We start from the raw sequence: 1008910 nt of genomic DNA on the forward strand, positions 1-1008910 counted from the left end.
TATATAGCCACACCTCTTTCCCTTATATTAGTGGTATTCCTCAAGGATTGAAGGTTGAAACCCCTTTCAAGTTGCATTTACACAGTTTCTAACTTTGAAGTGTTCCTCTGCAGTCGAAACTGCAGGCAGCCAAACGTCTGGATACCCAGCGCAAAGTATCAATTGTTCTTGTTAACATTTTGTAGTGTGGTTTCTGGTTGGAGACTTTTCTCTACCCAACAGAGGAGTATACACTGTTTTCAAATAATTCGTGGGAACCTCTAGAGTATATCCCCAATGTTGGAGAGGAAATTTATTTCTAAATGCAAATCCAAATAGTTTTTAAGTGTAACTATAGAGAGGAAAATTCAGGGACGTGTGTTTATGCAGGCCCATCTGGCTTGGAAGTAAAAACCTCAAGAAGAGGTAGCTTTTGCTAAATAAGGTCACCATCAAAATAACATTTCTGAATATTATTTATCCTGTGTTATTATGCTGGACACTGCCCAGAGCAAAGTGGTCATATCCAAGCACCCAGGAGAATTAAAATGTGGTTGGGAGGTCCTGTACCCCAACTCATCAAGGTTTACAAAGGGGGCCAGTGAGTAGAGGAATGAGTACTAGTGGGACCCTTCTGTCCCAAAGATGCTATGTGGACAGAGCAAATCCGCCGCATTATAAGGTCACATTTACCAGAGCCACATGGGTGTTGCCTAAGACCTCGGTTTTCCATCTCCAGAAGTAACAACAGGGGCACAAACAAGCAAATGAACAAACCACGTGGTTGTGCAAACACTACAAAAGTAGACAGAGAAAAAGCCTTTACATTATGTTAAAAAAATTAGGGCCAACAAAATGTACATTTTTATCTCTGAGCTCCCTTGGTGTTTCATAAAGGTTTTCTCCCAAGTAAAACAATGAGCTTGCTGGTGTGATGAATTCACAGACGCCTCCTTTGGCGTGAAGTATTCCTGTGTTGCAAATCACTGATTTTATTAGATGGCACCTCTAGCAGCAGTCTAATGCTGCCTCATGAAAAATCCATAACAATTCAATCTAATTTTAATGATTCTGGAAAATAATAGTACGTATTTGAGAACGGGCCACTTGCTCATATTCCTACTTTCCTGTCATGTCTGTTAAAGTGAATGTGATTCATGGACTTTTGTGGCTATCTTTTTTTTAAACAGTGTATCAACCCAACTCAGTTTATATCTTTATCTTCACATATCCTCGCTTCTCTGTGTATTTCTCGCATCTTGCATATGTTTACAGCTTGTTTACTTATTCATTTGGTTTCTAAGCTCATTGGAGGAAGATCAAAACTAACTCAGTTGAACATTTAAGCCCATTATGACCCTTCTTCACAGAAAAATGCACATAATGGCTTTCTTTTTTGTTTTAGAGTGTAGCTGAAAATAACTATACCTGACAATTCTCTTCAGGCATATAATTAGAGAGCAGGAGGAGTTTCTAAGATAAACAGAAAATTGACGAAAGCCAATCTTAGAGTAGATTGTAACTCTGTCCTATTTGCCTTTTAATTCCTTTTGTTTACTTATGTGTAAATCTCTATTCATGTGACACCTTCATTGTGTGAAAGCCATGCTATTTTCCTGTCAGGGTAAACCCTCTGGGAATACACAAGAACTTGATGTGTGGTCTCAAATAGGTCACTATCTTTTTTTTTTTAATATGGTTACAATAATTCATCTTCTAGAAGCCTAATACTGGAAGAGAACAGGATACTACTGTATTTTTGTATGATCTAATTCTTGTGTATTAGCATTACCATCTATCACTAATTAGAATGTACACAACCTTCAATATCTCAGGGTAAGAGAATACGTTACTTCTTGAGTTCCATAGTTGTTCACATTCCTTTTCTAGATGTACATAGTTATTAGATTATGTTCATTGCGTGATTTTTCCTGTCAGGATCATCATCTACCAACAGCAAATATGTAGTTTGCTAATAAAATATTAGCCTATACCTATGTTTCTATTCCTGTTTTCTGGTACATATGCTTTTAGTGTGATGTATTTTTATTGGTATACAATTTTAGCAAGATGAAGACTGTTGGTATTATTCCTTTGTTTTATTACATTTTAATGGTTTTAACCACCATTTGTTGTCTGCTGCTATTAAGAAATCTAATCTTGGGGTGCCTGGGTGGCTCAGTCGGTTAAGCATCCAACTTCGGCTCAGGTCATGATCTCACTAGTTGTGAGTTTGAGCCCCGCATCAGGCTCTGTGCTGACAGTTCAGAGCCTGGAGCCTACTTTGGGTTCTGTGTCTCCCTCTCTTTCTGCCCATCTCTCATTTATGCTCTCTGTCTCTCAAAAATAAATAAAGATTAAAAAATAAAAAAAAAAAGAAGTCTATCCTTGAATAGATAATATAATACTTTGAAAATAAGTGGAAACAAGGATTTCCTAAAAGAAAATCACAGTACTGAAATAATGGTAGAAGTCTGTTCAGTTGCCTCAGTTTTCCTAGTTAGACTTAGAACAGAGTAGTCTGGAGAGATACAATTGAAATAAATGCAAGGTTTGTTTGTTGACTTTGCTACGTGCATATGCACACCTATATAGGAGTGTTTGCCCAAATCACCATCTGTGGAGGTGAGGGAGGTCACAGTCTGCTATATAACATATTACATAAACAGTACTTCTGAGAACATTGGCGATCACCCCTAGAGGGGTGTGTCGTTTCATGGGTCAGATTCCATCTATATTTCTAGTCCTGCCTTCCTGAACTTTAAAGCCAAATATACTTGTCTCATCCTATTGTCCCTCAGGTTAGTAAAATATTTATTAACATACAAAAAGGTAAGAGAACCTAGTCCAGACAGCCTGTTTATCTAGAAAACTACTGATTTGGATCATACCATGTAAAATCTACTTTCAAAAACCCAAAGGAGAAATCAATAACTTAATATGAATTTTGGCTGATTTTTCTTGTGGCGGATGGAAATGTCAATGAACCATACATACGTTCTCTAGGGAATTACAGAATATTTGTCTTTAAGTGGGTTTTTGTTAAGTATGAAAATCTCTTACCGCAGGCTTTTTTTTTTTTCCTCCAGAGAGATCTGCTAGTGGGTAGGCTGTGGAATAGTTGATGCTTTCTCTTTTTCAGACCATGTCAGTATTTGTACTCTAGCACTTACAACATATAGGTTTGGTCTCTCTAATTCCTAAGACAATCCTTGATTGATCTTGAACACGGTGGGCTTTATTATGGTAGACTTGACCTCATGAATTGGTGGCCATAGAATTACTGGTGCAGTGCTATGTTCTGTATCCAGGGTGCTTGGAATAATGCTAGGGTTGTTAGGCAGAGGTACTTTGGGCATATTCATGCTTCAATATACATATGATGCCTTATCAAGATGATTATTTCTTTTGCATGATGACTCATCCTAATACTACCATATTGAATTGTCCTCTTCTTGACCACTTTTCTGAATGTTCTCCCTTGGCCTTCCAGCCCTACTTTCAAGACACTTAAGTTGCTGGGACATAAAAATAAGATAGAAGAAATCCAATTGTCTAGAAAGTAGTAAAGAACATCTCTAGAGCATCTGGGGAAATTTTTCTGGTGTGGCCTAACTCCTGTCCACTCACTCTGGATTCTGGCAGTTTTCCTTATAACTCTTATGGCTCCTAGACAATGAGAAGCCTGACTGGGGAGAGAGTTTGCACCTTGCATTCACTGTCTCTTTTTTTCATAACTTTTCCTCAGCTCCTGAAGTTCTCCACAGTATCAGAGTAATGGATCTATGATGCTGTAGGTGGTTGGTGCAGCAGTATGGGGAAAACGTTTAACATTGTTCCAAGGGATAGATAAAAACCACAAAATAAATGTGGTACAGTTCCCCAAAGGTCAAAGTATTTTTTCTTAAAGCTCTACAATTTAGGTTGGGCTCACCGGGGTGATTCTGATGCTCTGCATGTGACTGCTTGAACTAGAATATTTAAGGTAGCTTCTTTACTCACATGTTTGGTGCCTCAGGTGTGAGGGCTGTAAGAAGTGGGGTTAGCCAGCCAGGCAGCTCTCCCTCTTTCCACATGGTCTCTCCATTGGGGAGTGAGACCTTTTATATGGTGACCCAAGGCCACACTCTGAAATCACTTATCAAGTTTCTGCTTGCATCATAGTTGCTAATGTCCCATTGACCAAAGTAAGTCACGTGGCCCAGCCTAGAATCAGTGTGGAGAGGGATTGAAGTCTAAAGGCATGATTCATTAGGGGTTGCTTACCACATGGAGGAATTACCTGAATTTTAGCAATGAAACAGGTAATTTCAAGATTTCAAGATTGTCTTTATGGTGGGCCAAGACTCATGTACTCTGGATAATGCATTTACTCTTCTCTGTTGCTGAGAACTGACCCAGGCCAGTTTGGCATGCCCATCTATTAGGTTCTTTTTGGTATATCCTCGGAGATATTAATGGTTAGAGGTAAAGAGGGTCAACTGCTCTTTTATAACTTTGTATCAGGTTATTAGGGAAAGCAAGTCTCAGATCAAATTCTGCCATTCACATAGACATTTCTATAGGCAGGCACAAAATAATCCTAAATTATTTAGGGATCTCACCCAGGGCTCCATTCCTAAGGACAAAGATTCCAGGGCTCCCAAGAGTCTTACCTTCCTTTCCTTTTTTTTTTTTTTTCAGTCATAGATAGTGTCTATAAAATATTGTAGCCAATTTGTATTTCTCCACTGCCACTGACTTCCCAAATAAAAGCCTCATTTGTATCAATTAACAAGCCACTAATTCCACCAATGAAAATCCACTTCTAACATTATTCTGACTAGGAAAGCTCTGGTAGTGGAGGGAGAAAACAATGTCTGAAGGCTTTTTAGTCATTACCTCTAGTGTATGACTTTTCTAATAAAATTTAGCTAATCATCTCCAGACTGTGGATTTCTGACCAGGGCAACATCTTATCCCAACAGTGTAATTGTAACTGACACACGCTATCTATACTAGGGAATATTAAAGAATAGGTACGGTAGCGTGTACCTTAAAGGGTGTTTGCTTTGGTGGAAAAATTTGAGAAGCCTTCACCAGCGTATAGGAAATTGGGACCTTGAGGATTATGCTTTGTGGATTCATTGCTTTTGGAAGCAGCAACATCCTAGTTCTCAGGTAACTGTTTCTAAAAGCATTTTTTTAAAAACATTTACTTATTTTTGAGAGAGAGAGAGAGAGAGAGAGAGAGAGAGAGAGAGAGAGAGAGATTGGGGGAGGGGCACAGAGAGAGGGAGACACAGAATCTGAAGCAGGCTCCAGGCTCTGAGCTGTCCGCACATAGCCTGACGTGGGGCTCGAACCCACAAACTGTGAGATCATGACCTGAGCTGAAGGCGGATGCTTAACCAACTGAGCCGCTCAGGTGCTCCGGTAACTGTTTCTAAAACTGAGTTTTGTGCACATATGAAAATTCCATGATATGTGAAAATTTTATAAAAGTATTTTACTTATTATTATTAACTATTTTAAACATATACAAGTGTAGAAGCTGTACCCATAACCTAGCTTCCATGACTATCAATATATGACCAAACTGTTTAATCTCTTCTTTATTCTCCCTGCTTTCCACCCAGCTGCCTGATTTTAAAGTAAGTCCCAGGTATCATGTCATGTCATCTGTAAATACTTCAGTGTATTTTTCTAAAAGCAGATAAGAACTCTTATTAACATAAGCATAATACTATTAATTCATCTAAAAAATGAACAGTTCCTCAATATTCAGTGTTCAAATTTCTCTGAATCATAAATGTCTATAATTGGCTTGTTTGATTCTGGGTTCAAACAAGGCCCAGAGATTACATTTGATTGATATGCACCTTGGGTCCCGAACAGAGTTTCCAAATGTCAACGCTATTGACACTGGACTGGATAGTTATTTGCAATAGGGGACAGTCCCATGCATTACAGGATACTTAGTAGCATCCTTCACTCTGGCTTCCAAATGCCAATAGCACCGGCCCTCAATGCGTCAACCAGAAATGTCTCTAAATATTGCCCAATGTCCTGTAGGAGTAAAATTGCCTTAGTTGAGAGCCACTGATCTAGCATTCATGTTTAAATTTCTGGCGAAAACAGTTCACAGTTGGTATTGTATATTTGTTGTTGTATCATATCACAAAGCATAAAATAATTGTTTATCTCTTTTTGATTAATGATTCCATGTATTGTCTACCTGATTTATCCATGCTAAAGTTTCTCATTTGTTTTTCACCCAAGAATTTTAATAGCCATTGATGATTGTTTTATTAGGGATTGCAAAATGGGGATTTTACAGTTTTATCATTCTTTCTACATTTATTAGCTGGGATTCTAGTATAAAGAAAAATGTTTCCTTATCAATGATTTGATTACACTGTAAATGAAGAAACACTATTCCTCTACTCACAACATTTCTGACACTAACTATGTGGATTTTTCACCAAGTAATCTTCTACCTGCAGGTTAAGAGTTCAGTCTCACAAGATTGCCCCCTACTTCTGATGCCAGTTGCAAGTCCCAGATTGTTACCTAAACTTTGGACCAATCAGCTATAAATTGGGGGGTCTTATGACCCCCTCCTTGGGTTCGGTAACTTGCTAGAGAAGTGCACAGAACTCAGGGAAACACTTTACTTACTAGATCACCGGTTTATTATAAAGGGTACACTCAGGAATAGTCAAATGGAAGAGACACATAGGGCAAGGTATTGGGAAGGGGCACAGAGCTTCCATACTCTCTGGGCATGCCACTGTCCCAAGATGTGTTCACCTATCTGGGAGCTCTCTGAACCCTGTTGTTCAGGGCTTTTATGGAAGTTCCATTATATCAATTAAATCATTGGGTATTCGTGATTGAGCTCAACCCCTAGTCCCTCTCCCCTTGGAGGTTGTTGGTTGGGCTGAAAATTCCAGTCCTCTAATCACATGGTTGGTTCATCAGGCAACCAGCCCCCGCCCTCCAAGGGTCACTGTTAGCATAAAATCAGGTGTGGTTAAAAGGGGTTTATCATGAATAACAAAAGATGCTCTTTCCACTCTTTATCACTGACAAAATTGTAAGGGTTTTAGATGTATGTTCTGTGCCAGGAATTGGGGGTAAAAGCCAATTATATATTTCATTATTTTACAAGATCATGCTCCATCCCCTGGCCTTTGGACACAGATGCCTTATAGTAAACTGATCGTACAAGTCAAAAGATACTAGCACATTACTAGAATCCATTTAATCATTATCCAGTCCATCATCATATTGTATAAAAATGTCTCCCAGGGAGACACCACTCAGGTCTGCAGGCTTTCATCAATCTTGTCAGGTTCCAAAAGCAGGAGAGGGGTGGGGGGTCTCAGCAATATATGTTCTTCATTTGCTTTTTTCACTTAACAATATATCTTGAAGAATACTCTATAGCAGGGTTTATCAATAGCAGCACTATGGACCAGATGATTCGTTGTTGTAGGGAACTGTTCTGTATATTGAAGGATATGTAGCATCCCTGGCTTCCACCCACCTGACACCAGGAGCACCTCTATCTGCCATTAGACAATCAGCAATGTCTCCAGACATTGCCAAATATCTCTTGGGGTGGGGGTAGCCAAAACCATCCCTAGCTGAGAACCAGTGCTTTGTAACAATGTTGAGAGCTTTCTCATTCCTTTTTAAGACAGCACTATACTCCATTTTGTGACTGTACCATAGTTTATTAAGTAACAACCTATGGATGAGCATTTAGGTTGTTAACAGTGTTTCACTATTACAAAATGTACTACAGTGAATGGTGTTATGCCTACATCATTTTATGTTTTCACTAGTGTATTTGTGATAGGATTCCGAGAAGTAGGATTGCTAGGTCAATGGGTAAACATGTGTGTGTGATCTATCTCGAATTCCCCACCTTGGGGGTTGTACTATTTTTCATTCCCTACAGCAAGGTATGGAAGTGCATGTTTTTCTATAGCCTCACCATAGACCGTGTTACATATTTGGAATTTTGTTCATATGTTTAAGAGACATTGGCTTTAGATTTTAAGTCAAAGAACGTTTTCTCCATTTTCATATTATAAAAGAATGACCTATGTTTTCTCCTACTACTTACATATGTCTAGGTTTAACATTTAGATCCATTTGGAATTTATTCTGGTTTATGGTATGAGGAATAGTTTCAATTTTATATTTTTCTATATAGCTAACCAGCCACCCATTAGATAGACAATTTATTCCATACTGATTTGAGATTGTGCCTTTATAACATCCTAAACTGCCATATTCAATTTGACATAGTTTTGGATTTTCATTTCTTTTTCTATTAGTCTATCAATGCATGTGCCTATACCAAAGGCTTTATAATATGTGCCTGGTAGGGCTATCTTTCCTCCCCACTATTTATTGTTGTTGTTGTTGTTGTTAAATTCACAAAACAACTTAGGGAGAACTGACATTTTCATAATGCTGAGTTTTTCTATCCAAAATTATGACATGTCTGTCCATTTATTCAAGCCCACTTCTATGTCTTGCAGGAGTGTTTTATAGTCTATAAACATTTTGGTCATCATACAACTCAAAGAGGAAGGCCCTCCTTCTCCCATTTCACTCACAGGGCACACACATTTTGAGACTCATCTTTTCATTTTTGTTGTCATGATCATTGAAACCTGATTCTACCTTTCTGAAAACTTGGGAGGTAGGGAGATGAATTGCATATAGAAGGAATATGGGCTTTGGAGTTAGGCTGCCTTTGGTTTCAATTTGGTTCTATCATTTATCAGCTCTGTAATTGTGAGCAAGTCCTTCTTGGAAATTTAGAGATTTTTACCTTTTACTGTAATAAAGATGGAAAGAGATAACATATGTAAAGCAGCTAGCACAGTGCCTGGCACGAATAAGAGCTCAGTTTCCATGGTAGCTGATACTAGGTGGAGTCACTTAATTTTCCCAGTAAGTATCCTGGTTGTGAACAATTTTCCAGTATGGAATTAAAAACCATATCACAGGCCTTCTGTGTGTTTGAAACATAGGTATCTCCTACATCACATATCTGTCTAAAAAAAGAAATCCATCCACCTTCTATCCATGTTAATTTCATCGATGCTTGGCAATACCATGCTGCTTTGTGCTTTTTCTCTTTTTCCATGAGTTGGCATTTTTTTAGACTTTACATTTTGTCTCATTTTGACAAAATGCTGGAATAACCTGCAAGTCGTGGTAGAAGTTTCACTCATCTGAACAGTGATGGATCATCTTTTCTAGGAAGCCATCAATCAACAGCAGCTAACAAGAATATGGAGTGGGGCAGGAGTGGGAGGGGGCCTGAAGGTCACTTTACTTGGTTCACTGACTACTTGCCATGAACCCTTTTGATTGATGTTGTGGAAATTTCTGCTGATAGCATCACTATTTCAGGACAGCGTTGACTTGCTTTCCCTGAGCGGATTTCTGATTTTAGTTGAGAATCAGCATTCTAAACTTTTGAAATTTCATGCAGACAGCAGCATTAGTTGAGCACCCACTGAATACTGAGCGCTGTGCAACAGAGTTAAAAGTCAGTAGAAGGCCCAGTGGTGGCCTGTTGCAGGCTGGGTGTCTGGGTTAGGCCCGGCCACACTCTGGGGACATGGGCCTGACTGGTCCATTTAGAGAGCCAAGGAAGGTGGGCTGGTCAGTGCTCAACTACCAAGGAGTGTTGGTTCACTGCGGGAAGAGTCATTATGGGGAAACCGAGTTAGGGAGCAGGAGTGAAGTTGGGATTCTCTTTTGGAGAACAGGGAATGAAATTTGGTGCTGTGGCCAACAGAGCAAGAAGAGGCAGTCCTGTAGTCCTAAAGCCTTGGTTGAAAGCTGTAGAGGCTGAGCAGATGGTGGGGCAGGAGTTAGGCCAAGGTCAGAGGCAAATACCCAGCATTTCTCTTGAGAGATGGGTTGTGCTGACAGAGTGTGGGGTATAGTGCCACATTTTTCAAAGGGCAGTCCTGGACATCTCCAGGAGTCAACCACTGAGCAGTGGCCCCTCATCTTAAAGGAGCCTCAGGTCAAAGAGATTCTGTGCCTGTAGCTAACAGGCTCAGCACTCTATAAGCAAAACTGCTGTACAAGGCAGGGACAGAATTATACATATATATATGTATATATATATACATATATATATGTATATACATATATATGTATGTATATATGTATATATGTATGTGTATATATATGTATATACATATATATGTGTATATATATATATATATATATATATATATATATATATATCCCCACACAGCAGGAGCAGATATATATGTATGATTCTGTCCCTGCTGTGTACAGCAGTGTATATATATATATATATATATATATATATATATATATATATTGAGAGAGAGAGAATGAAAATGAGCAGAGGAAGGGCAGAGAGAGGGAGAAAAAGAATCCCAGTCAGGCTCTGCGTTGTCAGTGCAGAGCCCAATACAGGGCTCGAACCCATGAACTGTGAGATCATGACCTGAGCCGAAATCAAGACTCACTTAACCTACTAAGCCACCCAGGCACCCTGGAGGACAGAATCATATTAATAATTGCATCTATATTTAATGCTTCACAGTGTTATCTCTTGTTTTACCACACAAGTATAAATGCTGTCCTTTTCCTATGGAGAGGATTCTAATGGCTTCCCATTAACTCTTGTCCTTGGCATTGTTTTCCCTAAAGTGTTTATGGACTTGGGTTGATTAGACCCACTTCTGAGGAGTCAGGAGTTAGAATTGTCAGAGTGAAACCATGTATTGTCTACATACACACTTCTGTGGTATGCACACACACTCATTATTCAACTGAACATTCTTATTGTGCATCCATTAGGTAGCAGGCACTGCTTTGGTGCTATAGATGTACACATATTTCTATGTAAAAGATATATCTATGTGTTTATTATGCCATAATATCACCTCTTATCCAGAGGTCAGACTGGTGGCAGCCTCAACCATTCAGAATGTAAGTTGGAAAAAGGCAACAAGAGAGGCTTGAAGCTGCAGACTGCTGAGGACTTGATTCCTTAGGAATGACAGAATTGCCCTCAGGCAGTGGCTCAGAACAACTACGTGTGTAAGGCAGCAGATGATAGCGGCAGGACTCACTGACCTCCTGAGAAATGATAGCTGACAGCAGCGGGAGGAGATGGAAGAACTCTCGAGAGCAGAAGCATTTCTTTTGAATTCTCCCTTGTTCTTCGGCACAGTGGTCCGAGGCCATTAGGAGTAAGCAACCACAAGGACCACAAGAAACTTTTGAGCGCAGTACTGCATTAAATAGCCCCACACTTGATGTTTGTAATGGTACTAGTTCATATTTGCGTAGCTTTTTTTTTTTTTAACACTATTCTTTACATTACATGGTCTTATTGAGTCAAAGGCAACCCCCCTATGGCAGCACGTATGAGAATCACCCAAAGGGTTTGTTAGAATAGGTTGCTAGAGCCCAGCCCTAGAGTTTCTGATTCAGTAGGTCTGGGGTGGGCCCCCAAATCTGCCTAACAAATTCCCCTATGTTGATGATGTTGCTGGTTCAGGGCCATCACCCTATGGGGTATGTTTGGCCTCTTGTATTACTATTGTCTCTATTTTCCAAGGAGAGGAAATAGGGTTTCAGAGAAGCCAAGTACTTAACCAAGGCCACAAAGGTGGCAGAGTTTAAGTGTTCTGAGAATAAGCCACGTGTTTTTTGAACTATGTGCTGTTGTCTCAGATTTTTTTCCTTAAGAATTAAGAGAAGGTTTAGTACATTTTAGATTTTCATCAAAATGCTTAGAATTAAAAACATTGCTATTCTGGCTATTATCAAAAAGACAATAGGTACTGGTGAATATGTGGAGAAAAGGGAACCTTGGTGCACTGTTGGTAGGGATGTAAATTAGTACAGCCATTGTGGAAAACTGTGGAAGTTCCTCAAAAGATTTAAAATAGAACTACTTGGTGATCCAGCAGTCCCACTTCTGGGTATGTACCCAAAGGAAATAAAATCAGGATCTCCAAGATATGTCTGCACCCCCATATTCATTGCAGCATTATTCACAATAGCCAAGCGATGGAAACAATCTAAGTGTCTATCATTGAATTAATGGATAAAGAAGATGTGAGATGTGAGATTATGTATCTATATATATATTACATTTATATGTATTATATGAGAGGAGATCTTAAATGTTCTCAACACATACGCACCCATACACACACAGATAATTGTGTGAGATGATGGATTTGTTAACTAACATTATTGTGGTAAGTATTTCACAATATATAAGGATCAAATCATCATGTTGTGTGCCTTAATCTATATAATGTTATGTGCTAGTTATATCTCAATAAAGCTGGGGGAAACATTGCCATTGTAGTTTATCATAAAGTTTATGTATTATGGCATATATTCTTCCTTGACAGTGTTGCATGGGCTTTTTGGTATGTCTAGCCTCCATTCCACTTAGGACATTTTAAGCTTTGTTTATTTATTTTTGAGAGACAGAGAAACAGAGAGAGAGGGAAAGAGAGAATTCCAATCAGGCTCTGAGCTATTAGTACAGAGCCTGATGCGGGGCTTGATCTCATGAATCGTGAGATGATGACCTGAACCGAAATCAAGAATCTGATGCTCAACCAACTGAGCCACCCAGGTGCTCTACATTTAGAATATTTAAATAAATGCTAAGAAATTAGGATGAGTGGATAAAAAAGGAATACAAGGAAGTGGGTTTTTGGATTGACTGGGGCAGGTGCAAATCCTTTGGAAAAGAACCATGAAAGAGTGGGAAAGCATGAGATTTCATAGATGAGAAGGAAGCTGGTATTTTGGGAACATTTCCCTGCAAAATTAATCTGCATTGCTTGTATTGACTTTGACTTGATGTTGCTTTTCTCTGCAATGGTCTCTTCTAACTAAACAAGCATTCTACTTCCAGGCTTGGAATGTCTAAGAAAAATCTATTCTGTTCATATATATGTGCCCATTTTCCGTCTCTGTAAGTGATTTTCTGTGAGCCTCTTTGTCCTAGCGCCTTACTGAATCAATTACAGAATTATGATGAAGCCTCCTAAGAAAGAATGTCTAAAGCCATCTAAGGTAAAATTCTGGGATTCCCCCATGTCCTTTCATTTCAAGACTATAATGCAGAGAAATGACATTAGTTTCTTAGGCTATAACCAGGTTGTATCAGCCGGATTCAGTCAGGAAAACAAAGCCACTGTAGGTATTTAAAACATTAATACAGAGATTTAGAAGAGATTTAATACATGATGGTGCTTATGAAGCCATGGGAAAAGCTGGAGGAGTGGGAATCGTGGATACTACCACCAGCTCCTGGTTTACTGCCACGAGGAAGTGTAGAGCCACTTCCGCCCAGAATCACTCCCACCCACTTCAGAAAAGGTGGCCCCACAGCTTCTCTCAGCAGCGAGTGGCTAAAATGACAGGAAAGCAAAGAGGCTGTTGGAAAGGCATATCCAGGAAACTCACACATCCATCTACCAATGCTGCCAGAGAAGGAGGATTGTCTGCGTCCTCTCTTCCACCTTTCGAATCTTGCAGAGGCGCAATCTCTTCAGATTTAACTTGTTTAACAGGATCCACTTTGGAAAGTAAGGTTTGTGTCACACACAGATGTGGCTGTGGTCTCTTCCTCAAATTACCAACTAGGGGTGGATCCATGGAGTCTCTCTGGAAGTATAAGTCCTCACATCTCATTACCAAACCTCTAAGCCGTGAAGTCTCACTGCATTCACAGGGTCTGGATTTGATTTTGCCTGACAGGTATTAATGACTTATTATTGATTACATTTTTATTTATAGTAAAACCTTAATTCATGGGACTCTTGCTAAAGCACAAACTTCCATTAATTATATTTTTCTCTCTCTGCATGATTAGGAAGGAAGTTTTACCACTAGAAAAGCTTCAAAGAAAAGTTTTTATTTTTATCCAAAAAATTAAAAAACATACCTAATTAATACATAACCATTGTATAAAACAGGGAAAAATATAATATTTCAAAAAATATAAGTAAGTATATATTTGTTTAATACCTTTTATTAGAAATTTAGTAGGTTCCAGTTTTTGTTTTTGACTTTAATTACCAATGGTGATATAAATACTCTGATACATGCATCCTACAACAAGCAATATCCTTAGATAAATTGCTAGAAGTAGATATTTTAGTACCTAAAATAATGTACTTTTTGGAGATACTTGAAGTTATAAATTAACTTTCATAAAGATTAGGACACTTTTAATCTCTTACCAGATGTGAATGGCAGTTCGCAATTTTCTGAACCCCTCATTGGTTCCTATCATATTTAGAAAAGCTGTGCTGGGGTACCTGGGTAACTCAGTTGGTTGAGTGACTGACTCTTGGTTTCAGCTCCCATCATGATTCCAGCATCATGGAATCGAGCCCTGTGTCTGGCTCTGAGCTGAGTGTGGAGACTGCTTAAGATTCTCTTTCTCACCCTCTGCCCTTCCTCCCTGCTCACGCTCTTTCTAAAAAAAAAAATAATAATAATTTTTAAAAATGCTAACTTGATAGTTAAAAATTGTATTTAATTGTCTTAATTTGATTTTCCATGATGACTTAGAGAGGTTGAACCTTTGTTCATATGTTGTCAACTATTTACACGTACTCTCCTGATGAAGTCACACCTTTAGCCTATTTTCTTTTCTGTTGGGTTGTTAGACTTTAAAAGTTGATTTGCAGTAGCTCTTTATATATTAAGGGTAAAATCACTTCTCTCATATATGTCAGAAATATTTGTCTCAAACTGCTGTTTGCCTTTTTGTTTTTCATCTTTTATAAAGCCTAAAGAGTTTAAAATTTTTATTTCATCAAAATTTCAATCCTTTTTAAAATGTTGTTTGCTCTTGAAGGCATGCTTAGAAAGTCCTTCATCTAATATTATACAAATATTCCATTATTTTTTCCCCACACTTTTATTTTATTTAAAAAATTTTTTTTCAATGTTTATTTTTGAGAGACAGAAACAGAGCTTGAGTAGGGAAGGAACAGAGAGAGAGAGGGAGACACAGAAGCCAGCTTCAGGCTCTGAGCTGTGAGCACAGAGCCCAATGTGGGGCTCAAACCCACAAACCGTGAGATCATGACCTGAGCTGAAGTCGACAGACTGAGCCACCCAGGCACTCCAATTTTCCCACGCTTTTAAAGTTTCATTTTAACAGAAAATAAAATTTGGAAACAAATAAAAAAATAATAATAAAGTTTCATTTTAAGTGTTTACACTTTAGTTCCATTAGGAATTTCATTTTGTGGAAAGATGAAACCTGGAGTGATATTCAAAATATTTAACAACGAGCATGCTATGGGTGCTGACCAATCCGAGTGAATGCCAGCCTTAAAAACTGAGTATAGCCACATTGGTTATTCTTGTTGAATATTGGACCTGGATGAAATAGATTTTTTTTCCTCATTTGGTCAAATTACCCTGATACATATCATATCTTTTCCTCATTGATTTAAAATGCCTTCTTTATCCTAAATTTGGACTCTTTCTGAATTCACTATGGACTTCCAATGAAATGACTGCCTAATTCTACCTATTCCTAGTAAGGGAGTAAATTCAACACTGTTTTGATTACTGTAGCTTCAGAAAACATTTGGCTATCTCATAGAACAATTCTTTAAAAATCTTTTCAAATCACTGTGACTGACAGGTAGGGAAAGGTGTCACCACACTGACACCTGATCACCAGGAGACAATAGGGCTGCTGTTACTCAGTGGAGGCAAGGAAGGATGTTTCACTCTCAAGTGTTCCATTGGGACATCTTTTGATGCTCTTATCCCCAATTAAAAAAAAAATTATACTAAAGAAAAAACATGTATGGGGAAATCTAAAATGTATATCGTAGTAAAAATAGATCAGATTTACCTAGTTTCAGACCAGAGTGCTATGCCAGTCTCCTCAAAGCAGAGGCATATGAGGGAATAATTCAGAAATGCTGGAAAAATTAGAATTATTTCAGAAAATAGCATTAGGAGAAATTCCATAAGATTTCTAGTTTTGAGTTGTAGCTCTTATGTAATTTTCTTTAGGAGATTATTTCTAATATTTCAATCATTCTTAATATTTGGAACATTTTGTTGGTTTTCCATTTTCCTCTTTTGGGTTACTGCTATTTTTCTGATTCATTTCCCTTTTAATTATATTAAATAATTTCGCTTATTTCCTTTTAAAAGTTATTTTGTTTTCTCCATTTCTTAGATACTACCTGAGTGTATGTGTGCTTCATGCCTACATGTTTTTATATGTGCTGTGTTAGTAACGATAGTACTGCTTGTCATTATCTTGAAATGTCTCATTACTTTCTTTGGTCAGTAAAGCTTAATGCACATGTGAGATTAGTTATTAAAGTAATAATTAAGAACTAATGTGATTGTTATTTCTATGATGAATGTAAATAATATGTATCTCAGCTTGGATGTAATGTTATGTAACTTTTGTTTGATAAAATATAATGTCTGGGGGCACCTGGGTGGCTCAGTCGGTTAAGCATCCGACTTCTGCTTAGGTCATGATCTCACGGTTTGTGAGTTTAAGTCCTGCATCAGGCTGTCTGCTGGCAGTACAGAGCCCGCTTCAGGTCCTCTGTCTCCATCTATCTCTGTCCCTTCACTACTTGTGCTCTCTATCTCAAAAATAAATAAATATTAATATATATATATATATATATATATATATACATAGATATAATGCCTGTAATACATTATTGTTCACATATTTCATTGATGGGCATTCAGTAATTTTTCAAGTTAATTTTGACAGGGTCACATTTCACATATTATTGAATAATCTATATAATGAGCTTCTTTATTTGGAGAAGACAACATTATTTTACAGTTTTATGGAAAATATTATGATGAGACTTAGCAGCAGTTCAATTATATTAACAAATATTACCGAAGTTGGTACTTCTGGGTTGTGGGAAGTTTTGTTTATCTGTGTTTGCTTACCTGTGTTTAAAAATTTATTTTTTAATAACCACCTACTGCCTTGTTTTAAAAAATAACATTTTAAACATTGTGTTTTTTTTTTCAACAGAGCTCAGAGGGTGCCCACAATAAAAGAGATAAAGAAGGGAGTGTGGAGTACAAGATTGTAGTTTGCAGTTTGCAATTCTGCTCCTTCCCTGATTCTTAAGAGAGCTGAGCAAAAGTAATTTTTATGTTCTTCACATTTTCTAGGAATGCATTATTTAAGCAGGTGAATAATATTTAAATTTTTAATATTTATGACCTTTTATATGAAAAAGAAATGTGAGTGCTGGAGACTTTCTGCTTGCAAAAAGTCTTTTCGGTTTTTCCATTTATGTTTGCAATCTGAAATGAATATACTAAGCACCCATATAAGTTTGCTAGAGTTGCCAGAATGAATACACAGACCAGAGGGTTCAAACAACAAATTTATCTTCTCACAGTTCTGGAGGCTACAAGTCAGAGATCACGGTTGTGATCAGCAGAGTTGTATCCTTCTGAAGACCATCTTCCTGTGTCTTCACATGTTTTTCCCTTTGTCCAAATGTCCTCTTCTCAGAAGGACACTAGTCATATTGGATTAGGGCCCACCCTAAGGAATCATTTTAACTGAATTGCCTTTGTAACGGTCCTCTCAATATGAAGTCACGTTCTGTGATACAGAGGGTTCTTCAACATATTAGTTTTTGCGGGGGACACAATTCAGTCCATAAGGACAAAAATGTGCCTATCTATTCAGATGCTCTTTGGTTCTATAACCACACAGTGGCTCATGTCAATGGTATTTAACTTTTGAGTTTTTTTTTTTTTAACTTCTCTGAGTTAAGGACTCCTTTGAGAATGAAAACCAGGGCCCCTCTACCCAGAGAAATGCATATACACACTCAATTTCACATCAACTACCTCCTCACCCTACCTATGGACCCCTAGGTCCAGATGCTATTAAAACCATGAAGCCAGGGAATTCAGTGATCAAATCCATCAGACGAGTTGTCTGAAGGTCACAAAACTTAGGAAGGTTCACCAGTACTAATTACAATTTTAGATCTTTCACCTAAATGTTTATAGTCCGTTGGCTATAAACTTGACAATTCAGGGAACTGAAAGTAGCTCCATAAAATCCTCACTGTAGCAAAATCAGCTCCCAAGTGCACGCTGAGAGGTCTCCTGAGTAACTGGGGCAGTTCTCTTCATTTCCAAAGAGGTCTCCTGATACCAGATTTTAAGCGCAGATCCTCAGTAAGGGAAGCCAGGCCTGCTTTTAAGCAGTCCCTGGGTGTGGGCTCCCCTGCCTCCGTGGGGTGCTTCCTGCAGAGGTATGGTCTGGTTTTGGCTAATCAGTGGATAGGAGGATCGTAGACTTATTGGGTTGATTTTCTCCTTGGGGACTTTTCCCATCTAGAACCTGAACTCCTCTGGAACTCGAGACTCTAAAGGAACTTAATATTACTCGAGGCTGAGTCAGAAGTCCAAGAGCTAGGCCTCTAACCAGTCTCTAAGAATGACAAGGATTATGTACCTTTGGTAGTGTTATCATTTGTGAATAAAGAAAAGGGAAAAAACCAAGCCAGCATTTATAGAAATGAGTTCTATGCCAGGTGTATAGAGCTTTCTATAGAATGCATGGACTTGAATAAATGCTTAGACCCCTTGCAGAGAATATTTTAACAATCCTGTTTTTTTCTGGTACATTATATAAATGTATCAGTCTGAGGCCAGTTACTAGCTTTTATGTTGTTAGCATGGCACTTTGTCATGGTTTGTGTCAGGAAGGAAATTGGTATTTGGGTTCATTCTGTTTCTGAAACATTAAGTAGTTCTTTCTAGCTTTTGTTTTGCAGTTCATTTAAATTTGATTTAAGTCCATTATCAAAACAAAATTCAAAATGCTTATTCAAGAATACTGTGAAACTGGGAATCACATAAAATTCCATATTATATAGCTACACTAAAAATCTGTACACAAGCCAAAAATACAGTGAAGGAAAAAAAACGTACTTATCTACCAAAAATTCTTTAATTATAAAATTTTAATGTTTCTCTAGTTTCTCATAAGTGCATTTTATTTTCTTTGTCCTTTTATTCATTTGCAAAATTATGCAGTTTTGAAACTATATTGTTACAAATATATTTTTATTGGAAATTAACTGACATACTAAAGATTGTTAACAAAATCTAATTTTGCTTAAAATACTGATTCAGTAATATGAAATAAACCTATGAATATATAAAACAAACTTGTATATTAATTAATTAATTAATTTATTTATTTATTTTTGAGAGAGGAGAGAGAGAGAGAGAGAGAACCTGCATGAGCAGGTAGGGGCAGAGGGAGACAGAGAGAGAGAATCTTAAGCAGGCTCCATGCTCAGCACAGAGCCCTGATGTAGGGCTTGATGTCATGACCCTGAGATCATATCCTGAGTGGAAATCAAAAGTTGGACGCCTAACTGACTGAGCCACCCAGGCACTTCCTATTTATTATTTTTTTTAAAAAAACAAACTTGTTTAAGAAGGAAATTTAGAGATCCTGTATTTGGATGAATTAAAACAATATCAGTATTAATATTTTAATTTCCTTTCCCAAATATGAAAACTGTTTTGATGTACCATTTAGTTTTATGTCACTTTATTCACCTTTAGTTGTCTGTACTACATAAGAAAAATCATGAATATACAAAACTAATGTTTTTCTTTTCAAAAAGACTCTCAAGGAAAGGTTTATGGGTTAGATATTATTTGAAATAAATCTCAAAACAGACACTCAAAAATGGTTTAAATTACTTGTAAACAATGATCAACTTTTAACCTTAGTAATGGTGATAGTATTTACAGTTTTGGCTGCAGATGGCAAGAATTCCTTATAAATACCTTTTTTTTTTTTCCCCCAACTCAGATTTTATTCAGATTTCATCAGCTTTTTCACACATGTTCTTTTTTTGTTGTTGTTCCAGGAGCCAGTTCAAGATACCATATTGTATTCATTTTATTGTATCGAATGATTTCTGTTGTTCCTATATTTTATAATAATTTCTGAAGAGTAGAAATTCTGTGTGTATGTGTTTATGTATTTTTCTTGTCCTCTGTGGCAGAATGGCAGAAGCAATCTTATGTGATTTGGAATCAAATTGACCTGAGTTTTAGTCCTAATTTCCTACTTAATTCTGGGGCATTGGTGGAGTCACCTAAACTCTCTAAATTTCATCCATAAAATAGAAATAATAATAACAATAATACCTGTCTCAGTGAGCTGGTGAGACTAAATGTGAATATACAATGAACTATAGCAGCAATTGTTGGTAGTATTATTACTTACTGTCTAATAAAGATACTAAAGAAAGAATTATCTGGAGAGCAGATGGTCAAAGATGATTTTTAAAAATGCGAGGAGGGGGAGTGGCACAGAAAATCACAACTTGACAAAGTCTGAAATAATCAGCAATCAATTGTTCAGTAGAATTAAGAAGCTTTCCTATTTCTTGCCAGCATATTTATATCAAATGTGTAACAGGGGGCCAGTTTTATTACTTGGCATGTTCCTGGCCATTTGTAAGGAAAATGTTCAGCAGCTGTTGATCTGGGAGGCAGATGGATGGATGACATTTATGAATTATAGTTTTTAGATGGAGAAACTGAGGCACCAAGTGGTTAATTGTTTTCCCCAACCTTCCGCATCTATGAAACATCAAATCTGAAAGTATGGTTCATGAATATCTCCTGCCTTCCAGCTATGTGCTGCAGAAAGAAATTGCCAATGGATGAGATGGTAAAAATGGGGGGCTTTCTCTCAGGGAGGCCAGCTGAAGAGTCGTGCTTTTGTGTCTGGTACAGATGGCCAACTTGTAGTGCTTACCAGGGCTTCCCTCCCCTGCAGCCACCCACCCTCAAGTGACAGCTTTTTGCATCTTCTTGTCTAATTAAACCACCAACAGAGAATGCCAGTTATCTGCTTGCGTGACACTTCTGAATATTAAGTAGCTTTTGTAATTAATTATTTTTTGAAAGGCTTGATCCTCTATAATTAAATAAATCTTTGCAAATTAATAATAGGGTAGCATGGTATATGGACTGAAAACACCGTGAGCAACAACTTGGCAGTGAGGGAAGAACTTTGCATCTAATACGGTGTGTCTATTGATCAATCCTTGATGATCTGAATGCTCCTGGACTAACATCATGATGTGTTTCTTCTTTTCTCCATATTCTCGTGCACCCAAGTGGAACCAATTGTTTCTGCACAGGGTAAGATATAAAAATGCAGATTCGCTTAAATAACTTATTGCCCAACAAGGCAGTCTGTGTTGTACACGAAAATATGCCGCAAGCAGCTGTCTGCCTCATATCGCCCTCTGGGTTAGGATTGTGGTGCTGTTTAGTAACTTTTGTGTCTTTTTGTGCTGGTGGCGACATTGAGACCTGATAACGGATGCTGGCAAGATCTTGAAAGCCAAGGCATGGAAAGAATGCATTTAATCAGACGGTCATATTCTTCCATGATGAGCTTGTGGGGTGTGACAGAGCTGGCCCACCCCAATGGACAATCCAATATGCCACGCTGTCTAGATGGGGACAATCCAATATGCCCCCACTGCTATTTTGCCCTTGAGAGGCCGGGCAGCTGGGGAAGCAGAAGACCCATTGCTGGGATGTATCCTGCCTCCAGGGCCTGGCATCATGATTTTGCTTATTTGGTGGAGGCTGTTTAAGTCTGTGGGGGTCTAGGTTGTTGGCTGCCAAAGCTGGATTGGACAGGTGTTTAGCCAGGAGCGGTAGAGGGGGAGGATGACGGGTGGAGTCAGGTGAGCGAAAATGGTCCTGCTCTTTCCTTTCACTGCATCCCACTCCCTTTCCTTCCTCCTCCTTTCCCTATCTCTGTCTTTCCCATTGTCCCCTTGTCTGCTTGTGCATTTTTGTTGTAGTTGTTGGTGTGAGTATTGCCTTGCTTAGATTGCAGCTGTGAGAGTAACAGGATCATGCCTCAGCATTATAACATTTCAGATCTGGGAGTTTGTCTTCGGGGTTCTGGACCAGCCACAGAGAGTCGTGAATCTTAAAGATTCTGGAAGGATTTCAGGGTTTCTCCTAGGGGCTTGACTTTTTGTTACATGAATCTAGGAGTGCTATACGGCTTAGATGTAAGGGTGATGGTTCTAATGATAATTATTATCATAATAATTAATATGCATTGTATAATGCATACTCCGTATACCTTGTCTTTTGACATTTTAGTTAATTTTTTAATAGGTAATATGTCTTCATGATTCACAATGAAAAAATTAAAAGAGATACTTAGTAAAAATGTACCCTCTCCCCTCCACTGAGTTATCACCTGCCAAAGAAATAAATATTATCCATTTATTATATATCCTCTCTGAGGTTTTTATGCATAAGAAGGAAAATAGAAACACATATATTTCCCCCCATTTCATGGCACAAGCAGTGACACATTATACATTGTTCTGTACTTCATGTGTTGTTTTTATTCAATCCTCACAGCAGTCCTGTGTGGAATGAGCTGGTTGTTATTAGCTGATTTTACAATTAGAATTCAGCTGTAGCTGCGTAACTTGCTTAGCGGCAACATAGCAGGGTGGTGGAGCCAGGATAACCCTGACTGTCCAGCTTGATCAGCTGTGATCTTGATCGTTAGGCTGCCCTGCCCTGCTGCTGTGGACTCTCCACACTTCCTGCTGATTTGCACAGGCTCCCTGGGGGCTCAGTGTGGTGCTGCCTCCGACCCACAGACTCCAGGCAACAGTTAGGGAACTTACTCAGCTCTGCATCCATTGGCATTTCTTTTTCTTTTTTTTTTTCATGAAGTAATGATTTCTAAAAAATTGCAGTCAAATATATATAATGCATAAATATATCATCTTAACTATTTCTGAGTATATACGTCAGTGACATTAAGTACATTGACATTATAGTGAAGCCAGTCTCCAGAATTTTAAGCTGAAGCTTTACCTCTTAAACCATAACTGCCTATCCCTGCTTCCCCAGCTCCTAGTAACCTCTATTCTACTTTCTGTCTCTATGAGTTTGACTACTCTAGGTAGCTAATATAAGTGGAAGGGTACTATTTCTCTTTCTGTGATTGGCTTGTTTCGTGTAGCATAGTGTCATTAAAGTTCATCCATGTTGTTGTATGTATCTGAATTTCATTACTTTTTAAGGCTGAATCACATTCTGTTATGTGTATACCATATTGTGTTTATTCATTCATCTGCTGGGAGGCACTTGGGTTGTTTCTATCTTTGGTTATTGTGAAAATAATGCTGCTATGACCATAGGTGCACTAATACCTGTTTGTATGTCTACTTTCAATTGTTTTTGGTATATACCCCAAAGTGGAATTGCTTGATCATATGTAGTTCTATTTTTAATTTTTTCTCAAAAAAATTTTTTAATGTTTATTTTTGAGAGAGAGAAAGAGAGAGAGAGAGAGAGAGCAAGCGGGGAGGGGCATAGAGAGAGGTAGACACAGAATCTGAAGCAGGCTCCAGGCTCTGAGCTGTCCGCACAGAGCCTGATATGGGACTTGAACCCACAAACCATGAGATCATAACCTGGGCCAAAGTCAGATGCTTAATTGACTGAGCCACACAGGTGCCCGTAATTTTAATTTGTTGAGGAACTGTCATACTGTTTTCCATAATGCCTACACCATTTTACATTCCTACCAGCTGTGTACAAGGGTTCAATTTCTCTATATCATCCTCAACATTTGTTATTTTGTTTGTTTTTAACAGTAACCATCCTAATGGGTGTGAGGTGGCGTTTCTTTTATAACATTCCATTAAACACATTTCTTAATTCTTGGGTGGGGCCCACCTGCCTCTTCTTACCTCAGGTCCCTCTTGCAGGGGGGGAAAGGAGCAACCAGCCTGGAGGCTGAGTGAAGCCGGTGGCTCAGCTCAGTATACCTGCTCAGACCTCTCCACCCACCTGGGTCCTTGGTGACTTCCCTCTGTGCTTTAGAGTGGCCACATCTTCTTGTTGGTTATCAAGAGAGATTTTCTTGACCTTTGCAAAAAAGACAGGATGGGCTCCTGGAATGCAGAGAAACCTTTCCCATCTTGTAGGTTTCACACATACTTTGTTCTTGGATGGCTGCTTGTTTTGTTAAAGTGGGAGACTTTTTAAACCCAGTAACATTTTCATTCAATAAATCAAGTCATTTTAAGACAAGCCCTCCTTTCACATTTACACCAGCTTTTGTTTTATCCTCCCTGGGAAGAAGATGTAAATGTTTCCACCATAGTGGAATATTGCAGGAGACATTCTGTATGGTGCAGACTCTCCAGGTAGTGATTCAGTTAGGCACTTAGGTGAGCCATTTTTTCCCATCTTTCATCTTTATTCCATCTTTCAGTCTTGGGCTCTCTGGAGGTATTTCTTGGGAATGATTAGGCAGCTTTAATCACTCAGGACCCAGGCGTGGCCTCAGAGTTGTACCCGAGTGAGGCATTTGTCTAGGTTCCCACTGTAACCCCAACCTCTAATGCAAGGCTTAGCTGCCACTGGGAAGAAAGGAGGTGGAACACTTTTGTTTGGTGCTGTAATCCATTCTCAAACTATCTTCTCTGTGTCCCTGAACATAGCCATTTAAAAAAAGTGGTACTCTTTTTTTTTTTTTTAATGTTTATTTATTTTTGAGAGAGAGAGAGAGAGACAACATGAATGGGGGTGGGGCAGAGAGAGAGGGAGATACAGAATCTGAAGCAGGCTCCAGGCTCTGAGCTGTCAGCACAGAGTCCAACATGGGGCTGAAACCCACAAACTGTGAGACCATGACCTGAGCTGAAGTCAGATGCGTAACTGACTGAGCCACCCAGGTACCCCAAAAGTGGTATTCTTTTTAATTATAAAAGCAAATACATGCTCAAAGCAGAGAACTTGGAAAGTGAAGAAAAACACACTACTATAAACATTGTAGTGCATGGGATTATAACACAGATACTGTCTTACAGTCTACTCATTGGCTTAAAAGATTGTGTAATTGTCCTATACTACTAAATATTGTTTCACTGTGTAACTTTCAATAATAATATTCATGGCTTAATATGGATATACTATATTTCATTCAAAAATTCCTTTATTGTTGAAAATGTAGACACTTTCCTTTCTGGCTATTGTGAACTTTTATGAACATCTCAGTACATATATATGTGAAAATGATGCTATTTTTAAATGTTATTTTTGAAAAGATGTATAAGAAGGTCTGTTTTATCACAGGTGGCCCTGACACCACAGGGAAGTGAGTTGACAACATAGAGACAAATTTTGATAAAAGGGAGTGTAAAGAAAGCACCTTCCCTTTGAATTAAGTTGAAGCGTAAATGGACACTCACAATGACATCAGCGAACTCAGAACAAACTCAACAGCACTATTGCCAATTTCATTTGCCAGGGTTCTAAGATGTTCAGGATACTCTTTTTTTCTCTCTCTGTTCATGGTCCCGATTAGTGGAACTGTTGGCAATATCTCTCTAACAAACAACCATACTCTCAAAATGTACATCTAATGCCATTGTTTATTTGTTTTGTGAGCTGTTAGTTGATCAGAACAGTACATTTTCTGAAATAGTCTGTATTTCCTCAGGACATTTCTTTATTTCTTATTTTATGAACATTTCTTCACTTCTTATTGTAGGGACAAAAGCATTACAGTATGTTATGATATTTTTAAAAATCCTATTTTCTAATGAGGATAACACCACGGTTGGAAGCCTACATATTCCAACCAGTTAACTTGGAATCAAACAAATCATAGGTATGGTAAATAATATGTCATTAGAAAAAGAAACATCTTTCTATAAATTTTCTAAATTTTTCTTAGAGCAACCAGAGACATTCAAAAAGTGTTTCCAGGGGCGCCTCGGTGGCGCAGTCGGTTAAGCGTCCGACTTCAGCCAGGTCACGATCTCGCGGTCCGTGAGTTCGAGCCCCGCGTCGGGCTCTGGGCTGATGGCTCAGAGCCTGGAGCCTGTTTCCGATTCTGTGTCTCCCTCTCTCTCTGACCCTCCCCCGTTCATGCTCTGTCTCTCTCTGTCCCAAAAATAAATAAACGTTGAAAAAAAAAATTTTCAAAAAGTGTTTCCACAGGGCTGCCTGGGTGGCTCAGTTAGTTAAGTGTCTGACTTCGACTCAGGTCATAATCTCATGGTTCGTGAGTTTGATTCCCACACTGGGCTCTGTGCTGATGGCTCAGAGCCTGGAGCCTGCTTCAGATTCTGTGTTTCCCTCTCTTTCTACCCCTCCTCTGCTCACACTCTGTCTCGCTCTCTCTCAAGAATAAAATAAACATTAAAAAAAAAATCAAAAAGTGTTTCCACAAATTCAAGTCATATAAAGTGAGCATGAAAGCATGGCATGTATTATTTATTCAAAGGGCCCCACATGGACATAGAAAATATACAGATAGACTATAAAAACACAGTTCTAGGGGGTGCGTGGGTGGCTCAGTCTGTTAAGCTTCCTACTCTTGGTTTTGCCTCAGGTCATGATCTCATGGTTTGTGAGTTCCAGCCCTATGTCGGGCTCTGCTCTGCAGAGCCTGTTTGGGATTCTCTGTCTCCCCCTCTCTCTGCCCCTCTCCTGCTCTTTCTCAAAATAAATAAATAAATGAACAGTAAAAAAAAAACCCCATGGTTCTACAATGTAATAAATTTGGCCCACATCTAGATCTTCAGGGCTGAAGAACCTTGAGAAAGTCCTATCCCACCTCATTTGAGAGGTAAGGAAAATGAGTCCCACAGTATTCAGTGATTTGCTAAAGTGCACTGTGCTTACATTAATTTAACATGTAATTAATGAAGTTTTGCTTCTCTTTTTATTTTTATTTTTATTTTTTTATTTTTTATTTTTTTTTTTTCAACGTTTATTTATTTTTGGGACAGAGAGAAACAGAGCATGAACGGGGGAGGGTCAGAGAGAGAGGGAGACACAGAATCGGAAACAGGCTCCAGGCTCTGAGCCATCAGCCCAGAGCCCGACGCGGGGCTCGAACTCACGGACCGCGAGATCGTGACCTGGCTGAAGTCGGACGCTTAACCGACTGCGCCACCCAGGCGCCCCTTGCTTCTCTTTTTAAAACTCAGATACAGTAAGCAGATAGTGTGGTGGGCTTATCAGGACCCCACTTGAGGGCAGAAACACTTGTTACCCCAAATACTAGGAATGTTGGCGGCAGGTAGCTCCCAGCTGGGTCCCCCTACGGGGACTTGCCCTTGGTGGCAGAAATTCTTTTTCCCAAAGGTCACAGTCTTGTTTCAAGGGGCAGCTTGCATCTGAATCTTGGGCTGTCTGGTTGATGAGGAGGTATAAAGGCCTGGCCCCCTCAACCCCAACAGAGACAACCCCAACAGGATCAGCTGAAACCTTTGTGGCCCAAGTTCTCCCTCTGCACAATGCTGCTTTCTTCCCACCTCCTACTAAATGTCCTGCAAGCAAATTTCAGTTCAGAGTTTGCTTCTTAGGGAACTGAACTGCAACATTAGACAAATCACTGGGGGATATTTTGCATCATTGAGTCTTTATTTTTATTTATTTAATTTTTAATTTTAGAGAGAGAGTGTACACAAGTAAGGGAGGGGGCAGAGGGAGGGAGGGAGAGAGAGAGAGAGAGAGAGAGAGAGAGAGAGAGAGAGAGAATCCCAAATAGGTTCCATACTCTGCATGGAGCCCAATGCGAACCCTGGATCATGACATGAGCTGAAATCAAGAATCAGTTGCTCAACTGACTGAGCCACCCAGGGACCCCTGGATCATTGAGTCTTTAAAAAAATATTATATCATGAATTTTATGTTGATGTCTTAATTTTTTTTAATACTCTTTATATTTTCTTAGAGAGTAAACAGAGGTATTCAAAGTGGTTCCGTTAGCTCAAGTTTGAATATATATGTATACAAATAAGTATGTATTGTATACAGTGTACATAATATGAAAACACATGTATTTCTGGTAATTTTGCAGCATTTCAATAAGGACTTAAATATGGATGGGGTGCCTGGGTGGCTCAGTCAGTTAAGTGTTCGACTTTGGCTCGGGTCATGATCTCACAGTTCATGAGCTTGAGCCCCACGTCGGGCTCTGTGCTGACAGCTCAGAGCCTGGATCCTGTTTCAGATTCTGTGTCTCCCTCTCTGTCTGCCCCTCTCCAACTTACATTCTGTCTATCTCTCTCAAAAGTAAATAAACATTAAAATTTTTAAAAAAAAATTTTGGAAAAAGATGTACCTCATTTATTAATTTTTTTTTCGTTCCTTGCTTTCACATCCAACATATCCAACATAGTCACAGTCATGATTAAAGGGAAAAGAAAATTTCCCAGGTTTTGTGTTTGGGAAAAAGGGAGGGATGATTGGTGGAAATAAGGAAATGAAAAATATTTGTGAGCTAATTTTATGGAAATTAAATCTGAGGATTTAAAAGTAAAAGAAAACATACAGAAATAAAATAACAAATGGCTGGGGCGCCTGGGTGGCTCAATCAGTTAAGCGTCTGACTTCAGCTCAGGTCATGATCTCGCCGCCCGTGAGTTCAAGCCCCTCATCGGGTTCTGTGCTGACAGTTCGGAGCCTGGAGCCTGCTTCGGATTCTGTGTCTCCCTCTCTCTGACCCTCCCCTGTTCATGCTCTTTCTCTGTCTCAAAAATAAATAAAAATTAAAAACAAACAAACAAACAAATGGCCATGTATCTATTACCCTGAATTCGTATTTGTTAACAAATTATTATATTTAATCTTTTGAAATATGAAATAAAATGCTACAGATACAACAATGAAGATTTCTCTCTTAAAAATTTTTTTTTAATGTTTATTTATTTTTTAGAGAGAGCATGGGGGAGGGGTGGGGGGTGGGGACAGAAGATCCAAAGCAGGCTTCATGCTGACAGCAATGCGCCTGATGCTGGGCTTGAACTCATGAACTATGAGATCATGACCTGAGCTGAAGTAAGACCTTAACTGACTGAGCCACCCAGGCACCCTAGTGACCTGGGGATTTCTCTTAACAACATGGTACGGCCCCTGGTCCTCCCTGTTCTTGGTGCTTGTTTGAGTCACCAGTCACAGCGGCCAATCTTTGATCCCAGCAACACCAAAAGGGTGAACGTAGACAGGAGCCATGTGGAAGTGTCACTGGGTAGCACCTGTGTGTGGATAGGCACCCTAATGGAGTCAGAAAGGTACAAATTGAATTGCAGAGGATAAAACTTCAGTGAACAAACCCTTTGGGAAAATCGCTTCTCCTATAAGATAGTCAGAAGCATTTAAAATTCTTCATTAAAAAAAGTGTAGATTGAATGGCTTGTGTAAAGGGTTTGGAATTCATGGTGAATTCATAAAAACTCCTGATATTCCCAAACATGTTTCTCCTCCACCTTCCCTGTTCCAGTAAATCTGCTGAGTCACATGAGTCAGAAGCCTGGAAATCTCCTTGAATTCTCCTTACCTGACACACACAATTGATTTAACCTTCTAAAGGATTGTTCAAATCCATTCCTTCCTCTTTATGCTTGCTTCTGTCTGATTTGGAATCTCATCAGTTCTGGGTTGGATTACTATACAAGTTGACCAGCTGGTCTTGATACCCTTAATCTTGCTCCCCTGCCACTACTCTATGCCACCTCCCATGCAGGATTTGCATCGCCAGCAGTGTGGGTCTTCCTAAAATGCAAATCTGGCATATCTTTCTTTCTTTTTTTTAACTTTTTAAAATGTTTGTGTATGTATGTATGTATGTATGTATGTATGTATGTATGTATGTATGTGTTTATTTTCAGAAGTGAGAGAGAGGGTCAGAGAGAGAGGGGGACAGAGGATCCAAAGCAGGCTCCATGCTGTCAACTGAGAGCCCCATGCAGGGCTTGAACTCACGAACCCTGGGATCATGACTGAGTAGAAATGGGATGCTTAAATGGCTGAGCCACCCATGTGCCTGCTCCCCTGCCTTTAAAAACATTTTTTTTGTTTATTAATTTTTGAGAGAGAGAGAGGGGGGAAGAAGGCAAGCAAGGGAGGGGCAGAGAGAGAGAGGGAGACACGGAATCTGAAGCAGGCTCCAGGCTCTGAGCTGTCAGCACAGAGCCTGAAGTGGGGCTCAAACCCACGAGCTGTGAGATCACGACCTGAGCTGAAGTTGAAGGCCCAACTGACTGAGCCACTCAGTTGTCTTTTTTTAATATTTATTTTATTTAGAGGCAGAGAGAGAGCACCTCCCTTCCCTTTTTAAAATATTTATTTTATTTATTTTGAGAGAGAGAGAGAGAGAGAGAAAGAGAGAGAGAGAGAGAGAGAGAGAGAGAGAGAATTCCAAGCAGGCTCCATGCTGTTAGCACAGAGTTCCATGCGGGGCTTGAGATCATGACCTGAGCAAAATCAGGAGTTGGACACTTAACGGACTGAGCCACCCAGATGTCCCAGGCATACCTTTCCTTCTTAAAAACAACAAAAAACCCCAACTCATTGGCAGTTCCCCACTGCTCATAAAATAAATTCAAGCACCTCTGTGAGGCATTAAAGCTCTCGCCATCTTGGCCTCTGGCTTTTGGCTTCATGAAGCACCTCTCCAGGCTCCATGATTCATATTCCAGTAATGCCAAACTGACTGTATATCCCCGCACCAGTATTTCCTACCTCTGTGCCTTCGATCATACTTCTTGAAATATGATCTTTGTTCCTACCACTTCATTTGGCTAACTCCTACTCATACTTCAAGATTCCACATTCCTGTTTTCTCCTTGAGGAAATCTTGACACTTTCTTTCAGCACAGCTATCTGTTTTTATGTCTGTCCCTCCTATTCTGGTGTGAACTCCAAATCCTATTAAACTCTGCATTCTAACATCACACATAGTACCTGTACTTAGTCAATGCTTATAAATTTTGGTTGAGTATGAGATCAGTTTAGCTGGGAAAGAGGTTGACCTACTATTCAGAACACCAGGTGGGTGACCAGACCTAAGCAGTGTGTGGACCACATAGAGCTTGATAGAACATCAGTGATACTGGCTGGGGCATCTTGAACACAGGCACGTCACCTGAAGTGGTCTTCTCTTTAAGAAAGAGGCAGAGGGCTGGGCACCAGGTGTGTTTTGAGTCTTTGTTCAACCTTTGACAGCCTCATGGGCTCACACAAGCGAGATCACTGGAGTTGGGAAAGAGTGTGGGCTTCATGTCATTGGGCAAGTGGAAGGGAAACGTGGATATGGTAGATGGGACAAGATGTCACTGAGTTTTGCAGGAATGCACAAAAGCAATAGGAAATTTTGCATGGAAGGGACTGATCAGAAGACATCTTCCTCTTCCTCTTCTTCCTTTTTCTTTTCCATTCTTTTCTCTCATTCACTTCTTTTTACTTCTCATTCTGCTTCTTCTGCCTCTTTCCTTTAGTTTTGGCAGACATATTATATTTTATGTCCCAAATGACCTTTCAAAAGTAGTAGCACACAAAGAGAAAAAAGGTAGAGAAAAATCTGTGGAAGTATAAAATAAATTTGGGCTCAAAAGGAGGGTTGAAATTAAAGAGATGACAAGTAAAGTGGTTCATTCATTAAGCTGGGCATCACCAGCTTAAAATCAGTTGTAAATCAAGTACTTGCGTTATGCAAGGCATATGGCCTTGGTGCATAAATCTTGTAACGTTATTGCTGCTAAAATAAAGTGCAAGCTCAAAATGCTGGGTTAAGGACCAAAATAGGAAAATATATAGTGTTAGGTGATATGGCACAAAGCTTAATCTCCCTCAGGCCTGTCAATCATGCATAAGGTATTGAATATTTTTGGTCACTTGTGGGTCAGAATTTGCATACAATATTTACAACTTCTTATGAATAGTTTGAGAAGCTCAAGATGAACACTGTGCATCTGAGTATTTATATCACAGGTAAAAGCCACCAGTGTTAGGATAAGACGATAGCAGATCTTCTATGCTCTTGGATTTATGGTGTTTTTGCTTGAAGGAGTTGTTTTCTGTGCTTAGTTCAAATTATGTGCGTAGGTCAGGACATCATTCCAGCCTCTCTACTACTTGTTCCTCACAGTGTGGGCCTTTGACCTGTATTAGAATAAGCACCTGAGGTGCTTGTTTTGGTCCAGATTCCTAGACTCACCCTCAGGTTGACAAGGGCAGAATACCAGGGAGTGGGTGCTAGGGCTCTGCAGTTTGGTGAGAAGACATTAGTGCCCACTGTCTGCAGCATGCTGTGTTCTGAAAGTGATGTTCACACCCAAGCAGCATGGACTGAAGAGATTGAAACATCATGTAAGCTCACAGTCACATTGGATGGAAGATGTGGTTAGCTGTCAGAGATTGCGCTGGGGTCAGAAACTGTAGGCCATACCATTCATGTTTCACACATGGCAAAGCTGGTGAGTTTTGAGGGGCTGACTTAATGGTGGTCAAGGGCTCCCGGGTGGCAATGGGAGACCGTTTCCTGGTGAGATGACAAAGCAGTGGTTGGAGCAGTGCCCATGACCTTGGAAGGGGCCCTGCCGGGGGATATTAACCACAGTTGTGTTTGGCTGCCTGACTCATGCATGGGAGGTTTTTCGGAGGGTGTGATCCTGACCTTGAGCAAAACCGCACAGGGAAGTGGTATGTTTTTGTAGGCTGTGAATTGCATCCAAGCCACCGCCAAATTCATCTGCTGCTCTGTACAGCTCCCGAGCCTTCAGCCAGCCAGCCCTTCTGCCACTGCGGCAAAGCAGGCCTGCAGGAAAGCTTCAGGGCCAGATGCATGGGCAGCGGGTCCACTGTATCTTAGTGCATGGAACAGAAAGTCATGTCATGATCCTTCTTAATGGCTTTCAACCCATTTGATGATAGCCCAGAAATTTAAACATATTTTCCTGCCTTGATCCACTCCCACTCTGATAACCTAGAATATTGCTATATCTGTTATATTATTTCTGTCTCTAGCAATATAATTCCTAATAAAGAATGTCATTGAAAATGCACCCTCTATTTTATTTAATAGAAGCATTAGTGTCTGTGATATACTCACATGACATCTTAGAAAAGGATATTGGATTTGTTCCAAGAATTTTTCAGGTTACTCTAGCATCTGGAGTATGTGAACATTCACTACTAATTCTAAAAGCTGTTGCTTCTCTATTATACCATCCAGATTCATCATTATCAGACTGAGGGGTTATGGCTCACTTGTTTTGGGTCTGAATGTTCCTGTCGGGCTACAAGGTACAACATTTGCAGTGCCCCTAAGGACTTGAAAATGTTACCATTCTGACCTCACAGAGAGCCTCACAGCTCTGCCCCTGCATCCGTCTAGGTTAGAACCTCCCTACAGACCTCAGGACTGTCATGCTTATAACACATTTCTATGGATGCCAGCAGGGGTGCCCACACTTAGCTGAGAGAGAGGAGAAAGAAAGACAGCAAAGATCCTCTAACTCAGAGTTTTTTGTAGTCTTACCTATTGGTTCCTGGGTTCTTTTTTGTTTGTTTATTCATTTTTTTTTTTTTAGATTCCACTTATGAGTGAATCATACGGTATTTGTCTTTCTCAGTCTGACTTATTTTACATAACATCATACCCATATTGTCGCAAATGACATGATCTCATACTTTTTATGGCTGCATAATATTCCAGTGTGTATATGCCACATTTTCCTTATCCATTTGTCTGTTGATGGACGCTTAGTTTGCTTCCATATCTTGGCTATTGTAAGCAGCGCCACAGTAAATATAGAGATGCATAGATCTTTACAAATTAGTGTTTTCATTTTCTTTGGGTAAATACTGAGAGGGAGGAGAAAGAAAGGCAGAGAGTAAAGGTCTTCTAACTCAGAGTTTCTGATAGTCATACCCATTTATTCCTGGCTTCTTGCTTTAATCTCTGACCTTCCAGATTCCGGGTCTTGTGAGTCTAGAGCTATCACACCTACCGGTGGTTCCCTGCCTTAGCTGACCTCTCTGGGACGCACCCCTTGTAAGACTAATTCTTGTAGCCTACTTTTGCCTCTCTCACCAGCAGTAGCTGTCAGATCCCACCAGGCAAAGCAGGCCCGGAGTAATGACTCTGCCTGGCTCTTTGGATTCTGTTTCCAACAGAATCTAGAACTTAGCCAGACCCGGACCTAAGCTCTGTGTGGGCAGGTACTATGTTGATCTGCTCACTCTTACATTTCCTGTGTAGCTGGCACTCAATAAATGCTGGCCAAATGTTGAATGAAGCTGTGAATAGACTTGGCACTTGAAGTAGTAAATATATGTTACAGGATTGGGAACATAGAAGGAAAATTATTTGAATAGAAGAACATAAAAACTGTGATTCTCTTTCTCATGTTTACAATAATTCCTGTAGTTCCCTCTGTTATCAAGAGATCTTTCCTGTATTATTCTCAGTTCTCAGCAATAACAGGCAAAAATTGCTTTGCCATTCCAAAATACTGACCTAATAGGATTTCCCCTCTGTAATCTGAACTGTACACAGTACAGAGAAGAAGGCAAAAAAACTTCTCCAAGTCAGGGACTTAAACTGAATAGTTCTGGGGCCTAAAATCTAAGAGAGACCACTGTAATTAATGTTCCTGACCCTGAAACAAACATTTTTCTTCTCCCTCCATGTTAAACTCAAATAGCATATGAACCAACTTTTCTGCCAAAAAATGCTTTTTTAAAAATTGAGGTACAATTGGCATATAACATTATATTAGTTTTAAGTGTATGCCATAATGATTCAGTGTTTGTATAGATTGTGATATGGTCACCACAATAAGTCTAGTTAAAATCCATTGCCAATATAGTTACACAAATTTTTTTCTTGTAGTGAGAACTTTTAAGATTACCATCTTCTCAATGTGCAAATATGCAATACAGTGTTCCAAACTATAGTCACCATGCTGTACAGTATATCCCTAGGACTTATTTATTTTATATTTGGAAGTTTGTACCTTTTGACCCCCCTTTGACCACCCCAAATCCCTATCCCCACCCTTACAACCACCAACCTGTTCCCTGTATCTATGAGTTTGTTTTTAAATTTTTTTTTAATGTTTATTTATTTTTGAGACAGAGAGAGACAGAGCATGAATGGGGGAGGGGCAGAGAGAGAGGGAGACACAGAATCGGAAGCAGGCTCCAGGCTCTGAGCCATCAGCCCAGGGCCCGACGCGGGGCTTGAACTCACGGACCGCGAGATCGTGACCTGAGCTGAAGTCAGACGCCCAACCAACTGAGCCACCCAGGCGCCCCATGTTTGTTTTTAGATTCCACATATAAGTGATCTCATATGGTATTTGTCTTAGTATAATGCCCTCCCGGTCCATCCACATTGTTGCAAATGGCAAGCCTTCCTTTTTTTTTTTTTTTTTAATTGCTGAATAATATTCCATTGTGTATATATGCCATATTTTCTTTATCTGTTCATCCATCGATGGACACTGTTTGTTTCCATATCTTGGCTATTACAAATATGCTGCAATGACCATGGGGGTGCATATATATTTCTGAGTTAGCTTTTTTGTTTTCTTTGGATAAATACCCCGAAGTAGAATTTCTGTGTCATATCCAAAAATTCTTAATAAATGGTATTGAACCAGAATGGAATAAATGCATTTTTTCTCGTCCCAACTTTTATTTGTTGTAAAATAAGAATTGGCATAATAGTGTCTTCCCTGAATTAAAGCCTGAGATGAACCAGCATGTTTCTAATTCATCCTTTTATTTATTTTTTTAAACTCTGACTTGGCTTGTCTTCTTGGCAATCATTGCAGTTTGTCAAATGACCTCCTGGGGCTGATATCACTATGAAAAATTTGCACTGACCATTCCCTTAGAAAATTTTTCCTAAATGAAAGAACTAGAAAAAACAAACAGACCCTTGAGGCAAAGCCAAACTCTGGATAAGAACATATGTTTTTGCATAAATTTTAAAAGAGCAGAATGTACCTCAAGATGTGAAGAGCCCAGTGAAATTGGTCCATGGTGTGTGTGTGTGAAGGGGAAAGATGGACAGAAAGGGGTTTCTAATATCTGACCTAAGGACAGCACCAAGGGATCAACAGCATGGTGGTGATTAGTATGGGTACAGAGCTATAGGTTTTCAAGTGTTTCCTCCTCTGAATCTCTCAGCAGTCTTACAGTGTAGTTGGATAGGCAAGATCATTCATTAACCTCCTCTTCTACATAAGAAATAGATGTTGTCTTCAGTAAAAATTAAGGAGAAAAATAAATGGATATACAGAATGTTGCTAAACCTCATTCAGCAAGTAAGTGGCAGAGTTGAGGATCAAACCTAAGTCTTTTGACCATGATTTTTGCTCCTTTCCAACATCACCTTCTGGAATAGTGACTACTGTATGTTCTTCAGGAGCTAACAACAGGTCAACTAGTGTACTCTGTTGTGCATTGCCTGGACTGGGGTTGATGTGAGATACTTGCTTTTCACGTAGCTTTGATTTTGGTTTCTTCAGGATATTTATTTATTTTGGATGATTTCTTTCTTTCTTTCTTTCTTTCTTTCTTTCTTTCTTTCTTTCTTTCTTTCTTTCTTTCTTTCTCTCTCTCTCTCTCTCCCTCTTTCTTTCTTTCTTTCTTTCTTTCTTTCTTTCTTTCTTTCTTTCTTTCTTTCTCAAAATGCTTTCCCCAGCATACTATTGCTGATTAGGTCCAAATTCCTCAATAAATATTAGAATTTTACCTACCTGGAGTTTGTTCAAATACACTAATATTTTTGATATAAACATAAGTCAAAGCTATCATAAAGAGAGATTTGAAGCATGTTCATAGGGTTTGGTTTTCATTATTTGGTTGCTTTCAGACCTAGGTTGTTGGGTTTAAATAGTGCCATAAATTGTGCTGTCTCTGACAGAGTGTAGAGTGGAAACCTCATGGCATTACCAAAATGTTTGGTTTTCCTTTTAAATTTCTCATTGGTTGTTAGTTTTGATTCTTTTCTGTGGAAGGAAAAGACATTAAAACAGATTTATCCCATAGCTGATTCTTGATTATACCCATCTGCAATCCATTATCTGAAATTCCGAATTATAAAAAACTTTGAAAATCCTATTTTTTTAAATAAGTTATGCAAACTTATTTGGTGAAAATACCCAGATTTTAACTGACAGAAGTTTAGGCCTTATTTATTCCATTTAATGTGGATATTTATGTGTTTGCTTCAGGAATAGTAATATAAGGAGCTCCCCAGATCCTATATAGTGTATTCCTAATAGTGGTTGCATAAAATCTGAAAAATTCTGAATTCTGAAATGCATCTAGCCCCAAGGGTTTTGGTAAGGGGTTGTAAACTTCTTCTAAAGAAGAGAAGACAGGCATTCTGTGAATAACATAGAATGATGGAGAAACACAAGCAGTGACTACAGTACTTTTCATTCACATTAGTGGCCTCCCTGATGGAAGATTGTACATCTTCATACCGTTAAATTCATGCACACCCACATGATTGATTGATTTTCTTTGGCAAATGAAATGTGAGCAGAAGAGATGAGTCATTTTCAGGCAAAGCTTTAAGAGGCAACGGGTAGCTCTCCATTTTCTCTTTCTTCTGCCATGAGCTCAGCAGTGTTCCAGATGAAGGCTTAGGTCCATCATCTTGTGTTCCCGGTGAAGCCTGGCATGGAGCTGTGGCAGGAGATGCCATATGGAGACGTAATGTGAATGAGGAAAAAACCTTCATTGTTGAAGCCTCTGCGGTACAACCTGGTCTATCTCCACTGACATGCAAAATCAGTGTCTCTGGGATGGAGCCATCCATTAATGTAACATCTGTGGGCACCGACAATTAATGACCAACAGTCAGTATCCTGTAGGTGCTCCCAGTTCAGCTATATGAATGAACGGTTAAGAAAGAGATACCAAGTCAGGCCTGGACTGCTATACTGCTATGCTTCCCCCCAACCCCCAACACTCAGTGTTGGTTTCCATATGTAGACCCAAGGCCAAGTATCTGCTGACTTCAGGTATCCAAAAAATACTTGGACATTAACACATTTTTTACTTTACCTGATGTAACAAATTACATCAGTAAGTCATGCTTATTATAAGAAGTCAACACAAAGAATACAAAGAAAATGTTTATTCTCTTTTTCTCTCCTAGTGGGTGTATCTTTCCATACTTTTTTCAGTGCTTGGCAAATATATATAGATATATAGGGTCACTTTTTAATGTTATCCTACTATGAACATTACTCTGCCATGAATATCCATTTAATTCAGTTATTAGCTCTAACTAGACAAATGATTCTTTTAATATTAGCTTCTTTTATTATTAGCTTCTTTTATTGAGTGCTTACTATGTCCAAATAACTCTTGCAAATACTTTAGTTGATCCCTTTGTCAACCCTGGGAGGGTAGGTGCTGTTATCATAAGCATTTTCCATACGAGAAAGTGGAGGCCTAGATAAACTGAGTAATTTGTGAGAGTCACACAGATTAAGAAGTGGCAGAATGAGAAACCCAGGTGGTCTGAGTCTACACTCTATGCTCCTAAACTGTGCTGTATCGCTTCTCTCATTGCAAAATAGTTCAGAATGAATGGGCAATAATTTACTCAATCATCTCCCTATAGATGGAGATGTGAAGGGATTTCCTTTTGTTCCTCTTCTTATTTTGCTACTTCCAACAATGTTGAAATAAACAACACTGAAATATACATACTGATACTCTTCTTATCTGTTAAAAAGAACCCCATGTGAATTTCTTCCTGTGCAAATTTGGGAGAACCCTACCAACCCTGGGACTTTTGGTCCTGGTTCCAGTGACCAGGTAGGAATTCCTGCTTCATCAGTTCCTCTGAACTCTCCACGTATCTCTCTAGCTCAGAGCAGACTGCAGAGGCCTGTTTAAGTCAACGCAACTTGCATTTAGAAACGAGAGGAAGTGAACTGTAAGGGATTATCCTCTCCTAGATGTGTCAGATGCAATCACACGGCATGGATTTATGAAGCGGAGTGAAATATTTGTTTTGATTGCTCACTGATTAAGAATACACTCTAATGCACAATCTTGACAGACATCTAGGGCAACTACCCTTACTTTAAGAATCTGGGTCAGGTTTGCCCAACTTCTTCTAATTCAGCAGTCTCATTTCATTAAAGGATTATGCAAAGAAACCTCAGCTGGGTCCACACAATTGGCTGCTTCATCTTTGGTATTTAATATTGCAGGACCCCAGCAGTCACCAATGTTATTGTCCATTGATTTGTAATGTCTTCTTCCTCATTGTTTAGTATAGAGTTAGAAAAGCGCTTAGCTGGGGAGCTTATGATAAATGGACATACTCTATGAAAAGTGGACATATAATTTAATAATTTAAAATAATTCATTAAGATATTTGAGGTGAGGTATTAGACTAACCCCATATGTTGGAGGTGCTTAAAAAGGGGGTTTGCAAAATTATTTAAATGGAAATGTTTAAAAATCTCAAGAGGAATGTTTAAAAAATTTAATCTAGAAGCACTGCAGGGCAGGTATTTATCAACAGATTGCTACAATGTACTAACATGAAATTGGACAGTGAAAGAGTTTTGGTTATTTTAAAGTAAACTATCCAGGGAAATGCAGAGAAGAAAGTCATAGCATAAACAGGGGGATCTTATGTTTGTGGCTAGGTAGTGTATTTCTGTGGGGGGTAAGGGATGAGGGTGGATAAGCATGTGGTCTCCTTTAATTTTTTCAGGACAATGTAGGCTTTAGGGTAACCAAGAGTCACTCTATACAATGTATGTTTGAAAGAAATGCATTCAAGATCTTAAAAATTGATGTTTGCCTATGTAAGAACTTCTGCTTCAAAAGCAAAGCATCTACATCATTTCTGTTCTGAAGTGTTTGTCTTTCTCTCCTTAACAGCCTTCTCCCTTTTTATTTGCATTTCTGTGGGTGTAGGGGAAGGGCACAGGAGCATTTAGGGAGGAAGTCTTGTCCTTAAGCATGCAGTTTGCAGGCCTCAATCCATTCTTTTATTCTGTTCATGCAAGGGTGGGAAATGTGGCAGATATTTTAACCCTCCCTCATTATCTAGAATACCACTCTTCCCCAATGAGAGCCTGTTTCTACATCCATGGTGCTGATTAAGATGCTAATTTCACCAGTGGAGCTCTATTTCTGAACTCTATACTCATTAGCAAAAGCACAGGTGAGGACTGAGATATGCATACCTGAGTGCAATAGCAGAGTCCCTCTGGTGTGTGGACTTTCACCCCAAGACTGTGGGTTCCTGATTAGGACAACTCACTGCCCCTTGAGTAAAGCTTAAGCCAACGAACACATTATTGTGTTCCATTGTCTTTACTAAAGATTTTAAAGTAAATCATAGACATTTAACTGGAAGGACCTATGAAGCCCTTAAACTCAGCTGCTCTCCGTTTTATTTCTATCTTTCTATATTCATACAGATTTTGCCTTCGGCCACATATTTCCATTTCTAGCTCAGTTCCAGCCCCAGTATTACTCATGATGACAGTTCTCTTTTTACACCTAAGTCTATCAAAAAGCATCGTTACTTTTTTGAGTGACCATTTAAGTTACTTTATGTACTATCGCTGTTGTGCTAGGCACAATGTTTTGGCCTTAAAGACGTAAAGCTCTGCCAAAAACGAAAAATATTTACAAATTTCTCCCTGGTGTGGAATGCCTTACACTTTGGTCCTTTAGGGCACTGCTTGCTTTTCACCTGTGAAGTGAGGGCCTTGAACCTTCCCTGTGAGCTCTGATCATCGGAGATGGTCTTCCTTGCCCTAGCAGTTACACCTTAGGCTAAGTCTGCAGCCGCCTGTGAGGCAAAGCCATGGAACAGGGTCTGCATTATATTTTATTATTATTATTGTTATTATTATTTTTTTTAGAGAGAGAGACAGCGAGCATAAGCTGGGGAGAGAGGCAGAGGGAAAGAGAGAATCTTAAGCAGGCTCCATGCTCAGCATGGAGCCCAACACAGGGCTCGATCACATGAGCCTAGGATTATGACCAAAACCAAAATCCAGAGTGAGATGCTCAACAGACTGAGCCACCCAGATGCTGACTTGGGTGTAGGTATTTTCCTTTATGATGGTGAATCAGAGAACTCTGGACATTGCTAAGTGATAATCCAGCCAGCTCTGTTCCTGTAATGACTAGTTGACGTGTATGGTGATTGTGCCAAGATTCTGCCATAGGTGAGGTATCCTTTAGGCCAGGGGGTACATCAGAGGGAGAATCCATGGAATTCAACTGGCTTCCTTCAATTTTTATGCAATCATTAATCAAAAAAACATGAAGAGTGTGACAGTCGTCCCATGTTTGCTTTTAAATTGAGTTTCGCCCTCTATGCAGGTGGCATAATTTGTTCAAGGCAGCAGACTCTGCCTCTGAATATTGAGAGTTGTTTTAGACGGAATAATGAGCTGGTATTGATGTCTGTATTTACTCTCAATTTAAATATTATTTTATAATTTTTTTTGTTTTAGTGTTCATTTCTTCTTTAATGATAGTTACTCCCATTACACAGAAATTCAATATAGTGAAACTTAAAAGAAGAATCTATAGGTGTAGGTATTTATTCAATTTTTGGTACCTGTTGACTGAATTCAAGCAATTGCAGACCTTTGCTGATATTTCAATAAAAGGACTTTGTCATTTGTTCATTTGTTAATATATTCTACTGGTTGTTTCTCTCTCTGCTCTCCCTTCTTCAGTTTGCAAGGTTTTGTTCATCTCCAAAAGGGAGCAGTTTAGGCCACGTGCTTCAATACTTCCTGAGCCTTCTATTCCCTGGAACATATGGGGAAGAAAGATTGGCAGAAATTGGCTGCTTTTTCAGCCCATTTTTCCCCCCTGGATAATTTAATTCAGTTCTTTGCTCTTCCTTTAAGTCATCAAACCACCAGGTCAAGCAAAGAAAAAAAGCATACTTATGGTCATATTTGATTATTCTTAATTTATTAGAAAGTAAAAATGTAAGGATAGAATATTATGTTTTTCTATAGCCTTAAAGTGTGCTTTTTATTGTGTTTTTAGCTAAATTTTTATCTCTCCCTACCTGCCGCCATTATCCTTTAGCATAATATACCTTTTTATGCCTCTTCTTGTGACTCTTGATGAAATTTCATGACCCTATGATTCTCCTTTAAATTCATGTTTGGTCAATCTATTTCCTTTTTCAGAGACACTTGTTAGTTTTTTCTACCTTGTTCTGTGCCCTGGCAGTGGGACAACTTCAGCGGGCTGCCTCATCCTCTGGCTCTTGGTTGGTTTGGCCAGCGGAGGTATTGGTGGGGATTAGAGGGAGGGAAGAGGGCGGGGCCTGTGCATCCATGGCCCCTCCCCTCTCTTTGTAGCATCCGGAGCATTGGCTGCATTTCTGGACAGTCTTATGTTTTCTGTAAACTGTCCCCGGCCACACCACTACTTTGTTTCCAAATTCCAGCAGCCCTCTTTGTCCTTTCAGGCTTATGGATATTAACAAGGACCACCAATAACCAACTGCATTGTCTCTTGAGGTTCCCTGCCTCTAGCCCACCCCATCGTAGACAGGCTCTTTGTAAAACTTTCCTCAAGTTATTACACTGGAACGTGCCATCCGTGTCTTGTTGGGGCCCTGACGGAGAGGATACTATAATAAATGACTGTATTACTGAGAGGTAGTATGGTCTAATGGTTATCTTCCATTTGACACCAGACCGATTTGGGTTCGAATACATCCCCATCACTTGCTAACTTGGAGTGGGGATTATTTTACCACTCTGCGCCTCACTTTTTTCAAATTTAAAGTGGGGATAATATTACCTACCTCACAGAATTGCTATAAGAATATGTATAAGTATTCAAAAATGTTAAGTATCATATTAGTTTAAATACATACATACATATATATGTATAGATACAATGTTTTAGTTTCCTCTCAATTTACACTGAGTAACTTCCTCACTGGGGAAGCCTGAGCAGTTACAAAGCAGTGGATTTTAGTTCCTCTACACTCTGTGCTGCTGATCTTCCAGTTTCAAGTTATGTGGACCTCCTCTTCCCTTGTGCCCCTGGAGTTTCTGCTGATCTAAATGACACTTTGTTTCCCACGGGTGGTTCTGGCTGCTCTCACATCAAGTCTGTGGAATTTTCAGAAGACTCTCATTCAAGTGGTGAGTGCTAGACACAGGGGGTCCCTGGTGAAGTGAAAATCTGCTCAAGGGTGGGCATCTTAGCCCTGAGTGTTGGCTGCAGACTGCTCAGGTGCTATGCATCCTTGGGTAATCCAAGTGCTTTACAAGATAACTGGGTTTTGTTTCTATCTGCTTTAAACTATATCTCTAAAATGTTATGAGAACACTGGCTAAGCCTAGAGAGGTGTTGCAAGGATTAGCTAATTGATTATTTTAAATGCTTTGAAGCTGGCAGAGGGTTCAGTAGGAAGGACAAGCTAAATAATTTTTGCAGGCTCAGTGGGAGTGCAAAGTGTACTAAATGACTCTTCTAATTTGTTTTGGTCTCTAGTAGGACTTGCTTATTGTATAACATGTCTCCTTAAAATGAGTTATGTATGTTACTGCATTTAAAGCATGACCTAGGGAAATGTTTTAAGATAAAAAGGTGTTTGGAAAATACACAAAACTTTTGTCAAATGGAGTTGCAGTTACTGAAGCCACCTGAGTTTTTCTGACTCCAGAAACAAAGATATCGGGACACTGGCATATTTACATATTTTCCCCTCTTTCGAGTATAGTAAGCATTTTCTTCACTGTACTGTGTCTAGTACACGGTACTAGTCCATTGGCATCTAGTCCATTGGTTTTTATGAGCTTGAAACCCTGAGCTATTAACGGGTAAGCCTGTGGTATGGCTGGGGGATCCATCCCTCCAACCTTGAAGAGTGATTAACACAGAAGCATTAAAAACACAGCCCATTTTCTTTTTAAATGACTTAGAATTGGCTGAGTGTTTAATACTTTACTCCTGCTGGGACTTCTGTCCAGTATCCTCACCTCATCTTTGGAGACAGGTGACTTTCCGGGGTGGCGAGCCAGGGAAACAGATCATTACATTTTTCTCTTTAACTACACACTGGATAAGCAATCCACTATTTATTGATTTAGAAAAATTCTTGTCTTGGATTTAAGATCCAGTTGAATGGGATATAGATGTCTGAGGTTCTTTTAATATCTCATTAAAAAAAAAAAGATTAAACAAATTTCATGGTCTAGATGTCCCAACATCAAGCTCATATCCTGCTACTTCCAAAATATTTTAATATGGAAGAAATAGATTCACTAAAACTGGAAGGAAAAAAGAAATGGAGAAAACATCCTGAACAAGTAACATATAAGTTGAGATGTGTGCAGGACGAGGGGTCCCTGCCTGGGTGGTTGTGGAAGGAAGAGTACATGTTGACGACGGGCAAGCACTTTGGATCTCCGTGTCAGTGTTGATTGCCACTTGCTTCTTCACTTTTTTTCCCTCTGCTTTTTCAAAGTTGCAGTAAATTCAGAACCTCCATTCCTGGTTCCCACAATTGCCTTCTTTATTAGGTCTGCAGGGGAGGCTCTTCATTTTATACACATGTAGCACAGCTGTAAGTTGTACCATGTTTTACTACAGATCCCTAAAGTTAGATGAGCCCTAAAGAAGTAACTTAGTCTAGAATTCCTTGCCTTCTCTTTTGAAAGATCCCTGCAGAGAGGAACGATGTCTTTAGATGAGTAAAGAGACTTTGGCAGGGCTGATCCTAATACATTCCTTGCAAGCTAAATTTACAAAGAAAGTGGAGGAGATCTGTCTTCTGGATACTTAAAATCTAAGATGAAAGATAAAGTATAGAGTAATGGATGGGACTGACTATTCTAGTTCTCATCTACGATGCACAGACTTTATGATGTTGTTGTTGTTGTTATTAAGAGTGAGACATGGAACAACTATCTCACCGGTTCTGTAGTGACAGACTCAGAATGCCTTGCCTCTTAGAACTTCTCTTTGCTTGCACTGACCCTCCGCTTAAGAAATCCGCTAATCCAAAGGTCCACCTACTTTTCATACCTTATCTAAGAACTCTGAGCCCAACCTGTAAGCCATAAAAAATTGAATTTCCCTAATGAGACACTATTTCAGAATTTGTGTGTTTTCTCTTGCCTCAATGATTCAGTAAAACTCAATACTAAAAAATAAAACTCAAAATAAAAGCTTGCCTATGTCCTTACAAGGGCTTTTCCACATAGACAAATTTTAAAAATGCATCCTTTGAGGGTCTGGAGGAAGGTTTTTGGCTGAGGGTGAAGACTGAAAAGTTCACTGAAGTTCATGTTCAGTTTGGATCTGCTGACCAGACAGCATGATGGGGTGCTTTTGCAGTCCCAGCTTTCCTCCATCAGGACATCTGCTTATCCAGTTTCTCCCTGATGTCCCCAAGGGAACTTCTTCCAGGATCTCTTCATAGAGTTTTACGATTTCTGGCATAAGTATTTGTTGGGTGATCAAAGGCTTGGACGCCAAGGTTCTCTGAAGACCCTTAACATCTCTGAGGGTCATCCCCAGAGATATTCAAGAATCCCCAGATTTGCAAACACCTCTGTAGTGTGTAAGTCCCCCACAGGATGTGTTTTTGTTTTGTTTTGTTTTGTTTTGTTTTGTTTGTTTGTTTTTTTGTTTTTTTTTTTACACTGGCTGGAGAAGTCACCAAAATAGTTTCAGGATTCCTTTCCCCACTGTTTTCATATAGAGCATATTGTGGACTCTTTCAAGTCCTAGATCCAAGTTCATTGCCAAATTTAGCATTCTGCCCTTTCATGTATCCAAAATTCCCATGGGAATTCAAGACTTGTTCTCATAGCTCTGAAGAATCCCCAGAGAATTTCAAATTATGCTCCAAGTACTAGGTTTCCTTCATTCATCTTGCTGTATTTCCTCTGATGCTACAAGATGGCACTTTTCCCATCTGGTGGCAACTGCAGTGGCCTCCTGTGGCCGTGTTCCTTTTGCTGCTTGGCCTGAGAGTGGCTTCTATATGGCTCTTGTCCACTGAAACCACTGCTGAAGCTAGTACCTCTGTTGTTGATGCCAGCCAATACCAATTCCCAGGGTGCCAGTGCCTGGTGGTGGGGCCCTGTTATCTGTACCAGGAGGGCTGCTTCCCTGGCCACAAAGCTACGAGCACCAAGGCTGGGATGCCCTATTTCAGAGATTACAACTGTGGTTGTAATCCTTCCTCTTTAAATCATCCTTCCTCTTTAAATCAAGCTGAAGTACAAAATGATTCAAGATAGAAAAAGATTCAGAGACACTTGTAACATAAAAATGTACAAGAGGGGCGCCTGGGTGGCACAGTCGGTTGGGCGTCCGACTTCAGCCGGGTCACGATCTCGCGGTCTGGGAGTTCGAGCCCCGCGTCGGGCTCTGGGCTGATGGCTCGGAGCCTGGAGCCTGTTTCCGATTCTGTGTCTCCCTCTCTCTCTGCCCCTCCCCCGTTCGTGCTCTGTCTCTCTCTGTCCCCAAAAAAATAGATAAACGTTGAAAAAGAAAATTAAAAAAAAAAAATGTACAAGAAATCAGATCTTGATCTAAGGGTCATGAGTTCAAGACATTGGGCTCTGCGCTGTGTGTGAAGCCTGTTAAAAAAAAAAACAACTAATTGTGTTCTATACTATGGTTCAGTTCGAAAGCCGGTGTGTAAAACAATTTGAAAATACCCAAAGTCACCCTCGAAATTCCCTTGAATTTCTCCTAGACTACGTATAAATGGGCGCATTTACATGCTACACTGAAGATCGATATATTATCTTCTGATTAATCAGACACAGCTGGTTTTCCCACTGACACTGAAACAAACCATTATTTCTTTGACTGCTAAAAGTAGTTGACTTGTGTTTAGAGGCCATGTTGTATCAGAAATATGGATCTTTAAATACTAAAAGCCTATAGAATCCAGTAAGATATTCATGCTCTGAGAGGTTAAAACTGAAGTGGACTAAGGGAAAATGTGGTTTTCGTTATACCCATTTTTTAAAAAGTTAAACTGAGGCCCAGGGAGGTCAGGTGACCTGCACATTTAGAGAGAGACGGAGCTGGCGTCTAAACTTAGGCAGTCTGGCTCTTGTGATCTTGCTCTTAATTGCTTTGCTTTATACTTTTAACCATGATTGCACAACTCAAATGATCTTTTCTCTCTCTCTTTTCACCCTGGGCAGGGTGGAATTTACCAATTTAAATGTTTTTAATGGTGTGACTCCATTACACTTTCTTGTTGTAGCAAAAATCAAGCTATACTGCAAGGCATCATGTATACAAAGAGATGATGCTCTGTGTTCTCGCCCTTAGACAGAACAAATGTTAACAGCTTGTGCATTTCCCCCCAGGATTTCTTTATTTCTGCCCCCCCAACCTCCAGGATTTCTTTTATGCATGCACTCACACACATTTTTTTTTAACATACACTTTACTCTAATTTCCTTTTCCACTTATCAATGTCAGAGACATCTTTCTATGACAGAATGTAGAATTCCACCTCCTTCTTTTAAAGAGCTTCTTTAGTGGGTACCTATGATTCCACTACATGAATAATCCATCATTTATGTTTGTGTATTCCCTTACTGATGGATACTCAGGCTTAGAAAAAATTTTGCCAGGTTTTTACGATTCTAAACTCTGTGGCCAACATGCTCATTTGTTGTCTTAGTATGTTGTGGATTTACTTTTTAGCCTTAAATCTTTAATCCACATGGAATTTGTTTTGTGCAAGAGGTGAGGTGGGGATTATAGTGATTTCTTGACTTTCCTCATTCAAATGATTACCCACCTGAAGAGATTCAGTCTCCAGGCACCCAGGTAAACACGTTGCATCTGTTATAGGAATACATTAAAAACTGTAATAATGGGAATCTCTATGGTGGAAAATGATCGGCAGCATGTTGAGAAGAGGTAGCAGAAACAGCAGGCTCTTCCAGTATGGACTAGAGCAGGGAGCTCTGCTTTGGGGTTGGAATGCTGCATTTTAATTAGCAATATTACTCCCAAATGTTTAGCTGCAACAGTGGGGGGATTAGAGACCCCTGCCTGCTCATCATAATTCAGAACCTGAACATCAGAGTGTCTAATTAGATCTCTCTCTTGAAAGGTCAGCCAATGAAATTGTCATGTTGTGTCACTCAAGGTCTAGAAGTTACTCTGCTGTAAGCTTGATGGATTTTTTTTTTAAATTTTTTTTCAACATTTATTTATTTTTGGGACAGAGAGAGACAGAGCATGAACGGGGGAGGGGCAGAGAGAGAGGGAGACACAGAATCGGAAACAGGCTCCAGGCTCTGAGCCATCAGCCCAGAGCCCGACGCGGGGCTCGAACTCACGGACCGCGAGATCGTGACCTGGCTGAAGTCGGACGCTTAACGCTTAACCGACTGCGCCACCCAGGCGCCCCTGGATTTTTTTTTTTTTAAACTTAAAAGTTGCCTGTTCACATCTAGGGTCTCTTGGCAGTCTTTGCTGGATGGAGATTCTGGCAGGCCGTCATGCAAAAGACCTAGGAAATCTTTCAGCCACTTAGAACAATTCTTGTCCTTTATATTATTTTTCTTTATCACTTTGGACACTATGCTGCAGAGGACATGTGTATCATCATAAGCTCTTTGGTGTATATTCCTATTCACAAGGAAAAAAATATTCCATTCAGTTTTTGTTTGGGGGCTTGGCTTCTATAATTGAAATTACTTGACGGGGCGTCTGGGTGGCTTAGTCAGTTAAGCGTCTGACTTCGGTTCAGGTTATGATCTAACGGTTCTTGGGTTCGAACCCTGCTTCTGTCTCTGTGCTGACAGCTCAGAGCCTGGAGCCTGCTTCAGATTCTGTGTCTCCATCTCTCTCTGCCCTCCCCTGCTCGTGCTGTCTCAAAAATAAATAAATGTAAAAAAAAAAATTAAAAAAAAAGAAATTACTTGAAATTCTGTAATTTCAATTAATTTCCATAAGAAAAAAACTCCAAATAAGCTGTGCTCTTCTGGAAATTTTATCACCACACAGAAATTATTGGAGCTAGATTTTCTCAGTTTTATCAGTGAAGTAAGTTAAGGAACTACCTTCATTCTTTTAAGCCACTAGGATCTTAATTAGAATTCTGTATGGGGTGACAAGTTCGGGGGGGGGGATGTGAATTATGGGCAATCCTTCTACACGACAGTTGCTGCTGTCTCGCTCCACTTAGCCCCTGCTAGAGGGGCTGCTTGCTCTTGGATGCTCAGAGCTGCTGGGCTCTTAGCCTGAGGATCTGAGACCAGGGGGAGGGATAATCCAAAACTGAAAATTATCCTTACTACTATTTCAGTTATATTATGGGTTAAGTTAGCCTTTGTGGGGGGTATCAAGAAAATCTTATTATTACTAATGATGATATTTTCCAAAGTGTGGTTGCATCAGAATCACCTGGTATTTAATTAAAATGCTGCTTGTTGGATTCCATCCCAGAGTCAGAATCTCTGGTGGCGGAGCTCAGGGATCTATTTTTAAGCCACCTCTGTGATTCCTTTGTGCATTAAAGTTTGAGAACATTTGATTTATAGCATTACTTTTATGGGAAAAATGTACTCCTACTTCCAACCAGTCGGCTTCAAAGTGTAGCTTTGGAATGTAGCGTGTGGGTACGTTGGGGCTGGCACGTGTGTGAAGTCAGTGGTCTGAGTGACACTCACACTGTAAAAGTGTCAAAGGTGTCACCAGGGGCACCTGGGTGGCTCAGTTGGTTGGGTGTCCGACTTCGGCTCGGCTCATGACCTCATAATTCGTGAGTTCGCGCCCCATGTCGGGCTCGCTGCTGTCAGCACAGAACCTACTTCAGATCTGTCCACCCCCCACCCCGTCCGTCCCCTGCTCACACTCAGTCTCTCAAAAATGAATAAACATTAAAAGAAAAAAGTGTCAAGCTAGCAACTGGTGAGTAGATTATGGCTCAGAGTATTTAGCTTAATTAAGTTCTAAGGTATGGAGTGGAGACTATACAAAGACAGCATTGCTGCCAGAGTTAAAGCGCAGAATGGGGTTATTCAACTAGAAGGTGAAGGGACGAGAGTGGTTTAAACATCTGTATCCAGGCATCAGCTGGTTATTCTGCTCTTGGAGATTTGGATAAGAGGGTTCAAACCCTGGAGCCATCCCCTGGAGTGTCTAATGCCTTTCCCAAGATTCCTGAAAATCTTGGGGGTCTTGGCTCCCAGGGTTACTTCTGGGAGAATCCCCTTTTTCTGTTTTGTGTCTTGGAATGGTCCTTTATCTCTGGTATGGTAGGCCCTTTCTTCTTGATCCCTGCAGCCACCAAGAGTTGTTTCATTAGTCAGAATCTTTATGGAAGATTGTGGAACCGAAGGTAGGAGTCAGCTTGCCACATCACATGTCACAGAATATAACTTACAGTCATGGGTTAAACATTCCTGTCCTTAAAGGGAATTGGCTACACCACCACAAGGGTAAGTCTTCCCGGTCTAGCCACTTCCTATTGTATCCTAGTCTCTCTCCGCCTTGCTGCTTCTCTGCCTGCTTTGTCTCAGCCATATCTCCACACTTGCTCTCAGGAACTCCAAATTCTTACTCTCTCATTCACAAGATGTTAACAGTCTAGAGCCCCCACTCCCAAATTCACAACCCAGGACAGCTTTTGCATACGCAATACCAACTGAGGTGCTTGGCTGAGCAAAAGGGCCACCCAGTCTTTTCCTTAAAAGAATTCATCCTCCTTAGAATACAATTTTGGGATTAACTAGACTTTTCCTAAAGTCTATTATATATTTCTTCCATGGAAACATTAATTCTGTCTAGGCTCTCCTGAACGCATAAAAGCTGAGAAAGAATCTTTCCTTCCTACATCATTAAGGTTTTATTAAGGTTTTATTTTTTTTTATTTTTGTTTTTTTTTTTCAACGTTTATTTATTTTTGGGACAGAGAGAGACAGAGCATGAACAGGGGAGGGGCAGAGAGAGAGGGAGACACAGAATCAGAAACAGGCTCCAGGCTCTGAGCCATCAGCCCAGAGCCTGACGTGGGGCTCGAACTCATGGACCGCGAGATGGTGACCTGGCTGAAGTCGGACGCTTAACCGACTGCGCCACCCAGGCGCCCCTTTTATAAGGTTTTAAAAGGCAGGTGCACATCAGTGCACTCCCGTTAGTGAGCCGCATCAGTCTTTACAACACTTTTGCTAACGTGTTTGGGAATAGACCATTTCTGTTTGTAGCCAAATAAATGAAAGCAGAATCATTTCCCACTTGCCCCCAGAAAGAGCGATACCATTGCCAGGTGAGTGGCATCTACAGGGCCACTCAGGGCATTCTGTGTCATAAATTGTATTTTGAGAATAAAGCAACAGAGTCAAATCATTTACAGGACAGTGTGCTATCTTTCCATCTTATCTTTTGTATGTCTGAGAGCTTTCTGTTTTACTCGAAATGGAAAGTCATTTCCCAGATGAGAGATCCTTTTATTTAGTGCTCTTATTTTCTTGGTAAGTATTCTGAATTTTTTCCTATTAATTTCTATTTTTATGCACAGTGATTCTCAATTGGTGAGAAAATTATGATCTCATAATCTCTTTTCCTTGTACTTGCTGAATGATTAGCCTCATTTGCTGTGTGAGTTCCACTTCACGGCTGTGAAATGATGACTCTCCCTGACTCTGGCTAAGCATGTCGGCTTGATGGCTTTGACCTTTTCCACGAAAACAAGGGAGATGAAATGCTGTGACATGTGTGTAAATTGTCACTCAAATGGGGTTATTTTGGTTAACGGCTCGAAATACATGCTTTGCTAAACTCACAGAAGGTACCAGTAGACTGTTTTGTGTTTGGGGTTTTCTAAGGCATCAGAGAGTCTTGCAGTTTTTAAGCAAGGAGAAAAAAAAATCCTGATTAGCCGTTAAATACAAACAGTAAATTTACAACCTGAGTCACAAGCTGTGTGAATGACTGCATTACAGATTCCCACAAAAAAACCCTGTTCTTGAATCGTATAGTTAAATCTGCTTCATCTGCACTGCCGTAGATATTACTTCCCCTGCACTTAATTGGGATAACTGACAAATTCAGATTCAGAGCATTCAGTAACTCCAAGGGATATATAAATATCTCACCAAATCCATTTAAATGGTATTCTGGATTTGGTCAGGGGTCTCACTGTAGTAATTTGCAGGTGTGACTGATATTAACTTATAAATTTCCTGTGACTGGTCCTTTGTTGATTTCAGGCCTCCTCCCCGTTTGATAATGATTGCTCAGCAAGCATATTTTACCTTCCTTCTCTGCAGGCCCTTTATTGCTTTGAGACGTCTCTCTCTCTCTCTCTCTCTCTCTCTCTCTCTCTCTCTCTCTCTCTCTCTCTCTTTCTGTTTGTATGTGTGTGTGAGTGCATGTTTTTAATCGTAATACATGAGACAGTATTTCCCACTGGAGCAGATTCATACGAGCTCGTGGAGCCATTTCTTACTTGGCATATTTCTCTCTTCACTTGGTTGTGCTTTTTGTGAAGGGGACCTGGGCTCTGACTGGATAAGCAATGCCAAAACAATAGGGACGGTGTAGAAATATACACATGCTCTAACAGTCTGTACAGCATTGCGCTTGGCTGATAATTCTGTGATATGATTGTTAGTAATCACCATTAAGGTGGGGTTGAAGTCTAGCGTAATAATCCTAACATGTTGCAGTAATGGAGCTGATAGATTTACATATGGGTGAAAACGAGTGGTTTTTAAAATTCGTTTTCTTTTTCATGACTGAAAGCGAGATTCTCATTCCCTGACATTAGAATATGATCTTTCTATCATTTGTTCTTTTTCTCTGTCACTAAAATAGTATTCTATATTGTACAGGGTTGAATTTCTCACTGCTTAATTTTTGACTTTTTTCAGAGACATGAAAAAATGAATTGTGCTACAAACATGTAAGATTATTTAAGACAGAACTGCCTGGCTTGTGTTATTAGTAATTATTGTCCTCAGCTAGCATCTCTCTGTTTAAATAGAAATCTTTAGGGTATTTCTTACTGCAGTTAGACTTAAGCCATTTTTTAAATTAGTTTAATTTAAGTTACATTTATTTGATAACCAACTTTATTTTTTCACCTTCATTGAGGCATTATATTGACAAAAATTATATATATTTAGGTTGTACAATGTGATTTTTTAATGGTATGCAATGTGATGATTTAATATACATATACTTCATAAGTGATTATTGCAAGCAAGCTAATTCCTATCTATCACCTCACATAGTTACTTTCTTTTTTCTTTTTTTCAATTTGAGCCATTTTGGTGGTAAAATGAATTAGCAGTAGTATGATCCTGTACATAGGGATGTGTCTTTTTTGTTAGTAATGAAGATGGAAGACGTTTCTAACATTCATTATTACTGATGAGCATTAAGATGGGCATAAAACCTATCTTAATGAGATAAGCATTAAAATAAGGATGAAACTTCTAATAATAATAATGGCCATTATGTAGCAAATAGTTAATACTGAGAACTTATTATGTGACAGTCAGTGATGTAACTGCTTTATGTATGTATGAACTCATTTAATCTGCCCAACAACTCTATGAGGTAGATTTTTATTATCCCAGGTTAAAAACGAGAACCCGAAGAACAGAGAGGTTAATTAACTTGTCTGAGGTCAAGGAAGCCACAGAACCAAGGATTGTAGACTTGCCAGATTCAGAGGGACACACACACACACACACACACACAGACACACACGACACTCATGCCATACTTGCTTTCTTTTTGCAATATTGGGACATAATTACACTAAAATTATTCATTGTTTATCTGAAATTCAAATTTAAATAAATGTTCTGTGTTTTATCTGGCAAACCTAAACCTAAATTACCTAGCTTCAGAGCCCATGTTCTTAACCTTCATGCTAATTCTGCCTAAAACCCGGGCTTAACTGATGAGTGTTGACTTTGCACATCTTAGGTCAATTCTTTTTTATATCTACTCAAGCTTTCGTTGTTCAAGAATGGTCTTCTTTCTAGAAGTAGGACTTACTATCTATATTAGTGAGAATATGTAAGTTAGCAAACATATACTTTTAATTCACTCTATGTTCAGCATTGTGTCAAAGATTAATAAGGCATGGTTTTGCCCCTAAAAGAACTCACAACCCAGTAGATGAGATGGGTATGTAAAAAGCTAATCCTATTACTATATACTAGTAGCTTTGTTGGAATATGAGCTGTACAATCTCGTAGGAAGTTTGGGGAAAGCATCTTAGCGTAGGGAACATTTGAATTGGTCCTTGAAGGATGAATAAGAGTTCATCAGGGAAAGAAACTAGTGGTGGGAAGGAAACAACATGAGAAAAGGCAAAGTTATGTGAAAGTTCATGGTGGAAGAATTTTTTTAAGGTAAGGTCCACATGCTCTGCCTGATAGTGGGTGATCACTGTGGAGTGGGATATGGCCACAAGGACTTCAATGCTATATTCAGAAAACTTACCCTGGACAACTGGAAGCCACTGAAGATTTTAAAATGGAGAAGTGGCATGATCAGAGATGTGTTTTAAAACATAACTCTAGAAGCAGTGAGACAGACTGGAGAGGAAAGGCTATGGGTCATGCATTTGGAAAGGGGAGCTGTGGCGTGGACATGCAGGTGGGTCTTGGGAATGGCTGAATTTGCTCAGGAGAGTATGCAGACAAGGGGAGGGGGAGGTCTCAAGTCCTGGGGACATTGACATTTAGTTTGGGGGTAGGATGAGAGAAGACAGAAAAAGAGAATAAAAAGGGCAGTCACAGAGCAAGGAGAAACAAGAAATGGCAACATTATGGAAAACATGGCATGAGATAGTATGGAGGACAATGGGTTCCTCAACAGGGTCAAATAGTATGTCCAAAAGAGATGATGCCATTGGGATGGACAACTGGGCCATTTTTATTTCCTTAAAAAAAAACTTCAGCTTTCATGGGCCATTTTTGTTTTTTTTTTTTTTTTTTTTTGTTTTTTTTTTTGTTTTTTTTAAATATATGAAATTTATTGTCAAATTGGTTTCCATACAACACCCAGTGCTCATCCCAAAAGATGCCCTCTTCAATGCCCATCACCTACCCTTCACTCCCTCCCACCCCCCATCAACCCTCAGTTTGTTCTCAGTTTTTAACAGTCTCTTATGCTTTGGCTCTCTGCCACTCTAACCTCTTTTTTTTTTCCTTCCCTTCCCCCATGGGTTTATGTTAAGTTTCTCAGGATCCACATAAGAGTGAAAACATATGGTATCTGTCTTTCTCTGTATGGCTTATTTCACCTGGCATCACACTCTCCAGTTCCATCCATGTTGCTACAAAGGGCCATATTTCATTCTTTCTCATTGCCACGTAGTACTCCATTGTGTATACAAACCACAATTTCTTTATCCATTCATCAGTTGATGGACATTTAAGCTCTTTCCATAATTTGGCTATTGTTGAGAGTGCTGCTATAAACATTGTACTCCTGTACTCCCTGTATCCCTTGGGTAAATTCCTAGCAGTGCTACTGCTGGGTCATAGGGTAGGTCTATTTTTAATTTTTTGGGGAACCTCCACACTGTTTTCCAGAGCGGCTGCACCAGTTTGCATTCCCACCAACAGTGCAAGAGGGTTCCTGTTTCTCCACATCCTCGCCAGCATCTATAGTGTCCTGATTTGTTCATTTTGGCCACTCTGACTGGCGTGAGGTGATATCTGAGTGTGGTTTTGATTTGTATTTCCCTGATGAGGAGCGACGTTGAGCATCTTTTCATGTGCCTGTTGGTCATCTGGATGTCCTCTTTAGAGAAGTGTCTATTCATGTTTTCTGCCCATTTCCTCACTGGATTATTTGTTTTTCAGGTGTGGAGTTTGGTGAGCTCTTTATAGATTTTGGATACTAGTCATGGGCCATTTTTGAAAGCAACATTGACAACCTCTTCTCTGTGGCGGTTTGGATGTGGTGTTTGCTACAGAATGTAATTCAAATGTTCTAAGTTGCTTTCAAGCTGATATTCTCCAAGAGTCCATTTTATTTACATGATGCTCCAGCTTCTGAAATTCTGAATTATTGTGCATAAAACAAGAAAAAAATTATATGGGAAATATTATGGTCTAATACCAATTCAGAATACTTCAAGGTATAAGGACTTTGGCTATTTCTCAGTGGCATCAGAGGAGATGTGCTCCCGGTGTTGATGGAACTCACTCAGCAAATCCACTTTGCTGGATATCTGACTATTTGCTCCTCCAGATCCTCTCTTTGTTCTCCTCTAGGCCCAGGAAGATGACCTGAAAGGACTGCCATAAGGAGATCCCCTTGTCTTCTGGCTTCTTGGTTGGATTTGCCCAATGGGGGGAACTAACAGGATGTTGGAGAGAGGGAGGATTGGGGAGTCCTGCTTCCTCCCTGCTGGGCTACCACAGGCTGGCTGCTTCCCTCTCTTGAAGGCCATAGCTCCAGAGTCAGGCATGGACTTTTCAAGATCTCTTCTCCCTGGGTTCTGATAAACCCATGCCTTATCCTTGCCTTTTCAGGCCCTGGGTGGTAATCTCTTCCCTCTCAAACTACTCCCCCGTGTTATTGGCTCCAGTGTATATGGTCACATATGCTTAACTGACTGAGCCACTCAGGTGCCCCTGTGCCATCCTATATAAATAGAAGTTATTACAATAGTAATCCTACTTTTCAGTGTTATATCATTATTAGGATACTCTGTCTCTAGCCCTACTTTCCAACTTTAATTCTTTTAAGGAAAAATATGAGGACCATTTTTTGATCAGGATGGTTTAAATTTAATCTTATTTGTTGCAAACACTTTATGATCTTCTGAGTTACCTTACAATCTTGTGCTTTTGTGAGTGTGAAACATACCACAGAACCATAGTTTTTGAGAGGAAATCTGAAATATATTCTAAACATCACATTTGATGATGATAATAATTTTTTTTTTTTGTTCTGGATGAGAGTATCTGAACATATTGTGAATAGAATAAGCAACAGAGGTCTGACCTGGGTAGAAAGGGTCATGTAAAAATGATCCCACTAGGATCTTAAATGCATGTAGACCTCAAAGACATGTCCACTCCTATACATGTTCTAGTGGAGCGTCATTACACCTTACATGGCAGAAAAGGAAGTGGAAACTGAGTCTGAGTCCCAGGGCTAGAATGCACAAAACTTGGGACTGGAAATTTAGGCCTCCTAACTTTCACTTTCATGATATGTTATCCCACCTTTCATTCTGGAATTCTACAACTCCGATGGTAATGTTTGCAGCCACGTTGAGGGAGAAAGAAGCCAGAGAGCCTGGGGTGCTCTGCGGTCAGTCTCTTTAAATTTTGTTACTTGCTGCTGGTGAGAAAGAGTTAATTTGGCAACAAAGCCACCATAAGGTTACATTCATCCGAGAACCATGTAATTGGAATCCAACCTAGTGTTATAATTAACAGATACAGCAGGATCCTTATCTGAGGGGCAGGATAGATGTTGAATTCAGAGCAGAGGATGAATGTTGAATTCAGAGAATGAAGGCTGACTTACATCTCCTGTCCCTCTCTCTTTAGCTTGTTTTCTTGGTAATTTTCACCATCAACTCAGCCATATTTATGTTTGATAAAGTGATTCTTACTACTCTAAAATTCTTCAAATGGTCAAACCTTTATTTTGACTTTTATTTGGAAAAGATTTGTAAACAAACAACTCTAGGACCCAAATGAATACTGTGCTCAATTGTAAAATTTAATGCAGTGAAACTAACAATTATAGCAACACTGCCATCTAACTCAAGTTAATCAATAGCGTCCTCGTTGCATTTGTACTTGAGAATCATGGCAGTGGCAAATTTACTGCTGCGAACTTGAACTATGGAGAATTAATAATGATGGCATATTGTCCTATTGATGCAGCTCTGGTTGCCCAGCTGGAGTAGGGAATGATGGTCTGGTGCACTTTTTATGGCTCATGCAAATGAGTAGATAGTTGTGGGAATAAAGTTCTCTTCTTGATCTATGGCAGGAGATAGCTAGTCTGCAAGAGTTCATTTCAGACTGTAATTAGTTTATTCATTAAGGTTGGGGAATTCAATGACACAGCTGCATGAGGTATCATTGAAAGCTACCTGAACATATGGCAGAAGGATAATGCAAATTTAGCTCCTGAAAGAAAAAGGCAAAATGGTACAGCTTTGTGCTTTTATTTTATATCCTACAGTGATTCTTTGAAAGGGGGTGGTGAGTTGATTACACTCCAAACCTCTTAATATATGTTGATTTTAGATGGGGGGGGGGTTATTTATTTTCCTGGAATGTTATAGACAGTGCATATAAGTGTTTATAACACATCCCCACACACATCCCTAGACATCTAGATATATACACAAGAGACTGAATGCTTTGCTCCCTAGCAAGAGAGACTAACACCTATACCTGTTAATAATGTTTCTATCTCCCCTTATGTGTTTAGAGTTAATTAGCAATATAACAAAGTTTTAAGTTTGATTAGAGATGCGTATACAGAGGTGAAATGAAACTATTGGTTACGTCCAACTTCTGTTAAGACTTATAGGTATTCACACATAGATGTAAAAATTCACCCTTGCTGGTGAAATGCAAGCACTTGGATAGAACAGATTCTCTTAAGTCTATTTTTTTTTTTTTGTACCGTAAAGACTAATCTGACTTCAGACATACCCAGGGTTATAAGGTTTAAAATCCATATAACACTTGACTTGCAGAAGCCAAGGCCTGTAATTCAAGTAGGTTATAGAAAGAATCAAATTTGCATTGTGGAAGGAAGCCCAGTAGGTTAAAAAAAAATGACTGGAGCAAAGCAAAACTTGATTTGAACCATTACACCAAACCATTCTTACTTACATCTCTCTTGTATTCTTCATATGTCACCAATAAACACTCTAAATGAAAATGTTATTGAAGTCAAAGCATTCAACCAGGGAAACAAACAGGTGTGGAATTGTGACAGATCTCTCATACCTTTGTTCCTGGCAACTGATTTACTCCATAATTAGTGTCAAAAGCTATTTATTGATGACATCATGTGCTCATAACACTAAGGATTTTTCTTCTTGTGACTCTCAATCCAAATTGATGGATAACACAGATGAAACAAAATTCTTCTGCCGAAACTTGGATGTTGATTTAGGAAGGAATGCACAAGAATACGCAGTAAGTTGATACTAGTGATTGTTTCCTGGGCATCTGATTGATTAGAAGGAAGCTTTATATCCTATTCTGTAGTTTTCTGTATTGTATAAATTTTGTTCAAGTGTGTGTGTGTGGGGGGTTGCTCTCATAATGATTCAAAGTCTTTCATTTTCACGAATGTAAATTCACTCCTGTGGAGAACCTAATGTCTGTGGTTTGTGGCTCTGAATGAGAGGTGGTTGAGAGAGGCAAAAGGGGACAACCACAGCTGTTAAGTGGTAGCTCAGGGAGATGTCAGGGAGCAGAGTGCGGTTGGGATCTGAAACTCATATGTGTGTCAGAGCAAACCCAGCAGCAAATTCCGCCAAGGGACGGGTCAAATTAATTGAACACACGAAGAATCAAGTGATGATAAAATTGAGGTGTTGGGCATGTAGCGTAATCGGGATCTTGTCTGATGGTGGTCCATGAGACCTGAAATGAAATGAATCAGGAGTCAGATGGTGCAGTGCTGGAGTCAGGAGACCCTCTTACATAAGACAGCTTTCCACCTCACTCCCCACCCCCCTAAAAATTTCATATCTTTAGGTAAAATATTGCCCATAACAGAGAGAAACCTACTCAAATGTACGTAAGAGGAGGCAGTGGAAACATGTGGGTGGCTCAGGGAGTACAGACCTTGACTCTCTTCGCATTAATAGGGCCTGCTGTTAACCTCAGGAGAGGAGAAGCAGCAGAGTTTTGCACCTCTTGGATCACACTAATTTACCTGGGTTGTGTTGTTCATTTAGAGTCTAGACCGTTTTGTCCTTCTCATTGGGGGATGGTGAAAGCTATTCCTTTCTAGAAAATGTGTTTGCTAAGGGGTATCTATTGACTGATTCCTAATTACTCAACCCTCTACTGATGTTTTGTGTATGAAGAAGAAATAAAAGTTACGACCTCTGCCTTTGGGAATTTTATAGCCCTTTTGAGGGGCCAAGAGATACAATCACTTATTCATTTTTACACTCACTCACTCACTATGCTGGATGCCACATCTACGACAATAAATGAGTAGAAACATCCTTGCCTTCATGAAGATTATAGTCTAATGAATTACTTAAGTGATGCAAGACTTCTATTTTACTTGCTTGCTCCAAATGCCCTACCTTCTCACTTTTTGTTTTGCAAATGCAGAATAGAATAAAATTAAACAAGGCCTGGTACTATTAAAGCTTTGTTAATTTTCCAAAATGGTTTGAGCACATTTTCTAGTGTCTGGTGAAGAATTGTGATAATTAAAATTCAGCTATACTAATTAAAACAAGTGAACAAAATCTGTTTAATGTCCCTTTCCCACAATTTTTAATTTCCTTTTTGCTTACTCCTGACTTTGCAGAATTTTGTAATCCTCACTGGAGTTGTCCTGTCATTAGGGAAATTTATGAAGTTATATAGTTCAGCAAACCTGAGGGAATTATATATCAGTAATATTTGAATAAATTTAGGTTCCTTTGGGTCATTCCTTTAAATCAATGAGTTTAAGCTGATAGGTTTTCTGAAAGTCAACCTTTCAGAAGAAATTCTGACCAATGTTTATTATCTTAATATGGTAAGGTTAGAACTGAGTTTCCAGAGAGTTCCCCAAATTTCCTCAGGAATGAAGAGCTGTATTTGTGATATAAAATCAGATACATCAAAAGTACCCAAAAGATAGACAGGAAGAAAGAAATCATACAAACTACTAATAGAGACTGTCTCTGGGTGATGAGATCATGAGGTTTTTGTTTATTTATTTGCATCTTTTTATATTTCTGTGTCTCAATTTTACCATATGGGATATTTGGGGAAGAGTAATGATAGCAACTTCTAACCACTTTCATGGATTGAGATTGCTGCCAAATGTAGGACTTTTCTTCAAAGGCAGGTCTCAACTTCCTTTCAAACAACTTGAGATGGAGGCATCCTCTGGCTCAATTTGTTTTATAAATTGTTTTATTTATTAATTTAGAGCACTAACTCGTCAGGCTCTACAGAGCTAGTTTGATTGAATAAGGGAGAGCTTAGCTTCATCTCCCTAATTTAGTCCAACTTTGAAAAATATAGTGCTGCCTTGTGATTTAGTGTAATATTGATTTGATGATTTGATTGATTTTGATTGTAATATTGATTTGACGATTTGGGTTGTAATATTGATTTGATGCTAATAGCAATAGGAACAACAATAATAAATGTCTTTACAAGGTGTTGAATCATAGACATGGGGGAGTTTTGAGGGAAATCAGATTTCTACCTGTCAGTGTAACTTTATTTTTTTTTTTTTTAATTTTTTTTTTCAACGTTTATTTATTTTTGGGACAGAGAGTGACAGAGCATGAACGGGGGAGGGGCAGAGAGAGAGCGAGACACAGAATCCGAAACAGGCTCCAGGCTCTGAGCCATCAGCCCAGAGCCTGACGCGGCGCTCGAACTCACGGACCGCGAGATCGTGACCTGAGCTGAAGTCAGACGCTTAACCCACTGAGCCACCCAGGCGCCCCGTCAGTGTAACTTTCAGCTCCACTCCCCACTCCAGAAATAGGAGAAACTTGGTAAGTTGTTCCAGGTGAAATGAGAGAGTTAGGGTCTGGCTTCATGAAAGCGGGATAAAGGTTCAGGCCATAAGGTGTGTGCCTGAGAAGGGGATGGGATTTAGAATCTTAAGAGCTGGTTTCAGTTCCTAGCTCCCTCACTGAATAGCTGTGCGACCTTTGACAAATTATTTAACCTTTCTGAGCTTCCTAACCTATGAAATATGGAAGGCAATTTCACCTTTCAAGGTTGCTTTGCGTCAGTAATGTGCATAAAACGTTTACCATTGTGCTTGGCACACATAGCTATTTTTGGAACGGAAGAAAGATGCCTATAGGTGGAAAAGTCCTCAGATGGCTTAATATCCCTGATTACCTAATTTGACAAAATCAACCTTTCTCGAGATTAATTGTCAACTCTGACAGGAAGTTAGGAACTTTGGTAATACAGGAAGTATTACAAAGCACTATTGGGATTTAGAATCTTGTTAATGACATTGAATGGTTCTGCAAGCAAGGAATGAGTACTGTTGCCCAAACACCAATTAACTTCACCCCTCATTAGTAATGTGTGCCTGCGGACATTATTTCTTTTGCTCTATCTTATCTCACTAGGATGCCATCCAAGAGAACACTTAAATAAAAATCCAGTTGTCATGTGTTGCTGTTAGCAGAGCAAGTGTAAACACCATTAAGGTTAAATGTATTACACTAACCTCAGCTGAATGAGCGACAAGAAGGCCAAGAAGTACTCCATCTAAGCTGAGGAACAGCCAATTTTAAATGACAAAAGGGAACCTTCTAAACTTAGACCTGGGTTTAATTAGGGGTGTTGGGCACATTTACCTGAAATCACAAGAGTAACCCATTTAAAGTTACTCCTTCATTTGGGTGCGTTTATGACTTGTGATTATTCTTCCTGCTCAAGATGACAACTGAGGATATTTTATAGCCTTTTCTTCCTCTTTCTCCTTTTTCATTCTCATCAAGAATTATTTACTGAGCATCGATGATGACCAAAACATTGAGCTAGATTTTGAGAGAGTCAAAAGTATAAGACAGAATTGCTGCCCTCCATATCTGTGCGGGCAGCTTAGTTATAAATAGAAAGGACAGAATAGCCACAGTAGAAGGTAGTTTTTGATGAGGAATGGCAGATGAGTTTCTATAAAAAATATTCTGTGTTGACAGGTTAGTAAAAATAGAGATTGAGCCTTTAGCTCCTTCCACCTCTAATAGGTGACAACATTTAATTTACCTTCAGTTTTCCCAGACCACAGTGGGTACTGCCTTGATCTACTTTTTCTACAGGAAGTAACATCCCAAGGTGTCACCTGGACCTTGAGAGCCATGGTCCATTAACACTAATGAGTGACTTATGGTTAAATCCTCATGGATCCTGCTGAACATCTCCCTGAAGATATTGGTTCACATTTCATTTCAGTGGGCATCACACCAGCCTGCACTGAAATTGCTTGCATCATTTAACCTGTAAAGGTGTCCAACAAACCTATGATTTATGGTTTGGAAAATATTCAGCTTAGTCCAGGCTGTTATTGAAAATTTCCCGGTTTCTTGGTTATGGTTTCATGTTTTGGTCAAATACAATTATAAATTTCCAGGCCCTTCTTGTTTCCTGTAGGACTTGGGTCAAGATACTTTACATGTGTAATAATACAACTTTAAAATGACTGTTGTAACAATAATAGCATCATGTAAATGTACTTCTGAAAGCTAGAGGTTTAAGTTAAACATCCATTACAATTGAGTTGCCAGACTGTATATTTTTGTCATTATAATGATTTGTAAAATAACCATCAGATTCACAGGCATGTGGGCGAGCAATTCGTCAAATACTTTCATGAAAAACCCAAGGGAACACACACACACACACACACACACACACACACACACACAAATCAAATTTCTATTTCCTACATAATTTTGAATAGTGTTTGTATTAATTGTACCTATCTTGATTGTAAATGTGATGTTAGGAAACATTGTTGAGATGTGTAAGTCAAGGTCAATAAGAAGGTGTTCTTTTATGTGGTTTAGCCATGAGCCACAGCTTGAGGGCTCACCCTTCTACTGCTAATGAGTCTTCTCTCGATTATCCTCTAAAGCTGTAAGGTTCTAAACCTTTGAACTTCTGGGGAGGGGGTGGGCAGATTCTTTGTGCTTGCGTGTTTGCCCTTTTGTTTGGGGAACTGGTCCTCACCAGCATTTCCTAACAAATAGAGTCCCTGTTGTACTCTGGCTGTTAGATTGGGAGCCATTAATAATTGGCAATTTGTAGCTGTCATAATGATGCAGGGGATTTTCCAGATGGCTTTTCCCTTTCTCTTGAGAGGGACTAAGACTTCTGTTTATTCTTTTTGATGGGGTTTTAATCAAACAGACATTGGTCTTGGCCCTTGACCCTGGTAGGGACAGGACCTGGCTGTCTCATCTCTGGTCAGGGGACAGGCTCACATGCTTCTCAGAGCTCTGGCTTTCTGATAAAGGGACAACTTCAGGAGGGTGGGAGTACGGTGTATTAGGATGGAGGTGGTAGAACTATTGGGGTGTTGTGATTGTAAAGTTGAAAAGGAAAAAAAGAAGGAAAGAAATGCCCATTTTTTTTTTTAAACGATGAAACCAGTTGTTGAGGGAACAAAAAGTAGGAAGATGAGAATATCATGTTTCTTTTGGGTCTATCTTTACACTACTCACAGGCAAGGTACTTAAGACAAAAATTTTTTTTGAATGTCTATTTATTTATCTTGCACGTGCCTGAGCAGAGAAGGGGAAGAGAGAGAAGGAGAGACAGAATCCCAAGCAGGCTCCTTGCTGCCAGCACAGAGCCCGATGTGGGGCTCAATCCCAGGAACTCCAAGACAAGTTTAAATTTGGAACAAAACTGGTAGTTTCTGCTATGAAGTTTTATAGCAGGTAACCTTCTTAGCTCTTACTTTGTTCTCCTTCTTGTCCAACCACAGCTCCCACCCAACCTTAAGAAAAAAAAAGGGCTGCCTAGGTGGCTCAGTCAGTTGAGCGTCGGACTCTTGGTTTCTGCTCAGGTCATGATCCCATAGGTGTGAGATTGAGCCCTGTGTGGGGCTCTGAACTGACAGTGTGGAGCCTAATTGGGATTCTTTCTCTCTCTTTCTGCCCCTCTCCCTAGCTTGTGCTCCCTCTCTCTATATATAAAATAGGAAGAAAAGAAAAAAAAAAAAAAAGGAATTTACCGTCAAGTTTTATAGTTGATGTTACCTGAGCAGCATTATGCCTGAGTGGGGAAAGTGGTAGTTGGGAAGTGTCTTTCCTGTGAAACTGATGAATGTTCCAGTGTTAAGCTTCCTTCTGCCTCATAGTTCTTGTGCGTGGGCTGCCCTTTGACCCTGATCCTGTTCTCTGTGCCATCACCGAGGTCTCTGCTTAAACATGACCTCCTTGCCTACTTTCCCTGACCTGGTCCATCTGAATGAGATCCTCCCCTCCCTGCCCTGCTTCCTTCTTCCTTGTGGCCCTCATCACCCCCTGGGTAACTGCTTATTGTCTGCCTCTCCCCCAAGAAAGAAAGCTCTAGGAGGGCAGGGCCTATCTCCTACTGCTACATCCTACCTGGTGGAGCTTTACCTTAGGCTCTGAATGTACAACCTGGGCCTATAAAAACACAGCTCTGCCTTGCTTGTGGCATTATCATAGGTGCTGAATTCTGTGCTGTATCGCTGTTCGCGTTACATTTCCTTTTTTAAAAAAAGTTATTTATTTATTTATTTATTTTGAGAGAGAGAGAGAGAGCATGCATGAGCCGGCGGGGGGTGGGGGTGGGGGGGTGGGAGAGAGAGAGAGAGAGAGAGAGAGAGAGAGAGAGAGAGAGAGAATCCCAAGCAGGCTCTGCTCTGTCAGCACAGAACCCAATGCGGGGCTCAAACTCACAAACCATGAGGTCATGACCTGAGCCGAAATCAAGTCGGATGCTTAACCAACTGAGCCACCCAGGCTCCCCCACATTATAACATTTCTGAAATCAGGATACACATTAAAAATTTACACTTAATTAGTGGTTGCCACCCATCAAAGTTACTACTAAATTAATGTACATCTTGTAACTAAATGTGCCTTAGAATCAAGGAAACTGTTGTAGACAGAATGCACCCCTCACCGCCCCATGCTGCACCCCAGAGATGTCCATGTCTTAATCCCTGAAGCCGGTGAATATGCTACCTTACATGGCAAAAGGGACTTTGCAGATGTGATTCAGTGAAGGATTTTAACATAGATTATCCTGGATTATCCAGGTAGGCCCAATGGAATCATAATCATCTTTATGAGAGGGAGGCAGGAAGGTCAAAGTCAGAGAGGAAGATTTCACTATGGAAGCAGCAGTTTTAGTGCTTACAGGACCTCAAGTAGGAATGCAGACTCTAGAAGCTGGAAAAAGCAAGGAAAGGGATTCTCCTAGAGCCTCCAGAAGGAACACAGCCCTGCCAACCATTTTATACTTCCATCTCCAGAACCATAAGATAAGAGATTTGTATTGTTTTAAGCCACTAAACTTGTGTTGACTTGCTCTAGCAGCCATTGGAAACCAATACAGGCATGTTATTATAGACAATAACATGTATTACATTCTGGAAATTTTTGATGTCCAGCTTTGTAATCTTCTTGGGCATTGCTAAACATATGTCACGGACTCTGTCTTTCTGGTAAGACAATGTCATTGATATTTCAGGATCTAGACAGGGTGCAGTTGTTGGATCTTTTGATGCCATTTCACAGATATTGTCAGTGTTCCACCCATATCCCTTTGACCTACTCCAGATGTCAGCTATAGATAGTTCTTATATTAGAATGACCAGTCATCTCAGTTTGCTAGGACTTAGGGGATTCCCAGGACACAAGACGTTCAGTGCTAAAGCCAGGACATTCCTGTGCAAGGCAGACCTGTACATGGGATGTCTACCTGCATGTGTTGAAGACATTCTCTGGCCATAGGCCCCTCCTCATCTTCATACATGGTAGAAATAAACACTACAGAAGCATCCTACAAATAACAAGGGGTGAGAATTGATGGATATGTGTCCAGCTTCCCTGCCTGTCTGTGGCAACATTCCGGGGCATATTTCATGCAATCACCTAGAGGGCCCCCTCTGGGATTGAGCCTGAATTGCCTACTGTGCTCATTAGTGACACTCTTATTGACTTGTCTTGCTACCTTATCTTCAGCCCTCACCAAGCTTCCTGGACTATTTCCCAAATAAACTTTTTATACCCAGTCCTTGCCTCAGGATCTCCTTTTGGATGAGCTCAAACTGGAACATTACTCTAGGCTCAATCATCTTATGTGATAAAGTCCCAAATCCTTCACATGGTCCCAAACATCTGGACTCTGTCTTCCCCTCTAGCTTCATCCCTGCTGCCCTCGCTCTCGCTCACCCATATCCAACCACATTAGCCAGTAATCAGAATCTAATCTGTTACAAATTCCTTCCTCACATAGGTCATTTGCACTAGCTCCTCCTGCTTGAACGCTCCGCCAAAGTTGTGTTCATTCTTTAGGTCCTCAATCAAATGTCACTTCCTCATGGAAGTTTCCCTGGCCCTCCAGACGATGCATGTTCTCCCTGACCCTCCTGCACTTTTCCCTCATGGCACTTACTACAGATAAAATGAGTTCATTATTTTATTGGAGGATGATTATTTGTTTATGTGGGTCTTGCAAAGGACTCGAGCCCACTAAGATTATACGGTGTGGATGTAAGGGAGGGCTTGTGGGGGGATCACAGGAAGAAGTGTCAGTGTCGTACATGTGTCCCTGTCCTCTGGCCAGCTAGCTGATGTGTTCTGGGTGAGGCATAGCTGGACAAATCGTGGTAAGTGCTCTAGGAGAAGGGTCCTGCTCTTTATCACTGTACATATTTACAAGGTAACTTGGAAGAGACAGGGGACATCTAGTCAACGTGTGACAGGGAAAGCTTCCTGGACAGAGAGATGGCTTAATTACACCAGAGCTTAGAACTCTCAGCCCAATTTTTAAATGGAAAGCCCTATCCATTAAAAAAAAAAAAAAGAAATTGAGGCCATTCTTTTAATATAAGTATATTTATTGATAGGTTTATACACGTAACACTGTCAGGCTAAATGTCAAATGGTAGAGAAGCTAAATTTCTTTTTTTTGACATAATCATAAACAAAACAAAATAAACAAACCTAGAGATAAAAATTTAAAAATAGAAGTTGTAAAATTTCTTTGCACACCCTATAGGTCATTTTGCATGGGCCCTGAGGTGCACCCACCTCTCAGTGGAAATTACTGCTCTAGCACAGTGCTTTCCTGAGCAGAGTCTGATCTGGTAGGCCTGGGTGGGGCCTGGGATGCTGCATTTCCAACTAGCTCCCAGGTGATGTCAGTGGACTTGGTTTGTGAACCATACTTTGAGTAACCTGGCTCTAAAGCATCTTGTCATCCAAATATTCATAAGCCACTGAGCTTTAGATGCCCAGGTTAAAAGAGGAATGTGACATATTCTGTTATTTTGGAATGATTTTCTTGTCTCATGCTTTGCTATTTCCAGGCAGAATCAGCGGAACGTGTGTGACCTTCACTGCATTGTTGAATGATTGCCCATCAGAAAATACAAAGAGTAAAAGACTACTAGGCAAGGTAAAAGTTTGTTGACTTTATTTCTCCTGGCCTTTAAAATCTAATTATCTGTTCCTGTTCCTGCAAAGACATGGCAAAAACGAGCCCATAAACAGGCTCCCTGCTGGATGCTTTTCATGTGCCATTTCAATTCATATGTGTCTTTAATGGCAGAAGCCTGTCTGAATACAAAGACATTCACTATGTGTGCATGTGTGCGTGGGTGTGAGGGAGAGAGAGAGACAGACAGACAGACGACAGACTGACTTGGCCTTCTCTCCTGACCCTCTCTACCAGACCTGTTGTGAGGGATACGGCAAATCATTCAGGCTACGCGTGTGTGCTCAGGGATGCAGTGAGGATTTCCCAGCTAGTGACAGACTCTGAGTGATTTGTAGGCGTTTGTGTGCTGATTGTCTTGCCCTCTAGGCATGAGCTGTGTTGTATCAGGAGGGCAAGAGGGTTCCAATAGATTTAATATTCCTTGTATGAGCTTCAACCATCTGCCCGTCAGCTCTCAGTGTGAGCATAATATATGTTTCCAGAATAAAACACAAAGCTTGCTTTTTTCCCTCTTTGCCCCCCACCTCTTTCAGACTTTTTTCAGTTTGGATCATTTGTGTTTTCCTTCTCTTTTACGGTAAGTTACTAAGGTCACCCTCTCTACAATTATATTTACTTTTCCTTTGTTTTCTGATGCCTCTGGCATGTTTTAATAAATGGTTTACCTTTTCCTGATCACCATGTACCCTCTACAGAACTGTATCCTTGAAATTAATAAGGATCTGTGAAATCTTCTGATGCCTGCATGAGGTGGCTGGGGTTAAACTGTAGCCATTCCCAATGGGTGCAGATTAGACCCTTGACATCTACAGATTCTTCCCTGGCTAAATCTGAATGCTGTTTTCCTGAGGGATGAAACTTTAACCTTTTTCCTCCTTTGCGGGAAATCTTGTGACTGTTGATGGGCCTGTCCTAGTAGCTATAGCTCATTGCAGGACTAAAGTTATTTGGTGATTGGGTGTCTCTGACCCAGAACCCTTGTGTCATTTAAGGTAATTGGCAAATGGGAATCTTAAACTCTGAAATGGATGAAAATAAGTTAATCCAATCAAAGCAAGTTCTTAACTTAAAATCTCACTTAAATTGGAGAAATTTAGTGGGAGATTTAGAAAGGTTTTTAATTTATATGCAAGTTGGGTAGGAAACCTACTGGGGCTCTCCTTGCTTTGCCCAGCAAGCAAATGTCAGGCAGGGGTGACTAACAGAAAGTGAACTTGGAATATTCTCTTGTGCAGGCTTGAGGGCACTGGGGTCAAAATTCTTCAGTTATGCTCATTTTTATTTAGTCAGAAAAATGTGCATGTTTTTGGATGAGACAGTGTATATTTAAAAACTCCTTCCTCTTTAAACTCATTTCACATTTGGCTTTTCCTACAGGGGGAGCTGAAAGAGGCCAATCCCTTGTCGCTCTTCTAGTCTAATGATGATGGGATGTAGGGAAGGTTGTGGGCTCTGGAGGGCTGCCTGGATGCCTGGCCAGGCTCCATCTCTTTCTAGCTACGTGACCTTGGGAAGGTAATAAACATCGCTGCTGTAGTTTCCTCATTTGTAAAGTAGGGACTATGATTGTGTTACCCGAAGGAGTTGATAAGATGATCAAATATAAAAATGTATAAGAATATATGCAAAGTGCTCAGCACAATGCCTCTCCTATATTGCCACGTTGGTTATTGTTACTGTTATTACCATGGAAATGGAAGTTGGAGAAAAATGGACATGTGGATTCCACATCATGACTTGTGCTGCTTGGCTGTGGAAAATGTCTGAAACACACCTCTGCCCACGGAGAATTGAGAAGTTGGGGCTGATAGGGGAATAAACAAAGAAGATAGAAATGATATTTTTTCAAAAAGCTTTGGTTTAAATTTGTGGCTGCTATAGAACTCATGGAAGTGTGCGGTCGGATGGGAACCATCCCTTCCTTTCAGGTTGGCACAGGATTAGTCTTGTCCTTCTTCCTCTCAAACCCCAGGTGTTAAGATTTGGTCTGACTTTGAGTTGTTTTTGAACTTGTGGGACTGATGGAGTCCTAGGGATGACCCTGTCCTGAGCTCTTTACTCTTGCTGAGTGTCTAATGCAGAGCAGATCTGGGCCTCTGTGGATAGTTAGAACTGAACCAGCCTTTAGTGGGATGTGTGCTTCTGGCCAGAGCTGACAGCCTGTCTGTTCCTTTGTCCCATCTGTCTTTCATGGGGACTTTCATAGATGTAGGCCACACTGGTTAAGATGGTGGACCAGTCCTGGGAGGGTGTGAAGCGATGAAATGCCAAAATAGCATTTACCTCCATTTGGATCTTCAGCTTTCTAGTGAATCCCATAGAGGGTACTTTCCCTGTGGAAGACCCAGGTGATCACAGGTTTAGCTCTATCCCTACAGCAGCCCTGCTCTCTAGCATCAGCTCCCTTTCTCTGCTCCATTGTTTGTGGGCTTTGTGGCCACCATGCTCCTGGGTGGTGCCATGGTCCTGGCCCTGATGTTCCTCTGCCTAGTGTTAGCTACAATGCTACTTGCTGCTGCCCATTGATGCACTTGGCACCCAGGCTCGATATTGGTGCCCACTTCTTTCTGAAGTGAACTTTGGTTCTCTACCCTTGAGCCAAGTGGTTCCTAAGGGTATGGTGTAGCCTTGATGTACTGCGGGTTTTGTCACTGTTGTGCAATATCAGTCTTCTTACTGTCACTGGTGTTGTTTGGGGCATTACCACTGTCACTGGCACCGTGATGAGCTAGACCTTTCCCACAAGCACAGTGACTCTTATATTAAGCCCCAAACGGAAGGGGGTGGGGGTGGGGGATGTAGCTTATTCTCTTAGTTTCTTATCATACCTATAATATTGTAATTTTCCCATTTATTGATTCAATTTCTCCAGGCTACACCTCTCTCAAGAGTCATAGTACAAGTTCCCTGCAGGGCTGAGTTGGAAGCTGATTGATATCACACTGAATGACTTCACCCCTTCAACAGCTTAACTTCCTTTTGTGTTGAGCATCAGCCAAATATATTGACCTAAACCTTGAATCTTTCCTGTGTTAGAATATGCCACCCTCCCATCTTAGACACCCAGGGCAGGGCTGGGAAAGCCAGAGTATTTCTTTGCTCATTGAAGAGCCTCTGGCCACCAGCTTCAAGTATTCTGCAGAGATTCTCTCAGGGAGTCCCATTACAGCTTTGTAAACAAATAAACCCTAGCAGCTGAGCCAGGACTAAAACCCCAAATTCCTGCATCAGGAGAGTAGGCTTGGCTGTGATGTGGGAGTGGTACTTCAAGGACATGATGCTGAGCTCTTTTCCCCTCCTCCAACACGTACATACAATCTCTCTCCCTTTTCTTTTCTTCTGTTTTGCACCTAGCTCAAAGAAAAATGCTATTTTTTCAGGGAAAATCTCCTCCCTGGCATGATTTAGAGAAGGTGTAGAGTTTGACACAATGGGCACTGAGTAAATGACATAGTGGAGCTTGTGGGCTATCAGGAGATTTAGAATCTGGGCCCTGCTCTGCCAATATACTAGCTGTGTAAACTGGGGCAAAAGCCTTAACCTCTCTGTGCCTCTGATTCTGTAGAGTGGAGTGGGGGGAAGGAGAAGTGGTAGATTGGACTAAATTCTTAAAAACACTCTCTTTTTGAGGGAAATGAGCTTCTAGCAGCTAGTGAGGGAAAAGGCCTAGTGTGTATCAGGCTTTTCCTCCCCTTCTTGTTGGCAGAATGGGGGCCCGGACAGAAGCCACATACTTGCTTGTTGTACCAAGAAAGAAGTGAGGCAAATACGAAGTTTAAATCAATAACATTACTTGAGCACAGAAGATGGAACTATTTTCTTCCAAATTGTTTTGATTGCGGCCAGTACCTGCTGTTTGGTATGAAATCCATTCAGATCATCAAAAACCCAAGGAGCATACAGTGCATGAAAAGATGTTGTAATTGGCACCATTGTAACTCTGTACGGTGTGTGATCTTAGTGCGAGGAGGGAGGATTGTAGGAAAACTTGTAATCTAATTTTCTTTGTTGTAAAATAGAATGTTACCATTGTATTCCTGTGGAATAATAATTATAACATCTCAGACAAATAGAGCGTCTTTCTCAGGAGGTGCTTAAAGAGCTCAGTAGACCTTCAGTCAGCCTTGTAAACACAGTGAAACCTGGCTTGCTTGCATTTCTCTCGACTGAAAATTCCTACTAGACAGCATCTCCCCTCATCCATCCTACTGGGATAAATGATTTTTATGCTGGCGAGGCTGACACCCCGAGAGACACTGAAGTGCCTTCTGCATCATCAAAGAATTATGAAACCTTCAGTAGTGTTTCAGTGTTAATTGCAATTGATGACAGCCTAATTTTTTGAAAAGTGGTAATTCATGTGTTGCATAGATGATAATTAGTCAGAATAGTTGATTAATCAGACTGCTCTGTTTTTTGACCATACTGAAGTACAGTATTTACAGTAACTGCAATACCGGCTCTCCCTGAGAGCCACGAAGGAAGCAGGATGAATTAAAGTAGCATTCTTTTTTTCATTATTATTTTTTTTAATTGAAGTATAGCTGATATACAGCATTATGTTAGTTTCAGGTGTACAACATAATGATTCAATATTTGTCTATATTGTGAAATGATCACCACGATAAGTCTAGTTAACATTCAGCACCACACTAGGTACAGAAATTTTTTCCCTTGTGATGAGAACCTTTAAAATTTATTCTCTCTTAGCAACTTTCAAATGTTCAATACAGTATTCTCAACCATAGTTGCCATGCTGTACATTACATCCTCATGACTTGTTTTCTTTATAGCTATAATTTTGTACATTTTGACCCCCTTCCCCATTTTTCCAACTGCCCCCACCCCATGCCCTCTGGCAACCACCAATCTGTTCTCTGTACCTATGAACTTTTTTTTTTTTTAAGATTCTACATGTAAGTGGATCATACAGTATTTGTCTTTCTCTGTCTTATTTCATTTAGCATAATGCCCTCAAGGTTTATCCATGTTGTCTGAAATAGCAAGATTTCATTCTTTTTTTTTTTTAATGCTTTTTATTTATTTAAGAGAGAGAAAATGCATGTGTGCACAAACCAGGGAGGAGCAGAGAGAGAGAGGGTGAGAGCGAGAATCCCAAGCAGGCTCTGTGCTGTTAGCACAAAGCTCAAATCGGGGCTGGGTCTCATGAACCATGAGATTATGTGAGCTGAAATCAAGAGTCGTATGCCTAACCACCTGAGCCACCCAGGCACCCCAAGATTTCATTCTTTTTTTATGGCTGAATAATATCCCTCTGTGTGTGTGCTTTATTCTTCGACTTCTACATTAGTTTCTAAACTAAATGAGAAGAGAAAATAGATAAGTTATAAAAATAGATTATATGTGCTGCTTATGACTTTGCCATCCTTAGGGTCATGGCTATTATTGATAACTAGACTGTCAGCTCTTACAGTAAAAGTGAGTGTCTTTAAAATTGAATTTTAGGGGCACCCAGGTGGCTCAGGCAGTTAAGCGTCCGACTTCGGCTTAGGCCATGATCTCACTGCTCCTGAGTTGGAGCCCTGCATCGGGCTCTGTGCTGACAGCTCAGAGCCTGGAGCCTGCTTCGGATTCTGTATCTCCCTCTCTCTCTGCCGATCCCCTGCTCGTGCTCTGTCTCTGTCTCAAAAATAAATAAACATTAAAAAATTTTTTAAAAAAATTGAATTTTGGGGCGCCTGGGTGGCTCAGTTGGTTAAGCATCTGACTTCGGCTCAGGTCATGATCTCACGGTTCGTGCTGTGCTCACAGCTCAGAGCCTGGAGCTTGTTTCAGATTCTGTGTCTCCCTCTCTCTCTGCCCCTCCCCCACTTATGCTCTGTCTCTGTCTCAAAAATAAATAAACATTAAAACATTTTTTCTAAATTGAATTTTGGATGATATTTTGTAGAGCCTCTTCACAAATTCCTTAAGCAAAGTATCAATGCAGTGTATTTAGCTAATTGGTCCACTGCAAATGTTTTATTAAAGGAATAAGATATTGTTTTTAAGTTTATTTATTTTGAGGTGGGGAGAGGGGCAGAGAGAGAGGGAGAGAGAATTCCAGGCAGCCTTGATGCTGTCAGCTCAGAGCCCAATGCCAGGCTGGATCTCATGAACCGTGAAATCATGACTGAGCCAAAATAAAGAGTAGGACGCTTAACCAACAGCCACCCAGGTGCCCCTTAAAGGGGTACGATCTTAAATCAGTTAAGATTAACTTGAAAATTTTTTTAAATGTCCAAGTTCTTCATGATGAGATCTTAAAAAAAAAAAAAAAGTATTAGAATTGATGTTGTACTCAGGTTCACTGCAAAGAATGAAAAATTCTTCGTATAAAGAAGAATGTATAAAGAAGAAAATAAACAATCTATTATTTTATCACCCTGAGAGAACTATTATTGCCTTTTGGTATATCTCCTTCCATTTTCTTCTGATATATACATGTAAACATTTTACTAAGTTAGCACATACTGCATGTACTGAATGCTGTCCCCCATCCACATTATATAAAGGACATTTTCTAAGTCAGTAAATATTTTCTAAAAATATACTTTATGCTGACTATATATTTATGAATCATAATCTGTCAAACCAATCTCCTGTTGTTAGGTTTAGCAGGTTTACAAATTTTGGCTTTATAATGCTGCAACAAATATCTTTACTCATTTATTTGTCCATCATCCATTCATTCAATCAACTCTTACTAAGTAGTGGGTGCCAGGCTGTGGGCCATGAGTTGAGGATATATCATTAATCATAACCTTTCTGATAATGTTTATTACTATTACTAACTATTGACCAGGTACTTTATTAGTATTAGTATGTTAATTATTGTGTCTGGAATTTTCGCTGTAAGCATCTTTGCTGTAGATGTCTTTGCTGCAAGCATCATCACTGAAAACATTTTTTGCCATATAACTAATTGGCCATAAGGCAATTTTGCCATAAAAGATAAAAAAAAAAAAAAAAACTGGTTGACAGCTTGGTTTGATTTCTTCATTGACACAGTACTCTCATTTTTATATTATATAAACCTTAGCCTTCATAATGGTCTATACAGTGGTGTGGAGTTTTGAACCCACATGTCCCACAGTTTAGGAGCATCTATCAGCGGACATGTGATAATAAACCAAGAATAAACAACCAAATACGAAGCCTAGTTACCAATGTGCATCCTAGTATTTGGAAAACTGGCATCTCTCTCAGTGAAAGAAGAAATTTTAGCAAATGAAGAAAGAGTGTGATGCTGAATGAGAAGATGAATCAATAAGCAAAAAAAGTGTATAATATTGTGAATGAAATACTTTGGAGAAAGTGGTTAGATACAATCCACAAAGAAAAATTAATTATTTGCATGGTATTGCCATGAATCTACATATACATTTTGAATGTATTAAAATATTTTGTATTTTGCAATTAAGTCTTTTTTCTTAATTTTTAAAAAATGTTTATATTTGAGAGAGAGAGAGAGAGCAAGAAAAGGGGAGGGGTAGAGAGAGAGGGAGACACAGAATCTGAAGCAGGCTCTAGGCTCTAAGCTGTCAGCACAGAGCCTGATGCGGGGCTCGAACCCACGAACTGTGAGATCATGACCCGAGTGAAAGTTGGACACCTAACTGACTGAGCCACCCAGGTGCCCCTTCAGTGAAGTCTTTTTAATTTTGTTATCCTTTTCCGTGTTTTATTATATCGTCTTTAATGAATGCTCCTCTTGTATTTTTCATGATTTTTATCTTTATGGCAATATTGCCTCGTGGCCACTTGGTTATGCAGCAAAAATGCTTGTGGTAAAGTTGCTTACAGTGAAACTATGTAGAACCATTAATTATATGAATGTATGTTAGTATAATAATCATTGTAATAAGTTAGTATAGTAGTAGTAATGAATTAAATTCTTATGAGGTGGGTGTTATCATCCCTATTTTCCAGACAAGGAAATGGAGGCTTAAAGAATGGAAGTACTTGCTGGTAATCACTCAGCTGGTCCTTGACAGAGCTAGGGTTCAAACTTAGGCAGGCTGACTCAAGTCCTGCTCTTTTAAGCATGACGGGGACTGTGTCAGTAAAAACGACAATTGCTCCAATGGCCATGAAACGATTTTAAATGCAATACTCTCTGAGTGATTCTCTGGTTATTTTTTAGGATAAATTCTAGAAATTGAAATACTGAGTCCAAGAGTATGAACAACCCTTCAAGGTCCTAAATGGGGGAGAGGACCAGAGCTGGTTATTTATTTATTTATTTATTTATTTATTTATTTATTTATTTATTTATTGTCCTGGGTATCTGCCGTCATGCCACTAGCTAGGTAGGCAGCAGGTAATAGGTGTGGTAATGATTCAGGGCCTGGGCAGGCCCTGGAGAAAGGCTGGGCAGTGCTCTTGCTATTGAGGCAGGGTCGGTGGGACTGCCCTTTAGAAATGTTCATTTCCTCTTGATGCAGTGTGGCAGAGGGGAGGCGACATGGAGAGGAAGAGTTCATCAAAGGAATGCGTCTAGACCACAAGTGAAATGTATAGCCTTTTAAGACGAATATCATCACAAGAAAGTGCCTCTGCTCACTAAAAACCACCAGTTCAGCTAAAGACTTTCTTGATGTAGTGTAGCTTCCCTTGCGCTACACCATAAGTTACTCACATACAGCAAATGACTATCTGTACATATTCCTTCTGCCCCCTCATTACTGCCACATTCTCCCTCAAGTCCCCCTTCCCCAGATGAACATTACCTGTCCTTTGCCAGCTTTCTGTGATGCAGTATCACGTAGTAGCAAAAGCACAGACTTGATTGGCCACTGTCCTAGTCTGATTCCTGTCTGTGCCCTGTAGGTTGGACAATCTTTTCTTCTTAAAATTCAAGTATCTTTGATACACAATGCTACGTTAGTTTCATGTGTACAATGCAGTGATTTGACATGTGTATATGTTATACTATGTTTACCACCAGTGTAGCTACCGTGTGTTACCATGTAACACTGCTTCAATACCATTGACTATTTATATCCCCTGTATTGTACCTTTTATTCCTATGGCTTATTCACTGCATAACTGGAAGCCTGCATATCCCACTCCTCTTTGTTCATTTTGCCATCCTCTGGCAACCATCAGTTTGTTCTTGATCTGTTTGTGCTTTTTGTCAGTTCATTCATTTTTTTTTTTTTTAGATTCTGCATATAAGTGAAATCATGTGATATTTTCTTTCTCTGTCTTATTTTACTTAGCACAGTACCCCTAAGGTCCACCCATGTGGTCCCAAATGGCAAGATCTTATTCTTTGTTATGGTTGAATAATATTCCAGTGTGTGTGTACGTGTCACATCTCCTTTATCCATTTAGCTATCAATGGACACTTGGGTTGCTTCCATATCTTGGCTATTGTAAATAATGCTGCAATAAATATAGGTGTGCATATATTTTTTTGAATTGGTGTTTTCATTTTCTTTGGGTAAACATCCAATACTGGATCATATGATATTTCTATTTTTAATTTTTTGAGGAATTTCCACACTGTTTTCCAGAGGCTGCCCCAATTTACATTCCCACCAACAGTGCACAGGGATTCCTTTTTTCCCCCACAACCTCACCAACATTGACTGACTTTTTGATTCTTAGTTTCTTACCTTTAAAATAATACAGAGTTGGGGATGCCTGGGTGGCTCAGTTGGTTGAGTGTTTGACTTTAGCTCAGGTCATGATCTAGGGTTCGTAGGTTTGAGCCCTGTGTCAGGCTCACTGTTGTCAGTGCGGAGCTTGCTTTGGATCCTCTGTTCCCCTCTCTCTCTGCCCCTCCCCCTCATACTCTCCCTCTGTCTCAAAAATAAACAAAACATTAAAAAATTAAAAAAAATAATACAGGGTTGTTATGACAGGCAAATGTAGTGCCATGAGCAGAAAAAAATAACAGCTAACCTTCACTGAGTTCTTACTACAAGTATAACAAAACAAAACACTGTTCTAAGGGTTTAAAATGCATACATTTACTTATTCTTCAAAATAATCTGTGATAAACTGGACTCTAGAAAGCTCTCATGGTTTTCATCCCTGGTGTTACTTCTGTGATTATGTTACATGATGTGATAAAAGGGACTTTGAAGATGTGATTACATGACTAAGCAGTTGACCTGGAGATAGGATTATCTAGGTAGGCCTGGATATTATAATCACATAATCCCATGGGCCCTTTAAAGCAAAAAGTTTTCTCTGGCTGTTGGTAAAAGAAATCAGAGAGATTTAAAGTATGAGACAGGCTCAACTTGATTGCTGCTTTAAAGATGGGAGGGGTCACATAAAAAGAAGCCTGGGCAGCCTCAGGGAGCAGGGGGCGGCCGGGCTGACAACCAACCAGGAGGCAAGGACCTCAGACCTACGCCACAAGGAACTGGGTTTGGAAGTGGATTCTTCCCAGGGCCCAGAGATAAGAGTCCAGCTGGCTGCATATTGGTTTCAGCCTTTTGAGATCCTATGCAGCAGAGAACGCAGTTGAACCCACTCCCAGAACTATGAGATGATCCATGGGTGTTGTTTTAAGATGCTAAGTTGTGAGAGCAATAGAAAACAAACACAAACCATATGCATATTATTTGCCTAATTTGTAGATGCCCAAAGCAAAGCACAGAGAAGTGAAGTCACTTGTCCGAAGTCTCACAGCTATTAAATATCAGAAGTGGGATTTAGTAGTCTATCCCTAGAGCCCATGCTCCAACCCAGCGACACAGTGCCTGAGCCATTTGTAGGTACTCAATGCATATTAGTTTCCCTTCTCTTTTCTTTTTAGTGTAGCCCACAGGGCACCTAGCTGCCACATTTCTTAATTTTGCTGATGTGGGTTAGCTGGTGCTGTGCCAATGGGATTCTGGGTATAGAATACTTGGAGCATTAGTTTTACTCATTGGAGTAGGTCTTTTTATATTGTAACAAACCTGACTGAATATTTCATAGGCTAAAATGAAAAAAGATAAAACTAGAGATTTCAAAGAAAATATGTTTTTGATAATCTCTTTACTGTGAAAAATAGTTGACTGCAAAAGTTGGAGAAGCACTGAACTGATGCATTCAAACTAATTTAGTTTCACACCTTTCCTTCCCGTTTCATTTCCTAAATCCAGTGACTTTGCTGTACCAGCTAGAGTTCTGGAATCTGAATCGGGAAGTCTACATCTAGCTATTCATCACCATCCACCCAGCTATCCATCTTCTATTCATTCAGTCAAACAAGATTTACAGAGTCCTTCTATAATGCCTGAAGTGTCTCTAATAAAATGTGACTTGTGAAGTAATACAAACTTTTCTAGTTCTGCTTCCTTGCGTAGAACATTAGGTGATTTGACAAACTTTCCTTAGGGTCTCTGTCTATGGCCAATCAATCTGTTGCTTTTACAGTTCGGGTGTGCCCCGACTTCTGGATTTGCTAAGGTAGGGCAGTGCTTCTCAAAATCCATCCTGGGCACCACCTGCATCAGCATCTCCTGGGGTGCCTAATAAAAAAGCAGGTCCTGAGGTTGCCCCAAACCTTCTGAATCAGAAACACCGGGGGTGGGGGCCCAGGACTTTTGGTTTTAAACAAGTCCTCCAGGTTATTGCTATGCACACTAAAGTTTGAGATGTACAGCTATAAGGATGCAACACAGGCCTTGTGTCCTAAAAGTATCTCCCTTATTAAAAGACAACAAGCCTTATAGGTTTGGGGGGGAAAAAAAAACAAACCAAAACAGGATCACACCTGTCTGTGTGTCTCCTGCCTTGACCATCCTTTTTCACCCTAACCCCTCACCCCAGCCAAGGCCAGGGAAGGAGCTGTGATTATGGAGCGGATCTAGCCCAGCCCCCGTGCCTACAAAGTCACTTTTCCCCCTCTGGGCTACCCCTGCCTGCTCCATTCAATAACAGGGGTTGATGTGAGGAGTGGGCGTCCCTCCTCCCAGGCTCTGGAGCCCTTCCCTTCCCCAAAGGGAGGGTGGGGCTGGCGCGTGCCGGTGGGGGAGCCCCTCTGGGCAGCTCGCGCCTTGCAGCAGCCACTCGCCCGGTCAGTCAGCGGCCCGAGGCAGCCGCCTTTCCCACCCCGGTTCGCGTCGAGGAGGGGGAAACTGGAGAACTAGGTCATCCTGGCCCTCCTCCCGAAGCCGACCCTCCCGGCCGTCGCCTGCCGGTCTCCAGCCGCGCGGGGCCGCCGGAGTGGCCGGGCAGGTGCCTGCGCCGCGGTGCTGTGCCCGCCCGCTGCCCTTGCCCGCGCGCTCCGCCCGTCCTGCGGCGCCGTTGGCCCTCCCGCCACCCCCTCGGCGGGGCCCTTCCCTTTACTATGGTAATGGTGACATTCAGCGGGAAAGGCTAGCGCGGACCGCAGCGCCCGGCTCCCGCGCCGCGGGAGGCTCGGTCGGCGGAGCGGGCTGCGGCGGCCGGGCAGCAGGCGCGCTCGCCCGGGCCCCGGCCCCCGGCCCCCGGCCCTCCGGCCCTCCGGCCCCCGACCGCCGCGGGGCTAGCCCCCGAGCCCCGGCCTCGCTGGCCCCGCGGGCTGCGCGCGAGCCCCGGCCGCCCCGGCTCCCGCGCGGGGCGAGGACGCATCCGGCGCTTCGGGAGGGAGCCTGCCTCCGCGCTCGTATATGGCAAAGTTTCTCGCCGAGCTCCTGGGCTGCACGTTGCCGAGCAAGGGCGCCTCTCCCATGTTCGAGGTAGGTGGAGGGTGTGTCCCCGCAGCGACGGGCGTCCGCGGTGGCGCGGCGGCGGGCCCCGAGCGGGGCCCTGGGGTCCCCAGGAGTTGACAAGTGTGTGCGGTCTCACATGCGTGCTTTCCACCTGCAAGTCTGGGGTGGGGCAGGGCGAGGAGGAGACCTGAAGCCCGGGAGGCTGAATCCTCGCCTCCTGGACCTCAGTGAACCTGTTTTTCCTTCCTTCGTTGATAGGCGAGCACGTTTTCTGTCAGTCTGGACTGAGTTTTGCCAGTTGCTCTTTACCTAAAATGCTAGGAATGCCTGAAAATGAGCAGGATCCTGCAGTCCCTCTTTGCTGCTTACTTTGTTGTAGTGGTGGTGTTTTTTTTTTAACCTTTTAATCTGAAAAAAAAAAAAAAAGTTAACGGTAAAAAATCTTTAGGTCAGGAGGTTTCCGCCTTTTTGCCTCCTCCTGCCCCTTCCCCAAACCCCCAGCACGCTGCAAACTCCATTGAAGTTAACTCATTTCTTCTGTGAGTGAGATACATCGGGGATGAGAAGAGTTAAAGTGGGGTTTGCCAGATCAGGTGAACAAATCGCAATTCTGAAGGCAGGTACATCTAATTGCTCACACCTGCCTGAGGTGGCAATGATGCTGCTGTAAGCATCTCTGCGAGGAACCGTTTATGAGAAGGCTGGCTGGCTGGTCCTACTGAGGGAAATGGTGGCAGCCACTGTTTTATGGGAAACCTATATTGGCTGCTCGTAGGGACAGCCTCACACTGTGCACGGTAACCCCCCCCCCCCCCCAATCCCCCTTCCCTCCACAGTGGGAACAGAGTGTATCCTTTGTCTCTATCTACCACCCTCCCCCAACAGACTGCCTGACAACTAGGCCTGGACCAGAGGGTAGTGGCAGTGGCCAGTGTCCTGAGTTCTTGCTCGGTACTCCTCACTCAGTCCTAGGGCCTGACTGGTCCTCCTGACAGCCTTGGGGCTCCTCCAGGAGCTACCTCTCTGTCTGCAGTTTCCTAGCTGGCCAGAGAAAGCAGAACTTGGGGTCCTCTGTCATGGATGTGAAAGCTCGTCCTTCAGCAAGGCAACTCTTGAGGCTGCAAACTCTCAGACTCTTCCCTGGCTTCTAGTGCGTCTCTTCTCACCTTTGGCTACTGTTGGTGTTCCACCTTCTATGGCCACGTTCCTTCGATATTAGAGCTCAGATTGCCCAACCCATGATCTCTGCTGTGTGACAGATTGGTTTTTAAGCAGGCAGATCTCAATAAAAGGTGATGGAGAGGAGCTGGGAACACAACAGCAGACTGAGAGAAACCAGACTGAAATGCTTGGGTGCTTGATGGCCTGAAATCTAAAAAGAAAATAATGAAAAGCCTGAAAAAGTAAAGTTTTTCAGGCCTGCAGCTAAAATTAGCCGTCTCCTTTGGCCTGTTACATCTCTGCCCGTTTCCCTCTCTGTGATGTCAATGTTAGGTAGTGTTTGGGGGTCACTCCAGAGAGGTTAGATGCTCCTTTAGAATTGCTTTTCTCTCTGACTTGTCCTTTACTGTATTTAGATTTTTGTTTTTGTTTTTTAATTTTTAAAAAATATTTATTTTTGGGGCGCCTGGGTGGCGCAGTGGTTAAGCGTCCGACTTCAGCCAGGTCACGATCTCGCGGTCCGTGAGTTCGAGCCCCGTGTCAGGCTCTGGGCTGATGGCTCGGAGCCTGGAGGCTGTTTCCGATTCTGTGTCTCCCTCTCTCTCTGCCCCTCCCCCGTTCATGCTTTGTCTCTCTCTGTCCCAAAAATAAAATAAAAACGTTGAAAAAAAAATTTAAAAAAAATATTTATTTTTGAGAGAGAGAGAGAGAGAGAGAGATACAGAGTGTGAGTGGGGGAGGGGCAGAGAAAGAGGGAGGCACAGAATCCAAAGCAGGTCCAGGCTCTGAGCTGGCAGCAGAGAGCCCCGATGTGGGACTCGAACTCACAGAGTGTGAGCCGAAGTTGGATGCTTAACCGACTGAGCCACCAGGCGCCCCTAGATTTTTGTTTTTATTTATTTATTTTTAAAGATTTTACTTTTAAGTAATCTCTACACCCAACGTGGGCTCGAACTCACAACCTGGAGATCGAGAGTCTCACACTCCACCAACTGAGCCAGCCAGGTACCCCATGGATTTTTGTTCTTAAATTACCAACCCACATCAAGCAATTTTGTTGTCTTTGTTTGTTTATTCCTGTTTTATCTTCTAGCCAATAGATGCCCCACCTTGATTTCTTGGAATAAATGGCTCTCAATCATGGCTGGTTTGAGGGAGACTTAAAAAGTAATCAGAGACGTACTTAGACAATTAAGAAAATGAGTGGCTGTTTTGTCTTTTTTTTTTTTAACGTTTATTCATTTATGAGACAGAGAGAGACAGAGCATGAATGGGGGGAGGGTCAGAGAAAGAGGGAGACACAGAATCTGAAACAGGCTCCAGGCTCTGAGCTGTTAGCACAGAGCCCGATGCGGGGCTCGAACTCATGGACCTCGAGATCATGACCTGAGCTGACATCGGACGCTCAACCGACTGAGCCACCCAGGTGCCCCGGCTCTTTTGTCTTTGAAGAGCTCTGGGGAAAGGGAATCCCCTCTGTCCTTGCTAACTCCATATTATCTTGCTTTGTGCTATTTGCTGGGGGCAGGAGCCAGAGTCCTTTCTGCTCTCTCCCTCTTTCTACAAATGATTGATCCAGTGTTAGCTGAATCACCCCAGCAGGTATCACTTTTAATCAGTGTTGCTAGAAGAGTTAAGAGATCATCCCTTCCCCACCTATAAGAGTACATCTGCTCAAAGAGGTGAATGACTGAGTATGGAATGTGTTTTGAGGTTGCTTTCTTCTCAGGCAACACATTCTTACTCATAAATGAAGAGGCATTTGTTGAGGCCTCTATATTTGGGAGGGAGAGAAATGTGTAAGAAAGATATTCTTAAGCCTTTCTAAATATTCATTTCCTAAAAGCGAAAGTGCTAGGACATGAGAAAATTTAGGCAACTTTTCATTTCCACCAAATGCTCTCATTCTAACTTTGGAGGCTACCTTTAGTGTCAGGGGGGTCACGAGAGGAGGTGGATGTTTTCATAAGGAATGGCCTTTGGTTCCATTTTGGTTAGGAGGTGGCCACGAATGTAGGTTCTTCCTACCCAGGCCAGTTTGGTTTGCACAGAGGAGATTCTGCACAGTACCTGAAAGGGTACTGGATCCCGACAGGACCTCGTGTGTGTTTGCAGGTGTCTGACAAGGGCGAACAGGTGACTGGTATGGAGAACACAGAGGCAGAAAGTCACTGTGGCTGGAAAACAAGTCGAATGCATACCTTGTTGTGTCATTGGCAGAGGCTAAGGACCAATGCTGTGTATTTGGAACACAGTGTCTTCATGATCATGTTGTTCATCTTCCCTTTACTTTTTCTTAGTCAAGTATTTAAGTTTACAAACCAAGTCTTTGAGAAAGAATTATTAAAATTTCAAGGAAAAAAACCCCCGAAAGGATAAGAAGTTTACCTCGGTCACAGCAGTGCCTTGAGCACTGGTTAGATTTTTGGGATAATGTTTGTATGCCTCACCATACTTGCATAGCTTCTGCAGAAAGAGTGGGCTTGCTGGATATTCTGACGTCTAGAAAAGTAGGACATTGTAAGCACAGAATGGTGGTTTCAGACCTAGCACGTCCTACTTATGTGTGTCCTGTGGGCTCAGATGGATGGACGTCTGGCCCTGACCTCCATTCCTGCCCCTGTTGGCTCTGACATATTATGAACCTTTGCATTGTGCCTTCATGATAGTCAATGATGGAGTCTGGTTTAAGAGCAGAAAGTGGCAGGAGAATTATAAAGTCAGAGGCAACTGCTTTTTCTCCTTCTGGACCCCCTTCCCTCAGTCAGCAAACCTGCACTGAAAAAAAATTTTTTTTAATGTTTAATATTTTTGACAGAATGTTAGTGGGGTAGGGGCAAAGGAGACACAGAAAGGGAGACACAGAATTCAAAACAGGCTCCAGGCTCTGTCTGTCAGCACAGAGCCCGACGCGGGGCTTGAACCCACAGGCTGTGAGATTATGACCTGAGCCAAAGTCAGATGCTTAGCCAACTGAACCACACAGGTGCCCCTGCAAACCTGCATTTTTAATGCTGTGATACTTCATCATCTAACCCGGAGGGGTACCTTTCAGGAGCCACATCCACTGGGGAGAACACATCTGGCTGTACAGAAAAGGGGTGTTCAATTCCATGCCACTGTTTCTGGATGTGGTCTCTAGAATTGTCATACCTCATGTATTATGTTCTACTTATTTCCACATTCTGTTTTCTTATTTCCACCGGTATTGCTGCCTAACTGTGACTATAGCTTTATTTTAATTTATACATAATACATAATAACTGTCATTTATTGTTTACTCTGGTGGGCATTGTTCTAAGGGCATAATATACACAATCTCAGCTATCTTCCCTAATAGGTTCGCGATATAGGTGTTTACAACCATATACTTTACAGATGAGAAAAGTCAAAGTTTATAGAGTTTGAATAATTTGGTTAAGGTCACTTTAGTATGTGCTAGAGTGAGGATCTCAAAGTTCACCTACCTTCTTCAACTATGGTTACTTGGTATTTGGTGTTTTTGTTTTTTGTTTTCTACCTCAGTTTTATTCCTAGCCATACTCTTTCTCTTTGGAAATAGGAAAGGTAAACACCCTCATTGTTTCATTCTAACATTCTTTCATCATCACTGTGTTACCACTGGGATGGCATGAGTACCTTACTCTTGGAAATGTTCGATCAAAGGCTGGTTGAACTCAGAGGAATTGTTAAGGGAAAGATTCAGTTCAATCACCATAACCCTTTATAGCTAGTTTCCACTTATGAGGCACTTCCTGCACGTCCTGTTTTATTCCCCAATGACATTATGAGGTAAGTTGTGTTGTCATCCCTGTTTAGAAGTGAGGAGGCCAGGGCTCAGGGTCATTACCTGAATTGTCCAAGGTTACTTCCTACCGAGGATCTGATCCTGGACTCTGATTCCACAGTGCTTTGCCAGCGAGCTGCATTGACTCACCTGATCTTTTCCTGGCCTCTGAGTTCTGGCTCATCCGCTCGATCTTTTGGACCATTGCCAAAGTCATTTTCTTTAATAGCCCGACTGAACACAGTGTCCATTTATATACCCCCAATTCTTTGGTGGTTCCCACTGCATGCAGATGCCATAGGGGATGCAGTTTCCCCTAGACAGTGTGGTCACTACCTAAATTTTCTTGTCCAGTCTTTCCTTCTTACTGTATTCCTAGCACACTAGCAAACTTTTGTCTACATCCATTTCTTGGTCATGTCCTCTCACCACTAAGCTGTTGCTCTGCCTGGAGTTTTCTTCCACCAATTCGTCTATTGATGTTTCCTCTCTCTGCAAGGTTCCTCTCAAATTTCGCCTCCAGATCCAGCCCCTTGGACAATAACCAGCCCTCGACTGCAGGCCCCCTGAATACTGTTTGTTTCTATAGGAGACCTAGGACATCTTTCTCTTGTAACTTCTCCATGCTTCAGTTGTCTGTCTTCAATGGAGATAATAGCATTGTCGAATGCAGGTGGTGAGGGTTAAATGGGTTGGTGCCTGGAAAGTACTTAGAATAGTGTTCCATGCATGGTCATTGCTGAGGTCCTTGCCTATGCACCTCTGACCTCTTCAGGATCAAGAACTAAGTAATTTTTCTTTCCACAGCACCCACCAGAGTATTGTACACATCATTTTGCATCACATGATGGATCAAACTGATCTCATTCTGGAGGTTCATGATTTCCTTTGCCCTTAAACTATTTGTGATGTCTCTGAAGTTCCAATTTAACCAGCACCCTGTATCTTTATTTGCTAAATCTGGCAACCCTATCTTACCATTCCCCTCCTCCCATCATAACCCAGCCCCTAGACTCCAATCCCACTCAATTGTAGAAGCCTTGTCCCCCATCTTTCCTGCTTAATGGTCCCTATTGTGGCAGAGATCCTGTCCCAGGCCAAGGGAGACACCCATAGGGAATTGAAGTTGGACAGCTATCTGTCCCCACTGCCTCACTAGTATGGAAATGATGGAGTGAGCAAGCTTTCCTCTGCAAGTGTCAGGTCTGTGACTGAGAGAGTTGTATCACTGGCGTCCTGTTTATTCACTCTTCATGTGTTCACCGGTTCACTCACTCACTCACTCACTCACTCATTTAACAAATGTTATTTATTAAACCCTAGCTTTGTGGTAGGCACCCCATGGAAGCCTTCCTAAAAGACATTCAAACTGTTTTAACTGTGAGCCACAGTAAGAAATATATTTTACATTGCAATCCTGAATGCACATAGCTATTTATACCTATAACATTGAAATTAAGTTTCAAGAATAACACTTTTACTTATGACAGGGGTTGTACTTTGATCTTTGCAGTTCTGTCCTTTCCATTCCATTTCTTCCATTCTATTAAGAATTAAACAGGGAAAGACCTGCTGAATTGATTTCATGAGTTGTGACTCATAATTTGAAAAGCACTGCTATAGAGGATGGTAAGATTCTATTTTTACAGAACAATTTGTGTTCCCTCATTATTCCAGTACTATACTTACACATTATTACACTATACATTAGGAGAGTTTTGTGGTCTACCATGGGAAGCCAGTCACCATGAACAGCCTTATTTCTTGGGAGAAAATATTTCCAGGGTTTCAAACAACTAATTTACCAAATAACCTTTGATAAATATTCTGCCTCTAAATTGGGTTATAGGTTTGGCATGTTACCTGAGCATATTTTATGATGTGCTTTTTATTTAGAACACTGTAGTTGGATTTCAATTTATTTCTCTTTGCATCTACTAACGACAAACATGTCCCACTAGCTGAATTACTCCCTAGGTTACATTTACGGATCTTTCCATTTTTTATATTTTAATTGACCCCAACCTTTCCCTCTTGAAAGAACTTAGATTTTCAAGCAGTCTTTTTTCCCCCTCTAATTTGCCTGGTAAGGATTTTGATTTTGTTCATTACAATGAGCTCCTTTGTTTAAATGAATCTTACATGCTCTCATCCACTTGGTCATTCTGGTGGGCTTCAAGCATCTAAAGAATGAACCATGTGGTCAGGTTGTTTTGAAAGCAACTAATTTGGATAAGGCTGTAGCTTCAGTGATTGGATGTTGGTGCTTGATCATAAGAGAGAAGTTTGAGAATAATAGCTCCTGTTGCCACAGCTGGGCTTTCGATGAGGGTCATTTGAATTTTAAGCTAATGGATACTGAGTTTGTCTTGTAAATTCACAATTCAGTTTGTTTGAGGGCCAATTGGATTGCTCTATCACATCTGAGCCATTGTGTACGCAAAGGCAACTCTACTTACCTTTTGTGTTAGCTGCTTTTAAACTCTGCTTGTGGTCCTAAATGCATGCATTTCATTTATAGGAATATTTGGTCCCATTATGATTAGATCTGTCTAATGGCTTCTTGCTGAGAGACCATTACATGATTTTTTCCTTTTTGTATTTTGATAAGTAAAGGCTGGTGTTCAAATGGCCAGTGCTGTCTGCATGTCAAGAGGAGCAGGGATAGGAGCTTCACTCTTTGATTTATTTCCTTTTGCTTAGTTCTTTTCAATTTGTAATAGTATTCTTGTACGTTATGAATTTCTTTACTTCACAAGTCTTTGATAAAATACAATAGGTCTAGTAGTGACGTTTGTATTTAAAAAGTTCTACCTACTTGGAGTTGCCTATCGAAGTGTCCCATAAATAAAATGACAGCTTTTATCTGTCTGAATTTTGTGATGAGTAAGGACTATGCTTTCTACCCTTGGAGAATCTTAAGTGTATTCTAGGCCTATTTCTCTACATACCTATAATATATTAAGTATTCTATATCCCTTTCAAACCTCTACACTTTCAAACCAAAATGGAGGACCCATCATTCCCCTGTACCCGGCTGGAACCCACTTCTCGTTTCCAACTCGATTGTCAGCCAAAAGCACCACATATTTTCCTAGAGTAGCACTTTGGTGCCATTTTTTGCTTTCTTTTTATTTCATGAACAATCTGTCAGTGACTCCCACAGATTCTTTCTTGGACTTACACCTTTCTTTTTATCCCTACTAGCCTTTGTATACTGATATGACAAGGATTTATTTACTTATTTTTAGAAAGACATTTAAAAGAATATTTATTTATTTATTTATTTATTTATTTATTTATTTATTTATTTAATTAATTTAGAGAGCTAGTGAGTGAGCATGCGTGGGTGGGAGAGGGGCAGAGAGAGAGATAGAGGGAGAGAAAGAGACTCTGTGCTGTCAGTGTAGAGCCCGACTTGGGGCTTGAACTCATGAACCATGGAATCACGACCTGAGCTGAAATCAAGAGTTGGACGCTTAGCTGACTGAGCTGCCCAGGCACTCCTGACAAACATTTATTGATTATGTACTATGACCAAGGAGTTGTAGGGTCTGTAGGGGATTTCACAATAAGTAATGATCAGTTTGCTTCTTTCAAGTTTCCCTCTTCTCCCCTTTTCCTGAATATGCTGCTAGTATACCGCAATTCCTTTTCATTGTCACTTTCCTACGTAAGAGTCTGCCTGTGTGACTTTCTGTATCCAAAGGCTCAAGTCTTTAAGTTCTACCTAGGGTATTTTTAAGGTGCTGTTGTTAAATGTCTTACTCTGCCTAGCTAACTTTACTTCCTGCCATTAATTTTCTTCAGGGATCCTCATAGGTCATATACAAATTCTTGACCCTGTGCCTTTGTTTAGGCTACTTGTCCTATCCTTTAGTATGATGACCTATCTTAATTTTTTCCATTTTTCCTAACCAAACCCTACCTAATTCCATAGTAAGGATCCAGCCCTTCACGAGCCTTCTCCAATTACAGGGAAGAGGCTAAGAGTACACAGGCTGGAGAATCAGATACTTGGTTTCCAGTCTGGGCTCCTCCACTTCTGAGCTATGTGACCTTAAATAAAATACATCCTTGCATCTCACTTTTATTCTTTATAAAACTGGGATAATAACAGTAGCTATCTCATTGAGTTGTTAATGAGGATTAAATAAGGTAATTCAAACAAAATACTAAGCATAGTGTTTGGCATGTAGTAATTGACAAATGAGAAAATGATGATAATTATATACTCTCACCTTTTGTTTCCAAAATATACTTTCACCTTGATCCCAATACCCTGGGGTCTCTCTCTCCTTTGACTATCTTAGGACATACTTTATGCTTTTCTGAATTCTCCACAGTGCTGAGCACAACCTAGGTGCTCAATCAGTGCTCATTAATTTTGAAAATATGCCATATGCTGTTTTAGCAAAATCTGGGAACCAATTTATTTCTGAATATATTTAATTGTATTTTATGGAAATGTGACAGCCACTGTCCTTTAGTGACTTACCCCCTAATCTATGGGATGTATATTGATGCTAAGTTGGACTGCAGTTGTACCAATGACGGTAATGTACTTTTACATACAACTCTGGCAGAAGCAGTACTTGAAAAATGTACCAATTATAAATGCTATTTGAATGAAATTCAACCATAGATTGCAATATAATTAAACACAGTATTTTGCAATTGGTTTGCAAACATGTGTCCTCAAAATAAGTGAAGTGAAGCAAATCCATGCTATAAGTCAAGATTTTATTCATCAGACTTTTATGTTGCATGCTGTTGGTAGAGAATTCTGGCTGGAGGTCAGGTTAGATTATTCCAAAATTAATTTACTCCAAGAACACTTACCCGGTGGGCTTTCTTATCATATTTCCAGTGGGAAAGAGGGAGTAATGATGCCCTGCTTCTCAGGAAGCTGTTGGATGGCCTGAAAGCATGGAAATTTACTTTCATGGAGATTATTTGAACTCGGCTAGAAGTCAAGGGAGGGTGCCTACAGAGACGCACACGGGACTGAAAACTAAAGGGTGGCAGCATTATGCATCGCAAAGAACCTACAATGGGAGTCTTAAGATCTGGATTCTGAGCCTGGCTCCTTTCCTCACTGGCCGAATGCTCCTGGGGGAAATCTCCTTACCTCACTGAGTGTCAATTTTTATAGCTCTGAAATGAAAGTAACAATATTCGATTTGCTCTACTCCCAGAAATGATGTGAGGCTCCAGTGTGGTAATAAATGTGAAAGTCCTTCATAAAATGTCAAGCATTATACAAATGTGAATTGCTGTTACTGATGCTGTGATGGAGAGCACAGAAAAAGGAGGTGCCTACTTAGCATCCTGGGCATGCAAGAATCTGTTGGTGAATGGACTGTCAAGGATAGTATGGATGGTCAAGAATAGAAATACTTGTGTTTCAAAGGTAGAGAAGGAAATATGAAGCAGTCATAATTTATAACTCGAGCTTCAGCCCCTGTGCAGTAAGCCCTGGACTCCACTCGTACCTAGGGATTTACTTAAGGAAATCTCTACTTTCTAAGGACTCATTTAAGGACTAAGCTTAAATGAGTTTATGAATGAAATTCTATCAACATCGGGGGCAGGGCATGAGCAGATTTCAGTGGCATGAGGCAAATTGCAAGGAGGGATTGCGGGGCTCTGAAGAAAGTCTGAGAGTCCAGGATTGTATGCTGCAGAAATATATAGTGGCTGTTATTTGAACTCCCTCCCCTTTCTGTCTGTCCCCTGAGCCTAGCTACCCTGTGTCAGAAAAAAGAACTTGGCCCCACAACAGGGTCATCGTATGTCATTCAGAGAGTAGAACTCAGAGGAGGGAACCCTTTCAGTGCAAGGGGAGCTCTGATGGCCTGGGCAGAGCAGCAGTAAGTAGTCTCCTGCAGTAGTAATTCAGGCACATGGGCAACCTAGAGCCAGTGCATCCTATGGTTGCCTGGACTGGTTCGACAGCTCAGATGATGTAATTTCCCCCGGAGGACACCTACCAATACCAAGGAAGGAGGGATCCTTGGAAGAGAATCTGATGTTCTCAGGGTGGAGGTGGGTTTATGTGGCCAGGAAAATTTGGGTATGTGATAAGATGATTTCATTTGTAATCACATTTAGGTACAGAATATTGGTCTATATAATCCTTAATCAGTGTCCTTTCATATTCCATTTTTGAATCAGTGTAGGCCATTTGTGAAATCTAATGCCCTAGGCCTTTGCCTTTTTTTTTTTTTTGGTCCAACAGCTTATTCTTGATGTTCATTTTAGCCAAATTTCATGTATGTTAAAATGTGTTGTGTGTCTGTTAGGAGAAAGAAGGATGGTATGGGAGTGGTCAGATGCATGTACAGAGCTACACACAGGAAAACACACAATGATTTGCTTCTAGAAGGGCCATGATGATTAAACCACATGACCATTGTTTAACATGAATTCAGAAATCTCATTGATTTTATTTACCAGCTTTGTTCCAAAACCTTAAATGTGCTATGTACATGAGACCAAGTGCGTGGGACCCTGATTTTCAGGGGTTAACAAATCAAACTACTTTTTCCTTTGAATTTCTCTTTTGCTTCCTTCCTCTCCTCCAGCTTAAGGAAGGTCCTTTCTGTGACATAGCTGTGTGCGATTTTCATTTTTTCTATCTCACTCTGCAAATAGAAACTGATTTCATTTTTTCTCATGTATAAGGAAATAGTGCATCTGATTTCACAGGCCAGAAAGAAATGATTGGAAAGCAGCCAGCCAGGCCCTGGGGAACCCCCTAAAATTATCCTCTACCTTATGGACTGTCCAGATTGTTTGTATGTGTGGCTAGGGAAGATGGGGGCAGGGAAGTGGGATTTGGGAAATAAAATTTTCTCATGCCCAGATGCCGTGAGTGAGTCAGATGGCTGGGTGAGTTTACCCTGATACCTCCTGTGATTTTTAGGAGTTCATTTGCTCAGTGCCAGGTTTGGATGTCCAAGCAGCTGGGCGGACCCTCTGGAGTTCTAGTTAATTCAGCTCCCTGTCTGCACATTGTGTGGACTTCCCTTATGTGTGAAAACTTCCTAGATAAATAAAGGGGTTTCTTTAGGGCTGCATCTTGATTGGAATTGTTGTGGGTTAGAGTGACTAAGAAATATACTCTCAGTTACCAGAGTTGATGGATAATAGGCAATAATAACAGTTCTTTAGAATTTACCAAAACACCTTGCATACATAATTTTATTAGAAATGGAAAAACAGTGGGGAATTATTTGACTCTATTTACAGATGGAAAAATTAGGAAACAGGGTTAAGAAATACTAGCTTTGGAAAACAGCTTGGGTCTAAAATTATCCAGTCAACCTTGCACATAATAAAAATAATTTATCACCTTTTCTATATATGTCTTCCTCCTTAGTAGAATTAAGATGATACCACTATAAAAATACCACCAGTTGAAACCATTACTATGAAATTCTTTGAAAAATCACAAAGTAGTACCAAAAAATGTAAGGTATCTTATCTCAAATACAGTTTGGAACAGTGCAAGGTCTACCTGAATACCATAAAGTGTTATTATTTAAATGAAAAATTAGGGGGACCTGGCTGGCTCAGTCATCAGAGCATGTGACTCTTAATCTCAGGGCCATGAGTTCGAGCCCCACTTTGGGCATAGAATTTACTTTAAAAAAATAACAAAATAAAAAAAAATAATTAATTTCATCGTTAGTAAAGGTTCTTCCCTTTTCTGGCCTTGAAGAGGAATATGATAACAATTGAGATAAACTTTCATTATCTCTTTCCAAAATTATTTTCAAGCCCTTCTTTGTTCTACAAAATTAGCATAAATCCCACCTGCCATTTCTAACTATCCCCATCTCTTCCTTCAGGTTCCTTATATCCTTGGATGAAGAGTCCCCAAGCTGTGACCTATAAAGAATAATTAGATTTTTCTCTTGACAAACCATTCCTAAGGTACAACATGTTGGGGTGATGGCTCAGGATTTTATGTTGCAGCATCTCCTATCCTGCTGGTGGCTGAGAGTGTTATCAATAGTAGACAATAATCAACGATTTTGTGGCACAGTGCTTTATAGATTTTGAAGCACTTTGACTGAATCCCCTGAATGATTCTTAAAGTATTGTCATCCTCATTTGACAGACTTAGAAGCTGAGGTTCAGAGAGGTAACATGAATGTCCCCAGATAACCACAGCCAGAGAGCAATGGAGCTAGGACTTCTGTTTCCATGTTCTCCCAGTCTTTCTAGGGCAACCTAGGTGTTAATTGTGATGCCCTCACCAATGTAAGGGAGCAACCAAGCTTCATATACATTAGTCGTCTCAATAATGACTCCAGTGTCACCAAGGCAAAAGTTGGTGTTCCCCACTCCCTATATCGTTAGTGATATTAAAGCCTGCTTTTTTTTTTTTTTAAATAGAGATGCATACAACATTATATTAATTTCAGGTGCACAACAGGGTAATTTCAAATTTGTATATATTGTGAAACGATTATCACAATTAAGTCTAGTTAACATTTGTCACCATACAAAGTTACAGAATATATTTTGTCTTGTGATGAGAACTTGTAAGATTTACTCTCTTAGCAACGTTCAAATATGCAGTACGATATTATTGACTATGGTCACCATGCTGTACATTACATCCCAGAATTTATTATTTTATAACTGGAAGTTTGTACTTTTGATCACCTTCATTCGTTTTGTCCATCCCACCTCTGGCAACTACCAGTCTGTTCTCCGTATCCATGAGCTTTTTTATTTTTAAGATTCTATGTGTAAGTGGGATGATATGATATTTGCCTTTCTCTGTCTTTGACCTATTTCACTTAGTATAGTGTCTTCAAGGTCCATCTATGTTGTCGCAAATAGCACAATTTAATTCTTTTTTTTATGGTTGAATAATACTCCATTGTATATATATATACACCATGATGTCTTTATCCACTTGTCTGTTGATGGACACTTGTTTCCATATTTTGGCTAGTGTACATAATGCTACAGTGAACATGGGGGGTGCAAATGTTTTGAGCTAGTATTTTTGTTTTCTTTGGATAAATACCCCAAACCAGTATTGCTGGATCATATGGTAGTTCTTTTTTAAACATTTTTTGAGAAACCTCCATACTGTTTTCCATAGTGGCTGCACCTATCTCTTGTCTTTTCTTTTCTTTTCTTTTTTTTTTTTTTTTGATAATAAGGCTGCCCTTTAATGATTATCTTCTAGAGTTTAAGCTAAATCTTTACTCTGTCACTCATCATTTATTATTTGTGTGACCATAGGCAAATCACTTCTCTAAGCTCAATGTCTTCATCTATGAAGTGAGGACAGTGATTGTTATCCTTATAAATGAGAAAATACATGTAAAGTGTTACATACTATGCCTGACACATAATTAACATCAAATGTTACCTTTCTTCTTCTTTTTCCAGTTCATAACATTTTAGCACTGTTCCTCCTGTATTAATTCTTTGGAGGTCTGTTTTGAGTGGACATGTGATGGGTGTGGGGAAGGCTCCATTATAGATGGCACCTATTGTATACTTTGTCTGTGGCCCACATGAAAAGCAAGTTAGATGCCACAGCACTAGTGATGATAAAAGATTGGTTTAATTTTTATTTTTTTTCCTGGGCAAATAAACGAGTGTGTACTTTCTTTCTGAAGTCTCTTGCTTACAACATTCTGTGCTATGCTGATTACTCATTGAACGAGTATTCATTTAACCCCAATTTTGTGTCCTATATGTGTGCTTGGTGCTATAAGGATTACAAAAGGAACAAGACATAGCCTCTGCCCCAAGTGTACTTGAGGAGGCTTGATTTCTAAGCATGAAAACAGAGGGCTATTCTGAACTGAGTGTGTGGTAGAAAACCAGTCTGCCTATTCTGGGGAAAAGATTTCACAGACTAACTCTTTCCAGTGTGCTTCCAAATGCTGTGACAACCACTTAAAATATTTGTGAAAAGAAGCAGTCAATTCTGCTTTTCCAGATTGATGCTATAAATAGGGAGAATAAGTTATTTGTGTTTTATAGCTTTTTAAGACACAGCAATGATTAAAAATGGTAAAAAGGTGGTGTTATGCCTGAGGTTACATCAAAACCTTTTTGAAACAGTGTCTCATTATTGTATTTTTTGATTTTGTTTTGTAGTGCCTTAGGCAAGTTAATTTCCACATATGTAAAATGCTCTAAATAAAAATATCTTACTGGGCTGTTATGCAGATTATATGAGATATGATGTAAAAACACTTAGCATAGCACCTGGTACATGGCAGCGAGTATCCAATTAGCAATAGTTTTCTTTCTACATTGGCAGATATGCTCCTTGTCTTTTCTAAACTAGAGGCTTAAATTAAGTCCTCCTTTTGAAGCTCCTCCTCCTTTTATCCACTTTTATTTTCCTACCCCCTGGAGCATTTCATAATGTGTGCAGCTCAGCATGGCTTTACATACATAGCCCATCAAAGAGTTAATAATGCTGTGCTCCAACCTTTCTAGTTTGCTGGAGCTACTTAATCAGAGAAATCATTGTGGTTCTTTTCATGCAACTCACTGATGTCCAAAGCAACTAATTAGAAAGAAGGAGTATAGAAAATCAATCTTTACCAACATTGACATTTCTTCCAATTTAAGCAATTGGTTTGCTTACATTCTTTGTGAAAACCTGTTGAGATCTAAAATTATCCCAGATGACTACATTAGAGAGTTCTAATAGGTTCTTAGTATCAGAATAAAGATTATTTGAACATTAAATACATAGAATTTGGAAGGGATCCAGCATATTGCATGAACCCACTAGACAAGTAGCTTTGACTCATGACACCATTAAAGAAGCCTCATATCAAGTTGAGGGACAGTATAATTCTTTGAGAACCTAGCCTAATTAGAGGGAACCGGTTTGTGTTAGGTATTTCCCTTTGCACCTCTAGTTCTTCATCTTTCTCTAGTCTGTACTCTAGGAAGCCAACCTGTATGAAATATATCCACAGGGTTCTCTTGGCCTCAGTTTCTAATTGGGTTTGACCAATGGGGAGCATTGGCCAGAGACTGGAGGGAGTGGAGATTGTGAGGGCAAGGCATTTATTACTTCATCTTCCTATTTACAAGGTCACCTTGAGCTGGCTGTGTCCCTCTAACTAAGATCACAGCTCCTGTAAGGTGGTCTTCTCCATATAGCCTCTCTGTTTCCAACTTCCTGCAACACTCCCTTCTCTTACTACTTTCTGGGGGGCGGGGTGGGTGGGTAATGAGGTATGTTACTAGCTCCAAGATATTGTACCATGCCTTGTGGTTTTTCTTATACCCTTCTTGTATCTTGGCAAATAGTCAGAGTTTTACTGAACTTCCCTTTAAATTACCCAATTTGAATATGTCATCTGTTTCCTATTAGAACTTCAAATGATAGAGGAACAATAGCAACTTCCTCTTGAAAGGTCAAAGTGACCGTCTGAATTACTGGTTTTTAAAAAATTCTGCCAATTCATAAAAGTGCTGTGTGCCTTGTTACATGTTCAAGTAAAAGTGGATGAATTCACAAGAATGATATATAATGATGTGGCTTGTGTTGGTTGTGTTTTGTGATTAAATGGAATATTATTTGGGTTGAATGAGGATAGTGTTAAAGCTTCAGTAAATGCCAGTGTCGTAAAAGAGTAGGGCCTTTTAGAGACGGAGTAGATGCTGAATGCATTGCATCTTAACTTTTTAACTTGCATGTGAGGAATCTGAATCATCAAGAAGTTAGAGGAGTTGCCCAAGGTCAGACAATTAATATGTGGCAAAGCTGGGTCTTGAACCACATCATGTGACTCTAAGACTAGTGGTTGTTTTGGTGCTCCAAATTGTGAAATAGAGTTAAATTTAGTTTCATTAGGCAAAATACATGGATTTGACTTAAATTGGTCAGCTTGCAATAAACTAAAAATGTACTTCAGTGTGGTGGTGTGGGTTTTGATTTGTTTTTAAACAGGAAATTAGGTGCAAATACGAAATTTCAGTTTACCATCACCCATCTGTCACATCAGCTTAGCCAAATAGAACAATGTTACAAAGATGTTAACATTTTTTTTTAGAATTTGTTTATTCATAAGGTAATTTTTGTTGTATAGTACTTTTAGTTTCAGAATATATGATTTATACTATTTCTGGGTGAATACTCAGCAATACTAATCCCAAAATATATTTTATTATTAAAAGAGTTTTGGGTAAACTGGTCTCTCACTATTTTTATACCAGAAAAATATTTGATTTTCGATTGCATATGTGGTGTATGTACCCTGAGAATTGGAGTAATTGTTACATGGAAGGTGTCAATGTTTCTGCCCTTAAGATCATCACAACCTATTGCAAGGGATATGGGATAGAGATTATATCCCAATTGGAAAATAAATGGGATAAAATTTCTGCCTAAGTCACCTGTTAGCAGGACCTATAAGATGACCCTTTCATTTAAAGTGTAAGCCCCTGAAGTCAAGGGTGAAAATTGACATTTCTTCTACCTGTCTCCATGGTAGACAGGAAAAATGATACTTAGTACATATTTGACAAATAAATAAATGAGATCACAAAAGATGTTCTTGTAGTATTTAAGGTGTAAGAAGGGCGTTTGGTCTCATCTGCTTTTTTATCCAGTTCATAGTTGTAAGACTAGATGGTTCACACATTGAGAGAATTACTTTACTATACATTGTGTGTGGGTGTGATGATTTTTTTTTCTATTTAGGTTTGCATATAGAAAAATTAGATTGTCAATTCAATACTATCTAATAAATTAAAAAGTGAAACTGTTTAGGTAAATGAATCAACAGGTTGATTTAAATCAATTTTACTATGATACATCAATTTTCTTATACATGAAATCTTGAAAATTAATAAATATAAGCAGTTTATTGGCTTTTTAGTTTTTGTGCTTTGATACCATGAAAATAGTGACTAACACCAGACAGATGTGTTCCTTTTCCTTGTACTTTTGAATCGCAGTAAGATGGTCTTTGCTCCAATTCTGCTTTCCTTAATACTGCACATTACTGTATTACATGCACATTTTAGAATTTTGAACTATCAATTTTGCCTCTGTGTAATGCAAATAGATGCCATTCCCTTCAAAACATAAATGGGTCCTTGTTTTATTTAATATCAAGATTGGCTCAATTATCTTTTGAAAGGTGGAGCTTTCAGAGAGACAGATCTGCTGAAAAGATAATGGTCAACTATGTGCTTACCCAGACATGAAAATTAGATTTTGATACTGACATTTCCCCCCAAAAGAAAGTTAAATACAAAGTTATACAGTGCTCCCCTAGAGAGAGGACCTCAGTGCTCTTTTATTACTCATTCCATTAAATTAGTTTCCTTCCTCATTTGACCCCAAGGTGGAGGAATACAAATCTGACAGGTTGCAGGACTCACATTGAGCCATGTCTGTGAGTGGGTGGATTCATAGTATGCCTATGTCTCTCTTTTTCCTTCTTCCTTTCTTCCTTCTAAAATGGTAAGAACCAGGGAAAACTCTCACTTGTGAAAACACACAGCCAGTTCTCTCTTTTCTCTTTTTCTCTATTTCCCTTCTGTATTGCGAGAGTAGAAATCTGTTCCTCAGAAGAGGTCCAGCAAGCTTTCTTGCTATCTCTAGATTCACTCTTTTCATTATACACTGCAACAAATGTGAAGTTACTGTCCTAACAAGAAGATCAATATTAGACAGTGAGAAGAACTATATTTATTTCTTCACTGTTGTATCCCCCAGAACATAACAATGTTTTCCAAATAGCAGTCTTATATAATTAATACACAAATGAATACATTTATAAAACCACACTACACCATGGAGACCTTCCTTTCTCCCCATAATCAGGGAAACTTAAAAAATATTCTACTCCATGAGTGTACATACTAAAAAATATAGAATATTTCTTTGATGGACTCCTTCCTCCTTTCTCTTTGACCTTGAAGACTTGTAGATTTGACTTTCATATTAACCTGACTTAATTTGCTTTCAAATATTGAGGTTGGATAGGAAGGATGTTAGCATTACTTAATGTGAAGGCACTCTACCCTAAAATATTTTATGATAACATTGGTTTTAAATTCTAAGATATATTATGATAGAAACTTCAATGTTGTTTAAATTGATTAAAAATATTGGTATATGTCTGACATTTTTAATTTATAAAACTGAAATTTTATTCTTTTTAAGTTCCTGGTATTCAATTGAAGAGTAGAGAAGTGTGAAATATAATGTAGTTTTACTTACATATTTGGTAATTGTTTTGTTTGTCCATTTAGATCTTTTGAATTTTTTAAAAAATAAATCTTTAATCACAATTAATTGGAACATTTAGATAATATAGAGATTTTCTTCACAAGGCATATGTTTCTGTTATGTTCTACGATGTTCATAATTTTGAAAGGTGGTTACAAAAAATAAAAATGGCAAATTTACATATCATAAATACCACATTAACTTGAAATATTAAGCTATATATGGACTTTTGCTATAACAATTTTTAAAACAACATAATTGGCTTTTCTGCTTGAGCCAGTCTTTTTCCTACTTCTTGTGACTGTCCATGGTGCTGAAAGCATACTGTCTTGTTTTAGCCATAGTCGCAAAATGATGGTGATGTGAGAAATTTCTAAGCTAATCCTTCCATTTTCAGTGAAAATTCTAGAAAGCAGAACTCACTTACCCAGTTTGCTACAGCTTGTAATCACTGATCGGGATAAATATCCATGTGTTTTCTCCAATTCACCATACTGGAAAACCTGGCTTCAAACCTAGAGAACTCGTAGTAGAGTTAAATGCACAAAACTCTAGGGTTCAGTTTGAAAAAGCAGTTTCTGTATTGTGAGTCTTCATAAACCTTTTGGATGTGGACAAATATGTAAGTTTTTTTCCCCTTGTTGTATACACTGATGAGATTTCATCAGCTTGTAACAACCCTATTAGGGCTCTAAATCCTGTTTGAAAAAAACAAAACATTATGAATTATTCCTCAGCTCTGAGTCTTTTGAAGACCTTCTTAAAAATCTGACTGATTTTGGAGGTGCCTGGGTGGCTCAGTCAGTTAAGCATCTGACTTCAGCTCAGGTCATGATCTCACGGTTCATGGGTTTGAGCCCTGCGTCGGGCTTTGTGCTGACAACTCAGAGCCTGGAGCCTGTTTTGAATTCTCTGTCTCTTTCTGTTCTTCCCCAGCTTGTGCCTTCTCTCTCCCTGTCTCTCAAAAATAAATAAAAACATTAAAAACAATAAGATCTGATTTTGGAATACACTCCAAATGTGAACAACTGCCTCATTATCTTAGGATAATGAAATAATGATAATTTATTTAAACTCAATGTCCACTCATGGTTTTAAATAATCATTTGGGAAAGGTGGCAAGATTTAGAGGAATAAATCTTGATACTGCTAGGTTAAAAATCTGAGATAAAATATGACCCACCCTTAAAAATTATTCCTAGAAGAATTTTATCTGGTAAGGCTTTATTTCCTTCCCCAATAGTTTGAGATGCTACTTGTCTGTAGCAAGTTTGTTCTTGCATGTTGGATTGCTAATTTTATTTTCCCCATAATTTTTGTTTTTGTTTGGCTGTCTTTAGGAAACACAAAATCTGTTTGGTACCTCCTTTGAAAAAATTAATAAGATCACTTCTTTTTTTAAAAATTTTTAAATGTTTTATTTATTTTTGAAAGAGAGAGAGAGAGAGAGAGAGAGAGAGAGAGAGAGAGAGAGCGCGCACATGAGCAGTGGAGGGGCAGAGAGAGAGGGAGACACAGAATCCAAAGCAGGCTCCAGGCTCTGAGCTACCAGCACAGAGCCTGATATGGGGCTCAAATCCATAAACCATGAGATCATGAACTGAGCCAGAGTCAGACACTCAATTGACTGAACCATCCAGGCACCTCTATAAGATCACGTCTAAATTTTTTTTTTTCTTTCTGAGAGAGAGTGTGTGTGCATGTGTGCAAGTGCAGGGGAGGGGGAAGGGCAGAGGGAGGAGGAGGAGGAGGAGGAGGAGGAGGAGGAGGAGGAGGAGGAGAAGGAAGAGGAAGAGGAAGAAGAGAATCTTAAGCTCCATGCCCATCGTGGAGCCTGATACAGGCCTTGGTCTCATGACCATGAGATAATGACCTGAGCTGAAATAAAGAGTTGGATGCTTAACCAACTGAGCCACCCAGGTGCCCCAATAAGATTACTTTTAGAATATAGGGAAATTAAAAATAATATAGACATTTGTCTTCCAAATGTATCTAGTGGGGGAAAAAAAGCAACAAAACAAAACACCCTTTAAATTAAACCTGTGTATTCACTGTACTATGTAAGTGCATATTATTTACTCCTAACTGTATTAGGAAAAATTTAATTCATGACATTGCCCTGGCTTATCCTTCTTATCTTGTACTTTAGATTGTTTAAAAATTAACACTGATTATTTTTATAAATCTTTATTGGGGTGTAATTGACATACAGTAATTTGCTAGGAAAGTGTACTTTACAATTGCTGTAAAGTATACAATTTGCAGGTTTTTACATATAAATATACATGTGAAATGATCATAATCAAGGTAATGAACATATCCATCATTCCCAAAAGTTTTCTTATGCCCCTTTATAATCTCCCTCCCTGTCCCCAGCAACTACTGATTTGTCTTCTATCATTAAGGGTTAGTTTGCATTTTCCAGAATTTTATATCCATGGAGCCATACAGTTTATACTCATTTTTCTGGAGTTTTATCTTATTCCTTTATGTCATTCATAGTCCTCTGTTTTTTAGTTTGCTTTGACTCTCTGCATTGGTTTCTGTGCATTAGATAAAACAGCCAACTCTCTGTCTTGAAGGGGTGGCCTCATGTAGGAGATGAAACTTATTCAATTCTGCCCTACCTCTTGGTTGTCTCTCAAACCTTTGTGATGGTCCAAACAGTCTGCTTTATTTTTAGTGGCTCCCAGTAGTTAAAGGTGTGTCAAGACTTGTTATTATCCCAAAGGGGAAGATCTCAGGCAGCATCTAGATTCAGGCTGATTGGAAACCAGATGCTCAGGCAGCAGCTTTTAAAGTATGCAAATATACCTCTTTCAGGGGAAACCCAGGAGATGGGTATTTCTGTGTGTTTCTTCTGTGTTGGGAGTTTTACTCATTTTTGTCTTGCTTGTCTCTTGCTATTTTGTGATCAATCCATGTTATTGTGTCTATAGTTAATTCTTTATTTTTTTTGAGAGTACTTTTTTATGTGGATATGCCAAAACTGGTTTATTTATTCACTTGTTGGAAATTTAGATTGTTTGTTGTTTTTGGCTCTGACAAATAAAGCTGCTATGAATATTCATGAACAAGTAGACATATACTTTTATTTTTTTTGGATAATGCTTAGAAGTGGAATGGCTGAATCATATGATAGGTGTATGTTTATTAAGAAACAATAAACTGATTTTACATTTCCATTAGCAGTGTATGAGTGTTTTAGTTCTCCACATCCTCACTAGCACTTGGTATGGTTAGCCCTTGTACTTTTAGCCATTCTAATAGATATGAAGAGGTATCTCATTGTGGCTTTAATTTATATTTCCCTAATGACTAATGATGTTGAACACCCTATCATGAGTTTATTTGCTATTCATATATCTTCTTTGGTCAACTGTCTATTCAAATCGTTTGCCCAATTTAATTTTTTTTTTCTTATTATTGAATTTTGAGAGTTCTTTATTCTGGAGACAAGTACTTTATAAGTGATTTGCAAGTATTTTCTCCCACTCTGTGGCTTTTCTTTTCATCCTCTTAAACAGTGTCTTTTGACAAGAAGTTGTTTTCAATTTTTATGAAGTTCAATTTGCCATTTTTCCTTTAATTGATCATTTGATGTATTTAAGAAATACTTAATCCAAAGGCACAAAGATTTTCTCCTATATTTTCTTGTAGAAATTTCCCAGTTTTACATTTTACATTTATGCCGTTGATCCATTTTGAATTAATTTTTACACATAGTGTGAGATATGGATCAAAGTTCCCCCCTTTTTTTTGCATACAGATATGGAGTTATTCCCACTATTTATTGAAAGATGATCCTTTCTCCACCAAATTGCTTTTCTATCTTTGTTAAAAATCACTTGTCTGTGGAAACATTCTGTACTTTGTTTTTAAATTTAAGATTAAAAAATTTAAAAAAAAATTTTTTTTTTCAACGTTTATTTTTATTTTTGGGACAGAGAGAGACAGAGCATGAACGGGGGAGGGGCAGAGAGAGAGGGAGACACAGAATCAGAAACAGGCTCCAGGCTCTGAGCCATCAGCCCAGAGCCCGACGCGGGGCTCGAACTCACGGACCGCGAGATCGTGACCTGGCTGAAGTCGGACGCTTAACTGACTGCGCCACCCAGGCGCCCCTAAAATTTTTTTTTTTTTAATTTATTTATTTTGAGAGAGAGTGAGCAGTGGAGGGGCAGAGAGAAAGAAGACAGAGAGAATCCTACACAGGCTCTGCACCGTCAGCATGGAGCCTGCCATGGGGCTCAAACTCTTGAACCATGAGATCATGACCTGGGCTGAAACCAAGAATCAGGCAATTAACTGATTGAGCCACCCAAGCACCCCAACATTCTGTACTTTCTGCTAAATGTTACTGGGAACCTAAATCTGCTCTAAAAAATAAACCCTATTTTAAAAAAGGAAGAGGCAAAAGCAAAAAAAAAAAAAAATGAGTTGTTTACATAATGTGAATCTATTTCTAGACTCTCTGTTTCATGGATTTATTTGTCTATCTTTGCACTAGTGCCACATTGTCTTGATTGTAGTAGTTTTATACTAAGTCTTGAAGTCAGATCCTTTAACTTTGATATTCTTTTTCAAAGTTGTTTTTGGCCATTTTAGGTTTCTTACATTTCCATGTAAGTTTTAGAATCAACTTACAATTTTCTACAAAATAACATGCTGGGACACAACAATATTGTATCTTCTGATAATAAACACAATGTATCTTTCACTTTTTTTTTTTTAACATTTATTCATTTTTGAGAGACAGAGTGTGAGTGGGGGAGGGCTAGAGAGAGAGAGGAGACACAGAATCCGAAGCAGGCCCCAGGCTCTGAGCTGCCAGCACTGAGCCTGACACAAGGCTTGAACCCACAGACCGCAAGATCATGACCTGAGGCTAAGTTGGATGCTTAACTGACTGAGCCACCCAGGCTCCCCATAAGCACAATGTATCTTTCCAGTTCATTTAGGTCTTTTAAATTTTTTCTCAGTGATATTTTATAGTTTTCAGTGGATAGGTTTTACACATCTTTTGTCATATTTATCCAAGTATTTCGTATGTTTAATGTTATTGTAAATTGTATTGTTTTTTGAATTTTAATTTCTAATTGTTCATTGGGATATAGAAAAATACAACTGGTTTTTGTATGTTGATCTTTGCTTTTTTTTTTAATGTTTAGTTTTGAGAGAGACAGAGTGAAAATGAGGGAGGGGCAGACAGAGAGGGAGACACAGAATCTGAAGCAGGTTCCAGGCTCTGAGCTGACAACACAGAGCCCCACGTGGGTCTGGAACTCATGAACCATTAGATCATGGCATGAAGTTGGATGCTTAACTGACTGAGCCACCCAGGCAACCCCGTATGTTGATCTTTGATCCTGCGACATTGCAAACCTCACTTCTTAGTTCTAGTTGCTTTTCTGTACATTATATTTTATTTTCTATGTAAGCATATTGACATATTTTTCTTTTATTATTTTAAAGATGTTTCTTCATTGTCTTCTTCTCTACCTTGTTGCCCATGAGAAATCTGCTGTCATCCTTCTATTTTCTTGTGTATGTAAGGTGTCTTTTTTACCCTTGCTGCTTTAAAATTTTTTTTTATCATTGGTTAGAGTAATTTGATTGTGGTGTGTATTGGTATCATTTTCTCATGTTTCTTGTGCTTGAGTTAATGAGCTTTTTGGTTCTGTGGGTTAATATTTTTGTCAAATATTTATTCAGAAAAATTCTTTACTTCCTACCTCCTCTTCTTCAGGACACCAATATATGCATATTAGAGCTCTTGAAATTGTTTCACAGCTCACTGATTCTCTGTTTTTAAAATTCTTTTTTCTCTTTGTGTTTAATTTTGGAAACTTTCTATTAGTTTGTCCTCAATTTAATAATATTTTCTTCTACATAGTTAATCTGCCATTAATTCCTTCTAGCGTATTTTTCTTTTTAGACATTGCAATTTTCATTTCTAGAAGTTCAGTTTGGGTCTTTTTCATATCTTCCCTATCTCTACTAAGTTTTTGAAAATATGAAATATAGTTAAAAACTACTGTAATGTCTCTGTATGTTAATTCTAACATTTGTGTCAGTTCTGGGTCAGTTATTTTATTTTTTAAGTTGTGGGCCATTTTAATTTTTTTTTCCCCCTGTTAAGCTTTGTATTTTCCAGCTTCCTTGCATGCTTGATAATCTTTGATTGGATGCCAGACATTTTAAGTTTTGCCTATTTGAGTGCTGGACATTTTTGTATTTCCATAAATATTTTTGTGCTTTATTATTTAAAAAAAAATTGTTAGGGTCACCTAGAAGCGTGTTTAGTCTAGGGCTGATTATTCCTCACTTCTGAGGTATCATTCTTCCAAACACCCTACCTGATGACTCCTGCATTCTGATGGTTCTCTGCCTGCTTTGTGGGAACAGGCCCTGTTCCCAGTCTTAGGTGAGCTGTAGGTACTGTTCTTTCTAATCCTTTCAGGTGCTTTCCCCAGCCTCAGCTCTTTTTCTCACATTCATATGCAAATAAATTCCCTGCTAAATTGTTTTAGAGAGATCTTCTGCAGAACTTTGGAGTTCTGTTTCTGTGAAAGTTTTTCCTTTTTGGTATTCCATTGTACCAATTTCAGTTGCCTGGTCTCCCCAGACTCTGAGTGCTGCCCTTTCATCTCAGAGAATCAACTGGATTTCCTCTTGATTCCCTTTCTCTGGGTTGCAGCCTGGAAACTCTCTCAAGGCAGTATACTGGCCAATGGAGGCCTCATCTTACTTGTTTCTTGTCTCTCAGGGATCATGGTTCTTTGTTGCCTGCTATCCAGTGTCTTGAAAACCTTTGCTTTATATATTTCATTTGTTTGGTTCTGTGGTTTCAGGCTGGAAGGTAAATCTGGTCTCTGTTACTTCAGATACTCTCAGGGAAGTAATTATATGCTACACCATGTGCCGGATGCAATAAATATAGCTGTAGGAATTCAATAAAAAATAGAAGTAATTTCTAGAGTGATAGGAGAAAGGTACATGGAAAAAGGGAATGAACTGGTATTTGAAGGTTAAGTAGGATTTGGATATATACAGTGGAAGTATCATATCCCTGTGGTCAAAGAGAGTCCTTCTCTTGTCACAGAAAAGCTATGAAGACATGAACGAACAAAACCTCTATTGTTGACTATTTTAAGCTACCAGTCTACATATTTACCTCAAGGAATTCTTTTTGCTTATCCATGTCTTTTCAATGGAAAGTATTTTTTTTATATGAAATTTATTGACAAATTGGTTTCCATACAACACCCAGTGTTCATCCCAAAAGGTGCCCTCCTCAATACCCATCACCCACCCTCTCCTCCCTCCCACCCCCCATCAACCCTCAGTTTGTTCTCAGTTTTTAACAGTCTCTTATGCTTTGGCTCTCTCCCACTCTAACCTCTTTTTTTTTTTTTTTTTTTTTTCTCCTTCCCCTCCCCCATGGGTTCCTGTTAAGTTTCTCAGGATCCACATAAGAGTGAAACCATATGGTACCTGTCTTTCTCTGCCTGACTTATTTCACTTAGCATCACACTCTCCAGTTCCATCCACGTTGCTACAAAAGGCCATATTTCATTTTTTCTCATTGCCACGTAATATTCCATTGTGTATATAAACCACAATTTCTTTATCTATTCATCAGTTGATGGACATTTAGGCTCTTTCCATAATTTGGCTATTGTTGAGAGTGCTGCTATGAACATTGGGGGTACAAGTGGCTCTATGCATCAGTACTCCTGTATCCCTTGGATAAATTCCTAGCAGTGCTATTGCTGGGTCATAGAGTAGGTCTATTTTTAATTTTCTGAGGAACCTCCACACTGCTTTCCAGAGCGGCTGCACCAATTTGCATTCCCACCAACGGTGCAAGACGGTTCCCGTTTCTCCACATCCTCGCCAGCATGTATAGTCTTCTGATTTGTTCATTTTAGCCACTCTGACTGGCGTGAGGTGATACCTGAGTGTGGTTTTGATTTGTATTTCCCTGATAAGGAGCGACGCTGAACATCTTTTCATGTGCCTGTTGGCCATCCGGATGTCTTCTTTAGAGAAGTGTCTATTCATGTTTTCTGCCCTCAATGGAAAGTATTAAGAGATTTAGTGAGATATAAAAGTTGGTCATTTGAGAATAGGTTGTTTGTTAATATAATACCAGGTTTTGATTTTCAACATCAACTTATTTTATTGTTTGAGTTTTCATTATAAAGAATAAATGTTAAATAGGCTTTGAATCAAGTAGGTCTGGATTTGAATTCTGGCTCTGTCATTATGAACCGTGTCTTTAGATCAGTTACTTCTCTTAGTTTCAGTTTCTTCATCTTTAAAGTGGGGATAAAGTGGGTGCCTGGGTGGTGCAGTCAGTTAAGTGTCTTACTTTGGCTCAGGTCATGATCTCATGGTTTGTGAGTTCAAGCTCTGTGTTGGGCTTTGTGCTGACAGCTCAGAGCCTGGAACCTGCTTCAGATTCTGTGTCTCTCTTGCTCTCTGCCCCTCACCTGCTCATGCTCTGTGTCTCTCTTTCTCTCTCTCAAAAAAATAAGCATTAAAAAAAAGTTTAAAAATGGGGATAATGATGGTTGTTATCAGGGTTAAGTGAGATCATTCATACAAAGTATTTGGAACAGAGCCTGGCAGTGACTGAACCACTCAATAAATGATTGTTGCCACTATATGTTATACAATGAAGGCAGAATGACAGTTGCATGAAGCTATCTTGTGGCATTAAACCTTCTGACATAAAACTATCCTTTTGTTTTTTCCTCATTGACTCATATAGCTGATAAAACTGTACTCAAGTGTAATATTCCTCTATTCGTCTTGTAAGCTCCATTTTATTTAGTATTCTCAGTCTTTGTCTACATGATAACAGACATGTGGGAAAAAATTGAAAAAGCATTGAATGTGGATGACTGGGTTCATCTTAATAGCCATGCTGGATTGACCAGATGACCTTGACTGTGTTAATTTTGTTTGCGTGTGCTTCTCTTCCCAACTTTTTATAGTTTGTAGATTTTGTAGCCACTGTTCCCACATTGGTCGACTGTGCTTTCCAGGAAGCACTTGTTGACAATTTTTGGGTTTTCCTGTTCTCAGATTCATTAGATATACCCTTTGCTTTTTTCTCTTTCCTCCTTCATGGCATAACAAATGGGTCTTGTGGCTGCTGGTGATTTACCCCATCGACTCAAATTTCAGGTTCCTGGGGAAATCTTATTATTTAATTGTCACCATTTGATGTAAATATTGCTCATGGATTTTGGTTTTGGTATCCTAGTTGCTCTGTTTTTATGGGGGGCATTTGTGGAGATTTAAAAACTACATGTGGCTGCCATCATATTCCCAGAATTCCTCCCTCATCAGTCTTATTTTTCACATTTATCTCTTTATTTGAGATATAGCCAACAGTTTTCTGGAAGCTTTGACCCAAAGGTTAATGAAATGGAAACTAGATTGTGATAAAAGAAACGAGCCTAGCTGGAGGTGGCTTGCTGGTGGGATTCTTTTAATGCAGGCATTTAATTTTTCTGGATGTGTCTGTCTGTGACTTAGGATACAATACTTCCTTATTATTTAATTTGCAAATATGATAATGTATTTATCATTTTTATGCATTTCAGATATGTCATGTATCAATTTATATTCTCCTGCCCTATAAATATGAGAATTGCTCAAAAATCTCTGATATAGCACCATTACTTAAAATTCAGGTATTGGTTTTACTCAATACCACCAGAATTATAAAGGGATTTTACTTTTGCCACGTTGAACACTTTTTAAAAAAGTCTTTGTGGTGAGCCGAGGTTGCTTTCTTTTCTTTCCCTGATTTCTTATTTTTCTTTATCTTAAAAATCATTTGGATTGGAAATGTAGGAGATGAAAAGGTTTTTTTTTTTGGGTTTTCATTGGCTTCAAACCCAGAGTGTGTCAATTAAACCAATCCAATTTCTTTTGGAACTTTGCCCCCCTTTTTTTTGAGGAAATTAATCACCGCAGAAATAAACATGTCATCTGGTCATTTGCAACCTTATGGATTTTTGTTCAAGTTTAAAATTGATTAGTAGAAGCAGTGCTGGTAGTGGTCTGGGGTGAGTGAGAGAGGAAGGAAGCAGAATTAATTATCTCCCCAAATCTATCACACTCCAAGGGCATTTTCTGCAGAATCATTATTGTGAGTATATTGTTGGACCATGAAAGGTGAGTGTATTAGCAATTTTACCTGATTCACAGGAGAAGAAAATTGGAATCTGAGGATTTTTTTAAAGTCATGGAAAATATAATTAATTCCCAAACTTCCTCCTTGTGTTCTATGTTCTACTGTAGAAAAAGCTGAACTTTTAACAGCATTAATCACTAATGACTTACTTTGCCTTACAATAACCATTTTCATTTAGTTTTCAGAGAGATTGAGAAAGCTCTCCTGTTGGAAACTACTGATCACATACATTTTTGTATACAAGTAGACTTCAATATACTTGGATGATTTACAGTAAGAAGAGGTTTTCTTTCTTTAAAAAAATCTTTTTTAATGTTTATTTATTTTTGAGAGAGTGAAAGACCGAGTGTGAGTGGGGGAGGGGTAGAGAGAGAGGGAGACACAGAATCAGAAGCAGGCTCCAGGCTCTGAGCTGTCAGCGTAAAGCCTGATGCAGGGCTCCAACTCACGAAGTGTGAGATAGTGACCTGAGCCAAAGTCAAATGCTTAACCAACTGAATCACCCAGGTGCCCCAAGAAGAGGTTTTCTTCTCATCTGATTTCATCTCTTGGTCCCTAGTACTGCCCCTCTGCTCCTCTCTTGAGGTTTACCGAGTGTGGTACCCACTTTAGGACTGTTTAATCCCCAATTCCCCAGCTATTGTCTCCTCTCTGAAAAGCCTTCAAACATCAGCTGTGTTAGTAAGAATTAATCTTTCCATTCTTATTTTGCTCAAAACTCAATTCCTACAGGAAGCCTCCTCCTATTAAATGCTATTTATTCCCTCTAATGGTGCCATTGGGCAACATGCCCTCAACACATATATATTTGATTTTAACAATAGTGTTTCCCACTAACTTAATATAACTTCCAATACAAACTGAGGTGTTAATAAATGATTATTAACTCGATTATCTTGTCTAGTTCTCCCAATACTTGGAGATAGGTACTATTATGATACTTATTTTATGAGTGGTAACCTTGATGCTTAAAGAAGCTAGATAAATTGTCCAAGATCACCTAGGTAATAAATGGCAGAGATGTGGTTTTATTACAGGCAGTCTGCATCTAGAACTTTTGTTTTTACCCCCCCATTCAGCTCTTAATGCCAAGAATAAGAACACCATGACGAAGCATCTTTTTCCCTTGTCCATTTTTATCATACCCGCGTAGATTTAAATGATCCAGAACAGTGTTTTTACAAAAACTTGTTCCAGACAACCTGCATCAGAGTCACTACTATCCTATAACCAATTCATTGGCTAAGCATGGCATGTGGGATATAATCTAAGATCAGCTTTAGATTTTTCTCCCCCTATCCTGGTTTTAGTCAGAGGTCCACTCCATACCAATTCTTGCTTTAGGACTGTTTTTTCTTTCCTTGTACAGATAAGATGTTCAATGTCGTGGAACTGGTTTGAAGCATTTCTTTTGTAAATTTTCGCATATGGAAGGGGAGGGTAAGTTGGTGTGTTTTGCACTCACTTTGATATCTATCATATTGTGCCTGTGCAGAATATCTTCATTTTGCCCCTCTAGACCCACTCCCTATTCCTATCCATCCTCTTGTGTGACCCAAGAGGGTGACATATATGGAGCCATTTACCAATGGGCTCTGTTGCCTTCTGGCTTCCTATTGAGTTTGGTCAATGGTGAGTCTGAGAAGCCAGGAAGAAGGGAGGAGCATGATGTTGGCTTAGTAATTCCTTGACTCCCTCTCTACTGGATTTTCTTTTGGGCTGCCTGCATTCCTCAACAAAGGCCATAGCGTTTGTCAAGCAGTCCTCTCCGCATTCCACCTTCTGATTCTGGTGTCAATTTCCTTCTCTTGTCCTTTTGGATCTAATGATGTTGACTGTTGCCTTACTGCTGTGAGACCTGGGGCACTGCATTATCCCTCGTCATTTCCCTTCCCCTTGTGCATACTGTACACTCTGCCCACAACTTTTGTGAATACTTCCTTTATTAAGCTTCCCTCACATTAACCAGCTTCAGTGTGCAGTCTGTTTCCTGCTGGGATCCTATTTGATAAGACACCCTAGTTGAAACTGATTTTGTGATGCTGTCATTTTAACATCCTGTTACATAAATGTATTAAAAATATAGATTCCTTGGACCCTTACTAGACTTACTGAATCACAATTTCTGGTGGTGGCAGCATTTGGGATTCTGCATTTTTAACAAGCATCTCTGATGATTCTAGTGCTCACTAAAGATTTAGATTTAACAGAAGTCTAACATCTATTTAGGAAGAAGAAATCAAGTTTTGAGTGAGGCCCAACCTCTAGGGATTTAACCATTTTGCCAGCCTAGAAGGCTTACTGAGTTCAAATTGGCAAAGTTCTTTAGGTTTCAGTAATTGAAAAATACTGTGTTCATACTATGCACAGAGCATTTGTGTTTTCTTGTATTTTCTTTCAAAGTTGGCTTAATTCTTTTAAGTGAATTGATATTTTTGACTCCCATACAAATCTCCTATGCATGTTTTTTTTTTTTTTTATACTTTTCTTGAGATTATAGACATGGCTTACCAGTATCTATACAAGGTAATTGTTGGCTTAATATCATTTGTTGTTAACACTTCAACAAACAGTGTTTGAAATAACTATTACTGTACATGCTTTGTAGAATATTTTTTTAAAGGGAGATTTTTGGAGTTACTTTTTAAAAAAAATTTTTGATGTTTTACTTATTCTTGAGAGAGAGAGAGACAGAGAGAGAGAGAGAGAGAGAGAGAGAGAGAGAGAGACAGAGACAGAGCATGAGCAAGGGAGGGGCAGAGAAAGAGAGGGAGACACAGAATCCGAAGCAGGCTCCAGGCTCTGAGCTGTCAGCACAGAGCCTGACACGGGGCTTGAACTCATGAGTGTTGAGATCATGACCTGAGCTGAAGTCGGACGCTCAACCGACTGAGCCACCCAGGTACCCCTGGAGTTACTTTTAATGGAGATGTGGCAGGCTTAATAATGGTCCACCAAAAATGTCCATGTCCTAATCCCTGGAACCCTAGTGAATGTGTTAGGTTACTTGCCAAAGAGGAATTAAGGTTGTAGATGAAATTAAAGTTGCTAATCACATGACCTAGATAGGCCGAGATTATCCTGGAACATCTGAGTGGTGTTAATGTAATCACAGGGGTAGAAAAGGGAAGCAGAAATCAGAGCAATGTGATCTGAGAGAGACTAGACCTGTTGTTGGCTTTGAAGATGGAGTCAAGGATTGAAGACTTCCTCTAGAAGCTGGTCAAGGAAATGGATTCTCCCCTAAAGCTTCTGGGAAAGAGCACAACCCTTTTGACACCTGAATTTTAGCTCAGTGAAACCCATGTTGGACTTCTGACCTACAGAAATATAGAGTGATACATTTATATTGTTTTAAGCCACTAAATTGATGGTATTGTATCACAACAACAATAGAAAACTGATCCGAAGGGTTAAGGGAAGTAAGGGGAGGGAGGTTTCAAATAGTAAATCAATACTTTAACTGGGGTCACTTACTCTGCAAACCCTTGAAGTAAGGAAAGGCTGTAATTGCCATGTCTGAATGTTTGAAAATTTAATTCACTCCTTTGGAGCTATAATGGGTGACATCATGACTTTTTGATATTTTAATTATGATGTTGGCATGGGAGCAAATTGCACACTGAGAGTGAGAACTGGGAACCTGTGGTGCACTATTGGACCCATTCTAAGCCAGGGCTTGACTGTCTAGGATGTAGCCGACTTTCAGTGAATGGCAGGCCAACCCCCAGGGATGATATCTCCATAGAGAACTTGTTCTTTTGTGTCTCTGGGAACCCGTTAGCCCATTGCTGTGCAGGTAAAGGAGGCTGGGCAAAGAGCAGGAGCACATGTGTCTGATTATCTTTCTTATCTTTTCCATTTTCTATTGTATTTTTTAATTTTACTTATTATCTCCCAATTTTCATATTGAAATGTTCTCATTTTCTATCATTTTTAATTCCCAAGAATTAATTTTTGATTTTTGAATGATGATAAGGACTCCCTCCTTGACCAAACTTTAGTCAGGCTCTGCTGACTCTTTTTGACTGTGCCTCCCTTTGGTCTGCTAGCCCAATTTTAGCAGGAATCCTGCTAAGCCAGTTTATCGAGAATTCTACCCACCCTCAACCCTTGATACCCCATCAAGTTCTTCATCCTCCTCCCTTTGAGACCTCACAAACTTCCTTAGTATTCCATCTCAAATTTCCATCTGATGACTCCCTCAATTCAGCCTGTTGGCCACAAATCCCCAGCTGTCCCTGTGGCTTTCAGAGTTGAGCTCAGTCTCTCTCCCTTACTGCTAATAGTTTGAATCAGTACTGCAATAATTTTGAATAGTCTTCCTTGCCTGTTAAACTTGTTCAGTGCAGTTTCTCTTGGACAATGCTTCTTTTATATAGACTCTTTTTCTTATTTTTTTCAGTTCAGTATCTTATCAGAGAACATTAGTGGTGTTTATTTTTTTTTAACTTTTCTCTGCATTTTTTTCTATAACTTTAGATTTTTTTTTGAGGTTTTTTTTTCTTTTTTCTTTTTTTTTTTTTTTTTTTTCTGTTTTTCACATTGAAGCATGAGGCACTAAAATTCTGATTGGAGTCCTGTGTGTGATTTGTGAACTGAAGGGTTTTGGTGTAAGATAGCTGGGCCAGGCCATTTCACTGCCTCTGTGCCTTCCTGAAGCAATTCCCCATGGATAGCATGGCTCCTTTCTCTGGGGCTGGTGTTTGGAGGGAAATTTCCCAAACTCTCCTTGCCTGTTGGGAGAGAGAGAAGCAGAAAGCTAGCTATGTGAGTTCTGGAAGCAAAGGTGAGTGAGAAACTAGGAATCTCATCTTTCAATATGTGGTTTTTAGGTACCCCACCTATTTTTGTGTCCTATCCCTTATTCTTCATCTCCCTGGTGACTCCTAGTCCACACCTCCTGAATCTAGAATCTTCTCAGAGTGGGAAAGATATGTAGAGGTCTCATACAATCTTAGGCAGACTCCTAGCTAATCTTCCTGTTTTAACCCTGCCCAATTGCCCACTCTTGGAGGTACTTAGTAACTAATTACCTAGTCTTTTCAGCATTCTGAGGAAGTAATTGCTTGGTTTCTTGGTTTATTTCACTGCTGGTTTAGGGTTAAGTTTTTTTTTAGGTCTGCTAAGTCAGTACCACCGGAAACAATATTTCGTTTCTGTTGTTTCCTAGTTTTTTTTTTTTTTTTTTTTTTTTTTTTGGTCTTTTCTCAAAGTGGAGTATGAGAAGGTGTTCAGTGCATCATGTTTAACTGGAAGTAAATGTGTACATTTTAGAAAGGTTTTCAAGATAATTATCTTCTAGTTTCCTCTCAGTCAGCAAGAAATTCAATTCATGTTAACATCCAAGTCCCTCCCAGCAAATTCAGAATTAATAAATGGTGATGGAACTATTGATTTATTATGTAAATAGGTATACTATGTTTGCTTGACACTTTTTAAAAGGCATAAAGCAGCACTATATTAAATAAATCCAATTGAAGGAAAAGAATTCACAATGGAGAATAAATTACATAAGTGGAAACTACCTTACCCACCATATTGCATTAGAGCTGAAGATTATCTCAGTAATCACTTAACAATAGGGGTCCATATTGATTTTAACTGCTAATTATGTCAGGGATGTGCCCCCGAGTTAGAATTTTAAATTTAATTCTGTGTAATCTGAAAGTACTTCCTGAACTCTGAGTTGTAATTTAAACAGAAAAAAAAAATTACAGAACTCAGCAAAACAACAAATCTGAGTAGTTTATCCCACAAGAACTGATTAAGAACTTTTTCATCATTTTTTTATCATGGCAGGGTCTGGCCTTGTGTTTTAGAACAAGGAGTTATAAACTGGGATATTTAAGGCTAATCCAAGTAGAATAAAGCTCCAGACAAACTCAGAATTAATAAATGACAACAGAACTATTCCATGGAACTAAGCCATTAAGACTGGATATTTCCTTTGTTTGTCCAGGGCATTTGAATGAAAAATAAAAACTTGATTGGAATTTAAGGAGATGTAAGCAAAATAAAGAAAGATCAGGAGTAAATATGGAGGAATATAATGAAATCCTGTTTGGTAGAATCTAGGACTCCTATTTCTCTGGAATAATGCTTCAAATCTCTGCCCTCCTTTTAAAGGATGTAAAAGCAAACATTGATGACAGCTTGTTTCCAGAGCCAGGAATGATTCTTGGATCAATCTTGGTCATGTTCTTCATTTACATAAATTTGGTAGTGGCTGAGGTTTTTGAGAAATGTTTTTAGGTCATTATTGATCAACTCAGCTGATCAAAGGATTCTGTTTAGAGTAGGGTCCTCAAGTATCATACGAACAGTACATTTTCTTAGATGTTTGGATCCAACACAGGGTTTAAAATATCTTGTTAGTAGATAGATATGAATTTTTGGCTGTCAAGGAGATGTGGAAGATTAGCTGAATTGACTCCCACTTCACTTCATTCCAAACTCATGTTATAATGTTCCAGAACCTTCCCAAATTAAAAAAAAATGCTTCTTATTAAAAGCATAGTTCAATAACTTGATGCCAGGTGGTGAGGAGAATCAATTTCTAAAGAATCTTCTGGCACATTTATGTTTTGATGACTAAGGTAACCTTTAAAAATATCCTTTCAGTAAGCTGCTTTTACCTGTAAAATAAGATTTATATTTAGACACTCTTTCAACAAAGCCAAAAAGTTTTCCATACAAGGAAAGATAGGTTGTCATGCTGTGTCTTTAGTTTAAATACAATGAAAGAGACTTACAAATTATTTTCTCAAACTACCTTTGCCAAATATCCAGCTAGACTATTGTCAGTATTTCAGTCTACAAGTATGTATTAAGTGTCTTAACATGTCCTGGGCTACAGAAAACATGTTTTCTTGTTTAATTTTATGAAAGCACCTACCACAGTTCCTATCACGTGGTAGATGCCTAAGGAACATTTTCTGGACTTCATTACCTGTTAAACTTTTTGACCACCCACTTAAAAGGTCTTCAAGACTAAAGTATTAAACAGGACTTAAGTCTTTTAAGCAATTGAAGATGAAGAAATGTTCGAATCATAGTCTTGAAGTAAATACATTACCTGTGACTTAACCCACAGACAGAGTTGATATTTAATTAGTATCCAATAAAAATATAAACTATACTTGTTGGAATATTGGTGTTGCTCTGACTACCTCCTCCTCTGGGTGCCCTCAGCACCCTGGACCTCCCTACAATGCAGCAATTGAAAAGTTAAAACCAGGGCAATGGGGGTGGGGTGGGGATTGGAGTTGAGAGGTTGGAGGTGGAGGGTGGAGGTCTTCAGCGTTCATAGTCCATTCTGATTAGTCAATGTCTAGGATACACTGTTATTAAATATCTTGATATTGCCCTTCTCTACTCACCAGGTGATTTTTGCTTAGGGAGTGCAAATAAATGTCAATATTAGCTGGATGCAGATTTTATTAGTAAGCATATAGGGGAGATGCTTATAGTAAGGGGGATAGAATGTAGCATTTCTCAAGCTCTCGTTCATGGAAATATTTTTTCATTCACTTGCAAAATGTTACATTGAACAAAGTTGTGCCTATTTCTTGATGTAGGACTTTTCAAAGCTGTTAATATATTACTTTACATGTTAAGTCTCTAGGAAAGGGATATCTCTATTTCTCAAACTTATTTGACTGAAGAACCCTTCTTTCCCCCTATGGGACACCAACTGATATCAATTGATAACAATGTGTACTAAAATCCTAAATATTTAGAATAGTCCTTGCTTCTCCTCATATACGTTAAAAAAATTAGCATTATTCACTCTTTGAATTATCAGGGTTCTGGCAAGACAGAAGAAAAGTTAGATTTGACTATCGTTTTAGTCAGGCTAGGTTAGGTCATGTGTAGGAACGTGTAACTCTTGAATCTCGGTGGTTTAACACAACAGTTGTTCACGTAAAAGTTTCTGTAGGTTGAGACACTGACCTTCCAGTAGTGGCCCAGTATTTAGGCTGTTTTTTCCTTATAATGGGGAGCAGATGGAATGTTTGGTGGGCTTTACTCTCTTCACCGAAACTGTATTGCAAAAGTCAGGATTATGTAGTTCAATATGTTGATTTTCCTTCATTTTTATTTTGGCAAATAAATGAAAAGCTACATGTTTTTGCCTTCTTCCAAAAGTTGTTTTTACCATTCTTCAGATTTGCCATTAAAAAGTATCCATAGTCTTTCTTAGCTCATGCTTAGAGTATATACCATTTTTATCATTGCATGATTAAGTATTTAGCTCAAGTTTTAAAATATACAACCTATGCTGTAAACATACAGAATTGAGAGTTTGGTTATCAGATTTCTCTGCTTTTTGTCACTTTGTTTATATATTGATGTTGTTCATTTTAGTTTTACTTATTCTGGTGTCTATTTAGTTAATTTGGGTGTAGATCTTTAAGAACTCTACATTTGTTTTCTAAACAATGTCTTTTATCACGATTATTTCCTAAAAGACACTTGCCGAGTGAGAAATCTCTCTTGATTTTATCACAACTGACAGTCTCTGTTGAAGAGATCTTCTTGTCTTTGTTGTCAAGAGGATAGTGCAAAAGATATTATCAGGGACAGAACTTCACAAGAGCAGCTGAATAGAGTATCCTGTGGTGCCTGGTCTAAATCAATTGTTACTAATTTTTCATTGTTGTGAGTAGCTCATCCACTCACATTTGTTCAGATGTTCATAAAGCCCCCAGTGTTGCCTTTGCCTCTCAAGACGCTGGATAATCTTCCTGCATTTGAACACTTTATTGTTAAGAAAAGAGTGACCTTAACCTGGTATGACCAGTGCTGAAGGACGCCTTGAGAAGGGAAGAAATGAGCCCTTTATACTCATTACTTAAGTATTTTTCCAGAATGATTTGGACTTAATGGGGTCTACTAGTATAATTTTCTTTTTCATAATGCTATAGGGGAGGAAAAATGTCTTTTCCTTCTACCCTCTTAAGTTTTTTTGTTCGGGCCCTTATGACAAGACACGTTAACAATAGAAAAGCATACAAATGTACTTAGTAGAACTTTTGACATGACAGCCTTGGTAATGAAATGAAGTCCAGAAGAAGTTGTTAAACCTGAGTGTTTTTATGCGAGGTTTGATGAACAGTGGAAAGTTACGGAAAAAGGTGATAGGACAAAAAAGGGTATGAACTAAGTGTAGTAAACTGGGAGAAACAGCAAGCCCTGTTTTTTCAGATTCCTCTCACGTCCCTCCATCTTGGAAATAAGGATGTTCTTTTCCTCCCAGCATAGGGAGCCCACCACCCACGTGAGGGTTTTATGACCTGTTTGAGGGGAAGGTCAGAAAGTCCTTCCTGAACATGATGTTTGTCAAGTTTCTTTAGCCTAAAATATTTTGAGGTGCATGTTCTGAACTGCATCGATGCTGTGAGTAAACATACTAGGAAGTTCAGTGGCTCCAACTGCACCCAAGACTTTTCCTTTTTAGGTGCTCTTACTTTTTCTTCCCACTGGCCTTTTCCAATTTAAGAAATTGATAATGAACAAATACTGGGCAGCAGATATACTAAACCTCTATTTTTTTTTTTTTAATTTTTTTTTCAACGTTTATTTATTTTTGGGACAGAGAGAGACAGAGCATAAACGGGCGAGGGGCAGAGAGAGAGGGAGACACAGAATCAGAAACAGGCTCCAGGCTCCGAGCCATCAGCCCAGAGCGCGACGCGGGGCTCGAACTCACGGACGGCGAGATCGTGACCTGGCTGAAGTCGGACGCTTAACCGACTGTGCCACCCAGGCGCAGCTAAACCCCTATTGATAGTAGTTTCTTCGGGCGCCTGAATCCAGGGCTGCGAGAAAATAATTTTTCCTACAAAGAAGCTGGAGATGGGGTTTAGAGTCCTCAGTCTTTTGGATCTTTAAAATAAAAACATTTTAATAATTTAAATTAAATTTAAAAGCAATAGGTGCTTGCTGTAATAATATTAGAAATGCCAGATAAAGAAAAAGAAATCTTCGTTTAGCTGCTACCACTCTCCTACACAGAAATAACCACTGTCATCAGATCTGTATTATGGTCTTTTATGACCTTTTTAATACAGGCATAAATAATTTCTCAAGGTTGCAATAATAGTATAGACACAATTCCATGTTTTCTTTGCTGTTATGTTTTATAGACTGTTTTCCATGCTTTTAACATAATCTGTATATTTATCATTTTAGTGGCTGTTGAATGGTTTACTGAGTTGACATATCATTATTTGAAATTGAATTATTGTTAGGAGAAACAGATTCTTTGAGAACCGTTTCCCTTTCTATCCTTTTTGAGTTCTGGAATGTATAGGTCATTCTCCTCTGCACCCGGGGCATGTGCTCACCTATTCCTTAACATTCCTGTTTTCCCTCCAATGCTTGAAATATATATATATATATATATATATATATATATATATATATATATATATATATTTATTTTTTTCATCTAGGCATATGAGTAATACTAGAAATTTATTTGGAAAGAAATAGTTAAAGTATTTTCTCAGGAAAATCTTTTTGGATGGGATTGAAGGCAGGGTTTTTCCTTTTATCTGACTTTCAATTCCAAATGAAAATAGAAGGAACTGCAGCTGTATTTTAATGACAGAGTTGTGCATACATAGGTCTGAGGAACTTTTTGAAACAGAAAATGATCACTAATGCCTTGAACTGATTCATTATTGTGTGTGTACTTATTTAAGCATATTCTTGGGTCCTCTGCATTCAGACGGCCTGATTTGTAATATATGCCATTCTTTTCCATGCTTTGCATACCAGAGATGATGCCTTTTTTTTCTCTCTCCCCCTACTGCTGCTGCCTCTACCTGGGATTATGCAGATTTTGGTTTAAACCTCTTTATTCTTTTCTGCAAGTGCACAGCATGATGGGCTTCATTTCTGCGAGTAAATGATAATGGATTTCAGCTTTCACCAGTGACATTTGGAAACTACATGTCTTATATAATATGTGTGCCACACAATAAAAATAGTCACCCTGTCTAAAGATGTGAAAATGTAAATAAAAATGGAGTGCTGTCAATATGTAGAGGCCACCTCTTAAAACAAAAGTGTATGTGGGGGGGGGGTCCTAATTATTTTAATGGAGCCAATTTCATGATTTTTCAAGCTGGATATAAGGACAATCTTATCGATAATGGGTACTTGGGATAATCAAGGGAAGGCTGTTGGAAGGGATTTAATTTATTCTGTCAGATATTCAAGGCTATAAAACATTTCAACAAATCAAAGCCATCATTTGAGGAATAACAAAGATTAAAAGGCAGCATTGGCTACCATACGCTTGTGTCCTTCTTGCCCTTTCATCCGAGTGCCTGTTTTGTATTAATAAAGCATACTTATCCTTGATTAGCATTTATTTCTGTCTCATTGGGTGTACAGCGCTTTTTCATGCTTTAGATGTAAAGGGACTCAACTTCTCATCTAAAATAACTGAGTATCTTCTGTTTATAAAGATGAACACAATGTATGAAGGGTGTGGAGACAGAGTTTTGATAAATTGGTCAGGCCTGGGCTTTATGGCTGTAGTCTGTGGAGGGAGGAGAGGCCAGAGCACTTGAAAAGAGCAGAGGTATTTCACTAAAAAGCAATGACCTTGAGGATGAGGCTACCGAAACCTCAAATCCCAGTTTTGGTTCTTGAGGCAAAGAAACCTTTGCCTTATTCCTTTATTCTCCTTTTCCTTATTCCCACTAAGGGAATTTGCTTATTCCCTACCATCAGAGAATGGGCATCAGTTTCCTGTCTTTATGAAAACACAAGTTATTGAGCTTCTCACTCCCATGCTATTTATTCTGTAAGAGAAAGAGGGGGCTTTTCTGCTCCAAATGCCCAGGGAGGACCCTTCCTCATTTCATATTCCTGAATCATCTGGGCCCTTGCACTTGGAGTATTGACCTGTGGCAGTGACACCTCCACCTCTGTGTAATATGTCTTTCAAGTGAGAAGCCTCTTCTGGTCAATACTGAATCAATTTGCTCTGGCAGTCTAATTGAATGCCTCCCTCAGACAAATGGGTCACCGGGGGAAAGGGGAAAACCTTGATATGCAGATAGGAATCGAAGCCCCAGAGAAGGCTGTTTTAAAAATGTATATTCCTCCTGAGAAGGAGCCTATGTAACGAAAGCCGTGCTAGCTATTTGCTCAGCAAAATGAACATAAATCAATCTGCTTGCATCCTCCTTTTTATTGCACTACTTTTTACTTTAACTTGATCCCTGCAGAGAGACAGAGAGAGAGAGAGAGAGAGAGAGAGAGAGAGAGAGAGAAGACCCGAAGTCCAGAATGAGACTAGGATGAGCTTAAAATTTTGATTATGTAGATTTTTTTAAATGGCACACTATTTCCATTTAGCAAATTACACTGATGTTTAAATTATTTGATATCCTTAATATTAATAAAAGACAGCTTTTTGTTTAGATGAGCTTGTTTTTTCTCTCCGCGTTCCCTTGGGGGTTGAAGGGAAGAAATGGGCAGAAAACTCTGCTGTGAGAGCGCAGCATTGTGTTAGCCTCTTTCTAACACCTCACTCTTAGTTCTTACTCCAGCTCTACGAGAAGTAATAATCCTTGATTTACAGAGGAAGAAACTCAGAGAGCTTGGATAACTTGCCTCAGGTAATTTAGTTGCTTATCTATGTGACCAGATTGTGGTGTCTCCAAGGCCAGTGCTTCTTTTTGTATAGGGTTAGATTTTGATAGCAGTTTTTAAAGTGGTATCTCGGGGATAGCTCCTTTTAGGCATCTTTCTATCTGAATGATGCAAAAATGTACACATACTCTGTGTATTAGTTTCCTATTGCTGCTATAACAAATTGCCATAAACTTAGTGGCTTTAAACAAATTTATTATATTTCAATTCTGGACATCGGAAGTCCAAAAATGTGTCTCTCAGGGCTCTAAAATCAAGGTGCTGGCAGGCTTGCATTCCTTTCTGGAGGCTGTAAGAGAGAACCTGCTTTCTTACCTTTTCCAGCTCTCAAAGCTGCCCTCATGACTTGGTACATGGATCCTTCCTTCATTTTCAAAGCTGGCAGTGGCGGGTTAAGTCTTTGTCACATTGCATTATTCTGACTTCTGTTTCTGTCACTGCTATGATTATACTGGGCCCAACTAGATAATTCAGGATAATCTTCATATCTCGAGGTCAACTGATTAGCAACCTTAATTCCATCAGCAACTTTAATTCCTCTTTGCTCTGTAACCCGACATAGTCACAGGTTCAGGGGAGTAGGACATGAACATTTTTGAGGGACCATTATTCTGCCTACCATATGAAATCTTTTAACAGAATAATACACTTGTGAGTGACCCAGCATTTGAAATCAGATTGCCTGATTTAAGTCTTAACCCACTACTTTCTCACTGTATGCTTTAGGGCAAGTCGAGTGCATTCTCTGTGCCTTGGCATCCTCATCTATAAAACAAGAATAATAATTTGTTGTGGAGATTGAGATGATGTATACAAAGTGCTCAGTATGTGCCAGTGCACTGCATACAGTAGACATCCAATGAATATTGGCTATTATTATTTACAAAACATCACATGCATGCGTGGTGCTTTGTGTTACACAAAAGTTTCACAGTTATTCTTGTTAGATTTCAAACCATGCTGTGGCACTTATTGTTAATATATTTCCAGTTTATTGTGAACTTATTTTAAATCAAAGCTGTAATTGTTAAAACAATAGCTTAAAATTAAAGGAAACTTTGGGGCAAATCCACCATATTAATACCTCATCATAATTATTTAATATTTAAATATGTCTAGGTTTTTACCTTTACACATTCTGTAGTTACTTATAAACTTCTAGAGAGGAGGGACAATGATTTTGTTTCTTCTTGAACATAATTAGCAAGAATGAGTGCAAGTAAATGCCTGAAGGAATCCAAGGAGGCTGAAATGGCTAAAGGTGAGGGCATGGTCTGGGAAATGGTGATGCTTTTGCATTCTCTTACTTTTTTTGCTGCATTGAAAGTCTCCTACTGTGTCCCTTAATTTTGATGGGTTTAAATCTTTTCAACTCAGTGAGGACATGGCAACTTATTAAGAGCTGACTTGACCAATTCAGTGAATTTGGCTTTAACCAAGTGCAGGTAACAGAAAACTGGTCTCAAATTGGCTAAATCAATGAGGTGTTTATTAGCTCACGTAACTGAGAAGTCACAGAGATAGGTCAGGCTGGAGCCAGTGGTTCACTGATAACCATCATTTTGTCTCCACCTTTCTCTTCTCTGTTTTTGCTAAGACTGCTTTAGCCTAAGGCTGGCCTCCTTTGTGGTCATAAGACAGCTGCTATCAGTTTCTAGGGGCTCCATGCTCCCTTGCTTATGTCCTGCGGGAGGAGACAGTACAACTCTCAATAGTAGTCACAGAAGAGTAAAGAACTATCTTTCTTAGAAGCCTCCAAGAAGTTCAGTTCCCACATCTCATTTGCTTAGATGGAGTCTCAGCCTCTTTAGTCATCCCTGAACCAATTTTAGTGACCATGGGAGATGAAGTACTCAAGTTGCATGGTGAGAGGAGGTGGATTCTGAGTAGCCAAACACAGCAAATATGAAAACAACTCAGAGCATCTGGGGGCATAAAAGAAACTCTTCTAGGTTGTGAAATCTGGCTGAGTTGGGGGTCCTAGTCCTTTATAGCTTTATCAGCAGGTCTCCTTAATCATCCTTCTTGGTCATCATCTTGTTAATTTATGGAGCATTTCTTAAAGGTTTTGATGCAGAGATTTGCTTTTAAAGTGCTAAATACTTCATTTATTTACAAGGATTTATCAAACTTACTCAAGCCAGATGCTCTTCTAAGCCCTGGGGATTCAGAAGTGAAAAAAACAGAGCCCCAAACTTTAAGGATCTTACCACTAGAGTCTCTGAACTTCCAGGATCCTTAGTTTCAAGGGTTAATTCATATCAGATTCTTAGTATGATTTTTATTGTGTCAAAGTTAAGTGTTCATATCTGTACATGACTATAAAGAACCCACTCATCCCAGAGGGAGCAATTTTGGAAAAGAATCAAGTAATATGGATGAAAGGTGCATAGTCAGTAATGGAGATTGACACAACTTAAACTTCTCATATTAAAGTCATAAACATGGGGTGGCTGGGAGGTGGGACAAAGTGTTTGGGAGTGGAATATAGAATGAGGTGGTATCCTGAAGTGCCTGCTTTGGAGGCTTGGTGTGAACTGAATTGAAAGTGGTTTGAAACCATGCAGTTACATCACAGTTCGTAACCTCTATTGGGAAGCCCTAGAGAGGAATCTGGGATCGAATCTGTCAATTAAAATCCTATTTTCTCTGCAAGAAATAGGTCCTCTGGGTCATCCTGAGAGCTTCCACTGATGATGAACTTCACATTTTAACTGCTTTCTCTCTAAATAACTACCTCCCTAGGGTGGAAGGTGCAGATCCCTTGGTGCATACAAAACTTACTTAAGTCATAAATTGACTTCCTGTAGGTCAGTACAGGAAATCCCAAAGGGCAAGGGTCTAGACTAGGGGCAAGAACTGGAGTTAAACCAAGGTGCTTAAACTGTATCCACTCACGTGGTTGCCATTTTCTCTCCATTTGTAATGGTTCAGTGCTGGAAGAACAGAGGAAGCCTAATTATATGGAAACACATTTGGTGTTATAATCAAATAAATTTCAGAGAAAACTAAGATGACATTAATGGTATTTTTAGTAGTTATACATATGACAATTAGTCACAATGATATGTTCTGCCAGTTATTCTAATTAGTATTAGTTTGACATAGCTGGACCAATTTTGCATTTTCCCTTTGCTTTGTTAGTTTTCAGTATCCATAAGTAGCAGTAAGGCTTGTTGGGATCCTTGGAGAGGACCTGTTAAATAAAACTCTCTGTCTTCCCTGAGGGCTAAGAAAGGTGAGAGAACCGAATAAGTAAGAGAACCGAATAAAACTGATGAGGGTTCAAAATACTACCTTTATTACTCAAAAAGGCTCAGTTGGTGGATATATTTAATCATACTTTCTTACCCAGTTATTGGCTGTGCTGGACCAAGGCAGACTCTCTGTGGGTGGGGGAGGGGATCTCATAGGGGATTTTAGGAGATGACTCGGGGCTGCCCTGGAGAAACAGCCAAAAAAACCCAAGAGATAGAAGGGAAGAGTTGAGCTGATCATGTCCAGTTTATTCCTCCAAATTCATCCATCAAATAGGTTAATCCCATAGAGAGGTCATGGGTGTTACACTAAATGAGCTCCCTTTATCAAGAATAGAGAAGTATTCCCTTTGTGTAAATAATTTTTCTAGATATTTTATGAAGTTTAATTCTCTATATACTGACAAACTATGCTGTCAACTAGAGGCAAGGTCTTGGGTTCTAAACAACCATAGAACTTTCATCTTCTATCATCCTCTCTTCTACCCCATCCTCCTCCTCATAGACTAAATCTGGCCCCTGGGCTCAGGCTTCTTGAGGTCCTCCTTTATATTTATTTAAATTATTTAATTATACTAAATCTCATATTTAATCCTACTCAGTAGATTCGTAGCTTGTCATGTACCAGTCATTTTATATTCATTATCCCATTTAATCTACAACAAGCCTGGGGAATAGGATTCATTCTTATTTCTAGATGTGGAGATTCTCAGAGAGGGTAATTCATCCAAGGCTAAAAAGAGTGTAAATAGTGAAAATAGGAATCAAACCTGTGTCTCTACCCCTTAAAGCTGAGAAAAACTGATAACTCCAAGCACATATTTCTCCAAGTCTCAGAAGTGGTGAAGAATAGGTTTGAATTGGAGATGAACTGTACCCACCCTGACCTGTGAAATGAGAAAGTTCACATAGGTCTTTGATAGAGGTGGTTCTGGTTAAGAGCATAGTTGGACACTGAACTCTCTGAAAATGTGGAGGGAAGGTAAGAGAAGACTAACTTACATTTTTTTATGATTTTATTTTTAAGTAATTTCTACACCCAACATGGGGCTCTGAAGCCACAAGCCCGAGATTAAGAGTTGCACGCTCCTGAGCCAGCCAGGTGCTCCACTTACATTTTTAATATAGGCATCTGTCCTAGCCTGACTCTACATGGAGAGAAGTTAAAGCTGGGCAGGCTGCAGGGTTAATTTTTCTAGCTTTCTTGCACACATAGACATGAACTGAGGAAAGGCTTGATTTCCCTTTGGCAGGGGGGAGCCCTGTGATGGAGAGATGGTCAGGTGTGTATACAGTTGAGCAGTTTCTTGATCTATTGTTCTCAGGTACCTGTTCTCACCCATTGGCCCCTGAAGGCATCCTTTCTCTTAAAACCCCTCTTCCCTTTCCTCCTCTTTCTCCAATACAGGAAACTGGCAGGAGTGGAGTGCATGGCAACCTGCACTGCTAAGAACTCTTGTGGCTCCATGGTCAACAAGAACTTCTCTGTTGTTGGTAGAGGAGAGAGAAAAAGAAAGTGTATATTCTATTTTTTTCCCTTGAGGAACGGGCAGCTATGTCCATGCATACTTGTTTCTGAAGATCTATCGTTTTTTTGACCACCTTTGTCTCTGGAGCAGAATGTTTTCCTTCACTTTCTTCTTGGTGGATAATGCCATAGTGTGTGCCCCCACTCCCAAGCCACTAGTGTAAATATTAAGACAACTAGTCATTCAAATTCCATCTACCTATAACAGAGCACTAGAAATTGTCATCAGATTGACTATACGACATGCATAGCAACTTTTTGATTCAAGAAACTTGCAAGTGTTAAAGCTCAGGGTTGCTGTGCTGGTGTATTTATAATGGCTAGTTTTTTTTTCTCCCCTCCCTTATCTGGATACCTAATAAGAATATGAACATCTCACCCAGAACTATGGGCAAAAAACCCAAGCCTGTGGTGTGTGAATGACTAAATATTTGGCTGAAACTTGATATCTGGTACATTGATAATGCTAATTGGCATTTGTAGATTTACTCATTTCTCCTCCTTATACTAAAAAGCAAAATAAATAAAAAAAGAGCAATGAAAATCCATTTTTCTTCATTTCCACACTGTTCAAGGAAACTATATAGTAAATACTCCAGGAAACTTAACTCAATTTTAAATTCTGTAAATAAATGTGAAAAGAAAAAGAAAACCCATGTTTGATTGATTTCTTCCACTCTGCATCCATCTCCTTTACAAACAAACTGGAAACAATGACAGGATTCTGTTTCATTGATTTCTCTCTTGGTTGGGATGATGAAGGAGTTCATCAGTCATTTCTTTAAAATTGTGTATTTGAGATATTTGTGGTGTTCATGGTGTACTTAAGAGTTTAGTTCTTGAACTGATTGCCAAGCAGGGACTCATTTACAGACTTCAGTAGAAATATGTAACCTACACGTCCTTGAGTTTGGCAGGACTTACTGAAAAAGTGCTCATACGTTATGTACAATATATTTTCTCATAAGGCACCTTAGTGCCATGTCCTAGATCAAAATGGGCAAGGTGATTCTGGCCAAGAACATACAGATGGTTAAAGCTAGCCAGGGATGGAGGAATTTGGTTTAGGTTTAATTTGAAAGAGTCACCAAAGGGTGGTTTGTCTCAATTTTCTTTGTGTAATTGCAAAGACTTGTGGTGAGCAAAAGTTGGGGGGAAAATCCTTATATTTTTTGAGAGCTGACTTTAGGCTAGCCCTTGTGCTAAATGCAGTGGTATACTGGTAAATGTTAAACAATCATTTAACAAAAATTTTAAAAAGCCCAAACTGTTTTCATTTTTGGTATCTGCCAATTCTCTGTGGTGTAAATATTCCCACTATGGCTAACTGCAAGCCATGAATGTGATGTTATTGAAAGGGTTGAAAGGGAAGTTGGGAAGAGATGCTACCAGTTGACTCTTGTGAACTAATAGGAGTGAACTTCAGCATACCACTGGCTGAGTGTTTTATATGTACTGAACTTTCATAACAACTCTATGATTTAGGTGTTGTAACAGCCTCATTTCAAAGATGAGAACGCTGAAGCACCGAGAGGTAAATTAACTTACCCATGTTACATGGCTGGTAAGTAGGATAGCTAGGATGTGCTCACAGTAATCTAGCTCCAGAGCCTGTGCTCTTAACCACAATTCCATATTAACTGCAGCCCATGTAGTAGTTTCATCTGCAGTTTGGAAATTTGGTGGGAGTATTGTTTAGAATATGAGGTTGTTGAGTGTGAAAATTGTAAAGTGGAAAATACTGGATTAATCTCTAAATTTATATCTATGTAAGCTCATCTCTGTAAATTACTTAAGATAATGGCTATGAGGGACCATCAGTTGGGGGCTAAAGTAGTGCCCACATGTGGAAATATCTTTAAGACTAAGTGAAAAACATCTCAAGGCAGGGTGTTTGAATAGAAATATGGGGAGACCCTGTGGATGGATGGTGATGATGGGCTAAGACTCTATCAGCAGGGACTGATAGTGTCTGACCCACTGGTTGGGCAAAGGATGTTTAGAGATTAGGTTATAATCACAGTGTTGATTATATTATTATACTGTTTTCACATACGTGTGGGAGAGTGTCTCAGTCTTCTATTTTGAATATATCTAATTTCACCAATGGTAATCCATTTCTAGCATCTGTTATGCCAATTAAAAGCCACTAATTTCACCAATGAAAACCACTGTCAACATTTATTAAGCCAATTGTGAAAACCTCTGGTGTTGATCAGAGATAAGGATAGCTGAAGGCTTGTAGTAGTTGCCTCTGATTAAATAATTGGTGGCTGACAACCCCTGGAGAATGAATTTCCACTTAGGGCAACTGTAGTTACCATGTGGTTTAAACAAACAACATATAATACCATGGTGAAACCAAATACGAGTTGTGAGGGGCATATCCTTTGTCCCAAGATATTTAAGTATTTTGAATGTTCTTTCTAATCATAGGGCATCATTATTCCTCTCCTCTAAGGACTGTCTCCAAGACTGCAGAGACAAAACCATAGCTTTCTTTTCTCTGTGGTACAAGATTGCAAACAAGGGCAGAATGCAATGTTGTAAATAGACATGAATGGAGACAGTCTGGTTTGATAGAAATATACTTTCAGTTATTGTGATGAGTTAAACTATAGAACTTCCTAAAAGGATAGATATCCATTTTTCTGTCATGTAAACTTTGTTTCCCTAAAAAATGAACTGAAAGAAATGCTAGAAAAATGTAGAAAATAAATCCCTGGCATCCTCTATGTAGTTTCTTGTTTTTCATTTCTTTGAAATTCAGTGTGGTAAATATTGCTCATGACTTGAAGACCAAATGATATGTGTAGTAACTTGAAACTCTGCCTACCATTAAGTCTGTTTTTTTTTTTTTTTTTCTGGTAATTTTGTGTGTCAATTCAGACAGATTGATGGCTTGTCCCATTAAGGTGAAAAAGACAAATAAAGAGAATAGACAATTAACCTTCCTAACCAACCTGCAAAATGAAATATTCATGGAAACTAGGGTTCTTAATTAGCCAGGGGCCATGGAAAAATGAGTTTATGAAAGGCCACTTGAAAATTAGGATTGCAAATACATCTGGATTTTTACATTGTTTGGGGTAGATCCTAATTGGGATCTCCAATAACTCAATGATAAAAATCTTATGTCAAGTTCCTTAAGAGGGTCTAGGTATGAAGTGATGATTTTTGTTGATATTTGTGTCCTAGAGAAGAGGGTTCAAAATTTGATGTGCAATATTTTAAAGAAGGATTTGAATGAATGGGTTACTATCTTTCATTGTGGAGTGCTTATGCCTGGAATAATTCTACACTTTCTGGCTTCCACATCTTTGAGTATATTTCCACCTGTCTGTATTGTCTTATCCTTGCTCTCTCCCTGACTTCTCCATTCTGAACTATATTGTTTCTTTTGTTTGTTTTTGTTTGTTTGTTGTTTTTTTTTTTCCCTTTGGTGCTAAATCTGGCATTTCTTCAACTATAGGTAAGTGAAGCCAGGGAGGAGACTTGGATTTGGATCTGGATCCATTCTGGGTCTTTGTGGTGGGTTTAGAAAGATAGGTCCAAGTGCAAGTGCTGGGAATTATGTGTGACAAGTTAAACATGGTACCTGATGAGGAGGGCCCATGAAACAGGGATAAGAAGGCCCTTGTACCCACCAGGCCTACTCTTCCATGTCTGATACTGATAGGTATCAGTAATTGATCATGACATCCTTTCCTCTAGAAACTGGATGTGGCCTTGGACTTCTTTTCAACAAAGTGTTCTAGGCAACTAGTACACTTAAATGAATGCTATGTGTGATCTAATTGGGTCACTCATCTGGTGGATAACAAATCAGATAAGGCAGTATCTAGAATAGCAGTCAAACAGGCCATAGGCATTGTTGGAGCAAGCTGTTAGCTACTAACTGGCCTGGAACTCCAGTCTTTTGAAGAGTGACAAGTAAAGCATGAACCACTCAGTTGTGAAGGGACTGAGATGGGGAACAGGACAGAATCCTAGAACTAGACTATCAAGTGGGGACTTGTGCTCAAGAAGGAAGAAAAGTCATTTTATCAGGACTGGGGAACAAGGTTGGAGCTGAGTTAACTGCCAAGAGAGCTTGATGTTGTTCCCCGGAATAATGGGACAGAAAGGAGAGACAGAAAAACAATCTTTATTGGGCACCTGCTGTGTGCCAGGGACAGTTTGATGCTTTACTGACCTGATCTTATTTCAGAGGCAGCTTCTATAATCATCCCTTTTGCCTAGGTTTATTCCTGGGCTGGATCCAGGCTGAGCTGCTGGATCAGGCCAGAGCCTTCACTTGCCCCCTACTCTGATTACTTGTCTTTTAAAATCCCCAACTAGATTTTAAGCTCTTGAGGGAAGACATGGGACCTATTGTTGCTTTGTATTCTCTCCAGGGTGCTACTTGCCGTAGGTAGGACTCAGTAAATATTTGTTAATTGATTGCTATATCCTGGTACACGCAGAACCTACTTTAGAGGAAACATATTTCTGGGGACTGTGTCTCAAAGCAGATCTCTGTGAGACCAATCTCAATTGTCCTTGCACTGTGGTCTTGTGGTCACTGAGTGAGCAGGTAACAACAGTAAGAAATGAAGTCTGGATCTAAATGTTATAAGTGATTGGTCAGAATTCACTCAGTGGATTGCTTTCCACATCAAACCTCTATGTGAGGAAGAGTCTGGGCTAACAGCTATGAAAGCCAGAAAGGAAACACAGTGCTGAATTCTTCCAGCCTCTCTAGGCTGGGACTTTACGAGTCCCAGAATATGCCTCCCATACTCTCTGTTCACCTCAGCTTGCCTTTTGTGCTGTCTGACATTCCCATAGCACTTACTTGTGTCTCTAAGTCAAGCCCAAGAGAGTGTGTGTTAAAATACAGCCAGTGTCTGGAAGATTCAAATTAAGCCAGTATCCTCTGTTTTGCAAAATCAAGATTATGGCGCTCTATTAGGGCTGTCAGGTTAAGCTTGGAATGGCAAAATAATTTGAGAGGAAACTTGTGTCCAAGTAAAAAGCAACCCTAAAAGACAGGCCCAATTAACCTTTCTCAACATGGACCACCTCCCTTTAGGTATTTGTGGTGGATGCTGAGACATGCAGGTAAAGTAACATGGGCTTTGTTGGGGGGGGGGGGTAGTGTTTTTATTTTGTCACTTACTTGTTTGGGCAAGATAACAAAATTCTCTGACTCATGGTTTCTACATCTCTAAGATAAGGGTAACAATGCCTGAATGTACAATTTTTTATAAAAATTTTGGAGAATGCTCACAAACTGTGCAGCATGTAGTAGATACCCAATAAAGTGTGGATGTTACTACTAAACTTTTGGTTGGTTTTTGGAAAATAGGGGATGAACCCATTCTTATCTGTTTTTATTCTTTTCTGACTTCTCCTTTATCCAATAACAAGCCAATAAACAAGCCAACCATCCAATAAAATGTAAAGTCATTGTGATGCATCACTTTTTTTTTTCTTTTAGTATCTTTTACTCATTGGATATGGAAGTATTTATCATTTATTATTTTGTCACTCAGGTCACATACCAGAATGCATGTGCAAGTGCAAAAACATGAAGTACCTGCTTATAGTTACAGCATTTAATCCAGACTGTTAGGAAATTCACAACAGAGAGACAAGGGCAAGGTGAATCTTTGATGTACAGATGCTATCGAAAGAAGCAAACATGAATTCCAAAATGCAAATATTGAGGATGTCTCCCTACTTCAGCCCCATGTCTGTCAGGTTCTTTCTTCAAAATTGTAGTTCTGGGATTGTTCTAGCTTTCATTCATCTTTGGATCCTAAGTGATATTCTTATTTAGGAGCTGTTTTTTACATATCTTAGGCACTCGTGGCAGATCAGTGAGATGTACTAAGGCAGTTATAACCCATTAACATCTTGGTACACATTTTTAAGTTAAGGAAACATAAACTCATGATAAAATGGAACTTGCTATGTTGTATGTATGTGTGTGTGGCCCTATTCACTATAGAACTGTTTAATATTCTGCAAAAATATTTTTACAAGCTCAGTTCCAGTTACTATAATCATGACAATAATTTTTCACACCCCAGCACCTATTAAATTAGCAAGCCAGTTCTTTTCTTGAGCCATTATTCAAATGGATTCTGTCTGCATTCAAATTAATTTCAAGATCATAGAAATTAACAATGGGAAAGGTACATTAAATCACCTACTCCATTTATTTGCTACGGGACAGGAGAATTGATCTTTACATCATAATCTCTAGTGCTTTGTCCAGTCTGTTTTAAATGTCTTGAATAAGTATTATTCTGATTCTGGGTGGTCATCTAATAAAATTCCAGGCGAAATTCTTTTTCACAGTCTACTGGAATATCTATGGATTTTCTGGTGCTTTGCAATTTGCCAGTGCTCAGAGCTGCCAGGAATCAGGCAATGAATTTTCTAGAAGAGTATGAGTGTGTGTGTGCATGCGTGCACTCATTGAAGAGGGTTGGGTAGATCGTGTGGGGGGAAGAGAGAGGCAAAAAGAAGGCAACTTGAGAAGGATGATATATTTGATTACATTTGAGATCTGACAGTTGTTTGCCCTGACTAAATGCCCTTCAGGAATTGAAGGGAGCAGTAGGCATAGTCACTAACCAGGGGAGGCAATGAGGATGTGGGTAGGTCTGATGACAATTTGAGTGGTAGTTAATGAAATTTTGTGAGGTCAGTCATCTAAAAGCCAACTAAAACATCCTTTAATTTAAGGTTGTACTTTATCAATCTTACACGTGGATAGTTTAACTTATAGGCTCTAAAGTAGAAAGTAAGAGTCCAGGCATTCTAATGTTAGCTATTTTTCTTTCTTTACAAATTTAGTTGCAGCATTCTAATTAGATAGATAAATGGATAGATACATCTATATTCACCATCCAACTCAAGAAACAGAACATTATTAGCACAACAAATCCTTGATTGTTGTTTTAGTTAACTCAAATGAGATAGAGAGAAGGCATGAATCAAACACTTTGTAAATATTAGGGCACAAGGCTAGACCAAACTTTAAGGTCTTATTACAACTTATTCACTATTCAAATTAAACATGCTTCATAGAAGCCAGAGAAGGAATTGGTGCCCTAGAACTGACATGAAAAGCATGAGGATCCCTTCAGAATCTCATGGAATATAAACATCTTTACAATCATTCACCCTCTGTTGTGCTGCTCAAATTCTCACTTGAACATCCAGGACAAGTATTTGTTCAACTCTTGCTTGAATACCTCTTGTGGTGAAGAAAATCATTAGCATGCACGGCTTCAGTAATAATGGTATGAAGGTTCTTATTTCCTTTGAGACCCAACCCTACAATTTTGAAGAAAGAACCTGACAGACATGGGGCTGAAGTAGGGAGACATCCTCAATATTTGCATTTTGGAATTCATGTTTGCTTCTTTCGATAGCATCTGTACATCAAAGATTCACCTTGCCCGTGTCTCTCTGTTGTGAACCCTGTGTCCTCAACATGTCTGCCCAAGGGTCTTACACTTAAGGGCTGTACAGAGCTAATCTAATCTCTTGGAACAGCTCCTCACACGTTTGAACACAGTTGCCATTCCTCTTTTCTCAACCCTCTAGTGCTCCCCTTCTAGTTTCCTTTTTTTTTTTTTAAGTTTAGATATTTATTTTGAGAGAGAGAAAGAGAGAGCAAGCAGGAAAGCGTCAGAGAGAGAGAATTACAAGCAGATTCCACACTGTTAGTGCAGAGCCTGATGCTGGCTCAATCCCATGTACTGTAAAATCATGACCTGAGCCAAAATCAAGAGTCAGACACTCAACTGACTAAGCCACCCAGGTGCCCCACCTCCCAGTTTCTTAAGCTAATTCACTCTTTCCAAACACGGTCACTTCCTTTGCTTGGTTTGCACCTGACTGTCTTCAGTGGTGGCTCCAGGCAAACCCATTCTTCACAATGTTCCTGAAATATATTCCTTCAGTGCTGGGGACATAATGAGGGCTTACTATATACTTGCTAAGTGGGTAAGCGTAGCCTAATCAATCCTGCAGCGTATTTATCTAGTATTGTAAGCCTTAGCCTACAAAAACAAATTTTCTTCATTATCTCCCATATTCTCTTCTTGAATCTCAGTTCTCATTAGAATAAAAGGTGAAAACACAACCTTTTGTTTCCAAATCCTTCAGTCTCTCAGGAACTGGTCCATCTTTTTTGATAAGCCAAAAACACAGCAAGAATTACTTCAAGCCTTCCTCTCTTCCACCTACTCTTCAAAAAAAGGAAACCAACTTGTGTTTAACATATATAGAATTCTCTCAATGCCAGCTAAAACATATTGAATCTGCACAAGGCACAAACTACAGAGCCCTCTCCCAGAACCTTCAGAGGACATGGCATAGATGTGACAGCAGTTGTATGGTGGTTCTACTCAGGCTGCTACTGGTGTAAGAGAAGTCCTTGTGCAAAGTAGGAAAAGGGGCCCTGGCTGGCAGGCTTTTAGACCCTCCCCGTTTCTGTCCTCTTGGTAGCCCTATTCCCTTCTCCACCTGGCACTGTTGTGGGCTCACACTCAGACAAGCCAGAAAATCAGATGGCTGATAATAGGAAAAACTCTTGGAAACTCTGGCTGGTTAAAGGATGATGTTATGAAAAGAAACAAACCAAATGCTAAGAATTATTTTAAGGGGAGCGAGCCAAATGAATTTGTTTAAATTTGGTCATTCCTGCCAACCAAATACACTTTTGCTCAGACATGGGCAATTTTACATAGAAAAATATTAACAGAGCCCTTCAAGGGTGAGGAAAGCTTGCAATTTGGAAGTGGACTGGCTGTGAGTCCAGGACTGGCTGATGCTGTTGAGTCCACCAGTATGGGACCACCAGCCTTGCCTGGTAAATGGTGCTGCCCAAGACAGAAGGTGGAGGAGCCACCACAGCAGGTTGCCTGGGGCTTGATGGTCACAGCTCTCAAGCCCAGATATTTGTCTGGAGATGAAAAGCTGAGCTCATAAGGAAGTGGAGAGTGCTGGAAGAAAGAATTAGCACATCCCTCCTAGGGAGGCCAAATGTTAGATCAATCACTTCCAGCCACTGCAGAGACTTCAGGGAATGAGATGTTAATTTATGCGCATTGCCATCAGGAGGCTGGGAAGCAAGTTTTGTAATCTGCCTGATTCTCAAACCGACAGAGCTGCCTCTCTGTAATCTTTGGGTTCCAGTCAAGTGCAGACCGTTCCATGGCAGTGGCCACCTATGACATGAGCAGACCAGTTCCCTACCCTCACTCCCCACTATTTCTTTCTTCCTTCTCCCTGTACAAGCCTGAGAAGCTCTGGTGGTAGTACAATAAGGAAAACTTTGCATCCACATAGAACAATTGGTGACTGACTGAAAATGCTTTTCTGCAACCTGCAAGGAAACAGTGAGTGTGTGAAAAAGAAATAGGTTCATTTCATGTGGTTTTGAAGAGGCCATTTGGAACCATAGAAAATAACACCCAGCTTTGCAGAAATGGAAAGTTGACCTTGCAGTTTGTGTATGGCTTTTTTATCCCTCTCACCAAAAGCATACAATCTGTCTTTTTGGGGGAGGGGGTTGGAGAAGAGGTAATGGAACCATCAGCAAGAAAACCAGAATTCACCCCCCAGCAATATGAATAATTGGAAGTTCTTAAATGGAAATTGGCATGGTTACAGATGACATAACATTTGTTGATGTAAAATGGGATGTCCCCAGAGGCATAGATAGCTTTAATTGTTCCTGTCCCAGAGCTTTTATGAACCTGGGAATAATCTGTATTTTGTAGTATCTTTGTGGCAGGTGCCCTGGATAGCAACAAAGACATGTTTAATAAAGTTCTCTTTCCAGACAGAGCCGGAAGGCTTACAGAGCAGTGCTTTGTACTGCATGGCAAGTGTGATATGCCAAAGTTAATTTCCATTTCTTTTTGTGTTCTGTCACATATAGGACACCCTGTAGGGTTTAGCCATGTTCTTGACCTTGATGAAACTCTCTCTTCATTTTCTGATTTATTTCCTCATCTCTGTGTGTTTCTCACTCAGGGTGCTGGGAGGGAAGATTACATGGCTGGACTTTTGAAGAGGAGGATGGGAGGTGTTCTTGGTCCAGTGTGTGGAAAGGTTAGACTGAACAGTCCAAGTGAGGGGACTCCTGGTGGACCTCTTATGCTGATGGCTCTTGCCAACATCTAAGAGCTTGGAAAAATGTTATGACTCTGGGTCATGGAGGAGAGGTTTGTGTCATTATTTCTGAGGCTGGTTGGTCCTTAATGTCAGTGTGCCATGGTTCACTGATTATTCACAGAATCACAGGTGAAAAAGCCTAACCTCAAGGGCTGTCTTTACACTGTGTCCAAATTCACATCCACTAAGTTCTAAGTCTTCTACAGACCATGTTTCAGTAGAAATCATCTTTGTATTGTATCCATTTTTTTATTAAAATTTTTTTTGATGTTTATTTTTTTTAAGAGATCGAGAGAGAGAGAATCAGAGCACGAGTCGGGGAGGGATGGAGAGAGAAGGAGACACAGAATTTGAAGCAGGCTCCAGGCTCTGAGCTGTCAGCACAGAGCCCGACGCGGGGCTCAAACTCATGAACCGCAAGATCATGACCTGAGCTGAAGTCAGACACTCAACTGACTGAGCCACCCAGGTTGCCCCGTATTGTATCCATTTTTAATGTGCACTTCTTTTCTCAGTAAGATGTTTTACACAGTGCTCTGCACAGCAGTGAAAACATTCTTGGATTTTGAGACATGCAACTTACTTCTATGGCTTGACCCTTGGCACAGGCTTCGGCAAGGACTTGTCTGTCTGTGGGGTCCAGATACTGTGCCTTTCACTCTTACCCACTCTCTTTGCATTGCTGCAGATATCACTATGTTGAGATCTTTTATCTCACTGAGATGGCATTGCTCTGGGCTTTCTGCCACTCTGGTCTCCACTGCTTCATCTACCCAAGCTACATTTCATGGCCTATCTCTTCACTCAACACTCTGCTAAAAACAGGCTAAGGAATCTCTGTCCTTATTGAACTTATATTCTAGTTAGGAGGGAGAGAGTTAAAAAAAAATAAGTAAAAAAGAAAAACAACATCAGCATATCTACATGTAAGTGTATATGGGAGTGTCAATGCAGGGTTAGATCTTGTGCTACAGTGCCATCCCCCTCCCCTTCGTAAGAGCTCTGCTAGGAAACTACCATCTTTTTTCTGGGTAGCCATGGCCCTGGACTTCCTTATCCTTCTGGAGTTCTATTACAAACCCCCATAAAAATTGAGCACAGAGGGAAATTGTGCTGAAGGTGGAGAGCTGTTTCAGTAATGGCACAGAAACAGAACCCAGTATGGTAATATGAAAATCTGAGGCTTTGACTTCATCCAGATCCTTGCATTCAATTTGGGCTGATTTAAAAAAAATTTTTTTTAATGTTTATTTATTTTTGAGAGAGAGAGAGAGAGAGAGAGAGAGCATGAGTAGGGGAGGGACAGAGAAAGAGGGAGACACAGAATCCGAAGCAGGCTCCAGGCTCTGAGCTGTCAGCACAGAGCCTGACATGGGGCTCGAACTCACAGACTGTGAGATCATGACCTGAGCTGAAGTCAGACGCTTAACCCACTGAGTCACCCAGGTGCCCTTTGATTTGGGTTGATTCACCTAATTAATTGTAGCACTGAAATATTGTGCTCATTACCACTCACTTCTAAAAGAAAGGGATGCACATATAAGAAGTGATGTGGTACTTTGCCATTTAAATAAGATATTCATGAACACAATCTCATTTTAGCCTCACCTGGGTCTTAGATGGCAGGCACAGCAGACAGCATCTTCCCCATGATAATATCATACCTATGAATTCCAGTCTTACTGTGTTTCCCTGAGTAAGTTACTTAAATCCTCAAAGCCTGTTTGTTCATCTCTAAAATGGGGATAACACTACTTAGCTTGCACAGTTCTGGTGAGGTTTTAATGAAAAAATGTAGTTAAGGTACCTAAATAATGCCTGACACATCATAGGAATGCCAAATGACAGCTATTGTTGTAATCATTAGTATCTACAGTTGAGGAAACTGAGGTTTAGAGAGCATACTGCATAACAAAAATTTGTCAACCTGAGTCACAGGCACAGCATCCTTTTAATAAGAATATACTGTTTTTGAGAAATCTCTTTATGATTTAAAAATATTCTTTTTTAATGTTTATTTTTTGAGAGAGAGAGAGCAAGCACATGAGCGGCGGAAGGGCAGAGAGAGAGGGAGACAGAGCATCCAGAGTCAGCTCTGCACTGACAGCAGAGAGCCTTACACAGTGCTTGAACCCACGAACTGTAAGATCATGACCTGAGCTGAAGGCAGCCACTTAACTGAGTCACCCAGGTGCTCCAAGAAATCTGTTTATGATTTAAAAGGTAAAGGCTGGGCACCTTTTTCAGGGCCCCCGGCTGGCTCCCCAAGCACTGGGAAGGCTGGCATCTGAAAGTCAGGAATCTCCAGCAGTAGGAGAAGGCTTAGGTAACAGGAGTGGAGGGGTGGCCCTGAGAGGGGCATGTTTCTCATTTTGGTAGGAAATGTGATGAGAGGTATAATGGATATATGTCCTCTGGTTAATTTGCATATCATCCATATCTTTTTCTTCCTGATCAAATTTTCCACTTTGCTTTTTAAATGAGTGAATAAATACACAAATATGGTTCCATCACTTACTTGCTGTAATTATGGCTGTGGCCTAGTCTCACAATGGCTGTTGCCCCACTGTAATGATAGATCACGTCATGCATAGTGTGAGGGGGTTGCCTGATTGGCTCAGTCAGTAGAGAATGCAACTCTTGATCTTGGGTTGTGAGTCCAAGCCCCATGCTGGCATAGAGCTTACTTAAAATTAAAAAAAGGAGGGGCACTTGGGTGGTTCAGTCAGTTAAGCATCTGACTCTTGATTTCAGCTCAGGTCATAATCTCATGGTCCATGAGATCGAGCCCTGCATAGAGCTCATGCTGATAGTGTGGAGTCTGCTTGGGATTCTCTCTTTCTCCTCTCTCTCTGCCCCACTCCCCACTCATGCTCTCTCTCTCTTTCAAAGTAAATAAATAAACTTAAAAGAAAAAGGAATAATGTGAGGAATAAATGAGTGTATGCCAAGCATTTAGCATAGTTCCTTACATGTCTGTTACAAAGGCTCAAAAAGTGTTAGCTTTCATTATCATCGTTGTTTTAAAAAGCGATGGTAAGATCTTTTGGCTGGTATATATCAAAATATATAAATGAAACATTTATTGAGCCTTTCTGTACATCAGACCATCTGCTAGGAGTTTACCTACTCATCACTGACTTGATCCTGGTGTGAGGCCCATGTACTGCTAGGGCAGAAACTAATATTATTCCCATTTGTTGTATGTGGAAACTAAGGCTCAGAGAAAATAAGTGATTTTCAAAGTCATTCAGCTAATAAAAGGCAAATCAGACTGAAATCCAGGTTTTTTTACTTAAAACATAATGCTTTCTCTATAATCGCATGGTGTTGCTCTCCCCTGTTCTGCTTTTGCCCATCTCTGCTGATTACCATGCTTTCCCTGAATTCTAGTTTGGCATCGTGGCAACCCAAATTCCTTTGCTTGGAGTCTTCAGGGCTGGCTTTCACTTTCTTGCATTACAAAGACTTTTAATGCTTAAAAAAGTTTTTTTTTTTTTTTGCATTTAAAATTTCCTGTTCTCCAGTTTCCCAAATCCACAAATTCAGTGTTCTACCTCCTATATCTCATTAAAGAATTGAATGATGGCTACATTGAGTAATCTTCAGGATTTATGCTGAGCAACTTGAACATGGTCATATTAAGAGGAAGATAAATTCAGAAGTGGTGGCCGTACCTACCATCTGTGAGAGAGACTCAGAGCATCATAGTGCTTATATGTGTGTTTCAATCAGTGAATGAAAATTTGCCAAGTTGGCCAATTGGTTGTAAAAGAGTGAATTATATAATGTTTCTTTACAAAATGAAAGCTTAGTTTTGTTTGATTTTTGGCCTGGTTTCAGTTTCATTCTTGCCTTTTCCCCTTCGCCAGGGCACTGCTTCATCTGCTCTAATTGTTGCCTTGGGGTCTCCTATGATCTACTTGAATACTGCAGAGCCCCAAACAGCTCCAGCAACAGTCAAAGCTTGTGTGCACTAGGCTGCATGCTGTATGATTACACTGGCTATGGAAATGCAGCAGCCTGAAGGGGGCTCCATGAGAGGGATGGGCTTAATCCCTCATATCCCCTTGCCATAGGCTGAAATCAGACAACTATTTAGTAATCTGGACATTTCTAGTCGGTTCTCGTGGAGAAAAAATGCTAAGGGTCAGATCTATAAGTGAGTCATTCCTATATTCACCTGTTTATCAAAAAGTTATTGGGGTTCTTGGGTGGTTCAGTCCATTGAGACTCTTGATTTCGGCTTAGGTCATGATCTCATGGTTGTGAGTTCGAGCCCTGCATTGGGCTCTGCGCTGACAGTGCAGAGCCTGCCTGGGATTCTCTGTCTCTCTCTCTACCCCTGTCCCCACCCTCTCTTAAACATAAAAAAAGTTATTAAGGCCTCCTATGTATTCCTCTCTAGAAGGTAAGCTCCCAATATCAACATGGTGCCTTACATGATAATTTTCTGTTGAATGAATGAATGAATGAATGAGTGGAGGAAAAGCACTATGCTATGGGAGCATGTAAGAGGCAGACTTAATTCCTCAGAGATGACTCTGGGAGGAAGAGATACATTAGAAGAGATGAAGGGCAAGTAGACATTAGGCATGAAGTAAGAAATATGTTTTTGTGGATCTGAATCCAGCAGTGCAGTTTTCTCCAGAGCCCTCATCATAAGAGTGGACAGAAGGGGGCAAGGATGGGCACATCCAAGCACAGAGAGACACTTCAGAATAAGAGAGATTGGCAGCACAAGAATAGCAGCGGACATGGGGAAACAGATAGCTTGATCCATTTTTTGTTTGCTTATTCAACAAATACGTACTAGCATTAACTATGTGCTGGCACTTAAAAAAATTTTTTTTTACATTTATTTGTTTTTGAGACACAGAGAGAGATAGAGCACAAGTGGGGGATGGGCAGAGAGAGAAGGAGACACAGAATCTGAAACAGGCTCCAGGCTCTGAGCTGTTAGCACAGAGCCCGATGTGGGGCTCGAACTCACAAACAGTGAGATCATGACCTTAGCCGATGTTGGACGCTCAACCTACTGAGGCACCCAGGCACCCCTGTGCTGTCACTTGTTAACACTATTCTGTATGCTTTATAAATTCATCTTTGTAACAAAAGTATTGTTCCCATCTTACACATGGGAAACTGAAGCACAAAGAAGTTTAATAACTTACCCAAGGTCATATGGTAAGTGGTAGATAGAGCCAGGATCCAAACCCAGGCAGCCCATTTTCTTCCTTCCTTCCTTCCTCCCTCCCTCCCTCCCTCCCTCCCTCCCTCCCTCCCTTTCTTTCTTTCTTTCTTTCTTTCTTTTCTTTCTTTCTTTCTTTCTTTCTTTCTTTCTTTCTTTCTTCCTTTCTTCTTCCCTCTATTTATTGTCAAGTTAGCTAAATACAGTGTAATCTTGGCTTCAGGAGTAGATTCCCATGATTCATCTCTTACATACAACACCCATTGCTCATCCCAATGACTGCCTTCCTCAATGCCCATCTCCCGTTGTCCCTACCCCCTGAACCCCCCCAGCTTCATCAAACCTCTGTTTTCTGTGTTTAAGAGTCTCTTATGGTTTGCCTCCTTCTCTGTATCTTATTTTTTCTTCCCTTCCCCAATGGTTATCTGTGAGGTTTCTCAAAGTCCACTTATGAGTGAAATCATATGATATCTGTCTTTCCCTGACTGACTTATTTTGCTTAGCACAATACCCTCCAGTTCTATCTATGTTGTTGAAAATGGCAAAGTTTCATCCTTTTTCATCACTCAGTGGTATTTCCCATCAGGGCTCATTTTCCTAACCCCATCACCATGCTAACTCTTGCTGATGAGCAAAAAAAGTTGATCAGACACATGGTCTTTCAAGACAGGACAGGCACCTAGAGGCTATCTTTATACAAGGGGAAGGAGGCTTTCTGTATCAACACAGACAACTTTGCGATAACACAGGAATCTACATTTCTGTTGCCTTTAAAAAGTTCTTAACCTTTCTGACCTTTGCTATTGTATGTGAAGAGGAGGCATGGGGGGCTGGGAGGGGGAAAGACAGAGAGAGAATAAGTGGGGGGAATTCTAGTTCAGCGTTTTGGGTATTTAGACTCTGTTCATTTCTAGAAGGTGATCACTGCCAAAGCTTCCTCCTGTGTGCTCAAATCTGTTATTTATGAAGTCTGACTGTTACTTTTGTTTTTCATTGCTCCAGACACAATCAGAATCTCCAAATACATTTGTAAAAAACTGTATTGTGGTAAGAACACTTAGCATGAGATCTGCCGTCTTAAATCTTTAAGTGTATGGTGCAGTATTGTTAACCACAGGTCCAGTGTTGTGCCGCACATCCCTAGAACTTGTTCATCTTGTGTAACTGACACTTCATGCCCATTGAACAGCATCTCCCTCTTGCTCCCTCCTCCAGCCCCTGACAGCCACTACCCAAATAATTTTAAGGTGTCTGGAATGGTAATGAGCAGAGTCTGGTGCAGAGATAGTATGAGGTTTCCTTCTCCAAATTACCTAGACAAAACTTTGATGCAAAGATTTAGCAGACATAGTTGTAATGATTACCCCAAAGAACACATTTGTGTATTTCTAGTAAGATATTAAAACAATGTCTATGTTTACATTTAAAAAACTGATGGCAGATTTCTCTTATAAACTTTCCCACATGGAGCTCTTCTGGTGTCCTATGTTTGCTAGTGAATATAATGCCTATAATGGGGTCCAGAAGAATTCTGTGAAAGGCCAGTATCGATAAGATTCATGATATGAGACAGTTGACAGGGTGCTGGTAATTCAGATTTGCTGGGCTGGATTGACAGAAATGACTTGGTGAAAACAGCACGTAGCTATTGTTTCCAATAGATTTTGCTTCTAACCTGTATTTAGTGAGTAGTGCCCACAGCCAATTGTATATTGGTTTCTGGACTAGGAGCCCAAGCTCATTTTTCTCTCCCTAAAAGCACTATCATTTCCAGAGGGCAGTGCATGTTAGAAACCTGTTCTTGGGGCTGCTTTGTCAGGAGAGGGAGATATAGTAAGAGGCTGTCGGGAACAAACAAAGACATCCTTGACAATGGCGATTTATCTTGCTACCTGCAACATGCCCTTTGGTGTGATAGCTGCCTGGGCTGGCTGGGATTATTTATCTTGAGCACACACTGATATATGGAAGTGTGCTCCTGGCAGGCTTCCTTGCTTTCTTCCTTTCCTGCCTGGCTGGTCTCCTCCGTTCATCCTTCCATATCAGAGGGCTGTCAGCCAGTGTGGTCCTGGGGAATTAGAGGGGAGGGCAAGTGCCCGGAAATATCTTAGGAGAAATGATCTTCTTTGCAAGCAGAACTTGATCTAGTTTCTTTTTTTTCCTGTCAGGCCTTGGGAAATCAGATGCCTCAGAGCTCAAGCTCCTAGCAGGTGCAAGGAGTGTGGGACTATGCTTCTCTCTGGCAGTGATCTCATTCAAGCAGCCCCTCTCTCATCTTCTGCCTTCAGAAAGGCCTCCTTCCTTTCTTTCTGCTGCTTGGGCTTGTTCCTGGTGATGCTAACACATGAAAGTTGCAGGAGAACCTCTGGCAGCCACTCTCCTCCATTTGTGCTTCAGAAAATGCTGCTCCCTCTGTTAAGAATCTTGCCCCCCCCCCTTTACTCTTGACTAACTTCTGGTTATTCACACACTCAGTTCAGGCATGACCTTTTCTCAGCACCGCTTGCCCAGTTACCCATCTTAGACTGTGCAGTGAGATTTTCAGGCACTGGGAAGCTGGAGAAAGAGCTGTTGTTCGGGGTGCTTGGGCATTGGCTCAGGTATCTTCCCCCACTCCCAGCACAAGTCCACAGTGTGCATGTGTGTGCGCGCGCGCACACACACACACACACACACACACACACACACACACACACTTTCTCTTTTTCTCTATCTTTCTCTGCCCCCCAAAGAGAATGTGCTCATATCTTTGCTGGTTTAGTTCATAAATCAGGCAAGCCCAGTGTCTGTGAGTGGAATTAGGCTTGCAGAACATGGAAGTCCTCAAAAGGCTTTTAGCTGAGAAGAGTTTAATGAAGGAACTATTTCCAGTAGGGTGGGCGAGTTAAAGAACCAGCAAGGGGTAAAATACTGAAGAACGAGTGACAGCAGGAAGGGACAAGGCTCAGGAATAAAGCTAGTGGGGCCTTGAGCGAGATGGTACTGCACAACAGGGCTGACCCACGGGCGCTGTGGCCGCAGAGGAACGCAGCCTCTACTTGAAGCCTAGTGAGGCAGGGAGGGGGTAGGGGAAAGTCGTCTATCCTCCAAGATGAAAGAGGCAGAAGGAAGCCTGGAAGTCGGAGTCCATAGAGGGCACACTTCTGGGGCACAGAGCAAGGCAGAGAAGCTGTGGAGAGTACAGGATCTGTGGGCAGGAATGTAGGGGAGGTTGCAGTAGGGAGTAAGTCAAAAATAGCCAGCATATGAACATTCCGTTTGTTCTGTGAACCCCTCTGGCAGTCTGGAAAGCTAACAGGCCCTTTTTCAAAATAATGTTTCTAAATACAAAACACAGAATGCATAGGATGACAAAGGAAACCAATTATATTGAAATACAGCTATCAAAATACTAAAAATAAGTTGTGATACAATAATATATATGCTGATTAATTAACACATGAGACTAAAAATATCTGGTGGTAGATCTAACAATTGCCAAGCTTTCTAAATAATGATAAATGTGAATGATATTTCAAGACAACTGCAACTGCTGCAATGAATACGGAAATATCTGTGATGTTTTTATTGATGCTAAAATCTTAGGTTCTTCTAATACTACCATACTTGGTTGTCTACATTCATAGTTGAGGAAAGTGCTAAATTTCAGTTGAGTAGAGTTTAGTAATACAGATCAATATATAATTTTCTCCATCTAAGTTCACAGACATCTGAATTCTATCCAAGGGTTTCTTAGGGGTCTGGAGACTCAGGGTCAAGAATACTTGCCTTAAATATAAGTGCGAGGGTGTTAAGATCTAGTGGAGTGGTGTTGTAAGCCTGACTATGAGAAGGCAGCAGTATAGCCAGGATCCAGGTTCTTATCAGTAGTGAGATCGTCCCCATGCAGTGTCCCAGGGCCCTAAAAATACATGCCAAGAATGATGTATTTGCTCATTTCTCTGGTCAGCGTCTACTTCTGTAAGTAGTATATCCTTGGCTATGCTAGAATGTAAACTTCATGAGGACCTGAATTCTTAGTAGCTTTTTATTGAAGTATTATATATATATTATATATATTATATATATTTTATATATATATATATAATATACCTATATACACATACCTAAATATATATATATATTTAGGTATGTGTGGGCATATAGTCATGTCCAGTCCACTCTCTCAAGGTCCCAAGAAATTTGAAAGGAAACATTTTGGTCCAGGTTTCCTGAAGATGGAGGTACACATCTGTGTGTCTCTTGGAGCTTTGTTATACAAAAAAAAAAAAAAAAGGCACTTGTCTCTTGGTGAATTTTATGTTGCATTTATCCAAGGTAATTCACTTGTGATCTAGGAGAAGCAACAGATCTCTGGTTGTTTTAAAATTGTTATTATTGATAACAATACTGATAATGTCTTTTTAAAAATTTATCACTTTTTAAAAAATGTTTATTTGAGAGATAGCACGAGTGGGGGAGGGGCAGAGAGAGAGAGAGAGAGAGAGAGAGAGAGAGAGAGGGAGACAGAGAATCTGAAGCAGGCTCAGTGCTGTTAGTGCAGAGCCTGACACGGGGCTCAAACTCACAAATGGTGAGATCATGACCTGAGCTGAAGTAGGATGCTTAACCAACTGAGCCACCCAGGCACTCCTCAATACTGACAAATGTCTTAATTTGCATAATGTACTATTAAATCCATGTTCTTATTTGCTCTCCAGTCTAACTCTTGAGGAGGATAGCTCCGTTATAGATGGAATAACTAAGTGTCAGAGGGGCTAAGGGAAATGTGGGAGCCAGGACTAACAGCTAATTTAGTACTGGAAAAAACCTAAACAACAATCCACATGGTGACTGTTATGCATGCCTGTGACAAGGTATAAGGGTTGAGATGAGGAGGAACACTGATGAGATGTTTGAATGGAGAATAATGACTGGAGAATAATGAGAATAATGAATGGAGATGTTTGAGGTGGAGAGTTCAGCGGCTGCCATCACCAGGGGGATGGTTGTGGTGTTCTGTCATGTGGTGTTCCTCTAGATTATCTCAGTTCTGAGCTTTGATGATGTTCCAGAACGATGGCTTTGAACATTCAATTTAGTGACTTTTCACGTGGTTCTACTTTGTTTAGATGATATAAGTCTAGATATTTGGATTTACCTCGACTTATTGAATAGACCTGGGAAACAGCTTCAATGTCACCTCCTTATAACTTTATAAGAATTACCTCCTTATAACTTTATAAATGAGGAAACTAAGACCCAGAGAGGCAAAGTGACTTGTCCATATCACAGAGGTGGCTAGTGTGGAGGACTGCATGAAATAAACTCAGGAGAGTAAGAGGGCAGAGTTGACTTTCAACAGGGAAAATTTTCTATATAAGTTGATTGTTGAGTTTTAATGGAGGTGAAAGTTCTAGTAGGTCTATGGAAAGAGAAGGATTGCTATGGAAAGAGAAGGACCAACAAAAATTTTAACTATCTAGCTGCTGGATAATAATGGCAGATAGGGGGCGCCTGGGTGGCGCGGTCGGTTAAGCGTCCGACTTCAGCCAGGTCATGATCTCGCGGTCCGTGAGTTCGAGCCCCGCGTCGGGCTCTGGGCTGATGGCTCAGAGCCTGGAGCCTGTTTCCGATTCTGTGTCTCCCTCTCTCTCTGCCCCTCCCCCGTTCATGCTCTGTCTCTCTCTGTCCCCCCCCCCCCCCCCAAAATAATGGCAGATAGTAGCCAGGGGGTTATTGTAGCTATGGACCCATAAGATCTTTAGACATAGCACTCACTCATACACCTTCAACTCCACACCCTAATTCTGAACCAGTGCAGAAAATAGAAACTCATTCTGAAAGGACATGGTGTAGGTAGTAGGCAGAATACTAAGATGGCCCCCAAGATTCCCAACCCCCCTTTATATACTCTTTATAATCTCCTCTCCCTTGAGTATGGACAGGTCTGTGAATGTGATGGAATTCACTCCTATGATTAGGTTACATTACATGACAAAGATGAAAGAATTTTGCAGATGTAACCTCAAATCAGCTGATTTTGAGTGAGTCAGAGGGATATTATCCTGGATAGTCCTGACTTACTCAGTGAGAGTTATTCAGAAAACGCAGAGAGTCATAGTAACAGAGATTGTCCTGCTGGCTTTGAAGTAAGCCTCTGTGCTGTGAGAGACCAACATGGCTAGAACTTGGGACAGCTCCTTTAGGAGCTGAGAGCGACCTCTGGCTGCAGCCAGCAAGAAAACAGGGACTTTAGTCCTATAAGTCAAGGAAGTGAATTTTGCTCACCACCTGAATGAGCTTGGAAGAAGACCCCAAGCTCCTGATAAAACCACAAGCCCAGCTGACACCCCAAGACCTGATGAGAACCCAGTTAGGCTCTGCCTAGACTTGTAACATAAACTATGAGGTAATACATTTTTGTTAAAAAAAATTCCCTATCTAGGTAGGTGCCACTTTCCTGGAGTGTCTCCAAGTCCAGGAGCATAAATTCAGGCAAGAACAGCCCCTTGGGAGATACATTATTTACTCTTGGATGTCAGGACTGATGTGTTTTTTCATAGTATAACCTATTAATTATACAGGCCAGTAGCAGCAGATTTTCAGAGAATTGCCTCATAATTTTGTGAATCATTCTGCAGAGAAATAGTTTTCTTGGGAGTCACATCCAGCTTTGTAAGAAGCCTTACTTTAGAGAAGATAATATTCCTGGAAACCTACCGGAATAGGTCCTACCCTCCTGGATATAGGATTTCTTTATTTTAAGCAAAATCTTTGCTTGCTTGAAGAAATGAGTCTTTCTGATATATGAGGGAGCACACCGGTGTTTTTCTTTTCTGTTGCTTTATTATCTAAGAGTACCTTTTAATTCTTTCTTGTACTGATAAAACAGAAAATACTGAAAAGCGTTCACTTCAATTTGGCAGAAGACTTCCTGGGAGAGGAGGACTTAGACCTTTGAATGGGACTGGCCTCTTTCATCCCATGAGACAGTGCTTTGTTGCATGGGACTCTCTTCATTACCTGCATTTCTCGTGGTTACCCTGCTGCTTGGCTTCCATTCTACAGTTTGAGGTTCATCTGTTCTGAGAGGAAAAAGTAAGGTTGGAAAAATTCTTGCTCAGGAAGAACCACTTGGTGGCATTTACTTATACACTTCTAGTATGCAAATTCTTTATTTCAACTCTCAATCATGGCTGAACGCTTGTCAAGAAAAGATTGTTCTGGTAATCTTCAGCTGTATCCTCCAGATCACTCTACATTTTGTGGCTTTTCAATCCAAATCAAAATGGCTCACAAAATTCTACTTTGTGGGTAGCACAGAAGGGGGCTTTAAGGAATCATGTCTATGATCAAGGAAGCCCTAAAATGTGGTGCTATTGGTTTCTACAACTCAGAGTGTCCAGGTTCCCCTGAGCAGCGACCAATGAGGGGCAAAGGGAGAAGTGAGAACATTGCCTCTGAGGAAGCATGCCAGATTAGTTCAACGGCCTTTGAAATTCAGAAACAAATCTCTGACTGGGAATCCTTATAAAGTGACTCAGGAAAGCGGAAAGAATACTGGACTAGGATTCCAATCTTTGCTGTTAATAACTGATTGGGTAACCTTGGCCAATTCATAGAACCGTTCTAAGCCTCAACATCATTAGGTATAAGAATGGGTCTTTCTGTTCGATTTCTTTGTCCTCAAGGAGCAGAAACTAGCTGTCACTACCTTAAGCAGAAGAGGATCGTTTGGAAGGTGCTGGGCTGCTCATGGAACATGCAAAGGCTTGAGACCCAGGCTGGAAAAGGACAGGAACAGAACAGGTGTGACTGAAGTCTGTGGAGCAGGAGTGCCTGCCACAGTAGTGAACGTGGTCAGCCTTGGTGGGTTCTTAGAGGCATAGTTCTTGCTCCCATTTCTACAGTAAATACTTGTCTCTGCTAAGTAGTTACCCAGCTGGGGCTAAGTTTCCCAGCCCTTCTTGCATATCGGTGTGGCCATGTAACCATTTCTAACTAATAGAACCTGAATGGAAATGATGTATGTTACTTCCTGGCCATAGTGTTTCAGAAGCAGGGATGCTCCCTCCATGTTTCTTTCCTCCTCTGCTGGCTGATGCAGATGACTACACCTGAGCATGGTGGTATCAAAGGATGAACCACTGGGAGGAGTTTCAGGAACATCCACCTTGTATTCTTACCTGGGTAGAAATAAAATTTTATTATGCTTGAATTTTGTACATATATAGATCTATTTGTTACATCAACCAGCATTATCTTATAGGAAATAGGTTCCTTTGGCTAATCTCTGATCTTATTATTCTATGTTTGTTATATCTTCAAAACCCATTGTCTGTCTGAACTTATAGTGGAAAGAGAAGACCAGTCTACATTTCCTGTACTTATCATACCTATAAGAGGACACAAATATATGATTAAAAAATTGACACCCTCAAGATTTATAAATCATCTTCCTAACTTCTTCTACCCCAATTTCCACCCTTTAGAGACAGTATGTCATAGTGGTTAAGTGTGTAGACTATGGAGCCAGAATGTTTGGATGTAAATATTGCTTCTGTTGCTTACTATTTCTGTGAACTTGGGCAAGTTACTTAACCTTTCTTGTCTCTGTCTCTGAATCTGAAAAATAGGGATAATAATACTACCTACCTCAGAGGGTTATGAGAATTCAATGAATTACAGTAATCCTCTTTTATATATACATCCTAAGATCCCTACTAGATGCCTGAAACTGCAGAGAGTACTGAGTCCTATATATGCTATATTTTTTCCTATATGTACAAATTTAATTTATAAATTTGGCACAATAAGAGATTAGCACTAATAACCAATAATAAAATAGAACAGTTATAACAATGTAGGGTAATAAAAGTTATGTGAATATGGTCTCTCTCCCTTTCTCTCAAAATATCTTATTGCACTGTACTTACCCCTCTTCTTGTGATGATGTGAGATGATAAAGTAACTATGTGATGAGATGAAGTGAGGCGAATGATGTAGATACTGTGACATAGCATTAAGCTACTATTGACCTTCTGACGGTAAGTCAAAAGGAGGATCATCTGCTTTCAGACCATGGTAGACTGTAGGTAACTGAAATTGCAGGTAAGGGAGCAGGGGGGACTACTGTGGTACAGCTAAGCACTTAGAGTATTTTCTGGCTTGTAGTAAGCACACAATAAATGTCATTTCTTATAATTTTCAGGACTTATTGTTGTGGTTTAGCCTAGGACTCCCAAGAACCTTTGCATTTGTGTTTAGTTCTTTCATGTTAACATCAGGAGAATCCAGGCAGCTTTTACATAAATGGATGATGCCACTGTTAATGGGACAGAGATAAATCTAACACTCAGTAAAATGACTGCAAGCACTTAGTGACCTTGTGCATTAGAAATCTAAAAACATGATGATGAGAGTTTTATACTTTATAGTGCTTACTATGTGTCAGGCATTGTTTTAACTTCACATATATTAGCTCATTTAATCATCACAGTGACCCTGTGAGGTAGGTATGATCATCTTCCCTATTTTACAGATGGGAAAGTTGAGGCACAGCAAGGTTAAATTGCTCACTGCAGGTCACACAACTAGTAAGTGGCAGAGTTGTTGCTTCAAATCCTGTTAGTCTGGCTGCAGAAGCCATGTGTGGGTCCTGCTCATATTTATCACCTAGTCAAGGGTTTTTAGCACTTCACTCTTTTGTGAAGTCTTTCCAGGTCTGTTCAGGGGGGTTGTTCACTGTTTTTTATGCCAGCCACCATAATATCTTGGACTGTTTTGGTTGCAGCGGGAACCATGCTGTGTTGTGGTTATTTGTTCATGCTTCTGTGAGACCCTTGTGCACGTTGACTAGACTAGTGCTTCTCAAACTTCAAAGTGCCAATGAATTGCCAGGGGCTCTTGTTAAAATGCAGATTCCAATACAGTAGGTATGATAGGTAATTTTATGTGTCAACTTGACTGGGCCATTGGATGCACGGATATGTGGTCAAGCACTATTTGTGGGTATGTCTGTGAGGGTGTGATTAACATTTAAATCGGTAGACTGTGTGTAACAGAATGCCCTCCCTAATGCAGGTGGGCCTCATCCAATCAGTTGAAGGCCTAAATAGAATGAAAAGGCTGACCCTTCCTTAAGCAAGAGAGAATTCTTCCTGCCTAACTGCCTTTAAACTTGGCCTCCTCCTGCCTTTAGACTAGAACTGAAACATCAGCTCTTCTTGGACCTCGAAACTGCCACCCTTGGACTAGAACTAAACCATTGGCTCTCCAGTTTGCCAGCTCATGCTGTAGGTATTGGAACTTGTCAATGTCCATAATTGTGTAAGCCAATTCCTTAAAATAAGTTCCTGTGTGTGTGTGTGTATCTATATCCATAGCCCCTTTATCTTTATCTCCTATTGTATCTGTTTATCTGAAGAGCCCTAACTAAGACAGTAGGTCTGGGGTGGGAACTGAGATTGTGCATTTCTAACAAGTTTCTAGATAATGCTGATGCTCCCAGGCAGTGGACCACGTTTTGAGAAGCAAAGACAAGACTGTCACACTCACCTTTCTATCCTGGGTCTCTAATATGGAGTAGGCACCCAGAACATTTCTTTTGACTATTTTGAATTAAGTTTTCTTACCAGGTGAAAGATTCTCTAAAAAGAAATTCAAGGAAATGGTGATAAGACGTGATTTTGAAAGCTGTAATTTCAACTTCAATGTAGTCCAAATTTGACCTAAATTAAGAGAAAAGAGAAAAGAAAATCGGAAAAATGACAAATTGTAAGAGCTAACATCTAGGAAATGGAAAGTAAGATTAATGAGACTGATTGGAACCAATGGAATCTATTAGTGGTTATGCATAGTAAAGATGAAATTAGTTTTAGCACTTGTGGTTTTAATAGCATAGATTTGAAACTACACACTGCCTGTGTATCTTAACATTATTTAAAATTTAGTTCCGCGCATTCATGCACCAAAAGTCATTATAATCATCTGCAAGGATGATAATGTATCCATGAAGTTTGAGCCTGATAACCCTGAATAGTTTCATGGGTCATTATTTTCTGCTGTGGACATCGTGTAGCCCATTGGTGGTGTTTCCCTCTTGGAACTTTGCTCCTGAAGTTTGGTGACAATATAGTCAGCTCAACAATTCAGAGTTTGATTTTTGTATGGTGAGTGTTGACAACATGTTTCATCATTGACTTTGTTTTTTCCTAGTAACTAAGGTATATCTACCAGATTCGTGAACCTGTGACTCCTTGGGTTAAAATAACCTCAGGAGGCACATACAAAAGAGAAGTGCTAAAACAACAGCAAAGGGAGACAGTAGGGGTAAGATATACAAATAGACATATACATACAGTCTAAGATGCTGTTGATTTATAAATATCGCTAATGTATGCACTGGAAAAATTAAAAAAATACACTAAAACATATTATTATGTTATAATAATGTGACATTATTAGATTTTAATATGCATACCAATATCAGAGGTGTCAACATGTGAAAAATGCATATTTTAGGATTTCTGAAATACACACATGTATACATGTGTGTATGTATGGATATATAAATAAATGCACATATTTATACACTTAGATATATAGGCAATATTAAAAGGTATGCCTCTGATATGTTGAAGACCAAACTCTAAATGGGAGGCTACAGATACTCTATATAAAATGTACGGAAAATGTGTTTCCTCTGAGCTAGAATATGAGACCACTAGTGATACTTTTAAGCCCGTTTGTTTGTTCGTTCATTCATTCATTCATTCATTCATTCATTTAAAGTAGGACCCATGTCCAATGTGGGGCTTGAACTCACAACCGTGAGATCAAGAATTTCATGTTCTACCAACTGAGCCAGCCAAGTGCCCCTTAAGCTTATTTTAAATGTTGGGAATGATTGAAATAGAGTCCCTCTGTAATGTTCCTAGGGCTTAAGCTATTGCAAGCTTTAAAAATAATGCTTATTTTGCCCTGTGAAATTAAGGATCTCTAGTTATAATTCAAATAAAAGCTATTTTGTTATTCATATGAAATATATACTCTATGATATGTCTTCATGCTATCTTGAATTTTTTTCCCCAGACATTTTGGTACAGATCTGCTGCTTTTTAAAATCTTATTTGATCTGAGGTCTTGCTCTGATTGACCCTGTTAATCAAACCAAATTGCCAAGGCTTTCACTGGTGTGACCTTGGTTAAAATTGCAGGGCAAGTTCAGAATTGCTTCATACATACAGAACTCCCAAAAGTTCAATAATGATCTTTAGGGTATGTGGACTTTGTGACAAGTGGAATGGACTTTATGTGAGAAACAATTAAAATTGCATCAATACTCACTAATGTCTTGCATCGAGGGATCAGAATTGTGAAAAAGCTATGAACCCCAGGAGCATGATGGATATTGTAGGGCAACCACAGTTGTCATGGAAAAGCTAATGATCATTATTTTTCATGGATGAACCTTTCACACTGCCAATAAAACCTTTCAAATGGGTGGACATGTGTCCCTCAGGGAACACATTTAGGCATTGCTAAAATCTGTTTTCTCTCTTCCCTCTCCCCAAAGTCCCTTTAAGAGATTGATTATTTAATCTTGAGCCTTGTTTTATTTCATGTTGATTTCTGTTGATATCTTACATTTGAATTAAGGCTAGCTTATTCACTGCTAAAGCAAGAGATAGAAGAGGATCATTAAGGAGCTACCAAGTTAGCAAGGCTACAGGTGTCAATAACTATAAAATCTCATTTCTTTTAGGACCATAGGCATTCTGCAAAATATTATTATGTAAAGTGAATTTTTTTTTGTCTTGAAAAAAGAACCAACACTATTTCAATAATGATAGAGATGGGAGTTAACGGTGCTTGCAGTTAACAGTAATTGAGTGTCTCCTGTGAGCAGGGCACTGGCAACAATCCTATAAGGTAGATTCTGTTACTAGACTGGTTATACAGATGCAGACACTGAAGCACAGAGGTGTTTGATAACTTTTCTGAGTATCAGTCAAGGTCCTGGCAAGAAATACATTCAAACTGAGTAACTGGAGGAGAGTTTATTAAAAGGGTTATTTACAAGAGTATTGGCAGGGTTTAGAGCAACCAACATAGGGTTAGCATTTCCACTCCTAGGACTGAGGGGATGGGGCCATGGAATAGTTCATGGATCCAAAGCTATATGAAGGGGATTTCCTGAAAGGATCTGTGGATTTGGGGAGAGAGGTGTTGTTAGGCTCAAAGACTCCGCAGGAAGGGAGCTGGAGAATAGATACCCAACCTCTTCTGGGGTAGACTTCTGGGGCACAGAGTTGGAAGGACTATCATCTAATTTCAACACCAGGGCTCCTACCTTTTGCCTCATGACTTCAGGTTGCCTTTCAGAATGAATCTAAGATTTTAAAAAAATCCATAGAAATGTCTTAGCAGCCCCAAACATCATTTACTCATTCTTTATTATTCACTTAAAATTTCATTAAACTCTCTAGTATTACATAGTTCTGGAAGAACATCTTTCTTTCCCTGGATTGCATGAAGTTCAGATTTATCTTTGGCTCTCAATGACTATGTGTTTTGTTATTTCACTAACCCTGTGTGGAGTGTTCTTTTATTTTTGGAAATGATTCTCTAATAATTATTTTAGCTGAGAAGAGTAAGTTCTTATCTTAAAGTGATCTTTAAGCCAGGTAGATTTGGACGTATTTTGCAGTGTCAAGAAAGTATCTGTTTCTAAAAAAGACAAGAAAATTGCCTTTTAGTGTATGTGTCAAAAAGCCAAATTGTCTGGAGAAAATAATCCTCCTTGTGAACAGGCAGGTAAATGAATAAATGTTATCTATTTTTAAACTGAAATGTGGTTATTTCCATAGATACCTGATTCATAAGGATTAATTATATAGTTGTGTTTTCCAAAGCCATTTGAATTATATATAGCAATGGTATGATAAATTTCTAACTTCTTATTCAAATATTTCACATTTTTCTTTCTAAACTCATTGATGTGCAGTGCCTTAAATAAAAGTTAATAGATTCAGTTTTCCATTTTTATATTCACCTGCCACAAGATATATTTTGGAAATGTATTAGACTTTATCAGTTACAATGCTTTTTATTTTTCTATGGTTGAAAAAAGTATAATGAATACTTTATATGTTAAGATGGGTTCATATCGTGATGGTGTTTTGACCAGAGCAAGGTATTCTTTGTAGGGAATAGGGAGCCTCAGGTTAATCAGGAGTCTACGTCTGGTCGTGGGACATGTGGTAGTCACATTAACCTGGTGGCAGCCAGTTCAATGAATATTCTGCTTAATAGCAGTAATAACTAATAGTAATAACTAACTAGTAATAACTAGTTTCATAGTTGCACACGATTGCATAGGTATCTTCAGCCTGAACTAAAGGATAGATCACTTATATCTGGGAGTGTGATCAATCTGGATCTTTACCAGTGTTTGAGATGTCACAATTGTATATCAAGTATCAGGGAGTTGTTGTTTCTACCTCAGTAAATATCAAGTTTTCCTACTCTTTTTGCTCGATGATCATTTGTTAAAACATTTGATGGGACAGCAGCACTTATAACTCTGAAGACCACATATTTGCATACCTTGACACAAATACTAAGAGAAGGACTATGATCAGACTTTGTAGTCTGCTTCTCAACCAGAAGTCCAGAATGCCCAGATTAAACCAAGAGATTAGGTCCCATACCAAATATGAAGAGCCCACAGAACTGGGTGGGGTTATTAGCCACATTACCTATTTTCTTTGTTTGCTTCCTGGATTTTTTAGTGCTATTAAAGATTCAAGAGAGGTCTGTGGCCATGTAAATACAAAATTCTTACTCTAGAATGGCACAAGTCCCCCTCCAGAGGCCAATATTATATTTCAGGTGGCTCTCTTCTGAACCACTCTGTACATTTTGTTCTATACTCTTGGTACTATTGTCTAACTTTCCTGCAAATCTCTGACCCATGGCATCTAGGCTTCTTATTTTCATAGCTTCTTTTAAAGCATGATATGAAGACGGTTGAGAATAGAAGAAAGCAATCAAGCATAGGGGCACTTGTACCCCAATGTTTATAGCAGCACTCTCAACAATAGCCAAATTGTGGAAGGAGCCTAAATGTCCATCAACTGATGAATGGATAAGGAAATTGTGGTTGGGGAGCCTGGGTGGCTCAGTCAGTTGAGCGTCCAACTTCAGCTCAGGTCACGATCTCGCGGTCCGTGAGTTCGAGCCCCTCATCAGGCTCTGGGCTGATGGCTCAGAGCCTGGAGCCTGCTTCCAATTTTGTGTCTCCCCCTCTCTCTGCCCCTCCCCTGTTCATGCTCTGTCTCTCTCTGTCTCAAAAATAAATAAATATTAAAAAAAAAAGAAATTGTGGTTTATATACACAATGGAGTACTACGTGGCAATGAGAAAGAATGAAATATGGCCCTTTGTAGCAATGTGGATGGAACTGGAGAGTGTGATGCTAAGTGAAATAAGCCATACAGAGAAAGACAGATACCACATGTTTTCACTTTTATGTGGATCCTGACAAACTTAACAGAAACCCATGGGGGAGGGGAAGGAAAAAAAAAAAGAGGTTAGAGTGGGAGAGAGCCAAAGCATAAGAGACTGTTAAAAACTGAGAACAAACTGAGGGTTGATGGGGGGTGGGAGGGAGGGGAGGGGAGGTGATGGGTATTGAGGAGGGCACCTTTTGGGATGAGCACTGGGTGTTGTATGGAAACCAATTTGACAATAAATTTCATATATTGAAAAAAAGTTAAAAAAAAAGAAAGCAATCAAGAATTTCCCTGAGCAGTTATGATTTTAGTTCTTATATTAGGGCTCACTTTTTCTCCTTAGGGCACAGTTTCTCCTAGAGCACAAACTGATGGGTCAGAATGGGCCTTGGGTGATGTTAGGGACAATCCTGAAAGCAAGCATTAGTTCATAAAAGTAAGATGTTCCTGTTGAGTTATGGGAAGTAGTCAGTAGGCTTTTCTTCCACAAATACAATACTAGTCTTTGGGGGCTGCACAATGATCTACTTTTGGCCAAGGTACTCCTAAAGAGTTACCAAATAGTATTGTAACATTTAAGTGCCATCCATAAGGTAGAGTTAAGCATCACACAGTGAAATTTGTAGTATCAAGGGAATTAGATAGGTCTGAAGCAAAATTAAAAAAAAAAAAAAAAGCTAACATGTCATATGTGTAAAATCTGTGAAAGGGAGACAGCTTCCAAATACACACCAACTTAATAAACCACAACTATCTGTCTAAGCAGTGAATACATTCCCAGAAAATAAAATATTTTTTTCCCTTGAGAATTCATTTATTCTTTCAATTAATTTGGGGCTTTTTGAAATATGTCAGGCATTGCATATGTTGCAAAATAATTGTCTAAGACCTTGTTTTTCCTTTTTTTATCATACTGGAAATAATTAGTATAGCCAGTGAACCCTACACCTAATGCAAGATCCCTCATGAGTATTTCTACTGCTTTGTGACTCTGATACATGTTCCTTTCCCAATCCCCTTTGTGAACATCTGGTTGCCCAAGTAGTTCAGAATCTTGGAGAATACTTGTGTGGGTCTGCGCCCTGTGAAGCTGTATGGGTATTCATATACATGTTGCTCATTATTTGGGAAATGGAATTGATAGTAGGGGAGGTGTTACAAGGTGGAGGAGGGACACTAAAAGGACCGCCCCTCCCCCCCCCCCCCCCCCCCCCCCGACTGAGAAGGCACTTTGAGACAGAAGACTGAAACAGCTGCTCTATACTGTTTACACAGTTTGTTCAGGGTAACTTACTGAGGGGCGGGGGGTGGATCGGCTGACAATGATCTAGGCGCTATGCAGCTATTCTCTTCCCTGAAAAGTTCAGACCTTAATCCATAGCTTTTATAGAGTGAGGGACAATGTGGTGAAGTCAAGGGTACTTTCCTAAAGTGGCACCATCTTTGTGCCAGAGGGAAGAAACTGCGTTATCTCTACCAGTCATATAAAGTGGTGCCGTCCTTGTGCCAGAGGGAAGCTCAGAGCAACTTCTCCATTTCCCAGTTAGCGTATACATTAACCTCCAAGGGGCTTGGAGCACATAGCCCTGAGTAAGGTTATTGCGCAGACATGAACACGATGGAGGGCCAAAGATGGAGTGGGTGTTATCAGCTCTCCTACATTCCACCCCTGGCATCCTATGGCTCGTATAATCTTTACATGCCATTCTTCTGCAGGGACCCTTGAGCCAGATATCAGGAGATGACTTGTATCCCTATGCCACGAGCAGCAATATAAACAGCAGCATGAGATTAACATACTTATAAAGCAAGCAGCAATGTGTAGAACTATGGTTTCTCAGTGACCCAGTAAAGAGGTCCTTTCTGTAGACCCAGCAGTCAGAACGATTGTTAATTTCAGGGTAAGACGTGGCCTATGACAGGAAGATGTTTTCTGACACAACAGGAAGGGACATCAGCAATGTGAGGCTAGGGGCAATAAGAGATGTTTTACAGGCAATAAATATGACAAAGATGAGGGTGCCTGGGTGGTTCAGTTGGTTAAGCGTCCGACTTCGGTTCAGGTCATGATCTCATGGTTTGTGAGTTCGAGCCCCACATCAGGCACTCTGCTGTCAGCATAGAGCCTGCATCAGATTCTCTCTCTCTCTGTCTCTCTCTCTCTGCCCCTCTTCTGCTCACACACACTCTCTCTCTCAAAAATAAACAAACATTAAAAAAGTAATAAACTGAATCTATTGATTACCCACCACACACAAAAAATGTGACAAATATTCATTTAGCAACAACACGGTAGTGGTTTGGTCCCCATGAGCTAATACCACCCCTGGCTGTTCACCATTCCTCATTCTTGGATGATGGGGGCAATGGCCACTCTAGCTACTTCTTGCTGAAAAGGGCCACAGATCAGGATTTGAGGAACGAAACTGCCTTGCATCCAACCGCAGTTATTCCCTAGTACCAAGCTGAGACCCCATCCTTCTAGTGCCGGTGTTTTTAGAACTCTCATGTATAGTCTTCCCAGCTTATTCCACATTTCATAATGAGGGGAATTACATCAGTTCAGTTGAACAGTTGTCTCATTTCAGGAGGCGGTCTTGCAGGAGGGTGCTCAGAGTCGGGTCTATGGTGTGCAAGCCATTAGGTAGAAAATTCAGGATCCTGCCTGGGTTTGTAGGTAAACAACATTCAACGACAGTTAATCAGAACTGGAATCTAATACCCGTAATAGTATGTCACCAAAACAAATTTTTTTTTCCTGTCTAAAGCCACTTTCATTTCCATCAAAAGTAGCCAAATTAAGACTAAGTTGGTTGTAAAACAAGTCCAATTTTAACAAGCTTGGCATAATTATTTACATAAGTGAAGCAAGAACAGTGACTGGCTGTTTAGGGTTTTTTAAGTCTGCCTTGCTGGAACTTTTCATAACAAAGTTCAAATTGAGCTTTTAAGAGCCTTTGAAGGCTAGGTGCTAAGCCAAACACTTATCATCAGAGTCACTTAGAATACCTACAGATTTGGGTTACTTCCTCTCTTCTCAAGGTCCTCCACATATCCTGAGGTTCCTGAGCCTGGCAGGAAGTGACCTTTGCTCCCCTGGTAAGCCTTCTGGGAAGCCTGTAAGCAAGATACCAGGGTGATTTTTTCCAAGGGGCTTCACTGGCCTCATAAAGTAAATCTGGGTTCCTTAAATCTGTCTTGTCATATCTGAGCCTATGTACATATGTCTCAAATGTAACATTCCAGTCAAAGCCTTGGTAATATAACCAGTGTTTTTAATGGTATCATGTTACAAGAGGAAGAGATTCTTATTGAACTTATGCAAATAACTATAACTGATTTCTCTTATGATGGAGTCTTTTGGTTTCATTTAAGTCAGCCATGACAGCAGCTACTGTAGCAATGGGCTGATTAATCATAGGTGCAAGGATAGATACTTAAGTCCCATACCAGGCTGCCTATGAGAAAGGGTCTTTCATCCTCTGGTATCCCAAGCTGTAACACCCAAGCTGCTAAACTTTCTCAGTTCTTTTGTTTCCCCCACAGTTTTGGACAGGATATCTAGCAATTCCTTAGGCATTTAGGTGGCATCCTTACACTCAGACGCTGGTCCAAAATGCTCAAAAAACCTGGTCAAATCTCCCCACATGGAGGTGGCTGACCAGCTGGGGATTTCCTCCATAGACCATGGGCTTCCCTCTACGGACAATGGGATTTCTCCTGAGGATGGTGAGCTTTCCCCTAACACGGTTCTTTTACCCATGCTTGTTTCATTTTTGGTCTCCTGGCTGGCTCACCGGTTGTTAGAAGGTGGAGGAGGGACAGTAAAGTATCCTCTAGATTAAGAAGGCACTTTAAAACTGAAAAACAAAGCAAGCTACTCCATACCATTTACACAGAGTGTTATTCAGGGTAACTCACTGACGAGAGGGATCAGGCAGATAATGATCCAGGGACTATACAGCGGTGTCTCTGCAAAGTCTGGGCTTTCAGCCTCAGCTTTTATAGATCTAGGGGCATTATGGTGATGTCAAAAGGTAGTTATCTGAAATGATGCCTTCTGTGTGTTGGAGGGAAGCTCACAACAATCCTTCCTGCATTCTGGTTAGGGCATACACTAACCTCCAAGGGTCCTGGAACACATAGCCCTGAGGGAGGTCATTGCATGGACACAAACAAGGTGGGGGGCCAAAGATGGAGTCAGTGTTGTCAGCACTCCTACAGGAGGGAAAAGAGAGATCAAGTGAAGAACATGGGAAGATATAAGATGTTTTCACAATGCAGCATTGAATCGTAGAAAGGAAACTAAGGCCTTGGGACAGCAATTCTGTTTTTTAGGACATAGCTCACATAAAGCAATCTTTGACCTACCTAAGAGTATTTGGCTATATTTTGATGTGGTCTTAGATGAAAGTATCTTGGGTTGAGTTATAGCTAGAGAACCTTGTGGACTTAAGAGTTGGCTGAAGGAATATCATGAGGACATATGAAGATTACCTCTTAGCCAACAGTGGTCATTTCTTGTCTACTTGCTCTATGCCGGGAAATGTGCTAAGTGATTATGGCATTTCTCCTTTAACCCTTATAACAATCCTATGAAATGGCTCTTAATAGTACCCTTATTTTACAGATGAAGAAATTAAGCCTGAAAACTTATAAGCTGAGCTTGGAAAGCTTAGGTAGCATGTTCAAAGATGTACAAACAGAAATACAGTAATACTCATGTTTGAAGACAGGTTTCTCTGACTCAGTAAGGTATTTTAATACAATAACAATTTAAGCGTGTAAGTAATTGCGGGAGAAGCCTCTATGAGACCTGAAAGTGAATGTCAGTAGTTTTGCATGGTAGGGGTGCCTGGGTGGCTCAGTCAGTTAAGTGTCCAACTCGTAATTTCAGCTCAGGTCATGATCTCATGGTTCTTGAGATCAAGCCCCACATTGGGATCTGTGCTGACAGCATGGAACCTGCTTGGGATTCTCTCTCACCCCCCCCCCCCCTTTCTTTTTGCCCCTTCCCTACTCATTCTCTCTCTTTCTCTCTCACTCTCAGAATGAACAAATAAACCCTAAAAGGTAATCTGGCAATGTTCAATAGGATCCCTAAGCTCCTAGCATGTTTTCAGTGGTGTTGGAGAAGTACCAAGTGGGTCTTCTGGGAAAGGGGAGGTTTTAAATATATAATTGGGGAATTTTCATTTAGTGGCTAAAATTCCTCTGGGAGTCCTTTGAAGAGCTGATGTCTAAATGGAGAACAATGAAGGACAGTTGTGACCCCAAAGCCAAGTGAAAGTGTTTTTAATCTAGGAAAAGTAGAATCATCTCTTAGACCTTTGGAATAGATCAACAAGCAGAATTTGTAGGAAGTGAGAGACATTTATCAGTCCTCAGAAACTGCAGGTAGGTGGGAGTGGAGGTCTCCTGATACTGAGGCTTATGGTTGGAGAAACCCAAATTGAAGTTTTATAAGAGTAGGTAGCAGAGCAGGGTTTGTATTTCAGACCATCAGGAATTTATTATACTTTGGGGGTCTCCCAGCCCTTCTTCTGAAGTATATAGGGATGACTCTGACTTAGGGAAAGACCCTCTTGTGAAGAACATGGGGTTGTTGTTACTAGAAACTTTGGGAGTCTACACTTCCTGTATATTTCTATCATCTTGAGAGTTAGGAGGGGAAATCAAAGCAATGGGAGTGCTACTTGTCATAGCATTTCATGTCATCTGTCATTTTAAGGAAACATAGGTTTTATCATTTGGGATTCATCTTATATTCTCCAACTAATTAAACAGGAAAATTAGAAGATCAGTATCTACATTCCAAAGAATCCTGTAATTTAAAGAAAAAATTCACAGTACAATTTTTTTACATAGAGTTACTCCCTGGGCATTAAAATACACATTTATATGGCATTAATTAATTCAAAATGACTAGGGAGAAAGGAACATAGATGTGAAGAGTTCGGAGCCACTATCAATTGGAGATCAGTCAGAAATAAAGATACATATCTCTAAGGCAAAACATGAGTCAAGAGGAAAGCTGGATTTTATTTACAGACATTCTATTCACAGGCATAGCTTCTTAAGCATACTTGTGCTGGTTTTGTATAATGCTGTTGCTGACCACCTCTATTCATCTTGGTGTTTCTATATGGCTGATTCCACAAACTGTTGTTGTCAAGAATAGGAAGTCAGCTTTCAGTGACCATACTATAAGGATCCCTTTCTTGAATGGAAAGGCTTGCCCCTAAGATAGTCATAGATCAGTTATATTTTTTTATAATTTCAAATCAGCATTCAGGATTGACAACCTGTGTCGTAGAAAAATAATGGTGCCCTGCTTATATATAATCTCTGTTTGTGAAATCTCTGCATAGGATTCTGTATAGACAAGTGCAGTGTTGTATCTGGAACTTTGTATTTCTTGTATTTTATTCATTTATAAATAATACAAAGGCTATCCAGGATCTTATTTCTTTTTATCACAACCATCCTTCTTTAGACCAGTATAATATATGACTGTGGAATGAGAGATGGAATTAGTCCCCACATTTTTGAACCCCCTTTGCTTATTAAGTGTCACAGAAGAAGACATGAAAAACGAAACATGAGGGTGGAAATATTTTTAACTGAAAAATAGGTGAAATAACTAAACATTAAGGTAAGTACTCATTGATTTACCAAATATTACATTCAAAAGGCAATCTGCCTGCTTGACTTCTCTCCTGAGATGCCTCACAAACTTTTCAAAAGTCTATATTCTAAATGGAGCTCTACATTTTCTTCTCTGAACCTGTCCCCCTCCCCCCCATCTCCAGTTTCCCCAATTTCCACAAGTGTTCAGGCTGGAACTCTATGAATTGCTCCTGTATTGATACACCTCACACTCATTTTACAAGCAAGTTCTGTTGACACATACGTACAAGCAAGTCCTACTGATTCTGAAATGTCTTTAGTCCATCCGCTTTATCCACAGACATGGCCATTTTCTTTCTTTCTTTTTTAATGTTTATTTATTTTGGAGAGACAGAGCACAAGTAGGGGAGGGGCAGAGAGAAAGAGAGGGAGACACAGAATCTGAAGCAGGCTCCAGGCTCCTTGCTGTCAGTGCAGAGCCTGATGCAGGGTTCAAACCCATGAACCATGAGATCATGACGTGGGCCAAAGTCAGACACTTAAGCACTTGAGCCACCCAGGTGCCCCCATTGCCATTTTCTTAGTACAAGACATTTTTTGTTCACCTGAACTACTGTATTAGTATGCTAACTGGCCTCTTGTCTTTAACTTGTGTATCCTCCTATCTATTATCCACCCAGAGATAGGAAGGATTTAAAAAAAACCATCAGACCATTTTTGCTCCCTGGTTATAATTCATCAATACCTTCCCATTGTACTTGGAGCAAAATCTAAAATCCATATAAAGTCTACACAAAGGGCTAAAATCCATATAAAGTCTACATAAAGGGCTACAAAGTCTTGTGTGATATGCCTTCTGCCTCCTTCTTCAACCACTCGGTTTCTGTTCTTTAGCCAGCACTGATCTGTTTGTTGAACACATTGTGTACTCTCTGCCATAGGGCTCTGCTGCACCTCTGAGTGCCCAGTATTCACATAGCTCTCCCATTTTCCATCCTGTAGGTCTTGGCTCAAATGTCACTTCTTCATAGGGTCCTTGCCTCATAGGTTTCTCTTGTTATTTTCTTTCTCAGTTTCTTATTTCATTTATAATACATAATACAAATTTGTAATTATTGTTTATCTGTTTGCTTATGTATTTCTTTCTTTCCATTCCATATGTAAACTCCATAGAACAGAGACAATTACTTGTAAACAAGTTCCTTGCCCAGGTCTCGCACACAGTAGGTAACCAGTAAGTACTTGTTGAGAGAATCATCTTAGAATTCACTGCCCCACAGAAAATTTGAAAATAATAGTTGATTTCCCAGGCACCCCATAAAAGCTTACTTATTTCAAGGATGTAATTTATCCATGGCTCTGGGATTAGCAGCCTGAGTTATGGGTTCTATGGATTCATAGCAGGGGCTATGCAGTGGGATTCAGGAAAAGGAGAAGGAATGATTTGCCCTCACTTTCTTACATACAGATTTAGCTGTAAGCTCAGTTATGAAACTGAGAAAGTTTGTCTTCAGCATCTTTATACTTCCTTTCCTGAAGACTTTATTTCAGCTGCTGTAAGGGGCAGAAATCCATTCAGGAAAGGCCAAGAAAGAGGAGATTAGATAATGGGTAACCGAGGATAGGAACTCGATCTCACAGAAATAGGAACTGGGAAGCTAGTGAGACATACAAGATATCCCCAAGTGGCATGATTGACAAAGTAAGAAGAGAACAAGGGGAGAGTAGAGGTAGAGGCCAAGGGAAGAGATTCAGGAGAACAGAGGTGTTAGTGTCAGGAGCTGCAGAATGGTCAGGTAAATGAGGACTGCAATTTGGCGTTTAAGAAGATCATGATGACTGGGGTATAGAGCAAGGTGGCAGTTGCGGGGGGGTCTGAGATACAGAGTAGTAGGCAGTTACCTCCCAATTTCACCTAGAGCTGATCCTGCACAAAGGAGTCTCATTTAGGTCTGTTTGAATACTTTGTTAACAGCTCTTGGAAAGGGTTTGTTGAAGAAGGAGGTTGAAGCTCTTGGCTTAAATGAAGGTTCTGGATTATTTATGGATTTAATTTATCCCTGTGATCCATGTCCCCAGTTGACACAGACTATTAAGAGTTAGCTGCATTCTTTTCTCCTTGAAAAAGTAGGAAGAATATTTAATCATAACTGCGTTGCACTAATACAGATTTTAATAAAACTGGGCTGAGCTAGGACTGGGAAATTGCATAAGTGATTGGAGAGCGAACGTTCCTCTGGGTGCACTCTGTGCACTGGCATAATTCTTAGGATTGAAATACAGTATTTAATCCAAAGAGAACACAGCGTTTTCATAAATGCAGTTTAAAGTCCATGTGAACACATGCAGCACATAAACAGAATATTCTGGGAATTTTAAGCCTCCCTATAACTTGGGTAAAACTTAAAAGCACATCTGTGATGAATTTGATAGCATGTTCATTTAAATTAGTTTACTTTCTGTGGAAATCAAGGTAACGACTATTGACTGAACCCCTCCACCCCTTGTACATACTCAGTCTTTCTTTGAGCGTAAGAGAGAGGGCCTGAAGAATTATTGCCATCTGGAGCTTAGAGATCATCTTGTACAGCTTCTCCATTTTGCAGTGAAGCAACCAGGAGGATGGCTAACAGAGGAGAAATGACTTGTCCAAGGTGCCTAACTGTTTTAATGCCAGAGCTAGGAAAAGAACTGAGTTTAGGGTACTTGCTATAGGGCAGAAACCACATTACTACTAATGTTAGCAATAAAAAAGCACAATCCTACCAACTCTTCTAACTCCTCTCTAGATAAATATCTCTAACCCTGCCAGAGTTTTCTTTCCAAAAAGAAATCCAATTATGCAATTCCTACTTATGTAAAAGTCTTCAATGGCTCCCCACTGCCTATGGGGCAAGGTCCAGACTCTTGAATAATAGCCAGAACCCTACCTATTTCTATGGTCCAATGTAACTACCTCCTGCCCTTCAAGCTCTGCCTTTCAGACTTAGCATCCATGTGCGGTCACAGAATCATAGCCTCATACTTTTTCACAGTCACTGCCTGAGATTTTTAACCTTCTTCCAGTGCTTCACATTGCCCGTTTATCTTCCAGACTCAGCCTAAGCACCACTACCTCCCAGGAGCCTTCCCACACCTTCTCCCTTTGTGTTCCCTTTCTAGGATTTTGCATTTCTGTTAGAATACATGCCACATGGACCATTATTTACTTGTATGTATGACCATTGCACTAGGGAATCCTTGAGTTCAGACAGAATATCTTACCATGTTTACATTCTGAGTGCCCAATGCCTGGAATGTCTAGGTACTCAGTAAATGCTTATGGAATTGAATCAAACAACAGCAACAACACATTCAGATAGTTGTGACCCCCTAGTAGAAAATTTAGGTAAGATTATCTGTGAGCCCTTACATTTGAAACTGCCCTACTTTGTCCACCTCTTCCATCTATGGTCTATAACCTTACAGAGAGTTTGGTTGAGTTGCTGTTCCCCAGGGATACTGTCTGCGTTTATTGCTTCCCCATGCCCTGGTAAGTGGCATTGACCCTGCTTGGCAAGCCCATCCTCCTTGCTTATTTAGAAGTTACTGATTACCTGTATGTCTGATATTGTACTGGTCTTTTTACCTGTCCAAGTAGGACTCTACTATTCAGGCTATCCAAGTCTTACACTTGTGTCTTCTGACCAATGGTCTCAGCCCTCTTTACTATGTTAGCACTTCCTATAGGTACTGCGTATTTGACGTGATAATATGTACTACCTTCTTTGGTTTTTTCATTCCGGGCATATTGACCTACCCAACTAAAATATGACTCTTGAAGGTAAGAACTGTATCTTCAGCTCCTAATTTTATGAATCACCTTGGTAGTTGTTGGCCAATGGTTGAGAGGACTAAGGGAACTATTTTCTAGTGAAACTCTGTAATTTTTTTTCAATGTAGCTTTTATTTTATATTTTGAGTATTTTGCTTGAATGTTTCTTTTGCTACATAGATTCCAGCAAAGGATAGTCTAGTATCAGTCAGTATTTTTTCATCGAGTACCCAGCACTATCTAAGATCTATTTTTATTGAGATGTAATTGATAAATTACATTGTATTTGTTTCAGGTGTACAACAATGATTTGATATTTGTATATATTATGAAATAATCACTGCAGTAAGTCTAGTTAATATATATCACCATACATGGTTATGAAATTTTTTTCTTATGATGAAAACTTTCAGTGAATAAGTGCCTACTATGTGTCTTCTACTCTCTAAGCAACTTTCAAATCTGCAATATAGTATTATTAACTATAGGCATTATACTGTCCACTACATCCCCATGAATTATTTATTTTATAGTTGGAAGTTTATACTTCTTTTTTTTCTTTCTTCTTTTTTAAAAGTTTATTTATTTTGAGAGAGAATGTGAGTGTGCACAGGGGAGGCGCAGAGAGAGAGGGAGAGAGAATCCTGAGCAAGCTCTATGCCATCAGCACAGAGCCTGACATGGGGTTTGAACTCATGAACCCTGAGGTCATGACCTGAGCCGAAATCAAGAGTCAGACGCTTGGGGTGCCTGGGTGGCTCAGTCTGTTAAGTGTCTGATTTCAGCTCAGGTCATGATCTCACGGTCCGTGAGTTTGAGCCCTGTGTCAAGCTCTGTGCTGACAACTCAGAGCCTAGAGCCTGCTTCAGATTCTGTCTCCCCTGCTCTCTCTGCTCCTCCCCTGCTTGCATGCTTGCACTCTCTCTCTCTCAAAAACAGACATTAAAATAATAATAATAATAATAATAATAATAATAATAATAATAAAAAGCCAGACGCTTAACCAACTGAGCCACCCAGGTACCCTGGAAGTTTGTACTTTTGAACCACCTTCACCCGTTCCCCCCACAGACTGCGGCAACCACTAATCTATTCTCTGTATCTGTGAGCTCGGGCTTTTATTTTGTTTTGTTTCCTTTTGTTTAGTTTCCACATATACTAGTGAGAATATTTAGTGAGGCAAATAGTATTTGTCTTTCTGTGTATGGCTTCTTTCACTTAGCATTATACCCCCAAGGTCCATCCCTGTTGTTGCAAATGTCAGGGTTTCCTTCTTTTTTATGGCTGAATCACATTACGTGTGTGTGTGTGTGTGTGTGTGTGTGTGTGTGTGTGTGTGTGTGTATATATATATATATATACACACACACACACACACACACACGTATGTATGCGTAACACACGCACACCACATTTTCTTTATTCATTTAGACCCTATGATTTTGCTACTGGAATCACCTGAGTGTGTTTGTGATGATGCTATGCAAGAAGGCAGGTCTGGATGGCTGTGGTCAGGGATTCTGGAATTGAAGAGTGACTTTTGGAAGCATAATTGTCTGAGTTCATTAAAAGTAAATCTCCCAGATGGGAAGACTAGATCATGTAAAGATTTCCTCAAAGTACAGTGATTTATAGAATTAATACAATAGCAATTAAAATCTGGGATAGAGAGAAGAGTTTATCTGAGAGAATAAATAAAATTTACAAAGGAGTTTCTTTTTTTTTATTAAAAAAATTTTTTTTAACGTTTATTTATTTTTGAGGCAGAAAGAGACAGAGCATGAATGGGGGAGGGTCAGAGAGAGAGGGAGACACAGAATCTGAAACAGGCTCCAGGCTCTGAGCTGTCAGTACAGAGCCCGACGCGGGGCTCAAACTCACGGACAGTGAGATCGCGACCTGAGCCAAAGTCGGACGCTTAACTGACTGAGCCACCCAGGCGCCCATGGAGTTTTCAATAAAAGTGTATTTGAGAGGCTATTTCTATCAGATTTTAAAGCAAAAAAAGTTGTAATAATTAAAATATTTTAGTACTCATCCACAGATTGGAAAATAAATTACTCTTTTGTTGATTTGATGTCTGTGTGCATGTTTCATATAATGTATATGTAAAAAATGCCTATAACCAGTACCACTCTGCTCCTAGTCTTTCTTGGAGCTAGCAGTGGAAAAAGCCTTGCATATGCCTTTCCTTCTCCCCTTCCCAGAGGCAGTAGGAAAAGAAACTGGATTATCCCGAAGTAAAGGCATTGGGAAGTGTGTCACAAAACCATGGCCCTTTCACATAAAAAAAATTTTAACTATATGATTCCAGAGATAACATAAAAACAGTGGAAAAGGCCAGATTTTTTTCCCCTGTAAATATTGTTGAAAAGACCAAGTAGCAATTTGGAGGGAAAATCAGTGCAAACCATCTAATAAGATAAATACCAAATGAAACACATAAAAATCGAACCATAGTCCAGCATGAAGAAAGTGATTTCAAGAGTTATCAAACTCTAGAAGGGATATATATTTTACAAGCTTGGGGTTTAGGCAGGGGCTTAATGGTGACTTCATAGCACATAGAGGCCTGTAGTAATTGTACTGACTCTGTCCAGCACCGTGTCCCTAACAGCATCTGGCACATAGTAGGTTCAGTAAAAGCTTGCAGAATGTGGGTGTGCATGGATGTTTGAGGCAATGTGTAGACCCTTCCATCTGATAAAGTGTGAGAGTTCTCTGTGTGCTTGTTCTCATCTTGGCTCTCTGAACCCTGAAGAGAGGAGATGAAAAGACCCCACAGGGCCATCAGGCACCACTTCTGCTGCTTGAGGGCTGTGCTGTTCTTGTTCAGTGGGATGAAGGTGCAGACAAGGAGGAGATCCTGGAACCATAGAGAAAAAATAAAGCTCTCTCAAGGATATAGGATAGGGAGTGGGTTGAGGGGGAGATGTAGTGAATTTCTAAATGCTCTTTAAGTGATCTCAATCCTCTTCCTCTTTTGTGGCGGCAAATAAAATGATTGCCTCTCCTGCATCATGTCTTTCTCTATGTACAAAATAGCTAATAGAGGGCTGCAAACTGAAAAAAGAATTCCTTCTTCTGGATTTTTGTTGGTTTTATAACTGCTTGAATACAGGGATCAATAAATAGACTCGTTGCACTATAGTAACGCCTTGTTTACTCGTCTGAGTTCCTTCCAGAAGGCAGGCCTTTGTCTGTTTGATTCACCAGTGTATCCTCTGCACTAAGCTTATGCCTATTTTAGAGTAGAAACTTGAAAACGTGTGTCAGATGAATGAATAAGGGCCTACTGTGTGCCTTCAGAGAGCTGTAAGTGAAGACCTGTAAGACACAGCCTTTGCCTTGGAATTTATCATGTAAAAATATCTGGTCTTTATTAGTGTTTTCCTTGGGGCGCTGTGTTTTCAAGGAATGCTCAGTGTGTGAATTCTACACCTTAATTAGCTTTGGAGACATACGGATCCAGAATACATTATAATCATTTGTCTCGGCCTTATTCGTGCACTGGGTTCATCATTGTTTTATTTTGAGCACAGCTCCTTCTTCCCCTCTCTACTGTAGAGTTATTAATAGTAATCGGAGCTTCCCGGCATCAGTCAGCGGCATGCTGAAAGGGATGTTCAAAAGAGATAGGAAGGATTCATCTCCCAAGTAATTTGTATGCCAGGGAGTACCACTCCTTAGAAATCCTGTTCTCTGTAGCTGACACGGTTCACGAGAGGGCTGGCGTGGAGCAGTGAGCCACGGCAACCAGAGTAGACAGGGAAAAACTGGAGCCTAGAGCTAAAGCCCTCCCCTATCCCGGGGCTGAACAGGTGCTAAGGGGGGTTGCCTGGTAGAGGCACCAGCTGGCTGTGGGAAGAAAGAACAAGGCAGATCGGCGGACCAGGGAACCCAGGTGATCACAGGGCAGTCCTAGCAGAGGCTCTGAATGTAGAAAGCAGATAGCAAAGCATATGGGAGATGATTAAATGTAGTGGTTGAGAAGGGCAGCTTTTGAAAGCAATCCAAGTGTCTCTCAGTGGATGAATGGATAAGCAAAATGTGGTGCGTACATACCGTGGACTATTATTCGACCTTAGAGAGGGAGAAAATCCTCATATGTGCCACAGCATAGATGAACCTCGAGGACATCATGGTAATGAAATAAGGTGGTAACAAAAAGACAAATACTGTATGATTCCACTTACATGAAGTTCCTCAACTAGTCAAATTTGGAGACAGAAAGTAAAATTGTGGCTGCCAGTGGCTAGGGGAGTTGGGGAATGGGGAACTGTTTGATGGGTGCAGAGTTTCAGATTTGCAAGATGACAAAGTTCTGGAGATTGGTTGAACAATATTGTGAATGCAGTTAACATTATTGAACTGTACACTTAAAAATGGGTGGTACAGGGGCGCCTGGGTGGCGCAGTCGGTTGAGCGTCCGACTTCAGCCAGGTCACGATCTCGCGGTCCGTGAGTTCGAGCCCCGCGTCAGGCTCTGGGCTGATGGCTCGGAGCCTGGAGCCTGTTTCCGATTCTGTGTCTCCCTCTCTCTCTGCCCCTCCCCCGTTCATGCTCTGTCTCTCTCTGTCCCAAAAATAAATAAACGTTGAAAAAAAAATTAAAAAAAATGGGTGGTATGGTAAATTTTATGTTATGTGTATTTTACCATAACTGAAAACTTTCAAAAAATCAGAGATAAAGTAAAGAAAACAAGAAAGGTGTCTTTGAACACAAACTTAGTCCAAATCCTGGCACAGACACTGACTAGATGAGTGCCTTTGGGAAAATCAGATAACTTCTTTGGGCTTTGGTTTTCTTTTTAATATAGGGGTGACAGTTATAGTACCTATTCTTTCGGCTTCTTGCGAGGATTAAATGAGATACCGTATGTAAAGTCCATGGCACTTAAAAGAGTGCAACGGTGTTAGTTTTCACCATGATTATCAGGAGAATGTGTAACAGTTCAAGTATACAAGCAGGTGGTTTGCTTTAGGATGTCTGTGAGCATTCTATGGGCATGAAGTTCCAGATTCAGATTGAGGGACATGACTTCAGTTTGTAGTGTGACCTATAAAAAGCAAGGTGTAGCCCCATGCCAGGGTCAACAAATACTTATGGAGTACATACTAGCGGCCAGGTGCTGCTTGAAGGGTAGGGAGACAATAATGTGATCTCACTCACAGTATGGTGGGTATGTTGTCAAGTTTTTAAGGTGAAAATCCAGTTATTTTATCTGGATACATGATAGGCACTTAGTATTAGGTATATTACAGAAGCCTGGTCAGTTATTAGAATTATGGCACCGCAAGACAAGGATTGGATTTACAACTAGAGTAACTTTACGTATTGAGATTTTTCCATTTGCCACGGACAGAAATCGCAAGTCAACACAGCTTGAGCACAAATTTTAACGTACTGCTTTACAAATGGAAAATCTGGTAGTATACCTGACTTCAGGCGTGGCTGGACCCAGGTGTTCAAATGATGTTGGAAATCTATCTCTTAGCGAGTCTTCACTCTGCTTTTCCCTGTATTGGCATCATCCTTAGGCAGTTCATCATGATGGTGGTAACACAGCCAGTAATGCTGCTTGGTCTCTATTCTGTCAACTTAACCCTCCTGTTCTTCCTCTTTCTTTTCCTTTTCTTTTTCCCTTTTTTTCTTCTCTCTTCTGAACTATTCCATCCAAAAAGCCATTAAGTGGGACTGAGCAAGCTAAGAGTCTTTGCTGGGGGGGAGGGGTGGGAAGCTGTGGTGGCACAGAGCAGGGTGTTCGAGCCCAGCAGGGGTGAGAAGGGTGCCCACGTGGGAGTGATGAAGCCCATGTTGGGTAAGGAGAGCATTCCAGCAGAGGGTGATCTTGGCAGCGCGTCCTGGGAGAAGGGCTGTTCAGTGTTTTGTGTCAAAGCCCGTGTGAGGTGAGGATAGTAGTCAGTGCAAGTTGTTGGAGATCAGGAAGGACGAGGAGCGTGCTCACAATGGAAGGCCTGGCATGGAGCCCATGTGGGGTGAGGAGGGTGCCTGTGAAAGGGGATATCCCAGAACAAGGTGTCAGAGCCTGAGAAGGGTGAGGGGGCTCTCCCTGTAGGGTGGAGTGGCTTGGGAAGAGGTGTGCAAGTCCAGGCATAGTGTGAAGGGCTTTCACAGGGGAGCCAGGTTCTCACTGTGAGAGAAACGTGTTTCAGATATGAAAGGGAGAAAAATAAATGCAACCCTGTTAGATTGGATTGAAATTTTATTTTTCACTCTCTGATCAGTAGGTAGATATAGATAAATAGATAGATGTAGAAACAAATATAAATGTAAATGTGTATGTATATGCGGTAGTGGTGTGTGTGTATCCATGTACCTATGTTTCTAGATACTATTATTCACTAAAAGAAGCCAGGGATTCCTGGGGAAATAGTTGAGTGAAGGGCTGGGGCAGGGAAGACCCAAGTTGAGCCTGGAACATTTTGTGCATGAAAGCAAGGAAGGGCTAAAGAATGCGAGGCATACGTTAAAATGACTCAGGAGCAGTGTAAAGGGCTCCCACTGGCCACACATGGGACAACTTGAGCTTCAAAGTAAATAATGATAGCAACAGGTTAATGCCCACTGAGTAAAATCAGGGAAGCCTGAGTTGAAATTGACACAAATTGAAAGTTGATGGCTGTGAAAAACGGATATGTATGTACTATCATCGCAAACTGTTTACTAATTACAATGGGAAAGGGATGTGGAGGTGACGTCTCCTAACAAGACTGAAGTGCTGGTATTGGAGGTGTCCCACAGTCCCTCCAGGTCCACTTGTGACATCTTCTTTCTGCTCCTCCCAGGGAGGCTGGCCTCTACTGACCTTTACTCCCTTGTCCTCTGGTTTCTACTTGGGTTTGGCCGATGGACAGTGGCACCAGGTGATGAGAGGGTAAAGGGCTAAGTTGTCTGGCTCCTTGCTGGCTGGGCTGCAGTCTGGCAGTCCTGAGCTTCAGCAATGAGCCTTCTCTGACATCTTCAGCTCTCACTCCTGGCACAAAACCCTCCCCTGGGCCCTGTGGGGCCAGCAGTGATAATCATTTGCCACTGTTGTTAGCTGGAGTGAGGCCCCATTCTTTACCGATTTCCCTTAATCCTGTCTTCACCTCTGTATAACATCCCTTCGTTAAACCCTCTTCAGGGCGCTCCCTGTTTCCTGCTGGGAGCCTGACTAATACAGCGTTATAGTATTATTAGCAGAAGAAAGGGCAAACGGTAACAGCAGATGTCCACGGCAACTGATGCTGACCCACCATTGCTCCTAGATTAGAACGTCCAGTCATCTCCCCTATAGATAGGATTGGGCCCCCAGATGTCAAGTGACCCGGGGTGTGGAAAGAGAACAACATCAGAGCAGCAGCTCAGTGACCAGAGAGGAATTTTGTCCCAGTCATGCATACAGATAGTCCTCTAAAAGGAAAGACTCCTTAAATTTATGTGGGAGAGTCAGATACTTGCCCCTTGCCTTCAGTCAAGGAGGTGGTATCCCTCCTTACCTTATGAAAGAATCACAGTTCACAATGTCCTGGGCCTTTTGAATGAAACTGTCCTTGTGATTTCTTCCAAAGACGATCAAATAATAAAACAACCCAAAGGTCACGGCATTATCGTCTTTCAAGACTGTGCAGTCTTGACTATACCATTAACACTGGACAAATCATAAGTGGCAGACGTTCTTATTTCTGGAAACTTTCCGTTTCAGCCACTCCCTCTTGTGTTGTTCTGGGAAGCAAGCACAGACAAGGACATGGAGTAGGCTTTCTTAATGTCAGATCAGCTCAGAGGTGTCCTTTGTTCCAGCCTCTGAACATGGGGTGACACTTCGGAGTACAGCCTGCTAAGAGAGCAGGCAAAGCACTCCCATGAGTTATTGGGTTGCTAAGCACCCCATTTGCAGAGTGATCCCATTAAATTACCCTGTAGCTCCAATTAAGGGAACTCAGACCAGAGTCCATATTTAAGAGTGCTCCCTTGTCAGTTTTATCCTGGGGTTTAAATGGAATTCTTAATGTGGGTAGGGCAAACCGAAACATTTCCTAATTCTGCTAGATGTAGCAGAGGAATCATGCACAGGAGCCCCCTTTCCAATGTGGGCGGGGAAAATGGGTCATATCTGCTGGGAGAGATCACTTAAATTCCCTTTTGTTTTCCATTAAAGTCCTGCACACAATGTACTCAGTCACAACAGCGAACTTAGATGTCAGAATACTCATTTTCATAAATGGGTCTGGAAAACAGTCACATTCACCCCTTGCTGTTTTCAACTTTGGAGTAACTTTATAGAACACACTATTTTAATTCCCACTGACTTACACGAGTTAAGGTCAGAAGTCCAGGATAGGCTGGTATAATTGGATGGTAGAAGAAAATCCTGGATTTCTTTTATAAAGTTTTTTTTTTCCTGTTGGTGCCTCGTGTGTGTGTGTGTGTGTGTGTGTGTGTGTGTGTGTGTGTGTGTGTATGTGGGGGTGGAGGGTAAGCCTCAGTACGTAGACTATTTTCACTTAAATGTCTTGCAGTTTACAATAAAATACCATGCAGATGGTCCCCAAGGTAGGCACACCCAATTTGTGAATGTGTCTTGTATCTGTGGTACCAGTTACATAATCACCCTCCCCCAACCTTCCTCACCACAAAGCTGCTCTTCTCTCCCTCCCTTCTTGTCATTTGCTGGCTCCAAAACACAATCTTGGGGTCGTTGGCCACTGATACCAACTCAAGTCTGACTTGGGTCAATTTCTGATCCACTACCTCTTTTCCATAATATCCTTTCGTCTTCTTGAAGTAATTATGCATGCCATACAGTTTCTGTGTATTTTGTGATTTTCATTACTCTGAACTCTGCTCATTCTTCCTTGGGCAATTCTCTCATATAAATGGTAGTGTTTAAGACCATGAATCAGACAGACAGGTTCAAGTCTTGGTTCTACCACTTACTAGCATTATGACTTTGGGCAAATTATTTTGCTTTCTGTGCCTCAGTCTTCCGATTGATAAAATTGAGATAATAACATAATTATACTCATTTCTTAGCCATGTTATGAATATCATGCAAAACAATGTAAGTTGGATGGTGTGGCAGGAACACATTGTAAGTGCTTAAAAACATGATTTGCTGATGTCTGCTATTATCTTTATTTTGTTTCTTCTTTTTCTTCCTTGCTCTATCCTCTCTTTTCTAATTTTCCTCAAGTGTTTGAGAAAATTTTTTTCCTTTTTTCCTTTCTTTTTTTTTAATGCTTATTTATTTTTGAGAGAGAGAGAGAGAGACAAATGGAGCATGAGCAGGGGAGGGACAGAGAGAGAGGGAGACACAGAAACTGAAGCGGGCTCCAGGCTCTGAGCTGTCAGCACAGAGCCCGACATGGGGCTCGAACTCACGACCGTGAGATCATGGCCTGAGTTGAAGTCAGATGCTTAACTGACTGAGCTACCAAGGTGTCCCAATTTTTTCCCTCTTTTGATGATCTTCCCCCATTTCTGTGTTCTTCAAGCTGAGGTACAGGTGACAATAGGCAGTAGCCATTCCCTAATGAGGGCTGGCCTGGGCTCAGTGTCGTCTGCTACAGGGAGCTACCTGACACCCTACTTTGTTTTTCTGCTAGTCTTCGCCAGTTTTTAGTCCTGAGTGACCCTATGGCTCCTAAAGATCAGAGTAGTGCTGGGGATGCACTTGCATCAAGAAAAGCAAAACTATCTGCTTGGGAGGGGAGGGTGAGGGCATCAGACGTATTAGTAGTAAATAACATTTCTTGACATTTCTAACAAGGTCTCTTCAGAATTCCAGAATTTCTACCTTAGTCTCTATCCTCTTCAAATTAAATATGCTTTTTGATTCATTCAGTTTTTGAAGATACTGTTAGTGGGAAAAACAAAATGGTTTCTTAATTGACTTGATCATTTCTGCTTTGTATGACTGTTACAAAATAGTATACTATTTTTTATTGAAATTGTGTAGCATCTTAGTTATATTCAACATTAAATAGGCCTTTGTGTTGTAGCCTGTAGAATTATTTCTATGGGGAAAATAAGCTCTAAGTCCTTAATACCTAACTAATGAAAGAAATCTTTAGAAGGCTACAGGTTTGTAAATGGGGGACTGAATGTATAGTATGATATGTACAATGCAGGTCAACTTTTACAAGGTCCAACCTCCATTCTGTCTAGATAAGACATTGACCAGGAGAGACCCAAGAACTCATTTAATATCAAATGAAAATGTTATTTCTCTGGAATTGGATTGGATTTTGTATTAGTCAAGGTTCTCCAGAGAAACAGAATTAGTAGGACACACACACACACACACACACACACACACAGAGAGAGAGAGAGAGAGAGAGAGAGAGAGCGAGAGCGAGAGAGAGAGAAAGAAAGAAAGAAAGAAAGAAAGAAAGAAAGAAAGAAAGAAAGAAAGAAAGAAATTTATTAAAAGACTCGGCTCATGCAGTTTTGGAGGCCAAAAAGTCCCACAGTTTGCTATCTGTGAGCTGGAAAACAAAGAAAGTTGGTGATATAATTCAGTTCGAGTCTGAAGGCCTGAGAACTAGGGGGTCAGTGGTATAAGTTCTGGAGTCCAAAGGTTTGAGAACCATGGCGCCTGTGTCTGAAGACAGGAAAAGCTGGATATCCCAGCAGAAGAAAAGAGAGAGATCATTTGTCCTTCCTTCTCCTTTGTGCTCCATTCAGAAGCCCAAGGGGTTGGAAGATGTGCCCCCAGCTACCGTCCCCCCCCTACTACACCCTCACTGGTGAGGGTGGATCTCTTTACTCAGTCAACTGAATGAAATGCTAATCTCTTTCAGAAACACCACACAGATACACCCAGAAATAATATTTTACCAGCTATCTGGGTGTCCTTTAGCCCTGTCAAATTGACACATAAAATTAACCATCACTTTTAATCCCCTTTATAAATGGAAGCCTGTCTTTAGCTCAGGTTTATTCTCATGGCTAAATGGAGTACAAAGTCTGAACCCATGGATGATGGATAGAATATGATGTAAAAACCCAATTTCTAAATTTCTAAAAATATAAACAAACTCAGAATTTGTTTGCTTATGTTTTTAAGTTGGAAAGGTTGAAAAACTGTTGCAAAGCTACTTTTGGACTTGTTTGAGTAATTTACCAACATTCAGCCCGTTTCAATTATCCTTGCCCACCCACTGGTTCAACCAAATTAAGAATTTTAACACCAGGCATTTAAAAGGGAAAGGAAAAAGAGATTCATGTATTTGGATTCTTCAAAGAGAAAGTGAGAGGGAATTTGTGCCAGTTTCTGTATTTTCTTACTTCTCATCCCAAGTTACTGCTGTCCTTGGCAGGCAAGTCTTCCTCAAATTGTAGTTTGTGTACCATGTATCTATTTGAATTCCCTGGGGTGCTCATTAACATGCACATTCCTGGGGACCACCCAGAATTTCTGATTTGGAATTTCTGGAGTTGGGGTTTGGCAAATTGCATGGCTAACAGCCCCCCAAATGATCTTTATGAACTCTGAAGTTTGAGGACCGCTGATGCAGACATTCTGCCTTAGGATGTTAAGTGGTTGACAATGAATGTGGTGTTAATGGCCCCTTTTTACTCAGGATTTGGTTTTGCTGGACCTCCACATTTTAGATTCTTGACTTTTTGAGGAGGATTTGTCAGGGTCTATGTAATATTAGTTTGTTGGGCTGCCATAATAAAATACCATAAACAGAGTGGCTTAAAGAACACAAATTTATTTTCTCAGAGTCCTGGAGGCTAGGAGTTCCAGATCAGGGTGTTAGCAAGGGCTGGTTTCTGGTGAGATCTCTCTCCTTGGCTTGCAGATGGCCGTCTTCCTTGTCTTTGCATGGTTTCCTCTGTTGGTGCATGTTGTCTGTGTCTTAATCTCATATTCTTACAAGTACATCAATCATATAGGATTAGGGCCCACCCACTGAACCTCATTTTATCTGACTTACCTCTTTAAAGGCTCTATCTCCAAATACAGTCACATTCTAAGGCATTGAGAGTTAGGACTTCCACAAATGAATTTGGGGGGAAGCAACTCACCCCATAATAGTCTAGATTTCAAACCGCTGTGTAAGTAAGTGCAAGATGAACACTGCAGATTTATGATCGGGTTCCCTCCCCATTCTGGCTTCTGTCTATTGAAGGGATGCTTACTCCTGGTTGGTCTCTTTTTCTCTCTCCTCTAAGACAGCAGGAAGGAGGAAGGGACAATGAGACCTTGATTTTCATTGGCTCTGTTCTTCCTAAGCTCCATTTCTTTGAGTGTGGGAGAGTCTAATTACTTAGACTCAACTGCTTAAATGACTAAGAATGGTGGTTCTCAAAGGAAATCTGAGAAGCCAAACTCTCCTCATAAGTAATATTAAGATCTTTCCTTTTTTTTTTTTTTTTTTTGTTAAACTGGATGACATCTGCACTGATTGTGCAAGAGCAGGGCTGACCAGAACTGCTGGTGCTTCCACATGAATTGAGGCAGTAGCACCAAAGCTGTACTAGTAGTCGTAGTCATTATATAATTTCACCACAATGCATTTGCATTGCAGGAAATAAAATGTCAGTTTCACTTAAAAATGCCCTTGTTGAAATAGTAAAAATTATTAGGTTTGCTATATTTCAGCCTTTGAGTCTACCTGTTTTTAGGATGATAGGTGACAAAATGGGAGGTATGCATAAAAGTACTCTGCTGCATACAACTTTCAGTGGCTGTTTTGAAGAAAAGCATTGGTATGATTGAATTGTGAGCCAAAGTAGCCTCTTTTTTTCATGAAACACCATTTTAACTTCAAAGAACGAGTGATGAACTCTGGTTATATTCAGACTCGTGTGGCTGGCAGACGTGTTCACAGAAATGAATGAAGTGAGCCTGTCACTTCATGAAAAGCGACTGACAGTGTTTGTTGCCCATGATAGAATTCAAGCTTTCAAGTGAAAATTGGAATTTTGGAACACTTGTATCTGTTACTGTGAGCTTGATAGCTTACCAACATTTGAAGATTTTCTACTGAGGTTGGTGATTAACAAATGTGATTTCTTTCATATTACGTAATGAAATGTGTCAATATTTGGGAAACCTACATAATTCATGGAACCACTCTTTTCCAAATGAAATAATACATGATGCTACAAAATCATGTGTGGGTGAAAGATCTATGTGTGGGTTCAAGATAGGGGCACATGGGTGGCTCAGGCGGTTAAGCATCCTCCTTTGGCTCAGGTCGTGATCTCGGGGTTCGTGGGTTTGAGCTCTCCGTCGGACTCTGCTGTCAACTCGGAGCTTGGCGCCTGCTTTGGATTCTGTGTCTCCCTCTCTCTCTGCCCCTCCCCCGCTTGCACTCTGTCTCTCTCTATCAAAAATAAATAAACATTAAAAAAAAAAGTGCAAGATAGACCAGCAAATTCTTATGTAGCAGTTCGTTATATGATTTCAGATTCTCATTGCAACCAACCTTTAAGAAACTATAATTGTTAAGTTTTTGCATATTATCAGAGAAGAATATTCACTACTATCTGAATGGATTATTATAAATGCTCTTTCCTTTTTCAACCACATATCTGAGTGAGGCTGAAGTTTCTTTATTTAATGCAACCAAAAATATATTCTTATCAAAGTAGATTAAATGCAGAAGCAAATATGAGGATCTAGCTGTCTTCTATTTAAGCTAAACATTACAGATTTGCAAAAATATAAAGACATGCCATTTTCTGACTAATTGTTTTTGTATTTAGGGATAGACACAAAATACATAAATAAATTTTATTTATTTAACATGTAATGGGTTTTTCATTGCTGTTTTAAAACAAACTGATAAATACATATTTAAAAAAAATTCTCAGTTCCAATTTCTAATACAGTGACTACCTATGCATATAACCCAATAAACAAAGGCTCTTTGGGAGCCCCAATAATTTTTAAGAATGTGAAGGGATCCTGAGATCCAACAGTGTGAGGACTACCAAATTAGACATTTTTCTAGCTATATTGTGGTAATTGGTTTAGAGTTAACTTTGATTCATGGTGCACTTAGAGCCAAATATATTCACTATCTGAATGCTAAACATAGTAAGGTTGACTTTTGCTTTTTTCTCATTGGGAGAAAAATCCTATTGGTATTCCATACCAAAGTATTCTCATGCATAGATTAATGCTTGTTTTACCTTTCCTAATTCCAAATAAGATTAGATAATCATGAACCAACTGGAAAACAAAAAGTCTTCTCTAAGAACTAATGTTTGTGAGAGTTTTGTTTCAATGTAATGAAAATGTGTTTAAATTAGCAGAGAGTAAATTCTGCCCTATAGAAATGCACTTGGAAATCTTGGCATCAATGTACTATTTTCCTCATTCTGCTCCTGTTTTGTCCTTTTCCATTTTACAGAGCATTTGTGCCCTTCCCCTCCTCATCTTTCTTTCACACCTCTTCTTTTATTCATCCCCCCCCCCCCACCGCCTTTTTCCTTTTGCCTTATTACAGCTGGGGTTATTTCCTCACATGCTGCACTTTGTGGTTTCTGCAGCGTCCTCTAGGAAAGATGCTGAATCAGTCGCTATGAGCAAGGCACTGACAAAGCGTAGGTACACCTTCACATTCTCAGCTCCAGACCTTCCACAGTCTTCTGTTCAACATGGGACTAAAATTCAACATGGGACTCTATGCTGTGCTTCCGTTCTTAGATTTCTAGAGTCTATGAGGGAAGGATAGGGAAGAGGATTTTAACTTAAAACTTATACCTTCTAAAAGAAATGACTTCAGAATAAGTCCTGCTGTTTCACTGTGTGCTTCATAGATTTCTTTCTCATTTTTCCTCTAGTCCAAAAGTCACTCCCGAGTCGGCCTGAAATCAAGCACGAAGCAAAAGGTATGTTTTTTTCCCCCTCTGCATCATTCTGTAAAAAATAATTATTTTGGTGGATGCTTTTATTTATTTTTTTTAAAAGAGAATGATTTCTTTTTTGAAGGTAAGGATACTCCCAGAAACAAGGTATTTTGGAATTTTCACTTACTTTGCTTCTACAATAGCAAACCTGAAATGGGAGAAGAAATCCTTGAAATGAAATGGAACAAGAGAGATTCTGGAAACCCAGTGACAGAAGCTGAGAATTTCTCATGGCTTACAAGCAATTCTGAAAGCAAGGTCAGAAGATAATGTGCCAGATTCAGTTCTCGTGTTTTTTAAGCCCTTGGCAGTGAAGGAATTTGTTTCTATCTCAGTTCATGTGTCCACTAAACTTTATTCTCTCAGGATCTACTATGGAGAATGACCCTCACCTATGACCTGTGGCGAATTGGCTAAAACATGAGCTCTGAGTTAGAAAGAATTGCTTTCAATCCCTGGTTCTGTTACTTTATTAGCTATGTGACCTTGGACACATTTGTACAAAGAAGACGATTGTACCTACTAGTGTAGTATATTCTAAGGATAAAATGAGATAACATATGTGAAAACCTTATATCCTAGTGCCTAGCACAAAATAGGCATTTAATTTTAAAAATCCTGGGGCGCCTGGGTGGCGCAGTCGGTTAAGCGTCCGACTTCAGCCAGGTCATGATCTCGCGGTCCGTGAGTTCAAGCCCCGCGTCAGGCTCTGGGCTGATGGCTCAGAGCCTGGAGCCTGTTTCCGATTCTGTGTCTCCCTCTCTCTCTGCCCCTCCCCTGTTCATGCTCTGTCTCTCTCTGTCCCAAAAATAAATAAACGTTGAAAAAAAAATAAAAATCCTAATATTCTTTCATTGATACTTTAGATCAAAACAATAGAAAATTTGAAATTCCTAAATCTTAATCCTCAGACACACAGACATACACATTTACATATATTTAAATTATGTTAATTCCTGGTGATACATAGGGCGATGATATAAATAGATTTATTAGAATTTGGAGAAGTCCATGTTAAAAAATTATTATTCTAATGTCGATGTTTGAACTTGTTGGAGTACTTGCTGAACCTTTGAGGATAATGGATGAGTTAACTCAGAATACCTTTCTTGATGTTAATTGTTAGAGAAAAAACACTTCAAGAATGCAAAGCATCTAAGAGGTGCTTAAGGAGATTAAAAGAGGTAACATCTGTGAAAGCACTAAACCCCGTGCCTAAGTACATAGTAACTGTTTTTATTAGCAGAACATCATGTTGCTTGGGAAGAAGACAGGCAGACAGGGGTTCCAGCCCAGCCTCAACACTTACCTGCTAATAACAGCTAACACTGATGGAGCAAACACTGTGCTCCAGGTACAGTTCTGAGCACTTTCCAATGATCAACTTATTTAATACTCTCTACAGCCCTCTGACATAGGTGTTCTTGTATCCCCAGGGTCTGTTGGCAGAATGAAATTACACCAGTAATTTGAACAGAGAAAATTTAATATGAAGAACTGTTACCCGGTTGTAAAGTTGTTAACTAGGTAATGGAAGAGTACAAAACATAGGGGAAGGAAAGAAAAATAAGAGAAAAACAGAAAGGGAGACAAATCATAGGAGACTCTTAAATATAGAGAACAGACTGAGGGTTGCTGGAGGGGAGGTGGGTGGGGAGATGGGCTAAATGGGTGATGGGCGTTAAGGAGGGCACTTGTTGGGAGGGGCACTGGGTGTTATATGTAAGTGATGAATCACTGGGTTCTACTCCTGAAACCATTACTACATGGCATAGAGCATTTTTGCCCTTGACTTGAATTTAAATAAATTAACAAAGGAGTGTCTGGGTGGCTCAGTTGGTTAAGTGTCTGACTTTGGTTCAGGTCATGATCTCACAGTTTGTGAGTTTGAGCCCTGCGTCGGGCTCTGGGCTGACAGCTCAGAGCCCGGAGCCTGCTTCGGATTCTGTGTCTCCCAATCTCTCTGCCCCACCCTGCTCGTGCTCTGTCTTTCTCCCTCTCTCTAAAAAATGAATACACATTAAAAAAGTTTAAATAAACAAAAAGACGACTATAGGGGTGGGGGTGGTGAGCAATTCCAGGAAGCCGGTATCATACCCAGGGTGGAGCGAATAAGGCGAAGAGATGGGATTATGAAAACTTCTTAGATCTTTAGAGGAAGGGCCCCACAGAGTTGAGGTTCAGACCTCTGAGGAGCGGGTGCTGGCCAGCATGCTGTGAGTCTGCACATGTGGCCAGACTGGACTCAGTGGCTGTGCAGGAAGCACAGAAGGATAATGCTGCTGGTGTGAGGCCCAGAGGAAGCACAGCTGAGGGAGCAAGTTCCTTCTCGCTTCTCCCCCTCTGCACCCCCTCTAGTGCTTCTCACTGGCAGAACTAACAAGAAGCCAGCTGACTGTGCAGGAATGTGTTTCTCAGAGCCCCAGGCCTAGATCACAAACCAGGTTACAGAAAGAAGGGTTTGGAGATGAGAGATAATAATTTAGCAACTGGTACCATTATTAGTTCCTTTTCGTAGATGAGGAAACAGAGGCAGAGATGTGTTAAGCTCTGTTTGCCCGGTGTTATGCTCTGAGTATTTGTGCCCCCCTCAGATTCAAATCGGAATTTGATGATATTAGGTGATGATATTAGGATGGGGACCTTTGGGAAGTGCATGGGTCATGAGGGCTCTGCCCTCATGAGTAGGATTAATGCTCTTATAGAAGAGACCCCATAGAGCTTCCTTAGCCCCTCCTCACAGCGAGATGTGTGCAACACAGTGAGATGTGAGCACACGGGCACCTTGATGTCAAGCTTCCAGCCTCCAGAACCATGAGAAATAAATTTCTGTTGTTCATAAGCTACCCAGCCTGTGATATTTTGTTATAGCCACCTGAATGTACTAAGACACCCATCTAGAATGAGGCCAGTCAGAAATTAAACCTAGCCAACCTGGCTCCAAAATTTATGCTTTTTAAGTTCTTGTACAAGTACCCATGGGCAAAAACACTCCAAGTCTTATTTTTAAAATCTACAAAATGAGGGGCGCCTGGGTGGCTCAGTCAGTTAAACGTCCAACTTCAGCTCAGGTCACGATCTCATGGTTCATGGGTCTGAGCCCCATGTCAGGCTCTGCACAGAGAGTGCGGACGGAGCCTGCTTGGGATTCTGTCTCTCCCTCTCGCTCTCTGCCCCTCCCCTGCTTGCACTCTGTCTCTTTCTCAAAAATAAATAAATGTTTGAAAAAAAAATCTACAAAATGAGAATTATAATTCCCAACTTCTGGGGTTGTTCTAGGGGATTAAATAATATAAATGATGTGCTTATTGTATTTTTAGTACATAGTAGGTTCCTAATATTAGCTCTTGCTAAATATGGCATTTCTCTTGTTTTGAGTAGAGGGACCTCATTTTGCCTCAGTGACTCTATGTGCAGTTTTGAAAGGATTGCTCTTGGCCTTGGGGCGATCCCATCTACAGTGAGTTGTTCATTTAGTTGATTATCGCTCCAGGTTAGCATGTCTAAGTGTTTATGCCAGAAATTGAACAGCAGAGAGAATTTAATACTGGAGCTTGATCAATGGAGGCTTTATTGATGATGTCCTTAAAAATCAGAATTTATTAGGGGTGCAACAAGGCACTGAATTAGTCTTTCAATTCAGATTTTAAGAGGTGGGGGAAATCACTGAATTTATTTATTCATTCTTTGACACAACAGTTATTCATTGGGTACCTAATTGCACCAAACATTATCTAGGAGTGGTATCCAGGAGTGATATAAACAGAGAACAGACCCTGCCCTAGAGACTGTTTCTTCCAATCTGGGGCGGGCGGGGGGGGGCGGCGGGGGCATGTGATGCATCAACCCAGATGCTTATTCTCACTCCTTGTTTTTGACAGGTGTATATGGGTGTATCTTTCTTGCTATCATGCTATCATGTGGGTAAAATATCTATTGGGCCTACTACAGAGTTGACTAGTACCCAGTGGAGATTGTGTGGTGGTAGAGAGGTGTTAGGGAGAGCAACTGCCTCTTCCAAAGGACAGTCGTTCAATAACTGGGGAAGAGGTGAGTCTCAGAGCAGACTCAGGGGCTGAGTGGGAGAGGCTGGGAGGCAGCAGCACTGGAAAGCTCTTGGGCTTCTGGTGGGAGGTCATACGATGTTTGTGTGCAGGGATAGGAGAGTTAAGGGCTCCAGGCCTGGTGCTGTGATGCTGTATGGGCCCTTTTGTCCTTGCATGATCGATAGACTGGGAGACAGGACCTGGGAACAGGCAAGGCCTCAGAGCCCTGGAAGCAGCTGAGATAGTATCAGGAACCTCTCCCATAAAAATTGGGTTGTTTTTATGCTTTATTTCCTCTCTGTGTTTACTTTCTGTCTGCCTAAAAGTGCCATATATCCTGGTATCCCTAAGGAACTAAGGGAAGGGCTTTATATATGAGCTTTGGCCAGAATTTTAAGGCGAAGCTGTCGTGGAGGCTAGCATGGTAGCCATTCATTCGGCAAGTAAATACTCTGTTACCCCAGTGTGGAACGTCAGTGAGCGAGGCTGAAATAAATAGAAGACTCTTCTGTCTCTTTCCCACAAAACTTACTTACCTACTCCCCAATTATCTTTTCAAGATTAATAACAATATTAGTAATAGAAATAGCATACAATCAATGTTCTGGTTGCTTTGCAAACATTCCGTGGTTGCACTGTTTTCATTCGATTTTAATCAGAAAGAAAATTGAACTGCCAAAGCCTAAGGTTAACAGAGTGTTTTAAATATTTTGTCTCCTGCCCAAACATTTCTCTGGTGTTCAGGGATCTTGAGTGTACTACATATATCCTTTTTTCTATTAAAACCATATCTGCAGATCTGATAAATAAATTCACAGTAAGTTACACTTGAATTATGTGGTTTAAAGTCTAATCTCTCCTAAGAGTATTTGCATTTTAATAGGTGATAGAACTAATGAAATGGAGTTGAAGGGGTAGAATTTTCTGGCATTAGCAAGGAGGGAACAATTTTGGGTTGGTAGAAAGATCTTATCCTTGCTTCTAAAATTACATTGTTTACCTGTAAGATGGATTCTGGAGGATATATTAACTGATTAGATGACCTAGGGTCACAAATGTATACAGTGGGTGGTGAGTCAGTACTCTAATTTGGAGCATCGAGGTTGGCAGTTTGTTACTCAGCCCATGATCATCTCTTCCTCCCACCCCATTCCCCACCCGCCTCCTTATTTATGAGCATAAAGTCCATCCTTCCCACAGAACTATTACTTTCCTCCAAACAAAAATTGTGTTTTGTTAGTATTTGCACCTTTCCTCTACCTCCTTCTCTATGGTGTCTAGTGTCTGAGAGTTTTCTAAATGTTTATATCTGAGTAAACCTGAGTATATTTAAGTAAACCATGTTATGGACAATAATGGAGCCCTGTGTTAGTCTCGGGTCCCTGGAGAAGTAGCTTTTAGGTTTTCCTGGAAAAGACTAAAAAAGACTCTTGAACATTTCCTGTGGTATTATTTTCATTTTCTAATTCTATCTTTATGCTCCATCAGCAGTGTTCTTTTGCCCTTCTGTGCCCTCCATTCAATCCCCACCCCTCACACACAGCATGGTACATTTGTTATGATGGATGACCCCACAGTGATGCTTCATTATCACCCAATGCCCATAGTGTACATTAGGGTTCACTCTTGGTGTTGTACATTCTATGCATTTCAAAAAGTGTATGACGTGTATCTGCCATTATAGCGTTCTACAGAATAGTTTCCCTGCCCTAAAAGTCCTCTGTGCTTCACCTGTTCTGGTCTCCATCCCCAGCCTCTGGCAGCCGCTGATCTTTTTAGTCTCCACTGTTTTGCCCTTTCCAGAATATCATATTGTTGGAATCATACAATACGTAGCCTTTTCAGGCTGGCTTCTTTCACTTTATAATACGCATTTAATGTTCTTCCATGTCTTTTCACAGCTTGGTAGCTTATTTCATTCTAGTGCTGAACAGTAGTCTATTGTCTGGATGTACCACAGTTCGTTTATCCACTCACCTACTGAAGGACATCTTGGTTGCTTCCAAGGTTTGGCAATTATGAATAAAGCGTCTATAAATATTCATGTGTGGGTTTTTACGTGAACATACGTCTTTCATTCATTTGGGTAAATACCAAGGCGTGTGATTGCTGGATCAATTTTTCTTTTTTCTTTTCTTCCCCAAAATGACTCACAGCCTTTGCTCAATTGTCTTTGAGTACCTGCTTCAACTTGTGTATTTTCTCAAGTGTCCTTCCTGTTCCTGGCTGTGTATTTCATGCATGGAGCCTCTAGAGTCCCTGAGAATGATTTACGCCCCACTTGGGAGAATATAAGGAAAGAGAGACACACTATGTAACAACAGTACAGAGAAATTTTTAATGAAGCAGCTAGATTTGGGCAAGTTAAGTAAAAACCAGAAGATGAGCACCCAAGAGTTAAAATTCTGTCTGCTCATGTGTTCCCACAGGCATCAGAGAGTCATTTGGGCCTTTTACGTAGCCGCGAGGATCTGAACACTGAATCTAGCTTAAGGGAAATTGAAAGTCACCGCTTTCTGGTAGTGGCAATTCCCCTTGAAGGTCCTGACAGGAGATGGGAAGGAAATCAGAATCCCTGAAGTGGAGCCCATATTATCTTTCATCTGTGTTATCTTTCCATGGCCTATGAAAAATACCAAGTGGCTTTCTGGAAGATGCAGCCCAAATAAAAAATGACAAAACAAGCAAGATGAATTTATCAACGTTTATTTATTTTTGGGACAGAGAGAGACAAAGTATGAACGGGGGAGGGGCAGAGAGAGAGGGAGACACAGAATCGGAAACAGGCTCCAGGCTCTGAGCCATCAGCCCAGAGCCCAACGCGGGGCTCGAACTCACAGACCGCGAGATCGTGACCTGGCTGAAGTCGGACGCTTAACCGACTGTGCCACCCAGGCGCCCCATAAGCAAGATAAATTTAAAAGAGATGGAGATAATCTCTACAGACTCACAACAATGGGGGACTCTAGGAGAGCCTACTATTTTTTCCAGAAAAACAAAATTAAAAATAAAAGACACCTGAATTCGCATTTCTATGTTTTGGTTTTTAAAAATGCTATTTTACTTTTCTAGAAAGAGGGAAGTTTTTCAGTTGAATATTGTTCAAAGGATCAGTAACTGTGTGTCAGACACACTGACAGTAACCTTTACAGTTATCTCATTTGTGAATTGTATCCTTAAAAAACCCGGAAGGACAAACCAGGCATTTCAGCAATGTAGGTCAAATTCTATTGCCATGAGCTCCAGGGGACGGGCTGTCCAGTGCTTTCTTTCCCCCCTCCTGAACTTGGGTTATACTGAATGGTATTTGGAAAATAGGAGCCTTAGGCTGAGGCTCGGGAAGAGTGTCGTGGGTTTTTAATGTGATGGCATTTATTAAATGGGTATTGGAGTCATTTCACTTTTCATTTTGTTCCTATTCTTTTCCCTTGCCTTGGTGAAGAGCAATCTAAGTCTAACCAAAGCTTGTAGTCCCTCTGTGTCTCATTGTCCTGTGACTCAGGTCAAAGGTCTCCTTCATTCCTGTCTTCTCTTCCTTAATTTTCCAATACCCTGAGACATTCCAAAGACACAATGTATACTCAGACTTACTTAAGTTTAAGCCTCGTATCTCCAACTCAAAAGAGTTGGCTTCAAGGGTGGTGTAGGCCAGCAGTTCTAAGAATCCCTTTTATCGAAGAGCAAATGATATTTGTATAAATTCTGTGGGAGTGAGGCCTGAGCTGGATTGCTCAAAGCATCTGCCATATATATCTGGAGCAAATGAAAAATAATAATGCCTCTGAGTACAGCTCTCCTTATTAAATATTATATATGGTCACTACCCAATCCTCCTGTGGTATTTCTTCAAGCTGGTCCTTTAATGGGCTTTTCTAACCTGAATTCAATCCAGTGTTTCAGAATGACAGTCTGTCTACAAGGAGAGCTAATGAGCTTAAACTTGGTAGTAGGAGGAGACTAGGTGAGGTTATACCAGGAAATGTCACAAAGGGTCCATAAGGCAATCCAAGTGCAATGCAATTTCTTCTCTCTCTCTCTCTCTCCTTTTAATGTTTATTCATTTTGAGAGAGATAGAGGAGGGAGCAGGGGCGGAGAAGGGGGAGAGAGAGAATCCCAAGCAGGCTCCACGCTGTTAACGTGAAGCCCAATATGGGACTCGATCTCATGACCGGGAGATCATGACCTGGGCTGAAATCAAGAGTCGGACACTTAACTGACTGAGCCGCTGAGGTGCCCCAATGCAATTTCTTCTTGTAATTGAAGGGAATATGAGCTCTGAAAAATTCATGGCACTTCAACTCAGAATTGATCTAGATACCCTTGTGTCAGACAGTTCTGAAGTCAAAACTTTGATTTTGTGTCCATAGCTTTCTCTAAGTGGCCTTTTATTTTAGGTTAACAAAAAGAAGGTATTTAAATTTACATAAATTAAAATCTTCCATCTTTCAGAAATGCTTTAGGTAGGATTTCAGAAGGAAAAATTAAAATATATAAATTTCATTCATAGACAATCTCTATGCAGAGATTTGGCATTAACAGCTTAGTATGTTTTGCCCATTTGAGTGATTTTTTTTAAATTTGAGCATAGTTGACACACTATGTTATATTAGTTTCAGGTGTACAATTTAGTGATTTGATAAGTTTATACATTATGCTGTGCTCACCACAAATATAGCTACCATCTGTCCCATTACATTGCTACTACACTATTATTGACTATATTCCTTATGCTCTGCTTTTTATTCCCATGACTTACTCATTCCATAACTGGATGCCTATACCTCCCTCTCTCTTTAACCAATTTTGTCCAACCCTCACCTCTGGTAACCATTAGTTCTCTGTATTTTTAGTTCTGATTTTGCTTTTTGTTTGTTTATTCATGTTTTAAGATTCCATTTATGAATGGAATCATATGGTATTTGTCATTCTCAGTCTGACTTATTTCACTTAGCATTATACCCTCTAGGTCCATTCATGTTGTTGCAAATAGTACAATCTCATCCTTTTTTTTATGGCTCAGTAATATTCTATCGTGTATATACACCACATCTTCTTTATCCATTCATCTGTTGATGGACACTTAGGATGCTTCCATGTCTTGGCTACTATAAATAACACTGAAATAAACATAAGGGTGCATGTATCTTTTTGAATTAGTGTTTTGATTTTCCCTGGGCAAATACCCAATTGTGGAATTATTGGATGATATGGTATTTCTATTTTTAAATTTTTGAGGTACCTTCATACCATGTTCCATAGTGGCTGCACCAGCTTCCATTCCCACCAACAGTATACCAGGGTTTCTTCATGTCCACATCCTAACATTTGTTATTTTTTTCTTATTTTGATTGTAGCTATCCTAACAGGTATGAGGTGATATTTCATTGTGGTTTTGACTTGCATTTCCCTGATGATTCGTGATGTTGAGCATCTTTTCAGGTTGTTTGTTGGCCATCTGTGTGTCTTCTTTGGAAAAAATGTCTATTCACATCCTCTGCCCATTTTCAAATCAAGTTGTTTGCTTTTTTGGTGTTGAGTTGTAGAAGTCCTTTATATATTTTGGATATTAACCCCTTATCAGATATATCGTTTATCACTTGCAAATATCTTCTCTCATGCAGTAGGTTGCCTTTGTGTTTTATTGATAGTTTTCTTTGCTGTGCAAAAGCTTTGTGTGTGTGTATATATGTATGTCTGTGTGTGTATATATCTATCTACATCTATATCTATATCTCTATATCTATATCTATATCTATATCTATATCTATATCTATATCTATATCTATATCTATATCTATATCTAGAGAGACAGAGAGACAGAGACACCCAATAGTTTATTTTTGCTTTTGTTTCCCTTGCTTCAGGAAATATATCTAGAAAAATACTGCTATGACTGATGTCAGAGAAATTACTGCCTCTGTTTTCTTCTAGGGTTTTTATGGTTTCATGTCTCACATTTAGGTCTTTTATCAATTTTGAGTTTATTTTTGTGTATGGTGTTAACAAGTAGTTCAGTTTCATTCCTTTACAGTGAGCTGCCCAGTTTTCTCAGCACCATTTACTAAAGAGACTGTCTTCTCCCCATTGTATATTCTTGCCTCCTTTGTCATAGATTAATTGACCATGTAAATGTGGGGTTATTTCTGGGGTCTCTGGTTTGTTCTATTGATCGGTGTCTATTTTTGTGCCAGTACAATTCCGTTTTGATTACAACAGCTTTGTAGTGTATCTTCAAATCTGGAATTGTGGTATCTTCAGCTTTGTTCTTCTTTCTTAGGATTGCTTTGGCTATGCAAGGTTTTCCAATTTTGTTCTTGTGATTTATTTATAGTTTAATACCATTGTGTTCAGAAAAAAAATGGCATAGTATTATTTTAGTCTTCTTAAATTTATTGAGGCTTGTTTTATGGCCTAATACATGATCTATTCTGGAGACTTTTCCAGGTACTCTTGGAAAGAATGTGTATTCTGTTGTTTTGGATAGAATGTTCTGTATATATCATTATGTCCATCTGGTCCAATGGGTCATTCAAATACATTGTTTCCTTACTGATTTTCTCTCTGGATAATCTATCCATTGATGTAAGTGGACTGTTAAAGTCCCCTATTGTATTATTATTGCCATCATTTTCTCTCTTTATGTCTGTTAATATCTGCTTTTTGTATTTAGTTGCTCCAATGTTTGGTGCATAGATATTTACAATTGTTATATCCTCTTGTTGGATTGATACCTTTATCATTATGTGATGCTCATTTTTGTCTCTTGTTACAGCATTTATTTTAAAGTCTATTTTGTCTGATATAACTTTTACTACCCTGGCTTTTTTTTTTTTTTCCACTTCCATTTGTGTAGTGAATGTTTTTCTATCCTTTTACTTTCTGTCTGTGCCTTTTAGGTCTGAGGTGAGTCTCTTGTAGGCATCATATGGATGGGTCTTGTTTTTTAATCCATTTTACTTCTATGTCTTTTGATTGGAGCAATTAGGCCGTTTACAGTCAAAGTAATTATGTATAGGTATGTACATATTGCCATTTAAAAATTTGTTTTCTGGTTTGTTTTTTTAGTCCATCTTTCTTCCTTTCTTCTTCTCTTGGTCTCTTTCTTTGTGATTGACAAGTATCTATACTATTTTGTTTTACTTCCTTTCTATTTATTTATTTATTTTTTAAAAATGTTTATTCTTGAGAAAGGGAGAGAGACAGAGTGTGAGTGGAGGAGCAGCAGAGAGAGAGGGAGACATAGAATCTGAAGCAGGCTCTAGGCCCTACGCTGTCAGCACAGAGCCTGACATGGGGCTTGAACCCACAAAGCACAGGATCATGACCTGGGCTGGAGTCAGCTGCCCAACCGAGTGAGCCACCCAGGTGCCCCCTTTCTCTTTATTTTTTTGTGTGCTGTCATAGGTTTTGGGTTTGTGGTTACCATGAAGTTCATATATAATATCCTAAGTAGCAGTGCATATTAATTTGATGACTGTTCAAGTACAAATACATTCTTAAAAAAACAGAAATAGGGAAAAAAATCTTCTTTCTTTTTACTTTTTTTAATTCCTTTTTACTCCCTTCTTCACGCTTTATGTGTATCTTGTCATATTTTATACCTTTTAATTCATATTTATGTTTAATTATGGCCATTTCTTTTCCCCTTAAGTGCCTTTAACATTCTTGTAATGCTGGTTTAGTGGTGATAAACTCCTTTATCTTTTGTTTATCTGGGAAACTCTTTACCTTTACTTCAAATCTGAATGATAACCTTGCTAGATAGAGTATTTTTGGTTGTAGGTGTTTTTGTTTCAGCACCTTGACTATATCATGCCACTCCCTTCTGGCTTGCAAAGTTTCTGCTGAGAAATCAGCTGATAGCCTTATAGGTGTTTCCATCTAGGTAACTTTTTGTTTGTCTTTTGTTGCTTCTAAGATTCTCTTTTTATCTGAACCTTTGACACTTATTTTGTGCCATGGTGTATCTCCTTGGGTTCATCTTGTTGGGAACTCTCTGTGCTTCTTGGACTTGGATGTCTGTTTTCCTGTCTAGGTTAGGAAGTTTTCAGTTATTTTTTTCTTCAAAAAAGTTTCCTACACATTTTACTCTCTCTCTTCTTCTTCTGGGACCCCTATAACGTGAATGTTTGTTTGTTTAGTATTGTCCAAGAGATCTCTTAATCTATCCTCCTTAAAAAAATTTCTTTATTCTTTTTGTTTTTCAGCTTATGTGCTTTCCATTACCCTGTTTTCCAGATGATTGATATGTTCTTCTGCATCCTCTAATCTATTGTTGATTCCCTCTGGTGTTGTTTTTTTATTTCAGTTATTGTATTTTTCAACTCTCATTGGTTCTTTTTAATATTTTCTATCTCTTTATTAAAGGTCTCATTGAGTTTTTTTCATTGTTTTGTCTAGCCAAGTGAGTATCTTTATAATTATTACTTTAAATTCTTTATCAGGTATATTGCATATCTCTGTTTCATTTAGTTCTTTTTCTGAGGTTTTTTTAAATTCTTTCCTTTGCAGCATATTTCTCTGTTTCCCTATTTCGTTTGACTTCATGTGTTTGTTTCAATGGAGTAAGCGAAACGGCTACTTCTCTTAAAGTTGAAGGAGTGGTGTCATGTATGGTCCCCTATGCAGACTGTGTGTGCTTGGTGACTTTTGCTGGCTGGTTGGAGCTGTGGCTTATAGGCTAGTTACTGTTTTAAACAGTGGCTTTTTATAGAAAGAATAAAGAAAAAAAATAATAAAATTAAAAAGATAATAAAAGAAAAGAACAAGAAAAGCACAAAACCAAAAAGAAAAAAAATTAAAAATTAAAAAAAATTAAAAACTAAAAACTAAAAAAAACCCACAAAAAAGTCCCATAAAACCATGGCTTGTTTTCTGTGTCCCAGCACCACAGTACAGCTGATGTGGGCTTGTGGACTCTGGGCTTTCTGAGGTCACAAACTTTCTGTGACAATCTGACCCACCAGTTATGGCCTCAGGACCCTGAAATTATGGCACCTGTAACCTTCCCCTTATGGTGGCCAGATCCTGCTCCAGTCTGGGCTTTTGAGGTATAAGGGGAGAGAATGTTCTCGGTTCCTTGACCCTTTTAAGCCATGGCCTTTTTTCTGTGCCTCAGCATGTTTAGGGCTGGTATGGGCTTGTGGACCCCAGGCTCGCTGAAGTTGTAAGCTCACTGAGAGGACTGGACCCACCTGTTATGGTGTCAGGACCCTGCTCTGGTCTAGGCTTTTAAGGCAGGGGTGGGAACATAACCATGTTGTTCTCCAGTCCTTTTGACCTGGAAAACTTTCCCGCGGCTCCTCCGTTCCTTGTCAGAGTTTGTGTTGTCTCTTAGTGCTAGTTGCTCTTTCAAATCATGGGGTTTTTTTTTTTTCCTGTGCCTGAGGACAGAGGGGTCTATTCCTGGTCCCTCAGTTCTGTCTCTCCTCATTGCCATTGGTAGTAGGGGTGGGGTTCCCTTTGTTATCGTGTCTCAGTCCCTCTTGCTATTCTCTTGCCATTCTCTTTGTCTCTGGGTTGTTCCGTAGCTGTTCAGTCAGCCCTCTGTTCTTCTTCAGAAGGAATTGTTCTATTAATAGGTGTAATTTGTTGTGTTCCACGGAAGAGGCGAGTTTAGAATCTTCCTATGTTTCTATCTTGAACTGGAACTCCATTTGAGTGACTTTTAAAAATACTGAGCCAATATATTTAAATGTGAGTGTTTTTACATAAATACCTAGATTTGGAGCTTGTCCTGAAATATTGGAATATCTGGAAAGTTAGCATGATTTCCAAATGACAATAATCAACCCTAGCTGAGCAGCCACTCTCCTGTGAACAGGGCAAGGCACCTCCAGTTCACCACATTCCTCCTCACTTTGTCCCATTGTCGTCCTGATACCCTCCAACTTATGCTCTTTATATTTTCATGACCCTGAGAGATATTTGAGTTTTTGACCTCTAGTCTATTGGATATCATGCTTCTTCTATTTTTGAGGCATTTTAAGTTCTCATATAGATATTTCAGTTGAGATCAACTCCAGATGTCTTCTTGCAAACACATTCTATTGGCAATTAATTAGGGTTCAATTTGTTTTAGTAACATGCTAACCTTTAGTAAAGAATAATTTTAAACTTTTTTTTTTGGTTGAAACAGATTTTCTTATGTATTATGATATTTAAGGCTTTCTGATAAAAGATAATTTGGTTTCATAAGTCTTGCATTTCCCATCAGATCCTTGACTTACAGTAGTTCTGCATTCTGTTTAAACTAAGAATAATTATCCTTTAAAATGGAACCAAAGTTAGGAATCTGATACATGAATATCCTAGCTTCCTACATAATGATGGAAGTCCAAGTCCAGACATTATTCAAAACATGAATGCTGCAAACAAAAATATTCTCAAACATCAAAAATGTGATCACAAGACAAACCAACATAGGGATAAAACAGGAGGGAGAAATATGATAGGCCACAAAAGGAGGGGTGGCAAGGAAAATCTAGACATTAATATGCAAATTGTAGGGTTCCTGGGGGCTACTGCCAGAGCTGATGGTTCCAGGACCACAGCATCACTGCCATGACCAGGTCTAGATCTATGATGTGAGAAGTAAGGTAGATACAAAGTTTAAGAGGGTGCCAAAAAACTTAGCAATCATGATAAGTAATTTAATGCATGATTTAAAACATTTAATACAATATTTTGTAAATAAAATTAATGCAAAAAAATTGATGATGTATAAAATGGTCTTGTTGGCCAACAGGCTGAAATTTGGCCAGCACTTAGGAATACTTACCCTATGCCAGGTATGGAGCTAAGTACCTTTCATGCTTTTTAAAAAAGTTTAATATATAAAACAACTTTATGAGATAAATTCTATTATTTCCCATCCTTCTTCCCATTTTATAGGTGAGAAAACTGAGGCTTAAAGTTGAGTGACTTGTTCAAGTTAGAGCTATTAAAGGATAGAGCCAGGATCCAGGCACTTGTATCCAGAAACTGCTTGTGTTCATAGTACTATGGGATGGCTCAGCCTACAGTTAGATCATCAAGTTCTGTGGATGTTGAGATGACTCTACTATCCTGGTATTCCTACTGGGTAGGGATAGGTTCATGACCTCAGAGCAGCCATGTATAGACTGACTTGGGGGAGCTGTATTAATTTGATGGCAAGATATAGCTTATTGGTTTTCCTATGCTACATGGTTTCTGTCCCAGCCAGTGTTAGGAGGAGGGAGAGAAGAAGGAAGAGTGTAGGCAGGGGGGAGAGAGAGAGAGAATCAGGAAATATGTATGCATACAGGGAGAGGCAGAAACCTAAAGACTGTGAGACCAGGATAATGAACTATTGTAGAGGTAAGAGTAAAGAGGAAGAGACTGTTTCTGCATGAAGTTCAAGCTCAGAATGGAGAGCAACGGCTCCCTGCTGCTGAAGTGGACCCATGTATCTCAGTGCTAGAGCTGTAGTGAAATGCTGCTTCAGTCTCTGGGAGTTCATCTGAGGTCACTCCAGCCTGTTTTCTGCTTCCTTACTGTGTGTTCTTCCCCATAATTCTCTACACATCCGTAGCTTAACAGAGAGCCTCAGGTGTACCCCATAACCTGAAATAGACTGACAGGCCCTTATTCCCAGTTTCGTGGGTCTCTCTTCCCAGCCTCAGTTGCCCTGTCCTCCTGTCCTTTCTCTGTTTTTACCCTCTTCCTGGCCGTGTTGCCTCCTCTTGCTTTAATGGAAGGGTGCTCATCAGTGGAGCCATGTTTTTCCTTCTGTGATGTTTTATGAAACTGTAAAGACCCCAGTGGTCTGTGATCCTTCACTGACTCTGCAGTCAGTTTCTTCATGCCCCTGGGGCTGAGGGCAGAGGGTCAGGAGCCAAGAGGGTCGGCCAAGAAGTGTCCAGTGTCTGAGAGGTAAGAAAGAGAGGTAAGAATCGGTTAGATTTGCAGTACACTCTAAGCACATCTGCTTACTTTAGTGGCCTAATTCTGATGGAATATTACCTTCAGCTGCAGACTTGCTGCTAATGCTGCAACCAGACTTGTAATACAGCTGGTAGATTTTCCAGGAGCACTCAGTGCACTAAAAATAATGATCAACCCTCTAACTCAGGGGCCCTCAGTCCTACCAAATCCAATAACCCCCTCTGGCAGTAAATATTTAACATTTTGTAACGACTCCTTTACTATTTGTATGGACAATATGACCTACTTACACACACTTTAAATAAAATTCTCTAATTGTATAAGAAGAAATAAAAGGAAAGTGAATTAATAAATGAAGCAAATGTAAATTCTTGGGCAGGACCACACCAGACACATAAAAAGCTGTTGGATATGTTTACCTCTTTTTAGAATCATTGAGAATGGGATGGCGAATAGTGCAGTCTGATACAGAGCTTTTATATTAGCCACTCAAAACCCATGAAGAATGTTATTGTCAGTGACATGATTTCCCAAAATGGAAACTATGGTAAGCAGAGTAATGGCTTTTCCAAGGATGCTTATATCCCAATTTCTGGAAACTGAATATGTTACCTTACATGGCATAAAGATTTTGTGGATATGATTAAGTGAAGGATCTTGAGATGGAGAGGTTACACTATATTATCCTGGTGGGCCCAATGTGATCACCAAGGTCCTTATAAGAGAGAGACAGCAGTGTCAGAGTCTGAGAAGATGTGACAATGGAAGAGGAGGTTGGAACGGTGCAGGGCCATGAGCCAGGGAATGCGGGCAGCCTCTGGAAGTCACAAAAGTCAAGGAAAGGGATTCTCTCCAAAACCTTCAGAAAGTACGTAAGCTTGATGACCCATTTCAGACTTCTGATCCCTAAAATTGTCAGATAATAAACTGTATGGTTTTAAGCCACTAAGTTTGTGGTGATTTCTTACAGCAGCAAAAGAAAACTAACCTAGTGACTGACTCTTGCAACATTCCAAATTATCGAAGTTCAGTCTTTATAAGATTTATATGATAGCTTTCTTCCTGGGAAATTTATTGAATAGTCAAAGTGGGTGACAGTATTTTGTGGTTATATGTAAAATGGAGCTCGCTTGTAGACTGAACTAATTATAAACAGGGTTTTCACTGTGTTGCCAGGTTTTCTGTTTTCTCACTCTTTAGGTCTCTGCTCTCACCCACTTGCAGTTTTGCTTCACCTTTTGTTCAGCTTCCACCTTGTTTTGAGTTTCCTTGCCTTGTGATTTCACCTTCCCTTTGCAGAGTAGCCTTTCAAGATGTTTCTGCAAACATGGTTCCCTCTCTTAGGCTGCCAGCTGTTAAAATTCTTATGTCAGGAACATACTCTTCCTTCAACCTAAAATGACCTTCAGCCTGCAGTTCCTGGGTTTGACTGATGCCTGGTGATCCTTCAGAATTTGGTACCATCATTTCTAAGCAGCTTCTTTATCCTGCACTGTCATGGGTAGGTCCTTCTCTTGGGTTTTCATTGGTCCCTGAACTTAGTTATCTTTTATCTATCATCTATTTTTAAATTTTAATATGTAGACACTGTGCTAAATACTTTAGAATATATTTTGTCATTTAAATCATGTATCAATCCCATGGGTTATTTTTTAATCCCTATTTTACAGGTGGGGAAACAGACTCAGTGAGTAAATATTTAAAACCTAAAGATTAAAAAATGATTCTTTTTCTTAGAGTTCTTTATATTTACAAAACATTAAATTTCAGTGGATTATATTTAAAAAGATTAAAAGTTTACAGCTTTTTACTCATTGGTTATCATTTGTTAGGCTTGTATGTATATACAGAAGTTTCTAGACTATGCCCCAAGCTCTTCAGGATGCTTCCCTTTAGAGTGGATGAATGGTTTACTTTATACATTTGTGGTATTTGGGCTTTTTACAGTGGTCAGTTAATGGAGTCAAATTTATTTGGCTTTCATGTATAAAGCCTAAATAAAAATTAAAAAAATAAAAGTTTGTATTATAGTTAAACCTTTGCGAAGCCAATTATATATATTTGTGTGTATGTGTGTGTATAGGTACAAATTTAATTCATTCACAAATTGTTCCATACTTACTGAGTGTCACTATGAACCAGGTTGTGTTCTAGGCCCTGAGGATAAGACAGTGAGTATTAAGAAAGACAGTGGAGCTCTCACTATAGTGGGGAGTATATTCAACACTGCATCAGGCAGTCACAGTACTAAGAAGAGAAAGAAATCAGGATAAGGTGATAGAAAGTGGTAGGAAGTTCTCTATTACGTAGTCAATGAAGGCTTCTCGGAGGGGCTGTTATATGCACATGAGGCTGAATGAAATAAGGGAGAAAGCTGTGTGAATATCTGGTGAAATGTCTTCCAGAATGTAATTTGCAATTATTATCTAATAGTTTGGGTTTTATTTTGAAATCAGACTTAAATATATGAATATTACTTTTTTTTTAAATGGTGAAATACTTTAGATTTAGCCACCTGGACTCAGTTTAGATGATCCCAATTTTGTTGGCAACATCCAAAGCATCATAGTCAGGAGCTGATCAAACATATGCCTTCTTCTTTCCATTGGGCCTGATCAGTGTGTTGACCTTGGCCACGTCAACATCTTAGGGCTTCTTCACAAACTGTTTGATCTGGTGTTTGATGGCCTTGACATCTACAATGAACACAAGAGTGTTTTCGTCTTTTATTTTCTTCATGGCTGACTTGGTAGTCAAGGGGAACCGGATGATGGCATAGTGGTCAAGTTTGTTTCACCTGGGGGTGCTCTTTTGAAGATATTTGGACTGCCTTTGGAGATTCATTGTCTTGGGCCTTCAGAATGTAGATGATATATGGATTTCTCTTTTTTTTTTGGTGACTGTGGACACTTTTCAGCACTGCTTTCTTGGCTTTCAAAACCTTTGCTTTGGCTTCAGCTTTGAGAGGGTCAAGGGCTTCCTTCCTCACTGTTGGTGCCATCATTATGAAAGGGCTGTATGAAAAGTACTTATTGAGCATGTGCTAGGTGCTTGGTGGGTGAGGTGGGTTGTTGGATAGCAGGGAAATGTGAGATCTGATGGTGGCTACCTAGTTTACAATCTTGATGGAAACTGAGAACAACACATATAAAAGTATCAAATGGAAACAGTATACAGTTACCTGGTGCTGAATTGTGTGGTACAGATTCTAGATTTGAGGGGACCCTGTTGGGTCTTACAGTTTCAGCAGTAAGAGTTTAATTTTGCTACATTTGAATATTTAAAAAAATGCTTATTATTTTTTTTTTGAGAGGGAGTGTATGTGAGTGGGGGAGGGGCGGGGGGGGGGGGCAGAAGGTACAAAGAGGACTCTGTGCTGACAGCAGAAAGCCTGATGTGGGACTCAAACTCATGAATTGTGAGATCATGACCTGAACCAAAGTCTGACCCTAGATTAAACATTTTTAAGGACAAGTCTGTAGACTGAAGAAAGGTGAGAAAAATGTTCTTTAATGGAACTTTAGTTTTCATTCTTTTGGAATTTCCTTCTCTTAAGGAGCTATTTATGGTGTCTGTGAAATGTGATTCTAACTGGGGATAGGAAATGATTGGGAATCCAGAAAATCAGTTTGCATTCTGTGATATTTTGAGTAGGGGTAGCTTTCCACGGACCCAGACTCCTGAGTCACTGAATATGGTGGGAAGGGTAACAAATGCATTCTTTTTCCTACTTCTCTTCCCCATCACTTCTCTGTGCTATGAACAAGTGAAAGTTGTGATCTTGATTTAGACTTGTAATCAAATGGATATCATCCATTGTCTAGCACAGAGCTCTTGATAATGCCTCCCATTTGGAGCTCTCAATAAATGATTCATGACTCAGATAGGAATATGCTAACAGTATTTGTGCTGGTGGGATTATGACATTTTTGGTATTTTCCAAGTTTTCTGCTTTCCGCAAATCCCACTCACTCATATGTACGGCTTCTGATTATACTTTGGTTTCTGATTATATTACCTTTGAAATAAAAAAAAATGAAAAAATAATTCAAAGAAATCATTGGATTTATTACATTATTGAGTGCTTGTTCAGTTTGCACAATAGATTTTCTTTGTTAAATTTAATTTTTTGCTTCAAAGATTTTATGCTTGAATCAACTTTTTCTTTTATTTAATGATGAGTATTATTGCAAGCTTTAATTATAATACCTAGTTTGCACATTATAATTCTCATCCTAAAATGTATAAACATATTTTTTAAATTCAGTAATCCCTTAAGTTCAAGCCTGCATAGAAGATAGGCTTCAAGTATTTACATTTTATAGAAGGGCTTGAAGGCTAGGTGACTAAAACAACAACAACAAACCAGTTACATTTGCAAAGCTGCCTGGTCTGTTCCTAACGCTACTCCACAGGATGCTAGTGAGAACGTTTCTGAAATATATGTAAGGGCTGCTACAAAACTGAATTGGAAGGTTTTCCCTGTGGTTTTGATGAATAATTTGATTAGCTGAAAAATCAAAGACTATATTCCCCCTTGTTTTGTTCTCTGGTGTTAGAATTCCAGGCAATGATCTTGACGAGCTGCTTCTCACACGGGGGCCTTTGATTGTTGTGGAAGAGCTTTGTTGCGATGTGTGCATGTCAATGTCCTGGCCCTGAAACTGTTGTCTGTGTGTACCTTCCTTGCTCATCTTCTGCTTTGCTCCCTGTGACAGGGGATCGGACCTGCCACGCTGGATTGATTCCCAGACTCCTCCTTGTCTGTTGGTCTTTGGCAAGGGTCAACTTATGGGGGACATTAGGGTTAGAGGGTGGTAGAAGCCAGGACCCCAGATCCTGCAGGAGACCCCAAGTCCTGCCTTCTTTTGTGATTCCTCCAGCTTTAGGGCCGGTGGTGGCTTTCTGCTATTGCCAGTCTCTGGGCTATCTTGCTTTTCTCTTGGGTTTCTCAGCCTCTCTTCCATTAACTGTGCCATCAATTCTCTGTTACTAAAGTCTCTGATGTAGATATATAGGTGGTTTCTGATTTCCAGTTAGACCTTGAGTTATACAGTTACCAGTTCTCAGGGATGATTGCCAACAGAACGAACCATTGTCTTTGTGAGAATTTTCAGACAGTTAAAGTCCATGAAATGTACCTCATTTTAGACCTTAAAGAAGAGAATAAAGTGGGAAAATGGAGATAATAGTCTTACCATTTTCTAGGCAGTTCCTTCGGAGCTGATGGTTTATTTTATATACTGCTATAAAATGAGACGTGTTAATTATGTTGACCTGTGAGGTTCTTTATTGTCCACCTTAGATTAGTAACATTTCATAATTAGCAAATGATATAATGTGGTATAAAATGAAACTGCTGTAATATAGCGATTTATTTCAAAGTTTATCCCTAAAAATACAATATCTTTGTCGTTATGTGAGAAAGACATTCTCCTTATTAGCATGCTACAAAGATAGGCTGGGATATGAGTTTATGTGATTTTTCTAAGACAGAGGGAAAATATCTATCCAGCATTAACAAGTATGTAGTGATAAGTAAGGAGCTATCATTTCTTTATATATTTTTAAATGTTTATTTACTTTTGAGAGACAGAGACAGAGCACGAGTGGGGAAGGAGCAGAGAGAGAGGGAGACACAGAATCCGAAGCAGGCCCAGGCTCTGAGCTGTCAGCACAGAGCCCATTTCGGGTTCGAACCCACAAACTGCGAAATCACGACCTGTGCTGCAGGTGGTGCTTAACGCTTAACCGACTGAGCCACCCAGGTGCCCCTAGAGGCTATCATTTCTTTAACCGTGTGGAGTTCTGCAATGGGGAATACACTGGACTAGCAATTATAAAACACAAATCTTGCCCTAGGTGAGGGTCACTAGAGACAAGAATGGGCAAGTGATGTATTGAGCAAGGGCTCTATAAGAAGTGAGGGCACAGGACAGGGCAGAGGGAGAAGATAAGCATAGATGTGTTTTAGCTCACCTCTAGCCATGACCTGATTGCCTGGGGAACTCTGGAGCATGAATGACACCACAGAGAAGCCCCATGTTGAGACAGGGTGGCTGAACTTTGGTTCATTCAGTCATTGACTGTGGTGGCCCCTGCATGGGGTATAAGTATGTAACCTCCACAGAGGGCATTCTCTGGAGAAAGGTTGCAGCTGTGAGCTCCTAGCAGCAACACTGCAGCCTCTGAGGGATGGGTAAACTGACCTATAAAGGAGCTTTGTATGGACACCCACAATAGCTACTATGGGTATCAATACACAGCACCCTGTCTCCACCACTTATAAACCCTTCGGCAGTGGGCAAGACATATAATCTCTCCAAGTCTCCTGCATTTGTTTAAAAAATGAAAAATACAGGGAATAATAACCACTCTATCACTTTTCCTATTACTCATAAATGTGCTTTGAAAGAAATGAAGTACTCTGGAATATTTATTTTTTAAGTGTTTTTTTGACAGAGAGAGAGAGAAAGAGGGAAAGAAAGAAGATCACAAGCAGGCTCCATGCTGTCAGCATAGAGCCTGATGCAGGGCTTGAACTCATGAACCATGAGATCATGACCTGAGCCAAAGTTGGAGCCTTAACTGACTGAGCTGCTCAGGCGCCTCTGGAATATTTTCCTAAGTAGCTAGTCTATTGGGGAGACAATGCAGGGTTATAAAGCTAGTTTGAAAATGCCAGTTTTAAACATGATCAGGGTATTCCCTTGGATTCCTCTGAAAACATAGCCCCAAACGAGGACTTGGGTGAAGGTAGTTTATTCTGGAGATGATGCTAGCAGGGAGCAGTGAGGGAGTGGGGGTTGTGAGGCAGAGACGGAGGGTAATCCAATATACAGCTGTGCTACTGAGGTCCCTGCAGTGGTGTGGGCAGGCTCAGTCATGCACACTGGGGGCAAGCTGTTAGCAGACAGGGAGTGAAGGCACGAGTGGCACTGTTCACCCCAGTGCCCAAAGTCTTCTGTCTGCTACTACCACGCTCTTGGTGTTGCTCAGATCCACAAATCCGCTTCATGAATTCTATTCTGTCACTGATTCTTCAAAGACTAGGCTGTCCCTGTCTCTAAGAAAAGATTTATCAATGCAACCAGCTACAGGCCCTTTTGCTGCAGCTGATTTTGAGGCTGCAATGGATAGCCATCATCTCTCTCCTCCACTATCCATTCTTGACTTCCCTCATCCACAACCAACACTTCTGAGGATGCTTGCTCAGTGGGTGACCCAGACCCTCACCCCTGGTGGGGAGGTCGAAGCCTGGGTTGACTGGCTTCCTACAATTGCTTGTTCTCTGTGATCAGTTGGTGTAGAAACACCCCAGTGTATCCCAAGATATCCAGACTTACTCCTCCTTTTTTTTTTTTGAATTTTTTTTTTTAACGTTTATTTATTTTTGGGACAGAGAGAGACAGAGCATGAATGGGGGAGGGGCAGAGAGAGAGGGAGACACAGAATCAGAAGCAGGCTCCAGGCTCTGAGCCATCAGCCCAGAGCCTGACGTGGGGCTTGAACTCACGGACCGTGAGATCGTGACCTGAGCTGAAGTCGGATGCTTAACTGACTGAGCCACCCAGGCTCCCCACTTACTCCTCCTTTTTGCCCATTGTGTAGCAGCGACTCTGTCTCCTTAGGATTGTCACAGCCAGTTTCTCTGCTAGTATGGGAACTCCATTCTTTACCTGTGATCCAGTGGCATGAAGAGCCTGAGTGACCAGCGGGTTTATAGCTTTAAGCTCAGCGTCTCATGGAGAAGTATTGGCTTCCAAGAACCAGAGCCTCTATTTTAGCAAAGGTTAAAGTTGTAGAAACGAGAAATCCCAGTTAAACAGTTGTGTCACTGGGAATGATGACAAGAGTCAACCTTGCACTCCTTGGTGGCCAGACCTTTGTTTTCCAGCTTTGAGATACAGAGCACCAACTTTGGGGTGCACAGTATTGTTTCAGTGCATATAATGAATCCTGGGGAATGGCATCCCAACCCTGCCAGTTGTAGACATGGACTGATGCCATATTTGAGCCAAAATGAGGCCATTCTCAATCCTAACAGACAGGGTCCTTCTAGGTGATGCAAAATACAATAGGACCCGTGGACTCGGGGGTCAAGTATCCACTGTTGCATCTTCTCTAGGAGAGAGGTGGTCACCATAAAGCGAATCTAACTCACGTAACCAACTAACTCTGAGATCAGAGGCAAGCCCAAAATAAGGTCAGTCAGGGCACCAGGTATGTTTGCTACAGTTACTATCACAGATCTTTTGTGAGGTTCCTCCTTGCATGAGATGCTAGGCTAGCGACTATACCCAGGAAGTGCACTAACACTAGCTATCTCTTATCTTCTATCCTGTTCACACAGTCACTCAGGAAATACTGGGTAACTTTTCCAGAACTGTGCCAGGTTCTATGTTAGAGATAGAAATATGAGTAATTTTCTGTCCTTTGGAAACTCACCACCTAGTACAGGAAATCGATATATAAATAGTGAACTATATTTTGTAATTGATGCTTTTTAATATAGTGAATACAAGAGAGTAATTTTGCTTGAAGAAGTTTGGAAAGACTTCTTAGAGGAGGTGATACTTATGTTGATCATTATAAGATGAATATGAGTTTTCAAGAGACATTGGTAGACAGAAGGAATGCTGGGTAGAGAAACAAGCATGAACAAAGGCACTGAGACATGAGGGAACATGGCACGACATGGGAATGACAGGAGCTTTAGGTACTAAAGAAAAGGGTATGTGTTATTGGGATGGGAAGGGGGTAGTCAGTGAGGGGCAGAATGTGAGGAGAAAGGAAAGGTTTAACCAGATCAAATGGAAAGGCCCTGTATTGTATTCGAAGGAATTTGGACCTGACATCTCCAATGTAGACATGTGTGTCTAGGCCATACAGTCAGCACAGTGGAAACATTAAACTGGGATGTGAATGGGTAGATAAGACAGTGTTGTAGTGAAGTTCTCAGAGCCTATGCCATAGCATTACCAGAAGGCTGGAGCTGGAAGGAACCTTTCCTGCCATTTTCGAAATTGTTTCAAATGAAATCCTACAATGGACATCAACATAGTCTAGTACGGTCAGAGCTACTCTGAAGCAATGAAGATGATGGGGTCAGAGGAGTCTGAAGGGAAGGGGCCCTCAGACCTAACTAAATGCCCCCTTGCTCTTTTTGTTTATCAGGTAAAGCAATGAATAGTTGTATGAAATCATGTGTGATTTACCCCGGGCTAGAACAAGAATCTTTGAGAGTCTGAAGCCCTTTCTCCTTATCGTTATTTTCTTCAGATATCAAAATGTTATGGACACAGAATCTCAAATGACATGTGCGAGCATTTTTTTTTTTCATAAAATATTGAGTGTTAATAAGAGTCTAGTCAATGTTGGCTAGTCTTACTATTTCAATTAACCAAAGCACACAAACAAGTATGTTTTGGAAGCAGGTTAGGGGAAATGTGAGGGAGAAATGGGGTAAGAATGTGTTGAGTCCCTGCTTGGATGGTGACTGGGGAAGGGAAATATGGGCATCCCTAGTGATGGGAAGTTTGTTAGAAGTTGTCTCTGACACGCCCTGTTCCCTTTTTCTGAAATTATTCCAGTCTCAACATTAAGCTTGGAAAATCAAAAAAGACTTGGAAAAGGGGAGGTCTGAGTGGTGTTGGAAGCAAGTTATAAATACTCTATCTCCTTGTTGCTTGGAGGTCTTATCTTTTGCCTTATGGTGACATCTATCTTCTTTTTAATTTGATCCCTAAACTAGATATCTCCATTGGATGAAAGGAGCAAAGTGGGGAGGAGAAAGAGAGAAGAGGAAACATGCCCATGAGTGGGGATAGCAGGACACAGGGCCCTGCTAGAATTACTTAGGGGGCATTTTTCAAACTACCCATGGCTCTTCTTCCACTAGTATAAATGTTAATAATACTTCCCTGTGGGAGAGGTGAGGTCACTAGTGAGCCACAATAGAATATGTCCTATCCCTTAAGCGTGCTAGGGAGAAAAGGGGCTCAGAACTCCCGATTTAACTGTTGTTTTCGCCTTACCCTTCTGATAAATTCTGGGAGAATCCTTTCTAATTTCATATTCTTCATGACATTAGAAAATTGATAGCTCCTGGTGTTTGTTTATTTATGACAGCCCTCAGTTTATAATTAGTCCTAATTAATGATAGCATGATAAAAATCATAAATATCACTGCTAAGAGTCTTAGGCTCATATGCTAGATAGTTCAGGACAAATGTCTGCATTTGTTTCATGTTTTAGCAATGGAAAATGGAATAAGAGGGAGGATGTTTCCTATGTGTTTATTGTGATACTGTGTCATAAAAACATTCCCAGTGTTCTAAGTTGGTTTTAAACACCTACAAGTATGAGTGAGTAATAACGATGTGAAAAAAAAGATCACAAAGAGCTTTGTATTTTGGTAATTTGTGGGCCGTAAGGACGGATGAGGGGGAAGATGTAATACTTTATAACCACATCTTTTAAATAAAATAAGTTTAGTACAATTGCGTTGCTTGCTTCCATGAATGGAAAAGGTTTTTTATTTCTCCAGTGTATTTTAGAAATATTTAAGTCGTGAAAAGAAAGGGCACAGGGTTAACTGTATTGTAATTTTATCCTTTTTTTTTGCTTTAAAAAATTCATCACAGAAATACACGCACATGGTTTTAAAAGTCAAATAATGCTAAAAGGCTTACATGTAAAAAAATAGCAGTCATCTGTGCCCTCCCTCAATGCCATTCTCCAGAGGCAGTTAACGGTTTGCAACTCTTTTCATGTACTCTGACTTCCTATTTTATGAAGCCAGAATTTTCAGTCTCATACCCTGTCTTCTTACCTTCTGTATCTTTTCAAGACTGCTATTTCACAAATTTGGGTTAACTTCGTGTTCCTGGTTTTTTATTATTTTTACTAAGTAAATATTATTTTTTACTGAGCCAAATAGGCTATGATTCCATTTGCTTTACTTTATAACTTTTTTTTTTTTTAATTTAAGTTTATTTATTTTTGAGAGACAGAGAGCACAAGCAGGGGAGAGGCAGAGAGAGAGGGAGACACAGATTCTGAAGCAGGCTCCAGGCTCTGCACTGTCAGCACAGAGCCTGATGCAGGGCTCGAACTCACAGACCGTGTGATCATGACCTGAGCGAAAGTCGGACGCTCCATTGACTGAGCCACCCAGATGCCCCACCTTTTCTCCTTTTTTAAAAAAAGTGAACTATAATTAACATGCAGTATTATATTAGTTTCAGGTGTACAATATCATGATTCAGCAATTCTCTACACAGTGCTCAACAAGATAAGTGTTCTCTTACTCCTCTTCACCTATTTATTTTATAACCTGTTATTTTTCCTGAAATTAGTAACTGCCTCATTCATTATTTTTATCTGTTTCACTGCCTTCGGATCTTTGGTTCAACTCTTCCGATACCCTCCAGCAGCTTTGTAAAATGTCTTTCCTGAGATTTTTCTCAGAGTCAAACCTATCTAACAATCTGTTATATTCTATCCTCTTTAAAAAAATTTTGTTTTTAATGTTTATTTATTTTTGAGAGAGAGAGAGAGAGAGAGAGAGAGAGAGAGAGAGTGAGAGCGAGCGAGCTGGGGAGGGGCAGAGCGAGAGGGAGACACAGAATCCAAAGCAGGCTCCAGGCTCTGAGCTGTCAGTACAGAGCCCACCGCTGGGCTGGAACTCACGAACCAGGAGATCATGACCTGAGCCTAAGTCGGAAGCTTAACCAACTGAGCCACACACACGTCCCCTGTCCTCTGTTTTTAAAGAGGTCCGTTACTCTCCTCCGCCCTGGAGTGGTTGCTCCCTGGACCTGCTGTAGGACTGCTGTCCTTTGCCTAATTCACTTTGCTTCTCTCTCCTGTGACCAGGATGTATGTCATTTTTCTTTCTTAGTTTGTTTTTTAATCCTCGTTGGCTTCCTGAAAAGCTATCGGAGGTCAATTTTCTGAGACTTTAATATTTGACAATATTTGCTGGACTTTGACACTTGATAGTTTGGCTAAATCTAGAATCCTTGGTTTCAGATTATTTTCTTTTGAAACTTTGAAGCTATTACTATGCTGACTTCTAGTTTATAATGTTGCTTTTGAGAAGATGGATGCTTTTCTTATTTCTGATCCTTTTCCTGTGACAACTTTTTCCTTGCTACAAACCTTTAAGATCTCTTTATCTCTGGTATTCTCAAATTTTACAATGCTATCTTCAGTATGGGTTTGAAGTTGACTCATTTTGCTGTGTCTTTTAAGCAAGAAACCCATGTCCTTCAGTTCTGGCAAATTTCCTTGAATTGTTTCTTTGAGAACTTCTTCATTAATGGTTTCTCTGTTCTCTCTTTTTAGAATTCCTAGTGGCTAGATTAAACCTCTACCTTCTGAAGTTTTTTTGTCCTATTTACCATCTTTTTGTCCTTTTGTCCTATTTTCTGGGTGAATTCCTTGACCTAATGTTACTGTTCTTTCACTGTTTTTTATTTGTAAACTTTAGCAATATTTTCAATATCTAGAAGAATTTTCTTTTTTATGTTTATTTTTACAGTATGTTTTCATTGCATGGCTCTAGTCTCTCCCTCCACCGGTAGAGATGCTAATATGCACCCTTGGAGGAGAGGAAGGCGCTTTTGAACCTCTTTGCCATGAATATGTCATATCCCTTGGGCATGTTGGGAGAAGAGTTTCAGAACCCCTGAGAATATTGAAAAAGTGTCTTTGTAGTTTTGATTTTCTTCCTGCATTGTTTTAGTTTCTTCTGAGTTTTTTTTTTTTTTTTTCCCTCATTATTTGTTTGCTTGTTTCACTTAGTGTTACAGACTTTCCACAGATGCCTGGAGTCTGTGGCTGTCCATTCATGTTTATGAGTGAGTCTTTAGAAAGCTGATTGGAAGTTGTGTCTGTTCTTTGGACTTTTCAGATGATGGGCTTTGTTGCAGGGTCATTACGATGACACGGGTTTTTCACTGGGGACCTTCAAATGTCAGAATCTGTAGTGTTTCGTCTGGGGGTGGTTAAGATTTTCTAGAGAAGTTTTCTCCAGTCTTCTGGATGTTGCCTCTGTTTAGTCTGCAGACTTTCACTTAATCTCCCTGTTTTAATATGCACACCTCACCTCCACTCTCCCTTTTGCCTCTTGTCTCTGAGTGTGGACCCTCACTTTCTTCCTGCAGCAGTGGTAGAGGGGTGGTCAGACGCAGCTTTATCCTACCTTCTGTGCTAGCCTGTCTGGATCCAGTAGGTATTTGTAATTTGCTTCTCTTCATTATCTTCCTTTGTAAGCATTTAGATGTGTTCTTCCTTCTTTCTGGCAAGTCATTTACTTCTCTATTGCTTTCTGCTGTCTTATAATTTAGTTCAGAATTAAAATTGTCTCAGAGTCTGATCAGAGATTCAATTCCTGTTTCTGATTTTTACTTCCTTGACTATTAGGGTGATTTTTAAAATGGGAGAGGTTGGACCATCTTGAAACTGAAAATCCAGCAGTAATCACTTTAATTATAACGGAAAATAATTGGGGATGGCTAAATAAGTTGCTGAATGGAACGACTTTTTTTTTCTCTTAAATTTCCCTTTTGCTAAAAGCTGAAACACTGATCTTATGAAGACATTTTTCTTAAATTTGTGAAAGTGGATGGGGAGACCATGAAAGTGATTGATTATGGCTGAAAAATCATATTGCAGCTTTTCCCCCATCATTGATAGTGTGAGAATTTCTTCCTTTCTTTTCATACAAATTCATATTTTCAGATCACACCAAGATTTGAATACAATGGAAGGAAATTGTGAATTGTCCAGGCTGTCCGTAGTGCTCTGCATCTTTGCACAGAAATCCCAAGTACAATCTTAACCTATGGGAAAAGTGCTCAGTATTCTGGTGTCATAGAACTGACGTATCATGTTTAAAGTAATGGAGAGAATTAGATGAAGAGTCTAATGGCTGGGTTAGTTTGGGAGAAGGATGCAAAATTGTCTCCTGAGAGAGTGGTTTTGTGGGAGTGATATAAACAGGAACTAGGTTATAGGTGGTCAGAGAAGGTGGTTGATGATAATTGCTATTGAACATTCACTTTGTGGCGGGGACTGTGCTTGGAAATGCTTTCCGTTCCATTCCATTTCCATCCTTATAATAACCCTATGTGGAAAATACCATTACCTTTATTTCACAGGTTGAGAAGCAGAGGATGAAGTGACTTGACTGAATTTACACAGACCCAGTATTCAATCCCCGGAAGCCTGCCCCTGGAGCCTCTGCTACTAATGTAGTCTGCAGTGGCAGAGAGGCCATGGAGACGATATATAAAAAAGGGATGCAGTGGGTATAGACAAAGGAGGCCTCTGGTATGGGCAAGGGAGGCAGCCTGTATTGACAACGTTCAAGAAAACCGTGCCCCAGGGTCTTGCGAATATTGCTGGAATGAGGGCGTGAGGAAAGGAATTGGGTAAACATTTGCTTCTGTTTGAGTGCGTACCTCCCAGCGCCCCTCCACCAATTAGGAGAGCTGTCTTCAAGGATGCTGCCTCAGATTCTGAAAAGAAGACCCCAGGACACTCATTAATGAGAGGAGGGGAGTCACAGCTGACAGAAAAATAAAGCTCTCAGTGGGAGACCTGAGGCCCTGGTAAGGCCTGGAGCTTGTTGACTGAGCAGCAAGAGACCCCCTCTCCCCAGTACTGGGCTCCCCTCACTCGATAGCCTCCCTGCTGCATGTTCGAAGAGCCCTCTCCCCCTATGACTCGCCTTATATGGGACAATTAATGAGCAGCGTGATGACAGGAGACACCTCTCCATATTGCTCAAGCTTGGGCTTGTGACCAGACAGTCTGCCATTGCCCTCCTGGTTCCATTAGAGAAGAAGTGCCTTTTCAGCAGTTTGCAAAATTAGGTTGTGAAAGCAAAGGGCACGGAGTTAACTGCATCACATCTTTCATTTATTTAGTCGATTGCTTATGGGAGAAGCATGGATTTAGAAGGGAGGGCTGTTTTGTTCTAAGATGTAATCCCTCTTTAATCAATATTAAGATACTTATTAGACTTACTTGGGACAAGAATGGCTGGATTTTGTTACCCACTAATTTAATACAAAAGGAAATCCCTTAGAGTTTTCAAAAGGTTTTCTTCTATGTAACCGTTTTTGTTTCTAAGAGGAAGGTGTTATTTTTCCCTTTCTAAGATCTGGAGACTGAGGCTCAGAGATGTCTATGTAAGTGCTATGCCCAAGGCTATGCAGGGTTGAAACAGACATGGAACTAAGATTGACTTGCTCATAATCCTGGGTCTTTCCTCAGTGTCCTATTGAGTTGCGTGTTGTGTAACATTTGCTAAAGCCAATAGCTCTTCGAGGCTTTAAAATCATTCCTGTCACAAGGTCCCAGGAGATCATCCAGGAAGAGTCAGTCAGTTGCTCGTTAGACATTTCTTTTTTGATCACATGAGTCCTCACTACATTTCTAGGCACATGGAAAAAAAAAATCAGGTCATGTTTTAGGTCTTTAAGACATTTCAGTCACGTTGGAAGGTAAGTAAACAAAACACTTAGGGAACAATTAAGTTCTTAATTGCTACTAAATGGTAAATGTGGAGCTGCTCATAAAAAGGGAAAGAGATGGCAGAGGCTGAACTACCTGGGGAATGGAGACAGTGGAGACATGTGAGTAGATGTGGAGGAATGGGTAAGGATGGAAAGATGGTTGAGGCCCAGAAGGGCAAGAAAAGGTTTTTCCTACCAAAGGAAATAGAATTAGAATATGCAAGGGAATGTCTTGGGCCAGCTTCAGAGTTTGAGGAATGTGTGAACGTGCAGATATACATCTCTTTGGTCTCTTCTACTTGGTTTTCTTTCTCTCACAAGACTGCATAACTCATTGAGTATATTGTCTAACTTTAAATTCTAGCCACTTCCTTCCCCAGAATTGATTTGAAGGAGGTTTTTTTTTTTCTTCATAACACTTCTCTATGTTTATCAGAATATCCATATGGAGGGGCGCCTGGGTGGCTCAGTAGGTTAAGCGTCCGACTTCAGCTCAGGTCACGATCTCATGGTCCGTGGGTTCGAGCCCCGCGTCGGGCTCTGGGCTGATGGCCCAGAGCCTGGAGCCTGCTTCCGATTCTGTGTCTCCCTCTCTCTCTGCCCCTCCCCCGTTCATGCTCTGTCTCTCTCTGTCTCAAAAATAAATAAAAGTTAAAAAAATAATAAAAAAAAAGAATATCCATATGGAAACAATTTGTATTATTGTAATAAATTTAGAAAAGATAAATAAAAATAGGACCGTCATGCAAATGTCTCAGTGCCTACATAGGGGGAGAACCTCCATAAATGAGGCAGGCAGAACCAGTCATTTCCCTTCAGTATTTCCATAGTGTTGCAAATCATCTCTTTTCTTCACTACACCATGAGCCCCTAGAAGGAAGAGACTATGTCACATGCATCTTTATATCCCCAGACTCTAGTATATACCTAGCTGGGAGAGGTTATTTAAACTTTACCATTCATTTATTTGAATGAATAAATGCACATAAAGGGAAGTCTAGCTTTCGTCCTGTGTACTAATTAAGATAATGATAGCTGCTATAATAAGTAAGCCCCTAAACTTCAGTGACTTTGTACAACAGAACTCTAGTCATCACTCATAATAGTCTAATGTGGTGTCCATGACTGATGGGTGGCCTTCCTCTACTTGGTGATTCAGGAGCCTGGGCTCCTTCCAGCTCATCGCTCTGCTTTCCACTGGGGCTTCAGAGCCCACTGTAGCTGGTGGGCAGACCGGGAAGAGAGTATAAGGAGGGCACAAACAACACACATCACTGTGTTCACATTCATTTAACTAGAATTAGCCACATGACCTTACCTAGGAACAAGGGGGGCAGGACATGTCGTCTGTGGCTGGGCAGCTTTCTCAAAGAGACTCAACACCCATCATCATGGATGAGAAAAATATGGATTTTAGTGGATAGTTTGCCATCTCTACCTCATCTGATCTTTAGCACTACCTGCTCTGTGACCTCAGGCAAGTTCATAGCCTCTCTAGATCTCAGTTCCTTACTTGTAAATGGGGATAATATATTTATCCTGTGTGATTGTTGTAAATATTAAATGGTACATGTATTTGAAGTAGTTAGTAGTAGTACTTAATATATAAGAGATGTTATAATATTGTTACATTTTGGGGCACCTGGGGGACTCAGTTGGTGCCTGACTTTTGACTTCAGCTCAAGTCATGATCGTACAGTTCATGGGATCGAGCCCTTCATTGGACTTTGTGCTGACAGATCCCCTCTCTGCCCCTTCCCTGCTTGCACATGTGCACCCATGTACACATGCACTCTCTCTCTCAAAATAAATAAACATTAAAAAATGTTACTTTTTCATACTTCAATTCCAGTAAGATACTTACTGTGTTAACATTTTTCTTTAACCATGACCATAGCACATACAGAACTAGGAGGACAACCCAAGAGAATGTGTAGTCTCATATCTTAAGTTAGAGGAAAAGGTGGAGATTTTTAGATTAGTAACTCCTACTGGGGCCATGGCACACACTAAGGCTAGGGTAACATATGGTGCCTGTTTGGTACTGTGGACTTTAGATAAAAAGAGGATTTTTTTTTCCTTCAAAACTTACTACAGATGTGCTAAGAGAAGTTAGATATTGTCAGTGTGAAAAAATGATTCTTTTGTAGATTCTCACTCCTTTCTAGTGGAGCTAGATAGAATGGGATTATTACAAGTTTATCCCATAGACCAAGGAGAACAAAGGAGTGTAAGGACGCAGGGCCATGGGGAAAGAAGAGAGGGAAGGAGAGGAAAAAGTACAGAGAGTAAGAGAAGGGAAATAGAGCTGGGACGGGCCCCCTGGGTCTTCCTTTATTTCCTAGCTGTGGGAGTGTATTGGCTGCTGAAGGCTCATAGCCAGGTCCTCTCCCAGAGATTGCCCTTGGTTGTAGGGAGGTGCCTACTCCAAGGTCAAACCCCTCCTAGTCAAGGTGGCATTACCAAGACCCATTGCAGAGTCTCTGAAGAGCCATCCCAGATTTGCACTTCCCAGCGGAGTTGGCTGAGGCTTTGGTTGCAACTGAGTTCAGCTTCTCCTTCTGCTCAGTTCTGCCAGGTTCCTACACCCTTAACAGCTGTGGTTCCCAGCCCACTTCCAGGAAGTTTCCTGCAGAGGACTCCACATCTCAGAATCTGTTTCCTGGGAACTGTACCTATGAGAGAAGGGAAGGGAAGGGAAAGGAAGTGTTATGCCCAGAATTTGTGATCCCCAAAGACCACCAGGGAGCCGAGTCCGATGCAAAAGCAAAGAGCCTTTATTCAAGCTAGCTCGAGCTCAGTCTCCTACTTGCACCATCGCAGCGGTGAGATGCCGGAGAGAGAGAGAGACCGAGTTTCAAAAGCACAAAGGTTTTATAGGGATCTAGGGGCGGTTGGTGGGGTAATGGTCGTGGCCTTAGCCGATTGGCTGAGGAAGGGTCAGAGTCCCATTGCGCAGGTTGCCAGGCGTGGTTTGAACGGGAAGTTTGAACGGGTGAGCGGGAAGGTACTCAAGGGGAGGAGGCGTGGTCTGAGGTTTGAGCTGGAATTTCTTTCTGTGGTTTTCCTGGAAAGGGGGCCATGTCCGGGACATAGTCACTCAAGATGGAAGACACAGAACAAAATGGAGTCGGCCGGCCTGGGTCCGCTCTTTCAGAAGGAGAGCAAAGGAAGAGGAGAGGACCCACAGGAGAGGGAACTTTTGCTTTTGGATGGTCTTAGCACTTCCTGAAGGTGCCAGTATAAAAGGCCTCCTTCCTGTTTACCTCCGGGAAAACTCAAGGTTAAACAGTATGACTCCGGCTTCAAGTGGAGGGCTCTGTGCGTTCTTCTGGACACCCTTGATATGCTTGCCCAGCTATCAGTGAGTTTGTTTGATGATGGATTGCTCTGCTCACCTTCCACTATTAAGGGCCAGTGCTGGTGTTATATAGTAATTCTGCACGCAGAATGTGCCTTTTACAAAATCTGTTTTCTCCCTGCTTTTCTGCTTGCCACCAAACATAGTCTAACTTACCAAGTTCTGCTCTGAATGGAACAACCATGTACCTTCCATGTTCACGTGTTAGAAGAAAAGAGGAAAATTTTATTTATGGCTTCTATAGTGAAAGGCTTTCACCCAGAGGGCTTATGTTGCTTTTCACTCCTGCCAACAGGCTATGAAAGTACGTTTTATGGTCTTCTGTGCCAGGCACACAGTGGGCCTGTAAAATACATTAAAAAAAATTTTTTTTAATGTTTATTTATTTTTGAGACAGAGAAAGACAGAGCATGAACGGGGGAGGGTCAGATAGAGGGAGACACAGAATTTGAAGCAGGCTCCAGGCTCTGAGCTGTCAGCACAGAGCCTGACGTGGGGCTCGAACTCACAGACTGTGAGATCATTACCTGAGCTGAAGTCGGATGCTTAAGGGATTGAGCCACGCAGGCTCCCCAGCATTTTAAAATGAATTGCATGGAATCTGTAACCAGTGTGACCTCACTGGCTGCGGTGAAAAGGATTCCTGGGAAAGCTCAGGCCCTGAGGCTGCCATGCACCTTCAGGCATTCCCAGCCTTATCCATTTGCTGTCTTTTTTATGGACTTATTCCATAACAGAGCTCCCACTTCAAGGATACTGTGAATATTCTAAAATTTTCCTCTGTTTTAAAGGGTTTTGTTTTCTTCATGGGTGGGTTTGCCACCATGAGATTCAATTTCCCTGATAGAAGTGTGTGCTCTGCCTCTCATGTGTGATTAATTCAGAGGAAGCATTTATCCGTTGTGATCTAAATGTGTATTTGTTTTACCCTCAGCCAACAAGACAATTACAAATGTTGTCTTTCCTGCAACTATAGGCTTGGAAATGCGGTTGTCACGGTGAAAGCTACAAAGCGTATGAGTTCCAGGCTCTGTGCTGACACTTGACTAGCTGAATACATGTAGGAGCCAGAAAGTGAAGCATTTTTCACTTGGAGATGATGAATGCTTTTCTGCCCCACAGAATTTGGCAATGTGCTTTACTTGGGCCTTAATTTGACCCAGAGTTGTCCCTGGAAGCATGCAGACTGACATTGCTTCTTCCTCCTGCCTTAGGGTCCTTGTCGACTCCAAAATCTCTGATGGGTCCCAGAATCTGGGACAGACTCTGCCTACAACTTGAGCAAGTGGCTCATTCTGTATTCTCAAGGATGGAGCATCTCCATTGCTATCCTGGGGAAGGTAGAGCCCAATGGGACCATAAATCCACATCTCTCAGACCTATTTGCCTAAAACCAATTACTCCTCTGTTGTCACATGCTGAACATTCATTCATAATAAATACGTTTCTGCCCATAGTTCTATAGACAGAGATGATGGTGAAAATAAGCTGATAACTGTGCCATCTTTGTTATTAAAACTGGAAAAAAGGGGCGCCTGGGTGGCGCAGTCGGTTAAGCGTCCGGCTTCAGCCAGGTCACGATCTCGCGGTCCGTGAGTTCGAGCCCCGCGTCGGGCTCTGGGCTGATGGCTCAGAGCCTGGAGCCTGCTTCCGATTCTGTGTCTCCCTCTCTCTCTGCCCCTCCCCCGTTCATGCTCTGTCTCTCTCTGTCCCAAAAATAAATAAACATTGAAAAAAAATTTTTAAAAAAATTAAAAAAAAAAAACTGGAAAAAAATATGACTGAGGTGGTGCCCTTCCTACTGACAAGCCTGAATATCTGATGCTATCCTGTGATGGTTCCTTAGGGAGTACTTTTATGTCATTGTCTTATAACTGTCACTCTACTGTGCCAAAGGGAAACTTTATTGTCATTTGCATATTCTGAAAGTTTATTGAATTTTAAGAGATGTGTGCCTGAAAAATAACTTGTCTGGATATATTTAGGAATTTGCATTTTTTTTTTCCTGGTTAAAACTGCCAAGCCTGGCTCCTACTGTAATCATTTATTTAGTATAGCTTTATGTGGATTTAGTCCAAGTACTTGGGATTTAAAAAGGTATGAGCCATGATTCCTGTACATCGTAAAATGAGCAAGTAATACTTGTAAGCAAGTAGTTGGTGCCCTGAACCCTCAGTGGAGCTATGTACCAAGTGCTCTGAGAGTAGACAGGAAGGAGGAGAGAAGAGCCAACCAAATCAAGCTGGGATACTACGGTCACAGTGGAAATGGCATTTGAACTGGGTTGTAAAGAGTAAGGAGGAGTTTGGAAGAGTTTGGACGGTAGAGATAAAGGATAGGAAAATATAGCAAAGATCACCCCAGACAAAGGGCAGAGCATGAAAAGGCAAGGGGATACAACACAATGGGGCATGTTTGTGGATTTGAAAGGCATTCCGGGGGCAGAAAGGCACACAGAGATTGTCAAAAGCTCTGTATGATAGTTTGAGGGATTTGAAACTTAGGTGGAACCATGGAGGCTTTTAGGCAGGAGAATGAGGATAAGAGGGAACAGCAGTCAAATACTGCACAGAGGGTGAGTAAGATGAGAAGTAAGGTGAGGTGGTAAACAGATCAGCCAAGGGCCCTGGTAACCCTGGAGGGAGCAGCTTCAGCCAAGTGGTGCCGGTGGAAGCAGGCAGCAAGGAATTAGAGTAGCTTGCAGGTCAGGGATGTCAGCTATAAAGGGAAGGGGAGAGTGTGGGATGGTAGATAGAGGATAAAGGATGGTATGGGAAGATGTATTTTTTAGAATGCTAAAGATTTGTGAGGATGGTTCACCACCTTTATGAACTGTTTGCTATTTGTATGTTCTGCTGGACGTCTCTGATACGTTTGACTCTCCTGAAATCCCCAGGTAGAAATGGGTGTTGCTTGGACTTTCTTCTTGGCTTTTGAAATACTCAAGGAAACCTGGCTGCTTACATATTTGGTTTTCAAATCCCTCAAACTATCATACAGAGCTTTTGACAATCTCTGTGTGCCTTTCTGCCCCCAGAATGCCTTTCAAATCCACAAACATGCCCCATTGTGTTGTATCCCCTTGCCGTAAGTGGCTTGAAGACTGGGATTGTGTCTCATACCTGACACTTAGTAGGTGTTCAACTGGGGTTTGTTGCAGAGTGACTGAATGATGATGTAAATGTTGCAGGTTGAAGAGAAGGAAACCATGGACACAGAGAGGTTGAAGATAAAGAGAGAAAGGAGACATTGATAAGAGGAATTTTCAGAAGGTAGAAGGGGATAGATCCTCCAAAACGGTGGTCAGCAAACTTTTCTGTACAGGGCTGGATAGCAAGTATTTTAGGCTTTGGGGGCCAGGTACTGTTACTAAACTCTGCCATCACAGTGTGAAAGCAGCTGTACATGATAGATAAAAGAATGAGTGTAGCTGTGTTCCAGTAAAGGTTTGCTTCTAAAAACAGACCTTGACCCATGCGCTAGAAGAACTAGAAGTGGAAGAGAAATTGGCACTAGCTAGGAAGGTGTAGGAAACTGAGCTAGAGAAAATGGGGGAGGGGAGGGAAGTTGAAGGAAGTAGTTTGCATAAGAAAGACTATGTTAAGAGAGGAATGGAGCAGAAGTGGGAACGGAGTTTTAAGAAGAATGGAGGGTGCTTGGGTGGCTCAGTTGGTTAAGCTTCTGACTTTGGCTCAGGTCATGATCTTGCGGTTCATGAGTTTGAGTCCCACATCAGGCTCTGTGCTGACAGCTCAGAGTCTGGAGCCTGCTTCAGATTCTGTCTCTGTTTCTCTCTGCCCCTCCGCTGCTCACACACTGTCTGTCTCTCTCTCTCTCTCTCAAATATAAATAAACATTAAAAAAAAATAGACTATTAAGATGAATGAAAGCATTCCAAAAGAACTCTCTAAAGAATCTTATCAGAAATATACTGGGAAAATTTTAGGACAGCGGTGGAACCAGGTAGAGTTGATACCATGGTCTCAGTAAGCAGAGTTATGTGAATTTCATCACTTTCATAGGAGTATCAGCTTAGTGTACACCTGAGTGCTATGCCCTAGTGAGGGGATAGACATTTTTCCGGATCTTGGGACATCCACAATGATCCCCATCTCATGAAGGCCAGGAGAATTAATGAATGGCCTTTCCTGCTGTGGGCAGGATGGCGAGTGCTGACATCAAGGTAGTAGCTTGCAGGGGCTTGTCATTTCTTACATTAGGGTTAGGAATCTACCATTTTATGAACCCAGAGTTCCCCTTCTTTCCCAGGCCCCTGGTACCTCCAATTTTTGGACCCTTAGACATAAGGGTTTTCTGTATCCCATCTCAGGGAATAGAACATTTCACTTGCCCAATTTATCAAGGGAAGCTACTAGGATAGTCTTCAAGTGGTCCTGTACCTTCTCTTAGTTGACCAATAAATGTCCATTACGTTTGCAATGCCAGGCATTAGTATTTTTCTACTGGTGATTACCTTGATTTTCTCTTCAGAGATACAAAGGTTCTCACCAAAACGACAACAACCACCAAAAACCAAAAACCAAAAACCAAAAACAAACAGTAATTATAATGAGAACCACAGAAATATAATCCCTGGCAGGGAACCTATAGCGTTTTCTGTGGACTGCTACTTTGGACCTCTATTCCATGCCCCCTTTACTATGCTCTCCACTACAGGAGAGGCCAGAAGGTTATAACTTTGGAGATTCTCTCCCAGGTATGATCTGGATTTCTCCTCTGGGATCACTAGTAAGTGACTTGATGCAGAAAAGGAACAAGAGGCAAGGTGTGAGGTCTCACCTTCCTGATTACGTTGGCTTCTGCAGCCGTTGGGCTCTCCCATGCTGATGGAGGAAGCTTGGTCCCATCAGCAGGTCTCTGATAGGCTGTGCTTCAGCACAGGTGACAGAAGTTTTTAGATCATAACAGAGGCTATGTGATTATGGGAGCTGTTCTTGGAAGCTTAACTTAGTCTATCTCTCCATTGCTTCTACTGAATTTGCTAAGCACCTAATACCTGGCAATGAAATATGTTTTTGTTTAAACAAGCTATAGCAGTATCTATTGTCTGCAATAAGACCTAACCTGATGCAGTGTCCCATCAGGCCTGCAGGCTGAGCTAGGAAGTCAAGAAAGAGATGGCTGCATTTTGCAGGCATGATGGTGAGGGACTAGATTGAGAGGAAAGCAGAAGCCAGGACCCACATGCAGACTGAGATGGTGAAGCCAGGTGGAAACTGAGAGTTTGGGAGGGTGGGGAAGCCTCCCAGCACAGGGGGTCTTCATTGAGGTAAGGGCTGCTTTCACTGGGTGTAAACAGGTGAGGTACATCTTCATATCCATGAGGAAAACACTAATACTTACATAAATCTCCCAATGTGCTGTTAATGGAGTGACATTTAAATTTGATCACAGAGCGCAATAAAGTATGACTGAAAAATTAAATGAACCTCTTTTAGACGCTTAGTAAAGATTTTTTTGTGTGTGATTATGATGCAGTAAACTGCAGTGAGATGCCCATGCTAGGCCATTGCTGGGTCCACTCACCATGTTCATTGTCAATGAGCTGATGGATCTCTGCATGCCATGGCCCTTTAGGAGTTATTTGCAAATAGCGAAACCACAAATACTTATATGTTTTATATGTTAGTTGTAAGCTTGTTTCTTAGTCAGACCATCAGATTAGATAGTAAGTAGGCCAGCCACATCTTTATTTTGCTTTTTAAGTGCTTCATATGTTAATCAGAATCTGGTGATTATTTAACGAATACCTGATAACTGAATTATTAGTCATTCAAATGTGATTGAGACCTTAAGAGTCTGTGGATAAAAATGAAATCATTTTCTCACTAATGTCTCATTTATAAATCCCTTACTTGCTATCTCACGCGAGACTCTCAGATTTCCCTCAAAGTTTCCCTCACTTAAAACTAACAAAGACCTGAGTTTGTGTTGACAGCAAATATTTTTATGGAATTTGGTCAGATGGCTGGAAAGTAGATATATTATATCTGTTCTTCCAGTTGTTTTTAATATTTGAATAATTCATCAGAGATCACACACTGAAGCCTGCAACTGTGTTTTGTGTGCATGGCTTTTATAAAATGTATGAATTCATTGCCAACAATAAATATCAAGAAATGCTCCCGGAAAATCCAGGTCTCCCAACAACACAGGTGCTCACCTTGGCTAAAACAGAGTAGCTGCTGTCCCATCAGGAGGCACGTGGCAGGCCATCTCCAGGAAGTCCCAGCCAGACTTCCTCCTTTACACTGGGTGCCTGACTCCTGTGAGCATTTAAATTTACGACCACATAATAGCTTATGATTGAATAAATAAAAGTTGTCGCTTAGAACTGGAACATGGGGTCCTCTGAAAAGAATCAATGATGTTAAGAATATTTAGCCATCAGTCATGAAAATTGTATTTGTAGTGTAATCGTCCTTGTGAAAATATTTGGATTTCCGTTTTGGGCTATATAGATTATGAAGATTGACCAAGTAATTCCTATCCTACGCTATCACTAGCCTCTTCATCTAACATCCACTGAGCACTTCCTCTTGCTAAGTTATTATTTATGCAACTTGGAAAACATTTTTGCAACCATGGTATCTGTTTGTCTTGTCCCTCTTGGTGATCCTCTTAGGTTGCTTATTTAGTCTATTGTTTCGGATTATCTATCTTGGCCACATTCCTGGGGGAACTGGTTCTGCTCTATTTCCTTCTCTTTCTTCCAGTGTGTTGTTTTGTGCACTAATATCTGTATCATCTTTTTTTCTCTTTTAGTTTGAAAAACGTATCACTCAATAAAGGAAGCGTATGCTTGGAGAGTGAACATAGACCTGCAGTCACTATTTTGATAAAACATACACAGAAATCCAGTGTGGTGTATATCAAGGAATTAAATTTATTCATTTATTCATTCAGTTGTTCACTCATCAGATACTTCTTGGACAACAAATGTGTGTCTGGTGTTTGTAGATCCTAAGGATGTTCTAGAACCAACATCCAGCCACATTCTATGGGGGAGTCAGGCACTAAACAAATATCTGGTAATATCTTATGCCAGTGGCATGAGGAACAATGTAGGAGGGGGGTGATGGAGTCATGTGGGTTCTATCCTAGATAGCAAGGCAAGTATGGCCTCTCTGAAGAGGTGACATTTGAACATGGAGCAAGGGAATGAGCCCTGTGGATGTTTGTTGGAAGCTTGGCTGGCTGTTGGAACAGCTCTTGCAAAAGTCCTGAGGAAGGAATGTTCTTGGTTTGCTCCTAGAAAAGCCTGAGGCTAGTGTGACTGGAATGAAGTACCTGAGGGAAAAGGTGGGAAAGGTCCAGGTTCATGTCAGGTAGGCTTCTGAGGCTATGGAAAGGAATTTGGGTTTTATTTTAATTGTGATGGGAAACCAAGTAAAGAAGATTTTTTTTTTTTAAGATGGGAGACCCTTGAGCATCTGTCTATACATAGATGAGATAATGCCTGATCAGTGGTGGGCATCAAGTTCAAGTTCCACACAACTAAAGTGGTACACAGAACTTGGCTGTAACTATGGTCACCCTTTGCTCTTGTCCTGCCATTGCCCTGGGCTTCTTCTCTTCTCTTCTCTTCTCTTCTCTTCTCTTCTCTTCTCTTCTCTTCTCTTCTCTTCTCTTCTCTTCTCTTCTCTTCTCTTCTCTTCTCTTCCCTTCTCCCCTCCCCTCCCCTCCCCTCCTCTCTCCTCTCTCCTCTCTCCCCTCTCTCCTCTCTCCTCTCTCCTCTCTCCTCTCTCCTCTCTCCTCTCTCCTCTCTCCTCTCTCCTCTCTCCTCTCTCCCCTCTCCCCTCTCCCCTCTCCCCTCTCTCCTCTCTCCTCTCTCCTCTCTCCTCTCTCCTCTCTCCTCTCTCCTCTCTCCTCTCCTCTCTTCTCCCTGACCCCCTCCTGTTGGTGCAGGCTGTTCCCTGGAGAGTGTAGCACAGTGCAGAAATGGTGTGTGCAGGCTTGTCATACATTTGTGATTTGTGGTATATCCACATTGGTATTCATTTGAGTCTTCTGGGAGAACGTGGATTCCAGGAACAGTGGTCCACATACTTTTTGAATATGCGATCTCACCAATATGAATATCTGAATGTTCACTCAGGGACACATCTGTGCTTATTGGAACTGACGGCGGAAGCTCTGGCTGCATAGCAAGCTTTCTGTTCACAATTCTCCAGGTGCACATTTGGATGGATATGCATTTAGTCAGGTGCATCCATTAGAAGGGATAATTTTGATAGACAAACTAATTTGTAATACCCCATTGACCAAATGACAAAAGCACTCACTTTCCCACACTCCAAAGTACCTCAGTAATTACCTAACCGTTTGGAATTATTCTCATGTTAAAGACCTTATTACTTTTCCTCTTGTAACCACTGTTGGGAGGGCACTGGTTTATCTGTTTTTCTAGTAGAGAGGGTGATCTACCATTGGGTTCTAACTAAAACCCACTGATAATAAGTGTTCTCCTTGTCAAAAGTTAATTTTCATCATATGTTAGAAAAATTATTATAGTATTGTTTTGTTCCTGTTTTCACTTTGGTGTGATTTTAACTCAAAGTAATACGCAACACAACTCAAAACATTACGTCATCTACTACTCTGCCCATTGTTTCTAATTCCCAGGACCTGACTCTTTTATTGCCAGCTTCAATTTTTGAACTTGCTGTTCCTGCCTTTTATGCTCTTCCCCAACATACCCACATAGTTCCATCACTCATTTCCTTAAGGTGTCTGTACAAATGCCAACTTACTATTGAGGCCTTTTCTGACTATCTTGTGTTAAATACATACCCTGCTATGGCAGTCATCTCTTTTGCTCCGTATTATTTTTCTCTATAGCATCATCACTCCCTGGCATGCTGTTTATTTACTTGGCTCCTTGTTTATTGCCTCCCTCACTAGAGTGCAAGTTCTGTGAGAGTAAGACCCTTGTTTTGAATATGGCTTCTTTCCTGAATTCCTGGAACAGCGTTGCACACAAAAGAATCACTCAGTCAATATTTTAGAAAGTGGACTATAATGAGTAATGGCTGATGAAGTCAAGTTCAAGCCCTAGAGCCCCATTAGCAGTATATTCTCACCAAGTGAGCAACATTCCATACAGATATTGAAAGCCCAAAGTAAGCAATCTTTCTAGCCAAAGATTTGTACAGGACAGTTTTCTATGGGTATTGGTTGTTTTCTCTTAGGAAAGAAACTTGCAGGTGTGACTAACAGACTATATTGGAGTGGGCCTTTAAATCTGTTCTTCTCAAAATTTGCTCTGCTGCCCAGCAGCATTGGTATCACCCCAAGCTTGTTAGAAATGCAGGATCTTAAGGTCTACCCAATCTGCTTAATCACAATCTATGTTTAATGCAGTAGAATCCCATGTAAAATTAAGGTTTCAGAAGTAGATCTTCTAGACCTTGGTCACTTAGTTTTGGAAATCGTCATTAGTAAAGGGGCCATTTTAAGTACTTCATATTTTTTTTCTCATTAAATTGAAACAAATAGGGAATTTGGGTTGGTCACTTAATCTCTCTGCTTTCTCTCTAGGAGGAGGTATTTGGTCTAAATGTTATTTGTGTGTGTGTGTGTGTGTGTGTGTGTGAGAGAGAGAGAGAGAGAGAGAGAGAGAGAGAGAGAGAGAGATTGGGATATGCCTTTCAGTCAGAGAAGATCTGTGAATATCTTCAGTTTCACTTTCCACTCCCTGCTTCCTATTTCTATCCTCCTAGTGATCTGTAGGGCATCAGATGGAGACATTGACTTTCTGAGAAAGATGATGTCCATATTCTGTTTGAGGAAAACAGCCCAATGTTCTGGTCCCCAGAAAGAATACTACCCAATGTGTTAGTTAGATTGAAAACAGTAGTATTTGCACTCGTACTTTGGGTCAGGCCATTTGTGATTTACATCATAAACTCACATAATCCAACAACTTGATAAGGTGAAAATACTGCAGTTGTCTCCATTTACAGTCGTGAAAACCAAGGTCAGAAAGGGGTCAAATCTTTGTCAAGTTCACACACTTCACAGAGCGGAGAAGCCCAGATTCCAACCCAGGAAGTCTGGCCTTCGGGCCTGAGCACTTCACTTTTCCTGAAGAGGAATCTTGCAAATTAGTAATATCTATTAGAGAGAAATATGGATTAAATGTTGGTGAAAGGCAGTTGGACACTTCATTGGGACTTGTTTGAAAGGCAAAAGTATGACATACTGTATTTTGAGCTGAGTGATCAACCTTTTTTTGGAGGCTCCTATGTAAACCGTTTGTTATGCAAAGCTGCTAATGGGATTTTCCAATGCGAAAGCCTTCTGGATGCTGAACAAGTTGTATGTATTATTCACTGTAACTCCTAACAAGTAGAATAACTTGAGGTTGTTAAAACTGCTCTCAAGCCACCTTCAGGCCGTCATTAGTATGCAGCTCAAGTGCAGGTCCACGACTTGGTGAGGGGAAGGGAAGGAGGCAGTGAGAAGCGACCCACATGTGTGTTTAACACCTTCTATGTGAGGCCTGCGCTGGATGTCTTACATACGTTCTCCTACTCAATCTTCACAACATACCAATGAGATAGTATCATTCCCTCCCCTTGTACAAGAGGGAATACCAAGGTTTTTGGCCTTATAAGTACTTGCTTGCTCTGAATCTCACCACTAACTGCTAACTGATGGAGGCAGGATTCAAACCTGGTTTAGTTGATCTCAAAGCTCATCCCCATTTAGCACTTTGGAGAATAACTGGGAGATGCATACGGTGATATGTTTAAAATATTAGAAGTATGGATTTCAGATCTGTTTATTTATTTAAAAGACTTTATTTATTTTGAGAGAGCGAGAGAGAGCGTGCGAGTGAGCAGGGGAGGGGCAGAGAGAGAAGGAGAGAGAGAGAGAATCCCAAGCAGGCTTCATGCTGTCAGTGCAGAGCCTGATGCGGGGCCCCATCTCATGAACTGTGAGATCATGACCTGAGCCAAAGTCAAGAGTCGGCCGCTCAACCGACTGAGCCACCCAGGTGCCCCGAGGTCAACATATTTATTTAAAGAATAGATATTTCCCCATCTTAGTAAAATGGTGCTATTCCCACTGCCTTCCAGCATAGATTAAGTGACAACAGTAATATCAGTAAATTAAAAAAAAAAAGATAAGTGGTTTCTGAAGACATCACTGAGTCTCTGACTAAAAACAAGAGTAGTGAACAACTGGTTTTTGTGTAGTCAGACACATTATCTACTGCATCTCAGTCCTGCTAAATTATCCATTCGTTTACTTTATTTGGGGGGAGAGGTTGACTTTCCTCGGAGGTAGCTGAAGTTATAAATACGTACATATGTCTCCAGCCATCTTAACATGCCACTCCACAGTTGGTGTGCATTGATCTGTGCTGTAAACACACTTGGCAGGAAATCCACCCTAGTCTTCATTCTAGTGATTTGATTCACTGGATGCAGTTACCCTAATGCTGGCAGAGTCTCCAAATTAAAAACCCATGCTGATTTTACCTATCCTTGTTCTTAGCTCCTACTAAGATATGAGAGACTTTGATTCAAACAGGTCAGCCCAGCCATCCCTGTGAGGTGGAAATTTCTTGACATATTTCTAGACATGTTGAAGGCAAAGTCTGCAAAGGAGAGGTGAATCTCTTTTTGCTAAAAATGCAGAGTATTTTTCACATTGCAAAAGGAATGCAGCCGAACCTCTCAGTCACCATGGAAGCATGTGGCTTTCTGCATTTTGCAAAGTGGCTTTCGTAGCCTTTAATGAGGCAGCAGCCCCAGAAATTGCTAGGGAATCAGCAGATTTCCCCCATTCCCAATTTAAGTGGTTTCTCTCTTTTAAAATTAAGGGCTTTCTGGAAATCCTCAAAACAACCCATTGTTATGCTGCATCTTCTGGTGGCCTTCCTTAAATAGGGAGTCTTAAGTTTAGTAATTTGGGAAATCATTTTTGAATGTAGAGTTACCAAAGCTTACGGGGTGATCATTCTAATTTGAATAACCCTTGCAGTGTCTGGTGCAGAATGAAAAGGAAGGCCAGTCGCATCTCCCACATCTTTCCTTAGCTGGGGCTTCTTAAAATCCTGCAGTTATTCTCTGGTGACAGAATTTTTTCAGCTTCCTGAGGCAGCCAGCAAAACTCCAATGTAAAAGGATTTGTCATTTTGATTCTAGTCGAAATGAAGCATTTTGTACAGTACACGAAAAAATATAGAAGTCTTTTCAGTGGATGAACAGCCTATTATCCATAGCGAAACTACTGTGTTTTATGTCTGTCTGAGAATTACTGATTACAGCGACAGCCCAGGCAGGAAGCAGCTAAGCCACTGCTGAATCGTCGTGGCCTGAAAATGGATGGGAGCTTTATTTTTTTTTAAGTACTTTCACTTGGTGCCATAGTCTCCCTTTTCTAAAGTACAAATGTGCTCTTTGGTTAGAAATCCTGAGGGTAAAAGGCAGCTACATAAATGGAGGAGACATTCTCTGACTGCCCGGTCAGTTTTGCAGTTGGACGGGAATGATGGATAACCGATTCATTCCACTGGTGACAAAGCCTACCTCTTTGAAACCTGTTTACTCCTGTTGGATGATCCATCACCATTTCCCCACTGCGTCTGTGATGACCGATTGAAGAGGAAGATCAGTACCTTCTATGACTAAGGTGTCTCAATTTTAGCAAGCACACAAAACAGTCTTTTGTGGAGCTTTACGGCAGCTTCAGTATTTAGACACCATGACCACTAAGGTTTGAACTCACCTTTTCTGCTTTTTGGGTATAAAAACCCTCCAGGAGGGGTAGACAGGAAAAAGAATGTGGCCACAGAAAGGGCTGTTGGATTAGTTGAGGAACTCGTAGTCATCCTAATCAAATCGAGCACTTTTTGTTCTTGGACTCTGTGCCCACGGCGTGGGTGTGCGACTTGTGTGGTCACACAGTATGGGGTCTCAGAAGAGCCCGGTGCTTGCTTCAGAGCCCTGCTGTCACCTTCTTGAAGTTCTTAGTAATGTTTGAGCAAGGAATACTTTTTGTTTATTTTGCACCAAGCTCTGCGAATTATGTAGCCAGTCCTGCTCATAGTTTAATCTTAAAAAGTGGTAGAGCAGGGACTCTGCCCAAATATTTCTGTCTCTTGTTTGTTACCAATTGGGATTGCTTTCCTTTTTGATTTTTTTTTTTTTTGTTCTGTTTTTCTCCTTCTGTTTCTTCTACACAGAAAGGAAATTTCTATGATGTACAGTTAAGAGAAGGCCTGAGCTGGGGTCCTTCTTCATTTACTTGCTATGTGACCTTGGGCAAGTAACTTTATTTCTTTACGACTTAGTTTAATTACTAGTAAAATGAAATTGATAACGGCATCTAACTTACAGGATTAGATGATGCTTATAAAGCTTTTAGCATAGCACTTGGCCGTGGCAAACACTCAGTAAATAAGAACTGTAAATTTTATCTTTTACTGATTTTCTCCAATATTTTATTATAAAAATTTTCAAACACATAGAACGGTTAAAGAATTTTATAGTGAACACCCATACCCATGTTTTAGATTCTCCCATTAACATTTCATTATATTTCTTTATTATATTTCTACCCATCTCTCTATCCCTCTAACCTCTATATCTGTCCACTGATCTTATTCTTACGATGAATTTCAAAGTTAGTTGCAGGCGTGACTTCCCCTAAACATTTCAGCAAGTAAATCATAAAATTCATTATTTGTTTACATATTTTTCTTTTGAGATAATGGACGTAGAGTGAAATGCCCAAATCTTAAGTATATAGTCACTGAGTTTTGACAAAGGCTTGTACTTGTTTAACCCAAATCCTTATTAAATTATGGAACATTATCATGACCCAAAAAGTACCCTCATGCTCCTTCCTAGTCAGTTCTTGCCCACACCCCCACCCCCACCCCCACCCCACCTCTGTTTTTTTTTTTTTTTCAAACCTTAGATAAGTGTGCCTGTAATGTAACTTTATATAAAGGTAATCATACAGCATATACTCTTGTATAAGACTTGAGGCACTCAACATAATGTTTTTGAGATTCATTCATGTTAGTATTCTTTTGTCTTGTTGAGAACTAGTCTATGTATGACTATACCATAGTTTGTCCATTCTCCTATTAAGGGACACCTGGACTATTTGTAGGTTTTAGCTATTATGAATAAAGCTGCTATGAACATTCCTGTAGAGATTTTATTTTTATTTTGCTGCAATTGTTAGGTCAGAGAGGAGTTATAGATTTAGTTTTATAGGAAACTGCCATAAATCATCCCCAAATGGCTGTATCTAGTAGTGTGCTTTATCAACTGGCTCTCCAAAAAAGAAAAATGAGAAAGAGGAGGAGGGGGAGAAGAAGGAGAAAGAGAAGACGAAGAAGAGGAACAAGAAGAAAAAAGAGGAAGAGGAGGGAGAGGGAGAGGAGGAGGAGGGGGAAGGGGGGGGAGAAAGGATCACTCATAACACTAAGTGCAAAACTGCCAATTCCATGATGAATACTTCCACCGTGGCCAATTGTAAGCTGCCAATGTGAAGTTGTTGAGGGATAAGATGGGAAGAGTGTACACGATTGATTCTTGGGGCCAGTGCAAGCTCGCTCCTGCACACCGCTGGAAGTACTATTTTATATTCCCACCGGCACTGTAGAAGAGTTTTGGTTGTTTCGTATCCAGGTCAACATTTGGTGTTTTCAGTCTTTTTAGTTTCAGTCGTCTTGATGGATGTAAAATGGCATCTCATTGGGATTTTAAATTTGTATTTCTCTAATGAGAATGCAGACGTGTTTACTGGCCTTTCATAAAACTGCTTTCATAATGGATCTGTTGAAATCTTACCCATTTTTTATTGGAAAGATTTGCCTAAGAAACCTCGAGTTACCTCCAAGTGTTGAAGATATTTCCTACCTTTTGTTGTAAAAGCTTTATTATTTAACTTTTATGATGAGCATGCAATCCGTTTCAAATTAGTTTTTGTATTTGGTGTGAAGTAGAGGTCAAAGTGCACTTTTTTTGCATATGGATATCCAGTTATTATAGCAACATTTGCTCTGACATTTCTTTCCCTATTAGATTGTCTTTATCAAAAATTAAGGGAGGGGCGCCTGGGTGGCTTAGTCAGTTAAGCGTCCAACTCGGCTCAGGTCATGATCTCACGGTTTGTGAGTTCGAGCCCTGCGTCGGGCCCTGTGCTGACAGCTCAGAGCCTGGAGCCTGCTTTGGATTCTGTGTCTCCCTCTCTCTGCTCTTTCCCCACTCATGCTCTCTCTCTCTCTCCTTCAAAAATAAATAAACATTAAAAAAAATTAAAGGAATGTTTCTGTTTCTTTTCTCTATTCTGTTCCAGTGATTAATTGGTTGATTACCATGCCAGTTAGGTATTGTCTTGATTGCCGTAGCTTAATAGTCTTGAAGTCAGGTACTGTAAATCCTCCTAATTTATTCTTCTTTTTAAGATTACTTTGGATAGTCTAGATCCGTTGCATGCATCATATTTTCCCCGAATTTAGTCTGAGAACATAGCAAATCATTTTTTAATAATAACCTGTCCACTTTTAGAAGTTAAAAATTCCTATTAAGCATTTAACATATTATGAATATTTTATAAATACTAAGCACCCAATCAGCAATTCTCCAACACTGTAGTAAAACATTGTCATTATTACTTTATTTCATGCAAAGGGTAAGTAGAGCACAGGGTTACTTGATAACTGTCGTATGGCTGTTAGGTAAGGTAGGAATCAGGTTTTCTGCGTTCAGAGACAGTGAATTCCATTAAATCATGCTGCCTGCAGCAAATAGTGTCAGTTCTTAATAAAAGAAGGATGCTAGATTTTCTAGTGGTCTGTCATCAGGTAGAAGTCTTAGACTATTTTTGAGTAATAAATATGTGCCAATAATGTTGGTTATTTCAGTGACCTTTCTTGACTTCTATAAGAGTAGAAGGAATTCTACTGATGTCAAACAACATCCCCCTTCCAAAACCGTTCCTAGTCCATGTTGGAATCCCTTCTGAGAAATGTTAGAATTTAAGGGAGCCAATTAATCACATTCCCCTTCCTTTGGTTTTTAATTTAACTTAAAAATTTTAAGGTTTATTTATTTATTTTGAGAGAGAGAGTGAGAGAACGAATGGGGGAGGGGCAGAGAGAGAAGGGGGGAGAGAATCCTAAGCAGGCTTCATGCTGTCAGCATGGAGCCTAATGTGGGGCTTGATTTCATGAACTATGAGATCACAACCTGAGCCCAAATCACGAGTTAGATACTTAACTGACTGAACCATCCAGGAGCCCCACATTCCTCTTCCTTTTAAATTCTGAAACACTTGAGAAAGATATATAGAAGTCAGGGAAGAATCAAACTCTAATACTGGCAAAGTTGGTTCAGAATCATGTGATCAAAGTGGGCTTCCTGTTTCTTATCTCCTGGATTGAGCTTACTTCCCAGATGCAGTCTATGTAATCAGATAACTGGACGACTTCTCACCCCATAGGGTCAGCATCTATCCTGGGAGCACTCCCACAGAGAAGCAGGAGTAGGGAGAAGAATGCATGCCATCCGTGTATAGCCAGTTCTGAAAGAGAGTCTAGAGACAGCCTTGGCTAAACATGAGCATTGAATCTGTCCTCTGTCCGTGGGGAAGAACATACAAGGGTGAGAAGAGAAGGCAGAGCAGAAGATTTCCCTCTAAGACGAGAGAGATGGGGTCAAGGCCCTTGGAGGAAGCATCTCTGCTTGGCCCTTTCAGCATGGGAAACCCACTTCTCAGGGCAGCCTACTTATTTTTAAACATCTCTTGTGATAAATTTCTTCCTTATTTTAAGTTGAAGCTGCCTCTTTAAAGTGCTACCTTTTGGCCCTAGTTCTGTTCTCCTGACACTCATGGGATAAATCTACATGTTGTTTCAGCAGACTTGAAGTACCTGAGGTGCTTGTTGTTATTTCCTTGTTCCTTGGCCCATGTTTAGCAGTTCTTAACTTTCTCAGATTGTGAAATGTACACTGTGTGTTTTCACCTGCCCAGCATCCTTTCATCCATTCTCTCTTCTGGTAACAGCCCTCTAATTTTTCTTTAGGAAACCCCCTTTTTCCTGCCTGAGCTATTTAATGGGATGGGTTTGAACACTGCCTCTCTCTAGTCCCCTTGTCCTTAGCTCTAGGAGTGGGTAAGTGATCCCATGACCAGTTAGTGGGTTTGAAATCACCAAAGTCAAGAACCCATAAGAACTTTCACTTCAGGAGTATAACTACATGCCTAGAATATTATCTTCTGGTATACTGTATCACCAAAGCAATATGGATACTTACAAATATTTTATTTATTTGTCAAATTTAACATCCCATCCATTTTCAGGAAGAATTAAGCACTAGCTAGATATTTCTTTAGCTCCATTGACTTGCTATCATTGGAGTGACCTCCAGAATGGCTGGAGAGAGTTGTTGGCAGATTATGTCTGGATCCTCTGCCCCTTGATTGCACACAGATTTTAATGAATATGCAGACAGGGCCCTTTCTGCTGGGTGAGATTGCCTCTGTGAAACTGACTGTTCTGTTCCATAAAATAAAATGAAGTAATCTATACTTCCCTTTGGATTCCTATAATGTACAATGAATGATGGAGTTTTTATTTTACCCTTCTTATTTTCCATAATTAAGAATGAAATTTATTTAGTGAACTGTACTGGCTACTTAGTGTTCTTGCATTACCCGAGGTAATTGTTACTCAGAACCAGTTCTTTATTGCCGGCATTTAAAGGTCTATTTTTCTTTTGTTGTGGTTTCTTGGCTTTGCTCCTGGCAGGGATGACAAATTAATAGGCATCAGGTACTAAAAGTATTTGCAATTAGAGCAAAGTGGTAATAAAGGTCACCTGTTCCAAGAAAGGTTTTCTTTCAAAAAAAACCAAAAAACAAAAAACAACACAACTGCTTAAATCAATGCACATTGTATATAGATTGTTGTCTTTGCTGCAACCCCTTTTCCACAAATCAGGTCTTAAATATTTTTTCTGCTAATTTAAAATGGACAAGAATTGCAAATGTTAATCTTTAGCTTGATCGTTGTCATTTGTATTTTGAACTAGATCTCTCTGTTATAGTCAAAAAGAAATAATGACACCTGTTTTAGCCTCATCCCATTTATTTATTCAAGAAATATTAACTGAACACTTCTTATGTGCTTGCATCTGGGGATGTAAAGACTCAAGGCTACAGGCTGTCCCCTTGAGGCATCACAGTCCATAAGAGAGAGAGATGGAGAGAGGGTAATTGCTAAGCAATGCGATTAATTTAACAACACAGAATGTTGGAAGTACAAGGGAGGCTGTGATTAATTCCATCTTGAAAGGTTAGAATGGATAGTCTTTAGGAAAGAGATGTGTTTTAAGGGATGAGTGGAAGCTCTTTCTGAAAGCTTCAGAGAAGTGAGAGAAGTGGGAGAAGAGCATGTCAGGTGGGGGAGGGGCCTGTGCAAAGCAAGGCAGTGTCAAACAATCTTTCTCATTTTGAGAATACAAGCAATTTGATGTCTTTGAAATATAAAGTCTAAGGTAGGAGAGCTGGAAGTCTAGGCTTGGGGGTTATGCATGAAAGAACCTGTGTTTGTCCTGTGTTAAATTTTCTTTTTTTGGAGATAAGAGGATTTTTAAAGCAGGGGAATAGCATGATTAGCATTATGTTTGGTAAGATGTCTCTGGAAACCATCTATGAGTAGATATTACTTGCTAATTTTGATGAAATATGCAGTTAGCAGCCAACTGTTTATGATAATATGAGTCTAGGAAAAGTGAATAATTGAAGCCCTTGGATGAAATTTTTTTGGCATAAGTAAAAAAATAGGTATTAGTCCCTTCCACTGTTACTAAATAACTATGTGACTTTGAGAAAGTCATTTAACTTCTCTTGGTCTTGGTTTCCTTCTATTTCTTGATATAGCCAATGAGGTAGCTGAATAGATTCTCTGAAGTATCCTCCAGTGCTAGTATTTTATGGGTATCACCCAGTGGATTTAGTTTCCTTCCTTACCAGGCCAAGTAAGAGAGCTTACGTGGCAAAGGAAACCAGATATCTCTTGCCCTGCTCTACCAACAAAGGACAGGGCGTGCTATATTTTCTGGGGAGAGGAGAGCTTACTTTGATTAATAGACAATTGCCAGGTGTCTTTTAGGATGGTTTGCACTTTGATAAATAGGAAACTTCATTTCCAGATAAAAGTTTAAAAATCTGTGAAGATTGAAGGCAGAAATCATGTTTTATTTATGTTTGTATCTCTGCTATCCTGTAGTAAATTTTCTTTCTAAAGCACTAACTGGAAGAAATTTCCAGGGGCCCTTTTAATTGGCTTTCTCTTTGCTCATTATATTTTCTATGCATCTACTTTTCTATTCTTAGTTTGAAGCATTCTTTTTCATTTATCTCAAGGCATGTAGATTCAACAGAAAATGCAGGAAAATAGCTGTTTCGTGTCACCAGAATACGTTGAAGAGTAGGCTTTTCATTATAATATTCTTCATTCAAATTCAGAATAATATGGTGGCAAAATAGTTGTTCCTAAGTAAAGGAATTATCCAGTGCAAAGGACCTCAGAGAACTAAATCTTAGAAATATTTTATCCTGTGTTTTAGAGTTTGTAATAATTCAGTTATTGGCATTTCGATTAGAATATATTCATGGTCAGATTGAGTCTTTTCACCTTTATGATACCAATTCCGATGTAACATACTTGACTTTTGATGTAAGTGATACTTGTACCTTTCAGTACCAGTGCAAAAGGAAGATGATATACTGTATGAAGGCAGACGTCTGGAAATCAAGAGTTCTAGAAAGTACTTATTTTTAAAAATAGAATTTATTGTCAAATTGGCTTATGTACAACACCCAGTGCTCATCCCAATGAGTGCCCTCCTCAATGCCCATCACCCATTTTACCCTCTCCACCACCCCCCATCCACCCTCAGCTTGTTATCTGTATTTAAGAGTCTCTTGTGGTTTGCCTCCCTCCTTCCCTCTTTGTAACTATTGTTTCCCCTTCCCTTCCCCGATGGTATTCTGTTAAGTTTCTTAAGATCCACATATGAGTGAAAACATACGATGTCTGTCCTTCTCTGACTGACTTATTTCACTCAGCAGAATACCTTCCAGTTCCATCCACATTACTGCAAATAGCATGATTTCATTCTTTCTCCTTGCCAAGTAGTATTCCATTGTGTATATAAACCACATCTTCTTTATCCATTTATCAGTTGATGGACATTTAGTCTCTTTCCATAATTTGGCTATTGTTGAAAGTGCTGCTGTAAACATTGGGGTACATGTGCTCCTATGCATCAGCACTCCTATATCTCTTGGGTAAATTCCTAGTAATGCTATTGCAGGGCCATAGGGTAGATCTATTGTTAATTTTGGGGGGAACCTCCACACTGTTTTCCAGAGAGATTGCACCAGTTTGCATTCCCACCAGCAGTACAAGAGGGTTCCTGTTTCTCCACATCCTCACCAGCTTCTATAGTTTCCTGATTTGTTCATTTTAGCCACTCTGACCGGTGTGAGGTGGTGTCTCAGTGTGGCTTTGATTTGTATTTCCCTGATGAGGAGTGACGTTGAGCATCTTTTCATGGGTCTGTTGGCCATCTGGATGTCTTCTTTGGAGAAGTGTCTATTCATGTCTTTTGCCCATTCCTTCACTGGATTATTTGTTTTTTGGGAGTGGAGTTTGGTGAGTTCTTTATAGATTTTGGATAGTAGGCCTTTGTCTGATATGTCATTTGCAAATATCTTTTCCCATTCTGTCAATTGCCTTTTAGTTTTGTTGATTGTTTCCTTTGCAGTGCAGAAGCTTTTTATCTTGATGAGGTCCCAACAGTTCATTTTTGCTTTTAATTCCCTTGCCTTTGGAGATGTGCCAAGTAAGAAATTTCAGTGGCTGAGGTCAAAGAGATTGTTGCCTGCTTTTTCCTCTAGGGTTTTGATGGTTTCCTGTCTCATGTTTAGGTCTTTCATCCATTTTGAGTTTATTTTTGTGTGTGATGTAAGAAAGTGGTCTAGTTTTATTCTCCTGCATGTTGCTGTCCAGTTCTCCTAGCACCATTTGCTAAAGAGACTGTCTTTTTTTTCCATTGGATATTCTTTCCTGCTTTGTCAAAGATCAGTTGGCTATACATTTGTGGGTCCAATTCTGGGTTCTCTATTCTATTCCATTGGTCTGTGTGTCTGTTTTTGTGCCAATACCATACTGCCTTGATTACAGCTTTGTAGCAGAGGTTAAAGTCTGGGATTGTGATGCCTCTGCTGTGGTTTTCTTCTTCAATATTACTTCGGCTATTCAGGATCTTTTGTGGTTCCATACAAATCTTAGGATTGTTTGTTCTAGCTTTGAGAAGAATGCTGGTGCAATGTTTATTGGGATTGCATTGAATGTGTAGATTTCTTTGGGTAGTATTGGTATTTTAACAATATTTATTCTTCCAATCCATGAGCATGGAATATTTTTCCATTTCTTTGTGTCTTCTTCAATTTCCTCATAAGCTTTCTATAGTTTCCAGCATACATATCTTTTACATCTTTAGTTAGATTTATTCCTAGATATTTTATGGTTCTTGGTGAAACTGTAAATGGGATCAATTCCTTGTTTTCTCCTTATGTTGCTTCATTATTGGTATATAAAAATGCAACCGATTTTTGTACATTGATTTTGTACCCAGCGACTTTGGTGAAATCATGTATCAGTTCTAGGAGTCTTTTGGTGGAGTCTCAGGTTTTCCATGTAGAGTATTATGTCGTCTGTGAAGAGTGAAAGTATGACTTCTTCTTTGCCAATTTTGATGCCTTTTATTTCATTTTGTTGTCTCATTGCTGATGCTAGGACTTCCAACACTGTGTTAAACAACAGTGGTGAGAGTGGGCATCCCTGTCATGTTCCTGATCCCAGGGGGAAAGCTCTCAGTTTTTCCCCATTGAGGATGATATTAGCTGTGGGCTTTTCACATATGGCTTTTATGATGTTTATGTTCCTTCTAACCTGACTTTCTTGAGAGTTTTTATTAAGAAAGAATGTTGTATTTTGTCAAATGCTTTTTCTGCATCTATTGAGAGGATCATGTGGTTCTTGTCCTTTCTTTTATTAATGTGATGTATCACATTGAGTGATTTGTGAATATTGAACCAGCCCTGTAGCCCAGGAAGGAATCCCATTTGATCATGTTGAATAATTCTTTTTAAATGCTGTTGGGTTTGATTTGCTAGTATCTTGTTGAGAATTTTTACATCCATGTTCATCAGGGATATTGGTCTGTAGCTCTCCTTTTTTTGGGAGGGGGGTCTCTGTCTGGTTTGGGAATCAAGGTAATACTGGCTTCATAGAGTGAGTCGAAAGTTTTCCTTCCATTTCTATTTTTTGGAACAGCTTGAGAAGGATAGGTATTAACTCTGCTTTAAATATCTGGTAGAATTCCCAAGGGAAGCCATTTGGTCCAGGACTCTTACTTGTTGGGAGATTTTTGATAACTGATTCAATTTCTAGTTATGGGTCTGTTCAAATTTTCTATTCTTCCCATTTGAGTTTTGGTAGTGTGGGGGTGTTTAGGAATTTGTCCACTTCTTCCAGGTTGTCCAATTTATTGGCATATGATTTTTCATAGTATTCTCTGATAATTGTTTGTATTTCTGAGGGAATGGTTATGATAAATCCATTTTCATTCATGAATTTATCTCTTTGGGTTCTCTCTCTTTTCTTTTGAGAAGTCTGGCTAGATGTTTATCAATTTTTTTTTTTTTCAAAAACCAACTCTTAGTTTCATTGATCTGTTCTACTGTTTTTTTTTTTTTTAAATTCTATATTTTTTATTTCTGCTCTGATCTTTATTATTTCTCTTCTTCTGCTGGGTTTGGGGTTTCTTTGTTGTTCTGCTTCTAGTTCCTTTAGGTGTGCTGTTAGATTTTGTAGTTGGGATTTTTCTTGTTTCTTCTTCTGTTTTTTAATTTTTAACGTTTATTTATTATTGAGAGACAGAGAGAAACAGAGCATGAGCATGGGAGGGGCAGAGAGAGGAGACGGGGAATCTGAAGCAAGCTCCAGGCTCTGAACTGTTAGCACAGAGCCCGATGCGGAGCTCAAACTCACAAACCATGAGATCATGACCTGAGCCAAAGTCGGATGCTTAACTGACTAAGCCACCCAGGGGCCCCTCTTGTTTCTTGAGATAGGCCTGGACTGCAACGTATTTTCCTCTTAGGACTGCCTTTGCTGCATCCCAAGGGGTTCGATTGTTGTGTTTTCGTTTTCATTTGTTTCCATATATTTTAAAATTTCTTCTTTAATTGCCTGGTTGACCCATTCATTATTTAGTAGGATGTTCTTTAACCTCCATGCATTTGGAGGTTTTCCTAAGATTGATTTCAAGGTTCATAGCATGGTAATCTGAAAGTGTGCATCGTATGATCTCAGTTCTTTTTTATATTTATTGAGGGCTATTTTGTGACCCAGTATATGATCTATCTTGGAGAATGTTCCATGGGCACTTGAGAAGAATGTATATTCTGCTGCTTTAGGATGAAAAATTCTAAATATATCTGTCAAGTCTATCTGATCCAGGGAATCATTCAAGGCCATTGTTTTCTTTGTTTTTAAAAAATAATTTATTTAAGTTTACATCCAAGTTAGTTAGCATGTAGTGCAACAATGATTTCAGGAGTAGATTCTTAGTGACCCTTACCCATTTAGCCCTTCTGCCTTCCAGCAACCCTCTGTTTGTTCTCCATATTTAAGACTTTCTTATGTTTTGTCCCCTCTCTGTTTTTATATTAGTTTTTCTTCCTTTCCCTTATGTTCATCTGTTTTGTATCTTAGAGTCCTCAGTGAGTGAGGTCATATGATATTTGTCTTTTCTGACTGACTAATTTCTCTTAGCATAATATCCTCTAGTTCCATTCATGTAATTGCAAATGGCAAGATTTCATTCTTCTTGATTGCCGAGTAATACTCCATTGTATATATATACCACCTGTTCTTTATTCATTCATCCATTGATGGACATTTGGGCTCTTTCCATACTTGGGCTATTGTAAATAGTGCTGCTATAAACATTGGGCCGCATGTGCCCCTTTGAAACAGCATACCTGTACCCCTTGGATGAATATCTTGCAGTGCATTTGCTGGGTATTAGGTTAGTTCTGTTTTTATTTTTTTTGAGGAACCTCCATACTGTGTTCCAGAGTAGCTGCACCAGTTTGCATTCCCACCAGCAGTGCATAAGAAATCTTCCTTCACATCCTTGCCAACATCTGTGTTTGCTTGAGTTGTTAATTTTAGCCATTCTGACAGGTATGAGGTGGTATCTCTTTGTGGTTTTGATTTGTATTTCCCTGATGATGAGTGATATTGAGCATTTTTTCATGTGTCAGTTGGCCATCTGGATGTCTTCTTTGGAGAAGTGTCTATTCATGTCTTCTGCCTATTTCTTCACTGGATTATTTGTTTTTTGGTGTTGAGTTTGATAAGTTCTTTATAGATTTTGGAGACTAACCCTTTATCTGATATGTCATTTGCAAATATCTTCTCCAATTCTGTTGGTTGCCTTTTAGTTTTGCTGATGGTTTCCTTCGCTGTGCAGAAGCTTTTTATTTCGATGAGGTCCCAGTAGTTAATTTTTGCTTTGTTTTCCCTTGCCTCTGGAGACATTTTGAGTAAGAAGTTGCTGCAGCCAAAGCCAAAGAGGTTTTTGCCTGCTTTCTCCTCGAGGATTTTGATGGTTTCCTCTCTTACGTTTGGGTCTTACATCCATTTTGAGTTTATTTTTGTGTATGGTGTAAGAAAGTGGTCCAGGTTCATTTTTCTGCATGTTGCTGTCCAGTTTTCCCAGCACCACTTTCTGAAGAGACTATCTTCATTCCATTGGATATTCTTTCCTGCGTGGTCAAAGATTAGTTGGCCATACATTTGTGGGTCCATTTCTGGGTTCTCTATTCTGTTCCATACATATGAGTGTCTGTTTTTGTGCCAGTACCATACTGTCTTTATCATTACAGCTTTGTAGTACAACTTAAAGTCCGGGATTGTGATGTGTCCTGCTTTGGTTTTCTTTTTCAAGATTGCTTTGGCTATTCGGTGTCTTTTCTGGTTCCACACAAATTTTAGGATTGTTTGTTCTAGCTCTGTGAAGAATGCTGGTGTTATTTTGATAGGGATTGCATTGAATATGTAGATTGCTTTGGGTAGTATTGACATTTTAACAATATACGTTCTTCCTATGCAACAGCATGAAATCTTTTTCCATTTTTTTTGTGTCTTCTTCAATTTCCTTCATAAGCTTTCAATAGTTTTCAGTGCATAGATTTTTCACCTCTTTGGTTAGATTTATTCCTAGGTATCTTATGTTTTTTTTTCTTTTTTAATGTTTATTTATTTTTGAGAAACAGAGACATGGCATGAGTGGGGTAGGGGCAGAGAGAGAGGGAGACACAGAATCCGAAGCAGGCTTCAGGCTCTCAGCTGTCAGCACACAGCCGTCACAGGGCTCGAACTCACGAGCTGTGAGATCATGACCTGAACCAAAGTTGGATGCTCAGCCAACTGAGCCACCCAAGCGCCCCAGTATCTTATGGTTTTTGATGCAATTGTAAATGGGATCGATTCCTTGATTTCTCTTTCTGTTGCTTCATTGTTGGTGTATAGGAATGCAACCAATTTCTGTGCATTGATTTTATATCCTGAAACTTTGCTGAATTCGTGAATCAATTCTTGCAGTTTTTTGGTGGAATCTCTTGGGTTTTCCATATAGAGTATCATGTCATCTGCAAAGAGTGAAAGTTTGACCTCCTCCTGGCCGATTTAGATGCCTTTTCTTTCTTTGTCTTGCCTGAGTGCTGAGGCTATGACATCCAATACTATGTTGAATAACAGTGGTGAGTGTGGACATCATTGTGTTGTTCCTGACCTTTTGAGGAAAGCTCTCAATTTTTCCCCATTGAAGATGATATTAGTGGTGGGTCATTCATATATGGCTTTTTTAATCTTGAGGTATGCTCCTTGTATCCCTACTTTCTTGAGGGTTTTATCAAGAAAGGATGCTGTATTTTGTCAAATGCTTTCTCTGCATCTATTGAGAGGATCATGTGGCTCTTGCCCTTTCTTTTATTGATGTGATGAATCACATTGAGTGTTTTGTGGATATTGATCCAGCCCTGCATCCCAGGTATAAATCCCACTTGGTCATGGTGAATAATAGTTTTAATGGCTTTTTGGATCCAGTTGGCTAATATCTTGCTAGGATTTTTGCATCCATGTTCATCAGGGAAATTGGTCTATAGTTCTCCTTTTTAGTGGGGTCTTTGTCTGGTTTTGGAATCAAGGTAATACTGGCTTCATAGAAAGAGTTTGGAAGTTTTCCTTCCATTTCTATTTTTAGGAACAGCTTCAAGAGAATAGGTGTTAACTCTCCCTTAAATATTTGGTAGAATTCCTCTGGAAGATCATCTGGCCCTGGACTCTTGCATTTTGGGAGATTTTTTTTATTACTAATTTGATTTCTTTAGTGGTTATGGGTCTATTCAAATTTTCTATTTCTTCCTGTTTCAGTTTTAGGAGTTTATATGTTTGCAGGAATTTGTCCATTTCTTCCAGATTGCCCATTTTATTGGTGTATAATTGCTGGTAATATTCTCTTATTATTGTTTGTATTTCTGCTGTTAGTTGTGATCTCTCCTCTTTCAGTCCTGATTTTATTTATTTGGGTCATTTCCTTTTTCTTTTTGATCAAACTGGCTAGGGGTTTATCAATTTTGTTAATTCTTTCAAAGAACCAGCTTCTGGTTTCATTGATCTGTTTTACTTTTTTTTTGGTTGCAGTAGCATTGATTTCTGCTCAATGCAGAAAGGTTAGGTTGTGTATCTGAGACCTTTCATCCTTCTTTAGGAGGGCCTGAATTGCTATATACTTCCCTCTTAAGACCGCCTTTGCTGCATCCCAGAGGCTTTGAGTTGTGGTGTTATTTTCATTGGGTTCCATGTACTTTTTAATTTCCTCTTTAACTTCCTCGTTGGCCAATTCATTCTTCATCGGGTGATCTTTAGTCTCCAAGTATTTCTTGTCTTTCCAATTTTTTCTTGTGGTTGATTTTGAGTTTCATAGTGTTGTGTTCTGAAAATATGCACGGTATGATCTCAATCTTGTACTTGTTGAGCACAGATTTGTGTCCCAGTAGGTGATATATTCTAAAGAACGTTCAATGTGCATTGGAGAAGAATGTGTATTCTTCTGCTTTGGGATAAAATGTTCTGATAATATCTGTTAAGTCTATCTGGTCCAGTATGTCATTTAAAGTCATTGTTTCCTTGTTGATTTTCTGATTAGATGATTGTTCCTTTGCTCTAAGTGGGGTGTCGAAGTCCCCTACTGTTATGTTATTATTATCAATGAGGTTCTTTGTTTGTGATTAATTGATTTATATATTTGGGTGCTCTCACATTTGGAGCATAAATGTTTACTATTGTTAGGTCTTCTGGGTGGATAGATCCCTTAATTATGTTATAATGCCCTCCTTCATCTCTTGTTACAGTCTTTATTTTAAAGTCTAGATTGTCTGATATAAGTATGACTACTCCGGTTTTCTTTCGTCGATCATTAGCATGACAGATGGTTCTCCATCCCTTTACTTTCAATCTGAAGGTGTCTTTAGGTCTAATGTGGGTCTCTTGAAAACAGCATACAGATAAATCCTGTTTACTTATCCATTCTGTTACCCTATGTCTTTTGGTTGGAGCATTTAGTCCATTGACATTTAGAGTGAGTACTGAAAGATAGGAATTTATTGCCATTATGTTTCTTGTAGAGTTGGAGTGTCTGGTGGTGTTCTCTTGTCTTTTCTATTCTTTGTTGCTGTATGTATGTATGTATGTATTATCTATCATCTTTTCTCCCCTCAGAGAGTCCCCCTTAAAATTTCTTGCAGGGATGGTTTAGTGGTCATGAACTCCTTTAATTTTTGTTTGTCTGGGAAACTTTTAATTTCTCCTTCTATTTTGAATGACCGCCTTGCTCAATAAAGAATTCTCGGCTGCATATTTTTCTGATTGAACACATTGAATATATCCTGCCACTCCTTTCTGGCCTGCCAAACTTCTGTGGATGGGTCTGCAGGAAACCTGATCTGTCTTCCCTTGTAGGTTAAGGACTGTTTTACCCTTGCTGCTTTCATGATTCTTTCCTTGCCTGAGTGTTTTGTGAATTTGACTATGATATGCCTTGTTGATGGTCAGTTTTTGTTGAATCCAATGAGAGTTTTCTGTGCTTCCCGATTTTGATGTCTGTGTCTTTTCCCAGGTTAGGAAAGTTTTCCTGTATCATTTGCTCACATAAGCCTTCTACCCTTTTTTCTCTGTCTTCATCTTCTGGGACCCCTATAATTCTGCTGTTGTTCCTTTTTAATGAGCCACCGATTTCTCTAATTCTTAAATCATACTCTTTGACTTAGTCCCCCTCTTTTTTTCTGCTTCATTATTCTCCATAAGTTTGTCTTCTATATCACTGATTCGCTGCTCTGCCTCATCCATCCTTGCTGAGGTCGCATCCATTTGAGATCGCAACTCAGTTATAGCATTTTTTATTTCATCCCCACAAGCTTTTACTTCTTTTATCTCTGCAAAGAGGGATTCTGATCTATTTTTGACCCCAGCTTGTATTCTTATTATCATGATTCTAAATTCTGGTTCAGACATCTTGCTTTTATCTGTGTTGACTACGTCCCTGACTGTTATTTCTTCCTGCTCTTTCTTTTGGGGTGAATTCCTTTGTTTCATCACTTTGAAGGAGTAAAAAGAATTAGTAAGTAAAAAAAAAATTAAAGTTAAACAATTAAAAACAACACACACAGAGAAAAATCAAATAAATGATGCTAGATCCTAGGTGTGGTTTGGTCTGGTTGTTGAAAGGAGCTTGATAGATTAGGGAAAAAGGGAATGATAAGAAAAGAAAACAACAAAAAAAGGAAAACATTTGAAAATTTGAAAAAATGAATACAATGAAATAGAATAAAATGAAATGGTGAAAGTAAAATAGAATTTGAAAAATTTACAAAAAAGTAATAATATAATAGATAACATTAAAGAAAAATATTATGAATTGAAAATAAAAATATTTTTTTCTCTTTCTGTATTCAAGAATAAGAAAAGAAAAAGAAAAAAAATTGAATAGATGGACCAGTGAACATACTGAAATACGATTGAAATTACATCGGTTTCCCCTAGAAGTCAAACTATGAAGCACTTTATAGTCCGTGAACTAAGCAGGCTGAGAGAATACTGGTGTTCCTGAAGATTGAGGTTTGCCCAGTCGGGCAAGGCTTAGTGTAATGGCTCCATTCTCCACTAGATGGCGCTTCTAGGTGTGTTGTGCGTGAGTGGGAGGGGTGGAAATGGCATCACCCAGCTACCCAAGTCTCTAGTATTGGATCTCTGTTCTCCCTGACAAGCAGTTGCACACCTGTCCTTTGTCTCTGGCTTCTGCCCACTCCCCATTTTTACACTGTTCATGACCAATTCATCAGGTTGCCAGGCAGCACCTCCCTCCTGAGTTTTGTCTCAGATTTGGCTGTGTTTCCCAATCCCTCACTTCTGAGGAACTGTGGCTTTGACCCCCTCAGACCTTCTGGGCGAGGGTCTCACCTTCTGGCCAGGTGCTCGCCCACCCCCAGGAATGTTTGCAGGACCATGTTGCTGCTGATGCCCAGAGACTCTGCCTGGGTGCCAGCCCACCCCAGAAAAAGTTCATACGATCATGTAGCAGCAGTGTTTCAGGGATTATGGAAAATTACAACACATATCTGGCACCAGGCTTCCCACTTAACGTCCTTGTTCCAGCACCAGCAAATGTGGTTATTCTCTGGGGTCCGCTGGGATCTTTGCCTGTGGGGTGGCCACACAGTCTCTACCAAATGTCCTCCCAGCAGGAGAACTGCCTCTCCCCATTTGTCCTGAGGACCCCTCGGACCTCTCTCACTGCTCCTAGGGATTCACCTTTCCCACCAGAGCACTCCCAGGTATTGAGCTATGGAGTTTCAGACTCTGCGCTCCCCCTGTTTATAGAGTCTTAATAGAATTTAAACCCTCTCCTTTTTCCTTTCTCCCTTTTTTGTTCAGTCCCTGTGGCTGTCTTCACTTTTCCACTTTCTCTCCAGCTGCTTTTGGGCGGGTGCTTTTCTCATGCTCTCCCCCCCATCTCCTTCCTCTCTCTGCAAGCAAAAACAGCTCCCTGCCCTCCGCAGCTTCTCTCTCTCCCAGTTCACCTCTCTGCGCTACATACCTGCTGAGTTTCTGTGGTTCAGGTAGTGCAGATTGTTGTGTGAATCCTCAAAGCAGTTTTAGGTTTGCAGGATGGTTTAGTATTGATCTGGCTGCATTTCAGGGATGAGAGACGCAAAAAAACAAACAAACAAAAAAAACCCAAAAACTTCCATGCTGTACCGCCATCTTGGCCCCTCCCTCATGGCAGTTGTTTATTGATTTTCTGTCTAGATGATCTGTCCATTGTTGTAAGTGGAGTATTAAAGTCCCCTGCAATTACCACATTGTTAGCAATAAGGTTACTTAGGTTTGGGACTAATTGTTTTATATATTTCAGTGCTACCAAATTCGGTGCATAGACATTTATATTTGTTAGCTCTTCTTGATGGATAGACCCCGTAATTATTATATAATGACCTTCTTCATCTCTTGTTTAAAATCTAGTTTGGCTGATATAAGTATGGCTACTCCAGCTTTCTTTTGACTTTCAGTAGCATGATAAAGTTTTCCATCCCCTCACTTTTAATCTGAAGATGTCCTCCGTTCTAAAATGGGTGTGTTGTAGACAGCAAGTAGATGGGTCTTATTTTTTTTTTATCCATTCTGATACCCTATGTCTTTTGATTGGAGCATTTAGTCCATTTACATTCAGTGTTATTATTGAAAGATATGGATTTAGTTAGAGTCATTGTGTTATCTGTAGGTTTCATGCTTGTAGTGATGTCTCTGGTCCTTTGTGGTCCTTGCAACATTTCACTCACAGAGTCCGCCTTAGGATCTCTTGTAGGGCTGGTTTAGTGGTGATGAATTCTTGCAGTTTTTGTTTTTATGGGAAAACCTTTATCTCTCCTTCTATTCTGAATGACAGGCTTGCTAGATAAAGGATTCTTGGCTGCATATTTTTCCTGTTCATCATATTGAAAATTTCCTGTCACTCCTTTCTGGCCTGCCAAGTTGCAGTAGATAGGTCTGCTACTACCCTTATGTGTCTACCCTTGTAGTTTAAGGCCCCTTTATTCCTAGCTGATTTCAGAATTCTCTCTTTATCTTTGTATTTTGCCAATTTCACTATCATATGTCATGCAGAAGATCAATTCAAGTTACGTCTGAAGGAAGTTCTCTGTGCCTCCTGGATTTCAATGTCTGTTTCCTTCCCCAGACTGGAGAAGTTCTCAGCTATTATTTGTTCAAGCACACATTTGGCCCTTTCCTCTCTCTCTTCTTCTGGAACTCCTATGATACAGATATTGTTCTGTTTCATTGAATCACTTGGTTCTCTAATTATCCCCTCATGATCCAGAATTTTTTTTACCTCTCTTTTTCTCAGCTTCCTATTTTTCCATAATTTCATCTTCTTTTTCACCTATTCTCCCCTCTGCCTCTTCATTCCTTGCTGTTACCACCTCTATTTTATGTTGCACCTGATTTATAGCATTTTTTAATTCATGATTACTATTTTCTAGTTCCTTGCTCTCTGTAGCAATAGATTCTCTGCTGTCTTCTATGCTATCTTCAAGGCCAGCAATTAATCTTATGACTATTCTAAATTCTTGTTCAGTTGTATTGTTTATATCTGTTTTGAGCAATTCTTTGGCTGTCATTTCTTCTTGGAATTTCTTTGAGGAGATTTCTTCCTTTTCATCATTTTGGCTAGTTTTCTGTCCCTTATGTGTTTTAAAAGCTTGTTATGTGCCCTGCACTTGTGAGCACTACTATATTAAAGAGGAGTCATGCACCGTCCAGGGCCTGACCCTTCAGGAGGTGTTTATTGGAGAGTGTTACTTGCTCTCTGTTGTGACTTTGGTTACTTTACCTTCCTACTCATAGTGATGTTTTGGACCCTCCACCAGATGTGCTGTGATTTGTTCATTGAAGTAGCCCTATGGCCTGTCAGGTTGTCCTGGTGGGTCCCTTGAAGTGACTCTGTCTCTTTTCCTCCTGGACTCTTGGGGTTCAAAGTCCTTTGGCTTCAACACTTCTTTGAGAGATGAGGGAACTTTGATCCCCCTAGTTTCAGCCATGTTGGCTCCTCTTTCCCTAGAAGGTACTTAAATACCATTTTTAAATGACCATAATGATAAAAGAATCACAGCATTTTCTATCATATTTACTTTGTTTTTGAATATGTGGTTAATTCAGTTTTCTGAAAGTAGCTAGAAAATCATACTATTGTGAAATTCACATTCAGTACCCTCACTTTTATTTTCTGAAGGCGTTTACATAATGCTTAAAGAAAGAGAAAATAATCACAACTTCTCTCTCTCTGTCTTTATGCAGACCTACATAGTTTGCATATTTGCCAAATTTAATGTTAAAATGAAAAGCATCTTCAATCTTTCTCACCAGTGTCTTTAAGTCTTTACTTTTTCCTCTGAATTATTTAAACTGTGTTTCTTGACTCCATTTACTTGCTCTTTTGTTTCTTGGATAAAATACCTATAGTTGCAGGAAATTCAGTCCTCACTTTGTCTGATAGTATTCTTTTTATCTGTGGAAGTTTCAGTGATCAGTTGGCTTTGGAGTGACTAGTTTTCTCATTATCATAGGGTTTCAGGTATATATCTGCTAACGGAAGTATACTACATAAAGACATAGTGTGATTGGCTTCATTCATGTGGAAGAATAATGGGTTCCATTTAGGGAAAACATGTACTGTATCCTAACAGCATGAGTCAGCAGAATATGGCAGTTAACAACATGGGCACTGGATTCCAGCCGACTGGATATGAACCTCAGCTCTGCCACTCATTGGTTATGTGAGCTTAGGCAATTATTTAATCCTTCTTTGCCTCACTAGTGATAATAAACTGTATCTATTAAAATAAATATCTACTTGGATAATAAACAATATCAAATAGAGTGTGTTGTGAAAATGAAATAAATTAATTCATTTGGAAAACATAGATCAAAGAATTAAAAAAAAAATTAGCTATTATTTGAGGTCCTGCTCATTCCTTTTCAATTTGGTACCAGAAAGGGATGTAGGAAGAGGAATCTGAAAAGTCTTTATTTTTTAATGTTTAGAAGGGCTCAGGGCACCTGGGTGGCTCAGTCACTTGAGTATCTGACTTCCACCCAGGTCAGATCTTGCAGTTTGTGAGATGAGGCTCTGTCCTGACAGCTCAGAGCCTGGAGTCTGCTTTGGATTCTGTCTCTCTCTCTCTCTCTCTCTCTCTCTCTCTGCCCCTTCCCCACTCACTCTCTGTCTCACCCCCCCCTCAAAAATAAATAAACATTAAAAAATTAAAAAAAAAAAGAAGGCCTCTCCACAGTCAAATGTCTGAGCTGTTTTTAAGTCAATCTCTCCACTTTGTCACTTAAAAAACAAACAAACAAAAAACCCACAACAAACCCAACAAAGCAAAACCCCCAAAATACATGCACTGTAAAGGGCCAAAACAATTAAAAATTTTAAGTGTCTCAAAAATGCCTTAAAAATGCCCATAGCCTCCTTTATATGGTGCAAAGCAGGAAATAAATAAGAAGTTTGGTTATGTGAAGCATGGGGTTCAAGGAGAAGGCAGGGGTCATAGAGAAAAGTGATATTTAATTTAGACATGGTGAGTCTGTATTCTGTAAATCATTCAGGTGAAAAGATTTAAGAGGATTTTATATGAATTTGGAATAATAGTCTATGAATGGAAATATGTATTTGAGAGTTTTGGACAACTGAAAGAGCAGAAGTTGTTTGGAGAAATGGAATAATAATTAGTGGGCAGATGATTGTGGTCATAGAGCATGATATAACAGTTTAGGATTTTAGAAGTAGAGCAGTCCTGGCTTATGACAAACTGTAGGATGAGAAAATTGAAATTAAGAGGATGTAAAAGTGGGTAAATTTTCACTTTTATAATCATATTGGAAAACGACTTTGCTGTTTGCAGAATTCTTTTTAAATAAAATAATGAGGGGCATTAAGGGAACTGGATTAGAGGTCTGAATGTCTTCTTTTCTAGCTGCCCTGCCTAATTTCTCCTACAACTTAGTCCCCGGTAGAAAGTAGCTATTCTTAGACTCATGATAAGCTTTGGCTTTTTAAAAAGACCTCTTTAAAGGAAAGATTGAGGTTAAATAATTTGACACCTATAAAACCTATTTCTGTGCAAAATAAGTTGCCAACAGTGATGTAATGAAAATACTTGATATTAGCTGTCAATAGTGAATGTTAAGTCTCCCAATGTAGGGAAGGTAATTGACCAAGGCAGGTGTGAACATGGCTTAACTATAGATAAGATTGAGGTCTTCTGAAGAGTTCTCCTAAGTTCTGCTCCCACTCATAGTGAAGTTCACTTGGGTCATATAGATGACTTGGGTACCTTATTGTGAAGGAACTTTATGCTACTGGGCTTGTTCATAGACTATGTGCTGTTGTTTTGTTCTTAGGCCTCACACAGGGTCTGGCTTTCACCCTTTTCCCTACTTCACTCAGCACAGTTTTACAGTAATGCCCCATAGATGTTATATTGTATTCACCACTTTGAAGTGTTTTGGAGCAGTAATGGTTTAATCCTATTTTTCAAAGCAATTCTTGATGATCTGTAAATTTATGTGTTGATTATATCAAGATGATTTTGACAATGATCACCACTTTAAATCCTTAACCAGCCATTTATAAAAAATTAAAGAGCTGTAAAGATACATATGTACATATAAATGCATTCTCCAGACAAATGCATTCTCCTTGTTATTCCCTGAGGTTTTAGGTCACAAACCATCTTGTAATCTCCAGGTCTACTGGATGGGAGTATGTCTGACACCTTTTCCCAAAGTAGATCTGACTGAAAACATGGTCTACTACTTCCCCAGCTTCCTTTTTGAGTTTTACTATGTACTATTGCATCCCTCCTGATGGTCAGGGGAAGCAAGGAAAAAGGAGGGCATGCCTGTGGCTGGTAAGCACAGAAGAACTAAGGCAGCTTTTATAGAACTCATTTATCCTGGACTTAACACTACTTTATGCTTGTTTTTCTGAAGAGGAGATGTAAAGGTGATGGAGGAAGAGAAGTAAACGAAGGAGGAGAAGAATGGTACCCCTGCTGTGAGACAAGCCTTGGGAATCTAACAGGAAGAAGGCAGGAGAGAGAATCCTAAAAGAAATTAGGATTCCAAATTACCATATCACCTTGAAGGCAGACCTTTAACCTTTGTCATACACAAAACTTCACCTTGTATGACCCAATACTATCGTTGTCTCCACCATCGCCATCACATGCTCTTCTTGGAGTGGAAGTAAGAAAATGGAAGAGAGACTTGGGCTCCTTCTGGGAGATCAACATTTGTTTATTTGTTCATTCAACACATTTTGATGTTCATTGAGTACTTATTTATATAGTCATTGTTCTACACACTGTATGGCTAGTGGGAAAGAGATTTAGAGAAATTGGAATTTTGATTGTTTCTGGATTTATATGGAATAAAAAATAATCTCAATCACTCTTATAATCTCCCTGATGAACAAATGTTATGTACATATGGATTGGTAGTTTCTACCACCAACCTATGAAATGTTAGAGTCTTTTACTCCTTTTCTTCTATATATTTTAAAATAATTTATTAATATATTTAATTACTAAAGATTGGGAAATTATCCAGGTCTGTTTTCATTCCAAGGTAAGAAGTTGTTTGGAGACATACCAATTTATTGTCTTGGCAGTTTGCTTAAACTGGCTGTATGGGTTTTAGTCTTCTGAAAGCCAGGGTGAAGAGTGCCAGGTTATTTGGCAAGATTTCTGTTCCACTGTGAAGTCAGACAGACATATGCTGAGCTGTGGAATAAACCCAAACCTTTTCTTAGACTAGGGACTTATGAGGCCTCTGAGGATGTAGGTCATGGTCACTGCCATATACTGAAGAACTTTATATTGAAGATCTGCCAGTGCATAGCTGAGGTGGTAGACTTGTGGCTTTCTGTTGAGAGCAGACATGAGCCATTCTGACTGAATGTGGAGTTTCTGGACTGCTGGTAAATTGGCTAGAGATTACCAACACAGGGATGTCCCCATGCTGACATTTGGCCAGAGAATTTGGCACCAAAGAAGCCCTTCTTGGCCAGCTCCTGTGAACAAACTGGCCTAGAGTCTGACAATGAGAGTTGATAGTAATCCAAGGCTAAGGTGCGTCTTTGGAGAACATCTAAATTTCCGTTTTTACTTATCTTGTTTTTGTATCTTTTCATAATTATAATTGAATAATTTATATATTTCTCTATTAATAATTGCATTTGAATTCAGCTCATCTGATCTGCTTTTCTATTGTACTAAGTGAAATTATCAGTTATTTCTAAAGAGAGAATTGGTATTGTGTTCTTTTTGTTTTCAGTTAAGTTTAAGAAGTTAAACTGTATCTTTGGGCAGTTTAGGACATTACATACACTTCTGATGGTGGGGTTTGGAAACCTCTTCCTAAGTTACTAGGAGTAAAGAATCTGGTAGGAGTAACTGGATGTGAAAATGTGAAATTAATGACCAAATGTACCATCTTATAACAAGTTTCTTGCCCCCGTGGTGAACTTCTCTGTACAAGTGGAAAACTGGAACAGCAACAGGTTGGTCCCTTTACTTAAGTAATTAATTAAAAAGTCTTGATCCTTCCTTGGTGAAATGGAGGAGATTTCCAACAAGAGAATAAAGTTTGCAGTGTTGGCGTGGAATGTTGGAAGCTGGACAGCTCCATCACCGGGATCAACCTGGTCCAATCTTTTTGCTACTTGTTCCATGTTTTAATGGGTTAGTGTCTCTCTTGAGTGCATATTTATTTAATCTTTTGCTCACATTTGGCTTTCTCTCTTTAAGTCTTCATTTTTGTCTTGTTTATTTCAGGTTTTCATGTAGTTGCAATATATGGAGACATGACTCTCGTGTCTTATTTAATTTTTTCTCTAGTTATAAATTCTGTTCTCTCAAGCAGAGATCAATGAATTTTGCTCTACATTTCAAATAACAGTAGCTTTTATTTTTAAATAACTAGCCATGAGCTTTATGACATAGGTGTATTCTTTTAAATTATGCCCTCATTTGAATATCTGCCTGTACTGCTATGTTGAAATACAGTTATCTCTGATTTAGTATGATTGCCTATTTTCAGACAATGCATTCTTGAAAATGTGCATGAAAGATGATCAATGGACTTCAAAATTTTAAGATGCCATGGGGTGGGATGGAGAGCTAGTGCTAGAGAGCTGAAATATATTCCAAAATCCTGATTACTCCTACCCTTTTAGATACTATCTTCATTGATCTATTTATCTTATTTCATGTTACATTCTTTAATTATTTTCTTTCCTATAGACCATACAATTGACAAGCTTAAGTCTCATCATTTCCTGACTGAAGTTGAGGTTTGTCATATTTGATAAAGCTAAAGTTTGCTTTTTTTTTAAAATCCAAAAGCATAATCTTTATCTCTATTGATTCTTCTTTTATGAATTTCATTGAAGTTTAGTAGTATTATTTATATAGGTTGGACACATTTCTTGTTAAGCTTATTGTTAGGAATTTATTCATTTAATTTCTGGGCTATAAAGAATCTATTGACTTTCTTACTTTGATTTTTCTAAGCAGACAATCATGTGATCTGCAAACAATGACATTTTTGTCTTTGTTTCTAATATTTATTGTTCTGATTTCTTTTCATATTGCATTGGCTTTTAATGTAACATTTTTTGGGCTTTTAATATAACATTAAACAGTAGTTGCAGTGGGCACTTTGTCTTTGTCTTTTGTATCATGATTTTGATGAGATCTTTATTACTTGTTACTAATTTTAGCATATGAATGAATTGACTTTTGTTGCATTTTGGTTCAAAATGGGGTAAAAAATAGAACATAATTGCACATAGAACATAATGGCAAATAATTGCACATAAAAGATACTATGACAGAGGTAAAGATGGTGTCATTTCTGGAATTGAACTAGTGGTCAGCTAAAAGCATTGCCATACAATGGCCTGAAATGGTCCCTAGGCAGTTTATGTTCAAAAGTCTACTTTAGGATAGAAACAATTTTTTGGATATATTTATGGAAATGTGAGGTGTATCAAGGTTCAAAGTTATAAATATGACATCTTCATATAAGAAATGTGGCTGTGACTATTAAAAACATGGTCTGAAATAAAAAAAAAACAACACAACATTATTTTCTGAGATTAGACCACTAGTGATCAGAAACTGTAGAGGGTACGACCCTCTTCCTCATTACCTCATAAACAAAAATTGGAACATGGATTTCTGATTGTCTATGAATTTAGACCAAAGTAAGTAGAATTATAAAATGAGAAGAGCACCTAATAAGAAGCATATGCATACCTAGAGTTAAACTGCTTTTGTGCAGTTAAATTGTGGGTATCTTTAAATTAGTCTTAATTACTTGGAAATACAGATAAACAAGCATCAAAGTACTCTCTATTAAAAAAAATCATTTCATGATAGCAAAAAACCAAAGTCTAGAAATACTAAAAGATAACTTTGTAAAACTTTAGTTGAAGAAGTTTAAAACATTTTTCTCCCTGAAGAAGCTATAGGTTTTGTTTTGTTTTTATTTTTTGGTAAATTATAGTGCAATAGTATATTAAAAGTAACTCTTTGGAAGAGGTTTGACTGAGAATCCCTATGGGATGTCTTTAGTGGATCAATGGAAAAACAAATGCATCTGTAGTAGCTCAAGGCTTCATGGCTACTTAGTTGGCCTGGAGCCCAAAGGGCAGTCACCAGCATTCTTTATGACATCTCCAAAGATGTGTGATGATCTCTGGTGTGGTTAAAGCCACTTTTCTTCTCTTGTCTGAATTGGAGGGTGTGACAGAATAAGAAGATATGTTTACAGGTAGGTTCCCCCTCCAACATGGACTTCATTAATTCTTTTTGTACATCCAGTGCTCCAGTCAAACTAGATTGGTAGCTGTATCCCAACACTGCCACCATTCTTTGCACCTCTGAGCCTTTACTCTTGTCTGTTACATCTGTCCAAAATTCCTTTTCTAACTTTTTCATCTGTTCTACTCCAACCCACTGTTGAAAGGCTAGCTGATCTTGAGTAGGTAAAAAAGAAAATTGTAACACTGCCTCATTTGTCTCCTCTTCTCTCTTGTCACTCCTCTGCCACCAACCAAACACAAAACCAACAAAATCAAATTCTCTCTGAGCTTCCATAGCACTGTTTACTTGTTTGTTACATTCTAGTTTGTACAGCAATTATTGTACATTTTGATCTCTACCAAATTATCAACTCATAAAGGAAGAAAAAAGTATTTTATTCATTCGCCTCTTCGTTATGTATTCTCTGCTTTCTCTCTCCTCACTTTTCACTGTACTTTGCATATAGTGAATATTATAACAAATACTAAAGTATCTTAAAGATAAATTCTGTCATTACAATGAGATAAGATCAATGTACATCGCATGCACCATCTAAAACTCTCTGAAAAGGGCAGTTAAATAAAAAGGTAAAAGAGTCAAGGGAATTTTTCTTTTTTTTTTTAATTAAGTTTAAAATTTTAATTCTAGTATAGTTAACATACAGTGTTATATTAGTTTCAGGTGTACAATATAATGAGTGATTCAACTATTCTATACATTACTCAGTGCTCATCATAACTGTACTCTTATTAAAATTTTTTTTAATGTTTTATTTATTTTTGAGAAAGAGAGCATGAGTGGGGGAGGGGCAGAGAGAGAGAGAGAATGAGACACAGAATCTGAAGCAGGCTCCAGGCTCTGAGCTGTCAGCACAGAGCCCAGTGCGGGGCTCGAACTCACAAACCGCGAGATCATGACCTGAGCCGAAGTTGGATGCTTAACCGACTGAGCCACCCAGGTGCCCTATCTTTTTTTTAAATTTTAAATTTATTTTGAGAGAGAGAGAGAGAGAGAGAAAGAGAGAGAAAATAGTGGGGGAGAGGCAGAGAGAGAGAGAGAGAGAGAGAGAGAGAGAGAGAGAGAGAGAGAGAATCCCAGCAGGCTCCATGCTGTCAGCACAGAGCCTGACCCAGGGCTTGATCCCACGAACTCTGAGATCATGATCTGAGCTAAAATCAAGAGTCTGATGCTTAACCAACTGAGCCACCTAGGTGGCTAGGGTACCATTCCTCCACTCACCACCCCTCTGGTAGCCACCAGTTTGTTCTCTATAGTTAAGAGTCTGTTTCCTGATTTGTCTTTCTTTTTCCCCTTTGCTCATTTGTATTGTTTCTTAAGTTCCACATATGAGTGAAATCATATGATATTTGTCTTTTTCTGACTGACTTATTTTGCTTAGCATTTTACTCTCTAGCTTCATCCATGTTGTTGCAAAAGGCAAGATTAAAAAAATTTGTTTAGTGTTTATTTATTTTAGAGAGAGCATGAGTGGGGGGAAGGGCAGAGAGAGAGGGAGACACAGAATCTGAAGCAGCTCCAGGCTCTGAGCTGTTAGCACAGAGCCCGATGTGGGGCTTGAACTCATGGACTTTGAGATCATGACCTGAGCTGAAGTCAGATGCTTAACTGACTGAGCTACCCAGGCACCCTGCAAATGGCAAGATTTTTTGTTTTGGCTAAATAATATTCTTGTGTGTGAGTGTGTGTGTGTGTATACATATACATATATACACATACATACATACATACATACATACCACACCTTCTTTGTCCCTTCATATGGACAATTGGGCTGTTCCTGTAACTTGGCTTTTGTAAATAATGATATAATAAGCAGGGTTGCATATATTTTTTTGAATTAGTGTTTTTGTATTCTTTGGGTAAATATCCAGTAGTGGAATTACTGGATCATATGGTAATTCAGCCTTTTAATTGTATGATGATCCTCCATACTGTTTTCCACGGTGGCTGCACTAGTTTGCACCCCCACCAACAGTGAATGAGGGTTCCTTTTTCTTTACATCCTTGCCAACACTGTTGTTTCTTGTGTTTTTGATTTTAGCCATTCTGACAGGTATAAGGTGATATCTCATTGAAGTTTTGGTTTGCATTTCCCTGATGATTAGTGCTGTTGAGCATCTTGTCATATGTCTTTTGGCTATCTGTATGTCCTTTTTGGAGAAATGTCTGTTCATGTCTTCTGCCCATTTTTTAATTGGATTCTTTGTTTTTTGGGTGTTGATAAGGGACTTTTTCTTGAAAGTATTTTAAGTCAAATTATGATGGTAATGTACCTAGAGCAAGATGGCTCTCATTTAGCTAGATCATGTCACATTCCCTAGAGACACACTCTGACGTGGAGATTTGTGTAGAGGGAATTTACTGGGGAGTGTGGGATGGGACCAGAACCTGTGGAAAGGAGGCAGGATGGAAGCAGGACTGGGCAGTTCCAACATAGGCCTCAGCTGGTCTCCTGGAGAGCTCTGGAGTGAGCTCAAAGTTGTTCCATCTTGATTTTGAGTCAAAAAGGTCAAGTCTTTATACCACCATGTTGACCTTTATTGGAAAAGGTGACCTTGGGCTAGATGACACTTTTTTTTGCTGAAGGCAGTGACTAGATGGTGACTTGGCTGAGAGCTATCAGCTGCCAGCATTCCCAGAAGCTGGGGGAGTGAATGCCTCAGTTCTAAAGAGGGGATCCGAATGACATATCTTGGCACTATTTCTATACTAACAGGGTTAGGACACTGGTTGGTTAATTTAAGAACTCAGCTAAAGAGGAGAATCATAAAAACAATACATATATATCCACAAATACTTTATTTCAATTTAAAGCATATCAATGTATATTTACTTGCCAATCTTTTAATTATAGGAATAAGGCCTTTATTTGAGTAGACTGTCTGGTTGATGTTATATATCTTTTACAAGTGACATAAAATCATTGTGTAAAAAATTTAGAGATACTTGTGAAACATATTTTTATACATATTTTGAAAGCAGTATTTTTACTGATTTGCCTTTATTATGTCTTTGTTTTAAAATTTGCTTTATATTTTATCATTGCATAAATGCACATCTATTTTAAAATATCACATAGTTCTATAAACCTTATAATTAAAACAGCAATGCTCTATCCCACCCCTTCTCACCTCTGAGCCTACTCTCCATAGGCAACTATTTCAACTTTTTTGGTCTGGATTTACCTCCATACACATATCTCTATTTTATATTGTTGTTATTGTCTTGATTTTTCAGTTTAGGTAGTTTGTGTTGATGTCTGCTATAGAAACTAATTATTTAGTTTTCTTATATCTCCTATATTTGTCTCCCTGGCCCCTTTCTTCAACACACACTCTCCCCTTGGCTTCCAAGTGTGTTTATGTTCTAAAGTTGTGGTTGATATTATTGAGCCTATGTTACTATCATTTACAGCTAAACCATGTAGTATGTTATGATTGCATTTACTTTTCTATGTAACTTTTATGTGGTTTTTTTTTTAAGAGTTAGTGATTATCAGAAACTCTGTTTCAATCTCTTCAACTGTAAAATGGGAATAATAACTGTACCCACTTCTTTGGGTAGTCAGAGCCATATAAGTGTTAATTACTAATTTTCATTGACTTTTTAAAAGTTTATTTGAGAGATACAAAGACAGTGTGAGTAAGGGTGGAGCAGAGGGAGAGAGAGAGAGAGCGAGCGAGAGAGAGAATACCAAGCAGGTTCTACACTGTCAGTGCAGAGCCTGATGTGGGGCTCGAACTCATAAAACTGTGAGTTCATGACCTGAGGTGAAACCTAGAGTAGGATGCTTAACCGACTGAGCCACCCATGTGCCCCTATTGACTTTGTTTTTTATCTTTCAGTCCCTAACTCATCTCACACTTTCTGACCATTGTAAATCTCCTTTTAATACACTTCACCACATATTAAGTGCTCAATGAATAACTGTTGAAAGATATGCACAACCAATACTTTAATTGTACTTTATGAACAGCAGAGTAATTTAATTGAGAGGACAATGCATTCAGAATTGGGAGGCCTGGTTTAGGGCCTGGATCTGCCTCTACCTAACTGTATGACCTTGGGCTGGCATATTTGATCACAGCTTTATAATCTGCAAATGAGAGAATTGAATTAGGTAATCCCTAGGGTATCGTTTAGCTCTGTAATTCTATTAATGAAATGAAGGATATGCAGAGAATACCAAAGTGTATACAATATAAGATTGTAATGATATTAACGGCCACCACTTCTAGCAGAAGACCTCCCGAAGACCTCTTAATAACCTGTCAGGCAAGATTATGAAGACATCACTCACACTGAGATAAAGGAGAATTTTGCTTAGTCATTCTGTGCCAGCAATTGTCCTGCCCCTTTGGGACACCTGGTTGTAATTTGAGGGAGCCACCGCTAAATGTCGCTATAGGTTACTTAACAGTGGTCAGGAGAGCTCTAAGTGTCAGCCTACAAGCCAAAGAGCTACCATGTAGTTTCCTTATAGATTTGGAACTATGTACTTGAAATACTTAAATTCAAACATAAGGAAACACTAAGGTGGAAATTATGATTTTAAAAAGCAGATGGTAAAACCATCTAAAATGCCCTTTACTTCTTCCATTTGCCTTTTCCCTCAAAGGCTGTTTCTGCGTAAACTGGGTAAACTGGTATTTAAAGGAACTCCCAACTGAGGAATTGCTTGACACTTTGGCCTATATGTTCATGATTTCTTTCTTCTCAAGATAAAGACAGTAAGCTACAGAAGGAAATATGGAATTTTCTGTTTCCTGGTTCTCGCTTCTGTTATATCTCCAAGCTTATCTGCAATCCTAGGCACTTTATTTCATTTATGAAAATATGTCCTATTTTAACATTAATATTTACTTATTTTAACATTTCTCAAATTGTAATGCTTTATATAATCAATGGGAACATATAATTAGTATTTTTTCTTTTTTAGTGATGTCTTATAATCAATGATGTCTTATGTGATAAAATACCATATCTGCTATTATGGGATACCCATTTTAATTTATTAGAATTTAGTGCTATGTCAAAAGTTGTTTGATAGATAAACTTCCTTTTCTAGTCTGATTTTTTTAAAACAGTCTCAGGATGGAAGAGAGCACAATATTTATTGAATGTCCACCATTCAATAAAGTGCATATATGATTATATTTAATCTTCATCATGCTGTGAAGTGGGGTTTTTTGTTTGCTTTCACTATATAGTCAAGTAAACTTTATAGTCAAAGAGGCCCAGGAAGTTCAGTAACTTGTACAAAGTCATACTGCTACAATGGGTCACTAATCAAAGCAGTGCATTTTAATGTATTTTGGCTACAAATCTTATACTTTTTTAACAATATTAATTACACTGATATTTTGTGGTGCACAGCTTCTCTTTAACAGCCCATACAACTCAGCCCTCTTTGGACAACATACAGCTGTCTTCTGAGAGCCCTTTAAAAATGTTGAGGTGTCCAATTAAACAATATAGGAATGTTTTTTCTGAACTTTAGCCTCAATCTTTGTGATCAGAAGTATGCAGTGAGACTTGATGTCCCTGAGATATGAATTGTTTGTTGTTCCATGGGCTTCCCAGAGTAAACAGTGTCCCTGCAACATGGGGCACAAGACAGCTCAGCTCGTTCAGGGCATTTGGATTTCCTTCGTCTTCTGGCAGACCATTCTAGGAAACCATTTTCATTATACCTTGAATTAAAAAAAAAGTTTCTAACTTATAGAAAGCTGGTTTATCTACTTTAGGATATGGTTTCAATCGGAGTTTACAAGCCTCACAGAGAGCCAGTCTGTATGTTGTTAATGGGAAGGATTTAGTTGTTCTTCCTTAAGTGCCCAAGGGGCAAGGCTGAGAAACTGAGCAAATTTCTTTCAAAGGTCTTTGTTGTGACCATCCCTTGTATGCAAATGGCACTTACGGGTAAAGTCAAAAAGGATGAGAGAACAGAAGGCAGTTTCCTGGCCATCATTGTGTTTGCGTAGGCCTGGGGTAGCTAAATTTTCAATTCCCTGCAACTCTCAGAAATTGCTGGAAAACATTCTCTTCTAATTACTCACCTCATGTCCTGAAGGCCATTTGTTGTCTACAGCCTGTACTTATGTTTTCTGTTTATAATCCTCTTTATTTCAAATTCTCTTATTTCTAAATCTAAAAACAAAACATTAGCAATCTGTTGGAGGTACTGTTCCATTCATCTGTCTAGGGATTTATCGTCAAAATACTTCTTTTATATCAGCAACTTGAGGTCTTACGATGATAAATAATCTTCTGTCCTGTTTTACAATGATTTCCCAAATAGAGGGCCCAAGATAGCATGTATAGTGTATAATAGCCAAAAATTCAAGATTGCTAAGAAATGAGTTGATCACAATTGCTTAAAATTCCCTTGACTTAAAGAGAATACTGTTTGTATGGGGCACCTGAGTGGCTCAGTCGGTTAAGTGTCGGACTTCAGTTCCGGTTATGATCTCATGGTTCATGAGTTTGAGTCCTGCATCGGGCTCTGCATTGATGGTGTGGAGCCTGCTGGAGATTCTTTCTCTGCCCACTCCCACATGCTTGTGCATGCACATGCTTTCTCTCAAAATAAATAAACCTTAAAAAAAAAGAAACGAGAAAACCATTTGCTGACGCAATTTTGAAATGATGTATTTAACTTTCCATCTCTCAAAGGAAGTAATGACTCTATTATATGTTATCTGGGTAACATTGGATAAAACCTGTTTTCACCTATTCAGAGCCATCTGTCCGTGTTTGCAGTGATTGCTCTGGGAAGGAAGGCCAAGTGATAGCTATGAGGCTTTTCATTTTATCTCAGATTCTTGAATCTTCCCATGTGAAATTGATGAGTTATATGATATATGTGGCAAAACGCAAGGAATTCAACAAATACTTATTGAGCACCAGCTATGTGTCATGCATGGTACCATATGCTGTCACTGACATAGTTCCTGCCTTTGGGGGAACTAATATTCTATGAGGGGTGCAGACAAGTAGACAGTTACAGTGCACTGTGATAAGCAGTCTGACAGGGATTAGTGTGGTATGAGGTGAGAGCACATAGCATGGTTCTGATTTGGAAGATCAGGGAGAATTTCTTTGAGGAAGTGCTATTTCCTAGGTTTCCTCTAGGAAGTGCTTTTCTGTGACATTCTGGTGTTTCTACTCTTCTGACTGTTTTTTGTTAATTTCTTTAGCTGGTTCTTTCTCTTCATCTTAATAAATATTAGTGCTCCCTAGTGGTTTGTCCCAGTTCCTTATTTCTTATAATCACACATTTTCCTAGGCACTCTCAATTATAACTGTGGCTTCAACTACCCTTATACACAGTTGGTGCCTAACTATAGCAAGTCTTAGGCTATTAAAAAGAGCTTTACGACTTGAGAGTTTTCTGTAGTTGAATCAATAGGTTGTGATGAGTAAGGGAGAGAGAAGAATCAAAAAAGACATTGAGATTTGTGGTCGAAAGAGGGAATACAATGGTCTCACCATTAAATAAGATGTGAACAATTGGAGGCAGTTTTTCAGTAGGGGAATGCAATGTGTTCAGTTTTGGACAAGTTGGAGATGCCTATGGGACATTCCAGTGCAGATATTTAATAGACAAAGATATTTAATAAAATAATGAATCTGAAGCTTGGGAGGGAGGTCGGGGATGAACATCCATATTTAGAATGATCATCATATACTAGTAGTTGAAGCCATAGAATAGATGGATTATGTTCATATTCAATAAATTAAAAGAAAATCTATGTACCAGCCATTGTGACATTTAGAACAGAAATATGAATCTGGCTTGGCCTCTGCTTCCAAAGACTGCTCTGGGGTAAGGGGCATAATCAAATAAATGGAATATAGTGTGGCAAAGGTTATTGTAGAAATATTTACAAAGCACAGAAGTGGCACAAAGTAAAAAGAGATCACACAGGAAGGATGGAAGACATGTAAGAGAAGCAAACTAGTATCGAAACAACTCCTAGAACTTCTCCAAAGAATATGGGAAGCTCCACAGATTTGCTTGTCGTCTCCCAAGGCACATGTCACATCTCATTCATCAATATCCTCCCAGCAGAACCCAGCCTAATGCTTGCAACATAAGTGCTCTGTAATGTTTGTTGAATAAATGGGCCCAGGGCAGTTGGAAATAAATGAAAAAAAAAAAAAAGCATGGGATTTCCTCAAGCCCTAGGGAACACTTTAATCATCTCTTATTAGCCTTTCACTTTGGGGGAACTTGTGCAGGTGCAATTCAAACTCTCTGAAGAAATGAAGATGTAGCAATTTACAATGAGGACAAGGGCTGCGTCTGGCAGTGGTCTAATTATGAAATGTGCTTATGGCAAGCTAGATCTTTTCTTTTTGTTTCTGGTGCACAGTAAAGTTGTGGAGCCATTGTTTTTTTGTTGTTGTTGTCAAACTGTCACTTACAGTGTCTGAGATAATATGGTGCATCACCATTCATTTAAATTTTTTTTTTTAACATTTATTCATTCTTGAGAGTGAGAGAGACAGAGCATGAGCGGGGCAGGGGCAGAGAGAGAGGGAGACACAGAATCTGAAGCAGGCTCCAGGTTCTGAGCTGTCAGCACAGAGACTGATGCGGGGCTCGAACTCACAGACCGCGAGATTGTGACCTGAATCGAAGTCAGACACTCAACCGACTGAGCCACCCAGGCGCCCCATCACCATTCATTTATTAATGACAGCGTCAGGCTTTTAAACAGGAACCATCACATTGGGCCTTGCAACCTCCATGCTTGTTGTGTGTCCATTTAAATGATTTGTAATCATCAGTAATTATGAAAATATCTTTCTTTCTTGACCTTCTCCCTCCCCTCCTACCCCACCCTCTAAGTTTACACGTTAGTATTTTATCAGCTTGGGTTACAAATTAACATGCTTGACTTTCTTTTTTTTTGTTTTTTCCTAAAGATATATTTAGGTATATCTTAGTAAACAAAATTACTATGAAAAAGAGAAAGACATTGTGTTAAAGCCTTATGATAGAAGATATTCCCACCACTTCATTAGTCAGATCCCCTCCAAGAGTTAAGCACCTGCAACGTCATTGTTCAAGGCTGGTACCAGTTTCAACCCCATCTTTCCTGTGAAGTTTGAAGGAAGGACTCGTATCATTAAGCACCTACAACTAAGCTTGAGATGAATATACTTCATACCATAAGTCATTATCCATGTAGTTTAGCCAAGAGCATGAAGATTTTCCAGTTTATAACAACCTGAAGATCATTCAAAGGAGGCCAATCCCTCCTCCCTGCTCCCAGCTACTTGCTCTTCTTGAGCCCAGGCTTCAAGTAAATTTGTAACTTTTTCCTTGCTTCCCCATTCACCATAATAGGCTTAGTGGCACAGATATAGCCCGTGGGTATTGGCGAAGTCCGTAGGGTAAGTGTGGCTGGAGACAGAGCTGGAGAAGAAGTCTAGAGTTCCCAGAAATAATAGTAATAGTTACTTTTTTAAAAAAATGTTTATTTTTGAGAGAGATAGACACAGATTGCAAGTGGGGGAAGGGCAGAGAGAGAGAGAGAGAGAGAGAGAGAGACAGAATCTGAAGAAGCTCCAGGCTCCCAGCTGTCAGCACAGAGCCTGACATGGGGCTCGAATTCACGAACTGAGAGATCATGAGCTGAGCCAAAGTCAGACGCTCAACCGACTGAGCCACCCAGGTGCCCCAAAGATAGTTACTTTTTATTGAGCACACATCCTCGTAAATTCTTGCAAAATAGTCTAAGGTGAATGGTCTTGTTCTGATTTTACAGATAAGGAATTGAAGCTCAGAGAATTTAAGTGATGAACCCCAGTCCACATAACGACGGGCAGAGCTGGGATTTTGGCCCATTCCCTTTCCATTAAGTTGCCCTGCCTCCTCGGAAGCACACTTTAGGCCTAGCCATGCTTTTATGTGAGTGTCTTTTAGAAAAAGGTGTCAGGTTGCTAAGAGATACATAACAACAGTGACTTTCTTCTCTGTTCTTGAGAAGGCAAGTGGTGATGTGCCAGGGCCGAGGTGGGAATGAGGAGGAATGCAACAGGGAGGATGAGAGTATAGATATTGGTAGCAGCCAGTAGTTGGTTGAGGATGTGGATTCTCTTCTGTTTAGTTCAAACATGAGTATGAGTAGGCAGGAAATGAGAATAAGTTCTCTCTACATTAAGGAAATGCAGTCTTAGAGATGAAGGATAATTGGAATAATTAATTTGGAGTAAAGATCCCGACTTTCTAAAGATTCATGACCATGGTGAGTTATGCTAGTAATTTGGAAGGACACACTCCCAGCTCCTCAAGGGCATAACAGTTCCAGGGAAGTCCACAGACCTATGCAGCATGAGCAAAATGGTATTTCCTTCTGTGAATTTCTTTGTTCCTTGGTGCTCTCTTTGGCTTTACCTAGTGGCAGATCTGGAAATCTGGAGCTGTCAGCTCAAGTCCAGTCCCTGCAGAGCACAGTGGCAATGTTCCAATTCCTTATGGTGGTGAATGTGAAGACGATTCTGCATGCAGGGTAATATTTATGGCTTGTCAGCTGTTGGCACTATAGAAATGGGCTCAAGATGGCTAGAGCAGCTTTAGTGGATGATGAATGTTTAGAATGATGATCTAGGGAACTGAGTTACAGCACAGCCTCTTAGCGTCAGAACATTCTAGTCCAGAACATTCCCTAGAAGAAGAAATTCTTGATTCAGCAGTAACCCAGGGTCAGATATGACCAGAGATGTTGAACATTTGCCTTGGACTTGCTGTTTACCTCAGAAAGTCCATTTGCTCATAGCTTTGTGTGTGGTATGTGTCTCGTAGTCCACTTCCCTGATACATCTGAAGATGTGGGTGATTGAAGGGGCTTATGTCTGTTTCCACCCTGCCCTTGTCCCATGACTCAGTCAGTTGATCATCACCCTGAGCTTAGTGTTAATATTTATTTCTGAAGAGTAAGACAGAATAAATCTATCCACGTATCAATGCCGTTATGTGTACAAAGTATTTTAAAGTATATGGTTTTCATTTCATCTGCGTAATAACCTTCTATGTGGGTAGAAAAAAGTCTATTATGTTCTCTTGAAGATGGGAGCCCATGATTTAATCAGTTACGAAAATAGTAATTAGTGGAATCAGGACTAAAGTCAGGTGTTTTTGATTCCTAGGTCCATACCCAGAGGCAGACAAACTATAGCTTAGGGGATGAACCTGGCCCACTGCCTGTTTTTGTACAGCCTGCAAGCTAAAAGTGGTTTTCACATTTTTAAATAGTTGGGAAAAAAAGTAAAAGAAGAATAATATTTTGTGACATATGAAAATTATACGTAATTCAAATTTCAGTGTCTGTAAAATAAAGTTGTGTTGGAATACAGCCACACTTATTGATTTATATATTGTCTATGACTTTTTCATGCCGAGTTGTGACAGAGACCTTATGGCTCACAAAGTCTAAAATATTTACTATCTGCCCTTCTATAGGAAAGGCTTGTCAACCATGGTGATAGATGATTAGTGAATAGAGATCCCGGTACATATTATGGTATTAGATTGCTAGGGTTACCATAAAAAGCATAAACTGGGTGACTTAAAACAACAGAATTTCATTGTCTCACAGTTCTGGAGGCTAGAAGTTCAAAATCAAGGTGGCAGCAGGACCATGATCTCTCTGAGACTGGGTAGAATCCTTCCTTGCCTCTCCCTGCCTTCTGGTGGTGGCCACGAATCCTTGGTGTGCCTTTATTTGCATCTGCATCCATCCAGTCTCTGCCTCCATCATCACATGGCTGTCTTCACTTCGTCATCCTTCTGTGTGTGTCTGTGTCCAAATTTTCCCCTTTCTATAAGGATAGCAGTCATATTGGATTAAGACTCACCCTAATGGCTTTATCTTAACTGGATCATCTGTAAAGACCCTATTTCCAAGTAAATTCACATTCATAGATCCCAGGGGTTAGGACATTAGCATCTCTTTTTGGGGGACACAATTCAACTGATAACACTTTTTTCACTATAATGTATTGTCCCCACGTTAGCATTAGTCTTCTTCTTTCCCTACCTCAATCCCTTTGTTCCTCCTTCCCTGCTTCTTCCTTTTCCTCCCTCTTGCCTCCCTTACCTCAGTCACTATACATTCAGCAAACGTTTATGATGTCCCTACTGTGTCCTCATCCTTACATCCATCACTATGCTAAAGCATAGGGTACAAACTTGATGAAGAGTTGGCCTCTGATAAGCAGTGTGGGTCAACTTCTATCAAGGGGTTTGTATAAGGGACAGTAGATATTACAGTCAAGATTTGGAGGGATCTTAAGCATCTAAATTCCCCAATATTGAGTAATAATATTTCAAAATAATTGATTTAAAGTATTTAAATTTAAATAATTGATTTAAAATATTTAAAGTATCACAGCTTACTGACTCAAAAATTATAGATGCTAATAGACATAGAATTTTAACGTAGACTTCCCTTACTGTTCTTTTAAAATCAAAATGTACTGAAATATTCTGCTCCTCTCATTTGCTTCAGTTCCTTCTATCTCTCTTCCTTTCAGTAGGTATCAGGTCCGATTAGGATATTCTGCTCCGGGAAGAACAATGGAATGACCCTGAGTAGGGTCATTTGGCCTTGTTATATTAAGTTGATGGCTTTAGAGAGATTTGGTCTGCAGCCTTGAGAAATGAAGCTCGACATCACTCAGTGGGTGTCGTTTGCCCCAATATGTTGTATTTTGTTGTGTCTTCATTGAGGCTCTTTGTTGTTCTGCTCTCTCCTCCTGGCACTAATTGGCTATGTTCAAATACTGTCATGAAGTGCATGAAATGTGTTCTGACAGCTTCTCCTCCCTTTGCCCCAGAGCATACCATCTTGTTGGTCTCACAGGATCTTCCTGGCCAGGGTCAGGGGTGTGAGGGTGCAGCCAAGGGAGTCTGGCCTCTTCATGGTGATTCTAGTGGGGGCTATTTGTGGACAACAGCCTCGGGTGCCATCATTTTACCTCTATGTTATTTGTAAGCCATGGAATTCCTTCTGCTTGCTGTATATTCAGAGCTTCCTACTGGTTATCTACCTCAAAGATACTAACCTGGTGGAAATATCGAAGGTCCGCTCCCTGCAGGAAGGGGGGGAGCTGGTACTAAAAATGTAATACCTCTTCTCCCAACGGTATTCTCTTCCTAGAGTTCCTAGAGTTCCTAGAGTTCACAGTTGCTGTCAACCTTAACTTTATTTTTGGACTTTATATATACATTTCTCAGTTTATGTTCGACCTAGCCCTTTTAAGGGAGCTTAAAAAAATCTCGTATATAATTCACTATGAATGCAAAGGCTCATTAGCTTTTATAAATGATGCTGAGTAAGAAGAAATTAGTGTTAATCAGTAAAGAACCTTTGACATTGGTATTGTCAGACTGGAGCAACCTCACTTTGTTAGTTTTTAAATGAATTTCTTATTGTGCTCTGATGGTTACAGAGTACGATTCTCATAGCACAGTTCTGCCCTAGAAATACTTCTGAAGGTCAGTGACCTGAATCTCGATTTGACTACTTACTAGTTAAGAAAACCCGGGCAAGTCACTTAACCTTTCTGTTTCTTGGTGTCTTACAATGAGATTAATAACACTACTTTATAGTGTTGTTTGGAAGTTGAAGTGAAACGATGTGTGTCAAGGTGCTTTAGAGATTGGAATTTTTATGCAAATGTCAGAAGGCATTGGTATTGCCACTAATTAAAATTATGCTTATGGAAGTTCAAAGACACTTTTTCCTTTTTGTGAAGTCAAAAAAGGCATAGTTATCATTGTTGCTAACTTGCTGTGGGTATAGCTGAGACCACTGATTTTCAAGGAATGGTTCCCAGACCAGGAGCATCAATCTAACCTGAGAATGTGTTAGAAATCAACTTCTTGGGCCCTTTCCCATACCCTCTACATCAGAACCTCTGGGAGGTGCAACCTGTTTAACAAGACCTCTGGGTGATTCTCATGCCACTAACACTTGAGACCCACGGACTTAGATAAGTTATGCCCAATTGGGTATGTGTAGGTTCTGAATTTGCTGATTTTTTTCTTAATATGGCTTTCCTCTCAGACATGGAAGGGATCTGAAAAATACAAATGTGTGCACCTAAGATTGAGTTACCACCATTAGTTGACTTCCTGCAACATGCCTACTGGGTGTCCCATTTTCAGCATTGACATAGATCCTAGGATTGGAGGTCCTGGAAGCATTACCTTTGTTAAACACAAACTTGTCAGATTATGACGGGGACCCAGTGAGGGATTTAAGGTGGCATAGTAACAGTTGAATGAGAGGGCTGTAAACTATTCAGTGAGATTCAATAAAGCTGCACTGAGCTTGATTCCTGTTTTGGCTACCTCTGAATATCAAGTGTTGTCGTCCCTCAAACAGTCTTTAGTCTTCCTCACATGAACACTCACCTATTAATGAGTCTGGGCCCTACCCCTGAGATGCTCTGCCAGGTCTCAGAAAAAGCCAAGTGCCCTATTGTACACCCTGTATTTTCCCATCATGTCCCTGGATTGCGGCTATATCGTGGCGGTCATGACAGGTGGTCGGTAGTTACTTGGGTGAAGTGAAAAACAGAGCTATAAACTTAATTAAGCTGGAGGAGGGGAAGGTGGTGGGGAAAACATTAGGGAAATCATGGTGCTATTGTGTTGATCCATAAGGGCAGAGGCACATGGAAGGTGTTTAATAAGTATTGAATGAATGAATGAGGAATGAATTTCGTGTTTTGGGAGCTAACCTGCCTATTTAACTTAAGAGCATCTATCTTATCCCAAATGAACAGACATTATGCCTTGATTGAGTGAACTATTAGATATGTTTAGTTTTAAATGCAGACATAAATAGATTTGATCTTTCCATGGTTCGAATTTCCTCCCATCAGCTTTCCCTTAATTATCCACAAGTGTTCCAAACCTTCATTAGCTAAATAGGATGCAGATGATGGTCATTAGTCTGGGATATAAATCCTGCTGGCACATTCAATGGCTTTTCACTTGGTTAATTGAAATTTTCAGTATTCATGGACTACAAGAAAACACTGTAATTTTATCATTTATTCAGGGGTATAATTTTTTTTCCTTTAGCTGGTCGTGTTTTATAATTATGCACTTAAAAATATGAATGCCACACTTTGCCTGGGGGCATGCCACTATTTTCAGTGTACATGTATCAATACTAGTTTACTAAAGCATGAAGGCCAAATGGAAATTTATGCTTTGTCTAGAAATCCTAAAATTGGCCGACTGTAATGTCTAAGAAAGCATCCAAGTAGTGTGTACTTTGGGGACCCATCAATTCACGTGTAAATGACTTCCAAATTGTTAGCAATATGAGTAGGTCTAGTCCTGACATCTATCACTGAGTAAGAAGTCATCCAGTGTGCCTGTGTGGTACAAATGGCAGGTTTCAAATGGAGATGCTTTACGCAGGCGTCATTCCTTTAAATGGTGCTTAGCTTTCAACTGTTTTTGACCATTTATCAAAACTAGCTGGCCTGTTTTGTAGTGCCTGGCTGAGTGGGAAACACACATACACACACATACAGGAACAACTGGCGCTTGGAATAAAATTTTGTAACATTACCATCTATCTCAGAGATTCGGTTTCTGAATTCCTTAACTTTTATAATCCAATGCTTAAGCCATTCTCTTGCACCTGGCTTTGTGCCAGTTTAATCAAGTAAGCATCATATGTTTGCTGTTTTTAAAATATAAATCTTAGTTACAGACATTACATGGCAGAAATCAGCTCGGTAGAGTTACAGTGTATCTGTTTGTTTGTTTTTTCTAAACCTACTTTAGTGGGACTGAGACAACGTTGTAATAACTCTCAGAGGTAAACTCTCTCTTAAAAAAGAGTGTAGAACATATGGAGTCTCTTTTCAGTGCTCATTTTGCAAACGGGAGACTCCCATCAGTGAGAATGGGGTGAACAGCTGCCCTTCCCGCGTGTTTTTGTAGGCTGGACTGGATGAGCCATCAATCGCTGGTTCTCCGTTTGGGTTCTTGGACCAAGGCCTTACGAGGGCCAGTTTTTCATCACAAGTCACTCTTCCTTCTGCATTGCTTTTGCCTTTCTGCCCATTTGGAATATTTCTATAAATGGCTGTTAATGTTAATTTAAGGAAGATGTGTTTAGCCACCTCAGTCTTCTAAATTGACCATTTTATAAAATGTTGTGTTATGCTTTTGTGGATCACCTGTAAAACTCTCTCTACCTCTGTTAGGTAGTCAAGAACTGACCATGTTATTCAGTCAAATGTTCTTTCCTCAGAGGATGGAAGGAAGAAGTAGGCAGTATATTCATTGATTTCTAAATGATGTGCCTAATAAAATCAGGCCCATTTTCTTTAAATTAGCCAGGGTTCCCATGACCTAAAAGGACATGAATATGGGTTTCCTCATTTCAAAATGAAGAATTCAAGACCTTATGGTCAGCCATCCATCTTAAGCTCACAAGGAGGTCATTTAAGGAGGGACACTAGAATAAATGCCTAGATTCCTGAGCAATGGCCCATTGGTTTATCTGTCTAGCGATTCTATCATAAAAGGCCAGCAAACTTCTAAGTTCTAATAAGGGATCATGTTCAACTAGAGTAAGTCAGTCACAACCAGTATCTGCCCTTGGCAAAGTGTATCAAAGTAAAGTATATTATAGTAGACACCACAGGGCTCTGCACAGATGTCCCGGTTGCTAGGGGAGCAGCTGGCTGACTACTGTCAGCTGTCGGCCCTCTCAGGAAATTGCCCTTGGCTAAAAATAGTCATCTTGTCCAGGGTCATACCTCCTTTCCAGGGCAGCTCTTAGCTCCTCCCAAGATGGGGACCAGTCTACCCCAGTTCAGAGCTCCCCTTTTGGTGGGCTGAGACCTTTGTTGAGTTTGTACCGGGGCCTGACTCCCTCCTCTGCTTGGCCCCGCACCCTTCCCTTTCCTTCCACAAGTGGAGTTCCCGAGAGCATCCTCTTAAGTAAACCTCCTGTGTGCTAATCTCCATCTCGCAGCCTGCTTTTTAGAGAGCCTGATGTGACCTATGTTTTTTAGGTCTTTTCCCAACGCCATGAGTGTCCAGTGTCCTCATTATGTAAGTCTTCATTTCTCTCCTATCAAAATCTGCTTTTGAAATTTATAGGAAAATTAAAAAAAAACATCATCAAAAATCTGCTCATAGGAAAGAATCTGGTGAACTCATTCCCTCTAAGGTATAACAGACCAACAATTATAATACATGAAATTTTCAATTTGCCCCTTTGCATTGACACTTACACCCTAGCATCCCTTGAGAGTTTGTCTATGATGATCCAAAGCCTGATTGGAAAAACAGAGCTCTAATAAGTGAGATTTCAGGTATCAGTATATAAATGGATAACAAGTAGGCCCTCATCTTTCTAGATTCATTTGGCGAATTGCTACAACTTCTATGTATAATACTGTTCACCCCATGCTGGTCAGGGTTAGAAGCCAATGCTCTAAAAAGTCATTGTGTACCATTGTGCTTGTGCTCCTGGGACAAACGCAGCATCATGCACACGTTGGTGGAGGAGACTCATTAGGGGTTTCCTCTTTAGTACAAAAATATTGATGCAATAGTCAAGAAGGTCACAGTGTGGGTAAGTCACCATGTTTTGAGCCTTTCATTTCCAGTAATTAAAGTGAACATGTTATTGGAAGGTTTAGAAAGCCCACCCAAAGTCATTTACAATAGCTGTAATTAGGAAACTGGAATGCCAGTTCAAGTCTTTCGAGGGGAACAAAATGAGACCAACCGAGCGTGTAAGTAAAATCCCCTTAGAAAATGGCCAAATTAAGGATACAGACTCTCATTGACCCATGCCCTACCTCTTCCACACTCATTCCAGGTACTGAGATTTCACTGAACATTTGTCCTTTAGTTCAAGTGGTTCCTTTCTATAAATGTAGCATTTCTATAAATGTAGAGCTATTTGTATTTTTTTTTTTTTTTTTTTTTTTTAGTGAAGCCAATTTCACCCATCTCTGACTCTCATTTCTCCTCCAAACATGTTTCTCAGGTCACCTGAGACTATTCTCGAAGGTTGAATGGCATTGTTTAATTTCAAAGATCATTTCCCCTGGGGCTAGCGTACTAATGTCTGAGTTCTTAGACATGTTCCTTAATTTATTTTCCCCACTGGTATATCTTAAACTTACTTAAAAATGCAATTAGAGTGTCTCAAGTTGCCTCCACATGGAAGCTAGAGTTTGGGTTCTCCAGATTTTGACCATTAGACTGTTTCCTGGAAAAAAATAAGTTACCCCAGCCAGGGAATCAGGGTCATTTCAATGACTAGCTCCCTTTGAGTTTAGACCACTGCTTCTCAACTGGGGGTGAATTTCCTACCCCCCTCCCCCAGGGGACACCTGGAAATGTCGGGATACATGCTTTGGTTGTCACGACTGAGGTTGAGGGGATGTGCTGCTGAAATCTGGTGGGTAGAGGCCAGGGATGCTGCATAGCACAGCATGCCCCCACCTTCACAACAAAGAATTATCCAGCCCAAAATGTTCTAGAAAAATCAGTAGCCAAGCCAGTGGATAATAGACGATAGAAATATACAAAATAGAAAATGTATTTTACTACTATTTGGGAGTCTTTTATCTCTTTTTCTCCTTTCTCCCTCGGCTTCACTTTGTAATGTTTTTATATGTGAGGCTGCTTTTCCAGCACTGTGCTTCCAAAATAGTGTTTTGGGATAGGGACTGCAATTTTTTTTTTTTTTTGCATCCATTCAGTGCATATTATTGGATGCCTTTTTTTGTGGCAGGCACTGGGCTAGTGATTGGGCTATAGCAATGACCCAATTGGGTCTTTACCTTCCTGGATCAAGCATTTGAGAGTAAATATTGGGCCCTCTTTCATAACGTGGTGCTCATGTATACAAATACATAAAGATGAAGGAGGATCACTAGGAAAACATTTGATGGGAAGATTACAGGTGGAGTGGTTCAGTGTAGCATGTGGAGAGCTGTTTCTTTGGCTTTTCTCTCTGTCTCTTTACTGGCTCAATCTTTGAATGACAAGCAAGAATCTTTCCATCCAAAAAAGAATACTGAAACAAGAGAAACTAAAATACACCTGTCAGCAGCAAAGGACAAGATGGCATGGAACTTCCATAGTATATCCAGTCCTGTCAACATGGGCTGCTATTTGTCAGGGTTGTAATTAGGTCAGTGGGTTTAATTATGGTAAGAAGAATGAGTCACATGATCTTATTCTCTTTGAGCAAAGATGGCTGTTTCTTTTAGGGGAGCCATTATTTTTTTCATTTTCTGGATAATTCTGTTGTGTCTGTTTTTATAAACTTTTCATCTTGCCCTTCTTTTTTTGAAATTTGCTTTTCTTCTTTTCTTCTACCACTAAAATTCTTCCCTTCTTCTCTTTTTCCACTTTTAACTCAAACTTTCTAGATAACTTTTATACCTTCCCTCCCAAAAAAGCAAAAACACAAAAACTGCCAGCAAACCATGTATCAAGATCACACCAATCTAAACCTTGAACTTATTTTTTTCATTAAAGATGCTTTTTTTGTATATGTATCCACATCTGTGTTTTTGATCTTTTAATGCTGCATATTATTTTGGGCTAGAATATATGCTGGCTCAGATCTTACTTATCTTTAGGGCTTGTCCCAAAACAAAGCAAAATCATAGGTGAGGTGGGAGATATTTTTATGTTATGCAAGGAAAGAATGTGAGAAAGTTTATGTATATTAGATCTGTAAGCCATACCAAAGTCTTTATTTGTTTTACATTTCTTTTTTCTTTGACTCTCCAACCAAGATAAAATTATCGGCATAAATATGTATATGTGTGTATACATATGTATATACATTCATATTTATATCTATATGAATGTTTACTGTAACATAGTTTGTAACAGCAAACAGAAATAAGCAAAAAGCAACAACAAAAGGTCCAAAACCTGGAAGTTACCAAATATCCATCCGTAAAGGAAAGCATACATAAATATGGCATATCTCTATTATGGAATATGATGAGGCTATTGAGAAGAATGAGCCAATCTATATGAACTGACCTGGAAAGGTGCTGATACTATATCCATTCATTCATTCATTTATTTATAGAGGGGGAGAGAGTGTGAGTGGGAGAGGGGCAGAGGGAGAGAGAGAATCTTAAGCAGGCTTCATACTCAGCGTGGAGCCCAAATGGGGCTCAATCCCATGACCCTGGGATCATGACCTGAGCTGAAATCAAGAGTCAGCCATTCCACTGACTGAGCTACCCAGGTGCCCCACTGATACTGTGTTCTTAAGTAGGATGATATCTCTAGAAAGAAAGAAATTTCTGTACGTGTGTATATAACATAATACAGATAATTAATATGTAATTCATGTAATTACATATAATGTAATATGTATTTGGATAAATGGGGAAAGTGTGTAAGGATTTTGTGTTCACAATTTTTATTATTGAGTACCTCAAGAGAATAGATTTGAAAGGAGATGGACTCATTATGAATATATATTTTGTAATTAAAGAAAAAGTAGAAAGGTTTACTGAAAAATATTTCTGTACCATTTATGTGGTTGACCACAACATCTTTTAACTCTTCACAAAACAGTCCAAAAGGAGCAAGCTTGCATATAAATCCCAATTGGCCTTGCATGCTAAAGTGCTTTTTTAGTGGCTCATGAGGCCAGGAAAATAAAAACATATAGCTAGAAAGTAAATCACGGGGAGAACAAATGTGCTAAAGAAAGTAGAGATGAGATGGCAAGACCTGGTACTGCTGTTCAGATTCACAAATCTCTTCAATCGGGAGAAGCTCCACTTCATCACTCAGGCTCATAATAGGTTTCATCTGAAAGATTGGGCATTTGACATTTTGCACATCTTTAAGATAGAGTACCAAGGTGGGTTCTAGAGTCAGACTTCTTGGCTTTGATTCCTCACCTTTTTCCAAAGTATGTGATTTTTGACAATTAACCAAATTGTGCTGTAGCTACCTTGTTTGTGAAATAAAGGTATATAAGAGTCTTATCTCACCCTATCGTTGTTGGCCCATAATCAATGTTCCAACTTGGGTAAGGTGGCAGTGGGAACAGTGAAGGGCAGGCAGTTTTTAAAATCCAGAGAAGTCAATGGGGTCATAAGAAGTGGTGCCCACTATGGATTGCAAATGAACAGGGCAGGGTCATCATTACACTTTGATGGTTCTAATGTGTCACCCGCTTTCCTGTTTTGTAGACCTCCATTTTCAGCACATTGGCCAGCGAAAAGTCCTTATCTGACTGCAAAAAGGTAAGTTGGCCTCCAAGATTTTTAACCTGCTGTCAGAGTACTAAAAGGCTCCAGAGTTGATGACATTCAGTGGAAAAGCTATGGGATCAATGAGAATGTCCTGGTGACATGTTGTAGCTCCCTTTCTTTGGAGATGGCAATTTGAATGGTTCTCTTTAAGGATGTGGAAAACTCTGTTATCATTTGACAGCATTTTGTTATAAAGCAGCTCTGGTTGCATATATTTCTATCTTGCTATTATCTGACATTTCATTCTGCAAGATGAGCATCAAGGGAGTCCAGGACAAGCTGCATTGCAGGCATCTATATCTTTGTTTCCAAATTTAAATGTAATAAACATAAACTCAACACAGTATAAAAATGATTTTGCATTTTGAAAGCTGATCATATAGCATAAAAATCTGGTTTGGATTCACCACAGTCAAGTTTGAGAAGCTGTCATGCTTTGCAAAAGGATTAGCCTCGCTAGCATCTGATGGAAGACGTTCTGTAATGGATCATGTCTGGAGACTGCCTGCTATAGCAGTAGCAGCGTGTCTAATTCCTGGCCTTCGCAGTCCAGGGGGCACTTTTATCTGCCTCTTTAATCTCAGGTTTAACTAGATCTTCTCCTTCTTGAGGGGAAAGAAGCGATTTCACAGTCTGAACAACTCAAATAAATTCTTTGACACTATCTATTGATATGGAAAACCAGGTGCATAAAGAGTTGACCTGTGCCTCATATATTAGTAACTTGGCATTTCTTAGGGTTTTATATCATGACGTTGTTTTCCTGTGCTGGTTTTGCTTATGAATTTACTTGATATGGAAATAGCTGGGATCTTCATCTTTAAAGCTGATGTGAGAATCCACTATTCTGAATGCCATCCATTTCATTATCTTGATAGTTATTTATTGCCTATTAAATCTCCATCTTGATTGAGTTCTGCTGTGTTCGTCTTGGTCTGGCTGTCTGAGAGTAAGGTCCGTGTCATATTCTTAACATTATGGATCCTAGAGGATGAAGGGACTTCAGGGCTTCTCTGGTCTCCCCTTTCTCCCAGAGTGGGACTGCCATTGATATCATATAAAGATGGACTTAGCCTCTACCTTGATACTCTGTTGACAGGGAACCTAATGACTCTGTTCACTTGTGAGACAAATCAAACTATTAGAGGGTTCTTCATTTTACTGAACCATCATCTGTCTCCTTTTGATTTCTAAGTTTTAAAGTACGAAGGCAGTTAATATGCTTTCTTCTGAATCTTCTCTTCAGCTCACCTATGGGTTAATGATTTTCCTTCTTTATTTCTAGTAGAATATTGTTATAATTGATTTCCAAAATCATAGACTGCTGGGATCTGTCTATCTGGTTTCAAAACTTGGCTCTGCTACTTACCACTTACGTGACCATGGGTTAGTTACACAAGCTATCTGTGCCTCACTTTTATCATCTATAGAATAGGGATAATAATTATATCTACTTCACATGATAGATGAGTAATATACATAAAGTGTTTAGAACAGTGTTCAACACATAATCAATGCTCTATTAGGTATTATTATTATTATTATTATTATTATTATTTCTAGACCGGGTAATCCTTTTTTGTTTTGCATACTCTTTGTTACCAATGCCAAAAATTATGTATTGTTCTTCAGTTGTGGTCAGTTTGGCAAAAGCACTTTGAGACTTTTCACTCTTCATTCAGCAGCTTTGTTTACATACTTGGTGTATACCAGGTACATCATCAGACATGGGCTATGATGCAAGGACAATCTACAGGCTTTCTTTCGTGTAGCACTAATGGTCTAGTAACACGGCGTAAGATGGCATCAGTTTCTATTTATCGGTCATATCCCTCTGTGGGCCTTTTGAAGGGTGAAGTCCTTGCTCATGCTCTTAAGATATTTTCACATGAGCTACATTAAAACATGACTCTCTTATAAATTTATATAGATGAGTCTTTGAGTATGAATATAGGCCATTATGTTTATTTTATTCATTTTTATAATTTTGATCAATCCAGATAATTTTAAAACCCAGTTCTGTTATCCAACTTATTTACTACCTCTCTCAGTTCTGTGTCATGCACAAAGTAGCATAGTCTTTGTGACTGTGCTTTCATTCATCCAGCCAGTCAGTTACCGAGGGTTCACTGAGAACCTGCTATATGTTTAGAACTGGAATATCATGGTGAACAAGTTACGTATGATCTTTTCCCCCATAGAATATATACATAGTTGTTGGACAAGTAAAACTGTGATGGATGATATGATTCTCTTTTTCAGTTGGGAGGTTACAAGATCTTATACCAAGAGAACCTAACCTAATCTAGGAGTCAGGGAAAACTTTCTGGAAGAAGTGGACTTCTTGCAGATACCCAAAGTATAAGACCAAAAAAGATAAAAAAATAAAAAAAATAAATAAATAAAAGCCTGATAATGGAGGGACTTGTAAACCCAGAGTTTGGATTTATTGATTTATTAAATCTTGGATTTATTGATTTATTGATATACTGATTCAGGTAACAGAGCCCGGGAGGAAGTTGATGAGTTCAGATTGGTATATGTCAGGTTTGTAGCGTTTGTAAGATCTCCAAGCAAAGATGACCAGCAGGCATTTGGGTATGTTGGTTTATAATTCAGGAAAACATTCTAAGATAGCGATGTGAATATGGGAGGAATATGCATATATAGAACGATTGAGAGAGGAGGAAAGGACAAGATTGCCTAGGGAATGTGTGAAGAAGAATTGAAGAATGTTTATAAGAATCCAGGAGCATTGGTATATAAGGGCTGGGAGAGGACTATTTCCTGTGAAGTAAAGTGAGAAGATAGGGCCAGAGAAGCTGGAAGAAATCAGAAGAATGTGATGTCGCAGAAATCAAATCAATAAAAATAGAAAGTCGTTAAAAATGAGGTAGTCACTAGTGTAAAAACTGTTGCTGGGAGGTTAAGTAAAATAAGGACTGAAAAACATCCCCTAGGTTTATTGATATCCTAGGTCATTGTTGGTTTTAGTGAGATCCAAGTGATGGGTGTAGAAGCCAGGTTACAGTGAGTTTAGGAAGGAGATAGAAATGGTAGAATGGTCTTCTTTAAAGGAAAGTGTTGGAAAAGAAAGGAAAGAGGTGAGTAGTTAGTGGGGAGTTACTGGGTTGAGGAAGCGTCTCTTCAGATGGGGTAGATTTGAGCAAGCATGGTTAAGTGCTAGGAAGAAGATAATAGAAAGGCAAAGAGATACTAAAGCACAACATTAACCTTAGATACATGAAGGGATGCCTCTTGCTGTAAAGTAGCAGGGAAGGAAGAAAGGATAGAACTCATATGGATAGGAGTTATGAAAGCAGGGAGACAGAATCAGGCCATGTCATTAGACAACTCTGGTCGATTCATCTACTTTTTTGTTGAATTTTTTGGTGAGAAGGTGGTATTATTATCAACCAACTTTGAGTCTACACAACTATACTGCTTCAACAGTATTTATTTAACCTACAGATATTCCTCTACAATATTTTACATAGTACCTTGCACATGATCAGCAATCTCTGGCTGTCTTGCCTGTTCAGTTGGGGTCTGTTTTAATAAAATTACTCTCAAATCTTTGTCTCAAGTAATGAAATCTCTTCTGAACCCTAGATCTGTGTTGTTGATTAACTAGAGGTCTTTTTCACCATGGTGTCTCATAGACCATGTTTTAATGTAAACAAATTTTTTACACATATTCTCTCTCCTGCTGAACTTTTCTCTCTTCTACTCACCACTCCAGTTAATGGCTTTACCGTTCCAAGCTAGAAACCTCAGTGTCATCCTTGATTTCTCCTGTTCCTTTATTTTCCATATCCAGCTAGTTATCAAATTCTGTAAATTCCATTTTTAGATGCCCCTAGAATCTATCATCTCTTTCCTTTCCTTCTTATTCCTCCTTTGGAAGGTTGTAATAACTCCTTCTTTGCTCTTTTCTTACACCAAGTCTTCTCTTCTTCATTCCATTTTCCAAAACACTGCAGAGTTACTTTCTAGAAAACAAACAACAAACACAATTATTCATGTCAAACCTTATTTAAAAACATCTAAGGGCTTCAAATTTTATTCAAAATAGACCCCATACTCCTCTGTATAACTTGACAAGTCATTCCCATTATCTTCAGCCCCATCTCCTAGGTGTATTCTACTAGGTGCTGGGATCTAGAGGCCTTGAGCAGACTGCTTCTGAATACAAAACTTTTTGATAACCTTGTGTCTATGTACAAATTGTTTTCTCTTCTTGAATGCTGCCTTCCCTTTCTTGTTTGCTTAAAAACTTAGTCTTCTATGGAGAGACCCCTCACAGTATCATTTCCTTTTCAAAGACTTTCTTGGTTTCTCCAGGAAAGATGAGTGGTTTTACCTCCTGAGTTCATAACATTTTGTACTTACACCAAAGTATAACACCTAACAACAACCACAAATCTTGTCAAATGTTTACCATATTCTCGGCCCTGTGAGAAGCGCTTTACGTGGATTCTATCATTTGATTTTTATAACAGTCTTCTGAGGTAGGTAAAATTATTACTACCGTTTACAGATAAAGAAATTGAAGCTTAATGACATTAAAGACCTTGTGTGAGAATATTCCAGTAGTGGGTGTTGGAGCCAGGATGTGAATCCAGGCAGTTTGATGCCAGGACCATTGCTTTAGTGTTTTGCTACTTCCTTCTGCCATTGGATTCTAAATACTTATCTATGGGTTCAGCTTTCCTCTGAACTATCTTCTCTTAGAGGAGAGGAACAATGACTGATTCTGTTAGGATGAATAATACCCCGCTGGTAGTAAGAGCTAATAAAGTTTTATTGAGTGAATGGATTTGCTGGATACATGATTGTCCATTAGTGTAATCTTCTGGGACTATTTTGTTAAAAAAAACACAAAAATTTTTTCCCCCTTTTCCTAGGAGTTGAGAAAAGAATATTTACACTCAGAGTTTATTTTTGAAGGCAATTTCTGTACTAAAATAAGGTATTAATGGATAGCTGGGCAGCAGGATGTGATTGAAGTGTTTCGTGAAAGATAGCAAATACCCTACTTCCTAACCACTACCACTCTTTAATTTGGAAAACCTAAAAACATTTAGGGAATATATATGAATCCATTCATTCATTCATGATTATTTATTGAGTTCCTCCTGTTGCAAGGCTGTTGTTATTGTTAAACATGTTATAGAGGAAAAATGAATATGCCAAGATATGAAGAGACATAACTCTAGGACATGTATTAAATCAAAGTAGACTCTTATAAGATAGGTATAATTTATATCTTCTGATTTCTTTCTTCTATAACCTCTCTACCCCAAACTATTTAACTAAAGTAGACACATGGGGGGATGTGTACTGTGGAACAAGCAGCAGAGAATGATCCTCAAGCATGTTCCATGTCTCCTGCTACCTGTTTTATGTTCATTGATATTTATATCTTTGTGTCTTGATACTTTTAAATCTCTCAGTGCAAGATATTTGGACCCAGATATATCAACTCAGCTATTTTTGTATAGGGACATTCTGTCACTGGACTATTGAACTTCCAATACTTCAATTTGAAATAATGGAAAAAACATATTATCTTCACCCCTTCTCGGAGGCTTTTTGCTCTGACCCTGACTCCCACCCCGGTGTATAGGTCAGAGATAGGTTAGGGGTGATGGATGGGTGAGGGTGATGGATGGGGCGAGGAAGGGATAAAATGAATCCCAGGGATGAGTTAAAATATTAGAGATTTCCATTCACGGATTACTTGGAAATGAAAAATAGGGGTTTTCCGGTTTGGTGTCACAATGACCTGCTTTATCCTGTTGTAATGTTTACCTATATACGGTAACCTAGAATCCCAGCCACAATCCTTGTCTGTATTCGTACAATAGGTTCCTCTGGTTAGGGAGTTTATTTAAAAAAATCAGCTACCATTTTGATAGTTTGTTGTACCATGGGTGGGGTAAAGCTCCATTTCTCTCTCTGTATGTCCCTCTGTTCTCTCTCCCTGGACTTCTGATATCTTAACCCATATCAATGACAACTTTTAAAAAATAGTATGTTTCGGAAATGTATCCTTATCATATAGAAAATATTGTTTTTAGAATATGTGGGAACCTGAAGGAAACCTATCTGTTGGTGGCAGCAATTTGTGGGATTATATGTGGTTGTGTTGACTGTGCTAACTATGCACCCTTGGCTTTGACTTGGGCCCATCCACTATTACTAATGATATGTGAATGTGCAGAGCATGTACCCATATTGTCTCTTAGCCCACTGTGTGATATTTTTATTTTTAATAGACATAAGTGATGCTTCTCTCATATAGGCAAGGTAATTTTACTTCAGGAAGAGATAATTAAGAATATAGAATGTATGTTAGAAAATTCGAGTTTTTCATCAGTGTTGATGAATCGGTCTCTGGGTAAACACTGCCCAAGATAGTAATATCAGTAGTTAAGATATTTACTCGCAGTTGGTTCCTCAGCCTTGTGAAACTATACTGTATCTGGCTTCCTCTTTCAAAGACTAAGACTTAATATCTAGACAGTGTTCATTGACTTCTACAAAGCTGGCTGCCAAAGTCTCAGCTTTTTGGCAGAATTTCTGGGCTGGTGGGTCATGGTGGCTTTTCCCCATGCCCCTGAGAAAGGGCATAAGAGCAAATCAACCCTGTCAGCATAAAGGAAATTCCTCTGTCCTCCCCTCTCCACCCCCTGAAAGATAGAATCCCATGTTCTGGAGCGGTCACAATGAAGGGCATCATTTCAAATAAATTTAAATGCTGTTTACTTAAAAAAAAATTTTTTTTTAATGTTTAGTTTTGAGAGAGAGAGAGAGTGAGAGAGACAGAGTGTGAGTTGGGGGGGTGGGCAGAAAGAGAGGGTGGGCCAGAGAGGGAGACACAGACTCCGAAGCAGGCTCCAGGCTCTGAGCTGTCAGCACAGAGCCTGACACGGGGTATGAATCCATGAACTGTGAGATCACGACCTGAATTACAGTTGGACACTTAACTAAGTGAGCCACCCAGGCACCCCTGTTTACTTTTTAAATAGATTTTTTTGGGAAGCTAGGAAGGCTCATTTTTGGAAGAGTCTGTTTTTGCTGACTTGATGTAGTGCTCTCTGTTGGGTAAGGGATGATATATGTATATTTGCAAAGTTCTATCCCTTTTTCAATGTGCCAACACAGGCCACTAATTTATGGAAAGGACAGGTGTATCTCCATGAACAGAGGGAAGCACTTTACCCCTTCCTCCTTTCTTGCCTCCTTGCCTCTCCCCAGCCTTACTCTCCTAGCAAAGAAAGAGTTCTTAGCATTCATTTGCAATATTTGGGATATGATAGGTGATTCTGGATTCCATGCACTCTTCTTTCATCTCTTATTATCTGATTCTGGTTTTTATTGTTTCATTTTTCCAATCCCACTCTCCCGAGATGCAACATGGTGCAGGGGTTAAGAACACAGGATCTGGAGACCAATTTCTGTAACTGGAGTCCCAGCTCTATCATCCATCAGCTCTATAACTTTGCCCACAGTTACTCAGCCTCTCTGTACCTCACTTGTCTCATGTATAAAATGAGACAAATCATGGTATAAACCTATAGAACTGTTGTAAGGATTGAATAGGTAGATCCATGTAAAATTCTTAGAACAGTGTCTCAGTATGAGATGTTCATTATTCCACCCCTGTGCTTGCAGAGAATAATTTGAGCCTTGGTATTTTGAGTCTCTTTGTCTTTTTGCTCTAAAAGAGTAGCAGCATCAAAGAAAATACATCAATAGACTTGAGCTAAAATGCACATTTGCAAAATGTAAACTAGTTGCACTGGAGAAATACCCTTGTATGGGTCTCTAATTCTTAGTAATTCTAATTCTTAATAATGAGAATGCACTCAAGTTCAATATTATTATGGGTTTCAACTCTGTAGGAGCAAAGCATTTCTTAATAAATGAAACATAAAGCCTTTCTAATAGTACAGTGAGTACACTTTTCTGTATCTCTAGCATCTTTCACAACTTTGAGTCCATAGTAGACATTTAATAATGTTTGTAAATTCGTAAACTTGGCATAGTATCATTTCACCAAAAGCTTCCAACAGAAGGCTCAAGGTGGAAAAGGAAGGAATGGGGAGAACCCACTCTTTGTATGTCCTCTTATGCCAGCACCTAGAATATTCACAGGTAGGTAAAAATACCTTATCACTTGCTTGGAGGTACAGAATAAAATATAAAATATCCCTGTCCCTCAAATAAATATATATCCATTGCCTTTTCTAAATGTTGAGATATGAGTTCCTTTTGCCCATTAGCCTATACTTGTCTCCTTTTTGTAGGTATAACATACACCAGGCATTTTTGCAACCATAATTTCTAGCCTATGCATCTCAATAACTTTCACAAATTTCTTTTTCTTTTTTATTTATTCTTCTTTTTCATCTTCTTCATTTCTCTATTTAGCTTTCTCTACTCCCTCCCTCCTTACTTCCTTTTTTCTTCCCTTGACCTAATATATCAGGTAACAAGGTATAGGTTATAAGCTGTGTCCATCTCCCCATCCTACTCCCCATGGACACATCAAGTTTATTCAAATCTTCTTTAGGCCCTGACTGAGAGGGTAGTTTGGATTCACCTAATAAATTCCCCAATTTATTAATTAGTACATATTGAAAGTCTTTCATGATTATTTGGAGGATAAAAGACAAATGAGAGCGTCTGGGTAGCTCAGTCGATCAAGCATCCGATTTTGGTTCAGGTCATGATCTTGTGGTTTGTGAGTTCGAGCCCCACATTGGGCTCTGTGCTGACAGCTCAGAGCCTGGAGCCTTCTTTGGATTCTGTGTCTCCCCCTCTCTCTGCCCCTTCCATGCTCATGCTCTGTCTCTCTCTTTCTCAATAATAAATAAATGTTAAAAAATTAAAAAAAAAAAAAAAGACAAATGAGTCCCTGTCATGAACGAACTCATAGTTTAGGGGGGTGGGCAATACTATACTTGGATAAATCACAACAGGGTAAGTTCCATAATGACTGTATAAACAACTTTGCTAGCAGAGAAGAGGTTGTGATAACTTTCCCTGGGAGAGCCACTAATTTGGTCAGTCTCCCCCTCCTGTTCTTCTCTTACCAGGACAACATCTAAATGCCCTTCTGGGTTCTCTCTGCTTGGTGGCCAGGACTATTTATGTTTTGAGTCAGAGGCTGGAGGGTGGCCTTCTCAAAGACTTGCCTGCCCCATTGGAATTAGTGGGATAACTCCAGTGTTGCTAGCATTTTAAATATTGTTATAGGAGATCATGTACTCTGTCCTGCTTCTGGGGTTGAGCCTAAATTTAATGATCTTTAAAACCACAGACTGTGTGGGCTTGTGGACTGCCTACATACGTTGAAAAAAAATGATGCTGCTGGTATGGAATTGCAAGATAAGCAGAGAACCCGGTAAATGACTCAGTGGGAGTTTTCCCCAAGGGAAGGATAAAGAAAAGAGTGTACTGTTTTTTGGCAAAGGAAACTGGCACTTAACATGATTATTGCAACTCTGGGCACTTGGGTTTTCCCACCGGGGAGATCAAATGTGATAACAGCAGGGCTGCTCTTCCAAAGCAGAACCTTCGTGAGCTCCAGTCTCCAACTGAGATGTCAAATGGCCAATATCCCTGGCAAGAAGAGCAGTTTAATTAATTAGAGCCTTGAGCTGGCAGCTTGCCGCAAAAGCACCTGAACTTGGTTGCCTGTGAAGAGAACTGCAGAAGGCTCCTTCAAGGGACTCGCTGCTCCCCAGAAGCCTGCCTCAAGTGTCCACCTGTCTCCGTGGGAAAGACTCCTGATGAGGGATCTGTTTCCACTTGATTTTCTTTATAGAGAGGTTTCTGGCAAAGTCTTTTCCTCTCCTGAAGTCCTAGAGGTGGATGACAAAAAGGAAAGTGTTGTTTTCAGTTTCTGTTTGGAGAGCCACAAAGGCCGGCATCTGGAGTAAGCAGAAGGTGTTTAATGAAAGGTTGCACTCTGGTGAATCCGAGCTTGTGATCTTGCATTATGGAAAGCTGGAAATCCTAAGGTTATTCAAGCAGGAAGAGGCCTTGCGGCTGGTCTAGAGTCATCAAGGTAATCTGGCATTTTGAGAACCATCCCCCTGTTACCTCTTAAGGGACTTTGAGACTCAGGTGTCAAAAGCAATGCTACCAGGTGTCTCAGAGGAAGCATCCTGCAGCTTTGCAAATGTTTTGTGTGCCCTTGTTGTGCCTCCATGCAGCACCTTCTGCTCAGGGTTGCTATGGGGATGCCCTCTGGAAGACTGTCTTCAGTTTACTTCTAAAGGACAGAGATAGGCTGGAGGACAGAGCTATGCTCACCCTTCCTTGCAGAGATATGCTGAGGTGCAAATCACATGATTGCAATGAGGACCACTGACGGTGCAGCTTCCGGTCCTGCTCCAACCAGGGCATCTGGCTTTCTTCCTTTGGTTTCAGTCTTAATCATGACAGGGGAAATGCTCTGTGTGACCATTTCCTCAGTGCCCCTCGTAGCTCTCTAAAGTTTTCCAAAAATCTTGTAGGGCTCTAAAAGAATGTGGTAATGTACTTTTACTCATCAAGTGGAGTTATTTCATTTGTTGGTAAACATAAGCCATGTAATATGTAGAATATTTATAGCATCAAGTGATATAATCTGTAGTTGTATGTTAAGTACTAAACGACTCTGGAGCCAAACTGTCTGAATAAAATGCTGCCTCCAGCATTCATTAGCTCTGTGATGCTCAGCAAGTTACTAAGCCTCTCTGTGCCACCATTATTATTATTGTTTATTATTTCTTCTTCTTCTTCTTCTTCTTCTTCTTCTTCTTCTTCTTCTTTCTTCTTTCTTCTTCTTCCTCCTCCTTTTTCTTCTTCTCTTCCTCTTCCTCCTCCACTTCCTCCTCCTCTTCCTCCTCTCCTCCTTCCCTTCCTTCTTTCCTTCTTCTCCTCCCCCTCCTTTGTTTTCAAACGAGAAAATATAAAAACATAAATGTAAAATTAAGATATTGTGTTACGGAGTGCCTAAGTTAGCAAAGTATAGTATTACTTAAGAATGTGGGAATGACCAACTAAGGATATGGTGATCAAAGTCTGGAGACTAAATGGCCTTAGCCAGACTGAAAAGAGCAAGGTGAGAAACCAGGTGAAAGAAGTTTGGGGAACACTACTTTTTGGGGATGAAACTAAACAACAGACACAAAAGGAGACAAAGCTAATGAGCCAGGAGAGAGGGTCTGAGAGTTTGAAGATATTGAGAAAAGATGAATCAATTGGCACAGCAATGTTTTGGAGATAGAGAGGAAAGGATGCTGGCCATGGGAGCCAGAGCACAAGTATAGAAATTAACCTTGACTAGAAGGAGAAAAACCTCACCTGCACAGAGAGCATTTCAGGATGAATGGATCTAGGTGGGGATAATAAAGGTACCTACCTCAAGGAGTTACCCCTCGGTGATGACATCAAACTCAAATCTCATCAGAGTCTACTTCATTTCTGGAACTGGCTTCTCTTGATCTAGAGACAGATCTATCTACCCCCTCCATGGCAAATTATCTCCCTCCCTCCACAGGCAACAGACAGTGGTAAGACACAAATGAGATAAGGACATTACTTCCTATCACCAGAAAGGGGAGGCAGACTCAGGGCAGCTGCTGGGTGTGTAAGCTGGACATCTGTGCGTTACTTTGGGTAGCCTTCGCTTCTGTCTCTAGGGGAGACAGAGGCCCCTGGCTCTGCCTCTGAGAGGGTTTTTTTTTTTTTTTTTTTTTTTTTACTGTTACCCTCTTTGGCCACAAATGAAGGTGGCATTACAGAATATGCCCTCACCAAGCTGTGAGCACAGACATCAACACTGAATACTATACCTTGCCCACTTCTAGCACTCACCTGCTGATGTAGACAACTTCATTCTTTTTTTTAATTAATTAATTTTTAATTTACATCCAAGTTAGCTGGCATATAGTGCAATAATGATTTCAGGAGTAGATTTCAGTGATTCATCCCCTATGTATAATACCCAGTGCTCATCCCAACAAGTGTCTTCCTTTATTTTATTTTTTTAAATTAAATTAAATTAAATTAAATTTAATTTAATTTAATTCATTTATTAATATGAAATTAATGTCAAATTGTGTCTTCCTTAATGCCCCTTACCCATTTAGCCCATTCCCCCACCCACAGCCCCTCCAGCAACTCTCAGTTTGTTCTCTGTATCTAAGAGTCTCTTACGTTTTTCCCCTTCCCTGTTTTTATATTATTTTTGCTTCCCTCCTTTTATGTTCATCATGTGTTTTTGGAAGTTCCTAAGAGTTTTTCACATGGATTTCTCAGCCTTCCTTGTGGAAGTCTGCTAACTGGTTAGATGATGGAAGTTGGTCATTGCTTTGACTGCTAGCTTTCCATGAAAACACTGCTTACCTGTCAGCCAGGTGGGCGGGCAGGCACCACTGCTGTGTAGCTCTGCTTTAGCCCCTGACAGGGGGCTGCTATTCCTCAGTGATAAAACTGGAGAACGCCTCTCCCCCCCAGCTCTGCGAACAGCTTGGGCCCTCAGCACTGCTGTTCTCAGAGTTCCACAAAGTCTTGCATGAACACAGTGTCTTCAGCTTAGGGTCTTAACCACCTTCCCCACTGAAGCTCAGGACCCATTCCTGAATCTAGGAGGAAAGGTATATGCCACAGCATCCTCTCCACTATGCTCCTCATCCATATCTTTCCTTTCTCCTGAACACCCTTGTACTGAATTTTCTGCCTTCTCTTTTCTTTTATCCAAGCACAGCTCCTGTGTCTCAGTCCATTAACGTATGTGCTCAGATGGTCGCCAGCTCAGTTTCATAATAAACAGGTTTCTTAGAATCCCAATCTGGACAGGTAGGATGCTCTGATAATCTACTTCTTCAAGCTGTGAGTAGCTCAAAGTCTTTGCTCACAAGACTCCTAGTTCTAGAAAAGCATGGAGGTTAATTAACCAAAATGTTGGTCTTTTTGTTCCTTCAGACACCAGTCATTGCTAGAGGAAATCTGTGTTTATGTTTCTAATGCTCTCTATCTCTGTAATGTGCATTTCAGCACTGTCTGGATTTAAAGGATTGAGAGAGTCAGAGTGTCTGTAGATTCTTATCTTGACCTCCATTCATAAACAAAGGAAGCTAGATCATTTACTGAACCACCCATTCAACATCCTTAGAACCAAGCTTGCTACCTCAACATTTTAAAAGTTAAATCACTATGTTGTACACCTGAAACTAATGTAACTTCGTGTGTTTAGTATACTCAAACAAATAATAAATAAATAAATAAATAAATAAATAAATAAATAAATAAAAGTTGGCTTTTGTATGCAGGCAAGCTATTTCTAGTGGAATCAGAGAGTACCAGGTAAGGTCATAACCTAGTCAGGAAAACCTGCCAGTTTAGCTTTAACTTAATGTCATTTTATTGCCATTTGTAAAGTTTTTTAAAAAAAGATTTTATATTCTTTTTAAGTCAGTCTCCTCCCTCCCTTCCTTCCTTCCCTCCTTCTTTCCTTCCAATTCCAGTATGGTTAACATACAATGTTATATTAGTTTCAGGTGTGCAATATAGTGATTCAGCAATTTTATACATTAGTGCTCTTCATGATGAGTGTACTCTTAATCCCCTTCACCTATTTATCCATCATCCCCCTATCCACCTCCCCTCTAGTAATCATAAGTTTGTCTTCTAAAGTTAAGAGTCTAGGGGTTCCTGGGTGGCTCAGTTTGTTAAGTGTCCAACTCTTGAATTGAGCTCTGGTCATGATTCCAGGATCATGGGATCGAACCCCACCTTGGACTCTGCACTGAGCATGGAGACTGCTTGGGATTCTTCCTCTCTCTCTTTCTCTCTCCAGTGCTTGCACACTCTTTCTCTCTAAAAAAAAAAAAAAAAGTCTGTTTTTTGGTTTGTCTCTTTTTTCTTTATTTTTTAAAATTCTGCATATGAGTGAAATCATATGGTATCTGTCTTTCTCTGACTCATGTCATTTGACATTATATCCTCTAGATCCCATTCATGTTGTTGCAAATGGCAAGATTTCATTCTTTTTTTTATAGCTGAGTAATATTCCATGCCCCCCCCCCCAACATACATCTTTATCCATTCATCTATTGATAGACACTTGGGCTGCTTCCATAATTTGGCTATCATAATAATGCTGAAATAAACAGGGATGCATATATCTTTTCCAGTTAGTGTTTTTGTATTTTTTTGGTAAACACCCAGTAGTGTGATTCCTGGATCATAGGGTAGTTCTATTTTTAATTTTTGAGGAACATCCATATTGTTTTCTACAGTGGCTGCACCAGTTTGCATTCACACCAGCAGTGTAGGAAGGTTCCATTTTTTCTATATCCTCATCAACATTTGTTTTTTTTGTGTTTTTGATTTTAGCCATACTGACAGGTATGAAGTGGTATCTCATTGTGGCTTTGATTTGCATTTCCCTGATGATGAGTGAGGTTGAGCATCTTTTCATGTGTCTGATGAAAAGGTATAGCCTTTAGGGTTTTCTAGAGGCTAGAAAACCTAGTCTGTTTGCTATCTGTATGTCTAGTTTGGAGAGATGTCTGTTCATGTCTTCTGCTCATTTGAATTGGATTATTTGTGTTTTTTGTGGTGTTGAATTGTATCAGTTCTTTGTGTATTTTTATACTAATCCTTTATTGAATATGTCATTTGCAAATATCTTCCCCCATTCCATAGGGAGAAGTTTTGTTGATCGTTTCCTTTGTTGTATAGAAGCTTTTTATTTTGAGGAAGCCAATAGTTTATTTTTGCTTTTGTTTCCCTTGCCTCAGGAGACATATATAGAGAATGTTGCTGTGGCTGATATCAGAGAAATTACTGCCTATGCTCTCTTTTAGGATTTTTGTGGTTTCAGGTCTCATATTTAGGTCCTTAGTCCATTTTGAATTTATTTTTGTGTATGTTGTAAGAAAGTGGTCCGGTTTAATTGTTTTGCATGTTGCCATTAAGTTTCCCAGCACTGTTTGTTGAAGAGACTGTCTTTTTCCCATTGAGTGGTTTTGCCTCCTTTATTGAAGATTAATTGACCATTTAATCATGGATTTATTTCTGGGTTCTCTAATCTGTTCTAATGATTTATATGTCTAGTTCTGTACCTGTACTATACTGTCTTGATTACTATACCTTTGTAGTATATCTTGAAATCTGGGATTGTGATACCTCCAACTTGTTCTTCTCTTTCAGGATTGCTTTGGCTATTCAGAGTCTTTTGTGGTTCCATACAGATTTTAGGATTTTTTTTTTTAGTTCAGTGAGAAATGCTTTTGGTATTTTGATAGGGATTGCATGGAAGTATGGAAGTATAGACAATCTAATAATATTTGTTCTTCTAATCCATGAGCATGGAATATATTTCCATTTGTTTGTGTCATCACTTTCTTTCATCATGTTTTATAGTTTTTCAGAGTATGGTCTTGTACCTCTTGGCAAGTTTATTTCTAAGTATTTTATTATTTTTGGTGCAATTATGAATGGGATTGTTTTCTTAATTTCTCTTTCTGCTATTTTGTATTTAGTGTATAAAAATGCAACAAGTTTGGTATATTGATTTTTTTTTTTATCCTGTGACCTTACTGAATTCATTTATCAGTTCTAGTAGTTTTTTGGTATAGCCTTTAGGGTTTTCTAATATAGTATCATGTCATTTGCAAATAGTGGCTGTTTTATTTCTTCCTTACCAATTTGGATGCTTTTTATTTCTTTTTCATGTCTTTTTGCTGTGGCTAGGACTTCTGGTACTATGTTGAATAAAATTGGTGAGAGTGGACATCTTTCTCTTGTTCCTGATCTTAGAGGAAAAGCTCAGTTTTTCACCATTGAGGATGATATTAGCTGTGGGTTTTTCACATATGGCAAGCCTTGCCAGCAAGGTCCATGATGGTCTGCTGTGGGAGTGAACCTTTAGCTACCTGGGAAAATTCGTGTGGAGGCCAGCTGTGTTGGAGAAGTAAGATCCTGGGAAATGCATGGGGGCAGGGCAGGCTGTAAACAAGCTAGGTGGAGAGTGTTGGCATTGGTTCCTGCAGGTGTCCATGTATCAAGACTGGGGGACTGCCCTTTTGTTCACTGAGAAACCTCCCAAAGATCCCTGCCCTTGCACTGTGGTTAGTAAATAAATCTCCTTTCTGTATATACCAGGTGTTTTTTAAACTGCTTCATCTATGCTAGATCTCTGAGAGGCTGTTTGTTGTGCTATCTCTTTAAAGGCAGGATTCAGTTTCCTATCGCCCTCCTGCCTCTCCAGGAGCTGAGCCCATTGTTTTTAAAGTTCCAGGTATTAATCCCTGCTGATTATAAGAACTTGTGAAGTTTTCAAACTCTGGATTTCAAGGCTAAATGTTATGGGGATTTGTCTTTTGCATGCTGGGTGCCTGGGGTACTTGGTGTGGGAGTCTGTTCCTCTGCCCTCACCATGCCCACCAGATTCCTCCCTCCTGTGGACACTCTGGAGGGTCCATTTAGCACTCAACTTTGCCTCCACTCTTCCTACCCTCTTCGACATGGCCTCTTCTCTACACTTAGCGATGGAGAATCTGTTCTGCCAGTCTTTGGGTCATTTTCTGGGTTATTTACACTAATGCGGATGTTACCTAATTGTATCAGGAGGTGAGTTTAGGATCTTCCTACTCTGCCATCTTCCCCACACAAAAAAAGAAAAAATATTTTACTATTTTTTTAAAATATTTATTTTGAGAGGGAGAGAGTGCTCACTCACAAGTGGGGGGAGGGGCAAAAAGAAGAGAGAATCCCAAGTAGGCTCCATGCTGTCAGTATGTGGTGCCCAACATGGGGCTTGATCCCATGAACTGAGAGATCGTGGCCTGAGCTGAAATCAAGAGTCAGATCTTTAACCAACTGAGCCACCCAGGCACCCCCAAAAAACATTAGATGAAAGAATAGTCATAAGCCCAGGAATAAAGGAAACTGAAATAAGATTGATTCTACAAAAATTAGCGATATATACTCTTGGGAAATAATATTGATTGATTCAAGGGAGATTATTGGAGTTAGCACGATGTTATGATAAGACCTAGATCTTAGATTTGATTTCATTATGGATTTGTGTGGTTTGGGGGCAGTATCTTAATTTCAGCATCTATTTCCTCATTCACCAAATGGTTATAATAGCCTTTAGGCCCAGTATAAGAAGTGTTTTTGGGGATTAACTGTTCACCTGCTGCAGTGGCATGAACGTGGTTCCCTGGTGTGAGGGTGGAGAAGAGGAAAAGAGGGAGAGGTGAAGAAAGAAGACCATGTTTTGTAAAGTCCAGGGGAGGATAGGAGGGGAAGATTTTTTTTTTTTTTTTAATGTGCAGTTTTTATGAAGGGAAGAAGAGAGAGGAAAGGTCCGCTTGGGGGAAATTTATTGTGCTGTTTCATGCTTTACTAATGAGAGAAGCTGGGGGGAGGGTGCCCCTCTTCATGAATCAAACTGTGATGAACCCTATGTACTATTGGCTCTTCAAAGGCAGGAACAATAATGCTATTGTTTCTCCCAGCACATTCAGACTGAGCAATGAAACAGAGCTCGTTTTTAATAAATGCCTGTTGAATGATGAATAAATGAATGAATGGATCCAAGGTATAAATTAACCATATGAGGGTACAAAACAATCTTCAGATAAATGCTTTTTGCATGAATGAATACGCGACCACACAACTCATACTCGATTGTACAATTAAAGTATAAAAATAGGTGGGCACAAAACAGTTAAAGTGTAAAACCCCAGGGAAACAGCAGGTACACTGCTGCTGCTGCTGCTAAGGATGTTTAGGAATTTATTCATATGATAAAGGAAATGACCATGTAGATGTAGTTTGGGGACTTCCAAATAATAAAGGAGTCTCTTTTGTACTTTCAGTATGAAGATTTATCTTCCAAAAACTAGAGCAATTTTTAAAACCCCTATTGCCACAGTGGTACAGACAGTGTTTTCCAATTATGTATTGGGAAAGAGCAGTGGCCCCTGTAAAATCAGAGCTGTGTTAATAAGGTATTTAAGTCTGACCTGGAAGCATTTGCCAAACATTTAGACTTTAAGGAACTGTAAACCCACCAGGGCTGTGTTTGTTCACTGCTGATGCTCTGTTTACATTGGATGCATAAATGAGTGAATCAGGGGAAATTGGATAAGAATTTCTTGAACCTGTGGGGCACCTGGGTGGCTCAGTTGGTTAAGCGCCTGGCTTCGCTCGGGTCATGATCTCACAGTTTGTGAGTTCAAGCCCCGTGTTGGGCTCCGTGCTGATAGCTCAGAGCCTGGAGCTTGCTTTGGATTCTGTTTCTCCCTTCCTCTGCCCCTTACCTGCTCACGTTCTGTCTCTGTCTCTCAAAAAAAACAAAAACAAAAACAAAAACAAAAAAACATAAAAAAAAAATTTCTTGAACCTTCTATTCTTTTGTTAAGCTTGCTGAAACACTAACTCCTAGCGAGTATAGGACAAAGAGCAGATTGAGTAGATGGGAGATTGTGATATATAACAGCCCCATTCACAGGAATGTTTAGGACTTGGCACGGAAGAAATGGAAGAATGCAGTTATCTGCAGGCCTGGACAAGTTTTTTCTGATACTCTAAAGTTCGTGTTATGCCACTTTGCTTTTATGGAAGACCTACATTAGTGTCTTTTTATTTTTTTTTTAATTTTTAATTTTTTTTTTTTTTGCTAACCAAAGGAAATTAGAAGAGGATTTTTATTTTTGCAAAATGGTAATTGCTTCTCTTTATAACATTTAGGGTTTATGATAGGTTTTATAGTAACGTTCTACTTTTGGATAGTGGAGGAAAAGTATTTTTCATTTAAAAACAAAGAAGAATTTTAGCTGGCATAGGGAAGAACCAAAGATAAGCAGGGTATAGATATGACTCAGGAAATAATATCAATAAGAATATACAGTTATGAGATGTACTTTAGGGATAAAGAATGAGAATGTTTTTAATTTCTTGGATAACCTCTGGAGAAGGATTTTTTTTAAAATATAATTCATTGTCAAATTGGCTAACATACAGTGTGCTCTTGGTTTTGGGGGTAGATTCCCATGGTTGATCACTTATATACAACACCCAGTGCTTATCCCAACAAGTGGCCAGGCCCTCCTCAATGCCCATCACACATTTTCTCCTCTCCCTCACTGCCATCCATCCATCCTCAGTTTGTTCTCTGTATTTAAGAGTCTTTTATGGTTTGCCTCCCTTCCTCTTTGTTGTCCTCCCTATTTTTACCCTCTTCCTTTCCCCCATGGTCTTCTGTTAAGTTTCTCAAGTTCCGCATATATGTGAAAACTTATGATATCTGTCTTTCTCTGACTGACTTATTTCACTTAGCATAATACCTTCCAGTTCCATCCACATTGCTGCAAATGGCATGATTTCATTCTTTTTCATTGCCAAGTAGTATTCCATTGTATTTATAAACCACCTTCTTTATCCATTTATCAGAGACATTTAGTCTCTTTCCATAATTTGTCTATTATTGAAAACATTGCTGTAAGCATTGGGGTACATGTGCCCCTATGGATCAGCACTCCTGTATCCTTTGGATAAATTCCCAGTAGTGCTATTGTTGGGTCATAGGGTAGTTCTATGTTGAAGTTTTTGAGGAAACTCCACACTGTTTTCAGGAGTGGCTGCACCAGTTTGCATTCCCACCAACAGTGCAAGAGGGTTCCTGTTTCTCCACATCCTCACCAACATCTGTTGTTTCCTGAGTTGTTTATTTTAGCCACTCTGACTGATGTGAGGTAATACCTCAGTGTGGGTTTGATTTGTATTTCCTTGATGAGTAACATTGAGTATCTTTTTATGTGTCTGTTGGCCATCTGGATGTCTTCTTTGGAGAAGTGTCTATTCGTGTCTTCTGCCCATTTCTTCACTGGATTATTTGTTTTTTGGGTGTGGAGTTTGGTAGGTTCTTTATAGGTTTTGGATACTAACCTTTATCTGATATGTCATTTGCAAATATCTTTTCCCATTCTGTTGGTTGCCTTTTACTTTTGTTGATGGTTTCCTTTACAGTGCAGAAGCTTTTTTTTTTCTTTCCTTGATGAGGTGCCAATAGTTCATTTTTGCTTTTAATTCCCTTGCGTTTGGAGATGTGTCAAGTAAGAAATTGCTGCGGCTGAGGTCAAAGAAGTTGTTTCCTAGGGTTTTGATGGATTCCTGTCTCATACTTAGGTCTTTCATCCATTTTGAGCTTATTTTTGTGTGTGGTGTAAGAAAGTGGTCTAGTTTCAATCTTCTGCATGTTGCTGTCCAGTTCTCCCAGCACCATTTGCTAAAGAGACTGTCTTTTTTCCGTTGGAAAGTCTTTCCTGCTTTGTCAAAGATTAGTTGGCCATACATTTGTGGGTCCAATTCTGGGTTCTCTATTCTATTCCATTGGTCTATGTGTCTGTTTTTGTGCCAATACCATACTGCCTTGATGATTACAGCTTTGTAGTAGAGGCTAAAGTCTGGGATTGTGATGCCTCCCACTTTGGTTTTCTTTTTCTTTTTAATACAAATTGACAAGAGTTTGCCAACATAGGGTAGAGACAAATACCAAAAGTCTTGCTAGCTTTAGGGTCTTTAGAATAAGAGAGAAAGAGGAACAGTAACACTGGTAATGCCAAGCCACTTGAATTAGCTGAGCTTTCTTAACACTTCTGTATCCTTAGATATGCTGCTATTCCTCCTACTTTCCCTCTGACTCTACCAGGAAAGCACTTCATTAGGACCTTAATCACCTGTTACCTCTGTGTCAGAGCCTTCCGTGACTCTCCAGGCTGTTTCTGTTCTTCATTCCTAGCACACTGGACATTTGTTTTGTTTTTATAGCACTCATTCATATATGTTTATTGAGCACCTACAGTGTGCCAAGCACTGGAATGAACAAGATGAAATTGTTTGTCAGGGGTTCACAGTCCAGTGAAGGAAATAACATTCACATTAGACTAATAAGAAAAAGGCTAAGGAAGATGTCCCGTGGAAGGCAACTTGGTGGAGAGTGGGGTGTATTCAGACCATTTCAGAAAGCTTAGGTAAAGAGGGATAGGCTATAGGAACCTGTGGGTACATTTCTAGCATTGCCGGTAGTTCAGTGTGTAACTACCCCATGTCCAGTTCTTGGAATTAGACTGACTCGCCTGTAATGTAAACCACACACGACAGATGGCATTAAGGAAAACTGCATGGAACCCTGCCAGTTCCATCCCATTTGCTTCCATGTTTGATCCAGACATGTTTGCTTTACTGCTCACTCTCATTTTTCCAGATTCTAAATTCCTGACTCTATCTGAGATAGAGATCTACCTCTAGAGTGCTCCTCAGGTTCTTAACTCTTCCTGGTCCTCCTTTGTATACTGCTGCTGGTTTAGCTTTCTCACCCACCCCTGGTCTCTTCCAGGTGAATTCACTCCTCTTTAGGTCCTAGTACCACAGGGAGCCACCCCTACCTGGTTCCTCAGCTGGTGCCACAATCCTCCTGGGAGGCTGGGCTTTCCATCATCCATCTGGATAGAGTCACTGCTGCTACCTTTTGCCTCCTGCACCTGAGAAATAGGCCTGGGTGAGAAGACATAGACATGGCCATGAGGGGCAGCAGATGACTGGGCTGATGGGCAAGAGCCCAAAGAGGTAAATTAAGGAGGCAGAGTGGTGTCTGTTTCTGCTTTTGAGGTTGGGAGCTTAGGCAGAGGTTATACCTGCTCGCTATACCTTAGAAACACCCTAGGAGAATGAGCAAAACTAGAGATTCCTGAGTGCATCTCCCTTCCCTGAGATTCTGATTCAGTTGTTCTGGCAGGAGGCCTTGGAACTGACAAACTTTGAAGCTCTCTGGAGGATTCTACTGTGCAGTCATAGTTGAGAACCATTGAGCTAAGAGTGTGAGTAGTTTTCCATTCGAAGTCCTTTTTCTTATTAACTGGCCCTGGTTAAGTGGACTGAGTTTGCTATTTAACCTGATCTCCCCCATGCTGTGGACATTGTTCCCATGTGTCTACTAATGGGGGTCTGAAAAGCAGTGGCACTTCCCTCATTGATCTTTATTTTATACCACTCCTAATGTGGCCTCAGTGCTTTTACTTGATCTAGAACTAGAGCTTAAGCTAAATGTGGATGGCTTCCATATGTTCTAAGCTCAAGTCATAAGCTGTCTCTTGAAGACCATCCTCATATGGGTTTCAGAAATTGACAACTGGAAGTCCTCTGTCTAAATACTTGCACAGGTATTTTCCTGAGTAGGTGCTGCCATGTTCTTTGTGTGTGTGTGTGTGTGTGTGTGTGTGTGTGTGTGTGTGTTTTAATGTAGTGCTTCTCAACGGAGACACATGTCAGTCACCCTGGGGGAATTTGTCTAGATACACATACCCATCCTAACCAGCTCTCCCAGGAAGAATATTTGGTCTGTGAGTAGATCCATGATAGCATTTGTGCATACATGGTTAGGAAAGACTTCCCAGATAAGTCTAATAGTTCAGACCCTGACTGATCCTCTGCTAAAGGTGAGTAAGTTGGAACCAATGATTTGAAGATTACCTGGAGAACATCATTATATATTTGAACTCTCAGCCTGAAAAGTGCAGCCATTTGTGATGGAAACTGCTAGGCTAGCTGCCTACCAAATCCGTTCCATCCCTTCTTCCAAGGGGAGAATAGATATGCTTTTAATTCACAAGGACTGATAGACTGCTATTATGAAGGATTTCACAATGGACCTGCTCCCCTCCCGTGGCCACAATGAAGGTTGTTACCCTTACCAATATGGCAGAACACAGAGCACCTAACAGTTAGCTGTACTCTGTTCTTTAGGAGAATTCCTGCCCCTACAGTTAATATAAAGCTTGACCTCTAATTCCACGTATCAATTTATGTCATGAATCTAGAAGACACAGTTCAAAATCCTGCTTGTCCAGAACCATCTGTCCTCTGCTCCTTTCCTTATACTAATGGTCCAGTGGAATGTATTATGGCTCCTTCTACATAGAAACTGACATTCCATGTATCTCAACATTGCTGAATTTTTGTATAATGATTTACAGCTTTCTTCCATACAAAAAACACTACAGCTTCCCTCGCTATTTTTTTTTTTTTTTGCTTCACCTCAATTGTTACTACAACTTCTGGCAGTTACCTAGAAAAGTTACCAGTTACTTGAGATCTGTAAGACATCATTTTCTATGTCAAGAAGTAATTAATTGCTAATTCTTGTAGGCTCTGGGAATCAGAAAAACAATCTGGATGAAAGAAACCTTACATTCCCAGTACAAATACAGAGCCTGTCCCAGACAAAATATGGAGGACTACTTTCTGGAATTATTTAAAATCAACAGAAATAATGGAATTTCACTATCCTGTGCCTGTGGACCTAGCCTGGCTTTCAGTGTTTCCTGTCACATTTGCCCCTCAGAAACTGCTTCCTCCCGGACCCCCCTTCTTAGTGTAGCTCCTAGAGACTAAGGTAGGGAAGCAGAATATATGGGTGTGGACTTTCTACGACAGAGAGCAAGAATGCCTTACAATACCCGATTCCAGGGTATATGGGTATATGGGTATGGGCCTCAGCCCACCATTCATCTCAGCAATTCCTCAGTCATACCAGTGTGTGCGATGTGGCAAATCCAGGGTGGCCTGAAGACCTACTGCCTAGGGACAGGCCAGGGGAGAATGCATGTACCTTTCGCCTAGCCTTTAAAAATGGAGTCAGCTATGAACAAAAGCTGCAAAGACTAGCTGGTAGTGTTCATTACTACTGGCAGTCTCCCCTTTGTTTCTGACTGCTTGCCCTCACTCTTTTTCTAAAAATTCAGATTTCAACAACCACCTGCACCTCTTTCCATATTGGTCATGCTTTCTACCTCTCCCACCAGTATTTTGGACTTCTACTCTCCTCTAAGTCTTCTTGCTCAGCTTATCCCCACCCCACTTGTCTTAGTCCATCCAGGCTGGTATAATGAAAATATCATAGACTAGGTGGCTTCATAAACAAATATTTGTTTCTCACAGTTCTGGAGGCTGGAAAATTCAAAATCGAGGCACTGGCAGATTGGTATCTGGTGGAGGCTGCTTCCTGGTTCATAGACAGCCATCTTCATGTATATGTTTCTTAAAATATATATAAAATAGAAAAATTATTTAAGGGCCTACATCTTTCTGCATTGTAACAATAATTTGGCGGAAGAATTTAAGCTACATCTTGAGAAAAAATGGTGGGGCTCAAAGCAACCAATGTCTGATATATGAAGCTGACTACTTACAAATTGGCCAGAATATGGGATTGAAGCACAACATTCCAATGGAGTTTATAATTTGGACATAAAATGGGGAAGCTGATTAATGCGATCAATACTAGTAATATGCTGCAGCAAATAACGATAGATGTTAAAGGTAAAGTGAATACCTTTTGAAAATGTAGCCACAATAAAAACGGAATTATTTTTTTCCCAAAAGGCTAGGGAGAGTTGGCAGGTAACAATTTGAAGATATTCAAATTCCTATTAGAACAATGAAGAGAAGAGGAAATTTGCTTATAAAATGAAAGTGGACAAGTCAGGTGACACTGAGGAAAAACTGTGAAGCTATAAAGTTTCATTGTGGAGCTCTCTCATAGGCACAAAAAGTGATTAAAAATGGGAAAAGTGCAAACAGAGCTAAGGTGTCAAAAATGAAGAAACAAAACATTTAACAGCAAACATGGTAGCTCAGGAAGGGAAGAGCACAGTCAAGTGTTGAAGAGTGTGAGTGAACGTCTAGGGCTCACAGATTTGCTGTTGTGCTACGTAAAACTTTTTGAAGACTGTATGGGAGGAAAATCTTTGGCAAATAGGATGAAGGAGGGAAGAAAAGAATGTCAAAGGCTAAGAAAGATATTAGAAATTGGAGGCCACCACCATTTCTGAAAGTATATTATAGTAGATTTTAGCTGTAGGACTACCTGCAGTGGTCAGCTAGGTCCACGAAGGGCACATCACAGTGTGTTGTAATAGAGCATATGTGGTGGGGAAAACATGAAGGAAAATCACAGAACATTCCAAAGGAAAAGGTGAAGAGAAGGTATGTTATATTTGAATTAGTGATAGGATTTTGTTTGTTCCAACATACCATTATTATTTTTAAGACTATGCAAAAATATACAGTGCGAATGAGATGTGTTGAAAGATCTTTAAATTATTCCTAGGCCATGTGGCCAGTATATGTGACCATTTCTAAAATCATTGATTAGAAAGGATAGAAAATGAAAGCACTAGGTAAAATGGTAGCCAATACATGACTTTGTGCATAGTCTGTTGATAATCTATTAGTAAGGTTCACCCAGAGAAGCAGAACAAATAGAAGACCTATATCAAGAGATGTATTGCAAGAAATTGGTATACGGTTATGGGGCTAGCTAGGAAAGTCCAAAATTCCTAGAGCGAGCTCTCAGGAAAGAAAAGCTAGAACTCCCAGACAGGGGCTGAAGCTGCTGTCCATGGGTAGATTTTCTTCTTCTGAGAAGACTTTAGTCCTGCTCTTAAGGCAGTTCTGAATGATTCAGGTCCACCCAGATTATCCAGGATGGTCTCCTTTAAAGTCAACTGATTATGGATTTTAATCACATCTACAAAATACTTCCATGGTAATAGCTAGATTTGTGTTTGGTTGAATGATTGGAATTTTAGCTTGGCCAACTTGGCCCATCAGGAGACTATCAAACTATCAAATTTTCTTAAGAAAATTTGGTAAGAATGGGGTGTTAAATGAAAAAGGATAAAATTATAGGAACTCAGCCAGGGAATATCCTGGTCACTTATTCTGACAATAAGAGAAAGGGAGATTGCATTTAAAATATAAAAGTGGAATTGAGAAATCTGGATGGTGTAAGTCATTAATTCACTCACTTCGTCATTCACCTACCCATGTACACGCTCATTCATCAAACATTTGTTTCTAGTTAATGTAGAGATACTGAGATTATAACAACATGACACAGCTTCTTCCAGTAAGTATGTCCCAGGCTGGTGAGAGAGATACATATGTAGAAAGACATTTTCAAGGTGTATGTTTTAAAATACAATATTATAGCAGTGTATATATGCGGTGGTTACAGCAAGGCAGAGCAATGATGATAATAGACAAATCAAAATGGACTTGCACTGAATGTGTAAAATGGTGATAGACCAGTGAGAATTCTAGATATATATGAGGAGAGGATGAATAAAGAAAATGGGAATAAAATAAAGAGAATAGAAAAGTTACAAGCATGGGAGGGTAACACTTCTTATGCTAATTTTCCTCTTACATATTCATGATGGGTGGCACCCCGAAAGAGTATGTGTGATCCCACCAGCGGTAATGAAGCTCCTTTTATGGCCTGTGGAAAAGTAGCACAATCTCAGAGGGCAGCTGTGCATCTGCTAGACTAGAGGGAAAAAAACACACTGTATAGAATTTTTTCTCACCTCAGGGTTATGGAATTTCATCTTTAAGAAACCTTAAGATAAGAGTGATGGTTGAGTGTATGGGTAACTGAAATGCCAGATGTCTGCATTGGCTCAAAAGACTCCACTGGAAAGAAATGATTTTTAAGGAGAACATATCTATCCCAAAAGACACCAGTTTATGTTTCTTCCTTTTCCCTTCTGCCCTTGCAAGATAGATCCCCCCTGTATTAATTTGGACTGTTGGTTGCAAGTAACAGAAATCAATTCAAACAGGATGAACAAAAATTGATTATTTGTGAGAATGCAGGAATAGATCATAGAACCAAGGGGTGGGCAGGTAGCCAGATTTCAGAAAGGGGCTGGGCCTGGGATCTTCACCCTGTCTCTCCTCTCTTTTCTCCTTATTAATTTCATTCTCTCTGGGGAGCAGTAGTCTTTGGTCTCATCCACGGGGTGAAATACCTGCCACATCGTGGAATATTTGCTCCAGACTTAACAATTATAGATGCAACCATACATAGAGATTTTCCCAGTTCCAAATTGGATTGGCTTAGTTTGGATCAGGTATCTGCCCTGTTTAATCAGGTATAGCCCAGGGCTTTGCCTAGAGAGGCCATGAGGTCTGTTGTAGGAGGGATGGATCGTGCACTAGTTAAACCTCTCCAGGGAACCACAGGGAAGGAGAAAGGAAAAGTGAAGGACATTGTGGACCTTTAGTCTCACCTGTGAACTTGATTCCTCTCTTTATTCTTTTTCATCCTGACCTATGAGTGGGCCTTATTTTCATAGCCCTAGAAAATTATGATGTCCAAGATCCATAGTGAAATCTTGAGGAAACCAACGGCCAGTGTGCTTCATTTGTGTTTCCATTTTAGTAAGACTGTAGTAACTCAGTGAATTAAACAGCTACCCTTCCTTTTCTTCACTTCAATCTACCTATGCCAGGAATTAAGAAACAAAAATTCAGTAATTCAGTAGATCATTCTGTTTTCACCTAGCTCCTCTTATGTGCTTAGTTTTATGGATATCAGTATCAGAGATACAGAGGGAGCAGGAGACATGGATGTTGAAAGGAAGAAAGAAAGAAAGAAAGAAAGAAAGAAAGAAAGAAAGAAAGAAAGAAAGAAAGAAAAAGAGAGAGAGGGAGGGAGGAAGGAAGGAAGGAAGGAAGGAAGGAAGGAAGGAAGGAAGAAAAAGGACTTATCTATTGGAACAATAAAAGAGAAGATTGAGAATAAAGCTGCATTATATCAGTGTCTTCCAATAGAACACATTACTATGATATATATAATATCACAAAGAACTAGAGGAATAAAGTACCTGGGACACTGTCTTCCCTGTGACTCATGTTACCTGCCAGGCCAGTCTTCTAGGTTTAGAGTGGGGAAAGGCATCCTCTGCCCCTTGCACCCTGTCTCCTTCCTCAGGGAGAGAAGAGAAAGGCTACTGAGATTGGGGGTAGAAGCCCCAAGAAATGCCTGGACGGGGAGAAGGTGAATATGAATATTGAAATATTTCTGAACTTGACTAGTGGTTTTTGAAATCAAATTTATTAGACTTCTCTCTCCATTATGCCATACTGCCTCTCTCTAGATGTATAAGTGATGGTAATTACTCTATTTTTCTGAGCCTTAGTCCTAGTAATAGTATTATAATGATAATATATTTTACATGGTTAATACCCTAATAAGAATACTACATATAAGATTAGGTGAATTGTATTTGACAAACTTCATTTTAGAAAGCCAACAGGAAAAACCACATCCCAATGAGATTAAACGCCGACTTAAGTCCTCAAAGTGGGAAATTGCTAGGTTAATTTTGCCTTTATCACTGCTCCATCCCCTATTCCTAGAGGGCTTTGCAGCTGCTCTTGGAACCTGTACCCCAGAGCCTCTGAAGCACCTGTTGGCTCCTGGGTGAATGGTGGTGAACTTCAAAGTGAGTTTTTCCTAGTTAATGTTATTACCTATCTCTCAATGAACCCTATAAAGAGCAGTTAAGCAGATGAAATTTAAGTGAAAGAATTTAGAGATTTGTGAGGAAAGACTATCAATAGGTTTAAAAATAATTTAGTATCTCCTAGCCCTGGATAATTTTCTCCTTCTTTAATAAATAGTTCAACAGAGTAAAATATTTGTTTTTGGCAGAAAGAGGCTATGTAATTTCTCAGTGTATCAGTAGTTTCAGAAGCTTGGTTTTATAAAAATAAATGATCTCACAAGTACCAGAAATTACCCCTCCCTTCCTCCCTCCCTTCCTTCCTTCCTTCCTTCCTTCCTTCCTTCCTTCCTTCCTTCCTTTTCTTTCTTTCTTTCTTTCTTTCTTTCTTTCTTTCTTTCTTTCTTTCTTTCTTTCTTTCTTTCTTTCTTTCTTTCTTTCTTTCTCTTTCCTTCCTTTTCTTTCTTTCTCTTTCTCTCTCTCTCTCTCTTTCTCTCTCTCTGTCTCTCTTTTGAGCACAGGAAGGGCAGAGGGAGAGAGAGAATCCCAAGCAGGCTCTGCACCATCAATGCAGAGCCCAATGTGGGGTGCAATCCCATGAACCGTGAGATCATGGCCTGAAGCGAGATCAAGAGTCAGATGCTTAACTGACTGAACCACCAAGGTGTCCCTAAAATTCTTAAAGCTAAATTTGAATTTTAAAAACAAACCTGTCACATCATACTTTTAGGGAGATGCAATGGAATCTCGCTCAGAAATTATACCACAAAGGGAAATGCCTCTGATTGTGGTTGCTTCCTAAGGTGTGAGTAAGGACTCAGGAAAGCAGCCACAATTTTATTGTAACGAATATAAATAGGAAATATAATATTTCCCCTCTTGTCTATAGTTATACTTAGTGTAGTAGTACATAGGATATTCTTTCAAGGTTATAATGGTTAATTTTATGTGTCAACTTGGTTGGGCTGGTGCCCAGATATATGGTCAAACATTCTGGATGTCTCTGTGAGGGTGATTTTGGATGAGATTAACTTAAATTGGGGGACTGTGAGTAAAGCAGATTGCCCTCCACAATGTGGGTGGGCCTGATCCAATCATTTCAAGGCCTGACTAGAGAAAAAGACTAACCTGACCCTAGCAACAGGGAATTCTGACAGCAAATGGCCTTTGGACTTGAATTGCAATGTGGCTATTCCTCGGGTCTCTAGCCTGTAGGTACCACCTGCAGATTTTGGACTTGTCAGTCTCCATTATCGTATGTACCAAATCCTTAAAATAAATCTCTGTCTGTCTCAAGTGTGTGCATGTGTGTGCACACACCCTTCCTATTGAATACAGAGGTTGAGTTCCATTATTTAAAGAAAAAAATAAAATGAAAAAGAAAAGGGCAGCTCCCTTTAAGAGTAGCTCCCTTTAAGAAATTATTTAAATTTTTTTTAATGTTTATTTATTTTTGAGAGAGAGAGAGACAGACAAAGTGTGGCAGGAGAGGGGCAGAGCGAGAGGAGACACAGAATCCAAAGCAGGCTCCAGGCTCTGAGCTGTCAAGCACAGAGCCCGATTCGGGGCTCGAACTCACAGACTGTGAGATCATGACCTGAGCCAAAGTTGGATGCTTAACCGACTGCGCCACGCAGGTGCCCCAAGAATTTATTTAAATGGTGCAGACTCTATTAATTCCTTCAAAACACTCCCTCTTGAATGTATAAGTTTATTAATCATTTAAAAGGTGCTTTATTTAAGCAAGCACTTAATGAGTTGGAACAAAAGCTGTAATAAGTACATTATGTGGGACACATTTTAACAAGTATTAGAGTGTGAACTCATGGAAGACAGGGTCGTTTGCATCATATTGAGTTCAATCTCTGATCTATTGTATTGAACCTTATGAAATTGCCAATATTGGAGTGTGTCTGACTTATTAAAAGAGGTAATTGTATATGGTTCAATCTAATAAACGTGTATCACATATTTTCGTGGTTCAATCTAATAAAAGTATATCACATATTTTTATATGATAATGGCCAGAAAAGAATACTTCCAGGTTCTTTCTTCATATACATAGTTTCCTTCATTGAGAATCAGTCATTTATGTATTTATTTTTAGGGCCAGCAAGGTAAATATAAGTTGGAGGTAATCAAATACTGTATGTGAAGAATACAGAAACTTGGGCAGGATGATAGGTTCTTTTAAGTATTTTTCATCAACTCGAGATTTCAGCTCTTTTGTGAGTATACTGCAACACCCCTGAGATCACAGATACAGTCTCTCCCCCCACCAATGTATAGCTTCTTGCCTCAGTCACTACCATTCCATGCAAGTGAACTGGCTATGTGCCAGGTATTCGTGCTGTTGCTATTGAAGTGCTAGCTGATATTTAGTGTATCTCTTAAATGGTGTTGACAAATCTGTGCAAGAATAACTTATGATATTTCCAGTGATCCCTAGCAAGGCAAGACCCATAGCTGTAAAATACCTTACCAGTTTAGAAAGCTCATTCTCCTTTCATCTTCACACAAACATCATGGAATGCATTGTCTTTCCCATATTTATAATGGACAAGATGCAGCCTAGAGAGCCGAACTCACTTGCCGAGGTTACATAACTTAATGGAAGGAGCCAGAACTGTAATTTACTCCAGACACTGGTGCTTTGCCACTTAGAGATTGATTTCCAGCTTTCCTGCAACTTGCTCTTCTTCTGATTCAGTTCTTCCCATTTTGTGGATTAGCTCAACACTGGACCTCAAGCTGCTTATGCAGCAGGATTCTGTGAACATTTTCAAGGCCATTTCCAAGGAAAATCTTAGCAGCTCCCTACTGCATTCTGGTGAATGGTCTCGGCTGTGTCTGAGCTTGCTCTTGTTCCAAAATGCAGTGCTGTCTTAGCAAACTTTCTGTAAAGCGTGTGCACTTTGAAAGCGTAGCCATCTGCATGCAGTAGAGCTGAAAATGTGGCATCAGAACAGCTGGCTGGTTAAAATACAACCTCCTTGTGGAGTGCATTCCAAAAAAGACGACATCAGGATACCCATGTAGCTGCTGTATAGTAAGCTGAATTCAGAAACAGTGGAAAATGTGAGAGGAAAAATTTGTGAGGGATTTTTCGAGGCTCTGCCTCAAGTGCCAGAGAACAACAGGGAATAAGTGGGAATTATGTGACCATAGACCAGCCTGGCTGTTAACTACTGTGAACTGAAGAGTCCTTTACCAGTGAAGGTGCAGAGGGATGATTAGTCTCAGACAACATGCCCTGGAGGACAAGGGCTGTTCCTAACTCTGATTTGTGTCTAACTAAGGACTGTGCATTGGACCCAGACACTTGCATTAGAAGAGAAAAATTGTCAAAGTCAGCAGAATGTTCTTTGTGGTCACAGTATAACACCGACTCTCTAGTTAAGGCAAAATTACCCATCTCTTTCAATATGTTTTCGCACCCTTGCTGGTATCTTTTATTCTTTGGAGGAAAAAAATTGCAGTTCTCTTTTGCTATTTGGGTTATCTGAATAGTAGACTGTCTCCACTACTGCATAAACTCACAGAGTTTGTGAATATATCTTCAAATTTACTTCACAATTTCCCTAATTATAGATTTTCTTTCCTGTGAATTTATTTTTCAGTCTTTTGCCTAGATATTTATAGTTGCTTCATACTTTCTGGCTTAGTGCCACAGGGGCAATTCTGGCATGAAACATACATTAGCAGACTAGAATACAAGATCAATCTCTTATCTTACTAATTAGTACCCGTTCCTGCTGACAAAATCTTCAGGTCTTAAAAGGAAAACAAACAAGTTACCTGAAAAGCTGAGGTAAGGTATTTATGTAATTTCACTTGGCTGTCAGAGGAATTTCCAGTGCTGACTTTCTGGTTGGTACAACTTAAACAGCAGCCAACGTAACAAAGCTGCCTCTGGCCTTGAGTCTCACAGCTAGTGAATTGAGCCTCACTTTCCCCACTGTAAAATTGGGACAATCAGGGCTACTCTGTAGTGTTTGAAGATCAAATGAGATGATGAATAAGAAATTCTTTGTTTGTTTTTTTAAAAATTTTTTTTGCTTATTTATTTTAGAGAGAGAGAGAGAGACAGAGACAGAGCCCAAGTGGGGGAGGGGCAGACAGAGAGGGAGACACAGAATCCGAAGCAGGCTCCAGGCTCCAAGCTGTCAGTGCAGAGCCCGATGTGGGGATTTGAACCCACAAACCGTGAGATCGTGACCTGAGCCAATGTCGGATGCTTAACCTACTGAGCCACTCAGGTGCCCCTGAATAAGAGATGCTTTGTAAGCTGTAAAGTGCTGTAAGAGCTTTAGCTGTGGTGGTGATGATGATGATGATGATGACAATGGGATATGATTTTGGGAAGTCAGTTTCTACACTGTCAATTTCAAGTTGCCCTTTTATTTTCTTGTTCTCTTTAGATTAATGAGCTTGTTTGTAGGTATCACAGTAAGAACACAGACACACACACACACACACACACACACACACACACACACACACATCACACAATTCTCTGTGTATTTCTTCTAAGAATTACCAAAAGATTAGCTTTAAAAATGGCTACGCAGAGTTTTGAGACAGGCTGGCAAACTATGGCCCACAGATGAAATCTGGCCAGCTGCCTGTTTTTGTAAATAAAGTTTTATTGGAACACAGTCTGTCCATTTGTTTACAAATTGGCTATGGCTCCTATGCTGCAGCAGCAGAGTTGGTTTCTTGCACTAGAGCAACCCAAGAGGCTACAATATTCACTGTCTGGCTCTTTACAGAACATATTTGGTGACACCTGAATTAGATCAAAGGGTTTGGCATAATAAAAGAAATTTTAACATTGTAGTATGAACATATCCTTTAATATCCCCAGTGGTTCATTGAAATGGACATTTTGATACATTGGTGGTGAGAAAGTAAATTGGGATAACCTTTTGGAAGAGCGATTTGGCAATATGTATCAAGAGTTTGAAAAATTCTCATCCAATTTTAGTCACTGAATACAAATACTATGAATATTAACAGTGCTTACTGTTGAGATATGGTTCTTCAAATGATTTTATTTATTTTTTTAAAATTTTTTTTCAACGTTTATTTATTTTTGGGACAGAGAGAGACAGAGCATGAACGGGGGAGGGGCAGAGAGAGAGGGAGACACAGAATCAGAAACAGGCTCCAGGCTCTGAGCTATCAGCCCAGAGCCCGACGCGGGGCTCGAACTCACAGACCGCGAGATCGTGACCTGGCTGAAGTCAGACGCTTAACCGACTGCGCCACCCAGGCGCCCCTTCAAATGATTTTAAAAGCGAACAAAGGCTCTTCTGATTTTAAAATTCCCTGCTGTTGGGGCACCTGGGTGCCTTAGTGGGTTGAGTGGCTAACTTTGGCTCAGGTCATGATCTTACCGTTCGTGAGTTCAAGCCCCGCGTGGGGCTCTGTGCCATCCTCTCAGAAGCTGTAGCCTGCTTTGGATTCTGTGTGTCTCTCTCTCCCTGTCCTTCTCCCACTTGTTCTGTCTGTCAAAAAAGGAATAAGTGTTAAAAAAAAATTAAAATTCCTTGCTGTCACTTGGGAATCTTCATAAGAACCAAATAAAAATATAAACATACCAATGTACATGATGTTGTGGGGGAAAAAAGCCCCTGGTTCAATGTCATTTTAGTGGTTGTTGCTTATGGAGCTATGGAGTGAAGACCTTTGATATGTATAGAAGCATCTTGCATTTTATTTTGCAAGTTTAGAAACATTTTAGATTTCCTGTAAGTTGAACAGATCCTGGGCTCCAAGTCCCTCTAGTACTTTTTAATCCAATGTTTCTGCTTCTCTGGTAATTGATACACATGCACATTCACACAAACACACATACCCAAAAGGACAATTAAGTATTACAACAAAAATATTGTTATTTCAACGTCTCTTTTTCTAGAGCAATTAATTTCATGTGGAAAGTCTTTGTGTTCAGGGCGCCTGGGTGGCTCAGTCGGTTAAGCGTCCAACTTCGGCTCAGGTCGTGATCTCGCGGTCTGTGAGTTCAAGCCCCGCATCGGGCTCTGTGCTGACAGCTCAGAACCTGGAGCCTGCTTCTGATTCTGTGTCTCCCTCTCTCACTGACCCTTCCCCCGTTCATGCTCTGTCTCTCTCTGTCCCAAAAATAAATAAAAATTTTAAAAAAAGTAGAGAGGGAAAGATGGAAGACACAAAAAGAGGGATTAAAAAAAAAAGAGTCTTTGTGTTCAACCAACAGTTTCTTTTCATTGGTGGAAAAGAATTATAGTGGCTAAATACATTTTTGTAAAGATTCAGGAAAACAAAAACAAAAACAAAATCCTGTCTCTTGTAGAACAACTAAAGCTGCAATAGCAAAATTTTGCCCTCAAAAAGAAAAAAAGTAAAATAAATAAAATACAAGTTTAGTGTCCTAGCTGTGGTTTAAAAATGACTTTACAGTGGAATCTATTTGCATTTATTATTCCTCTATCATTGGTAGTAGTAGTAGTTCCTTCTTACATTCTTCCTCCAGTGAGGAATGCATCAGAGAAAGTGGTAACTCATGGCAACCAGGCGCTGTGTGAGAGGGGCAAACTAACTTGAAGTGTACTTAATACTTTTTTGGCAAGAAAACCTCATGGAAGCAATTTTTCTTTTCCCAATTTTCATAATTCGCAAATAGTGCCCTGTGGAATGTCCTAATGAAGGTGCTGTGGGATACGTTACTAGTGGTTGGAACCTAGTTAACAACTTCTGGAGTTCACTTTCAAAACTCTATAACTGTCGTAGAAAGTCTGGGGGCTTCTAAGGGCATTCGCAAAAGCCGAACGAGGGCTTATGAAAAGCATGTTGTTGTTTTTTTTCACACCTAGAGGTGCGATTTTGGTGATTACAAAGTGGCTTTTGTTTCAAGAAAGAGTCAAGAGCCAGACTCATGAAAAAAATAGACTGTGTATGCTGTGTATTTATTGATTAAAATAAGAATGTGTGCACAAATATGATTTATAGGTAACCATGCCCCTAGGTATCAGTAGAGTGCTACTTGTTTGGAAGGACTAGACACCCTGATGAAAAATTCGAAGAGACCTGTTTTTTTTTTCCCACTTAAATACACAAGCACACCACAAAGTGTTGTTTCAACATGGAAATAGGATGAGTATTGTTTCTATTTTTACTGTTAATATTTTCACCTGCAAAATAGAAAAACTTGACAAACTGATGATTAAGTCTAATAATATAGACAAAAACATGAAAAAGTTAGGGCATGGGGGAAAATGCTCATTGTACCTATCTCCCTAAAACAAGACTTGGTGACAGTTCTCAAAGAAAAAGAAACCATCAAATCTTAAAGATGAGAATTAATGGAGATTCTCTGCATTTGCAGAATGGACTGCCTTCATTCCAAAGACCATTAGCCCATGGTGACTGTGTTAATTGTACTTTGCCCTATAAATTAAGTCGCAGAGTAGATTTTACCACAGGGGGAAAAGATTTTACCTGGAAAGTTATATTTGTGATGTGTGTGTGTGTATGTGTGTGTGTGTGCACGCATGTGTGTGTTACGATATATACATATGTGTGTATGCAAATGCATGTATCTCTCGTATGTCTATACATTCACATACATGCTACAGCATTATTTGCAATAGCAGAAAACCCCAGAAACAAGAAACTCCAATGTGTATCAATAGGGAACAGACTAAATAAACCATGGTTCTATAAAGCAGCTTTTAACAGGAATGAAATAAATCTCGAGGTGTTGCTATGAATGTTCTCCAAGATATAAAATCAAGTAAAAAGAAAAATGCTAAGCAGTATGAATGATTTTATATATATGTATGTATAAATTTATATATGTGTGTGTATATATATATATATGTATATATATATATACATATATATATATATATATATATATATATATATATATATATATAAAGAAATGCACACAGGTACACATAGGCTAATGAATGATAACTTGTTTTGGAAGCATGCGTAAAAACTATTGTGAACACTTAGACTTGGAGAGGAGTGGGCTTTGGAGAGAGAATTTTACATTTCATATGTCTTTCTGAACTGGATACAGGTTTTACTATGTTTATGTAATAATTTTCTCATCTCAAAGTGTCAAGGTTTATCCAAGGGGTAGTAGGAGGTTTGTTTTGTTCCATATGCTTTTCAGCATTTGAAAATATCTACATTATTAAAAACAGCATTTGTTAGCTAGAATGACAGTTGACAGAATTTTACCTGTCCAGAATAGTAAGGGAATTTTAAAATTTGAAATTTTTCGTTGCTTTCTGTGCTACAGTTAGTAATGAAGTCAGGTGGTACCTAATGCCATCCCTAGCTTGTTATCATTTCTGTTATCCATGCTGCTTCCTGCAGAGAGGAAACTCGGCAGAGGACGCTCTTTGCAGCTGTATGTGACACATGTATTTAACCACCACAGTTGCAATTATAATTTCACATCCTGACAATGCACAAAGTTGACCAGATCTAACAGCCAGTAGTTTGATAGTGGAAAACACGGGGGCTTACAGTTCAGGGTTTAAATTTTCTAGTGACTTCAAATTCCATAATCAAGAGAGCCCAGCTTTCTGAACTGTCACCTTTCTCACACGGAAGAAACCAAAGAAGTGAAGAGATCAAGGAAAATCCAGTGGGAGCCATATATCTGTGTTATCACCTGTAGTATCTGATTTCTAAATTTGATGTAGACAGTATGTCTTCAGTAAGTATATAAGTACAGCTTTCATCAGTATATCAACATTTATTTGAAATTATATTGTGAGACAAATTGGGGAAATATCAGTAGTACCTCTAACTTAGGGGTTTGTGATTTAGATTGCTTTGGAGTTAGCTGTCTTTTGGTTCATCCATGGAACCAATATTGTCAGAGAGAATGAACTTAAATCCACTCACATCAGATAAAAGGAGGGATTATTGTTGAAGGGGAAAAAAAAATATGAGGATGCATTGGAGGGAGTAAGAGATGCAGAGATAAATTTCCCAGAATCCCACTTCCCCCAAGGCAGCATATTTCAGTACCAAGAGAGGTCTTCTTTTTTTAATTTTTTATATTTACATCCAAGTTAGTTAGCATATAGTCCACCCACATTATTGCAAATGGCAAGATTTCATTCTTTTTGATTGCCGAGTAATACTCCATTGTGTGTGTGTGTGTGTGTGTGTGTGTGTGTGTATGTATGCATGCCCATTCATCTGTTGATAGACATTTGGGCTCTTTCCATACTGTGGCTATTTTCAATAGTGCTGCTATAAACATTGGAGTGCATGTACCCCTTTGAAACAGCACACCTGTATCCTTTGGATAAATACCTAGTAGTGCAATTGCTGGATCATAGGGTAATTCTATTTTTAATTTTTTGAGGAACCTTCATACTGTTTTCCACAGTCGCTGTACCAGTTTGCGTTCCCACCAGCAGTGCAGAAGGGAACTCTTTCTCCGCATCCTCGCCAGCATCTGTCATTGCCTGAGTTGTTAATTTTAGCCATTCTGGCAGGTGTGAGGTGGCATCTCATTGTGGTTTTGATTTGTATTTCTGCCAAGAGAGATCTTCTTTGCCATGATTTCTTCTGCTGGGGGAAAGTGAGAGGGTGTCCGTGAGTGCCTGGCTTCTCCAGCTGTGTGGGATGCTGCCAAAGAGGCTCATTTTCTCTCTTGCCTCATCCAGAATACTAGGTCATGTGCTGAATGACTGGGGGTGGGGGGTGGGAATGGGAAAAGGCTGGGAGAGTGGCAGATAGGATTCTTAGAGGGATGTGGATCCTACTAATTGCATCATGGACTCCATCAAGAAGCCCTCCCACAAGCTGCTGGCCATATCTCGCCCACAGCTCCCCCTAATTGGCCGTGAGGCACCCCAGCACTCCATGCGCCCCATTCATACATACCCTCACCCTGTGGCCAGCTTTCTGTGCATGCTCCTGATCGTGGCGAGAGTGAGCTTATGCAGATGGCTAGTGAGCATGCACAGACACAGATGGCCAACAGGTACATGACAACATCTCTAATCATCAGGGAAATGCAAATCAAAATCACAATGAGCTATCTATCACCTCACACCTGTTATAATGGCTATCATCAAAAGAAGTGAAAGATAAGTGTTGGCAAGGATATGGAGAAAAGGAAACCTTTGTGTGCGTTGTTGATGGGAATATAAATTAGTACAGTCACTATAGAAAACAGTATGGAGGTTTCTCAAAAATTAAAAATAGAACTGTCATGTGACCCAACAGTCATACTTCTGGGTATTTATCTAAAGAAAATGAAATCTTACTGTTCAAGACATATCTGCACTCCCATGTTCATTGCAGCATGTTATTCACCACATCCCAAATATGGAAACAACCTACGAATCCATTGATGGATAAATGGATAAAGAAAATGTGGCATATATAGCAAATGGAATATTATTTGCCCATGGGAAAGAAGGAAATCCTGCCATTGAAACAACATGGAATGGACCTTGAGGGCATTATACATTTTTATAGACAGAGAAAGACAGTGCTGTATGGTATCACTTATTGTGGAATTTGAAAAAGCCAAACACACAGAAACAGAGTAAAATGGTGATTGCTGGAGTCTGGAGGGTGGGAGATATTGGTCAAAGAGTACAAATTTCCAGTTATATGATAGATAAGTTCTGGATATCTAATGTTCAGCATGGTAATTATAATTAATAATACTGTGTTATATACCTGCAAGTTACTAAAGAGTAGATCTTAAATGTGCTCGCCACTAAAAAGAAATAGTATTCATTTGAAATGATAGGTTTTTTTAATGTTTATTTATTTTTGAGAGAGAGAGAGAGAAAGAGAGAGAGAGAGACAGAGACAGAGTGTGAATAGGGGAGGGGCTGAGAGAGACACACACAGAATCCGAAGTGGGCTCCAGGCTCTGGGCTGTCAGCACAGAGTCAGATGTGGAGTTTGAACTCATGAGCCATGAATCATGACCTGAGCCGAAGCTGGATGCTTAACTGACTGAGCCACCCAGGCACTGTTGAGGTGATGGTTTTATTAGCTAGCCCTACTATAGTACCCATTTCACAACAGATAAGTGTATCAAATCAACACATTGTACACCTTAAACCTACACAGTATTCAATGTCAATTATATCTTAATAAAGTTGGAAAAAAAGTTGTTAATCATGCATATAGAGGTTATATCTTACTATGCATACTCATTACTTTGGGGAAGAGAAGAAATCCCAAACTATAGTATAGTTTATCCCAGTAGGAGATTTGACTTTTAAGACCAATACTGATGTAATCAGGGGACCAACATTACTTTAAAGCATGGTATTGGTTAGAGACTGGAGGACATCTGTAATGTCTATTTCTTATTGGATAAATGATGAAAATCTTATAGACACTGGGTGCTTTTCTGAATGGAAGTGTATAATCAGCCCTTTGCATAGCAGTTCAACTAATAAGCTGCCTAGGACTCTAGGTGAATTTTTTTCTTTTCCAAAATTGTTTCAAAGCTCATTCTAGCTAAGAAGCTCTGATATATGACAATTTCCTTCAAGTGATTTTTCAGGTATGATGTTCTCTAAATAGACTCAATGTTTAGTTTAGATAGGAAATTATACAATATTAAAGCTATAGAATCATCACTTTTCTAAATATACTTTCAAAATGTTATTCCATCTTCCCTCTTAAAAAATGCATATTTGAGTCTGTTGGTCCAGTATTTTACAGGAAGAAACAAGGGGGTTTCAGGCATAACAGTGTTACTAAAGGAAGCAGGAAGGCACAGAGCCTATGATTACAATAGTTTGGGGTCAAGGAATTCTTGAGATTTAATTATGATTTTGCTGCATGACCAAGTTTCTTTACTTTTCTGAGTCTTGGTTTTCTTCTTACTGAACATCAGAAGTACTTACTCATTAGTGTTGTTGCCAATGCTGATGAGATAATATTGATAGAGGACTTATTCCAGAATCAGGTATACAGCAAATGTGTATAAGTGTGTCTTTAAATGTTGTTACTTTTAACTATTATTATACATTTTTACTATTAACACAAAAAAATCTGTCACATTCTATGCAGGATTGTGTATCTCCTTGATTGATTTCTGATTCTGTCTATTTATTTATGGACCAAGCTATGTGAACCTAAATTTTTTCTTGGTAAGTAAAGTGACTGTTTTAACTGTTGCTTAAACCTCATCAGGTGCTATCTTTTCAGATGTTTCTGCATTTACCCTAAAATTGAAAAGACGATATTATCCATTATGTCACTGAGTGATCCCTGCTCCCTCCTTGCATGGGAATTTTCCCCTCGAGTGGTTCTAGGAACAGCTTTATCTCCCTTGGGAAAGTAGTGTGTTTCCTCTTCTCAGATCGAGATGATTTATGTGACTTATCATGTTTTCCTCTTAGTCTTGTTTGTCAGGAAGATTATGGTTGTTCTTTTTCACTCAATTGCAACCACTTGACTTATGTTATATTTTGAGTATTTTTCTTCTCCTCTTTACCATTAAAAATATTTGCTTATTTGTTTGTCTTCCTTTTATCCAGTGTCTCATATCCTTTCAGGAAGGAGGAGAGGCAGAAATGTATGTATTTATATGTGTATATATGTATATGCAGACCTACATATGTATACACATATCTTCGTACAGAAATACTTCCATATGAATTTTTATCTGAAAGTTTGACACCCAAGTTTAAATTTTGATATTAGCAACTTCTTTAATCCAACTACTGCTTTCTTTCCCTGTGTTCACTTCCTTCACATGTTTTTCTAACCCATTTTCTTGGTGCCCAAGATGCTACATTTCTAAGTGGGGAAGACTCAATGAAAATGAATAAAATGGTCATCAATGAGTATGTCCTACTAGGGGGTTTGAACTCTTGAGAAGAAGACTGGGCATAATGAGGTCAGAGTTGCTTTGCATAAAAAAGTTGAAATTTGACCCTTGAATATTAAGCTAATTCTTTTTAAAAAAATTTTTAATATGCATTTATTTTTGAGAGAGAGAGAGACAGATAGACAGACACAGGATCCGAAGCAGGCTCCAGGCTCTAAACTGTCAGCCCAGAGCCCAACTCAGAGCTCGAACTCATGAACTGTGAGATCATGACCTGAGTCAAAGTCACACGCTTAACCCACTGAGCCATTCAGGTGCCCCTATGCTAATTCTGATGTAAAAAAAGCTAGGGTAAGGGTGGGCTGTTTTCAGATATTATTACTGAATTTAATGGGATTGCACTAGTTTGCCCATAGCCTCAGGTGAAATTGCTGTTCTTTATCTTGGTACTTGTTTTTTTTTTTCACCCTAGCTACACATAAGATGTCTTTTCATATCTGCAGGGTAAGAGAATGAGTTTTGTTTTGTCACATCCCTGACTCTGCTCTTAGAGACAGGGAGAAAATATGGCTTAAGAGCCCCTGGTTGTTGAATCCCATTTTCTTGTCATTTTGTAGTACACTTGTAAGATATTTCTCAGGACAACTTAACTATCCTTGCTTAATGTTGTCATATTTCCCTCCTTGTGGTTGTTTAAGACGACAAGAGGCCTTTTATCCTGTTTCGTGAAGAAATGCAATGTATTATTAATCATGATTACTTTATTCATAAGTCAACACTGCCTCAGCAGAGCCAGGATCACACCAGGGATAACTCTTCCTGTGTGAAAGAATGCTTTCAGGTCATGGACCTCTTCAGGGATGTTTCTTTTCATCTCATAGAATGTTTTTTGACTTTAACATAATAGTGGATTTTATATAGGAAAGCTGGTCCCCTTTTGGTACTCATTTTGGACTTATTTTTTCAATGCCTATTGAACTACCATTGTGAGTTTTATGCCATGTTGGGGTCTGGACTGAATATAACCAACACTTGGTACCTTAAAACTGTAGTGAAGGCTGAAGTAAGAATATAAGGTAGTTTGAAGGTGATTTTTGTTGGTCGTCTTTCAAATTTTGATTCTAAGATCAAACACTGGATAGGGGAAGGGTTTTATAAATTTGGCATAGACTCTGTTATTGAAATTGGGGTGACCAGTTGTCTCATTTTTAGCACTGAAAGTCCTAGGTCCCAGAAACCCCTCAGTCTCAGGCAAACTAGGCTAGTTGGTCACCCTAAATTTGAAGCTCAGATGGAAACTATACCATAATTTGGCCACAAAGTGGTTTGGACTCTAGGATCTTAATTTCTAGTAAGGCTATCTTAAACACAAAATTCTATTTTCAAGGAAATTACACCTACTTATTAGCTTAAGTAAACATGCCTTATTATAAGGAGTATTATGAAAATCAAAGAAAAATTGAGCAACCGGGCTCCAGGAGAAGTGATATTGGGTGGCTCTGAGGATCTCAGCAGCTTAAGTTCAAGGAGTTTTAATCTGGTATTCTGCCATTAACATACTCCCTTAGGCTTTATGCCCCATAGTTCAAATATTTGAGAACAAGAATCTCAATGGCTCAACAGTGTCTAAGGATTAGATTGCTTCCCCTTAGTTCTTGTATCCAGACCTGGTCTATTTAGCAATGGCTCAGGGCCCAGATAGAGATCATTGCAATTGACTGTCTAGCATCCATCCCATCCCAGCTGATCATTGTAATTTCATTCCCCTTGGCTGTGGTTTGATTAGGAATGGATATGTTACCCAATTCTGGTCAATGATACCTAAGGGGAATCTTTTAGAGGGCTTCTGGAAATGGTTCATAAATCCTCAGAATGAGACACAAGTCCCCTGCGTACTGCTCTGTCTACTTTTGTTGCCTGGAATGGTGGCAGCCATCTTGCTGGTGGCCTGATGATGAGAATCACACAAGAAGGGCAGAAAAAAGAGAAAAATCCTAAGTCTTTGATGACATCTTTGAGTCAGTGAACCAACCCAGAGTGGGCCCTAACTCTGGACTTGCTGTAATTTGAGAGTTAAGAAATTCTTTGTTTAAGGCATTTGACAACTATATAATGTATCTAGGATGTATAATGTATGCTAGTGGAATAATAATGCATCCCCCTCCTTCTCCTCATCATCATATGTCCTAACAAACACCAACTGGGTCAGCTGGTAAGAGTTGGTAGGGCTTCTCCTATGGGTGGGATATGTTCTTTTTAAAAAAAAAATTTTTTTTAACGTGTATTTATTTTTGAGAGAGAGAGAGAGAGAGGGAGAGAGAGGGAGTGTGCAAGGTGGGGAGGGGTTGGGGGGGGGGGAGACACAGAATCTGAAGCAGGCCCCAGGCTCTGAGCTGTCAGCACAGAGCCCAACACCCACGAGCCGTGAGATCATGACTTGAGCTGAAGTCAGACGCTTAACCACCCAGGTGCTGGGTGGGATATGTTTTTTAAGAAAGCATGAGAGGAAAGAAAATGAGGGGTACTACTTCTATATGGGTAAACCAGAGATACACTGCATCTTCTCTTCTTTTATTATTAAATTTTTTAATGCTCATTTAATTTTTGAGAGAGAGAGAGAGAGAGAGAGAGAGAGAGAGAGAGAGAGAAATCGCGCTGGGGAGGGGCAGAGAGAAAGAAAGGGAGAGAGAAATCCCAAGCAGGCTCCATGCTGTCGGCACAGAGCTCCATCTCACAAACCATGAGATCATGACCTGAGCTGAAACCAAGGATTGGACATTTAACCAACTGAGCCATCCAGGTGCCCCATTTCTCTTCTAAATCCTTGTCCAAATGACTTGATTCCTGTCATGAGTGTGCTGGATATATACTCCCTTTCTCCTTAAAGAAAATAAAAGATGCTGTGTCCTCTTACCAATGCAGTGGTGCTAGTCACATTTTGAGAAGGACTTCAATAAGTGATGACCTCTGCTATTAGTTTCTGGAAGGGAGGAATGAAAGATAACTAAAAAATAGAGCCATCATGGTAAGGTAGACATCTTCTAATATTAATTGGACCAATTAACTTATTCAGGAAAGTATTTTGTTTGGTTACCCAGAATATATTGTGTAAGCAGTTCATTTTGGAGTATGTACAGGAAGTTTCATTGTTCAAGGGCAAATATTTTACAGGTGCTTATACCTATACACAAATATTTTTAAAATGACAAAGCTAGGCATTTGAATAATATTTATTTTTGTAATTGTTCAGGCTTAAAATTTGCCATGTTTGTGTCACTGAGCTCTGCATATTATGATTGTTGATTCATGTGTGAGTTAGATTGGGAGAATCTTGGATTTTCCCATGGTAAGAGGGAAGCTTCTTTGGAAGGAAGGTTTTCTTTCCAGCCCACCTAAAGGCATTTCTTAAGAGTAATCTGACTGGCTGCTAAAGCATATGGACAGAGCTGGCTTGACAGGTATGTGGGCTATACAATCACACAGGACCCCACCTTCAGAAGGGCCTTGTGCTTGATTTAATCTGCTATAGCCATCTTGAAATTCTTCGTAAATTTTTTTCATTTTTTTCCCTACTATATTTTCTGTTTCATTTTTTTCATCATGACAAATGTACTCATGAATCCCTATGCCTTATTTCTCCCACCCCCTACCCACCTCTCCTCTGGTAGCCATCAGTTTGTTCTCTATAGTTAAGAGTCTGTTTCTTGGTCCCCTTTGCTCATTTATTTCTTAAATTTCACATATGAGTGAGATCATATGGTATTTGTCTTTTTCTGACTGACTCATTTTGCTTAGCATTATATTCTCAAGTTTCATCCATGTTGTTGCAAATGGCAAGATTTCATTCCTTTTTTATGGCTAATATTCCAATACACACATGCACACATAGATACATACATACATACACACATATCATATCTTCTTTATCCATTCATCTATTGATGGACACTTGGACTGCTTCCATAGTTTGGCTATTGTAACTAGTGCTTCCATAGACATAGGGGTGAGTGTATCCATTTGGATTAGTGTTTTTGTATTTTTTGGGTAAATACCCAGTACTACAATTCCTGGATCATAGGGTAGTTGTATTTTTAATGTTTTGAGGAACCTCCATACTATCTTCCACAGTGGCTGCACCAGTTTGCATTCCCACCAACAGTGCATGAGGATTCCTTTTTCTACACATCCTTGCCAACACTTGTTTCTTGTGATTTTGATTCTAGTCATTCTGACAGGTATGAGGTGATATTTCATTGTGGTTTTTATTTGCATTTCCCTGATGATATGTGATGTTGAGATCTTTTCATGTGTCTGTTGCTACTTGGATGTCTTCTTTGAAGAAGTATCTGTATTTACTGGAAAGATGTTGAAGCTTATTGTTTATAACATTATACACTATCTTTATTATAGGGATCAACGAAAGATACTTCTTTTTGTTCTTAGTACCAAGAAAGCTTTTCCTGGCCAGTTTAACTGCTTTATCTCTAGGATATAGAATGGTATGGTTGTGTTTTCCTGGTTGTCTTGGTTGCTAGAAAGCTTTGAAACAAGTAGCAAATGACTAAATGCACAAACCTCATTGTTTGCATATTGTATAGTAACTTCATTTTTGCTTTCATCTTCCACACCTCATTTTCTTTCTACCTTCATTTTCTCACCCACTTATTTTTTTAATAGCAATCTATTTTTGTGGTGGCATGTGCAATATGCTTTAAATTTCTCTGGAATATGGTGTATAATAATAACTGTATAACAAAAATTATTTCTTGCATATGTTTCCTATGTTGTATATGCACTATGTTTTCACCTGGGAGCATATAAGGAAAACATTTTTAAAGGGTGGCAAGATTTGAGGGGTAGAGGACAATGACAGAGTTTTTTTTTTTTTTTACCATGTGAGATACAAAGAAGTCGTTTATTTTATTTTCTATTTTTTTTGAGAGAGAGAACATGTGAACGAGCTGGGGAGGAATGGGGTGGAGAGAGAGAGAGAGAGAGAGAGAGAGAGAGAGAATCTTAAGCATGCTCAATGCCCAGCACAAAGCCCACACTCCCATGAGTGTGAGATCATGACCTGAGCTGAAATCAAGAGTTGGATGCTTAACTGACTAAGCCACCCAGGAGCTCCCAAAGAAGTCATTTAAAAATGGTGTGAGGGGCGCCTGGGTGGCGCAGTCGGTTAAGTGTCCGACTTCAGCCAGGTCACGATCTCGCGGTCCGTGAGTTCGAGCCCCGCGTCAGGCTCTGGGCTGATGGCTCAGAGCCTGGAGCCTGTTTCCGATTCTGTGTCTCCCTCTCTCTCTGTCCCTCCCCCATTCATGCTCTGTCTCTCTCTGTCCCAAAAATAAATAAACGTTGAAAAAAAAAAAAAGTGGTGTGAATGCAAGGAATGATAAGGAAAATATTCGATGATAATAAAATATGACTTTGAAATAGATGCTTTCTCTGAAATTCGATTGTATTTGAGTTTTTTTTTTTTCATGGTGACTCTTGAAAATCTCTCCATCTTTTTGTACCTCATTCTCATCTCTGAAAAGGAGATAATAACATACCATATGTTTCCAAATATTTAGAAGTATTTATTATTACCAGAGTTAAAAGAAAGCAGAATTACTCTTACTATAGGTATTTTTATAAGCACAAAGAATTCATTACTGTTGATATATTTAATAAAGCCACTTTTATTTCAGTGCTGTTTCTTATAGGGCTTTTTTTTTTTTGGCAGAGAGTGGAAGATTGCTAATATACTGGATATAAAGTAAGTTTAGGAAGAAATATGTGAAATTGTAATATGTGGCTTTGTTTTCTCATTTCAAAGTTGCATTGTCATGCTTTCTCATGAAATTTTTGACCGAATAATGAATTTAATATTCATTCACTAATGTTCATTGAGAACCTATTGTGTACCAGGCATTGTCCGAAGTGATAAGAATACCCTTCTTCCGTGGTGTTCACATTGTAGCGATTTCCCCCAAATTGTCTTCATGTATTTCTCACACATATGTCCCTTTTCCAATACTGTATTTTATTCTCTTATTGGCATGTTAAAATCAAATTTGCCTGAGATATAACATCTACCAATGTTCTGAGTTTTCCTCCTCTTTCTATTTTTACTGATCAAATAGCTGGAAGTTTCATTTGATTTGCTAGTGAACTACATATTTTACTGATTATAGGGGTTATGTGATGTTCTTGATTTGGGCTAATTTACATAATTTCCTGATTAAGCTACATATTAGCCTTTTGACCTTTTGCACTTCTTCAAAGTGCAGAGAATAATTAGGCTGCACAATTTGATAGACGGAATTTACATCTGCTAAAATTTTTTTTTTACCTCAATTAGCAGACATTTCTGATAATATACAGAGTTTCTTTCAGGCTAAATGTGAATAAGTTATTTTCATTCTGTCGGGAACTGCACCATTGAGCATTGCCCATATTTAAAACAAAACAAAACAAAACAAAACAAAACAAAACAAAACAAAACAAAACAATGCCACTACTTCTAAGCAAGGAAGAAAAATAATCAGAGCATTTGCCAATGGAGGACAGCAATTTCCTAGTACCGATAGTGTCCTTGCTTTACCACTTGGAAGCAAAAGGGGGCGAAGCTGTTTGTAAAAGCACATGAGTTTGCAGTTAGCACTCAAATAAAAATGTAGTACAATGCCTAGTTAGGTGAAGATTTGAAATTTCTTCTCTAGAAGGAATGCCATTTAAATATTCAAATCACTTCTCTGACTAGATGGAGAAAAGCCACCTCGAAATAGCTTTGTCCTGAGGATAATTATCCTGGAGGAAAGTAATAATGTGACCTTTCTTTGTAAGGCTTGGCAAAGGCCAAGGAGACTTTAAGCCATGATTCTATGTTTTTTTGAGGCTCACTGTTATCAGCAGCTCTCTGGTGGTTTTGATAACTCTAGGATGTCAGTCTCCTTTCCTAGTTCAAAGAAACTCATCGTGAAGAAAAGAGAAGTCTCACCTTCTCGTTGCTGCTTCAACATCAGGGCATTTAAGTCTGTGGTGGCCTTGCTTTAGGAACACAGGCTACAGCTATGTTACCGTAGCTAAAGAACGAAGACATTGGAAGTCAAGGGGGTTAACCTTGTGGAAACAGAATTTCGTTTCCTTGGTAGATCAGCTTGGCCTGCATAAGGACCCAAGCCAGCCCAGGAGCCATGAAACAATGGACAGAATCCTTTCGGGCTGTGTGAATTTTTTGTAGTGATTTCGTGTGACAGTCACAAGAACAACTGAGAAAGGAAAATGGCAAGTGGGCTGAAGAGACTTACCAATTTTGTCAATGTGAAGGATCTGCGATAAGGACTTTTAGTAAACTTCCAAGGATCTTGAACAGCTCTGGGGAGGGGGAGAAACCTCCGAAAAGGGGAAACTCTTAATCTGCATGTTAGAGTGGGGGTGGGTGGGTGTTAGAGGTGGATATTTTTAAATATGAAAAATAAGGGAAATGAAGTGGAATAATCTAATTATATACACAATATTAGCCCATGTCAAGATGTTTGCAAGTGGATCAACTGTGACTGTCTTTCTACAGCAACGCAAGAGAGTGGCCGACACTCTAACAAGGAGTACTGCACTGAAGCAGCCCTTGCGGATGCTTGGTGAAATAGCTAGTGGGGTTTTTCCAGTGGTTAATGTGAGTGGTATCATTTCAGTTTAAAGTGTTCCCACTTGACTATGTCTGTGAATCTTTAAGTAGGCCTCTTGCTACTGGAGAAAGCCTGTGCATAGTTTTAAATCCAAGACTGTTCTATAATCTTACAATCCCTCTTGAGCCAGGGCAAAAGGAGTGCTACCTCAAATCACTTCAGTCTCTTTTCTGTTTCTCTCAACACATGGAAATAGTTTTCTTATGATCTGAGAGGGACTTTATTTGGTTCTCTCGGCCAAAGTAGTGTCATCATGGGGCTTTAGAATGGACTTTGGTTTTGGGTGCCTCAGTGGCTCAGTTGGTTAAGCCGCTGACTCTTGGTTTTGGCTCAGGTCATGATCTCACGGTTTGTGAGTTCCATTCCTGCATTGGGCTCTGCACTGATAGTGCAGAGCCTGCTTGGGATTCTCTCTCTCCCTCTCTCTCTCTCTCTCTCTCTCTCTCTCTCGCTCTGCCCCTCCCCCACTTGTGCTTGCTTGCTCGCTCTCTCTCTCTTTCAAAATAAATAAACTTTAAAAAGAAAAAGAATGGAGTTTCACTTTTATCTTCCCAATACTCCAGTAGACAGTTTGATTATTTTTCCTGTGTTAAGACTGGTTGTAATGCCCATGGGCCCCTGCAAAGCTCTCCAAGGGCACATTGCACAATAGTGCTTCAGCAGAGTATAAGGATGAGTTTCTCATAGATCTAAAATATGTCCTAGGGGTGCCTGGGTGGTGCAGTCAGTTGGCCATCCATCTCTTGATTTCAGCTCAGGTCATGATCTCATTGTTCATGAGATTGAGCCCTGCATCGGGCTCTGTGCTAGCAACTTGGAGCCTGCTTGGGATTCTCTCTCTCTCTCTCTCTCTCTCTCTCTCTCTGCCCCTCCCTGACTTGTTCTCCCACCCTCCCGCCCTCCCTCCCTCTCTCTCAAATGAATAAATAAACTTAAAAAAATATAATATGTCCCAGAGTACTTTCTCTTTTCCACTTCAGGAACTATATATAGTATTTTAAATATTCAACATTTAATGGTCATGAAAAGCTATGTCAGGAATAACAGGTCTGATATTGCCTGGCACAGGATCTGGCACATAGCAGAGAGACAATAAATGCCTGTTGAATAAATAAATGAAAAATTGCGTATTAAGAAAATATCTACTTGGAAGGGGAGGAACAAATTAGCAATAAACTGGTAAATCACTGTCACATTTGCTAACTTACGAAAAGTCTGCATAAAATCCCAAGGAATAACTAAAAGAATCCCAATTAGTGATACTTAGAAAAAGCATGTGGCCTGTTAACATCCCTGCTATCTGATTGGTGAACATAAGCTAAGTTATCTAATCAAAGAAACTAATCACAGCCATCGCTAAGGAGAAGGAGTTTACTCTTTTGGATTTTTAGTAAATTTTGAAGGCTCTTGAACAAGTCAGGGAGCAACAGAAACCTGAAATTTATATTGCAATTTTGGTAACTCCAATGTACAAGATTAAATTAAATGATCTCAGTAGGCTCTAAAAAAACCCAGGTCACCCATACACATTACTCATATAACCACATTTTGTTTTTCATGTAACTACTTTATGATGTATAAGAAGATACAAAGAGAATCTCTCAAGGTACCAGTTAATTATAAGCACAATAGCTTTGGTTTGAAAGTGGTAATGTTGAGCCAGAGATAATAAATATACAAGCATTTAATGCCTTCAAAAAGGTATAGACTATACTGTATTATACGTTCTCTGTATTAAAAAAGGCATGACTAAGCTTTCTCCTTAAATTAGAAGATTCACTGTGAATAAAAAGGCAACCAACTCAGGTAATGATTCCAAACCACTCATACATTTTATAAGTAGCTGAGCTGGAGGCAGAATAATGGAATTCTTTGAGTTCAGGTGTGATAGGAAGTTTGACCTCACAGAACTAAGCAAAGTGCCAAACCTGGCACCCACCTGGGGTATCTATAGATCGCAGGTTGTCTGAAGCCTGGGTTTGAATAGACCACATATGCACTAAAGGAGGAAGCAAAGCCTAGAGCTGCAAGCAGATTAGGAAGTCAGGACAGAGTTTGCATGCAAACACAGAGCAGTATGCTCAGTGGTATGCCAGAAAATTTTCTGCCCCCAAGATGATGTGGCTATGCACCTGGTTTCTTTTTTTTAAATTAAAAAAAATGTTCATTTATTTTTGAGAGAGAGCATGTGAGTGGGGGAGGGACAGAGAGAGAGAGAGGGAGACACAGAATCCAAAGCAGACCCCAGGCTCCAAGCTGTCAGCACATAGTCTGACGTGGGGCTCAAACCCACGAACCATGAGATCATGACCTGAGCCAAAGTTGAAACTTAACCAACTGAGCCACATAGGCGCCCCTATGCACCTGTTTTTAGCTTTGTCTCTGGGTAGCACAAGGAAATAAAGAAAACTGCCTCCTCTGATAACCCCTGAGCATAAGCTTACACTCACACTGGATTGTGCCTTGAATTCACACTGTCTTGTTGGGGCCCAAACATTCTAAACTGTATGTGAGATGGCCCTGGCTGATGTGGGCTCAGGTGGCAAGCAGAAGCCAAACAAACTTCCCTGAAAGTATGTGCTTTAAATAGGGCCTCCAAAAATCCCACAGATGAGGTTCCAAGTCAAATGCACTCATAATTAAAAAAAATCCCTATATACATGAAGAAATAAACTACCACAAGTGAGAAATAGCAGTAACAAAGAACTATAGAAACAGATATGCAGGAGCTACCAGCATTGGAATGATCAACTATCAAATGTAATATGTAATAATAAAAAATGGAAGGTAATCATTTCACCATCGAGAATAAGAAGATGCCCACTATCATTGCTCTATATTCTCAACTGGGGCAGGAATGAATCAATGGCCCATGGTTTCTATTTGTATTTTTTTGACTAATAAATAAAACTCTAATATGTCTATATTATTTTGCTGTGCTACCATAACATAGCACCCCAGAATGGATAGCTTAAACAACATAAATTGATTTCCTCCCAGTTCTTAAGGCCTGAAGTCTGGATTCAGGCTGTCAGCAGGGTTGGTTTCTTCTGAGACAGTTTTCCTAGGCTTGTAGACAACCATTTTCTCCCTGTGTCTCTGCTTGGTGGTCCCTCTGTACATCTGTGTCCAAATTTCCTCTTCTTATAAGGATATCACTCAGATTCAACAAGGCCCATCCTAATAACCTAATGGTAACCATCTCTTTAAAGATTCTTTCCAAATACAGTCACATTCTGAGGTATGAGTGGGTTGGAACTTAAGCATATGAATTTTTGGAGGACATAATACAGCACATAACAGTGTACAAGGGTGATAAGTGCAATAGGGAAAAGTAAGGTGGCTCAGTTGGTTAAGCATCCAATTCTTGATTTCGACTTGGGTCATGATCTCATGGTTCATGGGTTCGAGCCCTGTGCTGGGCTCTGTGCTGACAGTGCAGAGCCTGCTTGGGATCCTTTCTCTCTCCCTCTGTCTCTGCCCCTCCCTTACTTGTGCTGTCTCCCCTTCCCCCTCCCCCCAGATAAATAAATAAACTTAAAAAAAAATAAGGTGGGAAAAGGGATTGGAAATATCTAGAGGCTGCAGTTTGAAATTGGGTTGTCAGGTATAGTTTCACCGAGAAAGCGACACAAGCAAAGACCTCAAGGAAGTGTGGAAGCAGGCCATACATGTGTCTGGGAGTATTGGTGTATTCCAGAAAAAAGTAACAAAGTACCATTTTATATTTATGATATCAGCAATAACTAACAGGTCTAAGGACACCAGTTTTTGGCAAGGATATTGAGAAATGGGAACTCTAATACACTGCTGGTCATAGGGATATAAATTGCTGTAAACATTTTGGTAGACATTGAGTCATTTCCAAGTAAGACTGAAGATGCTTATGTACTATCGCTTGGCTATTCCAATCCTAGGTATACTCACAAAGAAACCTGTGCCTAAATATTAGGACAGAAGTATAAGAATATTCATGGCAACATGGCAATATTCATAGCAGCAAAAGAATTGGGAACAATACAATGTCCATCTAGCAGAAGAATTAATAAGTAAATTTGATGTATAAATAAATGAAATATTCTATGGCAGGAGAACTGGATAAAATATAGCTCTGTGTGTCCACATGGATGGCTATAAAAATAATGTGAAGCATATATACAGTATTCTTCTGCATAAGTAAAGTTCAGAAACAAGCAAATTAAACTATTTCTTTTAGGGGCACACACACATGGTAAAACCACCAAAAGCAGCAAGGGGATAGTTAAGGGGATGATTAGGTAGGATGGACACAACTGATAGATCAGATATGGGTTCAGGGGAAAAGGATAATCCAAGACAACACTGGTGGTTTGTCTTGAGCGTATGGTAGCATTTACAAAGGTGGGAAAGCCCAGGAGAGAGCAGATTTGTCAGAGAAAGGGGTAACTAGGAGCTCATTTTTGGACAAGTTAGTTTTGTCTATTATATATCCAGGTGAAGATGTCAAGTAGGCAGTTATATCTATGGATATGGATTACAGGGCAGATATGAAGGCTGAGACAAAAATTGCAGAGTTATAAGCATGTAGATGATTGTATCAGTTAGAATATTTCCTGTTACAGGATACCTGGGGGGGGGGGGGTGGGCTCAGTTGGTTGAGCATCTGACTCTTGATTTTGGCTCTGGTCATGATCTTACAGTTAGTGAGTTCAAGCCCCACATTGGGCTCTGCTGACGGTGAGAAGCCTTCTTGGAATTCTCTCTCTTTTTCTCTCTCTCTGTCTCTCTCCCCCTCTCTCTCCCTCTCTCCCTCTTTCCCTCTCTCTCTGCCCCTGCCCTGCTTGCACTCTCTCTTTCTCAAAAAAACAAAACATAACAAAAAGAATATTTCCTGTTACACATAACAGGAAACCCAAATAGAAATAGGTTAAATGATAATTATACGTAAGAGGAAACCCACGTATAGATCTGGTTTGGCTTATATAGCACTTTGATGATTTTTTCAAAGATCCAAATGTTTCTTTCTTTCTGTTGTACTGCTCTAGTGTCTGCTGCATCCCAAAGTTGGTTTTTGTGTATTTGATATCAGAGCTGTGGGCTTTCTCATTCATATGTGAAAGGAGGAGAGAGAGGCAAAGAGAGACAGACACACACACACTGACTAACTGTGGCTCTCAATATAAAAAGGTGCTGGCCAAGAAACCCCTAGCAAGCCTTTGCTCACATCTTATTGGTCCAAACTGGCTTATGTTTGCTCATCCCTGAACCAGTCACTGGCAGAAGTGATGCTATTTCTACTACTGACTTGGACAGAGTGCCTGGAGTGGAATCAATCTGTGAAGTCATCCTCAATGTCAATTATTTAAACCCAGGAACTCAAGTAGGGAAAAGGTAAAGATACAGGATAGAAAAGAATCCAGGTTTGTATCCACTGGAATTCTAATATTCAGAAGCTGACCTGAGGAGGAGGAAGAAACAGCAAAGTAGATGAATGAACTGTGGCCAGCGAAGGAAGGAGAAAACCAAGAGAGTGTCATGTCACAGGTAGATAGAAAAAAGTGTTTGTTGGGGGAGGGGGGCGCCCAAGTGGCTCAGTTGGTTAAATGTTTGACTTTGGCTCAGGTCGTGATCTCATGGTTCATGAATTTGTGCTTCTCCCCCACTTATGCTCTTACTCTAAAAAATAAAATGGACATTGAAAAGTAAAAAGAAAGTGTGGGAAACTGCAAAGTGCTTCAAGGGACAATGCAATGAGGCAGAAAAGTGATCTTTGGATTTTATTAGAGTCAGGTAAGGCCATTGTACTGTAAAGCATTCATTCTCCATTGGGGTGGGGCTGGAGGCAGGCTACTAACTCCAAATGCATGAAATCCTAGTATCGGTAAGTTATTGTTTCTGGAGGAAGAGTAGGAGTGGTAAGAGTTTATAGTTCTTTTTTCCATTTACTAATTATAAATTGATAATCATTATGAATAGTAGTTGTCCATAATTGGCCTTATTATGCAGGTAAAAATATCCCTTTTTTGGAACTTTACAGAGAGACCAAAGATCATCTAGGAAGAAAAAAAGCAAAATGAATATGAAAGTATTAAAATCTGATCTCTTTATCCTCCTTGTTGGATTCCTATACATTCTTTTTTATTTGTGCATGCCTGAGTAGACCACAGGTGTGCAGAGGGCAGGTATGTCAAAATTACCTGACTACACATGTGAAATTTGCATGGATGTCAGTGACAAGTCCATAGTCCCTTAGGCTGAGAAATAAAATCATAGAGGGATGGAATGCTGTAATGCTGCATGGTCAAAGCTCAGGAGAGACAAAGTCAAAAGTCATATAGAGGAGGTAAGGGCCAAAAGAAAAGGGAATATGAAGGAATGATAATATAGCAAGTTTTGCAGGCCATTTGGACTTTCTTATATCATTCCTTCAAAGTCTGTTTCTCCCTTGAATTCTGAGCTTCTTCAGGTAAAGTACTGTGTGTTTTCGCATTTGTGTTTTCAGGGCTTAAATAGAGTGCTTTGCCTATAAAGATGCTAAGTAAATGTAAGGACAGAGGTTGAATGGAATGGGCCAGGTTGGCATAAGACTTAACTTTCCTAAAGGAAACCAAGAGTTTTGCTTCTTTGTGTGAAGCTATTTGTTATGTTGTAAAACCTGAAAAGAGGACCCCCATGTTAAGAAATTAAATGTTTCCTAAAAGGCTCCATTGATTCTATTAAGCCAGTGGTTCAACCAGGGGCAATTTTGCTCCCCAGGGGATATTTGGGAACATCTGGAGACATTCAGTACAGTTTTCCACACAGTAAACTGTGCATTCACTTCCTGTTTCCTTGTAGAATAGAGCCTATAGTGATTTAGGTAACAATACCTGGAGAAGAGCAGAACCAATCCTTGATTTGCTGGTTATGTGGAGCTTTTAAAAATATTCCATGTGGTGTTTTTGTCTAGAATTTACAGACAGACACCTTAGGGTGACAGAAGTTGAACTTCACCTGTTTATATCACTTTTCTGGATAGAAACTTCATCATTCTTCACATGAGGACATAACCTAGCACACCTGGAATGCACAACAAAGAGAAAACAGCGATCAAGTGAATGGTAGGGTGTGCGATGAAATGTACCATTTTGCCTCTCTCCACTCCCCACTTTGTACTCAAATGGCACAGTGCTTAACCATGTAACAGTGCTGCTGTGTCCACTCGGGCTTCCCATTTGAAAATGAACAGCAGTTGGTGTCTGACAAGCTGAAGGATGTTGAATAAAGGTTTGACACAGCTGTAAATGGTAGGGAGCTCCCCAGGATAAGGCAGAGAGTGTTTGGATCATTTCAGATTTGCCAGGCTTCTGTGCAATCACTTCTGCACACATAGTTGCAGTGTCTCTCATTATAATTTTAAATGCTGAGCTTATTTTTTAATGCACATAAATTGCCTTCAATAGACTTGGTGATTGAACACAGTAAATATTTTTCTGTGACACTAAAAATAGTAAGAACTCTGGAAAGCGTTTCTCTTTCCTTTCCGGCAAAGGCTTATCTTCCTGTAGAGCGTGAGCTCTTGAACCTGATCATTTACACACACTCTTCTCACTCCGTCTTTTGCCATCTTCACTAAGGTGAGCTCTGTCAGGGCTTGGTCAAATCCCACTGCACCTTAATAAAACTGAGTGGGGCTGGGCCATCTGTCGCCCTTGCATGTGTGGTGGGGGAGTGGGGCAATGCCTTTGGGAAAGGTGGTGGATTTGGGACAGAAAGGACCTTCCTCCATCCAGATGCCTTGTCACATAGCTGGGCTGCTGCACCTTGATTCCTTATGGCAAAAAATCAGCTTGCTCCTTCTGCACATTTTCAAGGGCCTGCCATCCCCTGAGGAGCCGTTCATGCAAATTATATGCGGCAAAGCTTGTCTTTCTCTATGTTTTCTGTGAGCACCCACCTTTACATTGCTGTGTTAGCAATCTGGTGCCAGACTAAGGGGCCCCACCATCTGGGCCCCAAGAATGCATTCCTGGAAAATGATTTTGATGGGTGGTGGAGGGAACTTACATTTTAAAAAAATCCATGTCTATGGTTCCAAGTATGATTGTCTAGCATTGCCCTAAATAAAATAGCTTTTCTTCCAATTCATACAAAGGACAAGCGGATTGAAAATGAGAAATAAAAATGTATAGCCCAGGACAGAGTTCACAGATATTCAGAGGGATAGCCCTTCAGACATTTCACTTTAATGTCTCTCCATATTTTCAGAAGCTGGTGCATTTCTATCTTGCCTAATAGTTTTATAAAAGTAAAATAAGTTATTGTGCAGGAAGAATGAATGGGGTTCTATTGATTCTGCCATTTTGTTTTCTCACATTGTTGCCTTAAGTCAATACTTTTATATTTCAGTAATTTTATAGAGAAAAAGGTATAGAGAAAATATCGCTAATGTCTTCTAACATTTGGGAAAGTTCTCATTATGTCGATAAATCTCCTTTTGGGGAGCGAGAAGGCGGCCACTAGAATGAGTCATCTCAGGTCAACAGCATGAATTCAGCACAGGAATTGGATACTTCGGTCTCTGTGTGTCAATCTCTCTTTTGACCCCTGATACTCTGCTGAGATTTTTCAGCTGTAAAACAAGGGAATTGTGATCTGTTCTGCTACCTCTCCTACTGCTAGGTCTAGGATCCCTGAACTGTTCATTGTCAAAGATGTAGTAGGCCTGTGTTCCTGATAACACTGTGATTATTGGCCTCAGCTGACTCCATACAAAAATGAGAAGATGCTTTTATTTTTTTATTTTAATTTTTAAAAAAGTTTTAATGTTTATTTTTGAGAGAGAGAGAGGGAGGAAGTGGGGGAGGGGCAGAGAGAGAGGGAGACACAGAATCCGAAGCAGGCTCCAGGCTCTGAGCTGTCAGCACAGAGCCCGACATGGGGCTCGAGCCCATGAACCATGAGATCATGACCTGAGCTGAAGTTGGCCGTCCAAATGACCGAGCCAGCCAGGCTGGGTCAGCCAGAAGATGCTTTTGAAGTTCCAGAGAAATTGAGTGTCTGTTCCTTGAGGGCAAAACACTGGCTGAGCATCCTTTCTGGTCTGGTATGTGTGCGCATTTGTGTGTGCAGAGGTCACCAAAAGCTGCTGCTGATGGGGATCAGGTCCTGGGCGCTAGTGCCAAGTGGACCCTAGGAGCAGGGAAAGGTCTTTGGGGCTTTGCGGCCCACTGTTGTTACAATGCCAGCAGGAAGGGATAGCCTCAAATACGCTGCTGAGACACCAAAGAGGCTTCTTGCCAGAGAGGCTGCTGCTTGGCAAGGCGAGAAGAAGAGCTGTGAATCTATCACCCAGTTGGCAACAGGCCTGGTGGTTACAAAGGGTTGACACACAAATCAAAGGGGCTCTGGCTGTGATTTTTGAGTAGACCCCTTCTGGCAGTTCTTCCCTGGAGCTCAATCGGCAGGAATGAATAGATGACATAGACTCGCAAGTCTTTTGTAAAAACAGGCCAGTCATCAGGACATCCACGAATAAAATACATTTACTAATAGGATTGCTAAGAAAATGACATCCACAGAGTTATCTTTTATTTTTCAGTAAGTGTGTAAAATACCTCATGGTATTTTTTTTAAATTTTAGGATGTTGTGGAATGTTAAATGAAGACCTCAGGTTTGGAAGCTAGCTCACTTGAAATGTGATCTTCAGGTATTATTGTGAGGAATACAAATAAGGGTGCTTCTCAAGAAAAGGGAAAAGATGGAATATGCTGAATCCTAGCATAAAACTCTACATGTTGACCTCTGTTGTGGGTTGAAGTGTGTCTCCCCCCGCCCCCACACCCCCCAATTTGTAGGTTGAAGTCCTAACCCTCAGTACCTTAGAATGTGCCTGTATTTGGAGACAGGGTCTAAAAGAGGTAATTAAGTTAAAATGAAGTTATTAGGGTGGGCCAATATGAATTCATTTACCCTTAAAAGAAGACAAAATTTGGACACAGAGACTCACAGAGGGAAGACCATGTGAAGACACAGGGAAAAGACAGCCATCCACAAGCCCAAGAGAAAGGCCTCATAAGAGATCAGCCCTGCAGGCACGTTGGTTGCAGACTCCTGCCCTCCAGAACTGGGAGAGAATAGATTTCTATTGTTTAAGCCCTTCAGTCTGTGGTATTTTGTTAAGGCAGCCACAGCAAACTAATATACCGACCAATTTAATTGGGAGTCATGTGAAAATGGGCTACAATATTATCAGAAAGAGTCTTCCTTCATTTGATATATATAAAAAAAAATGTCTAAGATTTCCAGCTCAGTCCACACAGTGAAACAAAGAAGCAGGTTGAGAAATTGTAGCCAAAAGAGAGTATTGCTCTCTATAGAGAAGAACAAGCAATCTATAATCTGTTAGCTAGTCCTCCGGACGTTGCCTTCTCCCTCTCCCTCTTTCTTTTCTATCCTTCTCTCTCCCCTTCATACCCTCACTCATATACAACCACATCCATGATCTTTAGGCCTGTGTGAGAAGTATCATTCCACATTCGTTGGAGAACTGAAGGTGGCCTGTGTGGCTGGAGGGCCGAGAGCAAAGGAAACTGACATGCAGTGAGGTTGGAGAGGTTCACAGGGACTAGATGACCACAGACTATGACAAGAATTTTTATCCTAGTCCTCATAGCAAGAAACCGTCCAAGGATCTTAACTGGGGAGATAACAGTAATCAAATTTTTATTTGAAAGGGTCACTCTACCTATAATATAGATAATGGATTGAAGGATGCCTAGAGTAGGTCCAGGAGTATCAGCTTCAATGGTATTCTTATAGCCCAGGCTTGTGGCACTGGAGATGGAAAAAATGGATTTAAGAATTAAGAGGTTCACCTAACTCCCATTAGGATGACTACTATCAAATAATTAGAAAACTGTAAGTGTTGGAGAGGATACGAAGAAATTGGAACCCTGTGCACTGTTGGTGGGAGTGTAAAATGGGGCAATCGCTATGGGAAACAGTACAGTTGTTCTTCAAGAAATTGAAAATAGAATTACTGTACGATTTAGCATTTCTACATCTGGGTGTACACCTCAAAGAGTTGAAAGCTGGGGCTCAAAGAGAGATTTGTGCACCCATGGTCATAGCATCATTATTCTCGATAGCCAAAAGGGAGAAGCAACCCAGGCATCCAGCAACAGATAAATGGATACACAAAATGTAGTATATACACACAATGGAATATTACTGGGCCTTAAAAAGGAAGGGAATTATGACACATGCCACTATAGAGTTGAACCATGAGGACGTTATGCTAAGTGAAATAAACCAGTCACCAAAGGACAAATATTGTATGGTTCTGCTTATATGAGGTACCTCGAGTAGTCAAATTCATAGAGATGGTAGAAGAGTGGCTGCCAGTGCTAGGGGAGGGAAGGAATGGGGAGTTATTGTTTAATGGGAACAGAGTTTTCGTTTGGCAAGATAAAAGTGTTCTGGGGATTGGTTGCATAACAATGTGGATAGTCTTACTAGTGAACTTAAAAAAAAGAAGTTGGCAAGTTTTGTGTTATATATGCTCAACCACAATTTAAAAATTTCATTAAAAAAAGAATTAAGAGATATAATGGAAATAATCTGATCATGGGTTGGATATAAGTGATTAAGAGGAACATTGAGGATAGCTCTTAGGTTTCTGACTTGCAAAATGCCTAAAAAGTGGTGTTACTCACTGATTTAGCAGACAAGATTATGGGACCCAAATAATAAGTGCTGTCTTACACATTTTTTTTAATTAAAAAAATATTTTTTAACATTTATTTATTTTTGAGAGACAGAGGCAGAGCATGAGCAGGGGAGGGGGAGAGAGAGAGAGAGATACAAAATTCAAAGCAGGCTCCAGGCTCCAAGCTGTCAGCACAGAGCCTGACTCAGGGCTTGAACTCACAAACGTGAGATCATGACCTGAGCCGAAGTCGGACACTCAACCGGCTGAGCCACCTAGTTGCCCCTTACACATTTTTGCTTTGAGATAGAGTTGAGACGTTCACATGGTAACATGGAGGAGGCATCTGGATCTATGTTGGATCTATGCTGCTTAGAGGAACAGCATAGAGTTGAGTCACCAAAGTACACATGAATGAGAATGTGGGCAGGAGGTTAAAGGAATGGAAGCCAATCCTCATCAATTAATATGGAGGTTATTTAAAGGTTGGGTGGGAACAAACTGGGGGTTGATGGAGGGAGGAAGATGGGTGGGACATGGGCTAGATGGGTTATGGATACTAAGGAGGCACTGGATTTGATGAGCATCGGATGTTGTATGTAAGTGATGAATCACTGAATTCTACTCCTGAAACCAATACTGCACTGTATGTTAACTAAAATAAATAAAGAAAACAACAACAACAACAGAAATAAAGGTTGCAGGGTGGGGGGGAGATGAAAGATGAGCTACGTAAAGAGAGAAAAGGATTCCAGAGATATTTGTGAGGTAGAATTACACAAATATATGGACTGATTGGTGAGGGGGGTATCTATTAGAGGGTCATGGTTAACCCCTTCAGGTTCTTAATTTTGGGAATTGGGTAGATGGTGATGTCATTAATGAAACCCAGAATATTTAGGAGATATAAAGGAAGTATAAAGACATCCTAAGTTTTCAACCTGTCGAACATGAGGTATTTATGGACAAAATCAAAGTTGAGCATGTAATAGGCAGCCCGATAATGAGTCTGGATCTCTGTCACAAGCTCTGTCCTAGGGAGCTAGATCTGGAAATCAACAGCATAGAGGTGATAGTGGAAGCTGTAAGAATGAGCAGAAAAGACCAAGGAACAGGCACAATAGAAAATAAGAAGGCTGAATACAGATCAGTCAGAGAAAGATGAAACCCAAAAGGAACATCAAAGTAGAGGAGAAGTGGGAAAATATTGTTACAGAATCCAAGTTTAAGAAGGCAGGAGGTATGAACTATGACACTTTGTACAGCAAGGCTACTGAGATTAGGGCTGAGAAATACCACTGGACTGGTCAGTAAAGAAGTCCTTGATTGACCTGAATAATAGTTTCTGGAAAGTGGTTGAAAGACAGGAAGAATTTTGAGTGGAGTGAATTGGCAGTAAAGAAATGGATTATACTTTCTAAAGGTTGGCCAGAAGAAGAGGGGAGAGTGAAGGAATGGGCTAAAGGAAGACGGTGAACTGAAGGAAGGTTCTTATTAACTGGAAAGTGGTGAGAAAATCTATAGACTGGAAGGAAGAAAGTACTGAAAACAAAGGTTCAAAAATACAGGAGGAAAAGGCATGGGGGACCCCCAAAGAATATGAAAAAAGACAAAATTGATGCACAGAAAAAGGAATGTCTAGTTCTCAAGCATGTGAGGGAATGAGGTCAGAATAAGCATGGCTATGGACGTATTTGGTGACAGTGAGGAGGAGGGAGGGGGAGGTTGAGGAGGTTCATGCCTGATTGCCTCTATTTTACTGTAAAATGAGAGACAGCTTCATTTCCTGAGAGCAGCAAATAGGGAATGGAGTCAGGGACTCTAAGATAGCGATGAAATCTTGAAATATGAAGGCAAAGAGGAAGTTCACTAGCTTAGGCTAAAGAACTGCTGGGTGGTACGAACAGAGTTTGGGAACCATAAATACAGTTGATACGATAGTGTAATCTCTTTTGAAAGTGATCCCTGGTCTGGGTAGAAGAACATGGAAGGCAGATGGTGCATGAATTAAGGAAGTTGAAGGGCAAGTGCAAAGAAAAAGGTTAAGTGGTGAATGTGCTAGTAAATGAGGGGTTGAAGTAATAATTTGTTGAATCAATCCTGGAAGAAGGAAATGAAGCCAAGAGGGTTGAAAATGAGAAGTCAAGCCACATGAGATCTGAATGAAATCTGAAAGCAAAGATATTCAGAGTTAGAGATTTAAGAGTACCAGGCAAAGAAAAAGATCATGGCTAGGAGAAGGCATTGAGTAAAACATGGTTAAAAGTCATTGAAAGTTAAAAAAAATAAATAAGACGTGGGCTTATTTTTATCATGATTTACCATGACAAATAAAATGAGGTGAAATCTTTGTGAGTAGTGACCAGCCAGGGCTGGGGTAGCAGAAGATATGCTTAATGATGATTGATTATGAGAAATTTTCCCCTTAGTAAAGAGCATTTGCTCGCTCATTTATTTTTGTGCATGCTTATTTACATAAAGGGAATGGGCTGTCTGGGTTTTTCCATTTCCAAAGTCAAATAAATCCCTAGGAGCTGGAGAAAAAGCAACACAGATGTGATTGCTACTTTAAATAATGAATTTTCCCTCAATGCCACCAAATTGCAAATGAGTCACAATACACTCATGATTATTTCCTTAATGAAAATGTGACCTTAAGACATTCCCAGCAACATAGTAAACTTCTGTTTGTTGGTACAACAGGCTTTTCATTAACTTTTTCACACATGCCACACACAGGATCCATTTTCTGTTTATCAAAGCTTTATATTTGAATCTCTCCTAAGTTTTATATATGGACTTGGAGAGTTTTCCTTTTCAGCGTCTAAGAGAGTGGAAGGCTCTCCCTTCCAGTTCTCGAAGCACCAAAGCCACTAAAAGCAAGATGGATGACTGGAACAATTTGCAACCTCCCTGTAAAGTTCTCTTAGTGAAATACTATTACCTAACTAGCTCAGATTTAGTCTTTATGTTTTGTATTATCCCTGTTTGCTTACATTGAGAACAAAGTTGATAGAGGTGGAGAAAAGAGGTAAGAAGACTTAAAAAGTTTATGTAGCTTAGGCAAAGCCCATGAGGCTGAGCTGCATGGTTTCTATGACTCAGTTCTTTCACTTTTAGGTGATTTGTTAAGCATATCAGGTGTCGGGCTGTGCCTTGTAAATTATCCATCAAGAGTGTTCCAAATTATTTATGGTGCAGTTTTATTCTTCGTAGCTGTGTCTTAAATGGCTGCGTAGAAAAAGCCACAGCAAATTTACGTGAGCATGACTTCTGTCACCTGGTGAGGCACTGAGATGGCCAGGGCACTGTGAAACATGCATTTCTCAGGCTTCACTTTCAAGGGCCAGAAAATAGCCTGCTATTGTTTTCTTCTGTCTGGTTTCATGTTATACACTGTCAGTGATGCTTCTGTCAGAAAGTTAATTGTTCTGGTCTGGATCAAAGGGTTTGGTCAAACAGTATGGGTAGAAGAGACACTGAAGAGTCACTGAAACGTTGTTTGACAGAGCCAGAAGTGGGTAATGGGCGGGAATCAAGATCTCTCAGCTGACTCAGGGCTACCAAGGGGGCAGGTTAGCTCAGCACAGTCAGAGGGAAACTGTCCTCCTCCATGTCTCCCTAGGTATCAGTGGATCACGAATCTTTTCAAATGCATTCGTATTCCTTACGGACATACCAGTATTTCCCGAAACTGGCTACTACCCTTACCCGACCCCAGGCCACTGTTCAATGTCAAAGCATTTGGATCTGCTTTTAACCAACAACGCAGATTGTCTAAACCTTGAGTTCCTGACCTTTTTCCAGTGCAGTCCCTATCAAAATTTTTGCTGTGAGAAATCACAATTATAAAGGAGATTTGCAGATGTTAGAGTCCACCCACTGCTCTAGATATAAAAAGTTTTCCCTTGGTTGAAGAAGGTCATCAGAGAACTGTCTACCTCAATCCTTATTATTGGGGTCTTGTCAAAGTGTTTTAACTGAATTGCACTTTGGGATTGGAACTGCTTGTGGCTCCCAGTGCAGGTTGACATCAGCAACAGCTATTGACTATTGCCTTTACCATGGGATGTGTTTGAGGGCATTGCTCATCACATCCCACAAGGTCTCCTTTATGAGATCCCATGGGGGACATTGCTTTTAGGTCTCAGTACCAGAAAAAAACCATGTTACTCCCAGGTAGTTGGTTTGTTTTCCTCTTAAAGGTGCAATTCATCTTGTAACATTATGTGTTTCCTCTTTGTCCTAACCATTAGAAAGTTAGAGCTGAATTGGGGACATAGTTCTAAAAAGTACAATGCTAATTTTATCCTTAGCTTTATTATATTCCCATCCAGTGTACCTTTTTTTATACTGACTCCTTCAAGCAGTTTATATCCTTTTGTGATTGAGGTGTTAAGAACTAAGTGAAATTCTCTCTAATGTGAAGAAATTATGGTACACGGTCTCAAGTGTTTGCAAGTAAAATAGAAAAAAGTAAAAAACAGCTGCTGATGTTCAAAGAAAACGAAAGAACCCACAAGTGGAATTGGCTCAGTTCAAAGTGTTTGTCTCTTGGAAAGAATGTGTGCTGTGCAGCTTTGTGTTATTTATTTATTTATTTATTTATTTATTTATTTATTGTCATTTAAGTCAAGAAAAAATGGCTAGATTCTGTGCTCCTTGGAGTGTGTTCTATAGGGCATTAGTTCTTAAAGGATTCTATGTTCAAATATGCTTGGGGCCCTCAAGGAATATACTTATTTAGCTTTTTAAAAGCCTAAACTGCAGAATTTCTAGAAGTTCTTAGCATACATTCATTATGGATCTTCAGGAGGCAGCTTATGTGATGCAGAGTTCTAAATTTACTTCACCCTTTATTTTTCTTGGAGCCTCTTCAAGAGCTTATCTTCTCTGAGAAATGCTACAGTGGAATATTATTATTATTATTATTATCATCACCATCATTATTATTATTAGGAAGGACTTTGTTTTCTCTTAAAAAGTATAGGGCAGAGTCTTAGCTATCCATTGCTAGTACTCTTTAAAATTTTTTTTTAATGTTTATTTATTTTTGAATGAGAGAGAGAGAGGGACACAGAGTGTGAGCAGGGGAGGGGCAGAGAAGGAGGAAGACACAGAATCCAAAGCAGGCTCCAGGGTCTGAGATGTCAGCACAGAGCCCGACACAGGGCTTGAACCCAGGACCATGAGGTCATGACCTTAACCGACTGAGCCATCCAGGCGCCCCTCCTTGCTTGTATTCTTAATTTCTTATTTAAAATTTAAAGTGACTAAGTCACTTTAAAGTGACTAATTTAATGTGCACTAAGAACATAAGCAACGCAGACATTTATAAACCATGTATGGTATTTTGTGGGTATATTTAGCAGGGTCCTTCATATTTAGGTTATTCCTTCTTAACGTTTAAGATTCTTAACTATAGAATCATGTGATGTTGAGTTGGAGTCCTTAGCAACATTCTGATTTAATGTCATAGTTACACTTCAGGAAGGCACAGTAGTGAAGTGGTTGGAATTTGGAATGAGACATAGTTTCAGTTTATGTCTCTATTACTTAGTAGATATGTGACTTTCTAGATCTGTGACCCTGGAAAAGTTACTTAAATTCTATCAGCCTTAGTGTCTTTGTCTGTAATGTGGGGGTTACAGTGTATCCGTCTCATAGATTTGCTGTGGGGATTAAATTAATTTGTGTGTTTGTGCCTGTGTATAGCATCTAGCACAGTGGTTTTCATGTAATAATTACCTAATAAACAGTAACTATTATAATTTTTCTTTAGTTAGCAAATATTTATTGAGCAACTGCCAGGTAATGGGTACTGTGTTGTATATATGGTTGTAAATACAAATGAGGCACAGTCCCTGCCTTTGAAGAACACAGTCGAGTAGACAAATGACAGTTACATAAAGGTGTAGAGTGAAGAGGTTATGAATTAATGATAAATATAAACATAGAGTGGAGTCATAGAAGAGAGAACTGTCAGTTCTTTCGGGACAAGGTGGAAAGGTGGCTTACATGAGGATCCCTAGTAAATGCTACACTGGAAATTAAAAGGTGATTAGGTGTTTTCCAGGGAGAGGACAGCGAGGCCAGGGCTGCTGGTGAGAGGGCTTCCAAACTGACTTGTGAGAATGAACAGAGGAAGAGTAAATTCGGGAAACTACAGGAGCTCAGAATAGCTGTGAATGACACCTGTAGGCAGAGGTGTGAAACAGCGTGGCCAAGGTTGGCAGTGGCTAGATCATGAGGATCTTGGATCCCAAACGGAAGTGTTTACAAATTATGCTGTAAGGTTGAGGCATTGAGGCATTTCAGCAGGGGAGTCACCGTATCAGGATTGTTTTAGGTCAGTACTAGTCCATTTGCAGTCAGTGTACTTGCTGCATTAATATCACCTGGGAGCTTTACTAGAAATGTCAATTCTCAGGCCCCACACAGAGCTACTGAATCAGTCTCAGCAATTTATGTTCTGGCAAGCTCCGTAGATGATTTTTTTTTTTTGTAACATTAAAGTTGGAGAAGCACTGTTTTAGATGGATCACTCTCTGTACTTTACAGAGGATGGACTGGACAGTCTCCAGTTAGAAGCAGAGAGATTAATGAGTGAAGAGCCATTGTCTTCAATGGAATGATGGCAAGGTCTGAACTTAATCAGGTGTGGAGAAAAAAGAAGAAGAAACAAACAGTAGAAATATCAATAAAGTTTATTTTATGGAACCTTAGTCATTGCCTGGGTATTGTATTAGGAAAAGGGATGATTCAGGGATAACTCCTAAATAAAACTCTTGTTTTATTTAGGATGTGATATTATGCATGGAAATAGAGAATATAGGAAGAGTATAAGGGGTTTTTGTTTGTCTTGTTTTGTTTTTGGCAGTGAGAGGGCTAAATTATAATGAGTTTTGTTTCTAGTATATTAGAAATGCCTGTAAGACATCCAGACAAAAGTGTACTATTGGCTTTTAGATACAAGGGCCCAGTGCTGAGGGATGATGTCTTGACCAGTGTCAAGACTTTTGTGTTAATGGATTTGGGGCTCACGAATATCAAAGGATGGCTGAAGAAGCAGGAATGAATGAAATTGGAAAGTATAGAAATTGGGTAACAGCAGACGTATTAGTGGGCTTTTCTTGTAAGGCTGTTTATCTCTCTGATCTCATCTCACACCATTTGCTGTTAGCAAGGTACATACCAGTCAAACTAAAGCACTTGATGTTCACTGAACACACGTGCTATCTTAACCTTTATTGTGCATACTGTTCCCTCTGTCATGAACATTCCTTGCCTCATTCCTTGTTTAGCTCTCTGCATCTAGCAAATGCCTACTGATCCTTCAAGACCCACCTCCAGAATGATCCTCTATCCAGGAAAATTACCCCTTCTAGATGTTTGCTTAGGGTTACTACATGAGTAAAATGGATTCTTTGCTTGTTTCTTTTGTGCTTAGGTCCTGATGCTAACGTCTATGTCTGTTAAACATTTCACCCGTCCCTGGCAGGATGCCTGACACATAGCAGGTGTTCAATAGCTGAGTGTTGGATGAATAGTGAAAGAAGGATCAGAGGGAGAAGAGTTTTCAGAGGGCCAAGAAAGCAAAGTGTTAGAGGTAGGAGTGTGAGGAGGGAGTGATGGCATAGAAACCAGTGATGGAAGTTTCTAGAATGGAGGGGTCAGTAGTCTTAAAAACTTCCAGGAAATCTTGTAACATTAAGACTGAAATGGCCATGGGATTTAACAATCAGGTCAGTGGTGCCCTTTTCCAGAATAGTCTGATGGAGTGAGCTCTCATAAGAAATCAGACTGCAGGGGTGCCTGGGTGGCTTAGGCAGTTAAACATCAGACTCTTGGTTTTGGCTCAGGTCATGATCTCACAGTTTGTGAGTTTGAGCCCTACATCTGGCTCTGCACTGACAGCACAGAGCCTGCTTGCAATTCTCTCTATCCTTCTCTTTCTGCCCCTCCCCCACTTTCAAAATAAATGCTCCCTCTCTCTTTCAAAATAAATAAATAGGGGCGTCTGGGTGGCTCAGTCGGTTGAGCGTCCGACTTCGGCTCAGGTCATGATCTCGCGGTCCGTGAGTTCGAGCCCCTCATTGGGCTCTGTGCTGACAGCTCAGAGCCTGGAGCCTGTTTTGGATTCTGTGTCTCCCTCTCTCTCTGACCCTCCCTTCTTCATGCTCTCTCTCTGTCTCAAAAATAGTTAAATGTTAAAAAAAATTCAAAATAAATATATAAACTAAAAAAAAAAAAAAGAAAAAAAAGAAATGTTTGTAGTATGTGAGGAACAGCTGATAAGTAAAAGAGAGGAACCCAAGACTATAAGTAACTGGCCCAGGATAGAAAGGATGGAAGGAGAAGACATGTGGCCAAAAGAAGATTCTTTGAAGTGACAGATGATTTAACATATATGTGCTGTTGAATAAAGGTCTGGTGTAATTAGGAATCTAAAGTAAAGGAGGAAGAGAAAGAATGATAAGGGAACCAGATTCCAGTTTGAGGAAGGGATCAAGCTTCACGAAGAAGGATTAATCTTAAGCTGGAAGAGGGCCTGGAAGGGAGTGGAGATGGGTGTGGACACAGACAAGTTTATAGGGGTGGGGAAGGGAGTTTGGAGAGTTGAGGATTGATAGCTTAATTTTCTCAGTGGAATATGGGACAAACTAGAAGTTCCTGTTTATGAACTCTGTGTGTGTGTGTGTGTGTGTGTGTGTGTGTGTGTGTGTGTGTGTGTTTAGGGTTGGTTTGGACAGGCTGGGTGTGCTCATAAAGGTTCTAAGTAGCCCTGTAAGACCTGACAGAGGGCCCTGACCAGAAACACGTTATTTTTTTTTTCTCAGAAAAGGAAGTCCTATCATTTTAAGGGTAATACTCTTTATGAATTGTAAGAGTTTATTGATTTTGATGAGAACTTTCCATTGAGTATGTAGGGAGTGCCATAAGGTCATTATTGATTTATGATATGATGCTCAAGAGACTATCACTGAGGAAAAAATAGGTATCCTTCCATAATTCAAGAAATGTTATTTGTCTCACTGTCAAGATATTTATATGCTATGTAAATGATCTGAACATTTAATAAAAATGTGATCGATGTAAGCTTCCCACATTACAAGAGGAAGAGGGAAGAATCCAACCATGTTATTACTTTGGTTGAGTTTGTCATATCCTGTAGTTAAATGTATTAGCAACCCATGCAGTGCTGCTTTGAATAAACTATTAATCAGTATAAAAGTATAAATATATGCACCTTGAAATCATGATTTTTTTGGTCCCAAGTGGCATCATAATATTAATCACTAACATCTTCCATAATGCCATAAATTATGCTATAAGCTTTCCTAAGGTAATCCCACATAAATGTCATAATAATAAAAGGAAACATTTAAGGCAGGAAATATTTAAGGCATATTTTATAGATGAGGAAATGGAGGCTTAAAAATAGGTAGCTTTCTTCTCTTTTGGCTTGCTATTCAAAGGAGGAGATGTAAAGTTCAGAAGGCCTGATATTTAGTAAGCTTAGAGTTCTGCATCTGAACTACAGTTTCACAGCTTTCCCAGTTTTCCAATTTTACAACATTGAATAACCTAGTTATAGAAGTTTAAATGTCCAGGCTAGCCTAGACTAGCCCCTGTGTTCATGTTGGACAAATACATGGCATAGTGCCTTCCCATTCCCCCTCTGTGTATGCTGCAGACATTGATGATCAGTCGTAGCGCACTTTTCTTGGAGCCCAGAGTTGGCCTCAAAGATCTTCATGAGATACTGCTCCAAGCAACCACTGCTAATTGATTTAACATCTCAGGCTAAAATACCCAATTATTTTGTGAGTCACAGCTGGTAGACTGGAATATAGGTTTGGAACCTCTGAGAAGCAGCAAGGATGGGATAAGACCAACAAGAGCTTTATTGGTGGAAATGCCTGTGCAGATAAAGAGGAAGGGAGAAGATGTAGGCAGGGAGAGCCTTCAGTCCACACTACAGGCTTGACATCTGCAAAAGGATGGAGGGAACAAAGGAGTGGATAAGTAGGGTCTCATATTGTAGCATAGTTCAGAGAAAGTCTCAGCCAGCATGATGAGTTTCTTAAGCCAAGGTGTTTCTTAGAAGACTCCTCCATTGGCAGGAATGGGCTGGCTCTCATACTTGCCCCCCCCTTACCATACTCGGTCACTGGCTATGAGGCAGGGGAAAGCATGGCCTCGAAGCTAGAAGCCACAGATCAACTATGCTCTCTAAGACAGGGTCCCTTGATAGAGATCTGAGTGCATACCTCCATGGCAGCCATAGCAAGTATCCCTACAAATGCCTTAGCTGATTCTTTATAGATCTGTTAGCAACTGTGATTTTGCTGCCAAAGCTGACAATTCACAAAGCCACTGAAGATTTCTGAGCAGGTAGATGAGAACTCTATTTCTCTTTCTTGAAGCTGTGGCTCACGTCTCTTGAGTTTTCAGGAGTTGTATGTGGGAGAAGTTCCTGTGTGTTTTGGAAGTCCTCGGCTCCTCCCCTCTGCGTTAGAGTCTGAGGAAGAAGGTTAAGTGCCAGCCACTTTTTTCTTCTTTTTCATTTGGCAACTAATCGTTGGTCTTATCACTTCATTCAGTTGGAAATTATGTTTCACTTCCACTTAGCAAAAGCCATCCTCTTTGTTACAAGGATTGTAAGATACTAACTCAATTTTTAAAGTAAAACATTGTTATGTACAGGGAATGTGTTTAAGATCTCCAAATGTTCCCTAAAATTACAAATATAGAAATGTTTACACTGCTCATTGGCTTTCTCCCAAGTTATATTTTCACTGAAAGACATATGCATTTATTTTTCTTATGTGACAGGCACTTTTTTTTTTTCTGAACAAGGAATCACAGATTCTGCCACATCAAGAGTCACTAAGAATAAGTAGCAACTCAGCAAAGCCGCTTGGCTGGCAAATAGGTTTATTCACTAGCTAAGTGAATTGGTCCTGTGTAGTGCTCTCAGAGCATGTGGGACTCAATGTACTCCTATAAAATGACACCTTACCACACTTTTAACCATGACAACAACCACAGCTATTACTTACCATTTATTTATTGCTCATTGCCAAGGCACTGCATCTGAAATATATTGATGCCAGCTATTTACAACAACCCTGTGAGAAAGATGGTACTATTTATCCTCTTTTACAGAGAAGTAGAAGAAAAAGGATCAGAGAGAGATTAATGAGGTTACAGTTAGTGAGGGGTAGAACTAATATTTAAAGCAACCCACTCCTTGGCTCCAAATTCCAAATTCCTCTTTTTTAAAATATTTATTTATTATTTTTGAGAGAAAGAGAGAGCACGTGTGTGGGGGAAGTAATTAGACAGACAGAGACAGAAGATCTGAAGCAGGACCAGCACTGACAGCAGAGAGCCTGATGTGGGGCTCAAACTCACAAACCGTGAGATCATGACCTGAACTAAAGTTAGATGCTTAATGGACTGAGCCACCAAGGTGCCCTCCAAGCTCTTAATTATTATTTAGGTTATTCATAATGAGCCAGAAGTTGTAGGTCAAATCACTTCAGACTAGCCATCTGCTACATACAATATTATATCCCCCTCTCCTCAGTTTGATCAGATTTGCCTTTACGGCTGGATGCAAATATCATATAGAACACATGAAGTTAGTAAGGCAGCCTCTATCTAAATACTGTAATTGTGCCTCACAACTTAAGGTTAGCCCAAGAAAAAGGAGCTTTGTAAAGGACTGTTCTAAGGCACATTAAAAATAGAGAACAGTTTCTTGTTTATCTCTTCTCATAGTCATCTTGGGGCTGAGGATTGTGTTATATAAGCTATAAGTGAGCAGAGGCCATGTCTAGCTCATCCCCAGCTCCTAGCACCATGCCTGGAATATAAAGGAAGCTCCATTCAGATAATGCACCGAGAATTGCTGGCACACTGCTGAGAAAATGTGATTGTTCATTTAATAGAAGATCATAGGCAGGAAAAGAATATTGTAAGTTCATTTAAATGAAGATGGAAAAATATCTAGAATGACTGTATCCTAAGTCGCATCAGTAGTCTACTCTTCTTTGAGGTCAAGGGTGGTGCTTTGTGGATCTTATTTTCCTAAAGGACACAAAAAGGGGCAATTGGCTTAGCCATTGAGAAGGGAAAATGAAAAGGAACATCTGACTGCTATTTTTTTTAATGCCTTATTACAAGTCCTGGAAAAATGTGTATAGCAGATCAAAACAGCCAGGTGTTTGGATAACAGCCCTCTGGGGCCAGCTGGCAGAGGGCAACTGGTCATCAGAGTAAATGGAAAAAACATCCTCTAAAAAATGAAGAGTTAGCCCAAGAGAGGACACAGAAAAGCACCCAGTGTGGGGGAGGCTATAAACAGATCATAAATTATGTGGATGAAAGAGCATTGAAGGAGCACGTTTTAGAAGGTGCTGGGGTCTAATAAAAGGTCTCTAATCAGCAGAGGCAACCGTCCAGCTAGGGATGTCAATTGAACCTTCAGATGTTGGTGGATCGGAAGACACGCAAAGCATTCAAGAGGGAGAGCAACTCACTTCAGTGCATGCTCTGATGACAACCACCAACCCCAGTGGTCTAAATTACAAGGCAGGTCTCTCCACCTTGAGCGCAGGGGATGAAAACTACTAAATTTCAACAAATACAATGTAACTAATGGCCTTATGAGGAAGTAATTCAACAAATATGTCTTGGATTTTGAACTTGTCGTTTAGTAAAATTAGGGACTATATTTAAAAGGAAGAAATTCAAATTATTGCTGTGGTCTCCCTATTCTCCACCCCCTTCAGTCTTCTCTGACCCCACTTATGTCTATGTTATCATAGAAAACAACTAACATTGTTTGGCACTTGCTACTTATAAACACTGTTATAAGTATTTTCCATAAATTAACTTGTTCATTTTCACAATAGCTCTCTAAGGTGACACTGTTATTATCCCTATTTTATAGATGAGGAAACTGAGTCATAGAGAGGTTATTGATAAAGGAAAAAAGGACACCTAAACCCAATAGGGTAAGAGAACATAGTCCCACCATTGTTAAAATAAGCTTCTGGTTATGGTAACTGAGAGCCAGAGATGAAAGGTAAGAAGGGCAGACAGGAATGGGAGAAGATTTTTGCAAATGGCATAATGGATAAAGGGTTAGTACCCAAAATCTATAAAGAACTTATCAAACTCAACACCCAAAAACCAAATAATACAGTGAAGAAATGGGCAGAAAACATGGATAGTTACTTTTCCAAAGAAGACATCCAGATGGCTAACAGACATGTGAAAAGATGCTCCACATCACTCATCATCAGGGAAATACAAATCAAGATCACAATGAGATACCACCTCACCTGTCAGAATGACTAAAATTAATTCAGGAAAAAAACAAATGTTGGTGAGGATGCGGAGAAAAGGGAACACTTTTGGTGGGAATGCAAACTGGTCCAGGCACTCTGGAAAACAGTATGGAGGTTCCTCAAAAAATTAAAAATAGAACTACCCTACAAGCCAGCAGTTGCACCGCATGGTATTTTTCCAAGTGATACAAAAATTCTGATGCCAAGGGGCACATGCACCCCAATTTTTATAGCAGGGCTATTGACTAATGAATGGATAAAGAAGAGGTGGTGTGTGTATATATGTGTGTGTACACATACACACACACACACACACACACACACACACACACACACACACACAATGGAGTATTACCCAGCTATCAAAAAGAATGAAATCTGGCCATTTGTGACAACATGGATGGAACTAGAGTGCATTATCCTAAGTGAAATAAGTCAGTCAGAGGAAGATACATATCATATGATATCAGTGCTATGTGGAATTTCAGAAACAAAACAGATGAATATAGGGGAAGGGAAGGAAAAATAAGGTAAAAACAGGGAGGCAAACCGTAAGAGACTCTTAAATACAGAGAACAAAGAGGGTTGCTGGAGGGGAGGTGGGCCAAGGGGATGGGCTAAATGGGTGATGAGCATTAAGGAGAGCACATGTTGGGATGAGCATTGGGCATTACATGTAACTGATGAATCACTGGGTTCTACTGAAACCAATACTATATGTTAACTAACTTCAATTTAAATAAATTAAAAAGTATAACATTTGAAAATTTATAAAATTATAAATATAAAGTAAGTATATATATATACACATATATATATACATATACATATATATACATATATACATATATATATACATATATATATATATACATATATATATGTGTGTGTGTGTATATATATATATGAAAGAAAAGGTCAGACAGGAGAAATTGGCAAGAAACTAGAGAAACAATCTTTAAAAAAATTTTTTTTAAAACAACGTTTGTGTGTTTTGATAGAGAGTGAGCATACACCAGTGGGGAAGGGGCAGAGAGAGAGAGGGAGAGAGAATCTCAAGCAGGCTCTGCACTGTCAGCACAGAGCCCAATGTGGGGCTTGAACTCATGACCTGTGAGATCAGGACCTGAGCTGAGATGAAGAGTTAGATGCTTAACAGGCTAAGCCACCCAGGCGCCCTGAGAAACCACCTTTTTAAGGGGCAAGAAGACCAGTCTTAAAAGAAGAAAGATAAGAACTAGGCCCAAAGTCTATAAAATGAGACCAATATTTACTTACTAAAGGGACTTGAAAGCTGAAGGAAAATCTCTAAATTTTAGAAATAAAACCCATCTGGTCATGCTCAAGTCAGCCCAGTAATTACAAACCTTGGAAAGGCATTGGGGAGAAGGGAGTGCAAGAGAGGGCAAGAGAGCACAGGCGGGGGTGTGCAGAAGGCAGAAGAGCTGTGCTGTTGCCTGTATAGTGCTGGCCATCTGTCACCGTCCTTAAACCCTAAGGGCTTTGGCTTCCACACCCTCTCTCATCTTCTGTGGGGTCCTCGGAGAGAAATTAACCGGGCTCCCACTCCCCTGGCACAGCAGTCTGTTGTTACACATATGTTCAAATTGAGACCCTGTCTTCTATGAGAAACTGTTTTTCTTTTATGCATATGTAAGCCGAATCAGCTTAACCAACCACTAGAGGTCCAAGGCCATTCCTAGCAGGTGTCTTTCTCCACCCCCGCCCTCCCCTGTCCATCTCCCCAGCTTCTGCTGTTGCCTTCAAAGCAGGTGCCCTAGCCTTAGTCTTATAAATGGAAAGTGTCCACATATAAGGCCTCTCTCTGCCTCACGATTCTCCACCTCAGTCACAGCAAGAGTCGCTACTGCCAAGAACTGGGCCAGCAAAAATACAAAGATGTTTTTCAATGAGGCAAAAATATGCAAACAAACTGGTTTGAAGGGAGGTGCAAGGCAAATTGAGAGTCTGAGCTCTTGACCTAGGGCAGAGGGAGGAAGCTCAGAAATCAATGTGCTTGTGGCTCAGAAGTAGGCATGTAGGGACTCCATTGATTTCAGTATCCTATGTGAGTCTAAAAGGAAAAAAAATAAAACACGAATACTCCAAACTTTATCAGATTGCACTCCTCAAAACAAAAGTTTGGATTAAAATTTCTCTGATTTCATCAGATGTCTGATATTGTTTATTTGAAGTCTTCATGTAATAAATATGGAAGAAGTTATCTCTTCTTCTAATTTCCTCTGCTTTGGTTGCAACTTCAGGTGTGCCTAGTCCCTGGGGACGCAGCCCCTCTTCTACTGTGGTGAGACAGTTGCCTCCTGGCCTATGTTTCTACATCTCAAGGGTTACTATCTCTTTTGTGAGGAGCTAATCTCCCAAACCGTCATGTTGAGGGTATGAGATGGGTGCAGACAGTAAACTTCCTGAGAAGAGAGAGGGTCAAAAGTACCTCACCCAGTTGGAAGACGTAGCCAACTGGGGCAGGCAGAAGTGTGTGTGTGTGTGTGTGTGTGTGTGTGTGTGTGTGTGTGTGTCCGCCTGTGTGTGTGTGTGTGTGTGCCTGTGCATATCTATGTTTGTGTGTGTTTATGCATGGACACATCAATCTGCTGGCAACATCTGTCTTGTCAGTTTATCAGGCAAATCTTCAGGATTAACTGACTGGAGACCTCTTTTTAGAGTAGACTTGCTTCTTTGTTTTTTTTTTAATGTATTGTTAGACACAGGTGTATGTACAGGGTTTGGTCCGACAGTGGTTCTCTGCACTGGCTGTATATTGCCATTACCTGGGGAGCTTTCAAACTACCAGAATGTGTGGGAGAGTCTGCTTTAATTGGTCTGGGTGTGGTTTGTGCAGCAGGACTTTTAAAAGCTCTCCAGATGATTCTAATTTGCAGACAAGACAGCACCAAAAGTGTAGAGCTCCTTCCTAATGAGAACCTTAAAGAGGATTCCTTAGGCTAAGGGGCCAGATGAAAGGACATGTTATGATGATATCATTAGTTGTAAAGAGGAAAAGATACTGCAAGTAAATATTTAAATGCAGGTCTTTCTGTTTACAAAACAGCAGGACCAAAAGCTCTGAAGTAGTAGGGGAAGCCACAGAAAACACTCGATCTCTTCCAGTTGTATTCTTGCAAATGCATTTATGTCAAAGTATATTATGGCCCCTTTCTCTTAAATACTAGGAGAGGCTCAGGAAGCCTGGAGTCCAGAGGTACAGCTCTATTAGCAACATGTCCACTTATTCTCCCTGGAGTTCAAGCAACAGAATAATCTCTACAAACAAAACCACTGCTTTCAGCGCACATCAAGATAGACACCCAAGCCAAGCTGTCTAGATCTGTCACCCCCAATTTCCAGGTGAACAGACTGTGAAACCAGAAAATTATGCCACAGGGGGTTTGGAAAAGAGAATGGCAGTCAGGTTTGCATTGTCTTTCTGCATCGCAGACACTCAGGCAACTTTCCATGACGTGATTAGATTTCAGTCAAGGAATTTCCTTCCTTATAATTTTATCAAACACTGTCAAGGATAACACACCTTTGCTGAGCACAGCTGTGTACCAGGCATTCTGCTAAGGACATTAAATGGATTATCTATCTCATTTCTTTCACATCCTCTACAGGAAGTAGATGGCTGTTTTCTTCATTTTACGGGTGAAGAAACTGAGACTTAATGTGGCCTTATGACGTGGTCATTATCTTGTGTCTAGTAAATGATAGAGCAAGGATTTAAATCTAGATCTGTGACTTCAAAAGCCATGCTTTTATTACTGAGTTACTGCCCTTGGTTTATAGACTTCCAGAATAAAGCATTCCAATTTTCCTTGTTTTTCAGTCCCTTGGCTTATCCCTTTCTAAATCTGAATCCTAGTAATCGTACAGATGAGCAATTTTTTGTTGTTGATTTATTTAAAAATGAATCTTTCTCTAAGAGTTTGCCGATGCATACGTGTACTCAAACAATAGCTGACTTTATCACTGGGGATTGAGATGTTTCTGTATGCAATCTGATTAATCACAAGAAGGGAACAACAGCAATAAAAATTAAAGAGCTGCTGAATATGCTCATGTGCTGACTCATGCCATTGGTGCTGCTATTTTGTCAACATTGAAACTGGATTTTATACTTTATACTGTTCCTTTTCTGTTTGAGCTAATGGTTGTGATAGCATTTTGCTCAATCTGCCAGAGATACTTGAAAATCTTCCCAAAGTTATTAGTAAGTAATGCAAAACAGAGCCAGTCAGGGTTTCTCTGTCTACCAATTCATGGATTCATCGAATGAAGATATGAGGCATGAGGATACCTGAGTTTTTCTAACATTGGCTGTATACCACAAAGTAATAAACAGAGAGGACAGGAGGACAACAAATGAAGGTTCTGTTAAATTGCATTTGATGTGTCTATATAAGGGTCCCCATGTACATGTCTTCTACTAACTTCTATCCTGCACATTAATGTGATGCCTAGACTGAGAAATCTTGTCATTTCAGTGTAAGCTGAGCCTTGGGTTTACTGCCTAAGCTTGCCATGTTCTTCTGAGGGCCTAGATGGGATGGCTCTTCTGTCACAGTGGTGTGTATCTGGCCATTATAGAATGGTCAGGGACTCTTTCCTGGGTCTCTGCACTTGAACTCACAGTGTCAGCAGGTGAAGGCTGTCCATGTGAATTTATGGAATCTCTAGCACATCTAAAATCCGTTTCAACCTACCTCCTCAGGGTCTTTTGAGGCGAGAAAGCCTAGCATAAATAAATCTGAAAGATCAGTTTATTTCCTTTTGAGTCTTGTATTCCTCTGATGCCAAGATCAATTTTTTTTAACCTCCTCAAATAAAGCAGGTGGCAGAAAGTCTTTTTATGCTGTTGGGCTCTTCTAATTTCTGGGCTCAAGATTCGACTGGACTTGAGAAGGTGAGGAGAAGAGGCGATGCTCAGTCTCATTCATTGGTTGGCAGAGCAGCCATGTGCCGCTCTCCTTGAACCATGGGCAAGAAGCATGTGGCTGAATGCTGGAGATGTCCTTTGATGGGGAGACCAGGTTTTGTTTCCTTCTGGTTATAATATATATCATAATTTATATAATGATATCTGTATAATTACATATATTACGCTATACTATAAGTTATCACTAAAATGAATTTTGGAAATAATGCAAAGATATGAGCAAAACCTAGAAAGAGGCTGTAGTGGTCAGAAGGACATTGTAGTGTTCACAGGGCACTCCACAGCTTGCTTGCCCTCCAGGCACTTGTTGGAATTGCACTTCCCCACGATTCCCTTGAATTAGGCGTGGCTTTATGACTGCTTTGGCCAGCCAGGTGCACATGGATGGGAAGCTGAAGCTCTGAAGGCCGAGTGTTGCAAGGCTTGCCTTTCTGCTCGCATGGTGGGTGCTGCTCCATCAGCCCTGGTCCCTGAGGAAATCTTCTTATGGTTCTGCTTGGGCTATGTAGAGAGAACAAGAAGTAATCCTTTGTTATTTGAAGCTACTGAATTTTGGGGTTATTTGGATTGGCAGCATAGTCTGATTGATAAGGAAATCATCATGTTAAAGCCTCCATTTTTTTTTAAATATGAAATTTATTGTCAAATTGGTTTCCATACAACACCCAGTGCTCATCCCAAAAGGTGCTTTCCTCAATACCCATCACCCACCCTCCACTCCCTCCCACCCCCCCATCAACCCTCGGTTCTCAGTTTTTAAGAGTCTTTTATGCTTTGGCTCTCTCCCATTCTAACCTCTTTTTTTTTCTTCCCCTCCCCCATGGACTTCTATTAAGTTTCTCTGTATGACTTATTTCACTTAGCATCACACTCTCCAGTTCCATCCACATTGCTACAAAAGGCCATATTTCATTCTTTCTCATTGCCACATAGTATTCCATTGTGTATATAAACCACAATTTCTTTATCCATTCATCAGTTGATGGACATTTAGGCTCTTTCCATAATTTGGCTGTTGTTGAAAGTGCTGCTATACACATTGGGGTACAAGTGCCCCTATGCATCAGCACTCCTGTATCCCTTGGGTAAATTCCTAGCAGTGCTATTGCTGGATCATAGGGTAGATCTATTTTTAATTTTTTTAGGACCCTCCACACTGTTTTCCAGAGCGGCTGCACCAGTTTGCATTCCCACCAACAGTGCAAGAGGGTTCCCGTTTCTCCACATCCTCTCCAGCATCTATAGTCTCCTGATTTGTTCATTTTAGCCACTCTGACCAGTGTGAGGTGGTATCTAAGTGTGGTTTTGATTTGTATTTCCCTGATGAGGAGCGACGTTGAGCATCTTTTCATGTGCCTGTTGGCCATCTGGATGTCTTCTTTAGAGAAGTGTCTATCATGTTTTCTGCCCATTTCTTCACTGGATTATTTGTTTTTTGGGTGTGGAGTTTGGTGAGCTCTTTATAGATTTTGGATAGTAGGCCTTTGTCTGGTATGTCATTTGCAAATATCTTTTCCCATTCTGTTGGTTGCCTTTTAGTTTTGTTGATTGTTTCCTTTGCTGTGCAGAAGATTTTTATCTTCATGAGGTCCCAATAATTCATTTTTGTAAAGCCTCCATGTTGAGAGGTAGTAGAAATATGACAAAGGAAATCGCTCAAGAGGAAAGGTCTTACAAATTTCTTGTTTGCTTGTTTTAACCTTAGGAATTGCTGGCCAGAAAATAGAGGAAAGGATTGAAAGACATTAAAATGTCCAGGCCAAGCCCTATAAAGCTCCTGTTTTTTTTTTAATGGAGTAAAATATATATAACATAACATTTCCATTTTTTATATGTACAGTTTAATGGCATTAAGTATATTCACACTGTTGTGCAGCTATAACCACCATCCATCTCTAGAACTTTTCATCATCCCAAACTGAAACTTTGTACCCATTAACCAATAACTCTGTTTCCTGTTGTAACCTCCTGGCAACCACCACTTTACTTTCTGTCTCTATGAAGTTGACTAGGTACCTCATATAAGTAGAATCATATAGTATGATTTTTGTATCTGGCTTATTTAAAGGGTCTTTTTTTTTTTTGTAAAAAGATTGCCTTCTAGTTTTTGCTAGCAATTCCTTTATCTGTCTAGCTATTTCCAAGACAGTCTTAGCTCAGAGAAGAGAGGAGTGGCAGGAATCTGCCGTAATCACTGACTCCGGCAGTGGGTTGAGGCGGCAGCATGCTTTCCAGGCCAGAGGTCAGTAACCTTTCCAAACTGGAATGCCAGAGTTCCAAGACCTGTGCTTCCCTTGGGTCAGGGGTCAGGGATGGTTTCCAACCCTGAGTGACCAAGTTCTGCCTCCTACTGATATGGGGAAGGCAGGTTGCCATATCCTAAAATCGAGGTAGAGAGCTTTGATTTCTTTCAGTTGTAATGATTGAGCGCAGTGACAGCAGGTGATTATAGCTTTCAAAAGGGGCTATGACAATGATGACAGGTCCCAAAGCCATGGAAAACCATCCTATGGACCATCAGAGAAAGAGGAGGGAGGCTTCTTTATCATTCTTTTCACTTAAAGAAAAGTTAAGTTGTGGGAAGTTGTCTGGGTCAGTCTTTTTACTTTTTGGCAATTGCTCTCCCCACCCTGCCCCAAGAATTGTACTTGTTAGAAATACATGGGCAATCCAGGGTGAACATTGGAGGGGCGAGGGATGGCCATGGGAGTAGACTCAGTGGCACTGATTTGAGGGCACATGGGCAGAGTGGTGAAATCTCTGTATTCTGGCCATATTGAGGTTTGGAAATCATCACAATCAAAGGTTTATTTTTTTAAAAAAGGGTCATAGGAAATTTCAATAATTGCCATAAAGATAATAAAGCTGTTCTCTAGTTTACATATCTCCCCAGAGGTATCATCTATGTGCCAGGCATTTAACTGGGTGCTGAGGATTCAGCAGAAACATAAACACACATGGTTTCCTCCTTCATGGAGCTCTCAGTGTAGGGAGCAGACAAATTTTAATCAATAAGTCAGTCAATAAGTATTTATTGAACCTGCATTATGTTCCAGACACTGGGGATACTCTAGGAAGCTAAGGAGACACAAATCATGTAAACAAAATGTCAAATTGTAACTCTAATAGGGGCTAGGAAAGAGAGGCGTTCTGTACTGTGGGAGCCTATAATCCGAGTTTAAAGTAGCCAGGAGAGCTTGCTTGGAGATCCAGGGCACAAAAGAGCTTCACCAGCTGAAACGGGACAAATGTGCACTTGAGGCAGAGGGAATGGCACTGCAAGGGCCTTGCGGGTGGGAGCTTGGGGAGAATGAGAATGAATGGAAGCCTTTCGTGGTTGGAGTGGGGAGAAGGGATTGGTGGACAAGGTAAGGCGGGCAGGGTAGGTGGGAGCCAGTCCAGAAAGGTATCCTTATAAAAGTGAGAGGAGAATGACCTGTTATTTTCCTTGTTAGGATGTGTGAATCTTTTCTTGGGACGCCTGGGTGGCTCAGTCAGTTGAGCATCCGACTTAGGCTCAGATCATGATCTCGCGGTTTGTGAGCTCGAGCCCCATGTTGGGCTCTCCGTTGTTGGTGCAGAGCCTGCCTTGGTTCCTCTGTTCCCCCTTCTCTGCTCCTCCCCCACTTGTACTCTCTCTCTCTCTCTCTCAAAAATTGATACACATTAAAAAAAAAAAAGAATGTGCATATCCTTTCTTTTCCTTCTCAGTATGGCATCATGATTAAGAAAGAGCATAGTTCCTAGAGCTAGACTGCCAGGGCTGGATCTCTGCTTTCCCACGTATAAGCTTTGTGACCAGAGAAAGGTGTAACATCTCTGCATCAGTTTCCTTATCTGTAAAATGGCAACTATAACAGTACCTACATCATAAGTTTGTCAGGAACATTAAACGAGTCTATATATGTAAAGTGTTTAGAACAATACCAGGCATGAATTAAAAGCACCACGTGAATAAGACCTATTATTATGGCCCTGTATTGTAGAGAACATCACTGTTCTCTACAGTCACCAACTGTTGTTCCCCAGTTACTTCATGAAGAAGAAACCCAAACCGAATTATATCCAGAACACATAAATGTTTGCATGATGAACAGAAAAAAACCTAAAACAAACTGTAGGTCTCTTCAGTGTCCATTTACAGTATAGAAAAATGCCTTTCTCAAGTAAATCACCTTAGAAAAGTGCTCTTTCAAAGCTGAGAGAATTAAAATACCTTCTACTTTGCCCAGTGTGTATTTGAGATTTTTGGAAGAACATATTATTCCTGATACTGATTCAGATGACACTTGGAACTGACTCAGGGCAGAACTTCCCTCAAATCCTTTCATCATTTTGCCATCGATGTAACTGAGTAATCTTAGACGGTAGAGTCAGAAGCAACCTTAGAGATCGGCTAGTCATTTGTTCCGGTTTAATTGGCTGTTGGTTTCTGCATGAAGTGATCACATTAGAAAATAAGAGCTGCCAGTTGAAGAATTTAATAGACAAGCAATTAATTTAACTGAGATGCTTCAGTGAAAATCATAAATACCATCTGCAGCTTCTCCTTTGGAAAGTGGTGATACATTTTTGCTGAAGTTTCCTTTCTCTTTTAAAAATCTATTTCTGAAAAATAAAAATAATAAGCAGCCTTTGTACCTATAGGTTTGGTAACGTCGTGAGTCATCAGGCCCTCCATGCGGACGATGCTGTATTATTAAACAAACTTTTATTGAAAGCTCACTATATCTGAGGCTTGTGATGGATGCATTTATATGATGCCTCATTTAATCCTCATGGTTATTATGTGGAGTCCTGGGTAGGTCTCGGGCCCCACTGGCCTTGGGTCCCATCTCACCCTTCCTGCGTTGTGTTCTGTATTGCAGAAGACTGACTCCAGCAGCTGCTATTCCTAGCGTTTCCTGTCCAGTGGTTCCTTCTTGGGTTTGGGCATTGGGAGGCACTGGTAGAGATGTTGGGTGGCAGTGGGGAGAGAAGTCAGGGTATTTCTTCCATTTCTCTGCCTTGGACTGTGCCTTCTCTATGGCTCTAGCTCCCATGGGTCTGTCTGGCCATGGTTCTAGCTTCCACTTGGTGGCTCTGCCTCTAGGTTCCACCAACATTATCCCTTCCCTTGGTCTCTCTAGCCAGGGGATGGTAGAACTTCCTCCCCTTACTCATCTCTGGATTGCCCCATTGCCTGCTGTTTGGCTTCCATATTCCATCACCTGTAAAATCAGTTCTCTGCATTAGAAATAAACCAATTTCTTCTCTCTTGTTTAGGCCCTAACTGATGGGGTTCAGTATAAATATACGTGTGTGTATGTGTGTGGAAACAAAGGACCATATAGGCTATATATCACAATTTTTTTTCTTTTTAAATTTAATTAAGTAATTAACTTATTTATTTAAGAGAGAGTATGCACAAGTGGGGGAGAGGGGCAGAGGGAGAGACAGAGAGAAAGAGAGAGAAAATCCCAAGCAAGCTCCACACTCAGTGCACAACCCGATGCGGGGCTTGATCCCATGAATCTGGGATCATAACCTGAACTGAAATCAAGAGTTGGATGCTCAACCGACTGAGCCACCCAGGTGCCCCAATATATATCACAATATTAAGCTCAATAGTATAAATCTACCAATGAAATCAAAGTCCTAGCACTTCTAAGTTCATATGTACCTTTTCTATTGTCATGTTATGGTACCTTCATAACTCTCTAGGAAAGGTAAACCCCTTTTTATAGAGGTGATCCCTCTTGGATCATCAGTATCATAATGGGGTTTGCCACAGCCCTGTTTTCGTTCAGTTGGATTGATGACTTATTGCGGGATGATTTTGAGGGTCAGTATCCTGCATGTGTCCAGAAATGGAATTATTAGGCCTTGAAGCAGCACATTAAAAAAAAAAGCCCTTTTATGTGACTACTAAAGCTTCGTTCCTTTGGGAGTCCTCAGTAGATCCATGGAGCCACCAAGCTCTGACCACTCTTGAGAACTTTATTCCTCATCTTGAGTTTAACTCAGAATCATGATATGGACACTCTTAAATTATTGGTAAGTCCCACATGTAAGATCAAAGGCTTTGGACTTTGCCATAATTTTAGACTTAATTTTTTAGACTGTTTATAGGAATAAATCACAGGCTAGAATGTATGTGGTCTGAAAACACTGAAGGATGCTTAGGATAGCAAAAATCAATAGGGCCCGACAGTATTTTTAGATTTCTAGAATATCCTTAAAGGGTAAGAATTTGTCCAGGGCCCGGCAAGGGGTGAGGTAATTAACCCCCTCAGATTCACCTGGGGTCAGGAGCAAGCCTTGAAGGGTGGTTCTCATACCTTGCATACCCCTGCCCTGCAATAGGGCTGGTCTATGTGCTGCCCTGAGGCGTGATCTCATGCCTGCCTTTTCTTACCTCATTGTCCTCACTTCTGCTGGTCCTCTCACCTGCACCCACACCGGCGCTGTTCAAATCCTCCCCATATATCTTTCACAGCCTGAGTGCCACTTGCTGTCCAATTCCTCCTAAGTAACTTGTTTTCCTTCAAACTCTTACGGTGTGCCTACTTCCCATGATCTTGTACTTCTTCATTTTACTGGGTTTTATTACGCTTTAATTTCTCCAATTGCGTTAGCCTTGTCTTTCCAAGTAGATCACAAACTCCTTAAGAGAAGAACTATTTCTTACTCTTGATCATCTGCCGCACTACCTCGTACAGAGCCAATACGTGTTGAATAATTGATTTGGTGTGAAAACTGCTTCAGTCTTCTAGCTCCCAGCCACTTAATCTACTTAGTTACCTTACTGCTGTCTTCTGTAGCCATTGGGCAGCCACTGCACAGTACAAGTTTTGAGCACTAACGTATTTCTTCCAGTCAAAAGAGAACCATGACAGAGTTCCAGACACGGTGGCGAGGAGAGAGGGAGAAAGAAAAAAGTGTATTTAGAAACCCAGCTTGTTCTCTGACCTCAAAGAACTTGTTTGCTGGAAGTTACTGAAAAACAAAGCTGCTCAGAACATTTATCAGTCTGTCTTCAGACCAGAACAATTATCAGTCCATCTTCAGACTCTGGGATGTCTTCAAACAACAATAGGAAATGACATATGCCAAGAAATTCTTGGTGGGACGTTTGGGTACAAAGGGTTTTCTTTCTTTCTTTTTTAATGTTTACCTGTTTATTTTTGAGAGAGAGAGAGAGAGAGAGAAAGAGAGAGAGGCAGAGATACAGGGAGACAGAGGATCTGAAGCAGGCTCCATGCTAGCAGCAGAGAGCCCTATGCAGGGCTTGAACTCACAAACCATGAGATCATGACCTGAGCCGAAACCGAGAGTTGGATGCTTAACTGACTGAGCCACCAGGTGCCCCCAAAAGGGTTTTGTGCTTTAAGAACATTAGCTTCTACATCCATATAAAAGACCAGAGGTCATGGTTGAGTAACTATTATTTACTGAGCTAAGAATGCTATGGTAACTTAAATCTATATGCTGGATTTTTCACCACAAATGTAGATCTAGGTATTCTAAATTACACTAAAAATGAGAAAACTGAGATCCAGAGTTTAAGTAACTTAAAAGAAAAAAGTCACCTCCTCCAAGAGGCCTTCCCTGGACCAGGATGGGCTAAGCACCGTTAGATTTCCCATAGCAACCTGTGGCTATCTTTATCATAGTGCCTACATATTATTTTATATAGTGAGTAGAAAGTAATATAATCATCTATTTTATAGATGTGTCTCCTCTGTTAGATTGCAGCCTCCTTGAGGATAAAGTTCAGCTTCTGAGTTTTCTCTGTGTTACATTTATACTCCCACTTTCATACATGTCATAGACCTTGGGGTTTTCCACCACAGAATGCCCTTCAGTTATTGAGAATAATTACCAGCTTTATTATACAGTCAGGGTTCCTCTGTGTGTCTTCCTTTTCTATGGAACAGAGCATTTAGGACATTTTCTTTCTTAGGAGACACCAGCCCCACTGCATTTTAGTGGCCAGAAAGGCTCTGTTTCCACAAGTTAGCATCAAAAGAGGATAGCTTATAGTCATAATTGCTCCCTGGGAGAAGGGTTGCCACGGACACTGGAGAACATTCACGGTTAATTTTATAGAACCATGGCTAATGGGACAAATCACTCAGCCATGGAGACTCCTCAAGCTCAAAAAGCATAGAGATGCAAAGAGGGAAGCAGGTCATGGGCTCTGCCCTGGGCTTCTGAGGGGGTCTTTGGCAAGGGGAAAGCAGGCAGATGTGACTCACCAGGTCAACTGTGGGTGGCATTGGACTCAGCTGTCACAGCTGGGCTGACATCAGCAGCAGGGGATTGACATCAGTGCAAAGACAGCATCAGCGAGCCAGGAGTGTGTGGTAGGGACAAGCAGGGTTTGAATACCCAGAGAAGAAAACCTTCTGTTGTGGGGGGGGGGGGGGGGGGGGGGGGGGGAGGGGGGAACTACCAAATAGCAGCGGTAAGCTGGGTTTTTTTTTTTTTTTTTTTTTTTTGCCATCCAAGGTCTAACTAGGCCCAGCTGACTTGGTGCTCGTCTAAGGAGGTGCTGTGATGTGTCCTAGATCACATGGAATATTAGAGGTGAGGGTGAGCGGTAAGACTCCCAGGCCGGTGCTCTCTCCATACACCATACAGAAAGGGAGACAAGAGCAGATTTTTACAAAAAGTTGTGAAATCAAGTTAGGAACAACCTGACCCTTGAACAGCCTGCTTCTCAAAGCACAAAAGGTCTTTTGGGTGTTTAGTGACTGCAGTGATTTGACATAGCAGCTTTTCATTACTTCCTGGAGGTGATTCTTACAGATTAAGCCAGAAAAAGATTGCCGTAGTGCAGTCATCATGCATGTGCTGATCTTTATTGATGTTAAGAAGCAAGAAAGAGATTTAAGTGGGAACCCTTCCTGTGCAGGCAATACTCTGCCTTACAAACAGGAAACCGTAGTGCATAATTAAAACTATAATAGTCTTTAAAAGATAATAAGCAGCTTGAATTCCCTAAACACTTCACTTTTTCAAAATCCTTTGATGAATTCTATCTCACTTGATCTTCATAGCTACTTCTGCATAACTTGGGAGGCAGTAGTAATCACCCATTTTGTAGATGAATCCGAAACCAGAGAGGTTTGGTGATTTGCCCAGGATCACACAGCAGGTACTGTCCGAACTGAGACGAGCATTTTGCTTCTTTATCTGGTGTTTTTGTGTAGTAAAGTTCACAATCCCTTATCTGAAATTCTGAAACCCAAACAAAAACAACAAGTCTATTTTTTTCTTTCCTAACTCATTTGATGGCAAAATTTTTACCTATCTTGATCTAGGTTTGGCAATAAAACCTGTTTCGAGATGATGTGAAGCTCTTTTTGTCCTCTTTAGGGAGAATATTCATATGTTTTTTACCAAAATTTTAATGTGTTCAGTTGCAGGATGCTGCCCCAAATCAGTGTGTTATATTTATTGTATTAGTCATATTGTCTTTCTACAGTCTCTCCCCAAAAAAGTTCTGATTTCAAAAGCATAATACCAGAGTTTTGGATGATAATTGTAACTCTGAAGTAGACTGTCTTTGTCATCTAACAGAGCGAGGCAATAAGGTATTTCCATTAACCAGAGATTCTGGTTAACAGTCACTATAGATGGCGTACATGTATTGCTAATGTTGAACAAATGAGACTATAATGAAACAGACTTAATATCAACTCAGCAGTTGTTGTGAGAGTGAAATAAGATAATTCAGGTAAATCATTTATCACAGCGTCTGGTTCATAGGACACATTTCATAACGAGAGTGTTAGCTATTACCTTTCTCAATAAACTTTGTATCCCCATGTTACAGATGACAGGCAGAGGTTAAGTAACCTGCCAAGGTCACATGGCCAGTAAGTGGCACCGCCGGGGACGAGACACCCAGGCTGACTGTTCCACCCAAAGCATATGCACGACCAGTGGGGTGGAAATAATTCTAGGATCTTCCAGGGGGCTCTAGAAGTCCTTCCAGATCATCATTATGAAAATTAATTACTGAATCATTGGACTGCAGCATGTGGAAGTGTTGTTTAATAGCCTGCTGGTTAAGAGGTTTTGCTGGCTACAGATAGAAGGAGTAGAAGAGGGAGAGGGAAGGAGAGAGAGGCAGAGAGAGGGAGAGAGAATAAACTAGAGAATGTCTTATAAATTAAAAAGTTGGAATGACTTTATGGAACAATTGGCAAACCTCTATGTCAGAGAATTATTACAAGAATATTAACTCCTCTGGATAGACTAGATGAGGTCTTCCTGGGAATTCTGGCAAAGAAAAGACACTCCTAGGACTTTCCCCAAAGTTCTGTGGACTAGGTCAGTGAAACCTATGGTTTTTGGGTAGAATAATAACTGTGTGTGTGTGTGTGTGTGTGTGTGTGTGTGTGTGTGTAATGAGAATTCCCTCCCCTTCTACCCTCCTGACAGCTCCCCTGATGACAGCTTTTTTGCCTTCTCAATTTCCTGCTTTGAACCTAGGAAATTTTCATTTGCTTTGGTGGGGAAGGTGGTGGGCTGAGAGAGAAGGGGCAAGAAGAGGAGAGTGGAATACAGATCCTTGAGAGAGGAGAGGAGAAGAGGGAAGTGCTTGCTTCAAAAATGGATTCCAGTCCAGCCTCCGTCCTTCACGACTCCTGTCCCAGATGGTGAGAGCAGAGCTCCCATGCCTGTGCCTGTGGTCTGTCCGGGCAGCCTGGCAAGACAGTGAGCCCCTCGGTGGCTAAGCCCGAGATTAAGAGGACCTCAGTGCCATTGTGCTGGCAGCTGCTCAGGCTCACCCGTGTGCCGTGCGCCTCAGCGCATGTCTGGTCTTCCTCGCTGTTTGGAGCAAGGCACTTGAAAGGCGCCCCCTCCCCCAGACTCCTTGACATTTGTCCAGAGATTAATTGGGCTAATCCCCTTCTTGGAAGAATAGGTTGGAGAGTATGTATTCAGGGAGGGTGAGGAGGCAGGCCAGGATTGAAGAGGCTAGCATTAATGAAGGCACTGGGGCTTGCTGGAGCCTTTGAAGGAAGAAAAGAGCAAATTTCTCTGCTGTTCCTGGACAAGGCTGACAGGTGGGCAGGGAGACTGCGGTTCTTCTGTTCCGCCCGGCTTTGCCAGAAGGTCTGTGCGCACCAGCAGTAACAACTTTTGACAGCACCAGCTGTCACTCAGGGAGGGAGCGCTCCCGGCACACCTTGGCCTGCCATTCTCGTTTCTTGTACTGAGGGCAGAGGGTGAGAGCCCCAAGATAGGCCATCCCGAGTGTGGAAGACATGCATTGCCTGGATGCTTGTCTGGGATGCTTACAAAAGTGTATATTTACAGATTGTTTTGAATCAAGCATTCAAAAGGAACATCATTTATTACTTGAGATTTATGGTCGAGGGGAGGCAGGGGGCCACGTACAGTGTTTTCTTGTGCTGTATGCAGCTGTCCATACTCGACAGGGGATGCAAGTCTCTTCACCTTATTGTCTAGTAATAATAGCTAGCGTTCCCTGGGAGCTGCGTGTGTGCCAAGGCACCGGTCTAAACATTTTACAGGTATTAATTAATTTCTTCTTCGTAACAGCCCAAATGAAGTAGATGCTAATATTGTCTCCATTTTACAGAGTTAGTACCATGCCCAGGATCATTTGTAAATCGTGGCACCAAGGCTCAAATTCCTATAGTCTGCACTGGCTGCATTGCTAACAGAGAAAAGGGACTAAGCATTTTGCCTGGGCTAGTCTCGGTTTGGAACGTGACTTCAGTGAGATTGAACAGTTAATTGAGGATAATGCATCCCGGGAGAACTGAGGATAAAAAGCCATGGAAATGCTCTGAGGTCCCTGGGAACCCTCTGAAAGATATGTGCCTAATTGTACTATCGGTAGAAAATTTCCTCCAGCTAACAGGATTGCACGCATGTGCTGTGTTTCATTGTCAATTGCTGTAGGCACCAGCTTTAACAAATATGAAAGGTCTGGTGGTTAATCAAATGAACTTAAGAGCGTTCTTTAAATGGGATTTATATTGATGTCCATCATAAAAACTATTAATAATGAGGAACTTAAAAAACGTCATTGCGAACTGAAAGGGAATCTGCAAAGGTATGAATATCTGTTCATCCTTTATCAGAGGTGAGGTAACCAGGTCAGAGAAATGACAGATGCTAATAATGGCAGAACAACAATGGGGAGGCATATCTTTGTGGTTTTGAGCACCGTGAGAGCTCTTTGAGTTCGGAGCATCTAACGTAAATCTGTTTGTTTCTTCTGTGTAACCACTGTCCACTCAGCAGGTCGCACGCACACAGCCTCTTTGGCCAGCGATATTCTTTCCTATTTTGAGAATCGGTTTCCTGGCACCAGAGACCAGTGCAGATTCTCAAGTGGGGTTCAGGAAGAGAAGGGAAAGTAGATGCAGAGTCAAATCACCCCCCTCTTTGAACTTTAAAACCACCTAAGAAGGAGTACTGTCTTCATTTTATGATGAGGAAACTAAAGATCCAAGAAGTTGCTAACCCAAGACCACACAGTGGGTAAGTGGCCAGACTGGACCTGTGCACAGGCTGTGACGTCCAGGGTGGTGCTTTCCGCACGGCCTCCACTCCTGCTTGTCACCATGTGTCCAGCACTAGGTGGTGAAGATGGTGAAGGAAGGAAGGGGAGAACCTCATCTTGCCAGACTGGCACCATACCCCATCCCTCCTCGGCTTTGTTGCCAGACTGTTTTTGCCACATCCTAGTCAGTCTCCTTGCTATAGGCGGGGAAGGTGTGGGGGGGAAAGGAGGTAGACATCCTTGCTTCCTAATTTCCCTCTTATATCCTTTTCCCAGTTCAACCACAACACCCTCTCTCACCTCCTAACTGCTCTCATCCCATGTGGATCTTCACTGCTTGTTTGAAGCTGAGAGCTCACTGCTGGTGGCTACTTAAGATGGAAAATGACGGGGGCGCCTGGGTGGCTCAGTCGGTTAAGCAGCCGACTTTGGCTCAGGTCACGATCTCGTGGTCCGTGAGTTCGAGCCCCGCATTGGGCTCTGTGCTGACAGCTCAGAGCCTGGAGCCTGCTTCTGATTCTGTGTCTCCCTCTCTCTGACCCTCCCCCGTTCATGCTCTGTCTCTGTCTCAAAAATAAATAAACGTTAAAAAAAAGATGGAAAATGACAAATGACTTTGGTAATCTTCGGTAAACTCCTGGGCTTGAGAGATTTGAGCTCACAAATTGAGATCTAGGTAGATCTTTCTGTGTAGTTGGGAAGGTCTTTTTTTTTTTACCCCCCCCCCCCCCCGCCCCAACGTTCGTCACTGGAGCAGAGTTATAGGCTCATTACACCCAGAAAAAAGCTTGATGCTAGAGTTTGTCAGAAGAGAACCTGTCCCAAACAAAAGATTTCCAAATAAACTATTAAAACAGGCTCTTTTTACAAGTTGGGATCACTAGCAAAATCTCTTGCTTCTCCATATGTAGAGTCTTCTGATAAAATGCTCAGGGGTATTCAAGTTGTACTACTTTTTGCATAAATATCAGTCTTATTTATAGAAGGTAATATCATATATATCTATCTGACTTTATTTTAAATTTTAAATGTGTTTATTTATTTTTAGAGCACATGCGAGCAGGGAGGGGCAGAGAGAGAAAGAAAAACAGAATCCCAAGTAGGCTCTAAGCTGTCAGTACAGAACCTGACCTGGGGCTCGAACCCACAAACCATGAGATGACAACCTGAGCCAAAACCAAGAGCCCAATGCTTAACCAACCAAGCCACCCATGCACCCCATACCTGACCTTATTTTAACATGGTTTAATTTGATAGGTGACAGGATCAAACCCAGTTTTTCCTTCGTGGTACTGGTATGGTGTTTTGGGTCCACATAGCCCACTGCACGTACCATTCTATGGTCTTTCACTCACATGCCTTTGCCTCACATCAGATGTGAATGCCTTAGTTGCACAGACCGTGTTTTAACTTCTTTTGCATCTTAGTGGAACATCCTTCCACCCTTACCTTGTCCAATCCATTTTCCACTCAGTAGCCAAAGAGAGCTTTTGTGAAAACATAAATCAGATTGTGTCGTTTTCTTGCTTAAAACCCTTCAAGGTTTTCCCATTGCCTTAAAATACGATGTGCATGCCTGACTGGGGCTCACCACTCCCTGCAAGTTCTGGCTCTTGTCTCCCAGCTCTAAGCTCCTGGCCTCGGCTCAGTGCTCTGCTGCCTCAGGGCCTTGGAACCTGCTCCTCTCTCTGTCTGGAATGTTCTTCCCCTGGCTTTTGTACAGTTGGCTCCTTTTCAAGCCTCAAGTCTTAAATGCTTAAATGTCACCTTAAATGTCAGAAAGACCTTTCCCTGAACACTCCACACGAAGCAAGTTATTTCTGTTATGTTCTACCTCTCCACTCTGTTTAAATTTCCTTATAGTATGTATCACGTTCAGCGATTACTTTATCAACTCACTCTGGGTTCTCTGTTTCTTTTATTAGAGTGTAGGCAGCAAGAGGACAGGGGCCTCTTTTGTTCACAGATGGATCTTCAGCACAAAAAACAGTGGTTGGCATGGATCGGTGCTCCATGTATATGTGCTTAATAAATGCAGGCATGAATGAACAAATGAACAATCACAGAGATTTTCCTACAGTCATTACCCAATAGGAATTACGTGTAGGGATTCTACCAATGGTTTGAGACTTTTGTATTTACCCAAATGGATGGTGTGACCCCTCATGCTTGTGAACATATGCCAACCACAAGAGAAAGGCTTGTTCATATTATATATTTTATTATTGTTATTATTATTATTATTATTATTATTATTATTATTATTATAAGAGAGCACTGCCTGAGAACGAGAGCAGAGACAAGGGACCCAGTGCTACTCTGCTTGTCTGCTGCTCCTGCATAGTCTGGATACCTCTTTCTGCTGAACCCTGCATCTTTTCAAGCCTGAGATGGCCACACTGCCTTTGGACACTCTTGAGTACAAATGAGAATGAATTGGGAGATTCTCAGTCCTGAATTTGAAAGATTTTTCTTCATAGCTCTTTATTTTTTTTTTCCAATGTTTATTTATTTTGGGGACAGAGAGAGACAGAGCATGAACGGGCGAGGGGCAGAGAGAGGGAGACACAGAAACGGAAACAGGCTCCAGGCTCTGAGCCATCAGCCCAGAGCCCGACGCGGGGCTCAAACTCACGGACCGCGAGATCGTGACCTGGCTGAAGTCGGACGCTTAACCGACTGCGCCACCCAGGCGCCCCATCTTCATAGCTCTTTAAATAAAGTATCTGCTTTTACAAGAAGCTTTAAAAGACATGGAGGTGGATAATTAGGATCTAACCCCTCGTAAGGTGGCCGCTGCCCTGATGACAACATCACGCCCTCCGGAAGCTGGCCATCTTCAGAAACTGGTTATTTATACTGTCATATCCAAAGCCCTAGGTTTCTTTTTCAGATCTGGTGTTAGCATGCTGGGAAGCAAAGGAGTGAGCCTCACTGACTCTATAGACATTTAGGGTGACTTATTTTTGGCTCTGCCGGAAAATTTCCAAATTTATCTTAAAGGAAAAGTGACCAGACCCCAACAGACTAGGGTGTGCTCAGTACCTCTATTGTTCCTCGATTTATGCACTAGGGGCCTGGGAGCATACTGTGGAAAATAACTTCTCCAAAACATATTATCAAGATCGTTTGAAATGTATTTTCTGAGACAAAGATGTTGTCTTATTTAAAATTTTATATTTGTTGGGACACCTGAATGGCTCAGTCGGTTAGGTGTCTGACTTCGGCTCAGATCATGATCTCACGGTTCATGAGTTTGAGCCCCACGTCGGTCTCTGTGCTGACAGCTCAGAGCCTGGAGCCTGCTTTGGATTCTGTATCTCCCTCTCTTTCTCTTGCTCCTCTCCCACTTGTGCTCTGTCTCTCTCTGTCTCTCAAAAATAAAATGTTTTAAAAAAAGTTTAAATCAACTTTTAAAAAATAAATAAAAATTTATATATGTTTATATTTATAGTGCTTACTAGAATTTCCAGTGTACCATTTTGCTTAAGTTCCTACAGCACTATTAATAATAGCTAATGTGGACTCAAAATAGAAAATGACAAGGATTATTCTAATAACATTCAGGAAAAATTTCATCCCTGCATTATCAGCTCTTTTGAGATTGAAAAATAATTTCCTAAATTGTGGCCTAAGGTGCTAATCTCCTAAATACTGTCTCTTCTCTCAGTTCTTATTTTGTTTATTGCCTTTGAATCATTTATGGATTTAAAGCCACCCCACTGAGTACCAACTCATCTCTGCCAGGTGCACTGGGTCTCAATGGGTTGGAAGTGAAATGTGGGGTCCCAAGCAGGGAAAGAGATGGAAGCCACACTCACAGTTTATTTGCTCACAGATGTTCACATAATAGAGGCTGAAATTTAAGAAGTAGTTTCTTTCTCTTTGTATTTGTGAGGAGACAAAGAAAAACGGTTGTGTGGGGGTTGGAGGCAAGGGGCAATGAAACTCTGAGAAGAATTGGGAATATCCATGTTCGTCAGCCTTGGCAAGAGAATAAACTCATTGACAAGGGTATTGATTTTTATTCTCAGGAACACAGACTAGGGCATTTGACTCTTGATGAATCATTACCAAGTGACTTTTACATGAGGAAGGAACTAGTGCTTGATCCAAGATGAGGACTCCAAGAACCATCCATTGATTTCTCCCCTCTCCCAGCACCCTGAAGAGCTGTGGAGGAATCATTATGCAGTGTCAGGGTCATGACAACTCCGATGCTTTGCGATACTGCTTAGACCTTGGCAACAGATTCCCCCTCCGCCTATGTCAGTGATGCCAGTTTTGGTCTGTGTTGACTGCGGTGACAGGTCGCCTCCTGGTACTGAGTTCTCTGTTCTCTCATGCAAGGAAAGGGAGGACATTGTGGATGAAAGAAAGACATTTGCTGTGACTCTCTAGGCGAGGACTTTCTAGGCTAGAAGTGTAGAAGCCACAGTGTTTCCTCCTGTGTGCGCTGCTCCTATAGTCAGGGTTAGTCACCAAAAGAGTAATTGCTTCTGGATTATGACTTTTGTGGTCAGAACAGCTAGATTTCTTTTAGATTTGATTAAGTGTTGGTGTTTAAGATGCTTTTCCAATGTGTTAGGATTCTTCTAAAATTGCACTTGTTGTGATGAGCCCCGAGGGTTGTATGTAAGGGTTGAATCACTAAATCCTACACCTGACACTAATATTACACCATATATTGGCTAACTAGAATTTAAAAACTTGGGGGGAAACTTATTACATATATTTACATATATTTTAAATTAATGCTAGGTTTTGCAGGCCAGTAGACATTATTCCATTCATATTGCCAAAGATCTTATTTAAGAAAACATCCTTGATTAGGCTTACTAAATCAGGACATTCTTTTATTTTCCTATCTCATTTACTAATTATGCAAAATAATTTTTTTATCTCGTTCAGCTAATTTCCACATGACATTTAAATTTGTCAATCAGTTACTCTTGAAACTAATCAGATGATGTCAAATCCCTAAACTTTTAATAAACAGGTTCAAACCCCACAAGATGTCTTCATTTGAGAGACTGAAAATAGATGTAAATCTTTAAAAAGAGCAGATAAGAGAATATTTTAAGTGAGACATAGTGTTTTCAGGCAACAAGATCACGTAATCATGGGAATATTTCCAGACATCTGTTTTCAAAATGTTCTCTTTTTTTAAAAAAAACAATTTCTAAATTCATTGTAAAACACTCCTCCATTATGGAGGGGTAGATTTTAAAGGAAAATAGAATTACATTTAAAAAAAATGAATTAGTGGATTTATTGTTTTGAAAAAATACCTTCTAGATACCTTACAGGGGTAGCAATCTCTTATATTGCAGAGCACATCAGAAGATTTGTATTTATGTAAAAGAGAAATACGAAACTCACCTGTAAGCCTGATAACTTCAGTATTGCCGTGAGACAGTGGAGTACCAGAGTTTCATGGATACTGCCATCCCATTGCAAAATACTCTAGGCAATTAATGAATAGTAATTGAGTATGTAAAGGGGGACATGGTGCTCTGAGTGTGTTTTTTTAAGTTTATTTATTTATTTTGAGAGAAGGAGAAAGCATGCGAGCAGAGGAGGAGCAGAGAGAGGGAGAGAATCCCGTGCAGGTTCCTTGCTGTCATCACAGAGCCTGATGTGGGGCTCGAACTCACGAACCATGAGATCATGACCAGAGCCAAAATCAAGAGTCAGACACTTAACCAACTGAGCCACCCAGATGCCCCACTCTGAGTATTTTGAATAAAATAACTTATAATTCAGGCCGGGAAACATGTATGCAAGAAGAGAAGAGGAGAATCCTTCTTTCCTCACAGCAAACCAAGATATCCTAAAGCCATTTCTCTCTCCTAATCTTTAGGTCCTTTCAAACTCTGGGGCGTTCTAAAGGAATGCCTGAATCTTTTCTCTGCTGCTGGTGATCAGTCTTAAAGGGGCAGATGGCACCTTGTTTACAGTAGCCCTGGGGTGAGGATATCAATTACCTATTAAAGGGAAGGAACTCACCGCCCAGAGGAGATACTCATTGCACCAAAGGTCACATGAGTCAATGACAGTTTAGGACCTAGAACATTAACTGGAGCTTTATTCACTCAAACACCCAATTTTCCAGGACAGAAAGCAAGCTGGTTTCCCCTAAAAGATGGATCCTTTTTCTGTGGCATCTGACACTCCATTTTTCTTAATTACCTAGTTGTGGTGCTCAAGAAGATGTGAATGTGTCTGTGTGGGACTAAAAGAGAAAATCAAACTGTTCAGATATGAAGCATTGTGTGAACTGAAAGGGACATGTTATGATCGACAAACTGTCAGAAGAAATAATGATGAAAAATTTCATTCAACGATAACTCATTTCCTTATTGAAAGGAATCAGTCTTCCAATAGTGTTCCACACCGTGTACGTACTAAACGGGGCCTTAACCTGTGCCTTCCCTAGCAGCACAAACAGCACCCCCTTGAACCGTACAAGGCAGAAGTCCTGGTCCCCTGTGAGGGCAGTGCCAGGTACATAGTAGGTGCTCAGTAAGTATTTGCTGGATGGGTAAATGCATTCAGTGGTCTCTCCAACTTCCAGAATCATTTCCCTGTGAGACTCCAACACACCCTCTAGTCTTCCTGGTTGAGGGGTTGAGATACTGGTGCATGGTGCCACCTATTGTGTTAGTAGGCAGGAACCGTTATTCTCTTCCTTTTACAGGTGCGCGTGTGAGTGGCTAGTGTATTGAGAGTTTAGAAACAAGACTGCCTCTGGTTTTACCTTGATCCTGTAGTCCTAACTTGCTCTTTGGTCAAATAATAGTGAATTAGCCTGGACCTACAGAACAGTGGTCATCCAACTAGCCATTAAATGAGCATTTTTTAAAAACTTGTTATGGCCAGGCTATACGGGGAAGTACAAAGATAGATGATATAAACTCTGCTCTCAAATCATTATTTAGTACATGGCAACTTCTAGAAAGTTGGGGGTTGTGGGAAGGGGGCAAGTCCATCAGGTCAGAGGCTTCCCAAGGTATTTGCACTTAGAAGAAGACTGTGCTGTTGACCTATTTTGTGGGCCCCTTAGAATATGGTTTAAAATGGAGATGTCAGAATTGAATTTTAATGATATTCAGAAAAGAGGAGAAAGATGAAGCTTCTATGGCTCACTCTTACCCCCTGCCCCATCTGTTCCCCAACCATAGGCCTGGGCAGCGCTCAGTTTCCCTCCCCAGGGAAGATCAGGGCGGCGGCAATGTGAGAAGGACAAGGAGGGGGCATTGGAGGTCTGAAGAAAACAAGACGGTTCAGAGTACTGTGAGAGGGAAAGGCTGTATATGAAAGATGTGCTATGTATAGAGATGTCATTGGGGTGCCTGGGTGGCTCAGTCGGTTAAGTGTCTGACTTTGGCTCAGGTCACGATCTCCCGGTTCATGGGTGTGAGCCCTGCATCCGGCTCTCTACTGTCAGCACAGAGCCTGCCTCGGATATTCTCTTTGCCCCTCCCCACTTGTGCTTTCTCTGTCTTAAAAATAAACAAACATTTAAAAACAGATGTCATTAATAGTAGCTAACATTCACTTAGTGCTCCCCATTTGTCAGAGACAATTCTCAGCACTCTGCATTCATTATTTCATTGAATCTTTATAACCACATGTGGTTGATATTATTAATATTACAGTGTTCAGATAAAGAGATGGAGGCATGGAGTCATTAAGTTTCTTGCTCAAGGACACATCTAGTATGTGGTAGAGGTGGGTTTTGAATACCTCACCACCGCTCTATGCTGCACAATAGCATAGAGTGCAGGAGTCCTCCCTTCTCTGCGTTTCCGTTAACATCAGTCTGAAAGCAGATGATCCTCCTTCTGACATCAGAAGGTCAATAGTAGCCTAACACTAAATCACGATTCCTACATCATTCACCCCACTCCATCTCATCACATAGGCATTTTATTGTCTCACATCATAAGAAGAAAGGGGAGTTCAGTACGGTAAGATTTTTCAAGAGAGAGAGGGAGGCCACATTCACATAACAGTATATTTTTATTAGTACATTAATAGTATATATTTATTACAGTATATTGTTATAATTGTTCTATTTTGTTATAGCTACTGTTGTTAACATTTTGCTGTGCCCCATCTGTAAATGAAACTTCATCGTAGGTATGTATATATAGGAGGAAACATAGTGTATACAGTGTTCCATACCATTTATAGTTTCAGGCATCCACTGGGGGCCTTGGAACACGTTCCTCTTTGGATAAGGGGGTACCACATATGATACTTGGATGTGAGAAGTACATTGAATGTAGGGCCCAAGGTGGGCACCCAAGTATCTAGTGTAGAACCACCCCCACCCCCCATGATATTATCATTATGATGGGGAACACCAGAGGAAGAGCAGATTCGGGAGGCCAGAAAAGAGTATGGTTTGGGACAATTTGAAACGAAGGCATCTTTGGGACCTGCAGCTGGAGATGTTCAGTTAGTTGATGTATATGGTTCTGGAATTCAGGAGAGAAATCTGAGCCTAAAAGAATTTGAGATAGATCTAAACAAAAGCAAAGTAACAAACAGAGAAATACACATAGCAGGAAGCCATTTTTTTATAGTACTTGAAACTTTGACCCTAGATTTTGAGCAGCTGATATTCAGAGTTGCCAGTTACCACGATCCCTAGCATTTATACAAAATAGGCTTTCACACATGAAGTTTATTTCTCTGGCTCTTCTCTTAGAGGGCCACACTGAGTGGTAATTTTTTTCTTCTATAGCCTTGATGGATTTGCAACCATACATCTGTAGTCTTCCACTCAGCATTTGTGGCACTGTTTGCCAGCATTATTGGTATAGTTTGTGTCCGTGGAACTGATTGACATATGTGGACATCTGATGCACCGTATTGGTCCCATGAACACTACATACCCACCAAAGAAGCTGACTGATAGCAATACTGAGAAAGAGGGGAGATCCTGTTGATGTTTTTATGAGTCCGTAAAAATAATGTTTCTGGGCTTATATGTTCAATAAATCTACTTGCAAAACCGATGGAACATTCTATATTGTGGGGAAGATAAATTAGCCTGATGCCTGTGCAGTTCTTTGTTTCCTGTTCAATAAAAGAGGGCTGCCCACATAGAGCTATTGCCCACAGGACACTGGGTTTCAATCTTTTAATAAAAGATGTCCTTGAAGGGTAACACGTGCACCCTCTCCAACCCCAAATTAGAATATGCCCCTATTTTCGGACCTTGGATGAATGCCTATCAGAGAATCAGTTTCATGGAGATTTTGGGGGAAGGGTGGTTTAAAACCAAAGGTCTTCAGCATTAGATTAGTGGTGGCTTCCTGTGGCCAGAAGTCATTCCCACAAAGCATCTTCTGTCTGTCTTTCTGTGGGGTGGAGTGGTGGACAGTGCCACTCCACACGAGGACCTGGCACTCGCTGGGACTTTTCGAGGCAGAAAATGGACAGAAAATTACAAAGAGAAAGAAAAATGGCAACCAATACATTAAGCAGTGCACAGTCATTCTGAAGAAAAGCTGGGCCTGCAGATTTCTGAATAAGCAGGATGATAGGTGCCCCAGGACGTGCCTCTAATTTTCTCTCTCTAATAGGAACTGCCTGAAGGGCCATTCTTTCTATTCTGTGTGCAGCCAGGATAGCTGTTGCTAAGCGAGTCACCGCTGAGAGAAACTGATGTTTTCTTGAAAGAGGCTTTAGCATTATTCTTCCATCTCTCTCTAAACTACCAGTGTTTAAAATTTTTAAATTGTCTTCCCCTACTGATAGAAAAACTTCTGTAAATGTTTGTATTCTTAAATTGTGTGTGTGTGTGTGTGTGTGTGTGTGTGTGTGTACTCATGACCGCCACTGACTCTTACATAATGAGCATTCGAAAACTCTGCCCCTTGCCTATTCAAGTGAAGCTCTTTGGAATGGACATGGGTGAGCATGCCATTAGTATTTCAGTTATAAATTGTTAGTAGTTGTTAGTGAAAAAGAAAAAAATTGTTGTAATGCCATATGTGCATATATATCTTGATACCTTAAACTGAGAAGTCTTGGAATGAAGAGAGAAAAGACTGGAAGAGGCTTCTCTAGCATCCAGCAGAGAAGCGATTATGGAAGTCAGCACATTCCTCTGTTCAGTGGTTATGCACTGAACACCTACTTTGTGCCTTCAAAGAAAGCAGGTCTCCGCCTGAATGAGCCTCTGTTCTCCTGAGGAAGCCCAGCTGCCCTGTTCCATGACTCAAGCGGGTGCCATTTGCCAGGCAGCGTGGAAGCCCTTGGAGGGGTGGTGTTGGTGAGGAAAGGAAACTGAACCCCTGCTGGGGCAGGTAGAGATCAACAGTATGAGGAAGAAGAATGCAGTGGGAGGGGAGAGATGGTAAAACGGGCTGCTCCTTCTGGTGGGACTGAGACAGCTCGGCAGCTGGGACACAGCTAGTCCTGTGGATATCCAAGGAGGAACATTCTGGGTGTTGATTTGGGGTCCCATCCTTGCACATGAACACAGCCCAGCAGGCCTGAGAATGACCTCCTGAGTGGCTTGCAGGCTCCCGGGGAACAGGAGGCCCATCCTCGGCAGCTGTGAGCTGCCACATAAATAAGGCACCAGAGCTTTGTTACACTCAGTCTGCTCCCTGTCAGGCCTGACAAGGCAGCCCCCTTTGTGCTCCCGGATAATGGATTTCCTTTCCGAGGCGCCATCAGGTTCTGAAACACGAACCGTGAACTGGTAAGCCCAGCTCCTGTCTCCCCGCTTCTCCCTCTACAAGGCCGGGTCCTCAGAAGCCTTTAAAGACTTTTATGAACGTGGCTTGTCATTGTCTTGTATAAAATGAATGTCCAAGCTTTGCACGCAGTTTGATCACCAGCTGGCTAGACCTCAGCCTGTGGTTACGAAGTCTTTCAGAAAAATCGGCCCTTCGGCCACTGCTTGTGAGGAGGGAGAAGTATAAACTTCTGTTGTGAGGAGAGTTGGGAGTCTTTGGGGTCTCTCCCCCTTATGTTCCTAGTGAGCTTTTTTCTTTTTAACTTATAGAAATAACGCATTTCTTAGTAAGTCCAACAGTACAATGGTAGAAAAAATAGCAATCTCCAACCCTTCTCTAATAATTTGTATAGTAGAATAGAGCAGAGGTCAAGCTTAGCCACACTGCCTGATGTAGACCCTGCCTGCCCCTTGCTAGTGACCTTGCACAAATCAATCTGTTTTGGCCTCATTTTCCTTATCTGTAAAATGGGAGTCATAACAATCTTTTACTTACTTTATGAGGTTGTAGTGAGTATTAAATGAGTAGCACGTTATACATTTACAAATAATATCTGGGGAAAAGTAAGCACAATATTCATATTGACTCTTATTAGCAGAGCTATTAGGAAATGTCATTTGTTTCTTTGTTTTCTCATAAATCATCACATAGAATTTGGCAACTCATTTTTTTTTCTTAATTAACCTTAGTTCTATGGCAAGCATCTTTCTGAATCCAAACCTAAACATATGTAGATGTTATGGTCAATTTTTAACAGCTGCATACTACTATTTAATGTGTACTGCCATTTATTTGTTTGAACATGTGTAACACTTCAAGTAGGTTGTTTCTAAGTTCGTATTCTTACAAACAATGTAGCAATAAGGACTACTGCACATATACCCTTTGTTCTGTTGCTTTAGTTTCTGAAAGATTCTCCAAAGTGGGATTGCTAGATGAAAAGTTCAGAGACTCCGTCTTCTATTCTTTTATGATTTGTAATTCTATCTTGAAATTTTTTTATTTGGTTAAAGTTGACATAATGTCACATTAGTTTCAGGTGTACAACATAGTGATTCAACTTCTCTATACGTTATCCTCGGCTCACCACGAGTGTAGCTACCATCTGTCACCCTAAGTTATGAGATTTTAAAATGGTAATAGATGTCCCGAAATATCAGAGCAATTTGCACTCCTACCAGAAATTTATGAGTGCTCGTTTCCCCGTGTGCTTACCAGCAATGGATATTATCAATCTTTAATTTTTTCCAGTCCAGCAGGCAAAAAATAGAATCTCATTGTCCTCACTGACTACCAGTGAGATTGGGTATATGGAAGGGTTCTAAGCTGAGGCATTTAGTAGTAGGATTTCTGGTTTGAAAGATCGCTGGGGCTCCATATGGAGTCAACTAGGATGGGAGTAGGGAAGGCTTGTCTGGAATTACGGAGGATGGTCAGGAGGTTGTTTCTGTTCTCATACTTTTATCTATTATTTTGACACTAATCTCTACTCCCAGATGTCAGCCTCTAACCCTGACCTTTATCCTGGCTGCCAGCATAACTGTCCTTTTGCTGTAACAGGCATTACTGTCTGGATGCCACTTGCAGAGAAAGCTCAACCTCAAAATGTCCAGAACAAGTCTCTGTCTTCTGTTTTCCCTCTCCCCAAATCTATCCCTTCTCTTATTTTTCTTGATTTAGTTAATGGCCTCACTGTCCCCCTAACTGAATCTAGGATTAGATTTAGTTAGTCTTGCCTAAACTACAGCACTTTGGAGTCACTCTTCAATCCTTGTTCTCTACCTCCCACAGCCCATCTGTCACCAAGTCCTGTGATTTTACCTCTGTCCAGTCGCTTAAGTCCTCCTTGTGTGTCATTCTCTTTGCAGCTGCCATTTGATCACACCTCCATCATCTCCTTCTTGCTTATGATATACCTTCCCAAGTTCTCAGCCTGATCAGACGCCTTAGTTCTATTCTCTCTGCTTGGAATTTTCTTCCATCATATATCCCCAAACAGTGAAGTGAAACTCTCCTACACTCAGCTTGAGACTTCCTTTTCCTGCCAAGTCCTCTGTTGGTCACACTCGACTTCAGGAAGGACCAGTAACTCCTTCTCTTGTGTTCCTGTTGTACTCTCTACATCACCCTGTACTTGAATCCATAGCACTGTCTCCTTCAGAGATCTCTGACCTCCTTGAGAACATGGGCCATGACTTTCTCATCTTTTTATCCAGCACACTACTTGGCAAAAGGTACTAGTTAACAAGAAAGGCACACTGGTTTAAACTTTTGTGGCTAAGGATTAAATTACTAGTAAAATGTCTTATCTTTAATTTTTTTTAAATTTTATTCATTTTATTATTTTTTTAAAAAGGTGCTTAGAACGTAGTAGTTTGTTATGTATTCAAACACTATTTTACTTTTTTAAATTTTATTTATTTATTTTGAGAGAGAGAACAAGGCAGAGAGAGAGGGAAAGAGAGAATCCCAAGCAGGCCCCGTACTGTCAGCACAGAGCCGGGAGATCACGACTGGAGCCAAAATCAAGAGTCAGATGTTTAACTGACTGAGCCACCCCAGTGCCCACCTTCTAAGAAATTTGGAAAGAAACTGAAAAGTGGAGATAAAAAAGTGGTATCACATCATCTATGTTTTCATTTATAATTTTATCTGGCCTTTCCCCATCTTAGTAGAATGAGTTCATAATTATCTATAGTGGGATGAGTACCTCCCATCTTTATGTCCCCATTCCTAAAGTCTGGGAACCCTAGAATAACCCAAAAAGAAGGGAGCCTGCTGTAATATTAATTAATACTGGGAAGAGAAGGGCAATCCTTTAATATAGTAAGAGTTAAGAAACGCGTTACCAGAATGTTATCTTTCTCAATGTTTTGATAGATGTAATATTTTCCAGTGTGGTGCCATGGAGTTTACAGCTAAATTCCTGTGGGAACCGAGCTTGGGATGAATTGAAATGGATAATGGGTGCTCATCTTGAAACACTACCACCCACTGTATGCTTTATCGCTCATCATAATGTTTTTTCCCTCAACAATGAAGTTTCTCAGATGAGATTCTGCTGACCTTCCTTATTCATTTTCAATGACCAGCGTAAATGATGAGCAGACTAGTATCTGTTGTCTACTTTATGGTAGGGCTTGAAAAAGACAAGGGAGATGAGCCAAATCTCATCCCACCAGACCTTTATATCATTAGACTCAGAAACAAACAAAGCAGTTGAACTTCCTTTGGGATTTCTGGTGTGTGCTTCATCAGCTATGATGGTAAATCTGTTTTGTAACTGACTCTTCTCCCTCCTTCTTCCATGAGGAGGGATGTGGTTGCAATTTCCATTTGTGCAGTATAACATCTTAATTTCTGTTCTCAATCCTGTGGTGTTGGACATTTAAGTTTTTCCGTCTTACTGTTGTAAAAATTATAGTTAATAAATATTTTAGGCATTAAGCATTTTTCTGTATTTCAGAATTTATGTCCCTAAGCCATTTCTAAATACAAAACTACTGAATCAAAGGATTATTAGAACAGTTTAAGGGCCTTGATACATTTTGCCCATTTTTTTTTCAAAAGGGTTTTTCAAATTTACATACTCCCCTGTTATGTATGAAAGTGGCCATTTTGTCACACCATTTCAAAGAGTGAGTGTTGACTATTAAAAACTAAATCCCTGCTAATTTTCTAGGTGATATATTGTAATAGGATATTTACAGATGGGACCTCACATCTTCAGGAAATCTTCAGACTGACCAAGATTGTTCATCTGTTTGTAAAGTTTTTAACTAGACTCAAAGTCTGTTATAGATAACTTTAAATGTTCTGATAGCCCTACAATTCTAGGCTACTCTGAACATTATTTCCATTTACAAGGTACACAGTTACACTTCAGAAATGGATTGTCATGAGTAGTCGGTCTGTGTCGTCTTTGTGTAGGAGGGATGACTCCTGTAAGAGATGGCAGAGGCCCCAGGGAGAAAGGAAAGGAAAGATGTTTGATTAGGGGTAAGTTGGGTAATCAGGGAAAGGGTGAGCTCACTGAAATTTGCTAACCGTAAATCATAGTGTTATGACCAAAAGGGTTGTTAGAGAATGTAACCAGGGGCTTGCTTGCTTTTACAGCTTAAAAAAAAAAAAATCATACACATTCCTCTAGATAAAGGCAGGGGAGGGGAAAGGATAAAATGACAGCAAAAAACCTTGTGAGTCTCCACTACCTTTAAATCTAGACCCTCTGAACATCATTGCAATTCATGGAGAGTCCCTGTTTTTCAAGATACTCGGTTGCCTCTGTAGAGTCATCTGCCCTTCCTGAGCTCCTAACATGCAAACTGCAAGGTTTGGATATCAAATCACTATTTGGAAATCATAATTTCAATGTTCCCCAGAGCAGGAAGTTGCTATTTGTGGCAAATCCTTCTCAAACTATCTCTAGCACTTCACAGATATTTTCTCACTAGTCACCACATATTTTTATTGTTGTTCCTTAATGGGAAAGTTGGTCTGGTAAGATAAGATTCTGCTGCACTCCCTTATTTGTTTTTAATGCCCAACCAAAGCAATCGACAAATGTGTATTGTTGTCTACTTTGTGGTGGGCCTTGAAAAGGACTGAGAAGACTGGCCTAGTTTAGGAAAAAAGCTAAGGTGATTAGTGACGGAATTCTGCTTCCAAATAGATTACAGTCAAGTTTAATAGAGACACACATGCACTAGCAATGGAATTATTTCAGTGGGTAATATGTGCTAAATGTTGGGGTGCAACTGTGAAGACGGACCACAATTAATAAATAGTTAAATTTTTCTCGAGGTTAACAATTTAGAAAAACTTGCAAATAAATCATTCTTATTTGAGGTTCGCTAAAACCCTGCTGTGTATTGTAGTGACATTTTATAGCTATTAAATAAACACCAAGTAGAATTCCACGTGTCAGGACATAGAAAGGAACAAATATCTCAAGTTCATGGCTCAGTGAGAAGGTTCACCTTCCTGGATTAAAATATTCCAGGGGCGCCTGGGTGTCTCAGTCGCTTAAGCATCTGATTTCAGCTCAGGTCATGATCTCATGGTTTGTGGGTTCGAACCCCATATCAGGCTCTGTGCTAACACCTCGGAGCCTGGAACCTGCTTAAGATTCTGTGTCTCCTTCTCTCTCTGCCCCTTCCCCACTCATGTTCTGTGTCTGTCTCTCTCTCTCTCTAAAAAATATATAAATAAACATTAAAAAAAATGTTTAAAAAGATGCCACAAAGTGACTTGCAGGGCATGTGATTTCCAAGGTATAGGAACCTTTGGAACTAAATTAGATATCCTTGATTTTTTTTTTAAGTTGTGATTTGAAATATGATGTCTTAAAAGTGACGCTTGCATGGATATACAAGTTGAATTGGGATGAAGAGGGACTGATTTATAGAGGCTGACTAAATAATATTGTAATAGCCAATGTATGATACACTTGGACTTCAATTTGGATGGGAGGCTGGTGGTGTCAGATGGAGAGCAGAAGTTCTAATTGAAGGATGTATCAAAAGTCAAACATGGAGATCTTGGCAGTAAAATGGATACAGTTGATGACAAATAAGGGGAGAAAATTCGATTTTGAGGCTGGGAAAAAGAAGAATGGCAGTTCAGCTGGCACAGACCCGGCTCCTTGAATTCTCAGGCAGGCAAACAATTCTCTGAAAGCATTCCTGTTGCTAGTGGAGCACAGGGCTGGAGGTCATGACACAGCAGTTTTCCGGTTTGTTTATAATCACAAAGTTAATTTGATTGGGGGGAGCTCTCAAATAAGAGCTAGGGAGACTGCAAACGTGAGGAATAACTCTGTCAAAGCAATGCTTCCAGTGTTGGTGAGTGTGTTTTTCTGCTGCAAGGACATCAACACTAAGCCACTTTATCCCATTTTCTCTGCCTTGTTTAGGGAAGGGGTTTCTGCAAGCTGCAACACGGACAGTTAAGACGAGAGTTCTTTTGTAAGATTTCCATTTGTGTAGATTTATAAAGTTTTCAATCTCCTTGCAGAAAAGTAGATATAACTATTTTGACAATTTGTATTTTTCTGGTTTCCCCTAACAGACACAGTTTCTGAATGCCCCTTTAGAACACAGTACTGCTATTTTAGTGATGCGGGCATTTGAACAGGTCAGTGGTAACAGAAGCTTTCAAATACAAGGGTGTTCTAAGCAGATTTCAATATAATTAGTAGCTCATGGAATAATTATATTTTCATGTTCCAGAGTTTTTCTCATTTTAATAATCAGGAATATTATATAAGAGGAGTATTATGTAACCAGATCTCACAGATTTTAGTGAATAATGGAGAGGAGGCTAGGTTAGGTATATTTCATGGATATAGAAAAGTCAGAATTTTTAAATGGCTTTTTACTTTACCCGAGTCTCTGTGTGAGGGAGGCAAGGAAGCAAAATGTGAGGAAGCACAATGCTAACAGGATTTTTTTTTTTAACGTTTATTTATTTTTGAGACACAGAGAGACAGAGCATGAACGGGGGAGGGTCAGAGAGAGAGGGAGACACAGAATCCGAAACAGGCTCCAGGCTCTGAGCTGTCAGCATAGAGCCTGACGCGGGGCTCGAACTCACGAACCGCCAGATCATGACCTGAGCCGAAGTCGGACACTTAACCGACTGACCCACCCAGGCACCCCCTAACAGGATTTTTTAAAGTAATGTATTCTTTTTTTAATTTACATCCAAGTTAACATATAGTGCAATAATGGTTTCAGGATTAGAATTTAGTGATTCATCACTTCCATATAACACCCAGTGCTCATCCCAACAAGTGTCCTCCTTAATGCTCCTTGCCCATTTAGCCCATCCCCTCCCCCACAATCCCTCCAGCAACCCTCAGTTTGGTCTCTGTATTTAAGAGTCTCTTATGGTTTGCCCCCCACCCTGTTTTTATATTATTTTTGCTTCCCTTCCCTTCTGTTCATCTGTTTTGTATCTTAAATTCCATGTAGGATTTTTAAATCCTTTTGTTCCAGATCTTTCTTGAGTAGATGAGACCTTAAGTCAATAGTGGTAATCAGTGGCTTCCGGAGGCAGACTCTTTGATCTGAAGTGGGGAAAAAAAAGGTATCTGACCAAAGACCTTCCAGTGTCTGGGGCACAAGAGAAGCTGACAGTTCTGCCTTCTTTCTCCTTCTCTCCTCCACAGACCACTCTTCCTCCTCTAGTGAAGTTTTCCTGCATTCTCTGAACTTTGCTAGGTTATCTGTATGGACTTTCTGCTCTGGAAATTATCATACATTGTGCTGTAAAAATGTATTCCAGGCTCTTCACAGCAAGTTGACAAGCATTTCCTAAAACCTACTACTATGTAGTCCATACTAGTTCCTGTGCAAAAAATTTCCTTTATGTTGATTGAGTCTGGCTCTTTGTCTCTATGGAAGCCTTGATAGAAAGCTAAGTAATACTTCCAGTAGGATGCTGTTTGTTTGGGATTTGGAGAGTAATGCTGGGACAGAAGTTCATTAGTGAATTAGTGAATATATATATATATATATATATATATATATATACACATATATATATATATATACACATATATATGTAGTGAATATATATATATAGTGTGTGTATATATATATAGTGAATATATATATTATTATTATATCTTATTTAACATTTGTTAGGAAAAATGGTAGCTCCTATACACTCCTACTGCTCAGTAAACTCATATAAACTATATTAAGGTAATGATGTTGGTAAAAGTTGCTTTGTCATTCAGAAACACATTTCCATCATTGGGAAATAAATCGTCTTGAGTGGATAATTTGTGTAATGTTCCTGTTGTGCCTCTTTAACTGGGTGTTTCATGTATGGAAAATACGTGTAACTTTTTTCTAGAGATAAAGCCGCAGAATTTATTCAGACCATTTTACTGCATCTGCTATGTGGAGGAAATTTTTTTGTTTTGTTTTATGGAAAAATGATTTTTTTCAGTAGATTAATATGGGCATGACGTATTTCCATGGTGGGAATGAAGAGGGGGATACGGAGGTAGAGTTGGGAGAATATAGAGGAGAGAGACCTAGGTAGAAATAGAACAGATTCTAATAAAGCCTGTGCGTCCTTTAGGAAAGAGAAAAAGGCACAGCTGCTCCTCTGAATCTAAAATAAATAAATAAATAAATAAATAAATAAATAAATAAATAAATAAATAAAGATTTGTCGTTTAATTATTCAGCTACATACGCCCTGTCAGTGATGAGGGTGAAGAGAACTGAATAATCTATTTAAATTAAACTGTCACAAGGCATTCTTTGGGGCCCTGGCTACTTCTCTGACTCACTGTGGGAGGTTTGCTTTTGGGGTTGGCATCAGCCCAGTCGTGATGGTCTGGTGTCCTTGCCAGCAGAACTTAAGGGGTGGGGAGTGAGTGGGGCGCAGGGGGAGAAGGAGACTTGGGACACCTGTGCTTACCCTCCCAGACTCAGGGAAACACACTCCCTATGAGAACACAAACCCATGCCTGCTCCTGTGATATATCATACCCTGTAATTCTAGGGCAAATCATCATTCCTTTGCTTGCTTTTGAGATTTTTTTTTTTTTTTCCTGAACCAAAGTTGGACTTTTCCACAAGATTCCCTACCCAGTGTTTAAAGCTCGCTCTGATCTATTCTCCTATTACTTTTGTTCCATTACCAAGGTTCTGTAGCCTTCAGTTATAGGACCCAGGTGCGATTTTGCTAGCAGCTAAATCTGGTCCCTTGATAACTAACCAAAGGCAATGGCTTCCTGCAGAGGCTGCTCTAGACTTGGGCTTGCTGTGTGGTCAGACTACTAATTGCTGCCTGCGACGTTTGTCCCAAATGCCTAGGAATGAAAATATTCTAGTCTAAGACTCTTGTTCTACCTCTCCTGTGAATTTGAAGTTACATATGGATGGTTCTAAAGGGGGGCAGGCAAGGTGCCTGAGGTCATAGCTCTTCTCTGGGTCTCACATTCCTCACCAGATAAAGGAGAGGGTTTTCTTAGGTCATTGCCAGCTCTAACACACCAAGAGATCACAGTGTCCACATCTTTATCACTGTTTTCCTACCAGTTCCTGCTCAAATCCCATCTGCTTGTGAGGCCTCTTTGACCAGACTCCCCCGCCTCCGTCAAAATTAATCTCTCTTTTTGCAATATCATCTCACCATGTTCCATTATAACCCTCACCGCAGCCTGCTTTGTATTTTCGGCCTTGGATGTGTATCTGTCTGCCTGACTAGACTGTTAAGTCCTGGGTATCAGCGCTGCTCATGTCTTATTTATCTTTCCATTTCTCACAGCGCTTCCTGCACTGCAGGCAGGCACTTGAGAAATGTCTGAGTTGAACAGAACTTCTCACTTGCAGTCACAAGGAAATGATCTGTAAGCAAGAACTTAGGAATACAACAGGTAAAGTCTCAATTCTTATTAACCTCATTAGGAGTGTAGCAATTGAGGAGATAGCTCCTTGCTACCAGACCAAAGTTAATTAAAAGGACAGCTGGCTCCAACAATCCTAGTTCCCTAATGCACTTTTAAAGTTCTATAGCAAACAAGGTTCTTTCAATTCCTGCCAGATTAATGACCCCACAAAGAAGGGGCCTCTACAGATATTCCAGGAATAGCAAGTCTTGGAATCCACTGCGCACAGAGACCGATCAGAAGTCTTTTTCACTCTGCTAAGACAGAAAATTCAAAATGGTATTATTTCAATGTATTCTTCAAAGATTTATTGAGTCCATAGTATGTTCAAGGTTTTGGGGGACATACAAAGCTGAAAACACAATTAGCAAAGTGAGTAAAATGTCAGTTATGGGGTTCAGAGGGAGAAAGCTCATATCTGACTGGACAAATCCAAAAAATCTTCCTGTACAGTGTAGAATTTGAGGATGGCATTCAAAGATAAATACAATTTAAGTAGATGAGCAGAAGTGAGGAAGTGGGGAACCCTGGAGCATGGATTAATAGTCCAGTTTATTCAGGATAGGGGTTATGTATGTCAGAGCAATGGGAGATAAGACAGGGAAAGTAGAGGGGGTTCATGCTGCGTGGGATATTAGATCCCAACTGGGTGGCTTGTCCTGAAATTGGCAGGCAGTAGGTGCTAGAAAAGGATTTGATCAAGGGAGTGAATATTTTCAATCAGAGATCAGCAAACTCTGGCCAGTTTTGGCCAACCTGTTGTCATGTTTTATTGGAACATGGCTGTGCCCATTTATGTATGTACTGTCTGTGGGTGCCTTTGGGCTACATGGAAGAGTTGAGTGATTGTGAACGAGACATATAGCCATATGGCCCACAGAGCCTCAGCTATTTACTCTCTGACCTTTTATAGAAAAAGTTTGCTGACCCCTGAGGAACATCACTTGTTCATTCAGCCATTCATTTATTCACTCACGTATTGATTAATTCAACAAACGTTCAGCATTTCCTGAGTGCTAGGGATATGCTCTGGTGTGGTTTTTTCCCCATTATTTAATTTAAAGTTAGATCTTTATTCAAATTGCTCTTCAGGATTATTGACTGAATTTAAATTATTGTGTGATTCGTTGTTAGACTTGCAGTTTCTTCAAATGCTATGAAAATGTTCATTTTTCAAGCATTCTTAGCTAATCTTTTTGGGGCTAAAGTTCAAGGAATATATATATATATATATATATATATATATATATATATATATCAATGATTAGGTACAAAGCAAAAATATGATAGTAAAAGTTAAATAATGCAATGGAAAGGTTATCATATTGTAAGTTAAAGACAGGGAAGCCAGTTATACTATATAGATGGTCCCTACCCTGCAGGTTTGACTCAAGATTTTCCAACTTTACGATGTGTGAAAGCACAATACACATTTAAAAGATACTGTTCTTTGGATTTTTAATTTTGATCTTTTCCCAGTGACATGCCATACAGTACTCTCTTGTGATGCTGGGCAGTGGCAGTGAGCCACAGCTCCCCATTAGCCACGTGATCATGAGAATAAACAGCTGATACACTTATAACCATTCTGTTTCTATACAACCATTCTATTTTTTACTTTCAGTGTAGTGTGCAATAAATTACATGAGATAGTCAACACTTTAGTATAAAGTAGGCTTTGTGTTAGATGATTTTGTCCAACTGCAGACCGTGTCCGTGTTCTGAGCACCTTTAAGGTAAGCTAACCTAAGCTATGATGTCCAGGAGGTTAAGGATAGTAAATGCATTTTCAACTTACTAATAGTTTCACCTTAGGATGGTATGTTGAGAAAGATATGTATAAGCAAAAATTAATTTGGCCTCCTTATTGATAATGGTATATCTTAACTTCTCCTCTAAGGAAAGGTAGCAGTAGAAGGGAAGGTTACAGGCCAGCCTCTCCAAAGCCTCCTGCCCACCCCACCTCTATGCCAACTGTTACCACCACTTTCTCTGTCACTTCTGTGACTTTGCATGGTGCTATGGAAAGTCGTCCTGTGACTGCATTAGTTTGCTAGGGCTGCTATAACAAATACCATAGGCTGGGTGGCTTCAGAGAAAACAGGACTGTGTTTCCTCATAGTTCTGGAGGCTGGAAGTCTAAGATTAAGGTGGCAGCAGGGTTGATTTAATTTTGGGACCTCTCTCCTTGACGTGTAGATGGCTGTCTTCTCCCTCTGTCTTCACATGGTCCTTTCTCCGTGTGCTCACATTTTCTTTGTGTCCTAATCATCCCTCTTCTTATAAGGAGCCCAGTCGTAATTGGATTAGAGCCCATTCTAATGACCTCCTTTTACTTTAATCATCTCTTCAAAGACTTTCTCCAAATACAGGCACATTCCAAATTACTGGAGGTTAGGACTTCAATGTATGAATTTGGAGGGGATAGTGATTCTCTTCCATTTTCCCCATAAGGGAGAACTTTTCCCCCTCAAGTGAATATGAGTAGCGGTAGTGTGTTCCCCATCTAACATTTATGTAATAAGTGAAAAGGCTCATAACGAAAAAGTGTGATTATAATTGAATATATAACGTGTGTATTATGTATAATGCTCTCTGTCTCTTCTGTCTCTATATATCACATTTGGTAATATAAATATATAACTATATATAACACATGTGCACATATGCACACACATGTTTATTTTTTATTTTTTTATTTTTTCACACACATATGTTTAAACTCATGTATAAAATCAGAAGACTGAAAGAAAGCATACCAAAACAATAATACTAATTATCTTTTGGTTGTGAGACTATGGATCCCTTTTTTTTCCTCCATGTTTTAGTATTTATCAAATTGTCTACAATTAATATGAATCACTATTTTTAAAGTTTATTTGTTTATTTTGAGAGAGAGAGAGAGAGAGAGAGAGAGAGAGAGAGAGCACCATCAGGGGAGGGGAAGAGAGAGAGGGAGAGAGAGAACCCCAAGCAGGCTCTGTGCTCTCAGCAGAAATCTCATGAACCATGAGATTATGACATGAGCCGAAATCAAGAGTCAGATGCTTAACTGAGCCATCCAGGCACTCCAATATGAATTACTCTTGAAAGAAAAACACATTTACTGAAATTGAAAAAGTAAATAATTAAATTATGCATCCCTAGACGAGTTATTCATAAGAAAATAACTGGCAGTTTTCATTGGCTCTTTTGGAATAAGTCCTGCCATAGAATTATTGCAAGAATTAGTGAAGCACTTTGAAAAGGAATATTCTAAGAACAAATTACTCTTTCCAGAAACCTGAAAAAAAAAAAAGTCAAATTTGAACCTTGACAGTCTATGAAGAAGTGAAAGATTATCTAATAAGAAAACATTAGAATACCAAACAAGTAAAAATACGAAGTTCTAAACATGTTTTAAACTTTATTATCAGAAGGATTATGCTAAAACGGCAGTGCTGATTATCTTTGAGACTTGGACTTATGAGTATCTCTTGTTCTCTCATTAATAACATCTGACTATGTTTAGTCGTAATCACGTATTACTTTAATAATCAGAAAAAAAAATGAGTTCAAGAGCTAGCAAGCTGTGAGACCGACAGAGAGGTTTAATCAGTGTACTGACTCAGTCTTGGGTTTGGTTAGCGTAAGTTTTACCAGCAAGATAAGGAAATTTCTTCCAATAAGAAAGGTAGCAGAATTGAACATTTTTTTTCCAGATTGAGCTTGGTCCCTGACCTGGCTTTGGGCTTAATAATCTGGGGCTTCTTAAAAATGGGTAATGCCCATTGTCGCCACAAAGACATAACGCAAGGTTCACCTGCAGCTGTCTGTGGAATGCAGGCGGTGGGCCTGAGTGACAATGCAACCCACTCATGTCTCCTTTGGCCTGGGTAGTTTTTTAAGAAAATTGAAGATTTACAGTGGGTTCTACTCCTGAAGCCAAGACTACGCTGTATGCTAACTTCAGAATAAAAAAAAAAAAAAAAAAAAAAAGCATGGGACGCCTGGGTGGCTCAGTCAGTTGGGCGTCTGACTCTTGATTTAGGCTCAGGTAGTGATCCCAGGGTTGTGGGATTGAACCCCGCGTTGGGCTCTGCGCAGAGCAGAGAACCCGCTTAAGATTTTCTCTCCCTCCTTCTGCCCCCCTCTTGTGTGCTCTAAAATAAGAAAAAAAATTAATTAAAAAAAATTTTAAAAAGCGAAAAAAGTGAAAAGAAAATTCAGACTTAGATTAAAAATTTAGGATTCCGGCTTCTAAAAACAAAACACGAAAATATTTGGTGTGCATTCCAGTATGGACACCAGCTCTAGGAAGGTGTAGATGCCCCTGGTCCCTGTTATTTCCCCAACATTGGCATAATGTCATGGCTGCAACTCTTCAACACACCTGTGCGGCTCCATTGACTAGTAAGCCGGGCCATGAGCGCCTCATGTTTCAAGAAAAGAGCTCTCCTGGGGAGAGGGGAGGATTCATAAATGTTTGATGTGTACACGTTGGTGTGTTTACTCATGTCAATCACCTGCCTGCCCCTGTAACGATTTGAAGTCATGACCCTTGTGTGGACATTGGGGAAGTTGTGCTGAGAGTATCTCCAAGGGTAATAGAACCCTAAGGAAACAGGTGTCATGGCCCAGGACCAGGCTGGGTGAGACTGAGGGCAAAATTGTCAGGGATACTGCATACCTCCCCTGTCATCCTCCCAGAAGTTCTAAGATATTTACCCTGTTGAAAAGCTGTTAGTCAGAGAAGCTTGGTGATGGCATGGAAACAAGGTACTCCCACGTCTCAGTGTCGTAGGAAGCAGGTTTTATTTTTTTCCTCATACCGCATATGTCCTTTGTGTGTGACTAGGGACTCTACATTGTGTTCTTTTCACTTTGCCACCTCAGCTGACAAGCAGACGATGCCTGGAACATTGCCAATAGCTGTGGTAGAGGGAATGAGTGATATAGTAAATTGCTCACTGGCTCTCAAAACTCCTGCTTAGAAATAATTCGTGTTTCTGCTCACATTTCATGGGGCGGGTTAAGTCACATGGCCGTGCCTAACTACAAAGATTATACCTCACACAGTCCTCCCAAACCCAGAAGTCAGAGAGTCAGAAACATTTGGTGGATATCATCAAGGACTATGGCGTAAACCTCTGGAATCTCTCTTAATTTCTGGTCCTGTAGAAAGAGTTCGAATCATTCTATCTTAAATTGAACTTTAGAAAGGAGTGACTGATAAACATTAACCTGACTGGTCATGTTGACATCTGAGGGATCAGGGACCATGTGCTTGGAAATGAACTTCAAGGAGGTGGGCCCTGTTTGTCCAGTAGGAGTTGCTCTGTGGCATGCTGAGTATAGTGAACTTTTATTTTTTTTTATTTTGTTTTTTCAACGTTTTTTATTTATTTTTGGGACAGAGAGAGACAGAGCATGAACGGGGGAGAGGCAGAGAGAGAGGGAGACACAGAATCGGAAACAGGCTCCAGGCTCTGAGCCGTCAGCCCAGAGCCCGACGCGGGGCTCGAACCCACGGACCGCGAGATCGTGACCTGGCCGAAGTCGGACGCTTAACCGACTGCGCCACCCAGGCGCCCCTCTTTTAAATAGTTCCTCACCCAAAGCCTTAAACACCATTCCCACTGTGTCAGCCCAGCAGAAGAGCAGAAGCTCTTGTTTCCTTCCAGAAATAAAAAAAATAAAAGATAGATAAAATGAAACTATTATTTTGACCCTTCATTGCTCCCCGTCTCATCCCATCCACAAAATGGCTTTCAGTATATGTGATTTTTGGACATGGCATGATTTGAACGTATTGACAATTTAGTGTATTCTTTGAAAGTCCCATGAAGTCTACACAGATATTCTCCAGGTATGTTTGTATAGTGGTAGTGAGCGTCTTGCTAAGCATTTAAAATTAGATCATCGAATAACCAAGTATGATTTCAGAAAACTCTCAGAACGTCTATTCACAAAGTCAGTGCACTTGACTGGTTTGCATTTTCCTAAGGGAATGCATCAGTATTGTTCCCTGAAAGATTTTGGTGGGTGTTCAGAAGTATTCAAACAGACAACTTATTCTCTCAGGGGGAATTTTAGCTACTGAAAAGATGTATGTGCAGCCATCAAGATTTATACTGCTGTTTATTTTTAAAGTACCTCTGTAGGATGTGTCTTTGTAGTGCGAGGAAGAGGAAGGTTAATTATTGAAAGATTTCAGACAGCAATAGAAATATTTTGCCTTAAAATGTGATTTGAAGCTGGGAGTAGTCTGGTATGACTGGACATTTATTTTCTTTAATCAAGGAGGGGTGATAAGAAATATTTCTATATATTAATTAAATAGAAGACATAGAAGAAATGGTGGGGGAAATTAATGTTAGAAAAGCTCTATATTACTCACATATGATTTGAAGTTCTTTTGTTTTCATCAAAGACTCAAAAACCTCTTTTGTGGGTCTCTTTATGTTTTACCTACCCTGTTCAAAAGGAGAAATGAAAAATATAGTTAGAATTTCTTCTTAGGAAGATCTTCTCTTCTAAAGTATGTAATCCACAATGACATAATTATTTGATCTCCCCAAGTCAAGATCCATGAAAGACCCAGTCTCAGGGCTCAGAAAGCAAAATCACACAGCTCAATTTGGCCAGTGATCTCATAATATGTGAAAGATCATAGTTTAAGTTGTATGTATCAATGGATTTCTAATGACCGGTTTTCTGTAAGTAGAAACCCTTTGGATTAAGAATAGGAATGATGATGGCCTCGATAAAAGGGACAGGAGAATCAACCGTCCCTTTGGGAGAGTGGGAAGTAACCACCTTGAATGCCAACAAACTCCCCAAAGTCCTCACCTAGTATCCTGGCTTCCTTCAGACTTACTGTTCTCAGACTTTCCTTCCGCAGAGCCAGCTCCCCAGCGGCCTTTCTGCAAGACGTCTGGCAGTCTAGTCCTCCCCAGAGAAAAGCTGTTCATCCCAGGCAGCAGGAGGTTGTATGCCTTCTTTTCACAGCAATAGGTGGCTTCCTTTCATCTAAGGATCACTGAAGGGCCTTGCAAAGAATAAAGAAATACTTGCAGATCATGGAAAACATGTTACCCCATTGTACAGATAGAGAAGCTGAGCCAGAGAGACTTATAACATTTTTTTTATTAAAAAAATATTTATGTTTATTTTTGAGAGAGAGAGATAGAGAGACAGAGAGTGAGCGGGGAGGAGCAGAGAGAGAGGGAGACACAGAATCCAAAGCAGGCTCCAGGCTCCCAGCTGTTAGCACAGAGCCCGACACAGGGCTCAAAACCATGAACCAAGAGATCAGGGCTCGAAACCATGAACCATGAGATCATGACCTGAGCTGAAGTTTGATGCTTAACCAACTGAGCCATCCAGGCGCCCCAAGACTTAAAAATTTAAAAGGTCATTTTCTCAATTAAAGCAGAAGTCAGAAGGCCTATGTCATGACAGTGATTCTAAAGGAGTGATCTGATTAAATCACAATTCATAGGCACTTTTTTTTTTCGTCTTCAAAATCAGCCCTGCAATTAAAACATAATTATGCTTTGCTCTTTTGTGGTACCTTTCACCCAGGGAACAGAAAGTGCTTCACAAACATTAATTAAGCAGCACAACACCCCTGTGAGGAAGGTAGGAATTATCCTGCTCTTAGATGTGGTGACATGGAAACAGAAGAATTTAGAAGCTATCCGTGATTACAGTGGGGATTGTTGTCCAAGTTTCCATATGGTTGAAGTCTCTCTGTAGTCTTATCATTCAGTTAAATGGTCTTTGAAATGCATTAATAATCTTTTGTGGAAAGCATTTTCAACTGCTTATTGTTATTAGCATTTTATTATTTTTTATCTGTGCTGTTGTGAGTTCTTTTCATTGCATATCTATTTTTAATATTAAGTCAGAGCTCAAGTTACAGGGAAATCCTTGGTATTTTCATTTTTTTCAAATCTGAAAGTCATTTTAAGTGTTTTTATCTTTCAGTAAACTTTTTATTGAACTATACTGAAGTAATACATAGGTGGAGAAAAGTGCAAATATCATAAATAGAAGTCTTGATGAATTTTCACAAAGCAAATATACCAGTGTACCAGCACAGGGCATTAACAGCACCCAGAATCCCCTTGTCTGTGTGCCCACATCGGTTACTGCCCTCCCAAAGATAACCAATAGTCTGCATTCTCACAACATACATTAGTTTTGTCTATTTTTGTACTTTAGATACATGAAGCCTTCTGTAGGTACTCATTTATGTCTGTTTCTTTCTGTTAAAAAAATTGAGGTAAAAATGACACACAACATTGTAATGGCTTTAGGCGCATAACATAATGGTTTGATAATGTGAACTGATCATCACAATAGGTCTAGTTAGCATCTGTCACCGTACAATATCAATTATACATCATTACACAAAAACAAACAAATCACTACATAGTTACAAATTTTTTTCTTGTAATGAGAACTTTCAAGATTTAGTCTAAGTAGCTTTCCAATATGCAATATGGTATTATTAATTATAGTCTCTGTGTTGTACACTACAGCCCCATGCCTTATTTATTTTATAACCAGAAGTCTGTATCTGTTGACTTCCTTCACCCATTTTGCCCACCCTTTACTCCCTGACTCTGGCAACCATCAAACTCTTCTCTATATCTATGAGCTTGGTTTTTTTGGTTTTGGGTTTTGTTTTACATTCCACATACAAGCAAGATCATAAGACGTTTGTGTTTCTCTGACTTATTTCACTTAGCATAATGTCCTCAAGAGCCATCCATGTTGCTGCAAATGGCAAGATTTCCTTTCGTAGGGCTGAACAATAGTTCGCCATTGTGTGGTGTGTGTGTGTGTGTGTGTGTGTGTGTCTATGTATGTGAAATATTTATAACATTTCCTTTATCCATTCATCTATCAATGGATACTTAAGTTGTTTCCATATCTTGGCTATTATAAAATGATGCTTCAGTGAACATGGAGGTACATATATCTTTTTGAGTTTATGTTTTTGTTTTCTTTGGATAATTACCCAGAAGTAGAATTGCTGGATCATATGTCTTCTTTCATTAAGCATTGTGTTTGTGAGATTCATCCTTGTTGTTGCCTACCATTATAGTGAGTTCATTTTCATTGCTATAGAGTAATTCAATTGTTTAAATACACCACAATTTCTTTATTCTACTGTTGATGAACAATTGGCTTTTTTTTTTTTTCCAGTTTGGGATGATTTGAGTATTCTTTTCAAAAGTATGTTGTGGCGCCTGGGTGGGTCAGTCGGTTGAGTGACCGGCTTCGGCTCAGGTCATGATCTCGCGGTCTGTGAATTCAAGCCTTGAGTCGGGCTCTGTGCTGACAGCTCGGAGCCTGGAGCCTGCTTCGGATTCTGTGTCTCCCTCTCTCTCTGCCCCTCCCCCACTCATGCTCTGTCTCTCTCTGTCTCAGAAATAAATAAACATTAAATTTCAAAAAAAATAAATAAAAAAAATAAAAGTATGTTGTTATGCACTTTCTTCTTGAATTAGGTTGAAGTAAGTAAAAGTTATTCTTTTCATTTATCATGGAGGCATTGAGACAAAAGAATGATGTGTACTAACAAGTTACTAAATGTTATTCGTATAAAGAGGATTGAAAGCCTTAACCTGTTTCCCAGTTGTAGAACAGGAATAATTAACATTTTTCTCTAAACCTGAAAATATCACCTGCCTTATTGGTTGGTTAAGTTCAAAAGAGGCAGCTTAGAGAAGTAAAAAGAGCTCAGGTGGCAGGTAAACCTGAGTGTGAATTCTCCCTCTACCACTTACTGTGTGACCTTGGCCAGCTCATTCAATGGCACGTTTCTTAGCCATCGAATGGTCTCTAGGTGGGGCACCTGGATGGCTCAGTCAGCAGAGCATGTGACTCTTTAAAAATTTTTTTTAATGTTTATTTTTTTTTGAGACAGAGAGTGACAGAATGTGAGCAGCGGAGGGGCACAGAGAGAGGGAGACACAGAATCTGAAGCAGGCTCTAGGCTCTGAGCTGTCAGCACAGAGTCTGACACGGGGCTCAAACTCACGAACCATGAGACCATGACCTGAGCCGAAGTTGGACGCTCAGCCAGCTGAGCCATCCAGGCTCCCCAGGGCATGCAGCTCTTGATCTTGGGGTTGTGAGTTTGAGCCTCACATTGGGTGGGGAAATTACTAAAAAAAAAAAAAATCTTAAAAAAAATGGTTGGTGGGTTTGTTGAAAGATTTGAAACTAAATACATAGCACTAAGTGGGAACAAAGTGAATGGCATATATTATTCGGTATTTTCTGACCCAGCGTGACTCTTCAGTCCTACCAAATGTTAGTCTGACTGACTTGGTTTATAGTTTTGGATTATTAAGAATACTTACTTGAAAAATTCAATAAATAAGTGTACAGTGAGTATAGAGACATCTATTTTCAAAGAGAACTCTAATAGTAAAGGGGATTTCAACATTAAGGATTTCTGTATTTCTTTTTTGAGATACATTAATGAATATAGAGTGGCCAATTGATTCATTCCTGGTCTCTAGAAGAGTTGATCATACTTTATCATATAATAAAAGAGCAGATCAAATATCATCACAGACATACTCTGTAAACAGCTTGATTTAATATATGGTTTAGATTTGGAAAATTGCTTGGCTGTAAGGTCAGATTGCGGTGAAAGTGGAAGCTTGGGCAGCAAATTGCTATGGAACTTTGTGTTTGTTGGATCCTAGATCAAGTAGCTTCATGTTAAATGATATTTTAGAAATGATAACAGTTGTCACAAATTGGATGGGAGGGGTGGATTTTTTTTTTAATTCATCTGATTCTCATGTGGCTGGTTGCCAATTAAACACATTTTACATTATTTTTGAGTTTCTACTGGAGAATCATGTATCTGAATCACTCCTTTGTCCTATTCTACCTTTTCCCATCTGAGGAAATGGTACCCCGTTGCTCAGGCCAGAGCCTGAATGTTCTTGACTTCTCATTCTACCCAGACCCATCTAAATCAACAATTCCTGCCAGTTCCTCCTCCTTAATATTTTGTGAATCCACCCACTTCTGTCTATCTTCCTGCCACAACCATAGTCCAGTCTGTCAGCATCGCCCGCCTGGATCATTTCAGGAACCTTATACCTCATCTTCCAGCATCCATTTTCCCTCTTTTGCAATACTATCCCGATGCTGTAGCTACAGGTTAGCTTTCCAAACAAAGCAGAGCAGTTCCGTTTTCTGCTTTAGCCCTTTTAATAGTTTCACACTGAGTTTAAGGTAAAGTCTATGCTCCTCAACTCAGCCTAGAAAATAGCCCTTGTTTCCTTTGCTGCCCTGCCCCAGAGATTTCACACTGCAGCCACATAGGCCTTTTTCCTCGTCCTTGAATGCACTGTGTTCCTCCTTCGCATGCTTCCCTCTATACCCTTTCTTTTCCTTGCAAACGCCTACTCATTCTTCAGGTCTCAGATTTAGTATGTTTTTGTTTTGTTTTATTTTGTTTTGAGGCAAACATCCCGTGACTCCATCCATTAAATTATTGGTTCCCTCCATTGTTTACTTTTGTAGCACCTTCTACTTGTATTTATAATACTGTTCATACTTAGAATTTTGCATTTAATGCTTACTAATAGTCTATAAGCTTTATGAGAGTAGGGATTCTATCTACTTTGTTTACTTATGTGTACCTATTACTAAGTCCTCATTAAACCTTTATTGCCTGATTCAGTCATGTATTTCTATAGGTTCGGATTGTTAGTATCTCCAAAGGAAACAGTGGACCCATTTTTATCTCTTCACAAATGTGGAAGTGATTATTTTAAGACAGTTCAGGAAATTGTCCGTGTTGTTTGTGAAACTAAAGATAGCAAACTCTGCAAAAGGAATTATAAAGCCTTTATGCTGAAACTGCTGTTTTTCTTGATTTATTTTGTTATCAGTAGATAGGCCTTAACTTCACAATGTAATTTGAAGAACAACAACAAAATACAATGCGTATGGTCTTTGATATCACAGTAACACTATGCAGCAGGAAAGTTCCCCACAGGAACTCCCTTTCCAGTCTAAGTTTTCTAAGCTTTTAATTACTTCTCTTCTCCATGTGCAGCAAGACCATCTGAAAGCTCAGAGATGATGCCTCTTTGCCGCCTGCTACATCAGCTGAGTGCAGTGTTCGTTCCTCAGAGTGGAACATGGGAGCCATTTCACTTACATCACCTAAGGTTTTTACTACAAGTGCAGATTCCTGCTTTTCTCAGAAACCTGGAAATTAAAATCTCTGGTGGATGAGGCCCAAGGAACCACATCTTTAATAAGACCCCAGGGTTTCAAAGTTATTGGGCTAGTGCCTAGTCATTACATGTTAGGAACTGACAATAGGCATGTATGGTACTAACTTGGAGGAACACAGAAATACAATTTATGCCTACCTTTGTCACTAAGGCTCCCCGTGTTAGCTTTAACCTTGAAATAAGCCTGAATCTCTAGCATGATAGAGCTCACAGAGACACAGTGAAAAAGACCTTAAAAGACCATTTGGTTACGTTTTGTGCTTCAGGGATATTTATACCCAAACTACCTGGGATTGTTAATGGCCTTTTCCCTTACTGGAGATGTTTAAGGGCAGAGAACCCATTAATGTATCTTGGGTTTTTCACTGACTCTATCAGATCATCTTAGGTGATCTTCTTGTAACTCTAAAGCCTTTTGGCTTTACTTAACTAAGGTCCATTTCTTCTTGTTTGGTACCTTGTAAATGTGGAGAACAACTAACATGGTCACATTCTTAAAATACTTACATACAGACACCCCATTATTCACTAGGCCTAATGCTGAACAGTACCCTAAACACAGACTCATTGAGTTGGAAGCCATCTTAAACACTACTTAAGTTGAACATTCTAATTTTACAGACATGTAAACAAATGTAGGGATTAGATGTCATTCAGTTATACATCTGATGGATTTATGAACATATTTCAACACCTCAAATTAATTTTCATCTTGAGTTATATTTTCCCATGGTGCGGTAGGAAAGCATCCGGTCCATCTAAATTCGAATCTGCTTTTAAATCCTTCTCTATCACCTACTACCTGTATGATTTCAGCACCTTATTTGACACACTTGAGCTTCATTTTCATAACATTGCACCATATATGAAGATAAAATCTCTTGAATAATCATATTGAGAACTAAATGAGATAACACATAATGCCTGGCACATAGTAGATGCTCAGTTAAAAATTCATGTTGTTGGTGCAACTTTTTTTTCTTTTAGTAGGTTCCACGCCCAACATGGGGCTTGAACTCACAACCCTGAGATTAAGAGTCACATGCTCTACTGACTGAGTCAGCCAGGCACCCCAGTGCAATTTTTGGAAGGCAGTGTTGCAACATGTATCAAAATATATGATTTGTATACCCTGTGACTTGGCAATTCCAGTCAACATAGTGAAATCAAGCACCACATGCAGAGTTTGGAAATCTACAAAGCAGCTGGCTATTACAGGGCTTTAGTTACATAGTTGGTAAAGGCTTATTTCCTCAAAGGAGAATCTCCAGTAAAATCTTGATACAACCCAAACACCCTCCTACAGTGATGCTGTCTTCTTCTTCTTTTTTTAATGTTTATTTATTCTTGAGAGAGAGAGAGAGGGAGAGAGAGAGAGAGAGAGAGAGAGAGAGAGAGAGAGAGAGAGACCTGCATGAGCGGGGGAGGGGCAGAGCAAGAGAGGGACATAGAATCTGAAGCAGGCTCCAGGCTCAGAGCTGTCAGCACAGAGCTCAAAGCAGGGCTCAAACTTTCAAGCTGTGAGGTCATGACCTGAGCCACCCAGGCGCCCTATGCTTTCTTTCTTTTCTTTCTTTTTTCTTTTTTTTGTGATGCTGTCTTCTGACAACTTTCTAGAAAAAGTTAACTGCACCTACACTGGTCATAAGAAAAATAATCGTGATAAAAAGGAGTTCATAGTTTACTTAGTGTATATTTTCTACCAACCCTAAGTTTACTCACTGAATCTTTGCCATAACTCCGATGTAGATAACAATATTATCCATATTTTAGAGCGATTAAGTAACATATGCATCCTGTGGGGGAGCTGTGGAGTGGAAGCTCTGTCACACGGTTAATGATTGAATCAGGATGAGTGAGACAAGCTAGTTTGATTCCAGAGCCAAGTATTCAAATCCGTAAATCTTATTGGTAGGGATTTAACAAAAATTACTGTGAGTGCCCATCGCAGACTTTCTGAGGCACAAAGGTGTAAAGCAGGTAGAGTTAAAAACAACTGTTGGGGTGCCTGAGTGGCTCAGTTGGTTAAGTGCTGGACTCTTGATTTGGGCTCAGGTCATGATCTCACAGTTTTGATAGTCAGATCCTCACGCTGGGCTCTGTGCTAGCCACAGGTAGCCTGCTTGGGATTCTCTCTCTCTGCCCCTCCCCCACTCGTGCTCTCTCTGTCTCTCTCAGAATAAACAAACTTTAAAAAAATATCAACTGTCAAAACCATTATGCTTTCCTGTCTTTCCATGCCCTCCTATGTGGTCTGCTTATTAAAAAGAAAATATACTACCATACAAGTGATTCCCTTAATAACAATAATCAATTACTGTGCTCTTATTTTTACCCACCAAACTCTTTACACAGTCTTTGAATTGCCTCAGGGAGTGGGGTCCTCGTTTGAAAGACCTTGATGAAGAGACTAATTAGGTACAGATGTCCTTGAATACTTGTTTTACTTACTAATGGTTGGGTGTAGATTTCCTTCTTTTCCCTGGTCAAGGAAGCTGAGGTTCTGAGGCAGCCACAGACTACAACATAAATATGGGGAGGAAGGGAGGGGAAATCTTGGGAAACTCAAAGACCTGATATTTCCCAGACATGCCCCAATCTGCTTTTGACCTTACTCCAGAAGGCGTGGTTTCCACAACAGTGTACGTAACGTAATGGGACCCCTCTAAAGCAGGTCCGCCTGACACGGTAGGCTTTCCTTTCTTAGAGCCTGGGATTCTCTTCTTTGGTTCTAGTTGCAAAGGGCTGAGAGAGGGACCGGTGCTTGGACCGCACACTGCAGGGGCATACCTCCTTTCTCCACCGCAGCTCCGGTCTCAACACTGCTTCCTTTCCCACCAACATCACCGGGCTGGGTGGGGACAATTTGTGCCCCAGGTCGTATGTGCCATTTACAAGTGCTCATTAATTATATCCTCCTGTACTACTTGTAAGTAGCCTTTACTGGTGAGTAAACCGAGAGCTAAAACAGCTTCTCTTTACATTTGGCTGCAGAAAATACTGAGAAAGATTTGGGAGGTGAGAGAATCTGCCCGAAGCAGCACGGGGGTGCACACAGAGCCAGCCAGAACTCAATTCTGAGCGTTTCCAATCTATTAGGCAAGATTACCTCCCAGTTTGCTGTGTGGGCCGCCTCATTCTCCTGACCTGGTCATCTCCTGACCTGAGTTTTCTTTTTTGAGACGAACAACAAGGTTAGAAGAAGGGTCAGCCGTCTGGGTGACTTGGCAATGGCTTCCATTAGGACTGCTTCTTTCTCCATAATGATGCGATTCAATCTCACAGTTTAAATGCTTGTCCCAAAATATTTCAAAATGTGAAATGCATACGAGCCAAATGACAAAAATGTTTTTTTAAAACAACAAAAACATGGGCTTCTTGTCATCCACCACACTGGCTGTTTCTGTGTCTGTTCAGTCAGTAAATTATTCTGTCTGATCTTCATTTCTGATGATATCCAGATGGTCTAAAAGTCAATCTTTTCTGCAAGGGAGAAATTCTCTGTGAAAAGTCAGTAGCCTTTATGTTCAGCTGGTGTGGATAGGAATTAAACGGAATGACACAGGATTGTCTGTACCCAATTAATACTAACTGATATTTAAACAGTTACAGTGCCTATATAGTCAACCTGGGGCTGGATTTAATTATTGTTCTGAAGTCTTAAAAGGAAAGTATATTTTTCCCCCAAATGATAGAACATTTTTGTGAAAGTCAAAATGGCTAATGTTAACTTTTCTTTTTTTCTATTTCTCTCAAATCTTCTGGAATTAAAATACTGTTTTGATGGGTTCAGAGACATTCTGTAGTCAACTTACCACAGGTAGACTCAGAGAGTTTAAAAAGGGTTGTGGTGTGTTTAAGGCTTATTCTGTTTTCTTTTAAATGTAACCTTAAAATGGTTAATAATAGCACAATGCTAATATAATTTTGAAGTCACTATCGTTTATCAAACTTCTAAATTTTTTTAATGTTTACTTATCTTTGAGAGAGAGAGAGAGACAGAGCATGAGCAGGGGAGGGGCAGAGGGAGAGGGAGATACAGAATCGGAAGCAGGCTCCAGGCTCTGAGCCATCAGCCCAGAGCCTGACGGGGATCTCAAACCCACAAACCATGAGATCATGACCTGAGCCGAAGCAGATGCTCAACCAACTGAGCCACCCAGGCATCCTTCATTTATCAGACTTCTAAAACAAAATGCTAATTTTCTTTTTCAGAATGAAAATATCAATATTAGCTTGTATTTATTGGGTCTCTATTCTATACTAAGCACTATGGTAGATACTTTTTTTTGTTATCTCAGTTCTTTTTAGAACCCAGAAGGTGGACATGATTATCCATATTTTATGGACATAGAAACAGAAGCGCAAAATATATCAGTAACTTCCCCAAATTGCAAAGGTTATAAGAATAGGAACCCAGGAGTGTTAGACTGAAAATCTAGCACTCTCCACTTCTGCAAGATAATTTACCAAATTAAAACCCCCACAGACTATGTTTGTATACAACGAATGAAAGGTAAGCTTTGGTACATGGTTGCTCATTACTGCTAGAAGCCAATGGAAATAGGTGACACTTCACTTCCCCTTTTCCCACACACAGATGTGTTCATATCAGGTTCTAGAATACCACTTACTGATTTTCTTACTGGCTGGATTAGGGGAGAGAACCCTACATAATTGTACATTATATGGCAGATACTTAGATACAGAACTTTGGAAATGCTTTTAGTTGTGAAAACCCAATAAAGAAGTATTAGGATTTGAGAAACACTCTGGGAAGTGGGGAGAAAACCGCGAAATGGATGTTGCCATACAAAGACCAGATATTCAAAGAATATCAAAACGCCCACTTTTCCCTTGTTATCTCCATCTTTCCCTTTCCCGGCCAATCCATCTCTCTTTGCTTTTGTTTTTATTCTCACTGTCATGCTTTGCGATTATAAACAGCTTTCTTCTCTAACTCACACGAAGGATATAACCACCATCCACCAATGTGAGAGCTCGCACCATGAGTGTAAATGAAGGTGGCCATGGGCACCAGTGTGGGCTTGGAAGCGGCTGCCTGGACAGTGACTCCTCAGAGTGTGCTTTGTGAACCAGCAGCCCTTGGCAATACCTGGGAGTCTGTTAGAAATCTCAGGCACTATCCCAGACCTAAAGAATCAGAATGCACCTTTTAACAAGAGCCTCAGGAAATTTACATACATAGTAAGTCTGAGAAACACAGACCTAGAAGAGTCTTTAGGTCTTTCCCTCCAGAGTAGATTTACTGCTCTGAAGAGGAAAGGAATCACTGAAGAACACCAGTTCTGGGTTCTTTCTCAAATTAGCTGTGGTTAGGACCAGGGCTGTCTTGTGGGTGGGGAAACGTGTCACTGCAGGGAGCAGGACAAACCTGCACAGGTGAAGTGTCTGGTGCAAATTCTGGTTGCCATTTGGCTACACCGTTGGTGAGGTTGTCACAAAGCCAGTCCTCTGCAGCCTGAGTTCTCGTGGCTGCTACTTTAATTCCCGATTAACAGGTACACACACAGACACCCATGCACACACGTGCACTGCCACCCACATCAAAAATAGCCATGTATGCACCTAAAGAAAAGGGAAGAGAGAAAATCACATCTATTATATGCCTACTACTGGCCAGCCATTGCGGCAGGTGCTTTTATCCTAAAGACTAGACAGCCTGCAGAAGAAAATCAGGTCTTTGTGAGCACACATTCAATTACGAGCCAAACTTCATTAAGCAGAACCTTTGCACATTAAAGAGATCTATAACTGGTATTTTTAATGATGACCTCATTAAATGATTAAATTAAATGATAAGATCCTAGAAATCTAAATCATAAAAGAGTAATTAAATTATATTAATTAGAGTTCTCATGTTTATAATATCATCTTAAGCGTCTGTTTCCAAGGGACTTCAAATGAAAAATATATATTCTAGCATAAATATTATGCACTTAACCCCAGACGTTAGTGACTTGAAAGGGATCCTGTTTCCCAAAAGTGGTTTTCTGGGGTTGGAGACTGTATGTGAGTACCGTAATTTATCTGGCCAGCCTCTGGGAAGGCTGTGTCCTACAACATTTCTTTGTTTTATAACTTGTAAAATTTCCCGGAGTTTACCCTGCACATGGACTGCTACAGAGTTACTCATGCTTCCCTTCCTAGCATGGGGTTACTCAAAGAATCCGTGAATGGAGTTTTAGTCCTGTCACTGAGATGGCTAGCTGGAAGATGCGTTTGGAGCTGTCACTGAATCCCTTTGGGTTTCAGGTTTGTCCTCTGTGAAATGTTAGTGCGCTTGACTGGACTCTAAGATCCCTTCTGCCCCACATGAACATTCTAGACTCTGTGAACAGAATAATTTAAAATAGAACGTGTCAACAAGGATTTAGATGGGTTCAGTTGGGTCTCATAATATGCTTCCAGCCTTTCCTGGCAGATGCCAGTGAATCAGCACGATCTTGACATAATTTTCACTGTTCCATGAGAGTGTCAAATAATTACAGCGCAAGTAGTTTTCCACAGATCTAAATTTATATGGTATTTATTTTTATGAAATGGTATTGATGATAGATGGTAATGATTGTTTTTATTTTAAAAAGCAAAAAAAATGGTATTTCTAAGACATCTGTCTATATTCTGCTTGTCTAATTTGTCTGATCTATAAATCCAAAAAAAAACAAAAACAAAAACAAAAACCAGGATTCACGAATTCAGACATCCTAATCCCATAGAATCTTGGGTTCTATTGAACAAGTGATTTTCACTTTGAAATCATTTTGGTGGGGGCAGTCGGATTCTGGATCTGCACTTCTGCTACAGCCCGTTACTATCTCTTAGGTTTCTGTAATACCAATCATGCAGATAACTCAGTTCACACTCCCTGTGTGCGTGTGCACATCTGTGTGTGTGTGTGCGTGCGTGCACACGTGCTTGGCACCAGTACTCAATATGTTCTCAGTGTGTCTCATTTGTTCTCCCAAAGAGTTTGGAGTTAGACACAATCCACAAGCTATGGACTATTGTCGCAGAGTTTGCCCTGCAATCAAACTGCCCGGGCTCCTAGATCCAGCACAGAAAGCCGTATAACCTTGAGGAATCGACTTACTTTTCTATGCCTAAATTTCCTCATCTGTCAAATTTCAAAATTAACATTAACTACCTGATAGGGTTGTTCTGAAGATTTGCTGAGATAATCCTTTCAGTGTTTAGTATAATGCCTGATACATTGTAAGGGCTCAATACATAACAGGAAAAACAAGAAACAGAGAACAAGCCAACAAAAAACCTTTGGGAGTCAGACAGATGTGCGATCTGACACAACCCCCCTCCATCACCATTCCCACCTCCTCCATTTTACTGGGTATCTTTAGACAAGTTACTTAGAATCTCTGCATCTTGTTCTTCTCATCTATGTAATGCCTGCCTCACACATTTGTTGATCTCACCATTTGTCACCAGTATCAATTAAGTTATTATCTGTAAAGTACTGAAAATTATGCTTGACTCATTGTAGTTTCACAATGAATGCTTTATCTCCTCCTTGCCCTTTCACAAATCTGTGTTCCACACAGCCCACCTTTGTACGTGGCACATACTAACAATTAATGGATGTTTATTGCAGCCCTGTACTATCTCTCTCGCCACCTCTCACTTACCTTGTTACTCTACAAAGTTACTCTACAAAGAAGAGCAGAGACCAAGTGCAGAGACCAGCAATCTTACTGGTTGGGACTCCAGATACTTAGGCCTGTTGGCTGTTCCTCTGCTGTGGCCAAGACTGATCCTGATGGACTTCTCTGATGACCAGTTTATCAGGAAAGACACTGGATAGGGACATTTTATGATATCTTGTCACAATTCGGAGATTTATGGGCCCAATACATTGTTTTAAAGACAGGCTATATTTTCAGAAGGTTGTGGCTTGATATCTCTCTTTACCGAGAGCTCCAACCTCAGCCTCTTCCTTTTTTGCAATTCTCACATTGTCAGTTCATGAGACAAAGTGGACTGCTTTGTTGAACTCTACCACAGAGACTGGCATGCGTGGGGAAGACTTCTAAGACATATTTGGGGGTTTATACTGACATACCTCTCATGTTAAATAAATTTCATTTGTCTTGCAAAAAAAAGGGACACAGCACAGGGAATACAGACACTTGTGGTAAGCATAGTATAATGTATAGACTTGTTGAGTCGCCGTTGTACATTTAAAAGTAATATAACATCGTATGTCCTCAGTAAGAAAAAAAAAAGGAAAAGAAAAAAGGACAGCACTCTTTTAAGAGCCATTTTGGAGTGAGATAATGTTTATTTTCAAAATCGTTGGGATGAGGCAATGAAGGAGTGAGTGCAAAATAAATCACTAAAACATTTATGAATATATATAAAAAATCCTGCCTGGATATTAATGTTCTAGCATATAAGGATGCAGAGCTCATTGTGCTAAACCTTGGCCCCGTCTTTTTTTTTCTCTCAACTTCTTGTAACCTGGAACATGTTCCTTTCCCTTTATCTTTTTAACATTGTTTAGAAAATTAATGTAGTATTTTAGGAGAGATTCCCTTCAAAATGTGAGAATTTAGAAGGAGTGGTTAAAATTCTGACTCTTTAAGACTTGAAGATGTATTTTAAAAATTATGGGCTAATAAAGTGGAGGGTGTGTTCTGCAACGATGGGTTTCCCACGAGGCAGCAGATGGCAAGTGGCCAAGAACAGGAAAGGAAGGAGCACCATGACTGGAACATTCGCTTTGGGCACATTTGTTGGAATGTGTTGCTCCTCAGGTGTCTGCCTTATCCATTGCTCAGAACAGAACATTCCTTTACTGTATTTCAAGCACCTAGGGTAGCTCCGGACACAGTACTGTTTGCAACTCTTAGAAAAAGAGATTGTAAAATCTCATTAAATATTTACCCTCTTGGTAAAGCTCTGTCAAAAGAATGAATTTGGACTTGTTTTGGTGCCTTTTCCTTGGCACCCTTTTTAACATACCTTTTTGTTACTATGTGACAATGTGTCTTGGGTAAAATGTGATTTTTGAAGAGCCTCACCCCCTCTTGGGGAGACAGAGTAACAAGTAAACAAAACATGTGTTGACATTTACCAGATTAGATCAGTTTTTCCCAAATTTAAGTTATTCAGAGACTGTTGATGATTTTCCTTTTGCCTTATCTATGTATCACCTCTCGTATTACTCCATAGTTTTTTTCTTTAAATAATATCTAATAAATTATTGGTGTTATGTTCTGGTTTCCTAACATATATAAAAAGAAACCCATGACAATTAAAATTAAAATTTTAAATGTGTGTATTTCTTAAAATCATCCTTTATGACACTAGTGATAAGCACACTAATGTTTGGGAAACACTGAACTGGGTTGTCCCACTGTTGAAGTTGAAATCAGGCCAAGACCACGTTCCTAATATGGGATTGGGAATGTAGGAGTTAATTTGCATAGCCAAGGTTGGTAGAAATACCTGTAGGTATGCCCAGGTATTTAAGGCCTTCTTCCCTTTCTGTCTGCTCTATTCAGCCTGCTCTATAATTCTAATTCTGTGTGTCTGAATGTTAGGCCTCCTCCTTCTCTTTTGTGTTCTTGACCTCCATTCTTAATTACTACCTCTGCTTCACCAGTGATTGTGATCTATGGGTTGCCAACCTCATATGAATGAAAACCTGGTGCTCACACATAGATGCCGCTTTGCCCTGGTTTCCTTTTGGCCTTTTCGACTGTGGGCTTCCCCCCAATTTCTATTATTATGAAATTAGTAACAACAAATTAGTACAGAACAGCAAATTAAGGTCTACACTTCTTAGGAAAGAATGATCTGGAAGGATTTTGTATGATTAGGAATGGGGCTGTTGTCAATTAAAAAATAAAATCTTGTGAGAAACTTAAACAGTATGTCTGCCTGTGTCTCTCATGATCATTTTATATCTTAACTATGAAAAATGTGGACCACCCTCACTGGTTCTCTCATTATCTCCTGAGCCAAAGTAGTTTTCATTGCTTCAAGAGTAATGGTTTCCAAATATTGTTAAACATTTCGCCATCCTTCGCATGCATCCCCAGAGACAGTTTCAGGACGGGAGAAATGGAAATTGAAAGACAGTGAGGAAATTTACTAGTCTAAAACTCAGCCTTTGGCTTCTGGTTTAGGACTCTATTCACTAATCTTTATTTCCTCACCTCTTTTCTCGAGCTGAAAATAACATGTATAAGTTGTCATCAGATAAAAAATACCTAAGACTCTTCCTTTAACAACATATTCTCTAAATAAGATGTGGATTTTTTTTTTTAAGGGACAAAATCTGTACGTAGCCCTGCTAAGTAGTAAGTAATAAGTAGTTGGTTTACCAAATTCACAAGAATTCCTTTAAGATAATACCAATGGATGCTGTACTTCTGATAAATGGGATAGAATTGGGGGGCCGTGAGGTTCTACTGTAACATTAATAGTTTTCACCTGTGGTCTTATTTATACTGATGCAATTCAAATCACCTTTTGGGCAAGGAAGGGTCATGCCATCTGTTGAAACATTAAATAGAGGAACATGCAGAGATGCCCTATACTTTTCAATTCTCCTTTCTCTAAAATGTCTGAGTTTTTACCTGGGTTTTGGAAATGTGGAATTCCTGAGTCATACGAACCACCTAAGCAAATTTAAAACCAAAGTGGCCCGTTGAAATGGGACTGTTGCCAAGGGCGGAGGTAGAAAACATGTTCGTGTGTCTTTGAGGCTAGGACAGGATGTTATGCATGGTGTGTGGGCAGCTGTTAGGTTGGGAGTCCTCTGAGAGCCCAGTGTGCTGTGCCTGCGAAACTGACTCCTTTCCTCTGTCACAACCACATCGTTGTATGCGTGTGATGGGTGCAGCCCTTTACAGTGATATCTGCGATAATGTTTGTTCTTGCTTTTGTTGGGTGTGTGGAACTAGTTCCTTCTCATCACCTGTGAATGTCTTCAAACCTAACACAGGCTCAAAAGCATGGTTAAGGAGAAGCAGAAATGGAAAGCTCTCACCTCGTGGGTTTTTTTTTTTTTAATAATTTATTTTTTTAAGTTATATCCAAGTAAGTTAGCATATAGTACAACACTGATTTCAGGAGTAGATTCTTTAGTGCCCCTTACCCATTTAGCCCATCCCCCCTCCCTCAACCCCTCCATAAACCCTCTGTTTGTTCTCTGTTTTTAAGAGTCTTTTATGTTTTGTCCCCCTCCCTGTTTTTATATTATTTTTGCTTCCCTTCCCTTATGTTCATCTGTTTGGTATCTCAAAGTCCTCATATGAGTGAAGTCATGTGATATTTGTCTTTTTCTGACTGACTAATTTCACTTAGCATAATACCCTCTAGCTCCTTCCATGTAGTTGCAAATGGCAAGATTTCATTCTTTTTGATTGCCAAGTAATAATCCATTGTATATGGATACCACATCTTCTTTATCCATTCATCACCTGCTGTTTTTTAATGATGGTTTTCAAACTGTTAGCAATACTGAAAATGTTTGCTAACATAACAGAGCCAAAAAGGGTACAGTAGACTAAGAATATCAGAATAACAGAGGCTTGGGCTTGACAGATGAGACTCACTTGAAAATGAACAAAGAGGGTACTTGCAAGAAAAGGGAGGCCAAATTTTTCTCTTTAATAGTCTGCATTTCTGTCTTAGCTCTATATTTCTTCCAAAATCCCCACACATGTACCTTGTGTCTCCACAGTTTCTCAGGCAAAGATGAGGCCCTTTAAGATTAAAATAACCTGTTTATTCATAATTCAGTTCTTAATTCTGCTAAAGTAAATAAACTAATAAATAATTGCAGAATTCTTAATCCTAAAGCTCTATTTTGGCCATTTAATTTCTTCACTTGACTTTGATAACATAAACACTGATAATTCATATATGGAAAGACAAGCACCTTGATTGGTGTTTTTTCTGAGTGGCAACTCAGAAGCAGCCCCATCTACAGAATTTCTGTCACTGCCTTTCAGAGTCTGCCCTGATGTATCCATGAACTGGATCCTTAAATCTATTGGTGGAAATTCATGTTGCATCACCCCACAGACCAAAACCATCAGTGGTTTAAGTAAGGTAATCCATCACAGTGGAAAGGGCACTGAAAACCTGGTTTCAAATCCTGGTTTTGTCACGAACGAGTTTGGTGACTTTAAGCAAGTAACTTCTTTGGCCATCACTTTTGATGAAATAAAATTGTTGAATCAGATCTGGGCTTGTCTCAAGTGCAAATTCAGATTCATTGGGAGTGGCATGCCGGATAATGTTGAGAAGGATTAAAAGACTACATCCACTCTCAGAGGGAATGCGCATCCTCTTTGATTCAGGTTTAGGCTTATCCTGATAGATTAGCTCTGTCTGTCCCGGACAGGTAATGGCAAGAATGCCTTGTATGTGCCAGCCTTAGCTAGAGTTGCACTCTATGGTGCATTTCATCTTTATTTGTGAGAGGTATAACCCATTTCAGAAGCAGCATGACTATTTTATAATTTTCAGAACCGGAAGTAGAAAATTTTCTCAAACAAGACAGGCTTTTAGAGACTCAATTCAAGAGTTGGAACTCCTTGGCTGAACCTCTCATACTTTCTTTCTGACAATTAATAAGCAGGTGGAACGAATGGCCAGATGATGCACCCTGTCTGGGGAATCAATGGAAGCATCTAGAAATTCCTTCTTCATTCAGGCTCATTAGGTGGGACTTGGAAGGTTTATTTTGCTTACTGTCAATCAATTTATTTTTATTTTATTATTTTTTTAAATTTTTAAAAATGTTAATTTATTTTGAGAGAGAGAGAGAGAGAGACAGACAGAAAGAGACAAGGAGAGAGGGAGAGAGAGAGAGAAAGAGAGACAGAGAGAGAGAATGAATGAATCCCAAGCAGGCTCCGCACTGTCAGTGCAGAGCCCAATGCAGGGCTTGATCTCACAAACTGTGAGATCATGACCTGAGCTGAAATCAAGAGTCTGACGCTTAACTGACTGAACCACCCAGGAGCCCCCAGTTGATCAATTTATAATACATTAGTATGAAGTGCATAGACCTAGTTATAATCTAGAGACTTTATATAATTTTCATTTGCTAGGATCCGCTCTGAGAGGTCTTCAAATCAAGCAAAAATCATAAAATTATTTAAGCCTACATAATCTTAAGGAGAAAGTCTGCCATGTAAGTGTAATATTGACTTCTACACTTACAAATTTATGATAAATGCCCTGAACAGCTTAAGATACACAAGTCTGTCTTTTGTGGGTTTGTTTGTTTAGTACAGGTTTTCCTACTTCCTAAAAATGTGAGGGAAATTTGCGCCACTGTTTATTTATCCATTAGAATAATTTGCCTGACTTGAAGCTGAGGTTTTGGAATCACTATTCATTACCATCTGGAGTGTACTGTGTCTTTGAGTAAGACTTAGTGTTTGGGAGTTCCAGTCTTTTTTTTTTTTTTTTTTTTACTTGATATATTCCTAAATTTAGGAAAAATTTTAAACCCCTGTTTTTCCGCTTCCCTCCCCAAATGATTCAATACTTGCTTTTGTCCCTTGACTGTGCCTCAAGGACATTTGAAGAATCAAAGAAGAAGCTCCAGGAGATGGATCCATCAAGGCCCTCTAGTGAAAGTCACTCTTGTCATTGTCTGCTAGGTCCCAGTTACTTATCCTGGGCCTTTCTTTATGTTAAGTATCCCTGCATATTCTTTTGAGGACAAAGATGCCATTTATCTGAGAGTTATAGCACCCAGAAACTGCAGAGGCTCAGAAGAAATCATTTTGACTGTGAAATATTAATACAATTGGTAACTTAATTCACAAAACAGGTTCACCTACTTTATAACTTCTTAAATGTCTGGGAGAACTTATGCAGCCAAGGCTGCTATCAGGGCATAACAGTGTGTTGGCAGGTGCCCTAAACAGGTTTTATAAAACCACTCTAGTTTCTTCATCTGTGGTCGCTTGTTCTGCTAAAGGCAAAAAGGAACAGGAGTAACATGTCATGACTTCATTGTCCTTAAAAATTTATTAACTTCAAGAGGACAGATGCATATATTTTCAGAGAATACGATTTTATTTCAACCAGTCCTCTCTTAGACTATAATTTGAACAGACTCTATTCATAGTATTAGAACTGGTTGACTATTTTTCTGCCAATATCCATCCTTTCTCCTTTCCAACCAATGTCCTCATTCTTTATTCCATATGACCAGTGGTGCATGAGTCAAGGTTTAACAAAATCATGATCTCTAAAGGAAAAAAATAGGAGTCGTGATTTATATCATTTGCTAATTTTTTGGTGCAAATACTCCCATCGTGGCCATTTTCAAGTTGCCAACGTGTCATCACAACTCAGATTTGGGAAGAGATGCACAGTAACACATTTGATAATATTACCACCACCCAAAACTGTAGGTATAAATGCACTGAAGAGCATAGATAATAGTATCAGGTAGTAAAATAATGAGAAAGTGGTGAGTTTTGAGTATATATGACTTGTTTTAAACATAATTTGTTAGTACCTATACTTCAATTTTTTTAATAACAACCAGTGTTTAACAACTGGCCCACAAAATTCCTAAAAATTTAATAGTCAGTTCATGTGAGCTCATATGGACTGGGCCCAGCACCCCATTACAAAGGAGATATTTAGAAACTAAAGTTTATTAATTTCCTGGAATGCTCGAAAAACCGGGCAAGGAAATGTAAAGTGATTGTAAACTCCCATCCTAAGCAAAGTAAATTAAAGAGCAGGGATATGTCCATTTAACATGCTTTATTTGGTGCCAGTACACAACCCTGGCATTTGTGCACTTAATGCACAGATCATATCAAAAGCAAAGAGTGGGGAGACGAGGCTTGCCAGATAGGCCTCTCCTAAAAACATCAAAAAGCCTCTTTAGAATTTTGAAAGGAATATAAACACAACTAAACACAAACCAAGAAGAACTTGGAGAGATACATTTTTACAAAGTTAGTTTAATCTAGACAGTATAAACATATAGAGATAGTATTAAATCTGTCTGGAAAGGCAGTAGTGCAGATAACATTGTTTATTGTGTATGAAATGAAGGAAGTAAAGAAGACAGGCCAAAAGGAAACAGATCCTTACAGTTTGATGTATGTAGGTAGATTAAGAAAGTACATTTTGTATTTACTTTGGCTGTAAGTGAATGGATCTGAGACCACCACGAGTCAGTCTTCAAAGCTCGGCTGCTTTGTTAGAATAGCTTAAAGTGCCAGAGGGGAATATGGATTCTTCTGTGTCTAGAAATAGTGGGCAAAGATTTATTTTACAAATCTTTCTTCTTCTCCTCCAGAAACTGCTTCCAAACAACACATTCCCTCACCGCCCACTTCCTATTGATTCTCCCTTTTCTACTGTTGGCAAGCACTTACCTGGAGGTCTCCTTATCCATTTCTTGCCTAGTCTCCCTCACTGTCTCCTCCCAGCATTTGCTGTTCTTGGAATTACAGCTTGAGTCACAGTTTCTGCAAGGCTATCTTGACCCCCACGTTCTAGCTGGAAGACACGATGAGTTGAAATGACTTGCTTATTGGTATTTCTCTCCCAATAGACTTAAAACTGCTTGAGGTTAGAAGTGTATCTTATTCTATTGTATCCTATGTGCCTAGATCAAATCCTGATTTTGTAGTAAGTGCTCAAAAAATACTTTTTCTGAATGAGTAAAATAAATGAATCAAAGTCCACAGAGGAGACAGAATCCAAAGGAAGCTAGAAGGCTTTCCATTGCTTAGTATACATAGTAACATCTATATTACTAGGTGATAATATTGCCTTACCACTTTCACTGAATAAAGGAACAGAACAAAGTCAATTAAGAATTTTCCTTTAATGATCATGCCTGCTATTGCCTTCTTCATGCCAGTCCCTGTTATTCTCCCATTAGTTACATTAATATCCTTGCCCCCCTTTGCCCTAATTGCCTTCCTGGGCTACTTGCTTACCTTACCAAATACAACAGATGGTCTGTAATTACCTGGGATGAAATGAAGGAGGACGACAGCCATTTCCAATGTTAGGGACTCACCACCCCTGAGCACCTGTGTTACTTCTCTCCTCCCTTTACCTATACCTGAATAATTAAATGCACGCTCCTTTGTATTACTCTTTAGCACTCTGGCAACAGAGTGCTATCTTTATAGTCACAGAGATTAAGCAAAGTGGAGTAAGGAAAAATTACAGGTTGGACAGGTGTCTGGTGATAGCCTAAATTATTATCTTCACAGGAAGCAAAAAGTTGATGGAGGCCTTTTACACACCTCTAAAGACATGAAATTCAGGTTCTAAATTAGAGGTAGAATTACATTATGTAGTTTGATATTTTGTTCTCAGGCATATGAGAGATGTCTGGAGGTAGAATAGCTTTAGAACCTATAGATCGGGACTGTTTAAGTGGGAAGATATGCCACATGCACGATTTTTAATAGGTAGAAATACCTTGCACTTTGATTTTCCAGAGATTTTCTCCCTTCAGTCCACTAGACTAAGCATGGATTTTATTCACTGCTCTCAAAGCCATTTAGGCACAACTGGTGACAGTCCACTAGCAGTGCGAAGGACTTTTACTTCCTTTGTGACCGCAGCATATGGAACGTCCCATTAGCATGGATGACATGATCAGTCTTTACCTATACTTTTTCCACTTGTTAAATCAGAATCAGAATATCTGGGAGTGGGACCCAGGAATCTGCATATTTAGCAGGTTCCCAGATTTTATTGATAGACTTGCAGACTAATGTCTATCTATTTAGACCATTAAAAAAATAAATAAAATGCAACAAATACCCTGTCATTTCTCTGAAAGCACAGTGGAAACAGCATTTTTCATCGCTGCCGTGAGTTGATAAACGATGTATTGGAAAGCCATGTTGGATGTGTGTGGCAGAACCTGAGCCATGGTGGGTGGAAATTTGGAGTAAGCTCTAAAAACTGGTAGCCTTATAAATGGATAGCAGCGTGGCCTATCATTGAACATTGTACATTGTGTATGAAATTGCCTGTTGTAGAACAGGCAATAACATAATAATACAGGTGGGACTGACCAAGTAAGTTTCCTGGGTCCCAGATGACAAGTACATTTCTTTGCATGGTGTCTAGATATTAGGTGAGATACGGACTAAGAATTGTTTAGGCCTATTTATTTATTCATCCATTCATTTGGCAGATAATTTGGGGGAACTCACTTTGTCTCAGGCACTATGCTATATTCTAGGAATATAGATGTGAGAAAAACTGGTGAATTTCCTATCCTCTTGGGGCTTATAGCAATGTGGGAAGGAAGATATTGAATAAATATTCCTGGAGTCACAGAAGTAAGTAGACAGGTACATTTTGTGGTAAGCGCTGTGAAAACAAACTGCAAGGTGCCAAAAGAGAATGACAAGAGGATCTAATACAAACCAGGATACAACATTTAAATTTCTAGTACAACTGATAACTCAGCAGAAAAACCTACCGCTATTTATTATTATATATGGAATAAATATCATCAAAATAACAGCAACCATTAGTGAGTACCAACTATCTGTTTTGGCACCGTGGTAGATTTTTACAAATGTTTTCTCGCTAACCTTCCCGATGGCCTGATAAGGGATGTCTTATTTCACACATAGGAAAGCAAGTCTTTCAGAGCTCTTAAATGCCTGAACTGGGATTCAAATTCTGGTCTATCCGATCCCAATGCCTATATTCTACTCACTGCAACACATTAGACAGATTCCATAGAGCAAACTCTTCATAGGTGTATCTGAAGTCATGCAGCCTACTATTCAACACCTCATTTTATAGACTCAAATGCAGGAGCCAGGCACCTATAAAAACTCAAGTGGAAACTTGCTGATAGTAGAGCTGAGTCTACAACGCAGGTTTTGAACCTTAGTCTAAAGCTCTTTTCACTCTACCACGTTCCCACTGCATATCACAATTATGTGTGCCCTAGTAGGAATTCAGGATTTGATTGAATCTCCATGCTAGGCTGTAGAAATAATTCCCACTTTTCAAAAATCATGTTATATGGTTCTTATTTATAATTATTTCCATAGTTCCCTTCTGAATATTCAAAAAAACCATCCTATGATCATTAGTAGTAATGTGATGTTCTTTAAGTGCAAATAATGTGCTGTTGCACACTCTTTGTACGGAATGTTCTTCTCAGTTGTATTTTCAGTAATAGGAATGGATTTATTTTTTCTACCTTTTGCCCTGGTTACATTAATCCCAAGAGCACCAATGGCAAGGGGTCTGAGATCCATAGACCTGCAGCCTAAACATGGTATATTTTCCTAGAGCATTAATTTAGCCAGTGGCAAGTATTTTTTTAACCCTCTTCTTTGACATTACAGCAAACATGAATATACTAAGGAAAAGAATGCAATATTAGAATACATGTTTTAGGTAAATAGAAGACTTCAGAGAAATTATGTGGATATAGCCAGACATTTCAGACTAATATTTTCAAAAGCATACTGTGTCCCCTCAGTGTATCCCCTCTCCATCCTGCAGCCCACATTCATATCCCTGTGCCCATACACATCCACTCTTTTCTGCCATTAGGGATGATTGGGTGAAAACAAAATGGAGCAAATGTGCCTTAAATTCATCATGTACTCAGACCTTTATCTATTTATGAAGGCATGATGGGGAGGAAAATTTTGTGCTTTGGAATCAATAAGGCTTGAGTTTGAATCTTGAAATCATAACTCCCTAGCTATGTGACTTCTATTCTCTGAGTCTCAGGTTGTCTAGCTGGGTATTAGAGATGTATTGTGTACACCATAATCCTATTTTCATAATTAAAAGAGATTAATTAACAGGCCAGTATCTAGGGTATAGATGGCATTCAAGAAATGACAGTTGATCGTGATCACATATTTGTCAGCTGGCAGGCGGAGGGTAGAGGCATGGAGTGTGGCCAGGAAAATGAGGAAGATATTGATCCAAAAGAATTTCCACCACATCTTGGCTTCTAGAGTATTGAAACAAGATGTAAGAACAAAATACACACACACACACACACACACACACACACACACACACATACGTGTGGGTATACATGCACATACACTCACATACCTGCACTCGTGGAAAGAGGGGACAAGCAAATAGTAGGTGGGAAAAATCAGAGCATAGGAGAAAGACTTGAGAAGCTTGGAGTTTTATGAAATATCAGGAGAATGAATTGAACTGTCACAAGGATACCAACAGTAACCTTTCCATCTTGTTTCCTCTCAAACACTAATTTATGAAAAGTTAAGGAAACAATCGGGATATGCTTATTTTCCCTCTCATAGACATTTTATTTTAAATCTAGTCTTTATTTGCTTCACGTCTATTGCAAGACTGATATTCATGATGTCAGGGTTAGAAATTACATTGTACCAGAACTTGTGTGACTCAGATCTTGCCTTAAATTTGAACTTTTTGATTTTCCGGTTTATTTTCCTACTTCCTGTTTCCAAGGACAAGAGCTTTAAAAAGATCAGAAAATAATTATCATACAACATTAGGCCGGAAAAAATGTTTTTATAAGTCAAGTGCAAATTTATCAGAATGATACAGCTTAAAATATCTTTGGTAGGCTATATATAAGTTTATAGGCAAAAAAACCAAAAACCAAAAACCAAAACAACAACAACAACAACAAGAACAACAACAACAACAACAACACCCTTGTATTCAATTCATCCAAGCTATGAAAACTCTACTGTTGGTTGACAAAGTCAGCCAACAAATTCCTGTAGTCCTCATACATTATGTTTGTAAGTGCCCTCCCCCCGACACCCATTGTGCATGGAAGCCTAAACAACAGTTTTATATAGATCCATCTTCGGTCTGGGACGAACGTGAAGGGAAGAAGTAAAGAGAAGGCAATTGCTCTGAAGATCAAAGTGTTAGGCTTGTCCGCTGGCCTGGGGGAAGTAGATAGACAGAATTCCATACCCTCCTCCGGAGAAGATATTCTACCTACTTCTGTTCTATCTCAGCTGCCACCTGCATCTCACTACACTGACTCTCACCACACTCTTTGGGAATGAGAAGATAAGGGTCCTCATATCACATTCTCTAGGTATAGAGAAGACGACTTCCTGGTCTTTATCTTCAAACCGGCAGCATCTCCAGGTTGTTTCTTGCTTAAGCACATAAGGAGGTTTAACATCTTCTTACTTTTTTAAAAGTTTGAATGTTACCTCTAACAGTAAGAGGATCTAAGAGCAATAAGAATCTCCCCGAACCACATTCCCCCATGGCTCTGTCATACCTCCTGCTCAGATATACTTCTCAGGGCCTCTCTTCCTTATACCTTTTGAGGATATTCAGATAGACCTATCCCATTGAAGAATCAGAAATAGGAGGAAGTGACAAAGCTCTTAGAAATGGTTACATTTTTCCTCTCTGCCAAATATCTCTGAACATTGCATCACACCAAGATCTACTGTGGTCAATTCTTGCTTAGCTGGAAAGGTGTTATTGGCTGGCTAGCTGGCTTTGGAGAGAAGATCCGCTGCTCATCTTAATAGTGTATGACTAAAGCATAAAGAAAGGGAAATGCTGACAGTTTTGATCGGAGACAGAGATGGTCTATACCAGATGCACACACTTGTCAGGCCCAATGAGTCATTACTTGCTTCAAAGAGACGTCATGAGGCACAGGGGCCTTGAGACTCGTTCTGCCTTGTGGCACCTGGATAAGGTGAAAGGAGTGGGTATTGAAGGGATCCTGACAAGTACCTTCTGAGCATCAGCTTCCAAAGAAACCCCTGGGTATTTTATTTTCACATCTTAAAGAGTTTGGGCAAATTTCCTTGACCACTGAATTGACTGTCATTTTATAGACACAACCATAATTAGGAGTGTTTGTTTTCATTATACGTACTTTGAGATGACAACCGTCAGGACAGAGGGTCAATACTGTGACTTCACTGAAGTCAAGAGCACTTGGCATTTGTGGCGAATTGTTGTTGCCTCTCTCCATTTCAGCATGAGAAGCAAGTTTAGAATTTGAGGCTGAGTGTAGGTTTTCTTAAGACTTTTCCTAGCCATGGGCAGTTACCTACAGAATGTGATACGTGGAGCATTTCTTCATTCCACAGATATTTACTGAGTCAGGCACTATACTAGATGCTGGGAGAAAACAGAAGAAGCAAGTCCCTGGCCTCACAGAGTCTATAGACCAACATGAGAGTGGCCCATCAAGTGTTTCCACAGGGAGTTGGAACCCCAGACCTCTCACGGGCCCCTACCAGCCTCAGTAAGTACTGTGGTTTCTCAGCTCTCCATCAAGAGTCAGCAAAGTCTGGCCTGCTCACCTGCCTACCACATCATCTCCTGAGGAACTTGTTTGCAATGCATATTTCTGGGACCTACCCCAGTCCTTCAGCTAAAAATCTTTGGCCTTTTTGACAAATGTCCTCAAATATTTCTTATGCCATTAAATTCTCCATGTACATTTTAACGCTGATGAGCCTTTATAGTGTTTCTGAAAGAGGGAACACGTGAGCAAGGATGTTGGTCTGTGGTAGAGTGAGCACTGGATTTGTGGCTTTCAGACAGGACATCAAATGTTGGTTTCTCCAGTTGCATCTTTGCTTTTGAGTCTAAGTTTGCTTATCCCTAGACCATTGAAGGATTATACATGGTAGTGCCAAGTTGTGGTCTATGGTAGCTTCTTTGACTTTGTTATCTAATTAGTAATAAGTTACTCATAAACAATGTTAGAACATAAGCCATGGACACGAAGAAGATATTTGTAATACTTATATACAAGGCACTATATACTATTCATATTAAAGAACTATTTATTTGTACATAAAGAATTCTACAAATCAGTAGACAAAAGACATTCACATAGAAAAATGGGCAAAGGGGGTGAACACACAATTCACAGAGAAGAAAACTGAATCAGAAAAACCTCAATCAGTTATGAGGAAATATGAACTAAAACTATCACGAGACACTGTAGTCTAACATTAGCAAAAATTAAGGTCTGACAATATCAAGAATTGTCACCATGTGGGTGAAATGGTACTTGACTGCATTGGTCTTGGGAATGTAATTTGATATGCCCACTTTCATATGCCCACTTTCAACAGGTAGTGTTGAGGCCATGTAGTAAAATTCAAGATATAATACCTAGGTCTCAACATTCCACTTCTGGGTACATACGCAACAGAAACATCCACATCTTGTAGGTGTGCACAGAGTTATGCGATAGGATGAGTATTGAAACCTCTCTTGTAAGAGTAAAAAAAAAGAAGCAATCTATACATCCATTTAAAAAGGAATGGGTAAATAAAATGAACAGTTAGAAGTGATCATCTAAAGTAACTGATTGAATCTCCAGAATTTTATGTTGAGTGAAAACAGAGAACCAAATACTCAGTATGAATCATTTATATAAACAAAATATATTTCCACTGGTAATTAACACACAAGAAAATAATATTCTAGGTTCTCTAATGCACATTTACGTTTGTAAAAGTTTTTTAATGAAATAAAAGAAAATTTGTTGCATGAGAATAATAGGAAAGGGATAGATAGGTGGCATAAAAAGATGTTTGACTATCTGTCATTTAACTCCATAAAAGCAAAATATTAAAACCTGGAAGAGAGACAACCAAACATTGACAGTTGCTAAATCTGGATCATAGGGCTGTGAGCATTTGTTATTATGTTATTCTTTATAGTTTTCTACAACACTAATGTTTTTGAAAATTAAAAAAAAATGAAACCAATTACTCTTTGTTTTCTCATCCCTGGAGAAACTATATGGATCGTCAAGAGGTAATTGCTAACCTGGAATTCAGTGAGGGGTCCTGGGATACCTACTGGCTGGGCCATCTGGGGTTGACTGGGGACTGTTGGAGGTCCCCAGAAGACTTTCAGGACTCACTCATGGAGGGAGGCCCCAAGAATGTGAACCATGTTTGTAGTATATTTGTATTTGTTTTTAATGCTCTCAGCCACTATTTATGTAGACAGTGAAATTACCACTCAGAGACTCAGAGAATAAATAGCTCTTTCTTCTCTTCCATGTCCCTGCTTCTCACCCCCCACCCACCTGCGGTTTGGCAGCCGCACTCGACTGCCTTACAATTGGCCGCCCCTCTCCATTTCTATTTTATCTTCCTGTCTGGGAGGTGGTTGCTGTGGGAGTACGAAGGAGACAAGGAAAGGAGAAAAGAGGGAGAATGTAATTGACTCTGTATAAACGAAGGACATCTCTTGGCTTATCCAAAAGGTCAAGTTTCATGCCCTGACCCACGCATGATTTTAGAGATGAGGCACTGGAGATTCTCACTTCCAGTCTCCTCAACAGTTTTGTAGTGACCTGGAAGTTTTATGCTGCCTGTCTTCCAGAAATGTGGCACATGTGTGCGCGTGCGCATGCACACACACACACACACACACACACACACACACACACTCCTACCTCTCATGTTTTAGTAAAACCTCTGGTTTGTTTGGGCAGCATCTACACCAATGAATAAAAACCAGGGTTCAAGAGAGTGGAACACAAGGCATCACGTTCATTTTAACCTGCTCCCCCATGTATGCATTTAGGTTTCAAGCTCCAAATGATACAAGCCAGAGGAAAAAGAGAGCGTATTTTTGCTGCAATTAATGTGTTATCATTTGGCTTTGATATGCAACTATCCAGGTCTCTCTCTTCTTGGAATGAGGTTAGATGTTTGTTGATTCTGTCCACCTAGCGAAGAGCTGTCTTGGTGTCATATAAAGCAGTGGTTTCCAAAAGATGTGATCCTAGTGCCAGCAGCATCAGCATCACTTGGAAACTTGTTGGAAGTGCACATTCTTAGACCCTCCCCAGACCAGCTAGTAGGTAAAGGCCCTGGACCATCTCGGTTTTTAACAAGGCCTCTAGGTGATTCTGCTGCACAGTGAAGTCTGAGAGCCTGTGTTACAGAGAAACAGCACTGATCCAGGGATCTGGAGATGAGAGTTCAGATCTCAGGGCCTTTAAGCAGCTGTGCCACCTTGGGCAAATAACTCATTAAGATCAAGTGTTTCTTTATATATATTGTAAACAGCAGCTATCTAATGAATGAGTAATGTCTATGAAAGTTCTCTGAAAATTGAAGGATGGTATAATTTAAGTTGTTATTATTGCTGTTATCTCATCCTGGGAGTGGTTTTGTTTGGTAAATCAGATGTTCTGATTTAAGACTCTCTTCTGCTTCTCTGAGAAGCAGCTTGTTACTATCCATGAAGAGTTGCCAGATTTAGCAAGATACAGGACACCCAGTTAAATTTGAATTTCTAATAAACCATAAGTATTTTTTAAATATAGATATGTCTCAAATATGGAGCGGATATACTTACATTGAAAAATAACTCATTGTTTTTAAAAAGTCGTACATTTGTAATAATTTAATCTGGTGTCCTATATTTATTCTGGCAACCCCATATGTATAGGGTCTTTTTTTTTTTTAAGATTAGAAACTGGGTCTTCATGATTTCAAAATGTTCATGGATAACAAGGAATGCTTCAAGCTTCAAGTAACAGAAACTCTTAGTTTTTTTTTTTTTAACAAAAGGAGTTTATTTATCTTATATAGCAGGTAATCTTGGAGAGAGACAATTGTAGGAAAGATCCAGTGGTTCAAAGACATCAAGGATCTAGTTCTGAGTTCCTGTGATTCTCTTGGTCTTTCCCTCCTGATCACAAAATGGCTGCCATGGCTCTAAGCATCATACCCTCACAGAGCTTTCTTGTCAGACAACTTCATGGTATCAGGAAGAGGAATTTTTTTTTTTCAGAATCTTCCTGGAAAACTGGAAAATTACCTAGCTTTTCCATTCACTAGAGTGGAGGAATGAGCTGGGAAGCATTTGGGGTAGCTGAGTGGGGTAGCTAAGTATCTGCCAGTGTTGAGCAAATATTTATTGAATGCCTACTATATGCCAATCCTTATGTCTAGTGTTAGAGACACAGAATGTGTAAGACAAAGTTCCTGTCCTCCAGGAGATTTTCCTCAGGAAAGCAGAGTTAACACAAGATTTGATATCATTAGCTATGTGCTTTGTAGAACCCTAGTGGGTTCTAGGTGTAATGAGAGCCCGGGCGGGGGGGGGGGGTGGGGGGCAATTCTCTCAGGTCAGAGTTGAGAAAAGGCCTCCTGAGGAGACATTACTTAGCAGATAGTAGATGCTTGGGATTGTGTGAGGATCAAATAAGTACATGTATATACAAGTCTTTATTGTAGTTTCTGCACCTAATAAGGATACAATAAATGTTAGCTCTTGTGATTACTATCATAGTGGGAGTCAGTGGGTGCTCTGTCACATGGATGCCATCTTTTATCAGCTGATCTAGATTAGGGCATATGACCTGCCTTACCTTATTATACAAGGTTAAGAGGTTGACTATGAGTGGTGAAATTAAGCAGAAACTAGGCAGATGGTAGAGCCAGGGAAATTAAAATTCGTACATCCAAAGAACTGTCTAATCAGTGTTCCTCAAAATTTTTATAGCCCCTGCTCCTTTATGTATATAAGTGTATGATCCTCATATAATTATTGATGTTAATTGAAATTTAAAACAAATTCAAAACTGTAGCTGAAACCAAATCAAAACAATGGGACAATATACTGCTTATTTTCAAGTTGTATCACATCTCCCCTTCCCCAGCAAAATCCATTTAGACACCTACCTTTTGCCTACCCTGTTAATACATTATTGCTTTGAAGATCATGTGGATTGGTGGGTTTTAATTCTGTGATTACCCAGGTCTCTGGATGGTGCTACCTCAGGGACTAAAGAAAAGGCCAAATTTTCTAGACCCATGTGCATGCGTGCACATGTGCGCACATACACACACACAGACACACAGACACACACAAGACTTCCATATAGCTAGAGGTCAAAAGCCAAGATGGAAGAGTCAGTCTCCCTGCTCTACTAACGGTGACTTCGGGCAAATTTTTTAACTTCTTTGTGCTTTGGTTTCCTCATTTATAAAACAAGAATGACAATGAAATTTCCTATCTTACAATGTTAAGAGTGAGAATTAAATGAGGTAACCCACCTGGAGTGTTTATTAGCACAAAGCCTGGCAGATTCTAAATATGCAATGATTGTGACTTTTTAGTGGTCCCATTTTTATTATTACATATTGGTAGTTTGAATTACGACTTTATATAAGAAAGAATTTCAGTGCCAAAAATGAAAACCACAGGAAAGGCCACTGTTCTCATCAGCACCCCCTTCCCCACCTTCTTCTATAGCTGAAGACACTGAGGTCTGGAGAAGGTAATTGACTTGTCTGAGGTCATTTAGTTAGTGGTAGACTTGAGTCCAGACATCAGGTCCCCAGACCATCACGGTAAAGATTATATAGACTCACAGTTCACAAGGTTTTTACAGCTCAAAAGAATTTTACTTGAATTATTGTAAAACTGGCCACAGATAGCAAGAGTTGATATGAATGTATTTCAGGTACTGGTTTCCATGCTTTGAGGTATGATGTGAACAGTGGATATACCCACTGTAACAGCAGGTATTAGCATCCACTTGGCCACTGACTTTTCGACTGCTACCCCAGACCCATTCCACCCTCAGCAGTTTTAGAGAACAATCTCTCCCCCTGGCTGGCTGAACCCTCACTGAGCCACCAAGTAAACTCAGGGAGGTGGGCTTAGAAAACTAACAAGTTGTCCCTTCCAGAGAAGAAAGTCACCCACACTCCTTATAGGTATTTCATTCTCATGGGCTCCCAGTCTAGAGTCCCAGAATTTATCTTTAATTCTCCTTTCTTCCCCCCCCACCCCCGCCCCATTCCTACGTTACTGTCTATAAAAACTTCAAGGGCTTTTCTCAAAACCTGGGTCTACTTGTTTCACTAATGTAATCTCTTCTACTAGCCAGGTCATTCCCCTCACTGGACCCAGCAAGTCATAAATCTGGTTAAGATGGGCTTGGACAATAGGAGTTATTGTCTCACATGACGAGAAATCAAGGAAGGCAGCTGCAGAGTTGATTCAGTGGCTCAATATTGCCATGGGTGCTGGACCAATTCCTCTCTAATTTTCTTGTGTTCATTTAATGATACAAGATGACACGTACCACAGCTTCTGGGATTGTGTCCTTTTAAGACAGTGTCCTGGGTAGGACATTCACCCCTCCCCGCCCTCCCTACCCCTGTCTCTCCTTGTTTCTGATAGAAGACCTTTCCAGAGTCCCTCTGGACATTCCCTTCTGTGCCAGGATGGATTCAGTTGTCTGTGTCCCAGCTGCAGAGGCATTTGGGAGACTCTGAACTCTGTCAGGTAGGAGGAATGGAGGCAGGAATGACTGTTTGGTAGGTGTATCAGTTTGCTGGGGCCACTGTGAGAACAACAGCCTGGGTTTAAACAATAAGTATTAATTTTTCCATAGTTCTGGAGGCTGGAAATTCGTAATCAATGTGCTGACAGCATTGATCTCTTCTGAGGCATCTCTCCTTGGCTTGTAGATGGCTGTCTTCTTGCTGTTTGCTCCCATGGCCTTTCTTCTGTGTGTGTGCATCTCTGGTGTCTCTCTCTATATCCACATCTCCTCTTCTTATGAGGACACTGGTCAGATTGGATTGGAGCCCACCCTGAAGGCCTCATTTAATTTAATCATCTCTTTAAAGGCCCTGTCTTCAAATACAGTCACATTTTGAGGTACTGGAGGGGGGCGGCTAGGACTTCAATATATGAATGGGGGGGGGGGGAGATACAATTTAGCACCTAACAGTAGGTAACCAACTGTACCTGTCACCTTGCCATTAACAGATTTCTTTCTGCCTTTCCCGGAGTCTTTGCTTGTTCTATCCCTCTGATCCACCACCACCTTCTTCTCTTTAGATATCCAAAAGAGACTCATTTTCCAAAACAAATCCAAAGTTCTCCTCCCCCAGGGATCCTGTTCCCACACCTTTCCTCATCTTGCCAGCCCACTTAAATTGAATTCTGCCTCTCAAGCCATATGTCTGCATCTTCACTCTTGAAGATTTGTCAGCTGGGAATAACTCGATTAGAGCTGATATTATAGACAAGTCATGACATCACACAGTGTGAATTCTTGTTTAGACAAAACCTGGGTTTTATTGAACTTTGAAGCTGGGAAAGAGTCATCATGCTGAGATCGGAATGTGATCTGAAACCTTTCCTCAAATCTGCAAGTGAGTTCATGGGTGTCACATGTTAAAGTGGGGACGTGAGAGGAACTTGGGACTCAATCTGGGATCTTTTGAGGGGACTTTAGAATAAGAAGCTGGAAAATGAGTATTTAGTTACAAAAGGGAAATTGGTTGGGCACCATTTTACATACGTTGAATTCCCAGTGAGGAGATCCTCCACAGCAAAATAGTCTTGTGCTATATGCTTTCTCCTCTCCACGTGTTATGCTTATTATAATGTGTTAGTATGGAAATGGGAGAATGGCAATTTCAAGATTAAAAAACTCAGCTCGTAGACTTTTATAGCAGCAACCATGTTTCAATTTTATTTTGAAATGTGCAATTAACTCCCTCATCCTCTATAAAAAGAATGTATGTCTCAGAGGAGGGATCTGGAGTCGCTTATTGATAAGATCCTCCTGGGTATGGAATTCTCATTTGCCACAGCTTCTCTTGGTGACTTTTTAAAATGGACTTTTGCAAGGTTATTTTGAATCTGGAATTTTTTTTAAAAAGAAACTGCTACTACGTTGGCCTGCTTTAAAGCACTGTGCTTTTGGGGCGCCTGGGTGGCGCAGTCGGTTAAGCGTCCGACTTCAGCCAGGTCATGATCTCGCGGTCCGTGAGTTCGAGCCCCGCGTCAGGCTCTGGGCTGATGGCTCGGAGCCTGGAGCCTGTTTCCGATTCTGTGTCTCCCTCTCTCTCTGCCCCTCCCCCGTTCATGCTCTGTCTCTCTCTGTCCCAAAAATAAATAAACGTTAAAAAAAAAATAAAGCACTGTGCTTTTTTTGTTTGTTTTGTTTTGTTTGTATTTTTTGTTTGTGTTTTGGTATTTATTAATTTAATATAATTTATAGTCAAGGTAGCTAATATACAGTGTATACAGTGTGCTCTTGGTTTTGGGGGTAGATTCCCGTGATTCATCACTTACATACAACACCCAGTGCTCACCCCAAAAAGTGCCCTCCTCAATGCCCATCACCCATTTTCCCCTCACCCCCACCCCCTGCCATCAACCCTCAGTTTGTTCTCTGTATTAAGAGTCTCTTATGGTGTGCCTCCCTCTCTGTTTGAAACTATTTTTTCCCCTTCCCTTCCCCCACAGTCTTCTGTTAGGTTTCTCAAGTTCCACATAGGAGTGAGAACATATGATACCTGTCTTTTTCTAAGGCACTGTGCTTTCAAGTTGCTCCCCTCTGTCAGTGCAAAGGTCTTTTTATCTCTGATCAGTGATGGACTTCAAAGAGAGGGACAGGTTTGCACATCGTCCTCTCCACCAATTCCTTTCTTTGTAGCTTTTATTGAAAGGAGGCCAGTGCATGCCTACATACATGACATGCACACAACGTAACAGGTGTCCTGGGCCAGAACCTTTCTTTCAAAAGTCAGCCCCCCAGTGATGTTATGAGCCATGAAAATGGTCTTGCAAGTCAACAGCACTTTGTTGTCAGGCTTGTAAGGAAAATACAGTGTCAGAAGTTTTGCTTTATGGTTAAATGAGCCTCTATTTTGTCACATGTGCGTCTGGCATGCTTTCTTACTTAAATCAGCAGAGGTCTATCAACTCTAATCCACTGTGGTAAGTTCTAAGTTACTGGCATAAATAAAGTGCAGTAGGAACATGAAGCAAGGCACCATTAGCTCTGTCTGACAAAGGAAAAATCAGAGATGAGTTGAGATGGAAGGAAGCCTTGAAAATTAATAGAGTCGAATTTTGCCAGATTGGCGAGTACATAGAGTTCTGGGCAAAGGCAGCTGCATGGAGGGGTGAAAATGCAGCGTCTGGTGAGGAGATGTAGAATCATCACAGAATAGTCAAGGCACTGGGACAAGGCTGGGTAGTTGAGATTTTAGAGAGAAGAAACAAATGCACAAATTAGGTCTTACAGGATGCTAGGTATTGTGAAATCGGACAAAGGAGCCTCAGTGGAATAACAGAGTATACAGAAAAAGATCTTGGCACTAATATCTCATACGATTGTAGGGACCATAGACTAACAGTTGTAAAGTAGTTAGAAAAAGTGTTGTATTACATGTTCTCAATGAAATTATTTGGACAATAAGTGCACAGTTAGATACAGGGTTTGTGTAGAGGTCAGCATATTCACAGAAGTCTTCCTGGAGCGAGTGGGGTTGGGCCAAGGTCTGGCAGGTGAGAGAGACTTGAATTATGAGAGAGGAGAAGAGAAAGCATTCTCCCTGAGCAAATGAGTAGGACTGGGGGGGCAGAGGTGGTAGATATGAAGGACAGTAAATAAATGAGCCCAGGTTTATGCTGTGGAGTTGATTGGTTTACTTAAGTACTTCTCAATACTGACTGCGCTTTGGACTCACCTAGGGAGATTTTAAAAAATATTGATGGCTGGGTCCCTCACCCAGAAATTCTAACTAAATTGGTCTGGAGTGTGGCCTGAGCAACAGGATTTTTAAAAGCTTCCAGTTGATCAATGGTAGTGCATAGCCGGGTTTAGTACGGAGACCAGTACATTCCAAGATGAGGCCTTTGGATTTGGTTTGACAGGCATTGCATGTTCTTAAGTGATGGAGAAATAGAAGTGATCTGTTCGAGGAAGATGGTGGTTAAAAAGTGCATTGGAGTGGGGCGCCTGGGTGGCGCAGTCGGTTGAGCGTCCGACTTCAGCCAGGTCACGATCTCGCGGTCCGTGAGTTCGAGCCCCGCGTCAGGCTCTGGGCTGATGGCTCAGAGCCTGGAGCCTGTTTCCGATTCTGTGTCTCCCTCTCTCTCTGCCCCTCCCCCGTTCATGCTCTGTCTCTCTCTGTCCCAAAAATAAATAAACGTTGAAAAAAAAATTAAAAAAAAAAAGTGCATTGGAGAGAGTAAAGCTCATGGAAATGAGCCCAACCAGAAATTCATAGGGAAGTCCTGGTGTGAATTATCAGAGCATCAGGCTAGCCTTGTGTCCTTGAGCAAGGAAGGAAAAGGGCAGACCCCAGAGATGCATTAAAGACTCATCCCGAGGGGCACCTGGGTGGCTCAGTTGATTAGGCTTCTGACTTCAGCTCAGGTTATGATCTCATGGCTCAGGCATCCAAGGCCTGCGTCAGGCTCTGCTCTGACAGCTTAGAGTCTGGAGCCTGCTTTGGATTCTGTGTTTCCTTCTCTCTATGCCCCTCTCGCTCTGCCCTCCCCCCCCTCCCCAAATAAATAAACATTAAAGAAAAAAAAAAAAAGAATCATCCTGAGAACCTAATGACAGACAGCAGGATTTAGCAGAGAGAATGCTGATTCTGGGAGTAGATGGACATGGGTTCAAATTGCAGCTCAGCCCAATTTTTAGCATTATGTCCTGGGCAAGGCCTTTAACTACTCCTTTGGGTCATCTCTCTGCTGTAGAGATGATAAACCTGACAATTGCAAAGGAGGAAGAGTAAGATGAAATATACAAAGTACCTAGCATAGAGCGAGTATTCGATAAAAGCAACCTATGGTATCATTTCCATAGGGAATTTAAAAAGCTAACTAATTCCATAGGGAATTAAAAAAAACTATGGTATCATTTCCATAGGGAATTAAAAAAAAAAGAGCATTTATTTTGCAGACAGACCAGTGATCTAAACCCAGCTCAGCCCCTTGAATATCATGTGACTTTGGATAAGGGACAAGATTCTCCACACAAATCTTCCCATCTGTAAAATGGGAACTGTCAAATAGTACTTCCTTTCTTTTTAGGGTCCAGTATTATTCCCTTGAATGAATATAGTACATTTTATTTACCCATTCCTCAGCTGATGGACATGTGGGTTGTTTCCACTTTTTGGCTATTAGGAATAATGCTGCTGTGCACATTTGCATACATGTTTTTTGTATGGATGTATGTTTTCATTTCTCTTGAGTATATACGTGGGAATGGAATTGCTAAATCATATGGTAACTCTGTGTTTAACATTTTGTTTTCCACAGCATCTGTACTACTTCACATTCTCTTTAAAAAAATTTTTTTTTAACATTTATTTATTTTTTGACAGACAGAGAGCATGAGTGGGGGAGGACAGAGAGAGAGAGAGAGAGGGAGACACAGAATGTGAAGCAGGCTCCAGGCTCTGAGCTGTTAGCACAGAGCCCCATGTGGGGCCTGAACTCACGAACCGTGAGATCATGACCTGAGCTGAAGTCAGATGCTTAACCACCCTTACTGTCAATATGTAAGAGACCCAATTTCTCCACTTCCTTGCCAATGTTTGTTATTATTTGTATCTTTTATTATAGCCATTTTAGTGGGTATGAGGTAGTATCTTATTGTGGTTTTGCACTTTTCTATTAGCTAATTATGGTGAGCATTTTTTAATATTCTTAGTGGCTATTTGTAAATCTTTGGAGAATTTTTTAAAAATCCTATGCCTATTTTTAAATTGGGTTATTTGTCCTTTTATTATTGAGTTATAAGAGTTCTTTATATATTCTGGATGCAAATCTCTTATCAGATATGTAATTAGCAATTATTTTCTTCTATTCTGTGGGTCATCTTTTCACTTTCTTGATGGTGTCCTTTGAAGCACAAGTGTTTTAATTTTGATGAAGTTCAATGGACCTATCTTCTTTAGTTCTTTGTGTTTTTGATGTTGTATCTGAGAAAATTTTGCTTATCCCTAGGTCATGAAGATTAACTCCTATGCTCACTTCTAAGACTTTTACAGTTTTAGTTCTTACATTTAGGTGTGTGATCCATTTCAAGTTAATTTTTGTCTGCAGTGTGAGGAAGGAGTCAAGTTCATTCTTTTGCAAATGGGTATGCACCACTTGTTGAAAAGACCATTCTTTTTCCAATAAATTGTTTTGGCACCCTTGTCAAGAATGTGTATATCTAGGGGTGCCTGGGTGGCTCAGTCAGTGAAGCGTCAGACTTCAGCTCAGGTCATGCTCTTACACTCCGTGAGTTCAAGCCCCGCATCGGGCTCTGTGCTGACAGCTCAGAGTCTAGAGCCCGCTTCGGATTCTGTGACTCTTTCTCTCTCTGCCCCTCCGCCTCTCGCGCTCTGTCTCTCTCTCAAAAATAAATAAACATAAAAAAAAAAAAAAACATTTTATAGGATGTGTATATTTAGCCTTATGCTGCCTTATCTTTTCAATGAGAAATAATTCAAGTTCAGGAAATCTTACAGGACACACTGTTACTATTCTCCTTTGTTATTTCATGCCGTTGAAACATTTTAAATTATCTATCGTTGCTTTTTTTTTTTTTAGTTTTTTTTTTTTAATTTTTTTTTCAACGTTTATTTATTTTTGGGACAGAGAGAGACAGAGCATGAACGGGGGAGGGGCAGAGAGAGAGGGAGACACAGAATCGGAAACAGGCTCCAGGCTCTGAGCCATCAGCCCAGAGCCTGACGTGGGGCTCGAACTCACGGACCGCGAGATCATGACCTGGCTGAAGTCGGACGCTTAACCGACTGCGCCACCCAGGCACCCCTATCATTGCTTTTTAAAAAAATTGATCTCGGGTCACCTGAGTGGCTCAATCAGTTAAGTGTCCGATTTGATTTTGGCTCAGGTCATGATTGTGGGATTGGGCCCTGCATTGAGTGTGGAGCCTGCTTAAGATTCTGTCTCTCTCCCTCTCCCTCTCTCTCTCTCTCTCAAAAAAAATTGATCTGATTTAGCTTTATTCTGTATTTCACATAAAAAATTGGTGGTGAGAAAATTATCATTTTTTTTCACTTTTGCAGGAAAAAAAAAGCAAGCGAGCAAGCAAACCATGCAGACTTGGCTTGAGGTCCCAGCTGTGGTCCACACATTGTTGTTCACTGTCACACATTCTCCCAAACACCTCTCCCTTTCAGCATACTTTCCTTTAATGCAGAACCCGTCTGGACCAACAGTAGGTTTTGTGGTTGGATAACCATGCTTAATTCTTTCTTTGTGTTCATCACTGTGGACTTTCAACACAACTCGAGCAGTCTTGTTTATCTACCTCAAATGTCTCAAAAATCCTTTTAGAAATGTGCATTGTTTCTCTGCCCTGAAGGTAAAACACCACAACCTTGTTTAAAGTAAAGCTCATGTGGCTAGTAGGTTAGGAACAGAAGGATTGATTGTCCTCCCTCTGGGTCTCGTCCTCATTTGTTCAGCGAAAGGATGAAGAGCAGGGCTAAAAAAGAGCCAGCAGCCCCGTTTGCCAGTGCTACTTTCTGTTGAAGGATAAAGCAGCATATGGGGCTGCTTTTCATGGGACATTCTGCCTACAGAGTGCGTGCAAGGCAGACAGTGGGCATCAGGCCTTGGGGCAGAGTTAATCCGTATCCTCACGGGCACAATTGATTTCCAAGTCTTCAAGCTGCCCCAGTTGTGATCTCGGAATATCAGACTATCAGAGCAGAGGGTAATTTGAACCCAGAAAGGACAGTCAAAAGTGATTCCGGAATGGAATTTAGTGTCTACTGATCCCTCCCCTGGCCTGGCCTATCAGTGATTATCTCCTTAATGACATATGCTAAGGTATTTTATGTTATCTTTGTAGAGAGGAGCAAGGTGGACACGTGGGAAATGGCGTTTCAGTGCATCCAGAAATAGTACCGAAAAGACAAACAAAACGGCCTCGAATCATTTTTGTCGGATGATCTAAGGAATTAGCGCTAGGTTTGGTTTTCTCTGAAGCCTGGATAATTCTTTAAAATAGCTCAAGGAAAAAATAATAATAATAAAAATAAAATAGCCCAAGAAATTAATTTGTTGACAAATTTCTTTTTAATTTTTTCTTAACATTTATTTATTTTTTTGAGACAGAGAGAGACAGAGTATGAACGGGGGAGGGTCAGAGAGAGAGGGAGACACAGAATCCGAAACAGGCTTCAGGCTCTGAGCTGTTGGCACAGAGCCCGATGTGGGGCTTGAACTCACGGACCGCAAGATCATGACCTCAGCCAGAGTTAGACACTCAACCGACTGAGCCACCCAGGTGCCCCTAATTTGTTGACAAATTTCTGAAAGACAACTGTAATTATGCCATTCATATAATTTGTGCCCATTTCTGCTTCGTCCTTTCTGGGTGCTTGCCAGAGATAAAGGATTAGTCTATTCCACAACAGAAATGGGAACTTACTATCCCTAGTGAGGTACTTCTTCTTTGTGGGTGAATATAAGCTAGAAAGGCACAAGTTACAGGAATATCATTTATTGAAATTGGATTCTCCTTTGAAGAACTGTGTATTTATCAATTTAATTTGTAACATAGATGTATTCTGAAGCACTTACCTTCAGTAGAGCCTATTACTTTGAAGTTCTAAATCCCTCTCTAAACCTTTTCTAGGCTAAGAGTTTCCAATCTTTCTTGACTACAAGATGATTTCAAATTCAAAATACTCGTGGTTAAAAAGCTGATTCTCAATGGTGGACAGTCGAACCTGGAGGGTGTTTAGAAAAGCGTGGTTGTCACAGGGACTGAGGGACTACTGGAATATAGTGGATGGAGCAAGAAATGCTAAATGTCTTAAAATACGAGGGACAGTCCTGCACAACAAAGAATTTCCTCCCCTCGGAATTGTGAACAGAACGCCCTGCACGGAGAAAATGATCCATTCACCTGCCCCCCGAGTCTTGTCCCTATACTTTTGAGTGGACTGATGTGTACTTGTCTACACATCCTGGACCTGATAACCAGAATGAGCAGTCACTGGGTGGTCTGATGCAGTTACAGTATCACCTAGGTCTGTGGTGCTCATTTTTCTTACTGCTTCCCCTGTGACCTGAACTCAGCCGAACTATCCCTAGGTACCATCTTCTCCCCACAGTCTCATTCCTGCCACATCCTGGTATTCTTATTACTAATAATAACTAACAGGGGCACCTGGGTGACTCAGTCAGTTGAGCATCTGACTTTGGCTTAGGTCATGATCTTGCAGTTCATGAGTTCGAGCCCCACGTCAGGCCCTGTGCTGACCAGCTCAGAGCCTGGAGCCCGCTTTGGATTCTGTGTCTCCCTCTCTCCCTGCCCCGAACCCTGCTCGCACTGTTTTTCCCTCTCAAAATAAATAAACATTTAAAAATTAAAAAAAAAAAAACAACACAACTAACATAGACTGAGAGCTTATTTTATAGTAGGGAGGGAGCAAGATGATTTTTATGCATTGTTTAATTTTGTCACCATCATGATCCCCAGAGGTGGACGTTATAGTATCTTCCACAGAAACTAAACTGTTATTTTGAGAGGTTAAATAACTTCCTTAAAGTCGTAGAGAGGGAGCAGAGAGGTTGTAGAGCTGGAGTTTGGTCCCAGGTCTGTCCATGTCCAAACCCCTCTCCTTGTATCCACCGTGCTGCATTGTCTCCCAGCCTTTGTCTCGCGGCTAATGGACTCTGCATGGGCTTCCCTGCCAGCTTGTTAACCATATATGCTAGGACCCCTTCCTTTCCTCGTCCTCATCCTAGCCTCCTTTGCCTGGCTGATTCCTACTTAGACGCCAGTCTCACTTCCTTGAGGAAGCTTTTGGTGACTTCCCCACTTTGGAGGCAGGGACCTCCTTTCTTGCACCCTCAATTCCCCAATCATGGGCAATAAGGACCTAAGTACAGTTCACGTGTCAGTACCCCTTGTTAGACACTAGGGGATCATGGCTTTTTTTTTTTTTTTTTATCACTCTCTTCCTGATGCCTAGCTCAGGCCCAGCACATATCAGGTGCTACACACGTATTTGTGGATGTGGAAAGGGTGGCCTGCGCTCACCCTTTGGCTGTTGCCATTCTAAGAGTGGCTCAGGTGGGTACCTCTCCCTGGTTACAACCAGCCCTCAGGATTGGGACCCTCTGCTAGGCCAGCTCTAAGTGAGGGACCTAAGCTCTAAGCAGAGCTTGGTGGGGAGACCAGCACTGGTGGAGTATGGTGGCAGGGATTTTCATGAGAGAGCTGGTGGGGAATTTGTGGTACTAAAGCAAGACGTACAGGACAAGTGGGACAAACTATCATAATGTGGACTCCTTGGGCCACATAAAGAATTAGAAAGGGCTTCCTGATCCCCTAATTTCCTCTGACCTCAGTGCAATTAAACTAGAACCCGACGTGGGTCCAATGGAGTCCCCATCCCCAAACCCTCCAAGCAACTTGATAGGAAGAAAGTTGTGGGTTTCAGGAGAAAAACAATTGAGAAGGAACATTTCTTTAGGAATGCTTTTGGTACTTAACATTTAAAAAAACTAGGTCATTATTAGTCAACAACTCATGCATTTATTTTGATAAGATTAGATAGATTCTCAACATAATTATTACATTGCGATGGTGCCTACTGTATGCCAGGGTCATTAAATATGTGTATGTGTGGGTTCATTTGTTTATTTATATATCTTTCTAATGCTTACCATACTTCTAAGACATTGGTGTTATTTTCCCTATTTTACACATAGGAAACAAAGATTATGTAAGTTGCCCAAGTTCGTGCACCTTGTAGCTGGCTGAGATGGAATTTGAACTTGTGTCTGTTTGAATCGATAGTCTGATGAGCTGTTGGTTGCCTCATACAAATGCATCACTGCTGTTTTTTCCCCACTGTCTTGTCACTTCCTCATTCTTACAGAGACAGTGTTCTCTGTCACTGGGGTGAGCCACGTGGCCCAAGAAAGCATGAGGAAAAGAAGACTCAGGAATGACAGGGGTGGGTGTGTGCAGAGGAGAATACTTGGCCTTTCTTTGCCAAAACGTGGGATAAAACCTCTGCCAAGTTGGCACGTGTAAGTGATCTCTGATGTGACCGGAAGCCTTTCTTCTCCTTTAGGGTCTTCTTCATCAAGCAGAAATGATTGAAAATGCCCTGGGTTAAAGAATTTACCTCTGTTTATTCTTATCCAAATTTTGTTTTTTAAACCCAGAAAAATATTCACTCTGACTCAACCAGGAAACCTGTATTCATAAATAGATCCTCCTGAACATAATCAAAATGATAATTTCCTCCTCTGGGCTAGACCAACCCTGGTCACCCCACTGCAATTAGTGTCTATCTGCCAAGCTACTGTGCCATTTCATTTTGTCAATCCACACTCATTTCCAGGCAGCGCAAAGAGTGGGTGTTTTGCTGTTGTTGTTGTTGTTGGTTTTTTTCTGCAGCTCAAATCCTCCCAGTCTCCAGAGGCAAGCGTGACTGCTGTAAGTCAAATCGAATTTGCAATTCCCAGGGTCGCCTTTATCACTGTTGTGCAAACACCATTCTCCAAAAAACCTGTCTGAGGAGCAGCACTGGATACCCCTGTGTCTCCTGACTCCACCTCCATGCATATTCCTGTCAGGCCGGCACAGATACGGCCTGGTGATACTATGAAATGGCTGTTCTTTTCTGAAGTGCTCCCCACATATGTGGCTCCATTAACGATGGGGGTCATCACTAAATAAAGGAAATGAGTGATTGGAGGGGGAATTGTAAGTGTTCCCTGGAGGTTAAATATTTTAAATGTGGATATGTGTGTCCATTTACGACAGGGCCGCTTCCTGTCCTGAATCCCCTCTGCAAACATAGGACAATGTCACGAGGTGTTCGCCGTGGATAATTACACAGCGTGCTGCAGGGACATCTTTAGAGGTTGTCATCAGGAGAACTTTTGATGATAGGCAGGTGAGGACTCTATTTCCATTGTCCGGAGAGAGAAGCTGATGACAGCGAGATTTCAGCATTGTAGCCTGTGTCTGTCAGCACGATGTAATCAGCTTCTGATAATTTAGAGGCAGTTTTTCTGCTCAGTGAATGATTTAGGGCCTTTTATTCTGTGATTGCCAGCACTTCTTTCACATAAAGGGCACGGGGAGGGGAAATGAGATGAAACTCAAACACGTCCATTTTTCCAACTCATCGGCAGGTTTACTGAAGGACGCCCCATAGGCTGGGGAGAATAACACCGATAGTTGGGGTGCCTGCGATGGCTTTTGGAGGAAAGTATATTTAATAGATCTGTCTCACTCCATTCCTAAGAATTGTCACAGATGAAATTTAAAAAATAAAAGTCAGGAAGCAGAACTCCCATATCTGTGCCCCACCTATAAGGTGTAAGAAGAGAACGTCCAAGTCATTATGACTGAGGATCTCACCAACGCCCAGTCCACACTGTGCTCCTGGAAACTGTCTCTTCCTCCTGTTCCCTTAGTCTCTTTTGCTTCTCTCCTCCCTGTTGGCACATCCTCAGCCTCCTTTGCTAATTCCTAGTTTTTCCGTTCCGCACCGTGATGGGGGAACAATGTTAGTATCTCTAGTTAGTATCTCTTCTCTGCTCCACTGTCTTCCCCAGAACAATTCCATACACTTCTGTGTCCTCACTCATGCTTGGATCCTTTAAGGCCCGCGCTAAGCATTTCACTGCCTGCTGGGTATCAACATAGAGTCTAGTAGGCACATCAAAAATCAAATAAAACTTGGCTTCCCTTCCTTTCCCTGCATCTCCTGGGCCCCTAATTCCCGCAATTGCTTATCATCATGAAAAGTGTCCATTTATTGCTGCTAGAGCAAAGATTGCTTCACATCCTGTGTAAAAAAAATCAAGAAGACTGTTACAATGGAAAATCCAATACCCTTTAACCCAGCAATCCCACTTTGGGTTCCATCTTATTGAAATCAAAGTGCTACTCTATATGAGACGATATGTGTAAGGTTGCTTATTATTTGTAGTGGTGGGAACTTGGCAGTGACCTGAGCATCCATTAGGGAGAGTAGATGGCAGTGAATTATAGGTACTATGCGGCTATTTGATGGGAAATGTAGCCCATGTATTCTGAAGTCAAAAAGCAACTTGCAAAGTAATGTGTATAATATTATTTAATTCTTGTACTAACAAAATGAAAATGATAAAAAACCTATATGTGTATATGTGTTTGTTTGCTTGAATGGACATGAGGAAAGAAGTGGAAGGATGTTCACACTATTAGTATTGCGTCCCTGGTTGGGGCAGTGGCCAGGAGGAGGAGTGAGGACATGGTGCTTTTGTTTGTTTTGTTTTGTTTTGTTTTGTTTTGTTTTGTTGCACATGTTGTTCTTGTAATATTTGAAAAAAAAATCTAATGGTTCATCCTCCCATATTTCTTGCTAGTCATTCAAATAAGAATATTAGCATCATTTTAGCCATGCCCTTTCCCTTCCTCTTTCCAAGGATTTATTGTTTTTATGTTTGTATCCTCCACTAGACTATAAAGCCACTGTGAGCAATGATCTTCTGCATAATACCTTGCATATATGTCTTAATATTGACTTGAATGAAGATTCTCGTGTGTGTCATTGCTCCATATTTCTCTTATAGATATACGTCTAAGCTTTTATTTCTAATTCAGAGAGATACTGATGCTTTCATCAAAACTCTCAAATTCATATTGCCTTTCCCCACCCTGCTTTGGAAAATTGACCTGGGAATATATAAAATATTACATCATGTACTTTTCCATCCCAGGTTTACTTATTTAGTCTTTTCTTATACATATTTTTACTTACCTCTGCATCCTGCTTTCAGTATCATTTAGAGTTCTCTGAGCACGAGGCAGGTAAACAGGGGATAAACAGCCCCATGAAGAGCTGTGTGCAGATTTGCAGTGACGTAGGCAAATAGTAGCACACGTGTCAAACATAACGATGAAGAATTTGGTCAAACATGTAGGTGTCTTCTGAGATCAAATGTTTGGCGATATGAAACCACAACACTCAGGCATTTTAAAACCAACCCTTTAAGCCTAATCTCTGTACTAAAGATCGGGTAGGGAACATTTTGCTGTACCCAAGGGAACCTTTCAGCACACCCACGACCTTCATACACCCACATCCAAACACATACACATAGCAGTGAACTTTACCTGAACCCTAACTTGCTGAATCATTATTTCTCTGGCTTTGCTCCAGTGGCTTTCCAGGACTGATGGTTAATGTGTGAGTCTCCTGAAAGGGGAGTGGTAGATGTCCCGTCAGGCCTGATGAGTGAATTGCTGTATCTTTCCACCAGTTCTGCATGCACTGTTCCAGTCTGCGTTCCACAGCCTTGAACAAATTCTGATGCAAAGATCTGCCGTTGATCATCCTCATAGTTTGTGGGATTGCACAGCACATTGAGTGACCGGGCATGATGTCATTTTCATGCAAATAAACAAGAACACAGGATCTCTGAAAGCTTACTGAGTTAAATCATCAGTATGCATTTATATTCCCAACACTCGTCAGGCCAAGAGTTCAGCATAATAGCGAATATTAATCACAATGTTCCTTTGTTCCTGGAAGTTGCCATATATCACTATTGCCATTTTATCAATAGGGGAAGGGGCGACCCTGTGACTTACCCACAAATATACTGCTCATAGGAGACAGAATGTGACATTGCATTAAGAAAATAAACTCTGCAAATAGTGAGACCCCAGTAGTTAAATACAATTGACATGGAACAAATTGTGGATCCTAAAGAATGCCACCCTTTGTGATAATATCTACATACAGTTATATTAATAGGTTCTAAGTTGAACATGGCCAATAGATAGAATTTCATGTAGGAATTGTGCTTCTTGAGCTCTGCTGTCTGTGTGTTCTGCATATTTTAAGGGTTGATATCAAGCTAGTAGCTAATAGGGGGCTGTACTTTCTTCTATTGGAAGTGAATTCTGAAGATGCCCCTTCACTCCAATCATTTGACTATTCTGGTTAGAGTCAACTCTTTGGAAAGATACTCTTACACATCGTGGCTCTTTATTGATCCCACCTTCCCTGCAATCCTCCTCCCCAAATAAATAGGAAATACTACCCCAAGCAGAAAAATGTCCTCTGAATGAGTATAATCACCTAGCATTAGAAGTTAGCGGGAGCTTTGCCCAGGGAGAGGAATTAGAAATCAGCCCATAAAAATAAATGAATCTGTTTCCATAGTGACGGGAATCTTTCCCTCCATAGTTTTTATCTTGCGTTCCCCCACAGATCCCTTAGGCAGAATAACAATAAACTCGAAGAAAACATTTTATTATCTTAATGGATTCTTAATTTAAAGCCAAAAGCCTTTAAATTATCTTCCCAAGGATACCATTGGCCATAACTTTTGGAATTGAATACCTGAACAGAGATGTGGGAGGAATGTTACCTCCCAGAACCCAGCCAAGCGGGAGACGCAGAGTGGGGAAGACCTTGTGGGTTACACATGCATTTTGTATGCAGCCTTCCTGATGGGTAACACACCTGTCATGTTTAATATCTCATTGGTGAAGGAAATGTACATCTGTCTGTGTTCATCTGCCGAATGAAATTTTGCACTGATGAAGCCCGCATGTGGTGAACACGACAGGGCTTCCTCATTACGTCCCTAAATCGTATTCCACAGCAACCCGGAGGAATCCATGCTAGCAGCAAAGCCTGGGCCCCTGCTCTTTCCCACCAGCCAGCTCCAGGGGGCCTTTACCTTTGTCTCTGCAGCTGTGACTGGGCCTGCCTCTGCCAATCACACTGAAGAGGCTGAGGGAGGCCCAGCTGCCATTGTGAGAAACACAGTGGCAGAGACAAAGGACCCAGCAGAGCAAATTCCTGGGCCGAAACGTCCTAGGATGCAGGTGAGAAACTGGGAGCTTCCCCAGGAAGACAGAGCAAGTGGGAATTGTCCTGGCGTAAACATGGCAAACTCATTGTATTAGTGGTCCATGTGTGCAGTGGTGCAAGCTGCATGAATGGACATTATTTCAACACTGTCAAAAAACTAGATGTGGAAGGTCTCAGTAAATACCCTTGATTTTCTGAAGTCATCTCAGTAGAAAAAATCTCGACTCCCTTCTTCAGTCCCTTACGAGGGATGAGGGTGAATCTATGTCTCAGTTCTCTTGGAGGGTCTTAGTTTAATGCTTGTTGTCCCAAGATAACTATTAATGCCACCCCTCTCCAGTCTCAATAATGTCTCAAAAGTTTGGACAATAAACCTAAGGTCACTCTGTCGTAATCAATAAATTTAAGTCCAGTATTCCACTACTGACATTTTCTCTGTCTCTTCCTATAAATATCACATGATTTTTCCTAGATAGATTTTTGCAACTTTCCCTTAGTGCAGCAACTACCAGGTGTGGACTCTTTCAAGATAAGTGGAGCCATGAAGACATTTTTCTAAAGATGAAAATTGGAGAAGGAAGGAGTTGCTTCTTTCTTATATTCTAATACTTAGGTTGTATAATAACCTAATCATTACTTTTTCACTCTAGATGCAAATTTCTTGAGGAGAAAAAGAAACTATTACTTACCTTTCTATTACCCATTCTATTCATAGGTATTTAGTAGACATGTACAGATGCAATCATAAAGGAATGAATACAGCAGTAGGAAGGGGGACAGTTTATTTGGGCCTGAAACCAAATAAAACTTTTGGGGAGAGGGTTTGGGAACTAATACATGACAGTTGGATAGATAAGGCAGAAAAAAAGAAAGAATTTTGAACACTATCATTTTCTTTCTCATAATTTGTTAACTTTTTCCTAATTATAAAATATTGCATGTTCATGTTCATTTATGAAATTTAGAAAGAGAAACAGGCCAAAAAGAGAAAGAAAGAAAGAAAGAAAGAAAGAAAGAAAGAAAGAAAGAAAGAAAGAAAGAAAGAAAAGAAAAGAAAAGAAAAGAAAAGAAAAGAAAAGAAAAGAAAAGAAAAGAAAAGAAAAGAAAAAAGAAAAGAAGGAAGGAAGAAAAGGAAAGGAAAGGAAAGGAAAGGAAAGGAAAGGAAAGGAAAGGAAAGGAAAAGAAAGAAGAAAATCAGAATAGCCATGATGAGCTTTGGAGGGTTTGGATGTCTTGTGTTTCCTATTATGTTCACAGACATATAAATGTATGTCTGTACATCCACGTGTTTTTTGTCATACAGTTCGTTACTGGAATCACTACTCTTGTAAGGTCTGCACTGTTGCGGTTAACAAGATTTCTTATAAAGTAGTCTGTACTTCTTGTTCAGGTGGCAAATGGGAACTCAGAATTATCTGGAGAATTTTTGTGAGTTCTCCAAGTGGCAGAGGAGAAACATGAAGAAATAGTGGAGATTGTTTTTATTGTATTATTTGGTGGCGGAGACACCATCCTTTCCAAGGATATTCTGCCTTTTTCCAGAGTCTTCCATCACTAAAGTTCAAGTGAGTCCTCTCAGGAATACAGGACTTGGAATCCAAATATTGGTACATAATTAATCATATAATGGTGGTCTAAGGCTGGGTGAGTTATTTTTTTTTAATTTTTTGAACATTTATTTATTTTTGAGAGACAGAGAGACAGAGCATGAGCAGGGGAGGGGCAGAGAGAGAGGGAGACACAGAACCCAAAGCAGGTTCCAGGCTCTAAGCTGTCAGCAGAGAGCCCGATGCGGGGCTTGAACCCATGAACCGTGAGATCATGACCTGAGCTGAAGTTGGACGCTCACTGACTGAGCCACCCAGGCACCCCAAGGCTGGGCAAGTTCTTTAACCACTCTGAGCCTCAGTTTTATCACTATGGAAGTATTGGTTCTCATCACATGACATCACTGTGAAGATCAAATGAAATCAGGAACATACTTGACAACACAGGTGGTGATCACTAGGTGATGGTGGATTTAAGGAGTGGTGTAACATGTTCTTTATAGTTCCTTATGAAATGGTGTTGGTGTGGAGAACGCAGCATTTGGGACATGGAGATAGGTTTGAGACTGTGTTTCACCCACGATGATTTTGTGATTGTTAAAGCAATTTAAAAACTTTTTTGAGTCTTTGTTTCCTCATCAGCTGCCTGAAATCATGTATAAAGTGTTAATTTAAAAAATAAAATTTGACATTATAACAATGATTACGATAGTGATGATACGATGATGAGGAGGATAGTTTCCTTGTTGGTGGAGTTGGAAAGCGGAGAGGAGAGGAGGAAGAAGAGTTCATAATGCTATCATAATGATAGATGAGAGAATGATATTTTGCTATTAATGTCATAAGCCCTATATCCTCGAATGGAGGTGTACTTGATTTCAGCTGTTTTCAGCCATGGCTGTGCATTAGAAATCACAGGGGAAGATGAGAAAACAAACAAAAAATAATACCTGCGACTAGTTAAATAAGAATCTCTGAGGGGTTACATTGGATATCATATTTTAGAAAGTTCCTTCGCTTGTTTTCGTAGTCTGTCGGGGGTGAGAGACACTGCTACATGTCCCTGCCTCCAGAAGGAAGCTCTTGGTAAAAAGCATGACTAAGTTTTATAACTCAGGGGACTTGAACAAGAAACTTGTGGGGACTTCGTACCCCACGTTGGCAGGAAGATGGAGAAACTGAGACTGGACCCATTGGAGCTGGAGGAGCCAGCCCTCCCAGGGAAAGAAGCTCCCTCCCAAGTGGCTGGATGCTTTAAAGCACAGAGTTCAAAGGCAGCAGTGAGTTCAGCTCAGCAGGGCAGACCTCATTGTGATTCCAGGCACTCATCCTTCATCTGGATGGCTGTGGCAACCCCCTCACTGTCTCCCCGTCTCTAGCCTTAACCCTCTGCAAGCTGTTTTCCACACAGTCTGGCCAAAACCTGTATTCATTCTCCATTGCTGCACAGTAAATCATCACCAACATGGCAGCATAAAACCACACCCATTGATTAGCTCACATTTCGGGAGGCAGAGGAGCTGGATTCCCTGCTCAGGATCTCACTAGGCAAAATCGAGATGTTGGTTGGCTGTGTTCTCATCTGGAACTCAACACCCTCTTCCAAGCTCATTCAGGTGGCTGATAGAATTCAGTTCCTTTCTGTTGAAGAACCGAGGTTCCTGTTTCCCTGCTGGCTAGCAGCCAGGGACCAGTCTCAGCAACTACAGACCATGCCCGTTTCTTGTCACATGGCCCCTCCAGCAATGGAGAATCTCCCTCATAACAAATTTATCTCATGCTTTGAATCTCTTTTACCAGGAAGAGGTCAATTCCTTTTTTTTTTTTTAATTTTTTGACATTTATTTATTTTTGAGAGATGGAGAAACAGAGCATAAACGGGGGAGGGTTAGAGACAGAAGGAGACACAGAATCTGAAGCAGGCTCCAGGCTCTGAGCTGTCAGCACAGAGCCTGACACAGGGCTCGAACCCACAAACCCTGAGATCATGACCTGAGCCGAAGTCGGGTGCTCAATCAACTGAGCCACCTACGCACCCTGAGGTCAATTCCTTTTAAGGGCCCATCTGATTTGGTCAGGTTCACCTAGGATTGTCTCCCTATCTTAAAGTCAACTGACTTGGAACCTTAATTACATTTGCAAAATCCCTTCACAGTGGCATCTAAATGAGTGTTTAAGTCAATAACTGAGAGAGGATGTGTGTGCACAATGGGCTGGAAATTTGAGGGACTGCCTTAGAATTCTGCCTACCATGGAGTCTAAATATACGCTTAATGCTTTTCAATGGCTACTTATTTTACCTGCTGAAGAAAGCCCATGCTCCTTTGTATAGCATAAAAGGCTCTGTATCATCTGGCCTATCTATCCAGACTTGCCTCTCGTAACTCTGTGCTCTGCCCCTTACTCCAGCTGTATTACATATATCTGCATCTATTTGTTCATAAGTTTGTGGCTTTGTACACCATTTTGGTTTTCACTTCTAAGCTTTAGCTGATGGTGTTCCCAGTGTTAGAATGCCTTTCCCATCTGTATATATATATGATCCAGCACGGGCTTTATCCTCTAGGAGCCTCCCTTGATTCATCCATTTTCTCAGTAAATATTTGTTAAGCACGTATTATGTGCCAATCATGTCTCAGATACTGGAGATGTAGTAGTAAATCTGGCAATGTCTCTTTCTCTCTTACAGAGCTTACCTACCAGTTGGGTAAACAGGAAAAATGCAAATATAATTATAAAATTTGTCAAATGGTGATAGTGCTCTGAAAAAGAGTGAAGCAAAAAGAGAGAGAGTGATAGGCAAATTGTTATTTTATATACCACTCACCTGTAATGTTTCTGTCATAGGTGACACTTAAGCAAAGATACAAAGGAAATAAGAGAGTGAGCAGTGGGGAAATATGAGGGAGAGCCTCAAGGTTTTTCCCTTCTGTTTTTTTGTCTCCATGATTTGCTGAATGGACGAATGGGGGGGCAGGGAGAGAAAAAGAAAAAGAAAACAAAGAGTGTTCTAGGCCGATGGAACAGCAAGTACAAGGCTCTGAGGTGGGAAGTCCTTTGATGCTCAGTTAATATTTGCCTGGCCTGATGTAAGCGATTAGGCTTTTCGGGGAAGAACTCCAGCCATTGGCAGCTGAACAGGGAGGAGAAAAAATAGACGTCATGGTCCGATTCCTGGGCAAGGACACTAGTGAGTACGACAGGGCATCATCAAGTACCAACAAGTAGTCTGTGTTCACGGCAGAGTACTAGGTCCCATGGGGCCCTTAGGCCCCAAACAGGGAAACTGAGGCTGGAAGGACAAACTCAAGACATTGAGGGTAGGGAACTCAGAGACAGTGGGCCGATCCCTGCTGATTTGAGTTGTCACCCTCAGTACCTGCTCTGTACTTTGAAAATCCCTATTGCCATTCATCTCATTTCATTGAAAATAATGGTTTACAGGCCCGTCTCCTGGCCTCCCAGAGTTGGGAATTAGTAAGGGTCTCCCCTGTGTCCCTGGTGTCCAGCAAAGTTACCATGAACCAGTCTCTGGCATGGTTGTTGGTTCACAACCCTAGGAGTTCCCTGGGTGAAACTTGAAGCTGGCCCTTATAAATGGAGGGTGGAGAGAGGCCAAAGAAAGAGGCAGGCCACTCCAGATTGGTGGGTGGCAGGCTTCATAAGCAAAGGAACTTACATATGAGGTCTATCTTAGGCAGCTGCAAAGTGAGTAGATCTCTGCACCTGCCTGCCAGAGCCTGAAAAGTTTATGCAGAGGCCTTAACTAGGTCTAGTCACAGTCCAGAGTCCACAGATAAGATGGTCTCAACAATACCTCAGTCTCTCAAGGTTGTGTTCTTGAGATGTCCCTAGCCGTGGGAACAGTGGGCAGAACATTCCAAGGACAGGGGAGAGGTGAGGAGCCTCCAATTGTCCAGGTCCAGATCTTCAGTCAACCAGTGGTCACATCCTCTTGAAGACCTCCTTCAACAATGGTCAGGTTGCCAAATGGGTTGGGGGTGAAGCATGAAAGCTGACAAGACCTGTAGGGTTTGGTTTGTTGACTAGGCTTCTCTGATTGACCTTTTCAAGGTGGCTTGGATAACATAGTGTTTGCTGCAGGGATATATATTGACTTAGCACTCTAATTAAAACTAAAACTGGAAAGCTTTCATGATACCACTCTAGGGGATGATAAAGTACACTCACTCGCCTTTCTCTTTCTCCTTCACTTTCTGGGCCCATCTCCAAGGGGTAGCTTGTTTTGTTTTCTTTGTTATGAGGCTTTTTCTGCATAGTCATAGTTTCTACTGCTTCATAATTTTGGATTATTGCACGTGCTGTTGGCTTGCCATGAACCCAGCCCTTCTTCATGGCATTTTTTCAGCTTCAGTTCATGCCACCAACTGGTACACTCTGACTGCATGACTTAATTCAAATTTAGGAGACAGAGAACTTAGTTGTCCCAGCTCATCTTTTTTTTTTTAATACCAGCAAGCCAAAGGATTAGCTTAGCTCAGGTGCTCACCATTAGCTTAATTATCTGAAGCTTGGATGGGAGTAGGAGGAAGGAAGTAAAGAAAAGGGATTATGCTGTGTAAAATGTAGCTGCCTAGATACCAGGGGCTGAGGAGGGTGGTTCCCTCAAAAGGCAGTATAGGCAAGCGGACATTAGTTGACATCTCTAATTTGAGGAATGAGATGCACCCTTGAGGAGGAATTGAGAGTTCACTGTGGAGTTTAAATATCATCCCTAAGTACCGAGAGTCCAGAGCAGGCTTGTGAGGGAACAACGAAAGCAATATTCAGTAAATCCAGCAAAGGCCAGTTGGGAATAGGAACCAGTAAGCCACCAGAGGAGGAATGTAAAGAATATCTCTAATGGAGACTCATCTATTTCTCGGCAGAGGTTAGCATCTGCCAATCCTACTTTATTAGGTAATGGAGGAATAGGGCAAGCCCTCAAGGCCATATACATGTAAGGTGGTGTTAAATTGCTCTAAGACAAGAACTGAAGGGATGCTGAGAGTTTGTATAATTATAGCTGGCATGTTCCAGTGCTCTGGTCCTCATTCACTGAAGACTTACTTACTTTGTGTCTTAAATACTGGGAGTGTGGCAACCCTTCCCCACTCTTGATGCTCCCTGTCTCCTTGGCCCAATTTATTTTTGTTCATAGCATTTTTAGCTTTCTTAAATTCTACCTATTTCACCCCTTTATTTTTTATTTCTGTTCCACCCCTTTATTTTTTATTTCACCTGTGGAATCTAAGATCCAGGGAATCAGAGCTCCATGAAAGCAGGGATGTTCTCTGTTCAGTTTTATATTTGCAGCATCTAGAGAGTGCTTTGCTCAAAAATAACTTATTGAATAAATTAATGAATTCCGTCATTGATCTAGGTTACTCGCACAGGAAGAAACAGATCATATTCATAAATCAGAAGCTATCTAGGTGTTCCCTGGCAACACTGATGAGGCATGTATACATTTTTACATTTGAGTTATTTTCCTCTCTTAGGCATAAATATGTCATCAACATGCTTACCAGTATATTAGTCAGTATAGGCTACATTATACTGTGATAACAAATTGAACTCTAAATCTTAGTGGTTTAACTTAACATACACAGTGCTGGGTAGCAGGAGCCTCTACTCCATATAGTCACTCAGGAACCCATGCTAACAAAGCCTCCATCATCCTCTGACGCCATTGCCTCAACATGATAGAATTGGCTGCTACAAGAGAGAACGAGGATAATTTATAACTCTCTTCATGTTTGCTTTGAGTTTGCTCCTTTCTCCAGTAAGACCACCTCTTTTTCCAACATGACCCATGTATCCAGGAAGGAGAGGAAAACCAGGTGTAGTAACACACTCAACTCTATCATAGCTAGTGACTAATGCTATGGAAATATCATTTATATTTAACATGAAAAGCTCTTAGAGAACACAGAACTGACTTTTGGGGTTAAGTTGTTTAGTTTAATAAGGTTTGAAATACAGGTCTAGAAGTGAATAATGATAATAACGTGAATGTTATTCCATATGTATGAGCAACACTTGAAGCAATTTTTTATTTTATTTTATTTTTTGTAGTAAATTAGAGGGAAACAAAACACACACAAGGATGTCATGAAGTGGTCACTGATGCACTCAAGTGATTCAGTTAAGATTCTGGCCTGTTGTGAAATTCTGTATCTGAACCACCACTCTTAGTACTCCTTCCCCTTCCCCACATAGAGAGGAAATTTGTTTTTACCACTTATTAGTGTGAAATTGCTGCAACAGAATCCATCTTTCTGAATAGAGATGTCTATTCGGACCTGACCTCCAAGGCCCCGTTAAGCAGGAAAAGAAAGAGCTTACTATTTTGGAAAGACAACACATTCTGGCTTTTTATCTTATTGTAAGGGAAATTCCATCTTACCAGCTCAGCCACTGACCTCCAACACTCAGGCTTGGCAGGAAAAGTTGTGCATAGTCTCAACAAGTCCAGTTTTCATAAATTCCCCCTGCTTCTTATGCGAAATGTTTGCAGAAAGCAGTTATACGAACAGGCAAGGAGGAATAATGCCCTGTTCCCCTTACATTCTTTCAATTTATGGATAGACTGGTTGACAAAGTGGCTCATGCAAGCAAAAGAAGCAGAATATTAAGCAATGTAAAAATAGCATTCACTTTCATTATTATGAAAGTATCTTCATTGTAAAAAACATTAGAAAATACAGAAATGCACACAGAACGCAACTTAGAAATAAGGACTCAAAACTGTATTCATTGCCACCTATTTTGTGCGAGGAAGAATGGTAAGTGCTAGGATAAACCAGTGAATAAAACAGATAGAATCCCTGTCCCCATGGAGTACTGTTCAGAGATAATCACTGTTACATATTTAACTGTCAAACGAATAGCCTCCCAGTCATTTTTATTTATTGTATTTTATTTTTGAAGACTTTATTTTTTAGAGCAGTTTTAGGTTCATAGCAAAATTGAGAGCCATTTCGGAGATTTCCCATCTACCCCCTGCTCTCACACACACAGCCTCCCCCATTATCCACAGCTTCCACCAGAGTAGTACATTTGGTACAACTGATGAACCCATATTGACACATGATAATCACCCAAAGTCCATGGTTTACCTTAGGGGTCACTCTTGGTGTTGTAACTTTCATGGATTTGGACAAGTATAGAGTAACATGATAACATATATCCATCATCACATAGTATCAAAGTAGTTTCGCTGCCCTAGAAATTTCCGGTGGCTCCACCTATTCACCCCTCTCCCCCAACCCCTGGCAACCACTGATCTTTCTACTGTCTCCGTATTTTGCCTCTTCCAGAATGTCATACAGTGGGGATTATACATTATGCCTTTTCAGATTGGCTTCTTTCACTTAGCAATATGTATTTAATTTTATCCATGTCTTTTCATGGCTTTATGGTTTAATTATTTTTAGCACTGAACGATATTCCATTGTCTGGATGTAGCCACAGTTTATTTATCTATTCACCTATTGAAGGACATCTTCAATTGCTTCCAAATGTTGGCAATTTTGTATGCAACTATTCAAAATTTTGAATAAACATCTGTTTGTAGGGTTTTCTGTGGACATAAGTTTTCAGATCCCTTGGGTAAATACCAAGGAGTGTGATTACTGGATTGTATGGTAAGAGTATGTTTTGTGAGAAATCGCCAAATTGTCTTCCAAAGGGGATGTACCATTTTCTATTCCTGCAAGCAGTGAACGAGAGTTTCTGTTGTTCCACATTTGCCAGCTTTTGGTTTCATCAGCGTTCTGGATTTGGGGCATTCTTACAGGTGTGTAGTCATATCTCATTGTTTTATTTTTAAGTTTATTTATGTATTTTGAGAGAGAGAAAGAGAGTGAGTGCAGGAGGGGCAGAGAGAGAAACCCAAGCAGGCTCTGTACTGTCAGCGCAGAGCCCGACGCGAGGCTCAAACTCATGAGCGGTGAGATCATGACCTGAGCCGAAACCAAGTTAACCACTGCTTAACTGACTGAGCCACCCAGGCGTGCCTCATTGTTGTTTTAATTACATTTCCCTGATGATATATGATGTGGAACACATTTTCAGATGCTCATTTGTCATCTGTATATCTTCTTTGGTGAGGTGTCTGTTAAGGTGTTTGGCCCATTTTCTAAACTGGTTGTTTTCTTATTGTTGAGTTTTAAGAGTTCTTTCTTCTTTAATACACACACAAAATTTTTTTAAAGAGTTCTTTGCATATTTTGGATAACAATCCTATATCAGATGTGTCCTTTGTGAATATATTCTTCCAGTCTGTGGTTCGTCTTCTCATTCTCTTGACGTTGTCTTCCACAGAATAGAAGTTTTTAATTTTAATGAAGTCCAGCTTATGAATTATTTCTTTCATGGATCGTGCCTTTGGTGTCATATCTAAAAAGTCATCACCATACCAAAGGTCATTTAGGTTTCCTTTTATGTTATCTTCTAGGAAATTTATAGTTTTGCAATTTACATTTAGGTCCGTGATCCATCTTGAGTTGATTTTTGTGAAGGGTGTAAAATCGGTCTAGATTCTTTTTTTTTTTTTTTTTTTTTTTTTTGCATGCAGAAGTCTACTTGTTCTAGTACCATTGTTGAAAAGAATGTATTTGCTCCATGGTGTACCCTTTGCTCTTTTGTCAAAGATTAGTTGACTGTATTTATGTGGACCTATTTCTGGCTCTCTTCTCTGTTCCATTGATTTATTTTTTCTATTCTTTTGCCAATACCAGCCTGTCTTGATTACTATTGCTTACTTCTAATCATTTTCATTTTTGTTTGTACACACACACACTTCAGGAGAATGAACCAAATGGGTATGGGTATAATTTACCACTGCTTTGAGTGTAGCCTATTTTCAAATCAAAGTCATTCTCAGAATATATGAGATTCTCAGATCCTCCAAATCAGGACACATGCATTGGGCTTACATTAAAAATTACAAAAGGAAAGCAAACATCTGCATGTGCCACATGATTTTCACTAAATTGATACACTTAAGGGCTACATTTCAAGTATATGGATGGCATCCTTAGAAAGTAACCAATCAAGTGAGTCCTCTCGATCCATTACAAGTTTTAATATTAAGCTGAATTCTTAATGTTAAGAGTAATGCTGACCTTAGCCACTTTCCAAATTTCAGCCAAAGCAATAGATTTCATAGAGACCAGAGTATAAATTCAGCCAGAGAGGGGGAGCCCCCTGGATAAAAATAGGGAAAACAACTCTTCCTTGCTCTGAATTCTGTTATGTTTTCTGTTACACTGTCATTTATTTGGCAGTCAGGTACTAGGAGATTGTAGTTCTTATCATACCAGGTCACGTAGAGTTCAGATAAAGACCAAATGTAATGATGCATTGCGGTGCAATGAATTTTTATTATTGTTGGCGTTATTTTACTATTTGTATATATACACGGATATTAGAGGATAAATCCTGAAGGTAAAAAGAGAATGCTAGGAAGAATATAGTGGTTGTGTTATTATGTTTTATCTGTATTTTTAAGTTTCTGTAAGGCTTTAAGTAATGAAAATCCATTAAAACAAGGGGGATAAGGAATTAGAGGGAGGGTGAGTCAGAGAAAGCACCTAAATACCAGATTCCAAACAAGCAGTGGTGGTTCATCCTCTGAATTTCTTAAATGGATTTTTTTTATATTTATTCATTTTTGAGAGACAGAGACAGAGCACAAGTGGGGGAGGGGCTGAAAGAGAGAGAAACACAGAATCTGAAGCAGGCTCCAGGCTCTGAGCTATCAGCACAGAGCCCGACTTGGGGCTCGAACTCACTAACCACAAGATCATGACCTGAGGCTGAAGTCGGACTCTCAACCGATTGAGCCACCCAGGCGCCCCAGATTTATTTTTTTTTAATTCAGAGCCTAAATGGATTGTTATGCATCAAGAGCTTAATTCTACCCAATCTGTCTTTAACTGTCAAGTACATTTTCATGGTTCGGAATCATCTTTTTTTATGATTATAAATTAAATGGTGGAGACACTCAGAAAGAATAAAGTGTCCGTTCAGGGTATTGCTTGAATGTTGTTACTGGGGTTTACATCTTCCTGGTATTGCACAGTTGGGCCTGGCATCTGCTACACCTGCTCTTCACTACAAGTGGCTGCCTTTCCCTGACAATGGAAAGGCATCGCCCTGTCCTTGAATATGACTGAAGATGAAGTGCATGAAGATGTCCAGGCCCACCTGGTGTAATGCGTGGAGGAGTCAGCTGCCCACGTTCTCAAGGCTGAAGCGGCCCCAATGGGAGGAGCAGCTGATATGCATGTGCTCACATCGGCCCATGCTGCAAAACCACCAAACACTAGCTTTGCATTTGGATGGGGGACACTTCTCTTCAAGGCTGATTAATTATACAATTTGCATCTAGCAATCACTTGTCAATTATAAGCAGCAGGCAGCAGATGATACTGTAACTGTCGGCTCAATAGTAATTTTTAGAGAGAAGTGTTCAAAATAGAATTGGTTCAGGAAACAATGTAATTAAATAAGCAGCCAAGGGAAAATATGTTAACTCTTCTTATTGCCTTACTCTACCCTTTTCTATTTGGCTGAATGGAAGTTTTTTCTTAGGAGTTGTTAATGCTGATTTCTTTCCTTTTTTTAAAATGTTTATTTACGTTTTTGAGAAAGAAAGACACAGAGCGTGAGCAGGGGAGGGGCAGAGAGAGAGCGAGACACAGAATCTGAAGCAGGCTCCAGGCTCTGAGCTGTCAACACAGAGCCTGATGTGGGCTTGAACTCACAGACTATGAGATCCTGACCAAAGCCAAGGTCGAATGCTTAACTAACTTAGCCACCCAGGCACCCCTGTTACTACTGATTTCTAAGTGGATTCCAATGTTGCCTTTTGATGTGACTTGATTTTATAACTACAGCTGCATAATATGCAGAAATGCTGCTAGTGTTGGCAAATCTATTCAATTTAAAATTTTTCTGTTAATGTTATCTAAGTTTTAGAATAATAGAAACTTGAAAAGAGAATTGAGGGAAATTCCACCCAAGGAAGGAATACCCTTTATTTTAGTAAAATGTCCTTAAAGCATTTATCAGCAACCATGCATCAGTAACATTTTAGGCCAATCAAACTCCCAACAAAAAACTAAAAAACTACCAACAACATAGCGATAGCAACAAGGCAAAACCAACCGTCAAAAAAGCCAACCAAAACACATCAGTCTTACAATCTGTAAAATTCTTACTGGTTAAGTCAGTTCAGTATTTTGATAAGCTGGTTCAAATTTAGTATTTATTTGTAAGAATAAAATAAAATGAATGTATCAGAAAACAAAATTATAGTATTCTCTACTCTGGACCCCTCCTGAAAAAAAATGTTTAATTTTAAAGAAAGACCTGAATGTAGATGGTGAAGAAACATGTTGCTCCTTGTGACCTAGCAGTGTTCTGACCGGTGAAGTTTTAGGGTGCAAAAAATTTTATCAATATCAGCTACTATTATTATCTAAGACTCTCCGTTTACCAGAGTTGGAATGCCCCATCAGTAGCTGCAAATAATTAGTCATGCTCTCCATTCTATCGAGTGTCCCGTCCTTTCCATGCCACACCGGCCCTCTTGCCTAGGATGCTCTACACAGATACTGGGAAATGTAAAGAACTTGGAAGGTAGTTGGGGCTGTGTAATGTCATTTAGAGTTAACAGAATCTGTCCTAAATGTTCCTGATAAGTTAATCAACTCTTTTCTTATTTTTTTTTAGCGTGGTATATCAGTGAACAGCATAGCTTTTGGAGCCAGACAACCTTGGGTTCAAATCCTGCTTTGTAATTGTATATAGATTATCTTAACCAATTTATCTCAATGTATTAAGTGTTGGCTTCTTGTTATGCATAAATATTAATCATACTTACTTCATAGGGTTTTACTTAACATACTACCTGCATACAACTGTCAGGTAGAGCAATTAACTGAGATTATTTCTGGTTCTCTCTCTCTCTCTCTCTCTCTCTCTCTCTCTCTCTCTCTCTCTCCTATCTATCTGGATGTCTGTGTGGGTGTGCAAACACTTCTCCTTACTGTTTCCAACCTGTAATTCTCCTCTCCAGGTTTTTCACATGTGTTATGAAGTTCCTAGTTGTAAGCAACAGAGACAAGCTCTGGCTATTATAGGCAGAAAAACAAATGTCGTAAAAGACAGTGCTGGAAGAAATATAAATTTGGTAGCATGCCTATTGGTACAATCACTTTGGGAAACTAGTATAGTTTATTAAAATTGAATACAATCTGGTAATTCTACTCCCAGCTATATACCACATAGAAAAAAATATATATATATCGATACCAAAAGGCATGGGTAGGGATGTTCATAGCATTATTATGCATGATAGCCCCAAGTGGAAACAGTACAAATGCCCATCAGCAGTGAAATGGATAAATTTTTGTATGTTCAGAGACTGGAATACTACAGAGCAATGAAAGTAAACCAATTATAGACATATACAAGCATGATGAATCTCAAAAACATAATGATAAAGAAAAGAATGAAGATCCAAAAAGATACATTTTGCATAATTTCATTTGTGTGAAGTTCAAGAACAGTGGGGAACAGGGGAACCCAGTGGGGTTAGAAATCAGGATAGTGGCTTCCTTCACAGGCATGACCGGGAGGAGTTTCCACCTGGATGGAACCTTAACCGGCCTCCAGGTTGCTGAGCAGGAAACCATCTGTCCCAAAGGAAGGAGAGAAAACTTATATCTTCCTTGACCTGAGAGGTCTGGGAAGCCCCAGACTGCTTTGATTAGAGAGATGAAAGGAAAGTTAGACCCACCGAGGGACAAGGGGGCAGAGGTGATTCCATGTGCTAAACCATAACTGCTTTTCAGATTTTTACCTTTCATAAGAAAATTTCAGAGGAAAATGTCATTGGCATGCATCCTCTGGAACTAATCTACTAAGCATCACTGTAAATTCGATTTCTTTTTTTCGTTTGGAAGAAAAACCATTTGTGTGGTACTATACATTCTAGTTTGTAAGTCATGCTGATATGCTTTATCTCATGTGGAGTATCGCTCTGAGATTTGAAGACAATGCCAAAAATGCCCCTATCGTTGTGTCTGATCAGAGTGACCATTCATTACAAAACTATGAGGTAGGTAGGGCAGGTAAGAAGTGTCTTTACTTTGAGGAATCAAAAAGAAAAAATTCTCAAACTCAGTTCTTCTGACACTAAGTACTATGCTCTTCAAATTGAATGCAGTTTGGATAATGTATAATATCTAAGAAAACCAAACAGCTGATTTAACAATTGAAGTATAAAATGAGCATATAGTGCTGTGCTATAAACCCTATACCAGATGCATCTCTGAGCATGTCCAAGTAGGAGTTACCTTTGGTCTTGGTCTTAAGTCTAGCCTAGATGGCTTTTCTTTTGCCAGGAGGAGCTTATCTATTGGTTAGTCAATAACTGCTTCCATAAAATGCCGTTCCTGTTCCCTGAGAAGTATAGCCATAATCACATGTAAATATCTAAAATGATATCAAGTACATGGTGTAGACTCTGCAACGTGGAAAATATTTTTAGGTATTTTTTTTCTTGCCCTATTAAACTGGAGAGGGCTGCTTTGGACTTATAAATCACTGTAGAATAGGGGCACCTGGTCTGACTTCAGCTCAGGTCATGATCTCATGGATCATGAATTCAGGCCCCATGTCGGGCTCTGTGGTGACAACTCAGAGCCTGGAGCCTGCTTCTGATTCTGTGTCTCACTCTCTCTCTGCCCCTCCCCGAACTTGCTCTCTGTCTTTCTGTCTCTCTCTGTCTCTCTCTCAAAAATAAACATTAAAAAATTGTAAATCGTTGCAGAATAGAACATTCAACCAGGGAACCCCAAAACCCAGTGATGGGACAGATGCAGTGTTAGGTACCCACTGTACCTGCCCCCACAAATGCAGCTCTTGGTTGTTCTTCTTTGCTCTATTTCCTATCAAAACCTGATCTTATTCTCCCTTGGTCATTTTCCCCTTATTGTGAATTAGAACCCACATGCCATCTTTCCCAGGGAATTTTACACACTAGGCCTTTTGCCAATAATTAATTACAGAATGAATGTCTTTTCAGTACAAAAGAAATCTCAGGTGCAGATAACCAGTGGGTGGAGCATCCTTCACCTTTGTACTTGAAATTGCACTGCCTGTCTGCTTTCTGGGAAGACTATGTCCATGGGTTATGGCTCCATTTGTGAACTGCCATCTGACCTCACTTAATTTCTAGTAGCACAAGGAAATTTTAGGATGACTAGTTAAGGGCTATGTTATTTGGAAATGTTATTGCTATGCTTCCTTCTTAAAATGTTAGACTAACTCTGAACAATCATTTAGCTTCAAGGAGGGAAGATCGATTAAGACATCTTTCACTTTACCATGTCCAGATCTGAAAAATGAATCCAAGAGTCACTGTAAGAAAGATATGAGTACAGTCAAAATACATCTGCTTAGGGAACCGAAAAAAGCTTGAAAGCGTGAGAATAAAGGCTTATTTCCTTTTTCCTTAGAAGTTGTGTTGGAGTGTAAAGGATGCATGGGTATTTTCATTTTTTATTTTTTGCATTGCATAAAATTTGTGCTAATGTCAATTGATTGGATCTTTGAAAACAGAAATTTTGTCTGTATTGTTTCAGAATCCAAAACTTAGCCTGAACCTGTTGTTAAAGGGCATTTAGAGGTGCCTGGACCAGATGAAGCTCATACATTTTCAGACAGATCATTTTTAGTGATTCCAGAATCCAGTTTGACTGCCTTTGTCACTTGTATTTTACGTGAGCTCCTGATTTGGGAAAAGTGCTGGAATGTATCAAGTACAATTTGTCGTAGTCTTCTCACATCATATCAAGATAAATTTGCCTGAAAGCATAGGTTTCACCCATCATGCCATGCACACTGTGGCAGTTTGTATAGACAAACTAGTTTTTAAAATACAGTTGAATTTTGTTAGCTCTTTTTTAACTGCTTACCAACAAGATTGGTGATTATCTTGCCACTACTTTTAGTACATGGCAATGCTACCTTAGTACCTGGCCGTGCTTAGAATTTTAGGAGGGTTCCTGGCTTCATTAACTGCAGGGCCCTCAGCCAAATGCAAATGCAGGACCCTTGGTTCAAAAAACAGGTGAAACTAATACCATTAAATGTACTAACATATATAGTGTTGTCCTTTCTTCTGAAGTCTCTCTCTCAACTTGTCATGGTGTTTTTTATTTGCTGTTGTCATTCCACGTAAAGAAGTATTAAATCAAATTATTAGTATGAATTTTATCACTTATATATACAGATTGCAATGCTAACTTTAAATGTAAATATAAGATGGGGCGCCTGGGTGGCGCAGTCGGTTAAGCATCCGACTTCAGCCAGGTCACGATCTCGCGGTCCGTGAGTTCGAGCCCCGCGTCAGGCTCTGGGCTGATGGCTCGGAGCCTGGAGCCTGTTTCCGATTCTGTGTCTCCCTCTCTCTCTGCCCCTCCCCCGTTCATGCTCTGTCTCTCTCTGTCCCAAAAATAAATAAACGTTGAAAAAAAAAATAAAATAAATGTAAATATAAGAGCATTTAACTTTTATGCAGACCCACTGAAATTAAACAATACTTACTGGCTTGTGTAAGCACATGTCTTTCATTCTTGCCAGAACAATGGACATACTGCACAGTTAACTCAAGTGTTTTTATTCCACCTCTTGACACACACATACTATACCAACACTTTCTACTTTTGGTTTATGGAGGAATCAAGAAAGACTATAAGGAAAAAGAACTGTGGGTTGCCCCATCTTTTCCTTTCTTTCTATATGATCATTTTTTAGCCTAAGTGGCTGGCTTACGGGAGAATAAAAAATATGATTAGGTTCCTTGGTTGTTCATGTTTCTTAAAACACTATTGCCTTCATGTTATGTTTGAAGCAAGTTCAAGTCCAAATGGAAAGCATGGTCTGATGGGGCTCTTAGTGTCTCTGTTTACTCGTGTGTAGACATAACACACTCACACCTTGTACTTGCACTAAGTCTCTCTCAAATGCCACCCGTTGTGGTTCCACTGGCATTTTATGCTCATGAGACATCGCTGACACCATATGCAAATAAGATGACAAGGAGCAGCAGTCATACGTACTGTGTGTATTTCCTCTATACGTGTGTATCCTCCATCCATCATCCCATCGGATTTCACTTACAAAATGAAGTTTCATGATAAAATTATTGAGAATTTTAAGATGGCAACAACAGAGCATTATGCCAAGCACAGGGTTCTTGTGAGCACTGAGTTCTGTGTATAGGTAGAGCTGGCTCCTATACCCATGGAGCTGGCTCTGAATATTATAGTGGAACTATAGTGAAGGTGATTTGTTGCCAAAATGTCAGTCAGAGGATACCTACCATAATTTACTTATATCTTGCCGATTTATTCGCATCACCTGTACACATTTTGTTCCTTTGCTGTGGAACAAAAAGCACACCTTAGTTTAAAAGTTAAGTTGGTTTAAAGGTTACAGTTAATTGCTATCCCTAATTAATGAGCAGGTTTTTATACCTTTGATTGATGACTTCTTTTTCCCATTTCCTACCCATGCTCTAGAGACACCTCCACTCTCATTTGGGAACACAAAAATATAATACTCATTATCTGGATATATTTACAAGATGGAGTGAGGGCATTTACTAGGCACAGGCAAAGAGCCAAGTAATATTAAAAACAAAACAAAACAAAACAGGGCACCTGGGTGACTGAGTCAGTTAGGCATCAGACTCTTGATTTGGGCTCAGATGATGATCTCGTGGTTCCTGAGATCGAGCCCCATGTGGGGCTCTGTGCTGACAGCGTGAAACTGTTTGGGATTCTCTCTCTCTCTCTCTCTCTCTCTCTCTCTCTCGCTCTCTCTCGCTCTCTCTCCCCCCCCCACCCTGTTCTCTTGTGCTCTCTCTCTCTCAAAATAAGTAAATAAAAAAAAAACCCCTTGAATATTGTTCAACAGTTAGCTGTCATGAGGACAATAGACTGATTCTTTTGAATCCAGTTTTCTTCTCTATATCCTGAAATGTCACTGCCTATTTTAGCTCCCAGGATCCTGCCTGAACTCTGGGCCTTCAGCCTCACACTCTAATATGTTCTTCACCATGACACCACAGTGATTTTTGTAGAGCACATGGCCGATCTAGGTGCTCCTTGCCTAAAATATTTTGCTGGATCTTTCATATCTTCACGATAATCATCATCCTTAAAGGTTTGACCCTGCCATCCTCTCCAGCTTCCATGATACCCTGTGTCCCTTCAGACAATTTGCAGTTATTTAAATACCTTTGCTCTCTCATCCCTCCTATATGTGTGTTAACCTACTGCCTAGAAAACTCTACCCTGTTTTCTTTGCCTGTTCTCTTGTTTAAGAAGCGTCTTAGGAATTCAGCCATTTGTTCATTTACCTATTCATTTATTTACCCAATGTGTATTTGTTAAGCGCCTATGGTATGTCAGGTGCTGTGTTAGAGTTTGGAGACACAGTGATGGATAAAAATAGAGAAACCCTGACCTGGGGGGAACTTAAGAATTATGGGGAGTGGAGACAAATAATACATATTCAGTATTTTTGCTATAAGCACCTTCCCACAAGCATATTCATCACAGGCATTTTCACTGCATAACTAATTGGCCATAAGATAATTTTGGTATAAAAGATAAAATCATGAAAAATGAAAAGGACCTTCATTCAAAAGAACATAATGAAACATGAAAAATGAGTAATAAAATTGAAAAGATTTTATTGTAAAATATGAAATATTTGAATACATGTAAAATGCATATAGATTTATGGCAATATTACACAAATTACTGATTTTATTTTGCAGATTGTACCTAAATGCTTACCTTCAAAGTCTTTTGGTCATAGTTTTATGCATTTGTGGGTTTTTTTTTTGCTTATTTATTCCTTTGTCTCCTTTAGCATCTTGCTTTTTCTTTTTTCACTGAAATTTCTTCATTCATTAAGAGAAGTATCAGTTTCCAAACACTGGAATGTGTATTTGTAACTAAGCTTTGTATTGTGTTGTGAAACCCGTCTACACTGTTGTTTGTTCTTGGCATATTGTCACATGTCTACTGGTAGACATTCCTAAGTTCTATCAGAAATGTGGGTTCAAAATTCTGCACCACTGTATAACCATTATCAGGGCTAAGATTTTTTTTAATGAAAAATATTTTTTTATCTATCTATTTATCTTAGAGAGAGAGAGAGAGAGAGAGAGAGAGAGATCATACATGCAAACAGGGGAGAGGGGCAGAGGGAGAGAGGGAGAGAATCATAAGTAGGGTCCATGCTCAGCACAGAGCCTGACATGGGACTTGATCCTATGACTCTGGGATCATGACCTGAGCCAAAATCAAGAGTCGAATCCTCAACCAACTGAGCCACCCAGGCACCCCAAGGCTAAGATTTATATAATATGAAAAAGGGTTTACTGTGTCCATGGAGAAATCAAACTAACCTTCAACCAGTTATCTTTTTATCTCTTAGGGCAAAAATGAGTTATGTGTTGAAAATATTTGCGGTAAGGAATCTACAGCAAATATGCTTATGGTGAAAACACTACCTAGAACCCAAATAATATGTGCTTTCTTATTAAAAGTCCTACAAATACAGGTACAAAAAGTGCCCAAATCAAGAACAGCTCTGATAAGAGCTGCCAAGGAGAAATGCTGTGTGGGATGAGAACACAGAAGGAGGGAAATAGAACCCGTGGAAATGACAGCTGAGCTGACACTGAAGGGAGAATTGGAGTGACTTGGAAAGTGAAGTGAGGAGGCTGAGTGGGATGCAGGCATGGGGGGAAAGTTTTTCCAGAGGAGAGAAGAGCATAAGCCAAGGTCCTACGGCAGAAGAGAACCTGTCACTCAAAACACCAAAGGGAGGACAATGGTGCAATACGAGTCAGGTGAGGTAGAAAGAGGTTTGACCAGGGAGGGTCTTGTGGGCCAAGATAAATTTTAGTTTTTATCTGAGAGCAGGAGGAAACCTCTGGAGTGTTAGGTTTAAGGGGAAAGGCAGTAGAGCAGGAGGGTCATAATTCCATTTATTCTTAAAAAGACTTCTCAGTCTCTCAGGTATAGTGTGGAGAGCAGATCTGAGGAGAGAAAGAGTGGAGAATCCTCCAGAAGTCCAAGGAAGAGTTGTTTATGAGTGAAAGTAGGTAGAAGTGAGTTTACCACTCGTGTGAAGATTTTTTGATTTCCCTGAACCTCACCCGTCTCCACCATCAGGGCTGGATTAGAGCATCTTTCCTTGTGCCTCCTTGAAACCCTGTGTTTTGTTGTTGTTGTTGTTGTTGTTGTTGTTGTTGTTGTTGTTGTTGTTTTCATTTAATCCACACAATGAACTTGTTGCAGTGGGCATTATCATTATCTTCATTTCCTGTGGGAGGAAGTGTAAAGTTTGGAAAGGTGAAGCAACTTGCCTGGGTTTCCACGACTAGTAGATGGTAGAGCCAGTGTCTGTGAGAAGGGGAGGCGAAGGTGTGAGAAAGAACTGGGGAATGAATAAGCCAAGTGTTTGCATGGGAGAGAGAAGAAAATTTTGGCTGCCCAAGAAAGTTCAGGTTGAGACAAGAAGACAGGTTGGAGCCAAAATGTAGTACGAAATTGCCATCACATAATGATACATTTAAAAAATCAGAACTCCAGGGGCGCCTGGGTGGCGCAGTCGGTTAAGCGTCCGACTTCAGCCAGGTCACGATCTCGCGGTCCGTGAGTTCGAGCCCCGTGTCAGGCTCTGGGCTGATGGCTCGGAGCCTGGAGCCTGTTTCCGATTCTGTGTCTCCCTCTCTCTCTGCCCCTCCCCCGTTCATGCTCTGTCTCTCTCTGTCCTAAAAATAAATAAAAACGCTGAAAAAAAAAATTTTTAAAAATCAGAACTCCAAAGCAGTGAGTGCTCTTTGCACCCTGATGCAAACCCACGGTCCCCCCACATGCCTGACCTGCACCTTTACCACGTCCTCCCCTCTTCTTGGAATCCTAGCAAGAGTCTGTATTCCTTGCCTCTACTTCCTTACTCCCTAGAACCCTGGAATAGAACAAGTAATTGTTCCCAGTTCAACCTCCACTTTCAAGCAATGTTTAAATTCTTATGATTTTAATGGCAGCCCCTTTCTTAAGTCTCTCCATTTGTGTGGCCCTGCTGCGACTTGGCTAGTCCAGATTTTCAGGCATTCGCCCATCTTTCCAGATTTGTTCCAACGGCAGCTTGAGTAGCTACAGTCTTTTCCCCTCTCACGTTCACACTCCTGTCTGCCAGCCAAGGAATCCATTCAAACATTGTTATGAAAGAATCCTGGGCTTCCCGCCTACCTTTCCTGTGCCATCTCTCACCACCTCTGCCTTACCCTGTAAGATCTAACAGCTTCAAATTATTTGTGGCTCACATAAAAAGTCAACATTTCTTTTTACTCCATACCTCTTGCCCTCATGATATTTCCTCTTCCTGAAACACTGTAAACCGTGTTTCAAATCCCCAGCCCCCTCCAGCCCCTCTGTGCCCCACACCACTTCTTTGTCTTCCTAACTTTGCTTTGATCTCTTGTGCTCCACTCCTGCACCAGCTCCTCTTAGAAGCCTCCAGGTCACAGGAACTGCTCTCCTGGCTGGGCTGGTTGCTCTTTCTCCTCAATCCTTAATATGCACTGCTCCTTTTGGATCCTCTCTTGCCCCCTGGACTTGGGTGAGCTCCTTGAGGGTAAGACAGCCTCTAATTTGCTTTTTTTTTTTTAATTTTTTTTAATGTTTATTTATTTTTGAGACAGAGAGAGACAGAGCATGAACAGGGGAGGAGCAGAGAGAGAGGGAGACACAGAATCTGAAACAGGCTCCAGGCTCTGAGCCATCAGCCCAGAGCCTGACGCGGGGCTCGAACTCACGGACCGCGAGATCGTGACCTGGCTGAAGTGGGACACTTAACCGACCAAGCCACCCAGGCATCCAGACAGCCTCTAATTTGCCTGAGTATCCCAAGGGCCTGCTCAGTACTGATGCACAGAACATCACCCATTCAAACTCTGTATCTGCTTTATCACCGGTCGCTGAAGCACACTTTCTCCAATTCATTTGGGAACCTTTCCTACACTGACTACCTAAAAGTCCCCAAAAGGTTTCTGCCCTAAAAGCTCTTCCCCTGATACTGTCTTTCTTGCTAAGATGGCTTGTGTTAATTATTCACGGCTGACATAACCGAGTATCACAGACTAGGTGGCTTAAACAATTTATTTTCTCATAGTTCTGGAGGGTAGAAGTTTGAATTCAAGGTGTCAGAAGAGTTGGTTTCTTCTGAGACTTTTGTCCTTGGCTTGTAGATGGCCGACTTTTCCCTGTGACTTCACACGATCTTCCTTCTATATATGTGTATGTATAAATTCCTTCTTATAAGGACCAGAGTCATTTGGATTGGGACCCTAAGGACATATTTTAAATATTAAATCACCCCTTTAAAGACCCTAACTCCAAACACAATCACATTGTGAAGTACTGGGAGTTAGGATTTCAACATATGAATTTTGGGAGGACACAATTTAGCCCAGAAGATGCCTCTTACCCATTGATAGCTTTCCCCAAATTGACTGCCAGTCTCTAAGCAGCCCTCTTCTGCAAAAATGCAGGTTACAGCATCCCTGGCTTCCTCCCTCCCTCCTGTTGAAAGCTCCATTGTGATCACCTTAGATTTGGATCTCGCAGGGCGCAAACATTTGGGATCATTTTGGGTATGAAGCTGACCATCAGTGACATATGGGAACTGGGAGATCAATTTATTCTATGTGATGTTTTGACACATCACATAGAAAACATCTATGTGATGTTTGACATAGATGACCTCTCGTTTTCATTTTCCTTCCTATCTTTTCTGAACTGCTAGAGAATTTAGGGTTCATATCATACAAGTGAATAGACCATTGTGTGATGTAACTATCACACCTTGGTTTTGACATTCCAAAGAGATGTATAATTCTTTGGTGGTGCTGATTGTTTTCAAATACCTTGCTTTATTTTGATCGTCTTTTAAGAAAATACAAATTATATGCGATACTTTTTATTGCTGAAGTAATAAAATCCCAGACAGGTCACACATCAAGTAAGTGTCACAGCTGTTCTCAAATTCAAATCGTCACAATAGGAGGCCAGGGCCCTTTCCATTATATCATTATTATCTTATTTACTAGGTCCCTAGAGCTAGACATATATTTATTTTATAAGCATTTACTTTTATGAGCCTATGCTTATTTTATTAACTCATAATTGTTTACTTTTTAAAAATTTATTTTAATTTTATGTTCTATTTTAAATAAATGTATGATTATGATTTACAATGTAAACTTTTGAATATTTTTTATTTTTTAATTTATTTTAGAAAGAGAGAGCATGAACAGTGGAGAGGGGTAGAGGGAGGGAGGGAGGGGGAATGAGAGAGAGAGAGAGAGAGAGAGAGAGAGAGAGAGAGAGAGAGAATCTCAAGTAGGCTCCAAACTCAGTGCAGAGCCCAATGCAAAGGCTCAATCTCACGACCATGAGATCATGATTGGAGCTGAAATCAAGAATCAAACATTAAACTGACTGAGCCACCCAGGCACCCCAACTTTTGAATATTTTTTAAAGATAAAAAATAAATTTATCTATATAAAGTTATTTAATAAACTTCTGTAGCTTTCCTATTGTATCTGTAACTTTTACAATTATTATAATCTATAATTGTTAAAATTTTTATTGAAAACTTTATAAGCCTTTGTACTAGTTATTAACATTTCTATACAAAAATTCTTATAAACTTAGCACAGAGCTAAGTTATAGTACTCAGAGGATAATTTATTGACTGACAAAGGGGAGGAAATGTATTTATTAAATCATAATAGAGATTCGTAGGTATGTGATATTTCACTCTGAAGAGGGCATCAAGGAAGAATAAAATAGAACATTTGTTACTCACATGAAAAAATAATATTAGCATTTTTTATGCATTTTTTTTGTTTGGGTGAGCCAAATTTTAATTTAAATCCTCTAGGCGAGCCTATGGTGTAGGTATCATCTTGTTTTATATTTGGGGAAACTGAGGCTATCGTGATTCAGCAGCTCTTACTCAAGATCTCAAAGCTAGCGAGTTATGGGGCTAGAATTTGAGCTCGTGCCTCTGACTCCATGCTTATTGTTTCACTGTGACACAATCTGAAGAAATTACAGTATAGAGACATAGTCAGCAATTACTCATTGAAACCAGGGACATACTGGGTACAGACACTTGAAGTAATGAAGCCCATAAAAGGGGCGTTGTACTGCTTTGGTTGGTCATCTGACACTGAGTTACTAACCCCCGTGGGCTTTAGTGTCTTCATCTATAAATATGCAGTTAATTGTGACATCTTTCTCGTAAGTTTGCTATATATAAAAAAAGAGTTGTGTGTATATGTACATGTGTACGTATATGACAAATATGAATTTTAGCTGTGTCAACCAGTTTAATCCTTTTGAAAAACAATAATTGGATGGTATAGAATAAAAGCCATAAAAAAGGTCCATATCTTTGGCACAGGAGCCCTACTCCTTGAAATATGTCCTGAAGAAATGATTCAAAAGAAAAAAAGAGTATACTTACGTGTTAATTATAGGAAAAAATAGTTTGGTTGTTCCTCAGAAGGTGAAACATACAGCTAAATTATGATCTAGTATTCCCACCCCTATGTGTATAGTCAAGAGAAATGAAAACATACATCCCATCCATTGGACATGAATATTCATGTATGCCTTATTAATATCCACAAAGTGGAAACAACTCAAATGGATGAGTAGATAAATAAAATGTGGTATATCCATTCAGTGGAATATTTTTCACAATGAAAAAGGATGAATTAGTGATACATGCTACAACAGTAGGATGAACTTTGAAAATATGCTAAATGAAAGACCACATATTATATGATTCCATTTATATAAAATGTACAGAATAGGCAAAAATATAGACAGAAAGTAGACTAGTGGTTGCCTGGAGCCTGAGACAGGGAGGAGAGCCGCTGGAGAGATGCTGAATGACTGCTAGTAGGTAATGGGTTTCTTCTGACAGGGGACAAAAATATTTTAAAATCACATTGTGGTGATGGCTGTACAATACTGTGAGTAAACTAAAAAATGTTGAATTGTGCACTTACTATTTTTTTTAGTTTTTAATTTTATTTTAGAGAGAGAGTGAGCAAAAGCAGAGGAGAGGGGGAGGGGAGAGAGAGAGACAGAGACAGAGACACAGAGAGAGAAAATCTTAAACAGGCTCTACACTCAGCACAGAGCCTGAAATGGGGCTCAATTCCACGACCCTGGGCTCCTGACCTGAGCTGAAATCAAGAGTCGGATGCTCAACCGACTGAGCCACTTCATCGTGTGCTTTATATGGGTGAATTATATGTGACATGAATTGTTTCAATACAACTGTTTTTTTAAATTTCAAAAACAATTAGAGGGAAAATGGAAATAATAAAAATATCTATCAAGATACCGAATACATTATGTTCTATTTTGTTGATGGAATATTATGTAGTCACTAAATATTAAGTCCAAAGACTGTGTAATAACAGAGAAAACATGTAATGTGATGTTAGGTGGAAAATGTAAAAGAGTGTGATGCAAAGTGGTGTCGTAGCTAATTATACGTGCATTTGGATAAAGGCTGGCAGGAAACTCATAGACACAAGCAGGCAGTGAAGGGAATGTGCCTCTTTCTTTCAGGAGTCCCATTAATGTTGTTGAATGTTTCGAAAGCACTTGTTATAATGTTCTTTGTAATGGTAGCCTTGTGGTAGGTACAGGTGCTACTGAAGATGCATAAAACATAGCAAAGGAAGGCAGAAGCACAGGAGACATTTTAAAAACCAGCATGTGAAACATCCAAGAAATGGAAATTTACATGCAAAAATTTAGCTGAGCATTTAAGGGAAATGAGCACTGAGGGAGGTGCTGAAGAATGCATAAGCAGGGCGCCTCTACCAGAACTCTGCCCAGAAAATATAGAAACTGGACTATTTGTGGGTACATTTGCCCCTGTGACTCTATGCCTGCAAGTTTTAGAGGGAGAGGATTTTCATATACTGGAGCTGGTCTAGGTCTGTGATAATAACCCAAAAGGAAGTAGGAAAACTTAGCAGTATGCACAGTTTACTTAAGTTCACCAAAATTGTTTTAGAATGTGGAAAAAGGGAGGAAGTCTGGGTAAGCCTAAGTGAGTCAACATTTAATGGCCCTCCACCCAGTTCTCCTCCCTTCCCAAGGCCACCTCACCTCTGCATCTGTGCGCTTGACCCTTGCAAGGAAGCAACTTCAGCGGGGATGGGCGGGGTGAACCCAATTCCCTGTTGGTTGGCCTCAACCATCAGGTCAGGCAGCCAGAGAAAACAGGGGCCAGAGCAACACTGATGACCTATAGCATGTCCTTTTTCCGGAACTTTCTCCTTCCTGGGTTCCCACTGAATGTTTGCAATGTCCCAGTTCCCTCAACATCCTAGGTCCCAGAAACAGCTGATGACTTTTGTGAGGAGCAACTAAAGTGCTGCGTTGGCAGTTCTTTAAAAGCACTCCCAATCATATTTACTCCAGATAAATAATGTGACTAGGTAAGGCTAGATGGAGGCATGGCAATCTTTAAATTAGGTTCTGGTTCCATCTCAAAACAGAACACATTGTTCCTAGCCCCGAGGTGTTGGGGAGGAGGGGTGGGGAGCTGATGGACAACAATGTCCATCAGATTTCTGAGGGAGGACTCATTCTTTCCTTCAGGGTTATTAGATTCATTTGAGCTGCCCAGCGATGCACCCTTAAGTAGATGCCATCTGGACTGATCCCACTGTTCAATCAACTAGCTGAGTCTAACAGGTGATCCTTATGTCCTTTAAAATCCTAGATTATTTCTGTCCTTTAGCACCAGGAATTGCTCTTACATTTCAGGCGCCAGGATAAACACTGAAGGTTGTAATTACAGTTCAAGTCCTTAACCACTTCTTCCCTCTCCCTTTAGGAATTCAGTCATAGAACAAAAACACCAGGTACCTTTCCTGTGGGGATCTCTGAGCAGTTCTGTAGCTTCTCAGGGGTGCTCTGAAGTTATTACGAAAAGAAGATGAGGGCAGTAATTGCTCTCTTTTTGCAGGGAGCTGCCTGAGGCTTCAACAACTTTTCTCTAATTCTCTGTAATTCCACTTGGTCCAAGTCCATTCTCAGCACCCTCGTCCCCCACATTTAGCAAATGGGGAGTTCAATGCAGAGCAGCAGTTAGCACCAGCCACCCCGCCGCTCAATCCCCCGAACAACAACAGCAAAACCTTCTGTGGAAATCCTGAAATGAGGAAAAGATACAGAAAAAGGGAGACACTGGCTAATAATAACTGTATGCCCATCACTACTTTGTGTTGCATATGAACCCATGATTTCAGAAATGCCCTTGTAGGTATGGCCGAAAATCATCACATATTTCCCCACCAAACCAGTAATTTCTAGGTAAGAAATCTATGTTTTGCAACTACTGGGTTGTTTTAGTCTTAACTATACGCAGTGCAAACATATCAAGGGAATCTTTAGTCTAAAGAAAATCAGGCTGCAAAACAACCTAAGAAAACTAGTTATATGTTGCCATAGCAACTGGACCAGCCTCAGAGTAAAGGGCAGAGTTCTTCAGATTTATCTACTGTGTCTGCATATTGACTTCCTCAAAACAGAATCATATGTCCTGATCATCAACATTTTCATTAAAAAAAAAAAGTTGTAATCTCAAGTAGATATATTTTGACCTTTTCCCTGGTGCCATGCAGTGTCTTTTTATCTCTGGAAGGTGGGGTTTGGTAATGGGAGCCCTTGGAACTTTCCTCATGGCTTCACTAATATGGTTAGGACCTGAGCCAACAGGGTTTGATAGTAATTAAACTTTGATGGCTGGAATATGACCTGTGAAGTGAGTTGCTAGTCTCCATTTAACTCCTAATGGACAGAAATCCTCACCTCCCTTGGAATCCAACCATAACCCCTGTTCTCAGACCCGGGGAAGAAGGCAGATGTTTGAATGACTTCTCCTAAGGGTAAACTACAGGGCTTCTTCCCCAGAAATTACGCCTCACCTTTCCAGGTCACAGACATCTCCACAATTAGTCTCAAAATACCCTGCATGATGTGTGTCGATAATGCAAACCACATTCACAGGCAGGGCCACCCTGGAACAAGTAATTTGCCCAGGGTAAGATAATTAGTAACAGCAGGGGTAGAGATTCCAGAGGGCCAAACTCTATCCTTTGCTAAGACCACTGAAAAATCTTCTTTTTACTCAAGAAACATGGCCAATTAATGGACAGCAGGAGGTAGGGATGGATCAATACTTGTTAATTAATTTTTAAAGGTCATTTTTATTTTATGGGGTTATTGGTACCTACAGTTAAGTGTTTTTCTTCAGTAACAATCCTCTTGGTGTCTCCTCTAAAAAGACTGCAAAGAGAGTGAAAAATGTGTGTTAGGGCCATGAGAACTGGGAGCTGGAGAGAGCCGGATCTGGAGGGTCTTTGGAAATTAGTGACTACATAGAGAAAAAGATTCAGCTGGCAAAAAGAAAGATTTCTCTAACAGAAAGCACCTACAGTATATCTTAGTCAGTTCCTGCAGCTATGACAAAATGCCATAGACTTGGTGTCTTATAAACAACAGAAACTTCTGTCTCACAGTTCTAGAGGCTAAAGCCTGAGGTCAGGGCTCCAGCACTGTTGGCTGAGGGCCCCTTTCTAGGTTATAGACTTCTCATTGTATCTTCACACAACAAGGAAGCTCTCTTGTGTCTCTTTTAATTAATTAATCAGACCTTAATCCCATTTATGAGGATTCTGTTTTCATGATCCAGTCAGTTCCCAAAGGCCCCATCACCTAACACCATCACCTTAGAGATTAGGATTTCAACATACAGATTTTTGCAGGGACACAAATGTTTAGACCACAGCAATGTATAAGACCAGTGCTACACTGTGAAGGATACAAAGATAACTAAGACATGAGTTCTTGTCCTCAGTAGCTCACATTCCCAGCAGAAAGTGACAAGTACTCTAATGATAGTACATGGACTTTGTGGTAGGGAGAGATTTACTCTGACTCTAGTCAGAAGTAGAGGAAAATACAATCTACAGATTTAATGTAATCTCTATCAAAATACCAACAGCATTTTTCACAGAACTAGAACAAATAATCCTAAATTTGTATGGATTCACAAGAGATCCTGAATAACCAAAGCAATCTTGAAAAAGAAAAAGCTAGAGGCGTCACAATTCTGGACTTAAGTTATATTACAAAGCTGTAGTCATCAAAACAGTATGCTACTGGCACAAAAATGATGAATAGATGAATAGAACAAAATAGAGAGCCCAGAAATAAACCTACGATTATATGGTCAATTAATCTTTGACAGAGGAGGCAAGAGCATGAAATGGGAAAGAGACAGTGTCTTCAACAAATGGTGTTGGGAAAATTGGACAGCTCCATGCAAAAGAACGAAACTGCACCACTTTCTTATACCGCACACAAGAGTAAACTCAAGTTTACTAAGTGTGAGACCTGAAACCGTAACAATCCTAGGAGAGAGCGCAGACAGTCACTGCTTTGACAGTGGCCACAGCAACTTTTTCTGGATATGTCTCCTGTGGCAAGGGAGACAAAAGAAAAATAAACTTTTGGGACTACATCCAAATAAAAAGCTGCACAGCAAAGGAAATCATCAACAAAATTAAAAGACAACCTACTGAATGGGAGAAGATATTTGCAAATGACATATCTGTTTAGTATCCAAAATATGTAAAGAACTTATAAAACTCAACACCAAAAAAAATCCCCAAATAATCTGATTAAAAAATGGGCAGAAGACACGAATACACACTTTTTCAAAGGAGACATCCAGATGGCCAACAGACTCATGAAAAGATGCTCATCATCAGTCATCATCCGGGAAATGCAAATCAAAAGCACAATGAGCTGTCACCTCACACCTGTCACTATGGCTAAAATCAAAACACAAGAAACAGCAAGTGTGGGTGAAGATGTGGAGAAAAAGGAACCCTCATGCACTGTCGCTGGGGAATGCAAACCAGTACAACCATCCTGAAAAACAGTACTGAAGTTCCTCAAAAAATAAAAAATAGAGTTACCATATGATACAGTAATTGCACTACTGGATAGTAACCCAAAGAAAATGAAAACACTAACTTGAAAAGCTATAGTGCCTCTATGTTTATTGCAGCATTATTTACAATAGCCAAGGTATGAGAGTAACCCATGTATCCATCAATAGATGAATAAAGTTGTGTATATACATAGATACGCACACACAAAGACATACATAATGGAATATTACTCAGCCATAAAGAAGAAAGCAATCTTACCATATACAGTGGCATGGATGGATCTAGAAGGTATAATGCTAAATGAAATAAGTGAGAAAGACAAATACAATATGATTTAACTAATATGTGGAATTTAAGAATTAAAACAAATGAACAAGGAAAAAAAAGAGACAACCAAAGAACAGACTCTTAACTCTAGAGAACACTGATGGTTATCAGATGGGGGGTGAGTTGGGGGACGGGTGAAACAAGTGAAAGGGATTAAGAGTACACTTATTGTGATGAGCAGTGAGTAATGTATAAAATTGTTGAATCGCTATATTGCACACTTGAAACTAATAGAACATTATGTTAACTATGCTGGAATTAAAATTTAAAATAAAGAAAAGAAGTAGAGAAAAATAGCAAAATGTTTCTTAGGGAATCTGAGCTGGGCTTAATAGGACAGGTAGGAAATCATAGGCAGATACTAAGGAAAGGATATTTTAGGAACCGGGAACAACATTAACAAAGGCATAGAATGGAAGGAAACACATTGAGTAATGTGGCTTGAGTTTTAGGTTAAATTGTGGGACAGAATTACAACTGAGGCAGAAAAAGTCAAAACAAAAAGAAAAAGGAAAACAACAACAAAAAACAACCCCCCCACACCCCCGCCACAAAAGTCACTATTTGGAGTATTCTGAAAAGCAGCTAGAGAACTTTGGATAGTATCCCACATAGAATTAAAGATTTGAAGACTGACATTGACTTGTGGCCAGTGTTTTTGTGCAATGAGCTATTAGTAAAGTTATTTTTGTTTTAAAAAGATTCACATAGTCTGATTTATGTTCTAGGAAGATACCTTAACAGATTAGGCTGAAGTATTTTGCATCTAAGTCAATATGTGTGCATGAATTCCTTCAAAATGTCTTAAACGGTTTTGTAATATGTCCTTGTACAAGGTTAACTGAGTTTGCACAGACTGCATATTGAAGATGCCCGTGCAAAACTGCTGACTTAGGTACTTCAAGTGACAACCCTTAGGTTTATGTGCTTGAGGCACTATTGTGAGCAACTGGAAAATGGTTCTGTGCAGCAGAAAAGTCAGCCAAGTCTGAAATCTCTCTGTGTCTCTCTCTCTCTCTTTCTCTCTTCACGTGTTTCATTTCTTGCAGGAACAGCAATGGAAGCTTTCGATGTACAGCAGCGGCATAACTCCAGTCTGCTTTACGAGTCCTCTGATTGAGAAGCCAATTGGCAAAGTAAGAATGAATCCATTTCTTACTCAACAGTATGATCTGAGTGTGTTGGCTGTTATGCCTTTTGTCTTGAGCTATTTGGGTGAAATAATCAAACTGATCTCATAAAAGTGGTTGATAAAAATCCAAATTTTGACCGGTCTGGTTGGCCCTAGTGTACCCTTGCCCTTAGCAAAATGTTAAACTGAGAGATGTTAATCTGAGGTGCCTGTGTTCAGCTTCTACCCCCACTCCCATCCTGCTGATGTCCTCCCTTTCAATGTCCTGCTCTGATCTCTTTAACTTACCTTCCCTGGTCTATCAGAACTTGTTAGAAGGAAAGAGGGTGCTTTTAGTAATTTACATTGTAGGGGAGAGGGGAAAAAAAACAATTTTTTTTCTCTACTCCCTTAGGCTTAGTACCTGGGGTTATGCAAATCAAACTGGAAAAAAAGAGATAAACAAGAGAAAATGTTTATTACTACAAATAAGGAGCCCTTCATAGAAAAGAGGTGAGGGATGGGGCGCCTGGGTGGCTCAGTCGGTTGAGCGTCCGACTTCGGCTCAGGTCACGATGTCGTGGTCCGTGAGTTCGAGCCCCGCGTCGGGCTCTGGGCTGATGGCTCAGAGCCTGGAGCCTGCTTCCATTCTGTGTCTCCCTCTCTCTCTGCCCCTCCCCCGTTCATGCTCTGTCTCTCTCTGTCTCAAAAATAAATAAAACGTTAAAAAAAACATTTTAGAAAAGAAGTGAGGGGCCAAAGAAGCAGTTACATATTCCGGGCTTATACTATTTTAACAAAAAGCAATAAAATGTGGAGAAGTGCAGGAGAAAGGAGAAGGTGGGGGGGGGGGTTGGGCTTCTCAGAATGGTAAATTGTGAGAAGATAAACATATGGAGAAAATTAATGGGTTGATAAGAGTTATTTATTAAGTTTGTTATGTAGACTCAAGTTGGTGCCTTACCCATTGATAAGAATCATCTCTGGTGATAAAGTCATCTTCTTGCTGGTATGGGAGAAGAAGACACATTTAAAAATTTATGTAACCTTTGGGGACGCCTGGGTTGCTCTGTCGGTTGGGTGTCCGACTTCAGCTCTGGTCATGGTCTCACAGTCTGTGAGTTCAAGCCCCGTGTCAGGCTCTATGCTAGCAGCTCAGAGCCTGGAGCCTGCTTTGGATTCTGTGTCTCCCTCTGTCTCTGCCCCTCCCCTGCTCATGTTCTGTCTCTCTCTCCTTCAAAAATAAATAAACAATAAAACATAAACAAAAATAAAAATGTATATAACCTTTAGAAAGGGAGATTTATGCCCTGCTTTTAGACTGAAAGTGATGGGGAACTGTTTCTCAGTTGACTTCAGCTCAAAGTAATTCTTTTGGCAAACTGGATTATCTGGGAGTGGCATATTCTGATCCCCTTCAACATGTTAGTGTTAGGTCCAGCCACGATACTACTTTTAACAACATACCTGTTATTCAAACTCTCTTGCGCAACGAACGACTACTTCTAGAAGAGAAATTACAGGTTTTGCCTGAAGTGCTACTCTTCTGAACCTGAAATCATACCCGTCAATCCCACCAAGAAGTGTAGAGCGTGATGGTTGAGTGTGGGCTCGCTAGAGCCAGCCTGCCTGGGTTCAAATCCCAGCTCTGCTATTCACTTGCTATGTGACTTTGAGCAAAGTCACCTGTAAAAAGGACATCATTACAGTACCTGCCTCATGGGACTGTCACCAGGTTAAATAATTTAATATAAATCCATAACAGCAAGTTTTAATTTATTTTTTATTTTTTTTACGTTTATTTTATTTTGAGAGAGACAGAGAGAGATAGAGAGAGAATCCAAAGCAGACTCCGCACTGTCAATGTGGAACCTGATGCAAGGTTTGAACTCACGAACAGTGAGATCTTGACCTGAGCTGAAACCAAGAGTCAGACACTTAACCGACAGAGCCACCTAGGCGCTATGTAGGTTGTTATTTTTACCTATATTGTTCACTATGTATCCAAGCACTCAACAAATTATGCAAGTGAATGAATGAATAAATGAAAGGCAATACACGTGGTAAGCCTAGAGGAAGCACATCCTCAATTTGTTTATGTCAAGAAATGAAAGCTGGGGAGAGGGGGTGGCGCCCCTGAGTGGCTCAGTCGGTTAGGCATCTGACTCTTGGTTTTGGCTCAGGTCATGATCTCATTCATGGTTTGTGAGTTTGAGCCCCGCATTGGGCTGTGTGCTGACAGTGCAGAGCCTGCTTGGGATTCTCTCTCTCCCTCTCTCTGCTCCTCCCTGGCTCATTCTCTCTGTCTCTCTCCCGAAAATAAATAAAAACACACACAAAAAAAAAAAAAAAAGAAAAAGAAGAAGAAATGGAAGCTGAGGAAGGGGATAGAAGAGAAGCATATGTTGGGGAGAGAAGCCTAAGTCTGGTATATCGAGCACACTTTACCAGAAGGGCCGCAGTATATCTGGGATTCCTGCTGCCTTTCTGTTGTTTGCCCAGTAGAGCATCTTCAGGCCACACACAATCCAGTGCCTGGGATGAAACAGAGCTGCTGTTGACAAAAGTCAAAAACAAACAAAACTTCTTGTAATAGGGCTTTTCTCTCCAACTTATAGGTATCTGTGGGTGGAACCAGAATTTGTCGTACCTTTTTTTTTTGTAGGTACTCAATAAATATTTTATTTATTATTTTTAAAATTTATATCTGAGTTAGAGTTTTTTTGTACTTTTTAAAAGGAAATTAATCGGGGCACCTGGGTGGCTCAGTTGGTTGAGCGTCCAACCTCAGCTCAGGTCATGATCTCATGGTCCTTGAGTTCGAGCCCCGCGTCAGGCTCTGTGCCGACAGCTCAGAGCCTGGAGTCTGCTTCAGATTCTGTGTCTCCCTCTCTCTGACCCTCCCCCCGTTCATGCTCTGTCTCTCTCTGTCTCAAGAATAAATAAACATTAAAAAAAAATTTTAAAGGAAATGAATCCTGGTAATTTTGCCTTGGTGGCAAGTCCCGCCCAATGCAGCAGTCCACAGGGTGTGAAACCCTGGCTGAACAGAAGCCTCTTCCTCATGAAGTTGCAGGCCTGACGTTTTGCAGGCATAGAAGGGAAGCAACCCAAGCTACTTGGAACTGAGTTTCTGTACTTTGTATTCAGTGGGTCTGCACTTCCTCTCTGCTGACTTGAGTTCCTAGTGAGAAGAGTATCACTTGGCACAAAGATTAAACAAGCAAACAAAACCCCTCTCCGCACATCACAAAATGTGTTGGCAACCGCCCCAGCCCTTCACTGCCTTGTCTCTGCTTCATTCCCCTTCAGCCCCACCTATTTTGTTTATATAGGTTCTTTTTTAAAAATTTTTTTTAATTCTTATTTATTTTTGAGAGAGAGAGAGAGAGAGAGCGAGCACAAGCAGGGGAGGGGCAAAGAGAGGGAGACACAATCCAAAGCAGTCTCCAGGCTCTGAGCAGTCAGCGCAGGGTCAGATGCGGGGCCCTAACCCACGAACTGAACCCTGAGATTGGGACCTGAGCTGAAGCTGGACAGACACTTAACCAACTGAACCACCCAGGTGCCCCAACTTTGTTAATATAGGTTCTAAATAGACCAGCAGTTTGTGGGGACAGAAAGAAGACATTTCAAAGGCTAACATCAGATGTCAATAATCCTTGGAGGGCTCTGTTTTGACTAAGTTTCACTTCATCCAGTAGACAGTTTACTCAGTTTACTGAGTTTACTCAGTGTTTTCCTACACCTGATCAGAAACAGTAACAGCACTATAAAAATGGTAGGGAGTGACTTTCTGGAATGCTTTTCAGAGAGCAGAAGGAAATTAAGTGTAGTATGACCATTCTTGGTTTGGTGGTATTTCACTCTGTGATTCTCAGGTCTCTCTCCTCTGGCAGGGCAGAATTAGCAGCCAGGTATCCATACAGTGACACCGGGACTGTCTTGGGTTGAGTGGATTGCTCCAAAGCTCTGGCTTCTGGGATCTATACATTTGCTGTCAAATACTCTAATGAATTCATTTTGCCATCAGCTCTGTTTGCCATCTACCTGAAGGGGGAAAATGATGCCAAAAATGTAAGCAAAGTCAAGCTTTTAATTATAGGGGTCAATGGAAAGCAGCATTGGTGTGAATAATTGAATCTATGGTTACTTGACCCTGAATCCAAACTCTCTTCCTCACATCAAAAAAATGTTCTGTTGGGTGAAAGGCTGCACGCCGGACCCAGTTATGGTGTCCCAAACTGAACCAAGGACTACTGTTCCCTTGCTATGGGGGGTGGAAAGGTGTTATGAAAATCCCAATTGGATAACAGAGAATACCAATCTGAAAAAAGAATATTTTGGGACCGACTCCAGTCTTATAATTAAATGATAACTCTTCATTAATGGTTATGATTAGAGGGTAGATATAAAGGAGGAAAACTTCCAGGAGCAGAGAGGGAAAAACCAAAGAAATCACTCTGGGCAGCAGGAAAGCAAGCCTGGAATGTGTGATTATCCACTCTCAGATCAAGAGGAGTTGCGTGTTTTATTTTGCATAATTGGAGTCAGCGCCTTTTGAACGAAGCATACAAATTTATGTAAATAAGAATGCAAATGTTAAAAATATATGTCTTGGGATTTCCAGGGGATGACCTGGCAGCTTTGTCTTCCTTGCCTTTGCAGCTGCTAAATATCATGTTGTGAAAGCTCAAGATGAACTTATTCTCCCAAATCCCACAATGTTATAACTGGAGGACTTTCTTTGTAATTCATAGGAGATACTCTGGAGAATGAATTAAGACAGACTACTCTTTAATGTATTTGACCGTAAACATGTTGCCCCCAAGAGGTTGCATAGGCTAGCAGTAAATGCAAAAGGGATTTTGGGATTTCAATAAATTAATGGCAGATCCAAAGTGGACTGTTGAAAGGGAATAAGACAATGATGATGGAGACAAAAGCAGGGATTTTGAGAGATAAGTAACATTAGAGGACGACATAAAATTTAACTTAACAGGCTCTCCCACAAAATTCTTATTGGCCCTACTGGCAAGACAAGAGACTGGGCTGAAAGAAGCATTATTTCAGCTCAGCAAGCATTGTGTAGATCATGCCGAGTCAAAACAACCCAGTAAAGTGCCATGACCTTGGCAAATTGCGCAGAATACACAAAACGGATGGAGCTGTCTTTAGATTAGGAGCTGCCCGTGACCATGGCTATGCCAACCTGCCTTTCTCAAAAGGAATTTAGGTGATAGGTAAGCATGTCCCCAGTCAAAAGGAAAGTAACTTTAACTTGATTTGACTAGAAGGAAATGGAGAGAGACACCGCCTTGAAGGATAGCAGTGTTATTAAATGGAAGGGTGGCTAACAAAACAAACAAGGCTCCCTGGGCCTTCTGTATTTCCGGGTGAGCGAAAGGGAGACTGGAGGAGGTAGTTGGAAGTAACTGGATAAACAATAGATAAAAAGAAAGGAACTGGTGAACTCAGAATCAACAAAATGGAGCACCGCTTTATTTCAAAGGTGGGAGGCATCTGTGGGAAGAAAATAAAGAGAGGTGTCCCTTTAACAGATTAATCTTTAGCTCCTTTTAGCACTTGGAGAATATTTCTTATCAAAGGAAAGTTTAGGGTAGCAAACAGGGACATTTTAAGAATAGTCTTATAAGTGACAGCCCACTGAGAATCATTGAACGTTACATCATGATGTGGTAGCTGGATCTGGATAGATAGCACCTATTCTGTGAGAAGCACCTTGGGGTTAATATTCAATATTCAGGGCTCTCAGTGACCCAAGAGAATGGAGAAGCCAACCCACAGGCTTACTGCTGCTTCCAAAAAAAAAAATACCAAAGTCAGGAATAGTAATTAGAAAATAATAATAATGCTGAGCAAAGCAAGCCATTACAACTACTACAGTTTCAGATAAACAAAATTTTAATTCTTTGAGCGTGAGCTGTATGATTGGATCACTATCTCTATACATTTAGCTTCTGGTCTATGGAGCAAAATGCATTAAGTTTTTCTCTTCTAGAGCTTTTTGTGACAAGGTGAGAATGAAACTTTCAAAGTAAGGGGTCAATTTTCTTCTTGTGAGATAATGGAAGTTTTAGTTGGGATATGTCCATTCAGCTAAAGAGCACATTTTCCAACCTCCCTTGCAGCTAGACGTGGCAACATGATGAGATTATTGTCAGTGGGATGTGAGTGGAAGTGATGCATGCAAGTCGTGAGTTATGCCTTTTGTAGGGAAAGGCAGGCCTCGCTTGCTGTCTGGACTACAGATGAGGTAGCAAAAGCAAGAAGAGCCACCTTAGACCAAGAGAGGATGGCAGAAAAATGAAATTTAAGCGTCAGGGTTTCTGACTCCATAGAATTGTTGACTGCTTTTGTCCAGCCTTCTATTGCCTGAGACAGAAATCAACTTGCATCTTGTCTACACCACTACTATTTTGGCCAGTGGTACAGTGGCCAGTGGTATCCTAGTGCACAATTAGACTGGGGGGAAAGTGGCTGTGTGCTCTGTGAGAAGTCACTTAGAATCTAGTGAAAGTAGAAAACAGTAGGCAATATCAATTAAAGAAGTGAAAATGCCTAGTTGCTAAGACCCATCTCCCAAATTGAGCCTGAGTAAGGAAGGCGAGATAAACACATTAAGGTCTGTCTCTGCGAATGAGGTGATGAGCAGAAGTCCGCTTAGCAGAGAACCCTGTCTTTGAATTCTGAACATAATAAACTCAGATATCTATCATACCCTGAATTTCGTAAAAGCTCCCCCTGGAACGAGGCAAACCAGTTTGTGCTGAAAATACTCAAACTCAGGAACAGCAATGGGACCCATTATCTGGTCAAATAACATTTCTATTGATATTCATTGTATGTAGGAGCTGCCATTAGTTTGAAAATATTTATAAATATCTTCATGCATATATTTGACATTGTATTCTATTCTTTCACCATTGGAAGCAGGTTTGGATTCCCTGGAGTAAACATTTTGGGCTCCAGCTTTTGCTATAACCCTGTCACACAGGATTTTAGTCAGCTATTTTCAACTTCTTGTCCTTGTTCATAATGGTTGTTAAAATAGTATTCGATGTGAGTGACCTACTACATCTACAGACAAAGAATTTTACAAAAGTCAGAACCCCTCTACTGTCCTGTACTGGCCCACCTCAGAGATACTGCAGGTTTGATTCCAGACCACCACAATAAAGCAAATATTGCAATAAAGCAAGTCAAGTGAATTTTTTTTTTGCTTCCTAGTGTATGTAAATGTTATGTTTATACTCCACTCTAGTCTTTTAAGTGTGCGGTAGTATTGTGTCTAAAAACAAATACCTACCTTAATTAAAAAATATTTCATTGCTAAAAAATGCTAACCATCGCCTGAATTTTCAATGAGTTTTTTGCTGATGGAGGGTCTTGCCTTGATGTTGATGTCTGCTGACTGATCAGGGGGTAACTGTGGCAATTTCTTAAAATGAGACAACACTGAAGTTTGCCACAGCAATTGACTTTTTTTTTTTTTTTTTAAAAAACAAATGACTTCCCTGGAGCATGAGATGCTCTTCGATAGCAATTTGCCCATAGGAGAGCTTCTTTCACAACTGAAGTCAATCCTCTCAAACCCTGTTGCTGCTTTATCAATGAAGTTTATGTAATATTCTGAATCCTTTGTTGTCATTTTGACAGTCTTCACAGCATCTTCACCAGGAGTAGATTCCATCTCAAGAAACCACTTCCTGTGTTCATCCATAAGAGGCAACTCCTCATGTGTTCAATTTTTGTCATGAGATTCCAGCAATTCATTCACGTCTTTAGGCTCCACTTCTAATTCTGTTGCTATTTCCATCACATCTGCAGTGATTTCCACCAAAGTCTTAAATCTTCAGTTTGTAAAAAACAAACGAGAACAAGATCTACAATATCTGTGAATCACAATAAAGTGGAGCACAATAAAACAGTAGAAAATATCAATTAAAGAGGACTGTCTGCAAATATTAAATAACCAGATTTGAGAATATATCCTTTAAATTTAGATTCTTGAATTCCCACTATTACCCCAGCATACCCTTGGCTGAAATTTGGGTCCACTGGCAGGAGTTCACGTGGGTAACAAATGCAACCTGATGCACAAGGACAAGAAATCTATCCATCCCAGTATTCATAGCAGAAAAAATGGCCCCATTAATAGGTCTGATAAGCTCCAAAGAGTTACAATAAGGTTTAACAAATATGCTTAAACCAATAGCTGTTCAACTTATATTCTCCCATCAGTGTATAAAAATATTCAACGCAAGATCCCCAATCCTACAGAAAATAAATGAAATATGAACAATGAATATCTCTAGAATATATTTTATTAGGTCTACAAAATTCATCGGTTCAGAAGCAGGTAGATGCCTATACACTATAAAAATGGGAAACAACAAACTTGAACAAAAATCATTCTTATTCTGATCTTGCTTTACAGCTTATCTATAAAGGTTGAAATATATGGTACAACATGTACAGCCATATTATGATGTACTTGATGTTTAAATATGAGGTGAATGTTTTATTAACAATACACACACACACACACACACACACACACACACACACACACACACCAGACCCTTGCTACTGGAGACTGTGCCATTATCAAAGGTCATGGAGTCATATTTATATTACAAAACTCCTGTTTATTCTTTTCTTATCTCAGTGTGCTGACACTTTCCCATTAGCACTGCCCTGATGTCTCTCCCAGAACCCAGCTGAAAAATATCAAGCGGAACTTCTGATAGAAAATGCTTAGTAGACTACCTCATCTGTTATTGACAGAAAGAGAAACTTTAATTTGTCCAACCTGGGAATAGGGAAAAAAGATCTAAGACTGCCATAGGATACATATACTCTCTATTCACATAGATCTAAAAAAAAATAATATCACTAAACTCTGAGAAATAACACTGTAGCATTATCAGCAGAATTCATATAGAACTTAGGCAGTTTTGCTTCCTTCCCAATACTGTGGGTTCCCTGGAGAAAGCCAAAGGAAGCCCTTCTTGAAAAATTACAGTGTAAGCATTCTATGCCAACCAAATATCCATGAAGAAATAAACAGATATTGAATGGCTTCCATGTGTGAGGCAATCTGCTATAAACAGTAATCCAGGTCGGTTGGGTATAAGTGATAACAGCAATAATAATTATTGTAATAACCACCATTGTTTGAGGACTCTGCAAAACACTAACCTGAGTTCTTCATATCCAGTCTCCCATTTAATCATTTTACAGATGAAGCCTAGAGAGGATAAAGAACTTGTTCAAGGTCACAGAGCTAATAAATGATAGAGTTGGCATCCAAAACTAGGCATGCCTGACTCAAGAACCCCTGCCTAACCACCTGCTGGAGAGATGGGTTTTTATTTGGACGATCTCTTTTCTGTTCCTAGTTAAAATATAATCAAAGTTTCCCGAGAGCACACAGAAGGATGCCAAAAAAGTATGACCTGGCTTATATTATGGGTCACTCTGGCTACAGCTAACCAACCTTAGATTTTCATTTTCCAAAGGCCCCAGTTAAAAATAGCAACCCTGCACAAGTGGAAATAATGTGTGATCATGCAACGTTAGGTTGTCTCTTTAAAGGCAGTTGCTTTACAAAGAACTTTAAAGGGGGTATGAACTGCAAAGGTATCACCATGAGGTTACTCAGATCAAAATAGTATCCTTCAGAAGCCTTTCCGTATATTTTGGTGTCCCAGTTTGTCTCCATTCGGAGAAAGAGGTTTCGTGTTCACCTAATTCATGAGGCTATGCGTTTAATTTTAAGAACTTTAACACTTTCAATGAAGAGTCAAAGTGGTATTATTAAATATCATTAAAGTTCAATTTAACAAAAGAATCGCAATAAAGCCAAGGGTAGAGCTGGAATCTCCACTTGCCACTAATGCCTGTTAAGGTTTTCATATAGACCGTTTGGGTGCCTGGTGAAATAAACGAGTACGAATGAAGTGAACGGAGAGTAGATTGCATAAAAGTTTATGATCTGAAGAATAAGGGAGGTAATTAGTGGTGCGGTGAACTCCCCAATTGTGTCTACATTTTTAAAGGTCATTTCCTGCATTTTATGAGAGATGGGGAATTATATTTGGGCTCCCATAGAACTTTGCTTTTACTATTATGAACATTTATTTCACTGGACCTCACTTAGGGTTGGTTGATTGCATGTCTGTCTTTTGCAGGGCTTGTAATCTCTGTGGCTGGGGGCTTAGGCGGGGCAGGATTGTGCCTTGTTCATTATTTATGTCCTCGAATCGCCAAGCCTAATTCTTTCCACATTGTAAGCTGCTTTCCACATTGTAAGCTCCCCCTGTTACCAAGGGGAGAGAAGTGATAGAAAAAGAAAGGGAAAGAAGTTCTCATATTGTTGTATCTTAGATCCCTGTTTTCTTGATCACCTGGGTTCAGCCTGCTTTTCATTCAATGCCTTCTGAAACCTCTCTAACAAACAGTGAAAAACAGTGAAAAATTCAACTTTACCTTAAAAGACATTTGCTTACAGGGTAACTCTTAAAAGACATTATTCATTTGCAAAAGGCAGAAGCTGATTTTTATACCGAGAACTTACAAAGGGAAATTAGCATTTAGATTACAATAGAAAAAGAGGTTGAGGGTGGGAGGGTGGGAAGTGTTTCCATTCTTTGTGGCATAGAAGATTCCTTCCTTCACTGTACCAGAGAAAGTAGTCTTGCCAAGGTCAGTAGGAAAATCCTTACTGCTAAATCCAGAGTACATTTCAGTTCTTCTTTGGCTTGACTCAACTGACCTTTTCTTGCAAGTTGTTCCTCTCTTGGTTTTTTTTTGAGAGCTGACCCTGCAAATTCCCATCTGACCTTCTCAGTCTCCTCCACTGTTTCATTCATCTTTCTTCCTCAGTGATGCCTCCGATTTTGCTCTCTGGTGTTCCATTCCTGGTGCCCATTAAAAAAAAAAAATCAACTCTCTTTCCTTAAGAAATTTTCTTCACTCTCTTGTTTTATTTGCTCAGTATGTTCAAAAACTAAAGCAATTGGCCCCTCATTCCCTTCTGATTCTGCTGCTGTATAAATGCTCTGTACCTCTCCCAGTGAAGCGTTCCTACGTTCTTCCCAAAACTTTAAGGCGGGTGCCATCCCTCATTCTTTCTCTTCCATTCAGTCAGCCACGCAGTACAGGTGGCTCTGAATCCTTGACATTCACCCTCTTTTCCCCCCTTGTGATTGTTGTAATTAAGGCCTTTGTCATCTCTCCTCTGGTTCCAGATGAACTCCCTAACTGGTTCCCCTCTCACCACTCACCTTCTTTCAGCACCCCATCAATACCACTACAGAGTTATCCTTTCCAAGTGCAAATATGATCAAGCTCCTTACTTGACTGAGAGGTGGAGTGACCTCCCATTACTACTGAGTTAGGCTGAATGTCTCAATGGCAGAGTGAGGCATGTATGACAACATACCTCCCGGCCACCCCAGCCTCAGCTCCATTGCTCATTCCCTCGACTCCTACACACTACTTCACAGCTCTGTGCCATTGTGCAGGCTGTTCCTGCCTAAGCCCCTCCTCTTTTTCAAAATCTGTCTTACCATTCACTTCCACTTTTCTTCTGCTCCTCCTCCACCCTCTATTCTGAGTTAAACCTGTACTTGTTTTCTATTACTGCGTTGCTCTTACTTTGTTGAAATTGTTTGCTTGGATTTCCGTCTCCTCTTAGTGATGGACCATGTTTCTTTTCTTTGTATTCCTCCCTGTGTGGCACAGTGTATGGCACACCCCAGGCACTGAATGGTCTGGAAATCTTATCTGTGCTTGTGAATGCTTTGTTTATTTCACCACATACCCGGAATCCAGAGCTCGTTCAAACCCAGAATTCAGAACTTTTCTTCCCACTTACACATTTTAAGATTCTCTTGGCCAGATGACCCAACTCTAAAGTTTCATTAATTAAAGTAAAACCCTTCCCACAGATGATTAATGCCCACTGTTATGCTGGAACTCATTGTAAGAAAAGGAAAGTTTTTTATCAATTAGAGACCATGAAGACAGGGCCTTGGCCAATGTGAATTCCTCCCTATTTAACTGATAACAGTGAGATAGTTGAGGAAGATGGGTATATTATCCTGTTTAGGTAATTCTACCAGATCTATTTTATTAAATAGGTTTGCCAAGGGAGCTAGAAGTGTCTGCTCTGCCTGTAGAAGGTAAGAGTGATCATGGTCAGCATTTCCAGAAGCGGCCTATGCAAAGAGAAGGAAAAATGGTTGGTTACTGGCTTCAGCTTGGACAGATAGGAAGTCGGTCTTGAAAGAAAGTTCAGCCTTTTGTTCCTTGAAAATATCTGACCAGTTTAAAATGAGGCATTCTGGGGGCGCCTGGGTGGCGCAGTCGGTTAAGCGTCCGACTTCAACCAGGTCACGATCTCGCGGTCCGTGAGTTCGAGCCCCGCGTCAGGCTCTGTGCTGACGGCTTAGAGCCTGGAGCCTGTTTCCGATTCTGTGTCTCCCTCTCTCTCTGCCCCTCCCCCGTTCATGCTCTGTCTCTCTCTGTCCCAAAAAATAAATAAACGTTGAAAAAAAAATTAAAAAAAAAATAAAATGAAGCATTCTGATAGGTTAACTCCAAGTGTGAGAAGATGAGAGGCTTGTACATATGGATTTCAGTGTCTCACAAAGAAGAATTTGTAGCACTAAAACTTACACTTTTTCATTTTAGTCAATATTAGTAATCATAAAAATAAAATTTTATGGCATCCTTTTTTCAAAGAGCAAATTAGATACAGAAAAATCAAGAATCTTCACATATTTTCATTTCAGCATGGAACAACTCTTACTATGAGAAAAGTATACATTTATAATTATATGATCAGACAATTTTACTAAGAATAGTAGGTGAATATCATTTGATCCATGGTGCTAAGTATTCTGGGAGATACTAAAGAAGTTATTCCTGTCTTAAGGGATAAAGAATGGCTTATTCAGCACTGGAAGGTAATTTAAATGTCATCTAGTCCAACTTCTCATCTGATGCTTAAATCTGTCCTACAAACACCTGCCAACCCTCCTGTGGCCATTTCCAGTTAGAGGGAGATTTCTACCACCTGAGGCAGTTCATTTCATATTTATATAGCTCTTATTATTAATGATAATAAATAAGGTGCATTGCGTGCTTACTATGTGTTAGACACTGGGCTAAGCATTTTATCTTCAAAAATCCTGCTTAATCTTTATCATAACCTCATTAAATGGTACTGTTATTATTTCCATTTTAAAGATAAAGGGGAAACTGAGGTTTAGTGAGGTTGGGCAGCTGCCCAACATCATCCAGCTTTAAGCAGAGGACCTGGTTTTGACTACATAGTCTACGTTCCTTTTTTTTCCTTTTTTTTTATTTATTTATTTTGAGAGAGAGAGAGAGAGAGAGAGAGAGAGAGAGAGAATTCCAAGCAGGCTCTACACTGTCAGCACAGAGCCCCACATGAGGCTCAGTCCCATGAACTGCGAGATCATGACCTGAGAGCTGAGATCAAGAGTTGGACACTTAACTGACTAAACCACCCAGACACCCCAACATAACCTACATTCTTTTTTTTTAATTTGTTTTGAGAGAGAGAGAGAGAGAATGAGCAGGGAATGGGCAGAGAGAGAAGGAGATAGAGAATCCCAAGCAGGCTCCATGCTGTCAGCACAGAGCCCAATGTGGGGCTTGAACTCATAAACCGTGAGATCATGAGCTGAGCTGAAACCAAGAGTCAGACGCTTAACCAACTGAGAAAACCAGGTGCCCCTAGTCTACAATCTTAAACAGTATGCACATGCAGCCTCTCTAATTCAACCTCTTCCCTTTGGTGACATGAAATATACCTTCTTATAGCTTCTATTCATGGGTCCTAATATTCAAAGGTCCTAATTTTTAATGAGGTGGCACTAAACACGTCCAGCCTCTTTTCCACATGGTAGGTCTTTAAATAGTTAAGACATTTATCTTATCCACTCTACCTCCTCGATATTTCCACTGGATACCCAAGTGCATTGCCTTCCATTTTTCCTTGTGTGCATTGATTTCAAGGTCCTTCAACATAGTGGTCAATGTCCTCTGGACAAACCCCACTTTGGGGTCTGATACATTTAACACAGCATAAGTCATGAAATCATAGCTTAAAATCCAGCTTTGTTAGAAGAGTAGAAACACAAGGTTGAGTCATATGCTTGTGGTCAACCAAAGCCACTAAGTGTTTTGTATATATGTTGATAAGCTATCTGGTATTGTGTATTCTTTACACAGTTAGCTTTTTTAACTGAAATTTAGAGTTTCATACTTCCCTTAGTTACATTTTACCTTAAGAGTATAGTATATTTTTTCTAGAATGCTATAGTCTTTTAGGATCAAAATGCCGTAATTTAGTATTTTTTATCTTTCCCTTTGTATTTGTTAATTTTTGCCATATATTAAGCCACCCTAAAGTTGGTGGATTTGGTTCCTAATTCTATGTGTCAGAACTTATGCTGGGCTCAGTTTAGCAGTGTTTCTGGACTTCACCACTCATATATCTGTGGTTAGCTGCTAGGTCACCTGGAGGCTGGTGGGTCTAAAAAAGTGTCAGCTGGGGTAGCTAGTCTCTGTTCTACATGGTTTCTCATCCTCCAACAGGCTAGCCTGGACTCGCTCACATATCAGAAGAGAGGTCCCAAGATAGTAAACAAAACCAAGAAAGACCGTTTGAGTCCTAATAAACTCAGGACAGAGACACCATCATTTTCCCTGTAGCCAGTTGGTCAGAACAAGTCCCAAGGCCAGGAATCTTCAAAGGCTGGGAAAACAGCCTCCATCTCTTGATGGGAGGAGCTTCAAAGTCACTTTACAAAAGGCCACCATATCAGAAGACATGAAAATTGTGGCCATTTTTTAAATCTCTCATACTCTTAGGGTCATGCCATTTGTGGATTTGATAATCACATCATCAAAATTATCCTTTAAAAAATTCATAGGAATTTCAATTTAATAGGGTCCAAAAATGAAGTCCTATGTAGCATAGTACTTTGGCTCTTACAACCTACTTAGACAACCATAACAAACACACTGTAAACAGTAAAAGAAAAAACTTACATGTTAAATAAACTATGCCATTTTCTTTCTAAAGACATATAAAGAACAAAGAGATCTTTAAGGCCAGTACCCGGAAAAGAAATGTAGATGACTGTAAACTTGATCTGGATTTGAAAAAGAAAAGGCTAGAATCTGAGTTAAAAGAGAAATGAGAACGGTGTTCAGGTTAGGAATTAGCATGTGTAAAACCAAATAGACACAGAATAGACCAGAGTGACAATTTTGAGGAGTTCCTCTGAGGAGTAAGTGGTGAGAGAAAGGGAGGCCAGGTGTGGGGGATCCATAATGAGAGAACTTGAAGGTGGAAACTTGAATTTGAATTTGATTTTGTAAATAACGAGGAACTATGGATGGTTTTGATCAAAAAGGTAATGTGATTCAAATTTTTGCACAACTAACCTAATATTAGTTAAATTTTTTGAGTCAAGAAACCATTTTTTTTGAGTCAAGAAACCATTGAGAAAGTCTTACAGCTTTTTTATTCCTGATTTAAACCAAGTACCTGATAACTTTTTCTTAAGGTAGTAAAAAACAAAACAAAACAAAAATGACCTAAATAATTACCCTGTCAGTGAGATTTATTTCTGCTGATTTAAGGAGCAGACAGAAGGTGTCAACATCTGGAACGAGGTGACTATGTTCTTTTTCTTAAAGAAGAAGAAAAAGGAATGTAACTACTTCTGCTTATATTTGAGTCATTATATCATGTGTACAGATTTTTCAAGGTTATTTCCCTCAATGGCAAAATGATAGTTTGCAGAAATAAAAAGCTGACACTTTCAAGATTTAAAACTTAGTGATTGAACAAAACCCTGAGTAATCACAAAAGTCCTAGTTTTCCATTCTGGTATAGAAGTGCTCTTACAATAAGTAAGAGGTCATGACAGACACCCAACCATGTCAGATACTCTCAGTCTGAGTCCTAGTGTGATGTCTCTGTAAGTAACAGAATCTCTCTCCAATCAATGTACCAATGTCGGCACAGAGAGTGTTGGGAAAATTATTGAATATTTGGAAAATAGTTTGGGGTCCCACTGAGAAAAGCTCTATGGCCAGTCAGAATTCCATCACTCGGTGGATGGTGCAATAAAGGCCATCTTCACTACTTGTCTGGAGACATTCTTGGAATACATACTTTCTAGAAGAAATCAATTTAAATCCTCATCTCCCTTGTACACTGAAGTGAATTTCAGATTGATCCAAGATTTAATGTTAAAAAGAAAAAAAAAAAAACAAAGTCCTAGGAAAATATTTAATGATCTGATACTATAATAGAGCAAGACTTTCTAAGCTGAAAAGTATTAGAAACCTAAAAAAAAGCATTAGAACCCTAATGCACTACTGGATCCAGGAAATAATTATCAGTGACCATTAAAACTGATAGCTCAAACATTGATTGCCTGCAATGTTGATTACCTGCAACCACTAATTAACTTTAACATCAGTAAAAGTGAGACACGTAGACGTTATGTGTCTCATGACATGATGCAAAAGGAGGTTCACAGTATCACCTGCGAAGTATTCTGTCTCTCTAAAATTAATCCTGAAGCTTACCGAATCTGTACCTATAAATATCACTTGATAGAAAATTCACAGGATAGAGGAATGTAGTAAATGACATCACATGGATATAATCATCCAAATCTAGAAAGGGGGCGGGGGTATTCCTTAGGACAAATGACTCCGTTTTTTCAACAAATGAATGGCATAAAATATAAAAAGGAGAGGGAACTTTTGTGATACATGACTAAACACAGTACATGGGTCTTACTTGAATCTAGATTTAAAAAAATTCGGCAAGGACATTTTTCAAAATCAGAGAAAACTGAGTCTGACTAGATATTAGGTATTAAAGAATTATTGTAAATGTTGATGGGTGTATTGATTGTTCTTTGAAAAGCTGTGGTCAACTAGAAATATATTTTGAAGAACTTATATGTGACATGATATTGTGTCTGAAATTTACTTTATTTTATTTATTTATTTTTAAAAATTTTTTTTCAACGTTTATTTATTTTTGGGACAGAGAGAGACAGAGCATGAACAGGGGAGGGGCAGAGAGAGAGGGAGACACAGAATCGGAAACAGGCTCCAGGCTCTGAGCCATCAGCCCAGAGCCTGACGCGGGGCTCGAGCTCGCGGACCGCGAGATCATGACCTGGCTGAAGTCGGACGCTTAACCGACTGCGCCACCCAGGCGCCCCTGAAATTTACTTTAAAATACGTCAGCAAAAAAACAGTGAATGCATGGGAGGGAATGTATGATAATTTTTGTCCTCGGTAATGAGTACATGTGGATTCATTATAATGTTTTTTTCTATTTTTATATAAGTTTGGAAGTGTCTGTTCAAATTATCTGAAAGTTGTTGGAAAAAATATCACAAAGGAAAAGGTCAAGGTAATATACAACATAAACAAAATAAAGAGTTTCTGTGTTCTCTTAAACAACAGGCTGGGGAAAATATTTGTTACAAATGTGACGAAGAATTAACATCCATTTTGAAATGCATACATGCACATACATATATGCATACAGGCTAATAGGAAAAATGCTAAGAACCCAATAGCTAAATGATATAAACATTGAATTCAAAAGGGATAATGCAAATTGCTTAAAATATCACTTTAGAAATAATCATAAAAAAGCAAGTTAAATCCTTTTGAACTGCTAAAGCAAGCTGTTCTCCAGAACATATATGCCTTTTGTGCCTTGGAAGACAATCATTTCCTATGATCAATGGAGAAAATTTTTTAAAATAGCAACAGATTTTTTATTAAATGCCAGAGAAGTGTCATGTACAGTAAGAACTATGTTGGGAAAGTCCAACACTTCTCCAGGGCTGATAAAATCCTGGCCAAGAGGCATGATGGGCCTGAAGAGGGAGTGCATAAAAAAAAAAAAAAAAAAAAAAGAACTCGGGGAGCGGGTTGTTACATGGAAGGGCCTCACAGGATGCTTCTACAGGTGTTGACAGTGTTCTTAATTTGGTTACTAACTACGTGAGTGGTCCTTCATAACTATTTCTTAAATTGTATATATAGATTTCATACCATTTTAATACATGCATTATATCTTATAATAAAAGTTTGTTCTAAAGTAAAGTCCAACCAGTATGGTCACCCACATGGTTTGAGTTGCCTTATGTGGTGGTTGGCCTGAAATTGCCCTGAGTGAGCAAAGAGGAGGATGACTGCCTTGGAATGGCGTCTGCATGGGAGTAGCAGACTCCACTGAGGTTCTAGAGTGGTGCAAGCTGTTTCTCAAGAGAAATTCTTAACTCATGTTTGGTTCTAGGGGCTCCCCAGACGCATCATTGGCTGTTGAAGAAGCGTTCATCTCTGGAACTACCTGAAAATTAGAATACCCCAGAAAAACCCAAGAATTCCCTGAGAATTTTCTTTTTTTCCAACAGTTCTTTGAGAAATAATTGACATACATTACTGTAGGAGTTTAAGGCATATAGCATGATAATTTGATTTACATATATGGTGAAATGATGACTGCAGTAGATTCAGCTAACAGCCATGTTCTCATATAGATACAATAAAAAGAAAAGAAAGAAGAAAAGAGTAAAGGAAAAAAAAAGGTGTTCTCCTTATGATAAGAACTCTTGGGATTTACACTCTTAACAACTTTCCTATATATCACACAGCAGCGTTAGCTATAGTCACCATGTTGTACATTATATCCCTAATGTTTATTTATCTTATAAGTAGAAGTTTGTCCTTTTGACCAACTACCTCCAGTTCCCTCTCCATACCTTGCCTCTGGCAACCACAAGTTTGATCTCTTTTTGTATGAGTTTTTGTTGTTGTTGTTGTTTGTTTGTTTGTAAGATTCCACATACAATTGACACCATATGGTATTTTTCGTTCTCTATCTGGCTTATTTTCACTTAGCATGATGACTTCAAGGTCCATTCATGTTGTCATAAATGGTAAGGTTTCCTCATTTTTTACGCTAAATAATATTCCGTCATGTATACATATATCACAATCTCTTTATTCATCCATCCATCCATGGACGCTTAGGTTGTTACCACATCTTGGCTATTATAAATAATGCTGCATTGAACGCGAGGGTGCAGATAACTTTTCCAGTTAATTTTTTTAGTTACCTTTGGATATATTCTCAGAAGCGGAGCCGCTAGATCATGTGGTAGTTCTATTTTTTAAAAAATTTTGAGGATCCTCCATACTGTTTTCCATAGGAGTTGGACCTGTTTCTTTTTCTAATCCCATCCATATGGGATATTTTAATGGCTAGAAGAGCTCCATATACATTACACATTAAGCTAGCATCAAGACATCCTAAGAATGGGCAGACTCTCAAATGGTTTTCTAGTAGTGAAGATGGATTTATTCTTATTTCTTTTCATCTTTTTACCTAGTTCCCCCAGGTGACTAATACCATGTGTTCATAAGATGGAAAGTGAAGGTAAAAGAATAGATGATTTGGTTAAGCTATGATCTTACAAAATCAACCAAGTTTGCACTCCAGTGTTAACTCTCAGTTCTAAGATGCTGTGTGCAGTTTGTAATTGGTGTGTCCAGAAGGCTGGCGTGTAAAGCAATTGTGTCAGGTCAATATCAAATCCTATTCTTTTTTTTTTTTTTAATTTTTTTTTTTTTGACATTTATTTATTTTTGGGACAGAGAGAGACAGAGCATGAACGGGGGAGGGGCAGAGAGAGAGGGAGACACAGAATCAGAAACAGGCTCCAGGCTCTGAGCCATCAGCCCAGAGCCCGACGCGGGGCTCGAACTCACGGACCACGAGATCGTGACCTGGCTGAAGTCGGACGCTTAACCGACTGCGCCACCCAGGCGCCCCTCAAATCCTATTCTTAGCATCAGGTGCTCAACCATGATCTGTCCATGGTCATGCACTTTAAAAGAAATGATAAATGATAAAAACAACCAAAAATGTCAAAGAAAGATGTGGCCATTTGTTGATACAACTGTGGAGATAATCAATTTAAAAAGTCATTTAGAACAAGGAATTAAGGCTTTCCCTGAAACCATACAACTCACATTATGCTCTATAATTCTCTTTCCCCACTTGTCTTCTCAATTTGCTCCAACTTTATCAAATTACCTGGAACCTGATAATTATACTCTGTCCTCAAGAAAGTTTTTCCTGGGGACAAGGGAATTAGTCTGTAAGTTTCATCCATGAGTTTGAAAATGTTAATTAATGACAAATTAGAATGGCATTTACAATAGATTATTTGCAATAGAATTTGGTTGTCTTTGCTTAGTTCTACAAAAAAAAATCCTCTTTTTGTGTTTATGGAAGTAATACTTTCAATGTTCTTCATTATGGCTAATCTGGAAAATTCAGGGAAGGTCAGCAGGAAACAAAAATTTCCACAATCCAAAGATAGCTACAATCCAAAGTTAACATTTTTTTGGTATTTTCTTCCTACTTCTGCATGCATTTGTGTTATATAACTAAGATTATAAAACATATGCAGTTTTGTATTCAGTTCTTACTTCACATTCCTATATGAGCATTTTACAATGTCATTATGTGGATTTCAAAACTATCATTTTTTTATTGAGGCATACATTAACATGCAACATTATATTAATTTCAGGTGTATAACATAATGTCAAAAATCTCAATATTAATAAATAATATTTGAGTATATCATTATAGCTTAAATTATTAAACAAAAATTTTTAATGTTTATTTATTTTGAGACAGAGACAGAGCACAAGCAGGGAAGGGGCAGAGAGTGGGGGGAGAGAGAAAATCCCAACCAGGCTCCAAACTGTTAGCACAGAGCCCGATGCGGAGCTCAGACTCATGAACTGTGACATCATGACCTGAGCCAAAACCAAGAATCGATCACTCTGCTACCTGAGTTATCCAGGTTCCCCTTAAATTATTCTTAAGTTTTGGATATTTTGTTGTTCCTAACTTTTGTCATTATTAATACTAAAGTAAAAAACGTGAACATACTTATACATAGATCTATATATGTTTCTCTAATTATTTCTTTATAATTTTTCCTACACATGACAAAGGCCAGAAACTTTTAAAATGTCACAATATGTACTGCCTAGATGCATTTCAAAAGGTTATTTAGTATGTAGTTCTACTAGCATTATATCCGAATGCTAATCTCACTATACCTCTATCATCACTGAATATTATAATGTTTAATCTGCCAGGTCAAATCATGACATCTCATTGTTTTCATTTGCTATTGTTTACTAATGGGGCTGATTTCTTTTCCTGTATCTATTTGGTTCTTTATTTTTATACTTCTGTAGAGTATATGTTCACATCTTTGATCCATTTTTTTATAAGAACTTCAGTTTTTTTTTAATGTGTATTTTTCAGAGAGAGAGAGAGAGAGAGAGAGAGAGAGAGAGAGAGCACATGAACAGAGGAGGGGCAGAGAGAGAATCCCAAGCAGGCTCCACACTGTCAGCACAGAGCCCAAACCCATGAACTATGAGATCATGACCTGAGCTGAAGTCAGACACTTAACCAACTGAGCCACCCAGGTGTCCCAGAACTTCAGTTTTTTATATTGGCCTTTTTTTTTATATGTGTGACAGGATAAAAGGAAACCATACTGAACCGTAAATGTTTGTGACCCCTCCCCCTTTTCCTCTCTCTTTCCCATCCCCCATTTCTCTTCTCATAAGAAGGAATGTTGAGCCTTCGGCTCTGTTAATTGGAGAGAAGTGTGGTTGGGAGAATACAGGCTAAATTATGTACATAAGTAAAGGCATGGCAATATATAAATGAATAAGATGTAGACATTTGGAAGCAGTTAACTGGGGGCAGCGGCGGGGGGGGGGGGAGTTATGGGAATAGCAAGAAGTTGGAGACACTGGACAGGAGGGAGAAGGAGAAAAGAAAAAAGGCCAGAATAGGCTATAATTTGGAGACAGGATACTAAGAGATATGAATAGCTGCTCTGATTGATGAGGCTTCATGAAAAGGATAGGCAAAGAGGATTTTTAGTAAATTTTACTGTATTTTATGCAGTGAAACCCCATATTTGCTGTTACCTTTGCTTCTCAAGACAAAATAAAACCATGTTCCCTAAGTAAGTAACTCTATTACTCTTTAAGGTCATGGAGTTGGATTTGTGTTTCTTTTGTATGTGTAATTGAGTTAGAATGCACCTTAAGAAAGGATCAGATAGCCCATGTTTATTATTAAGGCTGAACTCACATAATAAATATAAATAATGCTGTAATGTGTTTAAACAAATATTTCCCCCTATTGGCTGTTCCATTTTGTTTAAGAGAATTTGCACAGACATTCTAGAAGGTGGAAATAGCAACTTAGAAAAGTTAGACTGCAAAACGGTCCTTTCCTATTTGGGAAAGATGTGTCCTTCCTTCCATCCTTCCTTCCTTCTTTCCCCCCCCTCCTCCAAATGTGTGATATTACACACACATATAATACAGTGAGGTTTGAGAGAACACCTCCCGCCCAAGTAGGTCACTTGGGTCAGCCCAGGAGATGACTTATCACAACCAGTGAGTCTGCTCACAGTTACTTGTATTATTATGATACTTTTTTACATTTAAGTGAGTCTCTATAGCTGCATATATGTCTTTATATGACTACATTTACATGTGTGTGTGTGTGTGTATGTGTGTGTATGTTGGACTTACCCAATATCATCACCTTGCTTTTCTTCCAGTTTTTCTGTGGCATCAATATTTATATTTAACACTTAAATAATTATGGGATAAATGACTTGATATAGGATGAGTTGAGAATCTAGGTTGATTATTTTTTAAATTATCCAATTTGATCTAATGTCATCACTGGAAAAGTTAATTCCTACCCTGTTAGTATGTAACACTCACTTTATTATGTATCAAATTCTTAGAATCACTGGACTTTGTCCTTTCTTTTTTATGAGTATGCTGCATTTATTTTTGTAAATTGATATTCCATATTACTTTTTTCAAAATTATTTTGGGTATATTCTAAGCATTTGTTGAACCTTTATCAAAAGTATTCTAAATCTATAAATGACTTTGCAAAATATTGAGATCTTTACCACATTTGCTCATCACATTTAGAATAAGGAATATCTCTCTGTTCTGATATTTTGTCTGTTTATTGGAAAAGTTTTCTTTATGAAAGGTACCACACAATTTTTAGTCAAAGTTATTATTATACATTTATATATTCTGTTGATGTTATAAATGAGATTTTTTTCTCATAATACTTCCAAACTGGTTATTGTGAATACTTAGAACAAATTTTGAACTTTGAATTCTTATTTTGAATCTGATCATAGTGAACTTAAAAAAAATAATTCTAATATTTTATTAGTTGGTTCTCCCGGAGTTTTCTAAACAGATTTATGTCATCTATAACTAGAAGTAAAATGTCAGGAAAGACATATAATCAGTTTTGTTTCTTATACTTTGATTGGAAGATTTTCTAGGAAAATTTTTACCTAATATTGAAAAACAATGGGAAGATCATGGCTAACTATGGAACACCCAGAGACATTCCTGTGTATTCAGAAACAAGAGAAGGATATCCATTAAGACCACATTTCAAATGTTATTTAACCTTCTCATTAACTTAATGGGGAAGGCATTATTGAAACAGAATACATTTAAGCTTGAGGGAATACCTAATACATCAATGATACCGTATTTTAGATGAGGAAACTAAAATGCATACTGGTGAGGAACTTGCCAAGGGTCAAGCAAATGGGATTTGAACCCATGTCTGTGATTTGCCAGTGTGCTGTTCACTAGACCTTTTTGCCTACTTGACCTTTCAGCAAAAGCGAAGAATTTTATTTGTAAATTGCTTAAAAATTAACAAAATGCTTTTATACTTTGCATCTTATTTCTTTTCAGAACTCACCTTTGAGTTAAGCGAGCCTAGGATCATTCCTAAATAATACCAAATAAATATTAAAACTGTGTCTCTTACCTCATAGATGGTTTAGCTACCTCACAGTATCATCCACCTCCTGAAACAAAACAAAACAAAACAAAACAAAACAAAACAAAACAAAAGTAAGGCAAAGCCCTCAGAAAATGGCTGTTCTTCCAGTTCAGATATGCCCCTGATGCTTTAATTACATCTGTGGGTTTTCTCTTTCATTTATATTTGATAATCTTGAATTGGTGTAATTTTGTAAGAGGATTGGTGTGAGTTTAGGGGTTTGGGAGAAACCCAGATGGAAAGACTCATTTTTCTATTATGTTGAAAAGGAGAACTACAGGAGAATTTTCAAGTTACATGTGGATGAAATTTGTATGAAGCAAGGTGATAAGCTTTTTTCCCCCCAGACAATTTCCAAACCCACAAAGAGCAGCATTTGATACATTTTGAAACTGAGAATAGAGCCCAGATTCCTCACAGCTTGTCTGAGGTTTTAGCAACAAGCATTGGTGCCAATCTATGAACTGATACAGTTTCTGCTTTTCTTTCAAGAACAATCATAGCATTATATGTTTTTGCAATCTTTCCATTACAAAGAAAATGTAGATTTAGGGTTTAGGTGCCTGTGTTGTTTCTGTGTGCCTAACCTGTTTGGCTGGACTTCACAGTGGCCTTTATCCCAGATTTTCTTGTCCCGTGACTAAGATCAGGTTAGGGTGGGGCTCTGCCTTTCTTATTCTGAGTTACAATGGCATGGGGAAGCTGGAAAATACCCACTGTGCCCTCATAAAAGTATTTGTAATGGGTTCAGTTAGGAAAACAGTACTCAAGGGATTTTTTGAAGAAAGACTAGATGTCTCTCCATTAAACTGGTGTGTGTGTGTGTGTGTGTGTATTGCCACTTCTGGTAGGGAAAGGATTCTTGAAAGAATATTGGAGCTTTTTCTGAATCATTTGGACAACAATTCTTAGATGTCTTAATACTCAGGATAATTTTAATAGCATTAACAGTAATCAACTTTGTCGTCATTTAGGTTTCTTATACAGTGTGCCCATACTATGAATATTATCTAGCCATTAAAAACTATGTATTTAAAGCATATGTAATAACTTAAGGAAGCTGTTTTATAGCAGTCAATAAAAATTTCAATTCATGAGCTCCTAAGTGGCTCACTCAGTTGAGCGTCTGACTTTGGCTCAGGTCATGATCTCACGACTTATGGGTTCAAGTCCCACGCTGGGGCTGCTTGGGATTGTGTCTCCCTCTCTCTCTGCCCCTCCCCCACTCATTCTCTCTCTCTCTCTCTCTCTCTCTCTCTCTCTCAAAACATGAATAAACATTAAAAATTTTTTTTTACTGTCAATTCAGATTTAAATTGTTCAAATCAGGTCTCTTTTGGTTGTCTGCAACAGTGAACAAGTTCGGATAAAAGGGGCTTTAAGTATGTTTTAGAAGTCTCATGAGAATCAAAGCATAGGAATCAAAGATGCATGGATCTCTTGGAATTTGCATCTGGAAAATTACTGAGCCTAAAACTCCTTTCTTGGGCACTGAATCTCCCTGTCAGAACTTCTCTCTACATGCATCCTCCATATTTTTCTCTCTACCAGGCCCACCTCTTCTCCTTAAACATAGATTTGGCTGTTTCATACCTTCAGCTTACACATCTCCAGATGTTTCCTTTAGTTTCTGTTATATCTCACATGTGTTCATCTTAGCTATATTACTCACTGGCCTCACCTCTCAGTCCCCCAATTCCAAATTCCTAAACTGATGGGCTCAGCTTGTCTTTTTGAGTCAGACCACAATTTGTCAGTCTAAGAATAGGCCACCCTTGAGTCTGGGCTAGAAAGATCAGGTCACTTTGGTATGAGGTACGTACCCTTAGGCTGGAGGAACCCTAGGTAAGAAGCATCACAAATGTGGCTAGTCCTTAAATCCTTTGGGGAAATAGGCATGGATGGAAAATAGATTTAGGGAAATAAACCAAAATATTAACAGCAGTTGTCCCTGTACAGTGATACTGCAAATTGATTTCTTTTTCTTTATTTTGTCTAATTTTTCTTCAATGAGCACATATTATTTTATGATTACAAACATAATAAACTTCAAAATACTAAAAAATATTTTTAAAGGAAAATGGTGTTAAAACTAAGAGAGATTTCAGGATGATGTAATTCAACACCACTTCCATTTACAAAGGTTGCAGCAAGCCCATGTAATTACATGGCTTACCCTGAGTGACTTCCCCAAGGTCACAGAACAAGGGAGACGCTAAGCTCCAAGGCTCCTGACTTGTTCCTGAATAAGCTCAGCAATGCGCAACACTGCTTTGTCTGAACCAAATCAGATAAATGCCCGTGATTGCAAGTCAGAGCCTGTAGGTAGTGGATCCCTGAGTGTGAGATCTAACTATCATAAACTATGCTCTAAATTTTTAGGACTTAGGCAAGTTTGTTAAAATAACACCCAGTTGACTTGAAACAGAACTCCAATAACCAGGTTTCATTAAACGATCATTTTGCTATGAACTGTATTTTGCTTCTACTCACACACTTCAAACTGTCAGCTCTGCTTTGTGTTAAAATAATACCAACAGTAGTGATGCCGCGGAGGAATTAAGAAATTTCCAGACATGAAGTACCATCTACCTCTACACTTGCATCTCTCTATCTACTGAGGTGGTTTTGGCTTCCTTCCCTCCCATGTGTTTTCTCTTGATGAATTAACATGATCTCTTAAGAAGAGAATAAAGTCTTTTGGGGTGAGAGTGAAGTAGAGGGTAGGAGGAGCATAAAATCAAATCTACGCTAAGGGAGAAAAGAAAAGAAAAGGTAGAAGACTCTTAAGGTTTTATTCAAAAATAGGCCATCAAGCTACCATGATATACCAGGCCTGACAGGAAAAGGTTCCCACACAGTTTGAAACTGGCTCCTGCTTAACCTGGAGGAAACAAAAGCCCTGAGGGATTTAGTCAGTTCTGGCCATCGAAATGCTTAGTGATAATCCAGCTCTAACACATTTAAGGTATGTGAATTCCTCTTGCTTACAGCCTCAGAGAAGCTTGAGATGTGATTCAGGTAGAAGTCCCTGGGCCATTTAAAATTTATTTCATTGTTGGCTTAGTCTTCTAAGATGAAGCTAATACGATATATGTCACAAGAATGATAGGCACAAGATTCAGAAAATCTCAGTAGTCTATAATGGTAGCTTGAAAAATCATTCCCAAACAAATGTGATGAAAAAAATTTTAATATAAATAAATATAAATTCTAAACGGAAAAAACCAAAAATTAATCATGAAAGTAAAAGATAAGGCAATGTTGCTTGCTAGCAGTTGACATAAAAACATCTTTGAGGTATTAATTTCAAGTTAAATATGAGTTAAGCACATCCAAAACAATGAATAGAGGGAAAAACATGCAAAATAATTTTTTAAGGTTTTAGTATTTCATATTAGAAAATGGCACAAGCAGACTGGAACATGCTCAAAGTAGGAAAGAGAGTACACAAATCATGTCCTAGGGAATCAGGAATATTTATCTTGGATAAGGATATTCAGTTTGGGGTAGGGAGGAAGATGAATATATAATGGTTTTCAAATGCTTGAAGACTTCCTCAAGAAGAAAATTTTTGAATAAACAGTCTAACCTTGCACCTAAAGGAATTAGAAAAAGAACAAGCAAAACCCAAAGTTAGTAGAAGGAAGGAAATAATAAAGATCATAGTGAAAACAAATGAAATAGAGACAAAAAAAAATAGAAAAGATCAATGAAACTAAGAGTAGGTTCATCGAAAGGATAAATAAAATTGGTAAACTTTTTTTTTTTTAATTTTTTTTTCAACGTTTATTTATTTTTGGGACAGAGAGAGACAGAGCATGAACGGGGGAGGGGCAGAGAGAGAGGGAGACACAGAATCGGAAATAGGCTCCAGGCTCCGAGCCATCAGCCCAGAGCCTGACGCGGGGCTCGAACTCACGGACCGCGAGATCGTGACCTGGCTGAATTCGGACGCTTAACCGACTGCGCCACCCAGGCGCCCCTAAAATTGGTAAACTTTTAACCATATTCACCAAGAAAAAAAGTGAGGGGATTCAAATAAATAAAATCTGAAATAAAGAGGAAAAGTAACAACTAACACCACAGAAATGCAAAGGATTGTAGGAGACTATATGAAAAATTATATGTCAACAAATTGGACAACCTAAAAGAAATGGACAAATTTTTAGAAACACATAATTTTCCAAGACTGATTCAGAAAGTAGAGAATCTGAACAGACCAATTACTAGTAACAAAACTGAATCTGTAATCAAAAAACTCCCAACAAACAAAAGTCCTGGATCAGATGGCTTCACAGGTGAATAATAACAGACATTTAAAGAAGAGTTAATATCTATCTTTCACAAACTATTCAAAAAATGAAGAAAAATAGAAGAAATGCTTCAAAATTTATTTTATACAGCCAGCATTACCCTGATGCCAAAACCAGACAAGACACTACAAAAAAAGGAAATTAAAGACCAATGTCCTTGATGAACATAGATGCAGAAATCCTCAACAATATGTTAGCAAACCAAACTCAAAAATAGATTGAAATGATCAAGTGGGATTTATTCCAGGGATGCAAAAATGGTTCAGTATATGTAAATCAATCAACATGATAAAGCACATTAATAAAATGAAGGATTAAGATCGTATAATCATCTCAATCAATTAAGAAAAAGCATTTGACAAAATTTAACATCCATTCGTAATAAAAACTCTCAACAAAGTGGGTACAGAAGGAACATACCTAAATATAATAAAGTCCACTTATGGCAAATCCTTAGTTAATATCATACTCAATGGTAAAAAGCTAAAAACTTTTCCCCTAAGATCAGGGACAAGACAAAGATATGCATTCTCATCACTTTTATTTAACATAGTACTAGAGGTCCAAGCACAGAAATCAGACAAGAAAAAGAAATAAATCTTATCAAAATGGGAGAGGAAGAAGTAAAACTGTCACTACTTGCAGATGACATATGTAGAAAACCCTAAAGACTCCACCAGAAAACTATAAGAACTAATAAATGAATTCAGTAAAGTTGCAGGGTGCAAAATCAATATATAAAAATGTTGCATTTCTGTACACTAACAACAAAATAGCAGAAAGAGAAATTAAGAAAACAATCTCATTTATAATTGCATTAAAAAGTATAAAATACCTGAGAATAAATTTAACCAAGAAAGTAAAATACCTCTATTTTGAAAACTATGACACTGATGAAATAAATTGAAGATGATGTAAATAAATGGAAAGATATACCATACTCTTGGATTGGAAGAATTAACGTTGCTAAAATGTCCAGGCTACTCAAAGTAATCTACAGATTCAATGCAAAACCTATCAAAATGTCAAGAGCATTTTTCAGAGAACTAGAACAAACTATCCTAAAATTTGTATGGAACCACAAGACCTTGAATAGCCACAGAAATCTTGAGAAAGAACAATGCTGGAAGTATCACATTCTCAGATTTCAAACTATACTACAAATTATAATAATCTAAGCAGTATGGTACTGGCACAAGAATAGACACAGAGATCAATGGAACAGAATAGAGACCCCAGGAATAAACCCGTGCTTATATGTTCAATTAACCTATGACAAAGGAGGCAAGAATTTATATAATGGAGAAAAGACAGTCTCTTCACTAAAATGGTGTTAGAAACCCTGGACAGCTACATGCAGTCTACACCTTACACAAAAGTAAACTCAAAATGGATTAGAGCCTAAATGTAAGACTGGAAACCATAAAACTCCTAAAAGAAGACATAGGCAGTAAATTCATGGACATTGGCCTTAGCAATGCTTTTCTGGAGATGTCCCCCCAGACAAGGGAAACAGAAGCAAAAATGAACTGTCGGGACTAACTGCATCAAACTAAAAAGCTTTTGCACACTAAGGGAAGCCATCAACAAAGCCAAAAGGCAGTCTGCTGACTGGGGAAGGATATTTGCAAATGATCATCTGATAAGGGGTTAATATTCAAAATATATAATGAGCTCATGTAACTCAACACAAAAAAAAATCAAATAATCTGGCTTAAAAAATGGGGAGAGGATCTGAATAGGCATTTTTCCAAAGAAGATATACAGATGGCCAACAGATACATGAAAAGATTCTCAACATCACTAGTTATCAGGAAAATGCAAGTCAAAACCACAGTGAGATATCACCTCACACCTGTCAGAATGGCTAGAATCAAAAAGCTAAAAAATAACAAGGGTTGGTGAGGATGTGGAGAAAAGTGAACCTTCATGCCCTGCTGGTGGAAATGTAAATTAGTGCAACCATTCTGGAAAACTTTTTCACTCAAAAGTTAAAAATAGAAGTACCATACAACCAGCAATTACACTTCTTGGTATTTACCCAAAGAAAATGAAAACAAAAAGGTATATGCATGCCTATGTTTATTGCAGCATTATTTACAATAGCCAAGATATGGAAGAAACCTAAGTGCTTATCAATAATAGATGAATGAATAAGGAAGATATGGTCTATATGGACAAAGGAATATTATTCAGCCATAGAAAGAATGAAATGTTGCCATCACGGATAGACCTAGACTGTATTAGGCTGAGTGAAATAAGTCAGAGAAAGACAAATACCATATGATTTCACTTATATGTGGAATCTAAGAAACAAACAAATGAACAAACAAATGAATAATAACAACAAAATAGAACCGGACTCAGAACAAACTGGTGATTGCCAGAGGGGAAGAAGTTGGGGGCTTAGGTGTAATGGGTGAAGGAGATCATCAGGTATAAACTTCTGGTTATAAAATAAGTAAATGACAGTGATGAAAAGTATAGCATAAGGAATAGAGACAAAATATTGTAATAACTTTGTATGGTGACAGACGGTAACTTCACTTATCATGGTGAGCATTTAGTAATGTACATAATTGTCAAGTCACTATGTTGTACCCCTGACATGAATATAATATTACGTGTCAACTATGCTAAAAATAAATGTTATTAAAAATTACAAAACATTAAAATTAAAAAAAATAAAATTTAAATTTTAAAAAATGCTCAAAGGATCCTTATGCAGTAAGAAGTCTTTGGTAAAAGACCAACAGGTTGAATTTACAGGAGGCAAATTCCAGTTCAAAATGAGGAGGATCTTTATAATAATCAGAGCTATGCCCAAACTGGAATGAACTGTACAGAGTTCTCTTATTTAGAAGAGTTTTAGCAGAGGTTTCAAAATGTGCTAGATGATGGTGGGGGTTCTCCTGAGACTAATGATATGAGTCTGTCTGCCAAAACTTAACAGTCATTTAAAGCATTGTTTCTCTTTTTACACTATTCTCTGCATTAACTTAGTGGTATCACTGCCCTTGTTATTTTAAGGTAAACATTGAAAAAATTGGGATATTAAAATGACTTAAAAAGAGCAGCAAAACACCAGCAGTCTCGGTTGCCCCATGCATGCCTCAAGTAATGAGTTCACTTACACTCGTGGGGGTGGTGTTATGAAATCTCTACCGTATTTACTTATAGTTCTCTCTGCAAGCAATTATTGGACATCTGACACAAGCTAGGCAGACACTGTGTCAGGATCCAGGACCCAAACATGAGAAAGACATGGTTCCTCAGGATGCAGTTTTATTTGGGGTTATAACCCACATAGTGTGATATGTTCTTCATGCTAAAATGAACTTCTGTTTTAAACTTCCTTGATTTAATGCTCCTCCGTTTTTCAGATGCTTTGACCTCCTTAGATGAGTGTTGTTCAGGTATATGTACCTTGATGAACCACTTGTAATATATGACTTTCAGTTCAAATCTTTCAGTGTATTCAAGTTAAGAATGTGGTTTTATTGCATTTCTGTTTAAGTGAGCTAGAAAACAAATGAGTGTGTATTTGTTACCAACATCTTCCCCTATGGTGCTGTCTTTGAATATCTAGCAGCTTTATTCAGTACGTATATACGGAGGTATCTTATGAGTTGAGCTGGTGAAATTTAAGTTCTCGAGAAATATCTGATAACTAGAGGCCCTTTGATCTGATCTATTCCCTGGTTAATGTGTGAGCAGATATTGGCCTGCATTAAGCATTAAGATAAAAAAAAAGGGAGTTAAATGGAGGTTAATTTTTCAGGAGGCGTTAGTGGTATCCAACTGGTTCTTTGGACTTTTGCTTAGACATGAGGCAACTGGCAAATTAAGTTCCAGTTTTACTTGCTCCTGACCTACCTTGCAACTAGCTGCTTTCTTTGTATTTTTTTTACAAATTAAATCAAGTTTTTAAAATAAGCAATCTCTAAGGTTGCATGCAATTTGCTAAAACCACCAAAATTCATCTGGGTTTGTGAGGAGAGGGGTCAGGGAGGAGAAATCCTCGACCAAGCCTGTACTACTACTTTTGGGACTGAAATGTGATCCTTTTCAACAGAAGAAAAGACAAATTAATGCCCCAATGGAGAACAATCATTCTCCTTAGCAAGCTGACCACATCTTCATTGTTGCTTTTTGCTTAGGTTTGGCTGTCTAATGAGTCCATATTCTGAGGATTCAAGGATACGAGTCATGTTCTTAGAAAGATTCATGCACATTTTTTGGAAAACTCATCTCCTTCAACAGATAGCACAACACAGTTGACTGTAGGTTACTTTACTTCAGGGTGTCCGACAACTATTTTAGAGACAATAATGATAACCTATGACTATTTTCTTTTAAAATGCGTTAGCTCTGAAGCAAAGTCATGCTTAGTGAAACCCACACTCATTCACGAAAGATACAACTGTAGGAAAATAGATAGAGCTGTCCAGCTTAAAAATTAAACCACAAAGGTTGTCAAACAGCCAATGAGTTTGCTTTATTTCATTTATATTTTGGACATCGATTAATTTATTGGCTCATCACAGGAGAGGTGGGGGGATTGGAAGACCCCCTATAGCAGTGGAGGAGTCACAGCCTGTCCTCAGAGCTACTTCTCAGTCAGGACACAGGACTTCATGGACGGGAACTTGTCCCAGGCAGCATGGGCAGTTGGCCGTAAAACATCAGGGAAGTACAAGGTACGTGACTAGCAGACAGTAGGACAGGGACTTAAAGTTGATTAGATCCACCTGCAGGAGGTAGGCATTCAGCTCCCTCAGCTTCAACAGGAAGTCCACCATGTTGACATGCCATTGATCCTGTTGCCCCTGATGGCCCCCACCCTGGAATCCTTTGTGTGCAGCTGCACCCAGCTGGCTGCAGGTCGAAGTGCCTGGAAGCACTGGGGAGGAGCTGGGGAGGAGCATCTCCAGGGCCTCAGCACCCATGGGGCTCTCCTGTGTGTAGATCTTACTCCACACGTACAGGATGATGGTCCTCTCAGCCTCTGCCAGAGACATGGTGGGAGTTGACCTGGTAGCAAACTCAGAAGTAGCAGAAAAATTGTAACTCGGGACTTGCAAACTATGGCAAACCATAGGCAAGTGCAGAGAACAAAGGAGGAAAGCATCCTTTTATAGAGAGGAAAGGATAAAGTTGGCCCAGGTTGTTTTGAACAAAAGTTCATTAGAGGAAAATGAGAGTTGGAAGTGGTGGTGGCTTCTCATTGGCTACAGGGTAGGCCAGCTTGCTGTTTCCTGGCTGAGAGAAAAACTTCCTTCCTGCTGGACTCTTAAGCTGCCAGGATTGGTAGCTTGAGAGCTCTCTCTTCCTGGCTTCCTGACTCCATTTCGAGTGAGGTGTCCTTTATTTGTTTTCACGGAGCTTAATGACAACAGTGAACCAGATATCACTAAATTATATAATGTCTTCCATGCAGTCTTATGAAATGCAAGAAGGATGCTTTTTCAAAGTTGTGTCTGTCTGTATTAGGAACAGAAATATCAGATGTCTTCAGCAGTTGCTGGGATCCATGAAGAATCTCTAATCTATATTTTAACAGTCCTGGTAACCCTTAGGTTGGAGTGACTGAAATATCCATACCTGGTAGCTTTAGAGGAGTTCCTTCTAGGATACTCTTCCCTAGCAACCCTGGGAACAGCACCTTCACTGTCTTTCCTGCTGTCATACCTGGACCCTGGCTCTTGCAGAAGTCAGGCCTGTAGCTTTCCTCACAATAGCAGAAGCTCAGGGACACCTGGGTTGCTCAGTTGGTTGAGTGTCCAACTTCAGCTCAGGTCATGATTTTGCAGTTCATGAGTTCGAGCCCCACATTGGGCTCGCCGCTGTCAGCCTGTCAGAGCAGAGCCCGCTTCAGATCTTCTGTCCCCCTCTCTGTCGCTCTCCCACGTTCACTCTCTCAAAAATAAACAAATATTAAAAAAAAACAATATCAAGAGCTCGCATTGTTCTGTTTGTGGTTCTTTTCAGTATTTCACAATTTTGTCAAAAATGAGCAGAGTGTTAAGAGCAGACTCAAAAGGATCCATTTTACCATTGGGTTTTTAAAAAAACATATATAAATTTATATTTAAGTCTGGACAGAGGGTCCATGTACACAAGTCTCCAAGACCGACTTATTCTTTTCAGTGTGTAAGAAAGCATGTTCAGTACAGGTGTCCTTACTAGGCAGGCTCACGCTTTTAGCATCCATTCATGTTCATATCATACAGCATCATACTGTCAACCCAGGTCAGTTTCCATGCCACACATTTCTGAAAGTCAGCTGAGACAACTACAGACTTCATTGCCAGGAATCTCCAAGCACCATTCCTCTATGCAGAGTCATGAACTGTTAATATGAGGGATGAAACAAGAAAAATTAATGTGATTTTGCATCTAATTAAGAAAATTCTCCAATCCTGCGAAGTCAGTCTAGTTTCTTGTCTAATGATTCTTAATCAGTTTCTATGGCTTTACTACAGCCCTGCACCTTTATATTTTTCTCAAATTCTACTTTAGGCTGTTAGACATTGATTCTGGCCAAAATTTTTTTCTTCTTTTAATAGTTTTCAGATGTCCCGTGTATAGTGTGGCCAAGATAAAATATGAATGTGTCAGAAATAAAACTGTTCACAAGCCATCAGTATAAATGCCTTGCTCATAAATGATGCATTCTAGGGAGGAAATCATGCTAGTATTTCAAGAGGCTCTGACTGCTCTTGTCTCCCAGTTTGATGGGAATCAATCTGGACTCCTACGAATCAACTGTGCATTCTTATTCTAGTAATGAGGTGAATCAGAGAAGCTTTAAAGCATCAAAATATCAATTGGAGCTGGGTTGCAATAAATTAAGGTCTACCTTTACAGGTGGTTCAGGATATCACTGTTGGGTATAATAGCTCTTACAGCTTCAATAAAGCATTTAACAGAAGACTCCCATTTAACATCCTTGATGATGAATCTAAGTAGGACATTGATAATGGCCTAAGAAAAAGGCATCAGCTGTCAGACTATATTAAAACACACAAATGAATTAATGGCTATTGATGATAGTGTTACTTCTTTTTTTTTTTCAACGTTTATTTATTTATTTTTTTTTTGGGAGAGAGAGAGACAGAGCATGAACGGGCGAGGGGCAGAGAGAGAGGGAGACACAGAATCGGAAACAGGCTCCAGGCTCTGAGCCGTCAGCCCAGAGCCCGACGCGGGGCTCGAACTCACGGACCGCGAGATCGTGACCTGGCTGAAGTCGGACGCTTAACCGGCTGCGCCACCCAGGCGCCCCTTTGATAGTGTTACTTCTAAACTCAGACCAACCAAGACCCCAGGCTAATGAGAACCAGAGAGCTGTTACATTAGGTTGTGCCCCAATCTTGTTCATTAGTGAGTGGGGTCTGGAAATAGTGTTTCCTCTGATTAAACTCAACCCTAATGCCCTTGTGAGCCCTGATCCACAGCTTTCCTTAAACTTTATGAGCATGGCGACTCTGTTTGCCTAGCCCATCTTCTAAGTCTCTGGTGCCTAGTTACCTTCTTTAACTCTTTAGCCCGAGATGACTTTCTTACTTGGTTTTTGTGTAACCATTTTCCTTTGAACTGGACCTTGCTTCTTGCCTTCCTTAACTGGTCTCGTCCTAGGTTTCCAGGATTAACTGGACATTCATATCATTGCCAACTAGAGCCAAATACCTCAAGATCCAGACGAGATGACCCCCTAAAACCTCTCAGATCTATCTTTCCTTTGACCACTGAGTCTGACCCAGATTGGATTGAGGTTCTTCACCATCCCTCAACATTTGTTTTGATCTAGCAACGCTTCCCAGCTTTAATGAGACTGACTTGGTACTGGCTTGGTCTTTTCTCCCAGGCAAGAGCTTCTATCATAGCATAGCCTTGGCTAATCCATGCAATGAGACATAGAGGTGTATTGCATAACACAAAGGGAACTTTCCAAGAGCATCAGCAATCTAGGATATTGCAGATATTCTCACAGATGAGAAACTGCCGAAGGTAACCTCTAACATCATTTTGCAAATTCAGGAGTGTGGCAAGCTTAAGAAAATATGCTTTTCAAATCCATTAAATTATAAACCAGGAGTGTGTTGTGGAAGTTACATCATGAGGAATTAATATTTATTATTCTTTACTATTAAAATATGTGAATTTTATATATTCAGCTGGCATTGAGCAATGCATCTCAGATAAATTTAGTAATACCCGTTAAATGATTCTATTGCAATGAATGCCAAATAAATTTTATTCTACTTATAGTTTATCAATAATCAGAAAAAATAATTTACCCCAAAGCTCCTTGCTAAAGTTCAGAGACTATATAACCACAATTAATACTGCTGAAATTGCAATGTAAACACACAAAATGGCTTTTTCACAGAAAAAGCTCCCATGTAACCCTGAGAGAAGCCTAGGAAAACCTCTTGGAAAGGGAAGCCATTCACAGACAGAATGAATGGTCAATTCAATCATCATAAGGGATCAACTGTATAAAGTAGCCGATATATATACCTGGTTATTATCTAAGGAAATCAGAGTTTGAATGAAGGATCTGTCATGACTTTTGGATCCCACTAATCCATTACTTTATTTGAATGTTAGAAAAGTATATTTTGTTTGAAGAAACAATTGGCAGCTGAGCTCTGAAGATAGTATAATATAACAGTGGTCCTTCAATGTTCCAGTGCATGAGAATCACCTGGAGAACTTATTTAAAGAGCGGATATCCAGGCCGTACTGTGCTAGATTCAGCTTCGGAGCTTCTGAATGAGGCTCAGTAATACATATTCAAAATAAGCACCCAGATGATTTTGATGCTGGTCTCATGAAGGTCACTTTGAAAAACTGAGGGAGAAATATAGATTTTGAATCAGACAGAAGGCTTCAAATCCCAATTTGAACCACTTACTTGTTTGTAGTCTTAGTCAAGTTATTATACTTTCTGAGTTTTAGCTTCCTCATCTGTAAAATGAGAATCTAATACTCTCATGGGACTGCTGTGAAAATAGAATGAAATGTGTGTAAAAAGCACATGGAGCATATGCTGGGTGCTTGATAAATGTTAGTTTTCTACCTAAGGTCCTTGGTGGCTTATAGCAAAGGTGTAATGATAGGATGAAACTTTGAGGGAAACTCTAAGTCCACTATTAGTACCTGACTATGTAATCTATTACTCAGACATGGACACTTCTGAGAGTAAAAGGAAGTGCTATTTTTTTTTAATATTTACTTCGAGAGAGAGAGAGAGGGAGAGAGAGAGAGAGAGAGAGAGAGAGAGAGAGAGAGAGAGAGAGAATCCCAAGCAGGCTCCACTCTATCAGCATGGAGCCCCATGCCGGGCTTGATCTCCTGATGGCAAGATCATGACCGGAGCCGATATCGAGTCAGATGCTTAACCAACTGAGCTCCCCAGGTGCTCCAAAAGGAGATGCTATTAATAATTGTGCTGAGACAACCAGAATAACCCCAGGGCTGTACAGTCACCCTGATTATTAGTAAAATGAAAGACCGCATAATTGCACTGCCTTACCCCAATCTATTCTACCTTCTTAAACTGAGAGAACAGGATGTGGTCTTTGCTGTTCACTTGGCAAAAGCTTTTCAAACACTGTTGGTAATCTTGCAGTCAGAATCTGTCCTTAATACATTTTTAGTGTCACTGCAGTGCTTAGTATCAGAACTATGTACTAAATAAACGTAGTAGGTTCCTCAGAAAAGAATTTTGAATGCTTAAATGATTTAAATTCTGTGTTAATCCAATTTTCCCAAATAAAAAGCACTCTAAGTCAATTCTCATTTTTTTATTATATCTGAAAATTTCCAAAGAACCAAAATAATAGGGAATAGTACAATTCTATTCAAATTCCTGTTTTTATTCTTTAAAAACATTTTTTAATGTTTATTTATTTTTGGAAGACAGAGAGAGTGCAAGCAGGGAAGGGGCAGAGAGAGGGAGACGTAGCAGGCTCCAGGCTCCAAGCTGTCAGCACAGAGCCTGACGCAGGGCTCGAACCCACAAGGAGTGGGATCATGACTTGGGTTGAAGCTGGACACTTAACCGACTCAGCCACCCAGGCACCCCCGTTTTTTTCTTTTATATAGAATTTATAGAATAAAATATTCTCTGCCTGTGAATCTCAGAATGCAGGGCAACTGACATCTTCATATACTTGAGTGTTATTTTATTTTTTTTTTAATTTTTTTTCAACGTTTATTTATTTTTGGGACAGAGAGACAGAGCATGAACGGGGGAGGGGCAGAGAGAGAGGGAGACACAGAATCCGAAACAGGCTCCAGGCTCTGAGCCATCATCAGCACAGAGCCCGACGCGGGGCTTGAACTCCCGGACCGCGAGATCGTGACCTGGCTGAAGTCGGACGCTTAACCGACTGCGCCACCCAGGCGCCCCTAAGAGTGTTATTTTAACAGTAAAGGCTGGTTGCTCTTCATTTTAACAGGATCTCATACTTGTTGTCATGATAAGAGAGACAGAAAATAAGGGAATTTTAGCTCTTTAATACCCTTGAAACCTAAATCATTTTACAAATGGAAAATCAAGGAATATTGATTTGAGGATATTGTACAAAAAATGTTTGTTAAATTAGCATAGGACCAAAACAATCTAAATGTCCAAAAAGGTGTTTAAATAAGTAATAAGAGCAATTCTCAAAACGTAATCCATAAACCCTTGGGATTGACTGTGAGGTCAAAACTCTTTTCCTAATAATGCTAAGACATTCTTCATCCTTTTCATTGTCTTGACATTGGCACTGATAGTACAAAAGCAATGGAGGTAACACTGCTGGTGCCTTAGCATGAATCAAGGCAGTGGCACCAAGCTATACCGGTAGGCGTTAATGTCTTTACCACTGTACATGTCCGTTAAAAAAAAAAAAAAAAAAAAAAAAAAAACAGCCGGTTTTATTTAAGAATGTCCTTGATGAAGCAGTACAAAGGACCAATTTCATTAAATCTTGCCCCTTGAGTACTTGTCTGTTAATAACCTCTGTGACGAAATGAGAAGCATGCAAAAAGTATTGTTATATACAGAAGTATAGAGGTTGGCTCAAGGAAAAGCACTTGTATAAGTGTTTGAGTTGCAAGTTGAACTATAAAGGGACATTTTTACTTGAAAAGCTGACTGGCAAACTGTAGTTATTCAGAAATGGGTATTTGGCAGGTACTTTCTCCAAAATAAGAAGTGGACTTACCTCTTCAAGGAAAACAATGGACCACATTAATTGTCAGTGGTAAAATTTGAGCTTCCAATAGAACATCAGAATTTTGGAGAGCCCCCAAGAACTTGACACATTCTCAATACTTAAAGACTTTTGTGGGGAGATTGGTGGTGATATTAATAAATACTATTCTGTGATACAACATAATAAAATAGACCAACATTTGGGAGATCTGCATTACTCAGTACATCCTATTTTCCAAATGATTAATGCATGATGCTATAAAACATGCAGAGGTAAATGATCCATTCAAAGTGTAAGAGACCAATAGATTTTAATATAACCAAGTAGGAAAAGTTTATTTATGTGATTTTAGATTCTATATTGCAACTAATCATTAATATACTGCACCCTCTTTGATTTTTTTTTGTACAGAGAATATTCACAATTATCTGAAAAGACTATCAAAATATTCCTCTCTTTTCCAACTACATGTCTATGTGAGGCCAGATTTTCTTTATATATTTCAACCAAAATGAAATTTCATAACAAATTGAATGCAAAAGCAAATATGAGAATCCATTTCTCTTCAATTAGGCCAAACATTAAAGAGATTTACAAAATTGTAAAACAATGCCATTTTTTCACGGTATGTCTGGAAAATATAATTAATTTTCACCAAATATATTTATATTAATATGCAGTGGGCTTATGAATGTCATCATAATTAATTAACATATGTTTAAAATTTTTCTCAAAATTGATTTGTAATACATAGACATTTGTATATAGTAAATTTTACTTAAGTTTCCGTATAAATAAGAAATCTTTGGACTCTTAAGTAACTTTTAAGGGTATAAAGGTTTAATAAGAGACCAAAGAATTTGAGAACTGCTGAATTATGGAATATTAATAAAATGGAATTCTATGTGACAGTGAAAAAGAATGAAATAGATTTGTAAGTACTTACTGGAATTTACTCTATTATATATTGTTTAGCTAATGAGGTAAGTTATGTTACAATATGTACAGTATGCTTCCATCTGTATAAAAATAGGGGAATAAGGATCATAACAATACAGTTACATATGCATAACATGCACATTGCTGTTTATGAGTGGAGATTTCTTGGATATCCTAAACTATGGTTGCATCTGGGAAAGTGACCTGGGGTTTTGGCAGATGGGAGAATAAGTTTTCATGATATATTTTTAAAAAGTACAATAGATTTATGCTATTTAAAAAAATTACATTTTGCATTTAAAAAATTACTATATTTTGGGGCACCTGGGTGGCTCAGTCGGTTAAGCGTCCGACTTCAGCTCAGGTCATGATCTCACAGTCCGTGAGTTCAAGCCCCGCGTCGGGCTCTGTGCTGACCGCTCAGAGCCTGGAGCCTGTTTCGGATTCTGTGTCTCCCTCTCTCTCTGACCCTCCCCCATTCATGCTCTGTCTCTCTCTGTCGCAAAAATAAATAAACGTTAAAAAAAAAAATTTTAAAAATTACTATAGATTCATGCTATTAAGAAAACTAATAATTAGAAAAACAAAAAAACATATGGGAAAGTGATAAATTGAATACTATTAGATAAAAATACTCAATAGGACAGACCTGGCAACAGACCCTAAGCATATTAACACTGAGCTTGCCAAATTTGGCTCCTGAACTATTAAAAGAAATGGCTCCTTTTGAGTTCATAGTATCAAATTTGAACTTCCACCATAGCAAATAAGTACTTTTTGTCCTGCTTCCTATCTTTCTGCAAATATTTATTTTTCATTAATGTTAAGCAATTCTGCTGGCAGTGCTTATTCTTGTTAAAAAGTGGAATGGCAAAATTTCATGGGCAGGAAATGTCTTTTCTTCTCGCCAGATTCAGTTTATCAGAAGAGGGAAAGCAAGACAAACAGAGCCTGAAGGACAGAAAAGATAAGGTCATGCTCAGAAATGACTAAAAGGAACAAGGGAAAGAATTAGGATGAGGAAAGGAATGGAGGACACGGGAGAGGAAGGAGGCAAAAGAAAGTGCACCAGGGGAAAGATGAAGAATGATAGAGAAAGAAAGCTGGCGGGGAGGGGGCAGAATTAGTATAAGGTCAGAGAGCAAGCACATAGAGATAGGGGAGGGAGAGAGAAAAATAGAAATCCAAACAAAGGGAAGCTGAGTCAAAATAGTCTGTTGAAGGGAAATAGCCCCCTTAGCAAGGAACTGAGGGATAGCTGACTTTGGCTCCAAGAGAAATGGGAGTGGATATCACTAGACAAAAATCCAATGGAAATTGAGTGGGATGTGACAGGAGAGGATCCAGAGTATTTTGATTTGGAGGAGACTTTTTTTTTTTTTTTGAGATGTAAATTCTGAGGAGTTTCCAGGCACAAATGATGTGTCCCCTAAACTTTCTGGTTCCCTCTGGAAAGCTGAAAGCATAGGGAAGGCAACGCTGAGCTGTGATGGCTGCGTAAAAGAGACGCAGAAAGAAACTTCTGTGATCCCTAATCGTGTGAGGAGAAAGAGAGGGGCGCCGAATGAGTCCTTTATCCACCGGCCACGCAGCCCAGCCCGAGTCCAAGGCTGTCTCAGCAGCTGAGCGTCAGCGCCATCAGCGCCAGTCACTTTTGACCCAGACAATCCCTGACACACGGAGTTCCACCCACCAGCCTCTGACTGGGGCCAAGGGCTGTGGGCGGCGGGAGTGAGCAGAACCACCTCCAGACTAAAATATTAGGGAAATGGAAACTTTGAGAGAAGGGGGAAAAGGGGATTGGCATCAGCAAAAGTGAAACTTTCACAGTAGAAAAATTTGAGTGCTTAAATTGGGGAGCAGAAGTAGGAAGAGGAACATTCATCAAACAAACAAGTATAGAATACGCCCAACTGAATTATTCCTTTTAACGAGTACTTATTCCGTAATAATAAAGAATTTGGGCATTCTGAGTCAGCAGTTTGTCAGTGTTGTTACCATCTCCTGGGATCCCGGATTCCCCCAATTTTATCTTTTGAGGCTGAGCTGTGGCAACCAGTTTATGTCAACCATCATCTGCTCTCTGCAAGCAGCTGGTTGTACCCAAGGGAGTCACAGAGCAAGTTACACAGGACACCAAAAGAACTCGCTGCACAAGAATCATCTGCTGATTTACTAGTCTAAGACATTTATTAGCCTACAGTGGATACGGAGATGAGCACCCATAAAAAGCAAGGATGGCACAACTTAGCCACATTCTTGTCTTTACACGCTACTACCTCTTGTCTGTATATTGTCAGTCCATAGGGGGATTATTAACATAATGGTCCTATATTGGACTAACATTCACCAAGAAGCAAGTGTTCTCAAGTAATGAGAAAAGTGAGCAAAAGGTTAAAATATTCCGGTACTAACAGATTATCTTGAAACATCTGGGGATGAGTCATTCCATAGAGTTGGCAATTTATCCCCTGGAACACAGGAATATTTTTGTTGTAATTGTTTTATGTGGAAATCATATTAAACAAACATAATTTATTCTCCTCTTTCTTAAAGAGTATATTCTAGTTATAATTTTTCCTTTCCTTTATTACTCAGTATTATAAAATTCAGTTATTAGAAAATTTAGTTATTTTTCTCTACAACGATATAGGGATGATCCGAGTCCTGCAGAAAGATGTAAATTTGTTTGCCTCCTATGCTCAATCTCTCAATCAACTGAATGTTTAAAGGTTGTCTCCTTAATTTTCTTTTTATAGCTTTCCATCACTTTCCTTGGTGCTAGGCTGTCAGCAGCTGCTCCACACCCCCAGATTCCTCCAGATTTGTCTCTAATCTACTAAGCTTGGAATTCAAATAGCTATGTGTACAAAAATTATGGATAAGGTACCGGGAAATAGGTTCAGAGTCAGTACAGGGAGCAAAACACCTGAATTTCAGTGTGACAAATTTGTCAGTCTGTTGTGAACTCTGTGACATCATTTGGATGCTCACAGTTGCTTTTGTTTGTTTGTTTTTTAAGTTTATTTATTTATTTTGAGAGAGAGAGCATGTGAGCAGGGGAGGGACAGAGAGAGGGAGAGAGAGAATCCCAAGCAGGCTCTGCAATGACAGCGCATAGCAGGATGTGGGGTTCGAGCTCACAAACTATGAGATCATGACCTGAAACCAAGAGTCAGACCCTTAACCTACTGAGCCACTCAGGTGCCCTGTCACAGTTGGTTTTATTTTATTTTATATTCTCATCTATGATCTTGTTAACAGAGACTGCCAGTTGAATTCAGGAAACATGAAGTACTCTGAACATAAATAGAGGAAATCCTAGGCAATTATTAAAGCTTTACTGAACACAACCTTGACAGTAAAAATAATATTTGTGGAAAGTGAGGGAAGATTCCCCCCCCCCAAAGCAAAACACATTTATTTATTACTCTCAAAACGCAAATTCACGGTTATTTTGTAAAATTTCAAAAATAAAAAGGAAACAAGTATCTCAAAAATATTGCTGGGGTGCCTGAGTAGCTCAGCCAGTTGAGCATCTGACTTCAGCTCAGGTCATGATCTCACAGTTCGTGGGTTTGAGCTCCACATCAGGCTCTGTGCTGACAGCTCGGAGCCTGGAGCCTGCTTTGAGTTCTGTTTCTCTCTCTCTCAATGCTCCTCTCCAACTCATGCTCTGTGTCTCTCTCTCTCAGAAATGAATAAAACATTAAAAACATTTTTTTAAATTGCCAAAGATACCTGCTATGAATATTAAAATCTTTCATACAAAATTACAGATATGAAGGGGTACGTGCACCCTGATGTTTATAGCAGCACTATCAACAATAGCCAAGCTATGGAGAGAGCCCAATGTCCACTGCTGATGAATGGATAAAGAAGATGTGGTATATACATACAATGGAATATTACTCAGCCATCAAAAAGAATGAAATCGTGCCAATGACATGGGTGGAGCTAGAGTGTATTATGTTAAGCAAAATAAATCAGTGAGAGAAGGACAAACACCATATGATTTTACTCATATGTGGAATTTAAGAAACAAAACAGATGAACATATGGGAAAGGGAGGGAGAAGAGAAGAGAGGGAAATAAACCACAAGAGATTCTTAATGATAGAGAACAAATTGAGGGTTGATGGAGGGAGGTGGGTGGGGGATGTGCTAGATGGGTGACGGGTACTAAGGAGGGCACTTGTTGTGATGAGCACTGGGTGTTGTATGTAAGCGATGAATCTCTGAATTCTCCTCCCAAAACCGATATTGCACTTTATAGTAACTGACTAGAATTTCAATTAAAATGTGAAAAAAATTAGTAAAAATTTTTAAAAAATGTTAAAATCTTTCAGGAACTGCCATTTAAATAACTGTTTTTTTTTTTCTACATAGACTGATAAGATGGAGGTGTTAAGTAACTCTAGTCATTTTGTATATGCAAGTTTGTTGCCTCTCTACTTAATATATCATAATTATTTTTTGCCTTACTAGATAATCTCCTTTGACAGTTTAATGATTGTATAATACACTGAATGGATGTCCTTCAATGTACATATCTATTAATCATTGTACATACTGGCATATTCATATTTTCCCACTTTATGAATTTATCTAATTTTGGCATATATATTTATTTATTTTTATTTTTTTTTAACGTTTACTTATTTTTGTGAGAGAGAGAGCGTGAGTGGAGGAGAGGCAGAGAGAGAGGGAGACACAGAATCTGAAGCAGGCTCCAGGCTCTAAGCTGTCAGCACAGAGCCTGATGCGGGGCTTGAACTCACGGACCATGAGATGGTGGTCTGAGCCAAAGCTGAACGCTTAACTGACTGAGCCATCCAGGCACCCCTAATTTTGGCATTGTTAAAATTTTGGTATTTTGAACATAATTGTTCTTTTATTCGATGGTTGTAAAAGTTTTCCTTAAGATTTTATTTTGTCAGTTTTAACCATACTACTCAAAATGAAGTCATTTTTTTTCTAGTGAAATATATTTTTACAAAGAGATGAACTAAAAAACAATTCATTTAGATGGAAATGTTCCTGACAGCAGACTCTGTGAAAACACACTAATCAAAGACATCTGAGGTTGTTTTGCTTACTCAGATGTCAGAAAGTTCTTTCTCTCTTGCTCATCCTACTGATTTTAAACTCTGTATTTGTTTTTTCATTTGAAATACAGTGGATTCCTCTTATGTGGATCCTGAGAAACTTAACAGAAACCCATGGGGGAGGGGAAGGACAAAAAAAAAAAAAAAAAAAGAGGCTAGAGTGGGAGAGAGCCAAAGCATAAGAGACTCTTAAAAACTGAGAACAAACTGAGGGTCGATGGGGGGTGGGAGGGAGAGGAGGGTGGGTGATGGGTATTGAGGAGGGCACCTTTTGGGATGAGCACTGGGTGTTGTATGGAAACCAATTTGACAATAAACTTCATATACTGAAAAAAAAAATGAAATACAGTGGACTTCTAAAAAACTCAGGAGTGAGGGTTGCTGGTCCCCTGAGCAGTCAAAAATTTGTGTATAACTTTTGATTCCCCAACACTATTTTTTACAACCGTCTGCCTACTATTGACCCGAAACCTTAACAATAATATAAACAGTCTATTAACACACATTTAGTATGTTATGTGTATCACACACTGTATTCTTACAATAAAGTAAGCTAGAGAAAAGCTAATGTTATTAAGCAAATCATAAGGGGGGGGCAACTGGGTGGCTCAGTGGGTTAAGCATCTGACTTCGGCTCAGGTCACGTATCTCACGGTTCATGAGTTTGAGCCCCATGTCGGGCTCTGTGCTGACAGCTCAGAACCTGGAGCCTTCGTCTGATTCTGTGTCTCCCTCTTTATCTGCCCCTTCCCCTCTTGCACTCTGTCTGTCTGTCTGTCTGTCTCTCTCTCTCTCTCTCTCTCTCTCAAAAATAAACATTTTAAAAAATTTAAAAAAAAAGAAAATCATAAGGAAAATACATTTGCAGTCTGTTCTCTATTGGAAAAAATCTGCATATAAGAGGACCCCCGCAGCACAAACCTGTGTTGTTCAAGGCTCACCTGTAATACTTTTCAAAGGGCACTCTTTTTCTGAATCTTCTGTATTCTCCAACTTACAAATAAAATTCTTTGGCTCCTTTTTAAGTAGCGGCGACTCAATCCTTATATTCAAACCAGGTATATTGTTTTTATATTCACTGGAAATAAAAGATGATATTACTTCACAGCATCCCAATGGGCAAAGAAAATTGCTATTATAGATGTATATGCCACAGGGAAATCTGCTCACTACTGATCCTTTTCACAGATATCTTGAGAAAGAAAACACAGCTTTCATTTCTGTGCTTCTGAAGTACATGAAAAAATATAGCAAGGAATTTAAAATCAGATTATATGACATCAAATTTATTAGAATTTATTAATTTTAATTCTCTAGCATGAATTTCCAGAAAAGGAGAAACTTCCCTTTGGAGACTCAATAATAGATTTAAAATGCATAAGCCAGGTGTTAGGCCTCTCCCAAAGATTTAAGGTTTCCTTGAAAAAGAGTCTAAATGCAGTAAGTTAAAGTAACCTAACTAATTTGCTGAGGGACAATTTAGCCATCTCAGATCTCCTAGTAACACGCTTTCTGACTGTGGGCTAGCCACTGGCTTGTCCAGGCCTCAATTTCCTTGTTTGTAAAATGAAATGGTTGGAGGAGGAGATCTGAGATCTGAGATCTCCTGGGATCTCTCAAAGACAGCCTGCATGAGAACGTCAGTCCATCTGAAAAGCTAAGCTAAGGATATCCTTTAGGTAGGACACTGATTCAACTACCAGCAGAGATTGCAGGGGAAAAAAATCAATACTTTCTCACTTTCATTATTACAGTCGCTGGTTTCATTTCCTCCTTTTTAGGAATCCCCTGCTGTGATGTACAGGAAGGATGCTTGCAATGGAAGTGAGAGCAGAAACTCCAGGCAACATAGGAAACACTGAGTGAACCTATATGCCTGGATGGGGGTCCTGGCTATTTATGGTTCTGAGTAATTTGGAAGGAAAGGTATTTAACAGTATCCACTTCCTCAAATAATACCTTCCTTATATGAAGGTACTGCCTAAAAGGTATTAAGTGTATGAGTCAAAATTCCAAGGCAAAACCTCCCTTAAGAATTTTCTTATAGGGGAAATACATGTTGTCACCTAATGTCAAAGGTCAGTTGGAATATTTTTTTGTCATAAATACCTATAATTGTCCCAGTTAAATAGAAAACAGTGAGGGAGCCATCAAGTAGAAAAGCTCTTGAGCAAGGCTGGTAATAGAGATGTCTTGTAAAGAGCATGGATTCATCAAAGATTTATTTATGAGTGGCTAGTTCAAGTCCATCCAGAGTACCATTCTATTTTGCCAAGTAGGTGATTGGTGGGAGTATGGGCATGCCACTCACGAGGGCCAAAAACACTGCTCGAATTCCGCATCTCCCGTTGGCTGTTCATGCTGCAAGCTATTTACAAGAACCATGACCACCTGTAAGTCTGGGTCTACAATAGCATTTCTAGTTCTTTTCTGAACACAACATGCAATAGAAATACATTTGAAACTACGAACCAGTAATCATATATATGAATACGTGTATGTATGAATATAAGTAAAAACATCTGAAAAAAGTCTCAGGAGATGATATACCCACCATATGGGATGTACCATGAGCCTCTATTTAAGTCTATGCTGCTTTGTTTGTTAAAAGCGTATGGCAACCTACTATATTGACTATGTAATCCACAAATAGGTTGCAGGCCATAGTTTAAAAAACACTGGCCTAGATTAATAATGATGATGATAAATATAAAAATAGTACATAATAATAATACAATAAAAGCATCAACCAACAGGACCCTGAGCCTTATTTAAAATAATCAGAGTTAAGAGTGACCTACAGTAGAAGACATGGAGGAACTGTCTTCCAATGCAGGAGGATTTTCTGAGATAATAATTGACAATCACTTCGGAGACTCTTTGTCCCCATTCCACCTGTGTTCCTGATTCATCTAAATAGGGTTGCATTAGGTCTTTGAAAGATCTGCGTCTATATATATTCTGACCTTAACTGTATTTGAGAGTTAAAGGAAAATTCAATTGTATAAAACACTATTATCTTATGAACTGCTAAGAAAGAAAATATGCTGTCAGTTGTGATTCCAAAATGCCTTGGGTTATATGACACATCTCTGCTTCAGAGATGTTAAGATGTGAGAAAAAGATTTTTAAAAATCTTTTTAACATTTATTTATTTTTGAGAGACATAGTGCAAGCAGGGGAGAGGCAAAGAGAGAGGGAGGCAATGAATCCGAAGCAGACTCCAGGCTCTGAGATGTCAGCACATAGCCCGATGCAGGGCTTGAACCCACAAACCGTGAGATCATAACCTGAGCCGAAGCCAGATATCAACCAACTGAGCCACTCAGGCACCCCATGAAAAAAAATGTTTAAATCAATACTAGATTTATCACTTGAAGAATTCTCTTTAAGCCTTCTAGGTCCCCTGTTCTTCCCTAGGTAAAACCAACAGGAGTTTTCTTATTCATGGGGAAAGTTACAGAAGATTATACTTTATTAATCCTATGAAATTTCATAGAATTTCATAGAATTTTAAAGGCACCCTCAGTGATAATCTGGACTATTACATGTTAACAGTTGAAGAATCCGATACCCAGGGAGATGATGTGACTCACCCCAGATAACATACAAAAAGAAGTTAAAAAACAAATGAAAAGATCTAGGTTGTCAGAGTGGAAAGGAGAAATAAACAGTAGCATGGAGAAAGTCAAGGTTGGAACCAAAATCTTGGTCTATTTAGTCTGTCTCCTCAGTTTTTGATATGGAATTGGTCATATCAAAACAAGGCCATTAAATGGGGGACCATCAGTGCCCTGTATGTTTTTAATCCAGTATCTCCATTCTGTGAAGAGAGAGAAATTATTGCCAGACGCTGCCTCTCTTAAATATCTTTTTAGTCATAATATTTTTCCCTCCTCAAAAGCTCATGAGCTACCTTACTTGGTTTCAATCCAGTTATTTATTTTCTGTTGGGCTATCAGGATCTTCCACCACCAACTCAATTTGCTTATTTATTATTTATATCCCACCCATTCCCCATAAGGATTAGTTGGATCGACCTTTCTGTCTAGTTAACATCATCTACCGTACTGTCCTCATTCTCACTGACTCTTGACAAAGTCCCAAAGTACTGCACATTATGTAGATCTGCCTGCTATCAGCCGCATGTGGTCTTCCGTTGCTTTACAAATGCTTCTCCTGCCAGTTCCTGTTTGTTTTTCTTTTAGACCCAACAGTTATCCCCCTCTTTTTATTATTAATAAAACAGCCTTTTATTAATGGTGTGTTGTGGTCCCTGTATGCTTGAAACACATGCTACGTTCCTTTCGTTTGACTCAGCAGTTGACTTGAAAGATGCTAACCGATCTCAAATTTGTGTATATTGTGCTCCTCTAAGGGCACAGCTTTGGCACCGCCCATGACTTTGAGGATGATGCTCTGTCTGAAACATTCTTTGATGGATGTGGCCCCTGTCCTCGGAGCCGGAGCTAACCACTTAGTGGGAAGGAATATTCAAGTACACGCACACGCTCCACACTGAGACGCAGGAAGGAGCACATGAACAAAACAGCAAAGTTCTATTAATATTTATTCAAAAGAGGCTAGTTCATCAGCTAGTGAGCAGCCAAAGGTGCAGACTATTTGATTAAATTAGAGACTGACCTACCATCCCAACAGTCACTCTCTGCATCTTAACACGTAACCCATACTTAACTGTTTCCAGGTCCTCAAGGTTGCTCTGTCATCCCCTGTGCCTTTATCTGTGTACCTTCTCAGCCTAGAGCATCCTCACCCCTTTTTTTTTATTCAATTAGTGTTTATTGAACCTGCAATATGCAAGACCCTGTAGTGGCTTTGGGGGCTGACACAGTGATGTATTAGATGCAACCCTTGTTTTTTTTTTTCAATATATGAAATTTATTGTCAAATTGGTTTCCATGCAACACCCAGTGCTCATCTCAAAAGGTGTCCTCCTCAATACCCATCACCCACCCTCCCCTCCCTCCCACCCTCCCTCAACCCTCAGTTTGTTCTCAGTTTTTAAGAGTCTCTTATGCTTTGGCTCTCTCCCACTCTAGCCTCTTTTTTTTTTTTTTTTGTCCTTCCCCTCCCCCATGGGTTTCTATTAAGTTTCTCAGGATCCACATAAGAGTGAAAACATATGGTATCTGTCTTTCTCTGTATGGCTTATTTCACTTAGTATATACTCTCCAGTTCCATCCACGTTGCTACAAAGGGCCATATTTCATTCTTTCTCATTGCCACATAGCACTCCGTTGTGTATATAAACCACAATTTCTTTATCCATTCATCAGTTGATGGCCATTTAGGCTCTTTCCACAATTTGGCTATTGTTGAGAGTGCTGCTGTAAACATTGGGGTACAAGTGCCCCTATGCATCAGTACTCCTGTATCCCTTGGGTAAATTCCTACCAGTGCTATTGCTGGGTCATAGGGTAGGCCTATTTTTAATTTTTTTGAGGAACCTCGACACTGTTTTCCAGAGTGGCTGCACCAATTTGCATTCCCACCAACAGTGCAAGAGGGTCCCCGTTTCTCCACATCCTCTCCAGCATCTATAGTCTCCTGATTTGTTCCTTTTGGCCACTCTGACTGGCGTGAGGTGATATCTGAGTGTGGTTTTGATTTGTATTTCCCTGATGAGGAGCGACGTTGAGCATCTTTTCATGTGCCTGTTGGCCATCCGGATGTCTTCTTTAGAGAAGTGTCTATTCATGTTTTCTGCCCATTTCTTCACTGGGTTATTTGTTTTTCGGGTGTGGAGTTTGCTCACCACTTTCTTTACCTGGATCACACATATCCTATCTGAAATATCTCAAAAGAAGTACTTTCTTACCACTGCTCTGTCCATGTTCCCCCTCACTGTGCAATCATGGAGCCCTGAGCAACTATGGCCTGTCATGGCATTTGTCACAATATCTTGACTGTCTGTTCACATGTTTCCTTTCTCAACTTGCCTGAGAGATACCTGAAATAAAGTGCCAAAGATCCTTTTTGAAATTTTGGCAACTACAGTGGTGCTGGCAGCTTGTCAATTCATATTGTCCAAAAAAAAAAAAAAAAAAAAAGGAAGAAGAAGAAAATAAATTTGAGAGAAATACTGTATCCACCAGTGGATGGAATAACTCTGGAGTTAGTGAACAAACAGAACCACAGTTAATCCTCCTAGATATTAGAAGTTATTCTTAGAGTCAGGTTGCTCTTTAGAGTTTATCTTTGGTGTGGAATGAGTCATATACGCTTGTTAGCAATATCTTAGAAAAAATATCTTCTAGAAGGTTAGAGCCAGTTGGGCTTCTGTTTCAATGACTCATCAGACAGCCGTAGAAACGTTGTTTCTTTCTTTAATACTGTAGTAGCTTTATGACTGCCATAATATTGTTGACACGCTATATCAATCTGCTCATTTTCTCTTGAATTATGATTTTCTTTACTTTTAAAATGTAGTTATATATGTATCAGCTTTAATACAGTTCTATTAATTCATTTCACTTCACTTCATTCTCTACTATTGCTACCACCCCATTGACAGTGTTTTGGGAGCCAGGAAAGGGATCCTCTTTAAGTAAGGAGAAGGCAATTGGAGTCTATTTTGAAGTAATCAATGATAAATCTGATTATCAGTCAATTTGCATTCTGGAAACTTGTAATCTGAGAGGTATTCCTTTTACCTTGAAGAAGGACATCTCTGGACAGCCCAATGGTGGGACTCAAATATAAGTCACACTAGAGTGTCTAACTTCCCTGTTTTGCTAGGGTCAGCAAGTTTAGGGTAGTGAAGATGAAGTGGCCTCTGTAGTCACATTCCAACGTCTGTGGAACGCCACATGCGTTACGGATGACACAAAGGGCGTCTGAGTCACATGAAGCTTGATTTAACTTCCTCTGCCATTTGCCACGTGGGTGATATAGGGCAGTCTACTTTACCTCTGTGCCTGTTAACTCATCTGTAAAATGGGATTTATTATTTTTTTAATGTTTATTTTTGAGAGGGAGAGAGACAGAGTGCAAGCAGGGGAGGGGCAGAGAGAGAGGGAAACACAGAATCCGAAGCTGGCTCCAGGCTCTGAGCTGTCAGCCCAGAGCCCGGCACGGGGCTTGAACTCACGAACTGCAAGATCATGACCTGAGCTGAAGTCAGATGCTTAATGGACTGAGCCACCCAGGTGCCCCTGTAAAACGGGGCTTAAAACACCTGCCACATAGAGTTGTTCTGAAACACGTATGTAAGAGAGTACATGTAAAGTCTCATATGTGTTTAATGTCAGGTACATATTAAATCTTAAAAATGTTTATTATCAATAACGGTATCACTTCGAGGCTATTTTATAAAATTGTTACCTCATTAAATAATCTTTCATCAGTATCTCATATCATTTAAATTTAAAAACAGGCAATAGCCTATGGGGCTTTGGCACCACCTTTGACACCGTAGATTTGGAATTTCTAATGTAATTTGTTTCATATTGTTTATCACTCAGGATTTATTGCTGGCTTACCCTGTGCCAGGCACAAGTATTATTACAAAATTGAATCATTCATAGACCCAGAATACCATTATAGGTGTTCGACAGAGTTCCTTGTACGTGGAGTCCTTGGTAAAACTGCCTGGTGATTTCTTTTGGTTGAATCAATGACACTGGAAAATTTTACTGATCCAGGTAAAGCCTGAGTTGGGGAAACAGCATTATAAAATGACTCATAAGTTCAAAGAGCAGCTTCAAAATTATTTTGTCCATGATATGTAGGAAGACAGATTTTGATAAGTCAGCAGAAAACAAGAGAGACTTACTCCAAAAAATCTAGACATGCCTACTTAGGCCATGAGAAATCACCTCAAGGTTCTGCTTAAGTTGGTTGAAGGGAAAATGCCATAGGCAGCAAATCTATGTAAAAGAATATTGCATTTTGGAAAGTTGTCCACAATTTAGTTTTAAGTGAAAGACAAATTTTAAAATACAAAAGGTGTAGACATATAAACATTATAATGTGGACAGAGAGTGGTGGGATTGCAGGTGGAGTTTTTTTATTTGTGTGTCTTTCTAATTTTTAAAAAACAAGCATACACATCTTCTGCAGATAGAGATAAAAGTCACATAAAAGAGCAAGTGAGTGCTGTTTAAAATGTATCCGAATGAAGTTCAAGGACTTCTATAGCACTTAATATCACCTCTTAACAAGTGATTTAAGTATTGACAGAAAAGTGAAGGGAGAGGTGGATTTGATTTAAAGTATCCAAACCGACAGGTCCCTGGAAACTACAGTGCTTGCGGGAATAGTCAGCAATACCTAAGAGTACGACGCACATGTCTACATTTATTTCCTATCCATATGGGCAAGAGCATCTTACACAAAATATTTTATTCTTATTTTTGAGATAGAGAGAGGGAGAGAGGGAGAGAGAGAGAAAGAGAGAGAGAGAGAGAAAGAGAGAGAGAGAGAGAGAGAGAGAATCTTAAAGCAGGCTTCATGCCAGCGTGGAGCCTGAGGACTGGATCTCACAACCATGAGATCATGACCTGAGCCGAAATCAAGAGCTGGATGCTTAACCAACAGAGCCACACAGGCTGCCCTTCCACAAAATGTTTTAAAAGTTACTTTTGCCAGGATCATTGAGACCAACATGCATCCTACAATATTTCAGTAAAAATAGTTGTTATAGACTGTGTTATTTATTGGTTAAAATTATAATCCTATCATAAAAAAGAAGAGTCTGCATGCCATTGCAAGAGAAGGACACAGGAACCTCTCAGTAAAGAATTGGCTTAACCGGCTAGTGATAAACTTACAGAGATTATTCTAAATCCAGAGGATTAACAAGAACTAAACAAACAGAATTTTACAAAAAAAAATTATATTCATAAAAATTAATGTTGGTCATATGAAGCAGAAGCTTTCAAAGAAAGAGTAAGCTTGTGTTGCCTTCCAAAGTGAAAATCTCAGTAATTAGAATTCAAAAATCAGTATGGAGAATCGCCATATAACTGCTTAACAAAACATAACAAAATAACAAAGCACGCCAAATGTCAGACCACAAAACCTCACAGAACTCAACTTCCTCCTCAACCAGGAAGGATAAAGGCAGTCACAAAATAAAGAATGCTTTGTGTTTCAAGTTTGGTGTAGATTTGCAGAAGCAGGATAAAAAGAATATTTTCTAAAATGAAGCTAAGACATCTTGAAGGTGAAGTCTGCTGGCAAGAAGCCATCAGACATTGAACTTTCAGTTACATGTTGGTTAAAGTGGAGGTCCAGGTTAGAGAAAGAAAAGCCAGAGGTAACTACCTTGAAAGAGACATCCAATAATGCCACCCCTATGACCTCTTGTCAATCGAAAGCTGATGTTGGTTGGGGGCAAGGGGATCTGAGGGAGAGGAAAGATGCTGGGTATGCCAGGGAAGGATGGTATGATATTGGTTTGTTCATTTTTGTGTGGCTTGTTCCTTTCAGATCTAAATCTTTCATGATTGAGGAAGTAGAATGTAGGTTAATTATACATGTCTTCACTCTGATAATGTTTTGTGATTAGCCTCTACCTTTTCCTGCCACTCTAAACACTGCTTGTCTCGAATGACAAATTATATGTGCTGGGAGTCATTGATCTTTCTTGGTTATTAATTCTTATTTATCCAGAAATCCATGGATAAAGAGTAGCAATTCAAGCAGAGACAGGTAGTAGTATTTCTAGTCTTACATTTGTAGACTTCTCAGGAGTGGGACATAGGCGAAATTCCAAATTGTAAAATACATATTTAGTTAAATAACAGATGATTTCTATTGTTGGGGCATGACCATTCCAATAGAGTTAAGGAGAGCAAAGTGAAATTCTCTATCAGGATTATTACATATTACAAAACTTTGCAATTAATTGATTAGATTAGTCATGGTAGGAACTAGATTGTGGTACTCCATGTAGGGGTCCAGTCTGTGCTTATAATAATAGTAACTTTAATTATAATAGAAAGTGTCATTTCTTTCCGCAAATATGTTTTTGCAATTGCGTAAGCAGAATATGGTGAAAATTATTTCCCAATTGTTTTTAACCTGAGTACTATCCCATTTACTGTCCAGAAACGTAGTAATTTGCTTATAAAATCTAGCCTTTCTAAAAAGAAAGCAGTGTTAACATATATAAAACATAAACATTAAAAATATATATATAATATTAACATCAATGATGCTAAATAGCTAGCTGTGTGATTTTTTTATTTTATTTATTTATTTTTTCTGCTGTGTGATTTTTTAAAATGTTTATTTTTGAGAGAGAGGGAGAGAATGAGTGGGGGAGGGGCAGGGAGAGAGAGGGACAGAAGATCTGAAGCAGGCTCTGCTCTGACAACAGAGAACTCATTGTGGGGCTCAAACTCATGAACTGTGAGATCATGACCTGTGCTGAAGTCAGATGCTTAACCAACTGAGCCACCCAGGGACCCTAGCTGTGTGACTTTTTGTTTTAAGGATCGATTCTGGATTGTTCATTTGAAAAAATATTTATTGAGCATCTATTACTTGCCATGTAGTAGGGAATTCTCATCTCCAGGCATTTACAATTCAGTGGAGGAAACAGATAAAAGACAATAAGAATTCATGTGATAAATATGAACTTCAAAGAGAAGGACAATATGCTATAATAAATTTTGTAATTTATTGATTTGTTTTTCTGAAATGTATAAGTTTCCACTAGACTTAGGGCCAGCTAGATCTAGGGGCTCAAACAATATTATCAGGACCAGGGGCACTTTCTCTGCCTCCGTATCTCAGCTTTGCTTTCTTTGTGACAGTGTCATTCTGAGACAGCAGACTGGCTCTGACAGCTCCAAGCTTACTCCCACCAAAACAGAAACTCCATCCCATTAGTTCTTGCAAAGGTCCCAGTGCTGACTCTGATTGACCCTTTTTGAGTCACATGTTCATTTCTTATGCAAGCACTGTGGTCCTGTGATATACCACTCTCATTGACTCCCTGGTCATATGGACTAACTTAGCAATGGGTGAGTCTCCAAGGAAGAACCAGGGTGCTACTAGCAGAAGAAATAAGAGATGTCCACCATGTATGATCACTGATTATATTAAACAGTATGAGCTCCCATGAGATTTAATGACTCCATGCTGTATCAATTTCTATGTTATATCAAATATATTTATTCTATACTTGAATATGATCTGTAAGGAGAAGTCTATATTGGGCTATTCAAGATGAACATGCACAGTCACTTACTCAAAGTGAGGTCCATCAAAGAGCTGTGCAGTATTCAAACATACCACTGAGAAGCCTGAGGCATGAGGCAGCAAGGTGGAAACTAAGAGACTGCTTTGGAAATTGAGGTGCAATAAAGAAGAGGAAAGGAAACCAACATAAAAATAGAAGAAATAGGGTGGACCCAGTAGAGTATTCTCCCAAATCCTTCAATCTGTTGATATTTAGGAGCTGCCTCTATGAATGGTCTTAAAAATTTGTCCTACTAGCCCAGAGAGATCATATAAATCAAATGAACTATGCTGACATCTCCAAAGGCAAGGGAATTAAAAGCAAAAATAAACTATTGGGATCTCATCAAGATAAAAATCTTCTGCACTGCAAAGGAAACAATCAACAAAACTGAAAGGCAACTGACAGAATGGGAAAAGATATTTGCAAATGACATATTGGGCAAAGGGCTAGTATCCAAAATCTATAAAGAACTCCCCAAACTCCACACCCGAAAAACAAATCATCCAGTGAAAAATTAGGCAGAAAACATGAATAGACACTTCTCTAAAGACGACATCCAGATGGCCAACAGGCACATGAAAAGATGCTCAACGTCACTCCTCATCAGGGAAATACAAATCAAAACCACACTGAGATACCACCTCATGCTGGTCAGAGTGGCTAAAATGAACAAAGCAGGAGACCATACATGCTGGCGAGGATGTGGAGAAATGGGAACCCTCTTGCACTGTTGGTGGGAATACAAACTTGTGCAGCCGCTCTGGAAAACATGTGGAGATTTCTCAAAATTTAAAAATAGTTCTACCCTATGACCCAAGGGATACAGGAGTGCTGATGCATAGGGGTACTTGTACCCCAATGTTTATAGCAGCACTTTCAACAATAGCCAAATTATGGAAAGAGCCTAAATGTCCATCAACTGACCAATAGGTAAAGAAGATGTGGTTTATATATACAATGGAATACTACTTGGCAGTGAGAAAGAATTAAATCTGGCCATTTGTAGCAACACGGATGGAACTGTCTCAAGAGTGTTATGCTAAGTGAAATACGTCAGGCAGAGAAAGACAGGTACCATATGTTTTCACTCATATGCGGATCCTGAAAAACTTAATAGAAGATCAGGGGAAAAAAAAGAGGGAAGGAGACAAACTATAAGAGACTCTTAAATACTGAGAACAAACTGAGGGTTGATGGGGTGGTGGGAGAAAGGGGAAAGTGGGTAATGGGCATTAAGGAGGGCACCTGTTGGGATGAGCACTGGGTGTTGTATGGAAACCAATTTGACAATAAACTTCATATATTAAAAAAAAAAAGAAACCAATTTGACAATAAATTATATTAAATAAATAAATAAATAAAAATAAAATGCATAAACTATTAACCAAGAATATATTAAATCAGAGTGTTTCACTTTTCAATTTATGTGAGTGAAAGGACACCTACTGCATTTGATTTGATGTTTTTATTTATCTGCATTTTCATCACTTACACGTTTTTAAGATACCAAACACTATATTCTCTTGAATTTCCTGGTTTTTTTTTTAAATTTAAAATTCCAAATTTAGCTTCCTGATGATAAAGTAAATGTGGAAATTCTCACCATTTTTTTGTTGTTCAATCTAAGGTAAAATATCAAGCCATGGGCCCCAAAGAACTTATTATACCTTTGCTATGATAGATAATACTAGCATTGTGCTAGATAATACTGAAGATTATGAAAATAAAGACTGAGCACTTGATTTACTAATTTATTTAATAAATATTTATTGAACAAAGAAAAAAATGATCTATGTTGACTTTCAAGTAATTTTTTATGTTTATTTATTTATTTTGAGAGAAAGAGAGAGAGACACACACACAAAGAAAGAGACAGAGCAAGTGAGGCAGGAGCAGAGAGAGAAGGAGAGAGAATCCCAAGCAGGCTCAGTGCTATCAGTACACAGCAGGAAATGGGGCCCGAACTTATGAACACTGAGATCATGACCTGAGCCGAAACCAAGAGTCAGATGCTTGACCAACTGAGCTAACAAGTACCTCTGATTTTAAAATTACACACTAAAAGAAATGTTTTTTTTAAATTCTTTTTTTTTAATGTTTTATTTATTTTTGAGTGAGACAGAGAGACAGAGTGTGAGTTGGAGTGGGGGTGGGGGACACAGAGAGAGGGAGACACAGAATCTGAAGCAGGCTCTAGGCTCTGAGTTGTCAGCACAGAGCCCGTCGCGGGGCTTGAACCCACGAACCACAAGATCATGACCTGAGCTGAAGTCACACTGAACCACCCAGGTGCCCCTAAAAGAAATGTTTTTAAACGCTTTAATTTTTTATCTCAGATAAACTGAGCAAAAGCAAGAAACAAACAAACAAAAAAGTTTAAAAACTTAAATCCAATCCTTTCTTTTCAGAGAAGCATATTTGTTTGATTTTCCAAAATATTGCTTGAATGAGGCTTTAACATGGCAGGTCAGCTACGCAAACAGGAAATTTATCAGTAATTTATCAGTAAACACATAACTGTGTTTTTCCACAAGACCAAGCTGTCCCAGCGATTTCCCAGTAAGTGTGTTTACTTTATTAAAGATCTATTTTCATAAGCTAGAGGTCATTACTAATCATGGCTGCCATGAAAATGCCATAAGTAAACCGAAAAATAGGCACATTGAACAAATACCACAGTAGAAACCCAGGCTTAGAAATAGTCATTTACTAAAAAATTAAGCCAAGGTACTTATCATCTTTAATATGTTCCCAAATCTTTCCAATTTAGAGATTGCCTAATGCTATATTACAATTACTTGTTACCCCTCTATACCTCACAGAAGTTTGTATCTGTTATTATAGCATGTATCATGTTGCATTTTTATAAAATGTTATATGCACCTTTTTGTGGAAAAGGATTTATGACCCATGTCACTTACATGTCTGTCTTTGTACCTGGACTGTGAGCTCCTTAAGGACAGAGAATAAATCTTTATCTTTTTATCCCCATGACTGTGTTTGGTGCCTACAATTATACTTTATAAATGTTGAGTAAAATAAAGAATGAGTAAATGTTTCATGGACCCTTCCATTTAACTGAATTACTGAACTCCTGTTTATTATCACCTTGATTAGTTTTCTGTTTTAAGTACTTCAACGCTCAATTCTATGTAAGCTAACCAGCTTCCAAGTATATACCTGCTTGTGAAATTAGATGATGACTTATGCCAAGAGTGTAGAATGACAGCTTAGTCCTGGGTCTGGTTCCCTGCTGGAGTGTAGGCATGCTTGGCAGTGTCTGGTTAATTCACAAGAGAGACCCCCATTTGCCTTTTGGTGTTGAGTGAAGAAGAGAGTCCTGGTGACAAAACTGCTGGGATTAGACACATGTGGGTATGTTTGGCAAATTCTGGAGTCTGCTCCAAAGCAGGTTAGGGGACTGTGATATCTTCTGGAAGAGAATTAATTTTAAAAGAAAATAACCAAGCATGACAGACCAAGCCAATGGCACATTTTTCCTTATTTTGGAAGGAAGGAGAATTCTGTGCTCAGCCAGGTCTGTCACTTGGATTTGTCTCCTCTGCCCGCCATTAGACGCAAGGAAGGCAGAAGGATGATAAGCCAAAGTTGGGATAACTCTCTTAATAAACTCTCCAACATTTGGGGTTCTGGTTTAAAGTACTCTGGGATCCCTCAAATAGAGTCTAACACAAAGTAGGGTCAGCCATTCTGCTTCTGCCCCTTCCCCAGCAGCATTTTATCATATTCTACTACATAGTCTTAAGGGAAGAAGTTTAATCTCCTATCTTCATGTTTGCAGAGAAGGAACCTTATTCTCCTCCTGTTGGGACTGTGGTCTTTGAAAGTAAGCTTCTAGCTTCTCTCCCAACCCCACACCTGCTTCCCACAAAGGAGGAACAGGAGCTCGTTTCAGGGAGAATGCCCACATGTTGAACGTGACTCTCCTGCACAGAGATCTCTTGCTCTGTAGGACCCCTCAGGAGAGCAGTGGACACTCAGAGTCTCTGGCTCGCTTTGTTTCTGTACGAGAAAGCACAAAGGGAGAGAATCAATCTCGTACCCTTCCCTCTCTACTCTCTCTGGTCAGCCAATAACTGGGTTGATGAGGCAAGTCTGTGATCTTCCAAGCATCTGCCTGGGTGCTGAGTTTGCTCCAAACATCCATCTTCCCAACCCACCCCAGGCTCCAGTTGGCCCCAAGGTCTGCATTTGGATGGGGATGGGATAAAACACTTTGATTTTAGATCCAAATTGCGTTCTCCAATCCAAAGTGTACCCAAGTTTGCAAGACACATTGGGGACTTTCCCAGTTCATTAACAATCTGGTTCATTAATAAACTCGTAAGTGATCATCAATTAACTATCAGTTCCTAGAGTCTGTACTTTATCCATTGGGATTAGATAGGGAGTCAGGGTGGATCATAACCTCCTCTCCCATACACCCGAGATACTGCTCTGCCACAGTCAAGGCCCAAGGAATCAGTGGTCTTTGCCCAACAGGGTAGTGGCAAAGGAGTGACATGCGCCCTAGAAAAGCCAACATGGCAGGCCTGATGGAGCAGTGGTGAACTATGCTTGGAGTAGCTGGGCGTTGGTGGGGGGCTGCATTGCCTAGCAGGAGTCTGTTCATGATTGCACGTGAGAATACAAGATACTACCTGGTGGCTTCCAGAAATGTTTGAGGCTAGAGAAGCTTTACATGGCTAGTGAGGACCTGCATCATGTTGGTGAAGTCAGTGACAATTAAATTATTCTTTTAAGTGATCTCATTCACTCACAAACTGCTGGCTGCCAGGAAATCATGGCTACCCTTATTCTACTCTCTAACTGAGCACTTGTTCATCAGAGCACCTTGTCTGAAGCAGGCGATTATAGTAGGGATATGAACTGATTAATTCATTTGAAATGCTGATCATTCACATATTGCTGTGTAAAGGATTGCCAGTTGAAATAAGAAAGCCACTATTGTTAGGAGGTGTTAATGTGCTAGCTCAAGAATTTTAAATTATGTTTTGTTCATTTCTGAGTGAGTTTGGAGTATGAGTAAAAAGTAAGTCTGCAAACTAGAACTATGAAGGCTTATTCCTTAAATAATGTTTTCAAGCCGATGTCATTATCCAAAACTGATTCTCTATGTCCTAAAGAAATTCTCTTTCTTGCCGCCTCAAAACCACATTGCGGACCAAAACTGTTCTCAAAGTGAGTTTTTTTCAGCTAAGTTATTATTTCAGAAGATAATGCCAAATCTGCATACAGTTTACATTTGAAAACTGTTCCAACAAATAGATGCTACTTTTTTAAATTTGATTTTTGACTCATTTCCTAAATATACACAAATATACACATGCATACACAAAATTTTATTTTGCTCTAAAATGCATCTTTTCATCTATAAATATTATGGTTATAATTTTAGACATTTCCTTTTTTCTCTAAACAATTACTTATTCTCTTCCAGATAGTGGCAATATTTGTTTCCTAATTTCATTAAATGAAAGCTAATAGAATTCTGAAATCACAGAAAAATTTTCACTTGTACAAAATTTTATTTATTTGTAATCTTTTCTATTTATTTATAATATTCATATGGTTTCTATTCTTTTTCCTCTCAAGAGTAATGTTTATATTAGTTTTTCCCTATCTTCTGAATCAGTATCAGAGATTTTTTAAACATCAAATTTGCATCTAAATTGAGTTTGATAAACTTTCATGTCACCCAACTATTCCATGTATTTAAGGGATTAGTTACAAAATGACACGTGTTCTCGATATTCTAAATTCTAAACAAGGCCGTGCTTGGGATGTTTTTCCAACTGTGTTGACAAACGGACAAATAGAAATTTTTTCTGCCATCCTGCCTCAGTAGCTTTATCTCAAAGTTAATAAGAGTGTTCTGATCACAGAAAGGTAGTTTGATGTGGTGGAGGAAAGGAGGAGGACTTTGGAGAAAAGGAGACCAGGGCTCAAACTACTTGCTAGTTGTGTGATCTTGAATAAGTTATTGCAGCCCTCTGGACCTCAGTTTCTGCATATGTGCAATAGGAATCAGGCATGTGTGCCGGGCAGATTAAGCAAGACACTTTTTGTGAGTACTTGTAACATGGTAGGAGCTGAAAAATGCCAGTTTTATTATCTCATAACATACTTCTTCCTGGAAGCCGGGCCATTTCTATGGATTTAATATGCCATTCATCTTTTTAATAGTTATAAAGTCATGGGACTTTGGGACTATAGGTTACCTTCGAAATCAGTTATTTAATGGAATTTCACAGATAGGGAAACCAAGGCACTGGAAAGTTAAATGGTGTAGAGAGTCCTTTTCTATATGTTTTGTAAAATAAGGAAATTGGAGCCAGAATCATCACTTGCTCACGTTTCCATCTGAAAATGGTAGGAACAACCAACGCTCGCAAAAGTGGCGATAGGTGTGAGGCAAACTTCATGACAGTTCATGGTTCATACCTCAAGGAAGATAAACCCAACCTATTCTGAGAGAGGGATTTCTTCACTTTACTATTACGATGCATCTGAATGTTTTGTAGAATCCTGAAAATTATGAACTGAATGAACATAATCAGTTGTCTAATATCGAAAGAAGTAGACATTGACCATGATTGATAATTCTACATCCCAAAGATATTTCAGATGCACTTTCATTTGAGACTATTACTATCATTATCAACTGGGCCTTGAGAAGAAACTCGAGGCCCTAATTCCCATGAATTTACTACGTAAAGAGGGTTTCATATTCCTCAGCAGAACAAAAGGGTTGGATTAGAGGCGTATTTCCCATATTGCAATCCTTTACATCACCACTTCACAATTTTTATTGCATACCTATCTGTAATGTTATTTACTTTTTCAAATGGCTTCACTTTTTAAACTTAACCTCATCCTAAACCATAACGTCTAGCACATTTGCTATACTGATTTTTTCTTTTTAAAAATTGTTTTTAATATTTATTTTTGAGAGAGAGAGAGCATGCGTGAGAGAGAGAGGCAGAGAGAGAGGGAGACACAGAATCCAAAGCAGGCTCCAGGCTCTGTGCGATCAGCACAGAGCACGACACGGGGCTCAAACTCACGAACTGCAAGATCATGACCTGAGCCAGAGTCGGACACTCAACCAACTGAGCCACCCAGGCGCCCCGATTTCATTTTTTCTAATATAAAGATAATTTCATGACTATGAAAATAAATACCTGGCTAAATACCACCTAAAATCACCTCATGTACCACTCTGGCTTCCTTATGGCCCGGCAGAATCTCAGTCTTATTCCTGCTCATCCCCGAGTCTAGTCGGAATAAAGTAAGATGTGCGGCAACGAAACCCTTTCTATTCTCAAGTGTTTAGTCTGTGGGATAAAAAAGCCACTACCTTGGATCCATGTGCTTTTTGGGGGGAAGGGAGTTGTGGTAGGATCCATGTGCTTTTGAGTAAGCACTAAGAGAACACGAAGGCAAATCCAGTAAAATTTCCTGTTTAAAATGTTGTTTAAAGGATCTAATCACCACCATGAGAAAGTATATTTTCAGATTACTTCCAATGGCATCAAATTAAGTCCAAATCTTTCATAGCAATTTGTACTTACCCAAGGACACTTGATCTAAAAACTAACATTCTTTAATAACATTCCTAAAAGACTATGGAAATTTTAACAAGCCCCAAAACAGCATTCCTTCAAAAATAAAATATTTGAATAGGAACAAGTGGGAGAAAGCACATAAAAAATTAGCTCTCATTAGTGAAGAATGTATATTTTGGAAAAGCTCTTGGAGAGTAAAAGGAAATCCCAGCCCCACATAAACGTTCCCTAGTAAACCTCTTGATTGAACTGGTTCATTTTCACAAAATTCTTTCTCATCACCAAGAACTTAAAACTGCATTTCACCATTTCTCTCAAATTTAACAAGTCTATTTTCTTTTAGGTTTCGCTAAATGCGTAAGTAGAATCATGGCTATTTTCTATTAGATAGGTAGGTGATGCATAGATGGCATGGATGTAGATAAACATATACACCCACATATTCAGATGTATGTATACAGATATCTGTATAATCAACACATACACAGAATGCTTTACTTGGAGGGACTTTAAGGTTCATTGAGCCTAGCACCGCCCAAACTGTGTTATACAATTTGCATGCAATGTTAAGGCGTTTCCTTTACAAAAAGGAATCCATGGGGTGCCTGAGTGGCTCAGTCGGTTAGGTTAGGCGTCAGACTTCAGCTCAGGTCATGATCTCATGCTTCACTGGTTTGAGCCCCGCGTTGGGCTCTGTGCTGACAGCTCATAGCCTGGAGACTGCTTCAGATTCTGTGTCTCCCTATCTCTTTGCCTGTCCCCTGTTCATGCTCTGTCTGTCAAAAATAAATCAAACATTAAAAAAAGGGAATCCATGATGAAATAACTTTGGTAAACATTGGATTCAACAAACTTATAGGGGCACCTGGAGTGGCTCATCCGGTCAAGCGTCTGACTTTTTATTTCAGCTCAGGTCATGATCTCATGGTTTGTGGAGCCTGCTTGGGCTCTCTCTCTGCCCCTCCCTCGCTTGCACTTTCTCTCTCTCAAAATTAATAAAGATTTAAAACGAACAAAACAAAACAAGCTTAACAACTTAGAACACTACATATATATTGAATTTTCAGGAAGGGCATATAGCAGTGCTTCTTAAACTTTAATGCATCTAAAATTGCGTATTGCGTAGTTCTGGGATGGGATCTGGCATTCTGCTTTTCTAGGAAGCTCCCCAGTGAGGCTGATGTTCCTGGTCCAAGAACCAAACTTTGAATAGCAAGGGTATAGGTTTCCTAAAACTTCTTTTACTTGTGAAACTAGTAAATACGCATGCCCTCCTTATACGTAATTGTTTTTTTGAGATGGTTGGTTGGTTGGCTGCCTTGTTGATTGGTGTTTGTTGGTTTTGAAAGTAGACATCAGGGTTTTATACTTTTTGAGACTATTAATATAGCTGAATCCCCTCATTTTATAAGGATGGTGAATATCATTTTAAAAAATCACTCTGAGTTTACCCAGTTGACTTTTACCTTTTCAGTGGCTTTGCTTTGTTTCATTCAAGTTGTAATTTGGGAAAACTTCAAGTCCTGTACCATTGTGAGAAGGGGTGAAGGACACAAAAAGACATGTGTTTTTTGAGTTCTCTTTCAATGCACAGTGAAAGATGTGCACTTTACAAGCACAATAAAAAAAATGTACTTGACTCCTATAGCCAGACGAAATTTTACTAGCAAACAATTGTTTGGATTTATATTAGACATGTTTTTTGGTTGGCTATCGAACACTTAATCATGGGATCATACAGCAAAGTACCCGAGTGCTTTAGGTAGCCAGCAGACCAGCCACCCAACCCTCTTCCACCTCCTAATCCACTCACCACCATTCACCTCTCTATCCACTTGTCAAACCATTCACTCATCCACTCACAAATCCGGTCTCCACCCATCCGTTCAGTCATGCGACCACCACATGGCCACCTACCTACACAACCACCCACCCATCCATCTCCACACCCATCCCTTTATGTTAATTTGTTGAACAATATTCACGTGACATGGTTTCTTTGCAAACAGAGTAAAGGCAAAATTACTCTGTGACTTTAGGGTAGGTAAAAGAGCAAATGACAAAAAAAAAAAAAAAAAAAAAAGAGTAAATGTCATATTATTTTAAAATCCCCTAATATACAGTACTTCCTTATGCACCAAACTCCCAATCCGTAAATAAGAGTTTTTCAGTGGTGATTTTAAACAGTGGCTGGGGTGGTGCTCATGTAGGGAGACAAACAAGCTGCCTGTGAGAGGAGATCTGAGTTGTCTAACATACCTCCCTAACCTGACCTTCCTCATTCTTCACTCCATGAAGTGTTCATTCAGTCCTTTGCTTCCACATTTCCTAGCGTTCTCCTTCATGCTAGTCTCCAGCCAGCTAAACTAAGTTACTTGAGGGGCGCCTGGGTGGCGCAGTCAGTTAAGCGTCCGACTTCAGCCAGGTCACGATCTCGCGGTCCGTGAGTTTGAGCCCCGCGTCAGGCTCTGGGCTGATGGCTCAGAGCCTGGAGCCTGTTTCCGATTCTGTGTCTCTCTCTCTCTCTGCCCCTCCCCAGTTCATGCTCTGTCTCTCTCTGTCCCAAAAATAAATAAATGTTGAAAAAAAAAATTTAAACTAAGTTACTTGAAATTGCCCAAACCATGCCCGTAACTTTTCTCTCCAGCTGGACTGCACTTCCTGTCCATCCTGTATGTCTAGTTCACAGCTTAGTATGTCTCTTTTCTCCCAAACGTTTCCCCAAATCTGCTTTCCCTGATTTGTCATCCACACTTCTCCTGTGGTAATCACTACTTTGACCTTGTATTCTAGTTATTTATGGGTATGTTGATCTCACCTATTAGGCACAAAGCTCCCTAGGAAAAAAAATGAGGTCTGTGCCTGATTTTTTTTGCATTCTTCATAGGCTCTCAAACAGAGCCACTCGGTAAATTCATTCCTTTCTGGAATGAGTGAAATCCACATAAACTTCTGATTGAATGAAGACTGAGTGTGCTGATTTCATGATTAACTAAAGAGTTTGAAGCCAAGAAATATCCCAGTGCCTATAAAGTTTTATTTAACTATATTGGTTCGTTATTATTCTGAATCTTTTGTAAAGTATTTTGCCAAGTCCTTGCCTGAGGATGCTAGTGTGTTTCAAAGTGATGTTACAATCTTGATTTAATTAAAGTGCTGACCTACTAGGGGCACCTGGGTGGCTCAGTCGGTTAATCGTCCAACTTCGGGTCAGGTCACGATCTTGCAGTTCATGGGTTTGAGCCCCGCATCGGGCTCTATGCTGACCTGCAGAGCCTGTTTCAGAGTCTCTCTCTCCCCACCTGCTACCTCTACCCCACTTGCATGTGCAGTCCCTCTCTTTCTCTCTTTCTCAAAAGTAAATTAATAAACTTAAACAAAAATAAAATATTGACCTTCTGGAGCATAAGCTATTAAAATAATAAAGAATAAAATAATATATTCTTACTTTTAGATATATTAATTCTTACATTATTTTTCCCTCTAAAATATTCCTTCTATTAATAGTCGATTCAATGTCAAACTTGTAAAGAATCACATAGAGTTTTAGTCTGGGACTTAATGTCCAGTGACAATTTCTACTATAACCTCTGGCTTTCAGATCACGTTGGGGATGCAAAGTCTTTTTACCATCGGCAAAATTCTTACCCATCCTTTTTCCATTTAAGAAAATGATTATAGTTTTTGTTATTGCTATTCATTCCTTTACGTTGTCTCAAACATTATATGAATTCTTAATAATTATTATATGAAAGAGAGAGATAAAGAAGAAAAGAAAATGACTCAGCTGGTAGCTCAAAATAGTATCCTACAGATTTGTCCCAAGGCTGGAGATATGACTGCATTTATGTTAAAATCTTTATTTTCTGAAAAACATGTTTCTTCAAGTCCAACATCTTTAGGCATTAGTTTTAGTATCTTTGCTGATTGTATGATTGTATTGAGGTAGACCTACATTGTACCTTTGGTGTTTCTTTATCATCAAAATCTTTAAACTTTTTTTTAAAATATTTATTCATTTTTGAGGGAGAGAAAGACGCAGAGCATGAGTGGGGGAGGGACAGAGAGGGAGACATAGAATCTGAAGCAGGCTCCAGGCTCCGAGCTGTGAGCTGTGAGCACAGATCCCAATGTGGGGTTCAAACCTACAAACCATGAGATCATGACCTGAGCTGAAGTCAGACACTTAACCAACTGAGTCACCCAAGCGCCCCCAAATCGTTGAACTTTAAAATGACAATGTTTGCTACAGCTTGGGCAGCAGAGAGGTGAGGTCCATCCTCCACCCCACCCAAGGCCTCAGAGCCAATCTGGGTCAGTGGCGGGAAGCTTTGAGGTGCTGCAACGGGCACACAGGCCCAGTGGACACAGCTTAGCTCACTGTTTTCCTCTGCAAGGGCTACCATGGAGGTCACGTAACCATCCGCCTTGACCTGAGTGGCTGTACTAACCAGCATTTCTACCACATTGTGACTAGTTGCAAGTATCCCAGGGATGGCCGTTGGTGGAGCAACTGGGCTCCTATGATCCACTGCCCAATAGTCATGGAGAGAAAATGGTCGCTCTCAACCTGGACCAGATTTAGCATTAGATGGGCCGTGGGGCCCACCTCTCTAAGCCTGTAGAGAAGTCTCTGGGTCTTTCTGGCTTTTTCCCTCTGTATCCCATGATGATCACAAATGCTGAGAGGCCATGAAGGCAAAGGACACATGAAGTCCTCTTAGCATCTCAGAAAACTGATACAGAGTCTAGAGAAACAAAAATGAGCTGACTTTGAAGACAGGGCATTAGGAAAAAGGTCAAAGTCCTCTTACAACACTTGTGCAGAGTTCCGAGTTTTATTGGATTTGGGAGTCAATAAAGTGGAGTTTTCTAAGTCAAAAATAAATAAATAAAATGACAATTTTGAAAATTAGCTACCATTCCTATTTTTACTTTGGATCGTGACAGGAAAGCATGAAAAGGGTTTCATCGGCATTGATTCCGTTGTTGATGTAAATTTACCGGGACCTTTTCAGACCATAAGTCAACTGGCAAGTGCTGTAGGATGGAGCTGTTCCCACAATTGCCCAGGAGCTCCTGTTATCATTCCTCAGTGGCCAGACTTTGTCAGCCCTGTCAACTGAATGGACTCCTTAATTTGAGAGACATCACTTGATTCCAGTGACCATGAACAAATTTAACACATGTATAAAATGTTGTCATGACCAGACTTCTCCATCACGTCTCCCTGCCAGGTGACCCTCTCTAACTGCAATGCTCCCGTTTGCCTTTGGCTTAGGACTATGGCCTTGGGCTCTCTGACCACCAAGAATGGAGTGATTGTGGGGGTGCCTGGGTGGCTCTGTCAGTTAAGAGTCGGACTCTTGATCTCGGCTTAGGTGATGATCTCAGTGTTTGTGAGTTTGAGTCCTGCATTGGGCTCTGCACTGACAGGGCTGAGCCTGTTTGAGATCCCTCTTTCTCCCTCTCTTTCTGTCCCTCTTGAGCTCTCTCTCTCTCTCTCTCTCAAAATAAATACATCAACTTAAAAAAAATGGAGTTATTGTGGTTTAGGCACCTGGAAGTATTGCCCTTTCATTAAAGAGGAACAAAAGAAGGAAGGACGAGAACAGTACGTCAGCCTAGCGGTTTTCCTTCTCTCTGTGCCTTGAACAGTTTAGCAGACAAATGTTGGGACATACTTTTTAATTTCCAACAGTGTGAAGGGCACTTTTTCTTCAGTACTTACAAATGGGTCCTCTGGCACTTACTGGAAGTCCCATCTGGCCTGCTTGCCTTTGGAAGCCTCTCTTGACATTGGCATCCTCCATTGAAAGTCCCTCTCCTCCTATCCCGCCTCCCTGTCAGCTGCCCAGGATAGAGCACCTCTGAGAACTGGTCCCCGAGGGACACTCCCCAACCTGGCATGTACCAGCTCTCCTTTTTCTCATGTATCTGCCAAGTCTATAGCCCAGCCCCTCAGTCTTCCCCACCAAACCCTTTACCCTATGAGGCCTTGGAGGCAAGAGGGACCAGGGGAACTATCAGTACTTTCTCCTCTAGAAACCTGTAGACAGACTCATTTCATCATTTCTAGCATGGTCTCCTTCAGAAAAGATAGTTTAAATTGCAAACAATCCACTTTGCAGACAATTGGGAACACAGACGGTTTGATTTGGGGACACTGTGTGTTTACGTTGAGGAAGTGAGGTTGCATATACAAACTACTGTCTGCTGCTGAGTGAGCACTTAACATTTTTTGATACATAATTGAATTCTCTGAAGACAGGAAACAGCAGGCAGCTGGTCTTGCACCCATTCAAGAAGCACTGTGCTCCTTTACAGCAAGAGAGCTGAAACTAGGCAATGAACTGTGCTGTCCGGACTGGGGCTAGGTATTTTGTCAATCATTCAAAAGTCTCTTCTGATGGTGTGTCCATCAAATAGCAGGTCTGGGACGTGCTGCTCAGAGATGCTTGGTCTTATTCTTTGAAGATTAGAGTGGGGAGGGAACGGGAACCCAAAGTTGCACATAATTTTTTCTTTGCAGCTGGAGAAACTGAGGCAATGAAAAGAAGGACATTATGCAGGGGCCCAGAGGGGAGCCTGCAATTTTGAGAAAATGATCTTCATTTACCCTGTCATTTCCACGTAGCTGGTTGAAAGCTAATCTTATTTTTAGATAAACTTAGTTGTCTGGGTTATTATTGGCCACTCCATCGCTGGGATATGTGGTGTATTTCAGGAATAAGGTTGGTCAGACCTTATATCTGATATATAAGTCAGACTTATATCAAGTACAAAATTTAAAAAATAGGTTTATTTCCTTATAAAACTATATTATTTTTTTTAACGTTTTATTTATTTTTGAGACAGGAGAGACAGAGCATGAACAGGGGAGGGTCAGAGAGAGGGAAACACAGAATCTGAAACAGGCTCCAGGCTCTGAGCTGTCAGCACAGAGCCCGACGCGGGGCTCGAACTCACGGACCGCAAGATCATGACCTGAGCCGAAGTCGGCCGCTTAACCCACTGAGCCACCCAGGCGCCCCAAAACTATATTATTTTTGTATAAATTTGTATTTATTTATTTTTGAGAGAGAAAGAGAGAGAGAGAGAGAGAGAGAGAGAGAGACAGCCAGCATGAGCAGGGGAGGAGCAGAGAGAGGGGACAGAGGATCCAAAGAGGGCTCTGCATGCACAGAACAGAGCCCCATGCAGGGCTCAAACCCACAAACCTCGAGATCATGACCTGAGCCAAAGGCAGTCGCTTAACTGACTGAGCCACCCGGGTGCCCCCATGCACGGTGTTCTTTATGTCCATCACTATGATTATTAAGATCTTGTCTCTCACATCAATAAAGCTCCCTTAATGAGATAAAAATAAAAATGGCTCCACAAACTTAAACACTTCTAGAAGTCTTTTTTTTTAAATCTAAACTAAATTTTGAAAAAGCCCAGCACAATATGTACCAGAGTTTTTAATGAGATAATTTTTCATATCACTTTAGGAAATTTAATCTTGTCATGAGACAAAGCAAAATGTTTTTTCCTTTCTTTTGCATAGGAGATAATAGGTGGCTTTCCAGATGAGGGGCCAAAAAGCTAAGCCTTCTGCTTGGGCATCTCCTCTGTGGGTTTCCATCTCTAAACAGTGGGCATGAGGTCTACCCCTATCTCTCTCTTTGACTGCATAAAGACACTCGGAAAAATTCTGGGCCTTAACCTCCTGAGGAGAAGAGTCTCTTGGAGAAGAGACTCTTCCATCTATCCTGAAATGCAAAGCAACTCTAAACGGTCCTTTTTGTGCTTTATCAGAGATGATGGAGATTTTTTATTTTTCATCCCGGTTACAAACATCTTCAAACTTCAATGGACACAGTTCCCTTCCTGTTACAAGAGAATTCTGGAATGCTGGGTCGATCTGTGTGCCAGGTATCCTCACCCCAAAGAGGACAGAGTTGGAAGAACAGATTCTGTCGCCACTTTCCCATGTACTCCTTTCACATCCACTGTGGGGAATGGGTTTAAGGGTGTGGGATCCTCAGTGAGGTAGCCATGATTTTAGAATGTTCTATTTGTCTCTAGACTCTCTTGCTTGGGAATGGGATTATTGTATATTAGAAGAGCTACTAGTGTCCTCTCCAAGTAAAGCAGGCAACATTTTTAGGAAAGACTAGGAACATATTTTTATAATTATGATAACACTGGGTTGTTCTTGGATCATAAATTAGTCTCTTCCTTCTTAACCTTCCTTTCTCTTTTTCAGAGATTGGCCAAAAAGTTACAAATATTTCAATTCCTATTCTTTAAGGAGATTTTTAAAAAATTTTTCATGTTCTTTCTTCCTTTCTATGTGATTTTATTAAGGAGTCCTGATTAGCATTCATAGTAGTGTCTATTCCCCTTTTCCCTTTACTTTTTGTTTGTAAATCACTGGCTGTTTTACAATTTTTATTTATGAAACACTGTTATTGGAAGAGACAATTTACATTTCGGAAAGAGTCCTTAGCGATTAAGAGAGAGAGCTCTGGAGCCAGACTTCCTGAGTTCAAGGCCCAGCTCTTCTAACTACTAATTTTGTGAACTTGGCAACTTACTTAAACACTTGTGCCTCAGTTTCCTTATCTGTAATATGAGAATAATATCTTTTCCAAGGGTTTATTTGTAGGATTAAACAATTTAATACATATAAATGCATAGACCAGTACCATACAAAAGCAAAGGCTCAATTCATATATGATTCTTGCAACTATCATCATTAGTGTATCTTTAGACAGTTAATAAATATATTCTATGGCAACCTATGACATCCCTCTTAATGCCTAAGAAGCTACGACTGATTTTTTGTTTCTAAATTGGTTAAAACCAACATATTTCCCCCTCTTTAGACAACTATTTATCCAACATAACTTTCTGAGGAAAGCTTAGCTTTACTTAGTTATCTAATGAGATAAAGTATACAAAGTACTCTGCAAATTGTAAAGTACTATACAAATGTCATTCATTATAACACCTACTACTAAGAAAATTTCTATTTTCCAGATGCCATTATTTAAGAGAGGTCTTATCTTTCCTTTTGGAAATACATTTGAGGTTATTTTCCCATAAAGAAAAATCTTCACGGAGTCTCAAAGATCTCAGAGTAAGATTTGTTGATGACATTTTTCATTATTGGGATAAGGATTTAGATTGTATCAGATTGAAACACATTTGCAATTTCAGCTTTCCTTCAACAAAGATATGAACAGATTGCTGTCTCTTGTCTATAAAACAAAACAAAACAAAGCACTCTTGGTTGCAGGAACTGCAAAAATAAATGTTAAATAAAATAGGTACCTAGAAACTTCGACCGTTAGGTCATTTGATGTGTACTGAATTTGGCTAACTGTAATAATTGCATATCTTAAGAAATTTCCTAAGAAGGAGACATCCAGTCTGCAGACCAACACTCAACTGCTGAGATTTCTTAGACTGTCACACACAGTATTCTCTCCTTCAGTTTCCTTTTGTACACACAATGCAAGTCTCCCCTAAATAAGACCCTATCATGATACATATTATCCTCTTCTCAGGCTGTCAGCCCTATACAATCTGGCATTTCGTTATCAGCCTATAATGTTGTCATACATAAAGCTATTTCCTGAGTGTATTTGCCTCCTTAGGTAAAGTTTAAGCCCTTGAAATTAAGGATCCTAGTTTATACTGTTCATAATCTTTTTACAATGGCCAGCCAAGTCCTAAGCATATAGTTGCTCAGGGAATGCTGATTGATTGGTTGATTGATTGATTGATTGATTAATCAAAACTCATGTGAGATTCTTCTAGAATCTAATGAGACAAAACCCACCTTTTCCCCAAATGAAACAAGACCTCATAACAGAGTTTTTTCACTTTGCTCAACCTCTTGTACAGCCTTCTCTGACGCTCCTGTGACGGGCAGATAAAGCACTACAAAGGAGAAAGATCTCTAGCTGGAGTTTAAAATGTCTGGACTTCAAGTACTAAATGCAAGCAGAATATTTAACCTCCTTGACCACCAGTTTTCACATCAGTAAAATGGAAAAAATGATGTGTGCTGCCTCCTTATTTTGAGAATTGGGGAAAATATTTTATATAAAATGCCTAGCACAATGTCTTGTGGGGGCAGAGTAAGAGTAGGCTGGTAAACACATACCAAAGTGGAGGTGCTGATTTGACATTCGCGGTGGTTTTCTCAAAGACTCAGTGTGTCCAAAACGAAGCTCATGATTTCCCCCAAACCTGGTCCTCCTTCAAAGAATGGCACCATCATTTGCAGCAATGTGGATGGAACTGGAAGGTATTGTGCCAAGTGAAATAAGTCAGTCAGAGAAAGACAGATACCATATGTTTTTGCTCATATGTGGATCCTGAGAAACTTAACAGAAGACCATGGGGGGAGGGAAGGGGGAAAAAATGAACAGAGAGGGAGTCAAACCATTAGAGACTCTTAAATACAGAGAACAAACTGAGGGTTGATGGGGGGTGGGTGAGGTTGGGGAAAATGGGTATTGAGAAGGGCACTTGTCGGGATGAGCACTGGGTGTTTTATGGAAGCCAACTTGACAATAAATTATATTAAAAAAATAAAACTATATATAAATGGTGACAAACTAAAAAAAACAAACAAAAAACCCACAAAAAACAAAAACAAAGAATGGCACCATCACCCATCCACTTATGTAAACTAAAGTCTGGAATTCATCTCTAACACCTCTCATACCTTCTCCCATACCTCCCGTGCACAAACCGACACAGACTCATTACCTGCTGAGTCTTCCCACACCTCCCCACCTGCCACAACCACAAGATCGGTAGAAACTACCGTCATCTCCCACTGGGTCCACCACAACCCCTCCAACAGAGCTTCCTGCATCTACAAGTGGCTCCAATCTCCTCAGAGTACAGGAGCGACCTTCCTTTATGAATGCAAATCGTATCTCGTCTTTCCCTTGCTGCCTACCACTTTTAGAAAAACAAATACCCGAACCCTTCACTTGGCCCATAACATCTGGGATGATCCGGCCCATACTCTGCACGACATTTTCTGTTTGCCCCTCCATATCCGCATCATCCCTCTCCACCCCGTCCTGGGCCCCAGGAGCTGACTTTTATGTTCTGCCTCAAGGGGCTCCCTCTCTGTATGATTTATAGCTCATTTGACTAAAGAAAGATGGGAGATGGGAAGGCAGCTGGAAATTGCAGCCCGGTATTTATTCCCCTGAATGTCTCCCTGCTGTGTAACCTCAGACTGGTTGCATCTCCTTACGGCCAGGGCTTCTGTGAGCTGTCTCTTTCCTGTGGCTCTTGTCTTTCATAAACACTCACGCCTTCCACTGTGGTGCCCAGGCATAGTGACAGCTTTTCATTCTTTTCAACTTTGCATTCATAGTGGGTGCTGTACATCCCTTGTAGATTCCCCTTTACCATCCAGACACCATTGTAAAGAGTCCCTTGATTCACCCGTCCTCAGTGGCCCTGTTTGAGTATGCCCTGTCTTCTGCTAAACCCCTGACTGAATCATTCTTCCCTCCTCAAGCCACTGGCTTTTCAGTGCTTCAAACATGCCAGGCTTCCTTCCACTTCTACCTGGGTGAATCTTTCTCTTCCCCTAGTTAATGCTAATGCACCCCTCAAGTCTCAGCTCAGATATCGCTTCCTCATGGAAGCTTCTCCTGACTTCCAAAATAGGTCGAGTAACTCCACCGTATGCTTTCCTACTCTGTGCGGTTTTCCACAGCGCTTATCATTGGATAACAAGCACATCATCTAAATAAAGTACGTCTCTGCCATTATTGTAGGAGCCACATCTGTTTTGCTCATCACTGTGCCCGGTTCCTAACACACTGTGTGGCACGTGTGGTCCTTAGAACATAAATGATAAAAGAATGAACGCATTCAGTTTGGTAGCTGCTATCTAGAAAAATGCCAGTCTTGAGGACTGTATAAGTGGATCCCATTTATTTACTTTGTAGATCCATGTTCCATACGCTTAACCGGAGACAAAGATTTCTTGTCATTATTTCTTCCAATCACAATTTCCAAAGCCAAGCATTTCAAAGTTACACGAGGAATTCTCCGACTGCCGACTTGCCTCAGATGACTATCCCTCTCCTCTTTCTCTGTTCCTCATTGAATCGTTTTTCCCTTCCCATATTTCCATTATTTCTTGTTTGTAGCCTGGGATGCCCTCCCCTCTCCACCTACCCATATCCACGTAACTAACTTCTTTAACTCCGTCAAGGCTTTGCTCAAAAGTTTCCTCAATGGGGCCTACCCTAACCACGCTATTTAAAATTTCACAAGCAACCTCCTCTCTGAATCAACCAGGTCTTGCTCTGTTTTTTTGATAACTTTCATCGTCACCTAAAATCACTGATATTTTTACGACATTTATCATTTATTGTCTCCTCTAGTAATATCAGGTGTCTCCAGTGCCTCCAACAGCACCTGAAACATAGTAGGCCTTCAAAAATATTTGTTGATGAATTTATTTCATGCCCTTTTCTCAACCTTTTACTTGTCTGCACCTCTTTGTTCACATCTCTTCTTTCCCCCACAAACCAAAAGGCAATTATAGATTCCAAGATTGTTTCTTGCCCCTTCCTCTGCCTACACAAAACTTTACCTAGACAAAAATGGAGGAAGGGGAGTGGGAGATACAGGCTCCCCGTTATGGAATGAATAAGTCATGGGAATAAAAGGCACAGCACAGGGGACATAGTCAACGGTATTGAAATAGCATTGTATAGTGACAGATGGTAGCTATACTAGTGACGAGCATAGCTTAACATAGAGAAGTTGAATCACTATACTGTATACCTGAAACTAATGTAACATCACGTGTCAAGTATACTCAAATAACATTTTTTTCATTAAAAAATAAAGAAGAAAGAAAAACTTCACCTAGACAAAACTTTATGATGAAAAAAATGTTTTAAAGAAATCTCCTGTGTTTTAAAGGAAATGCCGTAAATACTTCGTAAATTATTAATTGAGCAATGTGAACACAGAAATCATGCTTTTTGGATTAGATGTCCCGCACTCAGTAAATGTTTTGTTATGAGAGCAATAAAAATGAAAGCAGATGTTAATGAAAGTCCATAAAGGCATAAATAAAATGCCTAATCTCTATTTGCAAAGCAAATAGAGAATTCCTATCTCCATTTTACCTTCAAGTCACTTTAGAAATATTGCATAAAAAGCAAATTTGTCATAGAATCTAACAGTAGAAACTTCTTACGAATTTGTATGTATGCCAGCCTGTGTTATTTCATCATTGATGTTCAGAATAATTAGTCAAGGCTCTGCACGATCCCAGAGTGCCTTCTGAATCATCCAACATTACATTCTCCATTGAATGTTGGTTATCCGTGCCCTGTGGATGTGGTCACCCTTCTGTAACTAGCGTATTTCAACCAATCAGTCTGACAAGAAGTACCTATTAAATGACTAGTATGTGCTCATCCTACCATTGTTTTATTAACCAGAACAGTGTGCCTCTGAGGATGCTAAATACCGAGAATCTCTTGTATCACTAACAACTACAAATAACTTAGTCTGAAATTGCTTTCACCCAGATGCTGCTAAATGGCTGAGGAAAAGGAGAGGTGAAATCTGTTACCATTCCTGTCCTTTCTCATCCCTTCCTGATGCAGCCTCTTCTCTGAGGCATCTACCTCCTATCTCCTCGTGATTAACCATATTGAAACTCTAATTGTTTCTTTTTCCTTTAAGGGAAGCACGGTAGAAAATTTTATCTGAAATATTTTGTGAATCTTTTCCCCCTTTTACATCACATGTTAATAAAAGGGTAATTAGGAAGTACAGAAGGGAAAGCAAAGAAAAATCAATTCCTAGTTCTCCCACATATTTCATCATGGAAGGTAACTGCTGTAAATTTGGGGGAGTTATTTATTTTCATGGTTTTTATACACACACACACACACACACACACACACACGAACAGTAATCTGAAACATGTCCATGGTGGTAAGCTAGAAAAAGAACAGCCCAACCCTATAAAAGTGGCATCTATAAAAAACATACCTAAAAGAAAAAAAGAAAGAATGAAAACCTAGCCTCTAGGGTAAAGGTTAACAACTGAACTGTCATTTAGAGTTGATGATTTGCTTTCCCCTAAGCTTAAGACTTTCAGGGAATTAGTTTATGATCCCAGGCAGCTTTCTTGTCAGGGGGAGGGTGCCCAGTTAGCCCTAATTATTACATTTTGTTTCACATTCCCACTTAAACAGCTAACCTTTTTTCTAATGGGTCTGGACTCTGGCAGCCACAGCGTGAACTGACGGGAGGGGGCGGGGTGGGGGGAGCTGTTCTTTCTCTAAATGGCCTTTTGTGTGAGGATAATGACCCCACTCTCTTGAATAGGGTTTTTCTCTACTTGCTGTAGCTAAATGCATCATTGGAGAAAACAAAGCAAAGAGAAATTGCAGTAAAATGGTACATAATGGCCCCCTGGGATGGAGAGTAGGCTTGGCTCTCAGACTTCCCTCTCTTCTTTTTCTAAAGTTTCATACAGAATAGTATTTTACCTGGGAGGTGGGGAAGGTGGAGAGGGAGGTGGAGACTGGCACCCTGAGTGATTTGGGCAATGTTTCGGGTTGTGATTTGAGAAGACAAGCTGCCACTGAGTTAAGGGGTGCCTAGCAGTCTTCTCAGTAGAAATAATTCCCTGCTTCTTGATCCAGAGCCTGGGTGGGTCAGAATAAGTGCTCAGAAATAAGAATTTCTTCCTGGTCAACCTCAGGCTTCTGAAGGACACTGGTCATTCTTGTCCTTGTGCTACAATTCGGTTGTGATACTTGAATTCACCGCATCCATGGTGCGTGGGGGAGGGGTGGGGCTTGTGAAACAGGCGAATGAAAGCTTTCGGAAACCCAGGTTATGTGTTAAGATTTAGAATTATGTTTAAAAATTCCATATAATAGGAGCAATGGTATGAAAGTTCACAAAACTTTAAGGCAGATTTTGATCCACCTGGTTTACATTTAAAATTAAATAAGAGAATATCTAGATTTCTCTGTAGTCTCAATAATAGGTTTCATTACCTTGGTGTAACTTAAAGTCACAACAGGGCAATTTTAAGGTCTAAAGACTCCCTACTCATACTAATTCACTATCCTCTTCTGTTGACTCTCTTCCTGTATGTAAAAAGCACTTTGCAAATTGCTAGACATTTTATAAATACTAGCCAGTGTGATCTAATTTATAAATACTAGCCAGTGTGATCTTCTCCTCTAGTGAATTCCCTCCATCGCTCCTTATTTACTGGGTGCTTACTCATTACGGCCAATCCATTTCTCCCACCTCATCCCTTGGGTATTTTAATGGTTTCATTTAATAAAGTAATAACCCATAATGGGTTAATAAAGGGCAGTTAAGGATGCTGGAGTACAGCCCTTGGAAGATCTGTAGGGTACTTCTCTAAGGTGATTCATTTCCCCCTACTTCTGGGTGCCTTAGGTACCTCATCTTAAAGGGGGTAATAATAACACATATCTTCTTTACTCAAACAAGATTGGGTATGGCACATGTATGTGTGTTTACTATTTTTTCAGGTGGGCCTCTGCATCAGCCAGAGAGCAAGAAACAGGACTGAAACACGGACAGAAGGGAGCCGAGGAGATTTTCACTCAACAACTAGCTTTGCAAGGAGACACAACTGTTAGGAATTACAATATATATTAGTTGAATATAATCATTTTTGTTTCCTCAGAAGTGACTCTGAATAGGTTTTAAGCAAGTTGCACTTTAAAAAAATTTTTTTTTATAACGTTTATTTATTTTTGAGACAGAGAGACACAGAGCATGAACAGGGGAGGGTCAGAGAGAGAGGGAGACACAGAATCCGAAACAGGCTCAGAAACTGTGCTGATGGCTCAGAGCCTGACACGGGGCTCAAACTCACAGACCGCGAGATCATGACCTGAGCCAAAGTTGAATGCCCAACCGACTGAGCCACCCAGGTGGCCCAAGCAAGTTGCACTTTTATAAAACAGTATTCATTTTAAAAATTGGTGAAGTTTGGAGAACATTCAAGCAATCCAACTTCTTCTCAGTGAAGGTGTAATCCAGCCATTTATGTGGATTCCTACACTTCCCGGAAAATTTGAGGCAAGTGCAGCTTTGCCCAATAGTTTCGGGCTGCATGGCACTAAAGGGAAATACTGATTTGTTTATAAACCCTGCCTTCTTCACATGTGGACTAAGTGCCTTTGACCCTTTCAAACTTACACTTTAGATGTGACCTAGTCTTTTTTTTTTATGAGTTTATTTATTTACTTTGAGAGAGACAGACAGACAGACAGACAGCCAGGGAGGGGCAGAGAGAGAGAGAGAGAGAGAGAGAGAGAGAGAGACAGGGAGAGAGAGAGAGAATCTCAAGCAGGTTCCACACTGCCAGCACGGAGCCTGATGCAGGGCTTGAACTCACAAACCATGATATCATGACCTGAGCCAAAACCTAGAGTCAGATGCTTAACCGACTGAGCCACCCAGGTGCCCCTAGATATGACCTAGTGTTTATAACCCATATGACAATCTGAAAGGTAATGAATGTTTTTAATGTAGGAAGGCTGGTATATCTTAGACTGACACTCCTCTTAAGTGCTCTCTTTTGGTCTCTACATGTGTCATCATGAGTTAAACCATTTACTAGTGACCTGGATCAGTGCAGACAGGCTTGGGAAACTTACAAAGCAGATGTTAAACAGTGAAGGCTAAAATAAAGAAAGGTCACAGACTAGGGGGAGGACAATTACAATTAGATTGTTACTGATGAAATGGTGACATTCTGTGTCCCTTTACACTACATGTGAAATTCATTCACTCATGTATTCACAAATCTTTACTGAGTATCTCTTGTTTGCTAATCATCATATTAAGGTCCAGGAACACAGAAGATAAATAAAACACGATTATCATTTCAATCAGGAGGTCACATTCTACTACAATATATGGAATGTAAGTAACAAAATAATAGCTCTCATTCAAGGACTTCTCCTGAAAATCATTGTTAAAGGGTTTCATGGCCTAAGAGATACTAATTTTTATACTATATTTTAAAACTTACCTCCCTGGAAAAATAGTCACTTACTTGTATGAAGTGTATTATAGCAATAAACCATTTATCTTTAAGAATCATCATGAAGTTCACCTACATGTTGAAATAACTAAAAGTCTCACGTATCAAAATGATATTTAAATACTTTTACATCCTTTCGTTATTTAACCCATGCAAATGAAATTGTTACATCAGGCATCAGAATTGTACATGAATTTATAGTTTTAGAAATTTCCACAAATATTTGTCAAGAACTCAGGGAGAGTAATGTTTCTTGTGTAGTGCTAAACATTGGAAATGGGGGAGGGGATTTAAAAATCATAATTGTGGTCCGGTTTTCCATAAAGTGTGCATCTGCTTAAGTGTTAATGATGGTGTAAACAGGGGTACCTTGCGTGCCATAGATACATAACTCATCTATTAAGAGGGCACGTGAAACTCTTGTTCGAAAAATAAGGAAGTGGGTGGGGGCAGGGGAGGAAAATTTGCTTCGGACTTTTAAACTGTAGCTCCTGACTTTCTTATCAGAAGACAGTTCTTAAATTTGAAACCCCAACTGATCTAAGCAAATTTTTAGCTTGCCAACTAATGAGTTTAGAAACGACACCCTCCTGTTGTTGCTTGATTTTCTTTCTGCTTCAGTTGTTCTTTCAAATAAAATGCTGAAATGCCAAGGAAGCAATTTTCAGAAACACATTGGTAGAGAAACCGCGGTTATATATTGAGATCACATGTAGGTGGACCTCACTGGTATTTACCTAAAGCCTCTGTAACATCCTATTATTTAAAGGCAGAAAAATCCATGCTTAAGGAAGGGAACTTCTTAGCTTGGGGAGACAAAAGCAGAATAAAATTGCATGGCCATGAAGTCATAAAAAGACTCTCTTCTTTTAGTTATGATTGCCAAATTCAGTACAACCTCGCCCTAACATTGGTTTGGGAGTAAATTTTTCAATATAAGATAAACTTGCTTAAATCTGGTCCAAGATAAGCTTTTAAAAAGCAGTAATATTAGACCCAAGCATTTTACTTAGATGATCTCATTTGGTCCTCATAACAACCTTATGAGATAGGTACCATAATTTCCTTCATTTTACAGATAAGGAAATTGAGATTTAAGCAACACAGAGGTTTAAATAACTAGCCCACATTTATAGTTAAGGAATGGCAGGGCTGGAATGTGAACATAGATAAGGCTTCCCAAAGCCTTATTTATTTATTTATTTTTTGCCACTTCCTTGTCCAAAATCTCCAATGGCAGCTAATAGCCTATCAATCCAATTGATGAGAGATCATTGGGCCAGGATGTATCTTTGGAGAGCAGAGAATGAACGAAGGAATAGTGAAGCAAACACACAACATTTTTTTAAAACTAGCTTTGATGAAAGTTGCTAAAGGAGTGAATTTTAAAAGTTCTCATCAGAAAAATAAAATTGTAACTTACACATGGTGATGGATGTTACCATCCATGGTGATGGATGTTAACGACTTATTGTGGTGACCATTTTGCAACATGTACACACATCAAATCATTATGTTGTACACCTGAAACTAAATGTTATTTGTCACTTGTATCTCAATTAAAAAAAAAACAAAACAAAACAGCTTTCCAGTTTCAGTTCACCCTATGAGCTGTTGGTTTGCTCTCATTCTCAGATCCATTCTCCAATCTTCTCTGTCCTGCTTTCATGCCTTCTGGCTTCTGGCTGGGTTCAGCCAATAGGAGGCAATGGCTGGAGAATAGAGGGCTGGAGGAGAGAGAGGTCAGGGTATTTCTTCCTCACGTCCTCCCTACGAAAGTGCCTGTCTCTGGAAGTAACTGCATCTTTCCTGTCAAATGGCTGCTCCCACCCTATAGAGGTGCTATCAGCCTCCTCTTACTAGGCTCTAGGTGCTTCAGTATCCCTTATTTCTTCCCTTAGCCATACCTTTTTAAGTCATGTATTCACTAAAGTGGTACTTGAATTATCTGAAGGAAATTCTGTTTCCTGCTGAGACCTGAATGATAGACTTTGTCTTTCTGGTCTTATTCCTCCCTCCTCTCTCTATAAATCCATTCACTCTTTCATTTATTCAACACATATTCACTGAGCCAGGCACTCTTCCAAGGGCTGATGGTGAAGGACAGCAAGGTAAAAAAACAAAAAACAAAAAACAAAAAAAACCCCAGACAAGATCCTTGCTTTTTTGGAGCTTAAAATAGCTCATGCCTTCATTTCCCTATGCTTTTGTTCATTACCTTCTCTCCACTCATCTCTTGACAATTGTAATTTTTTAAGCCCTAGCTCCAATATTTCTTTTTTAAAATGTAAACATCTAGATTTCTGTTGAGCACTGTGAAAGGCTAGGTTTCTGTGCTAAGAACAATTCTAAAAAGAATTCTAGAAGTTTCCCGGTCATGCCATCATTCCAGATCTTCTTTCCAAGAAACCATAAATCTGAAAAATCCACAAAAGTAGATGGAATTTTCCTGAGTGGACTGCAGCTATTTGCCCCTTTGAAATGTTTGGTTCCCCCAGATGATAAATAAATGCTTGTGGCAAGGGTAATCTATGGGATTATTGAAGTATTTTTCCCTAATCATTTCTAAACAGATAGCAAGGCTTTTGTGCTCCCTCAAGATAGGGGTGCGTTGAGGAGAGCAGATGTTTTCTACAACCTGCCTTCTTGACCTTTGTTTCTAGAGGCCCGAACTCTTGAGGAAATCATGGTAATAGGGAGGAGATGAAGGCGGAAGGAGGCAGTAAGCCTGACTTCTAATCTTTCAGCCAGGGCAAAGATCCAGGAAGGCTAGACCGGGGAGTACCTGAGCTCCCTGCCCAAAATGGCACCAGGATATAGAAGCCCCTGCCTTGGAGTGCCTGGGTGGCTCAGTCGGTTAAATGTCCAGCTTCAGCTCAAGTCATGATCTCAGGGTTCATGAGTTCGAGCCCCGCTTCAGGCTCTGTGCTGACAGCTCAGGCCTGGAGCCTGCTTTGGATTCTGTCTCTCCCTCTCTCACCACCCCTCCCCCACTCACACTCTGTCTCACTCTGTGTTCTCTCTCTCTCTCTCTCTCTCTCTCTCTCTCTCTCTCTCTCTCTCAAAACTAAACACTAAAAAAGAAGCAGCAGCAGCAGCAGCAGCAACAGCAGCCCCTGCCTTTGAGGGACACAAGTAGCAAGATGCAAAATTACCTTCATCTTCTCTGAAGTTTGGTTTTCAAATAAAGTAATTACATACTTTTAGAGGCCAATGTTGCTGAATTTCCTAGCAGCTGGACAGTACTGCCTACTGTTGTGTTTTCCAACATTGGGGTCATGATGCTTAGTTGACATCAACTCAAACATGTGTCTAAATTTGTATATGAATCATTAAATTGTATTTTCAAAACCCCAAGCTACTTATAAGAAATAGAATTGTAGTTCCATAGGTAAGTAGGAGTATTTCTTCCAAAAGGGCCTTTTGCTTTCTTGTCTGCTCGTTTATGATAGTGGGGCAGTGGGAGAGAAAGATTAAAAGAGACACCGCGTGAAAGAGAATTGACGAGATTCAAGAGACGTTTTATCAAATCATTATAATTTAGGGTGGGAGTTGGCAAACTATGCCGACTTTTGTATGACCCACGAGCTAAGGATAATTTTTACATTTTTTAATGGTTGAAAAAAATCAGAAGAAGAAAACCATTTTGAAATACATGGTGAATTCAAGTTCAACATATTTTTTAAATGTTTATTTATTTTTGAGAGAGAGCACAAGCCGTGAAGGGGCAGAGAAAGGGGGTAGGCAGAGGATTTGAATTGGGCTCTGTACTGACAGCAGATAGCCCAATGTGGGGCACAAAGTTGGAGCCTGATGTGGGGCTTGAAGTCACTAACTGTGAGATCATGACCTGAGCCAAAATCTGACACTCAACCAACACCCAGGAACCCCAATACAGAGTTGAGTAGTTGTGAAAAAGACCCAAAAAGTCAAAAATATTTACTACCTGGCCCTTTACAGAAATTTGCTGACTCTTGATACAGAGTGAATATGGTAATCCTTGTTCCTAGGCTTTAAACTTGGCTGTTCAGGAGAGGATCTGGTGACATAATATCTAGATTTATTTTTATTTATATAAGGAGTAGACAAAGGTAAAGTTGGCATCAAAATAGACCAAATCCAAAAATGGTGCCATCTCTATGAGTTAAACAGAAGTCAATACATTTTGAGTGAACATAGCCAGACACAGGAAGTTCTCTTAGAGACATTATGAGAGCTGGCATTTATAGAACTCTTATTATGTGCCACAGACTTCATTAACAGCTCAATCCTGAAAACCACCCTGAAAGATGGGTATTTTAAAGATGTTATTTACGTGGACCACTGAGTTGAAATATAAAAATCAAAAGGTTGTTCAATCCACGTGAAACACTAGAAGTCAGAGCGCAAAGAGAACATACTTCTAAAGTACAATGTGAAGGGCTGGGGTTTCTGCCCACCTGACGTGAGGTCTGGTCTTGTGGCAGATAAAAAGACCAACTTTAGGGGCACCTGAGTGGCTCAGTCAGTTAAACGTCCAACACTTGATTTTGGCTCAGGCCATGACGTCATTGTTCCTGGGTTCGAGCCCCACATCAGACTCTGGCTGACAGTGAAGGACCTGCTTGGGATTCTCTCTCTTTGTCTCTCTCTGCCCCTCCCCAAATCACCCTGTCCCTCTCTCTCTCTCTCTCTCAAAATAAATAAACATTAAAAAAAAAAAAGACCAACTTTACAGAGCTGTTTTAAGGAATCAATGACCTAACTGATGTTAGGAAAAACACCTAACATTGTCTGGCAAGTAGTGGTTGCCCAGCAAAGGCTGGTTCATTTCCTTCCTCTTTTCTAATTAAATTTCATACTTACTAAGATGAATGCAGGCTATGCATAAAGGAAGATTGGAAAAGCAGAGCAGTAGTTAATAAAAATGGCTATCCACCGAGACTTGGCAGCGGGTACGGGGTAGACAGGGATGGGAGTGGGAACGTAGCTTCTCTATATATTATTTTTATATTGTTTTGATTTTTAAACATGTAAATTTATTAGCTACCAAAAACTTAAATTAAAAATCTGTAATAAGAATTAATTTAGGACCTATACATATTAGAGCCTCCCTGGTAGAAGCCTACACAATTTTATGATAGTGGTTTTTCCCATACATTGATTTTATTCCATTATATTCTTTTTTTTTTGTTTTTGTTTTTTTAGGTTTTTTAATTTTTTTAAAGTAATCTCTACACCCAATGTGGGGCTCAACTTCACCACTCTGAGATCAAGAGTCTCATGTTCCACCAGATGAGTCAGCCAGTTACTCTCCCCCCATTCAGTTCTTTTAAAATTTTTAAAATTTATTGTTATTTGTCTTTTAGAGAGAGAGAGAACATGCGAGCAGGGGAGCAGGGCAGAGATGGGGAAAGAGAGAGAATCTTAAGCGGGCTCCACACTAAGCATGGATTCAGGGCTGGATCCTACAACCCTGGGATCATGACCTGAGGTGAAACCAAGAGTGGAACACTCAACCCACTGAGCCACTCAGGCAGCCATGTTCTTTTTTCTAATGTACTTAGGAATTAACTTGTTCCTTGATTTGGACACATTATACATATCTCAATTTCTTTGTTTATACAGATAACTCCCATGGATAATAGTAATTCTTCAGCCAGCGGTTCTTCTTTTTTTTTTTTTTATGTTTATTTCTTTTGAGAGAGAGAGAGAGAGAGAGAGAGAGAGAGAAAGAGCACGAACAAGGGAGGGGCAGAGAGAGGGGAGACAGAGAATCCTAAGCAGGCTCTGTGCTGCCAGCACATAGCCCGCCACTGGTCCATTTTTATAACTGAAACTTAGTTCTGAGAGCTTGTTATACCTGGTTTTCAAATACTTTTTTAAATACTTATTATTTAGAAATAATACTTTTCAAATACTTATTGTTTCAGTGCAGGAGCATTATCGGTACAAACACATGTAGTCTGTAGTAGGTAAAATACTGACTACTTACTGATGCCATCCCAAATTAAATAATAATACACTTAGAAGTTCAAAGAATTGTTTCTATTGTTTCTAAACTTACCAAAACATGGCAATGGCTTGTGATTGTGGAGAGTAGAGAATCAAGTCCTAGCTCCTTAACACAGGTTATGACAGTCCTCTAGGGCCAGGACCCTGTCTTCCACGCTGCCCATGTCCTGAAGGCCTCTGCTTCACCCTCTGACATCACAAACCACTTGGGGGTCTCGGTGTCCGCATGCTACTCCTCACCTCATGCTGTCTGTCACTTAGTGGAGGCTTAGCAAAATATTTGATAAGTTGCTGAGTGAATAACCGATAAACTTTCTGATATTGATTTAACTTTCCAGAATGCTGTTTCTATTGGAAAGGAACTAGTTAGGCTAAATTATGTACGTCAACCCCATCCTTCTTAATAATTCTCTGTTATTTTCTAATTTTTTAAAACTGTCTCTTTGTGAGCCAGCTCTCCTGAAGTTTAGTGCATATGGATCACACCACCTATAGGTAAATTGGTGAAAACAAGTTTTGAGGCCCACTGAGCCTGTGGCTTGGAACAGATACTGGAATAAAGTATTGAGAAGCACAGACAGAAGCAGAGACCTAGTCGCCCCACCCACAACTCTAGCAGAGTTTCTGGGCATAAAGCGGGTCCGCAGTCTACCCTGAAGAACAATAACCACTCCAGAGTCTGTTTTCATTCTCCTTCTGAAGACCTCAGAGATCAGATTCTATTAGTTAGGATAATATGCAAGGCTCTTTATCCGTTGGTCCCAATTTCCCTTTTTTGAGCCATTTCCCCCAATGAAGCTCTCTGTTCCAGTCAGTCTCCTGAAGATGTATGCTCTGTCAATTTCTACCCTCTTAAATCTTATTAAATCTTAATCATATCATTCCCATTAAAAAAATTCCCTAGGTTTGTTTTTTAAAGTATTTTTTTGTTTATGCCATTTAAAATTCTATATGTCATAAAAGCCTAAATAAAATTCATGTCTTTCCCATAATCTTTCTCTGCACCTGCTGTTTATATGATAACCTCTAATACTTGTCTATATGTTCCCTAATGGCTTCCTGATTGCATTTGTTTTATACATCTTGTTTCCTCAAATAGAAGGGATGTTCTTCTGAGACATAATTTGGGTTTTCTACTTCTTTATCATTTCTCATAATGCCTACCACAGGGCTAGCTGGACTGCTAGGTGCTCTAAGGATACCAGTTAAATTGAATCTCCAGAAAGCATTTTTGAATTGGGAGGAAGAGAATGAATAGAATGAATACATACTATCTGCCATGACAGGTGTTCATTCTTGGTTATCTCATGTCATTTTCACAAAATATTGCCAAGTATGTGTTATTAGCCTTATCTCTTAGAGGTGAAGAAACAGATGTTCACAAACATTTAGTGACTTATCCAATGTCACACAGATAGTATATGGCAGAGCAGGATTTGAAAACGCATTTGCTTGATGTCAGATTTTTTCCCCTCTCTCTTTCCACTCAATATTTTAACAGTGGTAACAATCTTGAAGACTGAAGAGGATAAAATGTTATAATGCATTCTTAATAGGTAATCTGATGAAAAAAATTAGTTTTGCCTATAAAATGGCATTTGTATCTTTTTATTTTTTTATTTTTTTATTTTTTATAAATTTTTTTTCAACGTTTATTTATTTTTGGGACAGAGAGAGACAGAGCATGAACGGGGGAGGGGCAGAGAGAGAGGGAGACACAGAATCGGAAGCAGGCTCCAGGCTCTGAGCCATCAGCCCAGAGCCTGACGCGGGGCTCGAACTCACGGACCGTGAGATCGTGACCTGGCTGAAGTCGGACACTTAACCGACTGCGCCACCCAGGCGCCCCGGCATTTGTATCTTTTTAAAAAAAATTAAATTAAAATCACATAGGGGACAACTTCTCTTTATCAAATAAAATATGGAAACAAGAGAGAATCACTAGGGAAATAAAGTCGATAGTTAAAGAAATACAACCTTAAGGCTCCTGGGTGTCTCAGTCACTTAAACGTCTGACTTCAGCTCAGGTCATGATCTCGTGGTTCATGGGTTCGAGCCCCACATCAGGCTCTCTGCTGTCAGCACAGAGCCCATTTTGGATCCCTTGTCCCCCTCTCTCTGCCCCTCCTCTGCTTGTTCTCTCTCTCTCTTTCTCTCTCTTTCTCTCTCTGTCTCTCTCTCAAAATAAATAAATAAACTGAAAAAAAAAAAAAAAAAAGAAATCTGGCCTTGCCCTTCTTAGTTAACTATCAAAAAAATCCTGAGGTTAAACAAACTTCAGATTTCTCAGTTTCTTGGAGAACAGCAGGGACATCAAAGCATATCTAATACTGTCTACAAAAAGGTCTTTTAAAGACCGAAATATTTTCTTCCTTTCTCTCTTGCTTTAACTTTAAAAGACAAACCAAGATAGTAACACAAGTGTAATTTTGAACGCTTTCCCAAACAAAATCTAGGCCCGAAATGCCAAGAAGACAATAGGACAAAACAGAGATCTTGTAGAATTCTTGAAACCCGGATCCTCTTTCCACCTCCAAACCGCATTACCCACTCCCCAGGCTCCTGAGCCTCCCTCCTACCCTGGAAACAGAGGATGTGTTTGTTTTATCCTTTCTTTGTTGTGCTTTTTCTTTCTCACTGAACGGGAGACACCTGAGTCCTACAGTGGGCTTGCTGGATGTAGGCAGACTGTCGCTGGTAGCTGCTTGACCCAGGCAGGAGGATGCGAGGCAGACCCAAGGAAGGATTCAGCTCGTCTTACAGCAGGACCACTCCCCATGAGAAACTCTCAAGCTCCCTTTAGGAGAGGACTACAGAAAAAAATGCATTGTATTGACATCCTCCTTTTCAGTTGTTCCCACCACCTTCCCTTCCTGTGAGCTCTGGAAACTCACATGATAAGTCATACTCCTGTATGTCCTCTAGCTGACAGATATCATTCTGGATAATAAGAGGAAGGGAAAGGATGGTGGGGGCGGGGAAGGGGCTTTTTTGAGGAGGTTGAAACTTTTTTTACATAGAAAAACCGTTTCCCTTTGTTCTAACCCCAGGCTTGTTTTAATTTTAAGCTATTAATTTGAAATAGCTAATCAGTTGCCACAGGCATACACACATTGCCAAGATTGCAAAATACCTGCCCTTTTCTAATCAACCCCAAAGTGATAATGATTTATATGTATAACGCACACTTAGCCTGAAAAGCCCAGGCAGTTTCTACAGGATGATTTGCCTATCTTATTCAGTAGGGCTTTCTAATTCATACTAATGGCTGAGAGGCCCATGGAGGATTACATGTTCACAACTGAATAATAGAGTGAACACACACTTTAAAAAAAAAACCCACAGGGGCGCCTGGGTGGCGCAGTCGGTTAAGCGTCCGACTTCAGCCGGGTCATGATCTCACGGTCCGTGGGTTCGAGCCTCGCGTCGGGCTCTGGGCTGATGGCTCAGAGCCTGGAGCCTGTTTCCGATTCTGTGTCTCCCTCTCTCTCTGCCCCTCCCCCGTTCATGCTCTGTCTCTCTCTGTCCCAAAAATAAATAAACGTTGAAAAAAAAATTTTTTTTAATAAAAAAAAAATAAAAATAAACCCCACAAACTCTAGGAAGAAACTCTACAAAGCTTATTTTGGCCATTTATTTGGGCAAGTGTCATTTTGCTTTGAATGTTTATCATTCTCAATGGGGTACTATGGGAAATGTCCCAGGAGCCCCCAAAGAGAAGTAAGGTTTACATAGCATGAGCTGTCATTGCTGCTCTGATACGAATATTTACTGGGAAGCAGGATGGGTTTCTTCATTTCAATGAGAATTATTTGGTTTGGCTTAACGAAGCAAGAATTAACTGTTAGCTGTATCACTTAGCCCACTGCTGTGATGTATTTATCTTTATTAAGGAAACCTAATACATTCTTGGCAGGTCACAGCGACATTTCACATCTGAGGGAATTGGTAAGAAAGAAGACCCTTGGTTCTAATTGGAATGACAGCAGGAATTTGAACAGCATGCAGTAAGAGTATTGAAATGTTACCGCCGTCCCAATTAGAGTTTGCGTCCTGTCTTCTACCCACGTGCCAATTAGATCTTCACTAACCTTGCAAAGCAAAGTCCTGACCACCTCCTTAAATCCCACTCCAGAGATTCCATCTCCATAATGGGTGTTCTCTCTGAGAGCACAACTCAGCATCGTTAAGCGCGCAACCCAGCGTGGCAACTTCTTTTGGCATTCTGCCATTCAAGTCAACTGCGGTGTTGACCCAAGTGAGACTATGAAATTTATCTTGGGAACATCATAATCCCAGGGAACATGATTGCAAAAAGGTTGGTTTACACTTGCTGGAATTTGACTTATCTTTTACAAAAAGCCTTTATCAAACTAAGGTGTATTTAATATCGTGATTAAAATATACTAGAAGGGTGCCTGGGTGGCTCAGTCAGTTAAACGTCCGACTCTTGGTTTTAGCTCAGGCCATGATCTCCCAGTTCGTGGGTTCGAGCCCTGAGTTGAGCTCTGTGCTGACAGCCAGAAGCCTGCTTGGGATTGCCTCTCTCCCTCTCTCTCTGCCCCTTCCTTCCCTGCTCACACTCGCTCATACTCTCTCTGTCTTCAAAAATAAATGAACATTTAAAATAAAATAAAATAAAATAAAATAAGATAAGATAAAATAAAATAAAATAAAAATACTCGACATTCAAGTGAGATTTCTGAGGCAAAATATTTCTATTATTGTATCATTATAGTATTAGAGATAGGGAGTCTTAAGAAAAAAGGATGAGAGAAACAAGAGAAGTAACTGAGGATTCCTTTTTCAAAGAGAAATTCTATTCACCACGCTACTTTGCAATAGTGCTATTTTATTTTAGTGCCTGCCTCTCAAAGACCTCAATATATTTTACAAAAAAAAAAAAAAATCCTTTTATTATTGGTATCTTAGGTTCTAAATTTTGTAACGTCAAAAATATGCTTTTTTTCCCAGTCATGAGAGAATCCTTTTATTTTTTTATAGCAGAAACATCAGTTTGGTAGAATAATTGCGTTTGTCCCTTTCTATAAATTCTTGTTGCTGTTACTATTTCAAGAGAGAAAGAAACCCTCCCTCCACTGCCTAGAATGGATAAGGAAAATGAACATCTTCAGGCCACATTCTTGTTCTGGAGTTTGTTTTGAATTCAGTGTTGGAAACATGGAAAAATAAGCAGAACACTGAATTAACTTAATTAATTAATTAAAAATTAATTAATTAACAATTAATTAATTAATTAATTGCTGTATTGCATATGATAAATTGCCAGTCTGTAAAGTGAATCAGTTGGACCTCAGATACAATACTTACCAATGCTATTTGGATGGTTCTAGACTGAGCCATTGTTTGGCGAAGGTGTGTCCACAGAACACATAGATGTTGTAGGAAGAAGTATTGGTAATTCAATTTCCTTCAGCCAATTCTGAACAGATCCCTGTATGTGTTGGTAAAGGAACTGAGCATGTTCCTTAAAGATGCCCTGAGGTTCTTTTGGTCCAAGTTTTCTCTCTTTTTGTTATCATAGTCATATACTAACTGAGGTAATTCCATCCTAATATGCCCGTTACCTATCAAAATGGATGTCCCAGTACATTTCCCCCACAAGAGATGGCTTCTATGGATATGCCTTGCACAGATATCTAGATTGTCATATGCTCTAGAAACCTGTTGGGTTTTACTGTAAATGCTCTAAAATGTACCATTGCTAGTTTTAGGGTGTGTGAGTACATGGGAAACTGTCAACCAAAAATGGAGCTTGACTTTTACTGTGCCTCTTGATATTGAAATACAATTATTTTTCTCTCTCTGCTGTAAGCTTAGAAACGGACTGGAACAAGTTAGTTGACACAATGGTGGCTTAATACTTTTCAGCCACTGGTATGTAGACAATCAGCGCTTCATTTCCAATCATCGCCTTCTCTGGAGCGTTGTTTTTTGTGGCTCATTTGGAGCCAATAAGAAGATTCTTTGAAAAATCATTTCTTCTAAGCTCTTTCTGCCCTCTCTTTCAAGATGTGAAGGCAACAATTTCATGGACTATTCATTAATAATTTAACCCTCCTATGTTACAGTGGGAAGTGTCGGGGAACATCACATTTTATAAGGACGTATCTAGAAAATAGCTTTATCAGCGGGCATCAACTTGTCTTTACCTAAACACGGACATTGGACAGTGCCCACTGGCAATCTGCTGAATTCTGAGGAATAAATAACAACAAAATCCTTCATAGGTTTTTTTAGGTTTATTTTTGGCCCTTGATGTCCTAGATATAGAAATATGCAGGAAGAGATTTATTTGTCTGTTGAACTCTTTGCTCTGTGTGGAATTATTTGAAGAATTATTTTAAAACTAAAATATTTTACTATACAAGGAGTGAGAGTGCGATCATGGAATGTTCCTCTTCCCGAAGTTGCTAACTGGCAATCCCTGCTAACAGCAGGCTACATCCAGCCCGCAGACATGCTTTCCATGGTCTGTTTTCTTTTCTTTAAATTTTTTTTTTAATGTTTATTTATTTTTGGGAGAGGCAGAGCACAAGCAGGGGAGTGGCAGAGAGAGAGGGGGGCAGCGGATCCCAAGCGGGCTCTGCTCTGACAGCCTGATGCGGGGCTCAAACTCATGAACTGAGATCATGACCAAGCCAAAGTCGGAGGCTTAACCAACTAAGCCACCCAGGCGCCCTTCTGTGTTTTCTATTAATTAACTAAGAAGCCATTTGATGCGAACTGGAAATTTCACATAGAAATGGATTGAGGGATTTAAAAATATCAATAGCGGGTCTGCACTAGCCCCAGGTAGGAGCTAAGTAGCAACTGCCCCCTTTAAATGGGGCTTAGGCCCTCCAGCAGATGAAGGGTGCACCCCCTCATGTCAGTCATAAATCTTTTAGTTGCCCCTTTATTTTTTTAAATGTTTATTTTGAGAGAGAGAGAGAGAGGGAGAGGCAGAGAGAGAGAGGGCGAGAGACTCCCAAGTAGGCCTCGTGCAGTTAGCACAGAGCCCAACGTGGGACTCGATCACATGACCCAGGGATCATGACCTGAGCCGAGATCAAGAATTCGAAGTTCAACTAACTGAGCCCCTAGTGCCCAAGGCAACCCAGGTGCCCCTAGTTGCCCCATTAAAATGGCATGGGCCCTCCATTTTGCCACTGTTCTCTGCAGATCACAAATCAAATCCTACTCTAGGTTTACCAAAGACATGTACTTTTGTGATCACTGTTCTTGACAAAGAACTTTTTGATATCATAATCTTTATTATAAATAATAAAAAGAAACTATGATAATGCTTTTTGAGTTCCATAAGTACCTTCCTTTCCAGGAAGATGAACAGTCATTCATTAAGCACCTATCATGTTCCATGCACCTTTCTTACCCTATCTCATGGGATCATCACAACTCTATCAAGTGGGTATTTTACCAACAAGGGAAGTGGAACTCAGAGAGACTAATTTGTCTAAGATCACACAGCTCTTAACTGACAGAACAAAATGGCATTTCTAGGCCTGCCTGGTTCCAAAGCCCAGACTCATCTACTAAGCCTCCCAGAGACTTCTGATGACTGCATACAAAATCTCATTCTTCTTGCCACATCCCTGCCAAGAATAAGGAATTGAATCAGAGGGGTGGAAGTGGGGAAGGGAAATTTTTAAGCCTTTTCTTCTCAATTGTTATGTCATCATTTCCTCATTAGAACCACAATACAATCACCAATTTTGGTTTCTGTAATTCCGCCGGAGCTGTGAAACGTATGTGTGGCTCCTGTAGGCTGCTAGAAGGTTGGCATCCACGTGACTTTTATTTTTTCACTCCTCAATTGCTGCACAGCTGTACGGAGCTCAAATTGTAATAAAAGTGGTTTAGTGCAAACCATACATACATAATGGTCTTTGATTTCCCCCTAGGCTTTGAAAATCTCTCTTAATTATCTGCCTGTACGCTTAGAATTTCTTTGCCAAGTCTATCTTCATTTACTGAAGTGTCTCCAGAGCACCACTTTTAGAGGAATTTCTTCAGAAGTGGAAACTGGCCCCAAGCCCTCATGTTGGGGAAGGTCAAGGAGAGCAATAAAGTTGACTTAAAAACTTACTCCAGCGGGGAAGTCACTTAAGGAAAGGTACTCTGTGCCTGCCGTGTAAGAAAAGTTGTAAAGATAGAGTAAGGGAGGCAAAGAACAGGCCGAACTGGAGGAACTAATCATTTCTTTCAGCTGATTACCTGGGTGGAGGAGGAGGCCTGCCTTCTGCTCTGTGTAACTCTAAATTCCTGCCCACCCCAACACACTTAAACCACCTTCCCAATACCTCCATTCATAGAGTCTTTCATCCATCAGTTACCCATACAAGCCATCTTTGAACGCCTATATAAAATGACATCTCTCCATTCCCTTGTATCCCCTTACCCACTTTACTTTTTCCTTTTCACTCTTACAATGGCACATGATATAATATATTCAGCTGTTTTATATATTGTTCATCTTTCTCATTGATGTGTTAGCTGTCTGAGCACAAAGAACCTGGTCTGTTTTGTTTACTGCTATACCCTTAACACCTTGTTTGTGCAGAGCACATAATAGTAACTCAATAAATATGTTATTGAATTTTCAATATGTACTTAGGATCTAAAAATGAATAAGACGTAGTTTATACCTTCAGGCATTCATAGATCTTTTTTTAGTCATAGATTTTTTTAGAGAGAGAAATAAACATAGGGGCGCCTGGGTGGCTCAGTCGGTTAAGCATCTGACTTTGGCTCAGGTCATGGTATCGTGGTTCATGAGTTTGAGCTCCACAACAGGCTCTGCGCCGACAGCTCAGAGCCTGGAGCCTGCTTCAGATTCTGTGTTTTCCTCTCTCTCTGCCCCTCCTCCACTCATGCCCTATCTGTCTCTCTCTCTCAAAAATAAATAAACATTAAAAAATTAAAGAACGAAAGAAACATAAATGCAACTCATACCATACCGTGACTTGTATTCATGGCTTTAGCAGAAGTGCTTTAACTGGTTAGCATTGGATTCAATGGGTGTGATGGTTCATAACTTTATCTGTCAACTTGACTGGGTCACGAAGTACACAGATATTTGGTCAAACATTATTCTGGACATGTCTGTGAAAGTGTTTCTGTGTACGGTTAACATTTGAATCAGTAGACTGAGTACATTGTCTTTGCTAATGTGGGTGAGCCTCATCCAATCAGTTGAAGGCCTGCATAGAACAAAAAGGCTAATACCATATTGCTGCCACCACACCAGCTCCTCACTCTGTAGGAGTAAGAGGGAACTCCTCCTGCCTGACTGCTTTGACATGGGTCTGTTCTATTCTTCAGACTCTGAAACATCAGCTCTTCTTGGGTCTCAAGCTTGCCAACTTTCAGACTAGAACTTACACCACTGGCTCTTAGGCCTTCAGATTCTGACTAGAACTACACATTGGCTGTCCTGAGCGTGCCAACTTGCCAGCTGTAAATCTTGGGACTTCTCAGACTCTGTACTCATATAAGCCACTTCATTATAATATAAATAGATAGATAGATAGATGATAGATAGATAAACAGATAGTTCGATCTCCCATTGGTTCAATTTCTCTGGAGAACCCTAACTAATATGGTGGGCCAGACATGCTAACTTTTGAAAGTGTCTTGCCCTGCTTCTCTTAGAAGCAGATACCAAAAGGGATAAAATGTGCAGGAGATTTACTGAGGAAAGTGCCCGTGGAGGATAGGGGATAAAGTAGGGAACAGAAGGAGCAGGCAGGGGGAATCTTCAGCCCTTTCAGTGTAGGTCTGAAATCTAGGAAAGGAAAGAGGGAAGGAAGGACTGAGTAGGAAGAGTTTCAGACCACAGCAGAGTTCTGAGAAAGTTTTGACCATCCTGATGGAAAGTCCCCACGCCAAAAGTGCCCGTCTGAGGAATCCCCCCTTGGGACAGGAATGACCCAGCTCTAGTCCCCCACTGTGCACAGTTTTTGGCTGGGAGCAGCCCTGGGGAAGTGTGGCCTCTGAGTGAATGCTCAGTAAATCCAAAATATGCTGGAGGCTATCAATTCGCCATGTGCCACCACAGGTTCTCTCAGAAGGAGAATCTGAGCAGAGCACCCTCATGCCCCTTCTTCTAGAATGCCCTCCTGAGGTTGAGTGTGGGCTTTCACAAGTTTTGGCAACCATAGAATCTGTATGTAAGGGAGACGATATGTTTTTAAGGGGAGATCCTGGGGACTTCATGGGGCACACGATCTTACTTGGATTGTCTATTTACCAAAGCCAACTTTGGAGCGGTCTCTGCTCACAAGCACGAGTAGGATATGGTGGTGGGAATTCAAGGAAAGTGGGACATGGAAGCTGGAGTCTTAACTGGACTCTGCTACGGCCAGTAGCGTGGGGACAGCAAGCACCTGCCATCCCAAGGGATAAGAGAAGGACCTGATGTTGGAAAGCAATCGGTGCATGGACCAGCTTTGGTACCCACACTCCACTTGACAGACCTCTGGCTGGGACTTTGAAGATCTGGCTACATTTCAATAGACTTAGGAGGAATATGGCAGAGATCAGCTTTCCTTAGTTGGAGCAGAAAATCTCCTGTGAGTGGGCAGGAAAAGATACTAGGCCACCTGTTCTTCTGGCAAACAAAACAGTGCTTGTGTTTGTTAAATGATTATAAATCAAGTTCTTTCTTTTATTTCTCCTTTAGGATCAAAATTTATTAGCAATTCGGAAGATTTGTGTGGGCTGGGCTTCCCCTGTAAACGTTCCCCTCCGTTAATGTATTTCCCCAACTCTACAAATTAAGAGAACTGCCACTTAAAACTTGTAAAAAAACAACCTTGTCAATTAATTTTGATGGAGTCATAGTGATAAAACATTAGCACTAGACAGGAATTTGCAGAATAGGGAAATCGAAACCTGGAGTAATGAGTGATTGCCCAAGATCACCTGACTGATTAATGGCAGGAAGAAGCCTGGAACCCAATATTTAGTTTTCAGGCCAGACCTCTGCCCACCATGGCAGCCTAGTTTTCTTCTCTGATTGCACCTTGCTTTTTAAGACCTTTAAGTGAAATGCATCCTTGGTGAGCCAAAGACTTTTTGTGACTTGTTTTCTAGGAAATCCCTTTTTTCCTCTGGCTAAGAGTTTAGTGACTTAATTTCAGAAATAAAACAAAAAGTAGGGCTGTGCTGCAGGAGCCTCTATAAATTCCATTGCCTTGAAAACTGACAGTGGCAAAAGCCTAACGTAAACCCTGTGAAGGGAAAGACTAAGAAGCTGAGGGCCTGAAGTCACCCAGCTTTGTAAGCAGTAGATCCAACATTTGTTTACCGAGCGATTGCAAGATTCCAGCAGCTGCTTGTCTGGGGACTCGGAAATTTCTTTGAGCTGGAAGGAACCTTGACAATTATCTATGAGGAAATAGAGCCCCAGAAAAAGCAAGTTAGGACTGGAACACACACCTTCCAGCTCTCAGCCAGATGACTGTATACACCAAAATACTTTGAAGAGTCCAAATATGAGGCTTTTAATCTAAGACAGATGAGTGCCAGTTAGGAAGTCGTGTCAAAAGTCAGATTACATTGGCAATGATAATCACTACTGAGCCCCTATTACGGTCCAGGCACTGTTCCAAGCACTTTACATGGATGGGCTACTTCTGTCACTGGGCTATGCGTCAGCTTCACCACGTCATGTCCCAAGCACAATCCCCAAATCCCAGTGGCCTACCACAGCAGAGGCTTGTTTCTCGTGTGTTGTTTACTGGTTGTGGTGACTGAGGCTCTGCTCCACATGGCTTCTCCAACACAGGATCCAGCATGAAGAAGATACCTTTGGTGAGATACATCAGTCTTGTGGCCAGGGTCAAAGGGCATAGTGACCCTGAAAGCCTCTGCTCAGTCATGGCATCTGTCACTTATACTTAAATTCCACAAGTCAAAGCAGGTCATAGGGCCAAGTCCGATGCCGATGGAAGGAACACATCAGGTCATGTGACAGTGAGCAGAGACGTGAGGCAATGAACAGAGATATTTACATCTATATTTAAATTGAATGTTACATTTAATATATATTATACATTACATTTTTTTAACATGAGAGGCAGCAAAATATTTGAAACAATATCGCCATCTCCCACAGTGGGGGGGTCACCCCTTTACATTTACTAGCTTCTTTAATCTCCACAACAAAACCCATGTGATAGGTAAAAATATCATTTGATGCCCCACGTTCATACAGTTAAACAGCGCTGGTATTTGAACCCCAGCAGTCTGGCTCAGGAGCCCACACTTCATCAGCAAGCTATGTCACTTTTCATAATATGCTGCCTTTAATCGGATAACCCTCTGACCCAGTTCCTCTCTCCCCCTCTCCCTCTGCCAACTCAGAAAGTCTGCCTGATGCCTAACGCCGAGACTTCAGCCATCTGTTATTTTTACCTGCATTGCCACATTCACTTATTTATTCAAAAAATATATACTGAGCATCTGTGAGCATGACATGATACCCAAACAGTAGGTGGAGAGTGGTTAGGAAGATAAATCAGAAACAGATGATGAGCTCTGCTCTCACAAACCTAGTCACGACATGCAGAACTCAAGTGCAGGGAGTAAGCTGATAAATTGTAACATGTATGAACCCACAGGAAATTGCTATGGGGAAGGAATAAGAGATTTCTTCAGAGGAGGGAGGCCTCAGAAAAGATGGGAGATGGGTATTTAGTTTAGCCTTTGAAGGAAAATTGGGTGTGAAGATGCACAGGTGAGGGGAAAGAACAATGTGTGAAGATAGGCCTGAGGGATCATACCGGGCAGCAGAGGCTTTAGTTCAAGGCACATGCTCAGTGGGGGCATCAGAAGCATTTATGGCTTAAAGCATAAGAGACTCTTAAAAACTGAGAACAAACTGAGGGTTGGGGGGGGGGGTGGGAGAAAGGGGAAAGTGGGTAATGGGCATTAAGGAAGGCACCTTTTGGGATGAGCACTGGGTGTTGTATGGAAACCAATTTGGCAATAAATTTCATATATTGAAAAAAAAAAAAAAAAAGAAGCATTTATGGCTTGTCTCGGCAACACATACTGGCAAGAGTAAAGAAGACCTGGGGCGCCTGGGTGGCTCAGTCGGTTAAGCAACTGACTTCGGCTCAGGTCATGATCTCACAGCTCAGGAGTTCGAGCCCGGCATCGGGTTCTGTGCTGACAGCTCAGAGCCTGGAGCCTCCTTTGGATTCTGTGTCTCCCTCTCTATCTCTGCCCCTCCCCCTCTCACATTCGGTCTCTTTATCTCTCTGAAAAAGAAACATTAAGAAAATTTTTCAATAAAAAAAAAAAAAATAAAGAAGACCTTTGTGGGACAGCTGGGTGGCTCAGTGGAGCCAGTTGGTTGGAGCCAGTTGAGTGGAGGCTCAGTTGGTTAAGCGTCCAAATCCGGATTTCGGCTCAGGTCATGATCTCACAGTTTGTGAGTTCGAGCCCGATGTCAGGCCCTGCACTGATAGCACAGAGCCTGCCCAGGACTCTCTCTCTCCTTCTCTCTGCCCCTCCCTTGCTTGCTCTCTGTCTGTCAAAATAAATAAATAAATATTTACAAAAAAAAAAAAAAAAAAAAAAGGGCTTTGTCACTTTATCTTACACTGGTGTTCCAATACTGGGTCACACTGCCTGTAGTGACTAGTAATGACTATTTCTAAAACTTCTGTAATTCTAAATTCTAAATCTCCTTTGCAATGATACAATTATATTGGATTGTGTTTAATAAACTTTAGAAGTGTTACATTGATAAACATTATCTTCTAAAATATGCCAAATATTTTAAGAAACTATGTTTTGGCTCTTCACCATCTTTAAAAAATATACCAGCAGCTTTAAAAAAATGAAGGCAGATTTCATGTCTTTAAATGTCCAATGGGCTCTGCAGTAAAACACGGTAGAAAGAAAGTATAATCATTTTGGCGGGGAAAATTGTTTTCACTCATTCATTCAACCAGCAAATATTTAATGTAAACAAGCAATTACTCTAGGTGTTGGAGAGGCAGCAATGAACAAGAGGCACAGATTTCTGCCCCATGGATTGTGCATTTTGCTGAGTATGCAAAGAGTTGTAATGGGAACCAGAAAGCTCAATTGCACATTTATGGAGGAAGCAGACCTTGATTGTCAAAGCTGACTAGTATCATTTTTCTTCTGCAGAACGCAGGAAGTCATTGAACGTCTTCTGCAGAGAGGACATAATGAGAGCTAGGCTTTAGGGGGTTAATCAGGCAGCATTGTGCATGTGTGTATTGGGTGGGAGGACTGAATTAGAAAGGGACTGGAAATGAAAAAGGGGCATCCAGAAAGTATCTGATACCCAGCAAATAGAAAAGCAGTCCGGAACCAGGGTAATCAGAGTGAATGTGAAGCCTGGACAAGATGTGAAAGATTGCCATGTGGTGAATAGCAAGAAAGGAATGGGAGACTGAGACAGAAGAAAGAATCAAAGTTCCTGTGGTTTGCAGCCTAGTCTCTGGCAGGGGTAAGGGGGTTTAGATATAGAGTGGGCATGCACATCAGCTTCGAAGTCGATTCTGATACTAACAGCGGGGAAGCTTTGGGTAGTTTACTTAAGCTCCCTGAGCTTCAGAATTTGCCCAATCATTAGCAGTGAAATAGAACCCCTAAGTTGCAGGATTAAATAAGATAATAAATACAACGTACAGAACACAGACTATACTCTCAATAGCTTTTTGTGGTGATCATTATGGCTATATGGAAGTTGAACTGGCTTGGGGCATGCTTTTGAAATAACTGTAGGACATCCAAAGGGAGGTGTCAGGTGAGCAATCAGAAAGGTGGGAGCCTTAGATGAGCTCCTATATCAATTACTAATAGTAATGTCTCATAGGAGATCCAAAGGGAGATGTTAAATAGATGATCAGAGAGGAGCCTTACATTAGTCCCTATATTAATTAATAACAGCAATATATTGGCATTTATTTTTTATGTTTTTAAGTTATTTATTTATTTATTTATTTATTTAGAGAGGGTATGAGCAGGGGAGAAGAAAGAAAGGGAGAGACAGGGAGAGACAGAATCCCATGTGGAGCCTGATACTCGGCTCGAACTCATGAACCTGCAAGATCATGACCTGAGCCAAAATCAAGAGTCGAACGCTTAACCAGCTGAGCCACCCAAGTGCCCCCCACGTTTATTTTTGAGCATTTGCTGTGCTAAAAATTTGACAAGCTTTAGCTCAGTCAGCCCTCACAGGAAGCCCTGTAAGGAAGATACGGTTGACATCACTATTTTAAAAAGAAAAAAAAATGAGATTTAGCTGACTAAATTTAGCCCAGCCTACATAGCTAATGAGAAACAGAACTTGAATTCAGGTCCTCTTGACTCTGAAGCCTTCAAGATATGGAGTGGCAAACCTGGAGGTGGCCAGGAATTGGGTTTGAGAATGCTGACTCCCCCTGCCCAATGCCACCCATGCCACCACGTGTCTGGCCCTGAGTCTCCTGCTGTGTTGATGAAGAAATGAGGTCAGTCTGAAGGGAACCACCCTGCCCACCTGAGCAGCCCTCTCTTGCGGATTGGAGCAGATTTTATTGGTTCCACTCAGATACCAGTCAGTCAGCCTAATCATGATCATAGACAGCTCTTTGGGCTCTCGAAAGGCAGTCACTGTCCTTCCTGGTTTACTGTCGCCTTTCTAACCAAGTCCCCTGGGGCTGGGAGAAAATGCAGTGGACATATACCAACCTAGGAGACGAGGTCCAGATTCACTATGGGCCTCCACCATTTACTACCTGTGTGATTTGGGGCAAGCTCCTTATCCTTTGGGGGCCTCTTTCTCTTCCTCTTTTGCAAAGCAGAGATAATGACCCAGGCTCAGATCAAACAACTAGGAAATGAAGGTATTTGCAGAAGAAATCACTATGTAAATATCGGCTGTTCTCTGGTGGCATGGTGGCATCGCTGGGTCCTTCCTAACGGTGGCCAACTGGAGGAATGAGACAAATCGGGATCTTTTTACCCTCAGAAGATGTCAACATCTTGAGCCACAGAATGCTTCCAAGGGGAACATCTCGCCTGACCCTGTAATTAGACCACCTTGAACTTTTGTAAAACCTATTTAAACTCCTCTTTTGTTTCCCAAGTGCAGCCATATTGAGTCATTTTTCACTCAAGAAAAAGTGTCACATTTGCAGTTCTGCCCCTTCTATTTTGATGTTAATTTTAGCATTACCTGTGTGGATTGCGGGGTTTTGATCCAAAACAAGCCCTGCTTGGAATAGAACAGAGGCGGCTCTCTGACTCACTTAACAGTTTAAAAATCAAGCATGTGAATAGCTTTGCAATTTCTCAGTGAACAGATCCTGGCAACAAAGCCTACTGTGGTGTTCTTTCCTAATAATTTTCTGTATGATGATCTGACAAATTGGCTTTCAAAAATCCACGGCACAAAGATGGCATTTGCCAGCGAGTCTTTGGGAAGAATTTGCTATTATCAGAAGCAAGCATGATGCAAATTGTCCTCTGTGTTAGTCAGGGGGGGCTTGACTTTGCCTTTTCATTCTAAGTCAGTCCCTTTAAAATATTAACTCATCCCGGTGAGCAAAGACCTGCCTTTTTCTGAACGTTCACTTCTCACACCGCCTCACAGGCAGGCGTTTTCTTGTTTTTCTTTTCTTTTCTTTTAATGTACGATCTGGCCTGTCTAAGGAGACACCAAAATGCCAGAGCAGTGGAGCGAATAATCGGCATTTACTCTGGGCTCTGCCGCATTTTCAAACCAGAAGGACGACAGAGTTGAATGAGTGGGGGTCTCTCTGCATGTGGCTTTGTGCAGCCGGCCTGCCAAGCATTGCCATTCTAGCCCTGGAACCTGTGCCAGACTGTTAATGTCTTAATGCTTATTCAAGTGTCAGGGAGCGCTGGCAGATGTCAGACAGAATGGGAGGCTGTCAATAAGGAAATTACTTACATTCACAGGGTGATTGCTGCAGTCTGGCAGGTAGCGTTTGAAAAGAAGGAAGCAGAGGGGAAAAAAAAGAAGGTGGCACCAAACAGCTTTGGGGGAGGGTCCTTTGTATCTATATCTAAATTGTTTAAAGATATTTTATTTTCCTGTTGTTTCTAGAGCCAGACTCCAGATACAGCGGTCTCAGCTCGATAAATACGCAAGCAGTTGTTTTCTGTTTCTGGAGACTTAAACAGAAGAACTGCACCACTGGGGCCTTTTGTTTTTGACACACGACAGATAATTCAGGTTCTTTCCTGAGCAGCAGAATTCCTTTCGCTGGTCATTGGGAAACACACTTATGGTTTCTCATACTTTATATATTTCACTCAACACCTACCTACGACCTACTATATGCGAGGTGTGCTAAATAGCCCAATGACTAAATGTACACAGGAGATTTATTTTATTTGTTATTTGTTGAAAGTTTATCTATTTTGGGAGAGGGACGGAGTGAGTGAGTGGGGGAAGGGCAGAGAGCGGTGGGGAGAGAGAGAATCCCAAGCAGGCTCTGTGTTGTCGGCAAAGAGCCCGGCTCGGGGCTTGAACTCACAAACTGTGAAACTGTGACCTGAGCCAAAGCCAGGACTCAGATGCTGAGCAGACTGAGCCACCCAGGCGCCCCAAGAAATATATTTTAAAACTCATTCGTTACATTCGAGGGAGGAAAAAGGCATCCTCTTTGCTGTGTGGTTTTAAGATTAAGAATTTGAACTAAGTAGAATCCCGCCCATGCAGATCTAACAGTGCCTGCCTGCTTCTTTGCCTGCATGGTGAGGGGGACTTGAGGAATGGATCTTCTGGAGAAAGAGGCTTGCAGGCAATCTTGCCTTTAAAAGCTTCTCTTAGTTCTGGGTTTGCCATGGTGATTCTATTTATTGCCTCCTTATGCCTGTAAAGCTCTTTTCCTGCCCTGTTTCTTTACTGGGCTTTACACCCCTCCCCCCCCCCCCGCCCCACTCCTCCACGCATGTATGTGTGTGTGCTTGGAAGGGGAGGGGGCAGAAATATCATTGGCATTAGTCAGTGCTCAGACGCAATGGTCTAATTACAAGGGGAAAAGTGCACATGTAGTTACAAAACGTACCTTTTAAATGAAAGGTCAGGACCCCCAGAATCACCCTGGAAACATGAGAAGCCTCCAGTGTTTATCCCTGATGATGACAAAAACACCATTGCATTTAAAGGGGAGCATGGCAATTATATTCATAGTTAATGGTGGCTTTTGGAGCTGTCTACACTTAATGTCCCATATCCCCTATTTAACATAGCCCCCTTTAATAATTCAGAATTTCTCCCAGAAGAAGTAGAAGAGAGGAAGTCAGGCACATGTGTTAGTTGCTTCTAGACTACCTAAAGGAAAGCAAATATTTTACTAATGGAAACTCCAGGACTACAGGTGCCCAGGAATATAGGCATTGAGGACAGAGAACTTTTTCCCAGAGCACCTGAGTCAACTGAACTCCCGAAAGATACTGCTGCCAGGACTAGACTCCATGAGAATCAAACCCCAAACCCACTGGCTTAAAGGTGTGTGTGTGGGGGGGGGGGGGCAGCTACAGGCCAGACTTCATCTGGACAGGGAGGTGGCCCTGGCCGATCCCCATGGACCCCACTCCCCACCGCCTTTCCTGGTCAACATAGCTCCTCTCCCTGCCCACAGATGAAGTGGTGTGGAGTTTGGGTCCTGGATGAGAGTGTGCTCATGGCCACATCAGCACAGCCTCCCATGAGCACCCAGCCTCCCTGCTGGTCTTGCTATGTACTCATGGATTGCCAGGGTGCACACCTCCATCAGTTTAACACTAGTCCTGGATGAGGCTCCCGGCCCTTTGAAGGGCTCCCTGACCCTTTGAAATGCCCTCCCCAAGGAGGCAAGGGCAAATTTCTGTCTGAAAAATCTGGTGTCACATAACTCATCACAGCTTTCCTTCTTTTCCTTGCTAAGCTGAAGCAGAGAGTAATCAGGCTGGAAATTCTCTGTGGCCCACATACTAGCTTTGAAACATCTTTCCTCATTAGAGCTATATGTTCTCCACCCACACCCTCACAGTCCTTACCCACCTACGTGATGTCAGTCCAACCCTTTCTCCTATATGCTGCAATATTAAACTCTGAGTAAAAGAGCATGCAAATCAATCAATCAATCAATCAATCCAATGCCTAATGCTGAAAGAAATACTTAAAAACACAGAGAAACATGCCATCAGCCAGACATAAGAAATATCATGACAAAATCCTGGAGCCATGAGGAAAACACCACAAAGCATTAAGTTTCCTGTATTTTCCCAGTTGGTTACTTACAATATACTGTTCATTTTGCTGAAGCACTCTATTTTTTTAAAAATTAAAATCCATAGAGGGGTACCTGGGTGGCTCAGTAGGTTGAGCATCCAAGTCTTAATTTTGGGTCAGGTCATGATCTCACGTTTCTTGAGTTTGAGTCTACATCTGAGCTCTGTGCTGACAGTATAGAGTCTGCTTGGGACTCTCTCTCTCTCTCTCTCTCTCTCTCTCAAAATAAATAAATAAACTTAAAAAAATTAAAATCCATTGCATTTTCAAGTTATTTTCTTTTTCTCCTCTATCCTTTCTACTTTTATGCTTGCTAAATTTATTATTCTAAATCTTTATGTTTCCTTTATCCTATTTTCTAAGTGGATACTGGTCAAGGAGTAATGAGAAAATTAAAAATAACAAGGCCATAACTATCATTAATTAAGTAGTTACTAAGTGCTGGGATAACCTTGTGAACCATTACCCCTATTTTACTGGTGAGGATTAAGGTTTAGAAATGTTAAGCAACTCTTGTTTTGTAATCCCAGCTCAAAGGTCAAAGTTCCTCGGGAACTACCCTCAAGTAGGACAGATACCTCTTTAAATGTTCGTATAATCTTGTAACATCTTGTACATTTCCTTCATATTTCTTAGGAGAGTTTGTAACGTTACATTTAGTTGGATAATTAATTGATTCAAGAATTTCTCTCCCAAGACTCTGAGTTAGAGGATAGCAGAAACCATGTCTGTTTTTGCTGTTACTGAGCCTGATACACAGTAGGATTATAATACATATTGAGTGAATGAATATTGGAAGGACTTGCTTAGTGAGTAAATGAGTTCTTATCTGTCCAATTCCAGAATTCAAGAGGTTTAGTGTAGGCAGCTAGGCTGCTGTTTTAATGAAATCCTAGGTGACAGAATATGCAAAGTTCTATATAAAGTGCAACATTAAGTCCTGCTAGCTGAACTGCCTGGGTTTAATCCCTGACAGCAGTAGTGGATTTTTTAGGCTGTTTCATCTTGGACAAATTACTTGACCTCTCTGTGTGTCGGTTTTCTCATTTGCAATAGAAATAATAATGAACTCACCTTATATAATTATGAATCTTAAATAAATGTATAACTCCTCAGATGAGTACCTGGTATTTAGAAAGTTTTGTATATGTGTCAGATATTATTACCATTCAGGAATTTAGCACAGGAAAAAAAAAACTCATTCAAAGAGTCCTATGTGGTAGTATTTATTCATTGACTCAAACCCCCTGTTCTTGTCCTTCCTAAAGGAGGATCCTAGAGATTTAATCTCAAAGATGTAGCCCCAGGTTTTTCACTGTCAAACAGAAAACACCCAACATGAGTCCATCTTGAGATTTTTACTTTAAAAAAATTTTTTTTTTAACATTTAATTCATTTTTGAGAGAGAGACAGAGCACGAGTTGGGGGGTGGGTAGGCAGAGAGAGAAAGTGACACAGAATCCAAAGCAGGCTCCAGGCTCTGAACTGTCAGCACAGAGTCCGATGTGGGGCTTGAACTCATGAACTGAGAGATCATGACCTGAGCCGAAGTTGGCCGCCCAACCCACTGAGCCACCCAGGTGCCCCAATTACAAATATTTTTTCAGAAAAATATCTAGTATCCTTCCATTGGGCCCACATGCTGCACAATCTTTATCCGTAGTGTGGAATGAGGCAGAGTGATCAGGGGCCTGACCCAGAGGCCCTCCGTCCCATATTTCATCACAGCCTGCCCCTTCTTGGCTGTCTGGTCTCTGGGAAGTCCTTAACTAGTTTTTGTCTTCTTTCCTCAACTAGAAGACAGAGATGACTTCAGATTGTCGCAATGGTTAGATGAGATAAAGTTCTAAAGAACCTGATAAGTCAGAAATGCTTAGTGAAAGTTGGTTTTCTGTTGCCTCCTGCCTTATTTGCCTTTTTATAGCTACTCAACCAGAACTTAACCAATAATCTGCTGTCCTTTTGTGCCTCCTCTGATCAGTTTTTCAGATGACCCTTCCTATGGCCAGGGCCATCAAGTGGACCTTGCCACCTTCACATTTTCTAGGTCCTGCCAAGGCTCAAAGTGATAGAAGCAGAGTAGTAGAAGAGTGAGACATTCAATCAAAACACCTGAGTGGGAATTTGTCTCCAGTTCTGCTTCCGAGTGGCTCCTTGATTTTGAGCCACTTGGGTTTCCTTTTGGGCATCTGTAAAAATGAGACTAATTCTCCACGATGTATATTTTGGAATCGTGTCTTCCTTCCTGTGTCCTATCTGTTCATATCTGTGTCATAATGGCAGCCACAGTGGTACTGTTTTCAGTTTACCCTTTTCAAAGCTTTTCATATCTATTGTGTTATTTGGTAACCATATCGAAATTGTGAGGGATTCCAGTTGGGCTGTCACTCTGTTTCCAGATAAGGAAATTGAGTTAAGAAAGAGAGAGGATATATGACACGGCAACATCACAGAGAGCCTAGAATCCAGACATATTTTACTGTGGCCTGTCAGACTTTCCGGGGACGCGTGTCATTGGGCAAAGTGCTGGCAATGCAGCAACCGTCACCTACAGTCACCTACACAGGCAAAGGTAACTGATAACTAAAGCAATAGATGCTAATGAGTAAACCACAATTCCTTTTCATTTTATTGATTAGTCTGCGAAGAAAGAATCCCTTTTTCTTGGGTGGAATTCATTGTGTGAGGTCGTCCCATCTCTTACGGATTCCATGAAGAGCTTCATGAGAGAAAGAGATTAATTTTACTTTGACATCATTACTTCAATTTAATGTAAGCACTAGCCTTGGGATGGAGGTCTTTCAACAAGGGTCTCTTTAGATTCTAAATTATTCATGTTTTCTGGTATTCTAAAATTTTGAAATTCTGTAGGACAACAAAAATCAAAGTTGGAAATTAGCTTGCTAAGTTTCCTTCTGAATCCATGTTTTAGGTCTGGGGGTATGAGAAGTACACAGAGTTTCAGTTTCATTTTTAGTGAAATTGAGACAGAACAGAATTTACTCCAAAGCTGTGCAACAAGAATAAGAGAATAAGAATGTCTGGGTTAGTTTGTATTTTTCAAAAAATCTACGTTTTCCTAGGACTTTTGACAAGGCCTTTAAGGAACATTCGCATTTTTAAACATGTGTATTCGCACAGTTTAAACATTGATAAAATGGGAAAAGGTGTCTGTCGTGTGAGAAGTGTCCTTCCTGTCTGTCCCTCTTGCTGTATACCGCCTACCTACTTCCCATCTCCTCCCCAAATAGCTAACCACTTATCAGTGCCTTGTTTATCTGCTTAAAGATCTTTTTCACGTACGAAATAATACGGTACAAATATATGTGCCTTCTTGTTTTACCCTTTTATATACGTTATGGCATACACTGCATAATAACCTGTACCTTCTTCCACTAAGTCTATGAGCCGTGCATGTCAGTACATCATTTCCTTATTCTTTCCTATTATCCTTGCAAACTGTTTGATTCTGTGAATGTATCAGAACTTACTTATCCAGTTCTCTAGTGGTGGACAGTTAGTTACTTCTGATCTTTTCCTTGAGGAAATGAATAGCTTTCTTCATGCGTTATTTCACATAACGAGAGGAGCGTATCTTTAGGACAATTTTCCTTAGCTGCTATTGGTGGATCCAAAGGAATGTGCATTTGTAATCCTCCACAACAGTGGATTTTTGCTAATCTGATGAGTCAAAGAAGAAGATATTTTGCTATAGTTTTAATTTACATTTTTGTTAATATGAGTCAGATTGAGCATTTTTCCTTTGTGTAAAAGCCTTTGCAGATACAAACTCGCATGCTTGATCATTTGCTGATTTCCTCTTGGTTGCTGATGGTTTTCATTTAGTGCAAGTACAATAAATAAGCATATATTTACCATCTCTAAAGTTTGCTATGGGGTAGGCTTCTCTTTGAGGAGAAAGTGGCCATTCTTCTCTCCCTTGTATTTAAAGCTACAGATGATTAGTTTTGGCAAACCCTAACGAATCATGCATCTTTTTATCATTTTTAAGATTTGGCCAAAGTTGAATTGGAACAAATAGAAATATAACTATACCCAAAGTCCTTATCTTTCCCCTGCATCCCCCCATATGGTTGAACTTTTCTCATTATATTTCAAAGACACAATTACAACTGAGACAAACTCCTAGTCTTTCTTCCTTCGTGAGTAATTTCAGAATCATTTCACCAGTCCTTATGAGAAGAACTGGAAGAACTGATAATGTGAAAAGAAAAAAAAAAAAGGAACAGAATGTGTCTGCAACAGAATCAATCTAACACTACAGCTAAATGATTGCTCTTTTTTTCCTCTCTTAGATATTTGAAAACAATTATTTTTCCATTGATACATTATTTTCAGAAATTTGAAAAATCGTGGCATGTTCTGAGTTTGCTGAACATGCTATAAAATTAGCCTATTGACTTCCCAAGACATTAATTAGAAGAAAAGGGAAAGCTAGAGTGTGAAAGGAGAATGAGACTGCCTATGCACTGAATATTAATGAATTGATTGATTCAGCGTGTATTATTGAGCTGCAGTTATGAGCCAGGCTTTCTACCGGACCCTGAGGATGTGTATTCGTAAACAAGAAGGGCATGCCCTTCTCAGAGCTTGTGTTCTAAACCAGTCCCTCTGTATCCTGATTACAGTGAGATTCACTTGGGGAAGCTTCACAACAGTCTAGTGTCTGGGCCCATGACAAGAAACTTCAGGGGTGCGAGTTGGGAACAAATATTTTTCAAAACTCCCCAGATGACGCTAAGCGAAGCTGGAGTGGAAAATCACTGGTGAGCTATACCCCAGAGATGGCTGCGAAACCACAAAGTATTTTGAGGAGGAAGTGGTCATGGAAATTTTGATATGATGTAACGTGAGCTGCATAGCAGCGACTTTGAAGCGTTCTTGGTACAATATTTAACTTATAAGCAATAAAGCCTTAAGACTGGCATTCCAACTTAGAGATAACTTGGAAGATAGAAGAACAGGTTAAATGACACCTCCAGGAAAAATATCAGACAAACCCAGATTGTGGTACTTTCTCCAAGACTAATGGCCTGGTTTCTTTAAAAAAAAGCCAATGTTGAGAAAAGCAGAGAGGTTTGGGAGTGAGATGGGGACTGATACAGATTAATAGAGAATAACGAAACAACCACCAAATATAACACCTTGATTACATCCTCATTCAAAAAATCTTTGGGGATAAGTTTTGGGGACAATTTAGGAAACTTAAGTATTTAAATATATACTAGAAAATAAATTATATTAGTTAATATTGTTGATTTTTCATAGGTGCTTAGATATATTGTCTACATACAAGAATGTCCTTATTTTCAGGAGATGTATGCTAAAGTATTTAAGCATTTAAATTTAAGGGTATCACAACTTTCATGTGGTTTTTCAACAACACATATAGATAAGCAAATATAGTCACATTTTTTTTCCAAAAAATCTTTTTTATTTATTCATTTTGAGAGAGAGAGAGGGAGAGAAGGAGAATCCCAAGCAGGCTCCACGCTATCGGTGCAGAGCCTGATGCAGGGCTGGAGCCCATGAACTGTGAGATCATGACCTGAGCCGAAATCAAGAGATTCGGTCGTTCAACCTACAGAGCCACCCAGATGCCCCATCGTCACACTTCACACTTTTTTAAGGCGTTTGAAAGAAAGTGAAGTATTAAAGATGAGACAGGCTGCTGCATAGTGATGATAATTTAATTAACTACCATTGATTGTATGTGCTGGCTATCATACTAATGACTTTATATGCATATTAATTCATTTTAAAACAGGCATTATTATTTTAATTTTACAAATGAGAAAGCTGAAGCTTGTAATAAGGAAACAACTTAAGTTCACACTGAGCCAGAATTTGAACCAAGTTCTTCCTGTTTCCATTGTGGGTGATCTTGATTATTAGGCAGCATTGCCGCACCTCCAAACTGTGCTGTCACCACTTATGTGGTAATGGAAAGCACACAAGCTTTGAACTTTCTTCAATTACAAGAGTTGTTGCAATGCATATCCATCTAATGTTTATGTGTCCGCTCTATGGACTGGGTCCTCCTTAGTTAGACCATAGTTAGGCCCACCTGGGTCCAAATCTTGGATCTGTCATTTGTTAGATGTCTGTCCTTAAGCAGTTTTTAAAAACATCCCTTGGTTTTAGTTCCTCTTCTGTGAAGACGGAGATAATATTAAGCGCTTTGTAGGATTTTTATCCAGAATAAATATATGCAGAAAGCACTTAGCACAATTGCTGACATACAGCCAATCCTTAATAAATGGTGGTCACCACCCATCCCTCTACCTTTTTAAAAATTTAGTTAGAATTAAATGACTCATGGTTATACAGAAAAACTCCTGATCCTCAACGTGGTTGCCAGGGCTGGATCCTGCAATCATTAACTATCAATTTGGCATCAGGGACCATGGCTTTGAATCTCTAAAACCTGCAACAGGAGAATGCAACTCATATTCACAAATATGTGCTTATTAGTATTAAATCATCAGCATAATAGTCATTATGATTCATTTATTAAGGCTGTGAGTTATCAGACCTCTGCCTTCTTTTAATTAGTAACACCACAACACTGATAGAAGCAGGTCGTCATGAAGCTGAACACTTCAAAACGAGTTCTATCTGTCCTTGACTTAGGTAGCTGAGCATCTGACATCTTATGAGTCTAATACATGCGCACAGAGCAAAGGAAAGTCCTTCCAAAATCTCTCTTGGAGCCAGCAGGCACACACTGGCTCAGAATAGTCCTGGACTGTTCCATGTCCCATAGGATCTATAACTGCACCTACTTTATGGACAGGCTGGTTTGATAAAAGAGGAATATTTTAGGGAAAGTGGGTTTGGTGAAATACATAGTAGATCAAAAGGTAGCAATCTTTTCACTTATTTATTTATTCAATAGATATCGAACACTTACTATATACCAACTATTGCTGTGGGCATTGGTATTACAGATAAGGTCTTTGATCACACGTACTTTTTAATCCTAATTATTCTAGTAAAATTTTTATTCCAAATTTAATTCTAATAGTAATTACATAAATGGATAAATAAGATAATGTTAGAGAGTGATAATATGATCCTAAGGTTTCTTTGAGGGGCCTCTTCATTGTTAGAAACGACCTAGAATTAACACCTATACTGGCAATATTCATGACTGACTCCTTGTCCTTCAGGTCTTACTTCAAGAGAAGCCTTCCTTGACCCCCGCTCTGAGAAGGCCCCATAGCTGTTCTCCATCTTAGGAATGATCACTGTCTGTGATGATTGGTTAATTCCCTGTTTTAAGCGTGTCTTGCCCACCTGGAAGGAAGCGCCATGATAGAAGGAACCTTGTCTGTTTTGCTCTCGCTGGGTTCCCAATGCCTCTTACAGGATCTGGACTGTGGAAGTTTCTCAGTAAATATCTGTGAAATTAGGGCAACCAACCATTCCAATTTGCCTGCAACTGAAGATCTGCCCAAGGCTTATGGTTTTCAGTGCTAAAACCAGCACAATCCCAAGAAAATGGGCATGGTTGGTCACCCTACATGCAATGCATATATGTTGAATAAGAAATTAGTCCCAGACCTTCCATTATTGAAGTTGAATGTCAGGTCTCATTAAACCAGACCCAGAGCAGAGGTGTCACTATGCTATGATGCGATTACTTGTAGCCACTGCCTCCAGTGTGGCCACGGCTTAGGGAAAAGTGAAAGAAGCTTCCCAGGGACTCTCAAATGTCATAATCACTATAATAATGTGCACATTGAACTCCAGGGAAAGGATATGCCCATAATCATAATGTTAGTGGGGTTGGGTCAAGTCTTTCACTCACTTCTGATCCTCTTCAAGCCTCTTGGCTAGCTGCTATCTAGATGGAACTAGTCTAAAAACTAATAATTAAAAACTTAATATGAAGGAGCATTTGACAGCTAGAAAACACCTCTGAAACCATCTCATCCAATCCCCTCATTTTACAGTTGAAGAAACTCTGAATCTGAGTGTTAAGTTCTTTAGCGGAGAGCCAAGCTTTACAGGATTCTTTTTCTTTGTTCCCATGCTAACGAGAGTCCTTTTGAAATATTGGTCACTGCTCTTGCTCTCTAGGTGAGGAAATGTGTCCCTTCCACTGTTTGCTTTCAACTAGCTGTCCTGTTTTGCATTTCTTTCCTCATTTTATGTGCTCTGGAACAGCTTCTGCTAGCCCTTTTGGCAAATGACTTTTTTCAATATACTGGTTGTTTCTCCTCAAAAGAATTCCTGTTTAACAGGTTCAAATATTCCCTCTTCCTTGAAGCATGGGTTGATTACTTTGAGATTTGGGGTGAAAATTTTTCAGCACTATGTGGTTTGAAGAAAGAAAGAAAGAAAGAAAGAAAGAAAGAAAGAAAGAAAGAAAGAAAGAAAAGAAAGAAAGAAAGAAAGAAAGAAAGAAAGAAAGAAAGAAAGAAAAGAAAGAAAGAAAGAAAGAAAGAAAGAAGGGGAAGGAAGGAAGATGAGGAAAAGGAAGGAAAAAGGAAAATCTAAAAACTTCTGTAAAAATTTCTAGGGCCTAATAAACAACTTACTTGTCAAGTGAGAATTTCCTGGAGCTTGTGTCATTGAGATATACATTAAAGGATTGGCTTTGGCATTATATATGGATTTTTCCTTACCAAGGGAAAGATATAGATCAAAATTCACATTCATTTTTATTTTGTTTTGTGTTGTGAATCAAAAAACGATAATATGTCTGCTATTGGCCTTAATGCAAGACCAGGGGCAGGACTAACCCAAATCGCATCTATTTAGAGATATTTTAAAAACATTCTGTCCTGGTTCAACTATTTTGGGAAAAGAATACAACTTAATGTTAGCATTTAAAAATTTTTTTTAATGTTTATTTATTTTTGAGAGAGAGAGAGAGAGAGAGTGCAAGCAGAGGAGGGGCAGAGAGAGAGGAAGACACAGAATCTGAAGTAGGCTCCAGGCTCTGAGCTGTCAGCACAGAGCCTGATGTGGGGCTCAAACCCACAAATCACAAGATCATCACCTGAGTCTAAGTCTGACACTTAACCAACTGAGCCACCCAGGCGCCCTAATGTTAGTATTTTGGAAGTTAGAAAGTTTGGATTCATGGCTGCCTTTTGTAATAGCTGGTGTTTAACTTTTAACTTAGGAAGGAAGGACATTTCAAAAGGAGTTTATGAAATCTTTAAAAAATCACAACAAAACAAAACTTAAGACAAATGTTTTATTTATCTGGGGAAACTTTATCCAGACTGAGATATTTTACTTGACCCTCTGTTATACATTTCATGCTATGAGAGGTGTGAGGTTCATACCTCCATAGAGAAGGCCTTGTCTTTCTCAGGCCTATTTCCTTACAAGCTTTTTCTTAGGAGATAATCTCTTTTAAATTGTTGAGCAATAGTCTGGACCAGAGAATTCCTCTTCTTTTCCAACTCTTCCCAAACTCCACATCTATAAGTAACAGCAGTGTCCTTCCACCCCATTGACTCGTCCAAACACATCTCCAAACACATACTTTGACTCTCTCAATAGACCTGAAGTAAATGGACCAATCCACGAATAGGGAGACCTGTCAATACATTCAACCTCCACTTTCCTTTATTTCTTGACCACTCTTCAGAGACAGCTAATTGGAGACAATTATGTGAATAATTGTAGATTCTAAAATTATCACTAGTTAGTTCCAGACCCTGGAAACGTTAATCATATGCTAGTGGTGTTGGTCTGCAGGAGATTCGACTTTAAAGCAGGCTTCAGTCAAGAATCAAAGCTCTTTTGTGTGTTTACTCACAATATGCATCACCGTATGAGAGGGGATACATGCAATTACATCAGAAAGCAATATCAACCGTGTGAGATGTATAACATTATTTACCAAATTTTTCACAACTTACACTTTTGTATAGTGAGACCAAATGAAACTCTCTGGACTTTTGGTTGACAGTTACACTTTATAAATGTGATTACTCAGTGCACAAAACAAGGTAAAACAATAACTTTACCATTATAGATTTCCTTAAAAGGTAAGCTTTAAATACGGACGTTTAAGGTTATACAGTATAGCTATATGAAAATATCCAGCTTTAATTACAAAAATTGGGTTTTTTTTTTGAAAAACTTAAAAAATAAAATAAAATTATAAAACTTGTGTACTCACCACCCACACATGATAATAATGGACATTTTGTCATAGCTGCTTTACGTCTTCCTTTGTGAAAGAAATCAAACACTATACAAAAAATTGAAGCCCTCTTTGCCTCCTACCCTAGTCTCCTCTCTACCCCTTTCCAGAGACAACTGTTCTAATTCACTAGTGAAACACACTGAAACTTATATGATCTGCTCTCTTTGTTTTTGTGCAGAAAATCTATCTAGCATTATGTTTTCTATAACAATATCTAAACATATATATGGAAATGCTGGCTTTACTATGGAAATAATATTATTCAACTGTCAAAATAAACGTTTGGATACTTTACAAAATTAAACTTCACAAAATTATCTAGAAATCACAACTATGCTGTAAATATTTTTTAAAAAATGATATAGTCTTATGAAAATCAATCATTTTAGTAGATGAAAGAGAAAATACCTTAGGTGTATGTTTTCATAATGATGACAGTAACTGCTTATTAGAGAAGCTTTTTTGACCAACATAATTTCTTTTTTTTTTTTAATTTATTTTAAAGAGAGGCAGAGGGGCACCTGGGTGGCTCAGTCGGTTGGGCGGCCGACTTCGGCTCAGGTCATGATCTCGTGGTCTGTGAGTTCGAGCCCCGCGTCGGGCTCTGTGCTGATAGCTCAGAGCCTGAAGCCTGTTTCAGATTCTGTGTCTCCCTCTCTCTGACCCTCCCCCGTTCATGCTCTGTCTCTCCCTGTCTCAAAAATAGATAAACGTTAAAAAAAATTTAAAAAAAATAAATAAAGAGAGGTACAAAGGGAGAATCTTAAGCAGTCTCCATGCTCAACACAGAGCCCGATGAAAGGCTTATTTTCACAACCCTGAGATCATGACTGAGCCAAAACCAAGTCAGATGGTCAACCAACTGGGCCACCCTGAGCCAAAACCAAGTCAGATGGTCAACCAACTGGGCCACCCAAGCATCCTGATCAACATAATTTCTCGAATATACTTTATGGAGTCTGATTGATACTTTACAACATGGTTACTTTAAAGATAAAGCAACTAAGAGTTTACTATTTTATTATCTTTAATATTAAATAAGACAAATGGTAATAGCAATATTTAGAGAATTCTAATGAAAAATATGAGCAATTTCTAGAGAATTCCCCTTTATCATTTCCTCAAGGAGAATTTAACAGAGAAAGTTTGTCATCAATATTTGAAAACAAATTGTACTTCTCCAATGTCAAAGTAGCTCCATAGATTTCACCCTTGCAGAAATAATTAGGAAGTAAAATCGTGTAGTTTTTGAAGTTTTGGGCTTATCATCCAGGCTCTTTGACTTGCATAACTTTGTTATTATCTTGTTGGATGGTCCTGGAGAGATCATTTAATCTCTCCAGAATTCAATTTCCTTTCATAAATGCCTTGGTTGGTGTCATTGGGGTGGGGAAAGATTAGCAGAGATGGTCATTAATATTTCTACCAGTTCTAAAATTTTATTGTTCTATTATTAATTTTCTCCCTTCTCCTTTCCCATTCAATGTTCTAGGACATAGATTGGTAATTAGTCAAAACTGAGGGGATCTTCTAGCAAAATAATCAGGCTTAACTTTAAAGGGTAGAAAAATTTGAAACAGAAAACCTTTTCTTAATTCTTTATAAGATCAACTTATTCACAAGAAAGCAGACAAAAACCACTAGAAAGAGAAAATAGAAATACATTTATATTTACTACTCACTATACAGATTTTATAAGATTAATACTTATCTAAATAAATTCATGTTAAACAAAGTTGAATTTATACTCAAAATAGCATTACATCTTGTCAAAATGATGCACGTTGCAGGTTATGAAATATTTGTGCAGAAAATAATAAGTCACTATATATTATATAACCAATGGAGATGATGAGATTGTCTCATAACCTTATGATCAGGCCAAGGTGTATTATTTCTCAATACCAATATCCCTCCTGAGGGTATTAGAAATAATTACTTCGTATGAGTAAATGAGAATTGGCAAATGAGTGAAACAGTAATGCTGATAAAGGAAAAATAATAACTTTGCCTTTCAACAGTTCTTATCTAGTATAAACGAAGATACCGTAATTTTTTACACCTCCCTAGGGGATTTTGAAAACCTGCTACATTTCCCATGTGGTCGTTACATTCTTTTGTACAACCTTAAGTAAGGTCTGGGAGATAAAAAGTCATGGTGATACAGGATCACATGGATCTGTGGAAGAGAGTTCCCTGGAGTTATCTTTTCTAGTCAATTCCTTTGTCCTTTGGAGTATCTTCTTAGCAGAGCCGAATGAATGACTATCGTTAATATTTTTAGTGATCCCAGGAAAGGAAAATATATGCCTCTGCAATGACAACTGTCAGAAATGAATGACCCTCACAGACCCAATGTTCTCCCTAAATGAGATAATGGATATGAAAGAACATTGTCAACTATAATAAATGCTGGGAATTACTATTGAGATGACCATTCCAAGACTGACCCAAACATGTGTTTCATCACAAAAATCCCTTCTAAATGGCAGGGGGTGAAGGTGTTGACGGAGCGGGGAAGGGAGGGACTCGGAATCTTGAATATCTACATCTTTGTGTCTTGCCTTCATCATCCTTCTCCCAGGTTCCAGGGAAATGCATGTACACAGGTCAATGCCAAACACATACACACTTTGCATTACTATGAAATTCCAGTGTGGTCCCCAAGTGAGCTAGGTTGGCCCACAGACAGAATTCCTTTTTCTCAGGGTAGAAGTAGGAAGAAGGTATGGCACCAAACTTGCCAAGCAGCCTCCTTCACCCTTTCACTCTCAGCAATCCGATGATGAGGAAAGGGAAGTCCAGGAAAATCACACTGAAAAGGAAGGGGAAAATAAGGGGTTTTCTCTGAGGTCTGGGGCGAGGCTGATCTAATTTGTCTGCCCAACATCTTGCACAGTAACTTATCCTACCATTGCAGCCACGTGGAAGAGAGAGTCCAAAGACAGGGGATCCCCAAAAATGAGTCCTATGCCTCCAAAATATTTTTGTCTTGACTTAGCCATACCACTATAGTATTTCATCATCCTGCGTAAAAGGGGTGGGGATGGGGGTGGGATAGTTATATGTCGTATTAACAGACCTTGCTTAGGTCATATTAACATACCTTGCTTAGGAACTGTTAAGTGATGGTTTCCAAATTGCATTTGATCATTCTTCATGTTTGGCTTTATAAAATTCTTATAAATCTTTTGGTAAAATGCAAGATAGACAATGTACATCATAGTGGGTTTGTCTTCCTTGGCTTTGAAAGTGAGAAGGCCATGGTTGTGGTCTAGATTGACTATTGATAAGTAGGGTGATCAGTGCCTTCATTTTCTTACATGTATAAGCGAGGGCTAAAAGTCCTTATCCTTAAACTCTTCATCTCCATATTCCAGATGACATTGAGAAAGTGAAATGAGAGAAAATGTCAAAGTGTTCTGGAGAGTTACTCAGCCATTTCACAAGGCCTTTTAAGATCCAGAAAGAGAGATTCAATGCAGAAAAAGGCTGCTTTTCTACCTCAGACATCTTTAATACTTTTCTTACACTGAAGCTGTGATCTATTCTTTTATTCTTTTCTCTCTTTAGTCTTATTTTGCGTTATGGAGCCTCATTTTTCTTTCACATGGCAAATTTTACATATTTGAAGGCAGTTCACTTTGTGAGATTTTCATTTAAAGTTCAGGTGTTGGGGCGCCTGGGTGGCTCAGCTGCTTGAGCGTCCCACTCTTGATTTCTGCTCAGGTCATGATCCCAGGGTCACGGGATTGAGCCCTGCATCAGGCTCCGCACTGAACATGGAGCCTGCTTAAGTTTCTCTCTCTCTCCCTCTCTCTCTGCCTCCATTCTGTCCTCCTCTCTCTAAAATAAAAATAATAAATAAAGAAAACAAAGTTCAAGTGTTTTAAGAAAAGATTAAACCACAAATAATATTAAACTTGTGTCTCAAATAATAAACATTGCTTTCCAATGAAAACACTTGGCCTCTAGCTTATATATATATCTACTAGTTTTAACAGCAATATCTTAGACATGTAAAATGGGTCAAATTAATGGTATATTTTTTTAGACAGGATTTCATAAATCTTATAGTAATTAAATCCATTTTATTTTTTAAAATTTTTAATGTTTATTTTTTAAGAGAGAGAGAGAGAGTAGGGGAGGAGCAGAGAGAGAGGGAGACACAGAATCGGAAGCAGGCTCCAGGCTCTGAGCTGTTAGCCCAGAGCCTGACGCAGGGCTCAAACCCATGGACCTCAAGATCATGACCTGAGCCAAAGTCGGACTTAACCGACTGAGCCACCCAGGTGCCCCAGTAATTAGATCCATTTTAAAGGGTAGGAAGATGGGAGCACTGGAATCAGAGAGATATAGGTATAATTTATGGCTTCTTCAGCTGTACGGCCATGGTAAGTTATTTACCTTCCTCAGTATCATTCCTTCATCTCAGAAATGGAGAAAATAGTACCTACCTCTCAGAGTCTGGGCAAGGATAAAAGATAATGTAAGTTAAAAAAATGTAACACAAATATGGTGAAATACTCAACACAACGTAAAAGGAGTGAAAATATCAACATGTATCAACATGAATAGATGAGCAACGTCAAATGTTGGAGGGACAACATTGAGAAACATAAATAAAAGTAAGAGTATATTTAGGTAAATACACTCATGTGGTACTCACATAAAATAATACCATCATTGTTCATGAAAGGTGGGTTGAAAAACACATACTAAATACAGTGTGAAAGAGTCAGTGCTTTTGGGATGGTGGAAATAGGATTTTAGATGGGAAATAAAGGAGACTAATGATATAAAATAAATACATTGAATATAATAAAATTTAAAAAAGAGTATTGGACATGAATTAGTCATGATGATTGCTCTAATTTTGTGCACTTGAGATCCAAGAGGAAGGGAAGAGAAAAAAAATGTTTAGCACAGGGCCTGCCATATAGTCAAAGCTTAATATAAGTGGCTACTTTTATCATTTGAGTATCCTACTCAGCAGGGCTTTATTTGCATCAATTTGACTGGTATTATTGAGCTTACCAACATTTACGGGGATAAGAATTGAGCCAGTGGAGTCAAAAGACCAAGAAAGAAACTATGGGAAGTAGAAAATGGAAAAAAAAAATCTTTTCATGATAGAGAATAATTGATACAGAATCATAACAGCAATTATTTATTGAATACTTACCATGTACTGGGCATTCATTAAGTCAACCAACACATATTTATAAGTGTTTATTGTGTTAGACATTATTCTAGACGTTGGAAATACAGCAGGAAAACAACAACTACAATGACAACAACAAACCATGCTGTTATGGGGCTTATATTCTAGCAAGGGGAGAGAGGCAATAATAAGTAAAATATACAATATGTTAAATAGTAGTAAATTCTATAGAGGAAACAACAACGAAAGATATGGAGTGAGGGTTAGGGAAGGCTTCTCTAAGGGACATTGCTCCAAACCCATTTCACATATTATCTCTTTTAATTAATCTCACACACTATGAAGAAGTTACTTTTATAAACTATGATTGCTACCTTCATATGAGTAAGTTGGGGCCCAGAGTCCTTCAGGATCTCTTGTAAGGTTTGATAACTGGCTAAATGATAGGACAGGATCAGAGTTTGGGCCACATAGCTCTAGAGCTGTCCCTTCATGTATTACTTCTCATATGGGGAGCTAGAAGGGGCTCTGGGAGATCCACCAGTATGGAGAGCAGGAATGTGGTTTGGTAAAACATTAAATCAATATTACTGTAGTGTCCCTTTTAGGTTTGAGAATCTAAAGTAAACATTTTTTGTTTTGGTGGGAAAAAAAAAAAACTTAAGAAAGAAAAACTGGGCAAACTCTTCCAGGGTGGGGGGTGTATCCAGAGGTTATTAAGGCTATGTCAAATATTTCCACTAAGAAATCCTGATTTAGTCCAACCCTTTTAATTAATTGCTACAGGCCAGGGAACCTCAATATTGTACATAACTTGCACAACCGCAAATGGCTTGTTTGTTACAGAACCAGGATGGGAAAACTGATCTTGAAAGCCAAAACAACCAGCACAACCACAATAGTTAGGCTGGGCAGCCAAGAGCCTCTGTGGCTCTCTGCATGGCTGCCTCCTACCGAGCTCTTTTGGCTGAATGGCTTCTCCTTTAAACTTCCGAGAGGCTTAAAGTGAATTACTGAGTTGGGGAGACCCATTTGCAGAAGAAAAGGAGAACGTATAATTAGAGGAAGAGAAGTGAGAGGAGGCACAGATGAAGCTAAGAATAGGCAAGGTGAACTTCAAGATGACTGTTTCCACACTAGGAAGGAGGGGGAGACAAGGAGAATGGGGCAGGGACACACAGGGTTCCTCTAGCTCAGTAATCCTAATTATAGTCCTATAAGACAGGTATGAATAGTGTTGTTTTTTACATATAGGAAAACTGAAGCTCAGGAAAGATACTTTGCTTACTCAAGGTCATGTAGCTAGCAAGAGTCTCCTGATGTTTCAAATTTTTTTTCTTTCCTTGAGTCTCTTTCTCCCCTTATTTGTTTCCATCGTTTCTTCCCTTCAGTCTCTTTTATTTGTACAAGGTGAAGCATTGAGGTTTTTACCCTTTTTCTAAAATAGTTATCAAGTATCCAATGATAGAGTATGTGGTTACCATGACAACACAGCCTTCACTGAGGACTGGCCTCCCCTTTGCCTCCAGAATCATATTTCATGGCACAGATTCCCTTCCTTTGTGGAACTCATAACAGCCTCAATTTTGTATTTTGTTTGGGTGACCATTTGCTTAACGTTTGTCCTCCTCTAGACCGGCTGGAAGCTTCACAATGGCAGGGGCCAGCCTACTTTTGCCTGGAGCCTGCCCCCAGCGTTTTGCACAATGCCTAGCATTCGGGCTCTGCGTAAATATTTGCTAAGCAAATGTTCTTGTGGTTTCTCTCAAGCTCTCTTCTGAAAGTATATGTACAGTAACCTTTAGCTGATGATTATGCTAATAGATACTGTATAACGAGTCGGGCCGGTATTTACAGGTAGTACACAGGTAAATGAACACACACACACACACACACACACACGACTTCACAAACAGCCCCGGGCAGGCGGACTCAGAAGGAAACGCACGCCATTCTGAGCGGGCCGAACCGACGCAGGTAAACAGCGCTGAGCCCGGCTGCACGGGCCTCCGCATTGTAGGAGGGCACCCGGGCGACCGCGCCGCGGGAGTCCCCAGCGCCCTGCGCCGCGTGGGCCGGTCCCGGGCGCTGGAGGCGGTGGCGGCGTGGGCGGTGAGCTGCGCCGTGATTGGTCCGCCCCTGCCGGGGCGGGGCGGGGCTGGCGGCGGGAGGCGGGCTCGGAGGGAAGGGGGTGTGCGCCGCGGCTGAGGCCGTAGTTTCAGTATAAACAAGGCACCCGACTGGTCGGGCGGAATTTCTTTTCCTTCTTCGCGCGCGCTTTAGCTCCCTTTTCTTTGGCCGCGCTTGTGGGCGCGCGGCAAACAGCCGGGAAACCGAGGACCCGAGGTCCATCTGCAGGTGGGTTGTTCCCTGGCCAGACAGTTCTCCCGGAGGGGCCTGAGCCTGGCAGCGGGAACGCGCGGCGGTGCTGTCCTCTGCGCTGTCCCAGATGGCCCCGGAGCTGCGCTCGTAGCGAGCCCGGCTCTCAGGCGCCCCGGCTGCCGGGTGCGCCTCGAAGAGGCGGGAGAATCGGGGCGACCAAACGCTCTCTGGCACAAAGCGCCTGGCAAAAGCTAGAAACCGAGGGAGTCGCCTGCCTGGCCGCCGAGGTCGCCTGGGCTGCCCTGGGAGCGGACCGGGTGCCAACAGGTGCGGGGCCGAGCCGCTGGGGCGCGGGCAGGGGCAGACTTGGGTTTTGCTTCGCGTCTCTCGCCCGGATCCCGAAGCTAGGCCTTCTCTTTGACATGTTGGTAGTTTTTGAGGATTTGTCTGAGTTCTAGTCGCGTTCATCCTTTCTTCATTCTCTCCTCCTTTCTTGTGCCCTGCTAGGTTGTTTCCTTCTACTTCTTGGCTAGTTTTCGTGCGTGTTGGGGGTGGGGTGGGGAGATTGTTTATTTTTGGTGTCGGTGCCCTATAATCTAAAGTCTGATTCTTAGGAAGGGACAGGGAGCAGAAGTCATGTGCTCGCCACTGACGAGGTGATATTTGTTCGTGCCTCCGTTCACCTGGCGAATTTGGGACACACCGAGTCTCCCGGCACTTGCCCGAGCTCAGGTGAGTCGCCTCGAGACACCTGGCTAGGTTGTAATAACGTGAGCCAAAAGTACCTAGGAGCCTTGTAGCAGCTGGCATAAAAGAGGCTCCACTTTCTAGGGGAATCGTGGGGACAGCTTCAGCGCTGTACAAGGGAAAAGGGGGGAAAGGGGCTGGTAGGTGCACACCTGATATGTGTATCTGTCTGCGTACCACTTGAGTATTGCTTCACACCTTACCCCAAGCAAATTGACGCAGTTCAGGCGAAAGCAAGGTATCCAAGTCCACTCACAGTGTCGAGGGTGGCACAAGTGAGGTAAATAGCAGGAGGAGATCCCTGGGCAGCGACTTTCTCTTCTGAGTGTGGATGTGCCCATCTTCGCCAATGAATTTGGTGGGCACAGTGTGTGTAGATGAATATGCACACAAATTTGTGTATGTGTGTTTGGGCTGAATACGTCTCCAAGGAGTCCTTCGTCAGCAGCACCATGTGACCGCGGTCAGGAACTGCTGGTGTGCGTAGATCTATATTTAGCCTTGGATGATCTCCAACGGCCGAGGGAGGGTCTCTGAACTGGGTGCATAAAGGGGAAGAGTCTAGGGCTCAGAGTGTTGCACTCTTGAATAATGTCTGGTACAGTCAGACTCAGATGGGGTGAATAATTATTCTTTCTTCCTGAAAACAGCCAGAGCTTGGCATGTGATAGCTATGTCTCAATTTAAAACGTAGTTGGACCACTGTGATAAAACCTACGCTAAGAAACAAGGAGGTTACAATTAACCAGATTGTAGGTGTGATTGGACATTTGAGACGAATGCCACTGGTCAGATGAGGTTTGAGGCAAATGTAGAATTGATTTTCAAAAAGAAATAAAAGTAAAAAATTTTGGCTGTTGAGATTTTTATGACAGAATAAAAGAATGACAGCTTGTTAGGTCCTGTCATTAATGGTTATTTTATATGGGGTGGGGAGGTGGGACAATGGTTGGGGCAGTGAGGACTCTGGGGTGCTTTTGACAGAGATCAGGGTTCACAAGCATTGCTGTATTATCCCTTTCAAGCAGATTTTTTTTTCTGGCAAAGATGAGAAGATCAGTCAATGATTAGTAAGTTTCTTGTTGGCATTATTCCACTACATGTAGGTCAATCCTTTGTTTTCCTGGAGGTGGCAACATTTCTGGCTACTAAGCATACTGGCCTCCTACTTTCCAGTTCTCTAATGAAGTGTTAAATTCTTAGAATTTATTTCTCCCATGGTTCATTTTCAGTCTTGCTCCGTTTTATATACTCCCCAAGACATTTTCTCCAATACTACCACACCTAATACCTGGGATAACAGTGTCTTTTGGAATAGAAAATCACTGGAAAGCGTTTACATTTATTGTCTTTTTCCCGCAGCTTAGCATCTAATCTAATGTATTCTTAGGTATATATTACTTACTGTTTCTAAATATGTATTATTTCTTACAATACATATTTCTTATATTGGTAGCATTACGTTCTTACAATCTAAAATTAATCACTGGGTGAGTTTCTGTGCTAAGTAAGGTACGTAATTATGGCACATTAAATGATAGAATCAACATTGTCAATCTCCAAAGGCTACCTGGAAGAAGTGGACTTTGGAGGAGCAATTTGGATGGCTCTGGAGAGTCTTCCCTGAGACAGGAGATGGGGAAAAGAGGGCATTTCTCCCTTACTTAGGACAAGAATTTGAAATCCCTGAAGCAGGGATTGAGAATCTGGCATCTTGATTCTGATGCCACAAATAATAAATGGTAAAGACATTATAATGTATTGTGAAGTCTTACAGAGACAAATGGTGCTATTGAATATACCGCTTTAGATTTATGGCATTTTTGTGGTTAGTGGTCGTATTCAGGTATTATCTCCCTACTCCCTTCACTTTTCTAGAAATACAGTTGTTCTGTTTTGGTTCTCCAGTTAAACCTACAAAAAAAAAAAAAAAGATGTATACAACCCTTGATTATCTTAAAATAACAGATATTGTAGCCCAGCGCTGTGGGCAGATATCTACTCTGGGAATAGGGAGGTGCGTCCTGTCTGATCTGGAGCCCTAACCAGTCTTTTGTTCTCTCCTTCTACCTGCAATATCTGTAAAGTTGATGGGGTATTGAGCTAGATGATTTATAAGTTGCTTTTAGTTCTCTGACCGTGGATTTATTCTGCTATACTATCACTTCGTGCATTTGCATCCTAAATGGGGTGGAAGATTGGGGATGTAGTGTCTGCAGTTAGATGTTCAGCTACTTTCTGGGTATATGAAAATGAAGCAAAGAGAGTGAAGTTTCTTTCTATTGATAAGCACTATGTAGAGATTTAATATTTTCTTGACCTGCTTTCTTTCCCCATAAGTGTATTAGAAAATACTAATTATCAAAAAAGTTGAGTTCGAATTTTTTTTTTTTACTTATTAAGTCAGTGTTAACATTTATGCAATTTCTAACCAGTCTTTGACCAATAATTTTTTTCCTTAGGTTAATATATTTATTATTCCATTTCAAGGTATGTCTGTATCTAGAAGTCATTTGTTTGATTCAAATTTTATTAGGAGGCCCTGGTATGAAAGCCAGTTTTACACAGCGAGAGTACAAATTAACCTTGTAAGGGAGGAAAACACTTTACAGACTGCCTGTATCTCTCTCTTTATCAAAAGGAGAAGGGACAAACATAGTTTTTCAAGAACTTGCAGCTAAAAAATAAAATTATTCCAGGAATCACGTTCCATAATAAAATGTAAATGGAAGATTCTGCTTGTTTACTAAGTGTCCTCACTAAGTATCAGGTCATTTTCCTGCTGAAATGAATTGGGTTTAGAAGAATAAACCCTTTCAGTAAAGGATGCTCCCTGTATAATGCTCTGTAATTTGTCTTGAGAGCTTATGCTATAAATTTTTTTTAATGTTTATTTGTTTTTGAGAGAGAGACAAAGTGTGAGCAGGAGAGGGGCAGAGAGAGAGAGAGAGAGAGAGAGGGAGGGAGACAGAATCTGAAGCAGGTTCCAGGCTCTGAGCTATCAGCACTGGGACTGATGTGGGGCTCAAACTCGCCAACAGCGACATCATGACTTGAGCCGAAGTCAGACACTCAACTGACTGAACCACCCAGGCGCCCCCGAGAGCTTATGCTATAAATGATGACTCAACAACTTTATCTGTGCCATCCAGTATGATAGCCAATAACCCCATGGAGATATTTAAACTTCAGTTTAGTTAAATTAAACAGAATTCAAAATTTAGTTTCTTAGTTATGCTAGGCACATTTTACATGCTTAGTAGCTAACTTGTGGCTAATGGCTGCTATGTTGGATAGTGTAGAAGAGGAACATTTCCAATATCCAGGAAGGTTCTTTTTGACAGCATGTAATTAGGTAATGATGATTTTGATTATCCAGAAGATCACTTTTACCCCTCTGGGAAAATGAAATAATTAATTCTCATCATAGATAGGCACTTAAGACCTAGGAAATAAGACCAACTGACTTTTTCAGCCAGTATTTTCAACTGTACAACATGAACAATGCCACTTTCCTAAATTCAATCATATGCCAAGATGACAAACACCGATTTCTTAGTTTTTATTTCACCCAGAACTCGAATTGTCCTTTTACTTTTCTAAACCAGCACTCACCCTTACCACTGGAAAGCACCAATTTTTACAAAGACCAGGAACGTGGAGTCATCTACTGGTAAGATAAGGAACTACATGGAAGTTGTAGATGATTCAAAACAATGCACAGAGAATATCAACCTGTTTGTTCTGTGATCTGTGCCCACACAGTAAAGATTTATCTTGTAGAAAAGTTTTATATGACCCTCCAGGCCCATTTAGAGTTGCCGTGTAGTGAAATATCATTTTGTGCTTTAATAAACTGTTACCAAGATATCTCCAAGACAAGAGACAACAAATTTTTGCTTTGATCTCCTTCCAAGGAAACCAAAGATAGTCAGTATTTGAGTTACAACCCTCTTCCTCCATCAATTAGGAATTAGTTAAGATTTCTAAAGTAGCATCCAGAATAAATCAAGCAAAATGAAATAACACCTTCTTTAATAAAAAAAATACCGACTTCCTGCTCCCACCCTGGTTATAAAATTTACTAAGCATTTGGGGCTCAGTTTCAAAGAATGTACCTGTCTGGGAGCAAGTTACTTTTTAATCACATGCCAGAGAAGTGAGTTGATTCTGAGTTGTCTACTCTGCATTGTTTGCTCTCTCAGCGACCATACCTCTTTTCTCAAGGAGGTCAGAAGAGCATTTCTACAGTTTCCAGAGATGTTGCTAGAAATCTCTGCCTTTAGGACTCCCACTGGCCCAGGAACGATGCGAGAGGATAATCTAGACATTTTCAAGCTCAAAATAAGCCACATTTTAGACAGTGTCGGAAACGTGACTTTTACTTTCACCCTGACTCAAAAGCCTGTGCAGCTACTCTGTATGAGCATGAGGTCAGTCCTTGTATTCTGAGATCCAGAAGTGCCAAAAGGAGGCTAGAAGCACTGGAGGAAACCGGCTGCAGTAAAGCTGAAGTATGTGAATGTGTTCTCCTGCAGCTTGCTGGATCCTCAAATGAAAAAAGGAAGAAGGTGCATCTCACCGAAGTGCCAAGTTCCTTTGGAATCTAGATGGGAACTGGGAAACCGGTAATTCCAGGATATTAAATTAAGCCTCTGGTCACTAAACAAATACACTTTCAAAGTTCAGCTGTGATAGGGAGGCCTTCCTCTACTTCAGTGGGTTTGTTTGTTTTCTTTTTAATTGGGACACATGCCTAGCATTTAAACAGAAGCTGAAAGATAAGCGATCAGTATAAAGGCACTGGATTTGTTCAATATTTCACCAAAGTACTCTATGATGAAATGTGGATTCAAAGCCCCTTATACCTTTTTTTTTTTTTTTTTTTTTTTTGAGTCCTACCTTTTCTAGCTCATTCTCTTAAGTGTACAGGAAATGCTGATTTGACATTCTGGTAGAGATTTACCCAGCACCTACAGCAGATGTTGAAGGATAGCTTTTGATTTAGTTCCCACACCCATCTTTACCTCAACCTCTTTTCCAATTTGAATTGTCACCTGAAACCACCTTATCCCGGTGCACCTGCCTCATCATGAATAACATTGTGCAAAAGCAGCCGCCAATTCAAACACAGTCTGCCGTTTAGAAAAAAGCAGCTTTTCATCTGGTGCTTTCCTTGGTTTGAAACCATTAGGCATGCCTTTCAAATCCATTCATCCCTTAAATCACCCAGCGCTTGCCTCCTTGCTTCTGGATCAATGTCAGGCTGAACTTTTTCAGAGTCCTTGGAAGAACATGATCTATCTTCGTGACTGAATTAGCTTCCCCTGTAACATATCTTGCCTGTCAACCAACTTTTCAGCTTACCAAGTTAATTTTAAGAAAGAACATCCGTCTTGTATACCTGAGTTGGATATATCCTATACTTTCCTTTGGGACGTTTTCCAACAGAACTTGTAATCTGTATGCTAATTTTCATGGCTCTGAGCTTTCTTTTAGCCTGGTTCATTGTTTTAAAAACCAAAATCTGTTTCCCGTTGTCTCACGGCATCTTTCCCCATCCCAAGGTACCATCGCAATTTAAGGGAAAGAAAATACCTGTTTAAATATCTGTACCCAAATCAGAAGAAGTATCATTTTAAAATTCTCTTTAACTTCATTTGATCGGTACTAACTGCAAATACAAGTATTCCTTGATATCTAAGGAGCCAGGCTTGAACGTGTTAGACCAAGTTAGACGAGTAGATAAGTTGTATCTAGGCTTTGTGCAGGCCTGCACATGTGCTTCCTAACCTGGGGTCTGCACTCCCTCAAAGTATATGCAAACTTGTAGGTATATTTCTCTGAGGGCAGTGTGGGGAGAGATCTGTGATCTCCCTAGAAAGTTAAGAGCCACTGGCCACATAGAGTGTATTCTGAGTTTCCAGGAAAGGATTTACAAATGAAACTTTGGGAGAATTGCTTAGGAGATTACCCTGTCCTCTGCCTTATCTTTCTGCTAGTGATTTGAATAAAGTCAGCAGTTTTTCCAAGTATTTCATATAAATCTCTTTTTCTTCCCAAAGGAATTAACTATTTTGAAGTTTTACATAATAGTAAAGTAATGCCAGTATTTTACCTTAATGCTGTCACACATTCTAACTTGGGGAAAGTCAGTTTTTCCTAAACAAGATTTGTGGTTAACAGGTCCCCACAGTTAGGTGTATTGGACGGGATGAAATCTGTGCTAAGGAAGGGAGGTAGGCAGTGGAGATGTTGGTTTTGAGATTATGTTGCGAAGGGTCAAGGGAAGTAAATTGAGAGTTTAAAGGACGCCAGGGACAGAAAATATTAATTCTGAGAGCTGTAAAGGGAAGGTTTGCTACAGATAAGAAATCAGAACTACACTGAGATGAAATAAATAAGTAAATGGAATCTCTGGGATGAGAGCAGCCTCACCCTTTGCCCTTCTCCCACTACAGAAACCATCAGCACGTGATTCCTAGAGTTCATAGTGCCTGGGGACAAATACTTTTCTGGATTCTCGTGTCCAGGTCTCGGATGTTTTCTTTGTTTTCTAAAACAAGAACCAAGCTAACATTTAATCTTCTGAGCCTCATTTTTCAATTCCAGAACTGAAGCAGGTAAAATTCAAGTCTTGGATTACAAATCTGAGTAATACTGAACAAACAGTAGCTCTTTTTTCTTTGTTTTAAGTTTGTTCGTTTGTTTGCTTATTTATTTTCAGAGAGACAGAGAGAGACAGAGAGAGAGCATAAGCAGGGGTAGAGCAGAGACAGAGGGAGAGAGAATCCCAAGCAGGCCCCACTCTGTCAGCCCAGAGCCAGATGTGGGGCTTAAACTCATGAACTGTGAGACCATGACCTGAGCCGAAATCGAGTCAGTTACTTAACCACCTGAGCCACCCAGGTGCCCCTGAGCAAACCGTGGGTCTCGATGTGGGTAATAACAGGGAAGAAAGATACTTGAAAGAAAACCGGCTGTGTTTATTCTTAGCTATTTAAGGTGCGCTTCCCAAAGAGTACTTTCTGTACCATTCTCCTGACCTCCCCTTGTTTGCCAAATGCATCTGTTACACAAGGCAGTTGTTCTTTCTAGAAAATGGCTAGACTGGCCACTTGTTAGAGATTGTCCAGAAATGGGTTTTGAATACTGTGATCCATGATCTTTATTTTGGTCATTTGTCTCATTAAGATTTTTTTTTACTGGACATGTATAAAGTAAGCAAAAGCAAATATGACTGCATTTAACTGAATCTAAGATGCCGTCCATTGTAAGACACTTTTATTTCATGTATCACTAAAAAAGGAAACAATATAAATTATTCTGATAACTTACAATTTGGAATAGACTGGTGGACTTTTCGTTTTATGGTTAAATACTAAAAGTTCAAGGAAGACCATTTGCAGTATAACATGACACAGTACAATAAATTTTGAACCTGGAACTTGGAGATCCAGGTTTGAAACACTGTCCTATCTGTCCCTTATCTGAAGTGTAATCCCAGTCAGTTTTGATAGTTCTTCTAAACCTTAGCTTCTTAGGTAGTCAAAACAGAGTGAGGATGTCTGCCAAACAGGGTAGCTGTAAGAATCCCAAAAGGCATTTGTAGGCAGTAAACCTTACACAAACAGGAGCTGCTGACATTCCCAGAGCCTTCTTCAATGTGTATGTAGGCATTTCTCAGGTTAGCAGCCCTGAAGGGGCATCAGAGAAGTAAAGGAAGGTAAAATGTGGAGACCTTTCCCTGCACAAAGGAACCCATAGTAGCAGAATGCACAACTGAGGAAGGGAATAGGCCTTAGGGCCAATACCTTAGAATTGAAAAGATGCTATCTTGAGTTTAAGGCAAGGTAGAAAAATATGAGCATTGTTCACAAATAAGGGGCTGGGATCTCTTGGAGTGACTTGAATCTCAGCATTTGATTGCTGCTGTGTGCAAGTTCAACAGTCAAGATAGTTCATGGGAAAATGAAATCAGTTGATTAGCAGAAGTTAGAGCTGATTAGAAGGCAGAAAATGACCTGTGACGGTCTCTCTTCTTAAAATTGACTTTATCTCAGTTTGGTTTCCATTGCTATTTGCAGTATTTTCCTTGGTGCTTGGTTGGAAGGGATTATCTAAGTGTTGGTATTTCATAACTCCCCAAAGAGATCCTGTGAGTGATACAGTTTCCAAGGGACAATACAAAAACCTTTAGCCATCATTTCTCTAATAATGCTCTAAGAAGAACTTTGCTCTAAAAGAATATGATAGTTTTGTTATACTTTATACTTTTGGAAGGAGTGAGCAAAATTGGGAATAATTTTCTAAATAAAAAAACCTGTGTGGGGGGCAGTGGAGGCGAATTACCTTCTGAAGTCTCCACAGCTACGAAGCACCAGATTAGGGCTTCATTAAACCTGAGTGCTTGGTCAAATCTGAGTCCTTGTGTGCTTCGTGGGAGTGAATAATTGAGAAGTACACATACTTGGTGGCTTTTGGTGCTGCTTCCTTAAAAGGGGACTGGATGACCCTTGACTATTGTTGGCTAATGCTTACTGTCAATAACAGAAGGCAGCAGGAGTGCAAGATTCAGGGGAGTCCACTGGGGTCACTTGATGCTATAGACACATCACTGTGAGATCTTAGCGTGGTTACCTCATTTCACCTTCCAGGTTCTTAGTTCGCACATTTATAAAAGCAGGAGACTGGAGCAGATTGTGATGGCACTTGGGCTTTGGCTTCTTCCATGGCCATTTTTGCAGTCATTGCTAATCACTTAGGACACACATTCTCCCACTTAGTTACAGCCTTTCAATTCTTCTTATTCATCCTCTGGTCTCCAGGCACCCGCTTCTAATTACAGTTGGAAAATGGAATGAATTCTATTTTTCATTCTTCACCAGATGATTTCAGTGGTCCTTCTGAACTCTGAACATTTTCTGATTTTCTGAAATTCCCAAGTCTTTTGGCCAACCATCTCCCAACATCATTTTATTAGGGATGGTTTGAGTAGTGATGAATAGGTAGAGATATCAAAGAAAATCCTTGGCAAAAAGTACTTGGCAGAAAAAAAAACAAAAAAACAAAAAACAAAAAACCAAGAACCAACTGCAAGGGCATGACAGAATGAGTTTCAACTGTCATCCTGTTTGTGAAGGACACCGTGTGGTTTTAACCATCTAAAGCTTTTTTAAGCCAGAGGTAGATAACCAAATTCAGATGGACAGTTCCCCCCAGGCTGTCAGAAGTATCTTTTAGGTGCGTCTCATCTGGGTCCCAGAGTTTCAGTTTAAGGACATTTTGAGTTTCTCAGCAAGGTAGATGGGCTCTTTTTTTTTTTTTTTTTTTTTATCTTCCCACCAAGGACAACTCATTTGCAAAGATTATATCGCACATGAATCGTACTAATAGAAAACTAGCAATTTGAAGAGGACAGAAACACACTTTGTCCACTGTCTTATAAAATGTTAACATTGAGTTATTTAATAATTATTTATATGTGCGAGGTCTTACCAACTACATACGGAGTATTTGTTTTACTGTTCCTGATCCTGTGGCTGTTACGAGTATGTCCTGCCTCAGCCAGAGGCGTGGCAGTGATGGTGCAGGTCGTGACCCCTCTCCCAGCGTGATTCTCAGTAATCAGCTTCTTCCTGTTCGTGGCTTTTGCTTTTTGCATTCTCCCTCGGCACTGGTTTGTGGATGGGATAGAGTACAAAATGCTGAAGCTGGTTTTCTATTTCTTTTTCTTGATACTTCCTTCCCTAAATGCTGTTTTCACCTTCCAGGTTGTCCTTACAGTAGATGTGTTTTGTTTTGTTTTGTTTTTCCCTAACACCCAACCCCTGACCACTCCTGCCAAGGCACGTGCACGTGTTATGATGCGGTGATCCCCGTTAGCTGCTGGAGCTGGAATAGATGCGCTGGGAGCAAAGGATGTGCCTTCTCAGGCAGGCCTCCACTCCCCTCCCCCATTCGGATGCAAATATCTTTTGGCATCTTGAAAAGAAGGATTAGCCCAGGTTGTGTCCTCCTGCAGCCTCCACACACCCTGTCCCCATCAGTCCAAAGCCTTCCTTCATTGTTTGCCTTCTGCAACTCTCAGTCTGGCAGCTCCTGAATGCCTCCATTGTCCAGACGTGCTGTCAGAAACCAAGAGTCTATTCTCAGGGTCGGGAGCTCTGTCCCTAGGAATCCAAGTAATAACTTAATAGCTTCTGGCCTCTACTGAGCACCCTCCAAACAAGGGCTTTGTGAGCTGCAAAGCACACAAATGGAGAGGACCATCATGGGGCTTCTTGTTCCCCAAATCAGGTGCCTCTCAGCCCACGTGTTTACTGAGAACCGAGGTTTTACAGAGCCCCCACCCCGAAAGAATTTGACACAAAGGGGCAAAAGTCAACAGCATCAGCTCTTCCAAGGGAGCTGGAGTCAGCATTAACTCTTGATACGTACGTTTGGAAACACACATGCACTTCACGTGCACACGTGCAAACACACATGCACTTCACGTGCACACGTGCAAACACACACACACACACACGGTGTGCTTTAATTCTAGGCCTCTCTTACAATTCCATTTGTCCAACTTCTGTTTTGGTTGTCGCCTACTATGACCACCGTTAGTCTGATAGTTCTTACTTGCTATGTAATTCTTCCTAACCAGCTGGGAAGGTTTGTTTGTTTCTGCCTCTGGATGACACCTGACTCAGTCAGATAAAGCAACTGGAAGCCCAGTTCTCTTCCTGTGAAGGAGGGATATCTAAACGCGGCAGCCAGAGATTTGACTCTTCAGTCCAAACTGGGTCCTTTGATCTAAGCATTTTATGGCATTTGACTGAATGACATGGGTACTCAAAAGTATGCATACATGTGTTACTCTAAGAGCAGTTTGCTTTCTTGATGGATTCTGATATTGGATCAGAACCTAACCTATTTTTAAAAGTATTTATTCCCTCGTTACTATGAAAGCCTACTTTTCTTTTGGACTGCAAATGACTCACACTATGTTTTCTCCTTTTTTTTTTTTTTTATTCATTTTAGGAAAGCATGCCTCAGACTCCTCCCTTTTCAGCAATGTTTGACAGCAGTGGTTACAACCGAAACCTCTATCAGTCTGCAGATGACAGCTGCGGAGGGTTGTATTACCACGACAACAACCTCCTTTCTGGGTCTCTGGAAGCACTCATCCAGCACTTAGTACCTAATGTGGATTACTATCCGGATGTAGGTATCGCTGTTACTGTGAAACACATCCTTGGTATTCTTCAGAAAAAATACACTGTAGCAGGCAGGGACCCTAGATACTACTGAATTATATCTGGGTTGCCGAGAATTTTTCGAATAAGAAACTGCATATTGATTATTGAGTATTTTGAGATCAAAGTGAGCCTGGGTATGATCCAGGTTTTGATTATTGTCTGCAGTTTGGTTTCTATTCAGGGTTGGTACCACACTGTAGACAGTCAGATACCATGTAAATGAAGTATCTATCTGTAGCTTTAATCCATGCATATACCTTGGTCCTTGCATAGACATGCTAGAGGATGTTGGATACTCCCAGAATATGTAATGCCTTTTTGGTTTCCAGGCCCATCGCTATGCTGAGAAAAGTGAAGTTCATAGGCGGAAAACCTTCATAGAAAGGAGAACAAGAGTTATATTCAAGATGCAATTCTTTATAGATTGCTAATATTTTACTTTGATAGCCAACATTTATATAGATAACACTTTCTATCTCAGGAATCCATTTACATTTTCTCAGCCTTTACAGCAATTCCAGGAGGCCAGGGAGGAGAACACCGAAATTCAGAACGTTGAGTAATCCACACACAGCCTCAACCCCTATCCGCAGTCAAACCTAGATTTTCTGTTTCTGGGCAAGCGGTGTTCCTGCTCCCCCTCCCCCTTCCTTGTGCTACAGCTGCCCCTGTTACTCAACAACAGCTGGTTGTTGATAAAGATTGCATGAAAATATCTAGACACTAGATTCATGTTTTTACAAATATAATAATGACCTTGGTGTGTGAAGGATAGTTGGTGCTTGCCACTGTAATTCACCATAGTGTTCCCTCTTGGGTTCTCTCTCTGTGTGTGACTTGTTACATAGCATTTTGAAATATGTTGCCACACAGGGAAAACTTGTAATCAAAAGTAAAAGGAATCCGTTGTTCAGTCGTGTGTTTATGAGCTACTAAAGGCGCCTAAGGGGGGTAAAAAAAAAGAAAAAAAACAAAAACGTGGAATTTTTCTTTTCACTGGGAGGCTGAAACTATTGTAATAAATAAGCTCTACTTCATTACTGGCTTCTTGGGAGACAATGTAGTTAAAGAAAAGTATATAGTGTGATATTGTGTTTTATCAAATTGCTTAGCTTTTGGGCAAGGAAATAGATCACTTGCAAGCCCATCTTTGAATGTTCTGGCACAAGCATACAAACACTACATTGTGCCACCCTGGAGGCACTGGAGAGTTCTTGAGCTGATGTGGGTTGGTGGGTTTTTTTTTTTTGGTTTCCATTGAGTTACCATAACATTTGGACCCAGAACAAGATTCTGTATGGGTGGTATATTTAAGTTAGATCTCTTTCTCTGCGCTGAAGTTCATTCCTCTTTACTAAAATGAGTTAGGTGTCCTGGTATACTGACTCCAGAGGCTGGACATGAAAATGTGCTTTGAATAATTTTGGTAGATAAACTTACCTTGTACTTCTGGGTTTTTTGGTGTGGTTGAAGGGAAGAGATACATCAGAAGGCAAAGGAAAAATCCATCGTCAGGTGTTTTACTGCTAAGCATTACTTTTGAAACGGTAGTATATTAACTTTGACCCAGAGAATTTAATGGATTAAGATGTATCATATATGGGAAAGATACTAGTTTCGCGGAGAATGTAACCGTGATGATTTTTTTTTTCTCTCTTGCCACAGAGAACATACATATTTACCTTCCTACTCAGTTCTCGGTTATTTATGCATCCATACGAGTTAATGGCCAAGGTTTGCCACTTATGTGTTGAACACCAGAGACTAAGTGATCCTAATAGCGATAAGGTAATGATATATTTTGAACTTTACAGTTTTCTCTATTAGTATGCTTTCTCTTTTCTATTTCTATGAGGATTGGTAACTGTGTGGCTTAGATTTTGTGAAGTTGGTTTCCTTATCCGCAGGCTGAGGGGCATGCATGGTATCATGGCTGTGCAAAGGGAATTGGGAATGGTATAAAGGACACAATATAGGGTAGGACGCCAGAATTATTAGTGTTCATTTTCATCTAAAATCTTTATTTCTCTACCATTCTTGGTCCTATTGAAACATTTCAGTATATAAAAATACTGCCATGTTAATACCCGGGAGAAAAGCCATCATAATGTGTTTGCTGGTCATTATGAGCAGTATGGTACAGTTTTTTTTAAGATAAACTGTCATGCCCTTCATGTCAAACAAACAAACAAAACCCCACAATATAAATCTAATGCCATGGAAGACCCCTAGATCCTGCCTTAAGTTGGTGGTACTTGGCATTGACTTAGGGGAGGGGGACTAGACTTCTTCTTTAACCCTAAAGACTTTGCACTAAAAGTTTACCAGTGAAGCTGTTTGCAATTATGTGTTTGATGCAGTCCATGGTGATAGACATCACTCAGTGAGATTTGCTTTTTCTCCCCAGAACCAGATAAGAAAAATTGCACCCAAAATCCTTCAACTCCTGACAGAATGGACGGAAACGTTTCCTTATGATTTTCGGGATGAAAGAATGATGAGAAACTTAAAAGATCTGGCTCACCGAATAGCCAGTGGCGAGGAGGTTGGTATCCTGTATCTAGCAAAACCACTCGAATTTCCAGGCCAAGCCTTGGTGGGAGCTGGTGCTGAATTATGCATCAGACTCTCCACTGCTTCCTTTCTGTGTTGCCTTTGGGCACGTCTTCGACACAGCACAGTGGTCTGTTTGGTGTGTCAAATGGGGATGATTGTACAATCCCACTTCAAAGGGACATCATCTGGAGTTTTATGTGATTAATTTGGAGGTATGTTCATGTCCCTTCATGCATAGGATTCACACTGCAAGTGTGTTTTAGTTTTACGTATACTTTTCTTCCTTCTAAAAAGATTTGACATAGCAAGTTAGACATAAACACAAATAGGTATAAAATAAATAACCTAGGAATATATTAACAGATAATAAGTTGTGTATTGATACATCATAAATAGAAATAGTTCGTAATGTGGAAGGAAGAAAACAAATAGGCTAATGTTGAGAAGCAGTGTAGTAGGACAGGACTGCTGTGATTTGAGTGTAAACTTCAAGTAAAAGAGAAATACAGTTGGTTATGAAGTGTTCACTGTCAGAAAAGAGAAAGCATACTAATTTTTCAGGGCATTAAATTAAATGAAGTTTTAAAAACTTTATTTTTTTAAATGCCTATTTATTTTTGAGAGACAGAGCGTGAGCGGGGGTGGGGCCGAGAGAGAGGGAGACACAGAATCCGAAGCAGGCTCCAGGCTCCGAGCTGTCAGCACATAGCCCGACGCAGGGCTCGAACTCACGGACCACGAGATCATGATCTGAGCTGAAGTTAGATGCTTAACCGACTGAGCCACCCAGGTGCCCTAAAAACTTTCTTATGGAGGAGTTTATATAGGGGGCAGAGAATGAGATCAGGGAAACGGCTCCATATGGTTTTTATAACAAATGCTCCTCAATGAAAACTGAGGCTATAGGATTAATGTATAATTAGCAAAGGTCATTCTTTGGGAGAGGAGAAGACAAAGAGAAAAAAGTACAAGTCTTCTGGTGCCTGGAAGCGGATTCAAGGCTAGCACCTAGGATAGGTAGAAAAAGAAAGTAAGTAAGGTTCTTGGATAATCTTTCATAAATATCACTACCCTCAATTGAGCCTTTGATAAGAGCTAACTCGCTGTGAAAGATTCGAGGTGATCCTCTTTGAAGCAAGCCTGCAGGGCTGATATTTTGTGTTGAGGCTTGTTGGGCAAGGATGTCTTTGTAGTTTCTGTGCTGCCAGTGAGCTCCTGGGAACAAGTGACCTAGGCACAGACACCACACTTCTGCCTAGGAAAAGACTGACAAAGCATTTGGCAGTTGCAGAGATGCCTTGCTTCATTTGTCTTAAAATGCATTTTTCCATTACAAATGACCTTCCTTGAGAACTCATTCTTTCAGTGGTATGCTATAAAGATCACGTAACATGATACCCTGTCGGTTCTCTCTACTTCGGGGTGAATCTATTTTAATACCGTTTCCCCCAACTTAAAAAATTATATAAGATTTGCAGTTGACAAATTTGTACTTGCTTCCCTGCAGTTATGCCCTCATGAAAATGGAATTAACCCTTTTACCCTTCCCTTATGACATTATATTGAACCCTGGTGCTCAAGACAGCCATGATTTATTTCTGTAAGGCTGAACGAGTGGTTTCCTGAGTTGTTTTGCAAGTTATGACTGTTACCATCATTTTGCCGGTTTGCATGTAACAGCTTCTAGCAAGGTATGAATTGGTAGGTCCTTCACTCACAAAGGCAAAAGTTAACAAGTTAACTATCACTGGGCAGTTTTGTAGTAAATCTTACATTAGTGGGGTTATCTGTTGGGTTGCTAGGCAGAATCAATCCTGGCTCAGTAAACTTAGCTTATGACAAGATGCTCAAAAGATTAGTGGCATCGTAAGGACTTTTTCTTGTATGAAGGCTGAGTCCTGAGTTAGTGCTTTATTTTAGCTAAGTTGTATTTAGGTACTTAACTTGATAGGTCAGTCAACTTACCTTCCCTCTACTGCGTTTTTAAAAAGTAGAAATGGTTGCTTGATCCTCTCCAAAGGAAAACCTTAAAAATCTTCTTCAGATAAGGAGTCAGTGTTCTGAGAACTCCAGATGAGTGGCCTTTTGTTTTTCTCGTCATGGTAGTCAGTGAGGGAGATCATTTCTATCAGTGTTGGCCAGATTGGATCCAGTCTTTTTTTTTTTTTTTTTTTTAAACAGGATCAAGGCACTCAAGGGTGGGGTGGGACCAAAAAGGGCCAAACAGCCTTCTAACCTGGCTTCTTATCAGCACTCCTACGTTAATAGCAAATCCATGATAAACCTTGAGATTTTCCCATGGTTTTGAGTGTGAAAAGAGGAGACAGGAAGCTAAACCAAATCAAACCAAGGAATTGATTAACCTGGGGTTGAGCAGACCAGTGCCACCTGCCTTGGTCAGGTTGGGTTTTACAGTGACCTGTTGTTCCTGTGGCTACTTGAGGCCAGTGTTCTGAATCAGGTCTACACTTGGCAGCTGGCTGATGTGAGTATGCTTTGGCAAGTTCCCTAAATTCCTTGCTTCTTCTTCATTTCTATAAATCATGGAGGTAACTGCCCTGTGTTAATGTCCCTGTCAGCTCAAAAATTCTGTGATAGATGCTCTTTCCTCAGGTCTTTGCTTGGGAGGCCACATATCTGTTATGTGCTTAAGTGTCCGTCCTCAGAGAGACCTACCCTCACCACCCCAACCACCATCCCCCTCAACCCCTCTCATTACTGGCTTTCACCACTGTTTTCTCCATAACACTCTGTGACTAGTAATTACTTCATTTTTTTTTTATGACTTGTTTTTCCTGACTCCTTGCTGTGCCCCCTTGGTTTGTCCTAGCTCAGTGCCTGGCATTTAATAGGTATTCAGTAGTGTTTGAATGAATGAATGAATGAAGAGATGAACGAACAGACTAACCAGTTACTGGAATAGGAAAAAAAAAAAAAAAAAACATTTCCCTCCCCAGGAAGGAGTGTGGACTTGGGTTGAGACTTGTTACTTCTTGCCTGGGACTTTAGGGATTTTTTTTTGGCAGTCAATGAATCCAGGTGTGCCCTATATCTAATTTTGTTGGGTTCTGCTGAATCTGCTAGGACACTTCTGCATAATTTGGCTTAATATGTTTCCCCCTGGGGATTTGCCCAAAATGAAGTGGTTTATTAGGACTTGCCTGCAAGAAACATGAAATGGAGCTAATGATTGAATTACATGACAAATGGCTATAGTGGGTAAAATGCAATTTTCTCTTCCTTAAGGGGCTGGTCTTTATTCTATCTTTATTTGCCAGGTAATTACTGTCACTGGCATTTGAAGTTATAAAAAAGAATAAGTGCATATTTAGCAAGTCATGACTCAGTAAGGAAGCATGCTTAACAACACAAAGCTTGGAATGGAATCAAATGGCAGCAGGAAACTTAAAAGATGTCATACATACATACTCTATTTCTCTGCGTGTCTCTGTCTCTCTCACGCACAGCTCTACCCTATAGCCTGTCATATATGTTTTCCCCTTACAGTTTGCTGTTTTTTGCTCACTAGCTGAATCCTTGACTATATATCCCTCTACCTCTCCCCCCATAAAAAAAAAAAAAAACACTTTTTAAAGTGTAAAATAAGAATCTTTCACCAGATATGCTAGTAGAACATTGATTCTGAATCTTTGCTACATATCAGAATCACTGGGAACATTTATTATGATATTGGGGCAGGGGACTAAAGAAACCATTTTGAGTTCATAGATTTTTAATGTAACTCATGATTATGAAAGTAGAAGAGCAAGGGAAATAAGGACAAGGGATTTATTATATTTTTGTTTTGTTTTTATTGATTGTTTTTATTGAGGTATAATTGACATATAACATTAGTTTCAGATGTACAACATCATGATTCGATATTTGTGTATATTGTGAAATGATCACATTCTGTCTAATTGACACCCATCAGCACACATAGTTACAGAATTTATTTTTCCTTGTAATGAGAACTTTAAGATTCATTCTCTAAGCAACTTTTTAAAAAATGTTTGTTTTTGAGAGAGAGACAGAGTGTGAACGGGGGAGGAGCAGAGAAAGAGAGAGACACAGAATTTGAAGCAGGATCCAGGCTCTGAGCTGTCAGCACAGAGCCCGATGAGGGGTGTGAGCTCACACACTGTGAGATCATGACCTGAGCTGAAGTCAGACACTTAACCGTCTGAGCCACCCAGGTGTCCCTCTGAGCAACTTTCAAATGTGCAATACAGTATTATTAACTACAGTCACATGCTGTAATTAACACCCCTAGGACTTACTTATTTTATAACTAGAAGTTTGTACCTTTTGGCCACCTTCACCCATTTGCACTTACTTCACCTCTCATGAGGGATATAAAATAGCCCTTGATTCAACCTTGAACTGCTTCCGATTCCAAAGAAAGGCATTTTCTTCGAGTGACAAGCATATTACCAAATAGATAGCATCTTCTAAACTGGTAACCGTAATGCTGTGTGGAAGATAGGTTTTTTGAAGGTTCAATTTTTTGAACACTTAGGGATTTCATTAATGATTTAGGGTGTCCTGTGAATGTAGAGAGAAAAAAAAAGGTCATCTAGTGGACCAGTTTAAGGAACTGAGTGGACTATACACCAGACAAGAAGAAAAGAAAAAGAAGGCTGTGCATGCTTTTTGGCCTTGCCTGAATAAGAGTCGATCATTTCCAGATGCATTTGTAATTGTCCTTAAGTATGCAAATACCTATTCATCTGAGTTTTTGTAACTTTTGCTCTGGTAAACCAAATTGCCTTTGTAAAATAATATGGCTCTTATACTTGTAGGTGAGATGCCATTCAGTTTTCAAATAATTAATTTCAGAAAGTAACATTGTAGTACCTTTTAAAAAGGGACTAAGCATGGAGCATGATAACCATAGGCCTTTCTAACATCTAAATTCCCTGTCCGACTTCGGAGGTGTTAAGGACCGCGTTAGCATATGTACCTTTCTCTGGTAATTTACCTTCAAGGATGCTTGTCATTTGTTTGGCAATTTGGGGCTAGAAAAGGAAGAATAAAAGAAGTCCATAACTTACGTCATGATAATAGTACCTTAGGATGGATAGATTGTGAAGTTATTTCTTTGACTTAATGAGTGTTTTGAAAATCAAGAGAATGACGTTTTTCTCTAACGTTCTCAATGACGTGCATTGTTTTAAAAACCGATGCCTCTTAAGTGTTGTGGCAGTAGCATGATGCAGTAGCAAACAAGGTGGCTGAGGGTAATAGCGGGCAGCGGCGGCGGCGGGGGGGGACTGCCACGTGGAAGACTTGGGTCGTGAACATTAACACTGACTCACGAATGCAAAAGAAATGGACATGAGTCAAATGGAGGTCAGATACGAAAAATGAGTATCCACTTCCTAGTAATCCATGTTACACGTGGAAGTCAAGAAGGTGGTTGGGGGGTGAGTGGGAAGTAATGGTACTCTCTGTCAGGTTGCTGTCTGTGCTCCTAGACTAATGAGATTGGTCATGATAGGAGTGCAGAAATCAGGAAGGTGACCGTAAAGAAAAAGTGTTAGGAAAAAGGATGCTCTGAGTCGAGATCAATGTATTTTAACCAAAAGTAAGCAATACATTCCTGTGCCAGCCCAGAGAGCATTTAGTCGTATGCAGTCGCTAATCTAAGACATCACTGTGGGGCTTTCATAGCCTCGCCTAAATTGTACTTTCAAGAGCAGCCTGAGAGAAGAACTAAATCTTACAGGTCTGAAAAGATTTAGTTACGTGTCTCTCGTAAACTGTTAGAGCTAGGCCGAAGCCTCCTGTAACTGGCCTGGTGGCTGTCCAACATCCAGGGAAAAACACTTAAGTACATAGGCTCTGAGTTTGCACAGCAGTGAAAATAGACGTGCAGAACAGGGATGTAATCCTTTGCTTGTTCCCTGACAGACATACAGGAAGAATGTCCAGCAGATGATCCAGTGTCTGATCCGCAAACTTGCCACACTCAGCCAGTACGAGGAAGTCCTGGCAAAAATCAGCTCCACATCTACAGATCGGCTCACGGTTCTCAAGACCAAACCACAGTCCATACAGAGGGACATCATTACTGTCTGCAGTGACCCTTACACCTTGGCCCAGCAGCTGACTCACATAGAGCTGGTAAGGTCGTTGTCTACCCTGCCCTTCGCGACCGCAGATCTGGTTTGCTGTGGCAACCACACAAGTTGTTTGTCAGCGGTAATGTCATAGGAGAGGCTAGAATAATCCAAATGGGAAATAATCTGTGAAGTAGCTGGAATATGTGTGGCTTAGACATTTGAGATGAATGTTTCTGACTTTCTGGGAATTCACTTTAAAATAAATACTAAGTAAGACTGAAGAGTTTATTGAACTTCCTCATCTTCCCCCTCTACTTTTCCATAACCTGCTCAGCCTTTCACTATCTTGCATAGCACTGACCTAAGAAAATTGTCTCTGCTCAGATCTTGAAGATGATGACAACATTTAGGGTTAAAGGCTCATTTTACAAGCTGCATAAAAAGTGGGGGCGGTGCCAAAAGTCAACACAAGGAGTTGACAGTACATTTCTTCTTGTTTCCTTTAATACTGTTGACCCGTTGGTTTTGTGTTTCAGGAAAGGCTCAGTTATATTGGGCCAGAAGAATTTGTTCAGGCGTTTGTACAGAAGGACCCTTTGGATAATGACAAGGTAATCAGTCTACCCAGAGGTCAGCCCTGAAATTAGAAATGGAATTTCTTAGTCTGTAATAGTGGGTACAAGAGGCAGGAATTGGAACTATTTTGTCTTAGGTTTTAAAATCAGAAGGTTTTTTTTTCTTTTCAGGCCACCTGGGTGGCTCAGTTGGTTAAGCATCCAACTTTTGATTTCGGCTCAGGTCACGATCTCGTAGTTCATGAGTTTGAGCCCCTCATTGGGCTCTGCACTGACAGCATGGAACCTACTTGGGCTCCTCTCTCTCTCCCTCTAGAGCTCTCTGCACCTCTCTCACTTATGCATGCTCTCCCTCTCTCTCTCTCTCTCTCTCTCTCTCTCTCTCTCTCTCTCTCAAAATAAATAAATAAACTTAAAAAAAGAAAGTTTTTCATTAGTCATGTCTGATTCATTGCCATTTTTCTTAAGCCAGATCTTCAAGTGCCTTTACCATATTTTACCGTATCACAAACCTTTAGCCTTTTCTTCCTCCATATTGGGAAATTTAATAAGCAAGTAGATCCAGGATTTGTGATGATGAAGTAGGAAGTAAAAGCATAATGATTTTAGCAGATTAAATCAGAAAGAAAATACAAGAGAATGTTCTGCTCGTGACTCAACAATAACAGGGGCAGTAAAGACAGGATGCACATCCAGCCACTGAGTAAGGGGCTTTACTGTTTGCCTCTTGTTATAAGGTGAATCCCTCATGACAAGTTTATTGCCTAAGTGAAGCTCACATGTAAAGAAAATAACACTGAGCATGGACTATATAAAATCAGTGTACACACATAGGAAATTTCTTCCCCCAGGGACCTCCAGAAATATTTCGAGTTGTTAGGCAAAGACTGTATCACCCACTAATGAAATCCCCCCTTTGGGAGTTAGGGGCAACAGCTGTTTTCCGGCCTTAGAACAGCTTCCCTCAGTACAGGAAGTGAGGATTAGGTTTTGCAGTAGAAGGCTAGCAGACTTTTTTGTTTATTTGTATCTTTTGGAAGGAAGGAAAGAGGGGTGTAATTAACTTGTTCAAACTTGGCCTTGAACTCCGAGATGAGCTTAACTCCTTTTGCTTTTGAATAATGTGTCATTCACCCTACTAAAGACCATGATGCTGTAGACTTCCATTTACCTACGTTGGAAGATACTTAGTTTCTCAGTATATGATGCTCCAATATTTTATCCTAGAGTTAATTTTAAGAGAAAATGTTCTAGTCCCCTGCTCTCTTGGCCTCTTCTTTCTGTGTTGATAGCAATTGGTATTCACACCCTATTAAGAAGTCAGGAGTGTTTTAGAATGCAAGCAAACCCCTCCTTTGTGCTTGTGAGGACAGTTCCCACTGAGAGTGACTTAGGGAAGGGCACCATCTTGAATGCATCAGAGTATATTTCTAGATCTTACAGGTGTCACCTGACTGCACTAAGAGATTTTGATATTTCTGTGAAAGGAGTCAAGAACGTTAGTGGTTTTCTCTCTGTGTGTCCCCACCCCCTCATTTTAGAAAGCTGTCTTAACCCATAAATTGGAACAAAGGCCCATATCTGACAAAGATGAAAGCCTGATAAACTCTTGTTTTGTCTCCAACTCATGGCCTCACTTTGCTCTCTCTGTAGAGTTGCTACAGTGAACAGAAGAAGACACGAAACTTAGAAGCTTACGTGGAATGGTTTAATCGCCTCAGCTACTTGGTTGCCACAGAAATCTGCATGGTGAGAAAACGAGTTTTCTCATTCTCCTAGCTCTCTCTATTATTTTTTCATACTTATTGGGTCTGTTGGATCTACATGTTGGATAACTGCCCCCTCCCCCCTTTTTTCCCCACTTCTGTACAGCCTGTAAAGAAAAAGCACCGAGCAAGAATGATCGAGTATTTCATTGACGTAGCTCGGGAGTGTTTTAACATTGGCAACTTCAACTCCTTGATGGCGATAATCTGTGAGTGTTTTCTGGAAGATACGTGTCCTTTATTTTTATAGGTCCTATGAAATATGGCTACTAAAAATTTACAAATAGTACAGTTTTATTAATGAAAATTCTACTTTTTAACCCTGAATTGTCTTAGAATGTTCAGAATGCTTTAAATGTCCAAAGTCACATAAGTATGTATACTCTTTTTTAAGTATATAAGAATTCATGGAATACATTCAGTTTGTCCTCATCTGAACATTTATCTGTAAAAGCTCATAAGTGAGGTACTTTTCTAAATGAAGGATTTAAACAAAAATATTTGGGCAGCTTTTGTATCAAGCATTATAGAGATGCCTGATCTGAGACTAAATTTTGCAATTCTGTCAGACTGGAGAGGAGGGGGCCCTGAGAAACTGAAACATTTTCTGACTGCCCATGCAATACTTACCACCTTACGGCACCTTATTACCCTAGTACACAAACTTTGCTCCTCCTTTATATCCTGGGGATTTTAACACCAGTGACCATGTTTCTTTTCATTGGTTTATTCATTTCGTTCATTTTATACTGGTTGTCATGCCACAAGTATTGATAATGACTCTTTCATTTAAAAATACCCTAATTGATAGGATAAATTATATGGTTATCCTACACGTTGTAGGTATTCAATATTTACCTGACTCTCTAGGGTCAAGGTCAATTTGAAGCCAGAGAATCCACCAAATTTAATTCAATCCCTTTGATCCTGATAAATCCCCCCTCTAGCCCCTCTCACCAATTCTGTTTTCCATTTTCTTTTTGTTATAATTTTCCTTGTCTTCTCCCTAAAAAATACTTGCCAAATTTCAGCTTTTTGTCTGGTTTACTTCATGATGATGCTGAACAGATAGATAGATCATAGAAATCAGATACCTGTAAGTCCACAGACTATGCAATAGAAGATTACTTAATTTTCCCCCTTATCCCATTAAGAAAATGTCAAGACAAGCCATGTCATGGGAGAAAGTATTTGTAATACACATAGCTGAAAAACAACTTGTATCCAGACTCTATAAAGGACCCTAAGAATCAATAAGAAGAAGACAAATAACCCAATGAAAGAGGGGGCAGATACTCGGACCCTTCACAAAAGAAGATATACTAATATTCAATAAGTATATGAAACGGTGCTCTGCATCATCAGCCATCGGAGAAATACAAATTCAAATCGCAGCGTAATACCATTTCACACACTGGAATGACTGAAATTAAAAGGGCTGGTTGAACCAAATATTGAGAATGTGGAACAAGTGGAATTTTCATATATTGTAGGTGAGAGTGTGGAATGGTATCACTACTGTGGAAAACTGGCAGATTTTTAAATAAAGTTAACTTACACTTAGTAATGAGCACTTTTTTAGAGGATAACTTCAAATAACTTATTTCTCCATTTCAACTTTTTCTCCCTCCCCCTTTCCCCCATTTTAAATGGAAAGCTGGCATGAACATGAGCCCAGTCTCTCGACTGAAAAAAACATGGGCCAAAGTGAAGACTGCGAAGTTTGATGTTCTCGAGGTATGTGAAGCTGATGCCTTGCTGTGAAGTAACATTTCATACCCGGAAAGTGGAACTCTTCGGTGTGAGCTTGTCTCTTGATCAGGGAGTGCTACAGAGAAGAAAGCCCATCTCTCCTTATAGACACAGGAAATGGAAGGGTGTTAGAATTGGCAGAGGGGAGAATAAATCAGGTTGCAGGCCACCCCTTTCCTAGACAGAGGTGTTCATTTTAGGGTGAACTCACTGAGGAAATGGTGACCTGTCAGTTACATCCCATCGTATGCCAGGATGGACTCTGGATCCTGAACCACTGGGAGTTCTATTTCAATGTGGGCCTACTACCTTCATTTATTTACAGTGTCCCAGGGGAGAAGTTCCCATCGCTAAAGAAATACTCATTCACCATCCTTTCAGCAAATTTAGCTAACCTGTGGAAAAGCTCTTCTGATATAATTCTGAACATAGTAAGAATTGTACATGAAGGCATTTGTGTTTGGGTCATATTAATGTCATTATTGCCTTGGTGTGTTGGTGCTTTGAATCAGCTGTCTTTGGAGATAATGTGTCCTTTCCTAAGTTTTCCTCCAAATTGGGAAGTATCATTGGATATGTTGCATTATGCTTTTATTCATATTGTGTAATAAATTTCTTCTCCTTCTTATAAGATAGTATGCTTCAGTTGCTTATGAATGATTTGCTAACAAATGCAAAGGATAGTTCACTACAGAGTGTTGGATCATTATGCATGGCTAACCATCAACTGACCCATTAACCTTTAGATGAAACCAGGAATTGGTTTCCTATGCTGGGGTTTCATTCTTTGTTATCAGTTTTAAGTGTAATCTCAACGGTGAACCTGGAAAGAATTTGTTCTAGGTTTGACGTGATCGAAGCTGACATACGCTTGTTTAAATAAGACAAACCTCAAGAAAGGAAACATTTGTGTTCTGATATGTTTCATGCCTGTGTGTGTGTACGAGAGGGGTAAATCCTATTCTTAATGAGTTCCCTCACCTAGTGTGATTTTTTTTTTTATGTAGAGTTAATAGGATCTTGCAAACTTTCTGCAGATGAGAAGTAAATGGTTAATACTCTTCTCTCTTTTGTGGACAGCATCAGATGGACCCTTCAAGCAATTTCTACAATTACCGAACAGCTCTTCGTGGGGCAGCACAAAGGTCTTTAACTGCTCACAGCAGCAGAGAGAAGGTGTGTACTTAAAGGGGTTTTATTCATGGTAGAGTTCCCATGTTGTTGCACTGAAATGCATAGAGAAGGAAAGTGCTAAAGAAAGGTACCATGTTATTATCCATTATAAATGGATATTATTGTGTTGTTGGTGCATTACTTAAATGATCATTTTGTAATATGTCTTAGTTGTTTTTCAAGCAATAAATTAAGTACTATGTTAAGATGACTGATAACATTAGAATAATTTGACTTCATGGAAAATAGACATTTTAGCTCTGCACAAGATAGCTAATTTAATGTAACCTTTTTTCTTAAAAGAATTAGCTTACCTCCCATGGTTAAGTCATTTATTTTCAGAAAGTAGGTTACTTGCTGTAGCATTAGGCCTGCTGTTACTAATTGGATATGCGGGCAGCAGAAAAAGAATAAGGGTGATGTCTGAGAAATTAATGGTCCTTACTGTATCTACCCTCACCTTAAACAATTTAATGCTACATACCCTTGATTCTGAGGGTCCTGTCTTGCCCATGTCAGTGTTCTGTTTCCTTACATGGAAAGGAAAAGTCATTTCAACATTTAGGGATCATGTTATCTGCAAAGTTAACCCGTGGTGATGGTAAATGGGCTGATGAAGTTGTTTGATGAGAGTTATTTTTGGCATAGATTCTATCATCTTTTAAGTTAAACTGTGTCTTCAACAAATTTTTTTAAATGAGGGTAAAAAACACTTCAGGGCATCTCAATCACTTCCACAAAAAAGCTTCAGCTTCACCGATCTAAAATAAAGACAAACACAAAAAGAAACTCCACCTTCTGAAAATGTTAAATTGGTTCTCAACAAAATCCAAAATATCAGTTCGGATAACATTTGAGAGATACTGTGAACAGGTTAATTTTTTTTTTTTTTTAAATAAAGAAACAAGGTCAGAGAGGGGATGAAGCACAGAGAACTCTATTTAGCCCGACAGAGTGTACCAGCTTCTACACTTTACTTGCTCAAATCCCAGCACACCTGTGACAAGATTGAAAAAAAAAAAAAAAAAACGAATGAGAAGTTTCTTAAGGTTGAGCTTCAGAAAGTCAACATGTGGGGGGCTGTCTGCATCTTCTCATTCACCCTCCCAGTTGGATGCAAGTTTCTTTCTGTGGAACCCTCCAGGAGAGCCAAGAGACTAGAGAATCCTGTCTCTAAGCAGGGAGCTCTAGTCCTGGCCAAAGACATTCTGAAGTCCAGCCCCCAAAAAGATTATACTTGTGGGACTCTAATAGCCTTTTCCAGAAAATAGTCCAAGGTATTTACCCTTTACGTCATTTAATAAATTCTGTCTGCTTCAGTTTTGTTGTTTTTTTAAACTCAGTTATACGTGAGCATATGAGTTATACTCTCTCGTTCACAAAACAAATGAAATCACCACTGTTAAAAAAAATTCCATCGCTTTTTCACAATTGGTCTCAAAGGCTGTGAATGAAAACATCTCTGGGTAAAACACATCTTTTATTCAAGAGAATTGAAGTGAGGGTAAATTCTCTTTATTCCTAAGTAATTTAAAAATCTTCGTAGCAACGTGATTAGAGTAATAGTATCTTTACTATTCTTTCAGATTTTAAGTTTATGTGGCCAAAGTGGCACATCTCTAGGTACCATATCAAGGTACAAATCCACTCTGTCTTCCACACAGAGGCCCTTAAATGATCTCTAAATAGCTGTTTTTCCTGTGGGTACTCATGCCTCCAGGTTTTTAACCATTCCTCATATGATTACATGGTTTTAAATCCTTTTACCATTTCATTTATGTTTGTGGGAACTTGTTCCTGCCCAACAGCATTCATTTCTAGGTGTGAAACTGATAATGAGGTATATTTACCAAGTCTCTGAATTAAGAATATTTTTAAAGGGGGGCACCTTTCAGTTGGTAGAGCATGACTCTTGATCTTGGGGTCATGGATTCGAGCCCCACATTGGGGGCAGAGATTACTTAAAATATATAAAAATATATTTATATATTTCTATTAATATTTTCTTATTTATATTTATAAACACGTTACATATTATATTATATAAATATATTTATAAATAATTTTTATGTTTAATTAATATTTATTAACATATTTATATATTAAAAATATATATTAGAAAGTGAAAAAAAGAATATTTTGAAAGGAAATTAGAAAACATTATTACTTGAGAAGTTCTCCCATTAAAGACATCATTGGCAAGACCTCCCAGAAACTGAAGACTTTTGCTCTCTCCTCTTGGTAACCCATACATCCACCTTAGTGCCTGGAAACCCAAAATCCTTAAAACTTTCCTGATTTTTATCATGTTAGATTTGTTGTAGGGGCTACAGGTATGAAGAGAACTCTCAATGAGTAAACTAGAATTTGAAGAAGCCTGTGAGACTTCTTTCTGGCATGTGGGCATAAGGAACAGAACAGTAAAGGGAAATTACTTAGATTTCTATATTCTTGGAAGAGTGATTCAAACCATTAATAGTGGATCAATCCACCAATTCCACTTCTGGGTCTTTATCCAAAGAAAATGAAAAGATACATGCACCCCTAGATTTATTGCAGCATGATTTAAAATAGCTAAGATATGGAAACAGTCTTGAGTAGCCACAGATGGATGAATGGATAAAGAAATTGTGGTGCATATACACAACAGAATGTTATTCAGCCATATAAAAAGAACGAACTCTTGCCATTTGTGACAACACAGATGAACCTCCTCAAGGACATTAAGCTAAGTTAAATAAGTCAGACAAAGACAAATACCAGATGATCTCTCTTACATGTGAAATCTCTGTTTCTCTCTCTCTCTCTGCTCTCTCTATGTATTTATATGATCATCTTGTAGGCACCACGAATGTAAAAATTAAAGGATAGCCTCTGTGCCTCGGCCAGAGGCACGTGACAGGAAGTTAGGAAAAGTTTAAATATCAGTGTGAGAATGGTCAACACCACGTGAATCTCACTGCCCAGCACTGAGAATAGAGTGCAGAGATAAAATTCTTGCTTAAAAGCTGTTACACTATGCAAACATTGCACCTTGATCATAACTTAGTTTTCATTTCCCTATGATGGTATATCCTTATTGTCTTCTAAGTGCATCAATAATAGTTTTCCCTGTTTATGGGCCTTATTGTTTTTTTGGCAGTGCTTAACCCAGGTCAGACCTAAATTATTGAATTTAATCCTCACTACAACTCAATAAGGTTGATTTCATTTTAGGTTCCATTTTAATGTGAGGAAACTAGGTTTTTTTATACCAGGGCTTGGTGAACTTTTCCCATTAAGGGCCAGATCATAAATATTTTAGGCTTTGTAGCTCATACAGCCTCCATTGCAACTAGTCAACTCTGATGTGGAGGCATAAAAGCAGACATGGACAATATGTAGATGAGTAAGTGAGTATGGCTATTTTCCAGTAAAGCTGTCTGGCCACTGTAAGTTGAATTCCCTATAATTTTCATGCTCAAGAAATATTATTTTGATATTTTCCCAGCCATTTAAGAATGTAAACCGTGTGGCTCCTAGGCCATACCAGAACAGGTCCTGGAGCTGTGCTGGGCTATGGGCCTCCATTTGTAGACTCCTGGGTTGTGCCGCCAATAAATTGGGGGACCACATTTTAAGCTGATTCCAATGGAATCTAGAACCCAGACTTCCCAATTAGAGGAGGTCTTTCAAAGAAATGAAGTTTAGGTGTGCTTTTATGCTTGTTACTATAGGTGTTTTGTTCTAAAATAATAGAGAATTAGCCAGTAATATTTGAAGGAGGGGATCGTTACTAATTTGGCTTTAGAGACTTCCACAGACGATAGTAAATGCTTGAAAGTATATTCAAAGACACTATCAAAACTGAAGATTCACTTTGGCTATTTCAGTGACCAATGAAGCAAAAATAGCCAAAGCTTGCTTTTTAAAAATGACTTTATGAGGAAATCCGGATTTATTTCTAGAGGTGAAAACTGATACTTCATATTTGTGTGTTTGAGCCCAAAGGTATGTTTTCCAGACCTCCCATTCATTTAGGATAGATGCACCCCATGAGTCATAAACTTAGGGAAACTTCAAAAACCTGCTCTCCAGTAAACAGGTGAGGCGCGCAACTTGTGTTTGGAACGTTATTTGCATTGTAGCAAATTTAAAGTCTTCAAAGACTTGTTGGCATTTGAGTAAAAGTGGAAGTTACTATGTCAGAGCTTTGTTCTTTGTTCGTTATGGACTTAACAGGATTTAGGATGCTTTCTTAGAGATTATTATTTTAGGGTAATTAATTAAATACCACCTCATCAAATCAAAGACACGAGGTAAAGAAACCTTACTGGAGGAGGTTTATTGTTTTTCAAACAGACATTCTAATTTACACATTTATATTCCTCCTTCACTTGTACACATCTCCCAACATATTGTGCAAGGTACTGCTTAGGTGATTTCCCATGAGGACAGGTGCATACTTGTTCTGTTCCATTAAGGCCAGGTTTACTCAAGAGGAAGTATGTAGCAACTATTACCTAAAATCCTGACCTCTCCCATGATCTTGAGCAATGAATGTTCATCTAACAAGACATTCCTCTAGAATGTAGAAGTCTCAATGATCTAACAGCACAGATTGTAGCAGGGAGTTGGGTCACGCATCTTGAAATCTTGGGACCTGCAGCGACAGGTATTCCGTTAATATTTTGCTCTAACTAAAGGGGTTGCTAAATGAAAAGCAAGAGTCCTTTTAGATCTCCCCTCCTTTGACGGCTAGACCTTTTAGATTTATTATACGCTGTTGCAATGGGAAAAACTGCAGAAACTACCTGAAGCCATCTACTTCCTAATGCCTATTGTCTCTGCTGCGTTTTGGTTAGTAATAGCATTTGCATCTTAAGCAAAATTATGTAAGGGAGGAAACTAATGTCATGGGAGGTAAACAAAACACTATCTTAATTCATGGTAGCCTTTTATGTAATCCGGAACTAATGTTGTTCATTAATTTCTTGTACTGTTTGATGAGAAGCTAAATATTTATTTACCCAAACAAATGAAAATCTTTTGTTTTCTCTAGATTGTGATACCCTTCTTCAGTCTTTTAATCAAAGATATTTATTTCCTCAACGAGGGCTGTGCCAACCGCCTTCCAAACGGCCATGTCAATTTTGAGGTAAGAATAGGCTGCAAGAATCTGTGCACAGAGAGGGTCCAGGACCCCCTATGTTATATCTCAGGCCAGGCAGCCTAAGCTTATTCTGAAGTTCTAGAAGAAAGTTTTCTCTTTATTGTTTTGTAAAAAAATAACAATACTGGGGCGCCTGGTGGCTCAGTTGGTTGAGCATCCAACTTCAGCTCAGGTCGTGATCTCATGGTTCATGGGTTCGAGCCCTGCGTCTGGCTGTGTGATGACAGCTCAGAGCCTAGAGCCTGCTTCGGATTCTGTGTCTCCCTCTCTCTCTGCCCCTCCCCTCCTCATGCTCTGTCTCTCAAAAATAAATAAACATTAAAAAAAATTTTTTAATGAAAGAAAGAAAATAATACTGAGTAGAAGAAAGTAGCTGCAACATGATTATTAATTAATATCTAAAAGTATATGAGTACATTTATACTTATTCCTCGCAAATACCTATAGCGAGTTTTTATCAAATTAAGAAAATCATGTAGTTCAGTTGATTAGAAGCCAGAAGGAAACATTAAGTGGAATGCTCAGGATTTTTGATGGCTGCCTTTAAATGCACTTCTTTTATTGTTTCCTAGAAATTTTGGGAACTGGCCAAACAAGTGAGTGAATTCATGATATGGAAACAAGTGGAGTGTCCATTTGAGAGGGACCGGAAGATCTTGCAGTATCTGCTCACAGTACCAGTCTTCAGTGAAGATGGTGAGTAGGCCTTTTGGCTGGAACTGCCAGCAGCATCCACAACCCTGCAATTGGGAGATTCCTGTATACATGCTTGGTGCCTGGTTCCTCCATTCGTAGGAGGCCTATCTTCTGACCTACTCCACTTGAGAGGTTTCTGTTGAACAGGAAACCGTATGATTTATCCCTAAAATAGTTGAATCGGGCACTCATTCTTCACCCATAAATAGTTTCTGTGTTTAAGCATTCTCTATAATACTAGATCTGCAAAGCTTTGGGCACAAATGGAAAGTCATTGAAGGATTTTTTTCCCCTTGTTTAGACGTGCTTCACTGGAGAAAAAAGGTGTTTTGTTTGTGGTATGTTGATATTAAAAGTAATTTGAAAAAAGCAAAAATAAAAAAATAGTGGCTACCTGCTGCTTTTTGAAAAAGTAGTGGAAAATCTTGACCCGTTAAAACATTAAGGAATTTGGGGGGCTCCTGGGTGGTTCAGTCTGTTGAGTACCTGACTTCAGCTCAGTCATGATCTCACAGTTTGTGAGTTCAAGCCCCACATCGGGCTCTGTGCTGACAGCTCAGAGCCTGGAGCCTGTTTCAGGTTCTGTGTTTCCCAACTCTGCTCCTCCCCGACTCACGCTCTGTCTCTCTCATAAACAAATAAACATAATTGTTTTTTTTTTTAATTAAGGAATTTGAGGCAGAAACAGTGATTGTCTATACTGAAAAAAAAATTGATTGGAAGAGAGTTAAAATTTGTAAAAGACTTAGGGATTTGTTGTACTGATCTTTTATATCCTAATATTCTAGAAATCAATAGTATTTTTCCCAGTAGATTGATGGTGTTTTTGATAATGACTGAAGTGCATTTTGCACTAATATTACACATTCCAGAGGGGGCTTGATTGTTATTAATCTCTACAAATAGGATTAATAACACACTTTAAAATCATTGCATGAGTTTCCTTTTGATTTACAAATAAAAAAAATATTAGAGGGGTGAAAATTTGACCTAGAATATCTGGCTTTTTAGCTTCTAAAGGTTTTTTAAAAATCAAGGCTATCAGGAAAGGATCTCCCTCCCCTCCCTGTCTTCATAAAGAACATAAACGTGAGCATAGGATAGCATCATGCGGCTTGCATTTGAAAGCTATTTTGCCTCATAAACTGTCAGTTAATTGAGTGCATTTCTGGCCTAGAACCCCTTGGGTTTTGGGTCTGAGATGGTCAGTCAGGGGCAAAGTGACATTCGGTGTTCGTAATGAAACTGTGATGCTTCTCAGTTGTCATTGGATATTTTAAAGAGTTTTGCTGTAGGGGTGGGCTCCGGTTAAACAGGAGATGGATGAGGGCGGGGGCAATACCAAGAGAAGGCCTCAGTGTTAATGCGTTCTTACCTGTGGTTGATTGTAGCACTCTACTTGGCTTCCTATGAGAGTGAAGGACCTGAAAATCACATAGAGAAGGACAGATGGAAGTCCCTAAGGTGAGTCTCCGTGCTTCTCGTTGCTGGTCTATGGGCCATGTTGGGCGTACCTGGGGAAAGCCACGTGCTTTTCGGTAGGAAGTCCCTCCCTGTGTGTTCTGAGTCCTTTCTGCTGCTTAACTCTCGTCAGCTGGATTTTTGTGGCTTAGAGTCCTCATCATTCAGTTTTATCGCCTTTCACTTTTTTATACTGTCAGATACACAGTGACTCTCCTCTCCTTTCTTTCTCCCGTTATTTTATGGAAGAACTGAAATTACCCCATGGTACGGTCGAAAGAACGCTGACTCTCCCCGTCATCTAAAAAAATAACAAGTTCAGACTATATTTCCGAATAGTTTTAAAACTAAAATTTTATTTGACCTCAGATAAAGGAGATCCAAGTACCAGTTGGCTCAGTAAATCTAAGCGTGTCACTCTTCTTAGTGACTGGATCTTGGTTCCCACTTTGGTTTGAGAGAGAGGAAGCCGGGACTTAAAAGACAATCCAGAACCTATTCAAATTAAAAAAATCGTGTTAATCTATTGGCATTTTCAAACAAATGTATTTTCTAAAAGAAAACAACAAGGATAGCTAAATGTGTATTTTAACTATTTTAGATATTTTAATAGGTAAAATAGGCCAAGATATAGTAATCATGTAATCAGAATTGCTCTACTTGTATTTCTACTAAAAACCTGTGGGAACACATGCCTTTTTGTACCAGGGTGGACAAGCACGGTCCTGTTCTTCCCAGAGTCATTTGGGAGTCTTCGTTTTACTTGGTATTGGGCTAGGTTTTGCGAACCAGGGTGTCTGAGATATATTTGGTTTTGTGTGATTTCATTTGTTTCAAAGGAAAAGTTAGGTTTTCTTTGTACCTCTCAACGCGGAGGGATGAGGTACAGAGGCATTGAAAATATCAGCCTTACAACACGTCATGGTGATGGGTAAAGGACTGGACACGTTTTGGTTTTTGTTTTTTATCCCAGACACAGACGTAAAGAAGGTGTGGCCAACACCTGCAATCAGGGGATATAACAGGGCTTGCTGGGTTGGTGCTCAGTTCTATTTTTAATGACATTGTGGGCCTGCCAGTGGCACATTTCTATTAAAACTTTGTATTACTCTGTGCTGGTATTGAAGGGTATTTACTGCACTCTTCAGCATTATTCATGTGTAACACATGAGGCTCACAGTCCACATCTTGCTGGAAAAAGGATTTGGGAATTACTCCTTGTCCTCCTAATTGTTAGATGAACTTTGCTTTCCATGCTTCTCCTCTTCATAATTATTTCTTTCTTTCTTTCTTTCTTTCTTTCTTTCTTTCTTTCTTTCTTTTTAAAAAAAAATTTTTTTTAACGTTTTATTTATTTTTGAGACAGAGAGAGACAGAGCATGAACGGGGGAGGGGCAGAGAGAGAGGGAGACACAGAATCGGAAGCAGGCTCCAGGCTCTGAGCCATCAGCCCAGAGCCCGATGCGGGGCTGGAACTCACGGACCGTGAGATCATGACCTGAGCTGAAGTCGGCCGCTTAACTGACTGAGCCACCCAGGCGCCCCTTTCTTTCTTTCTTTCTTTCTTTCTTTCTTTCTTTCTTTCTTTCTTTCTTTCTTTCTAGCATGAGGTTGATATGGCCCTTGAGCATAGCTTAGCTCTGGTTACTTTTCCTAGAGACTTTTAAAAAAACTAGTAAGCAGATAAATTGGTTGTACAAAAATGATGCCTGGTATCCGTGTGACCCATGAAATCCAGACACATGAAAATAGTCCAAACCTACCACATCCTCCTTTTCCACTTGTTATTCTTTTCTGATTGTTATTCTTTTATGCCCTATTCCTCCTGATTGGTGGTTAGTTTGGAGGGGTTTGTAAGTCAAAGTAAAGATCGAATTGTACAATCTCTTCTCCTGTTTGTATGTATTATACAGACAGTATACAATACCAGTTAACATTTGATTGGCTGAAATGTGACCAAAGAAGTTAGTGGAGAATTTAGAAATGCGAAGTGAAAAAGAGGGGCCCTGGACTGGCTTAAATTCAGACGCAAATCCGTGAATCCGAGCTGAGCTGTACTCAACTCAAGTGTTCAGTAATAATACTTCTGAGAAGCATTCATTGAGGGACTGGCCCCGACACAAATAGTGTGACTGGTATACAGGGAAATATGTATATAAACACAGTGAAGATGTATTTTTGGTATAAAAGACTAGTTTCACATGAAAAAAATTTTTTTTAATTTAAGTTTATTTATTTTTGAGATGGGGGACGGGGAAGGGCAGAGAGAAAGGAGAGAGAATCCCAACCAGGCTCAACGCTGTCAGACGTGGTGCTCGAACTCACAAACTGTGAGATCATGACCTGAGCCGAAATCAGGAGTTGGACGCTCAGCCGACTGAGCCACCCAGGTGCCCCAACATGAAAATTGTTCTTAAGGAGCCCTGAAGACCAAACTGCCCTTTGCGTCCGGGTGTAAGCCACGCACTCTGCCCTTTCCATATCCTGTGTAATGTCCAGGCCCCCCCCCCCACCCAGGGCCTCCCCCTCCCTGACTCGTATCTCCCCAGAAAGAGTCTAAGGCAGTTTTCTCCTGTTACAGACCAAGGCGTTTTTTTGTAGTGCACTGCTGCTTGTCTCCCCTACAGTGTAAGCCCCCTGAAGGCAAGCACAGTCTTCCTTGTGCTCCTGCAGTGTTGGGTTACTGCAGGAGGCCAAGGCATAGCAATCACCAAGAGGATAAAGAAGGGGAAATAGGCTATGAGCGTTTGCAAACCCCCGTGTGTCAAGTGGGTGCGAAGACTAATTGTTCTAGAGTGATAGTACCTACCTGAAAACTTGTATGTACATTAGCTTTGAAGGCAATAAGATAATTTCACATAGACGCTTTTCCTGCTCACCCTAGAGCCGTTCATCCAGACACACTCAGCAGTGGCAATGACAAATGTACCTCCGAGGGGAGACACCTTTCTTGTTAAGTACTCTCAATGGACATGTAATGTGAAGACGCTTCTATTTACTGAGTAAACCCATCTGTGATAAGACCAGTGCAGACGCGAAAGCTTTTTATAATTGATGACTTCTGTTTGTCTTTTTGTTTTTGTTTTAATATAAAGCCACTCAAAGATTTACCTAAAAACAAAGCTTTTGCCGTCTCCGTTAATATTTATTTGAAGTGACTAGCAAGTCACTAACACAAAAACAGATGGACTTCGATGCTTCGTATTTGTTTCTTTCTCTTTTTAATTACATGTAATCAAACTTAAAGCCTAGGAAAGGTGAAACTAGTATCAGACAGGGCCCTTGAATCCTTACCGAAATAATCTGCCACTTTTGTTCTCATCCTGTCTTCTTTACAACGCAGGTCCAGCCTCTTAGGCAGAGTTTAACCAACGGGGGATGCTGACTGTCACTGCTGCTGCTGCTGTCGCTCGGATCGCTGAAGGGCTGGCCTTTGTTTTCTGGCATCTAGTTCTACAAAAAAACATGCTAAGTCCCCGCGAGCAAACTCACTCAAGAGCAGATGGGGGACTTGTTTCCCACAGCTGACAGATTGACTCGGATTTTGTGAGAGACTGAAATGTTCGCTGAAGACACTTGAGAAAGAATCCTCTACAGATCCCAGCTCTGCACATGATTCATCTTCTGGAATTTCCATGTGAATCACAGCTCTGCACCTGGATGGAGCTTTCTTTTGTGTGTGTGTGTTTTTTATTTGGTTGAACATTTGCTGCTAATGGGACTTGCCCAGCTGAGTGCTGGCTCTGAGGAAGCCCATGTTTCTTTGTTAACTTAAATGAAAAAGGGAGAGGAGGGAGGGGAGAAAACCTTCCATGTAGATCCCCGCTCCAGCCCCGTGGTATCGCCAGGAGGGGTAAGACTGGTTGAATGCTGACTCTGGACTTTGTTTCCCCTTAGTGTGTGCTGTGTTTTGAATTCCTCTCCTCCCTCTTCCTGCAAGATTTTGAGTTGGCTGCTGGTTAGCAAACTCCTTTTTACCCATATAAGTTATTTAATATAATGAAGCTCAACACTGTGGTAGGAAAATAGCCACTAGGAAAAAAAAAAAAAAAAAAGCAGAGTTTGTCACTGGACTGCTTAATGTTCTAGAAGGACTTTTTGTTTTCTCTGCCCTTCTGAGCTGTTTACAACTGACCACTGTGTTCTACAGATGTATTTTGCCGTAGTTTTTTGTTACTTAGTCTTCCATCATGCCGATTTTGTTTTCCTCTTGTAAATTTAAATTATCTGACTTTAAGGGTCTTGGAAAAACCCACAGCCAAATTACAATTTAATTTCTTGAACAGACTGATTTTTCATTATGTTTTTGGAGCCTGTCGGTGACTAAACGTGAACAAAGAATAAATTGGAAAGTGACCGGCCCCCTCCCCTCCACTGCAGCAGTGAACGCAAACAAATGGAAAACATCTTGCCGTTAACTCAAAGGTCGATCTAGTTGTGAAATAGTTCGCCTTGTTAAACATCTCAGTAAGGGTGTAGTTGCTCTGCAAACAGCCATTCTATTTATTTACTCTAGGAGAAACTGTAGAGTAGTAAACCGCGCTGATGAACAAAACAAAAACATCGTGTTCAAAACAGAGATGTATTTGAGCACCTCATGACATGGTTTCAAAACACAGAGCATGTATATGTATGCTGCACGCCGTCTCTGCAGACCTGAAATGTCTCCAAGCTGTCCCTTTACAACCATCAATATATTTTACACTCTGCGGCCAGGACTTGTGGCGTCTCTCCTTTCTTTTATGGATGCGACTGTGGGGGTGGGGTGGGGGTGGGGCTGCTGTCAAAGGAGTTCAACTCAAGTGACTGGCTAGGAGTGCGTCTGTCCTTGAGGAGGTGGCCTTTAGTAGAAGTATTTATGTGGGCATTTGCTTTCTGGAACTGGGTCAAAGTAAGCATTTAATGAACTGCACCTGCCAGGCACTTTCCAAGTGTTTAGCAATGGACCAGGAGCCTCCCTTTTTGGTGCATGTTGGTAATAATCATAATTTGTCTAAGGCCCATAGCTAATGAGAGGCCCAAAGATTTGAAAGAGAACTTCTTTTTTTTTAATGTTTATTTATTTTTGAAAGAGAGCGAGAGAGTGTGAGCAGGGAAGGGACAGAGAGAGAAGGAGACAAAGTCCGAAGCAGGCTCCCGGCTCTGAGCTGTCAGCACAGAGCCTGACATGGGGCTCGAACTCACAGACCTCGAGATCATGACCTGAGCCAAAGTCGGACGCTCAGCTGACTGAGCCACCAAGGTGCCCCTGAACAAGTCCTTCCGATTTCAGAGTCCAAGCTTTAACCATGCTGCCAAGCGTTCTCCAAATTCAGTATAACCTCTCAGACTTGCAAATAGCATGGACATCTTGGTTAGGTGCAGATTTGGATTTGGAGGACTGGGGTGGAGCCCGGTGATGCTAATGCTATTGGTCCTGGAATCTGCTTAGAGCTGCAAGGCACGCCACAATACTGCTGCCTTGCCCTGAGGAACGCTCCTCCCTGAACTCCAGGCCCCTTTAATGGTTGCCATGACAGCAATGATGTTTATCTCTCCGCCACCTACATCCAGGGTCAGCTACCTCTGGGCTGCTGGCCAAGTCTGCCTGTTTCACAGGGCCCACAAGGTGACAATGGTTGAAAAACATCAAAAGAATAATATTTTATGATATGTGAAAATTATATGAAACTTAAATTTCAGTGTCCGTAAATAAAGTGGGACACAGCCACCCTCATCTAGTCGTGCATTTTCTTGTGGCTACTTTTTGCTGGAGAGTTTTATAGTTGTGGCAGAGCCTGGATGGCCCACAAAGCCTCAAATATTTACTTTACGGCCCTTTCCAGAAAGTTTGCTGACTGACCTCTGATCTAAAGTGGTCATTTTGAACATTACGTAAATGAATTTGCAAAAATGCTATAAGGTCTCTATGATAGCATTAGATACATAAAGTGGCTGCTGAAAAAATTTTACCAAAGTGGTATTAGGCTTATGAAATGTGATTCCAAGTCTATTTGAACAAAAAGTGTTCACGGAAAGAGTTACCATTGTCACACAAACCCTCTTGTTTCAATATCTAGATAAAGCAGCGGTTTAAACTGTGTACTTTAGTCATCTGTGGAAATCATTTACTATTCTCCTCTTTGTGCTGTGTGAGTATTTGGACTCCCCAGCAGGTGATAGATACATGTATAATTTATGTGGCTGGATGTAAGCCTGGGTAAACACAGCATAAATAGCACCAGGCCATGTCAGTCCATAGGTTTCAATTCATGAGGTAATCTGTCCGGGCACGCCAGACATTCCGTAGAAGCTGGCTTGGAGCTGAGGCCTGGAGGGAGCCTTAGAACAACCTGGATTTGATAGGGAAAGAAGAATGTACCTTTCTCTATGTGAAGCGTCCCCTGGGTTTGTAGATACAGGCTTGAGCTCCCCAGGGGTGGCCTGCCTTTCATCTAACAAAGAACATCATTGGCTATGGTTGTCTTGCCTTTGTTGTTGAAGGTTTGCAAGATCAGCTTTCCCTCTCCACCTGGCCTGGCTCTGGCACCCCTGCCCACTTGCTTACCCGTCTTGTAATTTTCTCCTAGCGTGCTTCTTTCTGTGCTTTTCTTTTTCTAACCGCTGCCCATAAGCCCCCTGCACTTAGACTCTCCAGAAAGCACACCCTACCATTGGAAGCTGAGTTGCTAAACTATAGAGGAATGTTGCACCGTAGATGATTAACATCTTCTACCTTTCGCTGGGGTACATTTTGTGGACTCTGTGACCTGTCTCAACAAAAGACAGTGTCTCCCTCTGTTCCAAACATATCTCACTATCCTGATGGAGAATGCACAACTGGGGGTAATTTTCTTTTGGAGCTAAGGGTTCAAAGGAATTCCTAAATTCATTTCCGGGGGTGGGGTGGGGTGGGGTGCGGGGAATGTGGTTAGTTACCTGGAAACTACTAACTATACATATAGAACTCAAAGTTATTCTGATAACAAATCCATCAGCTTTACCCTTAAGACATTTTTTTTTGTTATTTTTTTAAGATTTTATTTTTCAGTAATCTCTATACACAACATGGGTCTTGAACTTACAACCCCAAGATCGAGAGTTGTATACTCCACTGACTGAGCCAGCCAGGCACCCCACCCTTAAGATATTTTAAAAGGAAAGATGTTTGCCAGAAAATTGAGGCACTTCCTGGATTAAGTCAAGCCACAGTTGTTGTTTTTTTTTTTTTTCCTGGATTTGAATGATCAGATAAATCCCTGAGTTCTCTGTTTCATGTAATCAAGGTCACCAACTCCACTAAATGCTAACAAGAGATGTTGGAGTTTGATGTTTATGTAGCAAAACCTAACAGGTTAGGGACCTAACATTCAAAACTAGCAAATAAGGCTTGCTCCATGCAAAATAGACCACTGTCCTAATTCTATATTTAAAATTAACTCCTTCTAAAGGATATACATATCTGCCTTTTTTTTTTCTTTTTTCTTTTTTTTTAGGTTAATGCAATAAGGAAATTTTGGGGTTAGCAGGCTTCAACAGGCTTAATTCCCACTCTGAAAGCCTAGAACCCAGCTTCATTTCTCTACAATCTAATCTAATAAGAGAAGAAACATCCAAATGTGTGTGATCACATTCTGGACAGTGTGAGGCATCTGTCTTAGAATATTGTTAACTGTTAGCCCACTTAAGTGTAAATATGTACACAATCAAACATTTTAGGATTTCTAGGCAATGTTTTATAGATCATAATTTAGGAATTAAAGAGGAAAAAGGGAACTGATATTTCTTAGAATCAAGAAGAAAATTATGTACTTCTCGAAGGGTGCCAAACCCATGGGTTTTCTACCAGAAACAAAGTTTTCATTCTTTTCCTTTTTTCCACCTACACCACTTGGAGAAAATGGTAGTGTGAAATCCTCTTTCTCTGGATGAACTACTCTGGGAAAGTAAGTTCAGCAGAGCATATTGTTAACCTGGTTAAAACATGGCAGTTGGAGGGACTGTGGGCACTATTAGATTTCTTGCAAAGCAGTTACGAATTCTCGTCAGGGCAGGTGAGCTGTGTGGGGAGTTAATGTGTGTTGAGTGTGTTGAATGCACGAGCAAGCAAATTATCAGTCTGGTTACTGGAGGTCTTTGCTTCCTTTGGGTGAAACAAATCTCAAATGTACCTCTAAGACATTTGGATTTTGGAAATAAGTATAAATTGAAATAATTCTGATCCATTCTTATGGGTAGGCCTATGCCCAGAGATCAACAAGGGAAATCCAAAGCACTGAGGTTTGTTTTCATTATGGTGATTATTAATTAGACTAACACTCTCTTGTGTATATTAGTACCTATAATCATAACAAGAAATCCATCTTTAAAAATAATATTGGAGTCCATCATTTAAAAAAAAATCCTGAGACCCCAAGATTGTTTAAGGTTCTGGGATAATTTGCAACCACTATGAGAGCATTAGATGAGTAGTATGAGAGTCAAGCACTAAACCTCACTGTGCTTAGATTTGTAGGACTTGGGGGCAGTCTCCCCACCTTTCCACACCTCAGTGTCCTCATCTGCAAGTAATAGGTCTGGACTAATTGCCCAGGAATGGCCATCCCAGATCTAAGAGACTGTGGTTTGGGAAAGCACTTTCTCAGCTTGCATGACTGAAGGGTGAATTAGCAAGTAAATACAGCATCCTGCCTTTGTGCCTCCAACCTTCTCTCTTCCTGCCTGCCTCTTTGGTGTTTTGTTCCATTGTGTTTGAAGAGGGAAGGGATCGGAGGCTAATTGCTACTCCCGTAGGAGACACAGGAGTGCTGTAGGCTCAAGTCACCTCTGCAGTTGTGCGTCCCTTTGGGATAGAGTTTCTTTACAGCGAAAAATGACCATTCCTCACACCAGAGACCAGCAAACACCCTTTGTGCGGGATCATTTGAATGATTTCAGAGGTGCTAGATTAAGAAGGCACCGTTTCTGAAGACTATAAAAATAGCTTTGTGTGTAGACTACTCTCTGCCACAGCAGCTGTTGTAATTGTGCTTGTTTATATAGATAAAATCATACATAAATTGCCTGTTCATACCTAGTCATTTATAAATGAATCACGATTTGGCTTAAAAGACCAAAATTCAGACAAGTGACGATCTGAGCGCACCTGTGCATTTTGTCAACTTTCATTTCTTGGGCCAGAAGGGGCCCTCCTCCGTGGGAAGCTGACCCACCCATTAGAGGAAGTCCCAAGCTGAAGGAGACCAGAAAGGACACACATCAGTCCCCTAAGGTTGGACCCCTTCTTGCCTGGAGCTACTAATGCTCCAGGAATCCTAATCCAGGAAGATCTTTGCAATACAGAAAAGATCAAAGGAAGACCATAACAAGCAAGAATTCAGAAGAGGGAGAGAAATGTAGAGGGGTATGCACATAACAAAGTTTTTGGCAAGTTGAAGAAGAGGTGTGACATTGGCAGAGCTTCTGAGACACTCAGAACATTCAAAATCGAATAAAACAATGAAGCTAGGAAATATGTGGGGAAATAAGTTATTTGACACTAAAATGATACTAGGTAAATGAATAGAACTAGATAAGTAGGAAGATTGTTCTCAGCCATAGTAACTTACTTAACTGACGCCATAAAATGTTTTAAAATTCTGGAAACTGGGCATCACCAATCCCTCTTCCCCTATTGATTTTTATTTATTTTTTATTTTAGAGAGCGAGCATGCATGAGAGGGGGAGAGGGGCAAGGAGAGAGAGAGAGAGAGAGAGGTTGAGAATCTTGAGCCTCCAGGCTCAGCATGGAGCCTTACACGGGGTTCAATCCCATGACCCTGGGATTATGACCTGAGCCAAAATCAAGAGTCGAATGCTCAATGGACTGAGCCACCCAGGTGCCCCCTCCTCCCCTATTCAAGAGTTGCCAAGTCCTTTGATGGAAGGCAAAGAGAAGCTTGCTGGATTGCTTATCCTCTCAGCCAGTTCAGATGTAGGAAATAAGGATAATCCCTGGGGTTCTTAGGTACCCCTCAAAGGGGCACTGTAAACGCTTTCTTTCTTTCAGAGTATTCTCTTGGCTTACACATAAAGCAGCCCTGCTGTGATGTCAGGCACACAGTGGAATAAATGGGGCCCCTTGGCTCTGCCCTTAAATTTTATAAGACAATGAAGGTGGAGACCTATCACCAAAATATTCTTGCACATGGAACTCCCTATGTTCGGAGAGTTTAGAGTACGGTAAAAACAGTTCTTTGTTTTTCCTCCTCGAGGTATTTTTTCTCAGCCCACATCTGTCGATCTGGAACAAGCCTGAAGGGAGTTTGACTCTGCCTCATCCAGCCTCACTGAGTTTTCAGTTCCCAGACTCTGTCCTCAGTGGAACTATGGGTTCTAGCAGAGATGGAAGGAATGAAGGACAACGGTTGTATTACTGCTAAGATTGGCCACCTCTTTTAGCACAATACCCAGGTGCTTTTGGATCTATAGAGCCTCTCTTCTCTTTGCCTTAACAAAGAGTCCTAGCAGTCGTCTCTGCTTGGAATGTGCCCGGGCTCCAGGACGTCAGTGGTCATGTGCTTCATGGGACTGGGGGATGAATGGAGGACACAGCTTTGCCAACAACAGACAACACTGTTTCCATAAGGTCGGTAAATTCCCAGCTCCCATCCTACTGCCTTAACACTGTCTGTGTCCTGGGGCTCCTCCTCCCTCCTCTCTCCAAAGCAACATCACTTTTTTCAGGGTTTACTGATCTTAGCTAGCAATTTGAAGGTTTGAATGTGTTAATTAATTCATACTACTATGTGATTGAGAATCATTTAATGTCAGCTTTCTAAGCGGTAGAATTTTAGGGCATACAATACAGTGAAATTTAAAAATTTAGGCAGAGAGGGCAGAAATGTAGATGAGAAGGACTTGTAAAGCCATGAAATATAAGATCTTTAAGGGTTTTACGAAGTGATTGATTAGTTTCGTCATGAAGCTGGTTGGTGACTGGGTTGGGGCCAGAACCCCAAACTAGGACTGTTGCCTCGCACTAAGTAGATTCTCTCGAAGGCAGGCCAGCCTGCCTGGGACTCTGTCCGGGTTCCCACCCTTAGCAATTCGTGGCGTTTTCAGCTATTCCAGCACTTTTGAAGTTACAGATTCTCTGTCAAAAAAAAGGCGGGGGGGGGGGGGGCGGGGTTGGTGGTGGAGGAAATCTCATCTGAGATTTACTGAGTCCCTATGCGTGTTACAAACTGTGTGAACTGCCAGAGATCTTGAGGCGTGATTGAGACCCGGAACCTATGTTGAAGGGCCTCACCTTCTCCTTAGAAAATCACCCTTGTAGCGTAACAGATGGAGAAAAGGTTTGGTCTCTGGGCTGACAAGGTGCACTTTATCCTAAATGTCTATATGGAGCTACTGAAGAATTTTCAGCAGTGAGGTGACAAGGACGAAAGTGCGTTTTAGCAACATAACACTGGCTGTTCAGTGGAGGCTGAATTGGCGCGGGGACAGGGGTGTGGTCATGAGGACAACTTAAGGGACAGAGGAGACGATGCTCCTCTTAGACCAGACAATAAATTAGGAGAGCCTGAGCCAAAATAGGGAGGATGGAGAGGAGGAGAAAGGTAAGTATAATATTGAGAAGGCGGAGAACTAAAGCCCTGGGGGAAGGTGACTGAGTGGGTGTGTGTCCTGGAGGATGAAGAGGAACTAAGTTCAGGGAGCAGGAGTCCTACACAGGTCTGTGTTAGGGGCTGAACTGTGTCCCCAACAAAGATATGTCGGAGTCCAAGTGCCTGGGGTAGGTACCTAGGTCCCAGTCCTAGTCCCAGTAGCTCAGAAAGTGACCTCATTTGGAGGGAGGGTCTTTCAGGAGATAATCAAGTTAAAGAGAGGCTAAATTAGTGTGGGCCCAAAAGCAATCCAGCTGACATCTTTACAAAGGGAGGGAGCCGACACAGAGACCGCGGTCACCGGGAGAACACCATAGCAGGCAGTCACACTCCTACAAGCCAAGGAACTACCGGAAGTTGGGAGACAGACCCTCCCCTGTGTCTTCCGAGGGAGCAGACCCTGCTGACACATCTCCAATTTCCAGTCTCCATGACTCGGGCGGGAGAAATTGCTGTTGTTCGAGCCACTCTGTGATGCTTTGTCATAGTAGTCGTAGAAAATTAACAGTATGTCTCTTGTGACTAAGTGATTCATTAGCTGAAGTCTGCCATTAATTAAACTTCCTCTAATAAAGAGAAGGTTTATAAAAGGATTAGGTAATACTTCCAACATTTTACTTTGAACTCCACAACGGCAATCATCCCATTTTCTTGCCAAACATCCTGTTGAGGTTCCATATTTCATTTATTTATTACCTTCAGTTGTATCCTATCTTAATCAATGCAAAATGAATAGGGAACTTGAAAAGTTTACACGAATCCGTGAAGGCGATGAAATACACCGCTGATGAGATCCGGTCCTGGGGCCCAGCCCATTGTGAGATGGAATATCTGGGCTAAATGGTAGAGTTGGAAAGGACTCTGGAAAAAAAATATATACAAAATATATACAAAATATATACAAATATATATACAAAATATATACAAAAAAATATATACAAAAAAATATATACATTTTACAGTTGCATATACTGAGGTCCAGAGAATTTATGTGACCCTGGGCTAGTGATTTAACAAACGGGTGACAGGGCTAGCAGTTAACATTTACTCTGTTGACCTGCAGTCAATTCTTTCTCCTTCTGCAGATTCAATGCTGACTTTCCCTTGGAACTGAACTGGTCTGATGCTACCCTAGCTTCTGAATGCAGGTGTTAAAATCAAATGACACGAGACTCTCCATTGTCCCGTAGTTCCAGAGAAGAGAGGTCATAAACAGGACTAGTAGCCCATAGGAGAGCAAGCACAAAGTGGATGTAAAGAGGAAAGGGAATTATTTCCTTAATGAATATAAGGAATAAAGGAATATATTTCCTTTGCCTATTGCTTCAGTCTCAAAACACTGTGTTACCCCAGGCTTCAGGGACTCCTTTATTTACTTCATAGGTGGCTTCATTCAGTCCTGTTACTTTAAAATCCTCTATCACCGGAGGTCTTTTCCATTTATGGCTCTAGGCTTTTTTCTCAGAGGTCGATTTACCTTGAAGCTTAAACCTTAGCCCTCTTATTGTATAACCCCTTCTAAGACCCTGGCCCTAATTTTATATTGAGTCTCCAAGTCTTTATCTTAAAGACGCTTCTCCTAAAATTGTATAAACTCTAGATTCCACAAGTCTGGATCCATGCCTTACTGTCCCCTGGACTTCAGACTTGTACATCATACCTCCACTCGGATGGCTGTGTCCAAAATACAAAAGCAAAAAAGAAACCAATTGGGATTTTCTTGCCAGTAGTAGTCATTGGTGCTAGTCACTGAGTATTTCCAACTCTGATTTCCAAGCATGTGGTAGGATTGCACTTCCCATCATCCCCTTTGAAGTGAGGCAGAGCTCTGTGATTGCTTTGTCTGATAAAATGTGAGTGGAAGTGACTTCACTTCCCAGCAGGAGCTTTGGAAGCCAGAGTTCAATTCACGGTGCTCCCTTCCGACCGTTGTGGGGTTGGAGGAAGGGTGTCAGGAGGAAGCCTCAGCCCTTCTGGGTCCCTGAGTGATAACTCTGAGAAGAGCTCCCTGCCAACCGGCGATGAACGTGTACTATGAGTGGGAAAGAGGTTTATGTGAGTTAAGCCAGTGAAACCTGGGGGTCCATTTGTTACCACAGCATAGCCTAGCCTATCCTGATTGATATACTTCCCCAAAACGTCCTCCTTCCGGTTTTTCCATCTCAGTAAACACCAACTCAGTCCTCTGGGTTGCTCAAGCCAGATCATTTGGCCTCAATCTTGCTTCCTCTTTCTTCCACTGCACATCAATAGCCCTGTAGACTGGGCCTTCCAATATATCTAGAAACAGACTACTTATCACCTCTACCCCTTCCACCAGGTCAAGACACCATCATCTTTTCCACCATCATCATCTTGCAATAGCCTCCCAAACTCTGTGGCCTATGTGCCACATCTCAGCTAGGGGGGTGGTTTAGGACACAGGTCCATTTATGTGGCTCATCCCATTGCCCATATTATCATAATAATTTCACATCTGGCTCCAAGTGAAATCCATGGTCCTGTAAGATTTAACCCTGCTGTTTTTCCAGTGTCACCTCCTACCATCCTCCCCTTCACTCATTCAGACCCAGACACACACTCCTTACTAGTCCCTACATACACCGAGCCTTGACCTAACCATCCCGTTGGCCTGGAGCCTGCTTCCCCAGTCAGGCTCATAGCTCGTTCCCTCTTCTTCATCAAGTCTGCTCAGATGTCTCCTTCTCAGTGAGAAGTGGTTGGTCCCCTCTTGTAATATTGTGATTTGTAACAAGAAATATATATTTGGTCTTGGTCCCTTCCTGGTTTCTGACACAGAGCTTCCAAACCCTTGGAATTTTCAAAGCCCGGACAGTCGGCAAGGAGTCTTTTGTTATGTTAATGAGGCGAGTTTTGGAAAGCACAAAAGGAAGGGCCTGGTTGCCCGGAGAACCAAACACGTGGTTAGAGGATTGGAACTTTCACTCCCACCGCCCTGACCTCAGGGGAGGAGAGAGAAGCTGGAAGTTGAATCCATCACCAATGGCCAAATGATCTGATCCATTATACCTATGCAATGAACCCTCCATAAGAAGCAAAGAGCAAGAGTGCAGAGGGCGTCCAGGTTGGTGAACACATGGAGAAGCAGAGAGAGCGGTATGCTCAGAGAGGGCCTGAAAGCTCTGTGCCCCCTTCCCCAGACCTTGCCCTATGCTTCTCTTCCAACTGGCTATTTGAGTTATATTCTTTTATAACAAACTGGTCATCTACTAACTACAATGTTTCTCCGAGTTCTGTGAGCTGCCCTAGCAAATGAATCAAACCCAAGGAAGAGGTGGTGGAAACTTCAGATCTATGGCCTGTAGGTCAAAAATTCAAGTTACAACCCGGACTGCCCGTTGGCATCCGAAGTGGGGGCAGTGGGCAGTCTTGTGAGATTGAGCCCTTCACCTACGGGATCTGACTCGGAATTCAGCGGAATCATAGGCTATAGCTGGTGTTGGAGAATCGCTTGGTAGTGTGCCACCCACGTGTTGCAAATGGTGATCAGAACTGTTTCCCCTAAGTCAGGAACCCGCTGCCCAACACTGAGTTGGTGATAATGTATTAAACTTACTACCACATGCTAGGTTCCTTGTTAAACTCCTGATGGAAATGCACTAATTTACTCACAAATGTCCTGTGAAATGGAAACCATTCTTATTTTTATTTAAGGGGCAGAGACACTGTGGCATGGAAATGTTAGAAACTTGTTTGCTGTCACAAAACTGGTAGGTGACACAACTCAGATTGATCTGTATCAGACTATAAAAGTCATGCTCTTATAACTGCTACATCATTAATTGCTATGTCATAGATTAGGAAAATCCCAAAGACGTAAGAAAACTTGATTCTGGCAATTTTTAAAATAAGCATTTATGTCATCCTATTGGTGAACAAATTGAGGCCATATCACAACATGGGAGAACCCAGAGCTTGCCGGGCAATGGCTCCCGGAGAGTGGGTTAAAGTCAGCACCCGCTCGCATACAGGTTGCTAACAGAATGATGGTGTTCTGATTCTGTCCTCCTTGTGCTCTCATTTTTATCATTGACCAGCACGAAGACTGAAAAGTTCACAAAACTGATGAAGTTTTTGTTTCACTGTGAAGTTAGGTTCAAAAGTCAGTCTTATAAATTCAGGTGGAGGAAGGTGAGTCTCATAAAAGTTCATGTAAAGGACACTAGTGATTCTAACTGACATGTGTCTCCACTGTACTAATATAGGTACTTTTAGTAGCCATTTCAGTCTTCTTGAGAAAAATCTTGCATCCAGATGGAGGAAAACTAGAGGTCTAGAGGCAGGGGACTGCTAATCCTCATCTGTTTTATGTCATCCTATTGTCTGGTCATCCTATTGTTTTTAGTTCTGAGTGCCAGGCTTGACGAGGAACATTCACAAACTCAAGAACACCAAGAAGACAGTGATAAGTATGGTGAGGTTTTAGAAATCAAAGCCACGTGAGACTTTGCTGGACCCAGAGTTACTTAGCCGGAAGGGAAGATGTGGTGGTAAGTAACCACAGTCAGAAATCCTACTCTATTGTGTAAGAAGGAAGAATTTGGCCCCCAAAGGGAAAATTACCTGGAGGCAGATTTCAAGTCAATGCAAAGAATTTTCTAATCAACAAATATGTCCTGTGTCTCTAATAGTTACAGGAGATACTCCAGGGAATAGTAATGTGACCATACCCCTGCCTTCAAAGTGCTCACCGGCCGGTAAGAGAGACAGTTTGCTGACTTGTAAACGTTGACTTGCTCAAATGCAGCCATTAAAGCCGCTGCAGAAGTCAGCAGTGGCACAGGGGAGAAGTGAGTGACTCCCTCTCCCTCAGAGGTCGGGGACACAGAAGTGATTAAGCATAACGTAGAAGCACAAGTATGAGTTTTGCAGGGGGCTGTGTGCGAGGGACATGCTCCCAGAAGAAACCAGTAAGGGAGTTAAGGGTATCATATAAGGATGGGAAGAAACCAAGCAAAAGTGCAATTTCAGGTGAAGTCCCAGATTCAGCTGGATCCCCACTCCCACGAGGAGGATAAATTACACTCAGAGTTTGTCCTTCTAGAGGTAAAATAGTGGGCCTTTTGTACTTCCGCAGCAGTCTGTCGCTGGTTATGGGCACCGTGATGGAGGAGCGGTGGGGCGGGGCGTATAAAACTCCCAGGCGTATGGGGAATAGGCAGGGCATCTCCACGGAAATCCTCTGAGGGTCACAGGTGCTGGGTGTGGCCATTTAGCAGCAGCACATGCTAAAGATGAAGGAAGGGTGCAAGATGAAGGTAAAGGTGAAGGAAGGGTGCGAGGTATGGTTAAAAGATCACATATAGCCAGGGGATCTGGTTCCATACTACCAGTGTCTTCTGTCAAAGATATGGAAGGGAGGGTCTTTCAGCAAAAAAAATCTAGCTGAGCAAAGGCGTGACAGTGACATGTGCTTAGAGGAATATGTCCAGCATCACTCAACAGAAAGGGTGACTAGAACATAAGGAGGAGAAGTGGTAGACTTTTGCGGTACTAAGGGAAAAAGTTCCAGCAGGTGAGCTCAAGAGAGACCGGAATCTTAAGGAGTCCTAGGGGACAAAACCTGTAATATACTGACACTCCACCGAGGCTGATTCTGGAAGGCGGTTCAGGATTCAGGATGCCCTTGGGATCTCATGGGCAGGAGTTAACAGAGTATTACTTGAGTTCTCTGATGGATTTTCTCCACCTTTCCTGATTCAAAATCCAAGGTCAAGAATCTCTTGGCCTAGCTAAACATCACTGACCTTGTCTGAGCCGAACTTTTTGAATCAGCACACTTTTTAATTTGCTGTAAGCTTTGGGCAGGTACCAGACCCTGGTGCCCAACAGCTGTCTCTGGGAGCACAGGGCAATATAGCATGGGACACACTACAGGGGAGATGAGAACAGTGGCAGCCACGGTCCAGGTGCTGTGACTGACCGGAATAAACTTTCCAGGAGCCAGATCAAGAAGATCCTTGCCTCAGTTATCCATGGCTGTGTAACAACTCTGCAGGGCAGGGACTAGGGTGAGGTGGGGCAGGCGAGTAAGGCACAAAGTGTCAGGAGGCATCCCTGTCAGTGTTGTGGAAATGTGAGCAAGGGCTTCCTTACAGTTTGCACCACAGATGTTTCACTTGCTTTCCCCTAGCACCCACCCTCAGCCACCCCAAAACTTAGTGGTTTGACTCATGAACCTACGGATCAGTGATTCGGAGCGAGCTGAGCCGGGCAGTTCTGCTGGTGGAGGCTAGGCTTGTTCATGTGTCTGTGCTCAGCTGGAATTGGCTGGTTGGTGATGGCCTGGGCTGGAATGTCTAGGGTGACTGGATACTCTCTCCATGTGGTCTGTCATCCACCAGCCCGCTGGCTTGAGCTTGTCCCCATGGACTTCCAAAGGTCCCAGAGAAGAATAAAAGAGGTCACACGTCCAAGTGCAGACTGAAGAGGTGGAGAAACGGCCTCCATCTCTCGACAGGAAGAGCTGCAAAGTCACTTTGCAAAAGTGCACGCATCCAGGGAAGCGGCCATCTGTGGTCATTTTTCAATTCACCAGAGCCCCGTGTGCCAAAGAAAGGAGCTTCGTTTCTACCCAGGAGTCAAGGAAGCCACCGAACACTTTTCAGCCATGGGGTCATATGATCAGATTGGTTGGTAAGAAATGTCACTCTGGCAGCTGCAAGAAAGAAGGAAGGTTGGCAGAGTGAGGTGGGAGGTAAAGAGGCCAATCAGGTGCAGGTGAAAAACGACAAAAAAATCTAGAGAGCAACAGGGAGGAGAGAAGTCAGGAGCAGGCATATCTAACAGAATGATAAAGCTGGCATGCTGGAAAAGCAAACTGTGGAACTGAAGATTAAAGCCACTTCAGGCCAGGGTTTCCAGATTCAGCCGGGCTCTCAATGCTTCCTACTTCTTGGGCTCCTTCCAGCCTTCACTTTCAAAACCTCTTCCACTTCCAATCCTGTTCACCCTCAGCTGACCATCTTGCCTCCTCATTCACTAAGAAAACTGAGATCAATGGGAAAACCAACCCATCTTCCACCTCCCTCCGCCTACTCTCCACCCTCCTTCTCAACTGGGCTGCCAGGGCTCTCTGGGGGAAATCTCTTCCTGCTCAAGCTTCAGGCCTTTCCCTATGATCTCCTCCCATCTTCTCCACTCTCCTTAGGCCCTGCTCTATCTCCTTTTATGAAGTTTCAGTACTATGGGGACAAAGTCACTAAATGTATTATAGAGCTCTCCTTTTAAAATTTCCTTATGGGTACAGCTAGCAAATAGTCAAACCTTTCAAAAACTCTTCTGACATTTTATACAAAGAAGGTGGCCAATAATGAGGTTTCTTTGTTCCTGGTCCCAACTTTGAAACTGTATGAAGAGGGTTAATTCTCGCTTGAGCCCGCACACCGTATTTTTTCTTCTGGGTAGCTCTGGTATTTTACCTGAGATAATAAATTGTCAGTGAGGTGCTCTGGGGCCCAAAAGAGATGGGAATGCTGGAAGAAGATCAGAGAGTAAGGACAGACAAGACTGAGGGAGTAGGCGGGATTCATTTATGTGGAAACATGAAAGCAGAGCTAACTAGGCAATGACTAATGATATGATAACTGTCTACAAACACCAAGTGTGTATGATGTGAATGCCAAGAAGTCGTTGCCTCACTCGGCACAAAGATACAATCTGAGCAGTAACATGGTAGACGAAAGAGATAGAGCATCCTTAGTTAGAGTCACCAAAAAAAATAAAGGAGAATAGAGATCAAAATGATTTCCTGAAGACTACTTCCTTTCTCTGAGGACAACTACTCTTCACTCCCTCGTTTCTTTCTTCTATAAACTTGAAGTACTTAAGGAGCTCTAAAGAAGCCATCTCTTCAGTTCTTTCCATTCATACTTCAGAGGTCCCAGCCTCTAACCTTTCCTTCATTTACCGAGTGGCATGGCCTTCCTGAATCCTCTCCATCGTTCCTTTCCGACAACGTTCAGCCAAGAAATTATTGCTTAAAAGAGCAAAGCAATAGTATCTTGATGTATAACTTTACTCATCTCAGGAAAAAAAAAAAAATCAACACCTGGCATGCTATTGCATTCAAGCGGACTGTTGATCCTTGAGGCACACCTGCCTGGAGAGATGAAGGTTCAGCGTGGGCTTTTGCCACTACTGAAAACTCACCTGGCGTGGACTCAGGAGTCCACTGCTCCCGGTATTCTCCCTTCACTCACTAAATCTCCCTTTCTTCTATGTGACATGGGCTCGCCCCTACTGTCCTCATCTTCATGGAACAGCATGGCCAGGGGTAGGCTCATGTCAGAGGCACTGAAAGTGTCCCTCTTCACGGGAAATTTATCATCGGCATCACTGAAACCAAGGAAGTCACAATTTCACAATCATCCATTCATTCGATAACCTCACACGGCATGCAGACACAGCACTAGGTACTTCACTGAAAGCTTAAAGCTGGCCTCGCAAAGAGTGCCCAAGACGTGGTCTCAGCTTCCAGGGGCTGTCTGAAGGTTGCTTCTGCCATTCCATACACGGATTAGGAACTGCATTTCACAGAGCGTTCATGTCTAAGACTGTGTGCGCTGTAACGGGTAGTGGAGGATCATGGGAGTTGTATGTGTAGACAGGACAGGGTTGAACAGGAAGGAGATGGTTGTTTCTGAAGCTATTTGAAGAAGAAACACAAGAAGGCTTATTAACTGTGGCAAGATAAAGATGAGAGGTGGAAAATGATGAAACTTACTAGACCAACCACAGAGAAAATGTGAGTCTGTGAATCTTGTACTAGCTCCCAGTGAGAGCTCAGAGAGAAGCAATGGACCCAATGAATGGCCACAGCATCCCACCCACAGCATCTCGAACAGAACAGAACTGGGGGTTGCGGATAAAGGCATAGATTGCTGAACTTTTGGAACGGGATTACCAACTTTCAAAAAAGAAAACTGGGTATTAGATATTTGCGGGGGTCTTTGTTGCCCTCAGGTGGTGGAAACAAGCATAGCTCTCAAACGCTAACAGGAATTCAGTTTTCTAAGCCGCAGAGAGGCTGGAAGCTATTACATTTGAAATTAATGATTGGGTTTGAAAGCTTTTACTTCATTCGGGTGCCAACCCAGTTTGAGAACTTTTCCTCTTTTAATATGGTCTGTATTAGTTGTCTTGATTTCTACTTCTGCCCCTCTTGTAGAATTCCTCCAGCGTTAGGTGCAGACAGCTGTATCATTGGGGAAATGCTGCCACCTGGTGGGAGATGTGAAAAGAAGCCCTGAGGGCCTGCAAGAAATGATTTACCCTTGAGAGAACACTGGAATTTAATGGAGAAAGGGGGAATTCAGCCCTACACGAAATTGTGCAGCCGGCAGAATTGACCTTTGACATTTCTATCCTCCCTTTTGTAGGGAAAGGACATACATTAATTTTGAATTATAGATTTGCTACTTCTGTGTGACCGTACGTAAATTCATTCATTAGCCTCAGTTTCCTTATCCATAAAATGGGCATCACAACACTTACAGAACACACTAAATATTATTTCCCTTTATTATTTGCCTCTCTTATCCAAGGAGCTTCTTGTATTTTCCTAGCCCCCTCAGGCAGAACAGAATTGCCCTGCTTATATTAATTCACACTGAAGTGTATGTGACTGCCTGTGCTCTTTTGGAGCGATGTCATCCCACAAAATGTAGGAGGGCAAAAGTAAAGGCTTATTTTTATAATTGAACGTAAATTTCTAGTTTTTCAAATTCAGCTCAGTCGAACTCCAGCTAAATTGAAGACTCATTTAGCTCCGTTTCTGCTTAAAGCCCCCATTGGCATATCCTCCCGCAGGGCATGATGGGCTGGTCACCGCTTACTCTGGAACTCATCCTATACAAAAGTCAGATCCCGATGCAGATCCCGCAGGCCCCACAGAACTCTGGTTTCATGGAAAAGAGTCCAAGGACATGGTCTAAATCTTATCTACTTAAGGATATGGCACCCGTGCTTGTATATTTCTTCCTGCTTCTTTACAGTGGTAAGGGGAGAAATGGATAATAAAACTGGAGAAATGCTTTTAAGAAATGATATTTTTAACAATGGATAAGCCGTAGGGCCACTGATTTTCGTTTTCCAAAGTAAACAACTTGAAAGATGGTAACTGCGTGCATTGGGAACCTAGGCAGTTCCTATATGACTTATATTTCCTGGAAGATTTTGCTCATTTCCTGCAGGTGTTGCCTGCCTTCTGTAATAGTACTGTTCTTAAGGAGAAACACAGATCCCCAAACTCCTGCTACCTGGCCCATGGAGAGGGCTGGAGATTTTCCGCAGAAATGCTCCCCACCTCACACGTGGCCAGTAGAGGGAAGCCTGCTGTTTTCTGGGGGAGGAGAGCACTTTGTCTCTGCCTGGGGTCTCCTTAGCCCCACCCCCCTTTCCATTGGCCCAGAACTTTCTCCCTGTATGGTTCTCGCTTTACTTCTCTTCAGTTCACATCATATAGGAACCGTTTTTCAGCTTGAGAGGGACCGGTCGTATTTACAAATATATTTCTTAGGGAACACTTAGAAGGCACCAACCAGCCTTGAGTTTTAAGTAAATGAAGAAGAAAGACCAGTTACATACTAAAGCCATTTCTGTGTCAAGTGTAGTAATTACTGAGAGGCGAGGAGTGTGTTTAGATGGAATTTTCAAAAAGTCTCTGAAAATTATTTTGCGAAATTTAGAGCAGTTGGTAAGGTGGGCGGATATCGTGGTGGTATGTTGCTACCTGTTACTGTAGTGTTTTGTTAGCACACAGAGGGCATTACCTTCAGAAAAGGGACACTTGGTTTCCATTATTGGCTTGGGTTCCTACTTGTTTCTGAAAGATTTTTTTTTTTCAAACATTTCAGTGGAACACTCATGAGCCCAGCATGGCCAGCCTTCAGCCTGTTACTCAAGGTCATGAGGAGGAGGGTTCCTTAGATTATCTTCTTTCACTTAGTGACAAATGAAGCTTGCCTCCCACTCAATTCCACCTCTGTGCAGCCAAAAGGTCTTCCAGCTCCTTGGAAATGTTTCAGTCTGATGTGGGTCATCCGAGCAGGTGGTATGGACAATTCCTTTTGTATAATGCTAGGCTAAGGAAAAGTCAGCCTAAATGAGCAAGGTACACAAAACATGCACGTATGTGTTCACACACATCCCAATTTTTCATCCCATGGCCTGGCTCTGGGTCTGAATCTATCATCATGAACACGAGGGGCCAATTATCACGGCACTTACTCTTTTCCAATGCTTTGGAACAAAATTATCATAAACGAGTGACCCTGACCTGAAGTTCATGAATAGGTTGCAGAGGACCTGTGACCTCCTGAAATGGAATGTAAACTGTTTGTGTACATATATTTGTGTGTGTTTTTCAACGTATATTTTTCTGAGGAGAAAGTCCATATATTTCCTAGAGTTCTCAAAAGAATTTTGCAATTCCTCAGGGGCCCTACTAAATGGCATTCCAGTGTGTAAGAATTTGGTCCTTTAGACCAATGAGTTCTCTTCTTGGGATCCAACTATTCCCTCTACCGAGAGGAAAAAAAAGTTAACCAATATCTGTGGAACATCAACTACATGCCAGGCATGTCCACACAGAGTAGCTCACCTAGTCATCTCAACACCCATGCAAGGTCAGTATCATTCCCCTGTTCACAGACACGGAAGAGAAAGCCCACAGAAGCCAAATAACTTGCCCAGCAAAACCTGGCATTCAAAAAAGTATCCCAGTCTCCAAGATGCACAACCCAGCCACTCTACCCAGCTGCCACCTCAGGATATTGATCATCTGCTGTCCTGCTTGACTTGGCCAACTCTCTCTTTTTGTTCTTTAGCTGTGAAAATCAACCCTTTCTGGCAGTTGTCTGACCCTTTCCTCACCCATTCTTTGCCTACACACTGGTCACATATGGGTGGTTCCTGCACCAAATTTGTCTTGCAAATATTTTTTTTTATGGTGAACAGTGTTTCATCACTATATAGAAACTGGGATGGTTCACGTGAAAGTTTGGATTTCAGCTGTTTTGGAAAAATCAGAAGGGCCAGCATTACCAAGTCCACATTCTGTCTCGATAAATGCAAGCTGGAGAAGAGAGAGTAGAGGGGACTCATGTTCTCCATTCATGATGATCCTTACCACTCGCTCTGGGCTCTTCTCCCTGGCCTGTGCATCACTCTCCTGTGTCACCTGCTGGGGACCTTCGGCATCTGAATGTTCAACTCCCGGCCTCCCCTTTCTCTTCCTTTCCTCTTTCCCTTCCCTCTACTGTGTATACTTGCCCAGTGAGGGGCTCTCCCTCCCCCAGTGCGTACCTTTCATTTCTCTTTGCTTTCTTTGCCCTCTTTCTCAGGTTCATCTCCTCTCTCTGTCCCCCTCTATCCTAATAAAGAATGAGAGACAAGCAGAGACGAATGGAGATGATGTTGTCTCTCTATAGCATGTCTGAGCTCTGCAGACCTAAGGTACTAGGCAGAGAGAAAAGGGCCCACGGCTTCCCCCCTAGTCAATTAGTCTCTCTTTTCTAGTTTCCTTTAAAAAGAAAAGGAACAACCTGGCATACATAAGGGTTTTAGATGCCAGTTTTATCTCAACTGTCTTTTTTTTTAAACGCTTATTTATGTATTTTGAGAGAGAGGGAGGGAGGGAAGAGAGAGGGAGAGAAGGAATCCCAAGTAGCAGCTCAGAGCCTGATGCAGGGCTTGAACTCACGAACGGTAACCTGGGCCAACATAGAGAGTTGGACGCTTAACCAACTGAACTACCCGGGTGCCCCTTATCTCAGCTGTCTTGCATCTCAAAAATGAACAAATAAACAAAAAAGAGCAAAATGGTCAAGTTGGAGTTACTGAGAAAAGAGCTGAGTGAATGTCGATCTCACCTGCGCCCACCCCTCTTCTCCTGGATTGTGTGCGTCACGTAGACATGGACGTTCTTGGGCCGCAGTGGGCTTTTTCTGTGACACCGGGCACTCGATTCTTTGATTCCAACATTCCACTCTCTGAGTTCAGCTTTCCAGATATGATTAGACAGTCCACCGTGTGGATTTATTTATGGATATTTTATGTAGTGTGAGTTGTGCTGAAGTCCCAACATTTGTGCAAGTCAGCGAGCAGGAGATGGGGGGTAATGGAGATGGAAGAGTACTGAGGGTTCCCCTTCTTGATGATGACAGTACATCTATCAAGTTCTCCAGGATCAACATACCCACTCAGTTCAGTGATGTTGAAAAGGTCAAGTCCTGCAGGAGAGAGGGTGGCACATGTCACTTGGGAAGAAACCCACAAGGCTCTGCAGGTGGCCACCATCCCTGCATTGTCAACATCACACACAGTGTGGCCGTCAGTACCCTACTCTTTGTTCAATGAGTTCGTCCCAAACAGTATTTCATTCTGGTGGGTCTGGTGAATGGAAACATATTTTCCCATTGGAAAGAAGCACCCCACTTCAGAAATGTTTAATCGGAATACGTGGTTTGTCTTTGGCAGATAGCGGCTCTCATCTCTAAGTTCATTTACCCATAACGATTTCTCCACTACATTTTCCGTCACAGATACACATCAGACATTTAAAGAGACTAGCTAGTCCAATGACTTCAAACCTTAGGACTGAGGACAGCTAAGCTAATGCACGGGACCAGAACACCAGAGCTGCCTGGCCTAATCTGTTCTGACTACATAATGGATACTATTTTAGATTTGAAAGGGCTTGAGAATCACTGAGCTAGCCACAGTGGATCTTTTCACAAGTTTCAGCTCTTGGATGGACGAATCTTGTGCAAGCACAGAGCGAGGTAGCAGTGGGATCCGCTGCTCCCAGGCCTGAGCTCCCCCTGCCCATCTGCCACCGGAACCATGAGGAGATCCCGTTGGTCAACCCCTTGGAAGGAGTCCCTTTAATATGTCCGCAGTGATAGCATTTGAGGCTTTCGTCTGAAAACACTTCTTGTTTTCTTTGGTTTTATTTTCCTGTGTGCTATGAAAAAGACAAATGCAGAGAAGAGCAGGTAGGGATGGAAAATTATCTTCTTACCTATCTTAACTCCCTTCCCTTTGCTTGTAGGCCACAGTATGGACATTACCCTCCTAGCCAATAAAACGTACCTTTCAGATATTGTGGAGTCTGTCTCTGTTCTCCTAATGCCTTTGACAGAGGCCACGAAGCTGCTTTTTGGGTGCATTCAAGAATGGCATTAACTCCGGTAAGATTTCCAGACTTGCCATGTACCTGCTCTATCCTGTTTCCTCATGGACCATTGTTCATTGTGAAACCATACATTCATGGAAGCCTTTAAATTTGTTTTTATTTTAGTGTTTATTTATTTTTGAGAGAGAGAGAGAGACAGAGTGCGAGCAAGGGAGAGGCAGAGAGAGGCAGGGAGACACAGAATTCGAAGCAGGTTCCAGGTTCTGAGCTGTCAGCACAGAGCCTGTCACGGGGCTTGAACCCACGAACTGTGAGACCAAGACCTGAGCCGAAGTCAGCCGCTTAACCGATGAGCCACCCAGGTGTCCCATATTCATGGAAGGCTTTAGATGACGTTGAAGAGCTCATCTGAGATCCAAAATCCTGATTTTATTCTGGGACCTGCCACCAATGCTTTCTGTGACCTTGGGCAGTTTACTGGGTTTCTCTGGTTCTCTCTTTCACTCGTTCATATATAGGAGTGTTAAAACATTTTCCCCTTTTGAAAATGTTAGCTGCTTATTTTAAGGAATTCCATTCACATATTTAAAATATCCACCACATGCCTGTAAAACATTATAGACATGCATTTATAGACATAAATTATCTACCACATGCATCATGGACACTGGGTGTGGGGAAGGAGATGCAAAGTAAAGAAAGGAACTAAGAGGGATGTCAGACCGGCTCAGTCAGGAGAGCACACGACTCTTGACCTTGGGGTTGTGGGTTTGAGCCCCACGTTGGGTGTTGAGATTACTTAAAAATGAAATCCTTAAAAAAATAAGAAGAAAGGAACTAAGAACTTTATGATGAGGATGTTATCCCCATTCTACCCGTAACTGAACTGAGACTTGGAAAAGTTAGGTCACACAGGGCCACCAACCTAGGAATATCTGGCGTTCAAACACAAGCCAATTTAGTCTCAAAGCCTCTGTCCTTCTCGTCATCTTACATTTGCCACAAAGATGATCGGAATATGGCTTCCGTCCCCAAGGGGCTTTCGGTGTAGAATGGGCGATAGTACATAGGCAGTAACAATTTAAGGAATAGTCTTTAAATTCTGCATAATTTAAGGCTGTGGGAAATAACATAGGGCTATGGGAGAATGGTAAGTGCAAAAACTATTTAGGGTTATGTTTGGGTCTTTGTTGGTGGTGTTGTTACCATAGTCGCAGCCTGAGCCTCTTATAATCCTGAATTCAAAGATGCATGGATGTGTGTGAGGATACTCTGATGTTAATGGGGAAATCCACGCCACAGATGACGGCAAATGCTGGTGTCAAAGATATTCAGTCAGCTTAAGCATTCCAACAGCTGTGAGGACCAGGCACTGGTGTAATTCCCTGACTGTACCCCATCCCATCTACCTAGGGTTCACAATTGGGTCATCTCCATGGCTCAGGGACATAGCCATCCCCCCCAGGAATTGGCGCTGATCTGAGCTTGTCCTGCCTCTGCTACCTAAGGGCAAGTTAACAACCATTCCCCAATGTAGGAATGAAGGATTTCAGATGTCCCACTGCAGCGTGCTGGAAGGAACCAAACACTCAGGCTCAGCAAAGGTTAAACCCCAGGCCAGATTCCAGATTTTTATCCTCTGAAGCTCTATGAGGGAGTTATTACTGCGTTCGGAGACTAAGAATCTGACCCAATGAAAACAAGCCAATTTATAGCTGTGTTACAGGCACATTCCACGTGTAACTCTCAACTAGCATTACACGCATTACATGCTAGATATGTGTGCAGCCCAGTGACCATTGTTACTGCCAGACCCAAGGCAGATTCATGTGAGTTTTAGATGTGGCATTCTTGGGATCAGACCCACCAAGTTCTGGGTAACCAGAGGGCTGCTCCAGTTGGAACACCCGTAGCCACTGCATTGGGGATTAAGAAGCACTTGTTCCTGCTGTGAGCCTTGCCAAATGTCTCCACAGCACAGAAAGGGGATCCGGCCTCCGTGGAGGGCAGAGGCCCCAGCTTGCATCACATTCTTCTAGGCTTAATCTACTCAGCAACCGAAGTGGAAACAGCTTTCTCCCCACTCAAGGCCAACTGAGTGTGCAATTTAGTCTAATGTCATCGTTAGGCTTCCCGGTAACTAACTCTGCCCCCCACTCCTCCAGACAGCTCTTTAGGACCCTGCTGAGGGCATGATTTGGGGGTATGACAGTTCTTTCACAGGAAGGAGAATAACCTGTTAGGCACCTGGAAAAAGGTGAAGCTTTGACTGGCCATGACAGCTTAGTTAATATTTATGTTTAAACTGCTTCCTTTATTCAGCTGAACAGGTAAGAAGTTATGAAGGTGGGCACAATAATATAGAACAAGTGCTTCTGGAACTTTTACTTAAGACTGTGATCCTGGGGTGCCTGGGTGGCTCAGTCAGTTAAGCATCCAACTCTTGATTTCCGTTCAGGTCATGATCTCGCAGTTCGTGGTACCGAGCCCTGTGTCAGGCTCTGCACTAACAGCTTGGGGCCTGCTTGGGATCCTCTGTCTCCCTCTGTCTCTGCCCTTCCCCTGCTCATGCTCTCTCTCTCCTAAATAAATACACAGACACTGGCCCTCTCGGTGCATGTCTCCATGACTTCATTCCCAGGAGCAGGAACTGGGACAGGCAGCTTGAACTGACTTCGTGAAGCCTGACAACTTGAGCACTTGAAATTGTTTCAAGGAATGGCGGAGCCCGGATTGTGGTCTGCGATGCTCATGCTTCCTGGACTGTCTGAGCCAGCCCCCCGGAGGAGGCCTTTTCAAAAAGGAGTGGCAAGTATCATTTAGTGTTTTCTTTGTAGTTTTTGATGCTAAACCCATAATTTCAACCATTATTTTTAACAAGGGCCCCTTTGCCATCTAGCTGTAATTTCTTATATCCTGTCTCTTCTTTCTTCAGAGATAGTATGATAGGATATCCTGGAAGAGACTTGGGACTTGATTTTTTTCTTTCTTTTTAAATTTTTTATAATGTGTATTTATTTTTGAGGACAGAGAGAGACAGAGCACAAGCGGGGTGGGGGAGGGGGCACAGAGAGAGAGGGAGAGACAGAATCTGAAGCAGGCTCCAGGCTCCGAGCTGTCAACACAGAGCCCAACATGGGACTCGAACTCACGAACCACAAGATCATGACCTGAGCCCAAGTCAGACACTTAGCTGAATGAGCCACTCAGGTGCCCCCTTAATTTTTTTTCTAAATGCTAAGGAGAAACCAAGAGAAATGTCATTTAGCATTATCAAAAAGTATTTTCTGCCTTATTAGAAATGACAGGTTAATTTACCTTTGGAGCATACTATCCTCTTGTTCTGGGCAAAACTGAAACAAAACCGAAATACTTTATCGGTAGACCAGTTTCATCATGAAAAAGCATCCATCATTGTTTTGGATGAAAAACTAGAGGCAGTGAGCCAACCAAAAACTGAGACATGAAATGTTCCATCATTAACACAGCCAGTGAGCTTGAGGTTAGTAGCATTGGGTCTCTCATTTTTTGTTTTCTCCAAAATATGGAGAAGGAGAAGTGTCCAGCACAGAACAGGCACTCGACGCACATCTGTTGACCGATGGACTGACTTGGTATCACTTTGGAAGTGGTTTGGGTTCCTTTGCTCCAGATTGGGGTCATCTTTCATCTTGGGCTTTGCCTTAACTAGATGGTATGTGTTCCTCAAGTCATATGCAACTTTAATTCTCAGAAGATCATCATTTAAAATGCACCAAAGAAAAACTTTTTTTTTTGTCTGGAAGTCATTTTACTTTTATTTTTTTCAATATATGAAATTTATTGTCAAATTGGTTTCCATACAACACCCAGTGCTCATCCCATGAGATGCCCTCTTCAATACCCATCACCCACACTCCCCTCCCTCCCACCCCCCATCAACCCAAGAAAAACCTTTTAGAGAATCCCACTGGGAAACTTCTGTGGTGAGTGTCTTAGAAAAATGAAAGTGGAATATATTTTATTTGTTTGCTTTTTTTCCCCCTAAACCAAACTGTTTTTGCAATTAGGAAGGGCTACTACCACTGATGTGATTGGTAGTCTCTTCCTTCCCCAAAGTCTCTGTTGCTTTTTTTCTTACGTATGTATTGTTAGAAATGACCGCATCTCACCATACTCATTTCCCCTAATATCCTCCCTGAGTTTAGCAAGAGCATCTGTTCTGCATGTATGCAACTTTTGGTCGCGATGGGAAGAGATCTCTCTCAAGCCCCTCTGGAACATTGAGAGAAAAAGGTCCTGGAAAGAGACTATGAATGTTGGGCTGTTCTGATCTCTAATAGCCTCCATATGAAGGTAGTGAGAAGCAGAGAGCAAGCAGGTTGAAAACAATTGTAAATTGGAAAAAAAATCATTCAGACCCCTAAGGAAGACAGACCAAGTAAAGATAAAGCTCCAGGACAACTGAAGTCACTGTATAGATTTAAAAAATCATTGTACTCAATGAAATCTTGCCCTTTGCAATGATGTGGATGGAGCTGGAGAGTATAACATTAAGTGAAATAAGTCAGAAAAAGACAAATACCGTATGATTTCACTCATTTGTGGAATATAAAAAAAAAAAAACAAAGAATGAGCAAAGGAAAAAGGAGAGAAAGACAAACCAAGAAACAGACTCTTAACTACAGAGAATTAACAGATGGTTACCAGAGGGGAGGTGGGTAGGGGGATGGGTGAAATAGATGATGGGGATTAAGGAGGGCACTTGTCATGATGAGCATAGGGTGATGTAAGGAAGTGTTGAATCACCATACTGTATATCTGAAACTAATATAACACTGTATGTTAACTATGCTGGAGCTTAAAATGAAATAAAATTGGATTTAAAAAAAAACATCGGGGGATGCTTGGGTGGCTCAGTCGGTTAAATGTCCAACTTTTGATTTCGGCTCAGGTCATGATCTCTGGGTTTGTGAGATGGAGCCCACACTGGGCTCCATCCACACTGACAGGGTGGAGCCTACTTGAGATTCTCCTTCTCTCCCTCTCTTTCTGCCCCTTCCCTGCTTGCACATGTTCTCTCTTTTAAGATAAATAAATAAACATTAAAAAATTATCGAATTCATGCCTAAAAGAGATAGTACATTACTGAGGGAATGTACTACAGTCAAATATATGGTATCTCAATTAAGAAGAAGAAGCCGTTCTGGAAAAGAGTGTGGAGGTTCCTCAAAAAATTAAAAATAGATCTACCTTATGACCCAGCAATAGCACTGCTAGGAATTTACCCAAGGGATACAGGAGTGCTGATGCATAAGGGCACTTGTACCCCAATGTTTATAGCAGCACTTTCAACAATAGCCAAATTATGGAAAGAGCCTAAATGTCCATCAACTGACAAATGGATGAAGAAATTGTGTTTTATATACACAATGGAATACTACTTGGCAATGAGAAAGAATGAAATATGGCCTTTTGTAGCAACGTGGATGGAACTGGAGAGTGTGATGCTAAGTGAAATAAGTCATGCAGAGAAAGACAGATACCATATGGTTTCACTCTTATGTGGATCCTGAGAAACTTAACAGAAGACTGTGGGGGAGGGGAAGGAAAAAAAAAAGGTTAGAGAGGGAGGGAGCCAAAACATAAGAGACTCTTAAAAACTGAGAACAAACTGAGGGTTGAGGGGGGATGGGAGGGTGGGGAGGGTGCATAAGGGGTATTGAGGAGGGCACCTTTTGAGATGAGCACTGGGTGTTGTATGGAAACCAATTTGACAATAAATTTCTTATTAAAAAAAAAACAAAAAAAAAAAACCCCTAGCAAAAACAAACAAACAGAAAGAACGAGGAGGAGGAGGAGGTGGAGGAGAGGAAGAAGAATTCCCACAAGCCAAAATCAATACAATTGTTTGGTTCCATAGTGCTCATGGTTGCCTAAATATGTTTGTTCTTAAGCACTATTCTTTTTATCAAGTACAGAAGCATCTTCTCTTGCCAGCTATTGATTATATGGGTTCGATAGCCTGTAAGTTTAGTAATGTTTCCGGAATCACTGCAACTATGCATGGTAATACCCTAATGGATCACAATTGTTGAGCTCCTCCTATGTTAAGTGTGAATACAGTTCCTCTGTCTGTGGTATAAAGAATTTCCACTTGTCTGCCTCTTAAAAATGTTTGGCTCACAAAAAGTGATAGCTAACAAAAGGTCCGACAAGGCAGATAAAAAATAGATCGATTTAATTCCTCTGAGTTCAACATCAACACATTTGGGGCTGACAGGTAAATATTGGCTAGAACAGACCTGAGAGCTAAGAGAAGTCAGACATGCAGAAAAATCTTTGCCTTATTCCCAGGGCAAAGGCCACATTTTTATTTTTCTTAATGATATCACAAGGCTGTTGGAAGTCAAGCATCACATGGCAAGAGCAATGTGTTCCCTTTCACCTCTGTAGGAAGTGTGGCTAATTCTGTCACCTGCCCGAGGCAATGACATGAACTCATGGAAATGGGCAAAGAGAAAAATCAGGGAGTGTGGTGTTGTGGTTTAATAGTATGCTATAAATAAGGACTGGAGTTGAATAACTGTCCAGAGGTAGGTTTGTGGATAGGGTAAAGTTGCAGGCCAAGACTATGGAAAGTTAGTTCCAAAATGACCATCCTGTACTCACGCTTAACAACTTTGGTTTTACAAAGCAGCGTCACAAATCGTCTCTCATCTGTCCCTGAATGTGAATTGTCTTCATGGTCTGTGGTGGGTACAACATCAAATGGATGCGGTAAGTGGAACGTTAACCTTTTATAGCAAATTAGTTTATGCTTCCTCTCCAAACGAAGACACGATTCCCTGACTGAATAATGAATACCAGTCATAGAGAGCACCATTCAGCCGTCTACCTGGGCTGCTTGCCTTCACTGCACATGATGCACATAGAGGCTGATTTTTCTGAAGCCAGCACAAGTCTTAGCTGGAGTAGAAGTGAAGGCTCACTTAGAGCAGATGAAGAATCTGAGCTTGTCCAGAGAGTGGGACGAGCCATTGCAGATATTTGGTTTTAGCAAATGAGTGGGACTGAGCAAAAAATGAGTCATGACCAGAATTGGGGGCCAGAGTCAGAGCTACTTTCTGAGGAGTGAAGACGGTCTCATAGGCAATTCAGGACTGTGTAGGTTAGGTCGAAAAGTGCTTTTCTCACCCAGGAAATAAAAAGGGGGAAGGAAGATGTCTCTAGAAGCCTTGAGGTGTAGCGTGAGGAAGAGCAAGACTGAGGTGGGGAGAGAGGGCGAGTGCAAATAGAAACGGCATGGCCTCGACTCCCTTTGCCCACGTGTCTTACTTGTACTTCTGTAATACCTTTTCCTCGTGTCCACACAGTTCCTCAAAGCATTTACTGGGAAGGCCTCACTCTGGACAAAATGTGTCCCTCCACCACTCCCGTCCCACCCTGTAGCTTCAGTTCTGATGCAGGAAACCAAGCCAGAGAAAGTAGCCTCACGAATGGTCTGAGAACCTGCCCTCGCCTAGCTTGGTGTGAAATGCAAACCACCAGGTCCTGATGGGGGCTGATAAGAAGAAACTAGAATCTGTATTTGAAGAGACCCAGGCACTACAAACCACTTAGGATCTGTGAACTTACTGTTTCTTTGCTTTTGGGTTTTCCTTTCTTTGTTTGCTCTCCCACTGTTGTCTTATAGTGAAATTCTTTCACAAACATTCTTTTTAAAAAAACTTTTAAGTATATTATTTTATTTTGAGAGGAGGCAGAGAGAGGGAGAGAGAATCCCAAGTAGCCTTTGCACTGTCCGTGCAGAGCTTGATGTGGGGCTTGAACTTACTAAGAGTTCAAGTGAGATCCTGACCTGAGCTGAAATCAAGAGTCAGACGTTTGAGTGACTGAGCCACCAGGTGCCTCTTTCACAAACATTCTAATCTTACCTCAGCTGAACTGAGGCACTGAGCTCAGGTGAGGGGAGACCACAGAAAGGAAGCTGCTTCTGTTACCCCACCGTCCTCCGTGTAGTGGGTGCTTCTGTACAGATGGGGGCTTGATGTTTAGGTCACAGGGAGTCCTCTGCCGGGATCTAATGCCTTTCAGGAGCATTTTGTTAGACATTAGTGGAGGTAAGTGTTGGTAGCATCAGTTAGAAAAAGTGAGGTCAAGGGAAACTGAATTAGTTGACTCTTGACTACTTCCTGGGTCGCAGGTCATAGGGAACTTCCTGGATCTAAACCCAGATGTAAGGAGTCTGAGTTCAAATTTCAGATCCCTCAACCAGTTTACTGGACACAAGCATCCTGAGGAGAGGAGAGTATGACAAAGGAGGTAAGAGCTCAAGCTCGGAGTCAGACAGGTGTCATAGGAACCCTGCCCTTTAATAGCTATGTGGACTTGAAAAAGCCCCTTGATCCCCGTGCCTCAGTTGCTTCAATGGCAAATGAGGATAATAAATTACTATAGAAACATCATAATGATTAAATGAGATAATATAGGTAAAATGCTTAGCACAGATTGCGGCCCATAATAAAAGCTCAGAAATGGAAATATTTATTTATCTTGCACCTAATAGAGCGTCTGGTGTATTGGGGATATACCATAATTATGTGTTGAATTTAGCTGAATCTTGGGTTTTTAGTGAACATATTCAGCAAGCTTAGTGAAGTGGTATAAATTTAATACAAGGTTCCAGACACATTTAAAATCAATCTGGAGTAATGAGAAGCTGTCACTTGCTCCGTTAAATAAGCTGGATAACAGCCCACGAGTCATCATCAGGGTTTAATACGTTTGCATTTTACACAGACACATGAAACTCCGAACGAAAAGGCAGGAGAAAGCTGAGGGCTTGATGGCCAAAACCGGTTTCCAGGCACGTTGTGCTGCTAAGGATGTGAGGATTTCTGCCTTTGCTCTACATGTGTCTCTCTTGTTCACCGGAAAGCCAACTGCAAGCTCCAGGCTTAATGGCAGGAGGGCTGGGGTCACACGGGGCTTGACCCCTCACCCCCACAACTCTCTGCTCTTTCAGCAACAATCCCCCCTTGTCTTTAAAGTAGTAAGGTAACCTGTTCAGAAATGGTGAAATTATTTCTTCTTAGGTAAACTCAACAATCAAAAAGGACACAGATAAAGTGCCAGTAAAAGAAAAGAGAGGGGTTCCTAGATGGCTCAGGTTATGTGACGAGCACTTGATTTGGGCTCAGGTAGTGATCTCACTAAGTCAGTCAGGATTGAGCCCTGAGCCAGGCTCTGTGCTGGGCGTGGAACCTGCTTGGGATTCTCTCCCTCTCCCTCTCCCTCTGCACCTCCCCTGCTTGTGTGTGTGTGTGTGCATGTGTGTGCTCTCCCTCTCTCCCTCTCTCAAAAAAAAAAAAAAAAAAAAAAAAAAAGAAAAGAAAAGAAAAGAAAAAAAAATAAATCACTTAAAAGGGGTTTTCTTTTTTCTTTTAAATTTTTAAAAAATGTTTTTATTTATTTTTGAGACAGAGACAGAGCATGAGCAGGGGAGGGGCAGAGAGACAGGGAGACACAGAATCCAAAGCAGACTCCAGGCTCTGAGCGGTCAGCACAGAGCCGGATGCAGGGCTCGAACTCACGGACTGTGAGATCATGACCTGAGCTGAAGTCAGACGCTTAACCGACTGAGCCACCCAGGCGCCCTAAAAGGGGTTTTCTTAAGAGAAAGAGACAGCCCAACCATCCAATTAATTGTCTTCTGTGTGCTAGGAGCTCTGAATATGCAAATCTAGGTTAAGTGCAAAATAACCAAATAGACAATACATTCTATGAATTTAGAGGAGGAGGAGATGGTGGAGCAAATACTGACTTAGAAAATGGCCTACTTAAGCTCCGTTCCTGCCTCTCCCCTCCTTTGGCACCCCCATCGGTACCCACTCTGGCCCTGAGAGGCAGGATGGTTCCGGAACACCTCCACGCCACAGCCAGTGTGCGAGGAGAGTGGCTGACCCTTACTTAGTCCAGAGCTTGCAATCCTGGAGGCCTCGCCCTTCCCTTGGGTGGGGTGGGGTGGGGGTGGAGATTTGCGCAGGCTCTTTGGACAAGAGAGGACTGGATATGGGTTTTGAAGGATGGATGGACTTTGGGAAAGGAGGAAGATAGGAAAAGTTATTCCAGCTAGGAGAGACGATAAAAATAAGTGAAGTTGAAAAAGTGGAAAATAAAAGATGCATTCTGGGAACATTGAATAAATAAGTTTTATTGATGGTAGTTTCCAATTAGAGAAACAGTTCACAACATGGTCTTTTTTTTTTTTTTTTTTTTTTTTTTTTTTTTTTTTACCTCAAGATGCTGCACATGGGCGACATATGAGAGATCTGTGACAACTGCTTCCCCCTGGGATCCATGCTGGGTCCCTTCTTATCTTCTCATTTTGAGGAACCGCTGATCGTAAGGTGCCCTGAGGCTGAGTCTTGCCAGTCCATTTACACAGGAGCAAAGAATGCAGAGAGTTTGCTATGCAGAAGAAAAGGAAAGGGGGTTAAGGGAAGAACAGCACATTCATGTGTATAGTTCTGTTAGTAATCCCTTTTGTCCCCGCTAACATAGCCATCCTCTGGTTGATGCTCTTGTGTTTCACTGAGACCCTGACTTTGGTTTGGGTGAGTAGACTCAGGAAAGGCCTGATGTGTCCAGATCAAACACACAATGATGCCATGAACTAAGAAATAAATTACTCCCCAAATTATTTTATTAGACTCTACCTGGCCATCATGAAGCTCTTGATGCACTTCCTTCTATTTGGGTGAGACCAGACAGAATGTTTGAGACACAGGTGGCTACAAAACCTAAAGTGCAAAATCATCTACAGAGAGACCCTACTTATTTTTAAAATTGTATTGCTTTGTTTTTAAAACCAATGCACTTACAGGATTAAACATTTAAAAGATATGAATGAGTAACGTAAAAATATCCCTCCTTTCTTGATCCTAAGCCATCCAGTGTTCCTCCTCAAAGATAAAGATGTTTCCGTTTTTTGTTCATGCTCCCAGATCCCATATGTGCGTATGCGTGCAGATATATACATTATGATCTTCAGTTCCGTTATGCATAGCTACATGACATTAAAAATAGAAGCAACTCCTCAAAATAAAAGCAGGTAACAATTCAGAGCCAGTTTCCAAGAAATCATTACGCCAAAATCTCCCTCCGATTTCTCCAATCAACTGTGTTTATTTGCATTGTAATTGTGCTGCCGTTTAACTCAAGTGCCAAAATAACTTTGGCCGATTCAAGGCAAGGAACTCCTAAAATGGGTTTGCTAAGATGCAGAAAATGTTACTATTCCATATATGCTTCATCGTCTTAAATTTTTTTCCTAAATTGTTTCCAAGAAAATTTAGGTCTCAAGTCATTTCACTCACACATACTTAAGGGTGCATCTAAAAAGTATAGCTATTTTCTTACATCATCCTAATGTCATTATCATGCCTAACCCAGTTAATAATTCCTTGGTATCAACCTAATGCCAAGATCATTTTCAAAATTTCCTGATTATCTAAAAATCTTTTTTTTTTTTTTTTTGACACCCCTGGGTGGCTCAGTCAATTAAGCATCTGACTTCGGCTCAGGTTATGATCTCGCAGTTTGTGAGTTCAAGTCCTGCGTTGGGCTCTGTGCTGACAGCTCAGAGCCTGGAGCCTGCTTCGGATTCTGTGTTTCCCTCTTTCTCTCTCCCCCCCTGCCCCCTCAAAGACAAACGTTAAAAAATTAAAAATAAATTAAAAATAAATAAATAAAGGTCTTTTTTTCTGTCTTTTTTTTTTCCTTACAGTTAGTCTAATTCTGGTTTCAAACACAGAGTCCATATATTGAATTGAACATGAATCTCTTTGAACCTGGAGCAGTACCTAGCCACCTTGAATGTTCCACATTCTGGATTTGTCTGTGTATTTTCTCATTGTTATCATTTAACTTGATGCTTTAGCTCCTGTAGTTCTTGTAAACTAGAAGTTAGTTTGAGTCACAACTAACTAGAAGTTAGTTTTAATCACAAAAAGAGTTTAAGTTACACTTTTTTGAGGGAAGAGATACAAAATACTTTATAGATGGTACTTGGAGTTTCTGTTGCATCATATCAGGCAGTATGTGATATATGGTTCCTCCACCTTGATAATAATTTATTTAATGCAGGTGTCACAAACTAGGGCCCCTGGGCCAAATCCAGTCTGCCACCCAGTTTCGAAATGAAGGCCTTATTGAAACGGAGCCACACTCACTCCTTTAGGTACTAAGACTGTTTTGCACTACAATTGTAGAGGTGAGTAGCTATGGCTGAGATGCTATGACCCACTAAGCCTAGAATATTTATTTTTTGGTCCTTTGCAGAAAAGTTTGTTGATCCCTGGTTTAGCGTGTTCGTGTTATGACTGACTTATCCTCCAAAGGAGAAATCTGGGCTCTTAATGCTAAATTGATTTGTCTAAGCTGACACAGTCAGTAAGAGAAGGCAAAGCTCTTCTTTCTAGGTCCTGTCCCAGCTCCCCTCCCCACCTCTTTGCCCTCCTTCTAAGCCATTCAATGTCCTACAAAACAAGTAGTCAGACGTCAAAATTTCATTTTCTTCCTAGCCTGGCCCATCAACATTCAAACAGAACTAGAGCCCAGATGCTGGAATGATTCACAGGGAAGCAGAAGGTACAGTCTGATGCTTTTAGCTGTGAAAGAAATCTGACTCAAACTGGCTTAAATAGGAAGTTTACTAACTCACCATACTTGAAGTCAGTGATGTTGCCAAGGGCCCAGATTCATTCTATCCCTGTGCTCTGCTCAGTGTCGATTTCATTTTCAAGTTGGTTCCCCTGTGGTCTCAGATGGTGGCCGGTGGTAATCAGAGGTCCATGCCTCCTTGTCACACCCAGCAGGAGAGACATGATAAACCCTACTTTCAGAGATGGAGTACGAGTTCTTTCCTTTTGTCTGATTAGGCTCCCATGTCTGGAATAGGTGTCAGCCATAGTAACGGTAGCCAGGAGAATGCATTAACTCACAGAGAATGATCAAGACTCTCTCTCTGGGCCTCAAAGTGGGGTAGATACTTGAAGAGCAACTAAGATTCTGGTAAAAAAGGCAGAAGGTAAAGTGAAGGGGAAAATCAGTTTGGGAAGAAATGTGGTTTAGGGTCTTTCAGGGCTAATAAGACTGCAGATTCCCACGGTGATTAATGGGTGTTCTTACCAGGGGAGAAGACACCCTAACTAAAACTGTTGTCTTGAATCAATTATGTTATTCCCTCTACACTAGGAGGAGATTTGGTCACAGGATGGAATGTTTTTTATGATATTTCTATGTCCTCAGTTTATAACCAAAGTTATTTCACAGGAAGTTGAAGGGTTTTTTATCAAAATGATACTTAAGTGTTTTTCAAATATTTAAAATAAATTTGAAGAAAATAGCACTTAAAGGATAAGGAATTATTAATCAGTTTTAGGAACTTATACTAACTAGATCTGCAATAGTGAAGGAAAAACAGCAGTATGAACCCAAACTGTATGAATTATGACATAAGATTTTCAACCTAAGCAGGAAAAATGTTACAAAAAAAAAAAAAAAAAAAAAGAAAGCAGTTGTAATTTATTTCTGCCCTAACAACTTCTTGACAGATTAAGTTTAGGACATTTAGATAATGCAGAGAACATTACCTTTTTTGTATACCATACGTAATAGATTTATAAGGAGACAATATAGTGGATGAGATTTTCGAAGATGTGGTTCAGTACTTCTCAAATATATAACTGAACATTATAATTGCCTGGAGAAGTTTTATTTATTTATTTATTTTATTTATTTTCTTTTTTAAAAAAATTTTTTAACATTTTTTTATTTTTGAGAGAGACACAGAGTGGGAGTGGGGTCGGGGTAGAGGGAGAGAGGGAGACACAGAAGTCGAAGCAGGCTCCAGGCTCTGAGCTGTCAGCACAGAGCCTGATGCGGGGCTTGAACTCATGAATCCTAAGATCATGACCTGAGCTAAGTTGGACACCCAACTGACTGAGCTGCTCAGGCGCCTCTTTATTTGTTTATTTTTTGTTTGGTTATTTATTTTTTTAATTCAGAAATTCTGATTTAATTGGGTTGGGATAATTTTAAAAACTGCCAGGTGACTCTAGTGTGTAATCAACTTTAGTTGGAATGAAAGACAGACAGAAGACCCCACAGAGGGGCCATCTCCTCTGGGCTTAGACCCCAGGTCTGGAGTCTAAACCTGAGAGCCTAATGATCATATTTCACTGACTCTAAGATCTACTCCACAGCCTCCGCCCACCTCTGGCAAATTTATCATCTCTGAAATTGGGATGCAGTCAGCAGGTCAGGTGCTCAACCAGCATGAACATGTCCATTGTCACATATGGCCAGGGTGACAGCAGTTTGGAGGCAGATGTTGGGACCAGTATTGCACCCTTTAAAAAATACAGCAATATTGGGACGACTGGGTGGCTCAGTTGGTTAAGTGTTCAACTCCTGGTTTCAGCTCAGGGCATGATCTCACAGTTCCCGAGTTTGAAACCCGCATTGGGCTCTGTGCTGACAGAGTAGAGCCTGAGGCTGCTTGGGTATCTCTGTCTCCCTCTCTCTCTGCCCCTACCCTGCTCACTCTCTATTTCTCTCAAAATAAGTAAACATTTAAAAAATAAAACAATGTGGCAATACTGTGCATAAAATGGACTCTGATGACTCTTAGTCAGAATGTGGTTCAGGAAAGTCAGTTCTGAAAGAGAAGGAAACTTACAAACTGTTTAACCAGTTTATTTTGCATAGATATTTCTTTTTCGGTATGCACAAGAGTAATAAATGATAAAATCTGTTTAAATAAATCTGAAAGAACTTTTAAAAAATATAAAAGAAAAAATTTCAAATAAAAAAAGTTGGGGCCATAATTTAATTGGTAACAATTTTATCTCCTTTCTTAGTATATATACTAATGGGAGTATATAATATAATGGGATGTTTTGTAACCAATGGTAACTTAGATTAAATGAAATATGATAATCCAATGTTGGAATACATATGTTTTCAAAAGAAAAAGATTATAAGATGGACAGCACCAAAGAAACCCCTTATTTTCTTTATTCTTCCCCGTGTGATAACAAGAACTTTATTTAAAAATTAGTTTCTGTTGGGGCGCCTGGGTGGCTCTGTTGGTTAAGCGTCCAAGTATTGGTTTCAGCTCAGGTCATGATCTCACAGTTCCTGAGTTCAAGTCCTGCTTCAGGCTCCGTGCTGATAGCTCAGACCCTGGAGCCTGCTTCGGATTCTGTGTTTCCCTCTCTGAAACTCCCCAGCTCATACTCTGTCTTGCTCTCTCTCAAAACTAAATAAACATTAAAAAAAAGTTTTAAATTAGTTTCTCTTGGGACACCTAGGTAGCTCAGTTGGTTCAGTTTTGGACTTCAACTCAGGTCATGATCGCATGGTTCATGAGTTCCAGCCCCACATAGGGTTGTCTGCTGTCAGTGTGCAGAGCCCCCTTTAGATCCTCTGTCTGCCCCTACCCCGCTCACTCTTTCTCTTTCAAAAATGGATAAACATTAAAAAAAAATAGCTTCTCTTTTTTGTCTCCTCAAGACTGTTTCTGCACACCAGTCAATATATGGTCCTCTATCCAGGTAGTTGTTTTCCCCACTCTGCTTTCAACATCCTTTGTCAACACTTGTTTTATGCAGTCATTAGCTGCCTTTATGGTGTAACCTGAAAGATGCTGAGAAGTTTGTCCAAGAGAAAAGCACTATCTCTCATCAATACTCAGACTTTAATGATATATATTCTTTACTTTGGGTTAAGGCATTACCATTGGATGCTATTCATTCTATGCTTGACAGAGGTAGTACATTAAATACTGCTTTCCTCACTAATAGTTGAGTAAACTAGTTTGTTGGAGTATTTCAGGTGTGTGGTTTGTTACAGAAGGAGAGGGAGAAAGAGCAGAGATGTGGTATGCTGGTATATGTTTAACAACTGGATAGATCTCCAGAGAGAAAAACAGCTCTGATCTATAGCATTTGCCAATTTCCATGGTGTAAGTCGCTCTCACCGTGACTAATTTCTAGCTATAGCATGATGTCAATGAACATGGAGTTGAGAAGAGGTCCCTAGAATCTGCTCATGTGAGCAGGTAGAAGGTGGTTCCAGCACATCCCTAGAACGCCTGAGGAAAGCGTCTCTGATTATCTGGGAGGTAGAAGAAATACAGGGAACCTGGGAAAACCCTGCAAGAGGACAGAAGGATAGAGAGGGCAAGTAGGAGAAGAGAAGGCCTTGTGGCTTCCTCAGATCTGTGGAGGGGAACCATGTTCCAGGGATGTGCCTTCTTCGTCCCAGTTTTTCAAGTGCAATGGACACAGAGTTGTAGTCTCATCATTACTTTTTTTATAATTAAAAAAAAATTATGGGGTGTTCTCCTGAATTCATAGTTCAGTGGAGAGTGGTTTATTTCTCTCACATCTCACATCTAACATCTGTAGAACTGAGCTGTAAATCTGTGTATCTGCAGGGTTCAGTTACCTCCACTCATATGGCAGACACACAAGGATTTTTGGCTTCTGATCAAATAAATGAGAAGATCCTCATATTTATGGGCCTTATGAACATATGATTCCTCATTACTTGTGGGGAAAAAGCAGATGCCCAAGTCACAATTATCTTATTAGTAGTTATTGCTTAAAGGATAACATCTGTAACGCTCTACTCTTGGAAAGAGAAGGATCTTTGGGAGACTTATGAGGTGTCAAACATTTCAGACTTTTGAAGGAAATAACGAAATAGTACTGAAAATAAGCATTTGACACTTTAAAGAAAGAATATAATTTTCCTAGAAAGAGACTTAGGTTAAAGGCTGCCTCTGGGTTTTGTTTTCCTAATTATTTCTAATTAGTCATGTGTTGATGTCATGTGTGTCTCATGTCAACCATTTAATTCTCCCCCTGAGATCAGGCCCCCAGTCATCTGAAGTCAGGCCCGTCTGCTCAGGAAGAAACTGAAACAATGTTATTCATAAAGATGTAGTGGATATAAAAAAATGTAATAATGTAATAAAGGGGCTTTAAGTAAGAGATGTAGAGAAGTAATTTTACTCTCTTTACTATTGTTAAGCAGAAAAGGAAATTTTAAGTCTATAAATTTATGATTCTACATGAAACTGACATATGAGCTCAGATCTAAAAGAATAATTTTTTTGTCAGGTTTTTCTCATTTAATGGTGTTCTGTGTCCGTCCAGCTGTCTCCTCTCTCCCAGTAGATAAGAACCACTGTCTCAGGAGGGATTCCTGGATGGCCAGGAAATGAATGTGCTTCTATACCTTTGTTTTAAGAGTAATGATCTGTTCATTAAGATGTCATCGGGGCTCTTAGCCCACCAAAAATGTTTGTTGAATTTTGAAAAGTATCAAGATTTTGACGAGTCTCAGAAAGTTTTGTAAAAGTTCTTTTCCCCCTGGTTTCTGTTGTTTACCAAACATGTCATACACTAGCAGCCATGTAATGGAAAAACAAACAAACAACAACAACAACAAAACCATGGAATATAAATTCTGGTGGAAACTCTAATGTGCAGACTGTGTGCCTGAGTTGAGTAAATCTTTGTTTAGCTAGTCGAGTAGAAAATATTAGACTTGGAGTTTGCTGGAGATAAAATTCATTAATCAATGAATAAATAAAATGAGTTGTCACTCGTATCAGAGCCACGTGGTTACTTAAATAATACATGTGTGTGTATTTCATCATATGAGGTTTTTCTATGAAAGATTCTTTGGCTAGTTGTGTTGGTGAGCACTCCGTAGCCCTGATTTGCTAGGATGATTTCTTTGTCCTCCATTTGGTAAATTTTGTCAATACTTTTGAAACATAAATGCAGTCACTTGTGACTACATGAGCATGCATGCCTTCTGACAACAAAGCAGAACTTCCTTCATGACGGCTGACTTCCAAATTCCCAAGGTTTTCTAGTAATATGATTGGGTGAAGGATGTACAGACTTCACAGAAGGGCAGGGTTGACTAGTCGGGTTTGCTTGTTTGAGCTGAGGTCAGTGTTTTATATTTCTCTGTCTTCCCAGGCCACCTCTTATTCCCTTCTCAAGTTACTAGGCATTTCAGCCATGAGGTCCATATACCTCCAAAGTGTTTATGGGGCACCTGCACCTGAGAATTTGATAAGGAATTCCCGCTGTGATAAAAAGTACGCGTAGGTCAAATGTGTAGTGGTAAAATTAATTGTTCTGAGACTATGTGTCTCAAGCCATCTATAAAAGCCGTATTATTTACTGCCTAGGATACCACCTGTGTAATGCAGCTGTCTCAACCATTTTACACACACATACACACACACATACAGAGAGAGAGAGGGAGAGAGAGAAAGAGGGAGAGATTATATTCAAGGGGAGGTTTTATTTGGGTTAAAGCCATACTCTGTGGCGGTTTTGTTTTTCACCTAATTGAAAACATCTACAATACATCTGCCAAAGAAACCCAGACAACCTGGAGATGGGGGCCGCTTGTCTCTAAACCATGAATCATTGATGGTCTTGCCTCAAATCTAGGCCCAAGTAGAAGGTTCTGCTTATCAAATAAAAATAGTAGCAAACAGCAGGAACACTGAAGTGACAGCTACTTGATTCTCAGCCAGAAAATTGTCATTAGGCTTTTAGTCTCAAAATGTTTCATGGAAGTAGCTGAAGTGAGGCTAATTTTAAATATCTCGGGGAGCTCAGCGAAAGGTCGTTCCTACTTGTACTCCCTGGTGCATGGTTTATGTTGCTATTTGGAATTTTCTCACCCTCTATACCCCACTTTAGTTTCTTTTCATAGATTTGAACAGTGATGAGGACTTGTTCAGTTAATTTATCTCTGTTAATTTTTAAATCTTAAATTAATTGATCTTTGAGATCTAGTTTCTTTCGTAAGACCCAAATAGATCAAAGACCATTCTGAAACCAAAAGAGGAGACACTGAGGCTGCCATTTTTTCAGCCTGCATCAGGGCTGAAGACTCTAGGACAAACCTGGCCCTTTGCCTATTTTTGTAAATAAAGCTTTATTGAAACACAGCCATGCTCATTCATTTACATAGTATCTGTGGCTGCTTTCAAGCTATAACAGCAAAGTCAAGAAGTTGTGACAGTTCAAAAAACTGAATATATTAATCCTCTGCTCTTTTTTGTTTGTTTTTGTCTTTTAAAGATTTTATTTCTTAGTAATATCTACACCCAATGTGGGACTTGAACTCACAACCCTGAGATCGAGAGCTGCATGCTCCACTGACTGAGCCTTCCAGGCACCCCAATTTTCTGCTCTTTATAAATAATATTGACAAACATTTATAAATAATATAAATAACATTGGCTGATCCCTGATCACTATGGGTTAGTGTTTGAGGACTTTCCCGGATGTTGGAAACAAGCAAGCAAGTGGTCAAGACTCCCGAACCTCTGAAACAAAGTATAAGATAAATCTCCTGAAAATAATGGCACAAGACAAATCTGGCCTTTGTATACATCAGTGTTGAGCTATCTTTGAAAGCTCACCAGCCTGGGTATATTTAAATATGGAGAAGATATTTTGGATGATATTTCCCAAATGTTGCATAGAACATTAATCTCCTTCAAAAGTTAAATCATTTCATGACAAAAGGATTCCCTCAGGGAAATAAGTTTATTAACTACTTGGACTGAACAAACTTCAAGAGTTTTCCATACTCAAGGACCTGTAATTCGCTAATGTATTATGGGATATAAGAGGAGTATAATGTGCACAGTATTTCTCAATCTTACTTGACCTCAGAAACTCTCTTGGAACATCTAGAAATATCTTACAGGCTACATTTTCTCATGGAATAGATTCTGGGAATCTTCTCCAGGGTTTTAGCACACATGAAATCTGAGTGTTTTCTTTTTTCAATATTAATTGCTCCAATTCTCTTTTCCAGCCTGCAGAGTGGATATTCACTGGGTGCACAACAGTACAGCTTGTCCAGTTGTTAAATGTCTTGTAATACTTCTGTATGGGTTGGCAAATAACAGCTTTTCTGATATCCCCTCAAATATCCCCTGTAGCCCTGGCTATCTGACTTCTCCCTGAAGGAGGTTTTCCAGACTTTTGCTCATTCTAGTAAGTAAAGGTTATTATGTTGCAGAGGGGCCCAGGGGAAGAGACGCTAAGGTCATACTTCAGCACTACCAGTATGTGTTCCTGGTCACTGTCCGTACCCTATGGGTTGTTAAATGTTTTGAGTATCACTGTCCAAGTTCCAGCGTGTGTGCATCTAGTGCTTAGTCTGCTGAGAAACGTCTTGCCTACCATGATGTAGGTGTTACAGCATCGCCGAGGCCAAACAGATTATGGTGGCACATCAAATTTGGCAACATCAGAACCATTGTACAGGTGGGGGAATCAGAAGGTCAAAACAATGGTCTAAATTCTCATGTAGGTACTTTATCTCTCCCAGCCAAGTAAACACGGTCTGATGTAAGTGATGAGGGAAGTTATCGCGGGAATACTTTAAATATTCTCCAAAATGCCAAAAAAAAGGGGGAGGGGTAAAGTTTGGGATTATTAGCAACAAATTGGTGACGCATCTGAGAAGTAATTGATCCATATCAGGATGTTAAGAAGTATGGGTGGTGCCTGAGTGGCTCAGTTGGTGGAGAGTCTGACTCCTGATTTCAGCTCACGTCATGATTTCACTGTTGGTTGTGAGATGGACACAAAAAATTTTTGTGTTGTTGAAAATCTTCAGGAGGGGATCTGTGACAACCGAGTTCCTTTTGGAGGATCTGTCTCTAGGCAGATAAGGAAAGTTCAGAGAAAGCCTCTCCCCGCATCTGCTGTTTTTCAAGTGTCTACGGCTCAAAATAATCAGTCTACCAAGGCAGCATATCTTGGGATGGAATGTTCTGCTACCCTTCAGTGCTTCCCTTTTAGTACATTCCCAGAGACTTGTTAGAATTATTATATTTGTGTACTTCTCTCTCTTATTAAACTGCCATCTCTTTGATGACAGTGTCTTACCATCTTCTTACATACCCACCCAATGCTTTGTGTTGTATGAACTTAAAAAATATTTCTAAAATTGAATTGAGAAAAGTCCCCATTCATATGATCTCCTGCTTTTCACTTATTTCTTCATTGTCTACTGTATTCCTTTTGAAACTCTTGGGGAGAGCTAGGTAATACCTTTTACGTGTAGGGCACAATGTTTGCAGTGTCCTTTAATAGAAAGTAAATGTGTTCTTGAAAGAGAAATACTATAATCATCTGCATCTCAAGAATCTAATATATTGCAGGGACTGAAATATTTGGGGGTAACTTTATTATTAATTTGTTATATTTTGTCCATGTTTGACTAACCATATTTGGCAAAATATGAATTTGGGGATAGGGAAAGGATAGAAAGGGATAAATCCCAAGTTGGGTGAGTCAACACTTCTCGTTATAAACTCATTTTTTATCATCTTGTTTGTTTATATCATCTAAAAGATGTATTTCCATCACTCATTTTGGCGCTCACACTTTATACCAGTAAAAATGATGTTTCAGTTCTTTCTTTGGACTTCCTGTGAAGCTTCTTAGAGATTCCCAAGGACTTCTCACTCAAAGCACATAAAGTGGTTACCAAAAGAGTTAATTACCACTCTTTAGGTGTTACGTGTTATCCTAAAGAGATTATTATATGGTTTTACTTAAATCTCTTTTGACTTCCAGCTATTTCATATGTAGAGGGAATGCCACACGAGCCCATTGAATTAACAAATGGATATAAGTTCAGGACGTTAGCTAAATTATCATGAAGCACAGGGACTAGGAACTGCACAACTACCAGGAACAAGGAGATCTCTCATTTTCTTCTTCCTTCTCTGTTTCTCTTTCTCTTGCTCTTCAGGCAGCTTCTACCGCTTTGGCATGCATGGGGCTAAATATATCTACCCACCTTTTATCTCCTTAGGTCAAGTAATCAACCTAGATTTCCTGGCGTTTCTTATTTTTAGGCCAAGAGTGTGGACAGATTCGTGTGTGTAAGTTACTTTCCATTCAGCAGTAGAGACGGGACTAATGTCACCCAGTACAACTGTGGCTATTTTGAGACTCTGCTCCTTTGTGTGGGTGGAATTGTCAGAGAGGTGCAAAACTTGTCTAGTACACTTATGCCACTCAGCATAACAGCAATCCTACAAGGCACGTATCGTTATTTCTATTTTATTGAAGAGAACTGAAGTTCAGAGGGAGTAAGTGATTTCCTCCAGATCAAAAAGTCATGGTCCTAAGTCAAGGCTGTCTGACTCCACACCTGTTACCCTCATCTATTTCTTTCTAGTTCCTGGCTAGAAAACAATTAGCTTCAGACAGGAGATAATAACATACTTGGACAAAGGAGACTGAATACTTGTCTGGTATTACAACGTTCGTGACAGTAGGATCTCCACTCCCTACTTTTATCCCCTTTTTCAACCAAAAGTAGAACTAGAGAAAAACCAAGAGCAATTTCTGGGACTTGTCTCAAGGGAGAGTGGTAGAGTCCTTGGTCCAGAGTGGCATGAACTTTGGTTATGTTTCTGAGGTTCCACAGCACCTTCTCATTTCAGAAGCTAGCTGTAACTCTCAGAGACTGGCTGAATCATGAATACATTCAGGAGTGTGTAAAAAAAAACAAAAGAGAATAAGAAAAAATATATAATAGAGTTAAAAAGATACTATCTGGCAGTCACGTTTCAGAAATCATGCTGGTTTTTTTTTTCTCATCCACATTTAACAATATACCTTCACACATAGAAAGAGGAGAACTGCTTTGTATCATTTAACAGTGCAGATAGGCTCCTCGGATCGACTGCATAGTACATAACACACTCTTCAGTCCCCAAAAGTCTTAAAGTATGGTTATATATGGTCTCACTCACTTGAACATTTTTCTCCCTTTCACATAAACAAGACTGCAAGATTGACACTCAACTCGACAAAAAACTACCCTTTCTTACCTGCCTCCACTTGGCCCTCAGTTCCCTCTCGTTTTCCATATTTCTCTCACAAGAACTTCTAATTATTTTCTTCTCTCTCAACTGTCAATCTTCTGTTTGTTTCTTGTCTTTGTCATGTTTTGTTCTTCATTAATTTTTTTTATCCAAAAGGTTGTAATGCGTTAGTGTCCCTATAAATGTTACCCTTAGTTATTTATACTCATTTAATTAAAGTTTGTATGAAGTGACTCAGGGATGTAATTTGGCCAAGCTGTGGTTAGGCACGTTTCTGTCATTCCTGACTAAGCTCCCGGCCTCCCTAGTGAGGTGTTTTTAAACATATGTCTGGAAGTTCACATTGGTGAATCCTCCAATGACACCTTACCACTGCTGTGATGGCTCCAGACCCCTCATCTGCCTTGTAAAGCATGTAGGCGGCAAATCACAATCACCCAACTATTGCAAAATGCAGACTTTTTATCTGTGTGGTCTGGGAATTATCAATCAACAGCTATTGATTGAGCACTTATCTATGTTGTCCTCAGAACTGTGTGGAAAGCCCCTCATGACCAAAGGGGTGGGGGGAGAATAAAACACAAGTCTTGTTCCAAGGAAGATTACAATCTAACAGGAACACTACTAAGACCCAAAAAGACAACTCACAATATAAGGCAGCAGACAGCAGGTGCCATAAGAGAAGTATGGGTCATTAGATGTTTTCAGAGACCAAAGCAGGAGAAAACTTGTGGTCAGGGTGTGCGGGGAGGGCATGGGGAGACATCAGTGAGAATGAGGATCAAAGACAGAAAAGCATGGATCTTGTTCAATAGAATGTACTAAGCACTTTCTCTACAATGAAAGGATCTGGTGGAGATGAGCGTGAGAGGAATCTATGAAAGTATTTGAGACAACTTGGGAATAGAATTGAAATTAAAAGCAGATAAAATCAGGATTTAATCTAAAGGCCACCTTACATTTAAATCCATGAATATTGTATGGTATGATCTCTCATTCTCCCTCTCTCTGCTCTCTCTCTCTCTCCCTTCCATTTATTCTTTATATGTATAAAGATCTGGAGTAATATTCATCACATATTAAAAATGTTTATTTTCAGGTGGTAAGATTGGGGATCATCTGTGGGGTTTCTCTGCACTTTTCTTTGCCACTTCAAAATTTTTTATTGTGAATGTGTATCATTTTTATAAAAACAACGAAATCATCACTCTAAAAAATCCTAGATGAAGATACTTTCAAGAAGAGTGCCAAATGACATTCTGAGTCAAACATGCCACATAGAGCGCAGGTTGCAGACAACGCACTCTGATTATGCACAATGACTCAAGGGGACAGTGGAAAAGTCTTCAGGTTGGATTCTTTGTAAGAGTTTTTAAACACTTCATCTCTGAGGCCAAGTCAAATGACTGAACTGACTTGGCTGGCTGGAAAGTGAAAACTGAATTCTAATTCTTTAGGGGTGCCTGGCTGGCTCAGTTGGAAGAGTATGCAACTCTTAATCTCAGGGTTGGGAGTTCAAGCCCCATGTTGGGCATGAAGCTCAGTTAAAAAAAAAAATGAAAAGAAAAATGAACTGTTCTTTAACATCAGGAAGGTAGGTAGGTGTCAGTTATATCACTAATTTTCTAAGTTTTTTTAAAAACAGGTCTTAGATTCACACATCTAAAAACTTTGCACTTGGCCTCTTTCTATCCAGGAGAAAAAGAAAAACAAAAAATAGGCAAACATTAAATGCCATGCAAATTTCTTTCTTTCTTTCTTTCTTTCTTTCTTTCTTTCTTTCTTCTTTCCTTTAAATTTTTTTTTTAACATTTATTTTTGAGAGGCAGAGCACAAGTGCAGGAGAGGCTGAGAGAGAGGGTGAAACACAGAATCTGAAGCAGCCTTCAGGCTCTGAGCTGTCAGTACAGAGCCCAAAGCAGGGCTTGAACTCACGAACCATGAGATTGTGACCTGAGCTGAAGTTGGATGCTTAACCAACTGAGCCACCCAAGCACACCTCTTTCTTTTTCTTTCTTTCTTCCTTTCTTCTTTCTTTCTTTCTTTCTTTCTTTCTTTCTTTCTTTCTTTCTCTCTCTCTCTCGTTCTTCCGTTCTTTCTTTCGGGACTTCTCCACCAGCTCACCTGTGGATATTTTGCAAATGGACTGCAGAGGTCCTGGGAACCCTGATAGAATGGTCATGCAGATTTTGATTTCATGCCTAACTTTAAGGGAAGTGAAAGAATGCTGTATCATTTAGCCCCAAACTAAAAATTACTGCAGACATTCTATATTGATGGTTTCAGGTCAAAGGGACAGAGAGGATTAACATAAGATTCATATATATATATATATATATATATTTTTTTTAATGTTTTTATTTTTGAGACAGAGAGAGACAGAGCATGAACGGGGGGTGGGGTCGGGGGAGGGGCAGAGAGAGAGGAGAGAGGGAAACACAGAATCTTAAGCAGGCTCCAGGCTCTGAGCCATTAGCACAGAGCCCAACGTGGGGCTTGAACTCATGGACTGTGAGATCATGACCTGAGCTGAAGTCGGACGCTTAACCGACTGAGCCACCCAGGTGCCCCAAGATTCATATATATTTTAAGCCAGAATGCATCTTAAGATTTTCTTCTGATTATAAGGCATTTGCAATTCAAATGGTTTTTGAGGAAATGTATGTTTATAACAAAGTCTGTTACTACACAGTTTCAGTTACATTGTCAAACATTTCACAAAACATACCTTCAGAGGTCAATAAATAAGTAAAAGCCTGATACACATACCACTTGACCTATAAGGCTAATTCATCCTATACATCAATACTGGCATTTTGTGGCACTCTGTAAATTATAACACTGGAGATTTGTTTTGTTTTCTGATCAATATTTAAATTTGTGTTAGCCAAACAACACTCATGTGATTACAATGAGATTGGGAAAGGAAACAAAAAACTGAGACACTTTGGAGCACGTACAGGATTGTCATATTTAATTCCCAAAAGATCAATATATAGAAGATTGAGTGAGTGGAATCAGTGGGTATTACATAAGCTTCACTGGAAACTTAATATAAACAAAAAAACTCCAAATATTAAATAGTCATCTGGATAGTTTTTCCAGTTCTTTGTTTTGCTTTGTTAGTAAAAAGGGCCCCATTTATACAATACTTGCATTTTAGAGCTGGAAAGGACCTAAGAAATTATTTCATTCAACTTTTCAAGGATGACAGCAAATGACACATTATCTATGTTGATTTCTCAATTCTATGGTGAAAATTAATCTGAAAAAATCTTATTGTTGATTATAAAACTCTAAGATGCTCACTAAAGAAAATATGGTAAATACAGACAGTCTTATTTAAATCTGGTCGATTTCCTTTCAGAATTTTCCTATATACCTATTGCATAATATCTGATCACAAAATCCTTAAAAAATGTTTTTAAAATTTTGGAATGGCATCTCATTAGTTGGATGAATCATAATCAATTTAATAGTTTTATAACATTTCTGGACATTTTGATATTTTCTGAATTTTTATAATGATAAATAAAGATGTGCTTACTTTTCTTTGTGTGTGTCTCTGATTATATTTCAGGATTAATTTCTAGAGATGGAATTTTTGTCACAAGGTAGGGATTGTTCACCTGCTTTTCAGAAAGTATATTCAATAGCAGCATTAAGGAGTCTGGTTTATCTTTCTTGACTACAGAACTTTGTACTTTCCTGAACTTTCCTAATCATGTTGTTTCAGGTGCTGTAATCAGCTGAGGATTTGCCTATATCATTTTAGAGACAAGGGAACCAAGATCTAGACTGTGCAGTTGAGTGAAACCAAGATCTGCCGTGTAGTTGAGTTGCCCAAGTTCATACCATTAACGTCAGGACTAAAGTTAGAACCAGACTCCTTGACTTCCAATCTGGTGCTCTTTTGCTATGATTCTTTACCTACTCCTTAACCAGCTATGTTTATCATTATGGCTCTCCATTTCCTAATCTGTTTTCTTTTCTTTTTTTCAGGTTTATTTACTTAAGCAATCTCTTCACCCCACTTGGGGCTCGAACTCACAACCCTGAGATCAAGAGCTGCATGTCCAACCAACTAGGCCAGCCAGGCACCCCTGTCCATTTTCTTTTAAGACATTTCTTGATGGCTACTAAGATGCCAAGGTGCTCAGTATTTTATGATGTGCCTTTTCATTTACTGAGGAAATTTCTTTTCCCTCTACGCATCCAAGTACCAGGGTTTCTAATAGCTTGCAACAGCAGTATCATCTTGTTACCTTGCTAGAAATGCAGAATTTTGGGTCCTATCTGAATCTAATGAAACAGCATTTTAACAGACATTTTAAAATCCCAGGGTGGTTTACAGGCACACTAATATTTGAGAACTATTGTTCTAAAACATTTGGGTCATCTTTCCTACAACATGATACCCACTGATTTTTTTTTTTTTTGGACTGTCACGTCAGAGGGAAATAAAAACATGTATTTAACACCCTGAGTTGAATTGATGGATAACACTTTTCCCAAAAACATGACTACATAGTTCCTGGGCAGCCATTATAAGTTGGTCCAGAAGTAAAACAATAATATGCTTACGGATTTTTTTTTTTTTTTTTTGTCTCTGGAAACCCATTTCTACCACAAAAGCCACAAATTTGCTCAGAAAACAAAGGAACACAATATGAAACAGAAATAAAAAATTTTTAGGTTATTAGGAAAAAAGTTTATTTGGTAAAACCAAACATCTTTTATTGTCTTTTGAGGATATTTCTGTAGGGACTGTGTTGAAAATATATCCTAAAACACACATCCAGTGAAGTTAAGAACATAATACAGATTTTCCCCTCCCCGCCTCCTAACAAATCTTTGTTTTATGAACGCAAGTATTCTTTAATGCTTCAGATTCTAAATTTTATTAAAAATTATGGCAATTGCTCTTTAAAAAGTTGTCAGTTTGATAATATGAATGTTGGAGAAAATCTGTGAATGGAGAGCTGGAATCTTTTGTTATTTTGCTGTGGCCTCCTTGTTCCACCATTGATCGCTCTTTAAGGTGAGTTTTGTTTTTCCTTCAATGGCTTGTGTGTAATAGGGAAACTTATAAATGGTTCATGGGGTTTTTAATAGGTCCAGATCTCTATTTTGACCTACCTCTAGGTGAGGTCCAATGCCCACTGATTTCACAGAGAGTTCTCTGAGAAAGACTGATCTTATGGCTGCAGTAGAGAGAAAGGTAGAGTGTACCAATCCATCGACTAAATTTTTTTCAAGGCTTACAAGGAGTCAGAAGAAGCTCTAAGTTCAAAGCTTTTGACTTTTAAAACATTGGTGTAAAAAGACCCTTGAAATTTCAATAATAAAACACAACCTTGTGAAACAAATTATAGCGACTCCCAACATTTAAGAAAAGTTTTTTTTCTGTTTTTTTTTTTAAGTATGAAGTCACTTTATAAGATTTAATGAAAATTTCTGTACAGTAAAAGATATGTAGTTCAAAAAATTGTTTTCTATATATGAGATCCACTGATTTGAAGTGATGAAATCAAATAACTCATATGGTCATGAGTTTATTCTCCCCACCCATCTCCCCATTCCCACCTCCAACAGATATACCCTGGACATTGATTCAATCATAACTTCTAGAGAAAAGCAAGTTAAACTCTTTACTCACAAAAACTATCAATTCCATTGCAGCCCAAACTTCTTTAACTTACAGAATAGTATTTCTAGTTTCCCAAATGCTCACAGAGAAAGGAGAATAATTCTAACATAACTTTTTTTTATTAGAGCCAAAGGGAATTTTTCTCTCTCAATCCCACTCTTTGTAAAAATTGATTTCTTCTTTACAATGTTGATAATCAATAAAAGCCTTTACTCAAACTCCCCAAAGTGCCCATGGTAACCCAGCCTTTTGATAAATCTAGGGACTCTCTCAGGGGTTTCCAGGCCAAACCACCCCACCACTTTTATGATGATATATGAGGGTCATATACAGGGACTTACCCGACATCCTCTAAATTAAAAGTCATTGGAGCAGGTAGTTTAAGGAACAGATTTATAACAAGTTTCAAATGAAACAAAGGTATTCCTCACAGCTGTGAGCCATCTGCAACCAATTTGCTCATACTTAGAGTATATTGAAGATAAATATTATCCCCATACCCCCTTCACCCCCTCAGCACATACAGAGACTCATATAATATGCCACCCAGAGGAACCTTAATGTTTCCAAAGCATACAGCTGTTCAGCCTCTCTTTGGCCTTTCTCTTGTAGTTCATATCAATTTCAAATTATTACTACACTTATTATGCAGACCCATACATTGTTGTTTAGCCTGAAAATTCTGGTTAAAAAATTAAGGATAATTTAATTGCCGTGTGTTTCACAGCTATGACTGATTATTCAATGTGTTCACAAGTAATGTTAGAATCGTAGTCTGGATAATTTCCCAGAAGGATGCAGAGAGAAATATGAATACAGAGCAATGTATCCTAGTGGTCCAGAGCAAGGCTTGGATCTGACAGACAAGGCTTTCTACTCTATTTTCTCAACTATAATCTAAGGATATAAATATAGCTGAACAACTGCTCAGGTCCACTTCTATAAAGGCTTTTTTCAATAAATATATTGGAAACTCTTTTTTGGAGATTTGAAACAATTTGAAAAAACTTGCAGATGAACTTCTATAGTTTAGCTTAGAGATGTCCCAAATATTGAGTAGAAGGTATTGTTGTAAGAACAGAGCATATAATACATCAACATCTAAAATATCTTCATTGTTTATATTATTGAGAAGGCTTCCAGTCAGTAGTAGACTATTTATAGTTAAGTTTTTGGGTGGTCAGAAGTTATATGTGGATTTTTGACCATACAGGGGTTACTGCCTCTCATCCCAAGTTGTTTAAGGACCAACTAGAGAACCTACCTCATGGGGTTCTTGGAAAGATTCAACATGATAATGCAAAGAAAATCTTCAGTAAAATCTCCAGGAGGTATTTCGCATATGCAACAAAGATAAGTTATTATTATTATCTTTGTGAATGAGAATACATTCAATGTTACTTTTATCAACCATGGTAATAATATATAGTATTATTTTATTATTAATGTATATATATTTATAATATACAATAATATGTTATGAATAATATATAATGTAACATATAATCAAATGTTAAGAGGTGAGTAACTTTTTTATCTGTTGCCTCACAGCACTGCATCCTACTCTACACAACACAAACTGACATTTATCCCAGCATTCATTTCCCATGCTTCATCTTCTATAGAACATTAGCATCTAGTAAAATGTAACAGGTCACACACACACACACACACACACACACACACACACACACATGTCTCTCTTGTTCTCTCTGTATAAACAAGAGAGAGAAATGCTAGGTTGAATATAACTAAACAGTCTTTCCTGCAGAGCTTCCCAGAGTCTTTAGTGTGCTGACCATCACTGTCAATTTCAGCATGGTAGCGGGGATTGTGGCAGGGGCAGTGGTGGTGGTGATGTGGGCTTAGTTTCCATTATTTCTCAATCTTATTTGACCAAAGGACCCTTTTTATTTTCCCTTCACAAAAATTCCCTATATATGTGGCACATTAAATGGTCTGAAGTTGGTCTTAGTCAGTTTGGCTGCTATAACAAAAACACCACAGACAGGGGTGGCTTAAACCACAGAAATTTATTTCTGACAGTTCTGGAGGCTGGGAAGTCCCAGATGAAAGCAGCAGCAGATTCAGTGCCTGGTGAGGGTTTGTTTTCTGGTTTACAGATGGCCATCTTCTCACTATGTCCTCACAGGGAGGAAAGGGTGAGGAATTCTCTGAAGTTGCTTTTACAAGGGCACTTATCCGGTTCACGAGCGCTCCACCCTCATGACCTAATCGCTTCCAAAAGGCCCACCTTCAAATACCATTGTGTTGGGTATTAGGTTTCAACATATGAATTCTGGGAGGATGCAAACATCCAGCCTATAGCAGTGAGGTATAAACATGGAATACTTAATTATTTTAGTTTCCTCCTTCAAGTGCACACTTCATGCCCTACTGATATAGTCAGATCCCACAGCTTTCTGGCCATCCTAGCCCAATCTGACCCACTTTAAAACTTCAGTCTCATATCCAGTGCAGTACCATTTTCTTCCCCAGCACAGACATTTGAAGTCAGGAGGGGGTGGGCTGCCTTTTCACCTCTCCTTCTGGGTTCGATTTTATCTGTGTCGGGACTGGAAAAAATGAAAGGCTACAAAGAGCACATGTTCCCCCCCCCCTTTTTTTGTAGAAACGGAAGTGCAATTTTTGGGGGGACAAGGTTAACAGTGCTGCCCTATCTGTGACTTGACATGACAGGCATTCAAATGTTCATTCTCCCAGAAGGCTCTTGTTTACATTCTCTGAGATGTGGATCTTCATGACATAATGCGTCAATGAGATCTTGAATTGATTTCTTTCAACGTTCCTAAGTTCCCACCTGCATGGCAGACCCTGCAGCCTCTCCCTTCTGGGAACCTCTTGTCAACTAGCTGCCCTCTCCGATGGGGCACTATGGCTCAGTTCAATGATCTTCTATAGGAGCAAAGTTTGTTCCACTGCCCTCCTCTCCACCCTGCTTCCCCTCTCCAGTGCTCCTCAACCTAGCCCAGATAGCCACAGATGGCCATCCAGCAAGTTCTCCACTTAGGTAGACATTTCATTAGGGGATTATAAATCTATCTCTCCTGCTTAAAAGCACTACCAACCTCAAAGGGAGTCTTAACTATCACTTTCTTTACCTGGCTTCACAGAGAGGAGAACGAAGAGCTAGGGTACTGTAGTGAGAACTTGTTACTTTAGGTCCTTGAGCCCGTGTCTTCCCTCTTCTTCTCCTTCCCTCCCTATTCTTCATGCATAGAAAATGGGATTGGGCTTGGATGATGATGCCAGTTATTGGAGGTGGTTCACATGCCACTTACTAAGCCCTAGAGATGGTGGGAATCTGGTCTCAAATTGCTTACAATTCTCTTTATTCTTGACAAGGTGGATTATTCCTGGCTTTGGGTTCTGTTCAACAGAAAAGTTTGCTCAACATTTTGTAACAACTGTTAAATTCTTACAGGACACTGTGGGGGTCTGTGAGACACAGTTTACTAAATGTTAAATTCTAAGTTTCATGAAGACAGGGACTGTGGTTGTCTTGTTCATGTTGGTATCTTCCAGAACTTAACAGTAAATGTTTGTTGAATAAACACATAGATAAATAAAGGATCAAACTTAGCCATTCTTTAAATTTTAGTATGAATAAAAATTACTTAGGGAACTTGTTTTTAAATATAGATGTCCAGGCTTCAGTGGCAGAGATTCTCACTTAATAGATCTGAGGAGGTAGGATGTACTTTGAGAAATACTGACTAGTCCATGGGTAAGTTAATTTTGTATGGTTCCACACCTACTGGTTAATTATTGCTTAAATACACATTTGTAATGCTCCTTCCAGACAGTCTCTCTTGACTGCATATGAAAAATATATATACAGACAGGCAGGTACAAATGCATACATCACTCATAGGTAAGAGGGAGAGGAAATGAGGCACAGGACTGACATCTGAATCAATACTTTAAGACTCATGAATGTATAACTTCATGGAAAATGACATTGGGGAAGTCCTATAACCATTTCTGACTTTCACATACAGGTAAAAGTTCCTTTCCTTGTTGCGATTAAATCACATGTTTGAATGCTGCAAGTCAAGATTCCTTAATTCCCAGGGTCCTTGTCTGTGGTGAAACCCAGGAAGGAGCCATGGGTGGGGCTGTGGGGCTTCCACTTCGCAGGTGGTACCAGTTATAAGAATAAATTATGGATTTGACTCTCTAGAGTTTTCAGTACAATATATTGCACGGGCGCAGAATAAAAATTGTAACCCCAATACTTCCAAAAAGTGGTCATCATCACTGCAGATGAAGAAAAATCTGTTTAAACTATACACCAGGGGTATGTGAACCCCAAAGAGTCTGACTTAATTTGGAAAGATTTGAATAACAAGGATAATATTTTTCACAGAAATGAACTCAATAGCTACAACTTGTCATATTTCATAGATTTATTTAAAAGATGTTTTTATTGAAATATACATAGAGCAAAGCGCACTTCCTATATTTATTTTTATTCTCAGTTGTATAACTGAAATTCTTTTAAAAAGACAGAATAAATATTCTAAGATATATTTGTTATTTGAAACAAAGTTTCCATCATAACCATGTAATACATCCTTGTAGAGGTGAATTTCACCAGAGTACGTTATTATTTTGTAAGTCATGCTGTTTTCAGGTGTTCTTTAGATAGTTAGGGGACATATGATATTTTGCTATCAGATAAAACTCAGTCTCAGGGAACCATCAGGCAAAATATAAGTAAAGGAGGGCACGATTTCAAGGGTTTAAAGTTATGAACTTTCCAGAGCAAGAGTCAGAAAGAACCTATAGGCTTCAAGCTTATGAGTTATGAAACAGTTCTGATAGTCCCTTTGCATCAAAACTACTGCTTAGCATTGGAGCTATGACTATAAGAAATAAATTCAGGAGGATGGATATCAAAACTTTCTTAGATACAAGCAGAGATGCACAAATGTATGGCATGATGTAAATTATGTGATTAAAAAATATGTCTTCCTACATCAAAATAAAAAGCTTCTTCACAGCAAAGGAAAAGACTAACAAAACTAAAAGACAACCTATGGAAAATAGGGGGAAGATATTTGCAAATGACATATCCATTGAGGGTTAGTATCCAAAATCTAAAAGGAACTTATACAACTCAACACCAAAAAACCAAATCATCCAATTAAAAAGTGAGCAGAAGACAAGAATAGACATTTCTCCAAAGAGGACATACAGATGGCCAACAGACACATGAAAAGATGCTCAACATCACTCATCATCAGGGAAATGCAAATCAAAACCACAATGAGATATCACCTCACACCTGTTAGAATGGATAAAATAAAAAATTCAAGAAACAGCAAGTATTAGCGAGGATGTGGAGAAAAAGGAACCTTTGTGCACTGTTGGTGGAAACGCAAACTGGTGCAGATACATTGGAAAACAGTATGGAAGTTCCCCGAAAAATTAAAAATAGAACTATCCTGTGATCCAATAATCACACTCCTGGGTTTTTATCCAAAGAATACGAAAACACTAATTTGAAGGGATACGTGCAACCTTATGTTTATTGCAGCATTATTTACAACAGCCAAGACATGGAAGTAGCCCAAGTGTCTGTCAATAGATAAATGGATAAAGAAGACATGATATATACATATATATATATATATATATATATATATATGATAGAATAGATATATATTGGAATATGTATGATATATATATATATGATAGAATAGATATATGATGGAATATATATGATATATATATCATATATATATATATGGATAATACATGATAGAATGTTATTCAGCCATAAAAAAGAATGAAACCTTACCATTTACAACAATATGGATGAATCAAGACAGTATAATGCTAAGTGAAATAAGCCAGCCAGAGAAAGACAAATACCATATTATTTCACTCATATGTGGAATTTAAGAAAGAAACAGATAAGCAAAGGAAAAGAGAGAAAGAGAGAGAGAGAGAAGCCAAAAGCCAGACTCTTAGCTACAGAGAACAGATGGTTACCAGAGGGGAAGTGGGGGCATGGGTGAAATAGGTGATGGAGATTAAGAGCACACTTATCCTGATGAGCACTGAGTGATATATGGAAGTGTTGAATCACTATATTGAACATCTGGAACTAACATAACACTGTATGTTAACTACACTAGAATTAAAATTTAAATATTTTTAAATAGAAATATTTTACATAAAAATGTTTTTCTACCGAGAAATAAATGGACAAAATTAAAATCTTCTATTATGAAATGAAATAAGTCATTTGTGGCTGCATCTTCTACTTTGTCTCCTCTCCTCCCCAACCATTCCCTCTTCCCCCACCTTCCTTCCTTCCTTCCTTTTTTTTTTTTTTTTGTGCAATTTCAGATTATTAATTTCTATTTGGACAGCCTTAAGCCACTTATAGAGGAGACACTATAGTTTGGATAATAAAAATGAACTGCTACTTAATTACTAAGTCCCTAAGTCCTATAAAAGAGGTCTTTTTTTGTAGAGAGGCTATATTAATATCTTTGATCCCTTGGGGATATATCTTGGAGTGGGTGGGGAAAGAGAGAATTTGGGGAAAGGGATGAGGCCAGCCATTTCAATCACTTGTGAAATCTACTTAAGGTAGGTAAATTTATATGTTCAAAGGGTTCCTGAAATTCTAATTCCTTTCAACATAGAGCTGTGAACACTTCTAGAGTGGCTACAGAAAACCTAGTTTGATCTAGGCCCTAAGGATAGCCTTCAAACATCAACAGGACATTTGGATAATCTCTCTTATGTGCCAGATAAAGAGTTGGGGCAAAGAAAGGGTATCAGAGTCCCCAGAGGGCGGGACATGACTTCTGGGGGGTCACTTAACTGTGACTGTAAACCCCAGTGGCTTGCTAGCATTGTCCAAAGCTTAGAATTATTTATTGGCTGTAGGGAGTGGCGTTTGGCACAACTTTGTGGTATATTTTATATTTTGACCCAACTGCTTCCCAAATATTTTATGGTAAAGATTGGTGAGTTTTGCCTTTGTTTTTGTTGTTTTACTTTTTCAAAAAGAATGTGACATACATGTTGTCAATGTAAAAAAAAAAAATCAATCTCTCTGCCTGGACATAATTTCTAACACTGAAACTAGACATATTCCCCACTTCATTACCTTACATTGTGTTCAAATCCCTGCTGGGATCCCAGCTGGAACTGCAGAAAGGTGTTAGCTTACTGAGTAAGGATAAAACCAACCTCTTGTGAGCTATAAACCCATAGTGTACAAATGTAGGGGATTTTTATATAATGCCAAGTGATTTATGAATGTGAAAGGGAAATTTTAAAATGTATTCTATCTCTAGAGCTCTCTGTAACCGTTAGGATGAAAAAAATTCAGGAGTCCAATGAAATCTTTTAAAATGTTTATATTGCTTATTTTTTCTTTGACTCTTCAGTAGAAGTACTCCTGCAACAGAAAACATAAAGACACGTAATGATGGAAGGAATAATTATGACCTAAAATTACAATTGTGAATCACTATTAGGCATACATTTATGTGTCCCATATGAAGCTAATAGCTTTCTCTCAATGATACCCAAATACTTTTCTGCTGAATTAACATAAGGACATCTTGCATTTTACTGTCAAATTTATTTCTCAAGTGTACTTCCCCAATCCATTCCTTTATAAATTTTCATTAATTTACAGTTTTAGGTCTGTTCCTAATGATCCAGTGTAAATTGACGACTTTATAAGTATTCACAGCCTGGATTGTTCTTCCTCCTGATTCCTAAAATGAATCTGTGTCAATAAGAAATAGAGAGGAGCCAGAAATAGGCTGGATACTAAAATGAAGTGAGTAAATTAAGATTTTAAAAGTCTGCCCATGTGTGTCTTTTTTAAAACTGATGTAAGTCTCTAAAGTTGATTGCCAAAAATAGATTATTTTTTGTTTATTCATAACCTGACTCCAACAAAGAGACAAAGTTAAATTTTATGAATCAAATAATTAAATAAATATACTTTATCGAACTGTTTTCTAACTCCTTAAGTGGGCATGACCTAGTAAGATAAATTTTACCAAGTTTTCAAACGAGTCAAATGCTAACCTTTGATTCTTGGCCCCAAGTATAGCCTTATCTTTGTACTAGCTCTGTATACTATGACTTAGAGGTCAGCTGTGTATATCCCAAGCGAAAGCACAGGGCAGTTAAAGGATACTGGTAAACTTCTATAGCCTGTATTTTGATTTATAGATGTATCTTGTTATGGGCTGAATGTTTGTATTCCCTCCAAAATTCATGTTGATTTCCTAGCCCCCATGGTGATCATATTTGAAGGTGGGGACTTCGGAAGTGAGTATGTTTGGATTATATCCTGAGGGTGGGACCCTCATGATTTGATTAGTGACCTTCTAAGAAGAGAGGGTGAAATCTCATTATCTCTCCACCAGCATGTACTGAGGAAAGGCCATGTGCGGACACAAGTAAAAACGTGGCCTTCTGCAAGCTAGGAGGGCCCTCACCAGACACCAGATCTGTTGGTGCCTTGATCTTGGGACTTCCCAGCCTCCAGAACTGTTTAAGCCACCTAGTCTATGGTATTTTGTTATGGCAAGCTGGGCAGTCTAAGAAAGTCTGTTAGGAATGTATTATTCTGTTGTAACTAAAGAAAACTCCAGGAGAGTGACATAGTGTAAGTGTCTGACATTAAGCTTTTGATGGCCTTGCCTGGGCATCCATTTCAAAGATATCCATCTTTAAAAAAACATATTGTTAGCTGTAAAACACAGCTATTAGCAAAACAACAGATAAGGAACTGGGCCACCCCACCCATGAAATTTCCCTTTCAGAAAACCCTGGTGACCAAGATAACTGACCACTTGGGTTACCTTGCCTCTACTCTCCTGTGCCTTCATTTCTGCTCTTATTCTTCAAATTAGCCAATAATGGGTGACCTGGGGGAAACCCCAGACACTCCACCCTTGACCCTCATTAAGGCAGACTCCCACCTCACTGCAGACCCCACACCTCTCTGTGTGGCCCTTAGTCATGCTGTGTGCCCTCCAGGACTTGTGAGTAATAAATCCCGTTCCATAAAGTATCCTGATGGTTTTTGCTGAAGTGTGGGCATTATAGGAACCCAGCCCAGCCACAACACTGGCCCCAGTGAGGGAACAGCCTGTTGGGGCTCTCTAGGAAGCATACAGGCCCAGGTACGTGTATCAGACATTCTGAGCTGAGAGTGTTACCGTCAACAGCCTAGGACCCATAAGTGGCTTCAGCATTAGGGTTTATTTGTCCCACACACACACACACACACACACAAAAGCAGAGAGAGGTTGCCAGCCCCTTGCAGGTATGATGGTTCAGCAGTGCCATCAGCGAGCCACTCCACCGTCTTTAACATTTAGGCTCTCATTTCCATGCTCGTTGCTTCATAGTCACAAGATGGCTACAGCACCTCCAAGCCTCCTCTTTGTGTTCCAGGTGTGAGCCAAAGGGTAAAATATGCTTGCAGGCTATCTTGTCTTCCTAATGAGGCCTTGCCTTTTCGTTCCGGAAAGATTGCCCTCACCCGGGATTTCTGTCTCTCGTTGGCTAGAACTAGGTCACATGACCACTGTAATCTGAAAAAAAAAAAAAAAAAAAAAAGCTGTGTCCGTCTATAGATTCAGGGATCCTTTAGTAGAAAAAATATATTTTATTTCTGGTGCCCCTTGGACAATCTGCATCCATCTACGCCCTTCTACACATAAATACACTCTATATTGAATGCATTTATTCCCTCTCCAAAAAACCCAACCCCAAACACCCCTGCTATGGCATTCTTTTTGAAGTCCAGAATGCTCAGGGGGTATATAGATCAGTCAGATCTGTGTGTGACTCCACTGTCCTGGGGGGCTCATCACCCCACATGGGCTGCGTTGACCACTGAACTTTGGATGTGCCTTGGGGATGAGCACGTGAGATATCAGCAAGCTATACCTACCCATTCGTATCCTTGATGTCATCTACAACCCTTGCACTGTTGTTTGCCGTTTTGGTAATAAAACTGAAGTGAAAGCGACCTTGAACCGAGTCCAAGTTAGAATTCTTGCAGACTTAGATCAGACTTTGTGGTGTGGCCTAACTCATTGGCTTGGTTTTGCCGTATCTATGAGTTGTCAAGACAACTGCTGGATTCAGTGAAGAAAATAATCAGTTAAACCTGTTTGAACTGTGTGTGAATGCAGTCAGCCTGGCCAATCTCGTAATAGACGCAACTTCAGAGTTTTTGTTTTTTTGACACACAGACTCTAAACAAGCCATGACAGACAAGTAAATAAACAAATACGATCTTGAATCTACTCACAGCTTTCACTCGTACTTGCTTCGAACATGAGACTTTTTAAAGAAGTGTTACCAGCCTCTCTATTTCTCTTGCAAAGCCCCCACTTTTTCCCTTAGATTCAGAAGAAAATGCAAGAATTCCAAAGAAGTGGGCCGTATCCCACATGTATATTTCATTGTGAAAACAGTGTCGTCTGATTTATGTTCCCTCTGTGACATGTGAAAGAAAGGCCCTGCTTGTAGAGCACGCATTCATTGTCACCACTGTCTTCTCTGTGCACTTTACTGCCTTGACCTAGTTTCTGATCAATGGGAAGAGAAACAATAAGAAATGCTTCTGCATCAGAAGCTGATGAAATGAAACTTGTCTCGTCAGTGTCTCTCAGTCATTTCGAACCCATATCCCAATCCTGGGTTACTAGGCACAGTGTATGGTTGCCCCTATTCCATTCAGTAAATGCAGGAAAATTCTTTTAAAGAATCCGTTGAGTATAGGTGTGGCCCTACATTTGCTTATCTCTGGGCACTGTAAGAAGATGTGGCTTCTGGGCTCTTAGGAAGCGCTGCTGGAGCAGAAGCTGCATTTACTTTTACCACTAGGGGGCAGCACGGCACAGAAAGTGTGGAGCAGGTCGATGACGCTTGTCTGGTTAAAAGGATGCAAAGTTTTCTGGGGGCCTAGGGAGGGCAAGGAAGGAGTCCTCAAAAAGCAAACAGTCAAAAAAATAACCTCTACAATTAACCCTGTGAACAAATTAAACAGATGTGCAAAGATCGCCACATGTCTTTGGAATTCATGTGGCTAACTATAGAGAAAAGTAGATGACTGTATTTAGATACTTATCCCCCTTACCAGCAATAGAAGAAGATACCGACTACTTGGTTAAACTGAGAGCAAGGTACCAAAGACAGGAAGAAAGTTTAAAATCTACCCCTGGACACTTTGGACCCTTAGAGCATTTAGAACCATTGGAGCTAGGTTTTTAGGCCCGTTCTATCATTTACGAGCTTTGTCATGCCGGTCAGGTTGTTTAATTCAATAAGCTTCAGTTCGTTCATCTGGGAAATGGGTATAATAGCTTCCTCATAGAGGGGTTGTGCGTTTAAATGGATTAATGCATAAGAAGAGATTAACTCAGCTAGTTAGCCCTCTTCAATGTAGGCTCTGACTGTGATTAAGGTGATCCCCACAGCTCATTGTGGGGAATAAACTTGGCCCTTCCAAAGTCTGTTAAATTCCGGAATCAGGATCTGAAGGAAGATACTGGCAGGAATAAATGGGCACAGCAGGAGAAGGAAGGAGAGGTGACCGAGCAAGCTCTGTGGCCAACACTCCCTTCCTCCCCGAGCTCCGGGGCTGTGGCAAGCTGCCAAGCTCCTGGCAGGACGCTGCGGCCGCTGATTGGTTGGCGGTGTCCTCTGGGCCACTTGCGGAGAATGGGCAGGCTGGGAGCCCCGTGCAGAGGCAGCCTGAGGGCGCCAGAGCGGCTGAGCCTTACTCCTCATCCTTTTGCCTTTATAATGTTCTGTTGAAACAAAAAAACCATTTAGTTCCTCTGCCTATTTTTTAATTGGATTTTGTGTGGTTTTTGTGATTGGATTGTATGAGTTCTTTATAAATGTTGGATATTAACCCCCTATTGGATACCTTATCGGATTTATTCTCGAAAATGTTCTCTCCCACTCTGTAGGTTGCCTTTTTATTTTGTTAATTGTTTCTTTTGCACTGCAGAAAACTTTAAGTCTGATGTAGAGGTGAAGTAAGCCAGACAGAGAAAGACAAATACTGTATGATATCCCTTATATATTGAACTTAAAAAAAAAAAACACTCAAAAAACAGCAGAGAGTCGAAAGGTCATTTCTAAAGGCTGGGGGAATAGGAGAGATGTGGTTTAAGGGTTCATACTTGCAACCAGCAGAGAGATACATCCTGGGGACCTAAAACACAGGACAGTAACCGTGGACAAAACCATACTGTGAACATTAAGCTGGCTAAGAGAGTAGATCTTAATCGTTCCCACCACCGGAAGAAATGATAATTGTGTGATGATGGGGTGTTAGCTATTTCTACAATGGCAATCCGATTGCAATATGAATGTATCAGATCAGTATGTTGTGCGCCTTCCGTTTACACAACGTTCCGTCAATTTTATGACAACATTTTAAAAAGGTAGAAATATGTTCTGCTGAGTGTGAAGCTTCAGTGGCAGACAGGAAAAGGCGAGAGCGGGCAGTTGAGCAGGGCTGCCCTGCCTCCTATTTTTCTTTTCACTTCCCTTGGGACTCTTCTCCCCAGCTCCTTTCTCTCCTGCTACTTTCAGTCTTGCTTCTGAGCTTGTCAAACTCCCCATCTTGCTGACGAGCCTTTCTGTACGCCATATATTGGGAATACAGTGACGAAGGGAGGTCAGAGCCCTGTGCTAATGAAACATACTTTCTAGTGGTTACGTTGCAGGTAAAGGCAGAGGTTGAGTGCATAAGATGGGGCCATCAGGGAAGGCTTCTCTGAGAAGGTGACCTTAATGCTGAGACCCAAATGGTGAACGTAAGCCATCCTCTTGCAGGTCACAGTGTTCCAGGCAAGTGCAAAGACCTCGAAGTGGGCTTGTTACATTTGAGGGGCAGAAACAAGGCCCAAGGGGGTGAGTGGGGGGGAGCATGGCAAGAGATGATGTCAGAGACTGGCTAACCCTCTGGCTAATCCTTTAGGCCAGGATAATGAGTTCGAATTTGCTTCTAAAGCAAAAAAGGGGTTGGGGAGCCTGGGTGGCTCAGTTAGTTAAGCACCTGACTTTTGATTTCAGCTCAGGTCACGGTCTCACGGTTTGTGAGTTGGAGCCCCACATAGGACTCTGCACTGACAGCATGGACCCTGCTTGGGATTCTCTCTCTCTCTCTCTCTCTCTCTCTGTCCCTCCCCTGTTCTCTCTCTCTTAAGGTAAATAAGTAAGCTTAAAATTTTTTATATATAAAAAAGAGGAGTGCTTTTTTATGCCTTAAAATGTTCCCTCTTTCAATGTCATAGATAGTATCTTATGTTTTCCATCTGTTTTGCAGTTTGGGTTTCTACTCTGAGGGCCCTACTAGATACGTGACTCCTTTCTGTCCGTGCTGTGTGGAACCCTTGCAAGAGGCAGGACCCCGGGTGGGTAGAGTTCGTGCTCTGCAGCTGGAGCATCTGGGTCAGGAACACTCTGATGTCAGCGGGGCTGGGCTGAAGCGCTGGCAGACAAGTTTCCCTGCTTGTGGTGGCTCCTGGGATCCCACTCAGAGCACAGGGAAACATAAGAAAGCAAGGACCTTCTGTGAAAATAAAGCAAAGCCACATCCTTTCTCTGTTACCAGTAAGATTTATTTCAAAAACAATTAAATTAAATATTTTTTATTAGTTGAGCCGTACTAATAGCTACAGCAGGGGCTCCGAGAGGAAGATAGAGGGAGACATCTGAATTTCCTGACATCTGGAGCCACAGCAAATGACTTGCTCAAATCTCAAGGGGTGACATTTTTTTTTTACAAAGTGCAGTAGGTCACTTTTCCCTCATTAATAATGTATTATGTGACCCGGAAGGAGGAAGCTTTCTGGAGTCTCTGTCAATAAACTCAGCCCATAGTCACTTTGGCCCCCCTCCCTGCCCCCCACCCTCAGCATGGTGCTGGTAGCTTAAGTCCAGCGTCAAGGCAGGGGGCATGTAAGACCATACCACCCTGAACGTGCCTGGTTTCAAATGATCTCAGAGTCAAGGCAGGGCTGTAAGTTATGCAAAGTTATTGGTGACTAGGGCATAATATCCTCCCGTTCTAGCAGAAATAGGATTCTTATAGCCAAGTATCTTATCTTGCAAAAGACTAGATTTATTCTTCCTTTTATTCGTTTAACTCATATTCATTGAGCACTTACCATATGACAGGTGTGGAATGAACAACGGTAGACAAACATATTTTCTTGGTGAAACTTCCAGTCTGTATAAGGATTTTAGTCTTCAGGGGCTTGGCAGCTCATACAAATGCATGTGGGTGGTTGAGTGCTATTGTAAGCACAGTGGTAATGACACTGGGCCCCGGTGTTGGGTATCAGTAGAGTGGTGGGGTCTGTGGCAAGCTGCAGAGTACTTACCCCGTCTGAAGGAGTAGATGTTACCCGCTCTAGCGTATGGTACCCATGTAATGAAGGCTCACGGTTGCTGAAACTTTACCCTGCAAAACAAGAAGGAAAATCCATATTGCTACATAAAATATGCTCTTTTATTTCATTTGGTTAATGTTGATTTATTTTTGAGAGAGAGAAAGAGAGAGCTAGAGAGTGAGTGGGAGCACAAGGGGAGGGGCAGAGAGAGAAGGAGAGAGAGAATCCCAAGTAGGCTCCTCACTGTCAGCACAGAGGGATGTGGGGCTCCATCCCATGACATGAGCTGAGATCAAGAGTCGGATGCTCAACCAACTGAGCCACCCAGGTGCCTCTAAAATATGGTATTTTAAAAATGTAGGTAGTTAATTTAAATTTTTGTGAGGGACAAACAAAACAATTTTATTTAGTTGCTTATATTAAAAATTAGTGTAGTTTACATAATAACATATATTTCTCACCTATATCTACAAACATAATTCAGATTTTTGTCAAGATGGAATAAAACATATCCATATGTGTATACATATACATATGGACTTATATAAAAAAATATATATATAAAACACTTATATATATATTCAATCCTTTTTATATATATCTTTACATATTTTTTATTTTCACATATCATCTTAAAGATATCTTTATACCTGTATCTGTAGAGTAAATTTGACCATTAAGCTTTTAGTTGCATCCTCTGATTTAGAGGAATAAATTTTTTCCCTGACGTACATATATAATATAACATGAAATATAGATGCGTATATTTAGTATACAGGAATAAGATGTAATATCACAGTCTACTTCAATGAAAACACACTCTAATTTATCTTTGACTGACTGCCTATATGAGCTTGAAGGGCTTAGAGGAAAAGTACAGGGCAACTTGTGGCAAAGCAAAAAAAAAAGAACAGATCAATAGACAAATTCATTAGGAAGCACGTGGGAAGTGTCTCTAGTGTGAAAATGCCATAAAGAAAAAATCCCATCTACTTCCGTCATTATGCATGGGATTATCACAAATACGAGTCTCAAAACCACAGCCTATCTCCTCTAGGTGAAACAGTCTAGAAAGAAGATCACCTCCTATGGGGGAGGAATGATATGCATTTGTAAACTAGATAGATTTATATAAACCAAAGAAATGTACCCAAAATAATTGGAACCTCCCCCCCCCCCCCCAGGCCACTTCCTGACTAAGGATTAAATCATTGCTTTCGCTTTAGTCTAAAGCATCTTTGTAGGAACTCATTAGCTGCCTTGCAGTCTCCTTGACTTCCAAAGAGAGTGCACGTGGAGGCTAGCAGCTGAAAGGTCATCTGGGCAGCCCTGAGGCCGCCTTAGATACGAGGTGAAGCAACTCGAAAGAACGTTAGCAGGTACAAAACCAACACGCATGTAACCCCTGGCAATTCCAGGGCAGCCCTTCTCAGACAACAATAGCCAGCGTCTTAATGGAATCAAAGATAGCCCTGAAGCTTTGATGCACCAGCTACTGCACGGTGGCATGGGTCCCTCTGGCTCTGGCCAGTGATGTCAGGAAAGTACACATCTGGAAGTGACATCACGAGGACTCCAAACGTTAATTCTTTCAGTGAGAAGCAGTTGCTTTCTTCAGAAAAAGATGACATAGGGCAGGTTTCTCAGGCAGATTCTTCACCTCCAAGAAAGGTAAGGAGTTTCCTTGTATAATCTAAAACAACAAAACAGAGAATAAGTCATAAAGAACCAGCTGGAAATTCTCATATGCTGAAGTTCTTGGCCTCATCTATTTTTTTTTTCAACGTTTTTTTTTTTATTTTTTTATTTTTTTATTTTTGGGACAGAGAGAGACAGAGCATGAACGGGGGAGGGGCAGAGAGAGAGGGAGACACAGAGTAGGAAACAGGCTCTAGGCTCTGAGCCATCAGCCCAGAGCCTGACGCGGGGCTCGAACTCACGGAGCGCAAGATCGTGACCTGGCTGAAGTCGGACGCTTAACCGACTGCGCCACCCAGGCGCCCCGGCCTCATCTATTTTGACGAAGCCAGAGCACAGATGTGAGATCTGACATGTTGTGAGTGTATTCTCCTCCTAACTTCTTGTATGGCTTACTGCTTCCATGCACGCCAGCCTGATTGACAATGGCCAGTCCCTGCTTTGGGGCTGCTGAACCCCATTTTGCCTAAAGAAGTGCCTGGGAATTGATGACTCCATCAGGGGTCATCTTTTCTTCCTTATGAAATTACTTAAGAGGGTAGGGATCTAAATATCTCAGCTCCCTCACCTCTTGACAGGATAATTCTGATGTATATGTGTTTACGCCTTTCCCAGAATGTCTCAGTTGGAATAAACTCTGGTTTCCCATTGAGGTAGCCAGCTTAATTATGTGCCCCTATTGTCTGCCTTATTTCTTTTATTTCATCTATCCCTGAACTCACCAAGAAATTGTGTGCTTCTCAGAGGAACCCAACTGATACACACCCCTACTGAAATCATTTCCCTCTCCTTAACATTATATGGAAAGGAAGCACATCTTCTCACAAGGGAGGGGAACTGCAGATAAAAGCCACCTAAAGCTTCCTATCAGCTATGAAGCTGCATGCTGGCTACCTACCTATGCTGACTTTAGGATTATCAGCCCTACCCTTGCTTAGTTTCTTGTACCCTCTCTTGGGCTCTGCTCTGCTTGCAGTGTAGGAGGGATTCAAGTTTAGAACAAACCACTTGACACTGTCCCTTCCCATCTAATGGAGGATGGTGGTTGCGGATATTACAAAATACTCCCAGCTAAAAAAACACCGGGGAAATTGAGTTTTTATGTCTAAATGAGAGGTTCTAAGATGATACAGAAATCAAATTTTGCTCTGCTTAAGAAAAATTTGAGGTGTTTACTAAATCCTAGTCTCAAGCCTCAGAAATATTGATTCAGAGGGTCGATGGTGAAATCCCAGTATTTGCATTTTTAATAAGTGTAGCAGTTTTTAAACATGGCCGTGTATTTTTTGACACTTCTTACACTAACACCTGCTTTTTTATGTCCCCTCTGTTTGACTCTGGGCATAGTCACTGCTTGACCGAAAGCATATACTGAAAGGGATGCGGTACAGTTTTCTGGGCCCAGGACTTAAGAAACCAGTAGCTTTCACTTCCTGTCTCTTGGGATGCTTATTGTTGAAACCAGGCCACTGTGCTGTAAGGAAGCCAAGCAGCTGTGTGGTGAGGCCCTTTATAGGTGTTCCAACCAAGAGCCACAGCTGAGGGATGAGTCAACACGCAGCCACAAACCCAACACACGGGGATGAGCAAGTTTCCAGAAGGTTCCAGTACCTATATGCGGGGAACCTTCATGCAGCACCTACTGCCATCTCATGGAGCAGAGGTGAACCAAGCCTGCCATGTCCTGTCCACAAATTGATGAATGACTGCTGTTGTTTTAAGTCACTGTTTCAAGGTGGTTTGCTAAAACGCAATACTAACACAAACAATAAATTCTCCAGGTGATGCTTAAGTAAATGGCTCATGGACTTTGAAAAATATTCTTTCTGATAATCAGGTGTGTACAAAATTATGGGGTAAAAGCTGTTAAAGAAAATAAGATGGTCAGTAGTGAAACGTAGAGGAAAGGTATTTTTATATGAGGTCTCCATCGATAATGTGGAGTCTACGTATTCAGGTACACTGGAAAAAAATGTTTTTTGAAACGTGAAAACACAACTTAATTGGTTCCTTTCCTCAATCCATCCTTTTGTGATGCTGAGACAATGGGGGCTTTTGATCTTGCCCACCATATATTTGTTCTTTGGTATCTACGGACACCTCCTTGGTCCCACGTCTGAAAACACAACCCACTGCTTAGGGTTTCCAGTGACCACAACTACCAGGCCCCTTCGTGTGCACCCTTCTGAGCTGCTTCTGTCTCTCCTTAGGATGGTGCCGCGACATCCTGTCTAAGCCTGTGGTCACGCTTTGCAGCTACTTCTACTCTGCATTCCTGCCGCCTTCCTGGGGCTCCACTGAGAGAGGAAATAAGGGACGTGGACCAGTTTTAAGACAAAAGAGGCATCTGCTGTTTGCTGTGGCTAATGGTTGCCATGAGGGAATATGTGAGGTGCCAGACACCCTGATATTTCCAAGAGGCTCCTGAAGTGAGACTTGTTACGTAGACGCTCCTGATATTAACTGTGTGGAACAAAGGCAGAATTTTACAATATATTGTAAAGGTTAAGCAGAATGTATCTATTGGGCTGGCCTTACAGCCTGCCGATTTGTTATGTTCTGACTTTGCTAATTTGATTTATGTGGGGAGTGTGTGGGGCAGTCACAAAGGGAAAACAGAACAAAGAATTAAAAAAAATTTTTTTTTGGAACCATAAGCCTATCTGTGAGGTTTATGGTGTTTTTTTTTTTTAATACTTTCCCAGTAAAGAAACAGGAATAAGGAGCAATATAAAACTTGAAGAAGAAAAGATTTAAATCTAGTTTTAAAGAGGGAAGTTTCTCTCTGTGTGGAAAATAATCAGCCATGCAATGAAGCCCAGAGCCCAGAGTCCAGGGCTTAAAGCATCGTGCCTGAAAAGGAGGGGGAATTGGAAAGAGAACTCAGTAGGACAGGCCTATGAAGCTCAGATAAGTCAATTTATAGAGATTTAAGCAAGCAGGCTTTCTTTTTTGAGGTTTATTTATTTAGGGAGAGAGAGAACGAGAGTGTCAGCAGGGGCAGGGCAGAGAGAGGGAGAGAGAGACAATCCCAAGCAGGTTCCACACAGTCAGTGTATAGTCCAACAGAGGGCTTGATCTCACAAAACTTGAGATCCTGACTTGAGCCGAAGTCAAGAGTTGGAAGCTTACTGAGCCACCCACATGCCCCCAGCAAGCAAGCTTTCTGATGACCATTTTGAATTTTAAGTTCATCCTCAGACTCAAAAGCAGAAGCAACTGAAATTCACAATCAGCTCTTCACTTTGCTGTTTTTTTTTAATTTTTTTTAACGTTTATTCATTTTTGAGAGACACAGAGAGACAGAGCATGAATGGGGGAAGGGCAGAGAGAGAGGGAGACACAGAATCCGAAGCAAGATCCAGGCTCTGACCTGTCAGCACAGAACCCGACGTGGGGCTCGAACTCACAAACCGTGAGATTATGACCTGAGCCAAAGTCGGACGCTCAACTGACTGGGCCACCCAGGTGCCCCAAGCTCTTCACTTTGACTATGATTCCATTGCAGAGTAATCATGAACCCTCCTACTCAGACATAATCACAGCTCTCTAAGACTTTAGCTCCTAAAATGTTAATTAAAACCATATATTAAATTTAGGGCTACAAAAAATGAACAAGGGACAGAGAAATGCAAAGATTTCTAGATTAATATAGGTCAACAGGGATCCAATGAGGACAAAGAATTCAATGCAGATGTCCTATGTGCAGTCAGGTCCCTGGATCAATGCTGTTGCTTTATTAGGAAAGGCCCATTTACAAGTTGAGAAATAGACCAGAGAACTGGTCTGACATTTTCCATAATATGAATTATACCTTTCCTTTGGAAGGTACAAATGAGGGCATTTAGGGGATGCAATAGAGTGAGAAAGTATTTATAGTTAGGAATTCCATTGAAGGTGACAAAACAAAACCATCTTTAATTGGTCTAAAGCAAAGAGAGAAATATTTGTTCACAGAACCGATCAGTCCAGGGATAGGACTAGTGCAGCTCTCTTTAGGGCTTCAAATTACGTTATTAGGACTTAGTTACCCTCCTCTCTTGGCTCCGACTAGACTCCAGCCTGGAAGCCCCAGGTTCAAGTCCAGTGGGAAGGAAAGCATCTCACTTCGGGTCAGGCATGATTTCATGGTTCATGTGGTCAAGCCCCAGCCCCAGGTCAGTGCAGAGCCTGCTTGGGATTCTCGCTCTCTGCCCCTCCCCCACTCACACTGTCTGTCTGTCTGTCTGTCTCTCTCAAAATAAATAAATAAAAACTAAAAAAAGTGAATGGATAAGTAAATTGTGTCATATTCATAGAATAGGATACCATAGAGTAGTGAAATTAGTGAACTCCAACTACATCCCGAATCATGAGTAAAACTGAAAACATAAAAATAAGATAAAGAAGTCAGATGTAAACTAATGTGTGATTACATTTATATAAAGTTCAAAAACAGGGTACACTATAGTAGTTATGGGTTAATATTTGGGTGGTTAAAAGTATAAATAAAGGCAAGGAAATAATTACTAACAAAACCAGTATATGTTCTTTTGGGTAGATGCGTTGTATTTTGCAACAGAGTATGAGATTAAAGAAAGAGATAACCATAGGTTTCGGGAAACTCAGGAGAGCATAAGCAGTTTTCCTCTCCCCTTGGCCTGTATAGTCATCCTCTCCTGCTGCCTCTTTTCAATACCATCACAAACTTCCCACAGTGATGACCTGAGCTTCTGTCCTAGAAAAGTGGCAAATAACATTATCTCCAGAAGTCGTCTGTTAAATTATGTTATCTAGTGAGTTAGAAACGAAGTCAGTGTGTACTCTACAGAGCGTTATATCACCTGGCTCTATCAATACGATAGCTTGTAGGTTTCAAGAGCAAACGTGAGACAAACTTCAGCTGCAAGGAAAGTGGAAATAAGTGACAGGAGACTGCACCCTGAAAGTTTAACCCTAAAATCCAATAATGAACTAAAGCAGAGATTTGCAAATTTCTTACAACTAATAGTGAAGATTTATTTAGTGTTCATTAAGGCTAATGTGCTAAAAGCCTTACAAGCACTGTCTTTACAACAACGCTGCAAATTAAATGGGATTATTTTCTCTCTCTTTTTTCCCCCATATTTTAAAGCTTTTTATTTGCATACTGAAAAATTGTGCATTCCAGTAATTAAAGTCATTTGAAGAAAAAAATGGCATTCTGATTAAGCTGCATTTTACAGCCTGCAGGACATCTTGGACCAGCTTGGGTTTTACTCTAGATTTCGTCCCCAACTTCCTCCTTCACCAAGCTGCAAGGTCTTTTCCTTCTCTGCCAGTCAGACAGGCAGCTGGGAGAGGCAGTGGTGGCCTTCACTGTCAGCGGTTCTGGGTTCTTTGATGTGAAAGGGTCAGCATGGTCATTTAAACTTGATCCAACCCCTTTGCATCTTACCAAGTTAAACAGCTAAAAGAAATAAAATAAGAAGACAATGCTTGTGGAATGTACAGTGCGTATCTGGCAGTGCGTGCCTCACTATGATTTGCCTGCTTGCTTCTCCTGTCCTATCATTTCTTTTGAAAGGGGTGGATTTTTCTCTTGAGACTCTGTCTTCTTCAATTTTAATTTACCGAACTTCTCAATCTCAGCCATAGTGGGTTCGCCAGACATGGTCGCAGAGGAAGCAGTGAGGTGCACGAACGAGCGAAGTCCAGTCTCCAGAGTCGTCGTGACCAAGTGCCTACGTGGGATTATTTTCCTAATATTGCAATGGAGGGACGGTGTGGAGGGCATTTTCGATCAAGCCCTCCAGGTCACATGGCCAAGAAGTGGCAGAACTAAGATTCAAAACGAGACCACCTGGCTCTTGAGCTCCTGCTCTGAGCTCCCACATTATAATCCCTATACTAAAGGGGTACAATGGCTCCCAGACCTGAGCAAGACTGGAGGGTTCCACGGTACATGGTGTTATTTAGCAACAGAGGTGTGGAAAAGCAGAGTAACTTGGGAAGGCCACTTTGGGCACTATTCAGGGAGAGGAAGACCTACCCATAGATTCTGGTTTTCATAGTCCCTTTGGTTTAAGGCTATTTCTACATGGAGGCTGGATATATCAGGTTTTCTTAACCTCATGATATTAAACATTTTAATCATGCAAATTATCTCTTGTCTTTTGAATTTTTAGTTAGCAGGCAGCTTTCTGATTATAACTTGGCTCTCCAAAAAGAACTCCTTAGAATTTGTAGTCTGTGCCACTGAGAGTATTCTAGTGTGTATGTGACAGCTCTATATTTGTCATTGTCTACTGAAGTATCAGAATTCTTATTTATACATTAGCTTCTTGAGCTATGTGATTGTGATTTTTTTTTATAAGTTGAGCTTTCAAAGGTGCATTTACAACAATCTGCTTTCTGAGCCTGAAAGACTGAGGACCAATCTCTAAATATTGGCAGATTCATCAGGTAAAGTTTTCATATGAAATCTTTTGGGCAAATAACGCATTGACCTTTTTTCATTCAGATCTTAAACTTGCTGTGGGGTTTAACTTTTTTACATAACTTCCGTAAGCATAACAATTCACTTTATCTGGTGAGTAATTGTCACACCAATTAAATACCAAATAAACCACCACGCCATTAAATTTTAGTGAAGTGATATGGTAAGAGGTTTGGAGGAGAGCTGTGGACTGAATTGTGCCCCCCCTCCCCGCCCCAATTCATATGTTGATGTCCTAACCCCCAATGTGATGGTGTTTGCAGATGGGATCTTTGGGAGGTAAATAGATGGGGTCACGAAGGTAGGGTTCTCATGATGGGACTAGTGTCCTTATAAGAGGAGATACCAGAGAGCGTTCTGTCAATGTCTCTCTCTTTCTCTCTTCTCTCTCTCTCTCTCCCCATGTACACAAAGAAGTCATATAAACACAAAGACGGCAGCTGCCAACAAGCCAGGAAGAGAGCTCTCATCAGAACTAGACCATGCTGGCGCCCTGATCATGGAATTTTAGATTGCAGACTGTGAGGAAATAAATGTCTATCATTTAAGTCACCCAGTCTATGGCATTTGGTTATGGCAGTCTGAATGGTCTAATACAAGGAGTCAGTGGAAGATAAGGAGGCACCCCTTCTTTGAATGAGTGAGAGATGCTTTGGCTGGGGTAGCCAGGCTCAAGGAAACTAAAAGGCTATCCCAAGAAAATGAACAATCCACATAACATCATCTTAAAGAGAAGAAGTCTGAAACACTGCCTTTTTTTCTTTTAACACTGCCTTACACCTGGCTTTCCCTATTAGACTTTTTGTTTTGTTTTGTTTTGTTTTGTTTTTGTTTGTTTGTTTTCTGCATGTGTTCTATTCAATAAAAGAGTGGCACTGGTATCATCAGCAGTTAGAACAATTTTAGAAAGTAAAAAAATTCAACTCACTAAAAATGTTTCATTACATAGTATTCCTTTCATAGATCATTCTTTCCTTTCTGGAAAAGGATCAGGCTATAAAAGCTTGGGAATGCAGTTAGCAGGACTTTTAAATGGTGTTTGATTTTTTTTAAAAAGCCCAAGCATCTGACCATGGTTTTTCCAAGTCAAACAGCAGTTTAAAATCTAAGAGACTTTGAAGTCAGAGGCCTGTAATGCTGTGGGCTACTTCTCTCTCTCCTGAAATAGTAAGTGAGATCAGATGAGAAAATTGGTACAGATACTGTTTGTGTTTCTCTGCATTTCTTAAGAGTCTGCCCTATAAACCTTACTTAGGTACGTAATACTCTGAGCCACTCTTTTGAAATGTATAAGAAGAACGTGTAGGAGGAAAACTTATTTAACCACAGGTATTACTTTTAAATATGAAAAAGTATCATTTTCTTTTTGCTTTTCAAATAATGAATGGAAAGACCCAGAGTTTCAGAAGGCCACATAGCAAGCCATGACAAATCTTGATTTTAAACGCACAACGAAAGAGGTCTTTTGAAAGGATACAAAAGTCTCAACAATACTAGCTATCCTTTACATGGTACTTAAAACAAACCATTCATAATCTTTGCTATGTTGCACTATTTTTTGTTATTGCAGGACACCAGATGAAGATATTTGCAATGGATGAAGAAAGTTACTCAGAGTGGTTGAGTAACTGAACAAAGCTATATTACTTATAAAAGGCTGGGTCAGGGGCACCTGGGTGGCTCAGTCGGTTGAGTGTCCAACTTTGGCTCAGGTCACGATCTCGCCGTCCATGAGTTCGAGCCCCATGTTGGGCTCTGTGCTGACAGCTTGGAGCCTGGAGCCTGCTTTAGATTCTGTGTCCCCCTCTCTCTCTCTGCCCCTCCCCCACTCATGCTCTGTCTCTCTCTCTCTGTCAAAAATAAATAAACATTAAAAAAATTAAAAAGGGGCGCCTGGGTGGCGCAGTCGGTTAAGCGTCCGACTTCAGCCAGGTCACGATCTCACGGTCTGTGAGTTCGAGCCCCGCGTCAGGCTCTGGGCTGATGGCTCAGAGCCTGGAGCCTGTTTCCGATTCTGTGTCTCCCTCTCTCTCTGCCCCTCCCCCGTTCATGCTCTGTCTCTCTCTGTCCCCCAAAAAATAAATAAACGTTGAAAAAAAAATTTTAAAAAATTAAAAAAAAGTGGCTGTGTCAGAACTCTCCAACCCCCTGACTCCATATCCACATTCTTTCCGCTATTATGCCACGTGACACCCATAATGATATCTGCATTTCTGGGAAGACCTGATAAATCTATCAATAATTAATGATTTATTCTGGAATAGTACAAAACTCTCATTTGTCTATTACTGAAATTCTTTACTTTTTAAAAAAAAAGTTTGAGAGAGAGAGTGTGAGCATGAGTCAGGGAAGGGCAGAGAGAGGGAAGGAGAGAGAGAGAGAGAGAAAGAGAATCCCAAGCGGGATCTGCACCATCAGCACGGGGCCTGATGCAGGGCTTGAACTCACACTGTGAAATCATGACCTGAGCTGAAGTCCAGCACTTAACCAACTGAGCCATCCAGGCACCCCTTGAAATTCTTTCAAAGCAAAGCTGATTTTAAATAAAAACTGATGGTCAGTGTGTGCAGGGAAGGAAGGAAGGCCAGAGGGACCGAGAACTGTTTTATCATCAGGTTCTAATCATGTCATGATCACCAACCATCATGGTTTTGATCTGCAGAGCTTACACTAATCACAATAATTCACATTTGTAGAGAACTCTACTTTTTAGGTCTGATATAAATTGTTTGGAAGAAAACAAGATAACTGACTGGATCAGAAAGGAAGTCATACCATGTAAGTTAGATCAGGCTTCTCTGGTCAACCTTGACTGAACCAAAGTTTCTATAGAAGTGGGAACTTGTATGTCATGAATGGTCACCATGGAAGCAGTCAACCTGCAAAATATAAATACAAAAGAAGTTTGAAATTGGGAATTGGTTCATTGTAACAATGCATGAAATACAGAGGGTGATGAATTTGAAGTAGTTATAAATACCTTGAATAGGAGGAGGATTACCTGAAAAACTAGGGGGAAAGCATTCATGAGCAGTTTCCTGCTCTAAAGAAGGAAGACTGTTAGTCTGCCTGAACAAATTTATCCCTGTAGAGAAGGAAGGAGACTCATTAGTTTGCCATATCTTCATGAAAATGCTCCCAGGATAATCCAACTCCCCGAGGTCTGATTCTGTATTCTCTGAGCATCCTCCCAATGGTAATTGAGTTTCTCAAATAGATTTCTCTCCTGGAGAGGAAATGAGTGGACAGACTGACATGCCCATCCAATCTGCTTGACAGTGTAATTTTTCACTGTTAATTAAGACCCTGGCTCCTGCATATGATGTAGTTGGGTGATGTGAGTCAGGGCTCTTTGGGCCTGACTTCTTGTGGGAAAGTAAAAATCAATGTCCTGGGTCTGTAGAACTGATAACAGCAACCATATACATTTATACAGGAGGTACAGTTTACAAAGTCTTTTGACCCATGCCATCTCCTTTATCTCTCACAGTGTCTGTGAGGTAGTTATTTTGATTTCTATTTTATTAAGATTTAGAAAGGTTGGGTGAAATTTTCAAGGCCATATAGCTAGAGGAATATGGGACACAAAGCTTTGGGTTTCTGACATTAAATCCAGAACTTCTCCACCTCCAGGGGCAGGTGAGTACATAAATGCACAGAGACTCATAAGATGGAGTTTCCAACAAGTTGCAGCTCACTGGCATCTTGAAACAACAGAACCTGGTGGATAGGGGATGGATCTTTTAAAAAAAACTTACTTAGCCATCATCCCCAATCTCCCCATCACCTCCAGCCCTAGAAAACCACAAATCTACTTTCTATCTCCACAGAGTTGACTATTCTCGGAAGTCCACACAAATAGAATAATACAATATGTGGTACTTTGTGACTGTCTTCTCTTATTTAGTATGTTTTCAAGGTTCATCCATGTTGTAGCGTGTCTCAGTATTTTGTTCTTTTTTATTGCCAAATAATATTCCACTGTATGGATATACCACATTTGGTTATCCATTTATCGGTTGATGGACACTTTGGGTCGTTTCCACTTCTTGACTATTGCGAATACGCTGCTGGGAACGTTTGTATACAAGTGTTTGTGTGAAAATCGCTTTACGTTTCTCGTGGGTATATAACGATGAGTAGAATCGCTGGATCATAGGCTAACTGTGTGTGTAACTATTTGAAAAAGAGATTACTTTTCCAAGCAGCTGCGTCAGTTGATATTATCACTAGCAATGTATGAGTGCTCTGATTTCTCCCCATCCTTACCTGCATTTGTTATGTCTGACTTTTTTGAGTATAGTCATTCTAGTGAGTATGAAATAGTGTCTCACTGTGGTCTTGGATTACAGTTCCCTGATGACTAATGATGTTGAACACCTTTTCATTTGTTTGTTAGTCATTGGTATATCCTCCTTGGAGAAATATCTATTCAAACCCTTTGTCCATTTTTTTAATTGGGTTATTTGTCTCTTTATTACTGAGTTGTAACAGTTCTTTATGTAATCTCAATGCAAGTCCCTTACTGATAATTATATAAAATTACGTAATTTTCAAATTGTATAAGCTGAAAAAATGTGTGTTGCCTTTCTTCCGATGACGTCCTTTAGAGCACAGAACTTTTCAATTTTGATGATATCTACTGTATCTAGTTTTCTATTTTTGTGTTTTTGTTTTTGTTTTTGTTTCTCTGTAGCTTATACTTTCAGGGTACAGATCAATCTTTTTGAATGACAGGAAAATCTGATTAGATGCTATTGTTGCTGTGAGGAGATAAAGTATAAAAGTGTCAGAGGATAAGTATTTGCTTTCATGACATTTGCATTGTGATGAAAAGAAAAACTAAAAAGGTAGAAAACAATAAAGGAAGGATGGATTAAGAGTTGGTAAGGGATAAACATTGAAACTGAAACTTCAACAAAACAACAGCTTGTAGCTAGCAATGTTTATCGTCCTTTGTCTTTGTAGTACAAACGTATTATCAGCAAAGTACATCCATAAGACAATATGCTTCATTTTTATTTTATTTTTAAAATTTTTAAATATTTATTTACTTAAAAAATTTTAAATATTTATTTTTGAGAGAGAGAGAGAGAGAGAGAGAGAGAGAGAGAGAGAGTGAGCTGGGGAGGGGCAGAGAGACAGGGGAACACAGAATCTGAAGCAGCCTCTGTCCAGGCTCCGAGCTGTCAGCACAGAGCCCGACGTGGGGCTCAAACTCACAAACCGTGAGATCATGACCTGAGCTGAAGTCGGATGGTCAACTGACTGAGCCATCCAGGTGCCCCTAATCTTTGTTTATTTTTGAGACAGAGAGAACAAGCGGGGGAGCAACAGAGAGAGAAGGAAACACAGGATCAGAAACAGGCTCCAGGCTCTGAGCTGTTAGCACAAGGCCCGATGCGGGGCTCAAACTCATGATCCTCGAGTTCATGACCTTAGCCGAAGTTGGATGCTCAACCGACTGAGCCACCCAGGCCCCCTGTATAAGACAATATACTTTAAATCTATTAAAAAAAATTTTTTTAGAGATGGAAATAATCACCGCTGTTTTATACACTTGTTTTCAAAACCAGTTTAGATCAAATGAGTTGTCCCTATAGATTTGTATAACATTTAACTGTTTATTTTAAACTAATTTACTTGTGTTTATATATCATTATTAAGATAACACCTTGGTTTATACATAAGTCTTAAACTTCCTCTGAAGTTTTCATTTAACATCATATAGTCTCTTTATACAAACCAAGATACCTGTAGCTTCGACATATTACACAATTCGATTTCCTTTCTGGTCTGTTGACAGGTATTTTATGAGTAGCACCTGCAATATCCAGTAATCTGCTGCAAGAAATAGTGTTGATTTCATTAGAAAATAATTTGCTTTTCAAAACATTTTTTTTCATATACTCTAAGCACTCTCTAATAATATAACTTAATAATAGAGCATCAAGGATGGTTCTGGTTACAGTAAAGAAAAAATAAGTCAGTTCAGGGTGGGAAGGAAAGTGAGTGGAGAAGCTTGCTTCCCTGGGCTTTTGCATATGCATAGACAGCTATGATGTGCTGGCTACTCTGTAGTTAGCTTTGTGTCTGGGTTTATGTTTATTTACTCATCAAAATTAAATTTGAAGTGCTGGTGGGCTGCAAACTCCAGGAATGCTATGGGCATAGAATTCAAACAACAAGTGTTTAATTAAAAGTCCAACTGAACTGTTATTTTGAAAAAAGAAATCTCTTTATTAAGTCATTTAAGCCTAGGTAGTATTAAGCAGACACTGTATTTAAGAGTGAAGTTTGAGGCTAACTTTGAAATAAATTAAGTGCAGGTTAGGACTTCTTGCCTTCCCCATTTATTTTCAGTTTTTCTCTTTCAACCGATGCCAATTTTATTCTTATGCACAAATGTTTACCAGAAAGTTCATCTATGGTTGATCCTGTCTGTTAATATGAAATCCAAATCGTCCTAGCATTTGGGCCATTTTCCCAGATTTTAGGATATTTTTGTAACAAAGTGACTTTAGGGTATTTTTGGTCTCACATCCAACTGATTAATTTTTTTAAAGGTAACTTTGCTGCCAGACCCAGGCGCGCGCGTGCGTGCACACACACACACTGAACAGAAAGATTCAGGTTCTCCTGTTCACTGATTTTCAGTGTTTTGTTTCCCTTCTGAAGAGCAGAAGGCAAAGCTTATGAGGCCGGAGAGGGCCATTATGCCTTCAAAAGCATCCTGCAGGCAAACTAAGACAGCCTGATGCAAGGAAGTCAGAGCTCTCTTAGCGACCTTCACTTAAAGTAGCTGGCTGCTCGCTTGGGTACATAAAACACACTGACTCAAGTGCCCTGCATGAGGAGTGTTTACTGCCCACGGGCCACTTTCTAATTCTCTCCCTCACTTCTGCTTCCACTATGGAGTTGAATTGTTCCCGAGAGCAAATCGTTTTCAACCTTAAGCCTATCATGCCAGTTGCACTTGTTCTTAGAACTATTTTTTTTTTTTTAACGTTTATTTATTTTCGAGACAGAGAGAGACAGAGCATGAACGGGGGAGGGGCAGAGAGAGAGGGAGGCACAGAATTGGAAACAGGCTCCAGGCTCTGAGCCATCGGCCCAGAGCCCGACGCGGGGCTCGAACTCACGGACTGCGAGATCGTGACCTGGCTGAAGTCGGACGCTTAACCGACTGAGCCACCCAGGCGCCCCCTTATAACTAATTTAATTTAATTTAATTTATATTTATTTATTTATATCTTATTTATTATTTATAACTATTTTAATGGAATTGAATTGAATACTAGGTAAACCAAAGAAGAAAAGAGTACAAAAAGAAAAAAAAAGGTTTTGTTTTTATGAAAATAAAGTGAAATATTTTGGAAAAAAATCTAAAATAAAGTCACTTCGAAAAATTGCTGTGGGGCACCTGGGTGGCTCAGTCGGTTAAGCATCTGACTCTTGATTTCGGCTCAGGTCATGATCTCACAGGTTCCTGAGTTCAAGCCCCATATTGGGCTGTGCTCTGACAGTTCAGTTCAGAGCCTACTTGAGGTTTTCTCGCTCCCTCTCTGTCTTCCCCTCCTTGTCCCCGCCAAAGTAAATAAATAAACTTAAAAAAATTGCCATTGAATTAGTATGTAAAATGAACCATAATTTTCTTTTTAGAAAAAGGTAACAAAAAATTAAACAGAGTTATTTAACTAAAGTCTGAACTAGAAGGTGGCCTAATTGCATTCATTCATAAATTTACCCATTTATCCTATGAACATTTATTGCTTACTATGTGTGCTAGATAGCTGAGTAGCCAGGAATATCAAAACAAGTGTCACAGATCTTAAGAAAATAATGTCTAGTGGGGGGAAAGGCGCTATAAAAACACATATATTGCAAGAAAATGTGACGACTGTATAAAGGAGTATTCTGCAAGCCTAGAAATGTTTAAGCAAACATGTGCCATCTTACGGTTGCCAAGGGACATTTAAAAATAATTTTCTCTCTTGATAATGTGAAATGTGTTATCAACATAGAACGGTTGGAAAACAGATAAAATGTAAAGAAGAAAATGAGAATCATCTCTAATGCTACTACTCAGAGAATTATTGTAGTTTTTTTGGTGAATTTTTTTCAAATCTTTCTGTCTCTATACACGTACCTGCACACATATATCTGATATTATTTTCATTGTATTATATTATTTAACACTAATATTATGTAATATATATGGACGCATACATAAATATGAGTTCTTTTTTAAAACTAAGGTTGAAAAACAAGTTTTTGTTTTTGTTTTTGTTTTTAAGTAAGTTTTAAAGGGCCACAACTGTGGCTCAGTTGGTTAAGCGTCCAACTTCAGCTCAGGTCATGATCTCACAGCTGGTGACTTTGAGCCCTACCTTGGGCTCTGTGCTGACAGCTCAGAACCTGTACCCTGCTTTGGATTCTGTGTCTCCCTCTCTCTCTGCCCCTCTCGCTAGCACTTTGTCTCTCTCTCTCTCAAAAATAAATAAGCATTAATTTTTTTAATAAAGTTTAAAAGCAGTGACTACACAGTGTTCGATACTAAAGTACCTTTTCTGATGTTTCAAATATCTACAATGAGGATAATAAGTAAACAATAGCAGACTTACCAGAAGCCAGCCTAGGAGAAAACGAAAGAAATGGGCTGTCATGTCTTACATCCTCAGTTATAAGTACCAACTGTTTGAACCACTTGGTAGAGAGGACTGATATTTTTTCACATCAGTTGACCCTTTTGAAGTAACCTGAGCTACAATGGCATTGCAGGATACTGTAGATCGAAACCACTCACAGCATTTTAGGATTTGGGAAGGTGATTTCACTTCTACAAAACAGATAACCTCTCCTACTGAGGGAAGATACTTCGAATCCCCAAATGCCCACAGATTAGTGTCCTCCCTCTCCCTCACCTTCCCCACCCCCCACATCCCCCCCCTCCCCCCAGGAATGGCAATGGGAGGAGGGGAGGGAGGCTGCTCCCGGGGCAGATTCGAGGCTGGTGAAGCGATGGTGACCGATGGCCAGTCTTCTCTCACTTTGTCTCTCAGAAAGGGGGCTCTGGCTGTGCCCACCTACAAGCGGTGTGTTACCTGAAACTCAGCCTCGTGATTCTGTGGGCACAGTACCACGTCTGTGAAATGACGGACGCAGAATTGCTTGAAGAAGTTTGAGGCCCTCTGTGTTTTACTCCCAGTTTGCTTTCTGGGGACCTTCCTGTCTGTGCTTCTTCATCAGTGTCAGCGTTCCATTTCCTTGGTTAACACTGCTTTCCTCCACAAGGGAGGCTCCCTGGGGCTTTGCTCGGGAGACCTGTGCCCACAAGGAAGGCCAGGAAGGCTGCTGCTCATTGGGCACCTGGGTGCCTGGAGCTCACCTGACGCCTGCATGTGGGGGTTTAGGATACCATGACCAATTAGTGGGAATCTGTCTGTAAAAGGCCTGCTTTCAGCTTCTCTGCTCTGGACTTTGTTCTCAGGCTCCACCCTTGCCTGGAAACAGAAGCTCTAGTTCTCCTGATTTCCTGTCACACTGCATCCTGGATTCGTTCTGTGATCGGAGCCAGCTTCATGGGCGTGTGATCTGTGCAGTTGCACGTGCCCGTGTGCTCAGAAGAGCCTTGCTCTTCACATAATGTTCTGCTGTTAATAAGTTTTGAGGAAGGATCCTGCACTTCCATTTTGCACAGGACCCTAGAAGTTATGTAGCCTGTCTTGTCCGTGACACATGATGATGGTCCAAGGTAGCCCATTCCCATGGGCTCCCCTGACACAGTAGCGTGGCCTGAGACCCTTTGCAGAGGGAGGCCAGCCCGGTGTGGGGGAGGCGGGTGGTGAGGCTATGCCCCTTCTTGCTAAAATGGACACAAGTGCATCCATAGCTAGAGGGAGATCAGTGACTCCAGCTGAGGCTGCCATCGAGACGGCAGGATTTGAGAAGTAATTCAATAAACTAATTTGAATAGAGCTGTTGGGAGTGAGGACTGACTTCATCATTTCTTCTCCCAGACAATGCTTAATTAAGAACAAGGACACGGGGCGCCTGGGTGGCGCAGTCGGTTAAGCGTCCGACTTCAGACAGGTCACGATCTCGCGGTCCATGAGTTCGAGCCCCGCGTCGGGCTCTGGGCTGATGGCTCAGAGCCTGGAGCCTGTTTCCGATTCTGTGTCTCCCTCTCTCTCTGCCCCTCCCCCGTTCCTGCTCTGTCTCTCTCTGTCCCAAAAATAAATAAACGTTGAAAAAAAAATTAAAAAAAAAAAAAAAAAAAAAGAACAAGGACAGAAGTAGAGAACCAAGCAGTGCCCATCCTCTGCTTCTGCATTCTTGGCAAACCTAAAGCAGACCTAAGATGGTCCGGGGAAGATTTAAATTGAATGTGACTTTGGGGTTATGAGGCTATTGGATAAGATGAAGTTTTTACTTATTTGAGAGTGATTTATTATTTCGTAGTGACCTGGAAAGCTATGACAACTGCCCAGCATTCATCCAGGGTAGAGAAAAAACAAGTTTCAAGAGCGGGTTCAAAGAGAGAGTGGCAAAAAGGAAAAAGCTGCCTTTTGTTTGCACTCTATTGAATCCAGCGTGTTTAATAGATTAGACATAAAAGCCTCATTGCCTTAAGGCCAGTTGGGGGATGAGCAAGTAAGTGGATCATGAGGGCATAACTCCTATTAAATCATGATGCCTGCTTGGGGCACCTGGGTGGCGCAGTCGGTTAAGCGTCCGACTTCAGCCAGGTCACGATCTCGCGGTCCGGGAGTTCGAGCCCCGCGTCGGGCTCTGGGCTGATGGCTCGGAGCCTGGAGCCTGTTTCCGATTCTGTGTCTCCCTCTCTCTCTGCCCCTCCCCCATTCATGCTCTGTCTCTCTCTGTCCCAAAAATAAATAAACGTTGAAAAAAAAAAATCATGACGCCTGCTCTTTTTGTTCACGAGGCTAGCTTCCAAATCATGTAAGGACTTATATAGTCCCTACTAAGGTAATAACTACCAATTTTCTACCAAGCAAAGTGCTTGGACTTTGCTTTAATAATCATCACTTAACATTGATAGAGAAACGTAGTGGAATGAGCGCTTGGTAGTTCACTCATTATATTTTCCATCCCCAAAGACTCGACCTGTGTTTTCTTTACTCTGGTTCCTTCTATAAAGTTTCCATTTTCTTGGCTCTTAATATCCTGTGTAAAACACCCTCTCCGCCTGCCACTCTAACCACCACCGCCTCCACCCCCCCCCCCCCCCCCCCCCCCCCCCCCCCGCCTCCCTCCTCCAGGGAGACCGAAGGCTTCTGAGAGTCTGAGTTTGGGCAATATCACTTCCCACTCACCCTGAAAAGTGTCCCCTTTTGAGAATTAAGTGGGTGGGGAGAGAATAAGCAAAAAGTTGAAGGATGATCTCCCTCAGCGAGGATCCCAATGCCAGCTGCCTCACCTCACCACACCACCTCTGCCCGTGTAGTGATGGCCTCTTCTCCCTGGCTACTGGTTAGAGACACCCCACGATGACCTAACTCCATCCAACCATGTGTGACAGACCGAAATCCACACAAGAAAGGAGCTTTGTGAAAATTGATGCAGAAAGTGTAAAAGTACAAGGTATATGAATACCAAACCTATAATGGTCAAAATTGATTTGAACACAGAGGACATTCCCTGAGAACATACCCTGGGATAACATAGATTCACCCAACAGCCAGTTAGCATCCCCTTGTCCTGGATCAGCTCTGCCCTCATTTCATTCACTGTGTCATAATAACACATTTTACATGTGTGAAAGTTTTACACATTTTCAAGTTTTGGGAGCTAATTTCTCAATATCACCAGTGGGGTTATTTGTTGATTTGTTAATTTTGTGGCCACCAAGTAAGATCCATGTATCATTGTTGTGTTTTCTCTGACATAACGCAATTCTTTTTTTTTTTTTAATTTTTTTTCAACGTTTTTATTTATTTTTGGGACAGAGAGAGACAGAGCAGGAACGGGGGAGGGGCACAGAGAGAGGGAGACACAGAATCGGAAACAGGTTCCAGGCTCTGAGCCATCAGCCCAGAGCCTGACGCGGGGCTTGAACTCCCAGACCGCGAGATCGTGACCTGGCTGAAGTCGGACGCTTAACCGACTGCGCCACCCAGGCGCCCCTGACATAACCCAATTCTAAGCAATGCGTTTGAATTTAGAGATCGTTTTTCCCAGAGACCTCAAAATACGAAGGATGGAATGAACTGAAGGGGAAAAGCTTGTGCTGCTATGAACTGGGCAGCTGGGTTCTGTGCTCTGTCTGGCCCCTAACCAGCGGTGCGATCTTGGACCAGTCAAATAATCTCTTGGGATTTTTATGTCCTTACTTGTAAAATAAGAGGATTAAACTATGATCTAAGATTCTTTTACTACACTCATTTCATTACCATGGCTGTGTGCTTTTTTCCCTATTTGAATGCATAACTTGATATATGAATTCAAAGTTCACATTTTATGGCATTGGTTGCAACAGAATACAATGTTTCCTCAGTTGATTCTAGTCTTTCCCGTAACTCTTTCCTCTTGGAGCAACATCCAACGTGGTTTATAGGATTGTTAATGAATTTATACAGTAATGGATGGTTTAAACTCATTCCTATCCTGATGTTTATATTATGCTTACATCATCAACTTTCAAACTGTTTTATGGATGTCTGCACAAAAAAGAGTTAACACAGCAGGCCTGACTACTATCTTATGAATGGTTTGGTTGGCCTCTGGGAACTTGCCTTTGGGGAGGGTTCCGGCCATCCTGACTGGTAAGAGTAACTCACTGTGTTTAAATTGTTTCTATAAACAATTTGGTTGACATTGATGCCTAGTATTTCTTCTGGAAAGTCTGGAATCTTGGCAGCACGAGGCAGAGGATGCCTGTGTAACTATCTGCCAGCAAAAAATCCTGGACACTGAGTCTCTACTGAGCTTTCCCGGTAGACATCTCACACGTGTTGCTGGGTGACTCCCCTGGGAGAGGACTCTTGAGAACCTGCTCCTGGTTTCCTTCAGGTTCTGTTCCATGTGCCTTTTACTTTTGTTGATTTTGCTTTGTATCATTTAGCCATAATAATTAATTATAACTGTGAGTATGTCTACGTGCTGATCCTGAGGGATCATCAAACCTGAGGATGGTCCTGGGAACCCTCACCCTTGGATCCTTGATTCATTTTCCCTCTATCACTTCAGAGAGTGGTTCATTTCAGAGCCATTTCTGGTAGGAGCACTTCTGGTAGCAACAGTTTCCAGCCCTGCATAGACTAAATGAATGAGTTTGCCCTTGTAATTGACCCAGGATGTAGGAATCCTGTTGCCTTTTCATCCAAGTGGTCTCATGAACATGAATATTACAGGAAAGTGGTTTTCAAACTTACTTCCTCAGTCATGGAATCCTTTGTGTAGAGGCAGAACTTATGGGAAAGGCAATGTGTAAAACATTTCAAAGTAAAGGCTCCTCTGCCTGTGGGAAGCTCTCAGAACTTTGCCTACTCGGCATTCTACCCTCTTCCTGACATCAAGCTAGAAACTATGACTTGGAGTTTCCTTTTTTCTTTTTTTAAATCTATACCATAACTATGAGCATTCTACATGTTTATTGCCTTGCGGAGGGAGGGAGAGAGATGGTGATGTACTTTTATTATTCACCAGTCAACTTGTAAATGACATAAATGGAGTGACGATGTTAGGTTATGACAACATCGTGTTTATGCCTTTAACCGGCAAGCCTTACAGGAGTGCTGGGGGAGTCATAGATGCCACAGTGAGAGGCACAGCTGAAATCCCACTTCTGTACCTGACTGTTTTCCTGCACTACATCAAAGAGAGTAGGGAGCCGTTTTCAAAATGCCTATCACGAGCACACTGTATTATTTCATTTAATTCTTAAAAAAAACATGAGAGGTACTTTCTCTTCATTTTATACACCAGGAAGCAAATTCTCACATTGTTGACTCTTTTTGCCATAGCACATTTCATCCCCGGTTGTCAGCCTGTCGGATCATGTACTGTTTGACCTAACAGTCCCGCTCACTAACCTCATGTACTGTGTTCCTTTCTTTTGTGGCTGCTGAAGTCCTTTTATCTGAATGAAGAGTGACTGGAAGGCCTTACTTCTGGATGCCCGGTGAAATAGACAGGGGGATTAGGAGCGAGGCATATGGTCATACCTCCTCAGAGAGGCAACGTTGAAATCTGGATGAGCATGTAGCCAAAAATACCCTCACTGGTCCGTCAGTCCTTGCTAAACTGGGTGCACAGGAAATGTGCTTTAACTACCACTGGCCATAGCTCTCTGAAAGATACTTTGCTGTTTGTGACTGCTTCCTGGTCAGCCAACTGCCTTTATTTAAAAAGGAAAGCTGTGTTCCTGATAGCTGCTTGTCAGCCTGAGTTTCCTAATTGTCTCCAGTTTCTCTCTTCCTTGAAGTTGTGCTTCAGTGAATCCATAGAGCATTTCCTTTTCCCTCCCAGCTTGTGATTATCCCACTTCAGCCTGCCATACACCAGCTGTCTGGGATGCAGCTGTCACCCTCCAGTGCACGTGAGCGGTCCAGCAGAACGACATTACTGTGTGCCCTGGCTTCGCTCCAAGACTGTGGGAGGACATCAGCCCCCTTGGATGATGGAGAATTGAAGAATGAAGGAGGTTAGGACAAAATTCATGGTTGTAAACACCCAATCCATCAACGAGGTGTGGTCATAGCAGGCGATGCATATTCGAACTGGAGGGGTAACTTGCATCCTTATTTTTCTTTATTCAATCCCCCGGGGCTTAAAGACAGCAGTGAGATAGGACATGCTTCTCAACACTAGCTACGAAGAGTGCTGGTATTAGGGGAATTCAGCTCTGGATAAGAGGTGAGAGAGACACTACAAAACCAGCCAGCATGGCAGGAAGGATGCGGTTGTAGGCAACAGAGAGAAGTGCATGCACCATTCATTGGCATAGACCAAAACTAAGCAGAAGCAAAAGGATTTAGTTTGGGTTCATTTGGGCTTGGGGAGGTGTGTGGAGAGATTATTAAAAGAATTACACATCTAGGTACTATTGTACATTTAAACCTTACCATTTGTGAGGTATGTATCATCAACTTTTCTCTTTCTTTCTTTCTTTCTTTCTTTCTTTCTTTCTTTCTTTCTTTCTTTCTTTCTTTCTTTCTTTCTTTCTTACAGATGAGTAAGTCATAGCTCTGGAGAGTTTAAGAAATTTGCCTGAGATAATATGATTAGCGCCAGCATCATTAGAAGCAGGATATGAACCTGGTTCAGCTGAAGTGCAAGTCAGTACCTATCAACTATGACACACTGATCAAAACCAGGGCAGCAATATCAAGGTGAAATTACAAAACTAAATTCTCTATCTTCTCCCTCCAATGAGTCTTCCTTTATTCATTCCGTATCTTGGTTAATGACGCCACGATTCATGAGCTTTCTGAGTCTAAAACCCACCTTTAAGCCTCCTGTAACGCATTTTTGCATATTTTTCTCCTCGATCACTGTAACTGGGCATCCCTAGAATGTAGGAACTGTGCTGCTCCACACATTTGTATATCCTAGTGCCTAGCACATGGCTGTCACATAGTCGGTACTTTAAATGAATAATAGAATGAATAAATGAAAACCAGAATATCGTGGCAGTTCCATAGTGTAATGGTTAGCACCCTGAACTCTGAAAACCAGAATATCAATGAAAATGTGTTTCTTTTTATTTGTAATTTTCTCCCCTTTTGGAACTAATCGATGGAGAATTTTTCACTCAGGAGTATCTATTATGGTGGTCATGGTCTTTTGTGGCAGCTTACAGGATGTGCAGGAGGGAAATGACAAATGCACAATATGTGTACGGTTTTGATAGTCACTAAGTAAGCACTGTGGATGGGCATAAGCCACTGGATATTATTAAAGAAAATTGCTTCTCCAAGATACTTAAAGAAGCATTTGATTGTAAGGGCACCTGGGTGGCTCAGTTGGTTAAGCGTCCGACTTCGGCTCAGGTCATGATCTCATGGTTCGTGGGTTCGAGCCCTGCGTCGAGACTCTGTGCTGACAGGTCAGAGCTTGGAGCCTGCTTCAGATTCTGTGTCTCCCTCTCTCTCTGTTCCTCCCCTGCTCTCACTCTGTCTCTCTCTCACTCTCTCGAAACTCAATAAAGATTTTAAAAAATTAAAAAAAAAAGAAGCCTTTGATTATGGAAAGCTGCTTTGGGCCTTAAAACAGGACGCCAAAATTCATACTGAACATGAACTTTTTAAAAAAATTTATTTTATTATTTTTTTTGCCTGACATAGATGCTGGGTAAATGTGCATCCTGGCTTATTTCCCTTCATCTGTACGTAGTTTAGCAGAAATCAACAGGCAAGTTTAGAGCTGTGTGGCTGATCAGTTCCACCTGTTGGATCGCAGTGCCATACCCGAGTCCTGTGTATTTGTTTCTCACCATTCCACAAGCCTGGGAATAACTATGGGCACATCTCTTGCATTTTTCCAAGCAGTCGTTTGAGAAGACCACTTTTCTGATTAACAGGAAGTCCGGAATCCCTCTCTGAATGCCTTCTCCACCCCATTAAATTATCCAGCAATCATGAGGGTTCAACTAATTTGGGGAGAAGAGCCGGGATTAACCGTGCTTCCAAAAGCCGAGTACAAGGAAAATCAGAAAAGTGGATGAGTTCACTTCTGCCTTGGTTCTTGGCTGATGCAGTTCAATGTCAGATGGTTGGTGAGTGGCTTGCTATCTGTCCAGAACCCACTGGTACCATCTGCTTAGAATCCTAGGCTACAGCTCTTTCAGTTTATACACATGTGGCCAGTGGCTGTTACTCAAAGCACAGCCACGGGCTGAGCTATAGAGTACTTTCTGGCTTCAGTTACCTCTATGTTGGTACCAGTCCTCTCCCCAGTTTCTCTTAGGAATTTCTTTACACTCTTGTGTAGAGTGAAGGCCATTAAAATGAACTGCGCTTGAACAATGTAGAGTCTCTGATGATATTTGCTGCCAGTAAACTCTAGTTGAAGCCACTCGGCCCACTGGTTTCTCTAGCTTACGCATTCAGATAACTACAGGTTCAGTCTTCCTCCCTCCTCACCCCCAAATCCCTAGGCTTATTAAGCAAATAAATTCCGCTTTTTCCCCCAAAATCAGTTATGCTTTTCAGAATATTTTGAGGAGGAGCTTATGCTGCTCCCTTCTCCCAGAGCAGTGGGTGTTTCACAACGAGAAGGCCAACTCCAGCGCTATAAATAAATATGTATTTAAAAAATCATTCTGGGGTGCCTGGCTCAGTCAGTTAAGTGTCTGACTTTTGGTTTCAGCTTAGGTCAGATCCAAGATCATGGGGTCGAGCCCGTGTTGGGCTCCATGCTAGGCATGGAGCCTGTTTAGGGTTTCTCTCTGTCTCTCTCTCTCTCTGTCTCTCTCTGTCTCTCTCTGTCTCTCTCTCTCTCTCTGTCTCTCTCTCTCCCTCTGCCTCTCCTCTGCTTGTATGCACACTCTCTCTCTTTCTCTAAAAAAAAATCATTATATTTTCCTCCCTATCTCTCTTTATCATGTATAACCTCATGGAGAAACAATTCTCCATTACTCACAGTGGGAAAAATCACTAGAAGCATCCATCAGCGCCACTGTTCTTCACAACAGATTCTATCACCAGCATCATTGGCCATAGAAGGAATGGTGCCAGGTGTGTGAGGATGGGCTGATCCATGTTCTTATGATTAAAGAAGCCTGTTAAACTGATTAAATGTCAGGTCTACTGTTGATGAGCTGAGCATCCCTGAGAAGAAAATCTCTCAGACATTTGTATGTGGTAAGAATTACATTTCTCCTCAACTGATTATTGTTTATCTTATGGATATTGTGAATGTAAAGTTTGGCTGTATCCTCCTTGGCTTGAAAATTCAGAAATGAATGGATAGGACTTTATGGTATGTCTGTATTTCTTCTATTATAGCCTCTGATTTACAAGGAATAGTTTATCTATGCCTAGCAAATTGACTCTGCTTTCTTTATTCTGTTGAGTGGACACATTTCCTTAATGTAACTTTAAACCTTTAAACATATTTGAATAGAGATTATGTTAAAAAAAACTCAGGATGGGGTTGTAGTATCTTCTCCCTACACAAGGGCAATTATTAGTACTGTCTCGTTCAGATGCACTTCCAAAAATTAATCAGTGTCATTTATAACCTGTGCTGAATTTTATTATACAATATGATAATATACCTTAATGGACAAAATCCCATTGACAAGATAATAAACTTTTGTTTTCTTACATCTCAGAGGGAAACAAACAAGGCCATTTGGATTTAAATACAGAGATACATTTTGCATCCACTAGAGAATATATTTTTAGTCTATTTAAAATATATTCATGTATTCATCAGAAGATGACACTTCATATGTAATGAAGTTCATTTGCTTATGCATTTCCTAGAACTGGTCATGAAGTCATGTCTATGTACGGACAAAATTAAGAACCGTGGTATTCTATCTGCAACTACTTAGGCAATGTTAAATAAAGAACTGAGAAAGTGCCCAGATAATTCAATACAAATTTCCCTTCCGATCCATGTACTAAACTCTGGTTAGCTCATTTGGTTAGAATATGGCTTATTTAATGTCAAAACCAGGCTCAATCACTTCAAGCAAGGGCCAGATAATCGTATGAAAAGAAACATTTGATGCTTCAGCCACAGGCTGTATGCCCAAAGCCAACAAGCAATCTCCCAAATACGTGCTCCGAATCTGGAATGAGAAAAGCAGGCTCAGATTTCCCTGGCATGGGCCTGTGTTAACCAGATCATATCTGAAGGACAGGATGTTGCCTATGCTGATCATTGAAGTGCACACCCAAGAACCAGGGTTTGCTTATACTACATCTAAACTTTATTCTGTTTCCTGAGGGGTTCATCTCACCAGCCTGATCATGTCTCCTATTCTTTCTCTTAGGTGCATTATTGGTCATTCCCAACTTTGTGCCATACAAAAATGCAATAAGTAGATCTCTTCTATCTTCCCTTTTGTCAGATGGCCAAACAGCCCAGGGCCAAGTAGAAATCCGTAGGCCTGGCGCTAGGGATCTCCCTCTGGGTTGACTGAGCACTTTCCCCTTAGCTATAAACCGTCCTGTCTCCATCTCCTTTGCAAACATATCTTGCATGGAAAGAACACATTGAAGCCTTCTCCCATTCCCCACTGCCCCCACTCCAGGCTGAACTGCTATCACACGTAGCGTTTCTCCTTACTATAGCTCTTGCCACTTCATTTTTTACTATGTTTCTAGAAGAGGAAATTCTCTAAAACAGTGTGTTTGTGGAGGGTCTTCTACACCGGGATTGGAGTCCCCAGTGGAATATAGACCTCAATCTGGTCACAGTGAACAATGTAAACACATCAACCACCAGAGAAACAGGGCACATATTAGCCCTGTTAATTGCATCTCTGGGTTTTCCAAAGGAAACTTTACAGAGGATGGTTATTTCCCTGAAGAGGGAGGGCTGGTCAGGGGGATTGTATTCCAACAGCCTAAAAAGGCTGAGGTGAGAATCCCAATGGTATTTCCATATGTTAGTACTAAAATCATAACTAATTATGATCATAATTAAAACTTCATTGAGCATGTATGCTATGTGCCAAGCACTGTACCAGGCACTTTATATACATCCTTGTATCCCACCGTGGACTCAGAAAGGAAATATTAGAGGTCAGGGTAGTATGGACAAGGTGAACTATAGGAACTTTTGTGAACTTTTATAACTTCCTCGTGTGCTCATCTGATTTCTGTTTACCTTTGCAATAGACTTAATTCTTTAACATGGTAGGGTTTTTTTGTTTTTGTTTTTGTATCGTTTTTGTTTGCTTGCTTGCTTGCTTGCATTTTGTGTTTAGGGGACACAGAAAGGTGTAGGAAGCCTTCCGTTTGCTGCAGAGCCCATTTTGTGGAGAAGAATGCGGGGTTGGGGAAAAGAGTGGCAACGAGAGAATCCCGGAGGCAGAGGTCTGCTGGAAGATGTGTGAAAGCTGGCTGTGGGGATGGGAAAAGTCCTGGGGTGGTGCGTTCCAGCCCTCCTGGTGTAAGTTTTCCCACCACGGCCAATATCAATATACCGGCATGATGTCCCTGGACATGGGGAACCGGGAGGAGATGCATGCACGTGTCTTCTGTGAGCTGGCTGTGAGCCAGCTTCTGCACAACCCCACGAAGAAAAGTTCCAGGAACTCCCTTGGGTCCAGAGATCGTAGCCCTCTGGGGTCCATTTAATGTCCCTGACTTAGCTTTGAGCTTCTAAAGCTAAGCAGTGAATATTCATCTTTATGTCCTCAACTTCTTTTTTTTCTTTTTTTTTTTTTTAACGTTTATTTATTTTTGAGATAGAGAGAGACAGAGCATGAATGGGGGAGGGTCAGAGAGAGGGAGACACGGAATCCGAAACAGGCTCAGGCTCTGAGCTGTCAGCACAGAGCCCGACGCGGGGCTCGAACTCACAGACCGTGAGATCATGACCTGAGCCGAAGTCGGCCGCCCAACCGACTGAGCCACCCAGGCGCCCCAGTGTCCTCAACTTCTAACACAGCATCTGACACATAGTGTGCTTGTGGGCTGTATGGGAGATGGGAGCCCAGATTTTGAGTTTGGCCTCTATAGTCGATTGAGTGCTTGACCTTGAGGATGTCACAATCTCTCTAAGCCTTGTTTTCTTCACTTTAAATATTGGAATTTAAGGCGGTTCTTCTCTCCCGCCATTTTGAGCTCTGAGATGCTGTGAAAAACACTATTATTTTTCTTCAATCAAGATACATGTTTATAGTTTTCCCCTGATTTCTCATATATTTTGTAAACTTAATTTAATGGAAGTTATTCTTTGTAAATTCATGTGGGCTCTTATAAATGCTTCTTTTTTAAAGAATTTAAAAGACAGGGGCGCCTGGGTGGCGCAGTCGGTTAAGAGTCTGACTTCAGCCAGGTCACGATCTCGCGGTCCGTGAGTTCGAGCCCCGCGTCGGGCTCTGGGCTGATGGCTCAGAGCCTGGAGCCTGTTTCCGACTCTGTGTCTCCCTCTCTCTCTGCCCCTCCCCCGTTCATGCTCTGTCTCTCTCTGTCCCAAAAATAAATAAAAAAACGTTGAAAAAAAATTAAAAAAAAAAGAATTTAAAAGACAGTGGTAAATTGATCAGGTAAGAATTTATAGAATTTATACAGCTTCACTGTACAAAAGCAGAACATTAGTTTTTGAAAACCAAGTTTCACTTCCTTTTTTGAATTCCCATTCTGCTCTCTAGGAGAAGATATAAAATCAAGGAAAAGTATACATATAAAATCAAAATCAAAGAAAACCCCACTGAATCCTGCAATTTCTCACGCAATTCATGACATTTCCCCCTATCTGGGTACATGGAAGTTTGTGGCCTATTATTTTTACCTCTGCAGAGGGAGGATCATTCAGAATTCATAGAGGAAGCATAAATTTGTCCCAAAGGCTGTTTACAAACACATATTGGAACGGAGCAGGTTATCCTGAAATAATCAAGTTAGCAACTCATGTGGTCTCTCCAAGAGCTGTTGGGCCTTGGGCTTATCTCAGGCTGAAATTGACCATCTCCAATCATGTGGACCAATGAGGGTGCTACTGGGGAGTACAGTGTTTATTCTTTGCCCCCGAGGATCTTCTGAGATGATGGATATGAGGAGCAGGAGGCTCACATAGGAAATCAGCAGATAGAGCAAACTCAAAATATAATCGCTCCCTCCCTAAAAGAAAGGAGACAACGTAGCCATTTTTAAAGGCCCTCTAGGGCTTAGAATCAACCTAAAGGAGGAATGGGAAACATACAAACAAACCCTGAGAGAGGGTTAAACTCAAGGGTTCAACCCTTCTTTAGTTTTAAACCTGAACGATTGAGAAGATAGCTGAGTTTCATGGAGTTTAACTTAGAAATGAATAGATTGTTTCCTTTATGAGCTAGAATTATGGCTGGTAGCCAGAAATCAAATTTTGGTTATTGAGCTGCGAATTGTTAAATTCCTACTTAATAGAATAATAGTCTATTTTCGCATTTTGTTAGAAATTGACGTCAAGATCCTCAGTCTTATGTTTTTCAAATACATCTATCTTCTCTTTTTTGGAGTGGACATCTTTTCCACTTTTAGATTCTCAGCATCTCTGTTTTCTGTAATTATGCAAAAATGAGCAATGTTCACATTTGCAAATCCTCTCAGTACTTTGGGAAGGAATTCATCTCTGTCTGGAGATTTTTGTTTATTTAAAGCCACTAAAAGCTTTATTTCCAACTGCTTTCCACTTATGCTGGGTTTCCATTCCCTTGCCATCATGTTTGTTCAAGCCTCTTTGGCTTGAGGATGACTGCTCTTTGTGGATTATGATAGCTTTATACTGAATAGATAGATAACCCTTATTTACTGTTAGCATCAGTTGTGGTTGATAAATGAAGGGTTGTGCTATAATTAATGCAGCCCTTTAGATCATATAATCCAAGTGAAGTGGAGACTTAATATAAATATGCAAATGAAGTTAGCCAAGAACACTTTTTAATTGATCTAGATAAAGTAGTTTTGCAGCTTAAATAATTTGGATACTCTAAGTGCCCCAGTTAGTTCCTTTACAGACCAGTGTAGATCAAGTTCCCCCTGAGAGATATCCCGGTCAAGATAGAAGTCCTCTCGTGTCTGGAATACACTTAACAATGCAGGATGTACAATTATCGCCTCCCATGCTGTTGACAGGAACTGATGAAATAGAATTTTCAGAGTTTGTTTGCTTGTAGGAAATACACCTGTAGTCATTCTACAAATAGGGAGAAAGCCTGTGTGTGAGGTCATGTGTTTTAGTTCTCTCAACTGTCAATACTAAAAATAGATTACAATCAGGCATGTTAAAGAATAAGTTATCTTTCTATTCTCTTTTTAGAATGTTATTTTTAAAAATCATTGTCATGTAAAGATATGATACAGGAGCATGCAACCAAAAGCTATTACAGAGCTATGTTAGTTATTTCACAAAAATATTTCTGTTATTCTGGATTTTTGGATGTTGAAGGTAATTTTCAGCTTAAAATTTGTAATTTATGGTGATCTGTTTTCTCATTCTGAACAAATATTCACTTTGGTACCTAATTTTAGATCTGTAATCTTTCATTTTTTTTTTTTTTTGCTTAAAAATATCTCCCACAAAACCAAGATCTCTCCTCACAAGGTACCATATTTCCAACTGATATTTTCCTTATTATTCCCACAAAAGAACACATTTCAATCATTATCCATTGAGAAGTTGTGATGTACAGAAGCGTTTCATAGCTATGGTTTTACCTGGGGAAATTTGCTCAGCCTCCCTGAGCTGACGATTCTTTATCTCTAAAGGAAAAATAACAGGTTGGCTCACAGCTTCACTTTCTGGACCCAGTAAAGTTAAACGATGCACATGGAGGTATGTTTTAAACTATCGAGAACAATTTAGATAGTTGGCCTGACATGCAGGCTTTGAATAGACCACCCTCTGTTTTATTTTGGCCCCATCTTACTCATGATGTGTCTTTGGGCCTATTTCTTTCTTCAGCTATAAAATGGCGGGGGGTATGTACCCAATTCATTACATGGGTAACTGCTATTTTTATTATTGATTTATACTATTATTCATTATCAAGATTTATGCTAAATAATGTCTCTAAATAACTATGGGAAGGGGCACCTGGGTGGCTCAGTCAGTAAAGCATCCAATTATTGGTTTTGACTCAGGACATGATCCCAGGGTCATGTGTTGGGTCATGTGTTGTGTTGGGCTTTGCACTGAGTGTGGAGCCTGCTTGTGATTCTCTCTCTCCCTCTGCCCTTCTCCCCTGTTCGTGATGTCTCCTTTTCTCTCTAAAACAACAACAACAACAAAACGATGGGGAATTACAGAGACTTTTTAAAATTAGCTTTTGCTTTTAATTAAAAGGTACTAATTATTATTTTTGTATTTTCACTTGCATGAGATTTATTTTGCAGCCATGAGTACTATGCTGGCGTTTAGTTTTATAATTGATAGCATTTTGATTTTTTAGCTTAAGTAGTATGAATAAAAAATACAGCATATAGCAAAGTCTTAAGTACTGTGTCACATAACTAATACTGTGAAGAAATGTCAGCTCAAAGATACAATAGCAGGAACTATTAAATGTCTAGGACCTTGTAGGCATCACAAGATGCTGTGCATGATTTGACAAAACAAATTAATAAAATATTTTTCTTTTCTTCCAGGTTTTAAAAAAATATTATTATTTTTTTTTCTTTTCGACATCTATTTATTTCAAAAGAATAGAATTTAAGAGTAATCTTTCGAGGGGCGCCTGGGTTGCTTAGTAGTTTAAGTGTCTGACTCTTGATTTTGGTTGAGGTCGTGACCTCATGGTTGTAAGATCAAGCCCCATGCTGCGCTCTGTGCTGGCATGGAGACTGCTTAAGATTTTCTCTCTCTCCCCCCCGCCGCTCCTCCTTTGCTCATGCTCTCTCTTTCTCTCCCTCTTTCTCTCTCAAAAAAAGTAACCTTTAGAAAAAGAGCTTTCTCCAATTTATGCTCTTTCCCTTCCTTACCTCAGTAGGAGAGATTTCTCCTCTTATATTTAAAAGATGTCTTCCACATATAATTGCATCATATATATATATATATATATATATATATATATATATATATATACAGGCATCAGGGAAATTATCTTGGTGTCTATGTTTTGGGGTGTCTAGTGTGGCAAGATGTGGGCAGAGGATTAGGATGAAGGTAAGAACATTCGCTAGCACTAAAAAAATAAAGATACGAGATGCTATCTACCTGTATAATAAGTTCTTGAGTCTAGTTTTCCGGCAACATTTCTTACGTTTTTTTTTTTTTTTCTTTCCCCTGTGAATTTCCACCCCTATGGCTTCCCTTGTGGTTCATGGTAAATATTCCAGTTACTACTGTTTCATAACAAACCACCCTCAATTGAATGGTATAGAACAATACCATTTGATTGTGTTCACAGACTCTGGGGGCCAGGAATTCTGACAGAGCACAGCAAATATTCTTTTCTTTGCCCATTAATCTGAGGCCTCCATTGGGAAGAGTGGAAAAGCTAGTGGCAACTTGAATGACTGAGAGCTGGAATCATCTGGAAGCTTCTCCACTCACACATTTGACTCCTGGGCTGGGTTTACTCAAGTTTAGCTTCATCTGGAACCATTGACCAGAATGTCTATTTCTGGCCTCTGTATACAGCTTGCGCTTTCTCTTAACAAGGCGTTTCCTGGCAGCTCAGGACTCCACGAGCAAGTGCTACAGGAAACAAGGTGGAAGATTCAAAGCCTTTCACGAACTAGCCTCAGGGTAAAATAGTGTCACTTCTGTCATAGTCCATTGGTCAAAGCAGTTATAAGTTCACCCAGAGTCCAAGAAAGTAAACACAGACCCCACTTCTCAATTGAAAAGTTGTCAAAGAATTTTCAAGTCTCTTTTAAGACTGCCTCTGGATACAATTTCACTTCAACAACCAAAGATGGGGAGTGAATGCATGTAATTGATCTCTCTGGACCACACATCTCAAGATAGAAATCTTGGTGAGAAAAGTGAGATGAAATATGATGTAATCTAAGAGAGGCAAGATTCTGTAGTAGGAAGGGCTTTGGGTGGTGAGGACCGATGAGCCCAAATCCTGTAATTTTCGCATGAGCTTTCTGACTTCAAGCATCAGCTTTCCTGTGAGGATAAATAAAACTTGTTAATCCCCACAGTCGGCATGAAGAACCACTCAGATAAGAAAATCAGTATGTGGCTTTTATTAGCATGGCAGATTTCCAAGGCAAACCCAAGGCAGAAAAAGATAAAAATTCAATAATCTTTTAATATTCAGTCTTGATTCAGATAAATGAATCACAGGTATATCTAGAAGGGAAACTATCACAATCTGATCGATGTCAAAGTTCAGTTTTATCATAAGCCTTGTGGTTGACAATTGGGCCTATATTTTACTGTTTTAAACACCTATGCTACCTCCTTTGGCCAATCATGTATTTTGACCACATATCAGAATTTCCTATGAGATAAAGGTATAATAATATAGCAGCAAACATTTATTGAAAGCTTACTATGTGCAAGATATTATTTTAAGCACTTTACCTGGATTTAATCCTAAAACCATATAATTATTACCTACCTATTAGGATAGAGAAACTGAGGTTTATGGGATTATGTACTTGATGAAGTTCCGGAAGTTTGTAAGAGATGAAGCTAGAATTTGAATTCATCTAGTATATATTATGCTAATTAATGATCCGAAGACTTGCCTATTTGATAGCCTTTTTTTGGATTATGCCAATATGACATTAAATTGAGTTCTGATTCAATCTAGTTAATTTAACTCAGTGAATATTTAATAGACAACTCTTCAGTCTAACTGAACTAATATTTGGTAAGAGGTTAATATCAACCAGGCACTGTCATATAGTTGACAAGATAAAATTTAATTTTCAATATACTTATAGTCTATTAGAAGAGAACACATAAATAGATCATTGCAATACTGGTGGTAAATTCCTACCTAGTTGTAAACATGGTGTGAGTGTTGTGGAGGTTAGAAAAACAAGCCAGACACAGTATCTGCCCTCAGATACTTGTAAATTTCTTGAAGAACTGAATTCTATTAACACAGTTAGACTCATCAAATCACCCAGGCAAATATCCATTCTGGGTCTTGATATATGGTTTCCGATGATTCTTGATAGTTTCTTTACATTTCAAGATGGTACAACTTGATGAAACATTCCATTTTTTTAATGAATGTAGCTAAAACTGTCAGAAAATAAGCAATGATGCCTTTAATAACAGAACAGCTAACTATAGCCATCACACAGGATGACTGTCTTGTGGATACACTGCCTTTTATTTTCAAAGGGTTTATTGCAAAAGAAGAAAGCTATCCCTGAGAATCACCTCTTGGATGGTTAGTGTTTTCAGTTAGTTATGTTTTGATCTGTCCATCCATCTAACAACCATTCAACTCCATGGGAGTGTGATAGCTTGTTCACGTTGACTGTCAGTTGTGCACTCAAGCTGACTCAAACTGGTCTGCAAGTGACAATCCTTAAATTTCTAGGAATTTGCATGCTTTAAATACAGTCATTTAAAAATTAAATGATATAAACCTACAACTAAATGAATTAAAAATAAATAAATAAATTATTTAATTAAAATGTTCAAATCAACAAGTTAATTAATTAATGCTCAAACTTCGTCATTTCATAATTATTTTACTACATTTCAATATTACCTATGCTCTTAAAGTTATTTAAGATTATTGTGTCTGCATAGTAGGAATCCTACATAATAATGAGTTAATTTGCATTTTTTTCCAACTCCACATTCAGTGACTTCATGTTGGTAGCTTGAAATCAACCATAATGGGAATATTTACATTGTAGGAATTAGAAAAAGTACTTTGGTATATGACATAGAGTAAAAATGGGTGTGGTCAGTGTTTTAAGTAATAGTGAGTTCTGAATGTGTTTGTTCTTCATTTGTTTTGTAATGAATATCTTTTATTAACCATGTAGAACAAGCTAAATATATTTGATAGTTTTAAAAAAGCGAACCATTCTTGGAGAGTTCATAATTAAAAAAAAAAAACCCGCAAAACCAGTCTAATACAGAGTCTCACTGTATGCAGCAACCACTTTTAATTCTTGTTTCTTCTGGTAAAGCTATTTTCATATTAAGAAACAATATTTTTTAAGACTAAGGTGCATAATGTAACACTTAAAAAAGTTTAGATATAATTGTCATATATCATTGTATGAGTTTAAGGTTTGTAGTTGATTTGCACCTTATATGTTGTGATATATAGTGTTTTATATACACATATATATGTATATAAAACAGTGTAAGCTAACTCCTCCAACCTCAAGTCACATAATTATAATTTATTTTTTGTGGTAAAGACATCTAAGATCCAGTCTCTTTCTTTTTAAAAAATTTTTTAATGTTTTTATTTATTTTTGAGACAGAGAGAGAGACAGAGCATGAGCAGGGAAGGGGCAGAGAGAGAGGGAGACACAGAATCCAAAGCAGGCTCCAGGCTCTGAGCTGTCAGCACAGAGCCCGATGCGGGGCTCGAACTCACAGCCTGTGAGATCATGACCTGAGCTGAAGTCAGATGCTCAACCAACTGAACCACCCAGGCGCCCCTGATCTGGTCTCTTTGTTAGCAACTTTGGAGTATACAACACTATCCTGCTCAGCTGTAATCACCATGCTGTGCACTGGGTCTGCAGAACTCACACTCATCTTCTTGTTGCAAGTTTGTGCCCTTTGACCAACAATCCATATAAGAAACAATATTATTATTATTATTTTTTTCTTAAATGTTTATTTTTGAGAGAGAAAGAGCGCATGTGCCTGGGCATGAGCAGGGTAGGGGCAGGGAGGAGACAGAGGATGCGAAGCGGACTCTGTGCTGACAACTGAGAGACTGATATGAGGCTGGAACTCATGAACAGTGAGACCATGACCGGAGCCAATGTAGGAAACTTAATTGACTGAGCCACCCAGGGGAGCCAAAAGAGTATTCTTAAAATGCATACGGAAAAATGATTGCTTTTAGACACCAAGATGCCAATATTATATCATATTTTGACTGCTCGAAAGTGATTAAACAATTTTCATTTAAATTATTATTTTTTTTCAAATAGAGGGGCGCCTGGGTGGCTCAGTCGGTTGAACTTCTGACTTCAGCGCAGGTCATGGTCTCACAGGTCGTGAGTTCAAGCCCCGCATCAGACTCTATGCTAACAAACAGCTTAGAGCCTGGAGCTTGCTTCGGATTCTGTGTCTCTCTCTGTCTCCCCCTCCCCTGCTCATGCTCTGCCTCTCTCTGTCTCTCAAAAATATATGTTAAATTTTTTTTTAAATAGAAAATAACTTCTTTTGGGGCGTCTGGGTGGCTTAGTTTGTTAGGCTTCCGACTTCGGCTTGGGTCACAATCTCACAGTTCGTGGGTTTGAGCCCCACATCAGGCTCTGTGCTGACAGCTCAGAGCCTGGAGCCTGCTTCGGATTCTGTGTCTCCCTCTCTCTCTTCCTATCCTCCACCTGTTCTCTCTGTCTCTCTCAAAAATAAATATTTAAAAAAAGAAAATAGGGCGCCTGGGTGGCGCAGTCGGTTAAGCGTCCGACTTCAGCCAGATCACGATCTCGCGGTCCGGGAGTTCGAGCCCCGCGTCAGGCTCTGGGCTGATGGCTCGGAGCCTGGAGCTTGTTTCCGATCCTGTATCTCCCTCTCTCTCTGCCCCTCCCCCGTTCATGCTCTGTCTCCCTCTGTCCCAAAAATAAATAAACGTTGAAAAAAAAATAAAAAAAGAAAATAACTTCTTTTAACTTAATTTTACCTAATATTCATAACTAATCATGATTTTGTGAACTTGCTTTTAAAAGTATGTCCCTTCAAATCTACAAAGCAAAGGTTTTACTGCAATGAGCACTTGAAATTCCAGAGACTACCTCCATCCAATTTGATTCTAGAATTTGGAGCTGGTATTATTTTCTCTTAGAATTTTGAAGGCACTTCTCCATTGTCTTCTAGTAGCCCATGCCACTGTTGGGATGTCTGCTGTCTTGTACCTTTGTACTTGACCTTCTTCTCCTCCCAGTTTTTCAGATCTCCTGTTTATTTTTGAGTTCTAAAATTTCAAAAAAAAAAAAAACACCTCCTTTGTATATTTGTTTTCAATTCCACGGGCTGGGAATTCATTAACTTTTCATTTTCTTTTAGCTTTGTTACAATTTTTTGACTTTACTTTCCAACCATGTTGCTTATTATTATTATTTTTAAATTTCAGGAACCATATTTCAAATTTTCTGAAATGTGTTTCCAAATCACTTTGTTTTAAATATGCTGTATGCAACATTTACTTGGATTTTACTCTATTTCCAGTCTGAGAAACTTCTTGTCACAATAGATGACTTTTATACCATTTATTCATTGATATAATGTATATATTCAGCCTTAAAATTGTCCTTTTATGTTATGCTCTTTGCTTTTCGTTTATTTTGCTGGGTCCTTGATGGGATTCTTCAAGCTGCAAACCAGTGCCTCATAGAAAAATATAGCATGTTATTGAGGTTTGTTAATCTCATAACCCATAGACTAAATCATCTTTTGTTTCTATGTACCTTCCACACCAACCCTACAGTCCTATAATAATGCTGAGTTTATATTGTGTATTTAATAGATGTTGTTTATTTGACATTCCACTGTATGTTTGCTGTATAGAGACTGTCAGGGACCTAATTTATTTAATTCCCTCCAGTTCTTGGTGTTGTTAGGCATTACTGAATGAATAAGTGGTAAGATTAACTCACCTAAAAAATAATTTTTTTAAAAATAAATTGTTGCCCCAAGTTAACTTGTATTTGTTGCCCCAAGTTAACATATGGTGCAAATACATCAGAAAACCTAACCTCTTAGCCTGTACCACCATGATCTACAGGATATGAGAAAGGCATTTGTGGGCATTTCTTGGGTTACTTTCTTTGGAAGGAACTGCTATTCTCACTTACTATTAGAGTATTATTTTTCTCTGGGAATACCAATTTATAATAGAAGTCAGTAAGGGAAATTTCCTTTATAAAAACTTTATGATCAAAGTTCATAGAGTCTATCTGTTCCATAAATAATGCAATGTCTATAAAAAATAACAAAAATAACCATTACACAATTTTCATACTTATTACTTTATTAGATTTATTTATTTATTTATTTATTTATTTATTTATTCATTTATTTTAATATAATTTATTGTCAAATTGGCTTCCATATAATACCCAGTGCTCATCCCAACAAGTGATTAGGTCTCTTTTAAATACAAGAGACATTTAAATAGTTAAATGACACAGGTTAAAGTATAGCCTAAGATTTTCCCAATTTAGTCCCATTTTATTTTATTTTTTTCTGACTCTCCCTTAATTAACCTGGTGGGATGAGTTTGAAATCCTCAGTCTCATGTGAGCCTGAGCCAAGTTCCCAGGTCATTAACGTCTCAGTACTTCTGGTTTCTCAAAATTTTCTCTTTAAAAGTAATATGTATCAAACTCTTTAGAGGAAGAGATCTAAGACCATTCAGATTTAACTTTTGTGGATCCAAAACAGTAAGCTCAGTGAGTTCCTACAGGTTTTTTAGGTGAAAGTTGATTTGCACTTGTAACTATGCAGATTCTGGGCAAATTTTCACTCATTTTGCCTCCAATGGATCTAGAGAATTTGCTCAGCTGTCTATCTTGTATTCCTTCTTTCATACTGCCTTCTTTCCTTCATATTTAGATGGGAAAGGACAAATTAACTCCTGTCTTAGTCTTTGACAATATTCCCATCAACCTTTCCTGGTTCTTTTGACATTTGCATTGTCTGATGGAGGGGCATGGAAGTTGGCCAGGAGGTAAGAATGATGTGAGTGGGTTGTGTGTATGCCATCCTCAAAAGGATCATCAATAGCTTGTGTCAGTCCTGGCATACGGTTATTAGGAACTGGAGTGGACATTTCAGTGTTGGAATTGCCATCAGACCCAACACTAGACTAAAAGGGTTTTGAGGAGATCACACAGCAAACCAGCCCATCTGCCTTCCCTTCCTCCCCTCCAACATCACTCTGTGCCAGACATCATTATGGTAAACAAAACGGAAGTGAAGGAGAATGACAAAGAGAAAATATACATTCCAGATAATTTACTTATCTCATATCTTAGGAGGTAGTAAGTGCTGTGAAGAAAAGTAAAGCAGGGAAGGTGATCAAATGCACTGGAAAGAGGGAATAGACTATAAGCTCTAGCTAAACCTGCTGAATTAGAATATACAAGGGTGTGAGAAGCCAGTATCTGAATTATGAATAAACTTCCTGCGGGCTTATGATGCATTCCAAAATTTGATCCAAATAAAATTCCTTGGGCTGCCCTGTATCTCTTAAGTAAAGAATAAGGGTTACCATTCTTCCCCAAAAGTTTCAAAGATTTTGTTGTTCACTGAAGCTGTCTTTCTCCATTTGCTTTTCCTCTGAACAAATACTGAAAACTTCTTAGCATCTTCATGCTCTTTTCTATGGCTTTTATGCTGCTATCTGAGGGTTGGCATTTAGAGGAGATGGCGAAGGCAAGAAATTTCAGTCTGTAAGGAAGATGCACTGATTGGTTTCAATAAAATAACCCGGAGAAGATGAGTTATCATAACAAAATAATTAACTGTCATATTACTTTATTCAATTACATTGCAGTGCTTTTGTTTGGACTTGAGGGTGCAATTCAATTTCTTTTTGCTAAACACGCATGGTTGTAAATTTTTATTATCTTTATCTATAGAACCAGACTACTCAGGATGGCTCTAACATCACATGACCTGTTGATTAAACATTTGGACAGAGCAATAAATCTGGATGGACTTTGTCCAGTGCTCTTATGAGTGAAAGATTAGAAACCGAGATATGAAGCAAATGATTTAGTGAGTAACCCCTCCTCTTCCGAGGAAGTGGGATTGTGGCTCGCTCTGGGGAAATGCAATGGAAGCACAATTCTTTCTTTTTAGCTTCCCTTAGACACTTCAGTTTTCTGTCCTAGAGGAGCCTACAGTCCTCACATGAGCTAGATGTTTGTGCAGGACACAAGAGTATGCTTTTCTTTGGATCTCTATCTGAACCAAGGTTAATAGGATAGAAATGAGGGCAGGAAACGAGTAGGACATTTCCCATTACTTTTACAGGAAGCGTGGGTTATTAGTTTAACTGTCTTTAAAAAAATTACTGAACACCAACATTATTTTTATATTTTAAGCATGCAACTTGAATACACTTCAGTTTAACTTTGGCTACAAGCAAAGAGGACATACTGGGATTTAAACTGATGAAGTAAATATATTCTCTTTTCTGTCTAGAGAGCCCCATCCTTTATTGAATGGTACTTAACTTTGAAACTGATGGCATTTTGTTGTAGAGTTTGGGGAGCTAAGTAAATGAGAGACACCTTGACATTGTTTTGAAAATTCTGAAGTTATGTTCAGAAGACCTGAATTCCAATTCATACTACTACCCATTACCTATGTAGCCTCCATTTGTCATGGCAAAAGTTGGAGTAATACAAAAATCCCAGGATTGTTGGGAGGATTAAATAAAAATAATTTGCAAAAGCCTAGGCATACTACCTAGCATGTAGAACAAGCTCCGTGATGCTAATTCATATAATGGGGCATGACGTTTTGTCCAATAATCAGTGCATATTATTGACTTGGTGAAGCTTCCTATGTCTGTAAGAGGCCGTTCCGATGGAAAACAACAGACAATTTATTATCAGTTATTTTAGTAGAAATTTTACACTTACTGGGCTGCATTTGCTGGAGGTAACCATACCAACCAAATGCCAAGACCTTTGGGGCAACACGCCATAAAAGAGCATTCATGCATTTGAATAATGCTTTTTATGAAATGAAAATCTGCTTCAAAGGACAATCTAAGACTTGCTTGATTCTGTGGGGTCTCAAGATAAAAGAAAATGATGGTCGGTGTGTGTGGGTAGATAGTGAAAGAGGCTGGCGTGTGTGTGTGTGTGTGTGTGTGTGTGTGTGTGTGTAAGAGGTGGAGTGTTTATCAGGACTCTGGGCTTAAAAGTTTCTGCATATGTGAAAAGCCAGAGCAAGATCACATGCTGACCATGAGAATGTAATTGCCTTGCGTTAACTTAACATCTTCAAGCCTGGGAGGCTCTTAGTAAACTGAGGCCCTGTTTTAGGCAGCAGCAGATTAACTGTCGTTAGATTCTTTCAGTCTCTGGCTGCCACAATGTGTGACAGCAGCACTGACATTCATCTCCATCCTCGCAGGCAAAGGCTAGCCTTAACAGCTCTACCCAGGACTTGGAGAGAATGTAGGAGAACGTAGGATGTAGGACGGACGTGCTCTCTTGTTTCTCCTCACAATTCAGGAATATACTTATTCCTGGGGCAGAGCCCTCGCATGCTTGTGTGGCTCACCTTCCAGACCAGCAGCAGCCAGGAGGCACTATGACTACCCAGGCACGGTGCGTGCCTTTCCATATGCTGTATGTCACTAAACTTGGCACCACGCATCAGACCAACCCAGGAGACAGAGAGTTTGTAGTCTGTGGTCAATTTACAAATGGTTTCCTAATAAAAAGGACAGTCTCAGTGGGTCTTTTATAAAATATAATTCCTGGGGCGCCTGAGTGGCTCTGTTGGTTAAGCGATCGAGGCCCGCGTCGGGCGGGCTCTGTGCTGACAGCTCAGAGCCGGGAGCCCGTTTTAGATTCTGTGCCTCCCTCTTTCTCTGCCCCTCCCCCGCTTGCACTATCTTTCTCTTTCTCAAAAATAAATAAACATTTAAAAATAATTAAATAGAATACAATTCCTTGTTTTTAGATCCTATCTTTACATAGAACTGAGTCAGCAAAGCTTTTTTAAAATTCGTCTTTGCTTATTAAACATTTCATCAACCCTTTACAAATGAGGGATATAAACTAAATGATTAGAAGTGGGAAATAAAGTAGTACCATCCAAAACGATAATATTATTGCCATGTCAAACAATTTTAGAAATACCACCATTGTGTTTTCTTTAGCCCATTAGTGAGACAGTGTGGTCTGTTGACATTTGGTTTTTCAATTGCTCCTTGAAGGAAATGTTTGTTACGGTGTGGACTCTTTTAGAAAAATTTGCCCATGGGGCTAGAATGTAACATTCTGGCGTCACAGAACCAGTTTGTCTTCAGGCATTTTTCCCTATAAAGGAATACAGTCCTATTCAATACAGTGGTTTGTTTCACAGCAATGCACTTGAAATGTAGGAAGGGGGGGAGGGGGAAGTATCAACATAATCCAACGTCTGGCTCCACACTTGTCAGTGTCTCAGACTCACTGGGGAAGGTAATGAGTAAATAAGATACAAGTAAATGGTTAAGCAAGGCAGCACTGCAGCACTCTGTGCTAGATGAATCGCGCAGACGGAGAGTTTTAGGAATGAAAGACCAGCCAGCCAGATCAGGCTCATGTGTGGGTGGAGCTTAAATCTCTCTCTCTCAGGTCTTCGGACATTACTTGAAAGTACAGAAAGATGGGGCGCCTGGGTGGCCCAGGTGGTTAAGTGTTCAACTTAGGCTCAGGTCATGAGCTCACGGTTCATGGGTTCAAGCCCTGTGAGGGGCTCTGTGCTGACAGTGCAGAGCCTGGAGCCTGCTTCTGATTCTGTGTCTCCCTCTCTCTCTGCCCCTCCCCTGCTCATGCTCTGTCTCTGTATCTCTCTCTGTCTCTCTCAAAAATGAATAAATGTTAAAAAAAAATTAAAAAGGACAGTACAGAAGCATGGACTGAAGTGGGTGGAAAGTGGTGCGAGCTTGATAAACTTGGCATAGCAACAGTTCTAGGGTTCATAGACCTAAAATGCCATGGCAGAAGTTTTTTCTGAAGTGGTGCTAACACTCCTGAGTCTTCCAGGTGGGGACTCAGGCCCTTCATATGCCCAAGTGAGGATCTCTAACTAAAGTCAAGTCTGTATCAGTGATGAACTGAATAGTACAGTGACTTTGTTTTTCTGCCTCATACCACTACAAAGGTGAACTTGATTCTGAGTCCAGGTCATGAAAGCAAGCTACATCAAGTCGGACAGACTTTATTTTCTATCCCAGTGAGGATTTGGGATGTGATGTGGACTCTGCCATTGATCGTTACAGTCTGCGATGCAATCTATATTTTCTCTTTGCAGAGATAATATTCATTACTGGAACCAAAGCCCGCCCTGAAGACTTGTGTCTGGCCCTGGGACTCGTTATAACAAAGCGTTATAGTGTTTGGGGTAGAGGTTGGGTTAGATCTAAGGATGATATGCGTTGAAGAGCATTCTTAGAGCAAGCAGTGCGAGTAAAGTCATTCAATCTCAACCACTTTCACTAAGGCTCCCCTTTACCTTCAAAGTCCCCGTTTAAAAAAAAAAACACAAGTTTTTAACTACAAAGTATGGAAATGATTCCTTGGCGTGTTCTTCCTGATGCCAGCCATCTGGCAGGACTATTTTTAGTAACAGAAGCATATTTTAGATATTATTTGTTAATGTCGGGGCCACATGTCACCATCTTCCAGCATTCTGGGGAATGCCAGAGCAAGATAACAGGGCTGATTCTCATCTTCTTCCACCCCAGGCCTTAAAAAGCAAATATTTGAAGGCTTACATGGCCATACAGTGTGAAGTAGGAAAAGTTGTGTTCTGACAGAACCCTTTAAGAATAAACAGGGTAACCCCAAGTATTCTCAAGATAAAATTGAAACCTCCCTTACTTCATCTCTTATTAAAAGAGGTTTCCTCAGGGGCGCCTGGGTGGCGCAGTCGGTTAAGCGTCCGACTTCAGCCAGGGCACGATCTCACGGTCCGTGAGTTCGAGCCCCGCGTTGGGCTCTGGGCTGATGGCTCAGAGCCTGGAGCCTGTTTCCGATTCTGTGTCTCCCTCTCTCTCTGCCCCTCCCCCGTTCATGCTCTGTCTCTCTCTGTCCCAAAAATAAATCTTTATAAATAAAATAAATAAATAAATAAATAAATAAATATTATATATATATATATATATTTATATATATTATAAAATAATATTTTATAAATAAAATAAATCTTTATAAAGATGGTTTCAGCTGAAAGAAATGAGCAAAAATCCTTCCCGCCCCCCCCCCCCCAGAAGGCCCGTAGGATTCTTTGTCCTTTCTCTGCTTCTGTGTCTCCTGATACCTCCTGAGTGTTCTAGCCAGGCCTACCCAGGACTGATTCTCTCTTGCAATGATATACACTTCAAGGGGCTGTGGCTTTTCCGCGTGAAACCCTGTGCTACTTCAAACCCTTACCTGTCTTATTATATTAGTAACATATTAGAATTATCAGTAGATTAAAATTATAAGTAATTCTATATTATTAGTAATTCTACTTGATAATTATTATTACTAGTAACTCTCCCATAGTATATTAGAATTAAAGGTGGTGGACATATTAGAATTAGTAGTGATAGGGGCGCCTGGGTGGCTCAGTCCGTTAAGCACCTGACTCTCGGTTTCAGCTCAGGTCATGATCTCAAGGTTCATGAATTCAAGCTCTGCTTCAGGCTCTGCACTGGCAGCATGGACCCTGCTTAAGATCTCTTTCTCCCTCTCTCCCTTCCCCTACCCCACTCACTCTGTCTCTCTCTCTCTGTCTCTCTCTCTCAAAATAGACAAACAAACTTTAAAAAATATTTAAAGAAAGAATTAGTAGTGACATATTACTAACATATTAATATACAGTATATAACATAACATTGATATATTTGTATATATTAGCAATAGATCAGTCATTCAGTAAATAATCTTTGAATGCTCATTATTTGCCCGATACTCCTTTAGATCTATGAACAAATCTGTTAATAAAACAAGCACAAATCCTTGTGAATGCAGAGAGTTACATTCTACTGTGGGAAAACAAAATGGACAATAACCATAAAAAATAAGTAAATGAAATAGTTGATAACTGCTATGGAAAAATTAAAAATATAGCAAGAGAAGGAAAATTTCAGTAGTGCTGAGGAGGGAATGGGAGAGAAGTTGCAATTTTGTTTTTTTAATTTTTTTTAAGTTTTTATTTAAATTCCAGTTAGCATACAATGTAATATTAGTTTCAGTTGTACAATACAGTGATTGAATCCTTCCATATATCACCTGGTGTTCATCACAAGTACACTCCTTAATCCCCATTACCTATTTAACCCATCCCTATACTCCCATCAGTTTGTTCTCTATAGTTAAGAGTCTGTTCCTTGCTTTGCTCCCTTCCCTCCTCTTTTTTTTCCCTTTGATTGTTTGCTTTGTTTCTTAAATTTCACATGTGAGTGAAACCATATGGCATTTGTCTTTCTCTGACTGACTTATTTTGCTTAGCATAATACTTTAGCTCCATCTATATCATTGGAAATGGCAACTTCTTCTTTATCCATTCATCAGCCTATGGATACGGGCTGTTTCCATAATTTGGCTATTGTAGATAATGCTGCTATAAACATAGGGGTGCATGTATCCCTTTGAATTAGTATTTTTGTATTCTTTGGGTCAATGTGATTGCTGGATTATAGGGTAATTCTATTTTAACTTTTTTGAGAACCTCCATACTGTTTTCCACAGTGGCTGCACAAATTTGCATTTCCATCGACAGTTCAAGAGGGTTCCCCTTTCTCCACATCCTTGCCAACACCTGTTGTTTCTTGTGTTGTTGATTTTAGCCATTCTGACAGATGTGAGGTGGTACCTCATTGTCGTTTTAATTTGCATTTCCCTGATGATGAGTGATGTTGAGCATCTTTTCATGTGTCTGTTGGCCATCCCTCTGTCTTCTCAGGAAAAATGTCTATTCATATCTTCTGCCCATTTTTTAACTGGAGTATTTGTTTTTTGGGTGCTTAATTTGATAAGTTCTGTATAAGTTTTGGATACTAACCCTTTATTGCATATGTCATTTGCAAATACCTTCTTCCATTCTGTAGGTTGCCTTTTAGTTTTATTGATTGTTTTCTTTGTTGTGCAGAAGCTTTTTATTTTGATGTAGTCCCAATAGTTAATTTTTGTTTTTGTTTCAATAGGTTGCAATTTTAATTTTTTTTTAACGTTTATTTTTGAGACAGAGAGAGACAGATCATGAACGGGGGAGGGTCAGAGAGAGGGAGACACAGAATCTGAAACAGGCTCCAGGCTCTGAGCTGTCAGCACAGAGCCCGACACGGGGCTTGAACCCACGGACCGTGAAATCATGACCTGAGCCGAAGTCGGCCGCTTAACCGACTGAGCCACCCAGGCGCCCCAATAGGTTGCAATTTTAAATGAGGTAAGCATCATTGAGAAGTTGAGTTTTGAGCAAAGGCTTGAAGGAGAAGAGGGAGTTATCTGGTGACAATAGATCCAGGTAGGGAACAGCGAGTGCAAGAGTCTTAAGGCAAAGAGCTACTTGATATGTTCAACAAACAGCAAGGAGGCTACTGGAGCTGCCACAGAGCGGGAGAGTGAAAGGCTATGAGGTCAGGAACCAAAAAGACCCTCCCTGCAGGGTCAGGGAGCTGATTATGAGTATCCCTAAGACATTACAAGGCTGTCATTACAATGAGTGAAATTGTAAACTGTGATAGGGTTTTAATCAGCAGTGACATGATCTGATGCACATCATAAGAGAATCAAAATGGCAGGGCACCTGGGTGGCTCTGTCAGTTAAGCATCTGACTTGGGCTCACAGTTCATGAGTTCGAGCCCCACATCAGGCTCTGTGCTGACAGTGTGGAGGCTGGAGCCTGCTTCAAATGCTGTGTCCTCTCTCTCTGCCCTTCCCCACTCACGCTCTCTCTCTCTCTCTCAAAAATAAACATTAGGGGTGCCTGGGTGGCTCAGTCGGTTAAGCATCTGCCTTCAGCTCAGGTCATGGTCTCACAGTTCGAGCCTCAAGTCTGACTCTGTGCTGACAGCCCAGAGCCTAGAGCCTGGTTCAGATACTGTCTCCCTCTCTCCCTCCCCCTCCCTCACTCCCCCTCCATGTCTCTCTCCTTCAAAAAGAAATAAATATTAAATATAAAGAAACAAACAAACAAACATTAAAAATTAAACAACAGCAACAAAAAGAACTACTCTGGCTACCTGGGAACAGAGTATAGGGGACAAGGGGAGAGGGTGAAAAACCAGATGCAAGGCTGCCTCAGCAATCCAGGACAATATAAGGTAGCAGTAATGGTGGGCAGAGCTATTCTATCCTGGTTACCGCCAACAGGATTTCCTTCTGGGTTCAGTCACGTCAAACCCTGCAAGACTCCTGAGTGGCATCCTTTGGGGACCACTTCTCTAGAGCTATTTGACTGTGGGTATGTCTGTCTGTAGCTCAGGTTAGATAAGATGATGCCCCTATTCCTTTGCTTTCCCTTTCATTTTCCTAATTACACATCTGTTGTGCATGTTCTTCCTTGTTGATGATCTTCCTTTGACACTTATGGAAAAAATAAAAAATTATTTTCTTAGCAACTGCACAAATCAGACCCAGTATTGGGCACTTTAAATATGTATAATGAATTAAATAACATTTACCATGTGCTTACTAAATGTCATGCATTGTGTTAAACACTTGTATGTGGCTAATCTTATTTAATGCTCTCAATAATCATGTGAAGCTACTGGTATCATCCCTTCCTGCGGATATTGTATCTGCCCAAGACTATCTCATAAGCAGCAGAGCAGGGAATCAAACCCAGGTTTTTCTGGAGCTTTTAAGTATTTTGCTTTCCATTTACTCCTCACTCATGACCCCCAAAAGGCTGTGAGGTAAGAACTATTGTCTTCATGTAAGTCTAACACATTTCCAGTCAACATATAGTTATTTTCCATTGCTAACATGGATGTATGTGCAGACTTTCTCCAATTGGTTTATTCATTCCTTGCATACAGAAAAATTGAGCATATGTTGCAGCATCAAGTATGATGCCTCAAGCACGGTTAGGGTTGAGTAAATACAAGTTGATTGATTTTGTGCTGTGTTGTTTCATGACATCATCTTACACCACATGCAGGGTCAGATTCTACTTCGTTATGCTCCCCAGAGTACACATTGCATAGTGTGTGTTCCAGAAATGTTATTCACAGCATATGTTTGTTACTTAATCTATTTCTATCTTTGTGATTCTGCAATGACTCTTTCAGCTCTCACCCAGCTATTTTGTCTGCTATGACTCTTATGAGAAGAAACAAACAATATTTTTTTTTTCCAGAACATTTTTATTGTACTCCCACTTGGGCAGATAAAAATGAAACTGACATCAGGCCTCAAACAACAGCAGTGTTCACATGGACTTACTTTTCCTATCTTTACCCAATCTCCTGAGATCTGTACATTTATAGCGTTCTTAACTCCTTCAACAGGTCCTGCAGGGGAATTGGAAAGGGATAGATAGTAATTTTAGCCGGGTCATGGAAACATGGGCAGGTATCACTGGCTGATATAAAGAAGAATATAAACTTATTTGCTAAGCTAAAGGTCAGAAACTCAGGTTTGGCTCCTGAAGAAATATACGAAATCCTACAAAGGATTATATGCCAAGGACACCCTAGCTTTTTGCCCTTCATTGAATAAACCGTTCTCCAACCATGTTGGGTATCTCCACTTCTGAGAAACAAACAGGCAAACAATAACTGCAAGAAGACACTAAAAAGCACATTACCCATCACCTAATGAAGTATTCTTCCCTTATCCTACCTTATAAACATTGAATTTCTTCTCCCAACATATGTCTAAGTTAGTCAGGACTGGTTGCCATAACGAAATGCTGTAGACTTGATGGCTTAAACTATAGAAACATTTCTCATGTTTCTGGAGGCTGGAAGTCCAAGATCAAGGTGCTGTTTGGTTCATTTTTGGTGAGAACTCTTTTCCTGATAGACAAACACCTTCTTGCTGTGTCTTCACATGACAGAGTGACATCTGACTTCCCTTCCTCTTCTACAAGTGTGCTAATCCTATGTGATCATGACACTACTCTTATGACCACATTTAACCTTAATTACTTCAGTAAAGACCCTATCTCCAAATGCAGTTTCAATGAAGGTTAGGATTTCAAGATATGAATTTTTTAAGGGAGGCAGAATTTAGTTCATAGTAGGATCTGTCTTTGCAATTTATCTTAATACTGGGATTTATTTATTGAATTGTTGAATCTAAATTCTCCTTATATTGTCCTCACTAGCGATTATTTAGGAGTGATCTACTTCTGGAATAACTGAGTGCTACGTTATTCCTACTTTAAGATGAAATGAACAATAACTTTAACAGTGGAAACACATACTTAAAACCAGGCTTGGGGGTCCAACTGCTACTGTTATGAGTGTGACATGGGAAAAATTTCATTAAAGATTTAGAAAGACCCTAAAACAATGAGACAAATCTGTTCTACTATTAGCTCTAATAATAGTATAGACTAATACTGTCTATCATTAGTCAGATCATCCTTTTCAGGTCTACTAATTTCTTTCATTTAGCAAAGATCTTATAATAATAACATTCCAAGCTGAATTTTAATATCCATATTTTTTTCAACGTTTTTTTAATTTTTTTTATTTTTTTTATTTTTGGGACAGAGAGAGACAGAGCATGAACGGGGGAGGGGCAGAGAGAGAGGGAGACACAGAATCGGAAACAGGCTCCAGGCTCTGAACCATCAGCCCAGAGCCCGACGCGGGGCTCGAACTCACGGACCGCGAGATCGTGACCTGGCTGAAGTCGGACGCTTAACCGACTGCGCCACCCAGGCGCCCCTATTATCCATATTTTTAAAAAAAACATCATATCTTTGTTTTATAATTTAGTCAGAATAAAATCATGGCATTAAACCAGCAATGGAAGGAGAAAAAAAGAATATTGTTGATTTCCCCCTCATCTATATCTTCCTGACTTTCTAAATGCCAGGTTTTGATCAGTTTATGGAAATAGCTGGCCAATACAATGAAAGAAAATAACTATTTTTTTTTGTTATCAAATGTAAGTAGTAATGACTGTACTGCTTATTATTCTTTTTGAGCCAAACATATAAATTGTTTTCAAAGGCACATCTAGAATATGGGCTGCCAAATGCAGATCCTTTTGATAAACCTCTGAAGGAGGAGGGGGTTTGAGAGATCCTTCAGCTTGACCATTTTTTGATGGCTGAAGCAATTACAGCAGAGGAAGGTAGGAAGATAAGAAGGAGCCCACGCCCCGCAGAACCTGCACTAGAATTGGAAACCCGGTTTTATCAAGTTGTAATAAACTTATCACCAATATCTCCCCATTCTAGATTTACATTATTTCCAAAATACACCTCCACGTTCTTTCTCTAGGCAATAAAACGTACCAAAACCACTAACACTGGAAACATTTCATGATGAAAAGTGTTTGAAATCCATGTAGTACTCTTAACAGGGCATGAAACGTGGCCTTTCTTACGATCCTAAGAACCATATGATCATGATGTCTGTCAATTGCTACATTAGGGTTTTTTTTCATATAAATATGCAGTTTTTAAAAAGTGTCTTAATGTTTATTTATTTTTGAGAGAGAGAGAAAGAGAGAGTATGAACAGGGGCGGGGCAGAGAGAGAGAAGGAGACACAGAATTCGAAGCAGGCTCCAGGCTCTGAGCTGTCAGCACAGAGCCTGACTTGGGGCTTGAACTCACGAACTATGAGATCATGACCTGAGCCAAAGTTGGATGCTTAACCCACTGAGTCACCCAGGCGCCCCATAAATATATAGTTTTTTTAAAAAAGAAACAATAATTTTTTAGATTTAAAGAATTTTCTTGAAAGATTGTTTTAAGTTTTTGTTTACCAGTTCTGTTCCTCCAACTCAACTATTTTGCTTTAGATTCCTTTCTCCAATTTGTGAAACTTGGCTCCTTTGTTCACTAGCTCTGAAGAATCTATTCTTACTAGCTAGATTTGGTGATTAGTGTAGGTGAGACAATGGCATGAGCCTACATACATATCTTCAGCAAAGAATTGGTGAATTGTCGCCAGTTTTTTCTAAAGGCTTGTATTCTTGCATTTATAGAATTATAAGAATATATCTGCATATCGTATTTTCAAAAACATATTGCAATAATTTCCTATTTCTAAGTGGCATGTGATATGAAACAGCTGAAATGTTTCAAAAAATGTGGCAGATATATTAGAAAACACATGTACGTGAAAGACTTAAATTTTGTATTGGGTTTGATAAATAGCATGAGACGCTCAGAGAGTCTGAATATTTTCCAATGTGTGATATGCTGAGAGTGCTGTCATATTTATGTCGCTGTATGGTCAGACTCAAGCATGAGAAATGGCTTGGTTTTCTCAGGCAGAGTAGACAGAGTCAGATCCACTGTGCTATTGAATCGAGTTCAGATACGGTAGATGCAATATATACATATATAATAGTCATATATGTTCCTTATGTAACTGTAAATGTAAGTATAAACCCAGACCCACATATAAATATATAAATGATTAGGGCTCTGGCAAGAGATGGGCAGACTTTAGACTTCAGGTGAAGGAGCTCTGGAAAAGGGAAGGAGGCATTGAGAAAAATGTCTCCGAAACAATAAATGAACAAATCCAGCACAAAAACAAACAAACAGACAAACAAACAAACATGAAGACAAATCCACTTTGCCTTCCTCACAGTTGCTTTCTAGGACCCTTGATGAACCTGGGTGAAGTCAACTGGTAGGAGGTTCGATTTCCAGAACCAGGTTGCATAGGATCCAATCTCTGTTCCATCTCTTACTAACTGTGATTTGGGAAAAATTACTTAACTTCTTTGTGCTTTTGTTTCTTCATCTATAAAACGCAGATGATGATAGTGCATTCCACAAGGATTGTCATGAGGACTAAGCCACTAAAAGTATGTAAAATACTCAAAAACATGGAAGTGACCTATCTCAGGGGGTGGGCCTAGGCCCAAATACAGGTGATAGGGAGGATGGGGCAGGGGGAAAGGAAATGTTTTTTCTTGCTGTTCCCAAAGTTGATATATTTTCTAGCTTTGAAGCCTGAAAAGAACAAAAACAAAAACAAAAAACAAAAGCAGTAGAAAATACTACATTGGTAAAACGTTAAGTTTGCAACCTCAAAACGAAAAGCCCTGAGAAGTGGGGGCTCCATGGACCTCATTGTCATAGTCATTTCACAGAGGCTCCAAGTTTGTTTTATTGAAGATGGAAAATCAATCATTTCCCAATCAAATTACAGAGGAACAGATGAGTTAACATTGTTTGTAGACCTTTCACTTCCTGACATTTGGGTCACAAAAGAGAAAAAGCACTCAGCCTTTACTTTATATGTTACTTTCTCCCCTTTATCTGAGAACAACAATCTTCCTTCCCCAAGTCAGTAGGGATCTCTGAGAGTGCAAACTGTTCCCTGTGCTATTGGGTACTTTTTAGAAGAGCATTTGGGTCATTATAGCAAGACATGATGAGATGAAAACAAAACAAAACAGACAAAACAAACGTGTTTTATAAGTAACTGTCATAAAAGTCCTATTAAAATACTTTCTCTTTAAGATGTAAATTAGACATCTTGGGGTCTTTTCCTTTCAAGATCTTTCTAGAGAGCACTTTGAAAGACACAACAAAAACAATCACAAACCCTCTCAGTGATTTCCAAGTAAATGCCTCCAATAACGTTTATGTTTAGGCTTTTGAGGCCTTGTCATTATACTGGGAACTCTTTTCTCCTTCAAAGATGCTAGAATTTCTCTCTCTCACTCTTTCATTAACATTTCGGAGTAAAGCAATAGAGAGCTCTATGTCCTTAAGGTATTGAAAAGGGCATAAATTGTTTCTTTCCCCAAGAGCACGTATTTTGTTTTTCATTGATTAACATTTCCCTGGAAGAAGTCTTAGAGGAAAGCAAGGTGGGGTGGACATGTATACTTTAAATATTGACTGAAATGTAGTAGTTAATGTGAATAAGCAGTGTTATCTCTCTAAAGTCACAGGACACATAACATCACTGATTTCACCAGGAAAAAAACAAACAAACAAGATTTGAAGCAAAGGTTTCAATTTTTAGTTATGTACAAAGAAATGGGAATTCAGAGGTTTTACATATCGGACTTACAAAAGTGATCGCCTGATGTTTCATAGCAAGAAAGTGATTTATAATTAAAGTAAATATGAAAAGGAAAGGTTTGTGCATACTTAGGTGGCTGGAATACCTTTCTTCTTTGATCAATTACCAAATGGTTGGTAAATGCGACCAAGTGAATAAATTGAATAGCCCACTGGGGAAACAGTTTGCAATGTCATTTTCAAAGTAGCTACCTAGTTGCTACTAATGGTTATTCGCATATGTATGTCGGTGAAGGAACTAAATTTCCACCAGCAATCTTCCATATCAAATCAGTTGCACTCCAGAATCCCAAGAGTCAGAGAGGATAAGAAAGGACTGTGGAGGGGAGTGAGCAGAGGAAAGAGAAGTGCAGGGAAATTTGCTTGAAAGATCAGGCAGACAGCTGAGCCTCAGGCTGTTCTAGAAGGAGGTATTCAGTGATTTAGAAGGATTATACGGGTTAAGGAAAGAGTGTTTGTATAAATAAAGGTGAAAGTGAGAGCCATCTGGAAAGACAGAAATTGAGTTTGTGATAGAAAGGTCACCATTTCTATACCTCCAGGCCTGACTTCTAACTGTTAGCATCATAGATTCTTTGCCTGAAGGCTTTCTGACTGCCAGGGGAGGCGGGAAGTAAAGGGGAGTTCCTGCCCCTGGGAAAGGGGAATTAATTGCCTTCCACCAGTCACTGACGGGAGCTGCTGGAAAGAACACCCAGCCCTCTCAAGGGATAATTGTGGTAAGCGTCCTACAGTGATTCCCAGGGCTTCCAGTGGGAATCAGCCCCGGCTGCTTACCACAGAAACTGGCTTGATCGTGCCCTTGTAATTGGCTTTCTTCTCTCCTGGTCTCTCTTCTTTATGCTCTGTGAGGGTTTCCTAACTGATCTATTTACACTTGAATATTGTCCCAGAGTCAACTTCAGGAAGAACCTCAAACGAGGACAATCAACCCAGTAATACACTTGGACAAGAGGAAGACATTTTTTGTCAGAAGATAGAAATTGGCAATGCCCATAAATTTCCTTCTTTTTCCTCACAAAGGCCACCTATGTATACAGATAGGAGCAAATTAATGCCGTAATAATTCTTTTGAGCCATAGTAGTTCTTCCCAGTCTCTCCCTTTGGCACCAAAGGACTGATGACCTCAGGTGTCATTCACCTTCCTCCTCCTGTGTTTAGTTGGTGAAGATGAGCCTCAGGAGATACGCCACCAGTGAGGAAACTCAAACCTTGCTGCCTCTGCTCCTGCTACTGGCTGCATGGCCAAGTGCCAACTTCTGCTGCCTTGAGCGAGAACTAGGCACTAGGCAGGTTCCGTCCGGGGTTGTGCAGCCCTCCTTCTCACATCCAAGCCCACCACTGCTCACCAGATGTTCACTGATACCCCGGAAGCTGGAGATGGCTTGTGCTGCTGGAATCGAACAGCAGAGACCTCACAGTCCTTCCTCTCACAGCTGCTAGAAACAGCTCCTACAAGGCAGGCGGGCCTTCACATGCTTGTTCTCAGGCTGCAGTTGACTGCAGCTTCCTCCCAGGCCTGGATAAAAGCTTACTCCCTCTACTTCTCCCCAGGGTACCTGCTGCCTGGCCATAAGCACAGCATGACTTCACTATTCAGAAGACACAGATCACTCATGCAATGTCAATTGGTCCCATCATCTCACTGGGTATTGACATTGCCACAGCACAGAAAGAACTAGTCTATACTACCCGATTTCACGTAACGTGACGATTGAGCCTTCCTTTGATCAGGGAAGGAAGCATTTCCCTTCTTTTGGAACACTGGGTGGGCAGGGGTAAAGAAGGCGGTGCTCTTTGCCCTTCACTGTACTGGAGTCACAAGCCACTCCGTGCTGCACCCCCTCCTCTTTCTTCCTGGGGGAAATGCTCCAGACTGCTCTTCATCCATCCGCGCTGTCCTTTTGGAGTCCCCGGCGAGGCGGAGATCTCCTAGTCACGTGTGATGCTCAGGATTCAGAGTGCCGCCAGGGGCTGAGCAGAGAGCCGAGGGCACGACCAGGGTCGCAGCGCTGCCCCATAAGAGAAGGGAGTAACGTGCCCAGACTAAGGCACTGAGGGGGCTGGGGATAACCAGGTGCAAGCACGGCAGGGGACCAAGTGAGACAGGGCCCTAAGCGACAAGATTCCCCAAGTGTGAGAGGACAGTCGTTCCAAAGTGTTGAGAGTCTCTAAGGGGCCCTAGGAAATATCCCCTCTGTTTCCTGCCTGCATCCTAAACAAGTACAGAAGTAAATGAGAAATGAGAGAGACCAAAATACCACTTTTATTCCTGATAGGATTAGATGACTGTCTTCCTTGCTACCTTAAAGCCTCCAAGGTGGAGATCCCAGGTGGAGACATCATATAGGGATAGAGAAGGAGACTGGCCCAGATGTGTGAGTGAGGAAGACTATAGTTCTTTCCAGTCTTAGAACTTATCTGACCATAGCAGGGCAAGTTGCTAAAATAGAACCACCTACCCAAGCCCTCTCCACATTCTTGACCCGCAGAAACTGTAAATGATGTTAAATGATTGTTGCTTAAATCCACCAAACTTTCCAAGTTTTTTGCTACTGTTGTTGAGAAACAAGTACAAGCCCACTTTCTTATTTTGAAAAACAATTTGATAACATCATTAATGGACAACACATGTTACAATTGCTATTAGCAGCCGTATGTGTATGCATGTGTGTGTTTAGATATTCCCCAGCTTAGTGCATCTTTACAAATTTCCAGTATTATCAGTTTCATAGTCCAGCTAACCAGTGGTATTCCCAATGGGCCTGAACTTCTACACTTGTATCAATCTCCCAGAAGACGCCAATGCTGTTGAGGCAGGGACCACACTCTGAGCAGCAATGCACTACGCTATATTGTTTCTCATACCAGTTGCTGGCCTAGAATTCTGCCAGTAGGTTGTGGTTGTACCACTCTGGGGAGAATGAATTCTCACCGCCTCATTGGACTACACTACAGGTTTTCCAATGGGATCAGCACCTGCCAGTAACCACGTGCTGACACTGCACAGGTAGGCTTTTCAGATCTTCCTTCTCCAGGTCTGTTCTGTTGCTGTCAACCCTCAGGCCAGGCCCTGTTATAAGGAATGAATTTCTAATGTGATGTGGCTCTGAACTGTGGCCAATATGTTCTCCTATCCTTATGGATGGGATATATTTAAAATAAATAGAAGGGTTCATGTTTATTAGAGTTTTCCAGGCTTCTGGTAATTCTCAGGAATCTCCATCAGATAAAAACTTGTAGGAAACTTTAATTAGGTTTTCCATAACCTTCATTAATGGGGGAATAACTATGTTATCAACATCCAAACAACCAATAACCACATTGGGTCGATATCTATTCTTTTTTTTCCCTCTTATTTTGATTTTAATTTTGTTGTTGTTGTTGTCTTAAAGTGGACATCGAAATAATCATGCATTCCTGTTTTAGGTGTCAGTTAATAGTGGAGGGAAGTTAGGCAAGATTTTAAAATATGGTGGCAATTCAATGCTTAAAGAATGACTCCCCCATGCACCCAGGTTTGCAATGGATTATAGTGAAAAAGCAGGCGAGGCAGATTTCCAGGACAGCAGGTCAGGCAGGGCTCTCGATATTCACTCAAATGTACAAAAAGGCCAAGACTGGAATTCATCTCTCTGTTAGTCCACTGTGGATGATGTTGCGAACCTCCTGATTTTAGCAGCCCTGAAATGCAATTGGAACAGCATTTCTTGAAGTTTCCATGGTGTGATGAGAGCTTTATGCAATAAAGGATGGAAGGTGCAAGAGAAGAAAGGGTAACTCCATTTTGGGAAATGCTAGACTAAAGACAGCTAAACAGAATGTTTTCCTGAAGGATGTCCTACAGCCTTTAAGATGGCCACGTGAGTGAGTCTTCAAGTGGGAGTTAACTACTGTATGCCTTTCTTTTCCCCAACGGTTTTTAAAAATAGCAAAACCTCTTTTTTTTTTTTTTTTTGGCATGAGTTAAAAAAAAAAAAGAAAAAAAAAACATGGCTTGGGGCAATTCTCTAAGATACCCAACTCTCTTTGAATATCTGGTGAGAGAGAGTCTTTTAGGTGTTTTCCGTTCAAATGCCTTTATGAACTGCATAAAAGCCAAGGGTAGGTAGTGGTAGAGTCTGTGACAAAGTGAAAGATTTTTCCCAATCTAAACACTTTGAATTATTTTTTTAAGATTTAATTTTTAAGTAATCTCTACACTCAAGATGGGGCTCGAACTTATAATCCTGAGATCAAGTGTTGCATGCTCTACTGACTGAGCCAGCCAAATGCCCCTCTAAAAACATTTAAATTCAAATTTCTAAAAACATTATTCTGGTCAGGTATATTAGTTGGCTACTTCTGTGTAATAAATTGTCCTAAAGAAACTAGCATTTTAATCTTTATTTATTTTTGAGAGACAGAGCACAATCGGGGGAAGGGTAGATAGAGAAGGAGACAAAGAATCCGAAGCAGGCTCCAGGCTCTGAGCTGTCTGCTCAGAGCCCGATGTGAGGCTTGAACCCATGAACAGTGAAATCATGAGCTGAGCTGAAGTTGGATGCTTAGCCAACTGAGTCACACAGGGGTCCCAGAAACTAGCATTTTTAAAACAAACCTGTATTAGCTCACAGTTTTTGTGGTTCAGGAACTTGGGAATAGCTTAGCTGGGTATTCTGGCTGAGGTTCTCTCTCTCATAGCATTGCAGTCACAGAGTTGCTGTTACTTGAAAGCCTCACTGGGGCTACAGGGTCCCTTCCGAGCCCATTCATATGGCTATTGGCTGGAGGCCTCAGTTCCTTGCCACATAGGCCTTTCTTTTTTTTTTTTTTTTTTTTTTAATTTTTTTTTCAACGTTTTTTTTTATTTTTTTTATTTTTGGGACAGAGAGAGACAGAGCATGAACGGGGGAGGGGCAGAGAGAGAGAGGGAGACACAGAATCGGAAACAGGCCACATAGGCCTTTCCATGGGACTGCTCCCCACTCTAGCTTTCTCCATGAGTGATCTAATAGAGACAAAGAATAAAAAGAAAGCGGTGGTGCTTTTACGTTGTTTCTAGTTTCTTGCAATCATAAACTAGATTGCAGTTAACATCTTTACAATTAGCTATTTCAGACATGCACATTCATTTTTTCATTTTCTTAGCATATGTTTACTGCCATCATGACTCAGATGTTATCTCTTCTGAGAGGCCTTCCCCAATCTGTTTGAATAGACCGCGCTCTGTAACTTCTCATCCAATTATCCTGTTTTACTTTCTATAGGATTATCATTGTCTGAAATTAATCATTTATGAATTTCATTTCTCTGACAGAATATAAGCTCCACGAAGACAAAGATTTTGCTTGATTTGACCATTACTACATTTCTGGCATCTGGAATAGTCCTTGGCATGTGTTATGTGCTCAGTAAATATTTAATGCATCCATTAATGCACAAGAGTGTCTGTTTTCCTGCCATTGGCCCTACTCTATCATTAAGAAAAAAATTCTTCAAATAGGTGAACATTGACATCTTGTTAATGGTATCTTTTGTGTCTTTGCTCACTGTTTGGGTTGACCTTTATTTTTTTCATATGTTTACTGATGACTATAGTTCTACTTTTAAAAATTGCTCTTAACGCCTGGGTGGCTCAGTCGGTTAAGTGTCTGACTTTGGCTCAGGTCATGATCTCACGGTTCATGGGTTTGAGCCCCATGTCAGGCTCTGTGCTGACAGCTCAGAGCCTGGAGTCTGCTTCAGAGTCCGTGTCTCCCTCTCTATCTTCCCCTCCCCTGTTTGTGCTCTGTCTCTCTCTGAAAAATAAATAAATGTTCATTTTTTAAAAATTGCTCTTGGGGCACCCAGGTGCCCCAGTTGATTAAACGTCTGACTTAGGCTCAGGTCACGATCTCACAGTTTGTGACTTCGAGCCCCACATCATGCTCTCTGCTCTCTGCACAGGCCCCACTTCAGATCCTCTGTCCCCCTCTCTCTCTGCCCCTCCCCTGCTTGCATGCTCTGTCTCACTCAAAAAAATAAACTTAAAAAAATAAAAATAAATAAAAATTGCTCTTTCACGTTCTCTTGGGTAGCCATATCATAGCGTGTAGAGTTATCAAATCCCTATCATGCACCTGAAACTAATGTAACATTGTCAAGTCCATGTCAATAAAAAAAATTGCTCTTTCACATTCTTTTCCCAGTTAAAACAATCAGGGCATCTGTTCCTTTTCCTATTGATCTGTAACAGTTCTTGATATATTGACTCATTGCTTGCCACTAACCTTGCGGAGGCAAGTTATTCAAAATTAATTTCTCTCTGCAGGCCAGATCCTTGCAGGCAAAGACTTTTCAATTCCAAAACGACATTGACAGGCTGATAGTTTGAATAAGAATGGCTGAAAGGATTCACTCTGTTCCTAGAAGTGTGCTTCCAGCTGCTATTTGCAGAATCCAAGCCCTTTGTTTGCTCTGCCTGGGTTTTTTCTGCCAAAGGTCTTTAAAAGTACTTCTTTATCAGACCAATGTGACAAAGCTGGGCCTCATCATTTGAAGCTGTGCTTCAGGGAGTCCTTAAAATAGTCCTCCTGCCTGGTCCTGCTTGGGGCTGCCCTATTTTAGCTGACAATTATGGAAGTTCCTTGAGTGTCTGGTGGTCATCCCTTCCCCAAACGGGGTCAGTTCCATAGAGCTAGGCCAAGATGAATGTCACTTTACCATTGGAGTCCCCGGCTGCTCATTTGCTGTTTAACAGGTTCACACGGAATGTTGTTGGAAATGCTCGAGCAGAAAGTGACTTCCAAGGTAGATACAACTCTCAACATGTTCACGGTTGGGCCCTACATTTTGAAGTCACCTTCTGCCTGCTGGCATCTCAAAGGGGTTAGCTTCCCTGGTCCAGGGAAAGGTTTCTTCTTTGTCAATGTGTGCAACATCGGATTAACAATTTGCGGACACACATTGGGGATTGCTTCCAGCTGGTCTGCATGCCTGAAGAAACTCTTTAAATAGGAGTGTATTCCCCTGAGCCAGGTTGGCGTATCTTGATACTTTCTTTTTCCGTCTGTTTCTCTCTCTCTTCCCATCTTTCTATCAAAAAGAGGAGCGTGGATTATGACACATGACAAAATATGAGTGACTATGTATGGTACTATATAACTCTGACCTATCCTTTTAGTGATGAGAGACTATATTATTTATACCGAGAATGGATTTTAAATTAAACTATTATAATAGCCGTTTCCTCTTTTTAATATAGCAGGAAAATAGTGAGACTTTTAAACTTCAGCTCTAAACTAAGTTTCTAGTTATTACAAAATGGGATCATTGCAGCTGGGCAGGCATGGGCCAGTGAGTGAAAGGTCTTCGTGTTGCCAGTTAATTGGGTTGAACTCATGCTGCTCACTGAACTTTATACGGGTGTAATTGGGACGTGTAAATGTAGCACATCAAAATCAAAGCGAGTCTTCTATAAAAGTTCCATGTGAAAAATCAGAAACTCTTTGCTGTGTTTATTATTATTATTATTATTATTGGCCTGGCCTCTGTTCAACGTGTAATTGAATTGGGTCAGTGACAAAATCTTCTACTAATAGATGATTGCAAAATTGTTCTTCTTGAATTGTTAATGCAGATATGAAATTGAGGTCACGCTGTTAATTCTTTTCTTGTTTTTGTTTTTGATTGAAAACAGTATGATTTTTGGATGCTTTTCTCCAAGAAAGAACCGTGCTAGTCATAATCTTTTATTTCATTTTCTGAAAGAGCACCTTAACTGGGCCATGGTCATTTTTATCTCCACTTGGGCTACAGCTGAGAATTTGAGTGTATGCAGAGTATAAATTTCAGAGGCCCTGGTAAAAATCTTGTTTTGGAAACGACTAGCAGTAAAAGATCCCTGGGCTTCTGTGGCTTGCTGCTAGCACACCCTTCTTCCATCAGCTTGATGGACACAACTCCTTCTTTAGAAAATAAACTCTACCAACTTTGCAAGTCTGTTTTTTTCTCCTTTTTTCTTAAAAAATGTTAATTTATTTTTGAGAAAGAGAGAGTGAGTGGAGAAGGGGCAGAGAGAGGGAGACACAGAATCTGAAGCAGGCTCCAAGCTGTCAGCACAAAGCCCGACACAGGGCTTGAACTCACTAACTGTGAGCTCATGACCTGAGCCAAAGTCCGCTGCTTAACTGACTGAGCCACCCAGGCTGCCCTGGTTCTACTTACTTTACCAAGGGTAAAGAACCACGTCTCTGGGCGGGGCTGGGGTGCTAACTCCTAGTACGAAGGAAGAGCAAGTTCTACAAATACCCTATAGGGTTGAGGTACTTTATAAGCTGCAGTGGCAAATGCACCCAAAGGCTTGTGCTTTAAGACACGCTGTGGTAGGGACCATTATGGTCTTCACCTGCCCGAACTTCTTTGGAAAGCTACCATTTTTCATTTTCTATATTTCCTTTTCATTCCCATTCTTGCTTGTACTTGAGTACTATATTTGTTCTTTGTATACTATTTGCAACTGTTTGAGGAAGGACACTTCACATAAAATAACAATTAATAGCACGGCAACATTTTCAGCCAACTAGCGCAGGTTGAGTAGATCTTACTAGCACATCTACCTGTCCAGTGGTGTGTTGGAGATGACTCACACTGGCTCCTGAGAGCTGATCTGCTCATCTCTTCCCAACCGCACATTTAGTGGTGTCACATTGGTAGCTTGAAATTAGCCATGGGACTAGTCAGGTGTGATCACACCTTCACAAATCAGTTGTGCCCTCCTGCCCCCCAAACCCAGTTGTTAAACATTTCTCAACACATCGCTGCCTCTGGTCAATAAATGAAAGCAAGAGGGCAAAAGGGAATAATGAAAATCCACCATTGGAAGACTTTATGACGGGTGGAGCAGTTACATAGACAGCTACTTCAGTCACCTGACAATCCATGTAAACTGAGACTATAAAGGATGAGAGCAATTCTTTTGAACAGTGCAACAAGATAGGTATATCTAAGTGGGTTTTCTTTCAGAATGATCACCATAGAAAATGATGCATTGATCCTACTTAGTTGTCCTTACTGAAGTTATTTTGGAATTAGCCTCTTCTGGAAACCGGTTCTAGAGAAATGTTCATGAAGCATGTACATGTTTTATTACTACATAGTCTAACGTGTAAAATACAAACTGCTTAAGTATCCTATATATATGTATCATAATATATAATTATATAATAATAGATCCTAATCCTTTATATCATAAATAAGGATATTTAGGAATCCGTATTCCGACATGCAGCAGGTGACATCAGCTAGCATTTCTCTTTTAGGTTCTCTTTGGCCTGATGCTGCTGTGGTTCTCAGCAAGGCTCCCAGTGGTCCATTTTCTTCGCTTGAGTGGCCTTGGGCAGATGAGCCAGCCTCATTCCTAAGCAGCTGTGTAACAAAAACAAACAAACAAACAAAAAACATCAATCTCCTCTTCCAGCAATCACCCTAAATGTCACAGAATTCTTATGGGGCTCCCTTCCTCAGGAAAAGTCCTTTCTTCCCAGTAGAGGGAGCTGAAGGAAGAGAGGAAATCGGTTCTTTTCGTAACACACTCTAATCCCCCAAAAGATTGTCTTTCTGGCTCCCATTTCTCCTCTTACATGGTTGAGGGGTGAGAGGGGGAGGAACAATGCCTTGTCCTGACACTTCAAGACTTGGAGAGGTGACCGGACCCAAAATCTGACAGGTCTCTAGGAACTTGTCACCTTTTTCCTCAGGGCCATAATTGTTTTAAAACAGAGTCTCATCCAGCACCTAATACAGGAATCCTGTTGCAAAAAAAGATTTTTTTTTTTTTTACAGCTTTTATGCTTGGGAATTCAATGTGTGAAATATGGAGGCCACACATGCAATTTCTGAAGAGTAACAGAAGAGTAAACAGGAAGATGTGTGTGTGTGTGTGTGTGTGTGTGTGTGTGTGCGCGCGCGCGCCTGTGCGCGCACGCCCCCAGGCACAAGCTTGCACACAGGAATCAGAACCTTACTCTGTTTTAGCAGCTCACAGAAATCTCCTCAGGGCTGCTCATATTTCTATTCATTCATTTTTTTGATCTCTGATTTTATCTTTACTCCCTAATCTTTTGAGGAACGCTCTATCATGTTTTAGAAACTTATCTTTTAGTAGCCTTCTTGCCACTTGGAAAGAAAATCTGTAAGGTCAAGTCGAGAAGAAAAGCTTTGAGGAATTGTGTGATAAGTAACATCTACTCATTTTTATCCTGTTGGGAGGATCGCGTTCACTTAATAGATGCCATTGACTCAAAACAGCTGGACACAATTTTAGAAAAATGGTAGGAATGCTTGAAATTTGTTTCTCATCACTATTTCTCCCTCTCTCTCTGTGGCGTCAGTATCAACACGTGAGGAGATAGATGCATTTCACTTAGAACTGGCTTGAATTTGGGGATGGGATCAGAGCTTCCCTGCAGAAAGACTGGTGTCAGGAAAGACAGGGGAAGCAGGGAGATGGGACCCGAATGGATTCTGAGGATGGCAGTGGCTCAAGCAGGGGCAGGTGAGGTGGACTTGAGAGTCACCTGGATATAAAGCAGGGTGAGTGGGAGAAAGGGCATTTACGGAAGGAAAGCATTTAATTAAACTGAATTTGCCCACAGCCAGCCCCTGGGAAGCACTGATGCAGGCTGAAGGATGATTGGCTCCCGGATGTAAGCCACTGTATAAATTATATTAAATGAATAACACATGGGAAAGGGCTTAGACGCGTACCTGACACATAATGGAAATTCAATTAGTATTAGTTTTCCTTCCCTTCCTGCTCTTGATGATGCTACCAGGTGGCACATAAAACACATTGTGTGAGTTGGGTCAAAGCATCACTGTGACAATATTGTTTCGGCAGCATTTCCAGTGCAGGTAAAACTCACACGTTGAACTCAACGTGTGAAACGGCTGAGTGAGAAAAATAGCAGTCACAGATCAGGTGAGAAATAAAACTATACCCTTAGCTGGAGTTGAGAGAGAAATAATAGGGGTCTAGTTTCCCTCGGGGAAAGCAGAAGTATCTGTAGGCTCAAAGCTAATATCCCTAGGGGCCAGTCCATGAGCCAGTGGCCATGACAGTGAGATGTACACGGAGACTAGGGAAGAATATTAGGAAGTCATAAAAAAAATCAGGTGATGTGCAAGTCCGTGGATAATGAACCTTAGCATTTGGAATGCATTCAGGAATTAAGTCCAATTTCTATCTAAGGAGGTCAGGATGCATAAAGCAATAAAAAGCGCAGAGATTGGCAGCTGTCTGCTTCTGTGTGTCCTCTGGGTAGGGCTTGGAAATAGGGGTTGGGCTTTGGAAGTCTTTCACTATATCACTGGGTCTGTTGTGTGTCCATTGTTTGCATTATCTTTTAGGGTTTCCTCCCCATTACAATATTTACAACTATTTGAGAAAAACTAAAAACCAAAACTTTCCTCTTTACTATTTAACCAACCCCTCAATCTTTAAAATAATTTTCTTAATGTTTTTATTCATTTTTGAGACACAGAGAGAGACAGAGTGCAAGCAGGGGAGGGGCAGAGAGAGAGGGAGACACAGGATCTGAAGCAGGCTCCAGGCTCTGAGCTGTCAGCACAGAGCCCAGTGAGGGGCTTGAGCTCACAAACCTCAAGATCATGACCTGGGCTGAAGTTGGTCGCTTAACCGACTGAGCCACCCAGGCGCCCCAACCCCTCAATCATTATTTACATATTGCAAACCCCCACACAATAAGATAAAATTAAATTAATAAATTTAATGAAATGTATTAAGTAATCTGGGAGCACCTGGCTCAGTTGGTTAAGCGTCCAACGTCAGCTCAGGTCATGATCTTGAGGTTCATGAGTTCAAGCCCCATGTTAGCCTCTCTGCTCTCAGTGCACAGCCCACTTAGGATACCCCCCATCTCTCTTTCTCTCTGCCCTTCCCCACTCCCGAAATAAATAAACATTAAAAAGAATTTATTAAATAATCAATAAATTACAATTAAATTATTAATTTCCCACAACCTATAAAGCCCTTCATCTCCACTTGAACCTTAAGACCTACAAAAATAAATAAACGTTGAAAAAAAAATTGAAAAATTAGGGGCGCCTGGGTGGCGCAGTTGGTTAAGCGTCCGACTTCAGCCAGGTCACGATCTCGCGGTCCGTGAGTTTGAGCCCGCGTTGGGCTCTGGGCTGATGGCTGAGAGCCTGGAGCCTGTTTCCGATTCTGTGTCTCCCTCTCTCTCTGCCCCTCCCCCGTTCATGCTCGGTCTCTCTCTGTCCCAAAAATAAATAAACGTTGAAAAAAAAATTAAAAAAAAAGACCTAAATCAGATGTCACTTTATGACACCATCTCTGACCCTTTCCCTCACGAAAGTTAAGTTTTTCATAATGCACTGTAACATTTCAGGACTTCCAAAAACCTTGGTTTGTGTAGTGAGTCTGCAATACTCTCTTGAAGCAATGTTGACTTGACTATCTTTGTATTTATTTGCAGGACAGTTGTTTTCTGCTGTTCACAATTCATCACCACCTCCCCTTTTTGTGATAAAGGTAACTTATTTTCCCCTGGGAGAATTATTCCTCTTGCATATACAATTTTGTTGGGGATACCACTCAACATGTCTCGCCTTCCCCTAGTCCAGAGGTGGGTATGTGAACCACCACGGTCAATTGGACTCTAATGGAATGTGCTGTAGCTGTTTAAGCAGAAAGGAATTTATTACAGAGAACTGTACTTCCAGGAATTGCTGGCTGTATAAGACTAGGCTACAAACAAAAGTGACTACCATCAGAAAGCTGAGGAATTAGGAAGCCATGATGCCAACTTTGACTTCCCATGGCAACTGTTGACTCTAGGAACGTTCCACCTTAGCTGTGACCTTGAGAGTAGAAGCCACTGCTAGATTGTTGTCTCCAGATCCATGTCGTGTCTGCTGGGACTGCACCAACAAAACGGATGATCATGTCTTGCCTCCCAACACCTATTAGGCTAGTGGCTGGATATTGGGACCTTGGTTGGAGCTTTTGTAGAAAAGTCAAACACCTTGACCTCCATGCTCTGGAAGAGAAACCACAGAAGCAGTGCATATGTGGTATCCACCTCACTCCTGCCTTTCCAGTCTCACACAAACGCCTGGGACTGGCTAAAGAGTAAATATCTTCTGGAATACCAGCTGCAAGGGAGACTGCAAATAGAGTTTTTAGTTTTTAAGCCTTTATAGTGAGCAAAGGGACCCGGGAATAAGGCAGAAGGGATAGGGAACATCAATCCATCATCTGAGCAACCGTCTCTCCCCCTACTCTTTGACTCTTGAGCCTATGAAGAAAAATGGTTGGAGCCAACTGGTCCTAGTGCAGTGGTTTGAAGATCTGCCACTTAGATCCCGAAGTGGCCCTGCTTCCTGTCCTTTTAGGCTTCTGCAACTGCCAGTTTCCTTTTGGGTTTATGAGCCTCACCATGACCTTATGATGATTTCCGTCTCACTTGTAGTTAGCCAGAGTTGAATTCTGTTATTTACAATCAAATGCCTTAATGGATACATTTATAATCACAGTTTCACAATGTCAAAAATTCTCAAATTCTAAAAGAATGAATATATTAACTCTGCATTTAGGGCTGGCTACAACTCACAGGTTTGAGCAGCATTCTTGGAATTCTGGTTTCCTGGAACTCAAAACCGAAGAAGTCCCCAGAGAGCATCTAATCCAATCCCTTTCCCCCTTTTTCAATGTGAAGAATTTGAAGCACAGAGAGCTAAATTCATTTCTCTTCTTGTCAGATACATTGCTTTATTATTGACATTATAAGAATTCTTCCTGAAATAGTTCACCTATGTGACGAGCACAGCCCTTTTAACAGCATGGAATTATCCTTGGAAGCAAAGGTAGATAAACAAAACAAAACAAACAAACAACAACAAAACTTTTTTTTTTTTTTAAGTAACAGGTTTGGGAGCCTGGGTGGTTCAGTCAGTTAAGTGTCTGACTCTTGGTTTCAGCTCAAGTCATGACCTCAAGGTTCTTGAACTGGAGCCCTGCCTCGGGCTCCATGCTGACAGCACGGAGCCTGCTTGGGATTCTCTCTCTCCCTTTCTCTCTCCCTCTCTCTCTCTGCCTCTCCCCCTGCTCATGTGTGTGCGTCTTCTCTCTAAATAAATAAATACAAATAAATAAATAAACATTTAAAAGATCACACTTCTTCTGAAGAAAAAAAGTAACATGTTGTAAGTTGTTCTTGTCATCAGCTAAGAATTTTATTGTAGAATTTGTGGTCATACTTGTGAAAATCCATAAACATCTTTTAGAAGTTTCTTTGATAGGAGACAGTGGAATGCTTTTGGGGTTTTTAATGCAGCTATTGATCTCCATCCACTTCTTAAATTTTAAAACTACAATGAGCCAATCTGTCAAAGCATACTGAAATATAAACTTTGCAAATGATCCGGCCAAAGTCTTACATCCTATGAAGATTTCAAGACACTCCATGTCCTCCCCACAAAAATAGTTTCTGATGAAGAATGTTCAACTATATATTTTTATAGTAGTGGCCCAAAGACTTTGAAAAACATCCTCAAGAAGCTACTACAGGAACTTCTAATTTAATGATTTTTAACAGCTGTTTCTGCCTCTGGGCCTATAAGCGGAATTTGATTTCCCTTGAGGCAATTCCATTAATTTGTTTGTATTATTTTAGGATGGCTAATATACTTTAGCTGGCTGGGTCCTGACACTGAGAGCTGTGTGGGTGGCATGGCGATTCTGGTCCTAATCAGTACTCCTCTGAGGGCGTCAGGGCAAGACCACCCAGACCAGTGGGTGGTGTCAGCAGGGTCATGCGCCCCCCCCTCCCCCCCCTCCCCCGTGCACTTAGCATTGGAGCACTTCTGCCAAGCACCCTGGAGAAGTTCTCAGGATGGGAGGACATTTGGCAGTTTCCTGAGGTGACAGAGAAATATAATCTCCTTCGGTTTGTAATGTGCAGACCAGCCCTCATGTTTAAGCCCACGCCTGTTGGGATGCCCTTGCAACGCAAGTCAGGATCGCTGTGCTCACGAGGTCGCTTGGCTTTAAGAGGACTTCATTGTGGCTTCAGATTCTACATCAGAAAAATAAGGATAATAGTACCTGCCCTCTGATTTCTCAGTGTTATTATATGTATAAGATGTGGGAATAAAGATGAACACGTTTAAAAAAATATTGTGTTGGGGACAAGTGTGGCCCCCCACCCCTAACTATTCTGCTTTGGCATAAAGATTATTTTAAGTTCAGAAGCAGTCAAAACTCAGCAAATTCGGGAAAAGCTCTTTTCCTTCCATACAACTGCCTAAAAAGAATTTAGATAGAGGACCTGCTCCAGGAAAAGAGCTATGACCATAATAACTACCGTAGGATATGAACTAGGCTTGGTAGATGCGGAGGAACCTAGCAAGACCTGTTGGATCGAAGCCCTCCATGTCCCATTGTTTCTCAGTGACCCAGCAAGCATTTGTTTACAAAACATTTATTCTTTATCAACTTCTTGTGAGTTGCATTCCTTCCCTTTGAATTCCCATACCCCTTACCCACTTCTCCTCAGTTCAGGAAGATATATATACATACATAGACCTCAGGTTGCCTGACTGTCCTTGCAATTTCCATACCTGTGTGGATTACCTGTATATATAGTATTAAATCTGATTTTCTCTTGTTAATGTCAGTTTGATTCTTAGTCTGGCTAGAAGAACCTTGGGTGACAGAATATTCTTGTTCCCCGACAACTGCTATGCACTTACCGAAAGTTTTCTTTCTTTCTTTCTTTCTTTCTTTCTTTCTTTCTTTCTTTCTTTCTTTCTTTCTTTCTTTCTCTTTTTAAGTTTATTTATTTATTTTGAGAGAGAGAGAGAGCATGTGCCAGCAGGGGAAGGGCAGAGAGAAAGGGAGAGAGAGAATCCAAGCAGGTTCCATGCTGTCAGTGCACAGCCTGACGCGGGATTCAAACTCACAAACCATGAGATGATGATATGAACCGAAGTCAAGAGTCAGACACTTAACCGACTGAGCCACCCAGGTGCCCTCCCCACCTCAAAAATTTTCTTTTAGACAAGAATCTAATATTATTCTTAATGAAAAATTCTGTGACTTATAGATAATTCCCTCTCCATACAGTGAGGTTAAGGTCAGGTTTCTTTTTTTATAATTTGATTGTCAAAGGAGAATTTCAAATTGAAAAAAATTAGTTCCTTGAAGAATCTGAGCAGTTTGGTCAATAGGAATTCTCTGAGTGATTTATTTCCGATTTAACAATTTTAGTCCATTTAAAAAATAGTGATGCAAGGCATAGTATGGTCAGTTTAGTTCTTGTAGCCAAATTAACTTGTTACTTTCCAACATAATCAAACTAAAAATGATGCATCTGAATTACTAGCAACATGTTCAAATGATTGATTTGGTGCATTTTGTCACAAGGACATAGGCTTTGTATGAAAAAGGAATTAAGAAATGAATCAAATTGTACAATTGAATGGGCTCTCGGTGGTTTGTGTTGGGTTACATTTCTATCATAACAAGTCATTACGCGGGTTTGCCTGACTCAGAAGATCAAGCTTTCAGAAGCAGATTACTCAGCAATTGATTGAATTGTAAATGACTCTCAAATGACCAAAGCAACTGTTATAATCTTTTTTATTCCCCTGTATGTAAATCTACATTTTTATTTGATTATTGTTGCTGATTTTTGGAGTAGGCAGGACTGGAAAGATGTGGGTGTGACTAGAGGCTTTAAAAAATATATTTGTTTTCTTGTTTCAAAAATTGTACATATCCATGGTAGAAAATGTGGAAAGTTGGGGCTCCTGGCTGGCTCAGTTGGTGGAGCATGCAACTCTTGATTGCGGGGTTGTGAGTTCGAGCCCCACATTGGGTATAGAGATTATTTAAATAAATAATAAAAACATAAACTTAAAAGAAAAAACATGGAAAATCATCAAAGAATGAAGAAAGGAAAAGAAACCATCTTAAATGGCACTATTCAGAGCTGGTCATATCTAACATTTTGGTACAATTTTTTTCTGTTTTTTTGTTTCCTACATAAATATATATTGCATTTAAAAAAATATACTTTACTCTGTGATCTACTTTTCCTCAACATTGAACATTATTTATTTGTTCATTTGATGCATATTTGTTGAGTATCTTCAATTATAAGTTTTTAAATGCTATAAAATATTTAATACGGTCCACATTTTATTAACTTGTAATCAAAAAATGGAAAAGATGTGGCTTTCTTATGTCTATTGTGTGTCCTTCCCTGGTTTGATATATCTGAATCATTCTCAGTTGAATTTCTAAAGACTAAAGTTTGAAGAACTCATGAGAATCGTAAGTATTGTCACTATCAATGAGTATATGAGCCATTTTTTAGGTTAATCTCTTTCCAATTAAAGAACTGCTAGCCATTATCATTGAATATGGCAAGAATCTGTAGTACATTGAATAAATACCTTAGCAACAAACTCTTTTCTACAATTTTAATAATCTTAAATCATTAAATATTTTTATTGAAAATGATGAAAAGTCATGACGTCTGCATTTTCCTTTACATTCAAATAAATTCAATAAACATTTTATAGATCTTGTAACACACAAGACATTGAGAAAAAGGATACAGGGATGGATATGACATGATCACTACTCACAAGTAACTCACATTCTAGTTGGGGACCCACTTATGAATGTAATTATCATTTACTTGGTGTTATACTAGAAATATAAATAAAGTGCCATGGCAGCTCATAAGACTTTGAAATTAATTTTGATTAGGGACTGGGAGTATTTAAATTGTGGCAAAATACTCATAACAAAATGTACCATTTTGGCCATTTTTACATGTACATACAGTTTGGTAGTGTTAAATTTAGTCCCATTGATGTTCAACCAATTTTCTGAAACTCTGGATCCATTAAACAGCAATTCCTTATCCACCTGCCCCCACTCTTTGGCAATCATCATTCTACTTTCTCTTTCTATGAATTTGAGTACTCTAGATTTTTCATGTAAGTAGAGTTATGCAGTATTTGTCTCCTTGTAACTGGGGTTTATTTCACTTAGCTTAATATCCTCATGGCTTATCTGTGTTGTAGCATGTGACAGGATTTCCTTCCTTTTTAAGGCTGAATAATAGTCCACTATAAGAATAGGCTGAGTATCATTCCCTTGTATGTATATACCACATTTTGTTTATGCAGTCGTCTGTTGATAGATACTTGGGTTCCATCTTGTAGCTATTATGAATAGTACTGCTATGTACATAAATCATGTGTTTACAAGTAGATATTTTAGAATATTGACTTAGTGTAGTACAAGCATAATCTTCTTCAACATCACTTAAGATATATATATTTAATAATCTAATGGAATCTGAAAACATACCAAGATATTTAAAACCACTGAAAGCATTTTTTGGGAGGTAGGATTCCTTATAAATAATTTCCTTATTTATATTCTATTTCCCAGACCCTAGAGTCATAGTGATTACAGATTCAGAAGGATATTTTTAAAGATATTTCATATATCACTCTGCTTTCAGGTTACCATTATTTAAGAATAATTAAATTACAGTCAGTATACTATGATTTCAAAGGCAGAGAAATAGTCTAATGCCTATTAGCATGGTTTTCAAGAAATAAACACTGAAAAAAAATTGATTATGGGTAACACTTTACCCAACTAGAGTATTCACTTTATCAGAACACAATGAGTGTTCCAATGCTTTTTGACTATACTGCAACTATAAAGAATTGTGCTTCAAAGGATGTGAACCCTTGTTTTCATCAAATGTTGAAAGACTAAAAACGGCATTTGTGTGTGGTTAATTTGGGGTAGAATGTCCTCAGCCAGATGCAAGAACAGCATGATTTCAAATAGGCCCTTTCAGGGCTGAACTCAACCCCAATACAGGAGGCAAATCTTTTTAGAAAGATGAAGAATTCCTCAGCCAATGCAGCCAAGTTTCACCAACCATAATTTTTACTGTTATGAATGCCTTCTCTCAGGATTTTTGTTCCTTTTTTTGGAATCTGTTAAATTGCATGGTGAGGTCTTTTTTCACCACACACTAACTTGTGGTCCCAAGCCGACGAAAGGCCTCGTAGCGCATCTGTGTAGCTGATAAACAAGCTCACAAAACAGTCACAGTTAACAGCAGAAAGTCCTGATTTTCTAAGTGACAGAGGTCCTTTTAGTGTGGGAGGAGGGATGCGCGATATCAGATGAAACAGCAAATAATCCAGGCATTTAGATGCATTACCTAGGGAAAGAAATTTAATGAATCCTGTTAGTTTCACTAACCAAAAGCGAATCTTTGTATCCTTGATGCACAATGTTATTTCTTTGGTCCTTTTCGGTTTGTTAAGGAATTTATATTCAACCTGTAACCCCCACCCCCCTTATTTGTTCTCCCTCCAGGAGTAAGTGGCTGTTATCATAGCCTGATCTTGTACCTCTCTGTTTAGACTTCTGTATGTGAAAATCAGCAGGATTGCTTTCTTGGATAAAAAAAACACTTGGTTTTATATTTTCTGTATCTCAGCACTCTTTAAAAAGGAGCATGACAGATACGAGAGGCCGGAATGCAAAAGTCAGAGCCTACTGGCAAAGCTGGTGATCATGGCCAGCAGCGTCCATGGTTTCCTATGCTAAACCCCATCCCTGAGTGGGTAATATCTGTCCTCTTTCATTCCAGCTCCTTTCCGAGGGATATAATTTTGTCACATGGGCACTGTCCACCAAACCAGCCTGAACAGGCAATGAGTTGTACGATTGTATACACGGGCAAGGGCCTCAGGCGGAATTGGAGGCTGTGGTACACAGTGACCCCAAATGGGGAGAGATTTCCTGGAAACTGAACTTTAGCCCAAACCCAGGAGTTTAAAAAAGGTAAGAAAGTAAATGTCAGCTTCTACCACTGGAATAAGTTATTGACAGTGGATTAGGGCAAAAAAAAAAAAATCGTAGTAATTATCTACACATCCCTATCAACTGTCTTTTTCTTCATTTAATACTATTTCTACTGGGTTTTAAAATGGTTTCTCAATGTTCTCATTTGTGTGTGTATGAAAACTATATACTTTAAAAAATAAATGAAAACATAAAATATAAAAACTTTGATTATCTGCTCATTTGATTTACCTGTTTTTGGGCTCGAAGATCTCTGTAACTAGAGACTAATGGGGACTCTGTAAACTAATTTGTCATAGAACTTTTACTGCCTGGAGAACTACAAATAGAAGATATTAACAAGAGATGAGGCATATCATCATTTCTTTCTTCTTTACTCTGAAACTAGTGCTTTTAGGAAAGACTTTATTTCTTTGTTTCACTTTGATCAATGCAACATATTTGGTGGAGGCATATATAACTCCTGGCCTACATATCCTTAAACAATTCTTCTGAACACATTCCGAAGATAGTAAGGGAACATGAAAAACTAGTACAGAAGCCTTTACTCAGGAGAAGAACTGGATTCAAGTTCTAGCTCAATTACTTAGCAACTTTGTGACCTTGGGTAAATCTCTCTGCTTTTCTCTGCAATCTAAGAGTAATGACACCTGCCTTACAAAGTTGTTTTATGGATTAAATAAATAGATGTGAAGCACTGACTGAATGAGCTAAAACACACCATACAAATTTAATACCTTATCAACATAAGATCTAAGTGGGTGAATTAAAAAAGATACCAAGCAAAGGAATTCCTATTCTGGGTTTAACATACTGAACTGATATGTCGAATACATATACAAATAATATTTCTTGAGAGCCTCTAAATACTGTTCAAATCATGGTGTTATTAATCTCCTCTGTAATCCTGTGAGGTAATCAGTATTCTCCCCTTATGCAGATATATGAACCTGGGTTACCCTGGTTCTATTTTTATTAGGTGGTAGAATGAGGGTTCAAACATTGGTCCACAGAAACAGACGACTTGATGGCCTGCTGTCTCAACCACTGCTTTCTACTGGGTATTTCTGATATAATTGTATTCCTAAGAATGCTGTGAAATATCTTGGGAACTCCTAAGAGAGTCTAACGATATAACCTTCGGTTCTGATGGCTAAGGTTTTAACAAGTATTTATAGAATTTTTGCGATTCAAAAATAAGAAAATAAGAAGCAGAATGCATTAAGTACTTACTGTTTATGTGTTACTCATTTCACCCTTTTGACCCCAAAAGATAAGCTGTTCTTTGAAGCCATCTCCATTTTATGAATGAGGAAACTCTAGCACAGGAGGCCAACTAACTTCCCTGTAGCTACACTCTGGTGAGAGGAAGGAGGGGCCTCGTCCATGGACAGTTTGGCTCCAGAGGCACATGTTATTAACCACTACACTGTGTCTCTGATGGTCTGTGGAGACGAAAGCATAACCTCAGAGTCCCTGATTCATATTACTTGATCCTAAGCAATATGCTTTCACTCTGATGTTGTTCTTTTCAGTCATCATTTACATGTGCGAAAAACATAAACTCAGTGTCTCCACATTCATGATTTGCTGTCTTACACAACACATACATTATTTTCCTAGGGCCCTGGAACACAGGGAATATAAATCACGGAAATATGATTTAGATAGATCAGTCCTATCTCCTTGCCTTTTCTCTTTACTTCTGCTTCTTAGGAAGATATGTGAATGGAGGGGAGTAAGCATCATCTTTGGACCAAGACCTGGCTGCATTCTGGCTCCCACATACCGGCATACTAGCCAGGGCATAATGTGACCTTAGGCAGGTAGCTTCACATCTGCAGGCCTTGGTTTCCCCATTTACAAAATCGCTGTATAATACTTACTTGAAAGATTATTGTGAGGAGCAAAGGGATCACTTTGTAAAGCACTTCCCCTAAAGTAAATGCCTAATAAATATTGCTCACTGAGCAATATCCTTCCATTTTTGGCTCTATTGGAATACACACTAGTCATCCAAGTATTTTTACCTCCGGCTTGTTAAAAACCCCCAAACCACCAATTTGTCTGAATTTCTCAGAATATCTGATACCTAAAAAGGTTTTTAGGATAGTCATATATTTATTGCTCTTCACATTGCTAACGATACTGGCAGTCACAGATGGTATCTGATGGCCCAGAGGATGACCCCATGACAAAACCTACTTTAAGACTGTTCTGCCATCTCAGGACACCTGGGTGGCTCAGTCGGTTAAGCATCTGGCTTCAGATCAGGTCATGATCTTGCAGTTCACGAGTTCGAGCCCTGTGTCGGGCTCTGTGCTGACAGCTCAGAGCCTGGAGCCCGCTTTGGGTTTTGTGTCTCTCTCTCTCTCTTTGCCCCTCCCCCGCTCATTCTCTCTCTCTCTCTCTCTCTCTCTCTCTCTCTCTCAAAAATAAATAAGCATTAAAAAAAAGATTGTTCTGCCATCTCAATGACCAATGAGTTTAGCTGACATGAGTTGCATTTATCACTTAAAAACTGTCAAAATCATTTATTGGGACTAGCATTCTGTGCTCTGGTTCCCAGAGTCATAGTGATACCAAAGTCAGAAGGCTATTTTTGCGATAACAAAGTGGGGGAATGTAAAGGAACAATTCTGGCTGCTGTCTCTGGATATGCATTTTGTTTGTCTGGTTTTTTTTTTTTGTTTTTTTGTTTTTTGTTTTTTTGTTTTTAGCAAACGGATATTCCTGGACAGAGAAACATTTCTTTGCAGATCTCTGGAAAATTTGTTGAGTGTGAAGAAATATTTTATGAATAGAAGAGACTGCCAGAAGCCTTGAAAAGAGGAATTCCAATGGTAATTTTTGCAAGAATATAGACATCGATGTCTTTCCAAGTTAGAAAAACCTGGGGGGAAATTGTCTAATATGGTCTGGCACATAGACTTCCTAGTTTAGGAAATGCTTCCTTGTTGGTTCTGGCAAAGTCAAGGAAATTAAATGATGAAAGAGACCCCTGAGGGAACTAGAGCGTGTCCAAAGTGAGAAAGAAAGCAACGTGAAACTGAAGAACTCTCATGCCCTCCAACTTGTGAAGATAAAAAGAAATTTAAGAAAGAAGAAAGCAAGCAAGCAAGCCAGAAAGAAGGAAAGAAAGAAAGCAGGAAAGGAAGGAAGGAAGGAAGGAAGGAAGGAAGGAAGGATGGAAGGAAGGAAGAAAATAGAAGACAGGCTATTACACTGCCAGAGGTAAAAGACAGAAAGAGGCCCTGAACCAAATAAGTGATGATTATATGCCAACCCAACTTTCCCCAGCTGCAGACCATGAAAATGGAAAGTCAGAGCACCAAAGGGCTTCCGGGCAGCCTAATACGGACGTTAGGCTCTTATCTGGTATAGTCAATTTGCAAACACAGATGAAATCATCTAAGACTTAACCTATGTCCAGAAACCAGATAAACTTTGCATATTAACAAACTGAAATAGAGATCAAGGAAAGCAGTAGGCTTCCTGGAACATAGGAAATGGCAGACACCCAGTTACAGCCAATGCAAAAAGGAAAGCAGTGTGAATTTCAAGGAGTGGCAAAACCTAGCCATCTCCCCAGACAACCACAAGGAAAATGTTGACACTTTGCAGAACAGTAACTAGCCCTCAATACAGTGAGAACCTGTGGCAGTGGGAGCACAGTGGTACTTCTGAGAGTGGGATCGCCTGTGATTTTTGGTGAAGAATCCCAAAGAAACTAAGTTAAAATTTTTTTTTTTCAAAATAAAAATGAAATTGCATATAACATTGACTTGAGTCTAAACTGCATTTTAGAGCACGAGTAATGCTCCTTCAAAAGCAAAACACATCAGTTCTCAGCATTTTCCATATATGGTTGTTAAATTCTGTATGAAATTGGGCAATTAGATGTGTGATGTGCATGGTAGGATTTTAATCCAGTTAAAATTAGAACAATAAATTATCAGTTCCCCAACATGAGAGTGATAAGGCTACTTAACCAGATAGGACATCTAGAATGTTCCTTGGTCTCAATTTTAGCTGTGTTTAAATATGTAGGAAAAATTAAAAGAGGAAAATATGGGATTCTAAGGTGAATTAACTAGAAAATTTTCCTGCTAGGTAAAGAAACTGCCCTCCTAAGTAACCGTTGGCTAGGAGATTCATAAGAGCTTTGAGACATTGCCAAAAATATTAGGATATCGTTTGGAATACAAAGTCAAATCTGACGACCAAATACATTTAACACTCTCTGTCAAAAAGTAGACTTGCTCATTTCAATATTTATTCAATCGGGGAAACATTTCTGATGTGCATGAAATTTAACTTTGCAAGACTAAATTTATTCTGGTGAAAATATTGGTATTTAGCAATGCAACATTACACATAAAAGTAAATAAACTATGGTATCTACCTATGGGAGGGTGCTATTAGGTGCACTTGATTTGATTTTTCAGAAAATAGATCAGGTTAAACTTGGACAAGAATGTACTTTGGAGAACATATTTTGGCAGAGATATTGACTGGAAAGTACTACATCTGAGTTTGAGGTGATAATGTGATCACTGCTGTTGGACTTCCCAAAGGATAATCTGAGAGAAAAATAAGTAAATAAATAGCTATGGTAAATGACATCTAGCTCATCCTTGTAGTGCTAGAGAGACGAAGTATGTTTTCAGTGAATGCTTATTTCAGCAAGTACTCCATGTAACCGGCACAGCTCTTATAATTCACTTAGTAATATCTGGACAGCCTGCTGCTATAGACTGAATGTTTGCATCTCTCCCAAAATCTACATGTTGAAACCTAATCTCCAAGTGATAGTATTAGGAGGTAGGATCTTTGGGACTTAATAGATTAGAGAGGGGAGACCTCGTGAATGGGATTAGTTCCCTTATAAAAGACACCACAGAAAGCTCTCTCATCCTTTTGTCATGTGAGGACACAGGGAGAGGACAGCCATCTTAAGAACTAGGAAGCAGGCTCTCATTGGACTCCCAAAATGGCAGCGTCTTGCTTTTGGACTTGCCAGTCTCCAGAACTTTTTGCTATGTAAGTTACCCATCGATGGTATTTTGTTAGAGCAGCCCAAATGGACTACAATAGTCTACAGTCATAAAAACAGGTAGTAAAAACACTTAAATTCAGTTAAGTATGGCTGTATCAGTCAGTTAACTTTGCCGTGTAACAAACTAAAACCTAGCGACTTAGAACAACAGCTATTTATTTAGTTCTCCGTTTTGTAGGTCACCAGTTTGGACTAGGCAGATTTGAGCTTGGCAGTCCTCCCTGTCTTTGCTGATATCGGCTGGTGGTATAAGCTGAATTGTGCCACCCTTTCCTTGACCCCTCAAATCCATATGTTGATGCCCTAACCCCCCAGTACCTCAGAATGTTACTAAATTTGGAGATAGGATCTTTACAGTGTAATTAAGGTAAAATGAGGTCATTAGGGTGGTATCCATGATTGGTGTCCTTACAAGAAGAGGCAATTTGAACACAGACATGTACAGAGAGAAGATGATGCAGAGATATAGGAAGAACACCTTGTGAACATGAAGACAGTTATCTATAAGCCAAGGAGGGAAGCCTGGAATGACAGATCTTTCCCTGATAGCCCTCAAAAGGAGCCAACTCTGCTAATACTTTGATCTCGGACTTTTAGCTTCCAGAACTTTGAGCAAATAAATCTGTACTGCTTAAGCCAGCCAGTCTGTGGTATTTTGTTATAGCAGCCCTAGCAAACTAATACAACTGGGCTCCCTTGTGCATCTGCAGGCAGCTGGTGTTTTGGCCTGGCTGGCTGATTATGATGGCTTCAGCTGGGATATCTTGAACAACTGGGTTCTCTCTCCATGTGTTTGCTCATCCTCCAGCAGGCTACCAAGCTATTTCACAGGGCATTTGCAGATTTCTAAGAATCAAGAGCAGAAGGTAGAAGACCTTTGGAGGCTAAGACTTAGAACTGGCACAGTATCACTTTTGCCATATTTTATTGATCAAAACAAGTCTCAGGGCTAAAAGAGATTCAACAACTAGGAAAATAGACTCCTTCTCATAATGGAAGGAGATACTGGGTACTTCAGCCATTTTGATACTATCTACATACCATAATAGACATTCGACACTATGGCACTAAAACTTCTACAGAGTAGAAGTGTGGGTCAAGATTATGCTTCAATATCAATTCTGGAAATCTCTTTGATGAAACTTTCCATCAAAATTATACTGACTAGGTTGTCATACAAATAACAGGGACTAGGTTGTTATACATCATAGACGCTTTTGAGTATATTCTATCCCCATAAATGCATAGTCTGTTTCAGGTAGATGCTAACATACAAGACTGGATCACTGATTTAAAAAAGAAAGTGAAATCTCTATCCAACAGTCTGGTTATTAAATCTTAATTTTTAAGATTATTATTGACAGCAGAGTTCATCTGTGGGTTTTTTTTAAATAAATTTTTAAAAATGTTTATTCACTTTTTGAGAGACAGAGCATAAGTGAGGGGTGGGCAGAGAAAGAGAGGGAGACACAGAATCCAACGCAGGCTCTAGGCTCTGAGCCTGTGAATTGAACCCACAAACTGCAAGATCATGATGTGAGCTGAAGTCAGATGCTTAACCCAGTGAGTCACCCAGACACCCCTCATCTGTGTTGTTTTAACACAATGAATTATCTGGACACTTTTTTGGGTATTTTGGGTATTTTAATATTACCTTTTTTAAGTGTCCATTGTTTGGTAATTGTTTAATATATTCATTTATTGAATAAGTATATGTTGAGGACCTTATACCTGCAAGGTGCCAGTAATACATCAGCGAACAAAATGGACTTGATCTTTACTTTCCTAAAATTTTAGTAAAGAAGATGATATTAAATCACTAAAAAGCACCCATAAAATACAATGAAAAATGTAAAAATTTCTTTGAATATAACATAAAATGTACAATAAAGGATCGCTTGTTCAATAAACATGTATTGAGTGGCTTATTATGAGCCAGTTAATGTGCTAGGCTCTGGAAATACCAAAATGAATGAGTCAGAGATGTCCCTTTCTTTTTTTTTTTTTTTTTTTTAAATTTTTTTTCAACGTTTATTTATTTTTTTGGGGGGGGGACAGAGAGAGACAGAGCATGAACGGGGGAGGGGCAGAGAGAGAGAGGGAGACACAGAATCGGAAACAGGCTCCAGGCTCCGAGCCATCAGCCCAGAGCCCGACGCGGGGCTCGAACTCACGGACCGCGAGATCGTGACCTGGCTGAAGTCGGACGCTTAACCGACTGCGCCACCCAGGCGCCCCAGAGATGTCCCTTTCTTGATAGAGCTCCCTTTCTAGCATGAGAGCCCAAAAGACCAATTAGCTAATTTATTTAAAATAGACAAAGACTAATTAAAAATAAAACAAAATTAATGCTATAAAAACAAATGAACAAAGAAAAGGACAAACGTAGGACCATCTGTAAAGGGCTGAGAGCTGATAAGGTCTCCAAGAGAAGGTGATATTTAAGCTGAGATCTAAAGATGAAAGAAGCTGTTATTTTAAGAAGAGGTAGAAAATTTCCAGGCAAAGGAAACAGGAAGAGAAGAGTGGTGGGGGTGAAAGATCTTGACATGACAAGACAGACATCTTAGTGGAAGTCCAGTGATTATCGCTATTGCAGAGTAATGAGCCCCATGAGCTGGAAGCCAGATCTTGCAGGCCTTCATGGGAGGGAGAGAAATCTGGATTTTATTCTGATGAAGTGGGAAGCCATTGAAGGATGTTAAGCAGAAAAGGAAACATGTATTCTAAGAAGAGTCTACTGCTGTGTGGAGAATGGAGTAAGAGGGTTACACTTCCTTGGAGAGCAAGAGAGGAGTAGGGGAGTTCACTTTGGACATGACTATACTAACCCCATTGAGAAATGAATGTGGTTGGATTGCAAGTGTGGATGGCAGTGGGCAAAAGTTGCCATGAATCAGAAGCCAAATCAGATGTTCCAAGAGGTCAGTTCTGATCAGAAAATGAATAGCTTACCTACTCTACTATTTTTTAAAATACATTTATTTTTATACCATTTCTCTATTTTGACTGGAGAAAAGCAGAGTTGAGAGTTACTTTAGTTGGTGCAAATAAAATGTCAAAAGCAATGTATCGGTCCACTGACTTCTTCAAAAGAACTAAAAAATGTCATCATTTTTATATTTGGAAATTCACTCTCACTTTGTTCTGTTTTGATCTGTATGGTTTGCTTTAAAGATAATACTGTAGCTACTCTGGCCTATATGTCTTGCAGTAGCTTTTAACTAAACACATTAAAATTCTGACCTGTAATAATTCATTTTTGACTATAGCAACTTATTTTTTCTCTTTACATTTTCATTTACCTTGGCTCTCCTGTTAGCCTATAAGCTCCTTTTCAATGTTTGAACAATCAAATTCTTTGGTCCACAGGTTTCATAAACTTAAGAAGAGTAACCCATTCATCTTTCGATCTTGAGCAAAAGCATAGTGCATGAAATAAAATAGATGCTCTGTCTGCTTGTAGGATGGAATTTGGATGTCCTGCCCTCAAGGAGTTTGCTGGTGACTTGGCGGGGGGGGGGGGGAGGTCAGTTGCATCAAAGATGACACAGAGTGTAGGGGCGCCTGGGTGGCTCAGTCAGTTGGGCGTCCGGCTTCGGCTCAGGTCCTGATCTTGTGGTCGCGAGTTCAAGCCCCGCGTCAGGCTCTGTGCTGACCACTCAGAGCCTGAAGCCTGTTTCAGATTCTGTGTCTCCCTCTCTCTGACCCTCCCCCCCGTTCATGCTCTGTTTCTCTCTGTCTGAAAAATAAACATTTAAAAAAACTTAAAAAAAAAAAGATGACACAGAGTGTTAATAAGCACGATAGGGGAAGTATGTTGTGCTACAGAGATAAGAGAGAGAAAGGAGGAGTATTTGCTCATGGAAGTATCAGGGATATCATGAAAGGGGATTTAATTCCAAGAGAGCAGCTTCATGACAAGAAGAAGCAAGGGGTGTTCAGAAGTTATAAAGTTCCAAAAATCCTTAAATGCGCTAAAATGTACTGAGAAGATGGGCATTATAGAAAGAGACAGTCTAGAGATAATCAGGGTCAAAAACACAAGATTTTTAGGTCATGTTATGGAGTTTGGACTTTATGTGGAAGGCAGTAAAGCAGGGGGCAGGGATAGGTCTTAGCACGGATAAGCTGTCTCAAGACAGTATGATCAGACTTCCATTGTGCAAAGAGCACTTTGGCATTATAGTTGGAATGAGTTCAAGTACACTGGGAGGTTGAATTTGTAACATGCTCTGGCAATAGAACAGATGAGAGAAGGCTAGAACCTTCAATAAAGCAGAGACCATGGAAATGGAGAAGCAGGGTCGATTCAAGAGATTTACAAGATGGAATAGAAAAGACTTGATGGCTAGATACAAGAGTTTGAGGAGAAGAGCCATTGGGAAGATTCCAGATTTATTACTCAAAAGACAGGTAAATCATAGCAAAGAATCAAGGTAGAGAATATAGGACTGGTTGTGGGGGAGTGGAGCAAGTTGACAGTAAAGATGAAAAATCAGTCCTTTGTGACATTTTGAGTGTGGGGTAACTGTAGGCCTTTAGAGTAGAGGACTGCCTCTTAGTGTCCTATATAACAAACAAAGGCAGTTTTTCCTAAATGTGTTCAATAACATTTATATCTTTATTATCTCTGTATAGCATCTTCTGTATTGTATTTTTTTTTCACCCCTTAGAAAAATATTCATTTTTTTTCCCTGCACTTTCCGTCCCAATTAATGGTGACATGTTCTACCCACTTAACCAAGCTCATCACCCAGAGTCAATATCAATTCCTCTGTTTTTCTTACCAGTCAGATACAATAGATCACTCAGAATTTTCTTAACCCTTCCCCTTCCTTCCTCCTGATGGTCACTGTTTTGTCCAGTATACCTGCCTACTGCCTTATGCACACATATCTCCAGCCCTTGCCAGATAGTTTCTTTCTCTAGACTCTTATGTTGACATTCTAATGCTATTTCTGCCTTTACATTTTCCTGGACTACTTGTCACTCACCCTATTGCCAGATTAACTTTTCTATAATGCAGTTTGAATCCTATGACTTTGTTAGTTAGAAACATCAATGACACCTCATTGCTTGAATGGTCATGTAGAAATACCTTCACGATTCATACTTCAAATTACTTCTCACTTCACAAATGATACCTACATTGTGATTCAAAGCCTCTCTGATATATTAGTTTTATGACTTTGAGTTATTTCAGGTAGGTTTTGGACAGGGGAAAAGGCTACCACCACTAGCCCACGTGCTTGCCCACACACACACACACACACACACACACACACACGTTAGATTCAGTTCCAAAATTAATTAGCCAAGGATATTGTTATGAGTTGAACTATGTTTCACCAAAACATATGTTAAATATGTTAAATATGTTGGAGTTGTAACCCCTGTTACCTGTGAGTGTGACCTTATTTGCAAATTGGTCTTTGCAGATGGGATTAATTTAAAATGAGGTCATTATGGTGGACTCTAATCCAGTGGCTGGCGTCCTTATGAAGAGGGGACATTTGGACAAGAGTCACACAGGAAGAATGCTAGGTGATAAGAGAGGCAGAGATTGAAAAGCTGTAGACAAGACAAGGAATACCAAGGATTGATGGCCATCCCCAGAAGAGGCAAAGAGGGATTCTCCCTTTCAGGTTTCGGAGGGAGGTGGAACTGCCGACCTTTTGACTTCAAACTTCTAGCCTCCAGAACTGTGAGACAATACATTTCTGTTGTTTTAAACACTGAGTCTGTGGTGTTTTTTTCCCAGCAGCCCTGGGAAGGTGATAGAGATGCCATACCTCACGAGATTCAAAGTGGCCACAGCGCGTGGCTTCTCACAGCCTCCAGTATTTCTGGTGGATGAAGCCTCTCTGGCAGCACTGTGCCAGCGATGGCGCAGATCTAGAAAAAGTACCACCGCTGCACATCAGTGAGTAAACTTGCGATAGCATCCCTGAAGAATTTACAATCTTTGACCTTCCGTTCAAGAGAATGCTTGGCAATTGTTGCATTCTTCTGGTTCTTGATCCAGATTCCAAGTTGACAAAGCCACAACTTCATCCAAAGGAAGAAACGACAGTGGGTCAGGCATCTTTGAGTCATATCTTTGCCTCCATCTCACTGCAATGCCCATTTCCACGCAGACTCCCTTTTCAGTAACAACTGTAAAACGTTCCCTAGGCTGATATTCAGAAGGTTACTCGTCTTCGTCTTTTCTTCCACATTGTGGTTTACTTTATCAAAGTCTTTATATCTTACTTTTTTCTCTGCAGGTATTTCAGAGAGTTCGAACAAAAGCAGTAAAATTCTGGTCATGGGGCACCTGGGTGGCTCAGCTGGTTGAGTATCTGACTTCAGTTCAGGTCATGATCTTTTGGTTCATGAGTTCGTTTTGAACTGTTGGTTCAAACGGTTTTTTGGCCCCTTCCTAAGCTAGAGTTCTCCCTTAACTTCCCTAGCCAAATATTCATTTTCTCCTCCAATTTCCTAGAGAGTTTTGCACTCTTATTGTGACTTTGTATATTTTAGTTACTTATTCATGTTTGTGGCCCCAGTTGGTTGAATTCCACAAGACAAGAAATGGTTCTTCTTTCCACCTGTTTCAATGATGGCACATAGTAGGTGCCCAATAAATATTTATTGAGTGGATTAGTGGATGATGAATAAATGCATGCATGGATTATAGAATCACAGCATTTCCTATTTGACTGTGTTCTAGAAGACAGAGACCTTGGTTTTTGAAATTTTGGATCCCCAGGGTTGAATAAGTCTGTTGGTTGAAAGAATGATTGATTGATCAATGAATGAATACTTGAATATAATACTTATTATAGTCGATGAGAAGGCCAACATGTGGCAGTTGGGTTGGGAGCAAGTGATGAAAGATCATGCCAAAAGCCAAGTTTGTCTAATCTCTGTTAACCTCAGATTGAATGCGACTGATCCAGCTTCATGGAAGGGACTATAATTTCAAGATTGAGTAAATGAAAATATTAAAATTGAGGAACAGTTCATTTTTTTTTCATTCATTTATTTATTCACTTACTTATTTACTTACACTTTATTTATTTATTTATTTATTTATTTATTTATCTATTTATTTTTGCCATTGTTGGAAGCCTATGGTTGGGGAAGCCAATCAAGCCACTGGGCTAAATCCCAAAGTCAGTCACTATGGTAGATCGGACCACTTATGACATATGAAGTAGTATGGAGCTGTATTCACAGCAGTAGTTCTCAAAGTGTGGTGCAGGGACCCCTGGGAGTGCCCAAGGTCTTTTCAGGGAGTCACAGAGGAAAACATTTATTATGACAATACTGAGACCTTATTTGCCTTTTTTTTGTTCTTATGCAGTGGAATTTCCCAGGCATTATGTGATATGTGATATAACACAAGATAGAATGCAAAAGTCAATGTGCAAATCCAGTTATCTTCTCCTAAGCCAAACATTAAAAACATTTGCAAAAACATAAAACGATACTTCTCTTTCAAATTTTTGGGGAAATAGTTATTTTTTGTAAAATGATATCATTTGTTGTTCATATTTAATGGTTTTACACTAGTTATTTTAAAATAAATAAATATTTACAAAAGTTCTTGGTTTTAATTTTGAACATGATAAATATTGATAGATATGGCCCATATAAATATAGTATGTTGGGGTCCTCAAGAATTTTAAGAATGTAAAAGTCTTCTGAGAGACCAAAAAAATGTGAGAATCACTGAATTAGCCAAACGTGAACTACCAAGAAATTTCAAAACACACTGACCCCTCAGTTGGCGTGTAAGTTGGGTATAGAGGCAGAAGGCCCATCACTTACATAGTTTAGGAACTCTGCCCTCCTTCTTACTTTATTCCTTTGAACCTACTCCCTCCACAAGGTCAACTCAAGTCTGTTTCTCTAAGAATCTGCAATTAGAACTGGATATTTAATCTCTGGGCTGAACCCAAACTCTGTCGTCCATTCTCCCAACTGCAAATCCCTCAAAACATTCTTCTCTCAGCACCGTGGAGCCTCAACTCCTACATAAAGTCTGTTCAAGGAAAAATCATTACAATTAGCTTCTGGAGAGTGTGCTAATTATGTAGTTTCTGAAATGTTCTCTCAATAAAGGAGCCATTCACTAATGGGGAAAAATAAAATAACTCCATCACTGTTGCAGAATTTCTAATAATATATTTTTATTAAATTTTATATTTTTATTAATTAAAAAATGGATCTTCAAGCATTTAATTTTTATTAAATTGTCAAAAACAATGTGGTGTTCACCTCTGTTCTTATAGCTAAGTAGCCCAGTAACATTTGCACATTTGCTCAGGAAATATTTATTGATCATCCACTCTGTGTTAGGTACACTCTGTGAATGTTTGTAAACATCCAGCCTGGAAGATGTTGTGTATCCTGTGGCTGGTCCCTGATGAATAGTCACCAAACCTTGGCTTTCATAATATAGAATGACTAGAGATCAGAACAAACTCTGTGTAACATTTTTATTACGCTTCATTAACATAGGTGTCTGTTTCAAACGGACCGCACTGACAATTAAATTGGTAGCCTACTCTTTTTTTATTTAATTTTTCTTAATGTTTGTTTATTTTTGAGACAGAGGGAGACAGAACATGAGTTGGGAGGGGCATAGAGAGAAGGAGACACAGATTCTGAAACGGGCTCTGGGCTCTGAGCTGTCAGCACAGAGCCAGATGCGGGGCTCGGACCCACGAACCGTGAGATCATGACTGGAGCCGAAGTCGGACGCTTAACCGACTGAGCCACCCAGGCGCCCCGGTAGCCTACTCTTAATTGGGTCTTCAAAGGGAAACAAAATGTGTAAATTGCAAAGTCAGTAACAAAGTGGTCAGAGAAAAGGAGAAGGTCAGGTAGTTTAGGTTAATTCATGGTTATCCCCACCGGCAAGATCATAAAATGGAAATAAACAGTGACATCTGACAATGTGCTAAGATGGAAGGCCACTGAGTTGTGTTTTACTGGCTTCTTCATGCAACATTCTGGCTATAGATACAGGCCCAGATTTGATTTATTATTTGCTGTCTTTGAGCAGATGGTTCTGCCTGGCATGGTGGCATTAAATGGGCTCCCTTAGTGGTACACTGTTTACATAGACTGAACAAAATCTGGAAAACAATTTGCCCCATTGAAGTACTGAAACAAAACAGGATTTTCAATTACTCTTATTTCAGGGAGATATTGCCGACTGATTAAATGAAATCTTTGGAGTCTGGAGGAGGACTTTCTGGGAGGAAGAATCAGTTACAGACCATCCGGGTTTGAGAAACAGACAAGTTTATCTCTCTGGTAAGGTAGTAATGAATTTAGTTTCCCTTGAATGGTTATTTGAAAAGATAATTGTAATACAATTCAAGCCAGGTTTCTGCTGTTCAAGGGCCAGGATGGCAAATAATAGCCCATATCTACATGGCATAATAGTCTAAGTGCCAAGTGAAACAAAACACAACAAAACAAAACAAAACACTCAAGTTATTTTCATTTATCTTTCATTACTTTGGAGGTAAAGTTGTCACTACTTGTAGTACAAATTAGTATATTAGTATACCTGTAATACAAATTAGTATTAGTATATATTAGTATACAGCATCAACAGCAGGCAAAAGAAACCAACAAATAAAACCCAGCTACTATTAACAAACAGCTTATGTTACCCTAGCTATTGCTAGATGGGCATGGGTGTTCTTTTAAAATTTATAGCTAGGGCTGCCATTTATAGAGCTGTTGCTATGTGATATTTCCATGTGTTGGGTACACGGCATCTGAAAGCCAAAACAGCTAACCCATCTCTAGTTACTGTACACAGGTTGTCCTGTGAGAAGGAATTATCTCCTGGCATTCCAGAACAATGTTGCCTTCTGGCTGGAAGTTATACTTGAATCGGTATTGACATTATTCTTTTATTAATTACTATCCACTGAATGACTATCACGGAGAAGAGCTCACCTCGACCGCATATGAGTTTATAGTTTAATCCTAAAACAGGTACATGAACACATGATTATAAACTTGCTTGATAAATGCTGTGATCCAGGCAAAGCCTCAGCCAGATTCTGACATTAGGGAAACAGGTTTGGGGGGGAGGGGGTGGCCAAGGCTGGGTGAGCCTATGTCAGAGTGCAAGCACAGGTAAAAGTGAATGTATTCGTTTGCCTCTTTTTCTGTCTCACCCCTGTACTCAGTCTCAATACTGATTATAGGAGAGCATCATGTTCTCTCACCTTCCGAATCCTCAAAATCATCTTTTCTCTCATGAAGACTTGCCATCAGACTACAAGTACCTCCTAGTCGTTGAACCTCCAGGCCAGTCTAGACCCTACGGAGCTCTCAGCATTTCTGGAGTGGCCAATGGAAAGAGGCATGGAGGGCTGCCCTCTGAGGTTTGCCACCAGATTTGTGGGCCAGCATCAGTAGTATCACCTGGGAGCGTGTGAAAAATGCATTACAGCATCTCAGCCCCCTCCCAGGCCTGTTGAATCAGCACCTACATTTTAACAAGCTCCCCAGGTGTTCAGATGCACACTACAGTTTAAAATACACTGGTCTAGGGCCTCCTAGGAGGCCAGTGTATTTCTCCGGCATGGACACAACCCAAGGCAGGCTACAACATGTAGCTATGACATGCTAGAAAGCCACATTAAATATTTGGGACTTTACCAGAAGAGCAGCAAGAAGGCCTTGGAGGCCGAACTGCTTTAGGATTTTTATGGGTCCTATACATTCTGACTTCTGGAAGCCCCACCTCTTACAACATATAAGCACATTCAAATATATTGGCATCCCATTCAACATGCAGACATAATTTTTTTTTTAAAGAGTGAAAGTTTTGTATAATTTAAAGAGTTGAGTTTTTATACGACTAAATTATTCCTTTTGTTTTCTGATTTAAAATTGATTACAGGGGTGCCTGGGTAGCTCGGTCGATTGAGTGTCTGAGTCTTGATTTTGGTGCAGGTCATGATTTCATGGTTGTGAGATCAAGCCTTGTGTTGGGCTCCCCAGTGGGCACAGATCTTGCTTAAGAGTATCTCTCTCCATCTCCCTCTGCTCCTCCCCTGCTCTCTCTCTCTTTCCTAAAAAAAGAAAAAAGAAAAGAAAAACATTAAAAAAGTACGATATATATGTATATACATATAAATATACATGTGCACTTGAATTGCTATTTGGCATGGTATCATGCTTTATAGATATTTAATTAAACGTTTTGTAAGTTTTTCTTTTGTAGTATGGAGACAATAATTTTTTCCAGGTCCCATGTAATTTCACAGGTCCTTGGCAACCGATGGCCCTATGCATCATGGCTATATGCTTGTTAGATTAATGGGTTTTGATCAGAGAAGTGACAAAGTCAGCTTCCTGTTCAAACGAGATCACTCAGCAGTGTGGAGAGTGCGCTGGGGCCGGACGGGAGCAGGAGTGGCTGCAGGGAGACAATGAAGGGACTGTCACAGCAGCTCAGGCAAGAGATGAGGCTGATGGTGGTGATGGAGAGAGTCCCAAGGATATTAGCGATACACGTGTGGCAGAATTGTCAGGGCTTTGGGATGAAGTCTTCGTGGAGAGCGAGGGAGAGGAGATAAGGATGACTCCCTGAAATCCAAACAGAGAAATCTAACCGGAAAATGGCTTATTCATACGAACGACTCCGAAGGAAGAGTTAGTTCTTGGGGAAAAGATGTTCCTTTACTTTTGGACATGTTGTTATTGAGTGGCTTGCATTTGGTCCCTGAGTGGAAATATTAAAAAAAAAAAAAAAAAAAAAAAAAAAAAGGAAGATGAACAGTCTGTTCTGGGATCACAGAAGAGAAGTCTGACCTGGAAACATCAACTTGGGAGGTGCAGATGGAGGTTGAAACGAGTGTCTCTATGCTCCTCCTTCTTTATTGCAGAACCAAAAGGGGGCACTACCTTCAAGAAAATGGTCACCCGCAGAGAGGAAGGACAACCTTACCTGATGCAGCACGGACTTTTTTTTTTTTTTTTTTTTTACAAAAAAAAGAAGTTTTTAATGTTTTATTTATTTTTGAGAGAGAGACCGGGGGGGGGGGGGCAGAGCATGAGTGGGGGAGGGGCAGAGAGAGAGGGAGACAGAATCTGAAGCAGGCTCCAGGCTCTGAGCTGTCAGCACAGAGCCCAACACAGGGCTGGAACTCTGCAGCCGTGAGATCATGACCTGAGCCAAAGTCAGATGCTTAACCAACTGAGCCACGCAGGCGCCCTGAGGACTTTCAACACCTATGTTTAGAAGCAGACTCATGGGAAAAAGGAGCTTGAGAAGGAACAGCTAGTGAAGAAGCAGAGAAACTCTGGAGAATGAAGCTACTCCCATATGGAACAAGTAATAGTATTCAGTGCTGTTGAGATGTCGACCAAAACAGACATATTTCTAAAGAAGTTAGAAATATGGAGTTCATTGGTAATCTTGGGGAAAGTATTTTTGGCAGAGTGGTGGGAAACCAGATTACCGAGTGTGGTAGACAGAATAACAGCCTCCCCCAAAAGTCCATGTCCTAATTTCCAGAAACCGTGAAGTTGTTACATAAATGGCAAAAAGGACTTTGCAGATGGAATTAAGGATTTTGAGATGAGGGGATATCTTGGAATATCTGGATGGACCAAGTGTAGTCAAAAGAGTCCTTAAAAGTAAAAGAAGGAGGTAGGAGGATCAGAGTCAAAGAGAGCTTTGAAGATGCCAAGCTGTTGGGTTTGAAGATGGAAGGGGACCATGAGCTAAGAAATGTGGACAACCTCCAGAAGCTGGAAAAGGCAAGGCAAGAGATTTTCCCTTAGAGCCTCCAAAAAGAACGCGGTCCTGATGACACTTCAATTTTAGCCCAGTGAGACCCATCTTAGAGTTCTGACCTCAAGAACGCTAAGAAAATAAAGGGTCTGTTGTTAGTTGCTTCAAGCCCCTAACTTTGTGGTAATTTGTTAAGGCAGCATTAAGAAACCGATATGCTGAGGGATGCCTGGGTGGCTCAGTCGGTTGAGCATCCAATTTTGGCTCAGGTCACGGTCTCACAGGTTGTGAGTTTGAGCCCTGCATTGGGCCCTGTGCTGACAGCTCGGAGCCTGAAGGCTGCTTCCGATTCTGTGTCTCCTTCTCTCTCTGTCCCTCTCCCACTCCTGCTCTGTCTCTCTCAGTCTCTCAAAAATAAATAAAACGCTAAAAAAAAAAAAAAAAAAAGGAATGGATACACTGAAAATCAAAGGAATGACAGAGGAAATGAAGACAGTGAGTATAGGTGTTGGGAAATTTGAGGAGAAGCTGTATAAGATATAATGGAAGGCGTTGCTTAAGGTGGGAGAAACTTAAATACATATACATATATATGTTATAAGGTGGGAGAAACTTAATTTTCTAAGATATACATTAGCACACAGACACACATATGCTAATGGGAAGATATCAGTAGGAACAGGTAGATGAAAGATTCAGAAATAGAATCAGGAGGTTAAGGAGCAAGTGGGGCAGGGAGAGACGGAGAGCACAGACAGGACGAGGGCTATAACATCCCAGGGGGCAGTGAGAGATGAAAGAACGTTTCTTGCTTCAGATGACTTTCTAGATTCGGTGTGGGGATACTCAGGTAGTTCCTTACAGATGAGTTGTACCTACGTTCTCTGTGCTCTAATTTCCGTGTTTAAAATAAAAGTAATAATAGTGATAATAATTATATTATCTCATAGGGTCAAGGGGTTAACTGCATGAATGCGTGTCCAGAGAGGTGTTCACATGCACTGTATGCACTCAACACACATAGCCATCATTGTTACTATGTTCATTTTCTAGAGCTGTTGTAACAACGTATCAAACCCTGGGCGGTTTACGAAGGAACTTTACTGTCTCAGAGTTCTGGAGGGTGGAAATCCGGAATTGAGGTGTTAGCAGGCTTGCTTCCTTCCAGGGCTGTGAGGGAAGTGTCTGTCCCAGGCTTCTGTCTTTGGCTTGTAGGTGGCCACCTTTTGCTCACCTCCCACCACCTCTCCTCTATGTGTGTCTGTCTTTATGTTCAAATGTCAGTCATATTGGATTAGGGCCCACGCTATTGTCCTCCTCTTAATTACACCTGCAATAACCCTATATCCAAATAAGGTCATATTCTGAGGTATCGGGAGTTAGGGCTTCAGTGTATGAATTTGGAGAAGGTGGACACAAGTCATTCCATGGCCACCATTATTGTTTTCTCTCTGAAGAGTCAGTAAGGCCAACTACCACGAATAAGGGTGGGAAGATAAGGGTTTAAAGAAAGAGGAAAAGATATACTGTTTTTATTATAGGAGAAAGAAGGCTCACCAGGTAAATTGAGCATGATTATCAGGGAGTATTTAGTAACCCAGACGAGATCGGTATCGAGAATATATAATGGCATAAAACTCAACTCCTCATTATTGCCTATGGGGCCCTGTGTAATCTGAGCCAAAATTCATCCTCACTGACCTATCTGGTGTCAAGTTCATCCATGCTCACACATTCTAGCCACAATGGCCTTCTTCTGTCCCTAAAACTCACCAAGCTCCATCTGTCCTCCTGGCCATTGCACTCTCTGCCTGGTGTTTCCTTCCCCTAGATCTTTCTGTGGTGGGTTTTGCTTCGCCATTTAGGCTTTCTTCAAATGCTTCCCGTTCAGAGAGGTCTTCTCTGACCAAGTCTCAGAAGTAGTCCTACAAGTCCAACCTACATCACTTTGTCTTATAGTCATTATAATACCTGCTATTGGTGAAAAATGTCTCTCAAATTTGTTTCTTTTCTACCTCTCCTTTCCCAGAGTCATTCCTTTTTCCCCTTATGAATTCCTTTATTCAAATGTTCCACTCCCCTTCTCCTTCTCCCATGGAGGCACATATTCCAACGTGCTAATTTTGTGTCTTTTTATTTGTATGTAGTTTTATAAAATGTGCATTATTGTGTTTTATGCATAATTTTAATTTATGCAAAAGGTATTGTTATATATGTACATCTCATTATATTCCTTCCATTTTTACTAGACACCATATCTTTAAGGTACATTGTTTTGCTTTGTCAATATCAACTCTGTTGTTTCTAAGTGTAGTGCTTTGGCACATATCCACCAATAATTTACATATTAATCCTCCCAGAGATGGACATCTACCTGTCCTCTAGCCCCTAACCATAACAACACAAAAGAAGCTTCAGTAAATATACTTGAACACGTCCCTATATGTATCTGTGTCAGAATTTCTCTGGAATAAATAATATACTCAGAAGTGGAATTATCACTGAGCTATACATATTCTTAATTAGAGTAAATTGTGCAAGGTATCTCTCTAGAATGGCTCTGCCAACTTAAGCTCCTACCATGGACCTAGAATTTAAATTCCATGAGAACAAAGCCTATATTTTCCTTGCTCCACTAGTACTCACTATCCAAGTATACGGAAGAGAAGTTCACAAATGAGTTTCCTCTAGGACGGGAGTTTTGTCCAGCTTTTGAAAGATACAATGTTGGGGAAGGTACCAAGAATGTGAAATAATGCTCTGAATACTTTTCAAAATATATAGATATAGACATACCTGCTGGATCAAAAAAATACAGTGAGATTGCATTTGTTTAAAATTTTATTTCTCCCAGTCCCTACCCTGACACCTCTGGAAACCACCCATGTATTCTCTTTATCTATGAGTTTTCTTTTTTTCTTTCCTCTTCTTTTTTTTTGTTTTTTTTTTTACTTTTTTTTTGTTTTTTGCCTTTTTGTTAGATTCCATACAAAAGAGTGATCATATAGTATTTAAATGTCTTTCTCTGTCTGACTTATTTCACTTCGCATAATGCCCTTGAGGTCCATTATTGTTATTGCAAAAGCAAGATTCCATCTTTTCTATGACTGAATAATATTCCACTGTGTGTGTGTGTGTGTGTGTGTGTGTGTGTACACACACATCACAGTCTCCTTGTCCATTCACCCATTGGTAGATACTTAGGCTGTTTCTGTATCTTGGTTATTGTACATAATGCTGCAGTGAACATGGCAGGGCATGCATGTATCTTTTCAAGTTAGTGTTTTCATTTTCTTTGGACAAATTCCTAGAAGTGAGATTGTTGGATCATATGCTAGTTCTATTTTTAATCTTTTAAGGAACCTTCATACTGTGTTCCATAGTGGCTCCACCAATTTGCATTCCCATCAACAGTGCACAAGAATTCTCTTTTCTCCATATCCTTGCCAACATTCATTATTTCTTGTCTTGTTGATAACAGGCATTCCAACAGGTATGAGGTGTTACCTTATGGTGGTTTTAATTTGCCTTTCTCTGATGATTAATGATGTGAAGCATATTTTTATGTACCTGTTGGCTATGCGCATGTGTTCTTTGGAAAAACGTCTATTCAGATTTTTTGCCCATTTATTAATGAGACTGTTTGGTTTTTTTGCGTTTGAGTTGTATGAGTTCTTTATATATTTTGGATATTAGCCCCTTACCAGATATATGATTTACAAATATTTCCCATTAGGTAGGTGGTCTTTTCATTTTGCTGATGGTTTTCTTTTGCTGTGCAGTAGCTTTTTAATATGATGTAGCCCACTTGTTTATTTTTGCTTTTGTTGCTTTTGTTTTTGGTGTCAGATTCAAAAGCCATTGATATGACCTACGTCAAGGAACTTATTGCTTATGTTTTCTTTGGGAATTTTATGTTTCAAGACTTATGTTCAAGCCTTTAATCCATTTTGAGTTAATTTTTGTGTATGGTGTAAAATAGCATTTGAATTTCATCCTTTTGCATGTAGCTGTCCAGTTTTCCCAGCATCATTTACTGAAGAGACTATCCTTTCCCCATTGTATATTCTTGGCTCCTTTGTCATAAATTAATTGACCTTATAAACATAGGTTTATTTCTGGGCTATTTGTTCCATCGATCTATGTGTCTATTTTTGTGTCATCACCATACTGTTTAAATTACTATAACTTTATGATATAACTTGAAATACAGTAATATTTAGTATATATTCAGTATATAGCACCTCATATAAACTGAGAAAGAAGCTGGGCAAGGACAGAAGGAAAGGAAATAGAGAGTCAAGGAATTAGAGGTCACTTTAAAGTCATGAAAAGTCATGAAAAGACAGTAACTGAGCAAATAAACTTGAAGGATGGAAGGCTGGAGTCATAGAGTGTACCATCTTATCTTAGCCTGGCTTGTCTAGATAACAGAGCCTGAGGCCAAGCTCACATGCTAACTCTTCATTAGGGGGTGCTATCCTAAGGAAGCAGGAGTAAGGGAAACGGGAAATGAGGAGAGAAGGAGAAAAAGAAGATTCAAGGTGGTACGTTACCACTTTGTTCACAGATTCTAGAAAACAAATCTGTTTGCTGAGTCATACTAGAGCAGCCAGAATACAGAACCATTACATCTTTGAACAGCTTCGGGGTGGGCAGAAGAGGCAAGCAATTATCTGCTGGCTTCTTCCTGGTTCCTGTCTCTCAATGGTCAAAGTTGACTCCAGAGGGCATTAATTTTAGTGTATCTCTAGGATATGTTTTAGGCCCCCTCTAGGCAGCAGCTAGGGAAGCTAGAACTTTGGTTCCAGACAGGTGAAACGTGGGAGTTGGAATAGCTGAAGCTACCTCTACAGTGGGTGTTACAGAGGCTATGCTGGTCTGTTCCTCACTTCAGAGGAGGCTGAAGTCAGTGGCAGTATTAGCCTAGGCTATACATCGATGGGAAAGGCATGAGCCACTGTTATGACCATTTGTGTCTGAGAAGCAAGGCAAGGGGCTGAAGCCTTGGGGGCAGGGAGGGCTGAGCTGATCTGGGGTGCACATATACTATCTGAATCAGTGATTTTATTTATTTATTCACATTTATTTTTTAATGTTTATTTATTATTTTGAGAAAAAGAGAGAGAGAGAGAGAGAGAGAGAGAGAAAGAGAGAATGCGTAGGGGAAGAGTATAGAGAGAGGGAGACACAGAATCCAAAGCAGGCTCCAGGCACTGAGCTGTCAGCACAGAGCCCAACATGAGGCTCAAACTCATGAACAGTGAGATCATGACCTGAGCCAAATTCAGACACTTAACCGACTGAGCCACCCAGGTGTCCCTGAATCAGTGATTTTAGAGGAGATTCCAGATTTGACTATGGTAGTGAAAGGCTGAAGCTGAATGGAGATGAAGGGTATTGGATATGAGGACTAAGGAATTGTGAGGTCAAAGCTTTGAATGGAAAGTCTACGTTGACTTTGAAATAGCATAGGATGGTGGGATTCCAAACACCGTGAGTTAATGTATAGTTAATATACATTGGCTGTATTATTGAATGAGCCTCCATAAACAGAAAAAAAATCACTGTTTAGGAAAGTCAACACACTATGGACTGAAATTAAGTATATGTAGATAAAACTAAAATGGAATGTATTTATATGTTAGTCTTTTATAGTAAAACTTACTATTATCTGATTGTTAATTAAGCAGATTATTAACCTGTAAGTTAATTGTGTCATTATTCCACACAACTGTTTTTATTCCAGAGGGAAAATCAAGAACATATTTCAAATTCTTTCTACAGAACTTTGGAAACCTAAGTACAGTTCTTCTGGGTAATAAGTCATAGCTCACTCTATCCTGAGGATTTGGGCCTGCCATGGGTGCTGTGGGAGACACAGCAAAGATGAACCAGATGAACCATGCCCTCCAGGTATTTACAGTCAAGCAGGGGTGATAAGAAATGTATATAGATAACAAAAATATAAAGTAGAAAGTGGCAAATAGCATAAAAAAGGCTGAGATAAAGTGCAGTGCTATGAGAGTTCTGAAGGCATGTACCTAGAAGCAATGAGGGAGGCCTTGGAAAGAGAGAGAGAGAGAAGGATGGAAGGGAGGGAGAGAGGGAGGAAGGCAGGAAGGACAAGATCTTGGGGAAATTTAGAATGAGTGGAAATAGGGTGGAGGAGGGAAGACTCTCAAGGAGAGCATGGGCAGGACACTGGTCAGTTCCAAATGGGGGACACATGTAGGCCCTGGCTGCTGCCTAAAGGGACTGGGAAACCAGTCAAATGTACTCTGGACTTAATGTGCATGGGGTTCATTCTCCTCTCCTTCAGGAATCAGCAGGGAGGGATTTGGGAAATGAGAGGCCATTGTCCCCCCTGAAGAGACAAGGGTGGAACGGAGGACTGTGCTCCCGGAGCTGGGCCGGAAGATTGTGTGATGTTAGTAGTGTGTTTCCACAGAGGAAATAGAGACACCGACTGCAGGGGGCTCTCTCTCAAGTCTCTAGTGTCTTTGTAAGCAAAAAAAAAAAAAAAAAAAAAAAATATATATATATATATGTGTGTGTGTGTATATATATATATACACACACACACATATATATAACATTATATAACATAACGTATTATGTATATTATATGTATATATTGTATATACATTATATATATTATATTAGGTATATAAACTTGCACATATGTATAAATTCATGTTTTCATTTATAAAATAGAGGCAGTAGATAGTGAAGGGGAATTTTTGATTCTTTTCTACATATTAAAAAGATTTCAGCTATGTATGTACGTACTGAACATGTAAGAATTGCTATAACAAAGTCCCTGCGTGTTTGCTATAACAAAGACCCTGAGGTCTGATAGAAGAGAGGCAGACAGTTAACAAGCATTTGTGACTTGAGGCAGCACGCTGCTTTGGGATCCTAGAGGACAGAGCCACTATCCTGCAGAATCAGTGAAACGTCATGGAAGAAATAAGTGGCTTTGAGGCAAATAAATGGATTGTTGGCTGCAGGGAGGTTGGAGACTGAAAGACTGTGGTGGAATCATTTGGCCCTGTTTTATGACCATATCGAGTGATGCTGGCATCTGGAGAGGAGGAGCACCAAAGGCAAACAGTAGTTTTTTTCCTGGGTCAGGGTTTGGCAAAGCTAATATGGAAGAAGGGCACGGTGACCTGAGGTTCTAGCCTTAGCAATGGAAATGGCTGCGCGCAGGGTCAGTGCAGTAAGATAAACAAGACAGAAGACAAAAGGAAGAGGAAAGGAAGGAAGGGAGTAAAAATCAAAGAGATGGTGAGAAACTGGAGGGTGGTTTTGACCCTCCCACATCCTCAGATCTCCTGGTGATTCTTAAGAGAGAGCTCAGCTTGAGCCTGGGGATGCTCTGAGCTGGGGCTTAAATGTAGTAAGCACGAAGCTGAGCTGATGGGGTGGCCTGACAGAAGTCTGTGTGCAAGGGCAACTAGGGAGTCTCCCATGAGGCAATTTATCCCAAGATAATAGGATTCAGGCTGGATGAGCTTGAACCAGAACTTAGTCATGCAGGGGCTTGGGAGTCTGACTTCAGCACGGAAGCATTACTGTCCCCTTGGATGCAGGTCCCTGTGAGAAAGAGAAAGTGGGAACAATCTAGAGATTTTGTAAATTCAAGGCTGCCTGATACTTCCCCGAACTGCATATAACACAAAGACGTGTATTTTACCCCCCAAATCTCCATGGGCTACCTCTGAGCTTTGACACCATGAAAGCCCTAGTGCTCCGGTGATAGTGTTTGGCAGAGACCATGACTCCCAGGCATACCCAGTGGAAGAACAGAGGCATACCCAGTGGAAGAGGGTTTATTCATGAATCCAGGTCCTGCACCACCAGTAGGCCCAGAGAAACCTTGTGGAGGTGACCTGGAGGAGGCTGTGCTCCACCGTCAATGACCAGGGAAGCAAGTGGATTTCGGTCTTCTTACTCTCTCAATAGAGGCAGAAGTCAAGACTTTAGGCTCTGGAATTAGACAGATCACCTTCTGCAATGTATTAGTTCTACGAACTTGATCAAGTTATTTAACTCTTTGAGCTTGCTTCCTGAGGTTGGCTGCCCTCTTCGAATTGACATAGTAAATGAGAAATTGCACGTATGCCTTTAACACATGGCACAGAGTCAGACCACACGCACAGTTCCCTCTGTCTGAAGGCTCTTCCTCCTCACCCCTTGCTGACTCTTAATCATCGTAAATTTAAATGTTATTGTTTTCAGAGAAGTCATCGAGGAGCCCTCACAGCAGACTCTAGATTGCCTACCCAACATCCATTGCCACTTTATCCTCTTTGTTTGGGTATCAGCTCCTCAAAAAGTACAATTCTGAAAAGTTCAAGGGCAGATTCCGAACAGTCCAAGCCAGTTTTGGTAATCCTCCTTCCGCGCCCAGAATTTAAGTGTGGGCACGTGACTCAGTCTGAACTAATGACAGGTGAGAGGAAGTCTGCTTGGAGGTTCTAAGAAAGATGTGTCCACTCTTGAAAAGAGACAGACTTTGCTACTATTGGGCATTGTCAGGATTACCTCTCAGAACAGGGGCTGGCCCAGCCATCCTGGGACCATGGTGGGAGGTGGAGGCCGACCCAGGTACAAAGTTGGCGTGCTGGAAATGGCAGGGAGAATAACAGAAACAGCCCAGGTCTACCCTGACATCACTGCTGAATTTACCCAGCCAGAGCCTCTCAACCTTGGGATGTCTAGTCACATGAAATGGTAAATTCCCTTGTTATTTAAGACATTTTAAACTCGGTTAGTTATTGATTGTAGTCTTCTGCATCTGAATTATAACCCCATATTTTTTGCTCTCATATCATTTTCTTTCATAGCATTTTTTTTTAACATATATGCTGCTTTTGTGCTTATTGATTTGATACCTATTTCCCCCACTGGACTGTAGATTCTAAATTACCAAGATAATGTGTTGATTTTGAATTCCCAAATTTTAGCATCTGGCCTGAGGCATGGGAGCTGCTTAAGCACATTTGTTGAAGTAATGGATAACACCTCAAACACAGTCACTTTTCTCCTCCTCCTCCTCACCATCCTAGGATTGCTGGGAGGGAGTTTAAGATCCCCCTCCAGCTCTGACTAGCTGGGTGACCCCTGGCAGGACCCCATCAGTGGTTTTCAAGCTTTCGCCTCCAGGAATGGTAAGAAAATACATATTACATGGTTGACCAGATATACATATATACACATATTTAACCGAAAAGAAAGATATACAGAGCATATTTACTCTTATTACGCATGATGTATTCTGATATTTTTATTCTATTTCCTTAAAAATGTGGACCCATTAATTAGCAATCTACTATTTCCCCCCAAAATGAGGTAAATGAAACGTAAGGACTTTGAAAATGCAATTTTCTTCTTTTTGTTGTTAAACGGTTCATAAAGATCCACTCTGTTGACTTAGAAGTTCATTATTACAGTGACTTCACAAAGACTTAATTATTTTTCCTTTTCCTGTAGAATCCTTCCCCAGACCATCTCCTCTAGTTGGGCTATTTTGAAGGCCTGCATAAAATGGAAAGTCTCTGGCATGTGTTCATGAAAAAGTACTTTGCACTTTTGCTTATTTTTTTTTTTCAGTTAGTACAAAAACAAACAAGACTACATTCTTCCCCCTCTGAAATTTAATGGTCCCATTCAACATATTTTACATCGGCCTCGTTTCTATATAAGTTTATATATGTACCAGTGCAGTCCAGTGTTACATGAGTCCCACCGCCGCCATGTGGTTTAAAACCCAAGAGAGTTGGGTTCTGACATTCTCTAGGTGCACAGTGAAGAATAAAAACTCACTGTACTTCCCATTCCTCAACACAGAAACTGCCCTTGTCCACGGTGGGTTTGCCAGTGAAATTCCTCTGGGGGCAGGAGGAAAGGGGAAAGCCACACGAAGATCTCACAACTCCAGAGCACAGCAAATAATGCGGTATATATATATATTTAGAAAACCATAATGCAAGCCTGGGGGGTGGGGAACCCCCCAAAACAAAAAAAAAAACCCATGTAATCAAAAGGCCATACCAGCCTGAGTGATCCCTGCTAAAGGACCTACAGATTCCGAACTGGCAAACTAGATGCGAGTTATGGCTCCAGAGTCCCGGAAGAGCGCATCTCCAGGCTGCTCCGAGGTCACGTGTCTTCTAGAAGGGCATTGGTGTGACCCAGGAGAGCCCGTCCAGGATACGTGCGCCTGTTTGCGCTCTGGGAGGGAAGGCGAGGTGGGATGGAGCTTGGCCGGGAAAACAGACCAGAGAGGGGTGGGAGGAGAGGGAGGGGAAGGAAAAGATGAACACGTCCCTGAACTTTCCTCTCCCCTCGTCCCACACACTTGAAATAGAAATAATAATAACAACATAAAAAACGCTTTACAACCACGATGTTATCTCCCTACTTAAGTTGCCTCACTCTGGAGGGTATGGGGTATAAAGTGCAGACTGCGGCTACTGCCGCTAGCTTGTCTCGGGAGTAAAGGTTCTGGCCGGTGTGGGTGCGCGCGCGGGTGACCCCACCTTTTGGGAAGCCGGCTCCCGGCTCTTCCACGCAGTAGCCCCGGCTGACCCTCCCCCCTCCCCTTCCTCCTCTCCTCCCTCCTTCCCTCCCTCCCTCCTTGCGCGTCTGCTCTGCACCGGCCCCCGCGGAGGAGGCAGGCGGCAGCACCCAAGCCGCCGCAGCTCCTGCCCGCAGCGCGCTCGCCCGCGCCCGCGGATCCCACGTAGCCCGATCGGCGGCAGAGGCGGCCCCGGGCCCGCGCCGCGCGCCCTGCGCACGGCCCGGGCTCGCTGAGCTGCCCAGCGCCGCAGGCGGCTGGGGAGGGAGGCGCGGGAGACGACGCGGAGACGCAGGGGCGGCGGCGCCAAGGTGACAAGCTGCGCACCTGGAAAGTTACCCGGCTGTCTGGTGAGGTTCGCGGGCGGAAGGTTTGGGCGCCCGGGGCAGCGCAGGCGGGGGACGGGGTCGGGGCGCGCGCGTGTGCCTGCCGTGCGTGCACTGCGAGCTGTGCGCTTCCGTTCCACACCCCGCCGGTCTCGTGCATGTGCTGTTTGTGTGTGGACGTGTGCACGCGTTGCGTTTGCTTGGTGTGGCAGCCTTCCGTGAGCTCCCGGAGGCGAGGGAAGGCTACTTGATTTTAAGAAGCTTGGCTGGGGGCGGCAGGGGAGAGCTCAGCCCCAGTGGGGATTCCTCAGGGTTGTCAAGCCTTGAGCTCCGAGCAGAACGGCGGTGGAGACTGTCGCTCCGGGCGGGGGGCTAGGCGCTGCTGTCCGGGCGTGCGCTCCAAGCGTCGCCTAGCCCTGGGGAGCTGCTAGGAGACAAGTACTCGGGCAAGGACTTTATGAGTCCTTGTAAACTTGTGTGGGTGTTCTGTGGCACTCCCAGCACCGTGAGGCGCTTTCACATCGCTTGCTCTGTATTTCCCAGTGATGAAAAATCAAGAGCAGACAAACAGAAAACAATAAGCCAGCCACTTAGGGGATGAGAGAGAAAGCAGTGGGTTCAAGTTGAAGAACTAGGGTGCGAACGCATGGCAGTTGAGGCCAGAGATGAGACTGGAAAGAAACAACTCGGGCAGAATTAACAAGTAGAAAGGTCTGATAGGAGCCTTGGTGTCCTGATGTTCACCTTGTTCTCAAAGTTCCTAGGGGCTTTTTTATTATAAAGGAAGAGAGCAGCATACAGCGTCCCCCCCCCCCCCCCAACCCCAGTTCCTTACAAATTATTGTCTCTTTTCTTTGCAAGTTTCTATTTAACTACCGGACAAGGTGCTCATCCCACATAGAATACAGTATCTGTTGCCAGCAGTCCTGTTTAGTGTGACACGGGAGAGTATGAACTAATACGGTGGAGAATCTCTTTGGAGAATTAGAGGCCATCCTCCCTACTGAAATGTGTAACTGAGAATAAAATACACGAAACGATGGTACGCAGAGATCTCTCTCTTCCGTGTGAAATCGTTAACTCCAGTCCTCTGGAATCCTTACAGAATCCTTACAAGTGAGGCTAATTCACCACACAGTGAAGGCTTATGTTGCTTGGATGTTACCCAAATCTTTTGATCTCATAGTGTCTTGCTTCCTCTGGGCCGTTTTCCTATCAATTATTTCCTCTTCTATGTTTTCACCCACTCTGTCTATCTTCACTGCTTCATTATTACAGGCTTACAAAGACTCTCAAGTTTCCACTGTTCTAAAAATCCATTTCATGAACCAAGATACCATCTTGAAATCCCTACTCTTAGCATTAGCTCTTGTCAGCTCCTTTGTCATTGGCTTTCTATCCCAACTCTTGTGCGAAAGGCTAAATCCACTGCTTTTCCCTCTGGTGTAATTTGTTTTGATGTATCTGTGGGATGTGAACCGCAGCCTGCTTACCTCTTGAAAACCTTATCTTCATGGCCTCTGTGATACTTCTCCTCGATCTCTTACTTGTGCTAGCATTCCTTCCCTGTCTTTGTTATTTGCTTCTCCTGCACTTCTATAAATAATATCCACAGGTATTTTCTAGATGTATTTATAGAATAACAGAGGCGTTCCTTTCTTTTCTCCCTTAGTGATCTCATCTGCTAATGGGACTTCAACCTCTCACCTCTGTAAAGCAGTCTCTTGCCTTGAGCTCTTTTTTTTTTTTTTTTTTGCTACTATCTGCTACACATTTCTACCTTGATGACATTCAGGCACCTTGCACTCAACATGTATAAATTCAGCCGGATTACTGTCTCATAAAGTGCACTCATTCCTCTGAATTAAGACAGTGTCACAATACTCAGCCCATAGGTGGTGCTCTATTCAGTTTTGAATGAATGAATGAGTTAATAGTAGTGCCTTCCTCCAAGCCTTCTAAGATCAAAATATTGAATTATTTTTTTTTTAACCTCCCTCTGTGTGCACCCATTTAATCACCACATTGAGGGATTCAACCCCTGCAGGATTCCTCCCACCTTTGCCATATTTTACCGTGAATCCACTCACACCCTTTTCCACTTTTGCCAAAACAATAGCTTCTTCTTAGCATATCTCTAGTTTTTCTTTCAAATGTCATATAGGCCTAGACACTCTTTCTCTCCTCATGGACAGTCTCCTGGGCCCTTTCATCCACTACTTCAGCTTCAGCCTCTACTTAGGTATCAAAGATTGCTACATATTTTCAGCTCCCCCCTTCTGGGTTTCTAGTCCCTCATATCTTACTGTCTACCGAACTCCTCCACACCAAAGTTTCCATGGGTCCTTCAAACTGAGTGTGTCCAGGGGCGCCTGGGTGGCTCAGTCGGTTAAGCGGCCGACTTCAGCTCAGGTCATGATCTCACGGGTCCGTGAGTTCAAGCCCCGCGTCGGGCTCTGTGCTGACAGCTCAGAGCCTGGAGCCTGTTTCGGATTCTGTGTCTCCCTCTTTCTGACCCTCCCCCATTCATGCTCTGTCTCTCTCTGTCTCAAAAATAAATAAACGTTAAAAAAAAAATTAAAAAAAAAAAAGCTGAGTGTGTCCAAAGTTAAACTCACTGTCTTAGGCCTCCAAGATGCTCCTCATTTTGGTTAATGACATCACCTCTTACCCAGTTGCCACAATGGAAATTTCCAAATCTTTGTTCTCTTTCTTCTTATCACCACTCAAATTCCATCAGTTATAATCTCTTGACCTACCTGTATGGAATTACATTTCTCTGTCTTGGCCTGTCTATATGATACTCCAGCACCCCAAAATAGCTGAATGGAACGCCACCACATTTGGCAGTGAACATATAGGATAAGTGGCATTTGTAAAATTCACTATGAACATTCTGTTGGGTGGAGAGACACTTCGAAGAGAATCAACCTCAGGAGTAGCTGAAACTGTAGCTCATATGACTGCCCGACAAGGGAAGATTATTCTCCAAACTAATATGTTGTGGATAGAGAAAAATATCAGTAGATTGAAAACTGAGCCCCAGGTCATCAGTTACAAGGTCAGATGGGCAGATGCTTTTAATTGTGGCATTGATGGAATTGAGCTGTTCTCACAAGGGCAGCTCTGTGTGCTTTCCTTCAGGGAGAAGAAGCAGGGATTTACATATTTAGTGATGGTTAATTATTTTCTAAAAGAACTTTGTTGAAACAAAGTTAAGGATAACACCAAATGCATCAGTTTCATATAGACTTAGAAGACCGTGTAATTCACTCCTCTGATTTCAGGGTAAAGTACCCTTATCTTGGAAAAGAATCTATTCTGTGTTTCATGATTTATTAAAGGGAAGCAAATTGCAGCGTTACCTATAGCCACAACTTTTACCAAATCCCTGATGATCATGTTTTTCTCTTCTGGCTACCATGGAGATGATCCATTTTTATATTGAGTTCAAGAAGTTCAAGACGCTAGAATAGGGTTGGGGCTATGGCCTTATCCTGTCCTGAGCACCTTTTACTTGGGTTGGTGCAATAACCTCTTACTGTTTCTCGTCCTCTATGCTCTTTTCACTCCATTCTATATTTATAGCCAATAAAATTATTTTATTTTTCTCAAGGGCACATCTGACCACACCACATAACTTGAAAAACACTTGACCTCCACTAAAATCCAGATACCATCACATGGTATATGAAGTTCTTCTGCATCTTATTCCTGCATCGGACTTTTCATTTCTCATGACTCTCTTCCTCCTGTCATGCATTTCAGCTATTTCCTGGGTATGCCGTCAGCCTTTTTGCATTCACTCCTTAATACATGTTCTTTTTTTTTTTAATTAATAGACTTTAGTTTTTAGAGCAGTTTTAGGTTTATAGAAAAATTAGGTGAAAAGTACAGTTTGCATATATTCCCCTGCCCCCCCCATCCTCTATTCTTAACATCTTGTATCAATGTAGTACATTTATTATAATTGATGAACCAGAATTGATACGTGATTATTGACTAAAGTACCTAGTCTGCCAAAGCGTTCATTCTTTGTGTTGTACCTTCAGTGGGGTTGGACAAATGTATAAGACATGTATCCACCATTACAGCATCACACAGAGTAGTTTCACTACCCTAAGATTCCCCCATACTCCGTGTATTCATTCCTCCCTCTCTCTCGCCAAGTCCCTGCAATCACTGATCTTTTTACTGTCTCTAAGTTTTGTCTTTTCCAGAATGTCATATAGTTGGAATCATGCAGTATGTAGATTTTTCAGATTGACTAATTTCATTTAGTAATATGTATTTAAAGTTCCTTCATGTCTTTTCATGGCTTCATACTTACTACTTTTCAGCCCTGAATAATATTCCATTGTCTAGATACACCATGGTTCGGTATATCTAGATATACCTTCCGTCTGTTCATTGAAGGACATCTTGATTGCTTCCAGGTTGTGACAGTTATGGATAAAGTTACTATAAATATCTATGTGCAGGTTTTGGTGTGGACATACATTTTCATATCAGTCAAATTAACACCAAGGAGCATGATTGCTGGATTATCTGATTATTTAGCTTTGTTTATTTTTATTTATTTTTTTTTAATTTTTTTTTTCTCAACGTTTATTTATTTTTGGGACAGAGAGAGACAGAGCATGAATGGGGGAGGGGCAGAGAGAGAGGGAGACACAGAATCGGAAACAGGCTCCAGGCTCTGAGCCGTCAGCCCAGAGCCTGACGCGGGGCTCAAACTCACAGACCGCGAGATCGTGACCTGGCCGAAGTCGGACGCTCAACCGACTGCGCCACCCAGGCGCCCCTGATTATTTAGCTTTGTAAGAAACTCCCAAACTGCCTTCTAAAGTGACTATAATTTCACATTCTTATTAGCAATGAATGAGAATCCTTGCTGCTCCGTGTCCCCAGAATTTGGTGTTGTCAGGGCTTGGATTTTGGTCATTCTGATAAGTGTGTAGTGGCATCTTACTGTTGGTTTAATTTGAGATTCTCTCATGACAGATAACGTTGAACACCTTTTCATATGCTTACTTTCCACGTGTGTATCTTCTGTGGTGAGGTATCTGTGTATATTTTTGCCCGTTTTTCAACTAGATTGTTTGCTTTCTTATTGTTGAGTGCTAAGAGTTCTTTGTATATTTTGGATCCTTGTCCTTTATTAGATATGTGCTCTGCAAATGCTTCCTCCCAGTCTGTGGCTTGTCATTGCATCCTCTCAACAGTGTCTTTGCAGAGCAGATGTTTTAAATGCTAATGAAGTTCACCTTATAATTTTTTTCCTTTCATGGATTGTGCTTTTGGTGTTTTATCTAAAAAGTCATCACCGAGCGCATTTAGAGTTTTGCCTATATTGTCTACTAGCAGTTTTATGGTTTTGTGTTTTACATTTAGGTCTTTGAAATATTTGAGGATAATTTTTGTGAAAGATGTAAGGTCCTTGTCTAGATTAATGTGTGCACACGAGTATGGGTGGTTGTCCAATTTGTTAAAAAACCATCCTTTTCCCATTGAACTACTTTTGTTCTTTGTCAAAGGTCAGTTAACTATATTTGTCCGAGTCTATTTCTGAGCTCTAGTGTGTACCATTAACCTATTGGTCTATTCTTTAACTGATATCACACTGTCTTAATTACTGCAAGCTTTATAGTACGTCTTTCTTTCTTTCTTTCTTTCTTTCTTTCTTTCTCTCTTTCTTTCTTAATAATAAGTCTTAAAGTCTGGAGGCATCACCACTGACTTTGTTCTCCTATAATATTGTGTTTATTTAGTACGCACTCTTTGATCAATAAGTTTTTCTACTGAGTTATTTTGTTGGGTGATGTTAACAAGTAATAATAGCAATGTTTGATATGGTTTATCTCATTTGACCCTCTAATAACTCTAAATGATATGTATAGTCATTGTATCTGCCTGTAGCTCTATGTGTCTGTCTATCTCTTCTATTATTGACACTTGAGCCCACGTCATGCCCAAGGGCATATATATACTAAGTGAAAATGCTCGGATTGAGACTCTGGCTGTGTAACTTTAGCCAGCACTATACCATCTCCCATATTTACAGATATATATATTTATATCAGACTCCAGATGGGGGAGAGAGAGAAATAGATATTATCTAGATCAGAGCCAAGATTTTGGTTTCAAACTACTGTAGAGCTGGAGGAAAAACAGACAACAAAACCTAATTCCTCCCACGCTGGCAGTCAGGTGTTAAGCCACCTGCAAGAGCCTTCAGGGTTTTGCTTTTCCTGTGTCTTTTCTAGTTACTTCTCGTAATGACATTTCCGAAGTAGTTATCACATTAACGTAATAATAATTAAAAAAATTATGTAGGTTTCCTCTCTTCCTGCCAAATGCCACAATGCATTCTATTCCTCTTGCCTGTTTCTGGGTACAGAAGAATACTGCATTCACAGTGAGTCATGTTTTTTTATTGTCTTCAAAAACAGTTAGGCAGGCCCCTTTGGTTTCAGGATTACACTGCAATATGTGAAAACAGGTAGGGACAGCAGGAGGGAATTATGAAGCTTGAGGAGTCCTTGCAATCCTGTAACCTGGGCTGGGTCATTTGTGATGCTTTCTGGTCTCCATGTTTTGGTGGAGTTTCCCTTATCAGGGTAGATTTCCCTAAGATATTCCAGAATGACTTCTTTTCTTCATGGAAGAGATAAACCAGGTCGAGTTTAAGTTCCCCTAACCCCAGGGAGTAATTGGCATCTTTAAAGACTTCTTGTCTGGAAGGCATGCAGCATGCTAGACTTTGTCCCATCCAGCAATGATTTCTTCTGGAAGTTTCCTTGCACCAAGACACTCGGCGCCTTGTCTCCAGCCACACACTGTGAGAGCTCCCCGGTGCCTGCTGTGTGCCAAATATTGTACAGGATACCTAACAAATGTAATCTTCATAATAATCCTATGAGCTGGGTATGACTTTCTAGATTGGAAAACCAATCTAGGATCCTAAGGCGTTTGTAGAAGGCTACGCAGCCGGGAAAGGGCAGATTGTTTTCCTACCCCGGCTGGCTTGACTCCATTACTCATGTGAAATTCTGATTTTCATCTCCAGGCTCATTTCCTTTTACATCATGTCTTGCCCCCTGATTCTAAGAATGACTCTATTAACCCACAGTTTCTGGATCGATGGAGAAACAGCTTCTGTTGCCAGCAATACATTCTCCTTGTGGCTAGCAATACATTTTTGAGAAATAGATTACCTATCTTAGTGACGAATATAGGAAACAGAATGAATCTAATTAGGTTTTGTGCAACCAAACACTTGTCTTGGCTTGAGGGACAAGAACATTTAAATGAGTGAACGAAGTAAGAAATCAGACTTAGTATTGAGCCATTCGGGAACTTACTTATGTATCTTAGTCACTTGAAAGATGAGCTAGGTACTCTTGTTTCACCCCTCTTTGGAATTCTAAATAGCTTGAAAGATTTACACAGCTTCTAAACTGTCTTCATGAAAACCAGAGGATGGTTAGTGTTTGGGGAGAATTTAACACCTACCTAACTGTGTTTCAGGTTTGTCAAATTATTGGATCCGGACAGAATATTTTGAACACCGTACATACAGCAAAAATGTTTCTAAAGCCTTTTCATGTTTAGAATGCTAGCCCTGTTTTCTCTGTCAAGTTTATTGCAAATTCATGGAGTTATGCCCCTGATATAATACATGACAGTTAGGTTTTAGTAAACAATTGTTCTATGAATAAAGATTGAGTTAGTTTGGGGAGCCTGGGTGATTTAGTCAGTTAAGTGTCTGACTTCGGCTCAAGTCACGAGCTCATGGTTCATGGGTATAAGACCAACTTGGGGCTTTGTGCTGACAGCTCCGACCCCCCTCCTCCACAAACTCACACGCTTTCTCTTTCTCTCCCAAAAATAAATAAACATTGAAAAAATTAAAAAAAAAAGATTGAGTTAGTTTAATATTACATTTGAAGGTTTTTATGCTCATTTTTCTTTATAAAGCAGCTCCTTTTCCTCTGACCATTCCCCTCCTTCCATCCTGCCGTGGTTAGGAATGCTTGTCCATGGACCCAAAAAGCATGTCTGGAAGATGCTCACTGCTGCGTGTTAAAAACTTGTGCACACATTAATTTAAGAAACCTCTGGGGGCACCCATCTCATGCCTGTCATTCAGAATCTCATTCAAGTTCATTCCTAGGTCCCAATCTAACATCTTCTGAATTGCTTGTTTGGGATACAGGGGTGTCCAGGGCCACCACTATGAATTCTAGTCTCCTCAACCTTTTTATATATTCTTAATATATAAGAATAATAAATGCTGCCAAGTCAAGAGAAACTTAGAGATTAAACCTGCCACATCTCTGCTACATAGTAAGGCAATTCTCTGGAGGCTAATGTTTATTAATGACTACTTGGAACTTGAATTCTATGAGGACTATCTGGGTATTGCAAGATTACTTTTACAAGTACATTTATTTTCTGTTTGTACCATCCATCTTAGGTGATATGCATTGGCTACTTGGTTGCATCTGTTTGAGGCTTAGAGGCTGTCTTACATCTTTCCATGTATGCCTTTATTGTTTTAGAGATCACGACTATTCTGGGAGAGCTAGCAATATCAGTCTAAGCATTTCATTTCTCCTTGAGTTTGAAATTTGGAGGGAGAGAGGGGCAAGAATGTGTGGCTTATATAACTACAAAGTTTCGTCTAGCTCTTTGGATATTATATAATGAGAGGTAATTTAAGCTTAGTTTACAAGTGTTATTATGCTTCTTGAATTAAGGCTGTCAAAAATTGCACATGCACAAGTATGAAGTTTAAATAGGTAGCCTAAAAAGACTTAAACCTTATGGTAATTAATCAAAGCAGTATTTTCCAAACTCACCGTTTCAAGTTCTCTTCTGTGGTCTTGCTCAGGTCTGCTTAGTATCTACAGATGATTTTTATTTTTATTATTTATTTTTTTAGAACTTTTAAAGGGTTTATTTGTTTTTGAGAGAGAAAGAGTCAGAGAGAGAGACAGAGAGAGATACAGAGAGAGAGAGAGAGAGAGAGAGAGAGAGAGGGACAGGGTGTGAGCGGGGGAAGGGGCAGAGACACAGGGAGACACAGAATCCGAAGCAGGCTCCAGGCTCTGAGCTGTCAGCACAGAGCCCCACTCTGGGCTCCAACCTGCAAACTGTGAGATCATGACCTGCGCCAAAGTTGGATGCTTAACTGACTGAGCCACCCAGGCGTCCCTCTGTAGATGATTTTTAAGAAATTTTCATTGAACTGACTCAGTAAATCTAAATGCCTAGTTTATCTTTCACTTAAGCAATAATGTCAATGAAATCGCAACTTTGTGGGGGCAATTATTTATATTTCTAATGAATGTTAAAATAAACACATAGCTTTGAACTAAACAACAACAACAACAACAACAACACATTCTGAATCAACTAAAATCACCCTGATGATCCTGATTTGTGTATCACATTCTGAGATTTGCTGGATTAGTGACCATTTTGGGGACTTCACTGAGCATATTCCTAATAGGAAAAGAATGAGCTCTGCGCTCATACTTCATCATATTTTGGACAACCTTGGCTTTAGGATATAAAGTAAAAGAAGTCAAAGAATCCGCATGCCTCTGTTTTACTTTCTAGTAACTGCCACCCAGCACTTTTTAACAGCGAGCCCTATCCGAAATGCAAGACATACTCGGTCCATAGAGCGGGAGCAAAGTGTTAATAAAGCAGTATCGACTCCGTCTCCTTCTCCAGAGGAGTGCAGATGTGCTGCTTTCTAACTCGGGCGTAGTTTCTCGCTGTAGCTGCACAGAGCGCTGACAGAGCGGTGACATTTCCAAGCCTCTGCTTCTGTGGCTGCTCATTTGTGTTGCATCTTTGCCATGCTGACTTCCAAATTGCAGTCTTGTTGTGATGCTTTTGACAGCTGTCCAAGGAGAACGACCAGAGAGAACAGCAGGTAACTCAGGCCACTTGTGCAAAATGCTTAGGTGTGACACCTGTGCCATCAAAGGGACAAGGAAGAATGAATCCAAGGCCAACTCATGGAGAGATCAGGGAAATCAGTCAATAGCTTTGCTTCCGGAAGCAAAGGGAATTTATTGCTTATCAAATAGTGATGGCCGCTGTGTTTCTATTTATGAACCAGATCGGAATGAGGAGTGGTGGGGGCTGTGCGGTGGTGAAGTTCCACTATGTAATTGCCGGTTCTCTGCCCTCTCTCAGGTCCTTGAGCAAAATGGGAAATGGTTCAGTGAAACCCAAACATTCTAAGCATCCAGATGGCCACTCCGGGAACCTCACCACCCATGCGCTGCGGAGCAAGGTGACAGAGCTGGAGAGGGAGCTGAGGAGGAAGGATGCTGAGATCCAGGAGCGGGAATACCATTTGAAGGAGCTGCGGGAACAGCTGTCGAAGCAGACCGTGGCCATTGCTGAGCTCACAGAGGAGCTCCAGAGCAAGTGCATCCAGCTGAACAAGCTTCAGGATGTGGTACATATGCAGGGAGGAAGTCCGCTTCAGGCCTCTCCAGATAAAGTGCCTCTTGAGGTCCACCGGAAGGCCTCGGGATTGGTCTCCCTCCATAGCCGGAGGGGAGCAAAAGCAGGGGTGTCCGCTGAACCCACCACCCGAACCTATGACCTCAATAAACCCCCTGAATTTTCTTTTGAGAAAGCAAGGGTCAGAAAGGACTCCAGGTAAGAAGTTCCCACATCCTTTTGACTCCAGTAGCTTTAAGATTATGAAAGACCAGGGTGATATTTTTTAGGCCACCTCAGTGGAAAAGAGATAATAACCCTTTCCGATTTGGGGATAGAGGGACTTCTAAACTTGGTTTGGTTTGGATAAGCAAAACTTTTCTTTAAATCAGGAATTGCGTGTTAGCCAGACTTTGGTTTGTGGTGCGTATAACTGAGGAGCTGCGTTTACGAAAGTCATTTCCATTATCTCGAAAACCCTAGGGGAGTGAAGAGGTAGTCTTAGGGAGTCTCCCCTTCTCTCTGTCTATAGGAGGGGATTTAAAGGGGTACACAAATCACAGTGAACTATGAATACGTATAGCAAAACCTGCTTGCTAGCACTTAGTCAGCCAGCGTCATGAAGAAGGAGTAAGTTGGATCCTCCAAGGAGGAGGAGTCCATTCATTCGTCTCACAGGTGAAGCTGAGTACTACCACCTGCCAGCCACTGTGTTAGATGCTAAGTGTATATTAGTGAGTAATAGGCACAGAGCCTTTCTCGGGGGGGGGGGGATAGACAGTATACACAAAAACAGGGAGATGCTGTGTAATTATTAATTGGGATACATGATAGGATGGAAAACAACAGGTTAGTGCGGGTGTCTGCGATTAGGGAGAGAGAAAATCAATGGAAAGTATTACCATCCAATTTTCTTTTCAACTTCTGTTCTTGAATATCTCTTAACTCTTCCTTCTCAACTGAGGACAGAATTGGGATTCTCATGGAGGCCTGGCTGAGGAGGTGACTTTTATCTGGGACCTGAAAGAGGGAAAAAAGCATAGAGGAGGTGGAAAGGGCATTTCAGAGAGAGGGAACAATGGAAAGTTAGAATTAAGTTTGAAAATAAAGATTTTTTACAAGAACTTAAGAAAGTTTATGATAGCGTTCTTGCACGTGTGTGTGCACACATGTATGTGTGCATGAGTGTGCGTGCATGTGTACATTTTCTAACTGAAGGTTGAATTTCTTAAACAGGAAAGATGAACTAGAAACATCCCAAGTTAGGGTCTCATTTCTGCATTATTTTTATTTTATCTTATTTTTTAATTTTTTTTAATCCTTATTTATTCTTGAGAGAGAGAGAGAGAGAGAGCGGGAAGCAACAGAGAGAGAAGGAGACACAGGATCCAAAGCAGGCTCCAGGCTCTGAACTGTCAGCACAAAGCCCTATGAGGGGCTTGAACTCATAATCAGTGAGTTCACGACCTGAGCCAAAGTCGAACGCTCAACCAACTGAGCCACCCAGGCGCCCCTGCATTATTTTTAAGTGAATGAATATTTATTAGATAAAATTAAATCTTGTGCCTTGATAATGTCTTGGCTGAGCCTGAATTTCTCTCAGAAAATGCAGTATTTGTGAATTTAAAACAAATTTTAACTTACTCATAAACATGAGTCATATAAATCAACGTAAAACATCCGACTTAAACAAATAAATGATTAGTTTTGACAACAGAATTACAAAGGGAGGTTTAATTCATCAATTTGTTGACAGTCACATAGTGAGTGATCAATAAATATTTGCTAGGGAAACAAGTCATGCTGGATTATTAATCATAATACTCTGTGGCTGAAAGAAATCTGATTAATGTTAGAGTTCAGAAGAATTTGTTGTAAGTCAACAGTTTTATTATTAGTTGGTTTAGAAAGGTCTTATCTATTCCCTTTGCAAAAGTAACATTTATTTTTAATGGTGTGATTTCAGAAATTATAAATGTTACAAACTTGTGCTTCAAAAATTGGATATCATCTAGTGTTCTCTGTTGATATAACAGATATAAGCATATATAGTAATATATATGATATTACACATTGTGCATTATATTGTATTATATTGCTATTTCTGTTTAAGCACAATATATTATTTATCCACAAAAATCTTTCAGATAGGGATGTTATTGTATATCTGAGAGAAGCATGAAAGAATTTGATAGTCAATCATCTGCTTTGACCTTCTCCCTACATACTCTACCAGGTTTCTCTTGAGCAAAAATCATGTTCAATTATTTTCTTCCAAAGACTTGCCCATCTTGAGACAGAACACCATTCTCCTAGTGTTAAGTGACTGAACAATCCAAGATAAACATGTTCCTTTGTGTTTCTTTATTAGCTCCATTATAACCAGGAAAAGAAAATCAGTAGTTAGGTACAATTTCTAGAAAAGAAAATCAGTAGTTAAGTACAACCACCTACCTTAGTGAGAGGGACAAGGGAGGGAAGATATTAGAGCTCTTGAATAAGCATTGGCAGTGATTCCCCTCGTCATAAAGGGAAGCCAGATGGGTACAAGTCTACGTTGTGGTCATGATGAAGAAATAGGCTAATGATTTTTAATGATTAAGTCCTGAAGAGATCAGACTAGATCATCCCTGCCCTCATATTCCACATATACTTTCATAGAGCCTTGTGCTTCTGAATTGAAAAATAGAATTTGGGAATCACTCTTTTTCATTGATTGGTTTGTGCCTCAGGTTCTACAAGTAATGCCGTGCTCACCGCAAGTGTAGCTGCCATCTGTCACCATACGATGCTATTACAATACCATTGACTGTATTCCCTATGCTGTACCTTTCATTCCTGTGACTTACACATTCCATAACTGGAAGCCTGTACTTCCCACTCTCCTTCACCCATCCCCCAGCCCCCTCCTTTCTGGCAACTAACTACCAGTTTGTTCTTTGTATTTGTGGGTCTTATTCAGTTTGTTTGTTTGTTCTGCTTTGTATTTTAGGTTCTACATATAACTGAAATTATACGATATTTATCTTCCTGTTGACTTATTTTACTTAGTACATACCCTCTAGTTTCCACCCATGTTATCACAAATGACAAAATCTCATTCTTTTTTATGGTTGATATTCCACTGCATACACACACACACACACACACACACACACACACACACACACCCCACATCTTCTTTATTCATTCATCTATTGATGGACACTTGGGTTGCTTCCAATCTTGGCTAATGTAAATAATGCTACAGTAAACATAAGGGTGTACATACCTTTTCAAATTAGTGTTTTCATTTCCTTTGGGTTAATACCCAGCAGTGCAATACTGGATTGTAGGGTATTTCTATTTTAATTGTTTGAGGAACCTCCGTACTGTTTTCCATAGTGGTTGCACTGATTTACATTCCCACGAACAGTGTCTGGGGGTTCCCTTTTCTCTGCATGCTCACTAACTCTTGTTATTTCTTGTCTTTTTGATAATAGCCATTCTGACTGGTATGAGGTGATATCTCATTTTGGTTTTGATTTATATTTCTCTGATGATTAGTGCTGTTGAGCATCTTTTCTTGTGTCTGTTAGCCATTTGCATATCTTCTTTGGAAATAGATTATGTGTTTTTGACTGGAACCCCTATCTTCTGAGATGGGGATTATGACCTAGAGAAGTTTGGGAAAACTATGTAGACAACACAGGACCTGTGTTCAGTTTTAGGGCAAGGCCACAGAAAATGAGAATGTGCCTGTCAGATTGAAGTGGGCACAATAGGGTCACTCTTAAACTGCACTGAACCAACAGTATACCATAGTCTTTTGTAGTGACTTGGCTTTGTACCTACTGACCATTTTTGAGCTTCTGAAGCATGCAATTATGTGGGCACATAGACTGTTTCTGTAACAGGTACTCAGCCTTATTGAAGTATCATAAATCATGATGAGTCAGAGCACTCCAGTATGTCAAATGCTCTGATCTCTGATTTAAATTTATTATGGTAAACAGCAGAGGATTTAGGGCTAGAAGAACCTTAGAGATTGTTTCACGCTACCCCTTTTCTTGGAGAAGGGGGGAAGCAGGTGCAGGAGAGTTGCCGAATATGCCAATGTAAGTGGCAGAACTAAGATTAGAATCCAAGATTCTTGACCTTGAAACCAGTTATTTTCATTTACAATCCTAGTACTTAGAACTCCCCACAAAAATCAAAGGCCTCAAGTCAGGCCAGTTTAGGTACCAGCCTGATTTATTTTGACATGCCACACTGCTTGGTGGGAAGAACAATGGTGCTTCCTGGCTTCTTCCAAGCATAGCTGAGCAGAACTTATCCATTGCATCAATTCACCACGTGCTGGCTCCTCAGAGCTAGGGCCTGTGTGAAGAGGTATACAGGGAATGGACTTGATCCACCTGATAGCATAGACTGTGGTATCCTTGGGGGGGGGGCATGAATGGGTTCCCAAATGAGTACAGTGCTTCTCAAGACTGAGAACTGAATGTCACTGGCAAAGGAGGGTGAGGAAGAGTTCACATAGCATTTCTGTCCATGTCTGACCTGTCGTGAGTACCAAGACAACCATGTATTCAGAGGTCAGGCCTTTCACTGAAATTGAATTTTCTGTTTATGTAGACATTGTTTAGCAAACTTCAGCATTGGCAGAGCAAAATTACAAGCTCATGCTGAATGTCTGGTGGAACACAGGCAAATTAATCAGAGACATCTGGCAAGTTGCTAGTATGACTGCCTTTCACTAAGAATGCAAAAACTATCATTTGAAACCATTGTTCTTCCCTGAAAAGGAAAGATAAAACAAAGACTTGCCATCTGACTTCAGACATTGACTCTAGTTTTAGGAAGGACAATTAGTTTCATTTGTCACTCCCATCCCAGGAGCAGAATAGGTAAAAGTGGAAAATGCTAGTGAGTCATCCATTTAAATAAGATCTACATCAAGGGATTGAGGAAGAGTATGGTTGTTATTATTTGCGTTTCCTTTGTAAAGCAGGGCTGAGTATTTGAATGTGCAGTATAGAAATGTAGCTCCTTTATTGGGCAGGAGTGTTTGTATGGAATGACTAAGAATAGTACTAATAATACCATTTTTATATCACTAATTATGTGCTGGGCACCATTCTGAATGCTTCACAAATACTGGATTATTTAATTCTCACAACAAACCTATACGATAGATATGATTATTTTCACCCTGTTCTATACATGAGGAAACTAGGACATGCAAAGTTTAATTACTTGCCCAAGATTACACAGCTTTTAATATCAGAACCAGTATTCAAAACCAGAACATCTGCTGTCTCAAGTCTGTTCTAACGACTCCTCTATACCACTTTTCCAAGATGAAAATTACATTTTAGTTGGGAAGCCTTGTAAAAATTCAAATATATAATTAGAAATAGATGCTTTTCTAATGCTTTTTTTTGTATGATTACAAACTGCTTCTGGCTATTGTTATTTCTCCCGGAAAATTATGCTTCCAGAAAGTGCTGCCCTGTTCTCAGTTCGCAGTAGAGGAAAATCTTGCTGCCTATGGGAGGGAAAGAAACTTTTTTTTTTACTTCCACGAAATAGCGACTTAGATGCTGCTTTTTCAGAAGTTCCATGTCTAGATTTCACATCAATAGATTATTGAATATTTTAAAGAACATATGTACAGACTTTTAGTAATCAGTTGGATAGTAAAAAAATTTGTGCATATGCTTATAAATACTATTGCCTTAACTTGAGTCTTCTGAAAAGCAGAAAATGAAACTCCCTATGTAAGGAAAGAAAGAAGAGAAAAGTCCCGTTGTGGGGTGAGCTGATAACAAGAAACTGTGGGTGATGGCAGCGGGGTGATGTGTCTGATGAAAGTTGTCAGAATGTTTGAAAACAGAGGTTCTGTTCTACAGAAATGGTGTGCATTTAGACACCCCAATCAGACCTACCTACTCAAGGATGAAGTAGGACAACCGTTACTGGTTAACTGCTAGATGTCTGTTGTTTTCTCAGTGTTATCTCATGGAGGTAGGACACTTGCCTAATGAGGTGAGTGTTGCTTTTCCATTGCGTCAAAGAAGATGAAATGAAAGTTCAGAGTCATTCAGCAATTTGCTCAAGGTCCTGGTGTTGGTAGTTCCTTGAACCAGGTTTTAAATCTGTGTCTGCCTGATGCCCAGTGTGTGTTCTCTACCACGATGTGCACAGCTCATACAGAAAGTGCAGCCTGCAGTGTCAATGGCTGCCCTTGGGGGTGTGTGTGGAGGGGAAGTGGGGGAGGGTGGTGCTGTTTAAAAAAAAAAAGGAGAGGTAAAGAGTGCAGGCAAGTTGAGGAACCTGCCTAGAATTAGGTGGCAGTTGCCTGGACGTCTTGGTGAAGTTAAGTAGGTTTTGGCAGACTTTCTGAGTCCTGGCCCCAGTCCCTCTCACTTCCTGCCTCTGACTTTCCTTCTTTCTGTCTAAGAGCCAAAGGCCCTGGGCTCCTTCTCACTGCGCACCCACACTCGGGCCCTCTCGCAGCTTCTGTGATGATCTTCTGCTTGGTTCATAGCCCCTCTTTGTTCCTTCTCACTTGATCCTCAAATCTGTCAGTCTGCCAGTTGCCAGGCTTTAGGAAAAATGTTTCCTTAAGCCTCAGAACACGCTGGGCACTCAAGGACTCATTGCTGCGAACGAACAGTCAAGAGTCCAAGTGCTTGTGTAAGTTCCCAGCTGACTCCAAGCCACCCCTCACCTTGTGGTCTACGTGCCTGAGAGTCCTAGCAGGTACTGTGATGTTCTTATACCACCCAAAGACCAGTAGCCTTGGCTCACAGCTATGTAACGTCCAAGATTTCCTTTAGTCCTCAGGTTAACACATTCAATTCAGCAAATATTTATTGAATATTGAATTTCTTAATCAGAGAAGCTCATTCTTGAATTTTGTTTTTCTTCCTCTTTTGCTTCCCTTTTGTGTATGTCTTTCTGTCTCCTCTCTCCCATTTCTTTCATGTATACTTTTATAAATTTTTTTAATGTTTATTTATTTTTGAGATAGAGATCATGAGCAAGGAATGGGCAGAGAGAGAGGGAGACACAGAATCTGAAGCAGCTCTGAGCTGTCAGCACAGAGCCTGACATAGGGCCTGAACCCATGAACCGTGAGATCATGACCTGAGCTGAAGCCGAATGCTTAACCGACTGAGCCACCCAAGTGCCCTTCATGTAGACTTTTATTTTGTTCCCTCCAAATTTTCCTCCATTCTTAGTATGAGAGTAGTCAGTGGCCACCAGTACCAATCTCAAGTAGCCATCACACGCCAGGCACACTGCACTATGACTGAAGTTAGAATTAACCTCATTTATTTTCACAGTAAACCTGCCACCTAAGTATCATTGTCTGCAGCTTAGCAGGCATAAGTAACTAGCCCATGGCCACCATTAGTAGTGTAAAGCTGTTTAGCCTCACCTCGTTGTCAGGACATCTGCTACTTAATTAGAGCCACTCTGAAACCTATACTCATTTTATTTTGCTTGCTATCATATTAATTTATACAATATTTGTAGTAGTTTGTGGGACTGCTTGGCTACAAATAAGTTCCTCCAGATGAATTTAACAGTGCTCGCCCTGAACCACTGTCCTGAAAGCCTGAGCAGTAGCCTCCAGCGCCCCTCATTTACATCTTCAAAGTGCCTTCTAACTCGGTTTTTTCTTAGAGACATTGCATGCCTTTCTGGACACTACCCATTTCCTTGCTAGATTCACAGGAAGAGTGTAGTAGAAATAGTAGAGTCAAGAAAACAGTGAATTTTTTTTTTTTTTTTTTTTTTTTTTTATCCTCGGGGCTTGTTGGATCAGAGGGAAGCATTGCCATTGACCTTTGCCTCCTAATGAGCAGTGCAGCTTCCAGAGGAGCCTCCCTTTTCTTTCTGGAAGCCTGAGCAGCTCTGCTCCTGTCACCTTGTTTTTCTAGGGTTTGAATTGCAATAGAATTCTCAGGAAAGGGAAACTATGTGAAGCCCAGGATGAAGCTTTTCAGTTTTTAGACTGTTTTTGGAAGTACCTTCTCTGTGAAGATACATTTCTTGTATTTATCTTTTGATTAAAACTGTTTCCTTTTCTTAAAATCTCATTTTAAAATTATTTGTCTCCTCCCCTCCTTGACTCTCCTTTGAATTATTTTTTAGTTATAGACATTTTAGTGCAGTCTTGTTTGACAGGATTTTTGTTTGTTTGTTTGTTTTTATTTTGTTTTGTTTTGAGACGTATAGCCAGGAATGGACAGAGGATATTATGTATATAATTCATAGTAAAATGTGAGTGATCAAGAACTCTCAATTTCCATTCAGTCCTTCCAGGAGTAGATGTTTGTCATGTCAAATTAATTTTAATTGGTAAATTTCAGGCAGCAGTTTTTATCATCTTTTTGGGGTTTATAGATCAAGCTCTGGGAAATATGAAAGAAAGAAAGATCTGTAGCTTTGAGTTCCCTTTTTCTAGACTGGATGAGGAAAAGGGGGGTAAAAAGTGAATAGGTAATAGAAACTAGGGAAACCAAGGTATATTAGTTTTCTACTGCTGTGTGATAACCTACCACAAACCTGGCAGCTTAAAACAACACATGTTTATTTGTGTCTCAGAGTTTCCATGGGTCAGACATTTAGGCACAGCAATTAGGTCATCTGCTCAGGGTTTCACAAGACTGTAGTCAAAGAGTCAGCTGGCTGTGTCCCTTTCTAGAGCTTTCTAGTGGAAGAAGCCCTCCTCCAAGCTCACATGACTGTTGGCAGAATTCAGTTCCTTGTGGTTGTAGGACTGAGGTCCCCATTTTCTTGCTGGCTGTCACCAGAGGCTTCTCTCAGCTCCTAGTGGCTGCCCAGAGTTCCTAGCCATATTCTTTTCCCCAAGCCCATTCACAGCGTGGCATACTTCTTCAGGGGAAGTTGGAGAATCTCTTTACAGTTGACTAAGATGAAATCTTATGTTACACATATGGGCTGACCCTCCCATCACTGTTGCCATATAATGTTGGCAAGGAGCAAATCACTGGTTCCATATCACTCAGGGTTGAGGATTATACAAGGCTTGACACCAGGGGGTGGAGATCATGGGGCCATCTTAGAATTCTGCATACTACACTAGGCCCTTGTGTTTCCCTGCTGTGAGATTCTCTGGCCAAGAATGTTGGCCATGCTGGGTATGTAAAGCTATGTATAAAAAGTCCAGAGTCTTGTACATGTGTGTTCCTAGCAGCATGTTGTGAGCTATTTATAGCAGCCAAAATGTGGAGACAACCCAAATGTCCACTGATGGAGGAATGGATAAACAAAATTCCTTCTTGTTTTATGCTACAACATGAATGAACCTTGAAGACGTTATGCAAAGTGAGTAAGTCAGACCCAAAAAGACAAATATTGTATTAATCCACTTCTATGGCATACCTAGAGTAATCAAATTTGTAGAGACATAAAATAGAGTTGGAAGTTGCCAGGGGCTGGGAAGAGCAGAGAATGGGAGTTATTGTCTCATGGGTACAGAGTTTTAGTTTCGGAAGATGAGAAATTCTAGGGTGGTGATGAATGGTGATGATCATTGCAAAACAATGAGAATATACTTAATGCCACTGCACTTTGCCCTTGAAATGGTTAAAATGGTACAGTTTATATAATGTATATTTTGCCACAGTTAAAACAAAAGTCCAGAGTCTTGGGGCTGACTTGACAGCATTGCCCCAGTGGCCTGGCTAGGGATGTGTTTCAGGTTCTGTATGGTTTCCTGGGAGAAGGGACAGGGGAGTAATGATTTTCTCATTTCTGTATTTATTTGTAATATTGCGGCAGAGAATAAGATATGGAAAAGTCCTGTGACAAACGTTAATTGATTATTGTTAATTAATCAATCATTGTTAATTATTTGATAGTAAATGATTCATTGCACAATGAACCTTCAATGGAGTCGTGTTCCCAGTGCAGTGGGAATAGAGGGAAAAGACAGTTTCAAGCTCCCTTGCATCTTCTTGTTTACAGCTGTAATTCTTAACCTTAAGTGCACATTGTGATCACCTGGGGAGTGGTAAAAAATACTGATGCTTGAGGTTCAACCACCAGGGAGTCCTATTAAATTGGTTTGAGGTGAGCGCCCTGGGTATTAGGATCTGTAAAATCTCCCCAGATGGTCGTAATGTGCAGTGACAATTGGGAGCCAGTATTTGTTATAGGAACAGGCCTCCCTGCAGCTGACTCCTGAAATGTTCAGTTTGATGATTTAAGAGCAATACTCATTACAGACTTTTAAGGGAACTATTTACCATTTCTACCTAATTACCATGCAGCACAATGATGATTATGCATATCATTGAGTGTGTCAGATTAACTTCCTTGTAAATTTTAGTTGTTTTCAACATTTCGTTATTAACCTCTGTTGGCTGATGCTCATGGGAATAGGATCATCTGCACACATTTAAGAAAGGGAGAGAGAAATCTTTGTTGTGAGCATGAAGTAACAGTGAACATGATTAGATTACAACCGTATTTAATTTCATGGGCAATAGGGTAAGAAAGTTGACCGGAGAGTCATGCCCATTTTCTGATTACACATGGAATGACCTCATCTTTCACATGCTAGTTTCTCAAATAATAAACTTGTGCACTTATTTTTGTTGTTGGTTTATTACTCAAAAGATATTTGGAAGAAGGAATTAAAGAGATGCTTCTATGCTTATTATCTGTGTCTTGTTTGGTAAGGTACTGACATTTCTTGTCTCCATCCTTGTCTCTGTACCCATAATTTTTAAACTAGGAGAAAGAAATTTTTTAAATGTATATTTATTTTTGAGAGAGAGAGAGAAAAGGAGAGAGCGAGAGAGCGTGCACAAGCGGGGGGGGGGGGGGGCAGAGAGAGAGAGAGGGAGACCGAGAATCCGAAGCGGGCTCTGCACCATCAGCATGGAGCCTGATCCAAGGCTTGAACTTCAGGAACCTTGAGACCGTGACCTGAGCCAAAGTCGGATGCTCAGCCGACTGAGCCACCCAAGGAGGAAGAATTGGAATGTGCTTTAGCTTTCTTAATCTTGTTGAGTTCCTGCTGTTTGCCAGGTGCACTTATAGGTTTAGATAAATAAGAGGATGGTCAAGAAAGCATAGTCACAGCATCGGAGATTGCAGTCTCTTTGGGGAAACTAAAATGTACTGCAGTCTTGTGTGGTTCGTATTCTAAGAGGTGGGTGTACAAAGAAAGGAGGGAAGGTACTATGCCTCGTGGGATCGGGGAAAGTTTCATGGACAAGAGGATCTTGAGATGGGTTTGAATGGAGGAATGGCTGGCAGGGAGACAAGGGGCTTGGCCCATTTGGGGACCTGCGAGTAGTTCAGTGGGCCAAGGGTGCTCTGAGCATGGGGAGGCCGAACAGGAGGACCGCCAGCAGTTTGACCGACATTGTGTAGGGTCTCCCTTAAATAAAGGCAGTCTTCAGTATAGTTTTTAGGGCTGTTTTGACTCGAAGGTTTTTATATTGCTGGTAACTTGCTGACTTATAAGAGTAATAGCTGTCCCTTAGGTAATATATTTTATGTGTAGGGCGCTGTTCTTAGAGGTTTACATTGTGAACACGTTAAACTGTCATGGAAATCCTATGCCCTGTGGACTGTGTTTATTATCATTTTACAGCTGAGAAAACTGGAGATTAAATGACTTGCCCAGGGTTCTACAGTTCATAAGGGGCAGAATTAGGAATCAAACCCTGGCATTACAGCTTCAGATCTAGTGCCCTTGATAAATATGCTTTACAATATGCTTTCTATTTGTATATGTAATTAAGCTATGAAACACCACATGGGTTGTATGGCCTCAGCTTCTATGCTCACAAGAAATTCTTGAGAGATGACAGAGAAGGCAGAGGCCACTGGCCCCTGCTTTGCACTGAGCCTTATGCAAAGAAGGTTGCAGGGTTACGTGCTATGACCCAACAAAAGCAAACAGTGGGAACAGAGGCCTCTAATATTCAGGACCAGGGAAAGAAGATGGAGCACCCTATATACCAAGAACTGTTGGTGGACTTTGACAAGTTAAACTTCCCGAAGCAGCTTAGAGAACAGAAATGTATTGCTTCCAAGAATGTCGGTTATGAAAGTGGGGGATGTAAAAGGATTACAGGAAAGATCACCAATGCTGCCGCCAATGTGCACGAACTGGAGATCCAGCCCTGCTGGAGGAACTTTGAACTGAACTGAGCCTCTTTGTTTCTCCCTGGTTTCTTTTCCCATTCCACTCTTGCCCTCCAAAAATGTGCCATGAGTACTGCCATTACCAGCTTCTACTGCTGCCATTTTTAAAGTATTTACTGGCAGCTTATCTTAGTTAGTGTGCATGATATTCCTAAAAAGTAGATCTGATTACCATGCTCTGTTCATGGAGGACAAGTGGGAAATTTGGAAAGGTTCAGTGACTTGTCCCAGGTTATACAGCTAGGATGTGGCAGAGCAGAGATTCGAACCTAGGATTATATATTTAATGTTTTATTTTTAGTTTTAGTTTTGAGACAGAGAGAGACAGCACGAGTGAGGGAGGGGCTGAGAGAGAGACACACATACAGAATCCAAAGCAGGCTCCAGGCTCTCAGCTGTCAGCACAAAGCCTGATGCGGGGCTCGAACCCACAAACTGTGAGTTCATGACCTGAGCTGAAGTTGGAAGCCCAACCGACTGAGCCACCAAGGCGCCCCAAAGCCATATATTTTTTTAATATTTTATTTTTTAAGGGGTGCCTGCGTAGCTCAGTCGGTTAAGCGTCTGACTCTTGGTTTCAGCTCAGGTCATGATCTCATGGTTTCATGGGTTCGAGCCCCGCTTCGGGCTCTGTGCTGATTGGCGTTCTCTCTCTCCCTCTATCTCTCTGCCCCTCTCCTGCTCATGCTGTCTCTGTCTCTCTCAAAAGTAAATAAACAAACCCTAAATTTTTTTTTGCTGTTTTTTAAAGTTAACTTTTCAGTGAAGTACACAGATCATGAAGTGAACAAGCACAAGTAACCAACAAACAGATCAGGTAATAGAACATTCCCAGCACCACAGCCCCTCTTTCTCCCTTCTACTCTATACCCATTAAGTACCCCAAAGGCAGCCATTGTCTGTACTAGTATTATTATAGGTAACTTTTTGCCTATTTTTGAATTGTATTTTAATGGATTTAAAGAGTATGTACTCTACAGAATCTAGCTTGTTTGGTTTACATAGCTAGATTCATTTATGTTAATGTATGTAGCCGTAATTCATTAATTATACCACAGTTTATCAATTCTACTATTGTTGGGCATTTGGTTAATTTTGGTATTTAGCAATTTTGAGTGTGACTTCCATGAACATTTTTGCATGTCTCTCTCTCTGTATATGTTTACCTATATCTATATCTCTCTATATATACACATTATGTCATGTATATATATGATTTATGATGGGTATACATCTAGGAGTGGAATTTCTGGGTAGTACAAGGTGTCTAAGTTCACATTTAATATAGATTGTCAAGCAATTTTCCCAAGTGGTTGAACAAATATATACTCCCACCAGTAACCTATGAGTATTAAGTTACTCTGCATCCTCAATGGCATTTAGCATTGTCAGTCTTTTTCATTTTAGCCATTCTGGTGGGTATGTTGTGGTATCTTGCTATGGTTTGGGTTATCTTTTCCTTGATAATTAACAAGGGAGGGGCGTCTGGGTGACTCAGTGGGTTGAGTATCCAATTTCGGTTCAGGTCATGATCTCATGGTTCCTGAATTTGAGCCCCACATCCACCTGACAGTGTTAAGCCTGTGTGGGATTCTTTCTCTCTCTCTGACCCTACACCACTTGTGCTCTCTTTCTCAAAATAAGTAAAGGAAAACACACACACACACACACACACACACACAAACAAACAAGGGTGAGCCCTTTTTAGAAGTATGTATTTTCCATTGATGTCTGTTTTTCCCCATAGCTCTGCAGTATAACTGTTGTCTTAAATTAGGTATCTATGGGGGCACCTGGGTGGCTCAGTCGGTTAAGCATCCGACTTTGGCTCGGGTCATGATCTCACGGCTTGTGAGTTCAAGCCCCACATCGGGCTCTGTGCTGACAGCTCAGAGCCTGGAGCCTGCTTCAGATTCTGTGTCTCCCTCTCCCTCTGCCCCTCCCTGCTTGTTCTCTGTCTCTCTGCCTCTCAAAGATAAGTAAACATTGAAAAAAATTAAAAAAAAATAAATTAAGTATCTATGTATGTGTAGCTGGGTTTTTTTGACTTTCAATTCTGTTCCCAAGGTCTTTATTGTACATTCTGGTGCCAAGAGTATCTTCTCTTAATAATTTTGATTTATAATAATTCTTGGTACCCATTATTTTAAGTCTGCCAACTTTGTTGTCCTTCAGTGTTGTAATGGCTATTCTTCGACCTTTTATGACTAAGAATTTTAGAATCAGCTTGTTAATTTTCATACATTTTTTTTTCAGAATGTCAATTGGGATTTAGTAGACCTTGATCAATTTTAGTAAAATTGATACCATTAAAAAATTGAGTCTTCTCATCCACATCTATGATATATGCTTCCATTTGTTTCTTTTTCATTTCTCTCAATATTTTGTACTTCTCTGGGGGGGTCTCACACACTTTTGTTACATGCAACCCTGTATAGTTGATTTTTTTATCTTGTTAAAATGATGTAATTTTTAAACTTTCATTTTTAATTATTTGATGCTGGGATATAGAAATATAATTGAATTGTTTGGAGAGCTTGTATCCAGTGAGATTGTTGAAATAACTTGTTAATTTTGATAGTTTACTTGTACATCCTTTTGAATCTCTCACTTATGCAACGTGTCTTTAGAAGGAATGGCAATTTTATTTCTTTTCCTATGCTTACATCTTTTATATTTTTCTTTTTTTTTTCTTTGTAATTATTTTTCCCACTCACCTTATTAAATTTGCTCAGACTTCTGGTTCAGGGTCAAATTGAAACAGCCCATTTCTGATATCTGGAGGGAAACTTTCAGTATTTTACCGTGTGAGATAATGATTTCTGTTTTTTGTTTTGTTTTGTAGATAATGTTTTATAATTTTGTAGGTAATGTTCAGATTAAGGACATTCCATTCTAGCCTATTCCTAATTTGCTAAGGGCTTTTTTAAAATTTAGAAACCGGGTGGCCTGGCAGGCTCAGTCAGAGGAGCATGTGACACTTGATCTTGGGGTCATGAGTTTGAGCCCCACATGGGGCGTAGAGATTACTTAAATAAAACTTAAAAAAATACAATTTAGAAATCATATATAGGTGTTTAATTTTATCAAATACTTTTTCTGCATCCAATAATATTTTGCAGTTTTCTAATCCTTTATTCTTTTTGTGTGGTTAATTACATCAGTTAATTTTCAGTGTGATTTAGAATACTTACTTTACATACTTGTTTTGTTTTCTGACTTTGCACTTACCATCATTAGGGATATTCGCCTTTAATTTTTCTTTCTTGTGATGTGGGTTTTGTTCTCAGGCTATTCTCATACTATAAAGTAAATTGGGAAAAATTATTCTTTTTTATTTTCTGGAAAAGATTATATAAGATTAATGTTATTTTTCCTTAAGTGTCTGGAAAACTTAGTGGTAGTGTCATCTGGGTCTAGAATTCCTTTTGTGAGATATTTTTGTCTTTTATTTAATTTTTTAATTGCTAATTTTTACTTCTTCTTGTGTCAGATATGGTTTGTTGCATTTTTCTTGGAAGTTTTTCATTTCATCTAAATTTTCAAGAATTGGTTACACTATCCATTCATTTTTTTCATATCTATAATATCTATAGGGATGTCTCCCTTCTTATATTTGATATTGATAATTATATGTTAATATATATGTTTATATGTTAAATTATATGTTATTTATATGTTAAATTATATGTTAATATTAATAATTATCAACACAAATTGTATGTGTTGGTTCTCTTTATTGTACTTTTTTTTCTGTTTTACTATTTTCTGCTTCCATTTCATTGTTTATTTCCTTCTCCCTTTTCTGAGTTCACCTTTTTTTCTAGCACTTTTAGGTGGACACTTAAGTTATTCAATTTTATCTTTCTTCTTTTCTAATGTATCTCTTTAATACTGTAAGTTTCTTAGCGTGATTTATATGCTCCTCACAATTTTTGGCATGTCACATATTTATCATTTATTTCAAAATATTATCTGATTTTCCTTCTAATTTAATCATTGATCAGAGGGCTATTTAGAAATAAATTGCTCAAAAAATGTTCAATTTTCAATTCACACTCAATTCTCAAACATTTGAGAATTTTTTGATTATGCTTTGTTATTGATTTCCCTAGCTTAATTCTACTGTATTCAAAGAACATATTTTGTATTTTTGAGACTTGCTTTATGGCCCACCATATGGTCAACATTGATGAAGGTTTTTGTGCACTTGAAAAGAATGTGTGTTCTGAATTTGTTGAATGCAATCTTTTGAAATATCAGTGAGGTCAAGAAATTAAGTTTGATAGTCAATTGTTTAGAACTATGTTCTAACTAATTTTCATCAACTTTTTCCATTGGTTACTCAGAGGGATGTGTTAAAATCTCCTAATTGTGGATTCATTTATTTCTTCTTTTATTTTTGTCAGGTTTTTTTCTATATTTTGAGGCTATTTAATTAATTGCATACACATTTAGAAATATTTATATCTTCCTGATCATACCAATATGAAATATCCCTCTCTATTTCTGGAAATGTAATTTTTGTTGCACTCTACTTTCCAGTATCAAGAAACATTTTCTTCATAATTGGTGTTTACATAGTATAAACATCTCTTTCTACCTTCTTACTTTCACCCTTTCTATGTCATTATCTTTAAAGCATGCTTCTTATAAGTAACACACATTTTGTATTTCCTTTTTACTTTATTTCATTTTTCAACCTGACAGTTTAGTGTTCAGTGTTTTTGTCTCTAAGTAAATACAAGTATTTGCATTTAACTCTAACATAATACTATTTGTTTCTTATATGTTATATATACTTCTTTGGTTTCTTTTTAAATTAGATGTATTATTAATTTTTTTAAGAGAGAGAGAGAGCAAGTGGAGAGGGAGAGGGAGAGAGAGAGAGAGAGAGAGAGAGAGAGAGAGAATCTTAAGCACCTGATGCTGAGCTCAATCCCACCACCCTGGGATCATGACCTGAGCTGAATTCAAGAGTCAGACACTCAACTTACTGAGCCACCCAGGATCCCTGAATTAAATATATTATTATTCCATTTTCTTTTCTGTTAGCTTCCATTGAAACATTATTTGGCTGATCTTGTAGGGGTTACCCTAAATTATAACATCTTCTGTAATTTATTAAATTTCTAATGTAGATTAGTACTTGCATCACTTCCTGTACCTTAAATTATGTTTACTGCCACCCTTCCCCCTCCTCACAACTTGGCTGTGGTTCTCAAACATTGTATTTATAATACATTTTATTTTATTTTATTATTTTTTATTTTTTATATGAAATTTATTGTCAACTTGGTTTCCAAACAACACCCAGTGCTCATCCCACCAGGTGCCCTCCTCAATACCCATCACCCACTTTCCCCTCTTCCCCGCCACCCATCAACCCTCAGTTTGTTCTCAGTATTTAAGAGTCTCTTATGGTTTCCCTCCTTCCCTCTCTGTAACTTTTTTCCCCCTTTCCCCTCCCACTTGGTCTTCTGTTGAGTTTCTCAGGATCCACATATGAGTGAAAATGTATGGTATCTGTCTTATTTCACTTGACTTATTTCACTTAGCATAACACTCTCCAGTTCCATCCACGTTGCTACACATGGCCAGATTTTATTCTTTCTCATTGCCAAGTAGTATTCCATTGTATATATAAACCACAATTTCTTTATCTATTCATCAGTTGATGGACAGTTAGGCTCTTTCCATAATTTCACTGCTATAAACATTGGGGTACAAGTGCCCCTATGCATCAGTACTCCTGTATCCCTTGGGTAAATTCCTAGCAGTGCTATTGCTAGGTCATAGGGTAGATCTATTTTTAATTTTTTGAGGAACCTCCACACTGTTTTCCAGAGTGACTGTACCACTTAAACACGGCATTGCTATTATGCTATTACTTCTTTATAAAGACAAGCTTTCTTTAGTCATCCACATTATTACTTTTTCCATTGCTTCTTTCTAACGTCTATTAGTTTCCATCTGGGATCATTTTGTTTGTGTGGAGCTCTCCACTATTATGAGTCTGTTGCCAATGGAATGACATTCTAAAGTGTATTCATTTCACTTGTATTTTTAAAGGCAATTTTCACTGGGTAAAGATACTGGAAATAGGCATTTTAAAGCTTTTTGGAGATATTCCAAATATCTGGCTTTCATTATTTCACTTGAGGAGTAAGTCAGTTGTATTGTTGGTTATTTGAGGTAATGTATCTCTTCTTTATCTGCATTGTAGATTTTTCTCTTTTTATTTGGTTTTCAGCAGTTTGACTATGATGATCCTAGGTATGGTTTTTTTAAAGATATGTTTTGTTTGGAGTTCACAGTGTATCTTGTCTGTGATTCGATATCTTTTCATGGATTTAAGAAGATTCTTAAATATGATCCCTATATATATTGTTTCAGTCCAATTCTTTCCTTTTCTTCAGGGAAGAAATTACACCTATGTCCAAATTCTCTGTGATGACTCATACGTCTTCTGTGTTTTGTACTGTTTTTGTTCTTGTTGCACTATTTTCCATCCTATATTCTCTCTAACTGCCTATGTAGATATATTCTACCTGCTTATAGTATTCAGTTTCTAATCCTTTTCAACTGTGTCTTGCAGATTTTAAATTCATCTGTCGAATTTCAAGCTTCAGATGATGTATTTTTCAGTTCTGGAATTTCCATTTGATTAAAGCAAAAAAAAAATTGTTCTCCATTGATTGATAGTCTCCATTTTGTTTTTGATTTTATTAAAAATAATTAAGGGGCGCCTGGGTGGCGCAGTCGGTTAAGCGTCCGACTTCAGCCAGGTCACGATCTCGCGGTCCGTGAGTTCGAGCCCCGCGTCAGGCTCTGGGCTGATGGCTTGGAGCCTGGAGCCTGTTTCCGATTCTGTGTCTCCCTCTCTCTCTGCCCCTAGCCCGTTCATGCTCTGTCTCTCTCTGTCCCAAAAATAAATAAAAAACGTTGAAAAAAAATTAAAAAAAATAATTAAATACAATTCTATTAAAATCTGTCCGACACCTACAATATCTTGGTCTGTTAGGTCTGTTTCTGTTGTCTTTTTTCTCTTGGTCTTCAGTCATTTGGTCTTTTCTCGTGCTATGCCTGGTAACTTTTGATATTTTGCCAGATACTCTTTAGGGAAAAACTCTAGAGAAAATTTGAGTTTCTACATTTTGTGAACATCCTATGGAAAATACTTACCTTTGCTTCTGGAAGGCAGGCTAGGGGCAAATCATTTTAACCAAAATAGGAATTTGTCATTTTGAAGTTGGTTTTCAGTCTTTTCCAGAGCTAGCCTCTTTTGGGCTGCTGTATTTACTCATAGGTTACAGCCCTGCAGTTGTCCCATCTGAAATCTTGGATGTTTACCAGGATTCTTCCTTCATGGGGTGCCTTGAATATTGACTCTGGTCTTCCCAATCCTTTGAGACTGCCAAAATTCTGCTCAGTGCTGACTACAAATCAGCAAATGCCTTGAAGGGAAAAGGAGATACGAATGTCAAGCTCATATTATCTCTCTCTTTTTAATGTTTATTCATTTAGAATAATAGAGAGAGAGAGAGAGAGGGAGAGAGAGAGAGAGAGAGAGATAACATGAGTTGGGGAGGGGAAGAGAGAGAGGGAGACAGAATCTGAAGCAGGCTGCAGGCTCTGAGCTGTCATCACAGAGCCCCATGTGGGTCTTGAGCTGGTGAACCGCCAAGATCGTGACCTGAGCTAAAGTCAGATGCCCAACTGTCTGAGCCACCCAGGTGCCCCTATATTCTCTAGTGGATCATGGCTTTTCAAGCTGTTATGTTGATAGGTCTCCAGTGCTTTCAAAGCAGGTTTGCAGTATATTAATTTAATTAGTTTTTGTAGTTGTGTGAGTAGGGAGAGTTGCTCTGATAATAGCTTGCCTATCATTAGTTGTAGAAGGAGCAGTAAAGTTCATACTTGTAGGCACTGCTATCTGTTGCCTCTTAAACAGATAATTCAAGAGAAGACCCAGTCCTTCAAAGATTTATAATCTGGTTTGGAGGAAAAGTACAACTCTGGTTATTCAGTAAATTAAGTTTAAAGAATTTGAGGCCATGGACCATGTTTAATAAATTTTTATATCCAAAGTAAATGTTTGATAAAATTTTTGAATTCAATAGACATGAATATAATATTCTAGAGTTTAGAGTAGAGTTAGAAGATTGTGTGAACTATAGCATCCTTGCCTAGATCATAATGGGATAATTATAAGATTTGGGCTGGTTGAGGGGAGAAGAAATTAAGTTAAACTGGAGGAGAAAACAGAGGCTAAGCCTAAAGATAAAGCTGGCAGGCATAGGAGACAATGAAGATACCAGCCTGTCTGTAGCAAAGGGTTTGTTTTATGAAGTGAGTACTAGATGGATGGAGTAGAGCCATGTGGTGGGAAATGGTGAATACCAGATTGTGGGATATTGATTTTCTTCTGTGGGCAAAAGGGTTTTCAGACTACTTCCATGGAATGTTCATAGAAGTTAAGCCAAAAGAAGAAGTAAATATAACAGACATTGAGGTTTGGGAAACATTGGTTTAACAGATTTGTTTACTGAAATATTTCTTTGAACTCTGAAAGTATGCATTGTAAATTTCCAAAATTGTTCAAACTCAGCACACTCTTGCTTATAAAAGAAGAGCCCTTCCTGGAACATATTTTGGGAAATTAGGATATGTGGGCATTGATGAAACACTAGCTGGAATGTTACAAGATCATGGAAGGCCCATGAAAGATGGGGCTTTCTTGGTACTGTTCACAGTTCTACTGCTTGCTCTGAGAACATGTAGCAAAAGTATTTTCTCAGTATATATTAAATGAATGCTTTTTTGGCTTTAGAGGATAAAGAAAAAATGAGATCAGAATTAAATCAGTTTATTTTAGCAAGATTAATCTGATAATATAGAATAGAATATGAGGGAAAGAGGCTAGAAGCTGAAATGTTAAAAAAGAACGTATTAAAAGTTTTCCCGACCTAAGATCTTTTTTTTCTTGGACTGTGGCGACATCTTTGAAAATGGAAACTAAAATCGATAACAATGATATTTTGTAAAGAGAAATGACAAGATTTGGTGATAAATTAGTTGCAGGAAGAAGTAAGTTTTCAAGGTACTCAAAAGAGTTTGTATGGCTCTGAGTCACTATAGGGCAGAAGGAATTTCTTCATTGTTTTCTTAATGTAGCCTAATGATCTGATGGCTGCGGTTTTGAAGGAAGTATCCAATCCCGTGAAAGTTTACTTTATGTCTACTTTATGTTTGAGAACTTTGTGTAGAAAAATAGCACAAGTTTTGAAACAGTAAAGCTAGTGATGGGAAAGAGTTTGAATGAAAGATGCAGAAAAAAAAAAAAAAAACCCTGTTTTTAAAAATCATGCTGAATTTGGGGCACCTGGATGGCTTAGTCAGGTAAGCGGCCAACTCTTGATTTCAGCTCAGATCATGATCTTACAGTTTGTGAGATCAAGCCCTGCATCAGGCTCTGAGCTGACAGCAAGGGGCTTGCTTGTGATTCTCTCTGTCCATCTCTCTGTCCTTTCCCTGCTTGTGCTAACTCATGCTGTCTGTCTCTCTCTCTCTCTCTGAAAAATAAACTTAAAAAAAAAAAAAACTACATAAAAAAAATCATGCTGAGTTTGACTAAAAGCAAGTATGTTGTGCAGAGTCTAACTTAGCCCACAAATTCACTTTTCTGCCAGCTCAATAATTCTATAACAGCTGCATATAAAGTATGTTGATTAAAACATTTGAAAGTTATGGTAATTAAGATTGGGTAATTATTTGAAGCTACTTCTCTTCAAAGAAAACAGAGTATTTCAGGATTATCAACAAGAGGGCCTTGGATTTGAGGAATGAACAGGTTATGAGACTGGAAATACATATTCTGTCTAGTCTAGATATGCTAATAGTCAAAGTCTAGGAAAACCCAGACTACTACCATCACCTTCTGTGTCTGATCTAACCTAGTGAGTCCCAAGGGAACTGACTGCCTTGGCTCAGAAGAGGCAGGGGATGGAATGGAAGCCATACAGGCTTCAGACTCACAGACTTGGATTTAAATCCTAGAGGGAATAAGTTGCTTGCTTTTTAGGCTACTTATCCGTAAAGTAACAATAGTGATTATTTCACAGGATGGTGGTAAAGATTAAATAAGATATAAAATAGCTAGTACTATAGGCACTATGCATGCAAATATACATGAATAAATGAAAATAAAAATGAGTACTGTGTTGTAGTTTCTTAAATACACCTTCTACCAACCAACCAGATTTTCTTTCCACCTAAAAAAAAAAAATCATGTATCATGTTATTAACATTAATCTAGGGATCTTGAGAGATGCTACACTTGTGATGATGGCAGCCAAGAGTGATAATAAAATTGATGTAATACCAATTGCAGAAAACTATTCAAAAATACTTTCAAAGGTTTTACATGTAAAGTAGGGCAGTTACATGGGTCAAGTGTTGGTGGGACTAGAAGAACAATTTGTCCTTGCTGGAAAAGTTGTAAGTACTAGAATCTAAATAGCAAAACATGGTTTTCATTAATTGTAACGTAATCTCTTTTTGCCATTACACCAGCGAGAAGAAGCTCATTACAGATGCCCTTAATAGAAATCAGTTTCTGAAGAGACTGGATCCTCAGCAGATCAAAGACATGGTGGAATGCATGTATGGTAGAAACTACCAGCAAGGGAGTTACATTATTAAGCAAGGAGAACCAGGAAACCATATCTTTGTGCTAGCAGGTGGGTCTCACAGGTTTTTCCAGTTCCAGATCTTACATAACAAATATTTTGCCTATTGCCTTATGAGTTTTTGCAAACATTTATAAAAATGCAAAACCGGTTGCTCTGTTTGTATGAAACCATAACAGAACGAGCTCATGAAATAGTAACATTGTTGACCTAATCATAATGGTGATAATAATATTTACTGAGTGCATTTTATGTGTCAAGCATCCTACTGAGCACTTTATAGAGAGATCTCATTTCATCTTCTCACCAACTCTGTTAGGTAAGTGCTGTTATCACCTTATTACTAATGTGGACTTTGCCACAGAAAAGTTATGTAACTTACGCAAGGCCACAAAGCTCATAAATGGTGGAGGTAGAATGCAGATGTAGATAATCTGACTCGTGTCCGTACTTCTAATCACAATGCCACCTACCCAGCAACTGCAAAAAAGGTGTTTCTATTTAAAATACTGCTGCTTATGTTGACATTTTTAGGTTGTTGTAGCCGGATAAAGAAAACAATTGTTTTTGTGGTTCTGTAAAATATTTGGGTTATATACGAATGCTTTCAGAAGATAATTTAGGTACATGTAACCAACATGTGAATCAAATGGAATGCATTAAGATTAAAACTGGTGTCTTTAGAACCATTTAAATGGTTTTCTCCATATACAATTATAGGAACAGGTTTACATGCTGGGTAGATTTTAATAATCAGATAGGCAAAGGATTTCTTAAATGCATACCAAATGCATGCCTTATAGTAGTACTCAAAAAATGATTTTTGTTAGATATAGAGACAAGAAATTATATGAACAGGGTGTATGTTTAGTGAACACCTTCTCAAATTCTGAATTGCCCCAACTTTTTGAGTTTTAGGGAAAAAGTTAAGGTGGCTTACCCAGATGGAGTGGTAAATTGAGACATGCTGTGGCCTTTTATTTTATACTGTAGTTCCTGGCAACCTAAGAATGCTTTCATGATTCTTGCTTCCTTGGGGGCCTTAGGTGTAGGGCAGAAGTTGCCATTCCAAACAAATTAATAAATATGTATTGTTGTATTTATACCATATAAAAGATTGCTTTCATATGCTCTGATTCCTTAGACATGCTATTTTCATAAATATTGGTGTTTATTTGCCATAAACGTCTCTGTAGACACCCCTAAAATTATACAGTCATTCTCAAGAAATTATTCTCCCAAGAATTATTCTAATTCTATGGTCTGAATTTAGCCAACCTTCAAGTTTTTGGGGACGATAATCCAGGGCAGTTTCCCCATCTTTCAACTTTTCTCTTGGCCATTTCATTTCTACTTTAGCAACACCAGAAACTCTGGCATGAAAAAATAGATCATTAACTCAACAAATTTTTATGGAAGCTGTTAGGAAAAGATGAGAAACTCATGTCAGCCCATCTTGTTCCTTGCCGATAACTCCAATGAAAGACTAGGGAAGAGAAGAGTTAGAACAGAAGCCAGCATCAGTACAGTCATTGACATAAGGGTTACAGCACACATGGAAATGAAAATTGGACAGTTTCTTATTTGAATAAATTATGGTGTTATCTCAGGACTGACTTGCCTGATTTAACTGATTGGGCAAATTAGTTAATTGAAAATCTCCCTTTTATAAGATATGGCATGAATAGCAAATATTAAAAGCATATTTAGCTTAAACTTTGATATTCCATATAATTCTTTAGTATTTCCCAAGTCCCATGGGTCATACTCAAATAGAAAAAAAAAACTTTAAATGCATTGAGACCCATGATACAAACTTGACGGTACCACTGAGTGGTTTCAGTGGAGTGGAATTTAGTTGTAATGAGAAATTATTAAATTTTGTATTATATCTGTAGGATTTGGAGCCAATGCAGCTTTTTTTCTTACTATAATGTAAGTTCTATCAGAATAAGTAATTTAAAAAATTTCCTCAACATTTTTATTCATTTTTTGAGAGACAGAGAGACACAGAGTGTGTGGGGGGGAGGGGCAGAGAGAGAGGGAGACACAGAATCCGAAGCAGGCTCCAGGCTCTGAGCCATCAGCACAGAGCCCAACGCGGGGCTCCAACCCACAAACCCGCGAGATCATGATCTGAGCCGAAGTAGGCTGCTTACCGACTGACCTGCCCAGGCGCCCCCAGAATAAGTATCTTTTGTGTCTCTTTGGCAGTTGTACCAGTTCCTGCTACAACATAGGTACTCAAATCAGATTTGGTGAATGAATGGCTGGGCAGAGATGATTCAGAGCTGCTTAGTGGTGAACTAGGAGAAGGAAAGATGAACTCTTCAAGGGAAAGAGAATAACCCACCATTTTTTCCCCCTCGAAGAATGGAGGTCTCTTTTGCATGTAGCTTTTTGTTAGGTAAGGTTTTATTTACACTCATTTTCAAAAGGAAACGAGAAGAGAATCACTGGGGCCAAATAATTGTGAGGAGGTGGCCTCAAATACTGCCTCTCCCTTTCCTTGATAGGCACTCTTCTTTCTCATTTTTTATAACTTTATTTTTTCTAGAGCAGTTTTAGGTATGCAACAAAATTTGGAAGGAAATACAGAAAATTTTCCATATACCCCTTGTCCCCACACAGCCATGGCCTCCACCATTATCAACATCACTCACCAGAATGGCGCCTTTTTTTTTTTTTAAATCAAGGATGAGCCTGTATTGATATATCATCAAAGTTTACCATAAGTTGCTGTTGTACCTTCTATGGGTTTAGAGAAATGTATAGTGACATTTATCCATCATTATAAAATCATGCAGAGTATTTTCACCATCCTAAAAATTCTCTGTGCTCTGCCTGTTCATCTCCCCTGACCCTATCCCTGGCAACCACTGATCTTTTCATTTTCTCCATAGTTTCCCCTTTTCCAGAATGTCATATTGCTGGAATTATACAGTATGTAGCTTTTTTAAATTGAATTCTTTCACTTAGTTGTATATGCACTGGAGGCTCCTCCTTGTCTTTTTGTGGCCTAATAGCATCTTCCTTCCTTTCTTTCTTTCCTTCTTTCTCTTTCTTTCTTTCTTTCTTTCTTTCTTTCTTTCTTTCTTTCTTTTCTTTTTTTCTTTTCTTTTTTTTTTTTTTTTGAGCAGCAGGCAAAAGTTTATTAGAATACAAGATTAGAAAGGAAGACTAGTAGGAAAGCTCTCACTCTCTTTCCAGAGAGGGGACATTCAAAAGTGAATGCCCCTAAAGCTCATTTCTTTTTAAGTACTGAATAATATTCCATTGGCTGGATGTACCACAGTTTCTCTGATCATCCATTAAAGGACATCTTTGTCATTTCTAAGTTTTGGCAGTTTATAAATAAAGCTGCTGTAAATATCTGTGTGCAGGTTTTTGTGTGGATCAGAGGTTTGAACTCCTTTGGGTCAAATGCTAAGGAGGGCAATGGCTGCATTGTATGGTCAGATTATGTTCAATAGAAGAAAGTGCCAAACTGTCTTCCCCAAAGTGACTGTCCCGTTTTACATTCCCATCGGCAATGTAGGAGAGTTCCCCTTGTTCCATGTGCTCACTAACATTGGGTGTTGTCAGTGTTCCAGGTTTTTGTCATTCTACTAGGTGTGTGGTGGTATTTTACTGTTGTTTTAGTCTGCATTTCTCTGATGACGCATGATGTGGGGCATCATTTCATATGCTTATTTACCATCTGTCTATCTTCTTTGGTGAGCATCTGTTAAAGCTCTTTGGCCCATTTTTTTTAATCAGATTGTTTGTTTTCTTGCTGTTGAGTTGTTAGGGGTTTTTGTATATTTTGCCAAACATACTTTTATCATGTGTGTCTTTTTGCAAAAATATTTTCTTACAGTCTGTGGCTTGTCTTCTAATTCTCTTGATACTGTTTTTCTCATGCACTTTTCTTAGCAACTGTCATTTATTACTTCATGTCAGTGATTGAGGGTTTAGACAACAATGCAGGCATGGTGAAGTTACTTACCCAAGGTTACACAGCCAATGATTGGACAGAGCCAGGCTGTCTGACTCCAGGGCCCATGCAATTCTAATTATGACAAGTTAGTCCTTCTGTTAGTGTGGACAGCTAGGATGTGTTTTCAAGACATACAGTAATTGTTGTGTTCCTCGGACAAAAGAAATAGTTTGATGTGCTGCATATTCTTGGGGCAGAATGAATTTTAAATACAACACTTGCCATCCACTGCTTCTGGAGAAGAACTTTGTAGCAATGATAATAACATTAACAATAGCTAACACTAACATAGCGTTTTCTGTGTGTTAGCCATTGTTCTAAGTTCCCTACCTATGTTAACTAATTTAATTCTCACAGCAACTGAGGTGAATATTATTATTATTATTATTATTATTATTATTATCCCCATTACCGACAAAGAACCCCAGGCAGAGCAGGGAACCCCTTTCTTTCAAGGTGATCAGCTAATAGAGAGTAAGTGGGAGAGCTGCTTTTAGTCTACACTGTCAACCACTATATTATAATGAGAATCATAAGAGATCTTGCCTGTATGCTTTGTGTACTTTCTGATTGTCTTACTTTTGTAATTTATTTGGATTATTTGTGTTTTTTCTTAAATTCTGCTTGACAGAGGGTCGACTAGAGGTGTTCCAAGGGGAGAGATTGCTGTCATCCATCCCTATGTGGACCACGTTTGGGGAGCTAGCCATTTTATACAACTGTACAAGAACTGCCTCTGTGAAAGGTAATGGGATGAAAGACTCTATTTTTGAATCGTTACACAATGTTTATGACAATCTAAGTCACTACTATTGCCTGCTGAGTATTTCTGTCTCCCATTGTGCCCCATGTGCTCTTGTTAAAAGAAATGCTATGCTTACAAAAGAATTTATATTGACGCACTTGTCTAAATAATTCAAATTTAAGAGAACTTTTCCTTCAGGTACCTGCATATGAAATATGAAAATGGCTTTATATTATTGAATTATTCCAATATTTGCTTTAATTACCACTTCGCTTTTTTTTCTGTGTAAACATCTGCCTTTGGTTCATCCAGAACGTTAGCTTTTCATTCTCTGTGATGTTCCAAACATATTATAAACCAGAAAAATTAATGAAACCGATGAAAATATATAAATAGCCAAAGGGAGGTGAATTAATTAATGAGAGTTTTCCTGAGTGACTCCTGGGATTAGTTTAAGGGTTCTTGTTTTTATTGACATTATTCATGGTTATCTTGGGCATGAATACTTAGATGTGTTTCTCAGTGTTTAGGACTGGGTTAAGTGTCTCAGAATTGCTGCAGTTTTGATTAAAAAATGCAGATTCTGGGGCTTCACTCCAAACACAAATCAGAATCTCTGGCAATGGAGCTTAGGGATCTGAATTCTTTTTAAAGTTTTTTTTAATGTTTATTTATTTTTTAGGAGGGGAGGGACAGAGAGGGAGGGGGACAAAAATCTGAAGCAGGCTCCAGGCTCCAAGCTATCAGCACAGAGCCCAATGCAGGGCTTGAACTCACAAACTGTGAGATCATGACCTGAGCCGAAGTCAGATGCTTAACCTATTGAGCCACCCAGGTGCCCTGTATGGATTTGTATTTTTAACAAGAATGTCAAGATAAATCTAACTCATTCCAAAATTTAGTAAACCAAAGCTTTGGATTTTGATTTATTTTATAGGCCCTCATTACTTCTTTTTTTTTTTAATACAATTGTAACTTCATCTAGATTTTTTAGAGCTGCTACTTCTGCTCTTCTTCCTGTTTAGATTTTATTCTTGCTTTCTATGTCTTTCCTATAAAAAAATTGTCTCAAACACTGTTTTGCATAATTTCTATGAAAATGATTTGTATGTACTTTATACAAAAGTAACCATAGAGATCCTTAAAAATGTATTGGCTCTCATTAGCTACAATGTCTGAACAGCATAAAAATACATAAAAACATACTCATACACTCAGATCTTTAACTTTCAATTATCTACTTGTGAATTCTTCACTTTCTGGATTAGCTACAGGCTGGCTGGTTTTCTCTTGTATCACAGCACAAATCTGAAATACATCCTGATGATGTAGTATGTAATTAGGAATTGCAAACTAATTTTGATATCATCCTAAGCAAAACATAATTAGAAAGGAAATCTTTTGCTACTCACTTCCAAATCATGGTTCATTTCAAAGCCAAAGATGATTTTATAAAATTACCCACTATTTATATCACTGCTTCCTTCCATTTGCATGTTAAATAATGCAATTTCCAAGAAATATCATTTGATGAGAATATATGAAAAATTTATCAATTAACATTTTGGACTGTTTTCTTAATGTGGGGCTAAACAATATTTTATTATTTTCTTGATTTTTCTAAAGCTATTACCAATGTTAAAACTTGGGCACTAGATCGAGAGGTATTCCAGAATATAATGAGAAGGACAGCTCAAGCTAGAGATGAACAGTACAGAAACTTCCTCAGAAGGTAAGAATAACACATTGTTGGAAAGAGTAGAAGATGGTGTAGTTATATTGTGGATATGTTGGTTTTATCACAATAATTACTTTACTAGAGCTTTCCTCATTTAAGCAATTTCCACATGACTAAACCAAAGGAACAAAAGTATTCCCTTGCAGTAAAGGCCACTATATTAAAAAAATATATACTTAATTCCAATTAGCCTTGCACACTGATTTATTTATCTTTCACTAATTTTGCCCTTGTATTGATGGAGTCCTTGTATATAGTATAGAAAAATGTGTAAAAAGTCTTAAAATATTCATCTGGGTTGTTCAGTTGACTTTGAAAGATAGCCTATAATTTGGAAGTGGATAGCAAAAGATCATGTTTCTAATAATGCTTTGCTTAGACTAATATTAAAATTAATTTATTTTGCTATCTTTAATTGCTTTACCTGAGACATTATTTTTCTCATTTATATAACCACACCATCTTCCAAATTACTATTATTTGTAACAAATTAACTTACCAGAAATGTCACTGTGTGTGTCTTGATGACACAGATCCTTGGAACATGTTTTGTGACCTGTTCTGTGCCCCCAACAACTTGGGTACATCAATTTAGAAAGAAACAAATACCTATCTAACTGAAAAAGTCAGTTATGCATATATAAAGTTTGTTTGTTTGTTTTGGAGAATATACATTCTTTTTTTAAATTAATTTTTTTAACGTTTTTTATTTATTTTTGAGACAGAGACAGATAGAGCATGAACGGGGAGGGGCAGAGAGAGAGGGAGACACAGAATCGGAAGCAGGCTCCAGGCTCTGAGCCATCAGCCCAGAGCCCGACGTGGGGCTAGAACTCACGGACCGGACCGCAAGATCATGACCTGAGTGAAGTCGGACGCTTAACCGACTGAGCCACCCAGGCGCCCCTGGAGAATATACATTCTTTAAACTATTTCTGTGTTATTTTTTTGGGGGGGTGGTTGACAATCTCTAAAGCTTCAATACATACTGTAATGAAATGTTACCCATGCTAAGTGGTAATAATAATAAAATATCCCACAATTTCCAAAAATAAATTCTAAGCTCTTTTTAATATTAGTGATTTTACTTTGCATAACTAGCCTAGTATATAGCAAGGACTCAATAAATATTGATCGAATGTCTTTTTAATCATCAGTAGAACATTGTAGGTGTTGAGGGTTCTCCTACAGAATCTTGCTGATTTGCCCTCCCCAGAGATAATATTGACTCCCGGCAGAGAGCTGCAATAATGATAAGTAAGTGCCTTACCTATATGCCAACCAATGCCTTAGCTATCATGTTGTGGGCTCTACCTGAGTATAGGTAATCTAAATATCCAGTAACTGAGCAATACAGGTCAGCATTTAAAGCTAATGAACTACACTCATGCAAAGGCCAAAGGGGGATAAATAACTCAACCAGTCCTTGTGGGTTGCCTCTGAATGTGTGAGATAAAACTTGAATTACTAGGGGTAGCATTTCATTCCCTTGGAGTCTAGAGTGTTCTGTCTCAGTAAAAGGACCGTGGAGAATTTACTAGTACATAAACCTTCTTTCCTTTTGTTATCTGATTCATCCATTCATTTAACAAATACTTATTGCTAGGCGCTAAATATTGTGGATTCAGTGGTGATCCAGATAAACCTTATTGCTTTTTTTATAGTGGGGAGACAGACAAAAGAGTTTTCCTCATATCAATTTCCTCACTAATCCCCAAAAGTGATAGTTTATAGAAGAGAATTTTCACTAACATTATAGACTCCCATTTGGACCAGAAGTAGAACTTTTGCAATGAAGAGTATGTTAATCAATGACAAGTTCTGGTTACCATTTTACCTTTTCATTCATAGGAAGGTAGATTAGAAACAGGCATTTCTCTTTGTTTCATAATATACAATGAGCTCTTTCTTTTTCCATTTACACCTTTTCATTTTGAAATATGTGATATCTAGAAAAGTTACATAGTACATATGTAAGTTTTAAAACATAATAACAAAAATGCCCAATCTAAGAAGTGGAGCATTGGCAAAATGGAAAGTTCTTTTCCTGTGGTCCCCATTCATTTCCCGGCCTCCTACATGCGTCTCCATGGAGTGGCCTGTGTTTTGAAGTTTAGAAATCATTCCTTGGTAGTCTTTATTACTTTGTCTCTAGCTTGATTTAATTAACCTATTTTTCAACTTTAAAAAGTGTTATTTTTGCAACTCAACTTTTTATTCAATCTTTTTTTCTATTTTTTTTTTCTATTTCATCCATCTGGTTAAGTTCAGTCATTTCTCCTGTTTTAGAGTTTGGTTCTGACTCTACTACAGTGTATTTATCTGTTCTCCAATTGGGGCATGTTCTAGTGTTCTGCAATTACAAATGATTCTGATACAAACATTCTTAGCCACGTGTCCTGGCCACGTGCCTCCCTGTGAACATGCCCAAGGATCAACTAGAGCTATTACTTTAAAAAATTGGATCCAATTATGTATTTTTGGAGTAGCATCATTTTTTCTTTAGGGGTGTCAAATTTTAGATGGTAGGAAATATGTTTTTATCTTACAGTAATTATGTCAACGGTCCCGAGTGAAAATGGGTAAAGTAGAGGAGAAATTTCTCCAAAGGAACAATTTAATCATTTGATTGGCTAATCATACTGAGTGGAATTTCTGATGTTTTTTCTCAAGTAATAACTTTCAGTAATCCATTTCATTCCTGATATTATTACTATATGTAAAAATGTTCCTATTACGTGCCCCTGGCTACCATTAATTTTAAAAGTTGGTACAGTATGATTAATAATCAAGATGATTTCCATGCTAATTCCTATATTCCCCCTGGATTCAGCCTTTACTTAATTACACAGATTTAGATGAAAATCATATCCTCCTCTGAAAGCAGAGCTCCTCACCCATGCTAATAAAAGACATACTGAGATGTGGCAAGAAACACATTTCTGGGTGTAATTCACTCTGAAAACCAACAACAAATATAAAGTGTTTTTTTCCTTCCAAACGGACAAAATAAGATTTTTTTCCCTTTTTAGTATCTTACTGTCTTTACTTATTTGCCTGTGATAAATACCTGTGATTACACGTGGTTATATAATTTCAGTGTATTTGAAATTCAGTTGTTTATGTGTGATATATTTTGGAGGTTTACTTTGGAAAAATTAAAGTGCATTATATATTTTTTAGATGCAGGTAAAGGTTTTTTGAACTACATAGAAGTGCATATTTAATTCAGGAAGATAATCAAAGGTTTCTTTTTAATTTTGAAGTGTATCCTTGCTGAAGAATTTACCTGAAGATAAATTAACCAAGATCATTGACTGCTTGGAAGTGGTAAGAAATTTTAAAGGAAAAAATACATTTTATTAAACGACTTTATTTAAAAATTTTTTTTCTTAATGTTTTTATTTTTGACAGAGAGAGACAGAGTGTGAGTGGGGGAGGGACAGAGAGAGAGGGAGACACAGAATCTGAAGCAGGCTCCAGGCTTTGAGCTGTCAGCACAGAGGCCAACGCAGGGCTTGAACCCACAAACTGTGAGATCATGACCTGAGCTAAAGTCAGATGCTCAACTGACTGAGCCACCCAGGCACCCCTTATTTAAAGACTTTATAATTTAGTTGTTATTAGCACTGTAAATGAAAAAAAGGAAAGGATGGTAGGTGGCCTGTCTGCAGAGACCAGGAGCCTTTTTCTATTGTATAAAACCTTAGACCAACTCACAGGGAATTAAGGGGCTGGGATGGGTTTAGGCCACTCTTCTGAAATGTATAAAAGGAAATTGGATTTGCATGTGTAAAATGACACTTGATTTACATACTCTAACCTTTTTAGTATATTTTGTGAAACTAATCTGCCTTACTCAAGAGGCATTTGATTTTCTGCAGTTAACATCACAATCCCCTGTAGAGTTTTCCTAGTATAAAGGAGTCAATGATGTTTCATTAGGTAATGGTGTAGAGGAGGATATATTGGAGCTTTAGGGGACAGCTTTCTGAATCAGGCTATGAAACAAGTCCATACTTGAAAACTCTACACCATGAAAAGACATTTTAAAACCCTCTGCATTTAAGAAGCACTTTACCTATTTTAACATCTAGGGGAAAACAGCATAATGGAATGTGTTCAAAAACTCATATGAGGCATCACCCAGATGGTTGGTTCTAGTCCAAGACTAGCCAAGTTTTTTTGTGAATAAATCTTTTATAACATGTACCTTGGATTCTAATGATATGCATTATATGAAAACCTCTTCAGATTTCAGAGATTAAAATTCAAAGCAAGAAATTTCTCTCTGATTTTTGGTGTGTGTGTGCGGGGGGGGGGGTCAATTTCATTGAAACCAAAATGGCTTTAATGGAATTTGAAGGAGGTAAGGAATAATAAAGAAGTCACATGTTGACTTTAAGTGTTTATAAAGCTGTTCGCAGTGGGAGATATAAAAGTCTCTGCAAGACTGATTGTTGACAGATTCATGCCTCTGTCAATCACAGTATACAATGCAAACTAATATCTGTTGAGAAGGGAGCACTGACCATTTTATCCTTAAGTGTAAGTGACACCAGTAATGTTTCCATTTACAATTCATGGAACCTGTCCAGCAGTTTATCAAGGACAGGCCGTGATGACACAGTGCCTGGCCTTGTGTCCCCAGAGTGTTCAGAAATGAAGTCATTTTCAAGAGGACTGCTTGCCCTGCATCTCTTGGGATTTTCCCAATGTAACATAACCCAATCACAGATGTTACAAATTAATAATTCATCCTAATTTCTGAGAGTATGTGTTTTTTTTTAAGCTGGAGTAGCCTTATATTTTTTTGGTTAACTGAGAAAATCTGTTTTTAATATAATACTAATAGAGTAGATTCACCAGAGGGGGATTCCATGCTGACAGCAAATATTAAAATTTAGTATCATTAAAAATAAATGGTAAATTAGTCATATTTATAGCAGCCACAGGCAATAGCTGCAGAATATATAGATGGGGCACAAGTCCAGTATTAATTAACACACAATTTGAGTTTGAAAGTTCTCATCTTTTAAAACACCCTAGAAAGGCTTTATTATATCTCTGCATTTGCAGACAGCAGCACAGTTTATAAAGGGCTCTTTATTCGTACCTGGCAAACAAATGTGTCTCTATAGCGTGTGAAAATTCTCAAATGCAAAAGTGATTAGCAAGGGAGTAATGGGATCTATTTAGCACTAAGAAAAGCACATAATTTACCAGCATAGCTTGGACTAATGACCCGTCAACGGGGTCCTGACAACAGCCAATCACTAATGCATTGGAATTATAACAGAATGCCTGCTGAGTTACAGGACCAGCTGTCCCACAAACTGGCTCCGTGATCTTTGACAAAAACAGGCTGAATCTGGCTTGAAGTTTAGGAATTGATTTGGGAGGGTTTTAACTTTTGTGTGGGGGCAGGAAAGGGGTATTGGAATTTCCCACCACGACGCAGTTGATCTGAAGTGTTTGTTAAGACTTTGACTATTGAACATGTAGACCAATGGCTCCAATTATTCAGTGTTCCAATTACATATCTTGCTTTAGCTTAAATCACCCAGCCCTTTCAATTCTAGAGGCAGACATCCCCTTTAAGCCTCCTCTTGTGTTCTGATGGGAAAAGAGTACCAACATATTTGGGAATTAACTGATGAACATCACGAGGCATGATACAGATTTCGAATGCACTGTAAGTGTTAATGGTAATGAAAATGATCATGTGAATTCTGCACCCACCAGTTGTGCAATATGGAGCACAAGAGTGGAAGGAGTCTCTGTTCACACATACAGGAAGCATGGGATTTGACTGTGGTTGATTGAAATGTCACCTCACTCTTTGTTGCAGAGCTGTGGTATGTGACCCTGTGGCCCCCTGTACTGAGACTCTGACATGCCATCTTTCATGAAACTGGGGGTGTAGTAGGAGTGGGGTAGGGGTGGGGTCATGTAGAATGTTGTTGCCCTTCCTTACTCACATCACCTGTGGCGCTGCTTAAAAGGCAGATTTCCAGGTACCACCCGTACTTACCGAATCAGAAACTCTGGGATATTGGCCCAGAAATGCACACTTAATACGTTACTTGATTCTTATGCTTATTAAAGAGACTATTTGAGAACCACTAGTTTAAAGTTATGAATAGAATACATATATTTAGAGCCTTGCCATCTCTTCATTCAGGAATTTTCCATTTTTCATAATTTAAAAAAATCTAGTTTTCTTTCTTATAGTTCCTGCTAATACCTACAAAACCAGAGGGTTTTCTCATTTTAATGATTACATCTGGAGTCATAAAGAAAGTTGAGATAATTGTGGATTTTGCCTGTTTATGGACCAGTTAGCTAGAGGTGGGGCAGGCAGCTAGGTGCAATAGAAAGTCCACTAGTCCGAAGTCTGGAGATTAGTGTTTATGGTCACGCTTCTTTCGCTAATGGCTGTCAATTAATTGTGGTAAGCATTAGGGTTTTCTCATCTACAAAATAAGGGTGAGTAGTCCATATCTCTAAGGGCTCTTTCAGTGTTTCAGTTACAGATTTCTAAACCGTTGGCGCACCCAAGTTGGAGGAATTTCTGTTGGTTTTCATTTTGTGGGCTCTAGTTCCTTGGAAAGAAGCAATCTGCTACTAAATTTTGCCCGAGTGGTTGATGAGGGCCCACCTGATCCAATTGTATTTGCTTTAAAATTTCTACAGTGTTTTAACTGTTGTACTTGGGTGAACAAAAAAAATGTCGGTAACGACCCAAATAACTGTATCCAGTTTTTTAAACAACCAACATGGGTTCATAGTCATATGATGTGGGGAGTGTGTGTGTGTGTGTGTGTGTGTGTGTGTGTGTGTGATACATCTGATTGTGCATCATCAATACTTCTTTGTAATGAAGATTTCTGGCCACACACTAAAGACTCTAAGGAAGTCTTAGGCTTGCGTTTTGGTCTTTGTTCTCCATCACCTTTGGTTTCTCTTCTGGTTTTCTATATACTGTTTACAGGCATTCAGGTTCTAGCATTTTCTAGATCTCACAGAATGAGCATTTTCTTTACAGTGAAAACCTCTTTCCATCGTTCATTAGCTATTGCTTTTTGTATAGTTTTCTTCTGACCTTTACCTCTTAGTCTGCCCTGGTATTGATTTCCTTATTTTTCCCTCTTGTTATACACTCAGTAACTACTCTTAGGGTTTCCTGCACATCTTTTTTAAAAACATCTTTTTCAGGGGTGCCTGGGTGGCTCAGTCGGTTAAGGCTTTGACTCTTGATTTTAGCTCAGGTCCTGCATGATCTCACGGTTCGTGGGATTGGGCCCTGAGTCTGGCTCTGTGCTGACAGAGAGGAGTTTGCTTGGGATATTCTCTCTCTCTCTCTCTCTCTCCTCTGCCCCTTTCCCACTCGTACTGTCTCTCTCTCTCTCTCTCTCAAAAATAAATAAATAAACGTAAAAAAAAACATCTTTTTCAGACTCTGGGTTATAGCTCATTAGTAGATCATGAAATTAATTTGTAGGAACATTTTTTAAAAGTATCAGAGTAGTAAGTATAAGTATTATTTGAATATGTTTTAATTTTATATAAATGTCTATATGTGTGCATACTCCCGTACGTGTGTTTGGGTGTACAGGTAAAATGTATTTCTTATTGTAGGTCACAGTAAAAAATGCTTGAAAATCATTGCTCCCCCAGATAGGATCTATGGCTTCTTGGTCCTATAAGGGACCCCTTTGCAGTGTAACCACAGGACAATAACCACACTGTTTGCATTTCTCTTTTTGGTCTTGGTGACCACCCTGGCTAGACTGGCTGCACTCCCCAGTTGACAAACACTGGCCAGTCTAGCATCATAGCCAGTGCTTACCACTATATATTTTTGGTCTGACCTACATCCACAGCCTTTTCTGATCTATGAAGTTACTGTCAACACACTGGGAGGTATTGTTTATCTTCCTCCCAAGGTTTTGGGTGACAAAGAATCATCCCTAGGAAAAATACCACCAGGAAGGTTGCCCCTTAAGAAACAATAAAGCTCTTTCTCAGTGTTCCCTTTTAAGCTTCCCATTAGCTTCTCTGACTGACAGGAATTAAAGCCTCACATCTGCACACACCACACGCTTTATACTAACTGAAGAACAACCTACCAGCACTTCAGAAATTCTCCATGCTCTTGAGGTGCCTGGGTGGCTCAGTCGGTTAAGCGTCTGACTTTGGCTCAGGTCATGGTCTCATGGCGTGTGAGTTCGAACCCTGTGTCAGGCTCTGTGCTGACAGCTCAGAGCCTGGACCCTGCTTCCGGTTCTGTGTCTCCCTCAGTCTCGGCCCCTCCCCCACAGGCACTCTGTCTCTCTATCTCAAAAGGAAATAAACATAAAAAAAAAGAAAGAAATTCTCCATGTTCCTTCTGTTCCATGTTCTGAAGGGATTAGGAGAGACTATAGAGCAGACTCTCTGAAACAAGGACATCTAACACGACGCCAACCTTCCTAGGGAAGAGGAATGAACATTAGCTGCATAACAGATGCTGAACTGCAGTGGCATGGTCACTCACTCAAACACCAAGGCTCATGGCCAACTCAACTGCAAAATTGAGCTTGGAGGTGGTGAAGGTTTGTGATACAGCTAAAATGAGAAAGAATGAAGAGTTGGAGTAAGCACACTGTGATGCAAAAGACTCAAAATCTCGTTTTCCAAATAAAGTAGAGGTTTGTCTCTTGCTCACATAACAGTCCAAGGAGGATAGTCCCAGTTGGCTATACAGAGTCATTCAGGAACTCAAGCTAAAGGCCTTATGATCCTCTCCCAAGATCTCTCTGTGAAGACACATGCCTGATACGGCTCATAGACCTGGCATGAGGGGGTGGCACACATCACTTCTGTTCAGGTTCCTTTAGCTAGAAGTTAATCACATGGCCACAGCTACCAGGGAGGCATTTTACCTGGACAGCCACGTATACTGTGGAAGGCTTGGACAACTGGCTCCCAGGCTCTTTCACAGAGATTAACCATCACCGGGTGCCTAGCATGTACCAAGTATGCTATCAGGTGCTTTAGATACCCTCTTTCAAAGTTAGGTGTGGTAGGTCATACGGTTTTAATTTTATAGCAAAGTAAACTGAGGTTCAGAAGATTGAAGTGACAGCCTAGCAAACCATTATCATCTTCCTCCTCAACATGGCAGTTATTAATTATTTACTATGTTTCAGGTGCTTTCAATGCATCAAAACATTGTCTTTTATTGGCTTATTGTGGTAAGGCAGAATGGACTCTTCCCCCCGCCCCCCCTCCCCCCAGTGTCCCAGACTGCAATCCTTGGAATGCGTGAATATGTTATGTCATCTGGCAAAAGTGACTGGGCAGGTGTAATTAAGGTTCAGGACCTTAAAATAAGGAGATTATTCTGGATTATCTAGATGGGATGACTATAATTACATGAGCCCTTAAAAGCAGAGCATTTTCTCTGGCTGGAGTCAGAGAGATTTAGCATAAGTGGAAGTCAGAGAGATTTCAAGTCTAAGAAGAATTTGATGAGCCATTGCTGGTTATGAAACGCAGGGGGCTCTGTGCATGGACCTAAGAGAGATCTTCAGAAACTAAGAGGCCAACAGCCAGTACAGAAATGAGACCTTATCCTATAACCTCAAGAAACTGAATTCTGCCAACAACCTGATTAAACTTGAAAGTGGATTTTCCCCCAGAGCCTCCAGAAAGGAACACAGCCTGACACTTTTGAGTTCAGTCTTGAGAGACCCTTGACAGAAAAATCCAGGTGAGCCATGCTGTGCCTGGACTCCTTGACCCACAGAAACTGTGAGATGATAATGAGTGTTTTCTTTAAGCCACTAAGAAATGTGTGGTTATTTGTAACAGCAGCAATAGAAAACTAATGTGCTTCTCTAAATCTTTGAAGGTAAATGTTCTTATTTGAACTTTATGCATTGTTTTTTTTCCCTAAGATATGCATCTTTCCATATGTTGAAATATCTTGTAAGATGTATGTAGTGCTATGTAAATAAAAGATAGGTTTAGTCATATTAGAAGTAACATTTATTTCAAAAATGTAAGTAGATTTTATTAGTCAGTGACCAAAATAGATACTGAAATACAGCAGACATAAAAGTGGCTTTGTCTGGATTTTGTTTTTAAATCTAAAAGAAAAATAAGAGAGAGCTGTGATGTTGTTAATTATGCCTTTTTAAATAAATGAAACAGGCCCATTTTTGTAGAAATAATTAAGAGTTCCATTTTGGTTCTATGACTTTGACACAATGTTAAAGTGGAGTAGAGGTGGACAGTCTAATCCATCTTTCGTTTTCTAAGAGACTGTATTGCTCTATCGGTCTGACATATGGATGAATGGCTTTTCCCTGCCCAAGAATTCTCTGATTACACACACACACACACACACACACACACACACACGAGGGAAACCAAGAAATATGTGACAGTTTGAGATTTCATGAGGATAAACCTACCTTGAAGAAGAGAATTTACATGTGAAAAATTCTAATGTTGATATTTTATGATGACACATTTTTGAAAAGAATCCATAGGAAAGAGCCACTTCCTCTGTCTGTAGAATTTTCCTAGCCTTTGCCCTTCAAGGAATTAGAAGTTGACGCTGATATTCCTAATGTCCACTGGGGATAATATTTTCAATTTCTTAGATATTCTTTTTCTAAACACTAGGCCCGGTTTCAGGCTGTTACGGATCACTGAACAGTTTGTAGTTAGATTCTTTCAGTGAAAGCCCACCTGGATGTCAGTGATTATTGTCTTGCTTTTGTTTCTCTGCATGTTCTTTAGTCTCCATGCCTGAAAACCAGTCTTTCTGGTGAGTTCTGTGAAAGACAAAAAGAAATGCAGGTAATAAGGCAAAAGTCTCTTTACTTGTCTACAGTTTATGACTGCAATGTTAAAGAAGATTACAGTGACAATAGGCAACAAAGAAAAGCAACAGGCATGGGATGCTCATTTCAAAGACATGGGGAGTTCTGTTACATTTATGCCTTCATCTGGATGTCGCCACTGGATTTAACGTTTTCTTTTTCTCTTATCCCAATAGGAATACTATGACAAAGGAGATTACATTATTAGAGAGGGCGAGGAAGGAAGTACCTTCTTCATTTTAGCAAAAGGAAAGGTAAGTATGAATTAAAGCTTACTTACAGTAACTCATGGAAGTCTTTTCACATTAGTTTGCCCTGCACCACAGCACTGGAAAGTCTCTGCATTGAACAGGTAAAGGAACTTCTGCTCAGAAGAGTTCCTTGGGGTTTGGTCTTAGCCTTGGGTTTGGGGGCACAGGAGAGCTGTTCTGGGTTCTGGCTGAGACAGTAACTTCTTAGTGACCTTAGGCAGGTCCCTTGACTTTCATTGTGTTTAAAATGACTAGATTCTTTCTCAGATCCCTTTTGTCTGTGATTCCCAGTCAAATCAATGATCCAGGATCAGGGCTGGAAATCTTTTCCATCCAGCAGGGGTGACAAGCAGCAGGTGGAGGAGAATGAACTTGTCAGTGGAGGACAGCAATGGCTGGGCATAAAGCTGTAGAGAGGGCTCGGAACTTCAGTTCATATACCGTAGCTCAAGTTGGTTTGGGTGCTGATGAAAAATTTATGCTAGTATATGCAGTAGATTTTTCTCTTCACTTAAACTGTGAGTGGATAACATGTTGCCAGTTGTTCCTATGTTGACTCTTTACAGTGGTGCTCAGAGATAAAAGGCATTTGTGAAATACTGAAAAAAAAAGAGTGAAACCTTAAGCGCCTGCATCCATAACCTGTCCAGTTTTTACAAGTATTCTTTCTTCCATGGAAGTGTTTATCATCAGGCACTGCCCTTTGTAAACTGGTTGGTTGTCGAACCTTGAACTGGGCCCCCAGTGAAAGAAAAAAAAAATAACAAATTGGTTTCAAACCTCAGAAACTCTTCAACACTCAGAACATTTTTTTTTTTCATCATTCCTCTTCCACCTGGACCCAATGCTTTCAGAATTTCTAATCAACAGGAAGCAACCCTTGTGATTATGTTGAATTGGCATAAGACTAGCCACAAACAAGGAATATTGAAGTTTTTGTTTGGTTGTGCCGTGGGACTTCTTAAACCTTCCTGGGCCATGGATCACAGTGAGACACCCATGAAAGTTATGACTCTTCTCCATATCCACATTTTACATCTAAGTTTAGGGGGTAAAACAGAGGATTCAACAAATCAGTCATGGACACTAGATTCAGAATTCCTGACACTTAGCCTTATTCTTGATTAGTTTGTCAACTCTTTGGCTTTTTGCCATAATAAAAGTTCCCACAGGAACATTAGGATTTGCTTTGAATATTCCTAGGAAGGAATTGCTAGATTCACATAAAATTTTTTTAACTGTGGGAGGTGGGATTTGAATGGAGAATCTTTCTCTTACAGATGGGGAGTCGTTTGGTCATGTTAAGTCACAGGATTTCTCAGTCCCTCCAAGTGAATTGCCTGTAGTTAAGATCGTCCTAAGTGTCGCCAAGTTAGAGCAAAGGCTCTTCTATTTCCTTCTTTCAGTCAAGTTTATATAGATTTGGAGGGTCTGGTTGAATGAATACGTGCTCAGATTTTCTTTTTTTTCCCCTTCTCTTTATCTTTTTAATTGTTTAACATCATGTAGGTAAAAGTCACCCAGAGCACAGAGGGCCACGATCAGCCACAACTGATAAAAACACTGCAGAAAGGAGAATACTTTGGAGAAAAAGCTCTTATCAGGTGAATCCACAAAGTCTATACCATACTTAAATAATTCTTTTGTTGTTTTGCATGTGTAATTACTCATTCAGAGTTGTCAAATTGAGCTGCCAAATTAATGTCAGCAAATATCCAGGAATTAAGAAAAAAAATAAATTGAATTCTGAAAAAATTCATTCTCATGCAGGAAATAAGTACACTAGCTGCACAGAAAAGAAATGGGAAAGGCTTAAATTTGCTAGTGAAAATAAAATTGGTATCCCATTAGAATCTTTAGTTTAAAAGAGAGTCACAGAGGGGCGCCTGGGTGGCTCAGTTTATTAAGTGTCCGATTTAGGCTCAGGTCGTGATCTCATGGTTTGTGAGTTTGCGCCCCATGTTGGGGTCTGTGCTGACAACTTGGAGCCTGGAACCTGCTTTGGATTCTGTGTCTTTGTCTCTCTGTGCCCTTCCCCTGCTCACGCTCTGTCTCTGTCTCTCTCAAAAATAAACATTAAAAAAAAGTTAAAAATTTAGTCAGAGGGATTAAAGACATGAGAATTACAGTTTTTTTAAGAATGAATTTTTATATTTCCAGGGTTTGAAATGTTGCTGTTCCCCCTTTAAAAATTATCAAATAATAACTTTCCATGTTTTTTGTGTTTTTAAATTACTATGTTAAAAGCAATATTTTCTTAAGGATTTTTATCAGCTCATTTTTCAAGTTTTAGAAACAATCAAAATAGTGTGTAGGAAACTTCTACCTGACCCTTAGGCCTTTGGAAGTATGAGTTTATCTACTGTTGATCTAACTTATGGAAGAAATATTTATAAAGATAAATCAAATGTCTCAGGAGATGCTATGTACTTCCTGGAATTCAGAAAACCACTTCAAGTCTAAAAACACCACATTTTAAAAAAATATAAATCACTTTGTAAAAGATCAAATTAGAGTTTTGAGCAATACTGTTTGGAGTTACATATGTTTTTAAATGAATACTTGAAATTAGTTAAGACATCCCTTAAACTTTATATTATTCCTAAATGGTTGTTATTTCAAATGTATGCTTATAGAAAATGAGTATTATTTCTGTTCATTTTCTTCCTTTTTAATTTTTGTCATGAAGTCCTAGTTCTGCTGATTTGTTTGTCATGATAATATTAAGTACAGAGCAAAGAAAACATGTTCATAAATTACTACAAGACAAATTTGGTTATTTAAAAATTATAAAGCTCTTATTTTCAAAGGAAAAACACATAAACTTAGTAAGTTATATTATGACTACTTTGTAAACATTTTAAAAATGGAATTTAAATGCAAGTAAAATTTTTTCTTTCTCGTTTTCTAGCTAGTAATTAACTTGTTTCAGTAACATGGAAATTGTCCTTTGTAAAATTTTTTTGTTTGTGACTAAATACAGATACATTCATGTAATATAATTATGTAATTTTATTATTCAAAACTTCAGTGTATTTGTTTTTAACATTACTAGATTACTTTTTTCATACCTCCCAGCGAAACAATTAAAGTTTGAAAGTGCAGAGAACTTTATAAATGTACTACAGAGTCAAAATAGCTGTTGAAAGGAAGTATATTGTCTGATTTTGCCGGATCTGCAATGATTTACTCTGTATGTCACAGCTAGCCAACTATAGTGTTTTCCACTGAGAAACATGGGAATTCATATTTATTACAGATACCCAACTCCCTAGGCATTTGAAAGCATAAAGCTAAATTCAGTGAACAGGAGCACTGAATACAAATGCTTCTACATTTTTGTGCATTTTTATGCTATCAGTTTTTAGGGCCACTGACTGTGGCTCTATATTCCTTATATTCTGTATATTTCCATGACTTGACATTAAATAGTCCCAGGAGTTCTTTCAGCATTTTATGTACAACAGTAAATCCATGGCACTTACACAGTTATTATGAAAGAAACATGTGTATTTGTAAACACCTAATATTTATAAAGTGTTTGCAGAGAATATTCCTAGTCAGTCTTGACACTCACAAGTGAAAGGGAGGCCGCATCATTCCTTTTTTTGAACTCACAAATCAAATTGGCTCATATCCTAGATCATATGTGTATGTATATGTACATATATATGTACACGTATATATGTATATGTACATCTATGTATATATGTGTATATAGATAGATAAATAGATAGATATAGATGTCTCCACACATACACATTGAGGAGCGACTGCTCAGCTCCCAACTCAAAAGCTCATCAACCCGGAATGTTTTTGCTGATGTCTTCTGGCAAGGACCCTGTAGACATGTCAGGAGCTGTGTGTTATGTCAGAAGGACTCTGGATGTCACCTATGTGAATAGGGGACTTCTTTGGAATGAGAGATGGGCCACCAAAGTTTTCCTGTCCTATCACCAAAGGTAGATGAAGGAACTGTATATACTTTGTGGTGTACATGTTTGATGAAGTCACTTAGAGCAGGCCCAATATGTTTGTTCCTCCCAGTTACCTTAAATGAATCTCACAGCACTGGGTACCATATGGGGGTACCATTTTTCAGTGTCTTATTTTGTAACTAATAGAGGGAGGAAACTCATATAAATAAAGGTCTCTAAAGAAATACTTTACCTAATGCTTGGCCTATGGTATTCATTAGGTAATTAAATTTGCCATCACTAGCTCATATGCTGTAATTCACTGAATCTAGGATATCAATTTTGAGAGGCACCATTATATAATGTACCTCTGAGAAAGAAAGACAATGCTATTGATTACATTATGATTCATCATCAATTGTAGGACATGCTCTGATTTCAGAGATTCTAGTGAAAAATGTACATCTTAGGCTTTATGCAATTAAAGTATGTTAGTGTTTACTTAATCATTGGGTGATACGGCACTAAAACCACTTTCTTTGGGTTTTATTCTTCTTTTAAGTTTATCTATTTTGAGAGAGGGTGAGAGAGAGAGAGAGAGAGAGAGAGAGAGAGAGAGAAAGTTGGGGGAGGGGCAGAGAGAGAGACTCTCAAGCAGGCTCCCTGCTGTCAGCATGGATTCTGATGCGGGGCTGGATGCAGGGCTGGAACTCATGAACCCTGAGATCATGACCTGAGCCGAAATGAAGAGTTGGACACTCAACCAACTGAGCCACTGGTTGCCCCTGGGTTTTATTCTTGATTGGCTTTTTTATTGTATATTGATTACTTGAATGTTTTTCCAATAAATTTGTTTGATTAGTTAATTTCAGGTTTTGGCTGCTTATTAATTAGCAATTCCCATTTGATCAGAGGAGAGTTATTTTATTTTGCTGACACAAAGCACAGAATGAGATTCCATATGCATTTGTAGTCACCAATTCCTCTCTATTCCTGGTGCAATTTGCCTTCTCTGAATTCCTTATTGAGATAACCTTTATTGGGACACATTTCAAATCCTTTTTTGGAAAGGGGTGGAGTATGTTATGATTAAAAAAAGCAGTCTTTGGAAGGTTTAAATGACGGTGTTTCATTAAAAAAGTAGCAGATCCTCTAATAAAAATGGATGTGTAATTTCTAACCGTAGAAAATTGACTTTCCTGGTTTTGTCTGCAGTGAGGATGTCAGATCAGCTAACATCATCGCCGAAGAAAATGATGTTGCATGCCTGGTTATAGATCGAGAGTGAGTATGCGGATACTGTCTGGGAAGGCAGGCTATTGCCACCTTTGAAGACTTGGCCTTCTGTTACTCTGAGGGCCCATCTGTCTTCTCATTCATCAGCACTTAGAAATGCTGGCCAATCCTCAGCTGCGAGTATATTCTATTAAAATTCATGGGGAGGAACTGGGCCTTCTGATCTGAATCTGTCTGTGGCAGTGGCAGATGCTGGCAGGCTAAATATTTTGTGTGCAAAGTTTGTACATAAATATCAGCAATAGACCGATTTAAATTCTGCATCTTCCAGAGAAATAAGCTTATTAGTACTCTTATGGATTTTCTCCCATACGATATAGTGAACCATTCCATAATTTATTTCTAAAATGCTGTAAGCAGTCAAAAAAATTTTTTTGAACAAAACCTCTGTCTCGGACATGATGTAAAATACTCATTATTAGCTATACATATATTTCTAGAGAAGGTTTAATTTAACATTTGCAGTAACTTGCAAGTGACGGGTGTTAATATTAATTTCTAAATGTCTCAGGTTATTTTTCAGAAAAAAGTCTTACTTTGTGTCCTTCACTCACTTCAGATCATATTTGAATCTGGCCCTTTGAATCTCTCACTAATGAGTTGAATATTGATCAGTTATCCAGATATCACAAAAGGAAATGCAAATATACCAAAGCTAGGCTGTTGTCTAAGAAAACTCACAGTAAAGGGCACCTGGGTGGCTCAGTGGGTTGGGCTTCAGACTTTGGCTTAAGTCATGATCTCCCAGTTTGTGGGTTCATGCCCCACATCGGGCTCTGTGCTGACAGCTCAGAGCCTGGAGCCTGCTTCCAATTCTGTGTATCCTCTCTCTCTGCCCCTACCCCACTCTTGCTTAGTCTCTCTCTCTCTCTCTCTCTCTCTCTCTCTCTCTCTCTCTCAAAAATAAATAAACATAAAAGAAATTAAAAAAAAGAAAACCCATAGTAAAGTCAAAGAAATAGGGTATACGCATATGAAATATTAGCAAAAAATAGTAAAATGAAGAAGTATCACAAGGGAGTATGTAGTTGATTGAACATAACATTCACTGAATCAGGGGTTTAGAACTGTAATGAACTTTAGAACACTTTTTAAAATGTTTATTTATTTTTGAGAGAGAGAGAGCAAGGGAGGGGCAGAGAGGGAAGGAGACCGAGGTCCCCAAGTGGGCTCTGTGCTGAAAGCTGAGAGCCTGATGCGGGGCTCGAACTCACGAAACAGTGAGATCATGACCTGAGACATAGCAGACACTTAACTGACGGAGCCACCCCGGTGCCCCAGAACTTTAGAACATTAAAAAAAATCTTTTTATTGTGGAAAATTTCACACGTATTAAAAAGCAGACAGGATGGTATTATGAACCCCATAATGCAAGTCCAGAAATTATCAATGAATGCCTTATCTGGATCCCTTTGCCACCCTCTCTCTGCCTTCTCCATACTATTTTCAAACAAATTGCCAACATAAAATGATTTCATCTATAAATTTTAGCAGCATTTCTAAAGGATAAATGTTACTTATAAGACATGACCACAATAACATTAACATACCTAAAAAGTTAGCGATATTCCTTTTTTATTTATTATTTTTAAACGAGGCATAATCAACACGTATTTAGGTGTACAACATAGTGCTTGAATATTATGTATATATTGCAAAATGACCACCACAGTAAGTCTAGTTAACATCCATCACCACAGATAGAACAATAATCCTTAATATCACTGAATTATTTTAATCTCTGTTTTATGGATAAGAAAAGAAGTCCCAGATCGGTAAAGGGCTGCCCCAGTGATGCTGTCCTGTGTTGGACCAGGAGCTACTGACCGCGTGTCCTGACTTCCTTTCGGAGTTCTTTCCACTGTGCCATTTGGCTGCCATAGCATGTATTCAGAAAGAGGGGAAATCACGACGTGGTAAAGTGGGCAAGGTTTAATTTTGTTAAGTGTGGACATGGGGCTTAAAAATTAATAGGCAAATAGGAAATATAGAAGTCACCCCAGGTGAAGTAAAACTTAGAAACGAAGGCCTAGGGCTAGAAAGTGCACAATAGGTTCAGATAAAGGTAATCTTTGGATGCCAGGTCAGAAATGGAAAATACATGAGTATGGTCCTGATAATGCATTGTTTCGTATATGAGTTCATTAAAAATATATGCATGCACTGAATAGCATTAGCTGTGTGGTAGAATCTTATAAATTGCTCTGAAATGCTAGGACTAAAAATACGAGAGAAAGGAAGAATTCCTTTCCTTTTTCTTCATTGTAATCACACAAGCAAATGTTTATACAATGTCTCATATATTCATAATCGCTGAAAAGGATGCAATTATTTTATAGAGTTAATATATTATTTGGAAGTTTATAATTTTAAAATGTTCACCTTACGTGTTGATTCTCTAATAAACAAAGTATTGTATTAGGCTTGATGAGACTTAAAAAGTTACATGCATTTCTTCTATCAGTGAGAGAAGCTGAGTCTCAGCTGTAACTGGGTTGACCTACATCCTGGATTTCCTGGACAGTTCTGGTTGGCCCAGCGTATTTGTTATTGGCACCACCTTTCAGTCAGAAAAGTACTCAGTCTGAATCGAAAATGATACGATCCTGGTAGCTATGACTAGTAGACGAAGTTAAGATCCCATGATAATTATCCCATAGTACCTTATCTACACTTATATCATCATTCACATTTTATTGAATTGCTTTATTTAACATCTGTCATCTCACTGTTCTATAAACTTCATGAGTCCGGAAACACTGACTTGTTCACTGCTGTTGCAGTGCCAGCAAATGACATAGTCCTTGGCAGACGGCAAGTGCTCCACATGTTGGCTGAATAAAGGACACCATCCTTGCAATGAAATACAGTGACTGAAAGCCTTTGGCTCTTTATTTCTTCTTTCCTAATGCGTTCTTTCAAAAATGCTTAGAATGAATACACTGCAAGGAGGAGAGTTCAAGTTTTCCTATTTTTAGGTATAATGAAATGTGCAAAATGGCAGTATCTCTAAATATGTGGAAAGTGTTATTTGTGACATCTTCATCGTTCTTTGGTTGTTGGGAAAGATCCCAAGGAGCTGATTATGTCAGAATGAACCATCAGTACCATCAAAATGATTATAGGCTGTTTGTCACAGCTAGAATGTTGTAGCTGTTTACATTTACTTTAACTCTAAGTTGTGGAGAATTTCTCGGAGCCTGTGATAGCAGTATCAACTATCTTTAAAAAAACGAGATTTGTTTACGATACTTTAATTAGTTTAACAGCAAGCAAAATAATGGTGATGTATAGAATAAATAAAAGCAAAACAAAGTGAGGTGCCTGGGTGGCTCGGTCGGTTGAATGTGTGACTTCGGCTCAGGTTGTGATATCACGAACCACGAGATTGAGCCCTGCATCAGGTTCTGTGCTGACAGCTCAGAGCCTGGAGCCTGCTTCAGATTCTGTGTCTCTCTGCCCCTCCCCTGCTCACTCTCTCTCTCTCTCTCTCTCTGTCTCTATCTCTCTTTCAAGAGTAAACATTAATTTTTTTAAAAAAAAGCAAAACAAAGTACAAGAAGTATTTCCCTTTTGTTTGCAAATTTCACCCGTTGGATATTTGAAATTTCGTGGCAGTGCTCTTTGTTTTTCACTATTCTATCAGTCCATGGAGCAGGATAGAAAAGAGTGGAGAGTAGATCTGAAAAGAAAAATGGAAAATACCAGCACAGTATATAAGATATACTTAATCATGTGAATGTATATTGGGGTCAGTTCAACATGGGGAGAGGTCTTCAGGGCTAGGAAAGCAATAAATGGCAACAGTACAGTAATGAGATGGCTCTGGTTTATTAGTTTTAGTTGTTTTGAGGTAAATTTTCATTCCTTTAATTTTTTATGCCCAAGTGCTTAAGATTTACCAAGAAGATTAAAGCGTAGTTTCTAGAAGGATACTATATTGCAGTAGATAAGAGAAGCACCCTAAAACATCACAAATCAAGGTAGATTGTCGAGTGTAAGGGCGGAGAAACATTGAAAAGATAATCGAGAAAATATATTTCACTGGTGAGGAAGGGGATTCTTTATTTTTCACGTGCAGTGCTTTGTATGAGTTCCCGCAGACAGTTTGGCGGGGATGGGGAAAGTAGATGGGGCAAGGTCAAGTCTGATCTGTGAAGGGCGAGAGAGGGCAAGGGAAGATATTGGCGGGGCCTCAGAAAACTGCCAAGATAAAGTAAAACATGTAGATTTAATTATGAAGGAATGTGAAATGAGGAGCATTATCGAGGGAAAAGAAAAGATAAATTTTTTCCTTGATTTTTAAAATAAGTAGCTTAATTTGATGAAGCAAAGTTAGGAAAATCTGCAATCCATGTAACCTGTTGACTCAGTAAACAGATTATGTAGACTACTTCCTGTCCACTGTCCTCTGGGGGGAAAAAAATTGCTGGTAAACCTGAACAACAAGACAGAAAACTCCAGAAATATTTTCTCTTTTCTTTGTTTTCATAAACTCACAGGATAAATTATGTAACTTCTCCATTTATGGCAACTTTAATGTAATATAAATTATTGAAATTATTGAGAAACCATTTACAAAGCCATGAATAACCACACAAATGGTCTTTTATGAGCTTGAGAAAATGTGGGGTTACAATAGTAACTGTTTATTTTATTCACTTAGGACATTCAACCAAACAGTCGGGACTTTTGAAGAACTCCAAAAATACCTTGAAGGGTATGTGGCAAATCTAAACCGTGATGATGAGAAAAGACATGCAAAGTAAGTGGAGGAACGTTTTCCTAAGCCTCATAGGACTTCCAGCAGTAGATGAAAGAGCACAGGAGTGTGATTCGCCATGTACTAATAACTTTCTGTGTGCCATCACTAGAAAATTTGGGGGAGTTCTTTTAAATTGATCTTCTACAAAGAGGATGCTACTTACCACTACTAGTGTAGATATTATTTTAGTCTGCAAGTAGTCAGCTTTGAGTAGTAATGTTAGGGAGACATTTCCTGATAGGCGGCCTTGGGATGGGAGTCTATGTCTGATGACTTAGCTCAAAAGGAGATTATTTCAGAAATGGAAAAGGAAACCACACAAGAATGCCAACGGACTAGTGTAAGCCATTCATTCTGATTCCAGGTAGACAGCTGGGGTAGCATCAGAATTATTTCAGAATATAAAGGAGTTATTGCCCGGGGTGTGTGTGTGTGTGTGTGTGTGTGTGTGTGTGTGTGTGTACAGGAAGGAGTTGGGTAATAATAATTGTAATAATAACAATAATAATGATATGGTAATATTGATGAAGAATTTTGTGCTTAATAGAAAAACTACTTTGTAAAATTAAAATTTGAAAATCCTTTACATTTTATAGAGTAAATACTTAAGAATATATTCACTTAAGAAGCTGGAGTCAAAAGTTCTAGAAAACTAACATTTGAAGTAAATGAGAACATTCAATCAGAACCTCAGGATTTTTTTGCTATGTGGTGTTTTTTTGTTTCTGTTTTTGTTTTGTTTTTGTTTGTTTCCTTTTGGCAAGGAATGTGTTTGCAGTTTTTATGTCAAAGGCCTTTTGTAGTAAGAACAATTTATGAATATATAATCCAGAGCAGTAAACCTTAATTAAAAGAGAAAAATGAGTATTTCCAAATAATGATACTTAGCTACAAAGTAGGAATGTGTTTTTCATGTTTGACTAAGCAGTTATTCTGGTTCATCCATGGAAAGCTTCGAAACCTGACAAAAATAGCAAAAAAGCAAAGATTCTCAGCGTGGCATTCTCCTGTATGTGTAGCAAAGGAATGGCTCACTGGTTTTATTTCCTCTCGTTGATTCTTCAGAAACAACAACAACAACAACAACAACAACAACAACAGATTTATTGAGATATACTTTAAATACTACACAATTCAGCTCTTTTTACCTCTCATTGATTCAGTTTGACATTTGTCTTTTAATGTGTGTGTGTGTGTGTGTGTGTGTGTGTGCGTGTGCAAATTGTTTGTTTGTATGTTCTATTGTTTTTCTCCTCAGACATAACTGAATCTGATCCTCTACAAGTTGAGACAGCTTTTGTAGCAAGCATGGGTAGTAATTACTGGCAGAAATAATACTATTGTTAAGAGTGGGATTTAGGTGTGGCATGACCCTGGCCTGACTAAAGGAGTGTATGCAAAGTTTCGCTTTTCTTATGCAGGAGATCCATGTCTAACTGGAAGCTGTCCAAAGCACTCTCTCTGGAGATGATTCAGCTGAAGGAGAAGGTGGCCAGATTTTCCTCATCATCCCCATTCCAGAACCTTGAGATTATTGCAACACTGGGCGTTGGTGGGTTCGGAAGAGTTGAGCTTGTAAGGGGTTTACGTTTCAAGCATCTGAGAGAAGCCTTTTGACTTTTTTTGTTTTATATTCCAGGGTATCTTGGAGGAATATATGAATTGTTATTGCTATCTTAAATGTTGCTTTGAGCTGAAATTGAGAAAGTAATTTTTCACTCTGTGTGTTGTATAGTAGCAGGTCTGTGCCAATAAGTAACTTGTAATCATATAGGTCATATTTCAAGCTTCTTGCATCACATCCTTTTGTGATTTTTTTTCTTGATTATAATTTTTGGAGAATGCACCAAGTAAGCATTCCCAGAGGCTATAAAACATTAAAAATGTATTTTCTAACAGCAAAATATATACACACACACACACACACACACACACTTATGACCCATTAACTATATACTAAAGAAAAGAAGAATGTGTCCAGGGGAAGTGCTATAGAAATAAAATCTTTAATATTGTAGTTTACACAACTCTACCGCCATGTCTGTATTTGGCTTTCATTATCTTATTTTGGGATTGCTCAAGATTTTCCATCAGAAAAGAAGAAAAGAAGATGAATTTAAAGAAATATTTAAAGAGCAGCCTTCTGTAGTGGTGATCAGGACACCTGGGAACTTATCCTGATTTGGGCTGTATTTTCCACATCACCACCTCTCTGAGCTTTATAACTGGCTTCCAAGGAGTAACAGAGTGGTATTGTCAGATCGAGTGCTCTGAGGAAACTGTAGAATGGAGATCTGTGACCTTACTGGGTACAGATGGCTCTGAACCCTTGGCAATTACCAAGTCCTTCTTCGTCCAGCAGATTTTTCACGATTCACTGTACATTAACCTCCGGGAACCAGGCTGACACCTTCATCTGCTGGATGGCCCTAGACATGAGCAGATCTGAAATGCTGCCAGGAGACCTGGATAGTACGCTTCATACCCAGTCAGTACTTCCTCTCTGATGGGTGAGGGGGAAAGAAACTATTTCTTAATAAGCCAAAGAATATTTGGCTTTTTTTTTTTATGCCATACGGAGAGACAAGGGCACTATCCATCTGCAGTGGTATTTTTCACCGAAGATCCTGGCAAAAGGATTGAGTTAACAATCCTGAGATCTGTTTTTTTTTTTAATATAGTTGGATGATAATAATTGAAACAATAATTCCAATAATTGAATAACCCAATAACAAGCAATAGTTGAAACAATAATTCCACCACTGATTTAAAAGTCCTAGGCAGCACCAGTGGCAAATGTGTGCAAAGTATGGGGTGCGGCCATTTCTGCGCAGTTTCGTTTCTTGTCAAATATAGTCTGCTTATGGAGTCTTAAGCCTATCTGAATAAACATCTCTTAAATTTTTTTTTATTTCCTTTCAAGGGAAAATTTTGTTTGTCCATCTAAAGCAGCAGGCTTCAAAAGAACTCCCTGCACCGATGGAAATGTTCTATCCCTCTGCTATCCGGAGGGTAGTGACTAGCTGGATGTGGCTGGCAAGCTTTTGAAATGTGCCTAGTGCAACTGAGGAACTGGATTTCTAGTTTTAATTAATTTTACGTTAAATAACCCCACGCGACTACTTGCTGTTGTATTGGATAGCACAGATATGGGTTTTGATTGAATACGTTTTGTTTGGAAAATCAAAGAAGTGAATCTTCAGACAGAACAATTCTTGGCAGTTCTGGTCAATGTTTTTTAGATCACACACTCAAAAGTGAATAGATTTCTAACCATTAAATCTAAGTAGAGGTTTTTTTTTTTTTTTTTTCTTGTGTTAATGCAAAGATTTTAGGAACATGTTCCAGATACGTGAACTCTTCTGGAAATTACAATGAAAGGGAAGGGTATACACCTGAATAAAACTTAGTGCCCCGAGGGATGAGTGGTTGAAAGGTCACATACCATTTAAATATGAAAGAATTTTAACTCTCACTGGTTACTATTGTTTTATATAGACGTTACAAATCTTTCCTACTAAGTTAGTTTTGACGGATCTTTCTCTTCTTACTTAGGTTAAAGTGAAAAATGAGAATGTGGCTTTTGCTATGAAGTGTATAAGGAAGAAGCACATCGTTGACACTAAGCAACAGGAGCACGTTTACTCAGAAAAGAGGATTCTAGAAGAGTTGTGTTCTCCCTTCATCGTGAAGTAAGTGAGCATTTGGGCCCCAGAATTTGGACTGTAGGCTCTTTTGAATGTTTTCATGCAAGAGAACAGAAGAGGGAGAGAAGACCCCACTCTGAATTCTCCATCCCTGTCACAGCAACAACACACAAAATGTTAGAACTTTGAGGTTTGGAGTCAGAAGTTTGGATTTTTTTATTCTTAAGTAAATCTCAGGAAAATTGTGTGTGTGTGAATATAAAATTATTGTGGAATAATTTCAACTGGTTATTTAATCCATACCTACGGCAGAATTTAGGAAGCAAAGAATTCACATGAAGCCCTCAGAGGACATGCTGTTGCTGAATTTCTGCAAGAGGTAGCATTTGGGCAAATGGAGGCTGCCAGTGAGCAACAGAGCGCAGTCCTAGCAATGCCTGGATGCTGAAAGATCCATCTCCTAATAGTCACTGTTCTTTCTGTGGTTATGCCCAGAGTTTAGATGAGATATGTTATTCTAGACCACAGCTCTCTTTACTTGTGATTCATCAGTTGGTGGTGTAGGCCAGTCAAGACATTTATTTTCATACATGTCCTGACCTCAGAGTGTAGCTTTAGTGATTCCTGGGTGATATAAAGTGCCCCTATAACGAATAGAATTTATGTCTTTTGATCAAATGTCTTGAGAGAATCTTCCTGCCTACCCGTATTCCCACACCCATTTTCTTTCAAGATAAAAAGGTTTGAACCCAGGCAATGCTGGCAATAGAGTCAGCCAATTATTTTTTATGTTAACTATGTTTCCAGAATGCCCCCCCTTTGATCAATAATTCATTAACAAACTATCGTGAACAGCTTTGGGGCATGGATTGGATTTTATTCCTGTTCTCATTTCTAGCTCTTTGCCGAATGCCTGGCATATAGTAGGGCAATAATAACATAATACTCAATGTTAATAACACTTATTCAGAAATTAACATGTGCTAGACACTCTTCTTAGCAAACTATGTGGTTATATATATATATGTCCCACATATATAATATGTGGACATATATATTTAAAATATTTTTATTTATTTTATATATTATGTATGCAGATATATAACCTACATTAAATTAATATATAATTAATTTATAATCAAATGAATGTACATATATTCATTTGACCTTTATGATATGAGGTAAACGTAATGGTTGGCCTCAAGAGCAATAAGAAAGCTGGGTTGCACAACTAATAAATGGTGGGTCAGGGATTCAGACCTAGGCATCTTGGATCCAGAGCCAACACTGAACCGCTTTATTAGATTGCTTCTGCTGTCTGCACATGATCTGGCCACTAAGCCTTCACCCACTATTGAAATATGGCACCCTACCCAGGTCCCACATCAGGATTGAAGCTGTCGTTCCTACACCGTCTGGGAGTGTCGCCAACTGAGGACTCTGGCTCTAGCTCAGTCCTTTCCTGGCCATTGCTTTAAGGTAGAGAGAGCCACCTTGCCCAAGATTCTACTCTGTCTCCAGATACATCCTGCATCCAATAATGGCAGAGCTCCTTGAGGCTGAGGCTTTTGTTGAAATAAGAAACTAGAATAGCCCAAGTCTCCTGCTGCCCAAGTGTGTCTTATTCCTCCCCCGTGGATGTTGTTCCCAAGTACACTTCCCATTAAACTTACTGCTTACAGGTCTCTGTCTCACAGTCTAGTTTTTGAGACCAACCAGAGGACATAAGAGACATAAGACATGGGCATGAAGGCAGCTCATAAGGAGACATATGCAGAGGTCTCTGGGCTTCTGGAGAAAAGACAGACTGTATTTGGTAGGTGGGATGATGAGCTTGGTCTTGAGGAAGGGATAACACTATTGCAGTGAAACTGAGATGAAGAAGGTTACTCTGTGTGGAGAGGGAGGGCAGTCTGAAGAAAGGGGTTAACGTGTGCAAAACAACACAGGAAGAAAGATCAAGGAGGATTTGGAGGGAAGTCCCATGTAGCTGTAGGATGTTTGGAATGAGATGAGCACCAGTGTTCTAAATGTTATTGGTGATGTTCTTAAGCAACTTTAAAAAGCTTTCAAAAATAGATTTTTAACGATAACCATGTTTTTATGTGTCTTCACAGATTATATCGTACTTTCAAGGACAATAAGTATGTGTACATGCTTCTGGAGGCCTGCTTAGGTGGGGAGCTATGGAGTATATTAAGGGACAGGTAATGGAAAAGGATTATAAACAATAACCTGTGTTCTCACATCTGATCTAAGGGATGATCTACTTTATTCATGATCTACATCTGATCTACTTTATTCATGATCATTTAAAGAGATAGAAAGTCATTATGAAATGGTTCTAAGAAAACATTATGACTTGATAAAATAGTAGTGGGGGTATTTTCTTAGCTAACATTATAATTATGCAATAGACACCCTGTAAGACAGTCACTGTCATTTCCATATTAGGGATCGAAGAATCCCAGGCTTCAACAGGGTGTGAACTCTCCACAATCACATGGTTAGTGTGAGGCAGGGTGGCTATAAGCCGAAATGTTACTGATTCTGAATCTCTCCCAGGGAAATGAAGAAAGGGGGTGGGGAACATGAAGCCCCCACTAAAAGCAGAGTAAGATTCCTGCGAAGATTCAGTTTTACAGAAGGGGTGATTCCTGCATAATTGAAACCACACATATTTATTTAGTACCACCAATGGGGCAAGGCTCCATTGTGGACATTTTCTAGACAACGTAGACTTTTCTAACCAGAAGGATAAAAACTATAAACTTTTTCTCCAATAAAGTTTAGATTTTATTTGGGGAGATAACATAATGTGAAGTTTTAAAATGTTCCATTATTGCTTTTAAAGTTTATGTATTAATTTTGAGAGAGAGGGCACATACACGCATGCACAGGCAAGAGGGGGGCAGAGAGAGAGGGAGAGAGAATATCCCAAGCAGGCTCTGCACTGCCAGCACAGAGCCTGACGCGGGGCTCGATCTCACAAACCGCAAGATCAGGACCCAAGCCGAGATCAAGAGTCTGAGGCTTAACTGACTGTGCCACCCAGATGCCCCAAAACATTTTATTATTTAGTGTGTACACTACATATGACAGAAGAATTGGCAATTTGTAATTAAATGCCAAATGAGTGTTGACGATTGTAAGCTCAGAGAGGAAAGATATAAAAATGTGATGACAAAGGAAAGACAGGAACTAAATTCTAAAGGTGAACAAAATTTGGGAAGGCAGAGGGGAAGGAAAACCAATGTAAAATACAACAGGAAGGTAGAAATAGAATTATGTCTCTTTGTGGATAATTTGGAGCAGAATTATCCCAGCAAAAGGGGATGAGAAGGTAGTTTGCATGAGATTGTGGAGGTTAATTCCAGGCCACACATTTGGACAGGTATTACTTGGGCCTGTGGGTCTTAACTCTGGCTTCTTGTTACAATCAAGTGGAGAGCTTTACAAAGTCACAATGCTGGTCCTTACTGCCAGAGGTTATGATTTGCTTCATCTTGGATGGAGTCCAGTAAATGATTTTTAACTGTCTCTCAGGCAATTCTAATGTGCATTTATAGTGGAGAATTACAGACCTAGGTAATAGGAGACCTTTGAGTATCTGAGAAGAGATAGATGTGTTTGTGTTAGGAACATATTTTTGGATGGATCCCAATGGGGAAAACCTGGAAGGGTGCAAAGACTTGTGCATGATACCTACAAAAACATTTGCGTCCTTCATCATTGCTTCCACAGGCAAATCTGCTTAGGAAGGGAGTTGCTACTATCTGTTAGGCACTGTGTCTGATTCTCAAAACAAACCGTGTTAAGTGGTAAACCCATTTGACAGAAAGGGACCTGAAGCTAGGACAGTCACACAACTTGCCTGAGGACATGGTGATGGAAGACGCCGGAGTCAAAACCAGTTTCTCTTATTCCAAAGCCACACCCTTCTCTTACTGCGTGCAGCAAATCACTGACACATTTTAATAACTAAGTGTGTAAACCCACGTATAGTGCTGCCACAGGGCAACTCTAACATCACTGAGCTACACTAAACAGGAAAGAGTTACGACCCTGTTTCTACATGGGTTATTGTTACGTGCTATACCAACAGGAAATGAAAATGATCACTTGAGTCATTCTTAAGTCAAGCAATAAATTACAGAAATCTGCTTTAAGCTGCCCGTTAAAGTAGTTTCATTTTCTCCAGAGTTTGCCAGAAATGTCTAAAAAAGGCTAATTTTTCTCACGTTTCTATTTTGTATGTTCATATATGATTACCAGAAATGGTGGTTTCGTTGTAGACACTTTAATTTTAACTAAGTATTTCTCGCTTGCACCAAGTATCCCCCTAAATTTCTTTAGTGTAATTCATTGGTGGTACAAAATGCTATTCAGTGTTGATACCCTACAAAGCATTCATGTTGTATACATTTACCAAAGCAATGATTGACATGTAGAATAGATAATAGATATGTGTGTCTAGAGCATTAAGAGGGAAAATGGTTTCATTGCAGAGGCAGCTTTGATGAGCCCACCTCCAAGTTCTGCGTGGCTTGTGTGACAGAAGCATTTGATTACCTGCACCGACTAGGTATTATCTACAGAGACCTGAAACCAGAAAACTTAATTCTAGATGCTGAGGGTTATCTTAAATTGGTAAGACAAATTCTGTAACTTACAGTATCATAAGAGCTATTTTCTAAACACAGAGTTGTGTCATAATTGCAAATGTGTTTATATTTTGGTACACTGGCTATTTTTACCATGGGGGATATGCCCTGAGGCATTGGCACCATTAACACAGAAGTGTTACGAGTACATTCTTTTTGGCTTAGAAATTTTGTATTTCAACCATATTTGTGATTGCTACAAAGGATTCACTTAATAGAATGCCTATAAATTGGATTCTGTTAATAGTTTTGTTTAATAAATTGAAGTAGGTTTTAATACATTCCTGCTATATATAGGGACTGGTTCTAAGGAATAAGGAAAGAAAATGATTGTCTTTCTTCTGTCCCGAGATAGCCACTGTCTATATAGGGAGAAAAGATACACATATGAGAGGATTTTTTTTTTTTTAATCTTTCTAGGTGATTCTAAAGTACAACCAGGACTGAGAATCACGACACTAGACTCTAGGCTTCTTAAGAACAGAGACTTTCCTTGATACCTATCTTTATAATCTCTAATGCCTCACATGAATCCCCTGGCGGGTCACACTACAAAAAAAAAAAAAAATGCTACCAATCACATAAACTGCTTTCAGTGTGAAACTATAAGAGAACTGGGCAGTCATAAGTGAGGAGAAACCAGGGCACTTCGGACCTCAGGAGGGAACCCCATCAGGATGGGGAGCCCAGGCTGAGTTTTCCTGAGTTTATTTTGTCAGTTTGTCGGGAACATTCAACCATCTCTGAATGTAACATTTACAAAGATACTAAAAGTTTCTCACGTCAAAACTTTTATATATGGAAATAGTAGCTACCATTTTATAAGCAGTTTAGTGTGTTATGTGTAAAGAACTGTGCGAAACATTTTGCAATTAATATATTTCACAATTGATGAGATAGGTTTTATCACCCACATGTTACATAGAATAACATGTAATTTAGCTTATTCCTATTTAGCCTCAGGAATTAAATTTATTATGTGTAATTGCTAAGTGATTCCCCTCCATAGTAAAGGAGTAAAATAAGTCCTTTCATGTGAAATCTGGTGTATTTCCAAGAAACATTTTGATCCATTCAAGCTTTATTTTGTCTGTGAAAGACAGCTTTGAGAACTGGTGAGGTACTAACACAGGCCTCAATCACTCCTCTTTCTTCACAATTCCTTCGTTGGCTATGCCTCTTGCAGCTATTTAGGGAAACTCTTTGGAACATTCTAGAACTAAAGCCATCATGAGTTGTGCAGACTATCCATTCAATTCATTCCTTTTTTTTTGTAGTTTTTTTTTTTTTTTTTTTTTTTTAAATCTATCATTTAAAATATGACAGCATATGGGCGCCTGGGTGGCTCAGTCGGTTAAGCGGCCGACTTCGGCTCAGGTCATGATCTCGCGGTCCGTGAGTTCGAGCCCCGCGTCGGGCTCTGGGCTGACAGCTCAGAGCCTGGAGCCTGTTTCGGATTCTGTGTCTCCCTCTCTCTGACCCTCCCCCGTTCATGCTCTGTCTCTCTCTGTCTCAAAAATAAATAAACGTTAAAAAATTAAAAAATAAAATAAAATATGATAGCATATTCATTATTCACAGACATGGAGGTCAGTAAATATTTCTCCTGTTTGCCATTGTTATCCATCTAGCTAGCTCATTTGCCAACTAGTTACATGAAGAATGACAGCTAAAGCTAAAGCCTTTAGAGATTAAGACATAAATTTTCAATATTTCCATTTCTGGCTATGTATCAAACTCGATGTACTGAAATCCTCTCACTACCAAGTGTCTAAAAATGTGGATAAAACATGAAAAACAGTATTACGTGCATGGCTGACTTTATCAGACAGCACTAGGATTCCCCTGAGGTGGAACCAGGCTTGAGCAGGAGTATAGCAGAGAACTCAAACAAGGAAGCTGCTGTCTTGTGGGCACCCAGCAGTCTAGATGACCTAGAGGTTGGATTTTAGTAGCTGCACCTTCTGAGAACAGGAGACCAGGTTTTGGACCTAGGAAGTGTGGGAAGTTGAATCACAGAACATTTATAAGAGCCAGAGATCACACAGATTACACTCTTAGAAAATTAGAAAACAAGGAAAAAAGGATTTAATTTATAAAGGCAGAGTGCATGCAAGAAAACATGCTTTTCTCATTATTGAGCATTTGGTAGAAGAACAGAAGAGTCCCCTTTAAGAATTCTTGGCTATAGGCTCGTCTTCATGGAGGTTGGGTGCTCGGTCTTCAAAGATAGAAAAACCTATGCAAGAATTTGAAAATGGATTCATGTTGGTAGCATGGTCAGCTTTTCAAGAATCAGTGGACATTCTCTTTGGATGAATGTACTCTTAACTCAGAATACAAAGAACTCCCAGAGATAAAATCCTAGAGAATATGAGCTCACATTTAAAAAAAGACAAAACAAAAAGTATATATGATGGAAGAAAGTACCATGAGCATTCCTTGGCAGGCATATAAGTGCCTCATATATTGGAGTAATCAGACGCAGAATGTAAAATTGATACATCAAATGCCTTTTAAAACATAAGACCGAGAATTGCAAGTGAGTAAGGAACAGAGAAAAAATCTAACAGGTTTAGAAAAAAAAACCTAATCGATAAAAATTCTATTAAGGACTTAAGAATATATAATTAAAATTATATATCCAAGGAAGTTTCATTAATCGTGGAGTTGCATGCATTGGACTAATCTTCTTGTTGAGATTAATTATAATATACATGTAAAAATGTGTGAATGACAGCAACAAAAAGTAAATATTCAGAGCTTAAAAAAAGGGAACCATGCTGGGTGAAAAAAATCCACATTGCTACAGCTGTTTACAGCTACTCATTTCAGGACACACTTCACTGTATAACGCATGAGGTATAAATCTTTAGTTAACATCATACCTAACAGTGAAATAGTGAACAGTTTTACATTAGACTGTGAACAAGTTAGGAATATGTCTCCTACATTTTTTTTTCAACATTATAACAGAGGTCTTAGCAAATGTCATAAACCAAGAAAAAGGAATGAAAGGCCAACGATGAGAAAGGAAGAAGTTACCTGTCTTTATTTTCAAACAACATGATTGGTTATGTAGAAAAGCCTAAAGAATCTACCAAAAAGGACTAGAAATATTAAGCGTGATTACCAGTTCAAAGTCAATATATAAATAAAATAAGTCAAGTAAGTCAATTAAACCAATTATATAAATAAAAACTGTATTTAATATACTAACTTCAAAAATTTATAAATGAAATAAAATACCATTTACAATAACATCAAAAGTTATAAAGTAAATTTGAATACACTTAACGTGTAAAACTGTAAGACCTCCACACTGAAAACCACAAACTATTGCTGAGAAAAAAAATATAACTAAATGGTAAGGTATAAATGTTCATAGATTGGATAACTCTATTTGGCAAGATGTCCATTCTTTCCAAATTACAAATCCAAGGCCATTGTGATATAAATTGGAGTAGGTGCCTTTTAAGAAACTGAGGCATTTACTTGAAAATTTACATAGAAACACAGAGTTTAGAAAAATTAATAATCACTTTGAAAAAAGAACAAAATTGAAGAATTTATATCTGATACTATAAAGCTACAGTAATCAAGAGAGTGTCATAATACAGGATAGACAAGTAGCTTAATCTAACAGAATAGAGTCCAGAAATAGACATATAAAGTCAGCTGATTTTTAGCAAAAAGAGATTCCCAACAGACAATGCTGAAACAACTGGATATGCATATGTGGAAAAAAAAAATGAACCTGACTCCCACTTCACACAATATAGAAAAATGAATTCATGGATCATCAAAATAGACCTATAAAGGTCTATCAAAATAGACCTATAAAGCATCCAAAAGTAAACACACAATAATATCTGCACAACATGAGGTAGGCAGAGATTTCTTAGAATACAAATAATAGTAATCTTAAAAATTCTATGCTGCTATAATAAAAATTCATAGACTGGATGACTTAAATAACAGGCATTTATTTCTCATAGTTAAAGGTTGGGAAGTAACAAGATCAAAGTGCTGGCAGATCTGGTATCTGACTGGTCAGAAACCACTTCTAGACTGAAAGGTGACTTCTCATTCCTTCAATGAGAGAGAGAGAGAGAGAGAGAGAGAGAGAAAGAGAGAGAGTGAGAGGTAGACACACACAAACAGGGCATGGGGTTGGGAGGCTCTTTTCTTATAAGGGTCCTAATTGCATCATGAAGGCTTTACCCTCATGACTTGATTACCTCCTAAAGGCCCTACCTCTAAATACCATCATCATATTGGGGATTAGGGTTTCAACATGCAAATTCTGGGGAAACACAAATATGCAGTCCATAATAATTGGACTTTATCAAAATTAAAAACTTCTGATAATTAAAAGACACTAAAAAATGAGTAGGCATGCCATAGACTGAGAGAAAGTATTTGCAATACCTATTTAAATGACAAAGGACTTGATTGTATTGGAAAATATATAAATAACTCCTACACCTCAATAATAAAAACACAACCCAATTTTTAAAAAATATTTATTTATTTATTTTTGAGAGAGAGAGAGAGAGAGAGAGAGAGAGGAAGAGAGAGGGAGAGAGAGTTTTCCAAGAAGGCTCTGCATCATCAGCACAGAGCCTGAGGTGCGGCACAAACTCACAAACTAAGATCCATGACCTGAGCTGAAATCAAGAGTTGGATGTGTAACCAACTGAGCCACCCAGGCACCCTGAGACAACCTAAGTAAAAAAAAAAGAAGAAAAAAGGTCAAAGATCTTGAAAAATTACTCCACAAAGGAAGACACTGGAATGATTAATGAGCCATATCAGTTGTCATCAAGGAAATGCAAATCAAACCACAAAGAAGAACCATTTCATATCCACTAAAATGACAATAATTTAAAAGACTGACAATACCAAGTGTTGGTGAGGACTTTCTCCTAAATCTCTAGTGGAGAAAGACTGAAGAATAATTTGTCAGTTTTATAGAGTCAAGCATACACCTTATCTATGACAAAAAAATTTGACTTATGGGTGGAAACTTCACTCGTTGGTATTTATCTAGAAAAACTGAAATCATGTCTTCAAAAATCTTGGGCAAGAATATTCATAACAGCTTTATTTCTAAAAGTCCCCAAGTCAGAAACAGCCAAAATGTCCATAACCAATTAAATGTATAAAGGTAAAGGGATAGAACATTAAGGAAAGGAATGCTCTTCAGTGACATAAAAGAATGAATTACAATAAGCAACAATGTAAGATGTAACAATGTAACAATGAATTTTAAAAACCATGTTGACCAGAGGAAGTCAGATACAAAAGAGTATCTTCTGTATGATTACATTTATTGATATTCTAGAATAGATGGTAGAAATCAATATAATGAGTGCTTCTGGGAGAGGCATTTGACTGGAAAGGGGCATCCTTCTGACCTATTGGGTGTCTATATCTTGACTATATGGTAGTTGTGGTTACATATACAAGCTACATAAAAATTAAATGAACTATATGCCAAAAATCTATGCATAATATCGTTTGTAAATTATATGTTAATTTGGAAAATGTAATAGGTTAAATGTCAGATGATTAACAAAGAGAAAAACAGTTCACTGAAAGATAAATTTAAATAATTTTCACAGAATGTTGCATAGAGAGACAAAAAAGATGAAAAATAAGAAAATACAATGAGAAGTTCTTAAAATTTTGAACTGGAGTCCAAGATAAATGTAATATAGAAAGTGAGGGAAAAGCAGTATTTAAAGAAACAACAGCTGAGAACTTTTCAGAAATTATGAAAAACACTAATCATCAGGTAAAGGAGCCCCAACAAATCCCATCTGGGACAAATTATATATGCTGTAGCTCTATCTTTGTGTAAGAAGTCACTCCAAAATGTAATGGCTTAAACCAACAGGACTTGTTTATGCTCTCTCACAGTTTGTGTGGGTCAGAATTTGGGGAGTGGTTCAGCTGGGTGGTTGTGACCCAAGCTCTCTCATGAATTTTCAGTCAAATGTTGGCTGGGGATTCAGTCACTTGGAAGCTTGTGTAGGACTTGACCAGGGCATCCAAATCCAAGGTGACTTACTCATATGGCTGGGAAATTGATGTTGGCTGTCAGTTGAGGGCATTATGGGCCTCAGTAATGGTCGAATGTCTTCACAGCATGGCAGCTGGCTTGCCTCAGAATGAGTCATCCAAGGAAAAGCTCCGATGCCTTTTAAGACCTACTCTCAGAGTCACATCTCAGCACTTCCACTATATTCTGTTGGTCACACTGGGCCAGCCCTGATTTACTGTGAGATTTATTGTGGCAGAGGACAGCAAAAACAAAAAGAGCATTAAAAGCTATCAAAGAGAAAAGACAGTTTACATATAAAGTAGTAAAAATTAGGCTTTCAGTTGACAACGCAATTGCGACAAGAGAATCTATAACACAGTGGGAATTTTTAAAATTCTGACAGAAAATAACTGATAAACTTGAATTGTAAATCCAAGGCTTTCAAAAGGGTGAAATAAGGGCATTTTTAGTCAAAGATGAAGGGTGTTTACCACCTTCATACAAAGGATGTGCTTTAAGGGAGATGAAAAGTGATCCCTGATGAAGGGTCTGAGATGTCACCTTAGAAAGATGGCAAACATGTTAAGTCTTTTAAAATTATGGTGTAAAGTAATCATTCTCATTCTGCTATATACTCTTGAAAACGAGAAAATGCCAAATAACTGAACAACAGCAGCATGAAAACTGAGTGTAGGTATAATTGGAATTAAAGTAGGAGACAATGTCAGTCATTTTAAAAGAAGACAGCAAGAGAGAACCAGGAAACCCAGGAACCAATCCAAGAGAAAGTACAAAAACTGAGAGTAGAAAGAAATCTAATATGTGTAGCCTGCTTTCCAGATAAAAAAAAATAAAGATCATCAAATAGGTTTAAAAATACAAATCAGTTCCATCAGGTTTATAAGGGACAGACGTGAAGCGTGAGGATACAGAAGGCTGGAAGTTAAAAGGATAAAAAAAATGATGTCTGGAAAATAGTCAACAAATGTAAATGCAGATTTCATTGTTAGGAAAGAAGTGATCCTAGAGATAAAATCTTTACCCTTTGATGATATGAAAGATAATATGAAAGTCCCGATCTTTTATTTGCCCACCAAAATGCTTCAAAAATAAGCAGAATTTGAAAGACATAATAAGGAGAATTGAACAACTGTAGGAAATTTTAATATACCTCTCAGAAATTGATGGAACATTCAGACCAAAAGTCATTCAAGCTTTAGAAGAGGTGCACAGCACAATTAATAAACTTGATCTACTGGCCTTATAGAATATTGTTCCCAAGAGTTGAAGAATACGAATTAATGAAATTTGAGCATACACTAGGCCATTAGCAAGTTTCAGCAAATAAGAAAAATAGGAATTAGGTTGTCGGCTGGCAGCCCAGCTGAGCTGTCCCACTGAGGGTTCCTGAGGGGACTGCAATAGAGGTGTGTGTGTGGCGGGGGGGGGGGGGGGGAGGGGGGTGTGCCTGGTGACAGCACAGCAAGAATGCACATCTGGGTAATGGACACTAGGCAGTCTAGCCTTGGACATCAAATACTCCTTGTAAGGCTGACCTTGACCTCATTCTACAAATTTTGATTAAATGGTGTTTCTCGTCTTCCTACATCATTTCTTGGCAATATCTGTGAGGAATTAGGTATCTAAGGACAGCAAGAAAGGAATGGCCTTTTATTTTTTCCAGCAAAGCACAACCAATTAAAGCCTGGAAAATAAGGACCTACGTAAGGTCTGGATTTTGGAAGTGTCTCTGTAGAGGATGTAGGGATGTGCCTTTCTGTGATAATTACAGAGGATGAATTTGTAGGATGTGAGGCATGAAGACTTCATTCTACTCTTCTTCCCCAAGAGGAAGAGATTGGCTTCTGCCTGAGATTGCCAGCCAGATTTGTTCCCAAATGAATCCTACCTGGGCCAAGCTGTCTCTCAGTAAATACACTGAAAGGAGATTAAGGATTAGCAGATATTACTAAAAGAACATGAAGAATCTCACATCACCATCTCTGACCCGTCCATCCAGTAATTTCCTGTATCTTTCTCTACTTTCAAGGCCAAAGAAAGCTGATGAAGGCAATAATGGTTAAGGGTCTTACTTCTGGTTATCGTGAATGAATCAAGGACAATGTTAAGATGCAGGACAGTACTTAAAGAAAAGCCCACCTGTTCTCAGTCCAAGCAGAATTAGTGTAGTAGTTAGCCTTCTTGGGTTTGCTCAAGAGAAAACTTGGTAGTCATCCAGAAAATCAATAAACATTCTCTATGGTCGTGCTATTAACTCATCACTCATCAATAAATGTTGTATATGGTCATGCTATTAACTCATGTGAGTAATGCTTCTCATGTGGTAATAGAGCAACTTAATCTTATAGTGAGTATTATATAGGAAAATACAATGTAGAGCATATTACATATTGATACTGTTGCCTGCTTCTTTATGACCTGTCTTCCCCTCTATGCTAGTAGCCCCATGAGGATAGAAACTTGTGCTCTGGTGCTTACTGCCAGACTTAGCACATTGCTAAGCATATAGGAATGAATGAAAGATTCCAAAATAGGAGCATAAAAGTTTTGTTCACTGATGTCAATGTATTTAAGGTAGAAATTAAAAGCAAACAAAAAACAGGAAGAAACCGACAACAAAAATCATAAATCATCTCGCTGGAATTTTAGGGATATTTCAAAATCAGTGAAGAAGACACTTTAATGAATATTATAAAACAGAGTTGCACAATAGATACTACATATCAACGCATGTGGGTTGTAACTAAAATGATAGAGTGATATTTATAGTCTTAAATGTTCCAACTAGGAAACAAGAAAGGCTAAAAAATTAATGAGTTCGGCATTCAACTTAAGAAGATGGAAACGGGAAAAACAAAATAAAGCCAAAGAAAAGAAGGGAAAAAATAAGCATATGACTTAATAAAATATGAAATAAAAGGGATACAGAGCCAAGGTTGATGTTTTGAGAAGACTAATAAAATTAACCAACTGGAAGTATTGATCAAAAGAAAACAGAAGAGATACAGACAAATACCATTATGAATGGACATAATTTCAGTTAAAGCAGAGATTTATGTGGTTTAGAAAGTATTTGGGCAACTTTACTACTACATATGAAATAGGTATTTATTTATGTAAATGCTGTATATATATGAAGAGTTGGGTTCTGGTGAGAGTTCTTTCTGGTTTGCAGATGGCTGTCTTCTCACTGTGTCCTCACGTGGCAGAGAGAGAGAGAATCTTTCTTGTGTCTCTTTTCATAAGGGCGCTAATCCCATTCATGATAACTGGCCTAATTTGTGGCCTACTTACCTCCCAAAGGCCCCACCTCCAAATGTCATTATATTGGGGTTTAGAGCTTCTACATAGGAATTTTGTAGAGACCTAGATATTCAGTCTATAGCACACCACATCCAGAAGATTCACTTCAAGGACTTATAATTCTAATCATATGTGAATTCTTTCAGAAAGGAGTAAGAGATAATTTCCATCTTGTTCTGTGAGGCTAGTATGAACTTGATTCTCTAAAGGAAGCTCCTTGGGAAGGCAAATGAATGTCCCATCTAGCCATCCAGCTCGTAAATTTAGTATAAAACTCAAAAGTAAAATATTAGCAAACTGGATACAAATTATAACAAGACATCATAACAAAACTGGATATATCTCAGGAACTCAAGCATAGTTTTAACATTAAAAAAATCTATTGAAGGGGCGCCTGGGTGGCTCAGTCGGTTAAGCATTGGACTCTGGCTCAGGTCACCATCTCTCGGTTTCTGAGCGCGAGCCCCGCTTCAGGCTCTGTGCTGCCAGCTTGGATCCTGGTGCTTTGGATTCTGTGTCTCCCTCTCTCTCTGCCCCTCCCCCCCCTCAAAAACAAGTAAACATTAAAAAATTAAAAAAAAAAAAACTTCTGTTAAACCAAATCACCATTTTAATATATTAACAAAGAAAAACAACGATATAAACACCTCCGTAGATGCAGAGAATTTTTTGATATGTTTCTACATTCATCTATGATAAAATCTTAGCCACTAGGAATAGAAATAAATTGTATTAACCCAATGGAAGATAGGTAACAAAAATTTGGAGCAAACACCACGCATAATGATGAAACAGTAGAAGTATGCTTTTAAAAGTCAGCGAGGGGCGCCTGGGTGGCTCAGTCGGTTAAGCATCCGACTTCAGCTCAGGTCACTATCTCGCGGTCCGTGAGTTCGAGCCCCGCGTCGGGCTCTGGGCTGATGGCTCGGAGCCTGGAGCCTGCTTCCGATTCTGTGTCTCCCTCTCTCTCTGCCCCTCCCCCGTTCATGTGCTGTCTCTCTCTGTCCCCAAAATAAATAAACATTAAAAAAAAAAATTAAAAAAAAAAAGTCAGTGAAATAAGCGCTTCTGTGTTTTACTGGAGGTTCTAACCCAATGCAGGAAGATATAAATAAAATGGAAAGATTGAGACATAACCAACAAAACCTATTTTCCTATGTGATAGGATTATATAGAAATCCAGAGTGTAACAATAAATTATTAAAATTAAGTGAAGAGTTTAGTATGATCGCTGATACATGATTAGTAATATGAGAAGTAAGTGTGTTTTTAATTATCAAAACCACAGTTGATAAATAAAAATACAAATACCATTTTTAAAAAACATGTGAACATATATATTCTACATGATAGAAATAAAAATATAAGTCTAGGACTAAGTCTAACAAAAACGTGTAAGAGCTTTGTTGAGGAACTTAGATGAATTCATAGAAAGACGTTAAAATATGTAAATTAATAGGCTCATTCTCTTTCTTCTGGGCACAGAGCTAGACAAGGCACCCCATCCTTCCTTGTGGCCAGGTGTGGCCCTGGGGCACAGTTCTGGCTAATGAAGTGTGAGCTGACATGCTGTGTACCATTACCAGACTTAGGCTGATAGTGATCCCTGCACACGATCTTGATGCAGTCTTTCTGCCTTGCGGCCAACAAATGCCAAGATTTGAAGTTGGCAGAGCCATAACATGGAAAGAGCCCGTGTCCCTGTCCCAGTGCTTGGAGGTCCCCCTACTGCTCAAGAAAACTCATTATGAAAAGAGAAATAAATTAATGTCAAGCTTTAAGCTCTTATACTTTCTTAGATATGTTTGTTACGGTAGCTAGAGCATTAATTACTGTAACTCAGAAAGAGGTACTAGGTTTAAAAATAACAAGACTCAACATCACAAAGATATGAATAGCCTCCGGAATGATCTACAGATTAGATACACTTCCAGTGGACTTCCAGAGAACCTTTCCTTGAAGTTTGGAAAACTGATGCTAAAGTTTATCTAGAATAACCAAGGGCCGAGAATAGGCAAGACATTTCTGAAGACAAATAAGAACAGGGTGGGAGGAAACTCTCTCAGATTATCAGAACTAATTATAATGCTGTAGTTCAGACTAATTACTAATGTGGGGGGAATGCGAATTGAAACCACAGTGATTCGATGCTTAAAAATGGCAAAAATAAAAGTCGATACCGCTAAAGGATGGCAAGGGTGCTGAGCAACAGGAATGCTACACATGCTGCTGGTGAAGGGAGTGCTAATACAGTAGGATCCCTCATGAAAGTAATTTGACCATATGTCGTAAAATTGAAGACACCGCGTCTTTGGCCTTGTACTTCTCCCATTTTTCATCTACATCTGCTAGGTAACATGGAAGATGATGCTAATAGATGCACTTCTATGATAGCCCACAATAAGGTTTAAGACAAATGCCTGTCAGCAGCGTAACAGACCAAAAAACCGTTGCATGTCAATTCAGTGGTGTATGATACAGCAGTGAAAATAAACGCACGCCAATACCAATCGAATTCACAAGTATAATTTTAAGTGAAAATCGCATTTTGTGCAAACTAAATATAGGGTTTTTCTAAAATTTCTAAAAACGAGAATTTATTTTCCTTAAGGATTCTATGCGGTATAATTAGAAATGAATACGAGTACCTGACCAACACAAAAGTCAGGATAGTGGTGGCCTCTTGGTAACACGCAGGAGGACACCAAGCGAGGAGCACACAGGGCTTCTGCACTGGTTCTACTTTGTTAACCTGGTGGTGGGTACAAGGGTGCTTTTATGCCCACGCTTTATAACCTGCACGCATGTCACATTATTTTATATGTATTTTTTCCTAACTTGAAAAATAAAAAGAATCATCAGGTTCAGCTATATTCCTTTTCCCAGACCATTATCAGCTGGATTTATTAAGTAACAGCTCAGCTTTTCCCACCAATGTGCTTAAAATATGCTGCTTCCTTGCCCTTAAAAGTTGTCTGCTTCCTCATCAATTTATGTAAAATGGGAAGGCTCCCTTTGAAACCTGGTTCACGTCTCACCTCAAGTATCCATGACCTTCCAGTACTTTAATTTTTTCATCTTCAACATTGGGGTGATAGTCCCCAGCTCACAAAGCTGTTGCAAAGATCGTACATACACATTTACATATCTTACTGAAACCAGTGTTAACAGTTATCTCTCCATGCAGCTTTCTTCACCAAACAGGTGTTGAACATATGCTGTGTTATAAATGCTGTAGGGGCTACAAAATGAATAGGACATAATGCTTCTCTTCAAGGAGCTAGATGTACTCACACACAACTAGATGATGCTGCATGAGGGATGTAACTGTGGAGTATAAACAATGTTAAAGAACTTCATAGGAGAAGAGAATTAGTTCCGTAAATGCAAGAAAAGCTTCAAAGAGGTGGTGGCATATAAGATGAGCCTCAAAAGATTTTTTTTCAGTTTGTGCTCGTGCACGCAGAGCTCCTCTTGACCTTGCCCACTTACTAGTAAATGCTCTAAGTATTTCAGGTGAGTCACAACACCCCCATAAAAATGGGCTGTTGCCGTGAAAGACTCATCCATTCCATACCCTAGCCTCCCTCACTCCCTGTTCCATACAGTGGAAGCCATCCACGGTTGCCTGTTTTAGTGGATGGACGTTAGTATCGCAAGGACGTGAAATCATCTTTGGTTATTGCAGACAGGATAAACAGATTCCATTTTACCCTTGTCTAGACTTGGGCAAAGTAAGTGACCTGAAAATTCCACATAAATATTTTTTTGGAATGTTATGTCCCCATGAATCATTTGGCTTAATTAGACTGGTCATTTTGTATCCACTTTTTATGTGACCAAGAGAACCAATATCTGACAAATTTACTGACCCGGAGAGAAACTTCTGGGAAAGAAGCTAATACTTACTGGACACAGGTCCAGCAAGCCACAATGCTAATTTTCTACTTCTGAATGATGCAATCACCGCTACAGGTTTAGAAGCATCTTAAAACCTTCTAGTTCATTAAAATCTTTGGAGACTTAATGCTTTTGAATTCCTAGCATAATGTAAGCTGTTTTTAATAATAGAAATTTAATAGAGACAAGGGAAAGCCTGTGTGTAGCTTCTCTGGATATTCTTCTTGAAAGCCCAGTTTTGTTAGAATTTCTTTTCTGAACAGTGGGGGTCTGTTTTCTTGCCTTCTAGAATGATCGTTTTAAGACATTAGGACATGCATCACCCTTCTTTATCCTCCAGCAGTCTCTTAGACAAAACACAAATCTGAAGCTCTTTCTGGGGCTTGCCAGACCAACACATAATCTGCCCTCATCCACTGTCTCTCTTTCCCTCATGCAGGGACCCAGCCACACTGGCCGTCTTGCTGATCCTTGAACTTACTATGCATGTTCCCAAATGCTGGGGCCTTTACCCTCCTCTTTCTCTGTCAGAATTAGTCTTGCTTAGATTTTTATAGAGCTCTTTTTCTTATTTCACACAGATTCCTGCTGAAATCTGCTCAAATGCTACATCTTCAAAGAGCCTTTTTGTAGTCATCCTATTTAAAGTAAAATTCCTATTGATCTCCATACCTAACTCTGCCAGATGTTTCTTCACAGGATATGCCACTATCTGGCATTATTATATGTGATCTTCTATTTTTATGCGTATTCTCTTCTTTCTCTTGAATGTAATCTCTGGGAGAAATGGGGCTTTGTATCCTGGTGTTTGGTACATATTGGTATTCAGTAGATACTCATTGACTGAATGAAGGAAGAAGCTTACATTTCTGTTGCCCAGAAGAGATAGTGTTAAAAGAAGACTGAGGCTTCATGGTGGAACCCAGAGTGGTACGAGACAGAGGTGGTATGAATGTCTATAGAGAATACACAGAACTTGACGTCAGAAGATCTGGGGCCTTCTTTATTAGGCACGTGACTTTGGATGGGTCTGAGTGTGGATTTCCTCTGACCAAATGGATTAAAATAAAGTTGATGGGATCAAAGGAGAGAAGTGGTAAGTTTTCATAAATCTTAAAATCTTAATACAATTATTGCCATCTCTGTGGGCCAATATTCAAATATTACAAAAGCAAACCCAGCTGTTCGAATTAAAATTCCCCACTTTCAGGGCTGGAAAACTCTACTAAACATCTAATGACCTTCCAGTCATTTTGAAATGGAAAACTTAAATACAATGAAACAAAAAAAATGAGTTGAAAGGCTATTACGAAACAACAAAATGTAATATTTCCATATGTGCATGCACACAAATGCAATTATAAGCATTGCTTTCTTGTCTCTTAAATTTCAGTCTTTATAAAATTAGCTAGGATTTTCATATCAGTTCTTTCTCTGAGGAATAAGTAGATAAGCTAATCTCAGCTGGTTACAGATTTTAATTTCATAATATACTCAGTCATCCCTTAGATATCATCTTTATGAGTCATTTTGTATAGATAAAACAGTAAAAGCCAGCTTCAAATTAGGCTGTTTAAATTCCCTTTTTCTAATAAGGAAATCCTTGCTGTTGTATGATAAGTACTAAAAAGCATTAGTAAAAAGCTAAATTCCTAAGAGATTTAGGGTAAAACAAAGACTTTAAGTATTAATAGTCAAATAAATAAACGAGGGCTGGATTTTCTAGTTCACTGACATACTCTTTTAGGTGAGGGCCTCTTTTGATATATTAGCCTTATTTTCTTTTGGCCGATATTATTGCCATGTTATTGGGATAGTCCATGTATAATGAAACTATTAACATGTGCGTGTTGAGGCCCAGGTATAATTTGTGTCTCTGTTTACTTCAGAGAGGTGGAGGGTGGTTTTATTAAAATAATATCTGTATGTATTAGAGATGAAAAGTACATGCTAAATAGCCCCTGTGGACAGAAACCAACTGTTTGTTTTGCAGGGCAGGATGTCAGTCATATACACTGCCTCCATTCAGTGAGAGAGCCTTCTGTTGCTCCGGCCTTCTTTCCTGTCTCTATTCTGTGCACAGAGTTAGTTCGTTGAATAGAGTCTCAGAGAAGTGGAGGGCCCTATTCTGAAAGGATGGATGAGGGTAGCACTAATTCATTACCCTAGGAGAGTTCCTGATGCTTAGTCAGGGCCAGGCTCAGATATTATCTCCTAATGACATCTTCCCTAGTGGTCTTCTCCCTTATGTTCCAGAAGTCTGTGTTTCTGTCCCTCTGTACAATTGTCTACTGTGTCATGTAGCACATAAAATAATATTAATCACATATGTATAAGTATTCCCAGTACTCTGAGTTTCTCCTAGTCAGCTCTGTATCTGTAAGCCTAGCACAGAGCCTGGCCGATAGTGGGCGCTGACTGTGTCTTTCCAGAACAAATAATTTCGCGCAGGTGCTATTCACCACTGACCTCCCTGAGAAGGACTGAAAGTGTACACAGTCTGGCCAAAGTTGAGATGAGATTATCCCAGCTTTTTCTTTGGAATGCCAAAATGTAAAGGGTGTGGACATTGTTCATAATGGTTTTTAAAGATTGATCAGAATTTTAAGACCCCCTTTCTTTTTTTCAATAATGTTCCCTTTCCCAAACTCTGAATTCTGTTAGTATTTTTCTTTTTATGATGGAGCTTGAAGTGCACCAGGACCGATCTCTTCCCCTTTCTTTTCTCTTCCTGATGAATATACCACCACTGATTGGAAAATTATTTGTCTGCTTGCTCTGAGCTTCACATTTGTTGTAATCGTCTACTCTTGCTAGCCATTCCTCTTATCCTCTAGGGGTCTTGGGCATAGAGGGTGTGTGCATGGAACTTTCTCCAGTGTAACTAGATTCATACCTGGACCTACAAAAGAATACATGAGAGTGTCAGTGGTGTGTGTGTGTGTGTGTGTGTGTGTGTGTGTGTGTGAAGGGGAGGATGGAGGTATAGACAGAAGATAGGAAAAGTCAGAGGGAGACTTAAAGAACATGAGTTTTATGGTCTCTGAAAATGTCTTCGACATTCTTTCCCAGGTTGACTTTGGATTTGCTAAGAAAATAGGATCTGGACAGAAAACGTGGACGTTCTGTGGAACTCCAGAGTATGTAGCTCCTGAAGTCATTCTCAACAAAGGACATGACTTCAGTGTGGATTTTTGGTCCCTGGGAATTCTAGTGTATGAGCTCCTCACTGGCAAGTAAGTACATTCAAGTTCACAGAAGTGCCCAAATAGTTTACTAATGATAAAAATATATAATTTAAGAGTTTAACATTTTATAAATGTTTTTGATTCGATGTGATGACTCTCCCCGTATGTATGTTTTACATGTAGCATGCTTGCTGGTTTGTAACGTGGAGAACACATTCAGGAAGGTACGAGAAAAGGAATACAGAATTTCTATGTTCTACCTAAAATGGCAAGGCCTCTTTTCATGGATAACATACTAAGGGTGTGAAGGTTTTGGTAATCCTGTTTTAAGAATAAGAAAAGGAATTTCAGTTGCGGGCTGTTATTATTTCCTCTTGTATATATTTTTTGCAGTTGAGAAAATAGTAATCATATTTCAATTAAATCTGTTAAAGAATGAAACTGCCTTTAGCCATGCTTTTCCATCTTCCCAATAAATCATTAACGAGAAAAGCTAAGAGAAAGGAAAATTACTGGATTTAAATTTTAATCTCCTTGTCATCTGCTTTCTAGAGGTGCTAATGAACAGACACCAGACACAGCAGGAAGTTTAGCAGTGAAAATTGAATTATCGTTCCTGGAGGGATTAAAGGGCTATGTTAATGAATCCAAGATCCCAAATATTCAACACACATGCACACGTACACATACGTGCGCATGCATTTGTACCCACACGTGCACACACACATATATAGGCTTTATGTAATATTACTTCACGTTGTGAAACACTTTGCAAGTTTACAAAGCACTTACATGTGTGTTATCTAGTTTTGCTTTCATAAATCTATGTGGAAGTTAAAGAAAGAATTTTTATTATTTTATAATTTAAATTTTTGTTATGATTATCTTATGATTTAAATTTTATGGATTAGAAAGCCAGGACTGATGGCTGCCTGCTTAATATCAGGGATTTGATCCCAGATCTTCTAACCCTAAATGTGACACACTTTCCATTACATGCCCATGCCTTATACATATGTGTTTCTATTTTTTTAATGTCTATTTGTTTTTGAGAGAGAGAGAGAGCATGTGCATGGGGTAGGGGGAGGGGCAGAGAGAGAAGGGGAGGGGACAGAGGATCTGAAGTGGGCTCTGTGCTGACAGCAGCCAGTCTGATTCAGGGCTGGAACTCATGAACTGAATGGTGAGATCCTGACCTGAGCCGAAGTTGGACATTTAATGGACTGAGCACCCAGGTGCCTCCATATGTGTTTTTAATGTAATGCATGGACATACACACAGGATTCAGTTCAGTTTTCTGCCTCTGTTTCAAACTGTTTCGATCATCCCTATAAACTTTTATAAACAAATGTTGTCAGTCTTATATTCAGGGAGGATTTGCATATGGAGTGACATAGGAAATACTGGAATGAGTCTGTTGACGGGGATTCACGTCTCTACACATACTTAACGAGTTTCATATGGGACGTCTGGGTGGCTCAGTCAGTTGAGTGCCAGACTTCGGCTCAGGTCATGATCTCATGGGTTGTGGGTTCAAGCCCCATGTCGGGCTCTGTGCTGACAGCTCAGAGCCTGGAGCCTGTTTTAGATTCTGTGTCTCCCTCTCTGTCTGCCCCTTCTCGGCTCACACTCTCTCTCAAAAATAAATAAACGTTATGTTTATTTATTTTTGAGACAGGGAGAGACAGAGCATGAATGGGGGAGAGTCAGAGAGAGAGGGAGACACAGAATCTGAAACAGGCTCCAGGCTCTGAACTGTCAGCACAGAGCCCTACGCGGGACTCGAACTCACGGACCGCAAGATCATTACCTGAGCTGAAGTCAGACGCTCAACCGACTGAGCCACCCAGGCGTATCCCCCCCAAAAAATTTTTTTTTAATTTTTTTTAACATTTATTTATTTTTGAGACAGAGAGAGACAGAGCATGAACACGGGAGGGGCAGAGAGATAGGGAGACACAGAATCTGAAACAGGCTCCAGGCTCTGAGTGGTCAGCGCAGAGCCTGACGAGGGGCTCGAACTCACGGACCGTGAGATCATGACCTGAGCTGAAGTCGGACGCTTAACCGACCAAGCCACCCAGGCGCCCCCAAAAAAATTTTTTTAAGAAGAGTTTCATAGGGGCACCTGTGAATATACCACAGGTATTGTGGATTTGAGCCCTGAATCGGGCTCTGTACTGACCGCTCAGAGCCTGGACCCTGCTTCGGGTTCTGTGTCTCCTTCTCTCTCTGCCCCTCCTCCGCTTTCTCTTTCTCTCTTTCTCTCTCAAAAATAAACAAACATTAAAAAACAAGTTTCATAAAATCTTGAACTTTCACACTAAAGATTCCAATGTTAGATTACCTGTGGGCTATAGTCACCTCAGTGTCCACATACATTAAGCGCACAGATACAGAAGATTATATTATCTGTATTCATTTTCCAATATTCATTGCTTAAGATTTTGAAGAAAAGAAGAGAAAATTGTCCAGACTGTCATTCAGAGAGAAAGTTTCTTAAAGTCTTGGGACACAAGGAGTTCTGTCTCAAGAATTTGTTCCTCATCCCTCGGAAATTTGCCAGCTGCATTTCTAAGAGACACACGTGGTTCTTGTAGGTAACTAGAGAATATACATCTCAGTCTTTATCAGCTGGAATAAACGGCTGCAAGGAGTAGGGAAATCAAGGGAGCGAATAAGGAAGAGGGGAACCTCAATAATGTGGATTTGCTAAAGTGGCTTTGAGCTGTCAAAAAGAAGTTGAGAAATTATTTTTGTAAAGTTTTCAGGGTAGGGCAAGAGAAATGTTCATTTTAAGTGACCCGGACCCTAGAGTCAGAAGGTAAATGAAAATGAGAAAAGAACTGAAACAAACCAAAACACAACAGACACAACATAGCTGTAAATACGTAAGTATTGAAAACACAGCGATACCTTTTGTTTCATCCCTCATTTTCTTTATAAGCAAAACACAGACTTCTGTTGCACACTTGGTGCAGCAACCTAACTTCAGGTTTATTACTAAGAGTGGGAACTCTCAGCAGCAAAAGTTCTCAAGCATGGCCAAGATATTGGCAGGGTAGTTCATGAAAGTCATCTTTGCTTTTCTGTTATCCAAATTCAATGGCCAATTCTCAATGCTTTCTTACTCACCTCAGGAACACTTTCCTTGAAATATTCTCTTCACGTGGCTTCTGGGACCTCCCTTTCTCTCATTTCTTTTCTCACGCTGGTGGCTCTACCTCAGTCTTCATTGCTGGACCCTTCTCATCCTCCAGCCCTCTCAGCATCAGGCCGCTTCAGTCCTTGATCCCTTTTCTGTCTACTCACTCCTCAGTTGGTATCATCAAGCCGGAAATATCATCTGATGATGCCCCAGAATCATACCTCCAGCTCTGACCTGTTTCCTGAGTGCCAGACTCCTAAATTCAGCTGCCTGCTTAGCCTATTTGGACATCTACAACATAACTCTATTTGGATATTTCATAACCTGCTCTGTACCCCTGCACCCCCACCTCTGGCCCCCACTCCAGCTTTTCTCCTCTTGGTGAACGCTAGCTCCATTCCATAGGTCGAAACACTAGCATCATTCTTGAATCCTTTTTTTTCTCCCACACACCACACTCACCCCATTAGCAATTCCTGTTGGCTTTACCATCTAAATAGATCCAGAATCCAACCACATCTCACCACCTTCACTTCTACAATCCTTAGTTCAGGCTACTGGGCCTTACTTCCCCTACCACCAGCGCTGTCACGGGTCATTTTTGACACTTTTTTTTTTTAAAGCTTACTCTGACTGCTGTAAACTCCATCATCTGACTCAGAACGTATCCCTAGGCCCTTACCATCATCCACTAGCTTCACATGATACGGCCCCCATCTCTTCTACTCCCCACCTCCTTGCTTACTCATTCTGCCAGCAACCCTACCCTCACTGTTCCCAGAACATCCCAGGTCCTGCCTAACTCACGGCCTTTGTACCTGTTATCCTGCAGTCTTTTGCCTGCAGATAACAAGTGTGGCTCATTCCTCCCTCTCTCCACTGATACTGCCGCTCAGTTGTCAACTTATGAAAGAGGCTTTTCCTATCCACTGGGCCTAAGAAAATCACACCTCTCTCTGTCACTCTGTCTCCTCCTTTAGTTTTCTTTTTAGTGGTTATCATCACCACCTGACAAATTATCTCTTGTGTATGTGTGTAATTTGTTAAGTGATGTGAAACTAATGAAACTATTTTCCTGCATATATACATAAACTTTTTATTCAATGTCAAAGGAGAAAGAATGGGGGAGGGTGGAAGGGAGGAAAAGAAAAGAAACTCAGGTGTAAATGGATCTGAGAAGTTGGTCCTAGTGTCATGTTTTGGCTTTTCTTCAGCCCTCCCTTTTCCGGGATTGACCAAATGATGACCTACAATTTGATTCTCAAAGGAATTGAAAAAATGGATTTTCCCAGAAAGATAACAAGAAGGCCTGAGGATTTGATTCGCAGGCTTTGCAGGTGAGAATGAAAATTAAAAGCCCTAGTTCCTGGGGAATGTGTGAAGTGTTCTCATTTCTGTTTCCATGCATTTTAAAATTAGGTATAGGTTTACTTTTTGTACTTTTCTATGTAGCTAAATCATATTTAAAGAAAGTCATTTTCTGTTTTGTACTGGGAATTTGAGTTTACTTCATGTTTCAGAATCATAGTACCTACTTCCAGTTTAAAAGAGATCCACATTTTTCAGCTCATCTTTGAGAATCGCCTTTATCTGTTAGAGGGCAAAATGAACCTAAGTTTCATAAAGGATTATCAACTTACCACCTTGTTATTTTGAGAGAAAATCAGTGGTGATGATGAAATGTTCCTAAAAGCCCTCTCAGCCTTCATTTTAAAAAACAGTACTTCTCTAGCCTTATTTTAAATTATTCTAAATTTCTGTTTACCCTTAAAAATAATTTATTGGAGAACAGAAGACTTCTAGACTTTGTGTTTTAACTTTATTTTGTCACTGTTTTCTTTTTTTTTCATATTTGAACTTTTTTTTTTAAATCATTACCATTGAGTAAATTTAGGATGTGAAACCTAACCGTGGGCTGCCGACAAATTTCTGCATGTTTCTAAGATTCCAGCTCAGATGTAAATGATTCTCGAAAGCTTTCTCTGGTTTCTTAGCAAAGTTGGTAAGATAGCATCCTCCTGTTCTTTTAAGCATTTATTCATAGCTCATTTAAAGCACTGGGGTATGTACTTCTATATACATACACACATGCCAGAAAGGGGCGTGTGGTTTTCATCTCCCTTTACTCAGCTGCCTGGTCTGTGGATATTGTTGAATAATGAATGAACAAATATATATATATATTTGTTAAATATATATATTTATATATATATATTTGTTAAATATATATATTTATATATTTATATATATATTTATATATATTTATAAATATATATATATTTATATAATGTTAAATTTTAATTTAAAATTCACTGAGGCATAATTACTATAAATTGCCTTTTCAAAAAACATTTTTTTTTTTTTTTAGGCAAAATCCAACGGAGAGACTTGGAAATCTGAAGAATGGAATCAATGACATTAAGAGACACAGGTACATAGCTAATTCTCTGCCAGAAAAAAAAAAAAAAGAAATTTATAGAAAAAAAATGAAGCTTCTCTCAGTAGGTCACAAGGGTCCCTTTATGGATGCTCAGTTTTTCCTTTTTGGTGGTTTTCTTTTTAATTTGTGTTTTACTAGGTGCAGTTACAATAATCAGTCTCATTTCTTTGCTGTTGGAAATTCACATCAAGAATGGATGAAGCTCTAAAACAAGTGACAAAATCACGTCTTTAAGTTATAGTGACTTAGCTTTTTATACACTGCTATTCTTATTTTTTTTTAATATCAACTTGGATTCTATAGACGAATTAATTTTTAATTTTGACCTTTGATTTATGCGTAAAGTACAATATAGTCTCTGTTGTCAATATTAGAGAGAAATCAACTGTTAAATAGTGTTCTTTTTTAGTTTTAGTAATAATATGTATTTATTTTAAATATAATTTTCCTCTGACTAGCTCTCCAAATTTTGAAGCCTAGTGTTGTATTTCACTTTTGGGGTAAAGTACATTGATTTCCACAAAACCTCAAACAGTGTTTTAGCCTTATACAATAATCTAATATGCATCTCTTTGGCTCTGTGGATTTCTAAAGCTGGTCTTTAGAAGCATTGGTGACTTGCATGAGTTATCCTCTTTGATGTGGTTGCATATGAGGAGTTAAAGCCTTTCAGATTTTTTTTTTTTTTTTAGAGAGAGAACGCAAGCAGGGGAGAGGGCAGAGGGAGACAGAGAGAGAGAGAAAGAGAGAGAGAAAGAGAAAGAGAGAGAGAGAGAGAGAGAGAGAGAGAGAGAGATTGAGAATCTTAAGCAGTCTCTGTGCTTAGCGTGGAGCCCCATTTGGGGCTCAATTCCATGACCCTGGGATCATAACCTGAACTGAAATCAAGAGTCAAACGCTCAACTGACTGAGCCACCCATGTGCCCCCAGATTTTTTTTTTTTAAATTGATGCCTAGCTAAATCCTGCAGTCCTCAAGATGTTTTAATTTTCCTCATGGTATACAGATATAAAATATCGCCTGTTGATAGTACTATTGATAAAAGAAAAACTAAATTTGAGAATTTCATCATTGAAAACATGTGAACCCGCTAAAGTGTTTTCTGTTCAGAAATGAAAACACCTCTCAGTATTTCATTCCTATCTGGATTTTTTTTTTTTTTTTTTTTTTTTGTACTGAAGAAGCAGAGGCATGGAAATAAAGGGAGAGAAGCTTCTGAATAGAAACACTATTCATTTTGCTTTAACAGTAGTGGTGCAGCTTCAAAAAAAAAAAAAAATCCCCTGCTGCCAGCCCTGCTCCATCTATTCATGAACTTACTTGAAATAAAGCCATGTATTCAACATTGTAAATTCATATTGGGCCTTGCCTTAAGGGTGTGTTAGGAGGGAGGGAGGATGATACAGACTCCTCTGCGCATTTAGAGACATCAAAATGCTTTTGGTATTTTATTGTCCTTTGTGATCCTTTGGATTGCCCTCAGTGTCAAGCTCCTTATTTGTCTTAGATTCCAATTTATCTTTCTTTCTCCATGCTCTTATCACAATTTCTGTTCTCATTATAAAATGACACATAAGCCCGCTATTCATATTAGGCAAACAAGTGTCCTGTCAGTTAAAGTCATTCTTCTAATATTATTGTCCTCCTTTCTCTCATTAAAGAAGCGTCTTCAGTTTTGCTCTGGGATGGTTGGGTTAACAGGCTCTGGTTGTATCTTTTATTTCTTATTTACCTGAGGCTCGTTTAAATGTGGCTGTCAAATTGTGATTGGATGCACATACAAATTGATACTAAAGGCTTTTCTCACGTCAGCGTGGTAATGAAGAATTTTGAATTTCTTCCCTGTGGGGATTAATTTACCCACTCTTCTTAACAGGCAGGATGTTCTTTGCCGCATTAGGGTACAGAGTGCCGCACATGAGATAGAGGTCAGTAATGAGATGTACCAAATTTACACAGTATCGTTCAGTGAGCCCCAGGAGCTCAAAGACATCATTTCATCTGATTTTTGTAGTGCTTCTTATGATACAAAGCTGAGGCAGGGGGGACCTGAAAAAGAGATCTCTCCCTGCCTTCAAGTAGGAGGGTTCTAAAACCTTCCACATGTCTCCAAGGCTTAGAGCTTCCCTACTCAGTATATTCTTGGACTTAAAAAGAATATCTTTCTGAAATTTGCCATCAGATTTTCCCACTCTTCTCTAAAGTAAAACATATGCTTTTTTCTTAGAGAACCATTCATTTTAAGTTTGTATTTAAAAACAGTACAGTTTAACATGGCCTGTTGTTGGTTGTCCATTCTGAGTTGTCACCTGAACTAAAAATAATCAGAGCGCCTCCCTCCCCTATTTCTGAGCTAACTTATAAACTAGGCACCGATCACGTCTCCCAACACCTATCTGAAAAGAGGGATAATATATTTGTAGGGTGCAATTAAATCTTTCCTGCTAGATAGGGGAATAATTTGTTTCAGGTATCTTAATGTTACCATTAATAGGTCTAGCCACTAAAATTACTTTCAAAGAATAGCTTCTACGGGGCTTCTAAAAATGAAGAAGCAATTTATGTGCCATTGCTGCTAATGTTTTTTTTTGGTGAATATTTTTCCCACATGAATGCATGCTGGCACTGGCATTACTTAAAATGTGGTTGGTGTCAAAAGGCCAAGTGTTAAGTGAATGGCCACTCATGTTAAGTAAATATTGCCATAAGTCAAATTGTAACAAGTACTCAGCGAAAAATGTATAGGCTCTTTGATTCGGTAGAGTAACAGCAGTGATTTTTATTAATATTTATGGAGTAGCTTCTGGGTAGAGAGCACTGTAAAATATGTTAAAAGAAATTGTGGCAATATCTGGTGGCAAAAGAAAAGAATCCACATAACTGTGCACCTAGAAATCCCTAAAAACGGAGCCTCAGTCTATGCAAAGACGCTGATGGGTGGATCAGGGAGAGGACTTCTGTGGTTTTGTAGCAAGAACAGAGGAAGCCATACAGTTGGGGCTGCTGTCTGACTTTCACTCTTTGATTAGTGTCTCAACAGCTTTCACTAAAATGGCCCTTTTGGTTAAGAATGGCATCTGAAATGGAATGTACTAGAGCCTTCCCTGTTTATAGTACTTTTTGTCTTGCTAAGCTTAGACTTGGAATGGGGAAGCCAGAGACTGAATGAAGACCAACTCCAGGGGTGGGAAGAGATTAGAAAAGATGGAAGAGCATAGGGAGCCTGGGTGGCTTGGTCAGTTAAACATCCCACTCTTGATTTTGGCTCAGGTCATGATCTCACCATTTGTGAGTTCTAGCCCCGTGTCAGGCTCTGTGCTGTCAGTGAAGCCTGCTTGGGATTCTCTGTCTCCCTCCGTCTCTGCCCCTCCCCAGTTCACATTCTCTCTCACTCAAAAATAAATAAATGAACATTAAAAAAAAAAAAAAAAGATGGAACAACATAACTTCTGGCATGGCTCACAGACAGAAGTGGGACAGCCTCCCAAAATCGCCCAGCCTTCAGCCTCACATCTCTACCAAGGCCCTGCCGCATCACGGCCCCCTGTGGTCATGCTCCACACAACAGCCAGAATTATCCTTTGGAAGTGTGCTTAGATTCCGTCATTTCCTTAGAACTTTCTTTTTTTTCTTCTTCCTTTTTTAAATCTTTTTTTAAGTTATTTATTCTGAGAGAGAGAGAGAGAGAGAGAGAGAGGCACGAGTGGGGGAGTGACATAGAGTAAAGGAGCAAGAGAATCCCAAGCAGGTTTCTCACTGACAGTGTGATGTCACTGAGAGTGACTTTTTTCCTCTTCCTACTTTGATTTGACACGTTTTATTAAGTTTGCTTTTTTAATTTATTCTGAGAGAGAAAGCAAGTGGGGATCGGGAGCAGAGAGAGAGGTAGAGAGAGAATCCCAGGCAGGCTCTGTACTGTCGGTGCATGGGGCCTGATGCAGGGCCGAAACTCACAAACCGTGAGATCATGACCTGAGCCAAGATCAAGAGTCGGACGCTTCACTGACTGAGCCATCCAGGCGCCCCCTGGCTTAGAACTTTCTAATGGCTTCCCATTAAGCATAAAATCCTGATTCCATACTATGTTCTACAAGGTTTATGTGGCCTGGCCTCTGGCCAGTTCTCAGATACCTTATTTTTTGTTCTAGTTTCCTCTCCATTCACCACCCGTCAGCTCATTTCCATCACTTCCTTTCATTTAAGGCCTTGCCACGAGTTTTCCCATGGATCTCCCCTCTCTTCATTCCAGCCGGTCCTAACATCCTAGCTCAGTCACCCGCCACCACATTATCTTCTTAGTCCTTACTTTTATCTTCTTAGTCCTTACTAGTATCTGAAATTAAGTATTAGTATTGTTTATTTGTTTTGTTTATTTCCTTGTAAACTCCTACCAAAATATAAATATCCTAAAAGCAGGACCTTTGTTTGTTTGTTTGTTTTTGATGCCTGGGACCAAACTGACTTTCCGTAAATTGTGCTGGCGAGCTTTTCAATAGAAAAGATCAGTGGGATGGGGCGCCTGGGTGGCGCAGTCGGTTAAGCGTCCGACTTCAGCCAGGTCACGATCTCGCGGTCCGTGAGTTCGAGCCCCGCGTCAGGCTCTGGGCTGATGGCTCAGAGCCTGGAGCCTGTTTCGGATTCTGTGTCTCCCTCTCTCTCTGCCCCTCCCCCGTTCATGCTCTGTCTCTCTCTGTCCCAAAAATAAATAAACGTTGAAAAAAAAAATTAAAAAAAAAAAAGATCAGTGGGTATAGAAGAGTATTATTACATGTCCCTTATAAGATTCCGAGAGACAGAATACATTATTTACATCCAAGAGAAGCAAGGCCTCCTTACTTCTACTGTTGCATTTCCAACCCACCAAGTTTGATATGTGTCCTAAAGACCAGATCATTACATTTATTTATTTATTTATTTATTTATTTATTTATTTATTTATTTTCTTCTATTTTTAAAAAATGTTTTTATTTACTTTTGAGAGAGAGAGATTGGGAGAGAGCAAAAGCAGGGGAGGGGAAGAGTGAGAGGGAGGCAGAGGATCTGGAGAGGGAGGCTGACAGCACAGAGCCTGATGCAGGGCTCGAACTCATGAACCATGAGGTCGTGACCTGAGCCAAAGTTGTACACTTAACTGACTGAGCCACCCAGGCACCCCCAGATAATTTTACTTTTAGATTAATGATGTGGAAGCAATAAATAAAAAGAAACTTCATCTGGCTATCAGCTTAACCTCATTACAGATTATTGTAAAAACCTTTTTATCTTGGAGCTTTTTGTATACAAATCACTAAGAGCACCACCAAGGTGGAATGATATTCTAAGACGTGATAGGAAGAGGTTATGCGTAAGTGTCTTCTCTTGAAGAGTCATTCAGTTATTCAACAAACATTTATTGAGCCTGGTTTGATGACTAGTCTTGCTCCTAGTGTCAGGGACACAGAAGGAAAGCAAACAGATGAAAATTCTTGTCCTCATGGAGCTAGCATTTCTAGCGGGGAAGATAGGATGAACAGGATAACTAAGTAAAGTATATGGCAGATACATCAGATAGCAGAGAACTAAAGCAGGAAGGAGGATAAGAAGTGGGGTGGGGGGGTATGGAGGTGAGATGTTACATTGGATGGTCAAAGAAGACCTCACTAAGAAAATGATCTTTGAGAAAAGACCTGACAGTGTTGAGGGAACAAACCACATGCAAATCTGGGGAGAGAACCATCTAGCTTTGAGTGCAAAGGTCTGCAAGTGGGAGCATCTCTGCCTTGTTGGAAGAACGAGGAAGAAGAGAGGAAGGAAAGTAGGAAGGTGGTGAGTGGGGTATGGGGTGGTGGTGGAAAGGGTGGTGTGCAAGGCCTTTGGGGTTACAGTGAAGTCTTGGCCTTTCACACTGAGCAAAATGGGAAGCATTGGGGGGGGGGTTGAACAAAGGTCTGACGTGATCTGACTTATGTTTTAAATGATCACACTTGCTGCTCAGTGATTTCCTGTGGACAAAAGCAGGAAGACCTCTTGGGAAGTTATTGCAATAATACAGGTGAAGAATAGTAGTGGCTTGGCCCATGCTGGTAGAGTGAAGGTGATGAGAATTTTTCACATTCTGAATTCAGATAGATTTTGAAGGTAACACTGACAAGATTTGCATTTGGACTGAGGTAGAGATGAGAGAAAGGATAACTCCAAGGTCTTTGGTTGGAACAACTGGAAGAGTTGAGGCCAGCTCGTTGGGGGAACATCTGGACCTCCAGTGTGAGCCTGCTACATGCTCAATGCAGGTTAGACACCTACTTAGGAGATGGGGAATAGCAGCTGTAGCTATTAGCCTGGGAAGCAATGGAGAGCTCTTGATTGGAAATAGAAATGGTTAACCAGTGTATAAATGCTATCCAAAGCTGTAAGACTGAATGAGTTTACTCAGGAAATGAGGGTAGTTGAAAAAAGAAGGTTCAAGGACTGAGCCCTGGAGCACACCGATTTCCTATGGAAATAGCAGTGGGAAAGGAGGGACAGCACCCCAAAAGGTGGGAGAATAACATGTCTTGGAAGCCAAGTGAAAACAGTATTTAAGGAAGCCCGAGTGATGAACCATGGCAAATGCTCATAGGTTAAGTAAGACAAAAACAGAATTGAAGAGTTCACAGGAGTGAAGGGGGTGAATGCTGATTGCATTCAGGAGAAATACAGGTGCAGTCAGGAGAAAATTGGTAAGTAGAGGGATTAGATCATTCTTCCAAGGAGTTTTCCTGTGGTGGGGGGAGAAAAATAAAGTGAAAGTTGGATGGGCACTCAGGTCAAGGGAGGGCATTTTGGGGGTGCCTGGGTGGCTCAGTTGGTTAAGCGTCTGACTCTTGATATTGGCTCAGGTCATTATTTCAGGATTCGTGAGTTTGAGCCCCACGTTGGGCTCTATGCTGACAGTGTGGAGCCTGCTTAGGACTCTCTCTCTCTCTCTCTCTCTCTCTCTTTCTCTCTCTCTGCCCCTCCTGTGCTCTCTCTGTCTCTCTGTCTCTCTCTCTGTCTCAAAATAAATAAATAAAATTTAAAAACAAAGGGAAGGTGTTTTTGGGGTTGGAAGAAATAAAATGCCCCCATACTGATGGGAATGATCTAGCAGGTAGACATTAAAGATTCAAGAGAGAGGACAATGGCAGATACATGCCTCTGAATAGAGACGTCTCCAGGATCAAGTACCCGGTGGAGGAGCTGAGCTGAGCTTACCGAGTTAACCCTGGTGCACCAGGGATGCAAGCACGCGGATGTGGACAGGCAGGCAGATATGCTGGTAGGGGATTGTGGCAACTCAGTTTTTTTCAGTGAAACAGGAAGCCAGGTCACCATTTGGGAGTGAGGATGGAGGTGGGGAAAGTTTCTGGAAGTTTGAGGAGGGAGGACCAAGTATGAATTATGAGTCTAGGGGAGGGTGACAATGGGTGGGACAACAGGGAAATCTAGACCAATTGCTGGGCAGCATTAACTGCCCCCTTGAGGTTAGTGGGCATGGGTTTAATGTGACAGCAGACAACCAGACAGACACGCATTTTTCCACCGGCCACTTGCAGCTGCACTGTCGTGGGTGGGGAGAGGGCAACAGAATGGACTGACAGACACCTTGATGTGTTAAGAGTTGATCTGGCGAGTAATATTCCTCTGTACTGTTTTTACTTCTTAGGTGGTTAAATGGTTTTAATTGGGAGGGACTGAAAGCGCGGAACCTTCCATCACCTTTACAAAGAGAGGTATGGTATCTACTCTACTCCATTTGTCCTAGTTTCTGTTTTTATAAGCAGAATAGGGGTGTCTTCGTGTGTGCCACAGTTTAGATTTTTTAATCGGTTTTTAAAAGTCAGTGAAAATGTCACAGCAGTTGTGATTATAGGGACTAAGTAGCATTTCTTATTTGATGGCAATTAGCTCAATTCTCAGGAACCAGTTACATATAAATCTAAGTCCCTGTGTCGTTGGTGTTGGTCAGACTGACAAAGGGCTCTAGAAGTATATAATATGTATCATACGTATTATTTAAAATTTTCTAGTTAGCCATAGGAAAACGAACCGGGTGAAATTAATTTTAATCACTACAGCGTATTAAAAACTTGCCGTTTTGATGTGTCATCGATATAAAATTTTAATGAGATGTCACGTTCATTTTTCCATACTGTTTTTGAAATCCCAAGTGGATTTTACAGTTACAGCAATCTCACTTTGAACTAGCCACCTTCCACGTGCTCAGTCACCACCTGTTGCTGGTTGGACAGCCCAGCCCTAGAGAAAGCAGATCATCTGCTAACTTGCAAGGGGAAGAATGACTCAGGAATGATCTAGGTCAACACCCTACAGACTCTATGCGGTGTTCTCGTTACTGGAATTTTAAAGATCTGTGACTCCCTCGTACATTTTTAGATTGACATCTCAGTGTTTTCATCACATGCTTAAATTATTGTGAAGGATGTGATTTCTAGTTTGTTGTAAATATTGACATTTTGAAGTAAAACATTCCTCCTTTAAATATATGCAATGTGATCTAAATACCAGTGAGATTTGATGCCCATCAGCCACTTAAAAAAATACAGACAGCGGGGCGCCTGGGTGGCTCAGTGGGTTAAACATCTGACTCTTGATTTTGGCTCAGGTCATGATCTCTTGGTTCCTGAGATGGAGCCCCGCCTTGGGCTCTGCGCTGACAGCTCAGAACCAGCTTGGGATTCTCTATTTCTTCCCCTCTCCCCCCCACCCCACCTTATGCTCTTTCTCTCTCTCTCTCTCTCTCTCTCTCTCTCTCTCTCTGTCTCTCAAAGTAAAAAAAATATACTTAAAAAATAAAAAATACTGACAGCAATATTACATAATTCTTTTTTCTCCCTGAATTTATATTTTTATATTCCCATCCTATTTTCCCTAAAAAAATTTTTTATGTAAAAGTATTCCTATGCTTGCCAGTATTTGAGTATTCTTTAAATGCCTTTGAACTATAGTTTTCTAAATTTTAAAATCCCTGTGAAAAAACAGAAATTTCTGTGACAACATAAATATTTCTTCTGGATTCAGTTATAATTACATTTTTATAGCATTGAGTATCAATCAACAGAAATGTTATAAAATTTTAAAGTATTTAACAAATATTTCCTGAAAAGAGAGAAATGTCACTTATTTTTTTTTAAATAATTTTTATTTTAACGTTTATTTATTTTTGGGACAGAGAGAGACAGAGCATGAACGGGCGAGGGGCAGAGAGAGAGGGAGACACAGAATCGGAAACAGGCTCCAGGCTCTGAGCCATCAGCCCAGAGCCCGACGCGGGGCTCGAACTCACGGACCGCGAGATCGTGACCTGGCTGAAGTCGGACGCTTAACCGACTGCGCCACCCAGGCGCCCCGAGAAATGTCACTTATTAAAAAAATGGGATCAGGGGGTGCCTGCATGGTTCAGTAGGTTGAGCGTCCAACTCTTGATTTTGCCCGAGTCATGGGATCGGGCTCACTGGACTCAAGATTCTCTCTCTCTCTCTGCCCCTCTCTCCCTCTCATGCTGTGTCTCTCTCTCTGAAATTAAATAATAATAATAAAAATAACAATAACAATAAAAGAATGGGAATGGGTTCAGGGTCCACATCAATTCTATTCCTTTTTAAAATTATATTGGGTGGCTCAGTTGGTTAAACGTCCGACTTTGGCTCAGGTCATGATCTCACTGCTCATGAGTTCAAGCCCCGCATGGGGTTCTGTGCTGACAACTCAGAGCCTGGAGCCTGTTTTGGATTCTGTGTCTCCCTCTCTGCCCGTCCCCTGCTTGTGCTCTCTCTCTATATATATATTTATCTCTTTCTCAAAAATAAATAAATACAAAAAATATTTAAAATTATATGGATATAAATGCTAAGAGCTGTGTTCACATAGGTAAGTGGGAATGGAAGGTTTTATATTAGCAGTGTTGCTTTGAATACCTTATGAGTGATCTCCAGCCTCCTCTAAAAAACACATTATGACCTTCCATAAGTAGCATTTGTACTGATTTATCAGCTGAGAGTCCAGTTGTGTACTTTTAAGTTTTGTTTGCAAGCAAATAATTGAAAACCATCTGATTTGCAAAATAGTTTAATTCCAGAATCATTTCACTCTTTGAACAGGGTCAGTCATATTTTAAATTGACCCTTTGGCATTCTGGAAACTTTATATGGGTCAATTAACCGTATAAAAATCCACTTTTATAAAGTGGAAAAAGTATTTAAAAGTGGCAAATTTTGATTTTTTAAAAATATTTGCTGTTAAAATGTTTTTCAATCTGAAAAAAAAAAAGATATAATTTCTACCACTTTTTCTTTTGGATGTACCTCCTCAGGCCAGGAAGCTTCTATTGAATGTAATGCAGTGACCAGATCCATTGAGACTCAAAAACGATAATTGGTAGGGGCGCCTGGGTGGCTCAATTGGGTGAGCATCCAACTTCGGCTCAGGTCACCATCTCGCGGTTCATGGGTTTGAGCCCCGCACATCGGGCTCTGTGCTGACAGCTCAGAGCCTGGAGCCTGCTTTGGATTCTGTGTCTCCTTCTCTCTCTGTGCCTCCCCCACTTGTGCTCTGTCTCTCTCTGTCTATCAAAAATAAATAAATGTAAAAAATTTTTTTTTAATGATAAATGGTCATCTTTTCCTTACATGTAACTTACCAGTGGTTGCAGTATAAAATCGTTGTTCAAATGTAAGAAGCATTACCTGTATATAATAGCTTGCTCAGTCAACATTCTCCTCACCTTTGGTTTAATTCTTCCTCTATTAGCTCAGTGGACCCACAGACCACAGCTACTTTGACAAGTATCCCCCTGAAAAGGGTGTGCCTCCAGATGAACTGTCAGGCTGGGATAAAGACTTCTGACAGAAGAAAAGATGATTACTGCCGATACATACAGAAGAAGAGTGTAAGGACCAATAACCCAATAGTGATCATTTCTCTCTTTGGAGTATTATAATATCTTTTGGAAGACCATTAGGGAAGAGGAATCCCTGGCCATGAGCTGGGTGGACGATGTGGCTATGAAGGTGGTTCTGAATTATAATGTCTCATTTAGATGCTGTGAATTATTCATGTATTCTATTCTCCGCTTTTCTCAAATGCTGAAGGCTATCCTATTCCCCTCTCCACTGTCTGAACCAGTTGTGCTGATGGGGCACCATTTTCTCTGCCATCTGTTGCTCCATCCCAATCATACTTGTCTCCTTTGAATCCTAATAAGGTTTAAAAAGTGTCTTGCCTTTGAGCAACTAAGTCACACAAATGGAAGGAAGAACAGGGGTGAGCTTTAGAAGGCTTCCCCTGTGACAGCAATTCCATGTAAGCATTACGGCATCTCAAAGTCATGGTTTGCAGAAATCTTTGTAGTCCATACGAGCTCTTGATTTTCACCTGCATTCCACCTAAAAACATGTTAACATGTTTCTGGTGCTGGTCTGGGAAAGGCAAGTTTAAGTATTAGTGGTACCACTTCCTAACATAAATGAGTTAATTCATCCAGCCAGTAATTATGTTCCATTGGGGAACTTGGAAAAAATAAAGCAAAAAATATTTTTCATTCTCCTGTGACCAGCTGTGATACCTCAGAGACTTTTCAAAAGCCTTGTTAAAAGTAGTTATAATGTGTGATCAGGTGATGGGCCTTTGGAAAAGTTTTATCTTATATGCTAAATATTTTCCCAATCAAAGTAGAAAACGCACAGGCACAAAATCGTGAAGGCTTTTTCTTCTCATTAAATATGGAGGAGAATAATTTCTAATGGGTCAGGTTGCTGACTCTGAAACCCTGAGATATTTTGGCCAGTTCTATGAATGTTGCTGTTAATCAATCAAGAGTATAGAATAACCACAGTTAATTTTTAATGAAAGTCCCATTGACTAATGTTGATGCACTGTAATCACTGTTGCATCAATAACTTTTTAAGGAGATTTGAGTCATGGATGTGTTTATAATTTTAGATTTTTGAGGTAGGCAAGCACCTCGAGAAGTCATAGGACTTAAGTAAAAGGGACATCCAGGATGTGCCCTTCTGTCTTCTCACAACCTTCCAGATGATGAATAGACTAGTTTCAATGGCATTGGATGCCAGTGCCTAAGAAGTTTACTAGAGAATGTTTTTATGTATCGACCAAAATCCTACCAAATGGATGGGAAGCAGACTTTCTCTGTATCTTTTTGATCTGGCAGAGTAAAAATAACATCTAAGTTCCTGCATTATTCAAGCTTCTGGTTATATTTTCACATGTTAATGTTCTATGGGAAAAGCAACCTCTACCCACTCTCCACCCATATTTTCAGCATTCAGAAAGAGTCAGCTATATGCTTCCTGAAAAGTCAAACCAGTTAAGTGAGGCCCAACCCAAGAAGGTGCATCCTTAACAAACTGAATTTCCACATTTAGAGAATCCTTTTGCTGAACCAAAGAATTTTTGTTTCCTGGAGTAGTATTTTTAAAGATTATGTATTGTACATAGACAAAGCATTTTTAATAGGATCAACATAACCTGCTTAATGAATTTCTAAGATTTTTAAGAGATTTTTATTTGCATTTGGTTTGTAAGCATTGTATGTTTTTCATGTATATATTTTTAAATTGCCCACCTATAAATGTAGAAAATTTATGCATTGGATGGATATTAGAATTATATAGTTATAATAATAATTAATATTCTCAAAGGAGATCAATAGTTGTAATTCAAAAAAGACATACATACAATAAAAACCAACTGAGAGTACTACAGTTTTATTTTGCCTGTGATCGACCATATCAGTATACAATCTCCACATTTGATTTTATTTTGTTTCCTTTACAGTACTTTATAAAGATGAAGAAATGAACCATCATATAACCCCAATAATTCCACTGTTTCCTAGCTGGGTGACCTTGGGAAACTGAGTTCACTACTTTGAGTAGAGCACTAGCTTTCTCACCTGTAGAAGAAGGCATGGTAAAGTGGTACCTACTTTAGAGGCTTGTTTCAGGCCTTAACAAAGACACCCAAAGAGTCCTTTGCTGATATCTGTGAAATAATCAATGCTGCATAGGTGGGAGCTACTGTTACCGTCTCTGTTAGAATCAAAGGGGACTTAATAACCATTTAGTCTTGAACCTATGTATCATTGATATCTGTATGTACAGTTGTTCCAATTAAAATCAGTATTTACCTTCTTCTTTTAAATCATGAAGTAAAGATGAAGAATTAATCCTCACCAAAATTAAGTGCTTTATTAACAGCTCACCTACATTTCTAAACTCTAATTTTTTATGAATTAAGGACATATATGTGTATATATATTCTTAGAAAATACAGCCCATCGTATTCCTGATCATTAAATCATTCTTGTTCTCTCTTTTCCAAATGCAAGGTTAAGTTTTCATTCTTGAGGCTCTTCTCTTTGGGGCCAACTTTTCACAATTGTAGTTTCTGAATATTTTCTCTAAATATGAAAATGTCTGGAGGGAGAAGAATATAATGATGAAAAGTAAGAGTTTTGAAGTTAAAAAGATCTGGGTTTGAATTCTAGCTCTGCCCAGATTTGTGTGAACAGTAAACCATATCTTTATTCATCTGTAACTCAGAGAGATATACATGTAAAGCTTTGGAGTATTGGGCCAGAATATTAATACCTGTAGGTCACTGATAATAACCATTTGGAAATAAATATATACATATATTTCTTTTGGAATAATAATAAATCCTTGTTCTTTATTACTAGGCATTGTGCTAGGGGTATTTACATCTTTTATCTGATTCACACAAGATTCTAAAGTGATCATAAACGTACTGACTGTTGATTGCCCTCAAAGCTAGACATTGGCTTCCATGTGCATTTCATTCACAATTTCACTGTTGTGGTTTTTCATAGCTTAGTCCCAGTTATTATGACTATATAACAACCACAATTTAGTTGCTTAGAACAACGGTCTTATTATTATCCTAGATTCTGTGGGTCAGGAATTCAAACACACAGAGAAGATGGCTTGTCTCTGCACCACAGTATCTGGGACATTGGGGGGAAAGACTCATAGACTGGGGTAACTTCAATAGCCGGAACCTAGAATCACCTAAAGCCTTGTTACTCACTCTCTGGAGCCTAGGCTGAGGACACTCAAAACTAGGACTTCTGACCAGAGTGCCTGCACATGTCCTCTCCACAGCTTGGATTCCTCACATTGTGGTGTTCTTAAACTAGTCAGACTCCTTTCATGGAATCTTAGGGTTTCAAGAGCAAGCATTCCAGGAAACAAGGGAGAAGCTATATATTTTTTTATGAACCATCCCTGGAGTCACATATTCTGTTGGTGGAAACACTCAAAGCCCACTCAGATTTGATGAGAGGGAATATAGACTTCACTTCTTAATGAAGAGAGTTTTAAAGAATTTTCAAGCAATTTTAAAACCTGACACAATCCACTTTCTTGTCCCAGGTGAGTTATACTATTATATACGCAAAATAAACACATTCCCTCCCAAGAGCCTCCCTAAAAATATAATTTCATTACAGCATCAGGCACAGGCTTAAGATCTAGGATCTTGTCATCTAAATCCATTCCGGTATGGATAAGGCTCCTCAGGTGTAATTCCTTGGATATATTCTTTTAGGTCAAAAAGTATGTGAAGTAAGTAAACAAACCGTCTATCAGCACACTTCCAACATTGAATACTAAGACCATCAAAGGATAAGCCAACAGATACTTGCATTCAGAGAGAAGATGGGAGGCACAAAGCAGTTACTGGTCCATCGAATTCTGAAATCTGGTCTGACACATGGTACCTTTTCTCTGCTTAGGGCTCAGCCAATACTCCTGGTGAGTTGTTCTCCATGGCTCTTGGCCTCGTCTTGTAGAATCCTGGTTCTGCCTTTTGAGTCATCCTTCCTTTTGCATAAAATATGGCTGGTATTTGCAACTGAGCAGACTTCTTAGCTTGCCTGCAACTGTTTGGTGGTAGACTTGACTTTTTTTTCAATTTGTCTGCCTCTGTCTCTTTATTCCAAGCTGATATGTTTCCTTTAAAAACTTTGTGAGTTTCCTCTGTATAGATCTTTGATTCACTCCATTAGACAAATGCTATATTCACAAATCTTTCCTGTGAAGATGCTACAGGGAAAATAATTCTTAAAAGTTCTCTTTTAAAAGAGGGGGTGTGCACAGCATATACTTAATATGCTCAGAAGGCCTTTGATCCATTTGAAAGGGCCAGGTAGATAGCTTCAAAGATGGCTTTTAGTGATCACCACTATGGCATTCATATCCTTTTATAGTCCTCTCCTCTTGAGTGTTAACTGAGCCTACTGACTTCTTTCTAACAAAAAGAATAAAATAAAAAATCACTTCTAAAATCTGATTACAGAGTGACTCTACTTCTATCCTGTTCACTGCCTCTTGCTCTCCCATTTGCTTGCTCTGACGGAAACCAGCTGCCATGACCTGAGCTTCTTTATGGTCCATGTGGCCAACAGCCAGTGAGAAAATGAGGCCCTCAGTCCCACAACCCATGATGAACTGAATCCTGCCAAAGACCACAGGAGTGAAATTGGAAGCAGATTCTCCTCCACATGAGACTGTAACCCTGACCTACACCTTGATGTTAGCCTAGTGAGAGTCCATGAGTCAGAGTAGCCAGATAAACAACTCCCATATTCCTAACTCACAGAAACTGTGAGTTAAGAAGTGTTTGTTGTTGTTGTTCTTAATATTTTATTTATTTATTTTGAGAGAGAGAGTGCATGAGTGGGGGAAGGGGCAAAGAGAGAGAATCCCAAGCAAGCTCTGTGCTGTTAGCTCAGAGCCCTATTCAGGGCTTGAACCCACAAACTGTGAGATCATGACCTGAGCCAAAATCAAGAGTTGGATGCTTAACCAACTGAGCCACCCAGGCGCCCCAGTGTTTGTTGTTTTTTTTGTTTTGTTTTGTTTTATTTTGTTTTATTTTTTTATTTTTATTTTTTTAAATTTTTTTTCAACGTTTATTTTTGGGACAGAGAGAGACAGAGCATGAACGGGGGAGGGTCAGAGAGAGAGACACAGAATCGGAAACAGGCTCCAGGCTCTGAGCCATCAGCCCAGACCCCCGACCCGGGGCTCAAACTCACAGACCGCGAGATCGTGACCTGGCTGAAGTCGGACGCTTAACCGACTGCGCCACCCAGGCGCCCCGAGTGTTTGTTGTTTTAAACTACTAAGTTGGGAAGGAAAAATGGTCCTAAAGAGGGGAAAACAAGAACTACATGGACATAAGAAGACAAACTCAGATCCCTAAGGAAAAACTACAATTTGTAATGACAAACCAGAACTCATGAGGACAAACTGGAACCCATGTCTGTCTTTCATGGTTGACAATTTTGTCATATGGGTGGCCTACAGGATAAGTTGCAACCTTATACCATATACCTGGCTTGGGATTTGCAGATGTTGAAGGCTCAATCTGGCTGGAGCTGGAGGAACCAGAGACTGGCTCCTGCCTTTCATAAGTAGGTGACAGGCAGATCAGCAACAGTGCATGAGCTGCCAAAGTGGCTTGGTCTTACATGACCTCCAGAGTATAAATACGGCTGCTACTCGCTTTTGCGTTTCAGATCTTCGGCAGATTTCTTCTGTGGCAAAGTCTATCTCAGAACCACACAGAGAAGGTAATCCTGGGAAACACTTTGTTTCTGGCTTAGCTATCTTGACACAGTACAAAGTCACTCATTTTCAAACCTAGTAAAATATATGGTATATAATTGTTATTATTATAGGATATATTTAGTTTGAGTTTTTAAGTTACGAGATTTTCTTCCTCTCTTTTGACCCAGTTATCAGAGTGTACATAGAGACAGGACACATGACCCAGTTGAAACCAGCAAAAACAATTTGTCTTCAGATGATTTATAGGGAAATTCTAAATTGAAGAAGAGCTGGAGTATTTTCAATTTTGAAAGACTTAAAACCAAGATTTTTTGTTTACTTAATTGTTGGTTACTACATTAAAAATGGTATAATGAAAAGTAACATGAATTTGTTTTGATACATAAAACTTCCTCAGTAAGGAAGTAGATATGCATTGAGAAAAGGAAGAAAAAAGGCAGAAGAAAATATGACGTGATGGAGGAAAAACACCAGCAATGCATCAATCCTGGAAACCACGTAGAGCAAATGGGGCTTCTCTCAAGGGGGATGGGAGAAAGCCAGGCGTCACACCAGAAGACAAGCTGACTATGAGTCAACTATCCAACCCTACTATTTAAAATTCAGGAGGATGCTCAGATTGCTAAATGGATCATAAAACGCAAGATCTGGAAAGTTGCCCTTTTCTATATTCTGCTTGGCCTGTCTCTTTCAAAGTCTGTGCTCAGTTTTGCATTTAGGAAGGATAGTCGAAAGATTAAAGTATGCCTAGAAATATTAAAAATTCAATCCACGAGTCAAGGCCAAAGAAAGTAAAGAAAGACTAATGAAAATACACAAATGAATATTTTTCTTTTTGAGAGTCCATAAGGATCAAAGGGAGTAAGGGAGATCCTCTTATTCTAATGGATAGTGACTGTGAAGAAAAATATTTCCTATATATCTTAGTTAACTCATTCATCAAATATTATTGAGCACTGTTCCAGACACTCCTAGATGTTGAGGATACAGCACAGAGACAAAAATCACAATCCTAATATAAACTCATACTTACTAATAACTAGGTTAACAGTGATGATCTCTAGGTGGTATGATCGTGGATATTTTTCTTCGATGTTTTCTGTTATGTATTAGATTTATACTTTATAGTAAGGAACAAAATTTACTTTAAAAAATAAATTTGAATCTGATAAGCTAGATATCAGAAAGGTCATTGAAGAAAAGGACTGTTGAACACCAACTACACATTTCACTGTGTCACATCACTTTACAGGAAGCTGACTGACATACCATGTCAGGCCTCTCCAGCATTAAGCGCCTACTTACTTAAATCTTTGGGTCAAATTTTTACAGACTCCCTTTGTTCCTTACCTCTCAATTCTGATGTATTTCCACATGTTGGGATGCAAAGTAAGCCTTCCAGTTGAGAGGGGCAGGTAATTTACTTCTTTCGATGGTTTTAGCTGTTTTTGAAAAATACAGTAAAACCTTGGATTGGGAGTAACTTGTTCTGTGAGTGTTCCGCAAGACGAGCAAACGTTTCTAATAAATGTTAACATGATAAATGAGTAATGTCTTGCAACACGAGTAGTGAGTGATGTCAGATGTCACATGATCACAACTGAGCCAATGGTTCTTGAAATTTGCTTTGATATATGAGTGCTTTGGATTCCAAGCATGTTTCCAGAACCAGTTATGCTCACAAACCAAGGTTTTACTGCTTTTGCCAGACTTTCAATGCCTTGTTTCTCTACCTTCTCCCTTATCCATAGATAAGGCATCTCCTGACACAAAATTCTCTCTGTTAAATGCCTATGTGTGAATCAGTTAATTAATCAACTGATTGATTCTCAACAAATATCTGACTGACTACTTTCTGCTAGACACTGGTGTTCAGCAGTAAACAAGATAGGATCCCTTCCATCATGAAGCATGTATTCTCATTGCAAGAGGATAACAGTAATTTATTAAACAAATCGAGCACATTACATAATTGAACTCAACATAAAGTTTGGATGTACGTGGAAAAAGTGTAAATTAAAAAAAAAATGCATCTGTAGCTGATCTCATCTCCTTTGAGCTTCCACCTACTGGTTAGTGGGAGGGACGTTTCAAAAGTCTCATCTAGTTTAAAGTTAATCCAAACAAATAATGTGAGCAGTCCCTCCAGGACAGTGGTTCTAAAATTTTGGTGGGTATCAGACTGTGATAGGAAATGATACAAAGCCTAGGCTCCATTCCACTTCCAGAAGCCTCTGCCTCTGTGGGCTTTAGTAGCTCCCCAGATGGTTCTGATAAACCAATCACCAAGGATGAGAACCGTTGCTCTATAAAATGCTCAGTCTCTCTTAGGCTAAAATGCTCAAATTCTCATTTAGCCTCTCTCCTAATTTTATCCCTGACCAAAATGGAGGATGAGTCAAAGCTCTAGGGCCAGATAACTACTTGGTTGCTATTTGCTTGTTGTTTGGGGCAGAAGTGTATGGAGGGGGAAGCTCATCATCTGTCCTCTCTTAGGGCTGAGACAGGCCCTACGTCCTCCGTCGATGCTTCAGGTTCCTCTTGGTTACTGCTGGCACTAGGGGCTTTTGGGGTTTGACGATGATCCCTTCCATGTGTAGCTAAGACCTGCTTTTCAGAAGTCAGTACAAAGCCACCTGCTTCCTACTAAGGTAATTCCCTCTGATAAGCTTCCCTGGCCAGACCTACAGAGTTCTAGGTCCTGTTTTTACACGGCACCCTTGTAGAAGGCAAAGGGTCTCAGGATAACTATATAGTTCTGGGCCTCATACAGTGGGCTATGCTGTGCCCCCATGGTTACTATCTGTGTTTAGCTTGTGATGAGACCCGAGTGGGGGAAAGAGGGGCTTCCTCTCCTCCCTCTTTCCTTCTACAGTCCCCACCGGGTAGAAAAGGGCAGGCTTCCTGGTCTTTCTCTTCTTTCTGAACTTCCCTATATACATAAAATTCTCTGATCTCTTCCACAAAAACCTGGTCTTTTATAAGCTAAAAGAGAAGAATTTAGATAATCCATTTTCAGGACCAAGTGTGCCTTTTGAATTTCAAAAGCTTAATGTTACCTAAGACTTTCTTAGTGCAACCCTAACTGGCATTAATCCTAATCAGCAGGTGGATGATTCTAGAAAGGGGCCAAGATTTATTCTCAGAAAGGCAAAAATAAGATCACATTAATAACTTAAAAGGAGAATTATTTTCCCTTTGTGAAAATGAACAGGAAACTTTCATGACAGTGATAAACTCTATTAATATAATTAAACAGGCTTCTTTGACAGAGTGGGGCTGAGAAGAGGTGAGAACAGCTTTGCGGCTTTGAGTAAGTGGCAAGGAAATGCTTTCCTGGGTAGGTGACATTTGAGCTGAGACTTGAATGGTGAAAGGAAACCGCCTTGAGACAGTCTAGGAAAAAGTGTTCCAGGCAGAAAAATCAAATGCAAAAGCCATGAGGTATTAATGAATTTGGCATGGTTGAGAAAAGAAAGAAGTCTTGTAAGTTTCCAGTATAGTGAGTGCTCAGGGAGGTAGGCAGGACCAGACTGTGAGAACCTCATAGGCCACAGTAAAGAGTTGGGTTTTTATCCCAAATGAAATATGAAGCCATTTGATTTTTTTTTTTTTCTTTTGGAGCAGGGGAGTGACTTGATCTGATTTATGTTTTCAAAAGATCACTATGGTGGCTGTGCCATGATGGAGCGTAGACTGGGGAATAAAGGAAACAGGCAGACATGTGAGCAGGCAGTTGAATTATTCAATTCAGGGGAAAACAAATGGAAGCTGGCTTGGACCAGACTGTCACCTGGGTCAAGTACAAGGAGCAAAGGGTGGGACTGTCTGGAGAGAGGTGACAGGATTGGATGTGAGGCATGAGAGAAAGAGAAGAAGCAAGCACGGATGATTCTTGGGGTTTTCAAGGTTCTAGGTGAGTAAATATACATATACAGGTATATGTATGTGTGCATATATGTATATGTACATGTAAGTCTATGTATGTGTCTAGATATATAATGTAATTAAAAATATCCTTTCCTCTAAGAACAGTTTTCAGACTGTGGTCTCAATTACTTTTAGGTAGGGTTGCTACATATTGATGATCACACTGTTTGTTCAAGGCAGAAAGAAAGGATTGACATTTTAATCACTTCCATGAAAGGTGGTGTGCCAAGTACTTGATACATGTTATCTCACTTGAAATTTATGCCTGGGCTTTATGAAGTCATTATTTCTACTACTTTATTCGTGAGGAAACTTTTCCCTGGAGGGAAAAGAAACTAACAGACTTCAAACATTTGTTCAATGAACATTTTTAAATGACCTACCCGTGTGTGTTATATTCCTAGTTGAGGATAAGAATGGGTATCCTCATTGCCGTATACTATGGCATTAAGACCATTCACTGGAAGAATAAGTTTTAAACCCTCCTTGTTGTGTGGTCTATTTTCTTGGTGCAAAGCTAGCCTTTCATTCATTAAGTTCAATCAGATATAGCACCTGTGGCCAAAAATCTTCTCAAGCATACACTATACCAATAGGGTGTCAGTGAAAAGTAGTTAAAATATATCATGTACAAGTAATGTTATTATGGTTTTAGATGGTAGAGTGTGACCAGGGTGGGGGTATTTGAACTTAGTTTTTTCTCTCTCTTCATGCCAAGTTCAACTGCTGCTGCCTTTGTGTTTTTCTTTGTAACAAAACAGAGCTGGGGATGCCAGCTCTTCTATGCAGCTGCTCTAATAATGGCCTACAGTTGTTAGTTACATCACATCTTTCTTCTGCAAGAGTCTAAAATATCTCCCTTCTATGGGTAGACCCAACCCACAGACTCCAATGCGGCTTTCATAGCACTCCTCGGTTAGCTTTTCTGCACTTTTTTCAAACTTAAGTTCACTTCTGGGTATCCCCAGAAGGATTGGGCTATCAAATTTATCTCCTATCTTCACATAGGTCTTATTGGCACTTTTTTTTTTGCTTCTTTCCTTGCATTCATGGTGTGCAAGTATGAAAATAAATGCACAAGATAATTTTTAATGATAGCAAATATATATTCAAAAGATTGCTGACTATTGAGGAAAGTTGCCTACAGAATCATGTTTATTCTTTCCTCCAACTTCTCTATAGATGAAAAGGGCAACCTAAGGATATGTGGAAACAAATTGGAAATGCACACAAGCCAAGTCTGAAAATACAGACCAGAAGGAATGACAAGCAATATCATTTTGGTTCAAAATGATGTACTGGTATTAAGAGAAGAAATTTATTTTCTTGTAAACTGGGGATGAGGGATAATGCCAAACATTTGGGAATACATGTGTAATCTCCCCCCAGAATTACTTTAGGCACTGAGGGCAGTACACATTCAGAAGAGTAAATTCTAGTATTGCTTGCTAGATATTGGGTCATATCTCACACCTTCCTCTTCCACTTCCACTTGCCAGATTCTATTTATCTGCTGTTTTTTTCTACCTGAATTAAAACTCACTGCTCCTATAACTCTTTAATCAAACTCTGGGCATTCATATTTTCAACTTCTACTATATTAGAAGCTTTGGTACTTTCCACTAAACTTGTCTAAAACACTGGTCCTCATCCTTCATCCTCCAAATCTTGCTTCTCGTGTCATTTCCCTATGGAGGGGGCAAAGAGCTGTTAAACTCAACCTCCGTGGCTATAGAGGCCAACTAGCTTATATAAAGGCTCAAGTATAAATTCAGCACTTCCAATTTAATACTCTGTTCGGGACTTCCGTATTCTATCTCCCTTCATGCTTCGCAGGTGGTCTATACAATCAAACCTTGACCACTCCATTCCTTTGGCCCATCAATTCTTTTTATTTTTTTAACTTATTTTATTTATTTATTTTAAATATGAAATATTTAAAACCCAGTGCTCATCCCAACAGGTGCCCTCCTCAATGCCCATCACCTACTTTCCCCTCCCTCCCACCCCCCATCAACCCTCAGTTTATTCTCAGTTTTTAAGAGTCGCTTATGGTTTTGGCCCATCACTTCTTACAGATGACTTTGCCTCCTACTTGATGTTAAATATCACCTGTATCACTGTGACTGCAAGTCCCTACCTTCAGACCAGACCTTCCTGCTGAATTCCTGACCAGTAGGCCTCTGATGGTATTCACCTAAATTTTCTAGTAGCCACAAACTCAGTTCAAAACTGAATGCATCCTCATGCATCTCCATCTCTGTTCAGGTTAACACCGTTTCTTGCAGGATTATTTGAGCTCTTCAGCATTGTTCCTCTTGCCTCTGGCCTAGATTTCTGTTGGTTAGCATTTGTATTTTTGTTTCGTTTAAATTCGTCTAATTTCATTTTGCTTAAAAGTGCTTCATCCAAATTAAAACTAACTTTGATGTTGAGTTAAATTTTAGATAAAGGGTCTTAAGAGTCATCCAAGAAGTGCTTACTGTGTTCAAAGTAGATTAGAAAAAAAAATTAAGCACACAATGCAATAGAACTAGAACCAATAGTAGAGTAACCCCCAACTATTCAGTAGGAAGTAAGATTTGTTTTCAAAATGACTCTTTTTTTAAAATGTTTTTCAAAATGACTCTTGTTTTAAAAATGATGGGCAGCCTGAGTGGCTCAGTCGGTTAAGCGTCTGACTTCAGCTCAGGTCATGATCTCACGGTCCGTGGGTTCGAGCCCTGTGTCAGGCTCTGTGCTGACAGCTCAGAGACTGGAACCTGCTTCAGGTTCTGTGTCTCCCTCTCTCTCTGCCCCTCCCCCACTCTCTCTGTCCGTCTCTCTCAAAAATAAAATTAAAACATTAAAAAAAATTAAAATGACTTCAAAATATAAGATTTCATGGGGGCACCTGGGTGGCTCAGTCAGTTAAGCATCTGACTCTTGATTTCGGCTCAGGTCATAATCTCATAGTTCGTGAGTCTGAGCCCCACATCAGGCTCTGTGCTGATGTCACAGAGCCGCACAGAACCTGCTTGGGAGCTTGGGATTCTCTCTCTCTCTCTCTCTCTCTCTCTCTCTCCCCCACCCCTGCTCATGCTCACTCTCTCTCAAAATAAATAAATAAATAAATAAATAAACATTTAAAAAATATATATGATTTCATGGTAGAAATTAATAAGAGCATGAGCAATACATTTGAAACACCTGTGGGATATAGTTAAATAGTACCCAGAGAAAAATGGTTATTCTTATGTGGACTTATTAAAACACTATAAGAATTGAAAATAAGTGAGCTCCATATTCACCTCAAGAGGCTAGAAAAATAAAAAAAATAAATCCTACAGATTACAAGAAATTATTTTATTGATTAAAGCATTACTTAACACAAGAAAAAAAACCTTATTCCTTATTACAGGCAAAAGTTAATTTTCTCAAAAAGGTCATCATAATAGGGGCACCTGGGTGGCTCAGTCAGTTAGGCTTCTGACTTCGGCTTATGATCTCGCGGTTCGTGAGTTCGAGTAAAATAAATAAATAAATAAATAATCATCATAACAGGAAACAAATATGTAAGATTGACCCAGGAAGAAAAAGAAAACATAAATAATGATGCCAGGACTAAGAACAGGAATAACAGCAGATTTGGGTTCATGTAAATGAGAAAATAAATTACAAAGGTAATTTCCAAGAACATGTAAATTACTAAAAGTCAATTCCTGTAGAATTAGAATATCTGAGTAGTCAAAAATTAAATAGTAACCACTTATCTCCACAAGGCAATCAGCTTAGATAATTTAATAGTGTTCAATAGACAATTCCGATGACACTGAAATCTTTCTGTACAAAGAATTTCCCAATTCACTCTCTATAACCATGATATCCAACTACACAACTGTTTTGTATATAACAACAAAAATGTGCACCAATTTTATTTATAAAAATGGATGCAAAGCCCTAAATAAGATATCATAATTCAAATCCCAAACTATATTACAAGATTCACTGTACCAGGTAGAGTTTAGCTCGTAACTATTTGGGAACGTTTAAATGGAATTTGTAAGATAAATGTATTAATGGAAAAATATATAATCATATTGATAGGCAATTTTTAAAAGATAAAATTTAGGATCCAACTGGGAAAAATCTCTTTGTAAAAGATCAGTATTTTTCAAATGAAACTGAAAAATTGTTTCTAAAGTTGATCTAAAATAGTATATGCAAAAGAAAAAAAATTATAACTAAGAACCTTATTAATAATCTCATCCTTGTGAAGAATTTACAACTCCCAAGTCATTCTCATCTGAATTATTAAATTTGATTTGAAATGTAGATGGGACCCATACTGCTGCTCCCTAGATCAAGCTGCCATTATCTTTTATGTTGAGTATTGAATCGGTGCCTCACAGTCTCACAGCTTCTACTTCTGGCCCCATTCATCTATTCTCAATACAGTAGCCCAAGTGATCTGTTAAATATAAGCAAGATTACTTCTCTCTACAGAACTATAATTCCCATCTCTTTCAGAGAAAAAGCCAAAATCATTCTTTCCCTATAGCCTAACCCATTCTACCTCCACCTCTGTTAACTCCCTCACTTCCTGTTCCAGTTATTTCTCCTGCTCTCTTCCAACCACACTGGCCTTCTCACTCTTCCTCACATATGGAGGTTATACTCCAATCTCAGGCTTTTTTCCCTGGCTCCTGCCTCTGATCCATGCCTTTTCCTCATACATTTACCTTCTTTAGACTTTGACTGACTTTTGATTTTGATTTCTCACCTCTTCAGGGTGGTTTTTCTTGATGACCCTCTTTAGAATTGCAAGCGCCTTGGTTGTCTTTATCCTTCTTCCCCTTGCCACTTTCTTCCACAGCATTCCTTGCTCTCTAATATGATACACATTTTATATATTTGCCTTACACGCATTGCCTATTTTCTGTCTTACTCCAGTACAATGTAACCTTGATGAAGACAGGCTGCTCTATCCCCAGTGTCTAGAACAGTGCTGAGCAGATGTGAACTCACAAGAATTTCTTAGATAAATGTCTGAGTTACAGATGAGGTAACTGATCCCAGCATGGTTAGATAACTTCACCTATGGTAGCAAGACTTCATTAGAACATCCATCTTTCTACTCTCTAATCCAGTATATTTTTCCAACTCCTTTTTTATCACTATGATATCCATATCATAAATTTGAATTAAGTGTGAATTTGTTTAGGTTGTTTGTTCTTTTAGATACTTCCAAGTGAACAGATTTCGTGGTTTTTTTTTTACACAAAAACCACAGAATTTAGAGTATAGCTTTAATCTGTTCATTTCTCACAAATAATTCCTTTTTAGAATTTTACTGCTTTGTTTTTTTTTTAATCGAAGTTACAACCTAAAGAAGACCCAAGAATGTTCAAATTAGTATATATTTAAAAAAAATTTTTTTTTCAACGTTTATTTATTTTTGGGACAGAGAGAGACAGAGCATGAACGGGGGAGGGTCAGAGAGAGAGGGAGACACAGAATCGGAAACAGGCTCCAGGCTCTGAGCCATCAGCCCAGAGCCTGACGCCGGGCTCGAACTCATGGACCGCGAGATCGTGACCTGGCTGAAGTCGGGCGCTTAACCGACTGCGCCACCCAGGCGCCCCTCAAATTAGTATATTGAATAGAGGAGCACAGCAGACCAAGTCGTGTATAGATACACAAATGATATTTTTATGAATGTAATGAGATGTAGAAAGATTCTCTAGAAATGCCATGATTTGCAGAAAATTCAGGGGATGTCATCTTTAAATATTTATATGAAACCCTCAATATTATCCAACATTCTGACTTTCACATCAAGCTGCAAGACCCAGGCTGTCCTTGTACATTTTTGCCAAAGACTCATTATTTATCAGGGAACTAAAAGAAAATAAGGGTATTAGATTAGTTTTCAGCTGGAACTGTATACATTAAAAGGACATCTGTAGGGATAGGTGATATTACATATTTTTTAAAGTGTTGAAAATATACCTGGGACTTTTGTTTAACCTGAAATTTTCCCTAGTCCTGGAGGTCACGCATAAGGCATTCCTTTACTGTTCAGTTAAATAAGTGATTGTTTTCCCAAGTTTGTCTTTTAAATGTCTCAGTCATTCTCAAGCTTAATAATATAAAGGTTGACGGAACTGGAAGGTATTATGCTAAGTGAAATTAGAGAAAGACAAAAATCATATGACTTCACTCATATGAGGACTTTAGGAGACAAAACAGATGAACGTAATGGAAGGGAAACAAAAATAATATAAAAACAGGGAGGGGGACAAAACAGAAGAGACTCATAAACATGGAGAACAAACTGAGGGTTGCTGGAGGGCTTGTGGGAGGGGAGGATGGACTAAATGAGTAAGGGGCATTAAGGAATATACTCCTGAAACCATTGTTGCACTATATGCTAACTAATTTGGACATAAATTAAAAATAAAATTAAAAATAAAATAAAATAAATAAAAATAAATAATTGAATAAATAAATAAATAAATAAAAATATTATAAAGGTTGATGCAGGGGAGCTCTGTCATATTTGATACAAACTTGAGCTGTTTAGAGGGGAACAATAGTTAAACATATTAGTATAACTCTGTGCGGTGATATTTTCTCCGTTTCCAAATGAGGATTAGGTTGACTTGACTGATGGGAAGCCTCCTGGGGAAGCTGGGGTGATTCATTTTGTACAAGTAAAGCGAATGATCTTGAATTTTAAAAAATGGGAGTGCTCGGGTTATAGCTGCCATTCCTTGTTCTATTTGTCTTATGTTTAGCCGTGTCTCATTTGTGTTTCTATCTGATGGCTCAAGGAAATGCAAGTGACTGCTAAAAACTGCACATTAAAAAATAAAGCATAAAAAAGAAGGGCAATTGCAAAATTTGCCACATTCTCTGTGAAAACTGAAAAAATAAATAACGTGACAAAAGCACTCTTGAATATTATTTCCTGAGAAGGTTTTAATTGAGCAAGAGATGAAGAAGAATTCCATTCTGGATCCATCTGGCATTTAATCCTTTAGATAACATTAAGAGGTAAACCTATGTCTTGATTTTTTTTTTTTTCCTATCTCCTTTGGGCAGAAATATCTGACTGAGAACAGAGATGCAGAGAATATTCTTTGTCTTTAAAAATAATAGAGAGAAGGAGAGAGAGAGAGAGAGAGAGAGAGAGAGAGAGAGAGACAGGAGAGAATAGGAGGGGGAGAGGGAGAAGGGGGTCCAGGAACACCTAAAATGCAATTTCAAATGTTTACTGAAGAGCCTCACAAATGGATAATTAGTTCACAACAAAAGAGACAGACAAAATCCTTTGATCTCCAGTCTTGTCTAGAATTGACCCCACTGGGAGCAAGGGCCACCTAAGAGCCGGTTCTGCACAGTGGTGGCGCCATATTCTGCTTAACCCGAGGGTCACGGGGTACGCATGGAGGCTAGGATGCACTTTAGCATGCCTTCTTCTCTGCAGGCTAATAGCTGGACTCCATCTAGTGGTCAGAGTAACAAACTGGGATTTAGCTGCTTACATAGACCAAACCAAAGCAAAAAGATGGATGCTGTTCTTGAGATTTGACTGTTGCTGTTGTCCGAGGGTCTGAGGTGACTAAATAAAAGAACAACAAAACACAGAGCCTCTGGGTCCTGGTATCAGATACTCTGATACCTCCTTTTATAGGTAGGAGCCTGTAGTGGCTGAAGCCCTGTAGGCCATGCAGGGTTTTTGCTCACTCTGATGGTTTTCTGAGATGCATTTTCTTGTTGTGTGACACAAGGAAAGGGGTAGAAACAGTAGTGGATGGAGTGTCGGAGAATTGTTTCTGCTATGTGACTCTGGGCGGGTCCCTGGGGCTAAATATCTGTGGGACAGTTTCCTGGTATCTAAGAGGTAAGACACAGAGCTTTCCTCCATTCATCTACTTAATAATAGCTGCCAGTCCCACAGCTGGGTGCTTTGGGGGGTCAAGGAGCTTACAATTGAAGAGTATAGATAGATAAAAGTTTAACGTATGCATCAAAAATACATTATAGAAGGTGCAAAGTTCGGTACTGGAAGACCACAAGAGAGCTCCAGACAGAGTTGTCTAACTCCTTATAGGTGGTAGGAGTGAGAGGTGACAGAAAAAGTGAATGATGCCTGTGTCTGTGACTGTCCATGTCTATATCCATGTCCATACCTACTCTCAATGTGTGCTTTCATATAAAACATATATACATATACATATACTTGCAAAAGCCAATTTTAAAATTTCACAATCAATAAAAGACAAATGACCACCTGGAGAAAACATTTGGAACATGAACAGCAGATAAAAATTTCATATTGCTCATGTATTCTTACAAACGAACAATTTAAAAAACAAACTCCAATGGGGCGCCTGGGTGGCGCAGTCGGTTAAGCGTCCGACTTCAGCCAGGTCATGATCTCGCGGTCCGTGAGTTCGAGCCCCGCGTCAGGCTCTGGGCTGATGGCTCGGAGCCTGGAGCCTGTTTCCGATTCTGTGTCTCCCTCTCTCTCTGCCCCTCCCCTGTTCATGCTCTGTCTCTCTCTGTCCCAAAAATAAAATAAAACGTTGAAAAAAAATTAAAAAAAAATAAAATAAAATAAAAAACAAACTCCTGGGGCGTCTGGGTGGCTCAGTCGGTTAAGCATTCGACTTCAGCTCAGGTGATGATCTCATGGCTCATGGGTTTAAGCCCCACACTGGGCTCTGTGCTGACAGCTCAGAGCCTGGGGCCTGCTTTGGATTCCGTGTCTCCCTCTCTCTTTGCCCCTCCCCACTTGCACTCTGTCTCTGTCTCTCTCAAAAATAAGTAAACATTAAAAAGAATTAAAAAACCACAAAAAAACAAACTACTTAGTCACAAAGTGAACAAAGGACACGAACAGGTCACTCTCAAAAAACAACTACACATGTTTAAAAAATCCATGAAAACTGTATTTAAGCTTACCAACAATTAGATAGATTAGTTCAGCCTTTAAATAATTAAATTAGTGGGGTGCCTGAATGGCTCAGTTGGTTAAACGTCAGACTCTTGGTTTCAGCTCAGGTCATGATCTCACATGATCTCTATCTCTCTCAAAATAAGTAAATAAACATTAAAAATAAATAAATAATTAAATTAGTTTGCATTACTGATTAATTAACTAAAGTTAATTGTTAATAACTATAAGTTAAAATTTCTTATTAGAGCAACAAAGTTTAAAATGGTTGAGAGTCCCTAATATTGAATGTGCTGTGGGGAGAGCAGGCTTTTATGCACTGATGATGGAAATGTACTCATTGATCTGAGTAAAGCTTAGTAATGTGAATCAACCTAAAAAGATTCAATTGTTGGGGTGTATCTAAAAGAAACAACTGAATAGACAACTACACAGAAATGTATTTGTAATAATCTTCATTGTAGGATATTATATAATAGCAAAAAAGGAAAAAAAAACACAGCAAATACCAACCATAATAAATAGTTTGCTATTTAGGAGTGGTAAAAATAATTGGGGTATAGCCTTAAAGTACACTGCTAAATTGCAATGAAAATTTGTGAAGATCTGCATTTATACTGTAACAAATATTCATAATATGCTAAGGAGAAAATAGCTTACAAAAAATGTGTACAGTGTGCCACAATTTTACTGAAATAATAAACTGCATATGTACATGAATTAGCATGGAGAAATATCCAGAAAGATATAAATTAAAACATTACTAGTGATCATCTCTCAGTAGTGAAATTATATTTTCCACTTTCTTTTTATACCTTTCTCTATAGTCTGTGTGTATCCCAGAATTATGATAGATTACTTTTATTATCAGATAAACCAATTAAGAAATTTTTATTGAAGATGAGAATAAAGCCTGAGCAAAAGGGACAAATTTCCGTGAAAATCTCTAACTGTGCTTTCTACAATGTTTCCTAATCTGAAAGTATAATTTCCTGCTTCGGTTTATAGTACTGCAGAGGTAAATAAAAGGACTAACAAAAGAGATGTATCTTTCACAGGCCATAAAAGTTCCATTTCACTGGTGAAAAATTCTCTCTTCTCATATCCCTTAGGCACTATATTAAGTCTCCATATGGAAGGAGGTAAAAGGGAAACTTGCAAAGACACAAAGACTGTCTCTGAAGGAGTCTTTGCATAGCCCAAGAGGGCTTGCATAGTCGGAACACACACCCCCTGCCTGCAGTCATCTGCCCATGTGCTGGTGCATGTGCTGTGGTCAGAATCCAGGTGTCCAAGTTGAGATGGTGATTGACACTGAGCCTAGACAAGGAGAGTGTGGGGATGGCTGAGCATGCCGGGTTCCCATGGGCTCAGTGACATCTGTAGGCCTCCTATCTCTATACTCAAGGTTCAGGTCCTGAGTGTCTCTGACCAGATCAAGTAGAATGATTTCCATGGCTTCTCTGAGGACAGTCTTTCCTGGTCTTTACTATCGTTGTCAAACTTACTGTCTGCTGCTGCAAGGAGAGAGACATACTTGAGTTTGATTCATAGCATTACCATTTCATGTATTTGTGATCCCTGTGCCAGTAACTGAACTCTCTAAAATTTCAATTTCCTCATCTCTGGAGCAGGGATAATAATACCCTTGCATCTGACTCTTGGGAAGGGTGATGTGACAATAGCACCCGGCACTAGGCTTGGCACATAGTCAGGTTTCTAGAAATGAACATTAAGCCAGTTCCTGTATGTTCAAGCAAAGCAGTTCAAGCAAACCATTCAATATAAGTTGGATGACCGTCCAGTCTATCAAACAAGCAAGATCATTCCTGAGAGTGAAAGGCGGGGGAGTTCTTCAGTTATGCTGATGCGAGATGTGATCTGGGAGCTGACCTGGGCAAATTAAGACGGATGGCCATTCTGGTTCTTAATTTGATTCCCTTGAACTGTACAACATTCATGATGGTTAGTGCATTATTATCAGCACTAAATGTGAGTGAGTGCCTTATGGGATGGGGGCCAGGAGAATCTGATGATGCCCTGAGCACATATCTATGGTGCACTTAGGTTGCATTACTGTTATTTGCTTGCGTGTCAGCGTCCCCATGGTGTGTTGTGTGACTTTACATCCCTGGTGCCTAGCATATTGTATGTGCTCAATAAATGTTGATTGAATTTATGACCAGATGCCCTGGAACTATTAGTCTCAGATGCCAGGAAATGACTCCTACACTATCTGGGTGGTTCCTGGCTGTAAGCCCAGCTTCCTAGCAGTTGGATAATTGCACCCTGATGGTCAGCCAGAGGCAGCAACAATCATCTCCACTACCTGTTGGGTCAAGAATAAAGGTTGCTCACTGCTGCTCTCCTGATGCTGTACTGGGACTTTCTGAGGGGGAAGGACCCTGGCTTTTTTGGCATTGTGTTGTCTCTCTCTGCTTTACCTGCTGAATCACCTGTTGAGTCCATTAGACTGTGAGCCCTTTGAGAGCAAGCAGCAAGATGACCTTGCTTATACTTGTATTCTCAGCTCTATAAGAGGGCACAGGGCCCAATAAATATTTGTGGGATGAAAAAATTTTGAAATGGTAATAATTAAATAGTTATGAAATAAAGAACCAAGAATTAAAAAAAAATTGGAAAGAGTATTGTAATTTGCATATAAATTTGGAAAGTTCATTTATCTTTGGGCCTCATTTCCAATATCTACAGAATGGGAATAAAACCCTCACAGTGTGAAAAAAATATCTCACAGTGTGGCCTCAGGTATGCCAGTTGTCACCAAAATGTATAAAGTGTAAGTAATATTAATAGCGCAAGTCTGTAAATCATAGTGGCAATGCTAATAGCTTTGGATTCAAACGCATCAGAGTTCAAATGGAATCTATCTACCTATAATTAACTGTTAGAGTTCGAACATTTTAAAATATAATTTATTGTCAAGTTGGCTAACATACAGTGTATATAATGTGCTCTTGGCTTTGGGGGTAGATTCCCCTGATTTATCGCTTACATACAATACCCAGTGCTCATCCCAACAAGTGCCCTCCTCAATGCCCATCACCCATTTTCCCCTCTCCCCTGCTGTCCCCCACCCATTCAGCAATAGCCAAATTATGGAAAGAGCCTAAATGTCCATCAACTGATGAATGGGTAAAGAAGATGTGTTTTGTTTTTTTTTTTTCAATGTTTATTTATTTTTGGGACAGAGAGAGACAGAGCATGAACGGGGGAGGGGCAGAGAGAGAGGGAGACACAGAATCGGAAACAGGCTCCAGGCTCTGAGCCATCAGCCCAGAGCCCGACACGGGGCTCGAACTCACGGACCGCGAGATGGTGACCTGGCTGAAGTCGGACGCTTAACCGACTGCGCCACCCAGGCGCCCCAAGAAGATGTGGTTTATATATACAATGGAATGCTACTTGGCAATGAGAGAGAATGAAATCCTGCCATTTGCAGCAATGTGAATGGAACTGGAGGGTATTATGCTAAGTGAAATAAGTCAGTCAGAGAAAGACAAATATATATTTTCACTCATATGTGGAACTTGAGAAACTTAACAGAAGACCATGGGTGGAGAGAAGGGGAAAAAATAGTTACAAACAGAAAGGGAGGGAGGCAAACCACAAGAGACTCTTAAATACAGAAAATGGAGTTTGAACATTAACTCGGCTTCTCCAAGTCTCAGTTTCCACTACTGTAGAGATAAAACTAGATTTTTAAAAAATGTTTATTTATTTTTGAGAGAGAAATACAGCATGTGCGTAAGGGAGGGGCAAAGAGAGAGAAGGGACAGAGGATCTGAAGCGGGCTCAGTGCTGACAGCAGAAAGCCCAATACAGGGTTCAAACTCACAAACTGTGAGACCATGACCTGAGCCAAAGTCAGACGTTTAACCTACTGAGTCACCCAGGCACCCCCAGATTAAGCTATATGTTGTGAAAGGAAATTAGTATTTTCTATTGCTTAATAAACATATTATTACCAATATTACTATTCATATCAAAGGTTACTTTAAGGTCTTAGAATTTTATGAATTTGTTTCCATTATCTACGTATCTATTATCTGTAAAGTAAAAGAGTATTTTTTATTTACAAAATATTTAACATTCTTATTCACAATTAGAAAGCCAGGGAGGTTTATTAGATTTGTATAATTGGGGATTGAGGATAAATTGATAGATACAATGTATAGAACCCAATAAATACTGAAAGTTCTTATATGGTACACAAAATACTTCCACAAGATTCATAATGTTGGAATAAACTATGAACTGTGGGTAAGAGTTCATGCATTACTGTGGATTGCATTTATTCCTCACCATATTATTTGGGGGTTCCCATGGATGCTAAAAACCATATGTAACTCATTTACCTGGCTGATTTAAGAGGAGTTTGATAGCTTCCAAAAGTTTCCACTCTCTCTTTTCTAGCCAGAAAATCAGAATGCAGGTGCATCAGAGAGACTGGAAAGAGTTTAATGTAGATTTGTTGGGTGGGGGAGAATACTGGAAGAAACACTTTCTGTAAATGTGTGTGTGTGTGTGTGTGTATGTGTGTGTGTGTGAACTCACAAGCATCTCTGTCTACACACCACACATAAGAAAGAGGTAATAGAATAGAGCCCTTCCTGCATTCAATGAAAAGACTCTGACAAAGAATCTTAACAACTTACTCTGAGCCATGGAATAGTTTCAAAGCAGGTGCTTAGACCTCTTTACTCTCTAGTCCTTAGAAGTCTCTCATTTGCAAAGTCTACTTAGTTTACTAATAAGTCCAGTTACTTACTAGTTTCTCAACCAGAACTTGTGAACACTTCTCAACCTTAACACTTTATATATCCACATGGTATTATATTATCATTTTTATCACTTATCACTGCTCACAGTTTCCACTTATAAAATCTTACTTCAGTTATTACATTTTTACTCAAAACTGGTTGTAAGCAAGAATGAATAATTCAGCACTCATTTTCATTTATCCATTCATGTCTGGAGATGGGATATTGGGAAAAAACCCCAGGGCTACGTACACATTTTGGAAACATAACTAAGATGTATTTCACACATACGATCCCATCGTCAGTCCAGAAACATTAACACTTTCAGTCTGTTGACACAGGCTTTTGTACACTGGAAAGTTAAGAAATGCTTTTTAGAAAGATTTTAGAAGAAAATAAGTGCCCCAGAAAACAGAAAGCAAGAATGTTGTCTGGGTTGTAGAGACCGAAGTTTTCCCTTCTAAAACAGAGACTCTGTGGACAAACACTCAACATTATGTGGAGAAGCAACAAGACTTGAAATTGATGCCTTTGTCTAGTTTATACCCACAACTTTCTTTTTCAGCCTTGAGAATGGCTGCCTTTCTGACGTAATTATTTTTAACTGTTTATTACCTATTTTGATAGCAATCTATCCCAAAGGAAGGAGGACTGGTGATATATCTGTATCTTATAAAAGGGACTGTCACCTTTTTGTAAGATACAAATATATAATTTTAATAATATTGCGCTTTTTTTCCCAGAACATTTACATGGTTTTAATTAGCGCCTTTCATTTGTAAAGTCATTTGCTTGTAGAAAACATATTGAACAGAGTTATTGTCAAAAAGGAATTGAGATAACTTGATGGAAAACAGGATAAAATGGTTTAACAGTATTTAACTTCACCTTTCTATCTATTATAATCATTATCATTATCATCAGCACCATCATCTATTAGGTACATGTATTCCAAATGTTCAGAAAGGGCAAAGGACCAGTTTCATGCAAAAGTGGACTTAATGAGTTAGGAATAACTGTGGAAAAACTTAATGTTATCATACAAAGTTGTTTAGAGTCAACAGAAAGGCAAGTTACAAGTGTCCTGCCAGGTAGGGCAGCCCAGCTGGGTTTGAATGGTAATTAACATCTGTATTATAAATAGCAAGTGAGTAAAACCTGTACCTTGGGCCAGGACTAATGACTTGAGGCAGCTTTTAGGTCACAGAGTGATTAACATGTAATTTTAAAGAAGTATGGATTCTAAATTACAGTTTATAATAACTTTTCACTTTTATTAGTCACAAGGGTGCTCGCATCTTTCATTGATATTCAAAGCCTACATATTAGCCAAGAATCTACTTATTTGATAGTTCACCTTGTTCAGATAATGGATATAAAATAGAAAACATTTTCCTGAAGACTCAGTGAAACTGCTTCCGTTTATCCCTTAGATCAGCACTGTCCGGGAGAAGGTTCTATGATGATGGAAATGTCCTATATCTGCCTTGTCCAATCAGATAGCCACTGGCCATGTATGGCTATTGAGCATTTGAGATGTGGTTTGTTGGACTGCGAAACTGAATTTTTATTTTTATTCAATATTAATTAATTTAAAGTTAACTAGCTACATATGGCTAATGGCTACAGTATTCGTGAAGCTTTAGATTCAAGCTCTCTTAACTCTTTTGTTGCTAAGGGCATTTTTCTGAATGGTTTCACGCTATCAGATGCTGGACCTTTAAAACCTTGGCCAAAACTAAAACTCAAGCTTCCTGTCCTCCAAAATACTGAAGAATTTCTTACTTAGATTCCCTCCACTTGCAGCCACCAGTGTTTTGGTCGATTAATGAGTAAGTTACCATCTAGGACCTCTTGTCTCTAGCCGTAGTCATGATAACAGTCTACAGATTCTCAGGGGTTCAAAACAGGCATCTTTTCTCTTTTCTCTTTCCTTTCCTTCCCTCTTTTTTTGCTTTAAGCGGATTTACAATCAAGCTAATTATTTTTCATCAGTTGTAAATATCTAGCATGTGGCTCTGTTTTTTCATGAAGTCAATAAACTTAAAAGAAGACCTTTTCAGTAAGTACATGTTCAATGTGTAGGTTCAATCATTTCATTTTTCTTTATATCCTAATTCATATGTGTTTTCCATCATCTGTATATGCCTGATAACCACTCTGGAGGCTATTCGACCTTCTCACAAATTCAAACCGTTATTCCAGAAAGCTGCAAGAGACCCGGGAAAGAATAATAATGAAGTCTAAGATTCATTAAGATCTTTTAAATTTAAAATATGACATTTTAATTTAACTCAGCAGACTCACATTTATGTGATTTGTCCCTTGTTCTCAAAGCCCTGGGTCATTTTCTTACGTGTCTCAGGTGATTCGAAGCAGAATTCAGTAGAGGAGTCTGCCTGCTACTAGACAGAAATATCTCATCTTAACAGTGAGCCCTAGATATTGGTTTTCTAACTAGAGAGACTGGCGTAGGATTTTAATATAACCTCTATAATGCTCTGCTAGGGGAAATGGGAACTGCTGACGACATTACAGGCAACTATAACTTCCAAATGCTCTCATCCCAATGTATCACAGCTGAAATTTCTCCTCGCAACATGTGGCTATCCCTTGGAAGTATTATAAAGTGAGTTTCATATTAAAGGCAGTAGAAAGCACAGCTCCAAAGGGCTCAGTTATCTCTTGCCGCACACCCCTGGCCAGGCGGGCCATCCTCTCCGGCATTATAAAATCATCCGAACGTTACTAACACCTCTGGGGTTTCTGATTCATGTTACCGACACCAGAGTGTAGGCTCTAGATTCCACACAGCGTTTTTCTTACTGGTTCAATTGGCAGAATTTTGATATTGTGTCATTAATTTCTTCCATTTCTAACAAGATAATTTAATGAAATTACATATGTTGGACCCAATGTTGAAAGTATGTTCATGCGCACGTATGTCAGTGTTTATAGCGATGGAAAATCTCCAGAAAGCAGGGCTCAAGTCCTAAAACCACCAAGATGTTTCTCTTAAGTAATTCCATTTTGGGAAAAGCTCTGTCACATGGTCCTTGCACATAATTGCCTCACCTCTGGACTGCTGCATTCACATCTGGCCTGAGCCCTCATGAGGTGGGGGTTGGTTTTGACTGTAACCTGATGGCAGTTTGCCCATGTTTTGAGTCTGAAAATGTAGTTGGTTAATATTTTGAGTCAAGGGGTTGGAACATAACCATACCTCGCTCCCTGCTTCAGTGACATTGCAGTGGAGCCAGTGTGTGTGTGAGATATTGGGTATGGGCTGGGATGAAGGGAATGTGGGGGAGGAAAACACCTGCTACTCTTGGATTTTAACTTCTTCAGGGCTGGATTTCTTATTGCCCTCAGAGCAGCATTTCAATGTCCCAGAAGGAAATGAGAACAAAATGAAAATCAAGTTGTTGCAAACTAAAATGGACAACATTGAGGGTGGGGGGGGAGGAGTGGGCTTCATATTTTAACCTTGTTAGTTACAGCAGCCTCCTATCGTTTCACAGAATAGACTTCACTCTCCTATAGGCTGCAGCTCAAATACCCAGACCACTATGGGCTTGGACTCAAGGCAGACCAAAGTTGGATTATTTTTTGCCACATCTTTTGAGGGTCCGGGAGGAAACAAGAATAATAAACAGGGCAGAGGAACTCTTACAAAATAGCTAACTGAAATGATCAGTGTATGTCATATTTGCTCCTTTTAGATTTATAATAAATGTTCATTATAATTAAAAATGTGATAGGAGACAGTTCATGTAACAGTTTATGTTAAGGGAGTCACTTTTACCTCATTCCCCACCTTTCCATAGTGGGGCTCTATTTATACCCCCACTTGCTAAGAAGGTACAGTGGTCGAAGACATGCCCTGCTCCATCCTCCTCTGGGGCTTCTCCCCCATGGGAAAGGAGCAGCTACCCCAAATAGTGAAAGAGTGAAAGTTGGCCATCCACCAGGTGGCTCATAGTTCTCAGTAGGGCCAGGGTAAGATTTAAGATTATAATAAAAGATTATAGTCTTGTTCTTTTGGGCTCTTCACACTTAAAGGGATGTAGGGAAGGGCATAATTTCCCATTATGATAGCACTGTAGGAGTTGGAGGAGGAGGCTTTTAGTGATACCTGACTTCCAGTTTCCCCATACAGGGAACAAGAGTCCTGTGTACTCCCTTCTAGGAAAGTATCGAAGCAATATTTTCGGTTCCTGTCTCCATCCTTTCTTTTTAAGGCAGACAGCTTACCCGACTGATGATGGGGAAAATGGCAACATTTTCTGGGAAGAAAAATGGCAACAGTTCAGTCCCTACTTGGCTCTTCCCTTTTCAGAATTATCTACTCAAAACACACCTGTTCCATCTTCCAGGACTTTAGCTCATCAGTCTCCACATCCCCTGGGACTGGCCTACAATTGGGCAGGAGGTTGAACTCAGGCAAACAGCCTCAGATCTAAACACTAACCAAATACTGCCATTATTAAAATTTATTGTTTTTGTTCCCTGATACCTTTGCCTACTTCCTCAGTATTTCTCAGAACTCTCAGAATATTTACTTTGATGGCTTTCTTTAGGAAGAGGCATCTGAAAGAAAGTGGAAGAGAATAGGACAATCAGAGCAAGTCTACTACTACTGCTGGAACCCCAGCTGTGACACCAGTATGGCTCTTACCTTGGTTAAATCAATTATTCTTGATGGATAAACTGGGGATACTGCTGAGACCATCCTTCTCAGTTCAAAAGAGGACTCATTCGTGAAAGTGTATAAAGTACATTTAAGATACCAAAAAAGCTAATGTTATAGAACATTTACTCTGCATTATGAATAGTTGTAAGTGTTTCACATGTACTAAGTAATCCTTTCAACTCTGCAAGGTAGGCTCTGTGTTTCATTCTCATTGTACACACGAGGACACCGAAGCATGGAGACGTTTTATAACTTCTGTAAGTCCACACAGCTAGTACTGACAGAGTTGAGATTCTGATGCAAATAATCTGGCTCCAATCCTGAGCTCGTAACTTCCGTGATGCATTCTCTTTACAAATAGTGGTAGATAAATTTGGTTTTTGTTTGTGTTTTAATTTTATTTGAATACTGTTGACACGCGATGTCACATTAGTTTTGGGTATACATCATAACGATTCGATGAGACTATACATTATGCTATGCTCACCACTGGTGCGGCTATCATCTGCCACCACACAATGCTATTACAATTCCATTGACTGTATTCTCTGTGCTGGACCTTTCCTCCCTGTGACTTATTCGTTCCATAACTGGAAGCCCATGTCTCCCACTGCCCTTCACTCATTTTGTCCATTCCCTCTGTCCTTCTGACAACCGCCAGTCTATTCTCTGTATTTGTAAGTCTGGTTCTGCTTTTTCTGTGTTTGTTTGCTTTGTTTTTTAGATGAATCCAGCTCTTCAAAATTATTTTTTGCTGTGAAAATGAGAAGAAGAATGCTTCAAGTATGCTTATGAAAGAGACAAGAGTCTGGCAGACACCCATCACACAACAGAAGCGAGACAGAATCTGTGACCTCCTTCCAAGTTGAGGGATGGCGACCTATTTCCTCAGTTCTTTCTGATGTTCTTCCCACTTCCCCTTTCATTATTGCCCTTGTTGCTGTTTTTTCCTAAGACATGATCAGGACTGAAATGCTTAGGAGTTGTGATGAATTAAGTAAGGATGTTTGGATCCTAGAATCTAGGGTACTAGAGCAAGAAGCGATTTTAAAGACCACCTAAGAGAAAGCTGAGGCCACCAGGAGGTGAAGAAACATAGCAAAGCCCAGAGCTGAGCAATGCCAGGGCTAAAGTCCGGGGCTACAGCAAGTGCAACCGGAAAATACAAATATTAGAACCCAAATTAAATTTAAAAACTCATACTATGAGAACATCTATTTGTATGTGTGTGTGAACAAAAGAGCATGAAGAAAAGATTCGTGGATTCTTAACTTTGTGTGTTGTGAATCTAAATGTATAACCCTGTGGCATTGTGCTTTTTCTTATTGTATACTCTGGTTTTATTGGTTGATATTCACTTGAGGATAGTTACATATAGCTAACCTCCAGTTTTGAGACTGTGTACAATTTAGATACTGATGCTCTGTATCAACAAGCACATCTCCACCAACCGTGACAGTTTTGTGCAATGTGAGCTAATCCTGGGTAATACTAAATTTTTAGGAGGATGCGGATTTGTGCTCAAAGTTCTTATTCTCTACCCCAATCTCCACCACATCTTCTAATAGCCACAAAGACCAATCGTAAGAGATTTTTCAAGGCAATCCTCTGGCACAAATACCGAGTCAACCTATTACAATAGCAACTCCTTTGCAAGTCCCTCTTAGTCACAGAACTGACCACCTTGATGGTGTGATAACCCAGTCAATATTCCTCAAAGGCATTTGTCATCCTGGTAATAACTAGCAGTGCCAGGATCACACTGGAAGTCAGTTTGATGTCAAAGACCATGTTCTCTCCATAATGTTACAAAAGGCTCTAAATACCAATTTTTCCAGTACTTTGTTGTATGGCCCCGGGAATTCTCAGAAGCTCAGTATATTGTCTTCACGATTCTTTTTGGTTACAATTTACAGACACTGGCTCAGTTCTGCTTCAGAAGAGTGAGCATTTTATGGAGTTTGTAGGAATATCTCATATAATCCAAGGACAGGAAGTACAGTTTATGAGAGACAAGAACAGAAGCCGTAATATCATCAGGAAACAAGGCAGCTACTCTCCTTACTCTGTGAAACTCCATGCTTAGTCTGTGCCCATTTTTTTTCTCTGAACACTGGGTTTTAAACTTTTTCACGTGCCTGGTGCAAAAGAGTTACAACCCTCTTCGGCAGCATTGCTGCTAAATATCCTCCCAGCTTTACCAATATTGTTTCAGCTTTTGTTCCATGACCATATTTGTCGTGTGTCAAGGAACCCATCCCTGTTGATGGCAGCCAGATTTTAAAGGAGGGCATAATCAGTAGACATCCAAATAGGTATAAACTATAGTATATCTATATTTCCCTCTTTGGGAAATGAGAAGACTCGATTTGATAATAATAATAATAATAATAATAGTAATAATTGATAGTAACTAAGTCTTTATTCTATTTCAGGCACTTGGCAAAATAATTTACACATCTTATCTTATTGCACCTTGTAACAACCTTATGGGGCAGGAAGTTTATGCCCCATTTTAAAGGTTTATTATTTTTGAGAAAGAGAGAGAGAGGGCATGAGCAGTGGCAGAGCAGAGACGGGGGCACAGAGGATCTAAACCAAGCTCTGCACTGACATCAGACAGCCCAACACGCTCAAATACACGAACTGTGAGATCATGACCTGACCAGAACAGGATGCTTAACCCTCTGAGCCACCCAGGTGCCCCATAGATAAGTTAAATGGGGCACAGATAAGTTAAGAAATTTGCTCAACAGGACCTCTAAAGTGCCTTATAATCCCAAAATGCTATAGATTTTAGTTAAATATCACAGTCTGAATAAATCTGATATACATTAAGTGAGTGAAAATAATATGAAAATATATTTTACTTCTTGACCTCAGGTCATTCTTTTTCTTAAAGACAAAGCTAGTACGTACACAAAAATAATGCAATATAGTTTGATGATCAGATTAATTAATTTAAATACTTATCATCCCAAAATGTACCTAGAACATGGTGATAATAAATGATGAAATACCAGCGGATCAGGCACCCAGAAAAAATATCTCCAATGAAGAAATGGGGACTTTGTGCTTAAAGAAGAAATATAAAACCAAACACAAAAGAATTCAAATTGAGTTACTCCAGTTTGGAAGACATGTTTTCACCTCCCGGGTGTGTTTCTGTATTGTTCCACAATGTAATCATGCTTTGTTGACCATAGGTTATGACGCTCCATTCATGGCACCATTTGTAAATATTTAACCCTGTGCCCAACCTTTATAACCTCTTTTCAAATGCAGCACAGTTGAAAAAGTTTTACAAATGCAGTCTTTTCCAATTGTAGTAGAAAAGAATGGGGAAACATTCAATTAAGTAATTTTTATTTTCATACTGTATAATGAAAAGCTCTCCATTATTGGAAGAAAATGATACAAAGTCAGCAAAGCTTATACATCAGTAGTGAAGTGCTCTGCACAGTTTCACTGCAATGTGCCCCTTTAGTGGATTTGACTAAAGAACCAAATTTCATTTTGCATGTAATAACTATAGTAAAAAGAATTTTTCTCACCATTTAAGGATGAAAATTACCATTATAGAAAGACAACAGTCATTAAATAAATTAAAAGCTTCTTTAAAGTTTTCCATATATATATATAATATATATTTTAAATCGCCATTAACTGTACAAGCATTAAATTCTGGACTAAGACATTTACAGAAACTAGTGTGAAAAGCTGAAAAGAAGGCTTGGTTTTTAGAAAAGGGGTGGTCATTTAATCGCCTATATACTACATTAAAATACAATTCTCCAGGGGAAAAAAAGCTATACAGAGCAGTCAGATTTATCCCACATTTCTTATTTAATTTTAGACCTAATCTTATACATCAGGCGTGCATAGCTATTCTTTAAACCAACCTTGATTCAACAAGAAGTCAATATCCAGATACTAGTTATTTGTTAGCGCAGAGAAGTGAAAGGAGAAAGACTAAACTGAACAATGTAATTATAGAAAGAAATTATGGAAGACTGATAATTGTATTAAACACATAGAATTATCTATAAAAATATTAAACAGGCGACAAGAGGGTTTTTTTTCAGAAACAAGATAAAAACATCTATGTTAAGTGAATAAATGATCATCAGTTAATATATAGCTAGGTGAATGTGAAAATGTATCTGGAGTATTACAGTCCTGACATCTGGGGAGTCCAACCTTCAAGTTTAAATTCCACAACCCCAAATCCTGTAAATTGTATACATTATCTACACAGCTTACAATAAGATACTTTGAAAATACTATATTGACATCAGCAGCCCCTGAATTTGAGTTCAAGAGAACAGTTATTGAAAAAAATTTCGTCTTTAAGTGACTCTGTGTGTGTGTGTGTGTGTGTGTGTGTGTGTCACATCTAGGAGTGGGGGTGGAATGTCAGTTTGGAAAGAGAAGCGGGGAACAGGAGAGAAGAGGGAGAGATAGGCAAAGATGCATGATTTAGGAAATGGCATTTCTAAACATAATTTCTTTTCTTACACCATTGCCATTTTTATATCAGGAGATTTATAAAACGTCTATGTAAAAATTATGCATATACCAGTACCTAAGAAATTGTGAAATAGTCGCTTAATTTTCCAACTATTTCAAGTAAATTTTTATTAGTTAAAATATCATTTCATTTATTTCAACCCCCTCGACTGAAAAGAAATCTTCCTTTATTTTGGGGGGAATAAAACTTTCCCTGTTTATGTCCTCAGTGTGGTAGTGAAATGATGGTTATGAGGCCACACAGCCATAAAGACTGGTCAAAAAATATTTTGATTGCTAAGAGACTCCCAAGATGATTCATTGTGTTGCAATTTTGTTATATAAGTTGCTAATTAAAATAAAATCTTAGTTATTACTCAGAAAGTTTTATTATTGAGAGATTTTCCTGGCCATTGTAGGATTTAATCTGTAGTAAGTAGGCATCAGTTAAAATTAAGAAAGGTAACAAACAGATATCTAGATAGAAGACTGAAAAGTAATGCTGGGAATGGCTAGAGATGTTGGTTGATATATCTCTAGAGAAAAAAGCTAACTTAAGAATTTCCTCATATCTACGAATAAAAAAGAGGTTTCTTTATTGAAAGATGGTATGACTAGGATATGATGGCCACACACTGGCTCACTTCTATTACATAGTTTTGCTTTCAAATTTTTGATAAAGTTTGTTTGTTTGTTTATTTTTAAATGTTTATTTTTGAGAGAAAGAGAGACAGAGAGAGAGAGATGGGTGGGAGAGGGAGGGCAGAGAGGGAGACACAAAATCTGAAGCAGGCTCCAGGCTCTGAGCTGTCAGCACAGCGCCTGACGTGGGACTCGAACTCACGAACCATGAGATCATGACCTGGGTCAATGTCGGACACTTAGCCAACTGAGCCACCCAGGCACTGCTCAAATTTTTGATAAAGTTTATTAAGAGTAAGTCCCTTACCTATCTCAGTTTGAATATTTAAAATAATGCTACCAGAATAAAAAAAAAATTAACTCTAAGAAACCATAGTAACTCAGGCACCAGAACTTAATTTATTAGTTCTAACTCGTGTGTCTCATTCATCGAGTTCATATATACTCACACCAACCTCTGTGTCCTCCAAAAGTGTCAAAGCGCTTCTTTCATGGTAATCATCTTCAAATGGATCTCCAAAAATAAGTTAGAAATTTAGAAATATGGCTTAAACCACAGGGAATTCCATACTCACCCCCAAAGGCTGAAGACTAGAATGTTCTTGCCTTTGGTTTATGAACAGAGATATTTGTAGTATTTTTAGATCTATTGGTATCATCCATTTAAGGAAGATGTGTACAAAGTAGCTCATATTCTAAAACCCAAACTTTTAGGGTCAGAAAGTTCTTCTGGCTCAACTAGTCAACCTCTTCATTTTACCAGTGAAGATACTAAGACACACAGTTAACACAGTGCCTTTTACAAAATAAATGCTCAATAAATATTTATTACATGATGAACCACGATAGGTAGCTATAGGTAGAGACAGAACAAAACCCCACGCCTTCTGATACTTCACAGCCTCTGAAATGGCTTAGTTGTCTCTCATCAGCGGAGACTCAACCAAGAGGAGGGTTGGCCACAGATAGGACATCAACAACAACCCATGGTCTGAAAACATCATTGTCACACATGCGAATTCGGAGAAAGAGAGATTTTTGAAACATGTTTTCTGGGGCAAGGTGTAAGAGGATAGTTGTGACAAATGGAAGTGGGGAAAAAAACAAAGTGTCTATATTTGACTTCCTTTTTTTGGTGAAAAATTTTTAGTGAGCTTTGCTAAAGTAGATTTCATGGCTGAACCTTGATCCATGTGAAAAGATGCCTGGACCTGGACGTGGCTGAAGAATGATATTCAACACGTGATGGTGATTAATTTGGTCATTTCAAGAAACCTCCAACATTCCATCCGTTTTTGAGCCTCAGGTATTTATGGATTGCTTCATAAGAAGTAAAAGCATATCAAGAGAACCCAAATTTTTATTTAATTTAAAAAATTTAATTGAATTTTTGAATTCAATTTAAAAGAACAAATGAAGGTGTTCGTGAAAAAGAAGAGGAAGTACATGTGGGTTTTTGAAAAGTGGGCTGCAGGTTCCCTTTTCTAGGAGGCATTGAAATGAAAACAACTGTATTTCAAATTAAATGGCTGGGCCAAGTGGTAACTCTCTGCATATGCTCTTGGATCACTCTGTCCTTTTTGGTAAAGTTCTTATAATTGAATGGTGCTTGCCAGAACATGAAATGGAAAACACAAAGAATCCTGTGTAGATTGAACTATAAAACCATGTTAAGCAAACCTTCCTAGAGAGGGGACAGGCACCTGGCAATGTACACACATACATATACTCTTAACACTCAGCCCACACTCTCCACTCACCTATTCATACAATTACACATGGAGGAAAAACACAGGTAAACAAGAGTCTTAACAGATTTGAAGATACACAAAAAAGTTGGTTGGGTTATTTAGCACTTGCTGAGTCGCTCAGGAATCTATGGCAATAAATCTACTTCAAAATATGAAAAATTTCTATTCTCTATGAGTAGAGATAAGTGATAAGCTATTGGTGTTTTTCCAACCTATTTTCAAAGCTCCTTACAAAAATAAATCAGTGTGTCCTCTAATAGCTCTGAAAAAGAGTTTGAGTGATCATTTTTCCTTTGTGAATTTTTTTTAAAAAGAAATAAATGTCCATAGTTATGAAAATCTTGCATTTAGTTACATTCAGAGACAAACACAGTCCAGTTCTCCTTGATGGAAATCGTCAGTCTGTCTGCTCATTCTCTTTGACTATAAAAGATCTTTTGGGATGAAATGCATTGGCAGTGCAAAACAAGGGTGGAGGGGGAGAGTCCATTAAATAAAGTAATGATTGAATTAAGCACCCAGATGAGTTCTTTGCCAGGTTATCTGCAAGCACAAGACTCTACTGTCATATTAGGATACACTTTAAGTACCACGTTCTTATTCTCATCAAAGAATAAGATACTGAGTGAGGACATCTTTTCTGGTACACAGCAAGGCTCAGGGATTCCAGGAACGACGCCCACAGCTCTCACTATACTCTGGATGGTAGCATGGTTTGATGGCTTCAAAGACTAGAAAAGAAATGGGAGAACACATAAGTTAGGTGGAACTCCTTTCCCACTCTTCACTGTTCATCCCTAAGGTACGTACGCAACGAATTCAACAACTTTATAACGCTCTGGCATCATTACCCGTTCAGCACGATCTCCTATACCATCATCACCAACATGGTTATCATTTATTAAGTACCTGCTACGTGCCAGGCATGTTATATATAGTATCTGTGATCCTTATAACAAAACTACCATTTTTAAATATTTTACAAATAAAGAAATAGTCTCAAAAAGCTTAAATGACATGTCTAAGGTCAAATAACTAGTAAGTGGTAGAGTGGGTATGTGAATCCAGTTATCTAAGCCGGAATCACTTAAAACAATTTAGTTGCCAAACAGGGGATTAACACACTCTAGGGTGTTTTCAACAACAGGACTGCAACAAAAACCATTTGTTCTTGATTCTACGCTAATCATAATGAACCCTAGCAAACACCCTATTTAATTAACATAGACATATTATTACCACTGCTATAGCGATAGTTATACTTTGTTGTTAAAATACAACCAAGCACATCAAGGAGCACTGATTTATTTAGTAGTCGCCACCAGGATGAACTGGACGGTAATCACTCCACTGTAATTATTCACCTCTTCTTCGGAGCACAAATCGGGGTTAAGAAGATCACCCCATTGGCCACTGGGGGTCACTGTTGCTTCATGGGTTCAGACTTCAAGGCAGTCGTGTTAGAAGTGTTCCAAGTGTGGGCCATATATATCTTCTGGGAATATTCTAGGGGGCCGAAGGTTATCTCATGGATATCGGAAGTTTGACCAAGGAAGAAAAATTTGTTCCTGAGAAAATGCCAAATGGAACCATTAACATCCATGTGAGGCAAGCGGTTTTCTTTAGAGTGCCAAACAGCTCTGCTCAGCCTTAAAGGACAGTCACTTTTCCAAGCCCAGAATGTTCGGGTATTGCCAGAGTGGCATGAACTTCTTCAGGAGAGATGCCACGCTTTTCAGCATTAGTTTTCCCCAATGTCTCTCTAAGGCAGGTGAAATGAGTTTTGTTTTAAATATATTTAGAACCAGAAATTTGGTAACTTGCCAGAGATCACATGTCAATTCAGAAGTGGGATTTAGGCCAAAACTCTGGGTTTTTAATTTCAAGACTTCAAGCCATGTTTCTCATGGCTCAGAGGCACCTCTGAGTTGATATTTTAATTTCATACCCCTAAACCTCCCAGTACGGGAAACTGGAACAAGTTAAAAGGTTAAGGTACATACAAATCAAGGGAGAAGCAAATAATATAGAAAGCTGGCATACCACTAAAAAAAAAAAGAAAGAAAGAAAGAAAAGAAAATGGATTATTTTTGTTAGACAAAGGGCAAATCCGATTTGCCTCATCCCATCTTTTAACTTTAATTAAAGAAATTATCTATACATTAGACTTTAAATTTATTGTGAAGGGCCATAAATCATTTAAAAAATGATCTTGATGAGGTGCAACTTTTTTTTTTTTACTCTTTCTTCCTAGAAACTTTAAGTATATGTTGAAAAGAGTTGTTAACTTACACTCAATTAGCTTTGCAAAGCAAGGTATTCTCCCTTTAAGAAAAGGAAGTCTATGTTGTTCTATTTCAGGTATCTTGTGCCTTGCAGCATCGCCAAAATCTGTGTAACTGACACAGACTGTAATTGGTATTGTACCGTAGAGATCAATAACCACTGTCGTTATTTCATCAGTATTGGTAATTTCCAAAGAAAATTTTTGCAGCCATCCACTTTTCTCTATTGATTTATTCTTAAGACTCAGTGATCCAAACAGCTTATAATAATGTCCCAAAGGATTTTTTTTTAAACCATAGATTTTCTGACATTATTCTGTGACTTTTTATGTCTTAATGACTCCTATAATATTTAAATTTCATAAGAAGTGCATCTATTTAAGTAGAAGAGGTCTCGAAGGATAAATACTGCTCTGCATTGCTGTTCTCCAGTGCCTGGAACAGTATATGCTCTGGGCACTGAATATTTACTAAATGGATGAAATACTTCTAAGAAATAGCTTACCCTCCATCATACCTATTTCTGTGGAAATAATTCCCATCAACAAAAATAAAAGTTTCTGTGCAAATGACCCAGAGTAGATACGGAAAATATTCATGGGTGTTTCCTAGGAAAATTCCTGTCCTTTTTTTTTTTTTTTTTTTTTTCTTAAGCTCTAACTCACAAATGATAGATTCAGAAACTATGAACAGTCTCTGGTGGGCTCGCTGGAATTCAGGAATGGGCCCTTGATTCTGAGTTGGTGTGTCTTATCAGACAACTTCAATTTTCTAGGGAGTTTCCCCATTTGACTCACTATGGAATCCTCTGATCAGGCTGCCATTACCAGGAATCATTATGTCATGCACAAAAGATTCATGCACTAATTGCTCATTTGAAGCACGCTGCCAGTCTATAATTTGTTTGTTTTTGAGTTCAGATCATGCTTCTCATGACTCTCTTGATATAGCTTAATAAATTTGTCCATCCCAAGTGCAGTCTGTGTTATTTCCCTCCCTAGTCTCTGTTTTTAATGCGAGTAAAACATGACTTTAACATCAGTTGAGGTGATTTTTGCTTAGGTAACTCAGTACATCAAAATTTAGGATTTTTCGGTCATCTTCTCATGACCAGAGATTGGAATTGGAAACTCAGGAAAGTAATTTGAGGGTCTATCACTTTGAAGTCATTACATGTGAATTTCTTCTTGATATAGGATATTTGGCTCAACGTGTTTAGATTCTTTGCTGCCCAATTCTATTGTCTTTGCTAGCCTTAGCTTCCGCACGATTCCATGAAAAAAATAACTCCATTCCTCTAATCCTTGTTGGTTCTCTCGCATCTCGGTCAGCAACAATGGCTCAATCATTCTCATTTCATTTGAAAGCTCTGTTTTCCATCTCCGTTAAGGTGGTGAGGGGGAAGCAAAGGCATACGACTTGGCCTTAGCTATATGGGTATTTTTCATCTCATGGCAGAATTCCAGGGGTCTCTCCCTGGGAGAACAGATTGGCTGTAGGGGCTAGAAATCAGAAAAATCCATGCGGCCGTGTCTGTGAATGAAATCTGCAGTGGTCCGGCCCGCACCTGCCAAGCGGCGCCTGATGTCCTCGAGTTGAATTTGATTACAAATGCATTAGCAAGGGAGAGTGTGTCATCAGCTAAGAGCCTTCATTCCTGACCTGGGCCATGGGGTTTTGCTCCACACTCTCCCAGTCCAGCCCACATGGGTGTGATAGCCCAGAAACTATCTAATTGGAATCAGTGAAAGGGCAAAGCCTGGAATTTGGGAAAGGCAGCACACAGCTGTTCTGAATTACAGAACAGGTTGTCGACTTTTGCAGACGGAGAGCCCCGCCATATAGAGCAGGCTTTCGCGAAGGAGGCCAAAAGGAAGGAGGGCCAGCAGAGGAGTCTGGCCTGGGAGAACTTTTCTCTGGGGCAAAATGTATATCTAAAGTCTGAAAGTTCTTTGGCGCCTCAGTTATTCCACATGTGTTTGTACTGATCTGGTCAGAGACCTTATTTTCCTCTGTTGCTCCGACTGTATTTTTCTCTTAATAGCTCGCTCTGGTTACCATGTTGGAAGCTGTACTGATAATAGCAATGCTTATTAATTACCCCTAACATAGCAGCTTCGTATTGCTTCGTGTTACCCATCCTTTTGGTTATCACACCACCTGAAAGCCACAGAGCCTGGAAGGCCGAAAGGGAACCACTAGAAAGCCTTAAAAGTTAAGCCGATTCTCACAAGGTGATGAGAGACGGAGAACTCCATGTAACAGCCAAACTTCCACTCTCAACTTGGCAAAAGGAAATCTCAGGCTCAGAGAGAAAACTCCACACTTCTCCCTGTTATGTCTCCCTGGAGTTCTGATGCCATTCCAAGTTTTGACAAATATTATGATGAGTTCAGTTGTTGCAACCAATGCTGTCCTGATTCTATTACTCTCCAAAGAAACGTTACTGGAAGAGCTTACAGGCTGTTGAACCTGCAGGGAGAATCCTATTTTAGGCTTTGTGATGTTTGAAAAGGGAGTAGAAACATTTGTAAAACTTTTTCTTGTCTTACATCTTTTATTCTCTTGATCCCTTTCCCCATTTGGTCTTCCTTCAGCCCCCTACATTGAATTTTCTGTTCTCCTCGGTCTCAACAATGACCTTTAATACAAATATTAATAGCAAATACTTATGGAGCGCCTACCATGTGCACGGTGTTCTACTGTTTTGTTTACCCACTGTTGTTATTATGTAGAAACTATTGTTTTTATCATGTACTATTGTACCCATTTCAAAGTTGAGAACACTAACATACAGCTGACCCTTGAACAATGTAGGTTTGAACTGCATGGGTCCACATATACGTAGTTTTTTTTTTTTGGATAAATTCAGTAATGCAAATGTATTTTCCCTTCCTTATGATTTTCTGAATATTTTCTTTTTTCTAGCTTACTTTATTGTTAAGAATACAATATAGAATACATGTAACATAGTAAATCCATGTTAATCTACTGTTTATGTTATTGATAAGGCTTCCGATCAACAGGTGGCTATTAGTAGTTAAGTTTTGGGGGAGTTAGGACTTACTGATGGATTTTTGACTGTGCGAGACATCAGTGCTCCAAACCCCTGTGTTGTTGTTCAAGGGTCAACTGTATGAGTTCTCCCCCAAACCACATTTAGCCCTCAATTTTGCTACTCAAAGTGGGATTTGTGGACCAGCAACATCAGCAACACCTAGGAGCTGCATTGGATATGCAGAATATTAGGCTATATGCCCGGAACCACTGGATCAGAACCTCCGTGTTCCCAGGCAAACTGCAGCCGCATTACAGTTAAGAAGTCCTGCTACAACCAAGCATGTACATTTAATCATTCTGCTGCATTAACACACTTCCCTCCTTAAACTTATCTGTTACTCTTAACTTATCCCTAGAAGTTTTATTTTTAATTTTAATGTTTATTTATTTTCGGAAGAGAGAGAGAGAGAGAGAGAGCGCAAGTGGGGGAGGGACAGAGAGAGAGGGGGACACAGAATCTGAACCAGGCTCCAGGCTCTGAGCTGTCAGCACAGAGTCCGACGTGGGGCCCAAACCCACGGACCAAGAAGTCCTGAAGCTGAAGTCAGAGGCTTAATCGACCGAGCCACCCAGGCGCACCCCCCCCCCATAAGGTTTTTAAATAATTATTCTTTGCATCACTGAGAACCATCATGAAGAACTACCAAAGCAATGGCAGGGTTTTGCATAGTCAGAGCAAGATGGAAGGGGTAAGACGGGGTAAATGTGGCAGAGCGGAGACCAGACCAGGTCTCCAGAGTGGGTAGTTGAAAACTCACTGAATAGCTCCATATTGTCATGGCTCCCTGGGTATGAAAATTTGGAGTCAGGAAAAAAAATTATTTCCCCAGGCTACATAGAAGAAATCACAGTTTACGAGTGTGAGAGATTATTTGGAAAACTCACAGACCCACTTAAAATCAGTCATCCTGGGTTCAGAGACAGATTGAGAATTCATTTTGTCTCTCAATGCCACAAAGCAACCCACACTATAAAGTTTCATCACTGTTAACATTCTGCATCTTTGTGGTCTGTTTTTAAATGCTATCCCGGGGCGTCTGGGTGGCTCAATTGGTTAAGTGTCCAACTTTAGCTCAGGTCAGGATCTCATGTTTTGTGAGCTTAAGCCCCGTGTCAGGATCTGTGCTGACAGCTCAGAGCCTGGAGCCTGCCTCGGATTCTGTCTCCCTCTCTCTCTGTCCCTCCCCCCTCATGGCTTTGTCTTTCTCTCTCTCAAAAATAACTAAACATTAAAGAAAATTAAAAAAAAAAATGCTGTCCCAATTGGCAAAAGTTTTGTTTGACAGTGATATACCCTTTATGAATACTTAGACAAGATAAGGCTGTTTATATCATAGTAAATGTATATAATTCTTATTTTGTGTTTAGATTTAAAGAACATGGAGTCGACAAAAATCCTTGGGAGAGACAAGTCTTAGAAGATGTAGAAAACTTTTTCTTCTGAGACTTTCTAAGAAGAAAACACAATTCCAATCAAGTTACTGGCCCAGAGGCTGACCTGCTTTTGTTTGGCCAGACCTTTATGCATGTGTTCCATTAAACATCCCAATGAGCATGACACTAGAACATGAACATGATAACTTAAAGATCTATAGGTAGAAGTTGCTCACTCTTTGAGGCAAAAGATTTTTTTTCTCTGTTATTATGCAACAGCAAAAGTTGATTCCCTTCAAGTTTTGAGAAAAAGAACAAAAAAACCCCATCTCTATTCTTTCTCTGAATTCTATTCCTACAGCCCCTTTTCATTGTATGTCAGAGATTCAAACCGTTATAAGCTAAGAATAGAGGTTCAGAGATAAGCCTAACTGAAGGCCAGAGGGCACCACTGTACTTTACTAACTCTAAATTCAAAGAAAATAGTCACTTGGATTTGCTGTGCAAGGCAGTGGTGGGATTGGGGAAGCTTCTGAGAATATATTCGTCAGGATACTGAGTACTGATACGATACAGTACAGTTTCCACTGATTTTGGAAGAGACACAGGTAAGCTCTGACCGGATGAAGTAAATTTTGGAAGAAGCTTATAGAGTCCACATACCCTATGTTACCTTTGTTTTTGATGTTTATTAGGGAAGCAAATGAAATAAGTATCTGGTGGATTTCATGAGGTGAGTTTACCTGGCCCAACCCTGATCCTGACTCTGGTGGGGCCAGTTCATCTCATGAGAAACTATTTGCCAAAAAATTCTGCACAGGGCATCGATGCAATTAGTCCTTTCCCTTCCTTTCCCCCATGACATCTAGTCATTCTCTGAATATCCTCTCCAATATCAGCCTTCTGTCCTTTGCGGCTTGCTTATTGTGGGCAGATACAGATTTGCCCCCAGCTGAGTAGACCACATGGCTGATTGCACTGTGTTTGGAAGAAGCACAAAACACATATTTTACATTTTTTCTCATATCCTTCCTCATACCGATACTGACTTCATATCACCTTAGCAACCATTAAAGAAAAACCAAGCGTAACCATTCTTGCCTAGTACATGTCAGAAGGCAATAAATAAGTGTCCAGATGGATTTCGTAAATGAAAACACACTCTCGGTCAGTGTGTCTTTCTCCTCTACGGAAACAGGAAGTATAGGACAGAGAACAACGGCTACCTTTGGCATGGGGAACTGGCATGCTCCGGAGCAATAATAGGCATCGAAGGATTTGGGGGAGATGATCCATTCACTCCAGCCAATATCCGCAAAGTCCACTTTAAGGTACCGCCTGGCACAATTGCGCGGTTCAATCCATTGCTTTCTTCTGGCCTTCTTCAGGGTCTGCTCATCAAACTGGAGAGTCTGGCTCTTCTGGGGGGGTCCCTTTCTCTGTTTCTTTTTGTTTTTAGTCTTCTCTGGGGCCTGAGTCTGAAGGGTCTTGTAAGGCTTTCTCTCCTCCCATACCCCATCCTCCCTATACTGATATTCTGCCCCAGGAAGCTCGTTGTTCTGCAGAGGCAGCAGGACCCCAGCCGAGCGCTTCCTTCTCCGTTCGGTAGAAAGGGCAGCCTTGATATGGCCGTCCGGTCTAGGCACAGCTCCAATGGGGAAATTCCGGTGCCTCTGCAAGCTTGATACCACACTCTCCGGCTCAGAAATGGCAGCATCGTTGGCATACACCAAGATATAAGGCTCGGGGAAGGGCAACATCTTCTTTGGCAGCTGGTGTCCTTTGGAGGTAATGTTAAATCCTATGAGGAACTCTTCATTTTCCTTGGCCCTTCTCAAGAGCTGAGTGATGTCTTTAGACAGCCAGGACCCAAGGTCTCGATGAGATTTGGCTACGTCTACTGAAAGGTGACCGAGGTGTTGACTTTGGTTTCTGTCAGATTTGAGGATCCACGCAGAGAGATCAATCAGAACGTGTTTCCTCTGAGCATGAGGTGAGCATCCTCGGGATGCTGGACAACTCAGGCTGATGTTTATTAGCTCTCCAATATAGAAATACAGTGTGGCAGATAAAATGTTTTCAGACTTGGTTAGAGAAGTCAGGTTAAAGATGTGTAGTCCTTTGCTTCCAAGGGTTCCTAGGAAGGGAAAAAAAAAAGAAGAGTAAACAAGAGTAAGCAGGAACCCTACCTGCCACCACATACAAAAAGAAACTCAAAATGAGTTAATGGCCTAAATATAAGAGCTAGAGCCATCAAATTCTTAGAAGAAAATATACAGGTAAAATCTGCCTGGCCTTAAATTTGGCGATGGATTCTTAGATAATGACACCCAAGATATGAGCAGCAAAAGAAAAATGGATGAAGAAAATATTTTCAAATCATACACCTGACAAAATGCGGTATCCAGAACATGTAAATAATTCTTACAACTCAACATCAGAAAGTCAAAGAAACCAATAAAAAATGGCCAAGAACATCAGATAGACATTTCTCTAAAAAATATATTTAAAGGGCCAACATGCACATGAAAAGATGCTCAACATTAGTAATCACTGGGGAAATGTAAACAAAAATCACACTGTGGTACCATTTGACATACACCAACCTAGCTATAAGAATGAAAAACAAAATAAGTATCAGCAAGGATGTGGAGAAACAGGAACACTTTACATTGCTGGTTGAAATGTAAAATGCTTCAGCTGATGTGGAAAAGTTTGACAGTTCCTCCAAAAGTTGAACATAGAGATATCATGCGAGCCCACAACTCTATTCCTTTATAGACAAAAGTAGTGAAAACAGGTATTCAAACAAGTACATGTACATGCATGTTTACAGTAACACTATTCACAATAGCCAAAGGTGGAGACAGCTCAAACCTCCATCAACGAATGAATGGAAAAACAGTGTTCTATCCATGCAGTGGAATATTAGCCATAAAAAGTAATGAAGTGATACCTGCCACAATGTAGAGGAAGCTTGGAAACATTGTTAAATGAAAGAAGCCAGCTACAAAAGGTCACATATTGTATGACTCAGTTTACATGAAATGTTCCAGAACAGCTAAATCCGTAGAGACAGGATGCAGACTGATGTTTTCCGGGGGCTGGAGGCATGCAGAATGGGGAGAAACCTCTTATTGGGTAGGGGGTTTTATTCTAGAATTATAGAAATATTTTGGAATTAGGTAGACTTGGTGGTTAGACAACCTTGTGAAGGTATCGAATGTTGCTGAATTGTTCACTTAAAAATAGTTTATTTCACGTTATGTGAATTTCACCTCAGTTAAACAAACAAAAACGATAATAGGAGTAATTTTAAAAGCTAGAGAAAGATTAAAGCAAGGATTCGCCGTTTTTACTGATTTGCTTTTTCCTTTCCTGAAGCACTACAAATGTGTGTAAGTTGTAACACAACAGTAAACTTACTGGTATCAGAGCTGCGAGCTCTGGCTTTTCATTATGAAACTACCAAGAGCTAGTCCTGTAAATCTGGATTGGAATATCTTCTTATTAGTGGGAGTGTATAGCCTACTGGTTACAAGCATTGATGAGATTACATTCACCTTGATTCAAGTCCTGACTCAGCCACTTTGGGCAAGCTAGTGTTCTCATTCATAACATGGAGATTGTGTCTACATCTACTGCCATCGGCATTAAATTAGGTGTGTGTAAAGCAGTTCATAAAGCACCCAGAAAGGGTTTCTCTAACTGTAATTCATTATTGTTATTAGTGTATTATGGGATTATATCTTCTACCTGCCTCACAAAGTTTACGGTGCAGGATGGGGGTAGGTGAGCAAGACCATCTAACTCAATATTCAGGTAACTTGCGCGGAACAATGAGCCACACATTCAAACGTGTCATAAAGAATTAACACTGTTGCGGAGCTTGCCTGGAGTTTATGACCTCTCAAGAATTCAAGAGTTGAATAATTTCTTCTTTCGATGAAATTACTGACCTGGGTCAAATTGTGTTCCAAGTCTTCAGAAATGAGAGTAACAGAACAAGAGATTGATTAGGAAGGGCAGAGGCTGGTTTCTTCTCTTCAGATCATCTACCAAATTAGTGGTAAGGCTGAGGTTAGACTCAAGAATGCCCAGTCCTGGGACCAGCCACCAGAGCCCGAGTCCCCCTCCGTGCACTTGTTCCATATACATACTGGTTTCAGAAACATATACGCAATCGTGAGATTATGTTCTTGATCAAAAACATATTTCAGTAAAAACAAAACATTTCTACAAAGACGTGGAAACTTAGAATGAGTTCCCTGAGTCCGCAAGCACAAGGGAAGTGCAATGGGAAACATATTTTACTCATTTTTAACACCGTGTGAAGGAAAAGGAGGAAGCTGCCATTTGTGCCCATTTGTATAATCCATGAGACCAGGATAATATTTTACAGACCTTTACAACAAAGCCATGGCATCAGGGTTGTTCAGAGACTCTAGCCTTAATTCGTACCAGTCACTGTAGCATATACTTTTACCCAAACTTCTTGTAGCAGATGGAAGTTTAAAATGGAAGGAAGAGAAGTCTCTGTTCTAAGTATGTGGCAATCGAATGGTTGCCAAACAGACATCCTGGCAGGGAAAAAACGAACTACATGGGATCTGGGTGGTAGTGTCTTAATGGGTAAAGTAATAGTGCTCCTTCGCCCAACAGTTTGCTTCAAAATGTATCCTCCTGGAAAAAAAAAAAAGTTCCCTCTTTCAAACTGTTTCCAGACACCTTGTGACCTGCTGTTAAGCAGCCTCCACCCCTGTGTCTAATCTTCAATATCCTCTCGTAAATGCTTCAGAATCTGTCAGGCTGCCTCTTGTGATGGCTCTCATTTTAGTTCAGTACACTATTTTGAAGTCAAAGCCCCGTGGCCCAGGCCCAGCTCCACCACGCCCACTAGCTGTCCTCAGGCAAATAATCTAAGCTCTTTAAGCCTCAGTTGGCTTTGTTATTATTTGTTTATTTATTTATTGACAGAGAAAGACAGGGGAAGAGAGCGAGAGACAGACAGAGAGAGAGAGAGAGAGAGAGAGAGAGAGGAGAGAATCCGAAGCAGGTGCCATGCTCGGCGCGGAGCCCGACCCCCCGGCTTGATCCTACGACCCTGGGATCATGACCTGAGCCAGAATCAATAGTCCATGCTCATCCTGATTGAACCACCCAGGCGCCCTTCGGTTTGCTTATTTGTAAAAAGAGTCCAACAGCATCGACTGCAGAGGTGTGCAAATTAATTGACAGAATGCAGGCAGAGCTTGCAGCACACAGAAAATCTCAACGAATGTTAGCTAACTAGAACGGTCTGTCCAACATGGTGGTGACTGGCTATTTAAGGTTGAACGGCAATGTGCTGTTCAATGTAAAATGCACGCTGGATTTCAAAGACTTAGTACAAACATGAATGTAAAATATGACATGAATGTAAGTTTACATCGATTGCATATTAAAGGATAATATTTGGATGGATGGGGTTAAATACTGTGATAGATACTGTGATTTAAAATAAGAAATACATATATTTGGTCTTTGTCCTGTGTCTGTCACAGAGCTCCTAAAACCCTTGGAATTTCCTAGGTGATGAGAACTATACAGGTGCCTTTTGTTATGTTAACAAGGTGAATTTAGAGGACTGGTGGGGATGGGGCTGGTTGCAGGGGAACCAACCCACTGATTAGAGGGTTGGCATTTTTAGTCCTATCTCTGATTCACAAGGAAAGAGGAGCCAGAGGTTGAAGCCATCACCAAAGGCCAATGATTCAATCAATCATGCCTATATGATGAAGCCTCCACAAAAACCCAAAAGAATGGCATTCGGAATGCTTCCAGGTTGGTGAATACATGGAGATTTGGGGAAAAGCAGCACGCCTGAGCAAGGCATGGGATCTCCACACCCTTTCCCCCTACCTTGCCCAATGCATCTTTTCCATCTGGCTGTTTCTGAGTTGCATCCTTTTATAATACACTGGTAATCTGGTAAACAAATACATTTCCTGAGTTCGGTGAGCTGCTCTTGCAAATTAATTGGACCCAAGGAGGGGGTCATGGGAACCTCTAATATGTGTGTAGCCAGTTGGTCAGAAGCACAGGTAACAACCTTGGCTTGCGACTGGCATCAGAAGTGGAGGGTGGTCTTGTGGGCTGAGCCCTTCGCCCGTGGGACCTGATGCCATCTTCAGGGAGACCAAATTGAATTCTCAGATACCCTGCTGGTGTCTGAGAATTGCTTGCTGGTACGGGGAACTTCCTCCCCTCTCACCCACACCAGAAACTGGGTACAGAACATTTTCAATATAATCGTATGTTATTAAAATTAATTTCACTTGTTGTTTCTCATATTTTTAAGCGTGGCCACTAGAAATTTAAAATTACATATGTGGTTCACATTTGTGGCTCAAATGAAATTTCTGCTGGACCATGGCAGTCGAGGATAACCACCGCTTTTATAGTCACATATAGTCCAAAAGGGAAGAAAAAAGGCATTTATTTCTTTCCAAGTGCAGAGAAGAATTAGGATTTTGCTAAACATGAATCCTTAAACCAAAAAGTGAACCGGGCAAAAGATTCCCTTCTTGGAATGCGACATACTTTCCTTTACCAAGAACATTAGATAAAGATAATTTTGGTGATTACTTTTTAATTTTCCCTCCAGCTGTAGCTAATTGGTTCAATCTGCAGTCAAAAGTCTAAGGTTAACAAACTGCTCCAAAATAGAGTTAAAAGAGTTAAATGGGCAGTTTAGCGACAGTGCTTTACGGCATAGCGATTCTACACATAGCTTCAGTTGTGTTATTTGGGTATCGCACATGGTCATCCACTACAGTCAACAAAGAACCAGAAGCAAAGCAAAACCAATGTTTCGGTTTAACAAACATGAGGGTGTCGAACACCTACTAGGGACTGGACCCTGCCCTGGGTCTCAGGGCTGCACAGATAAGCAATAAGCAGGAAGACAGATAAGCAATAAGCAGGTAGTTAGACCATGATGACGCCACTTGCTGTCAGAGGTGTGAACTACATTCTTGGAGTAGCACCAAGGAGGGAGCAAGTAACTTTGAGCATGTAAGGGGAAGAAGGATACACCGGGAAGTTAACCTTTGAACTAGACTTTTAAGAATGACGGGAAAAGGGGAAGTTGGGGGTGGGAAAACGGAAGGAGCACGTTCTGGCAGTATGCAATACTGGAGGTATTTGCATAGCGATATTTCCAGTGTTTTAAGTAGACATTTATAAAATATCCCAAATTAATCTAGATTTTTGAAGTCCTAACAGACATCTAAGCTGCCAAAATTCAGAAAAGGGATGGCCAATTCACATCTAGCTCCTAACTACAGGTGCTGTATTATGCCCAGCACTCAATGTCTTTGCCATTTCTACCAGGCCAGGGGGTGCATTAGTCTTGGCTGTTCTAGATGACCTCGACTCCCTCTTTGTTCTAATAATAAGCTACAAGTCTCAGCCATTTTGCCAGAACATTTTTTGACTTCTCCAACCCATACTTTATTTTTGCCTTCTTTAACCTTAAAACATTTAATTTCTGTGCAAGTTAATGCTCCTTCCCTCCAAACGCCCCATCAAATGCTTAGTATTTACAATGGATGAAAACAGGAATAAGAGAGTCGTGCAGAGTTGCATGGAGTTGAGTGGAGAGGAATAACTAAGGCGATAAATACCTCCCTGAAAGTGGAAATAAGTGATAATATGTATTCAACCACTCTCATGCTTTTTATCTGATGGAGTTTTAAAATTAATTTAACTTTTCCAAATGAGAGTCTTCACATACTTAAGAACAGGGGTTTCGCAGTAGGCGTCTTGCTCTTCTCCCTGGGTAGTTGAGTCTTATCTACAGACACAGGTATATATGTTCAAATACCAGTAAATGAAAAATGCTAGAGTGCTCGCTTTTTCTTTTCTTCTGAACTATTCTGATACTTAGCTATCTGGAATTATTGAATTAGAACCCCAAGGTACGCTTTCTGATTAATAAGAACAAACTGACACACTAATAATATAAAAAAAAATGGTGGGTTTAATCAGGTGAAAAAAAAAAACCAAGTTAACGAATTTTCAGGCTGTCTGTAGTCTTCAGGTACCAGGAAGCATTAACTGCCACACCAATCTAACTATATCTAGAGTTGCATGCTTAATTCTGGGTGTTCTCATTTTAACCAATTTATTGATACAGAAGAGAGTAACCAAGATGTTGACGGGTCTGGAAACTGTGTCTTACAAGTTTGAGTTGAATAAATAGAGAATACATGGTCTGAAGGAAGAAAAAAAAATAGTTTACCAACGTTATGAAAATTGTTTGCGAATACTTAAGGGGCTGAAGAGAGATTGGGGTTTTTCTCTCCGGGGTCAAAGATGAGAATGAGGTCTAAAGGTGAGAGTTGAATGGAGGCAGTATCCAGACCAATATGTAATGACTTTCTAAGTGTCTAGTACGATAGGGAGACCCTTCTGTGGGACTGAGCAAACATAAGATAGTCCTAATTCAAGACTATTGCAGGAGGATCTTTTTCTGATATGGAGGGTGTGGGAGATGCACTAGATAACCTCTCAGATCCCTTGCAAGGAACTGCAACAGGCTTTATTTTCAGCTCTTCCTAAGGAAACGTTTTTGACGCCAAAATATAACTACCAATAGGTGGTGCTGTTTTCTTACTGTTTTCTGGCACTGGCACAAGCTTGGATTTTCCTTGCTTGGGAACACATCAACTGCAGTCTAGTTAGGATTTGCCATTGGCGTTATAATTTTTTGAATTTTCTAAAATCATCACGTCTGTGAATTTAAAAAGCCTCCAGAAGTCAGGTGAGTTTCAGCCACACGCCTCTTCGAACACCTGTCAGGGTTTTGCACCTGCTGCTGTTTCTTCCTAGAATGCCTTCATCTGCCCTGCTGTCCTTGATAATCCAGACCTGCTTTGTTAAGGCAGAGAAGTGGCACCACTCTTGAGGCACGCTTATCATGACAACCCACTCCTTCGGTTGGAATCCCACTTCTAATATGATTTTCATCATACTGTCGCTCCTTCCTAAGACCAAGAACTCCTTAAAGGCAAGGTCACCTGTAGTAACTTTTATCAGATTCGTCAGCCCCAAGCATAGGGCTTAACTCTAAAGCAGTACTCAGTAAATGCTGCTTTCATGAATAAACGGACCGAGTCCAGCCTATTCGTTGTAGAAATTCAAAAAATGAAGCACCAGCTAGGTAACATTGATTTTGGAGAGAAGCCCAGGTCTTCTATTAACTATATAGAATTTTTTAGGGAGTTTGATTAATAGATAAAGGCAGAGGATTTATTTCTGTTTTTATCTGAAGTCAAAGCACCTAAGCCTAATAAAACCAAGGACTCAGTAGGAACCTGTAACTTAGGACAGGCCGTGCTATGGCAAGGTTCAGCTCCTGTCAAGGAGTAGCTGAGGCGGTGCCCAGGGAGTGGAAAGTTCACCTTCGTGCTGGCCCATGCAGAATGTTTTCAGAGGGAATTAGGACATATAATGGAAAGCTTTCTATGTAAAGTCTGATTTTAAAACAAATAGCCTAAATGAAATCTTGATGATTAGTTAAATCCCCAGAAAGCAGGAAAAACATTGTAGTCATACAGAAAATACGTAACCAAGGACAAGTTTTTTCCCCCCACTTCTTTCTCCCAAGTACAACTGCTAGAAATGCCAGGGTGCCTAGGAAAGCGTCGCATACACCTGCAGCCACTGGCTGAGTGCTTGCGGATTACTGACTCCAGATGGCTGCTTCTCTCTGCCACCTTCAGCTCTCAGGCAAAGGCAAGATGGAGACTTTCTAAACAGAACAGAAAGTCACAGAATTTTGTTTTTCTTGCAGAGTGCCGTCAAACGACTGAGTTTTATGGGATTCCAAGACAACCATTCTCTATGTCCAAAGTAAAACATGGCCAAAGATGATATAATGTAGGTTTCTCTAGAACAGCAAAATGTTCATTAATCAGTTTATCTACTCTTAGCCTCTGCCCAAGGGCATTCCTAGACTGTGAGCTCTCAGAGGGCAGACCCGTGTCCTAATAAATCTTTGAACTCCTAGTACTTTGCACAGTCTGGAGTATTTATATCCTGAAAAATATTTGTCAGATGTGTTGAATGAACAACTGTGTAAACTCACCAGATTCAAAAATGTTTCCTACTTAACACCAAAATGAGAAAAAAAAAAAAAACAACAACTTTCAAGTAGTTTCAACTTCCCAAAGTCAGCAGAAGCCCTTCTTGGGCTTATGTACCATACGGCGTTATGGCGTTTCCTTTCAGTTCATCAGGAAAAAAGGCATTATTAGAACAGTTGTATATAAAGTAGAATAGCATTGCCATTTGACACGTACATAGTAAAATGCCTCATGGAAACTTCTCTCATGGCAAGTTTATTTTTAAAGGATCTTTTGCCTGGCTAATAGCTTTTCTACTATCTCTTCTTATCTAGTCCCCTGAACATCTAATTCAGCTCAACTGAAATATTTACTGAGTGCCTGCTATGTGGCAAACTACACCAGATCCTCAGAACACAAGAGTGAAATGAGATATGCTCTTTGCACTTCAGAGACTTGCTTTACACATTCCTCTTCCATATCCCCCTTCTAGCAGGTCTATTAGGCTCCCAACTCTCTGAAACTATGACAGAAGGGTAAGAAGTCTTTATTAACTTACTTGAAAGCCCACTCCAGAGAAAAGACTACCTTAAAGATGCTAATATACCTTCTAAAGTGAAAGAAGCCTGCTATTGTATAAATTAATAAACCATTTGTCCACAGAAAGGTCCACTGAAAGCACCAGATGAGATCAGGTCTCACACGTGAATCAATCCTGGATTTTAGAAGCTGGTTATAAGCTACTCAAAACCTTAGGGACATGAGGTTAGACAAGTATGTCTCGAACATGCATCAGAATCACCTTGATGGCTTGTTAAAATAGAGATTTCTGCGTCCCACCCCCAGAATTTAATTCAGATGGTCTTGGGTGGGCTGGAGAATATCCAACAAGTTCCCTGGTGACACTGATACAGCTAATACAGAGACCATCCTTTAGAACATTTAACCTCACTACAACAAAGTGTAGCTGTGCTCACTCAGCCATCAAGGCCAGGACAGAAATAGTACCTTCTTGAATGTGGGCTTGGGGTATTATGGATTGTATTACAAGAGGACTATCACCTGTTTATATTTACATTGCTGTTGTGTGTTACAAACAGTTGCACGTGAGCCCCATTTTATGTATGCTTATGGCTTTGTGGGAAGCTAGAGAGAGACACCTTTTAAAATATTAAAATATCTCATTTATACAGAGCTTCTAAACTTTTAATGCATTTTCCTAATTGAGTTTTACTGTCTGTGACACTGGCACAGTAGGTATGACTTAACCATTTGATAGTTAAAGAAACTGAGACTGGCAATGTTAGATAAGTTGATTAATTAGCAATTCAACCAAGGTTAGCCTTTAGATCTCTTAACTCAGCCTCAGGTAATAGAAAAATTAAAGTACCAGGAATCTCTTCTTTGCTTGAAAACCATTTACCGTAACCCATGCCTAAGTGCAGCCGTTACACTTAATTCAAATAGTCTTTAGTTTAATTCCATGCAATATTTTAATTTTAAATTTTCTTTGAAGGAAAAGCAAATAAGATCGTATTGGGTCTCAGTTCATTTACCTGTAAAATCAGATGATTGGACAAAGAATCTTGCATTTCTACAACTATTGGATGCCTTTACTTTATAAAAGGAATATTTAAAAGAACTCACTCAGTAGAGTAAGAAATACTTACTGAAGATGGTAACACCGAAGCATCAGTTTGTCCCCAAATTTTATTCCTAGTGGGCCCAAATAAAACCTAGGCACTGCATTTACTGTGGTTCTGTTGCCAAGGAAAGATGGTGTGAAAGTTAAGTCCATCACTGAAGGACTCAATAAACACACTGCTCAATTAGCTCTATGACTTACATGCATAGGTGTTTGAAATAAATAGACATCTATGCCTTTAAACATATCATCCCTAAAAAGTGTTTTACCGAAAGTACTGTTTCAGGTACGAATATGTTAGGACACAACCACTACTAATATGTGGTAGACCAGCAACTTCATGCATTTCTAAACATTCCATATATGAGCGCTCTTCAGTTACACTGTCATCATTTACTACTGCCCAAAGTAGATATTATCCTGGTATACTCGTGTCACTTGACTAATACTATGTCAGTGTTTCCATTACATAATTCTATGTTCATGGGCTCATAACCATAACAATGCACTCTGAACTGAAACTTGGCATAGGAAGTTCAAGCTGAAACTATTTGTGATGCTAAACTTATTTCCACTACCACCACTAAAATCAAGTTAGTAAGTTACTAATTACTAGGATATACACACTGAATAGATGGGAAAACCATCCAAATTTGGAGAGAAAACTTCTGATGTTGTAGCAAAATTTCCTGGGTAGCAAATAGAAAGTATATGCAAAGTTGCTCAATATTTTTCACTAGGCTTTTTGATAGGTATGATTTTTATTATGTCTAATAAATACAACAAACATTGGTGATTATATAAGGGATTTGATAGGTGTCTTGAGTGTATCTGTTTGTTTTTTTTTTAGTGTCTTTCATCAAGACACTAATGGTGATACAGTTAAACAAAGTTATGTGTGTAATCTCCAGTGAATTTTTCCACAAATAAAGTAGCTTTTCTTTTAAAAGCATCATACTAGCTGTGAACTAATGCAGATCAAGTCCAGAGAAGACAACAATGGAGGAGAATTCATAAAGAAACTGGGAAAATGGGAATTTAATAACAGAGAGATTCTATGATTACATTCAGAGAAGTTTAAAACACGAAAGCAGGAAGATGATATGGTGCCAGTTGGACCCAAGTCCAAAAAGTAAAAATGGAAGTTACCATCCTGACATGGGTATTAAATGGGACATGAGAAACGAGACCATTTTCAGTTGTGATATTTACTTGCATTTTGCATATCTTCCTTTCCTGGGGAATTAGGAAGTGTCCGAACCAGTGTTTCCCCAACTAGATATCTTAGAACCATAATTTTCTAAAATGCTCTCTCAGAGGGAAAATGATCCAGTCTTAGGAGGACTCACTATCATTTAAAGGCCCTGAGATTCCCATAGCAAATAAGAATGATCGTTTTTTTTCCCCAAACTTATTTGACCATGGGACCCAATTTTCTGTAACACCTGTTAACATCTTCCAAAGACACCTTTTATAAAATTTTCTCCTAGAAAATTAGACTGGAATATTAGAAATAATAGGTTTTGAGCTGAGCTCACTCAGTATGTTTGAAAAATTGTCTGGTAAATACAGCGTGACATCCATTTCTTCTTCCATGTAAGGGGGGTTGAACTTGCTCTCTTTAAGGCCTCTTCTACATATAAACTTGTATAATTCCAAAATGCCTAAGAGCAGATTTGACATTCATGTCCCTATTTAATTTTTAGAGAGATCTAAACTGGGTCAGTCAAGTGCTCATAAATTTCATTGCTTGCGTAAGATATATGTGACCACCTTAATATATTCTTAATTATGTATATATTTTTAATGTATAAATATTTCCTGAGTGAATTACCTACGTAGGGGATGTTTTGCCCACTGACCCTCATGGTCTCTTGGCTTCTTTGAGTGTGTCTGACTATACTAAAAAGCCAGATTTAAATAATTTTTTTTCATGTAACGCATTCTCTTTCTCTTTTCCATTAGTATGGATAATCAAGAATTCATGGTATTATGGATTTTTAAATGTCAGAGATTGTAAAGCTGTCTTGCCCATTACAGTAAAAACTTCATTAAGGGCTGTCATGTATTCAAAGTAGTATGTAATTCACAGCAGCCATGCATACACCTCCCTTCTCCAGATGTACTGTTGTCTTTTGAATACAAACGTTAGATAACCCAAGTGCTCTTTAATTTCACACCTAGTTTCTGGGTGCCAGAAATTTTAAGGTAACTACGTTTTAATAACGTTATTATATTCCCTTGCCATTAAACCCATTAAAAGTGATGTTCTACCACTGGCCCGTGGATTTTACAAGGATGGCCCCTACTGGAATGCTCGATTTGCCCTTAACTCTGTCTTTTCCAAAGGCTTACATTTTAGCCTCGCACTTCAAAATCACATCAAATGATAACCCTTTATTTTTAAATAGTTTTGGTCTCAGTAGGAAAGACGCTCTCTTTCTCATTGAAGGAAAATATTCACTTTTGGGTCCGGATTACCTCAATTTTCCAGTCTGTGTGATTTTTTTTAAAAAAGGTGACACATATTCACCGAAATGTCATCTTTTTGTAGTTACATTTCATGAATTAGAGTAATGATACTTTCCTAATAAGAACATGTGTGATTTAATCACTTTTCCTAAAGAAGTTAAATTTGTGAAGAGGAAATTTAAAAGTAAGCGGCTATGGGAATAATGAGAAACTAATGAGCACAAAGCGTGTACCCTAAAAAATCAGGCCAGGAGAAAACCTTCGGTGAAATATTCTCCTTTTTACACACAGTAGCCACGGACCACCTAGACTAAGATTAAAATAAAAGCTGATTTCATATGCCTCTGGTGTTCCTACAAGAGGGTGTGTTTTTGTAAATCTAAACTGCTCTGTCGTCAATAGTTTTGTAAATTACTTCTTACAAAGGAAAAGATAAAACCTATCTTTATGTAAACCCTTACACATCACAAAAAGACTTAGGAGCGTTCCAAACTTACGGTTTTGGCACACCCACTGCATAGCATGGAGGGAGGAGAAAAGGGGTTAGCAGAAAGTGTATTTAGGATGAATGCCACCCACCATCAAGTAATGGTTTAAGTAGAAAGTAATCAGAGGGATACCACAGCAGCTACATTTCAACCAAAGATATTCTAGGTTTAGAACAATAAATAATTTTAATCAGGTATGTTCCAAGGAGCAAATAGGGCTCTAAGGCTATAACTCAGCCTGAATAAGCACTTGGAAAGTCTGCCTGATCAGCAGCCACTCCACATACACAGCACACCATCTGACCTTCCACTAAAATTTGTAACATCGTTGCTATAGAGAAGCCCATGTGCTGTGAAACCTAAACACCATGGGCTAGAAAACATATCTGATTTATTAAAGCAGACAGCATCTTTCACCTATATCAGAACATACGTCGCAAGACAAAGAGAGTTATGGAAACGTTGATATGGACAGAGGAGAGGGGCACACATAAAAAGCCTTAGCACCTTCCCCAAATCGTGCCTTCTTAGAGCCAGAACTGCCTTATAATAAGGTCTTTTTAGTGTGTTAGTAACTAAACACTCTTGGAAGGGGTCCAACATGAACCACCTCTCCAGGAGTCTCCGATGCGGTAACATGACACTTAAGCTTCCACAAAAACCAGTGTCTACGTTTGATGAATAAGTCATTAAGACCGTCTCTAGGATGCTAAAGGGATTACCTTCCTTATCAGGGCACACAGCCTTGTATATATGCTTCAAGCTGCAATTCATCATTTCAAGGGAACTTCTGGCCTCCGTATCAGAGTTTATCATTTGATGGTATGAGACCAGTGAGACTGATAAGGGACACTGAAATTATAATGCACAGAATGAGCAGAAGCCCAAAAGTCCAAGGGGCCTGAGTTATTCAAATCCTTATCCATCTCCCACACATGGTTCACTCAGCCTAAAACAAACATACAAACAACTATGCAATAGGTGTGAATGAAGCAAACTCACAATCCACTTCCAAACCCTGTGATTCATACTAAAAAATGAAACTTGTTGATAAAAAAAACACACTATATGTCTCTTGGGTGCTTTGGCTACTCCCTAGGAATATCACACACACACACACACACACACACACACACACAATCAAGGTAAGAGCGACTTGAGTATCTTCATTTACTGCCACCTGCCTTGCCCACCCAACTTCTCTCCAATTCCTGTTGTTCCCACGCTGCTCCTTCACTGAGCTCTGCTCTCAGAGTTGCACTGAAATAAACAAGGCATTCGCTGGTCTAGTCAGCTGTGAGGATAGGCTCAAGTGGCTGGCATACCAGGGAGAGGGCAGCCCTTTACACATTATGTTCATGGTTTTAAGAAGAAGGTGAAATCTGGTTCAGCTCAGACTCTAGCTAAAGACTCTGCATTAGAAAGCATAATTCACCTTTATTGTAAATGTCATCATGCCTAGGAGCTCTAGAGTGTATTTACAGTGTCAACCTAGGGCTTTCCTTGATGGATGCTTTGGTTTTCCTTTTTTTCCAGGAGTCCTACATATCAAAGCTTCAGGAGATTTCTTTCTAGTGATTCTGACAGAACGGATAGAGCATGAGGCCAGGCCTCCTTACTTGAAGATTCTTGGCTATTTTTCACCGGTTCACTGAAGACAGGCTTTGCAAGTTACATTTCCCTTTATCGTGAATGTAGTGAACAAAAAAGCCTGATGCGTCTTCAAAGCATATAAACCGAGTCAGTGTCCAGGAAACTTTCCCTCAAGCTGTTAGCACAAGGGAGGCAGGCTGTTAGCATAAGTTATTCGCTTCACCACAGGGGACAGGAGAAACCTTGTTAAACCATGAATCTCAGTCCGCAGTGATCTGTGTGTTGAAAAATGGGATGAGCAGATTTTCATCGGCGGATTCCAAGAGGTGTTTACATCCACGCTGTCCACCCCCGCCCCCCTCAACTCCTCCCAGGGTGGAATAGGTACAACCCCTATTTGCCCAGATGGGTTTTAAATAATCAGAACACCAGACTACCTGGTTTCGTTTGTGTGTTTGCCACCAAGGGACTATCAGATAGAAAGTGTCAAATACAGTAAACACAGAGAACTGTGCAAGTCAAGAGGGGGTGCAAGGTCTGGAGAAGCGACTGTCTAAAGGGCGAGGGGAAGGCGTCTAGTTCCAGTGTGACTTTTCTCTCTGGTGCCTCGGGTTGGCAAAGAATGACAGCTGCCTTTAGGTAGACATGGCTAAAGCCCAGTCCAAGGGAATTTCCGCTGGCTGGCTTAAGAAACATCAGCACGAGGGACCCCAAGAGCGCTTCAGACACCTAGCGCCGGAGGGCTCCGCTGGGCAAGGGATAGCCCCTCACCCTTTTCCAGGCAGTTCCTCCAACCCACCCCTACCTACCGGGCTGCTCAGCGCCTTTCTTCTCTCCAGATCTCCCTCTCAATTCAGGCTCTAAAACTGGGATTACTCGCTGGCGAAACGCGGGGTGTGACGGGACCGAGGGGCTCGGTGGGCGGCTGCACAGGGTGAGGGAAGGTCTCTAGGTCGCATCAGAGAGAGGAGAGCAGACAAAGAAGCTGTATGTAAGTGTGTGTGTGTGGGGGGGGGGGTCCCAGGAGAAACCTGCGGCGGGACCGCGGAAAGGGGGCGTCTCGGGCACTCACCTGATGCTCCGGCTCGAAAGCTGCGGACCGTGTTGCCTTCGCGCAGGGGTGGGGGGCGCAGGGGCTGAGAGCCCCGCTCGGAGGACCGCTGCGCCCGTTCCGCCTCGGCCCTGCCGCCGCCGCTGTACCTGTCATAGAGCCGCAGCATGTGCTCCGACACCTTGTCGTGTGGCTGCAGCACGGGGCCGGGGCCACCACCTGCCGTGCGGTCTCCTGGCACAGCCCTGTGCGGCTCCGGGACAGTGCGCGTCAGTCCCTCTCCCCGCGCCAGGCTCACGCAGAAGCAGCCTAGCCACAGGCACAGCAGCCGGAGCGCCCCAGCCATAGCGACGTCCCGGCGCCGCGCGTCCGCTCCCCGCGTGGCGGGGGGACACGCCGAGGGCGCGAGGGGCCCGCGACAGAGCCGAGGGTTGAACTTCAAATTAGCTGGGGCGAGGGCGCCGGGGGCTCCAGGCACTGCTTGAGCAGGACCCCGGCAAGTCGCGCTTTTTGCCCTGGCCGATCTCGGACCGGCAGGTGGGCTCTTCCTGGGCAGCCGCGCGGACCTCCCCGGGGCAGGGCGCTGCTGGAGCCGTCCTCACTGGTACGCCGAGAAAGAGCTTCAGTCGCGGCGTGTGTGGCCGGGGTGTTTTCAGGATCTGTCTCTATCCTCCCTCCCCTCTTTATCTTCCAGAACAGCCAGCCTAAGCGGCGGCGCTGGGGAAAGCACCAGCTTCGGGCGCACTGCCGGAGCCCGGGTGCGCGCAGCGGTCCGTAGGGCGCTCGATTGCCTTTTCCAGGGATTGGAGCGGCCGTGGTGCGGCAGGTCCGAGTTTTGAGTGTGTGTGTGTGTGTGTGTGTGTGTGCGTGTGTGTGTGTGTGTGTGTGAGAGAGAGAGAGAGAGAGAGAGAGAGAGAGAGACGGAGAGAGAGAGAGAGAGAGACTACTTCGTTCTTTGGCTGATCTGTACAGTCCGCAGCCAATCTCGCCCCGTCCCTCGCAGGCAGCTTGGACCCTGCTACAGCCGGAGAGAAGGGAAGGGGGAAGTAACCAGCAAACCAGCAGGGGGAGAGAGAGAAGAGGAAGTAGGGGTGGGGTGGTCGGGAGAGGAGGAAGAAAAGGTAGGAGGGACAGAGTATTTTTTAATCCCCTCAAGAATATAGGTTGTGTCCCGGCCTTCAAGAGGGCAGAGGAAAGCAAACTTCCTCCTGGCTTGTTTCGCCTCTGATACCAGACAAAATCAAGATGGGAACAGCATCCTTGCCTCCTTTCCTGAGCCTCTCCTTATCTAAGTTGTGGACCCTACACCTGTGCCCGGTGGCCACCTCTTCCGGTCTCTCTGAGGGCTTACGCATCTACCCTTTGCATCTCTCCTTAGGAGATGAGTATGTGTGAGTCGGTGCATCTTAAAAACAAACAAGTAAACACACCACAACACACACAGTTCACCACTTCATTCCCCTTTAAAGGAGTTTCTCTGCAGGAAGGTGGGTGAGGATGAAACACAAGTACCTCTGGGGGATCCAGGAATCCAGAGCAAGCTGTTAGGGTTGCTAATTCTGAGACCTTTACTCACTCTCTCTTTTCTTGGCTGACTTGGCCTTGGTGGCTCAGTAGGTTAAGCGTCAGACTCTTGGTTTCAGCTCAGGTCATGATCTCAGTTTGTGAGTTCAAGCCCCGCATTGGGCTCCATGCTGACCGGTGAGTGCTGATAACTTGGAGCCTGCTTGGGATCCTCTCTCTCCCTCTCTCTCTGCCCTTCCCTTGCTCTCTCTCTCTCTCTCTCTCTCTCTCTCTCTCTCTCAAAATAAATAAACTTGAAATAAATAAATTGGCTTTTCAATGTGACAATTCTGTAAATATTCTTAGCAGGGAGCCTGGCCTGGTGGAGTAAAGACAGCAGCCAATGTCTGTTGCAGCTATCTGTCCCCTCCTTTGTAGCAGAGTCAGGCTTATCGAAAGGAAGATAGGCTCCTGGATCATACTGGCCTTCCAAATCCCAGTTTTTTCTTTGAAGGGGAATAAGGACACATCCCTTTTAGACTTTTGTTCGGATGAAATTGGAAAGCAGTGCTGAAGTGGCCAGCACGCTGACTAGCCTTTAACAAGGGCTCAATCTCTTTTTATCCCAAACTTATCCCAAAGGCAGAAGACTACATTCTCCCCACTCTGTCGCTTCTCAGCCCCTTGCGGTTTGGATTTTGCCCCCAGCCATCCCCAGAACTGTTCTGCAGATAATAACACACACTTCAAGGGTGGTTGGGAGGATGGAATGGGATCGTGTGTGATCTTTGCTTGGCATAAAGAACATAATAGCTTTTGTGATTAATAATAAAGACCCAATTGCAAAATTTCAATAGGCCCTGGGAACTCTCTTCTGTGGATTTTTCCCTGTGAATCTCTGGTTCTTTTCCTCTCCTTTCTGCTTTCCCTCAGCTCTGTGAGTTGCCTCCTCCTTCCTCCTCTTTCCATTGTTCCTCACATCCTCATATTCTTCCCTGGAAGATGCCAAATTGAGAAGAAAAATCTTCTTCTGCCTTGATGGTCCCCTCTGATCTTTAAATACATAGTCCTGGGTCTCCACCAGCCCCACTCTGCATCATCAAAATTTCATCCCTCTCCCCTTTGTAACCATCCCTGAAACTTCTCTTCCATTAGCTTTTGTGTATATATCTATGGCAACCTTTGTTACTCTGCACTTGACATAATTCTTCATTTGTAGAAGCTATGCTGTGGGGTGCTCGGCTTGACAGCCTGTCTCCAATGCCTACCCTTCCACTTCTTCCTAGATGCATGTACTTTCCCTTTCTTGTGCTTCCATTTTCTTACTTGAGCCATAAGTACGAAATAATAGTTCCTGTCTCACAAGGCTATTGTAGAGAATCATCGGGCGGTCCATGTCAGGAGATTAGTACAGGGCCCACCACATAGCTAAGGCTTCAGAAACTTCAGCCATAAGCTAAGATAATTGCTTGTACGTTTCCGTGTAAAGCCGAGGCCAAGCCACATCCACCTTTATATTTCAGTGACCAGCCATCACATTCAGCATAAACAAAGTAACAAGGAGATGATAAGTAGGTAGAATAACCCCTAGCTGGGACTCTCAGCTGTAATTGCAAGGTTGGAAAGGAAAGTGTAGATGAAAGCCAGCAAGCTGAAAAACACTGGTGGCAACCAAATCCTGGACCAAGAGAGGCTGATTTGCAGGTAGCCTACACCCAAGAAGACAGAGCAAGGGATGAAACAGACGAAGCCCGCAGCCTCATGTCCGGCAATGACAAATAAATGGCATCCATGCCAGACCCTCTGAGTGACCTGCTGGGGAACTGAGAGCAAACTGATTTGGAATTCATAGCTCCTTCATCAGAACATCTGGAGGTGCCATCTTGTGATACTTCAAGATCATAGCACAGTGTTTCTTTTATCAAAGGCCACAGAATCTTAGGTCTGGATGGATTAACTAGTCTCTGCATGCTGGCATCTTTAGATGCCTTCTCCCCGAAGGAATAAATCCTAGGACTCCTAATTCTGGGTGAGCATCTGGCTTACTTGATATATGGAGGATTTAGAGCTATTCAACGTTTTTTATTTATTTTTGGGACAGAGAGAGACAGAGCATGAACGGGGGAGGGGCAGAGAGAAAGGGAGACACAGAATCAGAAACAGGCTCCAGGCTCTGAGCTATCAGCCCAGAGCCTGACGCGGGGCTCAAACTCACGGACCGCGAGATCGTGACCTGGCTGAAGTCGGACACTTAACCGACTGCGCCACCCAGGCGCCCCGGATTTAGAGCTATTCAGAAACAGGAACTTCAGAGTTGAATATAATGGTGGTACAAGTGCCTGTGTCTGATTTTTTTTTTATTGAGTCTAATTAATTTAAATTTGTTTTATATTTCAATAATAAGAATTTCCCTATTTCATGCTGGAGAATAAGTGTTACCACTTCAGTCAACCAGTGAATCAGAGGACACTTATCAGCCCTTTTTCCTAAAAAGAAAGGTGAAGTAAAGAAAGGCGTTTTTATAGTTAAAAATCACAGCAAACACTAATTTGGAATTTTCGTGGATTCCGTTGAATTGGGCTCTATTTGAGACCACAAAATCCTGTGTGTGTGTGCTTATGTGTCTTATGTGTGTCTTTCAGTTCCCTTAAGCACTTTATGCCTTTATTTCCTAAAAATTCCATCAAAAGGCTGCATTAGCAGTTGGGAGAATATGGAAGGAGAATGGGTCTTAGGTTTGGAGGAGTTTACCTTCTAGTAGGTGAACCAAAGAAGCCCACACAGGACAATTAACAACCAGTGGGAAAGGGATTAATCCAGTGTTCAACCATGTTTTGTAGACCATGTGGCAATTTGCTATGTCAGTAAGAGGAGGAGATGAGAGGGAGATGGAGTAGCCAAGGAAGATTTCCTGGGAAAGTTGGGGCCTTATTCAGCCTTGGAAAATGGGTAACATTTTAGAGTCAAACATAAAGGATTTGCAGTTTAGGAAAGAATAGCAGTAAGAGAGGAGCCATAGAAGTGAGAATGAGCTGGCCATGTGACGAAAGCCATGTCCCTTGGGACAAAGGCTGGCCTGACTTTACAGAGTATATACCCTGGACTGCACAGGAAAATAGAGATGGGATGCAGTGTGGAATGAGTTTATGGAGGACCTGGAATGCTTGACCAGGGAGAAAGAGGGAACTTTAGAACGTTTTTGAGAAGAGAAGGCTTCCTAATGTCAAATTCTCCAAAATGGTCTGGAAAGTTTTAGTAACTAATGAATGTCCTGCCTCTGGAAGTATATACACATAAGGCAGATGACAACTTAAAGACAGTTTAGGGCTGATTCAGATATCAGCAGGCTGATTGAAGATATTTAATGTCTTATTAGCTGCAAGCTTATTTGGGAGGGGTCAATAAAATATATACCTATATACAAAATTTGTATCTGTATCTCTCTATTTGTGTATATCTCATTGACAGTGGCTTAAATGCACAAGAGTTTATTTTTCCTCCTGTTGTAAGAAGTCTGTAGTGAAGGAACGGTTGGTATCTGTTCAGTGGCTTGACAAAAGCCATCTGTAGTGTTTAAAGGACTCAGGTACCATTTCTCTCTTTCTTGCTGCCTCAGGGTCGCCAGATGCCTCTTGCAACTCAGCCATCAAATGCTTGCTCAAGGAAGAAAGGAGAAGGAAAGGGGAGGTACCAGCTATATCTTTTCCTTCTCATCAGGAGAAGCAAAAGCTCTCTCAGAGCCCTGGCAGGTATCTCTTGTATCTCACTGGTCAAAATTCTATCACATTTGTCACCTCTACCTCAAGATGCTTGATTTCCCAGTCCCCCTTTCCTCCTGTCTGCACATTGCCACTGCAGGTAGGATCTGCATTCAGTCTCCAAGGAAGAAGGAGCAACGAAGACTGCGAAGTAACTAACAGAGTCTTGCATAAGGACCCTTCCAACGTGAACAGTCTATATATCTTATAACCCATTTATGAGTCATTTCCTATTCTGCTTGTAAACTTGTTTAGTTTTTCTCCAGTCCCAAGCCAAAAACACACATCAAAACTTTTTTCCTTATCTATTTCACAGACTATCATCCTATCACTTTCCTTTCCTTGGTCTTTGAACTTCTTTAAAAAGTTGTCTACACCTAACATTTCACTTTCTCGCTACCTCTATCACATCGCTTCATCTGATTCCAAACCATTGGCAATTTGATCGTTGTACTCACACTGTTCTTGTGTTTGGCACTACACTTCTAATCGCTAAACCAACAGCTCCCCACCACCAAGTCTTCATCCTTATTTATCTTGAAGGGTTTGACACTATTTACCACCTTTTTTTGGAAACTCTCTTCCTTTTTATCTTATGTATGTGACGCTATTCTGGTTCCTTCTTATCTTTTTGATTATTCCTATCTTTGGTTCATTCGCTCAACAAATACTTAGTGTCTGCTGTATTCTTGACACTTGACTTGGTGTTGAGAATGCAAAAATTAAATAAAATGGCCCCCATCTTCTGAAAACTTAGCTGGGGGGATAGGAATACTGTCACTTAAGAAACCTTAAGATAATTTTGATAGGTTGCAAAAGGCAGAGGTGCTAGGAGGAGGAGATGATGCTTGAACTGAGATTTGAAAGTTAAGTTGGTGGTTTTCCAGGGTTATTTCAGCTAGGATATTCCAGGCAAAGGAAGTTTCAAGAGCACAGAAATGGGAGAAGCCTTTCCTCTGAGATCCTCATTCAACATCATACCAATCATTTTCTCCAATTATTCTTCAGCTAACTCACTGTAGCCATGCATTTTTACTTAATTACTAGGAACTCCAAAAATGACTTTCCTAATCTAAACTTCTCTATGAAATTTCAGACTCCCATTTTTTATAGACTGTGGCTATGCTGTTGGCATCACAAATTCTGTGCATCTGAGATGAAACTGATATCCCCCCACCCCCATCTTATTCTGGGTTTCCATTCTTCTATGAAGGTGCCATTATTGTTTCAGCCATCCAGGTTTCCCATCTCACCTCTCTCTGACCACTGTGTCTAATCCACTGCTAAGTCACATAGAGATTATTTCTTTGATCACTCTTCCATCTGTCCTCCTTATTTTTATCGCAAGCTCTTTCATTAAGTTACTCATTTATTCTAATCTAGACTGGTTTGATAGTCTCCCAAATGGCTCCCAGTTCCTCTTCATTCCACCTGTATTTGATGTTTTTTTGTTTGTTTGCCTTTGTTTTTGCTATATAACAGGTTAGCACAAACTTAGGGACTTAAAACAACACCCATTTATTATCTCACAGTTCTGTGAGTCAGAAGTCCAGGTGGGATCACCTGACTTCTCTGCTCAGGGCCTCACATTCAAGATGTTGGGTAGGTGGTGTTCCTATTTGAACGCTCTAAGAAAGAATTCTCTTCCAAGCTCATTCACATGTTAGCAGAATTCAGTTTGTTACAGTTTCAGAACTGAGGTCTCATCATCTTGCTGGTTATTACCAGGGCTTGTTACCAGCTTTCAGAGGCCACCTGCCATTTCTGCCATGTGGTCCCCTCTATCTTCAAGCCACCAGTGGATAGGATCTTACATAGTACATATAGTACTTCTAATCACTTTCTCCAGAAAGATATCCCATCCTTTTAAGGGACCTGCCTGAGCTCAGGCCCACTGGGGATAACCTCCCTTCCTCAAACTCAATTTTGCCACATCACATAAGCTAATTACCAGAGTGATAGTCCATCATGTCCATAGTTTCCTCGTGCAGAAGATGGAGGCAATTATGCAAATGACTAAGAGTCATTTTAGACTCCTGCCTACCATAGCAATCATGTAAATACTGCCACTAGATTTATCTTCCTAAAACTTAGTTCAGTGGTATTTTAAGCTTTCTGAAAAAGCAATAAGTAGTTACTCATTACCAATTAGATTTAAACAAGACAAAATCTCCGTTTAGTATTCGTAGCCTTCCATAATCTGTCCTCAACCTAGTTTTCTTGTGTATCTCTACTCTTTCCCAATACTAGATGGTCCTTTATTACCTTCCCCACTTGTTATTTTCCTATGCCTGGTTCGTGCTCCTCAAGACCCATCTGAAAATGCCACCTTCTTTTATGAAGTGAGTCCTGATCAGTCCAATGTCTTGTGAACTGCATTTAGTACTTCTCATAGCACTTGAGAGACTCTGTCATGTGCTACTATTGTTTACTTTATAAAGAAATGGCTGCTTCTCTAGTAAAACCCAGCTCCTTCAGGGTTGGCAGTAATGGGAGAACATCCACCTGGGAAGAAGGGCTGGACTCTTATCTAACTCTTCATCCTCGGAGATTTTCCATCTGTCTGAGCCTTCTGTGGCTGATTCCATTTTCTCCTACCGCACTTCACTAAAGGATTCTGCTACTCTTTTCTCACTTATTTTGGCTAAGTTTTTGCACACAGCTCATCCTTACTTTTTGATTTTTGTCACATAGCTGAGGCAAGCCTAGAGCTTGCAAACAGCAATTGAATAAAGGTTCATGGAAATCAACATGAGGAAGTCAACACACAACCCCACAGTCTGGCTTACACTACATTTTTGCTCTTGGTTTTCTGCTTTTTGGGTCTTTTTCTTCCTGGCTCCTGTCCTATCATTATTTTGCTAACAGTTTTTTAACTGAACCTCCTCTATGGACCAGAAATTCTTTCAGGTGCTGGAGATAAAGCTGGGAACAAAGTGAATGCTTGTGTTGTTTGCTTGTTTGTTTGTTTGTTTGTTTTTTCAAGAAAATCTAGAGTTAGTACAGTAAGACCCAGAGAGGGAGAGGCAGGTGTTTTCTCTGTCATTTGTTCATAAATATTCATTGAGTGTACATCATAAGTCATTCACTATTCTAGAAGCTGGAGATATAGCCATCCAAAAGACTTTGAAATCCCTACCCTGTGGAGTTTCTATTCCAAGAGGAATGGACGATAAACCCAAACCAAAAACTATATAAGAATTTCACAGAATTACCATGAAGATAATAAAACAAAGTGGTAGGATCAAGAATGGTGTGGATATGGGGAAGGGAATGTTGGCAGAGGTGGTGTTCCAGGATGGTGAGGTGGTCAAGAGAGGCCTTTCTGAGGATCCAACATTTGAACTGAGACCTGAGTGATAGCAAAGTCAGCCTTAAGATGGACTGGAAGAAAAATGTTCCAGATCCTAGGGAAAAAATGAAACGGAGAGCCTGCTGAGCCCTGTCCTGTGATTGAGGATCTCCCACTTTCTTAATTGAAAATAATTAGACACTCAAAGGGTTTTACTCAAAGCCTTGGCCCTGTTCTCTATCCTAAATAAGAAAATCAGACCGGAATCTAGGGCATAGACTTGGGGTTAGGAAGAGGTGGAAGCAACACATTGATCTTATTTCTTATTGGATGCAAGAACCTGGGAAACAGGGACAATCATTCATCTACCCCCATTGCCTTCCCCTAATATCCTTATACCTCATTATATGCTTAACAAATAATTGTGGGACCGAATCCAATTGAATAGCGAATGATAAGATGGAGGGGTGTTATATCAAATATCTCCCACCAAGAAGATTTGCAGTCCTATATAAATATACAGACTAAAAAATATGTTTATCTTCCTATAATATGAAATGATTTGACTTTAGTCTTCACTTCCTTCCATTTTTTCTGTATTCTTTTAACTGTTTCTCAACTTTTCAAGACATTTTTTTAAAACTTTAATGATATTAAAATTAAAGATGACTAAACAAATATAATAAGGAATAGGAATTAGCTCCTTGAGGGCAGAAACTGTATTTTATGTATTTTCATATTAGCTGTAATCATAACAAATAAATAAACAAAACCAAAATTGGTATCTGGGGTATATCTTCTCAGCCTTCCTTTTTCTTATGCCTAGAGCGTAGAATATTTGCCTATGTTAATTATATCTCTATAATCATGCAGTATTTTGACCTTTCCTGTTTAATTGAAAGGGAATTCTATTGTAAGCGACTGGATTTCTTTTTTATGCTATTTTATATTCTGCCTCCTAATTAACATATCAGAACAACACACACACACACACACACACACACACACACTAAGATTATATAACTAAATGACATGCCTAGTCATATATCCCCTTGTGTTACTCAATGCCACCTATACTGAAAATTTGTACTGATAATGGTGCTGTGAGAATTGACAACTACACCTACCCTGCCCCCATCCCAACCCACCAAAATGAAAAGGATTTTTAGGGATTGTACTTATAACAACTGCTATTCTTCTCCTGGTAGAATGTTTTGTGTCTTGCTTACATGACAGCATGAGAAATTTTGCAAGCCCACCTTGCAGGCTGTTCTTCCGCTGACTGTTAATTTAGCCCTTGTGATTTGATGGCTGCAGTGTCTCCCCAGCTGATGTTCAGATGTTCCCCCCATGTTGTCAGATTCTTGTCTTTTGGGAAAAAATTATTACTTTAAAAAAGTCTTTTCTTCTTACAATTCATCTCTCCTTTCTGTCCCGCTGTTTTGGCGATCCCTTCCTGAGTTGGGTTTCTAAAAGCCTAACACTGAAATTATTCTGTGACGAAGCAATTGTGCCACACATAATTCCATTCCTATTTCCATAGCATTTTTCCAGGTAATCATGTCTCCCAACTCCATTAAATGCAATGTTGAAGTACATGTGGTTCCCTGTTTTCCTCTCTCTGCCTTTTGCTGTCAAGGTCAAACCCCTCTCTACCTTCTCCCGCTTTCCTATTCTACTTCCTTTTGTTCCTCTTCCTTCCCACCAACGCTTCCCCTAAATACAGCCCAGGAGATGGCTGGCAATGGGACTGTGGACTGAAGAGGTTACTGACCTCAGTAACCTGGAACTGAAAAGCACAAGAGGGAGGTGATCTCATTTGTTACCTCAGCAACCCGGGGACCCAATCATTGCCATGGTTGCAAGCATCTGCCTTTTCACCCTGAAGGTTTCCAGGTGTAGCTGCTCAGACGACCCATGTAAAACCTTAACAAGATCAATTCAAGTTGTTTAGGCATGGTGACGACTGCTTTAAAAATATGGACAGATGGGGGTGTAGAAATGATAAATATCACCACTGGGAACTAATTTCATTCTTTACTTTTGCTTCAGGATTTCCAGGTGTTTTTCTGTCGTTTCTTCCTTGAGGGAAGTCATTTTAAACTGCCCCTGGATATCTGCCCACAGAAAAGCAAACAGCTTGCTTTGACCACAAATGATCACCACCAACTCCTCCACCCTGTTTTTCAATTTTTGAACTCTAGGGTAAATACTTGCCTTATAAAATTAAGAGCTAGATAACTCTGGCAAGGAGCCATGTCCTGCGAACCAAATCTTTTACTGGCAATGAAGAGTGATTGCATCAATGCTATGTAAATATTTCAAGTATCTGTGTTGTCAATCCTAGTAACTACTGCTGAGCTGTGAACAGAGCAGGAGTATCTGGACGGTGCTAGGTGACCCGAGTAGAATTTGGCTGAGCAGGAATTCAGATTGAATGGAAGCTGACAGACCCTAAGCTCTGTGAGACCAAGGGTGACTGCTTTTCCAGTTTTGTAATCCCCACATTTACGCTAAGTATGCGACACATTTTCAGCGAAGTACATATTTTGGAGGAAATGCACATAATTAAAAAGGGATTTGTGATTACCTTTGCAGCTAGGTCAGTATATATCTTTGAATTCTTAAATATTTTTTTTTCAACGTTTATTTATTTTGGGGACAGAGAGAGACAGAGCATGAACGCGGGAGGGGCAGAGAGAGAGGGAGACACAGAATCGGAAACAGGCTCCAGGCTCTGAGCCATCAGTCCAGAGCCTGACGCGGGGCTCGAACTCCAGGACGGCGAGATCGTGACCTGGCTGAAGTCGGACGCTTAACCGACTGCGCCACCCAGGCGCCCCATATATCTTTGAATTCTAAGGAACTGACGAGGAACAGCCTCAAGAATCTGTTGCTGTCCTGTGGTCGTTCTTCTTGCTTCAAACGACTGGTGCAAATTTCCTCCTAATATGACACACAACTAAAACCCAATGTTTATTCTCTTCAGATCAATAAATTCCAGATTTTAATGTTTTCATAAAGCCTTCCTAAATGACTCAAGACCATTATTACTTGATACATAAACATATGAGAAGTGAACTGACCACATAAAGTGGGCATTTGTGTACATTTGCATCTCTATGTCAAACACAGCTTCTTACGGCTGGGATAACTCTTTGCCTACAGTAGGTATTCATTAAATATCCTTTAGAAGAGCGGCTGAAAGAACACATAGAATCAGTGACATCCTAATGCTGTCACCTAGGATGGCAAAAAGATGCAAAGAGAGGCTTCCTTTTTTTTTTTTTTTTTTTTTTAAACCCGGGCATAGTCTATCATTATATCTCTGCAGCCTCATCAGAGTTGTACAGAAGAACTTCAAGTTGATAGAAATTTGTTTCCTTTTTGGGGTGCCTGGGTGGCTCAGTCGGTTAATGGTCCAACTTCGGCTCAGGTCATGATCTTGTGGTTCGTGAGTCGGAGCCCCACGTCGGGCTCTGTGCTGGCAGCTCAGAGCCTGGAGCCTGCTTCGGATTCTGTGTCTCCTTCTCTCTCTGCCCCTCCTCTGCTCATGCTCTGTTTTTCTCTCTCAAAAGTAAATAAACATTCAAAAGATAAAAAACGAAGAAATTTGTTTCTGTTTTAGATAGTGGAAACATGGTACTAATTATCTTTCAGTGGTGTAATTGGGAGGGGAAAAACGTTCAATATTTTTCTCTGTGCGTTCAGACCTTATACATAACGTGTGGTTGCCTTCTCCAGAGCTTTGAAATGATGCATGCCATAAAATACAGGCAAGTGATTATATAGCAAACCTCATGGCCTAAGTTCCCAGTTCCCGCTTTCCTCTTGAGTCACGTGTAATAGACTGGCTATGTGAAATTACAGAAAATCAGATTAAGTCCTAATGAAGAGCAATGGCAACCAGGAATTTGCTGGTGGTTTCAAATTGTTCCCTTTCCCCACTTCAGGTTGGAAGAGATCTTGAGTGTTGTTGAACTTGGAAATGCTGTGGAAAATGTCATCCTGCTAGGTGAAAGAGATCCCACCTGGTGGCAGTTTGGATTGTATTCTCAGCACATTTCAGGAGACAATACACTTGCTAACAATACTTGGGCACAAAGAATGTAGTTATAAAATGCTCAGGCAGGACCCCCTCGGTCCTGATGTCAGGTGGTTTTGGGCACCAAGATGACTCTTTCGTTTTTATTTCTGTCCTTATGACAAAGTAAAACCTCAGTGCACTGGTTGATGTAGTAGGACAGGAGGCTTCTCTCTGGGGATGGAGAGTACAGGGGTAAACGCCCCCCCCCCCCAGTAGTCGGCTTTGTGAGCTCTGAGAAGAGAACAGACTCTTCATCAGCGAGTTAAAGAGCTCCTTTCTTTGGACTCTTGAAATTCAGCCAGCTTTCAAGATCCCCCTAATAAAAGGTAGATATTCCTGGGAAGGAATATCTAACACCTTGAGCATTATCAACTGGTTTCAGTTAACAATTTGAGGGAGACTTTGGAGAATTGCTCAAAGTTGGTAGAGAAAGAAAGAGAAAATGGAACCAGTACCTGGGATGAAGTATTGCCTCCCTGACTCTGTCATCCAGGATCAGCCCTGCTTTAGTCTCCAGAACAAGTGGACTTCTGTCTTACCTCAGTGGCCTTGGGGAAGTCATTCAACCAAGCTAGTTTCTAGTTTAACTGTTAATTGGAGAGAGTGATTATTCTTTATCTCATGAAGGGTGTTTGGAGAATTTATGGTCTATAAAACATTTGCCATTTTCAGTGTGAGGAAGTTCATAAGTACAAAGTGTTATTATTAGTTTTATTATAGGATTGGAAAGGAGAGCCAAGTAGCACCTCAGAGTAATATTCTGTGGAAATATTTCTCTTGACTTCTGCAGACAGGAGGCCTTTTGTATCTATTTTCCATGTCATGGTAGAAGTCCTGCTAAATACTGAGTGCAGATTAGGTCCTGATCTAGAGGAGATGTTGTTGGCATTTATTACCTAACACAGGTGTTTTATGGTGTTTCTTATCAGGGAGTAATAATGGCCAAATGCATTACTGAGCCCTGCTCAAAGTCAGTCTTGATAGGAGTTTTTAAAAATCCTGTGAAAAAAGTGGGAAGGCCTTCTCTTCCACACCCACAGTCATACAATTATCCTAGTGCACAATGGCAGGCCTCACTCATATTCCTGCCAGTTTAGAACAATCGCTTGCTTACATTCTCTAGCTCTTTCCACACACAGAAATAGGACAACAATATCCAAGGATGGCCTGGGGTCTTCGAGCTCCAGGAATCTATAGTGAGTGTTCAGAGCCTAACATCGTTAACATTTGAACTCTTCAGTCCAGAATTTCAGGGCCTCTTTCAACAGCATCATTTCTATTTACATTTTTCCATAAACTCAACACGCCTAACCATTTTGTAGCAAATGGCCTGCCTTTGTGTAAACTCTATGACTGTAAGGACAGTTATGGCTTCAGAACCATGAAAAGCATCTGGTTCACAGTAGCTGTTCAGTAAAGAGTTATTGAATGCATGAATAAATGATTTAAATCCTGAAATACTTTTCCTCATTCTCTCTCGTAATCTGTGTTCCTTGAATTGTCAGAATCTGGCTCAAAACCTAATTCCTTCAGGCAACCTTTTAACTCAGTGTGATACATCTTTGGACATGCACTGTATGTATAATACTATGACTTCCTTGATCGAGCCCACTGATTATATATGCCATTCTACTTATTTATTTTTCACTTTTTTATTTATTAAACATGTTTATTTATTTATTTTGAGAGAGGGAATGAGAGCACACCCACTTGTGCGCAAGCAGGGGAGGGGCAGAGAGGGAGAGGGAGAGGGAGAATCCCAAGCAGGCTCCACACTGTCAGCGCAGAGCCTGACAAACGATGAGATCATGATCTGAGCCAAAGCCAAGAGTCAGATGCTTAACCGACTGGGCCACCCAGGCACCCCAGTTTGTCCTCCTATTTCGACTCCATACTTAAGTTTGAATTTAATTCCCCCAAGCTGCTGTTTTATAAACGCGAGTGTTTTATTTATATGTAAGGAATTCCTTATATGTAAGAGAACGGGCCTCAGTGTCAGAAGCCAGCCTTGTTCTTTTGCCTATCCAATTGGGATTTTGAGGTAATTTGCTGAACCTCCCTAAGCCTTAGTTCCTCTATATATTACACATACACACATTTGTACGTAATATTACTAAAATACTTGGAGGATTAAATTAATAAAACCATTCTCTCAAATCTCTAACGTTCCTTGGGAGTGGAAGTGGGTTGCTAAGCGATTTCTGCAAAGATTTGTGCCTAGAGGGGATAGTATTATCGGGGAGAAACAAGGTTAGGAGAGGATCTTTGCAAAATTTATCTTGTGGTCCTGAATGAAAACTTTAAAGAATGCCTTAATGTTTTCTTTTTGTTTTAATTCTTGTTTTGTGGACTCTTTTACAAAACCTGGTGTCCTTAGCATAGAGTTTTCGAGGCATATATATGGCATAGCACGTATTCAGTACTTCATTCTTTTTCATTGCCAGGCAAGATCCCTTACATGGATATACCACATTTTGTGTATTCCTTCACTTGCTGATGGACATTTGGGTTGTTTTTATATTTTCATTATTACAAAATAGAACTGCTGTGAACATTTGTGTACCAGTCTTACCTTGCATTTTATGATTTCCATTTATAGGAAGTACCTAGACAGGCATGTCCATGGAGACAGAAAGCAGATTAAGGGTTGTCAGGGCTTGGGAAGAGTGATGGCTTAATGGGTATGGGATTCTGTTTGGGGCGACACAAAGATTCTGCAAGTAGCTAGCGGTGATGATTGCACAGTGGTGTGTAACTTTAGATTGGTTTAAGCGGTAAATTTTATGTTATGTGTACTTCACCATACATAACCACAGCCTAGTGTAGTGCAAAGTTAACGTAGTTTGACTTGTTATTGACTGGATAACTTATGCCAACAATAATTGGAAGGATCCTGTAAATCTGTGTACCACTAATATTCCCTTTCACCATGCAATCTGCTGCAGGGAAGAGATACTTTAATTAGGGTGACCAACTTGTGTTGGTTGGCTCAAGTCTATCCTGACTTTAGGGCTGAAATGTCCATGTCCCACACAATCTCTCTGTCCTGAGCAAACCAGGGTGGTTGGCCACCGGATTAGAGTTCTCTAGAGAAATACAACCAATAGGACGCACACGCACACACACATACAGATAGATATCGTCTGTAGATCTATCAAGAGATTGATCTATCGAGAGATTTCTCTTAAGCATCATACCTGGTTCAGTGTAGGACTCAGTTAGCGTTTAGTATATGGTGGCTACAGAGGCGGTAACAGGGTCTAAGAAATTACCACGCACTGAGCACTTTCACAGGCTAAGTATCGCGCTAGTCACTTTAATCCCCATAACCACCTGATTATGTTGTGATTGTTAGTGCCCCCACTTAATCAGTGAGATAACCAGACTTGGGGAGGTGGTTAACTGAGATTCCAAGGTCAAAAAACTAGTAAATGGAAGAAGTAGGGTTTGAACCCAGCCACTATGTTCCTAATCCTTCTAGCGCATTGGCTATATGGAAAAATGAGTAGAGGTTAAAGTCTCTAGATGAAGCTCATTTTGAATAATTATCGAACCTGTTATTCCCTAACGGGAAGGCCTTGGTCAAATTATTTAAGTTTGCTAGGTTTCTATTTCCCTATATAATGACTGAGTAACACTCATTATAGTCAATCCTCATCATTTGCAGATTCTGTATGTGCAAATTCACCTGCTTGCTAATATTTATTTGTATCCTTAAAATCATTTTTTGGCACCTGTGCAGTCATTCATGGACGTGTGCAGAGTGGTGACAAATGTGATTTGTCCAGTGTGCACATTTCCAGCTGAAGTGGGACAAGGAGACACTCTGCCTTCTCATTTCATCTTTCATACTGAAAACAGGTGTCCTTTTCAGTCTGTTTGATGCCACATTCTTTTCACATTTTTATGCTTCTTTGTTGGTGATTTTGCCTCTACTATGGCCCCCAAGCATAGTGCTCAAGTGCTGTCTAGTGTTCTTCAGCATAAGAAGGCTTGAGGTGACTTATGGAGGAAATACATGAGTTATATAAACTTTATCAGGCATGAGTTATGCTTGATTGTTGGCCATGAGTTCAGTGTTAATAAATCAACAATTTATAGAAGATAAGGTGTCTTTAAATAGAAATATACATAAAACACGGCTATGTATCGATTGGTTAATGAAAATAACTGAACAGAAGCTTGCAGGAACATAACCTTCTGTTTCTTTCCCCAGGAGCACTGGTTTTCTATCCTCCAATACAGTGTTTGTGGTGACTTTACAGAAGGTGACTATTGTATAACAAAGAATTGACTCTATTTCTTAAGATTATTTATAGATTAAATAAGATAATCTAATGTGCTTGACACAAAGTAGAAACTCAGCAAATTGTAATTAGATTTCTCGCTCTTTCAAGCTACTGTATCACTTCGTTTTATTTTTTTTAAGTTTATTTATTTATTTTGAGAGAGAGAGAGAGAGAGAGTAAGAGCAGGGAAGGGACAGAGAGAGAGGGCAAGAGAGGATAACAAGCAGGCTCTGCACTGTTAGCACGGAGCCTGATTCTGGGGTTTAAACCCACGAACCGTGAGATCACGACCTGAGCCAAAATTAAGCGTCTGATGCTTAACCGACTGAGCCACTCAGGCGCCCCTCGCTTCATTCTATTTTAAAGATCATTTAGTGCAAATCTTACTAGGTTGTTCCTATACGTCATTTCTAAAAGGTACCTTTGAAAGTACATGGTATAAATGAATACATAAAATAGGTGAAGGCTATTAAGAAGCACAAACTTCCAGTTATGATGTAACTAAGACATGGGGATGAAAAGTACAGCAAAGGGAACGCAGTCAATGATATTGTAATAACTTTGTATGGTGTCTACCTACACTTACTGTGGTGAGCATTACCTAATGTATGTAATTGTCAGATCACTATGCTGCACACCTGAAACTAATATAATATTTACATCAACTATACCTCAATAAAAAACAAAAATTGAAAGGAAAAATACATGCTATAAACTATATCTCAAAGAAAGAGAAGAAAACATTTTTTAGAATGCTATAGTTGGAGGCTATTTGGCAAAAACTGTTGCCTCTTGGACCTACTGTAAATCCTCATGTGTAGATAAATAGTACCTCATTTTCTTCTTGGTCATCCCCGTGGATCATGAACAGCGTTTAGTACAAAAAGGATGTTTAATGAAGTGAATGAGTGAATGAATGAATGACTGCTACCCAGGTTCTCAGAGGGGTGTGTGCGTGTGTATTTAGATAAAGCACATTGCTCTTTTTATTCAAGGTACATAGCTAGTGAGTGGAGGGGCAGGTTAGGAAAATACTGTTCTTTCGGATCCAAAGTTATTTACATTTTATCCTCAATCTTTAGCCTCTAACATTAAATGTGGGATCCTTGAGACCTAGTGTGTTCTGACAAGGAGATCTGCTTTATGAAAGGTGGTGAGTCTGTCCGTAAGTCGATGTCCTTAAGAATAAATAAGGGGTCATTCTCAAATGTGTTTTTCTTCCTCCAACACTTACTTCTTTTTGGTGTAATGAAGGATATCTCCACGAATTGTAAAACAAACCGTTGGCTCTAATGCAGCCTATGTTAACATTAAGGATCTTACTGATGAATTTAAGATAAGTAACACGGAAGCCTAAGAACTACTCTTGACCCCAGTGCCTGGAAAGCTGTGAGTGTTCTGACATGTCTTATCAGTTACCACCGGTTTGAGGAAAACTTACTGATTTCTTGGTTTTCTGTAGTTCTTAGAACGACTTAGGTCATTTACATTAAGAAATTATTCTCTATCACGTGGGCTTTCTTAACTGAAAATGTCTCATCATTTTACAATCTTTTCTTCCTCTTTTATCCTCTGTCTCTAATTATTTCCAAGTTCTTCCAGTTCTGTTAAAGGTCTCATCCATTTAAAAATAGTCTCATTGACGTCGCTCTAATTCACATTTCTTTGGAGAACGATGTTAATGCAGCTCAGGAAACTCAGGAAACAGTTTCCCAACCTTTCCAATTCTTGATTTTCCTTCTCTTCCATCCAGTTTTGTATAGACCTAATCCACAGTCTTTCTGCAGTATGAATTGATTCTGCCTTTCCTCTGATAAAAAGACATTTAGTGGTTCCTTGTCATCCATTTGATGAAGGATGAAAGGTCCAGGTAACTCAGGGTATAACCTTTAGGGGAGTCTCCTGAACACGTTTCTACGAGCTGGCCATAAAGCTTACGCTCTATCCCTTCTTTGCGCATGGCTCTATCCCAGGATCCAGCAGGGCCTGGGGCATAAGGAAACACTCATGCACTGTTTTTGATTGAACAAATCAATTAAAAAACAGATTTTTAAATTCTATTTGACTTGGGTTTAACTTCTAAATGAAATATGTAGTTCTAGGACACTTCGTGTCAAGGTACTGGAGTCACATATGGAGGTACTTTAAAGGAGACAGGAAGGTAGGAATTTAGATCCAGCTCTGCTTCCCGGACAACCTACAACACAGTCAAGTTTCCTGAACTTTTTGCCTTCATAAATTAAGTTGTCCCGAAATAGCAATGGTGCATGGATGACTGAGTCCATGAATATATCTAGTTTTTTGTTTGATTGCTTTTAGTTGTTGTTTTTATTTATATTCCAGTATGGCTGAAGTGGGGAAAGGCTGAAACAATGGGAGTATGACTATTTGGTTTCCTCCTATTTCTTCCAGGCCCAGTCCCAGTGAGTCTCCAGTTTTCTCTCCTAACACCATTCAGTGGACACAAAAGGTGAGTGGAAGTCTCTCCACTAAGTATTTCGTAAACTCAGCTTTTTCTGCCTCATCTCCATTGCATCTCTAGTGATTCTGCTATTCTGCCCTGTATGTGGGTGCTCTAAGACTTTTATTTCTAAGCCAACTTTTACTATTAGGGGAAGGAGTAGTGGGTGCCTGTCTCACCAGGTGCAGTATCATTTCACGTTATGAAGGCGGAATAGATCAGGTTTTCCATATTTGCTTCTACTGGGAAAAGTCTTTCAATCCTCATCAGTTGACTTCTCTACCAGTTGAATCTTGTGAATCCTTCCTTGGGTTTGACAAAGGCTGGGCTCAGCTGTGACTTTTTAAATCAGCTCTCTCGAGATGTCCATGCTGCCCTTTTCTACTTCTTTCTGACCCTTTTGTCCCTGCCCCTCTTCCTTTCCTCCTGTCCTCTCTGCGTGTTTGTGTTCTTGCCCAACATCTGCCCTTGGCCCACAGGGCAAGTTCCGCTCTGGGTATTGTCTATTTTTTTTCTTTCTTTCTTTCTTTTCTTTTTTTTTTTTTTTTTTGCAACATCTCCCTCAGGGCAATAAACACAAATTTGCATTTCAATAGCAACTCCTGGTTATGTTTAAGAAGTACCACCCATAAATAATTAATATCTTAACACAAGAAACTCTGTGGTTCCCCTTTCTGATCAGTCTTTCCTCTGCATTCAGAAGTGGCGCTACATCTCTCACACATTGCTTGGCATGAGTGCAAGTGAAACTTGAAATAGCCGTGTTTGACTGTGCTTTTCACACACCTTGACCTTGTGATGAAGGTTCTTTAGCTCCTGGTTGAAACTGCTCTCTCTCACCTTTTTCCTCAGAGACCACACCTTGTTCCACATGAACCACCTGGTGCTTAACTTACACAGGGAAGCAATGCTGACTCCCTTCTCTCACTTCACATCTGCAGACAATCCCTGGAAACCATCAAAAGGAAAGATAATTGAAGATTCTCCAACTTCCTTCTGTAGGAATGTTTACATCTCCTTTTTTTCATTCTCCCCTTAACTTCATGCCCACACCTCTAGATACGTAAAGGTAGACTGAGAGGGACAAAATCTGTGTAAACATACCTGTGGCTTTTCATTTTTTTCAAGGAAGTGAAATAAAACTTACTTGTGTACATCATTTGTAAATTCCACAGTATTCCCATTTGAAATTTATAATAGCCCTTTGGGGTAGGAAGGGACATTAAATTATAATATTATGTCTCTCTATATTTCCTGAAGGAAGAAACTGAGGTTTAGAGAGGTAAGGTAATTCATTGCCAATTTGCCAAAAACCAAAAAATTAAAAAGCACACATAACACATATGATTTTGTAATTTCTATCTTTTCATAGCTCAGGATCAAACTCATTATTTATTCATCCGGCTCACATTTCTTGAATTCCTACTAAGAGTGAGGCTTGGTGTTGGGGTTGGTTGGGGTGTGCTTATGTTAGATCGTGTGGCTTAAAGTTGTTCTGCACATGTCTGAATAAACCTGTCTTCCTCCCCCCCGTCCCCTCCCCCCCTTAATGCTTTGACTCTACTTAAGCACCACACAGTTGGTTCCTGCTTCCTATGCCATCCGTCCTTCCATAACTGGAGAACTAGTTTTCTAACAAGTGTCAGTTATGATCTTTGTAGCTGTTTACTGTAACGATTCCTTCTCAAGAATTAATGGGTTCTTATTTGTTGGACTCAGATTGTCTTGCTCACACACTTTTCCAGATTATTCCTTGTATTTAGGTTGTCTTTTGGGGAAAAGAAGAAGTCATGTATAATTATTTCCTATCCCATTAAAAATATGGCATATTGACATTTCATTTGCCAACATTTTATTAGACATTAAAAATAGGAAATAAGATACTAAATAAGTATCAATACTTAATAGACAAACCAAAGAAGAGAATAGCAAACATGTCGTTGTTTGTAATTCTTGAAATACTTGAAATGTATTACTTGTACATGTAATACTTGAAGCAATTTGGTCCTGGTGTAACAGGCAGTTTCATTCATTTAAAAATATTGGAAGGGGGGCCTGGGTGGCTCAGTCGGTTGAGTGTCTGACTTTGGCTCAGGTCATGATCTTGAGGTTTGTGGGTTCAAGCCCCGCATCGGCTCTGTGCTGACAGCTTGGAGCCTGAAGCCTGCTTCAGGTTCTGTGTCTCCCCCTCTGTCTGCCCCTCTCATGCTCATGCTCTGTCTCTCTCTGTCTCTCAATAATAAATAAACGTTAAAAAAATTAAAAAAAAAATACTGGAGACAAAGGGTGCCTGGGTGGCTTAGTTGGTTGAATATCCTACTCTTGATTTTGGCTCAGGTCATGATCTCGAGGTTATGGTTTATGGGCTCCAGTCCCATGTCAGGCTCTGCACTGGAGCCTGCTTGGGATTCTCTCTCTCCCTCTCTCTCTCTCTCTCTCTCTGCCCCTTCCCGGCTTGTGCTCTCTCTCTCTCTAAATAAATAAATAAACTTAAAAAAAAAGAGAGAAAAAATTATATATATGGAGCCAGGTAACAAGGAAGATGTGATAATGCCATCCGGAAGGGTTTTCCTTTAAATGAGCAATTAAAGTTATAAAATATTGGCAACAAGAAATTGATAAGAATGTGTTCTTGTTAAGTTTCTTATACAGCAATACAGTAGTTATACGTTATAAATTAAAAACAAGGTGGAAGGTAAGATAATTTTCTAGGAATGGGTTAAATTATATCAATAAATCCATAGTTCAAATACAAATTGTATACCCTTCTTATAGTATAGAGCCATTTTTGAAGTAAAATGGCAATATCTCTGTATTGGTCTCATCAAATGGTCAACTAAATTGTTTAATAGTCAGCTTAGATAAAATACTGAATTAATTTTTAAAACAATTTTTTTTTGTTTATTTTTGAGAGAGAGAGAGAGAGAGAGAGAGAGAGACAGAGACAGAGCATGAGCAGGGGAGGGGCAGAGAGAGAGGGAGACACAGAATTGGAAGCAGGCTCCAGGCTCTGAGCCATCAGCCCAGAGCCCGACATGGGGCTCGAACTCACGGACCGCGAGATTGTGACCTGAGCCGAAGTCGGACGCTCAACCGACTGAGCCACCCAGGCGCCCCGTGCCGTCACTGATCTTTAAAGGAATCTTTTCAAAATAAATGTGAAAAGTATAAACTAGTTCAGCTTACTTGGAAGGCATCTCCAGCATCACCAGTGATACAGTAAAATACCCTAAAATAGAAAGTCTAGATTCACTTAGGTTCTGCTGATTCTGAAAAAATGTATCAGTAAAAAAACCCATCCAGACACACCTCAGGAGGGATGAGATAACTAGGCAGAAAATGTTATATGCTTACATCACACTGTTTTATCCAGTTGGTTGTATATGTATTCCCAGTGATAATTTATGTGTAGAATTTAGAGTATGTAATTTTTTTTTTCAACGTTTATTTATTTTTGGGACAGAGAGAGACAGAGCATGAACGGGGGAGGGGCAGAGAGAGAGGGAGACACAGAATCGGAAACAGGCTCCAGGCTCTGAGCCATCAGCCCAGAGCCCGACGCGGGGCTCGAACTCACAGACCGCGAGATCGTGACCTGGCTGAAGTCGGACGCTTAACCGACTGCGCCACCCAGGCGCCCCTAGAGTATGTAATTTTAAGATAATCAGTGAATGAGGGTAAATGCTATGCTTATGGAAATATGACAAGTGGATATTATAAAGACAATTTCTTTTTTCTTTTCAGCTCACTCTCCTATGTATGTGACAAATACAATGCAGAGTCAGTTGTACCTTTAATTGTTCCATTCACAATCTTTTCTTTCAAATGTCACCCGAAAAAAAATGAAATGAAATGAAATAAAATAAAATGCCACCTGAATGTGAAGGTCTTTGTTCCACCAAAAAAATAAAAGTAGCAAAAGTAATCACACGAAATATTCTTAGAAGCAATGGCAGGGTAGATAAGAGCGTGATCTGGGGCCCCAGTGCACGTGCTCAAACCCCAGTCCTGCTGCCTGTCATCATGTGACTCTGAGAAATTTACATGGCCCTCGTGTGCCTCAGTTTCTGCATCTGTAAGATGAGGACAATCAACGGCACTTCCTTCAAAGAGCTGCTGTGAAGATTGATTAAAATAACACAAGTTCTTAGAACAGTGCAAGTGCTACCTGTTCAAATTATCTGCAAAACTATCCCCTGATGAAGCAGATTGCAGGTGTGCAGTCACAAAAGTATCTCATTTTCTTTCTTTCTTTTTTTTTTTTTTTTTTTTTTTACAAATTTTTCTAATGTTTATTTATTTTTGAAGGAGCGACAGAGCGTGAATAGGGCAGGGGCACTGAGAGAGGGAGACACAGAATCTGAGATGGGCTCCAGACTCTGAGCTGTCAGCACAGAGCCTGACGTAGGGATCGAACTCACGAACTGCAAGATCATGACCTGAGCAGAAGTCGGGCGCTTGAACTGACTGAGCCACCCAGGTGCCCCAAAAGTGTCTCATTCTAATTGAGGTATGTGAGCTGTTTCTCCAGAAGCTAAAAACAAGAACCATAGCCTAGTCAACGTTACTGCACCTGATGGATGAAGAATATATCAACAGGAGTTTGGCATATTGGCATTTTGCCAGGGGAGGCAAAGAACAATTTATTGGTGCAAAATTCGACCTGGCTGCCATAAATGGTGCTGAGCAAACTGGTTCTCCTTGTCAGGTTGAGTCCCACTGTGGAGACAGACTAACATGACTCCCGAGTTAATCCGAACCCCTTTGAGCTTACTCCGTGCTCACTCACTAGGCCCCTTGCTGAGAGGAGTTTGGTTTCTTCTGTGCTGGGAAGGGAATAGACTGGCCAGCCAACTTGAGTATTACAATGTTCTTGGCATCGAGATTTCTTGTTATAATTCTTTCTATGATTGCATTCTGGGTCATATCGAGTTCTTGTGAGTTTTACTTAGAAAGACCGTATAATGTGCAAACATTTTCAAATTTGAATGTATGAAACTATCATTCAAGAAATTTTGTTTTGAAACATACTAGATTCTTGTCCCTTTTGCTTCCACAACACACACACACACACACACACACACACACACACACATACACAAAACGGGATTTGGCTGGAAGGTCTGGCCTGAGGTTGAGGAACCTATGTTATTTATTAATAGACACCCCAAGTGATTCTGATGCAGGTAATCTTAGACCCCACTTTGTACTGGATTATTGAGGAATGTAACTTTACAGAGAGATCAGGGTTTGAAACAAGCTCTACCTTCTTCTAAAGTCTTTTGATTTGGGAGCAAGTTATTCAACATTCCTGTGCTTCAGGTCCTCGGCTTATGAGATGAGGTATATTGCAGGGAAAGTACCTAACATGGTCCTCGAGTGGCAGTTCTTATGACTTTATCAATGTGTGGTGGACTTTCAGAACTTACTCATCTCAAAGAGAAGCAAAGGATCTATCAAAATGCTTCAGGGGCAGCTGGGTGGTTCGGCTGGTTAAGTGTCCAACTTCAGCTCAGGTCATGATCTCACAGTTTGTGGGTTCGAACCCCACTGTCAGGCTCTGGGCTGGCAATAGGGAGCCTGCTTGGGATTATCTCTCACCCTTTCTGCCCCTCCTCTGGTCATGCACTCTCTCTCAAAAATAAATAAATAAACATTAAAAAAAAATGCTCCGAGGGGCGCCTGGGTGGCTCAGTCGGTTGAGCGTCCGACTTCAGCTCAGGTCACAATCTCGCGGTCCGTGAGTTCGAGCCCCGCGCCGGGCTCCGTGCTGACCACTCGGAGCCTGGAGCCTGCTTCCGATTCTGTGTCTCCCTCTCTCTCTGCCCCTCCCCCGCTCATGCTCTGTCTCTCTCTGTCTCAAAAATAAATAAAACGTTAAAAAAAAATAAAAAAATGCTCCAAACTATGAATGCTCAAGACCAGAGCTTAGAAGAGAGCGATCCCATCAAGAAGCCTGCCCCCTTCAGAGGTCCTGTCTTTTCTGTGCACTTATTTTAAGCATCTAACCCACAGTGAGTGCTAAATGGATATCAAGTTCCTTCTCTCAGGCATGGGCAGTAGCATCCTTCCTGAGACCTTTTACTACGTATCCCTTTATTTCAGAATTTCCAACCAACCAAGTAAAGTTCCAAAGCACCCTGTGGTCCCTCACACTTTTGTTCTGTTTAGGGGAAACAGCTCTCAAATTAAAGTTAAAAAAAAATTGTCTATTTTTCAATCTTACCTCTGCAGCTAAAAAAGTAAACCACAGCCTGGTGACGCTTTTATTTATATTATGGAGTTTTTCAGCTGGAAATAAACTTGAAATCATCTGGCCTTTGTCTAATGTAAAGATGAAGACAGAGCTGTGTCTTGATTCCTGTTTCTTGTCCTTTCTGTTACTCTATTTTTTTAATGGTCCTCTGGATAGATGTGTCACAGCTACTCAGAGCGCTTTGAGCTGTGAGCATGGGTCGGGAGTGGCAGGTTACACATTGACTGGGTTCTGTCCACGGTAAGGAGTGGCCGTGTGAGTGACTTTAGACAGCTTTGCTGTGCTTCCCAGATGAGAATCTGACAAAGTCCAGGCACTTTGGATACCACAGTATGCTGACAAATGGCTTGACAAATGGGACATGTAAAGAGGGTGCTGGTGGGTGGGACAGGAGGCTAATTCTCCCCTTGGGAATATTGTAGACAAAAGCTAAGGGCTACAAAACGATTCCTGCGTATGTGACTTTTTAAAAGCTTCATTTGACTTAACTGGAATGCCTCTTTTTGTCATGAGTTATTTTGTGTTTCATTTGATATGCGTTGGCAACTATCAGAGGATTGGTCCTTTCTATTATGAAGGCTAAGTTAGAAATTCATTTTAGTTTTAGATGGTGAATTCATTATGGAAATAAGAGGAAGTGTGCTTTGTCTATTCCTTATAGCATTATAATTTTTTTCTCTGTAAGATATTGGGAACTGAGAGTTATATGCACAAGCGTTTAGATCTTAAACTTGGTTTGTACACACTGAGAAGAACCAAGGTTCAGCTTGATATCCCAGAAATCAATTTTTCACTCCAAGCTTTTCTTTAACGTTTATTTATTCTTGAGAGAGAGAAAGAGAGAGAGAGAGGGAGAGAGAGAGAGAGTATGAGCAGGGGAGGGGCAGAGCACAAGAGAGACGTCGAATCCAAAGCAGGCTGCAGGCTCTGAGCTGTCAGCATAGATCTCGATGCAGGGTGTGAACTCATGAACCATGAGATCATGACCTGAGCTGAAGTCGGACGCCCAACCTTCTGAGCCACCCAGGTGCTCCATCACCCCAAACTTTTAATAGGAGTATTAAAAATCCATTTCACCCTCACAACACACTTTTGTCTACTCCTGATTAATGGATCCTGATTCTGTGACTAATTTTTTATATCCTATTTGGCCAAACTACTTTCCAGAGAATGAGGGATGAATTATGTGTGATCTGTAACATTGGCAAACAGTGCCATGTATTATTTCAGAGCCCTGATGGAAGGACAACAATAAGATAGTAGTGGGGACGAGGAAGACATGAGAAGGGAGGAAGGATAGAAGAAAGGATAGGAAGGCAGATAGGAAGTCAGGAAGGAGAGATTGAAGTAAGAGGGATGAAAGAGAGAGGGAGAAAAAAAAGACAAACGTCAAGGAGAATGAATAGTTTGGCTACATTAAGAGCTAATGGGAAATGGTGGTTTCTGGGAGAGTGAGGGCTTAGGTTAAGTAGGGGGAAGATCATGGGAGAGGCAAAAACTCTGTTCCTGCTCATCTCTATCTTTCTAGGAGTAGGGGCGCCTGGGTGGCTCAGTCAGTTGAGCATCTGACTTCAGCTCAGGTCATGATCTCACGGTCTGTGAGTTCAAGCCCCACGTTAGGCTGTGTGCTGACAGCTCAGAGCCTGGAGCCTGCTTCGGATTCTGTGTCTCCCTCTCTCTCTGCCCCTCCCCTGTTCATGCTCTGTCTCTCTCTGTCTCAAAAATAAACAAACATTAAAAAATAATTTATCTTTCTAGGAGTCAGCACAGATGCTACCAGACACGTCTCCCCAATTGACATATTTATTGACACCTGTCTACCACATGACTATTCCTTTGTGTTCTGCTCACCTACTCCCGGTAGAAGCATCAGGGGACTCAAGAACGTCTATGTTTGATTTCCTTAACTCAGTCTCTTGACACCATTCAGTGTGCTCTAGCAGAAAAAAAGTGGGATTTGCAATGTAACATATCAAACTAATGGCACACGTCTTCCATATGTCTACAATGTGATCTTGAACAAATTATAAAACCTCTGACTCAGTTTCCTCATCTGCTGAATAGGGATAATAATTGGCTCTTAGAGTGGGGTGCTGGAGGGGGCTTGTACCAACTCATGAGAGACCAGAGTGCCCATCTGGTCCTACGTTAGTAGATTGAGACTGAAATATCAGGAATGAAAATATTTACACTAGAGACATTGGCAAAGACTACAGATTGAGACCCTACTTCTTTCCAGGGAACCTATTGTTAAACATGTATTAGTACATCTCTGCTTATGGTAAGATAATAAATAGTTTCTCATCAATTGCAGGGATGCAATATTAATTGTCCTTTACCTGAGCAATATCTATAGAATAATGTATCTGAAAACTTTTGATCTCAACACCCCTAGATAAAACAGAATGACCATAAATTGTTATTTGGAAACACCCTTTCATATTATTATCTCCATACTTAGTTTATGGAATTTTATGTATAATTCTGTTGTTTTCTGTCTGTTTCTCTTTCAAGACAGCTCAAAAGAGATTAGAACAAATTCACCTCTTTCCTCTAATACTCCTTACACGATGAATAATACAATGTTCTGTGGAGATCGTTATAATATTGCATTTTAGTGATGATTTTAAATGTGAGCATACATAGTTCAACATCTTTTTGTTTGGTTTTTGTTTTATTTATTTATTTATTATTTATTATTTTTTTAAGTTTATTTATTTTTGCAAAAGAGAGAGCACAAGATGGGGAGGGACAGAGAGAGAGAGAGAGAAAGAGAGAGAATCTGAAGCAGGATCCAGGCTCTGAGCTGTCAGCACAGAGCTGGATGCAGGGCTGGAACCCACTAAGTGTGAGATCATGACCTGAGCCAAAGTTGGATGCTTAACCGACTGAGCCACCCAGGTGCCCTGTTTTTGTTTTTATTTTTGAGAGACTGGGGGGTGGGGGTAAACATGTGAGTCGGGGAGGGGCAGAGAGACAGGGAGACAGAGGATCCAAAGCTGGTTCTGAGCTGACAGCAGAGAGCATGATGCAGGGCTCGAACTCATTAATCGAGAGATCATGACTCCAGCCAAAGTCAGACGCTTAACTGACTGAGCCACCTGGGCTCTCAGTTCAATGTCATCTTTAATGGGTTTTGATGAGTTACAAGCGTAACATGGTAAGTTGTATAGGTTTAACATATATAAAAGGCAAGAAAAAAGTTTCTTGAGAGAGATGGCCTTTTTGCTGATCTGTAAAATAGGGTCAGATCTCCCTGGAAGGAGGTAAGAATAAAGTATAAGACAGATGGGTCAGAGAAGTCTTAATTGCATGAGGAAGGGCAGAAACCTGGGATACAGCTGGAGAGATTTGTGTGGGTAAGGAGTTTAAAATACAGTTGGAAGGTCAGGCTGAGACTACATCTTAAAAGGCAGACAGAGGAGTTTGTACTTCATTCGCTAGCAAGAGAAGGGCACTGGAGTAAAAATCATCAGAACTCTACTTAGGAAGACTGACTAGGTAGTGTGAAAGATGAAATGGGGAGAGAACAGACCGGATAGTAGAGTATAGGTCTCCCCTAGCCTTAGCTGACTTGTCTGCCCCGTGAGGACAATAAATAATGTTCTCCTTTAGGGGTTATTGCCATGATCAGAGGCAGTCATGGTTGTAAAAGAAGCACATGAGCCTGGCATCAGATAGATACCTAAAGGACCCTCCCTTCCTTCCAACTCTGTCTTCCTATAGTTGACTTTTTACATTCCCCATAATAATAGCATACTTCAGACATAATTGGGAGCTGATAACATACAACTGGGTGGAAAAGATGCCAGTAATCTGTAAAGACACAGATGGAAACTGTTTTCCTTTAAAACACTTAAGGGCAAGAGAGAGATGTGTGGGAGGCAGACCTGCCATAGAAATACTGTTCTAGTATGTAGGCTCTGATTCTCAGCACTCACGTAATTAGCACATCTTGACAGGGTGAAAGCGGCCACCCAGCCTCTCTCTTTGAAGGGGCAGAGGTCAATGACAGCTGCTGCTTGGGCCTTTGTGGGGGGTGGGGGGTGGGGATATGCTGCTTGAGACCAGCTGGGGGAAATAGATCCGCGGGAAGAGTGGTCACTCAGTGATGAGAGCTCCGTTCCTTTTTCTTGTAAACAGTGAACACCCTTGAAGGCCCATCTGCACTGTTCCAATACATTCTGCACCTGGGTTTTTGTTTTCTTTGCTGAGGAACAGTTGCCTGGTATGCACCGGGAGTCCCCATCTGCCTCACAGATAGTCATGGAGCTCTTGACTGTGTGCATTTTATCTGAGAATGAGTTACTCAGTTCATCCCCACTCCAAACAAAAGTCTCCCCCTGGCCCCAAATCGCAATTCTATGAATGTTTCAGTGGCAGAATTCTATTGTAGTGTCCGGTAAAAAATTATGTACCTGCACACGATGTAGAAATGATACCCTTCTTGCCTGGTCATTTAATTAAAGTCTCCTACTTTTTCAGACTTCGACTTCAGAGTTTTTGGCAAACTTCAGTGTCTGCAAAAACACTGTTCCTCCGAAAATTCCAAAACACTTTACATTTGTCACTTGGTGAGAAGTACTGAAATTTGTATTTTGCGAGTTCAAAAAGCAGGAAACCAAAGAGTCAAATACTTGCCAGCACCCTTTTGGAAAGCCAGAGAAACGGAGGGGCAGATAATTTATGAGTCCGTAAGCGCCCAAATTCTAATTCAGCCTACTAAATTCTTTACAATGTCTTTTTGTGGACTGTTCCTTCCTGCCCAGTTATTGTTGCATACAGAGTATATGCCTTTCTTAAAAGGCAGCGGCATCTGACGGAGGGGTGCTCTTTTGCCCTTTCCTCAAGGAAGGGAGAACCAAAGAGATTTCCTGTCATACCTAGAAATTCCGTCTATTAACTTGTTATTCTGAAAACATGTCTGCCTAGATCACTGGAAGTGGCTGAGCAGAGCTGGGCCCCCAGTCTAGAGCTAAGGAAAGTAGTCTTTTAAAGAGAGTGGACTTAATGGACAACACACATTTTTGCTACACTGTACCACTAGGTGGCAAATCCTCTAGCTAAGCGTAGGCTGATTCCTGTTCCCCATTCTGGGTCCTAACAGCACTGGCAGTGCGATGTGGAAATCGAATTGAACTCTCTCAGCCACTCCTGGCGACTCCGAAGTGCCTTTCCACAGTGAAGAGGGCACCACTGAAAAGCAGTTCACAACAGGTTTTGACGTTTACTGCCCAGTGTGCTTAAATGAACACACCAATTCCATGAAGACACGGGTGACAGAAAGCTTGCGTATGCTTTTGACAGAATTTTATTTGGTTTGTCCCTGTCCAAGTATCTTTATCCTTAAAACGAGGGCTGTTATGTACCTTACAGAGTTGTGGTGAGAGTTAAGTGAAATAACCCTGGAGAGTTACCTGGTGAGTACTAGCTTGTCAATTAATGTTTGTTCAAAGAGTGACTGAATCAGTCAGCAGCCAAAATACAGAGAGTTTCCCTGAAATGCCATGACTTGAACATTGCCTTGCCCCAAAAGGGAGAATTTTAGAATTTTTAAATTATTTTACAAGAAAGTAGACAAAATTGTTTTATAAAATGTGTGTGTGTGTGTGTGTGTGTGTGTGTGTGTGTGTGTATGCACAAAACTTTCTTCCAAAACTTTCTGATAAAAGGTGACTCACCTTTTGGAAATACTCTAAGAGTGGATTATCATTGTAGGTCCTGGATACAGGTCTATTATGAATGCAAGAGGCCACAGTAATTCAGTCTAATTATATATTTTTTTCCCTTTGAGCAAGGACTAGGTGGGTTTTTTCTTTGTTTGGTTTTGTTTTAGAGATAGTGAGCATGTGTGGGGAAGAGGGGAAGCAGGAGAGAGAGGAAATCTTAAGCAAGCTCCACACTCAGCAATGAGTCTGATGCAGGGCTTGATCCCACGACCCCGGGATCATGAGCTGAGTTGAAATCAAGAGTCAGATGCTCAATCAACTGAGCCACCCAGGGGTCCCTGATGACTAGGTTTTTTGAGAACTCTGTAGTTGTAGATGATGAGACATAAAGTGTACAGACGGCTCAGTGTTCCTTAGATGTTTAAAAATGTGGATAATAATGTAAATTTACCCCTGAGTATTTTGAATAATTAAATAGTCCATTCCATGTTTAAGATTGCTTCCAGGATTTACAAGGTGGGAAACTTCATTCCATCATTAAAAAAAAGCTGTATAAGTGGAAAGAGTTAGGATATATGATGAACATACAGTCTTTTAAAAACAAATTCTCCAAACTCTATCCGTCATGGTCAGATACTTATATCTCACCAACAAAATTCATTAGAAGACAAAATAAACTTCTGTATAGTATAGCCTAGCCATCCCAACTCTGCGATATAATTCATTTTGTAGATGGCACAATTACAGAACAACTTTTCATGTGTTTCAAAACAAAGACTCCTAAAACAGCTCCCGATTTAGTCCAATTAGGCATGTTTTTGGTTTATTTGTTCCTTTGATGATCATGTTCCTTGCATTTGACTGTGCATCTTATACATCATTTTCACTATGTTTCTCTCTTCTACATCCCTGTGAAGTGGGTTCGTTATGAAGAGGGAGACTCCGAGACTCTGAGAGGCTGTTTGTTCTCACCTACGTGCCTGCTGTGACTTGGCAAAATCAGGGTTAGAACCCAGGTCTCCTGACTATGAGTTCAGTGCTCACTCACTCTGCAAGTCTGTAGGTCTCTCTGTGGCTTTAAGAAACTGGCTTCGGATACGGATTAAGTGAGTTTTAGCTATAAAGAGGAGGTGCCACTCAAGCCCGGTATCAATTCAACTGCAGAAATAGTAGAGGAACAGGTACTAAGCAGGTTGGGGCAAGAAAAATAAAGGAAAAGATATATCTGGAGTAAGACGAGAAAGAGGAAAAAAAGAAAAACGGAGGAGAAAATGGATGGAGGAGGGGGAAGAGAGGGCCACTCATCAATTTTCAAATCACTTCTTTGGATTCTGTTGCCTTCCACACCCACAGCTCTTAGGACACCTTCAGGTGCTTCAGCATGTTCTTCCATAGAACACTGTTCCTCTTTCATTGCGGTATTTACCACACTACATTACATTACTTGTTTAACCATTTCCTTACTTTTTGTTAAGCCCCGTAGAGACAGGTGATGTCTTTCACACCATTAATATGGATATGCAATATGCGCTTACTATATATATTTTGAATGCATTTATAAATAGGGAATAGTATCATACCTTGCACGGCTTGGATGCCACTAAATTTTGGTCACGTATCTTCTACAGGCAAAAGATCTTGAAGCTAGGATGCTTGCTTGAAAGTGGATCTGAAATGGTTGGATCTTCAAGGAGTTGCCACTTACATTAATGAAATATTTGCTATTATTCAGAAAATGTAATGGATATTAAAAACTTTAAATGAGACTAGAGGACAAGTTCCTCTCTGTTGAGGTGTAATTTTTTTTTAATTTTTTTTTAACGTTTATTTATTTTTGGGACAGAGAGAGACAGAGCATGAACGGGGGAGGGGCAGAGAGAGAGGGAGACACAGAATTGGAAGCAGGCTCCAGGCTCTGAGCCATCAGCACAGAGCCCGATGTGGGGCTCGAACTCACAGACCGCGAGATCGTGACCTGAGCTGAAGTCGGACGCTCAACCGACTGAGCCACTCAGGCGCCCCAGGTGTAATTTTTTTTTAAATGAATGATTGCTGAGTCTACTCCATTTCTTTATAGTAAGTTTTCAAATTACATAATTGGCCATGATTTGCATTACAGCCATCTTAGAAAGTGAGTTTATTTCATAATACTGAATCTGTTTGGTAGTGGAAAGTTTATTTCTTTTTCTTCACTAATTTGATTAGGAAGCCCATTTCATTCTCTTATGATAATAATGGCTCTAATGCTTTTGATCTGTGCCTGAGGTCATTTATACCTCAAGAGCCTTTATGCATCTTTTCTATCTTGTTTCACTTCCTGAGTTTAAAGACGATCTTTATTAAAATATCAGGTATTTGAATAAGAAAACAGGTAAGGAAAAAAAAGGTCTTCCTGAGAAAGAGTTTCTTTAATTGAGTTTTATGTTAGAACTTATAAGAAGTATTTGAACTCTATAGAACCCTAGGGCAATTCTTTAAGGGCTTCTCTGTCTCCCTACTATTTAAATCTTACTTAAACTGGAGGATAGGCACATGTTTTTAGAAGATGGAAAATCATAAACTGCAACTCTTCAGCTTACTCTGTATGTGAATTTCTTTCACTAAATTGTATAATATGAATCATATTATTAACATCAGACTCAAGTAGATGTTTTGTTTTTCTGAAGCTTAGGACCCATTTAAAATTCTGACTTTTTGGGATAGTAATCCCAGTTCACTTGGTGAATAGTCCAGAAACGTTTTTAGTTAATGAATAAGTCTTGAAATCATATGAAATTTGAAAGATAGCTGTGTGTATGTCTGTGACAATGCATTTTGAATTGCAAAAAAATTTTTTTAATGGACATCTTCTGATTGTGCATGTTAATATGGAGCCCTCTACACAGAGGCTAGACAATTGCTAGGCTGGTATAGGGTCTGGAATTTCTGAAAAGAAAACACAATTTTAGCCTAGCCACTGTCCTACTTCCATGTAGAGGGCTCCATATTAGCTTACACAATCAGAAGACACCCACTGAAGGACATTTTTGTAACTCAAAATGTATTCACATTGTTCAAACTTCAAACAATGTAAACAAATATACATTGAAAAGTGTTATTCCAATTCCCACCTATCTTATACAGATGCAGTATAGGTAACCACTTCTATTAGGTCCTGTTTTTCTGTTTCTAATGTGTGCTTTAAGAAAGAGCATCTACTACTGGGGTGCGAGAGTGGCTCAGCTGGTTAAGCCTCCAACTCCTGGTTTCGGCTCAGGTCATGTTCTCACTGTTCGAGAGGTAGAGCTCCACATCGGGCTCTGCACTGATAGCACAGAGCCTGCTTGGGATTCTCGCTCTTGCTCTCTCTCTGCCCCTCCCCTGCTCTCTCCCTGTCTCTCTCTCTTAAAATAAATAAGTCCATTAAAAGAAAGAAAGAAAGAAAGAAAGAAAGAAAGAAAGAAAGAAAAAGCATCTACTAACTGCTTACTGTCAGGGATGCACTAGTAACAAATTACAGTCTAGAGAGTGAGGCAGACAGCAAAAACTCACACAAATAGTAGAATTATTACAAATTGCCTTAGATTTCTTAAATAAAATAATGGGTATTGAGAGGTAAGTGGTTCTCAAACCTGAATGGGGAGCAGAATCACTTTTTTTTAAAGAGTACTAATAGATCTACACTGTAAAAATAAACTATACACTATAGAAAACTATACAGTAAAAACACATATATTCCCCAAGTGCTTTTCCCCAAAGGTTAAGTTGTAATATGTATAGGTATTGTTCAAGATATTTTATATATAAATTCAAACAGACTTATAGATACATATATAATGTTAAATATGACTTGTTATCTCAGAATTTCTACTGAGGCTCCAAAAGTCTAGAACAATAAAATAGGTACCAAGTTCTCCCTTCATAGTAAAGCAAGATACTAGATTGTCTATATAGGGTGTACTCAGAAGCCTTAAAGTTTTGTGTGGCCACTGTTGGCTCATTATCCATTACAAGGCTATATACAAAAAGAAGCTTGGGAGAACATTTCTGGAACATTGTGTTTCTGTTTATGGATTCCTTTCCTCACTGGGGTGGGGGGGGGAGTGGATTTGGGGGATCTTTCCTCTTCATATTAGCCCAAGTGGGAAAGCATGTTTTGTGAGACTTACTGACAGATTGTGACCTGTGTCATCTGGAGTTTGGAGGGCACAGGGATCCTGACTTGCATTTGCCAAGTCAAGGGCAGTAGACGCTTGAGGGACAGAGATGAAGAGATGATAGAGGGCTGCAAGTGCTTATTTTCTGAGGAAGGAGATGTGGACAGAGGACAAATGTGGGCGGGTGAGAGAAATCCTATCAGGAATCATCTTAAAATGATCTCATCTAAGGGGACTGCTTGGAAGGACCATGTAACCTCAATAGAAGATTGGACCCTCTGAGTCCAAAGGCTGAGGGAATGACCTAAGCAACCAGCCAGGGAAGTATCCAGAGACCAGCAGTTGGAGGTCCCCAGCCTGGACACTCTGATCTCAAAAGAAGAAGAGTATAGTGATTATGCAGCCGCCACAGCCAGTGGGGACCAATGCCAGATTATAACTGCACAGCCACCTACAGCTGTGTCCCTTCCCCTTAATCATGTCTCCTTTAAAGCTCAACCTTAGAAAGATCAGAAACAGTGTTATTAAGTGGTGAGAGGAAGACGATTACAGCAAGGAGACTAGAGAAGGAGCTAGTCACTTTCTTCTGTTCCTCTCCCCCATTCTAGGCTTCTAAGCCTCAAGCCAGCTATAGTCTTGGGGTTCGGGAAATGGGGTGTTATTTTAACGTTTTTACTGTTTTACTTTTTACTTAAAAACTATTTTATTAACACCTATTTTATGCAAAATTCATACTTTCAGTGCTCAGATTTTAGGGAGGGGATAATTTTAAGTTAAATGTTTCATTGTTACCCTCAACTAGTGTTGGTAAAACTGGATCTCACCTCCAAAAAAACCCCTGACTTTTGGCATTGGTCAATTTTGTGGTGTAAATACTTCCATTATGTCTAATATCAAGCTACCAAAGCTTTAACAACCAGTGGGAAAAACCTCTGAATAGTAGACAAATTTGAAACGAAACTGAGCTGGTGCAAGCTCAGTTGACATTGTTTTTGAATAAGCAGAGAAGAGAAAAACTATAGGATAAGTTTATCATTATGGAGTCTTGGGTGGGGATTGGTGGGAGCAAGAGAACAGGCCCAGAGAATGAAGTTAGCAGGGAGTGATAAGAAATAATTACATATCTGTATTAGGGTTCTCCAGAGAAACAGAAACAATCAGGACATCTCTTTCTCTCTCTCTCCCTCTCCCCCTATCTATTATAACGAATTAGCTCATACAGTTATGGAGGCCTAAAATCTGTGGCTGGCAAGATAGAGACACAGGAGAGCCAATGGTATGCTTCCAGCCTGAGTCTAAAAGTGTGAGAACCTAGAGAGCCAATGATGTAAGTTTAAATCTAAGTCCAAGTCAGAAGACAATAGAAGACCTATGTCCCAGCTTGAAGACAGCCATGCAGAGAGAAATGATTCTTTCTTATCCAGCTTTTTTGTTCTACTTAGGCCTTCATTGGATTGGCCGAGACCCCCACACATTAGGAAAGGCCAATCTGCTTTACTCAGTCTACTGATTCTGATAGCAATTTTATCCAGAAACACTCTCATGGACACATCAGAAATAACGTTTAACCAAATATCCGGACACCCCTGTGGCTAGTCAAAGTTGACACATAAAATTAACCATTACAGTCTTTTTATTATTGAACTCAGCTCACTGAGTTTAAGTATCTATGGAACAGGATATTAAAAGTGACATCCCGAATGTTGGCTAAAGCTGAAAGCTGAAAACAATAAGAGATAAGTATTCCCATATTCTAAAGAGAATTGCTAAATTGATCTCCTCTTTTTGCATGGTAAATGAACTTGTCTCCTCAAGTAGCAGGATTTATATCCAGCATATAGAGGGATAAGTTATAATTTAGAGAGATCAAGTTTCTAAAGAAATGTAGAGAAGTAGAAAATATTTTGACTTTTCTTTTCCCAGAGAGAAGAAGAGGCTGTTTCTTTTCTCAGCCAAATAACAGCCTCTAAGTCAAGAAACATTTAGGAGGCTGGGCAGGCATGTATTGGAATTGACTGGGCTACAGGATTATGCACTGAAGTAGCCATGGGCCTTGACCAAAGCATCAGGTATAACCTCAGTGCATGTTCCCTAGTGGTGGGGAGTCTAGGTTGCAATAGGGATTAGTGATCACTTCTCACCTTGAAGATCCTGAAAGTGGGAAGCTAGCAGGTTGAGGAAAGAAGGCCACAGTTGGGTAAACTGCCCATTAGCAGGGAAGTAAAGCATGTTATTTCTTGAAGATAAAGGAGCATGTAGGATGGTGGCTAGGTCTAGGCTGTCTTGAAAGGACCGTACCCCAGTGGGCTGCCTGCTGGGCCAGGGCACTCCAACTAAAAGGGGCTCTCTCATAATTTTTAATGACAGTGAATGGATGTGTCCCAGTCTAAAGGTTTTGAAGCATAGGGCTAGGATGTAGCTCAGAATATGTATTTTTAAAAAGATTTTCCAATTATGGCTAATATATTAGGCCAAGGTTAGATGCTATCGGATTTGTAGATGGTAACCTGTTTGAACATTCCTCTACAACAACCTGCCTCATCACTGCCTCTCTACAAAAATAAACAATCTAGAAATAGTACACTTTTTCAAGCTTCTTGGAGACCACATATATAAAAATGCAAATGGGAATATACATGCAATTATAGACATGATTTCTTATTTCCCTTACTGCTCGAACAAGCGCATACTCTGTGACTTCCAAATATAATCTTTTTCTTTAGCATATTGGTGTTAAATTGCTGTATTCCTGGGAACTGACAATCAGCTACTCAGAGAAGTTGTAACTGTCCTCACTTCCACCCTCGTTTCAGAAATTAGAGGGATTGAAGTGCAATCACATATAGTTGTTTTCTGATGTTTTCTTCCTAAGTTTTAAGTTGATTTCACTCTAACATTTCAGCATCTTCTCTCCTTTTCAGTGGTCTCAGTTCAACACACACAGCAATCATGTTGCAAAGCAGAATATAACATATAAATGGTGTACACACATACTTTTCTCAGGGGAAAAGTATACGTGTTTTAAGGTATAATTCTTTTTCCTGCATTTCAAAATATCACTCATACTATAAAGAGAACGGCAGTAGGGTTTAGCAGAGCAAGCTGTTACAGATGAGAATAAATCCTCTCTGGCCTGAGTACACATCCTCACTGAAGCCAGCTCAGTTCTGACAGCCGTCTGGAGAGCTGAGCTTCCCTAGGTGCTTTGGGGTGAATGTAATTCCTGACATTGCTTTTCCTTATTACCATTTTGAGACACTGCCCAGGGAGATGGCCAAGATCCGTGCTTTTAGGACACACGGCTGGCTTCGGTCATTTATTTATTAGCTTTGATTTTGAATCTATTGTCAAGGTCTATCTCTGAAAAGTTGGAGGAAGTGAGGAGCTTTTTAGAGGTTAGCCCATGTGACCGCCCAGAGATCTGGAGCAGGACTTTCCGGAACTGTACAAAGTCTGGTTGCAAGTTGCATCCTTGAATATCTCCCAAAAGAAATCAATAAATAAAAACCATTAAAATACACACAGATCTATATCTCTATGTTGCTTCTTTTGAATAAGGGGACATCTTAGTTTGTTTGTTTTTGTTTTTGTTTTTTCACAAGAAGAGATAGATAAAGATCCCTATTCCCTTAGTTCCACATGCCATCCTTTCTCTTCTGTCTTAAAACCAAATTCCAGTTTGACACTGGACACTGACACTGTTCTCCCCATTTCTTCCCCCTCAGATTCCTAATCTGGTGTCGTGATTTCACAAACAGTCCAACATAATAAAAGATTCCACTGATTTCCCAATATGGGGACAGTGACACATATTCACGCCCAGACCACATCCAGTTCAGAGTGTGATGATCATGTGTGTGTGGATCCTGCAGAATTTTTGGTGTTCACATTTTGTACTGGAACAGAAATATTTGAATGCGTTCAGATTCTTAATTTTGCTCTAAGAAAATTTAGCCCTTGGCCTTCTGGAGTTAATTTACTACACGTATTGTTTCCATCATTAAGGGTAATATGACTGACCTATTGCAAGTGTTTGGATGGACAAACTGGCAGGTTTCGCCAAACTGCCTTTTCTACTTTCTATTGGCAAAACACAATACAAGTCTCAGAAAGCCAGAGACTAAATAAGATTTCAGAAATGAAGCTTTGTTATGCAGACCCTATGTAATGCTGGCCCCAACACAGGGAACTAGACATGAGCCTATTTAGAATATTGCCATCCAGTGTCCAAAAGATATATTACAGTTCTAGCTTATCACCTGCCACAAGACCAAATGGATTGCCATGTTCTCGAAGATGTGCAAAGCTAAGTGCCCTTAAAGTATAACTCTGTCTATGGCCTACATTTGGACTCAGAAATGAAGAGCATTTGCTAGTCTATGACCTTGGGCGCAATAGCCAGTTACTTACAAAGCTAAGTGTTAGGCTATACATGTAGTCAGAGATGACTGCCTCAAAGTTTCCTGAACTTTCCCAGATGTCATCTTCTTCAAGTTTTGTGAGTATTAGAGCACATAGTATACAAAAATACTCTAAAACAGTGCCTGGACATCGTAGGCACTCAGTAATATTAATATCTTTTCCTTTTGCTAAATAAAAATATGTAAAAATCCTTCTAAGGGGGTGATACAGAGGTCACTTGCATGCACCTTGTTCTATGTATTAATGACATGTTTGGGGAAAATTTTAGAAAACATTTTAAATGACCCATCATATTAAATTATAAAGTTTTAGCCCTTGGAAAACTTAAAGCTAATAAAGGCACTGTGTTAATACATGTACATCAACACAACAAAACATATTTTTCTCCCGGGTCCCCTGTGAACTCTGTGCCACTTTCAGCAGGTTTGACGTTGTTTAATGGATGCCACCATCACTCTCCTAGTTTCCCAGGCTGGAGGTCACTGGGGCATCTATAGTTTCTTCCTACCTCACTCCCAACAGGTCTCTCAATCATGTTAATACTGCTTCCAAAATACTGCTAGCTTTTGTTTCCTTCCTTCCAGACCTCTGTCACTGCCTTATGATTCTTGCAGGATTACTGTGGTTGCCTCCTAGGTGACTCCCCTGCCTCTCATCTCTCCAGTCCAGTTTACCCATGACATTGAGCAATCCAATTACACCCCTGCAGAAGCTTAAACACTAACCAAGCCTCTCATTTTTTTTTTCCT

At 40.0% G+C, this 1008910-nt stretch overlaps 4 protein-coding genes and 3 long non-coding RNA genes across 17 annotated transcripts; 4 read left to right on the top strand and 3 right to left on the bottom strand.

Annotated features, from left to right (window-relative positions):
• Positions 1–43057: 43057 nt before the first annotated feature.
• On the top strand, positions 43058–640440 carry RASGEF1B (RasGEF domain family member 1B). Of its 7 annotated transcripts, XM_019829321.3 has the most exons (19): positions 43058–43094; positions 68194–68282; positions 183975–184022; positions 184184–184298; positions 279279–279332; positions 477944–478030; positions 614309–614491; positions 616192–616314; positions 616934–617071; positions 622996–623208; positions 623684–623758; positions 625376–625471; positions 625595–625697; positions 627146–627225; positions 628321–628416; positions 633455–633550; positions 634138–634261; positions 635653–635725; positions 639066–640440. In XM_019829321.3, exons 4-19 carry the CDS (start codon positions 184194–184196, stop codon positions 639088–639090), a joined length of 1671 nt encoding a protein of 556 aa, XP_019684880.1. In that variant the 5' UTR covers positions 43058–43094; positions 68194–68282; positions 183975–184022; positions 184184–184193; the 3' UTR covers positions 639091–640440. The 7 variants fall into 7 exon arrangements, with proteins under 7 accessions (XP_019684880.1, XP_044912106.1, XP_023108764.1 ...); XM_045056171.1 differs by lacking the exon at positions 184184–184298; XM_023252996.2 differs by lacking the exons at positions 43058–43094; positions 68194–68282; positions 184184–184298 and adding an exon at positions 80859–80992.
• Positions 358004–366201, bottom strand: LOC109499094. Its single transcript, XR_002741844.2, has 3 exons — positions 366062–366201; positions 364981–365048; positions 358004–358698 (listed from the first exon to the last, which is right to left on the bottom strand). It is a non-coding gene; the product is annotated as an uncharacterized LOC109499094 (long non-coding RNA).
• On the top strand, positions 366195–371195 carry LOC123385025. The gene is made up of 3 exons (XR_006596987.1): positions 366195–366545; positions 366691–370710; positions 371009–371195. It is a non-coding gene; the product is annotated as an uncharacterized LOC123385025 (long non-coding RNA).
• A 28837-nt stretch (positions 640441–669277) lies between the features above and the next one.
• Positions 669278–689324, top strand: LOC123385026. Its single transcript, XR_006596988.1, has 6 exons — positions 669278–669811; positions 671792–671898; positions 673637–673763; positions 688039–688072; positions 688195–688363; positions 688461–689324. It is a non-coding gene; the product is annotated as an uncharacterized LOC123385026 (long non-coding RNA).
• A 22420-nt stretch (positions 689325–711744) lies between these two features.
• On the bottom strand, positions 711745–711879 carry LOC102902079 (thymosin beta-4-like). Its single transcript, XM_045056974.1, has one exon. It carries the CDS (start codon positions 711877–711879, stop codon positions 711745–711747), a length of 135 nt encoding a protein of 44 aa, XP_044912909.1.
• Positions 711880–806946: 95067 nt separating this feature from the next.
• PRKG2 (protein kinase cGMP-dependent 2) lies at positions 806947–912015 on the top strand. 5 transcript variants are annotated; one of them, XM_023252999.2, is made up of 20 exons: positions 806947–807082; positions 817274–817747; positions 840287–840453; positions 845013–845126; positions 846753–846858; positions 850131–850194; positions 857918–857995; positions 859502–859596; positions 863125–863193; positions 867872–867970; positions 869392–869545; positions 871526–871662; positions 873735–873824; positions 876126–876267; positions 892627–892790; positions 897105–897227; positions 898259–898321; positions 905994–906060; positions 909098–909236; positions 911144–912015. In XM_023252999.2, the coding sequence occupies exons 2-19, from the start codon at positions 817287–817289 to the stop codon at positions 909191–909193; spliced, it is 2289 nt and encodes a 762-aa protein (XP_023108767.1). In that variant the 5' UTR covers positions 806947–807082; positions 817274–817286; the 3' UTR covers positions 909194–909236; positions 911144–912015. The 5 variants fall into 5 exon arrangements, with proteins under 5 accessions (XP_023108767.1, XP_023108766.1, XP_023108768.1 ...); XM_023252998.2 differs by lacking the exon at positions 911144–912015 and having other exon boundaries at positions 909098–911065; XM_023253000.2 differs by lacking the exon at positions 911144–912015 and having other exon boundaries at positions 869392–869458; positions 909098–911065.
• Positions 912016–943271: 31256 nt separating this feature from the next.
• BMP3 (bone morphogenetic protein 3) lies at positions 943272–969357 on the bottom strand. The gene is made up of 3 exons (XM_006931036.5): positions 968310–969357; positions 952157–953067; positions 943272–944942 (listed from the first exon to the last, which is right to left on the bottom strand). The coding sequence occupies exons 1-3, from the start codon at positions 968632–968634 to the stop codon at positions 944751–944753; spliced, it is 1428 nt and encodes a 475-aa protein (XP_006931098.2). The 5' UTR covers positions 968635–969357; the 3' UTR covers positions 943272–944750.
• Between the last annotated feature and the right edge of the window lie 39553 nt (positions 969358–1008910).

Source organism: Felis catus, chromosome B1, assembly GCF_018350175.1.
Source record: "Felis catus isolate Fca126 chromosome B1, F.catus_Fca126_mat1.0, whole genome shotgun sequence".
Taxonomy (NCBI): domain Eukaryota; kingdom Metazoa; phylum Chordata; class Mammalia; order Carnivora; family Felidae; genus Felis; species Felis catus.

Excerpts from the sequence above, each read along its gene's own strand:
- BMP3 (XM_006931036.5), bottom strand. The coding sequence starts at position 968,634 with ATGGCTGGGGCGCTCCGGCTGCTGTGCCTGTGGCTAGGCTGCTTCTGC. Across the intron at positions 953,068-968,309 it reads CTTTCGAGCCGGAGCATCAG|GAACCCTTGGAAGCAAAGGA; the intron begins GTGAGTGCCCGA and ends TTCCCTTCCTAG. Across the intron at positions 944,943-952,156 it reads GCCAGTTCCCCATGCCAAAG|TCTTTGAAGCCATCAAACCA; the intron begins GTAGCCGTTGTT and ends TTTCTTTTCTAG.
- LOC102902079 (XM_045056974.1), bottom strand. The coding sequence starts at position 711,879 with ATGTCTGGCGAACCCACTATGGCTGAGATTGAGAAGTTCGGTAAATTA.
- PRKG2 (XM_023252999.2), top strand. The coding sequence starts at position 817,287 with ATGGGAAATGGTTCAGTGAAACCCAAACATTCTAAGCATCCAGATGGC. Across the intron at positions 817,748-840,286 it reads AGGGTCAGAAAGGACTCCAG|CGAGAAGAAGCTCATTACAG; the intron begins GTAAGAAGTTCC and ends CCATTACACCAG. Across the intron at positions 876,268-892,626 it reads CTGAGGGTTATCTTAAATTG|GTTGACTTTGGATTTGCTAA; the intron begins GTAAGACAAATT and ends ATTCTTTCCCAG.
- RASGEF1B (XM_023252996.2), top strand. The coding sequence starts at position 80,924 with ATGGCAAAGTTTCTCGCCGAGCTCCTGGGCTGCACGTTGCCGAGCAAG. Across the intron at positions 617,072-622,995 it reads GAATAGCCAGTGGCGAGGAG|ACATACAGGAAGAATGTCCA; the intron begins GTTGGTATCCTG and ends GTTCCCTGACAG. Across the intron at positions 623,759-625,375 it reads ACCCTTTGGATAATGACAAG|AGTTGCTACAGTGAACAGAA; the intron begins GTAATCAGTCTA and ends CTCTCTCTGTAG.